Below are 1,153,433 nucleotides of genomic sequence, written 5' to 3'. Positions count from 1 at the left end.
CAGGTGGAGCGCCCAGATGTTGAGTCACATGCCTGTCTCTAAACTAGGCACTGTGCTGGGGATGATGTGCTTGAATCGGCCACGCAGGGTCCCAGACCCACCCCTGTCTGTGGTACTGGGGATGGGGCCTCATGATAACAACACCGAAGGACCACAGGGATGAAGGAGGAGGTCTTCATGGATCAGAAGACAGAAGATGAGAAACCATAACAGGCAGACAAAACCCAGAGACATCAGAATCTATTACTGACAGCCAGCTGTGTGCCAGGTGTTGTAGTGAATCCTACTGGGAAGGAGTTTTTGCTGCTCTTAAGCAATGCCTGTAATTGCGTGTTCTGGAAAATGTAGGCATTGAGAATACGCTCCCGCTCGAAGTTTATGTGGGTAGGAGGGATGAGTTAATGTTGCTGTATAATTTACTAATTCAAAGGGAAAATGGAAAATCTTGCTAAAAATACCAGTAAAATTTTGTTTATTAGAATCACTATCTCCATACTTTTTGTAACCCTTAGCAAACATTTCTTATGCTACATAGAGATCCATACATCAATTTTATGTTATGACTGACAAGAAGTGCTTTGGAGAAAGCAACAGAACCAAAAATCCAAGTGCCCATACATTATGAATGGACATTCCTGGAAAGTCCAAGACTGACTTTAAGACGAGCAAAAAAAATGCTGATTCTTCTGCCCTCGTGGTGGGGAAAGACAAAATAGTCATTTTCAAGCTTTGTTTCCATCTAAAATACGCTAAAAGTATTCTAGGCTGAGGTCCTACCTATTGATTATACCTATTTTTATGAAATATGTTTGACTTAGGAAATTCTCTTTATTTTTTATAAATTTATTTATTTATTTATTTATTTATTTTTGGCTGTGTTGGGTCTTTGTTTTTGCGCGTGGGCTTTCTCTAGTTGCGGCGAGCGGAGGCTACTCTTTGTTGCCGTACGCGGTCTTCTCATTGTTGTGGCTTCTGTTGTTGCAGAGCACGGGCTCTAGGCGCGCAGGCTTCAGTAGTTGTGGCATGTGGGCTTAGTAGTTGCGGCACGTGGGCTCAGTAGTTGTGGTTCGTGGGCTCTAGAGCTCAGGCGCAGTAGTTGTGGCGCAAGGGCTTAGTTGCTCCGCGGCATGTGGGATCTTCCCGGTCCAGGGCTCGAACCCGTGTCCCCTGTATTGGCAGGCAGATTCTTAACCACTGCGCCACCAGGGAAGCCCGACTTAGGAAATTCTTGAATGTCTTCTTTAAAAAGATAACCATCATTTAAATTCAATCATTACATATTCCACAGGTATCTGCTAAGCACTTTGTATGTGCCAGAAATTTTATGTGCTGGGGACTTAGAAAGAAATAAACAAAATGAATCCTTGCCTTCAAGAAACTCACATTCATTCTGCAAAAACCGTACTATTTCTCCAGAAATGAAGATCTTGTACCATGCTTCTTGTACTACAATATTTTACAAATAAAATAAATTTCAGAATTAAAATGATGAAAAGCGGTTCTGAAACTGACTTTGAACCAGTAAATGAATGGATAGAAATAGCCTCGGCTTACAAGACAAACACCAGTGTCTGTTTTAAACGATTTCAAAAGCTGTTCCAATAAGAATTTTCCACTAAACCAACCATATACACATAATCTATTCAGTGTCAAGTGCAGCAGGTTGATGAGTTTCATCAAAAATCCATAGTTGGAAAGAATTCAGAAGCAGACTGTCACAGAGTAGTTGAAACCAGCCCCCAACTAAAACACACAGGTCCAGACCCCTTACCCATTGTTCCGCCCTTTGAAAGGAGTCCAAGCAAGCAGCACGTCTGACCCATTTGGCTGATCTACTGAGCCACGTGGAAAGCCATGGTCAGGGGAAGACAATGACACCTAAGGAGGGTTTCAGGATATTGGATGAAACTTTATCTAAAACATATGTGTTTTCTTAAAGTCAGATTATGGATGTAAGTTCCCCTCTTCTTGATGGACTGTCTCCTTCTGTTTGCTTTATCCTTGTTAATGGCTCCATCTGTCTGTCAGCCATCCAAAGCAGAAGTCTGGGAGTCATCCCGAGCCCTGTACACACACACACACACACACACACACACACACACACACACACACACACACACGCGTGCGCGCGCGTGCGCGTGCGCCAAATTGCTGAAAGTCTGGCAATTCTGCTTCATGAATTCCTTTGGACTCTGTTTCCTGGTCTCCATCAGCCCCCCGGCCCCCAGTTGCCCATACTTAGTTCAAACCCGCCCACCTCTCACCTGGACCGTCATGATAGGCTCCTCCCGGCCTCTCTACCCATCACGTACTTGCCACCAGAGACATCATTCTAAAAGGCCAGTATGAACATATCTCTCCTTGACTTAAGATCTTTCCAATGTCTACCATTACCCTCAGAATGAAAAACAAACTCCAGCGTTAACATACGGTGCCTTTCACGATCCGGCCCTTGTTCTCTTCTAAAGCCTCATCTCTCATCGATTCCCAGTTCATCCTAGCCTCACTAAACTTCCTAAAATTTCTCCAATGCCCAAAGCACTTTTGGCACTGTACCTTCTGCTCAGAAAATCATCCACTGCACTGTTGACCTATCCAATTTCTACTCACTCTTTAAGAGTCAGTTCTGTTCAATTCCACAAATAGTTATTGGACTTCCGCTATGTGTCAGCCATTGTGCTGCATTCGTCACAGCACGTACCTAGTTTGCATATTTATCAGCCACCACTTATGTGTTTCAAAAGCACTGCCAGACACCGCTGAATGACCTGTGGACTTGGCTTACAGATAAGTGTTGTATGGAAATATATTTTTTTAGCAAGTTGTCACTTGTATGTGACAGATCCTCCTTGTCCAATAAGAGTAACAATAATCTCTTATTTGTATAGTTTTCAAAGGTCTTTCATGTACATTGTTTTATTTGCTCCTAACATAAGCCCTTGGAAGTGTGATGATTTCTATTTTATAGATGGGAGCTAAGAATCATAAAATTCAATAGGCTTGGCCAAGACCCCAAAGTACAAGAGTAGAGCTGGCATTTGAATACATTAGGAATTAGAGTATTCGCCACGATGAATACACACTAAACCCCAGTGAAATGGTGTCTGACACCCCCCGTCTTTGAATCACCAGTGTAGAGTACAGTAGCTGAGGTACAGTAAAGTTCAGTAAAGGCTTACTGCTGTTGATGATAAATTCCAATTATCTAATTACCAAGTTCACTATGATTTAGGTGAACATAGCCTGAATGATTAGTACTTGGCAGAAATAGAAAAAAAAAGAAAAAACATGAAAGGGACTTCCCTGACGGTCCAGTGGTTAAGACTCCACACTTCCACAGCAGGGGGCACGGGTTTGATCCCTGGTCAGGGAATTAGGATCCCGCATGCTGCAAGGCATGGCCAAAAAAATAAATAAAATACATGAAAGAAAATTAGAAATGCCTACACGTGTTACGCGGCTTTACTGTCACTGAGAGTTAGGGGCTCCAGACGAGAACGCAGAGCATTCTAATCATGAAACCAGTAGGAAAGTGAAGAAGAAAGTCAATGAATCCTACAGGGTATTTTGACTAATCCCATCAGCAAGTGAAGAACATGCAGTGTGTGTAGAAACAGGAAGCTGGGCCAGGACCTAGACTGGTAGGTCTACTCCAGAACCTTCTTTGATACTGTCACGTCACTTTTAAGATTTTAGCTGTGCTCCGTACTAGACCTGCTGGGGTGTCATTCAGGAGAAAGTCATACTCTCCCCATTGCTTTATTTGTACCACTCGAGTCTGGTATCTGCATGGCAGCCTCGGTATGTGTTAATGGGCTTTATTGTTGAGGTCATTGGGGCATCATCTCTGAAAGTGGGAATGCTCCTAGGGTGTTTGGCTATGTGTAGATATGCAACGGTTGGACAGCCAATACAGCCACACAGATCCAGAACTGGAGTTGCTCCAAAAACTGAACTTCAGTCAAAGAGCAAGGGGCCCATATGCAATGACAACATTTGTGGTGACCTGTAACATTGACGTCTTTCGCAGATGCTTTATTAAGATGCTGGATAAAAGCAGAAAAGAGGCCAGAATTTCTTAGATTCCTACCATATATAGGTATTACTGTCCTCATCTCCAAATCTTGCACCCTCATCTGAGATTTGAGGCCTGCTTAGATGTACTCAATGCTACTGATAAATGTTCTCATAGAGGAAGATCCACTAGGAATTACTTGCACTGAGACTGACTAAACTCCTTAACTAACCCATCATTGACGTAGATCGCTGGGCCTCATATGAGTCCACTTTGGATGCCACGGTTCTGGTCACCACTTGGGCCACGTCTGTGACTATACATGAGGGAAAAGATATAAATTGGGAAATATTTTTGCTTATTTTTCCTTCCAGTTTTTGTTGTTGATGATATCTCTTACTATACAAGTAATCTATGTTTGTTGTAGAAAAACGAGAAAATACAAAGAAACAAAGCTATTTCCACTGTAAGAATATCAGAGTTCTACTGTGTTTCTTATATTGTAACATTTGTAGGATATTTTTTGTTGTTTTTGTTTTCTATATAAAATATTAATTTTATTGGAGTATGGTTGATTTATAATGTTGTGTTAGTTTCAGGTATATAGCAAAGTGAATCACTTATACATATATCCACTCTTTTTAAGATTCTTTGCTATGGGTATTTTAAATGATTGTCTTGAATTGCAGAGACAGAGGGTAAATCAGGAGATCAAAAATGGAACCCATGCATCCTGAAATGCCATCTCTGTGAAACACCACAGCTGCACAAGTTGCCCAAACTCAGTAATTATTTACCCAGACTCCTAACTAGACCCATCACACAGCTCATCTTGGAGGGAAACACAACAGCCCCTGGTGGTCTGGGAGGAGATGTGATTCCTGAGACTATTTCCACACAGGCTTTGCTAACTAATCAAGAGGCACTAGTGGAGAAAAGTAGGTTTCAGTCATGGAGACATGCATTCCCAGGGATTGGTAGGACTATGGGGTCTGACATCATGAACTCTTTCTTAAAAGTGAGACCCTCCCCCCTTACATTAAAAGGGAAGCTGGGACGAAGTGAGGGAGTGGCATGGACGTATATACACTACCGAATGTAAAATAGATAGCTAGTGGGAAGCAGCTGCATGGCACAGGGAGATCAGCTCAGTGCTTTGTGACCACCTAGAGGGGTGGGATAGGGAGGGTGGGAGGGAGACACAAGAGGGAGGGGATATGGGGATACATGTATACGTATAGCTGATTCACTTTGTTATACAGCAGAAACTAACACACCACTGTAAAGCAGTTATACTCCAGATGTATAAAAAGATGTAAGAAAAAAGAGAATGATTTTGTCTTCCAAACACGTCCTCTATGTCTTCCAAGCCATATCGACACCTTCTATGACCATATCATGTGCACCCTAAGCGTTATACACATGCACCTGATGGGGGCACTGTAACATGATGGGAATTCCTCCAATAGAGCAAGCTAGGACTGGACACTGGAAATTCAAAAAATATCAAAGTTCACCATATGTGGGGTATTTTTATTTTTAAAAATGTTTTAGAATATCGTAAAGCAGAACTAATATTCAGAGGATACATATCACTAGAGGTATAACTGTTGGGTATAAATAGCATCTGTTCTGATTAGCCTGTGCTGTCAAATATTTTTAATATCATCCTGTAAATAAAGCCATATGAAGCAGATTTGATTAAATAAGATGGGTGACAATGCTAGGTAATGTAAATTTAGGTCAAATAATAAGGTGTGATTCATAAGCAATAAGACCAATTTTCTGGTGTGATTTATAGATGAGCTCAAAGAGGGGACCAGAAGCATTTTAACCTTTGGCAGCGGCACTGGAAGAAGAAGGCTATGGTAAGGCATAGTTTTTTGGTTTTGTTTTTTATGTTTTTGCATGCAAATGCTGGTGTATTTCTTTGGGAATCAGTTTTTTCATCTCACAGTCCCAGGATAAATGTACCCACACGTAGGAAATCACCCATATGTACAAAGACAATATGACTGACCCGCTGCCTTAGTCATGAGCTTTACAAAGGGCAGCAATAGGCAACTTGGGCTAAGAAAGTGAGCAAAGAGAAAGCTTTCTTTAAAGGGTAGTTATTGTGTTCAGATAACCTGGCATCCACACCAGCGAGACAGAGTTGCAAGGAAAAACATCAGAATGAATAACGTAGGCATGCTTTCAATAAACCAAAAGGCTCAGCGCAGAGGCAAGCAAACTGGACTCACAAGATAAAATTTTAAAAAGAGACAACCACGGGCACAGGAGGGCAAAGGGGAGGGAAGAAATGGAGGAATCGAAATGAGCCAACACAAAATCTACAAAGAAAAACAAAATTATACATCTTAGGGCTGAAAAAAACAAACCACTAGGGCCACGTAAAGCCCTGGGGAAGGTCGTGCTCTCCACTGCACTAAAACCCCTTCGTTTTTCATCTGCTTGGCTCTGAGCATCCAGAGAGGGGCCTCGGTCTTCAAACCTCTCCCCACTCCGCATTGCTGGAAAGTTGGATCCTTATAGCTGAAAAGTTTCCCGCATTCTGATGAGTGCCTCTCTCTCTGCAGTTCTGCTGACCAAGGTGATGTATCTCTATTCCAGGAGGGTGTCTTGCCTCCTTCCTCAGCCCAGGGCAGCCACTGTTCACCACCAGCCCTTCTTGTTTTGGTCGCATTGTCCTTCCTGGATGCCTTAACGACAGGGCTCAGGACTGCCCCACATTAGTGACAACTGCTTCCTCACCAATGACAACCCCGGCCCTGTTTTGTTCCCCCATATCCTAGATACAAAATAGGGAGATTCCCAATCATGGAATGGCCCCAGCTCCTGAAAGCACCCACTCTAGAATGAGCCTTCTCTTCCTTAAACCCTCCCTGACGTCACCCAGCACAAGCCAAGTCCTATGGCAGGTCTCTCCTGATGCCTTTCCCCAAGACATCCACCCATGGTTCCCCTAGTGCACAATTTCCTTTGCTGCAGCAAGTTGGAAATTCAGGAATTTGTAGGCTGAAAGAAGAAAGCTCTTTAACCCCAACTGGGAAAAGACAAAACTGAGAAGGCCACTGAGCAACGAGGGCCAAATAAAACTCAGCCTTGAGATAAAGGTAGACAGCCCTCAAAGTATCCTTCAAGGCTCCACGACCCCTGCTGATGCGGTCCCTGACTACCTCTCAACCTCATCCCTCACGACTCCCCTGCAGACCTCTACGCCCCCTGCCGGCCGGCACTGGTCTTGCCATCCGCCTCCTTCACCCAAGCCGGCCTTTCTGCCTGGGAGCAGGCTTTCCTCTCTCTCCTCCTGGCTAACTCCTTCTCGTCTACCAGGCCATCCCATGTCTTGGAAGCCAGTCTTAGCTACTTAGCTACCTCTCCAACTAGCCCATAAACTTCCCAGAACCTGTGCCTGTACCTGCGTGGCACATAGTCAGTGATCAATAAATGCTCGCTACACAAATGACTCCATCACTCGCCAGGTTCCCCTTCCTTCTCTGCTCCACCCAACTGAGCTTCCCAATAAATATTCCACCAACAATTTTACATACTTGTTTTCAATCCCCTCACACTCTATTACCGTGCCCTACGAGCCCTTCTCATCCTCCATTCTGACTCAACTCACCTCTCTTTCCTTCCTAGACTGCTCAATACTGCTGGAAAAACAACAGACAGATGCTGGATGGTGCCATTTCAATCAAAGGTCTCTGGTCTCCATGGAGCGGTGAGTGAAATTCAGCACTTTTGTAACTTTTCCTAGTCTGGTACATTTTCCATCCCCTTGGTAGCCGTTCTAAAACTTTTCTAGCATGGAGTTGAACTTAAGTCTTAGTTTGCTGCTGTCATATTCTGGCCAGTCTGGATCTGTTGGAGGAGTTATGAAGAGAGGTTTCTTTGGGGGACTTCCCTGGCGGTCCAGTGGTTACGATTCCGCGCTTCCACTGCAGGGGGCACGGGTTCCATCCCCGGTCCGGGTACTAAGATCCCACATGCTGCGAGGTGAGGCCAAAAAAAAAGAGAGACAGAGTGTTTTCTGGAGTCTGCTGACATAGGGACTTGGGTTGCATCCATGGCTGGGTTTTAGACTGTGTGGTGAGGACACGCAGTCCTCTGCTGATGCCTTCATGACGGTGATGCTGTTCTAGCCACAGAGCCTTAGTCACTGGAGCACAGCAGGGTTTCTGAGAGCAGCAAGGTGGCTATTATTCAGATAATTGCCTGAGCCAGCCCTCGGGCACTTGTCTGTGTACGAGGGAGAAAGAAGTAAAAACTACAAGAACTGTTTCTCTTCGTATTGAAGCCCATGAAGCCATGGGTAACGCAGCTTGGGAGCGTGATAACAGAGAACACTCAGAGGGGCCAACAGCAGGACACTGCCGGATCAGAAGAGACAGGACGGGACCACAGCCCAGAGGAGTGGTGGAGGGTCAAAGGAGCATGGCCATTTAGTGGCAGCCACCTTCTGGGGCCACTGGCAGGAAACCCAGTGAGTATTATGGAGACCCTGACACAGCAGGAGTCCCTGAGTGGATGTGTCCCTGAGCATATGAAAGACACTCTGGTAACTCCTGAAATACTTCAGGGGCTCATTCAGGGGTTGCTGGACCTGCTGGAAAAGGAGATAAAGAGCCAGGGTGACCCAGGTTACACTTGACTACTCTTCCTATTCTTCAGCCTGCTTCTGGGCACTGAATTTGCCTCCCATTTCACAGAGAAAACAAAGGCCATGAGATATAGTCTTCTGTGGTTGCTTACCTCATCTTCAATTACTAAAGCCAGATTCTTGACCTTCATTCCTGTGGCAGGAATGACAGTAATGAGAGAGAGAGAGAACATGCTAGAGCACCCAGCAGGGGTTGGAGGGTTGGGTTTTTTTCTTTCTAAAACTTTATTTCAACGTTAACTATGCTTACAGTAATACACTCATATTGGTTAATAGAATGCAATTTAACTTATCCTACACAATTTGGACCAAAAATCTTGGTACATGGTTTGCGCTGAAAAAGAAAGAAAAAGGATTTGCAATCTGGCTTATTTTTCATCTATTACAAATGAGAAGGAGCAAAGGTAGAGTGAGTAAGTCAGAGTCTAAGGGGCATGAACTCAGGGCCTTAGGGAAACTGAAAAGAACCTAAACCTCATTCTACAGCACCGCCGTCCTCCTTTAGGAATAGTTCCTTCTTAATTATCTTTGTATTTTCAGTGGCAGTACAGAGCCTGGCACCCAGTAAAAAGCAAAATGAATAAATAAATGAAGAAGTACATGAATGAATGAATATCCTATCTATGATGGCTTGATGTCTCCTAGAAAAAAGAGATTTGAGAGAGAGAGATTTAATATGTAGTTGAAATACTATTGGCCCAGGGACCTCATTTAGATCCGTGAATATGGATCCCGGGGTTGCTGCCCCTCTTCAGTACAAAGGCTCAGACTCTGGGGAAGGAGGAGAAACTCACTCAAATCCAGACCATGTCTACATCCATACTTGACAATATTTTTTAATTGCATGGCCCACCTGGGAAAGCCTTACCTGCGGTGGTCCTCCGGTGCGAGTCTTGAGGGCTGGGAGGGAGCGGTCTGCAAAGGGCAGTGAACGGGGCTACGAAAGGACATTTACAAAGCTAGCGAAGTGAGAAGAAGAAGTAAGGAAAACAGAAGCAGCAGCAGGCTTCATAAACACAAAATCAAGCCACTGTGGCAGCTTTAGTCTGGGAGGGACAGATGCATTCATCTGAGAAGGGGTCCGACTCAGGAAGGGAGAGGGCATTCCACCTGCTGTGACCTTGTCTGAATCCCTTTACAAGTGAACTACTGGATCAAAATGACCTCCCAGGTCATTTGGGGAGATGCCTATAGGTAAGATGAACCAGGCTTTTTCTTCAGCCTTGGCCAAAAAAAAAAAAAATTGGCTTGGTATGGAAATGCAATAAACTTAAAAGCAGTAGGTCCATTATTTTTTCTCTCAAGATTGACATTTATCAATAAATATCAGCTTATGCCTGGCCTAGACGTGTGCTATTTAGTCGCATGTGTCACATTTGCAGTAAAAAAAAGTTCACTGACCAAAAAATAAAATAAAATAAAAAATAAAGCAAATCATTTTAATTAAATATTTTCTTTGTTTGATTTCATTTTCCAGCTGTTTTAACTTAATAGAATTTTTTTTCCTTGATTTCAAACTGTATAATGCCTTTTTGCTGAACGATGATTATCTTTCCAGCCCAGTGGCCTTTTTCTGTCAATGGCAATTAAATCCACAAAGATGATTTGCTTTCTAACTGTCTGAGATTCTTGTTTTCCCATTGCACATCAGAAATTTTGCTCAAGTCAACCAAATTTTGTTAGGAAAATTTTATTTGATAAGACAGGATCCAAAATCCCCAAATTAAAAGGCAAACATCTTCGGGACATGGCAACTGCAAGGTGTTTTATTATGTATTTATTAGAGGGCTTTGGACGTATTGATAAGCTGCAAACCAGATCTACTGGTCTTTTTGCTTTCTTAAAGCGTATTTTCTGGGATCACACCCCTTCTTGTTCCAATATAAACCTCCACAAAATTTTTTTAGTGGTCTTTACTATTGAGTGGCTACGTATTTTTTATGTGGGATTTTAAGTCTCTTTATTTCAGGTGATCATTATCTACTACTCAGTGAGCACAGGTGAATCTATTAGATAAAAGTGAACAAAATAGACCCCAAGGCTATTTTTTAACCTGCATTTTAAAGTTCTTTTCAAACCATAAGAATAAATAACCAAATCAGAAACAAATACAGAATTTTGATTCTTCCTTTTTTCCCCGTTTCCAAACCATGCAAATCAATTCTATGTGTTAATGCACTTTTTAAAATGGCTTTTAAGGTCTCGAAACGCAAACTTAAACCCTTCACTCATTTCTCTGAAGATGTGATTATACTCACTGAAACACACACAATCTGACTGACCCTAAACTTTCATACAGAACGTCATTTTTTTCTACCTGGTTTTATTCAACAATCTAAATGCAGCTGGGGTCTACCAATGACCAGTGAGTACTTAATGCAGATGTCAGAAAGAAAAAATATATAGTAATAAAACTCTGTTTTAGAGTCAGGTCTCAAAGTAGGGGGAGAAAATTATTCCCAAGTTGTCTCTGTCTTAAACACCCAGATAGGAAAGACAAACCAGCCTGCACTCCATTATACCCACAGAAGGTACCTGGCTAAGAAAATCTGAAACAGTGTTTCTCTCCATTTCACTTTAGCTGAGGACTAGACCTCAGACAATCTTATTTCTCTGGATTTTTGTATTTTATCTGAGTGTAACACATGTTTCTGTGTGCCACCATAGAAGTGTAGACAAAGCTATTTAACTGTAATAAGAATAACAACTGCTACTTATTAAATTCTTCCTGCCAGGAACTGAACTAAGTGCTTCACCAAAAAATTGTGTGTGTGGTGTGTGTGCGTGTGCGTGCACGCACACGCATGGGTGAACTTGGACATGCATGTACCTCTGTGTATTTAATTTTCACAACAACCCCATGAAGGAGGTCTTATTACCTCCATTATAAGCATGAAGAAATAAAGCTTGGGAAGTTTAAGTAACTTACCCAAGAAAATTCCAGAGGTGGAAATTAAATCCATGCCTATCTGATTAATAGTCCATGACCTGAGTCTCTCCCCCAAAGGCCCATGTTGTATACTCATTTCTCAAGTGCTTCTCATCCAAGAACATGGGTCTCCAGCCCCAGAATCATTGGTGTAAGGTCTCCATTCTACTAGAAACCCAGAGCAAAGCTTCAACTTTTGAGCTCTCAGGGGCTTCTAGAATTTCCCAGCATGGAGGGCTGCATGGCAATCAGAATGACACGTCGCATGTATTCTCTGACAATCACGTATATCTGGGAGTCAGGGGGAAAGAAATAAAATAATGATAACCAGTGTTTACCTCCCTGCAAACTTCCCCCACCTTGCAGGCTCAGAGGAATAATTAGTTGCTCTCGCTACTTTGAAGACTGGTTCCAGAACACAGCTCAAACCACAAATATGATTAAATGTTAGCATCTTCTGAGAATCAGAAAGTGGTTTCACGCAAATCTAAAGATCTTTCTTGCAGTAAAAATCACTGATATGTTTTTAAAAGGGATAAAGTTGGAAATCTACAATTGTGAAAAGTGCTATTTCCCTCCAGGGCACTTGCATATAATAGAGCACTTTGCGATCATGCACAAGGTCGTTAAAGTGCTTTGCTAATGTACAGACCCACTTTGATTTAAAAAAAAAAAACTTTAAAGGAACAAAAAAGGTGGCAGTTTTTCAACTGAGCAGAAGTTTTCTTTAATTCGTAGGAAAGAAAAAGAGCTCTCTAAAACAACGTCTGCGTAACGCCATTGTGATGGGCTATCTCAATCACTGTTTCAAACACAAGGGATTTTGTGTGACTGTTTCTTACAACCTGTAGTTTAACCCCCGCAAAACTCATTCTATACTGTTCACTTGTTCAAAGGACATTTGATCTATTTTTCTTAATTTAACATTTGTTACTAAAGTGAAATTTTAAAAGGCAGGAGAGGGAATTCCCTGGCGGTCCAGTGGTTAGGACTCAGTGCTTTCACTGCCGAGGGCCTGGGTTCAATCCCTGGTCGGGGAACTAAGATCCCGCAAGCCATGTGACACAGCCAAAAATAAATAAATAAATGAGAATCAGGCGTAATTGCAGCTTTCCCCTATCATACAAAAAGCAGGGGTGAAAGAGCTGGAAAATCTCCCACCCTGAAGGCACTAAGACAGGAAGATGGAGTCTCTGAGAATTTCCAAAATAGTACTTGATGTCTTTTGCCCATTTTTGAAAGTTCACAATTTCCAAGAAGTTATTAAAAAACGGAATTAGTAAATTCATTTCTCATTTGCAGACCACATGGAAACAACTTCCTTACTTTGATGATCGAAGAAAGGAAAAAGCAAAGAAAGTAAATTGTTAAAAGCCATAAATATTAGTAATGGTTTTGTTCTCGACAGTCTGGAACTTTGGATTTCCAACAGGGCAAATAAACATGACCTGAAATCGTTTAAGACAAAGTGAAATTTCATTTTTTACCACCACCCAGAAGAGCTTTCTCTGTGATCACAAATGCATTCTGATTTAATGATGAAAATAATAGACTGGTAATAGTAATGTTATCAATAACTAAGAATCTACCGTATGCAGATGCTATATTACTGCATTATATAAATTATCTCATTTAATTTAATTCTCGCTTTACGTATAAAGAAACTAGTGCTTATGAGGGTCACAGCACCAGGAAGCAATGCAATGTATTGGTCAGGCTATGGTTTGTTGAAAATGGGTAGTTGGTCTAATGGAGTAATTTTATGGCTGTCACAGGCAATAACAACCTGATGTATAACCGATGGAGGGAAAGAAAGAAGGTTCAATCTAAACGGCAGGATAATCACTGTCCAAAATGCAGCATGGTCATGGCCAACCGTGTGTCACGTTTCATAAGATCTCCAGGTCAGCGAGAAACAGCTAATACTAGGAAAACATTGGGAGGGAGAGTTCCTCACTCTTCCCTTACTTAGATCCACTCCTTCCTCTTTGATGAGGACATTTGACATTGCTTTCACACAAACTCTCCATGAGTTCTTTCCATCAGCCGTTCAGTCCCTTACTCACTCCAGTGGGACTATATGCTCATCTCCTGTCCAGCAATCTATAACTCTCACTTCCCCTGGACCAGCTCTCAGCTTCCAGAAAGCCTTCTCTGATCTGCTGATCGCTCCTCTGTTCCTTATTTCATCATTCTCTACAGTGCTTGGAATTGTGCTTTCCCGACCAAACTATAAGTTCTTCAAGGGCCAGGATTCTGCTTCTGCTTTACCTGTCTCTCCAAGTGCCTATTAAATTAATGCACGAATGATAATTTTATTCTTCTTTAGGTTAAAGATGTTGAATGCAGAGGATATGACCTCCAAACCACACTAATCGATCAAGATACCTATGACTCAGGGACTCCTTATAAGTCCTTAATGCATTATTCAGCCAATTTATTGATTCTATTTTCCATCTGTAATAACTGTACACGCCTTCTTCCCAAACAATATCTCAGTAAGTAGAAGATAATTCATCTTCACTTAAAACCTGCCACTGGTTTCTATGAGCTACTAAAGCACTGAGTTTTTATGAGCTCGGAGCTCCTGGGTCCATCAAAATTTTTGTCTAGGAACCTTGGTAACTACATCACTCTAGATTTTTACATCGCTTCTCATTAAGTAATTCTACTCATCTGTATTATTTTGGCTAGCCTATGCTGTGATGTCAAACAAACCCAGATTTTCTTGGTGGTTTAAATGTAACATAAAAGTTTAGGTTTGGCTCATACAAGTCCTTGCTTTGGAAAGCAAGGTTCTCATCCATCCAATCACTATGCCAGGGGAAAAAAAAGGAGAATCAATTGCTTCCACCTAAAAGGGACTCATGTCTCTTTCACTTTTAGTCCATTGGTCAGAAACGGTCACATGGTCTCAAGTCACTTGCAAAGGAAGCTGGAAAACGTAAGGAAGCACACAGCCATTCAGTGAGTGTTTACTAAGAGTCTGTGACACACCATCCTTCAAGGCCCAACTCAAATGCCTTTTCCTCCACAAAGTTCTCTCCAAGCTTCCCCAAACAGGTGTGGTCTCATCTTTGCTCCAACTTCCCAACACCCCATTGGCCCCTGTCCATACTTTCCATAGTTTATATTCTCTGTCACAGATGGAATATGCTCGTTTTATCCACATCTTTCAAACCCTAAGCTCCTTGAAGGAGGGGGCTGTGTCATATTCAGCTCTTTAAGGCCCCTTTTAAAACCAAGCACAGCTCAAGGATCTTTGCTGAGTTCCCAAGAATCAGATAGGGACCCAGGAAGTAGGAATCCAAGAGCACCTTTGAGAAAACAGAAGGGGAAAAAGTGCAGCAAAGTTTATTGAAATTCAAAAGAAAAAGCGTCCCTTTGGAAAATGCTTTCTCATTTTCTCATGTTTGTCGGGCACAGAAAGATGGCATCATTTGAAAACACCGGCCATGACCGAACCACATATTAGAGATTTGTTTAATATTGGCAGTTTAAAAAAAAAAATGTTCCTTTGAACAGTCTCCTGCCAAGGCAAAGCTCTCTCTCCCAGCACTGCCTTAAAAGTTAGAAGGCAGCTCTCTGCCCATTCCGAATCACCAGAAGTGAAGTATCAGGTCATAAATACCCCCCAGTGACTGACCGGGCTAGCTGGTGTGGGTTTTTTCCCTTCTACTTTGCAGAAAGAAGAGACAGTAAAAGTTCCTTCAGCGAGCTGCCAAGGTGCTCCCAGGCCATTGTGCAGAATCATTGTCAGGTTAAATTAGGGAGTACAGACTCTATGAGTGTAAAAAAATCAATACTTGATGGAAGATTGCTCCCCAGAAAATCTGTTTTGATTCCAGGATTAATTCGCGACCAAAGGCTTCTGCAAAATGACATGCCATTAGTCAGAAAATGAACACATTCTATCCTTGAAATTGGATGGAAATATGTCAGCTGATTGACCCATTCTTTCTCCTCGCTCTCTGGGCAGAAAGAGTGGGTATGGTAGCTACGTGAACTAGTGCCCCAAACCTGGTCCATTTTCAAAACAGAATAAAAAAGTATTTTTTTAAAGTCCAGTGTGAATTGGGAGTAGTCTCCAGGCCACTGTTGGAAAGCTATTGCAAATGTGTTTCATCAAGGCAAATGCATTTGTCTCGAAGGCCCGACTCTCCTGAGTTTTCTAAGCCTCAGAATAAACCCTACTAAAAATCTTAAAACAAGGATTTTGCCCCCAAAGCAATGACCTGCAATATGAATGACAACGTAATGTCTTTGTCATATATAAAGTCACACTCTTCCCACTCCTGTCTCTTAGGTTTCTTCAACTAAAAACTTTTGCACGAAAAAAAAAAAAGCTCTTGCAAGAAGCAAGCGCCCGCTCTTCGTATGTGCTAATGTCATCGGTCTGCAGGGAATTTCACGCCACAGACCCGCATACGCATAAATATCACTTGCTTTATTTCCTTTATGTCAAATTGAGTCTGATTCTGAGGTCATCAGTCATCATGAGGAATGTTACTCTATTTCCCAGGGTGATGAAAGGGCCTAAGAGCTTTGGCAGATGTTCAAACATACCCTTCTGTTCTTCCGTTCAACTGGTAACCACCGACAGCCTCAGAGTCCAAGCCCGCACGGTCCCTTGAAGGTGGTTCTTTTTCCGTCAACCTTGTTGTTCCGGTGCCACGAATCAGGCTTCCCTTTCCTTTCTGATTTCTGCCATCTTCCCTAAAAGACACGCACCTTTCTCTCCTCCTCCCAGAGTCTCCTTGATAAGCTCATCGTTGCCAAAACCAACACTAGGAAAAGGGGTTGTTTTCAAACAACCAAGCTTTCCATTGTGCTTGGCAAAAGACAGCACAGATTCCTGGTTAGCTTGTGGGAATGGGAGAGGGAAGTCAAAGGAAGACAAAACCCACTGAATATGTCAATAATTCACACATCCACAGACACACCCTGAAGGATGCTTCTGCCACATCTCCGCCAAAGATTCCTGCCCCTGCCCGGCAAGACGCAGGCTTCATCTCCCAGTGCAAAAAGACATTCTGATCTACTTGCTGATGTGCTCTGGGCCTGCACGATGGCTGCTAACAGTGTCAAACGTGCTGAATGTGTGGAACAGGAGGGGGGTCATGACATTAGATGTTTGTATTCATTTCTCTGGGAGAGGAATCGCCATGGTGAAGCGCACCTCCTTCTCTGAGTGCCTTTCCCTGAAGATACCAAAGATAACAACCAGGCAGCAGAAACAGTCCCTGCCGGAGAGGACCGTCATCCATGGTGACTTCATGGGAATCCTCTTACTCGAGGGTAAATGGAGATGGCAGGAGATTGTCTTGAAACCCACATTGAAAAAGAAGAGCTTCAAAATTGCTGTGTAGGCGCTGGGGCTCCAGAGGCTCCCGAGAGCTCCTTGTTATGCCAGTTTCACAGCTCACCCTTCGGGCTATATAGCTCATGTTGACAATATCCGAAGTTCAGAGAGAAAAAGGACCTCAGAGAAAAAAACAGACGCCAGCACCCAACGGATAGCACACCAGCCTGCAGTCCAACAAAAGCATCTCATTCCCATAGTTCAGTTTGCTTGAGCAGTCCCAGCTCCTTAGGCACCTGAATTAGTGACCCCAGGGGACAATTACGAGAGCGTGAATCTTCACTCTTTAAAAAACATGTGGATTATTGTAAAACTAAATAAATAAACTAGATGACTAAACAAAGTTATACGAGGCTTCCTCACCCTTGCTTGCAACTGGAGAGAGAAAAGTCACATCAAACACCCATATGTTCCAGTAACACGTAATAATCCTGTTTCTTTCTTTTTGAACAGTAGCAGATATGCTAGGACTATCCTAAAATAAAAGGAGGAGTTCTGAGCACATGGAAGGAGAACTATCAAAATCCAGTCCCCATTAGACATGAAAGAACAGTTTCAACTGAAATTAAGACCACAACTTCTGAAATCTTTCTCCGAGTAGATAAAGATCGAAGAAGTTGGCATCATAATTGATTACACCAAAATATTTCCACCTTCACTTAAGGATCTTAAATATTAGGGCTCAGTTACTGAAAGTCTCTCTTTTATTTCTACTTTAGAACATCAGCCTCCAGGGACTTCCCTGGTGGTCCAGCGGGTAAGACTCCATGCTCCCAATGCAGGGGGCCCGGGTTCAATCACTGGTCTGGGAACTAGGTCCCGCATGCATGCTGCAACTAAGAGTCTGCGTGCCACAACTAAGACCCAGTGCAGCTTAAATAAATAAACATTAAAAAAAAAAAAAAAGAGCATCGCCCTCCAAACACTAGAAATATATCCAGCCTTGTCACAGCATAACGCAGGGACTGGAACCCTGAATAAGGAACCTGGAAATGTGGACCCTTTGGCCAAGTCGTCCACTAGCTCCAGAATTCTAGGGTCTTCTACAAAGTACAGGACTTTTCTAAACCACAGATAACAAGAAAGATTTTGAGATTGTGTCCTCAGAACTCTTGGTATCCCCTTTTTACAGACACATTGAAGAAGAGGTGTTTCCATACACAGTGCATTGAAGATGTGGTATTTGAATATGCATTGAGGAAGAGGTATTTGAATTAAGTTCTGTTGAGTCTCCAAATGTGATCAGTCTTGAATGGCACATGATGACCCAAAACACTGATTCCCTCTGATTCTGCCAGCTCTAAAGCAGCTTAATGCCAAAATTCTCAGTTGACTAATAATGTTTGTTGACAGAGCTTAAATAACAGTGCCTAGGGCTTCCCTGGTGGTGCAGTGCTTGAGAGTCCGCCTGCCGATGCGGGGGACGCGGGTTCGTGCCCCGGTCCGGGAAGATCCCACATGGCGTGGAGCGGCTGGGCCCATGAGCCATGGCCGCTGAGCCTGCGCGTCCGGAGCCTGTGCTCCGCAACGGGAGAGGCCACAGCAGTGAGAGGCCCGCGTACCGCAAAAAAAAAAAAAGAAAAAATTGACTGGGAAGGAGGTACAAATGAACTTATTTACAAAGCAGAAGTAGAGTCATGGGTATAGAAAACAAACTTATGGTTACCAGGGGGCAAGAGGGGGAGGGATAAATTGGGAAATTGGAACTGACATATACACACTACTACATATATAATAGGTAATTAATAAGAACCTATTGTATAGCACAGGGAACTCTACTCAGTGCTCTGTAATGGCCTACATGGGAAAAGAATCTTTAAAAAAAAGAGTGGATATATGTATATGTATAACTGATTCACTTAGCTGTATACCTGAAACTAACACAACATTGTAAATCAACTGTACCCCAATAAAAATTTTAAAATAAATAAATTAATTAAATAAAGATCTGATTGGGAGACCCTTAGGGAAATTAGTTAAGCTTGCTTAGCCTAACTTCCCAGGCCATTAGCCATCTGAGAGGTCTTGAGTCAAAAGAATGGTCTTGAGCACTGGTTCGTGGTAGAAGCTCAAAACATCTTTACCCTCCCCTGCTCCTTGAGCTCTTCTCCACCTGCATATTCCTTGTCTTTCCAACTATACTGTGAGCTCCTGAAATGGAATGACCGCTTCTCTTTCTAGGCGCCTCTAAGGTAGCATGCTGTGATTTGACGTTAAAGACAATAGGTTCAAATCCAAGTTCCCCCCACCCACCATTCCCCTCCCTAATTGTGAAAGTTTGAACAAGTTATTGGGTCTCTTGAAATCCTAACTTCCTCATCAGGTGGGGCGGAAATAATAATCATCTCACAGGGTTGATGTGAGAACCGATGACATGTGACCTAGCACGTCACGGGCACTTGGTAAGTGTTCCATTAAAGGACCGACCATCTCTTTCCTAATTAATGCTCTTTCATCTTGACAGGCTGTATCTAGATCATTCATCTGCCTGGCACTCAACACCAAGAGGGATGGGATTCAGTCTTCCAGTTTTGGGTCAAAAATTCTCCCATAGCATCATGTCTCCTCATTCACTGAACGCCGAAGGTCCCTGACCCGGAGGAGAGCAACTTGGCAAGGTGTGCAGTGGCCCTAGCTAAACTGGTAGAGCAACTCACTGCATCAAAAGACAGTTAATTTCAGGATTTAGCATTAACCCGAGTTTCTCTCTTTCTCTTCTCCCCACACCCATCCTTCTTAGAGGATGCAGCAAGAAAGTCAAGCTTAAGAAAAACTTCCCAGAAAGATCATTCATTTATTCCCTGTCCTAGGTATTGAGAGGGTTATAGTGATAAATTGACACAGGCAAAAAAAAAATTGGCTGGATTATGAAATCCCATAAAGAAGAACTTGAGAAAGACCTTACCTCCAAACTAAATTTCCCTGCAGAAGTTTCATTTTCGAAGTTCATTTAGGCATTTCTTAAAAGAATTCATTTGTGGGCTTTTCTACTTTGATAAAGGACAATGAACTTTACATGTGACTTTCCATCAGAGTTTGCAGATGTAGTTCACAGGAGTTAATGGCTTTTTTTTCTCTTCTATTTCACGTAGCAAGATAAAACAGAGCTGCCCTAGTGTTTAGTCAACTAGTCATTGACTAGTGACTGGTCAATACACTGCTGCTTGCTCTGTCAGTGCCATCAGAATGTTGTTTAATAATTTAGGAGCAACCATGTAATTTTCTTCCCTAGCAAGAGCAAATTTGGCACTTACTAAATAATTGACAAAAATACTTAATTCTAGGGAGCTCTTGAGGATGTGCTATTATTGTAAAATATTTAAAATAAAATTTTCCTCCAAGTCTTCAACATGTTACTTTTATTTTCATGTTGTTTTCGTGCCTGGTCATGAAAACTATCAGAGTTTGTCCCCTCCAATCCAGATTTCCTTACCCACAAGTGGTCTGCATGTGTCTGTACAGGCTATGCATGTGCTGCCCCTGGCCAAAATCACTCGGAAAGGTGGGCTGGGGCTTGAGTGGTTGGACAAAGCCCCTCTTGTTTAGGCCTGTCTCAACCAGGGACGCAGACGGGGACACCAAGAAGGTTCGGTTTTTAGAGTTTTAATCTCAAATAATGAGATGCTGTGATCAAGGACACTCAGCCCTGGAACCCTTTCCACCTGGTCTTCTGCCTAAGCAAGTGCTCCCTCATGGGCTGAGATCTATCTACTCTGTCAGGCCCTCTCTTAAATATCCCATGTGCAGGCCATCGAGGCATTTTCCTTAACACTTAACTTCTGTTTTTTTTTTTTTTTTTTGCAGTTCACGGGCCTCTCACTGCTGTGGCCTCTCCTGCTGCGGAGCACAGGCTCCGGACGCGCAGGGTCAGCGGCCATGGCTCACGGGCCCAGCCGCTCCGTGGCATGTGGGAACTTCCCGGACTGGGGCACGAACCCGCGTCCCCTGCATCGGCAGGCGGACTCCCAACCACTGCGCCACCAGGGAAGCCCCAACACTTAACTTCTGAAATGCCCTGGGTAGACTCACAATTCATGGGTCAGCATATTAACCCATGACTTTATGAGTTAGAAAGGTAAGGGGGAGGGCCTTCCTTTTCTTGACTCTCAAGGAACATCAGTACCCCATAGCACTTCTTCACTCTGTAAACCTCCTTCTCTCAACTCTGTCCCCGGTCTCCTTGGCACCCCTCGCCCCCCAACCTGTGAAGGCTTTGGCCTTTGTTCCCTTTTCCTTTTCCTTCTGCCACTAGTCCTATCTTTTTCTACCCCATCATAAAAGCCTGTGAACTTAGCTGGCAAAAACAGCATAGGGTAATAAATAAGAAGTTTGTGTTCTGGTGAGGGAATACAGACAATAAATAAATAAGCAGTAAACCGAAATGATCAGGTAGAGTGTGTTTTCTGATTGACACAGCCCCGCAAAGAAAGTAGAAGATGGTGAAGTGAAAAGGAGAGCTGGTAGGGGAGGACCAGGGTCACATAGATTAGACCATCAAGAAAGACATTTCTGAGGAAGTGACTTTAAAGCTGATATCTAAATGACATCAGAAAGCTAGCATTGCAAACATCTGAGAGAAGAGTTTTCTAGGAATACGGAACAGCTAGAACAGCATCCCTAAAGCGAAAGTACACTTAGCATAATAGTACTAACGTAGCAGAGGGAGAGAGAAATGCCTGGAACTAACTTGGAGAACTGCCTCCTTTTACCTCCTCATATCAATGCCCTGAAGCCTGAACGCCGCTGAGGTGGACCCCCCAAAGCAGGGGATGTAGTAGACCTTATTACTCTTTATCGATGTTCTCTGCACCCTAAGGGACTAGACCACCCACCCCATTGGACTCAGGTGCAGTCCCCTGACTTGTTTTGGCCAATGATGTGTGATGTGCATCACTTCCAGGCAAAAGCTTTCATAGTCAAATGCACCTCACTGGGTCCTTCCTCTTTCCCCTCTGCCAGGTCACCAGCAGTGTTCTAGAAAATGACCACCCTATGAGACGGGGTCCTGGAATGAAGAGGCAGTGATGTGGAACGAAGCCCTTAGCCAGCCCACTATGAAAGCACCGTAAGCAAGAAGTAAACTTTTGTTGTTTTAACCACTGTGTTTAGGGCTTATTTGTTACTGTAGCATAACTTTGCCCAGCTTAACTGGCACAGAATCCTTGAGCAATCCCTGCTCTTCTTCTCTCCTCTCTTCTCAATCTCTCTCTTCCTTCCTTCCTTCTCCTGATCCAACAGGATCCCTCTGTCTGAAGGATGGGCAACACTGCAGCTTCCTACCTCCACGATCACTTCCCATGAGGTCCTGCATATTAGCTTTTGTTTAGGATTTTGAGACACAGGTTGGAAGAATACCTCTCCTCTTTTTGTGTGTTAAGTTCTAGCAGAGAAAGGAGAGAAGAGTGCTACCTGTATCCTTCCGAAATTTTAGTTGAACCGGCTATTTGGTTGTTACTTGCAGCTTTCCACCCTTCTTGCTTCTCCATGGGACTGAGCCAGGAGGCAGAAGCAAGAGCTAGGCAGGAGGCCCTGCTCAGAATTATTCCCTTACCACACGGAAAGTTTTGTGTCTGTGCTTAGCTCACTGGGCCTGATCATCTCTTCCTTTAGGATGAGTTCTTCTCCACAAGGCTCTTCAGCCCCTCCTACAAACGGTATTTTCACAAGCCCACTCCACTAGAAAAGAACTCCCTTTGGTGAAGAGAGCTTAGGCACAAGTCCAGAGGTACCTTACAGATCTTCAACTCCAGGGAGCATAGCTACCCAAGGACCCTAACTGCTGTGCTCTGAAATCCATCATGGTGTTTGCCGAAGCCATGCTTCCTGTGGGTGCTCCCAGCCCACACCTTAGCACAGCAGGAATACTAAGGCAGGTCTACTCCTGGGAGATGCAGGGCTCCCCTTCCAAACGGCTTTGGCTCAAGGACACCCAATCAGCCATGTTAAACTTTGCTTAGACTGCAAGGCCGTCTAGGACATTTCCTTCCAGTCTTCCTTTCTTCTCTTCTTCACCCAAGATCAGACTTGTTTTGTGATCTCATGGTTTTCCCATCTTTATCCAGATTCTTTCCTGTTCTTTTCTCTCACAGGTGTTTCCCCTTAAGGAGTTATTATACTTCTAATTCCGTCTGGACATCTGCTTCTCATAGGACCTTAGACCAACACACACTGATACACTACTAAATATTTAGTGACAGAAGTGGAATATCTGTCAGTCAGGGGAAGCATCACAATGTCGTGATTTTGAAACTCCCTAACTGATGAAAAATAAACCAGCAATCATTATTCTGGAGAAACAGATATTAGCAAGTAAGCTCATAGCAACTGAAAGGAGACTTTAGTAATAGAATAGATGCAGATTAAAACAATACACAGATACCCTTTTCCTCCTCTCAAATTGGCAAAAATGAAAGAAAAAAAGTATGATTCAGGGTTTGTGTGGTTTCAGGGAAATAGTACCCTCGTACACTGCTGCCAGGAGTGTAAATTGATACAACCACCAACACTTTTTAAAACTGTACAATTCAACTTTCAGAAATTTATCTTAAGAAAATAATTAAGGGTAGGTGCAAAAGGAATCATAAGGTTGTGTAGTTTTTAGTGTGATCGTGTATATATCTGTTGTATACTAACTAGTCATGTCCTTTGACCATATTTTATTGTTCCCTCGTCAATTGTGTCCCCCGCAAAATTTTGTATTGAAACTTCAATCCCCAGTGTGACTGTACTTGGAGATGGGTCTATGACGAAGTAATTAAAGTTAAATGGGGTCATAAGGATGGGGCCCTGGTTAAATCAGATTAGCGCCTTATAAGGAGAGATGCTAGAGAGCTCGCTCTCTTTCTTTCTCCACTACATGAGGATGCATCAAGACGGTAATCGTCTACAGGCTAGGAAGCAGGCCCTCGTCAGGAACCAAGTCAGCCAGCACCTTCACCTTGGACTTCCCAGCCTCCAGAACTATGAGAAATAAATGTCCGTTGTTTAAGACACCCAGTGCATAATATTGTGCTAAATCCTCTCTGGCGTTTAATCCTCACAGCCCTGTGAGTTAGGAGACATTTGCTGCATTTTATAAAGGGGAAAATAAGTCTTGGAAAAGTTCACCTGGATTATCTCAACAGAGAGCATCATAAGCATGCCAGCCACCTTTCAGGGTCTACACGTAAGAATCGTATTCAATTTAGACCACTATTTTACCTAAAGGAGGGTGAAGGGATCCTGGATGGTAAAAAATAGTAGAGGTCCTCTACTTTGAACTAAAAAAAAAAAAAAAAATCATGCACGTGTTTGACCAGTTTGTGTATGATTCCCCAGTCCCCAGGAGATGTCCCAAACACATTTTTATTTGTTTTTAAAACTTTAGTAATGGGAGGAGGACAGTGAAAGGTAAAGTGGAAAGAAGACACATAAGGTTTCTTTCTTCCCTACCTCCTATCTTATCCAGAAATAAAAAAAAAATTCAATTACTAGCCTAACACAGAGAATAAGACACGTGGCTCTGAAAAGGCATCTGGGGCATGTAGAGTCTCATGTCTTAATGAAACAATCCAGCACAGGGGGCCGCAGTGAGGTTGAAGGCTTGGAGACTCTTACCTTCTGGCTGGTGTCTGAGCTGCAGAAAAAAAAATCTGTGTATCTCCGAAAAGTCAAAAAAAATGATAAAAATAAAGTCACCATTTCAAGAGGGCTGAACAAAAGATCCTAGCTAGGTAGGCTGCCTTTGGCTCTGAATAAAAGGATGCAATGTATCTCCCAGAGGTGCTACTCAAGCCCTCTGTCCCATCACACAAGATTATTATGACCCTCCACTGGCCCGCCACACACACACACTCATACACACACACTCTCACACACACTCACATTTATATTTCGTATTCCAATAGACCTGGGCAGGGCAGCCATTACACCAAGCAACATTCAAAATAACTTCAAAATCAACTTTCATGTTTTTTTTCCTTGGAATCCCTCGGCATGGCTATGAAACTTCTTATGATATAGAAATGCCTGGAGAGAGCAGAGCCTTCGTATTTGGGTGATAGGTACAGTATTAAGTAAAACAACAGCAACAGTCCAGATGGTTCAGCTAATAGAGTCACAGCAGTAAGCCTATATTATACCAGGGGGGACTGAGATTACTAAGAGAGAAGTAAAATGCCTCAGGATTAAGCAAGGCTCTGGCTGTTTTCTACTAGGAAAGCCTTAATGGAGCTGAATGTTCTTAACTTCAAAAATTACTCAACAAAAACAAATGAAGACGAGAAGAGAGACAGGGAACAGGGAGAATTCGGTCAAGAAAGAGTTGGAAAGTAATTGAAGATAGTTGACACAGACTTAGAGACACTGAATCCATCTTTCTACCCATTAAGGAGGCACTCTTGTTACCCACACATATTGTGCAATGCACTGGAATTTGCCGATATTTTGGATAAATCAAAAAGTGTGTTCCATCTTGCATACTCTCTATCATGGTGAAAATTGGAAAGCTATGAGATGTTATAAATCCCCACTTAATTTTTAATTGAGGTATAGTCATAACACAAAGTTTATTCATAAGCTATATAGATGGGGTTTGATTCTCAGAAAGAGAAACAGGAAGTACTAGTCAAGTCTCTTTTGCCACATAGGTGTGAACTAATAGTGACGTATGCAGTTGGCATGCCAACCTCACACCTCACTTTTCATGGTTTCTCCCGCTCTCATTTCCTAAGCCCTAATCCGAATTGTTTTTCTGATATTGTATTTCATATCTATTATTGTTGACCATATTTAAATTATTTTTAAAGGTTTAAACCATACTGCTCATATTTATTTGTCTGTTAAAACACAGTTAGGGACTTCCCTGGTGGTCCAGTGGTTAAGACTCCACGCTTCCACTACAGGGGGTATAGGTTCGATCCCTGGTCAGGGAACTAAGATCCCTCATGCCGTGCAGCACGGCCAAAAAAAAAAAAAACCCTGTTAAATCCCTTCTGGCTATCTCTGTCACAGTCCAGAAGTGTACTCATGACATAATTAATCAGTCAACTGCCAGGGGAAGCTGAATGATAACAGTGGCTCTCAAAGAGTGTCTCCTGGGGCCACTGGGAATCACCTGACAATTGATTACAAATGAAAATTCTCAGCTGTCTCCCCTCCCCTCTCCCGGAACTACTGTTTAAGTTTCCTAGCTCTGCATAACAAGTTGCCACAGACTCAGCAGTTCAGAACAGCACACGTGTATTTATCTCGTGGGCCAGGAGTCTTCGTGGGCCAGAAGTCAAGGACAGGTTAGTGGGGACCTCTGTTCACAGTGTCGGCAGGCTGAAAATCAAGGTGTTATCAAGGGCTGTGATCTCACCTGAAGCTTGGAGTCCTCTTCCAAGTTCACTAGTTGTTGGAAAAACTCAGTTCCTTAGAGTTGTAGGACGGTGTTTGCTTTTGTGCTGGCTGATGGCGGGGGTGGAGGGGTGGGGGGGGAGGCATTCCAGCTCCTAGAGGCTGCCCACTGTACCCTGCCACATAGCCTTCTCCACAGTCTGACAATTTGCTTCTTTGAAGCCAGCAGGATATCTGTTGCTTTGAATCTCTCCAGTCTGCTAACACGAAGCCATAGATAACGTATTATAAAGTAATATAATGTAATGATGATTATCTCATCACCTTTGCCATAGAACATAAACTAGTCAAAGGAGAGAAATCCCATCATATCCAAAGCCCCTGCCCACACTCAAGGGCAGGGGATGCTACCAGGGGTAGGAATTTGGGGGCCATCTCCGGATTCTATCTGCCATACCTGTTGAATCAGAATAAACAATGTGAGATCCAACACTGTTTCCCCATACCTCCCAACTCTTCAGCATAAATTGAGAAATTTAAGAAGATGGAATAATTTCAGGATGCTGTTGAATGAATGCTTGCTTAGTCCTTCAAAGGAAGCTTTCCCCCACAAAAATATTTAGCTACCTTGAGCCTCACAGGTACATCCCGCTCTATGTGGGAAATCAGACTTTCCCTGGCAGCCAAAAGACCAGATCAATCAAGGGGTTAATTACACAACTCATTTTCCTGGCCCCCATGAGCATAAAGGTTATAGATGGCCATATATTTATGCTGCCATGGTTAAAAATTCAACTGTAGCATTTATTTCAATGAACTCTTTTGACTACATGTTAAACAGATGCACTAAGGGAATACATAAAACATTATCTCTATTAGTTCAAATTTTCTCTTTAAAAGCTTCCAATGACTGAAGGAAAAATGCATCTGTAATATACACCCCTGCCATTACAAATACATTCATTAAACTACAAGCAGCTTGACAATAAGTGGGCATTAAGCACGTACATGCGCACACACACACACACAGAGTAGCTTGAATGTGGAGATTTTCTTACAGCACCTTATGTTTAAGACTTCATAGTTAGTAATAGACCAGGATAGTACATACAAACTACCAAAGGGCTGCTTTAAGTTGTAATGATCTCTTCGATGTCTTAGATGTTTTCTAAGTACTCTCTAGTCCTAAATGCTCAGTGCTGCCTGGTGCTGTCCACCATGGACAGTGTGGCTTCTGCTCTGGACTCTGAGTGGACAGAAGGGAAGCTGACATTCCTGGGGGTCTTTGTTTTGTCCCTGCCCAATTTCCAGCCCCAAATCTCCTCCTGGGTAGAGGTGGTTTTGTAGTGCAATACTAACTCATATGGTGGGTCCTACATCTTGACCAAAATCTACCCAGGGAGAAGTCCCCCAAATCATCCAAGCTTTTGTCAAAGTTTACTGATACAGAAGCCACTTGCCTTTGAAAGGAGAATAAAAGACATTCCCTCCAGTGCTGTCTGCAGTGGCTTTGCCCAGGCGCCACACCAATCTGAATCAAGTCACCTTTCCTGGTGGACAGCATGGCGTACCTACGCCCACACCTTGCTTATGCAGCCAGGTACACTTAGAGAAGGCGGCTGATCGGAACCACCTTGGGATAACACACACTCAGTGCTGCTTCTGCCCTGCTCCCTAGTGGAATGGTGTCTTTTTGTAATTGCCAAACAGTAAGTCGCACCAACAGAAACCATGGTGCAGAAGCATGATAGGACTAACTCTGCTAAAAATGACAACCTGAGGCGGCACGGCCACCATGAGAGAAGTGGCTTGACCTATTGCCACAGCAGTTAGGAAAGGATGCCTTTCCAGGTTCAGTCCCCACCAGTGCTGAGAATTAGTTTGTCCTTGAAAATTCACCCCAAGAGGAGACCCACGAGCTCCTCTGTGCAGGGCCTGGAGAGCCCCAGACACTCTTGTTGGAGAAACAGGGAATCTATTGTGGGGAACAGAATAATTAGACAATACCAGCCCTGGTAAGTTAGGGTAACACGTCCCAAATGGTGAGTGGAACGTCTCCTTGTCTTAGATTGAGGCTAGATTGAGGACAAGGGAATAAGGGGCTGTCATTAAGAAGGGAGTTACCCCTCATTCCCAGTACTGACTAGGGTAGGGGGACACCTCCCTTGAATGACATGCATTTTGCAGATGAGAAATTGACACCTAAAGGGTTGCACCACAGCAAGTTATTGATGATGCCAAGACTCAGACTTTGGTCTACAAACACTGTGTTCGTTTTTCAATACGATTTTTCCATCTTAAACCCATCATTAACAAAACTTAGTGCAGTCATCATTCGCAACATATGCATACATCAAATCTTTACATTGTAATACACCTTTTTTTCCACATCTTTATTGGAGTATAAATGTTTTACAATGTTGTGTTAATTTCTGCTGTATAAGAAAGTGAATCAGCTATATGTATACATATATCCCCATATCCCCTCCCTCTTGAGCCTCCCTCCCACCCTCCCTATCCCATTTCTCTAGGGGATAAAAAATGGAATAAAGCACCGAGCTGATCTCCCTGTGCTATGCAGCGGCTTCCCACTAGCCAATCATTTTACATTTGGTAGTGTATATACATCAGTGCTACTCTCCCACTTCATTCAAGCTTCCCCTTCCCGCCACGTGCCCTCAAGTCTTCCCTATGTCTGCGTCTTTATTCCTGCCCTGCCACTAGGTTCATCAGTACCGCTTTTTAAAATTCCATATATATGCGTTAGCATACAGTATTTGTTTTCCTCTCTCTGACTTACTTCACTCTGTATGACAGATTCTAGGTCCATCCACCTCACTACAAATAACTCAATTTCATTCCTTTTTATGGCTGAGTAATATTCCATTGTATATATGTGCCACATCTTCTTTATCCATTCATCTGTCAATGGACACTTAGGTTGCTTCCATGTCCTGGCTATTGTAAATAGAGCTGCAATGAATATTGTGGTACACGACTCCTTTTGAATTATGGTTTTCTCAGGGTATATTCCCAGTAGTGGGATTGCTGGGTCATATGGTAGTTCTATTTGTAGTTTTTTTAAGAAACCTCTATACTCTTCTCCATAGTGGCTGTATCAATTTACGTTCCCACCAACAGTGCAGGAGGGTTCTCTTTTCTCCACACCCTCTCCAGCATTTATTGTTTGTAGATTTTTTTGATGATGGCCACTCTGACTGGTGTGAGGTGATACCTCATTGTGATTTTTGATTTGCATTTCTCTAATGATTAGTGATGTTGAGCATCTTTTCATGCATTTGTTGGCAATCTGTATGTCTTCTTTGGAGAAATGCCTATTTAGGTCTTCCGCCCATTTTTGGACTGGGTTGTTTGTTTGTGATACTGAGCTGCATGAGCTGCTTGTATAGTTTGGAGATTAATCCTTTGTCAGTTGCTTCATTTGCAAATATTTTCTCCCATTCTGAGGGTTGTCTTTTTGTCTTGTTTATGGTTTCCTCTGCTATGCAAAAGCTTTGACGTTTCATTAGGTCCCATTTGTTTATTTTTGTTTTTATTTCCATTTCTCTAGCAGGTGGGTCAAAAAGGATCTTGCTGTGATTTATGTCATAGAGTGTTCTGCCTATGTTTTCCTCTAAGAGTTTTATAGTGTCTGGCCTTACATTTAGGTCTTTAATCCATTTTGAGTTTATTTTCGTGTATGGTGTTAGGGTGTGTTTGAAAATGACTATAGTACCCAAAGCAATCTACGGGTTCGAAGCAATCCCTATCAAATTACCAATGGCATTTTTCACAGAACTAGAAAGAGAAATTTTGCAATTTGTACGGAAACACAAAAGACCCTGAATAGCCAAAGGAATCTTGAGAAAGAAAAACAGAGCCAAAGAATCAGGTTCCCTGGCTTCAGACTATACTATAAAGCTACAGTAATCAAGACAGTATGGTACTGGCACAAAAACAGAAATATAGATCAATGGAACAAGATAGAAAGCCCAGAGATAAACCCACACACATATGGTCACCTTATCTTTGACAAAGGAGGCAAGAATATACATTGGAGAAAAGACAGCCTCTTCAATAAGTGGTGCTGGGAAAAATGGACAGCTGCGTGGTATACCTTAAGCTTATACAATGTTATCTGTCGATTATATCTCAATAAAACTGGGGAGGAAAACCCTGTCTTATGCCTCAGCCAACAGAGCACATGTTTCTAGAAGCCTTTGGGGGCCTTAAATGGAAGACATCGGAGAAGTATGGAATAATGTATGTTTTCCTATAGAATCACTGGCTATCTGTGGTAAGAGAAGATTACCTTGATCACATTCTAACCTTAGATTCAACTCTTGAAAAAGCTAATAATATCCCTTCTTTGGTCCCACTGCTCTTAGGGGCTGAATGAGGGTAAATTAGCAGCAAAGTGTCGAAATAACAGTTCCAAAAGAAAACGTTGAAATAAATGGAACAAACACAGAAGACCTAGAAGAAAAGGTTGTTCCCTGTTGACCAAGGAATGACCTACTGTCCAGATTATACCGAGCAAAAAGATTAGAACCGAGCTAAAGACAACAGGACAGTTAACCCTCCCCACCATGTCCTCCCCTCCCTCATGTCGGGCAGGACCTTGAAACAGCGAGGGGGTGGAGTGGGGACTGAGGAATAAATCATTTCACTTTATGTCAGCAACCCAATTCCTGGTGCTGCTGTATTTGGGGTTGACCCCACTCAGGAGGCTCCAGGCTCAGGCTCTCTGACAGCAGGAGAAAAACGTGAACAAGGAATGACAGTGACAACACATTTCGTGTGGATGCCAGGGTCAGATCAGGTTACACAAGATGGTGAATTATCCATATAGAGGGATTTACTTCGTTCAAAACTTGTCCCCCGAATGTCCCTTGGTGATGTGCCCTGTTCCTCTGAAGGAGGGCTCACAACCAACCTGAGAGAGGTTCATGTAAATCAAGGCTAACTCTCGGCCTGCTTTTTCAGTGAACTTGACTTCAGAAAAGAAAAAAGCTGATGGTGGGAAATTTCATTTTAAAAACATCCCTGTTTCCCTATCCCACCCCCAAAGTCACTCCCACAGTCCCTCCCTCTCAGTGTCCCAGCACCTGTGCCAGAGGAAGCGCCTTCCCCATGCCTGACTCCCTCCAGGAGTATCTGTCATTCTTTAATTTGGTAGCCTCCCTTCTTCAGGCTCCTTGTAGCAGACCTTTTCACTTCACCTCCCTCTCTTCCCCCTTCTGTCCTCTTGGAGACCCAGTGGAAGGAGGTTTTTTTAATTTTTAAATCTACGATCTCATTTTTTTTTTTGAGATTTTATTTTCATGGCCCTAGAGAAAAACACTTCTGAGCACATTGGAGACTTCTAGGAAGGGGCGGATTGGGTTAAATAATAAAAGTGAGCTGGTGGGAATTGTGGCCCCATCACCCTACGGTGTTTGGGCCTGGAGTGATGAAAGCTGCTTTTGCACAACTACTGGAGAAGGAATTTCAGGACATGTTATTTTCTTCTCTTGCTACCCTTGTCCAGTCTACATTCCTGGGTACCTACAATGGTGAGAGCAAGACAGTCCACTCCTAAAAGCAACTTCACATGAGATTTGTTTTCATTTTCCTTTAGAAAAACTGTGAGTATTTTTGGGCCACTTGAGACCTCAGTAAAGCTATGGTGTGATCCATACCTTTAAGAGCGTCACCGTATATATACACGACTATGTATAAAATAGATAACTAATTAGAACCTACTGTATAGCACAGGGAACTCTACTTAATGCTCTGTGGTGACCTAAATGGGAAGGAAATCCAAAAAAGAAGAGATATATATATACGTATAGCTGATTTGCTTTGCTGTATAGTAGAAACTAACAGCATTGTAAAGCAACTCTACGCCAATAAAAATGAAGTTTAAAAAAAAAAAAAAGAGTGTCACCTTTCCAGGGAAGTGACTTAGAGAATTCGACAGCGGCTATCCTTAGTGTCGGCTGGTAAAAGGGCACAGCAAGAGCAATGGTTGCCCTTCTTTCTTTTAACCCACCCACTAAATAACGAGCATCCTCATGCCTGTTCCAGTCCACAGGTAAGAGCACCAAATGGTCCATTTCCAAGTTCAGTCCTTTAGCGCCACCTGGTGCTAACTATTCTAATCACTCCTTTAGCCGATAAAATGAAAAATACCTTTACAAATTTCTTTTTGAAAGTCCCAACTACATATAGGTTTCAATTAACACAGTGCCAAGCTCACATAGGAAGGCAACGTTCAGATTAAAGGGCAACATTAGCATTGCCGTTCATTCAGTGACTCACAGGGCATGGTTGTTTTTACTGTCATCGTTGCTGTTGTCAACAGAATTCCGAAGAGGGGAATTTAACAGAATTTGGAGTGTCTGAGATATGGTAGCTTTTTAAAAATTATCAATGAATTGCACTTTATGAGGCACAAATAATAGTTAATTGAAAATCTGACAAGTATAGTGTTCATTGTTAAAGAGATAGTACCTTGAGTAATTAAAATGCTTAAGGAAAGGCAAGCTCGCCATAACTGAACATTATCCATAACAAAGGGTTATATTTCTTTTTTGTTTATTTTCATATTTTAGAATATTCCTATAAAATAGGGATTTTTGTCTTATGGCTACCAGGGGATAAGGTGGAGAGGGAGAAATTGGGAGATTGGGATTGACATATACGTACGAATATAAAATAGATAACTAATAAGGACCTACTGTATAGCACAGGGAACTCTACTCGATATTCTGTAATGACCTATATGGGAAAAGAATCTAAAAAAGAGTGGCTCTATATAGAACTGATTCACTTTACTGTACACCTGAAACTAACACAACATTGTATATCTACTATACGCCAATAAAATTTTTTTTAAAAAATAGGGATGTTTGTGCCCATCCCTCCCTGAGAAAAGCGAAATACAAGAAATAATAGAAGCTTTGATGGTTTCAGAATTACCTCAGGGGCCTTGAGGTTACCATTCTGAAAATAAAAGTGTATATACAAAAGGCAAACACCTCTTCAGAGCTCAAGGTGTACCTCAAAAGTCAATGTATGTATTTTATTATAATACTTTTTCCTAAAATTGAGTTTAGCAAAACATTTCTATTAATTAAAGCCAGTCTACACTACACATGAATGCACTTTATAAATTAATACATATTTGCAAATTCTCACATATAAGCTGTCCCAAGGACTCAAGGCCTGAAAGAAATTAGTGACGGCTCTGAGCTACTGGATGATGAGAATCATGTCAGTCGAAAAATAAATTCATCACTGGCGTATTGTTCTAAACAGAGCCTGGAGACTAAGAGGGAATCGGTTAAACAAATACAGATATAATCAAAATAACTAAATTTTGAGCATTTACTATCTGCCCAGCACTGTTCTTAGTGTTTAATATGCATCATCTCACGTAATCCACACAACAACGGGTACATGAATGTTCTAGCAGATTTATTCATGTTAGCCAAGAAGCAAAAACAGTTCAATTGTTCATCAACTGATGAATGAATAAATAAAAGGTTATCCTTACAATAGAATATTATCAAGCAATAGAAAGGAAGTACTGATAGATATTCCAACATGGAAAATCCTTGAAAAGATTATGCTAAATAAAAGAGGCCAGACACAAAAGGCCACAAATCGCATGACTGCACTTATATGAAGTGTCCAGATTAGGCAAATTTATAGAAACATAAAGTATATTGCCAGGTGTTTGCCAGGAGGTGGAAGGGGGAGGCAATGGGGAGTGACTGCTTTTCATTTGGAGTAAAAGTTCTGGAACTAGATAGAGGGGATGGTTGCACAACCCAGTAAATATACTAAAGAAACACTGAGTTGTAGAGTTTAAAAGGGTGAACGGTATGGTATGTGAATCATGTCTCAAAAAGCTGTCTAAAAAAAAAAAAGACAATGTGACTTCTGCCTCGTCGGCCTCTGTCCTGAACCACTCTCTCTCGGGGAGGCCAGCTGTCTTGTCAGAAGTGGCGGGGAACCGAGGCCTCCAGTCTACAGCCCTGTGAGTGAGTCACCTTGAAAGCAGGTCCTTCCTTCCTGGCCAAGCCTTCAGATGACTGCAGCCCAGCCCACATCTTGACGGTAACCTCACAAGATGCCCAGCTAAGCCATTCCTGGGGTCTCCTGACCCTCAGACCATGTGAGGTGATAAACGTTTGTAGCTCTAAGCTGCTAAGTTTGGGGACAATTTGTTACACAGCAATAGACATATTCTTAAGTAAAAAAGCAAGTGGCAAAACATGACGCACACTCTGATTCCTTTTTTGTTTAAAATATATCAATACATAAGTAGAAAAAAATCACAGTTACTGCTACCTCTAGGTGGAGAGACTATTTGTATTGTTTTCCTTCTAACTTATCATTAGTTTCCTACTTTTCTACAATGAATCTCTTTGTTTCTATAATCAAGAGCAATTACGTTACTTTTCATTTATTTTATGGGTGAAATGTAGGGCAAGGTAGGGAAAGGCTTTGATAATAAGAAAGCTTGGGAAAGAGCAACAGCAGTGTCAAAAAAAAAGAAAATACAAGCAATATTTGAAAGAAGAAAGAAGAGGCGGAACTTGCTGAATGACCTAATGCAGGAGATGAAAGAGCAGCACGAAAAACAGTCTACACAGATCTCAGTGACTGTGCATTTACTCACCCTGCTCTGTGGTTTAAAAGTCTTTCTGTGTGTCACCTACTACCCCAGCAGCACCGCCCTCTCTCCACCACTGAGATGTTAATGCAACTACCTTCAGCGCCACTACGAGCCTCTTCAGCCACCAGGCACGAACCTCGGAGAAAGTTCTCTCATTCCTCAAGGAAGATAAAAGACTACAATCATAGGAACACTTGCCTTCTCTCATATTATTACAGCCCAGGGCTGGGTATAGGCTGTGGTTCAAATACATTCCATGTGTCGCATAGCTGCTATCTAGTAAACATTTTCTGGGTGCCGGCCCTGAGCTCCACACTTTTTTTTTCTTTCTTTTTTAAATCGAAGTATAGCTGATTTACAATGCTGTGTTAGTTTCAGGTGTACTGCAAAGTGATTCAGTTATATAAACATATTCTTTTTTCAGATTCTTTTCCATTACAGGTTATTATAAGATATTGAATATAGTCCCCTGTGCTATACGATAGGACCTTATGTTTACCTTATAGTAGTGTGTATCTGTTAACCCCAAGCTCCTAATTTAACCTCCGCCCCTTTCCCCCTGGGTAACCATAAGATTGTTTTCTATGTCTGTGAGTCTGTTTCTGTTTTGTAAATAAGTTCATTTGTATCATTTCTTACACATGATGTCTCAGTTATTCCTCACAACTTTTCCTGTTATTAGTTTAAGTATTCTTTCCATGTTTTAGAGAAGAGGAAACTCGGTGTTGAGAGAGGTTAAGTGACTTGCCCAAGGCGTCCCTGCTAGTTAATGGCAAAGCTCAGTGTGAACCCACTTCTGTCAAAAGAAACAGAGTAACCCTCTGGCAGCGTGTGTTTGGCTGACCCAGCGCCTCTCACAGGAAAGACCCGTGTTGCAGGCAGCACGATGCTGCACACACACACACGCACACGCACACACACACACACACACACACACACACACACACCACCTCCTGGACCCCCGGTGCCAGAAAGTTTTAGGATCTAGACCAAGCCAGCCTTGAGTGCCCCAGCTGCTACCAGTGCAGGTGAGGACTTTGCGTCAGCCATTTGTAACTATCACAGCATCAATCATTCAAAGCCACAGGCACAAACAGGCCATAAATAATTTTAAAGGTACAATACGTGTCCATCCTCATTACTGGAATCACTTGAACTCTAATGCCTCTTGTATTTATTAAAATGGAGACATGAGTTCATACAAAGGCTATGACTAACAAGAATACAAATAATACCTCAGGTAGCATATTGTTTAAATTTTAAAACCACTCTTGCACCGTGACCATTGAGGTATAAGCGCAAAGCCAGGGGGCTGTGGGTGTGGTGTGGGTTTGCCGTGGGTTTGTCGTGCTGGTATTCCCTGTTTTTGCTAAGTGAAGGAAGCTGACAATTATTTGGTGATAGAAGAGAAGGAAACAACAGTGCCTCTTAACAGCAGGCTCTGAAATCCTGCCTGTGGGGATGTTCACAGACGATGAGGAGCTTCATTAAGCCATAAAAAAAGAAGAAAAAAATTAAATAAATCATGGTTTCCAGAAAAAGGAGACTAAGAAACAGACGTTTCTCAGCGCTCACTGGGATGTTGATCAGTAATATGAGGAAAAGGAAAACAGAGGTGTGTTATCGCAAGCGTCCCTCACTCTGGATGAAAAGCAAAGGAGAAACCCGAGAAGGAAGGAGAGAAAGGAGAAGGTCACTGAAAGGAAAAAGAAGCCAGAGAAGGGATGTGCAGGGAGGGAATCAGGATGGGGGTGGGAGCGAGAGGCTGGAGAAAGTGAGAGAACCAAGATCAAGGGACTGAAGTATAGAGAGGAAGGACCGAGGGGAGGAGTGGCGATGAGCTGAGCGTCCTGGGGTTCCTGCCGGAACTCCCCCAGGAGCCCCTTCACAAGGAAGAAAGAGGGCCTTTCTCAAAGAAGCCTTTACATCTTTTCTCTTATATTCTTATTTCCCAAAAGGGATTTCTGAGAGGGGAAAAGCCTGCCGTCTTCGATGAACTCCAAAAGTTTAAGGAGTCTCTTAATTAGTTTCTTAAACTCGAGTGGATAGCAAGTTTTGCGCTATAGACAGACCTCTCCCTCTGATCTCGCGTGCGCGCGCGCACACACACTCACACGCTCACATGCACACCCACACAACATGCAAACACTCACACTCAGGTATACACATGTATGCACAGCCACAACGGCACACTCACACACATATACCCACACCAGTGCTCACTTATACACACAAACACACACACACTGCCATACACACACACACTCATACCTCTCCATTGGGCACCCCCCAGCCCACCCATTTTAGCATCTCTAGCCCTGTGCTTTGCCCTACAGTGGTCCACCTGGGGCCTTCTATTCCCTAGGAACTGTGCCCCGTGCCTTGGAATTCTAATACCATTCCCCTGCAAAAAGTTTTTTTGTTGTGTATACTCTCCTAGGAAAGCAGTTTAAGATCTGACCAATTCTAAGAGAAAAATCAAATTGATTACATTACTTTTCAGAAAAAAACTTGAGGAAAGAAAGATGGGAGGAAAAACAGAAGGAGGGAGGGAAGGAGGGAAATATATATATAACCCTCATTAAGAGCCTGCAAGTGCTACATACACTAAGTGTCTAAATCCGTTCGGGCTGCTGTAATAGAGTTACCATGAGCTGGGTGGCTTACAAACAACAGAAATTTGTTTCTCACGGTTCTGGAGGCTGGGAAGGGATGAGGGATCTCTCTGGGGTCCCTTTCATAAGGGCACTAAGCCCATTAGTAAGCGCTCCACCCTCGTGACCTAATCACCTCCCAAAGGCCCCTGCTTCCTAATGCCATCACCTTGGGGGTTAGGGATTCAATCTATGAATTGTGGGGGAACACAAACATTCAGTCCACTGCACTGTGTTCTACATGTGTCCTCTCATTTATTTCTCAAGACAATCTAAGGAGGTGGATTTATTATCCTGTTTTGCAGATAAGGAAACAGAGGCTCGGAAATGTTAGATCACTTGTCCGAAGGCACACAGTTAACTCCAAACCAGATTTGAACCCTACCTGCCTGGCTCTGAGTGTGGAATTGAGAAATCTGTGTGTGTTACGGGGAGAGGGAAGGAGTGGGGGGTCACTCCGGCATCTCCCCGCCTCACCCGTGTTTGGCTTTGCCTCATTGCAACTCCTTTTGTTCCCTACCCTCGTTTCACTTATTTCTTATGCTCCTAAGCTATCCAGTCATATTTTGAGTATTCTTTGAAGTCTCTGTAAATCTGTTAAAAAAAAAAACTCTTAAAGAAACAAACAACATATAAACCAATTAATTTAAAAAAAAATGTGCAGACAGCATAGATTCCAAATCCCCTAAGACCGCGGTGGCCCAATGGCGATGACACTGATGGAGGACTGGTTTGGGTCTGGGCTGTGAGAGGAGCCTAAGCCTGGCTCCTTTTCTCCAAATCAGACTCGCCCTGCCGTTGGTTTCCTGAATGAGTCTGGTCAGTTGTTACTCTGCAACGTGTGATAACAGGATTTCCCAAAGGGTTTTAGAAAGGTTTTGAAGTGCTTGGGTGAAAAGAGTCATAATACAGTCTCTCTCTCTCTCTCTCTCTTTTTTTTGAATGTCAATACCTCACACCTACTTTTCAGTTACCTTTTTTTTTTTTGAAACGTCTTTATTGGAGTATAACTGCTTTACAATGGTGTGTTAGTTTCTGCTTTACAACAAAGTGAATCAGTTATACATATACATATGTTCCCATATCTCTTTCCTCTTGCGTCTCCCTCCCTCCCACCCTCCCTATCCCACCCCTCTAGGTGGTCACAAAGCACCTAGGTGATCTCCCTGTGCTATGCGGCTGCTTCCCACTAGCTATCTATTTTACGTTTGGTAGTGTATGTATGTCCATGCCACTCTCTCACTTCGTCACAGCTTACCCTTCCCCCTCCCCATATCTTCAAGTCCATGCTCTAGCAGGTCTGGGTGTGGATGACCCCACAGGCATGAGTCTCAGGTCTCCTGGGGAATCTGATCAACCCCACAGAACAGTAGAGGGTGGGAGAATGCCCTAAAAGGGAGGAAGGAACACCAGGGCCAACATGGGTCCTGGTACAGAGCCAAGGAGTCCCATCTGGATGGCACAGCTAACTCTGGCCTGTCCCCAGTGCCAGGGTGGAAATGAGAAAAGTTCGAGGCAGGCACTCCAAAAGGCAGAGTCCCCTGAGGGGCAGGGCTGGGCCAAGGGTCCCATCTGTCCAGGTCTCAGGACAGATCTGCATTTGATTCCAAAGCCTCTGTGAAAATTTCCCTCTCTGAGTCAGGCCCAGAAGGAACACTGCCTCCCTCCTCTCATAGAGTGGACATCATGACGTTCCCCTAAACTCTAGGACAGTCTTCTCCTTTTTAAGTTACTCCAGTATCACAAGGACCATAGCTATGGGTCAGGAGGTCCTAATGCTACGACCATGCACTATTTGTCAAATAACTGACATGGCAGATCGAGGTAAAACCAGGGATGGATCTAGGACAAGCCAGTTTAATTCCATCAGGAACGATTTGCAAATTCAGTGTTTCTGCTTGAAAAGTTATAGACTGGACTGCAGTGCAGGCCTGCCACCAACATTTGCAGACCTAGGGTAATAATACGAATGGAGACCCCTGGCCCACAGCCTGCTCCTTTCCCTCATTCCTCCTTTGGTTCTGCCCAGATCATGAAAGTCCTTTTCCACGTGCACACAAGCATCCCGGCTCACCCAGCCAACTTCTATCTCCCCCACCCCTGCCAAACAGCCACTCCTTGGCCACTCTTTGGGTACATAGATGGCAGCACCATTAGACCTCAAAAGGACAGACCCGAGAAAGAAACTCATGCAAGCCTTGGTGTTCAGGCAGGGAATTCCAGTGTCCCTGGTATTTAGAGGATGGCCTAGAAGTAGGGGGGCATGGGCTCTGGGTGGGCACATCCCTTAGCCTCCATCTCGTCCCATAGGAAAGTTACAGCTGGAGGACGGCCAGAGCTGGTAAGCATGGGACCAGGGCAGAGGCCCATCTGCCTGGGCCTAAGGGTAATACACCCAGCCGTATGATTTCCAAACCCATATGCCAACCCCTACTTCACTTTTCAGTTTCTACTTCCTCAATCCCCTTCAGCCTACTCCCCAACTGCTCCTTTTCTCTCCTGTATAAGAATTCCTAGTTCCTATTTTTGAGTCATCCCAAATCTGACCTTGAAGCTAGTGTTACACAAAAAAAGGAGATATTATATCTTTTTCAAAGTCTACAGAACCTGAATATTTATATGCCACATCAAGATGTCCTGGTAAATAAATGTGATCTTTGTCACCTATGGCTACTGAAAAATGACTTTCTGGATACACTAGTGACACTTTTTATCTTTCATAGGCTGGCAGATAATAGGATTGCAAGTTTCAAGCAGTAATCTCCCCATCTTATTGTGGTTTCTTGGGAAAAAAAAAAAAAGCAACACAGCTCTGTAGAGGACTGAAGAGACAAGCAAACAGTATAACACTCTAGGCAAGAAGTCCCTGTCCCGTAAGAGATCTGAGGTTACTCACACTCTTGTCAGGGGAATTGACATTGCTCAATTTTGTGATGAAGAGGTAGAAGAGAAGCTATGAGATTTGCCCCAGAAGTCAAACCCAGGGCTGGCAGACTCCAGAATCCAAGTTCTTTCATATTACGTGATATCCTGATATCACAACATGAGGTCCTAAAATTAGATCTGATCTTTATTGTAAGTCATGAAACACTTCACTTGTAATTTCCTTATAGTGGTTGTGATGTAATAAAAAATAAATATTTGGTTTTGTTCCCAGTTCCTGGGCATAAATTTCCTAAAACTCTTGGAATCTCCAGAGTGATTAGAGTGTCTTTTGTATGCTAATGAGATCCCCCCCTCCCCCTGCTCTAGACCACCTCTGGATGGTGGTTGGTCTCTAGAAAAACCAGGCCTCGATTAGAAGCTTGGAACTTTCAGTCCCACCCTCCAACCTCCCGGAAGAGGACAGGGGCTAGAGACAGAGTCCAATCACCAAGGGCCAATGATTTAATCAATCATTCACGTGTGACGAAATCCTTAAACAACAGGGTTCAGAGGTCTTCTGGGTTGGTGAATGTATCCATGTGCTGGGAGGGTGGTGATCCCCAACTCAACGGGACAGAAACTCCTGTGCTTGAGACCTCTTCAGACCTCATCACGTGTACCTCTTCAGCTGGTATTCATTTGTATCCTTCATAATATCCTTCATAATAAACTGGTAAATATAAGTAAAGTGGGTTCCTGAGTTCTGTGAGCCATTCTAGCAAATTACCAAACCTGAAGGGGAAGTTATGGGAACACCCAGTTTATAGCCGGTGGGTCAGAAGTATGGGAGGCCCAGGATTTGTGACTGACATCTGAAGCAGGGGATAGTCTTGTGAGACTGAACCCTTAAACTGGGAGGCCTGCGCGAACTACAAGTAGTGTCAGAATTGAATTGAATCATTGAACACCAAGATGATGTCTGAAGAATCAGAGAATTGGTTGTTGGTGTGAAAAACACCCCAGAGCGGTTATCTGGCCCTGCCCTATATTACGGTCATTTGTGCTGTTTCTTTCCTCCTATTGGTTGTATGTTCTTTGAGGGCACAACCTAGGTCATACTCATCTTTGTAACTCTTATGACACCTAACACAGGACCTGGCCCACAACAAAAGATGAATAAGTAGTGTTGAACAGGTTCAAATTTGTTCTGTTGACAGCTCCTTGGGTCTTCTTTACGATTGTGCCTGTTGAGCAAGGCTGGGTTGGGCCAGGCTGGGCTATGGCTTGTAGTCACAAGGCATTTAAGAATCACAGCATTCACCAAGGATGTCTCCAAACCTTCTCACACAGAACAATGAAGAAAATGGAAAGGGCCGCTGTAAGAGGTAGAGACTGGGCAATGAGCTGTTTCCACTCACTAGATAACTGACTCTCAGCCACAACTACTTTGCAGTTCAGTGACTGAAATTCACGCCTCAGCAAAACTTTGCACTCTGCCTCATAGAATGGACTTCTGGATCACGCTGAAGTGGCTTAGACTGTAAGTGTTACACCCATAGATGGCCAGAGTCTACTGTGTGGAAAAAATTGCTACACATTCCAATCAACTGAGAAAGTGTGGAATAAACTGAGTTGGAAAACACCCCAGGAACTGACTTACAAGTCCTTCTCAGTCTCTCTTTTTTTTTTAATTTAGATATAATTGACATATAACATTATACTAGTTTCAGGTATACAACATAATGATTTGATATTTGTATATATTGTAAAATGATCATGACAATAATTTAGTTACCCATCACTACACAGTTATAAATTTCTTTCCTTGTGATGAAAAATTCTAAACTTAGCAACTTTCTAATACACAATACAGTATTAACTATAGTCTCCATGCTGTACATTAAATCAACATGACATTTATTTTACAGCTGGAAGTTTGTACTTTTTAGCCCCCTTCACCCATGTGCCCACCCCCCGACCTCTGGCGACCACCAACCTGTTCTCTGTATCCATAAGCTTAGGGTTTTTGTTTGGTTGGTTGGTTGGTTGGTTGGTTGGGTTTTTGTGGGGTTTTTTTTTTTAAGATTTCACAAATAAGCAAGATCATAAAATATTTGTCTTTATCTGACTTACTTCACTCAGCATAATGTCCTCAAGGTCCATCTATGTTGTTGCAAATGGCAGGATTTCATTCTTTTTCATGGCTGAATAATATTCCATTGTGTGTGTATGTGTATCATACTTCATATACATCATGTATATATATATAAAATGTATACATATCACATTTTCTTTATCCATTCATACATCCATGGACACTTAGATTGCTTCGATATCTTGGCTATTGTAAATAATGCTGCAATGAACATGGGGTTGCATATATCTTTTTGAATTAGTGTTTTCACTTTCTTCAGATAAATACCCAGAAATGGAATTCCTGGTTATTTCATATGGTAGTTCTACTTTTAATTTGGGGGGAACCTCGTACTGTTTTCCGTACTGGCTGCACCAATTTACATTCCCAATAAGAGTGAACAAGGGTTCCCTTTTCTCCACATTCTTGCCAACACTTGTTATTTTGAGTCTTGTTGATAATAGCCATTCTGACAGGTGTGAGGTAATATCTCATTGTGGTTTTGATTTGCATTTCCCTGATGATTAGTGATGTTGAGCACTTTTCAGGTACCTGTTGGCCATCTGTACGTCCTCTTTGGAAAAATATCTATTCAAATCTTTTGTCCATTTTTTAATCAGATTGTTTATTTTTTCTACTGAGTTGTATGAGTTTGTATGAGTTGTATGTTAATCAGATATATGATTTACAAATATTTTCTCCCATTCAGTAGGTTGCCTTTTCATTTTGTTGATGGTTTCCTTTGCTGTGCAGAAGCTTTTGAGTTTTATGTAGTCCCACTTGATTTTTGCGTTTGTTGCCTTTGCATATGGTGTCAAATACAGTAATCATTGCCAAGACCAGTGTCAAGGAAGTTTACAGCCTATGTTTTCTTCTAGGAGTTTTATGGTTTCAGGTCTTACATTCAAGTCGTTGATCCATTTTGAGTTAACTTTTGTGTGTGGTGTAAGATAGTGGTCCAGTTTCATTCTTTTACATGTGGCTGTCCTGTTTTCCCAACATCGTTTATTGAAGAGACTATCTTTCCTCACTGTGTATTCTTGACCGCTTTGTTGTAAATTAATTGATGATATGTGCATGGGCTGTCTATTCTGTTTCAGTGATCTATGTGTCTGTTTTTAGGACAATTCCATACTGCTTTGATTACTATAATATAGTTTTTTGTAATATAGGCTGAAATCAGGGACCATAATGTCTCCACCTTTGTTCTTCTTTCTCAAGAGTGCTTTGGCTATTCAAGGTCTTTCATGGTTCCACACAAATTTTAAGATTGTTCTACCTTTGTGAAAAATGCCTTCTCAGCCTTTTTTTTTTTTTTTTTTCGCGGTACGCGGGCCTCTCACTGTTGTGGCCTCTCCCGTTGCGGAGCACAGGCTCCGGACGCGCAGGCTCAGCGGCCATGGCTCACGGGCCCAGCCGCTCCGCAGCACGTGGGATCCTCCCGGACCGGGGCACGAACCCGCGTCCCCTGCATCGGCAGGCGGACTCTCAACCACTGCGCCACCAGGGAAGCCCTTTTGACTTGCCTATGCTCCTGTGCTTGCCTCAGATCCAGTTCTGTGACCATATCAGCAACTTGATCCAGCTCCAGCTTCAGAGACTTCCCCCAAATATAAGTATTTTGGGATCAATTGCAATTAATTAGGAGAGGAAAGAAGAATGAGCAGCTGGCCTTCAACATTTTCACTCTAGAGTCTCTTAGAGCTGAACTTGACTACAGGTTTGGTCTATCCTCAGGGAATTAAAACTTTCCTCCTCTCCCTTCCGTCCCCCTACCCCGCCCCCCACATCAAATCATTAACAATAGCTGTAAAACAGAAAAGACCCAGAACCCCAAGCAGATCTCTGGGGCAGGAGCAGGGAGAAGATTTTAATGGCAACTCTACAAGCTTTGCAGGCCTTGTCCACTGCGGAATGGCCAGCAGACCTCAGCAGTTCCCATGTCTCACGTTGGCTCTGGTGAGACCCACATTCTCCTCCAAACGCCAGACCGCAGTGCAGTGTGCAGCAGAGAGCAGGCATCCAACAGGCATACCAGGATGACTCATTGCAGAGGAGTGGATTCCAAGCTTTTGCCACCCCACATCTGTTTCCTTTACTGAGGAGAAGAGAGGAAGGGAAGGGAGGGAAGGGGGTGGGAACCACACCACCAATCAGTGCAACATGTAAGACAGATGCCACACGGAATAAGCTCTTAACTGGCCAGGCCATGGGCACAAGTGCCCGCCAAGGCTCAAGTTCTAAATGCTTCAACTCTTCAATTCAGCCTGGGGAAATTCATACTGGTTGTAGCAAAGGATTCAATAAAGCAAGACCTGACTGGACTCCCAGAATCTTAACCACAAAAGATGATTGTGTGGGGTTTGTGGCTATTTTAGTTCACTCCCTGGACCAGAGGACATTTGACTCCCTGCAGGATAATGTCCAGTACATCACCCCATCTATTCTCAAATGCCTCAGGTAGTGGGATTTTCACAGCTTCCCTTGGGAAGTTATTTTTAAAGTTGAACGGCCAGGGTATTTTTCCTGATATTGAACATTGATCTTTCCTTTTCTTAACTTCATCCCTGTTATCCTGTGGAATAAACTTCTGCCCTCGGCACTGTCTTCTCTTTTAGTGTTTACCGATGCATTTCCCGGGCGTACCTACTGTTTCACTTCAGCATCTCTGCACTCGAGCCTCAGAGATCAAGAAACGGCTGAGAAATGCAATAACAAATAAAGGCTCTTCCATCTGGCAGGCATAAGCATAAACGAGATGTGAGCCCAGAGTCTCAATAAAGAAGGGATCATCATCAATCCACGCTCCACGCAGAGCCCCAAGACAACAGCAGAATTGCTCTGTGGTGAGTGATCCTCTGCCAGTGGGACCTTGTTCTCACTGTGATTCATTTTCACAACCTAATGAGTTCTACCTCCCCCAAAATGATTTTATGAAACACCAAATTTATCTTTCCATATGTATCTTTAATTGCATTCACCCCGCTTGTTATACTTTTTATCTTACTGTACTATCGTGCAGAAACAGGTACCTGGTGCATAAACTCTCACTATACAAAGTTTTGAGAGTTAAGAGCTTCTCAACTCCCTTCCTTTAGGTAGAGGAGTCCAAGTGGGCTCTAAGAGGGGGCTGCCCAAGTGGACATTAGCCTTGTTGTTATTCTGATCAATGTGGGGGACTTGGCTGCTTTCTCCCTGCATTTAGAATTGTATTTCACAATCCAGAAAAACACCAATAATTTAAAATGGCTGTTGAACCACCTCCCTCGGTCAAGTGAGTCTCTCTTTGCCTCCCATTCACACAACGTCTCCGGCACATACACACCCTTTCATCCCACTCGCCTTCAGACCTCTTACCGCGATGCCTCATCAAAAATGCCCCTTCTCCAGGGGCTTCCCTGGTGGCCCCAGTCAGAAAGCCTGAGAATCATGGGGCTGATGGGGTTGGTCCAATCTAAGTCAGAAAGACCGGGAGCCAGGAGCATCAATGTCCAAGGACAGGAGAAGATGGATGTCCCAGCTCAAGCAGTGAGAGAGAATTCCTCCACCTTTTTGTTCTACTCAGGCCCTCAACAGATTGAAGGATGCCCACCCACCCACATTGGGGAAGATGATCTTCTTGACTCAGTCTACTGATTCAAATGCTAATCTCCTCCTGAGACACCCTCACAGGCACACCCAAAAACAATGTTTCACCAGCTATCTGGACATCCCTTAAGCCCAGTCAAGTCGACACATAAAATTAACCATCACCAGTGTTCATGGGGAAGTCAAACCTGTTTGGCGGTGTTTATGACTCAATTTATTTTTTGTACAGCATCCTGGTTTACGGAACCATAGAAACTTTTGAATCTGAATCAACCTACAAAGAATAAAAGAAACAGCTGAAGTCTGTCCTCCTAAAAAGATGACTATTGCTTAATTCTGCTTTTCTGTCATTTAGTCCCACACCTCAGAAGCTTCTGAGAGCAGTTTTGAACCTGCTTTTTTGAACCTGCAGACCACAAACCAACGTCTGTGGCTAGGCAACACCCACTATCCATTATTTGATGATTTGGGAAGAAGTGAAAACTTTGCCAACATTTGGTGATTTATACTTTCCAAGAGGAGTTGAAAATAGAAAATGTAGACATTTTCAAACCATAGAACTTGGCAAATTCCACTCACACTGATCGTCTCTGAAGATTGAATGTGATCCCTGCCCCTCTCCACGTGGAGAACTGTCACAGCTCCAGGGCAACGATTTTCGCCTGAATTCAACAGCTTTGCGAAGCTCTAGAGAAGAGAAACAAGAAAGGAACCAAAAGGAAGTCCTGAACACTGATCTACATTAAGCTGACTCAACGAAATAAATAGCAAGGCTCAACTGCTACACTTCACGATGAAGGGGGATGCGTCCGTTTTATTGCTATGATAAATTCCGACCGGAAAGTGACAGAATATTGGCATTTCAATCAAGGCAGCTTCATATAGACACACACGTACACACGCACACACATGCACGCACACACTCTCACATACACGTTTCCTGCCCAGCCCACTCAGCTCTGTGTGTTGAAAGCTTTATGATAGGAAAGCCTGGAGGATGTCCACAGACCACTGACAAGATTCAAAGGGTTGGAATTTTACAAATCTTTATAAAAGAACCAGGAGCCCTTGCCAATGGGAATTTGAAATATGTCCCTCCACTCCTCTGGCTGTACAGAAGAAAAAAATCATAAACAACTTGCAGAGAATATAATTCCCACGGAACACATCACCCTCAAGCTAAACACTCACTGTCCTTTCTTCTTCTTTAAGAACTAGGAATCAGTGACATTACTGTGGTAATACAGATCTGCCTGGCACCTTCAATCACTTGGTAAATTATAAAACAGGGCTTTGTCACTTCAACTACTGAAATAAGGAGGCAAGCCAGCATTACCAAATAAGCACGTGCAATGCAGGGGTATATGAAATGGGGCAATATTTCAAGCGCTTGGGAAGTGACAAATTTTATGTTGAGCCGCATCCACTGCAGGGCATTATATGATATTTCTTCAGGTGCAGACATTGCATGAGGGTAAACCATTCTGTGCACATTTGTAAAGTATTTCTATTCCGTCAGCTTTCCTGCCTGTAGGAAAATAATAGTGGTCCTATGCACTTATGCCAGATGAGTTTTGTAATGGAAGCCACAGCCTGTTTCTAAGTAAATTATTAAATCACCAGCTCTTTAATGAAATGGAATTGTCTGCACTGATCTTCCAGATAAAAAATGCTCTTTTGTAGAAAAAGACTGTCCCAGAATAGAAGAATTAATTCATCCACATGCTTCAGAAGATTGTGGAAAGTGAAGTAAAAACCAACATTTATTGAGCAAAATGCCAGACACTGAGGCACTTACTATGTGATTTCACTAAATCCTAATATTAACTTACAAGGAAAGAAAAACCACCCCCATACCAGACATGGGATAGTCAAAGAGGCTAAAACATTTGTACAGAAACACAATGCTCATCTTGCCCTGGCTTTTCAAACCAAAATTAAATATAGTCTTAATAAGTAAGTCACCGGTCAACTAATGTGTGCTACTGTCAATATGTATTCGTTCATATGGACTATTTGCTCTCATATAATTGCTGTCAGTGATCACAAGTATGGTCAGAACAAATTTTTTAAAAGAGTTGAGTAGAGTGGGAAGCTAAGGATCTCTAATTCATCCTTCCATTTGTTCCTTTATTCATTCAACAAACATTTATTGAGTGCCTATGAATCATGTACTGTTCTAGACATTGAGGATATAGCAGTAAACAAAACATACAGCATCTGTAGTCTCATAGATCTATATTTTAATCGTATTAAATCATATATTTACCATGGTGAAACCTGCAAAACACTACGTTAAACAACTGATGATGGTTAACATTACCAGTATGTCATGTGGATGTCATTTACCCCCTGAAACGATGCGATGAAAAGGGTACTTCACCTCTCTGGTATTCTTTCTAAAAAAAACATAACTCCAGTCTAATTACAGGAAAAATAGCAGGCAAGCTCATATTGGAGACATTCTACAGGAGAGCTTGCCAGTACTCAACAGGGCTGTCAAGGTCATGAAAAACAAGTACATTTATAAACACGTGGAAACTAAACAACATACTCCTTAACAACCAAAAGGTAAAAGAATAAATCAAAAGGGAAATTTTAAAATATCTCAAAACTGATGAAGATAGAAATACAACATACCAAAACCTATGGGATGCTGCAAAAGTAATTCTTAGAGGGAAGTTTATAGCAATAAATGCACATCTTAAGAAAAAAGGCAATTCAAAAACAACCTAGCTTTACACCTCAAGGAACTAGAAAAAGAAGAACTAAGCCCAAGGTAACCAGAAAAAGGAAACAATAAAAATCAAAGTAGAAATAAGTGAAATAGAGGCAGAAAAACAACAGAAAAAATCTAAGTGTTGGTTTTTTTTGCAAAGATTAAAAAATTGACAAATCTTTGCCTAAACTAACTAAGAAAAAAAGAGAATACTCAAATAAATAAAATCAGATGAAAGAGGAGAAATTATAACTGATACTATAGAAATACATAGACTCATAAGAGACTATCATGAGCAATTATATGCCAACAAATTGGATAACCTAGAAGAAATGGATAAATTCCCAGAAACACATGACTTATCAAGACTGAATCATAAAGAAGTAGAAAATCTAAACAGACCAGTGATGAGTAAGGAGATTGAATCAGCAATCAAAAACTTCCCAACAGATGTAAATAAATAAATAAATTTTTTAAATTAAATTAAATTTAAAAAAAAATTAAAAAACCTCCCAACACGGAAAAGCCCAGAACCACATGCGTTCACTGGCAAATTCAACCAAACATTTTAAAAAGAACTAATGCCAATCCGTCTCAAACTTTCCCCAAAAGATTGAAAAGGAGGAAAAACTCCAAACTCATTTTACAAAGCCAGCATTAATTACCCTGATACCAAAGCTAGATAAGGACACTACAAGAAAAGAAAATCATAGACGAATATCCCTGATGAATATAGATACAAAATATCCTCAACAAGATATTAGCAAACCAGATGCAACAGCACACTAAAAGGATCATACGCCAGACTCCCCTTGTGGCACAGTGGTTAAGAATCCCCTTGCCAATGCAGGGGACATGGGTTCGAGCCCTGGTCTGGGAAGATCCCACGTGCCGTGGAGCAACTAAGCCCGTGCACCACAACTACTGAGCCTGCGCTCTAAAGCCCTCAAGCTACAACTACTGAGCCCGTGTGCCACAACTACTGAGCCCATGTGCCACAACTACTGAAGCCCACACACCCAGAGCCCGTGCTCCACAACAAGAGGACCCACCACAATGAGAAGCCCATGCACGCAACAAAGAACAGCCCCTGCTCGCCGCAACTAGAGAAAGCCCACGTGTATCAATGAAGACCCAATGCAGCCAAAAATAAATAGTAAATAAATAATTTTTTTTAATTTATATTTTAAAAAAAGGATCATATGCCATGACCAAGAGGGATTTATCTCTGGGGTGCAAGAATAGATCAACATATGAAATCAACAAATATGATACACCACATTAATAAAATAAAAGATAAAAATTGTATGAGCATCTAAATAGATGCAAAAAAAGCATTTGACAAAATACAACATTCTTTCATAATAAAAATCCCCAACAAAGTGTGTATAGAAGCGACATACCTCAACATAATAGAGACCGTATACAACAAACTCACAACTAACATCATACTCCATGATGAAAGGTTGAAAGGTTTTCCTCTCACATCAGGAACAAAACATGGGTGCCCGCGATGACCACTCTTATTCAACACAGTATTGGACTTAGTCCTAAATATTTAATTATTTGATCCTATCATAAATATTTTTTATTTTATTTTTTCTATTTGTTACTAGATGTGCACTTTTTTGAAGTGTACAATTTGATAAACTTTGACATATATGCCTGTGAAGCCATCACCACAATCGAGATAATGAACATATCCATATAACCCTTTCATTCTGCCTCTCCTCACCCCTCCACCTGCCCATCCCTAGGCAACCATTGATCTGCTTGCTGTCACTAGAGGTTAATTTTCATTTCCTAGAGTTTTATACAAATTGATTTACTGAGTATATATTCTTTTTTGTATGGCTTCTTTCACTCCACATAATTATCTTGAAATTTATCTATGTCGTTGGATGTATCAATAGCCATTCTTTTTTATCGCTGAGTAGTGGTATCCATGGGATAGATAAACTACAATTTGACTATTACAAAAAAGCAACAACAACAAAACAAAAGAACCTGCTATGACCATTCATGTACAAGTCTTTGTATGGACATGGGCTTTAATTCCTCTTGGGCAAATATGTAAGAATGGAATAGCTGGGTTTCATGGTAGTTTTGTAAGAAACTGTCAGACTGTTTTACTAGGTGGCTGTAACCTTTTTTAGCATGTAATATCATGAGGGCGGTATTTGAGAGTTCCAGTTCCTTCATATCCTCAGGAGCAATTGTTATGGTCAGTGTTTTTAATACTGGTCATTCCAATGGGTGCGTAATGGTGTCTTATTGTGGTTTTGATTTGCATTTCCCTAATGACTAATGATGTTGAATTTCTTTTCACCTGTATATCTTCTTTGATGAAATGTCTGTTCTAATCTTCTGCACCACATGTTTTTATAAGGGCCAGCAAAAGTTGAGGCATAGGGTCATATCAGGAGCAAAAGTTTTTACCTCTTTTTTTCTCCCTGCAGCCGCCCTTCCCACTCTCTTACAAAATTCAACCTTTTTTTTTTTTTTTTGCGGTACGTGGGCCTCTCACTGTTGTGGCCTCTCCCGTTGCGCAGCACAGGATCTGGACGCGCAGGCTCAGCGGCCATGGCTCACGGGCCCAGCCGCTCCACGGCATGTGGGATCCTCCCGGACCGGGGCACGAACCCGTGTCCCCTGCATCGGCAGACGGACTCTCAACCACTACGCCACCAGGGAAGCCTAATTCAACCTTTTTATAAGAAGTTGCTCAGCATTTTTTAAATAATACTTTACTTTTTAGAGCAGCTTTAGGTTCCCACCAAAATTGAACAGAAGGTAGATATTTCCCATATAACTCCTGCCCCTCCCCTGGCCTCCCTGATCTATAGCAGTACATTTCTTACAACTGATGAGCCTCATGGACACATCATTATCAGAGTCCATAGTTTACTTTAGGGTTCACTCTTGGTGTTGTACATTCTGCAGTTTGGACAAATTTATCCGTGTTGTGTAATCACCATGACAAAATATCATACAGGGTAGTTTCACTGCCCTAAAAATCCTGTTTCACTTATTCTTACCTCTCCTCCCGCTAAACCACTGATCTTTTTACTGTCTCCTCATTTTGCCTTCCTAGAATGTCATTGACTGAAATCATACAGTAATGTAGCTTTTCAGACTGGCTTCTTTCACTTAATAATATGCATGTAAGTTCCCTCCATGTCCTTTTATGGCTTGGTAATTCATTTCTTTTCGTTGCTGTATATTATTCCATTGTTTGGATGCACCACAGTTTATTTACCAATTCACCTACTGAAGGACATCTTGGTTGCTTCTAAGTGGGAGTCTTCTTATTACTGGGTCCCCCTGGGCCTCCAGGAATTTGTCAATTGCAGTTCAGGTCTTCCTACCCTGGCACTGGTGTCCACAGAGGTTTCTGCTTTTGATTTTGTGCTCTAGTAAGTTGTGATTCTCTGTATCAACTTTCTGTCTCTCCAGTTTGGGAGACAGCAGCTTGACCTGTGACTTCACCTCCTAATGGATCTAAGAAGAATTGTTGATTTTTCCATTTGTTCAGTGTTTTAATTGTTATTGGGATAGAGTGTCAACTTCTAAACTCCAATGAGCCAGTCCAAAAATCAAAGTCTCTCAGTTACTTTTTGTTTAAAGACACCTAGTGAGTATAAAGTGGTATCTCACTGTGGTTCAGATTGCAGCATTTGTTTTTGGTTTTTGTTTTTTTTGTGGTACGCGGGCCTCTCACTGTTGGGGCCTCTCCCGTTGCGGAGCACAGGCTCCGGACGTGCAGGCTCAGCGGCCATGGCTCACAGGCCTAGCCGCTCCACGGCATGTGGGATCTTCCCGGACCGGGGCACGAACCCCTGTCCCCTGCATCGGCAGGCGGACTCTCAACCACTGCGCCACCAGGGAAGCCCCTGCCTTGTATTCTTTAAATGAAATCTGTGCAGTAAAATAACAGACTGCCTTCAAAACTAGTCTTCAGTCTTCTGTTCTGTCCAGAAGTATAAGCTATTGATTTTTTAAAATTTCATTCTTCTCTACTGGTAAGTTTTAAAAACTGAGATATAATTCTCATGCCGTAAAACTCACCTTTTAAAGTATATAATTCAGCGGGTTTTAGGATATTCACAATGTTGTGTGACTATCAACATTATCTAATTCCAGAATCTTTTCAATATTCCATAAAAAGAACCTTGTACCCATTTAGCAGTCAGTCACTCTCCACTTCACCCCCTCCTCACCCTCGACAAGTAATGTATTTTCTGCTCTGTGGATCTGCCTATTGTGGACACTTCATATAATGGAATCGCACAATATGTAGCCTTTTGTGACTGGCTTCTTTCACCTAGCATAATGTTTTCGAGGTTCACCCATGTTGTAGCAGGTATCAGTCTTCATTCTTTTCATGGCTGAATGATATTCCATTGTAGAGATGTATACAACCTATTTTGTTTGAGTATGGGTAGACAACCCTTACTCAATCAACTTCTCCGCTATACTACCTGTCTAAACACGGAGGGCGCAGTCATTCTATTGTCTGATATTGAAAATACAGGAAGAAGACCAGGTTTGGGGCAGAAAGACAATGAGTTCAGTTTTACACGTATTAAGTCTGAGGTTCCTATGTTAGCTCTTTGTGCAATGTCCAATTTATAGCTAAATCTGCAAGTCTAAAGCAGAGATAAGGTCTGGCGTGAAGATACTGATGACGAGAGGGAGACCTGAATTACCTGGGTGCTAATCTGAAACCATGCGAGTGTAAGCAAACACCCAGAAAGGTCAGACCGAGCACATACAGTGCTTATATTTGTCGGGCTCTGCTAGATAACACATTTACTCTACGAGTTTAACAAATTAAAAGTTCACTTCGACCTTAGGCTTTGGCCCCCCAGGGAAATTTCCTCCGAGTGGTAACTCAGAAATCCAGGCTGGCTACGTCTTGAGGCCCTACCATCCCAATTCATGACCACTATGATTACTGGGAAATGGGAAGAGAGAGCTGGAGCTCAAGCAGGAGTTTTAAGGGACTAAACTGGGGAGTGAAGGGTATCAGTGCCACTTACTAGCCACTGACCAGAATAAGCCATGTTTGGACCCACCTATGCACCAACAGGTTAGAAAACCTAGTACTGTGGGTAACCGGAAACAGGAGAAGGACCAGGGAATGGTGAGCACTAGCAATGTCTACCACATTTCCAATGGGGAGCAGTCTCCAACTCTCATTCCAAATGCAGTCTTTCCACTAACATCAAAGGGGATGGAGGACTTCGCTGGTGGCGCAGTGGTTAAGAATCCACCTGCCAATGCAGGGGAAATGGGTTCGAGCCCTAGTCCGGGAAGATCCCACACGCCGTGGAGCAACTAAGCCCATGCACCACAACTACTGAGCCTGCATGCCTTGAGCCCGTGCTCCGCAACAAGAGAAGCCACCGCAACAAGAAGCCCGCGCACCTCAACAAAGAGTAGCCCCCACTCGCCGCAACTAGAGAAAGCCTGCACGCAGCAACAGAGACCCAATGCAGCCAAAAATAAATAAATGAATAAATAAATTTATTTAAAAAAGGGGGGGCGGGATGGACAGTGGCAAAGACCAAGAAGCATAAGATTCACTGTACATGCTAAGAACAATTAAATATTTATACCTTGGAATAAATAACTTCTGAAAACATAGTTACAAAATTGAAAGGAAAAGTTTTTTAAAATCCATGAAATGTGATTTTTTATTATAACTTTCTCTGTCTTGCCTAGAGTACCTTACCTTCCCCTGTAACATCCTAATGTTAGTAAATTCTTACTTAATTTAATCTGGATTTATAGACAGTTTATTACTACATAATTATAACTGGAACATGGAATTGCTTAGAATACAGTGTTCAAAGATGTTTTAATGAAATTCATTCACTTATTTAATAAATATTTATTGAGGATTATACTAGGCAATAAAGATAAAGTAGTTAACTAGGACACACAGTTCCTGCCTCAAAGATCTTGTAGTCTAGCAGGGAGTGAAGACAATTAGGTATTTATAATATAAGGTGGTAAAGACACACATAAAAGGAACAACTCATTCAGACTTGGGAGATCAGAGAAAGCTTCCAAATGAAAGTGACATCTAAGTTAAGACCTGACATATAAGTAGCCTTTGGTAGAGGGAGAGGCTACACTACTAGGCAGAAGAAAAATTATGCGGCAAAGGCCTGAAAATGGACATAGCGAGTAAAAGGTAGCAAGAAGTGAGGCCAGAAAGCTGATCAGAAAGCTAATGAGGAATTTATCTTGAGAACCATCAGAAAGTATTGAAGAAAATTAAGCAAGGGAAGGCCCTATCAGATTTTGCTTTAGGAATCATGTTCCAGCTGAGTAGGGGAAATGGACTGGAAGGGAGACCGGACATGAGGCAGGGGGACCAGTTAGGAAGCTATTATAACATCCAGGTAAAGCAGGATGGTAGCCTGAACCAGGGAAGGGGCAGTGAGAATGGAGAAAATACTAGAAAATGTGAGAAATACTTAGAACGTGGAGAATGAGCTGATGTGGTGACCATTCAGTGAGTTGCAATGCTTCTCAAACTTGACTGTGCCTGTGAGTTACCTGAGGATGCGGATTCCGATTCAATAGGTCTGGGATGGGACCAGGAACTCTGCATTTCTAACAAGCTCCCATGTGATGCTGATGCTACAAGTGCCTGCTCCACAGTTTGAGCATCGAGGAGCTAGAGGACATAAGAGGAGGAAGAGCATTGAAAGTAAAAAGGCAAATTCAGATGCGATGCATTAAAATCCATATGGTAAATCTAAGCGGTGACATCCTGTAGACACTTGGATACATGAGTCTGATGTGCAGAGAAGACCTGGGCTGGAGAGAGAGATGTGAGAGTCATCGGCGAAAATTTTGTGGAACTTTCCCCCCACCCCTCCCTCCCATTTCGAGTGGAATAGTGGAGTTGGAAGCTGGATTGCAGTGGGTTGAAAAGTGAGAGGTGGAGAAGTGGAGACACTGACTCGTCCGAGAAGTTCAGCTGCAAAGAGAAAGAGAGGCAGAGAGCAATAGCTAGAGGAGAGCTTGGGTTGAGGAAGGATTTGTTTTTAAGATTAGACAGACTTGAACATGCTTAAATGCTATTAGACACAGCCGTCCATCAGTAGGCCATTAGAAAGATCAATCAGGCTTCCTGTCTGAAATGGCTACCTCATCCTTTCATTAGAAACATTCTATATTGGACTAATACTTTTCCTCTTAGCTTTGACGGCTATATTATAACTAGGACCTTCTATAGACACAGTACTTTAAAATAAAGGAGGCAAAACTGCCCAAGATCTACCTATTATCTACTGCCTTTATTCTAAGGCCTTCTCTTTAGAAGCCATATTTTTAATGCTCTCCTATCATTTTCACCAATAACAACAATTTTATTATTCCAATACATATTTTACAGTCTTAGAGAACATCTGATATAAGCAATTAAAAGACAGAGCCCAAAGGCTTAGTCACTGGATACCAGAGATGTTCAGAGAACATATGAAAGTTTAGGAGGGACAAGGAAAAGTCCCTTCCCTTGACATATAGAAATCCGGAGTTCTGTTGGCTGGTTGCTACAGACTTCATGATTAAAGCCAGTATGCTAGAAACCGAAGAGGAATCGAGAAAAGGTCTGTGCCCTCTTAAGAGTTTATTATACCAACTACAAAATAGCAGTTTGCAAAAGGCACAAATAAAGTGTGGAAGACTGAGATACAGGATGAAACTTAGCAGAAGATGGGAAATAGAAGGACATAAAAAAGAATTGTTGAGGCTTTGAAAGAAAAGACAGGGATGATCGATAAGCAGAAGAATAGGAAAAGAACAGAGTGAATCCTAAAGGTTGACCTCATCATAGAGTATTTATATGAGATATTGAACTGTGAGATAAGTTTACTAAATACTTTGAGTAAGTTCACACTGTGACACCAAAATGTATGCAGGAGATGTCGTTATTATTTACAGCTCATTTAAAAAAAAAAAAAAGGAAAGCTCTTTTGGAAAAACTAGAATCACAAACACAAAAGGACCTTGAAAGATCATCAGGGTCTTGACAAAGAAGTATAGCTGTCAGCCTCTGTCTGTAAGCACCTACAGGGTGCCCCTCAGATTTCTAGCCAAGGCCACACTCTTTCAGGGCATCCCCTGAGCATGGCCATGTGTGCCTAAGGCAGGACACCTCTTTGCCCTTTGTTTCAGAGCCCCCTTTTATGTTGGCCAAGACTTTGCCAGATCTACACACCAATCTGAAGGCCCCTCTGCCCTACCCCACTCCCTCCTCCCTTCCTACCCTATCACAGGGATCAGATCAGCACCCTTTACATAGGCTTTCTGTGCCTATCATGCTCTCTCCTCCTTTTATCTTCTGCAGGCATTATGCTCCCTCTCTACCCAAAAACTTCATGAACTCCTAACCCTATCTCCACAACTGTCTGATGAATACAACTAATGCAAAGAACTTATTTGTAATTCATGTATCTGACAAAAGACCTATACCCAGAAAATATAAAGAAAATTTAAAATACAAAAATAAGACAACCCAATTTTATTTTATTTTATTTTATTTATTTGTTTATTTATTTTGGCTGCACCACATGGCATGTGAGATCTTAATTCCCCAACCAAGGGTTAAACCTGTACCCCCTGAAGTAAAATTGCAGAGTCTTAACCACTCGACCACCATGAAAGTCCCAACCCAATTTTTTTAAATGGGCAAAAACTTCATTTTTTAAAATATGCAAATGACAAATAAGCACATGAAAAGATTTTCAATGTCATAAATCATCTGGAAAATGAACATTAAAACCACAGTAAGGTATCACCACACAAGTATCAGAATAGCTAATATTCAAAAGACTGACATGGTATATGTATGTATACACACACACACACACACACACACACACACACACACACATATACACAATGGAATACTACTCAGCCATGAAAAAGAATGAAAGAATGCCATTTGCAGCAACATGGATGGATATAGAGATTATCATACTAAGTGAAGTAAGCCAGACAAAGACAAGTATCATATGATATCACTTATATGTGGAATAAAAAAAAAGATACAAAAGAACTTATATACAAAACAGAAATAGACCCACATAGAAAACAAACTAATGGTTACCAAAGGGGAAAATGGGGAGAGGGATAAATTAGGAGTTTGGGATTAACATATACACACTATTATATGTAAAATAGGTAAACAGCAAGGACCTACTGTATAGCACAGGGAACTCTACTTAATAGAGTGTCTAGGATAGTCACAGGCTAAGGTTTAGGTTCCCCCGTCCAGTTGGGGTTAAAGACTCAAACTTTCATAACCCACTTGGCCCTGGATAGTCAGGGCTAGTCACAGGCTAAGGTTTAGGTTCCCCCGTCCAGTTGGGGTTAAAGACTCAAACTTTCATAACCCACTTGGCCCTGGATAGTCAGGGCTAGTCACAGGCTAAGGTTTAGGTTCCCCCGTCCAGTTGGGGTTAAAGACTCAAACTTTCATAACCCACTTGGCCCTGGCTCCTGTTGCCTCAGAAAGGGATGTTATTATCTGCGGAGGCCCTTGGGTGAGGGCTAAGGCCTGCATCCTGAGGCCACTGGAAGCCCAGCCCTCACTGCTGTGAACCCTGGGGCCTGAACCATGTCAGAACTTGCTGCTGTCTTGTCATGGATGAACAGATGGACGAACGAAAGAGTGGATGGATGGATGGATGGATGGCCATGGATGCACAATGCCTTGTCCACAAACAGCTGAGTTGAAAGTGTCTCAGTGAGTGTGACAACCTACAGCAGGAGTATACGTGTGTCTGTCTGTGTGGACAAAATCTTTACACTTTAAGGTTTGGAGATATTCAAAAGGAAATGTCATGGAAGCAGTTAAACCAGGGCCAGCCACCTCTGGATTCTGAATCTCAGGAAATGGGCAGGGCTTCTTGAAGGCCCTGATGAGTCATCTGCTAGGGTCTTGGTTCAGTAAAGCACTGAGCAAGTTTGTACACCAACCAGGGGTTTAATATAAATAAAACCAGCATAGAAAAACTCAAAGCTACGCATACCACCAAAACCAGAATGCCAAGTCGTGTGGGCAAAGGCAGATTTCTGACCCTTTGGTTCAGCCAGCCCCCAAATAAAAACATCAACAAAGACAAATCAAGAAAATAAGAAGCAAAGATTCATGCTAAACTGTGGGAGGAGGAGAGAGGTGCGTGTGTGTGTGTGTGTGTGTGTGTGTGTGTGTGTGTGTGTGTGAGTGTGTGTCAGAGAACAACCCTGGGGTCGGGTTAAACCCCAGACTGGGAGGGGAAAGGAAGCTTCCTCACCACAACTTAGCCAAACCTGAGCTGCCCCGAGGTGCTGCGGGCCCTGCCCCAGCTGGGAGGCTGTGTCACGCCTAGGGCAGGGCCCATGTTCCTCCCCTTCTTGGGATCAGATAGCAGCTGCCCAGGCCTGCTGGGCCAGGGACTGACACAGGCTCCGCCTACTCGTTCAGGCTGCCTGTGGAGAGAATTAGGTCACTGCTGAACCGTGGTACCTCCTGCCTCAGCCCCAGCAGACAGCAGGAGGCTGGCCCCAGACTCACTCAGTGCCTCCAGCAGCCGTGCAGACACAGCATCCTTGGCCACCCACCTCATGCCCATCCTGCCCACTGGGGGCCAGCACAACCCAGATGAGGCCACTGAAGGGCACTGGAGGGGGTTATAATTTAAATAAATTGCTGAGGTATAGGCCGCAAGTCTGGTCATGGACGCAAGTAGAGTGCCATTCTTCAGTGATGAGTCCAGAGCAATACTGGCACATTGTCCCCACGACAAGATTCCACAAGTCAGCAAACACCTGAGCTCACCTGCTGATTAACCTGCCGATTATGCGGATAGTTGCTCTTGGGGCATCGAGCTGCTTTCTGTGAAAAAAGTTATGTGCCAAGGATGACGTAGGCAACGTGGAGAGGCCTTTCACAGAATGCAAACGCCATTCAGGTAACTTAAGGATGAATGCTTGGTGAAAGCAACTCTGTTGTTTACACTGCTGGGTATTGTGGCCCCGTCTCACTGGGCACTCAACAAATATCTATTAAATGAAAGTAAGGATAAAAGAATAAGCTGTAGCAATTGCCTTGGTGCCCATCTGTTGTCAGGATGGGGCTTTAAGTTATGAGCTTTATGGACATACTTATAATAAACTATAATGGAAAAAAATCTAAAAAACAATATATATACATACATATATATATGTGTATATATATATATATATATATATATATATATAAAATGGAATCACTTTGCTGTACACCTAAAACTAACACAACATTGTAAATCAACTATAATTTTTTTAATTTTACAGTTTTTTTAGGTTAATTTTTTTAAAGATTAAAAAAAAATAAGACTGACAGTTCTTTCCAAGTGAGGAACAACAAGATGTAGGGCAACTGACACTCGTATACGATGCTGGTGGAGGTGTAAAGTGGTACAATCACTTTGGAAAACAGGTTGGCAGTCTCTTATAAAGTTAAATTTATACTTACCACCTGGCTCAACAATTCCACCTCTAGATATTTACCCTAGAGAAAACATGTGTACACAAAATGACCCGTACAAGGATGTTCATAGCAGCTTTATTCACGACAGCCAGTCCAAATGTCCAACAACAAGTGAATGGACAAACCATGCTATATCCATACAATGAAAAGAGCACTTAGCAAAAACAAAGAACAAACCTTTGTTCTTTGCATGGTACATGCAATCACATGAATGAATCTCAAAAACGTTATTTTGAGTCAAAGAAGCCAAATACATAAAAGGACATATGTGATCCCATTTTTATGAAGTTCTAAAACTGGCAAAACTAATCTTGAGTGATAGAAATTAGATTGGGGTTGCCTCTGTGAGGCATTGATGATTGACTGCAAAGAAGTATGAGGGAATTTTCTAGGGTGATGGAAATTTCTATATCTTGATTGGGTGATGGTTATACAGGTATATATGTTTGTCAAAACTCATCAAACTGCACACTCAAAATGTATGCATATTACCACATGTAAATTATACCTCAATAAAATTGAGTTTTTAAAATGTATTCCCAACATTTATAAATACTATACTAAATAAATACCGAATACTGAATATATAAAGACTATATCTAATAGTATTCGTTGGTATTGCAAGTGGAATATTTATCTCATCTACATTTCTAGATGGTTACTGTTAGAAAATAAAGAGACTATTGGTCTGTTTATGTTTCTTATATCCAGAGACCTTATCAAATTCCCTTATTCAGTTGTTTTTAACCAAAATCCTTTGGATTTTCTAGGCATACAATCACATCAACAGCAAATAAATAAATAACTTCATCTCTTATTATCCAACATTTATACAGATTACTTCCCTCTTGCATTCACTAGTCTCCAAAAGAATCTTGAATAATCATGGTGATCACCAGATGTCTTCTCTTTTCCCTACTTTAAAGGAAATAGCTTAATATCTCAGTGTTTAGAATAGTACTTGCTGTTGGACTTTTTTATAAAGTCCTTATCAATTTGTAATTTCTTTCTATTTTGTTTTGCTAAGATTGATTTTTTTAATTTTTCAAATGACTTTTCCACTTTTATTAGTACAACATATGGATTTTCTCGGATTTCCTAATATTGCACAGTTTGCTTTCATGAAATAAAACCTCTTGAATTATTCCTTTGATAAGGTACTGAATTCTCTTTTGAATACATATTCATAAGCTAACTTGAACTTTGAGGTTTTTTCATATTAGCTTTAGCAGGTAACAGTAAAGCTGTTTCATGAAATGATTTAGTGACTTTCTATCTTTTTCTGTGCCCTAGAAGAGTAAAAAATAACATTTAATTATCCATCATTCTTTAAAGATTAAAAAGGATTTCAAGCATTTAACTGTGAAATTGTCAAGTCTCCATGCTATTTTTTATAGTAGATATTTAATCTCCAATTTTTCTATGGTAATTAGTTTCTTCAGGTTTTCTACTTGTTGGATCAATTTTATTAGGAAGTTACTCATATCAGCTAAGTTTTCAAATGTGTTACTCTTGAGTTTTAGTTAGTGATTTATAATATTTGAATTTTTTCTCTATTATTACCTTCCTTCTCATTTCTATCTTGTATAATTTTGTTCTCTTTTTCTTTAATCAGGGTCAAAAAAGGATTGTCTGTTTTATTGGTATTTCCAAAGAACCAGCTTTTGGATTTACTTATGAGGTTTGAGGGTTTTTTCTATTTTATTAATTTCAATTGTTTTCTTTATTGCTTCCCTTACTACCATTTTGCTTCTAATTAAGATGTATAATAATTTTGTCTCTTTTTTCTTTCTTCTTTAATAATAAAGACATCAAAGCCTACAGAATTGCCTCATAGGGTAGCTTTCATTTGTTCCCAAGTTATTTTGGTAGGAAGTATCTGATTTCAATTGTTTGTTGAATATGTTGTTTTAATTTTTATTTCCTTTTTGATCCAAATGTTATTTAGGAAGGTGCTTATAATGTCCAATATTATATTTAAATTACAGTTAAAATTATTGGGGTCATTTTTATTATTCATTACCAATTTTGTTGTATTATGATCAGAGAATATGACCTGTAAAAATCTTTATTCTTTTTAGTTTATTAAGGTATTTTTTGTGGCAAAGTATACAATGTTTTTATACATATTCCATGAACCTACCAAATATATCATATATTTTTTCATATATTAAAAATATATATACAAAAAAGTTCTCTCTGGATACTTAAAATTATAACCTGTACCACCCGACCGCTCTCACTCACACACATACTCATATAGCTCTCTTTACTTTGCTTGCTTTAAAATTTTTTTCATAGCATTATTATGATCTTGTAAAAAACTGTATAATTTACTTATATAGTGCTTATTGTTTATCCTCTGTCAACTCTACATGAATGTCAAGCCCAAGAACTGGGACTTTTGTCTGTGTTGTTCACTGATGTATCCCAAAAACCTGTAATGGTGCCTGGCACAAGGTAGTTATTCAAGAAAATATGTTAGCTAAATAAGTCATCATTACCACATGAGCACGCAAAGGGCAAAACAGGAATACTGCTGGTGTCCATTCATTCACTAACATGTTTCAACGTCTACTATGGGTCATAACAGTGCTGGTGCTGAGCACATACAGATAAACAAGTCCCCGTCCTCACGAATAGCCTTTTCTGTTATTTGAGAAGGAACTGGAGTCAGCACAAGATACTGTGAATCAATGAGAAATACAATTCGTTTTATAAATGCACTCTTTATTTATTGATCTCAAAATGGCCACAGTATCTAACTTTTTGATCTTATTGTACTTCATTCCACACTCCTACAATTAAAAAAGTTGGGCTGGGGCTTCCCTGGTGGCGCAGTGGTTGAGGGTCCGCCTGCCGATGCAGGGGACACGGGTTCGTGCCCCGGTCCGGGAAGATCCCACATGCCGTGGAGCGGCTGGGCCTGTGAGCCATGGCCGCTGAGCCAGCGCGTCCGGAGCCTGTGCTCCGCAACGGGAGAGGCCCCAACAGTGAGAGGCCCGCGTACCGAAAGAAAAAAAAAAAAGTTGGGCTGTCCAAACCTTTAAATGTACTGAGGGGGATTTTATTTTTATTTATTTATTTTTTAAATAAATTTATTTATTTTTGGCTGAGTTGGGTCTTTGTTGCTGCACGCGGGCTTTCTCTAGTTGCGGCTCTTCGTTGCTGTGCGTAGGCTTCTCATCACGGTGGCTTCTCTTGTTGAGGAGCACTAGCTTTGGGTGCACAAGCTTCAGAAGTTGCGGCGCGCAGCCTCAGTAGTTGTGGCTCTTGGGGTCTAGAGCGCAGGCTCAGTAGTTGTGACACGTGGGCTTAACTGCGCTGAGGCATGTGGGATCTTCCCAGACCAGGTCTCGAGCCGGTGTCCCCTGCAATGGCAGGCGGATTCTTAACCACTGCACCACCAGAGAAGCCCTGAGGGGGATTTTAAGACAGAATCCCTCAAAAGAACTACCTTGAAAGGTTTTGCCAATGCGCCCGTCTCCAAAACCCGACCCCTGTAGAGACCTTGGTGGGAAGGGACAGGGTTTCTCTGAGGGTAGGCACCGCCTTCTGCAGAGGTCAAGGTCGGACAAGCCCCACTTGGGAGGAATCTGCCTCGCCCACAATAAGTGCACGCCCACACTTCGAGTCAAGTGAGAGAGCTGCCACAACACCAGGTAGCAAAAAGGTTCGGGCGGGAGGCAAGACCCTACCGGGATTCAAAACCCTCCCGGGACGTCCTCCCAACAGCGAAACACCGCGCACACCCACGCGCACTTCAACGCGCACGCGCACGCATCCCGCGAGGCAACCCACCCTCCTCAGTCTTCACCCCGCCCCGCGGACCGGAAGGAATTGCCGGCATTTCCGGCGCCGGCGCTTCTGAGGTTTCCTCAGTGATGTCGTGGTTACGAGCCGCTTCCTTGGTCCAGGGTCCTGGAGAGGAGAGGGACGTTTTTGACGAGGAAGCTGACGAGTCGGTCCTGGTGCAGCGGGAATGGCGGAACCACATGCAGAGACGAGTCAAAGTAAAGCTGCGTGGAGGGGGTGGGCGTCCCTTGCTGTACCGGGTTGTGAGGAGAGGCGCACGACGTTGTGAAGAGGCGGGGACCCGAGAGGAGAGGGCCGAGTGGTCCGGGCCCGACCCGGCGCTGCCCTCCCTACCCCCTCATTATGCAGTCCTGCCCGCATCCTGCTAGGGTTTCCCAATGGGTTACTTGAAAGCGCGCGACACCACAGGACGCGTTCCTAGAGCGCCCGCGGGGCGCGTTGGACACTGGGGGGGCGGCGAACAAAATAAACTTTGTCTTAGGCTTTGAAGAGATTTGAGTTTGATGAGGACCAGAGGGAAAGGGGATGGGGGAGAAACGTATACACTGACTGTATGTGTCTAATTACGGCTGTCAGAGGACATGTACGCACTTGACATGGGTTGATTGAAGAGCTCGGGAGCCTAAAGTTAGGAGTGGTGGTAATCAGGACAGCTGGAAAAAGTGCACTTAAGAATGTTGTCGAGGGCTTCCCTGGTGGCGCAGTGGTTGGGGGTCCGCCTGCCGATGCAGGGGACACGGGTTCGTGCCCCGGTCCGGGAAGATCCCACATGCCGCGGAGCGCCTGGGCCCGTGAGCCATGGCCGCTGAGCCAGCGCGTCCGGAGCCTGTGCTCCGCAACGGGAGAGGCCCCAACAGTGAGAGGCCCGCGTACCGAAAGAAAAAAAAAAAAGTTGGGCTGTCCAAACCTTTAAATGTACTGAGGGGGATTTTATTTTTATTTATTTATTTTTTAAATAAATTTATTTATTTTTGGCTGAGTTGGGTCTTTGTTGCTGCACGCGGGCTTTCTCTAGTTGCGGCTCTTCGTTGCTGTGCGTAGGCTTCTCATCACGGTGGCTTCTCTTGTTGAGGAGCACTAGCTTTGGGTGCACAAGCTTCAGAAGTTGCGGCGCGCAGCCTCAGTAGTTGTGGCTCTTGGGGTCTAGAGCGCAGGCTCAGTAGTTGTGACACGTGGGCTTAACTGCGCTGAGGCATGTGGGATCTTCCCAGACCAGGTCTCGAGCCGGTGTCCCCTGCAATGGCAGGCGGATTCTTAACCACTGCACCACCAGAGAAGCCCTGAGGGGGATTTTAAGACAGAATCCCTCAAAAGAACTACCTTGAAAGGTTTTGCCAATGCGCCCGTCTCCAAAACCCGACCCCTGTAGAGACCTTGGTGGGAAGGGACAGGGTTTCTCTGAGGGTAGGCACCGCCTTCTGCAGAGGTCAAGGTCGGACAAGCCCCACTTGGGAGGAATCTGCCTCGCCCACAATAAGTGCACGCCCACACTTCGAGTCAAGTGAGAGAGCTGCCACAACACCAGGTAGCAAAAAGGTTCGGGCGGGAGGCAAGACCCTACCGGGATTCAAAACCCTCCCGGGACGTCCTCCCAACAGCGAAACACCGCGCACACCCACGCGCACTTCAACGCGCACGCGCACGCATCCCGCGAGGCAACCCACCCTCCTCAGTCTTCACCCCGCCCCGCGGACCGGAAGGAATTGCCGGCATTTCCGGCGCCGGCGCTTCTGAGGTTTCCTCAGTGATGTCGTGGTTACGAGCCGCTTCCTTGGTCCAGGGTCCTGGAGAGGAGAGGGACGTTTTTGACGAGGAAGCTGACGAGTCGGTCCTGGTGCAGCGGGAATGGCGGAACCACATGCAGAGACGAGTCAAAGTAAAGCTGCGTGGAGGGGGTGGGCGTCCCTTGCTGTACCGGGTTGTGAGGAGAGGCGCACGACGTTGTGAAGAGGCGGGGACCCGAGAGGAGAGGGCCGAGTGGTCCGGGCCCGACCCGGCGCTGCCCTCCCTACCCCCTCATTATGCAGTCCTGCCCGCATCCTGCTAGGGTTTCCCAATGGGTTACTTGAAAGCGCGCGACACCACAGGACGCGTTCCTAGAGCGCCCGCGGGGCGCGTTGGACACTGGGGGGGCGGCGAACAAAATAAACTTTGTCTTAGGCTTTGAAGAGATTTGAGTTTGATGAGGACCAGAGGGAAAGGGGATGGGGGAGAAACGTATACACTGACTGTATGTGTCTAATTACGGCTGTCAGAGGACATGTACGCACTTGACATGGGTTGATTGAAGAGCTCGGGAGCCTAAAGTTAGGAGTGGTGGTAATCAGGACAGCTGGAAAAAGTGCACTTAAGAATGTTGTCGAGGGCTTCCCTGGTGGCGCAGTGGTTGGGGGTCCGCCTGCCGATGCAGGGGACACGGGTTCGTGCCCCGGTCCGGGAAGATCCCACATGCCGCGGAGCGCCTGGGCCCGTGAGCCATGGCCGCTGAGCCTGCGCGTCCGGAGCCTGTGCTCCGCAACGGGAGAGGCCACAACAGTGAGAGGCCCGCGTACCGCAAAAAAAAAAAAAAAAATGTTGTCGAAGGTCAGTAAGACAAAGCTAACGTGGAATCCTGATGGCTAGGTAAGGGAGTATTCATGTTGGGTTTTGTTTTCTTAATTTGTCGGGTGTCAATTATCCATCTCTCAGTTGTCTCACTATTGAGACTCGGCTTTATACCACACCCCCAGTTTCCAGGTGGAGCCTTCAGCGCCTAGTTCAGGGGGAGGACCGAAGGGTGAGGTCCATTCCGGCTAGTATCCGTGGCAACCATTCACTAAAACTGCGCTTGTTTAATGCTTCAGTAAAATAGTACTTGTTTAGCATAACAACCATGTTGTCAGTGTCAGAAATGCTTTACAGAAGGCTGAGGCGAGGCCAGTCAGTACCGAGCATCTTTTGAGTGCTGGGGCCGGACAAAAAAATCCTGCCCACAGAGGATTTGCATTTTACTTGAATTTAGGTATCAAGCAAAATTTCTCAAACCAGACCTCTCATGGTCCTTTTGCTAAACCAGTTTCCTCTTTCCCTACTTCCGTTCCAAGACCTTACTGCCCTGCGTCACCCACCTACGCCAGTCCAGTTGCTAAGGGGATCAAACACGTAATTCCCCATGTTTCCTCTCTGTGGAGCAACTGCTGACACAGCGTTTTGTAAAACTGTATAGAGTCAGTATTTTAAAATGTGCCCAACGCCGTGGTTGAGAATCCGCCTGTCAACTCAGGGGACAGGGGTTCCGTCCCTGGTCCCGGGAAGATCCCACACGCTGCGGAGCAACCAAGCCCGCGAGCCACAACTACTGAAGCCCGCGTGCCTAGAGCCCGTGTTCCGTAACAAGAGAAGCCACCGCGGTGAGAAGCCTGCGTACCGCAACTAGAGAAAGCCCGCGCGCAGCAACGAAGACCCAACGCAGCCAAAAATAAATAAAAATTTTTTAAAATGTGCCCAATAAGTCTAGACTTCAAAAATGGGATAAACCAATAATAAACTTTTATGAGAAGCGTAGTCTACTTTGGTTGTGTGGTTATGCCGTATGTTCTAGAACCGTGTTGTTAAATAACCCAGTAGAGGCCTGTTTCGTCAGTCTTCCAAACTGGTTCTATGACTTTCTAGAAAAACCTACAGTGGTTTACTTGATGTTAGTTACAACTGTAATTCTTCATTACTTTCTTATTTTTAGGAAGGCTATAGAGATGGAATAGAAGCTGGCAAAGCAGTTACTCTTCAACAAGGTTTCAATCAAGGTTATAAGGAAGGTGCAGAAGTCATTATGAACTATGGACAACTCAGAGGAACATTGAGGTAATTTTTAAAACTTAAATGCTGAATTATTTTAACCTCAGTACTACTGGAGGATTTTTATTAAAGTAGTATGTAAAAATAAAGCGTTTAAAGTGAAGTGCTTTTCCTATTGTTAAATCCACAAGAGTGCTTCAGAGCATGGAATAAAATCGCCTTCAAAAAGTCGAAAGTTCATCCACTTTAATATGTGAGCCAGGTGTTGTCTTTTACTGCAAAGAAATGATAGGAAGTGTCTATTTTTTGCTACCTGAACTACCACCAATCTGTATCTCAAAGTAATTAAAAAGAACTTCAGGTTTTGAATAAAGCTTTTAGTCTTCCACATGTAGCAGAACACAATAAAACAGACGTCTAGACTAGAAGTACATGATGAAAATTATAGCTGGTAACAGAAAAATGATTCCATTTACTTTAGTCCTAAATTTTGAATACCTGTCAAGATTCCATAGCAATAATGGCATGTATCAGAACCAAGTGATCAAATGGCACATGGAGCTAGGAGCATGGCAGGCTTGTCCTCTTTGATGCTTTATACCTTTTCAACTGCCCTCTATAGAGAAAAACAAAATGCTTCAAGGAATCATTGATTTTTAAAAGGTATAAAACAAAAGTTGTCAAAACAAAGGAAAAATTCATTACATTGAGGTTTTCTAAAATTCAGCTGTTGGGAATCAGCATTTATACTATACTAAAGTAGGAAAATGATCACATGTTTATTGTCACATCAAGTTAATCTTTTATAAGCTTAGAAAGCTTACTGCTAAATCTTACACATTTTTTAAAACCTTAATTTTCATAACAACCATTATTTCATGACGTGAATGATCTGAAATATCAAAAAATACAGTTGTCTATACTAAAAAATTAAAGAAAAATAATTATTAGGGCTAAAAGAAATCTAACCTTCTTCAATAAAATTATTAGTCAGCTCAGCAAAGTGTCTACTCTGTAACAAAATTGGAAAGGTGAAGTTGTCTCAAAACTTTTTTTTACCCCCTAACCTTCGGTTTTGATGGCAAGTAGCTATATGGTTAGAACAGTGGTTTTCAACCTTGGTAGCAGCTTGTTACAGCTGGGAAGCTTTAAAAAAATAATACCCCCAGAGATTCTGATTTAATTGGTCTCAGGTGTGACCTGAGTCTTGATAAGTTTAAAAGTTTCCCAGGTGATTCTGACGTGCATCCAAGATTGAGAGTCCCTAGTTTAAAAGGTGGTTGATGTCCTTAAAGGAGAAACTAATTTTTCAGATCTTTCTGTTAGTTGTATCCTTCTTCAACAGAAGCTACACAGTCATAAGGGGAAAAATCTAAAATCAGGAAGAGTGGATGTAGAGCTGTGAAGGAGGGGTTATGAATTATAAACAGTTTATATGATTAAGTCCAATTGTTTAATTCCTATTGAAAGATACTGTCCTTATATTTTTAATCCTGTTTTACCATCATTACTTTCCTGATTTTGACTTGCATTACTGTTATTAATAATTTTTGCATGGTGTTATCTGGAAAAGAAACATGTAAGCCTTAGCATCAAAAATTCTAAAAGCCTTTGTTTAATTTTTTTCTATTTAACTCTTGCTTATATTTTTGTTCAGTGCTTTGCTCTCCTGGTGTCACCTTCATGATAGTAGTTCGGCTTTGATCAGTAAAATAAATAATCTTCTGGATGCAGTTGGCCAGTGTGAAGAGTATGTGCTCAGACATCTGAAATCAATCACTCCACAGCCCCATGTTGTAGATTTATTGGACTCCATTCAGGATATGGACCTTTGTCATATAGCTCCAGCTGAGGAAAAGATTGATGAAGCTAAAGATGAAAGATTCTATGAAAATAATGCTGAATTTAACAAAAACTGTAGCAAGAATCTTAGTGGGGTAGATTGTTCATCTTTAAAATATTGTAGAACACAGGAGCATGCACATTCCGAAAACCCAAGCCTCACTTGGATTTTAGAACAGACAGCCAGTTTGGTAAAACAGCTGGGAGTATCAGTAGACATATTACAGCACCTCAAACAACTATAAAAATTATCTTCACTTTAATATTGAAAATAATATTCAGAACATTCTTAGAATATTTTGTTTCTGAACAAGCTAACCAAAATTTGTACTGGTTTCTACATTGAACACTTCACTTGTAAGGTTATCCTTCATGGAAGTTTGAAATGTCTTCAAAATTAACACTATTTAATATAAGCCTACTTTCTTTGTCACTGGTAATTTTTATGTGGTTTAAGATATGCTCGGAAATTCTAGTTGTCATCATTTTCAAATTTCTGATCAAAATCAAGCATTTTTGAACTCATTATTAGCAGAAATGAACAAGAATCAGACTACAGTTAACCCTTGAACAACACAGGTGTTAGGGGTACCCACCCACCATGCAGTTAAAAATCCGCATATTACTTATAGCTGGCCCTCCATACCTGCAGTTGCGAGTCTCAGATTCAACCAATCTCAGATCGTACGGTACTGTAGTATTTACTACTGAAAAAATATCCAAGTATAAGTGGACCCTAAGAGTTCACACTCTTGCGGTTCAAGCATCAAATGTTATTTTGTAAGGTCTTAGCCCTACCTTCTGCTCTTATCACATTGTCTTGTGATTAGGACCTCACCTTGTAATCAGACCAAAGTTACAAAAAATTACCTAATGGCTAAAGTTGTAAATAGACACACATAGATATATATAGATATGTAGACATATATATATTGAAATTAAGAGGCTAATAAGTGTAAAGCTGAAAAAAATGTTTATACTGATAGTTAAAACAAAATACTAAAGTTTGTTTTAGTTTTTTTATTGAGGTATAATTGATTTATAATGTTTCGGGTATACAGCAAAGTGATTCAGTTACACATTTTTTTTCAGATTTTTTCCATTATAGGTTATTACAAAATATTGAATATAGTTCCCTGTGCTATATAGTAGGTCCTTTTTGTTTATTTTATATATAGTAATGTGTATATGTTAATCCTAAACTTCTAATTTATCCCCACCTCCTTTCCCTTTTGGTAACTGTAAGTTTGTTTTCTATGTCTGTGAGTCTATTTCTGTTTTGTAAATATGTTCATTTGTATCATTTTTTAGATTCCACATATAAGTGATATCATACCATATTTGTTAAAGTTTGTTTCAGTTTTGTGTTTATTAAAAGTAAGGACACAGTTCCATGAAAAATACAGAAAATACATTTCATGCTAAAGTACTTACTTAGCTTATCCAAGTTTTGAGTTAGTAGTGTTACCTGACAGTGTGCCAGATTATTCCTAAACTGCAGTTTTGCTTCATATTTATTTAGGAATAAAACATTGAAGCCACTGACTTCTGTATTATCTTGTAGCAATATTCTTAGTCTAGCATAGACAAAATGAGATTCAAACTTATGCTCCAGGACCTAAACATATAAAATGAGGAAAGGATTTTTCATCACTTTTTTGCCTGAAACACAAATTTATGTAACATGCCTGACTTCAGAGGCACCCAAATAATTGCCTCTCATTGATAGCCATAATTTATATCTACCATCTACTGTAAAAGACTGATACCCTGAGAAAATCTTATCTGATAAAAGAGGTGTTTCAAGAGATTAAGAAAATGTACTGCTGTGATCTTACAACCTCCACAGGGTTCACAGGACATTATGAAATTGAAGCAACAAATTTGAAATTAGAAGACCATAAAGTATGTCAGGATTTACTAAAACATGCTGAAGATATCAAGTGACATTTGACAGATGGTTTTTAAAAAAAGTGATTGGGGCTTCCCTGGTGGCGCAGTGGTTGAGAGTCCACCTGCCGATGCAGGGGACACGGGTTCGTGTCCCGGTCCAGGAAGATCCCACATGCCGCGGAGCGGCTGGGCCCGTGAGCCATGGCCGCTGAGCCTGCGTGTCCGGAGCCTGTGCTCCGCAACGGGAGAGGCCACAGCGGTGAGAGGCCCGTGTACTGCAAAAACAAAAACAAACAAAAAGTGATTGTATCTCTCTAGATGTAAACACTATTTCAGAGATTTACTGACTTGTCTTGTTACGTAGATACTTTTTTCCATATTTATGAATGCAGCAAAAATCTCAAATCCACATGGAATATTATAAGCAGTCTCTGAAGTCTTCATGTTGCTCTGCCCTGCATATTAGATATGAAATATACACATCTTTAATAATACATCTCAAGGAAGTCACCCTGAGTAAAAATTTCATGAGTGCAGCAAATCTGGAGATTTTATCTGGGCTCACCCTGACAGAATTTCCTGAAGATAACACCCTTTGCCACCATTGAAAATAGGTTGTTTTTGTGTAGATGTTCGTAGAAAAGGAACTCAAGAGAATTAGCTGAGTTGAATGAAGCTGTTGGGTTGAAAACATCTCTTAAGCTTACATTGCCTTTTAAAAAAACACAGAAGTTCCTGGACTGCAGAGGAAAATTAATGGAATGCTCATTATACCTGTGTTTCATGAACCTCTGTATTAGAACCACAAGAGTGAAGGAAAGAAACCTTGCCTTGTGTCTTTTACCTTGCCTCGTGTGTTCTAGGCCTGCCAAGTGTTGCCATGAAAAGACCCTAGATGAAGATAAATGTAAAGCAAGACTGCCCCGGAGCAGACACAGCAGAGTTTCAAGACCCAGGACCTAGACATTAGGCTTAGATGATGTGGCTTCCTTAAAAACAGAATTTTCACCTTGAGTAAGTTACTTCTAGATACTGACATATGTGGGGTTTTTTTATTCGTCGTTGTTTTCTAAGCCCACAATACTATGCTTTTCTGGCATTTCAGTTGCTAGAGGTATTGAGGCCACCAAAATTTTTGTGATACACAAACAAGCAGAAGTGGGCAGCTGAATTCACCTACCTGCATCCTTACCTCATTTATATCCTTAGCACTGCTTATTAACTGCTTTTGTGGTACACCAAAATAAAAGCCTTGAACCAAGTCCAAGATGTGCTTTTCATCTATCTTCAGACTAAAGTTTTGTGTTCCAGTCTAAGACATAGACAAATAAATATAGAAAGACATTCTTTTTTTAAATTTTTTAATATTCTTTTCCTTTACAGTTTATCACAGGATATTGAATAGAGTTCCCTGGGCTATACGGTAGGGCCTTGTTGTTTATCCATTCTACATATAATAGTTTGCATGTGCTAATCCCAAATTCCCAATCCCTCCCCCTTGGCAACCACAAGTCTGTTCTCTTATGTCTTTGAGACTGTTTCTGTTTCATAGATAAGTTCATTTGTATCATCATATTTTAGATTCCACATGTAAGTGATATCAGATGGTGTTTGTCTTTCTCTTTCTGACTTAGTACGCTAATCTCTAGGTGCATCCATGTTGCTGCAAATGGCATTATTTCATTCTTTTTTATTATGGCTGAGTGGTATTCCATTATATATATATATATATATATATATATATATATATATACACACCACATGTTCTTTATCCATTCATCTGTCATTGGACATTTAGGTTGTTTCCATGTCTTGGCTATTGTAAATAGTGCTGCTGTGAACATAGGGGTGCATGTATCTTTTTGAATTATAGTTTTGTCCAGATACATGCCCAGGAGTGGGATTGTTGGATCATATGGCAACTCTATTTTTAGTTTTTTGAGGAACCTTCATCTGTTTTCCATAGTGGCTGCACTAATTTACATTCCCCCTGTAGGAGGGTTCCCTTTTCTCCACACCCTGTCCAGCATTTGTTATTTGTAGACATTTTAATGATGGCCATTCTGACCAGTGTGAGTTTTGATTTGTATTTTAGAGATTCTTAATTTCAGAACAGTAGGTGAAGTAAATATCATATGCCATCTTAAACTACCAATCAGACTTCTTGCTCTACAGAAATTCTCCAGTCTCCCATCATGAAGATACTTCACGCCCCATAGTTGCTTTTCTTGCTTTTGCTCTCATTTACTGCCTTTTCCCAACAAACTTACTGGAAGAAGAGTCTGCAGTCACTGTCTCAAATTGCTTTCTCCCCATTCACTCCTGAACATCAAACTGCTTTTCACTAAGGTCACTGGTGGCCGCTAAATCACACGACTGCCCTGGTTGTATGATTTTCAGTCATACACTTGTCCTCTCACTTGTCTGGTTTTCAGTCCTCTCACCTGTCCTCCATCACTGGACACGAGGAACCATCTACTTTTACAATCCATCTGCCTGCCTTCTGCAGCAGCACTTTTTCTTGTTCTACTCATTACTACTTACTTCTACTGGATAAACGATAAACTTGAGTTTCATTTCCAGGCCCGAGCAGCACTGTCAGTATGATTTCCCATCCTGCCTCCAACACACACACACACACACACACACACACACACACACACACACACACACACACACACACACACACACACACACACACACACACACACACACACCACTTCTTTATGGACACTACTCCAATGCTTTGTGGACAATCCACAACTCCTAAAGTTGTTCACTCTGACTCTTCTGTCTCGAATACTTTTATTCCATATCCTTCCTTCCCAGCAAATTCCTATTTATCTGTCAACACGAGCTCAAATTTCAACTTTCTCAGGCAGAGGTAGTTGCCCTTCCCAGTGTTCCCTCTTCATCACTTTGAGTACCTCAAACTTCAAATTTATTCAGGAAAGTACCTTATTCATCATTATATCCCCAGCACTTACCACACCCTGTATATAGATGCATATGTGGTGTTCGATGAGGGAAAAAATAACTGTATTTACTAGCCAAAATGAAAATGAAATCAGAAATTTAGAATTCCAAAATACATCATGTTAGGAGCTTCCCTGGTGGCACAGTGGTTAAGAATCCGCCTGCCAGTGCAGGGGACATGGGTTCAAGCCCTGGTCCGGGAAGATCCCACGTGCCGTGGAGCAGCTAAGCCCATGTGACACAACTACTGAGCCTGTGCTCTTGAGCCCACGTGCTGCAACTACTGAAGCCCAGGCACCTAGAGCACGTGCTCTGCAACAAGAGAAGCCACCACAATGAGAAGCCCATGCACTGCAATGAAGAGTGGCCCCCGCTCACTGCAACTAGAGAAAGCCCACGCGCAGCAATGAAGACCCAACACAGCCAAAAATAAATAAATTTAAAAAAATACATCATGTTATTTATTTTTAGAAGAGAAAACAAACCTTTATGTTTGCCTTTTAAATTTTTTTCCTTTTAATTTTGCATGTTAATAAAAATCCACATATACATATTCTGTCTTCATTGTACTAGGCTAAATAGTAACACTAAGACAATAGTATTTCCCAGTCTTTAAAAATCACACTTATGAATGAATAATCCTACAATATAATTTTTAATGGTATAAAATTTTATTTGTACAGTTTTAGCTATTAAAGACAAACTACAAAAGAAAAAAATCTAATAACAGTAAGAAGGAGTTGGAGGAAATAGAGGAATGGGAAAGTAACAGCTAACACGGTGTTTACGATATACAGGCACTATTCTGAAAGCTTCACTGGTATTAGTTGCTTAAGCCTCATAACAGACCTATGCAGCCAAACTATTCATTATCCCCATCCTAGAGATGAGGAAACCAGGGCACCAAGGAGACTAAGTAACTTGTCCAAATCACGGCTACTAAATGGCCCAGTTGAGATTTAAAGCAAGGCAAATCTACCTCCAGAGTTGGTGCTAAGGGTAGATGTGTACGAAATAATACGGTAGCAGTGATTGTGTTTAGTGAAGGGACTATGAACTATATTTTCCCCTTGCTGTTAATTTCTACTTTTCTGCATTTTTCCAATCTTCTCCAGTCAGCAAGTATTATTTCTATAATGTGTATAATAATCAGCAACTACAAGGAACAAAAAATTTGTTTGCTATACATCTAGAAAAAGGGAAATTCTATTCCCTACTGGGAGGAGAGAATCTTTATCATCCAGGAAGTAGTATAGAAAGGTGTGTTTAGCATATACAGAAACTAAATTCTGGGTGGACTCCTTAGACTCTCTACACGCCTCTTAGAATAATTTGTGTCACTCATTGCAATAACGTTTCTTTAGCTTTTATAAATTCCTACTTAACCTTCAAAAACAGGATGTTAGTTCACTACTGACAAGTGTATGTATTGCTACAGATTTGCCAAAAAAAGCCAAGGGTCCTTAACATTCCAAACTCCATTTTCTTGCCCTATAAATAGCCTGATCTTTCATAAAGAAGGTTAACAAAGTATAATCAGAACTACTTAAAACAGATTCAATTCTGTGGGAAGTTGAATCCTGATGCTTTCATGCATGTGTATACAATTCACAATTGAGAGAGAGGCCCTGAACTTCTGGATCTGATTTATTTCCAAGGAACTGTTGAATTAGTTCAAGGCCACTGGGTGGTGCTGGTGCATCCTGATATGTATTGTGCTCACAAGAACAGGAAGCCAATGATTATCCTTAAAGCTATCTATGCCAAACAGACTGAGTCATTTATAAGATTGGGAGGACGGGGAGAGGTTTCTGGGGTATGTCAAAAAAAAAAAAACCCTCAAAAACGTAGGGTGCACTCCCTTTTTTAAAATTCTAGGCTGAGAATTTTTCTAAATCAAAATAACCAATCATAAGGAAACCTGTTCACAGAAAAAAGCACCATTTACTCTCCAAATTCCTGAGGCCTAAAAATAAACACCCAGAACCCAAAGCATACAGCCTGCAATCAGAAATGATACAAAATTATAACTTTACATGCACAAAGCATTTCTACTTTGTCAGACAGTACTGTGCCTAAACTGTTTCAAACATCAATCTCTCTCACACACACATACTCAACAACTTACTTTGTTAACCTATCAAATATGTCACAACCCTCTTTTTTAGTCAACAAATATACAACTAGGTAAGTTTTCCTCTACAGCTCATTCCAGCTAATATATAAGCCTATTTCCTTATGAATTGCAGAATCACCATAATGTAATATTGCTTTGTTATTTATAAAATTAGTATAAGGTTTTATAAAGAATTTTTAACATAAAGGATAAGTAATTTGTCAAGTCCCTGTAATACTAATATGAGGGAGTTGACAATAATAGTACTGACAGTCCTTGCCAATAAAGTAAAGCTGAACTGGAATGAGGATATAATGTAAATAACCTGAAAATAAAATCTTTCTTTTTCTTATTTGGAGACATTGCAAAACACATTTCTTCAAATATCAGATCCTAACATAGCCCAAGATTCTAATTTGTGATGATAAACTACAGTGAAACATCAAATAGTACTTTGAAAACCTTCAATGATGAAGTCATTACTCGTTAAAAAACTAACCATAAATTTTTAATCTATCAGCTGTGCTAGAAATTACTGCCACGGAGTTGATTACGAACCGAAACTCATTTATTGCATTTAGACATTTAAATCCCAGGTGGGAGCCAGTTAAACTATTTTCATTTGAAATCACGTTGTTTTGCTATTCAGGATGCCAAATAACATATTTTAGTCTGTACTTTTATAGGCCTGTATGAGGTTTGTATGATGTCTAGAATCTGGCATAGTATTCATTGGGACCCCGTTTGTCAGCTCAGAGACCATTTTTATTTCTGTTCGTGTGCTAGAATAAAGGGCTGCTTTCATGAAGGTAGCAGCAGCACTGGGGTCAGGGATGTGATCCATGTTCACTCAGCTGCTCACAAGCCCCACCTCTTTGGTAAACATGAGACTTCTGACCTCATCACAGGATACTGCTATTGCCAAGGAAGTAACCAAGGGACAACTTGAGAAAGTCAAACAGAGTAAGTGGCCATTGACAGATGTTGTTTAGTTAATGCAAAGAATGAGCAGAGAGGCAGACAAGCATGCTGAAGATCAGTATAGCTTCTGGTGTGATACAGCAGAGTATGAATCAAATCAACAATACTCCACGTCTAGGAATTTGATCTAAGAAAATAATTAAACAGGTGATGAGAACCTTCAGCACAAAGAAACTTATTGCCTCTGTAGAGTAGAGAATAATGAGAAACAACCTAAATGACTAGCAATAAAAGAATTGCTAAGCAAATTTTGATACATCCACTCAGAGAAAGTTGCATACCCATTACGGATTATCATTGTGAGATCTATAGAAACAAAATAATTATGGTATTTTTAAAGTGAAAGTCACTGTAAAATGTTACATACATATGTGTACAAATTATGTAAAAAATGTTTTTGCAGATAAAAACTAGAAGATTATTCTCAGATATGGTAATGTATTAATGTAGTAGGATTAGAGGGGTTTTTTTTTTCTTTTTCAGAACTTTCTTTTATGTCATTGTGCTGTTTTAGAATAAGAAAAGTAAAATATTTGGAGAAGTATTAGCTTTTAAGAAAAACAGCAATGTGTACTTTATCCTGAAAATCAAAATCTGGAAAAAAGGCAAATACACTTAATTCAAAACAGTAGATCAGAAAAAGATCCCCAGACTACTATCTGGTAAGGGGGAATACAACAACAAATCAGGAAAAGTTTATTAAGTATATAATTTTTTCCAAGTATATCAAAAAAGCCATTCCTATTTGCCTTTAGTGCATTTTCTGACAGCCTTTGTAAGGTTTTACTTCAGCTGATACTAGCAATCACACCAACTGTAATTGGAGTGGTGCCCCAAAATGTGGGTACATTCTTGGTAGCATGAGTAAACTGGCTTCCTTAAAAATCTCTGGGACTGCCTTCTCTTAACAAAATAAAATAAAACAAATAAAAATAAAGTCTATTGAATTTGTTACAGTATTGCTTCTATCAATCAGTTCATAAAATTGGGACTACTATTAGCCCAATTGAGTTATTTTGCACTCACTCCTAGGGGAAACCAATGCCATACATATAAATCACTTCTACACAATATACAATATCCAATAATAAGACCCTCAGAGCCTCAGAAAATTCAATGAGAAGTGACTGCTAAATTAAATAGATTTGAAAGAGAATATATATTCATATAATTTCTTTGTTTCTCAATATTGATTTGATTGTGGCAATAACTTTGGATAAGTTTGCCATTATTTTGTACATGTTAATAAACTGTATGCATATAAGCTGTCTACTTTCCAAAAGAGATTTGAGCCTCTTAGTTTCCAAGTCTGTAAAATGGAGGTTGATTGTTTCTGTAAGTATCACATGCCATAATGTATGAAAGTACAGTGCTTACTAGGTTTTGAGCACCTGGTAGGCACTTGATAAAGGAGAGCTAGTACCCTATGGTGGCTAAGCATGGCAGCCCTGAAGCCAGATTGTCTGCTTTGAAGCACAGCTCCATCATTTGCAAGTCACTGCCCCTTACTGTGCCTGTTTCTTCATCTATCAAATATTAGTGCCTGTCATAGGATTATTGTAAAGAATAAATGAATTTGTACAAGTAAAGCAGTTAGGACAGTGCCTGGCACATATTCAGTGCTCATGACACATTAGCTATTATTATATTTTCTCCTGAGCATCATGCCTGCAATTTACATAAACTGCAGCAAGAGGTTCAACTGCCTTTGGGCAACTTTAGTTATCATGATACTCCGCCATGACTCAGACACAGCCAAGCTTCCCACTGACATAGCTAGAGGTCATTAGCATGATTTCTCCCTATGTTATTTTAAAAGGAAAAGACAGAAAGAAAAAAGCCTTCTAAACATTTTCAAATATTAGTATAAAATTATACTTTATAGTGGTGATGATCAATGAAGTTTTTGGAAATTGGGGGATGGGTGGAGCACTTTTTTGGTTGCCAGAGTGATGAAGGAAGGGCGCTCCTGGCAATAGTTATGGAGAGGAGATGCTATACATCCTGCACTGCCCAGGTCAGCCCTGCAATAAAGAATTGTCCTTCAGGGACTTCCCTGGTGGCGCAGTGGTTAAGAATCCATCTGCCATTGCAGGGGACACAGGTTCCCTGGGCCAGGAAGATCCCACATGCCACAGAGCAGCCAAGCCCATGTGCCACAACTACTGAGTCCGCGTGCCACAACTACTGAAGCCCATGCGCCTAGAGCCCTTGCTCCGCAACAAGAAAAGCCACCCGCAATGAGAGGCCCGCTCACTGCAACGAAGAGTAGCCCCCGCTCGCCACAACTAGAGAAAGCCCGCGTGCAGCAATGAAGACACAATGCAGCCAAACATTAAAATTAATTAATTTTAAGAAAGTCCTTCATCCCTCAACTTTCAAATGCCCCAGGAGACATTCATGTAAATGAAGACTGTTTGTAATGATCTAAGCCTAAAATCTAACTATATTTTAACTATAAACACAAAGTATTTTTTTGTTCTAAAATTATTATTTTTCCAAATTATAAAATAATTAGGCTCTTTGTAAAATATTTAAACATTACAGAAACATTGTAGAAAATATTATTTAAGAAAAGTAAATCTTCCATATTGCCACCAGTTATGGACTGAATTATGTCCCCCAGAAATTCATGTTGAAACCTTAGCCCCAAGTACCTCAGAATGTGACTGTATTTGGAGACAGGGCCTTTTAAGAGATGATGAAGTTAAAATGAGGCTGTTAAGATGGGCCCTAATCCAATCTGACCAAGTACCCTTACAAGAAGAAGAAATTTGGACACACAAAGAGACATCAGACATATGAGTGCATGCACAGAGGAAAGACCATGTGAATACACAGCAAGAAGGCAGCCCATCTGCAAGCCAAGGAGTGAGGCCTCAGAAGGAACCACACCTGCTGACATCAGATATCTCATCTCCAGAACTATGAGAAAATAAATTTCTATTCTTTAACATCCAGTCTGTGGTATCTTGTTATGGCAGCCCTAGCAAACTAATAAACCACCCCTCCAGATTCTTCCAGAATCTTTCTATGCACATCCTAGCAAATAGCCCAATTTTATTTTATAGAAATTCATTGTTTCAACAGATCTTTATTGAGTACCTACTATATTCAGAGAGGATTCACTGGTGTGCAAACAAATCCCTACTGAAATGGGATCATACCAAATATACTAAAAGCAGCTTTATTTTTTCAATTAAATTACATCTGTGTCAGTAATGATAACTATAATTTACTAAGTGCTTTGTAATCTCCAGGCACTGGGGTAAACACTTTGCTCACCACGTGTTAGAGTACACCCTGTCCCTCCAAGCCAAATGAGATGACAGACTTGAAAGCCCTTTGGAAATTCTGAAGCTCAAGCTACATATAAAGGATTTACCCGCATCTGCGGCCTTCAGAGATTCACTGACTAGTAGCCATCAAGCCTGGAAAGAGCCTTAATAAGCCAGGGATTCTAATCACTGTGCATGTGAGGAAACTGAGGCCCAGTGAAAATGGCACCTGTCGGGGCTCTTGGCTGTGATCAACAAATTGACTCTGGACAGCAGAAGCCAAAAGAATAATTTCTTGCAGGATCTTGGGGAGCCAAGGGAGAACCAAGCTCGGAAAGTTAAGGCAGGGGGCAGCAGCTCCCTCAGCTACTACTGCCCACTTGGACTCTCGGCAACACGGCTGCAGCTGCCGATAATCTATAACTACTCCAAGGTTTTGTCTAGTCCCTTCTAAGTCCCAGGCAAGAGTGTCCAATTAATTGTTCTGCCAGGGACAGGGAGAGGGAATATCTGGTACCTTACACTAGGAGGCAGAGTCATGTCTCCCAGCAAGCCTCACCTTGCGGGGGGACCCCCAAATCAAGGAAGGAGACTCAAATGCTGGGCACCCAAAGGGCCAGTATCCACTACAGAGGGGGAATTCAGGACTTGAAGTCTGCTGTCCTTTTAGTTCAGTCTTTTTTCTACAACCCTTTTCTTTACCTTCCTTGTGCCCTGGTTTCTTTAAAAACGTGAAATATCTGTATTTGGGGCCAGGGAGGTGTACAGTTTAACACACACTGATCTGGGGATACGACTACTGTCTTATAGAGGGAATGTTGTACTATGTTGTGTTTGGAACTCTGCCAATTGATAACACTGTTCCTGGTATCAAGTCACCAATGTAACTCACCTGCCAGGCTGCCCCTTGCCTGAGTCAGACTCCTCTGTTATGCCTTAGTGGAGTTGTGCCCAAGCATTTACATATCAAAATACAGATTCTTCTGCTGTTAATATTCTTCCTTTTATTTCTCCTTTATATTATAATTAGGGCCCTATCATAATTTTTTTTTCTTTTTTTTTTTTTGTGGTACACGGGCCTCTCACTGTTGTGGCCTCTCCCGTTGCGGAGCACAGGCTCTGGATGCGCAGGCTCAGCGGCCATGGCTCACAGGCCCAGCCGCTCCACGGCATGTGGGATCTTCCCGGACCGGGGCACGAACCCGTGTCCCCTGCATCGGCAGGCGGACTCTCAACCACTGAGCCACCAGGGAAGCCCCTTATAATTTTTTTAATTATGTGAGTAGGTAAGTTATCTATAAATTTCACTTCAAGGTAATAAAGGAAGTATTACAACATATTAGTTCTGGAAAAGGCTGTTGTGTCTAAAAAACACTGCTTTAAGGATAAAAACTTAGAATAAAAATTTAAAAACACTAACTTCTGTATGTATCTTCCTCACTATTTTTTTTTTAATCACTGTTAGTTTCGTTATTTCGTTTTCTTGGCTAATTGGCTCCAATTTATCTCAGTCTCTGCTGGTTTCCAAGACTTTAAAAAGCTCCAAACCGCTATACTTGTTCCTTAGAGATGTTAAAATTTCTCCAAACTTTCTTTTACTCCAGCCTAGATTTAATTAACACATTACTGTGGACTTCTTGGTTTTGAAAAGCTGGTGTCTCTTAGTCCTTTGTACATGTAAGGAGTCCGTAAGCTTGGCAAAGCTTGGAAGAAGGAAAAATTATAGCTACCCCACCTACTATACAGCAGTGGCAGGAATTTCCACAGTGTTTCTTTTCTGATAATAATAGTCTCCTCTGAAAGGAGAAAGCTTCCCCACTTATATCAAGTATGTGGCTATTTGGTTAGAAGTTGTTCACTTATTACATCCATTTACTTGATCTTATTAACAGATTAAACAAGGCTTCCTATCTGTTCCCTTGCCAGCTTCTGATATTTAAAGAAATCACACTCTGTTTCTAGAATTTACTTTAAAAATTTAAACAGTACACAATTTTAGTTTTAGTTTAAAATAAAGGGCTTTTATTACAAAAATAAGTCACTTGTAATTTTAGAAGCAATAGAAACAAATTTACCTTTTAAATTGATGAACACTGAAAAGAGATAGCAGTAGATGAGTTCCTATGTAGCTTTCTATATAGCTAGCTCAGTAACCTCAAGAGCACATGTAGTTTAGAATCTGAAATCTAAAACTGAAGCTGCTTATTGATTTTGTTTTTTTAATATAAATTTGTTTATTTATTTTTGGCTGTGTTTGGTCTTTGTTGCCACACGTGGGCTTTCTCTAGTTGTGGCGAGCGGCGGCTGCTCTTTTTTGTGATACACGGGCTTCTCATTGCAGTGGCTTCTCTTGTTGTGGAGCACAGGCTCTAGGCGCATGGTCTTCAGTAGTTGTGGCATGCGGGCTCAGTAGTTGTGGCACGCGGGCTCAGTAGTTGTGGCTCATGGGCTCAGTAGTTGTGGCTCACAGGCTCTAGAGCGCAGGCTCAGTAGTTGTGGCGCACGGGCTTAGTTGCTCTGTGGCATGTGGGATCATCCCGGAGCAGGGCTCAAACTTGTGTCCCCTGCATTGGCAGGCGGATTCTTAACCACTGTGTCACCAGGGAAGCCCTGCTTATTGATTGTTGATTGAACATTCTTAAACAAACAAACAAAGGAGTGCTGGTGTTCCAAATCTGAAATGTGTCCTCCAGCTGTGACATCAGTTTTGCAGTACCTGGGTTGCTTAATTAGAATCAGCAGTATTCTAACTTATTGATGTATATAAAAGTACTTACAGATAAATTATCTTTTTTATGTAATTGGGGATCCCAAATCGTATTGGGTCTTAGTAAAAAAAATCCCCATATCCGTCAGGGTATATAGCTCAAACCCAGTCCTTAGCTGTATGAGAAATCCTATTTTCTCCTCCATAGCTGTTAACCACCTTGGCTCAAATGCTCCACTCCTCCCCAACCCATCCCACACCCCCTACTCCACCCCCAGCCCTGGAGTAATCTCTGTGACTCCCAGACTCCTGAGGAATGCTGGTGTAACAAAAGGTCTGTTTCCGACCTATCCAGTAAGGTGACTGTTAGACTTAAATACATAATAGGTAGTAGTATTATTACGGCCTACTCTCTCTTAAAATCTTGTCAGTGATTTAGGTTATTTCCTGAGCTCCATGGAAAGACAGAAATCTAATGTCTAATAAAAGATAAACATATGGAGTTAATCATTTGCTTATTGTTTGGATGGATTTTCCAAAAAGAATCAGTGCAGATATATTTGTTGGTGTGTATCCAACACTGTCCTAGTGGGGGGAAAAGTTTCCTTTAGCTGAAACCTCAATCATGCTCAGAGAAAGCTGTAAAATCCATGGATTTGAACTTCCACTGCCTTAAAATTTTTGCCTGGGCTATTGGAATACCCTCTGAACTTCCCTCCTTACTTCCCATAACTCCGCTGTCCTCCACAACATTGCCAGAAGGATCTTTCTAAAACACAAGTTTGATCTCATTGTTCTCTTCCATGTCTACTCACGACTGAAACAACAGTCCCAGCCTTCATTTCCAATGTCATCATCCTTCAGATGACCTCATACATCAATGATAGTAACATATGCTGTTTCCTAAATACTCCATGTCCTTGTAAGTGTTTGTTGCTGTGGCTGGGATGAAGTTTTTCCACTGTCTCCTCCTTTAAATTCAACTAAAGTATCATCTCCCGGAAACCATTACTCATTCTCCCAAGGCTAAGGTAATAACTTTTTCCTCTGTGTTTCCCTAGTACCTCTTACATACCACAGATTGTGTTACAGTTATTCCTCAGTGTTGCCCCATTAACTTGTGAGCTCTTTGAAGGATTGAAAGATTTTATTAAAATCTGGCTCCACAGCATTTAGTACAGTGCTGGACACATAGTAAATGCTCAATAGACATGTGTTGAATGAACAGCATTCCACAGGATAATTCTTTTAGTTCTCCCACATTCTAAATGAGACTTCCGTAAATTCATCCAAGTGCCTTTTTTTCTGGGGAAGGGTGTCTTGAATGTCTATGAGGATTTTGTCCTCCGTAAATGTATTAACAAATAAAGTGACACAATCAGTCTGGTTTATTTAGGTCTCTTGAATTTAGTTTATATGACTCAGTTTGCCAGAACCTGGTTACTCTGATTAAACAGAAGAAGGAGAATTCCTGAACACACAGTAGGGGCCTAACAAGTATCCAAGGGAACCCACAAAGACATAGGCCTTGTGGGAACATTCGGATGACTGTCATATTTTTCTCTTACCTTAACTTTCATTTTATTCTATCCCTGGAATCTTATCTGTTTGGAACTGATAGATATATAGATACATCTGGGATTGCTTACTGGTACATGGTTTTATTTTTATTTTCTTAATAAATGTATTTATTTTATTTATTTATTTTTGGCCGCGTTGGGTCTTCGTTGCTGTCTATGGGCTTTCTCTAGTTGTGGCGAGCAGGGGCTACTCTTTGTTGCGCAGCGTGGGCTTCTCATTGCAGTGGCTTCTCTTGTTGCAGAGCAGGAGATCTAGGCGTGCAGGCTTTAGTAGCTGTGGCACACGGGCTCAGTAGTTGCAGCACGTGGGCTCAGTAGTTGTGGCTCATGGGCTTTAGAGCGCAGGCTCAGTAGTTGTGGCGCACGGGCTTAGTTGCTCCACAGAATGTGGGATCTTCCCAGACCAGGGCTCAAACCCGTGTCCCCTGCATTGGCAGGCAGATTCTTAACCACTGTGCCCCCAGGGAAGCCCCAGTGCATGGTTTTAAGTGGCCGCCATTCTTTGACTATTCTGTTCAATTATTGCCTTAGCTGTTTTCTTAGTTATTTGTAGTGTGTGATTGTTTCTATTTTTATTTTTGTTTTGTTTTTGGTAAATCATTTTCCAGATTGGAAACAATTTAGCTATCGCTGACTCATCATCTGGGGTTTAAATGATTGTTTCTTTGACATTTGCTGATGTAAGGAACAGTTTTTGGTCATTATTCTTTCATAATTTTTCTGGATGTGTTGTTTAAGTATTTCTTTCAAATGTAAAGGTAGTAATTTTTTCTATCTTTCTTTTGTTTTAGTGTATTTTATTCATACCTATGACCTAGTACCTAGACTAGTGTTTGGTAATGTTTACTGCTTAATAAATATCTGTTCAATGAATGAGTGAACATTTTAAATCAAATCCTTTTCTTTTTTTTTAATTTCCCAGTTCCTAGTACCGGTTGTAATACACACATAAACTGATTTTTTTTTTTACTGAAATCAATAAAATGCTTATCATGCTTTTAATAAAAATAAAACTATTAAAAATGTGTTCTCAACAGTCTCTTAAAGAATAAAATTTTGAAGTAAATTGGCTCTTTCAGTCTCAGTTACATGATCTGAAATATTTTTTAATGTGAAAATAGAACTCTGCCTTTAAATTTTTATTTCTTAACCACTGCTAATAAAAAAAATACTATTTTTTTTAAATACTCTATTTTGATCACTAATTCTGTTATGAGGCTTTGTGTTTTTCATAATTAAAGGTAATTTACTTAAGTACCTGACATCTCTGTTACAAAATACTCTCCTGTTTGCCAGGAGGCCCCAGGAGACCTATCAAGGGTAATTCCAGGAATGCCATGGCAGTGTCTACAGCAATGACAAAACCACTGCAACCAGTCAGCATTTAGGGAACTGCAGCCTTATTTCAGGAAGCCACGCTCAGAGGCAGTAGGCAGACAATAAGCTCACACATCACCACAAGACACCAAGGTGATGACTCACCAAAAGTCCCCTTCCAAATCTTGGGTCTTAGAGGAAGAAAACACCTGACATGCCTCACTAATAAAATATGTATGTATTATACTTTACAGAATGTGATTGTAGAAGCAGGAAACACAAAGGAATATAATTTCAGTACAGGTTGAGCTCCATCAACGTGAAAATCATGCGTATATAAAGGAATTATTATTGAATATATACTATATATTTAAGTATTTAATATATTAAGTATTTACTAACACGCTGTACCAAACACTATAAATCACAATAATACTGTTAAGATTTCCAACATAACTTAAATTTTAATTATTTTCCTTACTGGAAATACTTTAGAAGAAATTATCATCATGTACACTAATCTCATAGCACTGTCATGGAATCAGATGATAAAATAATGATACTAATTGAACACTTAAAATATGTCAAATACTGGCTAAGGGTTTTACGTTGGACTGTGTTATATTATTCTCATTAAGTGAGATATTATCCCTATTTTATAGATAAATAAAGAGCTAGGAAGATTGAATCCATATCTGCTGGACTCCAAAGCCTGTCCCCTTAATTACTATGATCTTTAGCACCATTCCCTCAGGCCTTTACAAGGGAGTGCCCACAAAGCTTAATAATACACCTTTTATTGGCTGCCTTTCCTTCCCTCTCTTCTTCCATCCCAACTTCTCTACCATATTCCCTGGTATCACCTAAATGTATTTGTTTTCTAGGGCTGCCATAATAAAATACAACAATCTGGATAGCTTAAACAACAGAAATTTATTTTTCACTTTCTGGATATTAGAAATCTGAGATCAAGGTGTCAGCAGATTTAGTTCCTTCTGAGGCCTCTCTCCTTGGCTTGTAGACAGCCACCTTCTTGCTGTGTCCTCACATGGTCATCTCTCTATGCACACACATTCCTGCTATCTCTCCACATGTCCAAATTTTCTCTTCTTATAAAGACATTTATCATACTGGATTAGAGCCCACCATAAAGACCTCATTGTAACTTAACCAACACTTTAAAGCCCTTATCTCCATGCAGATTACATTCTGAGGTACTGGGGATTAGGACTTCAACATACAAATTTGGCAGGGGACACACAATTCAGCACAGAACATTACCAAATAAACTACTTCAACTGAAACTTCTTTCCAAGTTCAGCTTTTTGGCAAGCACAAACTACTGCATAAAACATGAAGGCTACTGTTTGCTACATAGTACTAAATATTTCTTTAGCATTTTTTGTAGTGCTGGTCTGCTGGCAATGAGTTCTCTTAGTTTTCATTTATATTAAAATGCCTTTATTTCACTTTCATTCTTGAAGGGTATTTTTGCTCGATGTAAAATTTTAGATACTTTTCCTAGGTATAAAATAGGTATAAAGTTCTAGTGTTTTCTTTCTTTCAGCCCTTTAAATATGCCATTCAGTTGCCTTCTGGCTTCTGATAAGAAGTCAGCTGTCAATTATGTATCATTGCTGCCCCATTCACAATGTACTGTTTTTCTCTGACTGCTTTAAATATGTTGTCTTTAATTTTGAATTTCAGTGGTTTGAGTATGATGTGCCTACATGTGGTTCTCTTTGTACTTACCCTTCTTGGTGTTTGCCGAGTATCTTAGATATTTCACCAAATTTGGAAACACTTTGGCCATTGATTCTTCAAATTTTTGGTCACTTATTTTCTCTCTCTCTCTCTCTCTCTCTCTCTCTCTCTCTCTCCCTTTATGGGACTCCAATTATAATGTTAGACCTCTTAATATTGTGCAAAAAGGCATTGCGGATCTGCTCATTTTTTCCCCAGGCTTTCTACTGTTGTTACAGATTGGACAACTTCAACTGACCTATCTTTAAGGGTACTAATTCTTTCTTCTGCCATCTCCATCTGTAGTTAAGCCCATATGGTCAAATATTTTATATCAGATATTTTAATATCTAGGTCTAGAATTTTCACTTGGTTATTTCTTTTTAATTTCTGATTCTCTGCTGATATGTCCTATATATTCACCCATTAAAATTAAATTTTCTTTTACATCCTTAAGTATAATCATAATAATTGCCTTAAAATCCCTGTCGGCTAATTACAACATATGAGGTATCCTGGGGTTGATCTCTTGATTGAGCACTGCTCACATTTTCCTGGTTCTTCTTTTGTATAGTAATTTTGGACTGTATCCTGGACATGGTGAATTAAATACATTGCAGAGACTCTAAACTCTGTTTTGTTCTTCTCAAGAATATTGATTTTTGTTTTAGTTGAAAATTAATTTGGTAGAACTCAACCTCCAAACTCTGTCTCTCCATGTTGGGCAGCAGCTGAAAAATCTGTTCAGTTCTTTTAGCTGTATATAGGTTGCTTGGATTCTGCCCTGCACATACACAGCACAAGATTGAGCCAGATTTTCAGGCACAGTTTATACTCCTAAATTGGGGGTCTCTTTTTGGCTCTCTCTTTTCTGTAATATTCTCCTTCACATTTTCAGCTATGGTTGCTCTAAGTATTCACTCTGAATACTTATTTGTAAGGTTACAAATTTCTGAGCCTTAGCTTCCTATATGATGCTGCCTGGAGCCTGCCCTCTTGTAAAGAGTTATAAAAAAATGGAAAACTCCCCAACGTCCTTCCTTTCTTCCAAGTGTTGATTACCCTCCAATTTCTGCCTGCTTTGGTCACTTTTCAATGCCTTCCTATAGTTGTTTTCTTATATTTTGCCCAGACTTTATAAGTGTTACTTATGGGATGGTTGGTCTGATACAAGCTACTCACCATTAATGGAAGTGGAACCGTATTTCCTCTTTAACCAAGAAAAATCTGCTCCATATCTAGACATCTGTATTGTATTTATTTATACCATCCCTGTTGCTCCCCATCAAAACATGTTTGTTTGGTTTTTTTTTTTGCGGTACGCGGGCCTCTCACTACTATGGCCTCTCCCGTTGCGGAGCACAGGCTCTAGACGCGCAGGCTCAGCGGCCATGGCTCACAGGTGCAGCCGCTCCACGGCATGTGTGATCCTCCCGGACCGGGGCACGAACCCGTGTCCCCTGCATCGGCAGGCAGACTCTCAACCTCTGCGCCACCAGGGAAGCCCCAAAATATGTTTTGAATGTTTTTTATCTTTTAGAGATAAACTTTTTAGAAAGTGGACTGCCTTGGTCCAGTGGGTAAGACTCCACGCTCTCAATGCAGGGGGCCCGGGTTCGATCTGTGGTTAGGGAACTAGATCCTGCACACATGCCGCAGCTAAGATCCTGTGTGCTGCAACTAAGACCCGGCGCAGCCAAAATAAATAATTAATAAATAAATATTTTTTAAGAAAGAAAGAAAAAGGACTGTCTCCCTTCTCCTCTTCTGGTGCTCCTATCTCACTTCTATGTTGAAAAGAAGCTGTCAAGTTACTTTTTCTCCAGAATCTCCCTGTTAATAGGACAGCTACTTGTCCTGACTTACCCTTCCAATTCTATTCCTGGGGATGAGTGAGTAGAAACATTATAGACTGGGGATTTTTTTTCTAAGGTTGAGGAAGTACCTTGGAACATTTCCAAGCATTCCATTCAATTATTTTCTTTTTGTTGATGAGGATATTTATATACAATGTTTCTGGAGGGTTGCACAGGAAATTTCTGAATAAAGGGGATTTAAGTTCACATCCAGTAGCACAACCATGAAAGGAGAAAGGATTATCATCCCGGGCCATGTTCCAGAGGAGATGGAGAACACCACAGAGGGGCACAGCCAGGCCACACGGTCAACTCAATGCAAGAAACCTTTATGTACCAAACTATGCTGGTCTTGGTGGGGAAAAGACATTGGAGCACACTATAAATGTCTTTTTAAAACAGCTTTATTAATATATAATTTATATACCAATTATAAATATTTAAGAATGAGTAATATCTGAATAAGTAACTACTACTATATTACAGATGAAGAGGGAAATGGTGCCCTCACCTCCTACTCCCAAGTACAATTTTTGAAGACACCCTCAGACCTACTGAAAGCTGTTCTGTGGTAGCAATAAACAGATACACGGGAGAATTCAAGCCTGGAATGATAGGTTTTAAAGATGGAAAGAGCAGAAATTCAGTACTCAAGGAACTCATTTGGAAACTGCCTTGCATCAAACCCCCCTGAGATAACAAGGAATCACCTGTTTTTTTCCAGTCAAGTCTGTATACAGCATATTTCTTTCTCTAACTCAAGCAGCTATGTTCCTGCCCAGTTGTTAATTTTCTCCATTGACTACATATTTTTCTCGACGTCTGGCCTTAATAGTTGAGCTAGAAGAGACAAAGGCAGTCACACATGGCTAAATTCTCCATCACCAAAATGATATTTCTTTTAGAGTTTGCAAAAGAGAGGCACTTTTTACTCGGAATATTTAGGAGCTGACAAAACAAAACCTTACCAGCTGCAGCAATCCGTAAGCCATTCCTAACAATAGTTATTAGTCATGCAGTAGCTTCAAAGTTTCCATCTCCTGGACCGCTTTCCTGACCTCACAACTTGGCTTAGGTTGTGACTTACATGCTCCCTGTGCACACTTGGACCCTATAATTTACCACACTGCATTGAAATGGCCCACTTACTTACTGTCTCCCCCTTCAGACAGTCTGCTCCTGGAGACATGCCCTATCTCTCATTTCACTTTGTATCCTTGGCCCTTACTTAGGTCAGCACTTGAAATAAAATAGATACTCGATACATGTTTGTTGAATAAATGAATGATAGTGCCCAAGGCACAGCTCGTGCAGGAATATTAACATTGTGTTAAACAAACAGGCCATGTCTATAAAAATTTCACAAGAAAGATTTTATTAACAAATCTGAATCTACATCACTGGCATTTACCTCCTTTCAGTTTGTGCTTCCAATGACAATTTGTATGTAGACTCTTAAAAGATATTTCTGGGATAACTCATGGTAACTGTGCCAGTTGCCATTATTTAACAGATGGGAAACGCAAGGCTTGTCACTAAAATGGAATCACTTTTGAACTGTGGCTTCTTCACAGTAGAAAGGATCCTATTAAAGTCTTTAGAAATATATATTTTTTAAATTTAGTCTAGATACCCTTTGAAAAAATGTACCTCTGATCAGCCAGCAAACCCTTATCTACCATCACATGTCAATGGGAAACCAGTGTCATCAGCAGCATGGATGCTGGGGTTGTGATAGGGGGATGGGTGGGTTAATAGATATGGTTGGAAAATAGGATTGTTTTCTCTTCTGGAAAAAACTTAACCCCACCCCTCCACTTTCCAAAAGGTTAATCTCTAAAAGGTGAAATGTTTTCTGTTCTTTGTCCTAGAATAGTAGACCAACTCCCTTTCCACTCAATTTCCCAGTAAAGAACCTGGAATTAGCATATTCTCTGGTGGAAATTCAGTTTCTGGATCGAAGGGAAAACCCTCTAAGGAAAGGAAAAGGAAAGGAGATGTGAGATACAGAGGAAGAAATGCTGACAGAAGAAACAAGTGGGCTTGTGAATGTTGGCCAGTAAGAAAGAAAGCAGCAAAGAGAAAGGAATTATAACTCTACCCTGGGATTGACCACAGGTATTACTTTACGTCACTGTTCAAACAAAGGGAGGACATTCTTTCAATTCTTTCCACCATTAGAAGATGTATAGGGACTTCCCTGGTGGTCCAATGGTTAAGACTCCACGCTTCCACTGCAGGGGGCACAGGTTCAATCCCTGATGGGGGAGCTAAGATCCCACATGCCCCGTGGCATGGCCAACAATTAAAAAAAAAAAAAGAAAAAAGAAGTATAATGTAAAAATTATATAGATGAGGAATCCAGCTCAGGTGCCAGACCATTTAGGTTTAAATCCTCACTCTGCCATTTGATAGGCTTCTCAGAGCTTGAGTTTCCTCATCGGTACATAGAAGTGATAATAATAGTTCCTACCTTGTAGTGTTGTTTTAAGGATTAAATGAGATAATTTGCATGATGATGTTTTGTAGAGTTTAATAAATATTGGTCATTATTATTGTTTTTAACTATCTGCCATATGGTGTTTAATTATTTATAGTACCTTTTATTTCATTTCCTTGAAAGTGAAAAAGCTATAGATGAAGAGGCATGAATCCATGAACTGAATTTTCTTGAGGATAACAACTGTGTCTTACTTATTATCATATTCACAGTACCTAGCATAGTGTTTGGCACATAGACTATAAACATTTGTTGAAGGAATGGAAGAATATTTATTACAAAACATAATTTTAATTACAAGTGTTACAAGTTGAATTGTGTACATCCCAGGTGCATGTGTTGAAGTCCTAACCCCCTGTACTTCAGAATGTGACATTGTTTGGAAATAAGATTGGTGCAGATGTAGTTAAGATGAGGTCATACCACATGGAAACAACCTAAATGTCCATCAACAGATGAATGGATAAAGAAGATGTGGTACATATATACAATGGAATACTACTCAGCCATAAAAAAGAATGAAATAATGCATTTGAAGCAACTTGGATGGACTAGAGAATATCATGCTAAGTGAAGTAAGTCAGAAAGAGAAAGACAAATACCATATGATGTCACTTATTTGTGGAATCTAAAATATGACACAAATGAACTTATTCACAAAACAGAAACAGACTCACAGACATAGAAAACAGACTCATGGTTACCAAAGGGGAAAGGGGGAGAGATAAATTAGGAGTTTGGGATTAGCAGATACAAACTACTATATATAAAATAAACAACAAGGTCCTACTGTATAGCACAGGAAACTATATTCAGTATCCAGTAATAAGCCATAATGGAAAAGAATTTGAAAAAGAATATCTAACTATATCTATCTCTATAGATAGATAAATAGATAACAGATAGATAGATTGATAACCAAATCATTTTGCTGTACACCAGAAACTAACATAACATTGTAAATCAACTATACCTCAATAAAAAATAAAAATAAATCGTTTAAAGATGAGGTCACACCAGAGAAGGGTAGGACCCTAATCCAGTATTACTGGTGTCCTCATTAAAAAGGGAAATGTGGGGACAGTCATACACCAGGGAGAACACCATGTGAAGATGAAGGCAGGTATTGGAGTGATATATCTATAAGCCAAAGAAGGCCAGAGATTGCCAGCAAACCACCAGAAGCTAGGGGAGAGGCCTAGAACAGATTCTTTCTCACAGACCCTCAGAAAAACCAACCCTGCCAGCACCTTGAACTTGGACTTGTAGCCTCCAAAAGTATGAGACAACAAATTTACATTGTTTAAGCCACTCAGTTTATGGTATTTTGTTACAGTAGCCTCAGGAAACCAATTCAATAAATTAGTTGCATCATCATCTTGAAAATAACCATATATACTAATATTATAAGTAGAGTTTTTCATGGTTTGAATCCATTCTGAACAAGAGACTTTAGTTAGTATTATTTTCTATAAGCAAACACTATTCAAACCAAACATAATCAAGGGCGAAATGAAATAGCTTTTTGGGAAGGCATAGTTCTGAAAAGTTATCTAAGTCAATTTTTTGGAAACAGCATCATATTACTAACTTCTAAGCCAGGAGCATGTTTAATTTCTGACATTACAGCTGACTAAGTTGGTAGTGCAGTAAGCAGGCTGAGATCAGCAACAGAATAATTCTCATTGTCTAATATTACTTAGGTTGGAGTTCTGAAATCACCTTTAACATTTTTACAAAAACACTATAAAAGGTTTATAGGGCCAAGAACACTGGTAAACAAATCTTCTGCTTATAGTAGTATTTCTTTTGAATTCTCAAGGATAACTGACAGTAAGTGTAACAATAAACTATAAAGAACAGTCCAACTTCTTGACTTAGCTGGTCTTTGTGGCATTGAATCTCATTTAAATTAAGCAGGCACTTAGGTGGAGCATTATATTTGACATTGATATGAAATGAGAAGAGTTTGAAGTATTTTCATGAATATTCTAGCTTCAAGGAGAGTAATGATGAAGAGTACCCAGTAACTAGCTACACATAGAAGACACTCAATAAATATTAAATGAAGGAATGAAGGAAAAAATGAATGGATGAAGAGAACAGATTTCCTTTGAAAACTGAACCACAGAGGAGTAATTAATAGGAATTTTTATGGAGTAGTAATTGTCCTGGGATCATGTTTTCCACCTCCATCCTTTTGGGGAGCAGACTAGAGGGACTCAAAGAGACAGCCAGTCAGAAAAGACATAAGAAAACTAAAAGAATATCTGGTTAAAGATGCACAATTAAATTTAGCAGTGACTAAGTCTTTATAGTCTCTCCCTGAAAATTCATCTGTCTGCTGATACCAGAAAGACATCACCCTCCAGCCCAATACAGCCAATGGACCACTGAAGCAAAAACAGTGACACAGTTTGGCTTCTTTGATACCTAAGAGACTTGCCATAGCTCATTAGACAATAAATTTCTGAGATGTTTTAAAAGTAGAATTTGATTTTATTCAAAGTTTTACCACAAGTAAAAACCAGTGAAATGAGGAATTTCTAAGTTGCAGAGCTCTTTGGCAACACACAAAAAATCCAGAGTTTCTAAGGGGGTTCACTTTGCAAATATTCTAGCACAATTACTCTTATATGAGCATTCTTGTGTATCACAGGAAAGAAAATGTTATTTAAAACTCAGGGTGACTATAGCTGCTTCTTTCGTCTAAGGTGGGGTGGCAGAATCCATATCAGTGGGGAAATTACTCACTATGTTGTTTCCTTCCTTTTGCAAAGTCTGGTAGGAGAGGAAGAACAGAGAGACTGAAATTTTTAAGTATCTGCCAATTTTTCCATGCGCCTCAAAAGTAAGACCCAGAGTAGATAGATGGCTCTTAACTTAGCAGTGCATGTACTGAGTTTTGATATGCAAAAGTAAACTGGAGCCCCTAAGTAGGTGGAAGACTAAACTGATTTGAAAACAAGGTCTGAGGATTGTGATGAAGTGCTTCTTCCTGAAGAGATTAGCCTGAAGAATGAAACCAGAGACTAGTGACTATGGAAGGCGACCAGTGAAAAATTCCAATAGATAGAATTGCTGAGGATGTTTAAAAACAAGAATGTCTAATAATCCACTTTAAGATGTTTTACTGGAGTGATGTAAACTCTATTCCCTTACCCTAAGCCTTCAATAAAGTCTGACACGTGCGCACACACACACACACACATACACACAACTCTGTGTGTTTTATGCGAGTGGATTTTTTTTATATTGAGGAAAAGAAGTCATGCTCCATGGCTGCGTAAGGAAACACTTCGCCAAAGGGTATGAGATGAGAGAACAAGAGTTCAGTAGAATCAAGAAGTTGGATTTGGAGAATGTCAACCCAAGGAAATTCAAAGAAATATTGGGAGGATATTGGATTTCCCACCAATTGTGAGTTGAAGGTTAACTCAGTCTTTGAAATGTTCAGGGGCAGAATTTGTCAACTAAGATGACTTTGGCTGCAAGTACCAGAAAACCCTGGTTCAGTTTGACTTAAACAATAAGGGACTTCTTTATCTTGTATAATAGGAAGTTACAGAGGAAGGGCAGAAAACTTGGAGAAGGGGTTGGGTAGTATCAAGGTCTCAGGTTCTTTCGATGTCTTCACTCTGACATTTTCAGCTGATAGCAAAATGGCTATAGCAGTTCCAGGCAATACATCCAGTTATAACATCCAGAGGCAGGAAAGAGGCCATTTCTTGGGATCTCCTGTTTATGAATGAGGAAATCTTTCCAAGAATCAACTTCAGCAGACTTTTCTACATATCTAATTGGCCAGAAATGTATCACATGCCTGCCATTAAACCAATATTGAAAGGGGGATTGCTCCCATTTGGAAACACCCTAATTGGCTTAGAGCAAATCAGGATTTACTCCTGGGCTGGGGATGAGTCACCTTCACCTGAGTCACAAGAGGGATGGATATATACCTAAGAAAATCAGGGGGCTTCCCTGGTGGCACAGTGGTTGAGAGTCCGCCTGCCGATGCAGGGGACACGGGTTCATGCCCTGGTCCGGGAAGATCCCTCATGCCGCGGAGCAGCTAGGCCCGTGAGCCATGGCCTCTGCGCGTCTGGAGCCTGTGCTCCACAACGGTGAGAGGCCCGCATAACTCAAAAAAAAAAAGAAAATCAGGATGGTTAGGTATTCAGTGTGACCTCCACTTACTTCGAGTCTCAAGGAAAATGATACATTGCAGGAAATGTGAGATTGTATATATTTCAATCAATAGACTCATATATATATATATGAGGATCATTTATGTAAAGTACTTGGACAACTTATATTAAGGCTAGTTTCATTATTGGTATTATAGTCACAAATAATGGTTTCAGCAGTTCTCTCAACAAAAGTTCCTTTTGTTTTATGGGAAGAACATAAATGGAGACTGAAAGTTGTTATTTTTCAGTATAAAGGAGTTAGAACGCATTTAGAATATGTTCAGTTTAAGGCATCATATTTTATGAAAACTGACAAAACTGCAGTGCATCAAAGAAATCATATTCTGTGAGGATTAGAGGAATAGACTGGGAATATTTAACTTGGGAAAAAAACACTAGGGAGAATATAACAGGGGTCTTAATTTATTTGAAAGGCTAGTATGTGGAATAAAGTATAGATATATTCTGAGTAGTTCCACAGGTTAGAAGTAGGACAAATTGAAATTTACAGTGAGACACTCTTCAGGTCAATGTAACATGGCCCTGCAGCAGCAATTTTGTTGAGAGATTGCTTTGGTGGGAAATCAGACCAGGTGAAAGTAACTTTATAGGCATAGTCTGCAACCTATTGTGAGATGTCACCCTACCTTATGGGCTGTGATCGTTAATTTTATGTGTCACCTTGACTGGACCACAAGGTCCCCAGATACTTGGTCAAACAGCATTCTGAGTGTGTCTGTGAGAGTGTTTTTGAATGAGATTAACCTTTCAATCAATAGACTGAGTAAAGCAGATTGCCCTCCCTGATGTAGGCGGCCCTCATCCAATCAGATGAAGACCTGAATAGAATAAAAAGGCTGACCCTCCTGCGAGTAAGAGGGAACTCCTTCTGCCTGACTGCCTTTGAACTGGGACATCAGCTTTTTTCCTGCCTTCAGAGTCAAACTGATAGGTTGGCTCTTCTTGAGTATTTACTCTGCGGGCTTTCAGACTGAACTTGCATCATTAGCTCTGCTGGTACTCAGGCCTTTGGACTACACCATTAGCTCCTGTGGGTCCCCAGAAACAAGTCCTTTCTTCAGTTCTTACAGGTGAGTGATTCATATTCTGTAGATTATCCTTTTTATATATTGCTGGTTTGAGGACGACTAGAATTCTGGTTCTACTTCAACTTCTATGGATCCATTCACCATCACTATCTGTTTTCATTAGAAAATGGAAATAGGTGGGCTTCAGGATCTTTTGCCCTTCCTTCAGGGATCATAGTAAAAGAATTTTTGAGAAATTCTCTGGTCTAGACTACTTCCAAAGTCTCCTACAACTTTAAAATTCCATTATTATATTAATCTAATCCTTCCATATTTATTTCTTTGGGATGTCTAGATTTGCTTTTTTGTGCTCAGAAAAGAGAAAATGTAAGCACAATGACTCAGAAGCAGAAGAGAGAGAAGAGAGCTATAGATTGTATTTTTTAAATAGCCATTTCAAAAATACACAGAAATTTATGGGCTTCCCTGGTGGCACAGTGGTTGAGAGTCTGCCTGGTGATGCAGGCGACATGGGTTCGTGCCCTGGTCCGGGAAGATCCCACATGCCGTGGAGCGGCTGGGCCTGTGAGCCATGGCCGCTGAGCCTGCGCGTCAGAAGCCTGTGCTCCGCAGCAGGAGAGGCCACAACAGTGAGATGCCCGCGTACCACGAAAAAAAAAAAAAACCCACAGAAATTTAGGTTTTAGACTTTGTTTTTCATTTAATAAAATTTTAGCAACTAAGAGAATGCTAGTGTATTAAATTCCACCTGTAGTGAAGCTTTTTTTTTAACATTAGAAAACCTCAGGCAAATTGAAAAGGAACAGAGACTTTTAATCTCACTCTCTTTGACAATGATTAGTTTGTGGCTCACAGTGAGAACGGCAGGAAAAAGTGAAACTGTTATTCCATGCTGCATAAATCTACTCCACCCTTGTGGCTTTTTCTGAGCATGGAGGTAGAATGGTGGGAAACAGAGAACACCCCAGTTGCTGTGTTTGTGCACACATGAAGATATGCCCAGGATTTTCTGTCTAGGTTTAGAAGCAAATTAGAAGATCCCAGACATAATACCAACATACCACTAAAAAAATCAAACTCCAGGAAAGAATTATATAGCAGTCATGAGAAGTCATATAAAATTGTTTAGCAATTTACAATCCAAAGTTCATCAAATTGTGCAATTGTGGAGTATAAGCCTTTTGTAATTTTTATTGAACTTGAGAGAAATAGGCTTTCTTGTTTCAGAGCGTTTTGCATTAAGTTGCCTACTGTCATTATTTTAAGTTTGAGTCTTTCAAGAGATAAGTGGTATACTTTTTATTCTTTTCCGAAATTTAAAATTTTTTTTGGCCAGTTCAAATTGACTTTGGTGTTTTATTTTCTATCAACAGTTACATGACATATCCAAGTTCTCTCCAGCCTATGAAAATGTTAAGTATTCCCAACATCATGAACTATCCTGTCTTCAGCGCTTCTTTGTTACCATCTACTCCTCCGAATTATGGTGTTTACTTAATGCCATAATTTGTTCCTGTTTTAGGACTGCCTGGGTCCTCTCCTTTGTTTGTTCATTGTGGCAGATAGAATAATACCCCTCTCTGTAAGTCAACTGTACTTCAATTAAAATAAATATATACATACATAAAAAATAATAATACCCATCTCCCCAAAGATGTCTACATCCTAATCTCTGGAACCTCTGAATGTGTTAGGTTACGTAGCAAAGAGAAATTAAGGTTGCAGAAGGAATTAATCAGCTAGTCAGCTGATTTTAAGATAGGGAAGCTACCCTTAATTATCCACATGGGCTCAATGTAATCACCAGAGTCCTTAGAAGTGGAAGAGAGAATTGTGAGAAGCATAGAGATGGCAGACAGCATTATGCTGCTGGCTTTGAAGGTAAAGGAAGGAGGCCACTAGTCATGGAAAGCAGGCAGCTTCTAGAATGCACCTGGCTGACAATTTGACCTTAGTTCACTGAAAGCTGGGTAGGACTTCTGATCTGCAGAACTGTAAGATAATAAGTCTGTGTTGTTTTGGGACTTCCCCAGGGGTCCAGTGGTCAAGACTCTGGGCTTCCACTGCAGCGGGTACGGGTCGATCCCTGGTCGGGGAACTAAGATCCTACATGGGGTGCAACGTGGCCAAAAAAGAAAAACGAAATAAGTTTGTGTTGTTTTAAGAGATTACGTTTGTGATAACTTGTCACAACAGCATTAGAAAACTAAGACATCTGTTTTGTTTTGTTTTTGGCCTTTCCTCTGCACGGATTCCATCTCCATTGAAATCCTTAATAACCTTCAGGCCAAATCCAAAGATCACAGTATCTATTTATCCTCCCTGATTTCTCTTTCTGTCAGAAAATTAATTAATGAAACTACGGAATAATCCTGAAGTCAGTGAAGATGCCTATTGTTATAAGGGTATAAAGATATGCAGTTTTTTAAAGTTGACTTAGATGCAAGGATATAAGTGAAATACCATTTGCCTATAGTTCTAAAATCTTTCAATATCCAATAATAACTTGAATGCCTATAAAATATTCAGCACAGCACTCTAGATAAGTTAAAAATCAGGATGATACATATGGCAAAGTCCCTGGGAATACATAGAAGGCACCTGTGTTGAGCAAAAATGACAGCTGAGAGAAGAGGTAGAGATGGAGAGACAGGAAGTGAAAGGTAGATGGAATGGGAGGTAGAGGAAGTTCGATGGGTGACTTTTAGAATGGAGAAAAAGAGAAAGAAGACTGAGAGAGGAGAATGTGGCAAAAATAAGAACTCTCAGGACACTTGGATCTTGACTGTATTAAGTACCCAACAAAACTTTACAGGACTGACTTGTGTGCTGTGATTCCTTCTCAGCGGAAAGCCAGGAAAGAGGCTTATGTTATTCAGCATACATATTAGACATGAGTGAGGTCTAATTAAAATTTTACATTTTCTGGAATTTCATTCTACATTACAGGATTTTAATAATTGTGCCATAATTAATTCTCAGTATTACTGATAAGGGATCTATCTACTCTTCAGAAAGCAATCGGATTTCGAATGTAAACAAATGTTTTTCAACAATTCTTTCATTCATTATATAAAAGACTTGGGGCTTGGAACTGAAGAAAAAATAGAGTCACCATATGATCCAGCAATTTCACTTCTGGGTATATATCTAAAGGAAATGAAATCATTATCTTGAAGAGAGATCTGTGCCCACATATTCATTGCAGCATTATCTAAAATAGCCAAACATGGCAACAACCTAAATGTCCATCTAAGGACGAATGGGTGAAGAAAATGTGATACACACACACACACACACACACACACACACACACACACAAAGGAAAATTATTCAGCCATTGAAAAAGAAGTAAATCCTACCATTTGTCACAGCGTGGATGAACCTTGAGGGCATTATGCTGAGCGAAATACGTCAGACAGAGACAAGTACTGTATGATCTCACATATGGGAAATCTAAAACAAACAAACTCAGAAACAGAGGGCAGACTGGTGGTTGCTGGTGGGGGAAGGAGGCTGATGGGTGAAGCAATCAAAGGGTACAACCTTTCAGTTATAAGATGAATAAGTTCTGAGGATGTAATGTGCAACATGGTGACCTCAGTTAACAATACTGTGTTGTATATTTGAAAGTTGCTAACAGAGTAGACCTTAGAAGTTCTCACCACACACACAAAAACTAAACTATGTGAGGTGATGAATGTGTTAACTAATCTTACTGTAGTAATCATTTTGTAATACTGTCATACATATATCAAATCACTAGGTGTCTACCTTAAACTTACACAGTGTTATGTAACAATCATATTTCAATAAAGCTGGGACAAAAACAACCAGTACTCATTCTGAGTATTACTTGGTTGTCAGAAATACTGAGTCAGGATTCATTTTATACCCAAGTCAAGCCTGATGTATGATCCTAGTGATTAAGTCTGATTTAAAAATTCTTCTCATCGCAGTAGAACATATAGAAAATAGTCCAACATATCAGAAATAGAACTTTCAGAAAAGTTGTCACCTTTTCTGCTCCCTCTCCACTGGTTTTTCAATGCAAATTATCCAGGAAGGCAATGAATAGAAATCACAGGATGAGAGCTCTGCCACAGACCGAGAGAATAGCCAGGCCAGAGATCAAGAGGACAGAAGGCCCAGGAGGAAGGGCTCCAGGAAAAAGGAAACCTGATAGATAATATGATGAAACATTTTGAAAGCATTAAGAATATATGGATAGCAAATTATATAAGTGAAACAACCAGGCAAATACCCAGAGACAAATAAGTGTTTAGAAAAGAAAATGCAATCATACTTCTCTATTTGGATCTATAGTAAATAATATTTATGACATCATAATGATATCAACATTCATTATTGGTTTATCAAAAATAATGATGTTACCCCATTGCGAGGATTGAGAAAGTTGAAGAGGTGTTTACAGTAGAGCTAAATCTTTATCTATTAAATTGTAAGTCAACAGTTAACGCCTACAATTGAAAAAGTAAGAAATGACAGTGAAGGCCCATTATTGAGAAAGATAAAGATAAATACTAGAAGAAACAGATATAAAAGCTAAAAATTCTAGCCTGGGAGAGAGAGACTTTGAATATTTTTGTTTTGTTTTGTTTTGGAGCCTACTTTCATTGTACTGTCGCTTTGCCCGGACGGCAGCAGTCACACTGCTGGGTGATATATACAAATACACATATGTACACACACTGCCCACACCTATAGCAGAGACGATGGAGACTTTCAATATTATTTGATTTTTATTTATGTGTATCAGTTTGGTAATTATTTATTATGATAGGCTGAATAATGCCTCGACCCAAAGATGCTCATGTCCTAAATCCTTGGAACCTGTGAATATGTTACTTCACATAGCCAAAAAAGAAAAAAGAAAAAAACTGACAGATATGATTAATTCAGGGCTCTTAAGATCAGGAAGTGATACTGGTTCTTATAAGAGGGAGGAGGCAGGAGGGGCAGAGTCAGAGAGGAGATATGAAGCAGAGGCTGAAGTGCTGCGATTGCTGACTGAAGACAAGAGGGCCATGAGCCCAGGAATGTGAGCTGGAAAAGGCGAAGAATAGGATTCTCCCCTAGAGCCTCCAGAAGGAACACAGTGCTGCCAAACCATGTTAGACTTATGACCTCCAGAACTGTAAAATAATGTATTTACTTTTGGTTTAAGCCACTAAATTTCTAGTAAGTTGTTACGGCAGCAATAGGAAACGAATACAGTTACTTAGACAATAAGGTCTAAGAATGTTAAATAAGAAAAAGTAAAACATGGTAAGACATGAATTATAGAAAACTTACCGTCTATTGACAAAGGTAGTTCAAACTGAAGGAATAAATCAATCTGAGTTAGAAAGGGATGATAATTTCATGTACTTATGTCTCCTTATTATCATTAGGACAGGGTTAGGTAACTTAAGAATAGCTATACATGAGTCAGTGCTTAGCCATATTCTAATACTCTTTATCCTGTGTACTTTTCATTCCCCTTCCTCCCCCTTTTTTTTTTTTTCCCCATTTCTCTGTGTATCTTTTCTTCCTGTTACTGATGCACTGTTGGGATAGCTGCCTGGCTCCCGGTCCAGTGATTCTATCATATCCTAGAAGGTCCCTGTATCAGTCAGGGTTCTCCAGAGAAACAGAACCAATCTTATATAGAGAGATTTATTTTAATGAATTGGCTCACATGATTGTGGGGCTGGCAAGCCCCAGATCCACAGATCCATCGGGCAGGCTGTAAACTCAGCAGGAGGTGACACTGCAGACTTGAGACAGAATTTCCTCTTTGCCAGGAAACCTGGTTTGCTCTTAAGGCCTTCAACTGATTGGATGAAGCCCACCCACATTATCAAGAGTAATCTCTTTTACTTAAAATCAACTGATTGCAGATGTTAACTACATCTACAAAATGCCTTCACAGCGACACCTAGAATAGAGTTTAATTAAATAATTAAATACTATAGTGTAGCCAGGTTAACACATAAAATTAACCATCAGAGCCCCCAGCTCTTAAGAGGTGGGTAGCAGGCACCATGTTTGTTCTGACCCTTACTTACAGATGGCTGGCTGGTTCAAGGGTGGACACACCATTCCCACTAGACCATTCAGAGGTCTTGCCTAAGACTTACTAAGGAAACTAGAAAAAAGAACATATTTGGCCCTCTCTGGTGTGATGTGAGGATTGGAAGACATCAGTGGCCATATGAACAGTCAGTCATTCTGTACTGGAAGAGCGTGAAACCAACCTACAGAAACAGAGACCAGATTTGGAAAAAGAGTCACCTACAGTAGTCAGGGAAGGTGTGCAAAGGCTTGCTGGATAAAGGGACATCAAAGTTATGACGTGACAAAAGAGTAAGAAGTAGTGATGGGCAGTTGCTATGTGAAAGTCTGATGTGATGTGAGAGATGAACAAAGGGGAAGTTGGAGGTTGAGGGGGAGGCATGGAGAGATTTTCCCCAGGCAGAAGAAACACAGGGATAAGAACACAGAGAGAGGTGATATTGGATGTTACACATTAATCCCCTCCCACCCCATCATCCACTTTTTCTAGGCTGAACTGGGATCGCAGTATATCCACTGATAAAAATGTGAAGCTGTTATCACATAACAGCATTAACTGCCCACTAGCAGCTTAACTTCAGAGCAATGCCATCTTTGTACAACAGTGTTTATAAAATTATTTGAATAGTTTACTTCATTTGAACTTAATATTTTATAAAAATTAATGAAAAAATGAGTGCTGCTATTAACAACAGTATAATTTAGACAAAGACAAAAAAAAACATCAGATTTGCCTAAAGTTGTGAACCTTTAGCCCAGTTCAGATGTTCATTGGACTTGAAGTTGACTGCCTGTGAGTTCAAATGTGAAGGAAAAAAACTATATTAAAGCACATTTAGGAAATACTGGAAATTTATCCTCGACCACTGTATCTAAAACATATTATAAACCACAATGACAAAGGAAATGGAGAGACTGTTAAAATTATGAATTGATAATTACCATCCATAAGTATTCCAATGATCCAAACACAGAAAGAACGTGGTATAAATGGGAATACAAATGCAACTTACTAAAGAATCTGTTATCAGGAAAAGCTAGAATTCAAATTTCTCTCAGTAATTTTCCAAAGATTGTGACATTAGCAAAAATGATCAATACCTTGCAAATACACATAACCAACTTTTGTCTACCAAATGTCACCACAAATGAGTGAGAGAATTAGAATGTGAGTTAAATTAATCATATTTAATGTTTAATCTATGTTTTAAGTATATACATATGACAGGTGTTTAAAACTAAAATCTATGTACTAAAAACTAAATCTATATATTGGATTTACTATACTATAGTATACTTATATAATCTATATATAGTAATCTATATACTAAATCTATATATTATAAAACTAAAATTTATATTGGGAATTTTATACTATTTATATTATAATCTTAAAAACCTGGTATAATATGTCTTAACTTTTGCTTATTTAACATTCATACTTTTTTTTGCAAAGCAGGCAGCTACTTATATTCTTGGAGCTAGAGCTGTGTGCATGAGTGTGTGTGTGTGTGGGGGGTGAGGGGAAAACAGTAAGTGATCAGAGATGAGACTACAGAGATAAGCAGACATCAGATTGCATAAAGCTGCATAAGACACATAAAGGAATTCAGACTATCCTGAGATTAATGGAAGTGTTGAAGGAGTTTAGGCAGAGGAATTATATGACATATTCGCCTTCAGAAGATCATGATGGTTGCAATGGGAAGAATGGATTTGGATGGGGTGGGGTGGAGACTGAACCTGTTTGATCTGTACTGCAATTATAGTAAGCAGGTAATAATGCCTTGGATTAGGGAAGTGGCAGTAGAAATGGAGTGGATTCCCAGAGGTGGGCTGGTAAGCCAGTTCTCTGGGGTGGGGGCGGAGGGGGTGTGGATAGCCCTGATTTATAATGCTTGCCAATTTCCATGGTGTAATTACTTCCACCTTGGCTGGTTGGGAAGAGATGTACACACTGGGAATGGGTACCTCATAAGCCAGTGTGAGATGGCCCTAGTTCCCCATGGCACATTACCTTTATACAGAAGTGAGAAAACTGTTCATTTCTCCAGACAGAATTCTTTTTTGCAAATTTTCACAGTTGTGTCAATACCGCCACCTGTTCAACTGATATTGAGAAGATAGGAATCATTTTATAACTAACAATAAAGAATACTGGTGTCCTGCTGCTAACAAAACCCCAAAATGTAATGGCTTCAAAGACTATTTTACATCTGTGACTCTATTTCTGTTTTTAAATAAGTTATGGTTACCAGGGGGGAAGGGATAAATTGGGAGATTGGGATTGACACATACACACTACTATATATAAAATAGATAACTAATAAGGACCTACTGTATAGCACAGGGAACTCTACTCAATACTCTGTAATGACCTATATGGGAAAGGAATCTTAAAAAGAGTGGATATATGTATATGCATAACTGATTCACTTTGCTGTACAGCAGAAACTAACACAACATTGTAAATCAACTATACTTCAATAAAAAAGTTTTTTAAAAAGGCAACTTCAAAATAAAAAAAAAGAAGAAGAAATGGAGTGGAATGGATGATTTGAGATGTGCTAAGGAGGAAGTTTTAACAGAGCCTGATGATGGAATGGATGTTGAGGAAAAGAGAAAATTCAAAGTAAACATGTAGATTTCTGGCTTCCGCCTTTGGGTGGGTGATTGCATCAGCTCAGTTCGGACATGCTGTGTTTGAGTTAGTTTCCTAAAAAACATCCAAGAGGTATCAACCAGGGAATTGAATACATAGGTTTCAAGCTTAGGAGTGAGTTCATGTCTAGAAGTCATCAACCTATAGAAATAAAACCATGGCATAGATGAGATAATCCAAGAGGAATGTGTAGACTAGACTAGAGTGATAGAGCCTTAGAGTTCCTTGAAATGGCAGTATTTAAGCAAAGACAGCAGTGTCCAAAGGACATTATGAGTGGCCAGAAAGGAAACAAACATTAAGTGTGGTTTTCCAGAAGCTGAGAGAAGAGATTGTTTCAAAAGAACGAACAGTCAACAACTTCAAATGCTGTTGAAACATTAAGAACTAAGGGATATCTTATAATAGGGATGATATTGGTGACTTTATTGCATCATTTCACAGCAGTGTTGGGAATGAAAGCCTGACTACCTACGACTGAGGAATAACTTGGAGGTGAGGAAGTGGAGATAGCAAGCACAGAAAATTCTTTGAAAATTTTTCTCTAGTGAAAGGAAGGAGAATTTGGGTAGAAGCCAGAGGGAGAGAGGATATGTATGAGGGAGACACTTTAAACAAATGAGAATGCTAATGGCAAGGAACCAGTAGAGTGAGGTTGAAGACACAACAAAAAGAGAGTAATTGATGGAGCAAGGTCCTCAAGTAGACAGGAGGAGCTGAGATCCAGGATCCAGACGGAACGATGGCTTTCTGTTGTGAAAAGAATGAAGGAAGGGATGGTCATAGTTCAAAAGTTATAGGTTTGATTATAATAACTAATATATAGTTCTCACATAAGTTTTAATTATTACAACACAGTATAAGTATTTTAAAATGTAGACAATAAGATTTTTCAAAGGTAGTGAGAATAATCAGGGACTATCTAAGTATTGCTATTAAAATCAATTAATTAAAAGCCTAAGTTTAAGTACTAATATTATTTAATAAAAAGATGTGATTTAGGGCTTCCCTGGTGGCACAGTGGGTGAGAGTCCGCCTGCCGATGCAGGGGACACGGGTTCATGCCCCGGTCTGGGAGGATCCCACGTGCCGCGGAGCAGCTAGGCCCGTGAGCCATGGCCACTGAGCCTGCACGTCTGGAGCCTGTGCTCTGCAACGGGAGAGGCCACAACAGTGAGAGGCCCGCGTACCGCAAAAAAAAAAAAAAAAAAAAGATGTGATTTATAATCTAAAATAAATAAATAATAAAATTTAGACAATAATATAATTAACAATTACTTATTAATACTATTTTCTCTAACTCCCCAAGACTCAAAACATCTAGATTTATGGGACCTAGCCAGACATTCCTTCTTTTGTAAGGTGCTTGAGACAACATTTGAAATATAGTAAATATTTAATAAATGCTAATTTAATTCCCTTTCCTTGACTGACTCTGGACTCAAATAGTCAGCTGCTTCCCTACTGATGGCATCTAATTCTTCCTTCTGGTTTCTCAGATCTGGTACTTTCTGGTCTAATCCTTGCTACCTACCAGAGTCCTCCTGACTTTATAAATACCTTCTGTTCTAGTCTATCCCTACCTCTACACTTTTCCAGGACAAATCAATTCATTTATGATAGAGTAATTCATTTTAATGAAGTATATTAAAGACTAAATTTGTATTCTACATGAGGGTATGAAGGTATTCTGTGTATGTGTACACACACACGCAAAAATCAGGAGCCACTAGAAATCGATGCTGGGTATGTGGTGATTCCTCTGAAAAATAATACAACTTATAAAATGAACAAAACTGAAATGGATATCAATTTTCACAATGATAGATTCTGACCAAAGGCATATTTTCACAGACTTTATCAAAATGTATCAAACAGCCCTTTAAAATATCAAAGTGGCTTCTTCATTTACTGGTGATGAAAATGTACAATTTTATTTATAGTTAATAAGTATAAAAACTTATTCAAGGTTGAAAGACTCTGAAGAAACCTGTAGAGAGGTAAGGAAATTAGATAGAACCAAGCATATCTATTACCTCATTCAAGGGAAATATTTCATTTGGATGATCAATCCAGGCAGACAATGGCTTCTGAAAAATGAATACTTGATTTCATAGCAGTAAAAATCAATTTTGGAGCTAGTTCAGTGATAGAAGGACAATGTAAAATACATCATCCCATGCACCTTAACTATATCTTAAATAAAATAATATAAGAATACTACACAGCTGCAAATCCAAAATTTCATTTAATAAGTATATTATTAACACTTCTCTTAATGTCAAAAAGATGAAAAGAAACAACATAGAAATATTTTCAGCTATACAAATTCAGGGTTTCCAAGACAAAAAAAAAAAAAAAAATACTGAGGATGCCACTGTTATTTACATACAGTTTTTTTTCTACATAGAAAATGTTTATATCTAATTCAATTTCACTTTAACCCTGGGCAAAGTGAACGCTGTAATTAGACAACAGCATTCACTTAACATTTAACCTATTCATTTAACATTTATCACTTACATGTACTTGCCATGTGCCAGATATTATTCTAAGTTCACTAAGATATTAGCTCTTTTAATCTTAAAACCATGTAACAGAACATGGTAAAAAGTTTTAATTGAAATTGCTGTTTTTTCTCCACTCTTCCATCCTACCCCATCATATGTAATCAGTAAAAGAACAGCAAAAGTCCAGTGAAAAGCATTTAACTTGGACTTATAAGATTTGAGTTCATTTCTGGCTCTATTTAGGGTTCTGTGTGGCATTGGATAAGTTACTGAAACCAGAACCTCCCAAACCTAACTGATGATCAGAATTTGAAGGAGGGTGTTATAGCTACAAATATAACTCTTTATATTTGTTATATTTTTCAATTTATATACATATAAGGCTTCACCCAAGACTTTCTAATTGACTTTGTTTAGAGTGGGACTCAAGAATCTGAATTTCCTTTAAAGCTTTACACATCTTCCTCAACTTATGATGGGGTTATGTCTCAATAAATCCATCATAAATTGAAAATATTGTAAGTCAAAAATGCATTTAATACAGCTAATCTACTGAACATCACAGCCGAGCCAAGCCTACTTTAAATGTGCTCAGAACACTTACACTAGCCTACAGATGGACAAAATCATCTAACACAAAAAACTGCTTTGTAATAAAGTACTGACTATCTCATGTAATTTAGTGAATACTGTTCTACAAATGCACAAGTGAATGGTTGTCTGGGTGCAGCGTGGTTGGAAGTGTATTGGACTGGGAGCTGGCATTTCATCAAGAGAGAAAGAGAGGTGCCCTCTATATGAGGTTGGGGAGCGGCAGAGTCGGCCTTTTCCGCCCGCTCCCCCCTCCCCCGGGCGCCGCTCCGGCTGCACCACGCTCGCTCTGAGCTCCATGCTCCTAAGCTAGTGCCACCGTTGTCTCCCTCCAGTCGCCATCATGATCATCTACCGGGATCTCATCAGCCATGATGAGATGTTCTCTGACATCTACAAGATCCGGGAGGTCGCGGACGGGCTGTGTCTGGAGGTGGAGGGGAAGATGGTCAGTAGGACAGGGGGTAACATTGATGACTCGCTCATTGGTGGAAATGTCTCCGCTGAAGGCCCCGAGGGCGAAGGTACCGAAAGCACAGTAATCACTGGTGTGGATATTGTCATGAACCATCACTTGCAGGAAACCAGCTTCACAAAAGAAGCCTACAAGAAGTACATCAAAGATTACATGAAGTCAATCAAAGGGAAGCTTGAAGAACAGAGACCAGAAAGAGGAAAACCTTTTATGACAGGGGCTGCAGAACGAATCAAGAATATCCTTGCTAATTTCAAAAACTATCAGTTCTTTATTGGTGAAAACATGAATCCAGATGGCATGGTTGCTCTGCTGGATTACCGTGAGGATGGTGTGACCCCATATATAATTTTCTTTAAGGATGGCCTAGAAATGGAAAAATGTTAACAAATTTGGCTGTTTGGATCTATCACCTGCTCGCCATAACTGGCTGGCTGCTGCTTTTCATCCACACAACACCAGGACTTAGATGAATGGGACTGATGTCATCTGGAGTTCTTCGTTTTGATGTTGATTTGTTTGGAGCGGAGGGATTGTTTTTGAGGAAAAAAAAAAAACGTGTCATGTAGGTTGTCTAAAAATAAAATGCATTTAAACTCAAAAAAAAAAAAAAAAGAGAGAGAGAGAAAGAGAGAGAGGGAGAATCGTGCCCATATGGCTAGCCCAGGAAAAGTTCAAAATTCAAAACTCGAAGCATGGTTTCCACTGAACGAGTATTGCTTTCATACCATCGTAAAGTCAGGGACTGTCTGTACAAATTCTGGTGAGCAGCAATACTTGGGAACCATTGATCTAGTAGTCTTATCCTTTAATCCCAACAGAAAAAGTATGGAAATATGTGGTTCACAAGAGTGGACATGAAGGGCAGGATTGTAAAGCCTAAATGTCAGAACTCCATTCTTTACACGTTCTCACTACAGTGGCCACAACAAAAGGGCCATCTAGAATATTTAAGTCCAAACAGAAACATTAGGAATGGTATCATACAAGTGACTGTCACCTACAGCACCTATGTAAACCTACCGCTTTAGGCCTGATGGCAATAAAATGAAGCAGGAAATGGAGGCAATGGTCTCACTGATTTCAATTATAAAACAAAACAAAACAAATTATCTTTACCTGGATGTGCAGAAAATGGCCACACACACACACATATTCACACACCTAAAAGTTTCCAAGGTGATTTTTTTCCCCCTTAAAGTATTCAACTAATCATCACAATATACTTTTTATTTTCATCCCTAAAATATTTTGAGTACTAATGCCTGACACCATGAACATGAATAAAAGTAAGTGCCTGTCTTCAAGGCGATAGACACAGCCATAAACATAAGAACAGCAGTTTAAGTTTTAAAAACTTAAGTTTGGCTGAATTTTACAGATTCTACAGGCAATCAATCATAAGCCAGAAATGCTCATATTATAAATATGTTCTGGCATAACTGTCATATCAAGCTGGTAACCATCATATAAAGAACTAGAAGGAACAGTAATTTGAGAGCCTCAGGATAAGAGATGTGAGTTTGACTCTGCTACTTGACAATTTGTAGCAAGACTTTTCAGCCCTTAGGCAAGTCTTTAAGCCCTCTGAACCTATTTTTTTGAACAATGCATGTCTTATAAAGTTGTTGTGAAAATAAAATCAAATAATACAAATGTTAATGTACCATGGGTATTACGGACAATGCTTATAACTCTACTAGTAATAAAACATGTATTTCAAGTAGTTTAGAGATAAATTGCTAATAACCAACTACTTTCTCATCTGGCCCCCAATACATCTAGGAGGCTTTTGTTGTTACCAGTTACTACTATATGTGTAGCTTTTGTACACTGATATGTTTATAAATTGGTATATGATAAGCACATATATAAAAATAAATGTGTACATTATATAGCCATGAATATATTTAAATGTGTTTATATATGCATACACCTTTCAAAAGAGAAATACTGAAGAAACCAATCTAAGAGGCAAAATTTCATCTACTTTAGGGATAGACACTGGACAAAACCTCAGGGGACTATGTATTTTATTTTGTATTTCTGATTAAACAATGATGAGAATGACAGAAGAGTTATAGGAATGCTCACCTTCATGCTACAGACAAACATGTAACTGCATGCTAAGTCTTATTATTCTATGGGGACGTGAGTAATGCTTTAATGCAAAATTCCAGTTAAATGACTGTAGTAGACTAATCATTAATTCTAAAACATGATTCTGACAAAAGCATACCTATCTCATACGTCTCCCCAATGTATATATTAGCTATAAGTAGCAGAAAACATAAGAATTGTAGTTACTAAAACTCTTCTCCTCTTACTTTTTACTCATACCATGTTAGTACATAAGGTTGGTTTATAAATAATAATTAACAATAAGGTCAATAAGAAACCTAAGTGTGTGTGTGTGTGTGTGTGTGTGTGTGTGTATTTATTATTATCATTAAAAAAATTTTTTTGGCAACAACACACAGCTTGTGGGATCTTAGTGCCCCAACAAGCGATCTAACCTGGGTCCACAGCAGTGAAAGTGCGTTTTAACCACTGGACTGTCAGTGAATTCCCAAATCTAAGTATATTTTAAACCAGAACCTTTCATGTTCTTTGAGGTGCCCAGGCAGGAAATTTTGAAATGCTCATGAGTTCTACTGGATACTAGTGCTAATTATTAATAATATATACTTAAAATTATGCCCTTTCATCCAAGTACCTCAAAGAGCTTTTAAAGCATTAATTTGTTATTTATCTCTGAGAGGCAGGCTGGTAGAAAGTTATTATAATCTCTATTTTATAGTCAAAGAAACTAGGGCATAGAGAGGTTAAATGACTTTGCTTGGGTCATATGGTGAAAAGAACTTTGGGACTCAAGATCATTGCTCTCATTTCTAGTTCAGTATATTATCCATTACATGGTTGGTCAATACACCTAAATGTAATTTTATTCTAGGAAAATTGAGAATAAATGTATTTGAATAATCTAAGAACTAAAGGTGAGAGTTCCTCATTTTTTGTGTTCAAAAAATCCTGCTATACAGGAATATAGAATAACAACTAATAATTAGTCTTTGGTTTGCCACTGTACCTATTATTTATAGGGCTTTTGCTATATGTGGCTTTCTGAAGCTTCTGCTCGAAAATGATCCATTCTATTTCTGACTGCTTTAAGCTAGGTTAGCATGGCTGTGAACAAACAAGAATCAGCTGAGACAGGCTGGCTAACGAGCTTGAGGTTGTCTTTCATTGCGTTCCCCTTGCTCACTCTTAAAGCTATCCTCCTCCTAGCTCTCCATTCAACAGGTATATCCTCAATCCTCCATCTGTGGCTAGTTTAACTAACCTGTCTTGTCAATGACTAAATTTTAAAAATTTTAATTAAGGTAACAATGATTTTATGATGCTATACTAGTTATACTTTTGTCATATTCAGTTTCTTGTAAGCCTAAACTTTACGGCCCTTAGAAGAAATATAGTCCTTAGAAGACCATTATGCATATATCACCACATGGGGATTTTTTTCAATGTAATATTTCAGCATTTTTCCCAAGAAAAATTAGGGAGAAAGGAGAAGTGGCTTTGAATCTGTGCTCAATAAAGTGAGACTGCAGTTGGCTCGGGTGTGGTAATACAAGCCTGTGGTGTTTGTAACTTCATATCCCATCCTACCCAGAGCTGTAGACCCACACAGCAACTGCCATTAGACACCACCATCGGTACATAAAACACGTCAGGTCCAAAATGGCACTCATTTTCTGCCCCAACCCCATCCCAATCCTTCCTTATTTCATTTGGTAAAATACACCTTTATCCTCCCCCAAAAGCAGAACATCAGTATTGTCACTTCCATTCTTTTATCCAGCAAGCACCTGCTTCCCAAGAATCTATCATCATAACTAGTTGACTTGGCATCCTGAACATTTTAGGAATCAATCTTCTTCGGATACTCACTGCCACTCACATTATGGTTATCCTTTCTCTTGATTTCTGTAATGGCTCCTGTCTGCAAGCTCTCTGCTTACCCTGCCCCTCCCCTCAACTAACCTGTCCTCCACCAACAGCTTAAATTGTCAGTCTGTCCAGGGTCATTCCTCTATTCATGGCCTCACCACGGCATGAAAGACAGTTCATGTTTGACTCCTGACTGCTTCTTCAGCTTCATCTTTTTCAGCTGCCCAGCCAGCCTTGAACTTTTAAGTCCTGTAATTACTACTCAGACTTCTCAATAGTCTTTATTTGTTCCTTTGTTTCATGTCCTTTTTGTCAGGATCTCGATGTGCTGTAAAATCCCTTTTTGGTGCTGTAAAACCCCTGTTTATCTTGAAAATCTGACAGTTTTAGTAAACTCATCCATTTCTTTCTCTGTATACCTTGATATGCCATACTTCCAACCGTAATTATTTGCTTCCATTACTCTGGGCATCCCTTGAATGGACTGTGTCAAGCAATGAGTGTTGCTACTCAGGTGCGAGGTGGGGAGGGAAGAGGATAAGGGAATAAATGTCTAGAGTTAAGAGGGGAGCTGTTAACGCATGTTAGTCTAACGATCGATTTCGAACCTATGGAAGGATTAAATAAAGCAAACGATTTAGTGGAACTACTTCCAATTTAGGCTCCCAAATCACAGGATGGGGCCGCGGGATGATCTCAGTGCCACACCAGACATCAGACCCACTGTGTCGTAGTGGGTTCGAGAATCCTCAGAAAAGGATCCCCGACTATCCGCGGATGCGAGTCCTCCCGGGATCAGCTGTTAGACAGGAGGCCCAGGGCGGCCACCGAGACCCTCCAGCCAGGGCAGGCGACTGACCCGTCTCCAGGGATTCAGCCCGCGACGAGCCACGTCGCCGGTTCCACTCGGGAAAATCCCGGCCACAGGACGGAGTGGCCTAGGACGCCCCGGGAGAAGAGGCCGCCCCCTGGAAGCAAGATGGCGGCTTCCGCTCTCCCCCTCCTTCCCCAAGAACCCCCTCCTGGTCCCCAGAAGAGAGACAAGGACGTCGTGGCGCCAGCGCCGAGATCCGGGAAACTCTGAGAGGCCCGCGGCCCCTCCCGGGCCCCGGGGAGGTGACTTCACCTCGCCGGGCGCAGAGACCGGGGGTGGGGTCGCCCGAGAGGCAATGCAGCCCGCCCTCAGCGCGCGGAGGGTGGACACCAGCAGGCCCGCTCCCTCCGGCCATTGTTCTCCAGCCCCGGCCCCCACATCCTCCTCTCAGCCCGCGGACAGGAAGTTGCTTCCCCTCAGACTCCGCCCCGCTCCCAGCGCCCCGGAAGTGATCTGCGGCTGCTGCTGCAGAGCGGCCAGCAGGAGGGTGGATCTCCAGAGAGCGGGGCGCCCCGAGCCCTCCTCCGCCTCCTCCTGCCGCCCAGACTCCACCGCCTCCTGTCGGAGTCCTCCTTCTGCCGCTCCCGGCGCGGAGCCTCCTGGACGACAAGGGCCGAGCACTCTCCAGCTGGAGCCAGCTCAGCCGCGGCTTCCGGAGCCCGCGGGGCGGTGAACCGGCTTGCGGTGCAGGTGAGCTATGCCCGCCCGGGCTGCCCGGGGAGGGGCTGGGGCCGCCGGGGCGGCGGCGGGGGTGTGTCTGGGCGGCGGCGGGCCGAGGCCCAGGCGCCGGGCCCGGACGCCGAAATTGCACCTCCTGCGTGCTCCCCGGGAACCAGCTGCGGGACGAGCCCGGGCTGGAATCCGGGGCGCCGGGTTCGCCGCTGTGCGAGCGAGTGCACTCCCGAGAGCGGACAGTTGCGGCGAGGTCTCCCGACCCCGGCACCCCGTCGAGCTGGCCTCGTCGTAAGGTCACCCCGCATCTCTGTCCCGCCGCGCCGAGGTCCCCGCCTGGGCGGTGCCCGCAACCTGGGGGGACCGGTCGCCGCAGTCCCCGCGCCTCACTCCGCCCCTCTCCCCTCCTTTCCTTTCTTTCACTCCTTGTCTGTGTGCGAGCAGTTGCTTTTTAAGCGTCTCGGGTAGGGTTTTGTGCCAGTTAAAGGAATAGCTGTTTCAGGTGGAAGTCATTAGATGGTCCGCACTGAACTGAATAGCCGGCCCTGGGCTCTTGCACAGGTTTAGCCAATAATCGGGAATCAAGCCTCTGAAACGCGGACGCGAATATGGATATTTTGAGTGAGGGAGGTGTTTCTTCCGTGGTTCGTTCCTGAAGGTTTTCCAGAAGTGGAAGATGTGATTTGTGTGCTTTAGGCAAGGGATATGTGTGTAAGTGGGCGGGGGTGACGGCGCAGAGAGGTGGCAGTGTTGTTTCAAGGTTTAGGGAGAATTAGGGAGTTGACTGGCCTTTTCTCGGAAACCTGAATGTCCAGACTTGCGAGAGCTCATCCAAGTGTCATTGAGGTTGTATGAGAACTACAGGGCCACGCCCTGCCTGTCAAGCTGAAAAGCACCTAATTTACGAATTGTGTTTGGGGGCCGCGGGGAGGGGGACGGGGCGGGAGAGCATTATAAAATATGTGTCATGACTTAATTCTTGTCCTGGAAGTAAATTACAAGTTTAATCATGCTTCAAAAAGTATATACTAAATGTCGTTAGTGAACTCAGTTTTCACCAAAGGTATTCCTTTTAGCTTATGTTTACTAATGTATTTAAATATGTCTTATTCGCTTATGTTTCTGTCTCTATTAATGCAATATTATTATAAAATGACTCCTGTGACTCTGAAAACATTATTTTTAGATTACAAATTTCTTCAGGGCAGGAGCCATGTCTTACTCATCCCTGTGTTTCCATGCGATGTGGCCAGAACATAGAAGTTATTTACACAGCTCTTCAGTGAATGAATGAATGTGTAGGTGATCTCACAGTTGCCTTCCAGTAGTCATTTATTTGGGGGGGGGGGTGGGAGGGCTAAGGTTTTTTTGTTTCAGTTTGGATGCAGATTTTGCTTTGTCTTTCTGTTCTTTAGCACGGTCAAAGGACAAATCAAGAAGAATCCTTTGCCATCCTTCCAAAAGTATCCTCCCCTGAAAGATTAAAATTATATTTGGGGTATTGTGATTGGGCATTATAATAACTTATATTCCAGTGTTAAATGTTTACTACTTGAGCTTTTTTGCCCAGGGTTATCAAGAAGAGATTTCCTGGTGATGGGAAGTTTGTGTTTGGAGTTGATAACCATACCCTATCTTAATCAAATAGAGGAAATTGGGAGTTACCACTGTTGAGATAACGTGGTACATTGCAGAATTGCTTATAGTGGCTCATTTTTTTCCACGGGTACATGAAGTCCTTTGACATCCTCTTATGACCTTGACGCGATTTACCAGTAGCCACTTTAACACTTTTTTCCAGAGATCCAGGTGCTGTTCTCCAGTGTGTCTGCTGAGTGTGCAGTCATCTGTATCAATTATTTTGAAGTAATTCTTCATACAACACTTTCTTTGCAGTTAATTCTTCATACAACTCTTTTTCAGGGAAAAGGGGCTAATTACAGGAAAGAAACTTGTCTACCATTTGTGTGGGGAGATAATTTTTGTCTATAGATGGTTGGGTTATTTTCACTGTAGTGAGGTTCAAATAAAAAAGTGCTGATATCTTCTTTCGTCTCCGAATGTCTGGTCCTACACTGGTTTTCCAAGCTCAGCTTCTACAGAACATAGATAAATGTACCAGTATCACTTCTTGTGTATGTATGTGTCAGTGTAATATGCATTTGTACATGGGTTGCGAAGACAATCACTTTTAAAATACTGGAATAAGAGGCTGTGAATATTAATGGGGAAAAAAGATGATGATTTTGAGGAAGTAGGGAGACAGTTCATGGTTTTCACTGTTTTATAAAATGTTTTAATTTTAGACACTAGGGAGAGTAAAGCCTGTAATTTCTTATCTCAGTGACGTAACCACTATACAGAGGTCAGATTTCCCTTATTTCAACAACTCTCTTGGTAATAACAGTCCTCCTACATTGATTTCCTGCCAAGCACTGTGATAAGAGCTTATAATTTTTAATCTCCACACTACTGCTGCAAAATAGGTAGTTTTTCCATACTTTACTAAGGCTAAGGGAAGTTATTTGCTGGAAGCTGGGCCACTAGTACGTAATAGGGTCTGGATTTTAAAGTAACAATTTCTGAGAACATTGGCTATTGCAATTAATCCTAAAAGACTGAGAAAAGAATTCGATTCTGATTGAGCTGAGCTTTAAGAAAGCAAAGATACTGATCTCGTCAGTACTCTTGGCCATCACATGGGGCCTGGGGTAACCAGTGACCCTGGCCAGGTGGCCTCAGATAGCAGCCAGTCTTCTGTTTATGACCTTCCTTCCACATGTTATAACCTTCTGCGTGTGCCACGATGAAAAAATGGATGGGCATTGTTCATATAAGTGTCCTGGGAGAGTAGAGTATAAGGAACTCAACTTTGGTGTTTGATTATTACTTTTTACCTTTCAAGTCCCTGAATAGTCCCTATTTGAGAGGACTGTTGGAGACCTGTTTGTAGTGACTTTTCCTGCAATCTTGTTTTTTTAGTTCTTCTTGGACTGAAGGACATGGGGGAGAGGTTGTGGGAGAGTGGAAAGAAAGCAGAGGTGTAGACATGGGTCTGTTTTTACCATTTCAGACCATATATTATTTTCTCTTTGGGTTTAGTATGGAGGCTTAAAGGTGGCAGAATTCTTGTAAGGGTCTAACTCCTCTTCGGTGCCAGTAGAATTCTCTTCACTCTTCCCAAGGCTGTGCACTTTTAAAAAAAAATGCCCTTTTCAATGGGCCTAATTCTAAGGATGTGTTCATCTCTTGGTTTAAAAAAGAAGTGTAGAGCTCAAGTTAAAAATAGCTTATTCTCCAGCCCCTATTAGTAACAGTTATTCTTTGTGTTTTTCTGTTTGTTTGTTTTTTAGCTCTAAAACACCTTTCTTACTACCCTATTGCACTCATAACGATTTGGTTACAATACAGAAAAAATTCAGTTAAAGCTCTGTGAGTTCTTAAAAGATGTTTGAGTAAATTTTAGAAGAGAATTTGCATCTTTGATTTAATTATACCTGAAGGTGAAAACTTATTCCTCGACATCAAGAGGGCATTCTGTACAAGCCAAGAAGCAAGCTTCCAGAAAACATGTTAGTATTCTTAGAGGCCCTCACAGCTAGAGGCCTGTATTAGGTTCAGTAGACAGACGTAACGCTTGACACACATAATCTCCTTGAAGTCTGGGATCTAATTTCATCGCAGAATTCACTTATTGAAACTAAATATCAGGGTTTGTCAATGTCATCTTGGAGAATAAAACACAGCAAGATTATGAAACGACTTCTACTCCCAGACACATTGTGAAGGTGGGGCAAAGATCCCCAGTTTCCACAAAGATCATGACCGTAGTCTTCGAAGCCACGGAATCTGTTGCTTTCTTTTGCGGTTGAGAAGCTAGCATAGTAATCCATTGAAAATGAGGTTGCCCCACTACTGAGTAATTGCAGACGCTTTAGTTCAGCTGCCCTGTCTAGATCTATTCTGGATTATTGTAGCAGCTTTTTAGCCTCTGGTTGGGTCCCCCCCACCCAATCTTTTTTCCACACTTGGTTAGAGTATTCACGATACTCCCCTGCTTAAAACCCTTTCACAGCTCCTTCTTGCTAATTAATACAATCCAAATTCCTTTTATTTTATTTTATTATTTATTTATTTATTTATTTATTTATTTTTTGCGGTACGCGGGCCTCTCACTGTTGTGGTCTCTCCCGTTGCGGAGCACAGGCTCCGGACACGCAGGCTCAGCGGCCATGGCTCACGGGCCCAGCCGCTCTGCGGCATGTGGGATCTTCCCGGACCAGGGCACGAACCCGTGTCCCCTGTATCGGCTGGTGGACTCTCAACCACTGCGCCACCAGGGAAGCCCCAAATTCCTTTTATTCTTAATTTCATATATAAAAAAAACTTTTAAGGTCTGCTCCTTACCTAACTCTGTAGCCTCATTTCTTTTTTTCCAGGGTCTTCAGTTCCAGCAATCCAGGCTTCTGGAATGCTAGCGTTTTTTCAGTCCCTCATTTCCTCTTCCTGTGATTTTTAACCACTCCTCCTTCCCCCAGCCTAATATACCCCTACTTGCCCTTCAGAACTCACTTTAGCTTATAACTCTTCAAAAATTGTATCTTGATTTGATTTTTTCTCTCAACTCCATCCTTTCAAAAAAACAAAACAAAACAACAACAACAAAAAACAACTTTCAAGACTAGGCTAGGGTTTCCCTGGTGGCGTAGTGGTTAAGAATCCGCCTGCCAGTGCAGGGGACACGGGTTCGAGCCCTGGTCCAGGAAGATCCCACATGCCGCGGAGCAGCTAAGCCTGTGTGCCACAACTACTGAGCCTGCGGTCTAGAGCCCCCGAGCCACAACTGCTGAGCCCGTGTGCCACAACTGCTGAGCCCGTGAGCCACAACTACTGAGCCCACATGCCACAACTACTGAGCCTATGTGCCTAGAGCCCGTGCTCCGCAACAAGAGACGCCTCTACAATGAGAAGCCCGTGCACCCCAATGAAGAGTAGTCCCCGCTCGCTGCAGCTAGAGAAAGCCCGCGTGCAGCAACGAAGACCCAACGCAGCCAAAAATAAATAAATAAAATAAATTAAAAAAAAAAACTGAGCTAGTTGCTCCCCTTGCGAGCTGCCATAAAATCTGTGATAGCACTTACTACTATGGACAGTTACTTCATTAGCCTATTGTAAATTTTGTTGACCACAGTCTGTAGTAACCGCGTATCTCCAGGTATACATGCCCTCTTAAAAGTCTTCACAGGACTTTATCAGAAGTTCCCAAACTTTCTCAGTTCATTACATCCTTATTATATCAGTAATTTTTTCACAGCATCCCTAGGTTAGGAGAAACATCTGATGGTTTAATTTATTAGTTTAGGTCCAAACAACTTAATAAGTATTTATGTACTGACAATTTAGTAACTATTTGAAAAAAGTAATACACAAATTGAGTAACTTTAATTTTTAACTACATAGTACTCCACGGTTTATTCAACCATTTCTCCTGTATTTGGACACTTAAGTAATACCCAGTATTTTTCAATTACAAGTGGTGTTGTAATGCAAATCTTTGTTTCTTTGTATTGTTGGAAGTATACCTTCAGGATAAACGTATATATAAGATTTGTTAGATTTGCCAAATTTCTCTTCCTGTGGGGCTGTACTATTTTGAATTCCCACCAGTGGTGTATGAGTGCTGCAGCTTCAGCAGCAGAGCATGTTGCCAAGCTGCTGAATTTCTGCTAATCTAATAGGTGAGAAATTGTATCTCAGCCTAGTTTTAATTTGTATTTCTCTTATCACAAGTGAATTGAACATTTTTTTCATATGTTTCAGGGCCATCTTTTACATTTTTTAAAGTGTTCATGTTATTTGCTCACTTTCTAAATAAATTTTGGTCTTTTCCTCTCAGAGTTTAAAAGTTCTTTATATTTAAGAATATTAGTCATTTAACTTTGATATATATTGCAAATACTTTGCCCAGTTATCTTTTGGCATTGATTGTGGTGTGTGTTTTTTTGACTTGCGAAAGTTTGTTTCTGTGTAGTCAAGTATATTAATCTTAAGTTTATTGCATCTGGATTTTTAGTCATAGAGAGCCTTTCACTTCCCACAGGTTATAGAGGAGTTCAGCCATGCTTTCTTCTAGTACTAATACAGTTTCATTTATAATATAGAGCACATTCAGTCCTCTGATCCATTTGGAGTACATTTCTATATATGGTGTGAATGGGGCTAATTTTATGTTTTCCACGTGGCTGTCCAGTTGTCCTGATACCATTCAATTAAAAAAAATCTTGGCCCCCTTTATCATATACTAGATTTCTATATGTAGTTGGGTATGTTTTATACTTTTGGATGGTCTGACTATTCATGTACCAGTACTACACTGTTCTAATCATAGAGACTTTGTATATGATTTAATATCTGGTAGAGCTAGTTCCCCATTATTGCTCCTGTTCTTCAGTGTTTTCCGTACTAGTCTTGCATGTTTCATTTTTCCGTATGAACTCTAGCATCAGTTTGTCCAAGTCCATTAGAAAGCTCACTATTATTTTTATTGAGGTCACATTAAACTTACTGTATAACCTAGAACTGATCTCTTGATGGTGTTAGAACATCTTAATCTAGAACAAGCGATGTCTTTTCATTTTCTTAAATCTACTTTGTCTCTGCAGAATGGTTTATATTTACTTCATATAAGTTTTGAACATTTCTTGTTTATTCCTATGTATTTTGTGTTTTATCTTTTGTTGTTACTATTATAAATAGAATTTTCTTATTAGTTATATTTACCAACTGATTATTCATGTATATGAACATTGCTAATTTCTGCATGTTTTTTAAAAAATATTTATTTATTTATTTATTTTTGGCTGCATTGAGTCTTCTTTGCTGTGCATGGGCTTTCTCTAGTGGTGGTGTTGAGCAGGGGCTACTCTTCATTGCAGTGTGCGGGTTTCTCACTGAGGTGGCTTCTCTTGTTGCAGAGCTCTAGGCATGCGGGCTTCAGTAGTTGTGGTGCATGAGCTCAGTAGTTGTGGCTCGCGGGCTCTAGAGAGCAGGCTCAGTAGTTGTGGTGCATGGGCTTAGTTGCCCTGCGGCATGTGAGATCTTCCCGGACCAGGGCTCGAACCCATGTCCCCTGCATTGGTAGGTGGACTCTTAACCACTGCGCCACCAGGGATGTCCCCCTTGCTGAATTATTGTTATTGTTTAAGTACTTTTATTATTTCAGTACTTTTATCATTGCTTCTCTGTGGCCCAGATATAGTTATGTCACCTGTAAATAGAGATTTTATTGTCTTCTTTTCCAGTGTTTTTACATCTGTTTGTCTTATCTAATTGCATGGATTACTATCTCCAGAACAATGTTAAATAGTAATATAACAGTATCTTTAATAGAAATGCTGATTGTTTTATTGTATTATCTTCTCTGTGGATATACATTGTACTAGATATTAATTTAACTGGGGAAATACCTTTCAAAGACTGAAGTCCGGGCTTCCCTGGTGGCGCAGTGGTTGAGAGTCCGCCTGCCAATGCAGGGGACACGGGTTCGTGCCCCGGTCCGGGAAGATCCCACATGCCGCGGAGCGGCTGGGCCCATGAGCCATGGACGCTGAGCCTGCGCGTCTGGGCCTGTGCTCCGCAACGGGAGAGGCCACAACAGTGAGAGGCCCGCGTACCGCAAAAAAAAAAAAAAAAAAAAAAGACTGAAGTCCTTCACTATTTCTGTAAGAGATAGATATGGTAAGCGGCAGGAAGGTTGAATTTCCTAGTGGGCAGCAGCAAAGTATTGATATAATGATAATCAAGATAGGGTATTGATCTGTAGTTTCCCAGTTCATACAACCATTCCTGAATTTTGTTCCTGCCTCTCCCAAACTTCACTATAATCTTTACTCAGCCAGACGTGGGTGCCTCGGGGTGACCTCCATTTCTTCTCTAGGCTAAAGCAGCCATAGGTCTATGAAAATCTATTTCCTTCTAGGCTTTCATAGTCTTTAAGTGGTTTCTGTGCTTTGCAGATGAATTAGGCTCACCTTGTATTGATGCGATCATGGCTTGAGTCCTTGTGTCTGTAGGTCACATAGCAAGTCAGGCTTGTAATTAGATGAGTTTATCGATGGGGTGGCCCGTGGTACACAGTTATGGGATAGTTCTAGACAAGTTTGTAGGGCCTCGGTCCATCTGGCCTTGAGGCAGTTCTTTCTCCAGAATTCATTTATAAAGATTTAGTCCTCTGGCTGGTGGTATATGTTGGTGTGAAATCACCTGTAGCCCAGCATCCTGCACACATTCCCTCCACACGGCAATTACACACACTCACCTGTGCTCAGTCTCCCATGTTCTGCAGAGTATTTTCATTTCACTGCCATCTAATTCACCCAGAAAGTTCAAGTAGTATATTTTCTGTAGATTCTTATAATTTCAAGGTTATCTAGGTCCATTTTGTAAATTCCTAGTCCACATCCCGTTTTCTGTCTCATTCATTCTAAATATTTCCTTTCCCAGGAGTGCTGGGTGGTATGATATGTATTAATTTCTTGTCCCTTATGCCAAGGAGCTCCTCCCCAGAAGTCCTACAACTCCCAGTCTATAACTATAGTCCCTCTTCATTGTCCCATGAATGCTGGTAGGTCTCTAGGTTGAGGAACTCTCACTCACCAGGTAGTACTCTTGGTCTGTGGCCAGTTGTTCATCTCCACTTTTCCTGGGACCCATGTTGCCTTTTTTTTTTTTTTTTTTTTTTTTTTTTTTTTGGCGGTACGCGGGCCTGTCACCGCCGCGGCCTCTCCCGTTGCGGAGCACAGGCTCCGGATGCGCAGGCTCAGCGGCCATGGCTCACGGGCTCAGCCGCTCCGCGGCATGTGAGATCCTCCCGGACCGGGGCACGAACCCGTGTCCCCTGCATCGGCAGGCGGACTCTTAACCACTGTGCCACCAGGGAAGCCCCCGTGTTGCTTCTTTCTAACTGGGTCTTGGCCCACAGTTCAGTCTTTGGCGGGTGGTAGTTGGGGACTCTCCTGCCTTGAAGATCCTCAGGTCTCACCCTCTGCTACATGCTGCCACCCTGATGTCTGGGCTTGCAGGAGGCTGATCTTTTCTGTTGCCTCTTTTTTGCCTTACTTCTCCTACCCCTTTTTAGTCTGAGGACGTTTTGTCTTCCTTCATCTTTATCCCTAAGACATTTTGTCTGTGACAGAAAATCCCTATCCCCCGAGGTCGTAAGTTTCTAGACACCAACCATAGTCTCTTAGTGCTTGGATTATCGGTAACTTTCCCACTACCCTTTTAATCTCTAAGATCTCCCTATTTCATATGGCTGTACACTACACCTAAGATAATTCTCAATGTCTGTTACTTCATTGATTCTTATTTGCTGATTGTGGCTTTTAGTAGCTTTCTTGATCCCTCAGAATAAAATAAAACTTGATCATTTGCTCTGCCTATCTCTTCTTGTCCTTGCTTTGGCCCAGATCATTAACCCATTCTCGTTTTTGTGTTTTGTTTTGTTAAAGTTTATGTTTTTTTGGTTGCAACTATTTGAACTTTTTGTAGATTCATTAGTCATTTATATTTTTTATTCTGTGAGTTGTCTTTTTATGTCCTTTGCTTATTTGTGGGGTGGTGAGGAGGCTGGATTTTCTTTTTTTTTTTTGCCGTACGCGGGCCTCTCACTGTTGTGGCCTCTCCCGTTGCGGAGCACAGGCTCCGGACGTGCAGGCTCAGCGGCCATGGCTCATGGGCCCAGCCGCTCCGCGGCATGTGGGATCTTCCCGGACCGGGGCACGAACCCGTGTCCCCTGCATTGGCAGGCGGACTCTCAACCACTGCACCACCAGGGAAGCCCCTCTGGATTTTTTTTTGAAATGACAGATTTATTGAGATATAATTCACATACCATAAAATTTACTTTTAAAGTGTATTAATTCAGTGGTTCTTAGTATAGTCGCAGAGTTGTGCAACCATCACCTCTATCTAGTTTGAGAACGTTTTCATTACCCCCAAAAGAAACCCATGCTCATTAACCATCACTCCTGATTCCCTCCACCCCCCAGCCCCAGACAGCTATAAATCTACTTCCCATCTGTGGAGATTTGCCCATTCTGGTCATTCCTGGATACCACAAACAGATCATACAATATGTGGTCTTCTGTTTCTGGCTTCTTTCATTTAACATAATGCTTCAAGGTTCATCCATGTTCTAGCATATGTCAGTTCTTCATTCCTTCTCATGGCTGAATAATGTTCCATTCAGTGGATATATCACATTTTGTTTATCCTTTCGTCAGTTGATGGACATTTGGATGTTTCTACTTTTTGGCTTATATTGGATAATGCTGCCATAAACGTTGATGTACATGTTTTTGCATGGACATGTGTTTTCATTCCTCTTGGGTATATATCTAGGAGTGAAATTACTAGGTCACATGATAACTCCATGTTTAACATTTTGATTAACTGCCAAACTGTTTTCTGAGGTACTTGTGCCATTTTACATCCCCACGGTCAGTTTACAGTTTCTCCACACCCTCACCAGTGTATGTTATTGTCCCTCTTTTTGATTATAGCTATCATAGTGGGTACAATTTCTGTCTTCTGCCATCTGCTAGAGTACTTTGTCTAAGCTGTCCTATGTACATCTTAGCATATCTTTTTTTCTTCTTAGATATTTTATTTCAAGGTCCAATTCCAAGAATGTTTTCTTTATTGTAAAAACTATAAATGTGACGTTTTGTTTGAACTTCCACGTGAACATTCCTTTTGATTCATAACAAGATTCCTGTTTTACATTAGTGTGTCTGATGAGTTTAAGCTGTTAAAACTATAAATTGCTCAAAGTACACTTGTTGGGCTTCGCTGGTGGCGCAGTGGTTAAGAATCCACTTGCCAATGAAGGGGACATGGGTTCGAGCCCTGGTCCGGGAAGATCCCACATACAGTGGAGCAACTTAAGCCCGTGTGGCACAACTACTGAGCCTGCGCTCTAGAACCTGGGAGCCACAACTACTGAGCCCACATGCCACAACTGAAGCCCGCGTACCTAGAGCCCACGCTCTGCAACAAGAGAAGCCACCGCAATGAGAAGCCTGCGCACTGCAATGAAGAGTAGCCCCCGTTCGACGCAACTAGAGAAGGCCTGCACACAGCAGTGAAGACCCAACGCAGCCAAAAATAAAATAAATAAATTTATTTTTTTAAAAAGTACACTATTAAAGGGATTTCCCTGGTAGTCCAGTGGTTGACTCCACACTCCCATTGCAGGGGGCACGGGTTCGATCCCTGGTTGGGGAACTAGGATCACGGCCAAAAACAACAACTACAAAAGTACACTGTTAGAGTTAGCTGGGGGAAAGGGATAGTTGGGCAGTTTGGGATTGACATGTGCACACTGCTATATTTAAAATGGATAACCAACGAGAACCTACTGTATAGCACAGGGAACTCTGCTCAATATTATGTAACAACCTAAATGGGAAAAGAATTTGAAAAAGAATAGATACATGTATATGTAAAAACAAAAACAAAAAACCCCACCACCAGCAGCAAAAGTACACTGTTAACAAATTATGGCATAGTTAAGTAGTAAGACAAAGTGCCCAAGTTAGAGTAGTGAAAGAGAATTATTCATAATGAACACTGACAATGCTTTGAAGAATTGTTAGTGCAGTGTTGACTACAAAATTGAGGAAATCCAATTATAGACAAGAGTAACCAAATATGATGCTAGGTTTAATCTTTGTTTTATTCCTATTCTTACTAGGAAGTTACAAAATATAAATGAATAATTTTTTTTTTTTTTTTTTTTTTTGTGGTACGCGGGCCTCTCACTGTTGTGGCCTCTCCTCTTGTGGAGCACAGGCTCCGGATGCACAGGCTCAGAGGCCATGGCTCACGGGCCCAGCCGCTCCGCGGCATGTGGGATCTTCCCAGACCGGGGCACAAACCCGTGTCCCCTGTGTCGGCAGGCGGACTCTCAACCACTGCGCCACCAGGGAAGCCCATAAATGAATAAATTTTTTTAAATCAAAATTTAGCACTTTTGTGTATATGGTTTCATTTGCTCTTTATATCAGCCAAGAGATATAGGTGGGAATGGGTGCTCTTTCAGGTGGGAAAATTTATTGACCTTCATTCAAAAATGCTTTCTCAGGCACTGCTATATAACTAAAGATTTCTGCACCAACTAATAACTATGTTGCTTTGTCTTAAATGACTACTTCAAAAAGTATTAGTTGGCAGTAACATTTCTAGAAAGCTCTAGTTTGCTGAGTCTGTGCACAATTATTTCATACTTTGAGTTTTCGTTTCTTCCCTCCATTATTTGCTGTGTATTAACAGTCATAGACCAAAGACATGACAGTCTTTAAATCCCAATTGTGTGCCTCTTTCTGAAATGTCCTGAGAACTACATTGGTGAGTCCTTTTACATTTGGTTACACTTTAAAATGAGTGTGCGCCATATAAAGATGTTCAACGTCACCAATTTTTAGGGAAATGCAAATCAAAACTGCAATTAGATATCACCTCACACACCCGTTAGAATGGCTGTTATCAAAAAGGCAAAGAAACAACAAGTGTTGTCGAGGTGTAGAGAAAGGGGCCCTCCTGCACTGTGGGTGGTAATGTAAGTTGGTGCAGCCGCTGTGGAGAAACGGTATGGAGGCTTCTTAAAAAGTCTAGAATAGAACTACCCTATGATCTAGCCATTGCACTTCAGGGTATTTATCCAAAGAAAGTGAAAACACTGATTTGAAAACACATACGCACCCCTGTGTTCATCACAGCCTTATTTATGAGAGTCAAGATTTGGAAACAGCCTTAGTGCCCATCAGCAGATGAATGGGTAAAGAAGATGTGGTATACACACACACACACGCGCGCGCGCGCGCGCACACACACACACAACAGAATACTACTCAGCCATAAAAAAGATGAAATCTTGCCATTTGTGACAACATGGACCTTGAGGGTATTAATGCTAAGTGAAATTAAGTCAGAGAAAGATAAATACCTTTTGATTTTACTCATGTGGAATATAGAAAGAAAAAATGAAGAAACCAAACAATACATAGATACAGAGAACAGAGTAGTAGTTATCAGAGGGGAAGGGGCAGAGGGGAGGGCAAAATGGATAAAGGGGCTCAACTGTATGGTGACAGATAAAAAGTAAATTTTTGGTGAGCATATTGTAGGTACAGAAGTAGGAATATAAAGTTGTACACATGAAACTTATGTTGTAAACCAATATTTACCTCAATTAAACATTTTTGAGACAATAAAAGGAGTGCTCTTTTCCCCGTAACTTTGTGTTTTGAAACATTTTTTAAAAATTGAAGTATAGTTGATTTACAATGTTGTTTTAATTTCTGCTGTACAGCAAAGTGACTCAGTTATACATATATATATTCTTTTATATATATTTTTTTCCATTATGGTTTATCCCAGGACATTGACTATAGTTTCCTCTGCTATACAGTATGTCCTTGTTGCCTTGAAATGTTTCAAACCTACAAAAAACTTAAAAAGAGTATTATATCGAATGCCGGTAGTTACTAATCACCCTAAATTAACCAATTACCAATTATTGTTTTGCCATGTTTGCTTTATCTTTCTTTTTTTTTTTTTTATTGTTTATTACTTATTTTTGGCTGCGTCAGGTCTTCGTTGCGGCGTGCAGGCTCTCTAGTTGCAGCGCGCGGGGCTCCCCGCAGCATGTGGGATCTTAGTTCCCAGACCAGGGATGAAACCCACCTCCCCTGCATTGGAAGGTGGATTCTTAACCATGGACCACCAGGGAAGTCCCTGCTTTAACTTTCTAAGTACAGATGCTTTTATTTCTCTGAGTTATTTGAAAGAAGGTTGGAGACATGAAACTTCACCTCTGTGTACCTGAGCTGACATCTTCTGAGAATGAAGACATTCTCCTGTATAACCATAATACTATTGTAACACCTAAGAAAATCAGCAATAGTTTCATAATATCATTTAATATCTAGTCCAAATTCAGATTTCATTAGTTGTCGCCTGTTGTCTTTAATAGCTGTTTTTCCCCCAATCCAGGATCCAATCAAGGTTCATAATTTCTGCTTGCTTATTATGTCTCCTCTAGTCTCTTTTATTTCACTTTTTCTAATTAGCTTTTTTGAGGCATAATTTACATATCATAAAATTCACCCATTTTAGGTTTACAGTGATTTTTAGTAACTTTACTGACTTGTGTAAATCATTACCATAATCCAGTTTTAAAACATTTTCATCACTTCAGTATAAAATCTCTTATTCCCCTTCTTAGTTAATTCCCATTCCCATCCCCAGGCAGCCATTAGTTTATATTCTGTCTCTATAGATTTCCCTTTTCTGGACATTGTGTATAAATAGAAATATACAATATGTATTCCTTTTGAGTTTCTTTTACTTAGCATAATATTTTTTGGTTATCGTGTTGTGGCATGTGTCAGTAGTTCTTTCCTTTCTATGGATGGACAGTAGCCCCATATTCCATTCTATGGGTATACCACATTTTGCTTCTCCTTTTACAATTGATGGACATCTGGATTGCTTCCCCTTTTTGGTTATTATGAATAATCCTGTTATGAACATTCATGTGCAAGTCTTTGCATGGACGCATGTTTTCATTTCTCATGAGTATCATGGAGTGAAAGCTCCAGGTTTTATGGTAGATTTATGTGTAGTCTTTTAAGAAACTGTCAAACTGTTTTCCTAAGTGGCTGTACGTTATTTTGCATTCCCAATGGCAGTGTTTGGGGATTTTCATTTCTCTGCATCTTTACCAGCAGTTGTTAGAGTCTTTTAAAAAAAAATTTATATCCATTCTGGTGGATATAAATAAGTATCTCGTGGTTTTAATTTGTATTTCTCTAATGAATAATAGTGTTGAGCACCTTTTCATGTGCTTATTAATAAGTCTTTGACTTGTTTTCTCTGGTGAAATGTCTACTGAAATCTTTTGCCCATCTTTTAAAAACTGGGTTATTTTTCTTCTCATTGAGTCATAAGAGTTCTTTGTGTGTTCTGGATACAAGTCAATGAGATGTGTGATTTGCAGAGATTTTCTCTCAGAGTGCTATATTTTTGGTAGTGATGTTAACCATGAGCTTTGCTTAATTTCTCTAATTTGCCCTATGGGGCTTTTTTGGAGGGTTGGAATAAAAGCTAAATCTTCTGTTGGTAATTCTTTCACATGTCTAGTACTGAAGTACTAGATTAATTAAAGACTAATTAATTAAAGACCGTGTAGTCACCTTCATCTTCATTCTGCAGTTAAGCAGTGAGAAGCTCTTCCTTTCTGAACCACAACAAGCAAATAGAGAACCTATAGGTATTAGGGTTCTTTCAATTATAGGAGTCAGAAATCCAGTCGAGGCTACCTTAAGTGAAACAGAAACGTGCTGGCTTTCTCTCCTTCCCCAGCTCTGCTGCTTTTTTTTAAAGTGGCAGACTGTTTGTGTGGTGGCCACTTTCATCTCCAGATTCATCAGAGCCAATCTTCCCCACTAGTTTAAGGAATAGAGTACTCTGGCCAGCCTGGGTCTCTTGTCCTGCTTTATAGTCGGGCCCTGATTTATAGTCCTGTTGTAATGCAGTAGGAGAGGGTGGTTCCCACTAGAAGAAGAAGTTTGGCAGACAAATCATATGTATGCCTCTTTAGGGGCACTGGGTCATTTTTTGCCCACTTTTATGAAATTAAACCAAAAGTAATAGATTAATATCTGGAGTTTTGAGGGGGAGATCACATTTGCTTTATGATTAATTTTAACTCTAAATTAGCCTAAAGGCTAGTAGCACTTTTCTTACCTAAACAAACTCAGGTGATATTTGGTTTAAGCTAAAACGTTCCACGTACCTCTTCCTACCTCCCATGCAAGTGAGGGGAGGACCTACATTAACAATGGTAACAACTTGGTAATTTGGCCGATTTTTCTGTACTCCTCTTGAGCTTTCTTTTATGTAGTTTTCTTTAGCTCTGTGAGTGGGGGGTCATAGCCAACTGTCTTCGAGTTCCTACATCCCTGCAGATTGCTGAAACCCATTTTTATAACTAGTTTCCTTCCTCTCTTCTTTCATTTACTTGGATTCTCAAGCTCTGTCAGTGTCCATATGTTATATGATTCATCTTTGAAGTGATTTTTTTAAAAAGTAAGGCTAGTTCCCAGTTCCTTTTCATGACATCAAGTGTGTATGGTGATGGTGACGATGCTATTGATGTAGTTGTGATTTTCCTGCACAAAAAAGAAAATACTTTTAATCACCTGGAGTGTTTCTAATCTAAACTCTTTGTAGACAGATACAACCGATATGTAAGTACTATTGTATAATTAAGTTGAACAAAGAACTTTGGATACTGCGTGGCTCTTGGGTTGCTTCCATACTCTTCCAGTATTCTTCAGGATTTATTTTTTAGTGTGAAAATTAAATGCAGAAACAAGAACTTCTGGTTTTGGACTATCTGTATAAAATGTATCGTCTCATATAGAGTTAGAACGGGCCTTCAAAGGGCAGCTAATATATTCTTCCACCTTTCACAAAAATCCCCTCAAAACTACCTGGCCACTAGCCGTTGCTTAAAAACTTGTAGTGATAGTGTGGAAATCTGTGTTATTTTTGGATGTTTTAAATTAAAATTCCATCCTTCTTTTGAACTGAAGTCTATTATCCTGTGACTTCTCTTTATTCCTATTTTCTCTGGAGAAGCACTTATGCAAGCACAAATATGTTTTTGAGCCCTTGTTAAACAGTGCATCTGTTGACAGAATTAAGAATAGTCATTTTTACATATACCTTTCTTCAAATAATTGAAGATGGCAGTCAGACAACTCCCTTGCCAGCTTCCCCAGTGTCTGCCTGTTCAGACACGTCCTTCATGTCTTTAGTTAGTTCCCTAACCATCTTGGTCACAAGCTTCTAAAAATAATACAGTAACATTCACTTATTTGGAGGTCAAATTTTACAGCTTGAAATATGAAATGCACTTAAAGAGGGAGGAGGAAACGACTAGAATCTGTAGATTTCCTTCCGTGGCCAGGCCCTGACCCAAGCAATTTGATTCATTATTTCCATTTAATCATCCAAACACAACCCTATGAGGTAGAAGATGAGGAAACTTACGGCTACCCATTAAGAATAAGGAAGTAAAGCCCTCACATACATTTTCATATGAAAGTTTAAACTATGTTTCACTTAGCCTAATAACAACATTCTTTAAATACTTAACAACTGATGGCAGGGGAAGTGAACCAGAATGTGCTAGTCAAGTTGTGATAAAACTTAACACGTCCGAGCTTCCCTGGTGGCGCAGTGGTTGAGAGTCTGCCTGCCGATGCAGGGGACACGGGTTCGTGCCCTGGTCCGGGAAGGTCCTACATGCCGCGGAGCGGCTGGGCCCGTGAGCTATGGCCGCTGAGCCTGTGCTCCGCAACGGGAGAGGCCGCAACAGTGGGAGGCCTGCGTACCGCCAAAAAATAAAATAAAATAAATTACTAGAAAAATGAAAATTTAAAAAGAGAAAACAAGCCCATTTTAAAAACTAAATTGAACAAGCATAAAATTACTGTCAAGTTCCTCTATAAGTTTCTAAATGTATACTCTCAAATTTTTTCTTTCCTATTCATGAACTAATTATGCTTTGAGCGCCTCTCCTGCAGAGAAGTAATCTATGTTTGATCATGTACCCCATCAGTACAGAATTCTAGAAACTCCCGTGTGTGTATTTACTTTTAAATCATATAATGTACTACTGTGCAATTATATGATATGCACTGTACACTGTAAATAAATACAAAGATACAAAGAGATTTTATAAGCTATTTTAAATTAAAATTTTTATTTTTACTAGTAAAAATATACTTTGTACCAAAATATTGTTTAGTGAGAGCAGTGTAGTTGAATATGCTTCGTTACAGCTTTTCTTGGTTCATTCAGTAAAACAAATAATTAGTATATTAAATCATCATATATATAATATTTTAACTACATACAATTTCTATTTGTCAATTATACTTCAATAAAGCTGGAAAAATTAAATAAAGAATAAATTATCTAGGCCTTCTTCCAGATGCTGCCAGACCATAATATATACAAAAATCCCTGCACACATGGAGTCTTCTTTCTAGCATAGGTTAACACTCTGTGATATGGGGATTCAAAGGCCTGGTTTTAGGGTTGAGTTTGTTTTATATTTGTTTTAATGGCTGTCATAGTTGAAATAAATGCCTTATAAAGTATATAGATCAAAATGGGAGAATTATGTTGTTGGTTGTGTTTTCTTAATAATTGTCCTCAGTTTTCAATTTTATCCAACAGTTAATTAAAACAGATTTTTTATGAAATACATCTTGCTAATTTTCTTTTTCCCTGATGTCAGTTCTTGAAACTCATCAAAATGTCTTCCCTTTTTGTGTGTGTGTGTTTTTTTTTAGAAGATGTTGGGGGTAGGAGTTTTATTAATTAATTAATCTTTTTTTGCTGTGTTGGGTCTTCGTTTCTGTGCGAGGGCTTTCTCTAGTTGCGGCAAGCAGGGGGGCCACTGTTCATCGCGGTGCGCAGGCCTCTCACTATCGCGGCCTCTCTTGTTGCGGAGCACAGGCTCCAGACGCGCAGGCTCAGTAGTTGTGGCTCACGGGCCTAGCTGTTCCGCGGCATGTGGGATCCTCCCAGACCAGAGCTCCAACCCGTGTCCCCTGCATTAGCAGGCAAATTCTCAACCACTGCGCCACCAGGGAAGCCCTTGTGTGTGTATTTTTAATAAATGTTTTCAAAATCCAGTGAAACTGCAGTTTTAAACAGGTTAGGAATTAATTTTCAAATTGGTGTTCAGGTGAGATTATCTTTTTAAAGTGGGCACATTTACATTTATAACAGTTAAAAGCTTGCCGACTCCTTGTGTATCCATTCACTAATACCACACTGTCTTAATTACTGTAGCTCTCTAATAAGTCTTCCTAGTCAGTTGAGTAGGAGTCAACAAACATTTTCTTAAAGGGCCAAACATTAAATGTTACAGGCTTTGCAGGCCAAATGGTCTGTTACAACTACGCACCTCAGCTATTGTAAATAGAAAGCAGCTATAGACAATACATAAATAATTTGGAATGACTATGTCCCAGTAAAACTTTATTTACAAAAAGAGGCATTTTGCTGTGAACCTAAACTGCTCTAAAAAAATAAAGTCTATCAAAAAGAAACAAAGGCAGAAGAAACAGCATCACTTTTTTGTTCTTCCTGCTGAAGATGTGTAACCTGAATCTAATCATCAGGCAACTCAATTAAGGGTCGTACGAAATAATTGGCCAGTAATCTTCAAAACGGTCAAGTTCATGAAAGTCAAAGAAAGTCTGAGGAATTGTTCTAAACTGAAGGTGACCAAAGAGATGTGACAACTAAATGCAACACGTGATTTTAACCCAATGCAGAATCTTGGATAGGGTCTGAGGACTCTTTGGTAGAAATGTGTTAATGCTTATTTCCCGATGTTGATGGCTATATTATGGTTTGTAGAAGATTGTCCTTGTTTGTTGGAAATAAATGCAAAGGTATTCAGGTGAGACTGAGTGTCACTGTCAGCAGCTTACTCTCAAATGGCTCAGGGAAAAAATGTTTTTGTATTGAACTTGTAACTTTTCTATAAATTTGAGACTGTTTCGACATTTTAAAATATATATATATCATTAAAAGTAAATAAAACAGATTTGTTCCAGAAAAAAAAAAAAAAAAAAACAGGCAATCTAGTTTGACAAGCTCCTGCATACTTTGATGCTGTTTTGTATGTTCTTGGTGTGCCTGTTTCCATACAAATTTTAAAATAAGTTTATCAGTTTCCACAAAAAACCCTGCTTGGATTTTTATTGGAATTACATTGACTCTATAGATAAATTTGGGGAGGATTGACATTCTTGCAGTAATGAGAGTTCCAGTGCATAAACATGACCTAAAGCAGTATTTAGGTCTTCTTTAAATTTTCTTAGCAATGTTTTGTAGTTTTCTATGTAGAGTTCTTTGTGGTTGTCATCCTCTAAAATGCCCAGCAGAGATTTTTGCCTCTTGGTATTCACACACACCCTTTGTATATGGTTCTCTTTCACATTGAATAAGGCTGACCAAATGACAGTGTGTGACTTCCAAGACTAGATCATAAAAGACACTGCAGCTTCAGCCTTGCTGTCTTGGGGTCATCCATCTGGAGGAAGCCAGCTATCATATTATGAGGACATTCAAGCAGCCCAGTGAAGAGGCCCAGCTGGTGAGGAGCTCCGAGGCCTCCCGCCAACAGCCTCGTGAGTGAGCCCTCTTGGGAGCAGAGCCTCCAGCTCTGTTTAAGCCTTCAGATAACTGCAGTCTGCCAGCATCCTGACTGCAACCTCATGAGAGTCCCTGAGCTAGCACCACCTAGCTAAGCTAAGCTGCTCAAACCCTAAGATAAGGAAGGTTTGTTATTTTAAGCCACTAAGTTTTAGAGTAATTTTTATGGAGCAATAGATAACTAGTATAGATATGTACATTGTTTTTTAATTTTTAAATTCTATGTAATTGTTTTGTTTGTTTCCACTATTTTTGAGGTAAAATACACTAACATAACATTTACCATCTTGACCATCTTTAAGTGTACAGTTTAGTGGTATTAAATACATTCACATTGTTGTGCAGCCATCACCACGAACTATCCATCCTTATAACTCTTTTCATCTTGTAAAACTGAAAGTGTGTATTCCTTAAACAATAACTCTCCATTCTCCCCTCCCCCTAGCCCCTGGTAACAACCATTCTACCTTCTGTCTTTATGATTTTGACTATTCTAAGTATCTCATACAAGTAGAATCGTACAGTATTTGTCTTTTTGTGACTAGCTTATTTCACTTAGCCCAGTGTCCTCAAGGTTCATCCATGTTGGAACAGACTGCAGAATTTCCTTGCTTTTCATGTTGAATATTATTCCATTGTATGTATATACCACATTTTGCTTATCCGTTCATCCGTTGATAAACACTTGGGTTCCTTCCATGCTTTAGCTATTATGAACAATGCTGCTATGAACATGGGTGTACAGATACCTCTTTGAGACCCTGCTTTCTTTTTTTCTTATTTTTTTTTCTTTCTTTTTGGCAGAGGTGGCAGGGAGTAAGACCCTGCTTTCAATTCTTTGGGGTATATATACCCACAAGTAGCATTGCTGGATCATATGCTAATTCTATCTTTAATTCTTTTAGGAACCACCATACTGTTTTCCATAGTAGCTGTGCCATTTTACATTCCCAAGAAGAGTGCACAGGGTTCCAGTCTCTCCACATCCTCACCAACACTTGTTATTTTCTGTTTTTGTTTTTTCGTTTTGGGGGAGGGGGGACTGTAGTAGCAGCCATCCTAATAGGTATGAAGTTAATCAGTGATTCTTGAGCCCAAGTGGATGATGATGCCATTCACTGAAATGAGGAACATAGGAGAAAGAACAGGTTATTTTAATCATTTTGAGTTTGGGTTCTCTTTGAATATCCAAGTGGATATGAGCAGCAGCAGTTGGAAGCAGATGGGCTCTATTCACATCTCTACTCAGCTGGTTAATATTCAAGATGCATAATGCCTTGCTCAGTCTTGAGTCTTGTTTTTTTTTTTTTTTTGCGGTACGCGGGCCTCTCACTGTTGTGGCCTCTCCCGTTGCGGAGCACAGGCTCCGGACGCACAGGCTCAGCGGCCATGGCTCACGGGCCCAGCCGCTCTGTGGCATGTGGGATCTTCCCGGACCCAGGCACGAACCCGTGTCCCCCGCATCGGCAGGCGGACTCCCAACCACTGTGCCACCAGGGAAGCCCGAGTCTTGTTTTTTTAATCTATCTGATGCCTGCCTTATAGAATCACTTTGATAAATACCATAAAATATTAGAATACAGTAGGCATTCATCCACAAATTTTAGCATCTTTTCCTTTAAAAAATATGCAGGAATAGCTATTAGTTTATATTCAGAAATATAACTGAGTATTCCTATTAGCTTATGAAAAGATTCTTTCTAGTAGGAAATCTACATAGCCTCTGCCCTTGTGGGACTTACCTGTGAATTCTGGAAATATCCTTCATAATGACCTATGACTCAGCTATTAAGATGATTTTTTATAACTGTACTAGAGGTAGAGTACAGCTAGTTGTCTGTCTAATCAAGATTCCTTCAGTTTCTGTGGCAGTCTCAGATGTTGTGTCCTTGAACTAAAACTTGTGGTATATGGTACATTGGAAATAGTGTAGGTTTGGGGTTTCATAGACGTATATTTGAATTCTTGCTCAGCCATTTATTAGCTGTGTGACCTTATACATGTTACATAACTTTTAGGGACTCATTTACATGGTCTACAAAAATCTGAAAATATGAAAATTCCTACTTACTTTCCATTGTTGGAGACCAGAAGATAACTTTTTCCATATCTAACGTAACACCTTGGACATTTTAAGCCCTTAAATAAGTGTTTGTTTCACTTCTGTGTCACCAGCTTATCAGCTGGTATGACACTTCTATAAAGCGTGATTTTTTCCAGGAAGTCAAACTTGTACTTCCCTATCAACACACCTTTATGGAAGCTGTGGTCAGATCCCTGTGGGTTTGGGGAGCATCTGTCATCTCATAAGCCTCTGAAATTATATGTAAAATTTTGGAAGTTTGTAGATTTTAAAGGGGTCCAAGACTCCTGGTTCAGTCGTCATTTTACAGATCTGAAAACAGTGGTCGTCAGAGGTTAGTAAGTGTCAGAAAAACTAAAGTCTAAAAAAAACAAAACTAAAGTCTCTAGAGGCTAGTATGTGGCAAAATCCAGGTGTATTGACTCGTATTCCAGTCTTTCTGCTGTAAGTTATCAGGGGCTTTGATTATGTTTTACAAACACTATGAAAATGGAAATTGAGGAAAAAGTTAATATACACAATTTGTTTTGCTAATAAGTTTCCCGTCAACTTTGAAAATGGTTTGTTTCTTGGTTTGGGGGTTTTTGTTTGTTTGTTTTGGGGGGGTTCTTTTTGTTTTTGGTCTCTTTTCACAGTTAACTCATTCATTCAACAAATATTTCTTAAGGACTTACTATGTGTCAGGTACTAAGTTAATGGAGATGTAACAGTAAACAAAGAAAAATTCCCTGTCCTCATGGATCTTATATTCTACAGAGGGGAGTCCTAATGGATATGAGGGAGTGAGCCATGTGTTTATCTTCTAGTAGAAGGAATAGCAAGATAATTTAGGACCTTATCGACCATTGTAAGAATTTTATTCCGAGTAACATGGGGAGTATTCTCAGGAGTGGATATATTTTGAGGGTAGAGCCTACAAACTTGCCAGCAGATCAGATGTGGCCTGTGAAAGAGGAGTCGAATGATTCCAATGGTTTTGACCTGAGCAACTCGAAGAATGGGTTGCCATTTACTGATAAAGAGAAAAAAAAAAAAAAAACCCAAAAGTGATCAAGCTATCTTGGAAGTCAAAAAAAAAATTATTTTAAGAAAGAGGGAGTGATCATCTGGGTCAGCTGCTGCTGCTAAGTGAAGTATAATGAAGATTGAGAATTGATGGTTAAATTTAGTGATTTGAAGATGATTGGTGACCTTAACAAAAGCCTGATAAGAGCAGGCTTAGGAGAGGAAAGAAGCAGAGCTCGAAACAGAGAGCTCGAGAAATGGAGGCAGGGTTGAGAATTTTTGTTTTGCTTTTTAAGATAGGAGAATAACATGTTTGCATCCAGTAGAGAGGGACAAATTGATGCATGGAAGGGTGGGGGATTTCTGGAACAGTATCTGTTGAGTCAGCTAGAGGGAATGGGATATACTGCACGAGCTTTCTAGGGTCTTGATCAGTTTCATTTATAGCAGGGGTTGGCAAGCCACAGTGCTGGAGCCAAATTCAGTCTACTGCCTGTTTTTGAAATAAAGTTTTATTGGAACACAGCCATGCCCAATTATTTAGATATTGTCTGTGGCTGCTTTCAAACTACAGCAGCAGGGTTGAGTAGTTGCTCCAGAGAAGCCTAGAATATTTACTATCTGGCTCTTTACAGGAGTTTGCTGACCCTAGCTTTACAATGACTGAAAGAGAAGATGGGATGAAATATGAGTGGGAGGGGGGAAGACGTAGAAGGCACATCTAAGGAACTGAACATTTTGCAAAGGTATTCAAATATCTTTTCTCATTTGGGTCAGACCAAGAAGGAAATCAGAATCTTGAATTTGAGCAAAATGAGTTATAGCCTAGGTGCTTTTTCCCTAAGGTAGGTTCTTAAAAGGGCTCTAGTCTCCAAAGCTGTAAGCTGTACATAGTCAGCTATTGCTGTGTTACAAATCACTGCAACCTTAAAACAACAAACATTTATTATCTCACAGTTTCTGTGGGACAGGAATCAGAAGTAGCTTAGCTGGATGGTTCTGACTCAGAGTCTGTCATGAGGCTGTAATCAAGGTGTCAGCCAGGACTGTGGGCACCTGAGGCTTGTCTAGGGCTAGAGGGTCAGCTTCCTTATCCTGCTTACGTGGTTGTTGGTAGGTGGCTTCAGTTCCTTGCCACGTGGGCTTCTCACATAGGACTGCTCACGGCATGGTTTTCCATTTAGACAGTAATGAGAGCGTCTGTCCAGGGTGCAGTTCTCAGTCTTTCATTACCTTTTCTAGGAAGGAACAGGCCTTCATTTCTGCTGATTACATTGATCACACAGATCAAGGCTGGTACAATACAGGAAGACAACACGGGGGTGTGAATATGGGGGGAGGGGGCTGTTGGGACTCAGCCTGGAGGCTGACTACCACAGACCCACTTGAGTGTCTACAGAATCCTGCGCGTTATGTTGTGTACTTCCAACTTGGCTGTGTGTGACCAATGTCTTCCCGATTGCCCACAGCAATTTTCAACAGTTTGATTCTATTAAAGCCCATCCGCACTGTTTTAAATATTTTTTATTTTTTACTAAGCTTTTCATTTCTGATTACAAGAGTAATCTTCATAATAAAATACTACGAATAGAGATAAATGAAAAGCCCTGGAAATTAATTTTTCATGTTCCCCTGTTTAGATTACTCTTATTCAATTATATTGCTATCTAATGTTTTTCCTGTTTGTAGTAATACATATCTGTTTAAAAAGTTCATACATAAATACTGTGTGTAAGCTACTTCGCATATTTTGTGAACATTTTTCAGTGTCATTCAGTACTCAGTGTCACTTTTTAATAATTGCTTTGTAATTCCATTATATGGTTATTCATAATTTAATCCTTCATTTTTTATTATTATGGATGTGACAGTAAATATCCTTGTCATTAATTCTCTATGACAACCATGGTTATGTTAACCATTTTTTAAAACAAATATCAGTTTTTACTAATAATTCACAAAAAAAACCCCAGCAAAAGCAATAACTGTAGGTATAGCTTTATAGCATTTATATTAGTTTTTAACTAGAACCATGGTGGGGCTTCTGTACTGAGGGTCCATGGACTTTATCGGGTTCTCGAAGTGGACTGGGATATTTATGTCCTTGGTTAATTTGTGAGAATAGTTCAGTCACTATAAACATAGCTTACATAAATAAACCTACTGGGCTGGGTATAAGAACAGAGCATGTCTAATACATATATAACCTTTTAATACATACATACGGTAAGAAGCAAAAAGTTCTGTAGAGATTTGCAACTTGCTCTAGTGATTTTAGTAAATGACCTTATTATCAGAAGATTAAATTTCTTTGTAGTCAAATGTTATATAACATTGACATGGTCGTATTAATTTATTAAGAAAATTGCATGAAGTATCAGCTCAGCTCAGCAGAATTATCTCTGACAACTCCATTTTATTTTTTTCAGGGTTTCTTTTTCAACATTAGTCTCGTAAAAGTTAACTTAGCCTCTGAGACCAGTGTTCAATTTGTCCATAATGCATAATACATTGTAATTCCAGGTAATACAACAAAGCGTTATCAGATATGGGAGCAGTCTGCCTGTCTCCTTTGCTGTCTCTCCTTTCCCTGCCCATCCCCTCAATCAACAATTCTTTTTTTTTTTTTTTGTGGTATGCGGGCCTCTCACTGTTGTGGCCTCAGGCTCCGGATGCGCAGGCTCAGCGGCCATGGCTCACGGGCCCAGCCGCTCCGCGGCATGTGGGATCCTCCCAGACCGGGGCTCGAACCCGTGTCCCCTGCGTTGGCAGGCAGACTCTCAACCACTGCACCACCAGGGAAGCCCAATCAACAATTCTTAACTGGGGTTCCTATTCTTCCTCCAGGAATGCCTCAGAATTTTATGAATACTGATTACCTGTTCTCCAAAGTCATTTTGAAGAGTTTAATTTCTTTTTCAAATGTGTATGTATATACTAGTTATCTGCTAGATCCTGTGCTAAATGGTGGGATTATAGAATTGGGGGAGGGGGGAAGCTCTTCGCTACTGAAAAGCTCCCAATAATTAATGTGATGAGAAGCACTGGAAGAAGTTTTGTCCAAAATGCTCTGGAACCAACGAGGAGTTACCTACCAAGGCCTGGATAGCAGTCGGAAGGCTGGGAATGCTACACAGAAGAGGTTCTGTTTAGGGACTTCCCTGGCGGTCCAGTGGTTAAGACTGTGCTTCCAATGCAGGGGACGCAGGTTTGATCCCTGGTCAGTGGAACATGCAGAGTGGTGTGGCCTCCCCCCCCCAAAAAAATAGAAAGGTTCTGTCTAGGTAGCATTCTTTCCTTACACGTTTACATCACCCTAGTAAGCCAAAATGTTTTAACTGAAGATGTTTTTATTGAGTTGTATGGATCAAGAACTTCTTTCACCATTGATTTAATATGATATCAAATATGATTAAATCGGTCATCCTAGAAATAGCTAAAATGTGTATTTATAGATTAAGAAGGAATTTAAATTTAATCAGCTCAGTCTCCACCACCTCCCTTTCTTTCTCTGTTTCAGTTGTTTGATGGGAGCTTGCAGACAGTTCATTTCATTTTTGAGATCCTGCCAGTGAGCCAAAATCGTCTTTCTCTTTTCCTCAGTAATTTTAGTCTTAAATTCTAAAAATTTTCTCCCAGTCTGTGGCTTACCTTCCATTTTCTTTTTGACAGGGAAAATTTTAAAAATTATTAACTTAATCCGTTTGATGTATTTCAGAAGGCGCAATACTTTTCTTCATTTATTGGTGGAAGAAGTTAGAAATTAACTTTAAAAAAATCATCAAATGGCAGACAGATTTTTTTGAAAGTCACATAGAGAATGCATCCTAGAAAAGAGGCTAGTCAAGTTTCACCAATTTTCATGAGTTTCATCAAATATTGGACCTACTCGAGGGTGGGGAGAAGAGGCAACTTTCAAAAAGGACAGTGTGGGCTTCCCTGGTGGCGCAGTGGTTGAGAGTCCGCTTGCCGACACAGGGGACACGGGTCCATGCCCCGGTTCGGGAAGATCCCACATGCCGTGGAGCGGCTGGGCCCGTGAGCCATGGCCGCTGAACCTGCGCTTCCGGAGCCTGTGCTCCGCAACGGGAGAGACCACAACAGTGAGAGGCCCGCGTACCGCAAAAAAAAAAAAAAAAAAAAGAAGGACAGTGTTACATACAACGTTTCCTATACTTCTTCCTAAGAGCACCAGGTGGAGAACACGTTTTCTAAACTAGATCTAGGATGTGGAATGTGGAATCTATCTGTCCTCCTCTTAAAGGCTGTCCAATCGGTTTAAAAAAAAAAAAAAAAAAAGACTAAAAACAAACCCGGTACTCCTCCCTCCCCCCAAAATCAAGAAAAGGAAGAAAAAACCCACTCCTCTCCGGAGCAGAACCAGCTTCAGCAATCCAAATTAGTCTGTTACAGTCATCACAGCATGCCTTGCTTTTAAACATACAAGAAAACAAATTTAAACAACAGAACTAAACTGGTACTGATCCAAATTACCCAGACAGAAAAAAACAAAACAAAACTAGTACTTGATGTAGTTCAATTTAGTACCAGTTCTTCTGGATTTTACTTCTGGTATTATATCTAAGAAAATTGTCTAACTCAAGATCATATGCCTAACTCTATGCTTTCTTCTTGAAGTTTTGTAGTTTTAGGTTTTATTTATAGGAATGGTCCATTTTGACTTAATTTTCATATATGGTGGAAGATATGGATCTAAGTTCGTTTTTTTGGCATATGGATATCTAGTTGTCCCAGTATCATTGTTGATAGACACTTCTTTCTTTTCTGCATTGCCTTTTGCACCTTTGTCAACAGATGTCAAAAACTAAATTCACATGTCCATCAGCAGGTGAATGGATAAACAGAGTGTAGTGTATCCATACAATGGAATACTGTGCAACAGTGCAAGAAATGAGCTCTTGATACAGCAGCAACAGGGATGCATCTCGAAATTATGCTGAGAAAGAAGCCAGATAGAGTACATATTACATAATTCTAGAAACTCTAGAAAATGCTAACTTATTTATAGTTACAGAAAGCAGATTGATGTATTGGCGAGGGAGTGCAAGAGAGGGGATTATAATGGGGCAAACTTTTGAATACGTGCGGTTTATTATGTTATACCTCAAAGCTGTTACAAATAAAATTCTAAAAAGTATATAGACTAACACAATAGTTAGATAAACTTTTGATAGCCAGAGTTTTTCTTTTCCCATTCCTTAATCTTTTCTTCATGCTGTAATTGCAGTGTATTATTCCTATTTGAAAAAAGATGTGTGGGTCTGAACGTAGCATCCAGAAAATGTTGTGATGACTAAACTCATTTCAACCATACCTTTTATTTCTATATTCAAGTCATTAATATGTCATGCCAGTTCCTATAGAGTCTGTTAACCTTCCTTGGTACCACGTTGTTCAACTACCTACAAATCCACTTTACCTGTTATCATTTAATCCAAACTTCCCCAAATTGTCTACACATATTTCGTTAGTAGAATTTGAAAAATGCATCAGGATTGAGGTATATAAGTTTTAAGGGACAAGCATAGTAAAGGGGCAGATAACACAGGTAGACAGTATTAAGGAATTTAAATTTTAACCCAAGAGCAATATGGAGTCTGAAGAATTTTAAGTAAGCCATGTCAAACTGATTTTACTTTTTATTGTGATAGGTGGTGCTTATATAAAAGGCAGGCAGTGTTAATAATAAGGGGATTCATGGCAGTCCCTTTGGTATTTTAGTTCGTATGTATATAGCTTTGGGGGGGGCATGGCAAGATCAAAACCTCTATTCTGATATCTTAAATTTGTTCTCATGCTTTGTACATTATAGCTGCATCCTGTCAACCAAAATATAACTAGCAATTCATAGTTCAGAACTACTTGAATTTTCTTACCTGTATTTCTTGGCTTTATGAGAATGACAACTATATTTAGGCCTAAGAATTTAGTCTGCTGGAGTTAAACAAATACAGGCCTCATCTGTTCATGCTGGCTGTTTCTCAATAAGAAATCTTATAAAATAGCATGTAAGAGCTTTAATTTTTTTTTTTCCTTTCAAACCTTTAGAGTTAAGTTTCACTAATTTGGTTAGTTATAACCATAACTGTATATAAAACCTCTGTGAGGCCACTACTGATTCTTGATGACAGCAAGAACCCAAAAAGGAAAGAAGGTGATTTATGAATGCTTTGTTGTTACAGAGAGTCTGTTGTAACAGGTCTCTTTGTCTTCATTCAGCACCTGTCACTGCGTAACCAAGACCACATTTTTGAACACCTGGCGTAACATAAAACTACTTGATCACATTGAAGTTAAACTGACTCCAATAGTTGAACGGCCCTCCAGTATGGTGGGTTGGTGGGTGTGGAGACCGACAAGTGGGTACCAGTTACTAAGGAGAGCAAACATGCTCAGCCCATCCCTTGAACTGAACCCCGGATTTGGGGATAGAGCAAAACAGAGTGGGTAAGGGGTATTTGCTTCAAAAGTCATTTGCTAGTACACTGTGATTTCACATCTGGTCTAACTACACTGGCACAGATACGTAGAATCTGCTGGATCATACCATCCTGGGTCAGTTCCAGTTTTAACTCTACCACAAGTTTCTGTTGAATTTCTGGCAAATGACTTAACTCTTCTCAAGCCCTTGTTTCCTCATCTGAAAAATAAGAGGGCTGGGTTATTATTAAGACTTCTTCTGTGGTTCTTCAGTTGCATTATATTTACCTGACTTTAAAAAATATCTTGCGGTAAAACTTTTAGGTAAAAATGAAAGTAACTTGTTAAAATCATATCACATGTAAAATTGGAAGAAATAGACTAGTATACCAAAGGATATTGTATTGGATGAGGTCTCCAGGAAAATCTCACTTTCTCTGGGGCCTGGACCTTCCAAATGTTCTCTCTTCGATCATGAAGTTGTCCTCTATATTAGCTGAAGCCTGTAACCTTAAATGATATTGAGATATTACAACTGTGCTTCTAACCACTGGTTTGAATTTAGGTGCGCATGTTTAATGTTTTAATTTTAGATGTATGGTTGGGTGTTTAGTGATACAGTTTGAGAAGATTGGAGGTTTCCTCGTGCATGGGGCTGCAGCCCAGCCTGCGATTCCTGACCATTCCTGACGAGCCATGACTGTACTCAAAAAATTCCTTAAAGAGAGAGCGCACTCCCTTTCTCTACACCCCCACCCCCAACACCTCCCCCCCTCAGAGGAATAGGACTTGCGTTCTAATCCGTTTTCCTGCAGTTAAAGACTTGTTGGAAATTACTCAGAAGGGTGGTCCCTTCCTTGACCGCATAAATTGCTAAATGCGGAACTTGTTTTAAATTAACGTTCTCCAATCTCTTCTCCTGCCACCATCAATCCATCTGTGACCCCCAGTGGTCTTTATCCCAAGCATAACAATAATTTGCCCTATGGCATCACCCCTGATTCAGCTCCTCCTCTTTCTCAGCTGCCTCTCTGTCCCCCTCAGCTCCCCATACAGAGTCTAGGCTTATTTCTGCCCACCTGTTGCCTGGTGTTATCAGACTTTCAACAGCAGGTATAAAGAACTTAGTGCCTGGTACAAAGTCATACAGCATTCAGTAAGTGTTCGCTGTTTTTAATCCTTGGCCACTTTCTATTAGGTGAATCATATGAAATTGCTTTTTGTGTGTGTAAAAAAGGAAATCTCATGTTGGCAGTTTGTTATGGTTCAACTTTATAGATATACATACAGAGTGATGATTCCTAACCAGGATGCAATTAGGATTATCTAGGCAGCTTTTTACAAAATACATAGACACTGTCCCCGTCGTAGACCAGTGAATCGGAATTCCTGCTTAAAACCACCTGTGCAGAGGATCTTCCCTTCAGGTCATTTTTCTTTTACCGTAGAAGTTTTGTTTTGTTTTTAATACAGACTTGTATGTTTTCTGTATAGTCCGTTGTCTGGTCATGAACTGAAACTTTAGTTTTATGACTCTACAGATTACTGTCATTTTTAACTTTAAGATATGATCAAATCTCAAATTAAGATTTATCAGTACTCAATCTTGGGAAGAAAAATCTAGGTGCTACAAGATGTTTTCATGATTTTTACGGAATTCCAAAGTCTTTTTTTCCTCTCCTAGTTTGTAACTTCACATTATCTTTCACATAACTTAAACTTAGAATTTTGTACTTTTTAAATACACTTTTGCCTTTTCATGAAGAAGAGAATGAACAGTAGTAAGCTGGCTACAGTTGAGTATTAACTTACCCTGACTCACATGACTCACAATGCAGCTTACCTACATGATTCATAATTTTAATGTAGCCGAGAGAAAATGGGAGCAGTTTCTTTGAACAGTAGCTATCTCCCTTTGCTGATGTTAACTTGTGTGTTGTGCTTTTATTATTAACCAGTGTTTTGAAATCTCTGGGTAAGTAGGTGCTAGATAAGCCCAAAATTATGAGCAGAATTTTTCGCTTCATTCATTGGCAGCCATAGACAAGAATATTAAAACCCAGAAAAGAGAATTCAGAGCTATTTTTCTTCCTCCCGCTATCACCGTCTCTCTAATTTGCATTCCCTACACATGAAATGTGCTTGCTTTAGTGGCATACATACTTTTTTAAAACACAGAGAAGTTTAGTGTGGCTCCTGTACAAGAATGGCTCTCAAATCTGTGTGAAGCATTTCATTAGAAGTACGTATATACACGAACAGCAGGCAGCCTCTGGTGTCTAACTTAGATTTTTATCAGGAGGGAGTATTGAATTTTTCTGATGCCTTTTTCTTTTCTCTTTTGTTGATTATATGGCTTTTCTCATTGGGCCTAATCATGTGATTGTATCATTTTATAGCATTCTTTTTTTTTTTTTGCGGTACGCGGGCCTCTCACTGCTGTGGCCTCTCCCGTTGTGGAGCACAGGCTCCGGACGCGCAGGCTCAGCGGCCATGGCTCATGGGCCCAGCCATTCCGCGGCATGTGGGATCTTCCCAGACCGGGGCACGAACCCGCGTCCCCTGCATCGGCAGGCGGACTCTCAACCACTGCACCACCAGGGAAGCCCTATTTTATAGCATTCTTAATATTAAGTTATTACTGTATTCCTGGGATAAAACACATTTAACTCTAATGAATTATTCTTTTATTAAGAAGTAAGATTCAGGTGTTTGTATTTTATGAAATTTCTGTGTTCATAAATGCAATTATAATATGGCTTCTTTTGGTATGATTATTGCTCTTTCAGTACCACTGACTGTTTTTTTAACTTTTTATTTTATATTGGAGTATTGTTGATTAACAATGTTGTGTTAGTTTCAGGTGATTCAGTTATACACATACATGTATCTATTCTTTTTTCAAATTCTTTTCCCATTTAGGGTGTTATTACTTAAATAAAATGATTTGTGTAGCCTTTCTGTGCCACCCTTGAAAATTATCTTTTTATGTTTAAAAGAAATTGCGTCTAAAGCCGTCTATGCCCTAAGCCTTGTAAAAAAAAGCTCATTCTTAACCATTTTCTTCTGTAGTGGTAGTAAAGTTTAGGTGGTAAACACTTAGGATCTGGATTTTTTTAAATCCTGGCTCCACGTCAGCAGTGTGATTTGGGGCACCTTTTAAAAAGCTCTGTGTGGCTCAATTTTTTCACCTGTAAAATGTGGGTAATAGTTATAAAGAAGCCTTGAGAGTTTCGTGAGATAATCAGTAGTTGAAAAAGTATCTCAATAAATGAAAATATTATTTATTTTCCTCCAATGTTGTTGTCCCATCTCCAGGTATTATGATTTTTTAAATCTCCTTTTTTCTCTTCTTTTCTGCTCTCCTCAGAATTTTTCTCCAGTTTCTTGAACCGTATGACTGGTTGAATGCTTTGTATAAGTTAGTCCTAGAAGAAGATAAAAATTCAAAAATATTAACAGTGGATGATAGGACGACACAGGTGACTTTTCCCCTTTTCTCCTTACTCTCCACATTATATACGATGAGCACATGTTACTTTTAGGATCATGAAAAATTGTTGAGGGGGGAGGGAGCTCAAGTCCCATGCATGCGTGCATGTATGCTGCATGCGTGCATGGCGTGGTGATCAACACTATCCGTACGATTAGGACTATTCAGCAGCATTCAGCATAGCCCTTGGAAGTGAACCCTTGGTAAACAAGTTTGCAATGGAGAATTTAATTGATAATATTCAAGTTGTCATTAAATGTAAGTTCAGATAATATATTCATTGTCAGAGGAGGTTTTTAATTTAAAATGATATTTTCTGTATATTTGCTATGCCATACTTAACAGTGAGCATCTTACAGTACCTAACAGGTTAACCTGACTGGAGTGGTACGGGGTGCCATGCATAGCAAGTCACAATTTCAAAGGTTACTAGGTTATATTTTCTTTCTGGTTTTTTAGGAGCTCCTTGTTATTCCTTTAAAAAGAATTGGCTACCAAACGTAAGGTAGATAGCTAATGGGAAGCAGCCGCATAGCACAGGGAGATCAGCTCGGTGCTTTGTGACCGCCTGGAGGGGTGGGATAGGGAGGGTGGGAGGGAGGGAGATGCAAGAGGGAAGAGATATGGGAACATATGTATATGTATAACTGATTCACTTTGTTATAAAGCAGAAACTAACACACCATTGTAAAGCAATTATACCCCAATAAAGATGTTAAAAAAAAAAAAAGAATTGGCTGTTCAGCCACAATTCCACAAAGTAGAAACTCAGCAGGTCATCTATGAAAGAGCTGTAGTAAAGCTTAATTGGTACAAAGGGAATTTTTCTTTGTTGCTGTGGAGTTAAACTTTAGCCTTAAATTCCTGGTTTGTTAAAATGGTTTCAGTGCTTAATTTGCAGGGCCATGACTGATCAATATGTTCCCTTATAAATTGAGTTTTTGCTAACCAGTCCCAATGCTGTAAAGAAAACATTAAAGATAAATCATTTCAACCCTTCTCTATAGCAACGAGCACTACTGGCTCTCCTTTCTCTTCTCTCCCACTTGTGCCTCACTCTTAATTCCTTTTTATGCCAGATATTGCCTAGTCCTAGCTGCTTCCTTATTTGTGATTCTTTGGTCACCCGTATCGGTGGGGACAGAAAAAAGTTGCCTGTCGTTTCAGTAAACAAAGATTGCCATCCTGGTAGACAGTGACTGTTGCCCGCCATCAAGCTGTCAGCCGCTGTGGCCACCCCGACGGTGTGCCCTGAGAGGAATTCAGGGTGGAGAAAAACACGATACTGGCCCTAGATAGCTAAGGTGCATGTCTAAGGAATAATTTCAATGAGCCCAGACTCTTGCATCTTCCCATACATAGAAAAGCACCAAAATCATTAACTTGAGATGTCTGGTTTTTGTGATTAGCAGTTGTTGTTGTTTTTTTCCCCCAGCAAAAACTCCTGTATATCCTCCCTTGCCTCTTTTGGAACAGTTCCTCAGAGCTATCTAAGAGGCTGTCTCCTGGGCTGTCATCCTCAGGAAGGTCCCCAAATAAAACATAACATGCAACTTTAAGGTTGTGCATTTTCCTTCGGTTGACATCAGGAAACGGATTTATTCTCATAACTGGTATTGAATAAATTGTATTCTTTAAAACTCAGGCTGTTTTTTTAAATTGAAGTATAGTTGCTGTACAGTATTAAATAAGTTATAAGTATACAATGTAGTGATTCACAATTTTTAAAGGTCATACTCCATTTATAGTTATTCTAAAATACTGACTATATTCCCTGTGTTCTACAATATGTCCTTATAGCTTACTTTATACCTAATAGTTTTATCTCTTATTCCCCTACCCCTATATTACCCCTCCCCCTTCCCTCTCCCCACTGGTAACCACTAGTTTGTTCTCTGTATCTGTGAGTCTGCTTCTTTTTGTTATATTCACTAGTTCGTTGTGTTTTTTTTTTTTTTTTTTTTTTTTTACAGTATTTATCTTTCTCTGTCTGACTTCACTTAGCATAATCCTCCCCACGTCCATCCATGTTGCTGCAATGGCAAGATTTCATTCTTTTTTATGGTTGAGTAATATTACAATGTGTGTGTAGGTCGCTTCTGTATCTTGGTGATTGTAAATAATGTTGCTATGAATATTGGGGTGCTTGTATCTTTTCAAATTAGTGTTTTGTTTTCATTTGGATATATACCCAGGAGTGGAATTGTTTGGTCATATGGTAGTTCTATTTTTAGTTTTTTTGAGAAATCTTTCTACTGTTTTCCAGAGTAGCTGCACCAGTTTACATACTCACCAACAAGGTACAAGGGTTTCCTTTTCTCGACATCCTCACTAACATTTATATGTTGTCTTTTTTTTTTTTACATCTTTATTGGAGTATAATTGCTTTACAATGGTGTGTTAGTTTCTGCTTTATAACAAAGTGAATCAGTTATACATATACATATGTTCCCATATCTCTTCCCTCTTGCATCTCCCTCTCTCCCACCCTCCCTATCCCACCCCTACAGGCTGTCACAAAGCACTGAGCTGATCTCCCTGTGCTATGCGGCTGCTTCCCACTAGCTATCTACCTTACGTTTCGTAGTGTATATATGTCCATGCCTCTGTCTCGCTTTGTCACAGCTTACCCTTCCCCCTCCCCATATCCTTAAGTCCATTCTCTAGTAGGTCTGTGTCTTTATTCCTGTCTTACCCCTAGGTTCTTCATGACACATTTTTTTTCTTAAATTCCATATATATGTGTTAGCATACAGTATTTCTCTTTCTCTTTCTGACTTACTTCACTCTAGGTCCATCCACCTCATTACAAATACCTCAATTTCGTTTCTTTTTATGGCTGAGTAATATTCCATTGTATATATGTGCCACATCTTCTTTATCCATTCATCTGTCGATGGACACTTAGGTTGTTTCCATCTCCGGGCTACTGTAAATAGAGCTGCAATGAACATTTTGGTACATGACTCTTTTTGAATTATGGTTTTCTCAGGGTATATGCCCAGTAGTGGGATTCCTGGGTCATATGGTAGTTCTATTTGTAGTTTTTTAAGGAACCTCCATACTGTTCTCCATAGTGGCTGTACCTATTTACATTCCCACCAGGAGTGCAAAAGTGTTCCCTTTTTTCAACACCCTCTCCAGCATTTATTGTTTCTAGATTTTTTTGATGATGGCCATTCCGACTGGTGTGATATGATATCTCATTGTAGTTTTGATTTGCATTTCTCTAATGATTAATGATGTTGAGCATTCTTTCATGTGTTTGTTGGCAGTCTGTATATCTTCTTTGGAGAAATATCTATTTACGTCTTCTGCCCATTTTTGGATTGGGTTGTTTGTTTTTTTGTTTTGGAGCTGTATGAGCTGCTTATAAATTTTGGAGATTAATCCTTTGTCAGTTGTTTCATTTGCAAATATTTCCTCCCATTCTGAGGGTTGTCTGTTGGTCTTGTTTATGGTTTCGTTTGCTGTGCAAAAGCTTTGAGGTTTCATTAGGTCCCATTTGTTTATTTTTGTTTTTATTTCCATTTCTCTAGGAGGTGGGTCAAAAAGGATCTTGCTGTGATTTATGTCATAGAGTGTTCTGCCTATGTTTTCCTCTAAGAGTTTGATAGTTTCTGGCCTTACATTTAGGTCTTTAATCAATTTTTAGCTTATTTTTCTGTATGGTGTTAGGGAGTGATCTAATCTCATACTTTTACATATATCTGTGCAGGTTTCCCAGCACCACTTATTGAAGAGGCTGTCCTTTCTCCACTGTACATTCCTGCCTCCTTTATCAAATATAAGGTGACCATATGTGCATGGGTTTATCTCTGGGCTTTCTATCCTGTTCCATTGATCTATATTTCTGTTTTTGTGCCAGTACCATACTGTCTTTATTACTGTAGCTTTGTAGTATAGTCTGAAGTCAGGGAGCCTGATTCCTCCAGCTCCGTTTTTCGTTCTCAAGATTGCTTTGGCTCTTCAGGGTCTTTTGTGTTTCCATAAAAATTGTGAAATTTTTTGTTCTAGTTCTGTGAAAAATGCCAGTGGTAGTTTGATAGGGATTGCATTGAATCTGTAGATTACTTTGGGTAGTAGAGTCATTTTCACAATGTTGATTCTTCCAATCCAGGAACATGGTATATCTCTCCATCTGTTTGTATCATCTTTAATTTCTTTCATCAGTGTCTTATAATTTTCTGCATACAGGTCTTTTGTCTCCTTAGGTAGGTTTATTCCTAGATATTTTATTCTTTTTGTTGCAGTGGTAAATCGGAGTATTTTCTTGATTTCACTTTCAGATTTTTCATCATTAGTGTATAAGGAATGCCAGAGATTTCTGTGCATTAATTTTGTATCCTGCTACTTTACCAAATTCATTGATTAGCTCTAGTAGTTTTCTAGTAGCATCTTTAGGATTCTCTATGTGTAGTATCATGTCATCTGCAAACAGTGACAGCTTTACTTCTTCTTTTGCGATTTGGATTCCTTTTATTTCCTTTTCTTCTCTGATTGCTGTGGCTAAAACTTCCAAAACTATGTTGAATAAGAGTGGTGAGAGTGGGCAACCTTGTCTTGTTCCTGATCTTAGTGGAAATGCTTTCAGTTTTTCACCATTGAGGACGATGTTGGCTGTGGGTTTGTCATATATGGCCTTTATTATGTTGAGGAAAGTTCCCTCTACGCCTCCTTTCTGCAGGGTTTTTATCATAAATGGGTGGTGAATTTTGTCGAAAGCTTTCTCTGCATCTATTGAGAGGATCATATGGTTTTTCTCCTTCAGTTTGTTAATATGGTGTATCACATTGATTGATTTGCATATATTGAAGAATTCTTGCATTCCCGGAATAAACCCCACTTGATCATGGTGTATGATTTTAATGTGCTGTTGGATTCTGTTTGCTAGTATTTTGTTGAGGAATTTGCATCTATGTTCATTAGTGATATTGGCCTGTAGTTTTCTTTCTTTGTGACATCTTTGTCTGCTTTTGGTGTCAGGGTGATGGTGGCCTCATAGAATGAGTTTGGGAGTGTTCCTTCCTCTGCTATATTTTGGAAGAGTTTGAGAAGGATGGTTTTAGCTCTTCTCTAAATGTTTGATAGAATTCGCCTGTGAAGCCATCTAGTCCTGGACTTTTGTTTGTTGGAAGATTTTTAATCTCAATCTCAGTGCTTGTGATTGGTCTCTTCATATTTTCTATTTCTTTCTGATTCAGTCTTGGCAGGTTGTGCATTTCTAAGAATTTGTCCATTTCTTTAGGTTGTCCATTTTATTGGCATAGGGTTGCTTGTAGTAATCTCTCATGATCTTTTGTATTTCTGCAGTGTCAGTTGTTACTTCTCCTTTTTTATTTCTAATTCTATTGATTTGAGTCTTCTCCCTCTTTTTCTTGATGAGTCTGGCTAGTGGTTTATCAATTTTGTTTATCTTCTCAAAGAACCAGATTTTAGTTTTATTGATCTTTGCTATCGTTTCCTTCATTTCTTTTTCATTTATTTCTGATCTCATGTTTATGATTTCTTTCCTTCTGCTAACTTTGGGGGTTTTTTGTTCTTCTTTCTCTAATTGCTTTAGGTGCAAGTTTAGGTTGTTTTTTCGAGATGTTTCCTGTTTCTTAAGGTAGGATTGTATTGCTATAAACTTCCCTCTTAGAACGGCTTTTGCTGCATCCCATAGGTTTTGGGCCATCGTGGCTCCATTGTCATTTGTTTCTAGGTATTCTTTGATTTCTTCAGTGATCACTTCGTTATTAAGTAGTGTATTGTTTAGCCTCCATGTGTTTGTATTTTTTACAGATCTTTTCCTGTAATTGAGATCTAGTCTCATAGCGTTGTGGTTGGAAAAGATACTTGATAAAATTTCAATTTTCTTAAATTTACCAAGGCTTGATTTGTGACCCAAGATATGATCTATCCTGGAGAATATTCCATGAGCACTTGAGAAAAATGTGTATTCTGTTGTTTTTGGATGGAATGTCCTATAAATATCAATTAAGTAATCTTGTTTAATGTATCATTTAAAGCTTGTGTTTCCTTATTTCATTTTAGATGATCTGTCCATTGGTGAAAGTGGGGTGTCAAAGTCCCCTACTATGAATGTGTTACTGTCGATTTCCCCTTTTATGGCTGTTAGTATTTGACTTATGTATTGAGGTGCTTCTGTGTTGGGTGCATAAATGTTTACAATTGTTATATCTTCTTCTTGGATCGATCCCTTGATCATTATGTAGTGTCCTTCTTTGTCTCTTCTAATAGTCTTTATTTTAAAGTCTATTTTGTCTGATATGAGAATTGCTACTCCAGCTTTCTTTTGATTTCCATTTGCATGGAATATCTTTTTCCATCCCCTTACTTTCAGTCTGTATGTGTCTCTAGGTCTGAAGTGGGTGTCTTGTAGACAGCATATATATGGGTCTTGTTTTTGTATCCATTCAGCCAATCTGTGTCTTTTGGTGGGAGCATTTAGTCCATTCACATTTAAGGTAATTATCGATATGTATGTTCCTATTCCCATTTTCTTAATTGTTTTGGGTTCGTTATTGTAGGTCTTTTCCTTCTCTTGTGTTTCTTGCCTAGAGAAGTTCCTTTAGCATTTGTTGTAAAGCTGGTTTGGTGGTGCTGAACTCTCTCAGCTTTTGCTTGTCTGTAAAGGTTTTAAATTCTCCATCAAATCTGAATGAGATCCTTGCTGGGTAGAGTAATCTTGGTTGCAGGTTTTTCTCCTTCATCACTTTCAATATGTCCTGCCAGTCCCTTCTGGCTTGCAGAGTTTCTGCTGAAAGATCAGCTTTTACCCTTATGGGGATTCCCTTGTGTGTTATTTGTTGTTTTTCCCTTGCTGCTTTTAATATGTTTTCTTTGTATTTAATTTTTGACAGTTTGATTAATATGTGTCTTGGCGTATTTCTCCTTGGATTTATCCTGTATGGGACTCTCTGTTCTTCCTGGACTTGATTAACTATTTCCTTTCCCACATTAGGGAAGTTTTCAACTATAATCTCTTCAAATATTTTCTCAGTCCCTTTCTTTTTCTCTTCTTCTTCTGGAACCCCTATAATTTGAACGTTGGTGCATTTAATGTTGTCCCAGAGGTCTCTGAGACTGTCCTCAGTTCTTTTCATTCTTTTTTCTTTATTCTGCTCTGCAGTAGGTATTTCCACTCTTTTATCTTCCAGGTCACTTATCCGTTCTTCTGCCTCAGTTATTCTGATATTGATCCCATCTAGAGTATTTTTCATTTCATTTATTGTGTTGTTCATCATTGTTTGTTTCATCTTTAGTTCTTCTAGGTCCTTGTTAAATGTTTCTTGCAATTTGTCTATTCTGTTTCCACGATTTTGGATCATCTTTACTATCATTCTGAATTCTTTTTCAGGTAGACTGCCTATTTCCTCTTCATTTGTTAGGTCTGGTGGGTTTTTATCTTGCTCCTTCATCTGCTGTGTGTTTTTCTGTCTTCTCTATTTGCTTATCTTACTGTGTTTGGGGTCTCCTCTTTGCAGGCTGCAGGTTTGTAGTTCCCGTTGTTTTTGGTGTCTGTCCCTATTGGCTAAGGTTGGTTCAGTGGGTTGTGTAGGCTTCCTGGTGGAGGGGACTAGTGCCTGTGTTCTGGTGGATGAGGCTGGAGCTTGTCTTTCTGGTGGGCAGGTCCACGTCTGGTGGTGTGTTTTGAGGTGTCTGTGGACTTATTATGATTTTAGGCAGCCTCTCTGCTAATGGGTGGGGTTGTGTTCCTGTCTTGCTAGTTGTTTGGCATAGGGTGTCCAGCACTGTAGCTTGCTGGTCGTTGAGTGAAGCTGGGTGCTGGTGTTGAGATGGAGATCTCTGGGAGATTTTCGCCGTTTGATATTATGTGGAGCTGGGAGGTCTCTTGGGGACCAGTGTCCTGAAGTTGGCTCTCCCACCTCAGAGGCACAGCACTGACTCCTGGCTGCAGCACCAAGAGCCTTTCATCCACACAGCTCAGAATAAAAGGGAGAAAAAGTAGAATGAATTAGAAGGAAGGAAGGAAGGAAAAAAAGAAAGAAGATAAAGTAAAATAATTAAAATTAATTATTAAAAAATAATTTTTAAAAAAACAAAAACGGACGGATAGAACCCTAGAACAAATGGTGGAAGCAAAGCTATACAGACAAAATCTCACACAGAAGCATACACATACACACTCACAGAAAGAGGAAAAGGGGAAAAAATCATAAATCTTGCTCTCAAAGTCCACCTCCTTAATTTGGGATGATTGGTTGTCTATTCATGTATTCCACAGATGCAGGGTACATCAAGTTGATTGTGGAGCTTTAATCCGCTGCTTCTGGGGCAGCTGGGAGAGATTTCCCTTTCTCTTCTTTGTTTTCACAGCTCCCAGGGGCTCAGCTTTGGATTTGGCCCCGCCTCTGCGTGTAGGTCGCCAGACGGCGTCAATTCTTCACTCAGACAGGACGGGGTTAAAGGAGCCGCTGATTCAGGGGCTCTGGCTCACTCAGGCCGTGGGGAGGGAGGGGCACAGAGTGCGGGGCGGGCCTGCGGCGGCAGAGGCCTGCGTGACGTTGCACCAGCCTGAGGCGTGCCGTGCATTCTTCCGGGGAAGTTGTCCCTGGATCCCGGGACCCTGGCAGTGGCGGCCTGCACAGGCTCGCCGGAAGGGGGGTGTGGAGAGTGACTTGTGCTCACACACAGGCTTCTTGGTGGCGGCAGCAGCAGCCTTAGCATCCCATGCTCGTATCTGGTGTCCACGCTGTTAGCCACGGCTCACACCCGTCTCTGCAGCTCCTTTAAGCAGCGCTCTTCACCCCCACTCCTCGCGCACCAGAAAACAGAGGGAAGAAAAAGTCTCTTGCCTCTTTGGAGGTCCAGACTTTTCCCCGGACTCCCTCCTGGCTAGCTGTGGCGCACTAACCCCCTGCGGGCAGTGTTCACGCCGCCAACCCCAGTCCTCTCCCAGCGCTCCGACCGAAGCCTGAGCCTCACCTCCCAGCCCCGCCCGCCCCATGGGTGAGCAGACAAGCCTCTCGGGCTGGTGAGTGCCAGTCGGCCCTGATCCTCTGTGCGGGAATCTCTCCGCTTTGTCCTCCGCACCCCTGTTGCTGTGCTCTCCTTCGCGGCTCCGAAGCTCCCCCCTCCGCCACCCGCAGTCTCCGCCCGTGAAGGGGCTTCCAAGTGTGTGGAAACCTTTCCTCCTTCACAGCTCCCTCCCACTGGTGCGGATCCTGTCCCTATCCTTTTGTCTCTGTTTTTTCTTTTTTCTTTTGCCTTACCCAGGTACATGGGGAGTTTCTTGCCTTTTGGGAGGTCTGAGGTCTCCTGCCAGCGTTCAGTAGGTGTTCTGTAGGAGTTGTTCCACGTGTAGATGTATTTCTGGTGTATCTGTGGGGAGGAAGGTGATCTCCACGTCTTACTCTTCAGCCATCTTCCTCTCGTCCCTCTATTTGTTGTCTTTTTGATGATGGCCATTCTAACAGGTGTGAGGTGATGTCATTATGGTTTTGATTTGCATTTCCTTGATGATTAGCAGTGTGAAGCATCTTTTCATGTGCCTGTGCCTGGCCATCTGCATTTTGTCTTTGGGAAAATGTCTATTCAGTTCTTCTCATTTTTTCAATTGGGTTGTTTGCTTTTTTTGATGTTGAGTTCTATGAGCTGTTTATATTGAGTTGTATGAGCTATTTATATCTATTGGATATTAATCCCTTATCGGTCATATCATTTGCAAATATTTTCTGCTATTCAGTAGGTTCTCTTTTAATTTTGTCAATGGTTTCCTTTGCTGTGCAAAAAAGCTGAGGCTAATTTTAAAATTAGATCTGTTTAATAGAGATTTTCATAGTTTCTAAGTCTGAAATATTTTGGCATTCCAAATCAAGTCAGCTCTGGATTTTAGCTCGTCTACAGGGAAAGCCAGTAGACTAAATTAATGTGTCCTACTCCTCTGTAGCCCCGACTCCCTGTGAAATGACAGAGAGGAAAAAAACTTAGAGGCGGAAATTTTTAAATCCATAACTGAGAATGGGAACAGATGGGGTGACCATCAGCAAAGCAGACACTTCCAGGTTCCAGAAGACAGAAAACAGATGGCGATGATGGCTGAACCAGGATGGAGAAAGCCCCAGCCCAGCATACCCATGAGGGAAACTGCACGTGGCATCTATTTTTCCCCTTAGAGTCCTGAAGAGACTCTAAGCTTGAGTCAGTAGGAACAGAGAGCAGAAGAGATGATAGGACATGGTAGTAATTAAAGGAGGACATATCAAGAGCTCATTGGATATGCTGCCCACTCACTCAGCCCATACAAAGATTACACGACGTTGGTTACCATGCTAATTTTGGAAATCTACTTTCAAAACAACCTTGTTTTTAAACTCTCAGCCTGAGGAGGACTAGGTGTCCTAATGCAAGAGTTAGTGTTCCAGCGAGTACGCTCCTTATTTTGATATTTGGAGAAAGATCCTACCCTGTCAACCTGTTCCTTGCCCATGAACCCTGAAGTAAAGCCCATCCACTAAAATGCCAGTGAACATAGTCTGTTACCTCTCCAGATCTGTCATGGGAAGTAGATCTACCCAGCAACAGAAGAAACCTGCTATAGTGGACTGGGAAAGCAAGAGGAAAGAAAGCCTTGCCAGTGGTGACATGAAAGTATAAAAAGTATAATATGAGATACTATTGCCAGATTAGTAAAGGATGTGAATTAACAATTCACAAAATAAATAAATACATGGAAAAAATGGTCACCCTCATCATGTAATCAAAGACGTAGTTAGAAAAAATGGGATCTTTTTCCCAATATATAATTAGATTTTTTAAAAGAATGCCCATTGCTAATAGGAATGTCGTGAACAGTTGTATAGCACTTTTGAAAAGCATTGGACAATATGTCTAATAAACCTTAAACAATCCGTTCATTCATTACAGTTCCTTAAAATCTACCTCATGAAAAGCATTTTATATATAGAAACAGATGGTTATCCATTTAGAATTTAGAAGAACTCCAAACAGCTATGATGTCTTCTATTACAAGAGTTGGTAAATAGACTGCTCTACATCTACAGGATGATTAAATTAAAATTAAATTAAAAAATAAAAATTGAAGCTATGAAGTCAACAAAACAACATAGAAAAAGCAAGTGTGACTTAAGTGGAAAGGGATGCAGGAGGCAGACTTGCGTGTTACAACTTAATACTGTCCTCCCCCACATCTCTGTTACTTTGTTGTAAGATCTCAAAGTCAGGGATTTTGACTTGCTCATCTGTGTACCCCCCTTCCCCTCCCCGTCCCCTCCCCAATGCCTAGCACAGTATCTGACTCTTAATAAATATATGTTGACTCAGAATATGGGCATAAGAAACAAACAGAAAGGAAATCCAGAAGCAGACCAAAAGATCAGGGAAGCCACTATACAAAGAGAGAGCTAACTTAAATGAAACGTGCATCCCAAAGTGGGATTTAACAGATGTCTTCATGTAAACCAGAGGCCATACTTAGATTCTTTTAAAATATTTCATTTGCTAATGACTGTTTACTGTTAAACTTTTTGTCAGTATTTCTTCAAATATGTAGTTTGATATGTCTTATGCAGTTAATGAAATGCCCTGTTCATTTTTAAGTTGGATCATTCAGGCATGGTTTTTTTTTTTTCATTTTTATTTATTTTATTTATTTATTTTTGGCTGTGTTGGGTCTTCATTGCGGTGCATGGGCTTTTCGTTGCAGTGGCTTCTCTTGTTGCGGAGCACGGGGTCTAGGCACGTGGGCTCAGTAGTTGTGGCTCATGGGCTCTAGAGCACAGGCTCACTAGTTGTGGCGCATGGGCTTAGTTGCTCCGCGGCATGTGGGATCTTCCCAGACCAGGGCTCGAACCTGTGTCCCCTGCATTGGCAGGCGGATTCTTAACCACTGCGCCACCAAGGAAGCCCCAGGCATGGTTAATTCAATTATTTTTTTCTGGTTCTCCTTCTTAAATCAGGAGAGTTTTCACAGGCAATATCAGATTTATAAATATATCAATAAGAGAAACTCAAAATAACAGTATTTATACACCTAATTTATAGCTTGGATGCAGTAGACTCTAAAGCAGGTATAAATTACATAAGTCATACTTTTTTAGTAGTTCTGTTAAATTCAGGCTTGATATTACTTCTTCATCCAATTTTGTAGCTGGTATGTTCAGTAAATAACACGTATTGAATTTTCAAATAGGTAAAAGACTCACATGGTTCAAAATTCAAAAGATTATTGTTATGTGTCTTGCCATAGTTAGCATAGGAATACAGGAGCAAAATGTATATTCTTTATAATTAATAATTATTAAATATTTTTCTACATAATCTTATTTTAAAAGTACATTTAGGGGTTCAAAGAAAAATGTTAAAATAGCTATAAATAGTAGTTTATCAGTCTTTTTATCTTCCACCTTTCAGGTTCCACCCTGTTGCTTATTTCTCAACACTGCTGAAATCAAGTCATAGTGTGGTAGCAGAACCTCTGTGACTGGGGTAAGAAAACTGCTTATACTTAGGCTGTACTTAGATTCTTCCTTTAAAATATTTTGATCCATTAAAAAATCGGTGTAGATTTCCATCATTTCCTTGCACCAACTCTTTTCACCACCACCCCTCCTAAAAATGCTGCTTGTTCTTCTTCCTTTCCTAACCTGTATCCACTCAAGCCAGGAAGTTGGGTACTTTGGCTTGAATTGTCCCTTCAACCCCTCATATCTAATCTGTCCCCAGATTTGGTTGATGCTTTTTTCTTAATGTCTCAAATCCATCCCCATCTTCTCCCTAGTCACCATTGCCCTGTAGCCTGTGGCTGCTCTTCCTGCCTTCTGAGTCATAATCTCTCACTTAAAAAATCCTGGTAATTCTCTTTGCTCTAAGAATAAAAAAAATCTCAATTGCTGGCATGTAAACGCCTGTTTCTGGCCCTTTTTACTTTTTACTTCTTCCTTCATCTCTCACCAACACTCCCAGGTTCACCTGGTCTGTTAAAATGCTTTGTCTTTCAAGTCTCAGTTTAGTCATGACTTCCTCCGGAGTTCTAGAAATGTTTTGCTAGTTTTAACTGGTGAGGGCTTTACTTTTGTGCTGCTGGTAATATCAGTAATTTTGCACTGACTGGGGACTGCATATACGCTGCATATAAAGGTAGGGTCTTCTAAAAAGATGCCTGAATGTTTACATTACCCGTACTTACTATGTGTATTTAGACATCTTCCATGTGCTAAATTATTCATCTTAAACTTAGTTTTACAAACAAGCCGAGACCCAAAGAGGTAAAGTAATTTGAGCCTTCCCATGATTTTAAAAGTCTGTGCTTTGATGTCTGACAACATGTCTGGCAAGTCATATAAATAAATTTTATTATGCAGACCAGGCAAATTGTTAAGCCATCTTTAAGCAGCTTTCAACTATTGTACCCTTAAAACAGAACATTATTTTCTTTAGCTCAGTCTTAGTTATAATTTTGTGTTGTCCTTATTCAGTGAAGTCTGGGTAATTGGAAAATATTAAGTTATTACATTTTAGAAGTAAAGCATTGCCTCGGGGACTTTCTGGCTTTGACTGTTGATCCTTTTGAGCTGATTGTATATCTTGAAATAAAGAAGGACCTTCTAAGAGTTCAGGATGTCAGTTACAAGTTATGTTTCACCTGGACTTCCTTCCATTTTCTATTTTTAATAATAACTAAATAGTAAGGTTTTGTTTATAAATATTCAAATTACAGTAGCTTCTTCGTCATTTAAAATTTGTCAAAGATTAGGACCCCAAAAGCATTGAAACATTAAAAAAATTGATAAATTGCACTTCATCAAAATCAAAAGCTTCTACTCTTCACAAAACTTGTTAAGAAAATGGACAGATAAGCCACAGACTGGGGGAAAATATTTTCAAGGTATATCTCTGATAAAGGATTTGATTCCAGGATACCTAAAGAACTCTTAAAACTCACTTTTAAAAACCCAATTTTTAAAAATGGGTAAAAGATTTGAACTCCAAGACACATAGATGGTAAATAACCACGCTAAAAGATGCCCAACATGATTAGTCATTAGGAAAATGCAAATTAAACCCACAGTGTAATACCACTACACATCCAATAGGCCGCTTAGCATGAAAAGACTGTGGCTGTGACTGTACCAGGATGTGGAGCAATTGGTAATCTCATTCATTGTGGAAATACAGAAAGGTATAGCCACTTCGAAAGACATTTCAACACACACTTATTGTACAGTTTAGCAGTCTCACTCCTAGGTATTTATCCAAGAGAAATGAAAACATACATATATATATATATACACACACACACACACACACAAAGACCAGTACACGACTCTTTATAGCTTCTTTATTTATAAAATTATAAAAATGGAAACACCCCAAATAAATGTGAATGGATAAACAAATTATGCTATTTCCAGACAACGGAATACTATTGAACAGTAAAAAAAAAAGCACGTGCCACTGATACATGTAACTGTATGAATATATCTCAAAGCCTTAGCTAGGTGAAAAGAAACAGGCACAAAGGCTATGTACAATATGATCCATTTATATAACATTCTGGAAAAGGCAAAACAATAGGAACTGAAATCAGATCAGTGGCTGCCATGGGATGGGGTGATGGAAGAGATTGACTGCAAAGAATAAGGGGAAACCTTTGGAGGTGATGGAACTATTCTGTGTCTTGATTGTGGTGGTGTTATATGACTGTATACCTTTATCAAATCTCATTAAAAGGGTGATTTTATTGTATATAAATCAACCTGCTTTTAAAGAAAAAGTTAAAGCCAGTTTTCAACATCAGAAATTATCTTCACAAATTTAAGGATAAAGAAAACTAGGCGATAGATCAGATGAGTCCAAAGTCAAGTCCTTTGTCTTTTGACTCAGTGGTCAAAAATTTTTTTTATTGTGAGGAGATTTTTATATGTTAGAAATTAATAGTCTTTCTTATTATCAGAGTTTTGTGCCTTTACCAGTATACAACCTTTTTGTCCCAAGAACAGGATCTACCTTCATTTATCTTCATAAAGTCACCCTTTCTGTTACCTAAATATCATTATTGAATTGTCTTCATGAATATCTTACAGTTTGTGTTAATTTTATTCTTAATTATGTATTCTTTGTGAGTCTTGTTGTAAATTGAGTCTTTCCTTCCATTATATATTCTAACTGGTTATTTGAAAAGAAATTTATTTTTTACATAATATGTTGATTATATAACCATTATCTTTGAAATCTCTTGTTTATAGTAATTTTTCAGTTGATTCCTTTGGCCTAAGTATGAAATCATTATTGGTATAAGCAGTGGACTTTGAATTTTATCAACTATCATTCCAGATCATGTAATCTATGACTTTTCTCTTCTATTAATATGAAGAATTACATTGACTTCCTAAAATATAAAGACATTCTTGCATATCTGGTTGAATCCCACCTGGTCACTTTGGTGTATTCTTTTAGTGTGCTGGATTCTAACATTTTTTATTTAGAATTTTTGCACCATATTTACATGATAGGTCAGTCAGTCTGTTTTTCCTGTAGTCTCTCTTTGTTAGGAACTTTGCATCAATGTTAAGCTAGCTCTCAAAAAAGAATTTGGAGGCTTTCTCTATGTTGCAAAACATTAAATAGTATTAATAATACCTGTTCTTTAAATGGTTGGAAAAATACGCCAGTGATATTATCTGTATCTGTGCCTAGTAGTAAACTGAAATAGTTTCAAATCCCTTTCAGAATAGAATTGTGTATCTTGCTTTCTTGGTCAGGTATATTCTGACTCTTCTAAAATTGTTCATTTTATACTAAATTCCTTTATTGAGCAGGTATTCTTCATGCAGATAGGGAGTGTCATTTGAGAGTTGTCCGTATGAACTGTTTTTCATTTTGAAGGATGAGTCACTACTGTGGCCTCTCCCTGCTTGTGCTTAGTAGTGGTTTATAATGCTTTGATAGGAACTGAACTTCAGTGATCATAGCCTTTAATGCGCTATTCAAATTGGAGGGGAGAGGCATGCTCCATTTTATCTCTTTATTAACAAGGAATCTCTCAGTGGGAACTTCTGCCAGCTATTGGTTTTATTAAACTACAGCCTAATAGTAAGTGTCTTTATTATGAAAGTCTAAAAAAGGTAATAATGAACTCTGGAAATATAAAGATCATTGGGTTTATTGTTTTTAGTGGACAGGGAGTGTTTGAGATCTTACTTGGTAGAGTATTCCTTATTAAGTACTGGAGAACTAGACTGATCACTTCTTAGAAATTTTCATAAAGTTTAAAATAGAGAGCCGAGAGTTTGGGTTGGAGATTTGTGGTCTGAAGCTCCTTGGCCCACTTCCTTCCGTGTGTGGTTGGCCGATTAACGCCCCGACGACAAGATAACCATGTCCTCATGCCCATAACTTTGAATGTTACTTCCTATTGCAAAAGGGACTGTGCAGGTGTGATTAAGTTAAGGATTGGGGGGTGATTTTCTGGATTATCCTTGTGGGCCTTAAATGTAATCACAAGTTTCCTCATCACAAGTCTCCTTATAAGAGGGAGGCAGAGAGAGGTCTGACTACGGAAGCAGAGATTATAGTGTTGCAGCCAGGGGCCAAGGAAAGCCAGTCTCTAGAAGTGGGACAGGTAGGGAACAGATTCTCCTCTGGAGTGTCCAGAAGGAACCCACCCTGCTGACATCTTGACTTTAGCCTCTTAAGATTCATTTTGGACTTCTGACAACAGGATGATAAATTTTGTGTTGTTTTAAGCCCCTGTAAATTTATAGTGTTTGTTATAGCGGCAACAGGAAACAATACAGTATGGGTACCTGTTAACTAAACATATGAGGGCAGGGACCTAGGCCTATGGAATTCAACTCCATATCCCAGTGCCTAGAACTGTGCCTTACATAATAAGGCACAGTATATTTGTTAATGGAGGATGGGAGGGAGAGAGGGAGGAAATACCAGGTAATTCATAACTTAATCAACATGGTGAGCATGGTGTAGGTGTCTAGCTTCTGAGTGAAGCAGAGGAAAACAGTAAGGTTGAAAACTTGAAGCCCACCCATGACCAAATAGATTTTATAGTATTGTTCTAGGACATCGCTTTTTAAAAATAGAACTCCCATATGATCCACACTAACTCAAAATGATATATGTACCCCCATGTCATTGTAGCATTATTTATAGTGGCCAAGATATGGAGACAACCTAAGTGTCCGTCAGCATGTTAATGGTTGAAGAAAATGTGGCATATTGTACAATGGAATATTATTCAGCCATTAAAAAAAATGAAGTCTTGCCCTTTGTGACATGGATGGACCTTGAGGGCATTATCCTAAGAGAAATAAGTCAGACAGAGAACGATAAATACCATATGATTTCACTTATGTGTACAATCTAAAAAAAAAGGAAAGAAAACCAAGCTTATAGATACAGAGGACAGACTGGTGGTTGCCAGGTTGGGGGTGAGGCAGCAAAATGGGTGAAGGGGGTCACACACACTTCCAGCTATAAAATAAGTAAGTCACAGGGATGTAATGTTACCCAAAAGGTGGGGGGGGGCAGGGGGAAGGAGGCCATTGTGTAATTAAAAAATATTTGTTTGAACAGCAGAAGATAGAAAATAACTGAGGAACCTTACAAACCAAACAATTTGAAGTTCAAGGATCCCTATCTCATTACTTGAAGGAGGAAAACACAAATGCATACACATACATAGAGAAGTATTTCAATTAAAATTCAGGTTCAGTCCTCCAGTTCCTAGGTTGTATAAGGTGCCAGGAAAGTAGTTAATTGTATTTTTACCAAGTGAGTGCAGGAAATAAACAGGGTAATGTTATTTATTTTATGACTAATTTTAATTTTAAAAACAAGTTATATGTTCACATTATACAAAAATCAAACTGGTAGTTAGCAAAAAGCCATCATCCCTCTTCTGTCCACCAGTGACTTAGTTTCCATCCTCACAGGCAACCCTGTGTTACCATTTTTTATATCGTTTCCGATATATAAACAAATAAACCTCGAAATCCCGTTTTTCTCATCTTTTTATGCAGTTCATAACATACAAGTTATATTGCTCTATAGTTTACTTTTTTCACTTTAACAATATGTGGTGGCGCAGTGGTTAGGAATCCGTCTGCCAATGCAGGGGACACAGGTTCGAGCCCTGGTCTGGGAAGATCCCACATGCCACGGAGCAACTAAGCCCGTGCACCACAACTACTGATCCTGTGCTCTAGAGCCCGTGAGCCACAACTACTGAGCCCGTGTGCCACAACTACTGAAGCCTGCGTGCCTAGAGCCCGTGCTCTGCAGCAAGAGAAGCCACCACAATGAGAAGCTCTTGCACCTCAACGAAGAGTAGCCCCCGCTCACCACAAGTAGAGAAAGCCCGCATGCAGCAACGAAGACCCAATGCAGCCAATTAATTAATTAATTTTAAAAAACAATATGTTTTAGCTCCCTCCATATCAATGGGTAAAGAACATCTTTTTTTTAAAAATGGTTGCTAATTAGTCCATGTTTCCAGTTTACACTTCCACTGCAGTGAAGGAATGTGCCTGTTTGTCTACCAGGGAGGGACAAGCTTTTTCTGTAGAGGGTGGAAAGAAAACATTATTTAGACTTGTGGGCCATGAACGTTCTCTGTTGCATCTTATTCTTGGTTTTATTTTGTTTTGTTTTGTTTACAACCCTTCAAAAACACAAAACCGTTCCTAGCCACAGGCCATATAAAAAGCAGGCCAAGGGGGCTATAGTTTACTGGTCCTCTGGGTAAAACAATTGAGAGCCAATCTAATATTATTTGTATTGCTTTTATCAGCAAGGTTGAGCGTATTAGAGCCCTTTGTATTTCCTTTTCTGTGACTATTTGTATTTTTCTTTCTTTTCTTTTCTTTTCTTTTTTTTTTTTTTTTTTGCGGTATGCGGGCCTCTCACTGTTGTGGCCTCTCCCGTTGCGGAGCACAGGCTCCCGACGCGCAGGCTCAGCAGCCATGGCTCACAGGCCCAGCCGCTCCGTGGCATGTGGGATCTTCCCGGACCGGGGCATGAACCCGTGTCCCCTGCATCGGCAGGTGGACTCTCAACCACTGCGCCACCAGGGAAGCCCTGCCCATTTTCTTAGAGTTGTTGATTTTATTTATAGTAACTTTTCATATAGGGAAATTACCTCTTCTCTTGGAAATGAATCACAAATATTTTCCTCAGTTTTATCTTTTTATTTTGCTTATAGAAGATTTTGCCATGTAGAAATTGTTTTGAGTAGTAAAATTTATCAAAGTTATTTTATGCCTTGAGTTTTAGATAGTACTTTATGCCTTTCCCATTCTAAGATTATAAAACAAAAATTTTGTGGGTTTTTTTTTTTCTGGTGCTTTTGTGATTTCATTTTATCATTTAAATCTTTGATCCACTTTCAAAGATTTATATAAATTTATTTTATAAATTTACAATTTGTAGTGGTGTGAGGAGAATGGGTCCAACTTAATTTTTTCCCAGATAGCTCACCAGTTGTCCTAGAACCATTTACTGAATTATCCTCTATGCTTCCCTCCCCGACCCTCCATTTGAAATGCCACGTTTATTACACACTAAACTATAGTATGTATTTGGATCTATTTCTGTATATCCTGTTCCATTGATCTATCTAGACAGGCGTGCTTTTGAATTCCAACTCCTCACTAAACTGCTGTGTGAATCATATTTCATGGAGGAAATTATAGATGCAGTTAAATAAAGAAATAGCCAGATCTGTCTGCAGCCTGCACCTGTACCTTGTGCTTTGCTTTACCTCACCTCCTATTACAAAGAAAGAGCTGTCCCTGCTCCTGTGTGCCCTGGGTCTCTTCTTCCCTGGTCTACTCCTAGAGGCACCTTCTCTTCTTCATCATTAATTTCTGCCTCTTTTAGATGATTATCATGTAAACATCCCTTAAGAATAATTAAAAAGCGACCCAAACAAAAACCCGTGTCCATCTATGGCCCCATTTCTCCATTCGTCTTCAGAGTCAAGTCCATTTCTACACATTCTGTTTTCTCCTCAACCCACCCCATTCAGGCTATGGTTCCTGCCTCGTTGGTGAGGTGACTCTTCCCAAGGTCACTGGCAGCCTCCATCTGCCAATCCTAGTCATGGACTATGGGATGGACTCCTTTGCTTTCAGCTCTTGCACCTCTACCATTCATTCTACACACACTGGCCATGGTAATCTTTTTAAAAACATAAATGAAATTATGTCACAGTCCTGCTTACACACTCTCCAGAGGCTTCCCAGTACAATGATAATAAAACTCGAACACCTTTCCACAGCCTTCAAGGCTTTTTATGATTTGGCCTCTCCTGCTTCTCAGTCTCACCTCCTGTTAACACTCCCTGATCAGACTCGTAGCCTCCATCCACTCTGGCCTTCCTCTGGCCCCTAGAACGTGGCAAACCGTCTACCATCTTAGGCCTCTGCACTTGCTCTTCCCTGTGTCTAGAACGTTCTTCCCTCAGAGCTGGCTGGTTCCTTTATAAAATTCAGGTCTCAGCTCAAATGCTGCCTCTTCAAAGGAGTCGCCCTTGACCATCTGGTTGAAGTAGCCCCTCCCCCCTCTTTATCCCGGTGCCCCTTAGTTTCTTCATTGCGCTTAGCACTAATGGAATTTTCTTATTTACATGTATGTTGTCTTAAGTTCCAACATCTAGACTAGGAATTGGGACCTAAGTTATGGAAAGCCAAGTTTTTGCAATGGGGCAGAGGAGTGCGTGTCTCCTTGGCGGGAGCTTCTTTTCCTGGATAGCCTCTTGAAAGTATGGGATGTGCAGCTAATAGTTATTGAAGAAAGTCTGCACTTTGGAAAAATGTCTCTGGGAATCTCTGCCTTTTCTAAGTCACAGACTATATTGTAAATTGTTCTGGAAGGGAAAGTGTTTTAACCCAGTTGGTGTAACTGCTAAATGTTTTACTTTAAAAACGTATACATTGAACTCTTAGAGTATTAACACCCTGAGCTCCTGTTAACACCCTGAGCTCCTGTGGTATTAACTGTTTTAAAAATATAACAGTAGGGCTTCCCTGGTGGCGCAGTGGTTGAGAGTCCGCCTGCCGAGGCAGGGGACACGGGTTCGTGCCCCGGTCCGGGAGGATCCCACATGCCACGGAGCGGCTGGGCCCGTGAGCCGTGGCCGCTGAGCCTGCGTGTCCAGAGCCTGTTGCTTCGCAATGGGAGAGGCCACAACAGTGAGAGGCCTGCATACTGCAGAAAAGAAAAGAAAAAAAAAAAAAAAAATATATATATATATATATGTATGTATGTATGTATACATATAACAGTAGTTGGGTAGCTGTGAAGTGATTACAGCTGCCAACAAGTAAGGGTCATAATGGTGAGAAAGAAGTCATTTCCTGCCTTACTTAGGGACGCCAGCAACAGCATGCTCCATAAACGCGTAGATGAGGTATCTTTTCGACTTTTAGTTACTTATCTGAAGTACACTATTACTTTCCTCAGCAGTGGTAATCATCAGAATCCAATGATCATCTCCTTGGTATCCAGGAAAAAGAGGGGCTCAGTCCTTGTTTATTGAATTACACTGAACATCTAGCCTCCAAGTGTGGATTCTTTACCATATGCTGCACAGTTGAAGCTGCCTCTACCACAGTGTTTGACATAATGCAAGAATAACAGGATCAAAAGTCACATATATGGTGTGATCTCAGTTATGCTCCATGCAGACTGAAGCTGTCTCAAACAAAGTATAATGTATTCGTGTTGTTAAATGGATAGCAAGATTATGGGATTTTTTTTTTCTTACGACTTTTCTGTATTGGGCAAATAGGCTTATGGGCATGACTTCTGGGGCGGCCTGAGCTCTTGGGTGCCCTGCATAGCCAGTGTGTGGTGCACAAGCCCACGGCAGACTGTCCTTGCCTAATAAGCTTGTGATGGACCCTCTAGTAGCAATAGCTGCTTTATACCAGTACACTCGAAAGCACTCCCAAGGTTAAGTCAGACTCGTTCATTCCACACACACGTACTGAATGGCTGATTTTTGCCAAGACATATTAGTCACATTAAGCATGAAGTAAACCAATAGATATGGCGCCTGTACTCAAGTTGCTTCTGGTATATTAGGAAGAAGACCCATATTAAACAACTAACACTCTCAGGCAATTCCGACTTGTGATAATGGTTATGAAAGAAAAGTATCATGTACTATGTGAGCACAGGGCAGGGGAGAGCCTAATTTAGGTTGAGTGTTTCAGGTAAGGCTGAAACCCCAACACTGAGAGGAGTTAGCCAAATTAAGAATATGCCAAATGGAGGAAACTGCATGGGAAAGGCCAAGAGGCAGAGAAGAGCGTATGAAAAGTCGAAGGAGACCAGTGTGGGCTGATGCGGCCAGGCTGGGAGAGATGGCCTGAGATACAGAAGTAGGCAGGGCGGGGGTGTTCTGTAAGTTGCAGCTTGAGAAAGGTATGCTGTGACTGCGACAGGTCAGAGATGCTGAGAAGGAAGGTGCAGCCCCCTTGAGCCTCTAAAAACAAAGTCTCCTTTCCTGGGCCTCCACACAGACGCAGTGTTTGCTGTGACCTCCCGCCTCTTTTTCTAAGGCCTGGTACCATGGCCAAAGGTAACCGGGTGCCATTAGTGTGCATCACCACTACAACCTCTGGGGGAACCTGGTCTTTCCACGCTGAGCACATAAATGTAGTAAACGAAAGTGAGGGCACACTAGATTCAGGTGTTTAAGTTAGATTAGCCATCCACCCCAAAATATGGAACAGATGTTCCAGTACTACTATACTTGGGAGTTGGGGTATATGGTATTCGGTTCTATTTATATTTCTAAGACCAGCAAGTAGTTGGGATGGGTTTTTCCTTCCTTCCTTCCTTCCGTCCTTCCTTTCCTTCTTCCCTCCGTCTTCTCTTCTCTTCTCTTCCTCTCCCCCCCACTTTCTTTCTTTCTTTCATCAGTTGTTTCTTACTGAAATTAGAAGAAACATCTCTTTAATTATTGCCAATAGAGGTTAATATGAAAACAAAGTGATCGTTCACCCTGCTTTGTAATCTGTGTGACCATATTTTAATACAACTAATACTCCATTATTGTCAGCATGTGGTTTCACTGGGAAATTTTCACTTTCGGTCAGCAAGCTCATTACTGAAAACTACTATAAGAGAAATGCCCTTGAGTCATATACTTGTCTTATTGCCACGGTGTTCTCTGATAAGTGGTTCTTCCCCCAAATAAGCATACTTCATTTGCCATCTGTTTAAAATCACCGCAGAATGAAAACTAATACCTTGACGCCTAAGGACATCATCTCTCTTTCCTACACTGGAATTCTGCAGAAGAATGTATTGAGCATTACTCGTTCTTTCATTCTTTTCAGATTCTTCTTAATCCTTTGGTGAAAACTCGGTGACACAACATGGCTGCAAATAAGCCGAAGGGTCAGAATTCTTTGGCCTTACACAAAGTCATCATGGTAGGCAGTGGTGGTGTGGGCAAGTCTGCTCTGACCCTGCAGTTCATGTACGATGAGGTAAGTGCCGATTTTATCATGGATATCAAAGTTGGGGCTTTCAGAGAATATTTCTCTAGCTTCGTTTTGGTGCTGTTTTGGATGGATTCCTTGAATTCTTGAAAGCTACTGATCATTTTTTTCCTGTTCAGAGTCAACATTTGTTACAGCTTGATTTAACAAGTCAAGAACCCAAGGTCCTTAAAATTCTTATGCTTTTAAAAAACAAAACAGGGACTTCCCTGGTGGCGCAGTGGTTAAGAATCTGCCTGCCAGTGCAGGGGACGCAGGTTCGAGCCCTGGTCCAGGAAGATCCCACATGCCACGGAGCAACTGGGCCCGCGCACCACAACTACTGAGCCTGCGCTCTAGAGCCCGCGAGCCACAACTGCTGAGCCCACGTGCCACAAGTACTGAAGCCCGCACACCCAGAGCCCGAGCTCTGTAACAAGAGAAGCCACCGCAGTGAGAAGCCCGTGCATCACAATGAAGAGGAGCCCTCGCTCGCCGCAACTAGAGAAAGTCCGCGTGCAGCAGCAAAGACCCAATGCAGCCAAAAATTAATTTTTTTAAAAAACCCGGGAAACAGTACCTATTTTTGAGCAATCTAACTGGCTTTTTTATTTTTAGTGTTTTTAATGGTGAGTCCCACCTTGAATTAATAGAACTGGTGGATATAGTACCTAATTGAAACTTGACGTTAATATATATAAGTTGTCCTTTAATAACTTCAGTGAAAAAGTCAGTTATTGTGTACTGGCATGGCACCACACTCAACACTAAGCAGGAAAAGGCTTTGTCCCTAAAATAAAATTACTAGACAGGTTACAGATTTCTGTGCATGTATTTATATCAGAACTTATTGTCCCAGAGGTAAGGTCTCAGCCTATATACAGCAATACATTCTTTCCCTAGAGGACTGTTAATAAGGCTAAATGATTTAAGAGTTGGTAATCAAATTTAGGCATTGATCCTCAATTCTTCTTCCTCCCAAATAGAAGCAAAGATTTATGGTTACTCTTTCTTAATCCTCAAAAAAATCCTGTGTGGTAGGCAGTGGTTTCCCCATCTTACAGATGAGGAAACAGAACCTCAGAGAGGTTTCCCAACCTGCCCAAGAAGAGTGATCTCTGATGAGTAACTGAGTATTAAACCTAGTCTTCTAAGAAAAAGATCCTGTGGACTTTTACCACCTAAGGTCTCTTTTCATTGCCTGCTCATCAGCATTTCTTTCACACACACACACAACTCTTAAATCCATCAGTTGTATTGCTTATGATAAACAATTTAGAGAGGGGGAAATTGAAATGGTACTTTCACTGAAATTGCTAATTTATCTGTTCAGTTCTGTTTTTCATGCTGTTCACCTTAATAGCTGCTTTTCTTTAATCCTCAAATCAGTTCCCTTCTTGACAATAGGAGGTCAAAAGTAAGAATGTTCATGTATGACATTTGAGGAATGGTTACACTTTCATTTAATATTTATAAATATTTAATATTCATAATATTATATGCTATCTGAATATTTCTATTATTCATAAATATTTATAAATATTTAATATTTGTAAAATATTAGCATGTAATTGTCATAGAATGTTCTATAGCTTTTACAGTTACAAATACACTGTGCTTGATTTTTTAATAATTATTTGTTGAGTGTCTTCCATGTACCAGGCATATTCCAGGCTTTGGAGATACAGTGATGAGTAGACTAATCAAGGTCCCTGCCCCCAGGGGTTAAATTCTAATAGGGGGATTTAGACATTGAGCATATAAATAAGAAAATATCAGATAATGAAAATATTTACAGGAACTAATAAAAAACCCACTGAAGTATGTGTGTATACATACCCATATGCCAACAATGATACACTGATCAAAAATATTGAGGTGAGATTTAGGGGGTAAAAGATAGAAGTACAACCGTAAAGTTGTTTAACTGTACTATTTTAAGAAATTGGAAGTTTGGGGAGAAATTTCAAAGTTCAAGATTTGGCATTTTACAGGGTAGTATAAGCCACTTTCTTGACATGGTTCATTTTGGAGAAAGAAAAGATTTAACTGTGCTTTCAATGCTTACCTAAATATTAACTTACTTCCAAGTTATTTCCACAATTCTGACATGAAAATTTATATTTAGAGTCAGAAAGGGTTCTTAAACATTTGATAAAATATCTGTGTAGTAGTGTCTGCAGGTGTAGTGTTCTAAGTAAGAAAAAAGGCACGGTTTTCAAGCCGTCAGCGGCCTAGAGCTGTTCAGTCCCCACCACCAAATTGCCTGAAATGGAAATTTCAATGAATGTAGTGTTTACCATTGGGGAAAACTGAATGACGGCTACATGTGACCTCTCAGTGCTATTTTGGCAACTTCATGTGGATCTATATTTCAAAATAAGAGGCTCTGAAAAGTAAGGATAATCCTTAAGGGGATGCGCTTTCACCTCTTGCAGTTTGTGGAGGACTACGAGCCTACCAAGGCCGACAGCTACCGGAAGAAGGTGGTGCTGGATGGAGAGGAAGTGCAGATCGACATCTTGGACACAGCCGGGCAGGAGGACTACGCCGCCATCAGGGACAACTACTTCCGGAGCGGCGAGGGCTTCCTCTGTGTCTTCTCCATTACGGAAATGGAGTCCTTCGCGGCCACAGCCGACTTCAGGTATGTCAGGGAGTCGTGCCGTTACACCGCAGAACAGCTTGCTCCCCAGAAACAAGCAGACCACTAGAGGCTCTTACCTGATCGCCTTTCCCTCTGCGTCTAGTCGTGTTTATTCCCTCTGTGACATCAGTGTGACTCTGTCCGCTGCATGCTTGTACTCACATCCTCGGCGCAACCTGCGTAATCCCACAGCCAGCTCTGCCAGTGCCAGCTGCACTGGAGCTTGAGTTTGTTCAAGGTTCACGCAGCTGAGTTGAATAAGTCATGAAACCAAGTGGAAGTTAGCGACAAAGTAGGAGATGTGGCCAGTGATGGTTACAGAGGATCCAGGAGAGGAGAGGAGCTGGGAGGCCTTCAAGAGATAGATAACCCTGAAGGATAAGAAGGATTTCCACAGATGAGGAAAGAGGTCATTCCTGGTGGTTGAGCAAGAAACTGAAGCAAGGGTTACACAAAGCATTCCTTTTTATGTATACGTGAAACTCTCAAGAACTTAAAAGATTCTAAAAGCACCTCCTTTGCAAAAAAGCATGTCATTGAGAAACTTTAAAAATATAAATTTATTTGTAACATTAAGTTTGTTGGCTTCTATAAGGAAGGAGTTTTGTATGTGATAAAGTGCAAAGGGAGTTTTGTAATCCTGGGAGACATGTTGAAAGTTATGTAAGTGTCAGTGATTATTCATTCATTCAAAAAAATATTTTGAGTGCTTATTATGTAGCAGGTTCTGTACTAAGTAATGGAATACATTTTGTCACCATAGCCACCAAAGCCAAAGTGGTATCTCAAGGGAGTGAGGTATTTTTATGCCAAGAGAAAGAATCTTGGGCTGTTGCTGTTACAGAAAATAAGTGAATCATTCATTACTCGTCTGTTGTACCTCCAGTGTGTTGCCCCTCCCATAAATAAAAACTGTTCCTACTAACTGACCAGCAATAGGAAAGGCATTTTTGAGATCGTCTGAATGGTTATAGTAGGCACTCCACACGGTCTGACCTGCAAAGTATAGCACAATGTCAGCTCCTCTCTTTTTAATTTCTTTTTATTGAAGTATAGTTGATGTACAACTTTGTGTTAATTTCTGCTGTAGATTCAATTATACATATATATACATTATTTTTTCATATTCTTTTCCATTATGGTTTATCACAGGATATTGAGTATAGATCTCTGTGCTATTCAGTGGGACCTTGTTGTTTATCTGTTCTATATATAAAAGCTTACATCTGCCAATCCCAACCCCCTCCTCCTTGGCAACCACAAGTCTGTTCTCTATGTCTGTGGGTCTGTTTCATAGATAAGTTCATTTGTGTCGTATTTTAGATTCCACATATAAGTGATATCATATGGTATTTATCTGTTTCTGACTTCACTTAGTATGATAATCTCTGGTTGCATCCATGTTGCTGCAAATGGCATTATTTCATTCTTTTTTATGGCTGAGTAGTCTTCCATTGTGTGTATACATATCTATACACGTCTCTCTATGTGCCACATCTTCATCCATCCATCTGTCGATGGACACTTAGGTTGCTTCTGTGTCTTGGCTATTGTGAATAGTGCTGCTGTGAACGTAGGGGTGCATGTATCTTTTTGAATTAGAATTTTGTCCAGATATATGCCCAGGAGTGGGATTGCTGGGTCGTATGGTAGTTCTCTTTTTAGTTTTCTAAGGAGCCTCCACACTGTTCTCCACAGTGGCTGTACCAACTTACACTCCCACCAACAGTGTAGGAGGGGTCCTTTTTCTCCACGCCTTCTCCAGCATTTGTTATAGACTTTTTAATGATGGCCATTCTGAGCAGTGAGAGGTGGTACCTCATTGCAGTTTTGATTTGCATTTCTCCGATTGTCAGCTCCTCCCTTTAGCCTTCCTGGGCCTCCCGTCACCCAGGCAGGATCCGTCGTTTTCCTCGTGTGTGTGCGGTATGCTTACCACAGCTGCAGCAGCACACTCGCCGCACTCTTACGTGAGATTGATTTATATGTGTTTTTCCTGATATGGTAAAAACTCTTCTTATCCATTTCAGTGTCTCTAGTACCCCTGTTTGGCACAGTTGCTGGCCTATAACTTGTAGTGCTTATTAAGTGTTTGATAGAAACATTAGAAAGCTCTGTTACGTTTTTTCATTCTCACTTTCCTTCTGATAAGAATGAAGTTGGACCAGTTTGTAAAGGTGCTTTCCTATTATAAAATTCTGTAGTAGCCTCTCAAACTCTATTTAAAGGGAGCATCACTTTAAGCAAAAATGCCAATAACGATTACAATCGTCACATCAGAAACCACTGATCACAGATCACCATAACAAATATAATAATAATAGAAAAGTTTGAAATGTTGCAAGAATTACCAGAATGTGACACAGAGACACAAAGTGAGCAAATGCTGTTGGAAAAATAGCGCTGATAGACTTGCTTGATGCAGGGTGACTACAAACCTTCAGTCTGTTAAGAAAAAAAAAAAAGAATCTACAAAGCACAGTAAAGCAGATTGCAGTAAACAAGGTATACTTTTATCAACCGTGATAAACGTACCACATTAATGTTAACAGTAGGGGAAACTGGATGTGGGGTATATGGGAACTCTCCCATCTTCACAACTTCTCTGTAAATCTGAAATCATTCTAATATAAAAAGATTATTTTCAAAAAAGCATTTCGGAGGAAGTTGCATTTGATATTCACTTCGTACGTCTACTGCCATATTTATACTCTTCTTCTGTGTATTTTTCCGAATGAAGTGAATGTGGAGCTCAAATCATTGATAGTAGAAAAAGGAAGAAGTGCTGCTTGTTTCCTACTGGGTAATAAGTGAGCTGTTTGTTATTGTCTAGAAACATAAATAACTGCTAATTGCATGTTTTGTTATTTTAACATGTAGAGATAACATTAATATTTCTTGCTCATTTTCTCTTATCCAGGGAGCAGATTTTAAGAGTAAAAGAAGATGAGAATGTTCCATTTCTGCTCGTTGGAAACAAATCAGATTTGGAAGATAAAAGGCAGGTTTCTGTAGAAGAGGCAAAAACCAGAGCCGATCAGTGGAATGTTAACTATGTGGAAACATCTGCTAAAACACGAGCTAATGTTGACAAGGTAAAAAGGTGGCTCTACTGCTACGTCATGTTAAAAACAGGTTGATGTGCTTTAACTCGGCTCTGTTTAGTCTAGAGATTCTGTGAGACTTTCAAATAGAGGTTTAATACGTGTTGATTTTCTATGGCCCTGAATGCTCAAGTACAGCGTGTTAGGAATTTACTTCACTTTGTCCTTATAGGTTCCTGAGAGGCGTTAAAACATGCGACACTGCAGCTAGATGTACCTTTTTTTTTTTAAAGCACTGAAAGATTCCTGACCTGAATCCCTGCCTTTTTTTTTTTTTTCCTTATCCTGATTGGCTGGAGAATCTAGAAGGAACAATGTATGTCCTCTGAGCTGACACCTGCCCAGCCTCACTTAAGTTCTCCCAGACCCCGGGGGAGAGGATTTTGAAATCTCTGTCATCACAGCTGCCTTCCCTACCCTCAGCCTCTGTTCTCCCCCAAGTGGAAGGAGAGCTCCTGTGTCCTCTCCCCTCATCTTCACACTGTGTTCAGATTGGCCCTTCCTGGAGACCAGGTGCAGAACACCCGTACCTCGTTTCTGGAAGCCTTCCCAGGTGCTTTTCATCCTGCCGTGGGACGCCATCATCAGTATTTAGGAAGCCTGCCGGTTGCGCTGGGGCAACACAGGTTCTGAGAGCCCTCCAGGCGGGGCCTTTTCAGCCCCCGCGTATCTAGGCTCTACTGAGTGCCTCTCAAAAACTAACGTGCAGGAGGATTGCCTATAGAGCCTGATAAACACAGATTCCTGGGTCTTCGCCAGAGGTTTTGATTTGCTTGGTCTGGGGTGAGACCTGAGAATTTGCCTATCTAGCTAGCTCCTGGATGTGCAAACGGGCGGTGCGGCACACTTGGAGTAACTGCCCTAGGTGGCCGCAGGTGCTTGTGAGCTCGTCTGCTGTGGCTGTAGATTCGCAGCCCTGGTCCAGAAATCATGATGTTAACAATTTAGAGATTCTTTCTGCCTGTTTACTGTAGGTTTTAAGACAGTGTTATTACTGTCTTAAACTGATTAATTTTTTTTTTTTTAGTCACACGGTCAGATTCCTTTAAGTCCAAGACATCTGTACAAATTGCTGTAAGATTTCTACTGAGTAGACCAGTTTCCTCTAAAGTTATGGCAAATTTAAAGTACTGATGAAATACAGTTTGAGGTTCAGCACGTTTGGGGTTTTGAAAGGCACCAATGAGGATTGTCATAGCATATGTATACTTTGTTTCCTCCTGTTTGATGTCTTGAGCAGGTGGTAGAACAAACCATCGTGATCTAAGGGAAGTGGGGAGCAATAACTGTTCAAGCTCTGAGGCTTGAAGCAGTCCTGTGGTGTCACCTGCTGGCATCAGAGGCCCTGGGAAAATACGGTAGTGTGCATTATCAGAGATCTCACCAGACAGTAAGAAAAAGACCAACAACCCAATGGGAAAATGGTCGAAAAACAGATAGCCCTGTCACAGAAAAGAAATGCAAATCGTGTTTAAACTTGCAAAGAGGCTTATGAGTCTTACTTATAAAAAGGGAAGTGAAATTTTAAAATATAATGACATATTTTTTTTACCTGTCAATTGGTAAAGGGCAAGAAGGTTGATAATAATACTGTTGACAGGAGTGTGGGAAAAAAAGGAACTCTCATTATGTTCTTGGAAGGGCAGTCTGGCAATTATCTATCAAAAATTATGACCCCAACAATTCAAGTTCTAAAACTTTATTATACAGATAAAATTATACATCCATGCATAAGTGTATGTTCAGCAGTAGTCCTTGAAGCATTATTTGTAGAAGCAAAAGACAGGAAATATCCAAGTGTCCAGTAACAGATGGTACGTCCATATAATGGAATACTGTACAGCTGTTGAAAAGAAATGAAGGTAGAGCTTAATGTGCTGATATGGAATGATCTTCAACATCAGTAAATGAAAAAGCAAAGTACAGAACAGCGTCTAGTTTGCTGCCATCTGTGTTTGAAACATACTCATACACACACAAGTGCACATGTATGTATAGATCGGGAATATGTAAGATTCTAGTACCTGTGGTTGCCACCGGAGAGCTAAGTCACAGACGTGCATGTTTCACTGCTGCGTCCTGAAGAGTGGCTACCAGATAACGTACCTCAGTGGCTAAGGAAAAGTAACTTGCAGCAACTCTTCAGTTTCTTAAAGTTGGTTACGTTGGGATTATATTTGTTTTTTGGGTTTGTTTGCTGAGGCAATGATGTAATACAGTTATAAGAGCTAATAATACTCTTTAGTGCTTGAAGAGCCAGGCGCTGTGGCCAGCACTCACTGTTTCATCTTTAACCCTATGAAGCATAGATACTCCTCTCATGACGCCTTTCTAGGTGAGGAAATTGAGGTGCGGAGAGATTACATACCTGGCTCAAGGTCACCATGTCGTAGTGGCATCTGCTGGCTCTGGGTGTGGCCAGCTCTGGAGCCAATGTTCTTCCCTGTCTATTTTACTTAAAACAATGGTTGGAATACCTATGGCATCTCCCATGTTGTGTGTCATCCACTCCCAGGAGTCTGATCAGATTTTGTAGGATTAAGTGTTAACAGTGTCTCCTTCTATTAAATTGAGACGTGTCTTGTCACAGAAAACAAATACTAGCTCCCGCCAGACTTTAAACGCCCATGCCTTATCCTTACCAGGATTCCAAATAGACCACTGGGTAGAAGTTTCAGAGAAGCAGATTTTTAAAACTACCCTGTGAAAAAGCTTCATGACCATCAGAATTGTTGAGCTGAGGCCTGGCCTGTCTCAGAGGAATCACTCAGAGGCTAGAGGACCATCTGGGAAACCTGCTTGGGTCCTCCCTGGGTGCCAGGTCATCTGCTGACCTTGTAGTACCCTTCTAGCTAAATGCTCTGGCTCTTTAAATCGCAACTCCAAGGTTGCTCTTAATTTTAAGGAACATCTTGGGGGAAATGGAAAGAAATTAGGCAAGTAGATGTCAAAATGAAAGTATGATTTATTATGTCAAGAGAGCCAATTTTATGTTGGGGAAAGAATTTTGTTAGAAATGTACTGTCTTGTTTTTGAAAATGTTTTTAATTTTTTTCTTTATACAAGTAATACATGAACATATGCTCATTGTATAAAGAAAAATTCATGATACAGAGGAAAAAGTATAAGGAGGAAAAGTGATGAGTCTGTCACTCCACCCAGATTCCACTCACCTCCTTTACCTGTAGGTAACCACTGCTAACACGTGTGTATCTTTCCAGACTTTACCTGCCTTTAAAGACAGGCATACAGAATCTAAGGGAGAAAAAAAAAAAGAACCTTAGGGAAAGGTTGTATTTGCTTGTTTTCCACCTGTATAAATAGGATTTGTGTGTGTGTATCTGTGTATGTATAGTGTATTTCTGTGGTTTGCTTTTTAAATTTCACAGTAAATAGATCCTGTAGTTCTTTCCATGTCGTTGCATATAGACGTACCACATTCTTTTTAAAATCTACAGAATGTTCCATAGTTAAGAAAATGGCTGAATTATGAAAAAAGTCTACCAGTGACATTTAGGTTGTCTGCAGTGCTATTACAAACATAACACAGTGAACTGTGTGAACGTGCACCCACACAAGACCAAAAGCAAGGGTGCATTTAATTTTAATGACAAGTCACCCTCCAGAGAGGCTGCCCTACACTCCCACCAACAGTGTGAGGAAACCCTTTCCCCACTACTTGCCAGTGTCAATTAAAGGAGCCTTTAAAGTCGCCAACAAGATGGGGAAATCATTTCTTTTGTGTTTCTTGATTACTACTGAGGCTGGGCAGCTTGTCGTTGATTCATTGGCCGTTTGTAGATCTTCTGTGAACGCTGAAATTACATTGATCTAATGGGGGGTTTATCTTTTTGATTCATAAGCCTGCTTTATATTAAGGACATTAACCCTTTGTCCACTATATCCGTTTGGGACAGTGTCTCCTAATGCATACCATATCTGTTTTTATCTTTTTTTTTTTTGAATGTATAGTTGATTTACAATATCATGTTAGTTTCAGGTGTACAGCGGCAACGATTCAGTTATACATATGTATATTATTTTCCAGATTCTTCTCCCTTATAGGTTGTTACAAAATATTGAGTATAGTTCCCTGTGCTATCCAGTAGGTCCTTGTTAGTTGTCTTTTTTTTTTCCTACAAAAGAAATAGAAATTTTTATTCAAGCCAAATTTGAGGATTATAACTGCATAGAGCATCTCAGAAGGCTCTAAGCGCTGTTCCCGGTTATCTATTTTATATATAGTAGTGTGTATATGTTAATCCCAATCTCCTAATTTAGCTCTCACCCCTTCCCCTTTGGTAACCATAAGTTTGTTTTCTGTGTCTGTGAGTCTCTTTCTTTTTTGGAAATAAGTTCATTTGTATCTTTTTTTTTTTTTTAGATTCCACATATAAGCGATATTATATGATATTTATGTTTCTCTGGCTTATACTTCATTTAGTATGATAATCTCTAGGTCCATCCATGTTGCTGCACATGGCATTCTTTCATTCTTCTTTATGGCTGAGTAACATTCCTCTGTGTGTGTGTACACATATATATCACATCTTCTTTATCCACTCCTCTGTCAATGAACATTTAGGTTGCTTCCATGACTTGGCTATTGTAAATAGTGCTGTGATGAACATTGGGGTGCACGTATCTTTTTGAATTATGGTTTTTTCCAGGTATATACCCAGGAGTAGGATTACAGGATCATATGGTAACTCTGTTTTTAGTTTAAGGAACCTCCATACTGTTCTCCATAGTAGCTGCACCAATTTACATTCCCACCAACAGTGTAGGAGGGTTCCCTTTTCTCCACACCCTCTCCAGCATTTATTGTTTGTAGACTTTTTGATGATGGCCATTCTGACTGGTGTGAGGTGATACCTCATTGTAGTTTCGATTTGCATTTCTCTAATAATTAGCGGTGTTGAGCATCTTTTCATGTGCCCATTGGCCGTCTGTATGTCTTCTTTGAAGAAATGTGTATTTAGATCTTCTGCTCATTTTTTCATTGGGTTTGTTTTGATACTGAGTCACATGAGCTGCTTGTAAATTTTAGAGATTAATCCCCTGTTGGTCACATGGTTTGCAGTTATTTTTCTCCCGTTCTGTGGGTTGTCTTTTCATTTTGCTTATGGTTTCCTTTGCTGTGCAAAAGTTTTTGAGTTTAATTAGGTCTCATTTGTTTATTTTTGTTTTTATTTCCATTACTCTAGGAGACAGATCCAAAAAGATATTGCTGCAATTTATGTCAAAGAGTGTTCTGTCTAGGTTTTCCTCTAGGAGTTGTATAGTATCCAGTCTTACATTTAGATCTTTAATCAGTTTTGAGTTTATTTTTGTGTATGGTGATAAAGAATGTTCTAATTGTATTCTTTTACATGTAGCTGTCCCAGTTTTCCCAGCACCACTTATTGAAGAGACTGTCTTTTCTCCATTGTATAGTCTTGCCTCCTTTGTTATAGATAAACCCACGCACCTATGGTCAATTTATCTCTGGGCTTTCTATCCTGTTTCATTGATCTATATTTCTGTTTTGATTACTGAAGTTTTGTAGTATAGTCTGAAGTCAGGAAGTCTGATTCCTCCAGTTCCATTTTTCTTCCTCAAGGTTGCTTTGACTATCAGGGTCTTTTGTGTTTCCATACAAATTAAAAAATTTTTTGTTCTAGTTCCGTGAAAAATGCCATTGGTAATAGAGATTGCACTGAATCTGTAGATTGCCCTGGGTAGTGTAGTCATTTTGACAATATTGATTCTTCTGAGCCAAAAACACGTTATGTCTTTACATCTGTTTGTGTTGTCTTCAGTTTCTTTTATCAGCATCTTAGTTTTTGGAGTACAGGTCTTTTGCCTCCTTAGGTAGTTGTATTCCTAGGTATTTTATTCTTTTTGATGCGATGGTAAATGGGATTGTTTCTTTAATTTCTCTGTCTGATCTTTTGTTGTTAGTGTATAGAAATGCAACAGATTTCTGTGTATTAATTTTGTATCCTGCAACTTTACCGAATTCATTGATGAGCTCTTGTAGTTTTCTGGTAACATCTTCAGGATTTTCTATGTATAGTATCATGTCATCTGCAAACAATGACAGTTGTTTTAATTCTTCTTTTCCTCTTTGGATCCCTTTTCTCTTTCTTGTCTGATTGCCATGGCTAGGTCTTCCAAAACTATGTTGAATAAAAGTGGTGAGAGGGGACATCCTTGTCTTTTTCCTGATCTTAGAGAAAATGCTTTCAGCTTTTCACCGTTGAGTATGATGTTAGCTGTGGGTTTGTCATATACAGCCTTTATTATGTTGAGGTATGTTCCCTCTGTGCCCAGTTCCTGGAGAGTTTTTATCGTAAGTTTGGGTGCTGAATTTTATCAAAAGTTTTTTCTGCATCTATTGAGATGGTCATATGGTTTTTATTCTTCAATTTGTTGATGTGGTGTAGCACACTGATTGATTTGCTCCATACCATGTCTTATTTATTTATTTAGGCTGCGTTGGGTCTTTGCTGCTGCACCTGGGCTTTCTCTAGTTGCGGCAAGTGGGGGCCACTGTTCGTTGTGGTACGCAGGCTTCTCACTGCAGTGGCTTCTCGTTGCAGAGTGTGGGCTCAGTAGTTGTGGTGCACAGGCTCTAGAGCGCAGGCTTAGTAGTTGTGGCGCACAGGCTTAGCTGCCCCACGGCATGTGGGATCTTCCTGGACCAGGGCTCAAACCCGTGTCCCCTGCATTGTCAGGCAGATTCTTAACCACTGTGCCACCAGGCAAGTCCCCATAACATGTCTTTTAACTTTGCTGATTTTTACCTTTTGCCATGGAAAAAACATTAAAGATTATGTTGTCAAATCTGTTGTTTTTCCTTTGAGACTTCTGGATTCTGTGGCTTCATTAGAAAAGCTCTCCCATCCTAAACTTAAAAAGCACTTACCTAGGGCTTCCCTGGTGGCACAGTAGTTAAGAATCCACCTGCCAATGCAGGGGACACAGGTTCAAGCCCTGGCCCGGGAAGATCCCACATGCCACGGAGCAGCTAAGCCTGTGCACCACAACTACTGACCCTGTGCTCTAGAGACTTTGAGCCACAACTACTGAGCCCGCGTGCCACAACTATTGAAGCTCGCACACCTAGAGCCCGTGCTCCGCAATGAGAAGCCTGCGCTCCGCAACAAAGAGTAGCCCCCGCTCGCTGCAACTAGAGAAAGCCTGCGCAAGCAACGAAGACCCAACGCAGCCAAAAATTAAAAAGAAAAACACTTAACGTATACTTTTTGCTTCCTTTTTGTGTTGGCCTTTATAGATGTTTAATCCTTTTGAAAATTTAGTATTGTCTGTGTTGTGAACTAGGGGCTGTTAAGTATTTGAAATGAAGAAACTGGTGAAGGCAAAGGTTTACATTTAAAGCTAACGGTCTATGATGCTTTAAGAGAGATGTTTGTCATTTCTAATAATTTTTATGTTTTTTCAACTGTAAGTATTCTGAGCTAAGCATTTTGAGTCTGTGTCTAGTTTCGTTTCACTTTCATTTATGTGAGAACAGGGATTTCCTGTGATCTCTACTCTGGAATTAGAAGAGTCAAATTCTGTACATACCAGGGGGGAAATGGGGGGAAGGGAAAGAAGGGGACAGGAGGAAAGAGGGTGGGAGGAAATGAGGGCGAGCAGATATTTTTTTAAAAGTTGGGAAGAAGCTCTGTACTTTCGGGATTATCATTTGTCTAAGTTTATCAAAACCAATTCTTCATTCTTACTCCAAATTACCTATTTCCTTCCACTTGGCAGTTGAAACAAGGCCTCCTTTACCTTAATTCATTAAGTTAGCTGATGTAAAGTTTAAGAGTTTTCTATTGGGTTTGCTAGTTAAGATGACCTTGGTGGTTTCCAGTAGGGATTCGTTTGCAGTTTATTGCAGATACTCATCTAAAATTAGAAATCACATCTTCTAATATCCATTCTGCAGTGATGTATTCACATCAGAAAGCAGTACTGGGAGTTTTCTGCTAATCACACGTAGTTAGTTTGGAGGCTTCCTGCCCTGGCTGGTCAGCTGTGGACTTGAAGCAGAGGTGTTGCAAAATCCCCAGTCTCCAGGCCGTCAAGCTGCAGCAAGTGGGGCAAGAATTCATGGGGATTGAACTGTCACCTCCGTGTTTCAGTACATTGCATTCTTTCTGAGCTTTTATGCTCAGTCTTCCCCTTCTTTAATTATCCGTGTCCTTTTCTGTTGGTCCTGCGTCATTTAACTCAACCCATTCGTCTGATAGTCCTTGTTTTCTTTTTTAATTTTTATTTTATATTGGAGTATAGTTGATTACCTGTGTTGTGTGTCAGGTGTACAGCAAAGTGATTTAGTTACACATATGCATGCATCTCTTCTTTTTCCAATTCCTTTCCCATTTAGCTTATCGTAGAGTATTGAGCAGAGTTCCCTGTGCTATACAGAGGTCCTTGTTGTTTACCTGTTTTAAATGTAGCAGTGTGTACATGTCAATCCCAAACTCCCTATCTATCCCTCCCCCCACCCTTCCCCACCATAAGTTCATCCTCTAAGTCTGTGAGTCTGTTTCTTTTGCAAATAAGTTCATTTGTATCATTTTTTTTAGATTCCACATTAAGCGATATCATGTGATATTTGTCTTTGTCTGTCTGACTTAGTATAACAATCTCCAGGTCCATGCATGTTGCCGCAAATGACACTGTTTCATTCTTCTTAATGGCTGAGTAATACTCCATTGTATATATGTACCAAATCTTTATCCATTCATCTGTTGATGGACATTTAGGTTGCTTCCATGTCTTGGGTATTGTAAACAGTGCTGCAATGAACACTGGGGTTCATTTCGAACCATGTTTTTCTCTGGCTATATGCCCAGGAGTGGGATTGCTGGATCATATGTTACCTCTATTTGTAGTACCTCTATTTGTAGTTTCTTAAGGAACAACCATACTGTTCTCCATAGTAGCTGCACCAATTTACATTCCCACCAACAGTGTAGGAGAGTTCCCTATCTCCACACCCTCTCCAGCATGTTGTTTGTAGATTTTTTGATGATGGCCATTCTGACTGATGTGAGGTGATACCTCATTGTAGTTTTGATTTCCATTTCTCTAATAATTAGCAATGTTGAGCATCTTTTCATGTGCTTTTTAGCCATCTATATGTCTTCTTTGGAGAAATGTCTATTTAGGTCTTCTGCCCATTTTTTCGTTGGGCTGTTTGTTTTTTTGATAGAGTCACATGAGCTGTTTTTAAATTTTAGAGATTAATCCCATTGGTCACATGGTTTGCAATTATTTTCTCCCATTCTGTGGGTTGTCTTTTCATTTTGTTTATGGTTTCTTTCACTCTGCAAAAGCTTTTAAGTTTAATCAGGCCCCATTTTATTTTTGTTTTTATTTCCATTACTCTAGGAGATGGATGGAAAAGATAATGCCACGATTTATGTCAGAAAACCTGCCTAGGTTTTCCTCTAGGAGTTGTATCTGGTCTTGCATTTAGGTCTTTAATCCATTTTGAGTTTATATTGATGCTTCCAATCCAAGAAAAATGATATCTTTCCATCTGTTTGTGTCCTCTTTGATTACGTTCATCAGCCTCTTACAGTTGTGGTCTTTTGCCTCCTTAGTTAGGTTTATTCCTAGGTATTTTGATGTGATGGTAAATGGGTTTCTTTAATTTCTCTTTCTGATCTTTCATTGTTAGTGTATACAAATGCAGCAGATTTCTGTATTAATTTTGTATCCTGCAACTTTACTGAACACTGATGAGCTCTAGTAATTTTCTGGTAGCACCTTTAGGATTTTCTATGTGTAGTATTATGTCATCTGCAAACAAACAGTGATACTTCTTTTCCAATTTGGATTCCCTTTCTTTTTCTTCTCTGACTGCTGTGACTAGGACTTCCAAAACTATGTTGAATAAAAATGGCAAGAGTGGGTATCCTTGTCTCATTCCTGGTCTTAGAGGAAATGCTTTCAGCTTTTCACCATTGAGTATGTTAGCTGTGGGTTTGTCATATACCACCTTTATTATGTTGAGGTATGTTCCCTCTAGGCCCATTTTCTGGAGAGTTTTTATCACAAATTGGTGTTGCAGACAAAGCTTTTGATCAGATTCATCTATTGAGATGATTATATGGTTTTTATTCTTTAGTTTGTTAATATGGTGTATCACACTGACTGATTTGCAGATACTGTGAATCGTTGCATCCCTGGGATAAATCCCACTTGATTATAGTATATGATCCTTTTTAAGGTATTGTTGGATTTAGTTTGCAGAGTATTTTGTTGAGGATTTTTTCATCTGTGTTCATCAGCGATATTGGTCTGTAATTTTTTTGGTGATTTTGGTGATATCTTTGTCTGGTTTTGATATCAGGGTGATGGTGGCCTCATAGAATGAGTTTGGGAGTATTCCTTCCTCTGTAATTTTTTGGAACGCTTTCAGAAGGATAGGAGTTAACTCTTCTCTAAATGTTTGATAGAATTTGCCTGTGAAGCCATCTGGTCCTGTACTTTTTTGTTGGGAGTTTTTTCATCACAGTTTCAATTTCAGTACTTGTGTTCATATTTTCTGCTTCTTCCTGGTTCAGTCTTGGGAGATTGTACCTTTCTAGGCATTTGTCCATTTTTTCTAGGTTGTCCATTTTACCGGCATATGTTGCTTGTAGTAGTCTCTTACAATCCTTTGTATTTCTGTGGTATCAGTTGTAACTTCTCCTTTTTCATCTTTAATTTTATTGATTTGAACTCTTTTTCTTGATGAGTCTGGCTAAAGGTTTATCAATTTTGTTTATCTTTTCAAAGAACCAGCTTTTAGTTTCATTGATCTTTTCTGGGTTTTGTTTCTATTTCATTTATTTCTGCTCTGATCTTTATTTCTTTCCTTCTACTAACTGGGTTTTGTTTGTTTTTCTTTCTCTAGTTGCTTTAAGTGTAAGATTAGGTTGTTTTGAGATTTTTCTGTATTTTGTATACAAGATATATTTTGTATAGCGATAAACTTCCCTCTTAGAACTGCTTTTGCTGTGTCCATTTTGGATTGTCATGCTTTCGTTTATTTGTCTTTAGGTATTTTTTGCTTTCCTCTGATTTCTTCAGTGATCCATTGGTTGTTTTAGTAGCATATTGTTTAGCCTCCACGTGTTTCTGTTATTATAGTTTTTTTCTTGTACTTGATTTCTAAGCATTGTGGTCAGAAAAGATGCTTGATATGATTTCAGTTTTCTTGAATTTGTTTTTAGTCTTATCAAGTTTTATTCTAGAAGTAATCATTTTTTTAATCCAGAATGCAAAAGTGTGATGCATAGAAGTTATTCATCCACTCATCACTATTTGTGTACAGTGAGTCCACATCCTTCTAGGCCCTTCAGTGTGTACTCAGACATTTGTTATTGACATTGAACTTAAGGTTACAGTAGTAATTTTTAAATTATTAGGCTAATATCTCCCATTATTTGCCAGTTTCTAGACATCAAACATCCTCAAATATAGTGCAAGAAACAAAATTGTTTTCTAGTGCCTGGTATCAGAACGATAAAGGAAGCAGTCATTTTCCACAGCTGTTTTTTTAAAACAGGGCTGAAGAAAACCAGGTTATTAAATGTAAATTTTATTAAACACAAATTACTTTAAAATTTAATTGATAAAATACATTTACTAATTATAAATTTCTCAAATGTAACCTACTGAGTTTCATATCTTTGGAGCTAGCCTCACTTGTAGTGCTTTTTTCATTTTTATCTTGAAAATTCAGACAGAAAGATTAGGTTATATTATGTAAACACATTTTACCAAATTCATTTTTCCCATTTTCTCAGTATATTTGGAGAAGCAGGCTTTAGTTGGGTGCTTTCCTCTCTCTGTACTCCCCAAACAAGAGCTCCTAAATATTCCTATAATATTCCCCAGGTTTACTGTTGTGAATCAGAGAAATTCCAGGCACATATGATCTACCTGGTTTATTTATCCTATTTTCTTCTTTCTAGGTATTTTTTGATTTAATGAGGGAAATTCGAGCCAGAAAGATGGAAGACAGCAAAGAAAAGAATGGGAAAAAGAAGAGGAAAAGTTTAGCCAAGAGAATAAGAGAAAGATGCTGCATTTTATAATCAAAGCCCAAACTCCTTTCTTATCTTGACCATACTAAGAAATATAATTTATAAGCTTTGCCACTGAAGGCTCAATTGACTGAAATTACTTTAACATTTTGGAATTCGTTATGTGTCTCTAAAAGCATGAATTGGAACTGCACTGAGAGTCAAATTCACTTAAAAAAGAAATTAATGTGGCTTCACCAAGAAGCAAAGTTCAACTTATTTCGTAATTGCCTACATGTATCACAGTCCTGAATGTAGCGTGGGCACCTGTGTTTTGCTGGCAGTCTTTCTTGAACTATTCAAGAGGTGAGATGGGGGTGGGCAATGGGAGGAAAGGCTACTTCCTCTGGTTTATTATAAAGCTTAAATTTTATATCATTTTAAAATGTCTTGGTCTTCTACTGCCTTGACAGATGACAATTGTGAACATGATAGTTAAACTGTACCACTTTTTTTAACCATTGTTATGCAAAATATAGAAGAAAAAGTTACTGGCATGATTGTTGCATATAGTTCAATTGAGAGTAATTCATCTGTGAATCTGCATTAATTACCCGGTGATTAACTTAGAAAAGTGGTGTAAACTTGTACATGGAAATTTTTTAATATGCCTTAATTTAGAAACCTAAAGATAACCCACTTACATCATTCTGGGTGTGTCCTCACTGTGCCGTGGGCCCATTGCCCATGTGTCCTGGTGAGAGAATATATGTCAGGATGGAGGACAACGTTTGTGTAGAAGATTCTCGAGAAATTACTGGTAGGAGTCTGTCCAAATTTAAACTGTGTGCCATACTCTGGTTCCTGCAAGTAAGGTTCCAGAGCTTCTTGATTGCTTTTAACTAAGTGTAAGGTAGTTTAAAATGAAGGCCCAGCGTCTACTTGTAAGATAATTTTAGACTATGAGCATTCAGTACCAGTTATGTCTCAGTGAACCCTCTTTCTTTAAGATGCTGGTCCCTGGAAATCCCTTTCTGCAAGTGGTGAGCATGTGTTAAGATTCTGATCTCCTTGGAGTGTAGAGCACAGGAAAAGCGTGGACAGTGCTAATGCGGTTTGCACTAGAACACTTCAGAAGAGTCGTGCTCGCCATCTGGTAACTTCTAAATTTGTATTCCCGAGGTTACAGTTTGTACGGGAGTTACTGGGATTATTTGTAGGCTGTGTTCGTAATGAATAACACTGTCTCTACGTTTTCCTAAAGTTAACATCGAAAACCAAACCCAAGGATAGTGCAGAAAACATGTCTGGCACCAAACAGTAGGCTGTGTCCCCACTGTATGGCGTGCCCGCTGGAGGGCCATGATTTCAATGGGAGATTTACCACTGTCAGATTTTTCTTTTCTTTGTAATGGGACTAGGACAGTTTGATTCAACAAAGTTTTTGTTTCTTTTTGCTCAGTCCTAATTTCAGCACGTCAAAGATGTGTTCAGGCATTCCAGGTGACAGATGTGTACGTAAAGTTAACAAAAACAGGCTATTTAGGAACTGAACTCTTTAGATATTACGTCCGGCTTGTCATATTAAATATTTGTCCTTAAAGGGTTTGAGATGTACATCTTTCATATTTTTCATAGGCTGTGCCATGTGCAGAATTAAAGTTACCAATGTAAGCGCGGCCCCGTGGGCCCAGCGATCTCCGTGTGTACTTGTTGCAGTCTCATTTAACCAGGGGTCCTAACCACTAACATTGTGACTTTGCTTTGAGACCTTTCCTCTCCTGGGTACTGAGGTGCTATGAAGCCAAACGACAAAGATGCATCACATGTCTTAGGCTGATGCCACTACCCGATCGGTTTATTTGCAATTTGAGCCATTTAAAGACCAATAAACTTTCTTTTTTTAAATGTTTGTGGTGTTACTTGATGTTTACAATTCAGATTTATCAACCTGGGCATCCTTACCAGAGCCTTGGCTACAACTCAATCTTTTGAGCCATTAGTTTAGGGACTTCTGTGTGAGAAGAATTCTGTGCCAGATTTCCTCAGTCAGGATCATCATTGCTTAGGTTTAATCAAGGCTCAGAAATGGAGGAGCCCCATGTGCAGAATTGCACGGAAAACACTCTTCTGCTGTCTTGAAAGTCACAAATGTCTACACTGCTTTTAGAATACTACTCCACGCTGGAGTGGGTAGGTGGCAGCTTTATATTCATTTTCTAAATCAGAATGAGCGCCAGGGATGCTTGAATTTCCAAATTGTGGCAGGAGAAACCACCCCCTTACCATTTCATCACACTTCAGGCCATTCTCTCTCATTTGATGTCTGCTGGGCAATTGTGGCCTATTAATCACCCAGCCTATGGGTTAGAAAGGATCTGGCCCAATACTGAACACAACCCCTCAAAATCCAATTCATTTTAATTTCCTACTTAACTCATAAGCAGTGCCAGAACGAACACATTTAAGTTATAAATGGCATCATTTTAAATCTCACTGTGTGGACCCATTTTTAACACCAATAATGGGCATGATGTTAGATGTTAGGTTCCAAACAAAGCTTAGATTAAATTGTCTCAAAGTGAATCGGAATGTCATTTTCAAAATTCTGTGACAAGGATGTAAAAAAATTCGGCAGCCTCATCTAACTGCCCTAAGAGTAAAACTATTTACCAAAACTTCCTCTAAACTTTTCAAAGTAATCCAGTGTTAAAGTAGATTCATCTGGCTGCCCACACAGGAGGGGAAGATAGCTCATGAAGTCCTAAGGGTTGGCATGGGCTAAGGAGTCTGAATTGCACCTGAAGCTAATGGAGAACCAAAGTCCCCTTTAGCAAATGACTTTGGAAGTGAAGAGTGGCAGGTCAATGGAGGTCTTCCTTCATGACCTTAGTTTTTGATAGGTTTTTATGGACCACCTACTGTGGGCACTGCCGGGAATACAACAGATGGAAGGACAGACATTCACACTGAAGAAAGTACCTATGTGTTCCATGCATAAGGAAAGGAAAAGAAGTTTTTAAAGAATAAGAGATTAAGTCTAGGTCTCCTTACACGGGGCTAGACCCCCTATTTGTTATGTTTGTAAATTCATATAATAGCAAACACAGTGTATTCTGTATGCACCGTGCACGGCCTGCAGGATCTTAGTTCCCTGACCAGGGATCAAACCTGGGCCCCCTGTAGTGGAAGCACACAGCCCTAACCACTGGACTGCCAGGGAATTCCCTGTATTTTTTAACCTAATATTAACCCTGTGAGGTAGGTGCTGTCCTTAGCCCCTATTTTGCAGAGGGAAGAACTGAGGCATAGAGCTGTTGAATAACTTGCCCAGGGCCACAAAGCTGGTAAAATTATTAACTGGGATTGGAAGCAAAGAAGTCTGGCTCCCGAGTCCATGCTCTGAATCACCGCACAGAGGAGTAGAGTGGAGACTAGAATTAATTATTCAGTGGCCCGTACTATTGTGGGAAACATCCAGGATTCCCCCAAGGCTGCAGCCACCTAGTCAATGATTGCCTTCAGAGAGTTTGCAGAGGTTGCTATGAACAGAAGAGGCCTCTTGCGCTTACAGCCTGGTTGCTAAGAGAAAGATCAAGTGTGGGAAGGAAAACCTTGTGCAGAGCTCAGCTCCGGAGTCAGCCTTACAGTGCTTTTTCCATAACATCAGTAAAGAGGCAGCATTCTTTGGCAGGCCAGAAACCTTCATCCCGTATTTCTTTAACTACAAAATAATTTCCCAGTCCTTTGCTCAAGCAGCCCTGAGTGCAGCTGTTGTGGACAACTGCCTATAGACAGGAGGTGGGCGGGGAGGGACATTCAGCCGTCTGTATTCTCAGTCCTTACAGAAGCACCATTTACGGGGAGAGAGAGGGGCCCAGAGAGCATCTAACGTCTGTTTAAGAGAAGCCATGACAGTCCAGTGGTTAGGACTCCACACTTCACTGCTGAGGGCATGGGTTCGACCCCTGGTCGGGGAACTAAGATCCCAACAGCCGCGCGGCCAAAAACAATCTGTTGAAGAGAGGCCCTGAGACGTGTGATAACTTGCACAAGTAATCGGATAGAAAAACAAGATCACTTTTGTCAAAAGCCCCAAGGAAAGCCAACAGCTGAAGCGTTTAGGTGCTCACAAGCTCCTAGCAGTTAGGAAATGCTCCTAAGGGCAAAATGTTCACAACAGCCAAAAAGTAAGAGTCAAGCCTTGTTGAATTAGAAGAGAAAGGAGCAGGTATGAGAGCTAACTTCTGGGCCTTTGCTGGGAGAGGGCTTCTCTACGGAGGAAGCGCAAGGAATTGCAGGCTGTCGCCCTGAGTGTTGTACCGTCACATGCCAAATCTGTTTGTTTATGGACTGATCTTTGTGAAGGACGCCAATTCGGTGGAAAGCTACTTAGATAGTTTTCCTGGACCCTAGAAGTCGGCTTAGAGGGGACCTTAGAATTCGCTTTGAACTTAGTCTCCATGCCTCCTTAGTCCCCTCCAGTCCGTGACAATTCCTAATAAGTAGAGATGGACCAAAAGTGAGTTGGGTACACACCCTGTGACATAGAAGGCACTCAATAAATGTGACACTCACCAGCAACATGTCTAAATCCCACTCCTGTTCAAGGCCCACCTCAGGTATCCCTCCTCTTTGCAGTTGGTAGACAGTTGGGATACAAAGTAATGGGTGGGTCTTATAGTCAAAAGATATGTATGTGGTTGTTGGCCAAGGTGGGAGGAAAAACACATTCTGGGGGGGGGGGGCAATATGGCAGGATCTACTCAAATATAAAAAGCACATACCTCAATATTCACAAAATTCCCTTTTTCTCTCTCTCTAAGGAAACAATTGCACATGTGCCCAGAGTCATGCACAAGGTGGTTCACTGTAGCATTATTTACTAAGGAACACTGAGAACTACCTAAATGTCTAGGAACTGAGGAATGGCTAAATAAACCTAACATAGTCAGACAATCAATGCTATACAGCAGTTCAAAGGAACAGACTAGAGAGATTTATCAGCACAGAGAGATCTCTACAATATTCTTGGGTCAAAAATGCATCTTGCACCACGATACAAACATTACAACTTTTTGGCAAAACCCATATACAAACAACACCATGTACATGCTCTGAGTTTATCTTGAGAAAGCTATTTTTAATCTAGATGGATATACCTGAAATACGTAATAATGGTTACCCATGAGAGGATGGTGAAAAGGGAAAGGATTTGAGGGTTTAAACTTTATCTTCGTTTTTAAATGAAGAATGCAATCATGTATTATGCATATAACTGAAATTAATTTTCTTAAATATATGATTACATGTAGCCAAAAAAGGCCATATAACTAGAATATATAGAGAACTCCCAAAACTCAACGTTAAACAATTAGAAAATGGACGAAAGACATAAACAGATATTTCATTAAATGGCAAATAAACACATGAAAAGATGTTCATCATCATTAGCCATTAGGGAAATGCAAGTTAAATACACTATCAAGAGAGTTAGAAGACAAATCGCCCACCAAGAGAAAATATTTGCAAAAGACACACCTGTTAGAGGACTGTTATCCAAAATATGCAAAGAACTCTGCAATCTCAACAATAAGAAAATAAGCCAATTTTAAAACTGGGCCAAAGACCCTAACAGACACTTCACGAAAGAAGATTAACAGATGACAGAGACTTCTCTGGTGGTCCAGTGGTGGTAAAGAATCCGCCCTCCAATGCAGGGGATGCAGGTTCGATCCCTGGTTGGAGAAATAAGATCCCACATGCCACAGGGCAACTAAGCTGGCGCGCCACAACTACTGAACTCGCATGCCTCAATGAGAGAGCCCATGTGCCGCAAACTACAGAGCCCACGTGCCCTGGAGCCCATACGCCACAACTACAGAGCCCACGTGCCCTGGAGCCCGTGCGCCACAACTACAGAGCCCACGTGCCCTGGAGCCCGTGCGCCACAACTACAGAGCCCACGTGCCCTGGAGCCCGTGCGCTGCAACTACAGAGCCCACGTGCCCTGGAGCCTGTGCACCACAACTAGAGAGAGAGCCCACACACCACCAATAGAGAGAAGGTTGTGCACAGCAACGAAGACCTGACGCAGCCAAAAAAATAAAGAAAAATTTAACAATTTATATATAAATTCAAGGGATTCAGAATAGCCAAAACAGTCTTGAAAAAAAAAGTCCTGATTTCAAAACTTACTACAAAGCTAGAGTAATCAAGTCTGTGGTACTGGCATAAGAACAGACAAATAGATAACAATAGAATTGAGAGTCCAAAAACAAATCCTCACATTATAGTCAATCCCTCTTGAACAAGGGTGCCAAGACAATTCAATGGGAAAGAATAGTTTTTCAACAAAATGGTTCTGGGACAACAGGACAGCCACAAATAAGAGAAAGAAATTGTATTCCTTCTTCATACCATACACAAAAATTAACTCAAAATGGATCACTGACCTAAAATGTGAGAACTAAACTACAAAATTCTTAGAATAAAAGAAGTAAATCTTTATAACCTTAGATTAGGCAAAGCCTTCTACACTATAACACACACACCAAAAAAAACAAAATTGAACCATCAAAATTTAAAACTTTTGTGCTTCAAAGAATACCACCAAGAAAACATAAATACAACCCACAGAATGGAAGAAAATATTTGCAAATAATATATCTGATAAGGAACTTGCATCTAGGCTATATATTTAAAAACTCAACAATAAAAGGCAAATAACCCAATTTAAAATGGACAGAAGATCCAAAAACATTTTTTTCCTAAAAAAAAAAAATGTAAATAGCCAATAAGCACATGAAAAGATGCTCACAGACAGAATCAAGATGGTGGACTAGAAGGACGTGGAGCTCACCTCCTCCCACATATACATCAAAAACACATCTACAGGGACTTCCCTGTAGATGGCGCAGTGCTTAAGAATCCAGCTGCCAGTGCAGGGGACACGGGTTCGAGCCCTGGTCCGGGATGACCCCACATGCCATGAAGCAACTAAGCCTGTGCACAACTACTGACCCTGCTCTCTAGAGCCCATGAGCCACAACTACTGAGCCTGCCCTCTAGAGCCCACGAGCCACAACTACTGAAGCCTGTGCACCTAGAGCCTGTGCTCCACAACCAGAGAAGCCACTGCAATGAGAAGGGCTACAAAGAGTAGCCCCTGCTCACTGCAACTACAGAAAAGCCCGTGTGCAGCAATGAAGACCCAATGCAACCAAAAATAAAAATATTTTTTAAAGTTAAAAAAAATTAGAAAAAAACCAACACATCTACATGTGGAACAATTCTCACAGAACAGCTATTTAACACTGGCAACATATCTCAGACACCCAAAAGTGCAAGCAATCTCCACAACAAGGGGTGGAATGAAAGGAAAAGAAAAGAAAAGGAATCAGGGACAGGATCTGCACCCTTGGGAGGGAAGTGTGAAAGAGGAAATGCTCCTGCACCCTGGGAAGGCCCTTCACTGGAAGGGAAATCAGCCAGGACAGAAAAGGAGCTTCTGAGGCTGGGAGGAGAGTGCAACAGCCGGTCTGAGGCAGGCAGAGGAGAGCGAGACCTGAACAGAGGGCCCGTGCCACCTCTCTGCACTCCCCAGCCTGAGACTCACATCAGCTGGTGCATACAGGGGCAGGATGCTGAAACTCTGGCTTCAGAGGACAGACACAGGGAGAGGACAGGGTTGACTGCATGAAAGCAGCCTGAAGGGGCTAGAGCATGGCACAGGCTGCAACTGGCGGCTTAGGTGGAAGACGACCAGGCCCACGGCAGAAGCGAAGCACCGCTGTTACGGGGCACACGAAGGGAGGGGCAGGGCCCTCCACAGCAGCCTATGTCTCAGCGTGCTCTCAGCTGGCGTGGTGCCACCTCTATGAGCTTTGGGATCACTCAAGCACCAGGGGCTGGCCCACACGTGGAGGTGGGGCTGAGATCAGAGCTGAGGGGCCGCATGACTCAGGAAGCAGGGCTGAAATCTGAGCCCTCTCCCCACAGCATGCCATCCATGGATTTATGCCACCACCAGCAGCTTTGTAAGCTCAGTGCCTGTGGGGCATTCAAGTGGACTACAGGTGCTCCCTCGGCTGGGATGGGTCTGGCCTTAGCAGCTGTGGGCTCTGCGGGTACACACACTTGGAGGCTGGGCTGGGGGCTGGGCTGTTTCCACAGCTCCCACAGCAAATCCAGGTGCGTGACTCCTGTGGTCCTGATACCGGACTTCAGTGGATCTGCGCCTACAGATCAGCGCTGGTGGCTTTGGGAACACAGCACCCGAGGGACATCCAGGCCAACTGCCTGCATCCCCACAGTAGAGGTGAGGCCAAGGGCAGTGTGAACAACAGTGTCCTGTGTAAGTCCACACAACAGGTGTCAGGTGACAGCACAGAAAATACTCCTGGGTGCAAATCTCCAGCAGAGGAATCCTTGGGGCTCCTGTCCCAGCAGGACCACTCCAATCCTTCCTGCCTCAAACCGAAGCTCAGAAACAGATGTGGAGGCTTCTACTCCAACAGCTGGGAAGCACATCCTGCCCCTGACAGGGCTGTGACAACCACAGAGCAAAGAGGCGGCCTTGCTCAACAGCCAGTGCAGGCTGTGGTCATCAAAACACCAGTCAAACCCCCTATCAAGGGGATAATGGCTAGCACACACTGAGGAAAGATGCAGCAGACACCCCTACTAAAAACAGCCCTCGCAACAAAAATATTAGACGCGCGGAGGCCACACAGGGACACTCCCACATATAAGCAGCACTTTAAGACCACAGTAGATCACTGTTTCTCCTAAATTCATAGAGTAAGAGAAATATAAGTAAAATGAAGAAGCAGAGGAACCACTCCCAACTAAAAGATCAAGAGAATTCTCCTGAAAGAACAATGAAACAGAACTATTCAGTCTAATACATACTGAGTTCAAAAAGGAGATAATGAAAATACTGAATTAAGAAAGGTTCCCAGTAGAAATGCAGATTACTGTAGGAACTAGAAAATATAAAGGACAGCCAAGAAAAATTAGAGAACTCATTTGCCAAGACAAAAGCTATGCTAAAGGCAATGAACAGAAGACTGAATAATGCAGAATAAATAAGTGATCTGGGAGATAAAATAATGGAAATAAACCAATCAGAACAGCAGAAAGAAAGACGAATAAAAATGAAAGCAATAGGAGTCCTATGGGATAATATAAAGCATGTCAATCTATGTATAATAGGGGGCCCAGAAGGAGAAGACAAAAGGGGATCAAAAAGGTATTTGAAGAAATTATGGCTGAAAACCTCCCTAACCTAAAGAAAGAAACAGATGTCCAAGCACAGGAAGGACAGAGGGTCCCAAACAAGATGAACCCAAACAGACCTACACCAAGGCACACTGTAATTAAAATGGCAAAAGTTTAAGAGAGGATTCTAAAGGCAGCAAGAGAAGAAGAGATAATTACAAGGGAACCCTCATAAGGACATGAGCTGATTTCTTTACAGAAATGTCGCAGGCCAGAAGGGAGTGGTAAGACATATTCAAAGTCCTAAAAGGGAAAAATATGCAACCTAGGATACTCTACACAGCAAGAATATAATTTAGAATAGGAGAGAGAAAGAATTTCTCAGACAAGCAAAAACTAAAGAAATACAGCAGTACTGAACCTACCCTAAAAGAAATATTGAAAGGTCTTCTCTAGAAAAGAAGCAAGAATCTATGGGAAAGAGAAAATCACAATTGGAAACTAAATCACTCAAATAAGACAGTACACAAATTGAAAAAATAAAAATATTTTTGTGAAAGCAATGATAACCACAATGAACAGCAAAAAGATAAACATGAAGATGTAAAAGAGGACATCAAAATCATAAAACACTGGGGAGGAGAGTAAGAAAATGTAGATTTTGTTTTTTTAGAATGTGTTTGAGCCTATATGACAATCAGTCTAAAGCAAGTAGCCATAGGAAGGAAGGGACTAACATACTTGAGAAACACGGTAACCACAACTCAAAAACATACAATAGATTCACAAAAATCAAAAAGAACACAAGCATAATACAAAAGAAAACTATCAAGCCGCAACAGGAGAAACAAAATGAAAAAGAAAGGAAGAAGAAATACAAAATCAACTGGAAAACAGGTTTAAAATGGCAATAAATACGTATCTATCAGTAATTACCTTAAATGTCAATGGACTACATGCTCCAGTCAAAAGACAGAGTGGCAGATTGGATGAAAAACAAGAGCCTACAGTATGCTGCCTATAAGGGACTCCTTCTCTGTTTCATTGTCCTTCTTTATCTTTCTTAGTGGTCTATGTTTTAAAGTCTATTTTGTCTGATATGAGTATTGCTACCCCCACTTTGTCATTTCCATCTGCATGAAATACCTTTTTCCATCTCCTCTCTTTCAATCTAAGTGTCCTTTAACCATACATATGTATATGTATGGCTGAATCAATTTGCTGTGCATCTGAAACTAACACATTATAAATCAACTATACTCCAATATAAAATAAAGATTTTTTTAAAAAGCAAAAATAAACAAATGGGACTTAAACTTATAAGCTTTTGCACAGCAAAGGAAACCATAAAGAAAATGAAAGGACCACCTACAGACAGGGAGAAAATATTTGCAAATGAAGCAACCAACAAGGGATTAATCTCCAAAATATACAAAGAGCTCATGCAGCTCAATACTAAAAAAACAACTAACCCAATCAAAAAAACAAACAAAACAAAAGGCAGAAGACCTAAATAGACATTTCTCCGAAGAAGACAACAGATGGCCTAATAGTCACATGAAAAGATGCTCAACATCACAAATTAACAGAGAAATGCAAATCAAAACTACAATGAGGTACCACTTCACAACAGTCAGAATGGCCATCATTAAAAAGTCTACAAACAACAAATGCTGGAGAGGGTGTGGAGAAAAGGGAACCCTCCTGCACTGTTGGTGGGAATGTAAATCGGTGCAGCCACTGTGGAAAACAGTACAGAGGGTCCTCAAGAAAACTAAAAATAGAGTTGCCATATGATCCAGCAATCCCACTCCTGAGCATATCTCCAGACAAAACTATAATTCAAAAAGATAACATGCCCCCCAACATTCATAGCAGCACTATTTACAATAGCCAAGACATGGAAACAACCTAAATGTCCCTGGACAGATGAATGGTAAAGAAGATGTGGTATATGTATATACAATGGAGTATTACTCAGCCATAAAAAAAAATGAAATAATGCCATTTGAAACAACATGGATGGACCTGAAGATTATCATACTAAGTGAAGTCAGGATGAGAAAGACAAATACATATGATATCACTCATGTGTGCAATCGAAAATATGACACACACAGAGATTGGTTCAAGATAGCGGAGTAGAAGGACGTGCTCTCACTCCCTCTTTCAAGAACACCGGAATCACAACTAACAGCTGATCATCGACAGGAAGACACCGGAACTCACCAAAAAAAGATACCCCACACGCAAAGACAAAGGAGAAGCCGCAGTGAGACGGTATGAGGGGCGCTATCACAATAAAATCAAATCCCATAACTGCTGGGTGGGTGACTTACAAACTGGAGAACACTTATACCACAGAAGTCCATCCACTGGAGTGAAGGTTCTGAGCCCCACGTCAGGCTTCCCAACCTGGGGGTCCGGCAACGGGAGGATGAATTCCTAGAAAATCAGATTTTGAAGCCTAGTGGGAATTGATTGCAGGACTTCGGCAGCACTGGGGGAAACAGAGACTCCACTCTTGGAGGGCATGCTCAAAGTAGTGTGCGCATCAGGACCCAGGGGAAGGAGCAGTGACCCCAGGGGAGACTGAACCAGACCTACCTGCTAGGGTTGGAGGGGCTCCTGCAGAGGTGGGGGAAGCTGTGGCTCACCAAGGGACAAGGAAGTTCTGTGGCAGCAGAAGTTCTGGGAAGTACTCCTTGGCGTGAGCCCTCCCAGAGTCCGCCATTAGCCCCACCAAAGAGCCCAGGTAGGCTCCAGTGTTGGGTTGCCTCAGGCCAAACAACCAACAGGGAGGGAACCCAGCCCCACCCATCAGCAGACAACTAGATTAAAGTTTTATTGAGCTCTGCCCACCAGAGCAACAGCCAGCTCTACCCTCCACCAGTCCCTCCCATCAGGAAACTTCCACAAGCCTCTTAGATAGCCTCATCCACCAGACGGCAGACAGCAGAAGCACGAAGTACAATCCTGCAGCCTGTGGAACAAAACACACATTCACAGAAAGACAGACAAGATGAAAAGACTATGTACCAAATGAAAGAAGAAGATAAATCCCCTGAAAAACAACTACAAGAAGTGGAGATAGGCAACCTTCCAGAAAAAGAATCCAGAATAATGATAGTGAAGATGATCCAGGACCTCGGAAAAAGAATGCAGACAAAGATCGAGAAGATGCAAAAAATATTTAACAAAGACCTAGAAGAATTAAAGAAGAAACAAACAGATGAACAATACAATAACTGAAATGAAAGATACACTAGAAGGAATCAATAGCAGATTAACTGAGGCAGAAGAATGGATAAGTGACCTGGAAGACAGAATGGAGGAATTCACTGCCGCAGAACAGAATAAAGAAAAAATAATTAAAAGAAATGAAGACAGCCTAAGAGACCTCTGGGTAAACATTAAACGCAACAACATTTGCACTACAGGGGTCCCAGAAGAAGAGAGAAAATATTTGAAGAGATTATAGTCAAAAACTTCCCTAACATGAGAAAGGAAATAGCCACCCGAGACCAGGAAGCACAGCGAGTCCCATACAGGATAAACCCAAGGAGAAACATGCCGAGACACAAAGTAATCAAATTGGCAAAAATCTAAAACAATTAAAAAGTATTGAAAGCAGCAAGGGAAAAATGACAACATACAAGGGAACTCCCATAAGGTTAACAGCTGATTTCTCAGCAGAAATTCAAAAGCCAGAGGGAGTGGCATGATATACTTAAAGTCATGAAAGGGAAGAACCTACAACCAAGATTACTCTACTCAGCAAGGATCTCATTCAGATTCCATGGAGAAATCAAAAGCTTTACAGACAAACAAAAGCTAAGAGAATTCAGCACCACCAAACCAGCTTTACAACAAAGCAACTTCTCTATGAAACACAAGAGAAGAAAGGGACCTACAAAAACAAACCCAAGACAATTAAGAAAATGGTAATAGGAACATACATATCAATAACTACCTAAAATGTGAATGGATTAAATGCTCCAACCAAAAAATACAGGCTTGCTGAATGGATATAAGACAAGACCCATATATACGCTGTCTACAAGAGACCCACTTCAGACCTAGGGACACATACAGACTGAAATTAAGGGGATGGAAAAAGATATTCCATGCAAACGGAAATCAAAAGAAAGCTGGAGTAGCAATACTTAGATACAATAGACTTTAAAATAAAGAATGTTACAAGAGACAAGGAAGGACACTAAATAATGATAAAGGGATCAATCCAAGAAGAAGATATAACAATTATAAATACATATGCACTCAACAGAGGAGCACCTCAATACATAAGGGAACTGCTAACAGACCTAAAAGAGGAAATCGATAGGAACAAAATAATAGTGGGGGACATTAACACCTTACTTAAACCAATGTACAGATCATCCAAACAGAAAATTAATAAAGAAACACAACCTTTAAATGACACAATACACCAGATAGATTTAACTGATATTTATAGGACATTCCATCCAAAAAAAAGCAGATTACACTTTCTTCTCAAGTGCGCACGGAACATTCTCCACAATACATCACATCTTGGGTCACAAATCAAGCCTCAGTAAATTTAAGAAAACTGAAATTATATCAAACATCTTTTTTGACCACAATGCTATGAGATTGGAAATCAATTACAGAGAAATAAACGTAAAAAACACAAACACATGGTGGCTACACAATACGTTACTAAATAACCAAGAGATCACTAAAGAAATCAAAGAGGAAATCAAAAAGTACCTAGAGACAAATGACAATGAAAACACGACGGATCTAAAATGTATAGGATACATCAAAAGCAATTCTAAGAGGGAAGTTTATAGCTATACAAGCCTACCTCAAGAAACAAGAAAAATCTCAAACAGTCGAAACATACACCTAAAGGAACTAGAGAAGGAAGAACAAACAAAACCCAAAGGAAGCAGAAGGAAAGAAATCATAAAGATCAGAGGAGAAACAGAAACAAAGAAAACAACAGCAAAGATCAATAAAACTAAAATCTGGATCTTTAAGAAGATAAACAAAATTGATAAACCATTAGCCAGACTCATCAAGAGAAAGAGGGAGAGGACTCAAAGCAATAAAATTAGAAACAAAAAGGAGAAGTTACAAGAGACACCGCAGAAATACAAAGCATCCTGAGAGACTACTACAAGCAACTCTATGCCAATAAAATGGACAACCTGGAAGAAATGGACAAATTCTTAGAAAGGTATAACCTTCCAAGACTGAACCAGGAAGAAATAGAAAATATGAACAGACCAATCACAAGTAATGAAATTGAAACTGTGATTAAAAATCTTACAACAAACAGAAGTCCAGGACCAGATGGCTTCACAGGTGAATTCTATGAAACATTCAGAGAAAAGCTTACACCCATCCTTCTCAAACTCTTCCAAAAACCTGCAGAGGAAAGAACACTCCCAAACGCATTCTATGAGGCCACCATCACCCTGATACCAAAACCAAAGACACTACAAAAAAAGAAAATTACAGACCAATATCACTGACGAATATAGATGCAAAAATCCACAACAAAACACTAGCAAACAGACCCCAACAACACATTAAAAGGATCATACACCGTGATCAAGTGGGGTTTATTCCAGGAATGCAAGGATTCTTCAATATACGCAAATCAATCAATGTGATACACCATATTAACAAATTGAAGGAGAAAAACCATATGATCATCTCAATAGATGCAGAGAAAGCTTTTGACAAAATTCAACACCCATTTATGATAAAAACCCTCCAGAGAGTGGGCATAGAGGGAACTTTCCTCAACATAATAAAGGCCATATCCGACAAACCCACAGCCAACATCATCCTCAATGGTGAAAAACTGAAAGCATTTCCACTAAGATCAGGAAGAAGACAAGGTTGCCCACTCTCACCACTCTTATTCAACATAGTTTTGGAAGTTGTACCCACAGCAATCAGAGAAGAAAAGGAAATAAAAGGAATCCAAATCGGAATAGAAGTAAAGCTGTCACTGTTTGCAGATGACATGATACTACACATAGAGAATCCTAAAGATGCTACCAGAAAACTACTGGAGCTAATCAATGAATTTGGTAAAGTAGCAGGATACAAAATTAATGCACAGAAATCTCTGGCATTCCTTATACACTAATGATGAAAAATCTGAAAGTGAAATCAAGAAAATACTCCGATTTACCACTGCAACAAAAAGAATAAAATAACTAGGAATAAACCGACCTAAGGAGACAAAAGACCTGTATGCAGAAAATTATAAGACACTGATGAAAGAAATTAAAGATGATACAAAGAGATGGAGAGATATACCATGTTCTTGGATTGGAAGAATCAACATTGTGAAAATGACTCTACTACCCAAAGCAATCTACAGATTCAATGCAATCCCTATCAAACTACCACTGGCATTTTTCACAGAACTAGAACAAAAAATTTCACAATTTGTATGGAAACACAAAAGAACCCGAATAGTCAAAGCAAGCTTGAGAACGAAAAACGGAGCTGGAGGAATCAGGCTCCCTGTCTTCATACTATACTACAAAGCTACAGTAATCAAGACAGTATGGTACTGGCACAAAAACAGAAAGACAGATCAATGGAACAGGATAGAAAGCCCAGAGATGAACCCACGCACATATGGTCACCTTATATTTGATAAAGGAGGCAGGAATGTACAGTGGAGAAAGGACAGCCTCTTCAATAAGTGGTGCTGGGAAAACTGGACAGGTACATGTAAAAGTATGACATTAGATCATTCCCTAACACCAAACACAAAAATACGCTTGAAATGGGTTAAAGACCTAAATGTAAGGCCAGAAACTATCAAACCCTTAGAGGAAAACATAGGCAGGACACTCTATGACATAAATCACAGCAAGATCCTTTTTGACCCACCCCCTAGAGAAATGGAAATAAAAACAAAAGTAAACAAATGGAACCTAATGAAACTTAAAAGCTTCTGCACAGCAAAAGAAACCATAAACAAGACCAAAAGACAACACTCAGAATGGGAGAAAATATTTGCAAATGAAGCAACTGACAAAGGATTAATCTCCAAAATTTATAAGCAGCTCAATAACAAAAAAACAAACAACCCAATCCAGAAATGGGCAGAAGACCTAAACAGACATTTCTCCAGAGAAGATATACAGACTGCCAACAAACACATGATAGAATGCTCAACATCATTAATCATTAGAGAAATGCAAATCAAAACTACAATGAGATATCATCTCACACCAGTCAGAATGGCCATTATCAAAAAATCTAGAAACAATAAATGCTGGAGAGGGTGTGGAGAAAAGGGAACACTCTTGCACTGCTGGTGGGAATGTGAATTGATACAGCCACTATGGAGAACAGTATGGAGGTTCCTTAAAAAACTACAAATAGAACTACCACATGACCCAGCATTCCCACTACTGGGCATATACCCTGAGAAAACCATAATTCAAAAAGAGTCATGTACCAAAATGTTCATTGCAGCTCTATTTACAATAGCCCGGAGATGGAAACAACCTAAGTGTCCATCATCGGATGAATGGATAAAGAAGATGTGGCACATATATACAATGGAATATTACTCAGCCATAAAAAGAAACGAAATGGAGCTATTTGTAATGAGGTGGATAGACCTAGAGTCTGTCATACAGAGTGAACTAAGTCAGAAAGAGAAAGACCAACACCTTATGCCAACACATATATATGAAATTTAAGAAAAAAATGTCATGAAGAACCTAGGAGTAAGACAGGAATAAAGACACAGACCTACTAGAGAATGGACTTGAGGATATGGGGAGGGGGAAGGGGAAGCTGTGACAAAGCGAGAGAGAGGCATGGACATATATACACTACCAAACGTAAGGTAGACAGCTAGTGGGAAGCAGCCGCATAGCACAGGGAGATCAACTCGGTGCTTTGTGACCGCCTGGAGGGGTGGGATAGGGAGGGTGGGGGGGAGGGAGGGAGGGAGACGAAGAGAGAAGAGATATGGGAACATATGTATATGTACAACTGATTCACTTTGCTATAAAGCAGAAACTAACACACAATTGTAAAGCAATTACACTCCAATAAAAAATAAATAAATAAAAAATAAAAGCACTTGGACCTGGGTCTGGCATGTAAAAAAAAAAATAAAAGCTACAATGAGGTATCATCTCACACCAGTCAGAATGGCCATCATCAAAAAATCTAGAAACAGTAAGTGCTGGAGAGGGTGTCGAAAAAAGGGAACACTCTTGCACTGCTGGTGGGAATGTGAATAGGTACAGCCACTATGGAGAACAGTATGGAGGTTCCTTAAAAAACTACAAATAGAACTACCATATGACCCAGCAATCCCACTACTGGGCATATACCCTGAGAAAACCATAATTCAAAAAGAGTCATGTACCAAAATGTTCATTGCAGCTCTATTTACAATAGCCCGGAGATGGAAACAACCTAAGTGTCCATCATCGGATGAATGGATAAAGAAGATGTGGCACATATATACAATGGAATATTACTCAGCCATAAAAAGAAATGAAATGGAGCTATTTGTAATGAGGTGGATAGACCTAGAGTCTGTCATACAGACTGAAATAAGTCAGAAAGAGACAGACAAATACCGTATGCTAACACATATATATGGAATTAAAGGAAAAAAAAGTCATGAGGAACCTAGGGGTAAGACAGGAATAAAGACACAGATCTACTAAAGAATGGACTTGAGCATATGGGGAGGGGGAAGGGGAAGCTGTGACAAAGCGAGACAGAGGCATGGACATATATACACTACGAAACGTAAGGTAGATAGCTAGTGGGAAGCAGCCGCATAGCACAGGGAGATCAGCTCAGTGCTTTGTGACCGCCTGGAAGGGTGGGATAAGGAGGGTGGGAAGGAGGGAGACGCAAGAGGGACGAGATATGGGAACATATGTATAACGGATTCACTTTGTTATAAAGCAGAAACTAACACACCATTGTAAAGCAATTATACTCCAAAAAAGATGTAAAAAAAAATTTTTTTAAATGTAAATGGACTGAATGCTCCCACCAAAAGACACAGATTGGCTGAATGGATACAAAAACAAGACCCATATATATGCTGTCTACAAGACACCCACTTCAGACCTAGAGACACATACAGACTGAAAGTAAGGGGATGGAAAAAGATATTCCATGCAAATGGAAATCAAAAGAAAGCTGGAGTAGCAATTTTCATATCAGACAAAATAGACTTTAAAATAAAGACTATTAGAAGAGACAAAGAAGGACACTACATAATGATCAAGGGATTGATCCAAGAAGAAGATATAACAATTGTAAATATTTATGCACCCAACATAGGAGCACCTCAATACATAAGGCAAATACTAACAGCCATAAAAGGGGAAATTGAAAGTAACACATTCATATTAGGGGACTTTAACACTCCACTTTCACCAATGGACAGATCATCTAAAATGAAAATGAATAAGGAAACACAAGCTTTAAATGATACATTAAACAAGATGGACTTAACTGATATTTATAGGACATTCCATCCAAAAACAACAGAATACACATTTTTCTCAAGTGCTCATGGAACATTCTCCAGGACAGATCATATCTTGGGTCACAAATCAAGCCTTGGTAAATTTAAGAAAATTGAAATTTTATCAAGTTATCTTTTAGGACCACAACGCTATGAGACTAGATATCAATTACACGGAAAGATCTGTAAAAAATACAAACACATGGAGGCTAAACAATACACTGCTTAATAACGAAGTGATCACTGATAAAATCAAAGAGGAAATCAAAAAATACCTAGAAACAAATGACAATGGAGACATGACGACCCAAAATCTATGCGATGCAGCAAAAGCAGTTCTAAGAGGGAAGTTTACAGCAATACAATCCTTCCTTAAGAAACAGGAAACATCTCGAATAAACAACCTAACCTTGCACCTAAAGCAATTAGAGAAAGAAAAACAAAAAAAACCCCAAAGTTAGCAGAAGGAAAGAAATCATAAAAATCAGATCAGAAATAAATGAAAAAGAAATGAAGGAAACAATAGCAAAGATCAATAAATCTAAAAGCTGGTTCTTTGAAAGGATAAACAAAATTGATAAACCATTAGCCAGACTCATCAAGAAAAAAAGGGAGAAGACTCAAATCAATAGAATTAGAAATGAAAAAGGAGAAGTAACAACTGACACTGCAGAAATAAAAAGGATCATGAGAAATTACTACAAGCAACTCTATGCCAATAAAATGGACAACCTGGAAGAAATGGACAAATTCTTAGAAAGGCACAACCTGCCAAGACTGAATCAGGAAGAAATAGAAAATATGAACAGACCAATCACAAGCACTGAAATTGAAACTGTGATTAAAAATCTTCCAACAAACAAAAGCCCAGGACCTGATGGCTACACAGGCGAATTCTATCACATATTTAGAGAAGAGCCAACATCTATGCTTCTCAAACTCTTCCAAAATATAGCAGAGGGAGGAACACTCACAAACTCATTCTACGAGGCCATCATCACCTTGATACCAAAACCAGACAAGGATGTCACAAAGAAAGAAAACTACAGGCCAGTATCTCTGATGAACATAGATGCAAAAATCCTCAACAAAATACTAGCAAACAGAATCTAACAGCACATTAAAGGATCATACACCATGATCAAGTGGGGTTTATTCCAGGAATGCAAGGATTCTTCAATATACGCAAATCAATGTGATACACCATATTAACAAATTGAAGGAGAAAAACCATATGATCATCTCAATAGATGCAGAGAAAGCTTTTGACAAAATTCAACACCCATTTATGATAAAAACCCTCCAGAGAGTAGGCATAGAGGGAACTTTCCTCAACATAATAAAGGCCATATATGACAAACCCACAGCCAACATCATCCTCAATGGTGAAAAACTGAAAGCATTTCCACTAAGATCAGGAACAAGACAAGGTTGCCCACTCTCACCACTCTTATTCAACATAGTTTTGGAAGTTGTACCCACAGCAATCAGAGAAGAAAAGGAAATAAAAGGAATCCAAATCGGAATAGAAGTAAAGCTGTCACTGTTTGCAGATGACATGATACTACACATAGAGAATCCTAAAGATGCTACCAGAAAACTACTGGAGCTAATCAATGAATTTGGTAAAGTAGCAGGATACAAAATTAATGCACAGAAATCTCTGGCATTCCTTATACACTAATGATGAAAAATCTGAAAGTGAAATCAAGAAAATACTCCGATTTACCACTGCAACAAAAAGAATAAAATAACTAGGAATAAACCGACCTAAGGAGACAAAAGACCTGTATGCAGAAAATTATAAGACACTGATGAAAGAAATTAAAGATGATACAAAGAGATGGAGAGATATACCATGTTCTTGGATTGGAAGAATCAACATTGTGAAAATGACTCTACTACCCAAAGCAATCTACAGATTCAATGCAATCCCTATCAAACTACCACTGGCATTTTTCACAGAACTAGAACAAAAAATTTCACAATTTGTATGGAAACACAAAAGAACCCAAATAGTCAAAGCAAGCTTGAGAACGAAAAACGGAGCTGGAGGAATCAGGCTCCCTGTCTTCATACTATACTACAAAGCTACAGTAATCAAGACAGTATGGTACTGGCACAAAAACAGAAAGACAGATCAATGGAACAGGATAGAAAGCCCAGAGATGAACCCACGCACATATGGTCACCTTATATTTGATAAAGGAGGCAGGAATGTACAGTGGAGAAAGGACAGCCTCTTCAATAAGTGGTGCTGGGAAAACTGGACAGGTACATGTAAAAGTATGACATTAGATCATTCCCTAACACCAAACACAAAAATACGCTTGAAATGGGTTAAAGACCTAAATGTAAGGCCAGAAACTATCAAACCCTTAGAGGAAAACATAGGCAGGACACTCTATGACATAAATCACAGCAAGATCCTTTTTGACCCACCCCCTAGAGAAATGGAAATAAAAACAAAAGTAAACAAATGGAACCTAATGAAACTTAAAAGCTTCTGCACAGCAAAAGAAACCATAAACAAGACCAAAAGACAACACTCAGAATGGGAGAAAATATTTGCAAATGAAGCAACTGACAAAGGATTAATCTCCAAAATTTATAAGCAGCTCAATAACAAAAAAACAAACAACCCAATCCAGAAATGGGCAGAAGACCTAAACAGACATTTCTCCAGAGAAGATATACAGACTGCCAACAAACACATGATAGAATGCTCAACATCATTAATCATTAGAGAAATGCAAATCAAAACTACAATGAGATATCATCTCACACCAGTCAGAATGGCCATTATCAAAAAATCTAGAAACAATAAATGCTGGAGAGGGTGTGGAGAAAAGGGAACACTCTTGCACTGCTGGTGGGAATGTGAATTGATACAGCCACTATGGAGAACAGTATGGAGGTTCCTTAAAAAACTACAAATAGAACTACCACATGACCCAGCATTCCCACTACTGGGCATATACCCTGAGAAAACCATAATTCAAAAAGAGTCATGTACCAAAATGTTCATTGCAGCTCTATTTACAATAGCCCGGAGATGGAAACAACCTAAGTGTCCATCATCGGATGAATGGATAAAGAAGATGTGGCACATATATACAATGGAATATTACTCAGCCATAAAAAGAAACGAAATGGAGCTATTTGTAATGAGGTGGATAGACCTAGAGTCTGTCATACAGAGTGAACTAAGTCAGAAAGAGAAAGACCAACACCTTATGCCAACACATATATATGAAATTTAAGAAAAAAATGTCATGAAGAACCTAGGAGTAAGACAGGAATAAAGACACAGACCTACTAGAGAATGGACTTGAGGATATGGGGAGGGGGAAGGGGAAGCTGTGACAAAGCGAGAGAGAGGCATGGACATATATACACTACCAAACGTAAGGTAGACAGCTAGTGGGAAGCAGCCGCATAGCACAGGGAGATCAACTCGGTGCTTTGTGACCGCCTGGAGGGGTGGGATAGGGAGGGTGGGGGGGAGGGAGGGAGGGAGACGAAGAGAGAAGAGATATGGGAACATATGTATATGTACAACTGATTCACTTTGCTATAAAGCAGAAACTAACACACAATTGTAAAGCAATTACACTCCAATAAAAAATAAATAAATAAAAAATAAAAGCACTTGGACCTGGGTCTGGCATGTAAAAAAAAAAATAAAAGCTACAATGAGGTATCATCTCACACCAGTCAGAATGGCCATCATCAAAAAATCTAGAAACAGTAAGTGCTGGAGAGGGTGTCGAAAAAAGGGAACACTCTTGCACTGCTGGTGGGAATGTGAATAGGTACAGCCACTATGGAGAACAGTATGGAGGTTCCTTAAAAACTACAAATAGAACTACCATATGACCCAGCAATCCCACTACTGGGCATATACCCTGAGAAAACCATAATTCAAAAAGAGTCATGTACCAAAATGTTCATTGCAGCTCTATTTACAATAGCCCGGAGATGGAAACAACCTAAGTGTCCATCATCGGATGAATGGATAAAGAAGATGTGGCACATATATACAATGGAATATTACTCAGCCATAAAAAGAAATGAAATGGAGCTATTTGTAATGAGGTGGATAGACCTAGAGTCTGTCATACAGACTGAAATAAGTCAGAAAGAGACAGACAAATACCGTATGCTAACACATATATATGGAATTAAAGGAAAAAAAAGTCATGAGGAACCTAGGGGTAAGACAGGAATAAAGACACAGATCTACTAAAGAATGGACTTGAGCATATGGGGAGGGGGAAGGGGAAGCTGTGACAAAGCGAGACAGAGGCATGGACATATATACACTACGAAACGTAAGGTAGATAGCTAGTGGGAAGCAGCCGCATAGCACAGGGAGATCAGCTCAGTGCTTTGTGACCGCCTGGAAGGGTGGGATAAGGAGGGTGGGAAGGAGGGAGACGCAAGAGGGACGAGATATGGGAACATATGTATAACGGATTCACTTTGTTATAAAGCAGAAACTAACACACCATTGTAAAGCAATTATACTCCAAAAAAGATGTAAAAAAAATTTTTTTTAAATGTAAATGGACTGAATGCTCCCACCAAAAGACACAGATTGGCTGAATGGATACAAAAACAAGACCCATATATATGCTGTCTACAAGACACCCACTTCAGACCTAGAGACACATACAGACTGAAAGTAAGGGGATGGAAAAAGATATTCCATGCAAATGGAAATCAAAAGAAAGCTGGAGTAGCAATTTTCATATCAGACAAAATAGACTTTAAAATAAAGACTATTAGAAGAGACAAAGAAGGACACTACATAATGATCAAGGGATTGATCCAAGAAGAAGATATAACAATTGTAAATATTTATGCACCCAACATAGGAGCACCTCAATACATAAGGCAAATACTAACAGCCATAAAAGGGGAAATTGAAAGTAACACATTCATATTAGGGGACTTTAACACTCCACTTTCACCAATGGACAGATCATCTAAAATGAAAATGAATAAGGAAACACAAGCTTTAAATGATACATTAAACAAGATGGACTTAACTGATATTTATAGGACATTCCATCCAAAAACAACAGAATACACATTTTTCTCAAGTGCTCATGGAACATTCTCCAGGACAGATCATATCTTGGGTCACAAATCAAGCCTTGGTAAATTTAAGAAAATTGAAATTTTATCAAGTTATCTTTTAGGACCACAACGCTATGAGACTAGATATCAATTACACGGAAAGATCTGTAAAAAATACAAACACATGGAGGCTAAACAATACACTGCTTAATAACGAAGTGATCACTGATAAAATCAAAGAGGAAATCAAAAAATACCTAGAAACAAATGACAATGGAGACATGACGACCCAAAATCTATGCGATGCAGCAAAAGCAGTTCTAAGAGGGAAGTTTACAGCAATACAATCCTTCCTTAAGAAACAGGAAACATCTCGAATAAACAACCTAACCTTGCACCTAAAGCAATTAGAGAAAGAAAAACAAAAAAAACCCCAAAGTTAGCAGAAGGAAAGAAATCATAAAAATCAGATCAGAAATAAATGAAAAAGAAATGAAGGAAACAATAGCAAAGATCAATAAATCTAAAAGCTGGTTCTTTGAAAGGATAAACAAAATTGATAAACCATTAGCCAGACTCATCAAGAAAAAAAGGGAGAAGACTCAAATCAATAGAATTAGAAATGAAAAAGGAGAAGTAACAACTGACACTGCAGAAATAAAAAGGATCATGAGAAATTACTACAAGCAACTCTATGCCAATAAAATGGACAACCTGGAAGAAATGGACAAATTCTTAGAAAGGCACAACCTGCCAAGACTGAATCAGGAAGAAATAGAAAATATGAACAGACCAATCACAAGCACTGAAATTGAAACTGTGATTAAAAATCTTCCAACAAACAAAAGCCCAGGACCTGATGGCTACACAGGCGAATTCTATCACATATTTAGAGAAGAGCCAACATCTATGCTTCTCAAACTCTTCCAAAATATAGCAGAGGGAGGAACACTCACAAACTCATTCTACGAGGCCATCATCACCTTGATACCAAAACCAGACAAGGATGTCACAAAGAAAGAAAACTACAGGCCAGTATCTCTGATGAACATAGATGCAAAAATCCTCAACAAAATACTAGCAAACAGAATCTAACAGCACATTAAAGGATCATACACCATGATCAAGTGGGGTTTATTCCAGGAATGCAAGGATTCTTCAATATACGCAAATCAATGTGATACACCATATTAACAAATTGAAGGAGAAAAACCATATGATCATCTCAATAGATGCAGAGAAAGCTTTTGACAAAATTCAACACCCATTTATGATAAAAACCCTCCAGAGAGTAGGCATAGAGGGAACTTTCCTCAACATAATAAAGGCCATATATGACAAACCCACAGCCAACATCATCCTCAATGGTGAAAAACTGAAAGCATTTCCACTAAGATCAGGAACAAGACAAGGTTGCCCACTCTCACCACTCTTATTCAACATAGTTTTGGAAGTTGTACCCACAGCAATCAGAGAAGAAAAGGAAATAAAAGGAATCCAAATCGGAATAGAAGTAAAGCTGTCACTGTTTGCAGATGACATGATACTACACATAGAGAATCCTAAAGATGCTACCAGAAAACTACTGGAGCTAATCAATGAATTTGGTAAAGTAGCAGGATACAAAATTAATGCACAGAAATCTCTGGCATTCCTTATACACTAATGATGAAAAATCTGAAAGTGAAATCAAGAAAATACTCCGATTTACCACTGCAACAAAAAGAATAAAATAACTAGGAATAAACCGACCTAAGGAGACAAAAGACCTGTATGCAGAAAATTATAAGACACTGATGAAAGAAATTAAAGATGATACAAAGAGATGGAGAGATATACCATGTTCTTGGATTGGAAGAATCAACATTGTGAAAATGACTCTACTACCCAAAGCAATCTACAGATTCAATGCAATCCCTATCAAACTACCACTGGCATTTTTCACAGAACTAGAACAAAAAATTTCACAATTTGTATGGAAACACAAAAGAACCCAAATAGTCAAAGCAAGCTTGAGAACGAAAAACGGAGCTGGAGGAATCAGGCTCCCTGTCTTCATACTATACTACAAAGCTACAGTAATCAAGACAGTATGGTACTGGCACAAAAACAGAAAGACAGATCAATGGAACAGGATAGAAAGCCCAGAGATGAACCCACGCACATATGGTCACCTTATATTTGATAAAGGAGGCAGGAATGTACAGTGGAGAAAGGACAGCCTCTTCAATAAGTGGTGCTGGGAAAACTGGACAGGTACATGTAAAAGTATGACATTAGATCATTCCCTAACACCAAACACAAAAATACGCTTGAAATGGGTTAAAGACCTAAATGTAAGGCCAGAAACTATCAAACCCTTAGAGGAAAACATAGGCAGGACACTCTATGACATAAATCACAGCAAGATCCTTTTTGACCCACCCCCTAGAGAAATGGAAATAAAAACAAAAGTAAACAAATGGAACCTAATGAAACTTAAAAGCTTCTGCACAGCAAAAGAAACCATAAACAAGACCAAAAGACAACACTCAGAATGGGAGAAAATATTTGCAAATGAAGCAACTGACAAAGGATTAATCTCCAAAATTTATAAGCAGCTCAATAACAAAAAAACAAACAACCCAATCCAGAAATGGGCAGAAGACCTAAACAGACATTTCTCCAGAGAAGATATACAGACTGCCAACAAACACATGATAGAATGCTCAACATCATTAATCATTAGAGAAATGCAAATCAAAACTACAACTACAATGAGATATCATCTCACACCAGTCAGAATGGCCATTATCAAAAAATCTAGAAACAATAAATGCTGGAGAGGGTGTGGAGAAAAGGGAACACTCTTGCACTGCTGGTGGGAATGTGAATTGACACAGCCACTACGGAGAACAGTATGGAGGTTCCTTAAAAAACTACAAATAGAACTACCATATGTCCCAGCAATCCCACTACTGGGCATATACCCTGAGAAAACCATAATTCAAAAAGGGTCATGGGGGACTTCCGGGAAGATGGCGGAAGAGTAAGACGTGGAGATCACCTTCCTCCCCACAGATACACCAGAAATACATCTACACGTGGAACAACTCCTACAGAACACCTACTGAAGGCTGGCAGAAAACCTCAGCCCTCCCAAAAGGCAAGAAACTCCCCACATACCTGGGTAGGGCAAAAGAAAAAAATAAACAGAGACAAAAGGATAGGGACGGGTCCTGAACCAGCGGGAGGGAGCTGTGAAGGAGGAAAAGTGTCCACACACTAGAAGCCCCTTCGCGGGCGGAGACTGCAGGTGGCGGAGTGGGGGAGCTTTGGAGTCGCGGAAGAGAGCACAGCAACAGACGGGTGCGGAGGGCAAAGTGGAGAGATTCCAGCACAGAGGATCGGGGCCGACCGGCACTCACCAGCCAAGAGGCTTGTCTGCTCACCCGCTGGGGTGGGCGGGGCTGGGAGCTGAGGCTCCAGCTTCAGTCGGAGCGCAGGGGGAGGACTGGGGTTGGCGGCGTCAGCACAGCCTGCAGGGGTTAGTGCACCACGGCTGGCCGGGAGGGAGTCCGGGGAAAAGTCTGGACCTGCTGAAGAGGCAAGAGACTTTTTCTTCCCTCTTTGTTTCCTGGTGCGCAAGGAGAGGGGATTAAGAGCACCTCTCAAAGGAGCTCCAGGGCATGAGCCGCAGCTAAAAATGCGGACCCCAGAGACAGACATGAGACGCTAAGGCCGCTACTGCCGCCACCAAGAAGCCTGTGTGCGAGCACAGGTCACTATCCACACCCCCTTCCGGGGAGCCTGTGCAGCCCGCCACTGCCAGGGTCCCGGGATCCAGGAACAACTCCCCCGGGAGAACACACGCCGCGCCTCAGGCTAGCAACGTTATGCCGGCCTCTGCCGCCACAGGCCCGCCCCGCACTCCGTGACCCACCCTACCCCCCCGGCCTGAGTGAGCCAGAGCCTCCGAATCAGCGGCTCCTTTAACCCCGTCCTGTCTGAGCAAAGAACAGACCCCTCCGGCGACCTACACGCACAGGCGGGGCCAAATCCAAAGCTGAGCCCCTGGGAGCTGTGAGAACAAAGAAGAGAAAGGGAAATCTCTCCCAGCAGCCTCAGGAGCAGCGGATTAAAGCTCCACAGTCAACTTGATGTACCCTGCATCTGTGGAATACATGAATAGACAACTAATCATCCCAAATTAAGGAGCCGTGTAGATGAAAGGCTCTTGGTGCTGCAGCCAGGAGTTAGTGCTGTGCCTCTGAGGTGGGAGAGCCAACTTCAGGACACTGGTCCACAAGAGACCTCCCAGCTCCACATAATATCAAACGGCGAAAATCTCCCAGAGATCTCCATGTCAACGCCAGCACCCAGCTTCACTCAACGACCAGCAAGCTCCAGTGCTGGACATCCTGTGTCAAACAACTAGCAAGACAGGAACACAACCCCACCCATTAGCAGAGAGGCTGCCTAAAATCATAATAAGTCCACAGACACCCCAAAACACACCACCAGACGTAGACCTGCCCACCAGAAAGACAAGATCCAGCCTCATCCACCAGAACACAGGCACTAGTACCCTCCACCAGGAAGCCTACACAACCCACTGAACCAACCTTAGCCACTGGGGACAGACACAAAAAACAACAGGAACTACGAACCTTCAGCCTGCAAAAAGGAGACCCCAAACACAGTAACATAAGCAAAATGAAAAGACACAAAAACACACAGCAGATGAAGGAGCAAGATAAAAACCCACCAGACCTAACAAATGAAGAGGAAATAGGCAGTCTACCTGAAAAAGAATTCAGAATAATGATAGTAAAGATGATCCAAAATCTTGGAAATAGAATAGACAAAATGCAAGAATCAGTTAACAAGGACCTAGAAGAACTAAAGATGAAACAAACAATGATGAACAACACAATAAATGAAATGAAAAATACTCTAGATGGGATCAATATCAGAATAACTGAGGCAGAAGAACGGATAACTGACCTGGAAGATAAAATAGTGGAAATAACTACTGCAGAGCAGAATAAAGAAAAAAGAATGAAAAGAACTGAGGACAGTCTCAGAGACCTCTGGGACAACATTAAACGCACCAACATTCGAATTATAGGGGTTCCAGAAGAAGAAGAGAAAAAGAAAGGGACTGAGAAAATATTTGAAGAGATTATAGTTGAAAACTTCCCTAATATGGGAAAGGAAATAGTTAATCAAGTCCAGGAAGCACAGAGAGTCCCATACAGGATAAATCCAAGGAGAAATACGCCAAGACACATATTAATCAAACTGTCAAAAATTAAATACAAGGAAAACATATTAAAAGCAGCAAGGGAAAAACAACAAATAACACACAAGGGAATCCCCATAAGGTTAACAGCTGATCTTTCAGCAGAAACTCTGCAAGCCAGAAGGGAGTGGCAGGACATACTGAAAGTGTTGAAGGAGAAAAACCTGCAACCAAGATTACTCTACCCAGCAAGGATCTCATTTAGATTTGATGGATAAATTAAAACCTTTACAGACAAGCAAAAGCTGAGAGAGTTCAGCACCACCAAACCAGCTCTACAACAACTGCTAAAGGAACTTCTCTAGGCAAGAAACACAAAAGAAGGAAAAGACCTACAATAACAAACCCAAAACAATTAAGAAAATGGGAACACACATATCAATAATTACCTTAAATGTAAATGGACTAAATGCTCCCACCAAAAGACACAGATTGGCTGAATGGATACAAAAACAAGATGCATGTATTTGCTGTCTACAAGAGACCCACTTCAGACCTAGAGACACATACAGACTGAAAGTAAGGGGATGGAAAAAGATATTCCATGCAAATGGAAACCAAAAGAAAGCTGGAGTAGCAATTCTCATATCAGACAAAATAGACTTTAAAATAAAGACTATTAGAAGAGACAAAGAAGGACACTACATAATGATCAAGGGATCAGTCCAAGAAGAAGATATAACAATTGTAAACATTTATGCACCCAACATAGGAGCACCTCAAAACATAAGGCAAATACTGACAGCCATAAAAGGGGAAATCGACAGTAACACATTCATAGTAGGGGACTTTAACACTCCACTTACACCAATGGACAGATCATCCAAAATGAAAATGAATAAGGAAACACAAGCTTTAAATGATACATTAAACAGGATGGACTTAACTGATATTTATAGGACATTCCATCCAAAAACAACAGAATACACATTTTTCTCAAGTGCTCATGGAACATTCTCCAGGATAGATCATATCTTGGGTCACAAATCAAGCCTTGGTAAATTTAAGAAAATTGAAATTGTATCAAGTATCTTTTCCGATCACAATGCTATGAGACTAGATATCAATTACAGGAAAAGATCTGTAAAAAATACAAACACATGGAGGCTAAACAATACACTACTTAATAACGAAGTGATCACTGAAGAAATCAAAGAGGAAATCAAAAAATACCTAGAAACAAATGACAATGGAGACACGACGATTCAAATTCTATGGGATGCAGCAAAAGCAGTTCTAAGAGGGAAGTTTACAGCAATACAATCCTTCCTTAAGAAACAGGAAACATCTCGAATAAACAACCTAACCTTGCACCTAAAGCAATTAGAGAAAGAAAAACAAAAAAAACCCAAAGTTAGCAGAAGGAAAGAAATCATAAAAATCAGATCAGAAATAAATGAAAAAGAAATGAAGGAAACGATAGCAAAGATCAATAAATCTAAAAGCTGGTTCTTTGAAAGGATAAACAAAATTGATAAACCATTAGCCAGACTCATCAAGAAAAAAGGGGAGAAGACTCAAATCAATAGAATTAGAAATGAAAAAGGAGAAGTAACAACTGACACTGCAGAAATAAAAAGGATCGTGAGAAATTACTACAAGCAACTCTATGCCAATAAAATGGACAACCTGGAAGAAATGGACAAATTCTTAGAAAGGCACAACCTGCCAAGACTGAATCAGGAAGAAATAGAAAATATGAACAGACCAATCACAAGCACTGAAATTGAAACTGATTAAAAATCTTCCAACAAGCAAAAGCCCAGGACCAGATGGCTTCACAGGCGAATTCTATCAAACATTTAGAGAAGAGCTATCACCTATCCTTCTCAAACTCTTCCAAAATATAGCAGAGGGAGGAACACTCACAAACTCATTCTACGAGGCCACCATCACCCTGATACCAAAACCAGACAAGGATGTCACAAAGAAAGAAAACTACAGGCCAATATCACTGATGAACATAGATGCAAAAATCCTCAAGAAAATACTAGCAAACAGAATCCAACAGCACATTAAAAGGATCATACGCCGTGACCAAGTGGGGTTTATCCCAGGAATGCAAGGATTCTTCAATATAGGCAAATCAATCAATGTGATACACCATATTAACAAATTGAAGAATAAAAACCATATGATAATCTCAATAGATGCAGAAAAAGCTTTTGACGGAATTCAACACCTATTTATGAGAAAAACCCTCCAGAAAGTAGGCATAGAGGGAACCTACCTCAACATAATAAAGGCCATATATGACAAACCCACAGCGAACATCGTTCTCAATGGTGAAAAACTGAAACAATTTCTCTAAGATCAGGAACAAGACTAGGTTGCCCACTCTCACCACGCTTATTCAACATAGTTTTGGAAGTTTTAGCCACTGAAATCAGAGAAGAAAAAGAAAAACAAGGAATCCAAATTGGAAAAGAGGACGTAAAACAGTCACTGTTTGCAGATGACCTGATACTATACATAGAGAGTCCTAAAGATGCTGCCAGAAAATTTGTAGAGCTAATCAATGAATTTGGTAATGTAGCAGGATACAATATTAATGCACAGAAATCTCTGGCATTCCTATACACTAAAGATGAAATACCTGAACGAGAAATTAAGGAAACACTCCCATATACCACTGCAACAAAAAGAATAAAATACTTAGGAATAAACCTACCTAAGGAGACAAAAGACTTGTATGCAGAAAACTATAAGACACTGATGAAAGAAATTAAGACAATACAAACAGATGGAGAGATATACCATGTTCTTGGATTGGAAGAATCAACATTGTGAAAATCACTATACTACTCAAAGCAATCTACAAATTCAATGTAATCCCTATCAAACTACCAATGGCATTTTTCACAGAATTAGAACAAAAAGTTTCACAATTTGTATCGAAACACAAAGGACCCCAAATAGCCAAAGCAATCTTGAGAAAGTAAAATGGAGCTGGAGGAATCAGGCTCCCTGACTTCAGACTATATTACACAGCTACAGTAATAAAAGAGTATGGTGGGGCTTCCCTGGTGGCGCAGTGGTTGAGAGTCCGCCTGCCGATTCAGGGGACATGGGTTCGTGCCCCGGTCTGGGAAGATCCCACATGCCGCGGAGCGGCTGGGCCTGTGGGCCATGGCCGCTAAGCCTGCACGTCCGGAGCCTGTGCTCCGCAGCAGGAGAGGCCACAGCAGTGAGAGGCCCGCGTACCACAAAAAAAAAAAAAAAAAAAGAGTATGGTACTTGCACAAAAACAGAAATATAGATCAATGGTACAGGATAGAATGCCCAGAGATAAACCCATGCACCATATGGCCACCTTATTTTTGATAAAGGAGGCAGGAATGTACAGTGGAGAAAGGACAGCCTCTTCAATAAGTGGTGCTGGGAAAACTGGACAGGTACATGTAAAAGTATGACATTAGATCATTCCCTAACACCAAACACAAAAATACGCTTGAAATGGGTTAAAGACCTAAATGTAAGGCCAGAAACTATCAAACCCTTAGAGGAAAACATAGGCAGGACACTCTATGACATAAATCACAGCAAGATCCTTTTTGACCCACCCCCTAGAGAAATGGAAATAAAAACAAAAGTAAACAAATGGAACCTAATGAAACTTAAAAGCTTCTGCACAGCAAAAGAAACCATAAACAAGACCAAAAGACAACACTCAGAATGGGAGAAAATAGTTGCAAATGAAGCAACTGACAAAGGATTAATCTGCAAAATATACAAGCAGCTCATGCAGCTCAATATCAAAAAACCAAAAAACCCAATCCAAAAATGGGCAGAAGACCTAAATAGACATTTCTCCAAAGAACATATACAGATTGCCCACAAACATGAAAGGATGCTCAGCATCACAAATCATTAGGGAAATGCAAATCAAAACTGCAATGAGGTATCACCTCACACCAGTCAGAAAGGCCCTTATTAAAAAATCTACAAACAAATGCTTGAGAGGGTGTGGCGAAAAGGGAACCCTGTTGCACTGTTGGTGGGAATGTAAACTGATACAGCCACTATGGAGAACAGTATGGAGGTTCCTTTAAAAACTAAAAATAGAACTACCATATGACCCAGCAATCCCACTATTGGGCATATACCCTGAGAAAACCATAATTCAAAAAGAGTCATGTACCACAATATTCATTGCAGCACTATTTACAATAGCCAGGACATGGAAGCAACCTAAGTGTCCATCAACAGATGAATGGATAGAGAAGATGTGGCACATATATACCATGGAATATTAGCCATAAAAAGAAATGAAATTGAGTTATTTGCAGTGAGGTGGATGGACCTAGAGTCTGTCATTCAGAGTGAAGTAAGTCAGAAGGAGAAAAACAAATACCATATGCTAACACATATATACGGAATCTAAAAAAAAAGGTTCTGACGAACCTAGGGGCAACACAGGAATAAAGATGTAGACGTACAGAATGGACTTGAGGAGATGGGGAGGGTGATAGGTAAGATGGGACAAAGTGAGAGAGTGTCATTGACATATATACACTACCAAATGTAAAATAGCTAGCTAGTGGGAAGCAGCCGCGTAGCACAAGGTGATCAGTTCAGTGCTTTGTGACCACCTAGAGGGGTGGGCTAAAGAGGGTGGGAGGAAGATGCAAGAGGGAGGGGATATGGGATATATGTATACGTATAGCTGATTCACTTTGTTATATAGCAGAAACTAACACAATATTGTAAAGCAAATATACTCCAATAAAGATGTTAAAAAAAAAAAAAAAGGGTCATGTACCAAAATGTTCATTGCAGCTCTATTTACAATAGCCCAGAGATGGAAACAACCTAAGTGTCCATCATCGGATGAATGGATAAAGAAGATGTGGCACATATATACAATGGAATATTACTCAGCCATAAAAAGAAACGAAATGGAGCTATTTGTAATGAGGTGGATAGACATAGAGTCTGTCATACAGAGTGAAGTCAGAAAGAGAAAGACAAACACCTTATGCCAACACATATATATGGAATTTAAGAAAAATAAATGTCATGAAGAACCTAGGAGTAAGACAGGAATAAAGACACAGACCTACTAGAGAACGGACTTGAGGATATGGGGAGGGGGAAGGGGAAGCTGTGACAAAGCGAGAGAGAGGCATGGACTTATATACACTACCAAATGTAAGGTAGATAGCTAGTGGGAAGCAGCCACATAGCACAGGGAGATCAGCTCGGTGCTTTGTGACCACCTATAGGGGTGGGATAGGGAGGGTGGGAGGGAGACGCAAGAGAGAAGAGATATGGGAACATATGTATATGTATAACTGATTCACTTTGTTATAAAGCAGAAACTAACACACCATTGTAAAGCCATTATACTCCAATAAAGATGAAAAAAATGGATGACTTATCAGAAAATAATCATTAGAAAATAAAATTAAATTAAAAAATAAAATATACAAAACTTCCTGGTGGTCCAGTGGTTAAGACTCCACGCTTCCACTGCCATGGGCTGAGGTTCGATCCCTGGTCAGGGAACTAAGATCCTACAAGCCACCAGTGCAGCAAGGAGCAAGCAAGCAAGCAAAATAAATAAATAAATAAACATCTACGAAACAGAAACAGACTCAGAGACGTAGACAACGGACTTGTGGTTGCCAAGAGGTCAGGTGGGGTAGGGATGGATTGGGAGTTTGGGATTAGCAGATGCAAACTATTAATATATATAGTATGGATGAACAACAGGGTCCTATTGTATAGCACAGGGAAATATATTCAATATCCTGTAATAAAATTATATAACTGGATCACTTTGCTGTACACCAGAAACTAACAACACTGTAAATCAACTATACTAAAATATATATATATACATATACATATATATGCATATATAATATGCAGGCTTGGCAAGGTTATATCAAATCTGCAAGTCTCATATACTTCTGATGGAAATAAAATTAAAGACTTTATAAAAGCCAAAAAAAACAAGAAACAATGCTCAATATATTTAGTCATTAGGGAAATTCAAATCAAAACTACAGTGAGATTCTACTTCACACCCACTAGGATGGCTATAATCCAAACGACAGATAATAAGTATTGGTGAGGATGTGGAAAAATTAGAATCTTCAGACACTGCTAGTGAAAATGTAAAATAGTATAGCTGCTTTGGAAGACAGTTTGGCAGTTCTTGAAAAGGTCAAACATGCAGTGATCATATGATCCAACAATTTCACTCTTAGGTGTATACCCAAGAGTACTGGAAACATATATCCATGCAAAAATTTGTACCTAAATGTTCACAGCAGCATTATTCATCACAGCCAGAAAGTGGGAACAACCCAATGTCCATCAAGTGATGGATAAACAAAGTGCTATATCCATACAGGGAATATTATTCAGCAATAAAAAGGAATGAAGTACATGCTACAATGTTACTGAGCAAAAGGCTTGCTGTGGGATGTGCATAGAGGCCAATAGTGTGGCAGTGGCTTTTGAGGAAAGAAAAGGCTTTATTGCAACATCAACCTGCAAGGAGACAGGAGCCATGGTTCAAATTTATCTCCTCAATCTGGGATTCAGTCAAACTCTTATAAGTTAGGGGAGGATGGATTGGTAAGCAGAAACGCTGGCAGGGCAGGTTTTGACTGGAGGGCTTTGGAACTTGGCATTTATGGGAAGATATGGTAGGAGGCTTTGGCACTGGATCTCCTTGGGCAATGGACCCTTCATTTCCGAAGGGGTTCCAGTGTTCAAGTTCCAATCATGTCCCCACAGTTGAGTTCTGGGGGGTGGGGGGAGGACTTTGGTTCCAGGTGTTGAGGTCAAAATTTTTTCTGTGCATGCTTTGCGTGATTTATGGTTTTGCTCTGTTGTCTGAAAAACAGCTCAGTATCTTGTTACTGACAGAGTGGGACCAGTTTAAGCTTGTCCTGCAGTGGCTACAACATGGATGAACCTTGAAACTATTATGCTAAGAAGTCAGTTGCAAAAGACCACACGTTATATGATTCCATTTATATGAAATGTCCCAAATAAGCAAATCTATAGAGACAGAAAGTAGATTAGTGGTTGGGGGGGCTGGGGGGTTGGGAAAAATAGGGAGTGACTGCTAATGTGTATAAGGTTTCTTTTGGGTGTGATGAAAAGTTTCTAAAATTGACCTGTGGTGATGGCTATGCAACTCTTTTAATGTATTAAAAACCATTGAACTGGGGCTTCCCTGGTGGCGCAGTCGTTGAGAGTCCGCCTGCCGATGCAGGGGACACGGGTTCGTGCCCCGGTCTGGGAGGATCCCACATGCCGCAGAGCTGCTGGGCCCGTGAGCCATGGCCGCTGAGCCTGCGCGTCCGGAGCCTGCGCTCCGCGGTGGGAGAGGCCACAACAGTGAGAGAGGCCCACATACCGCAAAAAAAAAAAAAAAAAAGAAAAAAAAAAGAAAAAACCATTGAACTGAACACTGTAAATGGATGAGTTGCATGGTATGTGAATTATATGTCAATAAATGTGTTATCTTTAAAATAAAGATTGCATACTGTATGATTCCATTTATATAACATTCTCCATCTAGAGATGGAGAATGGATTAGTGGTTTCCAGGAAGGGGAGGGGGAGGGATGGGCGTGAATACAAAAAGGCAGCAGGAGGGAGTTTTTTCCAGCAATGGAACAGTTTTGTATCTTAATTGTGGTGATGGTGATGGGAGTTTCTACAGGTGATCAAGCTGCATAGAATATACACACACAAAAATGAATGCAGTGTTTGGTTTGGTTTTGTGTTTTAAGTGATAAAAACTGAATAAGACCTGTAGTCCAGAATGGTAACCTGGCTTTGATACTATACTACACCCATATAAGATGTCACTACTGGGGGAAGATAGGTGAAGGGTACAGGACGCTCTTTGGACTAGTTTTGCAGTTTCCTACAAGCCTGCAATTATTGCAAGATAAACATTTTAAGATAGAATTAGAGTTGTCCAAAACTGGAATGATGTCACCCATGAAATGATTTTTCCATTGCCAGAGTTTAAAAAAAGACTGGGTAGTATTTAAAAAATTACAATTAAAATATGCTAGAGAGGGTGTGGAGAAAAGGGAACCCTCCTACACTGTTGGTGGGTATGAGAATTGGTACAACCAGTATGGAGAACAGTATGGAGATTCCCTAAAAAACAAAAAATAGAGTTGTCATATGATCTAGCAATCCTACTCTTGGGCATATATCTGGACAAAACCATAATTCAAAAAGATACATGCACCCTAATGTTCATAGAAGCACTATTAACAATAGCCAAGACACAGAAACAACCTAAATTATCCATTGACAGATGAATGGATAAAGAGGATGTGGTATATTGCTACAATGGAATACTACTCAGCCATAAAAAAGAATGAAATTGAGTTATTTGTAATGAGGTGGATGGACCTAGAGTCTGTCATACAGAGTGAAGTAAGTCAGAAAGAGAAAGACAAATACCGTATGCTAACACATATATATGGAATTTAAGAGAAAAAAAAGTCATGAAGAACCTAGGGGTAAGACAGGAATAGGGACGCAGACCTACTAGAGGATGGACTTGGGGATGTGGGGAGGGGGAGGGGTAGGCTGTGACGGGGTGGGAGGGTGGTATGGACATATATATATACTACCAGGAGTGAAGTGGATAGTTGGTGGGAGGCGGCCGCGTGGCGCAGGGAGGTCGGCTTGGTGCTTTGTGGCCACCTGGAGGGGTGGGATAGGGAGGGTGGGAGGGAGGGAGGCGCAAGAGGGAAGAGATATGGGAACATATGTATACGTATAACTGATTCACTTTGTTATAAAGCAGAAACTAACACACCATTGTGGGGCGATTATACTCCAATAAAGATGTAAAATAAAAGAATGAAATAATGCCATTTGCAGCAATATGGATGGACCTAGAGATTATCATACTAAGTGAAGTCAGTCAGGTAGAGAAAAATAAACACCATGTGATACCACTTATAATGCAGAATCTAAAATATGATACAAATGAAGTTATTTACAAAAGAAAAACAGACTTATAGACATAGAAAAGAAACTTATGGTTACCAAATGGGAAAGGGGCTGGGGGAGGCATAAATTAGGAATTTGGGATTCACAGATACAGACCACTACATATAAAATAGATAAAAACAAGGTCCTACTGTATAGCACAGGGAACTATATTCAATACCCTGTAATAAACCATAATGAAAAAGAATACAAAAAAGAATACACAGATTCTTTGCTGTACATCAGAAACTAACACAACATTGTAAATCAACTGTACTTCAATAAAAAAATTAAATTACATTAAATTAATTGTAAAAATTTAAAAGGACTGGGTGAATCTGCATCTGGGATGCTAAAAACTGTAGAGGGGTGGCAATTGGAAAGACTTTTTTCTACAGCCAAATCTGGATCTGTTATACAAGCCAGGGCGTCCCCTTTAGTTCTTAGGCCTGAGAATGGCATCTAGAATGCAGAGGCTCTCAGAAGTGCCTGGACAGGCCCGGCTGCCCTCAGGGTTCCAGGTGACCCAAGGCTCTTTATCTTCCGATGCTGACTTGATACACTCAGCTCAGCTCTCTCTGGGCAAACCCAGCCCCAGTGCAAGCAGTACAAGGGGGTTGGGAGGAGGCTGTTTCTGGAAAATTCTTTTCTAAGATCAAAAGCAACTTCCAGCTCCAGGAGCCACTTGAAGTTAGAGACTGAGTCTCACTCACTTTTGGATTCCCCGTGCCAAGTGCCTTGCCCAACCCAGGGGAATGGTTCGCAAAGGAGCACGTCTTAAATATCACTCAGTCCCCGTGAGTCTCAACTCTGGGTGCACATCAGAGCTTTTAAAAATGTGGCAGATCCAGTTCCACACTAAAGCAGTTAAATCAGTTCTGGGTGTTCGTTTTTGCTTTTGCTTTTCTATTTTATAGCGTCCTCAATGTTACTCTTATGTCAGGCTGGATGATGAGTTTCTGAGGGCTATTTCTTACTCTGGCTCTCAAGGGGAGGGTGGCAGCTGTCATTCCTAAGAAAGATTCAGTTAAATATGATGTCAACTGCACATTCAGCTTTGGGCTCATCTAAGCTTCCACAAATTTATTGTATCTATCTTAACACATGCACATAGTAAACATAAGCGTAGAACACCAAAAGCTGTCCCGTGAAAAGAAAGTCTAATTCCCACCCTGGCTCCCCAGAGGCCACCATTTGTATCAGCTGATGTTTCCTCCTGAACACTCTGCGGCAACACACACGCATATCCTCATGTAGAGATGCGTTTTAGAAAACAGACCCTCGTGTGCTTCAATGTGTTTGTAAAGGGTTCTGGGGAGAAAGGTACAAGATTCGTTTAGCAGATACTGCACCCTATCTACTGCACAGTGCATATTAAAGGTTCTGGGTGTACACAGCAATATTTTTTTGCATCTGTCTCCTAGAGTAATGGAAATAAAAACAAAAATAAACAAATTGGACTTAATCAAACTTAAAAGCTTTTGCACAGAAAAGAAAAACATAAACAAAATGAAAAGCCAACCCTCAGAATGGGAGAAAATATTTGCAAATGAAGCAACTGACATGGGATTAATGTCCAAAATATACAAACAGCTCATGCAGCTCAACATCAAAAAACCAAATAACCCAATCAAAAAATGGGCAGAAGACCTAAATAGACATTTCTCCAAAGAAGATGTACAGATGGCCGATAAGCACATGAAAAGATGCTCAATATCACTAATTATTACAGAAACGCAAATCAAAACTACGATGAGGTACCACCTCACACTGGTCAGAATGGCCATCAATTAGCGGTGCTGGGAAAACTGGACAGCTACATGTAAAAGCACTACACACAAAAATAAACTCAAAATGGATTAAAGACCTAAATGTAAGGCCAGACACTATAAAACTCTTAGAGGAAAACACAGTCAGAACACTCTTTGGCATAAATCGCAGCAAGATCTTTTTTGACCCACCTCCTTGAGTAATGAAAATAAAAGCAAAAATAAACAAATGGGACCTAATGAAACTTAAAAGCTTTTGCACAGCAAAGGAAACCATACACAACATGAAAAGACAACCCTCAGGATGGGAGAAAATATTTGCAAACAGAGCAACCGACAAGGGATTAATCTCCAAAGTATACAAGCAGCTCATGCAGCTCAATATCAAAAAACCAAACAACCCACTCAAAAAAATGGACAGAAGATCTAAATAGACATTTCTCCAAAGAAGACATACAGATGGCCAAAAAGCACATGAAAAGATGCTCAACATCACTAATCATTAGAGAAATGGAAATCAAAACCACAATGAGGTATCACCTCACACTGGTCAGAATGGCCATCATCAAAAACTCTACAAACAATAAATGCTGGAGAGGGTGTGGAGAAAAACGAACCCTCCTACTCTGTTGGTAGGAATGTAAATTGGTACAGCCACTATGGAGAACAGTATGGAGGTTCCTTAAAAAACTAAAGCTAGAGTTGTCATATGATCCAGCAATCCCACTCCTAGGCACATATCCAGAAAAGATGAAAACCCTAATTTGAAAAGATATATATACCCCAATGTTCATAGCAGCACTATTTACATTAGCCAAAACATGGAAGCAACCTAAATGTCCATCAACAGATGGAAGATGTGGTATATAAATACACACAGTGGCATATTACTCAGCCATAAAAAAGAATGAAAAATGATATTTGCAGCAACATGGATGGACCTAGAGATGATCATCCTAAGTGAAGTCAAACAGAGAAAGGCAAATACCATATGACATCACTTATATGTGGAATCTAAAAAAATAATACAAATGAACTTATTTACAAAACAGAAACAGACTCACAGACATAGATAACAAACTTATGGTTACCAAAGGGGAAAGGGGGAGGGACAATTAGGAGTTTGGGATTAACATATACAGACTACTATATGTAAAATAGATAAACAAGGACCTACTGTATAGCACAGGGAACTATACTTGATATCTTGTAATAACCTATAATGGAAAATATAAGAATATATATACACACACACAGCTCGATCACTTTGCTGTACACTTGAAACTAACACAACATTGTAAATTAACTATACTCCAATTGAAAAAAAGGTTGAGTGTTTCTCAAACTTTTTGAACATAACTCTTCTTTGGGGGGAGATTCTTTTAAGACTTTTTCCAGTATTGGCACCTTATCTAGGTAAATGCTCACATGGCTGGGTCATAGCTGATAAATTCGAAAACGTGTCTTCATTCCTGGACATCCCTGGTCCCTTGTGATCCTTCCCCTAATGGGGCCTCAGCTTCAGCATTCTGGGCTCACAGCCCCAGAAACTGAGGGCTACAGCAACACAAAAGTGTCTTTTAGATTTCTGACTTTTAAGCTGCATCTTTGAGACAACATAATGAAATAACGGTTTTGAATCTCAAAAGTCAAAGCCCCAGGGGACTCAGCACAGGCAGTTTCTGGCAGAAATCATAGATTTGGATGAATGTAAGAGAATACTTTTTTCCTGACGTAGGAGAGATTAAGACCCTCTGATTGAGGAAAGGAGAAAAAAAAGGAGGGAGAGAGAGATCAGGTGCAGGTGAGTGTCCCTGAGAAAGGGAGCATGTGATAGAATCCCCAAGTTAGTTTGAAGATGTAAAAGCAGAAGGACCCGTGCTCACTTCCCCTTGGTAACTCCAAGGGGAAACCAAACCTCATGGAGAAGCCACAAGTCCAGGACAGCACCAAGTGTGTTGATCAGAACTGTGTTTGCCGCAAGGGATAGAAACCCTCAATAGACTGAGGCATTGATTTCTCTTTTTTTTTGGCCATGCCCCATGGCTCATGGGATCTTAGTTCCCCAAGCAGGGACCGAACCCGGGCCCCCAGCAGTGGAAGCTCGGAGTCCTAACCACTGAACCGCCAGGGAAATCCCTGATTTCTCTTTAAAGTCCGGGTTGACTGTCCGGGGCCAGAAACATGCTCCACACCATGAAGAACCCAAGCCCCTCTGTGTTGTTGCTTCGCCTTGTGTGGCCTCAACATCCGAGTCCAAGTCCTGGGCAGCAGGATGGAGGAGGGGACAGAGAAAGAGCAAAGGAGCCCACCTGCTCTTTCCTAAGAAAGGTCTACAGAAGCTCCTGTATATTTCCACCACATATGTTTAACCAGACGTTAGCGACTTGGTATTATGGGTTGAGTTGAGTTCCTCAAAACTATAGGTGGAAGTCCTAACCCCCGCCGTACCTGTGAATGTGACTTCCTTTGCGGATGTAATCAGGTTAAGACGAAGTCAGTAAGGGTGGACCCTGATCTGATATGACCGGTGCCCTGTACGAAGGGAACAGACACAGACACACACAGGGAGAGGTCAGCCATGTGGTGAGAGAAGCAGAGACTGAAGTGATGCCTACACAAGCCAAGGAACCCAAGGACTGTCGGCAAAAATCAGAAGGCAGAAGAGGCAAGGAAGGATTCCTCCCTGAGTCCGCAGACAGAGAGCAGTCTTGTGACACCTTGATTTTGGACTTCTAGCCTCCAGAACTGTAAGACGATACATTTCTGTTGTTTTAAGCCACCCAGTTTGTAGGACAAAGTGGGCAATAGGGGGCATTAAGGTTTTCAAGTGGGATAACAGCAGGAGGAAATTTGTATTTTAAGGGGACTGTCTACCCAGTGAGCCATTAAACACTCAGCAGCCCGTTTAAGAGCCAGCAGAGGCCAGACCATGAAGGACCTTGAACGGCAGGCTTAGTAGTCCTCCGAGGGTGGAAATTACCTAATGAGATGCCCTCATTTACTATCTGAGAGGAGTCTGTGTCAAGGTTGTGCCTGAAGGCAAGGCCATCAGGAAAAACCTTTCTCTCCTCCTTCAGTTCATGTGTTACATAAATGGGCCAAAGACAGCCTGTGTATTGGGTCGCGAGGTGTATTTCTTCACTGCACACTGAGAACTGCCCAAAGCCTGCCAGGGAGAAACTCAAACTTTTACAAGTCCAGTTATTTTAAATAGATCCCAAACCAGCAGATTTCTAGCCATTTAGAGGCTGCCTACTTTGCATACCCTGCGAGACATGGCTCCTTCACGACCGCCAGCTGTAGATAAGATAGAGCCTGGTAGTTATAAGCCCCCAAGTGACCTTTGGAGTTCTCTGACCCGGACACTCCTCACCATGCTCTGAGCCATGTACGACCCCTCTCTCCCAGTCCCAAATCCCTGGGACTTCCCTTGTTCTCCTCCACTTCTGGAGGGTGGCCCACTCACCAAAAGCCTCTCATGGTCTATATTGTAATGAACTCCTCCACATGTGCACACTTGTTCCAGCACAACTGCTTCCCTCGTGGTCCTATTTTTTTCCCTTGATCAGCCCCCAAGTCCCTTGAATCTCATCATCGTGTCCCAGGGCCTCGCCCCACTGACTGCTTCCAGGGACTGCAGCTTAGGAGGGCTCCTTGAACCCAGTCTTCCTGGATGAATCCTTTGGTCTGAGACCAGAGGGAACAGAACATCCTGAGGAGAGGGTGTGGGATGGATACCACCCAGGGGCCTGGAGAGGCAGCCCCTGCACAGCCCCGAGGGGCTGTTTTCAGGATGCATCAACAAAGGATATCTTCTTCGTGAAATAAGCCAGACAGAGAAAGACTAATACCACATGGAATCAATGAATCACTTTTATGTGGAATCTTTAAAAAAGTCAAACTCATAGAAACAGTGTGGAAAAGTGGTTGCTAGGGGCTGGGGTGAGGGGGAAATAGGGCGGGGTTGGTAAAAGGGAACAAACTTCCAGCTGTAAGGTGAATAAAGTCTTGTTGCCCAGTCCAGGCTTGTACTGCTCGCCGCATGAGAGGCCGATAAATCGAGAGAGGAGGTGTTGGGGCAACGAGTAGCTACTTCATTCGGAAAACCAGCAGATAGAGAAGGTGGTGGATTCATGTCCCAAGTTAGAGCTCGGGCTTCTCTTATACTAAAACGGGAGGGAGGAAAGTCAGACGTTTCCTGGTTCCCGTCATCCCCCAGAGGGGATCGTTCATTTCTTCCTGCCTGCGGTCATTCACAGGTGGGCTTGCTTAGGATTTTTCCTGTGAGCTAAATGAAGGTATTTCAGCTTAATGCTCATTACCTGGGAGGCAAGGTTCCCAGAGACAGGCCATTATGTGTAATTTAAGTTTACAGGCAACACCCCTTCAGTGACTAACTTGTAATAGAATACAAAGGTTCTTCCCTATTACAGTTCCCCACTGTCAAGGTCCATTCCACAGTCTTATGGGAAAAGGGAGGAAGACCGCTCTGGCTACTTCTGGAGACAAGTATCCTTAAAACCTTTAGTCAGTCCTGTTTTATCTGCAACTACTTGAACCTGATGGAACCCCTTAGCACTGTGTAGTCCAATTTGTAACTGAACTTGGGGTTTTGGTTCCAGGTCCCAATACATATACTCAATTCCTGTGCTATTTACTTGGAAACAAATTGGCTGACCCTTCTCCAGCTGCAACGAAATTCCCATCTCCTTCAGTTGCACAGGCAGACTTGCTGGAGGCAAAGTCATGAACAGAAGTTAGTACAGAGCCCAAACTTTTAACATCATTGGCAACTGCTAGGTCTTTTAGAGCATTTACAGATTCTCCTGCCTGAGCAGACACCTGGAATGGCATACCATACAATATTCTCAATGGGGCTAAATTTGAGCCTGCTTCTGGGAGCCACCGATCGGTAGCAGGGCAACTGGCAAGGCCTTATCCCAAGTTAAATTAACCTCTTGACATAAACAACGTTCTTTTTAATGTACGACTCATTTTCTTGGTTTACCCTGTTGATTGTGGTCTCTAGGAGGAATGTAGTTTCAATGGCTTAATCCAAATCAGGGGATCATTTCCCTAAGGAGGGCTTTAACCATTTCTGAGACTTTCTGTGCAGGTGGGATATGCTTCCACCGATCCTGAAAAAGTGTCCAGACACTAGCAGGTTATCTGAAATTTCTTGCAGCTCAAGGCATTTGAGTAAAGTCTGTTTTCCGGTCCTCGATGGGGTAGGTTCCTGTGTTGAGTCCCCATCTGGGAAGGTCTGACAGCAGTTTTTGGGTTACTTTTAGCACAAATCATGCAATTCTGAGTGACTTGCTGGATGGCTTTTTGTAGGTTAGGCCCCCCTATATATATTTTTGAATCCCTTGTAAGGTGGCAAATCTCCTGTAATGGGTACTATCGTGAATGTGCTGCAGCACAGGGTCCAGAGTACCTCAGGGATCGAAACAACTGTGCACTGCATTTCCAGCCAGGTTAGGTGTGATCCAAGTGAAACCCCACTCTGTCCTTTTCTGAATACACTGGCTGGTATTCTGACAGGTCAATCTGTGGGAGAAGTGATGCTCTTGCCTCAGAGAATATTGTTTTAGATTAGGTGTCCCATCATCCCCTTTTTTTTGTTTGTTTTTTGTTAGTTTCTGCTTTATAACAAAGTAAATCAGTTATACATATACATATGTTCCCATATCTCTTCCCTCTTATGTCTCCCTCCCTCCCAACCTCCCTATCCCAACCCTCCAGGCGGTCAAAAAGCACTGAGCTGATCTCCCTGTGCTATGCGGCTGCTTCCCACTAGCTATCTACCTTACCTTTGGTACTGTATATATGTCCATGCCTCTCTCTCGCTTTGTCACAGCTTCCCCTTCCCCCTCCCCATATCCTCAAGTCCATTCTCTAGTAGGTCTGTGTCTTTATTCCTGTCTTACCCCTAGGTTCTTCACGACTTTTTTTTTTGCGGTATGCGGGCCTCTCACTGTCGTGGCCTCTCCCGTTGCGGAGCACAGGCTCCGGACGCGCAGGCTCAGCGGCCATGGCTCACGGGCCCAGCCGCTCCACAGCATGTGGGATCTTCCCGGACCGGGGCACGAACCCGTGTCCCCTGCATCGGCAGGCGGACTCTCAACCACTGCGCCACCAGGGAAGCCCTCCATCATCCCTTTTTAATGGGATTCGTACTGGCCATGTGTTTTTGGCCTCCCCTGGGGTGCCATCTGTAGGCTTAAAGCATGTTCTGGAGCGACTCTGATGTCAAGCTGTCCTGGTGAAAATCTTCAGGGTGCGGTCTCTCAGCAAGTTAATCAGCTCATTCCCCACTACCAATTTTACCTGGGGCTCTTGTGGGGAATTAAGCACCTCAAGTCCAAGGGAGCCCCTGGGCCTCCTCATTCATCAGAGTGTTCCTCTCTTTCTGCCATAGGAGAGGCTCTCATCTTGTTTTTCTTCTGTTCTCGCCTAGGGCCACCTGTTATCCAACGTTCTTCCTCATTACAGTAAGCACACTGTTCTTCCCCAATGGTGGCTTACCTCTCTTTGGGTTATTCACCTTCTGGGGATCCAATGCCACTGCCAACGAGTGGCATTTCGTTTCATTTTTGCAGCTTCTTTCTTCTGTTGTTGTTCCCTGTCGAACACTTTAAAAGCAACATCTACCAATCAAGAAGGGTTTATTCCAAATGTACCATCTAATTTTTGCAACTTTCTCCTGATATCTGAGGCACTTTGCCCCCTCAAAAAGGTCAAATTTACCATTCTAATATTCTCAGGGGCCTCAAGATCTGCATTAAAATGATGTCTAGGGCTTTCCTGGTGGCGCAGTGGTTGAGAGTCCACCTGCCGATGCAGGGGACACAGGTTTGTGCCCCGGTCCGGCAGGATCCTGCATGCCGCGGAGCAGCTGGGCCCGTGAGCCATGGCCGCTGAGCCTGCGCGTCCGGAGCCTGTGGTGCGCAACGGGAGAGGCCACAACAGTGAGAGGCCCGCGTACCGCAAAAAAAAAAAAAAAAAAAAAAAAAAAAGATGATGTCTGTAGGCCTGATAAATCCTTCCCAAAAATTCAGAGAGGTCTTCATTTGTTTTTGCTACTTTGGTTCCCCTTTTCAAAGCCCTGCCAAGATGCACTAATAAGTAGTGCTCTAACAAGGGCATTCCTCCCTCTCTGGGGTCCCAGTTTGGTCCAGCTGTGGGTCCTGCCAAGTGGGCTTCAGGTGTAGAGGATCCTCGCTATAAAGGAGGGTTGTGATCGATCGTTGCACTTAAACAAGTCTGAGAAACCCAGCTGGCTGGTCATTTGCATTTACCCCCCTATATACAATAACAGCAGTGGCAATTGCCCTGCCCTGGGAGTGGCTCTTGACTCAAAATGGCTGCCCTGATGGGCCTTAGATGGTGATACCAGACCAAGTCCCTGTGCCCCAGAAACTAACACAGGATTTTCTAATTGATCCCTAGAAGGAGGGGAAGTCCTGAGCCCCAGTGTCGGGAATCGGGGTTGGAAAGGAAAGGAAGGTGGTGGAAGGGGTGGATATATTGGCATAAGAGCCAGAGTGGCTGGGGCAGCTAGCTCAGCTGGAGGAGTTAAGGTTTGAAGCAACATATCCTCATTCTGATTCCCTTCCTTTTATTTTCCCTGATGTAATAACACAAATGCTTGCACATAAAGGATTCCATCAGGCTTTCCCACTTCTTCACAAAATAGCTACAGAGTCATTCAAAAGCCACTGTCAAACCATAAATAGCAATTGATCATCTCTAACCGTTAAGGTTGCCTTTTTGCTTTAGCATCAACCGATCGGGATTACAATGCAATTGAAAAGAAATTGGTTACTGCTGTGACATACAATTAAGATTAAAATTGTGACTGATATCATTTACCAGAATATACCAGAATTTTAGGAGTTCCATATGATTTCTAGAACATGTATATTAGTAACATTTACTTATATGATACAATCTAAGAAGTTTTATTGCCACTTATTTGACAATGTTTCCCATGTAATTTAACATACCAAATAAACCTAATTAGTTTAATATTCCTCTGAGATGGAGAGAAAACAAATAATTTGAGGTGTTCCAGGGACCCTTTAGACAACCTCAAAGTTAGCTAGAGGTGAAATGAATTCATTTAGTATTTGATCTTTGGAATTTTGTCAAACATACCAAAAAGTTTTAATCAGTGATAATAAAAGATCTCAATGGCAAATACAGTTCATTTAAACAAAGAAACTCACAATTACCAAACTCAGGTCAATATTTGAAGAAAACTTTGCCCTCTTAGAGAATCAAATTCAGGTTTTGTACCCTTTTACCTTCAACATTCATTTTCTTAAATAAGTTCCATCTTATCTTAGCCAATCCTGACCATGCACAAAACTCTTTCAGCGTTCCTCCTCCACAAACCTTCCACAACTTTTTGTATCCATATTAATCAGTCTCTCACTATCTTTTCCATTCAGAAACAATCAGCTCTAGGACAAAACCACCTTTTTCCCTTTAACAAAATGCATTTTCATTTCTCATACTTTCTTTGCTGAAAACACACATCTTACATCTTTGCATACTGAAATCTTTCACTTATAATTTTTAAACTTAAAACCTTAATCTCTAGTGAAAACCAATAAGCAACTAATTCACTGGCATACTAGCATTTTTTTTTTTTTTTTTTTGCGGTACGTGGGCCTCTCACTGTTGCGGCCTCTCCCGTTGCGGAGCACAGGCTCCGGACACGCAGGCCCAGCGGCCATGGCTCACGGGCGAAGCCGCTCCGCGGCACGCGGGATCCTCCCAGATTGGGGCAGGAACCCGCGTCCCGTGCATCGGCAGGCGGACTCTCAACCACTGAGCCACCAGGGAAGCCCCATACTAGCATTTTTTGATTGACAAACGTATGCTTTAGTCTTCCTCTCCTAAGAAGGCAAAGGTAAGTAAACTTAGACCTGCCCAGCAATTAATATTCTAATATTTTATCCTATTTGAAATGACCCAGATAGTTAATGAATTCTCTTCCTTTATAACTTAGCTTCAAGTTACGAAAATCTAGAGGTTATTTTAGATAGTTGTTCCCAAAACATAATTATTCCTATAGAGTTCACCTAAAACTCTTACCTCATTTGCCTATTTTATTTAATTAAAAGCTTTGTCATATTGTTATTTTTCTTGCTGACAAACTTTGTTAACAGGAATAAGGTCTTATTTGATTTCTAGTAAACCTTGGTACAATAAAAGTATTATACTTAATGTTGATGACTTTAAAGTATTAATCAAACCAACAAGCTTAATCTAACTTTAATACCAGATATTAATTCAATACTGAATATTTCCTGAACCCGAAATCCATTCTGGCCAGTTGTTTTTATGTTTAAGTATTTATATAAGCACTTAATTTCCTTTAAGCCAGTTAAATAGAGCTCTTCTACAAATTAATTTCGGCAATGCCACACATCTATAACACACGTACAAATACAAACACAGGGACCTCACAGTTCCCATTCCAAAATTTCAGCCATGAATCAGGTACAAGGTAAAACCCATTAGTTACAAAAGAGACTGGATTCAAATTGGGTTTCTGGCAGATGGGACAAATCAAGATCACCTGTTGGGATGACTAAACACTTTTTACTAACATTTATGGAAAAGACACTTCTATTTGTAGCTTTTGGTGATTTTAGGAACAAAGTGCAACCTTTTCTTCCTGAGAATGTCCCACTCTTAGACAAGAACAGACACTTTTTTTGTATTGTCTGTTTTCCTGTTCCTTTCCTCCATTTGATATCAGTAAAAGTTTTAAAATCACAAAACTGCTTTTGGCTGTAAATGGACAAACAGTACCAAACAAAATGAAATGAAAAACCCAAAGGACAAACAAAATCCTAAATAAACGCTCAAGTTTGGTCTTGGGGTTTTACATATACCAACAACACAGGAGACCATAAATTGCATAATTAACACAGTAAGGGTAGCAGTCCATGGTGCACAGGATCCCAAGATAACCCTGCATAAAGCCCTTGTGGAGATCCTAACAGGTACTGTGGCCACACATTGTTGCAGTAAAACACCATCTTCCTCTCACCCATGGGTTCATAGCTGTAATCAGATCCCATATCCAAATTGAGCCTCAGAGGACTTTCTTTAGGGATAGTTGAAACATTTCCCACTTTTAAAGACAGAAATTCAAGACAAACAAAACACAAACTTCCCACACAAATGCTAGCATCCAAAGAAACAAACTAACTGGTTCCCAAATCGGATAAAAGACCAACAACTATTTCCTTTCTCCAACAGGGTACCCCAAACAAATTGGCTTACTCCAGAGAAAAAGCCCCAAACAGAGAGGAAATAAAGTTCCTGGCTGTACACAGCAAAGTGACTTACCCTACTACATGGAGCCCACCAGCTTCCAAATGTTTCTTGTTCCAACTGCCAAGCGCTGGGCCAGCAAGTGCCACTTCGGGGAATTTTGAAGGGAAGATCCTCAGGACAAATGGTCCCGGCAGCTGTTAGGGCCTTAACCGAAAATTCCCCAACTGGGCTAGCTAGCCACGACCATCGAGGCTCTCGGCTGGATCCCCGAAATTTGTTACCTACCTCAAGCTCATATTGCTTGCCGCACAACAGACCAATAAATTGAGAGACAAGTTGTTGGGACAAAGAACAGTAACCTTACCTGGAAAGCCAGCAGACTGAGAAGACGGTGAACTCACGTTCCAAGACAGAATGCAGGCTTCTCTTATACTAAAAGGGGAGGGAGTAACGTCGAACACTTCCTGGTTCCCGTCAGCCTCAGTAGGGGCTGTGTTAATTTCTTCCTGCCTGCCGCCATTCGCAGGTGGGCCTGATCAGGATGTTTACTGCGATCTAATCAAGGCTATTTTGGCTTAATGTTCATTACCTGGGAGGCAGGGGTCCCAGAGATGGGCCTATACTTTAAGCTTATAGGCAACATCCTTTTAGTGATTAACTTGTAATATATAGAATACAAAGGTTCTTCCCTATTACAGTCTGAGGATCTAACTTAAAACTTGGTTACTATAGTTGAAAACACAATTGTATAACTGAAATTTGCTAAGAGAATAGAACTGAAATGTTCTCACCAAAAAAGACAAATGTTTAAAGTGATGGATGTTTTAATTAACCCAATGGGGGGAATCATTTCACAATGCAAACATATAATTTCACATGTAGCAAGTCACCATGATGTACACTTTTAAAAAGCTTACAACTTTATGTCAATTATACCTCAATAAAACTGAGGTATAGGGCTACATCTGGACATTCACTGAGTTCAGCACAAATGATCACCTTCAGAGCAGAGGCTGAGGTATAGAGTCTAGAACTGAGGTTCTAACGCATCTGAGAATCCAAACTCCTGGAGGGTTGGAACCTTGTCTTATTCATTACTGTATCCCCAGTCCTTGGAACAGGGCTTGGCTCAAAGATGGCCCTTAATACACACTGAACAAAGGAAAGGAGGAGGACTGACCTCCTTCCAGGGACACTCCCCAAGCTGGGCTGAACCAGGTTCTATGGCCATGTGAGGAATAGCCCCCTGGCCTTTTGGGTCCAAAAGATACCATCCCTCACCCCACCCACACATGCAAATACCAGCGAGTAGATGCCTGCACTCCAGGAATATCCAGCCTGGCCTCCGTGGCTACAGACCCACATTTTTCACTATCTGATGAACTCGTGGAGCAGGACCAAGGGGACACAGCTGGCATCCCGGCCCCCTACAGCTTGGCTCTAGCCAACTCCCCACCCCCACCCCCCGCCATGTACACCTCAGTTTGTGGAGCTGACATTCGATTCCCAGGGTGGTATTTCCCGCCTCCGCCCTCCCATCGCTGCCTGAACCTCCCTCAGCCTTCCCAGGCAGAATCAAGTCAGAGATGGATTCCTCAGCGAGGCCTTCTCCTCCATCCTGCCCCACCCACGGCCACGACTCCTGGAACAGGCGGCGGTGCCGGCACTGAAAACTGAATTCAGAAGGCGGAGCATCTGGGGGTAAAGAAGAGGTGAATTGGGGGACCACGCGAGAGTAGGTGCCTGTGGGACACCCAGGCGGAGAGCAAGCTGCGTCTCTTAGACGCTATCTTACTCCTCGCCCGGCACCGTTCTTCTCAACCCCTGGCTAGCTACCCCAGCGTCAGGGTCCGCTCACCTCCAACTCCTCCACTCCTGCCCAGATACCGTTGACGTCACGGGGTTCCGCTATCTCATTGGTCGACATTTCCTCTCCCCGCCCGTGCGTGGGAAGGAGGGCGAGCCATGGTCCCTGGGGGTCAGGGAAGTTGGGGGGGGGGTTCCGTGGTGATTGCAAACTGGCTCCATACGAAGCGCCCACGTGGGCCTCCCCCAATCCGCTCTACTGGACGAGATTCCCCCAGGGCAGAGGCTGCTACATCCGCTGTGCCTGGAAACCGGAAACCGGATTCGCCCTCCTCCCGACGGGACCCCTAGCACAGCGCTGAAAGGAGGCGCGTCGAGTGAGGCGAGCGCCCAGCCTCCAGCAGCACTAGAGTCTGGTGGCCTCTAGATTTGTTTTTCGCATCATGGCCTTGGATTAGTCTCTCCTCTGGGCATGTGTTTCTTATGTAGAATCGGAGAAAAGGCACTGTCCGCCCTGATCCGCGAGCAGCTCCGCGTCAAAATGAGAGGTTCTTAACCAGGAGCCTGCATTCCTAACCCGGCCTTGCCTCTGGCCTCAGTTTTCTCATCTGTAAAATATGAATGTTGCGATTTGGAACATGGGAGAGGGGGTGGAGGGGTACTAGAGCCCTTTCAGGACTGTGGCTGTAAGCCTGGGATCGCTCTCAATGGCCAGGTGTCTTGGAGGGGTTCAAGATGAAGGCACCTGGCCCAGGTCCCACAGTTATGAAGTGACTGAGTCATTTCCAGCTCTTCTAAACAGCAAGACACTGAGTGATCTTTCAGAGCCTCAGTTTCCTCATTTGTAGACTGAGGACTGTGAACCCCTCTTCCCTGGGGTGTCCCTATAATTATGTGAAAAATACGTAGAGTAAGTGCCAAGCACAAGGTACTTAATAAAAGCTCATTATAATGGATTTAATTAATTTTTAATAACGAAAATGCAGTCTCATTAAATATGTATTCACTGTTGCGTTCCCACATTTATTCTGTTAAATCTCTTTTCCCCTTTGGCTAGTCTGGCTTCTCCCGCTCTTCTCCTCCCCCACCCCCGCCCCCATTTCTGTAATTCCCAGGGACTCAGCTTGCTTCTCTCTCATCCTGGTCACTTTACAATCCCCTCCTTGAGATCTGTACTCCAACTTGCTGTAGAGTCGAATAAAACCCTATCTCTTCCTGTCCTCACTATGCCCAAAGGCAAGGCCACACAACTTTGCTATAATTAGGGATTATGTAGTTTTTACTATAGGAACACAGTTGGGGACAGGAAAAGTAAGGAACCAGGGGCAATTATGAAGCTCAGGGAAATGATACCAAGATGTAACATGACTCCTCTGCCAGGTACTTAAATAGTAGCATCCCTCTGGGTACTGACCCAAGCTCACTTCTCACCTCAAGTGCCACCTCTGCAAATAGTCCCCAAATCTCTGTTGCCAGCTCAGATTCTCCTGACCTATGGACTCAGCTGTGTATTGTATAACGTCCTCATTCTTTCATTCAAGAACATGGATCTCTCCACTTCTCTGGGTAGGTCTCCAGAGGAATAGGCCAGTGAAAGACCTGTCCCCACTTCTGATCTAACAGCCTGCAGAGGGATGGACCAGACAGGAACCAGCCTACCTCTGCCAACAGGAATGAGGCCATGCCCTGTGAGAGAACCAAGTCCCCTGAAATACACATTTTGCTTGTTCTTTTTTTTAATATATTTATTTTTGGCTGCATTGGGTCTTCGTTGCTGCACGCAGACTTTCTCTAGTTGCAGTGAGCGGGGGCTACTCTTCGTTGCAGTGCACGGGCTTCTCATTGCAGTGGCTTCTCTTGTTGCGGAGCACGGGCTCTAGGTGCACAGGCTTCAGTAGTAGTGGCTCGCTCCGTGGTTGCTCCGTGGCATGTGGGATCTTCCCGGACCAGGGCTCGAACCCGTCCGTGTCCCCTGCATTGGCAGGCGGATTCTCAACCACTGCGTCACCAGCGAAGCCCCATTTTGCTTGTTCTGATGATGAATTGAGACCCACTAGACTCTGTTCCCCACCCCAGGGAAGAACTGAAAGTAGACCCCAGAGCAGTGAAGGCTTGGTCCAAGAGTGGTCCATGTAGAACACAGAAATCTTTCCATATGCTGTTTTCTCCTTTCTCACTCCTCTAGTTAATTTAGGCCTTCTGGAACCCAAGGCTCACAAAACCTTTCATGAAAGGGCCACAGTTTATGTCATCACACTCATCTCTCATGGATCCCTTTCTCCTCAAAATGTACCTTGAAGTCTTTGCACGAGAGCTTCCTCCTGCCTCGAACTTGCCCTGCTCCTTGTTCCAGCACTGCCACCTGCATTTTCACCAGGCTATTTGCTGCTACCCATCTTTCTGACCTCAGCTTAGATGTCACATCCTCTAGGAAGGCTTCCTGAACCTCAAAAATTGGTTGAATATTATTCACAGGTGCATATCAAAGGATATAGGAATGCAGTGACAAAATGTGTAGGATTTGTTTAAAATACAAGAAAGAAAGAGAGAAAAAAGAGAGGAAGGAAGGAAGGAGGGAAGGAAGGAAAGAAGAAAGAAAGAAGGGAAGGAAGGAAGAAAGGAAGGAGGGGAGGAAGGAGGGAAGAGAGAAAGAAAGAGTGAATGAAAGAAAGAAAGAGAAAGAAAGAAAGAGAAGGAAGGAAGGTTGGTTATCAAGGGTGGCCAAATTTTTATATTTATTGAAGTTGGAGAACTGTTATATGAGGATTCATTATACTATTCTCTCTACCTTTGCATATACTTGAAATTTTACCAGTTAAAAAAAAGAAGAGGAGGGACTTCCTTGGTGGTCCAGTGGTTGAGACTCCACACTTCCACTGCAGGGGGCATGGATTTGATCCCTGGTCTGGGAACTAAGATCTCACATGCCGTGCAGCACAGCCAAAAATAAAAATAAATAAAATAAAATAAAAACATTTTAAAAAAAAGAGGAAAAGCACATATACACATACACAAAATCTTGGCTAGAAGTGACAAGGTCAGACACAGACCCTTCGACTTTTGTGTCTCTGGCCAATGTCCTGTTCTTTGTCTCATGAGTGATTAACTAAGATGAGAACTCTCATCCCCTTGAAACTAGCTAGACACAGAGATAAACATTTTCTGTTAAGCTGACTGAGACTTCCCCTGATGCAGAACAATCCCAACTGTAAATTCCTCACACCTGTAACCTATCTATTCCTCCCTATAAAAGTCTGAATCAAAACCACCCTGCCTAGACACTCTGATCTTTGTAACTGTGGGGCTCTCCCTGAGGAAATGGACTGAATAAAATCAGTCTCCTTATTTGTCCACACTGTCTTTGACAGGAGTCCCTTCTATGGTTTCCATAGAATTCTTCTCCATCATACATGTCATGCTGAACTGTAACTGCTTGTCTGTCTTCCCCAGTATCCAGCATGATAAAAATGGGGAATTCCTTCAATGTCCAGTGACGGACTCAGCACTTTCACTGCTGTGGGCCCGGATTTGATCCTTGGTTTGGGGAACCAAGATCCCAAAAGCCATGAAGCATGGCCAAAAATAAATAAAATTAATTAATTAATTACATTAATATAAAAATGGTCAATCTGTGACTGTTCTTTCTGGTAATGACTATCTACCGGACAGTGTAATATTGTATTCTGGCCCTCCTAGTTTGAGGGAATAATGCACACCAAATGTTTATTGCAGAATGCTTATCTTTCTGTTCTCTGTAACAAGAAAATGGAACCCAGGCCATTTAGAAATTTTATACTTTTAATAAACAAATTGAAAAGAAGGGCAGCCAGATCACAGCCTTGTGTTGGGTTTGCTGACAGTTCAGTTTGAAGACTGTTTCCATGGAGATCTGGCCTCCCCTTTTCCAGTGACAGACAGCTAACAGTGGTTCTCAATCTTAGCTCACCTGGGAGTCTTAAAAAATACTGTTGCCTGGGCCCCAGCCCCAGAAATTCGGATGCAGTTGATCCAGTGTGTGGCCTGGGCAACAGATTCTTGAAAGTTCCTCAAGTGATTCCAGTGTGCAGCCAAAATTGAGAATCACTGTTAGATCGAAGCAGAACATCATCAGTGTTCCCTCCTGGCAGACTGGTGGGAGCATCCTTGGTGGGACAATGGATGGCACACTTGGATGGCACATCACTGGGACTGGCAATCTGACTGGCAGTGATGCCAGCAATCTCAGTGAAGACAGCTCTAGACAACTACAGATAACCCAGCATCACCAATCTCGACTGGTGGCAGGAAGCCAGGTCTGATCTCATCACCAAGAGGCCCAGACAGGGAGACTGATCTTAAGCCAGACAACAAAAGCAGCTGAAGGAGCTGGATGAGGACCAAGTGGAGTAGGCAGGCTTGTGCTACCCAGGTCTGTGCAGTTGTCAATCTCAGTTTCCTCATCTATAAAATGGTGATAAAAATACTACCTGCCTCATAACCCTCTCAGACTTCAGACAATACTACAAAACTATAGTAATCAAAACAGCATGGTATTGGAACAAAAATAGACATATGGATCAATGGAACAGAACAGAGAGCCCAGAAGTAAACCCACACACCTATGGTCAATTAATCTTTGACAAAGGAGGCAAGAATATACAATGGAGAAAAGACAGTCTCTTCAGCAAGTGTTGTTGGGAAAGTTGGACAGCCGCAAGCAAATCAATGAAGTTAGAACACACCCTCACACCATACACAAAAATAAACTCAAAATGACTTAAAGACTTAAATGTAAGACATAACACCATAAAACTCCTAGAAGAGAACATACGCAAAACAGTCTCTGACATAAATCGTACCAATGTTTACTTAGGTCAGTCTCCCAAGGCAATAGAATTAAAAGCAAAAACAAACAAATGGGACCTAATCAAACTTATAAGCTTTTGCACAGCAAAGGAAACCATAAACAAAATGAAAAGACAACCTACGGACAGGGAGAAAATATTTGCCAGCGATGTGACCAACAAGGGTTGCAAACAGCTTACACAACTCAATAACAGAAAAACAAACAACCCAATCCAAAAATGGGCAGAAGATCTAAATAGACATTTCTCCAAAGAAGACATACAGATGGCCAATAGGCACGTGAAAAGATGTTCAACATTGCTAATTATTAGAGAAATGCAAATCAAAACTACAATGAGGTACCACCTCATACTGGTCAGAATGGCCATCACTAAAAAGTCTACAAATAATAAACCCTGGAGAGGGTGTGGGGAAAAGGGAACCCTCCTACACTGTTGGTGGAATGTAAATTGGTGCAGCCACTATGGAAAACCTCCAGTATGGAGGTTCCTCAAAAAACTAAAAATTGGGCCATATGATCCAGCAATCCCCCTCCTGGGCATATAACCAGAAAAAAACTATAATTCAAAAAGATACATGCCCCCCAATGTTCATAGCAGCACTGTTTACAATAGCCCAGTCATGGAAGCAACTGAAATGTCCACTGACAGATGAATGGATAAAGAAGACGTGGTACATACATACAATGGAATACTACTCAGCCATAAAAAAGAATGAAATAATGCCATTTGCAGCAACATGGATGGACCTAGAGATTATCATACTAGGCAAAGTAAGTTAGAAAGAGAAAGACAAATACCATAATGGAATCTAAGATATGACACAAATGAACTTACCTACAAAACAGAAGCAGACTCACAGACACGGAGAACAGACTGTGGTTGCAGGGATTGTGGGGAGGGATGGATTGGGAGCTTGGGATTAGCAGATACAAACTATTATATATAGAATGGATACACAACAGGTCCTGCTGTATAGCACAGGGAACTATACTTAATATCCTGTAATAAACCATAATGGAAAAGAAAAAAAATACTACCTGCTTCATAAGTACTTATAGGGAATAAACAAGTTAACATATATGAAGCGTTACTAAGTGGTATGTAAGTCTTAGCTGCTGTTGTGGTTTGGAGAGGTGAGGAAATTGGGCAGTGTTTCAGTGGATAAAATAGATTTTTTTACATACATCTCCTCCCCAACCAGTATGGTCTCCTCATATGAAGGTGTTCACAGTTTACATTGTTTTTAGTTCCTATCATAATGAAAAAAATTGTAATGTTCATACTGTCTTAGTGTAAATGAAATTTGGCTTCATAAGTCGTGTAGTTTTCATGTATTGATACTAACAGGCTTCATGTTCTGGCAGGCTTGTGATCATTGCAGTTTCCTCCTTTGGAGCATCAGCAAGACACTGGGGTTTATACTAGGACTTGCTGTGTTGGCGAAGGCAGCTCTTACCCGCTGGGGCCGTGGAGTGGGTTTGGAAGGGACCCCAGGTTTCTCTACCAACCAAATGCTGTGCTTATATCTGTGGCCTGACCTCCTGGTTTAGCTTATTGGAGAAAAGATACTTAAGAGGCTGAAACTTTGGGGCCAGGACAGTTGGGAGTGGCAGGCCCTGTCTGTGCAAAGTCACTAGGTTATCTATCCTCTTTTTTTTTTTTTTTTTTGCGGTACGCGGGCCTCTCACTGTTGTGGCCTCTCCCGTTGCGGAGCATAGGCTCCGGACGCGCAGGCTCAGCGGCCATGGCTCACGGGCCCAGCCGCTCCGCAGCATGTGGGATCTTCCCGGACCAGGGCACAAACCCGTGTCCCCAGCATCGGCAGGCGGAGTCTCAACTATTGTGCCACCAGGGAAGCCCAGGTTATCTATCCTGAGTAGAGAGATATAATGATGAAGTCACCCACCTGCTATTCTCCAGGGATGCTGACCTATGCTGGTCAGGTCTGTGTTACCACCAGAGCTCCTCCTATTTCCCTTGAGGTGTTGACTATTCAGGTATCAAACATGGAGCACAGGCACAGCAACTCCACCTGCTGACAGGATTAAACTAGAATATTCTGTCCTCACAGGGCAATCCCATTTCTCTTGCCCAGCTGAAGGAAAAAGGCCCAAGAAGTGTCAACAATTTTGATCAAAAGCAATCAACACAAGGGAAAAAAATACTTTATCAGAACAAGAGAGACTGTAGACTATTTTCTAATCCCCTGGAAGAGTAAGCATCTTTTGAAAGGATTTGTTGTATCTGAAATCCAAATTCTGAAATCCAGTTCCTGGTACCTACCAAAAGCAGGGCAGTGACATTCACTGGTGTCTTTTGTGTCTCAGTCAAGGATAAATACTTTACATATGTTGAATCATTTAAAATCCTCTTAACATAATTATCTTCATTTTTATTGGTCTGGAAAAGGAAGCTCTTAAATTGAGGTAACACCTCCAAAGTAGCACATCTAATACGAGGTTGGGGCCAGAACACCATTCCAGATCTGTCCATAGACTCTGGCTCCTCGGGGAGGAAATTCACCTGTTTACCTAAGACAGCTGGGCTGCCTTAACATGAATGAAACGACGAAATGTCTTTTCAAAGATACGGGTTTTATGGAAAAGTCAGAAAATATACAGAAGCAAATGGAAAAATTATCATTCATCATCTCCCATCCAAGTTACTGCAGAAAACATTTTGGGGTTATATTTGAAAACGTTAATATGTTTACCTGCTTTTTTCATCTGAGCCTTTAGAATGACGTTTTATTTCTAGGTCAATAAATGTAGATATAGGGGCTTCCCTGGTGGCACAGTGGTTAAGAATCTGCCTGCCAGTGCAAGGGATACAGGTTCGAGCCCTGGTCTGGGAAGATCCCACATGCCGCAGAGCAACTAAGCCCATGCGCCACAACTGCTGAACCTGCGCTCTAGAGTCCGCGAGCCACAACTACTGAAGCCCGCGTGCCTAGAGCCCGTGCTCCGCAACAAGAGAAGCCACTGCAATGAGAAGCCCACACACCTCAACGAATAATAGTCCCTGCTCGCTGCAACTAGAGAAAAGCCCGCACTCAGCAATGAAGACCCAACACAGCCAAAAATAAATAAATTAAATAAATAAATGTAATAAATAAATAAAAATGTAGATCTATACCATCTACAGTTGGCTGGGTAGTATCTCAGTGTACACGTGTCCTAAATTATTCACCTGGTTCCTCTATCATTAGACGTCTATGTTGTTTCTAATTTTTATTTATTATAAACAGTGTTCAATACATATCTTTGTACATCTTTGGGTGCTTTTGTTTCTTTAGGGGAAAAAATCCTAAATGTGAAATTGCCAAGTCAAAGGGAATGCACGTAACTTTCTTAAAAAACAAACTTTTGTTTTATTTTATTTTGTTTTTGAAAGGTTTTTAAATATATATTTATTTATTTGTTTGTTTGTTTATTTTGTTGTGCCGGGTCTTAGTTGCAGCAGACAGGCTCCTTAGTTGTGACATGTGAACTCTTAGTTGCAGCATGCATGTTGGATCTAGTTCCCTGACCAGGGATTGAACCTGGGCCCCCTGCATTGGGAGTGTGGAGTCTTAACCACTGCGCCACCAGGGAAGTCCCTGAAAATTTTTTTTTAATTTTATGTACAAACAGCTAGCATTGTTTCTGCTGTAAGGATGTCCTGGATGACCCATTCAAGGAAGTTTACTTGGTCCAGTTTAATGAAGCCAATATCCTTTGTGTACTGATGGATCCTACTGTGCTGGTTTAGGCAGAGGTAGAGCAAGAACCAGAGCAAGAACCCTGGCTGAATTTTCTCGAATGGCTCCAGAAGAGCTGCTGGCTACCCATCCTGCTTTCTCGAATGCAAGGAGGCAAAAGGAAAGAGCTCCAAAAACAACCTTTTAGATTCAAGTATGTCATGTATAGAGAAAGTGCATAAGTTATAAGTGGACAGTTTGATCAAGTATCACAAAGGGAGCACACCTGTGTAAATACCACCAGATCGAGAAATAGAAAACTATGATCCCCCTCCACCCCTCTCAGGCCTCCCCCCAACCTTTCCTGCTCTCACCTTTCCAGACATAACAACTCTTCTGACATTTAACATCACAGATTGATTCTGACTATCTCTTAACATATAAACATTATCATCCAGTGTGTACTCATTTGTGTCTGATTTCTCTCACTCAATGTTATCTTTGTGAACTTATGTTGATGGGTATAGTGGGAGCTCATTTTCACTGATGTATTTTTTTTTAATTCTAATATTGAATTTTTAGAAAGTGAATACTCACGGGCAACATCATACCAGAAGCATCTCTTGTGCCTTCTACCAGTCATTGCTTTCCTGAAAGGTGACCTCTCTTCCGATTTCTATCACACTCGATTTGTTTTACCTTCCTTTAAATCTTATATATAAGTAGATCATACAGTAAGTACTCTTTGATGACTGGCTTTTCACTCATATTTTTACCTATTGGATTCACCCACATTTTTGGGTGTAGCAGGAGTTCGTCCTTTATTGTATAGTAGATCAGTTTACGAACATGCAGTAATTTATCCATTCTACTGTTGATAGGCATTTGGATTTTATATGATTTTTGGCTATCATCAATAATGCTACTACGAACATTCTTGTGCATGTCTTTAATGTTTGGAGGGGGCCATGTCCCCCTTTTCATTATTTTTCTTTTTCAGAATTTTTGGGCTATCTTTGCATATTATTCTTCATAGAGATGTACTTTAGTATCATTTGGTAAAAATCTTAGAAAAGTTAACGTTAGGATTTTGACTTGGATAGTGCAAAACACACAGGTTAATTTAATATCTTAATTTTGCTGATTCTCATTCCGTGTTTATTAAAATCCCATGTCTCTTGACAAAGTTTTACAGTTTTCTTCATATCATTTTTAAGCATTTATTTTTAAGTTTATTCCTCGGTAGTTTATACCTTTGGTTGCTTTCGTGAATAGGATCTTCTTCCAGGGAGGTCTTTCAATGACACTGTATGAAAGAAATAAATGAGTGCTGTTCAGAAATTCAGTATGTTACAGAAATTCTACTTGTCTCTTTTGTTTGTAAACAACTATTTAGAACTTTCATAGTTGCTTGGTAACGTGTCCCCTTGGCTTTTCATTCTGTGGTGGTACAAAGATAACATGGATTTCTGGAGAAATCCAAAATTGCATGGCAGCGTTGGAAGCTTTCCCAGCTCACGAGTCCCTGCACAAGTTTCTACTCAGGCTGACGGGAAAGAACACCTAAAGCCTGGGCCATTTCTAGGTACTTATTCTGTACCAGTTACTACTAAATGTGGAGAAAACAGACAGATGATCCTCAGAAACATGTATAGAGCTTTCAGTTCTCTATGGAGAGAGATTCAGCCTGTAAGGCTGAAGAACTTTCCAGCAGGGGACCCGCATGGGGAAAGGCCCTGAGGTGGGAGGGACTTAGCACATTCAGAGAAGGGAAAAGAATGCAGGGCTGGGAAGTGCTGAGTGAGGGGTGTGTCCTGCGATGAGTCATGACTGGGGAAGTGCAGGCAGGATTATCTGCTGAGATGATGCTCTTCCCACTCTGGCTGATGGGGACCCAAGCAAATGCGATGGGCTGGGGGTGGCAGTCAGGCGGCCCTGGCTGCAAGGTGGTGTGGGCCCAGGGAGACTGAGTCCCAGCCCCAGGGTGGCCTCCTTCTAGCTGTGGAAATGAGGGCCAGTGCCGTGGCCTAACTCTCCCTGGGCCCCATACTGAACTGGACATCTGGCATTGTAGCTACATTACATAGAGAATGGATGGACAACAAGGTCCTACGGTATAGCACAGGGAATTATAGTCAATGTCCTAGGATAAGCCATAATGGAAAAGAATATAAAAAAGAATGTACATATATGTATAACCGAGTCATTTTGCTGTAGAGTGGAAACTAACACAACATTGTTAATCAACTATACTTCAATTAAAAAGGATTACTAATGAAATTAACATTTAAAGATCAACATATAAAAATACTTTTGGGACTTCCCTGGCGGTCCAGTGGTTAGGACTCCACACTTCCACTGCGGGTGGCACGGGTTCAATCCTTGGTCAGGGAACTAAGATCCCGCATCCTGTGGCGTGACCTAAAAAGAAATAAAAATATATTTTTTAGCATCATCCTTGCAGATTAACTTTATCTTATTTTTAAACTACATTTAATAAGCAGCAAGTTGGAACAGTTAAGCTTTGGGTTCCTCCCTCTGTTAAGCATGTAACCATCTGTAAGTGTACACATGAGAAGCTACTTCAAGGGGCCCTTTTGAAATATGGACAAGCATTTTCTCATGGGAATAACATCACCCTCTAATTGGATGCAGTAAGAGAGTAAATGGTTTGATCATGCAGAAGACAGCCTAGTGAGGGAGAGGGTATGTTTATACACACAGGATTCCTTTGATTCACACTCTGCTGTGTCCTGTGTTTCTATGACAGACATCCGGTCATTCCCCTCCCAGAAAGCCATTGTGTGGCACCAAAGAGATAAAGCGTGTGAAAAGGCTTTTTAACAGAAGAGCTAGACAGATTGGGGGTTATAATTAGGTTGGGTGACTTCCTGGGGTCCCTGAGCATCTGGGGAAATGGGTGGTAGGGGCCCTGACAGGTCACCCACTGAGAAAGCAGAGGAAATGCCAAAACTGAGATAACTGAGGCAGCTGGAGATCACATAAGACCTTTAATTTTTTTTCTAAGCTGGCCTGCCCACAGTTCAAAATTTGGCACTAGTTCCCACGGAAGAATGCTGGTTGCCTCAACCATGAGACCTTTCACTGCCCCTCCACCCTCACCCTGTCCAGCTTCGACCTGGGCTCAGCCTAGCCAAACCCAGCTCCTGAATGCATGTGGGCCCAAGTGTTGCAGGAAAACGCGTGGGGCCAGAGAGGATGGTCACATCCCACGTCTCAGGCGAGTCCCTGGGACGGCCGCCAAGTGTGGGTTCTTAGCTTCGCACAGGAAAGAATTAAAGAGCAAGCCACAGTAAAGTGAAAGAAGGTTTATTCAGGGAGATCTATATTCCATAGACAGAGTGTGGGCCATCTGGGAAGGTGAGAGTGGCCCCAAGGTAGGGAGATCTATATTCCGTAGACAGAGTGTGGGCCATCTCAGAAGGTGAGAGTGGCCCCAAGGTATAGTGCTGCCAGTTTTTATAGGGGTGGGTTTCTATAGTGGGTAATTTCATAGGCTAATGAGTGGGAGGAATATTCCAGCTATTTGGGGGAAGTGGTGGGGATTTCCAGGAATTGGACCACTGCCCACTTTTTGACTTTGTATGGTCGGCCTTGGAACTGTCATGGCACCTGTGAGTGTGTCATTTAGCATGCTGATGTGTTACAATGAGCATATATTGAGGCTCAAGGTCTGGTGGAAGTCAATTCATCAGCCATCTTGGACCTAGTTCGTTCTAACCAATTTATGTCGTGTCCTCAATGGCTGTCATTCTTTTAAAGGTTGTGTCCTGCCCCCTTCCTGTCTCACAAGCACCCATGTGGCTCAGAGATGGGGTGAACACATCTGGTTTTCCTGTGACCCTCCCCATTTGTGCCTGTTGTCCTGGTGCCATTACTAATACTCCCCCTCTCATTCTCCGCAGTGCTCCAATATAGGTGATAAATTATGTGTTCTCCTTATTGAGAACCCAGCTACAGGCTGTTACCTCAACAGGCAGCAAGACTTGGAAGCCTAGGTTTGGAGAGCAAGGGTCCAGGGATACTGCACTTGTTCCCAAAAGGTAAAAGGAATGGACAGCAGAGGAGGGTCTAAATTGTTCAGTCTAACATAAGAAAGACCCAGGAGGCAGTGATAATGCTCTGGTTCACCTCCCCATCCCAGGCATCCTCATTTGTTTGAGCCCCAGCACTGCTGCCTTGCGTACTAGCAATCTAGATGCATAAAGCACGGTACACTGATCAAAGGCAATCAGACATTCATTCCATCTAACAAAACTGAGTCCAAGCTCGCTTTGTGTACCACACAACAGGCCAATGAATCTGGAAACGAGGTGCTGAGGCAAGGAATAGCGACTTTATTCAGAAAGACGGCAGACCAAGAAGATGGTGGACTAGTGTCCCCAAAAAACCATCTTATCAGGGTCTGGATGCCAGTTTCTTTTATAGAACAGAGAGGGGGAGGCAGTGAGGAAGTAAAGTAAAAAGGGCCATTAGTTTTGCCTGGCTTGGCCAGCCTCAGGGAGGGGATTTGTTAGTTTCTTCTTTTCTGCAGCCATCCACCAGTGGGCAGGGTCAGATTGTCTCCCTGTGAGCTGAACAAAGGCACTTTAGTTTAACATTCAGGCAGAGGGGCAGGGTTCCCTGAGGCAGGCCATTACCGATGATTATAATAACAAAAGCAACGAAAAGCAAAGGTTAAAGTCAAAGCAACAGATCCAACATGGAGTCAGATTTTGCTCTTCCCTGTTACACAATTACTGACACGCTACTTTGGTCCAGGAACAGACACAGATACTGGGAATCCAAAGAGGATTTCAGGCAAGTCACTAGACTTATAGTGCAGTGAGGTAAACACTATGAGGTAAGCCCAAGGGGTCATGGGAGCCCAGAGGAAGAGCTGGCTCACTTTTCCTGGAAAGCCAGCGGGGGGCAGGGAGGGGCGCAGTTACCAGGAAAGCTGTCACAAAGGAGCTCTTGGAGCCAGGCTCTGCAGACAAGACAAGGTACCAGATATCTCCCTGTGGGAGCAGGGAGTTCTCAGCTTTCAAGAGCCATACAACCAGTGTGATGAATTGGGAAATGGGGATTGACATATATACACTAATATGTATAAAATGGATAACTAATAAGAACCTGCTGTATAAAAAAAAAAACATAAAATAAAATTAAAAAAAAAAAAGCGCCAAACAACCAGAATTACAAGTGTGTGTGAGCCAGCAGGAGGACCCAGGCAGGCAGATGAAGCCATGGATGACGCAGTCCCAGGAGGGTGGGGCTGGTGTTCCTTTCAGACCTTCCCCTTAGGGGCAGCTTGTGCCAGGCCCCAAGCCGGGTCTGGGGCTGAAGTTCAGAGCATCCAGATGGCCTGTGGGAGGTGAGAGTGGGCCTAGAATCAGGCAGGCTCTGAAAAAGCTGATCCGCTATCAGATAAACCTCCTGGGAAGAAGGGTGGAAATCTCGTGTGGCCATTCCGAGAAGCAGAAAGAATAGGCAGGCCCCAAGGCACTGGTTTCCCCTTGACTAGAGGGCAAGGTTGAGAAACAGGCTGGCCCCAGCTCACCCTTCCCACCCCTCCACCCTCTGCAATTTTTGCCACTGAGGATGCCATTAGGTTTTAGGGTCTGGTTGAGGTAACCCAGTGGTTCTCACATTTTAGCATCACCTGGGGAGGCCTGTTAAAACACAGATGCCTGGGGCCCGCTCCAGAGTCCATAGGTCTGGGGTAGAGACCCCAAAACTGTACTGTATACAAGTTCTCAGGTGCTCTGGTTCTCATGGCGTTTTTTGGTTTATTTGCTTTTCATTGAGGTATAATTATACAACAGTATACAAATTTCAGGTGTACAACATAGTGATTCACAATTTTTAAAGGTTATACTCCATTTATAGTTATTAGAAAATATTGGCTATATTCCCAGTGTATAGTATATCCTTGGAGCTTATTGATTATATTCTCAGGTTTTGAGAAGCACTGAGGTAACCCAGTCGTGGTCTCTTTTTGATGGGGCCCCCAGTGAGGCTGCCTGGGGCTGAGGACATGGGATTCGGAAGCGGGAACTGGGCTTGTGGGCTGGCTTGTAAGACTCCTCAGTTTCTACCTCAATAAAACGGTCATTCTGGGGAATATCCTGGCGGTCCAGTGGTTAGGACTTCGTGCTCTCACTGCCGAGGGCTTGGGCAACTAATAAATCCCACAAGCTGCGCAGCATGACCGAAAAAAAGAGAAAGGGGTCATTTTGAGTCCCAAACAAGACCTGTGATATAAAAGCCCTTTGTAAACTGAGAGGTGAAATTCAATGTCAGTTATCATGCCCAAGCTGAAACCGTGTAAAACTCAGATTGGGACTCGAACCACGCAGCCGGGGCTCAAACCCGGCCAAAACCCAGATTGGGACTTCAACCTACGTGGCCAGGATTTGAACCGGGCCAAAGCCCTGCTTGGGACTCTAACCTGACGTCTGGACTTACTGAGGCTCATGTTCTGCGTCTCGGTGCAGAAGGAATTCAGCGAGAGGCAAAGTGATAGGAAAGAAGTAGATTTCTTAACTTAGGATGCTTGTAAGAGATGCAAGCGGGCAGGCGAGGGAGCTCTGCCTTGAGGATTAAGTGGGCTACAATTTTATGGTCAAAGGAAAGGGGGAGGGGAAAAGACGGCCTTATTCCAGTAGATGTGAGGCTTACATCACTAGTTCCTTCTTCATATCAGGCAGGAGAGTGTCTGACCCTATGAAGTCAAACTAGGATTATCATAGCACTTATTCAAATCAGTAGAAGGGTGGGGACATTTTTCTTCCATCTAATGGCCTGGGGCATATCTCGTACTTTTATTTATGGCTTTATAGTTAAGCAAGGCTGCTTTGTTCCAATAGCTTTCTTGAGCCATCATTAACTTACAGTGGTCTCCCTAAGTTTCCTAGGTTTCCCTCTCTAACTATAGGCCCCTACTGGGACTTCTACAACTACCTGTATAACTATCCTATTCTATGCGTATCACAAACCTGAAGTTGTGAAATGTGCTTGTTTCTCCTAAAATAATTATGGCTGTGACCTAAGGACCACACCTACATCAGGATCCCCTGGGATGCTTCTTTTAATGTGAACTTCATAGATCTGAATCTTGGGTTGGGGTCCATCATTACATTTACAATTTCAAAACATCTTGGGTGATTCTTGGACACCCCAAGGAGTTTAAGAACCTCCAACTTATTTGAAGAGTGAGTGGGAGATGAAAAAAAAAAAGTCATTCTTCATTTTTCTGGTTTGCTCTTGGGCCAGTAAGATCCCTCCCGCCCCAAACCCCGCACTCCCTCAGTCTCCTTGCTGCCAGCAATGCTGGAGGAACCTCACTTCTCTGGAAAGTCATGGCTCACGGGATTCACTTTTCCAGAAAGCTGCTTCTCCGTTGCCAGGCTCCCAGCTGCACGCACGCCAGGCGCCCCCTCCTGGCCACATAGTTTTGTCACTTTTCCTCCGTTGGCGCTAATCTGATCCTCCCACGTATGAGTTCAGAATCCTTTTAATGTCAGAAGAAAATATGATTCTCTTGCATTTAAGAAGTTTGAAAGCCTCTTGAAATGTCTCAGCTACTTGTGATTTTACTGTTCCAGTGTTCTGGAATGAGCTGTCCAGAAAAAAGAGGTTCAGGCATTTAGTTTGCAGAAGTGAAATCAGATCGGGGCGGGCGCGGTGGACTCCACCTTCCGTAGGTGGAGTCTTTTCTTTAAAAGGACCACATCTGCCAGGGTGTAGCTCATAACACAGCAGTAAACTTGGTCCCTGGAGGATGTTGGAGGTGTGTACCTGTGTGCAGTTTCCTTCCATGGCTTCATTTCAGCAGTGTGTGGTTTTCTGTGTTCAGTTAGCGTTTCTTGCAGAAGAAATCATGCATAAGCAAATGTAAAATTCCCATTATCCTCAGATAGTTCCCTAATGTATCAATTGTACTGGCACAAATTCGTGCTCTTTTATAGCAAATCTGACTGTAATGCATCATTAAGAATGTGCTGATATGAAAATACCTCTGAAATAAATTGTAGAGTGAATAAAACCAAGGTGCAAAAAAAAAAAAAAAGAAAAGCCACATTTCGGTAGGCTGGCAGAGAAAGTGTTCGTGGATTCAGAAAATGTAATTAACAACCTGAGACTTCCTCTGAGTCTTTTTTTTTTTTTTTCCTCTGAGTCTTCTGTTGACTGTCTGGTCACTTTCACCACAGCATCCTGGAGCTGGAGGGTGTCCTAGAGCTGTTCTTCCCAACTGTGTGCACACCCAGCACATAGTGATTGTTAAAAGATAAACTGATAAACTAAGGCACATTACACCTTTGAAGAGTTTATCTGAGCAAACATCAGTTTGAATCGGGCAGTACCGAACCAAAAGCTGTTAGAAGCACTCCACCTACAGGAGCTAGTAGAAAGGCTTTTATAGGAGGAGACTTGGAAAGAAAGCGAAGAAATTATTTGATTGGCTATAGCTTGAGCAGTTGCTTTTGGGGGGCAAACCTAGCTGACTGTTTGTTTTTGTGTTTTTTTGTTTTTTTGCTTTTTGGCACGTGGCACGTGGGATCTTAGCTCCCTGACCAGGGATCAAACCCACACCCCCTGCATTGGAAGCGTGGAGTCTCAACCACTGGATTGCCAGGGAAGTCCTGACCGTTTGTTCTTAAATTTTATTTTCTGGGATTTGAGTGGCTAGGTTTTGGTTTACTTAGATAGGCTACCAAGGCATTTGAGTCACCTTAGTCCATATATACATTAGGGTCCACCCTTGGTGTTGTACATTCTATGGGTTTGGACAAATGTGTAATGACATGCATCCATCATTATAGTATCATACAGAGTATTTTCACTGCCCTAAAAACCCTCTGTGCTCCCACGTAGTCAACCTCTCCCTTCTCACTAACAATCATTGATCTTTTTATTGTCTCCACAGTTTTGCCTTTTCCAGAATGTCTTATAGTTGGAATCATATAGTATGTAGCCTTCTCAGATTGGTTTATTTCACTTAGTCATATGCACTTAAGTTTCCTCCATTTCTTTTCATGGCTTCATACCTCATTTCCTTTCAGTGCTGAATAACATTCCATTGTCTGATGTACTGCACTGTACCTATCCACTCATCTACTGAAGATTCCAGAATTTTTCATCTCCCAAAAAGGAAGCTCTGAACGCATCAAACACTTACTCCACATTCCCTGGTCTCCCCAACCCCTGGCAACTACTGATCTACTTTTAGTCTCTGTGCATTTGCCTATTCTGGATATTTCATGCAAATGAAATCTCATTAATTCTTTGTACCTTCCTTACTATAGTCTTTTTTTTCCCACATCTTTATTGGAGTATAATTGCTTTACAATGGTGTGTTAGTTTCTGCTTTATAACAAAGTGAATCAGTTATACATATACATATGTTCCCATATATCTTCCCTCTTGCATCTCCCTCCCTCCCACCCTCCCTATCCCACCCCTCTAGCTGGTCACAAAGCACTGAGCTGATCTCCCTGTGCTATGCGGCTGCTTCCCACTAGCTATCTACCTTACGTTTGGTGGTGTATATATGTCCATGCCTCTCTCTCACTTCGTCACAGCTTACCCTTCCCCTGCCCTATATCCTCAAGTCCATTCTCTAGTAGGTCTGTGTCTTTATTCCTGTCTTACCCCTAGGTTCTTCATGACCTTTTTTTTTTCTTAGATTCCATATATGTGTGTTAGCATATGGTATTTGTTTTTCTCTTTCTGACTTACTTCACTCTGTATGACAGACTCTAGGTCCATCCACCTCACTACAAATAACTCAATTTCGTTTCTTTTTATGGCTGAGTAATATTCCATTGTATATATGTGCCACATCTTCTTTATCCATTCATCTGTTGATGGACACTTAGGTTGCTTCCATGTCCTGGTTATTGTAAATAGAGCTGCAATGAATATTTTGGTACATGACTCTTTTTGAATTATGGTTTTCTCAGGGTATATGCCCAGTAGTGGGATTGCTGGGTCGTATGGTAGTTCTATTTGTAGTTTTTTAAGGAACCTCCATACTGTTCTCCATAGTGGCTGTACCAATTTACATTCCCACCAACAGTGCAAGAGGGTTCTCTTTTCTCCACACCCTCTCCAGCATTTATTGTTTCTAGATTTTTTGATGATGGCCATTCTGACTGGTGTGAGATGATATCTCATTGTAGTTTTGATTTGCATTTCTCTAATGATTAATGATGTTGAGCATTCTTTCATGTGTTTGTTGGCAGTCTGTATATCTTCTTTGGAGAAATGTCTATTTAGGTCTTCTGTCCATTTTTGGATTGGGTTGTTTGTTTTTTTGTTATTGAGCTTATACAGTCTTTCTTTCATTTGTTCTTCATTTCCAACCTCTCCTTTGCCCTAGGTCCCCCAGGCTCCCCTGCTGCACGACAATGTGTTATCTTTCCTTGGAATATTTGCACTTTAAACCCATGTGAATATGGCAAGTATAAGGCAAAAAGATATTTTTAATCATATTTCTGGGCCTCATTGTGACCCTGGAGATCCAGTGGTTAGGACTGGGTGCTTTCACTGCTGAGGCCCTGGGTTCAATCCCTGGTCAGGGAACTAAGATCCCGCAAACCCCTTGGCATGGCCAAAAAAAAAAAAAGAGGCCTAATACTTGGAACAAATAGAGCCAGGGAACCTGGGTCAGCCTCAGAGTCACCTGGAAAGTTTCATGAAATGCAGATTCTAACTGCCCACCGGAGAAGTCTCATCCAGGGTGTCTTCGGTATGGTTTCGACAATGTCTTTTTGTTCATGCACACTTGTGAGCACTCTGGGGAGGGGCTATAAGTACAGTAAAGTCAAACCCTGGGGCACAGCATTTAGGGAAGCACTTGCCCTGCACCCCTTGCATCACCCAGTCAGGGCCCTGCACTGGGAGCTTCTAAAAATGTGTGGAGGAAAATGGGTCTTTCCAGGGAGCTGGAACCAGTGACCAGGGTCAGAAAAACCCAGGTTATACCTATAAGGTCTCCTGACATGGCAACTCATTGAGTTTTCACTGTTATCTTTTAAAAACTCATATCTTTAAAGGTCACAGGCATAAGGCAATATTTCCACCTAAATCTCAGATCTAGAGATGTCTAAGAACTAATTAGAGTTAATGACATTGACTTTTCTCAAATGGATGACTTTTAACATGCTGTATTACTTTCCTAGTGTTGCTGTAACAAAGCATCATAAATGAGGTAGCTTAGAGTAACTATTCTCACCCCGTTCCGGAGGCCAGAAGTCTGAAATCAAGGTGTTGGCAGGACCATGCTCCCTCTGAAACCTGTAGGGGAGAATCTCTCCTTGCTTCTTCTAGCTTCCAGGGGTTGCTGGCCATCCTTGGGTTTCCTCAGCTTGAAGTTCCATTACTCCAGTCTCTGCCCCCACGGTCTCAATGACCTTCTTCTCTCTGTGTCTGTGTCTCTGTCTCCCTCTCGTTATAAGATGGCCTATCCCAATCCAACGTGTCCTCATCTTAACTTGATTGCATCTGCAAAGATCCTATTTCCAAACAAGGTCACATTCATAGGTCACGGATAGACATGAATTGGAGGGGAGGAGGGGGACCCACTTCAACCCCGTCCTGTGCTCGCTTCGGCAGCACATATACTAAAATCGGAATGGTCCAGAGAAGATTGGCATGGCCCCTGCACAAGGATGACATGCAAATTCGTGAAGGGTTCCATGTTTTTCAAATATCATATATCACATATATGGAATCTAAAATATGACACAGATGAACTTTCCTACGAAACAGAAACAGACTCACAGACATAGAGAACAGACTTGTGGTTGCCAACGGGGAGGGGGCATAGGGGAGGGAAGGATTGGGAGTTTGGAATTAGCAGATGCAAACTATTATATATGGAATGGATAAACAACAAGGTCCTACTGTATAGCACAAGGAACTATATTCAATCTCCTGTGATAAACCATAATGGAAAAGAATATGAAAAAGAATATATATATACATATATATATGTAAATAACTGAATCACTTTGCTGTACAGCAGAAATTAACACATTATAAATCAACTATACTTCAATAAAAAAAAAATTTTGGAGGGGGCTATACCACGCAGCTTGCGGGATCTTAGTTCCATGACCAGGGATTGAACCTAGACCACGACAGTGATAGCGCCAAGCCCTAACCACTGGACCGTCAGGGAACTCCCGAATAAATTTTTAAAAAAATTGGTCACCTCTTGGTTTTTCATTTGATTTGGATTCATTCTCTTCACCTACCTCCAAATAAGCCGGGGTCTTTTATAAGGATTTTAATGGATGTTGCCAATCATCTAGCACCAATTTAAAAGATGAGAAGATATTATTCTCCACAGGTGAACTAACCCATCAGATTATCAATGTGCTCTGCTCCCTTACAGAAATGCACATTTATAGGGGAGCAGCCTTTAGGGTTTCACCATCTGTATCCACTTGTATGTTTCCAAATGTAGGAGACAGTATACCTACAAAGGAATTTCTATTTCTAGGAAGGTTGGGAAAAAATAAATAAAACTCCTACTGTTTACTTGAATCTAGAAAGGAATGAAAGCTCTCTTTCTAAGTTAGCGAAGGAATGAGATAGTGACAGGCAGACCTAAAAGGCGAATTTTTATTTTAAGCGAAACAATGAGGAATCATCGCTGTTTCTCAGTCTTAAGGATCACCAGGTTCACCTCAGTTTATAGTCAATTGAAACCCAGGGAAGCTAAGTGATTTCCCAAGGTCACACAGTGCATCAATCACCTAAAAAATACTTACTGAGCCTCTGCTACATGGAAATTTCTATGCTGGGTAGCATAGGAGCCAGAACAGAACACTTGACTCCAGATTCCTAGTCTCTTAAAATTGCTGGTGCCTCAATACCAATCAAGGGAGTGGCACCAAACCACCAGCAGCTACTGCATTCTTTATCTCCATGTACTTTTTTTTAAAAAGCCAGTATCATTTAAGAATGTTCTTGATCAAGCAGTAAGAAGTCATTAATTTTATCAAATCTTGATCCTTGCATACACATCTTAATATCTTGTGTACGACATAAACAGGCATAAAGCGCTTTTGTTGCATCCTGAAGTTGTCCACGAAAAGCCCTTGACTTGCAAACTGAACGAGTTGCATTTTTCATGAAATACCATTTATACGTCAAAGAACACCTGCCCAAACTAGAGTTATTCACATCTGAGTATTTGGTAGGCATTTCCTCGAAACTGAATAAAGTGGAGACAACTGACAGCGTTTGTTGCCCATGATAAAATTTGAGCCTTCAAGTGACAAGTGAAATTTTGGAAAACTTGTGCCTACCACCATGAGCTTGACAGGTTCCCAACATTGTAAGACTTTTCTAATAAGATCTATAGTCATATTCCAAAGGTAATTTTTTCTATATTACATAATGAAGTGTGTTAACTTTTATAAGACTTGCATAACTCAGTTAATCAATATTTCCCAAATTATCAATCCATGATGTTAAAAAACCAAGCATGGGTAAAACATCTATTCAAAGTGCAAGATGAAAAAGAAAAAAAAGTGCAAAAGATGGATCTTAATGTAGCCGAGTAGGAAAAGTTCATTGATATGGTTTTAGATTACACATTGCAACTTAGGAAACCATCACTTGTCAAGCATTGGGGGTAGTATCACGCAATAGTCACAATTATCTAATAATCATCTAAAAACAAAATTTTCTTCCCCTTGCTAACTACATAATGGTGAGGATGAATTTTCTTCAAACACTTTAACCAGAACAACACCTTGCAAAGAAGGTGAGAATCAAACTGTCTTCTATTAGGCGAGGCCTTAATAAAACATTTTTAATGTAAAAAAACCACATTCTTCTCACTAAATGCTTCCCTATTTTGAAGAAGATCATTATTTTTTATTTTTAAAAATGTGTTGGGACTTCTCTGGTGGCGCAGTGGTTAAGAATCCGCCTGCCAATGCAGGGGACACAGGTTCGAGCCCTGGTCCGGAAAGATCCCACATGCCGTGGAGCAACTAAGCCCGTGCGCCACAACTACTGAAGCCCACGTGCCTAGAGCCCGTGCTCCACAACAAGAGAAGCCACCGCAATGAGAAGCCTGTGCACTGCAACAAAGAGTAGCCCTGCTTGCCACAACTAGAGAAAGCCCGTGTGCAGCAACGAAGACCCAATGCAGCCAAAAATAAATTATTATTATTTTTTTTTGCGGTGCGCAGGCCTCTCACTGCTGTGGCCTCTCCCGTTGCGGAGCACAGGCTCCAGACGCGCAGGCTCAGTGGCCGTGGCCCGCGGGCCCAGCCGCTCTGTGGCACGCGGGATCCCCTCGAACCGGGGCACGAACCTGTGTCCCCTGCATCGGTAGGCGGACTCTCAACCACTGCGCCACCAGGGAAGCCCTATTATTGTTTTAAAGTGTTATTGTTTTACCTAACATGAAATGGGTTTATTATTGGTATTGCTCTGGTCATCCCATGGAAGTATATGGATCCCACAAGCAAAATTTGACTCCGGTTTTGAGACTAACACACCACACACACTAAGAGGGTATGAAGAATGCTATTACTCACATAATCAGGCTTTCTGGGAAGAGCAGGGCAGGCTCCAAAGAAGGTCCAAAAACAGCTGAAGAAAGCAGGGAGAGGCGACTGGAGTCTTCTGGTGGTTAGGGGTGGGGCTGGAGTGAGGGCTCCCTCACGCGGACCAGATCGTGCGTGGGCTGAACTTTTCCTTGGCACAAAGGCAGGCAGCTCCTTGAGCTTTGTAACTGGCTTCAGCTGTGGGGCGAGAGGGCCAGGTTAGGCACAGAGGCTGGAAGTTGTCAACACTCAAATAGCAACAACGGGGTCAGACTCCTTATTAAAATTCACCCTTGATATTGGACTGATGACTGAAATGTGGCCATGTTTCATTCAAATGAATTTGAACTTGTAAGAAACAAACCATTATGGTGTTCTATGAAGCCTGTAGGCTGGTTAGGGAGGTGAAAGTTCTGTTGAATGCCTTAAGAGCCCAGTGTTCTGTATTTTGCAAAGTGAAATGTGTGCATTGGTCGCTATCAATAATATTTAGAACTGCAGAGGAGATAAGAAGGGTCTTGGTGAGCCCTCGTATTGTGGCTTTTGTAGGTGCAGAGATATGTGTGACCTTGGGTTTATATTTTGGGTATCTGTGAAGCAAGAGATTCCTAGAGTTTTTGAACCGTAAGGATGCAACCTTGGATAAGGAATTGTTGCTGCCACTTGGCTGGACCAGATGGATGACGATTGGCAATGAACAACCCACGCATCTGTAAACATGCGCAGCTGAAGCAGATTGTTGGCTAGGGATCAGGGCTAAGATGACTGCCTGAAGTCCAGCTAATTGTGCTGACACTGTGTCCTGTCCTCAGTTAGGGATGACCCCATAAAGGGATAAAAAGCAGCAGCTCTCCAGAGAGCTCCATCACGTAGAGTGATGGCAATGATGTCTGTAAACCATTCAAACTCCCATTGCTATTCACTGTATCGACCCCAAGGCTCCCCAAGTAGCCATGAGGTCTGGAGAGGGGTGACCTCTTCCAGCATGGTAGCTTCTGGCAAAGGTTGTGAGACAAATGACTCAGGGCTACTTGAAAGAGGGCCTCAATGACATTCTCCAGGCCTTAAACATCAATTATCAAAACTTTCAACTTAGGTTGATGACATGTGTAACAGAGGCTTGGGCGGACTCAGCAGATGCAGCATAAAGCAGCCAACTCAGGGTGTAAGCTCCCTAGCAGGCAGCAACACAGCTCAAAGAGCACACTGACCAGCCAGCAGGCAGCAGCTCAGAATGCATGCCTGCCAGCAGGCAACAGAACCAGTTAGCGAATCAAAGCAGGAGAAGAAAGACCCTTGGTAGTGGTCACCACCTAGATACTCAACGGTTGGGTTCACTCTGCCTCCTTGGGGTGATCACAACATTTATTTACACAGAAATAAATAAATAAACAAATCAATCATTAATTTTAAAATAAAATTTTGAATTCTCAGTTTTAATTTCTAATACATTAAATGTCAGTAGAAATATCCCACATAAACAACTTTTTGACCCCCTCTCTATATTTTAAGGGTGTGAAGAGACCCTGAGACCAAACAGTGTGAGACCCATTGGCATATCTATTTGTAAAACTGAAGCAAAAGTCTCACAAGACGGCAGTTACTCATCTATCATGTGATACACCCGGTTTTCTTCTCTATTCTTTTCTATTTCATCCTATAACAAATGCTGTTCATGCCCACAAGTGGTTCACTAGCTACAGCTTGAAAACACACAAGTAAGGCATGAGGATAGTATAATGTCTTTGTGGGGCACTTTTTACTTAAATTAAACTTGGTTATTGCTGGAGAAGGAAGTATCTAAAGTCACATTGCCCCTGAGGATCAGGTTCTCACTTCTAAACAGAGTTGAATAGACCGTGAAGTTAATGAAGCTTGGCTTTACGTCTCCTCATGCGCACAGGCCCCTTCTAGGGTCCTGTACCTATTTTTTATGGGTAATTTGGCATTCCTATTTTTTTTTAAAGCTGGCCACCCAATCTGTATAAGCTTCAGGCCTCACCAAACCTAGATCCATGCCTGCTTCTAAACCATTTTTCCCCCAGTATATAAGCTGGATTGTTTTAAAATAAATACTTTGCTTTCCTAACTAAAAACAATGGTAGCAATTAGAAACACAGTTGCTGTTTGCATCAGGTCCCTTTAGAGAAACCCACATGAGTTACTTATTTCAAGGAAAAGGGGGTTGATTCTAAGGATACATGTGCACTGGGACTTGAGAACCGTCCAGAACAAGTCTGTCCCTTTTTCCCTTAGCAGCCCCATGGACTCTCTGCTTCTTTCTTGTGAATCTGTCCTCCTCTCTTTACAACCGGGCTCCTTCAGACCCTCAACTCCACGGTCCACAGTGAGCCCTTACTTAGTTCTCATCCTCCATTGACCCAGCCTGCCTCGGTTTACTCCCTTGATTTACAAATTGCCAACCCCTGGACGAGCAATCTGATTGATTGGCTCAGCTCAGGGGTCCAAGTCTGGCCATGCCATAGGCTGCTGGGGAGCCTGAGATAGGCCATCCTTGGACCAAGTGCCCAGTAAACCACAGCGGGGGGTGTGGGCACAGGGCCAGGTGATACAAGCCTTAGCCAGTTAGGCCACAGAATCTGTAGACAGGGCCTTATCCCTTAGAAGGGCTGGTCAGCAGACAGAAGTTATTCTGATCATTCAAGCTTTGAGTTTTTGCTCTATATTCTTAATTAGATTTTAGTTCAACTTTAACTTGAATGTTTTTGCAGTGTTGCTTCCAAATGTATGTGTATGTGTGTGTTTGTGTTTACCTCACTTTTCACTGTTTAATTTTGGAGTACAAAGGAGAATTTTTGTTTTTGGTATTTTCTATTTTTAAAAACATGTTTCTTTCAGAGCATACTGATGTTCCAATTGTATTCCTCCCGGATTTTTTGCTAATCATTGGAAAGTTGATGCAAATGAATTATTTCAAAGAAGTATGTGCTACTCAGTTTCACCTAGATGTCACTCTAAAAAGGTGGTTAAGACAAAAGAATCAATAGTATGTGTAAATAGGAGTTTCATTACAATATTCTTAGCTGCTGGAGAATTTAATTTGTGAGAAAGACACACAAACTCACTGTGAGAGTCAGCTCCAAAAGGTCTCCAATTTCCTTTGTCTCTCTTCAGTGACACCCTAGGATTCCCTGAGTGTGTTGTGGGCTGCGTGCCATTCCATGTTATTGCTTTGTTTGTTGCTGATGGCAAAACGTGTCTGTGACTTTTTTTAAAAATCTGGAAGCAGAAGTACCACATGAAGCATGTTTACAAATTTTAAGCCCTTCTGGATAGTTGCAGGAAAGAAGGCAGGAGAGGAAGAGAGTTCATGCACAAGAAAACCTACCATGGGCTTGGCACTATTCTCAGGTACTACCCCTTTCTGAAGGTCAGCTCAGTAGAAGACTGCTAGACCCCATCCTTCCTCTGTAGCAGACACCCCTGGAGGGCCGTGGTTTTCCAAGTGGGGTCCTAGGACCAGCAGCGTCAGCATCACCTGGGAACTTACCAGGAAAGCACATCTTCAGGCTCAGCCTTAGACCTACGTAATCAGAACCCCTGGGGGTGGGATCTGACACTTGGTTTTAATGAGCTCCCTAGAATCTGAGAACCGCCATTTACAGCAGCGGCCCCCAACAGTTCTGGCACTGGTTTCTTAGAAGACAATTTTTCCACCGACAGCTGGTTCAGGAGGTAATGCGAGCGATGGGGAGTGATGGGCAGAGGCAGATGAAGCTTCACTTACTCGTTCACCACTCACCTCCTGCTGTGCGGCCCGGCTCCTAACATGGAAGTACTACTGTGGACCAGTACCAGTCCACGGCCCGGGGGTTGGGGACCCCTGACTTACAGGTTTCCATGTCAAGATATAAGGATATGCAACACAAACAAACAGTACTTGGAGTAGGATCACAAGGGCCTATAACTCACAGGTTACTTTGCTACTTTCCTCACTGAGTCCAAGCTCACACTTCTCTCGGCACAATAGGCCAATAAATTGAGAGACAAGGTGTTGGGGCAGGAATAGCAACTTTATTAGGAAAGCCAGCGGACAGAGAAGATGGTGGACTTGTGTCCCAAAGAACCATCTTGTCCAAGTTAGAATTCAGGCTTCTTTTATACTCAGAGGGGAGGGAATAAAGTCAAACATTTCCTGCTTCCCAGACAGCCTCCAGAAGGGATATGTTAATTTCTTCCTTCCTGCAATCATTCATAGGTTTGCATGGTCAGGATGTTTCCTGTAGCTAAACAAAGGTATTTCAGCTTAATGCTCATTACCTGGGAGGCAGGGGTTCCAGAGATGGGTCATTATGTGTAATTTAAGCTTATAGGCAACATCCCTTTGGTGATTAACTTGTAATAGAATACAAAGGTTCTTCCCCGTTACACTTTCAGGCCTTTATTTAGGTTACTCCTCTAACTAGAACACTTTCTCTCTCCATGTCCAGGCCCATCTGTTGGAACCTTGTTTGTTTTTCAAAGCCAAACCAGTTCAAAAGCTACTTCCTCTAAGAAAATTTTCCAGATTCATTCACTCCTCTGAAATGTGGTGTCTGTCTTCTATGGGGAGTTCAAAATAGAACAAGTTGTGGTCAGGAAGAAAAGTTAGAAGCTGACACATTTCCTTTGCTTTCTATCAGCAAGTTATACTGCTGCTCCCACCTCAGGGTCTAACTGTTCCCTCTCCTGGAATGTGTGTACTTGAGCTCAAGAATCAGAGATCAGAGGTCAACAAACATAGCCCACATTCTATATTTGTACAGCCTCTGAGCTAAGAATGTTTTTTACATTTTAAAAGGGTTAGAAAAAATCAAAAGAAAAATAATGTTTTGTGACGCATGAAAAGTACAGGAAATGCAAATTTCACTGCCCATAGATAAGGGATTGGTGGGACAACAGCCTCACCCGTTCATTTATATGGTCTATGGCTGCTTTCTTGCCCCAAGGGCAAAGTTGAAATAGTTGCAACAGAAACTGTATGGCCTGCAAAGCCAAAAACCATGTCTGGCCCCTTACAGAAAAAGTTTGCCAACTCCTGCTCTAGGTAACCTCATGTTTCATGCTTTTACTTTATTTAAGTCTCTGCTCAGATCTCACCTTATCAGAGAGGTCTTCCTGGACCACCCTACCTAAATGAAACTGATGCCTCCCGACCTGTTCTGCATCCTTAAGATGCTTTGTTTTTCTTTGTAGCCCTTATCTTTTGTAGATGTTAGGTATTTTTAAATTATGGGTCTCTCCTCATCAGAATCCAGCTTCATGAGATCAGAGTCTTTATTTTGGTTCATTACTACATGCCCAGAATGCTCTTAATTAACATTTAAATGAATGAATAAATATTCTCTAATAAGAATTCCTCCTAAGACATTTCCTGGTAGCTAAATTATTTTACTTTTATATTTGGAGGGACATGGGGTCATGTGTAACTAAGTGTAGTCTCTAGACTAAGTGATAGGAACAGAGGAAACTGGAGATACTGTTTGCCTTAAAAATAATGAACATACACTTTAGAATTTTTTTTTAATTAGAAGAACTGGAGGCAAAGCTTTCAGACATGGAGGCCATTTATCAAAACAACTCCTCTAGTTTGTAATAAGAACGTCCAGAGTTGCTGACTGGAATTCTAGAAATTAATTTTGACCACTTGTTTTTTTAAAGAGGTTTTAGAGACTACTTTGTCCCATTCTGTTTCTATTTCAAAATTCTTCCACATTTTAATCCAATTTTACAGATGTAGAATGTTGGCAAAAAAAATGGGTTTCAAGACATAATTGCTGTTTGCTTTAGGGTAAGGAATTTTCTGGAGAAGTAGCCAGCATCACTCAAGAGCCTCAAGTGATCTTCCCATGCCCTCCCAATTAGAAGTCAGAACAGTGTTTGTAAAGGAATAACTCATCTGCCTTTTCCTCCTTTTGTAAAGGCGTGGTGTCTTCTGTCGTTTTCTGGGGTTGTTTTGTTTTGTTTTGTTTTTATTTTTGGCTGCATTGGGTTTTCACTGCTGCGCGGGCTTTTCTCTAGTTGCCGCGAGCGGGGGCTACTCTTTGTTGTGGTGCGCAGGCTTCTCAGTGTAGTGGTTTCTCTTGTTGCAGAGCACAGGCTCTAGGCACACGGGCTCAGTAGTTGTGGCTCGTGGGCTCTAGAGCGCAGGCTCAGTAGTTGTGGCGCACGGGCTCAGTTGCTCTGCGGCATGCGGGATCTTCCCGGACCAGGGCTCGAACCCGTGTCCCCTGCATTGGCAGGCGGATTGTTAACCACGGTGCCACCAGGGAAGCCCCTGTAGTTTGTCTTTTAAACAGATTGCCTCATGTTTACCTTGTGCTGGATGAAGACAGCATGTTCACTAGGAATATGCCCTCTTCCCTTCCCCACTCAAATAAATAGAAGTATAGGAAAACAAACAAAAAACAAATAAATAGATAGAAGTATCCACATGAAAGGACAGGTTTTATCATTACATTAGGGAAATTTATACAAATGACTTCTGTCTGGAAAATCTGAATTGTGAGATTACAAACTTAGGGTGGTTCTCTCACGAAGACTGTCACTGTCACTTTGGGGAGAATTATGACTTTTGTATTAAATTCTGAAAGTTTTTTCTTGGATATCATAGTCTAACTCCCAGAAAGTATAAGCAACTTGGCTGTGGTCACACAGCTAGATTAGGACCCGGATGTCCTGCCTCCATCTCTGAGGGCTCTTTCCTCTTCCCTGCATCCTTCAATGCTTTCCAAAAACACTTTCCTGCATTTTCCTCCTTTAAACCTACATGACGATGCAGGCAGGGTTTCCTTTGTTTATTATTAGTCTAGTTGTTGATTAAAAATGGAGAGAGACATTTCAATGCAATTCTTTTTTTTTTAAAGGCATTTCTGGTCTCTGCTTAGTGGAATGTGAAAAGTTTACTACAGAAAATAAAAAGGAGTACATTCCTATATCAAGGAATAGTAGGACTTTTTGAGGTTCAGTGACTAGGGGAATAAAATGTGTGTGCTTGAAAGTACACTAAACAATTAGGTTCAGAAAATACTTTTCCAAATACTCTTTGCATCTAAAACAAGAAATCAGGTTGTCCTGGTACAGACACATGTGACAGAGCTAACGTTACTGGGCTTCAAGAAACTGCCCACGAGGACTTCCCTGGTGGCGCAGTGGTTAAGAATCCACCTGCTAATGCAGGGGACACAGGTTCGAGCCCTGGTTCAGGAAGATCCCACATGCCACAGAGCAACTAAGCCCGTGCGCCACAACTACTGAGCCTGAGGTCTAGAGCCCATGAGCCACAACTACTGAAGCCTGTGCGCCTACAGCCCGTGCTCCACAACAAGAGAAGCCACCGCAATGAGAGAAGCCCACACACCACAACAAAGAGTAGCCCCGGCTGGCCACAACTAGAGAAAGCCTGCGTGCAGCAACAAAGACCCAATGCAGCCAAAAAAATATAACTAAATGGATAAATCAATTTAAAAAAAGAAACTGCCCAGAGACAGGACTGAGAGCACGGAAACAAGACTGAAGATCTGTTGTGACAGCAACTGACCATTCAGAAGCTTTATAATCCGAAGAAAAATGAGCTTGAGAAGAAACATGGGATAGCAACCTATCACCCTACACGGTGAGCCCTCCGATTTCTATGAAAGATGAAAATTCTGTCATTTGAAAAGGCAGGAAAAAATAAACATTCTAGAAAAAAAAAGAAGAAAAAAAACCAAAAAAAATAAACATTCTAACAATGAAACTTCTTAAGATTTTCTTTTTGTGAGAAACTGAGAGGAAAGTAGCACCTAAGTTATTTTAAAAAGATCACGATTTCAGAAGTCCTGTGGCTTGGAACAGAAAAACCTGGGTTTAAGTTTTCGCTTGAGTTAACACTTTGTAAAATGGTTTCAAGTACATACTTTTATTTTTTTTAAGACATACTTTTCAAAAGTAGGATGAATATGTATTGGGCTGCACCCCGCATGCCTGCAAGGCCTGCACTTGCCCAGCGTTAAGACTGAAGGAAGAGGGACTTCCCTGGTAGTTCAGTGGTTAGAACCCCACTCTTACACTGCTGGGTGCCCAGGTTTAATCCCTGGCCAGAGAACTAAGATCCCGCAAGCCACGCCATAGTGGCCAAAAAAAAAAAAGACCAAAGAAAGAGTCCCAAGTGAGCAACAGAGACGCCAATGGTTTAATGGATGGGGAGCTTACACGTCTGAAGCACGGTCCTGGAGTGACACCCCTCTGTGTACCCAGTGGGCAGGACTCAGCGGCAGGCTTTACTCCCTGGGGAAGGGGAGATTCCCAGTTATAGGGGAATTGACATCAGACGGGCTCACTGGTTACCAGGGAAACCAGCAGAGAGGCACGCCCCTCACGGCCCCTTCCATAAGAACAATCACCAGCTGGAGCCGGGGCAAGGAGGAAGGTCAGTTATGTGAGTAGGTGTAGGTGAAGCAGGCCCTGGTCAGGCGGGGCGTGTACAGAGAGCAAGAGGACAGCCCTCCTGAGTGGCCTGACCACACGATATGCCGTTTCCTGCTGCTACCTAGAGCTGTTGTGATTAATTAAATTGAAAAACAAAATAAAATTAAACAGAGGCAGTACCTAGATCAAAATATCTCTGTGCTATGAACAAAAGAAGAGACATTAAAATATTGACTGCATGAAAATGAAAAATGAGGTTGGAGTCTACCTGTGCTCTAGTTTTGATATATCTGTTTTTCTTTTGCCAGGCTCAGGAGACATTTGTTGTTTCGGTGCGTATGTGTAGGTTGGATATCTGTTAAGGGGAGAGTGTATTGGATAGTTGTTGTTGCTGTCGTTTTTACCCAGCTCTACTCTGTAGTAATTGTTCCCTGATTTTGCTTTGGGGAACCACCCCTTACTCCACACTCTGAGCCCACATGCTTCAGGTGAACCTGAATCCACTCTGGCTCCTGGAAAGAAGTATGTGACCCAGGGTAAGCTGATCAGCAAGCCTATGTCTCCTGACAACAGTAATTGGTTCAGAGAAGAACACGTGAATCAAATCAGACCAATCAGGGCATAAAAGATTCAGTTCCAAGAAATTGAGTTTATTGGTGGGTGACCTGGACCTATTTTTTCTCATTGGATGTGAATAAGAATAGAGCTACTCCTGTAACTCCGGGGGAGAATAGAGCTACTCCTTGCATTCCGGGGGGGAATGCAAAATGTTACAACCTTACGGAGGAGAATTCAGCAATATCTAAAGAGACTGACAATAGAACGCAACTCAAAACCTGCGATATTTTTCCCCCTATAAAAGGTGTTATTGGAACAATTAGTGAAATCTGAGTTATTATATCAAGTTTAATATCTTGTTTTTTATCACTGTGTTTTCATAACTATACTGTGGTTGATAGTTTTGTTTTTAGATACTACACACTGACGTATTGAGAGATAGTCATCACATCTGCAACTCATTGCCCATGGTTCCAAAAAATTACATTATACACGTACACACGCAGATAGTATATGTATAAAGTAAGGGACAAGAAAAAGAATGATAAAACGAATGGGGTAAAAAGTTAACTAGGGAACCTGGTTAAGGGGTGTGGTATAATGAGAAATACATTTGGTCTTTGTCATAGTTCCTGGCTCTGAGCTCCTAAAACCCTTGCCATTCCCTGAGTGATAGGAGGGTCTGATCATTCATAAGGAGTCCCTCTCATGTACACCCGAGTTTATGCTAATGAGGTGACTTAGGGTGGGCCCCAAGATAACCTCTGGATGGAGCTGGTCGCCAGAAAGGCAAAGTGATTAGAAAGCTGGAAGTTTCAGCCAGACTCACCAACCTCTGGGAACGTGGGGAGGATGGAGATTAAGCTCTATAAAAACTCCTGAACAGGGCTTCCCTGGTGGCGCAGTGGTTGAGAGTCCGCCTGCCGATGCAGGGGACACGGGTTCGTGCCCCAGTCCGGGAGGATCCCACATGCCGCGGAGCGGCTGGGCCCGTGGGCCGTGGCCGCTGAGCCCGCGCGTCCGGGGCCTGTGCTCCGCAGCGGGAGAGGCCACAACAGTGAGAGGCCCGCGTACCGCAAAAAAAAAAACAAAAAAAAAAACTCCTGAACAAAATTTGATCAGCTTCCTAGTTGGTGAAAACTTCCACACACTGGGAGGTGGTGCACCCCAGTTCCACAGGGACAGAAACTCCTCTCCTCAGGACCCTTCCAGACCTTGCCCTATATACCTCTTCATCTGGCTGTAAATTTGTATCCTTTATAATAAACTGGTCAATGGAAATAAATATTTCTCTGAGCTCTGTGAGTCACTCTAGCAAGGTAATTGAACTTGAGGAAGGGGTTGTGAGAACCTCCAATTTATAGCCAGTTGGTCAGGAGCACAGGTGACAACCTGGAGTTTCTACTGGCATCTGAAAAGGCGAGGGTGGGGAGGAAGGGGGCGCAGTCTTATAGGACCGAGCCCTTAACCTGTGGGATCCGGCGGTATCTCCAGGCAGTGTCAGAACTGAGTTAAATTATAGGACACCCAGCTGGTGTTGCAGAATTGCTTAACGTGTGGAAAAAACTACCACACACTTGGTGTCAGAGGTGGAGTGTGTGAGTGGAAGAGTGAAGGACGCACAAAGCAAGTGAGTTTTCCTTTACAGACGGGCACACAGAAATCCTTTATGCTATTCTCGTAACGCTTCTATAAATCTGTAATTATGTCAAAATAAAGTTTACTTGAGGAAGAGCGGGAGAGGGAGGAGGAAAAAGAAGAAGGTGGCTGTTGGCATCCATTTAAAAGCACACTGGGAAAGGCGGTCTCAGAATGGAACAGACCCAGAAGCAGCAGAGCAAGAAGTGGATCGGGGTGACTTTATGGGAACCCTGTGTTAACATTTAAATGAGTGAATCTGCTCTACCTCTGTCCTTTTCAGCTTGCATGAGTCAAATGATTCCTTTTCACAAGACTTGCTTGTGAAATATATAATTCACCAGATTCCAGAAGTTACTACATTTCTTTTTCTTTCTTTAATTCTTTTTTTTTTCAGTTGTTTGTTTTCATTCCTATATGAACACTGAAACTACACACCAGAGTTCTAAGAAGCTACACACTTTGCTGAAAAAAGTAAGAAGAAAAGGAGGACAAGGACAAAAATTACTTACTGAAACACAACCATCAAGAATTACATGGACAGGACTTCCCTGGTTGTCCAGTGGTTAAAACTCTGCCCTTCCACTGCAGGGGGCACAGGTTCAATCCCTGGTGGCCCTGGTTGGGGAAGTTCCACATGCCATGCAGTGCAGCTGAAAAAAAAAAAAGAATTATATGGACAACTCAACAACAAAAAACAACCTGATTTAAAAATGAAGAAAGGACTTGAATAGGTATTTATCCAAAAAAGACATACAAGTGGCCAACAGGTATATGAAAAGATGCTCAACATCACTAATGATTAGTGAAATGCACATAAAACCACAATGAGGTATCACCTCACACCTATTAGGATGGCTACTATTAAAACGACAACAACAACAGAAAATAACAAGTGCTGGTGAGCATGTGGAGAAATTGGAATTCTTGTGCACTGGTGGTGAGAATGTAAAATGGTGCAGCCACTGTGGAAAATAGTATGGCAGTTCCTCAAAAAATTAAACATAGAATTACCGTATGATCCAGTATATACCCAAAATAAATGAACCAGCATCTCAAAGAGATATTTATACATTCATGGTCACAGAAGTATTATTTGCAATAGCCAAAAGATGAAAGTAATCCAAGTGTCCATTGATGGATGAATGGAAAAAGAAAATGTGGTATATACATACAATGAAATATTATTCAGCCTTAAAAAGGAAGGAAATTCTGGGGCTTCCCTGGTGGCGGTTAAGAATCCGCCTGCCAATGCAGGGGACACGGGTTCGAGCCCTGGTCCAGGAAGATGCCACATGCCGCAGAGCAACTAAGCCCGTTCGCCACAAGTACTGAGCCTGCACTCTAGAGCCCGTGTACTACAACTGCTGAAGCCTAGAGCCCGTGCTCCGCAACAAGAGAAGTCACCGCAATGAGAAGCCCACACACCGCAATGAAGAGCAGCCCCCGCTCGCTGCAACTAGAGGAAGCCCGCGCACAGCAACGAAGACCCAACACAGCCCAAAATAAGTAACTAAATACATAAAAATTAAGAAAAAAAATAGAGGAAATTCTGACACCTGCTACAACATGGATGAACCTTGAGGACATTATGCTGAGTGAAATAAACCCATCACAAAAGGACAAACACTGTGTGATTCCACTTACATGAGGTTCCTAGAGGGGTCTAATTCACAGAAAGTGAAATACAGAAAGTTAAATGGTGGGTGCCAGGGCCTGGAGGGGAGGGGAGAATGGGGAGTTAGTGTTTAATAGGTACAGGTTTCAGTTTTGCATGATGAAAAGTGTTCTAAGGATGGATGGTAGTAATGGTAGCACAACAAAGTCAGTAAACTTTTTTTTAAATAAATTTATTTACCTATTTTTGGCGGAGTTGGGTCTTCCTGGCTGTGTGTGGGCTTTCTCTAGTTGCGGCAAGTGGGGGCTACTCTTTGTTGTGGTGCGTGGGCTTCTCATTGTAGTAGGCTTCTCTTGTTGCAGAGCATGGGCTCTAGGCACGCAGGCTTCAGTAGTTGTGGCACACGGGCTCAGTAGTTGTGGCTCGCAGGCTCCAGAGCACAGGCTCAGTAGTTGTGGTGCACGGGCTTAGTTGCTCCACGGCAGGTGGGACCTTCCCAGACCAGGGATTGAACCCATCTCCCCTGCATTGGCAGGCGGATTCTTAACCACTGCGCCACCAGGGAAGTCCCAAAGTCAGTAAACTTAATGACACTGAACTGTATATCTAAAAATGGTTAAGGTGGTAAACGTCATATCATGTGTATTTTACCATTAAAAAAAAATAGTTACAAGGACAAAGAACTTGCTGCCAGACAGACTGAACAACTTACATAGTTTAGCCAGAGAACAGCTCGAGTAAAAAAATAGATCACCCAAAGGAAGTAAATATTTATAAATCCTGAGGAAAAATAAAATTTATTGTAAAACTCTGAGGTAAATTTATGTAGAAAATGTAGCAGAGGGCTTCCCTGGTGGCGCAGTGGTTGAGAGTCCGCCTGCCGATGCAGGGGATGTGGGTTCGTGCCCCGGTCCGGGAAGATCCCACATGCCGCGGAGCGGCTGGGCCCGTGAGCCATGGCCGCTGGGCCTGCGCATCCGGAGCCTGTGCTCCGCAGCGGGAGAGCCCACGACGGTGAGATGCCCACACAAAAACAACAAACAAACAAACAAACAAAAACAGAAAATGTAGCAGAAAATCAGGAAAACAAAATATTGTGGTGGGGAGCGGAGGGAAAGCATAAATTAGGAGTTTGTGATTAACATATACACACTACTATTTATAAAATAAACAACAAGGACCTACTGTACAGCACAGGGAACTATACTCAGTATTTTGTAATAACCTGTAAGGGAAAAGAATCTGAAACGGAATATATATATATATCTGAATCAGCTGTACACCTGAAACTAACACAGCACTGTAAATCAACTATACTTCAATAAAAACAAAAACAAAACAAAACAAAAAAAAGTATTACTAAATATGCATCACTAGACATGGGCCCTCTCTGCTATTCTAGAAATTCGGAGAAAGATTACCTTCCCCTGACATACTCTTGCAACCTTCTCACTGATGCCTTAAATTTCAGTCTTGGAGGTTTATAACTTTGGCTTAAAGCCTTTCCCTCTGGCCTAAGCATGATCCTAAGTTCAGAACTACAGTACAAAAGCCTAATCAACATTTTCCACCAGTTCTTCAAACCAACATATTCAAAAGTATTACCTTATTCTCCTCAGAATTCACTCCTTCAGACCTTACCAGTTCTGCCAGTCGCTCCCCTATTCCCTCCAAATCCCACAGTAATTTTCCCTCCTCCACCTCCCTTGCCCTAACAGGCACTTGGCAGTCTGGTGCTGGCATGTCCCTTCCCTGCCATTTCCATCTCTTCTGCTCATCCCCATGGTCACTCTCCTTTGTCTCATCATTCCTAGATTGCTGTAACAGAATCCAAATGCACTCAGCCTCTGCCTGTCCCATAGTAGGAAGACTAAACACAGCCTACAGCAGCAGGAAAGCAGGACAGAAGGAAGAAAGGAAGAGAGGGAGGAAAACAATATTGGAAAATTTTCAATAACTTGAAAATAAAATCAAAGGATGCATCATGGAAAAATATAAAATCTACCTTGCTTAACAAATTCCATTCCTCAAACACAATCCTTATACACATATATTTCACACTTTTCCCCCAAATTTTCAAAAGATAGTCATGGATACTTCCTAGTAGTCTAGTCAGACGCTAGTCTATGAATCACTGTAATTAAAGAAAGCCTGTAAGAATCAATCTGAATGTAGTAACATAATGTACTGAACCTGAGATATTTTTTATCAAAAAATGTTCTCCAAGAATTACCAGGCTTTTAGAGGCCAGGGTGTCTTAAGAGGTTATAATACAAAGATTATTGTTTAATAATAATTTTACAGGTTCTGATTTAAATGTGCTCTCTGGATCACTGGATCCTTAGGTCAAACTTGAGGGAAAGGGAGTCTCAGCTCAGTATAAGAAAGACATCAACAACAAGAGTGTCAGGAGTCCCCTGGTGGCCTAGCGGTTAGGATTCTGGGCTTTCACTGCCGTGATCCAGGTTCAATCCCTGGTCAGGGAACTGAGATCCTGCAAGCCGCGTGGTGTGGCCAAAAAATAAAATAAAATACCAAAAAAGAACCCCAAAACCCAAAACAACAACAATAGTGTCTACAACAGAATGGGCAGAATCAGAGGAAAGTAAGCTGGGGGGGTGGGGGTGGGGGTGGGGGTTGAGTATTTGTTAGGAAATTGTAGGACCGACTTAAACATGCATTAGTGGAGAAAAGTAAAGGAACTCCTTGATCAATGGTTTCTCAAACTAGTCAGTCATCAGAAACACTTGAAGAGCATGTTATAGTTCAGATTCCTTGGCCTCACTCATAGAAATTCTAATTTGGCAGGTTTGAGATGGAGCTCTGGCACATATATTTTTACAGAAATCCTCAGAAGACTCTGGATCCACTACCCTATGTTGGTTTCTCAAACTGGAGAAACCATGATCTACCCCAAGTATGTCCATAGATTGCATCCCTCATCCTGGGATCCACACACCTCATTTTAAGAAATATTGCACCTAATCACCCTGCATTTGTGATGATATTTTGGCAGAATTATTTTATTCAGTTATAGAGCTAAACCTGTATGTTTTCCAGCCTAACACTCCTAGCTTTATTCTGTACAACTGTATATATAGCTGGCCAAGCTGTGTGGCATGTGGGATCTCAGGTCTGCGACCAGATATTGAACCTGTGCCCCCTGCAGTGGAAGCATAGAGCCTTAACCACTGGACTGCCAGGGAAGTCCCAACACAGCTGTATTCTTTTTTTTTTTTTTTTTTTTTTTTTTTTTTTTCACAGCTGTATTCTTAATAGTGAACATATTCACAATATTTGTAACCCAAGCTCATAGTTGGAGAAACCAGTTTGAGAAACATTGTATTAGAAATTTTCTAAAGACCCTGAGATTTAACAATGCGGTAACTGGAGTTTCTGATTTGGGCTCAATTAATTCCTAAAGAAAGTTCTTAGGGGAAAAAAAAAAAAATGAGGACTGTGCGTGGGAGTACAGGTGGGGGGCAGGGAAGGGAGCAGGTAGCATATTAGTCCTTGAGGACAGAATCTGTGGCCTTTAAAAGCCCTTTCAGGGGCTTCCCTGGTGGCGCAGTGGTTGAGAGTCCACCTGCCGATGCAGGGGACACGGGTTCGTGCCCCGGTCCGGGAAGATCCCACATGCCGCGGAGCGGCTGCGCCCGTGAGCCATGGCCGCTGAGCCTGCGCGTCCGAAGCTTGTGCTCCGCAACGGAAGAGGCCACAACAGTGAGGTGAGAGGCCCGCGTACCGCAAAAAAAAAAAAAAAAAAAGCCCTTTCACCAGGGCCTGGAGCAGGGTCTGGCATAATAGGCAGTCAACAGATACTTAGGAAGGAAGGAAGGAAGGAAGGAAGGGAGGGAGGGAGGGAGGGAGGGAGGGAGATTATGTTTGTCATAACCAGATCATTTGCCTGTATTTGTGGCTTAGCAAGCCATATAAAAAAAACCTACAAAAAGTCATTTTTGAGATAATCAAGGACATTTGAATAGGGTTTGAGTATTGCATGTTATTAATTTATTGAAAATCTTATTAATATTAGTTTTTTTTTTAGATGCTACTAATTTACTATGACTTTCGCTAGGTGCAATCATGGCACAGTGATTTATTAGCGATGTAAAAGGTCCTTTCCAGTGAGAGATGTATACTGAAGAATTTATGAGTGAAATTTCAGGATGTCTCAAGCAATAGATGAAACAAAATTCACAAATCGTTGCTAATTGCTAAAGATGAGTGGTTTGTATTCAGGGGTTTGTTACAGCACACATTGTGCTAGTCTTTCTATGTCCCTGTATGTAACAAAAGGTAAACAGCCTCTTTCCTGAGAGAAACCGGTCTTCTTGTGCTAAGGCATGCGTATGTAATGAATTAACTTTGCTCCTACGTAACCAGATCAAAGCATTTCTGCGTGGTCCCTGTGGTTCCTCCTCAACGACTGAGAACATTTTAGAGAGAAGTAAAACCCGTAATCCAGAGGGAGTGCCCCGTTAGGAAACAGGAAGGCACAGTCAGGGCTTACCTAATCTTTCTTTGCCTCAGCTCATGCACATGTGAAATGGGGATAATAATACCCACCTTATAAGTGGTTGAGATGAACTGCCTGCCCTTCTTGTTGTCCTGGTCAATTGATTGTGCACTGTCTCAACATGGTGGCTTCTGCCCAAGGCCAAAACAGGGGATGAGGGAAGAGGAAGCATTGGAAGCAATGGTTGTGGGCACACGCCTCTGGACACAGCCCACAAGGACCTGCTTTCCTATCCTGACCCCATGACCCTTAAGCTGTGTGATTTAGGGCAATGACTTAACCTCTCTTAACATCAACTGCTTCTCCCGTGAAACAGAGATGGTATTACCCAACGTGCTGTTGGGAAGACTGAAGCATTGTAGGGAATGGGTCTGGTGGTCTGCATGGTATACAGCAGATGCTCCTTAAGTTAGTGATATAGGCAGGAAGAGCCTCTCATAGCTGCTCTCCCACCATGGCCATTCAGACCTCACAGGATTCTTTGCACCTTGGATTTTAGATGCTGATAACTGGTTTCTGTAAGGTGAGGTCAGGGCAGAAAAGACCCAGGGAAGGGTTGGTAGGCTGCTCAAAAGACACCCTCCATAAGGGCTGATGGTGGGGTTTTAGGTGAGGGAGATGAGAAGGAGAATGCTTGCAAGAGAGGCAAGGGGAGTTCCTGGAGCAAATAGTGAGGGAAAGGAGGGTATGCTCCAAGGAACACACGGAGGACTGGCATTACCTGTGAATATGAACATCTCCTATAAACAGAGAAGAAAGTTAGATAGTGCTTATTATATGCCGATGATTATTCAAGGTGCTTTAGGTATGTTAATTCACGCAAACCTCTCAGCAACCTTTGAGGTACGTACTATTATCATCTCCATTTTACATGTGCGTGAACTGAGACAAAGAGCAGTTAAGTAACTTGCTTAAGGTCCCCCAGCTGGTAAGTGGCGGGGCTGGGTCACACCAGGTAGGCTTATTTTAATGTCCTTCCACCAAACCATGAAACTGATTGTGATTGTGCACCCCTGTGTTAGGGGCGCACAAAAGTCAGGGTTGTCACATCTTGGTTGATCTTTCTTCCCCTGAAAATTGGGTCACCCTAACAGTCCCTGGTTTACTCAACCAGGGCACTTTCAGTATCCAGCATCTTTTTTCTTTTTTTTCCTCTTGGCTTGTCCATTGTCTGTTCTCAGATGGGATGTCTGTGCTCAGATGGGATGTCCTCGCCGTTCCCGTAGAGCAGTCAGGGTTCAATTAGAGGAAAAAACACCACCACTAGGAGTGATATATAACATTATAAGCACTAAATAATTTTGTGAGCTGAACAGCCTATGTACTGGGGTCTGAAGTCTCCAGGGCAGGCATTCTAGAAGGGAAGATGAAGATGGATATGAAGTGGGAGAGATCAAGGACAAACTGGAACGCACAAGCATGAAGCTGGGACCAAAGGACAGACTGGAACTCACATATGTCTTTCAAAAAGCCTCCAAGTTCAAGGGAGTGGGTGTCCTATAGGAAAAGCCAGAGCCCTCCACTGTGGAATTAACCACACACCTGGCTCGGGAGTCAGAAGCTGAAGGAGGCTCCCACAGGGGAGGGGATTGGAGGGGCAGTGAGCTCAGTGGCTGCCCACACCAACGAGTTGAGACAGGAGCTTGGGCTGCGACGGTGCCTCACACCCCAAACCAGTCTCCGGAGAAGGAATATGGCTACTGTTTCACTCCTGCCCTCCAAATTCCACCCCAGAATGTCTCTTGCGGCCCATGCCAACCTGAAACTGTGCAGGGAAGGGAATTTGGGGAAGCGTAGCTCCAGTTTAACTAAATTGCTACAATGAGGGTCACCCTACTTTTGCCGGGGAAGCTCCATCATTCTTTCTCTGGCTGTCAAGCTGAGGGGAATAAAAATACCTCCTGCTCAGGCAATTTCCTCTTTCTAACATTTACTTTATGTTTTGTTTTAGAGCAAAAGAGGAGTTATTCCCTGCTGCCAGCCTCTGCTCTGAACCCCTGGGTGTGTCATCTGCTTCTCTTCAGAACCACCGACACCCTCTGCCCTTGGGCCTCTTCTCTCCAAAAGTAGGTTGTTATCCTAATCAAAAGAGTCACCAGTGGTTTGATGAGTTTGGGAAATGAAGCTAATTTTTTTAGGGTCTTAATTACATAATTGCTATGTTCCAAAAAAGAAAAAAATATATATATATTTAAGTCTCAGAAAGTGTCTTTTGAATATGCCATAATTATATGAAGTAACATAAACGACAGTGTAATATGATCTACCATACTGATCTCCAGGGTAGGTGTAGGCACAGAGTTGCTTTTATTTAAATATACTAACAATTAGAGGTAGCATAGCCTAGGTGAGTGGTTGTCACACTTTGGCCTGGGGCAGAATCCTCTGGAGGGCTGGTTAAAAGTCTGCTGGTTCCCATCGCCAGAATTTCTGGTTCTAAAGGTCCGGGGTTGGCTTCCCTGCTGGCCCAGTGGTTAAGAATCCATCTACCAATGCAGGGGACACGGGTTCGAGCCCTGGTCCGGGAAGATCCCACATGCCGCGGAGCAACTAAGCCCGTGGGCCACAACTACTGGGCCTGTGCTCTAGAGCCCACGAGCCACAACTACTGAGCCTGTATGCCACAACTACTGAAGCCCACGCGCCTAGAGCCCGTGCTCTCCAACAAGAGAAGCCACTGCAATGAGAAGCCCTCGCACCGCAACAAAGAGTAGCCCCCGCTCACTGCAGCTAGAGAAAGCCCACGCGCAGCAACAAAGACTCAACGCAGCCAAAAAAAAAAAAAAAAAAAGGTCTGGGGTAGGGCCCAGGAACTTGCAGTTCTATTGAGTTTTCAGGTAATGATGGTGCTTCTGGTCTAGGGGCCACACTTTGAGAACCACTGGTCTTGTGGTTAAGATCACAGGCTTCTAGGCCAGACATCATGGGTTGGACTCCCAATTCACCATCTGTTTGCTGTGTGACCTTGAGCAAATTACTCAATATCTCCATGCCTCAGTTTCTTTATATGTGAAATGAGGATAATAATGACATTTACCTTTGGGGGTTATTGTGAGGTTTAAATAAATTAATCCACATAACATATGGATACTTTATTTTTTATTTTGTAATTTATTTATTTTTGGGTGTGTTGGGTCTTCATTGCTGTGTGCAGGCTTTCTCTAGTTGCGGCGAGTGGGGGCCACTCTTTGTTGCAGTGTGTGGACTTATTGCAGTGGCTTCTCTTGTTGCGGAGCATGGGCTCTAGGCAAGTGGGCTTCAGCAGTTGTGACACGCAGGCTCAGTAGTTGTGGCTCGCTGGCTCTAGAGCGCAGGCTCAGTAGTTGCGGCATGCAGGCTTAGTTGCTCCACGGCATGTGGGATCTTCCCGGACCAGGGCTCGAACCCGTGTCCCCTGCATTGGCAGGCAGATTCTTAACCACTGTGCCACCAGGGAAGTCCGTATGGATACTTTATGCATCTATAAAATACTTTTATCCACATAAAATATGGATACGGCACACGGTAGATATCAAATATTTGCCATTATTTTAATTCAGAATGTTTTGTGAGTCAGTGATTACACAGCAAATGCATATTATAAAATATTCCAGATCCACAGATCTTTTACACTCACAAAGGCTGAGTCTAGAAAAAATGGAGGTTTTAAATTTAATTTCTAAGTAATCGGTTGTGGAGTTCCCTGGCGGTCCAGTGGTTAAGACTCCGTGCTGCCAATGCAGGGGGCTCGGGCTCGATCCCTGGTCAGGGGAACTAAGATCCCACGTGCCACCGGGCCAAAAGATTTAAAAAAAAAGAAAAAGTAATCAGTTGTGAAATTGTTATGTCTCTTCCTACTTGTCCCTTAGTATTTCTCTAATGATCACGGAGCTTGGAAATACCCAGCAAATGCATTAGGAAAAAAGAGAAATATAGCAAATGCCAGTTCTTTTACAAAACATTATCATTTAAGGGAAAAGGTAGCATTATGGCAAAGTTTGAGTTCAATTTCCTAGTTGACCACAAGGTGGCAGCACCACACGGGATTTTGCAAAAGAGTAGTATTGCTCAAAGTCGCCTCCCGCATACCCCCTGCACGAGGCTGCCCTCTTGGACTCTGAAATCCACTTCCTGGATCTCGGTCCCTTTCTTATCCTTGTTTAGGCTTTAGACCATCCGTGGACCGAGCCCCATTCCTGTTGCGGACTCGAGGGTCAATTCACGGATTAGAAAAACAGGGTTTCACTGCAAGACTAACCTGATTTGTAATTCGGAACAGCTCCCTGTGCGACTCTGAGCCTCAGTTCCCCCGGTGTAAACTAAGACAGTGGAATAGGGGCCCTCCGCGGTCATCAGCCCAGGGTTCCAAGTTCCGAATCAGGTTTGTAGGAGGTGTCCACAGCAGGCAAGTGGGTTCACAGTCGCCGGTGATTTCTGGCTGCAGGAATCCAGGACCCGCCACTGTGTGCCAGAGACCAGCACGACGCCCTCCGGAGCATCCTGTTTAGGGCCTAAGAAATGTAAAACGTTGTGTGCTATGTTAAAGCAAACCAGGATGTATCAGGAGATTCCGTGGAAAGTCGTGTCAATTTTTAACGTAAAACGGATTACTTCAATGAGATTACATGCCTCAGAAGACTTTTTCAGGGACCACCTGTCCACTCTCTTCTGCCTTTAGGGTTACCTCGGTGGAGCCTGTCGCTTTGAGCAAGTGTTTTTGTTTAATTGACGCCTAAAGGGTTTTGTTGAACTGAAACTTCTTTTGGAGAAGGATGCTCTGGCGCCCTCTGGTGACTTATCCCAAGTAATGCGTCACTCGCCTTAAAACGCCTTGCTTTCAACTTCTTATACCAAATAATCCAGTTTTTGCCTTCTGAGTCCTATGTTAGCCTGCTTCTGGATTATTACTTTTACTGCTAACTCTATGAACCACACCCCCGCCAAGTATGGTTATGAGATTCCGCGCTAGAAATATAGACTCCAGGCGAGCTTAGAGTGGAAGCACGAATAAACTAACATGGCAGGAGTGCCAAGCCTTTGACGTTGGCTCATTTCATAGGAAAAGAACATGCCTTAGGAGAGATGGTTGTCAATCCCAGCGGGGAGAGGGAGTGTCTGTGATGAGCCTCATATTTTCTGTGCTTACGGTCCAGGTAGCTGGCTCTCTGGAATCCCCCTGCCCTTTCCTCTACCTCCCATCTCCTTGGCTCATGTGGTATGACCTGGTGGCCACCCAGTTCCTCGCAGGCTGGCCCCTCTTGGAACTCTGACTCTATCCTAGTGCTCCTGGCTAGTGAGGGGCCAGATCCTGATCCTTGTGCCTGGAAATGTTGCTAGAAATACCGTATTTCTCCAGGGACCAACTGCATCAGGATCTCCTGGGATGCTGCTTACATCCAGACTCCTTGGGTCCAGCCCCGGACTTGCTGCATTAGAATCTCTGAAAGTAGAGATGAGAATTATGCATTTTAAACAAGATCCCTGGGTGATTGTTAGGGAAGCCAGGATTTAGAAATTGATTCATAGACGTGTGACTTCACAGACATGATGATGATCACGATACCCTCTGTCCACATAACAAGTGTCTGCATTTCTGCTACCACTTCCCCACCCCACCGCCAATATGACTGTGCACCTTCTTAGATCTGAGCATCAGCCAGGGTGCACAAGCATGAACCTCCTGGCTTCTGTCCCAGGAAGCGCATCATAGAGTAAGTTTTCTATCTCTTTCCTGAACCCCTTTTATCATCAATCAGGTTAGTGTTTCTGACCAAGACTCTTTGCTGAGCAAACTTAAATTATACCCCAACATTAAAATGTCAAGGATTAAGAAGTTGATCCTCTATGTGGTACATATATACAATGGAATACTACTCAGCCATAAAAAAGAACAAAATAATGCCATTTGCAGCAACATGGTTGCAACTAGAGAGTATCATACTAAGTGAAGTAAGTCAGAAAGAGAAAGGCAAATACCATATGATGTCACTTATATGTGTAATCTAAAATATGGCACAAATGAACCTATCTATGAAACAAAAACAGACTCTCAGACATAGAGAACAGACTTGTGGTTGCCGAGGGGGAGGGGGAGAGGGAGCAGGATGGACTGGGAATTTGGGGTTAGTAGGTGCAAACTATTACATTTAGAATGGATAAACAACAAGGTCCTACTGTATAGCACAGGGAACTCTATTCAGTATCCTGTAATGAACCATAATGGAAAAGAATATGAAAAAAATACATATATATTGTTTTATATATATATATATATATAACTGAATCACTTTGCTGTACAGCAGAAATTAACACAACATTGTAAATCAACTATACTTCAAGAAAATAAAGTTTAAAATAAATAAAAATAAATAAAAGCTACCTACCAAAACAGTTGTGTGGTATTTTGGTAGCTTTGCTGAGGCACCTTTTGTCTATCTGTGTCTGTCTGTCTTTCTGTCTATGGAGGGCATGGCATGCCATTGTGCACTTGACATTAACAGGAATAACATGAAATTGAGCACCTGCTGTTTCTGTTAGACAGAAACTATGAGGTCCGGGGCCTGAAACCCATCCTAGGGTTCAGGGACTCAGTGGTGGGAAGGACAGTGAAGTCCAATTTGTTGGCCAGGGCAGGAATCCCATCCCCTCACGCTCACTGAAGGGACATTGTCTTAGATGCCAACTTCTGCAGCTGCCTGCCCTTGGACCTATTTTCAGGTATACTTTTCACCCGAGTACCCAAGTCCTTCCTCACCCAGCAAGGCTCAGAAAAGAGGTGGTGAACAAAATAGCCTAGGAGGTCACTAACACTGGTCACTAGTGCTATGAGTGCGGACACTCATCTCAGACGCTGAGCAGTGCTGTCCAACGTGGTAGCACAAGCCACATGTGGTCATTGAGCACTTGAAATGCGGCTCATGCAGAATGTGCTGCAAGTGTGAAAACATACACCAGACTCTGGACACACAGTAAGAATATAAAATATCTCCTTGACAGTTATAGATAGATAGATAGACACATGGATAGATAGATAGATGGCATGCGGAAATGATAATATTCTGGATCTATTGGGTTAAATAAAATGTATTACTAAAATTAATTTTACTTATTTGTCGTTTTCAAATTTGGCTACAAGGCAATTTAAAATTATATAACGTGGCTTGGACGCTACTGGTCTGGGCTCATGGTATTTATCTGACGATTTCCACTGTTTCTAATCCTTTGGAACTTAACCACTTCCCTAACATGACCTTTCGGGTTTCTCCTAGTTCTTTCCCTCCTGGACAGCCCTATTCTATTGCCCACGGAGCTGTGTGACACATGCCAGCTCTTGCTAAAAAGTCCTGCTGGAGTGCCCCAAGTTGCCCACTCCATTGCTACATGACTCTAGCTGTTAGAAGATTCTTTCTTATACATCAACCAAAACAGGCTTCCCTGAGACAGCTTTCTATGAGAATAAATGAGCCATGGTTAATAACCTGATAGCAACACATTTATGCCATTTATTTAGTCGAGTCCCTATTTAGTTTGTTTTCAGGTTTCTAAAATGTGTATTATGATAATCATCCTTATGTTTAAATTTTTATACACATATTAAATAATTTGGATAAATTCTTACTAATACAATCTTTTAAGCTTTTGACGCTGTTCTGTATTACATGAACAACATTGGGTATTATAATTTTTAAGATCTTTGTAATTCTTATAAAATGGTAATTTTGTTAAAAATTTTACATTAAAATGGTTTAAAATAAGTTTAAAATGGTAATTTATTGTTTTCTTTTGCTTTAGTGTTAGTATATTTTAACTTTCTTTGTTTATTTAGAATTTAATTTCATCTCAAGCTCCCTTTCTGTTGATGGTAGAAATTAAACAGAATTCAAATGCTAGTTCCTATGTGCATGTTTTCTTCTAGAGGTGATCTATGCATTTTCTACACAAATGTACCATATAATACACGTTTTTCTATGCCTTTCATTTTCATATTTATTCTGTTTTTAAAAAAGAAAATCCTACGCTGGCTTTTTAAAAATATTTAGTTGGCTGCACCGGGTCTTAGTTGTGCGTGAGGGATCTTCGTTGCCATGTGCAAGATCTTCAAGGGCCTGGGGATCCAGTTCCCCAACCAGGGATCAAACCCGGGGCCCCTGCGTTGGGACTGTAGAGTCTTAACCACTGGACCGCCAGGGAAGTCCCTAGGCTGACTTTGTAAAAAGTCCTCTTTCACAAATGTCACTGATTACCTTAGCCTTGTAATAAACACAGGAATCCACTTTAAGGAGCAATTCAGTTTCCTTTTTTTTTTTTTTTTTTTTTTCATTTCACCCTTCTTTCCTTTATTTCTGCTTGTCTTTTCTTCAGATGGAAGAGTAAGCAGTCAGATCCTGAGTGTCCCGGAACCCCCAGTGGACAAGTTTGCTCACCCCTGCATCTTGTGAGCTGGAAACGGTGGGCATGAAGGCCCTGGGCCAGGCTGCAAAATCTCTCCACTAAGACCTGCTGATGGAGGCAACAGGTAAGAAATGACTGAATTCTTCTTGTGAGAAGTCCCAGCCTCTCCTCCTCAACCCCCCAGGTTCATTCCTTTCTTTTATCTCTTTGTCTCAGTTTAACAATGCTTTACATATAACTGGCACTATATAAATACTTGTTGAATGAATGAATGAATAAATGTAAATATCAATGGGTGAATGCTAACCCTGGAAATATCTGGTTAGGCTTGTTAAAGCAACACCGAAGATTTTCATCTGTGTGAATGACTTACCATGAATGACCAGTGATAGGGTAGCACAAACACCATTGGGATATCATAAAATCACATATTGTTAGAGCTGGAAGGGGCCCTTGAGCTTTGCATGTCCCAAGGTTCCCAACTGATGAATACCATCAGAATCTAGCTGGCAGGTGTATTTACTTAGCTTGTAGTCTTGCTGCTGATGTTGGTTTTCCCCTTGGAATTAGTTACCAACATATAAATACTGGAAGACTTCATAAAAAGTGTTTTAAACTGGAATGTCTGGCACTGCTAGGTCCGTAGCTACACACAACACCCTGGGCTGAGCCGTTGCTGCCCTATTTTAGATGGGATGCGTTCTATTCATCGATGGAGCCCCCAGCTGCACACAGTGCACCTGACACACACACAGGACTTGTCCGGCCCTGGGAGAGGTTGCACTTGTGATGCCTAACCTAGTCCAATGCCAATGTAGATAAGGAAACTGAAGCCCACTGAATTTACCTCCCTAAACAGTTTGCTTGATTTTAGCCTCATCCCTGCACTATCTTCCATCTACTTCCAGAGTAAGCTCCGGAAAACACAAAATTGACTAGGTCACACCCCTGCTTAAAATCCTTTGGTGGCTCTACTAGATCTAAAGATCCCAATCTTCTTATCATGGATTATGAGACCTTTAAGTGGAAAGCCTGCTTTGCCAACTTTAACTCGGACAACTCTGACTCACCAGCCACACCAGGTATCTTCACGTTCCTCTACTCTGCCATGTCCTCTTGTGCCTCAGCGTCTCCATATCCGCTGTTCCCTTTTCCTAGAAGGCTTCTCCCTATCTGTTTATGTGTCTGACAATTTATTCATATTCAGTACTTAGCACAGGCACCTGTGATTCTCCCCGGTGAATCCTTCCACCCTCACTTCATCATCTCTACCATGGGACACAGTTCACAGTCCTCTTTATAGCTCCTGGAACAGTTTACTATGACTTCCCCATTAGACTGTGTGCTCCTTGAGGAAAGGAACCACAGATCATTCATTTTTATCTTAATTATTTATCCCAGTGCTCAATGTTGAATGAATGAATGACAGCCTTGCTCCAGGTGACTTTGTTAGTGACATAGCTGTGAGACACTATGGTCTTCCCTGATTTCCTCCTGTAGCGTTACAACCAGGAGTCCTTTGCAAACAGAAGAGAGTGTAGGGACAAGCTTCACTCTTCCCATATTACCAGACTGTCTCAGGACCCTTAGTCTTCAGTGTTTGTTGATTTTATTCCTCCTCTTTCTTCTATACATATTGTATACCTCATCTTGGCTTCAGCTTCTCACTTAAAAAATTGACTCCCAGGGCTTCCCTGGTGGCGCAGTGGTTGAGAGTCTGCCTGCCGATGCAGGGGACGCGGGTTCGTGCCCCGGTCCGGGAAGATCCCACATGCCGCAGAGCGGCTGGGCCCGTGAGCCATGGCCGCTGAGCCTGCGCGTCCGGGGCCCGTGCTCCGCAATGGGAGAGGCCACAACAGTGAGAGGCCCACGTACCACAAAAAAAAAAAAAAAAAAAAAAAAAAAATGACTCCCAAACATCCATTTGACTCCGGATAATTAACACAAGCCAATCATGGACATTCTATATACTCCATGCCAGTGGGTTCATAAATGGTTTGCGGCCAAAACCTGGCCAGTGAGATGTGAGGAGAATCCTGCTGGATGGAAGATAGCTCTGAGACATTGTCCACCATCCTAAAGAAAAGCCATGAGAACAGATGTCTCCTCCCTTTATCATCTGGACATTATAATTTCAGAATTTGATGTATACAAGTGCTAAAAATATCTTGCCACAAGCCTGAAAACGAAGCCAATATCAAGGATGACAGAAAGATGGGAAAAACCTGGAATGAAGGTATCACTGAACAAATGAATTAACCAACCCTGATTCTTATTACCAAATGAGGGTATATTGGTTTTTTAAATTTTTATTTATTTATTTATTTATTTATTTTTGGCTGCATTGAGTCTTCGTTGCTATGCGCAGGCTTTCTCTAGCTGCGGCGAGTGGGGGCTACTCTTCATCGTGGTGCGCGGGCTTCTCATTGCAGTGGCTTCTCTTCTTGCGGAGCACGGGCTCTAGGTGCGCGGGCTTCAGTAGTTGTGGCACGCGGGCTCAGTAGTTGTGGCTCACGGGCTTAGTTACTCCATGGCACGTGGGATCTTCCCGGGCCAGGGCTCAAACCAGTGTTCCCTGCATTGGCAGGTGGATTCTTAACCACTGTGCCACAAGGGAAGTCCCTGAGGGTATACTGTTAATTGCTATGTTAGATAATAAACTTCCTTCCTGTTAAGCCAGTTTAAGTCTTGTTTCTATAATTTGGAACCAAAACATGTTACCTGATGTAGTTCTTCAATTCCCACTATCATTCCTAAAATAACTACATATAATCCTCAACTTTCTAATCCCTTTTTTAGTCTGTGAATAGCGTATTATATAAGCTTTGGGTGATCTAAAATTGAGCACCAAGGAGGAACCAAGATGGCGGAGTAGAAGGACGTGCTCCCACTCCCACTTGCAAGAACACCAGAATCACAACCAGCTGCTGGATAATCATCGACCGAAAGACACTGGAACTCACCAGAAAAGATATCCCACATCCAAAGACAAAGGAGAAGCCACAAGGAGATGGTAGGAGGGGCGCAATCACAGTAAAATCAAATCTCATAACTGCTGGGTGGGTGACTCACAAACTGGAGAACACTTATACCACAGAAGTCCATCTACTGGAGTGAAGGTTCTGAGCCCCACGTCAGGCTTCCCAACCTGGGGGTACGGCAATGGGAGGAGGAATTCCTAGAGAATCAGACTTTGAAGCCTAGTGGGAACTGATTGCAGGACTTTGACAGGATTGTGAGAAACAGAGACTCTACTCTTGGAGGGCACACACAAAGTAGTGTGCGCATCGGGACCCAGAGGAAAGAGCAGTGACCCCAGGGGAGACTGAACCAGGCCTACCTGCTAGTGTTGGAGGGTCTCCAGCAGAGGTGGGGGGTGGCTGTGGCTCACCGTGGGGACAAGGACACTGGAAGCAGAAGTTCTGGGAAGTACTTGGTGTGAGCCTTCCAAGAGTCTGCCATTAGCCCCACCAAAGAGCCCAGGTAGGCTCCAGTGTTGGGTTGCCTCAGGCCAAACAACCAACAGGGAGGGAACCCAGCCCCACCCATCAGAAGTCAAGTGAATTAAAGTTTTACTGAGCTCTGCCCACCAGAGCAACAGCCAGCTCTACCCACCACCAGTCCCTCCCATCAAGCCTCTTAGATAGCCTCATCCACCAGAGGGCAGACAGCAGAAGCAAGAAGAACTACAATCCTGCAGCCTGTGGAACAAAAACCACATTCACAGAAAGATAGACAAGATGAAAAGGCAGAGGGCTATGTACCAGAAGAAGGAACAAGATAAAACCCCAGAAAAACAACTAAATGAAGTGGAGATAGGCAACCTTCCAGAAAAAGAATCCAGATTAATCACAGTGAAGATGATCCAGGACCTCGGAAAAAGAATGCAGGCAAAGAAGAAGATGCAAGAAATGTTTAACAAAGACCTAGGAGAATTAAAGAACAAACAAACAGAGATGAACAATACAATAACTGAAATGAAAACTACACTAGAAGGAATCAATAGCAGAATAACTGAGGCAGAAGAATGGATAAGCGACCTGGAAGACAGAATGGTGGAATTCACTGCGTGGAACAGAATAAAGAAAAAAGAATGAAAAGAAATGAAGACAGCCTAAGAAAACCTCTGGGACAACGTTAAACACAACATTCGCATTACAGGGGTCCTAGAAGGAGAAGAGAGAGAGAAAGGACCAGAGAAAATATTTGAAGAGATTATATTTGAAAACTTCCCTAACATGGGAAAAGAAACAGCCACCCAACTCCAGGAAGCACAGTGAGTCCCATACAGGATAAACCCAAGGAGAAACATGCTGAGACACATAGTAATCAAATTGGCAAAAATTAAAGACAAAGAAAAATTATTGAAAGCAGCAAGGGAAAAATGACAAATAATATACAAGGGAACTCCCATAAGGTTAACAGCTGATTTCTCAGCAGAAACTCTACAAGTCAGAAGGGAGTGGCATGATATACTTAATGTGATGAAAGGGAAGAACCTACAACCAAGATTATTCTATCCAGCAAGCATCTCATTCAGATTCGATGGAGAAATCAAAAGCTTTACAGACAAGCAAAAGCTAAGAGAATTCAGCACCACCAAACCAGCTCTACAACAAATGCTAAAGGAACTTCTCTAAGTGGGAAATACAAGAGAAGAAAGGGACCTACAAAAACAAACCCAAAACAATTAAGAAAATGGTCATAGGAACATACATATCAATAATTACCTTAAACGTGAGTGGATTAAATGCTCCAACCAAAAGACACAGGCTTGCTCAATGGATACAAAAACAGGACCCATATATATGCTGTCTACAAGAGACCCACTTCAGACCTAGGAACACATACAGACTGAAAGTGAGGGGATGGAAAAAGATATCCCATGCAAATGGAAATCAAAAGAAAGCTGGAGTAGCTATACTCATATCAGATAAAATTGACTTTAAAATAAAGAATGTTACAAGAGACAAGGAAGGACACTACAAAATGATCAAGGGATCAATCCAAGAAGAAGATATAAGAATTATAAATATGCACCCAACATAGGAGCACCTCAATACATAAGGCAACTGCTAACAGCTATGAAAGAGGAAATGGACAGTAACACAATAATAGTGGGGGACTTTAGCACCTCACTTTCACCAATGGACAGATCATCCAAAATGAAAATAAATAAGGAAACAGAAACTTTAAATGACACAATAGACCAGATAGATTTAATTGATATTTATAGGACATTCCATCCAAAAACAGCAGATTAAATTTTCTTCTCAAGTGTGCCCGGAACATTCTCCCAAATCTTGGGTCACAAATCAAGCCTCAGTAAACTTAAGAAAATTGAAATCATATCAAGCATCTTTTCTGACCACAACGCTATGAGGTTAGAAATGAATTACAGGGGAAAAACCGTAAAAAACACAAACACATGAAGGCTAAACAATACGTTACTAAATAACCAAGAGATCACTGAAGAAATCAAAGAAGAAATCAAAAAATACCTAGAGACAAATGACAATGAAAACACAACGATCCAAAACCTATGGGATGCAGCAAAAGCAGTTCTAAGAGGGAAGTTTATAGCTATACAAGCCTACCTCAAGAAACAAGAAAAATCTCAAGTAAACAATCTAACCTTACACCTAAAGGAACTAGAGAAAGAAAAACAAACAAAACCCAAAGTTAGCAGAAGGAAAGAAATCATAAAGATCAGAGCAGAAATAAATGAAATAGAAACAAAGAAAACAATAGCAAAGATCAATAAAACTAAAAGCTGTTTCTTTGAGAAGATAAACAAAATTGATTAGCCAGACTCATCAAGAGAAAGAGGGAGAGGACTCAAATCAATAAAATTAGAAATGAAAAAGGAGAAGTTACAACAGACACTGCAGAAATAAAAAGCATCCTAAGAGACTACTACAAGCAGCTCTATGCCAATAAAAAGGACAACCTGGAAGAAATGGGCAAATTCTTAGAAAGGTATAACCTTCCAAGACTGAACCAGGAAGAAACAGAAAATATGAACAGACCAATCACAAGTAATGAAATTGAAACTGTGATTAAAAATCTTCCAACAAACCAGGACCAGATGGCTTCACAGGTGAATTCTTTCAAACATTTAGAGAAGAGCTAACACCCATCCTTCTCAAACTCTTCCAAAAAATTGCAGAGGAAGGAACACTCCCAAACTCATTCTATGAGGCCACCATCACCCTGATACCAAAACCAGACAAAGATACTACAAAAAAAGAAAAGTACAGACCAATATCACTGATGAATATAGATGCAAAAGTCCTCAACAAAATACTAGCAAACAGAATCCAACAGCACATTAAAAGGGTCATACACCACGATCAAGTGGGCTTTATCCCACGGATGCAAGGATTCTTCAATATATGCAGATCAATCAATGTGATACACTATATTAACAAACTGAAGGAGAAAAACCATATGATCATCTCAATAGATGCAGAAAAAGCTTCTGACAAAATTCAACACCCATTTATGATAGAAACTCTCCAGGAAGTGGGCATAGAGGGAACCTACCTCAACATAATAAAGGCCATATACGACAAACCCACAGCAAACATCATTCTCAATGGTGAAAAACTGAAAGCATTTCCTGTAAGATCAGGAATGAGACAAGGATGTCCACTCTCACCACTATTATTCAACATAGTTTTGGAAGTCCTAGCCACGGCAATCAGAGAAGAAAAAGAAATAAAAGGAATACAAATTGGAAAAGAAGAAGTAAAACTGTCCCTGTTTGCAGATGACATGATACTATATATAGAGGATCCTAAAAATGCCACCAGAAAACTACTAGACCTAATCAATGAATTTGGCAAAGTTGCAGGATACAAAAATTAATGCACAGAAATCTCTTGTATTCCTATACACTAATGATGAAAAATCTGAAAGAGAAATTAAGGAAACAGTGCCATTTACCATTGCAACAAAAAGAATAAAATACCTAGGAATAAACCTACCTAGGGAGACAAAAGACCTGTATGCAGAAAACTATAAGACACTGATGAAAGAAATTAAAGATGATACCAACAGGTGGAGAGATATACCATGTTCTTGGATTGTAAGAATCAGTATTGTTAAAATGACTCTACTACCCAAAGCAATCTACAGATTCAATGCAATCCCTATCAAATTACCAATGGCATTTTTTACAGAACTAGAACAAAAAGTCTTAAAATTTGTATGGAGACACAAAAGACCCCGAATAGCCAAAGCAGTCTTGAGGGAAAAAAACGGAGCTGGAGGAATCAGACTCCCAGACTTCAGACTACACTACAAATCTACAGTAATCAAGACAATATGGTACTGGCACAAAATCAGAAATATAGATCAATGGAACAGGATAGAAAGCCCAGAGCTAAACCCACGCACCTATGGTCAACTAATCCATGACAAAGGAGGCAAAGATATACAATGGAGAAAAGACAGTCTCTTCAATAAGTGGTGCTGGGAAAACTGGACAGCCACATGTAAAAGAATGAAATTAGAACACTCCCTAACACCACACACCAAAATAAACTCAAAATGGATTCAAGACCTAAATGTAAGATTGGACACTATAAAAGTCTTAGAGGAAAACACAGGAAGAACACTCTTTGACATAAATCACAGCAAGATCTTTTTTGATCCACCTCCTAGAGTAATGGAAATAAAAACAAAAATAAACAAATGGGACCTAATGAAACTTCAAAGCTTTTGCACAGCAAAGGAAACCATAAACAAAACGAAAAGACAACCCTCAGAATGGGAGACAATATTTGCAAACAATTCAACGGACAAAGGATTAATCTCCAAAATATATAAACAGCTCATGCAGCTCAATATTAAAAAAGACAAACAACCCAATCCAAAAATGGGCAGAAGACCTAAATAGACATTTCTCCAAAGAAGACATACAGATGGCCAAGAAGCACATGAAAAGCTGCTCAATATTACTAATTATTAGAGAAATGCAAATCAAAACTACAATGAGGTATCACCTCACACCAGTTAGAATGGGCATCATCAGAAAATCTACAAACAACAAATGCTGGAGAGGGTGTGGAGAAAAGGGAACCCTTTGCACTATTGGTGGGAATGTAAATTGATACAGCCACTATGGAGAACAGTATGGAGGTTCCTTAAAAAACTAAAAATAGAATTACAATATGATCCAGCAATCCCACTACTGGGCATATACCCAGAGAAGACCATAATTCAAAAAGACACATGCACCCCAATGTTCATTGCAGCACTTTTTACAATAGCCAGGTCATGGAAGCAACATAAATGCCCATCGACAGATGAATGGATAAAGAATTTGTGGTACATATATACAATGGAATATTACTCAGCCATAAAAAGGAATGAAATTGAGTCATTTGTTGAGATGTGGATGGATCTAAAGACTGTCATACAGAGTGAAGTAAGTTAGAAAGAGAAAAACAAATATCGTATATTAACGCATGTATGTGGAACCTAGAAAAATGGTACAGATGAACCGGTTTGCAGGGCACAAGTTGAGACACAGATGTAGAGAAGAAACGTATGGACACCAAGGGGGGAAAACCGTGGTGGGGTGGGGATGGTGGTGTGCTGAATTGGGGAATTGGGATTGACATGTATACACTGATGTGTATAAAATTGATGACTAATAAGAACCTGCAGTATAAAAAAACAAACAAAAAAAATCTAGTACTAATTTTTCTTTGGGTTATTTGTATGGAAATATGTTAATATAAATGTTTCAGACATTACGTGAAATTTCTAAAGCTCTTATATGTTCTGGTATAATGTTATAAGTCATAATTCAAGTTATTACTTTAAAATGTATTATCTCAGAAATAACTAAATTTCCTTGTCAATTGCATTATTTTGAACTTTCATCAAATCTTTAACCATGGTCATTTTTAAGTCTTTTGTCATTACAGACAGTTCTGGGTGTATTCTGATGCTTTTTCAAAAATGTTCCTATAAAAGGGTTTCATCGGGCTTCCCTGGTGGCGCAGTGGTGGACAGTCCGCCTGCCCATGCAGGCGACACGGGTTCGTGCCCCGGTCCGGGAAGATCCCACATGCCGCGGAGCGGCTGGGCCCGTGAGCCATGGCCGCTGAGCCTGCGCATCCGGAGCCTGCGCGTCCAGAGCCTGTGCTCCACAACGGGAGACGCCACAACAGGGAGGGGCCCGCGTACTGCAAAAAAAAAAACCAAAAAAAAAAAACAAAAGCGTTTCATCTTCAAGGAATTCATGGAAAAGACTCTGACAAGTACAGGTTTCTGGTAACTGACTGTACTGCTGAACTGAATAAATAAGCATTTTCAGAAATCTAATGGAAAACTGATGAATTCATAAAAGTGCTAACAAAAGGTCAAGATGAAAAAAAATTAATTACATGGGACTGAGTGAACTGATGAGGATGATTATAATTTTTGTGACTTTCTGTTTGAATAAAAAAAAAATCCCACAAGGACTCAGAGGCAAAAAACATACAAATCAATTTTCACTGCAAAGTAACGGAGCTGTTACAGTGGAGGATTACTGGACTGAATGTCAATATTATGACATAGTGTGAGTGTGTTTCGTGTTTGGTAATTGCAATCATTGTTGCTTTTGTTGTGGTCATCCATTTACAATGCTTGGTGTCAGTTTATTAAGCTCGTGTAAAAATAAAATACAGTGTGTGTGTGTATGTGTGTGTGTGTGAAAAATAAATTAAATACAATTGAGCACCATAAAGGGGGAAGTGACATGAAAAGGAATTCTTTAAGTATTTGTTTTCTTTGTATCAGTTCTACACATGGCTCTTAATTATTAATAAAGCATATCTTAGAGGGGGCCACGAGTGAGCCTCACTTCATTATTCCCTACCGTGGGCCACGCTGTCAGTTTCTCTTCAGGCTTCAGCCACAGTTTTTCCTTCCTAACTCCACCCAGATTTTGTTTATAAGAATACCCATCCTCTTTATAGTCACAGTACCCCCAGTTCTAAGAGTAAGCCTGATTCTTCCATGGATAATTCCACTACCCCTTGTCAACGATCAGTTATGAGTGATCCCATGACTGAATTCCAGCCAGGGAGACATGAGGGGAAGTCTATTAGGAGGCTTCTGGGAAAACTTCCCTCATTCCTAAGAGAGAAGTCATCCTTTTTCCTCTTATTTCCCTGTGGGAACGTCGATACTGGAATTGCTGCTGCTATCTTATTATGAGCTTGAGAACAAAGCCAACTCCAAGGATTTCAGAAGAGAAAGATGAAAAGAACCCAGGTCCTTGACGGCACATTGAACTGTTCAATTGACCAATGCTGAAGCACTCCTCATCTTAGTTGAAAACTTTCGTAGTGCAAGATAATGCATTTTCTTACTTTTAAGCCCATTTGATTTAGACTTTCTGACATTTGCTCTTAAAACATCCACATGATACATCTCCAAAATGTGGAAGATGTCTTGCACTTAACCACTTATTCCTTTCCTCATAGCCCTAAGTTACTTTTGTATATTTTGTTTGCTGGTTGAAAATCAACTTTTCATTAAGCATCTGACATGTGGGTGATGTGACTTGAAAAGGATATTTCAGGAATCAGCTATTGTTCAGTTCTCCTTTCCAACACAAATCAAAGGGTACATAATTGTATTGGTCAGGATAGGATAGGATATGATGCAGTAACAAACCCTAAATCTCAGTGACTTGGCATATGTTAGACGAAAGCTCTTCTCCATCTGGCGACTCAAGAATCCAGCTTTATTCTCTGCAGAAATGCCTGCCTTCTCAATCTGGGGCTCCCAAGGTCACCATGGCAGGGAATATAGTACAGGGAGACAGCACACCAGCTATTAAATATCTCCATCCAGAAGTGACACACATCACTTACATTCACATTTCTTTGGCAAGAACTGGATACACATCTTGCCATCTTTAATAAAGGGACTATATAAAAGATGATGGACGTGATCCTGTGCCAGCTCCAAGCTTTGAACCTTAAGAAGGTCTGGCAGCCTCTGCTTTTGCAATTTGGGGATCCCTCGAGCCACCAGGTCCAGCTACTCTTCTGGCGGGACCACGTAGGAAGACCCTGTGGAGGGGCCACACGGAGAGGGCGAGGCTCTAGGACTACTTGGGGGGTGAGAGAAGTCTCATCTCAGAACTTCAGCTGAGCCCAGTCTTCCTCTGCCTTCACCCAGGGGCCAGACATGAGAGTCAGGACATCTTGGACACTCCAGCCCCCGCTGGCAGGTGACTGCAGCTTTATGAGAGACTGTTCATAAGACCAGCAGAAGAGCCATTCAGCTGAGCTTTAGTCAACTCACAGAACCAAGGAAAATAATAAAATGGTGGTTGTTCTAAGTCACTAAGGTTTGTGACATAACTAAAATGGCCACCAGGCAGCAATGCCCCCAGAGAGGGAGCCTGGGGATAAACATTTCAACCTCACTCTTCTCTCTGCCTCTGATCTCCTTGTAGGTGCTCCCCATAAATTGAACCTAATTGGAAGCAGAGGGCAAGGGAAGCTTTGATGTTATCCATAAAGGTCAGCCTCTCAGGGCACAGATCAGGGGAGAGAAGAATGGAGACTGGATCTGGAGAGGCGAACAGAAGCTATTCAGTAGGGTTCACCCCCTGTGCCCTGCAGCATCAACTCTTGATCTCTGTGCAGGTGAAATTTTGTCTCCCCATCATGGGAGATACTCAAAGTCCTTCAGCTTCCATATTACCATAGGGAAATGTTTATTCAGTCATAGTCCCAACTGAATCTAAAATATTAGCCAATACTAGAGCTTTTTATTTTATTTTTTGGCCATGCTGTGAGACATGCAAGATCTTAATTCCCAGACCAGGGGTCGAACCCATGCCCCTGGCCGTGGAAAGGTGGAGTCTTAACCACTGGACCACCAGGGAAGTCCCGACTCTAGCATATTTCATATCAGGTGGCTAGGACAAGGGGGAAAGGGATGTGGAAAAATAATTAATTGATATGTAAAACATAGCTATGACCATCCCTGCCTCTGTGACTGGTCATGAGGTCTAAGCAGGTGGTAATTATAGCTGCATTCTTCCAGATTAGCTTCATGTTTTTCTTATCCTCTGATACCATGTCAGCTGGATGGGATCCTTTACCCAGTAGGGTGACTCAAACCTTCTTTCCCGTGGGGTTTCAGTTCTTAGTGGTTTTGCTTTATTGTACCGCTACAGTTTCCCATTGACTGGGAGAGTTGGCCAATTGAGTACTACGAGGCCTCCAGTGAATCCTCTGGGCTCCAAACATAGTTCTCTGCCTTTCTTGTGTAGCAGCAACCCAATTTCTCCCTGGTAATCAGGATCAATGACCCAGCCAGCACAGTAGCCTCATTCTCTGCATTCCTCCCTTGGGCACTAGGATCTCTAAGGGACGCTAAGGTCACAGAGACGGAAAGCAAAAATTCTTCAAGTGTACGGTGTGATAGAGAGAAGAAGCACTCTCACCTTTGACACTTGGTGCCCATGCATTCTGGCTAGGAAAAAGAAGGCACCAGAAATTGACCACCGGTTAAAAGCATACCTCGATTTATAAATCAGCAGCCCAACCTCACAGGGTGGTGTCTCCCAGCTGGTGTCTGGACTGAGCCATCAGCAAGCCACTCCGCTGTTCTGTCAAGCAAGCTACTCCTGTGTAATGGAGCACGTGGTAAGGTCAGCGAAGTCCACAGGTGCTGAGGGCAGTGCTCAACTCACTGCCATAAAATGCATCCCCTTGTCTCAGGCAACGCTGTGTGGGATACGATGGTGGTGAATAAGGTGTTCCGAGAGAACAAAAGCTAGTGGAGTTGGCAGAAGCGCTGAGCTCTTGCCACTGATTTTCCAAGATTTATCTTTCCAAGCTCCTGACCAACTGAGTCACTGTCGGTGTGTCACTATAGTTTTGTACCTCAGGCTACCTCTTCTTTTTTCTTTATTGAAGTAGAGTTGATTTACAATATCGTGTTAGTTTCAGGTGTACCGCACTGTAGGTCCAACAAGAACCTACTGTACAGCACAGGGAACTATACTCAGTATTTTGTAATAACCTATAAGGGAAAAGAATCTGAAATGGAATATATACACATACTCTCACTATATATATTGAACTATACTCTCCCTCTCTCTCTCTCTCTCTCTCTCTCTCTCTCTCTCTCTATATATATATATATACACACACACTCAACTGAGTATATCTATACATTGAGCAGAGTTCCCTGCGGCAGACTGCCAGTGCAGCGGCCCTCACTTCTGGCGGGTAATGGCACAACAGGCAGGTCCATCAATAAATCTGGCCTATGTTTTTCCCTTTTCTGTTAACTGGTGGTATGGAACTCCTTGCAAGGCACTGGTGTGGATTGAGAAAGAGGTGACAAAGCAGAAGGAGCTGGGGGGAGGCCTGCCACCTGCTTATGCAGTTTCCTTGTGTCTTCCTGACCTGCTTATGAGACCGGGCATATCATTTCTATTTTATAAGAAATCTGCTGTGCACGCCCAAATTTTGATGTTTTGGTAGAACACATACCGCTGAGTTTATTATGGGCAGTTTGGGTCACAGGTGTCTGTCAGGGCCTAGTTATCCAGGAGTTTTGTTTTGTTTTTCAGTACATAATAGTTGATGGCCTTTTAGGAGCTGAGTCCTTCCATTGAGGGATGCAGCTGAGTTCTTAGAAGGGGGCTGGAGGAATAAATATCCTAACCTCCCTCTTCTTCCTCTCTCTGAGCTCCTTGGTTTGTCATGGGCTGAACCTAAATGGAATCCAGAGAACAGGGGGTTCATTGGTGATTGTAGACCATATAGGTCACCCTCCCAGGGCACAAAGCAGGGTGGACGGTGGATCTAGAGAGGCAAACGGAAGATATCCTGCACATCGGGTGAGTATAGTAAAGGGAGACACAAAGGAATTAAGAATGAAGTGAGGGACTTCCCTGGTGATCCAGTGGTTAAGACTCCGCGCTCCCAATGCAGGGGACCCAGGTTCAATCCCTGGTCAGGGAACTAGATCCTGCCTGCGGCAAAGAAGATCCCGTATGCCGCAACAGCCAAATAAATAAATAAATAGTCAAAAAAAAATGAAGTGAAAGATAACATTTAAGCTGGGTAGGGGGAGTGATGAGGACATGGGACGAGGGGGACAGCAGTGAGAAAGATGCAGGATCTTAGAACTACAGGTCCAATGAGGGTTACAGAGTATTTAAGTGGGAATACTAAGGCAAGCTGGGAAGACAGAAGGTGTCTGTCAGAGAAGGGAACCGCTTAAAATAAAACTCTTGTGTGAAATACTGGTCATGATAAGGTTTAGAATAGCCCTGTCCAGTGCAACTGTCTGTATGATGGACATGATCTATATCTGTGCTGTCCAGTTCTGTAGCCACTCGCCACATGTGGCTATTAAGCACTTAAAATGTGGCTAGTGTGAGGACTTCCTTGGTGGTCCAGTGGCTAAGACTCCACGCTCCCAATGCAGGGGGCCCAGCTTCAACCCCTGGTCAGGGAACTAAGATCCTGCCTGTGGCAAAGAAGATCCCACAACTAAGACCCGGCACAGCCAAATAAATAAATAAGCATTAAAAAAAATGTGGCTAGTGTGACTGAGAAAATGAATTTTAGATTTTATTTCATTGTAATTAATTAATTTTATTTTTGATAGCCAAATGGGGCTGAATTGGATAGTACAGGTCTAGAGTGTGATCACGCCAGCTGCTTTATTGGGAGGTGCAATCTAAGGGCAGCAAAGAATGATGGAAAAAAGGGAGCAGAAGCAAATACATGTGGTGAGTTACAGAGCTGGTCACAGCCTCACAGGAAAACACACCGGTCACACAGGACATCTCTGGAGGTGCCACGTGGTAGTGCTGTGGGAACAGCCCATCAAGGGCAGGAAGGAAAATACACTTGTTTGCTGGCTTCTTCTCATCTCCAAGGGTGCCCCACAGGGTGTTAATTACTCCACACTTCTGGGTTGTGCTGGGAAAGCAGTGCTTCATCTAATCTGGAAGCTGTGCGAGGAGCCAGTCAGTAGGTCACTATGGACCTGGGTGCTGAAGCTGCTGCTTCCTGAGTGGGCATGAGGGACCTCAGGCCAATGCCATGCTTTCACTCCCAGGGAGTCTGAGTCACCTGGGGCATTAGGAGATGAGGTGAGCTCCACTGAGTAAGAGGCCAAGGTCAGGAGGTAGGGTCAGGGGGAGCCAAATGAGTCTGCAGTAGTGTATGAACTCAGTCTTGTATATTGTGAGTGACCTTGGGCAGGTCAGCTAAGTACTTCAAGTCTTAGCTCCCTTTTTTGTACAATGGTAACAGGCCCTACCTCGTATGCTGGTTCATATTATTCATACACATTACCCAGTATTATTTACAAGAGCTTTGAACAATAGGTGAGACAGCCATCATTCTTGCCATTTCACAGATGTGGAAACAAAGAGAGAGTAGACGAAAATACTTACAAATGCTATAGCCAGAGTCCCTCTGACTCAACTTCTTACTCTTTCCACCCTGTCACATGTCCCCTTGAGATTTCATCTGAGGACTGAATTTCAAAACCCTAAGAGAGAGGATTCAAACATGAAAGTGAGTTAAAAGTTATACACGGGGGCAGATATTATAAAGGGTAAAATGTGTGTCCAACGACATTGATTTTATAAAGCAAAATGTACTTTGAAATCAGTTTACAAGCATAGTTTTATATATTTTTAATTTTTTTAAAATTGGAATAGAGTTGCTTTACACTGCTGGGTCAGTTTCTGCTGTACAGCAAAGTGAATCAGCCATACGTATACATATATCCCCTCTTTTTTGGATTTCCTTCCCGCAAGCATAGCTTTAGAAGCACTCCAAAAAAATGTTTGTTTTGAACGAAGTTACTTCTGTTGAATCGTACTGATCTGTTGAAGCATAAAACATAAGACCCACTCTTCTGAACAATTTTCAGAGGACGCAGTCTCATTTGCCAGGCGAGCGCAGCAGGAGAGCTGCTATCATTGAGACCACACATGCTCTGACTTGTCAAGACCTACCTTCGTGTTTCCCCCTGCCAAGGAACAGGCTCAGCTATCATGATCTCTAATCCCTTGGATGCAGCTGCCTGTCAAAGACTGTTAGAGCCCAAGCCACACAGCTTTCACTGACAGCAAACCTCTTTCCGATCTGAGTTCCGAGGAAAAGAACGCAAGATGGAGGGATTAATGGAGCAAAGACCCTCCAGACAGTATGAGTAAAAACTTAATGATGAAAATGAGATGTGGGAACTGTTAATATTTTGCACTTCATGTACATAGAGAATGAAATCAAGACTCTCTTAAAAATAGGGCTATTACCTTGTAGCCTTCAAACTCTCTGAGTAAGACGATATGGGAGTGACAGTAAGGGACACAGAGCTCTTAAAGAAGCCTGGCAGTTCCCGGGAGCACACAGCACAGATGAGCCGTTTCAAAACTGAAGACATTTCCTGTGAATTACACGGACGCCACAGGGCTATGGAAACAGAAACTGGCACCTACTGACTGATGTTCTTACCCTGAGAAGCAAATGGTGGAAGGGATGAGAAGGTCATCCAAATGTTAGACTGAGTCAGGTGTCCTGGAGACCCAGGGCCTCCTCATCGAGAGAGAGGCAAACAGGGGCTCTGCGTCTCCAAACTTGCTCCCCTAGTCCTAAACCAGAAGGTGATGGTGGCAGTGCCAAGATACAGTGAGGATCAGCATGGGCTCCTTTCATGGGAAGCTAAGAGGTCGTCTACTACTGATGTAAACACTTCCATGAACTATCTCCAAGGCCACTTTTTTTTTTTTTAGTAAATTTATTTATTTACTTTTGGCTGCGTTGGGTCACCATTGTTGCACGTGGGCTTTCTCTAGCTGCGGTGAGCAGGGGCTACTCTTTGTTGCAGTGCGTGGGCTTCTCATTGCGGTGGCCTCTCTTATTGCAGAGCATGGACTCTAGGCACGTGGGCTCCATAGTTGTGGCACGTGGGCTCAGTAGTTGTGGCTCACAAGCTCTAGGGCGCAGGCTCAGTAGTTGTGGTGCATGGGTTTCGTTGCTCCACGGCATGTGGGATCTTCCTGTGTCCCCTGCATTGGCAGGCGGATTCCCAACCACTGTGCCACAGGGAAGTCCATCCAAGGCCATCTTTAATGATAAGGAAAGAGAGTCTCAAATATGTTATAGTCTGGAATGGTAGAATTTCAAATAAACTTTCCACCAGAAGAGATAGAAATGGTGCCGTCAGAGAAGATACATGTCTGCTTTACGTGTTTGTGTTCTTGTGTCCAGAATGGTGCCTGCCATGGATACAATAGGACAATCTCTGTCATCAATGCTGATAGTAACAAGGCTTGATTTAAAAAAATTTTTTTTTTCCTGGGCTTTCTGGAGTAATTATTTGTTTACCTTTCACTTTCAGTGGTCAGGGGATGAAAACACGTATGTTTTGACTTCACATTGTCTTGTGAGGCATTAACCAGCTGTCCTTTCATGAACAGCTGTGAACATAAAAATGTTTCAATACTATTATGTCTTCTTTAGAGAAGTTCTCATTTTACCCCCCCCCTTTCTCCTTAAGTATACAGATATCACTCAAGGTTCTGCTAGTTATACGATGTTGAGAAAATTATCTAATTTCTTTGATGTTACATTTCTACATTTGCTTAATAGGGATGATAGTAATGCCTATCTCACAGGGGTGTTCTGAAAAGTAAATGAGTTATTATCTGTGAGTGTCTTCAGCAGGATGTTTAGTGGACTGTAGGTATGCATAGGATTATTGGATTAAAAAACATGCAAAAATGGGACTTCCCTGGCAGTCCAGTGGTTAGGACTCCGAGCTTCCACTGCAGAGTTCGATCCCTGGACAGGGAACTAAGATCTGGCATGCTGCGTGGTGCGGCCAAAAGTTAAAAAAAAAAAAAAAAAAGGCAAAAATGACAACGAAGTTTTACTTAGCTGACATTTCAAATTTCTCTTCTGAGTCTGCTATGAATATCAGAAGAAAAAGGGAAAGGAGCAGGAAATAGTCAATATTTTAGAAAATACTTCAGAAGAAAATCAATGTCATATGGCCCAAACTTTTTTTTTCCAGATTTAGGCCAATTCTACCTTTCCTGAAATATGGTCAGTTTGAATTTTCTTTTGATTTTGAGGAATTTTCTTTAAATCAAAGACCTCTAAACATCTAGATTTTTCAGAGAAAATACAAAGAATTAGGAAAAGAAAATCCTGCAGCATTTCTGGTTTCATCTGGATTGGAATTTATAGATTCTTTAAAAAAATTTTTAGACAGATTTTAAAAATTTATTTATTTATTTTTGGCTGCGTTGGGTCTTCGTTGCTGTGTGTCAGCTTTCTCTAGTTGCAGCGAGTGGGGGCTACTCTTCATTGTGGTGCATGGGCTTCTCACTGAGGTGGCTTCTCTCGTTGCGGAGCACAGGCTCTAGGTGCATGGGCTTCAGTAGTTCTGGCATGTGGGCTCAGTAGTTGTGGCTTGCAGGCTCTAGAGCGCAGGCTCAGTAGTTGTGGCACACGGGCTTAGTTGCTCCGCAGCATGTGGGATCTTCCTGGACCAGGGATCGAACCCGTGTCTCCTGCATTGGCAGGCGGATTCTTAACCACTGAACCACCAGGGGAAGTCCCTGGAATTTATAGATTTTTATCAAATGTTTTATAATTTTTTATAAAATGGGAAAACTATTTAACTTGCATGAATCTTGTCATTCTCAATTAAAATTTTGTGCAAAAAACCTCATACAATAAGTTACTGCTAATAACTAGAGAGGTAAATGGAAATCAGTTTTTAAAAAAACATCAGCAATAAATAGTGATTGCCTACTATTTTATGCAATATGCTAAGCAATGGGAATATACTTCAAATTTTCAGGAAACTAACATTCAAGTCATTCAAAAGGACAGTTAGAAGAGTTGACTGTGAGTGCATTATTTTATGAGAAAACAATCCTCTTTCTTTGGTAGAAATTTTGTTTATGTTCTTTCTACTTGATTTTGTGTAATTTGGTGTTTACCCGGGACACCCCTTGTGGGGAGTAGAAACAGGGCGATTGAATGTAAAGGGATTTGAGGGTGAGGCTAGGCAGAACAGGCAGGGGCTTGATTATTCATCTGGCTTGGAATTTGTCTGGTTTATAAATGAGCTGAGAACTAAAGTCATTATTTAGAAACAAAAGGAGAAACTTTCTCATTAAGACCAACTTTATGGTCATAAGATTACAAGTCCGCTAGGGAAATTAGGGCCAGGAGAGAATGAGTGAAGATGCCAAGCTAGGATGAATTCATCCAGTAAGATGCTGTGGAAATACCCAAGATAGCATACATCTCAGCTTTGGAGAGATGAAGAAAGTCCCTCCTTGGAGGAGGGGAGACTTAAGTTGAACTTTTGTGGGTACATAGGAGACACACAGGAGTCAGCCATGGGAAAGAGGATTGAAAAAGGAAGGAACCACACCCAGGAGCTCTGGTTCAAAGACCAACAAGCAACACGTTTGGATTGACTGGGATGCTGAGAGGTGAGGCCAGAAAGGTGACCAGAGATTAGACAAAGAAAAACCTTCAATCTGTCATGAAGGCAATAGAGATCCATTAAAGGATTTAGGTTAGGCGAAGACTTTAAGCAGATTTGCCTTTGAGTAAGATCCCTCAGGACTAGTGTGAAGAAGAGATTGAGGGAGATAGTCCAGATATTGGCCAAAATCAAAGTCTTAGAGGGAAGAAAGTGACATATAATAAACCTGTTTTTCAAGTTTAATCCAATTTTAATTTCCTCGTGTTGCTCTTAGAAGCAACCCAGACATCTTTTTTAAAAAATTAATTAATTAATTATTTTTGGCTGCATTGGGTCTTCTTCGCTGCGCGCGGACTTCCCTAGTTGCGGCAAGCAGGGGCTACTCTTTGTTGTGGTGTGCAGGATTCTCACTGCGGTGACTTCTCTTGTCGCAGAGCACGGACTCTAGGCATGCAGGCTTCAGTAGTTGTGGTACGCGGGCTTCAGTAGTTGTGGCCTGTGGGCTCTAGAGTGCAGGCTCAGTAGTTGTGGCGCACAGGCTTAGTTGCTCCACTGCATGTGGGATCTTCCTCGACCAGGGCTCGAACCCGTGCCCCCTGCATTGGCAGGCAGATTCTTAACGACTGCGCCACCAGGGAAGACCCAACCCAGACATCTTGAGTAACTACCTAAATATATAAATTCAATTTGCAACCTTCATGTAAATATATACTGCTAATGTGTTGGTAGATTTTTATACAAACAAGAATTTCAAGACAAGCTGGATGTAGTTCTAGAGATGATTTTCCCCTTGTGCAAGCTCAGTGGCTGGATTCCTTTGATTTATCATTTAAAATCATTAGTCATGTCAGATGTTATGAACAATTGTATAATTAAGGGTATATACGCCCTCTCTGAAGGGCACCTCTATGAAACACAGATGGCACTTTCAGGGTTTTTCATATGTGATTTAAAAATGAATTCACCAGTGATTTTATTTTTTAATTTTTTAGTTCCTTGACATTGTAAACCATAACATTATGAAACTCAATGGCTTCATTTCTATAGTTTAATGCAGACTCAGGATTAAGGACTATCATGATCTTCACAAAGACAAATTCTGGGAAACATAAAAGTGTGGAAACGTGTACATTCTGTCTGTTCTTTGAAAGGTACTGAAACCTATTTTTCTCCAGAGACAGGCAGTGCCTTCTGCTACTCCTGAAAACTTTACTCAGCCATTGGCCTCTTCTATTATTACTGGCAGAAAAATCTAGTTCCTTACCTTCGAGAGCAACTTCCCGGCAAGCCTGAGAGTAATACCTACCTACCTTTCAAAACCAAAGAATATAAAAGAACTTATAACTCAAAGTAACAGTCACCTGCCCCACCCCTGGACCATTTTCCAGAGGCAACTACTTGGAATCATTTTCTTGCTATTAATCTAATTTAGACATTGTCTTTTTACTTCCTGCTATGACAGGAGAGTATTTAGCACACTTATACCTCAGCTCAGTTCACTTACTTCCCTCTCATTTCTGTTAGTCATCTTCCTACACTGTATTTAGTTTCTCTATTGCAGAGGTTGCAAATGGATGGCCTGAAGGCCAGATCTGACTGTAGATGTGTTTTGTTTGAATTGCAGTGAGTTCAAAAACAAAACAAAAAACAAGCAGAAAACCCCAACATGAAAAAATGATAAGATTTAACATTTAAAAATTCCAAATGTTTAGCCCCACAAAAAAGTCAGATGCAGGGGACTTCCCTGGTGGTGCAGTGGTTAAGAATCCGCCTGCCAAGGCAGGGGACACGGGTTCGAGTCCTCGTCCAGGAAGATCCCACATGCCGCGAAGCAACTAAGCCCGTGAGTCACAACTACTGAGCCCGCGAGCCACAACTACTGAAGCCCATGCACTTAGAGCCCCTGCTCTGCAACGAGAAGCCACTGCAATGAGAAGCCCGTGCACCGCAACGAAGAGTGGCCCCCACTGGCCGCAACTAGAGAAAGCCTGCGTGCAGCAACAAGACCCAATGCAGCCAAAAATAAATAAATAAATTAATTAATTAAAAAGTCAGATGCTGCACGTTTTAGTTTCCTAGGGCTGCCATAAGAAAGTACCACAAACCAGGAAGCATAAAACTTAAAACAACTCTCACTATCCTGGAGTCTCGAAGTCTGGAATCAGGCTGGTAGCAGGACCATGCTCCCTCTGGAAGCTCTAGGAAAGAATCCTTTCTTGCCTCTTCTGAGCTTCTGGTGGTTGCCAGCAATTCCTGGCATTCCTTGGTTTGTAGCTGTATCACTGAAATTTCTTCCTCTCTCTGCATGTGGCCTTCTTCCCCTCTGTGTGTCATGTCTCTTAGTCCAAATCTCCCCTTCTTGTAAGGACACCAGCCATTGGATTTAGGGCTCACCCTAATCCAGTATAACTTCCCTTTACGAATTACATTTGCAGAGACACTTTTTCCAAATAAGATCTCTTTCTGACGTTCCAGGTGGACATGAATGCTGGGGGGACACTCACCGAATACAAGGCAAATATGGCCCCTTTCCCATGAATTCACCAAAGCTGATTAAGTGGCTGTACTCTCCAGATGGGGCAAGCACTGACTCGTATGCCAAAGTTCTCTGCACATCTACCAGGTAAACACAAGCACCAAGACCTGAGCCCTGTTTCTCATTTATGTTGCTTGCTTTTCTCCTATAACTATTTCAGTTTGCTAACCATGCTATTGGTCATCTTTATAACTTTTAAATAATATACCAAAACTCCTATTTCATGTTTTATAAACTTTTGTCAATATCTCATGGCCACCTTCCTGTTTTGTGGTACCAGGATATTAGGGTTTTCTCCCACGTTTCCCTCTATCTCTTCTGCTTCCTTTCCACCTCATGGATTTTTGTCGGTAGCATCTTAATTATTGTTATGGGTTGAATTGTGTCCCCCCCCACCCCCACCAAAATTCATATGTTGAAGTTCTAATCCCTAGGACCTCAGATTGTGACCTTATTTGGAAATAGGGTGACTGCAGATATAAGTAGTTAAGGTGAGGTCATACCGAAGTAGGGTGGGTCCCTAATCCAATATGACTGATGTCCTTAAAAATGGAGGGGGAAATTTGGAGACAGATACACACACAGGGAGAATGCCATGTCAAGGGAAAGGCAGAGACTGGGGTGATGCAGCAGAAGCCAAGAAATGCCAAAGATTGCCGGCAAACCTCCAGAAGCTAGGGGTGAGGCATGCAAGAGATTCTCCTTCACAGCCTTTAGAAGGAACCAACACTGCTGGCACCTAGTTCTTGGATTTCTAGCCTCCAGAACTGTGAGACAATAAAATTTCCATTGTTTTCAGTCCCCAGTCTGTGGCACTTTGTTATAGCAGCCCTAATTAATTAATATAACTTCATTATACATACATATTCAATGTTAGAGCACTCATATTACATTCTAAAATTTTAAGTATACTTTATGTTCTATGGCCCTCAAATGTCTGCTGATTCTGGTTTATCCATTCATATTTAAAATGAGGTGATAGACTTTCTGCTTCTGCTCATGAAGAGGTTACCAGTATGGGGCTGGCCACCTGCTGTAAACAACTAGAAAACTGGACACAGTGTATGAAATAAATGTTCGAAGCCATTTATTTTTAGCCATGGAAAGAAAGGAGGGAATTCCCTGCCAGTCCAGTGTTTAGGACTCTGTGCTTTCACTGCTGAGGGCCTGGGTTCAATCCCTGGTCAGTGAACTAAGATCCTGCAAGCCATGCAGCGCGGCCGAAGAAAGGAAGGAAGGAAGAAAGGAAACCGATAAGGTACACCTTTTGACGGTTGCAGCTTTCTCCCTGGGGGCAATTTCTGGACCATAGGGCCAGGAGGAGAAATCCAGACATCACCTGGAAGATATCACTGTGTTGAAATCCAGAAATAAGGACTTGGGCAAGGCTGAGGTGGCTGCAGTTTGTGGGGCAGAACACCAAATAGGAGGGTGACATGCATAGGGAGTCCCTTGATTATTTGCCGGGATAATAATCTGAACCTATGTAAGATGAAACTACATGAGGCTGGGCAAAGAACGAAAGCTGGGAGCTATGAGCTAAACGAATCTTAGCGCTCACACAGGGCTAAGAGACATTTGATCTCCTACTAACTAGAGTGAAGAAAACATATGAAAAACCTGGGGCATTCAACAGAGAACCCAGAAGTGTTATGTCTTAGTAGTTACGCTAAATAAGCATTAGAATAAAGCTACTTTAGATCTACTCTAACAACGCGGAAAAGTAGGCCTTGATGTGATCAAGCTGATCCCCAAGTGACTAAATTTTCTGCCAAGCAAATTAACATTAATTAAATAAGACAATAAAGTTCAAATTTTCAAAACTATAACATTCATAATGCTCAACTTCTAGTCAAAAATTGCTAGACAAGCGAAGAAGGTGAAAATATGATCCCTAGCCAGGAGGAAAATTCAGTATGAAAAAAAGGGGAGGGGGTTAAATTCATCAGGCAGATATAATTTCTCAATGTGTATGCACCTAATAACAGCATTTCAAAATACATGAAGCAAAAATTGATAGAATTAAAGAAGTGAAAAATCCACAATTGCAGATTTCACTCAGCTCAGTAAATGACAGATTAAGCAGCAATCTGTGAGAATATAGAACACCTATAAGCCAAATTATCCTGTTGACCCTTATAGAACACTACCCTCAACAACAGAAGAGTACACATTTTTTAAGTGACTATAAAATAATCACTAAAATAGGCCATATATTGAACCATAAAACAAGTTTTGATAAATTTATACATATAGAAATCATAGCGAGCATGTTCTTTGACCATAATGGAATTAAATTAGAAACTAGTAGTCAAAAGATATATGAGAAGAGTCTAATTATCTGGATAATCTGTATATTTAAAAAATATAGCATTTGGGGCTTCCCTGGTGGTGGAGTGATTAAGAATCCACCTGCCAGTGCGGGGGACACAGGTTCGAGCCCTGGTCTGGGAAGATCCCACATGCCGCAGAGCAACTAAGCCCGTGCCCCACAACTACTGAGCCTGCGCTCTAGAGCCCGTGAGCCACAACTACTGAGCCCACGTGCTGCAACTACTGAAGCCCACGTGCCTAGAGCAGTGAGAAGCCTGTGCACCAAAATGAAGAGTAGCCCCCGCTTGCCACAACTAGAGAAAGCCCACGTGCGGCAACAAAGACCGAACACAGCCAAAAATAAATAAATAAAATAAATAAAAAGTTAAAAAATATATAGCATTTGTCATTAGGGAACTTCAAATTAAAACAACGAGATACTACGACATACCTATTAGAATTACGAAAATCCAGAAAAAGTTGCCAACACCTGTTGCTGGTGAGGATGTAGAGAACAGGAACTCTCATTCACTACTGATGGGAATGGAAAATGGTACAATTTGGCAGCTTCTTACAAAGTTAAAAATAGTCTAAACATAATCTTACCATATGATTCAGCAGTTGCACTCCTAAGTATTTACCCAACTGATCTGAAATTTTATGTCTACCCAGAAACCTGCATACAAATGGTTATATCCTCAGCTTTGTTCATAATCACACAAAACTCAGAACAACCAAGACATCCTTCAATAGGTGAACAGATAACCAAATGGTAGTATATCTGTACAGTGGAATATTTTTCAGTGATAAAAAGAAAAGAGCTATCAAACCACAAAAAGACGAGGATGAATCTTAAATACACATTGTTAAGTGAAAGATGCCTGTCTGAAAAGACTAAATACTGTACAAGTACAATTACATTCTGGAAAAGTAAAACTATAGCAATGTTCAAAAGATCAGCAATTGCCAGAGGTCTGAGGGGAGTGAGAAATGGTTAAGTAGGAGAAGCACACGGGATATTTTTAGGGCAGCAAAACTATTTTATATGATACTCCAGTGGTGGATACATGAACTTCATAGCAGTCTTATTCATAATAGTCCCGAACTGGAAACAACCTGAATGTCCAACCAGAGGTGAATGGATAAACCATGTGGTATATCCATAAAATGGAGTACTACTCAGCAAGAAAATGAACTGAATTACTGATACAGACTACAACTAGATGAATCTCAAAAACTTTATGCTAAGCAAGAGAACCAGAACCACATACTCTATGATTCATTTCATCAGAAATTCTAGAACATGAAAATTAATCTATAGCTAGTTGCCTGGGACTAGTGGTGGTAGGGATTGATTTCAAAGAGGTAGGAGGAAACTTTTTGTTTTTGTGAAAAACTTTTTTGTTTTACTTTGTGTGGTGTTTATATGACTTATATATTTTTCACTATATTATACATGAATTATACATCAATTAAGTTGCATTTTTTTAAAAAAAGGAAGCAATGGCAAGACTGACTGGATGATTCGTGCAGAGAAGAGATTCGCAATTCATAGGCCTTTATCGAGACTATATAGGTCAAGGGCTGCCCTTTATGCAGGAAGCTTCTCTCATGCCAGAGTGGAGAGATCTTCTCCGCTATACCAAGTCCTTCCTAGCACCCTCAGTTCTCTCTAGGCAGTTCTTTACAAAGGAATTCTCCTGCCCTCCCTAACCTCCACCACTGCCCACCCAGGTGTAACCGCCTGACTGCCAACAATTCTATGTTTCACGGAACGGGTGGGGTTGGTTTGCTCCCTATAGACCTTGAAATCATTCGGATTCTGCCCCAATTCTCTTTCTTTCCTTCTGTAATACTTCCTATACCCGAGTCCAGAACCGCTCCAAAGTTCTGCAAATCCAAAATTGTTAATTTGTTCTCAAGATTTTTACTTCTTGATGTGCATCCATTGATTTAATCCCAGTTGAAAGTGTATTCGTTGTCTATTACTGCATAACAAATACCACAAAATTTAGTGGCTTAAAGCAACAATAAAAAGGAAATGAGGATCACTGGGGATCATCTTGGAGGCTGACTAATACACAGTCAGTAAATGCTTACTTGTGTATTTATGTCCATCTACTTCATTTTATTCCTCAGCGAGCGTTTTACCTGCTACTTGTGAAGAAAATGCCAGTCATTATTAGTGTGATGGATACTACGATAAAGGTAACTAAGAAGTATATACTATTTAAAAATTACAATTGTATTGATACATGATTCTCTCTTTAAAAAAAATTAATATACTTTTTTTATAAAAAGCCGTTGTATTAAAAATTGAGCTGGAAGTTCCTGTATACACCCCACTCCGTTTCTTCTATTAACATCTTGCATTAGCACAGGACATTTGTTACAATTAATGAGCCAATACTGATACATTTTTATTAACTAAAATCCAACTAAAGTTTATATTAGGGTTTATTCTTTGTGTTGTACATCCTATGGATTTTGACAAATGTATAATGACATGTATCCACCTTTACAATATCATGCAAAACAAATTTCACTTCTTTAAAAGTATCTTTTGCTCCATCTATTAATCCCGCCCTTGCCCCTGAACCCCTAATCTTTTTAGTATTTCTAGTTTTGCCTCTTCCAGAATGTCACATAGTTGAAATCATAAGTATGTAGCCTTTTCGAACTGGCTTCTTTCACTTCGCAAAATGTACCTAATTTTCCTCATGTTTTTCTGTGATTTGGTAACTCACTTCTTTTTATTGCCGAGTAATATTCCATTGTCTGAATGTACCAGTCTGTTTATCCAATCACTTATTGAAGACTATTTTGGTTGCTTCCAAATTTTGAGAATTATGAATAAAACTGCTATAAACATTGATGTGCAGGGTTTTGCGCGGATGCATACTTTTTCACCCCTGGTTCTTCAAGTTTACACTGGACTTTTTTTCTTAGATGGCTCATTTCTTCCACAAGTAAGAAAAACCCTTCATCTTGTTTATATGACTCCAAATTCCTATTGGGTTTTCAATAAACATTAATTACCACAAGGTTTCCTCAAAACTCATACAGACATTTACAAATTTGTTGAGTGATTTTCAGTCTTTTGGATTTCTAGTTTGATGGCTATTTCCACAGGAAGGTAGAATTGTGTGCTATAATTGAGATTGGAGTCCTACATAACTTCTGTGTAATGTAACTAGAAGTATTTTAAGTTCTTTTCATTTGATGTTTTAAATGTCTACTTTGTAATTTCTCTTTCTGTCCTTAACTGAGCACTTCATTAAGTAAAACTTCTAGCATAACCGTATCTGAATTACTGAATATTCCATTTGACTACAAAATGAAGATTATGTTTCTCTAAAAACATCACACTCAATTCATGTGTTTTTATCATTTTTTAAGCCATTCTAGAGGCCCTAAATACACACATGGCACCAAAACAAACTGTTCTGTGTGGGAACACATATTTTGCTCTAGTTCTAGACAGCTGTAGCAGACAGCTGTACTTTCTTAGCTGCACTGTATCCAACCCTTCTTCCTGTTCGAGGAATTCCTCCACAGTCTTGGTGAAAGGCATACCCTCCTTCCCAGTCTGAAAGCGTGAGAGGCCCTATCCTGATGTCCCTCACCTCTAGCAGCCTGGGCACGGCACATGATCTTTAGCCAATGATCACTTTTCCAGAAATTTAAATCTTGACCAAGAGACACAAAGGGGCAATGAAATTTTTTTTAACATCTTTATTGGAGTATAATTGCTTTACAATGGTGTGTTAGTTTCCGCTTTATAACAAAGTGAATCAGCTATACGTATACATATATCCCCATATCCCCTTCCCTCTTGCGTCTCCATCCCACCCTCCCTATCCCACCCCTCTAGGTGGTCACAAAGCACCGAGCTGATCTCCCTGTGCTACGCGGCTGCTTCCCACTAGCTATCTACTTTACATTTGGCAGTGTATATATGTCCATGCCACTCTCTCACTTCTTCCCAGCTTACCCTTCCCCCCACGTCCTCAAGTCCACTCTCTACATCTGTCTTTATTCCTGTCCTGCCCCTAAGTTCTTCAGAACCTTTTTTTTTTTTTTAAGATTCCATATATAAGCGTTGGCATACGGTATTTTTTTTCTTCTGACTTACTTCACTCTGTATGACAGACTTTAGGTCCATCTACCTCACTACAAATAACTCAATTTCGTTTCTTTTTATGGCTGAGTAATACTCCACTGTATATATGTGCCACATCTTTATCCATTCATCTGTCAATGGACAGAGGTTGCTTCCATACCTTGGCTATTGTAAATAGAGCTGCAATGAACATTGTGGTATATGACTCTTTTTGAATTATGGTTTTCTCAGGGTATATGCCCAGTAGTGGGATTGCTGGGTCATATGGTAGTTCTATTTTTAGTTTTTTAAGGAACCTCCATACTGTTCTCCATAGTGGCTGTATCAATTTACATTCCCACCAACAGTGCAAGAGGGTTCCTTTTCTCTACATCCTCTCCAGCATTTACTGTTTGTAGATTTTTTGATGATGGCCATTCTGACTGGTGTCAGGTGATACCTCATTGTAGTTTTGATTTGCATTTCTCTAATAATTAGTGATGTTGAGCATCCTTTCATGTGTTTGTTGGCAACCTGTATACCTTCTTTGGAGAAATGTCTAGGTCTTCTGCCCATTTTTGGATTGGGTTGTTTTTTTGATACTGAGCTGCTTGTAAATTCTGGAGATTAATCCTTTGTCAGTTGCTTCATTTGCAAATATTTTCTCCCATTCTGAGGGCTGTCTTTTTGTCTTGTTTATGGTTTCCTTGGGGCAATGAAATTTAATTCCCAGCGGTGGGGAGATTATCTCCAAGGGCAGTTGAGGTGGAATCCCAAAGAGACATCAGCAGTGCCCTGCAACAAAGGTAACTGTGTCCTTCCCAGGCTATTGGGCTATTCCTGCTAACATTTTCCAGCTTCTTGGCTGCTCGAGTTACCTGGGTCTTTACCTATTTTTCCAGCCTGGTATTACAACTTCCTGTCAATTCATGAGCCCTTTATATCCTTCCAATAAATTCCTTTAAGATTGTTAAAGTAGCTGTTACTTTCAACAGAAGTCTTTTAATTGATGAATCAGCAAAATCAATCCATTCATTAATTCTCCCATTAGTCATTCAGAAACTACCAGGTACCGTACATTGGGGGAGGCTTAATATGATGGTGAGTAGACACTGTTTCTGTCGTGTTGCAACCTACAGTCTATTGGAGGAAACAGACAAGGAAAGAGAAGACTGCAGTACATCCTTGATGGGGAAGGACATTATTCATCAGGAACACAAAAGAGGAACATTTAATCCAACCTTAGTGATGGTAGTGGTGGGGGTGGTCAGAGAAAGCTTCAAGTGGTACCTAAACCTGACATTCGAATATGTAAAAATTACACCTAGTTGGGAGGTAGGAGGTGGGTTGAGTATTCCACACACAGGGAGCAGCCTGTGTGAAGGCCCAGCGTTGGGAGACGAACAGGACCTTCAAAGAACTAAAAAGAAGTTCCAGATGACTGAAGTGCAGAGTTTGAGCAGAGAAAGGGCAGTCTGGAGCCATGAGTGGGACTCGGATCATGCAGAGTGATGTGAGCCCCCTGCTGGTGTTAGCACTTTCTCCTAGAAGCAGTTGGGAGCAACTGTAGAGTTTTAAGCAGAAGCCTCAGTATACATGAGCCTGGTGCCTGGGTGCCTGGGTGCCTGGAGAAATTGTGCAAGAAAATAAAAGGTTGCAAAGTTTAGGAGTGGGAACAAAAATCTCTATTTCATGCCTTTAAAAATATATATTTTTTAAGAACAATGATAATGTGCTTTCCTCTATGTGTGGAAATGATAATATTGAGTTAAAAATTAGCAGACAGGTTTGTTGAGAATTTTTTTCTATAATGGCAATGGACTTATGATGAGTTATCAATATTCTACAAAGGATTACCTATGACAGTGGCCTTCAGGTTTTTTTGCTTATAATTCCTAAAATGATTTGAAAAGCCTATATATACCTTTGCACCTTTTTATGTTGACATTTAGGATTCTTATATCACTCCTGTGTGTATCCAAAAGACTCAAACGATGGCTGTTTGATACCGACTATCATTCTTTTGGAAAAACTATACCTAACCTTCAACAGCCAGAATTTTACATTGTTCTCTTTTCCATTCCACTTCTCTCACATAATTTTATCCTAATGTAATATACTAACATACTTTTTTTGCTTTAAAGTCTTTTACTGATCACCTTATTATACATCCTGCCATAAGAAAAAAAAGTATGTAAGTGAAAACTGATGAGTGTTAAAATTTTTCTTCTAGATTGAGTCATAATTTCAATTATCAGTAATATACAATTGATTAAAAGAGCAAATATATTTGTTTTGATTAATCATTTTTAAATATTAGTAAAGTTAAAGGAGTTCCCTGGTGGCCTAGTAGTTAGGATTTTGGGGTTCCACTGCTGTGGCCTGGGATTCGATACTTGGTGGAGGAACTGAGATCCCACCAGCCACATGGTGCCCGGCAAAAAAAAAAAAAAAAACATTAAAGCTATTCTATGTGTTCAGAGAGGAATATTACTTATTGCTACAATGAGACAGGTTGTCTTGATTAAACAAGTCTTTCCCAGACACAATGTTTCAGTTGTGCCTTGGTTTGTCTTTGTTCTTACACTTTTGGGCAATGTGCCATTAAGATTAGAGAATGAGAGTTCCGTCTTTGTTTTATAAAGTGGCAGAGAGAACCAGCAAGATACCTTGACCACAAGAACATTCTCAGGCAGATCAATTTTAGAAGTATGGAAGTTGATCATTCGAAAATGGATTTCCTCAAAACTTTCCCAGCCTATGTACCCCTTGGAATGTCTTTGAGTACCACCAGCGAGTTTGAAAACCATGAGTCAAATGTAAAGAGTACTGGATGGGAGACAAAATAAACAAGGCTTCTTCTACAAAATAGCTTTGGGACCTTAGACAGGACATTTGATTTGTGTAAATCTCAGTTTCCATCAATAAAGTGACTTGGGGGGGGTGAACTTAAAATTTAAAGATTCTTTCCAGCTCTAAAACCCCTTGATTTCCATTGGAAATTTTTAGCTATGCCCAGGACACTGGGAAGAAGGCCAGGCACCAATACAGAAAGGGAAAAGGAAAGATGGATAGCATTTATGTGATCACTAAGGACATGATAAAGGAAAAGGAAGGGATTGTGTGGATATAGATCAAGAAACACTTTTTAAAAAGTGTTTTTATTTGTGTTTAGGGTATGTTTTGGGGTTGAAAATTCAAGTTTCACATTATTGTTTATGTGGCTGTAGACAACTCAATCTCCTTGAGCTTTACTTTCCTCAACTATTAAATGGGAATAATACTGTATACTTTGTACCTTAGGGGATGATTAAAAGACAGAAACTAAGGCTTATTTCCCTTAGCATAATATTTTCAAAGGTCCTCCATGCAATAGCATGTATCAGAAATTCATTCCTTTTTATTGCTGAAAAAAAATACTATATTGTAAGGATGTGTCACATTTTGTTTATCCATTCATCTGCTAATGGACATTTGGGTTGTTTCCACTTTTGGGCTATTATGAATTATGCTGTTAACATTTGTGTACAAGTTTTTTCATGGGAGATATGGTTACATATCTTGAGGGTACATAGCTAGGATTGAATTTGCTGGGTCATAGTGTAATTCCGCGTCTAACATTTTGAGGAACCGCCAAACTGTTTTCCAAAGTGGTTGTATCACGTTTACGTTCCCACCAGCGAGGTATGAGGGTTCCATTTTCTCTGCATCTCTGACAAAACCTGTCTATTGACTATAGCCATCCTGGTGTGTAAAGTGGTATCTCATTGTGGTTTTTATCTGAATTTCCCTAATGGCTAATAATACTGAGCATCTTTCCTTTCTGGCCATTTGTATGCCTTCTTTGGAGAAATGTCTATTCAGATCTTTTAACCATTTTAAAATTGGGTTATTTATCCTTCCATTGTGGAGTTGTGGGAGTTCTTTATATATTCTATGTGCAAATCCCTTACCACATAATTTGTAAAGATTTATGCACTGTCTTTTTCATTTTCTTGATGGTGTCATTTGAAGCAGCACAAGCTTTTTAGTTTTGATAAGTCTAATTTATCATTTTTCCTTTTGTCATTTGTGCTTTTGGTGTCTCATCTGAGAAGGTTTTGTGTAACCCAAGGTTGCAAATATTTATTCCTATATTTAACTTCTCAGAGTTTTATAGTTTTAGCTCTTATATTAGGCCTCTGATCCATTTTGAGCTAATTTTTGTATATTGTATGAGGTTGGGGTCCAACTTCACTCTTTTGCATGTGGCTGTCGAGTTGGCCTAGCACCATTTTTTTTTCTTTGCTATTATTTATATTGTGATAATGGGGAAAATGGAAATGAGGAGGGGCCTGAGCAGTTGTTGTTTACACCTATCAACAACAATCTCCTTCACCATAACCATCTGCTGAATAGACAATTCTTCCCCATCAAATTGTCTTGGCACCCTTGTTAAAAATCATCTGACCATAAATATAAGGGTGAATCAATTATTAAATGCTGATTCTAATAATTTTATTGCAATGCTCTGAACACAAAATAAGATTCACATTGTCAGTTAAAAAGTTCTGGTAGAAATTATTTCCTTTGACCTATATCTCCAATAGTGTATTTTAAGGCTATAATGACCTTATTAATGAGAACTTTTAACACAACATAAATGAATTGTTTGCTTGTTTATCCCTTCTCCATCAAATTTGTTAGTTGATGTAATTAGAAATTTAAAGTATTCTTTTTTTTTCAGCTTGAAAAGTTTTTTATTTATTTCTATCTTATATCCATTTCTTTCCTAAGTATTTTCACACTTGCCTTTAAGTCCTTAAACTTTTTTAAATAATTGTTTTTAAAGTCTTGGTGCACTAATTCTATCATTTCAGCATTTTTAGGTCTATTTCTTTTTTGTTTGTTTTTAACACCTTTATTGGAGTATAATTGCTTTACAATGGTGTGTAATCTGCAGTCGAACTTCCAAATATTCCTGAATAACTATCTCCTAAGAGTACATAAATATTCTTATGAGATTAGACATTAACACAATATTGATTCCAATAAATTACATACCCTGTAATTCCTGACATAATTCAATGTATTGATTTGTCTCTATAACAAGGCATAACAATATAACATAACTAAGACACGTAGTTTTGTGCCAGGGTGTGAACCCTGAGTTTTTGGACCAAGCAATTCCCCAAATAATGACAAAAATTGCTCCAGGACAAGCCTGAAAAATAATTTCATTACTGGTATCATTTCTGACTCAGAGGTAGTAGGCTTCTGAAACTGTGTGAAAAATGAGCATGGGAGTGACACATCGCTTCAGTTTTACTAGTGAAATTGATCTTAAGTTTTCATTGCAAATTTTGTGTCATATTTTCTTTTATTCTGGAATATATTGCTCTGTGTGTCTATGTCCCAGGCTTCTTTATTTAAGAACAAAGTGATGAATGACATGGGGATTATAATCAGGAGCAACCCTGAACTTCACCTTCCCTCCAACCACCTCCTCCAAACTCCCTGTCCCCACACCTTCTCAGCTGCCAATTCTTTTCTTAGTGAATAAAGAACTTAGTCCCCAAAGCCCTGGTAGAAACCCCAAGGTTTTCCCCTAGCTCTTCCCTTTCCTTTGGCCCCCATTCCTCGGTTTGAAGGCATGGGAAAGCCCAGAGTGGTGACAGACACAGAGGGAAAGGCTTCACTCTCATGGAAAGAGACTGAGGAGTACAGCGTAGTGAAGTAAGCGTCACTACAGCCTGGGGTGACAAAATAGGGCCCTGGGGCCAGAGAAGAGGGTACTGATTCCCCTGAGAAAGGAGACTGCCCAATAGCCTCAAAATCCTCTCAGTGCGAATATTCACTTGCGTGATTGTTTGCCCTTCTGGTGACAGTTGCAGCACCATACCTGAACCATGTCCTTCTCAAGCCTGAGCTGCTGGACAATGTGGCTGATCTGCTGCAGTGTGGGTTTTAGACACTTATGTTGAGACAGATTCTGAGGCTATATTTAGGATGAGCAGGAAAGAATGCTCTCATTAATGATATCCACCACTGAAGTGGGATGGGAGCATGGGGTCACACTGCAATAGTTAGGAATTTAGTTTATCTATAATAAAAATGGAAAAAAACAGTGGCTTAAACATATTACCAGTTTCATGTCTTTTTCAGTCCAGGGTTGATTTGGTAGATCCACAATGTCCTCAGAGAGCCAGGTCCTTCTCTCTTCCCTTCACCTAGCCATCCTTAACATGTGCTTGTTCCTTTGTAGTCACAAGATGGCTGCTCAAACTCCAGTATTGCATTTGAGTTCCAGATGTAAAGAAAAGTAAAAGGCAAGGTCAGCTAAATTGGCCTTCCATTTTAAGAAAGCATTCCCAGAAGCCTCATCCAACAGCTTCTACTTACATTTCGTTGGCCAGGACTGCATAGCATGGTCAGGTCCTTCATCTGCAGAGACTGCTGGGAGATGTAGTTTTAAGCTAGGCACATTTATACACCCAATGAAACTTGCATTGTTACTTATAATCAGGGAGAATCCCTATTAGGAAGGCCTCTAACAGTTTGGTCCACCTTTCCTGTTTTATAAATAGGCATCCTTCAGCTTTACTGAACCAGCAAGAACTGCACTCCCCCGCAAGCCCCAACACAGAAGCAGCATTGGTTTTCTGCAAACTGTTGATAGCAAGTGTGCGCCTCTGAACTGTGTAATAAAAGATGAGTGTCGGAACAGCACATCTATCACATCAGTGTTTTACAACTGAAACTGAATTTAAAATTTTACCTTAAATTTCTGTGTTCTACTTTCTTTTATTCTGGAATATATTACTACAGTTGGGGTCAACATAAATCTCAGGAGCATTGATATCACTGTGAAACAGTTTGTAATTCTTTAAAAGCCTGAACTACAAAGCTAGACAGACCTGGGTTAGGATCCCACACCCACATTTACTAGCAGTGTACTTTGGGCAAGACACTCAATCTCTCTGTGCCTCAGTTTCCTAATTTGTAAACTGTGGATAGTAATTTTTACAGGGAGGGTGATCAGATAATTTATGTCCAAACTGGGAAACTTATGTGCTGGCAGGGGGATATTATTAATAATTATACTTGAACAAATGGCATAAACCAGGACCACCACAGGCAAACTGAGGACTATGGTCACCCTATTTTTAGGCACTGTTGAGAGGATTAAATGAGAAGATAAACATAAAGCACTTAGCACAGAGCCTGACACATAGTAAGTGCACATAAATACTGGCCACTACGTGTTTTTATAATTAAATTGAAAAGTTCCATTGTTTTGGCTTTGCTTTTCTCTCTTTTAACAATAACATGCTTGATATTCTTCCTTATGATAAAGAATAGTGGGCTGAAGTAAGGAGAGCTTAAACTTTTTCAAGACTGAGAAAACCTAATAAAAACTCAAACAACCAATTTCTCTAAAGGAGAAGCAATGTTGAAAGACACTACAGAAACTCCTAGTTATAAGGAAGATTCTGGAATGGTAGTGCATGACCTATCTGTGAACTGTCTGTACCACTAGAAGCATGAACAGAAGCAGTGGAATTTTAATGATTTTGTATGGCATTTCTCAAAGGTTTTGGTCTGAAGATCCTTTTACACTTAAAAAAATTTCTGAGGACCATAAAAGAGTTTTTGTTTATATGAGTTATATCTGTTGATATTAGAAATAAAAATGGAGACAATTTAAAAATATTCATTTAGGGAATTCCCTGGCGGTCCAGTGGTTAGGACTCTGCAGTTTCACTGCTGAGGGCCTGGGTTCGATCCCTGGTCTGCAAGCTAGGATCCTGCAAGCTGTGCAGCATGGCACCAAAAAGAAAAAAAAAGTCATTCAAAATAACAATAACTTCATCATATAGTAACACAACTAACACATTTAAATGCAAGAAACTATCTTTACAAAACAAAAATATTAGAGGATTAATGTTTTTACCTTTCTATAGATCTCCTTTCGACTGGTTTAGTAGGACTGAAACTGATTCTCGTATCAGCCTTTTAATGCAATTTGTTGCAATATGTTATTTTGGTGGAAATGTATGAAAAAGACATGTTGTTGGAAAAGCGAGGGAGTACTTTAATAGCTTTTCCAGACAACTGTGGTTATTCTTTGATACTACACCAAAACTCCACAGTAGTTTCTTAATTTATTTATTTATTTATTTTTGGCTGCATTGGGTCTTCGTTGCTGCGTGCGGGCTTTGTCTAGCTGCGGCGTGGGGCTCCTCTTCACTGTGATGCGCCAGCTTCTCATTGCGGTGGCTTCTCGTTAAGGAGCACGGGCTTCAGTAGTTGTGGCACACGGGCTTAGCTGCTCCGCGGCATGCGGGATCTTCCCGGAGCAGGGCTCGAACCCGTGTCCCCTGCATTGGCAGGCGGATTCTTAACCACTGCACCACCAGGAAAGTCCCCACAGTAGCTTCTGAAAAGGTTAGTTATAAAGTGGAATCTGAGAACAGATCTATGAACTTTTTGTATGGTTACATTAAAACACATCAGTCTGTCCTGCACTTTGAATGAATCTTTTACTCATGATTTTGTAACATCATCCATTAGTCAGTTGGAAAGTATCGGGTCACTGACTTAGGCAGATATTCCAAATGTTTACACATTTCAGAAACTTAATACCTTAGAACATTCTAGAAAACATATGAACACACAAGCACACATTCCATTAGCCATCAGAACAATGATGTCATCACATGTCATGTTGCCTCTGGAAAACTCCATAGTGCATTTGTGAAAAAATAAGAATGATAAAGACAAATCATGTCTTACTATGAAAATAGCTTTGATTGCATGATTCATTGAAAAAGCGTTAGTCTCAGCCCACACTTTAAGAACAGCTGATTAGGTATGTTATGACCCATTACATAAACAAAGAAAGCAAAAAACTTACCACCTCCTTCTCTCTCTCTTAAACCAGTAGACAGTATGTCATAACACACAAACAGTAAAATACTAAAACACAGTCCCAAGTGGCAACTTCAAGTCTCTTTACACGAAGATAAGTAGACAAGCTTATAGAAACAGATGGCTTCTAATTTAAAGGTCTTTCTCATTTTTTGGAGTTTGAACCCTGTTAATCATTAGTATTTCAATGCATGGGGGGCAGGTATCTTTGGGGAGTTCAGAATGCTTCGCTTCTGCCCCTTTTCCCCATCTCACCCCCCCAGACTCTTTGCAGAAACATATGGGGTGGCAGAACCCCACTAAAAATATTTTAGTATATGTTTTCTGTTTGCAACCTGGACTGGAAGCTACCCATTTACTTAGGAACATGTTTTCTTTGCAAGTATAGGACAGAAGATGATATTCTTACCTGGAGTTGGTCGTATGTGACGAACTGCTAGATAAATCCATTTTGCTCTCCTTGTTCTGTTACTCTAGGCTTTTCAAAGTAGGATGATGGGGCAGGTTGATCGTAATTTTTTGGAAAAAGCCTCTCGCTAACTGGTTTAGGTTGTAGGAACTTCAGGCAGCAATACTGCCAAGGAGAAACGTTTTTAGGCACCTTGTCCCTTACTTTTCTATTCAGTTTCCCAGTGCATTTACCACATCCTTCTGGCTGCGTGGTAGGTCCCACTGTGTGGCCCACCCGGGGCCTATCCTCCTGGGAAATGAACTGCCTTCAAGATTACCTACTCCTTTGCCTCCTCCTTTATTCTTCAGCAAACACCCTTTGTACTCTTTCAGTGAAGCCTGATTTCTGCTTAGGTGAGTCCAGCCTGAGATACAGTGTTAGTGTATTAAAATTATTAAGGCATGAATGATGGATGGGTACCAAGTGTTTAAGAACTAAGAACCAACCGATGCACTGAACAAATAAACTTGAAAACGGGTGACTACATGTAGCCATTGAATGCACTGCTCAGCTTCTCTTTGCAACCATATTAAACTACCACAAGCCACTAATAAGGACCTGCTGTGTAGCACAGGGAACTCTACTCAATACTCTGTAATGGCCTATATGGGAAAGGAATCTAAAAAAGAGTGGGTATATGCGTATGTATAACTGATTCACTTCGCGTACACCTGAAACACAACATTGTAAGTCAACTATAATACAATTAAAATTAAAAAAAAAAACAAACCCAAACCAATAAGCCATTTAAGTTAAGGCTAACCTGGTAATGCAAGAAATGAGACGTGAGGTCACCGAATGGTTACGCTTTGCAGCCCCACAGGTTTGGATAGTTAAGGTGAAAGAGGGTGAAGTGCCAAGAGGGCAGCTCTCATTTGAGCGAGATGTTTTGACTTCAAGGCCGCCGGTAAAAATTTTGGGGTTTCCCGGAGTTCCTTTCGACGTTTCATTATTCCTCGTATTAACTTTTTTTTTTAAACTTCAGTGTTAATGGAAGCGCCAGACTGGGATTTCCAACTGTGTTTTTAGGTCAAGATGGGGCCTGGAACTTGGGTGTACAAGAGATAGTTTAAGCTAACGCCATCTCCGCCCTCTTTTGCAGGGTGCCCTCTCCCTCTTCCGCAGCTGTTCCAACCTCCGTCCGGGCTTGGCTGAGAGGAGACGACGGGGTGATTATCCAGCCCAGAAGGCCATTAATGGCATTATTCCTGAGTCTCCAGATTCTTGCTCTCGCCGTGCGGCGCCTGCGAAGATCCAGAGCCGGTGCTGCGCGCTGGACGCAAGCAACAGGCACGACCGGCGCTCCATCACCCCGAGACTCTCCAGCGACAGCAGTGGGCGGCGCACGAACCCTCTCCTTTCTTTAACTCTTCTTCACAGAGTCCCACCCCCATCGGAAGTGGAGCCGTCTCTACGTTCCCTCACTTCCGGGCCAGACGCCCGTCGCTTGGCGGGAGCGAGCACGCCCGTGCGCGGCAACTTTGTTCCCGCCTCCTTTGCCCCTGACACCACTCACCTTGGGCTTTCTCGGAGCGCGACGTGCGTGCGCGCCCCCGGCCTTGCGTCAGGGCCGAAGAGGGGAAAGGCCGAAAGAGGGAGGCTAGAAGGAGGGGTTGTGGAGGTTAGGGCCCAACCAGCAAGTCCCATCTCCCTCCCTCCTCCTGACGAGGAGCGGAGAGGGAAGGGGAGGAGCGAGCCGGGCCAGCCGCGCACACCAGGAGCCTCCTCGTGGAGGCGGGGGGGGGAGCGGAGGAAAGGGGCAGCACCGCCACCTCTGCTCGCCGCGCCGAAGGAAGAAGAAAGTCAGGGCCCATACCCACCCCCACAGACTCAGAAACGCCCCCCCCGCCCCCATCTCCCCGGAAACAGCCCCCCGCCCAGCCCCGCACACTCGCTGCCCCAACCGTGAGCCGCAGCCCGGTCGCCCCCGCCTCGCCCCGCCCCGCCGCCCGTCCCTGCGGGCCGCAGAGTGCGCGAGGCCTTAGGCCGGGAGTTGTTGTCAGGCCCAGGCCACTTCTGAGGCGCCCGCCGTGTGTCGCCGCCACCACAGGAGGACAACGTCGACGAGGAGAAGGAGGCGGCGGAGGCGTGTTGTTGTCTCGCCCACTCCCCTCCCCTGAACTCGCACCCAACGTCAGGGCCCGATGGAGTGAAGCGGAGACGAAGGTGGTACTTCCGCGTTGCGCTGCCCGAGCCGAGAGCGCGGCCGAGGTCGCTCTCCCCCACCCCCGGGGGCACTTGGAGGACTCCGGACTCCCCCGCAGGTCAGCGCCCGGCGCATCTGGTGTTTTTGCTGCCGAGGCTAGGAAGACGAGCACGATCGGGAGCTCCTCCGCCCGGATTCCCTGCTTCCCTCGGGCCCGGAGGCCGCTGCGTACCCCACTGTGATCTGGAACCCAGGGACCCGAGTCCCGACCCGGATTATCGTGGCGCGTCTCCCGGCCGGCCCTGGTGCTCGGTGTCCCTCCGCCACCGCCGCCGCCGTTCCCGTTTCCGGCGGGGGAGATGGCCAGGATCTGACCCGGGAGGAGGCCGCACCCGCGCCGCGCTCTGCGGCGGGCTCTAGGCGATGCCGAGCAGCTCGGACACGGCGCTGGGGGGAGGCGGGGGCTTGAGCTGGGCGGAGAAGAAGTTGGAGGAACGCCGCAAGCGGAGGCGATTCCTGTCCCCTCAGCAGCCGCCGCTGCTGTTGCCGCTCCTGCAGCCGCAGCTCCTGCAACCGCCGCCGCCCCCGCCGCCTCTGCTCTTCCTGGCTGCTCCCGGCACGGCCGCCGCCGCAGCCGCCGCCGCCGCGGCCTCCTCCTCTTGCTTCAGCCCGGGCCCCCCTCTGGAGGTCAAGCGGCTGGCGAGAGGCAAGAGGCGCGCAGGAGGGCGGCAGAAGCGGCGCCGCGGGCCCCGCGCCGGGCAGGAGGCGGAGAAGCGTCGGGTCTTCTCGCTGCCCCAGCCGCAGCAGGACGGCGGTGGCGGTGCTAGTAGCGGCGGGGGTGTGACCCCGCTGGTGGAGTACGAGGATGTAAGCTCCCAGTCCGAGCAGGGGCTGCTGCTGGGGGGGGTCAGCGCGGCAACGGCGGCGACGGCTGCCGGGGGAACGGGGGGCAGCGGCGGGAGTCCGGCCTCCTCCTCCGGCACCCAGCGGCGCGGGGAGGGGTCGGAGCGCAGGCCCCGCCGGGACCGCCGCAGCAGCAGCGGCCGCAGCAAGGACCGCCACCGCGAGCACCGGCGGCGGGACGGGCAGCGCGGCGGCGGCGGCGAGGCCTCCAAGTCCCGCAGCCGCCACGGGCACGGCGGCGAGGAGCGGGTGGAGGCCGCCAAAAGCGGCAGCAGCAGCAGCAGCGGCGGCCGCCGGAAAAGCGCCTCGGCCACGTCCAGCAGCAGTAGCAGCCGCAAGGACCGAGACCTGAAGGCCCACCGGAGCCGGACTAAGTCGTCCAAGGAGCCGCCGTCGGCCTACAAGGAGCCGCCCAAGGCCTACCGGGAGGACAAGACCGAGCCCAAGGCCTACAGGAGGCGGCAGCGGTCCCTGAGCCCGCTGGGAGGCCGGGACGACAGCCCGGTGTCCCACAGGGCTTCGCAGAGCCTGCGGAGCCGCAAGTCCCCCAGCCCGGCGGGAGGCGGCAGCAGCCCCTACTCGCGGCGTCTGGCCCGCTCCCCGAGCCCCTACAGCCGCCGCCGCTCCCCCAGCTACAGCCGCCACAGCTCCTACGAGCGGGGCGGCGACGTGTCCCCCAGCCCGTACAGCAGCAGCAGCTGGCGCCGCTCCCGGAGCCCCTACAGCCCTGTGATCAGGTGAGTCCGGCGTCCCGGGGTCTGTCTCGGGCTGGGCCGGCCAGAGCCCCGGAGGCAGGGCAAGAGGCTATGGGGCGCTGCAGCATTCCAGTCGGCCGGCGAGGCGAGAAAACCTCACCTGGCACGGGGCTTCCGGTGGGGAGGGGCGTTTTCGCGCGCCCCAAGCACCTTGTGGGGGCTTCGGAGGGGACAAAGCAACAGGTCCGGCAGAGTTTCTCCTCGCTCTGGCGGGGAAGGGTTCTGAGGAAGGGTTCACCGTTTTAAAGGTGTTGCGTTAATCCATTTAAACGGGTTTCTCTAAACTGCTCTTTGCTTTTCCAGCGCAGTTGCTTTGGGTCAGCCTGGAGGATGATTTGTCACAGTTTTGAAAGCCCTCCGAAGAGGTTTCGTTGCTGGAGACTTAGGAGTGGATTGCAGCTTAGGGAGTAAGCATTTGTAAAGGAGAATCGGCGCCAGGTGCTGATGTCAGAGTTAGATGTGGGTTGCAAATGTTTCATATGATTAGTACAGCGGTGGGAAAAGCAGCCTTTCTGTCAAGTTCATTCTTTAAATATGTGAAAAAGCTTACGGTTCTTAATTCGTAAGATAAGGAAGATACTCATTTTATGGTATTCTTGTGTGGAATAGTTTTTTTTTTTTTACCTGATCTTCCAAAGTCATGATTTTAAAAAGTAGAAAAAAATGATGAGATTGTGGTTTCTGTGTTGGTTTGTGGTGACACCCAGTTGCTAATAATGTAATATAAACATAAGCTAGTTGGTGTAATCCAGTGTAGCCACCGAGTGAATGGCTTAGTACTGGACGTTTCTTAAACTATCACACTATCTGCTAGCACTTTAAATTACTGTTTACACTTACTTTAAAGTTAACTAGACCTTTAAGTGTCAGGATCTTTGTTCAGATATCTTTGAAAGGTATATTTTAGTTAAATTGGAGTAATTCTTTAATATAGCTGTTAATACCTTGCCTGTTATATAATGCTGTTCTCCAAAAATGGTGTGTGCGTTGATATATATTTATTTGTTAAGCAAAATGAATTAAAAGTAACTTCTGAGGATATTACAGGTTCTTAAATTCTTTTAGATGTCTAGAAACTCTAGGCCTTATAGTTTAGGGTATTACGAATTGTTTGCATACGTTGTTTTTTCCTATTGGTTTTACTTTTCAGTAATGCCAAGCAGCTGCTGAGTACCTCTAAGCACGGTTATGTTGAATCTCAATACAACATGTGTACCAGTAAAATTAGATCTCTTTGAAGCGTCAGCCTAGTAAGTGTAAAGATGTGATGCGAGTGGAGATTTGTGTGCGTTTGTCTTTAAACCAAACCAGCTGTATAAATCTCTTCATTCTTGCAGGGTTCAAGCACACTTTCAATGCTAGTTGATGCCTTAAGCAAAGACTATCAACATTGAAAAATCATTTCATCATATCTAGCTTCTGTGTCTTGTACGAGTTTATATTTTACTTTAATTAAAATAGGTTTGCCAAAAGGCTTGCATTTTTTGCAGATGAATTTGTTTTTGACGGAGTAGGTCAAAGTTTCAGTGCTTTAGATAGCAATTTTAAGTGTATGATGCAATTTTAGGAATGGATTTTTTGTTTATCAGGCCTTTTAGTTGCTGGATACTTCAGTGAGGTCCTTTATTATCTGACAGTGCTGTGTATTTTATATTTATTTCAGAGCAGTGGTATGTGCATTTGGGATTATTTGTATTTAGCAAATATTTATTGAGCACATATTATATGCCAGGTACTGTTTTAAGGACTGGAATATAGCAATGAAGAGAGACAAGGTCCTTGCCCTCATGAGGCTTGCATTCTAGAGGACCATTCATTACTGAATCTTTTCCTGGTGTCTATGTTGACCACCAGTGTTTCTAAGTGGTTGGGTTTGGAAGAAGCTTTAGAATATTTTGGCCAACATTCCTGACATCCAGCCTTTTGGTTGTGTGCCTGTATACATCTAGAGGTGGGAAGATGTTACTTTGAGACAGCTTATTCCATTAGATTTGGGACTTTCTGGTTTGCCCAGTGTCTTAGCAACACCCTGGGAGACTCAGTTTCCTAAACTGTAACAGCGAAATACTTGGTTTTGTTTTATTATTCCAAGGATTAAATGAAAATTTGTGTTTTATGTACACTTAAAATGGGTGAATTTTGCTGTACTTAAATTACATCTCAATAAAGCTGATTTTTTTTAAAGGGAAAAAAAGATTTGTGTTTTGCAGAGTGTAGAAATATTACAGACTATTACAGAAATGTAACGTGGTGGAATTTTTATTGAATAGCTTGAAATGCTAGAATTCTTCATATTGAAACAGAAATCTGCCTCCACGTAACTGCTACTAATTGCTTCAAGTTTAACTTTTTGGAATAGTTCAGAGCAAACCTGTATGCTTCCTCTTCAAAATGTAAAGACAGTTGTTTTTTTTTTTTTTTTTTTAATTTATTTTTGGCCGTGTTGGGTCTTCGTTTCTGTGCGAGGGCTTTCTCTAGTTGTGGCAAGCGGGGGCCACTCTTCATCGCGGCACGCGGGCCTCTCACTATCGCAGCCTCTCTTGTTGTGAAGCACAGGCTCCAGACGCGCAGGCTCAGTAGTTGTGGCTCACGGGCCCAGTTGCTCCGCGGCATGTGGGATCTTCCCAGACCAGGGCTCGAACCCGTGTCCCCTGCCTTAGCAGGCAGATTCTCAACCACTGCGCCACCAGGGAAGCCCAAGACAGTTGTTTTGTCTTTTCTTCTCTGGGTCAAAAAACTCATTTTTCATACAGTTTTTGATTTCACATTATATTATACCTAGTTTGTCAAATGTCCTGCTTAAAATATGGGGCCCAGAATTTATAGTTAAAATAGTTGATTGAAGAACTTGATTTTTAAATATAACAAATGTGTTATTACTGGTTTGGAATAACTAATTGAACTATCTTGTCCAGCTTAATGCAAAAAGTTTTGTTTAAGTCATTGTGATAGGTGGCCCATGTTGTTTAACGAATAGACTCTTGGATTGCGAGCTCCATGAAGGCAATTATCCTGTCTTGATGACCGTTGTATTCCTAGTGCTCAGTGTAGTATCTGGCACAAGTAGACTCTTAATAATTGTTGGATAGGTAAAGGAAGGAATGATGGCATTTATTGAGCATGTGAAATATTGTGGGCCTGGATATATAAGGATTTAATAGAGACTGTGTGTTTTGCTATAGGAAATAGCAGAGTGGTCTTTTTCCAGCCCACGTGGAGCTTATATATGAATGAATTGTCACTGTAGATATTTTTAAGGAAATGCATGCACATTCAAAATGGTATTGAAACCATGGAATGAAGATTTTCTCTGTGTTAGTTCCTAGAATAAATCCTCTCTATTCTATTGACTTCTACTTCACAACCTGCTCTTTGCCACCATCTGAATCTTCAGCCCTCTGCTGCTCATGCTTTTCATCAAGTCCCTTCTTAGCTTTCCTTTTTCCTCTGTATAACCGGGTTACCATATTTCCTTTGCTACTTGACTGTTGGGGTGTGAGAAGTCATATAATTCTGCTGATAGGCCTTATAATAAATGTGCAGGTGGACTGAAGAGAGGGGCTGTTCAGAATGAGAGGCAGTGGTACTGACATTGAGGTTTTACTGAACGCCAGGCATTGATAAATACTTAACATATATTCACCTCCAAAACCCATGTTGGGGTTGGAACATTCCTGTTGATAGATTGGGAAACGGAAGCTCTAAAAAGTTAAGTGATTTGTTCCAAGGTCAGCTTGGATTCAAACCCTGGGCTGATTCTGAAGTACCAGCTCTTGATATTGTGCTGTATTGAACCTCACATGGGGTTCAAGGGAGCTGACCACCTCACTTAATGATCTGTTTTGCTAAAATTCACCCCCTGTTTGGTTATTTATGTGTTAATTTCTGTTTCCTGGCCATCTTTGCAGCATTTTGAAGATTAAAAAAACCAAATTCTTCTAAAGGTTCTTTCAGCTCATTTTGTCTTTTAATTTGTAGGTTTTATGAATAGGAGGCTAAAAACATTTTTTGAAGACACTAATAATAGTTATTGAGGGTTGTTTTGCCATGGGATGTCTTGGTCTGAAGTCACTCAAGTCAGACCAGTTACAATCAGTACAATAAATTGTTATATATAATTGATTCTCTCTCTGAACCTGTGGAACTTCTCTTCCACCAAGAAGCAGCAGAAACCTCTGTTATGGAATAATATTGAGACCCTGAGAATCTAAAGATGGGCATACCCTAGATGGAAATTTAAATGAATTTATTAGTATTCATTTGCATATGATATGCAGTATTTCTTGTTGTGGATTATTTAGTGTTTTGTCCTAAAAACTAGTGCGCAAAAATATATGAAATGAAGACATTCCAGAATTTTAAAAAAGCTATTACTCATAAAATACTGATTTGATATGTACTTACTGGAAATAAGTCATGAATATCCTTAGATGAATTGAATTCTTAAAATGCTTTTCAAAAGTGTTAAAAATACAGGATAGTTGGATAAATGCAGAAACACTCAGAAGGAATGGGAATTTAAGTGAACTGTCTTAAGTCTCCAAACTGTAATCCTTTCATTTCCAAGATGGGCTTGTGTTTTGCTGCTTCTCTGACCCAACCTTGCCTGACATTTACATCTACTCATTCTCTCACATTTTTGTTCTAACACTAATATTTATTCCATTTCCAGTACCTTAGTTCGGGTCCTCATTTGTAATCAGACTTCCTGTTAGTCTTTTCTTCCCAATTCATTCTTTATTCAGGAGAGTTTGCTGAAAATTTTGGTTAGATTGTATCACTTCCATTAATTAAGTCCAAATTTTCTAATGCATTGTCAGGTAATGCCTTTTATATCTGGTCCCATTCTATCAGAGTTCCATTTTTAGAGGCACTTTTATTTCTCTACATTTTTCCTTTTGCTGTTCTTTTAGCTTGAAATGCCTTTTTTCCTCTTCTCTGCCTCCAGCTTTGCATTCAAAACCCAGCTCAAATTCCACCATGTTGAGACCTTTACTCCATTCATCCAGAAAAAGTTAATTCCTTTCCTTATATTCCTACGGCACTTTATTTTATCTTTGCTGTAGAGCTTTTAAAAATTTGTGTTTTTCCTACTAGATTGTAAGCTCCTAGAGGACAGATTCCAAAGTATATTTATTAGTGGTTGAATTAATTTGAATATTTTTGTCCACAGATTAATGCAAACCAGCTTTTGCATAAATGCCAGTTGTATCTCTAAATTTACTTGCTGTTTTGGTTTATGTATACTCTAGGATTGGGGGAGTAATTGTTTTGATTTATAAGGAGAAAATTTAAGAACCTCCCCCTTCTAGCTCATGCTTTACTGGAATGAGTCAAGGATGCTGGGAGTCACTTTTAGTGTGAACAGAATAAATTCAGGGACTTCCCTGGCAGTCCAGTGGTTAAGACTCTGCATTTACAATGCAGGGGGCATGGGTTCCATCCCTGGTCCGGGAAGTAAGATCCCACATGCTGCCTGCCCAGCGCTGCCAAAAAAAAAAAAAAAAAAGAATAAATTCATACTTAGTATTTATATTTGTACTCTGTTGTATGATCAAGATAAATGATCTGTTTTTCTTGGTGAAAATTTTCTGGGTAGACTGTATGTCAAGCTTTTATTTCCTGACTGAAAAATTAATAGCTGTTTTTGAGAAACCAGCTGAAAATTAATGTTGCTTAATATTCATATTTATGGTCATTTAAATCTTTTCTCTTATTCTGTATGCTTTCTATGAATATCATTTAAGTTTTTGTTGTTATTTTTGTTTTTGGTTGGCTTTGTTTCATATGTAGATATCTGTAAACTTTAAAGTGGGTGTTGGAAGCAAAAGTATTATGAAAAGTATTACTTATTCGCAGTGATTTTGTTCCTTGAATTTCTGCACGTGCAAATTATGGTAGAATCTAGTGTTCTTAATATATTTGGAAAATAAATGTAGGTTAGAGGATTAAAGTCTAGGTTAAAAATTGGAATTTGCATAAAATGGAAATGAAAAAGGTGGTGAGAGGAACTGAAAACGAAAGTAGTTCATGGGCTGCATGCCCATTTTCTGTTTCTTTTCCGTTTTTTGCATTTTCAGTTGTATAGGGATACTTTCACTGAAGTATTTTATTGACACTTCAAACTTAATTTATCCACCATTAAATTATTTCACTTCTCTTGGAGTCATTTCTTTTTCTGATATTGCTCTTCATTATTTTTCACATATCTACAAAGAATAATAGAGGCTCATGGTAGAAATTTTGTTAGTATAGAAAAGTATGAGATTAAAAGTCCCTTTGAATCCAGCTAACTGAGATGATCATCCCCATGACATTTTGATGAACATTCTTCTAGACTTCTATGCGTATATGCATAAGGACATAAGATTTTACATAACATACTACAATGCTATTTTGTACCCTGTACTCCATAGTATATTCTTTATATTGGCTCCTAGTATTCTGTTGTATGGATATACCATAACTTCTTTGGCCAAGTCCATTTTGCTAGATTCTTATTTTTTTTATTTTTTGTTTTTTTCTATGTTTATGCATCTGTCGCAGAATTTTTGTGTGCATTTGCCCATTATCTCCTCTAGATTGGATTTCCTAGGGATAAAATTGCTGGGGTCAAAAATGGTTTACAGGTTTATAGTTCTGATACACTGTCATATTGCCCTTTCAGAAGGCTTTTACCAATTTATATTTCCCAACAGTGTGAGAATACCTCTTTCTTCAGTCCCACCATTGCTTGGAGTTGTCAGATGTCCCGTTATTTTTTTTCATTTGTGTTTCTTTAATATCTAATAAGGCTGCCTTTCTTTTCATCTGTATGTTGGATGTTCTGATTTCTTGATTCATTATTTGATGTTTTTCTAATTTATAAGAGCTCTTTGTAGTAGAGATATTAAGTGTTTTTTGTGGTATTAGTATTTTTGTGAGTCTTTTAACCTTGTTTATGTAACGTCTAGTTTTAAGAACTTTTTGATTTGTGTGTGCTTGTGCACGTGTTTTAAGTGGCAGTAGTTTCTCCCAAGCATCCAGTGCCAAAACCTTAGTAATACTTACCTCCTCTCCCTCCTGAGTTCTACTGAATTGCTTGTTCTAATTTGTCCTTCTGTAATGGTCTTTGGTCTACTCTGTTTTTTTAAAATTAATTAATTAATTATTTTTGGCTGCATTGGGTCTTCATTGCTGTGTGTTGGGTCTTCATTGCTGTGCTCAGGCTTTCTCTAGTTGTGGCGAGCAGGGGCTACTCTTCGTTGCGGTGCGTGGGCTTCTCGTTGCGGTGGCTTCTCTTATTGCAGAGCACGGGCTCTAGGCACGTGGGCTTCAGTAGTTGTGGCATGTGGGCTCAGTAGTTGTGGCCCACAGGCTCTAGAGCGCAGGTTCAGTAGTTGTGGCGCACAGGCTTAGTTGCTCCATGGCATGTGAATCTACCTGGACCAGGGCTCGAACCTGTGTCCCCTACATTGACAGGTGGATTCTTAACTGCTGTGCCATCAGGGAAGCCCTGGTCTACTCTTATTTAGTTCGAAACTCTGTAACTTACATCCTTATTGTTGATTCTGATTGCATTTCGGCTTTTTCTCTTTGAGCCCTTCCTGTTTTCTGCATTCAAATTAGTCTCAAAATGCCACTTTGATTCTGTCATTTTTTTGTAAAACATTTTTACAGAGTCAAATTCTTGAACTGAGCATTTAAGATTCTCCACCATAGACTGACCCAAAATAACCTTATTTCTCACTGTATGTGTTGATGACAATACAAACTGGACTCCTTACCATTTTAAAAACATGGAGTTATAAGCCCCCTGTACGTTAGTTTATGCCCTACCCTCAATTGGCCAATCCTACTTGTCCATTTTTTCAACCGTAGTTCATGTGTCATCTTATCTATGAAGCCTTCATTAATCTCATCCCAAAGTGATTTCTCTTAATGCTTATTGCCCCGAGATCACTTTTATGAATACTTATTATATCCAGGCTTGGATTAATTAGAGTTCTCCACCCCCACCCCCGTATATTGGACATGTTTCATTCATTCATTTTAAAAACTAGTTTTATTGAGGTATAACTTTACATATAGTACAGTTCACCAGTTTTAAGTGTGCAATTAAATGGGTTTGATGAATCACCACAATCATGATAACTGGAACATTCCTATTGCCCCCAAAAGTTCCCTGTGCCTCTCTGCAGTCCGTCCCCTACTCTTACCTGTGGTCCTTGGCAACCACTAATTTACTTTCTGTCACATTAGTTTTACCTTTCTTGATGTCATATAAATGGAATTATATGGTATATAATCTTTGTTGTCTGCCTTTCACTTAGCCAGCTTTTGAGATTCACTGATGTTGTTGCATGTTCCAGTGGTTTGTTCCTTTTTATTGCTGAGTCATATTCCATTTATGAATATACTGCAATTTGATTATCCCATTACCCAGTTGATAAACAATTGAGTTGTTTCCAGTTTTGAGCTGTTATGAACAAAGCTGCTGTGAACATTTGAATATAGATCTTTTGCTTTTATTATTTGTGAGCAAATTAGGGGTGGGACTACTGTGTTGTATGGTTAAGTGAATGTTTGACTTCATAAGAAAATGCCAGCCTGTTTTCCAAAATGGCTGTACCATTTTGCGTTCTAGTCAGCTGTGTATGAGCATTCCAGTTGCTTCACATTCTCACTGAGACTTCAGTTTTTGTCAGTCTTTGATTTTAGCTGTTCTAGTAGAGGTAGAGTGGTATATCATTGTGGTTTTATTTGCAATTCCCTAATGACTAATAATGTTGAGCATCTTTCTGTATGCTTATTTGCTCTTCATGTCTTTTGAGAAGTGTCTTAAAATGTTTTCTCCATATTCTTTATGAATTGGGTTGTTTGTCTCATTGAGTTCTGTACATATTCTGGATACAAACTCTTTATCAGATACATGTTTTGCAAAGGTGAGCCACTGGCTCACCTTTCCTGGCTCACCTTTCCTTAACAGTAATTTCAAAAGCAGAAGTTTTAAATTTTCATGAAATCTCATTTGGCAATTTTTTCTTTTATGATTTGTGTTCTTTGTCATCGCCTGTGTCCTCAAACTTTGCCTAACTCATGTTCACAGGTTTTTTTCTCCTTGGGTTTCTTTTTAACTTTTTTTTTTTTTTAATTGAAGTGTAGTTGATTTACAGTGTTGTGTTTCTGGTGTACATTGAAGTGATTCAGTAATTTATATATACTTTTTCATTATAGGTTATTATGAGATATTGAAGGTAGTTCCCTGTGCTTATACATCCTTGGTTTTGTAATATACATCTTTAATTTATCATAGTCTACCTTCATGTATAATATAACATTACAAGAGCATGCCTCCATTTTCTTCTTCTTGTCTTTTGTACTGTTCTTGTCATATGTTTTATTTCTATATATGTATAACTTATGTATGTTATGTGTAGACATGAAATTTAAAATGAGAAAAGTCATTTACCTACTTTTCAAACATTTCTCTTTCCTTTGTGTAGATCCAAGTTTTAATGTAATATTTTTCTCTGGCCAGAGGGATGGCTTTGAACACTTCTTTTAATGCAGGTCTGCTGTTTTGTCTGTCCGAAAAAGTCTCCATTGTGAAAGATATTTTTGCTAGGTATGGAATTCTGTATATATGTATTTTTCCTCCAGGGTACTTTGACTTATTTCACTCCTGGCTTGTGTAGTTTGACGAGAGTTTCCATAATAATTTGTTTCTGCATCAGCTACTGGATTTTTTAAAAAATGTATTTGTTTTTATTTATTGTTTTTGGCTGTTTTGGGTCTTCGTCGTTGTGCGTGGGCTTTCTCTAGTTGTGGCGAGCGGGGGCTACTCTTCGTTGTGGTGCGCAGGCTCTAGCGCATGCGGGCTTCAGTAGATGTGGTGCACGGGCTTCGTTGCTCCGCGGCATGTGGGATCTTCCCGGACCAGGGCTCGAACCCGTGTGCCCTGAATTGGCAGGCAGATTCTTAACCACTGCGCCACCGGGGAAGCCCCAGCCACTGGATTTTTAAGTTCCATGAGTTTCTTTTTTAATCTTAGTGTCTCTTAAGCACCTGCCACCTGTTGTATCTATAGGTGATAGATACCTGACAAATAATATTAAATTGATTTGGATAATAAAATATCCAGCACCTCAGAATTTATAAACAATTTCACAGGGATTGCATTGAATGTGGAGATTAACTTGAGAGTATTCCTATCTTAATAATGTTGTCATCTAATACGTGAAAATGCAATGTCTTTCCATTTATTTAGATTTTCCTTAATCTTTTAAATTTTTGAAAAATGTTTCAGGGTACAGTCCTTGAACTACTTTGTTAAATTCGTAGGTATTTTTTTTAAGGCTATTATAATGGGTATTGTTTTTGTAATTTAATTTTGATTGTCCATTGCTAGTGTCTAGAACTACAATTAATTTTGCTATTAGCAGAGTCTAATATTGGCCTATGAATAAATTCATAATGACTAGAGTTAGACTAATCAAAAATATGTGCCTTCATGCAAATCAAGTATTAAGCCCTTCCTGTGCTATTCTCACCATCTTTCCTTTTTCTCTCTTCAAAAACACGTCTCAAGACATGATTCAGTGAAACATGAAGACAGGGTTATGCTCAGTGGATTAGAACTTGTTTGCCTGAGCAAATCTGCAGAAAGTCAGCCATCTGTCTTTTTTTTTTTTTAACTTTCAGTGTTCCATTAGGAACATAAAGGAAAGGAAATACATTTTTAGAATAAACACGAAACATTTCAGTGTTATGTTATTTACTTTTTCTAGTCTTTAAAATAACTATACAATTTACTTTTATTTTAAATAGTACAATCAGTGGTCTTTAGTGTATTCACAGAGTTGTGCAGCCATTGCCACTCATTTTAGAACATTTTAATCAAACCTGAAAGAAACTCGGTGGTAGTCACTCTGCATTCCCACCTCCCCAAGTCTCTGACAACCGCCAATCTACTTTCTTGTTTCTATGGTCTTGCCTTTTCTGGACATTCCATATAAATGGAATCATACAGTTTATGGTCTTCAGTGACTGGCTTTTTTCATTAAACTTAATGTTTCTAAGGCTCATATATGTTGTAGCATGTATCAGTACTTCATTCCATTTTTAGCAAAGTAGTGTTCCATTATATGGATATACCATATTTTGCCATCAGTTGATGGATACTTGGGTTGTTTACACTTTGGTCTGTTATGAATAATGCTCCTTTGAACACTTGTGTACAGTTTTTGCATGGAGATATGTTTTTATTTCTCTTGAGTATATACCTAAGAGTGGAATTTCTGAGTCATATGGTAAGCTTATGTTTAACATTTTAAGAAACTGCCAAACTATTTTTCAGAGTGGCAGCATCAGTTTTTATATTCCAACCAGCAGTATGTTAGGGTTCCAGTTTTTCCACATCCTTGACAATAGTTGTTTTTTTTAATCATAGACATCCTTATGTTTAAAGTGCTATCTTATTGTGCTTTTGATTTCATTTCCCTAATGACTAATAATGTTGAGCATTTTTTCATGTGTTTATTGGCCATTTGTATATCTTTTGGGGGGAAATGTTTATTCAAATCCTTTACCCATTTTAAAAGCTGGTTGCCTTCTTATTGTTGAATCTTAAGAGTTCTTTATATATTCTGGATTCAAGTCCCTTAATATGACTTTCAACATTTCTCCTTCTCCTAGAGAGACAAACTCTTGTGTTTGGGAGAGTCAACTTTAATTTAGTACAAAGAAATGGAGTCTTCCGCAAGTAACTTGTTGGCAACCACTTGGGCTATTGTAGCAGTGTAACTTTGGACAAGTCACTTAGCTTTTGAGACATTGGTTATGGACCCAAAAGAAGAAGAAGAAAAAAGAATTTGCCTAGGGCAGCGGTCAACAGAACAACCAAAAGACTACTATGTGGTTGGCAGATCTTGTGCCTTGGGTTGGCTGGGTAGAGATACAGTATAAAGGAAAAGCAAAGACTTAGAAATAATACAGATGTGAATTTAGGTGGTAACTCTGGTGCTTTTGTAGCAGAGCAATATCAAGCAATTTATTTACTTATCCTTTTTGAGCCCTAGTCTTTCTACTTGTAAAATGGAATGAATAATTCCTACCTAATAACGAAAACTGGAAACAACCTAAGGACTCTGAATGGGGGGCAGATAAATAAATTATGGTACAGATAGTTGATTTGCAAATATTTTCTCCTGTTGTATCACTTTGTTGATATCTATTAAGCACAAAAGTTTTAAATTTTGATGAAGTCTAGTTAATTTTTCTTTTTGTTGTTTGTGCTTTGGTATCCTACCTAAGAAGGCTTTACCTAATTAAAAGTCACAAAGATTTGTTCCTATATTTTCTCCTAAGAGTTTTATAGTTTTAGTTCTTACATCTTGATCTTCTGTCTATTTTCAGTTAATTTTGTGGACTCTCAGTTCTATTCCATTGATTTACATGTCCATCCTTATGCCAGTACGACACAGTCTTGATTATTCTAACTTCGCAGTAAGTTTTGAAATCAGGAAGTATGAACTTTCAAATTTTCTCTTTTAGATCGCTTTGACTTTGTGTTTATTGTCTTTTTTTTGTGGGAGCAGGGGAGGGTGGTGGGGATATCCTTTGCATTTCCCTACAAATTTTAGGTTCAGCTTGCCAATTTGTGCAAAAAAGGCAGTTAAGGATTTTCATAGGGATTGCATTGAATCTGGAGATCAGTTTGGGAGTATTACCATCTTAATAATGTTAAGTCATCTAATACCTGAACATGGAATGTCTTTCCGTTTATTTAGATTTTCCTTAGTATTTTCAATGGTGTTTTTTGTTGTAGGTACAATCCTTGCACTTCTTTTGTTAAATTTATTCTTAGGTGTTGTATTTAAGGCTATTGCAATGGGAATTATTATTGTAAGTTAAATTTTGGGGGGTAAATTTAAAAAATTGTATTGAAGTATAGTTGATTTACAATGTGTTAATTTCTGTACAGCAGAGTACTTAGTTATATATATTCTTTTTCATATTCTTTCCCATTATGGTTTATCATAGGATATTGAATTAGTAGTTCCCTGTGCTGTACAGTAGGACCTTGTTTTGTAAGTAAATTTTGATTGTCCATTGCTACTGTGTAGAACTACAGTAGTGTTTTGTTTTTTTGTTTTTTTGGCTGCTCCGCGCGTCTTTCAGGATCTTAGTTCCCCGACCAGGGATTGAACCTCGTGCCCTGGCAGTGAAAGTGCTGAGTCCTAACCACTGGACTGCTAGGGAATTCCCTACAGAAGATTTTTCTATATTGATCATGTATCCTGCCATCTTGCCGACTTATTAATTCTAATAGTTTTTTAGCGGATTCCTTAGGATATTCTATATACAAGATATGTTATCTGCAAATAGAGAATGTTTTATTTCTTTATTTTCCCCTGGTCTAGTTCTTTTTCTTGCCTAATTATAGCAGCTAGAATTTCAAGTTCAGTGTTGATTAGAAGAGGTGAAATTGGACTACCTTGCCTTGTTCCTCATTAGGTATGGAAAACATTTAGTCTTTCTCCACAAAATGATTTTAGCTGTGAAATTTTCATAAATGCATTTGTTTTATTTTTTGATTAAAGTTGTTTCCCTCAGAGTCTAATTTTTGGTGTCAGAAAAATTCCAGATGCTTTGGTTGTCCTTTATACACAAGCCTGTGTAATTATCCACTATTGTCCTATGGTGTCCTTTACACACAAGCCTGTGTAATTATCCACTATTGTCCTATGGGCTAGGAAAAGAGGAAGTCTCCTGTTTTGTAGTATGTGCGTAGTGATTGACCACATCAGTTTCCTCATAGACTCTGCTGGAAGAAATGTATGAAAAATGTTTCATTGTGGAAAATATATGCATTAAGATTGATAGTTTCCTTTAGTTAGTGTTACTTAAGCATGCATGATTTTCTAAATTTAATTCTTTGAAGTTAAGCAGTTGGTGTACTGGAGTAAATAAATTGATACAACTTTTTTCATTTTTATTAAAGAAAGTGACAGTGTAAAAAACATTGTAAAATACTATACATTCTGGTTTGTAGTAATTTCTGGTAGTGTTCCTCTTTAAAGTTTTCTGTTGGTGTTTATCCTTAAATTTTTCTGCATTTTTCAGTTTTATACAACGAAATTTTGTGACTTTTTTTAACCTATACTCTTTTTATATTTAAAACATATGAAATGCTTGAAAACTGTACAGAGATGTAGCAAGATGTGAAAGCTACCCTTTATGCCCTTTTCATTCCCATTTCCTTCCAAATACATAACCGTGTAAATAGATTGGTGTACATCCTTTTTCTGCATATATACTTACATACAAACATATATACACATAAACATTAAGAATGTTATTGTGCCATAAGTGTTGTTTTTTACTTTTTTTTTTTTAACAGTATGATTTGAAGATCTTTCCAAATGGCTACATAGAATTCCACAGTGAAATCTATCAAGCTTTATTTAACCATCAACTGTTGGGCACTAAGCTGTTTTTTCGTTTTTTTTTTAATATTACAAACAGTCCTTTAAAGGATATCTGAGTGATAACTTTTGACACATTTGGAAATGTTTTTGTAGGATATGTTCTTATAAGTAAAATTGCAGATCAAAAGCATTTGATAGGTACTACCGAATTGCCTTTTTTTAAAAGGCTTAGTTAGCAATTTTATATTCCCTCTGATAATTTATATGAGTGACCGTTTCTCTAAATTCTGGTGAATACTTGATATTTTCAGAATTTTTCTTTTTGCCATTGTGATGGTTGTAAATTTATTACCAACATTTTATTTTGCCTTTTCTGGTTACCAGAGAGGAGACAACATTTAAATGTCTTAAATGGCCATTTGTATTTCTTCTGTGACTGAATTATTTTTTTAATCAAGAAGACCCTCTAGTTATTAAAAAGGAGGAATAAATATAGTTTTACATTAGAAAAATTAGTTTTACTTATTAAGTCCCTGTGGGATAATGGATGTAAAATGTTTGGTTGTTAATAAAAGTAATGAATTTATCTCAATGTTTATATGAAGAAACTAGTTAACTAAATGTAATTCTGTCTCCTAAATCTTCTTAGTTTAAGTAGAATTTTATCAGTGGACCTATGCCTATTAGTTAACTAGCTGGGTATCAGTTACCCAAAGCATTCTGCTAGTATTTGTAGACATTCAGAGAAGTAGATAACTTGTTCTTTACTTTTATTAATCACTTCAGTAAATATCTTTTAACCTCTTATTATATGCCAGACATAGTTTTAGGCACTGGGGTTATAGTGGTAAATACGACATTGGTGGAGAAGAGAGGTGTGTATGTGCTAATTTGTCTTTCTAATTTATCAACCTCACTATGAAGTTGATAATTAAATGGAGACCTAAATGACAAGCGTCAGCTATGTGATGATCTAAGCATCCCAGGAAGATAAAAAACAACGTTTTAAGGTATCAAATCAAGAAGAAGTGTGACTTTCATTTTCTTTTTTCTCATTTTTTAAAAAATTGAAATATAATTTATTTACAGTGCTGTGTTAGTTTCAGGTGTACAGCAAAGTGATTCTGTTATACATCTCTGTCTCTGTCTCTATCTCTATATATCTGTTCTCATTCAGCTTCTTTTCCATTATAGCTTATTATAAGATATTGAATATAGTTCCCTGTGCTATACAGTAGGTCCTTATTGTTTATCTATTTTATATACAGTAGCGTGTATCTGTTAATCCCAAGCTCCCAATTTATCCCTCCCCTCCCTTTCCCCTTTGGTAGTTTGTTTTCAATGTCTATGAGTCTGTTTCTGTTCTGTAAATAAGTTCATTTGTATCATTTTTTTTTAGATCGCATATAAGTGATATCATATGTTTGTCCTTCTTTTTCTGACTTAACCTCACTTAGTATGATCAGCTCTAGGTCCATCCATGCTGCTGCAAATGGCCTTATTTCATTCTTTTTTATGGCTGAGTAATATTCTGTTGTATATACCTCATTTTCTTTATCAGTTCATCTGTTGACGGACATTTAGGTTGCAAAGCATGACCCTTTGAAGACACAGAAAAGAGGCTTGTGTGGCTGGAACCTAGTGAGTGAAGGAGGGTATAATAAAGATGAGAGGCAATTTGGGTTTTGTGGATCACAAAAAAGATTTTTATTTTATTCTAAATGCATTGAGAAGCCATTGGAGAGTGTTAGGCGAAGGTGTGGTATAATCCAATTTATGTTTTTAAAAAACATAGACATAAAAATACAAGGCGGTATGTAACAAGTGTTATATGATTTCAGCAAATGAGAAGGTTACAGAGGAGATGGGACTTTACCTTGACCCATAAAGACAGATAAGATTTAAATAAATGGAGGGGAAGGGTGTAGTATGGTGTGGTAACAATAAATAATGCCTGGCTTTAAACTGGAAGACTTGCTCTTGAGTATTGACTCTACCTTTTCATAGCTCCTGGCCTCTAAGTAAATTTCTTGACCCTCTTTATCTTAGTTCTTCCATCTTCTTTCTCTATGCCTTGGTTGATACAAAGAGCAAGTCAAATGAAAAATGCCTATAAAAGTATTTTGTAAACTGTGGGTGTCAGTGTGGTATGCTTGTTTATTTAATAAAAGACTACCATCTGTGTGTTCTTACGTTAAGGGTTGTGGAGTGATACAAAAATGAATTAGATCTGGTGTTTGCACCTTAAAGAGGATATAGTCTAGTAGATAATGTGGTAACGTCTAAAGTGCAGTGTTACAAATGATAAAGATCTTAAGAAGGATGTAGATAAGGTGCTATAGGGATTCAAAGAAAGGAGAGCTTGCTTTTTTCTTGGAGTTGGTGGTACGGCTTTATGAAGAAGGAAGGACTCTTGAACTAGGCCTTGAAAGGTGGATAGGACTTCAATAGAAGATGGAGAAGAGGATAATGTCAGTGGGTCAATCTGTGGGAGTAACGGTGTGGAGCATTAGGCAAATTCAGAACTTGGTAAGGAAAGGTAGGTTAGGACCAGACAGATTATGCAGCACGTTAATACTAGACTAAGGAAGGTGAATTCTATTCAGTAGGAATACTACCAGCAAATATTTATTGAGCATCTGCCAGTGCCAGGTCTGTGCTAGTCAGGGCTATGAGAATTCAGTGATCTCAGTTTAGTTGGGGAAGACAGATTACTATTTTAATGAAATGTGAATGAAGTGTTGTAGGATCATAGTTCAAGGAACATCTGCAGCTGCCTGGCATAATAAGGGGAGGCTTTATAGAGGTGTGGTAGACATTTGTGCTTTGCTATGAAGTATCCCTTTGCTTAGCAGATAAAATAGGGAAAAAGAGAAACATGAGAGAAACATTCTAGACCTGACACTTTATGTGCTTTGGGATGGCTGGACAAGGTTTTGTGTGCAGTGCAAGGCTATGAAGAATTTTGATAGAGGGTAACTGAAAGATTCAGGTGGCAGTAAATTGGAAAAGGTAGAGACTCGAGGTGGGGAAACTGGTAAGGAGACTGTTACACTGGGCAAAGTAAAAGATGAGGTAGGACCTCATGTGAAATAGTAGCTAAGGGGATAAAGAGCCTCGAAAATTGGAGACATGCTTGAGATGCAGAATTGACAGGACTTGGAGATCAGTTGGATATGGGAGAAGGGAGGAAAGGGATCAGGTGGAATATAGAATGACTTCTGGATTTCTGCTACTTCAGTAGATACCATTGCCTGAGGATAGGGTATATTTAAGGAGAAAGCGGGTGGATTTGGAGAGGAAGCCTAATAGCTTCAGCTGTATTGTGTTGAAGGTGCATTTAGGGTATTTGGGAGGGGTGGAGGATGACTTCAGGGGGTAATCAATGTTTAGGTGATAATTTAAGCCATACATATGTATGAATTAAGTTATCATGGGGACGTGGGAGAATGGATATAATGAAGAAGAGGAACCTTAAGGAGCACTGAGAAATGGCCATAGAAGTAAAAAAACAATCAGGAAAAAAACGGTAGTGGAAGTGGTTAGAAAGTGTTTTTTAAGGGTATAGTCAACATTGTCATCATAGATATTGATATTTTTCTTTCTTTTTCCCTTTATTTTTCCTCCAGAGGTAGGTCATTGATCACCTCAATAATTACAGTGAGGACATATAAGCCAGATTAGAGTGGTTTGAGGAGTATGTGGGGTGGATGAGAATTTGGCTGTAATTGGAAGGAGACATAAAGATACAATATCAAGGTGCCATTTATTGCTTGTTTTTTCTTGTCTGTTTTTAAAGATCTTAGAGTCTTGAGTTATTTATTTCCTGAGGGGAAATAGTGAATAGACAGCAAAAGGTTGAAGTCACAAGTAATGGAGTAGCCCTAGAGGAGCCTAGCATAGAGCATCTCATCTCCTCCTCCCTAGAGGAGCCTAGCATAGAGCATCTCAAACTATAATGGGGATTTTGTTGAAATGCAGATTCTGAATCAGAAGGTCTGGGTTGGGGCCTGAGATACAGCATTTCTCATAAACTCCCAGATGAAGCTGATGCTGCTTTGGTTTGTGGGCCAAACTCTGAAGGATCTAGAGAATATGGGATTGAAAGTATTATTACAGGAGTTAGCCTTAGATAGAAAGAGGAACACCTCTGCTCTGAGATCAGGTGGAATATAAAGTGGATGGAGATACAGATTAAGTTTGCAGGCAGGGCGGAGCAACTAAGCCCATGTGCCACAGCTACTGAGCCTGCGCTCTAGAGCCCGCCAGCCACAACTACTGAGCCCACGTGCCACAACTATTGAAGCCCGTGTGCCTAGAGCCCGTGCTCCGCAACAAGACAAGCTACTGCAGTGAGAGGCCCGCGCACCGCAACAAAGAGTAGCCCCTGCTCGCCGCAGCTAGAGAAAGCCCTCGCACGTGCAGCAACGAAGACTCAATGCAGCCAAAATAAAAAAAATTAAAAAAAAAAAGTTTGCAGGCAGGAAACATACCCGATAACCTTTGTTTTTTTCTGTGAAAAAGAAGTAAAGTGATTTTAAGAAAGACTTTGGGAATATTGTGAGCTTGAAGAAGGTGTGAAGGTTTAGAATAGTTACTAAAAAGAGAAGGAAAGTGAGTGAATTTGAGACATGTAATAATCACTGAAAAGTGAGGATTAGTGTGGTTATGGTGTCTGTAGAAATAATTGGGGCAAGGAGAGATTTGATTTAAAGAGATCAGTTATTTTTAAGATGATAAGGTAACCTAGAGGAGAGGTAATGAGGTCTGAAATAGAACAGTGGCCTTGAGAATAGAAGAGGAAGATGTGAATAATGGCCCCCTCAAAGATGTCCATGTGAACCTGTGATATGTTACTTTACTTGGCAAAAGGGACCTTTGTAGATTAAAATAGGGATCCTGGAGATGGAGAGATTATCCTGGATTGTAGGTCCTATGTAAACACAAGGGTCTTTGTAAAAGGAAGCAGGAAAGTCAGGGTCAGAAAAGGCCATGTGATGATAGAAGCAGAGGGAGAGAGGAAATGTGATGATGGAAGGACCATGAACCAAAGTCAGATGATGTGGGACCATGAACCAAGGAACGAACAGTCTTTAGAAGCTGGAAAGGGTAAGGAAACAGATTTTCCCAAGACTGTAGAAGGAACAAAGCCCTGGTGACATGTTGATCTTAGCCCAGTGAGACTGATTTTGGACTTTTGACTTCCAGAACTGTAAGATAATACATTTGTGTTGTTTAAGCCACTAAATCTGTGGATAATTTTTTACAGCAGGAATAGGAAACATACAAGGAATTATGGATGTAAGGGAATGTAGAGTTAGAATCAATAAAATGAGACAGTTGATGGCATGTGGTATGGGCAGCAGAAAACTGGGAAGATTTCTAAGCTGGGTAAATGGGTAGAGGAGAGTGGTGAAATTAAAAATACAGAATGGCAGGGAGCAGATTTTAGAGGAAAGTGTTCACTTTGCATGTAAGTCTGGATTAGATACAGATTAGTTTTGAAACAAGGGGTAAATTTAAGAGGCTGCCATAGTACTGTTAAACTTAATAGAGCTGTTATAATACTAATGCATGGCAAATTTTACAGGAATATTTAGAGTTTTGACTGAGACAGTGACTAAAGGGATGATTGAGAGAGACCGGTTTTTGAAAAATAATACCACGTTATATTTATATAGTGCTTGTTTTCACTTTGGGAATCATTCCCCCCCACCCCCCAGTTTGTTGAGATATAATTGACAAATAAAATTGTAATATATTTCAGGTGTCAACAGTGATGACTTGATATATATGTATACATTGTGAGAGGCGTCTCACAATCAAGTTAACACATTCATCACCTCACATATTTACCTCTGTTTTTGGGGGGGGGGTAAGAATACTTAAGTTCAACTCTCTTAGCAAATTACTTCTAATTATACAACACTGTGTTATCAGCTATAGTCACCATGTTATATACATTAGGTTCTTAGACCTTATTCATCTTTTTTTTTTAATATTTATTTATTTGGTTGCACTGGGTCTAAGTTGTGGTAGGTGGGCTCCTCAGTTGCAGCTCCAGGACTCCTTAGTTGCAGCTTGCCAGCTCCTTAGTTGTGGCACGTGGGCTACTTAGTTGTGGCATTCAAACTCTTAGTTGCAGCATGCATGTGGGGATCTAGTTCGCTGCCCTGGGCTTGAAGCCAGGCCCCCTGCATTGGGAGCATGGAGTCTTACCCACTGTACCACCAGGAAGTCCTGACCTTATTCATCTTAAAACTGAAATTTGTACCTTTTTACCAACCTGTCCCCATTTCCCCCACCCTCTAGCCCCTGGCAATCACCCTTCTCTTCTATCTTTCTTTGAGTTTGACTTTTTTTTTTTTAAGATTCTACATATAAGTGATACCATGCAGTATTTGTCTTTCCTGGCTTATTTCACGTAGCATAACACTCTCCAGGTTCATCTGTGTTGTCACAAATGGCAGGATTTCCTTCTTTTTTTAAGGCTGCATAATATTAAACACATGCCCACATTTTCTTTATCCATTCATCTGTTCATAAACACTTAAGATTGTTTCCATATCTTGGCTCTTATGAATAGTACTGCAGTGAACATGGGGGTACAGGCATATCTCGTTTTATTGTGCTTCTCAGACACTGTGTTTTTTACAAACTGAAGGTTTATGGCAACCCTGCATTGAACAAGTCTGTTGGTGCCATTTTCCCAACAGCATTAATTTCTAAAATTAAGGTATGTACACTGTTTTTTTAGGCATAATGCTATTGCACACTTAATAGACTATAGTATAGTGTAAACATAGCTTTTTATGTGCTGGGAAACCAAAAACTTTGTGTGACTTGCTTTATTGCAAATTTGCTTTATTGCGGTGGTATGCCTGTACAGATATTTCTTTGAGGTAGCGATTTCATATCCTCCGGATGTATACCCAGAAGTGGATTGCCAATAGTTCTATTTTTTGACTTCTAGATTCGCTTCCACATGGTTTTCTATGGTGGCTGTGTCAATTTACATTCCTAACAACAGTGTACCAGGGTTCCCTTTTCTCTGCATTCTCACCAGCATTTGTTATCTCTTGCCTTTTGATAATAAACATTCAAGCAGGTATGTGGAGGTATCTCATTGTGGAATTGCATTTCCCTGATGATTAGTGATATTGAGCACCTTTTCAGGTACCTGTTAGCCATTTGGATGTGTTGCAAAGTCTCTTCAGGTCCTTTGCCCACTTTTAATTTTAAACAAATGTTTTTTAAAATTAACTAATTAATTAATTTTTGGCTGTGCGCATGGCATGTGGGATCTTAGTTCCCTGATCAGGAATTGAACCCACACCCCCTGCATTGGAAGTACAGAGTCTCAACCACTGGACCACCAGGGAAGTCCCCTTTGCCCACTTTTTAATTGGTTCATTTGCCTTTTTTGCTCTCTGAGTTGTATGAGTTCCTTGTATATTTTGAGATTTATTTATTTATTTATTTTTGGCTACGTCCGGTCTTAGTTGCAGCATGCGGGATCTTTGTTGCATCGTGTGGGCTTCTCACTAGTTGTGGCGTGTGGGTTTTCTCTTCTCTAGTTGTGGCACACAGGCTACAGGGCGCGTGGGCTCTGTAGTTGTGGCACGCGGGTTCCAGAGCGCATGGGCTCTGTAGTTTGCGACACACAGGCTGTCTAGTTGAGGTGCGCGAGCTTAGTTGCCCCGCTTCATGTGGGATCCCAGCTTCCTGGCCAGGGATCGAACCCATGTCCCCTGCATTGTAAGGCGGATTCTTTACCACTGGACCACCAGGGAAATCCCCTTTGTATATTTTGGATATAAACTCCTTATCAAAAATATTTTCTCCCATTCTATAGGTTGATTTTTTGTTTTGTTGGTGGTTTCCTTTGCTGTGCATAGGTTTTTTAGTTTGATGTAGTCCCACTTGTTTATTTTTGCTTTTGATAAACCTTTGCCAAGATCAGTATCAAAGAGTTTACCCCCTTCTTTTTCTTCTAGGAGTTTTATGATTTCAAATCTTATGTTCAAGTCTTTAATCCATTTTGAGTTGATTTTTGTATGTGGTTTAAAATAGGGGCCCAGTCTTATTCTTTTGCGTATGGCTATCCAGCTTTTCCGATGCCATTTATTGAAGAGATCATCCTTTTCTCGTTGTATATTCTTGACTCCTTTGTAGAAAATTAATTGGCCATATGTGCATGGGTTTATTTCTGGACTCCAGTTTGTTCCATTGGTCCATGTCTCATACTGTTTTGATTACTGTAACTTTGTAATATACTTTGAAATCAGAAAGTTGATGCTTCTAACTCTGTTCTTCTTTTTCAAGATTGCTCTTGCTGTTCAGGGTCTTTTGTGGTTCCATATGATTTTTAGGGTTTTTTTCCTATTTTTGTGAAAAATGCCATTGGAATTTTGATAGAGATTCCATTGAATTTGTAGATTACTTTGGGTAGTATGGACATTTTAATAATTCTTCCAATTCATGAGCATGGAATATCTTTCCGTATATTTCTTTTTCAATTTCTTTCATCTCCTTGGTTAAATTTATTCCGAAGTACTTTATTCTTTTTGATACTTTTATAAATGGGATTGTTTTCTTATTTTGTCTTTCCAACAGTTTGTCATTAATGTATAGAAACACTACTGATTTTGTATCCTGTAACTTTACTGAAATTGTTTATTCTAACAGGTGTTTGATGGAGTCTTTAAAGGGTTTTCTGTCTGTAAGTTCATGTCATCTGCAAACAAAGAACATTTTCCTTTTCACTTTTTGATTTTGATGCCTTTTATTTCTTTTTCTTGCCTAATTGCTATGTCTAGGACTTCCAATACTGTGTTGGATAAAAGTGATAAGAGTGGGCACCATTATCTTATTCCTGATCTTAGAGAAAAGTTTTCAGTTTTTCACTGTTGAGTATAATATTAGCTGTGGGCTTGTCATATCTAGCGTTTATTGTGTTGAGATGTGTTCCTTCTGTGCCCAATCTGTTTAGTTTTTATTTTTATTTAATTAAATTTTTTTTTATTGGAGTATAGTTGATTTACAATGTTGTGTTAGTTTCTACTGTACAGCAAAATGAATCAGTTATACATACACATATATCTACTGTTTTTTAGATTCTTTTCCCATATAGGTCATTACAGAGTATTGAATAGAGTTCCCTGTGCTATACAGTAGGTCCTTATTAGTTACCTGTTTTATTTATATTAGTGTGTATATGTCAGTCCCAATCTCCCAATTTATCCCTCCCCCCCTTTCCCCTCTAGTAACCATATGTTTTGTTTTTATAGTGAAAGGATGTTGAATTTTATCAAATGCTTTTTCTGCATTTGTTGAGATACTCATATGATTTTTATCCTTCATTTTATTAATGTGGTATATCACATTTATTGATTTGCGTATGTTGAACCATCCTTGCATGGGAATCACTTTCATACCTTTATGGGGGCTTAGCAACAAGATTTGAATGGACATAGCTACTATTAGCATGTGAAATAAGCAGGGTAGAAAAACTAGGCTAAAAAATATTGTGCATAGTGACTACCATAGGAGACATCACATGCATTGAACGTTTCCACCATCCCAGAAATTTCTATTGGATACTGCTCTTACATATTATTTTATATAATGAGGGATTGAATATTATTATAGTAAAAATTTTAAGAATCAGTGTTTGCTAATTAGGCACAATTGCAGAAGACCTGGACTCTTGGAGAGATTGTGTGATATAGTCGAGTGAACAGTACACCATGCTCTCTCTCTAAGGAACACTAACCGAATTAACAGTGAGCACTAACCAGTTGGGTTTTAGATACTGGATTTTTTATCCTGGTTCTGCTTTTTTTTTTTTTTAATTTATCTATTTTATTTTATTATTTATATTTGGCTGCATTGGGTTTTCATTGCTGCCCGCAGGCTTTCTCTAGTTGCGGTGAGCGGGGGCTACTCTTCGTTGCACTGCACAGGCTTCTCATTGTGGTGGCTTCTCTTGTTGTGGAGCATGGGCTCTAGGTGTGCCGGCTTTGGTAGTTGTGGCACGTGGGCTTGGTAGTTGTGGCACGCAGGCTCGGTAGTTTTGGCACACGGGCTTAGTTGCTCTGTGGCATGTGGGATCTTCCTGGACCAGGGCTCAAACCCGTGTCCCCTGCATTGGCAGGTGGATTCTTAACCACTGTGCCACCAGGGAAGCCCCCTGGTTCTGCTTTGAGTTGTATGAATTTGCGAAAGCTTCTAAAAAGATTCTGTAATTTCTTTTTTTTTTTAATTAAAAATTTTATTTATTTATTTATGACCATGTTGGGTCTTTGTTGCTGTGCATGGGCTTTCTCTAGTTGTGGCGAGTGGGAGCTACTCTTCATTGCGGTGTGTGGGCTTCTCATTGTGGTGGCTTCTTTTGTTGTGGAACACGGGCTCTGGGCGTGCGGGCTTCAGTAGTTGTGGCATGCGGCTGCAGTAGTTGTGGCTCGCGGGCTCTAGAGTGCAGGCTCAGTAGTTGTGGCGCATGGGCTTAGTTGCTCTGCAGCATGTGGGATCTTCCCAGGCCAGGGCTTGAACCTGTGTCCCCTGCATTGGCAGGCAGATTCTTAACCACTGCGCCACCAGGGAAGCCCCGTGATTATGTAACATCTTAAAAACATTCAAAACAAACAAGAAACAGCTAATATATGGTCACTGTAAATTTTACAGCACAGAAATATTAGAAAAAACATTTTTAAAAAGAAGAAAAATCTTACCTATAAAACAAGGATGTGCTATCTACCATCCATTTAAGTTCTTTTTATAAGACATGACATAATTCATTATGTAGTCTTAGAGATCCACTTCTCTCTTACTCTCATAACTTTGTATGGCTGAAGTGTTAGATCATTAGTAAGAATAACCTAAACTTGAGTTTTGTGTTTTTATTTAATTTTAGATTCCCAAAATATGTTTGTTATAAATAGTAAATATGTAATTGAAATTGATTAGCAAATATGCAATACCTGAGAGAATACAAGTTTACTAGGGCAGGAAATTTGAAAAGTTAAGGAACTTTTTAAGAGAAATAGAAAAATTGGAGAAGAATGGAGTGTGTGTCTAGAAGAATTTCAGTTGGTTTAGGGATCAAATACCATAAAAATGTCATTTCTGAAATATATTTTATAGGTCAAAAATTTTTGTCTTTACTGATAACTTTCTTATCTAGATTCTGTGCAGAAGAGAATAAGAATTTAATAGGCCAGAGGAGTTACTTGTGTTGGGATTTTATCTTTGTATCTGTTTTCTTAAGTAAAGTTTACTGATTATAAATTTCTTAGTTAAATATTATTTCTGTGTCTGTATGAAGCTGATGACCAGAATCTTGCTAGTGTGGGAAAGTTAATTTAGGAAAAGTTCTGTGCTGTTACCTCTGATGAGACGGCAGTCTCTTTGCTTTCTCCTGCTGTGATCAGGTGATAGTAACTTGACATAGCAGTCTTATTTTGAGGTCCAGGATTCTGAAGGCAAAGGAAATTAAAAGTGTGGCCAAGTGTTTCATATTATGACACTTTTTGTTCCTATATTAAAGTTACCCAAGATATTTTATAACCAACTTATTACTTTATATTTAGCTAAACATTTCCTCTCATTTCCATGAATAGTTGTAAGCTCATTGATGATTTTTATGATTGATGTATATGAATATTTGTTAAGCAAGTGTTAGATTAAAATGTTTACTAAACCAGTGTTCCTGTTAACCTAAAATAATGTTACATAAATACTTTATGTAAAGTATGGGGTTGGAAACACTAGCTCAGTGCTGAACACTAATTGGCCCTACGTACATTTTGAAATGTTTCTGAAAGAATAAGGGAGAAGTTGAATTTGTATTTGAGTTTATCCTAAATCTAACCATCATTTGTCTTCATACTAGAATTGTAAAATGTATTGGATAATATATATGTAATATATTACATAATATATTAATGCCAAATATAAACAAAAATTTCTAGTTCTTCCTTTTCTCTTCCCACTTTAATTATGGGTTCTTAGGAATTTCTTTGCTTCATTTACCAAATCCCCTACAAAATTTCAATAAGAACTATCTCCATGGTAGTGTGTTAATGTGTTGAATGTGACTCTGCGTACTTTAGAATCAAAAGATCTGGGTTTAAGACCTGGCATACAGTTAGGTTCTAGAAGGTAACAGAATCCAACTCAGATGGTTTAAGAAACTTTAATGGAGGACTACAGAGATAGGGGTGGATTGAGAAAACTGACAAGGGATGTTTTCGTTAGTTACAGAGGGAAGCTCGAAGGGGCAAGGAAAATATAGTGTTATTAGAGCCTGGTGAGAGCTGTGGAGAAGGCAGTGTTTGACAGGAGCCATGGTGGTAGAGGGACAGATCTTCTGCCACAAAATGTGACCAATAGGAAGGAGGGAGCTGGAAAGAAAGAATCCAGCTTTTCGCTGCCTTCTGATCTGCCAGTGATGGATAACACTGGAACCCAGAAGATGCATCTGTTGAGGTCAGCCTCCTTTGGGCCCAGGGTAGGGCAGAAGAGTATTGGAGGGATGGGGTAGTGGCAGTAAGATAATAACCAGTACAACTACTAATGAGATTGGGATTTGACTTCAGGTAATATTTTAGATTCGAGTTTTATCTACAAACTGCAGATACTTTACTGGGGTTGATGTGAGCATTAAGTGAGCCATATCAAATATGTCAAAGTACTCTAATAGTGCCTTGGTCTTTTATTTTTTTAAAGTTTTGATAAGGTGTGGATTTGAAAAGCTCAGCTTCATTTCTGTTGGTGCTGTGCTGCATTTGTTTCATAGAAACTTTGGTTGCCACCATACTTTTGAATATACGTTAATTTTTGTGTTTTCCAGTGATTTTTGAGAAGTGAAATGAACAGTCATTGTTAGATAGTTCCCAAGATTTAGACTTTTTCTTACTGCCTAATGACAGGTTTCATTTTTTTCACTCTTGGTGTAGACAGAGCACTACTTACTCCTGAACTTATGCATGGGGGGCTTTTGAGTTGTAGAAATTGTCTCCCTGGTAAAAGTTTGGTCAGACTTCACCCTGCTACTTCTACCATTGGTGTTGTCCTTGTTGACTGCTTCTATTTTCTTGAGACAGCAGTAATGCCTTGTCATAGTTTTTCCTCCTAATTCTTACAGTATTTCTTTTCATAGAGATCTGCTTTCATCCAGCCCCACCTTTGAGCATTTGTAGGCCAGACTGAGATCAAGAGTCTATTTTCAGGAAAAGTATAACCAGCAGATAATATTCTACTTAAAAGCACTTTCTGCTTTTAAAAAATTCTCTCACAAAAACTATATTATGATTTGGAAATTAAGTAATTTCTATTTCATTTCACAGCCTCAAGTTAGGAGTTTTTGTACACTTCAAACTGAACTTTTCTGAGTTACTGACTAAATCTTAATTATTTTCCACCAGACGGTCTGCCAAATCCCGAAGCAGAAGCCCATACTCATCTAGGCATTCAAGATCTCGTAGCAGGCACAGATTGTCTAGATCCAGAAGTCGTCATTCTAGCATTTCTCCTAGCACACTAACTCTGAAGAGTAGCCTGGCAGCTGAATTGAACAAGAATAAAAAAGCACGAGCTGCAGAGGCAGCACGAGCTGCAGAGGCAGCGAAAGCTGCAGAAGCAGCTAAGGCTGCTGAGGCCGCTGCCAAAGCTGCCAAAGCTTCAAACACTTCTACACCTACCAAGGGGAACACAGAAACTGGTGCCAGTGCATCACAAACCAACCACGTGAAGGATGTGAAGAAACTTAAAATTGAGCATGCACCTTCTCCCTCAAGCAGTGGAACTTTAAAAAATGACAAGGCAAAAACAAAGCCACCTCTTCAGGTAGCAAAGGTGGATAATAATTTGATTGTAGATAAAGCCACCAAGAAAGCAGTTGTAGTTGGAAAGGAGGGTAAATCTGCTGTTACAAAGGAGGAACCAGTATCTCTTAAAGAGAAAACCAAACCACTTACACCAAGCATAGGAGCCAAGGAGAAGGAGCAACATGTGGCTTTAGTGACCTCTACCTTACCACCCTTACCTTTGCCTCCCATGCTGCCTGAAGATAAAGATGCTGATAGGTAAGTGCAAAAAATTTTGTCAGTGACTGTTTAAAGAAAAATCTAAGTTTGAAATTATTTGACCCCACCAAAAAAATTTTATAATGACTGTTAGTAAGTGAATTAATTTTCTTTATTGTGTACAACTTAAAATGAAGCACATGGCTTGTAGGATGACAAAATTATAGCTTATGCTAAGAATTCCAGGTAAAAATTGCCATTGTCCTGGGATACAATGTATGTTTCAGCTTGAGCTTGAGAATTAGAAATGTTGGTATTTTCTTTGGCTGAGTATTCCTTGGTGATCCTACCGGAGATAGGACATTTTATGAGAGAGTCTGTCCTGGTTGATAATAGCGTGTGTCTTGGTTATTCTAAGTGTTTTCATTGACCTTATAAATTTATTACTTTAGGTGGCTTTACGAATACATCACTTTTTAGTGTTTTATTGACTTAATTTTTTGCAATTAGAGATTAATTACATATTACGGAAATGTGTTTATGCTTTCCTTTAAATTGTTTACACATTTCTGCTGTGAATGTTGGGGGTGTGGCTTGTACTTTATTTTGAAACATTTTTAAGAGGATGAAGGTAAGAGTAAATGTAAATGCAGTTCTAAGAATGTTTCTCAAATGTATGGTAGGATAGAAGCTTTATGCTGTTGTGTGATATTTGCCAATTGACTTAAATTAACCTTTTTCATTCTTATTTTTATGAAGAAATTATAGCTGTTCCCCTCCCCTTCCCCTTTTTGTTAAAAAGCAACTATATGGTCAGTTTTCCTAGCTGACATCTGAGAATTTGAAAACAAGTGGATAGAAATTCCATGTGGGCAGGTCTTGCAAGTGCTCACTTTGGCCAGCATTATGACAATTTTATAATTTCAAACAAACAGAAAATAAAGTATTGAATATAATTTCTGTGTTTCATGCCCTCTGAGGCATCTTTTTTCTACAATCAAAAATGTTGCTGAGGGACCCCATCCAATATGATCAGGTGTTATCCAGTTATACTATACTAATTGTGGTATTTGCAGGTTTGACTGTTCTCTAGGAACACCAAAGGGTCATAAGAGTAGTGATTTGTAATTTTGATGACTCCTGGAATGGGCTGTCCAGGACAGAGAGGCATGAATGCAGAATTGAGTCACTTCATTAGTGAGAATAAGCCAGTTGCTGAGAATCTAGTGATTCTGGACCAGTGAGACTGGTTGTTCTCTACTTTATTTTTCATATGTGCTACAGGGGTAAATTTTTAGTGGTGATGTTTTTAAGAATTCAGGATGTGCCCAGGTGACTGCTTATTAAGGAGGATATTCTTTGTGCCTCTGTTTTTAACAAGATGGTGGCACATTTCATACTTGGCCATTAACAAAATTTTTTTGACCCACCTTCTTTTCTGTCTTTTGTCTTTTATTGTGTCTTTGCTCTTTTTGCTTTGAAAGTGTTTGTATGTTTCAAGCATATTGAAGTTTTTTAAGACTCCTGAGTACTACTACTGACATGTGCGGCCAAAGATTGATTCAACATCACTTATAGCCACTCTTCTTTTTTTTTTAATTTTATTATGTGTATATATTTTTAACATCTTTATTGGAGTATAATTGCTTTACAATGGTGTGTCAGTTTCTGCTTTATAACAAAGTGAATCAGCTATACATATACATATATCCCCATATCTCCTCCCTCTTGCGTCTTCCTCCCTCCCTCCCTGTCCCACCCCTCTAGGTGGTCACAAACCACCGAGCTGATCTCCCTGTGCTATGTGGCTGCTTCCCACTAGCCATCTGTTTTACATTTAGTAGTGTATATATGTCCATGCCACTCTCTCACTTTGTCCCAGCTTACCCTTCCCCCTCCCCGTGTCCTCAAGTCCACTCTCTACGTCTGCATCTCTATTCCTGTCCTGCCCCTAGGTTCATCAGAACCATTTTTTTTTTCTTTTTTAGATTCCATATATATGTGTTGGCATACGATAATTTTTCTCTTTCTGACTTACTTCACTCTGTATGACAGACTCTCGGTCCATCCACCTCACTACAAATAACTCAATTTCGTTTCTTTCTATGGCTGAGTAATATTCCATTGTATATATGTGCCACATCTTCTTTATCCATTCCTCTGTCAACACTTAGGTTGCTTCCATGTCCTGTCTTATAAATACAGCTGCAATGAACATTGAGCCACTCTTCTTTTTGATGCTCCAAATTTGATGGTCTGAAATTTGGCCAGTGGGAACTCCTTTATGCTAACTCCTTTGTCCTTTTGATATGACTCATTTTATTTTTGAGTGCTTCCTTGCTTCCTAGCCAAACAATATCTTTTAGGCTCGCTTTGAACTTTGCTTCTCTCCCAGCCCTGGAATCCATTACTCTCCGAAAATCATAAGATAGACTGTTAACTATATGTTTACATGTAATAAGTCATTTTTTTAAAAATTAGGATCATACCATGCACAATATTCCTTCACTTCTTTTTTTTTTTTTTATTTTAATGTGTTGGAGATCTTTCCAGGTTGGTAGAGATAGGTTCAATATTCCTATACATGGAAGTGGATGCATCACTCTCTTATTAACTATTCTGTTGATTAATGGATACTTAGATTTATAATTGTTTGCTATTAAGTTCTCCTTATACATTAATATTTTATGTACATGTGAGCAATTTTTATAGGATAGTTGTGAGGTCAAAGTATCCACATTTAAAAATTTGATGGAAACTGCCAAATTGAATCTTAGTAAGATTGTGTACCAATTTATGCACCCAAGTTTATGAAATTGCTTCAACTAACACTAAATATTGCCAATTTTGAAATGTTGAAAATCTTTAAAATATGTGATTAATTTTGCATTTTTCTGGTTATTGAGCTATAGCATCTTTCTAAACACTTGTTGGCTTTATTTTTCAGTGAATTGCTTGTTCATGTTTTATACTGACTTTTCCTTAAGATTATTATCTTTTTTCTAATTGATTTATAGGTACTGCTTATGTTAGGGATCTTGACCTGTGCCTCTCACAGTCTGTTGCTTGTCTTTGAGACTTATTTTTGGTTTTGGCTACATGGGTGTTTTCCATTTTGAATGTAGTTGGAGCTATAATTTTTCCTTTAAAACTTACAGGTTTAAAACATTTTTAAAGGTTAACTCACATCTCACAGAAATTTGTTTTTGGTTATTATATGTAGAAGAAAGACATGGTCTGATTATGTGCTCTCTCGCATCACCCCTGGACTAATAGATCAGTTGTTGCTAATGGCATTTACTGAATAATCTATCTCACTGATTTGTGGTGCCATATATAAAAATTCTTATAGATATCTGTGTGTTTCTGGACTCTATTTTCTATTAACATATTGTATTATTTCTTTGCCAATACTTTTTTGTTTTAACTTCTTAGGTGCATAGTATGTTGGCCCTCAAAGTCAGATTTCTATTATAGGAGTAGGTAGGTAATGTAAAAGTAAAAGGATGGAGTAAATTACTGGTTAGTGAATAACCCGGCCATTCAGCCTCAACTTCAACACTGTTATAAATGAACTTGGGCCCAGTGTTGGCATTTTTTGCCCTTATTCTTAGACAGATTTTATGATCATTTGGCTTGTCTTGCTTGATTTTTGTTTGGGGCTTGGTTAAATGCAATGATTAATTTGGAGACTGACAGATTTACAGGATTACAGTTTCCCATATGAAAACATCATTTCTTTTCATTCATTCTGGTCTAGTTTTATGTTCATCAGCCATATGTTTTAATTTTCTTCTCTTGGTCTTATACATTTCTGGTTAAGGCATTTTGTTGTTTTTTGTTTCTGTAGTATATGGAGACTTTTAAAAACTCATCACATACCCTATTTGGTTATTGCAGGTATTCAGTGAAAATATAATGTGTTTAATTATATAGTGTTATTTTTTGAAACTAATATCTCATTTCTCTTAAGTCTGGGAGCCTTGCTGAATTTGGTAGTTCATATAATGATATATTTGAATATAGGCAGTCTTTTAAATGTTAAATTATAAGTAAAATTAAGACTTCTAGTCTCCCCTCCCCCCCATTGATTTGAATTTTTGGACAAATGCAAATTTTGGACTGAGGTCTAATTACAAGTTAGAGACTACAGTTCTCTAAATAAATTATTTTAAATAGAATTATTTTCAGACAGAGTTCAAGTGGTACCTTTTCTAGAAAGAAGCTTTTACTGTCTTTCAGTCCTGAGTTAGCTACCCTTTAGTACCATATTACTCTGGAAATTAGTCTGTACAGTACTTTATCCTGCTGCTTTCTGATGCCTCCAAAAGACTGTAACCTCCGTTCTGAGAGGAACTGTATGTATCTTAATGTATTTGTGAATTGTTTTGTTGTTAAACTATAGTGCCTATGTAATACCTAGCACATAGACGTGTATAATGAATATTTGTTGAATGGAGGGACATGAAAATTGAAAAGTGGGCTATATGACACCATTACTATAAAAATACAACTGCAATCCAATTTCCTTTTGAGCTTGTTTTCCCTATTAAAGATTACTTTCTAGTAACATGGGGTTGTGAAGGAAAGTCACAATTTTATTGATAAATAGTTTTTATCAGATGGTATTACAAGACCGTATATTGTACAATAATATTAAAGTCCAAAATGAGTAGGAGAAGTTATAATTAAAATGAAATGATTTATATTGTTAACATCATTAGTAGTTTCTGACCACAGTAGTGTAGTTTCACTAAAGTTTTTAATTCTGGGACTCATAACTGCTATGAAAGTATGTGAAGTCCAAATTTTATTATCATTGTAATATTCTCTTTCAACATGTTATATTGTTAAACAGATTTTGTAGTGTCTGAGAGGTTTAAAATAATCAATTACCAGGTTAAGATACAGTTAAAAAAATCAGAGGTCTTAATACATTCAAAAAAGTATAAAACTAACTGAGCTTAATTTTCACCTGTAATTCTGATAAGCTAGAGCCTTAAAAAATTTTTTAAAGAATCATTGTCCAATTCAGGAAAAATTAATTCTGAAAAGGGATGAAGCTAAATTTGTTCTTTGTAGTTATTTAAATGGGCCAGATAAATAATAGCATGTGGTTTATTTATTTCTTAAAACAAAATAGCTTTTTGTCTGTCTACCAGAATCAAACCAAATGCTATTATAAAACTAATGAATTTTCCCATAAAGCATGACTAGTTGACTTTCAGTTTTAATTTACAGTTTTATAGTAATTCTATATCTTTTTAAAAAATAGCCTATTTTTTAGAACAGTTTTAGATTTACAAAAAAGTTATAATGATATTACAGAGGGTTCCCATATACCCTCCACTCAGTTTCTTCATTATTAACATCTAGCATTATTAGTATGGTACATTTGTTACAATTAATGAACCAATATTGATACATTATTAGTAACTAAAGTCCATACTTTGTTCAGATTTCCTTAGTTTTTATCTAATTCTGTATCATTTTTGCCCCCAAATTTTATATTTTTGCAGTTGAATATAGTATATTATTTTAGCTGGAAAGTAAAGAAACTCGGTTTAGCCTTTGCCATTGTGTGCTATATAAATGCATTTTTATTTCTCAATGAAATAAATTTTTGTGTTTTATTTGTCTGACTCCTTTCTTTTTAGCTTACGAGGAAATATTTCAGTAAAAGCAGTTAAAAAAGAAGTAGAAAAGAAACTACGATGTTTACTTGCTGATTTACCACTGCCCCCTGAGCTACCAGGAGGAGATGATCTCTCAAAGAGTCCAGAGGAAAAGAAAACAGCAACACAGTTACATAGTAAAAGGAGGCCTAAGTATGTGCTTGCTTTCTACCTGCTCTTAAATTGGCCAGAGATGATTCTGGATCATCATAAAATTATAAAGTCCAAAATTAAGATTTAAAATAACAAAAAGTGTATTCTTTCAACTTAAGTATATGAATAACTTTTATTGGAGCTTTGAAAAAAGTTTTTTTTCCTAATTGCCTGAGTACTTATTCAAAATGACTCATAATACCAAACTAAATTTTCCCTCTCAGTTTGTAATGTATTAATTTCTTGGGATATTATATATGTTGAAGAAAATTTCTATAATTAAGATATTTAAAAAACAAATATTGAAATTGGGCAAGGTGGAAATCAGCATTCAGTGAGCCCAGACAAAATTAGTAATGGGCAAGCTGCTATGTTTTCCTTTGCTTTTATTTGCTCCCATAACTAAATGCATTCTTGATTTTGCAAGAGGTGGAGTGGAAGAAGGTTTGAAATCTGTATCCTAAATTAGCTTCAAGTAAGTGCCTAGAGATAACTCTTTCCCTTGAAACCTGTTCATCAGTTAAGGGCAGAGGGAGAATGATGATTCCTTTTTTTATTTCTGCTTAACCAAGGGAAAGTGTAAGTAAGACTTTGAGTTAGATCTGATTTTAGAATTGCTGTTTCAGGTAGTGTCTAGTATAAGAATATGAGGTGATTTTCTAGTGTGGAGTAGAAAGCTAGAAAACTTTAAAAAGAGTCTCTCCTTGAGTATTGTAGCTTTATTCCTTTACTTAAATTCTCTTACCTGCCCGAATATTAAGATACTAAAAATTACATTCTTTTTGAAGAATATCAAATATTTGTTATATATAATACATACTTAAAGTGTAAATTCCTAAGGGTTGATAATATTAATATTTTTATACTCTCTTAGACTGAAAATCTTTCTGGTGCTTCCATTTTTAAGATAATTTTATCTAGCCATAAGTCTAAATTTGTCAATACGCTTTATGGTTAGATTTTTGGTAATGTTCATTATTAAACTTCTGGTTTTTGAAAGCAGATAAATATATACACATTGTCAATGAATGAAAAAATACTCTGGAGGTTGTTTAGAGAACTTTGAATCTTCGAACCGGTGTTGGTTTTGTCCCCTCACTGAAAAATTATATTGTATTTCTGAAAGTCCTTCATACAAACTTCATTACTTCTCTTTCCCACTTTAAGTGTTAGTCTACAGAAGGAGAGTCAGTATGGAGAAATACCTTGACTTTCAAGATAATTTATAATACCACCTCACGGTGTTGCCTGTCTTAGATGATCACAAGTATGCAAGGGTGAGGGGAAATTAATGGTTTAAGATTGGGTATGGAGGGTGGATATTGAGTATTAAACAGTTTATTCACTTTGCTTGATTGTATATAAAAACTTCAGAACTATATTTGATAGAATATGTGGGCCTCGCTATGGTGAAATCAAAGAAAAAGACATTGACTGGGGAAAACGCTGCGTGGATAAATTTGATATCATCGGAATTATTGGAGAAGGTACCTATGGACAAGTTTACAAGGCCAGGGATAAAGACACTGGTAAGAATGCCAAATGCTTTGGATCTTTGGGCCTATGGAATGTGCTTAATTCATGTTTCTCTTCTAATGTATAACTTGAGGAATTTTCAGAAAAAAAAAGTTAAATTTGAATTTATCATGGTATTGTTTCATCTTGTTTTTTGTTTCATTTTATGTATGCACTTATGTAAGATATGAGTACATGTAATGGGGTGTATATACATACATGGTTTTTTGTTTTGTTTTTTTTTTGGCTGCATTGGGATCTTCGTTGCGGCATATGGGATCTTTCATTGTGGCGCGTGGGCTCTTTGTTGCGGCATGCAGGCTTGTCTCTGGTTGTGGCGCGCAGGCTCCAGAGCGTGTGAGCTCAGTAGTTGCGGCACACGGGCTCTCTAGTTGTGGTGTGCGGGCTCCAGAGCACACAGGCTCAGTAGTTGGGGCATGCCGGCTCAGTTGCCCCATGGCTTGTGGGATCTTAGTTCCCCAATTGGAAGACCGATTCTCCTCCTTTTTTTTTTGTATTTAATAAATTTATTTATTTTATTTATTTATTTTTGGCTGCATTGGGTCTTGGTTGCTGTGCGCGGGCTTTCTCTAGTTGCAACGAGAGGGGCTACTCTTCGTTGTGGTGCGCGCGCTTCTTATTGCGGTGCCTTCTCTTGTTGCGGAGCATGGGCTGTAGGCGCGCGGGCTTCAGGAGTCGTGGCTCGCGGGTCCTAGAGCGCAGGCTCAGTAGTTGTGGTGCATGGACTTAGTTGCTCCATGGCATGTGGCATCTTCCCAGAGCAGGGCTCGAACCCATGTCCCCTGCATTGGCAGGGGGATTCTTAACCACTGTGCCACCAGGGAAGCCCCGGAAGGCTGATTCTTAACCACTGGGCCACCAGGGAAGTCCCCTGAGAGAAAGTTTTAAAAGGCCTTGGGGCAGAGGAAAAAGTAACTGTGTTAGACACCATGTATTTTACTAATAAATGGTGCTTAGAGTCAGTGTTTAATCTTTATTTATAATTTCTTGTTGAAGTAAACCAATAGATAAAATAGCATAGGTGTTTGAGGGCACTTAGTATAAGCGAGGCTACCTTATGCATAGAAACTCTGAAGGCAGTTATAGCATGCAGCAGTAAAGTAATATTTATCATGATGACTCTGCATTATCAAAAGAGATTAAATTATAAAACAAGGAATCATACATTTTAGATTTCTATTAAAAAATCAAGTAATTTTTAATGATTAAAAGGAAAAACGTCCTTCCTTTGGAAAATTTGTAAGTACAGAATTCCTTCTTTTTCCCCTACAAAGAAGTGGAATGAACAAACTTCTGTTACAGTGAATTTTTTCTTATAATAGGATTTGTGTGTGTTTCAATATTTAGATTATCTGATACAAAACTCACTCATATGTAAATTATGAGGCCATTTAGTGTTGTGGGAAGAGCACATAGTTTTGAGAGAGCTAAACCAGATTTTGAATCCCAGTTTTACTACTGGGTAACTGGGCATCTTTGGACAGGAATAGATCTGAGCATATTTTCTTATCTGCACAATGTCCAGAGTTTTCTCATCTGTTCAGAGAGATTTTATGCATGTATAAGCATATTAGGTATATTTAGCCTCCCCTCTTCACTTTTTAAAAAATGGCAGTGTAATATATCTACTCTTTGTTATCTAGCTTTTTTCATTTAATATATCTTAGTGTAAAATAACAGTGCAAATAGACCTACTTTATCCTTTTTAACAGTTGTATAATATTCCATAGTTTGATAAATATCCCTTAATTTATTTAACCAGAGACTTTTTGAACCATAAATATTATCATTTGGTATATTGGAAACTAAAATATATTTTGTGGTTTGTAATTTCAAGAGGTAGGAACTGAAATTATGAATTAAAATAAAAATTTAGGGAATTCCCTGCTGGTCCAGTGGTTAGTACTCCACGCTTGTACTGCAGGGGGCATGGATTTGATCCGTGGTCAGGGAACTAAGATTCCCACAAACTACCTGGTGCAGCTGAAAAGAAAAAATAAAAATAATATTAAAAAATAAAATAAAAATTTTAAATGTTACTTAGTTTTGTCAGCTGGTAACCTGATTTTATTTACTTTTCTAATAGGAGAAATGGTAGCCTTAAAAAAAGTACGCCTGGATAATGAAAAGGAAGGCTTTCCCATTACAGCAATTCGAGAAATTAAAATTCTCCGGCAGCTTACCCACCAGAGTATTATCAATATGAAGGAAATAGTGACCGATAAAGAAGATGCTTTGGATTTTAAGAAGGATAAAGGTATGTGTGCATATTTACATAACCAATTCTGTGTATTCATGATTTTGCTAACTTATAGATTTTGATATTGACCATTTGAGGATTTATTAGGTACATTAAAAATATTGCCTTAATATCAAACTCTATTAAAATTTTTTTTAATTTATTTTATTAAACTATAGTTGATTTACAATATTGTATTAATTTCTGCTGTACAGCGAAGTGATTCAGTTTTACGTATATATATTCTTTTTCATATTCTTTTCCATTATGGTTTATCACAGGATATTGAATATAGTTCCCTGTGCTATAAAGTAGGACCTTGTTGTTTATCCATTATATTTGTAATAGTTTGCATCTGCTAATCCCAAATTCCGAATCCATCCCTCGCTCCGCCTTCCATCCTCCTAGGTAACATCATACTTATTGGTATTACAGATGAAATATTCACTAGCAATATTTTTTTGGGGGGGCCTCAATATATAATTTTTAGTCTTTATTTTTTAGTGATTGAGAAGCAGTTTATAGTAGTATTAGAATATATTTACCTTACATTTTTAATGTTATAATGTCTCAACATACAAGGAAACTTTGTGGTAGGCATATGTATTATTTCTAAAAGTATGGCGGCAAAAATGTTAACCTGAAATTGCTTTTGATAATCTATAGTGGTATATTGTTGGCTTTTAGCAAAAAAAAGCTGAAAAGAAATTAGTGTGCTTTTTAAAGTAGCTAACATAGGGTATTTGATGGGTGAAAGAAATGCTCTACCTCCAGCAGGTTTTAGATCTTTAGAGTAAGATTTTGGAACTAAGGTTGACTCCCTTATAGTCAGTGGTTTTCAAAGAGCAGAATTCTTTTTGAAACTAAATCTAACATAAAACAGATTAAAAAGTAGGTATGTTCTGATTGAACATGGTACTTAGCCTCCTCCCATCCCCAGCTATACGCATCCATCATCTTATTCTTCTGGGGAACACAGTAGAAAAATGATTGTTGTTATGTATGGTAACCATTTTTTATGAAGGAACCTCTGTTTGAAAGTATTCTGTATGCCCTATGGAGATCATCAGAATCATCTTTTTAATTGATATAACTTCCATTAGTTTTTTTCCCACAATAAAGCCCATATTTCTTAGTCTGACTTTGAACTGGGTTTGTCTTTTTCATGTTATTTTTCACTACTTCTTATTGTGTAGTAGAAAGGTTACCTGTTTGACTTGGGTTAGAATGTCTGGGGTTAGAGACTTAGCTTTTCAGCAAGGCCTTTAGCCCTTCTGAGCCTGTCATTTCTTTACCCATTAAAGGGAAACATTATTTCTCTTACTGTATAGTGAGAATTAAATTAAGATTTTATGCATGAGGGTGGTGTGCAAATACTGTTTTTCATTAATCTTGTTCTATAGCCAAATTAATATAGTTGCTTTTCCTCCACATACCCTGGACCTCTGTTTTCGTGATCTGTGTGATCATATCCCTGTTTATTTCTCCAACCTCAACCCCAATCCAGTTTTTCTCATTGCTCACCAAACTCCATTCATATCGCTCGTTTGAGTCATCAGATATGCCAGTGCACTTCTCTGCCCTGAAGCCTTTCTTTACACTGGGCATACACCTCTCCAGCCCCAACACACACACAAACACACACGCACGCACGCACGCACGCACGCGTGCGCACGATTTAAAAGGCAAATTTCTCGTTCTCTAGCTCTCTGCCTGAATGTTGCTTTATTCATTAGTGAGGTCTTACCTGACCAATCTTCCCACTTTCCACCACAGTGGCCTTAAGAAAACATGGTTAAGTGGTTTCACCATGGGTATATTTTTGTGCAGAAACCTATAGATGCTGAAGGAGCTTCCTCTGAAATAATCGAGGGAATGCAGGCGAGACAGACAAACTAATTCTAAATTTTTTTCCTAATGTTTTCATCTTCAAGCAGTTGCATTTCTTTTTACTCTCTTTGAGGGAATCTTTGAACTATTTTGTCTGTTTCTCAGTCTTTTTACTGTTAGTGTGAGGTATAAGAAAACATTTCCTATACCTCTAGGTCTTTAGTTTCTGCGTGGGATGCAGTTACTTGTATTAATTTCAGTAGTCTTGTGTTCATACTTCCCTGTTCATAAGGTCTTTGAACTAGACTGTTAATTATTTTGCAACAGAAGCTTTGCTTTGTTATTTTCTTCTTTCCACTGAGGATTATGAATTTACAGAAAAATGATTTCTGAATGAATGTAATAGTATTCAATGAAAAATTTTAATGCAGTTTATAATTCTCTGGGTAGAGGACACTTTTTGTTTGGCAGTTATATGCAGTATAAAGTAAAATGTTAGTCATTGATCTCCATATCAAAATGTAAATATTTAGTACTCAGATGAAAAACAAACACTGAAATAATGGTATCACTACAACAAAATAGTATTTTGGTACTTAAAATTAACATAATATCCTGGGTAACGAAAACCAGTATTAAAATTACTTTGTACAAATTAAGTTCGCTGTAATGCTCTCAATACTAGTGTTTGTTTAATGAGGGAATTTGAGTAATCTTTTAATTTGGAATTTTTCTAAATATCAATAAAACAGTTTTCTATAGTAATGCTTATGGTAGAGTGTCATTATATGGTTGAGGGAAGCAGTCTTAAATGTCACTTTCTCTGTAGTCTCTTGATTCTCACATGGTGCTCCCCTATGCTTGCATTCCATGTTATACACAGTTCTATAACGATATTTTCTATTTCAACTTAGTCATTATGTTTTCATCTCTTATTCCTATTGAAGTGCCTGCCTGAGGACAGAGACTGAGTTTTATTCTACTTTGTGTTCATAGTGTGCAGCACACAGTAGGTTATCATTAAATTTTGAATAAATGAATGAATGAAATACAAAGCTGAGAATGTTCTGTGGAGTAGATAGAAAGTTAAAGACGGGTGCGATTTGGATAAGTAGGGAGGAGGCCATTCTAATTCATAATTGTCATAACGTGTTTTATGAGGCAATGAAAAATTGGCATATCCCCTAAAAAAAAAAGTCTTGCTTCAAAATTATCTTCCCTGCCTCATTTTCTTAAAAATCTGAATTCATTCCCATAATATAGAACTGCTAATATTTTGTGGGTTTTGTGATGAGAGCATTGTTGATCGATTTGTTCGTTCTTTCCGTACATGTTTATTGTGCCAGTTCTAGACTTGGGCTGGCCAATACAGTAGCCACTAGGCAATATGTTTATTTAAATTTAAATTAATTAAAATTAAATAAAATTAAAAGTTCAGTTCCTTAGTTGCATTAGCCACATTTCAGGAGCTCTGTAGTTATACATTACTACTGACTGCATTTTGGATAGTGCAGCTGGAACGTTTTCATCAAATCAGCAAGTTCTAATAAATAGTGCTTGAGATACACAAGGTAAAAAAAAAAATCTGGTCCCCGACTCAACCGAGTTTCTGGGAACCAGGTGGATCAGTACTTGCTAGAACTAAACCAGACTAATATATGAATGACAGGCTTTTTTCTGCCCAGAAGTTTTCCCTTATTGTTAACTCTGTTAATCTGTAATTGCCAGGATTTCAGTTGTAGGTGTTGAGTTTCAAAAAAAAGAGAAAAAATTTAATGCAGGCTGTGGGATCTACCAAATAAGCAAGAGAACTTTGTTAAGGAGTCTGTACCTACCAACTGTGTACTGTGTCTTCTTTTTTTTTTTTCCTACCTTAAAAAAGAAATGAACTTGCAGGTTATTTTATTAAAGATAAAATTTTCCTGTGATGGTGGGGCCTCCAGCAGCATGTTGAGGCAGGATGGAAAGTCACTTGTAAGTTTAAATTTCTTGTATACTGGGGGCTGCCTATATTATGTTATTCATTTTGTCATGTAAAAGATAAAACTTAGTCTCAGTTGTACAATTTATTTGTATCTGATATTTTATGTGAAGTTTCCAGTTAAGGCTCTAGGCCAGGGATGCGTAGTTTTAAGATCCTATACCCTCTTTTTGTGCAGTAGTACTATTATTTAGAATTAGTAACTTTTTTTGAGTGGGGCAGGGAAGGAGAAAGAAAAATGTTAGACTTTCTTTTCTTGATTATAAAAGTGATGTTTATTGTTATAAATTTGGAAAATAAAATGACCCAGATATTATCACTATTAAAATTTTCTATATTTTTCCTAATGTGTCTTCTCTCATATTTATGATTATTTATTCCCAAGCTGAGGTTCTGCTTCTTTCATTAATAACATGCTTTTTTATTGGAATAATATGTCACTTGGATGGACCATATTTCATTCCTCCATTGTTGCATATTTAGGTTCTTTCAGGCATTTCAACTACTGTTTTCTATATTGAAGTGTTATACTGGGAAATTCTAGCAGTGATTTGTAGCTATTCGTATACCTTTAACCAGACAAGGGACTTTATCTGCTAGAAAAAGTCCTAACCAATTCTGAATTATAGGTTTGGTGAGAAATGAAGTAGTGAGTGAAGTAGTGAGCGATAAAGGTCCTGTATAATGAGCATATATAATCCTAGCAGTCAGTGAGTCCATAGACATTGGAACCAGATTTCCTTCCTAGAATATGTCCTTCTGCATAAAACTTTTATTCACATCTGATTATTCCCTTAAATTGATTATAGAAATGGGATTATTAGGTCAAAGGATTTGAACTTTGCAATTTCTTAACACATATTACCAAGTTGTTTTCTAGAAGGGATGCGCCGGTTTACACTCTCAAATGTAGAGCAAGAATAGAACAGTCTAGGAATAGAAGGGAACTGCCTCAACTTGTTAAAGGGCCACTATGAAAAATAAGGATGTCTGCTTTTGCCACTTCTGTTCAACATTGCCAGGGAAATAAGGTAAGAAAATGAAATAAAAGGTAACCAATTGGAAAGGAAGAAGTAAAACTATCTCTAATCAGTTTGTGTGTGTGTCTGTGTGTGTGTACACATACACACAATATAGAAAATTCTATGTAATCCACTAAAAAACTCTTAGAACTAATAAATGAGTTCAGCAAGGTGGCAGGATACAAAATCAATATACATAAATCTGTTGTAGTTCTGTACACTAGCAGTGAACAATCTAAAGTGAAATTAAGAAGACTTTAATTTATAATAGCATTAAAAAGAATAAAATATCTAGGAGTAAATTGACAAAAGAAGTGTAAGGCTTTGTACCTTGAAAGCTACAAAATATCATTGAAAAAAAATTAAAGAAAACCTCAATAAATGGAAAGACATTACAGGTTCATGGATCAGATGCATACTATTCCCCAAATTGATCTACATATTCAATGCAGTCTCTCACAGAATCCCAGCTAGCTTCTTTTCAGAAACTGACAAGCTGATCTTAAGATTCATATGAAAATTCAAGAGGTAAAATTGTCAAAAAAATTTAGAAAAACAAAATTGGAGGACTCACACATAGTGATCTCAAATCTTACTACAAAACTAGAATGATCAAGACTGTGTGGTACTGGCTTTAGGAAAACATTTAGATCAGTGGAATAGAATTGAGGGCTTAGAAACCAACCCTCATATTTATGGTCAGTTTATTTTTGATGAAGATACCAGCACAAGTCAGTGGAAAAGAACAGGCTTTTCAACAATCAATGCTGGGTCAAGTGGATATACACATGCAAAAGAATGAAATTGGATCCCTTTCTCACATACACAGTAATTAACTAAAATGGATCAACGATCTAAATATAAGAGCTAAAATCACAAAACTCTTAGAAGAAAATGTAGGAGTAAATTTTCATGATGTTGGATTAGCCAAAGCCTTCTTTTTTTTCTTCTTTTTGAAAATATTTATTTATTAATTTTATTATTTATTTGGCTGCGCCGGGTCTTAGTTGTGGCATGTGGGATCTTCTAGTTGCGACATGTGGGCTCTTAGTTGTGGCATGCGGGATCTAGTTCCCTGACCAAGGATTGAACTCAGGCCCCCTATATTGGGAGTGTGGTGTCTTAACCACAGGACCACCAGGGAAGTCCCTCCAAAGCCTTCTTAGTTATGACAAAAAAAGCAGAAACTATAGGAAAAAAATAGATACATTGGACTTCATCAAAATTTAAAACTTTTGTGTTTTGGTGGACACCGTTGGGAAAGTGAAAAGACAACTCAGAATGGGAGAAAATATTTATAAATCATGTATCTAAGGGGCTTGTCTCTATAATATATGAAGAACTCTTACAACTATATAATAAAAAAGATAGCCTGTTTAAGAAGTAAGCAAAGGATCTCAAAAGACATTTTTCCAAAGAAGATATACAAATGGCCAATAAGCATATGAAAAGATGTTCAGTATCATAGTCATTAGGGAAATGCAGATCAAAACCGCAATGAGATACCATCTTATACACACTGTCAGATGGCCATAATAAAAAGGAGAAGTATTAACAAGTGTTGGGGAAGATGTGGAGAGATTGGAAGACTCATACATTACTGGTGAGATTGTAAAAAATGGTACAGCTACTTTGGAAAGCAGCCTGACATTTCCTCAAAATGTTATGTGTAGATACCATGCGACCTAAAACTTCTACTCTTAAGGATATATCCAAGAGAAATAGAAACATGTCCACACAAAAACTTGATACCAATGTTCATAGCAGGATAATTCACAGTAGTCCCAAAGTGTAAACAACCCAAATGTCAATCAGTTGATGAATAGATAAACAAAATCTGGTTTATTTATACAGTTGAATATTATTCTGCCACTAAAAGGATTGAAGTACTTACACCAACAAATTGGATAACTTAGATGAACTGGACACATTTGTAAAGACACACAACCTACCAAGAATCATGTAGAAATAGAAAATCTGAACAGACCAGTAAAGGGATGACTCTGTAATAAAAAATCTCCAACAAAAAAAAGCCCAGTACCAGATGGTCTTACTGGTGAATTCTACCAAACTTTTAATGAAGAATTAACACCAGTCCTCTCCAGACTATTCCAAAACACTTCAAACTCATTCTGTAAGGCCAGCATTACTCTGGTACCAAACCTAGGCAAAGACTACAAGACAAGAAATCTATAGACCAATAATTTTTCTGATGACTATTCAGCAGACTAAATTCAGCAGTGTATTAAAAGGATTATACATTATGACCAAGTGAGATTTATTCCTGGAATGCAAAGATGATTCAATATATGAAAATCAATCAGTGTAATACACTACTTTATTACAGTGAAGGGGGAAAATCTACATGATGATCTCAGTAGAGCATTTGACAAAGTTTAACACACTTTCATGATAAAAACACTCAACAAACTGGGAATAGAAGGAAACTGCATCAACATATTAAAGGCCATATATGAAAAGTCCACAGCTAATAATATCATACTCAGTGGTGAAAGACTAAAAACTTTTCTAAAGTCAGGTAGAAGACAAGGATATAGTTTTCCCAAGCTATCCGAAAGTAGAGTGTTCTTGTGAAACCCTTTGTAAGCTCAAATGGCATAAAGGGAAGAAGCAATTACCTTAGGACATATCTTGCTAATGGAATCACAAAATAAATTGAAATAAAGCACAGGTGCTCACAGACACAGTTCAAAGTTATGATGGCTTGATGCTGAGTGTAGTTGCCAGGGAGGGGGCTTGGTAGTGCCACTCTCACTGCTTAGGGTACATGCTGCCTCTATAACAGCTCACTGCAAAATCAACACTGAATGCTATTTTTGCTTTTTACCTTTCTTTTGTAAAAGCAAAATTCCTCTGATTTCTTTTGATTAGCGAAAACAGATACTGATGTAGGTCTGTCATAAAAGCAAAGTGGCATAAAGCAGACTTTCCAGAAATAGGGGATACCTGTACCTGCTTTTGTTGCTTCTGTTCACAATAGTGCTGGAAGTCCTACTCAGAGCAAATAAGCAAGACAAAGAATAGATGCCCAGATTAGAAAGGAAGAAATAAAATTACGTCTGTTCATAGACAGAATGGTCTTATGCGTAAAAAACCCTAAAGATTTCACATACACACACACAAAGTTAGAATTAATAAATGAATTCAGCAAAGTAGCAGGAAACAAAATTAACATGCAAAAATCAGTTGCGTTTCTATACTCTTAACAGTGAAAAATCTGAATAAGAAATGAAGAAAACTTCCATTTACAATAGCATCAAAAATAATAAAATACTTTGGAATAAGTTAATCAAGGAAATGAAAGTATTGTACACTGAAAATTACAAAATAAGAAGTTAAGGATGACACCAATAAATTACAGATATTTGTGTTTATGGATTAGAAGACTTAATAGTGTTAAGATATCACTACTACTAAAGTGATCTACAGATTCAGTGCAACTCTTATGAAAATTCCAACGTTGGTTTTTGCAGAAAAAGGTTTATTTGCTTTATGTAATTTTAAAAGTATGTAAAATATCAAACATATAGATAAATTTAAAAATGGTATAATGAAATAACATTCCATGTACCCACTGCCCACCTTTAACAATTATCAACTCATGGCCAATCTTGTTTATATATAATCCCATATCACAGTGATCTAAACTACAATCTTGGGCTTCCCTGGTGGTGCAGTGGTTAAGAATCCGCCTGCCAATGCAGCAGACACGGGTTCGAGACCTGGTCCGGGAAGATCCCACATGCTGCAGAGCAACTAAGCCCGTGTGCCACAACTACTGAGCCTGCGCTCTAGAGCCCGTGAGCCACAACTACTGAAGCCCGCATGCCACAAGTACTGAAACCCGCGTGCCTGGAGCCCATGCTCCACAACAAGAGAAGCCACCACAGTGAGAAGCCTGCGCACTGCAACGAAGAGTATCCCCTGCTCGCTGCAACTAGACAAAACCCATGTGCAACAACAAAGACCCAGTGCAGCCCCACGCAAAAAAAAAATTTAGGCTATTATCACAAAAGTAAAAATAAAAACAACAGAAAATAAAAACAGAAAATAACAAGTGACAAGATGTGGAGAAGTTGGAACCCTTGTTCTTTGCCAGTGGGAATCTGCAACAGTAAAGCTGCTATGGAAAATGATAACGGTGATTCCTCAAAAAATAGAATTACAATACCATATGATCCAGCATTTCCACCTTTGGGTTTATACTCAAAAGAATTGAAAGCAGCATCTTCAAGAGATTTTGTACCCCATGTTTATAGCAGCATTATTCACAGTACCCGAAAAGGGGAAAGCAACCCAAGTGTCCTTGGATTCATGTATTGATAAGCAAAATATTTATATGTAATAAAGTATTATTCAGTCTTAGGGAGAGGATTCTGACATATGCTACAACACGGATGAAGCTTGAGGACATTATGCTAAGTGAAATAAGCCAGTCACAAAAGGACCAGTATTGTGTGATTTCACTTCTGTGAGGTACCTGAGGTAGTCAGATTCATAGAGACAGAAAGTTGAATGGTGGTTACCAGGGAGGGAGGTGAGAATGGGGAGGTATTTATTGTTTAATGGTTGCAGAATTTCATTTTTTCAAGATGAAAAGAATTCTGGAAATAGATGGTGGTGATGGTTGCACAACAGTGTAAATAAGCTTAATGCCACTAAACTGTACATTTAAACATAGTTAAGATGGTAGATTTTATTTTTATTTTACCACGATTTTTAAAAATGAAATACTGATTGATATATGCTGCAACATGGATGAACCTTAAAAATACTATGCCAAGTGAAAGAAGCCAGTTACAAAAGATGATGTATGATTCTGTTTATATAAGATGTCCAGAATTGGCAAAGCGAGAGAGATAGAAAGTAGATTGGTGGTTGTAGGAGACTTGGGGAGGAGCTTGGAAATGGAGAGTGACTGCTAATTGGGTATGAAGTTGTTATGAGGTGATGAAAATTTTCAAAATTCATTGTGGTGATGGTTGGATGACTATGAATACATTAAAGATGTTACTTAGGACAAGAAAACCCCAACTAGCTCCCAAGAATTTTGATAAAAATGCTATATAAATTGAGAGGGATAAGTATTGTGGGGAGGGACAGGGTCTTTTATAGAAGATGAGGCTGGAAAGGTAGGTTAGGACCAAAAATGATGTTTGACTTTAAATACTATGCAGAGGAACCAAAATATTAACTTACACTTTTTTCCAAAAAAAAAAATATTGTGTTTTGACCAATGTTTATAGTGATTTTATTTGATCTTTGGCAATCTGATAAGTAAAAATAGTATTCAGTCTTTTTAGTAATTATTTTTATTACTATGCAGGTTGACTGAACAGTTTTCTGTGTAGAAAACTGTTTTCTGTGCCATTTATATTTCTTTATCCATATATTACCTTTTTGTGTAATAAGTAAAAATAGTATTCAGTCTTTTTAGTAATTATTTTTATTACTATGCAGGTTGACTGAACAGTTTTCTGTGTAGAAAACTGTTTTCTGTGCCATTTATATTTCTTTATCCATATATTACCTTTTTGTGTCCTCTGCCCATTTTTAAATTAGAGTATCAGTGTTTTTCTTAATTGATTTTAAATGTTTTTTTTTTTACTTAGTACAAATGTTCATCTTTTGAGTGATTTACATAAAAACTATCCTGCCATCTGGTTTTCTTGCTCTCCATGTGTTTCTTAGGTTACTGATCAAAAAGTGTTTGTTGAGTTGAATTGAGGAGAAAAATATTTATGAAACAGATTGTAGTGTGTTCCAGAATAACTAAATGAACCTTTCATGATTGTGAATTTTGCATGATCAGTAAAAGTTATAGGAAGGTGCTTTAGTTACATCAATAAAATATAGCAAATAATGCTTTTAAAGGAAAAAAATTAAAATCTTAACTAGTAATGACTTCCTCCTTTGGGTTACAAGGAAATACAGAGTTAGCATCATGTGTTGAAATTTAGAGGTAAAGAACATAGGTCAGAATGTGTAGGTGCCTGTCGGAAGATATGATCTATGGTGAAAGGATTGTCAGGAGTTTAAAAGGAATCTGTAGGGAAGTAGGTAAGGGGTAAGTGGAGATGGAAGGGGGAGGGGGGTTCCTTTTCCCTGCCAATATTTCCTGAATAGCTGAACAAGAAATATGTTATTTTTGGGCAGATGTTATAAGGTAATAGTAATGGGAACTATGTATAATGGTTAAGAGTATAGTTGGAATTCTTGCTTCTTCCACTGTTACGTACTCTCTGTTTTCCTCATCTGGAAAATGGAATAACAGTACCTAACTCATAGGTTTGTTGTATCAAATGAGATAAACTGTGTGAAGCACTTAGGTTAGAATATTGCACATAGTAAGCACACAGTAAAGTTTACTGTTATTATAGCTTGGTGGTTGATTGATTGTGAGGGCAGAAATAGATCAATTATATAATAATTTTTTATAATTAAGCAGAAAGGGTGGATGTTTGGGAGAAATGAATATTTCAGTTTTAGTTCTTTAGTGAAATTTTATTTTGTGGATATCATATATCAGGAATGGTGCTGACCCAGAAGTTAAAAATAAAGAAACATTTTCCTGAAAGCCTAGAAGTAGTCTCTGTTTCTAAAAGTTGTCAAGAAGGGTGAAAAACTTGTCACGTCTGACTAGCTGTGATTGATTGGTTAACCCACCAGAAGTTAAAAAGTGAGTTCATTGGTTGATCAAACCCAGGCAGCGAAAAGGAAGTCAGAAGAGTGAAACTCAATATCAGACAGTAGGACAGATGCCAGTTGCAGAAGCCATAGAGTGCTATGACCATCAATAAGGAGAAAGAATTCTGCTAAATTCTGTGGTGGGGAAAGGCAGGTGGTGAGGGGTGGAAGTGGCAGAGCACCACTTAGGGCATCATTACCATTTCGGGCACTGAAATAAAAGACAGCTGTTATATCGCCCTATGGTTTTTGAGCCCTCTCTGAGGAAGCGAATAACACCTTTTTCTTCATGGCATAAAGAGGATGGGACACTCAGGCTGGGGGATTGTTTCACTTTTGCCATTTCGTAGGTGTGTGATAATGGGCAAATTATTTAGCGTCTCTATGCCTTGTGTGTTACAAGGAGATAATAATACTTTCCGAGTAATTGTGAAGCTTAAATGAGATAGTATGTGAAGTATTTTCACCTCTGTAGTAGTTTACCATTCTTTATGCTTACCATAAAGTCAGCCTAGCACTAGAGTACTAGAGTACTCTAGAGTGCTATGTACTAGCACTCTTAATATGATATGTTATAGAAGAGACTTAATATAATAGTTGATCTATCATGCAGTTACTACGTAAGACTTTCAGATTTCTTATTTCTTTTAGTTTGTGTGTAGAATTTTGTTAAAAATCAGATGTTAGAATTTGGAGGGTATTATGCCATGTGTCATTCCTTTAGAGGTATATCTCATGTTAAAAAGAAATATCTGTGGCACAAATGTCCCTTTTAATACATAGGCACAGTCCTCCTTTATAGCTCAGAAAAGGACATGAACAAGGAACAAAAAACTGATAATTTCCAGTAAATATTAGCAAAAATATTCAGCCTCACTGTAGTTAAAGGAAACATAATTTAAGTACAACATATTTTTTACCTGTCAAAAACTGGGAGTGTTTTTAAAAGAACTTCTCTTACCTGATACTTTTTAGAATTATAAAAATAACGTATCTGGTTGAGATAAAGCCCTGGACATGTAGAAATAAAAAACATAAATGAGTAGATGAGAGACATATGCATAGATGCTCTGACATTTGGCCAACAATGAAGAGACACCAGCGGCTCCCTCTTCTTTAGTTTCTTTTCAGACATTTTTTTGTGAAAAACAAGTATACACCTTGTTTAATCATTAATTTTTACAGAGTTGAGGACATAATATGCAATGTTCTGTAAAACAGACATTTTGTGTATCATGCAACCATTTAAAAAAAGCAAGATAGTGTTTTTCAGTTTGTTTTTTCAAAATTCTAATGTGAATTTATTTACTTATTTTAAATATTTATTTATTTATGTGGCTGCATCAGGTCTTAGTTGTGGCATGCGGGATCTTTCATTGTGGCGTGTGGGCTCTCCGTTGCGCCTTGTGGGCCTTCTCTCTAGTTGTGGTGCGTGGGCTCTAGAGCGCGTGGGCTTAGTTGCCCAGTGGCATGTGGGGTCTTAGTTCCCTGACCAGGGATCGAACCCGTGTCCCCTGCATTGGAAGGCGGATTCTTAATCACTGGACCATCAAGGAAGTCCCTGTAGTTTTGTAATTTGGATATATTTTATTTTACTAGACTTTCCCCATAAATGGGTCTTTAGGTTATTGGTTTTTAGCTTTTATTAACAGTGCTTTATCAAACATCATTAAATGTAAATCTGTGTGTATTTCTTTGAGTCTTTCTGTAGATACATTCTTTTTTTAAAAAATTAATTTATTTGTTTTTATTTTTGGCTTTGTTGGGTCTTCGTTGCTGCACACAGGCTTTCTCTAGTTGTGGTGAGCGGGGGCTACTCTTCATTGCGGTGTGCGGGCTTCTCATTGTGATGACTTCTCATTGTGGAGCACGGGCTCTAGGCACATGGGTTTCAGTAGTTGTGGCTTGTGGGGTCTAGAGTGCAGGCTCAGTAGTTGTGGCGCATGGTCTTAGTTGCTCCACGGTATGTGGGATCTTCCCAGGCCAGGGATTAAACCTGTGTCCCCTGCATCAGCAGGCAGATTCTTAACCACTGGGCCACCAGGAAAGCCCTGTAGATAACATTCTTAAAAGTGGAGTTGTTAGGTTAAATGATACAATTCTTTTTTATGTTACTAATTATAGCCCAATTAACTTATAAGAAAGCTTATACCAGTTTACATACTATTACAATTTTGTGTGAATGGCTAGTTTACTGAATCAAAGTACATTATTGATTTTACAGTTTTTGTCCAACTCATAAGAGAAATTAATACTTTTTTTTATTATTACTTGTGAGGTTAAATTTTTTTTTCATATTTTTTCCATTTCTTCTGTGAAGTGCCTCTTCCTTTGGCATTTTCTTACCAACTGGAGAGATTTATTAAAATATGGATATTAATGCTTCATGTGTTTCACATATCATAGATAATTTTTCTCCTTTCTGTTGCTTGCCCTTTTTCTATGTTCTTTGTTAATTTAAATCTTGTATATGGTCATTCTGTCAGTTTTGGGGCTTTTTGAGGGAAAGTGGTTTGGAAAATTACAAGAATGTTTTTCTGTATTTTTTTCAACTTCTCTTCTAGTTCAGAAATTTTAGATATTTAAATTGTTTTTATTTTATTCTCTTATGCTGTCTTTAATCAAGTTCCCATACGTTCTGGGGTCTCCTGTTTTACTGACCCTTTTGCATGTCCTGCTGCCATATCACTTTGTTTCAATTATTGCAACCTTATATTACCTTTTAATTTCTGTAGGTAAGGGTCTCCTCTCCTCTCCCCCCTTAAGAGAAGATCTTGCATATTTTCATGCATTTAGATGGATATGAGCTGTGAAAACTTATCAGTGGAGATTTGACTGGAATTACATTGAGGTTTATTTGGAGAAGGGCAAGGATTTTTTAAAAAACTTGGTCAGTGTATAGACCATAGATGGGTATATTTATGTAATGCTTGAGAGTGAAAATTGGTATAACTTTCAGAGAGTGTTTAAGGGCATGGTAGGGTATGTGGCACATACTAAATGCTCTGTACATATTTGACGTTGATATTATAATTATTATTTCTTAGAAGGTAATGTCTTGTAAATTAGCAATTCTATTTTTAGAAGCATATAAGGAAGTAATCATGACTTTACATTGATGTAGCTATGAGACTTCTTCATAGCATTGCTTATTGCTTATTGCAAAATGTTAGAAACAACTTAACCATCTAACAATAAAGGATTATTAAACAGAATTATGGCATGTTATTACTGTGGAATACCATATAGCTATTAAAATTATGTAAAAGTTAAATGATAATAAGGAAAATTGTTTACCCTCTATATTATGAACTGAAAAAAGTTTAGAAAGGAATATATAAAGTTTATTCCAATTTTTGTTTTACAGATAGATATATTCTGGGAGTACTAGGAAACCTGTTGGGGTGATAGATGTGTTCAGTATCTTAATTGTAGCCACAGTCTCACAAGTGTATACCTGTGTGAAAACTATTTAAAGTATACCTTCTGAATATGTGCAATTTATTATTGTCAACTAATATATCAAATCTGTAAAAAAAGTTTTGTTCTTTAAAATGTAATAAACTTAAGGAAAACTGTTGAACTTATTGCTTCAAGACGTAAAACCATTAGGGTATATACATATATACAGAGAGATTGATTTTAAGGAATTGGGTCACATGATTGTAGAGGCAGGCAAGTCTGTCATTTGTAAGGCCTACTGGCAAGCTGGAAATTGTGGCAGGAGTTGATGTTGTAGTCTTGAGTTCAAAGACAGTCTGGAGCAGAATTCCTTCTTCCGTAAGTGACCTCAGTCCTTTCTGTTAAGACTCCAAATGATTGGATGAAGCCCACCCACATTTGAGCTCTCCTCAAAGTCTACTGATTTAAATGTTAATTAAATCTAAAAATACCTTTACACAACATCTAGACTGGTTTTGACCAATCATCTGGGTACTATAGTGCAGCTGAATTGACACATAAAATTAGCGATCTCACTTGTATTAGAGTGATTTCAGCAGAGTAACAGAAAATCCAATTGGAATGGTTTAAACTGTGTGGAAGTCTCTTAGCTTTCATAGGAAGAGGTCCAGAGATTGGGCAGGCTTTAGGGTAAGTTGGTTCAATGGCTTAAGGATGTCACCAAAGACCCAAGTTATGCTATCCATACTGTCTGTTTCATTCTCACCGTAGTATGGCTTGGAGAGGCAGTTGTTCGTATCTGGTGAGAGACATCCTGGCTTCCCATGGCTCTTTGAAGATGTACTTATGCCTGCATATCTGTAAACCAGTCACCAGCAGGAGGGTTGCCAAGAACCTACTTAACATAAAATGTACCCAAATTAGAATATCATAAAAAGGAAAGAAACTAAGAAAAGTACCACTTTCAGAACTCAGGAGCTTATTTGGCAAGAAAGAGATAGCTGAGTTATACAGAGGTCGATTCATTGGCTTTACGTGAAATCTGAAGACACTAGAGTGTTATGTAAGAAGATTGAGAAATACCTGCTCTGCTGAGCAAAGTAAAGGTTACACACATTTTTTTTTTCATTTAAGTTAGTCCGTATCTGTAGGACAGGTGGGAATTGGCAGCCAAACATGCTGAGTCATAAAGGTAATGGAATTATTGACCATTTTTAATTTAGGATGTGGAAAGTTGCATTGATATACTCTTTTTTTTAATGTTCTGACTTCAGTGTTTTATTTTAGTGAACATAATAGTTATTTACTGACTTGTCTTCCATTATTGGACTTGTTAATAGGATTTAAGTTCATTTCACTTCTAGGTTTTCAGGTACCGGACTTCCGATTTGGGGATTTGGGGTCATTTTAGTGTATAAAGGGATTTTCTAATAACAACTGTTATACACTCATAAGATTTGTCCATTTTCACAGGTACTTGGGGTAGTAACAGGAATTGAATGATTTTTGTACTTCAGAAAGCTTTTTTGTTATTTGTCTCTGGCTTTACATGAGTTTTCTAAAAAGGAATTAGAATTTTACATTATGTTCTAGATTTAATATAAGTTGAAAAACTCAGCTTCATGAATATAGCTTGATATTGGCCATACTTTGGGGTAGATATTGTATTGGACATGTTTTGGTGTCTGCTACCACCAATTTACCCTACTTTCTATTTACTTCATATAATAGCCTTGAGCTTTTTGTTTTTGTTTTTGAGGTTCCAGCTTTTTTCTCTTTTTAGTCCATGTAACTGTGGAACTGACTTCACTTCTAGCTCCCGAGATGCATGTCGTTCAGGTCTGGCCAGTTAGAGCCTTACAGTCTTTCTGTCGCAAGGCTGAGACTTTTCCTGAGATCTCATGTATTGAGTGGGGTCCTCTTACTTGTGAGGTGTGAGCCTGAGAGCAAGAAGGGGCTATTGCTGCAGCAACCACCTTGAGCACCGCAACAAAGAGTAGTCCCCGCTCCCTGCAACTAGAGAAAGCCCAAACGAAGACCCAACACAGCCAAAAAGAAAACCAATTAATTTCCCATTTCTCTTGCTACTTTGCCCAACCCAGCCAGGGTTAACAGCCTGTTATATATCCTTCAAGACCGTTGTCTATGCACAAAAATGGAAATAGAAATAATAAAAATATATATTTAAGTATATAAACTGAGAGAGAGAGAGAGAGTCAGTCAGGCAGTCAGTCAAGCAGAGATACAGAGTCCAACAAAAACACAGTTTGGGGCTTCCCTGGTGGCGCAGTGGTTGAGAGTCCGCCTGCCGATGCAGGGGACACGGGTTCGTGCCCCGGTCCGGGAAGATCCCACATGCCGCGGAGCGGCTGGGCCCATGAGCCATGGCCGCTGAGCCTGCGCGTCCGGGGCCTGTGCTCCACAACAGGAGAGGCCACAACAGTGAGAGGCCCGCGTACGGCAAAAAAAAAAAAAGAAAAAAAACCCCCACAGTTTGATAGACCCACAGACGGGGACACAGAGAAAGAGGGATAAAGACGAGAGGCATATAAAGCCCCACAGAGAATCTGACAGGAACACACACACACACACACACACACACACACACACACACACAATACTTTCACTGTCTTAAAAATCCTGTGTTCTGCCTATTCATTGCCCACTCCCACCCCCAACCACAGCAAACACTTGATTTTTTAACTGTCTCCATAGTTTTACCTTTTCCAGAATATCATCAAAGTTGGAAACATACAGTATGTAGGCTTTTCATATTTGCTTCTTTCACTTAGTAATATGCATTTAAGTTTGCTCTGTGGATTTTCATGGCTTCATACCTAATTTCTTTTTAGTGCTGATCAATACTCCATTGTCTGGATGTACCACAGTGTATTTATCCATTCACCTGCTGAGGGATATCTTGGTTGCTTCCAAGTTTTGACAATTATGAATAAAGCAGCTATAAACATTCATGTGCAAGTTTCAGTGTAAATATAAGTTTTCAGCCTCTTTGGGTAGATGTCAAGGAGTGTGATTGCTGGATTGTATGGTAAGAGTATGTTTGCTTTTGTAAGAAACTTCCAAAGTGTCTTGAAAAGTGGCTGTATGATCTTGCATTCCCACAAGCAATGAATGAGAGTTTGTTGTTCCATATCCTCACCAGCATTTGGCATTGTCATTGTTATGGATTTTTTCATTCTGATAAGTATGTATGGTATCCCATGGTTGTTTTAATTTGCCATTCTCTATTGAAATATGATGTTGATAATCTTTTCATATACTTATTTGCCATCTGTGTCTTCTCTTTGGTGATGTATCTGTTCAGATCTTTTGCTCATTTTTTTAATTGGGCTTTTTGTTTTCTTATTGTTGAGTTTTAGGATTTCTTTGTATATGTTGAATACCAGTCCTTTATCAGATGTGTTTTATAAGATTTTCTCCAGTCTGGCTTGTCTTTTCGTTCTCTTAATGGTGTCTTTTGCAGAGCTGAAGTTTTTAATTTTAATCAACTCCAGCTTCTTTCACAAGCACACCATTTCTTTTTTCCAGATTGTGATTTTGGTGTCATTGTCAAGCCCAAGATCACCTGGGTTTTCTTCCTTGTTATCTTCCAGGAGTTTTTTAGTTTTGCATTTTGCCCTTAGGTCTATGATCCATTTTGAGTTAATTTTTGTGACGTGTGTAAGGTCTGTATCTAGATTTGAATTTTTTTTTTCCCGGCATGTCTGTGTCCGCTTGTTAAGCAGCATTTGTTGAAGACTTTCCCTTTCGTACAAAAGTGCCTTTGCTCTGTTGTTGAAGATCAGTTGTCTGGTTTTGGTATTAAGAGTAATGCTGGCCTTATAGAATGAGTTAGGAAGTAGTCTTGTCTCTTTGTATTTTCTGGAAGAGATTGTAGAGAACTGGTACAATTTCTTCCTTAAATGTCTGGTGGAATTCACCAGTAAAGCCATCTGGGCCTGGTGCTTTCTGTTTTGGAAGGCTATTATTGATCCTTTTCTTTAATAGATTTGGGCCTATTCAGATTATCTGTTTCTCATTGTGTGAGTTTTGGTAGATTGTGTCTTTCAAATTATTGGTTCATTTCATCTAGAATATAAAATTTGTCGGCATAGAGCTGTTCATATATTCCTTTACTATGCTTTTAATGCTTTGGGGAGCAATAGTGATGTCCCATCTTTCATTTCTGATATTAGTAATTTTTTCCTTAGTTAACCTGGCTAGAGGCTTACCAATTATATTATTCTTCTCAGAGAATCAGTTTTCGGTTTCACTGACTTTTTTTTTTTTCTCTTCATTTCCCATTTTCAATATCTCTGATTTCTGTTACAATTTTTATTATTCTCTTCTGCTTACTTTACTGTTTTTATGGTTTCCTAAAGTGGACGCATAGGTTATTGATTTTAGGTCTTCTTTTCTAATACGTGTATTCAGTGCTGTAATTTTCCCCTAAGCAATAGTTTTGCTGTATCCCACGTACTTTGGTAAATTGCGTTTTTATTTTTATGTACTTCAAAATATTTAAAAATGTATTTTAGACTTCTTATGTAACCCACGTGTTATTTAGAAAAAAATTTAAAAAGTATTTTGCAGTTTTCCAGCTATCTTTCTGTTACTGATTTCTAGTTTAATTCCATTAGCATACTTTGTATGATTTCTGTTCTTCTAAATTTGTTAGGTGTGTTTTATGCCTGTGACTGTGGTCTGTCTTGGTGAATGTTTCATGGGAAGTTGAGAAGATGTATTCTGCTGTTGTTGAAATATTAATATAGATATGTTAGATCCAGTTGATTGATGGTGCTGTATGTTCTCACTGATTTCGTCTCATTGCATGTGTCAATTAATGTCAGAGGGGTCTTGAAGTCTCCAAGTGTAATAGTGGAGACTTCGTTTTGAGGAGTATACACATTAAAGCTTGTTATGTCTTCTTGGAAAATCGACTCCTTTATCATTATGTAATGCTCCTCTTTATTCCTGATAACTTCTTTTGCTCTTAAGTCTGCTCTGTCTGAAATTTAATATAGTTACTCCTGCTTTCTTTTGCTTAGTATTACTCTGTCTTTATATTTAAAGTGGATTTCTTGTAGGCATCGTACAATTGGGTCTTTTTTTCTTTTCCTTTTTAATTCACTCTAACATTCTGTGTGTTTTAATTGGTGTATTTTAGACTGTTGGCATTTAAAGTACTTGTCGATATAGTTGGATTATTATCTACTGTATTTGTTATATTTTCTATTAGTTGCCCTTGCTTGTTTTTCTTCTACTCTTTTTCTGCCTTCTTTTGTCTTAGTCTTTTTTTTTTTTTTTTTTTTTTTGCGGTACACGGGCCTCTCACTGCTGTGGCCTCTCCCGTTGCGGAGCACAGGCTCCGGACGCAAAGGCTCAGCGGCCATGGCTCACGAGCCCAGCCGCTCCGCGGTATGTGGGATCTTCCCGGACCGGGGGCACGAACCCGTGTCCCCTTCATCGGCAGGCGGACTCTCAACCACTGCACCACCAGGGAAGCCCTGTCTTAGTCTTTTTATATGACTCTATTTCTTCTCTTTTCTGAGCATATCAACTATTCTTCTTTTAAAATTTTTATTTAGTTGTTGCCCTTGTGTTTGCAATGTACATTTACAATTTGTCCAAGTCCTCTTTAAAATAACATTTTACTACTTTTGGGCTTCCCTGGTGGCACAGTGGTTAAGAATCCACCTGCCAGTATAGGGGATGTGGGTTCGAGCCCTGGTCTGGGAAGATCCCACATGTCACAGAGCAACTAAGCCCATGCGCCACAACTACTGAGCCTGCTCTCTAGAGCCCACAAGCCACAACTACTGAGCCCGTGTGCCACAACTAGTGAAGCCTGTGCGCCTAGAGCCCCTGCTCCGCAACAAGAGAAGCCACGGCAATGAGAAGCCTGCGCATCGCAATGAAGAGTAACCCCCGCTCGCCACAACTAGAGAAAGCCCACGCACAACAGTGAAGACCCAGCGCGGCCAGAAATAAAATAAATAAAATAAATTTAAAATAAATAAATAGGGCTTCCCTGGTGGCACAGTGGTTGAGAGTCTGCCTGCCGATGCAGGGGACATGGGTTTGTGCCCCAGTCCGGGAAGATCCCACATGCCATGGAGTGGTTGGGCCCGTGAGCCATGGCTGCTGAGCCTGAGCATCTAGAGCCTGTGCTCCGCAACAGGAGAGGCCACAACAGTGAGAGGCCCGCGTACCACAAAAAAATAAAAAATAAAATAATAAAATAAAATAACATTATACTACTTTAGGTTGTATAGGTACCTCATAACAGAGTATTCCCATTTCCTCCATCCCATCCCTTATAACATTGGTTTTCATTTTACTTATCCACAAGCTATACTCAGTGAATGCATTTTTGCTATTATTATTTTGAACAGACTGTTAACTGTTTGGTCAATCAATAAGAAAAATAAAGATTTTAATTTTACCTTCATTTAAGTTGTTAGGTTTTTTCTTTCAACACTTTAAATATTTCATTTCACTCTCTTCTGGCTTGTATGGTTTCTGAGGAGAAATCCAGTATACATTTTATCTTTGCTATTGTAAAGGTAAGCTGTTTTTTTTCCTTCTGGCTTCTATCAAGATTTTCTTTTTGTCTTTGATTCTCAGTAGTTTGAATGTGATATACTTAGGTGTAGATGTTTTAATATTTATCCTCCTTTATATTCTTTAAGTTTCCTGGATCTGTGGTTTGATATTTATCATTTGGGGAAATTTCAATCATTATTACTTTTAGTATTTTTTCTGTTCTCCCTCCCTCCCTTCCTCCTTCCCTTCCTTCCTTCCTCCCTTCCCCCTTTGATTCTAGTATTCCCATTTACATGTATATTGTAATTGTCCCACATTTTGGATATTCTTTTTTTCTCTTTATTTTCCTTTGCATTTCAGCTTTTCGAAGTTCCTTTTGACATATCTTCAAGCTCACTGATTCTTTGCTCTTGTATGTCTGGTGTATTGATGAGCCCGTCAAAGGCATTCTTTATTTCTGTTACAGTGTTTTTGATTTCTGTCATTTTCTTTTGGTTGTTTCTTAGAATTTCCATTTTTGTGCTTACAATACCCATCTGTTCTTGCATATTGTCTAATTTTTCCGTTAGAACCCTTAGAACATTAATCATAGTTACTTAAAAATTCCTGGTTTGATAATTCCAATTTCTCTTCTATATCTGAATCTCCCTGATGCTTGCTTTTTCTCTTCAGACTATAAAGAGGTATTGGATAAAATAAACAGATAAATCGGCCTTTAGTGTAAGGTTTTATGTTTATCTGGCTAGCAGTTAGGTTGTGTTTATTGTTTGCGGAAGCTGTGTCAGAGGCTAAGATTTCCTCCCCTGTTGTCTTTTGGTTTCTGTGGAGACTTCTTAAATAAGGTCAGAGATATGCAGTTCTTTCAGATGTTGTACCCTGTTATTATATATGATGGTAAGTTATGGGGGGAGGGGAAGTGTTCTGTAGTCCTGTGATTTGGTCTCAGTTTTTTAGTGAGCCTATATCCTTCAGACATGTTTATCAGTTTTCTTGTTTCTTTTCCCTCTGAAGTGAGACAGGAATGCTAAAAGGTGCTGGAGGTCAGTGTTTCTTTCCCCTAAGTCAAAGGCTAGAGTGTTCTGGAGTTGGATATTTCCTCTTTGCCCGGCTGATAAGGCTCTTATTGAACCCCAGTTGGTTAGGCTCTGGTAAAATAGTTTCTCTTGAGGGCAAACCTTGGTAAAGAACAGAATGATTAGGGTGTATTTCATCATGACTGTTTTTCCTCTCCCCTTGCTGGAAGAACAACTTGATTTATCTCTGATCTTCAGTGTGATAAGCTGGTAGGGTTCCTGGTGATAAAACTCACAGAAGGTGGTGGTGGGGGCTTCCCTAAGACTGGAACCCCTGGAGTTTTTAACTCTTAAACTTGTTCACACTGAGCCTCTAGCAATTTTTCAATTATAGTTTAGGCTTTCCTACCAAGGTAATGGTTCTTGTGGAGGCTTCTGCTTCTGGGCCTCTCCTCTGGTGAACTGGTGATTCTCTGTATCTGCCTGTCTCTCTCACCAATTTTGGGGGCAGTGCTTTGCTCTGTGACCTCAGTCTCTGATGGATCTAAGAAGAACTGTTGATTTTTAGTTTGTTTTGCTGTTTTCTCATTGTGAGGATGGGTGTGGCGACTTCCAGACTCCTTACTGTTGGACGAGAAACCATAAGTCCTCTGTGCTAATTGTGGGGTTTTTTTTTTAATTCTGTATTTTACTTTTCTTATTAAGGAATACAACACATCTCTAGGTGATAAAACTTTCTTTTATCTAGCTGCATAATATGCCGTGGTATGGATATACTGGGCTTATTCAGCCATTCTCCCTTGATGGGCACTCAGTTTTCCCCATCTTTTTTCCATTACAAACAATACTGCTAGAAATGTGCTTATACATGTATACTTGCATACTGGTGCTGATATTTCCTTAGGTTACTTCCAAAAGTGGGATATTCAAGTCAAGGGATATTTTCTTTTGTCAGCATACTTTGCCAAAAAATTGTAGCAGTGTATGAGTTTCCTTTCATTTGGACATCACTGGATATTGCCAATCTGACAGGTGAAAATGGTTTCTCATTGTTTCTTTGATTAGTACTTTCCTGATTACTAGTGAGGTCTGAAGCATCTTACATATGTTTACAGTTTTGATTTCCTATGTGCATATTTATTTGTGATATTGCCATTTCTTTCATTTGGGTTATTTGTTTTTTCCTTATAAATTTGTATATTAGGCACAGTTGTTAATATATTTAAAAATTATTATTTGTGCTCCTTGTAGAAAAGTCAGAAGATGGCAGCATAAGAAGAAAGTAAAAATCACCCATCTGCTCACACAGAGATAAACTGCTCTTGGAATTTTGATATTGGACATTTTTCTAAGCATATGTATGCATATAAATTCCTACCAAAGTGAAATTTTATTTGGCATGCTATATAAAAATATTATTACATATGATTTTATTAATGTTTAAATACAATATAGGAAAAAATATCAAGCAATAGAAAAAACTTTTTGAAATGCAGGTCGTGACCTACTAAACTGATTTCATGACCCACAGTTTGAAAACATTGCTTAAAACTACGTAAATATACAACCTCGATAGAAATAAAAACAAATTAAAAATATGGGAATAATAAATATATCCCTTAATTCAGCATAATTTGAATGCCTTCTAAAATTTTCATTTATTTAGTTTTGTTTCAGACACTTAAAAAATTCAGTATTACTGAAATGTTCAAACATACTTAAAAGTAGAGAAGATGGTATGATGAATCCCATTGTCCCCATCCCTCACATTTAGCAGTTATCACATTTTGCTAATCTTGTTTATTTCTCTCCCTCGACTTGTTTTTATTTTGCTGGGTTATTTTTGAGTGAATCCCATGCATTATATTGTAAACATAAATTCTTGATTATCTGCCTGTAATCTATAATGAAGTTGCTATTATGTTAAAAAAGACAAGAAGGAGGCCTACCTAACAAAATTGGCAATTTTATATTATTATCTAACTGTCCATATTCATGTAGTTGTCTCAAAAATATTTTTAATAGTTGGCTTTCTTTGAATCAGGATGCAAACAAGAAATCTGCACATTGTATGTGGTTAATTATTATCTTAAGTCTGTTGTCATCTACAGTATCCTTCCTTTTGGTGGCGGGTAGCTTGTTCTTCTAACCCTGATATTTCCTATAAATGGAAGTTAGATCTAGATGATTATTCAGATATAAGTTCACTTCTTTGACAATTGTACTTCAGAGGTGATGCTGGAAGCTATTATCTCTTACAGTTTCTCTGGGCAGGAATTTGGGAGCATCTTGGCTGGGCGGTTTTGGCTTGGATTCTCTCATGAGATTGCAGTGAGATGTTGACTGGAGCTGTAGTCACTAGAAGGTGTAACTAGGGTTGGCACAATCTACTCCAGGGTGGCTCCCTCACATCGCTAGCAAACTGTCGTTCCACTGTTGAGGGGAGGTCTCAGTTCTTCTTAGCACGGGCCTTTCAAAAGTGTTGCTTGACTATTCTGACAGCTTGGTGGCTGGCTTCTCTCGGGGCAAATGATCCAGGAAAATAAGATGGAAGCTGCAATATCTTTATGACCTAGCCTTGGTGGTCAGTGACATTACCACGTCTTCAATATTCTGTTGGTCACACAGGCCATCCTTGAATGGACGGCATGGATACCAGCAGATGAAAATTACTGGGGTCACCTTAGAGGCTGGCTACTGTAAATGATTTTAATTTAAAATTAAAAGTGCGGGATTTATAAATTTTTGATCCTATACTTGTCTTTTTTTTAATACTAAAAACCTTGGTTCCTAAGAAATTAGCATTGTCCTACAATATACATATAATAATTTCAAGATAACAATGTTAATTACTAAGAAGACTACTGAATGCAGTTTAAGATTTCTTATTGGTTCTTTTTGTCCTTAGCATATGCCCCACTAGGGATAATATAGTCAGAATCCATAATCAGTTAATGTTAGTATAGACGGTTTGATACACGTGTAGGTTCATCTGTTTCTAATTTTTCAGGTACTGTTTTTCTAACCTTTTCAGTGTGATGATGTATAGTTAATCATGTGAAACATTTACATGGTTCCAAACTCAAAGCTGTAAAGCAGGGCACATTCAGAGTAGTCTCATTTTCATTCCTTTTTCCAGTTCTCTCCCTTACCCAGGGACGACCTTTTTTTTTAAGTGTTTAGTTCATCCTTACAGTTTTTCTTTGCTACATATTCACCCTCCCCCTTTTATATAAAAGATGTCATATTAATAACTGCTCTACTGTTCCTGGTTCTTTTCATTTAATTATATATACTGAAAATTACTCCATATCAGTAGATAGATATGGCTACACAGTACTCTGCTGTGTGGATGTATCATAGTTTATTCCGTTAGTCTCCCACTGATAGATGCTTGCATTGTTTCCAGTCTTTTGCTATTAGAAATAATTCTGCTTTGAATAGCTGTCTGCCTACACCATCTTGTATTTTTGTCAGTGAATTGTTGGACAGGCCCGTAGAATTGGGCTGGTTAGGTCAAACAGAAATGGAAATGCTAAATATGATTAAGCTAGCTAGATATTGCCAAATTCCTAGCAGTGTATGAGAGTGTTCCTTACAGCTTTGCCATTAGAATCTGGTGTCATACATTTGAGCTGTTGTTAATTTGTTATTGTGGTGAAGTTTTAGCTTGAGAAATACATTTTTATTATGAGCAAGGCTAAGCGACTTTCCATTGGTTTAAGGGCAGTTGGCTACTGCTCGTGTGTGTGGTCTGGGTTATCTGTCTTTTGCCCACTTTTCTGTGCGGTTATTAATCTTTTTCTTTTCAATTTAGAGAGGCTTTTTTAGTGGGTATAAGTAATTTATCTGGAATAAGTTGCTAATGGTTTTTTGCCAGTTTGCTATATTTTTCAAAATTTGCTTACAGTGTTTTCAGCTGCTCAGTAGATTTTTGTTTTTACATAGTCACATTATCAGTCTTTTCCCCCTTTTCCCCTGTTGCATCTTGGTTTGATTCCTAGTTAGGAAAGTTTTCCCCACTCTGAGGTTATTAAGGAATTCATGTTTAAAAAAAATACTTTCATGGTTTTATTTTTTATCTTTAATACTGGTTCATTTGCTTTTTATGCTGGTATATATGTTGTGAGGAACAGACCAGTTTTAACTATTTCTATCTGGTTATTCACGTTGTCCCAATATTGCTGATTTATAATAAGTTGATCTTTTCTCCCACTGAATTGATATGATGCCATCTTTATCATTTACTAAAGTTCCATATATACCTGGGTATAATTCTGGATTTGTTTTATTTCATGTTCCTTTCGCAGTATCACACTTTTTAATTATAGGAATTCACTATTCTGTCTTAAACTGTCTGGGCTGGTAGAGCCTAGTGCCCACCCCGCCTTTCTCTTTCAGATATTTTCATTGCTATTCTTACTTAGTTATTTTCCTGTGTGGATATAACGTCAGCTTATCTAATTGTAGGAAGAAAACAAGGTATTTTTAAAAATAGAGCTTTGTTTAATTTATAAATTACTTAGGGAAAATCTTTATCATGTTGAGCCTTCCTAAGAATGTATCCATTTTTTTAATTATAGTTTTTTGCCTTTTAAAAGTGTTCTGTAATTTATCTCTGACGTATTTTGCACATTTCTTAAATTAAAAAAAATTATTTATTATAAATGGGACCTCCATGTTTTTCTTTTAACTGGTAGCTATGTTAATGACTACTGTATGTTTTATTATTTTATTTTTTAGATCTTTTTTTAAAAATTTATTTTATTTTTGGCTGCGTTGGGTCTTCATTGCTGTGCGCGGGCTCTTCTCTAGTTGTGGAGAGCAGGTGCTACTCTTCGTTGAGGTGCGCAGGATTCTCATTGCGGCAGCTTCTCTTGTTGCGGAGCACAGGCTCTAGGCATGGGGGTTTCAGTAGTTGTGGCTCGCGGGCTCTAGAGCGCAGGCTCAGTAGTTGTGGCTCACGGACTTAGTTGCTCCATGGCATGTGGGATCTTCCCGGACCAGGGCTCGAACCCATGTCCCCTGCATTGGCAGGCAGTTTCTTAACCACTGCGCCACCAGGGAAGCCCAGTGACTACTGTATGTTTTATTTCTGCTGTTTTTCTAAATTGTGTCACTGTTTTTAACAGTTTTTTAAATTGAATGTATATGTCCTTTCAGAGAACAAACATTCAGGTCATCTGCATGCAGAGATAGTTTTAGCTCTTCTGTTTCAATTCTTACTCTAATTCAGTACTGTCTAATAGAAACAGAATGCAAGACATTATATTTTAATTTAAAATAATCGGTTAGTCTCATTTTTGAAAGCTCTGTTCATTTTAATAATATTTTTATTTAACCCAGTATATCAATAGATTATTCCAGTATGTAATCAATATAACAAATTATCAAGATATTTTATTTTTTTTAGTTGTTGTAGTAAGTTTTTTTGTTTGTTTGTTTTGTTTTTTTGCGATACGCAGGCCTCTCACTGTTGTGGCCTCTACCGTTGCGGAGCACAGGCTCCGGACGCGCAGGCTCAGTGGCCATGGCTCACGGGCCCAGCCGCTTCGCGGCAAGTGGGATCTTCCCGACCGGGGCACGAGCCTGTGTCCCCTGCATCGGCAGGTGGACTTTCAACCACTGCGCCACCAGGGAAGCCCCAAGACTTTGTTTTATATTAAGAAAATTAATCTGTTATGTTGCAAATAGGTTCTTCAGCTTGTCGTTTATTTGCCTTTTACCTCTATTTCATATTTATTTCTTACCATATGTGTTTCTAAATTTTTATTTAGTGAAATTTGTCAGTTTTTTAATAGGTTTATTTTTGGTATAATTCCCAATCTGCCTTTGGGGTTACTGCCTTTGTCCCAGTACTATTCTGCCTCTTTTTTTCCTTCACTGATTTAAAATGGCTGTTTTCATAGTTAGTAGATACGTATTTGGGATTTTTTTTTCTGGTATATATTATATGCATTTTTCTATGTGTCCCAGTAGTACAGTAGGTCATATTAATTTCTGGTAGGGCAAATGTTTATTTTAAGAAACGTTTTGGTTGATACTCTGGTTTTGTTTTCTTCAAGGTGAACTTTAGAGTTAGTTTCTCAAGTGTTCTTTCAGCAAAAGAAACAACAAATCATTGGTCCTTTTACTGAAATTGCATTAAAATACAGAATTTTACAATTTGGTGAATCCTTAATAAATTTGTATAATTGTTAAAGTTTATTCCTAGTTGTTTGTAGTATTTTTTTTCTATTGCAAAGTCATTTAAATTTTACTTTCTAATTGTTTCTAATTTTAATTTCTAATTGTTGCTGGCATATATAAAGTCTTTTATTTTTTGTGTATGATTTTTTTCTAACACAGCTACTTTTTTATTCTTTTGGATCTTTTAGAATCGTCATCTCATCTACCAATAATCATGTTTTTGTCACTTTAAGTTTTTATACTTTGTTTTTAATTTTACTTACTAACTTCTAGAATAGTTAGTAATAATGAACATTCTTGTCTTGTGTACAGCATCTGACATTTTACTATTAAATATGACAATAGTTGTTGGTTTCAGAGAGGTACCATTATAAACTTTTAAGAAAGAATCTTTCTATTGCAAGTTTACTGTGAAATCTTTGCTCTGTTCTTTTTTTTTTTTTGGCCGTGCCCACAGCTTGCAGGATCCCTGGACCAGGGATCAAACCTGGGCCCTGCCGTGAAAGCACCGTGTCCTAACCACTGGACCGTCCGGGAATTCCCTTTGCTCTGTTTTTAATCACGAACTGATCATGAACTTTCTTCAGATGCCTTTTTTTTGGCATATTGATAACTTTTTTACTTTGAAAGATAGATGTATTGAATTTTATTAGCTTTTCCATTCTCGAATTGATAAATTAAACTGCCTGATTGAGATATTTGTAGATACAGCTTTAGATTCAATTTGTGCAAGTTTCATTTAGGAATTTTGAATCTATCATATGTATGTTGTGTATGTGCTATGTGCTGTTTTAGGATTTAGTAGCAGGATTAATAAGCTGGTATTATAAAATAAAGTTGTAATTTGTATGCTTTCAAATGCTCTGGAGCTGTATAAAAGAATTAAATTATATGTTTATTGAAAACTTAATAGAAGTCATCTAAAGCCCGACTGGGCCCAGACTCTTTTTTTTTTATCAAAAGTAATTCTTACAACATCTTTAAATTTTCTTTGATGAACTATACTGATTTTATTCAGCTTCTGCTGAGAGACAATTTGTTCAATATGTAAAACAGCTAAGAATGTATTTTACATCAATCATACCCAGAAACTATGCAGTGTGGAAATTAGCAGTGTTGATTTTATATCATAGCAGTTTTCTTTGGGAGAAGAAGACTGGCTAGATAGTTCCTTGGGATGGTATTGATATTAAATTCAGAGAGAAGGACATGAACATTATTAAATGACAGAAGTAGCAGTTCTTTTCAAGGATTAATTTTCTCCCCAGCATTTTATTTTTTAAAAATTCTGAGCCTATAGAAAAGTTGTAAGAACAAAATCTTTAATGTGTTAATTGTTGTTCTTAGGTGCATTTTATCTGGTGTTTGAATATATGGACCATGATCTGATGGGACTACTGGAATCAGGCTTGGTTCATTTTAATGAAAATCACATAAAGTCATTCATGAGACAGCTTATGGAAGGTCTGGATTATTGTCATAAGAAGAACTTTTTGCATCGAGATATTAAGTGTTCAAATATTCTTCTAAATAATAGGTATGATATGAGTTTGATATATATGTTTAAAATGAGTCTTATATAATGTGTACCTTGATTCTGTTAAAAAGATTTAAAATTTAGGTTTTTATTGCTCAGACTACTTTAACAAAATCAATATTACAGCTTGGGCTACGTCTGAAGTTGTGTTAAATATACTTTAGTTAATTAACTTCCAATAATAGTTTGTAATGTATGTAAAATAATACTTGGTTGACTTGTTGAAGTTTCATCCATCCCCTCAATCCAAGGAATTTAATAGGATTAATTGGATCAAACCTCTAAAGAACTTTACAGTCCCTTTGACCTTATATAAATAGGGGTTTTCGAGTCATAAAGACCTGAGTTTGAATCCACGTAATAGTTTGAATCAATATACTAGTATACATAAACCATATAGTAGTTTATGTGACCTTGGGCAGACTACTTAACCACTCCTTTTCTTCTGTTGTTGTTGGTCAATAACAGCTGTCATACCTCCATGGGGGGGTGGGGGGGAGGGAAGTAATAAAGATTATAGGCACTCCCCCCAACCAAAATACTTAGTTGACCCTCTCATTTGATATTCTTCCAAATAATGTGAATGGTTCTTCTAATAATTAATTATGTGATTTCAGTTTTAGGTTAAGAATAGGTTTTAGCATCTTTTTTAATTTGGAATTTTTTAAAAAAACAGTCAGTCATCACAGTTGTAAAGTGAACATTTTTTGACGTGTATATGCACGTACATACATACATACATATTCAAAGCTTATGTTAAATATTTCACTGACAGCATAACCTGAACTCTGATAATTCTCTTGTAATTGGTACTATTTGTTGGTTTAAGTGAGGAATGCCTGGTCCTGATTTTAGTTAGTAGCAAGTGTTCTATAGAGCACCATGTCACTCTAAGAAGTGGAAAATTAAACATAAATTTAAAATGATGTGATTCATTTCTTGCGCATTATTGGCTGGAATTGAACAAATAATTTGTCTTATTACTAAGGTAGTATGAATTACCTCATTTTGTTTTATTTTCATTGAAGTGTACTTTTCTAAATAGGAACTGAATAGTACCGAGAAACTATTAGTACTATTATTACTATATATAATAATATACTATATATATATCATAATAATATAACAACAGTACTAGTGTAATAGTAGCTGAAATTATCCGAAGAAAAGTACTAATTTTTGCCTTATATTGTTGTGAGTTTATCTATTTGCCTTTTCCTGTAGAACCTTGGGTACTGCAGTATAATCGAAGTTTCAGTTATATCAGTGAATTTTTGCTTAGTTCTAGGAATAGAACATGAATGTGTAAGATCAATTCAGAGTAGACTAATATTTTTTCATTTTATCTTACTTCCACCAGAGGGCAGATAAAACTTGCAGATTTTGGACTTGCTCGGTTGTATAGCTCAGAAGAAAGGTAAGAATATTTTCAATTGAATATTATAGACATTAGTGACCAGTTTTAGAAGTTATATTAAGAATACCATATTGATAGTTTATTTTTTAACAAAAAGGAAATTTTCTTTTCATGCTTAAATACATGAAATAATGAAGTTTTATACCATGACCATGTTGGGTTGACTATTTGAATTACAAAATTTTATACATTAAATCAATGTAAAAATAATAGATTTTTTCATACTTAGAGGTTAATATAATTTCTTTTCAAATGTGCCATTTTAAGTGTTTCTTAAATGAACTTAGGAATTTTTAAATAAAATTCATGCTTAAATTTCTAATGCATGTCCAGACGTTAAGATGTTTGTAATTTTGGGGTATAATGAAAAACCTTAGTAAATGCTTTTTATGTTACATGTTTAAACTTGTATATTTTGTTTTAATTATTATTTTGGACTTACTTAAAACTTTTTTTTTAACTATAGTTATATCTATATATAGATGTGTGTTTGTTTTAAACTCCCTAGAACCTTTTATTTAAACAAACTATTGTGAGGAAGTTCAGCGTATAACTTCTTTGTGTGGAGCTTCTGTGGCTAAAGTTAGGGATTCCAAGTATCCCACTTGGCTCATTTTGTGCCTGATGGTAGTGAAATTGATTTGTCTTATTAGGATTATTCTTAGAAGAATAATATGGGATTTCAAAATATTTTTGTGAAGTAGGGAATTTTATATAAACCATGAAATTAACTGGGTTTAATATCTCCAGTTTATTAGCCCATTCCTTTCTTGTCAGACAGCATTATTTCTTTAATATATATACATATATGTATAAATTCCTTATGACAGTTCTATAATTTATTTAGTGTAATCATAATTGGATATAATAAAATATCAGTTAATTGGAATTCTTAGCAATAGTTATTTATGTTCACTGAATCTTTGCCAGTTTCTGGTTAGTTGAAAAAAAAATCCCCGTTTTGAATTTTTTTTAAGAGTGAAAAATTTGTTTTTTAATCTTGCAGCGCCTGTGACATAATTCTGAAAATTATTTTTAGTGTTTAGAGGTTTTTAAATGGTATGTTTTGGATACATTAGAGTTCTGTTAAACTCAGACTGTGGTATGGACAGCTTGTTATGGACAGGGCTCCAGTCCCCTATACCTACTTTAGCCAGAGCTTTTCGGCCTTTATTTAACTTACTACACTTTTAATTAATATTTTATTTTAAGAAAAGGTATGTTTTTGCTTGTTTGTTTGTTTGAAGTTGTTCTAGAGCTTAACAGCTCTAACCCTCATTTTGCGTTTGAGAAAACGGAGACCTAGAAAGGGTTGAGTGACTTGAAAGATCCAAAAATATTTGTTAGTATCATCAAGAGTGTATAGCTCAAATTTTCCAACTCCCAATTATTTATTCTTTCCATTGTGTATAATAGTGCCTTTCGATAGAATTTGAAGGAAAAAAATAAATTGGTCCTTAAGTATACTTCTTGAATGACTAAATTTCAATGACTATTCTTTAGGGGGAAATTCTTCTTAATTAAGGATTCTACCTGCTTAGCTGTTTAACTGAGATTTCACTGTAGTTTGGTTATCCTTTCTTAATAGAAGTATATGTCTGTCATACTTTGACTATGAATCCCTTTCTTCTTGTTTTCGTGTTAGGTTTCAGTGGAGATGGAGAACAGCTAAATTACCATTTTCCATCTCATAGATTCTTTTTATGCAGATATTTGTTCACATTGGAATAGATATGTTCCAGAAGAACTGACTATAGAGCCAAATTTTATACGTAATTTTCCCATTGATTTTTTTTTTCTCTTTTAAAATGGAATGTTGGGTTTCAATGAAGTGTCAGGGGTGTGGCGTGTTCACTGAACCTTGGTCCCCATTGCCTTGCTGAATTGATATAAGAATTTTGAACTTAAGGAAGTAGGAAATTTAAAATCCCATAACTTTGCATCTTCAGGTAATGTATACTGAAATTTTCTGCTTAATCAAATTTGTAAGTTAAAAACTTGGTATATCATTTTGTTTTATAAGCAAATATCCTTTCCTTCAGGGTTATGTACGTCTTTAAAACTACTCTTTTTCAGATTCAAATAATTCCAGTTTCTTTAAAATCAGTTAGAGAAGTAGGCTTAATTTAATGGAATGACTTTAAAATACACATACTATTCTAGTAAATTTTAATAACATACTGAAATTCACTGCCTTTAGCATATTCACTGTATTATCCCAAGTTTTCTAGATATTTCTTGAAATAAACATACAGCAAAAGATTTCCATCCATATTTCTTTGTTATCATAAGCAGAAAGAAATCGTAATACCCCCATCCAAATATTTTTTGAAGTATTTTCTAAGTAATTAGCTATTACAGGTAGAATGAAGTGTTCAAGAAATTGTTGTAGGGTTTCTTGTTTTTTTCAAAATAGAGCAGATTTCAGCTTATCACTGTAGTAGCATCAATTACATCTCTCTCACTTATTTGATTTGGTGTATCTTTTTTTTTTAATCAATTAATTTTTATTTTTGGCTACGTTGGGTCTTTGTTGCTGCGCCCGGGCTTTCTCTAGTTGTGGTGAGCAGGGGCTGCTCTTGACTGCGGTGCGTGGGCTTCTCATTGTGGTGGCTTCTCTCGTTGCGGAGCACGGGCTCTAGGTGCACGAGCTTCAGTAGTTGTGGCACGTGGGCTCAGTAGTTCTGAAGCGCGGGCTCTAGAACGCAGGCTCAGTAGCTGTGGCGCACAGGCTTAGTTGCTCCACGGCATGTGGGATCTTCCCAGGCCAGGGATCGAACCCGTGTCCCCCGCATTGGCAGGTGGATTCTTCACCACTGCACCACCAGGGAAGTCCCGGTATATCTTTTTTGAATATGAGGAAAACTTGATGGAACTACAGCTAGTATGTAGGAATTGAGTATGGGGTTGTGGGTGACCAGTATGGATCTCCTCTGTCATGTGTGCTACAGTAGAGGACAGAAACACTGGGCTAAAATCAGGGGGGAAAATGATTCCTTTAAACTTGAAGAATCATTTTCTTGTTTTGAACATCAGTATTCATGCTTTGCTCTATTTGGCCTTGGAAAATATAGAACTTGAGAACAGAGGTATTTGCCTCATTTCTTCATATCTGTTCAGTTTTTTAGTAGCTGTTTTAAGTCCACCTTTCCCCAAGACTTTTAGCCACAATGATAAATCCTCTTCTGAGTTTTTATTTTACGAAGTCTTAGCTACAATGCTTTTCCAAGTAATGGAGTATCTTTTTCACTTTATGTGACCATCTCATATGAAAAAATATGCACTTTACATGTAAGTTGAAATTAATTTCACTTTCTACAGAAGAAACTATAACTTAACACGTTTACTTTTTTAATGGAAGGAACTCAAAATCCTAAGGCCTAAATCAGGAAACTTTGGCTCTAGTCTTGGCATTTCCATTTTACCAGTTGTGAAATATTGGACAAGTCAATTAATATCTCTGTATGTCATTATTCTCAACTTTAAGATGAAGGATTTCAAATCTCTAAGATATTTATAGTGTATTGGAAAACATTTCTTTTGTGGTTCTGAAAGTTAGTGAACAAAATAGCTTTTTAAACATTTTTGAAGGCAATATCGCCATCTAGTGCCTTTTCATAAAATTGCCATTAAAACCAAAACTAAATTTTCCCAAACCTATGTAGGGTGTGAATGGAAGAATTACCTCTTGCTGCTTGTCCAGGGAGTAGATGAAATTATATTCAGAATTAAAATTGCCTCCTTGGTGCTGGTTTTTTTACTTTTGTTCTTGTCTTTTCACTACAGCTAGAATTGTAGTTATTTTAAAGACAGGGATCATTATCTTGAACTTTTGTGTTTTATATGCCTTAAAGCATAAAACACATTCATAGTGACCGCTTGATTAATTCTGATCCTTCAAATGTTATATTAATTATATTAATATTAATTGTTGGCCCTTCAAATATTATATTTTATTTTTTCCAAATGAAGTATGCTCATTTAGTCTTCCAGCAAGTTGTGTGATATTTCCATTTCTGAATCTCCCTTAAAGCTCCTTATGTATCTAATAAAGTCTATAAATGCGAAATATTTTGATAGCATCAAATATTTAAAATTACCTGAGATTTCATTAAAGTTTTATGATGACTTTACACTTTAATATCTTGTTAACCACATTAAAGTAGGAGGTTTGAAAAATAAAAGAAGTATTGCTGGTGGTGGTGCCACTTCCCTAGTAGACAAAGAAATAGTGTCTGCTTTATTTTCAAAAATTGTTAATGAGACTTATTTACAGATGAAGATATTCAGTAGAAGTTGAAATTCAGAATATTTAATGTCGAGACCATTATTTCTGGATTTTTACAAAGGTAGTTTCTAGCCGTCCAAGAGGAACAGCTTGTTGGAGTTACTGTTTTCTTTTTCTAATTTAATGTCAGAGGGATTTTATGTGTGTGTGTTTTGCTAGGTTATGGAATTATTGCTTGGGATTTAATTTTAATTGTGGGAATAAATTGGAGTGGTTCTTTTTCTATTTTTAGGGTTTTCTTTTTAAAGTATTAATTTATTCTGTAACACCTAAGAACCTCACTATATGTTTTTCCATCCTGTTTCTTTTTTAGTAGGGATGAATGTTTTTTTGTGAAAAGACTGGGTAGATATCTCAATAATGTAGTTTTTTTTTTTAGTCCGTGAAAGAAAAAAAAACTTCGCATGTGTGATATCACATCAGTTTGTGTTTTCTCTTTGTGATGTAAACAAGACCGTCTTTAGGATGTTGACAGTGGGTAGCCAAACCTAGTAGCCCAAGTCCTAAATGTTCAATTTTGAGGATTCTGGATTTTATTTATTTGTGTAACTTTGGATGATCGATTTTCATTATTACATCAGTACTTTAGTTTTCTTGGGATTTAAATGTCCTAGTTTCAAAACAGTTTCAGAGCTTCTCTGGTGGCGCAGCGGTTGAGAATCTGCCTGCTAATGCAGGGGACATGGGTTTGAGCCCTGGTCTGGGAGGATCCCACATGCTACGGAGCAACTAGGCCCGTGAGCCACAACTACTGAGCCTGCGTGTCTGGAGCCTGTGCTCCGCAACAAGAGAGGCCGCGATAGTGAGAGGCCCACGCACCGTGATGAAGAGTGGCCCCCACTTGCCACAACTAGAGGAAGCCCTTGCACAGAACCCGAAGACCCAACACAGCAAAAATAAATAAATAAATTAATAAACTCCTACCCCCAACATCTTCTAAAAAAAAAAAAACAGTTTCAGTGTCTTACACTTCTGTCTTTACATTGGTAAACACAACAACCGAATCATACCATGGAATATTTTCTTCATAATACTATAAATGAATATTGAATTGGGTGGTTTGAGATTGGCTTTATTCTCTGCTAACTCCACCCACCTTGGAATTTTCTTTTATGATTAAAGTCCTTCTGTCTGCATACTTTCTCAGTGTTGGCTTTCTCCTCATTAAGCACTAAGGTAAAAAGTGAGGTATGGCACCTATTTTGTAAAATTTTTGAGTAAATTATCATGAGCTTTTCCTTGACTTTAATAAAACAATCATTTTCATTGTCTTTTGTCAGTGTTAACTTTGAAAAGTACATTAAAAAGCTTATTTAGGGCTTCCCTGGTGGCGCACTGGTTGAGAGTCCGCCTGCCGATGCGGGGGACATGGGTTCGTGCCCCGATCCGGGAGGATCCCACGTGCCGCACAGCGGCTGGGCCCGTGAGCCATGGCCGCTGAGCCTGCGCGTCCGGAGCCTGTGCTCTGCAACAGGAGAGGCCGCAACAGTGAGAGGCCCGCGTACCGCAAAAAAAAAAAAAAAAAAGCTTATTTAAAATGTTCATTTAAAACATAATTACAGCACAACTATCTTCTTGAAAGTTTTTTTGCCAGCTCTGTTCTCTCCCTGGCTCTATGTCCTAGCTCTGGAAAATGAGCATTTGCTAAGCCTTCTCAGGGAACTGATAGTTCAGTGTAGGCAGAGCAAGAACCAAGTAATAAGTTTGTAAGTTTTGTGTGGATATTCTCCCAGAGGCAGCAGTGTGTATTGAAGGTGTAAACATTGGCATTTTATTTTATACTATCACTTTGACTGCACTTTGGAAAGTAGATTGACCTTGTAAGTCTGCAAGCAAGGGCAGTCAATTAGACAGGGGTTGCAATAAACCTAGGTAGGGTATGGGGGACTTACTTCCCTGGCAGTCCAGCGGTTAAGACTTCGCCTTCTATTGCAGGGGGTGCGGGTTTGATCCTTGGTCGGGGAGCTAAGATCCCACATGCCTTGTGGCCAAAAAACCAAAACATAAAAGAGAAGCAAATTCAATAAAGACTTTAAAAATGGTCCACATCAAAAAAAAAAGTAGTGATTATTAAAAAAAACAAAACAAAACCTAGGTAGGATAATTATGGCTTTAACTAGGCAATGGGCATAGGTGTTGGAAAGTTGGAGATGAATTATATCATAAGATATAGAATAGTTAGAACTTGATGGTTGACTATTGTGTTGGTAGACACATCCTGCCTTTACCCCTACAGTAAGATTGCTGCTTAAGGAATTGCATAAATGGTTTATTAATTAGGAGAAGCTAAACTTACAACAAAGAGAACCTCAAAATTCAGTGGCTTAAAGAATAAGAAGTTTATATTTCTCACTCAGTAATCTGGAGCAGTTGTTACTTTACCTTGCTGCACAAATGAGAATATTTCACCATATTGTTTGATCAAATGGTGACTCTGCTTCATACAGTCATTTAAGGATCCAGATTGGAAGATTTGCTGCCTTTCTTCACATGCTTTCCAAGTCTATCACCATGTCTGTCAGCTAGAAGCTAGAAAAGAGGAGGGAGGGGTGTTATGAGCCAGGCCAAGAAATGGCATCTGTGTTCACGTTCCATTGGTGAGAACTTGGTCATGTGGCCACACCTAACTGCAGTGAGGGTGGGAAATGTAGTGTAGGTGGGCAGCTCCCATTGAAGAAAAGAAGAACAGATTTTAGAAGACAGCTTAGCAGTCTCTGCCATAAACTGTGATGCCGTTTGCTGAGACAGGAAACGGGAAGCAGGTTTACGGCAGAAGATAATAAATTTCCTTTTGGATATGTTAAAATACAGGTACTTCTAAGACTTCTAAATTTGCATGTGTAATAAGAATGTGCAAATGATCCTAAGGTAACGTCAATTGGAGAAAAATTACTTATGTTTTTCTGTAGCAATGTTATGGTACAGAAATTTAAGTTATTTTTCTGAAAAAAAATCAAAAGGAGGAAAGTAGGGTAAAATTAGAAGGGAATGGGGAAAGGGCATGAGGAAAAAGACTGTGTTTATTGTTATGTAGTTATGGCATAAATCAGTTGATTAAAAATATTGCCAAGTACTTACTGTATGCCAGACACTGACCTAGGTATAATACCTGTTGGCTGCGTAGTAGAGATAAGAAAGACAGATCAATCCCTGGTCTCATTACATAGTCATGAAAGAAGGTAGACAACGAGAACCTGTTGGATAGAGGAAAGAATTTAAAGTGCCAAGTGCTACAAAGCAAATAAAATAGTGTCTGTAGGGACACTATGAGCTTGGGGGTGGCTGCTTGGCTAATTTTGGCTAAGGCAGTTAGGATAGAACTCTTTTTTTTTTTTTGCAGTACGCGGGCCTCTCACTGTTGTTGGTCTCTCCCGTTGCGGAGCACAGGCTCCGGACGCGCAGGCTCAGCGGCCATGGCTCACGGGCCCAGCCGCTCTGCGGCATGTGGGATCTTCCCAGACCGGGGCACGAACCCACATCCCCTGCATCGGCAGGCGGACTCTCAACCACTGCGCCACCAGGGAAGCCCAGGATAGAATTCTTTGAGAAGTAAAATTGAGCTAAGACCTGAGTGATGAGAAGAGGATAACTTAATGAAGACCTAGGCAGATAACATTCCAAGTAGAAGGAACTCAGCAACTGCAAGCCCTGGAAACAGACTTGGAAAGTTTAAGGGGGCCAAGATGTTGCCCAGTGTAAAAATAGGAAGTGAGATACTCCAGTGTATAGTCTTATCACCTGAGGTAAAGTATAAATTTTATTTAGTTGCAGTGGGAGATCACTGGACAGTTTAAGCAACTAACTGATATGACTTGGTTTTATGCTTAAAAAACTTAAAAGTGGGGGAGGAAATCTAGAAATCAAGGCCAGGAAACTAGTTAAGAGACTGTTGCAGTAGTACCAGAAAAAAAGATAATAGTGGCTCCGACTAAAAGTTGGTAATGGCTCAGATTTCCTTGAAATCGTGGGAAATGGTTGCATTTAGGACCTATTTGGATGTAGAGTTGACAGAAGTTGTTGATAGATTAGATGTGAGATTTGAAGGAAAAAGGAAACAAGGATGACTCCTGGGTTTTTGACCTTAGAAGTTGGGTTGGTGTTAAAAATAGGTCCCAAATTTCTTTTGTAGTTTTGGTAGGTGTTTACCTAGTGGATTCTGAAGGAGACATGGCATTTGGGCATACGATGAATTTAGCTAGCTGAACTCTTTCCATGTTTTTCTCAAGAATATGTTATGCTCTAAAAGAAATAAGTGTAGACTTTATGTATTGTTGGAAAAGTGAAGCATTTTAAAGCTAATTTAGGTACTTCCTATTATATGATTTTTTTTTTCATTTCTTAGAATGGTCTTTAACAGAGTTATCAACTATGGTTTGTGAATTTTAATTTGGATTTATCCAGAATCTCCAAATACTTCAAGGACCTAAAATCTTGCTCCGATCATCTGTTTGCCTTTTACCTATTCAGACCAGACAGGAGGCTGAGCTGCCTGCCAGCCTAGGGATATACCCTTAAGGCAGTGCTCGCTTTGTTAGGAATACAGCACTGCTTGTGGTGTGTAGGGTAGGGAAGACCGTAACCATGTCACACCTCCCCTGAAGGGCAAAGTGTTGGAATCTATTACTGAGCAGATAATCTTTGATCTTTATTCTGTTGATATTTCATTGATTGTAAAGAGAAATGTTGGGATGGTACTTTGTTTTACAAAAAATATATATCAGTTTGAATATTTATTTACTTCATAAATGAAAGAGTTTCCACAATTTAGAGATTTTGTTAGTGTTTTAAAATTGAGCTGTCTATGTCAAATTTTACTGTTGAATGTTTCAAGTCTTTACGTAGTTCTTACTTTTCTTCTGACAGAAACTGAGCATTTGGATATATTTGGAAAAGCTATTAATTGGTATACATTAAGTACTTTTGCTGTACACCTAGAAGTATAGTTCATCTAGTTCTGTGTTTAATCATTTTTGAAAATGTACTAAATATTTTCACTTCTGAATTTGATGAGAGTTAATGAAAACGTGAACTAGTCTAATTTTAACTGCTAAAGATGACTGTGTTCTAAATGTTGCCTAGAAATTGATATATAATACGGTTAAAAACCAAAATTCAACTGAGTAAATTCGAAGATCTAATTGGTTTTATTAAACACTTCCTGAATCAGGCCACATCCCATCTAGTAAGTAGAAGGGATCTCTGAGGAGCTATACAAAATGGAAGGTTTTTAAAGGCAGAAGGGGGCAGGGACAAGAAAGTTATACTAGCAGAAAGCAGATTGGCAAGGTCACTTTCCTTTAAGGGATGGGAGGGGTCTGTGTGGCAGGTGACCTCGCTAGTGCTGACCAGGAAATTCCAGACCAATTGGTTAAGATGCCTTTCCTGGGAGGGGCTGAATCTGCAGTTACGTTAGGTAGTAAGTCTTGGTTTGCTGGTGTGGGAGTTAACACAAGTAACTCCATTTTGGATCTGTTGTTTCTTTTTAACACACATATAAAATAATCTTTTATTTAAATATAAAATTTACTAACCTTAATTTGTGTAATTTCTCCACATAATACAGCAGACTTTTATTTTTTAAAAATATATTTAAAAAATTTCTAAACATAAAAAGATAAAAAAATTAACTATTTACTGACAGATTTACATTAATTTAAACATTTTTCTTGAGACTGTAGATACCTAGTTGTACCTTAGTAGCAAGACCATACGTTTCACATGCTCATAGACCTTTGAAATGTTTTAGAAAACTACTTATCATAATTTTCTCCGACTTTGTTCCCCCACCCAGCTAATTCATGTATGTCACCTAAAGTTGCAGGGCCATATACAGTAAAAGGTCTGCCCTATGCCCAACATTGTTCTGGGCTTAGTGTGTGGGTATAAGAACACTTATACAGCTTACTAGATAATATCTTCTATGACAAAGTGGTAGCAGTATATGTATATATATGTCCTCATTGTTAGAAGGTGACAAAGGAATCATCTGATAAAGTATCTTACCTATCACTAGTGGTTCCTGGCAGAGTAGACCCAAACTACTACAGTCTACATTTCTATACTTTCTATTCACATACCAAAGTGGGTTAAAATCAATGAAATATTGCCAAGGAAAGATATGCCCAGTTGAAAACTTTTGTTAGGTGGTGGTTACAGTTTGAACTGTATCTTGCCATACATTAGTGATTTGCCAGATTTGGTCAAAATCATCAATGCCAACAGTTGATATAAAGATCTTTCTTTGACCGTATTACAGTTAAAACAAGCCAACAACTTTTAATTTTTATATATTAAGGGAATTTTTCAGGTAATCACATTGCTTTCAGATGTATTTTATGATCATGTATTAGATGTCATAGCATGTCTGCAGGCAGATGAAAGTAGTTTTAGTTAGGATTGTAGGATTGCTTTGATTAGCCAAAATAATATTTCTTAAAAGAATTTCTCTTATTCTAACACATGCTAACTCTAAAGAGTGCTTTCTGTGTTTTTTAGTCGTCCATATACTAACAAGGTCATCACTTTATGGTACCGTCCACCTGAACTGCTGTTGGGAGAAGAAAGATACACACCAGCTATTGATGTATGGAGCTGTGGGTAAGATAGGCTTATTGACTGGTTAATTTACTTGAAACTTGGTAGTGAAGTAAAATCATACCATTTGGTAATGGTGGATATTTTTCCCATTAGATGTATCCTTGGTGAACTCTTCACTAAAAAACCTATATTTCAAGCAAATCAGGAGCTTGCACAACTAGAATTAATAAGGTAAGCTTGTGATTTTAATATTTGTAATATCTGTAGGAAATTAAAATTTTTTCACGCTTGTGTTTCTAGGAGAACATCATGTTTCTGTTGAAGGCTGATGATTGCTGAATGGAGGAGAAACTAGAATGCAGGCACTTTGATAATTGTTCTAGTAAAACTAAGGATCTTAAAGTCCCTAGATATTTTGTGATTAGATTAATGTGTTTGAGTTCCTAAAGATAAGACTGGGAAGGAGGAGTAAATATGAGGGGGGAGAGAATGAATGGTAGATTCTGTTTTTTCCGGAGTGTGGCAGTATGGAAGAATTAATGTTTGGAGATATTTTAAAGAAATACTCTTTTACATATGTATATGCACATGTGTTTATATGTATATGTGTATGCAGACACACCAAAATACATCCATGTACTCACTAGCATAGGTCTTCATTATTTGGAGCCTATTATAGGGCCTAGGTCATAGGACTTACGTGTTAATCATCTTTCTCTTTATCTAATATTTTAAATAAGTTTCTTTTTTATAAAAGAGCTTTGGTTTTCATATATAATAATATTAAATTGCAACTTGTAAGATTTGCATGAGTGTTTCAAAATATGGATGAGAATTTTTAGGGAAGATATTGGTATAAGGCACATACATACCCATGTACTGTGAACCTTCCCTTCAGCAGACTTATTGGACTAATTGTTGCTCTACATTCCATCTGTAAATAATACTAGCTTGATAACATAGCAAGCTGAATATTTGCAGCTAGTAGATTACCACTCTATAGTAAGACTACGTATTTATTCCACCAGTTGAAGAGTATGACGACCAAGAGGTAGTTGTTTCCCATTTTGTATACAAACATTTTATTATTGTACATATGTTGTTTAATTAACTATAGACAGATGCAGTGCTTTGCAAAGACTTAACAGAGTTGGCTAATGTAGAATTCCATTCAGTGAGTCCTCTGATGAAAGAGAAGGCCATGGCCCTATGTCAGAAAGTTGGGAAATAAATGCACATTTATACATTTTTAGTTAAAATAAAATGTTAAAATCATGTATCTGTGTATCTTTCTTTTTCTTTTTTTTTTTTTTTGGTAATGATTTTCTCTAACCCATTTTTTCAGTTAGCCAACTATTGTTCCTAATTGTATTTAATACTAGGGTTTCTATTAATGATGTTAGTATTTATTTAGTTTATACATGATACAAGCATTGTTCTAGGAATTTCACCTGAATTACTTCAGTTAAGTTGTGTGTTGTTTTTATAGTTAAGAAAACTGAACCTTACAGAGGTGAAGAATTTGTTCAGAGTCATACAACTAGCAAGTGGCACAATTGAGATTTGAATCTAGATAGTTTTACCTTACTATCTAAACTTATAACCAATTCTCTATACTATGTAGTAAACAAAACTTCCTGGAACTTTTAGTTGGTATGACACAAACACCAAGAATTAACAAAGACAGCATGAAAAATTTCTGCAGAATATTAATACAAAATTTCTAAAAGGAGTGATTAGCCAGTAGTATGTAATGTTTTATTAAAAATTAACTTGCAGAGTCAAGTAGGGTCATCCTAAGAATACAAGAATGTTTTAGTTTTAGGAATTCCATTATTATAATTCATCATTTTAATAGATGTAAAATAATATGTCTATCTTGATAGTGTTAAATAGGCATTTGCTGAAATTATAAACTGCTAATTAAGTGTAGAGGCATATTTCTTTAACACAATAAAATATGTATCACAAACGGACTAGATAATATTTAGTGGTGAAATACTGGAAGTAAAGGCAAGAATGAGAAAAAATTGACTAGCAGTATCATTATTTTAAAAGTGTTTTAGAAGCACTAACTAGTTAACTAGTAGTGTTAGAAAAGTGAACCCAATAAGAGGTATACTATCATAATTTGTATCTGATAGCATTGCATACATGCAGCGTGCAAGGAAATGACCTGAAATTCCTTGAATAAAAAATTTGGTAAAATGGCAAGTGTTAAGAATCTGTGTGTATATACACACGTGTGTGTGTGTGTGTGTGTGTGTGTGAGAGAGAGAGAGAGAGAGAGAGAGAGTATGTATGTATATACACACAGCATACTAATATATATTATATACTAATACATATATTCTAAAGCAAGAGCTTTTAAAGACTATGTACCAATAATAACCAGTTAGAAACATAGGGAATGGAGAGCATGTTTAACAAAACCACCACCATATATACTCTAGGAATACTGAAAACTATAATGTTTCACCTAAAATTGTAAAGAAGATTTGAATAAGTGTTGGAGAGGCATATCTTGTTTTTGGCTAGGAAGCCTTTTTTTTAAACATCTTTATTGGAGTATAATTGCTTTACAATTGTGTGTTAGTTTCTGCTTTATAACAAAGTGAATCAGCTGTGCATATACATATATCCCCATATCTCCTCCCTCTTGCGTCTCACTCCCACCCTCCCTATCCTACCCCTCTAGGTGGTCACAAAGCACCGAGCTGATCTCCCTGTGCTATGTGGCTGCTTCCCACTAGCTATCTATTTTGGTAGTATATATAAGTCCATGCCACTCTCTCACTTCGTCCCAGCATACCTTTCCCCTCCCTGTGCCCTCAAGTCCATTCTCTACATCTGCGTCTTTGTTCCTGTCCTGACCCTTCGTTCTTCATAACTGTTTTTTTCCTGTAGATTCCATATATATGTGTTACCATATGGTATTTGTTTTTCTCTTTCTGACTTATTTCACTCTGTATGACAGACTCTAGGTCCATACTCCTCATTACAAATAGCTCCATTTCGTTTCTTTTTATGGCTGAGTAATATTCCATTGTATATATGTGCCACATCTTCTTTATCCATTCATCTGTCGATGGACACTTAGGTTGCTTCCATGTCCTGGCTATTGTAAATAGAGCTGCAATGAACATTTTGGTACATGACTCTTTTTGAATTATGGTTTTCTCAGGGTATATGCCCAGTAGTGGGATTGCTGGGTCATATGGTATTTCTCTTTGTAGTTTTTTAAGGAACCTCCATACTGTTCTCCATAGTGGCTGTATCAATTTACATTCCCACCAACAGTGCAAGAGGGTTCCTTTTTCTCTACACCCCCTCCAGCATTCATTGTTTGTAGATTTTTTGATGATGGCCATTCTGACTGTGTGAGGTGATACCTCATTGTAGTTTTGATTTGCATTTCTCTAATGATTAGTGATGTTGAGCATTCTTTCATGTGTTTGTTGGCAATCTGTATATCTTCCTTGGAGAAATGTCTGTTTAGGTCTTCTGCCCATTTTTGGATTGGGTTGTTTGTTTTTTTTATATTGAGCTGCATGAGCTGCTTGTAAATTTTGGAGATTAGTCCTTCGTCAGATGCTTCATTTGCAAATATTTTCTCCCATTCTGAGGGTTGTCTTTTCGTCTTGTTTACGGTTTCCTTTGCTGTGCAAAAGCTTTTTAAGTTTCATTAGGTCTCGTTTGTTTATTTTTGTTTTTATTTCTCTTTCTCTAGGAGGTGGGTCAAAAAGGATCTTGCTGTGATGTATGTCATAGAGTGTTCTGCCTATGTTTTCCTCTAAGAGTTTGATAGTGTCTGGCCTTACATTTTAGGTCTTTAATCCATTTAGAGTTTATTTTTGTGTATGGTGTTAGGGAATGTTCTAATTTCATTCTTTTACATGTAGCTGTCCAGTGTTCCCAGCACCACTTATTGAAGAGACTGTCTTTTCTCCATTGTATATTCTTGCCTCCTTTGTCAAAAATAAGGTGACCTTATGTGTGTGGGTTTATCTCTGGGCTTTCTATCCTGTTCCGTTGATCTATATTTCTGTTTTTGTGCCAGTACCATACTGTCTTGATTACTGTAGCTTTGTGGTGTAGTCTGAAGTCAGGGAGCCTGATTCCTCCAGCTCCGTTTTTCTTTCTCAAGATTGCTTTGGGTAGTCGGGGTCTTTTGTGTTTCCATACAAATTGTGAAATTTTTTGTTCTAGTTCTGTGAAAAATGCCGTTGGTAGTTTGATAGGGATTGCATTGAATCTGTAGATTGCTTTGGGTAGTATAGTCATTTTCACAATGTTGATTCTTCCAATCCAAGAACACGGTATATCTCTCCATCTGTTTATGTCATCTTTAATTTATTTCATCAGTGTCTTATAGTTTTCTGCATACAGGTCTTTTGTCTCCTTAGGTCGGTTTATTCCTAGGTATTTTATTCTTTTTGTTGCAGTGGTAAATGAGAGTGTTTCCTTAATTTCTCTTTCAGGTTTTTCATCATCAGTGTATAGGAATGCAAGAGATTTCTGTGCATTAGTTTTGTATCCTGCAACTTTACCAACTTCATTGATTGGCTCTAGTAGTTTTCTGGTAGCATCTTTAGGATTCTCTATGTATAGTATCATGTCATCTGCAAACAGTGACAGTTTTACTTCTTTTCTGATTTGGATACCTTTTATTTCTTTTTCTTCTCTGATTGCTGTGGCTAAAACTTCCAAAACTATGTTGAATAATAGTGGTGAGAGTGGGCAACCTTGTCTTATTCCTGATCTTAGTGGAAATGGTTTCAGTTTTTCACCATTGAGAACGATGTTGGCTGTGGGTTTGTCGTATATGGCCTTTATTATGTTGAGGAAAGTTCCCTCTATGCCTACTTTCTGGAGAGTTTTTATCATAAATGGGTGTTGAATTTTATCGAAAGCTTTTACTCCATCTACTGAGATGATCATATGGTTTTTAATCCTTCAGTTTGTTAATGCGGTGTATTACACTGATTGATTTGCGTATATTGAAGAATCCTTGCATTCCTGGGATAAACCCCACTTGATCATGGTGTATGATCCTTTTAATATGCTGTTGGATTCTGCTTGCTAGTATTTTGTTGAGGATTTTTGCATCTATGTTCATCAGTGATATTGACCTATAGTTTTCTTTCTTTGTGACATCTTTGTCTGGTTGTGGTATCAGGGTGATGGTGGCCTCGTAGAATGAGCTGGGGAGTGTTCCTCCCTCTTCTGTATTTTGGAAGCGTTTGAGAAGGATAGGTGTTAGCTCTTCTTTAAATGTTTGATAGAATTCACCTGTGAAGCCATCTGGTCCTGGGCTTTTGTTTGTTGGAAGGTTTGAAATCACAGTTTCAATTTCAGTGCTTGTGATTGATCTGTTCTTATTTTCTATTTCTCCTGGTTCATTTCAAAAGGTTGTGCTTTTCTAAAAATGTATCCATTCCTACCAGGTTGTCCATTTTATTGGCATATAGTTGCTCTTAGTAATCTCTCATGATCCTTTTCATTTCTGCAGTGTCAGTTGTTACTTCTCCTTTTTCATTTCTAATTCTATTGATTTGAGTCTTCTCCCTTTTTTTCTTGATGAGTCTGGCTAATGGTTTATCAATTTTGTTTGTGTTCTCAAAGAACCAGCTTTTAATTTTATTGACTTTGCTATTGTTTCCTTCATTTCTTTTTCATTTATTTCTGATCTGATCTTTATGATTTCTTTCCTTTTGCTAACTTTGGGGTTTTTTGTTCTTCTTTCTCTAATTGCTTTAGGTGTAAGGTTAGGTTGTTTTTTTGAGATGTTTCTTGTTTCTTGAGGTAGGATTGTATTGCTATAAATTTCCCTCTTAGAACTGCTTTTGCTGAATCCCATAGGTTTTGGGTCATTATGTTTTCATTGTCATTTGTTTCTAGGTATTTTTTGATTTCCTCTTTGATTCCTTCAGTGACCTCTTGGTTATTAAGTAGTATATTGTTTAGCCTCCATGTGTTTGTATTTTTTACAGATTTTTTTTCCTGTAATTGATATCTAGTCTCATAGCATTGTGGTTGGGAAAGATACTTGATACGATTTCAGTTTTCTTAAATTTACCAAGGCTTGATTTGTGACCCAAGATATGATCTATCCTGGAGAATGTTCCATGAGCACTTGAGAAGAAAGTGTATTCTGTTGTTTTTGGATGGAATGTCCTATAAATATCCATTAAGTCCATCTTGTTTAATGTATCATTTAAAGCTTGTGTTTCCTTATTTATTTTCATTTCGGATGATCTGTCCATTGGTGAAAGTGGGGTGTTACGCTCCCCTACTGTGATTGCGTTACTGTCAATTTCCCCTTTTATGGCTGTTAGCATTTGCCTTATGTATTGAGGTGCTCCTATGTTGGGTGCATAAATATTTACAATTGTTATATCTTATTCTTGGATTGATCCCTTGATCATTATGTAGTGTTCTTTTTTGTCTCTTGTAATAGTCTTTATTTTAAAGTCTGTTTTGTCTGATATGAGAATTGCTACTCCAGCTTTCTTTTGATTTCCATTTGCATGCAATATCTTTTTCCATCCCCTCACTTTCAGTCTCTTTGTGTCCCTAGGTCTGAAGTGGGTCTCTTGTAGATAGTATATATATATGGGTCTTGTTTTTGCATCCATTCAGCCAGTCTGTGTCTTTTGGTGGGAGCATTTAATCTATTTACATTTAAGGTAATTATCGATATGTATCATCCTGTTACCATTTTTTTAATTGTTTTGGGTTTTTTATTGTAGGTCTTTTCCTTCTCTTGTGTTTCCTCCCTAGAGAAGTTCCTTTAGCATTTGTTGTACAGCTGGTTTGGTGGTGCTGAATTCTCTTAGCTTTTGCTTGTCTGTAAAGGTATTAATTTCTCTGTCGAATCTGAATGAGATCCTTGCTGGGTAGAATAATCTTGGTTGTAGGTTTTTCCCTTCCATTACTTTAAATATGTCCTGCCACTCCCTTGTGGCTTGCAGTTTCTGCTGAAAGATCAGCTGTTAACCTTCTGGGGATTCCCTTGTATGTTATTTGTTGTTTTTCCCATGCTGCTTTTAATATCCTTTCTTTGTATTTAATTATTGACAGTTTGATTAATATGTGTCTTGGTGTGTTTCTCCTTAGATTTATCCTGTATGGGACTCTCTGTGCTTCCTAGACTTGATTAACTATTTCCTTTCCCATATTAGGGAAGTTTTCAACTATAATCTCTTTAAATATTTTCTCAGTCCCTTTTTCTCTTCTTCTTCTGGGACCCCTCTAATTTGAATGTTGGTGTGTTTAATGTCTCAGAGGTCTCTGAGACTGTCTTCAATTCTTATCATTCTTTTTTCTTTATTCTGCTTTGCGGTGGTTATTGCCACTATTTTATCTTCCAGGTCACTTATCCGTTCTTCTTCCTCAGTTATTCTGCTACTGATGCCTTCTAGAGAATTTTTAATTTCATTTATTTGTTGTTCATCATTGTTTGTTTACTCTTTAGTTCTTCTAGGTCCTTGTTAAACATTTCTTGTATTTTCTCCATTCTACTTCCAAGATTTTGGATCATCTTTACTATCATTATTCTGAATTCTTTTTCAGGTAGACTGCCTATGTCCTCTTCATTTGTTAGGTCTGGTGGATTTTTACCTTGCTCCTTCATCTGCTGTGTGTTTCTCTGTCCTCTCATTTTGCTTATCTTACTGTGTTTGGAGTCTCCTTTTCGCCGGCTGCACGTTCGCAGTTCCTGTTGTTTCTGGTGTCTGTCCCCAGTGGTTAAGGTTGGTTCAGTGGGTTGTGTAGTCTTCCTGGTGGAGGGGACTAGTATCTGTGTTCTGGTGGATGAGGCTGGATCTTGTCTTTCTGATGGGCAGGACCACATCCGGTGGTGTGTTTTGGGGTGTCTGTGACCTTATTATGATTTTAGGCAGCCTCTCTGCTAATGGGTGGGGATGTGTTCCTATCCTGCTAGTTGTTTGGCATAGGGTGTCCAGCACCTGTAGCTTGCTGGTTGTTGAGTGGAGCTGGGTCTTAACGTTGAGATGGAGATCTCTGGGAGAGCTTTTGCCATTTGATATTACGTGGAGCCAGGAGGTCTCTGGTGGACCAGTGTCCTGAACTTGGCTCTCCCACCTCAGAGGCACAGGCCTGACACCCAGCTGGAGCACCAAGACCCTATCAGCCACACGGCTCTCTCTGGGCTTCTATTTCGGCAGCAGCAATGTGACTCTGGACTGTGTGAGCCACTTTTTTCGCCAGTTGGCCAAGGAGAAGTGTGATGGCGTCCAGTGTCTCTTGAAAATGCAAAACCAGTGCTGTGGCCATGCCCTCCTCCAGGATGCGCGGAAGCCTTCTCAAGATGAGTGGGGTAAAACCCAGGACGCTGCGGAAGCCGCCATTCTTAGGGAGAAGAACCTGAACCAGACACTATTGGATCTGCGTGCTCTGGGTTCTGCCTGCGCCCCCTTTTTTTTTAAGATTGTAGTTCATCGTATGTTAGTCATTATAGTCCTATTGAGAATTTCAAAAGACTTTTTTAAAACAACAGTTGATTTTAATGTTTATCTGGAGGCCTGAACCTGAAAATAGCTAGGAAAATTCTTTAAAAAGAAGGACAATTTGGCATATCATATGTTAAATCAAAATTTTAGTAACTAAAACCAATTTGTACTGGCACAAGATACACAGATGAATTAGCGCAATTATATGGGAAATTCAGAAGTAAAGAAAGTTCGTATGGACCTTAGAATATAATACAGTAGACATTTCAAATTAGGGAGTTAATTGAATAGTATTTATTGATTGCTGGTTGTGTACCTGTTACCAGTCCTGAGGATACAGTGGAGGTTGGGAATTGTATCCCCAGTGTCTAGTAACTGGCACACAACTTTTTCTGCTTTCTTGTTGGGGGAGACAGAGAAAACAAATTAATAAAATACATCAGGTGGTGATGAGCACAGGGGATAGAAGATGATAGCAGGAAGCGCTGTGTATGGAGCCAGGGAAAGTCTCTCCCATAAGTACCATCTGAGCAGAGAGCTGAGTGAACAGCAGAGTCATGATCCTGAGGCATGAGTGTGTTTGGATTATTTTATGGACATGTTAAGTCAGTTAGGGAACCGTATGGGAAACAAAAAGAAAGCTCAAGCCATCCAGTTAGTGGCATTCTGTACAGTTACTAAAAAGGAAATGGTAGATCTGGACATGTTGATATGCAAAAGCAACACTGTCACGTGAAAAGAGCAGTTTTACAGAAGGCTGTGTTTGGTTTGATCCCACATGGGTGAGACAAATTAAACACATCAAAAGAGTCTGGAATTGTTAATCTGAACATGGACTTGTGAGAGGGTTAGGGAAGGGACTGTTTTACTTTCTGCTTTATATGTTTCAAAACGTCTTTGGGTTTTGGTAAGATATCAAATATTTATAATAATACAAAAAAGATGCTTCAATTTTGATTTTATAGCATTAATTATTTTTAAAACATGAAGAAAAAAAGGACGTTTCTGGTAAAAGAGACACGTCTCCTTGGTTTGAAGGAGGTGGCAGAGTATATTGAAAGGGGCAGGCTTTGGGATCTTACAGGCCTGGGTTCTAATGCCAGCTCAGCTACTTCCTGCTCTTGTGACTTAGGGTAAGTTCCATAATACTATAAGTTTCTTTCTTCACAAGTAAAACAGGACAAATAATGTGCTTAGGATTGTAAAAATTAATGTGTTTCCTAGTACATATTTACTTCTTCCCCTCATCTTATTTGCGGTAATGCTGGAATGTTTCCCCAGTCTAAAGCCTCAGGAATGATGAGTTCTAGGGTCTACATTGTACAAGTACATATAAATGGATCAAGGATGGTAATCCTAATGAGAATCTGTCTTAAAGAGCTTTACACTACAGTGGTCAAGTTATTTGTACTTTACCTGGTTCCAGAAAATATGTTAGGCAGATTACAAAAATTTTGTGATAAGAGGTAGCATGAATTAAAAGTAATGGCAAAGAGAGAGAAAAACATAGGTGGGGACAAAAAAAGGGATGAATGGGAGCAAAAATGTTTTTATATGAGAGTAACACTTTTAACTCTTAAGTGTTCTGGCAGCCAGTGAAAGAACCTTTATATCACACAATGTGTATTGCTTATGGAATAAAAAACAATCATGGAAGAAATTAAAAGTAGATTTGGAATGAGAAGAATTCCCTGCACACATACACAAAGCCTCAGGTTACACAGGTAAAATTTTTACAACTTTAAAGGCATAGGCTTTGGTTGTTCCAGAATATAGGAAAAGAAGGAAAGTTCCCATATTTTATTTTATTTATTTATTTTTAATTTTTTAAAATTTATTTATTTTGTTTTGCAATACATGGGCCTCTCACTGTTGTGGGCTCTCCCGTTGCGGAACACAGGCTCTGAACGCGCAGGCTCAGCGGCCATGGCTCACGGGCCCAGCCGCTCCGCGGCATGTGGGATCTTCCCGGACTGGGGCACAAACCTGTGTCCTCTGCATCGGCAGACGGACTCTCAACCACTGCACCACCAGGGAAGCCCAGTTCCCATATTTTCAAAAGTGAAGCATGTATACCTTCATAAATCATTAGCATAAAAATTTCTTTAGACTTGTACTTCTTAATCTTTTCAGTCTCTTCTTTATACTCTTAAACATTGTGAAAGATCCCAGGAGCTTGTTTATGTTGATTGTATGTATTGAAATTTAAAACTGAGAAGTAAAAATATTTATTAATTCATTTTAAAACAATATATTAACATAACATTTTAATTGTAAAAAGTTTATATTTCCCAAACTAAAATAAGTGTTGGTGAAATGAATAGCATTGTTTCACATTTTTATAAATCATTTAATGTCTGGCTTAAACATCTGGATAAACATCTGTGATATGCTGTTTTCAATAGTCTTTTCAGATAATTGTGCATATTCTTCCTTGAAACTTCAGTAAGTGGCAGTTCTTTTTACAGGTTAGTTGTAATGTGCAGTCTGTAACCACAGATTTTGTACTCTAATATATTGAAATCCATTGGTTTATCTTACATTCTGAATAGATCTTTTACCTGTGATGATTTTATAACATTATGTATTGGTCATTTGATAATATTGGATCACTGAATTGAGCAAATCTTCTAAAGTGTAGCATTTCATTATATAGTATTTGTTATGACCACTAATCTCATCAGAAAAGCCTTTAGGTATTTATTTTGAAGCTGTCAAGTTCATGGTGTAGATATAAGTCTTCTAGTATTCTGATTTTCTCCTGAAAGCTTGAATTTTATAATTGACAGTAAATGCTGCAGTTGTCTTCCTTGAAGTAATAAGCTGACTTTGTTCCTGGTTAAGAAAATGCCTGGCAAATACCCAAGTATGAATGACCATAGTTTTTTAGTTGTTTTTGCAGGTAAAAATGGTGGTTCATGAAAAAAGCACCTACTTCAGCTTGCAACTCAAATAATTGCACAAGTGCTTCTCAAGATAACTATCACTTTGTTGTACAACTGAAGTGCTTTATGAGTATTTTCTATTTCATTACTAAGAATATTGAAAAGATACGTACTCAAGTATAAGGGTTTAATAATAATAATTTTTACTGCTTCAACAAGTGCCTTCTTAAGTGAAACTCTCCCCCTCTCTCCCCACCGAGGTTATGTGGTAGTGAAGAGTATCTACTGCTAATAGTCTGGTGCCACTGCCTCAAGTCATGCTAAGGTGCCAGTAGTTTTACCCACTACTGGCTTAATACCATCAGTGCAAAGTCAACACATTGAAAAGTATAAATAATGTCTTAATAATACCTTTGACCTTCCAGACCCCTGAAGGGTCTAGGGGACACTGAGTGGTCTTTGGACCCCATTTTTGCAAACTGCTGATGTATACCAACTAAAAAGTAGAATACAGCATTACACTAAAATAACAGTACTTTGATTAGGCTCAAGTGGTATTCCTCTTTTGAACGTATGGATGACTAAATATTCTAAAATCTCTTAATTTGAAAATCTCTTACTAACGTCATAACTATAATTCATGACATTAGTAACTCAGGGAAGAAAATGCAGGTGATGATTGTAATAGAGTTTCTAAAAATCAAACTGATAGAACTAAAGAAGTATCCTTTTAAAATTTAAAAGCCACAAAAATAAAACCCATAGTCAAAAGGAATAAATCAATGCTTTCTAAGCAGGAGGTATATGTGAATTTGTATGTGTCTGTGAATATCTTTACTATGTGTTGTGTTTCTCAAGCTAAAAGTTATCATCTTTCCCAGTGGTAAACAATGAAAGTACTCCCATTAAAATCAGAAACCAAACAAAATTACCTAATATTGTGTGGCATGATTAGCATTTTAACATTGTTTGGAAATTGCCACATAATGTAGCATACCATGATGATAAAAAGGAATACATGTTTGAAAAAATATAGATGAATTGTGATTATAGGTGATGATAATAAACCTGGAAAGCCTCAAAGAAACAACTGTTAAAAGAAAACTATGTTAGGAACCATAGGCTCTCAGATGGCGATCTAAATTTTTTATGTCAAATTTCAACCATTTCCTATAACAAAACTCTTCTAGTTATTGCTTAGGAAATATAATAGGGATAGGAACACATTCAAAAAGCAAAAACTAAAACCCATAAAAGGAAATATACAAGATCTAATTGAAGAAATTTATAAGTATACCTTGGAAATATTGCAGGTTTCGTTGTAGACTACCACAATAAAGCAAATATCAAAATAAAGTGAGTGACACACATTTTTTGGTTTCCCAGTGCATATAAAGTTATGTTTACACTATACTGTAGCCTATTAGGTGTGCAGTAGCATTATGTGTGTATACCCTAATTTTAAAATACTGTATTGCTAAAAATACTAACCATCATTTGAGTCTTTGGCAAGTTGTAGTCTTTTGACTGATGGAGGGTTTGAAATACTGTGAGAATTACCAGAAAGTGACACAGAGACACAAAGTGAGTAAATGCTGTTGGCAGAATGGCGCCAATAGACTTTCTGACACACGGTTACCACAAACCTGAAGTTTGAAAAAAAAAAAATCTACAAAGCACAATAAAATGAGGTATGCCTGTATAAAACCAAAGGAAGTATAAAAATAGAAATATTAAGCTTTGTAAAGACAGCAATCCGTTCTAAATTGATAAATTCAGAGCAGCAGTGGAATCCCAACAGGATTCTCTTACTTTTGGAGTGTGACAGTATTGATTCTACAATTCATCTGTAAGGAAATACTGAAAAGAATAATTAGAGGAATGAGTAGATAGAGGGGTTTGTCCTGTAAGTCTTATGAAAAATGTAAAGGTATCATATGATATTGACACCAGAGTAGATAAATCAGTAAGTCAAAATAGATTCTCAAAACAGACCTCAGATATTTAGGGATTTAGCATATGATGCATTTCAAAATGTCTTCAGTAAATGATTTGGGGATAGCTAATTGACCATCAGGCACTGATTTTGCCAATATGCAGTTATCAACTGCTGTCATGTCTGCTTCCCTAATTTCTAAAACTTTTCCCTGTCTTAGAATGTCTATTTCGTCCTGTATGCTGCTACCAGTTAGATAACTTTCCCACTCAACTATCTTCCCAGAACACATAAAATAATTAAAACTGTTTAGCTAAGAGGTAATGAAACTGATTTTTATTATAAGGCTATTAATGAGCCAGATGCTAGCTCATTTAATTTCACAGGTCCAAAGTAAAATTAATCCCCATTTTACAAAAGAGCAACAGATTCTAAGCAATGCAATTTTACCAATATCACAGACAGAATTCAGTTCTAAAGTTCGTTTTCAAACTCTGTCTTCATTATAGTTAGGCAGACTGCCTCTTGAAACTGTATTGTATGGCCCCTGTCTAATGCTTCCAACTAAACCTCCCTTAGCCCTAAATTCCACCTATACTGATTTCCTTAGTCTTCCTCCCACAAATGTTTAGACTTTGCTACTTCCGTGACTTTGCCTATGCACTAATCTTTGCCAGTAACATAGTTCTCTTATTCCCTTTTCCACCTGTCTATTGTTTACTTATCCTTTGAGTTGTAGGCAAAATTCTGCACCTCTTCTCTAACTTGAGTACGTTTTCTTGTATTTCTGTAGTTGAAAGTATCTTTCATTTTCTTTATTCCATTATATTTTATACTTCTGTCATGGTGCACATAAATCTGCCAGGGATTGATTATATTCATCTAGTTACTTGGGTATATTATGTAGTATACAAAAATGAGAGAGTGGTTTTGACATAGTTTTCTTAAGCTCCGCTAAAGGATGTCTGGCAACTTTAGTTGTCACTTGCTTATGTACATTGGTGCATGTATTTATATTTATGTATATATGGAATATTTTTACTTTTAGTCAGTGATGCATGGACATTTTCTTTTCCTATATGAAGACTAGCTGATAATTTTATATAAAATGGGGCTTCCCTGGTGGCGCAGTGGTTGAGAATCTGCCTGCTAATGCAGGGGACACGGGTTCGAGCCCCAGTCTGGGAGGATCCCACATGCCAAGGAGCAACTAGGCCCGTGAGCCACAACTACTGAGCCTGCGCGTCTGGAGCCTGTGCTCTGCAACAAGAGAGCCCGCGATAGTGAGAGGCCCGCACACCGCAATGAAGAGTGGCTCCCGCTTGCCACAACTAGAGAAAGCCCTCGCACAGAAACGAAAACCCAACACAGCAAAAATAAATTAATTAATTAATAAACTCCTACCCCAACATCTTCTTAAAAAAAATGTACATTTATTCTTGAGATTCAGTATACTCAAGCATATTTAAACAATTTTTCATCTACATATTATCAAAACATTAGTTTTAAATGTTTACCAGCTAGAGCTATTTGTTATAGCATTTCTTCAGTTTACCATAACAAAGACTTACTAATTAATATAAAAATAATGAGGGATTTCAAGATATAGATAGAGAGTAAAGCAGTTAAAATTTCTAAATACCTTGCAATCAGAGGCACTACTGAAATCGAAGAACTTCTATGTTTCAGGAATGTGACTTTTAGGGTCCTCCTGTTGATCGAATTCAGCAGCAGTCTACAGTTCAGTTAGCTTCTTCAGTGTAGGAAATCTTTTCTGCTATCATTGCAAACTTCATTATATTCATAAGAGGTGATGATTAGGTACCTATAAAACCAGAGAAAGACATATACTAAACTCTAGTTCCTCAGTTTATTAGCATAAAAATTTTAAATTTTGGTTCAAAATATGCTCAACATATTTTGAATGTTGCCTGTGTTTTTAAGATTTGATTTTGCAGATATGAAGGTTTTCTTTCTAGGAATTGGACTGTTTGGAGTGTTAGAAGCATTCACTGAAAATAAATTGAATTCTTAAAACAAGTAATTGATTTGGGATGACTAAAATATTTAATGAAACTAGTATACATTGTATCAGGACTTCAACATTTGTATATTTAAAAATGAGTTGATGTTTTGTATAGCAGTTGTATGTATGATTTTTTTCTGTGTAGTTTATATTGATGTACTTCTTTTTGTGTGTTGTTCAGCCGTATATGTGGAAGTCCATGTCCTGCAGTGTGGCCTGATGTAATCAAACTACCATATTTCAACACCATGAAACCAAAGAAGCAATATCGTCGAAAGTTAAGAGAAGAATTTGTTTTGTAAGAAGGGGATGCTTAAACATCCATATTGCATTGATTTTTTTTTTAAGTTATTTCTTGAGAATTCTAAATGTCACTGTAGCCTCTGTTGACCTAAGGTCGACCTATCACAATTCTTCTATGTCATTTAATTTTGAGTTCCCTTTGCTACATGCAAATTACCATTTTACCATCATTATGAAATCAGTGCTTTGGAGTTATGTGTTTGATTTAGTCTTTACCTGAAAGAAGTTTAATAATACCATTTAAAATTTTAAAGAAACCACTTACAAGATACTTGAACTGAGTTTTTTACTTTGTTGTAGGAAACTATTCTGTTAAGTTTTTAATTTATGTTAAAACAGCAAATTGCCCATAGAGCAGTAAAATATACTATTGTTTGCCAAATTTCAAATTATTTAGAATAATAATTATAAAATTATGTAAAAATAAATATTTCTTTTAAGGAATATTTGGAACTTACTGGAATAAAGTATCACAAACATGTTATAAAATGCTAATATTTAAAATAAGCTCCTAAAGCAACATTAAGCTTGAGTCTAAGAACATGCATGACTTTTATAATCCTCTCATGCCAGTATTCCTGCAGCTGCACTAGACTTATTTGATTACATGCTCGCCTTGGATCCTAGTAAGCGCTGCACTGCAGAGCAGGCTCTTCAGTGTGAGTTCCTACGGGATGTGGAACCCTCAAAAATGCCTCCTCCAGAGTAAGTGACTTTTTACTATATGCAGAATCTGGACAATATTAATAACATCATTATGTAGCTATCAAAAGCTATTCCATGATTAGTTAAGTTAAAAGAAAGAATAAATCAAAAGGAATAGAATAGCAATAGTGTACATAATTTGCACATCTAGAATGCAGAGCCTTGCTTTATGGTCAGCTAACCATAGGACTAGCAGAAGCAGCCTTCCTCTAGTTAATTTTATTAATATATTTCTACCGTAAAAAAAAATGTTTATTGCTGCTGCTATTGTAGTACTGTTTCTGCCAGCACTAGTTGCTTAGCTAAAATTTTGAGTGCTATGCTAAGCATTTCTCATGTATTACATTAATCTTTATAATCTTAACAGGTGAGTATTATTATCACCATTTTACAGAGAAGGAAGCAGGCTCAGAGAGGTTAAGAAACTTGCCCAAGAATACAAATCTAGTAAAGGGTGAAGCCAGCTCTGAAATTCAAGTTAGTTCTATAACAAAAAGAGGTTCTGAAATATTCCTCAGCAGACTCTACAGTAGAAAATTCTTATCATTGAATAAAAATATTAGTGTCAAAAGCCTGTATGGAATGCGTCTACTGTCTGATGGTGGGAGGTGGGTGTCGGGAGGCAGGGAATGCACAGAGTCTGGGCGTCAGAATGGCTGGGTTCTTGAACCTTCACTCCCTGTGGCTCCTGTAATTTCTCTAGGATTGATTTCGGGAAGGGGACAGAGCAGTGCATTTGGTTCTCCTTGATAGGATCTAGAAAGTTTGTAGAAATTTACTTAGTAATTTTAAAAATGATGATGAGTGTCACAAAAACAAACCTGTCCCTATAACAATAAAATGTGTCCATGTAATAACAATTAGCATATTGTGAAGGAACAGACATGGGATTTGGAGTTCAAATCCTGCCTCTTCCACTTAATTAATTAGATTGGTCTTATTATAGTTCTGTGAGACCATCATATTTGGCTTTAGTTTTTACTGAATTGTATGTGAATAGCCTTTGTGGGATGATTTGGAAGGCAAAAAGGATCTATCATCTGACACGTTGAGGGACCTGAATCATTCACTGTTGAATTGTTTCATGGATTTTTTTGCTTATCAGTATATATCAGCAGTCTTGAAACTTTGGCTTTAGTACCTCTTTAAAGAATTTTTTTAAACTTTCGGTTTGGAAAAATTTCAACTCTATACAGAAAAATAGGAAGAATATTACAATGAACAGTCATATGCTCTTCATCTAGGGTCAAACACTTAACTAAAATTTGGACACATTTGATTTATCACTCCATATCTTTTTTTCCTGAACTATTTGCATATTATATTGTGGGAATGACATTTCACTTATAAATAATTCACCATGTTCTCTATAAGAACTGGGACTTTATTCTGTATAACTACAATATCATTATAAAGCATAAGAAATTTAACATTGTATTAGCTAATAGTTTATATTCAGATTTCTCTAGTTGGCACAATAGTTTCCTTTGTAGTCTGTTTTTCTGTTTGTTTTGGTTTTGGTTTTTTTGGATAAACAATTGATTCCAAGCTCACACATTTCATTTAGTTGTTATGTCTCTTCAGTCTCTGAGGAAGACTTCTTACAACATTGACATTTTTGAAGAGCTAGCTGTTTTGTAAAGCATTCTACAGTCTGACTTTAACTACTACCTCATGATTAGTAATTAGTGTTTCTTTTTTTTTTTGGCAAGAATGCTACCTAGGGTAGTGATAGGTGCTTCCTGCTGTATCACATCAAGAGGAATATAATGTCATTTTTCTCCCATTATTGGTAGTACTAAATTGATATCTTGGTTTAAGTGGTCCACATGAAAGAATTCTGGTAAAACTGTATTGAACACATTTTAAATAGACATCTAAATTTTTAAAATCAAGGGTTCAAATAGTTGCAAAAGGTATAATTTTCAGTGTCTAAGTGTAGACACTTTAAAATAGAGCAGTTAAATCATCTTGTAAATGTATTTAGTGGAATCAAAATACCTTAGCATTTGATATTCATCAACATTCACTCAGAAAATGTATGAACAAACTCTTCATCAATTGGACACTGTTGGGGGGGGGTGTGTGTGTGTGTGTGTGTGTGTGTGTGTGAACTTACATTGCTTCTGCACGTTTTTAATGTAGCATATATTTATGCTTGAAAGTATTTTATTGATTACCCTATAGTACTTCTTTAAAACAAATATATGTATAAAAATGGAAATTTAATTTAAAAATTTCCTCTGACTACGAAGCTCTTTTTTTCTTGATTAAATTATTGCATGTATTAGTAGTACATATTTCAGTTTAAAAAAAAGAAAAAAATTAGTAAATTTTGTTGGAGATGCAACCTTAATGAAATAGTGCTGAGATTTTTTTCCCCAAGCAATTTGCGTATCCATTAATTAATATTACTTATTCTAGAGTGAGGATATAGTTCCACATTAATTGTGATTTAAAACTTTCTGTAAGTACTCTTTTAAATAAGCATTTGAGACTGGATGGAGTTTTGTCATAGTTAAATCACTGAGTTCTTTGAACTTCTTCCACATTATGTCCCCAAAGTCACAGTGCTCTGTCATCAAAAATTATTTTAATGACCTTTCAGATGTCAACTTAAGATTCTTTCTCTAATTTTCATGACAGTAAAGAATTGGAAACCACATGACTTGCCAAAGATTTCTTATCCAGTCATTAATCATTTTTTTTTCAAATTTTAAGAAAATAAACCAAAGAAGCTTTACCAATATTTATTACATGACTTCTTCTTATACTTGTTGCTTTTCCTTGTATTCGCACTTTCTTAATCCAGTATACTTAGAAAAGGTTAGGAAGTCAACATGTAATTTCAGTACTACTTAACCAATCCATTTGCTAAATTGTGTTTCTTATTACATTTTTAAAATATATGCTTTTGTCGAAATCTTGGAACTGTAGATGTATCCCATTCAATTTGTGGAAAATGTTTGCCACATAATAGGAAATTCTGTTCATATTGTCAAACACATCACCTAAATTCACTTAACTTTTATGAGAACACACCCGACTGCACTTTTGCATTAAAAATAAATATGTTAGTACACATTTTGGTAAACATTCTGTAAACCAGCAATAAATTATGGTACATCTTTGTTAAGTACATCACTAAAGCAATCAGGTTGAAATTATAGTGATATTGATGTGATATTTAAATAAAAAATTATATAAACAATATAACATCTAGTTACTTTGTCATATGTAATGGGTAGTTAAAATTATAAAATTTAACTAAGGACTCTGAAGAAAGGCATTGGAATTCCTTTGGGAAATAGCCATGTGTATTAAATTTATCAGTTTTTTTAGGAATAAGCAAATGAGTGGGGTAATAAAAAAAAAAACTCCATTAATTTTATTAGATGTCCTGTCACACTTTTTTAATGTACTTAATGAAAAGAGTATGTATTGCTAAGAAGTGAATTAGGCCAGCAGCTTGTCTATAATTTTATTTTTTCTTAAAAGCATTAAACAATTCATAAGATAAATACGATCAACTATAATTGGAATAAATATTTCATGATATGATATGATAAAAAAATACTTTTAAACTACCTTGCTGAATGACGAAACATGAATATAATTCTTACTATGTGAGAGGCACTGTCCAAGCGCTTACATATGTTAACATATATTACCTGAACTCCACAAGGTAGATTGTCTTGTTAACCCCATTTTTAAAGATAAGCAAACTGAGGCACCGAGGTCAAGTTACTTGCCTATGAGACACAATAAGTAAGTGGCTGAGCCGGTATTTGAACCTTTAGAAAAGCACACATTAAAAATTTGGTTGTCCTGGAAACATTCCTGGTACGTCTAATAGTCAGCATCACTAACCTCTCTATCCTGTTTAGCTATTTGTTGGGTAATGTTTATCTTTCCTACTGTTGAGATCATCCATAAAGAATCTCTTAACGTTTTAATTGTGGGAGGGAACAGAAGCCCTTTTTAGTGGATTTCTTTGCTTTATTCTCATGGGACTCTCCAACAAGAGCAATGCATTCCTTGAACATCAACATGGGAAAAAAATGAAATCACTTCAGTCCCCCCACTCTGCAGTACTGCAGTATGTCTGAATTCAGAATAACCCCAACAGAAGCTAAGGTTACACATCTTGTAACACACACACACACACACACACGCGAAAGGTTTTTGATGGCTTAAAGCTTCCCAGTATCAATATTTCAAATTGTCCCTTTGTTTGTTACTCCAGGAGGTTTTTACACGCTGAGGCAATGCACCATAGTAAGATGGCTGAGAGGTATGCCTTTGTTTTGTTTTTGGACCTCAGGTGCATAGACTTGGTTTAATCATAATCCTTGTGTCACTCATCATTAGTCCATGCATGGCTCCCTTTTTTTCTTTTAGTTACTTAATTTAATTAGTTATTTTAAATGATGTTAAGAAGCAGCCATGACCTTACCAAATAAAAGCTAGAATCTTGACAATAACCTACTTTACTCATATCATACCCTCTCCGCCCACAACCTGTCCCGCTTGCCTTCCTCCACCTGAGGTAACCATCATCCCTGTTTTCTTTTGTATATACTTTTTGTTGCCATCTATATGTACTCATAAAAAGTTATATCTTACAATTTTAGTTGCTTTTAATTTTATGAAAGAGTGTCATGCTGTTTGTAATCTGTTGGGAATGACTTTTTTTTCACTTAATATTATATTATATTGCTAAGATTTGACCATATTGTTGCATATGCCTTTATTTTATAACATGAGGTAAAACTAATTGTGAAAGAAGACGTGTGAAAGAACTTTCTGAACATGCAGGCCCTTCTCAAATACCAATTTTAGGAAAGAGGACATACGGATATGGAATTTCTTTTAGAATAATTCCAGGTATACTCCCTCAGAAAGTTTTCATGTATCCCTAGAGGTAAACATATCCAGGTTGAAGACCAGGTTGGGGCTGCTTAAGGGAATTTATAGATATTCTGGGCAAGTTTATTAACCTTTCCAAGCCTCAATTTTCTTATCTTTAAAATAGATATCATAGTAACTTCCCACTGGATTTTTTTTATTAGGGTAAGAAGAAAATACTTATAAATCAAATATTTGTCTTTCTTTAAACAAAAGTTATTCTGCAGTGTTTCAATTTTGTGAAATTATACGAGGTAGAATTGTTTCAGAATTATGGATAACTTTGATAGTTGCTAGTTATTCAGAACTCTCAATGATGATTGATGAACCTGGATTACAATCTATTTTTGAAACTCCTCTGTAGCAATCAGTTTAATTTTAGAGCATTTGACTATAGAAGCAAATAAGAGGGTCTCAAAAAGTAAAAAGCTTGTACTAGAAGGTTTTTCGCAAATTTATGTCCTAGCCTTTGCTACTTTTTAATTCCGTGTCTAGTTTCTGCAAGTGGCATATTTTTCACTTTTTTTTCCATGTCCTATTCAATGTATGTTGTACTATGATAAAAATTGGCTTTAAAAGATTGCACCAAGGCTAATAGTAACCTATTTTTGTGAACGTATATTCTTCATTCATAGTTTTAATAAGTTATTATTCATTGATTATCCAGAAGCCACAGAAAAATAGTTTGTCTGTATAGGTGAAGCCCTGAAGGAGGGGGGCATTAAGGGTGATTTGTGTTGGAGGAGTTTACAAAGCCTGTGTGTGAAATCTTCAAGATTAACTTGTGGGGGAGTGGGGGTGGCAGCTTTGGGGCTATGTAGTAAATATATTATCATTTTGTTGTTGTTGTTGTTAAGAAATGCCATGGATAAACAGTTTAATACTTTTTTTTCCAGCCTTCCTTTATGGCAAGATTGTCATGAGTTATGGAGTAAAAAGCGAAGAAGACAGAAGCAGATGGGCATGACTGATGACGTTTCCACAATTAAAGCCCCCAGAAAAGACTTGTCTCTGGGCATGGATGACAGCAGAACTAACACGCCTCAGGGTGTGCTGCCGTCTTCACAACTGAAATCTCAGGGCAACTCGAATGTAGCACCTGGTCAGTAATGCTTCCATGGGTTGATCTTCTTCACATTGTTTTGTGGCTGGCGTTAATTATATTGCTGTAGTGTTAAAGCACTTGTGGCTAAAAGTTGAACACTGAATTCAACATTTCCTTGTTATTCGATTGTGCCAGTACAGATGTTTCAGTGCTACCGGCACCACAATATTAAGCAATCTCAAGGTGAGATTAATTTATAAAGAAGGCATCAAATTACATATGATTAGTGGTGGGTCAGCTTTCTCTGCCTTCTTTTTTCCCCTAGTGCAAGACTCAGTAGGTCTTTTACTGACACTATTCTGTGAGGCACAGCATTCAATGTCTGTGGATGCTTTTCAGGAGTAAGAAGAAAGATAAAGGAAAACAGCCCGGAATCAGAGTAGAAGCTCTTTCATACTGTTTGTAATGTTCTCAGGTTACTTTTAATATATTTCCCAATATATTATAGAATCTCAGACTGGAATCTGAAATTGTGCCAGAAGTGACTTGAAGTATGATAAAGAAGGGTATTTTGGGGAAAGTTAAATTTCTTCGTCGGACTCAATCTGTTGTAAGAGTAAGCTTCTTCACGAGGAACCAACCTCTTCAATGTTGTCAGAAGTACAGTTAAATTCATTCTCTCATTTAGTTAACGACTTTAAAAAAAATGGAATCCACTTCTTCATTTTGCCTCATGAATCCAGAAAGCATTCAGCTTTAATATTTTTATGAAGACAGAGATGATAAGAAAGAAATACATGTATGTGTGGAGGTGGTGTTTTATTAAACATGAAAAATAGCCCAGCACTTACTAAGAGATGAGTAAGTATTGACTGCTCAGTTAGTTGGTTAAAACAGATCTGTGGATCAGATTGAACTTTTGGTGGTTAAATATAAATATAGAGTAGATTAGCTGAGAAAGCTTGAGAAAGATTACCTTAATGCTTTCCCATGTAGTCTACAAGCTTAGAGTTGACCTTGGTCAGACTACATTAAAATGCTAATACATGTTACTTTAAAAACCAAAATTAATTGTTATTTGTTGTTCAAAAGTATTCTTCAGAGTTTCTTGAAATAGTGAATTCCCCTTGTACATGAAAATATTTTATGTATATGTAGCTTAGGAGAAAAAAATGTTTATTTGTTGTACAAAGTGAGGGCTATCTATATCAAGTTCAGTATTATTTCTCTTCATGGTAAAACTATGTAAAATTTGGAGAAAGACAGAAGCAACAAGAAGTTTTCTTGGTTTGTGTTTATATCACCTGTTTTATATACCATCCACTACTGAAAAAGGATTTGAGATGGTTGTAACAGGAAATTTGGATGGTGGTCACTTGTCCCAGGCAACAGTTGTCATATTCCTTAATAAGACTACCAGGTGTTTATTTCTGCTTCTCTTCACGGAACTGATGTCCTTATTCCACTAGGAAGCCTAGTGGAATAGAGGGTAGTTATTTCACTCTATTTTCGCTGATAAAAAAATTCTGGGCTCATTTTGTTATTGTTTCTTAGCTTTGCATATTTACAACTCTGTTAATTTTAGAATTTCATTTTATCCCTCCCTCCCTCCTTCCCTTCTCTTTTCAAACTGTCAATATTAAGAAGTGAGGCTTCTAGTTTTTTGAAATAGGAATGAATCCTCTTTGCTCCATTTTCTACATCAATAAGTGCCATGAAATAAAAATGCCCCTTCTGTGTAGATGAGACACCACAGTTAAAGTGTACTTCTCTGAGCTCACATGGAGACTACCTCTGTTAATAGAGACATGAAAGGGAAAATGAGGAAAACTGGCACTTGGGGTGTAGCAAACAAGCATGGTTCCTTATTAATACCTGCGGATCACAAGGAGAACTTGCAAGAGTTTGTTTTGAATTATTCTAAAAATACTAAGAAGTAATAAAAAGTATATCAAAATATATAAAGAGAGAATATATTTAAAAAAGCATTAATCATCACTTTTTCATCTTGGAGTACTATTAGTCTGTCATCTGTGGTTATGGAAATTGCTTATCAGTATCTGTATTATCACTTAGCATATATAGTATTATGTACATTTGAGCCTTGTTGTTACGTATGACTCAGATAAACTTGCACAAGAACCTACGTAAACCATCACAAGTCTAAACTGAAAATTAGAAAAAGAAAAACAACTGTTTTCGTGGTCATGAATTAATGCCACCTTATATGTACATGATAAGCATGCTTCTGTAGGAGTTCCTAATTTACCAAGAGTGCTTAACTTTAAAAAAAAGAAGTTTGAATAAAAGACATTATATCAGACAGTCTACAAAATCCCAGTTTGAATTTACTGGAAAGATAAGGTTAGGTTTTTAGAAAATACGTGTTATTTTATATAAGCAGTACAGGGAGTGGTTAAGAGTTCAGACTCTGGGGACTTCCCTGGTGGCGCATTGGTTAAGAATCCGCCTGCCAATGCAGGGGACACGGGTTCGAGCCCTGGTCCGGGAAGATCCCACGTGCCACAGAGCAACTAAGCCCGTGTGCCACAACTACTGAGCCTGCGCTCTAGAGCCCGCGAGCCACAGCTACTGTAGTCTGCACACCTAGAGCCCGTGCTCCACAACAGGAGAAGCCACCTCAATGAGAAGCCCGCGCACCGCAACTAGAGAAAGCCCACACGCAGCAGTGAAGACCCCAAACAACCAAAAATAAATAAATAAAATAAATAAATTTATTTAAAAAAAAAAAGAGTTCAGACTCTGGAATCAGAATACCTGGGTTCAAATCTCACCTCTGCCACTTACAGAGTTTGTGACTTGAGCAAGTTATTTAGTCACTCTGGATGTCAGTTTCTTCTTCAGTGAAAAAAAAAATGGGGCCAATAATAAAGCATGCCGTATAAGGTTGTTGTGAGGAATAAAGGATATAAAATGCTCAGAAAGGAACCTAAAATTATAGTCGTCATTGTCGTCATCATCATCATGATCATCATCCAGTGCCCATTCTCAGGTGCTATTTCCTGGTCATGTCTATAGTATGGGGTTCTAATGGTGGTCTTGGTTTTCCTTTTGAAGTATTTACCCTTAAAGATAATTTATTCAAAAGGGACTGCAGTTCTTTTTCTTTTTTGTTTTATGTGCCGTTACATCTTAAATGTACATGAAATTGAACTAGAAAGAGATTCCCTTTTCACAGTATTTCTCAAACACTGTCCCACGAATGTACATTTTAATAGGGTAATACAGAGCCATTCTGTGGGGTGGGGAGAGCTGTGAATCATGGCAATTCTAATTAATACACGTTTTGTCTTTAGTAAAAACAGGCCCTGGACAGCAGTTAAACCACAGTGAATTGGCAATCCTACTAAACCTACTACAAACTAAAACAAGTGTTAGTGTGACTGATTTTGTCCAAGTGTTGAACATTAAGGTAAACTCTGAGACTCAGCAGCAGCTAAATAAAATAAACCTTCCTGCTGGAATTTTGGCAACAGGTGAAAAACAGACAGATCCATCAACACCACAACAGGAGTCTTCGAAACCGCTGGGAGGAATTCAGCCTTCTTCTCAGAACGTCCAGCCTAAAGTGGAGACTGATGCTGCCCAGGCGGCTGTGCAGAGCGCATTTGCAGTTCTGTTGACTCAGTTAATAAAGGCTCAGCAGTCAAAGCAGAAAGATGTGCTACTGGAAGAGAGGGAAAATGGATCGGGACATGAAGCGTCATTACAACTCAGGCCACCTCCAGAACCTAGCACTCCGGTGTCGGGTGAGTGTACAGTAGCAGACCACTAAACGGCTGCATTCACACTGTTTTCTTGCTGTTGATGATTAGCTATAACGCGTAGTGTTTAGTAGCTTTGCTAGGAGAGGTCCTGAAAATTCTCAGGTCACTGGTTATAGGTTGGTTTCTTAGTCCGTGTACTCCTAGGAGTTGATTCTTTAACGAATTATCTGTGGGTGATAGAACTCATGAATGCTGTCAACGTTTCTCATGTGAACCTATGGTTAAGAAATAATCTTTCACTCCAGTTGCAGCAGGATGATTGACCAAGGCAGAAACTTTATGTATACAGTAGCTTTTGTTCTTCAGGCAGTAAATAGGTACATGTGAGATGCCAAATACAACAAAATTTTTCTGTCACCATAGACTCAAATGGTAGCAGGCGATATTTTAATAGTTACATATACCTTTTTCTTTTTCATTTGACTTTTGGGTTGTTTTTGTTTGGTTGGTTGCGTTTTTTTGTTCGTTTGTTTTGTGTGTGTGTGTGTGTGTGTGTGTTTTGCCAGAGATGTAACTTCTAATGCTCTTTAGAAAACATTAACTATTTTGAAATTTTTGTTTTCTATGGTAACTTTCGACTCTCTTTTTTTGCCTCGTTTCACTTAGGGCAAGATGACCTCATCCAGCACCAAGACATGAGGATATTGGAGCTCACGCCAGAACCAGATCGGCCTCGTATTCTGCCTCCTGATCAGCGACCTCCTGAGCCACCTGAACCACCGCCAGTCACTGAAGAAGATCTAGATTATCGGACAGAAAACCAGCATGTACCCACCACTAGTTCTTCGTTAACTGACCCTCATGCTGGAGTGAAAGCAGCCCTGTTACAGCTGCTTGCTCAGCATCAGCCCCAGGATGATCCCAAAAGAGAAAGTGGTATTGACTACCAAGCAGGAGACACTTATATGCCCCCTTCAGACTACAAGGACAATTTTGGATCCTCTTCTTTCTCTTCTGCTCCTTATGTGAGCAGTGATGGTCTAGGAGGCGCCTCTGCTCCACCATTGGAACGACGTAGCTTCATTGGAAACTCAGATATTCAGTCCTTGGATAACTACAGTACTACTTCATCTCATTCTGGTGGTCCACCTCAGCCTTCTGCCTTTTCCGAGTCATTTCCCAGTTCAGTAGCTGGATATGGAGACATTTACCTCAATACAGGTCCCATGTTGTTTAGTGGAGACAAGGACCATAGATTTGAATATAGCCATGGCCCCATTGCAGTCCTGGCAAACAGCAGTGACCCTTCCACAGGGCCAGAGAGTACTCATCCTTTGCCAGCAAAGATGCACAACTATAACTATGGTGGTAACTTACAGGAAAACCCAGGTGGCCCTGGCCTCATGCATGGACAGACCTGGACTTCTCCTGCCCAAGGACCTGGGTATTCACAAGGATACAGGGGACACATTAGCACATCAGCTGGCAGAGGTCGAGGCAGAGGGTTACCATACTGAGTATCTGTTTTTCCTCAGGCACATCATTTTTATCTGGAAAGACTTTTCTAGCTGCAGTTTAAGGCAGCGATCCAAGAGACTTGAATAATATTAATTCAACAACAGCTTTATTTTTATGTGGAAAAGGGTCTTGCATACAATAGTTTAAAAAAAAAAGACAAAAAAAACCTTTGCTTAAATTCATGCTGTTCTAAAAAACTAGATCTGTTGATTGTACATCTTCACAAATTCTAGTTAACAATTTTATTTTGTATTCTTGCAGTTTTAAGTGGATGCTAATCTTAGGGACATAAAAGTCTTTTATGGCCCTCTTGCAGATCTTCTGAACTATGCACATTTGTGCTTTTTTGTAAGTTTGGACCAACTTTTATGTAACAAACAACCAACCCCTCCCCGCCTCCAGTTTTACAACAATCAGAAAGGGCACTGATTTATTTGGTATTTTTCTTTTTACAAAGCTACCTTTAGTCAAAGGTCACTGTCAGTCTTTGCACCTGCTTTCAGTGTTATTGTGAAAGGTGTAATTTGTGCTCATTTCAGAAAATAAAACACAACCTTTCTCTTGATGGAACAGTTTTATAAAAAAAAAATGGTCAACGTTATTTTTGTTTTATTTTGCAGATTATCATAGCCTAGCAAAATGCATTCAAATGAAATAGCGGGTTTTATATGAAAAATATGGGTGGGGTGGGGAGGGTAAGTAAGTGCCTTAACAGGTAAGCCTAAGGTCTGAGAAAGTAGTTAACCTTTACACCCATTTGTCTTCTAAAGGGAATCAATGCATTGTATTGAAGAGGCAGGGAGCTCTCAAGTGTCTAGGGGCTGCCTGCTGGGCTCCTCTTAGGTTCATTCCCTCTGCCTATCACACTTTCTCCTTTTCTTTGGGTTGTGTTACCTTCCACTACCACCTTCTCTTGATAGGGGAGTGAGAGCAAAGAAAGGGAGTCCAACTCCCAACAGCACCTTTTGTTACTTCTGAGAACAAGGTCTGAAAAGTTGTGTCATTTAAATGGTTGAAAATAATAGCTAAATGAGAATTTCAGAGTACCACTTTCTTTCAGGCTGCCACATTGTCCCTGTTTCCTTTTGCCATGCATAATTGGAGGGCAGTAGCATAGAAACAAGGCTTAATAACAGAATTGGCATCATTCTGTTAAAGTTCATGGGGGGAGGGATGGCGAACACCTTATTTTAAGTTATACAGTTGCCATTTTAAGACAAAGTTAACTGTTCATTTTACTCGTTAACTAGAAACATTGCTTAGGTTGAATTTACTGAAGTAAAAAGAAAAAGTAGTGCAAAAAAACCCTCTTATTCTCTCTCCTCTCACTTCCTACGAGGTTTACTACAACTTCTTCTGCCACACCTAGAGTAACTTTATTTTAGTTCATTTTAGAGTGATGGATAACCCTTATTTCAACTGTAATGGTGTCAAGTTTAACTAACTTGGTGTGTGCACTCAAACACACATACCATTATAATAATCCTAGAAAGGAACCAAAGGTAAATAACCAGTGTTGCCATTAGCATGAAATGGCAAAACAGACTCTGGAAAGGAGAGCTGTGCCAACTCACCGTTTGTTTTAACTGTTCTCCCGGTAACTTATTTTTTGATTGGAATCTTAAATTGGAACAACTGTTATCAAATGGAAATGGCTCCAGTTCTAAAGTCAGTCTTTTAATCCTGTGCCCACTATCTGACTTGTGAACCTTCATTTCAAAACAGTACATGGGAAGCATTATAGTTTGGTAACAGAATAGTTTCAAGTTAATAATTCACCATTTTACTGCTATAAAATGAGTTGATGTCTTTTGATGGAATTTTTTTTTGTTGTTGGGGAGAAAGAAATGAATGGAAGAAAAATTATTTTTCTTTTATTTGAATATTGAATACTAACAACTTATAATAAAACTACATTGCAGGAAGTGAAGAAATATTTTGAAATTTAGCAAAATAGCTACAGTATTCAAGTATCTGGAATTTTAATATGGTGAGTCTTAGAGCTTTAGACTTTCCTATAAGTGACAGTATCTAAGTTATTCTTAATAGTCACACTTGATAATTCTGCTGACCGTAGCAGCTAACCTAAAATTGAAGATATTTATGTGACATGAATAGCCTGTGTTTTAAAAATTAAATATTTTATATAAAATTGAACTGTGTTTGGATAGTTTTTCCTAACATTTAAGTTATGTATTTATGTTGGGAGAGTGGCTGGGAGGACAAGGAAATTGTTGCTTGAAATTGAAGATTTGAACTATAGCTCCTAATATTACCCTAAGACAGCATTGATTGTGAGACAACAGTATTTTATGCACTAGTTAGGAAAAGTGTTGCCAGTTAAACCACAACTCAAGGCTAAGATACATCAATTGTAATATACTTCCCAAGTTCAGAGATGTTATTATATGAAAGAATGTTTCTTAAAATTGATGAAATATGGTAGTAAAACTCTTAATGCATCCTTTCATATCATTTAATACTTAAGTAAATTTGGATTAATGAAAAGAACAGGGTTGGGAAATCACTAATTCTGTATGTTATAATAACTGCAGTAATCACTGAGTATTCTTGGGTGAAATTTAAGGAACATAAAATGTTACTTAAGTTTTTTTTGAAAGAAACAGGTAAGTCAGGTTGCAAATGAGAAGATGAAAATAGAAAAAGATTGGACCTACCAAAAGAAGAATATATTTATTATCTCCCATGTGAAATTCCCTTATGTATTTCTTGATACAGCAGCTTTTTCTGCATGCAACTCATGTTTCCCAAGTCTTCAATCCATTATTTGTTGGAGAGTTGCTGTCACCCATGAAATTTTAAGACTCATTTTAAGGGTTTATTGATTAAAATAGTTTGTGGACTGTGAGTTAAGATAGTGCTTTAGGGCTTCCCTGGTGGCGCAGTGGTTGAGAGTCGGCCTGCCGATGCAGGGGACACGGGTTCGTGCCCCAGTCCGGGAAGATCCCACATGCCGCGGAGCGGCTGGGCCCGTGAGCCATGGCCGCTGAGCCTGCGCGTCCAGAGCCTGTGCTCCGCAACGGGAAAGGCCACAACAGTGAGAGGCCCGCGTACCGCAAAAAAAAAAAAAAAAAGGCTTCAGAAAAAAACAGGGAAATAAAATTTTAGAAAACTTAATTAGGAGCCTGTAGAGGCTGTTTGTTTCATATATGGATAGTCTTTAAAAAGGAGGTGACTCATTTTCTTTTTTAAAACAATGGTTACCTAAATATCTAACAATTAGATAATAAGACTGAATCTTTCACTTAAACATTTTTTCTGTCTGTAGGAGGAAGGTCCGTTATCAGCAGGCCTGCAAACAAACACTGCTTTTAAATTCTTTCAAGTTCTTATAGTTTTAAGCGGTTTTATAAGGGGAGCAATGGTTTGTCATTTACCAAAGGCCTCTCCAGATAATTTCTTAAACTGTTTCTAGTTTAATTAAAAATAAAAGCTATTAAGATAAAAGCTATCAAGGGATCCAGTTGAAGGTGGGGAAAACAAAATTTTGATCATATGGGAAAAGAACTTGCTCTTTGAATTGTGTAGACTAACACTTTGTGGGTCTTATTCCTTTCACCATATCAAATGTCCCATTAAAAAAAAATTTTCTTACTGAAAATGCCACATTGAAAATGAGGCTCTGTAGTGAATCACACTTTAATTTTTTTCACAATTAAGTTAATTTGTTGTAAAGGTGTGCTTTTTTGCAAGAATTTTTAGTAAAGTCTCATAACTCCTAAATCTAATGTGTTTAATATAAGCCATTTGTTTAACAAAAGAAAAAAGACTGTATTTGATAGTCTGTAAATAAACTGCCCTAAAAATCCAGGCTATTTTTATCCTTGTTTTCTTCTTGCTCATATACAGAACAGACTCTTAGAAATAATCTTATCTGATGAGGATGAGCAACTTGTTACAACCGCTGTGTCATGCTTTATAGACAATGCTTTAAACCTGGAACCCTTCTTTTTTACTTTTTGTACATATTCAAAAATGTAGGAACACATCCAGAGATAACCACCATTAATATTTTGCATGTGTTGGATGTCTTTTCTTACAACAGTGGGATTATACTGCCCATAGCTTTGTAATTAGAGTTTTTCATTTAATAATATTTTGTGAACATCCTTCTATGTCAGTAATTAAATTCCATCCTCTTTTAGTGATTGTAAATTACTCCTTTATAGAAGAACCAAAACTTAACAATTCCTCGTTGCTGGACACAAAATATTTCTAACTTTTCTGTTATAATGTGAGGAAAATCTGCGTAAGTACAAACACACAAATGTACATAATTTCCTTGGAGTTGCTGACCTAAAGAATGCCCATCTAAACTTTTGCTATATCCATATTGCCCTCAGGAAAGGTTTGCAAGTTTTACATTCCTATTACTTTCCCTTTTCATTTAGTTATGCTGGGTATTTAAGCATTTTAAATCTTTGCCATTTTGACAGGTGAGAAGTCATCTTGTTTTATATTTCTCTGATTACTAGTGAAATTTATATACATGCTAGCTGGGTGTCTTTTGTGTATTAACTATTCATATGTTTAGTTATTAGGTATTTCCTCTCTGTTGCTTTGAAGAGCTTTTTATAGAAGGTAGGTAGCCCTTTGTGAACTATAATCTTAAAAATACTGTGTGGTGTGTTTTGATAAAGGAAAATTTAATAGTTACATGTAGTCGAATCTATTCATCTTTTCCTTCTGGTTTCTCCTTAGAAAAGTTTTCCGTAGCCCAAGGTTATTTTACTTTTTACACAATTTTGTTTTACTTCTCTGGCTTTCTGCTTTTACACTTAATTCTAAACTGTTCTAGAATTTATTTTGCTAAATATTGTGAGGTAAGGATCCAACTTTATACTTTTTCTGAATGGCTATACTAACTATGCCAACAGTATTTGTTAAATAGTTCATCCTATCCATAGTTTTAAAATGTCATCTGTCTTATTTGGGTCTGTTTCTGGGCTTTTCAGTTATGTTCCACCCTGATCTTTCTCTTCTGGTTAGAAGTACATTTGTATTATATTTTCATAAACTACGTGTAGCACATATCAGGCTGCAGTATTTGTTTTAAGATGGCACATAATTTAATTGTCCATTGTTTCAAAGCTTGTCTATTTCTGCCTGTTTTTCCTTGGGACTTCCTGAATCACTTTGATCACTTTCACCAAGTATCCTTTTAGGATTTTAACTAGAAACATATTGTTTAAATTAGTGTGGGGTTTTTTTGTTGTTCTTGTTTGGGTTGGTGGTTTTTTGCATGTTCCTCATTAAAAGTTCTGAAAGTTTCCTTACTGTAGTTCTGGTATGTTGGTTTTTTTAAGAGTTTCCAAAAATTTGTTGTTGTTGCTTCTAGAAATGGGCTCTTCATATTGTTATAAATAATATAATACTTTAAACTAGTCTGCTTATATAGGAAAGCTGTCATTTTTAAAAAACTGGCCACATTACTTCTATTATTTCTAATAGTTTTCAGTTGACTGAATATGATAATGGGCATTCTTGTTTCTGATTTTACGAACGTCTTAATTTTTTAGTATTTCACTCATGTATAATTTAAGCTATAGATTAGAAATAGAATAGTTTATTATGTTAAGAATTCATGAAGCCTATTTATCAGGATTAGATGTTAAATTTTTTTAAATGCTTTTTCATTGTAAAGCATTTTCTCCTTTGATCTATTGATGATAGGCACCAGTTATATTAGTAGAATCTAATACTGAGCCATTCATTAGAAATACTGCTGTATTCTATTGACTAACCCTGTATTTAGTATTTTGTAGTTATGTTTATTTATGAGAGGTAAGTCTGGTTTTAATTAACAGGTTTTGATAGTGTTACAGAAGAAACTGGAAAACTTGCGTTTTATTTGATTTAGAATGGCTTATGTGTCCTGAGAATGATTTTTTTTTTTAAGTTGATGCTGTTTTATTTATATCCAAATACACCTGACTTTTTTCTTGAAGGTGATTCTTTCACTGTTTCTCCATTTCCTCATGTGTCCTTGATCTTTTCAGGGTTCTCTTTCTTGAGTAAATGTTGGTAATTTTATTTTTTCTGAAATTCATCATATAGTCCATCTTATATTTAAAATGTTTTTAGCATACAGTTGTACTTAATAATCTCAGTGTTTTAAAAACATTTTCATCTATTGTTACATATCCTTTGTGTGTTTTTTCTCTTTTCCCTGATTAGACTAGTTAGGATTTGCCCCATTCTACCTCTGTCCTCTCACCACCAGGGAATAAAAATCTATCATTTATTTCTCATTTATTTTAAGAATTGGATTTTGATTCTTTTCTTCTACTTCCCTTATTTATCCTACCTCTTGAGTTGAATAATTGGTCCATTTGTTTTTCTTCCTTCCAATTCTAAAAGAAACTATTTTAATGCTATGAATTCTCTGATTATTTCTTTGCTTCCATCCAGTAGGTTAAGAATGTTGTGTTTTCAGAATATTTAGTGGCTGCAAATTTGATTGCTTGTTTGATCCAAGGATTATTTAGAATAGTGTGTTTCAATTTCCAGGTCGTTGGATATATTTTATTTTTTATTTTTTTGTTAATAACAGATTTTCTATTACATATAGTCAGTGTATGTAGTCTGCTTTGGGGAATTTATTAAGGATTTCTTTTTAGCCTGCCAAGCAAATAAAATTTGTAAATATTTCTTTAGGATAAGTATGTCATTTGATACAATTTGTCACATAAGCATTAAATCAATATTATTAAACACTGGTAAGATTCTCTATATCTTTACTTATTTCTCAAGGAGAAATGTAAAATAAACTCTTATACTGCTATTATGTATTTTTCCTTATATGTCTAATTCTTTTTGCTTTATATATTCAGTGCTATATTCACCACATACAGGTTCATAACTACTTAATCTCTGTTCCATTTATTCAAGCTTTTCAAACTTTAAATTCTACTAGGTCCAGTTTTAATATTACTACAATTGGTCTTTCTGTGAGTTTATTTCACACTCTGTCTGCTTGCCCACCTCACCCCCCCTTTTTTTTTAATGCTACCTTGCTGGCTTTGTTTTTAATCTTTTGCTAAAACTGGTTTTCTTTTTCTCTTTTTTAGAAATTTGTATTTTGAGGCTTTCTGTTGATTTGTAATGTGTATACAGACTTTTCTACTCAGCTTTAAATATTTCAAAGACATACACCTATTTCTTGAATGAATAACTTCAGAAGTTATATAAGAGTTGCTATAGACTGTCTCCTCTAAAAAGGTTGCCAAATCAGTCACCAAAAAGAGGAATGGGATTACCATGACTGACTTAGACCAGGGTCGAAGGAATGTTGGAGAGTCACTTGTAATTATTATTAGGCATTCATCTAAAAAAAAAGGCTGACAAAGTAAGGATCAGTGTTCTTGGATGTTAAAAACATGATTGTAAACAAACAAAAAAGTGGATGGGCTGTAAAATAGAATATCCACAGCTGAAGATCAAATTAGTGAGCCTGAATATCAAGCTGAGTGATTCTGGGAATGATCCCCCCTAAAATTCACTACTAAAAAATTAAAAGTTTAAAGGGAAAATTGAGAAATGGAGGCTAGATCTAGATATCCCAATATTCATCTGATAGGAGTTGCAAAAAGAGAGAACAGGTAGAATGGAGATAAACAAAGAAATACTAGAAGAAAACTTTCCAGAGTTGAAAAAGACATGAATCTTGTATTGAAGAGGTCCATGGAATGCAAAGCAAGGTATATGATGAGAGTCACACTTGATATACGTCAAAATAATATCTCAGAATTTAAAATTTTATTGGAACTTTACATTTATTTATTGTATACTGAGAAAATAAAAACAGATTGTCTGCAAAAGACAGAGAACCATACTGGCACCACACCCCCTCACCATTAACACTGGATGCTATAAGTTTCTGCAAAGTCTAAGGGAAACAACTTTGACCTTAGAATTCCATCCTCAGTGTGTTAGGGAATAGTGGTGTTCCCTCGGCCTTCTTGCTTTGACTGAAATCTAGCTCTTCCCTGAGGGGACTGACTGCCCTGCGGCCTTCTCAAGTGATGGCTGTTTTTCTTCCTTGGACCACTGGGCCTGGAATCTAGTTAAGTGTCCTTTTTGATGCTCATTTTCACTTTCAGACTCTTCTTGTTGATGCCTTAAAACTATAGAGATTTGCCCCTTGTGTCATCAGACTGCTTCACTCATGCCTCCCTGCTGCAGTTATTTACTGACCTCTGACTTGTCCTTCCCCTTTCACCCTCCCCGCCATTCTTTGAAGATTTTAATTCCTGGGTCACTATCACTGTGTCCTGTTTCTATCTTGATTTCAGCATCTGTGTGGATGATCCTTAAAATCTTGGCTTCTCTGTTTCTCTGCTGCTCCTCCAATGGTCTTATCCTGCACCTCATCTCAGCTACTCATGTCCCTGTCATACCCTCGACTTTATGGCCACAAGTTCCATGACCCCTGCAAATCTCAATTCAAGCACACTACTTACCCTACGCTGGAATGCCCTCCCCCCACCCAAGTTTGCAGCCCACTCTAATACTCGGACTCCAACCACCTTTCTCACTCCCTTATACACATCTGCAACTGCCTTGTCACGCTCTTGCTTTCCTGTATTCGTGTGAAAATTCCAAAACTGTTCAGACCCAACATCCCCAATGTTTAAATCCACTCTGTCTGCATCCGTGCAGCTGAACATTGCTGGAAAAACACTCAACCATGCCCACTAGTTTCACTTTACTTCATGATCACTAATCTCACGTGGGCCCTTAAGGCTACCCAACAGTTATACTACCATGGTTCATCAGTTCTAAAGCATAGATGTTCACACTTAATATCTCTGAAATGAGGATGTGTCTTATATATGCCACTATGGTATGTCATACTTTAATTGGTAGAGTTTTCCCCTTTTTAGTGTTACCTAAAAAATAGTGTGTCTTACAATCAATGGCATCTTTGATAAAGCATAATTACCTCATACTTTTCATTCTCTCGTTTTCCCACATGATCATTTAATACTTTTTTCTTCTCTACTCAAATCTCCAGTATTTCCTTCCTGTATTAGTTTGCTAGAGCTGCCAAGGCAGCATTCTTGCTGTGTCCTCACATAGTCTTTCCTCCGTGTGAGTGCATGTCTCATGTCTGTGTATCCAAATTTCCTCTTCTTATAAGGAAATCAGTCATTGGATTAGGGCCCACATCAAGGGCCTCATTTTAACTTAATAACCTTTTAAACGACCTTATCTCCAAATATAGTTACATTCTGAGGTACCGAGGGTTAGGATTTAAATATGTAAATTTTGAGGGGACACAATTCAGCCCATAATACTCCCCCATTCTCACGTTCAGTTGGTGACTTTGTTCCCTATTTTCACAGATATAGAAATAAATGAGAGAAATGCCAAAGTCCCTACTGTATCACCCCCACCTTTCACTAACTGTCTTCATATCATTAACTTCTTTCCTGTCACTATGGACAAACTATCCATATTCCTAGAAAAATCTCTTCTTGCCAAACAAAGAAGTTCCTTCCAGCTCAACTTTCTCTATGGCATTAACAATTTTCTTCCATATAAGTTCTAAGGGGGCCAGAGTTTTGTTGTTCTGTTCTTCTCTACTCCTAGCACCTAGAAAAAGCTCAATATTTAATGAACAAGTACAGATATGTAATAAATATATCCCTTTATATGCAAGATAAAGGAATGCACTTAGAAGGGAAACCCTTCACTGGAAGCAGAATTGTAAGAGTATATCAAGTAAGAGAATAAAATGGAACAAAGTTAAGTCAATCAGTTCTAGAAAGGCAGAACACTTCATAAGAACAAGAAGTAGGCTGCTAAAGAGAGGCAGTCACTTGAAGGAAAAAGACTCCTCAGTGAGCATCTAAGATATGGGCATATAACAAGGACAGAGGGGATTCAGAGAGGAGAACCACAGCTGATCAAAAACCTCACTCCACTGCCAAGACAGGGAGCCTTTGCTATTCTTCTCAATTAGGATATGTTACATGTATATGGTGACCACTGTATGTTTTCATTTGTCTCCCATACTAATGGAAGTTTCTTTTTTCTTTTCTTTGCCTTCTTTCTTTTCTCTCTTCCTTCCCTCCTTCTTTTTTTCTTCTCTTCCTTCATTTTTCTCTCTTCCCTCCGTCCCCCTCCCGTCCTTCTCCTCCTCCTTTCAACTGCAATTACCCTGTTTTCTTTCTACCACTGCATATTAATATGGTGGAACTGATTGAGTGTATAATTTAGCCATAGTTTGCCATGAGTTGTGCTATATCTAGAATGGAAAAGAGAAATACAAATCATCCAGAGTTCTGAACTCCAATATGAATGAATAATGAGACTGAGTTTTCTTTATAAGGAGATGTTTTGTTATACATATACATTAGATAGTTACATTTTATGAGGTGTGACTATTTTTAAGAAGTGTATCTATGCTAAATGCAATGTGGAATCCTGGGTTGGATTCTGGAACAGAAAAGAGATCACTGTTGGAAAGACTGATGAAATCTAAATAAAGTCTGCATTTTAGTTTTAGTTTAGTATTCTCAGTTTTAACAAATGTACTATGGTTATCCAAGATGTTAATACCAGGCAAAGTTGTGTGAAGGCTATATGGGAACTCTCTGTACTATCTTCAAAACTTATCTGTAAATCTAACATTCAAAATATAAAGTAAAAACAAAACAAAACCAAAAAAATACAAAAAAATGTGTATAGAAGGAAGCCTATATATGGAACTTGGGCTGCTGGGAGGTGGAATGTCTTTTCTTACTTAGCATTCATTCCCCCTTTGTCAATAATATTCTGCTTTCTATTAGGAAACTATGCGTCCTTCTACTTTCAGTCTTTGTGGTTCAGAGGGGACTACTAACTTTACCTCTGTGTAAAAAAGTCCAGATTTCTGCCAGTTGTTTAAAAAATGGGAAAATCTGGCAACACTGCACTTCTGTATTGGGCATTAAGTTAGTACAAATGTAAAAAGTGACTAATTTCTCAGCTTCTTTCACATGTAATGAGAGCTAGGAAAAAGATGGCAAGACAAGTGTTTCCTCTTGCCCCTTCAGTCCTCTCTGGTAGCTGAATGTTGAAGATGCTTCAATAACATTAGGGATTCTGACTTTCAAAGGATTAATAACAATTTTAAAGACCAAAGGGAAAGGTAATATGCAGTATTTATTCCAATGTTGCTTTTGCATCATCAAATTACAGATATGTTTAAGAGTCATTTGATAAAATCAAAACAAAACCAAAGAAAGGCATGCTGATATTTTCTTATGATGAAAGCTTACCCTAATTATAAAGTAAAAAAAAAAAAGGAAATGAAATTTGAGTGCTAGAGTCATAAAACCCAACCAAATACATTTATCCCAGATAATGTGCTCACCTAAAGAAAAAACTCTGGCAGTCTCCTTTGAACTCCTATTATCATCTAGCCTCATAAGCATTGGGTTTGATGTCATTTCTTTCATTACTTTATTATTTATTTAATTATTCTTTATTTTTATTTCTTAACTATCAGAAAGTTAGTGACCCATCAAGATTTGGGTATTCATATATAGAGAGAGGAATGCTCTCTGAAAATACAGAAAGTAGTCCACTAGAGAGGCTACTGCATCTAAGGCCGGGCTGAAACTGGAAGACCCCACCACCAGCAACAGGATCCAGACAACAGGAAGACAAATGAAGCTGCATCGGAGGAACTAGAGAATTAGATCAAGAAGCTGGAGACACCTAGGAAGCTGGCAAACGAACACTGGAATCTCTGGAATCTCAGGAAAACTGCAACCTTCCTAACCACTGGTAACAGCCAGAAGCCAAGTGAAGACAGCCTCCGACTCACTTTTGTTCTCCAAATCTTAAGCAAGTGCCTCTAATTGGAAAGCCTGAATTTATATTCAGAACTCTGTGAGTGCAAGGGAGTCAGGGCATTCAAAAAACAATTTTTTTTTCTATTATAGTGACAGTTCAATCTGTGGCATTGGCATATACAAATATTTAACACAGATGATACATAAGGACTGAGAGAAAAACAAAGAAGGAATTATACTTCCTCTCACACAGAGACAAACGACAGGATTAATACCTTCAACCTTCTTATGCCTGGAACCGTCCATTTCCAGCTCTACTGTCATTACGTTAATGTAATGCACAACCATCTCTGACCCTGACTATTTCAGTAGTTTACTGAATGGTCTTTGGGAATCTACTCTGTCAATCTTCTATTCTGTTTTCCACAGAGAAGCTGGAGCAAAACAAATTTTTAAAAATCAGTAGACTTTATTTTTCTGAGCAGTTCGTGTTTACAGAAAAATGAGCAGGAAATACAGAGAGCTCCCCCATACCCTCTCATTCTCCTCCCACTTCCAGTTTCCTCTGTTATAGACACCTTGCATTAGTTGTACATTTGGTACAATTGATGAACCATTATTGACACATGATTAACTAAAATCACAGAGTAGACTCTGTGTGTGTTGTACATTCTATGGGTTTGGGCAAATGTATAATGACATGTATCCACCATTACAGTACCATCAGAGAATAGTTTCACTGCCCTAAAAATCCTGTGTTCTACCTGTTCATCCCTCCCTCCACTTCTCTACCCCTCGCAACTCCTGGCAATCTGATCTTTTTACTGTCTTCGTAGTTTTGTGTTTTCCGACTGTCAAATGTTGGAATTATATAGTATGTAGCCTTTTCAGTTTGGCTTCTTGCACTTACTGTTAAGCTTTTAAGGGCCTTCCGTGACTTTTTGTGACTTGATAGCTTTTTTTTTATTGCTGAATAACATTCCATTGTATGGATCTACCAGTTTGTTTATCCATTTACCTACTGAAGGACTTGACTTGTTGGCTGCTTCCAAGTTTTGCAATTATGAATAAAGCTGTTATCAACATTTGTGCGCTGGTTTTTGTGTGGACAAACATTTTCGACTCATCTGGGTAAATAACAAGGAATGAGATGGCTAGGTTGTTTGGTAAGAAAGAGTATGTTTAGTTTTCTAAGAAACTGCCAAACTGTCTTCCAAATTGGCTACACCATCTTGCATTCCCACCAGCAATGAAAGTTCATGTTGCTCCATATCCTGCCATCATTTGGTGGTGTCCGTGTTTTGGATTTTTGCCTTTGGACTTAACTATTGTAACAATGGTATCTCATTGTTTTGCAAATATTTTCTCGCCACCTGTGGCTTATCTTTTCATTTTCCTAACAGCATCTTTTGCATAACAGAAATTTTCAGTTTTAATGAAGTCCAACTTATTTTTTCTTTTATGGATCATGCTTTTAGTGATGTATCTAAAAAAGTCATCACTAAACTGAAGGTTACCTAAATTTTCTATGTATCTTCTTTATAGGTTTGTGTTTTACATTTAGGTCTCTGATTCAAGTTTATTTTGTGAAAGGTGTAAGGTCTATGTCCAGATTCACATTTTTTGCATGTGGATTTCCAGTTGTTCCAGCACCATTTGTTGAAAAGACTATCCTTTCTTCATTGAATTGCCTTGATCCTTTGTCAAAGATCAGTTGACTACATTTTTGTGGGTCTATTTATGGTCTCTGTATTCTGTTCCATTGACCTAGTTGTCTGTTCTTTCACTAATACCACGTGGTCCTGGTTACTGTAGCTTTATAGTAAGTTGACATCTGGTAGTGTCAGTCATGCAACTATGTTCTTCTCAATGTTGTGTTGCCTATTTTGGGTCTTCTGCCTTTACAATTAAACTTTAGAATAAATTTGTCAATATCCATAAAATAACTTCCTGCAGTTTTGATTGAAATTGTGTTGAATCTATAAAGCAAGTAGGGAAGAATATCTTGACAGTATTGAGTCTTCCTATCCATGTACATGGGATATCTCCATTTTCTTAAAAAACCATTTCTTTCACCAGTTTTGTAGTTGTCCTTATATAGATCTTACACATATTTTGTTAAGATTTATACCTAAGGTTGGTTTGTTTTTCTTTTGCTAATGTAAGTGGTACTGGGTTTTAAGTTTCAAATTCAAATTGTTCATTGCTAGTACATAAGAAAATGATTGCCTTTTGTATATTAACTTTGTATACTGAAACCGTGCTGTAACTATAACTGCTTAATCCTGCTTCCAGGGTTTTTTTTTTCTTTTTTTCTTTCTTTTTTTGTGATTTTCTACACAGACAATCACGTCATCTGTAAATAATGTTTTATTTCTTCCTTCTCATTCTGTATCTTTTACTTCCTTTTTTTGGTCTTATTGCATTAGCATGATATTGCATCATATTGCAGTATTATGTTGAAAAGCAGTGGTAAGAGGGGACATCCATGCCCTGTTCCTGATCTTGGTGGAAAAGCATTTAGTTTCTCACTATTTAGTATGATATTAGCTGTAGGTTTTTTGTAGATGTTTTTTATCAAGTTAAGAAAGGTCCCTTCTATTCCAAGTTTGCTGAGAGTTTTAATCATGAATGGGTGCTGGATTTGGTCAAGTGCTTTTTCTGCATGTATTGATAAGATCATATGATTTTTCTTCTTTAGTCTGTTGATGTGATGGATTACAGCAGTTGAATTTTGAATGTTGACCCAGCCTTGCACACCTGAAATCCCACTTGTGTATGGTGTATAATTCTTTTAATACAGTTAAGTATAAAAACGAGGTCATGGTCAGCAGGTTATTATACAAAGTTCATGAACAAATTCAACCTACTATAACAACTCTAAGTAAACATAAGTTTTATGCACAAATATTTTTTAGTTTCCTTTTCTATAATCTCATGTTGACAGGTTACAATACTTATAGGAATAGTCTTTGTCCTTCTGAGTAAACACACACTTAAGTACATTTAACCTAGATTTTATGGTAACTGCTATGTAAATATTCTCTGACCTTTAAAAAAAACCTCTAAACATATTTGCATTCCCCAAAGTACTTCTGACAGTCTTAGAAAGCTTTCTCATTACATCCTATTCTGTACAATTTTAGACAAGTCTCAACTGCATTAATTGGGGTTTATAAGTTTTTTCATAATCACAAAAAACTGACCTATTACCACTTATTATCTGTCCTTTCCTCACTCATTTGTAGTGCTATATTAACCAAATATCAAGTTTTTATATATATGTGAATTTGTTTCTGAGTTCTCTATTTTTGTTTCTTTAGTCTGTATACTCTTACACCAATCAGTCATTAGATTTACAAGTTTCTTTATCTGGTAGAGCAAGCCTGCTTACATTTTTCTTCAACATTTTTATGACTAATCTTGACACTTTTCCATATAAATATTGGAATCATTTTGCAAGGTCCACAAAACTTATTTTGAGATTCGATTGAATTTATAGATTAATTTAGGGAGAATGGACATATGTACAATATTGTATCTTTCCATCCATGAATAATATCTCCCTATTTAGTTGTGCTTTTTAAGAAGTTCTTCAAAAATGCTTTGTAATTTTCTCTGTTGTCTCCCCCAACCCCCTTCCCACCAAGATTTATTGCAGATTGCTATTTGGAGGCTGAGGCATTTTATTGCATTTTTTTGACTGATGTGTAGGAATGCTGTAATTGTATATTTTTCTTGGATCCAGAATTTTCAAAAAATTTTGCCTCCCTTGGAGTTGTACAGACAGTAATATTATCTGTACATAAGATCAGTTTCATCTCTTCCTTTGTAACTTTCACACTTCAGATATCTTCCTTTCCCACTTCTAGAAGACTTCTGTGTATTTAATTTTAAGCAATGCTTTTTTTTCATCTACCGAGTTATTAGTATAGATCTTTTCCTTTAACCAATAAGATGTATTACAGAAATAAATTTCTAGATGCTGAGCCATCACTGCAATCCTGAGATAAACCCTATCAGTTCTTTCTTGCTTTGTGAGCAACTGCTGAATTGTCATATCTTGTTTAGGATTTTCAGCAACTATGTACATAAGTGAAATGATCTATAATTTCCATTTATACTGTACTTGGCCTGGTTTGAGATCAGTTAATACCACAGGTGTAAGATGTCTTGGATACTTTTTAACTAAAAGTTTTTATAATACAGGAATTAAGTATTCCATGAAGGCTTAGTAAGTCTGGATCATCTGTGGGGAGAACTCATGATTATCAACTCAGTCTCTCTCATGGTTATTGGTTTATTCTGACTTTCTATTCCTTTTTGAGTCAATACTGATAATGTATCAATATTTTTCTAAAATATAACACATTTCATCTATGCTTTCAAATACTATGGTGTAAAGTTGGTCATCCTGTGTTTGCGTGACTTTCAAAGCCTTTATTGGTACTAATATGACTTCTTCATTTAATCATCAGTATACCAGAAAAAATTAGTCATCATTTGTCATCTGGGTCCAATGGGCCCTTTTAATTTTTAAAAACATTTAAAGTTATTTAGCAAAATGTAGAGAATAAAGAGATAGAAAGAAGTTTGTTAGACATCTTAATAAGAATGTAAACATAGGAAACCCAAATTTTTATTCAGTATTTTCGTGGTTTTGAAAGTATTTAATACATAAGATGGGTAGCATCTCGAACATAAATAGGTATTCATCTACTGTCACAAACTTAGAATATATTCATCTTATGAACCTTGACTCCAGAGTTTAAATGTATCTCTAATGGGCTTTAGTTTATTATTACTTCTTGTTCTTTTTACACTTGCATCTTCAAAATGCAATACATTTAAGAACTTTGATGTCATATTTTTGTTGAGGAAAGGATGGTCATTTCTTTTTGCTTCATAATTGCAAAACACTTTCACTTTCAGATTTATAAACACCAATCAGAACGGTAAATCCAACTGATTTTTCACTTTTACATCATCTATTTCCTTTTAATCAATTCTGAATACACACCTGCCTTTAGTATTTGTCTACTTACAATTCTGATTAACAAACATAAAAGATGTTCTTGTCACAAAGTTCTGTGATGAAGTCTTTCCTTTTGGATAACTGAGTAAATAAGAATATCATAATTCTTTCGTCCTTAGAAATATATTGTTCACTCATTGATTCTTGAATTTGAGAAAAATCTTTCTAGGATATTGTCATCTGAAAATTTATACTCTGAGAGTTTGCTTATAAGAGACCAGAGTGCTGATTAGTTTAATAATCATGAATTACCTAATAATTTTCTTTTCTTTGCCATTATGGGTTAAAAATGAAAAATGCCAAATTCTTAATTGTGCTCAAATAAAAGCTGAAAAAAACATTTACAGAGATTGTGTCTCTAGACTTCTTTTATCCCTTCTTTAAAGATGAAGCAGGATTTAGGGCAATGCAAAGAAAACAGAAGGATGATGCAAGTGATGATTATCCTTGCATTATCCTTCTAGGTGATTCCATCACTTTGTTTTCTTACTGTAGTTCTTTTTCTAAGCATAGTTCCTGATGTTACACCAAAGGTTAACATTGTTTATATTTTTCCTTTTGTGCTTTTTTTCATCAATCTGGTTTTTTTTCTTTCTTTTTTTTGGCTCCACAGTGCGACTTGAGGGATCTCAGTTCCCTGACAGGGATTGAGCCCGGGCCACAGCAGGGAAAGCCTGGAATCCTAACCACTAGGCCACCAGGGAACTCCCTTTTCATCAATCTTTATCGACTTTAGTTAATCCATAGAATAGGCTTTTTTGTTGACAATCTCTATAGCTTTGCCTTGTTTCATTGATTTTTTTTGAGGGTACTTTTTGTTTTTAAATTTATTGAACATTTTGGTCAGAAAACATGATCTGCCTATCAATCAAATCTTTGAAATCTGCAGAGTCTTTGTGATTTAGAAAACTTATAAAAAATTTATTATATGGGCTTCCCTGGTGGCGCAGTGGTTGAGAGTCTGCCTGCCGATGCAGGGGACACAGGTTCGTGCCCCAGTCCGGGAAGATCCCACATGCCACGGAGTGGCTAGGCCCATGAGCCATGGCCGCTGAGCCTGCGCATCCGGAGCTTGTGCCCCGCAACGTAAGAGGCCACAACAGTGAGAGGCCCACATACCGCAAAAAAAAAAAAATATTATATACTTGTGTACTTGAAAAAATGTGTACATATTGTATATAAATATATAATTTCTATTTTATATGCCAGTTCTTTATATCCCTACAAATTCTACATCTGCTTGTTATATCCATGTCTAGTAGAGATGTGCTAAAATCCCCACTGTGATTATGAATTTCAATCTTTTTATAGCTTTTTATTTTAGATGTTATCTTTTCTAAACCAACAAATAGATTGATTCCATCTATCTAATCCAATCTGAAAATCTGCCTTTTAAAAGATTTTACTTTTTTAAGATTCATTGTTATTACTGGAATATTTGGACTTACTGCTGTCATTTATTTCTTTTCCTGACTTCTCTTGGATTTATGGTTTACTATATTCCTCTTTCTCCCTCCTCTGATGATTTGAGAGCTTTAAAAATTTTAGTCATATATTCCCTAAAGTAATTTTGAAAAGTGATGTACCCTTTTATACTTTTCAAGTCAACATAAATACACTTTTATCGTAAGTTTCAAAAATTGCTAAGGAAGTCATTTCGGTAACATTGATGTTTTAAGCTAAATCCATTACATTATTAAAGTATCCAACTGAATCTAATTATCACAGTAATTTGCTATCTAAAAACACTCCTTAACACAGTAGGAAATTGTACACTATTTTATTCCCAACTCATATTTCCATTTTACTTTCCCACGTAATTTTTATCTCATTATAATAGTGCAATGCTTGAAAGTCCTTTACTGATAGCTTGTCATACATCTGTTTCTCAAAAATGTATGAAAAATATATTTATTGAAATTAAAAAATATTTTTGGAAATAAAAAAACATTTCCAATGGCTATAAACTTCAAAGTGTTCAAGTTATCTATTATCTGGATTATCATTACTATTCAAACAATAAAAACACCATAAAACTGCTAATTGCTAGAATGAGACATTAATTTTATTACTATTTTTAAACTATAGATATAAATGCTGAAAAAACTCATTTACGCATACAAATAAAAAGGGATAGACTTTTGTTATAGTGATGTCACTTAATTCTTGTACACCTTTTAAGTTATATGCCAAAAATAATAAACTGATCATCAAATTATTTTTAATGATCTTTAATTAACAATCTGATTAAGTTTTCTTCAATTTTGTTGAAAACAAAGAATTGAAAAATCACCCTCACTGAAGACCTTGTTGTTCAGGCCATTTTCTTTCTTATATCCTTGGAAAGTTACAGAATATAAATACCTGAGAAGGAAGAATTAATCCTAAGTAAAGCTGGTTTTCCAAAGTTAAATGCACCGTCCTCGACTATGTTTTGTGGACATTTACACCCAAACCTATACGTAAATACATGTTCTGCTTTTAAAAGTATTGTTTATAGTATTTTATCAAACTAAGATGTACATTTTAACATCTCTGAAATTGGGATGCATCTTATAATTGACAGCATATTATAGTTTAGTTGGCAGTGTTTTTACTAAGTGGTATATAATGGATTATATATAATTATAAATAATAGTTTCTTAGGTTAGATGAAAAATTAGACTGTGGAAATTAAGAGCAAAAAAGAAAAGATGTTGGGTCATTACTAAGTTCTGGGTTTATACAATGTATACTTACGACTATCATGTGTTTTATTTACAGTAAAATCCACAATATTTCTGTTAATTTAAACTAAACACATAGTAGGAATGAAAAATAAAACACAGAAATGGCTCAGAGACAATAAGCAGGAAACTTGGGCCAGGTAAAAAATTAATATGGATTTATAGAATCTAATAATGAACTGGCAAAGGATAATAAAAATGTTTCTCCTAAGAGTCTGAAAAATGCTCTAGAAAATATAAAAATCATGAACTTACCTCTGAAATATGATCTTTTAAGATGTAAAGTTAATATGTCAGAAAGAAACATGGAAATTTTAACTTCCTCCTCCTTGAAATCATGCAAATTATGCTATTAAGACAGGTTTGAAACATATTCATCAGGTTCTTTATCATTATTGAAAATGGGGAAAAGACAGTTGGCTTGACAGCAGATTCACCAAAACCCATCATGCCTGTATACCAATCTTAAATATTCTAAGATAAATGAGGCAAGCAACTTTTTCATTGTTTCCTAAAAATAAAGTGACTTTCCCTTCACATTATGTTCATGCTCTCTTTGCTTTCACATGATTCACCCACAGGAAAAATGATTTTTTGAATAGTCAGGAGACAAAAAAGGCAAGGCCTATAAACAAAAACTGTCATCACTCTATCTCCCTAATTGACAACACATGTGAGTTCTGAGTATCTCCACATGGGCCAACATAACTCATTTCTAAGACCACACTTCACCTGTGATGAAAACATATTAACTTCCACCGTACTTCCTTGGGCAGTCAGAAAGGTCTGCTTGAGTTCAAAGGGCAGGGACATAACTCTATCTTGATGAGGTAGAGGCAAGGTTCTGGAAGAGTCTGAGGGACCTGAAATATTGTTGGCATCATTTTTGAAAAACACAACCTGCCATAGGTTTCTTCTGTCAAGGGGGAGAAGGGTAATTATGAAAAGGCAGAAGGGAAAAAAAGAGAACTGGCATAATCCACTGATCATGGAAATGTTCTTTAAGCACATCATTTTAACTAAAGAGCGCATCTGGGATTTGAGGATCTGGATCAAAATCCCCTTAAAGCTATCTTTGCCTTTACAGTTAAATACTCCCAGAAGTACAAACACCCGTGTTTGAAAACCCAGCTATAGATTATACTTCCATTCTTTAATTATATGAATATTTAAGATGCATACTTAACTATAAATTTCCCTAACACAGTTATTTAGCATCTCTGCGGAGGTAAAAACGTGTATTCTGGAACAATTTAAAAAATCATTTTTCATTTAAAAGAATGATCAATTCCTTTCACTCAGCTAAACAAAAATAGGCTAGTAATATAAACAAACCAATATCAATGTCGAAAGACCTTTGATAACTATATACACTACCAACCAGAGCAGTAAAGCAATGTATCTTTCCTGAGGACAAAAATGTTTCTCTTAAAATCAGAAAGGTCAGACCTCTGGAAGATGTTGGTAACTTGGCAGAAGAGAAATTTTACATTTAGTTAACATTACACTTATAAAGTAGTAAAATAAAATGCACATAAGCCATTAGAACAATTATAATTTGAATGTTTTCCAAATATGATACGAATACATTAGCATAAAACCTTTCTTGACTTCCTTTATTTTTGCCAATAATCCAGTGATCTCCAAGCAATGGCTTAATGATTATTTCTAAATGTCACTTCCTAGAGATAATATTTCTTACCTATTAAGTTCAATAAAAGGTATGCAAAAGTATTGCTCTAATTTTCATCATACATCATGACCTCAAATCATCTAGAAAGACGTTAGAAAATAAGGACATTCCCTTTAGAACACTGGGGGAAAAATTACTATTCTCTTTATATATAGGAGATAAAAGCAGAGCAATATAGTAGTTATAATCAGAATGTCTGCATCCACTCACCAAATATTTATTAAGCACCTACTATTTTCCAGGCATCATTCTAAGAGCTGAGGATATAGGGGTAAGTGAGAAAGTAACAGCTACCATTTAGAGGGCTTACTATGTGCCAGGCTCTGGCCTAAGAGTTTTCACACATGTAAACCCATTTAATCCTCAAACACAACACCTCTATGACATGGCTACTGTTAAGTTTTTCATTTTACATATAAGAAAATTGAGGCACAGAGAAGTTAAATAATTCACCAAGCTAGTAACTGGTAGTAGTAGTCCTGGGTGTCATGGAGCTTTTATTAATCTAAAATCCTTCCCTTCTCATTTTGTTTTGCCTCTGTGAAAAGACCTAACATACAAATAGAAGTGGTTATGGCTCAAATAGGTGGTGTAATCTTTTCACTTTTAAAGCTTTCTTTCTGGGAATGTTTAAATAAAATTTTAGCTATACTTTCATCATATATTGTGACCCTAAAATATCTAAAAAGCCTGAATGTTATAAGACTTGATTTTGTTTAAATAGTTGGGGAAAATGAAAATCCCCAACATTTTCATTTTTCTCCCCATTACTGTAGGTATAGGTACGTAGTATTCCTTCCTTTGGAAAGCCTTTCTTTAGTCCAGGGAGGCCTGGTGGGGCTGAAGACCATGGGACCCTGCCTCATTGTAGGGGTGAATCCATGTCCAAGCTAATCATGCCATACTGCCTTGATCATAGTTATTGGATTAAGACTCTAAAATTTGACCTAAGCATGGCCAATCTGTCTTCACTGAGATTGACAGAGCTGGGAAATGTTCTCTTCACAATGGAAGTGACTTAAGACTGCTGGTAGCCATCTTCCTGGGCCTCAAGAGAAAATGACTCCACAATACTGAGAGATGTGGAGTAGAGAAATTCAGATGCAGAATTCTTTAATATAGCTATGAAAGAAGTAGGTCTATCCTTGTCCTCTGCAGTTAAATAAGTAAAAAGGGTACGAATATTTTTTTTAATTTAAGCTTAAGCGGGTTTCTGTAACTTTCAATCAAGTTTCAATGCATTTTTACAAAAGCATTACATAAAATATGCATGCAGAACAATGGTTATAATATGAATAGAAATCTCCTTTATTCTTTTCCTTTACCCCCTTTCCCTACGAACAAATAAAGAACTGTCTACAGGACAAAGGACAGTCTATTTCATTTTCAAAAGTAGTATGCAAAATATATACTTACGAATTCTAACTATGTGATTACAAAGCATTATTTTAATAATTCTTTGGCATATGACAAAGCACAATATAGCTAGAAAGACAAAACGTTTTATTTTGAAACATTGGAAAAACATTAAAAGACAAATGTCCATTATATAACCAAGAATGTTAAGTATTTGGAAACTGTCAATCTTCTAAAATTGGTAGGCACTTCCAGAGAGCTAAATATTGCAAATTATCCTACCATATGTCTTCTCTAACACCAAAAATACTTGATATGATGAAGGAAGACACAACTAATTATTCAAAGTCACCACGTTAGGGTTCAACTTAATTACAAGCAAAAGTTTTGTCCAAGATGTTCCTGACAAATGAAGCTTCCAGTTGAATTTCAGAAATGTTAACAAAAGTATCTTCCTTTTTTGCCTGTGAATGTTTGAGTATTGCTGTATTGTTGGCTTATATCCACTACAGATACTGGTTCTAGGCCAGCCCAAGGGTCTTCAAGCATTGAAGGCTTGAAATAACTTTCCAACTCATTAGACATTCTCTTTTCTCTACCACGCCCTGATCCAAATGGTGTAGATGTCCTTGGAGAACCCTTTAGAAAAAAAATCATCAGTTAAAAAGACATTTAGTAGAGGTAACTGGTACTTTTTCTTTAGAGGCTAGAGGGGATCACACTGCTAGTTAAAAGTTGTGTCTTGAACCCAAATATGTTCACTTGCAAAGTCCATGCTTCCTTTAATCTAGTGTTTTAAAAAAGTATTTAAACCTATTTGATATACTAATTTATTGATAGTTTTATGCCCACTGTCACTTCAAATCCTTTTGGGTTTCTAATGTAATAACTTTCCCAAACTATAAACTGGTGATGAAGTAAGAAATTACTTGTACTGTAGTCTTCCCTCAGTATTTCCCTATTGCTTCTGGAAGCAAATTAAACTTTTTTTTTTTTTTTTTAACCCTACAGCTTCAAAATTTCTAGAACCCTCCCATCTCATTAGCTCCACACTCAAAGGGATGGGTTTGGTTTAGCATAAGTTGGAAAACTACCAAGCATATTTAAGATGTAAACCACAGAATCCTAGATATACCAGAAAGAAGCCTTAGAGCAGAAGCCAATGTAGTTGAAAAACGAAGGCCAAAAGGAGAAAAAAAAAAAAAAAGAAGAAGAGAAAAAAAGGGAAAAGGTGCCATCAGTAGGAAGATGGCACTAGCCTGTAACCCTAGAGCTGAGCCCTATACTGGGGATTCATTCGCTTTTTTTCCTCCTTGAAGACCGGGGACTCAGAATAATTTACTGCAACGAACTGGCTAGGCCCCTGACGAAGGAGAGGGAATTAGGGATATCTGTGTTTGAGCGGCAGTGTACTGGCTGAAAGTAGGAGGACTATAGAAACAAAGTACAGCTCTGCAACTTTTTACAGCATTCTAAAGAAAGTTATACTTAACTTCTCTGAGCCTCAGTTTATTCATCTGCGACATGGGGCTAACGATAGTATCTCACTTCATAGAGGATTCAAAATAATCCACGCAAAGGGATTATCAGTACCATGCCTGCCATACAGTAAGAGCTCGGCAAACGCTGGCTATTATTACCTGGGGGTGGGTCTGCTGCTGCCCTGGGGAGTAGCCGAATTGCTGCTGGGACCCCGCGGGGGACTTGGAGTAGTTGCCAGGGTAGCCGCCAGGGGACGGAGACCCGAACCGGCCCCCAGGGAAGCTGCCGCCGTGTCGCGGAGAGTGGCTGCTCCCGTAGGGCCTAGACCTGGGCCCGTACGGCGGCGTGTGGTGTGGACTCCCGTACCCGTCCCGCGGGGATGGCGGCCGCGCTCCGCCTCCGCCCGGGGTACCCCGGAAGCTGCTCCCGCTTCCCCAACCTCCTACACCCGGGCTGGGGCAAGGAGGAGTCGGGGGTCGGAAATTCTGTCGGTGCATCTCAGAAGACGAAAACGAGGACTTCAATGGCGCGTTCTCCCGCCGGAACTGTCGAGGCCAACCGTTCACAGACACTTCGTGGTCCTTCACCAAAACAGTCCTCCGCCCGCCAGCACCATAGACTACATTGGTTCCGGCATCACAAAGGTTCCTCTGGGGCGGCGGGATAAGTAGGTTATCGAATGGGTACAGATTCAGCTGATTTAAGTGAAGGAAAGAGGAAGAAAAAGGATAAAGGAAAGGGCTAATCCCGGGCCCCAGCAATGGCCTTTGCAGTCTGGCGGGCTTTGGTTGCCACTGACTGACGTACTAGACGCCTGCAGAACGGATGGAGGGGGGCCTGGAGAGCTCGGCAGGGCCCGGCCCCTCCCACCTGGTGGGGGGCGGGGACCGAGGTGTCCGCGGGCGCCCCCAGTGGCTGCGGGTCGCGCGCGCACTTCGTTCTCCACTCACGCAGGGAAGGAGGATTTCAGAGGGGTTCGCGATGCTGGCGACGCTGGCGACGCTGGCGAGGGTCGCGGCTCTGCGGAGAACCGGCCTTCTCTCCCGCCGGGGCGGCGGGAGGGGGCTGTGGACCGGCCGCCCGCAGTCAGGTATCCTCCGAGACTCGGTCCGGGCGGCGAAAGGGACCCCAGCCCCAGCCTCCCCACTCCAGAGGCATCCTGAGGAGAGCGCCGCGCTTTCCAGAAGTATCCGCTGCCCCCGGCGCCCGCCCTTTGGCCTTTCGCGTCTCCCCTTGCCCTGGCTCCGCGGTCGCCCCGTGGTCATCCTGCCCGGCGTCCAGGCCTGGGTCCGGCCCCTGCGTGGTCATACTGGGCGGACTCGCCTCTCTCCCTTACTCCTCCCCCCTCGTCCCCCAAGTTTAAATACCTTGAAAAATGCACCCCCAGCCACATTTCAGGAAGGGTTTCAGACTGCACTTTATTTATTATTATTATTATGTTTTACATCTTTATTGGAGTATAATTGCTTTACAATGGTGTGTTAGTCTCTGCTTTATAACAAAGTGAATCAGCTATACATATACATATGTTCCCATATATCTTCCCTCTTGCGTCTCCCCCCCTCCCCCCTCCCTATCCCACCCCTCCAGGCGGTCACAAAGCACCGAGCTGATCTCCCTGTGCTATGCGGCTGCACTTTAAATAACTCGGGGGCGAGGCTGTGCTCGCAGAGGCTGGACTTTACTCCCTTCCTTGTTCTTGTTAAATGCAAGCGGGTAAGCGAATTGGTTAGGAAGCAGAGAGCCTGATTTTCAAAATTAGCAACATTTGGCTAAAGCTGTTAAAATAATGATCGTTTCACAGACTTTTGGTTAAAAAGAAAAGTGTGGTCATTCAAGAATGACCCCTAATGTATAAACCCATCTTTGTACCGAATACCTGTCTCAGAATTTTATTTGGAAGATGAAATTTAGATTTACTGCAGTTTTCTAGAACTTTCTTTACACCCTCCGAATATGGGAATGATAGTCCACTGTGAGTCTTGAAATCATCTTGTAGGAAACAGAATCTTAAAGAATTTTCGGACTCATTTAATCATAGCCTAATGGGTAGCCTGGACCTGTGCTTTTCAGCCTGTGAACCTTCTTGCAGGTGCCACTCCTCACTGTCCATTTGACACGTTCTGTGACGTGGCAAAGCCGAAGAATGGGATGTTTTCTCAGCTTCTGTCCTTGATGAATGGAGACACACACACACTTCCCTGTGGTGGTTTGTTCTGAGGGAATTCAGTTCATCAAGCTTTTCCTTTAGATACAAGTTGTAGAATCAATCAAGGCAGAATAATGCCATCAAGGCTTTATGATGCAGTTAAGGCCCGGGGATCCCAGATTATTCACTTTATTATATACTTTTGTCCTGGCCAAAGCTAAGCACCTTTCTGGACATTGTCTTTGGTGCTTAGCTTAATGCCTGGTAATTGAGCTGTCAGGTATTTATTGAATGAATGAGTGGGTCACATCATATTGGTCAGTGATTCTCACCTATAATACCCCCTTTAATATCATCAACTAATCTACATTTTGGGGGGAGGGAGCAGAAAAATGAGGGTGGCAGGGATCAAAATTACCTTTGTTAATTTTTAAATAACTGGCAAATGTTTTGCAGAATTGAGTGAAGTACTGTAAGTTGTCATTTTACTTGCCTTACACTCCTGGAATGCTCTTTCCTATAGTGATACACTGCTATCTTCTACACATATGAACTTGCATTAGAAACGGGGGAGGTAGATTTTGACAGGTAGATTGCACATGACAGTGTGCCTGTCATCATGTTTTCAGGTATATATGAGGATTGAGGGAGAGTACATTCTTAATTATATGAAAACTCCAGATTCCACTTGGATCACTTCTGAGAATAGGCAACTTGCCTTTTCACAGATGAGAAATTGTCCAAGGAAAGTGAAGTGACTTGCTTGAATTCACATAGCAAATGGATGTGGGACCAGAACTCAGGCTTCTTGAATCCCAGGCAGTTGTCTTTTTTCCTAGGTAAAGAAATATGAATTGACACTCAGTCCGTCCTTTGAAAAATGCAATAGATAAATAAGCATGTAAAATTCTGATAGTGGTACTGCGTAGCGTATTATTTTAGATATTTAGAGATTAGTAGATACAACCTTAGTATTGAACATTTGTGAATGTAGCTAGAATCTTCCGGAGTATTAACCTGGGAATTGCAGTCTGGCTGCCTGAACTGGTGGGTCTGAGGTTCCCAGATACATACTTGTGTTCGTTATTTATATGGTGGTGAGTTCAGGGGAAGAGAGATGAAGGAAGTTTTATGTTGCATTACCTGGAAATAGAAAAGTGAATTGGGATGATGTATATGAGAGTTTGGTGGCTGCCCCATGAACTAAGTCTGAGTCCTGTGGAGAGATAAGAGCACTTTTGTGAGTAACACAGGTATTGTTCCCACAAAAAGAGAATTGCAGCACTCTTTAGGGAGGACCAGCATTAGAAAACAGGATCCTCAGTAGGATAGTGCTTTTACTGAAGACACTGTTAGTGGCTAGATGCTGTCTTCAAGTGGCATTGTACACAGAGGACATCAACAGGCAAAACGTCAAGGAACTTTCTCAGGACCCATGAGTTATATGGGGAGCCCCCAGATTAATTGGTTAACTTTGTGGTGGTGCATGTTTTATAAGTTTTACTTGTATAAGAGTACCACTAAGGAAATTTAAGTGTAAGTGAAAATGGGGCCTTGTCTATTTCTATAAGACTGAGGATCTTTATTCGGGTTACCTAAGATTTTTTGGTGTGTCTTTTTTCAGTAGATTAAACAAATTTTTTTTTTTTTTTGTAGAGCCTTTATGAGAGCAGATGGCTTTGTGTTTGAAGCAGGAATTGGGGTCTTGTAGCTGCTCCCTCTGTCCCCTACTTTAACTACCTCCCTGAAAAGACACTTCTGGGGCACTGCTAAGGAATTCCTAGGGCTCTCCAGAAAGGGTTTGAAAGCCAATATTTTAGGTAGCTGTCAGGTATTAATGAGTGCTGCAAAAGTAAATACTTTGGTTAGTTTTACTGCTTATTACCAAGGAGTAAATATTTTCATGTTTCTGCATGGTCAGGGCTTTCTAAGCCAAGGAAACTAGAGCCTGGGTTAAAGGGCAAGCCTTGGAAGTTAAAGGATGACTGAAATGATTGTTAGAGAACTCTCAGGAAGTTTATGTTTATATTTCAAAGGGGTATAAAACTCAGAGCCTTGGAGACATTCCCAAGATTGAGATTGTAAACCCAGGGAAGTTTATCTTTCCCCCTGGAGACATTTATTTATATTCCAAAGGGTTAGAACCCAGGGATCATCCCCTTTTCTTCCGAAGGAGAATTTGCTTACATTAGGGAGATAAGCTTTCTCTGCTTTTCTTGGGAGAAGGTAGCTGCTGGGCAGCTATCCCATACAAACTAATAGATTTATAATTTTGGGGACCTATCCTGTGGTTCAATCCTTGTATGTGCACGCCTAGTCCACCAGCTCTCATTATGACGCCTGTGGCATATTAGGTGTGGGAAAAATGGTGCATTTCTTGATGTAAGTAATAATAACTCTGATCTCTGCTTCAAAAACCTCATGTTTTTGAATACATATAGATATTAAAAAGTTTATATATATATATATATATTTTTTTTTTCCATGCCGCACGGCCTATAGAATCTTAGTTCTCTGACCAGGGATTGAACCTGCGCCCCCCTGCGTTGGAAACACAGAGTCTTAACCCTGAACCACCAGGGAAGTCCCCCCAAAAATATATTTTTGATGATGAAAGCACTTCTTAGGACAGAAGAATGTATTTAATAGTTTCTATGTATAGAAATTTTTGTTCTGATTTTAGTATATGTGCTGCTGAAGGGAGCCCTAGAAATGTTTGTACAGTCATCCCTCGGTATCTGCAGGGGATTGGTTCCAGGAACCCCCTTTGGATACCAAAAACTGAGGGTGCTCAAGTCCCTTACTATATAAAATGGTTTAGTATTTGCATATAACTACACAACCTGTGTATACCTAAAATCAAATCCATATTACTTACAATATCTGATACAATATAAATGATATGTAAATAGTTGACAATATGGTGCAACTGCTATGTAAATAGTTGTGGGAGGTGCAGCATATTCAAATCGTGCTTTTTGGAATTTCTTGGCATTTTTTTCTCCCAAATATTTTCGGTACACTGCTGGTTGAGTCTGCAGTTGGGGAACCCACAGATACAGAGGGCCTACTGTATGTATACTTAGAGCATAAGCTTTATCTTAATATTTCCTGAAGCCTTTCAGGTTACCTCAGTTTTCCTTATATAGGTTCTGTTGTCAGCTGTTCCATGTTGAAGACTGTCAGTCATAGAAAAGTAAAGGCATCTCTGGGATTGATTAGCTCAATTACTGATAAGGTGAGGCCTGCCTTGAATGCAGTAGACCACTTAACTATCACTTATGTAATGTTCTCATTGATAAAGCAGGTATTAGAAGTAACTTGTTTTTGCCTCTGAGAGCCAAACTACTGTTAATGATCTTCTTTTCAATTCTAAGCATGTATCCACCATCCACAGTAGTCAAGCACAGGTGAAACGTATTATACATGTTTATTTCTTTTAGACTAATATTCTTCACCCGTGTGTAATGCAAGTGTTAATGCATTAACTCACACTTATAAAAGTTTTCATTGAAAATAATAAAATTATTGACAGAATACTTTGACATGAAGAAAAATGTAAGAGTATGATTATTCTTTTCCAGACACAAATGTTTGTTTTAAAAGGAGTAAGTAAAATTTTAATGTCGCCAGAACTGGTATCTTTGTATTTTTCCAATTGTAAAAACAATGCGTACCTTTTGTAGAAAACCTGAAATGTTTAGGAAAATAGAAGGCAAGAAAAAATATTAGTCTCTTATCTAAGAAGCAAATACTTAATATATAAATAGAAAAAAATAAACCTCACATACTTTAAATTGGAAAATAAAAGCTTTTTAAAAGGGAAAACCAACTATACATGAGTATATAATGTGGGGTTGGAAAAACATGATACCTATACAGAAAAGAGTTGACATAGCAGGCCTCAGGCTGCTATCTTTAGAAAGACCTTCTTACAAGTGTGGCCCTTGTTTGGCATCTGGGAACTTGGTACTCGAACTGCTTCCTAGTTAATAAGGGTGCCTAGATGATTTGTACAATCAGTGTGATTTATGGATTTATGGTGAGCACCTGCTGTTCTTCTGGGAGTCCAGAATTATGGTGCATGCTGAGCAGAGAGTGCCTATGTGAAAAGCCCTCAATAAAGCCTTTGGATTCTGGGTCCGTAATAGACTTCCCTGAGCAGAAACATTGCACGTGTTACTGAATTTTTTTGTTGCTGGAGAAAGAAGCAACAAAAGAAGCTTGGCGTGGCCCCTCATGGGAGGGAGAGAACATAAGAAGCCTGTGCATGGATTTTTCCAGACTCTGCCCATCTTTTTCACTGACTGATTGGGTCATGTATCATTTTGCTGTAATAAACCTTTAGCCGTGAATACAGCTATGTGCTGAGTCCTTTTAGCAACTCACTGAAGGTGTGGGTAGTCTGAAGGAACTCTGAAACAATAGCAAAGGCAGAAAGTGAAAGAAATGATTTTTTGAAAGTGAAATTCCAAAACCATCCAAAAAACCAAACAGCAGATAAAGAAAAATTACTTTTACTAATTATGACTCATAAAAGGTTAATATTCTTACTACACGAAGAATCCATACAAATCAATAAGAAAAAAGATAAACACGCCTGTAGAAATACGGGCCAACGAGAAGAATAGATTATGTTTGAGAAGAAAAAGAGCAAGTGTTAAAAACAATGTAATTTAGAGGTCATTAAACAAATGCAAATTAAAATGGTGGTAGCATGCAAATTTTTAACTGTTAAATTTACAACAAACAAGTAAACAATATGCTCCCCAAACCAAGTGATCATATGCGGGGTTACGGAAGATGGTGGAGAACACTGTTTTCATATGCTGCTGGTGCCAGTATATGTTAATACTGCCTTTCTGGTGGACAGTTTGATGAAATGTGTGAAAAGTTTGAAAGAATTTATAACATGAACATGGCTAGGTCACCTTAAGACCTTCCTCTGTCCTTGGAAGCATGCTTTTCATTCTCCTTTCTCCATCCCCCAAAACTCTAAAAGCCTTAGAGAATAATTTTTATCTTTACTCCTTAAAGAGAAGTTCCTGGGAGGGTTCTGTAGCCCTTCACAGAAAGCATCCTAAATTCCCTCTAGACATCTCCTGCTCGTCAGAATTACCCATTGGAAGCTGTTGAAAACAAATCATGGGCTTGTTTCTTTATTGGTTTTGGCCCTGCCATGCGGCATGCGGGATCTTAGTTCCCCCACTGGGGATTGAACCTGTGACCCATGCGGTGGAAGTGCGGACTCTTAAATCACTGGACCATCAGGGAAGTCCCGAAAACAAATCAAATCATAAGACATTTTTTCTCACATATGTATCCGTCCACACACTTCTTCCAGGCTGTCCCTTCCTTTCCCTTCTGTTCCTCTTCCGTTTATCTGCGGTGGGTCTGTAAAATCGGGTTCTCTACCTTTTTTGTGTCAAAAGAGGCTCATCACATTCACAGTCACGCTGTGCCCCACCTCCACCCTCCCACGCGTCGCGTGCACACATTTTCTTCTTTGCCGTGATAATTATCATTTCCCTCAAGTACCTGTGATGGCGTTTTGCTGGTTGTCCCCTGGAAGGGATGCCTTTCCCTAGTTGGCACAAAGGTCTTGCCTTTGCTCAGTCTTCTCCGGGAGGAGAGCCACCACGCCAACACGGAGAAGTTCCAGGGGCCTCTTGGGTTTGTGGGCATTCATATTTGGTAATTCATTGCTATCATTTGCTCCGTGAGTACCTGCTTCAGCCACTTCTTATCCTCTGAGTAGTTCACTTCAGGCTGGCCCTTTAAGGAGGCCTGAACACTGAAGTTTTTTTCTCCGGCTTCCTGACTTTTGGTTGTGAATCCTATAACTATAAATTGATTTATAAAGTCTATAAGTTGGTGCTGTTTTCTACCTTTCCACGTGCCAGTCTATAGCAGTGGTTTTTCTCCTAAATGACTTTTGAAAGGCAATTCATTGCATATATTAAGTTCATATTTAAAAGTTTTTATCACAAGTAGATTTTACAAGAACTAAGATGAGGGTAAAAGCTGTAATGTGTAAGGAATATGTTTTCCTTCTGCCCAGTGGGAGAAGGCTTATCATGAAAGAAGGCTTATTTTTAGGAAAAAATGTATATGAAAGTTGAAGACCTGGAAATTGATTTCTTTAAAATGATTCATTTCTTACAAAAGTCTTCACATATTCTCAGTTTGAAGACTGCTGCTAACAGTGAAACAACCTACCCCTGAAATGGACTTTCCAGTTGTTGGCTTTGATGCTCTACGATCGCTTAGAGGCTACCATTTTTCCTCCTCCAATGCTTGGTTTCTTCATTGGTCAGGATAGGCTAGATGGGGTGGTGGTACAAATTAGCCTACAATCTCAGTGGCTTAATACAATAAAACATCTTTCTTGCACATATAGCTACACTATTTGAAAATTGTAGCTTCCAAGGTCACTGTGGCAGGAGTATAGAAGCCTGGAGGATTTTGTGGGATGTTTTTAAGGATCAGGGCTGGAATTAGCTTATGTTTCATTGGCCAGGCCCCCGGCATTTGGGCCCAACCTAATTGCAAGAGAAGCTGGGAAATGTAGAAGAGCAGAGGGATTTGGGATTAGCACTGATTTGTACTTTGGTTGTAGCATGCTTTACCTATCATTGAAAAACCCTTTATCTGGTCTTTTTCCACTGTTCTTCCTGTAGATTTCTCAAGTTTTCATTAAAATAGTAGCATCCAACAGTTTAAAAACCTGTTTGATTGCAAATCCCATAGTAGTAGCCAAGTCCTTGCAAGAGAAGGGCAATTCTCAAGAAACTGAGTGTCAATGGAAGGTGAATTATAAATTATTATAAGTTACTATCCATCTAGCTCTTGTTCTCTGGTTGTCTCTAAATGGTGTAATTGCCTCGTAACTTTGGCATCACTTCCACAGTACCTTTTAACAACTCAAAATTTTTAGGTTCCCTGGAATGTGTTCCAGTGGATTCTAATTTTCCAAGTACTCTAAACTCCTAAAATTACCTGCCAAATTATACTATTAGGAACAGAGCTTCTTTCAAGACTTTTAACCTGTGCTAGAAAGAAAATATCCTGCTAACTATTCTAAATAAAGCTTTGAAGAGATATCCATCTACTGTCTCACTCCTAAGTTCTGGTAGTTAAGTTCTCTGTAAAATATCAAATTAAGAAATCATTTCGGTGTATATCACATGTTGTATTTCATAGTGGTATTCGATCAGTTTGTTTTATGATGACTTTTTTTTTTTTTAATGTCTCAGTAGTTGACTAGTACAGTGGGGGAGGGATGCCATGATTACTGTCATACAGATGAGCCACTTGTGTGGGCATCTGTCAATTATATCTACTCTGGTGCTGCTGAAGTTTCTTTGTGTCATGGAAACCTTAGGGCCAAATACCAGGGGAGTTCCTAGAAGCAGCTCTGGCAAGCATAGATTTGATGGCAACTTCATTATAGTTATACTGCTTTGCATGGTTACTCAGCTGTGATCATCATAATAGCTTTCCATCCTAGAGGCCAAATAAGTTAGAGCAATATACAAGCTGCTCAATATATCTTAACAAATTACGTTATAATAGATGCTCTTTTCAACTGTTTTTTTCCCCCCGTAATCAGCCTATTCTGGTCTTTCACAAACAGGCAAAATATGGCTATAGATATCTTTTTAAAGTATAGAGTATTGAGAATCATATATGTTATTTTCTGTTCTTTGAAATAATCATGAGTCATGTGTTTTTCTCTTGTTTTCAGTTCTGGATTATCTACTTTAATAGGTATTGTGACTGTATAATACAATGATGAGGATGATGATAACAACAATTGTTGATTTTTAGTGAGCATTTACCATGTTCCAGGAAGTGTACTATGCACTTTACATATAACATTTCATTTAATCCTTGCAAACTCTATGATATAGGTGTTTCAAACGAGGAAACTGAAGCTCAGAGAAGTGAAGTTACCTTGGTCAAGGTCACTAGGGTAGTAAGTAGTGAAGCAGAGAATTAAATTCAGTCAGTCTCCAGGGTTTATGCTCTTAACTGTTTAAAACTCATTAATTGATTTTGACTTAAATGTGCTCTAGAAGTCCTTTCTGGTTATCTTCTCAGAAAATAAAAGTAAAATTCTATTGCCTGATGTTAAATTAATTCATTTGAAAAGTTTTGTGTCATTAAACAAAATTTATTATGGTTGTGAGTTGATATTGGTAGAGAAATATAGACTTCTCTTTATAGATTTATAATGAAGTGAGATTTATGGGTTGAAGAGACCTCTAAATATATTTCCTGCATCATTTGAAATAAAACAAGGGCCCCAAAAGAGATGAGTACATAAGACCAGTAGTTTTGGAGTCTTATGTAACATAAAGAATTACTTGTCCATTCATTCCTAATGTTGTCAAAATATCTTCTCACATTTGAGGTCTTTTTCTATGTTTTATTTTCTCTAAAATATCTTGTTTTCTCTCTCATTTTGTTCTTTATGTTTTCACTTTTTCATTTTTCTTTTTTTTTTTGCTGATTATACACTTAATCACAATTAAGCAAAATTACAGAAATAAATAACTTAGCTAGTGAAAGTTCTCCATAAATTCTTACCCCAGGATTTAACCACCAGTAGAATTTTATGAATGCTCCTAGAAATACCAACATGTATTATTAATGTTATTATGTATCTTTACAAATATAGGATCATATTATACATTCTATTCTACAACTTGATTTATTTTTTAACTTAGGAATATATCTTGGTGAACTTTACATGTCAGCGTATGTAAATGTCTCATTTTTCTTAACATTGGTACGGTATTTTTTTATATGGATGTGCAGGTGCTTATTTAACATTTCACCTGTTGGTGGATTTTTGCACTGTTTCGAATATTTTGCTTCAGTATTAAAAACAATGAGGCAGGGGAAGGGGTAGTTAGGGAGTTTGGGATTGACATGTACACACTGTAATATTTAAAATGGGTAACCAACAAGGACCTACTGTATAGCACAGGGAACTCTGCTCAATATTATGTAACAACCTAAATGGGAAAAGAATATGAAAAAGAATAGATACATGTACATGTGTAACTCAGTCACTTTGCTGTACACCTGAAACTATCACAACATTGTTAATCAGCTATACTCCAATATAAGATTAAAAGTTAAAAAAAATAAAAGCAGTGAGGCAATTCACAATAGAAGATGTATGAATGGCCTATTATTACATGAAAAGATTTTCAACAGCATTAGTCAACAAGGAAATGCCAGTTAAAACCACAGAGAAACATCATATACCCATTAGAATGGCTAACCTTTAAAAGATGAACAACACCTAGTGTTGTGAGGATGTGGAGTTTCTAGAACGCGCGCTGTTGTACAAACACTTTGGAAGTCTGTTTGGCAGTTTCTTAGAAAGTTAAGCATAAACTTACCATATTACCCAGCCATTCCACTAGGTATTTACTCAAGAAAAATGAAAACGTGTCCACACACGGACTTGTACACAAATGTTCATAGTAGCTTGATCCACTGTAACCTAAAACTGGAACCAACCCAGTGTCCATCAGCAGCTGAATGGATAAACAAATGTGGTATATCCATAGAGTAGGATACTACTCATAGAAATGCAACAACATGGATGAGTCTCAGTATCATAATGCTGAATGAAAGAAGCCAGACAGGGTACATAGTGTATGATTTCATTTGTATAAAATTCTAGGAAATGCAAACTAAAATGACAGAAAGCAGATCAATGGTTGCCTGAGGTTGGGGATGGAGGGAGAGGTAGTTTGCAAAGGGCAGGAGAAAACTTTCAGGTAATGGAAAGTTCTGTTTCTCAATTCTGGGTTTGGACAAATGTGTAATGACATGTATCCATCATTACAGTATCATACAGAGTATTTTCAGTGTCCTAAAAACCCTCTGTGCTCAGCCTATGCACCCCCTCCTCCCATTTTTAAATTTTTCATTAGTTTGTCCCACTTTTAAATTTTTCATTAGACAAACTATCTTAAGTGTAGCTTTGGACTTTATTAAATCGGGAATAATCTGGTATTAGAGGCTTTAATTTTTACAGATTGATTTAGTTGGACTGGGTCAAGGTTTCTGTGTTATATATAAAGCAGAAATGTGAAGGAAAATTTATTTATTTATTTGGTAGTAATAGATATTACTAAGAATATGAAGAATTCTGCATTATTCCTTCCGACAATTAGTAATCAACTTAAGTATTTTCTGTCTTTGCCAGATACTGACAATATGAAGCCATTGGAGGGTGTAAGAATTCTGGATCTAACAAGGTTTGCATTGGTTTATCTGTGTTTTGGTGATTGAGTTTTCCCCCTTCTTTAAAAAGGCATTTATTTCTTGGATTATAAGAAGGTGTTTATAAGCTTATCATTGAAATTTTGGAAAGAAAAACCAAGAAAATTTCCTGTAATTTCATCATTCTATGAGACAATTAGTATAATACTTATACATTTATTTCCAATCTGCATATTTATATATAACTTTTGAAAATAAAAATTGGAACCATATTGAAATTACAGGTTTATCCACATTTTAAACATAATGTTATATTTTGAGTATTTTCTCATGTCATTCGAAATTCAACAAAAAATATAAGATATTTTATTATAGTATATAGTTGTCACATAATTACCTAGTCATCCTCCAGTGTTTTTATATTATAAATGAGACTTCCTTGTACATAAATCTTTGCCTCAGGAAATCTTTCAGTTTCTTCCTTAGGATAGAATTCTGAAAGTAGAATTACTGCATCAAAGGGAATATACTTTTTAAAGCTCTTGATACATATGGCCAAATCAATTTTTTGAACAGTTTTAACAATTTTAATTCTTACTCACATTATATGAGCTTGTCTGTGTTGATGGAGTATTAAGAAAAGAATTAATATAAAAATCTTAAAGATGGTAATGAATTTATCTATCATTGTTAACATTGTAGAGTACTGGCGGGACCTTTTGCTACTATGAATTTAGGAGATCTTGGAGCAGAAGTTATAAAAGTGGAAAGACCAGGTAAAACTACTTCTCTCTTTAAAACATAGAAACAAGCTAATAAATATTTTTAATAGTTCTTTAAATGTCCATGTACCTGTATGTGGGATGAGGAGAGAATTGAAATGAAGCGATTATTTTCCCTTCTCCTTTATTTTCCTCTGAACCTATAGTAATATTAGATCTCTTTCTACTCTTTATACGTGCCAAGGGCTAAGGCCTAAGCCAGGTCCTTCACATGCACCTGGAAGCCTCTGGTAGAAACTGACGTGAAACACGTAAATAATGATGATGCTAACAACGGTTAGTGCCAGGCACAATTCTAAGCACTTTGCCTGTATTAATTTATTCAGTCTTTACAACAGCCTGTGAGCTGATATTATTCCTAGATTATAAATAAGAAGACAGAGACACAGAGAGGTCAAGGGATTTGTCCACGGTCACACAGCTAGTAAGGAATATCCAGACACTCAGCTCTGATCCTGGCCCTTCTGAGCCCCACACAAGCCTTGCTGCTGAGACCGAGGTTAGAGTGGGCCTGGCCACCTTCCCTCACTGGGGGACAAAGGGAAGGCAAGAAATTAGCATTATTATTTATTCTTCAAGATCTGTTGCTTATGGATCTGGAACAGAATTCCCAAATTAGTGAAAATGGTCTAGCCTTGAATAGTGTGCATGTATCTACAAGACCCATAAGAAACTAGTTTATAATTACATCAACATATTAATTTACCATAAGTGATTAAACGCTATAAAGTAGAACGCATGATCTAGAAGATTCAACTTTCTGCTACATAGATCTTCTTAAGAGGCCAAAGCAGTTAGCAGAAGATTCTCTGATCAGCATGGGGAATGTTATGTATTTTATATTTATCTGGCCCTGTGCTTGTCAGGCTCCAGGTGATAGAAGAGCCTGGTGAATCCTGCTTTCCAGAGATAATGCTTCATTTATCCAGTCAGTGATATTTATCACTTTTGGTCATTGCTGGATACATGCTGAATAATGTTTACTTTCTAGCTGAACATCTTTTTTTTTTCTGTTACAGGTACCACAAAACTTCTAATTTTCACATTGCTATCCAGTTTTAATACCACATACTTTCTAATTTCAAGCATTGGGTCTTCCATTTCTAGATAGAATAGCCAATATGATTTCTGTTGCTACTTCATTTGATCACTAGGTTAAATATTTGTACAGTTTGCCCTTCGTATCCACGGGTTCTGCATTTATGGATTTAGCCAGCCACAGATTGGGTACTTTTATGATCTGCGATTGGTTGAATCTGCGGATGCTGTACTGGTGGATATGGAGGGCCAATTATGGGACTTGAACATCTGCCAATTTTGGTGTCCTCAGCGGGTGCTGGAAGCAGTCCCTCATGAATACTGAGGGAATGACTTTATTTTTATTAATTTTAGAAATCACTAATCCCTGTTTGCTTAGTCCTGTTTTTCCTTTGTACTTTTTCATTTCCACACTGGGGGACCCTTTCCTTAGTCTAGGCCTTTATTATGTCCCATAGCCATACACTAGGCATCAAGCTTTGTTCCTAGCAGATGTTCATTGCTCTTTTTCTTACTAATTGGTCTCTCTCCTTTAACCCTTTTGCTCAGTACGTTTTAATGTTCATATTATATATTTTGTTTTTTCGAGATAGTTATTCAACAGATATGAAGAAAAGTCCCTTGGCAGTATTTTCACATTTCAGTCTCTTTTACTGTCCACTTCCTCAGTTCTTAAATTAAATTTCGTTGTAGTTTTCTGACTTGGGACTTAGATTATTCTTATTTGAGTAATCAAAGAGCGTATCAAGCTTAAGTATATTTTTTTCTTCTCATTTTAGAGTCTTTCGGTGGGTGTAAACGCTATGCCTGCAGGGCCAGGCAGGTAACCTAAATGAATGAAGTGGGCTGGGCAGCCAATGATGCTGCTGTTATTCCAGGGTTGTCACCAAGAGGCAGGCATACCTGGGCAGAGATGTTGATCTTTGTTCACTGCTGTGTCTGCTCTGCAGAGAGCAGTGTTTGTGACATAGTAGGCACCCAATAACTATTTGCTGAATGGATGAATGTGTTGAAATATCATATAAGAAAGGCAGTCTGAATTTTTATGTACTGTCTCTAGATTTTGAAATCATGGCAGATATTTAAAAACTTTAAGTTGTGTGTGGGTCAAATAAAACATGCCTCTCAAATTGCCAGTTTTACCAGTTTGTGACCTTTAACCCTTATTTCATTTCATGGGCCGTCAGCACATATCCTATCCTTCTGCGTCTCTTAAACCCAGGTTATGCACCAGGACCAGGTGGGGCAGGAAAGCCATGTAGGCCTCCAGTTTAGATTTCTGACATTATTTCCACCCAAGAGATGAATGTAAACATTTAAAATAAGCTCTCTACTTTTAGCCTTATCTTGACATTGCTCTCTTAAAAACAAATTTTTTTTTTTTTTAATTTAATGTATTGAGACCTTCAAAAAAATGGAAGTGGCTGGACTCTCTCCAGCCTCTGGGAGGTCCTATCTGATCTTGAAGATCCAGATTCACACATACATTTTTCCGTGAAGCCTATAACCGGTTTATTACTAGGAGATTGTCTTTGTGGACTCTTGTAGTTTATTTTTTCCCCTGACGTTTTGAGCATGCTGTTCAGTTTGATACTTACTATTTATTGCTTTGTGTTGTTTATCAGTTCATCCCCAGTTAGAACTAATGCTTCTTTTCTCCTCTGTCCTGTGTTCTCGCTTTCTCTTGTGAGGTTTTTAGTTTTTTGTTTTTAGTAAAGGAGTCTATTCTTTAGCTTCTGTTTTGTTTTCTAAAAGGCTGTGACTGTTTTTTTTTTATCAGTTTCAGTGGGTAAAGTCTAATGGGCTAATAAATTAATTATATCATTTAAATGAGATTAGAATTTAAACTTTAACCCATATTCACAAATTCTCTCTTATTGAGGGCTAGTAATACTTAGGTAGTGATTAGTTTCTAATATCAATATTTAATCAGAACTTATAAAAATCTTAATTTAAGTGATACTAATTTGTGCCTATTAATTGTTGATTCACTTTCTGAGCTCCATCTACATTGTTTGCTTTTTGTGCAAAGAAAACTCTTTTTCTGTAACTCGATAGTGTTATCTTTGAATCAAACACAAGTACTTTTCAGAATCATTTGAAGTAGATGTTTAGAATAAAATACCCTATTTTTGATGTTTTTGAACTTTTACTTTGAAGCAAGACCTAGACTACTAAAATTTTATTCTAAATAGCATCTTAAATTACTGACATTTGCTATTCAGTAGCTTATTTTGCTTTTTCTGATTTATTGCTACAGAATTTAAAAAATAGATTTATTTATCATTGTTTTATACCTAGCCTCAGATACCACTTTATCATAAAGACTTACTTATCATTATCCTGATTTAACAAAAATATTGTGTAGACCCCACATTTTGTTTGCACATTTAATGCTAAAAACACTGAAAGAGCTGACTTGTTTGTTGAAGTAGGAGAGTAATTTTTTTCCCCCTCAGACTTGCCATTTATTAAATCTAAAGACTGCCAGTAGGATATTCCCTTCTGGATTCTGATTTTCAGGGATGGATTTTAGTGAAAGAAGCTATGGGAGGATTTAGTGATTTACATGAACAGGTAAAGAGTTTGGGCAGTTCTAACAAGGTCCCAAGACCACTTTAGGTTGCTAATTCCGCTGATCTTGTTTAGGCATCTGTGAACTTACATATGAGTAAGCCTGTTGATTTGAAATGTCTCATGATGTTTCAAGGTTAAATAGTTCATACTATTATTTTCAGGAGCTGGTGATGATACACGAACTTGGGGTCCACCTTTTGTGGGGACAGAAAGTACTTATTTTCTCAGTGTTAACCGAAATAAAAAAGTAAGAATATTATCCCCTTTTTGCTTTCTTTGTGTAATTCTCTCTTTTTTTTAAAAAAAATAATTAATTAATTTATTTTTGGCTGCCTTGGGTCTTCGTTGCTGCACGCGGGCTTTCTCTAGTTGCGGTGAGCGGGGGCTACTCTTCGTTGCAGTGCGCGGGCTTCTCATTGCGGCGGCTTCTCTTGTTGTGGAGCATGGGCTCTAGGCGCACGGGCTCAGTAGTTGTGAGTCAGGGGCTTAGTTGCTCCACAGCATGTGGGATCTTCCCGGACCAGGGCTTGAACCCATGTCCCCTGCATTGGCAGGCAGATTGTTAACCACTGCACCACCAGGGAAGCCCTGTGTAATTCTCTTGTAATAACAAAACTTTTGATATCATTGTGGCTTGTTTATTTCTGCCCCTTTTGGTAGATATTTTGTAATATTCCCAATAAGGTGAAATTTTATTTTATTTTATTCATTCACCAGTTACCAAGTAGAAACAGTAGAGCTTTTTATTAATTTTCCTTCTCTACTAACTTAAAACATTTTTTGAGAATTTATAATGTTTTTTTTTTTGTTTTTTTTTTTCCGGTACGCGGCCCTCTCACTGCTGTGGCCTCTCCCGTTGCGGAGCACAGGCTCTGGATGCGCAGGCTCAGCGGCCATGGCTCACGGGCCCAGCCGCTCCGCAGCATGTGGGATCTTCCCGGACCGGGGCACGAGCCCGTGTCCCCTGCATCGGCAGGCAGACTCCCAAGCACTGCGCCACCAGGGAAGCCCTATAATGGTTTTTAATGGAACTAATTTTATTAAAGTGAGGAATCACTTGATTTGTTACATTTGTTATTCTTTTGGAGATTGCTAATTGCCTACATTTGGTATTATTATTTGAAGAATTTTTACTATAATCCTTACTATCATCCTAACATATCCGAATTGAAAATAAAATCAGTAAAAATTATTTAAATGTTTCTTCGTGAGGAAAATGCATTTACTTTAAGAGGAGAAATCTGTAATATGAATGGCTCTCTTATTGAACTGTGAGCAATAAGAAAAATTTTTAAGATACTATTTTAATATATATATTTTTAATTTTTAGAGTATAGCTGTTAATATCAAGGATCCAAAAGGGGTGAAAATCATCAAAGAGGTACAGTATGCTCTATAGAAGGCATCTTGTCACCTGGGTTGTAATTAGGGATTTGAATATGAGTAAAAATATTTTAAAACATTATTTCATTGGCAATCTGAAATTTTGCTGTAAGTGCCATTTGAGTTTAACTTCGTTTTTATACTAAGTATAATTTGCTTTATAATTTCTGGTATATTGTGTTTAACATTTCTCCATCGTGTCAGAGTGTTCAGTTATGGCACTAGTGTCCATTGACCGAGTGCCTGCCCTGCATCAGATCTTAGGCCTGGGTACTTTATTCGTATTACCTTCTCAAATCTTCAGAATTTTCCTTGTAAATGAAGTATTATATCCTCATTTTCACAAGAGGTGAAATGAGTCTCAAGGGTCTTGAGTGATTGTCTAAAGATCACATAGCTAGTAAAGGGAGGAGCTGAAGTTTGAACCCTAGGTCTACATCACTGTAGAGCCCAAGGTTTTTCTAACACTTATTCAGATGGCTGATGTGTGCAGACCTGATCTTGGCATCTTTCCTTGAGGAGCCAGCACAATGGTTAGGGGAATACCCCAGTGTTCTGCTGGGATTCAAATTCTGCCTTCTTTACTTACTAGCCATGTGACTTCAGGCAGGTTACTTAACTTCTTTATGCCTCAGTTCCCTTATTAGCAAAATGGGGACAGTAATAATACCTACTTCTTAGGGATGTTAGAATTGAGTTAATATTGTGTAAAATGTGAAGAAGGGTGCCTGCCATAGTCATAGTCAGCACTCATTCAGCATTAACTATTACTATTGTTCCCGGTGCACATGAAGGTGGATTCATCACGTGAGATAAAACCTGTTTGCCATTCTTGTTAAAGTTTGAAGTCTAGGGCTTCCCTGGTGGCGCTGTGGTTAAGAATCCACCTGCCAGGGCAGGGGACACAGGTTCGAGCCCTGGCCCAGGAGGATCCCACATGCCGCGGAGCTGCTGGGCCCGTGCGCCACAACTACTGAGCCTGTGCTTAGAGCCTGCGCTCCGCAGCAGCGGAGGCCACTGCCATGAGAGGCCCGTGCCCCTGCTCACCGCAACTGGAAAGAGCCCGTGCGCAGCGGTGAAGACCCAACACAGCCATAAATAAATTAATTCATTAAATTAAAAAAAAAAGTTTGAAGTCAAATGTAATGGATGTAAATCTCCTTGATTAGAGAACCAAATCCCCAAATTTGTTTTATATCAAAGTATCAATTTTAGCTTCATTGCTCTGATGCTTCTTTCCTTATCATCTGGCTGATTGAAAAATAACGTCTTCTAATTATTAAGATCAGAATCAGTGATCATCCGCTCTGGTTCTGTTGGATCAATCCAACAAACTTAGAATTTTACTAGATATATGTTAAACCCAAAGCTTGATAATTGTCCTGATCTCACTGTCCTGTTTTCCTACATCTTTTCTATAGCATAACTTAGGTTTGTTTGCTTGTTTTTATTTTATTTTTCAGTTGCAACTTAATATGATTTTTCTAAATTGTTCTTTGTTATTATTGCCTTGCCTTGTTTTTTTTTAAATAAATTTATTTATTTTATTTTTTCATTTTTGGCTGCATTGGGTCTTCATTTCTGCGTCCGGGCTTTCTCTAGTTGCGGCAGGCGGGGGCTACTCTTCGTTGCGGTATGGACTTCTCATTGCAGTGGCTTTTCTTGTTGCGGAGCACCAGCTCTAGGCACGCAGGCTTCAGTAGTTGTGGCATGTGGGCTCAGTTATGGCTTGCAGGCTCTAGAGCGCAGGCTCAGTAGTTGTGGCGCACGGGCTTAGCTGTTCCGCGGCATGTGGGATCTTCCCAGACCAAGGCTCGAACACGTGTCCCCTGCATTGGCAGGCAGATTCTCAACCACTGTGCCACCAAGGAAGCCCACCCTGCCTTGTTTGTCTATGGCAGCGACCCTCATCTTGGACTCAACTCCCATTGTCTTCATTCTCAGGCCCTTCTTTTTTTTTTTTTTTTTACATCTTTATTGGAGTATAATTGTTTTACAATGGTGTGTTAGTTTCTGCTTTATAACAAAGTGAATCAGTTATACATATACATATGTTCCCATATCTCTTCCCTCTTGCGTCTCCCTCCCTCCCACCCTCCCTATCCCACCCCTCTAGGTGGTCACAAAGCACCGAGCTGATCTCCCTGTGCTACGCGGCTGCTTCCCACTAGCTATCTATTTTACATTTGGTAGTGTATATATGTCCATGCCACTCTCTCACTGTCACAGCTTACCCTTCCCCCTCCCCATATCCTCAAGTCCATTCTCTAGTAGGTCTGTGTCTTTATTCCTGTCTTACCCCTAGGTTCATGACATTTTTTTTTCTTAAATTCCATATATGTATGTTAGTATACGGTATTTGTCTTTCTCTTTCTGACTTACTTCACTCTGTATGACAGACTCTAGGTCCATCCACCTCATTACAAATAGCTCAATTTCGTTTCTTTTTATGGCTGAGTAATATTCCATTGTATATATGTGCCACATCTTCTTTATCCATTCATCTGTTGATGGACAGTTAGGTTGCTTCCATGTCCTGGCTATTGTAAATAGAGCTGCAGTGAACATTTTGGTACATGACTCTGTTTGAATTATGGTTTTCTCAGGGTGTATGCCCAGTAGTGTCAGGCCCTTCTTTTTATCTTTTCAGTGGTTGTTATGCTGCTGCTGCTGCTGATGGTGATGATGATGAATCATCTAGGAGATTGTGCTTAATTCTTCTCTTTCTGGTTTATGTTTCTCAGTTCCACCTTCAATGTTCACAGTTCCTGCTTATTTGCTTCCATTTCAGAACATTTTGATATTTTATCCTGAATAGTGAAGGTTGTAGATTTGATTTAACAAATACTTTACAAGTTCATTAGGGTTTTTCAATGGGGCAGTGTTAGGTGGAATTCATAACTCTTGCTCCTAAGACATCAGTGTACATTGGAGTATTTTAGGCCTACATGTATAATTCTAACCAAAAGAAATGAATTTGCTGGGACATCTTTCTCACTCTCTTTGGATCCTGCCTGTGTCCTCCACCAGATTGTAACAATTTTAAATTGTTTCATTATGGGCATGGTTTCTCTTCATGTCTGATAATGATAAAGTACATTTCAACTCATATTAAACTTTAATAGATTGTCTTCAATCATTTTGCATATCTTTTGCTTTCAGCTAGTTATACAGTTCATAAGTTATATATCTTACTGCCTAGAGGAAAAGTTATTTTTTGCCTAGTCTTTTTATTCTTTCTGGCATGGATTTCTCTTTTGGTCTTAAAAGTAGCAAAACAACCTTTGTATTCAGACCTTGGTGGGTATGATTGCTAATATAATGAGTCTAGTTTATAGATACAGTTCCAGAGTATTATACAAAGCAGTCAGCTGGGTACATGAGAGCTCCAAAAAGTATGACTCCTTTGTCAACCAGGCTAACCAAAAATAGGTTGTGTAGAAAAGAAAGCTCTGCTTAGAAAAGTCTATGTATTTTCATGGCAATATGATTTGATAACTTCCTAACACATCATCTATATTTCAAATAATTCTCTATGTTAATTAGTTGACAGTGACAGTATCCGTATTGTGGGTGTGAATCATGGCCAATAGAGCAGTGTCATGGGTTTTATTTTCCTCCAACATCTTATTATGAAAAATTCAAACATACAGAAAAATGGAAAGAGTAGTATAATGAACTCTTATTTACCCTATGCCTAGATGCAACAGTTTTAAGATTTTGCTATATTTGTTTATTTACATATGAATATATGTGGTATGTGTGTGTCTGATTTTGAACTATTTGAAAGTAAGTGAAAGATATGAAACTTTGTCCTTAAATCCTTCAGGAGATATCTCCTGGGGGGTATAGCTCAGGGGGAGGAGCATTTGCAGAATACATCTAAGAGTAAGGACATTCTTTGACATACATTTAAAAATTATTTTATGATTTTTTTTTTTACTGATAAATGTAGTTAAATTCTTATTGTCACTTCCCCTCTATTTCTGATCTTGCTCATCCAGTCTGTTCCTAAATTTTTTTTCCCAGAAGAAAAGAAAAAGATGATGAGTTCTCTAACATGCAAAATTGTGCTTGTTTCTTATTGTGGGTAAGATTCTAGAATAGATTATTAGGTGATCTGTGAGCGCCAAGATGAGGAAGAGGTGATCACCAGCAAAACTGGGAACAAGTCTTTCTTCCCCCCTCACTTTATTTCCTAGTAGATCCTTGTATCAGGGAAATGCGATAAATGTTTGGTCTCCACTGAAGCAGTTGACTTGTATATTACTTATAGATAGTGTGGAGATCCATGTAACTCAGGGAGGTTTGTGATGTCTCTGATTTCAGCACTGCACTGCTTAGAATTTTAACGAATGCATTAGTTAACGCTTTAGGGAACATACGTGATCTTGAAATGGGTAAATATCCCTAAAGAGAGAGGGAGGGAGAATATGTTGGATGGCAGACTCACTAAGAATCAGTATCTAGTAAATAGATAGTATGTGTTTATTTAAAATAAATATTTATAAAATGGAAGAAAGAATAACTTCTGTGCTATACACTTTTCTAGGGATATTTTATCAATAAGTATCATAATGCATACATATTGAGTTCTTGGGTAATAATAAAAAGCTACTGGGCATCTTTATCAGTGGAAGCCTTTAGCTTCTAAATTTAACTTTTCCATATTTTTCTTATAACTTCGGAGAGTTATACTACATGGTACTCTGAGCACACCTCTTTTTAGCTTAAATTTTTTTTCTGTTGTTATACAAGTAGTATCTGCTCATGGACAAAAAGATTAATATTTTAGTGTATCATATCAAATCTCTTTATGTCCTTGTATACTCATTTTTTCCAATAAACATGAGATAACACCATGTATATTGTTTTTTAATGTTTTCTGTTTATACATTCTGAATACTTTTCTATTAATATAACTTATTCATTATATTTATTTTCTTGTCTTATTGAAACAGTGAATTTGTTTGTGATCCAGCTGAATACTTTATGTGAATTGAAATGTGATTTATGATGGTATAGAAATCTAAAAATACAAATACCCTATATAGTTAAAAGTTTTAAAATTGTGGTATAATATATATAACATAAAATGTCATTTTAACCATTTTTACTGTACAGTTCAGTAGCATTAATGACATTCATAATTGTGTGCAACCATCACTGCTGTGTATTTCCTTTATGTTTAATCATTCCAAACAAACTGTATCCATTAACCAATAATTCTCCACTTCCTTCTCCCCTCAGCCTCTGATAACCTCTAATTTACTTTCTGTCTTTATGAATTTGCCTATTCTAGATATTTCATATAAGTGAAATCATATAATATTTGTACTTTTGTGCCTGGTTAATTTTACTTAGCATAATGTTTTCAAGGTTCATCCATGTTGTAGCATGTATCAGAACTTTGCTCCTTTTTATGGCTGAATCATATTCTACTTTACTGGATGGATTTATTTGTCTGTTGATGGATACTTGGGTTGTTTCCATCTTTTGGCTGTTGTGAATAATGCTGCTATGAACATTTGGATACAAGTACCTGTTCAAGTCCCTGCTTTCAATTATTTTGGGTATATACCTAGGATTGGCATCTCTGAGTCATATCTTAACTGTGTTTAACTTTTTGAGGAACCCACACAGAGTTTTAACATTAAAAATAATTTATCAAATGTCATTTGCATAAGGTACTATACTGTGCACCATGCAGAATACGTATCAGAGAGATGACTGCTGTAAGAATCTAGGTGTGTTTAATGCAGCTTGTTTTCTTTAGTGCCTGCAGGAGCGCTGTGTAAGTAGCAGACAGAAGCTCAGAAAAATATGTGGAATAAATGACAATGTAACTGTAGCTTTGTGTTTTATTTATACTAACACACATTCTCCCTCCACATTTTCCAAGCAAGGCTTGGTAGAACCATTAACAAAAAATAAACACATCTCTACTTGGGCTGTCCCTGGGGCATACTGCATAGAGTTGCCCATGTGAGAAGCAGCTCGAATGTTAATTGGCACCTGAAATTTGGAAAGGATGCCTGTATGGCTTAAGATTTGGGGTGCATACTTGAAAACCTTTCTCTCTCTCTGTCCTGTATCTTAATGTATGTATCATTCCTCTTCTGACAGGTGGTCACCTGGGCCCCTGTTACCTGTTTCAGGAGCTCTGGAGGATAACAGCTTATTCCCCTGAGATGCCTCCTAAGATCTCCTCCCCCTCAATTTTGTTAAGTCAAACACACTCCAAATTTGGTGACACAATAACAAACAGGCATTCAATTTATTGACGTTTCCTTCTAAAGTTTATGTAAATTCAGTTATTTTCCATCTAGAGCAGAGGTTGGCAGACTGTGTGGGCCAAATCAAGTTTGTTTTTGCATAGCCCATGGTAAATTTTACAGTTTTAAAGATTGTTAAAGAAAAATAAAGAACATGTGACAGGGAATGTATGTGGCCTAAAAAGGCTAAAATATTTACTTTTTGATATTTTATGAAAAAAGTTTGCCCACCCCTGGTCCAGAGTCTTATTCTATTACATTAGTTTGATGTGTGAGAGTATATCTATGTCAACATGGCAATTAAAAAATTATTGAATTGGGCTTCCCTGGTGGCGCAAGTGGTTGAGAGTCCGCCTGCTGATGCAGGGGACACGGGTTTGTGCCCCGGTCCCGGAAGACTCCACATGCCGCGGAGCCGCTAGGCCCGTGAGCCATGGCTGCTGAGCCTGTGCGTCTGGAGCCTGTGCTCCACAACGGGAGAGTCCACAACAGTGAGAGGCCCACGTACCGCAAAAAAAAAAAAAAAAAAAAAGATATGTAGTCACAATTGAAATTTTGAAAAGAATTTTAAGATTAAGGTTTACGATGGCTTGTTGCAGTGATCTGGGAATCAGAGTTGGGGTTTTGTTTCTGACAGTTACTGATTTACTGGGTTATAGTTTAGCAGTTTTTTTTTTTTTAAATGGTTCATTAAATACATTTAAAACTCTTTGGAAAGAAAGCATCTGGAAAGTGTGAAAGCAATTCAGAATCATGTTTACATGTATTAAGTGCCTATATGTACATGTTGTAATGAGGAATATTACATAATAAGGATGGAGTAGTAAAGACATTGTATTTAGTTTTATTTTAAAGGGGTTAAAAGATATTTTTTGTATATTTTATGTTCTTATATTCTAATTTTTTTACCTAAACTTCTGAGAATATATTTAGATAGACCATATAGCCTAGATAATTTCTTACATTTAATGTAAGCAGAATCCACTTAATACCATGGTAATAACTGAAAATTTTAATACCCATTGTTTTACTGGCAGTAATACCTCAGGTAGTTGACCAGAGCCTTCGTGTTTATCTAAGAATACTTTGTAATTCTACTTTTCCTGTGATTTTTCTGGGCTTTTACAAAGCGAGGATCAATTGTGTTTACTGAAATTAGAATTCTATCATGTGGGGATTTGTTGAAAGCTGGGAAGTCCCTTAAGAAGTCTGACTCATCTTCACCTCTTCTTTCAGCTTGCAGCTGTTTGTGATGTATTTGTGGAAAACTATGTCCCTGGCAAATTGTCTGCAATGGGGCTGGGCTATGAAGATATAGACGTGGTAGCGCCTCACATGGTCTACTGTTCCATCACAGGTATCTCAGCACCACACCCTCGTCAGTGGCGAGGTTTTCCAGTTTCTGTGTCTCTTTCTGTATATAAGAAACCTCGCGCTTGAGGTGCTTCTGCTCTCCCTCCCTGCCGAGCCATTTTAGGTTGTTGAAAATTAATCACTAAAGAACATTAACCTAAATGAACATTTTTTGTATTTCTTCTGTGAATTGTCTGCCTGTAGTTTTGCCAGTTTTTCTACTGATATTTCTCAAATACTGACAAGGTACTATTATTAACTTATATGTAGAATTACAGGTGAGATATTAATTGGCTTTAAGATAACATAGGATCTCAACATACTGCTTCAATATATTCAAAAGTGCTAAAGCCAACTGAAGGAAAAGAGTGCTATGAAGTCTTTTAGATTGTTCAGCCCTTGATGGTGAACTCTGTGTGTGTGTTTGTGTGTGTATAAGTATGTCTTTAGGCTAAAGGGAAAAAAGTGATTGTATTAGTTATCTTTACATAGTTTATAAGCACTTAGCTATTAATTAGGAATACAGTATTAAAAAGTTATTCTTAAAATAGAAAGTTACATTAATAGCTTTTGTCAGAATAATTTATAAGATTTTCAGATTTTATTAATTCATCCACCAAATATTTACTGCAGACCTGTGATCTGCCAGGCAGTATTCTAAGCTTCTGAGATACAGCAATGAATAACACATATATATGCTCTTCAGCAGATTTACATTCTAGGTTAGGGAGATAGATAGTAAATAAGTAAACACATTCTTTTGTGTTTTGTATTTGAGTGCAGTAGTGATAAGGTCAAAAGAGAAAAACTAAACAGGGCAAGGGGGATGAGGTTAGGAGGGTCCATTTTATACTGGGAGGTGAGACAAGTCTTCATTGATAAAGGGGACATTTAAGCCGAGACCTGAATGAAGTAAAGGAGTGAATCGTATCATTATTGGCAATGAGGGTTTCGGGCAAGGGGAACAGCAAGTGCAGAGGACCTAGGGCAAGACTGTGTTGGGCCTGTTTGAGGACCAGCAAGGATGATTGAAACAGAGTGAGTTAGGGGGAATGTAGTAGGAAGAAAATCAGGGAGATAATGGTTAGTAAGATGATGGTTAGTAAAGGCTTGTGGGCTGCTCTTAAGGAATTAGGCTTTTACTTCGAGTAAGGTTATAAGCTAATGGAGAGTTTTAAGCAGAGGAATGATGCGACCTGACATTTTTAAAAGGATCACTCTAGCTACTGTGTTAAGAATAGACTGTCGAGGACAAGGGTAGTGGGAGAACAATTACGAAGCTATTGACATAGTCCAGGCTACAGATGATGGGGGCTTGAATTAGAGTAGCAGTGGTCGAGGTCGTTAAAGAGTGATAGAATTCTGAATGTTTTCGAGAAAAGGGGGTAAGGTTTGCAGATGGATGAGATGTGGGTATCAGAGAAAGACTAGAGTTAAGGATGACTCTAGGGTTTTGGCCTGAGCGATTAGAAGAATTGTTGTTTACAGAGTCGAGTAGCACTGTGGAAAGAAGCTTTGGGAGGGAGAACATCACGTTTGGACTTGGAATGTCAAGTCCAAGTCTAGCTTGAAATGTAGAGTAAGGGCTTGGATCTAAGAGTCAGGAGATGTAAAATTTTATAGTTATGAGCAAATACATGGTATTTGAAGGCTGTATTTGATCTTTTACAGAGTGAGTTTAGATAGAAAAAGGAGAGTCTGAGTGGCTGAGCCTGATGCACTCCCATGAGTAGATGTTTAGGAGACAATGATGACACAGTGAAGGAAGTCGTGAAGGAATCGTCAGTGAGGTGGGAGGAGAACCCGGAGGCGAAGTGAGGAAAGGGTTTATTTTCATAGACAGTTGAAGCAGAAAAGCATAAAGCATAAAGCACGTATGGACCTGAATTACTTGCATCTCCTAAATGCACCACACTCGCTCTCACGGCAGAGCCTTTACACACGATGTTCCCATTGCTTGGAACACTAATCCCCTGCCATACCCGGTAACTCTGTCTTTGTCCTTTAGATCTCGCCTTGGATGTCATTGCTTCTGCGCAGACTTTTTCTCTCGATCCCTGAAGACTGGGTTGGCTGTTGTCTACCATATTTTACTCTTTACTTGTCTGTCTCCCTCACTATCTTTCAGGCTCTTGTTCAGCACACAGTATAGAACACATGGTAGGGAGTTTCAATGAATGAATAATCAGAACTTGGCTAAAGAATTTTTAATAGCTGCCTTTTTTTTTTTTTTTTTTTTTGCATTCTACTTTTCAGAGATAAGTGTAAGTGGTAAACGTTATGTTTACATTTTCCAAAGAAACTTTCAGAGGATAGCCTGGGGTTAGGGCATAGTTGGCCTAATCTGTTATTTCTTATGTAGTTCGTCCATAGCACTAATGTAATGATCATTGCTTTAAGGTACCAAAGGAGTCCGTACCATGAAGTAAATATTCACTTATTGTTATTCTCACAAGAGAACAAACTTAATCTCACAAGCACGTTTAAAGCCTCTCTCTGCTCACATCATATCTGCTAGTATTCATTTGGTCAAGGCAAGTCATATGGCCAAGCCTAATACCAAGAGGTGATTAAATATAATACTCTAGTGGCAGGAACTACAAAGTCTCATTGAAAAGGGCATGGGATCCGGGAAGGGTGAAGATTGGGAATAATAATGTATTTCATCACATCACCCAGCTAAATGAAATGCTAATCCACTTGGGAAGCCTCACACTTCCTCAAAGTTTCACATCTGTATCTAACTACAGTTAGAATTAAAAGTTCTTCTGGGCCTTGTCTTGTGACTGGAGAATCTCTTTTAAGTTTTCTTCCAGTTCTCAGATCCTGTATTAACATTTTAGTGTGGCAAAGGCCCTTAGAGATAGATTATAGTTCTCAGTAGTTCTCAGCTAAGGGGAAAATGGGAGTATCATATGCTTTTTGGTAATAGCGATGGGGCATGAAGGGGTGATGGGGAGAGGCGTATGTAGTCTGAAAAAGCAGCCCTCTTTATTCTGTAATCCTGTGTATCTCCACCTCCTGACAATCGTTAGAAAAACGTTCACACAGCTCTCTCTTCTTTATGACTGATAAGGAGACAGACCCAGAACAGCTGAGGGACCTAAGGTCACACAGCTATTTAACGGCAAATGGGTTTAAAACTCAGGCTTCTTGACTTGGTATTAAGTGCTTCTACACTTTCTCTGTTTAGACATGTATCATTGTTAAGTGATGACATGGACTTTGTGATTACAAGACACTGAACAGGTCTCCTTGAGAATATATATTTTTGTTATTCTCTTTCATTTGTTGTGGATCATATTGGCAGCGGTGGGAGTCATGAACAGAGTTGCTCATCAGGGAGTCTAAATTTCAACAGATTATTTTGGAAGCAGCCGTCATTTGTGAGTCATGAGTTTGTGTGTATCTAAAGCAGGGCCATCTCTCCTTTTTTAGAAGTTTGATATTCTTGGTAATCAATGTTTGTTTTTTTTTAATAAGACTGATTAGATCAGTCTAAAGTTGCACATGTTATTATTGGGGTCCTAGACTTTCCTGATGTTTCCCAGTGGTATTGATGTCTTGTCAGTGCTTTCCAAGCCCAAATAGTCTGTTCTCACTCACATGTTGCCCTTACTGCTGATGAGAGTAACCTTGGAGTGGTTGGGAGTTTAATGCATTCTGACCATTGTGTGGCTGAGACTGCCTCAGTCTGTGAAATCTGGTCTACAGGACAAAACTGCTACACTGATCACAAAGGGAGGAAGGACCCGATTATTTTTATTAGCACGGTCCTCTTGTCATTTCAGAAGAAGCTGAGTGTGAACGTTAGGGGGCAGTGTTTAAAAAGCTATCAATAGAATTCACTACAAATTCCTTTTTGAGAAAACTGTAGTGTTTCCTGTGTACCACTGGGTGGAGAGAATCTCTGAAGGGACATATCTATATTTTTTCAAAGTATATTTTTTTCAAGGTGACCATTCTCTACCTTTCTCTACTTTTAGAAGTACAATGATATTTTCCTTAGCAATTTAATTTAAACTTTTATCTTCTTTCCTTCATGTCTTCTGTGCATGTTACTAATTATATACACTTAGCAATAAGAATGCTACCGCATTTTAAAGAAGTTACTTTTTTTCTTCATGTTAACTTCATTACTCTTTCTTTCTAAAAGGATAAACATTACATTATGTTATTGACTAAACTAATTTTGTGGTAGGAACATTGTGTTTACCCTTTAAATAAACTTTCTCGTCTTTTTTTTAAGGAAAGTAGTTTGCAAAGCAGTTTTTTAATTTTTGAGAACAAGTTACAAAAGATGATATACAGAATGATATTATTCATACAGAATTAAAATTGTATAAAATATATATTTTTTGGTAGTTTACTCATATGTGATTAAAATATAAAAATATTCGTAGTAATGAAAAATACTAAACTCAAGAGAATGATTACCCCTGGAGCATGGGGAGGGAGGGAAGGGGGACAGGGATACACACAGGACTTCAGCTATATTTGCCAAATAGCCAACTGGCAGATGCATGAGTATTTTTTATGTTATTCTGTATACCCTTATTTATTTATTTATTTTTGGCTGTGTTGGGTCTTTGTTGCTGCACATGGGCTTTCTCTAGTTGCGGCGAGAGGGGTCTACTCTTTGTTGTGGTGCGTGGGCTTCTCACTGTAGTGGCTTCTCGTTGCGGAGTGTGGGCTCAGTAGTTGTGGCACACGGGCTCAGTAGTTGTGGCTCGCAGGCTCTAGCGCGCAGGCTTCAGTAGTTGTGGCTCGTGGGCTCAGTAGTTGTGGCTTGCAGGCTCTAGAGTGCAGGCTCAGTAGTTGTGGCGCACGGGCTTAGTTGCTCCGCGGCATGTGGGATCTTCCTGGACCAGGGCTCAAACCCGTGTCCCCTGCATCCACCAGGGAAGCCCCATTCTGAATACCCTTTTATGCTTGAAATAACAGCAGCAAATGATTCAGAAATGCCCAAATTATCCCTTCCTTTCTCATTCCTTTCCTTTGTCTGCCCCTCACCCCCACCACTCCAGTACATGTTTCTTGAGCTTCTGTAGATTCCTGGCTTTGTGGAGTGTACAGAGTGAACAATGCAGACATGATTCCTGCCTTTAAGGAGCTTACAGCCTAGTGTGAGAGACTTCATAAACAGGTTAAGAAGAGAGTATGGCATGTACTAACAAATTGTGCTGTCATGAAAGAATCAAACAGGGTACTGCGGTAGAGATTAGTAGAGCAGGGGATGCATAAGTAAATGGGATGGTCAAGGAAGTCCTTTCTGGGGAGGTAACATTTCATAGACTTAAAGTATGAGAAGGAGCCAGCCATGCAAAGAGCAAGGGGAGGAGCGATTCAGGCAGAGAGAACACCACGTGCAGAGGTAGGAAAGATCTAGCTATCTTTAAAGGCCTAAGAGAAAGCCAGTGTGCCTAGGATACCAATAACTGGGAACAGCATGCTTGAGAAGACACTGCATAGAGGTGTGCGAGTGCCATGGTGTGCTGAAAGGGGTTTGAGCAGTAGAGGGATATGATTCAAATTATATCAAAAATGATCTTTGAAAGAGGTGGGAGTCGAATACTGATTGTCTCATTGAAGAATTTCATTATAAACATTGGTCTTGACATAAGGTTCATGTTTGAGAGAGTAGCTATTAAGATAAAATTTCTTTAGATTACTAAAGGCTCCCATGGTGTTTCAGAGTCAATAACAGAGAGTGATGAGCCCAGATGGATATGGCAGATCATCTAGCAACTGCATCCAACACTATATCATGGCAACGATAATACAAAACAAAACACTGCTGCACTTGGATTCTTATGGAGTGAGTTAGTCTGTGTATATGTATATTTTCATCATTTTATACATATTCACCACATAACCATGTCTTTTAAAAAAGAATAATTAGAAGTCTGCCTGCACTCTAAACCCATAAAAATTTTGAAGGGAAGAAAAACAAGAAAGAAAGGGAGGGAAGGAGGGAAGAAGGAAAGAAGGAAGGAAGGAAAGAAGAGAGGGAGAGAGGGAGTGAGGAAGGAAGGAAGGGAGGGATGAAGGAAGAAAGAGAAAAGAATCAGAACTAAGTCAAATGGAATAACGATGTGCAAGTTTTTTTAACCTCTAAAAATAATAGTCCAGTTTAGTTCATTAAGCATCATTTCTAGATTGAATAAACAATCAGTTACAGACACGACATTAAAAGAGATCCTCACAGTCAAAATAACTGGAAACTACTGGTCTAAATTATAGATGTCTCTGTTGTCTCCCCTTCTAACAGAACATTTTTTTGCCCAGAATTTTAGAGTGTTGTGGTCATCTGTCCAACTTTATAGTCCGTGATCCCTAGCAAAAGTGTGGTTTAACATATTTACCATTTTGTACCAAACTCATAGTTTAATCAATGACACCGTCTCTGCAGGAGAAGAGAAACTTAGCACATAAATACAAGATTTCAAAGCACAGCCCATAAAACTAAGGACTGAGATTGTATTTTGTCTGTAGACATGGATGGACTCCAGAAAGTGACTTTATGCCTTCATTTTATCCCCCAAGGGCATAATCTTTTTATCTTTAAACACTTCTTTTTACCCTTACACATATAACAGATGTGTTATACAAGTTGGACTCAGTGGAGTGTAAGCAGAAACTTTACTCTTTCCCACCCTACCTCTGCAAACCTGCACTCCTGACTCATTTTCCTTGCTCACTGGTGAAATCCCAGGAAAGTCCTACAGACTTCTTTTCCGATTATTTTATTTCAAGTATTACAAATTCCAGTCCAATCTAAAAAGAAAACTTCAGACTCTTGTACAATTTATGACTTTTCCCTTTCTCCAACTTGTCCTGACTTCCTGGAAACTAGAAGAGTGTGTGTGTGTGCGTGTGTGTGTGTGTGTGTGTGTTGGAAGAGGATAGTCAGTTTCTTCATTCCTCCATGACCCATCTCTTCCCTGTTGCTAGCTTCTCTTTGTGATTCTTTCAGAGTCAGGCCCTCATAGGGAAGAGAGTGAGTTAATGGGTATAAAAGAGCTTCTGCTTGATGGGGGTAGTTGGGCACTGCATTGCAGCCTACTGTGTGGCTGAAGCTCAGTTGGTGGCAAATTGTCCTATGGGGAGCTTTGTAGGCTCTTCAGAGACTTCAGACTGTAGTTCTCCCTCTTTAATACTTGGCTTTGTGCAGTCTTATGTATACAGAGGCCACCTGTTCAGGTCAAGGTCACTTTGTCCTATAGGCAGCCCTCATGGATAGAATTCCTTTTTTAATTTTTGTAATTTTTTAATTGCAGTATAGTTGATTTACCATGTTGTGTTAGTGTAAGGTGTACAGCAAAGTGATTCAGTTATGTGTGTGTGTGTGTGTGTGTGTGTGTATATATATATATATGTATTCTTTTTCACAGTCTTTTCTGTTACAGGAACATTCCATTATTAGTACAAGATATTGAGTAGAGTTCCCTGTGCTCTACAGTAGGTCCTTGCTGATGATCTATTTTATATACAGTAGTGTGTGTATGTTAATAGAATTCCTTTTGTGATGAACTAGTTCTGCTCTCCTGTTGGCCCACTTAGCCCATGGGGAAAACTCGTCCTTGCTCTTCCTCAGCATTGGGAGTGAAGTTTACTCCCAACTCTTTTAGTTCTGCTGCCTTTCACTGATGTAACCATAGTCTCTTCCTTTTGGTACTTTTTTAGGCACGTGTCCAGTCATTATGTACTTTCATATTCCTAAACTATAGGCCCAGACCTCAGATGCTTTTTTTGAAGTGTCCCTCATGTGGCTTGAAGTAAAGAGGAAGCAGCCTGCCTCTACCCTATGGCAGGGTGAAATGCACAGCATGCTGACAACTCTTTCTTTTATTTTTTAAAATTTATTTTATTGAAGCATAGTTGTTTTACAATGTTGGGTTAATTTCTGCTGAGCAGCAAAGTGATTCAGTTATACATATATATACATTCTTTTTCATATTCTTTTTCGTTACGGTTTATCACAAGATATTGAATATAGTTCCCTGTGCTATTACAGTAGGACCTTGTTGTTTATCCATTCTCTATATAATATTTTACATCTGCTAACCCCAAACTCCCAATCCTTTCCTCCCCCACCCCCTCCCTCTTGACAACCACAAGTCTGTTCTCTATGTCTGTGAGTCTGTTTCTGTTTCGTAGGAAAGTTCATTTGTGTCATATTTTTTATTTATTTATTTATTTTATTTTTTCTTTTTTAATATTCTTATTGGAGTATAATTGCTTTACAATATTGTGTTAGTTTCTGCTGTATAACTCTTTTTTTTAACATATTTATTGGAGTACAATTGCTTTACAATGGTGTGTTAGTTTCTGCTTTATAACAAAGTGTATCAGTTATACCTATACATATGTCCCATATCTCTTCCCTCTTGCGTCTCCCTCCCTCCCACCCTCCCTATCCCATCCCTCTAGGTCCTCACGAAGCACAGAGCTGATCTCCCTGTGCTATGCGGCTGCTTCCCACTAGCTATCTATTTCACATTTGGTAGTGTATATATGTCCATGCCACTCCCTCACTTTGTCCCAGCTTACCCTTCCCCTCCCCATATCCTCAAGTCCGTTCTCTAGTAGGTCTGTGTCTTTATTCCTGTCTTACCCCTACGTTATTCATGACCATTTTTTTTTTTTTTTTTTTTTAGATTCCATATATATGTGTTAGCACATGGTATTTGTTTTTCTCTTTCTGACTGACTTCACTCTGTATGACAGACTCTAGGACCATCCACCTCACTACAAATAACTCAATTTCGTTTCTTTTTATGGCTGAGTAATATTCCATTGTATATATGTGCCACATCTTCTTTATCCATTCATCTGTCGATGGACACTTAGGTTGTTTCCATGTCCTGGCTATTGTAAATAGTGCTGCAATGAACATTTTGGTACATGACTCTTTTTGAATTATGGTTTTCTCCGGGTATATGCCCAGTAGTGGGATTTCTTGGTCGTATGGTAGTTCTATTTTTAGTTTTTTAAGGAACCTCCATACTGTTCTCCATAGTGGCTTTATCAATTTACGTTCCCACCAACAGTGCAAGAGGGTTCCCTTTTCTTCCCACCCTCTCCAGCATTTATTGTTTGTAGATATTTTGATGATGGCCATTCTGACCAGTGTGAGATGATATCTCACTGTAGTTTTGATTTGCATTTCTCTAATGATTAATGATGTTGAGCATTCTTTCATGTGTTTGTTGGCATAAACCCATGCACATATGGTCACCTTAACTTTGATAAAGGAGGCAAGAATATACAGTGGAGAAAAGACAGTCTCTTCAATAAGTGGTGCTGGGAAAACTGGACAGCCACATGTAAAAGAATGAAATTAGAACACTCCCTAACACCGTACAGAAAAATAAACTCAAAATGGATTAAAGACCTAAATGTAAAGCCAGAAACTATCAAACTCTTAGAGGAAAACATAGGCAGAACACTCTTTGACATAAGTCACAGCATGATCCTTTTTGTGTCATATTTTAGATTCCGCATGCAAGTGATATCATACAGTATTTGTCTTTTTCTTTCTGATTTACTTCATTTAGTATGATAATCTTTAGGTCCATCCATGTACCTCCCAGTGGCATTATTTTATTCTTTTTTTATGGCCGAGTAGTATTCTAGTGTATATATGTACCACATCTTCTTTATCCATTCATCTGGATAAAGCTTGTTTCCATGTCTTGGCCATTGTGAATAGTGCTGCTGTGAACATAGGGGTGTATGTAACTTTTTGAATTATAGTTTTGTCCACATATATGCCCAGGAGTGGGATTGCTGGATCATATGGCATCTCTATTGTTAGTTTTTTGAGGAACCTCTATACTGTTTTCCATAGTGGCTGCACCAATTTACATTCCCACCAACAGTGTAGGAGGGTTCCCTTTTTTTCACACCCTCTCCAGAATTTGTTACTTGTAGACTTTTAATAATGGACATTCTGACTGGTGTGACGTGGTACCTCATTGTAGTTTTTATTTGCATTTCTCTAATAATTAGTGATGTTGAGCATCTTTTCATGTGCCTGCTAGCCATCTGTAAGGCTAACAACTCTTTGTAAGGAAATTCATGCTAAAGGTCTCATTTATCTTTCCACCTTTTCTCACATACCCTGAAATGGATGGTAAGCTAAGAGCAGTAAAACTGGTTTCATAGTCTGTTAGCATGACCTGCATTGGTGTTCTGGCACTTATGGCATTCTTTTTGGGTTTGAAGCCTCAGCTGAAACTGAGGCAAGAGAGTCCTGTTTGAACATTCTTTAACTCAAAGTTTGTTGAAGAAATACGTTTTTCAGGTAGTAAAGAATAACATTCAGTAGAGTAAACCTGAGATATCTGTGTTCGAAATTTTTAAGTACGAAAAGATAATATTTAGTAAACTAAAAGTGTTTTGATTAGTTTTGTATACATTTTAAATTATTTAGACACAAATGAAAAGGTCAGTCATTTCCATATACATAATTTCTAAATAAATATTTTTTCCCAATAGCAAATCCCACTTTAAAGCTGATACTGAATTGTTACTGGGTATAAGGAACATTAAGTTAATTTTCCTTGGGAAGTTTTTATGAAACTGTGGGATTAAGAAAATTTACTGGACTGGAACATGGATAAAATGATTCCCCATTATGCTGAAAGAGACAAAATTGCTGCTCTTAAAAGAACTCTGCTGGGTATAATTAGGGATATGCAGTGAGCACCATCTCATGACACAATTTTATACATAAATATGTGTTTGAGCTTCTTCAGTTCTCAGACACTTTCATTTCTCTCGTACTATTGATCGATAAAAGAGAAACCCATGACTTGAAAATGAACTTGAGTTGTTTTCTCAATGCTTTAAAATTCTAAAATCAAAGAGATAACCTGAGCCTAGAAATATGGTGTAAATCTAGAATCTGTTGGTTTCACCTTTGGTCTCTGATTTCTAATATATGGATATATTGGTTCCCAGTTCAAAGAACCACTTGGGGCCAACAAAAGGGAAAAAGATGACAATGTTAGTTAATGTCAAAGCAGTAGTTATTTCAAAACCTTCACAAATCAAATGTTTCATAGATCATGCCAGATAAACATGCCAAGACTTAGCCACAGTCCAAAAATCCTGTCATCAGAACTAAATTGTTTCCCCTTATGGTAATAGGTCTGGGATATAAATCCACAAATTAAAGAAGCAATGCTAGATAGGAAGAAATGTTATGCTTAAAAGGATAAAAAAAAGAATGTTAGATAAAATTTAGATAGCATTTATTTCATGAATGCTAATGAATTTTTTCATTCTTTGGATGGCCTTCCAAGCCAGCATTAGTGCAGTACTACAACTTTCAGCCCTTATTTGAACCATAGTAGCTTCACAAAGGTCAAAGTATGTTGAGTAAGTAACAGTTGTACACCCTGAAAGATAAGGGATGTTGATAGAATATCAGACTGTGGAATAAGTGAATCCGTTTTGTAAAGAACATAAATTTCACAAAAAGTTATCAAGTGAGAAATACCAAAGTTTAAAAAATTTGATAAACATTTGGTTATAAGAAAGACACTCTAACAAACAGTCTGATTAAAAAATGGGTCAAGGATGTGAACACATTTCTCCAGAGAGAATATACACATTGCCAATGAGCACATGAAAAGATACTCAACATTACTAATTATTAGGGAAATGCAAATCAAAACCACAGTAACATACCACTTCATATCCACTGGGATAGCTACTATCAAAAAAACAAAAGTTAACAGTGTTGGTGAGGATGTGGAAAAATTGGAGCCCTTGTGCACTGTTGGTAGGAATGGGAAATGGTGAGCCACATAGGGGGTTCTTCAAAAAATTAAACATAGAATTACCATATAATTCAGCAATTCCACTTTTGATTATATATCCAAAAGAATTGAAAGAAAGTACTTGAACAGATGTTTGCATTATGTTCCTAATAGCATTATTCAAAAATAGTCAAAAGTTGGAAGCAACCCAAGTGTCCATCAGTGGATAAATGGATAAATAAAATGTGGTATACATACAATGGGATATTATTTAGCCTTGAAAAGGAAGGGAATTCTGACACAGGCTGCAACATGGATGAACCTTGAAGACGTTATGCCAAGTGAAATAAGCCAGTCACAAGAGGACCAATACTGTATTACTCCACTTCTATGAGGTACCTAGAGTAGTCAGATTCGTAGAGATAGAAGATAGAATGATGATTGTTAGAGGCTTGGGGGAAAGAAAAATGGGGCGTTACTGTTTAACGGATGCAGAGTGTCAGTTGGGAAGATGAAAAGTTTTAGAGATGAATAGTAGTGACAGTGTGAGTACCACTGGACTGTACACTTAAAAATGGTTAAAATGGTAAATTTTGTGTTATGTATACTTTATCATGATTAAAAAAATTAAAGTTAAAAAATAAAAAATTTAAAAAGTAAGAAAAGAAGACTAGTCTAAACTACAAAGTGTACTGTGAAATTCTAATTACTATGTCACAACCACAAGAAAATGTTGTTTGTACTATGTTTTAAATAGTGGTCTACAAATACAAATATTTGATGACTAGGTATTGAATATATAAAACACTCCTTTGTTTAATAATCAATTGATTCATGTATGTATAAATTAAAAGCTCTTTTTGTCTTTTATTTCTTTTCAATCTGATGGGATTAGCTTATAGTTGTCATTTGCTTAATACTAAATATTGACGAAAATACCAGGGTTTTTTGTTGTTGTTTTGGTGAAAATCTTACTCCATATGCTAATTTTACATCTTTAGATTCTTATTGCTATTCACCCTATATTTATCATTCTGTTGTAAATAATTTCGCATTCCTAACATTGTCTAGGAAATACTCAAAGGACTGAGGAAAGGGAATTTAAATGAATTCTTTCTGAAGAGAAGAATTGCCTATTAGGATGAATAGTTATAATAATGAGAGTTCTATGAGAATTGCTGATTTTACTTCAAAATAAAAATATTATAGTTATTTTAAAACTTTCAATCTGAGAAATGAAATTTTACAGTCCCAAATATTTCTAGGAGGGCACATTTCTCCTACTCCAGTCAGAAACTTCAGTCATGTTTCTTGCAGCTCTGAGGAAAGCCACGATGGTAGTGTGGGACATGCCCTCACCTCAGTTAGATACACCCAGAATCTTATTTGTTCAGTTACCATCTTTGTATTTTGAATCTTTATTCTATTTCTCCCACAGTAACTTGGGCCCTTGCCTTCCACATACCTTCAGTTCTGTTTCTAACTCAGCATATGGAGGCAGTGACTACACTAATATGTACATGTCCACAAAAATACCCTCATTTAGAGCTTTTACCTATCAGTGTCTAGTTGAAGGTACACAGTATCAATTGTGAACAACAAAGTCCTCAGTTGTTGTCTTCAGTGTTTCTGTGGGTCTTTTACTTCTTTGAGTGGGATACATGCCCTCTAATCCCTCCACCATTACATATCTGATCTGTCATTTGGACTTGAACTACTTATTACTCCTGAAAGTCATGGGGATTACTGGACATAAGCTATTTGGTCCATTATTTTGACTATCTTGAGTCACAAAGTTATCTAAAACAATAAAATTCGAATTAGGAAAGCATTGAACAAAGGACAATGTGGCCTAGACACTCCTCAGGTATAGGTAGTGGGGCAAAAGTGGGACAAGGCACAGGAGGAATCTCAGATTGTGAGACAAGGTGTGAAGAGGCAGTATGTTAAAATACATTTCCCTCTCATGGCCCTACCTCTTCCACCTCTGCACTCCCAACATTTCATTGGATTCCTTGCAGCTCTCAGACTCGCTTATCTAGAGCAGGGGGCTGGAAGTGCCTGTGGGCCAAATATGACCAGCTGTCTCTTTTAAAAAAATAAAGTTTTATTGGAACACAGCCACGTCCATTTGTTTACATATTGTCTATGGTTGCTTTTGCATTGCAATAGCAGAGATCAGTAGTTGCCAACAGAGACCCCCAAACCCTGAAAAGTCTAAAAAATATTTTCTATCTGGCCCTTAATGGAAGAAAGTTGCAGGTCCCAGATTTAGGGCACTTGGTATTCATGGCTGGAAGGCAGGATGACACAACAGAATGGACAGAAAAAAAAGTACTTTATTTGTTCCCTTTTGAGTGTAGGCCCTGAGGTATGATACTTAGGTTAGAAAATACATTATGATGTAAAAGCCAGGAATCTGAGTCCTGTGCCCACATTCCCAAGAATGAAAATAATTCTCTACAATGAAAAGGCTTACAGAAGTAGGCAGAAATGGAATCATGAAAAACTTTACATTTGGCCTGGCTATATAAAATAATATCTAATATTTATTGAGTGTTTACTATGTATGAGACATGGTGCTAAGCACTTATTATATATTATCTCATATAAAATAATACACAATTGGCGTAATTTATATATAGGCAAATCTTGTAATCATGGTATCAATATTAATTGCTTATCAATTATAAAAAATATCATGCAACATAATTGAAAGCTTTCAACAAGGTTTTATGAGACTTGTATTATAGTGGCACGTGACCTTGGAGGCATCATTACACTGATCTGAGCCTAAATGTCCTTATCTCTAAAATGCGAATAAATTTGTCCTGCTTACTTCATAGGCTGCTAGTGAGTCTGAGATGTAGTTCATAAAAATTCTTTCAGAACTGCAAGTTATTCTATAGATATTAAGGACATGAAGTCACTAAATATATTTCAGATTGTGTTATGTAAGTTTTATATTGGGTATATCCTAGTCATAAACTATTTTTCATGAGATTACATAATGGAAAGCAAAGGCTTGGTGGTCAGAGGACCTGGGTTGAAGTCCCAGTCCTGTCATTGTTGGTTATGTAGCTTTGGTCAAGTAATTTAATCTCTTTTAACCTGTGTTAGCTGGCTGTAAAATGGGGACAGTGATGCTGGTGCCTCCCCCTAAAATGTTATTGTAAGGATTAAATAAGAGCGCAAATGGAATCTACAGAAGTGATGCAACCTTAACATGAAGTATTATTCTCATACCTTGAGTCTTCTAGTCTCCTCCCTCCATAATGCTCCAGACACTTACCTTCCACGTACCCTCAGCTCCAGCATGTGTACCATGATACTCTAAAATGAGAGGAAACTGCTCTCAAGCAACCTTTTCTCAGGGCAGAGACTGTGAACAAAATATGTTAATTCCTCATGTTCTGATGATGTTTCTCACATTCTCTGGCTCAATGCTGCTTTCTCTGCTTACTTCATTGTATGTTGTATTAAAGTGCTGTTATTTTTGCTTTGTAATCTGAGCCAGAATTCAGCCATGTAAGTTTTATTCAGAAATTTTACTTCTTTTGCATACTTTCTCAGGAAGCTACTGAAGGATGTTTTCCACCTAAATAGAGGAATAATAATAATATTAACGATGATGTGGGATCTAGGAAACAAAGAATTCAACAGAGGAGAGAGGGGAAGGAGAGCCCTGTTTGACCAGTTGTACAGCAGGCCTAGAGAGCAGCTGATCCAGGTTGGACAAGAGGACACAGGACTGCAGGAAGTTGTCTCCAATTAAAAAAAATGGAACTAGTAAATTACCTGATCTGTTTGGCCATCATATCGGAAATTCAATTCTATTGGAAAGGTAGGGGGAGGGTTTAGGGATAGGCACGTAGAAAACTAAGCACACCAAATGGTGAGGAAAAGAAAGATAATGTGGCTTGGAAGTGGACAATATTTTCATAGTCATAATAATATAAATACTTATATCTGGGAAATGAGATAAGATAGCAAAATCCATATCTTCCATGATAGAAAGCTAATATCTAATGCGTGAAGTTGACATTCAAGAAATAGTAATATTTAAAAGTATTAAGGTAAATATACTAGAAGAAATAGCTGAAAGTGTTGGAAGTGGTTGTCATTTGGGTGATAGGATTTGATGAACGTAGGGAAGTGTGACTGTGGGTTTTCCTGTTATAAATCTTATAGTACCATTAACTTAATAAAGCAAGTTTATATATTGTATGAAATAAAAATTATATTAGAGCAAACACTAGGTTAGCAATGTGGCATTATTGATGCCTACATTAAGTGTGGCTCTCTCAAGCGCTTGTTACTGGAATCACAGTCTACGTCATAGTGGGATAATAATAGCGTTTATTGAACACGTTAAATGTTAGGCACTGTTCATCACTTTACACGTGTTAATTGATATAATCTTTTCAATAACTACATGACGTAACTTCTGTTACCATTCATAATTTTTGAGTGAGAGAGCTGAGGCACAAAGAATTTGTCGCTCGTGCGGGATTGCTCTGCTAGTAGGCAGTTGACTTCGAACCTGGCAGTCTCGCCCAGCCCTGCCTTTACCACTGTATGCTCTCTATTGTTTGTTTTCCTGGGAGGAAGTGAAGCTTAACGAGGTGAGTTACTCATCTACACTTCCAGACCTTTGTCCAAACTCAAATTCTATTTGAATTTGTATTTAGTAGAAATTCCTAAACTTTAGGCATTTGGAGGGCACAGATGCAGGTTTTCCCCATTTTTTATTTGGTTATTTCTGTCAGAATTGGGAGAGAGAATTGCAATGCCTGAGCTCACTATCTCTGACTGGAAACTCATTGGGAAATTTTGAATAGGGTTATGATCTGTACCTCTTTGTGTTTCAGAAGTAAGTACCAGGAACAGGGAGTTAGGGTTATGGTAAGGTTTTTCATTTCATTGTGGGTCTAAACTGAGACTTAGTTAAAGTAGAAAGACTGTATAGGGAGGAGGGAATATTTATATCTAATAATCCAGAGGTAAAATTGATCGGTCTTGATGAGGTGGGGAATGAGGTAAAGGACTGAGAAAGATCCCCAAAGTTTCTAGCATGAGCAGATATTTTAGGGTCTATTAAAATTAATGAAGTCTCCTTTTTCAGGGCCATGTTATAATTTGATATTTTTAATCACAATGATGCAGAACTTTTAGGATACCAGCCCACAGTGACCAGTCAAAGAGTTTAGTGTGTCATTTATTTCTTATCAAATGAAAATAATATTTAGAGATAGCTAAGGGTTTAGAAGTTCTATGCTATCAAGGGTTCTGGATTTTAGAACTGATATTTCTCCATTAGTAAGTGGAGGTAGATGACTGCAACTCACAGCCCAGACCTTTTAGGAAATATCTGGCTTTAATTACCTGTAGAAGGACAGAGATTACGGATCAAAAATGAAATTTACCTACAGCTTCCATCCACAGGAAAGCCCATTCTACTTTCTTCACTTGTTTTGGGAAATAGAAGTGTTTTAAAAAGGATTTTCATGTTCAAAAAAAAAATTAAAAATTTTGTCTTGGTACAGATGTACAGATAGCTTAAAAGAAAGCATAAAGGGACATGGCTGGCTAAATTTGCTTAAGAATGTTGTAATTTATTCGTAGTCTATGTAAGAAGGACAAAAGGACTACAGGGAAATCAGGAGGTTCAGGCCATATGTAAGGATGTTCCTGGGGGAGTGTTCTTTTTTACTCTGGCTGTCCCCTTGGGTGCTGGTGTTTCCTCTCTCTCAATATAAGATTGAATGGCAAATTGTTTATAGTATCCATACCTGAATTTAGGAGACGTTTACTGCACCAAGGTTTTTAGTCTCTTGCTTTAAATTCCTGATACAAAGATTAAACTAGGGCCCCAGATACCATAGGAAGTGTGTCCCCCTCCCCTGCCAACCACTTCAGCATGAATTGCTTATGGAATTATTCTTGTCTCCACCCCTACATACAGTGCTTTTCCATAGGTATCAAAGCATCCCAGCCTGCTGTGCACATCTACCAATCCTCATCCAGTTTCTCCTGTATTGTGTACTTGGAATTTGTAGTCTCTGAATGGCTGTAGAATCAGAAAAGTGAATGTGGCTGATGGAGGACCCAAATTCTGGTTCTGGAAAGCTGTCTGTTGATTTTTCCATGCAGTTTATTGATTCTAGAATTAACGACGGTGGCAGTGTATTCTTGGAAAATCTTACATTTGTGGGCAGAGATATTTGGCCGCTTGCCATGTTATAATCCTGGAAAAAGATGGGCTTGAAAAACTGTCATTAGTGTCCCTTTGAGTTGGTCACGCATGGTTAGGGAGTACCATTCCAAGAGAACAATTTACCCAATTTAAAAGAAAGATTAAGAGGGACTTCCCTGGTGGTCCAGTGGTAAAGAATCCATCTTCTAGTGCAGGGGACTTGGGTTCGATCCCTGGTCAGGGAACTAAAATCCCACATGCCAGGGGGCAACTAAGCCCGCGTGCCACAACTACTGAGCTTGAGTGCCTCAACTAGAGAGCCCATGTGCCACAAATTACAGAGCCCACGTGCTCTAGAGCCCGTGCGCCATGAGTAGAGAGAGAAAACTGGAACACCACAACTAGAGAGAAGTCCATGTGCTGCAATGAAGAGCCTGTATGCCGCAACGAAAGATCCTGCGTGCCGCAACTAAGACCTGATGCAGCCAAAAAAAAAAATGAAAAAAAGAAAGATCAAGAGCTACAAACTACCAGTTATAAAATAAAGAAGTCACAGGGATATTATATACAGCACAGGGAATATAGATTATAAAATATAACAATAATGTATATCTATAATATAGAATATAATATAATAACTTTGTATGGTGTTAATCTGTTAAAATATTGAATCACTATGTTGTACACCTGTAACTAATATAATATTAAGTCAACTATACTTCAGTTAAAAAAAAGATCCAGTAGAGTGTAGATGAATGCGGCAGGGTGGGGGAGAAAAGACATATAAATAACAACCTTTCAAACTTCAAAAGAAAAAGGGGATGAAAGCAAGAGATGCTCAGCAAAATTATTTATTTCACTCTTTGGGGAACTGTGTGTGTATACTACTTTGTAGTAGTAATGTTTCTATTAAAGAGTAGAGGTAGCCTGGTTCCCAGTGCTCCAAATGAGAAAAAAAAGGTTGTAGTTGGATATTACCATAATAAGTCATCTCAATTATGAAAGTCAGGTCACCTTGTCTCTTTGAGAGGTAGTGAACAGGCTGTATCTGTGGAGATTTTCCATGGATGAACTTCTCTCCACCAGGTATGCTGATGGTAGGGGGTGACTCTGATGTTTCGATATCTAGAACAAAGTTCAAACAGACACAATAAAACAAAAATAAAAAAATTTAAAACTTCTTATCAGCAAAGGGCTGAAAAAGCCAGTGCAAAGTAATATCTTAATGTAGAAATTAAAAGGGACTGGTTAAAAAAAATCGCTTTGACCCTGTTTTTTCCCTTAAAATTCTAAATCTTTTGTTCAGTGTTTTATAAAAAGTATCAGTTAATTAGGACCTCATAAAGATAAGGAAGTCTACCCTAAATCTCTGGCAGGTTTTTCTTTGAATAGGAGCATATGAAAAAAAAAATCTTTTTCTACTCATTTGAAGGTGGCCTGTATGATTCTGGTTTAGAATAGGACACATATGATTTATCATTCAGGAATGTGCTCCTAAATCCTTTGCACCAAGGATGCTTTTAGTGGAAATTCTCCACTAAACATGGTATGTGATGTTATCTTCCCTTTAAAGGTTTTTTTCCCCTATTTTTTTCCCCAGTTTGGATCTTTATTGTATCTCTCCATAGGTATTTTCCATAGGTATTTTGATGGGACGTTGAGAGAAAGCATACTGGCATGGCTGTCTGCTGCCGTGTTAACCCAGAAGTTAGAAGAACCACTTTTGATATATTGCCTGATATTTCATCTGGCTCTAATGATATTTTCAGAGTGTTCCAGATATTTATTTACATCTGGTGCAAAGTTAGTATTAACTAAAAGTGTAAAGCTGGCTTTGGAACTTGACTGTATCAGGAGGAAACTTAGTATTGGTTCACGACTTATCACAAAGTCTTTGTGATAAGTCATGAACCAAGTACTTTCAGGCTATCAGACCATCAGGCCAATTGCTAGTCCCTGAGTGATAATGGGGGAACATACTGCTTAATCTAAGTTGCGTGTGGAGATGACAAAATCTGAGTCTTTAATCACTTCATCAAGCCCATTCCATTTAGGGCCGCAACAGTACTATTTATACAATAGCTTCTCATATAATGTGGGAAGTTTGCTATTCTGGCACAATTCCACAAATAAGTAGAACTATCCATTTCCTATGGAATAATGCTATCCTCACCTTACTTTCTTATTCCAACGTGGTAGGTTCTAAATTACTTATTTTTGGATTAACCATAGAAAAGTTTCGAACCTGGGCTGACTCTCCCTGACACAAAATGTTTTGAATTATCTTCCTTTGCTATTGTTTGGATTGTTGAAAGAAAATGTAAAGTCATCTTAATGTTAGCTTAGCTCAGACGACGAGGAAGATAAGTTTATTGAAATAAAACCACATTTTCGTATTGAAGATACACTAACTGGACAATTTTTGTTTTGATTTTTTGGAGTCAGTGTCTTCACCATCAGTGGAGATACCAAAGATGAGTATGGTTAGATCTCCTCTTGATATTTCCAATGCACTTAGTAAACAAAAAACGCAGTCTTCATTTAATATTGGGAAATATATTTGTAATTATCGTTTATTGGAGTTTTAATTATAGAATAAACCAGATATTTACATTATATATATATTTTAAAATTAAAAACATAAATTGCTCTTTTGTTAATTATAAGAGTGATAAACATTCATTTTGGAAAAGTCCTTGAAAATAGAGGACTATAAAAAAAATAATTATGAGATACAGTGGCACCACCCTGAGATAACTACATAAGATTTGGTGCATTCTTCCATAGTCATTTTTTTTTTTTTTACAATGACATAATTTATTATTCAACAAAAACTGAGGCATAAGGACTCAAGTAAAGAAATTAACAGAAAATATTTTACAAGGGACCTTGAAGACAGAGCCCAACTAAAACAAACTAAAACAAAATTAATGCTTTACCATATACTACAATAGGGATTGAAAAAACAAATTTTTCCATTCATAAATGGAATATATTTAATAAATATATTGGAAATAAATTGGAATAATTTCATAATTATTCATAAATATATTGGAAAAATTTTTTCTTTTTTTTATACAGCAGGTTCTTATTAGTCATCAATTTTATACACATCAGTGTAAACATGTCAATCCCAGTCACCCAATTCATCACACCACCACCCCACCCCGCTGCGGCTTTCCCCCCTTTGTGTACATACGTTTGTTCTCTACATCTGTGTCTCAATTTCTGCCCTGCAAACCGGTTCATCTGTACCATTTTTCCAGGTTCCACATATATGCGTTAATATACGATATTTGTTTGTCTCTTTCTGACTTACTTCACTCTGTATTACAGTCTCTAGATCCATCCATGTATCAACAAATGACCCAATTTCGTTCCTTTTTATGGCTGAGTAATATTCCATAGTATATATGTACCACAACTTCTTTATCCATTCGTCTGTCGATGGGCATTTAGGTTGCTTCCATGACCTGGCTATTGTAAATAGTGCTGCAGTGAACATTGAGGTGCATGTGTCTTTTTGAATTCTGGTTTTCTCTGGGTATATGCCCAGTAGTGGGATTGCTGGATCATATTGTAATTCTATTTTTAGTTTTTTAAGGAACCTCCATACTGTTCTCCATAGTGGCTGTATCAATTTACATTCCCACCAACAGTGCAAGAGGGTTCTCATTTCTCCACACCCTCTCCAGCATTTGTTGTTTGTAGATTTTCTGATGATGCCCATTCTAACTGGTGTGAGGTGATACCTCATTGTAGTTTTGATTTGCGTTTCTCTAATAATTAGTGGTGTTGAGCAGCTTTTCATGTGCTTCTTGGCCATCTGTATGTCTTCTTTGGAGAAATGTCTGTTTAGGTCTTCTGCCCATTTTTGGATTGGGTTGTTTGTTTTTTTAATATTGAGCTGCATGAGCTGTTTATATACTTTGGAGATTAATCCTTTGTCCGTTGATTTGTTTGCAAATATTTTCTCCCATTCTGAGGGTTGTCTTTTTGTCTTGTTTGTAGTTTACTTTGCTTTGAAAAAGCTTCTAAGTTTCATTAGGTCCCATTTGTTTATTTTTGTTTTTATTTCCATTACTCTAGGAGGTGGATCAAAAAAGATCTTGCTGTGATTTATGTCAAAGAGTGTTCTTCCTATGTTTTCCTCTAAGAGTTTTATAGTGTCCAGTCTTACATTTTGGTTTCTAATCCATTTTGAGTTTATTTTTGTGTATGATGTTAGGGAGTGTTCTAATTTCACTTTTTTACATGTAGCTGTCCAGTTTTCCCAGCACTACTTATTGAAGAGACTGTCTTTTCTCCATTGTATATCCATGCCTCCTTTGTCATAAATCAGTTGACCATAGGTGTGTGGGTTTATCTCTGGGCTTTCTATCTTGTTCCATTGATCTATATTTCTGTTTTTGTGCCAGTACCATATTGTCTTGATTACTGTAGCTTTGTAGTATAGTCTGAAGTAAGGGAGGCTGATTCCTCCAGCTCCGTTTTTTTCCCTCAAGACTGCTTTGGCTATTTGGGGTCTTTTGTGTCTCCATACAAATTTAAAAATTTTTTGTTCTAGTTCTGTAAAAAATGCCATCAGTAATTTGATAGGAATTACATTGAATCTGTAGATTGTTTTGGGTAGTATAGTCATTTTCACAATATTGATTCTTCCAATCCAAGAATATGGTATATCTTTCCATCTGTTTGTATCATCTTTAATTTCTTTCAACAGTGTCTTGTAGTTTTTTGCATACAGGTCTTTTGTGTCCCTAAGTAGGTTTATTCCTAGGTATTTTATTCTTTTTGTTGCAGTGGTAAATGGGAGTGTTTCCTTAATTTCTCTTTAAGATTTTTCATCATTAGTGTATAGGAATGCAAGAGATTTCTGTGCATTAATTTTGTTTCCTGCAACTTTACCAAATTCATTGATTAGGTCTAGTAGTTTTCTGGTGGCATCTTTATTCTCTATGTATAGTATCATGTCATCTGCAAACAGGGACAGTTTTACTTCTTCTTTTCCAATTTGTATTCCTTTTATTTCTTTTTATTCTCTGATTGCCGTGGCTAGGACTTCAAAACTATGTTGAATAACAGTGGTGAGAGTGGGCAACCTTGTCTTGTTCCTGAACTTAGAGGAAATGCTTTCAGTTTTTCACCATTGAGAATGATGTTTGCTGTGGGTTTGTCGTATATGGCCTTTATTATGTTGAGGTAGGTTCCCTCTATGCCCACTTTCTGGAGAGGTTTTATCATAAATGGGTGTTGAATTTTGTCAAAGGTTTTTCTGTATTTATTGAGATGATCGTATAGTTTTTATTCTTCAATTTGTTAATATGATGTATCACATTGATTGATTTGCATGTATTGAAGAATCCTTGCATCCCTGGGATAAATCCCACTTGATCATAGTGTATGATCCTTTTAATGTGTTGTTGGATTCTGTTTGCTAGTATTTTGTTGAGGATTTTTGCATCTATATTCATCAGTGATATTGGTCTGTAATTTTCTTTTTTTGTAGTATCTTTGTCTGGTTTTGGTATCAGGGTGGTGTTGACCTCATAGAATGAGTTTGGGAGTGTTCCTTCCTCTGCAATTTTTTGGAAGAGTTTGAGAAGGATGGGTGTTAGCTCTTCACTAAATGTTTGACAGAATTCACCTGTGAAGCCATCTGATCCTGGACTTTTGTTTGTTGGAAGATTTTTAATCACAGTTTCAATTTCATTACTTGTGATTGGCCTGTTCATATTTTCTATTTCTTCCTGGTTCAGTCTTGGAAGGTTATACCTTTCTAAGAATTTGTCTGTTTTTTCCAGGTTGTCCATTTTATTGGCATAGAGCTGCTTGTAGTAGTCTCTTAAGATGCTCTGTGTTTCTGCAGTGTCTGTTGTAACTTCTCCTTTTTCATTTCTAATTTCATTGATTTGATTCCTCTCCCTCTTTTTTTGATGAGTCTGGCTAATCAATTTTGTTTATCTTCTCAAAGAACCAGCTTTTAGTTTTATTGATCTTTGCTATTGTTTCCTTTGTTTCTATTTCATTTATTTCTGCTCTGATCTTTATGATTTCTTTCCTTCTGCTAACTTCGGGATTTGTTTGCTTTTTCTTTCTCTAGTTCCTTTAGGTGTAACGTTAGATTGTTTACTTGAGATTTTTCTTGCTTCTTGAGGTAGGCTTGTATTGCTATAAACTTCCTTCTTAGAACTGCTTTTGCTGCATCCCATAGGTTTTGAATTGTCGTGTTTTCATTGTTATTTGTCTCTAGGTATTTTTTGATTTCCTCCTTGATTTCTTCAGTGATCTCTTGGTTATTTAGTAACGTCTTGTTTAGCCTCCATGTGTTTGTGTTTTTTACGTTTTTTTTCCCTGTAATGCATTACTAATCTCATAGCGTTGTGGTCAGAAAAGATGCTTGATATGTATTCAATTTTGTTAAATTTACTGAGGCTTGATTTGTGACCCAAGATGTGATCTATCCTGGGGATGTTCTGTGCGTACTTGAGAAGAAAATGTAATCTGCTGTTTTTGGATGGAATGTCCTATAAATATCAATTAAGTCTCTCTGGCCTATTGTGTCATTTAAAGCTTCTGTTTCCTTATTTATTTTCATTTTGGATGATCTGTCCATTGGTGTTAGTGAGATGTTAAAGTCCCCCACTACTGTTGTGTTACTGTCAATTTCCTCTTTTATAGCTGTTAGCAGTTGTCTTATGTATTGAGGTGCTCCTATCTTGGGTGCATATATATTTATAATTGTTATATCTTCTTGGATTGATCCCTTCATCATTATGTAGTGTCCTTGCTTGTCACTTGTAACATTCTTGATTTTAAAGTCTATTTTATCTGATGTGAGGATTGCTACTCCAGCTTTCTTTTGATTTCCGTTTGCGTGGAATATCTTTTTCCATCCCCTCGCTTTCAGTCTGTATATGTCCCTAAGTCTGAAGTGGGTCTCTTGTAGACCGCATATATATGGGTCTTGTTTTTGTATCCATTCAGTAAGCCTGTGTCTTTTGGTTGGAGCGTTTAATTCACGTTTAAGGTAATTATCGATATGTATGTTCCTATGACCATTTTCTTAATTGTTCTGGGTTTGTTTTGGTAGATCCTTTTCTTCTCTTGTGTTTTCCACTTAGAGAAGTTCCTTTAGCATTTGTTGTAGAGCGGGTTTGCTGGTGCTGAATTCTCTTAGCTTTTGCTTGTCTGTAAAGCTTTTGATTTCTCCATCGAATCTGAATGAGATTCTTGCTGGATAGAATAATCTTGGTTGTAGGTTCTTCCCTTTCATCACTTTAAGTATATCATGCCACTGTCTTCTGGCTTGTAGAGTTTCTGCTGAGAAATCAGCTGTTAACCTTATGGGAGTTCCCTTGTATGTTATTTGTCATTTTTCCCTTGCTGCTTTCGATAAGTTTACTTTGTCTTTAATTTTTGCCAATTTGATTACTATGTGTCTCGGTGTGTTTCTTCTTGGGTTCATCCTGTATGGGACTCTCTGTGCTTCCTGGACTTGGGTGGCTATTTCCTTTCCCATGTTAGGGAAGTTTTCGATAATCTCTCTAGATATTTTCTCTGGTCCTTTCTCTCTCTCTTCTCCTTCTGGGACCTGTATAATGCAAATGTTGTTGCATTTAATGTTGTCCCAAAGGTCTCTTAGGCTGTCTGCATTTCTTTTCATTCTTTTTTATTTATTCTGTCTGCAGCAGTGAATTCCTCCATTCTGTCTTTCAGGTCACTTATCCGTTCTTCTGCGTCAGTTATTCTGCTATTGATTCCTTCTAGTGTAGTTTTCATTTCAGTTATTTTATTGTTCATCTCTGTTTATTTGTTCTTTAGTTCTTCTAGGTCTTTGTTAAACATTTCTTGCATCTTCTCAATCTTTGCCTCCATTCTTTTTCCGAGGTCCTGGATCATCTTCACTATCATTATTCTGAATTCTTCTTCTGGAAGGTTTGCCTATCTCCACTTCATTTAGTTGTTTTTCTGGGGTTTTATCTTGTTTCTTCACCTGGTACATAGTTCTCTGCCCTTTCATTTTGTCTGTCTTCCTGTGAATGTAGTTTTTGTTCCACAGGCTACAGGATTGTAGTTCTTCTTTCTTCTGCTGTCTGCCCTCTGGTGGATGAGGCTAAGAGGCTTGTGTAAGTTTCCTGATGGGAGGGAGTGGTGGTGGGTAGAGCTGACTGTTGCTCTGGTGGGCAGAGCTCAGTAAAACTTTAATCTGCTTGCCTGCTGATGGGTGCGGCTGGGTTCCCTCCTTGTTGCTGTTTGACCTGAGGCAACCCAACACTGGAGCGTACCTGGGCTCTTTGGTGGGGCTAATGGCGGACTCTGGGAGGGCTCACACCAAGGAGTACTTCCCAGAACTTCTGCTGCCAGTGTCCTTGTCCCCACAGTAAGCCACAGCCACCCCCTACCTCTGCAGGAGACCCTCCAACACTAGCAGGTAGGTCTGGTTCAGTCTCCCCTGGCATCACTACTCCTTCCCCTGGGTCCTGATGTGCACACTACTTTGTGTATGCCCTCCAAGAGTGGAGTCTTTGTTTCCCCCAGTCCTGGCGAAGTCCTGCAGTCAAATCCCACCAGCTTGAAAGTCTGATTCTCTAGGAATTCCTCCTTCCGTTGCCAGACCCCCAGGTTGGGAAGCCTGACGTGGGTCTCAGAACCTTCACTCCAGTAGGTGGACTTCTGTGGTATAAGTGTTCTCCAGTCTGTGAGTCACCCACTCAGCAGTCATGGGATTTGATTTTACTGTGATTGCGCCCCTCCTACCATCTCCTTGTGGCTTCTCCTTTGTCTTTGGATGTGGGGTATCTTTTTTGGTGAGTTCCAGTGTCTTCCTGTCGATGATAGTCCAGCAGCTAGTTGTGATTTTGGTGTTCTCACGAGAGGGAGTGAGAGCACGTCCTTCTACTCTGCCATCTTGGTTCTCCATAGTCATTTTTAAATGAAAATTGTTTATTAAACATTTATATTTTCAAAAGAAATAGTTGTATAAAATGTATAACCTCAAGCCAAGAGAAGGAGCCTTCAGTGGAACCTCTGGGAGGATTTGGTTTTTGTTCCCCAGAGCTTGGTAGATAGTAGATTGATATATGATTCATGCCTGAGATATTTAGAGAGCCAGAGGATGTCTGGAGGGCTGTGGTTTGGGAAGCCACTGCTGTTCTGCGGATCAGGGTGAGAAAGAGAAAAACATTGTGTGGTTAAGACCCTGTCTAAGAGGGCAGGAGGAAGCTGGTGGTGCTGATGACAACTGGGAGTGAGGAAGGACTCAAAAGTGATCAGCTGGAAGAAAGATAGATTCACCCTGGAGGTAAGAGATGCCCACTGATGGGGTGGGGGAAGTCTTTGAAGAACCCAGTAAAGTGCCCCATGTGACAAGTAGGCTTTAAACTCCTGTCAAGCCCAGAGAGCAACCAAACTAACTCACCATGATAGTACCAATTAAGTAAGACCTTTCTTGCTGACCGTGCCTCTTCTTTTCCTCACATCCCTCCAGTTCTGGCCAACCATGCAGGCATTAGAAACTGAGCAAATGGGGAGCTACAGAGAGCTGTATTCTGTCACTATTGGGCACTAATGTTTTTTCCCAAGTGCTACTGATTTTCTTGAAAATGCTATTTCCACATAGTTGATATTCAGTAGATATTTATCAAATCAATGTTAGTGGAACATAATGTTGTAACTAATTTATTAAAAATGAAATGACTCTCCAGGTTCCTATTTGGGATTTGAGCACTGTGGTAAGTGCTCTTTTCCTTCCTCACGTTTTGCTTTAAGGCACTAGAGTTGGTGAGCAGCTTTAATTAGCTTGCCCTGATCTCTTTATAACCTTAGTCTTGTGTCTTCTTAAGTGATTTTCTAACTGCAGCCAGGAACAGCGTGAGGGAGAATAGTGTAATCTAGTGTTCTGAGGTTATCCCACTTTTTCTTCAAATATCTTACATAGAGACCCAACACAGATAAAGGTGGAACTGTTCAGATTCAGACAGGGCAAAGAGAGGTGGGGGCATTGTCCCCTGTAGATTGGTTGAAATATTGGCTCTATCACTTATAACTTAGGTGACTTTGGATAAGTTATTTAACCTTCCCAAGTACAATGGTCTCATCTGCAAATTCTAGGGTTTATTGTAAGGATTAAATGAGATAATGTATGTGACATGATTGGCATTTAGGAACTATTCAAGAAATGTTAGCTATTCTGCCTTTGCTGCTGCTGCCTCCCCCTCATCCTCTTTCTCTTCTTCCTCAAACATGGGGGCAAGTTGAATGGTTTTCAGGTTCCTGTTCTAACTAATTACTTGTATAGTCTGTTATTCCATGGATGTAGATATACAAATAGTTTTGCTTTATCATTTCTGCTTGTATCTGTGTATCTAGCCATGTATCTATCTACCTACCTACCTATCATCTGTATCATCTATCTAATTTACTTACATTTTTTATGTACTGTATAAGACACAGACATGTGATGCCTCTTTACCCCTTCATTTTTCAGTTTGTATTTTATAAAAAAATGGAATTCTATTATGTAGCCAGAGTACAATTACCAAAATCAGTAAATGAATACTGAAACAATATTAGTATATAATTTACAGACCTTATTGATAATTTGTCAGTTGTTTCAGTTAAGTCCTTTATAGCAAAGGAAAACCCAAACTCTGCATTGTATTCGATTGTCATGTCACGTTAGCCTCCTTTAATCTGGGTTTTTCTTTGTGGTTCTTGGGTCTTTCTGTGTAGTTCATGGTTTGACATTTTTTGTTTTTGTTTTTGTTTTTGTTTTGCGGTACGCTGGCCTCTCACCGCTGCGGCCTCTCCCGCTGCGGAGCACAGGCTCGTGACGCGCAGGCTCAGCGGCCATGGCTCACGGGCCCAGCCGCTCCGCAGCATGTGGGATCCTCCCAGACCGGGGCACGAACCCGCGTCCCCTGCATCTGCAGGCGGACCCTCAACCACTGCGCCACCAGAGAAGCCCGGTTTGACATTTTTTGAAGTGTGCAGGTCAATTATTTTAGTAGAATGCTCCTCAATTTGGATTTTTCTGATGTTTCGTTATGAGTAGATTCAGGTTAAGTACTTTTGATAGTTATGCCAGAGAAGTAATGCTGAGTTCTTCTCAGTGCATTGTATCGGGTAATGCAAGCTGTCTATTGCTAGCAATGTAACTTTGATGATTGGGTTAAAGATGGTATCTGCTAGGTTTCTCCACTGTAAAGTTATTGTTTTACCTGTTATAGTTAAAAGAATATAGTGTTGGCAAGGGGGTCATACTTTAAGACTATGTAAATATTCTCTTACTTGCTCAAACTATCTCCACTGTTTTTATCATACATTGATGATTCTTGCCTGAGTTTACTATTATTATGATGATGTTAAATAGTGATTTTCTAATTCCACCATTTCTTTTACATTTATGAACTGACTTTCCTACTACAAGGGAGAGCTCTCTCTTTCCTTTATTTATTTATGTCAGTTTGGGCTCTTTTATTCATATGTTATTCAATCAGTTACAATCCTTTACTATCATGATTTATTTTTGATGCTCAAATTGTCCAGATTTGGCCAGTGGGAACACCTTCAAACTATCCCCTGTATATTTTTGATATGTCCTCATCATCCTTTGAGCACTTTCTTAATTTTTGGCACAAGATACTCCACATTTATTTAGGTCCTCCCCCACACCCCTTCCCCCAAGCCTGGAATTAACCATTTCTCCAAGGAGCCCTGGTTCCATTGGGGGCGAATCGTATTTAAGAACCAAGATCTGAGCACTAGATCTGCTCATAACTGCAAACTTTTAAAACCCATTAGTTTATTCTGCAAGTGATTATTTTACCCAGCACCATTACATGTTATACTGTTTTTCCTGGCTTCATGTTATTTTTTTCTCTGTTTTTGGCTTTGGTGTAACTATGTGTATTTGCTTACTCAGGAAGCACTGCTTACTCAGAAGTCTGCATTTTTGGAAAGACTTTGTTCCCAACTTTGGGCAGTTCAAAGATTACTGGATTTTGTTTGATATCATTCTTACTTGGGTCACTTTTATTCTTTTTTTTCATTGATCGCTATTAAATAAACATGTAGACTGTGCTTAATTGAGTACTTTTCTCTTGGCAGTGGAACAAGGCTAAAGGTGATTCTTGTTAATTTGTTACTCAGTTGAGTTATCCATTTATCTGGATTTGATTTGAGATGATGTTTAGTCTCTGTAAAGAGGTCAGTACTGAACATTTCTGTGTTCTTTGCCTAAAATGTCCCTTCATAGGCTGACGTAGTGCTGCTATTTGGAGTGTGGGAATCAGCTATAGGGAATTGGTTTTATGTGAGAGTCTGGCTGGGTTTTTATTTTCTTTTCTGCTCATATTTTATCTACTCATGTTTTATATTTATGTAATTTAAAATTTGATTTTTCTCCTGAAAATGAAAAATATATAAAATGGTAATTCTCTTTATTCTTTAATAATTTTATGGGGCATCTGTCGGAATGTGAGCTGCATTCATCTTGTACAAAATATTGACTCTTGGAATGTAGATATAACTCCTAGTAGTTTCTTTCGAATAGATTCCATGAAAATATATTTGAATTCTTAATTTAAGGGCATATTCTGCAATTTATATTCATTATATCATTGTGATTTATAATAGTTTTTTCCCTTCCTATTTGAATCAGTCTTCTGAGATTTAGGATAATCTGTGTGTGTGTGTGTGTGTGTGTGTGTGTGTGTGTGTGTACTTACATGATTGGGCATGTAGTTAAAGTCACTTTTAGTGGGATGCTTTGGCATGATCACCAAAGCTTTTGCAGTTGTAGACTGTTTGGATGATGAGAGTTTTGAAGACTTTTTATTTCTTTTCCATAAAAAACGCACTGTATATTATAAGCAAGATAGTATCTTGACACCCAGTTACCCCTTACTCTTGTCTGCCCTGTAAAAAAACATTTATTTTGATAGTTTATGTGAAGAATATCATAGGCATGCGTGAAACAGTACAAAATACAAAAATATGCACCAGTCAGTTGATGAGTATTTATTAAGTTTCCACTGCCTGCTTAGTGTTATACTAACTAGTTGGGGGAAATGAAACGTATGCATAAGAAGCAATTGTCAAACAAAATATATTTTTAAATATTAGTATCATCAAATTGGATATCATAAAAAAGTGGTAATTCTGTATTACCAGCTATCATCAGTATAAGCATTTTTTCTTAGTATGCTACTTTTTGCTGCATTGTACTCATACTGCTTAATTTACAGATTTATTTGCCTTTTCTGACTAGGAACATATACTTATTAGTATTTCAGATGTTTTAGGTGCTGTACGATTAATCAACCAATTTTGCTGCCTCTCTGTGATAGAGATTGGGGGATCTAATTTCATAGGTTATTGAGGTAGCAAACCATATTAGTCACATTTTTGGTCTTTGAACAATGTATGAACTATTAATACTCATGGAAATATTTTCCAAAAATGGTTACATTGTAATGAGTGTCAAAACGTCAATAATTAGTTACAGAATCACAGCAAGTAGCTTTGTGACCTTGGGTAAGGCACTTAATCTCTCAGGACCTCATTTTTCTCAATAGTAATTCAAATAGGATAATAAAATTTACCTCATGTAATTCTTGTGAGACTTAAATCAGATAACACATACAAAGCACCAGCACAGTTCCTGGAACATAGCAAGTGCTCTGTACATGTTAACTATTATCATTATTATTACCGCCATCACCCTAAATACCACTCTTGCTTTATGGAGTCCTTGGTTAAGTGTTAGTTTTGATTGGTTAGCATGTTTGCAGTGAGGTCTCTTGCCCTATTGAGGTTTACAGGAATCTCAATGAATCCTGCTGAGGTTAGTTTTGTAATCTTGCATGTAGAAATGTACGTATCTTACAGTTAAAAATGCTGTATCTGTGACCTGAGGGAAAAAGAAAAAATAATCCACCAAAACAGGGTGTGACTGTGAGAATCTAAATCATTATGCATGTGACAGAAGGACAAACCCTATTAAACGCAAGGTGTGATTGTGGGAAATCTTTCAGATCAACAGGAAAGTTTTTCACAATGCCAATTGAAATCTTCAGACATCCTGTTCAGATGAAGGAGAACCAGGTTGGGAAACTGAAAACTTCAGTGTTAGTTCTAGTTTTGCTATTGACTGGCTTTATGACTTTAGACAAGTCACTTAACCTCTGTGGGCCTCAGTTTTCTCATCTGTAAAGCAAGAATTTTTGCCCCCGGTCCGTTCAACTCTAATATTCCTTGGGGTACTTTTAGACATACAAAATGAAATTTGCATGCCATTCTTAAATTTATTTATTTTTTGGCATTTTATGGTGGAAAATTTTAAGGTTACATAAAAGTAGAATGAATAGTATAATGGCTCTTGAGGTGCACATTATCCAGCTTAATAATTATCAACTCATGGCCAATCTTATTTTGCCTACAACCCCACCTATTCTCCCTCCCCTGATTACTTAAAAGCAAATCTCAGACTTAATATCATTTCATTTCTAAATATTTCAGAATATGTTTAAAAGAAAAGGACTCTTTTTAAAGCATAAACACCCAGTGTCATCACATGTAAATTAAAAAAACCCTGTAATTCCTTAATATCAGATATGCAGTTGATGTTCAGATTTTCCCAATTCTCTCTCTTTCGTTTTATAGTTTGTTAATTTAAATTGGGATCCAAATGAAGTCTAATTATTGCAGTTGATTGATATGTCTCTTAAATCTCCTTTAATTTATAGTTGCTTCTCAATCTCTTTTTTCTTAAAATTTATTTGTTTAAAAAAACCCACTTTGTCCTGTTGGGTAGGTTGAATTTTGCTGATTACATTCCCATGTTGTTTAATTTTTGTCGTTATTATTTACAAATTGACATATCTATAGGTTTGCTCAGGTTTTGGTTTGAGGTTTTTTTTTTTTTTTGGTCAAGAATATGTCATAGAAGGTGGTGTGTAGTTCCCCTGGAGCACATGGGCTGGCTATTGCTCTTGTTTGTGATGTTAGCAGCCATTGATGGTGATTGCCTAGGTCTGTTAATCCATTAGGAGTTACAAAATGATGACACCCTGATTCTGCCGTTCCTTCTTCATATATTGATTGGAACACTTCCAGAAACATAATGTTCCCTTCATCAACTGTCTGATTACCCTGAGTATAGATCATTAAGGAAAGGCAGGATAGATACAAATTCTTTCTGTTTACCAATTGTCATAATAATGAATTTATTCCCTAGTATCTTCCTAATGATTAAAAAAATATCATTAGGAACTCACAGAATTTAACATATTTGTTGTGTTTCAATCCACTGCAGCTGTTATCCTCACTGATACTCAAAATGGTCCCATCTTTGGCCAGTGGAGGCCTTTTTAAGTTGGCTTCTGCATACTCTTGACATGACTAATAGTCTGATAGCTTCTTTGGTTTCTGGTATAACAATATATTCCAGGTGCATTTTGTACATTTCCTGCCCTATCCTGTAATCAACCATTTCCCCAAGGAATCTTAATTTCTTTTAGTGGAAAATGGCATTTAGAGACCACCATCTGGATACTGGTGACGCTCATTGCTGCTGGGTTAGTCTTTGCTTCTAGGCCTTTTAAGTGGACAGATAAGAAAATAAATATTTTTTAAAAACAAAATGCATTGAGTTCATAATCTTTTAATTCAGAAACAATCTATACACTAGAAAATGATCAGGGAAAGAAGTCCAGATATTTGTATACATTTTGAAGGATTACATTATTTACTGTAAAATATTTTATTGCTTCTGTTCTCCTTTCAGATAAACAATCTATTTTTGGAGTTTCTATAGCTGCTGGAATGATACTAACTTTAAACATACTCCTGTTTTGGTTAAGGAGAAAAGGGAAACAAAAAGTTAGACATGATTAAGAAGAAAAATGAGTGAAACCAGGAGTGGGCAGGCCAGAGCATCTGGTATTCAGGGCAAATATTAAAAGACAAGAAATCTTTTCCATTTAGTTTCCCTTCCCTTGCATTTTTTACTTATGTCTGGAAGTTCCTTTTGCTTTATAGTCAGTGTTCGTAAGAACCACAAGATGGCGAGATTGCTCCTTAAAATGAATGTGGGTGAGTAAGGGGGTGGGGTAGTGGAGAGAGATAGAGGAGAGAGGAGAGAGAGAGAAAGATGTTCCTCTCTGATTTTCCATAACCTCCTTGGTTTTCCTTACCTCCCTTACTTGAATATAAAATAGAACTAACATGCTTAAATTTTTCCTCTGTAATTTGGATTTTGATCGTGGTCTTTTTTGGAATTGTATAACTAAAAATAAAATGAAAAAGAACTATCTGGATCCCATGCTTACCATTTTTTCAGCTCTTTGTTAAATTATTAATAAATGATTCAGTCTTCACATTGCCACCAGAGTAATCTTTGCAAAATACCATTTTGGTAATGTCAGTTTCCTGTTTTAAATTTATTGTTATAAATATTTGTTGATTATGGTATTGGTTGTCAGTATTTAAGTAGTTAAGTCAAGTGTAAGGTGAAAGGTGGAATAATTTTTGACTCATATTACCAAAAATATGTTATTATTGTCAAGTTTCTTTTCTAAAATGAACATGTGCTAGTTTCCAAGTACAAAAACTTTCAATTTTAATGGGTTGTTAAACAACATAAATGCAATGCTTAGAATATTTATTCTCCTCATCATTTAAACATACGTCAAGGCAATTTTTGTTATTCTCAATATTTTGTGGAAAGGGCAAGCTACTATGTTACTAGTATATTAATCAGTGCATATTTATTAACTAAGTATATTTAGCTCTCAATGTAATGTACTTTGCTTATGCTGTGTTATCAAATTGAATCCTCATAATATATCTATGAGATAAATGTGAATACTCTGCACATTGAGGCTCAGGGAGATTAAATGAATTGTTGAAGATTTAGTAGTTAGCAGAGCTATAATTTCAATTCAGATTTTTTTCAATCCTAAAACTCATCCTCTTATTCACTATGCCATACTGCCTCCGTGAGGGTAACTATTTATATTTCTCTTTAATAGAAATACTTGGAAGCTGTAATTTAAAGTAATTAGGATATTTGTGCCTCCCCCTTGTTGTAAGCTGAACAAGAGAATTTGTATCACAAGGCAAGTATTATGGTGCCTTTTTATTTAGCAAACTGTTCGTTTTTTTGAGCATGTTTTCCTGCAGGCCTTTGTTTAGAAGACTTCATTTAGAGCTCTGCTGATGGGTGAGGGGCCTCTCTTTGTCTCATTTGAGGCATTTGGGCTCCTGGCCAGAAGCCTGAGCTCCTGATATTCTCTACCTAGAGTGGACTGAAGCTAATTCATTCTCTTGACTTCCTGTTGAGATAGCAGGTGGTTCACTAGCACTTAGTGTTCCTGCCTTACAGTGGAGCTTCTCTCTGCTCCTGGAGGCCTGTTTTATGCTGGGGATACTGGTGGTTTAAAAGCCATTGTGTTCAAGACTGGAAGTGTGGTCTAGGATGCCCTTTACAGCTATAAACTAGCTGCTCTGAAATAGAAATTCTTTAAATATTTCGTAGAATTCACTAGTGAAGCCTCTGGTCTTAGACATTTGTTTGTTGGGTGGTTTTGGATTACTGACTTAATCTCCTTACCAGTAATTGGTCTGTTCAGATTTTCTGTTTCTTCATGATTCAGTCTTGGAGTTTCTAGAAATCTATCCATTTCTCCTAGGTTGTCCAATTTGTTGGTGTATAATTGTTCATAGTAGTCTGTTTTGATTCTTTGTATTTCTATGGTGTCAGTTGTAAAATCTCTTTCATTTCTGATTTTATTTACTTGAGTTCTTGCTCTCATTTTTTGGTGAGTCTAACTAAAGGTTTGCCAATTTTGTTTACCTTTTCAAAGAACTAGCTCTTAGTTTCATTGATCTTTTCTATTGTATTTTTAGTCTCTCTTTTATTTATTTCTTTTCTGTTCTTTGATATTTTCTTCCTTCTACTAACTTTGGGCTTCATTTGTTCTTGTTTTTCTGGTTACTTTAGGTACAAAGTTAGGTTGTTTATTGGAGATCTTACTTGTTTCTTGATGTAGGAGTTCATCGTATGAACTTTGCCCTTAGAACTGCTTTTGCTGCATCCCATAATTTAGGTATGTTGTATTTCCATTTTCATTTGACTGAAAGAATTTTTTGATTTATGTTTTGATTCCTTCTTTGACACATTGGTTGTTCAGTAACATGTTGTTTAATCTCTATATATTTGTGAATTTTCTACTTTTCTCCTTGTAATTGATTTCTAGTTTCATACCATTGTGGTCAGAAAATATGCTTGACATGACTTTGGTGTTATTAAGTTTATTAAGACTTGTTTTGTGGCACATGATTTATTCTGAGGAAGTTCCATGTGTGCTTGAGAAGAAATGTGTATTTTGCTGCTGATGGATGAATGTTCTGTAAATGTTTGTTAAATCCATCTGGTTTAACATGTAGTTTAAGTCCAATATTTCCTTATTATTTTCTGTTTAGATGATCTAGCCATTGTTGAAAGTGGGTTATTGAAGTACCCTACTATTATTGTATTGCTGTCTGTTTCTCCCTTCAGGTCTGTTAATATTTGCTTTATATATCTAGGTGCTTCTCTGTTGGGTGCATAAATATTTACAAATATTATATCCTCTTGTTAGACTGACCCTTTTATCATTATATCAATATAAAGACCTTTGTCTGTTATTTTAGTCTCTGTCCTAAAGTCTACCTTATCTGATATAAGTATAGATACCTCTGCTTTCTTTTGGTTTCCATTTGCATGGAGTATCTTTTTCCATGCCTTCACTTTCAGTCTGTGTCCTTAAAGCTGAAGTGAATCTCTTGTAGGCAGCATATAGTTGGGTCTTGTTCATTTTATCCATTTAGCCACTTTGTGTCTTCTGATTGGAAAATTTAGTCCATGTACATTTAAAGTAATTATTGATAGCTATGGATTTACTGTTGCCGTTTTGTTAATTGTTTTCTGGTTGTTTTGTCATTTCTTTGTTCCTTTCTTTCCCTGTGTTCTTCTTCCTTTGTGATTTGATGATTTTCTGTAGTGGTATGCTGAGATTTCTTTCTCTTTCTCTTTTGTGTATCTACTATAGGTTTTGCACTGTGTTACCATGAGGCTTACATAAAATATCTTATAGCTAAAATAGTCTGTTTTAAGCTGACCTAACAACCTAACTTCAAATGTATAAGAAGATTCTACATTTTTACACTGTTCTCCAACATTTGATGTTTTTGATGTCACAATTTAAATCTTTTTAATATTGTGTATTCATTAACAAATTATTGTAGTTATAGGTGGTGTTAATATTTTTAATTTTAATCTTTATACCAGCGTTATAAGCGATTTACCCACCACCATTACAATATTCGAGTATTCTGAATTTAACCACATATTTATCTGTACCAGTGAGTTTTATACTTTCATATGTTTTAATGTTACTAATTAGCATCCTTTTGTTTCAGCTTGAAGAAATCCCTTTAACATGTCTTGTAAGACTAGTGGTGATAAATTCCTTCAGCTTTTGTTTGTCTGGAAACTCTTTATTTCTCTTTCAATTCTGAAGGACTGTTTTGTTGGGTAGAGTATTCTTGTTTGGCAGTCTTTTTTATTTCCTTTCAGCACTTTGAATGTCTCATCCCGCTGCCTTCTGACCTGCAAGGTTATTGTAGAATCCACTGATAGTCTTATGAGGGTTCCCTTGTATGTAACAAGTTGCTTTTCTGTTGCTGCTTTTAAGGTTTTTGTCTTTGACAATTTAATTATAATGTCTGGGTGTGAATTTCTTTAGATTTATCATATTTGGTACTTCTTGGGCTGCCTAGATTTGGATGTCTGTTTTTTTCCCCCAGGTTAGGGAAGTTTTCAGCCATTATTTCTTTGAATAAGGTCCCCCCTGTCTTCTAGGATCCTTATAATGTGTATATTGGCCCATTTTTTAGTGCACTATAAGTCTCTTAAGCTATCTTCACTCCTTTTTTAGTCTTTTTTCTTTTTTCTTCACTGAGTGGATGTATTCCACTGCTCTGTCTTCTAATTCACTGACTCTTTCTTCCACTTGATCTAGTCTGCTGTTGAACCTTTCTATTGAATTTTTCAGTTCAGTTATTTTATTCTTTATCTCTGTACTTTCTGTTTGGTACTTTGTAATACCGTCAGTCTCTGTTGAAATTCTCACTTTGTTCATGCATTGCTTTCCTGACCTCTGTGAGCATCTTTCTGAGCATTATTTTGAACTCTGTCAGGTAAATCACTTTTCTCTGTTTCATTAAGGTTGGTTTCTGGAGATTTATATTGTTCTCTTGTTTGGAACATATTCCCTTGTTTCTTCATTTTCCTTGAATGCTTGTGTCGGTTTTTGTGCATTAGCTAAACAGCACCTCTTTCAGTCTTGAGAGAATGTTCTTGTGTAGGAGATGAATCCTGTTAATCAGCACAGCCTGAACTCCTGGATGCCTCTCACACCTTTGTGACTGTCCAAGCCACTGTCCTTCTTCATGCCTTTTAGTAGTTGAGGGTATGAGAAGACGCATCTAAGTTCCAAAGGGGATGATTGTAGCCAGCACTTAGATACAGGCTGATTAGAAGCCAGACCCTCAGGCAACAGCTGGGAAAGTATGCCATCAGGCACTTTCTGGGGAGAAACTGGAAGGTAGGCTTTTTGTATTCTCCCTTGCACTGAGCCCTGAGCCCATTACAAACTGCTTATTTGTTTGCTATAGTCCAGTGGGACTTGTTAACTGCAAGCACTGTTGACAGTCAGAGCCAGGTGATCTGGGGACCCATCTCCCAGGCGGTAGCTGCAAAAGGTGGGCCACAAGACGTGTAGAAGGTCCTTCTGGAGAGATGATGGTGACCTGGTTTTATTGTTGGAGTGAGCTGGATGGAGAAGGTGGGGTAAGCACCCACTGATTCTTTCAGGTTCCAGGTAGGATCAGTTAGATGTTGTCAATTAGTGTCTAGACCCTTAGGCAACAGCTTGTAAAGTATGAAGTCAAACCCTTTCCAGGGAAAGACTGGGAGATGGATGTTTTCGCTGCTCCTTCAGTCCTGAGACCTGGGGGGATAGTTGTGTTCAGTGCTTATGATGCTATCAGTAACTTCTTTGTTTGCTGTAGTCCTGTAGGACTCATGAATGCTGGCTATAAGAGATAGGAGTTTTAGGGGACTGTTTCTCAGGTGGGAGACTTAAAGGTTGGGACACTAGATGTCTGTACTGCCTGTTCCTCAGGGAGAAGCTGGGAGTTTGGGTTTTCCTCCTAATTGTATGGTTTTGTGCCTGGAGTGAGGTTTATGATGAGAGTGTCTCAGCCTTTCCTACCAGTTTCAATATGGGTATTGTCTCTGTTGCCCAATGTATAGGAGTCATTCATCTGGATTTCTCTAGTTGCTCAGTTCCCAGATTTCTCTCAGAGAGAAGTGCTTTGTGTGTAGCTGTACAAGCACTGTGTCCATGGGAGGAGGAAATTGGCCTCCTATATCATCATTTTGTTCAAAAAGAAAACAAAACAGAATAAAAGCCTCTTTAGTTTCTTTATTAATTAATTTGTTTTTTAAAGGTAATTGTTTTTATATAACCAGTATTCATTCATTGATTCATTTGGTAACCGTTACTGAATTCTATTCTGGATGCTGGCAGTACAGCAGTAAATTCAATAGAAAAAACTCTCTAGAGCATACCTTTGAGTAGGGAGGATACAGAAAATAAATAAACTATATTATATATCTTCTGGTGATAAGAGGTGTGAAGTCAAATATAATGAGGTAAGGGGGCTTAAGAGTGAAAAGTGAGAGTGATCTTTCATAAAAGTTCTTCAGGGAAGACCTCTCTAATAAGGAGACATTTCAGTGCAGAGTTGGAGGATGTGAGGGAGTGAGGTATGTACATATATGGAGTGAAATAGAGTGTTCCAGGTTGCTGGAGAAGCAAGCAAAATATATGGGATTTGGAGACAGAGTTATGTAGCTCCTCATATAACCTTTATTATCCAACAGTAAGCACCAGGACTGAGGAGAGCAGGATAAAATATTTTTATGTTCTTTTCTTTTCTTTTCTTTTAAAAATATTTATTTATTTATTTGGCTGTGCTGGGTCTTTGTTGCGGCATGCGGGATCTAGTTCCCTGACCAGGGATTGAACCTGGGCCCCCTACATTGGGAATATGGAGTCTTAACCACTGGACCACCAGGGAAGTCCCTTTGTGTTCTTTTAATTTTTGCTGATGGCAACAAAAAGTGACACCTTCACCTTCTCTTTGTAATCCTAAAAAGCACTGGCAGGAGATGTATTAATTCTATTTATGTTCAAATTTTAAGTTATCATTTATATTTTCTTTGCATACTTGAAAAAATATGTAAATAGAACCTAGGGAGACATTGTTTTGTTTTACTTTGTATATTGTTTTGTATACAGCAGGAGTAGCAAGTACCTATTGGAGTCTGGAAGGTCAGTTAATGATTGAATCAGACTGAAGCATAAAGGATTAAGGAGGGGTGTAGAGTGCGGCAAATTGGAGAATTTATGCCGTGTGTAAAGGGAAGAACTATTACTCAACTCTAATTGATTATTGCCATGTGAGGATGTGAGCCGAGTTTTGAATGTATTTTCTGGTTTTTCAAGAAAAGCCAGAAATTTGTATATTATGTGCTATCTCCTGATCTTTAAATGTTGGAAACTAAGTAAATACATTTCAAAACACTCTTCAGGCCAGACAAAACATTTGTACAATGGGGATCTGGCCCACGAGTCACCAGTTTGCAACCTTCTGGGGTATAACACCATAATTAAATTTTACAGCCTCCTTCAAGGGATAGTGTAGACCTAATAGTAACAAAATGCTGTAGGATTTCTGGATACAGATGGTTTTAACACACTATTGTACTGTTGCTCTCCCTGGGTGGTGCTGAATATGTCTATTCTTGTTGTCTTAGGGTATGGTCAGACAGGTCCACTGTCTCAGCGAGCTGGGTACGATGCTGTTGCCTCTGCTATTTCTGGTCTGATGCACATCACAGGGCCTGAGGTAGGTATCCTTCTTTAGAATATTCATATTTTTCCCCCTATTTATTCCAAAGAGATTTTCATCTTTACTAACCCCATAGGCTTAAACATGAGTTAATTTTAGGAAAAAACCATGGAAAGTGAATGATGTTAAAAATGGAAATGTTTATTATGAATGTACTTGAGGCTTAATGTCATTATGGCCCCATGGAAAAGAACAACCTTTTTAGCAAGAAGCAATAGATCAAGTGGAGAACACATTTTCCATATGTATTATATCATTCAAGCTTAGTAAAGGCACCTTTGTGTGACTTAGGAATATTCCTCGTGTGAAGTAGAATGGCTGACTAGACTAGTCCGCGGATGTCCATTTCTACCAGAGTACTTTCATTTGATGTATATACATAGTGGAGGGTTTCTTTTTCCCTCTGGAGTATTATAAGTGGTTGTTTATTTTAAAATTTGTTACTTAATGCTCGGACATAGTTGTGTCTGATTGTTAATGCATTAGATTCTGACAGTGAAAGAATTATTTGATTTTATAACCACATTCCTTCTCCATTGGTGATAGGAAGTTCCCCAAAAGTATATAGAGGACCAAAATGTGGATGGTTAGATCAAAGACTCTTAGAAAATGGACTCTTGGGGAAAACTAAGCATGCCGTTTAATAAAGTAAAAAAAAAAGTGTGAAAGCTTAGTAAATAAAAATACTAAAAAAATCCACTTCCAAAACAAATTAGATTGATAGCCTTAAAACACTTTTTCCAGTAGGTATTCCTTCCCTGAACCACTTTCTTCAGTTAATTCTTCAGGAAATATTGCTGCAGTGTTGGGATAAAATGAGGCAGAATGACCTCAAGTCTTTTTTTTTTTTTTTTTTTTTTTTACAGATTTTACTTCTTTTTATTATTTTAGAGTAGGTGTTGGGATTTCAGTGAGTTAAAATATATGGTCTTTTGTACTTTCTTTGTTTCATTTTCACAAGTCTTAGAAAGAATGTGTGTGGCTTTTCCTTACAATATTCAAGGGCACCAATTTTCTTTCTGTCCATTGAGAGAATGAAGCATGGATATATCTCTTTGCTCTTTCCCATAGAGATACTTATATGGTCAAGACATTATTTTTGTGAGTGGGTGGTTTTATTTAATAGCATTGTACTCAATTGTGAATATGTGAAAAGATATGAGATATCTTTTCTCATAAGATAAGATATATAAATTTGTATATTCAAATATTAAAATGAATTAACTCAAAAACACCTGAGGTAGATGAGGTCAAAGCTTACTCCTTTAGGACACACACAGCGTGTGCTCAACCATATTATTTATCAGTCAGTAACTCGCCTCTTGTATTATCCTCAGGAGATTTTTGTTCTGGTTAACAAATAACAACAACACTAATTGCATGCTTACTATGTGCCAAGCATTATTTTAGGTACTTCACGTGTATTACATTAAATAAACTCGGCTTCTTTCACACGGACACATCTCTCACTTCTCAATTCATCCACCCAATGAATGGTTATTGTACATATACAGAGGGAATCCTCTGTATGCTGGCTACTATGGCAGTTACTGGGAATTAAACAGGCAACAGGTAGGCACAGTCCTTAAATGGAGAAGACAAACATTAACAGAAAAGAAATATTAAACAAGTAAAAAGAGCTCTAAAGAAGAGTACAGGATGCTACTGACGTATATAACAGTGTGCCTCAGGCCATTTTAATACTTCCAGAGATTCTGCAAAATGTGGTTTGACAGCAAAGGATAAAAGCAGCCTGAAGAGAATCAGCCCATGCTGGGAATCCCCCTTTAAGGAGTTGTTTCCCCCTGATACCAGCAGTATATGACAGTTCACCAAGCCTCTCAGCAGAAGTTCCACAGGAGGGATCACTTCTGAGAGCCCTGGCTGATATTTTTAACCAGCTAATGCAGATGCACTGTTGCGAGTTATATCATGTTGCGTATGAAGTTTTATCTACCTGCCCAGCTGTGTATTTGTGCTGTAGCATAACTCCATGTTGTCAGATGACTGATTGGAACCCAGGCTTCCTCACCCTATTCAGTGCAGCCTAATGTTGTCAGGATGGTTGGTCAGGAAAGGCTTCTCTGGGGGCCAGATATTTAAGGTGGGATGCAGTTAAGCACTAACCTGGTGACTCTAGGGCAACACCATGCATGACATCTAAATGCTGGAGAGTCTGGTGGGTTTGAGGAGCTAGTCTCATTGGATTATTGTGAGCTAGCAAAGAAGGGGAAGAGTGAGGTTGGAGATGCAGGGAACTTATTGTTTATGGACCTACTATATTAGTTAAGAGTTTGAAGAGACGGAAAGATACATTATCATATATACATATTTTTTAGTGATGATCTAATATATTTCTGCCTGGAAAATGAGTGATGTTCCCAAAGTATAGACTATTATTATGATGAGAAAACTCAAAATGCATGGTTTTTCTATAGTGGACTCATAATATTATTTTTATCCCAAAGGGGCATCAGCTAAATGTGTAATATAGGATAAAATCTATGAAAGTAGTCTTTATGATGAGATTTAAGCAAACTAGTTACAGTTACCTCCAACTAAATCTAAAATCTAGCCTTTTAGGTAATGCTGTGGTATTGTTGGATAAAATTCAGATTTGATAACGGAGAAAAGAGAACTGACGTTGAGTACCTACACTGTGCTAGACCCATGCTTGATGTTTTCCGTCTGCTTTTATGTTTTCATTCTTACATTGATCCTTCCAGGTGTAGGTATTGATAAATTCTGTAACTGAAGCTTAAGGGCTTAGGTAACTTGTACAGGGTGCCCAGGTATGTAAAATGCTAAAGCCATACTTTGAACCCAGTCTGCTTTACATCTTCTAGCTATATATAGTACCTTCTGTACTATAGCCACTCTCCATGCTGCCTGAAGAATGAAGCCTGATTTTTATTGTATTTGCATCTTGCTTATGCTTGCTATTGATACGATATGTTGCACTGTAGTGAATAGACCATTTGGTGGAGTGAGAAAGCAGTCAACTAAGAGTCTGGAGGCCTGGCTGTATCTCATTCACTCCTGTGTAATGTTTACCTGGCTGCCTAAAAGGGGCACCAGGAGGGCATAAGCCTCATAAGACCATGGTCTTTGCTTGCTCACTGCGGTATCTCATTGCCTAGAACAGAGCCTGGCACTTTCTAAGCACTCAATAAATAAATGCTGAATGAATGAATAAATGAATACTTGGCACTGTGCTATGTGATCTGGAACATATCGTATAGCTTCTCTCTTTCGATGAAGTGCATCTGGAAGTGATGTTCACACAGCTCCTCTTCCAGATATTGTAAAGAGAAAATAAATGTCTTTTATAGAATGTAAAAGTATAAACATGTATAATGTAATGTAGTACCCATAAGAGTCAGCAATTGCTTGGTATATCTGTAGATTCCTCAGCTCCACCCTCAGAGATACTGATTTGTGGGTAGAGCCCACAAATATGCATATTTAATGATGGCCCCAAGCGCTTCTGATGGAGATGGTTGCGGATCGCACTTGGAAACATTATGAGAGGTGTTATTATTAAAAATCCCTTTGCATAGACTCTGACAGAAGTTAATGACTTGTTAAGGTCTATATATTATGTTTAAATTAGAATCTTGTGCTCCAAATAAAATTATGTTCCATTATTTTTTATGTTCATGGCTCTATGCTAACCAGTTATTACTCAAAAGGGATATCATCTATCTATCTATCTGTCTATCATCTATCTAATTTTTTTAATGCATAGGGAATATGGAGAGGGTATTGAGAATGAAACCAATGAGTATGAGAGATTCTGGAAAGTAAATGACTCAGACATATGTAATACATGTTCTAAGTAATAATTCACCTTACATTTAAACATCAAGAATTATATCAATCAATGAAAAAGATGTATTGACCATATGTGAATAGTATTGTTTTACATACCATAAAGAATTTAATAAGTTACTCTACAAGTAATAATTTGATTGACTAGATTAGATACATACTCATGGAAAGTTAGAAAATGATAGAAAACTGCATAAAATTAAGTGGAACATTATGTAGCAGGCAATATAGAGAACTGTAAGAGTTTCTAATCCTTTCTTGGGAATAAACAGCCTTTGAAAGCCCTTGAGTTTCATGATCCTAGAGGCCTGGGGCTGGGGAATGTGTGTGTATGTGTGTGGGTGAGTGTTTGGGTGTGTGTGTGTCTGCATATGTGATGCTGACAATGAGGTAAGTTTTTTGCAAGCAGCCAAGAGGGGTAGATGTGTGAGGGCAAGGGGGTATGGTGCCAGTTGTCAGCTATTTCTGTGAGAACTTCCAGGGTAGGGAAAGCCTCTTATTCAACTTTATGTCCTTGTGCCCCGTATAACAGATACTCTTCAAATTTTTTTAAAATTTAATTAATAAAATCTTCAAAATCTAATTTATGGCCTACATGGAATCTGTTGGAGAGAAATTACTATAACTTACTACAAGTAAAATATAAATGTGGCTCAGCGTGGGATTTCAGAAAAGTGGTGGGATTTGAGTTGAATGGTACCTGGAAAGGTGAATAGGATTCAGATGGATTGAGGCATTCCTAGTAGAGATCGCAGAGTGAACACAGATAGGGAAGTAGAAAGGAATCAGGCATACCTAGAGAAGAGCAATAGGCCAGCCATGGAAGAGCTGAGAGTTAAAGTTTCAGAGTACTGGGGGAAACTTGATTAAGGCCATGCTTTGGAAAGTCTTCAAGGTCAAGCAAAGAAATTGAAATGTTATTTGCTCACAGTGAAGTTAGGGAGGTTTTTCAGAAGGGGAGTGACATGATGAAAGCTGTGCTTCCTAAGATTAGTTTGGTCCATATGTGCAGGATGGATTACATCAAGTTTACAAGCGATGCTTCTTAGATATTTATCTCCCCCTTTAAAAACTAAGGACACACAAACAATTACACAAAAGGAAAATAGTCCTACATTGCTATCCAAAGGCACTGTATTGTATTTAGTTTGTATTTTTGAAGAGGTAATACATTCACATAATGCTAAATCTACAAGAAACAAGTATGTTGACTATATAATTTATCATACAAATCAGGACTCTTTTAAGAGTGAAAGAGAGCTCTCTATATAATAACCAGGTTTGTCTTTGTCACTCTGTATCTGAGTTTACAATGTAAATCTCCTTCCCTCTGTCCTCAATTCACCTGCTTCTCAGAGACAGTCAGTGGTATCACTTTTCTTTTGCATCCTTTCAGAGATGTTCTACTGAAAAACAAGCACAATAGTCTTCCCCCATCTTTTTTTTTTTTAATAAGTGGTTCTTTTTAAAAAAATATTTATTTATTTTATTTTTGGCTGCATGGGGTCTCAGTTGCAGGACGTGGGATCTTTATTGAGGCATGCGGGATCTTTCGTTGTGGTGTGTGGGCTCCTCTCTAGTTGTGGCGTGCGGGCTGTCTAGTTGTGGTGTGCGGGATCCAGAGCACATGGGCTCTGTAGCTGTGGCACGTAGGCTCTCTAGTTGTGGCTCACTTGCTCAGTAGTTGAGGCGCACAGGCTTAGTTGCTCTGCGGCATGTGAGATCTTAGTTCCCCGACCAGGGATCGAACCTGCGTCCCCTGCATTGGAAGGCGGGTTCTCAACCACTGGACCACCAGGGAAGTCCCTAACCTACTTATTTCTTATGTCATTTCTGAGCTTGAGGTATCCTGTGCTCTAGCAATGGTTTTCATCTGTGGATAGTAATCTTCACTCCACTCCAGGGGAGTTTTAAAATGATGTGTGGGATGGTTGTGTTGTACTGGTATTTAGTGCTTGGGGTAGGGATGAGTAAACATCCTTAAGGTATGGGACAGCTCATGAATCTAGAATGTCACCTCCAAAATGCCAGTAGTGCCCCTATTGAAAGCCTTAACTAGATACACAGGACTTTTGGTCATCTCTTATGACTTGGTTTTTTTTTTTTTTTTTTTTAACATCTTTATTGGGGTATAATTGCTTTACAATGGTGTGTTAGTTTCTGCTTTATAACAAAGTGAATCAGTCATACATAAACATATGTTCCCATATGTCTTCCCTGTTGCGTCTCCCTCCCTCCCACCCTCCCCATCCCACCCCTCCAGGCTGTCACAAAGCACCGAGCCAATATCCCTGTGCCATGCGGCTGCTTCCCACTAGCTATCTACCTTAGAGAGAGTCATGGGCATATACACAGTAACAAACGCAGTAAGGTAGATGACTTGGTTTTTTTTCTTAGCTTCCTTAGGGAAAATTTGCCACTTCTTTCTCTATGCGCCAATGTAATTTTCATTATGTTGCTTATCGTATGTTGATCTGTCTCTGACTTTGGAATGTAAGTGCCTGAATTCAGGGAGTGTCTTTGGGATATTTTTGTATATCCCTAGAGTATAACACAGATCCACTACAGAGTTGGTGCTCATTGATTATTTGTTATATATGAATTTGGAATCTTTAAGTATTCAACTTCAGTTTGATAATAACAGGTTGATACATGTAGCAATAGCTATAGCATTTGAGATTCCTTTTGGAGTTCTTTAACGGACATACTTAAAAATAAAAGGAGAGTCTTCTATTGGGTGGAACATTTCATATAAGCCTCATACTCAGAAAATGTGAATAGGGAATTTTTGGGTTATGACTGGAAAAATATGGTAAAAAATATTTGGAAAAAACATTCAGCTTGAGGTAATGATTAAAAGTCATTTAAACAAGTTTTTTCCTAATGTTTTTGCTTTCTGAATCTTATGAAAGAAAATACCTCCCCCTCTTTTTTTTTTTCTATCTCAGTAAGTGGTTACTTTTGAGAGCATTGTGTTCGTTTTGAGTCATCATGCTTTGAAAAAGTGTTATAATCAGAGAAAATCCTAAAAAGAATGGCCAAAATTATCCCAGGGATATAAATAGTTTCTTCAATGAGAAAGTCTATAGGGACTGGATTTGTTTGCCATAGATAAGGCAAAGAAATGATTTGAGTGCCGTTTTCATCTGTTTTGGGGAGGATGTGGAAAGTTGTTTTTATTGTTCATAGAACAATGAATAAGAGAAAATGAGCCCATATCAGAGAAGATATTTTAGTTAGCTAAATGAAGAGCTTTTTGACCATCAGGATATTGAACCTTGCCATGCATGAAGAAACAGGTCATGCGGTTTCTGTTAGCATGGCGGAGAGAAAGATCCTGTCCTGGCTTGAAATCCCAGTCCCACATGACATCTCTGAACCTTGTTTTTCTCATTTGTAAAAATGAGAGTACTAACACACGTCTTGGAAAATGTACTCAGATTAAATGAGATAATGTGTAGGCAAACACCTGGGAAATAGTGCTAGTTCCTTTTCCCTTTCTGGTGCATGCCTGGCATGTATTAGATACTCAATAACTGCTCTGTTTCCTCTGGAGATCTTTAAGGAGAGAGGGATAAGCATCTTCCTGGATGATTTAGAAATTTACCTGCCTAAAGGCAGGAAGTTGGACCAAATGATCCTTAGAGAGTTTTTCAGCTTTAGGAGTCTTTATGTACTGTTTTATTTTGGAAATTAACACAATAGAATTTCTTTCTCTTTTTTAAAAGCTCTTTTGTAGGAAAGATTGGCTAGTCAAGGATGTAGTGTTTAATTCATACTGTCATTTTACACAGTAAAAAGGAAAATGCAGAGTGTCTTGAGTGGCTGTTTGAACCGCAGAGACTTTTGATGGAAAGTTAATGAGAGCTTAAATTCTGAGTTAGTAACTTCTCTAGGAGATTGGACTGCATGGCAAATCACAATGTGTATTCTACACTCAAGCATTTTTATCTAAGTAAAATCAGGGTAAAGGGACTGTAAAGGAGGAGATTAAAGGGGTCCCTGAAAGGGCAGTGTGCAGCTTTGAAGAAATAAAGGGAAATAAGGTTTAGCTCAGTTAGTCTTAGTTCTGAACCATGTTCTTCTCACCCATGTTGCCCCCTGGACTGGCTGTCGAGAACCATAACCCTGTTTAGTTGTAACTGAGGAATAGTTTCCACGTTAACTTTTGAGAAAATAGTTTAATTTCTGTCTTTCATTGCATGTTCAAGGAGGAGGAGACTTCTGCACTTCTGGCCGGAAAAGTTCTAAAATATTAGGAGGATTAATATTTAAATCTGTGTAAAAACGATGCCTTTAAGTAGAGTCAGACGTACTTTTAGTCATCTCTAAGTCATTCTTTTTATAGACTGAGGATAAGCAAGTGCAGAAATAATAAATACTTGGCCTGAAGTCATAGTCACTGGAAAAGAACTTTGAACTTTTAATAAAGCTTACATTTGTGCTAGTAAATCATAATCCCTGTCCTGAGGGGTAAGAAATGTTGAGAAACTTTTCACTACAGAGCTATGGGATGCACTCCTACAAAACGTTCAGAGCCTGACTGAATTAAGGATTTTCAGGTTTAGGCGCACTGATTCCGATTTTACTATATACCAGAAGTCTTTAGAATTGCTTAGACAACTCTAAATGATACATAAATTCCCATGTCTTAGACCTAATGAAACAAACCTGGGATGGTGTTACTTGTATATCTGTATTCTTCAAAAGCTTTCTGAGAGATTCTGATAATCCACCTGGTTTTGGAATCACTGGTTTAAGTAATAAGAGGTACTGTTAATACTTGGTGAAAAAAGGGCATGTGGTTTCTGTTTCTATCCTCCATCCATTGCATTCTGGCTTCCATAGCCCCCTCACCAATGAAATTGCTCTTGGGAGGGTTACCAGTGACCTCTTAATTGGAAACTACAGCGGATACTTTTCCTTTCTGTTTATTTATTTATTTTTTACAGTAGGTCCTTATTGGTTATCTATTTTAAATATAGCAGTGTGTACATGTCAATCTCAAACTCCCAATCTATTCCTCCCACCACGTCTCCCCCGCCAGTAACCATAAGTTCATTCTCGAAGTCTGTGAGTCTGTTCTGTAAATAAGGTCATTTGTATCATTTTTCTTTTAGATTACACATATAAGCGATATCATGTATTTGTCTTCCTCTGTCTGACTTACTTCACTTTTCCTTTCTTATCTCACTTTGTGACAGTAGACAGTGTTGGCCACCTACCCCTCCTCGATGCTCTTTTCCTCCTTGTCTCCCGTAATATGTCTTTCCTGGTTTTCCTCCCACGTAGCTGTTCTCTCCTTCTCAGTCTTCTTCATGGCCTCCTTTTCCTCAGCCTGCTTTTAAAGTAATGATTGTGCCCAGAATTCTGTGCTTTGACCTCATCTATTGTTTTTACTCTTTTATACTCTCTAATAAGGCAGCCATTAGCCACATGGGACTGTTAAGCATTTGAAATGCGTCAAGTTTGAATTGAGATGTGCTGTAAGTGTAAAAAGTACAATGGATTTCAAAGACATATGAAAAAGAACATGTAAAATTTCTCATTAATAATTTTAAAAATTGATTACATTTTGAAATGATAATATTTTAGATACATTGTATTAAATGAAATATATTACTAAAATTACACTGGTTTCCTTTTACTTTTTTTTTAGCATGGCTAGTAAAATTTTTAAAATTACATATGTAGTTTTTATTTCGCTCACCTTATATTTCTGTTGGGTAGCACTGTTCAATATGTTCTTCCTAGATAATATCTCAAACCTAGCGTGGTTCTAACTACCATACATAATGTTTTGGCTCTCAAATTTATATCTTTCACCCAGTTCTTTTTCCCTTGGGTTTTAGGTTGGTATATTCAACTCTTGATTGGATATACTCCTTAAACTGAACAAACAAAACACCAGTTCAGCAGACTTATTTTTCTTTTCCTTTGTCCTATCTCAATTGAACTATTAACCCAAACCCAGAAACTTAAACTTCTGTCCAAACATTCACTAAGTCTGGGTTCTGTGTTCTAACTCTTGTGACCATTTGTTCTGTCTTCTCATTCCTACTGCTGTTGACTTAGTTTGGCCTCTGATCTTTTTCATGAATAATTGCAGTAATTTTCTACTTGGTTCCCTGCCTCAACTCTCAAACCTTATGATTCTTATGACTCCTCTCTAATCTACAAAGTGATGCCAGTGATATTTAATTTGTATTCAATAAAACTGACCTTGGAACTTTATTTTTCTGGAAACCTTTCAGTTATTTCCTATCATAGTTAGAGAAGCAAATAAACAAATAAACCTGACCTCATTAGATATATAATATCAGGCCTTCATGATTTGTCTTTGGTTTCTATCCAGCCTCATTTCTTTCTTTTTTTTTTAATTTTTAAATTTTATTTTATTTATTTTTTTATACATGAGGTTCTTATTAGTTATCCATTTTCTACATATTAGTGTATACATGTCAATCCCAATCTCCCAATTCATCACACCACCACCATCACTGCCTGCTACTTTCCCCCCTTAGTGTCCATACATTTGTTCTCTACATCTGTGTCTCTATTTCTGCCCTGCAAACCAGTTCATCTGTACCATTTTTCTAGGTTCCACATATATGCGTTAATATGATATTTGTTTTTCTCCTTCTGACTTTACTTCACTCTGTATTACAGTTTCTAGATCCATCCATGTCTCTACAAATAACCCCATTTCATTCCTTTTTATGGCTGAGTAATATTCCATTCTATATATGTACCACATCTTCTTTATCCATTTGTCTGTCGATGGGCATTTAGGTTGCCTCCATGACCTGGCTATTGTAAATAGTGCTGCAATGAACATTGGGGTACATGTGTCTTTTTGAATTATGGTTTACTCAGGGTATATGCCCAGTAGTGGGATTGCTGGGTTGTATGGTAATTCTATTTTTAGTTTTTTAAGGAACCTCCATACTGTTCTCCATAGTGGCTGTCTCAATTTACATTCCCACCAACAGTGCAAGAGGGTTCCCTTTTCTCCACACCCTCTCCAGTATTTGTTGTTTGTAGATTTTCTGATGATGCCCATTCTAACTGGTGTGAGGTGATATACCTCATTGTAGTTTTGATTTGCATTTCTCTAATAATTAGTGATGTTGAGCAGCTTTTCATGTGCTTCTTGGCTATCTGTATGTCTTCTTTGGAAAAATGTCTGTTTAGGTCTTCTGCCCGTTTTTGGATTGGGTTGTTTGTTTTTTTAATATTGCGCTGCATGAGCTGTTTATATATCTTGGAGATTAATCCTTTGTCCGTTGATTTGTTTGCAAATATTTTCTCCCATTCTGAGGGTTGTCTTTTTGTCTTGTTTGTAGTTTCCTTTGCTTTGCAAAAGCTTTTAAGTTTCATTAGGGCCCATTTGTTTATTTTTGTTTTTATTTCCATTACTCTAGGAGGTGGATCAAAAAAGATCTTGCTGTGATTTATATCAAAGAGTGTTCTTCTGTGTTTTTCTCTAAGAGTTTTATAGTGTCCAGCCTTACATTTAGGTCTCTAATCCATTTTCAGTTTATTTTTGTGTATGGTGTTAGGGAGTGTTCTAATTTCATTCTTTTACATGTAGCTGTTCAGTTTTCCCAGCACCACTTATTGACGAGACTGTCTTATCAGCCTCATTTCTTATCATACCTTCACATTCATTGTTTGCTTCAGTCATCCAAACTAGTTGCAGTCTTCTCCAAAATTATGAATCAATTTTTAATATATCTTAAAAGAGTCATAGACTTCTTTGAGAATTTGATGAAAGCTATCAAATGTCTTCTAGGAAATTAACATACAGAATTTTTGCATGTAGTTTCAGAGGGATCTTGGAACACCTAAAACTGGGACAAGAACTGTAGTTTATATTCTTTTGTTTCCCAGGTATTCCTTCTGCATTGTAGGCTAGTTTTCTTCTTGGTCATTTGTAAGCCTTGATCTCTTCTGCTAATAATTATTGTGTAAAAAATCACCTTGAAACTTAGTGACGTAAAACAAGAGCAATCATTTTATGAACTCTCATAGTTTCCATGGGTCAGGAGTTTGGGAAGGGCTCAGTTGGGTGGTTTTGGCTTGGGGTTTCTCAAGCAATTGCAGTCAAAGCAGGAACAGTGGGGACTGGAGCAGCTTGGGGCTGCCAGGCATCTCCCCATCTAATCTCAAGACTTTTTCACATCATCTCTCTGCATGGACTAGTTTGAGCTTCCTTACAGTATGTGGCCTTAGAGCAGTCAGACTGTCTGTATGGGGGCTCAGGGCTCCACTAACACAAGTGTTCCAGTAAACAAGGCAAAGTCACCAATACATATGTTCTATGACATGGTTGTGGAGGTCATGCTGTAATCCTTCTGCAAAATTTTATTGGTTACAAGCATGTCACAAACCCACCCAGAATGAAGGAGAAAGGAATTAGACTCCACCTGTTGATGGGGCAGGGAATGTTAAGGTACTAAAAGGGCATGTGGAAGGGGATATTGCAACCATCTTTGGAAAATACAATCTGTCACAGTCTCTCAACATGCTGCAATGCTACGTAAAGAGCAGGTGGGATTTAGGCACAGTCTTTCCACTTGGTGGAGAAATCTGCTAGTAACAATAGACTTTTTGTAGCTTTAAATGATCTTTTCTTGGCTTTGCCTGTGGCAAAAATTGGTTATGGACTAAGCCTTATGATCTCAATATAAACATTTTCTACTCTTAGTGTCTGAACCTAATTATCAAAGAGACAACCAGAATGAAAGGAACAGAGAAGCTATCTCTTGATACATTAGATAGCAATTCTGAGCGAGTAAAAAAGGATGTTTTCCACCTTTTAAAACTTGTATCTTAATGACTTGATAATCCATTTGGATGAAACAAATGTACTGCCATAGACAGCAGAAGGTTAAATGTTCTCCTATGTGCTGATGGTTTATTATTGTGTTCCAAGACTGGCCTTAATAGGTCACTGGTTCCATCTAATTTTTGTCATAACTAAATAAGACTAAAATAATTTTTAAAACCAGATCATCTGCTGCATTTATGTGGCTTATTCTGGCAACTCCATGCATGTGGCCACCACAACTACACAGAGTGATTCTATCCAGTTTATCTTGGAGGGTTCAGGAAGCACTGTATTGGATAACTTTTAACACTGGTGTAGAAAGATTTTTCATTCAAAAGTAATTGCATTCAAAATCCATAGTGTAGTTCTTTGAGACATCATTTATTGGTGAGAAATGAAAATTAAATGAAATAGGTAAAATTATAGGACAGGGAACATCCTCAAGAGTTCATCTGTTTTGTTGCTTCTAGGTATGGCTTACCTAAATCATACCAGAAATAGACAACTCTTATAAAGGTCTGGAGCTACTTCTGGAATATGTAAGACTGAGTTCAGAGGAGGCCTGTTAAATATAGGATTGACTATATGCCGATCTTAGTGGGTGTGAAAGTTGTTTTGTCTCAGAAATTAGAGACATTGATGTTTAGATTTGTTTTTGCTTTTCTCTGATCCATTAGCACTGAAAGCTGTAGCACAGAAAGTATAACTAGGAAACTTTTTCTTGAAGAACAACATGGAAAGAAGCAAAATAACTTTTCAAATAGTTTCTTAGGCCATCCCTTAAAATATCACAATTCCCCAACCATCCATTCCATTTTCTCTCAGTCTAACCCTATTTAAACTCAAGAGGACAGCCAGGCTAGATGATATTTTGGGCATCTCACTGTGGGAGCTAACTCAGAATAATTTAGATGGTATTTAATCTCTGGACAAGAAAATAGTATGTTTGGCGTGTTAAGGGATCTTTGAAAATTTGTAGTTTTGTCTACTTTAAAAATTTTTTAAATTTTTAAATAAAGTTTTATATTTATTTATTTATTTATGATGTTGCTGTTGCTGTTGTTGTTTTTGGCTGTGCTGCGCAGCATGAACGATCTTATTTCCCTGATCAGGGATCGAACCTGTGTTCCATGCATTGGAAGTCTTAACCACTGGACCGCCAGGGAATTCCCAGTTTTGTCTATCTTTTTAATTTAGCAGGCTCCCAGTGAATGGATTCTTCCAGTTATTTTCTGAAAAAGGTTTTGGTTTACATTTTTCAGAGTGGTAAAAGCATGTTTTTCTATAGATGCATTCAGTTGCTTGCCATTCACTTAAATTTTGTAGAACAAACCAGCCCACATCAGAACTGATTATTTCTTAATTGTAGTTGTAGAAATGACAAATCAACTCACTCATTTAAAATTTTTGCTTTCTAGTGATGGTCTGTAAAGGAGAGATGATGAATATTGGAATTAGAATAATACATGGAGGCAAGGTGGTAGTGAAAAGATCAGAAGCTTTGGGGTCAGAATTTCTGAGTTCCAGTTCTAGTTGTACCATTTGCTCTCTGTGACTTTGACAAGTTAATTTATCATCTAAATGTTTCTTTCATAATCTGTAAGATGGAGATACTATTGGTACTTACAGAATTCTTATTGAGAGTTAAATGTAACAGCATATGTTAAAGCACTTTGAAGAGCATGAAGTTGTACATGACGTTATGAACATGCAGGAGACCCGAAGCTAGCTTCTTACTGGTTTACTAAATACAAAATAGTTAAGTATCCAGACCTGGTCATGAAACCTTAAGGAAGGTAATTGAATCCAGTAATGTGGTAGAGGCAGTGGACTCAGGTTCACTTGGAGTCTCCTTCCGACTTAGCTGCTAAACGCTTGTAACATCTTATGGTATTTAGGTAACCTTGCTGTTCCTCATCTATAACAAGGATTGCTTTGCTCCTAAGGGTTGTGCAAAAAGTTAGGTACTGATTTTAAAGTGCAGTATAGAATTTTGCCTTCTATAAGTCCGATTCCTCTAAGTTGTACCTTTAATGTTTGGAAGGGTAGAAAGTTTTAATTTATTATTAGAAAGAAATTCTTAGTATTAGGTCAGCAAGCATCCACGTGGGATCCAGAGAATGGCACAAGTCAGTTTGTTACGTTTTCTCTTGAATCGCCTATCTGGTGTGGCAGGTGCATCAGGAGGATGGACTCTTCTCTCCCTCATCTTCTTAAATCTTTCTTTACTTCCGTCCTTCTGGCATCCCAATTTCTTGTGTTTGTGGCTTCTGACTTGTGCTCTGTCGAGGCTGAGAAGGAGGTGTGTGGGTGGGAGATGGGGTGGAACTTTGAGCCTTTCAGGATATGATTAAGAAAAATGATCTTCCTCTTCCAGGCTCTAGGTGAACATTCTAAAGACTTTCTCTTGTTGGTATTGTGCAACACTGTTAGCCTAAATGAAGTGCATTACAATGCTCTCTTTTCTCTGTCTTACCAGGGATCTGTTTGCCTGTAAGCAGCAGAGACTGATCTCTTAACAACTGTATACTTTCCTGCTTCTCTGCCTCCATTGATACGGGGACTTAACTATAGGATCCTTTCAAGTTCTAAAAATATGTGATTTAGGTTGGAGGACTCCATAGTGTCACTGAGGCACATAGGTGATAGATTTTGTTATGCCTATTTATAGGTGAAAAAGTGAAGGCACCTACTAGTAGAATTTACAGCTTTGAGTTCCGTGTTTCAGCCATTCAACAGAACTTCCTTCATGTAGGGGAAATGTTACTCTGTGAAAATTGGTATGTGACTGTGCTAAGAGCATATTCTTTAGCATCAGTGAATGGTTCGAGTAGATTTTGTGCTTGGAACAGAAGGTTCAGATACTGTGTAGTTCCAGAGTCTGTGCTCATAAAGTGTGAAGGCAGTGACTGTGGTGACTGTGTTCTTCCTAGTCGCTAAAACCCTCGTTTGATCTGAATATACCACTTTTTGTTCTCTGTGCTGCTCTTTCTATTTCTACTAAAGATACTTTTCCTAACTAGGGCTGCAAGTCATACTTATGGTGGCTTTCATAATCAAAACATTACCATCATATGAAGAAGCTTAATTTCCTATTGATTTCCCCACAATTCATTTAATTTAACCCCTCTCTCACCCAATCAATAATCCAAGTCTATGAATTCAAATTTCTAAGTATCTCATGAATACATCTGTTCCCTCTTTCCTCTGTCCTTGATTGAGGTTCGCATCTTGGCCTTTTCCCCTGAGCCCCTGTCAAATCTTTCTGATGGGTCTTCTAGAGAACTACACCAAGTATCTTAAAAAAGTCACATTTGTGCAGCCTTTTACATTCATAAAAAGTTTTTTCATACACCTTTTCTTATTTAATCTTCATACCAACTGATGAGGTAGATTTTGTTATTAGCAAGATTTTACAATTGACCAAAAAACTAGCAAAGGCTAAGAACTTGCCAAAGGTTATGCAGTTAGTAAATAGTAGAAGAATTCATATTTCGGAAAATAGATCATTATAAAATTCATGTGCCCTAGAGTAAAAACAAAATTTTCTCTAGATCACATTTATATAATGAATGCCTCATTTTGAAATAAAAATATGGCATAGAGACATGGACATATTTAACAATAACTTCTTATTTTGAAAATGAAGCCAACTACTTTAAAAAAGTTTTAACATTTTTTGTTGTTTTATGAAGTAATTAGGTTGAGTAATATGACTAAGGAGAAAAATTCTTGGTGGGAGAATTCATGCCTCTTTATTGAACGTGTGCCAGAACTGATTTAAAGTTTCTTATGTACTTTTTAACCAGACAAGGTTTTAATGAATAACTTAGAAAAACACATCATTTTTCTTTTTCATTTGGCAAACTCTGAAAGTAGTGAGAATAGATATGGAGAAATGAATGAAATGTTAAAACAGTCTTAAATTGTGTTTGGGAAATAATCTTTTTAAATTTTTAATTTTATAATTTAGGAGATTGTGATGTAAAGGAAACAAATGAACACCTCTATAGGTGGTTGCCTATTTTTTTCCCCTTCTTCTCTAGATTGTATAATTTTCTAAAAATAAAAACCACTTTCAAATTGTCAAACTTTATTTTTTAAAGAACTAATTCAGGTTCTACTTATCAACTTTAAAATTTTAAAACAATTTTGTACTTACAGAAAAGTTGTAGACATAGTACAGAAAGTTCCTATACCCTTCATCCTAATGTTAACACTTTACAAAATCATAGTACAATGGTCAAAACTAAAAAATTAACACGGGTATGATACTATTAACTAAACTCCACATTTTTTTCAGACTTCCCTGGTTTTTCCACTAATGTTCAGGTTTTACCTGTAATGAGTTATTGAGTACATGAATGAATGGGGGATGAGAAAATATATGAAAATAACATTGAAACAGTGAGAATGGAGAGATACACAAATGAATATGTAAAGTGAATGATCGGGAAGACTCTTAATATTTTTATATTATAGTTTGTCCTCTAACTATAACTCTATGTCTTAACTCTTAAGTAGAATCTTCTTTTTCTTGTAGTTTTGTTGATGAGAGGCACACTCATTTTAGTTTTATAGGAAAATCATCATAAATTGCTCTTACAAAAAGGTTACATTAACTTATCAAAAGAACCGAATACACTTAAAGCAGTTTCTAAGTGACCATGAAAAAAAAATTCTACTATTGATTTCTAGAATTAAAATTTAATAAAATAAAAATTTTACTTCATTTCCAAAAGTCTACTTATAAGTTTAAATCCAAATTATGATGAGATTCTAGGGCATATTGCTTAACAAGGTCAGTTAGTTACCCATTTTTCCTGAAATATATTTTTACTAAAGATTGTGAGTGATGAATTCCTATACCCATTGACATAAAAAGTACCACCCCATTTATCCCAGATTTGAGGAGAAGAGGCACATTGGTTAGTACTGTCACAGCATTAGGGCTCCTGTGGAGCTCCAGATGTGGAAGGGGAGTTTGATTCCATGAGGACACGCAGCCCCTTCTCTGATTCTGCCTGATTGCACCTGGGAATACCTAGTCACTTCACAGCCACAATGTGGTTCTCTGTGGGATTTTCTGCTTACTAAATGGTAATTTATTTTCACTTTCTTATTCCTCTGGCATGCTGACAATTCTTAGATGACAGGAATATGATTATGAGGGATTTCCAAACTATGAGCATAGTTATCTCTGAATTAGAAAACAAATGGTGCATCTTCTTTAATTATTGCTACCAAGCAGCCTTGAATGAAATGTAACTTCTAGAGTTCCCACTAAATACATGTTCTTTAGCAGGCCTTTAAAAAGATTTTTAAAATTTATTTATTTCTATTTTTCTGCTTTAATTACCAGCATTATAATGGTATTTAAAAAATAAAACAGCTTTATGGAGATATAATTCATATACCGTATAATTCACCCATTTAAAGTGTACAATTCAGTGTTTTTTCGTATATTCACAGAGGTGTGCAGTCAACTTCAGAACTTTTTCATCATCCCCAGAAGAAAACCCAGGCCCATTAACAGTACTCCCTATTCCTACTTGCCCCCAGCCCACAGTTCTACTTTTTCTCTCTGTGGTTTTGCCTGTTATGGATGTTTCATAAAAATGATATCACATAATATGTGGCATTTTGTGACTGGTTTCTTTCTCTTAGCATACTGTTTTCAGAATTCTTCCATGTTGTAGTATGTATTAGTACTTCGTTTTTATTGCCTGAAATATCCCGTCATCTGGCTGTACCACACTTTATTTATCCATTTACCAGTTGATGGACATTTGGGTTTCTTCCACTCTTAGGATATTGTGAATAATGCTGCTATGGAAATTTGTGCATATGTTTCTTGGGAGAACATATGTTTTCATACTCTTGGGTATATACCTAGAAGTGAAGTTGCTGGGTCATATGGTAACTCTATATCTAAGTTTTTGAGGAACTGCCAGTCTTTTTCCACAGTGACTACACCATTTTACAATCCTACTAGTGGCATATGAGTTTCGATTTTTTTTAAATCCCTGCTAACACTTGTTATTATTTCTCTTTTTCATGATAGCCATTCTAGTGGGTGTGATGTGGTATCGTTGTGGTTTTGATTTGCATTTCCCCGGTGACTAATGATGTTGAGCATCTTTCAATGTACTTATTAGCCATTGGTATTTCTTCTTTGGAGAAATGTGTATTTAAACCCTCTGCTTATTTTTTAATTGGGTTGTCTTTATTGTTTTGAGTTATAAGCACATTGTGGTTTTCATTTGCATTTCCCTGATGGCTAATGATGCTGAACATCTTTTCATATGCTTAATGACCATTTGTAGATCTTCTTTGGAGAAATGTCTATTCAATTCTTTGCCCATTTAAAAAATGGTTATTTGTCTTCTTATTGAGTTATAAGTATTCTTTATAAATTCTGTTTATAAGTTCCTTATCAGATATGTGATTTGCAAAAACTTTCTCCCACTTTTTATCTATTCATTTCCTTGATCATTTACTTTGAAACACATGTGATTTTTATTTTCATGATGTACCGTTTATCTTTTTTCTTTTGCTGCTATTAGGTGTCATATCTAAGAAATCAATGCCAAATTGAAGATCATGAGGATTTACTCCTATATTTTCTTTTGTTTTATAGTTTTAGCTCTTATGTTTAGGTCTATGGTCCATTTAGAGTTAATTTTGTATATAGTGTGAGGAGGGAGTCCAGCTTCATTCTTTTCACCAATTTTTGAGAACTATTCCTTCCCCATTGAATTATCTTGGTATGTTTGTCAAAAATGAATTGAAGGTGAGAATTTCTGTGGTCTGTATATCTGCCTTGTGCCATCCATGCTGCCTTGTTTGCAGTAGCTTTGTAGTAAGTTTTAAAATTGGGCAGTATGTGTCCACCTTTGTTCTTTTTCTAGATTGTTTTGGCTATTCTTTGTCCCTGGAGTTTCCATATGAATTTTAGGATCAGATTTTATTTCTGCAAAAAAGGCACCTAGGATTTCAGTAAGTGAAACTGTACTGAATCTGTAGATCAGTTTGGGAGTATTGCAGTATTAACAATTTTAAGTCATGACAATGGGATGTCTTTCCATTTATTTAGATCTTCTGTAATTTCTTTCAACAATATTTTGTAGTTTTCAGAGTTTAAGTTTATACTTCTTTTGTTAAATTTATTCCTAAGTACTTTATTCTTCTTGATGCTGTTGTAAACGAAATTGCTTCTTAATTTCATTTTTGGTTTATTTATTGTTATTGTGTAGAAATAAGATTGATTTTTGTATAATGCCTTGTATCTTGCAAACTTGCTGAACTCATTTATTAGTTCTAACAGATTTTTTGGTGGATTTCCTGTATACAAAATTATGTCACCTGCAAATAAAGGTAGTTTTATTTCTTTCTTTCCAGCCTTTTATTTCTTTTTCTTTCCTAATTATACTGGTTAAAACCTCCAGTATAATGTTTAATTGGAGTGATGAGAGCAGACATCCTTGTCTTGTTTCTAATGGGGCCAAGCATTCAGTTTTTCACCTTTAACTATGAGGTTAGCTGTTTTTTTTTTTTTTTCCCCCCACATTTGCCTTTTATGAGATTGAAGAATTTCACTTCTATTCCTAGTGTGTTGGTGTTGAGTATTTTATCATGAAGGGTGTTGAGTTTTATCATATGCTTATGTTGATTGATATTCAAGTGTTAAACCAACCTTCCATTCCTGAGAAAAATCCTGATTTGTCATGGTGTATAATCATTTTTATATGTTGCATTCAGTTTGTTAGCATTTTGTTGGGATTTTTTGGTGTGTGTTCACATTCATCAGAGATGTTGGTCTATAGCTTTATTTTCCTTTGATGTTTCTGTGTGGCTTGACCTCAGTTTTTACTTTTCTTATAGAATGAGTAGAGAAGTGTTTCCTCTCTTCCAGGTTTCAGAAATATTTGTAAAGAGGTGGAATTCACTAGCAAAGCTAAAAAAAGCTTTTTGTTGTTGTTGTTGGAAGTTCAATTACTAATTCAATTTCTCTCGTTGTTATATGTCTGTTCAGTTTTTCTATTTATTCTTTAGTCAGTTTCAGTAGTTTATGTCTTTTTAGGAATTTGTCCATTTCATCTAGATTATCAAAGTTGTTGGTATACAATTTTTCATTGTATTCCCATGTAATACTTTTTATTTCTGCAAGGTTGTTAGTGATGTTCCTTCTTTCACTCCTGATGTTAGTAATTTGAATGCTTCTCTTTTCATTTTCCTGGACAGTTCAGTTAAAAGTTGGTCAGTTTTACTGATCTTTTCAAAGAGCCAACTTTTTGTTTTGTTGATTTTCTCTATTGGAATTCTATTCTGTATTTCATTATTTTTTGCTCCAATATGTATTTCCTTCCTTTTGCTTGCTTTGGGTTTAGTTTACTCTTCTTGTTTTCAATGTCTTAAGGTGGAAGCCTAGGTAATTGATTTGAGATCTTTGTTCTTTTTTAATATAGGTATTTACAGTTGTAAATTTCTCTCAAATACTGCTTTAGCTGCATCCATAAATATTGGTATGTTGTGCCCTTATTTTCATTCATCCTGAAGTATTTTCTAATTTCTTATATAATTTCCTCTGTTACTCATTGGTGTTTTGGGAGTAACGTTGTTTACTGTCCACATATTTTTGAGTTTCTCAGATATGCCCGTTATTGATTCTAATTTCATTTCATTGTGATCTGAGAATATATTTTGTATGAACTCACTCATTTAAAATTTATTTTAGCTTGTTTTCTGGCCTAGGATATGGTCTGTCCTAGAGAATGTTCCATGTGCACTTGAGAATGTGCATTTTATATCTATTAGGTATACTTGGTTTATGGTGTTGTTTAAATTTTTTATTTCTTTTTTGATCCTCTATCTAGTTGTGCTGCTCACTATTCATATTTCAGTATTGACATCCCTACTGTTATTCATGAAGGGTTTATTTCTCCCTTCAAATCTGTCACTTTTGCTTTTTGTATTTTGGTGGTTCAATTTTTGGGTGCATGTATGATTTTAATTGTTATATCTTCCTGATGCATTGACCCTTTTCCATTATAAAATCTCTCTTTTTCTCTAGAGCTTTTTTTGTTTTAAGTTTATTTGTCTGCTATTAGTATAGCCACTCCAGCATTCTTATGGCTGCTGTTTACATGGTATATCCTTCCTCATGCTTTTATTTTCAGCCTATTTATATCTTTGAATCTAAAGTGTGTTAGCAAGCCTCTTTAAATTAGTATTTCACTAAACTTATTTGGCACAAATGGTCATTTTTAACAGTGACAATGTTGTCTCTAATGTATGGATGACAATATTTAGTTAATGTTCATACATACCATGCTATTATTCTGGATAATGTATTGATATTTTTAGAATATTGGGTATAGTCTCCATTTTTCAGGAGACTTAAAATGTAATATAAAGAATTTATTATATGATTTGTTCCTACTGCTCTGAGAAGTATAGAAAACTTTTCAAGAAATGTGATTATATTAATATTATAGTAAGAAAGCAGGTGATGTCTATAAACTTAAATTTGAACTTACCTCTCACTTTTAATACATTAAATAATCTTAAATCCAAATGATGGTATTAATTTTAAATTTATGGATTCACGCCACTACAAGTTTTTCCAATAATAATAGTTAGAAGGCCCCCAGAAGCTTCCAATTTTTATGACAATATCTTCCTTGAAATTGTGTTGAAAAGCAGGGAAAAATAGTTTAGTCGCTATACAGTCTCACTTGCTTTAAACAAATTTAGCTGTCTTGTAAGATGATTAACATAGTTTATGTATGGGCTTCAGAAAAGGCAAAATTAGCTTCTGAAAATGACTGAACAACAGCTGGAATTAATGAATAAGGAAGTGAATGAATGAATAAATCAACTAGGTGAAATATAGGTTTTTTTAGGCATTATGTGCAATGAAAGACTTGGCAGAATTCAAGGTAGTGAAAAATAGGAACTATCTGATACAACAATGATTAATAATAATGTTGACAAATAATTTGATAGCTAATTTTTATAGGGCACTTACTGTTTGCCTGGTACTGTTATAATATCTTTACATATGGGTCAAGAATTGGATTGTGAATAAGACCGACATGAATCGGTATCAAGCTTTACTTGTAATTTTAAGGATTCAAGCAATAAAAAGGCACAGGAGAAGCAGAAGGAGCTCCTGGACATTGAGATAGGCCCCCAGTGCCTTTTTTCTCACAATAACAAAATTCTCAACCCCAGAGCAGTAGATAAGATCTCAAATGGAGTACATGGTTCACCTCATATTACACGAAACTGATGGGCTATTGGAACATTTCCATTTTATATCCAGATAGTTGCATAACTCATGCCTTATGCCCCATAAATCTATAGATGCTAGGTTTCTTTACTGTAGTAATTCTAAAGCAGGAGTATCCTGCTAAAAGCCTTTTATATATAAATTCTTTTTTTTTTTTTAAAGCAAATACCATTAGTGTATTTGCCAGTTATTAGCATGCTTATAAGGAGATTAGACCAGGTCTTCTGCCCTCTTCTTTCCCGGGAAAACCTCCTAACCCAACAAGAAAAAAAAATACTTTAACTCTTTCCTCTCCAACAGATTAACTCATTTAAATTCAAATTCACTTATTCACTTTTTTTGGTATAAATAATGTAAAATACATTAAGAAGGAACTTTAGACATGTTTTTAAAAGTCTTTTATTTCATTTGGTTTGGTTTAGTTTTGTTGGTAGGGGGTGGATTCAGAAGAATAATAAATATACAGCAGATGTAAATATATCCTTACCACCAACAGCAATTTGTTGTACTTCTTGTGTGTGTATGTATGTGTGCACATGATATACAATTCTTTCTTTTATTTGACCTTAGGATATTTGTGAACTCATATGATGTTTTTAATTTTCAGTTTCTCTGTTTTTCTCAACCTAACCCTCAAATCAGGATGGAGATCCAGTTCGTCCAGGAGTGGCCATGACTGATCTTGCCACTGGCCTTTATGCTTATGGAGCCATTATGGCTGGATTGATACAAAGATATAAAACCGGAAAAGGACTGTTCATTGATTGTAACCTACTGTCATCCCAGGTACCAATCCAAATAGCATTTTAGATAGTGGCATAAAAACATGTATCTGTGTTACACTTTTTCATATCAAATCCTGTGGTCACATGTGCAAAAACAAAAAAAACAACAGAATTTCCCCCACCCCCCAAAAAAACCAAAACAACAGCAAAAGCTGTTCTGTTTTGGTGTCCTTGATATTGTCTTATTAAAATAAATGGACCACGAAGATTTTGTTATAATGTAGACATTGCTGTTGAACCAGAATTTTAAAGACTGTTTTCTTTTTTTTTTTTTTGGTGATATGCGGGCCTCTCACTGCTGTGGCCTCTCCCGTTGTGGAGCACAGTCTCCGGACGCGCGGGCTCAGCGGCCATGGCTCACGGGCCAAGCCGCTCCGCGGCATGTGGGATCTTCCCAGACCGGGGCACGAACCTGTGTCCCCTGCATTGGCAGGCGGACTCCCAACCACTGCGCCACCAGGGAAGCCCTAAAGACTGTTTTTATTAGAATAGGTCTATTACTGTTTTTGAGACAGGAGTACAGTTGTTTCTATTTCATGTCATGCGAGCTCTGTAATTTCTTTTTACCAGAGTTTATTCATCTTTTTTGTGCTATGGACCCTTTGGGTAATCTGGTGAAGTCTGTGAACCTTTCCTCAGAATTATGTTTTTAAATGCATAGAATAAGATACTTAGGATTACAGAGGGAGGTAACTATATTGAGATGTAGTTATTTCAATGTAAAAACCAATTTTGTGTTATAATAGTACATATGATGTTTTATTAATACATTAAAACAGGATATCTGTTAGTGGATTCAGTAACTGTTGCAATTTTGAGGTAGTGTTGAGCATGAATGATATTTTGAGATATCTGCAACTATAAGAAAATATGTAGAATATTTACTGGTGATCAGGTCATACTTAGGTACTGCTAATACTACTGTGGTTTGTTGTCTACCTTCATAATTGAAAAAAATGCTAAATTTTAGTTAGAGGTTGATGAAAATAAAGATATAATTTTTTTTTCATTCAAGTTAATTACTTCTCCAAATTCTTACCATAAGCTCCAGATTAAGAACCCTTGGTTTAGATAGCTGTCAGTTATGTTTGCCTCCTTTTCACTGGATCAAACCTAGATGCTGTACCATATGTGGAAGTTGATTTTGAATAGGTAATTTTTCAAGGAGGGGAAAAAAAGAAAACATCTAACTTGTACAAGGAGACATTTTACTGTGGGAAAAATTACTTCATAGACAAAGACCTCAGTTGGGAATTTCAGATTTAAATGGCATACATGGGAAAATAGAAATCTTGGAACTCTGCTTTGGAGATTTTTTTCTTTTAGACAAAATTAAGGTAGTGCATAGACGTAAAAAAACATTAATACGATTGAAAGTGAAATACTTTTTATGAGTTTTCAACACTAGCTTTGAGTCACAGTCGGGGTTTTAATGGTTATAATAAAAGGGTAAAAGAACTCTCTCCAAATGAATGATCTCTCTTCTTAACAGAGAAGCAGATGTCAGGTCTGGGAAGAAGCTGAGTTTTTTCCTTCCTCCCCTAATTTTATAGCTGTAAGGAACTCGAGGTAGGTTAAGTGATTGGGTAAAATTGCACATCCAGTAAATATGGGAGCCGTGAAGATTTCATAGGTGTGTGACCTATGCAGTCACAGAAGGCACTAGGCTTAATTTAAATGCTCTGCTGTCACTGCCTTGAAATTCTTAATATTTTTTGAATGAGAGGCCCTGCATTTTTCATTTTGCACCAGTACTCACAAATTATGTAGCTGGTCCTGTATTTGGGGCTCTGCTTAGGTCTTCAGATCTCTACCCAGACTACTTTTCTTATAATATGTCAATGATGAATTAATTAGTTTTGGAAAAAATTCTCTTGTAGAGTATTATAGAGTTGAATTCTCCTCTAGCACCTAACACAGTGATTCACAGTCTGGAGGTGTGTGGTTCCATGGGGGTGGGCATGGAGGTGGGTGGAATCACTGGTAGGGCTGTTTCAAAGTGAGGGTACAGTAAATGCAAACTCATGCACACTTTGGGTGTGTGTCTATATTTGTTGTTCATGTTGCTCCTTGAGGCTGTTAAGTTCCATGTGTGCAGGAATAATGTTTGTTCTTGCTTATAGCGGTATCCTCAAAGCCCAGCCCAGTATTTGTCAAATAGCAGGTCTAACAATCTTTGGAGATCAATCAGAGAACCACTGTTACCAATGGGTATGCCTCATAACCCTTAAACTTGCTTAGGGAAAATTAGAAAAAAGTAGAAAATCATTGACTTAGGATAAGTCCTTGATAAACAACAAATGATGAAATGATTTGCTTTTGGCAAACATGGTAGCAGTGATTTAGCCTATTGTGCTGTAGCTAACCCAGTCAAAGGTAGCTAAAATTATTAGTGTATTTAAGGCTCATTAGCTACCTTTTTATAATTGACATATAACATTATATTAGTTTCAGGTGTAAACATAATGATCCGGTATTTGTATGTATTGTGAAGTGGTCACCTCAATGAGTCTAGTTAGCATCCATCACCATATATAGTTACAAAAATTTTTTTTCTTGTGATAACTTTTAAGATCTACTCTTTTAGCAGCTATCAAATATGCAATATAGTGTTATTAACTGTAGTCACCATGCTGTACATTACATCGCCATGGCATTTATTGTATTATTGCAAGTTTATACCTTTTGACGCCCTTCACCCATTTTGCCCATGTCCTATCCCTCACCTCTGGCAACCACCAATCTGTTCTCTGTAGCTATGAATTTGGTATATTTTTTAAATAAAAATTTCAAAAAATTTTAGATTTTATATATAAGTGAGATCACATGGTACTTGTCTTTCTCTGTCTGACTTATTTCACTTAGCATAATGCCCTCAAGATCCATCTATGTTGTTGCAGATGACGAGATTTCCTTCTTTTTTATGAATGAATAATACTCCAGTGTATGTACATACCACATTTTCTTTATCTCTCCACCCATTGATGGACAATTTCATTGTTTCTATATCTTGGCCATTGTCATTAACTACCTTTTAACAATAAAAATTTGTTATGCCTTATTTTAGAGCTTTGCACTTACACATCTACTATTTTATTTTGCTCTCATAATTATCATTGGAGGTATGTAGGTAGATCAGGTATTTCTATTCTCATTTTACTTATAAGAAAACTGAGGCTAGGAGAGGTTGACCTACTTGAGCAGCAGAGTCACAGCAAGACCTCTGGTTTCTGATGTCCTGAATCATTCTCTTTCCCCTGCTTAATGAAGGAAAAACTTTGACATTGAGGGACAGGCAAGCTCCAGCTTTCCTGTGGTGAAGCTAAAGGGGAGAAGGCAAATTGAGTAAGAGGCAGGGGAAACAAAAGAGCACTCAGTAATAAGGAAACACATAGTAAGACTGCCCCCACCTCCCCAAAGCATGCCGAGAGCTACAGTAAGATAGTGCAACAAAGTGGGCTCTTCTGGGTCATTATCTAATCATGTTTAGATCCACTGAGTGAAAGCCATCATGGACTTTAACCTGATGGACAAGTGTTTTTGTTGAAATATGAGAATTTTGAGAAAAATAGCATTTGGAGTCATGCGATGACTGGATTTTTTGTTTCAGCTCTAGTCCACTGAGCACTAACTGTATCCCAGGCTCTGTGCTAGGTAGCTTGGAGTGGGAGGTGACATAGCTGTTCAGAGTTTACTAGTAGAGGCAGCCAAGTTGTATGGGAGAGTTGGAGGTGATATATAGTTCCCTGTGGTTCCCTAATGGGGTTGCAGAATGTGGTTGGGCCTCATATATCATGCTTAGGAATCTGGATTTTAACTTTTTAAGGCTTCTGTTTATAAATTCTGTTAGGTGATGGTCTTTCAACCAAAGACTATGTCTCCTTGGGTACTGCTACCGTTGCCACATTCAAAATAACCTCTGAGCTGTGAAGAGTGTTACAGAGTTTCAAAGGGCAGTGGTACAGGTAATAATTTATGCTGAAGCCTTCCTGAAGTGCAACACAATGGGTGATAAAAGCCTTTAAGTTCTCTGAACCCACTGCAGCCTAACCTCCGGTTTTCGTTGATTCTTTGCCTCTGCCCTATTCTTTGGCTCTGGACTCTCTCTTTTCTTCTCCTGTGTGCTTCTCTAGCCTTGGGCATCTCTTTTCTCTGTCTTTTTTTTTTTTTTTTTTGCTTGTCTTTCTTTCCTTTCCTGTTTTCATTCCTATTCTGTGCTTTCTCCTTGTCTCTCCCCTTTTCTCCATTCTTCATTGTGAAGAGCTAAAGTTTTAGCAATTCTTGTTCCAGATCTTACATCTTTCCACTGTACCACCCAGGAAAGTTTCTGAATTTTTCAGTAGTTCCCATGGAAGAGAAAGGAAGTGCCCTTTCCTAGAAGTCCCAGAACACAAGACTGTGACTGTTAAATGACTGGGTTAAGTGAAATATTCCTGAACCAATTAATGAGTCCTGAAAGATAAACTATATTGATTGGCTTAAGCCATTCCCGATACAAGGGACAGGGTTAACTCCACCCAAACCACATGGCTTTGACTGGGGAGAGATGATTTCCTTGAAGAATGGTGGAGTTATTTTTTGGCCAGAGGAAGGGGAAAAGGATGATAGGGAGCCAATCAACAGATGTTCACTATACTAACATACTGGGTTGTTTTGAAGTTCTAGTGCAACAAAGGATATGGCAAATTCTTTGTCTATTAGAAAGTATACTACTGATGAGTAGCATTAATTTTATTAGGTTATTGAAAAAATATTTCACAATGTTAGAAATATGCTGAGATTAAAAAGATGGTTATTGACATGATTTTATCATAATTATTATATCTTTTCATATTAGAGAAATCTTGACTAACTTCACTTAGTTTGTCAATTTAAGATAACATTTGTAGATTTTAGATCTAAAAACCAAACCACAAAATGATTAAAATCTGCTTTATGTAAATAGGAAGTGCTATTTCTAGATACTTTTCAAAGTAACGTAATAGGAAACTTCACCTTTTAAAAAATGTATTCATTTTCTTTTTTTTATATAAATGTTCACTTGCATTAAGCAGATAACATTTGAACTTAATTTCAGCTGCCTGGAAAATGACTGCCATTTCATGCAGTGGTAAAAAACATAGTTTTCTACTCATTTTGATTGCATTGCATAGGATGACAAATGAATGATTATAACATTCAGTATCAGTTGCTAAAAATGAAATTTTGTACCCCCTCTCTTAGAAGTGATCTAATGTACAATAGACAAATAGCACTTGATTTGAATAGTAGCTAATAATTAACTCAGAAATGATTGCCTCAACCACAACAAAACCATTTCATCGTAGAGACATGACAATTGTCGGGATGTGGTTTGTAGTGGGCACCAAATTTTTTGTAGTTTCAAGGCTATAAACTTTTAACCCTTGTCATAAAATTCTTTGATTTTTTTTTTCTTAGTCTTAATATGATTTAAAGTTGTCAACTGAAGATTGTCTAATGTCAGCATCTAAACAGTATTCTTTACATGATATTGGTAAATAACAAGGAAGTGGGTTTGGATGTGGTTCCAATTATTCTGTTGCTCTTATTCTTCTGTTGTGGCTTACAGAAATATCTTTTGAAAGTTTTAATATCCTTCCTGTACTTAATTGCAACCAGGCTCCCCTAATTACTACTACAATGAGTTAGGTTTTTTTTAGCACCAAACTTCTATAATTATTTTCACATATAGAATGTTTTGGAATTTTTTATTTCACCTTTTTTTCCTTGTTTGTAGATTGTTCATATTTAGGGTAGATGAGATTTTAACTCATTATTATAGCACATTTTTATGGATAAACTTTTGAATTCAAACAAGTATAATAATCTGATACTTTTGTGTCTTTTAGATACACCTGTGTTTTTGCTTTTCCTATTTAATCTATACCTTTAAAAATTTATTGAGTTACATTTTACATATCATAAAATTCATCCTATTTCAGGGGTGACCGTTTTAACAGTTTTTAGTGAATTTAGTGAATTTTGCAAACATCATCATAAATCAGATTTTGAAATACTTTATAGTCACCTCTGGTCTGGATCTTACCCATGAGGCTAGAATGCACCAGTTTTGACTGGGGAGGGATGTAAGGCTGGGCTGACTCAGAAGAATTCAAGGACTATTAAGATTTCTGTGAGCCCTAGAAAATTTTGCCTTTATGGGTCCTTTCCTCCATAAAAATGTTAAGAATTATATTTATAACTGCATTCATATAAAGATGAATATAACTAATTATTGTGTGTTTACTGGTATTACATATTCATTTTTTTCTTCAGATTTTAAAATAAATTAAAATTAAAACATTTCTGTGTACTCCTAAAGTATTGTGGGCCTTAGGCACTCTACCTAATTAATAAGTCAGCTCCGGAAGAATTACCTTGAGAACAGTCTCAAATGTCCCAATCTGTGAGGAAAGACAATCCTGTATACAGGAAGGAAGTGGCGGCTGAAAGTTAAGATTATCCTGAAGGGTAAATAGAGGGTGGAAAGATGGAGAAGCAGCAGTCTGTGACCAAAGAAGTTGAGAGACTGGAGTAGGGAGAGGGAAAAAAAAAAAAAAAGAGGATAATATCAGAAAGTTGAAGAAATCTGGGAACTACAAATTTGCATTTGAATTTCCCTGAGGAGCCTAATGCATTCCTGTCTTGAAGGTTCATGCCAGCCTGACAGTCTTTAGTTACTTGTGGCCAATTTTTAATCCTCGTCTAACTTCAGTTCTTTAATTCTCTAAGGCTTCCCACTGCTCTATCAATTTAATTTCAGGGGATATATGAATATTAAAATATAAATAATATTAAGATGAGTAAGTAGGTAGATAAAGACACACACAAAAAATGAAAAATCAGATGACTTCCAAAGAAAACTGCAAAGATTTTAGAAAATCTATTATTTTTTGTTATTATTTTATACTATTGGTTGGATTGAATACAAGTTGACTGCATTACAAAACACGGTTCACTATTTTTTTTTTAAAGAAGATTCAGCAAAATATAAGTATTGAGAGGATGCTCTGGTTTTATATAACTGAAATCTTTAGTTATATTCGTGGACATGTCATATTTTTATATGACATGAGCCATAATGAGGGAAACCAGGGGTTTTAACTTGTAATAATTGATAATTACTAGTGGGAGAATATCTCAAAGGAGAATAGAATAAAACCAGAACACAAATTTCATTGTGATCTAATTTAATTCTCATTAGATACTTTAAAACAATTTGGTGCTTTCAAAATGTTCTGAAAAATAGAAACATAATTAAGATAAAGATATAAAAGAAATAGGAGGAGAAAGAGCCATTGGTGTTGATGGATATTCCCCGAATTTAGATTTTGTCTTTGAAGGATCTTGTAGAATAGTGAACTTAATTGACTGTTCCTAAAGGTGGGTTTAACAGTCTTAGAATCACCTCTGTTCTCTATTACTAGAGTAGAACAATTTATTTTTGTTGCTAAGTTAATCACGTCCACCTCCATCTTGGTACTTTCTAGGGTCGGAAAATTTTATGTAGAATAAAATGTAGTAATTACATCCTTCTATATTTGCTAATTAATGGTGACTCTTTACCTGTCCTAAGTTATGGACCAACTGATTCCCAGTGGAATCTATTTGGCCCCAACTATTATGTCATCATTGCAGCTAAAGGATAAGTAAACCATTGGCAGCAAGCATGGTGACTGAGATTTAATTTCCAGGGAAATCACTTTGGTTCTTCACAGAATGTGTATGAGGAATAATGCCGAATAATTTTTAATTTTTTCGTAGCCTAGAGTCATTATATACCACCAGTGTAAAATAAGATCTTGATTAGCTGAAGTGCTTAGAAATTTTGATATTCTGGTTGATTTCATTTTCTAGTTAATTGAGGGCTAAAAGGAAACTGCTTTGGTTTCAGCCATTTTTATATGCTTAGTTTACTTTTCCATTATGGTAAATGCCATATACTAAATATATTTTCACTTTAAAGTTATGATGTTGGTCTCTATTTTTAAACCCATTGATACTCACTCTAGGGACTAAGAAATTAAGTTGAATCTGCACTCACGGAATCCATCCATCCATCCATTATCCATCTTTCCATCCATCCACACTTGTTTCTTATGCCAGATTATACAATAAATGATAAACAAGCCAGCAAGTTTCCTGCCCCATGGAATTTACATTGTAGTTGTATATACAGACAATAAACAAGTAACAGTGATAAATTTGCATAAGGATATGCAACAGTTTCATAAAGATAGCAGGGATACTTCTGTTAGCCAGGGCAAGATGTTCCAGATGGAGAGAACAGTTAATGCAAAAGCCTGAAGCAGGACAAAACTTGGCATGTTCTAGGCACTGACAAAAAGCCCAGTGAAAGACATTCTTTAGAAGTTGGCATTAGCAGTAAATCTGGCCATTTATTAATACTTATCTGGAGAACAAACATGAGATGTGACATTTAATTTAAATAATAATCCAATATTCTATGACTAGTAGGCCTGTTAGAAGTTAGAAGTCAGTTAGAGGACTGTTCTTTTTTGTGGGGAGTGAATTTATTGTCAGGGTACTAGATCAAGCTTGTAGAGCAAAAGTTGAGTTCTGGTGCTGTTTTTGTAGAATGATAGTAGAAGCAACATAGAACGGCAAACAGTGTTAGTCTTTTCTGCCTCTTGGGCTGACTGGAGACTGGTATTGAGAAGGTTGAGACAGTTTCTGGAAAAGGAGTGCTGTGATTATTAACAATAATAATATAAAGGTGCAACATTGAGAGAGTGCTATGAACTTGCTGACCTTGGAGTAGATGCTGTATTGTATAGGCTGTTTATATTCTCCAAAGTTGAATCATTGAGAGTGACTTTAAAAACATCATAAAACTTAGGTAACATTTACTTTATACTAAACACAGTTCTAAGCACATTGCATATATTAACTGATTTATTTCCCCAACAGTTTTATTATTCCCATTTTACTGAGGAAGAAGCAGAGGCGTAGAATAACACTGTAACTTGCCCTATGTCACACAGCCAGTAAATAGCAGAGTTGGGACCTGAACTCAGTCTGGATCCAGAAACTGTATTATACTTATCCTTAAGGGTATAAGGTGCTCCCAGTATTCATTCATTCATTTATTTATTCACTTAAATGTTTATTGAGCGCCCAATGCCAAGCACGCTGTTATTCTTGGCAATGTTATGGTGAATAAGGATGACTGGGGAATATGTTTTAGCTTTTAAGAAGAGTGTACAAATATAACATATCTTGACTTGTCTTTTGGGAGGATGATTTTGATAAGTAATGTGGTCAGCACTGAGCAATGGAGCTTAACATAATGACTGTATATTGCTCTGTATCTTGCAACCTCGCTGGGCTTGTGTTTTTAGTTCTAAGAATATTTTAGTGGATACTATAGGATTTTCTATATACAAGGTCATGTCATCTGTGAATAGAGATAGTTTTTCTTCTTTCTTTCCGGCATGAACACCTTTCATTTCTTTTTCTTGCCTCATTGCCCTGGATAGAAAGAACCCAAGTACAATGTTGAATAGAAGTGTCAAGAACAGACATCCTTTTCTTTTTCCTGATTTCAGGGCAAAAAATTCAGTTTTTCACCACTAGTATGATGAAAGGGTGTTGGATTTTGGCAAATGCTATTTCTGTAACTATTGAGATCATTAATTGGTTTGTGTCACTTATCTTATTAATATGTTATTTGATTATTGATTAACATTGATTAACAATTGATATTGATTTTTGTATATTGAACCAATTTTGTAATCCTTGGAAAAATCTCACTTGGTTATGTTTTATAATTCTTGGTAAAGTTGCTATATTTAGTTTGCTTGTATGTTGCTAAGAATTTTGAGGTCTGTATTCAAAAAGGAGAATTGCTCCATAATTTTCTTTTTTTGTGATGGTTTTCTTGGTTTTTGGTATCAGAAAGATACCTCATAGAACGAGTTGTTTTCTCCTTTTCTAGTTTTTGGAAGAATTGGTGAAGAATTGGTACAAATTCTTTAATTATTTGGTAGAATTCACCAGTGAAGCTAAAAAAGTCTGGGCTGCTGCTTTTTTGTTAAGTTTTATGATTATTAATTCAATCTTTCTACTTGTTATATGTCTATTCAGTTTTTCTATTTATTATTTAGTCAGTAATTTGTGTCTTTGTAGGAATTTATCCATTTCATTTAGGTTATTTAATTTATTGGCATATGATTGTTCATAGTATTCTCATGGAATCCTTTCTGTTTCTGTAAGGTCAGTACAAATATTCCCTCTTTTATTCATGATTTTAGTAAATGAGTCTTCTTTATTTTTTTCTTGGTGAGTCTAGCTTAAGGTTTGTTAATTTTGTTGATCTTTCCAACAAACCAACTTTGGATTTCATTGATTTTTCTCTATTGGTTTCCTATACTCTATATTTCATTTATTCCACTTTTATCTTTAATAGTTCATTCCTTTTGCTAGTTTCAGGATTAGTTTGTTTTTCTTTTTGTAGTATCTTAAGGAGGAGTGTTAGGTTATTGATTTGAGGTCTTTTTCTTTTTTAATATAGTTGTTTTCAGTTATAAATTTCCCTTTAAGAACTGTTTTAGCTTCATCTCATAAGTTATGGTATGTTGTGTTTTGTTTCAGTCATCTTAAATCACTTTCTGATTTCCTTTGAGATTTCTTCTTTGATCCATTGGTTGTTAGGAATGTGTTGTTTAATTTCCACCTGTTTGTGAATTTCCCAAATACCCTTGTATTTTTAATTTCTTACTTCATTCCATTGTAGTTGGAGAACATTCACTATGTAGTTTCAGTCCTTTTACATTTACTGAGCCTTGTTTTTGGTATATCTTGGAGGATGGTCCAGGTGTGGTACAGAAGAATGTGTATTCTGCTGATGTTGTGGAGTGTTATATAGATGTTTCTTTGGTCTAGTTGGTATATATGGTAAAGTTTTGTGTAACATTTGAGGAGCTGTCAATTTTTTTCTAAAACAGCTTCACTATTTTACAATCCCACCAGCAATTCATTAGGTTTACAGTTTTTTCACATTCCTGTCAACACTTGCTATTCCCCATAATTTTTACTTTAGCTATTATAGGGGGTCTGAAGTGGTTTTGATTTGCATTTTTGCATTTCAAGTCTTCTATTTCTTGGTTGATTTTCTGCCTAGTTGCTATATCTATTATTGAAAATGGTATATTTAAGTTTCCATCTCTTATTGTTGGATTGTTTTTTGCTTCCTTCAGTTCTGTCAGTTTTGCTTTATGTTTTGGGTGCTCTGCTGTTAGGTACATATATGTTTATAATTGTTATGTCTTATTGATAAATGGACCACTTTATTATTATAAAATGTACTATTATTATAATTATTATATATTATTGTATAATTATTATTATAACTATTATTATAATTATATAAATGTATTATAAATGTATAAAATGTAATTTGCTTCTAGTAACAGTTTTTGCCTCAAAGTCTCTTTTTTCTGATATTCTCAATCTGTTTTTGGTTACTATTTTTATGATATATTATTTGCTAGGGCTGCCATAACAAAGTTCCATAGACTGGGTGTCTTAAGCAACAGGGATTTATTTTCTCACAGTTTTGGAGGGTTGAACTCTAAGAACTTTAAGATCAAGGTGCTGTCAGGGTTAACTTCTTCTGAGGCCCATGAGGGAAGGAACTGTTCCAGGCCTCTCTCCTTGGCTTGTCAATGGCTATCATTCCCTGTGTTTTCACATCATCTTCCTTCTGTATATATCTGAATACAGATTTTCTCTTCTTGTAAAGACATCAGTCATACTGGATTAGGGCACATCCTAGTGATGTCATTTTTAACTTAATTACATCTTGAAAGACCCTATCCAAATTTTGGCACATTCTGAGATGCTGGGGTTAGGACTTCAACATACGGATTTTGGGAGAGACGCAATTCAGCCCATTACACATGGTATATTTTTTTCATATTTTTACTTTTGATCTCTTTGTGTCTTTGAATCTAAAGTATGTCTTTTATAGACAGAATATACTTGGATCAATTTTTGTAACATATTCTGCCAATCTCTGCTTTTTTTCTTTGCCATTTTGCTATTGTTTTCTAAATTCTGTGTCTTTTGTATTTCTCTGTCCCTCCATTAATGCCTTTTTATTGTTAAACAGTTATTTTCTAGTGTACTATTTTAATTCCCATTGCGTGTTTATGTGTGCACATGTGCATGTGCGCCCACACGTATTTTCCATATTTTCTTAGTGTTGCCCTGGGAGTTACAATTAACATTTTAATCTAAAGCAGTCTAGTTTAGATTAATACCGACATCATTTGAACAGCATGTAAAAACTTGCTTTGTTATAGTATAGCTTTGTTCCCTCCCTTCCTCTTTGTGCTATTATTGTCATACAAATTACATCTTTATACACTGTATGCCCATCAACACAGGTTTACCACTATAGCTCTATTCAGTTCTTTTAAAAATCAGGTAGGAGAAGAAAATATTTATAAACAAAGTACATTTATACTGTCTTTTATACGTACTTATTTTAGTTAGTTTTACTGCTGCTCTTTATTTCTTTGTGTGGATTTGTGTTACCGTCTGGTGTTTTTTGTTTTTCATTTCAGCCCTATGGTATTTCTTATTGGGCAGGTTTGCTTGCAACAAATCCTTCCTTTTTTGTTTATCTAGGAATGTCTTAATTCCATCTTTATTTTTGAAGAATAGTTTTACCAGGTATAGAATTCTTGGTTGACGTTCTTCCACCCATCCCCTAGCATTTTGTATATGTTATTCCACTGCTGACTGGCATCTATGATTTTTTTGTGACAATTAAGGTGCTAATCTATTGAGGATCTGTTGCGTGTGATGAGTTGCATTTATTTTGCTACTTTCAAGATTGTCTCTGTCATGGGGAGGGGAAACGGTAAGCTGGGACGAAGTGAGAGAGTGGCATGGACATATATACACTACCAAATGTAAAACAGATAGCTAGTGGGAAGCAGCTGCATCGCACAGGGAGATCAGCTCGGTGCTTTGTGACCACCTAGAGGGGTGGGTTAGGGAGGGTAGGAGGGAGAGGCAAGAGGGAGGAGACATGGGGATATATGTATATGTATAGCTGATTCACTTTGTTATAAAGCAGAAACTAACACACCATTGTAAAGCAATTCTACTCCAATAAAGATGTTAAAAAAAAAAAGTTAACTGACAATTATATATTAAAAAAAAAATACTCCGTGCTCCCAATGCAGGGGGCCTGGGTTTGATCCCTGGTCAGGGAACTAGATCCCACATGCTGCAACTAAAGATCCTGTGTGCCGCAACGAAAATCCTGCACATGGCAACAAAGAACTCTCGTGCTGCAACTAAGACCCAGCGCAGCCAAATAAATAAATAAATATTAAAAAAAATAAAGTCTTTATTAGGTACAACACCGGGCTTTCTCACAGACAGTTTCTATTGTCTGCCTTTTTTCCCCCTATGAATGGTCATACTTTCCTGTTTCTTTGCATGTTTCGTAATTTTTTTGTTGTGGTTGAAAACTGGATATTTTAAATAATAGAGTGTTGAAACTTTGGAGTTCAGATTTCTCCTGTGCTCAAGGGTTCGTTGTTGTTGCTATTCATTGTTGTTGTTTTTTTGTTTAGTGACTTTTCTGAATGAATTTTATAAAGTCTTTATTCTTTGTCTTTTGAAGCCACTGTGTTCAGTTAGCTTAGTGGTCAGCTGATGATTAGACATAGAATTTCTTAACTGCCTTGAACCAATGTATCTCTTCGCCTTTGCTGAGACACTCTGTGTGTTGGGACAGAGTTTACAACTCTTCTTTCACTCGTGCTTGTGCAGAACCTCAAGGTCAGCTATAAGTAAAATATTAGGCCTTCTTGGGTCGTTCTTGTGCATGCACACAGCTCTGCACATGCATGTGCCCTTCTAGATTCCCAGGAATATGTTGGAGCTTTCCAATATTCCCTGTGGACATCTCTTTACCCAGTGTTTCCTCTTCAGTTTTTGGCTAGCCTCTTGTTTGCTCCAGTTGGTATTTCTACCTCAGCCAGCTAATTCACCACCTTAGCAGGTGGAAGTGGCTATAGAAAGTTTGGGTTTTATTTATTTATTTTGAATTTTATTTTATTTTTTATACAGCAAGTTCTTATTAGTTATCTATTTTATATATATTAGTGTATATATGTCAATCCCAATCCCCCAATTCATCCCACCACCCCCCCCTTCCCCCTTGGTGTCCATACATTTGTTCTCTACATCTGTGTGTCTATTTCTGCCTTGCAAACCAGTTCATCTGTACCATTTTTCTAGATTGCACATATATGCATTAATATATGATATTTGATATTCTCTTTCTGACTTATTTCACTCTGTATGACAGTCTCCAGGTCCATCCACATCTCTATACATGACCCAATTTTGTTCCTTTTGATGGCTGAGTGATATTCCATTGTATATATGTGCCACATCTTCTTTATCCATTCATCTGTTGATGCGCATTTAGGTTGCTTCCATGACCTGGCTATTGTAAATAGTGCTGCAATGAACATTGGGGTGCATGTGTCTTTTTGAATTATGGTTTTCTCAGGGTATACACCCAGTAGTGGGATTGCTGGGTCATATGGTAGTTCTATTTTTAGTTTTTTAAGGAACCTCCATACTGTTCTCCGTAGTGGCTGTATCAATTTACATTCCCACCAACAGTGCAAGAGGGTTCCCTTTTCTCCACACCCTCTCCAGCATTTATTGTTTGTAGAGTGTTTGATGATGGCCATTCTGACCAGTGTGAGGTGATACCTCGTTGTGGTTTTGATTTGCATTTCTTGGAGAATTAGTGATATTGAGCAGCTTGTCATGTGCCTTTTGGCCATCTGTATGTCTTCTTTGGAGAAATGTCTATTTAGGTCTTCTGCCCATTTTTTGATTGGGTTATTTTTTTTAATATTGTGCTGTATGAGCTATTTATATATTTTGGAGATTAATCCTTTGTCAGTTGCTTTGTTTGCAAATATTTTCTCCCATTCTGAGAGTTGTCTTTTCGTCTTGTTTATGGTTTCCTTTGCTGTGCAAAAGCTTTTAAGTTTCATTAAGTCCCATTTGTTTATTTTTGTTTTTATTTCCATTACTCTAGGAGGTGGATCAAAAAATATCTTGCTGTGATTTATGCCAAAGAGTGTTCTGCCTATGTTTTCCTCTAAGAATTTTATCGTGTCCAGCCTTACATTTAGGTCTTTAATCCATTTTGAGTTTACTTTTGTATAGGGTGTTAGTGAGTGTTCTGATTTCATTCTATTACATGTAGCTGTCCAGTTTTCCCAGCACCACTTATTGAAGAGGCTGTCTTTTCTCCATTGTATATTCTTGCCTCCTTTATCAAAAATAAGGTGACCATATGTGCATGGGTTTATCTCTGGGCTTTCTCTCCTGTTCCATTGATCTATATTTCTGTTTTTGTGCCAGTATTGTCTTGATTACTGTAGTTTTGTAGTATAGTCTGAAGTCAAGGAGTCTGATTCCTCCAGCTCTTGCTTTTTTCCCTCAAGATTACTTTGACTATACGGGGTCTTTTGTGTCTCCATACAAATTTTAAGAATTTTTGTTCCAGTTCTGTAAAAAATGCCATTGGTAATTTGATAGGGATTGTATTGAATCTGTAGATTGCTTTGGGTAGTATAGTCATTTTCACAATATTGACTTTTCCAATCCAAGAACATGGTATATTGCTCCATCTGTTTGTGTCATTTTTGATTTCTTTCATCAGTGTCTCATAGTTTTCTGAGTACAGGTCTTTTACTTCCTTAGGTAGGTTTATTCCTAGGTATTTCATTCTTTCTGTTGCAATGGTGAATGGGGTTCTTTCCTTAATTTCTCTTTCTGATCTTTCGTTGTTAGTGTATAGGAATGCAAGAGATTTCTGTGCACTAATTTTGTATCCTGCAACTTTCACATTCATTGATTAGCTCTAGTAGTTTTCTGGTGGCCTCTGTAGGATTATCTATGTATAGTATCATGTCATCTGCAAACAGTGACAGTTTTACTTCTTTTCCAATTTGTATTCCTTTTATTTCCTTTTCTTTTCTGATTGCCATGGCCAGGATTTCCAAACCTTTGTTGAATAATAGTGGCGAGAGTGGACATCCTTGTCTTGTTCCTGATCTTAGAGGAAATGCTTTCAGTTTTTCACCATTCACAATGATGTTTGCTGTGGGTTTGTCGTATATGGCCTTTATTTTGTTGAGGTAGGTTCTCTCTATGCCGACTTTCTGGAGAGTTTTTTATCATAAATGGGTGTTGAATTTTGTCAAAAGCTTTTTCTGCATCTACTGAGATGATCATATGGTTTTTATTCTTCAGTTTGTTAATATGGTGTATCACATTGATTGATTTGCATATATTGAAGGATCCTTATATCTCTGGGATAAATCCCACTTGATCATGGTGTATGATTCTTTTAATGTGTTGTTGGATTCTGTTTGCTAGTATTTTATTATTATTTTTTTTTGCAGTACGTGGGCCTCTCACTGTTGTGGCCTCTTCCGTTGCGGAGCACAGGCTCCGGATGCGCGGGCTCAGTGGCCATGGCTCACAGGCCCAGCCGCTCCATGGCATGTGGCATCTTCCTGGACCGGGGCACGAACCTGTGTCCCCTGCATCAGCAGGCGGACTCTCAGCCACTGCACCACCAGGGAAGCCCTGTTTGCTAGTATTTTGTTGAGGATTTTAACATCTATATTCATCAGCGATACTGGTCTGTAATATTCTTTTTTTGTAGTATCTTTGTCTGGTTTTGGTATCAGGGTGATGGTGACCTCATGAGTTTGGGAGTATTCCTTCCTCTGCATTTTTTGTGGAAGAGTTTGGGAAGGATGGGTGTTAGCTCTTCCCTAAATGTTTGATAGAATTCACCCTTGAAGCCAGCTCGTCCTGGACTTCTGTTTGTTGGAAGATTTTTAACCACAGTGTCAATTTCATTACTTGTGATTGGCCTGTTCATATTTTCTATTTCTTCCTGGTTCAGTCCTGGAAAGTTATACCTTTCTAAGAATTTGTCCATTTCTTCTGGGTTGTCCATTTTATTGGCATAGAGTTGCTTGAAGTAGTCTATTATGATGCTTTGTAGTTCTGTGGTGTCCGTTGTAACTTCTCCTTTTTCATTTCTAATTTTACTGATTGGAGTCCTCTCCGTCTTTTTCTTGATGAGTCTGGGTAAAGGTTTACCAATTTTGTTTATCTTCTTAAGGAACCAGCTTTTAGTTTTATTGATTTTTGCTATTGTTTTCTTTGTTTCTATTTCAGTTATTTCTGCTCTGATCTTGATGATTTCTTTCCTTCTGCTAGCTTTGGCTTTTGTTTGTTCGTCTTTCTCTAGTTCCTTTAGGTGTAAGGTTAGATTCTTTATTTGAGGTTTTTCTTGTTTCTTGAGGTAGGCTTGTATAGCTATAAACTTCCCCCTTAGAACCGCTTTTGCTGCATCCCATAGGTTTTGCATCGTCATGTTTTCATTGTCATTTGTCTGTACGTATTTTGTTGGTTTTTTTTTGCGGTACACGGGCCTCTCACTGCTGTGGCCTCTCCCATTGCGGAGCACAGGCTCCGGACGCGCAGGCCCAGTGGCCATGGCTCACGGGCTTAGCCACTCCGCGGCATGTGGGATCCTCCTGGACTGGGGCATGAACCCGTGTCCCCTGCATCGGCAGGTGGACTCTCAACCACTGCGCCACCAGGGAAGCCCTCTACATATTTTTTGATTTCCTCTTTGAGTTCTTCAGTGATCTCTTGGTTATTTAGTAACGTATTGTTTAGCCTCCATGTGTTTGTGTTTTTTTCCCTGTAATTGATTTCTAATCTTATAGCATTGTGGTTAGAAAAGATGCTTGATATGATTTCAATTTTTTTAAATTTACTGAGGCTTGATTTGTAACCCAAGATGTGATCTGTCTTGGAGAATGTTCCGTGTGCACTTGAGAAGAAAGTGTAATCTGCTGTTTTTGGATGGAATGTCCTATAAATATCAATTAAATCTATCTGGCCTATTATGTCATTTAAAGCTGTGTTTCCTTATTAATTTTCTGTTTGTATGTTTTGTCCGTTGGTGTAAGTGAGGTGTTAAAGTCCCCCCTATTATTGTGTTACTGTCGATTTCCTCTTTTATAGCTGTTAGCAGTTGTCTTATGTATTGAGGTGCTCCTATCTTGGGTGCATATATATTTATAATTGTTATATCTTCTTCTTGCATTGATCCCTTCATCATTATGTAGTGTCCTTGCTTGTCACTTGTAACATTCTTGATTTTAAAGTCTATTTTATCTGATGTGAGTATTGCTACTCCAGCTTTCTTTTGATTTCCATTTCCATTTGCATGGAATATCTTTTTCCTTCCCTTTACTTTCAGTCTGTATGTGTCCCTAGGTCTGAAGTGGGTCTCTTGTAGACAACATATATATGGGTCTTGTTTTTGTATCCATTCAGCAAGCCTGTGTCTTTTGGTTGGAGCATTTAATCCATTCACATTTAAGGTAATTATTGATATGTATGTTCCTATTTCTATTTTCTTGTTTTGGGTTTGTTTTTGTACGTCTTTTTTTTCTCTTGTGTTTCCCACTTAGAGAAGTTCCTTTAGCATTTGTTGTAGAGATGGTTTGTTGGTGCTGAATTCTCTTAGCTTTTGCTTGTCTGTAAAGCTTTTGATTTCTCTGTTGAATTGAATAAGATCCTTGCTGGGTAGAGTAATCTTGGTGTAGGTTCTTCCTTTTCATCACTTTAAATATATTGTGCCACTCCCTTCTGGCTTGTAGAGTTTCTGCTGAGAAATCAGCTGTTAACCTTATGGGAGTTCTCTCGTATGTTGTTTGTCATTTTTTCCTTGCTGCTTTTAATAATTTTTCTTTGTCTTTAATTTTTGTCAATTTGATTACTATGTGTCTGGACGTGTTTCTCCTTGGGTTTATCCTGCCTGGGACTCTCTGCGCTTCCTAGAATTGGAAGTGGCTATTTCCTTTACCATGTGAGGGAAGTTTTTGAGTATTATAATCTCTGTAAATATTTTCTCGGGTCCTTTCTCTCTCTCCTCCTGCTGGGAGTTCTATAATGCGAATATTGGTGCGTTTAATGTTGTCCCAGATGTCTCTTAGGCTGTCTTCATTTCTTTTCATTCTTTTTTCTTTATTCTGTTCTGCGGCAGTGAATTCCACTGTTCTGTCTTCCAGGTCACTTATGCGTTCTTCTGTGTCAGTTATTCTGCTATTGATTCTTTCTAGTGTATTTTTCATTTCAGTTATTGTATTGCTCATCTCTGTTTGTTTGTTCTTTAATTCTTCTAGGTGTTTGTTCTTTAATTCTTCTAGGTGTTTGTTCTTTAATTCTTCTACGTCTTTGTTAAACATTTCTTGCATCTTCTCAATCTCTGCCTCCATTCTTTTTCCGAGGTCCTGGATCATCTTCACTATCATTACTCTGAATTATTTTTCTGGAAGGTTGCCTATCTCTACTTCATTTAGTTGTTTTCTGGGGTTTTACCTTGTTCCTTCATCTGGTACATAGTTCTCTGCCTTTTCATCTTGTCTATCTTTCTGTGAATGTGCTTTTCATTGCACAGACTGCAGGACTGTAGTTGTTCTTGCTTCTGCTGTCTGCCCTCTGGTGGCTGAAGCTATCTCGATAATTTGGGTTTTATATATAAATTTTCATTAATATTAAAAAAAATTCATGTTCTGTACAAGTGAAGGTCCATATCACTTCTGATTCAAGCTTTACGTCAATGATTTTTCAGCAATTTTACATTTTAGGTGGATTTTCATAGGGGCAGAGGATTAAAACATTGTTGAGAGGCAATTGCCAGAAATTTCGGGGCAGCTCTAGAATCCATATAGTTATCTCTAAATTTCCAAGAACACTGTGTCTTCTTGGTGGGATAGTTTGTTTTCAGTTCAGTCAATTCTTCCTAAAACTGAACCACACTTTTCTTTTTTTCTTTATAAATTTATTTATTTATTTTTAGCTGTGTTGGGTCTTTGTTGCTGGGTGTGGGCTTTCTCTAGCTGCAGTGAGCGGGGCCTACTCTTCGTTGCGGTGCGTGGGTTTCTCATTGCAGTGGCTTCTCTTGTTGTGGAGCATGAGCTCTAGGCACGCGGGCTTCAGTAGTTGTGGCTCGTGGACTCTAGAGCGCAGGCTTAGTAGTTGTGGCCCACGGGCTTAGTTGCTCTGTGGCATGCAGGATATTCCCGCACCAGGGTTCAAACCCCTGTCCCCTGCATTGGCAGGTGGATTCTTAACCACTGCACCACCAGGGAAGCCCTGAACCACTCTTGTAAGGTAGATGACAATACATATACATTCTGAGATTTTTTCTAAAGGAAGCTGCAGAAACTTAAAACTTGGTTTGAAATCATGCAAACCATTGAATCTTTTCTGAAATGATGACTTTCTTTCCACTAAACAGCTCTGTAATTCTTTTATATTTTTGATTCTATTGAACTCAAGTCAGGCTGCAATAGTAAAATGAGTACATTCTCCTTTGGCTTTCTGTTCAATTTTTAGGTGCAGTTTAAGTCTGAAATTTGTACTTCTTTCAGTAAAGACATGCTTTTAAAATTCTGTGACTCTAGTTTCAAGTCCACTGTATTCGGATATGTTGTCTCAAGTTTAATAATGTACTATCTTGTAAGCCACTGAGGGAAAGCAAAATGCATCTTTCAGTCTGAACTACAAAAGGCTTTGACTTGAGAAAGCAGCTTGCTGAATCATTTTATTTCTCTGACATTGGTACCTTATTGAAAATTTAGTTTGTTTTGATACACTTTCTCCTTCAGCATCTTCTAAATATCCCCAAACTGTTGCACATTGACTTGTAATAGCATGAAAAAAATCACATAGTATTGTTCATTTCTTCCGTCATGTTATATAATAAAGCTGATTCACAATATTTCAAGCATAAGTTGTTGGTCAGTGAAGCCTGGACTTAATAAGTGTCCTTCTTTGACTCAAATTAACTGTTGAAAACCTCCCCCCTCTTTTTTCTTTCTTTTTGTTAAAAAAAAATTATTTATTTTATTTATTTTTGGCTGCATTGGGTCTTCATTGCTGCACGCAGGCTTTCTCTAATTGAATTGCGGTGAGCGGGGGCCACTCTTCGTTGCGGTGAGCGGGCTTCTCACTGTGGTGGCTTCTCTTGTTGCGGAGCATAGGCTCTAGGCACGCAGGCTTCAGTAGTTGTGGCTCACGGGCTCTAGAGCGCAGGCTCAGTAGCTGTGGTGCACAGGCTCAGTTGCTCCGTGGTATGTGGGATCTTCCCAGACCAGGGCTCGAACCCGTGTCCCCTGCATTGGCAGGCAGATTCTTAACCACTGCGCCATCAGAGAAGCCCACCCCCCTGTTTTTTGTCTGTTGTCATATTGGTAATGAGGATTTTTCCATGTTTAATTCTTACTTAATGTTATTTTTTTATGCCATCTTAATTAGGTCTTTTTTGTTGCCACCATGACAACCTGGGTAGTAAACATTTTTGTTGTTGTTGTTATTGTTAAAATCTCAAGTTGAGTGTTGCTTGACACCCAGGAAGTCTGAATTTGTTCTCTGAATTGCACTTTGAGGCCTGATAGCACTGATGATTAAACTTGGCTTTTTGTTGGAATCATCTGGGAAGTTTCAAAAACTGCTGCTCTTGTCCCACCCCAAGCGATTCTGGTTTAATTAGTATGGGGCATGGCCTGGGCACCGGGATTTTTAAAAGCTCTCCAGATGATTCTAATGTTCAGCAATGTTTAAGAATTGCTGTTCGATAATATGATTCCCAAACTTATGTTGTATGACTGTCACCAGTGAGCTTTTTTTTTTAAAACTTAATGTTTTAGAGCAGTTTTAGCTTTACAACAACATGGAGAGGAACATACAGAGATTTCTCATATATCCGCTGCACCACACATGAATAGTCTGCACTCACCAGAGTGTATCGGCATCATTCACCAGAATGGTACATTTTTTACCAAGGATGAACCTACATTGACACATCATAATCACCCAAAGCCTATAGTTTCCCTTAGGGTTCACTCTTGGTGTTGTGCATTCTATGGGTTTGCTTAAAAGTGTAATGACATATATCTATCATTATAGAATCATACAGAATATTTTCATTGCCCTAAAAATTCTCTGTTCTTATCTATTCCTTTCTGCTTTCCCCTTCACGCAACACCCAGGCAACCACAAATCTTTCTACTGTCTCCAAAATTTTGTCTTTTCCAGGAAGTCGTATAGTTGGAATCATACAGTATGTAGTCTTTTCAGACTGGCTTTTTTCCCTTAGTAATATGCATTTAAGTTCCCTCCATGTCTTTTCATGGCTTGATAGCTTATTGGTTTTCAGTGCTGTATAATATTCCATTGTCTGTATGTACCAAAGTTTTGGCAACTATGAAAAAAACTGCTATAAACATCCATGCGTAGGGTTTTGAGTGGCATAGTTTTCAACTCCTTTTGGGTAAATATCAATAGTGTGATTGCCAGATGATATGGTGAGATTATGTTTAGTTTTGTAAGAAACCACTGAACTGTCTTCCCAAGTGGCTGCACCATCTTGCATTCCAGCCAGCAATGAGTGAGAGTTCCTGTAGCTCCACATGGTCACCAGCATTTGGTATTGTCAGTGTTCTGGATTTTGGCCATTCTAATAGGTGAGTAAGAGTCCAGGGAGCTTTGGAAAAAACCAGATTCCTGGGCCTCACACTCAAGCATTCAGATCCAGTGGGTCTGGGGCAGGACTCAGGAGTCTGTCACTTGGAAGCAGCATCCCAGGTGACTTTGATGCAGTAGACCTGTGGGTCGCAATTTGAAAAGAAGGTGTGTCTTAGAGTAAACTTGTAAGGTGTATACCTATCATATGTCATCCCGATAACTCTTAAAATTAAATAGCATTTAAGTTCCCCAAATAATTTTTACTCAAGACTCAAATCATATTTGTAACAACTTTCTTGGCTGGTTCCTGTGGATTAGTTATGGGCATCACTGTATTTGAGGTTTTGCTCTACAGGGTCCCATGGGACCTTTAGCTTGTCAGGGAACTAAAAGAACGAAGAATGGCTTAGAAAGAACCTTACAGCTTTATGACTGTATGGTACATTGAACACAACTTTAGCAATGATGATATGGACTAACTGCAAGTCAGCAGCTGATTTGTCAATGGGACTTGCAGTCTCTAGGAGTGTGTGAACTCGTCATCCTCAACCCTTGACTTGAAGGGAAACAGTTGCAGAGAGACATTTCAGGGGCTACAGAAATGAACCTCAAGACTCCACTTCTCATATACTGGTGATCAAAGTTCACATATTTGTCTTTTTAATCATGTTTACTCCCATAGACATGTTATCAATCGTGGCATTTTAAAAATGAAAGAATTTAAAAGCTGGCTTAGCTGCTAATTGACAAATATACTTTATAAAATAATTAGATTTGTAAGTAGTTCTGTGGTGAAGGGTATTATTTTAATTTAAGCAAAAGCTGTGTTTTATTAGTGTATGTAAAAATATCGGTTGCACAATGATTGAAATGTATAAGGAATATATAGAAAGTAGAGACAAATGTCTTACTGTTCAGGGTTTCTTCCTAATGATTATAATACAGTGGAGCACAGGACTTTTCCACACTTTTAACAAAAGAAATACATGTCTGGAAAACAATGCCAAAAATAAACAAATGTGTAACTTTGTAACTCAAAGTTTTTTTGTCATTCTGCTCCTTAGCAATAACTACTATTAAATATTTGGTGAATATTTCAGAAAAAAATCTTAATAGAAGAACTCACTGATGAATCTTTCTTGAATTCCTTCCAGGGGTATATAGCCCTGTCTTATTTTGTCTTAGTGGTATAATCAGTTGTAATGTTATGGTTTTGGATGAAAACTAAACTTTAGAATTCAGTTTTCATAATGTAACCATTCCCTGTAGGAGAATTTTTTTAAAGTGATCACCTGTCTATTTAGGTCTATAGATACATTTTGTCTTGTTCGATGCTTGCCTAGCTTCCCTCCTGACCCCCACCCCCTTCCCTCCTCCACCACGTGCCTAATTGCTGCATCTGTTTCTTTTTGGAGGTTCCATAGTGCAGGTACTGCTTGCTGATGGGGGACCTGCTCACATTTTGCTTTGCTGTTTGGAGCAGATGTTTTCAGCCCTCCTCACTGGCTGCAATGAACTCATACTCCAGTAACTGAAAGGTTATATTAGGAAACACTGAAATACCCTATGTGGTGACAGCATTATGTACTCACTGGGTGAATGAAACGCTGTAAACAAATATTTTGAATGATTTCTTGGGGAAAATGAAATACTCTTCTAAATTTTCAGCAAGCAAGCTCTCTCAGCCCTCAAGTTAATAGTTTTGGTTGGTCTTGTCACAGTCATATGTTAAGAAATAATGGAGAGGAAATTTAAATGTAAGGGCAATTTGGAAAAAGTTTAGTAAAATAAAAGATAGGTTACTACTAATCCAAGTTTCCTTTTTTATGTGAAAGTTCTGTATTAGTTATAGAAAAGATTATGGAAACTTGCAGAAGAGGATATACACGTGGTTCACCTCGACTATCACTGGGTGGCACTGCGGGCACACGAGATGCACTAAAGTAGGACCTCTTGGGTGGTTAAAATACTGTGCTCACATCTTTCTGGAGAAGGCTTCTTATATTCATTCTAATGTTTGTCATTGCACTTGTTATCTGTTGCCAAGTACCTGTTAAATTTATATTGTGTTTATTAGGTAGAACATTTTAATCTGCATGCAACATATATATTTTTCTCTATAAGGTAAAACCTCAGTTGTTGTTTTTTTTAAACTTAATTTTAACCTTATTGTTGAATTAACTTCTTTCCATTGGTAACCTTCCTCTTCAGGCCTCTGGGATAGTGGTTAGGAACATGGACTCTCAGACTAGTTTAAATCTTCAATATGCTACTAGGTAGTTGAGGCCCTTGGGCAAATCTTGAAATGGGCTCTGTGCCTCAGTTTCCTCATTCATTAAATGGGGATGATGGCAGTGTTTGCCTCCTGGATTGCTATGAAGATTAAAATGGGTTTATATATGTAAAGTGCTTACAGCAGGGCCCACTACATAGTCAGCACTAAGTAAGTGTTAGCTGTTATTGTTATATTATTATTATCATTGTCTCCACCTTTTTTGTTCCTTTTCCTTCAGCCCCCTTTCAGCACACTCTCACCTTATTACTACATTCCTTAACCCTTCGTACACTGACAGACAAGCATGTTGGTTGCAGCAGAGACTGATTTTTTTTACCCCAAAGCCTTTACTTTTGATGACCTATTGCAATTATTTAGAATGTAAACATTAAAAAATAAAAGTCTTACTTGCTACTGCGTTTTGTTTTTTTTTTAAGTTGAGGGAATGTATACGTTAAAATACCTCAACCAAAATTAAGTTAAAAACACCGATGACATATTGCTTATTGTAAATATGCATGTGAGGCCCGTGGATGCTCGCTGGTGCTTTAGACTAGGCGGAGAACTGAGATAATTCATTATACATCCAGGAAATACTTCTTTGCTAGTCAGCTGCAGTACGAACCTGAGAATTTTGAGTAAAAGTACTCTGGTTCACCTCAAGTTCTTCTAAAAGAACTGTTATTCTTGAGGTAACTGAGGTCTAGGCCTTTAGCTTTAAATCGGTAAAAATCAATACGCTGAAGAAAGGCTCAACATAAATCAGTGTAGCTGGTACTTTACTGAATACAGGTAAAACTCTTTCTTTCTGCTATCGTTTTCCTTTGTTTTGTTTTTGGTACTATCACAAACTCCCCTTGACTGTATCTGGATCGTTTCTTGAGCTTTCCAGTGTTCACTTGAGATTGTCTAATGTACATAGGAGTGTGCAAAAGATTCGAGGCAACATTTTTTCAAGAGGATCAGTAATACCAGTATTTGGATTCTACCCCCAAAATTTACATTAAGAGCAATCTAAAAGGACACAGGACAGTTGCTTTCCTCTTCCTCTTTTTAAAACTTTGTCCCTTTCTCTCATGTTAGCTCAAAACATGCTTTATGTCCTTTTTTTTCTTTCCTTCCCTTTCTCCCTCCCTCCCTTCCGTCTTTCCATTCTTTCTATTTCTTTAATCTCCTTGTTTTCTCTCCACTGTAAAAATGGCCTTATTATAATTTGGGGGCTAGCCTAGAAGTCCAAATATTTGTTATTTTTGAGCATCTTGAAAAAAAGAAAAGACCAGTAACCAAGCTAAGGTAGGTCTGAGACTGAAAACAAATTTAGCGGGAGGTCCAGGAGGAAAGATAGAATTTTAAAAGTGGTGTGCTGAGACAGAGACTCCTGACAAATGCTCACATGGCCCCTTCCTTTTGGTGGTAGTGATTACTGCTAAGACAGTGTCCAGAAATATAACACCCGTTGATTGGAACTGTTTCAGGACCTTCCATTGGTCTGTGTTCTTTCCTTAATTTTTTGTCTTTTATTTTTGTTCTTGGGACCTTGGAAGTGGTTTTGGGAAAATGCTTTTCTTGTAGTGGGTAGGACTATGATACTCATGCCCCAAGGGAAGGGAGTGATAAATGAAAGTGTTATTGTCTTTGGAAGCACAGACCTAGTATTAGGGCAGGCTAAGCAGCAGTCCTCTGTGTATGAATCCATGTAATGTGACATGAAAGGGAATTTTCCTGCCTGCTATCATATCTGGTTTCATATTCAGACATTCTTATTGATAGAGTCATTTAATCAAAGGTTTGCCTTGTGTAGGAATTTTTCTGGCCGGGTTTTCAAGATTTCCATCAAATATCCATACACGGTCTTCAGACAAACCAAAAAAGACTTCATAGTTTTGAGAAGCAAAGATGATTTTACCTCTAGAAATAAAAATTCTCAGTTTTTCATATTTTGTTTAAGAATGTACAATTAAATAATATTTTTATCTTTTAAAAATATTCATTTTGCTAACTGCTCAATTTATGACTTGAAATCTGTTACAATGTTCTTTTTTACTTAAATAACACAATGGTTAGAAAAGGGAGAAAAAGGAATCTAAAGATGGTATTTCAGTTTGTTCAACAGTGTTGAATTTAAGCCTGCTCTTTTTTTTTAATTATCAAGCAAGCACAGTGACTTGGCTTTTTTTCTTTATTATCATCTAAGAGTTTTATTGAAAAGAGTGTGACTGTAAACCAGGAGTTGCAAAATCAAATGCTTAAATATGTGGGGCAGGTAATTAAAATGAGTGAACTAAGCCAGACAAAAAACAATAGGGAATAGTGGTGGATATGGACTAAAAAGTCCACATCCTATCTGAGGGCATAGTTATTGCTACTCAGTCCAGCCAGTTGTTGCCCTGTGAGATTATGGTCCCAAGTGTAGGGTGTGCTTGTAAGTGTTTAACTAGCTTTCTTAAAGAAAAAAAAAGCTGCAATCCATAGCAGTTGCCAATTCACGTGGTGTAAATATTCCTACATTGCTCATTTCAAGCCTCTAATGTGATTGTTACTGAACATGCTTGGAAGAGATATTAACAGTTGCTCTTATGGGCCAGTATAAGCCTTCTCCACCACTAGAGTAGCCAGATTTGCATTTTTTGATGTAAGAAATCTGAATTTTTGTATAAAAACTTTCAATTTTTGAAATACTGTGTAGGCCAAACAAAACACATTAATGAACTGAATCATGCTCATTGAGCTGCCAATCTACAACCTTTGGAGGTAAACTGATAGCACTTGTCTTAGAAATCTTATTAGAAATCAAATTTTGGGGCTTCCCTGGTGGCGCAGTGGTTGAGGGTCCACCTGCCAATGCAGGGGACACGGGTTCGAGCCCTGGTCTGGGAAGATCCCACATGCTGCGGAGCAACTAAGCCCGTGTGCCACAACTACTGAGCCTGTGCTCAAGAGCCCGCAAGCCACAACTACTGAGCCCGCGTGCCTAGAGCCCGTGTTCCGCAACAAGAGAAGCCACAACACGGAGAAGTCTGCGCACCACAATGAAGAGTAGCCCTCGCTCACCGCAACTGGAGAAAGCCCGCGCGCAACTAGAGAAAGCCCACGCGCAGCAATGAGAGCCCCAACACAGCCAAAAATAAAAACAAACAAATTAATTAAAAAAAAAGAAATCAAATTTTGCTACTTTATAGTCAAACTGCAGATGTTTAATCAATGGTTCCACTGGTATTTTTCTAAACCAATTTTTTTTTTTTTTTTTTTACGGTATGTGGGCCTCTCACTGTTGTGGCCTCTCCCGTTGCGGAGCACAGGCTCTGGACGTGTAGGCTCAGCGGCCGTGGCCCACGGGCCCAGTCGCTCCGCAGCATGTGGGATCTTCCCTGACTGGGGCACGAACCTGTGTCCCCTGCATTGGCAGGCGGACTCTCAACCACTGTGCCACCAGGGAAGCCCACCAATTGTGTTTTAATGTGTGTTTAATATTTGTAAAAGGTAAAAAATTTGCAGTTCAGAAATTCTTCTTTGATTAATAAAAACAATAAATATACTTGGAATTTCTAAAGCTGACTAACCTGGTTTGCAGTCTGTGGGAGTTGTTTTTCCTAGATGGATTATTTGTATCAGTGAAAGATGGAAAACACCAATCTAGTTAATTGAAATTACTAAATTGTTGTGTCATAAAACCCTGTGTTTGCTGTTTGGCTTGTATTTGCTTGGATAATATGTTTTTTAAATGATAATTTTTCATTATTCACACTTTTGAGTGTTTTCAAAGCACTTTTACAATATTGTTCTGAAGTCACAAACAGCTATGAGGAGGTTAGTGATGTTTTGCAAACTTGACTCAGGACTTTGCAGTAAGGGGCTAATAAGCTGAGACTGAGACTCAGGCCTGTTGACTCAGGATCCAAATTTCTTTCCACCAGACTGCCGAGGATGTCAAAAAGACTCAGAGACTATGCCCTCTTCAGAAGTGTCTAGCCCTCCAGTTGTGGTTAAGGCGTAGGTGGAGGATGTGGCTGGGAGAATGATCATTGTCTGATGGACATGAGAATTGACACAACAAAGCAGAATGACTCCTAAAGGGCTCTATCATATTACAGTCTTCTAGCATATAAAAACATATTTGTGGATATGTTAGAATGCAGATCATATGCAAATGTGCTGAATTAGAGACATGTGAGACTACGGATATATGATACAGTGTATCATCAAAGGCTGATTATGTCGGTGTACCTTTGAGGTCTCTTAGAGGTGATGTTGAAAAGCCCAAACTCATCTACAGTTTGCAGCTTAGATCTTAAAAGCCATCCAGCCTGTGCCATGTGGGCTGTTGTTGATGAGTTCTGACTGTGATATAAATTAGTGAGGTTCTGAAATCAGTTGAGTTGATTTTCATCTTTGCTGAGATGTATTAGAACAGAGGAGAGATTGGCCAAGTGTTTGTGTAAATATAGTGAAATATTCTCATTGTTTCTGTTCCTGTGAAGTGACTCCCAAATTAGTAAAGATGACTGTTATATTTGCCAAGCCATTTTGTGTGTGTTGGTAGGAGGAAGGGGCGAGAAAGTGTGAAAAGAATGTGCTTGTCCTGCAAACTCCACTTTGAGCTAAGTCCCCTAGGCCTGGTTCCAATCACATTTCTGCCCCTAAACTCCTCATGTCGCTGGGCTTTAGTGTGTTTGCTGTGTGTCTTCTCACTAGACTCTGTTCCATGAGGGCAGAGAATCCATCCCTTTTCACCACCGTATACCCAGCACCTCACACACTGACTGAACAAAGTAATCACACAATAAATATTTCCTGGATGAGAAAATGGAATGTAAATACAAGATTTTTTAAACTTCCAAATAAAACAGAAATAGTATATAAAGTATAGAATGTGTTTTCTTTCTTTTGCTGTTCTTAGAGTTGTTGTTTTTCATCACTGAGTTGGTTTCTGTAAATTAACAGGGCAGTCCTTGGCACTGTGTATCTGTATTCATTGCATGAATTTTTGCTTGAAGTGCAGTGACATAATACATATTTTACCTGCTGAATCATTTGATCACCGACATGATTTCTTGTCCTAATCCACACCTGGCTTTGCACCTTTCCCCAGAACTCCCATGAGGTCACTTTAAGAAGAGTCACCAGTAAAGAACTTAATTATGTATTGCATTCTAGTGAGTCTTCCCTGTTATTCTGGGAACCATTCCACAGAAGCTCAGGAGAGCAGTGCAGTGTGACATGGCCAGACAAAAATCATCATCAGGTTCACTTTGACATTCTTAGATTTCAGTCACTCGGAATGATCAGATGTAGGCAGAGTGTGTAAGTTAGTTAATTTTGTTCTTATGCCGAGGCTTGGTTTATAAACTGTTGTTATATTCAGGGTTGTTTTATATAGTTCTATGACTTAAAGTTTCTAGGAAAATGCCTCCCTTGATTATAAAATCTTTCTCCCATGAACTTGGGAAGATGCTTGAAATTCCACTAAGAGAGGTTCATTCCTTTAGCTCCAAGGCTTTTGGGCCTTCATTAATTTTCTATTAAAGTCTGTATACCCTGGAAAAGGTAACATCATGAACGATCTTCATTTAAACCCTTTTTGGTGATTTGGCTGTGCATTCCAGCTATTGTTCTATCTCTTTCCCCCTTTCACTGCCAAACTTAACATATTATTTGTATTTGAGGTTTCTGCTTCCTGCTTCTCCTAACCCTTTGCATTACGATGTCCACTCCAGTTCCTCTGCTGATATTGCCTTTAATGGCTAATTTCTGTTTTTTTCTTTTGGCATTTAAAATTAAGCTCTAAGGAATATATACAAATATGAGGAAATTCTCATTAAATGTAAAAATCAGGATATAAAAGTAAGTATAATCCCAAGGGTATGTAGTCCTTTCCATCTCCTGGATATGAGAAAATCTATATTTAGAAGAAAATGCAAAAGGTTTTTCTATTAATATTGAGATGGGGAAGGCTTTTTTTTTAATTGAGGTATAGTTTATTTACAATGTTATATTAGTTTCAGGTGTATAGCACAGTGATTCAAAATTTTTATAGATTATAATCCATTTATAGTTATCATAAAATATTGGCTGTATTCCCTGTGCTGTACAATATATCCTGTAGCTTATTTATTTTATGCATAGAAGTTTGTACCTCTTAATCCCTTACTCTTATCTTGTCCCTCCCCCTTTCTCTTTCCCCACTGTTAACCACTAGTTTGTTCTCTATTATAATCTGTGAGTATGTTTCTTTTTCGTTATCTTCACTAGTTTGTTTTATTTCTTAGATTGCACATATAGGTAATAACATACAGTATTTGTCTTTCTTTGTCTGACTTATTTCACTGAGCATAATACCCTCCAGGTTCCAGTGACAGAAGGTCACCAGGACATAAAGGCAGAGGTTATCAGAACTAGAGGAAAAATGTGACAAAATAGAGAATTGGAGAAGGTAACCTGAACTAACATAACTACACAAAATGTAGGGAGCTCTTCCCAAAATGAGCACAACTTTCTGTAGAGGAAGCATCCTGGGCTCCAGGGAACAATGAAGGAAATCTACTGGGTCACGGGAGTCAACCTTTTTTTTTTTTTAACATCTTCATTGGAGTATAATTGCTTTGCAATGTTGTGTTAGTTGCTGCTGTATAACAAAGTGAATCAGCTATACATATACATATATCCCCATATCCCCTCCCTCTTGCATCTCCCTCCCAGCCTCCCTATCCCACCCCTCTAGGTGGTCACAAGGCACTGGGCTGATCTCTCTGTGCTATGTGGCTGTTTCCCACTAGCTATCTATTTTACATTTGGTAGTGTATATATGTCCATGACACTCTCTCACTTTCTCCCAGCTTACCCTACCCCCTCCCCATGTCCTTGGGTCCATTCTCTACATCTGTGTCTTTATTCCTGTCCTGCCCCTAGGTTCTTCAGAACCATTTTTTTTAGATTCCATATATATGTGTTAGCATATGGTATTTGTTTTTCTCTTTCTGACTTACTTCACTCTGTATGACAGACTCTAGGACCATCCACCTCACTACAAATAACTCAATTTCCTTTCTTTTTATGGCTCAGTAATATTCCATTGTAGATATGTGCCACATCTTCTTTATCCATTCCTCTGTCGATGGACACTTAGGTTGCTTCCATGTCCTGGCTGTTGTAAATAGAGCTGCAGTGAACATTGTGGTACATGACTCTTTTTGAATTATGGTTTTCTCAGGGTATATGCCCAGTAGTGGAAATGCTGGGTTGTATGGTAGTTCTATTTTTAGTTTTTTAAGGAACCTCCATACTGTTCTCCGTAGTGGCTGTACCAATTTACATTCCCACCAACAGTGCAAGAGGGTTCCGTTTTCTCCATACCCTCTCCAGCATTTATTGTTTGTAGAATTTTTGATGATGGCCATTCTGACTAGTGTGAGGTGATACCTCACTGTAGTTTTGATTTGCATTTCTCTAATGATTAGTGATGTTGAGTATCCTTTCATGTGTTTGTTGGCAATCTGTATATCTTCCTTGGAGAAATGTCTATTTAGGTCTTCTGCCCTTTTTTGGATTGTGTTGTTTGTTTTTTTGATATTGAGCTGCATGAGCTGCCTGTCTATTTTGGAGTTTAATCCTTTGTCAGTTGCTTCGTTTGCAAATATTTTCTCCCATTCTGAGAGTTGTCCTTTCATCTTGTTTATGGTCTCCTTTGCTGTGCAAAAGCTTTTAAGTTTCATTAGGTCCCATTTGTTTATTTTTGTTTTTATTTCCATTTCTCTAGGAGGTGGGTCAAAAAGGATCTTGCTGTGATTTATGTCAAAGAGTGTTCTGCCTGTGTTTTCCTCTAAGAGTTTGATAGTGTCTGGCCTTACATTTAGGTCTCTAATCCATTTCAGGTTTATCTTTGTTTATGGTGTTAGGGAGTGTTCTAATTTCATTCTTTTACATGTAGCTGTCCAGTTTTCCCAGCACCACTTATTGAAGAGGCTGTCTTTTCTCCATTGTATATCCTTGCCTCCTTTATCAAAGATAAGGTGACCATATGTGCGTGGGTTTATCTCTGGGCTTTCTATCCTGTTCTATTGATCTATCTTTCTGTTTTTGTGCCAGTACCATACTGTCTTGATTACTGTAGTTTTGTAGTATAGTCTGAAGTCAGGGAGCCTGATTCCTCCAACTCCGTTTTTCTTTCTCAAGATTGCTTTGGGTGGCCGGGGTCTTTTGTGCTTCCATACAAATTGTGAAATTTGGGAGTCAACCTTTATTCAACGTTTTGACCTCTGAACTGAATTGCCTAGTGCTTCCTCGAAGAACCTATTGGTCCCCCTGTTAAAGACTCACCCCACCCCCATTCCTAGGCCAATTGTGATTTAAGGGAAGAGTTATTTTGTTTCTCTACCCATCCATGAATCTTTTGCATAATTATATACTCACTTTTAGCTCAATGAGGTCTTAACCCCTGAGGATTCTGTTGTTGTTAGTAAGCCATCTTTGTTGCTTTCCTCACTCTGAATGTGAGGCCTCAGACAACTCAGCCTCTGTGTTTATCCATTTGGTGTATGGTAAAAGGATGAATGGACTTGCTCTGTGTGACTCCAGTGCGCAGAGGTAGGATTTAGAGGAAGAGGCAAATATCAGCGTGTCCTTCTCATTCTACGAAGATGCCTCCTACTGTTCTGCTTTTCTGTGGGGATTGCATCCAACTTTCCTCCTTTTCACTTGAAAGGTTTCTCCTTCTTCATGAAGATTCTACTCCAAAATTAGAGGAAAACTGTATCATTCCTTCCTTTATTTACCAGTTTAACTAATAATGACTGCATGCCTATAGTGTGTCTCAGATTATGTTTCTGCTGCGGGGGAGAGAGCATCAAACACATCGGACAAGTTCTTTCCCTCCAGAAGCTTCCATTCTATTAATACTAATGGACAGAGAGAAGAGGAAATGACCCCATCTGAGTGAGCTAGGGAAGACCTCACTGGGAGATGGTATTTTAAACCATAACCCATTCACATGTATTTTCTTTCTTGTCCTCTTACACCTTGCTTAAGGCTCCACACTTTCAGTTATTCTTTTTTCTTGCATAATTAAATGAATTTCAGGATTTTTCCCCCCCATCTTCAAAAATAAAACCTCTGTCTTCCTGCACACCTGTTTGAGCTACTGTCTAGTCTCTCTCCTTCCCAGACCTTTACACAAGCCTCTAAAATATTCTTTCGCCTCCCACATTCTTTTCATTTTCTTAGCCCCCTTGAATCTGGCTTTTGTTTCCACTGCTTTATTGATATTGCATCTTAATGAGCATTTATGATTTCCTGGTCATCAAATCTAATGCCTTTTTTCAGTTTTTATTTCCATTCGTTGATTCATTCATGTATTCACTGAAAAAAAAACCCAGTACTTGTCCTCTCTGCTGTGACATTGGACACAGTATTTCTTTCACATGGAAGGTCCTTTTCCTTGTGTTTGTAAGGCTAAATTCCCTTTATTGAAGGGACTGTTCAAATGTCACTTTTTTAAATCTCTACTTGATTTTTTAAAGAAAAGTCTCTTGTGGAAGTAAATGTTTCTATTTTGAATGATAGATTTTAACCTTACTGAGAGATGGAACTCTGTTTTATTGATTTGGGGATCTCCCACTGTACCTGACAGGGTGCTTTGCGTGTGATAAGTACTTATTAAATATCTGTTAAATGCCTGAAGGAAGCAGTAAACAAAAGTAACTTCATTCTTTGAACTTCTTTTAAAAACTAGTGTTGCAGAACAGTGTATTATTTTATTCTAAAAAGATATTTAAAGAACTAAGTTATTTAAAATGTGGAATCATATTTGAAGAAGATGTTTGAAACTGAAGACATGCCATCATAGGGATAAATAAGTAAATCATGTCACTAAATGTTACTTTTCTACATTTTCACTTACTCATCACACTTTTTCAGTCAAATGATTGACTGGGTCAGTGGTTCATGGTAAAAAATATGTTTGATGTATTATCCTAAACATGCTTTTGAAATTCTGTCTCTCTTTGCTGTCTGGTCTTACCTTCTGGCATTTGATATCCAGTTTCCTCATATGTCTGATTTTCATTCAGATGGATTGGCAAAATTATTCTGAGTGTAATGCAAATATGTTTTTCTTTTGAGTTCAGTATATAAAGTAAACATCAATATGCTTTGACTATCGTTAGTGATAATTCAGAGGAATGTGAAATGTGTGTGTTTCTTCCATTAAGTTAAAAAATTGCCATGAAGAGAAGGATATGGTAATATGGGTTTTTTTGCTAAGTAAATAAAAGTAGAGATTTAAAATTTACATAACAGCTCTACTGGCTTATTGGTGTTTACAGGTAAAATGTTTGTAGGTTGAAGTTTATTTCTAATTACATTGGAATAGAAGCCAAGGCATAGTTGTAGCAAAGCAGAAAACTTTGAATGAGTACTACTTTAAGTATTGTGTAATAATTAAGATCAAACTTATCTGTAGATGTTTACTTAATTGAAAAGGATGCTTAATCACTTTTTTTTAAAACCAAGTAAAACCGGTCCTATAAAACTTTTCCAGGATCAGGGCCACTCAGAAATCCTAAAGAGTCTGATTCTGTATGTAATTTAGTATAGAATGACAGAATCCAGAGTAGCTGAGTTCAGGTCCTGGCTTGTCCATTTACTAGGTACATAACCTTGGGCAGATTACTAACCTGCTCCATGCCTCAGTTTTCTCATTTGTAAAATGGGTTCATCAGAACATGTCTCTCATATAGTTGCTATGAGGATTAAATGAGATATTTCACATAAAATGCTTAGAACAGTGCACAATAAGTGCTTAGTAAGTATTAGTTTTGATCATTAGTAAGTAAAATGATAGATGTAGTATAAATAGTTAGAATTCTTATTCTTCTTTCAACATGAGATAGCCAAAATACCTTCTCTACTCCTGAATGTTTTTCCTCATTGGTCCTTAGTGGTTCTGAAGAAATTAGTCTACCTTAAGGTGTGAGGGACAAAGCAAAGCAGATTAAATTGCATAGGAAGTTTGACCTACAGAGTAATGGAATCAAGATGAAAAAGAGAGATGTCAGGATCTTAAACACTCTGATGAAGGCTCTTTTTGAAGAATTTTCCATCTTGAAAGGTGTATTCTCCATGAATGCTAGCCTCTTAATTTCTCTTTTAACATATTTCTCCCAGAAAATGTTTTACAGTTAGTAAATGAGTGAGGCTGAGCAGAAGAATGTGAGGAGAATTAATCGATTCAGTTAATGACATGCTTTCTAAGCAAATGCAGAGGACAGCTGAGGGATTGTGGAGGGCTTCTAGACTACTCCAGTGATCTGGGGGGCCCTGCAGGGAATATAAAATGTGAAGTCAAGAATATATATAGGACACAGACGTAAAGCTGAGCACTCCTAGGGTGAGAGGGGCTGGGAGCAGAGAGGTTAAATAGACAGGAGGCAGTGGTGTAAGGATGGCTTAGAGGGTAGAGTATCTGAGTGTGAGTCATAGTTTTGCTCTTCACCAACTGTGAGATCTAGACAAGATACTTAATCTCCCTAGGCTTAGTTTTCCCGTCTGTAAAATGGAATAATTTTATAGATTACAAATAATACCTATGTCATGTGAGATAATTTGGTTTCATTCATTGCCTCTTTATACTCCATATAAGGACCAGTTTATCTAATTATATAAATCAATGGCTTCCCATGACACTTAGAATAATATCCCAGGTCCTTACCAGGCCTGTAAGGACCCATATGATCTGGCCCTTGCATACCTCCCTGACCTCACTTTATACTACTGCCTCTTTTACTTACTATGTTCCAGCTACAGTGAGCTTCTGTTTCTAAATATGGTAAGCTTTTTACCGCAATGCAGTCTTTTAATTGGTTGATCTTGTTGCCTAGAAAGGTTTTCCCTAGATTTTCACATGCCTTCTCCAGGTCTCAGATAAGATGTAATATTGTCGAAGAGGCCTTTACTAACCTGCTAGTCGACAAGAGCCCTCTCTGTGATCATTTCATTTTCTTCACATTAATTATCATTTCCTGATATTTTCTTGTTTATGTCTGAATGTATCTTACACTAGAATATGAGCTTCATGCAAGTGTGACAATATCTGTCCTGTTCACTGCCGTATCCCTGTGCCTTAGAAGAGTTCCTGGCATGTAGGAGGTGCAATATGAAGATTTTTAAATAATTGAGTGAATGAATGTGATTCTTGTCTACAATGAAATAAATATTAGTTCCTTTTTTTAACTGCATGACTCCTCTTCTCTTTATGCTTTCCTGTAAGACTGCAACAGAAAATATAAAGATGAGCCTGGAGCATCTTGTAGTGCCACAAAGGAAGGAAGTGCTGAAAACAAAAAAACACATAATGATGGGGAGTATGTCAGAGGGGCACAGGAGCCAACTGAAGAGCTCCCAATGGCCAAAACTGGAATGATTTGAACAATAAAATACAGTAGTATTGTATTATAAGCCAGAGTATAAAATTAATATCCATGAGTCTGTGCTGATATAAATAAATGATTGAATGAATGAATAAATAGGAAAGAAGGGACTAATCTCCTGTGCGGAAGAATTCCAGATGGTTTATGTAGACACTGCCCTCAGGAAGGAGTAGCACAACTCCCCACGCCTTAAGTGTGGACTGTGCGTGGTGACTTCCTTCCAAAGAGTACAGCGTGGACAGGGGGAGGAAAAAAGAGTGATTTGACAGTGGAGAAATCTTATTAACATTACCTCGCCAGGTGATCAAGGTCAATACCAACAGTGATAAATCATGTTGATAGTATGTACCTTTGTATGCTGTGTGGAAAATGGCACTTTACTTTTATCGTCCTCCTTCTCGAAACCCATAACCCCAGTCTCATTATTTGAAAAACATTAAAAAAAAATCCCAGTGAGGAATATTCTACAAAATACCTGATCAGTAGTCTAGTAGTCTTCAAAACTGTCAAGATCATCAAAAACAAGGAATGTATGATAAATTGTTACTGCCAAGAGGAGCCTAAGGAGGCATAAACATCATGTGGATGAGGATCTTGGAACAGAAAAAGGACATTAAGTTAAAATGAAAGACATCTGAACATAGGCACTTTAATAATAATTCATCAATATTAGTTTTTTAATTGTAAAATATGTATGACATTGATGTAAGATGTTAATGATAGGGAAACTGGGTGTGTTGTATATGGAGACTCTGTAGTATCTTGGTATTTTTCTATAAATCTAAAACTGTTCTAAAAAAGTTTTTAAAAAATTTGTGAACATTTTCCCACTGTATTCTTCTGTTGCATCATTTTAAGTGGGAAGCCCGATGATTTTTAAGTAGAAGGATGACATGATATGATTTGTGATTTTAAAATGATCATCTGAAAGATGTGCAAGTACAATTCCTTACCATGATCTGCAAGGACTGGCATGGTCTGGCCTCTGTAAACCTCTCCAATTTCATTTCCTGTCTCTTTCTTGCCATGCTTCAGTTACGCTGGTCTACTTTCAGTTTTTTTTTTTTTTTCTTCCTGTATGCCAGTCTCTTTCCTGCCTTAGGGCTTTCACACATGTTATTCTCTTTGTTTTCAAAGTTCTCCTCCATCTCCTCTCCCCATGGCAGTTCCTATGACTGTTTGTTTAGTTGTCTTCTCCACTATTCTTAAGTCCAGAGTGGGCAGGACTACCTCCTTTTCATTTACTTACGTATAGCCAGTACCTAGCATAATGCCTCACTCAAAGCAACGTTCAGTATTTGTTGAATAAATAAATAGTAATTACTGTTTTCACTCACGCTTTAAACAATATTAGTGTGAAGTTCTATTTTAGCTGCTATGAGTACATACAAAGGGTTTATAATACATAATTCTTACCCTGAACTAGTTCCCAATTTAAAAGGAGTGATTGAATAATGTTGTAGCATGGAGGAAGGCGCTATAGTTGGAGTGAAGTTCTGCCACTAGCCAACAACGTGACATCAGATAAATTATTTACCTTCTCTGTTCCTTTATTTATCTATCTGTAACATTAAGGAGTTTGACTGGAGTTTCCTATGGCTTTGGTTCTCAAATCTGTGTACAATTAATGGTACATCGGTTCATTTATTTCTTCCCAGGCTCCAGTCTGAGTCAGTAGGTCTGGGTGGGGTCCAGGAATTCCCCAGATGATTGTGATGTACCACTAGGTTTAGGAACTACTGATTTAGGTCTTTCTAGTTTAGGGGAAAGGCGGGGGCAGGGGAAGGGAAATAATCTTATAATTCTATTGTAGTATGTAGCCGACTGTGAAAGTGCAAAAGTCAGGAGTCAGGCAAATTAAGGTGTTGTATTTGTTCAGAGGCAGGGAAAATATTTTTTTGCTTGGGTGATGTGGGGACTTAATGAGACAGCAATGTGGAAATGGACTTTGAAGAGAGGATGCGGATTTGGGCAGGTGCAGAAGCGATCACGATTGGTGTTTTGTCTAGCTTAGTTGGAGGCCAGAATATATGCAAAGAAGCAGGAGGGAAAAAATTACCCATTTTGATGCAACGGACCATACTTCTGATCTTGTTTTCCCCATTTTAACTGTGATACTTGGTTGTCCTTTTGGAGATGAAAGATTATATTATTGTAGCTTGATCTTCATTAGGTAGAGGTAAAACGAGGTGATGGACACCATGAGGACGCTTTGGGAAATAATTGGGCATATTCTTTCTCAAGCCTTTTAGGGCTGTGCCCTTTGAGATCCACTTTGACAGCCCCATTGGTTTCCTGGTTAGACACAAAGAATATCAGGACCCACTGTGCTATCTAAAATAATAATTTTGCTGTCAGAATGATTACTATTAAACCAAAGTTGGCTTTTTTATTTAGATGAAACCGTATAAAGGCAACATTCTGAGTAAATTATATGGCATCCACGTGATGAAATAATGAGCTTAAGTTTAGGGGATGAAAGTAACGATCTAATGCAATATTTAGAATAGGTATACAGTATGTAGTTATTAACCTAAAAGTCACATCCTGCATTCTTTTGATTTGTGGAAGATTTGTCATTAATTGCCAGGAAGCCTCTGATTTTTAATACATAATCATGTCATAGCTGTTGACTTTCTTCCCCTTCTCCTGCCTTAAAAGTACGTCTTTGTAAATAGATTACTTTCAGATCTGTAATGCTCCTTTTAAACATTGGGTTGCTAAGTTTAGCCCTGTTGCTCTCTTTTTTAAAATAGAATTCCCCCCCAACTTTGCCTCTGAGTCATCACTGACAAATCACACTTTGTTTTTTCATGGATGGCAACTGGCGTAAAATCTTACTTAACCTTCCTGCCCAGTGGGAGCCTGCTAGTTCTGAAATGCTTTTTGTTTTCATGAGCTACCGTTGTGTGGAGAAAATGGGTATGATCTTCCATTTGGAAAACAGTCTGTGAGATGAATTCTGACCCTTCATTCAGACTCACTCTAAATGGGGCTGTTTTTATTCAACGGTTGTCAAAGACAGCTTTTCAAGGCAGGGTCAGAAACACCAAAGTCAAAATTGAGAAGAAAGAATGAGGTAATGGGCAAGAAATGAGGCAGCTAGGCTGACTTTTAGCCTAGCATCCAGCCCATGCCCACCCCTGGAAACCATTTCAGGTCAATCTAGGAGCTACACATTAACCTGTAACCATCCAGTCAGCCCACTACTTCCTGCAGCCCTTGCTGTTGTTGGCCTATTGACTATCACTTGACTTTGAAATTAGAAAAGTGGAAATACCAAGCCCCTTGTGACTTTTTGCTTGCAAAGAATTACCTTTATTAATGTGAATTATTGGCCTCCAGTAGCACCAGAGCTCCTTAGAGTGACTTTCACTAGGCTTTTTGAAAGGGACAATTCCCCCCTCGCCAACATGGCTAGATCAAAGAAACACCTTTCTTGGAGTAAAACCTCAGACTTGAGAAAATTTCCTCAGTTTCAGGAAGAGCCTTCATGGGAAAACAACTACTATTGCATCCCTGGTAGCTTTTTATCTGTTATATTGTTAAGAAGAAGAACAGAGTCAGAAGTATAGACCTTGGAAGCAAATTTAAGACCATTTACTAATCTGCAAATTGTGTTCTGTGTTCACATTTCCTAGGGTGGCATTGTAGGCTTGCCTCTACTTCAGCCAGACCATGTGGGGTATTATCTTCTTATGTATTGTTCATGCATTATTTGGTTTGATGCAGGAGTTATGCTTTTTTTTTAAAAAAAGTCTGAAAACAATTGGTTTAGGTCAAATGCCCAAGATTTTATAGAGAAAGTGTCTGAAGGTCAATGTGGTTAAATTAAATACCTACAGTTGTACAACTAGAGGTTGACAGAAATTAGGAACCATGAATCTGGACTTCCATCCAGTACATTTTTACTACAAAATGTTGATTTGATTTTCCATTTTGAAAGACACAGAAGTGATCTGTGAAACGATGATTAGCCCCAGGCAGCCCCAGGCAACCCTGGAATGCTCCATGGTTCAAATGCCCAAGACCAGATGGAGGTCCAGAAGTGGATGACTCAAAGTTTATTAGTTTTGCCACCTGGGCAGTATAGCCAAACCAGCTGCCATAAGGCAGTTCCAATTTCAACAAAGCAGTAAATGAACATAAAAGTGAGTGTAAATCCCAAGAAAAAAGTAAAGGAGAATGACTGCTGCTGCAAGGAGATTCATCCAGGCTGAGCCCCATTGACGGCCCTTGTAGGAGGCACATCTGCCATGCCAGGTAGAAGGCAAGGACAGGTTGCAGCACCAAGCCCTGAAGAGTCACCCCTTGAGTCGCTCCAGGAGCCAGTCTCCATTTGGGATGTTTGACTTGCTGGCTTGGTAGATTCCTAATCGCATCTGATGTTAATAGAATGAGAAAAGCCAGCTCCTGTTAGATCATGATGATGCTGTGAGGCCCGAAGCTTTTATCTGGAAACTATGGAAAGTTGTTATTTGGTCACCTCCTTTCCATAGTTCTGGGCCCTTGGAGGCATGGATAGTCATTGGAACATAAGCCCTTTGGGGCAGATGACCAGGAATCAAGTCATTATCCTTGTATGGAATTGAATTATTATAGGTTTTTAAGATCTATATATGAAATACTCCAAGAGTCAGAGGTTGACCCTACAGTTTTAGATGGCCCCTTTAATAGATTTGTAGTTCTTGAAAGCTGAGACAAGTATAATAATGAGGATATGATCCTAGGACCAAGTTGAAAGAAGTACAGTCATTTTGGTTTAAATGAGAATGATTCACTAATGAATTAAAAAAAGTTAAGTAGTCTCGATCCTCTGTGCCAGTAAGAATGCTTTGGGCAACAAGGAACAGAAAACTTGATTAAACTGACTTAAACAAAATAGAGGTTTATTATTACTATTTTTTCGTGTTATGAGAAGTTTAGAGGAATGTGGCTCCTGACTAGTTCACCTGCTCAGTGATGATGCAGTCTCTTTTTGTGTCGTCTTGATGGAAAGTAAAAGGGGAAGGGAAAGTACTAGTTGCTGATGTACTCTGCCATGGCTTCGATGCTAAAGGCTGGACCAGGGTTCCATCCCTTGGGTTAACCTCTGCCTTCAGGTGATCTTTTCAGGAGCTGAGTGTTTCCGTGTTTTTATTTCTCAATTGAATGTTACTCAGTACTTAGTCTCGCTCAATAATGTAATACTGCTCTTCTCTTCTTTGTATGATGAAAGTGTGGTTGCCTGCATATTTTCTAACCAAGCAAGACAATTTTTTCTCTCTCCTTTTTTCTTCTACAATGACATGAAGTGAAATCAAACGAGAATATTCCTATTATAACCTTCTGTTTATGAGTATAGATAAAGTAGCTTTTTTTTTTTCTTCTTTTGGTAGGTGGCATGTTTGACTCACGTCGCTGTGAATTATCTTATTGGCCAAGAGGAAGCGCGGCGCTGGGGCACAGCTCACGGAAGTATTGTTCCTTACCAGGTAAGAATACAGCAATATAGGATCAGTCTATTAGAATCTGCAGTTCTGTACGATATGAGTTTGAGAGATGATTCCTTTTTAAAAAAAGACTTTCAGGGTTTTCTGTCATATATCTTTGTTTGACTATAACAAGGTTCTGTTATTCACTTCAAATTCTGTGTTTTGCACATTTCTTCATCAGAAGATTAGTAACAGGACACTTGAATGGATCAAAAGAACTTGCTGAAAGTGAGTGACTTTTAGACTCAGATAATGGTTTGCTTTTATTTTTTTCACCCAAAAGACACACTGATTGTACCCATTTTATAAAGCCTGGTTTGTTCGCCATGTCAATTAAAAACCAAATGTTACCTACCCCAGCTGACAATAATATTCTCACAGGGTTGGAGAAAAATGAAAATTTGCGTGTGACAGATCTTCAGTTCTTGAGCAAAGCAGATGGTTCAGGAACTGCTGTTCTTTATTAAGTGTCTAAACTTGTCCTCAGAAATTCTTGACTTTGGCTAGTGTGAATGAATATGTGAAGAAACTATGACTTTTCAAAAATAAAAACAAAAACTCCTCTTCAACCTTTTCAACAGAGGACAATGTTGGAAACCATGGGAGTCCATCTCAAATGTTGAAAGTTCAGGCTTCAGTTTTTGATGTGTATGGAGAAAGTATCTGTGAGTCGGAAGGCTTTACAGTAAAGTTCCAAATCATGTCACATAGGGAGGTATTCGCTATGTTCAAGTATAACGTTTATAGTCTATTTTTTGCTTATTTTAAAAAACAGAATGTCTTTAAAAATGTTTTGTGTAGACCTCAGTATCCCTCCTGGGTGTTTACACCGAGAGCTCTGGCATCTTGGGTGTGCTCTCAATTATTTCACTGTGAGGTGAAAGGAAATTTAGACTCATCGGCTATTTTTATTATAGGTAGAAGATATGGGAGACTTCTGTGTGTGTGTGTGTGTGTATGTGTGTGTGTTTCTTTTCATTAAAGACAGAAATGTACTTTTCCTTCTTGAATTGCCCCAGTTACGTAAAATGGACACTGTGCTTATTTGATCTAGTTGATTGCAGCTTTATAATCTGTAAGAAATAAAAGAAGATCTACTAGGGACTTTCCTCAAAAGCCCAGAATTAATTTGTTTCCTCTTGATGGAGAACGGGTTCAGCACTGTGATTAAGGAACAAATGCAAATTTAGCTTGAATGAAGCTAGTATACCAAGATGGAGCCTAGATATGTTTGTAGACCCTGGTCTGTTTTCAATTTTTTAAAATAGATTTGGGAAATATTTTTATGGGTGAATTACAGGGCAGTTATAATTCAGTTTTCTACAATAATTAAAGCGTTGCATCTCATTTGAGTTGTCTGAGGTTTGGGCTGAAAGCCTATGATGGAAGACTCCGATGGTCTCAGGAATTAGTTACGGTGGCCACCTCACTCTCTTCAATTTTTTAAAATTTCCTTTTATTTTTATATTTTAATTGAAGTAGAGTTGATTTACAGTGTTGTGCCAGTCTCTGCCGTACAGCAAAGTGACTCAGTTTTACACATATAGACATTCTTTTTCATATTCTTTTCCATTATGGTTTATCCCAGGAGGTTGGATATAGTTCCCCGTGCTATACAGTAGGACCTTGTTTATCCATTCTAAATGTAATAGTTTGCATCTACGAACCGCAAATTCCCAGTCCATCCCTCTCCCTTCTCAATTTTATTGAACTCTGAAGGATTCTGGGGATCAAGGACCTCAAATGCATGAAATGAAAATTTTTGAAAAGTAGTGCTCCTTGATTTGTGTGTTATTTTGTATACATGCAATTTTTTTTTTTTTTGGCCGCTCTGTGCAGCATGTGGGATCTTAGTTCCCCAACCGGGATCGAACCTGTGCCCCCTGCAGTGGAAGCACGGAGTCTTAACCACTGGACTGCCAGGGAAGTCCCTGTATACATGCAGTTCTTAACTTCTCCGGTTGATTATCCACTTGCGCCCTTTCCTCCCTGCTCTTTGGCTGCCACCTTTTTGAAAATGAGTAAATTAAACAAAGTATACAGAATTGAGATAAGCATTTTGCTGCTTGAACATCTTAGTGGAGGCTTTTCTGAGAATTCAGATTTTTAAAAGGAATTTTTGACTTCATTGCTCCTTTTGTTCCCATTATCAGTGGGTTTTGCCCCTGAGAAGTACCTAGCCCAAGGGATTGATCATTACATAATGCTCATGTTAATATTTTTCATGCATTGGTATTAGTTCAATGTTTCTCAACCCTTCAAACAATTATATTTGTAAAGACAGGAGTGTTTTAGGGACAGGAGAGGAGAGTGCAGAGAAAGCAGCTTGTCTTCAAAAAGAATATATTTTGTTTATTATGTATATGTGCAGTTATCAGTGTGGCCACCCCTCTTTAGATATATGACTAACATGATACACATCGAGGACCAAAGCAACAGCCTGGCTGCTCATAGCCTCCTATCGCTGTTAATCTTTTCCTATTTCAGTTGGCTTCCCCACACTTATTTCTCTTAAACATGCACATGAATCATTTGGAAATCCCGTTAAGATGCCGATTCTGATTCCAGGTGATGTTGATGCTGCCCATCACAATGATAAGACTGTAGACCTAGACTTTCTTATTATTGATGACTGCACCATGTCGTTTATATTCCACTGGCAAATCCCAGTGCTGATTGGATTTAATAGTCCATCTATTCCGTGCCTGACTGAAGCAGTGAATATGGCTGGGGAAAAACATAACCACCATGTTATGTTCATGGCTGTCTCTCCCCAGCCTTACTCAGCAATCTTGCCACATTTATCTACATATTTATCCTCTCTCTCTCATAAGATTATTTCACATCTTCTGTCTCTTCAAGTCTTCCTCCTCTCTCCTCATCCTTAGGCAAAGACTTTGTCTCATATGACACTAAAAATTGATGCAACCAGAAGAGAACTGCTGCATTTTTTTTTCTACCATAACTCTCAAACTTCATTTCCTCCTATCACAGTGAATGAACTGTCCCTTTCCACAGTTTGCCGATTTAAAGGCATTGCTCCTGCACTCGATCTCTTCCATCACCTGTATTATCTGTCATCGGTTAAATATATGATCACGTCCTTCACTTTAAAAAAACCCAGCCTTGGACATCGCCCCCCCCATACCCTAACCCCCCAACTCTGGGGCATGTCTTATTCCATTTACCATCCCATTTCTTCATAGGACAAAACTCTTGAAAGTTTTGGCTATGAAGTGTCTGCTGGAAGGAAACACTGCAACCTCTATTCTGCAGTGCCATTTGTACCTCACAGGTAAAGAGACTTTACAGCACTCTGAAACCTCAGGAGTTTGAGTGCTGGGGACTATCAGGGGATGCTGACTTTCTGGTCAGTTCATTAATAGGAATACTCTTCTTAAGCTTTTTCTTGAGCCTTTCAAATGTAGGGCCTTCAAAGAGAATTGTTCCTTTAAATGGCCTGATAATTCACATGGTGATTTCTTTCAAACTTTCCCCTCCCCCACCAAGAGCTTCCAATTCAAGAGAGTGAAGAAAACAATTATTCAGATGATTGAATAAAACCATGTCTCCCTTTCTTCAGTTTGGGCTCATTCAACCAAGGAATAGAGCAGGAAACTGTGCTATGTTATTTCTGGTAGGGACCTTATACTGTGTATTTAATTTGGCATAAGCAGAGACTGAGACAGGCAGTAAATTCCAAGTTTGAAGAGATACAGCATTTTGCTATCATTCCTTAGAAAAACATCAAAATGCTGTTAAATCATAGCAGATTAGGTAACCTTGGGAATCTTTTTCTTTTAACCCATGTTAAGGATGTTTTAAAAAGCCAAAATGTGAATGATATACATCTGTTTCTTGTGTGACTTTTTCTTTGTACCATGGTAGCAGTAAAGCATTCATTTGCTGAAGTTTGCAAGTACAGTTTAAACAAGCATATGATTACATTGCATATATTTAATTGCTGCATTGATAATAAGAGTAATGATAAACATGCTGGCTTCCATTGAACACATATCATGTAACTGGGATATATATCTACATATATGTATATTTTTCCTTCTCATTTTATATGGATGAAAGGGACGTCTAGAGAGGTGAACCAACTCTCCTATGGCTATAGCTAGAAAGCCAAAGGGCCTGGATTGTAACCATGATTTTAAGTTTTCAAAATTTGTTTCCTTTCTCACTATATCCGAACTAGTGGTTCTTTTGGTGCTTGACACATTGTAGCTACCTGTCTTTTAGTTTCTTTGGCAGATAGAATTCTTCTGATCTGTTTCCATCATCTCTTTGACAAACGACCTATTTATTATGATTTTAGAGGGTCCCAAACCTAATAAGTGACCTGGCTGTGGAACTATATTTGAATTCTGAGCTATGCGGCAACTGTAGGTTTCCCTCTACCATGTTTTCATTCATGCTTTCAAATGACTCCTGATAAATAAGCAACAGTTTTTGAGCCCCCTATGGAGTAGGCACTGTTTTAGTTCCGGAAGGCTTCCAAATGAGGAAAAACTAGGCCCTTGATTTCACTGAACTCAGAGCCCATATAGCAAGCACAGCTGAGAGGGTTTGAGCTTTGGTGTCAGACAGGCCTGGGCTCATAACTTGGCTTTGCCACTTCATGGCTGCGAAATCTTGGACAAGTCTTTTAATATCCCTAGTGTTAGCTGCTTCCTATGCAAAAAGGTGATGATGATAGTTGTTTCCACATTCATTGATGGAGTTAAATGAGATAGTGCGTGCTAAGTGTTTTGTGTAGTACCTGACTCTAGTAAGCACGTGGTGGAAGGTGGCTCCTGTTATTATTTCTGTAGTTGAAGTAATAATTATAACTTTGTGAAACAGTTTCTAGGAAACTATGAAATAGTCCCTATGAAAACTATCCATGGCAGCTTAGGGGCAGAATAAATAAAGAGACATAGCTGATTTTCTTTCTTAATGGAATTTCCACTTTAATTTCTTTCTTTAAAAAAAAAAAACAAAAAACGAAAGGCAATGTACTGTGCTACTTTTCTATTTAAAAAAAAAAACCAACTGTTCTCAGATATTTTTTAGAAATTGTAGTATTGAGCCATTGCTCAAATGTAGCATTATTGAAAGAAATACAGTTTGAGGAGAATCATATTTAGCACCACCACTCAATTGTCAAAGGGAATAAGGCTTCTAGTTTACTGATGTGTTTATTAGTAAATTGAGATTTAGCATAAATTCATACTTAACTAAATGAAACATGGCAAAAATGATTTTCAGAAGTATTCTCTGAGGAGTCCACAAGATGGGAACCTATTTCTATTAAAGATACATACCTACCCTTTTGAGAGCCAAAAATTGTGGAGATTTCTCTTTCAGTTTTTTAAAGTGAGAGAACTACAGAATATTCTGAACATCTGTTCTTATAACCTTAAGATTGCAATGAACTTTGATAATCTCTAACCAGTAAAAAAAATACCTGAAGATTTTTTATTGGGAACAAAAGTGCAGGTGACAGCAAATACATTAGATTCTGTCTCAGAGGTTTCTGCAAACTTTTGGATTACTTAGCACTGACAAGCTAGAATATTCAAAGGTTTTTTTTTAATTTGTTTTGTTTTTAAATTTAAGGTATGAATTGTCTGAATTTCCCCCGCCCCTTTTGTTCTAAAGGTTTTGTCCAGGTAGCTTTTGATTATTTGCTTTAGAGCTTATATTTGTCTTAATCCTTATGAATTTGGAATTCTTGTTAAAACAAAACAAAATCATTTACTTGAAGATCCTGGTTACTTTGAAACCAATTGGCTAGGATTTTGTCTCAGTCCTAAGAATATAGGTAATGGGGCAGTCCAACAGGCACATAAAATTAGAGCAGACATGCTAGCTACTGGCATGATAGCTGCCACCCTCTCTGCTTCTCCCTAGAAAAGCTTCAGCTTTCTTTGATTTCAAATAAAATCCCTAAATTTAAAATAAATTAGGCAACATGATGTTTAAGGAGAGCATATTGCACAAAGAATAAACATGTATGACTGCAAAAACCATTGTGATTTTTAAATCAGTATTGCCTTCAGTTGACAAATATGGTCTTTTTAATGCATTTCACTAAGAGGTAAAATAGAAAGAGGCACAAGGAAAGACAATGTATCTCAAGGAATAAATCTGAAACTCCTTTAGGATCTTATCAGTTTCTCTGGGATTCTCAATATTCTTCTCGTTATATATGGATAATTGATAGGATTGTATGTTGTTTATGCCTATCAAATTTGGCTAAAATTACCCCAAAGAATAAAATGCCATTTTGAATAATCAGCTAGGTAAGAATATTAATATTATTGACTTAATAACATTGTATTAATAATAACCATTATAATCACAGCGATAACATTTATTGAATGATTGCTATGTGTCAGTTATTAAGTACTTTATATATATTAATTCCATCCTCACAGCAACCCTGTGAAATAGGCAAAGCTATTATCCTCACTTTCAGATGAGGCACAGAGAGGTTAAATAACTTGCCCAAGGTCACATATAAGTGTGTAGCTGGGATTCTAACCCAGGCAGGGGAACTATATTATATAGGCAGATGATGTGATGCTACTTACTTAAACTGATATGTTTAGTTTCGTTTTCTATCTTCATCCCACTTTTGAGGAAGAATTATGTGACATTTTCCTCTACATAATTTCCCCTTTAGGACTGCCAAGAGCAATTGAAGAGGTATAAACAATTCTGTTGTTTACTCATTACTGAGATCCTTAATTATAACTTAATTTCATTCAGGAAATCAGGTTGTACATCTTCTGAAGAAATCCTTTGATTGCCTATGCTAAAATTGTATTAGAATCATAATTAAGTCAAGTCATAGTGAAACAGCTATCTCTAGCTCCATCTATGTAATGAATGAGAACAATACTGTCTTTGAGCAGTCTAGGAGCTCGGGATGGTCTTAGCTATTGTGAGACTCCTAGTTTCTGGTTTTCAAATGGTATCTCTGAGTTTGGAGGTCGAGGTGGGAAGAAGTGGACATTCAGGGGTATGGGGTGGGGGGAGAGGCCAAAAAGGCAGATCTCCAAGTGTTCCAACCCCATTTCAACCAGAACAGCTCCACTTTTTGTTTGTTTGTTTGAAATACAGGGTCCACTGGTTAAAAATGATTATTTGTCCTAGGTCAACCAACTTGTACTGAAGGATTCTACAGGACTAGCCAGTAGGTTTTGTACATGTTTGTGGTGTGTTTGGGAAAAGAGAGACTCGTTTTCCTTGATGTTGGTGGTTCCTAGAACTGTGACCTAGAACCTTTATTAAAGGGTCTAATCCAGCTGAGCTGGAGGCCTTGGCAGGAGTTGGTGTGATGCCTGGCAGAGCTCCTCTGTGGGGGAGCACACACATTACCTCCCAGCTGAGAGTCTGGCCTGGTGACTCTGCCTGGAGCTCAAGGCTCTTTGGCTCAGGTAAATCACGTGGGACTGGATTCTGGAAACAGTTGGACTTGGATGTAGTCACACATCCTGTTCCGTTCTTAGGGGTGTCCAGGGCAAGTGTTGTTGAAATTCTGAGGAGGAGTGCTTAGCGCTGATACAATACCCTGATGGCTCCCTGTTCAGGTGCAGGCTACCTGGGGGAAAAAGAACTGAGTTCTGATATGGTACAAATTACTGTTATAATATAATTCAATATTGGGCAAATAAAATCATACAGTGGAAGAAAAACTATACGATGTTAAGTTCTGAAGTGAACCTATGTTGGAGACTTGAGCACATCATGTCCACATGTATAAATATGGCTGTGAAGTATGCTCTTTTCCATCCTAGTTTTGTTTCTGGCATTTAGGGAAAGGGGTACTGGTGCAAGGACTCTGCTTAGACAGGAGATGCTAAGTGTGTATACTGAGTGGGGCTAGTGAAATAGGAACGTGTTTTTTGTTTCTTTGAAAAATCATGTTAATAATTCATTTGACCTAATTTTAACCTGGAAATGATTCTCAAGTGTCCCTTTCCTCTCTTCTTTCCTGAGGGTAAAAGCTGGTGTGAAATGCTCTAGGTCTTTGCCGCGCCATGGAGCAGTGGCATCGGCATTACCTGGAAGCTTGTTGGAAATGAGAGTCTTGTTTATTCTACTGAACCAGAATCTGCATTTTAACAAGATCCCCAAGTGATGTGTTTTCACATTAGATTTTGAGAAGCCCTGCTCTCAAGTATGCGTGTGAAATCCCTTTGGTCATTGCATTATGGGTCCACTAGATGTCACGCTTGTAACCTGGTAATGGAAAGGCTTTTTTTTTTTTTTTTTAGTGAGGACTTGGAAGAATCCGTGAATATGAACACGTTATTAGGTGATTTCCTCCCCATTCTTAGAGCTACTGATATACACGTTGATTATTTAAGGTGAAACTACCATTTCTGGTTCACAGTCCTGGAGAGAGATGCCTGGGAATGATTTTCATTTTGTGGAATTAGCGCTTGTACCTTCCATTTTTCCGTCCTTCAAGCCTCCTGTTGCTTGGGTTAGTTCTGTCATTATATAACCTTAGCACAGACTATGCTGCAGTCGCTCTGACTGACTGACTCAAAGAGAACAGCATCCTGGCCTGCTCAGCACAGTGGCGCAGAATAAACGTACAGGTTTGATCTCTGTAGAAATGACTGAGAGCAGAAAGGAAGCAATGCTGTATCCTGAAATTAGCATCAACCTCTGTGTGATTGTTGGAGGAAGGGCAGCCCTTTTTGAATTCTTGGGGTGTCTCAGGGGCGGTTTTACAAAAAAGGCCACTTCTGCTTAGAAAGAAATGTCCCAAGTGTAACCTTGAAGGGCGTTGGTTTCAGCCATGAAGATGGATATAAGGGACATTTACAGATAAAGTAAGGTCCAGAGGGAGATGATGGACTTTCAGAGATATATGAGGCCCCTAGGACAAGTCCTGTTAACCACTGGTTAGGTCTGAATATTAGGAATGAGAGGTGAAAAGGTTAAGGACTATGCTTTGGACTATCCAATTTTTTGCCAGATGCCCAGCTTGAGAAAAGTTAGTTCTTGAAATAAATCAATCTCTTGCAAAATTCTCCTCCCTCTGAGTCTGATGTGGTTTTTCATCTGTTTCAGTTAACAAGGGTAGCAAACAAGTAGTAAAGTAGCAGGTGTGTGTGTGTGTGTGTGTGCACTTGGGTGTGTTTTGTGACTGTTTTTGTGTGTATTTCCTCTTCTTGGTGTGTGGCAGGGGCATTTATAATTTATAATATCACTAAATGAGTAAAAAATGTTTAATTTGATTTCAGTCTAGTAAATATTCTTATTGATGTGAAAACAACACGGTTTTAGCTTAAATATAACTTTCCTTTGTTCCAAATAATTAAGGTGGCCATAGTATTTACTTTGACTGTTTAGAGTCCTTTTTGCAAGATCATTTATTATGAGGTGATTTCTAATGACCAGGAGCAGAATTAATTTTCAAGCATTTTATGGAGAATCAATTTCATTTTTTTAAAGTAGTATCTAAATTATGGAAAACAAGCTTGAAATGCTCATTTCCCATTCCTAGCCACGGTCTAAATTTCTACTTCTGCAAGTTGATAGGATTTTACACCACCATCCCCATCACTGTTGGATTTCCTTTTTAACTGTTGCTGCTAAGACTGCAGATGCTACCAGATCTAGCAGCGTACTTTAGATGTATTGTTTAAAAGCATGGGCTTTGGAGTCAGACAGACCTTGGGCAAGTTGCTTCATTTCACCGAGCCTCAGTGTCTTCATTTGTAAAATAGGGACAATCCTACCTGCCTCATGGGCAGTGGTGATGATTTAGTGAGACAGTGCATATAAAGTACGTGGCCTAGAGTCAGGCACATGGTGTATATTCAGCAGATGGTAGCTGTTATCCCCATTTTTTTTTTTATCCCCATATTGTACCCATCCCACAGACCCCAATCCTATAGTTTTTGTCCCCATCTCTCGGTTGTTAAAACACAGTTCTTCTCCTGTGGCAGGAGCCCTTGTTCCTACACTTTTTCTCCACCAGAGGACAGATCCAAGTCAAGGAGCTGTCCTTTCCCTCTGCCTGGCAAATACTTGTGTGTGTGTGTGTGTGTGTGTGTGTGTGTGTGAGATGAGTGGATGGGGAGCAGATCAGTACCATGCAGAGTGGTAGGGAGGACGTTGATCCCAGCACTGCAACAAGGAGAGAAGTTCTTACAACCCACACTGGAATCCTCAGTGAAAATTCCCCTCTGTCATAAAATGGTGGTCAAGTTCATCAGAACTGAGCACAGTTAGCACTGTGAGTATGGTCAGTACAGCCATATCACAGGCTGAAACATGGTCCTTTTCACCAATTTAACCATTATTTCTCAAGAGAAACAAACTCGAAGACGCAAACTGTGAGATCTCAATTGGATTTTTGCAATGCAAATTCCGGATTGCCCGCTTTTTATTACCTTTACTGTTTTGGAATGACCTTTCTGGTTCAGAGAGGACCTCTAGACTTCGAATAGCTGTAACTCATATCTTGGGGGGGTCACTGGAACATTACCTGGTTTAGCAACAGTGTCAGAAAGCTACTGTGAGGCAGTCTGAAGAGATCTTTCATCCTGAAAACACCCTTGTAGGAGTTTTGGCAGTTCCAACATAACCTGCCCTATGGTTTGATTTGATAATATCCTGTTGATGAAGAACAGTGGAGATTTCAATGTAACCGCAGTAGTATTAGTGTGCTGCCTCAAACAGAAGAGGATATAAAATACTAAAGAATTAGAAGCACTCTGTATCTTAAAAATATACTCTTATTTTTCTTGCTAGACCTTTGGAGTCTGCGTTAGGTTTTTTTTGTTTGTTTTAACAAAGTTAACTTTAATATATATTTTTGATAATTGTTTAAAATACTTTCTCAAAAAAAACCTTAAGAGGGGTATGGATTATTATTTTCTTCCTACCATATCATTCTTGTTTCCATTTCAAGGAGTCAAATCAGTAAGGTCAGTCCCAGTTCGAAGAAGCTGGGGGATAGGGAACAAAACTTATAATGGTGTTACTGTGTAGATTGCAAAAGAATCTGAGGTTTGTTCAGCAAATATAATGGTGCATTGAGGTGTTGTGTTAATATGGGGGGCCAGAAAATGAGCTCTGTGTATAGTGAATCTGTTAAGTGGCAGTTTACAGTTTAACCTAAAAATTGGGAGAAAGTTGATAAGTGCAGAGGAAGCATGAGACCCAATCTGACAGAGACTCGCTAGGGTGGTGGTGGTGGCTGGAAGGAGGAGGGAGAGGAGAAGGGGGTTCTGTGGTGTACTGGGGGAAGGTTGGGATGGCGAAACTCTCCATCCATGTAAACAGGAAATTGACAGTTTTGTAGAAAAGCAAAGCCCCAAGTGTTTAAATGCATGTAAACTCCAGTATAAAACAGAGTGGATAGAATGATTGGTGGCAGGTAAGGATCACAATTCCATTTGGTTTTCACAGGCTTGGTAGAAGGAGAAAATTTAGAAACTAGTGAAAACTGGTACTGCAGAGTTAGGAAATCTGTAGGACTTTTAGGGATGGATGAGCTGATGGGATTATGACATTTTATATATAGAAATGATGAAAACACAATAAGTATAATAAAAACAGAAAATGTACAAAATAATGCTGGACAAAGAAATTCACTGAGGATGAGAAATTCATGCTCAGTAATAAGAATATATTTAGAGATATTAAGGACCAGTGGCTTTTAAACATTTTTTTCTTTCTTTCTTTTTGCTCAGAGTTACTTTGAGAAGCTGATGGGCACTATGGAATCCTTGCTCAGAAAAGTACACATACCCATATACATGCATGATTTTGCACATGATTTCAGGAGCTTCTCAGACTTCTTGGGACCCATCCCCGGATTCCTGCCAAAGACCAACTGAATTAGGGTCAGGATATCAAAATTCTATTGATAACACCAGAAATTTAGACCAAATAGTAATTACGAAGGAAATCGTACCCTGAGACTGAAAGATCTCACACAAATGTCTGCTTCATAGGGGAAGAAGTTTTAGAATTAAGGAGGGAAAGGAATTATACTGGCCTTGGGCCTAAGATTAGACAGGGATTGGTGTAAGAAATTATCTGTGACTATTGTAATAATGCTCACAACTCAATTACATTCAACCTTCTGAAGGGGAGTGAAAGAAAAAAAAAATTCCGTTACATTATTACTCCGTTTTAGAAAATGGAACTATGATCAAATCAATGTGTGCTTTAAGTTAAAATTGAAAGTAATATTTTAAGAAGTCTGTAACTTATAGGAAACCTGGAAATGCTTTAAACACATTAGTGGTAGGGCAGGAAAATATGTCACATACCAAAGATTAGGAGCTCCTATAAAAACTTTTGCATCCATCTCATAAAGTAAAAGAAGCAAATATAAGGGGAAAAAGTAGGCAAAAGATTATTCAAGTGAGAACAGGGAATGCCTCAAAGTGTGACAGGTCAGGTGTAAATAAGAAGCCAGTCAGACTGTAAAGGAATTCAAGAAACAGCACAGAAAAGACTGCAATCCAGAAATAAAAGCTTTTTTATACATGAAAGGCAGAAGGTCACTTGGAAACTCCATGGGACTGCTTGATGATCAGGGTGCAAAAGACGTGCTCATGGGGAAGAAAGGAGATCTAGGGGCTCAATGAACTCTTTGCTTTGGTCTTTGTTGAAACATAAAAATTTCCTCTGTCATCATGTCTTTTGAAGCAAAGAGGTGAGAGATATAGTGTTAGATCAAATAGTGGTCAGGGAACAGGATGTTCTACCTGATCGACATGCTGGAAATAAGTAAATTGCTGAAACTTTATGGCATCCATTATAAAGGGCTAAGGAAACTCAAGGGAATAAATTGACCAAAATGTAAAATAAGTCTTGTACTCACTCTTCAGTATGAGTGAATTCCACTCTTGCTTCCTTTCTAATGAGGACACCCTGCAATCTATCGGTGAATCTCATTCATACTGATGGACTTCAAAAGTGGTAGGATCATTGACTACTTGGTGTAATGAATGGAGGAAAGTAGTCTGTTTTCCATGACATGCTGGATTGTTTGAAGAGGAATAAGCACCAGGGAAAAAACAACAAATGTAATTTGTTTAGACTTTCAAGGAGTCTGTTACAAAGTTTCACAACAAAGCTATTCCAAATTGTGTTACCATGGTATTAGGAGGAAGATTTTGTCACACATAGGTATCAACAGAGGGAACAAAACGTAGGGTGTATGAGCCTGCTGTTGATGGAGACATGTAAACAGTGGGGTGCCTCCAGGGATTTCGGCTGGACTTCGTTATTATACATATTTATAGATCATCTAGAAGAGTATGTACACAATGAAATACCGGAGGGTGCAGGACTAAGCTCCTTTGGCTAGTGAAATGATAGCTCAACAGGAATAAGCTTTTGAAAGATCATATAAGTGGACAAGAAAGTGGCAGGGAGGCTCAGTAATGTAAGCAGTGCTACCAATTTAGGCAAAAAGAAACCAAACTAAACTTGTAAAACTGTGGGCTCTGAAGTATTTAGAAACCTGCTTTCCTTTAGGGACCAGGAAAGGAATTTGGAGTCCTTGTATCAATAGTTGCATCCTTCTGAATAGGCCAGCGAATGTTGGAAGGTTGTGAAACCAAAGGTGCACTTGAAGCAAAACCATTGTGCCTCTGCATTCTTTTGGTTTTGATTGTATGAGAAAGACCTAGTTTCAAATCCTGACTCAATCTTTAAAGGATTTTTATGAGGACCAAATTGAATATATGTGAAATTGCCTAGTACGGTGGTCCGTGGCAAGCCCTGAAGGTAGTATCAGGGGGGACATGATGGAAGTAGAGTCTCCTGGTTGGACCAAATCATTCAGGCTCTAACTTGGTATAGGAAGATGTTGATCTGTCTTCTCTCCAACTCAGCTACAAGGAACTAGCTTCTTACAGGGGAGACAATTTAATTTCTGAACAGCTCTAATTGTCACTAAGGACGTTATACTTAGTTGAAAGCTACCTTTCTTGTGATTTGTAGGCAACAGAGTAACAGAGAAGAAAGGGGACTTGAGAGATCACTCATTCAGAACCTCTTATTTTATAGATGAAGATGAGGAATATAAGGTGGGATGTATTTCTACCCACATGACTTCATAGAACTTAGCCTCATTGATATTTCTGTTTGCATTATTTATTAGTATGTTTATTTTACCTTGATATTTGTAAGGCCCTTACTATGCAGGCCTATCTTCACCTTCCCTAGTTTAACATCCATTACCAGTTTTTAATACTGATCCCACCCTCAGGCTGATTTATTTTATTTTCTGTATTGCAGCTGCTAGTCCTTTAGAGCAGGGGTTGGCAAACCATGGCCCATGGGCCAAATCCATCCTGTGCCTGATTTTATGTGGCATGTGAGCTAAGCATAGTTTTTTTAAAAAAAATAAATTTATTGATTTTATTTATTTATTTTTGGCTGCATTGGGTCTTCATTGCTGCACGCGGGCTTTCTCTAGTTGTGGTGAGCGGGGGCTACTCTTCCATGCGGTGCACGGGCTTCTCACTGCGGTTGCTTCTCTTGTTGCGGAGCACGGGCTCTAGGCGCATGGGCTTCAGCAGTTGTGACTTGCGGGCTCTAGAGCACAGGCTAAGTAGTTGTGGCACATGGGTTTAGTTGCTCTGCGGCATGTGGGATCTTCCCGGACCAGGGCTGTAACCTATGTCCCCTGCATTGGCAGGCAGATTCTTAACCACTGGGCCACAGGGAAACCCAAGAATAGTTTTTACATTTTGAAATAGTTAAGAAAAATCAAATGAAGAAAAAAATTTTGTAATTCATGAAAATTATGTGAAGCTTAAATTTTAGTGTTAATAAATAAAGTTTTATGAAATCGTAGTCACACTCCTTTGATTATGTATTATCTACGTCTGCTATTGTCCTATAACAGAAGAGTCTTGGCAGAGACTGTATGCCCTGCAAAGCTGAAAATATTTACAATGAGCCCTTTACTGAAAAAATTAGCTGACCCTCGTTGTAAAGTGTCTCCAAAGACCCAGTCACCATCACTCTATATTTCTCAATTGGCCTTTTCCTTTCTCGGAGTTCCGGCTTGAATTCCACTTCCTTCATGACCCCCCAAAATTTCTCTTTCCTCTTTACATAATACACAGTAGTGTTTGATTGATTGCATAGTTCTCTAAAAGTTTTATATATATTGTTTTGTCCTTTTCCCCCCCTCTTTTGTAAATGTAACCTTTTTGAAGGCAGGAACCATATAATGTGTTTAGCAACATAGCACCAGCCAAGGATTAGGCTCATAGTACTTGGCTCTAACGAGGTATTTGCTGAATTTAATTGAATTTCTTTTAGTGGTATCCTCCAGAATTCATTTAAGGAGCCATAGCAGGGAAGACAGAATTTTGATATACAAATAATTTATGTGATTACTGCTTTAATTGTGATTTGTACAGAGAACTGTGGGAGCCCAGAAGAGCAAGTAACTCAGGGAGTCAGAAAAGGCTTCCAATAGGAAATAAAATTTGATCTTAACCTTGAAGACTGAGTAGAGTTTGCTAGGTGAAGAAGGGAGAATGGGGAGGAGAGGGCTTGAGCATTCCACGACTGGGTGTGTACAAAGCATGGATGGAAGAATGCATCCAGGTGACCTCTCATTCCCTTTCCTCTGCCATAGAGGGATGAACACCATCCTAAGTCTGGTGTTATCAATATCATGAATACTTTTATCCTTGTATTACATAGGTATACATCTTTATAGACTATCTAGTACTGTTTCACATATTTTTAAAACTTACATAAATAATGTACTGATACAGCATTCTGAAAATTGCCTTCTTTTCTTTCAACCTAATTTTTATGAGTTTTATCTGTATTAATACATGTAGTTATAATACATGCATTTTTCATGCCTTGCATTATTCCATTCCTTCAGTATGACATGATTTGTTAACCATTCACCTGTTGAAAGATGCATGTATTGTTTCCCATTTTTTTACTTTTATAACATTGCTATGAGCATTCCTATATATTATTTTTGTTGTTCATATGTCTGAAATTCTCTGAAATCTATAACTGAAAGTAGAATTTCTGGGTCATAGGTGTGTGTATCTTCAACTTTGCCTGATATTGCTAGAAACTGAATTATATAAATAGATTTTCTAATATCACATCATCTTTGCATTCCCAGGAGAACCCATTGGTAATAATGTATTGTTTTTCCACACTTATCAATTTATTTTTCTAGAGTTTCATATAGGATTTTTACATCAATTTTCATAAGTAAGCTGGCTCAGAATTTTCTTCTCTCATATTGTTCTTGTCTGGTTTTGGTTTTTATGTTATTATGTAAGTCTCATAAAATGAGATAGGGACTATCCATTACTTTTCTTTTCTCTAGAAGGTTAGAATTATCTGAGTATTAAAAGTTTGGTGGAAACAATCTGTTAGACCATATGGGCTTAATGGTTTTTGGATGGATGGATTTTAAGTTACAGACTTATTTTTTGGTTAAAGATCTATACAAACTTTCTGTTTCTTTTTAAGTCAGTTTTATTGAGTTATATTTTTCCTAGAACTTTGCCCTTGTATTCTAAGTACTCTAATTTATTGTCATAAAGTTAAGCATATTGTCTCATAATTAAAAAAGAACAACTTTGTTGTACCCATTGTTTTGTTTTTTGTTTTCATTCCTAACATAGAGAAAAGAATGATAGGGTAGTGGTTAAAGGCAGACTATGTAGCCAGATTGTCTAGGTTTGAATTTAGGTTCCACAATTTTCTGGTTGTATGACAGTGAGAAAGTTATGTAACTTCTCTGTGCCTCAGCTTCTCAGCTGTAAGAGTGATGTAAAATAGCATCTACCTCATAGGCTGTACTTAGACTTTTATAAATATTTGATTATATGTTGTAGACCCTTTTGATAACATTAATTTTTTATAGATAATAAAATTAAAGAAGAAAAATTAGTTGAAATCCGCCATTCAAGAGATAATATAACTACTACTAAAATTTGTGTGCATTTTTTTCCAGTCAGGTCTTTCTCTTTTTTATGTATGTGTGCATCTGTTTCTGTATAATGTGTATATCTATCTGTGTGTTTATTTGTATTCCTAGATTTGTAGAGATGTGTATATGTATATATATGTATATGCATATAAATGTAAATATATCTTCAGTTTTTCTTTATCTGGTACATCTGTCATATTAAGGATCCTTCAAAAACATGATTTTTAATGTCCCATGTGTTAAAAATGAGGCTGTGTTGAATAGGCATGTGTATAACTCTGTCAAAGATTTTTTAGAAAATAAAAGATGGAAATTACCCAATGGGTTTTTCTAAAAGTTTGTATGGATATGATTTTTGTATTTGATTATTGTCCCTGATCTCATTGAAAAGCATCAATGGCACATCTTTATCACTTGAGTTTAAATGTAAACTCCTTAAAATGTCATAGAAGGAAGGGATTTGTCCTCTGCTTATCTTTCCTGTTTCAGTTCTTAGTGTCCTGTCACACTCTTTCTAGCTGTTGTCAGCACTTGCTGTTTGTGACTGTGCCATGCTCTAGCCCAACCCTAGAGGTTTACCTGCTCTGCTTTCTCTATGCTGTGATTTTTCTGTTGGTGATTGGCTAGTGAATTCATTTGCATTTTTTGTTCAGTTAACCATTTGTGGAGTTAATTTCTTATTGATTTGTAAAACTTTTCATACGTTGAGGGTATTAATCTTTTGATATACAGTTGTAATATTTTTCTGATGTTATTTGCATGTGAATTTTGTTTGTGGTGGTTTAATTTATGTAGAATATTTTGATTTTTTAAAATGTAATCAAATCTATCACTTTTCTTTAAAATTTATATTTTTAGAGTAATTAATTTTTTCCCGTTACAGATATACTTTTGTTTTCCCATTTTTTGAGTTTAAAATTCATCTATAATTTATTTTGGTATGTAATATGAAGTAAATTTTAACAATTTTTTCTCTCTTAATATATTAATTATTTCAGAATATTTAATTAAACAGTTTATTCTTTGTCCACTGCTCAAAGTGTTAATTTTATCATATATTAAATTTACATATGTTGGACTTTTTTCTGACCTCTCTATTCTCTGTACTGTTATCTCCTCTCAAATCTGTGTTACTCTGTGACTCATAATGTGCTCTAACATTCTGTGGCGAACATCTACCCTTTGTTTTTCCTTTTTATCTTTTACTTTGATATTTTTGTTGGTGACTTCTTTCAAAATAGGTAAAATTATTTTTTTCGAGTGAAAAAATCCCTTTAATGTTTAATTAGGAATTGCATTAAACATATACATTGTTTTGCAAGAATTTTCTCTCTCACTTAGTGATTAATGTATTAGTATAATAGATTTCTTAATATTGAGTTATTCAAATATTTCTGGGACCAGGTGTCTTCAATCACAGTTTATTTTTCTTTTTAAAAGCTGCCTATCTAATTTGGTAGCATTGTGCTTAAATTTTTTACATGTTTTTCTAAGAGTCATTAGTTTTCTTTATTGTGTTTTAGGTTGTAGTAGGTTGTAGTATGAGGGCAGTGCTAGATTTTGGGATCAAATTAGGCACTCTTCCATTTTTATTGTTTTGAATTTCTTTTTTATCTTCTTTTTAAATTATTTAGATATAATTTACATATAATGTGTACGTTTAAGGGGTATGATGTGTTGATTTGATGAATTTATGTATTGCAATGAGATCACCACCATAGTTAGTGTTAGCTAACACCTCTATGATGTCACATAATTATCATTCTTTTTTGTAGTGAGTACATTAAGAGCTAGTCTCTTAGCAGTGTTGAAGTTGTACTTCTTTATGTAACAGAAGAAGTATATTTTCTTTGAATGTTGATAAAAGAAATCTTTTCAAAAAACTATCTGGTTGCAGTGCCTTTTCTTGGGGGTAAGTTTTAGTTTCTAATAGTTATTTGTCTATTCAGGTATTTGGCTTAATTAATGATCATTGCTCTAAATATGTTTTCTCTTGTTTTATGAATCACCTCTGTCACCAGGTCTCTCTAATTTTGTGTGTTTGATGATTGATCCTCTTTTTCTTACTTCAATTTAACTCAGGTTCTTTTTTTTTAAGAATCTCATCTTTATCAAAATGGTGATTTCTTTTTCTTAAAATTTGTAGCAGAATATTTTTAGGATGGTCTTCATTTATCAGTGTTTGAGTCTTTTAAATTTACAATTTTTTAAAATTAGGAAGGTGAACTTCCATTATCTTTTTATCTATTTTTAGAAATACCAAATTATCTTTATTTTGGGTCTCTGTCTGTCTTCCTTATTTATTATGTCTCTTCAATTTCATTCTTGTTCCTTTTCTTCTTTTTGTTTGATGGTGTCAGTGCACAAATTCTGGGGCTTCCTCCCCAAGCCCTGCTTTCAAATATTGCTTATTCTTAGTTACAAATGAAAGCTGTGCCCCTTGCTCCCCACCTGTTGTATCATCATCTCATTCCTTAACAAGATCTTCTTATATTTTTATCAATGTTGTTTTCAAGTTGTGAGTTTTCAGTGGATCTCCAGTGATTTCATTTATTTTGGTTCATTTAGAATATACTTGGCAGAAAATTCTTAACATTTCTCTTCCAGTGTCCTTTATTCCAGTACTGTCCTTATTCTTCTTTTTAAAATGATTTCTAATATATAAAAATTAATGACTAAATAAATAAATAAATCCATTTAAATGGGGATCTAGGAAGAGTAACAGCTAATACTTTTCATGTCAACTTCTTTCTTATAAGTTATACATCGTTTAAAAAAATCTTTGCCTATCTGGTAGGTGAATCATACTCATTATTGTTTTATTTTCATTTGTCACCTTATTAGTGATTATGAATGTTTTTCTCATTTATTAAATAAGTAATGAATTACCTGTGTTCTTTGTTGTGGTGTGAGTCTTCTTATGAGCTTTTTGCAGGTTGACAATATCATGTCCATCTTACAGTTGTTGTAACTACTCTTTCCCAGTCTGTTTTAAAATTCTATTTAGGTTTGTAATGTACAAAATGTTATGTATAGATATTAAATTTGATAATTTTTCTTTTTTGACCTTTTTTATTTTTATGCTTAAAAAGTATTTTCCATCCTGAAATATGACAATAATTTATCTCTTTTGGTCAAATTTTTATGATTCCACATGAAAATAGATATGTTTATTTACCCCCTTTTAAAAAGTAAACAAATTGTGTTACTGTTTCCTTGAATGGATTATTAGCTTTATTTTGGAATTCAGCATAATGTACTAATAATAGTGTGATTGTATTTTTTTCACTATCCTTCTGAGATTCTCCAAGCCTTTATAAGCATTATCTTGTTAATTCACATAACACCCTTTTGAGTTAGGTAATAACTGTGATCAGAGTTCCACATGCTGTTTTTAGAAAACCTCTTAATTTTGTTAACAAAACATTTGTAAGCAGTTTTTAATGACTAGCTGACATCACATTTAGAGTTTGGGATGAAAACGTAGTTCTATTTAATGGCAGCTTTGTCAACTCATCTTTTATTTTCTGTCTTTATTTATTTTTTTGCGGTACATGGGCTTCTCACTGTTGTGGCCTCTCCCGTTGCGGAGCACAGGCTCCGGATGTGCAGGCTCAGCGGCCATGGCTCACAGGCCCAACCGCTCCGCAGCATGTGGGATCTTCCCGGACCGGGGCACGAACCCGTGTCCCCTGCATCGGCAGGCGGACTCTCAACCACTACGCCACCAGGGAAGCCCTCTGTCTTTATTTTTTAAACCTATGAAAAATTTGCTACACTTGTACCTCTTTCAGAAATGACAGGGATTATGATTGAGGAAATGGAGATTTAAATTTTTATATTAGTGGTTCTCAGTCTTAGCTTCACATTGAAATCATCCAAGAAGCCTTTTTAAAATATTAATACTCAAGTTTCATGCCCAGAAATTATTATTTCATTATTCTATGATGGGACTGGGTGTTGAGAGTTTTTAAAAAGTTCCCCAGGTGATTGTAATGTGCAGCCAGAGAAGAAAACCATTATTTGTCATCAGTGGTTTTCAAAGTGTAGTCTCTAGACTTGCTGCATCACCTGGCAACTTGTTAGAAATGTGAATTATCAGGCACCATCCCAGATCTATTGAATCAGAAACTCTGGGGATAGAGCCTAGCAATCTGTGTTTTGTGGGGGATTTACTGTTTTTTTTTTTTTTTGTTGTTGTTATGAGATAATTGTAGATTCACGTGCACTTGGAAGAAATAAGGCAGAGATCCAATTTCACTATTTTTACATGCACTTATGTGTATGTCTTTAGTTCTGCGCAATGTTACCACATATGTACTACCACCACAGTCAAGATACAAGAATCTATGGTTTCCCAAGCTGCCAGGTGATTCTGATGCAGCCAAGCCTTGGGAAACATTTTTAAAATGAAACCATAAGAACAGGAACAGATCATTTTTTCATAAGGATTCGTCTGAGTAGTCTAAGTGTGCTAACAGACCAGCAACATAGGTCTCACCTGGGAGCTTGATGGACGTGCAGGGTCTCAGATCCCATCTCACACTTAGTGAATCAGTCTTCATTGTAATAAGATCCCTAGGTAATTTGTGTACACACTGAGCTTGAAGGATACCTAATGAATGGGTAAAAACAAAACAAAACAAACACAAACACAAACTCAAACAACAACAACAAAAAACCCATATCAGTTTTCTGAAATTGGGTTCAGATATTTATTCTTGTAGTAAATAACTCTTATAGTAAAGATAATTTCTCTTGTAGTAAAGATAAACTCAGTTTTTAAGCAAAACTGGTATCAGTTTTTCTGCTTTTATATCTTAGTCATTTCAAGATATATTTTGTTAGGGTTTTTTTTTGATAGACTTGGATTTTTTGTTTTTGCCACATATGATACAAAATTTGATATTTTCTATCAATTCGTCTTAATATTACAACATCTTAAGTACAAGAAATATAACTATCGTCAGCTTCATCAATATCAAACATGAATGCATCTGAATCCTTCTTTCCCCATCTCTTTTTTTCCACTTCAGTCACTAACTTCTGACAAAATTGGAGATACTAGGTTTGTCTCAGGCTCCTGTTGAAGCTCTTTTGGTGTCTATCACTATTTTCTGCTTTCATTTTTATATTTGTTTTGAGATCCTGAGAAAGAATTTTTAGAAAAAAGTGCCACACAGATGGAAAGATATACCATATTCATGGATCGGAAGAATTATTATTGTGAAAATAACAATACTACCCAAGGCAGTCTACAGATTCAGTGAAATCCCTATCAAAATATCAATAGCATTTTTCAAAGAACTAGAACAAATAATTTAAAGATTTGTATGGAAACAAAAAAGACCCCAAATAGCCAAAATAATCTTGAGAAAGAAAACAGAGCTGGAGATATCATTCTTCCTGACTTCAGATTATATTACAAAGCTACAGTAACCAAAACAGTATGATACTGGCACAAAACCAAACACATATATCAATGGAACAGAATAGAGAGCCCAGAAATAAACCCACACAGTTATGGTCAATTAATCAAACAAAGGAAGCCAGAGTATACAATGGAGAAAAGACAGTCTCTTCAATAAGTCATGCTGGAAAAACTGGAAGCTACACATGGAGGAATGAAATTAGGACCTTTTCTCACATCATATACAAAAATAAACTCAAAATAGATTAAAGACCTAAATGTAAGACTGGAAACCATAAAACTTCTAGAAGAAAGCATAGGCAGAATACTCTGAGGTAAATCGTAGCAATATTTTTTTGGATCTGTTTCCTAAGGCAAAGGAAAGAAAAGCAAAAATAAGCAAATAGGACCTAATTAAACTTAAAAGTTTTTGCACAGCAAAGGAAACCTTTGACAAAACAAAAAGATGGCCTGCTGAATGGGAAAAAGATTTGCAAATGATGCAACCGACAAGGGATCAATCTCCAAAATATATAAACAGCTCATACAACTCAATATCCAAAAAATGAACAGCCCAATTAAAAAATGGACAGAAGACCTGAATAGACATTTTCTCAAAGAAAACATACAGATGACCAACAGGCACATGAAAAGATGCTCAACATCACTAATAATCAGAGAAATACAAATCAAAACTACCAGGAGATATCACCTCACACATGTCAGAATGGCAGGCACCAAAAAGACCACAAATTGCAAATGTTGGCAAGAAGGTGGAGGAAAAGGAACCCTTGTACACTGTTGGTAGGAAGGTAAATTGGTGCAGCCACTGTGGAAAACAGTATGGAGGGTCCTCAAAAAAATAAAAATAGACTGTATGATCCAGCAATTCCACTCCTGGGTATATATCTGAAGAAAACAAAAGCACTCATATGAACATCCCAGTGTTCAGAACAGCGGTATTTACAATTGCTAAGATATGGAAGCAACCTAAGTATCCATCAGTAGATGAATGGATAAAGAAGATGTGTATATACACAATGGAATACTACTCTGTTATAAGATATGTATATACACAATGGAATACTCTGTTATATAATACTACTCTGTTATAAGATGTGTATATACACAACTCTGTGAAATTTTACCATTTGCAATAACATGGATGGACTTGGAGGGCATTATGCTTGGTGAAATAAGTCAGGCAGAGAAAGAAAAATACCGTATGTTATCACTTATATGTGGAATCTAAGAAATGAAATAAACTAGTGAATATAACATAACATAAACCGACTCAAAGATATATAAAACAAAGTAGTGGTTACCAGTGGGGAGAGGAAAGGGGGAAGGGGAGGATAGGGGTAGGAAATTAAGGTACAAAGTACTATGTATAAAATGAATAAGTTACAAGGATATATTGTACAGCACAGGGAATATAGCCAATGTTTTATAATAACTATAAATGGAGTATAATGTTTAAAAATTGTGAATCACTCTGTTGTACACCTGAAACTTATTGTAAATCAGCTATACCTCAATTTTAAAAAAAACCTTCCACTTTGTACAACCACTGGGAACACCCTTCTAGTTACTAAATAAGATGCTGCCCAGTTCATGAATTGCCTAATAGAGCTGATTAGATCTTTAAAAAAGAAAAAAGAAAAAAAAGAAAAAGAGCTACATTGAGGAAAATAAATAAGACCAGGCTGGGTAGCTCTATTGATAGATATATTTCTTATTTTAGGACATTTTCCAGCTCTCTTCTGCCTTGATCCCTGTCAAAGAATAAATAAGGATATTTACAGTTTTTTCCTCTCATCCTTTCTCCATACTATATGTAAGGTGCCAGAGATTTATCAGTAAACAAGATATGATTCTGTTTCTTAAGGAGCTGACTGTCTATTGGGGATATGTAAAATCAATCACAATGTGATGAAGGAAGTGTGAGAAGAAAACCAACAAGGGAATACCCAGCTCATCCTGGGGAAAATGTTGTCAAATAGGGTTTCATAGAGGTGCATCTATTCAAACTGAATGCAGAAGGCTGAATAAGAATGCTCTAGGCAGATTTATCAATCAGAGGGTCAGCAAAAGACAAATTCAGCCGTGATACTTCAAATGGAGATACTACATACAACAGTGAGGCAGAGGGCAAAGAACAGATAAAGTGGTAGGAAAAGTGGGAGACCATTATCTCTCCATAGGGCCAAAGGGACAAGAAGGAAGTAGAGTTCTTGGAGCCCAGTGAGAGCTGAAACTGCAGAAGAGGCACTGCCTGGTTGACGCTGTAGTCGTGGAGACACCTGGCTACTTCCAGAGGTACAGTGCCTAAGCTATGAGGGAGCTGCGAAGAAATTCTGTGAACTCTTTCTCTTCCCATTGGTGCCTCCCATTGGCTAAACCTAATGAAAAGTCAGCTGGCAAGGGAACTGGAACTGCAGCCCATTGGCTCAGTGTCCAGAGCACCAAGCAGGGCAGAGCAGGCTGAGAAAGGATGGAGGTTGAAGGGTAAAGTAAAATAACTAGGAGATAAGGGAGAAATGTTAATTTCAGGGAGAAGGAACATTATGTACTGACGCACAGAAATGTAAAAGATGATTGGCAACTCTGGGGAATGACAAGGAGCACAGGAGGCAGAAATGAGAAAGGAGAGTAGAAGCAGGAGATTTATCCAGAAGCAGGCTGGATAAATATTAATAAATAGCTAAGACTTTTGGGGACAGGCACTTTGTTAAATACATAATTTATTCCATTCAATCCTCACGTGGTTAGGAAGTTGGCCATGCCACATAGCAGTTATGACTCTTGTCCACAAATGTAATTTTTTTTTACATTAACTCAGATTTGGCTCTGAACCTTTACCCCATCTTGGTAAATTGTATTTCAGTCATTATTTTGGTGCCTGCCTTCTCCTTTGAGTTCCATATAAATCCAGGAGATGAGCATGGTGCCCACATAAATGGGGAGGACCCTAATTTCCAGGCCACTAGATTCTGCTTAACTTCTCTTTGTTACTTGGAATCCCTGGATTTTCAACCATGAGTGGGACCCTGGAGTCTTTGTGGAGGCTGTGAGCCCCATTGAACCTCAGTAGGTTCTTTCTTCATCATTCCTAAAGTCACAATCTGTGTCAGAATCTTTTGGTAAGAGTCTTAGGAGGTATATTGTCTCTTGTTCCTCTTTTAGTCAAGGTTATACTTAGAGTTTTGAATTTATAGCAGTTATAATCTGTGACCATTTTTTATTTTTATACTTTTGTAACCTATTCTACTTTTGGAAAATATAAATAGTTACTGCTCCTTGGAGATTGTGGGGTGCTTTACCACTAACTCTCTTGAGCAAGGGTTGGCCAACTTTTTTGGTAAAAAGCAAATTTAGACTTTGGAGGTCAAGAGGTGAAGTTGAAGGTGCTATGTAAGTACTTATACGATACGGGAAAAAACAAATTTCCGCAAGATTTTGATTAAAATAATACTAATTGAGAACAGTATTTTTGGTAATACAGATTTGCGAATGAGAAAAGTATAATTATTTTGGGGGGATAACATTTCACTTAATTGGGGTGCAAGGTTATTGTTCCCTGTCATCAGAATTGATTGTAAATGTTTATCGCTTAATGCTGACCTGTGATAAGAATTTACATATTTCATGTTTGAAAATGTCTTTTCACACAGTAAGGTGTTGCCGAATAGTGCTATCAATCCGCAAGCTTCTGATTTTAATTGAGCATATTCATTGCCTGGAAGGCATTTATAGAATTTATTAGATTTTTTTCTCCTGATGTTTTCCTTTTACATGTCATTATATTGCAGATTAATCACGTAGAATGGAAAGTTAGGTGGAAACTCCTTAATTGCACAGTTAAAAGGATTTTGAAATATGGAAATTTCCTTTGCACTTGCATCGAAGTCTGAAAAACATTGCTGTAGTTTGAGCTCACAAAATATATCTGCTGTAAATTTGTGTGGGGATGAAATCTCACTATTTGTTTTAACCTTTGCCATCATGGGAAATATGTAAAGTAGCCCAACCTTACTTTTGATTCAAACAACATTAGTTTTCATTGAAATGACTTAACATTAATTGTCATTGAAATGACTTTACTGTTATAAAAATTTGGCATGTATGTGCTATTTTGCCTTGTAATTTTAGGTAGAATTCATTGAAAAAGATTATCAAGTCCACAGGAAAAGCTAATTTCCAAAGCTATTCAGTGGTCAATGGTAGTGGTTGGGGGTTGGGTTTTTGTTTTTTTTTTTTTTTTAATTCAGAAAAGACTCATTCCTGACCCTGAGCTTAAAAAAGTCACAGTAGAACTTTATACTGTTAAGCCATAGAATTGCTGTGTGGTAGAATGAGTCAGGCTATTCAGCTTCTATTTCTGAGAAAACTTCATAGGGCTAACAATGGTTAAGCTCACAGAGCAGATGAAGATTACTATTAACACTATTGGTTTAATGTCACATGAGAGATTCAAATATTTTCCTCAGTGAATAACCTCAGTGAATTCCTGATGAATAATACAGTGAATAACCATAGGCTTTAACCATACATTTTTACAAGCTCTGTAACTTTGTCCAGCCAAGTCTTTTTTTGCTCCACACATAATTTTTACCACCCTAAGTTGTAACACATCTTAGCAGATTCCACTTAAGTTGTATTGAATTATTTTTTTTTTAATTCGTGTGAATATTCTTGTTTGTAGTTGTTTTGTGCAGCCTTTCATATAGGCTAATTTTTCAGTCACTTCAAAATTGGCATTGACTCCTGGTATAAAGAACAACTGAGCAGTACCCATGACATCTGTCATCTCACCAAAGCCAAGGGAAACCTCTCAAAATAATTTGTCTCAATTTTAAATTGACTATATTGATATTGCTCCCAGTGTCTTCAACTCTTTGAACAACTGTTCTTACCAAGACTAAACAAGTTTATTTTCTCTGGACCCCTTGCTTCAGCTGCTGCAATCAAACATGACTTAAGTTACCATTGGTAAATGTCCTTCCTTGCTTGGCTAACAAGTGAACCACTTACAAACTCACTTTGGTTGCAGTCTCATTGTTATTTATTTATTTATTTTTTACTTCGGTGAAGAAATTCTGCTGTGATGAGATAGCCTGTTTTGACTTTGTAATATTTTCTGCCCACTGGATTTTCTGTGAGTTGGGAATACTGTGATGAATCTGGCATATATTGTATTCTTTTAGTATAGATAGAGTGTCATTGAATAATAAAGTGCTTTGTCATCTAATTCAGTAACAGCATGGTCCATCTTCCAGCGTGTGCTGAAAGTATGGCACACTTCTCTTGTTTTGGTATGATGGGTATGCACTGGTAATAAAAAAAATTATGGTAAGGTAATACATATGACATTTGAAATGCTGTTAAGTTATAACTGCATCACTGTGATTCATAGTACAACAAGCAGGTGTGCAAAGCAGTGAGAGTGAAAGAGCCACATGTGGCCTCTATCACAACCAATAAATTTTTTAATTTTATTTTTTTATTGAAGTATAGATGATTTACAATGTTGTGTGAATTTCTGGTGTACAACAAAGTGATTCAGATATATATATATATATGTATATGTATATATTCTTTTTCATTATGGCTTATTACAAGTTATTGAATATAGTTCCCTCTTCTATACAGTAGGACCTTGTTGTTTATGTATAGTAGTTTGTATATAGTAGTTTGTAGCTGTTAATCCCAAACTCCTAATTTATCCTTCTCCCACCCCCTTTCCCCGTTGGTAACCATAAATTTGTTTTGTATGTCTGTGAGTCTATTTCTGTTTTGTAAATAAGTTCATTTGTATCATACTTTAGATTTCACATATAAGTATATCATATGATATTTGTCTTTCTCTGTCTGACTGACTTCACTTAGTATGACAATCTCTAGGTCCATCCATGTTGCTGCAAATGGCATTATTTCATTCTTTTTCATGGCTGAGCAGTATTCCATTATATATATACCACATCTTCTCTATCCATTCATCTGTCAATGGACATTTAGACAACAACTAAACTTTTGTAGTGCAAAAGCAGACATAGATGTAATCAGATGATCATGTTCTAATAAAACTTATGTACACTGAAATTTGAGTTTCGTATAATTTTCATCTATTATGAAATATTTTTCTTTTGATTTTTAAAAACCATGTAAATATGTAAAGATAATTCTTCTCTGTGGTCCTATGAAAATGGGCAGCAGGCTGTATTTGGCCTTCAGGCGATTGTTTGCTGACCCTTGCTACTGACAATCGCTGATCTATGATAATTAGTAAAATCTCAGAGACACCAAAAAATACAGATGTCTAGGTCCTACCTTAGGACTTGGCATACAAAGTTAGGAAACCCTGGCTATCTTGTTTACCATTAAATCCTCAGCACATAGATGCTCAATAAGTATTTTTTTGAGTAAGTAGAAGACAATTTCTGGCATATAATAAGCCTATAAAGGTCTATTGGATGAATGAAAGATTTACTGTATATCTTACACAATATATGGGATCCTAAAGACAGTGAGATGAAAATGAATTGTTTAATCTTAGAGCCATTAAAATAGAGAGAGGCTAGCCTCGAGGAGCATGAACTGTTTAGTAGCTGGGAATCATTTTGGCCAGGTTACTAATTTATGTAATAATAACTGGAGAGCTAATATTATTTTGGTTAATTAAGGTGTGAGGGAGGTGTAGCAAATAAAACAATCTGCAGGCTATTTCAATAAGTTTCTTTACAGTTGGATTTCATAATTAAATTCCTTTAAAAGGTTATGTGGAGAAAATGAAAGAATTTTCAACAAGACAAGGTTTTCAAGCCAAAGAAGCTAGTAGCTAATTGCATTTTTCAGGAGGGTGAACTCAGTGTATTTTAGCTATTTTAATATGCTAGACTATTTAACCAGAGACCCCCCTCCCCAATTAATTTGGACTTTCAGGAATCTGGTTTGCCTCTAAGATATGGTAAATGTAGGACATATGATTGTTAACCAGAGGTACTTTTTTTTTTTTTTTTTTTGTGGTATGTGGGCCTCTCACTGTTGTGGCCTCTCCCGTTGCGGAGCACAGAGCTCCGGACGCGCAGGCTCAGCGGTCATGGCTCACGGGCCCAGCCGCTCCGCGGCATGTGGGATCTTCCCGGACCGGGGCACGAACCCGTGTCTCCTGCATCGGCAGGCGGACTCTCAACCACTGCGCCACCAGGGAAGCCCCAGAGGTACATTGTATACTACATTTTCAAACTCATTTACATGGCACTCAAAGAACTCAGTAAGCTTTTTTTTTTTTTTTTTTTTTTGTCACAAATCTGCCTTTATTGTGAGCAGCAGGTGGGACACTTCCAGCATAGTAAAATAAATAATTTACAAAAGCAGGGATTCAGTGAAGCCGCCTGGTTGGGACCCTTGGGAGCTCATACATAGATGCCGACCCAGAGCAGCGGGAAGAGGACTCCAAAGCCCATGAAGAGTGAGGCCACCAAAGATTATGAGGAGCTCTCTGTAGATATCGCAAGTGTATTTGGTGGAGGTGACCTCATAAACTAAGAACCAGGCAGTGAAGAACATGCCAGTGGCCAACAACCACGGTCAGATGGGGGAAGACAGCCGGGTTCACTGGGCTGGTGTACCTGCTCAGGGCCTCAAACTCCATTTTGCTGGGCACAGGATCCTCAGTAAGCTTTTCAGCATCCTCTTTGGCATGGGGCTATGTTCCATGGATACACACTGATTTATCAACTCGGAGGCGTTTCTCACCCCAGCAGCCTTAACTTTGTGTTCTGTCACTTACTAGAGCAAGATTGGACATGAAATGGCAATATTAAGTACAAGTTTCATGTTCGGTTTATTTTTCTGCTATAAGGGTGGGATACTGGCTAACACATCCTAACCGTATTGTTGTAGTCTAGGTGCTTACCCTTCGCAAGCCTTGGTTTCTTCCTCTGAGAAGTTGTAAAATGATCTGCTTCAGAGCTTGATTGTGGAGATTAAATGAGACAGTATGTGTCAGCTGCTGAGCACAGTGCTTACAGAATGGTAATGGTAGCTGTTATTTATATTAAATGACAGATTTCATACTGTAATATTTCTTAATTTAAGATGACTAGGTGACTGTTGACACTGCATAATACAAGCTTATTATGGACAGAGCGAAAGTAACTACTTACAAATGTTGGATGAATGAACTCCAGCCTTTTTTTTTACATCTTTATTGGAGTATAATTGCTTTACAGTGTTGCATTAGTCTCTGCTGCACCTAGGGGCAGAACTCCAGCCTTTTAATATCCACAGGATAGCGCGTGGGTCTGCTGTGCATGTGTGAGCAAGACTTCTTTTTAACAACTATTTTTCTTGAATCCTAACGTTGCTTGGAGAGGGTAAATGCAGATTTCACTAATAAGATTTGCGAGGACTACAAGGGCTATTATTCATTCATTGTTTATTTCAACAAATACTGAGCACTTACAAGGTGCCAAGCATGGACAATCATGAAGAATAAGACATTGCCTCTGCTTCTGAGGCGCTCACTTGTAGCGGGGGAGACAATCAAGTTAGCGCCTGATGCGGTAACAGAGTAATTGCGTGGTGACATGGCCATGAGTGGAAGGGGCACCTAACCTGGCTTTGGGAGACGAGAGAAGATTTCCCCGAAGAAAGAAATCTCTGCTGAAGCGAGGTGAATGAGTGATGAGGGGATGGTTCTAGCAGCAGCAGGAGCAGTGAAAGCATCTGGAGAGGTTTCTAAGGGCTTTGGAAACCATGTCGTGAAATGCAGACACTATCCTAAGGGTGGGAAGGAGCCTCTGAAAGGTTTTAAGTACACAAAAAACATTTGTGTTTAGAAATATGATTTTGGTAGTAGTGCGGAACACGTAAAGACTGTGGGCAAGGAGACCAGTTCAGAGGGTGTTGCGGTACCCCAGGCAACAGAACACAGTGGCCGTGGGGATGGAGAGAAAGCAAACAGATTCATTATCTATTAAAGGGTTAGAATTATATTACTTGGCCAATAACTGAGGGTGAGGATGTGAAAGATGGAGGATTAAATTTTGATTCCCAAGTTTTTTACTTTAGCTGCCAGTCATTCGGTGAGAGGAAGAGCAGGTTTTGTCTGGGGGCATGGGAAAATGATGAATTCTTTTGCAGGCATATTGATTTTTTTAGTGCTTACGGGACCTCTGAATTGAGACCCCCCCCCCCCCCTGCCGCCAGATGTCTGCAGTTTTGGAAAGGCGTGCTAGCACGTGTTCCATTTCCCAGGAGGGAGTCTAATCAGTTTTTTGGGATACGAACAAAGTACAGGTTCTTCACCCCTCAAAAAAGAGAGAGAAAATCAGAAAAATCTAGAAAGAAATAATTTAAACTTCAACATATCTTAAAATTTTGTGTCGATTAAAAAAATGAAATTTTATTTTGTGGTTTAGTGGTGGTTTTATTTTGAATGACCAAGGTGGTGGGAACTAGAGATACAGATTTGTAAGTTATTGGAATAAACATGACAATTAAAATGACTGAGTGGATGAGATTATTGGGGGGGGGATGAACAGCAGGGGTTTTCTTTCCTGACTGCACATTGGAATCACTTGGAGAACTTTAAAAAAAAAAAATCCTGATGCCTAAGAACTGTCCCCAGAAATTCTGACTGAATTGCTCTAGGATGACCTGGGGCAGTGTTTGAGCAAGTGCTCATATAGGACTGAGAAAAGAGGAATATTAAGCACTGGCCTAGAGTGAGAAGAGATCCCAATAAAGAATATGGAGGGGGCTTCCCTGGTGGCGCAGTGGTTGAGAGTCCGCCTGCTGATGCAGGGGACATGGGTTCGTGCCCCGGTCCGGGAAGATCCCACATCCCATGGAGCGGCTGGGCCCGTGAGCCATGGCCGCTGAACCTGCGCGTCCGGAGCTTGTGCTCCGCAACGGGAGAGGCCACAACAGTAAGAGGCCCGTGTACCGCAAAAAAAAAAAAAAAAAAAATTATACTGTGTATAAAAAACATACCATGTGGTTTAATTGTATGTCATAGCAATAATTATTACAAAACAGTTTCAGAGAATTCATAGGTGAAAATTACTACCAGTGAAGTCCAAAGGAGTAAAACTATGATAGTATAAATTCCTAGATGATGGGATTTAAAGTTAAATTAGGAAGCTACATTTTTTTTTCCTTCTTATACTTTGTATGGAGAAGTTGAAGATTCTAGAAATATAGGTTTTCCACTTTGCTGTAATAGAATGATTTATATCAATTTTAGAGCAGTGAAAAGTAGCCCTAAAGCTTTATAGATTTTTTTTATCCCTGAAGAGCATTATGATATTTAAAAATTACTTTTAAGTTAATAATACCCTCATAATTTGAGGACACTCTTTTTTTTTTTTTTTTTTTTTTTTTTGCAGTACGCGGGCCTCTCACTGTCGTGGCCTCTCCTGTTGCGGAGCACAGGCTCCGGATGTGCAGGCTCAGCAGCCATGGCTCACGGGCCCAGCCGCTCCACGGCGTGTGGGATCTTCGTGGGCCAGGGCACGAACCCGCGTCCCCTGCATCGACAGGTGGACTCTCAACCACTGCACCACCAGGGAAGCCCTAGGACACTCATTTTGACATGTGAGAATTTTCAGTGGGAGAGTATGTACTCCTAAAGAAGGAATATAATACAGGGAAGTCCTTCAATTCAAATTAGGAAGATACTGAGGGCTTTATTCTGTCTATATATGTGTATTTCTGATTGTCCTTGATATTGGAAGTTGAGTGCAAGTTTATTTTTGTAAGTAACAGCGGAGATAAACAGGTGATTTATCTCTGATTGACTCATTCTGTTTGTGGCAAATTAATTTTGGAAAGTATTTCCAGGAGTTTTGACAAGATAACTCAGTTTTAATAGAAATGAGTCAATGACAGGAATAATAGAAATCTGTGAGGGTGTTTCACATACTCCATAGATAAAAAGTATTTGCAAGTTGAATTATCATAAAGAGTTCATAAAGGTAGGTACAGAATAGCTATATTAATTTTTTCTTTTTATGTCTGCTGTTATTGGCATATATAACTAGGACCCCATCTGTTATCTGGTCAAATACAAAGATGTTCTGGTTAATATTCTTTCATTTCTTATTTTTTTTGCTGTGAAGTTAGACTTGAAATTCTTAGTGAAGCAACAGAGTTACATGGCACCATACTTAGAGATGCATATAAACCCATAAGGCAAAATACTAATAGTGCGTCAGGCACTTTGTTGGGCAAGTGCTCATATAGGACTGAGAAAAGAGGAATATTAATCTCGCCCATGAGTGAAAGCCACTTTCTGGGATGAAGATGAGGAAAATCAGCAATTATAGTCTGAATTAATATTTGTATGGTGCTTGTTACATGTATTTTCTGATCCAACCTTCAAAATGACCTTGTGAGGTAGGTGTTATTATCTTCATTTTACAGATGAGAACATTGAGGTTCAGAGATATTAATTACCTTAAATCATAGATGAGCAGATAGATTTATCCCAAATCTTCTGGCTCCATATTCTTTACTTTTTCTTTCCATCAAGTGGAGACAGAGGCAAAGTATTAATACAGATTGAGGAGATCATCACAATTTTAATGGGAGAAGTAGTACTTGAAAGCCTTAAAGGAAGGGCAAAATCTAGTTCCGCAGAACCAGGGATGTCACAAACTGAAAGAGTGGTTCATGGACTGAATTCAGCCTGCAGATGAGTCTGGTGTGACAAGTCCAGTGTTTTTTTAAAAAGTCTGAATTTGAATGACTTAGTTGAACAAGCGTTTTCTAAACATATGGCTTTTGTTAAATAGATACTTTCTAGTGTACCATTTAAATTCCTTCCTTAAAAAGTTATATTCTTTCGAGTTATTTTCTTAGTGGTTATCCTGCTACAATGAATATTTTAGCTTATAAAAATCTAGTTCATGTTAATAGTAACTTAGTTTCAGTATTATACAAAAACTTTGTTTCTACAACTCCATTCTCTCCCCCTTTTTTGATTCTTTTCCTTTTTTGTATTTATTTTATTAGGTTTTTGGGGTAGAGGTTTCATGACTCGCTTCTTTCTTTTTACTGTCTTCCCCTGAAATGATATAGAATTATTTACTTTAGTAAATGTCTATTAAATGAAAATGTTGGTTTTAGAAAAATGAGTGTGTAGCGTTTCTTTTCTGGCTTATAATTAGTTAGTAAGCCCCGTTACTTACTGTGATCACACCTCGTTTGTGCTACTGAAACAGTGCTATCTGCATGAAAGATGTATTAATATCTATTCTCAGTAGGTGGAGTACAGTAGAATGCGTTGAGAAGAGTGAGAAATAGAATCCATTTTCTTCTACCTCTTTAGGTTCATTGAATCCTTCGCTTCTCCAAGAGTCAATTTGATTTTTATGATAGTATTGTGCTGCAGGTCTGTGTACTCCTGAATGTGGTGGGCTGTAATAGTAGTAGTAGTAGTTGTGGTAGTAATAGTAGTAATAGTAGTAGTAATAATAATATTAATAAGAAACTTTTGGTAATATGTAAATTGTATTTTTAGCTCACTCTTGCAGGGATATTGTAAGAGAGTTGTATTACTTAGGCTTTTTTGCCCAAGTCTTATAATACTTTGATCTTTTGTTCACACGGGTAAAATATTAAAATGTGATTATGAAACCTTTACAATTTTGTTTTTTAAAAGTCCAGTTCTTTTGAAAACCGGCTATAAAGCATTGCCATTTTTGCTTTTGTAAAAAAAAAAAAAACCCTATATTTGTTGACTGGTTGTTCAGAAAAAAATGCAGAATTCAGTAATTTCCAAATCAGTGTGATGAGATTGTTTCTATGTCTTAGGAGACACCCTAGATCCATCCTAGCTAGTATGGATATAATAAAACTTAATACATTCTCATGCACCCTGGAGCCCGCGCGCCACAGCTAGAGAGAGAAGACCCATATGCCACAACTAGAGGCAAGCTGCATGCCACAACGAAAGATCCCACACACCTCAACGAAGATCCCGCGTGCTGCAACTAAGACCCGATGCAGCCAAAAAAAACAAAACAAACTTTAATAAGGAATATATTGGCAAGTCCATATCATATCATCCCCCCATCTCTCCCACTGTACTAAAAATCCTAATCATTAAAAATCACAAACAAATGGACACACAAAAACCCCATCAAACCATATACCTTCATAACATCTGGAAAAATGTCAGTTTTGTTTAAGTAACCAAACAATGAGTGGTCTTTTTTCATGTCAGTCATTTGTGCTTATATGTATTTTATATTTTTTTCATTGGAAAGTTATAGTATTTCATTTTATTTTTAAAAATTTTTGGCTGTGTGTTGGGTCTTCGTTGCTGCACGCAGGCTCTCTCTAGTTGTGGCGAGCGGGGGCTACTCTTAGTTGTGGTGCGTGGGCCTCTCATTGCAGTGGCCTCTCCTGCTGTGGAGCATGGGCTTCAGGTATGTGGGCTTCAGTAGTTGTGGCCCGTGTGCTCAGTAGTTGTGGCTCGTGGACTCTAGAGCACAGGCTCAGTAGTTGTGGCTAGTGGGCTCTAGAGCGCAGGCTCAGTAGTTGTGGTGCACGGGCTTAGTTGCTCCACGGAATGTGGGGTCTTCCCGGACCAGGGCTCGAACCCGTGTCCCCTGCATTGGCAGGTGGATTCTTAATCACTGCGCCACCAGGGAAGCCCTGGCCAGTTATTTTAGAAGGAGTCAATGAACTTACTCATCCAACCCATCATGCCAAGTGCTGCTGACTGCAGAACCGGTGTAATTGTAGTTCCTACCATCGGGGAAGGGCGGGTGTCTGTATAACTCTAAAAGTTTCTTGAGTGTGATAATTAAGACATACAGTGATAATTTTTATTTAATAGTGTAGTTTTTATTTTTCAAAAAACACCTAAATTATTTGAAAAAATAAGCACTGCTCTTTAGTATATTTATTTTCCTATGTCTCTATATAACCTGTTTTAAGAGCATGTGGCTTTTCTGATAGAATGAATATGTTTTTCAGAATCTTGCATGATCTAGTGACTTTCAGAATTATGTTGTCAGGAATAGAATTTTATTGCTTGTACGTTTATCCTTCACATGTTTATACATGTGATTAAAAAAGTGAAAATCTATTTTAAGGTGGAAGTGAGCTTGGCTCATACTGTGTCATCCCTTCAGGGAACATCACTCTCAGGGATTGGCACTCCACTTTATTGGATAGGAAGAGGTCATGTGTCAGTCAATTTCTCCTTTTTATGGAAAGGAATACCCCCCAAGTGTACAGAAAGGAGCACATGAAAGAAGATAGAAAGCTTTGGCTTTGTGTCTAAGGTCATACCTTTAACTCATAATTATCGTACTAACTATAATGGTTTGTGTGGAGTTAGAGAGGTATAAAATGTTACAGCTTGTTAAATCAAGTGTATTTGTGTTAATTCAAAAGTATTCATGGGATAAAGAAAAATAAACCAGTAAGTTTCAAATGTTTATATCAAGGAAAGCATTTCAGATTTTATTTCCTACTGCTTGGATTAGTTTTATCATTAAGATAAGTTTTAGACTTTCCTTATTCACACTGAAGATTTGCAGTGTTAAAAGATGTTGTCATTCCACCTAGACGGGTGGAATAGGGGGTGGGAGGGAGGGAGACGCAAGAGGGAAGAGATGTGGGGACATATGTATATGTATAGCTGATTCACTTTGTTTTTAAAGCAGAAACTAACACACCATTGTAAAGCAATTACACTCCAATAAAGATGTTAAAAAAAGATGATGTCATTGATATTTTATTAATTCTTAAATCTTTTAAATTTCTGTTTGTGGTTAAAAAAATCAAATATTAAATTGTAGCTGTTTACAAAGAAACATTCTTGTTTTTCCTGCTCATATTAGGGGGCTTGCTTTCTACATCATAAAAAGAATCTCTAAATTGGTATTTTTACCTAACTAATGATCCAAGAAAACACATGGGATGAGTTGTTTTATAGATAAATTTCTTTTGAATAGAGAAAAAAAGTACAGATAAAAATAAGAAAAAGCTGAAATAAAACAAAAGAGATTTCCCACTTAGAAATAAGCCTATCAGAGGGACTTCCCTGGTGGTTCAGTGGTTAAGACCCCACGCTTCCAGTGCAGGGGACACGGGCTCAATCCCTGGTTGGGGAAGTAAGTTCCCACATGCCACTCAGCATGGCCAAAAAAAAGTCTATCAGAGACCATATTCTTTGAACATACAAACTTTGATGAAATGACAAGCTAGGTTCTTTGAAAACTATGTTAACTCTTTGAAGTTGTGACCACCTAGCTTTGTCCATCATCTTTGGAAAATATTTAAGTGCTGAAACATATGTGATTATATAACTACAAAGAGAACTACTGATAAAAATGTTTTTACTTTGTAAAACCTTATAATCTAAAACAGATTACACTCATTCATTCATCTTATTGAACATACAGGGGATGAGTAGGTATAGACTTTAATTAAATAATCATAGAAACAAAAATGATAAGTATGGTAAATCCTGCAAAGTGGAGGTTTATGGTGCTGTATGAGCGTTATGTGGCGGGATTTGATGTAGTCCTGGTCATCAGGGAAACTTCTCTGTAGAAGTGATGATGAGTTGAACTCTGAAGAAAGACTGAAATTTACTAGACAAAGGTAAGGGGAATTGTGTTTCCTCTGCTTGGAATTATCCACGTATTTTACACTGTCATATTTTTACATATTGGTAATGGCCTGAGAGATCAGCTGTAGTTCATCTTTTCTTCAGATGAGGAAACTCGAACCCGTGGAGTAACCAGCCTGAATTTTGTAGCTAGCTTATGAGAAAAACTGAATTAGGATTTATGATGTATGGATGAGTAATGCTATTTTCGTTAAGCCAGATTCAAGGCTTAAGAATAACTGAACAAAAATGCACTTAACCTTTTATTCATTCCTTTATTCACTCAACTTATAGTTACAAAGTAGCCACTATGTAGAAGGCCCTGTTCCACTTGATGTGGAAGATAAAGAAGTGAATGATGTTTGGCCTTTGCCTTTAGGGAGCTTACCATCTAGTTGAGAATATAAAGCAATATCTGAATTTACAGAGTAAAGTTATGTCTGTCAACAAAAAAATACAGATAAAATGTGGGAATTGAGATGAGGAAAGGGTTATGTCCATTTGGAATGAGTTTGTGAAGCCTTCCTGGAGGAAATGATAGTTGAACTGGGCTCAGGTGTGAAAATGAAGGGCATTTGGTGCAAAATATACCGCATGAGCAAAGGCAAGAAAGTTGTCAGGGCATCAGCAGGTATAGTGCTCTTCAGATGACACTAAAACGGGTGAAGGGAGGGATAGTGGGAAATAAATTTGGGATATGAGTTACAGCTTGATTGTGGATAAAAACTATGGATACAAGAGAGCCATTATAAAAAGGGGCATAAACTATTAGTAGCTGTCGGTCAATGCTAAGTACATTGGGTAGAAGATAGAGAAAAGTTGAGTATGTAGGTGCTGTATGGTGTGCTGGTGATACAAAGATGGATATATGCAACTTAAAGACGGAAGTGTGATGTTCAAAACATGGAGAAATCAAGTGTGAGAGTTTCATGCCTAGGTTGGAGGGGTAGCCATTAGTAAAGAGTTTTCAAAGGCTTTGTAGGTAGGTGGGGCTTTAGTTACTGTTGACCTCTGCTCTTGCTTTGTCTCCTTTGACCATAGATTCTCTACAAGTCAATCATGATCCAGCAGTTGACAATGAAGTCTTACTGAGCCAGGTGCCACCACTGTGCCGTGCTTCCCTTAGTTCACAAGGCTGCCCTGGCACCTTCATTCATTCATTCAACCAAGTTTATTGAGAGCCTACTCTGTGCCAGGCACTGTGCTTAGGTGTTGAGACCAGCGGTAAATGATGATGAACACTTTTTCTGTCCTCAAGAGTCTTATAGTCTGACAGGGAAGACATGTTAAAAAAGTAATACCTTAAAATAAGGCATGATTAGTATTAATGATAGGGGAAGGGTATTGAGTAGCATGGAAGATAAAGCCAGGATTCTTTTCATGATCATAGCATTTCAAGGAAGTTGAAAATATGTCCTATCAGTTCATGCTTGGTCACTGCCGGAGTCCTTGATGGCTACTAGGAATAATCAGTATTAGTTCTGAAATGCATACAGTCTCTTCACTGTGTGGGGGTAAAGAGAGAAGGAGGACTCATGCCTGGGAGCATAGGCTTTGAGTCCAGCAGCTCTGGTTGGAATTCTCTCAGTACTTGTTTGCTGGGTGATCCCATGTAAACTACTTAGTGTCACTGCCCTCAGTTTCTTCAATTGTGAAATGAGGAAAATTACCTCTGTCTCTTTGGATTCCAGCAAGATTTAAGTGAGAAGAGTATTTAAAGCATAGTGATTTGTATGAAAAGATGCTCAACATCACTAATTATTGGAGAAATGCTGCAAATCAAAATTACAATGAGTTATCACCTCACACTGGTCAAAATGGCTGTCATCAAAAAATCTACAAACAATAAATGCTGGAGAGGGTGTGGAGAAAAGGGAATCCTCATACAGTGTTGGTGGGAATGTAAATTGATACAGCCACTATGGAGAACAGTATGGAGGTTCCTTAAAAAACTACAAATAGAACTACCATATGACCCAGCAATCCCACTACTGGGCACATATCCAGAGAAAACCATGATTCAAGAAAGCACATGTACCCCAATGTTCATAGCAGCACTATTTACAGCAGCCAGGACATGGAACCAACCTAAATGTCCATCGACAGATGAATGGATAAAGAAGATGTGGCACATATATACAATGGAATATTACTCAGCCATAAAAAGGAACGAAATTGGGTCATTTGTAGAGACATGGATGGACCTAGAGACTGTCATACAGAGTGAAGTAAGTCAGAAAGAGAAAAGCAAATACTGTATGCTAATGCATATATGTGGAATCTAGAAAAATGGTATAGATGATCTTATTGGCAAAGCAGAAATAGAGACCTAGACGTAGAGAACAAATGTATGGATACCAAGGGGGAAAGGGGTGGGGAGGGAGGAATTGGGAGACAGATTGACACATATACATTATCGATGCTATGTATAAAATAGACAACTGATGGAAACATACTGTATAGCACAGGGAACTCTGCCTAATGCACTGTGGTAACCTAAATGGGAGGGAAGTCCAAAAGGGAGGGGATATCTGTATGTGTATGGCTGATTCATTTTGTTGTGCAGTGGAGGCTAACACATTGTAAAGCAACCATACTCCAATAAAAATAAAAATAAAAAAGAATAAAGCATCGTGACTTGTACATAGTGTTCAATGCGTGTTATCTTTTAAAAAGGTGTAGTGCTTGTAAGAGACTGGGATTTCACAAGCGTCTTAATCTTCATGTAGGATTTTGACCCCATCTCCCCCAATCACTGCCTTAGGCAAGTAATCTGAATTTGTGCTGCTTCTCCCAAAAGGGATCATGTTGCCCCTTCTTTCTTTTTAGCAAAGAGGTCTCAAGATTAATTATATCCTGTAATGGTTTTCTTCACTTTCAGAGAAGGTGCTACATAAATGATGTTTTATTCCTTTCTTCCAACTAATTTTTCTACAAAAGTTGAAAATGCTTCACATCTCTTTCTAATTCTATTTTTTAAAAAATGCATGTGGCTGTTTACTTCACTTTTAATGTGATGTGTGGACATTTCTCATGAAGTAATAATTTTTGTCACTTTATATAGTGTTGCCAAAGTCCTTTCTTGCCGATCTTCTCCTGACATGTAACAATTGTTAGGTGGGATGGATGCATATACAGATGCTTAACCATATTTTATTGATTATAAATAAAATAGCTTAAAAATAAAACTTTAAAAATATAATCACTGCTTCCATTTTCATAAAAAAGTCAGCACAAAGAAATATGGATGTTCTCTTAGGGACGAGAAGGATGGCTTGGATTTTTCTTCATTGAACTAGGACACAGATGCAGTCTGGAAAGTCACCTTCAGAACCATTACAGTGCAAAATGCAGTGCATCTTCAGGAGTGTGCAGGAGACAGGATGAGCGAGAGCTTATCATGCTTTCAGAAAGTCCCTGACACTGTATTCTTAAAAATGAAATATCTGTGGGTCATATTTGTCTTCTCATTAAGCTCCGGTGTATAAGAAATGCCATATTACTTATTTCTTTTCAGTCAACCTAATTCCAACTCTGAGCTCCGATCCCACCAGCTTGAAGGGATTTCATTCTCAGGCATGCGGGGACCCCCTCTGTTCCAAAGTTGTGCGGATGAGATCACGGGGGGTTGCACAGAACAGTGCTCGAGGGCAGTCCTTGGCCTTTTAGTCCAAATCCGTTTCCCCCTTGATGCCCGTTGTTTACCAGTTTCTCTCGACAGAGTGTACTAGCATCTGGTGGAACAGCTTTTGTGGTGCTGTACACTGCAGAGTGTTTTTAGCATCCACGGCTCTCACTCACTGTGACAGTGAGAGTCACACGGAGTGAATAAAGCCTTCCCGCCCTTTCCAAAGCCCCTTGGTTGAGCCCGTAATGGACCTACTTTTATCTCCCCAGCCAGTCCCTTGGAATCTGATGGTATTGGGATTATTGTGTGACCTAGTATGTGGGGACCCAGGTGGACTCAGGTGCTCCGAATGGAGCCATGCTTGTAGGGCCACTTTGCTGTTGTTTCCTATGGAGACCGAACTTCCTTCCTGGAAGTCTGCAAGGGGGAAGCTGTGGGTCCCTTCTCTGGAGGTCCCACAGACCTCCAGCTCTCCCTTAAGCTGGGGGCAATCTTTTTCTTCCTCTTGCTGCTGTGCCACACCTGTCCCCACCTTTATCCTCCAGTCTCACCCCAAATGCAGTGGCTTCTTTTTGTCTCCATAGCACAAGCCTTTTGGAAAATTCTAGCAAGGAAGGGAGGTTCTCTTCAGGCCACTTCTGCTTGAGGCTTGCAGCCTACCTGTGGCAAGGGAGTGCGGAAAGTCTGGCCATCTTCTCAGAAGGTAGGGGTGGAGTAGAAGGAGAAATAGAAAATAAGAACTACTCAATGTTGCTTCTCTCTTGGGTTATTCAGTAGCAGTAAAATCAAAAAGCTAACTAATATCTCAACAAATTATCGCACTGTGTCCCTAAGCATAGATTTTGTATCACATTTCCTTCAAAAACAAATGTTCCTGTCTGACTTCTAAGGTTTGATTTCTTTACCACAGGAAATCGGAACTCTGTAATTTGGGCAAATAGGACATATGGCTGTTGGTAACATGGAGGCAAAGGCAGAGAACAGTTTGACAGGGTTGAGGGTTGTACTGCCTTTTCTCTATTGGGGCTCCTCTACTAAGCAATGGAACCCAAAAAACTATTTGAGCTACTATTTTTTGTCAATTCTCCTGTGGATAGTACTTTCCAGTTTGATAGAAGGGAAGTTAATTAATTCCATGCAGTGGCTCTCCTAGGGCATTAGGTTTTATTTCCCTTACTGAACCCCCTGGAGTGGTTAGTGCTAATCCCTGTTTATCTGGTCCTGTTGTCTTGTGAAATAATCAGAACTGTGATTGACAGATGGCTTCTCATCTGCTACAGGAGGATGATAATAGTGCCTATCACATGGGGCTGTTAAAGGATTAGAGGAATTAATATACATAAAGTGCCTAGAACCCTGCTTGCACTCAGTAAGTGTTGTGGAAGGGGATAATATTAATGTGTCCAGGGCTTCCCTGGTGGCGCAGTGGTTGGGAGTCTGCCTGCTAATGCAGGGGACACGGGTTCGGGCCCTGGTCTGGGAGGATCCCACGTGCCGCGGAGCGGCTAGGCCCGTGAGCCACAACTACTGAGCCTGCGCGTTTGGAGCCTCTGATCTGCAAGGAGAGGGGCCGCGAATAGTGAGAGGCCCGCGCACCTCAATGAAGAGTGGCCCCCGCTTGCCACAACTAGAGAAAGCCCTCGCACAGAAACGAAGACCCAACACAGCAAAAATAAATAAAAAAATAAATAAATCTATGTTCTAAAAAAAAAAAAAAAATTAATGTGTCCAGGCACTATGCGAGTTACCGTTCTGTGGTGGATATTATTATCCCCATTTCACAGAGGAGAAATAGGAGACTTAAGGAGTTTTTTTCATTGCCTAAGGAAACAGCCTGTCAGTGGGTGAATTGAAATTGGCGGCAGGTACAGAAAGAAGTACCCTCTTCCTAGATGTGGTGGAGAAAGGGGTTTGGGCGCATCTAATTGTAAAAGCCTCCGTTGGTATTGTGCCGAGTTTCGTCCCCTACATGCCTGCACACTGCTTTCAACTGAAAGTAGAAAAACGAAGTAGAAATCTAATAAAAATTACCACAATATTAAGACCGAAATAAAAATGAATCTGGTTGTTTGCTGAGTAGAGTCCACACCTGGAATATATTTGTTGGGTCCTCCTTGACACACTCCTGAAAAATATACTGTAATTACAGGCATTACTTAATGAAGCAGGCAGGTGGGCACTATAGTAATAGATTGCATTTTATGTTCCTTAGGGTAATGGACAGGCTTAAGATATAATGAGAAAATTTGGGTTTTGGAATTGAAATCCATTTTAATACAAATCACTGGAAAAACAAAATTCAGAATGTTTTAACATTTTAAAAATTAACAGATGTCCTTTTAGAACATCACATTTTATTTTTTCACATTATCATGCTCTGAAGTAGACTAAAAGCAGGATCTCCTAGTTCATGTGTGGATAATTCATAATAATTTAATAAAAGGGATAATTTCTTCCCCAGAAAGTCATCTATAGTTCTTAGTATGTGTTTTCACCAAGTAAGAACTTTAAAAATATGTTTGAGATATTCATTTATTGTGAGAAATACTACTGCTCCCCTATCTTTTCATCGGCAAGTCATTGTCAGACTTTTTTTCTTTTTATTGTTTTATTAAATTATCCAGATGATTTCTTTTTATAAGGGAGAGATATTTGTGAACACTAAAAAGACTAACTTAAGTTGATAAAGATTCCTTTGCAAAAGAAAGACTTTTGAAGAATTACTGAACACACATCATAGTTTGGTGTTCTGATTTTAAAATCAACAAAAAACATTGATAATAACAACTAAAATTCTAATTTATTGGGTTCTTACTTTGTGCCAGTTTATATCTTAAGCATTGTACCTCACTAATTCACTGACAAAGCAGTAAAGTGAATATTTTACACATGAAGGAAATGAGGTGTTAAAGACGTTATATGATTTTTTTAGGTAAGAATGTTGACAAATGTTGGAGCATTGGTTTGAATCCAGATCTCTATCATTAGCAGGTTCTCTTAGCTACTGCATTATGGTATGAATAATATAGAAATACACAGGCTATTGTGGACATACGGAGGTGGACACAACCAAACCTGGGAGACTTGAGTCTTAAAGTATATGAATCAGCAAAAGGTGTTTGTGAAGGGGTAGGGGGAGTAGCGGGGGAGAAGAAAGGAATTTCAGGTAGAGGGTTCTGCAAATAGGGGATCCTATTGCTGTTACCTGCAGTGTACGAAGAGTATTAAGTGAGACAGGGGATGATGCCAGAGAGGTAAGGTCCAAATTTGGGGGAATCTATGTTGAGGAGCTTAAGCATGATATTATAAGATAGAGAGACACTGACAGGTCTCAGGCATTTAACTGACATAGTTTATTTGTGTTGCAGATAAATCCCTCTCGAATGGGTAAGGAGATGCTTTTAGGAGACAAAACTGGTGGTAGGGGGGCTAGTTTCAGTCTTCCATGTGAAAGATGCTGAAGACTTAGATTAGGTTCATCGTAGTAGGGGACCCATCTGAGTTGTAATTAAGAGATAAATTTGCAGAATCTGATGGTGCTTATTAGCTCTGGGTGATGAGGAGTTGAAGGAGTAAACAATAAGTACCAGATTTCCAGCCTATATACCTGGGTGGATTGTAGAGTTACCAATTAAGACAGAGAAATACAGGAAGAGGGGCAGGCAGAGGATAAAATGAGTTTTGTTTGGGGCATATTGGGTTTGGTACAGCCAAGTGGTGACAGTCAGTAGAAGTTGACTATATGAATCTGACATTCTGGGCAGGGACTTGAGGTGGAGTCAGGCTTAGGAATCATAAACCTTTATGGTAGCTGCAACTTTTAGAGTGACTGAGGTCATGGTACAAGTGAGAATAGTGGGCTGCAGGTGGACCACTGGGTTACCTGGGTGAAGAAAGGGGAGCTTACCAAGGAGACAGAACAAGAGTAATCAGAGAGATGGTGAACCAACAGTGTGTGGTATCAGAGACACAGAATTTCAGGAAAATGATAAATGGGTGGCAGTGCTGTAGAGCAGTGTTATGAGATAAAGGTTGAAAAATGTCCACTAAATTAGGCAACATGGATAACTTGATTTTTGCAAGAAGATATCTAATAGAATAGTGTTGAGGGAAACTATGACACATTGGGTTTAAAAGTAAATGTTAGGCTGGGAATTGAGATGGCAAGTAAGGAATTCTGTTTCAAGTATTCTGGTTGATAAATGGAAAAGATTGAGTAGTAGCTAAAGGTGAATATTTATTTATTTTTTTGTGGAGGGGAGTGAGTAGAATTTAGCAGGTTTCTAGGATGCGGGAAAGGAGGCCACGGAAAGGGAGAGGTTGAAGATACAGAGGAAGGTATGACCAATGTGCAGGTCCCAGATGAGGCCCTAGGGCCGGAGTAAAGAGACATGGACCTGCATGGGTTTATAGGGCCATTCCTTTACAGAAAGAAAGGAATCATGATGGATACACTTGTAGATCACTTATAGGTCACATGCATTAGACAGTCCAATGACAACACACATGCTGGTTTCAGTCATCCGGAGGAAGAAGGAAGCAATGACAATTCTTGAAAATAAATGTGGTGAGAGATGAAGAGAGTAGTGAAGGTTCTTACTAGTTTTGAAGTGCTGGAGTTAAGAAGAGCAATAAAAAATCCCCAAAGACTTGTGCTAGGGACTGTATCTTAGTTCGTAGTGGTTTTGCAGGAACAAGCTGTGAGTAGTTGAGGACTTGGACCTTAAGCTTTGACTTTGGTAACTTTGTTTATAGATGCTGAGACAGGGGTAGGAAGGGGATATTTCCTTTAGATCCATGGTTTTTGAATATGACTGCTCATAGGAATCATTTGGAGAGTTTTAAAAAAATGATGCCAGGGTCACCCCATGAGCTTCTGGATTGACTGATTTTGTGTGGTAGAAGGTCATAAATATCTTTTAAAGCTCCCAGGTGATTTGACTATGCAGCCAGTGTTAAGAACCACTGATCTAGACCATTGGTCAGAAATGTTTTCTGTAAAGGGCCACATAGGAAATATTTTAGCCTTTTTGGGCTACACAGTCTCTATTACAACTACTCAACTCTGCCATAGCTCAAAAAAAGGAGCCATAGATAATACATAATTAGAGCGTGGGTATGTTTCAATAAAACTTTATTTATGGACACTGAAATGTGAATTCTGTATAATTTTCACATGTCATGAAATATTATTTTTCTTTTGATTTCCATTAGCTCGTGGGTCATACAGGTATAGCCTGCAGTTCTCAGATCCCTCTGAGCACCTTTGCTGCTCAGAGTGTGGTCCTGAACCAACAGCGTTGGTATCACCTCAAAGGGAGTTAGACATGCAGAATTTTGAGCCTTGAGTGAGTTCTGCTGAATCAGAATCTGCATTTTAATAAGATTCTGAAGTAAATTGTATGCAATTTTTAGAATCATTAATCTGCTGTAGACCATACTATCTCATTCCCACTCAGCTCAGAAAATAGGGAATCCTCTTCATCCCTCCCTGTTGTCTTGGTCACCTTTTAATGAAAGTTAGAGAGCATTTAAGGAGAAGTCTGTGGTAAGAAGCTGTCGTCCAGGTGTTCTGAATCGCTTAACAATTCAGATAGACTGGTTTTAGGGCTTAGAGACACAAGTGGAACGTTGACATTCTGTTATTAAAAGGAAGGTTTAATTTATATTCCAGCACATATGCAGAGATCTGTCTTCATACAGACCAGGCAAACTGTGGTTCTTGGCGGCAGGGCCAAACTTTTCTTAAGAAACACCTTGAATTTAATCAATAGCCTCTAATGAGGACTTTTTTGAGACTCCAGAGAACTACAACCAAGAACGTGTAAGAGCTCATCTTAGCCTAGCTTTGCGGGAGAACAGTCATGGAAATTGTGGAAGAATATTACATGTCTACAGACTAGCTCATACCCTCCTAGTGAGCCCGTTCCTAAAAGAAGCAACCCCCACCTTTTCTTGCATTGCACAGATTAAAAAAGTGAATTATTTAGCAAAGCCTTGCTTCTCAGACTCAGGTTAAGTTGGAAAGAAAGTTCAAGTGGGACTCAACACACTACGTTACAACTTGGACGTGAGGAAGCCTATTAACTTTTTTTGAACCTTGCTTTTTTAATCAAAATGAGGATAATGTTTTTTAGACCAATTTTCTTTCCAGAATTATTCTAAAGGTTAAATATATGGGAGTGTGCTCTGAAAAGTACTAATTGATATTCTGATGTAGATGAACTCATGCTATTGTGTGTTCATAAGAGCTAGGCTAAGACTGTGTATTTGTGGGTTGACAAAACAACTGTTAGGACTGTTTACAACAGTCCTCAAGCTGAACTAAAATATTATTCTGTAAGAAAGAAAGAATTTCCTTTTAGCTTCAGTTATTACACTTCAGCAGGTTTACTTCCCATTTGACTCTGGTAAGAATAAGATTAATAATGGAACTGTAGCAAGTCTAAAATGTTAATTCCCCCAGGATGTGGGAGAAAAACCACATGCATACAAATGTGTTTAATATTGATTTCCCATGTTATTTACTTTGGCTAATTTCCTTTTAAACTCACATATATGTGTAGATTCAGGCACCTGTTGAGGAGAGCATTAAATATTGTCTTATTTTATTCATTCATCTTTTTTTATTACCTCATTCCACCTCTTTTGTAAAATACAAGCTATCACTTTGTCCTTTGAGCAGTATTTGGACAAACAAAGACAAAAAAGATCGTAGGCTTTTAAAATTTAATGCTATCCTTAAATGACCTTAAGGGAATGATCCCCCTCTGACTTCCTACATTTGCTTTCAACAAGTTTGACCTTGTAGAAATTTTAAAATATGAATAGTAACCTGGTATTAAAAAATAATACGCAGTTGGTAGACCTTACCACAAGAGATACTAACATCATTCCACTTTTAAGCGTTGAAAGCTCTTACGATAGATTACTGAAAGGGTTAAAAATACATGCAGAGTAGACTTTTCTAGCCATATCTCCCAGTACACCTCTGTGATGTGTACATTATGCTTCAGCCAAACCGGACTGTTTCTCAAAGGAGCATGCATTTTTCTGTGGTTGGAGCTTTGCTTATAATATTCTCTATATTTAGAAAGCCCTGTAGCCACCTTTTACTGACAAAATCCCATCCGTCCTTCAGAGCTCAGCTCACGGGCCCCTTCACGTATCCTTCCTGATTCTGCCAACTAGACGCGATATTTATCTCCGTTGAGCCCCCAAAGCACTTTGTATGTACCTCTCTTATGGCACTTAGCTCATTCTGCCTTATGTTTTAGTTATTTGTGACCTTGACATCTTTCCTTTGCTAGGCAGCTGGAGAGCTGGAACCATGTCTTCTTTATTCTTGAAACTCTTGGAAGTTAATGCTCCCGTTTCCTCAAGAAGATCATTCTTGAGAAGACTAAAAGTAGACTGGTTAAAAAAGGGACAGTTTATATCAAGTAAAGTTTCTTTTATCTTTTGGAGAATATTGATCAAAGGGGAATATGTTATATTTAATGTGGGAGTTGTATCTATGCTAGAAGTTGAAATATAATATGTGAAGAAGGTGAATGAAGAGGCATGTGGAGACTGTAGAGAAATCCATGAGATACTAAGGAGGAGGAGACAGAAGAATGTTGGTCTTTCTGTGATCACAGGATGAGGTAACTTGCAAGCTCAGTTGGACTGTGTAACCGATGCTGTTGACATTCCATTCTTCCATCTACTTTTGAGTTCTGTGTGTGGTAGATAGTTCCTATAGTCACTGACAGCTTCCCAGCCCAAGCATCTGTGTCTCTCTGATTTTTTGCCTCAGGCCCCTACTTCCATGTCATACATGCTTGCTTAACTTACACAAGGCAGCTCAGAAATGCCATGGAGTTAAGATGCCCGTGGGTAACCCTCAGCCAGTGAAGGATGACAGTCAGTGGGTGAATATTCCACCTTCTCGGTTCCAAATATTCCACCTTCTCAGTTCCTCAGTAAGGTAACTCTGAGGTATATTGTATGTGATTTGTCAGTAAGTCCCGGTGGGATTGAGTCTCAGTTGGCCACAGCAGTAACCTGATCATTAACATGTTCTTTATTTGCTTTTCTCCCATCCCGATCTCACTTTTATTTCTCCCTAATTTGTGTTTTCTGGGATCATGTAACAAATAGGGTCTTTCTCTGGGTTAGCCCATCCTAAGACCGTCTGATCAAGTAGAGCTAAGGTCTTAGCAAAGAATAAATTACTTCAATGATGAGGTTCAGTCTTCATATTAATAATTTTATAGTGACAGTAGCCACAGATAAAACAAGCATAGTGTAATCAGAGTGGGAAAAATGTAGTTTAGTTAGCATGATTTTGGAGAAGGATTTTTGGAGGGGTCTGGGAAGAATTTGTGCAGTGAATGAGGAATGAACTGATAAAGAGATAATCTTGGGTTGTAGATAAAGAATTACATTGAGCCTTCATGCTTAAAATGTAATGTGTACTATACTGCATACTTCTCATATTTCCTGATGAATTTGGTCATAATCAGTAAAAATAAAATAAATGTCTTATATGTCTACATTGCACAGATTTGCCATGTCTGATTGCCACTCCACTGCTATTGTAGTATGGAAAGTGAATGTAGAAGGAGTATAACAGATGAATCTACATTGTCACTCTTTTACATTGGTGAAGAGGTTTACAGAGGACTGACTTTGATTTAAAAATTTGTTTTCATCAATTACATTTATTTATCACACATGTGGCAGGATATTTATATATACTGATTTTTGTGTTGTTATTTTACCTATTCAAGTTAGATTTATAGTCAACCTTCAGGCAAGAAAAATATAGCAGCAAAAGAATTCAAAAGTCTAACCCCTGAGGGGATTTAAGGTATGAAAGAAGATATGAGAAAAATTATGACTCTTAGGTGATAACTCATATTGTCTTATGCCAAAAAGAGAATTTATTATTTCATATAACTGAATCACCCAGTGATAGAAGTACTCTCAAACCAGCTTGATTCATGGCTTGATGTCACTAGGATCCTTCTTAGGCCCTGTACCTAATGGAGTGGTTCTATTTTCAGACTGTATTATGGGCTCCAGAAGCTTGAGGGTCTCTTCAGCACAATAAAAGACAGCACAGCAGAAAGAGAGTTATACTCAAAATCAGGAGTTGAACCTCATTAGTCAGATTTGGGTCATATGTCCATTTCCAAACATAAGTGAGCACATTAACTTATTTTACTTTCTTCTTTCCAATCTGTATGTCACTGGTTTCTTTTTCTTGATTTACGGCAGTGGCTAGGTCCGCAGCAGTATAATGCTGAATAGAAAGAGTAAGAGCAGGCATCCTGGCTTTTTCCTGATGACTGAGAACAATGGTTTAGTGTTTCACCATAAAGCATGGTGTTAGTTGTAGGTTTCTCATTGATTTCATCTATCAGATCCAGGAAGTCCCCTTCTATTCCTAGTTTGCTGAGAAGTTTTTAAAAAATCATGAATTGGTGCTGAATTTCCTTACTGCATCAATTAAGATATTATGTGAATTTTCTTCTTTATTCTGTTAGCATGGTGAATTATGTTAGTGAATTTCACCTTGATTCTTGGCATAAACCCTAAAAGGTCATGATGTTTTGGATTTGTTTTATAAGTTGCTGAATTTAGTGTGTGTATGTTTAATTTTTATGTCTATGTTCTTGAGTGATATTCGTTTGTTATATATTTTTTGTAATATCTGTATCTGGTTTTGGTATCAGGGTAAAGCTGGCCTCATAAAATTAGTTGGGAAGTGTTCCCTCTGCCTCTATTTTCTGAAAAGAGTTTGTGTAGGAAGATTAACTTATTGTAATTCATGATCTTGCTTTGATTCTCAAGGAGTAAAGTCAGTTTTACCCAAGTGCTTGAATTGACAGTGGGAGAAGGATGGTTTCCCAGAAAAAACTGAGGTACCTTTGCCACAAGAAAGAAGAATGGAACCTGGAACAAGACTTCTCATCACCAAAACTAGATAAGATTCCCTGAGTTGGTGGGAGAAATGGAAAAGGGTAGAATGAGGAGATAGGGCTCTTAGACAGGGCTCAAGAACAGGAGCAGAGTTTATATCTAGAGGTTGCCCAGCACCCATTCTCATGGGATTCTCTTGGGAGCCAACTATAGTCTCCATCGGAGCAGAATTTATTAACGTGTTGGAAGTGGCAAGGACTTTGCATGAATTGCTCTTCTAATTGGCATTTAGTGAGAACCTCACCTCCTGCCAGCATGTCTTCCTTTGACTTTCAGCTGGTGTCATGTGATGCATTTCTGTGCCTCCATATTTTGCTTACTTCCTGCTCTACTTACCTAGGTGGCAACCCACTTCTCAGTGTCCTTTGCTACACATACCACACATCACATCAACCCAATCCCCAGAGATGAAGGGTATGAAGCTGTACTCCAGGGCAGTGGTGGGGGTGGAGAGGTACTTGGATGGGTTTGAACAGAGCCAGATGAAACTCTCCAATACAGGTATTCATCAAAAAAGCAGCCTAGGGAATTCTCTGGCAGTCCAGGGGTTAGGACCTGGCGCTGTCATTGCCAGGACCCGGGTTTAATCCCTGATCGAGGAACTGAGATCCCCCAAGCCTCACGGAGTGGCCAAAAAAATAAAACAAAATGAAAATAAAAAGGCAGCCTAATTCATCCCTTTGAAGTTGCTAAAGTACTTTTGTTTTACACCCTTCTTTCATTTTAATGTTAATCTTTAACCATGATTTACTCCTTCTTGTCAATCCTGAATTATTTTTCTTAAATTCTGAGATTAAGAAAAGATAACTGGCTGTTTTTTTTTTTTTTCCTTTTGGCCTAGCGCATATCTCACAAGCCTCAGATATGTTTTTAAAAAATTAGAATGTCTGGTCATAAAAAGGGGAATTTTTCCTCATTACCAGCTGGTCAAAAAACCTACTTGGGCTTTTATTACACTTACTCTAAGAATCATTGTGTGACAACATAGGATACAGTAGTGCCTTGCTCAGTTCACTTCAATTTTTTTTTTTTTTTTTTGCGGTACGCGGGCCTCTCACTTTTGTGGCCTCTCCCGTTGCGGAGCACAGGCTCTGGATGCGCAGGCTCAGCGGCCATGGCTCATGGGCCCAGCCGCTCTGCGGCATGTGGGATCTTCCCGGACCGGGGCACAAACTCGCGGCGCCCCTGCATCGGCAGGCGGACTCTCAACCACTGTGCCACCAGGGAAGCCCCACACTTCAATTTTTTAAAGGGTCTTTTATGCACAAGGTAGCAAGAGGGCTAGACCTTGAGATTATCTAGACAAGGGCTCTGCCTTCTGGGTGTTCTACAACCCTGTAAAGTGGAAGTGGTGGGCAATGAGGACCGGACAAGGAAACATGGAAGTGTAATGGAATGTGAGAGGCTGCTAATTTATTAACTTAAGCAGGACACTGTTAGGGCCGAAGCAAAGAATGGTCAATTAAACTTGTGAAGAGTTCTGGAAAGGTAGGTTGAGGATTCTTTATTCTTTGGGGTTTGTTCTTCCAATTTTGCAGTCTGGGAATTGGCCATTCAGTTAATCTAAGGAGTGATTAAGTCTTAGGGAAAATGGACTCATAGTGACTCAATTCTGATTTTAGCTAGAAACTAGTTTAATAACCTAAAATAGCAAATCCTTCTTCTTAGAAGGGAAGTTTACATAAGACTAGAAATAAAAAGAGCTATAAATCAAGAGCAGAAAGCAACTTGGTGAGTATGTAGTATTTGAATAAAGTAGTATCCCTAAGGACAAGCCCATCCCATCTGCTAAGGGTACTCTAGTTTAGTGAGGACTCCTCTCTTCTTAACCACGATCCTGTTTCTTCCTGCTGCTCTTTCACAAATGCTCTAGGTTGCTCCCTTTAATATTTTTGGTTGCAACAGCTCTTTTTTTAAATGAGCATTCCAAATTGCTTCATAAAACCACTTTTAGTAAGCACTCATTATAAACATAGCTAATATTAATTGAGCATTTACTGTGTGCCAGGTACTATTTTAAATGTTTTATATGGATTATCTTCTTTACCCTACACCCACTCTATGAAATATTATTATCCGTGTCCCCCCGCCCCCCCTTTTTCAAATAAAGAAACTGAAGCATGTGGAAGTTAAGTATCTTACCCAAGGTCACATGATTAGGAAGGGTGGGTCTAGAGCCTGTGCTATGAAGCATTCTGTGATTCTGCCTCAGTCTTTCTGTTGAGCTGGTTGAGACATTAGACATGATTTAGTATAATCTGTTTTCATTTTTTAGATGAGTAAATAGAGAAGGTTATGGAGCTCAGTTCATGGCTGACATAGAAGACCAAGCAGCCAGCTCTTACTGTGCTTTCTGACACCCTGTGGCCTGGAAATCACCTGCTTCAATTAAGACAGGCAACTTCTGTTGTGAGAAGAACATATTTTCTTTTTTCTTTTTATAAACTTCCCTGAAATAAAACTGATGATAAGGTAGAAAAATAAAGCCCAATAACAATGTACTCATACAAAGACAGTGAAATTTTTCTTTGTTTTGCAGATATTGTTTATCACCTACTTTCTTTCTGTTCTTTCCTAAAAATCCACTTTTGAGAATGTATCTAGCCTAATTGTGTTGGGATGGGAATCCATATATGCATTTTATGAAGAGCTACAATACTTTAAATGGTTCTGGAAGTAAAATATCTGTCTGTCTGTCTCTGTCTTCTAAGCTTTTAAAAAGTTCTGTCTCATTGCTTCATCGTGATCAGGTAGGATCCACCCTCCTTAGGGTGAGAGGAAGTTCAGTCTCCAAACAGCCTAATAAGCCTTGTACTCTCCAGAACAAGTACTGCCAACTTGCTGATTTATGTGTGGTTTTAGTGATGAGGACTACTGTCTTCCATGGATTTAGGTGGGAACACCAGAGAGTTTACCGGAAAGTTCACATTGTACTTTGCAATTTCCAAAGGGCTAGAGGCATGGTTGTATGCATAGAGGCATTATCTGGTCTCTATATCTGTGTTACATTTTAAACTGTAACCATATTCCTCACATCCTATGTTCATTCTTACATGTATTTTTCCACCTTCCTTCTATTTTTCCCTTTGGGAAGTAGAGGACTATAAACTATATGTTAAGCATAATAATTTTCTTTTTGCTGTCATTTTCTGTAATTTTATTAGGTTTTGTACAAAAATGCAAGTGCTTTTGCTGCCGACCTGGCATAAAAAACAAGGAAATAGATAAGCCAACTAATATAAAAATCCTTCTGTCAGTAAGTAAAGAGTCCCATGCAAGTCTTTTTCGCTAATAAGTAAGACAAGACTTGTCATGCTGAGTGAAGCTGGTTAGTGTTTTATCCATCACATATTTGGATGTGGTACAACTTATTTATCTCATTGTATTAAAAACAGTGATAACACTTTCAGGAACATTGACTTTTGTCCCTTTTGCAAGCCTAAAGGGACAGAGGAATAGTGTTTGCAAAGAAGGAACATTAACTGTATTTTAAACTGTGAGTATGTTGAGCAAAAAAGGGAAAACTTACACAGTCATAAAAATGCAGGAGCCATTCTAAGATTCAGGAGGAATCCAAACAGGTCACTGTGACCTGAACACAGGTCAGAGTAGCTAAAACTTTTAATCTCTATCTGAGTGTGCCCTTGCCTCTGGTTTTGATGTGCTTAGATGATTCATACGTTATTTGTACTCAGTTTCTTCATAGGGGAATGGAACTCACTTGACACAGTTTGATGGGAAACATGTTTTCCTGTTTTCTCTATCTATGTGGCAAGCAGGTTGAGTTTACAGTGTGAACGTGCCCTTTTAATCTCTTTGAAGATTAATTTTCGAAGCAGCATCTGCTCCTGGAGATTCTTTTTGACTAGCTTGCTGGCTGATGAAAGGTAATCAATCTAGATGGAATCATGCATTCTGGTCTTGGCTACTTATTTCTTTTCTTTTGTGAGCTGTCTTTTTCAGGTTTTAGCAACACAGGAAAAGGAGATAAGGCAGGGATCAGGTGAGGAACTGCGCTGGCTTCATTCAGGGTCCCAATGCAAAGTGCATGGGTACAGGTCACTTAGGAGCTGAGGCAGACACAGGAGCACTGCTCTGTGCAGTTGGGAGAGCCCCTGCCTGTGTCTCAGGAAGCTCTACCTCTGACTGGGTGACCTTGTTCAAGTTGCTGAATTTCGCTAGGGCTAAGTTTTCTCATCAGAGAGATGAAGAATTAGAGCCATTGAGGTTCCTTACAGAGCTACTGTTCCATGATAAAAGAGGGGAAGTGACATGATAAAAATCATGTAAAAGAGGGAAAGTGACGTTGGTCTTTCTCATTAGGAAGCCAGGCAAGGCTCTTGGGTACCTCAGCAGTGATCTTTGTTGTTCTTCTTTGTCCTCCTTGGTCTGAGGAAGACATTCCTTTGGGAGAGGTCTCTAGTTGCATTTGTTGGTCTATCTTTGCACATAAAGGGGATTCTGATGTCCTGGTGTCTTGATAACATAGCTTCTCATAGAGAAAAATACTTTCCAGGCCAACAGAGACTCTTTAGGATCATCCCATGCTCTGCCAGGTCTGTACTGCTGACAGATGAATGTGCCTTAGCAGTGCTGGGACTAAGTGGTACCTGTTCGCAATTCTGGTATCTTTATAGAATTAGCTGGGCTTTAGTCTACAACACCATAGCAAAGCTCTCTGGTATGCTGAGCTGGGGTATGTAGTTTAATTTCTAGGCCTCTTCATCACCTAAAACCCAACACTAAACCTCATCCCCTTTCTGCAAGCCACGTAGGAGATCAAAGATATGAGAGAGCTGCTTCCCCCCTCAGTGCCCCCAGCACTTCCCCAAGAGCAGCAGAAGAGTTTAATAGAAGGGCCTCCTCCTGGACTGTTCAGACAAGGCTGTGGCATCAGTCTGTTGATACCTAGTCACAGGGCTGTAGGGAGTAAGAGAGTCCCAATTGTGAGGATGCAGTGACCTTATCCCCAGGTGAACAGAATGCATTCAGTGTTTTATGCTGGTTTTAAAGTGATAGGTGATATAAGGGTGATAGGAGATGTGTTATATGACTATGAACCTCAATTTCTCCATTTTCATAATGAGGATAATGTCTTTTCCTTTTTCATTGCCATTAAGATAATATGTTTCCTGCTTTAAAATTAGCATTTGAATATGTAATGTTTTAAGTATTACAGAGCACATTTACTTTGCTTCTTATAATATCGATGTGTCTTATTATAGAAAATATTTTATAAAATTAGCATTTTTAACAATCAGGGAATATCCTTTACAATTTATGAAATCCTGTAATGCTCTCACAGCATATTGTAACTGTGATGCCATTAGGAAAATAAAGTGGTTTATTTAGGTTCACTAGACAGCTAATCTGTTTAGGATTTGTTCAATTCTGAGTTAATTTATACAAATCTCTTTTATTCAGAATATTGTAACTTGGTCATAAAAATATAGCTCAGGGATAAATATGCCAAAAATCTGTCCTAGTCTTTTGAGAAGTTTTTTAAAGAGTAAATAATATAGCAAAATGTACTGATTTTTTAGGTGCTCATTCATATTCAATGACAGCTTAGAGAATTCTGAATTTTTACAATGATCATTTGGCTTGGGAATAGAAACAAAGGATCCCTCTCTTTTTCGTTTGCTATTTTTACTGAGCTTTAAATTATACATATGGACAGAAAACTGGGAAATATAATGATAGTCTAGGTTCTTAGTTTAAAACATGTTGAAAAAGTCTACCTCACAAAAATAAAAACTTAAATACACTTTTTTTTTTTTTTTTTTTTTTTTTGCTGTGTGCGGGCCTCTCACTGTTGTGGCCTCTCCTGCTGCGGAGCACAGGCTCCGGACGCGCAGGCTAAGCGGCCATGGCTCATGGGAGCAGCCGCTCCGCGGCATGTGGGATCTTCCCGGACCGGGGCATGAACCCGTGTCCCCTGCATTGGCAGGCGGACTCTCAACCACTGCGCCACCAGGGAAGCCCTTAAATACATTTTTTTGAAGAAAGAAAAGAACAAAAGGAGCTTTAAGACCTTCTTTTGAAAGACAACAAAGAAAACAGGAAATATGAATGAAAATGAGAATTCAAATTCAAAAGTGTATAGAAAAATACTTACAATTTACCTTAATGTCATAAGATAAAATTTTGCTGTCAACATCTCTTTGTTGATTCAAGCCACATTTTTCCTGAGTTACTTGGCTCTGAATAAAAATATAATAAATGTAGCTATGTGATAATTTCAAGGGCTGGATGAAATGGCTTTTAAAGTTTAAAAACTATTCCAGTTATTTTGTTTTATTAAAACAATAAAAGTCAGAAAGCATTTGTCAGTATATTATCTGAAATAAAGGTGAACATTCATTTAATCATATAACTTTTAAGTTGATGAAGACATAAAATTTTGTGTGTACTAAAACGTGGCAAAAATTAAAAAACAAAATGAATGTCATTATTTATTATCTGATATATATTTTAAAAGTGGTTCAATTTAAGTCATAAAAGGATAGAAATAGCTTCAGAACTTAAGAAGACCATGCCAAGAAAAGAATTAAAAAGTTACATTGATCTCAGTCTATAAGGACTGAAGAATGGAAAACATTGACAATACTTTGATTTTGACCTTTCCTCGTTCAATTTTGGCAATCTTCAGCAAAAGAATTTGGCAGGTCTGAGCTTTTAGAAGGCTTTTACAGGAATATGGGTAATAGGAGTGCTCTTTTTTTGCTCCACCCCCTACCCCCCAGTTTATTTCTCAATGCACACAGAAGAATTGGCAACATAGACCAGAAGAGCATTTCCATTTGTATTTCTTCTAAACTAGACTATATTAGCTTAAAACAGGAAGCATTCTCTGAAATAAGAGCCATCCGATTCGTTCCCTAGTGAGGCCGGAATAGTTTTCTATTACCGTAACTCACTAACCTACCCCTGAGTTCAGATGTTTTCTTTAGTCCTGTTTTACTTATTTTCCTTGGAAGGATACTAACGATTTGTTGATTTTGATGCTAGGAAACTTTTCTAAGTCATTCAAATCAAATGTACTTTCCTGTAATCTTTTGGTAGTCATTATGTAAAAAAAAATTAGGAGGTAAATTGAAGGTGATGTCTTTCTTTTTTATAGGACAATGTTTCTAGAGGAGTCCTTTGACTTGAAAGTAACTTTCCCATTACAGTTTCTTTTAAATGCTTTCTTTTAAATACAGTTACTTTTAAATACTTGTTAATACTCCTTTCTTTTAAGTGACAGATGCTCCTGGTTATCAATGTATATCATGGCTGTGGCACTTAATTCCTATATAACCATAGGCAAGTTGATTAACCAGTTTATGCCTCAGTTTTGTAATCTATAAAATGGGGATGTTTTGAGGATTTAAATGAGTAACTAAATATAAAATGCCTGTGATAGTGCCTAGAGCATACTAAGCACTATATAAGTATTTGCTATTATTGTTATTATTCTTATATTTATTTTAAATTTTTGCGAATAATTTTGATTTAGATATGCTTTTTATTTAATTTATTTTTTTGGCTGTTATACTTTTAATGGAGGGAGGTACAAAATGCATCAATGCAAATGAATGTTTTACATACTCATTAGCATAGTGATTAATGTTAATTTAGGGAGATACAATGTGTTAAACCTCAAAAACTACAAAGTTTCCTGCAACCTCAGATAATGGAAAGACTCCTTAAGTTTTTTTTTTTTTTTTTTAAGACTCCTTAAGTTTTTACCTACCACCTTTAGTTTTAAAGTTCTAAGTGGTATCTGGGGGAACTAAAAAATAATAGCCTCATTTCAGCTGTGGTTCAGGAATTCTAATGAAGCTGTATGGCAATGACACTGGGACTGTGAAGTTTCCCCAAAAGGCCTTTCTAGATGACCACATCACAAGCTTTAAAAGTATTGCCAGTAACATGTAGGCAAGTTGAGTGCCTTAATAGTTTAAAAGCCTGGAAAGCAGCTAAGATGTCTCATCTTAGAGAATTTAAAAACATGGTATAAATACCATTTCTCTCCTACAGAGAAACTTTTTAAAGCCTGGACATAACTTTAAGGATACTAAGGAAACATCAATAGTTTCCATAAAGCTTCAATAAACACCCCAAGGAACAAGTGTTCAAAACGGCCTATTCACTGCATTATACTTTTAGAGGTATAGGTATGCTGTGCTTGCAGTGAGAGGACATTTAATTTGTGCCTAGTTAAAAGCACCAGGTTTCAAGTTCAGCTTCCATTTACATAGGATACACCGATAACACTTAGGATAGTGAATAGTTCAAGTACTACATTTCCAACATGCCTTGCCTTTTGCTTTTTGATTAGTTGGCACTGGGGCTCTTCTGCCCGTAGTTATTCAGAATATTTTGAAAGAGGCTAGGACTACCCTGAATATAGTCTTCCAACAATATGGAGCCCTTCTGAAAGAGCTGTCTAGATACTTTAATAATAACATTTAGAGAAGGAAATAAAGATAAAACTTGAAATAGCTGAGTTTCTTTCAAAGGAAGAAAAATAATGTCAAATCTGGCATGTAAGCTAAAATGTTTTGTAGTTAATGCCCCAAATTGCCAAGATTGTTAATACGTGTTTTGGTATGAAAAAAACACTGTATTGGCAAGGTTAGTTATTTGTGTGAAATATATTGTATCTTAATTAAACAGAAAAATTCACCATTAATGGAAGAAAACCCACTACAAGGGAAGGATCCAAAGAAGGGCAATCAAAAGGTTAGGTAAGTTTACTAGCTTTAGAATACATCAACACACCTTGATTATAGAACTATTTTCATTTTTAAAACTACAGTGTTTTAATGTACTTCTAATAACAACCTAATCTAAGGAGCCATGGAGGCTTAAGAAAAAGACCTACCCACTAAGATGCTGTGTTTCTAGTGTAGCGGTGAATTAATACTTCTGTAAGAAGGAACTGAATCACCTCAGCATCCACAAACCCCCTTTTTCTTTTACATAGTAACCCGTAATTTGATGACTTATTATTTCTCTTCACTAGTTCGAAATTAGGCAGGAAAGGAACTACATCAGACCCAGAAACAGAATGATTTGGCAAGCTGCAGTTACACAGCTCATGGATTTGTGATAATCTGCAGAAAATTTGCTTGACTCTAGTACTCCATTCCTTCACATCTGTAGAGGAGTTCGATACAACCATTTTCTTTATCAACTTGAAGCTGCATACAGGCAAAGAGATGTCGTTTTTTTCTTTGAATACTTATTTGTATATTACTGATATATTTCATTCTACTCACATATGTGATTTGAATTTATGAAAATCTTTTCTGCTGTTTCCTTTCTTTGGTGTCTTTTGAAACATTGCTGTTTTGCCTTTTTGTTCTTTCTAGTAATTTAGTGGGTCTGTATTTGCTCTAAAGACTGTTTTTCTGTTTTAAAAAACCTTACTTGAAAATATACTTTTCTAATTACCCACATTACGAAACACCATATTGTCTCCCTTGATGTGAATTGAAAGAATTTGCCCTCTTTTACTTTCATTACCCCACAACTTGCAGATTTTTGTTTGCATATCTTATTTGATCTCAGTTACTACTTAAATTGCTATTTTTAACTCATGTATCTTTTATTTCAATAATAATTATTCTATTTTTCTGTTTATATTTTAGCAGCTATTTGGATGTAATTCTGAGATTAAGTGGTGGCAATACTCATTCCCATTTCTTTTATAGCACTGTTTGCATATCATGAGTTATTTTGTCTTACTTAACCTGTCCATGACTGAAATATGCCTCCAAGCATTTTATTTTTCCTCAGGCATACATGGGTGGTATATTTTATAAACCCTTACATATCTGATAATATATTTCTGTTGTCTTTATAAGTGAGTGAAAGTTTGTCTGGATATAGAATTCTTGAGAAGCAGCCTTTCCCCATTAAAAGGCTATATATTTTACTCCATATGTAGTATTGTGAAGACGTGATCTAGGCCAATCTTCTGTTTTAAAAAATACTTTTTTTAAGACTATTAAAAATATTTATCAGGTTTCATCTAGGTTTATTTAGCTGTGTCCTATATAGGGTGAAGTTTTTTGGTTAGCAGATACAGATTTTTATTCAGCTCAGTAATTTTGTTACAGAAAAACGCTGATTAAGCTACAAAAATATAGACTGGGCAAAATGGCTCTTCTCACTCTTCCCTAACCCACTGACATAAGCCAATGAAGCAGACATTTATAGAAGGAAATTTACTGGGTATCATGGGCAAAAATATGGCAAGGTATTCTTCCCACCCCCTTTCCCCCAACCTCATGCACTTTTCCTAACCCTGTTCAAGTGCTCAAATGCCGTTCCTCTGGTTGGGCATTGTTGATGGCAAATACGATGTAAATGATTTCTTGTTCTAAAGTGGAAGTCAGAGGGCACCGGTAGGGTTTCATGTCTGATTATTCCTTTTATAGTGTTCTCAACCCACAAAATCTTGTCTATTAGACCAGAGACTCTGATGGTTATCCAAAGTCCTCATGACTATCACATCAGAAACCACTGTCCTCGCATTGTTTTTTTTTTTTTTTTGCGGTACGCGGGCCTCTCACTGCTGTGGGCGCTCCCGTTAAGGAGCAACAGGTTGCGGAGCAACAGGCTCCGGACGCGCAGGTTCAGCGGCCATGGCTCACGGGCGCAGCCGCTCCGCGGCATGTGTGATCCTCCCGGACCGGGGCACGAACCCGTGTCCCCTGCATCGGCAGGCGGACTCTCAACCACTGCGCCACCAGGGAAGCCCTCATTGGCTTTTTTTTCTCCTAAGTTTGACTCAAAATAGAGTGCTTAATTCTTGCTGGTGCATCTACTTTATCTTGTTAGGAAGACAAAGTTTAAGCAGGAACTAAAATCTTTTAGTGGCTGAATGTGCTGACCAAGACAATATTCTTGTTATTGACCAGAGAAATTGTAGTTTGTAAAACTAGCTGATGCTTATTCTCCTCTCTTCATTCTTCCAAGATAAGAATAAAAAATAAAAACAGTAACAACTATTCTTTTAAGGAAAGCCCCTTTTCATGCAATATTAGATACTTTTGTATCATTTGTTTAGATTTCTTCTTTAATCAAATACATTATTTATATATTGAATCTCCATTTTATATCTTCCATATTTTTTTATCATTTTTGACCATTTTACTCTTTTTGTCCCTTTCTTTGAACAGTGTTAGCTAGTTTTATAAGTTTGTCTTCTGCATGACTTATTAGATTTTCTGCAGTTTAGAGTCTGAGCTTTACAAATTTTAGTGTAATTTTAAATTCTATTAAAGGCATTCTTTATTTCCTCCCTACATTCTTTTAGTGAATCTATCAATTTCCTTTTTTTGTATAAGTGTTTTTCTTAGTTCATCTTTACTCCTTTTGTTCAGAGAGTGCACAGTTTTCTTTGATTTCCTTGAGAGCATAGATAAATGGTTTCTAAAATTTACTTATGTTTCCTGTCATAATTACGTTAAAATATTCTCTTTACCTCTTACATGCTGTATTTATTTCCCTTGGTAGGATATAATATCTTTATGGGTATCATTTCATCTTTATACATTCTTTTTTTTTTTTTTTGCGGTACGCGGGCCTCTCTCTGCTGTGGCCTCTCCCGTTGCGGAGCACAGGCTCTGGACGCGCAGGCTCAGGTGCCATGGCTCACGGGCCCAGCCGCTCCGCGGCATGTGGGATCTTCCCGGGCCGGGACACGAACCCGTGTCCCCTGCATCGGCAGGCGGACTCTCAACCACTGCGCCACCAGGGAAGTCCCATTTATACATTCTTAAATGAAAAAGATTTATTCTGATCTTGTTTTTGCCAATAAATAGCATGGGTGGATTCTTTTTGGGTTTTGTTAGTATTTTCTTGTAAGATGTTAGGATCCTTTCCTAAAAGCTACAGTTGAATGGTGGGTAGGGTAAATTTATATTAGTGGCCTAGCAATCTGGAAGAAGTTGGAGGCAAGGGACATCCAAGCAGGGAAATTTCCTCTGCGTGGTTTATTCTCTGTACATGGGGAAATTGCTGTGCTGTGGGTCAGCTTTCCATAGCTAGTTCTTTACCTCCTGGCTTCCCCTCAAAAGTACTGTTTGGCTATGTCTGACCTCCTTCCTGGAGCTCCTGCCTGCTGTTTCAGGCAAAAGCCCTACTTCAATGGGAGAGTCAGATTCCTAACTCACTTCATCCACCAAAATAAACTCCAGATGGATTAAAGATTTACATGTAAAAAAATATAAAACTTTATGATTACTTGAAAAATATATGGTAAAATATCTCTGTACACTTTGGGTGGCAATGTACATTTTAAGTCCAATGTGAGGGCAAATTAAATTACTGATAGATTTAACTATTTAAAAATGTGTATAACATCTGTATGCGAGGAAGCTCACTCCATATACCATTATATGGCAAATAAAAATGTTTATAACATGATTTGATGGTCAAAGAGTGAGTCCTTATGTATAAAGAATTTTTGTAAACCAATAAGGAAAGTATGAAAGTTCAAACAGAAAAATGAACAACATTAAGAGGTGATTCATAAAAAAGAAAATACAGATGGCTAATAAGAACATGAAAAAGCCATTTAGTAGCATTAGTAATCAAATAAATATAAATCACAGCAATGAATTACAATTTTCTTTATTTTATGGATAAATGGAAAGAAAGGGTATTAATACTTATTTGGTACATCATGAAAGTTTCTCTTTCCATGACATTCTTTTTAATAGTTGCCTAATAATTCATGGCTTGGATGTAACATGATTTATTCCTCTATTGATGGACAGTATATTGTTTCCATTTTTCCCTACTATAATAAATGCTGCAATAAACATTCTTTTATATATGAATAAACTATGGCTATTATATCTACAGGAGAGATTGTCAGGAGTGGTATTGTCATAACTAAGGGAATGAAGAATAAATTCACATTAAAAAAAAATTTATTTATTTATTTGGCTACATTGGGTCTTAGTTGCAGCATGCAGGATCTAGCTCCCTGACCAGGGGTAGAACCTGGGCCCCCTGCACTGGGAGCACAGAGTCTTAACCGCTGGACCACCAGGGAAGTCCCACAATTCACATTTTTGCCAACAGTATATGAAAGTGCTCTTATCCTACTTTTAATTTTCTCTAATACTGGATGTTACCACCCTTAAAATTTTTTGCCACCTGAATGGGTAAGAAATTGAAGAGCACTGCTGTTTTAATTGTTAGTCCTCTGACCCTTATTGAGTTTGACTCTCTTTTTATATGTTTAGTGGATACTTGCTTTTCCTACTCATATATCTTTTTGTTTGCTTTTATATTTTCTTTGTCAGTATGTAGAAATCTTATACTACTACTACTAATATTTTATTAAATTTTTAATATGTAGTATTTTCCAATCCATCTTTCATATTTTCTTTACCAATATATAGAAATCTTCTTATATTAATAATATTTTATTTAATATTTTTCCAATCCATTTTTCATCTTTGATTGTGTTTATTTTTTATATAGTCAAATGTGTTTGGTTTTTCTCCTAGAACTTCTGGGTTTTCTACCTTTGATTAAAAAGGCCTTGATTAAAAGTTCTACGCAACATTTATTTCCCTAAATTTTACTCTATTTTTGTTTTATGTTTTACAATTGTATCTTTACCCCATTTGAAATACGTTTCTTTCTATGATGGGAACTAAAGTCCAACTTAATTTACTTACAAATGGATCGTTTTGACAGCATTATGAATAAATAGATTTTTCTTACTAAATTAAAATTCTCTGTCATATTAACTTCTTGTATATATTGGGAACTACTACTGATTCTCTTCCATGCCACTAAATTATTTGTGTATTTCTTGTTTAAGATGATATTTTAGTAAGTTTTAGTAGATGGTTAGGGAAGTCCTCAACTTAAAATTGTTTTCACATTTTTTCTCTTCTTAGACATTTATTCTTCCATTTGAATATTAAAATCATTTTAACATAATTCAAAATGATTGTAATTCAAATGGATTGTTTTCAAAGTATATGCTTTTTGAAGGATATACATTTATAGTATTTTGACATAAAATCTTCCTTTCCAAGGACATAGTTTGCCTATCTACTTGTTCAAATCTGATTTTGTATTTAAGAATAAAATTTTATAACTACATAGTATTTTTTTCCTTCTGTGAATAGCAATTTTTTTCTATTTTAATATCTGAGTGGTGTTTGTTAGGTATAAAATGTTGGTTCTGTGTATAACATATCTAGTCACCTTATCAAATTAACTTATGAATTATAGTAGCTTTAATTTTAGGGTCTTTTGAGTTTTCTGGGTATAAAATATTTATCTAAAAATATAATTTAAAAAATTTATTTATTTATTTGACTGCACCAGTCTTAGTTGCGGCATGTGGGATCTTTTAGTTGCGGCATGCCATATCTTTTAGTTGCGGCACGCCAGATCTTTTAGTTGCAGCATGCAGGATCTATTTCCCTGACCAGGGATCGAACCCGGTCCCCCTGCATTGGGAGCGTGGAGTCTTAACTGCTGGAGCACCACGAAAGTCCCAAAATATAATTTTGTATCATCTATTATTTCTGACATTTACTTTTTTAATCTTCATTTTGTCATTTCAAGAATATTATATAAATAGAATCATATGGTATGTGACTTTCAGAATTGGCTTTTTTCATTATGAATAATTCCTTGGTGATTCATTCAAGTTATTACATCTGTCTATACTTTACTCCTTTTTATTTCTGAGTAGTAGTCCATGGTGTGAGTATACTACAATTTTTTTAACCATTCACCCTTGGAAGGTCATCTGGGTTGTTTCTGGTTTTTGGGTATTATGAATAAAGCTGCTAAGAGAACATTCATTCAGATTTCTTTGTGAACCTAAGTGTCCATTCCTCAGGGATAAATGTCCAGGAGTGCAGTTTTAGGATGTATGGTAGTGGCATGCCTAGTTTTTTAAAAAGTGGCTGAACTATTTTCCAGAGAGACTGTATCATTTTACATTCCCACAAACAATGCATGAGTGGTCTAGAATCCCTGCCTCCTTACCAGCATTTGCTGTGAGCACCATTTTTCAATTTTAGCCATTCTGATAGATAAGTAGAGATATCTCATTGTGGTTTCAATCTGCATTTCTGTAGTCACTAATGATGTTGAATATCTTTTCATATGCTTATTTGCATATGTAGATCTTCTTTAATGTCTCTTGTCTTTTGCCCATTTCCTCTTTTGATTGTGTGATTTACTTATTTATTTTTACTGTTGAATTTTGAAGAGCTCCCAGATATGTAGTTTGCAAATGTTTTCACACACTTTGCAGTTTGCCTTTTTATTCTCTTAACAGGGTCTTTCTTAGAGCAAAAGCTTTTAATTTTGAGGTCCAATTTGTCAATATTTCCTTTTATAGATTGTGATTTTGGTGTCAAGCCTAAGAACTTTTTGCCAAGCCCTAGATCCTGAAAGTTTTATTATATGCTATTTTCTACATTTTATGTTTTGCATTTAAGTCCATGATCCATTTTGAGTTAATTTTTATACAGTCTGAGATTCTTTTTCTTTCTTTTTTTGACCTAGGGATATCTAATTGCACCAGACCTTTTGTTGAAAGAGCTGTCATTCCTCCACTGAACTGCTTTTGTACTTTTTTCAAAAGTCAGTTGAATATGTTTGTGGGGGTCTGTTTCTGGATTCTCCATTCTGTTCCATCGATTTATGTATCAATACCTCTGCCAATACCACTCTGCATCTACTTACTTTTGTGATTCAACCATTATGTTTTTTATGTGTAGAAAATCCTTATAATTGAATCTCTTTCAGTCTTCTTATTATATTTATTTCTTTCAAAACTTGTCATCTGCCTCTTCTAGCCGTTTTGTTTCTCCAGGAGTTGTCTGTTCTAGTGTTCTTGGTGTTAATCCTAGTTCCTTATACCTTCTTGGAAACTTTATTGTTTTTCTTTGTCTGCTCATGACTCTGTTCACTTTCAATGGGCAGGTCAAGTGTTTAGATCACAGTGGACCTGAATGTGGTTGTAGGGAGGAGACCAGCCTTGTACTAGTCAGCTGCTGGTCCTCTGATGAAGCTCTGTGATGACACGTTTCTTTGCTCCCAGGTCTCCCTGGTTGCATATGTTTCACCTTTCTTACATACAGTGGGTTGGGGCTACGTTAACCTCTCATCATGACTTTCCTACAGTTTCTCTGGGATCAAGGAGATTGGGTGGGTCCTCCTGGGACAGCATACTTAAGGGATGATCTCTGTTCCATGAGGTACCCAAGTCTCCTGGGCCGGCCTTTGAGCTGTGGAATCCTCAATGATGCCACAGGCATCTTTTCTGCTGGCCCCTGTCCCAGAGTAGAATAAAGTCCTAGGCCTAATTTCTCCCTTAGAGATTTCATTGTAGTCTTGCATTTGAATTACTGCCCTGAGCTGACAGGCTCGACCATTCTGGCTGTCTCTTTGCCCTGGAGAAGTCATGGAATAGGTGTTGGGGGGAAAGCGGCATCAGTAATATTTGTTTAGGCCATGACTTCCTGGTAAAAAGTTTTAGAATATGGTTTCAAATCCCTTAAATTCAAGGTCTCTGTATTGTTTAAATCAATTCAATAAACATTTACTGAGAGAATATTATGGGCCAAAAGCTTTGCTAAGGGCTATGCATGACAGATAAGGCCTGGAAAGAATTAACACTATAGGAGATAAGAAAGAGAAGTAGAACAATAGTTAAAATGAAGTGTGATAACTGCTATAATAGAGCTGTACTAGTATGAGTAATTTCAGATATAAAGAAGCAAATAAATGTCTTATTTGGCACAAAATTTAAGTTTTAAAAAATCTTTGGAGGTTTGATGCATTAGTCGAAATCAGAAGTAAATTTTATTAACAAGTTGAGCTATTGAATTATAAAATACTTTAGTGGAGAATGCATTTTAAAAAGAAGAGAGTGCTAGCTGGGGGCCTCAGTCCTACCACCACAAGAAAATGAATCAATAAGCTAAGGGAGCTTGGAAGGGGATTTTTCTCTAGTCAAGCTTCCAGATGAGAACACAGCCTGGCTAACCTCTTGATTTTAGCTTTTGAGACCCTGAACAAAGAACCCAGCTAAGCCGTGCCCAGACCTTTGCCATACAGAAACTGTCAAATAATAAGTGAGTGTTGTTTTAAGCCACTAAGTTAATAGTAATTTATTATGCAGCAGAGAAAATTAATATATCTCATAAGCATTGTGTATTTCATATGAGCCTCAAGCTTCATGTGATATCAACTGGTTTAAGACAAATATATATATATATATTTGTCAATCTAACCCTAAATTTGTATATATTCTTGATGTTTAAACAGAACAAATTCTTCCCTTTGGTTATGGTTTTGAATTTTACATTCCTGTGAAACAGTCTTTTTTCTTTTCTTTTCTTTTTTTTAATTCTGGAAGAGCTGTACTAATTATCCAGTAGACACTATGTCAGAAGTCACTATGTTTCTGATTGCAAGCAGAGAGCTACTCTGTAAAAGGAAGTTTATTGTAAGGATTCACAGATTGGAAGTCTCAGGAGAGTGGTCTTCTCTGGGAACTGGTCCCTCTGCCTCTCTGCTTCTCTTTGGATGGTATCGTGATCTCCACTGATTGGCTTCCTTACCAACTACTCAGTATTGTTTTTGCCCCTTTCTTATTTTGGGGTGCATGTATTGTTGCCTTGACATGTCCCTGACTCACTTTCATAGCATATTTTTACTACCAGCTTCTTAAATGGCTCACTCTCTTCTTTTCCTAGTATCGGGTGTTTGGGAGACTAATGAGGTTGGACCAGCTCAAAGTTTTGGTCAGGCATAGGCCACTGGCTAGCCTCTGGATGAGTGCCATTGTCTAACTCCCACCAACTATGGTAAGGTTGGGATCCCGTGGTAGAGGACTAAGCCACTTTGGGGGCAGGTGTTATAGGCAGGCAGATTATAGTAAGCGAGGTGTGATCTGGATAGGTAGTGACAGCATTACTTGTATAATCTGTCAGTTACCAAGAGCTTCTTTAAATGAAAAGCATTGTCTTTTTTTATTAGTTTTCTCATTTGTAAAGCAGAGGAAGTGACATTTTTCCATTTGCTCTCTGAGTGTTGGACAACTTAATTCTGAAATAGTGAAAAGAAATTACAATGCCTTATTAAGTGTTGGAACCCATAAACTGTAATACTTTTCTAACCAGAATTTTTAACATTCTCCAGGGTCCTGAAATGATGCTTAATTCTTTGCCTTACTCTCTGCCTACAGTAGAGTCCTGTAAATATATTTGGAAGTTATTATGGCAAGAGATATAATTTTAAAGAAGAACATCAGTGTAAAGTATGTTCACTAAGTTTTTTGGTGTAATGAGATGCAGCAGAATCATAACGGAATGTGGTCATTCACGGAGCAGTGAGTTCCTATTGCATGGAACAAAAGGCAAGGTTCATGTTTACATATTACAAATGGATATTGTAAATGGATAGTTCTTCATGGGTTTTGCTGATTGAATTTCTTTGGCTGATGACAAAGGTACTAAAAACTAATGTAAAGAGAGATCTGATAGCAGGAATTTAATTTTTTTTTCCTTTACTTAATTAACCACGTCCACTTTTGTATATTGCTTAGGCAACTCTAAGCCTCAACAGAACCCCCAATATACTCATGAATCACCTGTTTTATTACAGAAAGAAAATATGTAATTTTGGCTTGAATTAGAAGGGAAGGGAGGAGAGTTATAATTATTAGTCTGTAAAAAGCTACTTTCCCCTGATTTTTTTTCTGGCCACAAAGATATGCTAAGTTCAGTTTGTTCTTTAGGTAGCTCTCTCATTGCATTTTTTTCTTGTGTGATATCTGTGGGAGGAAAGGATGAATTGATTCAAGAACTTGCATGTCTCCTTGTGAATTTACAGTCTGGATCCACTGTTGAGGAGGTCCAGTGCCAAGAGGCATATCTGGAAGCAAGGGGGTGGAGAGACTGAGGTCTTGGTAGAAAGTCTGTCTGGTCATTGATTTGGGGGGTCACCTCAGGCAAATAGCCTGGTCTGCTTCATTGTTTAATCTGCAGTGCACAAGAAGAGTTAATGAAAGAGCTGTATTATTCAATACTTCTGCCATGCCAGTCACTGTATTAATCAGTTCCCATTTATTGTTCCATATACTTCTTGCAGTATTCCTGTGAGGTACAATAGATATTCTCTGCATTTCACAGTCAAGAGAGTAGGCCCAAGGATGCTATGTAGCTGATATATTGCAGAAACAGGAGCCTGTGCTTCTAACCAGGGAGAACAACACTTAGCACTCGGTAGGCACCACGATAGAGATATGGAGGGCTGCGATGGGAGTATATGGACTGCAGGGAGATGAGAGAACTTTAGGGAAATCAGATGCTGAGGTGAACTCTGAAACATGAGAAAGAGTGGATAAATGAAGAGGGTAGGGATAGGACATTCTGATGACAAGTAATAGCATTCTGTGAAGTTAAGTGGGTAGGTAACTAGATGGGGTGTATTGCTGCTCCTTTCTGTGGTAAAAGCTTCTCGAGAGCGATGATGGGAAACGGAGGTAGAGAGGTGGGCAGGAGTCAGATCAAATGATGTCAACTGCTTTTTACAAAGGTGATGTCTGCACATTTCGTTTGAGTCTCTAAGTGTACTATGGGGGAGATTCTTCTACTGGCTCTTTGTGCTGCTGTGATTTGCATCACCATTTCCATGGACACAACCCTACCTTATTATCTAATTTTCATTTGCCTGGAACCATTATACAAGCCACACCCTTTCCTCTTTTTTTCTAATATATACTCTCTTGAACCTGGAAGCAGAGCTTTGATCAGGTCTCTCTCCTGCTCACGAATTTACAGAGGCTCTGTAAGGTTTATTGATTAAAATCCAGCTTCCATAACCCGGAAGCTGTTAAAGAATCCAAGACTTTTTTCTGACCGTATTTTCGGTATTTCCTTTATTTAACCTATGTTCTTATCAATCCATTGTTCTTATCTGATCAGTTCAGTTTCCCCCCTATGCTCTCTCATGGAGTCCCCTTCTCTATCTTCCCCCATCTTTGCATCTGCAAAGTCTATCTTATCCAGCCAGCTAGAGAGCTGTAATAGTAGATGCATATCAACCCACTGAGACCCCTGGACCCTTCAAAGATCTTTAGGAGCTATCCTTTGCAGGTCTGGGGATTTTTTTCTAGCCTTAACCTTCTACTTTCCATCTTCACCTAATTATCTGAGTCTCCATCTTATTGTCAAGTTCCTGGAGATCTGTTGCCTGCCTTTTCCTTTGTCTTCTCCCCAATACCTCACCTCTAGCATCATCAGCATTCTCATTGAGTGCCCAAGGGCAAGTGACAATTTACCTCTTGTCCTGACCAGACCAGGCTCCAGGGTACTTTACCAGAATCCAGGCTCACCATTCCTCCTGCCCTCCAGTCTGGAAGGATGATTGGCCCTAATTCCATGTGCCTGTTGATTTGTTTTATCATCTGTCCCTCCAACAAATATTTACTGATTACCTACTGTGTGCCAGGCACTGGAGACCTAGTGTTGAGCCAAACAGTTAAGTATGATCCTGCTTTCTAAGGAGGTCAGGAAGTGCTTCCTTGAGAATTCTCCAAAGCTGATACTTGTCACCATCCCTAAGACTGTGCATTCGCACTGAGTTGTGACTCATTCACAGAAAGTGGCAGGTCCTTCTGAGCAGTTATCAGAGAAGGGCTCTGTTCTTCTAGCCTTGAGCCCTTAATCTTGCCCCAGCTCTCTCCCTTAGATATTAAAATATTGACCATGTTTTGGTGATCTGGTGCCTAACAGTTGAATTCTAATATCTACCACTTGTGTTATTTGTTCCTTTATCAAGACCAGGTCTAGGTGACCTGAAGAACTCTTTGTATCTTTTCTTTTGATTCCTGGAAGTTGGTGGAATATAATTAAAATGGATTTTAATGCTTCTAAATTAGTCTTAAATTTATAATATACATACAAGATGGTGGGAGCAGGTGGGGAGGGGTTAGAAATATGTTGCATGATTCCATGTTTATGTTGGTAGTATTTTGTTAGTGTTAAGAATGGGGTGTAATTAAATTTTTAATAAATTATTTATTTGCCAGTATTTTTTTTAGTGGTTAGTACGTGGCAGGCACTGTGCTAAAAGTTATCATATGTATTATCTCATTTAATCATTTAAACCTTTGGAAAAACTGTCAACATCTTTCATTGAATCATGTATAAGCACTTTCTTGGGATTTTCACAATTTGGCCTATACTTTCTTGTTCAGACTCATTTTCCACTATCTTTGAACCCTTTGTGACAGTTAGTTCCTGGCTGTTTTCCGTGCTGTATTAGCATATGTCTTTTTTTCCTTTATGTAGAATTCATTCTGTTTGTTTTCTTTTTTTTTTTTTTAATATTTATTTGGCTGCATCAGGTCTTAGTTACAGCATGTGGGATCTTCGTTGTGGCATGCAGGCTTCTCTAGTTGTGGTGCACAGGCTCCAGAGCAGGCGGGCTCAGTAGCTGAGGCGCACAGGCTTAGTTGCCCCGCGGCATATGGGATCTTAGTTCCCCGACCAGGGATCAAACCCGTGTCCCCTGCGTTGGAAGGCGGATTCTTAACCACTGGACCACAAGGGAAGTCCTTAGAATTCATTCTTTTCTCTTCACATCAAAATCCTACACTTGAGAGAATGGATCTGTGGACACAGCAGGGGAAGGGGAGGGTAGGATGAAGTGGGAGATTAGGTTTGACATAAATACACTACCACGTGTAAAATAGATAGCTAGTGGGAACCTGCTGTATAGCACAGGGAGCTTAGCTCGGTGCTCTGTGATGGCCTAGTTGCGTGGGCTGGAGGGGGAGGGAGGCCCAAGAGGGAGGGGATGTGTGTATGCGTATGGCTGATTCACTTCACTGTGTGGCAGAAACTAACACAACATTGTAAAGCGATTACACTCCAAAAAAAAAAAAAAAAAGAGTCCTACACTTGGAGTTGTATCTCTTCAAGACACTCCCGTCAATTTATACTGAATATGATCTTTGGCACTGTCCTTAAATAAAGTAGATGCTCAGTGAATATTAGTTATATTAAGCATCAGGTGCTTTGGGTAGATTTGCTACCTTATCTCATTTACACTAAGCAGATGTTCTGCAGTAGCCAAATAATCAATGAGATTGAAGACTGTTCATTGCACTTCATTCCTGCCGTCTTAAAGAACTAACCAGAGTGAAAACAAACAGCCTCTCTAGAACATGTAATCACTAATTCTTAGTACTAGTCCTTATTTTGAGAACTTTCCATGATTTAAGAAGGCCATAAACTCTGTTTGAATAAAGCAAGTTCCAAGAAATCTAGTTTATAGATATTTGCCCCAGTAGGTGCTCAATTTTGTGAATGAATGAATCCTATGAGATAGGTACTATTATTATCAGATTAAAAATGGGATGCCTGAGGCACAGAGAGGTTAGATACCTTGCCTGGGTCGCACAAAGTAGCAAACAACAGAGCTGACACCTTAACCTATATGTCTTTGATGCCTGGCCCATATTTGCAACTCTGTCAACAGATAGCCAGGTAAACATTTAAGTGGAGTATCATTTCACATTTAATTCCATTATTACTCTTTGGCATACTACCCTTCTAGGAATACCTAGACTCCCAAATACTGTGACTAGAGACAGTAGAAAAATATTAATGTTGCTGCTGAGGCATGTCGTATCTGGTAAGAACATGTATATCAAAGTACTTGAAATCACAGATTATTTTGTAAAAAAAGATAAGACTATATTTAGCAACAGACTTTCAAAATATATTTATAAATCTAATTGCTAAAAGCTTTGGTTTAACTTTCTTTTATAGTACCTGCTCCTCAAAATAATTGAAAAAAAAATCTTCTAAATGGTCAACGGTTGCTTTTTTTTTCTTTTCACTTTTAAAAATGTTACTTACTAAGAACACACAGGCCAGATTTCATTTAACTGCATTTTTATGGTCCAGTCATTAGCCTACTGAAAAAAGTAGCTTAAATGGAAATACTGACATAAACCTCATTACACTGGCTCCAATGTGTTACTATTATAAAGTATCCGTCTTGAATATGTGTATGTTTTCATAGGATACTATTGAAAAGGTAATGGAAAATTAATGTTGCAGTGGAGAATTTGATTCTGTGTATATATATTTAAACACTCTAGCACAGTGTATGTTTACAACATCAAGGATTTTATTTGGAATTAATGATATTTAAAACATATTTTACAACTGGCCATATATTATTTATGCTCCCTATTTTGAAGTTTTTCTCATTTCTTGGACAACATATTTGTTATGTGTCTCTCTTCGGGCTGGTACCAGACTACTTACACTCAATTTTCAGTAAGTAAAAACAAGTCTTAGGTGACCAACCTACACTATCCCTCATAAATTATTTTTTTGACATTTAAATTTTAAAGTATACTCTGCCATGGTGGGGTAGTGTGTCAAATGTTAGAAATAGCTGATAATGAAAGAATTTAAAAGATATCATCATCGAAAGGGAACCCTCCTACACTGTTGGTGGGAATGTAAATTGGTGCAGCCACTTTGAAGAACAGTATGGAGACTCCTTAAAAAACTAAAAATAGAGCTACCACATGATCCAGCAATCCCACTCCTGGGCATATAGCTGGAGAAAACTCTAAATTGAAAAAATACACGCACCCCAGTGTTCATGGCAGCACTATTCACAATAGCCAAGACATGGAAGCAACATAAGTGTCCATCAACAGATGAATGGACAAAGATGAGGTATATATACACAATAGAATATTATTCAGCTATAAAAAAGAATGAAATAGTGCCATTTGCAGCAACATGGATGGACCTAGAGATTATTATACTAAGTGAAGTAAGTCAGACAGAGAAAGACAATTATCATATGATATCACTTATATGTGGAATCTTTAAAAAAGATACAAACGAACTTATTTACAAAACAGAAATAGACTCACAGGCATAGAAAACAAACTTATGGTTACCAAAGGGGAAAGGTGGGGAGGGATAAATTTGCATTTGGGATTAACAGATACACACTACTTTATATAAAATAGATAAGCAACAAGGTTCTACTGTATAGCACAGGGAACTACATTCAATATCTTGTAATAACCTATAATAGAAAAGAATCTGAAAAAGAACATATATGTGTGTGTGTATATGTGTGTGTATATATATATAAAACTGAATCACTTTGCTGACACTTGAAACATTGTAAGTCAGCTATGTTTCAATAAAAACCAAATGCAAATGAAAAAAAAAGATAACATCACCATCATCATCATTGGCCTTACTGGTATGGGCAGAGAAACTTGCCTTTCCACTTTTCATAAAGAAGGGAAGCAAGGTGTAGGGAACGGAATCAGTTGAGATGGTGACAGGAATGTGCGAACATGTGCAAGGCTGGAAGGTAATTTCTTTTTATACATACTTGATATATGTGTAGATGTGTGGAAAAATAGTAGATGTGGAAGAATTCCGTGATTTGAGACTCTATAATAATTGCCTTATCAGTCTAATCATCGTACATATCAATTTGTGAAACTTGAGAAGAAATGAGTACTTTCCCTCTAGACCTAGAGCCTCTGCCACATTGTAAGTGGTTTGCAGGAAGGGGTTTGAAAGCATTGATCTTTTAAAACTGTGTAACTCTGGACGAATTACTTAACTTCTCTATGCTTCAGTTTCCATACCTGTAAAATGGAGATAATAATAGTGTCTAACTGAGAAGATTGCTGGGACCCTTACAAGCATTATTCCACAATAAGGATTCAATAAACTTTACTACTATTATTATTTAAATAGCAAGCAGATTTAAGTTACTTTGAGAAGAATGGCAGAGCGGAGCCCAACACACTTGGGTTCTTGTCTTGGTTTCTTATTTAACAGTGTTTAGCCAAGCTGTTGTACTCTCTGAGACCTGATTTTCTTATGAGTAAAGTGGGATAGTCATACATGTTTTGCAGGCTTGTTGGAAGAATGAGATTATGCCTGTAAATTACCAAGCATAGAGTCAGACCCAATAGTGGGTGCTTGATGAATGGGACAATTATAATTATTTACAAAAACAAACCACCACCAACAAAAACCAACCCACAGTAATAATTAGATTGAGTGCCTAAGGACACTGTGTCTTTACAAAGTAGTATTACTTTACTCAGCAACATAAAGAATGAAGGTTAGTGTTCTCAGAAGCTCACGTAGTTGACATTACCTCTCAGCCAAAAGAAATATATTGCAGAGCAAGTGGTTGTAAATTCTATGTTCTATTTATACATGATGAGGGTGTTGTGAACTCTGAAGCTACATTTTAAATCTCATGTGTGTGAGGGCTTTCTTGTTTCTTACCTTATAAAATGTCCTCATTTTAAATGTCTCTAAGTGCATGTAAACATGTATAAAATAACCCCAAACACTCATAATAAAATAAGCAAGATCTTCTAGACCAGACCATTTTCTTTCTTCTTCATTGTTTTATTATAGTCCTCCTATCAGGATTTCATGTTTGATCTTAAAATCACAGAATCTAATAGCTGGAAGGGACCAGTCCAACACCCTAAATTTATAAGTGAGGGAGCTGTGACCTGACAAGTTTAAGTTATTGCCTAAGGCTGTATAGTAAGTTAGTAGCAGAATCTAGGTCTTTTGTCTCCAAGACCGAACATTCAGGGGTGAGAAATGACAACTGGATCCGGACAAAATTGAGGCTTTTATTACTTAGGAGAGGTGGCACTGGGGCTCTACAAAGTGACCCTCAGCATACATCTGTGTGACATTCAGCATATAGCTGAAAGAAAAGATTGGGTAAGGCTTAAAGTAAGGGACCTTTACCTGGGTGGCAGAGGCTGGCCCTCGTGAAATTTCCTGAATGGACCCATACACCGTTTATAAAGGATATTATGATCTTGGTTATGATCAGGTAATAATTATCTAAGGATGTCAGGTTGAACCAGAAAGGCAAGCATCAGGTAGGTATCAAAGTAGTGGGGTGGTATATTCAAAGTCAGAAAAGCAGTAGCACCTTAGCTCCAGGGAGGCTCTGCTAACTAATAGCTTGAGGAAGTTGCTTATCTTTCAGGGCTTCAGTTTCCTCTACAGTAACTTTATAATAATATTATCTACATCTTACGGATGTGCTGATAAGCAAGGTAATTCATGAAATGAATTTAGCATAGAGTCCGGCACGAATATAACCACTTAGTAAAGAATAGCTATCGCTATAATCCCAAGTGATCAGGCTCTTCGTGGTGGGAGATCTGTTACAGGGAGAAAATTCTATCCCTTGAGACAGAAGTACTTAGAGAACTTATTAGGTTCTCAGAGTCCTGGAAAAGTCACTCACAATTTAGGATAACATTCTAGTCTGAACAGAGAAAAGAGGTACGTAATAGAGAAATTGAGACAGAAACCTGTTTGCTGAGCAGGGCAACAAGGTGGGTATTTAGTATTTTCAAGGAGTGCAACACAGGGAATATTATGCTTTCCAGTGTATACAAGTGAGCTGGGTACATCCCAGACTCAAAAGAGATTCAGAGTGTAAGACAAATTTCAATGAGCTTATCCTGACTAGATTCAAAGATCACTGGTGGCCTTCCCTCCTGGACTCATACAAAGATAACTGTTAAATAACACCAAGTTAATATCTATTGTTATTAGCTACTTTAAAACTTATCATTGATGGCCAGTAGACATCTTCTTTTAGATATGACATTTCTTTCTTTTTTTAAAAAATAAATTTATTTATTTATTTATTTTTGGCTGTTGGGTCTTTGTTGCTGCATGCGGGCTTTCTCTAGTTGCAGTGAGTGGGTGGCTACACTTCGTTGTAGTGCACGGGCTTCTCATTGCGGTGGCTTCTCTTGTTGTGGAGCATGGGCTCTAGGCAGACGAGCTTCAGTAGTTGTGGCACGTGGGCTCAGTAGTTGTGGCTTGCAGGCTCTAGTGCGCAGGCTCAGTAGTTGTGGCACATGGGCTTAGTTGCTCCACAGCATGTGGGATCTTCCCGGACCAGGGCTCGAACCCATGTCCCCTGCATTGGCAGGTGGATTCTTAACCACTGCGCCACCACGGAAGCCCCTAGATATGACATTTTCTAAAGATTTTTTTTTTTCTGCTGCTTCAGAATGAGTTTTTAACTGATGCGATGACTGGCTACAGCTGTATTTACAGTTTAGTTCTAAAATGTGGCTCCAGGTTTCGATAAGGCCATTTGAAAATCCATTTGAATTCCAGAAACCTGAGCAAGAAATTTGTCCCCACCATAAATTTCTGATGTCTTCCAATAGACTTGGAAATACTTGTTTTTTTCTAAGCTCTTTATACATCTTAATTTCTGTCTTTTGATCATGGAGTTTTGTGGGAAATCTGTGCAACCTGAAGCAGCTGGAGGGGGTAGATCACATGGGCATGATATATGCCAAGCCTGTGCATTAAAGAGTAATAGAGAAAACACAAATAAATTCACCAATAATAAGAAACAGTTATTTGTATGCTCTTTGTAAGCCAAAATACAACCATGAAAAGAAAATGTTGAAACCAAATGAGACAGAAGACATTTCGGTTCTGTCAGCCCTCTCATTTCTTCCTTTATCCACAAGATCATAAGCTTTTATATTGGACTTTTTGAGAGTATATTATTCATATTTGTCTCCCCCTGTGCCTAATATATTACCCAGAAGAAGATATAGTAGGTCAACAATAGATATGTATTGAATGAATGAATACTGGTGACTTGAATAAGTATTCTGGGACAAGGAATAGTTTATTATGTCTGGAGAACTTTTGGATGTTTTGTGGTATGTGCTGAATCCTTTCTTTTAGTTCTCTTAGTAAGAGAACCTGTCTGATCAAATAAAATAACATCTATGAAAATTCTTTATAAATTGTGATGTGCTCTGCTAAAAGTAGGCTTTGTCAATACCTTTGTACTATTATCTTGGGAACCTGGAAAGACTACACCCTCTGAGTAAGGACCAAAGTCTAGGAGTAAGGACAATACTGAAATAGACCAACCTTAACAAAGGCTAAAGCCAATTCTTGATGAGATCAAGGTGATCTTTTAAGTAATTCAACCTGCCCATCAGAACAAAACTTAACAGAAACATCCCAGAATATTATAGGAAGTTAACATAATCCAGAACCTTTGCAATATATCCTTTATAATTTTTAACAGACACATTTGTAGACATGTGAAAAAGCTGGAAAAAGTGACTGGTAAGGAAGGTATAAAATAATCAATTGAAGCAGACACAGAGATGGTCCAGATACTGGAATTAATAGACAAGGACTTCAAAATTAATCATGATTAATATGTTAAAAAAACAGAGGAAAAGATGGACAAAATGATGATAAAAAGATAGGATATTTCAACAGAAATATGAAATGAATTAATAGGCATTAAAGAGTACCAAAATATATCTGACATTCAAACCCACTAGATAAATTTAACCACAGTTGGTACACAGCAAGAGAGAATTAGTGAATTCATAGAGAAGTCAATAAATAATATTCTTTTTTTCTATCTTGAACTTCAGTTTGGAATTTATTCATTCAGCCACTCTATGCCTTTGATGGGAGGGATTAATCCATTTATATTTTGAGTAATTACTGATAGGGAAGGACTTGCTTCTTTAGGTTCATTCTAGTTGAGGTTTTTTTGGCTTCTTGAATCTAGATATCCATTTCTCCCCCCAGATTTGGGAAGTTTTTTTTTCTTAAATTAATTTAGTTTTGGCTGCATTGGGTCTTTGTTGCTGCACACAGGATTTCTCTAGTTGCAGTGAGCAGGGGCTACTCTTCGTTGCGGTGCATGGGCTTCTCATTGCGGTGGCTTCTACTGTTGTGGAGCATGAGCTCTAGGTGCACGGGCTTCAGTAGTTGTGAGTCGTGGGCTCTAGAGTGCAGGCTCAGTAGTTGTGATGCATGGGCTTAGTTGCTCTGTGGCACGTGGGATCTTCCTGGACCAGGGCTCGAACCTGTGTCCCCTGCATTGGTAGGCGGATTCTTAACGACTGCGCCACCAGGGAAGCCCTGGATTTGGGAAGTTTTTAACCATTATTTCTCCCAATAGTCCTTCTGCACCTTTCTCTGTTTTCTTTCTGGGACTCCCACATGTGTATATTGGTCTGCTTTATTATGCCTCGTAAGTCCCTTATGCTTTCTTCATTCTTTATTCTTTTTGCTCCTGTGACTGGATAATTTAAAATGGCTCATCTTTGAGTTCACTGATTCTTTCTTCTGTCTGGTTAAGTCTGCTGTTGGTTAACTTAGTGAACAACAAACTCTAGTGAATTTTTTCAATCAGCTACTGTATTCTTCAGCTCCAAAATTTCATTTTACTTCTTTGTATTTTCTGTCTCTTTAATGATAGTCTCATTTTATTCATGCATAGTTTCCCTGAGCTCATCAAACATCTTTATGATGGCTATTTAGAATTCTTTGTCAAGTAATTCATAGCAACCTGTCTTTTTAGGGTCGCTTTCTGTAGAATAATTTTGTTCCTTTGATTGGGCCATGCTTCTGTTTCTTCATGTGCCTTACAACTTTGTGCTGGGATCCATGCATTTGGAAAACCACAGCCACCTTTCCAGTCTTTATGTGCTGGCTCTGTAAAGGGAAAGACCTTTACCAATCAGCCTAGCTAGAGATTCTGGAGGCCTGTTAAACCTTTTTTGGCGGACGCATCTTCCCTGGACTGCACTTTCTCTTTTCAGAATCTCATAATCTCTTCCTCCCTCTGGTGTCTGTTTGCAGTACTGCAGGTTCTCTAGATGTGCAGCAAACTCCCAGCTCTCTTTTATTCTCAGCATCCCCCAGGTATCTAGTGTATGTTGTGTCACATAAGTGCTCTGAGACTGGAGAGGCAGAAACCAGTTGCTTAAGCAGCCCCCTGAAGAGCTGGAATAGTGCATGCATACTTTACTCGTCTCTTTCCCTGTTTGAGTGAGAGGCCACTTCGTTGTACACCTCTGTCTGTCATACTGTGGATCCTCTGGAATAGTAGATGCCACCCAGTTCTCTCTCTCTTTTTTTTCCTCAGCAGCCCCCAGGCATCTAGGGTATACTGTGTCCTGTAGGTTCTCTGAGACAAGTGAGACAGAAACCTTGTCCCTCAGGCAGCGTCTCAAAAAGTCTGCACAGTGGCTGTACGTCTCAGTCTTCTCTTTCCCTCCCCAGGAAGAAGCCAGCAACTGGGAGTTTTCTCCCAATAATGATGCACTGAGTAGGGGTTGGGGGGGGAGTATGGCAGATGAGTGCCACAAATTTTCCTACTGGCTTTGATGTGATTGGTTTCACACTTGCCTGGGGACCTGGCATGCAGAAGCCTCTTAACCATTTTCTGGATTTCTCATAAAGGGAATTGGTCTATGTACTGTTGTTGAGGGAAAGAGGATCTGGGGCTTCCTATTCTGCCATCTTGCTGATGTCACCCCACATCAGGTTCTCTCTTGAAGGGAGATCTTAGTGGTTCATCCCCATTACTGCCTTACTAATTATTATTATTATTTTAATATTAGTGTTTTAGATTCACTCAAATACTATATTTTACTTTATTTTCTCACCATTCCCTTTTGTATCTCATTCTTTCTAGGTTTAATTTCCTTCTTTCTAAAGCATATTTTTTTAGAAATTGCTTTGGTGAGGATCTGGTGGTGATAAACTCTCTCGGACATTATTAGTCTGAAAATGACTTTATTTCAAGATTATTCTTTAAGAATATTTTAGTTAGGTATAAACTTTTATGTGGAAAAGAAATCCTATATTGCCTGTTGTTATATCTCAGAATTATCACCTGACTTCTATTATTGCTATAGAGGTTTCTGCTACCAATCTAAATGACATTCTTAAAAAGGACAGATTATCTTTTTATTTGGATGATTTTAACATTCTTATTTTGTCTTTGATATTCTTCAGTTTTATTATGGTTTATCTAGATGTACGTTTCTTCTTCTTTGTTCCACTTGGGATCCATTGAGTTTACAGAATTAATTCTCAGGCATTATCTTTTCATATATAGCATTTCCCTCATTTTCTCTGTTCTCTCCATTTATAACTCCATTTGGATGCTTTAATTTTAACCTCCTTGTCTCTTAATATCACTTTTATGTTTTTGATCTCTTCTTTTTTATGAATTCTAGCTAATTTTTAAAAACCTCTATTCCAGGCAGCAGTTCTCCTTTCAGCTTTCTGATATGCTCTGTAACCTGTCCATTGAGTTTTAACTATCAATTATATTTTTATTTTTAAAAATTCTTTCTTGTTCTTTAAAAAATGTACCTTTTTTGAGAGTAACTTATACTTTTCTCATATGTTTGAATCTACCCCTCATTTTAAAAAACATTTTAGCCATGGTTATTTTATGTTTTCTATCTGGAAACACCATTAGTTGAAGATCTTGTGATTCTGATTCTGCTCTTTATTGTTTCTGCCAACTCCTGCTCATAGTAGCTTATTTCCTTGTATATTGGGTAATGTTGGATTGTGGGCTCCAAGATAATTGGGCTATCTCAGTGTAAATCCTTTTCAATTTAGGTTGAGGGTGTTCTTCTGAATAGAGTTTGTATTTACTTCTTGCATGACACCCTAAGGGACCTAATGGAAAGCAGGGACCATTTTTTTGGCTTTCGCTATTCAGAACCTAGTGATAGATTTGAACTTCTTTAAGGAAAAGCCATGATTTGGATTATTCAGGGAAGTCTTTTTTCCTCCCACCTTTTCTCATGAATGGGTCTTTCTCATTACACTTTTACGCTTTATGTGTTCCAGCTTTATGATGGTTTCCCAAGGGGCTTTTCTAACCTGTCACAGTCCTGGTTTAGATGGTAGTTAAGTGGTTCAGTTTTGATTACCAACTTTGAAAAATTTAGGACAAGAATTTGGAAGTGGGTCAGTGTTACAAAGAGAATTCCTGTAGAAGTCATGGTTCAATCACAGAGCTGAAGGAGAAGAAAGAGACTGAGGAGAAAAGCACAGAAATCCCACAGAGTAGGAGGAATTGGATTGGAAGGAAGTAAGATTGCATAGTTTCTCTCCAGGGTAAAACAGGAGAAGATGGTTAGGAAGGGCAAGGAGATCAAAAAAAGTGAGGACTTTGAGGAAAAAATGTTGTGATTAAGATGTCAGTTGAGAGTAGATTTGGTGAAGTGCTGAATAGGAGCCATCCCAGGCAAGGAAGGGAGGAATGAATGAATGGTAGGGAATGGAAGCAGAGACGGACTACTATCTGAGAGCAGAATAATTTATTATATATAGTTACGTAATTAAAAACTGAGTATTAATTGAACAACATGTGGAGGGAGGTTCCTGAAGAACTTAAACTATTTGGTCTTCGCAAATGTCATTTTCTTCTCAGAACACCTGATGAATGAGATTTCATGATCATTTTTTAAAAGACACCCTGTCTAAATAATTAGCTATCATATTTAAAAAACGGAACTTTATTGGATGGAAAATATGGATTAAGGCAAAATAAATCAGTATTCTCTTGGCGTTTAGCCAAAGCCTTCATTTAGGGACTTATATAAAATTGCAAACATAGTTTATTCTTTAGGGGATAATATTAAATCACACTTTAAATATATCAGTTAATTTGTGAAACAACACTGAAGAAAATGAAAGGTCACACTCTATAGATTCTTCTGGATGTCAGCAGGGTCCTTGCTCCTGTATAGGCCTGACAGTTTGCCTGGCCCTTTTTAAACTTTTCTGTGGAACACTCTTCTGGGAAAAATTAATTGGCATCCTTACCAAAAGAGTTTCATGATCAAACTAATTTGGCAAACTCCTTTTTTAAAATTCTAGGCCCCTTTTGGAGATTCATAAATTTGCTAGCACATTAAGGGTTTTGAAGAGTAGAGTAAAAAAGCTGTTGAGCTTGCATTTCTCAAACTTATTCAAGTGAAGAAAAGTTTTGTGTGTGTGGTGCTGAGAGAGAAAAACAGAGGGAACATTGTTATTAACACCCTACGGAACAGTGTTTTGTGAAACTAATTTGGGAAATGCTGGCTTAAAGTCTTCTGTAAAAATCCATTTTCAAATAAATATGAGATCCTGCTATATGTCAGGCCCTGTGTGGAGCAAACATAAGTCCATAAGATATAGACCCAGCCTTCTTGTTCACTACTCCCCCAAACTCCAGTGTGCAGGAGAACTTCAGTCAGATACCGACCCTGAATTTGCATCATATAGCACAGTTTAGGAAATCTAGGATGAAATCTTTTTTGGTTCTAACAAGCAGAAATGCAGTCAAACTAACTCATAAACAGGGATGGGGGAGTGGATAAGGGGAGGCTATTGTAAAGCTACAGAGATTTTGCAGAAAGGAAAGTACAGTTCCATTTCATGAGAATCAGGATGCCATCGGGCATGCGGCAGTTGCTTAGTCCTTGTCTGTTTCTTTGGTGTAGTCTGGTCTTTTGTCTCAGTTTTAGTCTTTCTGAGGCTTTCTTACTTAATTACTTAAGCGTCATATGGTCATTCCAGCCCCACCCCCAAGTGGCCTTTTGAATTGTCAAGCTGATGTAATTGATTCCTGATCGGTGAATCAATTGGCTGGCTTGGGAGTAATACCCACTTGAGTCTCGTCGACCCGGTCACACCATGTACAGAGCTGCTGCTTGGGGGGTGTTGAGGGAGGAGTGCAAATTAAACATTTACCGTAATTGGGATGAAGAATTTTAGTGTTTGAGAAGACAAGCAATGGTAAATTATTTCCAGCACATTCTATTATGCATAAAAATGCTTAACTAGCTCCCATCTTTATTTACAGAGCATGAATCCCAGAGGAACTGAAATGAAACAATTATTCAAACAGAGAATAAACTCTGAAATAAAACAATCTCCTGTAACCCCTGACCTTTTAGCTAATATGACCTGTTAATGTTGGCAGGGGTCATAGAAATACCAAATACCTTTTCTTAAGTGGTTATGGAGATGAGAAAAGAATTATTGCTTTCTTCACCTTTTGACCTACTGGAAGGACTTACTGAAAAATTTTTTTCAGGTTGTTTTGGAAGAATGCTTCTAATGGCTCTGATGTTAAATTACTTTGGAAGGGACAACTTCCTAGTTGGTCTAAATTTTGATGCAAAAGAACCTTGCATAACACTCCCATGACCTCAGTTGTGGTGTATGTGCCCATGTGAGTGAGTCCAGCGCTTTTGGGTCACCAGTGATTGAAACAGGAATGTACAGAATAATATTCAGAGTACATATTGTTTTTTCTTGTATGTCATGAAATGGAAATAGTTGAGGTACATTTTGAGACTTCAGTCCTCTAGCAATTCAGCATGACTCCCTCTGCTGAAAAGCCTGGGCTCGTTTTTCCCTTCTTCTTAGAGGCACACACAGAAGGGTCTACTGACCTTTCCATTGACAGATTCAGGCTTCACTCAGTTTCCAGATTCATAAGGACTTGAGACAAGAAACAATTAATCCATGCTCAATTCTGTTAATTTTGCCTTTTGATTTTTAGCTTCACAGGGAGAGAATTCATTGATCATTTAGTCTTCAAAGATTCTGGCCTCTAATATAGTTATTTCTCACTACAGTAGCAATTCATCATTCTGGTCTCTTCCTTAATCTCACATGCATGACAGATGGCCTGGGTTAGGCTCCCAGGTCCTGATCACACAGAAGGAACGAGTCCTTTAAAGAACTGGTTCAGATCCTGGAATGTGGCCATCGCATCAAGGTCCTACCAGCTGCTTGCAGCCTACCACCTTTTCCATCACTTTCCTTAGTTAGAGATGTCTATAAATATTTAAAATGGAGCCTTCCTCTAAGCTTCTTCGGACCCTGGAGTTGACTTGTTTAAGATACTTGGTTATCCCATGAGGACTACATTTCACTTGTTCCTGTGAGTCAGCCGGGCCTTACCATAAGCACTTATTCTTCACTGCATAAGTTGAGTAGCCATTAGTTCTTCCCATGATCTTTGGGCCAAGCCCAAAGATGTATTGCGAACCTGTATACTTTAGATTCCAAGCCTCTGTACAGGAACCCATTTTACATTTGGATGCAAAAGAAATTTTACTTCCAGTTAATGTTCAATTATTTGGTAGTAGCTATCTGGGTTATTTGTTGGAAAGAATACTAAGGCTGATCCTATATGCTTCAAGACAGAGTGCCAGAGTTACACAGCAACATCTGCTATGGGTACTGGTTTGGGGAGATGATGATGGAATTGATGGTTGGAGGTGGTGGCGGTATGAATGCATCTTTGATGGTCCTGCCCTGTGGTGAGATGCTAGGAGATTTCTCCTCACCATCCTATAGGATAACAACTTCCTTGCCTCCAAACACCGCAATGGGTTAACAAACCCTTGGCTTTGAGTGTTAGGGAGGTAAAGGAAGAGATCTTTCAGGCCAACTAAATGGCTTCTGAAAATGGGAGGGCTGTCTTGTGAATGGGCAAAATTTTGACCGTGGTAGAATGAATAAGTGCTTAATTAGGGGGACTGAGTCTTGCATTGTTCCAACTACAGGATACATCCGGAACTCCTAATGGAATTATAGTCTCCATCTCCCTTTAAACTTATCTTCACCCTTAAACCTAGGCAATAACCTGCGAAGAAGGAAGTTTGTTGTGGGAATCAATTCTGAGCATGTTTGTCATTCTCAGTGAGTCCTCACCTTTGGGTCCCTGACACTTCCTCCTCTTTCCTACTTCACGTTTCCTAGTTTTGCCAGCAAGCCTTTTGTATACTGTCTAGTATTTCTTGAATTGCTTGGTTTGCTGTGATCGAGCATTAATACATCGGCTTTGATTTAATAAAATGTATTAAGCTTCTGTTATGCCAGATATTGTCCTAGATGCTTGGTGTAGCTGCAGCAGGCTCTAAGTTCTTATCTGCCAGCCAGGCTCCCATGCTCACCTGATGTCACTGCCATTGCTTCACATGTCTTTGTTCAAAGGCTTGGGCTTCTGCTTTTGCTTATATTCTCTGAGGTTCTCATCTAGTTAACTACCTGGTTACTATCCCTCCACCCTTTGGCTTTCTTTCACAATTCTTCATGTGGGAATTTGGAGGCAAGTCTCTGAACCTCATTCCCATAACTGGGATCCTGCAGCCTCTGCCTATAAATCTCAGGAGCCGACTGCCTACTGTCAGACTTTCAAGAATTAGTCTGTCAAAATTCCTTACTCCATTCCCTTCCTATACCCCCATACTTTATCTGGCTGAATGCCTTCCTAAGCCATGCTTATTCACACTTTCTATACTCTGGGCTGAAATTCCACTTTCAACTGGACCGGTACCCCAGTGCCTCTTCAGGTCTAGTGGGGAGGTCTAATGTCAGGCCTCTCCCCTAATCCCAGTTGCACCGTGTGTGCCTTACATTTTGTCATTGATAAATCTTGAGACATGATGGAGTTAAAATATGTTTCAAAAATCTTATTGGCAATCCACTCTATAATCCACTTTACAATAATATTGTTATTGTAACTGTGGTTAATATTCTGTTCTAGCTATATTTTTTGCTTGAAGGTGAACTGTTATGGTGACAGCCTGAATAAAGTTCTAGCCTATGAATGCTTTTAACTAGTCTTAGATAAATGTAGGCTCATTGTCAGAAATGATATTCTCATGTATGGTACATAACTAGTACGGAACTATGACTGTTGTAACATGTTGGAGATAAAACAAAGAGCACTTAGAAAATGCTTAACAGAGTCAAGGAATTTTTACCTTGAAGTGCTCCTGAAAAATCAGTGTGGACTCTTGTCCAGAAATTTTTGTTACTTTCCGTTAAATAGTAGGTGCTTTTGGCAGGCTCTTCCAAACAATCTGGCTTAAAACAATCAATTTATAAAACAGTCGACTCAGAATCATCAAAGCTGGTTTCTAACCCATACTTTCCAGGAAAAGCAACCCCGTGTGCCATTGTACATTGTGTCCAAGATAAACGATGGCTGCCTTCTTGAATAACAGCCGGCTTTCCTCACAAAGGACTTCTTTTTTAAGAAAAATAATATCCACTGATAATTTGTGAAGAAGATGCAAAATAGGACAATTTCCATTTCCTTTCTTGCCCTTGCCTGCACACCTAGTATCAAATAATGAGTGATTGAAAATTCTAAATATTTTTTATTTGAAATGGGATTTAATTGATTTGAAGGAGCTCAAGGAACATTCAAACTTCCTATGGTATTGGAAAATCCTGACCTGGATCTGGGGTGGCAGGAAATCAGTACATAATATTGCTTTCAAAGCTATTCTAGAATTCAGGACAAGGGCTTGTATTTACTATTCAGAAATGGGTGTTCAAAACTGCTTATTCCCCATGAAAAAATGTGTAGAGAAGTAGGTAGTAGGTGAAATTAGGGCCTCCCGGGCTCCTTTACCCCTTTGCACAGTTCCGTCCCATAGATGACACTGTTCTTGAGCTGTAAGCAGTTTGTGTCTCATTGCCATCTGGCTCAGCCATAAGGTGAACTGAACTGTTAGTGGTAGGAAATAGTGCTCTAAATTTGTCACGATGTACTAGCACAGACCCAAAGTCATAACTTCTTGACATTCCAGAAAACATTCTCATGGCCATGAGTTAAACTTCATGGAATGTCTCTTTCCAGTGGGTGATGAAGTCGTTTAGCAATGGTTACCTTTTGTGGAAGAAAATCTTGTTAAAAATTAAGTAGCTCCAGGAGGGTTTGAAGTTGGTGCTCTTGTTTTTGAAGTAGACACACTACCAACTGTATGTACCTTTTTTAGATCAGAGAGAATACTGATGCACCGATACAGTAGTTTGAGAGGGTGACGGAGGAAGTTCCTGTTTTCCTTTTCCCATTTGATCGTCTGATTATATATTGAGTTGATGCAGAACTTCTAGAAGTCCGGGTTGATTATGACTAGAATGTGAAGAGAACCATGCAATTTGTGTGGTCTCCCTACCAGTGCAACTTGTCACCCTTGAATAAGCACAGCTCACAATGAGAGGTGTTTATTTTCTCAGGAATAATGAAATCTGGTCTCCTCTGAGGAGAGGCTTGGTGTTGGCCTGTCCTTTCAAAACTACAGACACTTGCTGCCCTTTCTCTCATCATTTCATGCAGAAGCAATTGTTTCTTTCCTCTTGAGGCTTAAATTTTTTTTTTTTTTTTTTTTTGCGGTACACGGGCCTCTCACCGCCGTGGCCTCTCCCGTTGCGGAGCACAGGCTCAGCGGCCATGGCTCACGGGCCCAGCCGCTCTGCAGCATGTGGGATCCTCCCGGACCGGGGCACGAACCCGTGTCTCCTGCATCGGCAGGCAGACTCTCAACCACTGCGCCACCAGGGAAGCCCCAGAGGCTTAAATTCTTTACAAGAGAAACATCCCAGCCCTGAGTGTTTGTGGGCCAGTCTGATGCTTTTGATTTGAGTTCTCCCTGTGATGGAAAACCTGCTAGAGGTGTGTGTGTGCATAGCATGTGGTCACTAATCTTGCCTGGTATGGGGAGTGAGGTGACCAAGGCAATGAGGTAAGAGAGTTTGCAGAGTGGATAAGGGCCCAGGAATCAAGATCCAAAGGGTTAGAATGCACTAGGGAGTTCCTTTTATGTAGGAACCAGCATATTAGTAACTATTTAATAATAATGATATTTATTGAGTCCTTAACCTTTTATCAGCAACTATTCTAGTCGCCTCACACTGTAGCTCTCACTTCACATTGAAACTGCTTCGCTTCAGTAAACACTAAATGAAGCGTTTTACATTTTGACCATCCATATAGTCTCCTGTCTTCCACTGTGCATGTTCAACTACTCCCACTATGGTTGGTCTTTGACTTCATCAGGATTTCTTATCCACTGACACCTCTCCCTTTGCCCTATCCATAACCTCCTCCTATCTCTACCACCTTCTTCCGTATCTAGATAGTCCATAGCTCATGGTTCAATAACCTTCTGGCTAGTTTTCTACTTTTCCTACACCTGTATCTTTTGTCATATCCATCTGACAAAACGCTAGAGAATGCAAATATCCATTTATTCTATGTCTGAAACAGAGATGATGGAGAAAATCACTCATTTGGGCTCTCAGCACTTCAGCATTCCAGTTATGCTTATCTTGCCAGTTTTCTGTCCCTTTCTCTTCAATGATACATCAGAACGTCTCCACTCTTTTTGGTCTTCCAGTCTCATTTATCCCAACGTTGCTCTCAGCTGATGACTTCACCCCTTAGTTCACAAGCAAATAGAAGCACTGGGAACTTCCTCAACCTCCCATCACCAGACCATCACGGGGACCTGTATCTGCACCCATGCCCATCCTGTGTTCTCAGTCTTTTGCTTATTCTTCCCCTTCACAGCCAGACTTCTCAAACAGATGTTCACATGTTCTCTCTCCATCTCTGTAACTGTTCCTTAATCCTTGATCCGTTTCAAACTGCATTCTGTCCACTTTGTGACACCAGCACAGCACTTGCTGAGTTGCCCACCTTGTGGGCATTCTTCAGTCCTCATCTTATTCCCTGGCTAACTCCTCTTCTGCCTGGGCTTCAAATGGGGGTGACCTTCAGATTATCCCTTGGCTCCCTTTATTTCCTGCTCTACAGTCTGAACTCTCTTCCTAAATGACTTCATCTACGTGATAGCTTCACTTATAGATTATAAGCCAGTGACTCCCAAGTTTTATCTACAGTTCAGCCTTTCATCTGGTCCCCAAGTCCTGCTCACTTGAAATTTCCACTGGAGTATCTCAAAAGTTCCTCAGAATCCTAAATGTTACCCATGACACCTTCTTCTTCCTCAGCCTTCAACTCTTAACCATCATAGTCAAGTCATTACCAAATGCATACATTTTACCACCTAAATATTTCTTGAACCCATTTTCTTCCTCCTCTGTTGTCGGGGCCCTAATCTAATATGCCATCATCTTTTAAAAAAAATTAATTAAGAAAAACTTTGAAATAATCGTAGATTCACATGTATTTTAAGAAATAGTAGAGATAGAGCCTGTGTACCCTTTACCCAGTTTATCCCATTGGTAACATCTTGCAAAACTCTAGTGCAGTATCACAATCAGGATATTGACATTGAGATACAGAACGTTATCATCACCACGAGGATGCTTCTTGCTTTTCTTTTTTTTTAAATTAATTTTTTAGAGCAGTTTTAGGTTCCAGATTGAACAGAAAGTATAGAAAATTTCCCATATATCTCCTCCCCCTACACATGCACAGCCTCCACATGTAAAATTGGTATAACTGCATTGACATACTATAATCATCCAAAATTCATAGTTTACATTAGGGCTCACACTTGGTGTTGTCCATTCTATGGATTTAGACAAATGACACTTACCACCATTATAGTATCATACAGATTATTTTCACTGCCCTGTAAATTTTCTATACTCTGCATATTCATCTTTCCCTCCCCACGGTCTCTGACAACTACTGATATCTTTTTACTCTGTCCATAGTTTTGCCTTCTCCAGATTTTCATATAGTTGAGAATCATACAGTATGTAGCCTTTTCAGATTAGCTTCCTAGTAATATGCATTTAAGGTTCCTCCGTGTCTTCTCATGGCTTGATAGCTCACTTCTTTTTAGTGCTGAAAAATATTCCATTTTCTGGACGTATAACAGTGCATTACCCATTCACCTACTGAAGGACATCTCCTTAAACGGTCACTTGGCCATCCCCTTAGTGTTTCCTTCTGACCATACTTTCTCATTTTTTACAGTATTGATGGGCTGAGAATTTTCCAAATCTTTCATTTCTGCTTCCTCTTTGCTTGTCTTTAACTTGCACTATATTTATTTATATTGTACAGTCAGGAGGAGCCAAGTCGCACCTTCAATATTTTGCTTAGAAATAGCTTAAGTTAAATATCCAGTTTCGTCACTTGCAAGTTCTACCTTCTACAAAACGCTAGAACATGAACACAATTCAGCTAAGTTCTTTGCCACTTCATAACAAAGATCACCTTTCTTCCGGTTTCCAGTATCATGTTCTTCATTTCTGTGACCTCATCAATATGAATTTTACGCCCAGCATTCTGTTCAGGATTACCTAGGTATTCTCTGAGAAGATTGAGGCTTTCTCTACAACTAACTCTCTTTTATTTCTGAGCTTTCAACAGAATTGCCCCTAAGAGTCCAGTCACGGCAATGCAGACTTTTTCTAGCATGCACCTCAAAACTCTTCCAGCTTCTACCCATTACCCAGTTTTAAAGCTGCTCCCCCATTTTTAGGTATTTGCTACAGCACTCCATTTCTCAGTACCAATTTCTTAGTCCATTTGGGATGCTATAACAGAATGCCATAGACTGGGTGGCTAAAACAGCAGACATTTATTTCTTATTTCATTATTTCTTGACAGTTCTCAAGGCTAGGAAGTCCAAGATCAAGGTGCTGGCAGATATGATGTCTTGTGAGGCCTCTACTCCCTGGTTTGGAGATGGCTGTGTTCTTGCTCCTAATACCATCTCACTGGGGGTTAGGATTTCAACATATGAATTTGCGGAGGATATAAACATTCAGTATATAGCAAAATATAGTACTTTAAAATTCTTATTTAAAATATAGTTATTAAATAAACACTGTAGCAATAATAACAGGGAACAAATAATCATGTAAAGAACTCATAATCTTACCTTCATCCTAATAAATCTACTTGGTGAGCCTTAGTCTAATTATATCCTGGTGGCTGAGCTGCTATTCAGTATTTACTTTCCAATGGTCATTAACTAATTACCTCTGCTTAAAATTTAAAAAAAAATTATATTGGTAAAAATATGTTTCATGTTATGGTTCAGGCTTAAGGAAGAAACAGGCACTTCTTTATTAATTAAAAGGAAATGAACATCCCCCAAAATGTAAACTCATTGAACATGTCACTGATCCAAAATTTTGAAAACCTTTCTTCATGTTATACTTGGTAACACACGTTGTTACTTCACATTACTTATCCACTCCCCAACTCACCTTTCCCCATAAAAAAGAAAGCCAACAAACAACCCGTGTAACTTCGTAATTATCAGTGGTTTGTTGAGACATCTCTGCTCAAAATCCTTGTCCTCCGCCATAACTCTGTTGTAGACCTCCTTTCTGCAGTTTAAGAAACACTAATGCATTAGGTATAACACTAATTTTGCTTTTATATTCCCTTGCCTGGTGGATAAGGGAATACAAACATTTAAAATGGTTCATGTAATATCTCAGTAGCATTAATTTCCAAATCAAGCAAAAATGTAAATAGAATAAAACCCGATTATAGTGTTTTGCTTGAGATCCATTTTAGCCACAACTCTATTATACGGAAGCAACCATTTGAGTGATTTGTTAACATTTTATAACCATTTATTAATTGCCTCCAATTCTTCAGATACCACATAGTGTATAGGAAGAATAAAAGAAAAAAAATACAGTCAACCAACTGAGTCTACCTGCACTGTACTACAGAACTTTCTGTGATGTTTTCTATCTGGACTGTCTCACATGGCAGCCACTAGCCACATATAGCTATTGAATGGTTGACATGTAGCTAGTATGTCAGTGTAACTGAACTGTTAACTTAATTTTTCTTAATAACAGCTTTATTGAGATATAATTCACATACCATACAATTCATCCATTGAAGCTGTACAATTCAGTGGTTTTTAGTGCATTCACAGAGTTGTGCAGCCATTACCACAGTGAATTTTAGAACATTTTCATTGCCTCAGTAAGAAAGCCGGTACTAGTGCAGTCACTTTCCAAGTTTCCCCAACTTCCTCAGCCCTAGGCAGGCACTAATCTTTCTGTCTCCATTGATTTGCCCATTTGGGACATTTCGTATAAATGGAATCACAATTTGTAGTCTTTTGTGACTGGCTGATTTAATTTTAGTTTATTTAAATTTAATACTCACATGTGGCTAGTGGCTACCATAAGAAGCCAGTGAAGTAAAAGACCAAATACAGATGCTTAAGTAATGCTGAAGGTTAGGAGAAGATAATCCTGTAAAAGGGGCATGTGGAAAACATGTCAGAGAGATTGGAGATGAACCCAGACAAAGCCTAGAGACAAGACACTTTCCTGAAGGAGGGTATGGTTAACAGTACCAAATAATACAGAGGGGTCAAGAAAGAATTATTTCAGTGTAGTGTTAGGATAAGAATCCTGATGACAAAGGGCATTGGAATGTGGTGGTTGGTGAAGAACTGGCACTTTAATATTATTTAGAGACAGAGGGAAGGGAGAAAATTTCAAGATAGCTTGAGAGGGGTGTCGGGATTGATGCAAATTTTATTTTATTTAATTTATTTATTTAAAAAATTTATTTATTTTATTTATTTATTTTTGGCTGCATTGGGTCTTTGTTGCTATGCACGGGCTTTCTCTAGTTGCGGTGAGTGGGGGCTACTCTTCATTGCGGTGCATGGGCTTCTTATTGCAGTGGCTTCTCTTGTTGCATAGCATGGGCTCCAGGCTTGCGGGCTCAGTAGTTTTGGCATACAGGCTCTAGAGCACAGGCTCAGTTGTTGTGGCGCACGGGCTTGGTTGCTCCGCGGCATGTGGGATCTTCCTGGACCAGGGCTCGAACACGTGTCCCCTGCATTGGCAGGTGGCTTCTTAACCATCGCACCACCAGGGAAGCCCCAAATTTTATTTTATTTCTAATATTTTTAGTGTAAACACGAGCTTACATGTAAACAGAAGAAAAGGATCCAGTGGAAATGAAGACATAAAAGTTAATTGAGCAGGGTTCTGAAGGATGTGAGTGAAGGTAAAACTAAGGTCATTAGCGTAGGAGTAAGATGTGCCAAGGAAGATAGGAGTTATCTTTCTCAGAGGCAGGAGTAAGTGAAGAAAAAGTAGTTGAAGATACAGAGCAAGTTTTACATAGAGAGGAAACTAAAGCAACTCATTTACTTAAAGAAAGCAGGAATGAGGCCTTCTGAGGGTAAAATTTGTTTCCTCCGACCATCACTGTGATCAAATGTGGATCAGGGAGGCTGCAAAGTACTCCATGGGGCTAAGGCTATGGGAGGTGGGGGTATCGGTCACTAATATGTCTCTGGCTTTTACCAAATGACCATGTCTCCTAAAAGGAACAGGCATTCTCAGATACATAAGGCCACACGAGGTCCAGGTGTGTCATTTTTCACTTACTAGAAAGTGAAAATTACCCAAAAGTTTATATCTAAGATTTTCAAAGACAAAAATATAGCTCCATTACTCATCTTCCTTCCACCCCACTTTCCTTTCTTTCCTCCTTCTCTCCTCCCTCCCTTATTTCCTTCCTTTTTTCCATGTATTCTTCGTATGCTTTGTAGAAAACAATGTACCGTCATTCTTTTTGCCCTATGAGAAAAACTGGAAACAAACAAAACACAAAGTTTGGGGAAAATCCAACATTAATCCATACTATAATGAATATAGAATTTGATGTTATGAAAATCCAATATTTTCTTTATTTTTCTAAGTCACACATTTTCCCCCCTGCTTCCAATGATATAACAGTTAGTGGAAGAGATGGGAAGTGCTTTGAAAACCTCAAATGACAACTATGCAAATATAAGAGAAAAATATACTAATTAGTTGATATTGATTTAACTAATAACATTACTTTAGAACAAGGATTCTATATAAAAGTTTGAAAAATTAAAGACAATTTTTGTGGTATTCTCAATATGTAAAATTATATAATTATGTATGTATGTATTTATTTTAGGCTTTTAAAACCAAGGATGGATATCTCGTAGTTGGAGCAGGAAATAACCAACAGTTTGCTACTGTGTGCAAGGTAATCTATAATATTTGGGATGGGTGGATAATATATGCAACAACTTATTTTGCACAAAGCCAGGAAAATTCAGTTTTGCTTAGAGCAATGTTGCTAAGTCTATACTCAAGGCTCCCTGTGTTAGCACCTAAAAGTATGCTTTTTCTATGCTTACAAATCCTAAGGATAGGGTCTAAATTAGCACTCTGGTTTTGTAAAATTGATGTATCTGGCTGTATTTTTTTTTTTTTTTTTTTTTTTTTTTTTGCGTACGCAGGCCTCTCACTGTTTTGGCCTCTCCTGTTGCGGAGCACAGGGTCCAGACGCGCAGGCTCAGCGGCCATGGCTCACGGGCCCAGCCGCTCCGCGGCATGTGGGACCTTCCCAGACCGGGACACGAACCCGTGTCCCCTGCGTCGGCAGGCAGACTCTCAACCACTGCGCCACCAGGGAAGCCCTCTGGCTGTATTTTCAAATGAAGAATCATAGTAGCTTAAATTATGCTAAAAATTGACATGTCTACTAGTCCAAACAAAAAGGGAAAAGTCATTTTAAAGGGATTTTTAATACCAGGATTGTTTTTCTGAGAAAAAGAAAGGAACAGAGGAACTAGAAAACAATCAGAATACAATTAACAAAATGGCAATAAGTACATATCTATCAATAATTACTATCAATGTAAATGGACTAAATTCACCATTCAAAAGACATGGAGTAGATGAATAGATAAAAACCCAAGACCCATATGTATGCTGCCTACAGGAGACTCACTTCAGATGTAAGGACACACACAGACTGAAAGTGGATGTATGTAAAAAGTATTTCATACAAATGGAAACCAAAACAAAGCTCTGGTAGCAATACTTATATCCAACAAAATAGACTTTTGTGATAAGAGACAAAGAAGGGCATTGCATACTGATAAAGGGGTCAGTCCAACAAGAGTATATAACATTTGTAAATATTTACGCACTCAGCATAGGAACACATAAATATAGAAAGCAAATATTAACAGAGCTAAAGGAAGAACTAAACATCAATACAATAATAGTATGGGACTTTACTACCCCACTTACATGAATGGATAGATCATCCAGACAGGTAATTAATAAGGAAACATTGGTCTTAAGTTAGACCAGATGGACTAAACAGATATATAAAAACAGTCCATCCAAAAGCAACAGAATACACATTCTTTCTCAAGTACCCATGGAGCATACTCCAGGATAAATCATGTGTCAGGCCACAAAACAAGTCTTAATAAATTTAAGAATATTGAAGTCATACCAAGCATCCTTTCTGACCACAATGGTATGAAACTAGAAATGAATTACAAGAAAAAAACTGGAAAATCACAAATGTGTGAGATTAAACAACATACAACTATAAAAATGACTGGCTCAATGCAGAAATTAAAAGAAATTTAAAAAATACTTTGAGACCTTTCTGACCACAATGGTATGAAACTAGAAACGAATTACAAGAAAAAAACTGGAAAATCACAAATGTGTGAGATTAAACAACATACAACTATAAAAATGACTGGCTCAATGCAGAAATTAAAAGAAATTTAAAAAATACTTTGAGACAAATGAAAATGGAAATACAACATACCAAACCTTATGGATTGCAGTAAAAGCAGTTGTAAGAGGGAAGTTCATAGCGATAGATGGCTACCTCAAGAAACAAGAAAAATCTCAAATAAACAACCTATATTTACACCTCAAGGAACTAGAGAAAGAAGAACAAACAAAGTTAGTAGAAGGAAGGAAATAACGAAGATCAGAGCGGAAATAAATGAAATAGAGACTAAGAAGACAATAGAAAAGATCAGTGAAACTGAGAGCTGGTTCTTTGAAAGGTAAACAAAATTGACAAGCCTTTAGCTAGGTTCAAAAAAAAAATCAGAAATGAAAGAGGAGGTGTCATAATTGATACCACAGAAATACAAAGGATTGCAAGGGACTGTTATGGACAATTATATGCCAACAAATTGGACAACCTAGAAGAAATGAATAAATTCCTAGAAATGTACAACCTTCCAAGACTGAATTATGAAGAAATAGAAAATCTGAAGAGACTGATTACTAGTAAGGAGATTGAATTAGTAATCAGAAACCTCCTAACAAACAAAAGCATAGGACCAGATTGGTAAATTCTGCCAAACATTCAAAGAAGAATTAGTGCCAGTTGTTCTCAAACTCTTCCAAAAAAGAAGAGGAGGGAACACTTCCAGATTTATATTACAAGGTCAGCATTACTGTGATACCAAACCCAGCAAGGACACCACAAGAAAAGAAAACTACAGGCCAATGTCCCTAATGAGTACAGGGGTAAAAATTCTCAACAAAATATTAGCAAACTTAATTCAACAGTACATTAAAAGGATCTTACACCATCATCAAGTGGGATTTATTTCTGGGAGGCAAGGATGTTTCAACACACACAAATCAATCAATGTGATATATCATACTATTAGAATGAAAGAAAGGAATCATGATCATCTCAATAGGCATAGAAAAAGTATTTGACAAAATTCAACATTCATAATAAAAAACTCTTAGATTAAGTATAGAAGGAACATATTTCAACATAATAAAGGCCATATATAACAGGCCTACAGCTAACATCATGTTCCGTGGTGAAAGGTTGAAAGCTTTTCCTCTATGATCAGGAACAAGACAAGGATACCCACTCTCACCAGAGTTATTCAACATAGAATTGGAAGTCCTAGCTAGAGCAATCAGGCAAGGAAAAGAAAGAAAAGTTATCAGAATTGGAAAGGAAAAAGTAAAATTACTTCTACTTGCAGATTACATGACTTTATAGTTCGAAAATCCTAAAGATTCCACCAAAAATCTATTGGAACAGTAAATGAATTCAGCAAAGTTGCATGATATAAAAGTCAATATACAAAAATCTATTGTGTTTCTGTACACTAATAACAAACTATAAAAAATGGAAATTAAGAAAACAACCTCACAATTGCACCAAAAAGAATAAAATACCTAGGGATAAATTTAGCCATGGAAGTGAGAGACCCATACACTGAAAATTGTAAGACATTGATGAAAGAAATTAAAGAAGACACAAATAAATGAAAAGATATTATGAAAAGATATTCTGTCCTCATGGATTGGAAGAATTAATACTGTTAAAATGTCAGTACTATCAAAAGCCATCTATAGATTCTGTGCAATCCCTATCAAAATTCCAGTGGCATTTTTTACAGAAATAGAACAATTATAAAATTTATATGGAACCACAAAAGACCCTAAATAGCCAAAGTAATCTTGAGAAAGAAGAACAAGGAAAAATAGGGAGAAGGCATCATGCTCCTGGATTTCAAACTATATTACAAAGCTATAGTAATCAAAACAGTATGGCATTAGCATAAAAACAGACACACAGATCAATGGGACAGAATAGAGAGCCAAAACTAAATTCACTCATATGTGGTCAGTTAATTTATGACAAAGGAGCCAAGAATATACAATGGGGAAAGGACAATCTCTTCCATAAATAGTGGTGGGAAATGGACAGTCATACGCAAATGAATTAAACTGGACCACTATCTTACATCATATACAAAAATTAACTCAAAATAGAATAAAGGCTTCAATATAAGACTTGAAACCATAAAACCCTTAGACGAAGACATAGGTGGTAAGCTTCTTGACATCAGTCTTGGTGAAGATTTATTGACAAAAGCAAAGGCAACAGAAGCAAAAATAAACAAGTGGGACAACATCAATGTAAAAAGATTCTGCACAGCAAGGGAAATCATTGACAAAATGAAAAGGCAACCTACTGAATAGCAGAAAATATTTGTAAATCATATATCTGATTATAGGTTAATACCCAAAATAGGTAAAGAATTCATATAACTCAATAGCAAAAACCCACACAATCCAATTAAAAAATGGGCAGAAGTTCTGAATAGACAGTTTTCCAAAGAAGACGTATAGATGGCTAACAGGTACATGAAAGATGCTCAGTGGGAGAGTGATAATAAATAAATAAACAAAACTCCAAAATGATCCATGGTAAGTGCCATGCCAAGAATTAAAATAGGCTACCGTGTTAAAATAGTGGCTGGGTTGTCAGGGGAAAGTCTCTCTGAAGAAATAACATTAAGATGAGATCTGAGTGACATTCATAAAGCAATAGCAATACGTTTTTTCAATATAAATATTAGCATAAAATGTTTGCCATGCTAATATAAATATAGTACTCAAAATTCACAAAAAAGCCTGGAAGTATTCCATAATGCTAATACAGACCATATTTGGGTGGTAGGATAGAAGTGGGTTTTTCTTTCTACTTCTATGAAGTGGTAAAATACAAAAATATACTTAGGCTTTGTCCCCGATTTCTTACACAGAGTTCCTAAAACCCTCGAAATGTCCTGAATGATGGAAGTGTTTTTTGTTATTCACAACAAGCTCCTTTCAATCACACCTGTGTTTATGCTACTGAGGTGACTTAGGGTGGGGTCTCTAGGTAGCCCCAGGATGGGTTGGTCACCAGGAAGACCAAGTGATTAGAGGGTTAGAAATTTTAGCCCCACCTACCAACCTCCAGTAAGGGGAAAGGGGACTGGAGGTTGAGCTCTATGAAAACCTTTGAACTATAAGATTCAGAGAGCTTAAGGTGAAGACAGCAAGGTGATGGGAGGGTAGTGGAGCATGGAAGCTCTGCACCCTCCCACCTCATACCTTGCCCTGTGCATCTCTTCCATTTGGCTATTCCTGAGTTGTATCCTTTATAATAAACCAATAGTAGTAAGTTAAAAAAAGAAAAAGGTGCTCAACATCTCAAATCATCAGGGAAATGCAAATAAAAACCACAGTGAGATCTCACCTCACACCTGTCCAGAATGGCTATTATGAAAAAGACAAGAAACAACAAATGTTGGTGAGGATGTGGAGAAAAGGGAACACTTGTGCACTGTGTCTGGGATTGTAAATTGGTGTAGCCCCTGTGGAAAACAATATAGAGATTTCTCAAATGTTAAAAATAGAACTACCATGCAATTCAGCAATTCCACTTAAAGGTATATATCTGAAGAAAATGAAAACACTTAACTTGAAAAGATATATGCACTCCTATGCTCACTGCAGCATTACGTATAATAGCCAAGATATGGAAGGAAAAAGATTTTTTTCTCTTCTTTCTTTTTCTTCTCCTTTTTCAAACCCCACAAGATATAATTAGGCCCAAATATAGTTATTCTACTACCAAATTTATTTTCTTACCACTAGAAAATTAATTTTTTTCTTCAAATTAGTCTTTGTTTAATGAGTACCTTTCTGCAAAATTCATGTTTTAAGTTTTTAGCAATTGTCATGTTAAAAATATTGTTCCTGGGGACTTCCCTGATGCAGTGGTTAAGAATTCACCTGCCAGTGCAGGAGACACAGGTTGGATCCCTGGTCCGGGAAGACCCCACATGCCACGGAGCAACTAAGCCCATGCGCCACAACTACTGAGCCTGCACTCTAGAGCCCGCGAGCCACAACTACTGAGCCCACGTGCCACAACTACTGAAGCCCGTGGGCCTAGAGCCCGTGCTCTGCAACAAGAGAAGCCACCACAATGAGAAGCCCGGGCACCACAACAAAGAGTAGCCCCGCTCGCTGCAATGAGGAAAAGCCCGCGTGCAACAATGAAGACCCAACACAGTCAAAAACAAAAAAAACAAGAAAACAAAAATGTTCCTAAACAAGGCCTTAAATAAAGGCCTTGGAATTATTTAAAGTAATTTTATGTTGAAGATATTCTCAATTTTTAGCCTTGCTTGGACATTTTTTTTCAATTTGATGTTTTTATCATTTATCCAGACTCTGGTCTTTTGTTTTTATTTAAGGCTTTAGTTTTCAGTTCACTTTTTAGAGTTCTAATTCCAGGCAAATAATCTAGTTTAAATGTGTGTGTGTGTGTGTGTGTGTGTGTATATATATATATATATATATATATATATATATATATATATATATATATATATATATATATATATATATATAAGTTTATTTTTCTTACATGTAGAGAAAGGCCTTACCTGTTGAGGATTTTTTACTGGTTGGGAAAGGTTTCTTTTTCCTTGTACCATGAGCTTTCAGTTTTAATAAAGATGCCTGTGAATTCCTTAGAGGAACCTTATTTACTGCAGTTAACTTATTATGTACAAAAATTATTTATTGCTGTGCCTCTTTCGTATGAGAGGTTAACGAGCACAGCTAAAAACCACAGCAAAGGGGTGGGAAGTACCGCAGAGAAGGTGACAAATGGAGATAGTTCCAATTGCAGGAAGGGCTGGAACATCTGAGGTGGGAAAGAGGGGAGCTTTTATAATGGTGACTCTGAGTAAGTGTAGAGAAAATTGATTCAAACATTTGATCTGGGATCAAAGAACCTTTATTATGAACGGTCAATGTTAAAAATATAAAACATACGGAAGCTGTTGCCTGTGAAGTCATTTGCGTACTCTAGCTGCAGAGATGTAAAAGCCAGTTCATTGCTATAAACAAGGACAGATTTTCTTCCTGGGCCATATGTTTTGGAGTTTTCTCTCTCCAGAATCAGGGTGGGGAGGGGGTAGAAATTACTGGTTGATATATTCTTCACTGTTGAAAATAGCTGCACTGAATTCTTTTTATTTTTGATTCATTACTGCTGATCAATTTAAAACTTTTGAACTTCCTCATAAATATCCATAAGAACTTTTTTTGAAAAAGATTTTTATATCAAAGCAGAATATTTGCCATCAGTTTTAGTACTAAAATATGACTTATTGTTATGGTGTGTTATGACACATTTTTTAAAAAGGAGACTAGCAGAGGGCCTTGGAGAATGGCATACTTGACCTTGTTTTTCCCATATGTGAGTTAGGAATGATAATCCCTGTTATGAGCCATTAAGGCAATGTCTATAAAACTCTTTGAGATCCTCAGAAGAAAAGTTTTATGTGTATAGGATTTTACTGTTATCTACATCATTTACTAGGCATCTTCAGCAAACGTTGCAATCTGATTTGAGTTTTTCACCTTCATAATTATACCCTTACATGTAAACTTGTCCTAAAAACCTTTTCTAAGGAAAAAAAATCATCTGTTTCCTTATTTGATGCAAGGTTCTCCCCCTTCCCATATATAGCAAGCGAGCTTTTTCTAGGTACTTTTTATTCAGCTCTATCTATTACGGAGGGTATTATAGTTCAGGCTGGCCTTGTAGAAGTGGAGGACCCCAAGTTAGACAATGAGCGTATCAAAATTATTCTTTTGCCACGTAAAGTCCATCATGAAAGACAGGGCTGCTCTACCTCCTGGGGAGAAATGTGGCAGTATTGTTTGTGACAAATGAGTAGAATTTACTTATGCCCAATCTGTTTCCAAAAGAGAGTTTGATATACTGGTTGACTAATACCTTCGTTGGGAGGGGCCCTATTAGAATACTCTTACTGTCAGGGATCAGAGTGGTAGTAAGAGCTTTGGGTTCAAGGCTTGGGCTTCAGAAAATCTTCTTGCACATGAAGTGAACCTTGGCTTATAACAAACCCTATTTTATGTCCCTTAACATGATATGGAAGGGTAGGGAACATGAGCACATGTAAGCTATTCTAAGCTGATTGATGCCAACAGTAATGGGCATTCCTATTTGAAATACACTGACATCCTTTTAAAAGTCATATAGACTGAAAGTTTCTTTTATTGGAGGCAATATACATTGGTTCTCAACTTTAGCATGCATAGGAAACCTCCTTGAGCCCCTGTCCCAAAGATTTTGACTTAGTATGTGAGGTGGGGCACGGGAAACTTCAATTTTAACAGGCCCTATAGTTGATTTTAGAGCAGGTGGTCTGAGGACATTTGAATTCTAGGGCATTCTGTGAATCTTGGAACCAGTCAGGTGATCTCTGGCAAAAGGCACTTAGTCTTTGCTAAGCATCAGTGCCCTCATGATGAAAGGAAGGTTATAATACATAACTATACTAATATATAACTTTTGGGGTTTTTTAAAAGTTAGATTAGATAAGTAAAACACTTAGTTCAGTCCCTGGCTCACAGCATGAACTTAATAAATGGTCTTTCTAGCAATTAGGTGTGGAGATTCTGTTTCTGGGTAAAATGGAGTAAGCACATTTCTCCCTGTCCCACCCACGGAACACAGTGATAAAACCTGTGCAGAATGCGCAGAACATCTGTATGAGGACTGTGAAAAGTAAGTAATAGCAGGAAAATTGGGAAGGAATACCAGAATTTGAAATACCTCTAAACTGGCAGTATGTTTGCCGGTTTTTCCCTCTGATTATTCCTTTACATGAACACAGCCTGAAACCTGGGAGTGGGCCCCAGGGAACAGAGCTGAGTTCCAGGAGATGCCCTTCATTCCTGGTGCGGGGAGCATAAAAGTGGAGTCTAATGTCATAGAGAGTGGGGACATCCTCCCATTTTGTCCTCTCGTTTTCTCACCCCCCAGCCTCCAAGCAGTCCTGTAGCGGCAGCGGTGGGTGAGCAGCAGCCAGACTCTGAGGAAGGGGCCCTTTCTTGTATCTGAGCTGTGATCCCAAAAGACAGGGCTGAGTCCTTGATGCTTTTTCCTCTGCCCTCCCACTGACTGGCCTCTGCCCTGGAAGTATGCTGGGGAGTAGGGTAACTAGAGGGGAGCTCTAGGGAACCAGAAAGAGGTTGCAGAGAGGGAAAAGCTTCAGAAAGGGATCCATGAAGTTGTTTGTGAACTCCTGCGCTCACGCCTTAGCTGCACATGCATTGATCTGGTCCTAATCAGGACACCGACGATGTTGAGAACTATTAACAAATAGACAGCTTCCCAGGTTGCAGCATGACCATTAAGTAGGGCACAGGTTCAAAAAGCAATTGCAAAGGCTTTGGAAACTGAACCGACTGTAGAACCAAAGCACATAGAAGGTGAGTTGGGACTTGCAGACTGAACTTAACCAGGTGAACTGCTTGCTAAAAACAATAACAACAGAAATTTTCTGTAGCATTTGAACAAGACTCAGAGGCTCATAACATAATATTCAAAATGTCCAGGATACAATCCCAAATTACTCAGCGTATGAAGAACCAGAACCTGCATGAGAAAAGACAATCAATAAATGCCAATGCCAAGATGATACAGATGTGGGAATTAACTCATGAAAACTTTAAAACAGCCATTATAAAGATACTCCAACAAGCATCGCAGACACTTAAAATAAATAGAAAAGTAGAAATGTCCAGAAAAGAAATAGAAGATTTGAAGAAGAACCAAATGAACATTTTAGAACTGAAAAATACAACCACCAAATACAGGAACAAACACCTCACTGAATGAGCTCAGTAGCACAATGGAGGTGACAAAGGAAACAGTCAAGGAACTTGAAGATGGATAAATAGAAATTATTCAGTCTGAACATCAGAAAGGAAAAAAAGATAGTCCCCTCCCCAAAATGAAAGAAAGAACAGATACTCAGGGACCTGTGGGACAATAACAAAAAAATCTAATATTTATGTCACTGTAGTCCCAGAAGGAGAGAAGAGAACAGACTGAAAAAAATTGAAGCCATTGAAGAAACGATGGCTGAAAACTTCCCAAATTTGGTGAAAGATTAAAAACATACAGATTTAATAATTTCAGCAAACCCCAAATAAGATAAATCCAAATAAATCCATGCCCAAGTACATCAAAATATTACTGCTGAAAACTAAAGACCAAGAAACAGCATTTGAAAGCACCCAGAGAGAATGACGTATTGTTGATACATTTGGGGGAACACTGACTCAGTTGACTGCAGCTTTCCTGTCAGAAACGGCAGAACCCAGAGGGAAGTGGCACAACATGTTTAAAGGGCCGAAAGGAAAGAACCGTAACTGCAGAATTCTATATCCAATAGGAATATCCTTAAGAAATGAAAGTTAAGTAGATAACCTCCCCTACATTCTCCCTTCTTTCCCATTCTTCTTTTTTGAACAAACACATGCTTTCTTATCTCTTTGGGGAGAAACAGTACCTACTTGGAATATTTCACATTTATTTAATGCTTAATATGTCAAGCACTTTCACTTACATTGTTTCATTTTGTCCCAGGCAGCATTCTCTTTCAAGCACCTAAAGCATGGTTATGACCACAGCTCTTGAAGCAGTCTCTCTAGAAACATTTTGAATGCTGGCATAGTTGAAGACAGAAGGATAATTACTTTACCCACTATTTAACACCAACTTTCAAAGAGAAAAGAGGTCCAATAAGTCATATTCAGAGAAGGAGACATGAGTGCACCCCAGTTACCATTGAGCGCAAACACTGAGTAGTTTTTTGTGTAGCTTACACTGTATTCTGGGTGAGGCCACATTTATAAATTTAACATGTGATCTAGTGAAGGCACTTGCTTTTTCTTGAAATGACTTGTTCACTCTTGGTGGGGGAGGGTGTGTTTTGATTCCTGGATAAGCCTTGAGGCCAATTCTTGGATCAGGTGTGGTGACAGGGAGGTTTCTAGAAAGGGCACTGTATGTGGTGTCACTTTTTAAAATCTGAGAGAGTAATGCTGTCTTTATTATTCCTAAAGGAAATGAATGAGTGAAACATGTGAAAGAGAAATTACACCATTGAGATGCTCTCTTTACTTCAGGGAATCTTCTTCACTTCTCTCTCCTTTGTAAGATGATTAATGGATTGACTTTATTTAAACTGTGGGAAACAAATGAAACCACTACGTGTTTATATTTAAGGCAAATACATTAATAGAGGTAGTGAAGCTTTCTGTAGGCCACATGGCCTGCCCCTAGCCCATAAATGCTCCTTCTGACTTTCCAACACAAGTGCCAAACACTGCCTCCACACATTCTTTTTAAAACTTCTTTTCCATTCCAAATCCACTTGGTACTTTCATTATGGTCTTGTTAAAATTGCAAGATGTCCACTGGGACTTCCAGGATAGATTTTCTCTTTACTGAGGAGGAGCGAAAGAGGAAGTATATAAAAGCACTTCTATTTGTTATTCCTTCAGGGAGTCATAGTAAAGAAAAATAGGGACACTTCTATAGGAGGAGTATCTTTTAGTTTGACATTGTTTTAACGGTAAGCATTTGGGGCAAGTGTGTATGCTTCCCCTTTATTTTAGCACCTTGTACAACATCCTGGATAGGACCACTGGGACAGATAATACTATTTTATTTACATGTGGAACAAATAAGTGAATGTACCTACAAGATATATGTTGATTATGAGCTTGATGTAAGTGCAGACTTGCACTTATGTTATTGGTTCTTAGAATTAGGTCAGTTTTACCCAATTTGTACCTCTATCTCTGTTTCCTCTAGATAAGACTTACTGTGGGAATCTGATAACTCTTCTCCTATATTCTCATAAATGGGTACAAGATATTACGGGGGGTCTGATAACTGCTTTTCGGTTTTCCTGTATGTAGGCGCATGCTTAAATGTAGTAAAACCTTCTTATAAATGAGAAAACCAGTCACCAGCATGACCCATCCTAACTGCATGATCCTTCCCTCCATATATCCTTGTGTTAAGAAGTATAAAGACCAGCAAGGAATGGTCTTGAGGATGGAGTGGTAGGTCCTGAACACTAGTACCCACAGGCAGGTACACAAAAATTTTGTGAATTACACTTTAAAATTCTTTTTCCCTTTTAGATCTTGAATTTGCCTGAACTGATTGATGATTCCAAGTATAGAACTAACCACCTTCGGGTACAGAATAGAAAAGAGCTTATTAAAATACTATCGACACGGTAAGCTTGGCTCTACTGTTTGTACCTTTAAGAATTAATATGTTATTAGCATTTATCTGGCATTTTGTGGTGCTCTTTTTGGCTTATTTAGATTAACTTATAATTATCTTTCATTTTACAAAATTCGTTAGTGGAAATATATTTTAAAGCTATGTTTTTCTTTGTTTGAAAGCGTTTGAAAGTATTTCACATGTCTTTCTAAGTATTGCATCATAACAATGATACAAATAAGAACATCACAATAGCTTGCATTAGTTGCTTCTCTGTGGCATGTAAGTGTTTGGGTTTAGTCTATCATAAATACTAACAGTAATAATTCAACATCATATTTTACATTTACTGTATGAATCGCTCTACATACATGATCTCATTTAACCCTTATAATCATCCCGTGAGGGAAGTTCTATTATTTCCATTTTACAGATAAGGAAACTGAGATAAGGGAGGTTCAGTCAAGAGCTTGTTGGCTTTTCTGAGCCTCTCTGTGTAGTTTGTCATGTTGATGTTTTGAAAATGGCAGATTGAGTCATAAAGGATTAATGCTGACCAATTAGAGTATTTGATTTTCAAATTATTCCATTCATGTCAGGTTATACTTTTGTTAAAACCTGTATCAATTTTTCAAGTTTGCCTCAGAAAAAGTTAATAATTCTTACTCTTTCCTATCAGTTTCACTTTTGTTTACATCTAAGTTCTCTATCTATAGGAATAGATTGTGGTTTTTGTGGATCTCAATGCCCATGTGAACCATTCTTCAGTATGGAACATTTGCTGTCATCAAACCAATAAATTAAGAACTTTTGTTCAAATACAATATCTTGTCTTTTGAAAATGCCCTTGTGTTTCCATGTAGCATAGATATATCAAAGTTCTTAGACTCATAGATATTGAGAACAAACTGAGTACCAGTGGGGAGGTGGGGGAGGGACAATACAGGGGTAGGAGAGTGGGAGGTACAAACTATAGGGTGTAAGATAGGCTACAAGGATGTAGTGTACAAAACGGGGAATATGGCCAATATTTTGTAATAATGAAATGGAGTGTAACCTTTGAAAATTGTATTAAAAAACTAACAAACAAGCGAAAGTTCTTAGAAAAAAACTTCTGCTAATGTTATGTTTATTCCTCTTCCCTTCTCCTTTGGGGACCTCTGCATGAGTCTGCATTCATTACCTATTTGCTTTTTCCTGGATTTTAAGCACTTCTTCTCTATGCTGCCTGTATCTCCTCCTTCAACCAATGGGGCCTCTGTGTGTGGGACTGATATACAGAGAAGAGGGGAATGAGAATTGGGCTCCCTTTCTTGGTCATTAGTTAAATAAAACTGAGATTCTACTGCAAAGCCAGAGAGCCCTCAGTCATTAACATTTCACCCCATGAGAATTGGCCCTTTATCTCTGCTTTTTGCCTCTTTGCCTCTCAAGCAGTTTTTGATTCATTTAATTCATTGATATGACTTTTTCCTTTCACACCACGGTTACCAAGTTTCAATAACAGGCACTTGTGAGAACCTTATCAAAAGCTCTTGGAGAGTCTAAATAAATCACATCCATGCTGTGAGAAGAGTGGACCGAAGGAAAATACAAAACCTAGGCAGATACGTGTCATCTTGTTATTGAGTTGCCAGCACTCTTCTAACTTTAAGAACCACAGAGTTAAATTATTGGTTTCCTGTGTCCTAAAACCTGTATTCCTTGCTAAATTCTGTTATAGAATTCTATTGTGGACAGACTTCTAGCAGCATCTGTAACAGTTTAATTTCAAATTTCTCTTTTTGGGGTGAATTAAATAACCTAACACCTTCTTCTTTCTCCTCTTATATATACCCAGAAGTGGGAGTTTCAGCATTTTGGAACCCATAGGTTCTTATGTCTTTATTCAGACTTAAGGAATCAAACTTGTAAAGAAGAGACTAGAGGGTAGTCTTAAGAGAGGAAACTTGATAAGGGAGTTGCCTTCATCATCATCCTGCTGTTAAAACACAGACCACAGAGAGGCCCTTGGGTGCCCAGAGGCCAGGGTCCCTGCTCTCTTGGACTGGTGTGTGGACGTGTTTTGGTGGTGTCTTGTGGGATGCAGTTCTACAGTCTCTTCCAGCTCAGGTCTCTTCTCCTCCGTGGTGGATCAAACAATGATGACCAGGGAAGATTAGGATATTGATTCAGTCCCATCGATAACCTTATCATTTGTTTTTCTGAATAAATATCCCTGGATTCATTAGTACTGTTACGTGTTGGGCTTTCAGAAGTCTCTGTGAATGTTGTAAAATGTCTCACTTTCATGATATGATTTTATGTTTTTCCAATATTCAAAATATTAATGGCTCTATATTAATGACATGATTAGATCTGGTCATTTTATTCTGACATCATGGCCCTCCACAATCTGACATGACCTTTCCTTTCCACCTTTTCTCAATATAAAGGAATAATATAGGGAGGTGGGTCCAGAGGGAGGGAGTAGGGGGAGTTGGCAGGAAAATCATGCTGTAAAAGTTATAATAGAGTTTATGATAAAGGAGTTTCTGAAACTTGTGAAACAAAGGAAAGTTTTTGGCCATAAAATGAGTTAGCTTGTCAACAACTTCTGTTTTCTGTGTAACCTGATGATAGGTCTTTTTTTTTTCCTTCCAGTTTTATTGAGATATAATTGACATATAATGTTGCATTAGTTTAAGGCACACAAATAATGATTTGATATATGTATATATTCTGAAATGATTACCCTAGTAAGTTAACATCTGTCACCTCACAGTTACAAATCTTTTTCTTCCCTTGTGATGAGAACTTTTCAGATCTACTCTCTTAGCAACTGTCAAATATACAATACAGTAGTATTAACTATAGTCACCATGCTGCACATAACATCCTCAGGACCTATTTATCGTATAACTGCAAGTTTGTGCCTTTTGAGCACCTTCACCCATTCCCCCCGACCCTGAAGAGACATCTTGAAGGGAATACTCTACCTGGTAGAGTTCGAAGTTTTCCAGCAACTTAGAACCAGCAAAAACTTCCTTCCACACCTGAAGAGACCTAGGGGCTCAAGAGTTTCAATGGAACATGCTTCTCATTTGTTCCTTCTCTTACTCATCTATTTAACACGTATTTATTGACTGCCTACTATGTGCCAGTGACTGTTTTGGGCACAAGGAAGATGGCTTCAAACACAAAACAAAGCTAAACTCCCTGCCTGCCTGGACTTTCATTAGAGTAAACCTTGTAGACGTTCTAGAAGACTTTTCTTTAAGACCTCTTCCATAAAAACATGTGTTTTGCTATGCCTAAGAAGTTAGCTGTGCGTATTTTTCATATAAACTTTTTGTAAATTTTGCTTTACAAAAGTATTGCAGCTACAGTCTGTGCCTGTTAGTAACTTATTGTCTTTTCGTGAGCATATTACAGTGCACGTGCTACAGTTTTGTGTGTGTGTGGTTTTCCTGTCATTTCTATAGAAAAGCATATTTTTGGTAACAGTAGCTACATTACCATGTGAATACACCATGTTTTTCCCTGTTGTCTGCTATTAAACATTACATCATAAAACTTCCCTTTAATGCTCATAGACACTTTCCTCAGCCTATATTTCTATTTTGGAAAATCTTTAAAATACATAAAAATGTAGAGGGGTTTGTGAGAGAGAATGTGCACTTCAGACAACTTTTAAAAAATCTCTAGTGATGATGGACTCATGGTGTTCCTTAAAAACAAAACAAAACAAAACGTCGCACCCCTTTCATCCAATTCGATATCCAAAAGTGAAAACAGAAGCATTTATGGATTTTTACAAAGTTTGCTCTCCTAAATACACATAAAGGTTCCCTCTTGTGTTTCAAAATCTTCCTTCCAAAGTATTTTTCCTAAGTTTTGATTAATTTCCTGAGTAATTTCCCAAAGTAACTTTCCTGCCCATGGCAAGCGTTCATTTAAGTGTTTTAGAATCAGGTGATTCTCTTTGCATTCTCCTCTGCAATTCATAGACTCTTTAGAAAGTGCCTACCAGAAATGTCAGTCATTTACCTCGCTCTTCTGTCACTCTTGCTAAATGCAGTTTGATGCTGCTCCCTGAGAGTTGTCGGCCTCACTTGGAAAGGCAGCTGCATGTTTTTGTCATCAGCGGAGTTTTCCATAGCCAGCACAAACACAATCCCTCTCAAGTGCTCTCAGGTGTTACTATTCCCCAACTGTGGCCGTGAGCAAATTTTTTTTTTTTTTTTAATTTAAAGGTGGAAGACTTTCCCCTTGAACTTGCCATTTTATCCAGGGTGTTTCAGAAAGTCTGTTTACCCAGCTGCTAAGACCAAAAGCGAGGCAAAACTAAAGCATGTTCAAAGACCCCAGCTAAAACACAGAAGAAAAGATAAAATTGAGACTAATGCAGGGTCTGTTACAACAAACCCCTCCTTTGCAAAGCTAAGGAGCAACAAACTCCTCAACCTGTGCTACCCACACACGGGACCAGCATTTTTGCAATAGTTCAGACCTCGCGGGAGAGACTAAAAATCATGATGTGTATTGATATTGAGAATAGAAGGATTATGATGATGTCTTAGTAGTTGGGGAGAAATAATAGGAAGGCATGAAATGAGGATGAAGGAAAAGAGAAATAATAGGGAAAATAGAAATACAATTCATTTTATTCCTCCTGCTTCCTCTCTTCATCAGCGTTAATGGCCACTGACTGTGTGCCCTTGTCCTGCAGATACAGAGATGAAAGATGAGGTGGCTCTTGGTCTAAGTAGGACAACAAACAAGTAAAGCAATGAATTAAGTAGTGTGTGTGAAGTGCCACTATACACATACACACAGGGTGGTGGGAGCCCAGAGAAGGGGCGACTACCTCAATCTGGGCAAGTCAGGGAAGACTTTCCTGCAGACAGTGCCAGCTGAGGTGAGTCTTTTTTTTTTTTTCCAGTTGAGATGCGTCTTAAAGGACAAATAAAATTAGGCAGGTGAGGAAAAAAGATAGTTCACATCAAAGGAGGAAATATCAAACTGAGTGTAATTTTATACGGAGGAAAAAATAAATCATAGAAGAAAAAAAAGTAGCTTGGAGAGAAACTGATGACAACTTTTAAATTGCTTTTTGAAAAATGCTACACATGTTAGGGAAGCATATATCAGTATAGTCCTAGTGAAGGCATTCCTAAAATGTTGGTTACCCTAAGTTGTCATAAATAAAACTAACAGTGTGAGACAAATTTACCTTTTAAAGTACTGTGGCATCTATGTTCATCAGGATATTGGTCTATAATTTTCTTGTGATATCTTTGTCTGGTTTTGGTATCAGGGTGATGGTGGCCTCGTAGAATGAGTTTGGGGGTGTTCCTCCCTCCGCAATTTTTTGGAGGAGTTTGAGAAGGATAGGTGTTAACTCTTCTCTAAACGTGTGATAGAATTCACCTGTGAAGCCACCTGGTCCCGGACTTCTATTTGTTGGAAGATTTTAATTACAGTTTCAATTTCATTACTTTTGATTGGTCTGTTTATATTTTCTAATTCTTCCTGGGTCAATCTTGGAAGGTTGTACTTTTCCAAGAATTAGTCCATTTCATCCAGGTTGTCCATTTTATTGGCATATAGTTGCTTGTAGTATTCTCTAATGATCTTTTGTATTTCTGCGGTGTCAGTTGTAACCTCTCCTTTTTCATTTCTAATTTTATTGATTTGAGTCCTCTCCCTTTTTTTCTTTATGAGTCTGGCTAAAGGTTTATCAATTTTGTTTTTCTTCTCAAAGAACCAGCTTTTAGTTTTATGGATCTTTGCTGTTGTTTTCTTTGTTTTTATTTCATTTATTTCTGCTCTGATCTTTATGATTTCTTTCCTTCTACTAACTTTGGATTTTCTCTGTTCTTCTTGCTTTAGGTGTAAGGTTAGATTGTTTGAGATTTTTCATGTTTCTTGAGGTGAGCTTGAATTGCTATGAACTTCCCTCTTATAACTGCTTTTGCTACATCCCATAGGTTTTGGATCATCGTGTTTTCATTGTCATTTGTCTCTAGGTATTTTTTGATTTCCTCTTTGATTTATTCAGTGATCTCTTGGTTATTTAGCAGCACACTGTTTAGCCTCCATAGACCAGTATCACTGATGAATATAGTCGCAAAGATCCTCAACAAAATACTAGCAAACAGAATCCAACATTACATTAAAAGGATCATACACCATGATCAAGTGGGATTTATCCCAGGGATGCAAGGATTCTTCAATATATGCAAATCAATCAATGTGATACACCATATTAACAAATTAAAGAATAAAAACCATATGATCATCTCAATAGATGCAGAAAAAGCTTTTGACAAAATTCAACACCAAATGGTTAGAAGACCTAAATAGACATTTCTCCAAAGAAGACATGCAGATGGCCAACAAATACATGAAAAGATGTGCAGCATCACTAATCATTAGAGAAATGCAAATCAAAACCACAATGAGGTATCATCTCACTCTAGTCAGAATGGCCATCATCAAAAAATCTACAAACAATAAATGCTGGAGAGGGTGTGGAGAAAAGGGAACCCTCCTGCACTGTTGGTGGGAATGTAAATTGATGCAACCCCTATGGAGAGCAGTATGGAGGTTCCTTAAAAAAGTAAAAATAGAACTACCATATGACCCAGCAATCCCACTACTGGGCATATACCCTGAGAAAACCATAATTCAAAAAGACACATGTACCAAAATGTTCATTGCAGCTCTATTTACAATAGCCAGGACATGGAAGTAACCTAAATGTCCATCAACAGATGACTGGATAAAGAAGATGTGGCACATATATACAATGGAATATTACTCAGTTATAAAAAGGAATGAAATTGAGTTATTTGTAGTGAGGTGGATGGACCTAGAGTCTGTCATACAGAGTGAAGTAAGTCAGAAAGAGAAAGACAAATACCGTATGCTAACGCATATATATGGAATTTTAAAAAGCGGTACTGATGATCCTAGTGGTAGGGCAGGAATAAGGATGCAGACGTTGAGAACAGACTGGAGGGCACGGGGGTGGGTGGTGAGGCGAAGCTGGGATGAAGTGAGAGAGTAGCATCGACATATATACACAACCAAATGTAAAATGGATGGCTAGTGGGAAGCTGCTGCATAGCACAGGGAGATCAACTTGGTGCTTTGTGATGACCTAGAGGGATGAGATAGGGAGGGTGGGAGGGAGGCTCAAGAGGGAGGGGATATGGGGATATATGTATACATATGGCTGATTCAGTTTGTTGTACAGCAGAAACTAACATAACATTGTAAAGCATTTATACTCCAATAAAGATGTGGGAAAAAAACCCACATATGGACTGTTTAAAAAAAATTAAAGTACTGTGGCAATACCTTTAGTAAAATAAATAATTATTTTTGGTTTTGAATGATCTGGTTTTTCTGAAGTCAAGTTTCTGGTATGCAATTGAATATCTACTTATTTTCACAGTTTACTGTATTAAAATACTGTGAAATTAAATGCTGTAGTTCACGGCCTTCTAAACAGAGGTGCTAAACAGACATTTGTTGAATTGAATCCAGAACTTATTAAAGAGCTTCACCTTTTTAAATTTGGTGTCAAGTTATTTTTAATATACTTGTTCAGAATATTGGAGAGCTGGACCTGGAGCATTTTTGGGCTGTTCATGGAGGGCTTGTAACTTCAAAGATGCCTAAATATAATGTTAAGTTTTAAAAACAGACATCTTGGTTCCATCAGACAAATTTGGTCATTCCACTTCCCTGCCTAGGTCTTTCAGGGAGTCTCCACAGCTTTGAAGATAAAGTTTAAACTATTTATCTTAACACATGTAATTGCATCTCCCACTTTTACCTTAGAACCATCTTATAATTTGGCCTGGTCTTTTAATCTGCTGTGTCTTCCCACAGGCTCATTGCTTTTCACTAAAATGATGAAGCTTCTTCATCTCACTGGCTGCTACTAGTCTTTTAAAATGAGCACAAGTTTTGGGAGCTCTTCCCGTCTCGTTTGTCTGTTTAAAGCGGCCCCTCCTATGTTGCTGAATCAAAGCATCTATTGCGTTCAGCTGTCATTAATCCTCCACCTTGACGCAGCAGTAAACTTCTTAAGGCAGAGACTATCTTTTTGTTTTTAGAGACAGTTTCTTTTAGAGCAGTTTTACGCTCATAGCAAAACTGAGAGGAAGGTACAGAGAGTTCCCACGTACCCTCTGCTACCCCCCAACCTCTGCCCTCTCCCCCAGCCTCCCCACCAGCAACATCCCTCACCAGAGTGGTACACTGATTATAACTGATGAGCCTACGTTGACACATCGTAAGAGACTATGCACATCGTAAGAGACTGTCTTTTTTGATTTTTATTTCTGGTGCCTCTTTGGTTCCCTGGTGCTAGATGTTCTTTCAGTTAGTGAATGTATGAACCAGTGAGGGGCAAAGCTATCCCAATTTGGGAAACTGGCCAAAGGGAAGAGACCCAATGTCAGGTCAGAATAAAAAGAGGAGAGCAGTGGTAGCTAGAAATGAGAACTTTTTCTAAACTAACCTAGGAGGCCTGTATTATGATCACAGAATGTCAGAAGGCCTGAATTTGAAACCAGAGCCTTCCACTAACTCTGTGGTCTTGAGCAGATCCTCTGATTTCTCTGAGCCTCCGGTTCTCATATATACGGTACGTGTAAGAATACCTGCATCACTGTGAGAATTAAAAAACAGAAGAGGCATGAAAGCAGCCAGCATAGCCCTCAGCAAACAACAGTGCTCAGTATATTTGAGGAGAACCTCAATCCTCAAGAATCAGAAATTATAGTTCCCACGTTTTTTGCCATCAGAGTTCTCCTATGGCATTTTTTTATTCATGGATGCCAAGTTTTGAGAGATTTTCCTCTCCCAAACTGTAATTATTATATGAATTACCTTCCACAATTTTTATTTAATAAAGTTTCATTTAACTGCCAATCAGATCCTGATTAGGACGATATAACTAGTGTTATTGTAGTGATTTGATTTAATTCTAGCAGACGTAAAGCATGACATTCTAGTTGGCCTGTATGACCTTTTTGCAGCTAAACAAATGATTTCTGTTCAACTTCTTAAAAAAATGAAAAATAGCTTACAAGACTCAGGAATACATTTAACTTTGTACAGTGCTCCTAATAAACGCTATTAATAGTGCTTGTTTTTTCTTTTCTTTCAAACCCAAAGTGGACCTTAATAGTTCATATACTATTCCCTTTCAAGAAACACTGTTTCTCAGTGTGGGCAATGAATTTGGAACTTGTGAACATTCCACTTAAATTATTCCATGCATTTGTGGTTGTACCCTCATAAAGAATGAAGCACTTTCGTGTGTTCCTGAGTTGCTATGCTGTGTTAATAGACTCTATGAAAAGCTTCAGTCAGGGTCTTTGAACTCTGAAATAAAATACATCCATGAGTTCTCCTCTGTCATTTTTATGGTTAAGTTTTTCAAAGTTTTAATGGGTATCTTTGGCCTTCCTGAAAACTGTTGACTTTACTTTTCTCTTAAATAATATCTATAATATCCTTAATTTTCATTTTTAGTAGAAAGTAAAACTACCACATATTTCACCTCAGACAGCCCTCTATCTCTTGCCCCTTCCCCTACCCCCCATCTTAAATCCCCATTTCAATCCTCCCTCCTGCCTGCCTTCCACGCCCCCCATCTTCCTGTCCTTATCCTGTCATTCACAATTTGAACTCTTTTACAATTAAATAATACATGGATATCACTTACCACTTTCCTAGGTGGGTTTTAGCTACTTGCAGGAAGGCTTCATTGAAAAAGTGGCTTGCTTAGAGAAGAGGGAGAGTTTTATCAGTGGCCACGAATATGATATAATTTAGAAGGACTGGGCGGAACCTCTATTCCATGGAATATAACCCTTCCTTACACATAGTTTGCTGATTTCAGAAATTCTGCAATTATAGATTTTAGGGGCTTAAAAGTTTGTCCGCTCTTAAGCTTCAAACAGCACAGGGCTGGGGGGTGTTAAAGCATGTAGTCATATTCCTTAGAGTAAATAAAATTCCCCAGGCCCTTTCCTCAGACTAGATTTTAATACGGGGAAAGTGGAGAAATCATCAAAGCCCTGCCTAAGGTGAGTGAAAAGCAGAATGGAGGCTGAGAGCAGTCAGGAGCCCCAGAGATTAAGTTCCCCTCACTGACACTTTTGCCAGGGCTGGGAGGCTATGGGAGTCTCTTTTAACCCGGATTAATTCCTCCCCTCTAAACCTGGCAACCATCGACTCTCCCATGTCTACATGTTTTTAATATACATAGAGAAACTTATTGTTTTCTCCCACGGAAACTTTTTTGTTGGTCTAATATTCTCTTTCCCATATGATCACATTTTAAAATCTCTTCTGCCAGCCTTTTTTTTTTTTTTTCCTGCCTACTGCTCGTATCTAAGGAGGCTGCATTTCACGTGATTTTTATATATCCTCAACCTACATATTTAGTTTATTGTAACCTTCCCCCCAACCTTTCATAATGCTTTGAATCATATCATTGTAGGTTTATCTGGGATCCACTGCAGAGGGCTGATTTGGATAAATGGATCTGACGTTTGGTGAGGGTCACATTTGTTTTCTTATGCATTCCATGGCAGCTCTGCCATTATCAGCTAATAGATGGTCCCTTGTAAAATGTCTATATTTTATGTGGTACATTTTCTGAATGTTGGTCATTTGGAGATAGATTTACGTGGCTATTTGTTGTTACTATAAAATCAGCCTGGAGGGAAAAAGAATGAAAGAAACACAGCCCTGGAATGCATCCCTTTTGGCTTACAGAATGCAAAGGGAACCACTGCAACTCCAAACAAGCTCCTCGTGACCAGGGCTCTTTCTACCCTGTTAAGAGAATTCTTTGTGACTGAGAATCAAATGATATCTTTAAGTGAGTCAGGATGGAATGGAATGTCATCCCACTCCTTCTCTCTCCCTCCTTTTTTCCAGAAGGGCTATAAAACATTCCACACTGCCTTTTAGTAGAAAGAATTAGGTGGTAGTGGTGGGATATTTATATGTATGTGCAGGGGGGGTGAGGATGGTGGCGGGAGGGAGTCCAGTAAACTCTATTTTCCCTGGATAAAACATTTAATACCCTCATATCTCCTTTGGAACTTAATGTATATTTTTAGATTTATAGAATGATAGAGCCCTAAACACTTGGGGAGCTGGATAGAACCTGGGATATCATTGAACTTAACCCCTTCCTATGTGTAAGAACTTAGAATTTAACAGCATCATGTCTAGAGACCCCTTGAAATCTGATGGGAGATTCCACAAAGCCAACTCGAAAGGCCTTCCTTTTGGGAGGGTGTAGGCACAGCTCTCCAGACTTTGCTGGCTGACCTTCTTTTGCCCTTGACTTTTGAATTGGATAGAGAAGCTGGATTTCTACTCGGTCTCCTGACACTCGGTTTGCTCCGTAGACTCCCAGACTCATTCCTGCCCTGCCCAATTTCCTGCCTGCCTTTGGCTCAGACTGAGTTCTGTTCTGCAACTACTTTGCCCCCACTTGGGTTCTATTCTTATCTCTTCTTAGCTTCAGCTTTCCAGCGTAGGCCTTCCTTGGGCCTTTGATCTGACATCAACTGATGTTTCTAGTGAGAGCTGACTCCACCTCTCTCCCAGTGCTGACAGCTGACATCCCTGCTGAGCCTTGATTTCCACCAGCTGTCCAGCATCCTGGAACATTCCCTAGCGACCAGCTGCTCCTGGCCGTCTTCACCTGGACAATCCACAGTAGTTTTGGCAAGCTGCTCACTGCTTCCAAAGGCAGACTGGACCTACCTTAGTTCTGGTTTAATATGTTTTCCCCAGTATCACACAGCTCACTGGTGTGTGAGGCTCAAATTGGAATCTCCTGATTCCTTTTTCCACCGCACTCCTGGGCCAATCACTTATTTTCCTTTTCTCTAACTAGAAATTTTGTATTTCGAATAATCCTAGGTAGGAAAAGAAGTTAAGTGAACATTCTGCACGCCCCCCAACCCGAACACACACACGCACAACTTTTAATCTTTCAATTTTTAAATTTGCATTTTTTCTTTCTTAATGATTTTTCTTCCCTCTCTTGTGAATTGTTTTTCTTTTCTCATTTGCTAACTTTGGAAAAAGAAAAATCCAGACATTGGAATGTCTGAGTTTATTTAAGTCTCAGCACTCTGTTCAATTTAATGAAGGGAAACAAAAAAGGAAAATCAGAATGCTGGCCTGGATCTTTGTGGCTCTGGGATTGGCCCTTTTTGGTGGCCATTGATATATACTATATTTGGAAAATAAGAGTAATTGGTGGTTCCAAGCTATTTTTAAACACATTAGAATATAGAAATAAATTCTAAAATATAGAAATTTAGAACTATTAGAAACAGAAACGGTGAGAGACATAATCATTTTGTAATAATTTAACTATTTTCTAATATAGGTAAATAAAAAGAGGATTTATTTAGCATATTTAATGAGGTGGAGGTAGTAGACATATGTCACACTGCATACCCTGCTAACAGAGAGCACATATTCGTTTTTAGTGTCTATGGAACATTTAAAAACACTGATTACAGACTAGGTTACAGAGAAAATATTAGTAAGCTTCAAGAAAGAAAAACTAACCACAATGAAATATTCTAAAAATTAATAACAAATTTAAATATACAAGCATAGATATAACTATAAAGCACAGCATGTAAGCCAAAAAATTTAATATGGGATGAAAAATTTAAAATCATAGTTAACAGTTGTGGTGTAGCAAATCATCCTAAAACTGACTGTTTTAAAATGTGTCTGAAAACTTTTTCTATGAAGAGTTAGATAGTAAATACTTTAGGCTTTGCGGACCTTGTGGTCTTCATCATAGCTACTTAACTCTACTGTTGCAGCGAGATGGCAACCATAGACAATACTTAAATGAGTGAGTGTGACTGTATTCCAAAAGGACTCTATCTATGGACATTGAAAGCTGAATTTCATACATTTTTGATGCATTACGAGATATTATTCTTTTGATTTCTTTCAACCATTTAAAAATGTAAAATGCATTTTTTTTCTTGAAAACTCACAGAATTCACTCTCTTAACAATTTTCCTACATATCATATAGCAGTGTTAGCTATAGTCACCATGTTGCCTTGTATATTACATCCCTAGTGTTTGTTTATTTTATAACTGGAAGTTTGTACCTTTTGACCACCTTCTTCCAATCTCCCTTCCTCTTCCTCTTTGCTTCTGGTAACCACAAGTCTGATCTCTTCTTCTATGAGGTTTTTTTTTTTTTTTTTAGTACTGCATATACGTGAGATCATATGGTATTTGTCTTTCTCTGTCTGACTTATTTCACTTAGCATAATGCCTTCAGAGTCCACCCATGTTTGCACAAATGGTAAGACTTTCTCACTTTTTATGGCTGAATAATACTCCATTTTCTATGTATACTACAATTTATTTATCCATTTATCCATTGATGGACACATGTTTTCCAAGCCTTGGCTATAGCAAATGATGCTGCTATGAACATGGGGATGTAGATATCTTTTCAAGTTAATGTTTTCATTTCCTTTGGATATAATCCCAGATCTGGAATGTGATAGTTCTATTTTTAATTTTTTGAGGATCCTCCATACTGTTTTCCATAGTGCTGTACCAATTTACATTCCCACCAACAGTCCACAAGAGTTCCCTTTTCTCCACATCTGTGCCAGCATTTGTTATCTCTTTCTTTTTGATGATGGCCATTCTATCAAGCATGAGGTGATATCTCATTGTGGTTTTGATTTGCATTTCCCTGATGGTTAGTGATGCTGAGTATCCTTTCATGTGTCTGCAGGCCATCTATGAGTCTTCTTTGGAGAAATGTCTATTTGCCTGTTTATAAATTAGGTTATTTGGGGTTTTTTGCTGTTGAATTTAATTAATTATTTATATAGTTTAGGTATTGACCCATTTTCATGTATATGGTATACAAATTTTTTTTTCCCATTCCATAGGTTGTCTTTTCACTTTGTTGATCGTTTCTTTTACAGTGCAGAAGCATTTTAATTTGATGTAGTCCCACTTGTTTATTTTATTTTATTGGAGTATAATTGCTTTACAATGTTGTGTTCGTTTCTGCTGTACAACAAAGTGAATCAGATATATGTACACATATATCCTCTCCTTCTTGGACCTCCCTCCTACACCCCCTCCCCCAATCCCACCCATCTGGGTCATCACAGAGGAGCGAGCTGAGCTCCCTGTGCTATACAGCAAGTTCCCAGTAGTTGTCTGTTTTACACATGGTAGTGTATATATGTCAGTCCTAATCTCCCAATTTGTCTGACCATCCCCTTCCCCCCTGTGTCCACATGCTTGTTCTCTACATCTCTGTATCTGCCCTGCAAATAGGTTCACCTGTACCTTTTTCTATTATTTTTGATATTGTTGCTTGTACTTTAGGTGTCATATCCAAAAAAATCATTACCAAGACTCATGTCAAGGAGCTTTATTTCTGTTTTTATCTAGAAGTTTCATGGTTTCAGGTCTTACATTTAAGTCTTTAATCCATATTGAGCTAATTTTTGTGAGTGGGTGTAAGATACAGATCCAGGTTCATTCTTTTACATGTGAATATCCAGTTATCCCAGTTTCATTTATTTAAGAACCTGTCTCTTCTTCACTGAGTATTCTTGGCTCTCTTGTGAAATATTAGTCAACTGTTTGTGCTTGGATTTATTTCTGGGCTCTGCATTCTGTTCCATTGGTCTATTTCTCTGTTTTTATGCCAGTACCATATTGCTTTGATAACTATAGCTTTATAGCATTGTCTGAAATCAGGAAGTATGATGCCTCCTGCTTTGATCTTCTTTCTCAGGATTTCTTTGGCTACTCAGCATTTTTTATGGCTCCATGTAAATTTTAGAAGTGTTTTTCTACTTCTGTAAAAAATGCAACTGAAATATCAATAGGAATTGAATTGAATCTATAGATGGCTTTTGATAGTATTGACATTAATATTAATTAATATTAACGTTAATTAATATTAACAATATTAATTCTTTCAATTCACGAACATGGAATACCTTTCCATTTATTTGTGTCTTCATTGTTTTCATCACTGCCTTGTAGTTTTCAGAGTAGAGATCTTTCTCCTCTTCAGTTAAATTTATTCCTAAGTATTTTATTGTTTTTGATCCTGTTGTAAATGGGATTAATTTCTTTATTTCTTTTTTGAAAAATTCATTGTTAGTGTAGAGAACACTACTGATTTTTGACTGTAAATTTTGTATCCTTTAACATTACTGAATTGGTTGATTAGATCTAACAGTTTTTTGGTTGAGTCTTTAGGATTTTCTATATGTAAAATTATGTTACCTACAAAGGTAGACACTTTTACTACATCCTTTCCAATTCCAATACCTTTTATTTCTTTCTCTTGCCTGATTGCTTTAGTTAAGACTTCAAGTACTTTGTTGAATAAGAGTGGTGAGAGTGGGTGCCCTTGTCTTGTTCCTGATCTTAGAAGAAAAGTGTTCAACTTTTCACCATAAGAGATGATGTTAACTGTGGGCCTGTCATTTATGGCCTTTATTATGTTGAAATATGTTCCTTCTATGTCTAATTTGTTAGGAGTTTTTATCACAAATGGATGTTAATTTTGTCAAATGCTTTTCTGCGTCTCTTGAGATGATCATATGATTCTTTTTCTATCACATTGATTGATCTACATATATTGAACCATCTTTACATGCCATGGATAAGTCCCACTTGATCATGGTGTATGGTCCTTTTAATGTGCTGCTGAATTCAGTTCGCTAGTATTTTTTGAGACGTTTTTCATTTGTTTTCATGAGGGATATTGCCCTGTAGTTTTCTTTCCTAGTGGTATCAGTTTCTGGTTCTAGTACCAAGGTAATGCTGGCCTCATAAAATGAGTTTGAGAATGTTCCCTCCCCTTTTATTTTTTGGAAGAGTTTGGGAAAGATTGGTGTTAATTCTTCTTTGTAGTTTGGTAAAATTTACCAGTGAAACCACCTGGTCCTGAGCTTTTGTTTGTTGAGAGATTTTTTATTACTAATTCAATCTCCATAGTAGTAATTGGTTTATTCAGACTTTCTATTTATTCTTGATTTAGTCTTGGTAAGTTATATGTTTCTCAGAAATGTTTTTCCATTTCTTCCAGGTTGTCCAGTTTGTTGGCGTATATTTGACTATAGTAGTCTCTTATGATCCTTCGAATTTCTGTGACATCAGTTGTAATGTCTCAGTTTTTCATTGATAATTTTGTTGATTTGGGTCCTTTCTCTTTTTGCCTTGGTTAGTCTAGCTAAGGGTTTTTCAATTTTGTTTATCTTTTCAAAGAACCAACTTATGCTTTGGTTCATCTTTTTCTATTTTTTTTTTTGTTGTCTTTCATTTACTTCTGCTCTAATCTTTAGTATTTTCTTTCTTCTGCTAATTTTGGCCTCAGTTTGTCCTTCTTTTTCTAGTTTCTAAAGGTATAGAGTTAGATTGTTTATTTGGGATCTTTCTTGCTGCTTAATGTAGACGTCTATTACTATGAATTTCCCTCTTATAACCGCATTTGACGCATCCATAAGTTCTGGTTTGTTGTATTCCCATTTTCATTTGTTACAAGAAACTTTTTTATTTCCCCTTTAACAACTTCTTTGATTCATTGGTTGTTCAGGAGACTAATATTTAATTTCCATGACTTGGTAAATTTTGCAGTTTTCCCCTTGTTATTGATTTCTTGTTTCATGCCATTGTGGTCAGAGAAGATATTTGGTATGATTTCAGTTTTCTTAGATTCGCTAAGACTTGTTTTGTGCCTAACCTATGGTCTATCCTAGAAAATGTTCCACATGTGCTTGAGAAGAATGTGTATTCTGCTGTTGTTGGATATGTTCTGTATATGTCTGCTAAGTTCCATTGGTCTATAGTGCTGTTTAAATCTGCTGTTTTCTTATTAATTCCCTGGGTGATCTATCCATTGTTGAGAATGGGATATTAAAGTCCCCAGAGATTGTTGTATTACTCTTTATTTCTCTTTTTAGCTCTGTTAGTTTGTGCTTTATATATTTAGGTGCTCCAGTCTTAGCCACATAAATATTTTCAATTGTTATAGCTTCTTGATATATTATCATTATTATATAATGACCTTCTTTGTCTCTTTTTATCATTTTTAGTTTAAAGTCTATTTTTTCTGATATAAGTATAGCTACCTCTGCTTTTTTTGGTTACATTTGCTTAAAATGGGGGTTTTCCATCCCTTCACTCCCAAGTCTATGTGTGCCTTTAAGGCTAAAATGAGTTTTTTGTAAGCAGCATATTGTTGGATATGGTTTTTTAAATTCCATTCAACCATTCTATGTCTTTTAATTGGAGAAAGTAATCCCTTTATGTTTTAAGTAATTATTGATATGTAAGGACTTACTATTGCCATTTTCTTTTTTTCTGGTTGGTTTGTAGATCTGTTGTTCCTTGTTTATTATCCTGCTGTCTTTTTCTTTGTGTTTTGATGTCTTTTAATATCAGTATTATTTGACTTCTTCATTGTGTTATTTTGTGCAACTACTACTGAATTTTCTCTTGTGGTTACAATGAGGCTTATGTAAAATATCTTAAACTTATTTAAAACTGATAACAGCTTAACTTCAGTAGAATTCATAAACCTTACACTTTACGTCTCCTTCTCCTCCCATTTTAGGTTATTGTTATTATGATTTACATGCTTTTATATTGTGTAGCTAATAACAGATTATTGTAGCCTTGGTTATCTTTACTATGTTCTTTTAAAAAATTTTTCAAACTAGAGTCATATATGAATTATGCACCACTATTACCATATTGCAGACTCTAACTGTGACTATATATTTACCGTTACCAGTGAGATTTACACTACCTTTTTATGCTTTTATGATGTTAGTGTTCTTTTACTTCCACCCAAAGAATTCCCATTAGTATTTCTTGTAAGGAAGGTCTGGTGATAATGGACTTCTTCAGCTTTTGTTTGGGTTAGACCTTACCCTCTTTCATTTCAGGACAGCTTTGCTGGGTATAGAATTCTTGGTTGGCAGTTATTTTTCCTTCAGTATTTTGAATATGTCATCCCGTTCGCTCCTGGTCTGGAAAGTTGAGCAATCCACCTATATTCTTATGGGGGTTCCCTTTTATGTAGCTTCACTCTTTACACTTGCTACTCTTTAAAGTCTTTGTCTTTGACTTTTGACAATGTAATTATAATGCGTCTCACTATACCCCTATTTGGGGTCCTTTGGGTCTCGTGGATCTGGATGTCCATTTCTCTCCCCAGATTCAGGAAGTTTTCAACCCTTTTGCATTAAATATACTTTGTTTCTTTCTCTCTCTTTCCTCCTTCTGGAATTCTCATAACACAAATATTGTTTCTTTTCATTGTGTCCCATAATTCCCACAGGACTTTGTCACTCTTTTTTTTTTAACATCTTTATTGGAGTATAATTGCTTTACAATGGTGTGTCAGTTTCTGCTTTATAACAAAGTGAATCAGTTATACATATACATATGTTCCTATATCTCTTCCCTCTTGCATCTCTCTCCCTCCCACCCTCCCTATGCCACCCCTCTAGGTGGACACAAAGCACCGAGCTGATCTCCCTGTGCTATGCGGCTGATTTCTACTAGCTATCTGTTTTACGTTTGGTACTGTATATATGTCCATGCCACTCTCTCACTTTATCCCAGCTTACCCTTCCCCCTCCCCATATCCTCAACTCTATTCTCTAGTAGTTCTGTGTCTTTATTCCAGTCTTGCCCCTAGGTTCTTCATGACCTTTTTGTTAGATTCCATATATATGCATTAGCATACGGTATTTGTTTTTCTCTTTCTGACTTACTTCACTCTGTATGACAGACTCTAGGTCCATCCACCTCACTACAAATAACTCAATTTTGTTTCTTTTTATGGCTGAGTAATATTCCATTGTATTTATGTGCCATATCTTCTTTATCCATTAATCTGTTGATGGACACTTAGGTTGCTTCCATGTCCTGGCTATTGTAAATAGAGCTGCAATGAACATTGTGGTACATGACTCTTTTTGAATTATGGTTTTCTCAGGGTATATGCCCAGTAGTGGGATTGCTGGGTCGTATGATATTTCTCTTTGTAGTTTTTTAAGGAACCTCCATACTGTTCTCCATAGTGGCTGTATCAATTTACATTCCCATCAACAGTGCAAGAGGGTTCCCTTTTCTCCACACCCACTCCAGCATTTATTGTTTGTAGATTTTTTAATGATGGCGAATCTGACTGGTGTGAGATGATATCTCACTATAGTTTTGATTTGCATTTCTCTAATGATTAATGATGTTGAGCATTCTTTCATGTGTTTGTTGGCAATCTGTATATCTTCTTTGGAGAAATGTCTATTTAGGTATTCTGCCCATTTTGGATTGGGTTGTTTGTTCTTTTCCTATTGAGCTGCATAAGCTGCTTGTAAATTTTTGAGGTTGATCCTTTGTCAGTTACTTCATTTACAAATATTTTCTCCCATTCTGAGGGTTGTCTTTTGGTCTTGTTTATGGTTTCCTTTGCTGTGCAAAAGCTATTAAGTTTCATTAGGTCCCATTTGTTTTTTTTCCCCTTTCTCTAGGAGGTGGGTCAAAAAGGATCTTGCTGTGATTTATGTCATAGAGTGTTCTGCCTATGTTTTCCTCTAAGAGTTTGATAGTGTCTGGCCTACATGTAGGTCCTTAATCCATTTAGAGTTTATTTTTGTGTATGGTGTTAGGGAGTGTTCTAATTTCACTCTTTTACATGTAGCTGTCCAGTTTTCCCAGCACCACTTATCGAAGAGGCTGTTTTTCTCCATTGTATATTCTTGTCTCCTTTATTAAAGATAATGTGACCATATGTGCGTAGTTTTATCTCTGGGCTTTCTATCCTGTTCCATTGATATATATTTCTGTTTTTGTGCCAGTACCATATTGTCTTGATTACTGTAGCTTTGTAGTATAGTCTGAACTCAGGGAGCCTGATTCCTCCAGCTCCATTTTTCATTCTCAAGATTGCTTTGGCTATTTGGGGTCTTTTGTGTTTCCATACAAATTGTGAAATTTTTTGTTCTAGTTCTGTGAAAAATGCCAGTGGTAGTTAGATAGGGATTACATTGAATCTGTAGATTGCTTTAGGTAGTAGAGTCATTTTCACAATGTTGATTCTTCCAATCCAAGAACATGGTATATCTCTCCATCTGTTTGTATCATCTTTAATTTCTTTCATCAGTGTCTTATAATTTTCTGCATACAGGTCTTTTGTCTACTTAGGTAGGTTTATTCCTAGATATTTTATTCCTTTTATTGCAATGGTAAATGGAAGTGTTTTCTTAATTTTTCTTTCAGCTTTTTCATCATTAGTGTATAGGAATGCAAGAGATTTCTGTGCATTAATTTTGTATCCTGCTACTTCACCAAGTTCATTGATTAGCTCTAGTACTTTTCGGGTAGCAGCTTTAGGATTCTCTATGTATAGTATCATGTCATCTGCAAACAGTGACAGTTTTACTTCTTCTTTTCCGATTTGGATTCCTTTTATTTCTTTTTCTTCTCTGATTGCTGTGGCTAAAACTTCCAAAACTATGTTGAATAATAGTGGTGAGAGTGGGCAGCCTTGTCTTGGTCCTGATCTTAGTGGAAATGATTTCAGTTTGTCACCATTGAGGACGATGTTGGCTGTGGTTTTGTCATTTATGGCCTTTCCTATGTTGAGGTAAGTTTCCTGTATGCCTACTTTCTGGAGGGTTTTTATCATAAATGGGTGTTGAAGTTTGTCGAAAGCTTTCTCTGCATCTATTGAGATGATCATATGGTTTTTCTCCTTCAATTTGTTAATATGGTGTATCACATTGATTGATTTGCATATATTGAAGAATCCTTGGATTCCTGGGATAAGCCCCACTTGATCATAGTATATGATCATTTTAACGTGCTGTTGGATTCTGTTTGCTAGTATTTTGTTGAGGATTTTTGCATCTATGTTCATCAGTGATATTGGCCTGTAGTTTTCTTTCTTTGGGACATCTTTGTCTGGTTTTGGTATCAGGGTGATGATGGCCTTGTAGAATGAGTTTGGGAGTGTTCTTCCCTCTGCTATATTTTGGAAGAGTTGGAGAAGGACAGGTGTTAGCTCTTCTCAAAGGTTTGTTAGAATTCACCTGTGAAGCCATCTAGTCTTGGGCTTTTGTTTGTTGGAAGATTTATTTTTTTTTCCAGTACGCGGGCCTCTCACTCTTCTGGCGTCTCCCGTTGCAGAGCACCGGTTCCAGACACACAGGCTCAGTGGCATGGCTCATGGGTCTAGCCACTCCGTGGCATGTGGGATCTTCCTGGTCTGGGGCACGAACCCATGTCCCCTGCGTCGGCAGGTGAACTCTCAACCACTGCGCCACCAGGGAAGCCCCTGTTGGAAGATTTTTAATCACAGTTTCAGTTTCATTGCTTGTGATTGGTCTGTTCTTATTTTCTATTTCTTACTGGTTCATTCTTGAAAGGTTGTGCTTTTCTAAGAATTTATCCATTTCTACCAGGTTGTCCATTTTATTGGCATATAGTTGCTCGTAGTAATTTCTCATGATCCTTTGTATTTCTGCAGTGTCAGTTGTTACTTCTCCTTTTTCATTTCTAATTCTGTTGATCTGAGTCTTCTCCGTTTTTTTCTGATGAGTCTGGCTAATGGTTTATCAATTTTGTTTACCTCCTCAAAGAACCAGCTTTTAGTTTTATTGATCTTTACTCTCATTTCCTTTATTTCTTTTTCATTTATTTCTGATATGATCTTTATGATTTCTTTCCTTCTGCTAACTTCAGGGGTTTTTTTGTTCTTCTTTCTCTAATTGCTTTAGTTGTAAGGTTAGGTTGTTTATTTGAGATGTTTCTTGTTTCTTAAGATAGGATTGTATTGCTATAAACTTCCCTCTTAGAACTGCTTTTGCTGTATCCCGTAGGTTTTGGGTCGTAGTGTTTTCATTGTTATTTGTTTCTAGGTACTTTTTGATTTCCTCTTTGATTTCTTCAGTGATCTCTTGGTTATTAAGTAGTGTATTGTTTATCCTCCATGTGCTTGTATTTTTTATAGATTTTTTCCTGTAATTGATACCTAGTCTGATAGCATTATGGTCGGAAAAGATACTTGCTAAGATTTCAATTTTCTTAAATTTACCAAGGCTTGATCTGTGACCCAAGATATGATGTATCCTGGAGAATGTTCCATGAGCACTTGAGAAAAATGTGTATTCTGTTGTTTTTGGATGGAATGTCCTATAGATATCGATTAAATCCATCTTGTTTAATGTATCATTTAAAGCTTGTGTTTCCTTAATTATTTTAATTTTGAATGATATGTCCATTGATGAAAGTGGGGTGTTAACGTGCCCTACAATGATTGTGTTACTGTTGATTTCCCCTGTTATGGCTGTTAGTATTTGCCTTATGTATTGAGGTCCTCCTGTGTTGGGTGCATAAATATTTACAATTGTTATATCTTCTTCTTGGATTGATCCCTTGATCATTATGTAGTGTCCTTCTTTGTCTCTTGTAATAGTCTTTGTTTTTAAAGTCTATTTTGTCTGAGATGAGAATTGCTACTCCAGCTTTCTTTTGATTTCTATTTGCATGCAATATCTTTTTCCATCCCCTCACTTTCAGTCTGTATGTGTCTCTAGGTCTGAAGTGGGTCTCTTGTAGACAGCATATATATGGGTCTTGTTTTTGTATCCATTCACCCAGTCTGTGTCTTTTGGTTGGAGCATTTAACCATTTACATTTAAGGTAATTATCAATATGTATGTTCCTATTACCATTTTCTTCATTGTTTTAGGTTTGTTATTGTAGGTTTTTTCCTTCTCTTGTGTTTCCTGCCTAGAGAAATTCCTTTAGCATTTGTTGTAAAGCTGGTTTGGTGGTGCTGAATTCTCTTAGCTTTTGCTTCTGTGTAAAGGTTTTAATTTCTCCATCAAATCTGAATGAGACCCTTGCTGGGTAGAGTAATCTTGGTTGTAGGTTTTTGTCCTTCATCACTTTACATATGTCCTGCCACTCCTTTTTAGCTTGCAAGGTTTCTGCTGAAAGATCAGCTGTTAACCTTATGGGGATTCACTTGTGAGTTATTTGCTGTTTTTCCTTTGCTGCTTTCAGTATTTTTTCTTTGTATTTAATTTTTGACAATTTGATTAATATGTATCTTGGCATGTTTCTTCTTGGGTTTATCCTGTATGGGACTCTCTGTGCTCCTAGACTTGATTAACTATTTCCTTTCCCATATTAGGGAAGTTTTCAACTATAATCTCTTCAAATATTTTCTCAGTCCCTTTCTTTTTCTCTTCTTCTTCTGGGATCCCTATAATTCAAATGTTGGTACATTTAATATTGTCCCAGAGGTCTCTGAGACTGTCCTCAATTCTTTTCATTCTTTTTTCTTTATTCTGCTCTGCAGTAGTTATTTCCACTATTTTATCTTCCAGGTCACTTATCTGTTCTTCTGCCTCAGTTATTCTGCTGTTGATCCCTTGTAGAGAATTTTTAATTTCATTCATTGTGTTGTTCATCTCTGTTTGTTTGCTGTTTAGTTCTTCTAGGTCCTTCTTAAATGTTTCTTGTATTTTCTCCATTCTATTTCCAAGATTTTGGAAATTTCATTATTCTGAAATTCTATTCTCCATTCTATTCCAAGATTTTGGAAATTTCATTATTCTGAAATTTGTCAGGTAGACTGCCTATTTCCTCTTCATTTGTTAGGTCTGGTGGGTTTTTGCCTTACTCCTTCATCTGCTGTGTGTTTCTGTGTCTTCTCATTTTACTTAATTACTGTGTTTGGGGTCTCTTTTTTGCAGGCTGCACGTTCGTAGTTTCCATTGTTTTTTCTGTCTGTCCCCTGTGGCTAAGGTTTGGTCAGTGGGTTGTGTATGATTCCTTGTGGAGGGGACTGGTGTTTGTGTTCTGGTGGATGAGGCTGATCTTGTCTTTCTGGTGGGCAGGTCCACATCTGATGGTGTGTTTTGGGGTGTCTGTGGCCTTATTATGATTTTAGGCAGCCTCTCTGCTAATGGGTGGGGTTGTGTTCCTGTCTTGCTAGTTGTTTGGCATAGGATGTCCAGCACTGTAGCTTGCTGGTCGTTGAGTGAAGCTGGGTGCTGGTGTTGAGATGGAGATCTCTGGGAGATTTTCGCCATTTGATATTACTTGGAGCTGGTAGGTCTCTTGTGGACTAGTGTCCTGAACTTGGCTCTCCCATCTCACAGGCACAGCCCTGACGCCTGGCTGGAGCACCAAGAGCCTGTCATCCCCACGACTTAGAATAAAAGGGAGAAAAAAAAAAGGAAAGAAAGAAGAAGATAAAATAAAATAAAGTTATTAAAATAAAAAAATTTAAAAATAATTATTAAAAGAACTTTTTTAAGTAATAAAAAACAAAAATTAAAAAAACGGACAGACAGAGCCCTAGGACAAATGGTAAAAGCAAAGCTATACAGACAAAATCACACACAGAAGCATACACATTCACACTCACCAAAAGAGAAAAAGTGAAAAATATATATATTGTTGCTCCCAAAATCCACCTCCTCAATTTCGGATGATTTGTTGTTTATTTAGGTGTTGCACAGATGCAGGGTACATCAAGTTGATTGTGGAGATTTAATTTGCTGCTCCTGAGGCTGCTGGGAGAGATTTCCCTTTCTCTTCTTTGTTCGCACAGCTCCTGGGGTTCAGCTTTGTATTTGGACCCGCCTCTGCATGTTGGTTGCCTGAGGGCGTCTGTTCTTGGTTCAGACAAGATGGAGTTAAAGGAGCAGCTGATTCGGGGAGAGGGAGGAGTATGGTTGCAGGGCGAGCCTGAGGCGTCAGAGGCCGGTGTTACGTTGCACCAGCCTGAGGTGCCGTGTGTTCTCCCGGGGAGGCTGTCCCTGGATCCCAGGACCCTGGCAGTGGCGGGCTGCACAGGCTCCCCGGAAGGGAGGTGTGGATAGTGACCTGTGCTCGCACACAGGCTTCTTGGTGGCAGCAGCAGCAGCCTGAGCATCACATGCCCATCTCTGGGGTCCACGTTGTTACCTGCGGCTCGTGCCCATCTCTGGAGCTCGTTTAGGTGGCGCTCTGAATCCCCTCTCCTCGCGGGCCCCGAAACAATGGTCTCTTGCCTCTTCGGCAGCTCCAGACTTTTTCCCAGACTCCCTCCTGGCTAGCCGTGGTGCACTAACCCCCTTCAGGCTGTGTTCACACCGCCAACCCCAGTCCTCTCCCCGGGACCTGACCTCTGAAGCCTGAGCCTCAGCTCCCAGCCCCTGCCCGCCCTGGTGGGTGATCAGACGAGCCTCTCGCACTGGTGAGTGCAGGTCGGCGCCGATCCTGTGTGCGGGAGTCTCTCCGCTTTGCCCTCTGCACTCCTGTTGCTGCACCCTGCTCTGTGGCTCCGAAGCTTCCCCCGAACCCTGCCCACCACCCATCTGCGCCTGCGAAGGGGCTTCTTAGTGTGTGGAAACTTTTCCTCCTTCACAGCTCCCTCCCACTGGTGCAGGTCCCATCCCTATTCTTTTGTCTCTGTTTTTTCTTTTTTCTTTTGCCCTACCCAGGTACGTGGGGGAGTTTCTTGCCTTTTGGGAGGTCTGAGGTCTTCTGCCAGCGTTCAGTAGGTGTTCTGTAGGAGTTGTTCCATATGTAGATGTATTTTTGATGTATTTGTGGGGAGGAAGGTGATCTCCACGTCTTACTCTTCCGCCATCTTGAAGCTCCTCTGCCCTGTCACTCTTTTTCATTTTTGTTTTCTTTTTGCTTTTTTGACTGGGTAATTTCCAATGTCTTTTCTTCCAGGTTGTTGATTATTTCTTCTGCATGGTCAAGTCTATTTTTGAAACTCTGTTGAATTCTTCAGTTTAGTTATTATATTTTGCAACTCTAGTATTTCCGTGTTTTGTTTTGTTGTTTGATGCTTGCTGTTTCCTTGTCGAACTTCGTCTTTTGTTCCTGCATTGTTTTCTTAATTTTGGTTAGTTGTCTGTCTGTATTTTCTTGTAGATTACTAAACTTCCTTAAGAGGACTGTTCTGAATTATTTGACAGTTCATATTTCTCCAATTTTTAAGGGTCAGTTATTAGAGCTTTTTAAATTTCCTTTCGTGGTGTCATGTTTACCTGATTTTTCATGACCTCTGATTTCTTATGCTGGTATCTGTGTATTTGAGTAATCAGGGTTCTCTTCCAGACTTCAAAGTTCTGCTTTGGCAGAGACAGTTCTTCACCAGTTAGCTCAATTTGGTTTTCTGGGTGTGTTGCTGGTAATGTTCTTGGGCAGGTGGGACCTGATATGATGGTCTGTTTTGGGGCAAGGCATCTGTTCCAGTTCTGAGGATGGGGATGGTGGTGTGTTCCACTGGCTCATAAGAGTTCGATAGGACTACTGGCTTGGTTTCCTACCCAAATGAGGCCGTAGGATGGACTCTGCAGTTGTCTGGATTCTCTGGTAAAGCTTACTAGTTGGTTGGGAATGGGTACAATATTCAGTAGTAAATGGGGGTATAAATTAGCTTCTGTGCCCTGGCAGGGCAGCAGGACAGGACCCAGGGACTGTGAAGCTTGTTGTTTGAGGACTCAAATCAGGCCAGAGTGTGCACTGAATTCCCTGGTCAGGTGAGACCACCAGTTTTGCTCTGCACATGGGGGAAGCCACGGACTGTGCTTTCTGTTCAAGAACTAATGTACATAGGGCTGTTGAATAGGCTGTGCAGCTTCTCATGTGTTCTGGTTAGGTTCCCTGGTTGGACAGGCTGAAGGCTGTAGTCAGTAATGAGCAGGTCTATGAATTAGATTCCCTTCCCGGGTGCAGTGAGAGAGGCAACTCTGAAGCTGGTAAAGTTTTTTTTTTTTTTAATAAATTTATTTATTTATTTATTTAATTTATTTTGGCCGTGTTGGGTCTTTGTTGCTACGTGCGGTCTCTCTCTAGTTGTGGTGAGCGGGGGCTGCTCTTTGTTTCAGTGCGCAGGCTTCTCATTGCGGTGGCTTCTCCTTTTTTTTTTTTTTTTAAAGAAGATGTTGGGGGTAGGAGTTTAATTTATTTTATTTATTTTTCCTGTGTTGGGTCTTCGTTTCTGTGCAAGGGCTTTCTCTAGTTGTGGCAAGCAGGGGCCACTCTTCATCACAGTGTGCAGGCCTCTCACTACTGCGGCCTCTCTTTTTGTGGAGCACAGGCTCCAGACGCGCAGGCTCAGTAGTTGTGGCTCATGGGCCTAGTTGCTCCGCGGCCTGTAGGATCCTCCCAGACCAGGGCTCGAACCCGTGTCCCCTGCATTAGCAGGCAGATTCTCAACACTGCTCCACCAGGGAAGCCCGTGGTGGCTTCTCCTGTTGCGGAGCACAGGCTCTAGGTGCATGGGCTTCAGTAGTTGTGGCACGCGGGTTTCAGTAGTTGTGGCTTGTGGGCTCTAGAGAGCAGGCTCAGTAGTTGTGGCCCACGGGCTTAGTTGCTCCACGGCATGTGGGATCTTCCTGGCCCAGGGCTCGAACCTACGTCCCCTGCATTGGCAGGTGGATTCTTAACCACTGCACCACCAGGGAAGCTCTAAGCTGGTAAAGCTTTTTGCTATCTAACTCAAACCTACCCACATCCCAAGTTCCTTGACAGAACAGGATCACTGGCTTTTTCTATAAACTGTCAGCTCTATCTCCTCACTCTTGGCTTGAGTGCTGCTGGGCCACAAAGCTTCCAGGAGTTGTCGCCATCCCTTCTGGTCAGATGGGGACAGAGGACACTCCACAGCAAGTGGGGCTATATCTCAGCTCCCTTGCCTGGGCAGGAAGGGGAGGAATAGCTCTGGGATACCCTCAATTTCCTAAACAGGCTCTCCTCCCTCTGGGAGGAGCTACTCTCAGCTTTAGTTATGAATGAATGTCCCTGCCTGTGCATAACATGGGGATGCTCCACACCGGTTTTGCTCTGGGGGTGATCAGCTCTGCCTGCTGCACAGCTTCCAGGAGTTGTTGCCAGCCCTTCTGGTCAGATGGGGCCAAAGACACTCTCCACAGTGCATGGGGTTGTGTTTCAGATCCTTGCCTGGGCATGGGCAAACTGCTCTGGGGCTATCCAAACTCCTCATTTGAGGATATGAATCAGACAGATCTGCACCCCTCTGAATTTCCTGGTCAGAGCACACCCCTGACTTGGTTCTGCAGATGAGCAAGGCAGCTGGTTGGGAGTACTATGTGGGCACCACAGGTATGAGCTCAGTCTGCCCAGATCAGTGCACTGGTTGTTGCAGGACCCTCCCCCTTCTTCATCACAGTCAGATTCCCAGTGGCTGAGCCCTGAAGATTCCCCTGCAATCCCCGTGGTGTGAGATCGAAGTAGGGACTCCTTCAAAGCAACCAGCAATGCTGGGGTCGGGGTTGGTTGTCTCCCCAGCTCTCTTTCCCACTGAAGGAACCAGAGGCTCAGGAGAGACCTCTCTGTGTGGTGCTGCACTGGCCTGGGAGAGGGGCAGTGTGGTCAGTGTACAGCTGCTTCTCTTATTCTTCTCATGCAGTCTGTCTTGGTTTCTGTGGTACTGGTGAGTGCTTCAGACTCTAGAATTCTCTCATTGGTGGCTTGTTCTTGAATAGTTGTTAGTTCTTCCAGTGAGGGGGAGTGAAGTCCGGAACAATCTATATCACCCTCTTAATGACATCACTTCTAAAGTTCATTTTTGGCTCAAGGGTTTCACAGAAGGAGGTGGACTAAAATGTGGCCCAAGGGTCACAGTTTTCCAACCCCTGTTTTGAAACAACAGTGATTTATTATTTTTTTATGATTCTGAGGGTTGACTGGGTGGTTCTGCTGGATTTGGAGGAGCCCATTTATGTGATTGTTTTCAGTTAGATGGTCAGCCGGGCTGGAAAGCCCAGGATGGCCTCTCTCATTTGACGGGTTGGGGTTGGCTCCTGGCCACAAGGAGTGACTTGGATGCCTTCCTCAACTTTTTCACCTGTCAGGCTAGAGAGGCTTTCCTACACGGTGATCTTTGGACACTGGTTCGAAAGGCAAAGGCAGAAGCGACAGGGCCTCTTGAGGTGTTGGCTCTAGAACTTGCACAATGTCTCTTCCATCACATTTCGTTACTCAAAATGAGTCATGAGCCCAGCGCAGATTCACACTGAAGACAACTAATTTGCTAATGTGTATTATGAATCTCTTTGGAGAAATGTAGCAAGCAGTGATTTCCAAGCATATGTGGCCAGAGGAAGTTTCTTGCTCCTCCCTACTCCACGAATCCTAACTCCTGTTAACATGTCAAGGAATCCTAGTGTGCCTTGGAACACAGTTTGGGAAATCAGAGTATCTAATCTAATCTGATTTAGAGAAATATGTACTAAAGTGGTATCAGGTAGAATATAATATTATATTGAAAGAATAAATCACTGCATTTAAGTAGAGCTTATCTTGGGTATTAAAGTTATAGAAAACTTAGGACTTGAACTTGCATAGGAGTTCTGACTTTTACTGTTTTATTACACTAGAGTAGAATTATGTAGTTCTTGGACTGGACTACATTATTTTAATACCAGAGCAAAAGGACTGTGCATTCATTACCTAAGACAGATTGGAAAGACTGTGGGATCTTTCCCAAATTTTATCCAGGGTTTGGGAAATACTAAATCCAGAGAGTGGGTTGGAAATTGGGAGAGAGAATAAAGTTGGTCTCTGAATGTGTACTACCAAGTATAGCTTGTTTATGAAAATGATTCACTAAAAAAAGAAAGTATTAAAAAATAATACTGCATATAAAATTAAAAGAGTGATATTTTTAAGAAAAATTTACAACTAAGAGAATTAAGCTTGTGACCAAATACAAAGTCAGTGTATAGAAAATAGTACTTTCCTATTTAATCCAAAAATTTAATGAAGGAGAGATTCCATACATGGTTAAAAGTAGCAACATCAAATATGAAACTAGAGAAAATAGTAACAAGATATGTATGGGATTTACCTGAAAAAAAACTGTAAAAATTTCTTGACTAGGAAGACTAAATATTGTTAAGATGTCAATTTTTCTTATTATTCATAGTTTACCAAAATTCCAAACACCATTTTAACAGGGTTATTTTGCAACTTAATAAATTCTAAAGTTTATCTTGAGAATAAATTGACTAAATAAATTATTAAAAACTACTGGAGAGGACAATCCCCACTATATATTAGAACAACTCTAGTGTTAAAACACCATAAATAATTTGAAAAAAAAAACCAACAAAGTAGGGAAAATATTTCCAACAATAACTAAAGGTAATGGTAGCTATTTTACAAAAAATAATAAATCAGAAAAAAACCTACAGTAGATTAACTTGAAGAAATAATTCGTAAAAGCTGAAATCCTGGTGTCAAATATGAAAAAGTATTTGGTGTTACTAGTAATTAAATATATGCAAATAAAAATGGCACAAATAGGTTTTTCCTCTTTTTAATCATTCAAATATTTAGTAAATATAAACAATGTTGCCTAATGTGTGGTAAGATATATAGGTTCATACTCTGGTGGGGAGAAAGCAATTGGACAATAGGCATATAGAGCTTTAAAGTGTTCATTCTTACTGACTCAGTAATTCTATTTCAAAATATTCATCTATGATGTCCTAGTAAAACACTTCAGAGGAATCAAGATAAATACACTTGCAGAGTTGTACACAATAATGAAATACTGCAAAGCACATAAACATCTAGCATTAGGGAAACAAATACTTTGGAATATTGTACGTTCACCAAAAATTAAATTTACTGATAATTTTTCATAGGAAAGAAAATGTTTATTATATAATATTAATTTGAAAAGGCAAAGTGATAAACTATATTAACAATGACAACTAGAAGGAATAACAGCAAAAGAGAAAGCACTGTTGAACAACACAGATTTGAACTGTGCACGTCCACTTGTATGTGGATTTTTTCAATAGTAAATACTGTAGTTCTACATGATCCACGGTTGGTCGAGTCCACAGATGCAGAACTGAGGACATGAAGGAACTGCTTATAGGGAGGGCCCACTCTAGGTTATACTTGGATTTTTGACTGCGCACAAGGTCAGTGCCCCTAACCTCTGCATTGTTTGAAGATCAGCTGCATAGCTAAATATTAACTGTGGTTGTCTCTGGGTAGAATTATAAGTAAGATTTGTTTTCACATCCTTACATTTCTCTCTGTTTTTCAAATTTTCTAATATGAACATACTAATGATCAATAAATGGATAAAACTAACAAATAACTTTGCAGTACACACCCATTTTTAAGAGTGCAAACAACATGATACCAAAAATAGCCACAAAATAAAAAAAAAATCTGCGGTCTGACCTAGTTGGTAGACATACAAGAGATTTTATTATAAACTTTAGGTCATTAAGGGCCAAGAAGAACACAGACCACAGAGGTCAAAATAAACGTAAGAAGTTTATGCTATTTAGGGAAATATTTCTTGTCAATTAATTTATATTCTTAATTTCTTTTAGCATGAATATCAAAATCAAAGGTATTTCTGATATTTTTCTAACTTTTATGTTATTGTGGATAAATACCTAAACTTTTATTATAATGTCCTATACTTTTCACTTATTTTCAGTTGTAGTTTTCTCCTTTATAAATTCATTGAGAAAGTTGTATATTTTCTTGCTTTGACTTATGGTGAGGGAAAGTGTAAACTTGGTAAGAAGAAAAAGGCCCACGTCTTCTGTTTGCGTGCTACAAAACTTTTCATTTTTCAGTGGGAAAGAGAATGTTTTGATGAAACACAGTCCACCAATGAATTCTGCCATACGTAGCGGAATCTACTAACAATTTACGCATGCCTTTTGTGGTTGTTTACTGTATTGTTCAATAAAACTTACATACTTATTTTAACTGTAACCATATGAAGCATCTTAAAGCAACATGTACATGCAAAAGCTGTATATTTGAGAAGTGTCAATAATTTTATGATAATTGGTTACCTTAATTTTCTCAGGCAACAATAGCAGTTGAATGTGACATTCAATTATTAAAATACTATTTTCCAATATAATGAAATAGCTAAAAAGTAAGATCGCATTTAGGATACCTCCTTAAGTAGCCTTTGTTTTTCCCATTTCCAAAGTGTTTCTAAGTCTGAATTGTTCATTCTGTAAGATAGCAGCACCCTAGCATTACTGGCTTATCAATGGCAGTTTTTACCACCTCCTGAAAGTACTCCTGGAATTAGAAGACTAGGACTGTGATCTACAAATGTAGTAACAAATGGTACCATAATTTAACCAAGGACCAAGAAATGGTTTTCCAGTATTACCAGCCCAGTTTGATTTACATTTCTAAGTACCAGTAACTTCCTTTGAGCATATCCAAAAAGAAAATGAATTAAGGAATTAAGGACTTCCCCTCTCAGAAATATTCTTGAGAATGAGCCAGTTTTATAATTTGGCACTGGGAGTCCATGGGTGGGCAAAGACCTAAATTTTACTTGAGTTATAATGGTTAAATTCAAAGTTCCTGTTTCATATTCCTCTCCCATTATTTTGCCATTTTCCCTTTTCTTTCTTTCTCAGCTGCCTTTGGGTTTGGTTGGTGGCTTACAGGAAAATCATGTTAGCACCTTTTATTTTCCTCCAAGTCATGCTCTAGTGTAGGTCAGAACATAGAACAATCAAATAATGTATATTCAATGCCAGAGCTGTCTCTGGTATACTTTATAAATTATTTAAATTCTTAAAGTAATTAAATTAAGTAAATACTTAGTTAAGTTAGTAGGTTCACTAACCACTTATTCAACCTAAGTGGTATCTTAGGTTGGGTTTTCCCAAAAGCAGACCCTGATCCAGGGACTTGGGTACAGGTAATTTATTAGGGAAATGATCTCAAGAAATACAATCAGCAAGGAGGAAAGTGAGGCAGTGAGAAGCTCACAGATGAAGAAGAGGTGCAAGCATTTGATATGGGAAGCTGTCAGCAGGCTGAAACTGTCTATAGCTGCTGTAGAGCTCATTCATGTTGGTTAAGGGCACATGGAGTGTGCCGTCTACAGCCTCTACAACTATTGGTGTCAGAGGGCCCGAAAGACTGAATACAATCGTGGTTAAGATAAGTTGAAGCTCCAATTAGACTGTTCATCTTTCAATACTTGCCCTGGCTTATTAGTTATGAGATATTAGGCAAGTTGTATGACTTTTGTGTTTCATATCTTTTTTATCTGTAAATTGGGGGTAATAGTAATCCTTACCTCTAGAATTACTGAGAGAATTAAATGAGTAAATATAGGTAAAGCCCTCAGCAGAGCACCTGGCAAATGGCAAACACTTGATAAGTATTACTTATTGTAGGGATTTCGCTGGGGGCCAGTATAGTGGGGTGGCAGTTAATTTGAGTAACAGAGTTCTGTTGAAGTTTGTGTTCACTCTTATTTGACCGCCATGTGGCATGTTGACTTGTATTAAGTAACCACAAAAACGTCCTTTAAAAAAAAATCTTGGCGGCTCCTAAGCCTTGTTTCTCTTTGTGCATTTATTATTTTTGGACTTACGTATATTTTTAATTAATTTTGTTTAAAACAAAATTGGCTCTGTTGAAACCAACTTGATAGCTGTCTTAACCAGCTTCTTGTTATTCACAAATCTGACCAACGTGACATCATCCGAACCCTCATTTAGCTTCAAGAACAGGAAGCACCCTTACTCCCCACGATTGAAGCTGAACTTTCTGGGTATATCTTTACTGGTTTCCAATTCACACAATTACATCATTATACAAACTACATTTTCTCCATCTTATCCATGAAGATATTTTGAATGACCTTGTTAGTAGCCTTGTTGAAATCAAGGAACACTTTGCCCGTTGTATTTCTCTCACATGCCTGTGTAGAACCTAATCAAAAAAGAAAAGGAGATTGGCTTGGTGTGATTTTCCTCTAAGAAAACCATATTGGCTAACTAATACTACTTCCCTTTCTCAGTATTAAAAAAGGTACTTTAAAGTCCTTCATTCAACAAATGTATATTGAACTCCCACTCTGTCAAGCATCATTTTGAGTCCCAGGGTTTTACTTTTCCAATATTCAACATCTACTGAGCAAAACCCAGTTTCCTCGTATTCAAAAACAGGCAATAATCATGCATCCTTGCAAAGTTATTACTGTGATTTAGCGAGGTAATTTATGAAAGCACCTAGCACGTGCCAGAGTGGAGAAGGTGCTCAATATATCCGTGTCCTTTCCCAGGTTCCAAGAGACTAAACCCAAATAACTCATTTATCCATTGCTCGATCAAGCCATCCATCCATTCATCCAGATATGCATATATTCAAGCCACCTTTTATTACTCACCTCATTTATTGAGGTGGTGTAGCATGGGAGGAGGATGGGAAGAGCTTGGGTTTTGGAGCTCATACTATTTACGTTCTAATCCTGGCTCTAACTCTTACTAAAGGTGTGATCTTGGCAAGTCACTTAAACCTGTCTGTGCTTTAGGCTCCTCATCTAGCAGATGGGAACAACGATAGTATTTATGGATATAGGGTTGTTGTATTAAATGTGTAATCTATGTTAAGTGCTTAAAATAGTGTCTGGCACATAGTATATGCCATATAAATGTCAACTGTCAAATGTCAGGCTCTGTCCTGGTAAAAGGCTACAACAGGGAACAAGCCAGACTCATTTCCTGTCCTGTAGTACTTACAGAAATCCCCATATGCTCTATGAAGCCATGAGACTGCTTTAATCAAATCTGCTTGCTTTTTTGTTGTTGTTGTTAAGGGTTTGAAAAATCTTGAAAAGAAAGAGAATGTGATGAACATTTAGTTCTATTTATATCTTGCCAAATTGTTTCTGGAGTTTTGTTAATGTATATACACAATTAGATATAATTATATGCACATATAATTGTGAGTTCTGTTTTTGCATTTGCTAAAGTATTTTTGTGTATATTATATAAAGCGTTTAGTGTATATTGGCTATATATTTACTTTAAGTTGCTTGTATACTAATCTGTTGTATAAATATTCTGCAGCATACGAAGGTATTTTGCTATTTTCTAGGCATTTAGGGTTTATAAAATGTTTTTGCTGCTATTGAAGTCTTTGATTTGGTTATTAATGTGCAAATGGAGTCATTCAAACTGAATGAACAGATTTATAGTTCTTATTACTTCTTAACCAATTGTTTTCAAGAAAATTTGAGTTAATTTGTAACACCTCAGTAATATGTAACCATTAATTTTTGCCATTTCTTACAGTATCTAATGACACCTCAAATATTTTAGCTTGTATTTCTTAAATTATAAGTGAGATTGAGCTTGTTTTCTTGTTTTGACTTATTTTCATCTTTTCCCTTGGAATGAAATATTTCTTCTGTTGATGTGTGAGCTATGGGTTGGTTAAATTATATAAGAGAGGACTTTTTAGAAGGGCATGGCTGTTGTTTTAAAATACTGAAGCACTGTTATGGGGAAGAACATGAGGCTCCTCAGGACTCAGCAAGGATCAATAGTAGGAAGTTTCCAGGGGCAGATTCTAGGATGAATGTGAACATTTGCTCTAACATTTACAGCACTGGTTCTTACCTGGAAGGGATCTTAGAATCTCTGACAGGGCAAGGAGACTAGTGTGAGTGGAATTAGGGAAAATGAGAAAGCGCAGAAAGATTGGGAAGCTGGAATTCTTATTAAGAGATTCCCAAATATGAGGTGAGTTGCTTCTGAAAGTGCTGTCTTCCCTGGCTGAGAACCTCCTCTACTGTATGCCTGCCAAAGCAGGTTGGATGACCACTCTTCTGGGTTTCAAAGATTGGAGGCAATTGCCAGAAAAATTCATTCCGCCTCTGGGATCCTTTGAAATCAGAAATAGCATTGTATAGCCTATAACTTTTTCTTTATGCCATTTTCATGTTAGTGTATTATGTACAGTAACAAAATAATGTTCTTTTTTGTAAGGCTATTCATGAAGACACCAGATGAGAAAATGGGTAGATTTGTGAAGCAGTAGATTTTCATACTTCATTTGAAAATTTCCTTTGTTTAATATATTTAAATTACATTCAGTGGAGACATATTAAAAACAGGAAAATGAAGGAGAAGTTGCAGGCTTGCATTTAATGGTGTGTTGCTTTCTATTACCATATACTTGGAGTTAGATTATGTATGATATGATGCTGATGGTCTAAATGTGCATTTTAAGTGGCTTTTGGGAACTAGAGAGGTGGACCTCATAAATCACTCGGGTGATACGTTTTAATCCAGTGCAAGACTGCAAGGAAGCAATGAAAAGATGTGTGTTGGTCAGGAGATAAGAGGTTAAACTTGGCCCAGGAAAAGGAATACAAATTGAATTATAAATGATTGTTTTTTGAGCTAAAAATGGCACCTTATTAGTGTCTGTAAGGAAGCCTGTCCAATTTTCTTAAAATAATAGCCTTGAACTTCTGGGAAGATGGTGGTGGCTGTGGTAGATAGTTTTTGGATCTTCCCAAATCTCTCCTTAAAAATAGAGCTACATTTTAGTGAACAAAATGAGAAAAACATGGAAAACAAAAAAATGACAAGGAATCCTCTTGAATTCCAAAGTAGAAGTGAGTGGGAACAAACCATCAAAAGCCATGCGATCTGAACAATATCAGCATTTGTAAGAGGAAAAATAGAGGTGTCAAAATCATCTACAGATATTCTTTGGAAAGCACAGGGCAATTCTGAGAATAGCAACTAAAACTAGGCGGTGAGTGCAGGGGGTCTCTGGGAACATCTGAAGAGACTGGGACAGTATAGCCTCTATGAATTCTTGAAAACCACCCTCCAGGAGAGGGCTTCACATTGAGAAACTTCAGGGAGTGAAGTAAAAATTGCAGCAGGGTATGGATAAGAGAGATAAGGCCAGAGAAGATACAGATAAAAGTGACAGAGGCGAATAGAGCCAGGAAATTTGTAAAAGTAAGCCTACCACATATTTCTTTAACACTACACACACACACACCACACACCACACACACACACACACACACACACACACACACACACACACACACACACACAACTAAGAAAGATTTCTATGAAGTTAGCAAGGCTATTTGAGCCAAGCCTTCTTCTAAAAGTTCAGGAAAACTAATTTTACATAAAGAAGAAAAAGCAAGAGAAAAGTGCTGAGATCAAATCGTACACAAAGTTATTGTAAGAATTTAAAAAGGGAATAAACAGAATAATATTGCTATAGGTAATGAAAACATGCCATAAAGACATGCCTATACAATAGATAAAAATGAACAAAAAAATTAAAAATGATATAGGACATTAAAAAAACGAACTTGACTCAGAATTAGAAAAACACAGAAATTAAGCAAAAGAACTCAGGAAAATATTAAGACACAAAAGGATAAAAAAATCAAGATTAAATTAGAAGGCACGCAAGAGTGAATCAACAAGAGATAATTCTTCAGGAAAACAGAGAGTGAAAATAAAGACAATTTAAAAAATTAAAAGGTAGTGGAAAAATATATTTCAAACAAGAATTGGAGGAAAAGTGTCAAATGTTGAAGAGAGTGACAAAAATCTACCACATGAATAATAGGAGTTTCAGAGGAACAAAACCAAAGCAGGGAACAGAACAAATGCTAGAAACACTAGGATGTCTATAATTACTGGAAGCATCAGCTAATATATATAATGTTATAAGAGACATTTTCAGTATATAAAACCATAATAATATTATCTATGTTTCCACACTTTTAAGATAGTCACTAAAATTTGAGGAAACTTCATGGAATTAAAAAAGTAAAGGATTGGGCTTCCCTGGTGGCGCAGTGTTTGCCTGCCGATGCAGGGGACATGGGTTCGTGCCCCAGTCCGGGAAGATCCCACATGCTGTGGAGTGGCTGGGCCCGTGAGCCATGGCCGCTGAGCCTGTGCGTCCGGAGCCTGTGCTCCGCAACGGGAGAGGCCACAACAGTGAGAGGCCCGCGTACCGCAAAAAAAAAAAAAAAAAAGTAAAGGATTGGGCTTCCCTGGTGGCACAGTGGTTGAGAGTCTGCCTGCCGATGCAGGGGACAGGGGTTTGTGCCCCGGTCCGGTAAGATCCCACATGCCGCGGAGCGGCTAGGCCCGTGAACCATGGCCGCTGAGCCTGTGCATCCGGAGCCTGTGCTCGGCAACGGGAGAGGCCACAACAGTGAGAGGCCCATGTACCGCAAAAACAACAACAACAAAAAAGTAAAGGATTTGAAGCTACTGAAAATAAAAATGAAATAGTCCACCATGTATCTGAGAAAACTGACTCCCCCCAAATCAATGCTAAAACATAGTAAGACAGAGTAAAATTATTGGACTTCAAAGAAAAAAAAATCCTTCAGGCATTTAGGCAAAAAGAACACATAACTTACAAGGGAAAGAACATTAAATTATGAGGTTTTTTTTCAGGAGCAACACTTTATGCCAGAAAAAAAGGGAGTAATATTTTTAAGACACTCAAAGAAAGAAAACCAAGGATTTTTATAACCACCAAATCTGACCTTCAAGTATAAAGGATACAAATTGTTGTTAATATGCAAGCATTGACTAATCTGCTAAAGGATAAGCTTCAGATAAGGAAAATGACTGAGAGATAATGACCTAATGACTGGTGGTGAGATATATATATATATATAAAACTAAATGAGAATCATAGGGAAAGAGGATAATATGCAGTGGCTATATATTCTGACCATGTAGAAACATAAATATGGTATGTTAAGCATGAGGGTGGAAGTGGGGTAGCATAATCAAAATTTTTTACAGAATCATAACTGGTTTTGGTAGGATTAAGATAGTTATTCGAGATTATTGTTTATGTGCTGTAGAATAAAGCAAATGAGTAATCATGGGATATTCTAATTCTATTATCACCTATGTCCTTGAGAACCAGAATTATTCTAAGCATTCTGTAGACTATAAATAAAAGTTTAAGGTAAATATCAATACAAAACTGGTGTAACATTCTTAATATAAAAGGCCTTTTACACATTAATAAGAAAAAGGAAAACTCAATATATAATTGTTGGAAGAATATAATCAGGCATTTTATAAAGCAAGATAAACAGATAGTCAAAAGCATTAGTTTTAGCATTTTGCCTTAATTTTTGTATATGGTGTTAGGTAAGGGTCCAACTTCTTCATTCTTTTGCATGTAGATATACCATATCAGTTTTCCCAGCATCATTTGTTGAAAAAACTGTCCTTTTCCCCATTGAATGGCTTTGGCACTCTTGTCAGAAATCACTTGACCATAAATGTGTGGGTTCATTTCTGGACTCCCTCTTCTATTCCATTAGTCTATATGTCTGTCTTTATGCCAATACCATACCCTTTTGATTACTGTAGCTTTGTGGTAAGTTTTGAAATCACAAAGTGTGATTTTTTGTTTTGTTCTTTTTTTTCAGGATTGTTTTTGCTATTTGGGGTCTCTTGAGGTTGTGTATTGAATTTTAGGATTGGTTTTTCTATTTCTGCAAAAAAGCGTCATTGGGGTTTTAGGGATTCCATTGAATCTATAGGTTGCTTTGCGTAAATTGATATCTTAACAATATTAAGTCTTCCAATTCATGAACATGGCATGTTTCCACTTACTTATGTCTAATTTCTTTCAGCAATGTTTTGTAATTTTTATTCAGCCTTAAAAAGGAAGAAAATAGGGCTTCCCTGGTGGCGCAGTGGTTGAGAGTCCTCCTGCCAATGCAGGGGACACGGGTTCGTACCCTGGTCCGGGAGGATCCCTCATGCCGCAGAGCGGCTGGGCCCGTGAGCAATGGCCGCTGAGCCTGTGCGTCCAGAGCCTGTGCTCCGCAACAGGAGAGGCCACAACAGTGAGAGGCCTGTGTACTGCAAAAAGAAAAAAAAAAAGGAAGAAAATATGCTACAATGTGAATGAACCTTGAAGACATTATGCTAAGACACATATTATATGATTCCACTTATAAGAGGTACTTAGAGTGGTCAAAATCATAGAGACAGAAAGTATAATGGTGGTTGCCAGGGATCGGGGGAAGGGAAGAATGGGGATTTATTGTTTAATAGGTATAGAATTTCAGTTTTACAAGATGAAAAGAGTTATGGGGACAGATGGTGGTGATGGCTGCACAACAATGTGAATGTATACCACTGAACTGTACACTTGAAACGGTTAAGATGGTAAATTTTATGTTATGCGTATTTTAACACAGTCAAAAGGGGAAAAAACCATTGTGATCTCTTAAATTTTTAAGAAATATAAATTCATACAACATGCTAAATGATATGCATAAATCAAAATTATTTCTGTGTGGTAAGGTTATAGTTGATTTTGTTTCTTCTTTTGTGCCTGTTGACATTTAAATATTTTTCTACAATAATTATGTATTGCTTTATTAGTAGTCTTTTTTTAAAATAAATTTATTTACTTTTACTTATTTTTTTTTGGCTGTGTTGGGTCTTCGTTGCTGCACACGGGCTTTCTCTAGCTGCAGCGAGAGGGGGCTACTCTTCGTTGTGGTGCGCAGGCTTCTCATTGCGGTTGCTTCTCTTGTTGTGAAGCACAGGCCCTAGAGCGCGCGGGCTTCAGTAGTTGTGGCATGTGGGCTCAGTCGTTGTGGCTCGCGGGCTCTAGAGCGCAGGCTCAGTAGTTGTGGCGCATGGGCTTAGCTGCCTCGTGGCATGTGGGATCTTCCTGAACCAGGGTTCGAACCCGTGTCCCCTGAATTGGCAGGCAGAGTCCCAACCACTGTGCCACCAGGGAAGTCCCTATTAGTAGTCTTTTACAAAGAGATCTTGATTCAAGAGGCTTATTTTTTGATATAAGGAGCCCTGGTGTGAGGTATTGCTGGACCTTGGCAGTGTGGGCAACTTTCCCGCATCATATTTGCAGTGGTGCTGAGCCCCTACTGAGGCTGTAGGGACAGTCACAGCAATGCTGGTCAGTCCAAACCATTATCATACATGATCCACTCTTCATTTAAAATCTGTGCAAAGCAGAACATGTTTTGGAACTGTGAGTGATCATTAGTATGGACCTGAATTATTAATGTGGTGATAATAATTAGTCTGACTCGTAAGACATAGTGGCTCATCAGCTTAGTAAGTGTCCTGTTGTATTTAAGAGCAAGTTGTATGAAAAGTCCGTAATGACCCTGCTCTAGAAAGCAGTGGTTGGAGTCCCTGGATGGACTCTTTTACCATCTTTTGTGTGGCCTGTGAATCGACATGCAGACAAAGGAGAGAGCTAGTGAATACTAGCGGGGAAAAAAAAAGATAACTTTAACCATAATTTATTAGTAATATGTAGAGATAAATTCCTAAGAGGAAATAAGGTCTAAGGAAATTACAGGAAATATTAAATCTGTGATTCTGTTTACGGTAGAAACGCCGACCAACAAATTCCAGCTGTTTCTCTGTGGGTTATAGAAGTGTCACAGGCCTATTTATAGTTGCTGCATTGTAGACTCCAGCCTGGTTGTTATGGAATCCCATTGGTTTGGTTTGGATTTACTCAGATTTGTCCAAAGACACATTTCCTATAGGCAATATATTTATGGAATGTAGCCCTGTACCAAATTTTTGTTTCTATAACTTCTATTCTGGTTTCTTCCTCTTCCTGCCAAGTTTGCCTCCCCAGAAATGTTAGTGTAGTATTATTTATTTAACACTTATGTACCACTTAATTGTACAATTACACTGTTCTAAATACCTTCAAAGTATTAATTCATCTAATTCCTCATGACAAAGTTAAGAGCTAGATACTGTTTCTTAAACCAACACAAAAACCAAAAACCTTAAAGGACAAGAATCATAATTTGTCTACATTAAAGTTAATTTTTTCTACATGAAAAAATAAATACTGATAAGCCAAAAGACAAGCTATAGTCTAGGAGAAGAAATTTGCAATGCATGTAACTAATAAAGGATTTGTATCTAGATTATGCAAATGTTCTTATAAGTCAATAAGGAAAGAAAAGCACTTCATCTGAAAAAGGGGCAAAGGATATGAAGAGGAAAGAAACAAAAGAAAAACAAAAGTCTAATAGCCTTTAAGCTTATGAAAAAATGGTTAATTTCTCCAGTTGGGAGAAATACAACTTAAAGTAACCGTGAGATACCATTCCACCTCTATCTGATTGGCAAAACTTTCTTCTGACCGTAAAAGTTGGTGAGAATATGGAGCATGGTAGAAGCAGATATTGACATCAACCACATCGCAGAGCAGTTTGGCAAAATCGAAGACAGCTGACAATGTGCCTGCTTTATGACTCAGCAGTTCTACCTCTGTATATATACCTTGGGGAATCAATCCCATATGACCAAACAGAGAAATGTATAAGGTTCCACTGAAGCATTGTATGCAATAGTAAGAAATTGAAAACAATTGATCATTAATAGGAGGAAAGATAAATTGTGGAATATTCACACAGGGATGTGCCCAGTGGGTAAAATAAATGAGTCAAATCTATATGCATGCAGATGTATAGATCTTGAAATTAAAATGTTCAATAAGAATAGCAAGTTGCAGGGTAAAGGTTAAAAACACACAACATGATACTTTATAATGCCTATGGATTCATCTAAACAGATACACAGATATGTAATATAAGTGCAGTAGCATGAACAGAGAGATGCACAAGATCTCTAGGATGGTGGTTACTTCTGACATGAAGAAAAACGGGAAAAAAGGTCAAGGAGAGGCACCAAAGGGGCTTTGCCTGTATCTGTAACATTTTGTTTCTTAAAGATATGAAGCAAATATGCTAAGACTCATTAACAATGTGAGTGGGTGAGGGCACATAAGTATTTATGTTATTTCCTTCTCTATACTTTTTATTCCTATACTTTTTGGCATATTTGAAATATTTCACAACAGTAAAATAAATAAGTTTAATAATTTTTTTTTGTATTTACCTATATTTTTGCTTACTATCTTCCTTCTTCTTTTCTTTTTAACATCTTTATTGGAGTATAATTGCTTTACAATGGTGTGTTAGTTTCTGCTGTATAACAAAGCGAATCAGCTATATATATATATATACATATAGCCCCATATCTCCTCCCTCTTGCGTCTCCCTCCCACTCTCCCTATCCTACCCCTCTAGGTGGTCACAAAGCACCGAGCTGATCTCCCTGTGCTATAAACTAACTCTAGTGGCTAATACTCCTAAATTTCCTTTTAAAAACCTTTGGGGAAAATTCCCTGGTTAGGACTCTGCACTTCCACTGCAGGGCGCCCAGATTTGATCCCTGGGGTTGGGAACTAAGATCCTGCATGCCACATGGGGTGGCCAAAAAAGAAAAAAAGAGACATTGAGTAAAATAGACAGTACTTGGAGAAGAAGAATACTTCAGAAACAACCATAATTTTAAAAAAAAGTCTTTGGGAAGCATTGCTATGATATTGACATAAACTCATCCCAAAACTTTTATGTTATATGGACAGTGTGTCTTTCCACAGTTTTGTATTCACTTCTCACTGGCTTACAGAGTAATGGATTTTGTAATTCTCCAATGCTTTTGTTCAGTCTCTGCAAGATATTTATTTAGCTTTCTGGGTTTTTCACAAAATTATTTTGAATTTAAAGACACACTTTTCTGGGTCTAGTTTTCTGTATATCAAGAAGATGGTGTGTTAGGAGAGCTTTGTCTCCACTATCCTGGAGAGCCACCCTCATGGTCTAATAGGGGAGTCCACCATTGTAGTTGTATTTTATTTGTTTAAGGGGATGGAACTAATAGGTGCAAATTTTAAAAGATTGATGGGTTTTGGGTTTCGGGTGTATAAACATCCAAACTTATTTTCAGAACTCTGTAGTTGGCAAGTCCACAACTCTACCGTAGAGATAGTATAGCAACAAGACAGGTATACCTTTCTACTTATGCATAAATATACAAAACTTTTTTGAAAGTTGATTCATATTTCCAATTATATGAAGAAATCATTGTGTGAATTAAAGAATACTTTTGTAACATAAAGTCATATTCTAATATGTTAGTATGTTACATTTGAATTTTCCTATAAAACCTCTATGAAAAGACAACTAACTAGACTCCAAATTGGAGCCCTGAAATTTTATGTGGTAAAATGCCAGGATTCAAAGATTTAGAATATTACCAAAGAATCTCCTTGAAATCCTTTTCTGTTCTGACCCAAAAGTGGAGAAGAGTTCATGAAACCAAGAGGGATATGATTTCATTTTTGCCCCACACTTACCCTATTTTCTGCTCCGGAAACTTGAAAAGTCATGGAGGAAAGTGTCATTGAGCATCTCATAAAGTCTAGCAAGAGATAAGGGTAAAGAAAACCTTTCATTTGCTCCAAGTTGCTGTCATTGACTGTTTTTTTTTTTTTAACATCTTTATTGAGTATAATTGCTTTACAATGTTGTGTTAGTTGCTGCTCTATAACAAAGTGAATCAGCTATATGTGTACCTATATCCCCATATCCCCTCCCTCTTGCGTCTCCCTCCCACCCTCCCCATTCCATCCCTCTAAGAAGGCACCAGATTTTGTCCAGGGAGCACCCTGGGCCTTTTAGGGAAATGAGGCCTTGTCCAGGTAAGGACACAGCATGAGCCATAGCAGGCATTTTCTTTTATCACTGATAGGAATCGAAGCCTTGGACTTTGTCTTAACCATTAGAATGAGGCAAAAATACAAGATCTTTAACTTCTGTGGCTTTTCCACAAGCTATATTGATGTTGGTACCTCTTTAAATTGTTTCAACCATGCTGATTGTTAGCCTGGTAAAATGTGTTTATTTTATTACTCCCTGCCTAGTTTGAAATCTCTGTATTGTCACTCCCTCCTATGGGATCTCTAAGTGTAATGAAGACTGATGGGGATTCCTGACACTGGTATCATCACCAATTCCCCAGAGGCTTCAGTGCAAACACTGATATTTTCTAGAATAAGAAATGAATAAACAACAACAAAGTAACATGTTAATATATTTTAGAACTCCCAAAAGCTTAGACTTAATTTTTTAGAATTGAGAGATTATTGATATATATTATATATTATTAGTTTTAGGTGTACAACATAGGAATGATTTGATATTAGTATGCTTAGACCTTTATAATCAGAAAATATTTGAGCTATGATCAGCAAAATGTAGGAGTTGCTATATAAATTGTTAAAATTCCTTCCTTGGATTTGAAGTTATAGACATATTTTATTATTGTATTCATTTTTGTTATGTGACCTTACAACTAAGTAAATACCACTTTGAGTACTTACTACATGCTAGGTGATGTGCTAAGCAATTTACAACTGATTATAATTTCCTTAGAACAGAAGAGAAAATTGGAGCTCAGAGAAGTTAAACAACTTTACTCATGGTCACAAAGTTAGGTGAGCTTAGGATTAAAAATCAGGCTTGTCTTTTCAATAAATTTTATTTATTGATTATCGTTTATAAATGGCAACAGTGTATTATAGTGAGATGAGCTCTGAGCCTGAAATGTGGACTTGAGTGTGAGTCTCAATTTTTTCATCTTCAAAATAAGAGTAATGAGTCCTTTCTCATAGAGTTCTTGAAAGGCTGAGATTAAAAAATGGTGACCAATATTACGAGACCTTATCAGACCACAGGGTTGATCAGTTGTTGGTGGGAAGGAAGTCACGAATAGTTGGAACCCAGACAACTTACCCAGTATAGAGTTAACCTCCCTTCCTCCCCCAGCTCTGGGGCAAACAGTAGCTGAATTGCCAGTGGCCTAAGGGTGGCACTGTGTGCTAGATTTGACTGGATTGACACTGACATCTATTGGGTCTACCCTACTGAAGGAGCATTGACAAAGACCAGTTCAAGACCTCACCAGCTTATAGCTTCGAGCCTTCTGATCCATACACTTCTGCTCAACTTCTCTGTGCCCTAGTTTCCTCAACCATGAGGATCATAAACCTCACCTCATGGGATTATGAGGACAAGAAATAATATATGCCAAGTATTTCTTGTGGTGTCCAGTACATATTATCATATTATAAAAGGCTCTCAGTTAACAGTAGCACTAGGATGCGGTACTGCCTTTTCAAGCCCTTTGTCGGACAGGTCTTCAGCAGCACATCACTCACAAAACTTTGTCTGATCTGCTCTCCTGTACTCTGCTGCCCAGGGTCAGGCAGTAGAAAGTGGTGGTTAACGCATGAGCTTTGGACTCAGGATAGTCTTCTAGCTTGACTACTTCATGTTGATACGAGTTGAAAAGGCTACTTAAACTCTCTAAATCTCGGTTTGCTCCATCTTTAAAATGAGCAAGATAATGGTGCCTACCTAACAGGATTGTTATGAGAATTAAATGAAATAATGTGTGTAATCTGCTTAGCACAGAGCCTTGCAATCGGTAAATGTTTAATAAATGTTTGCTTTGATTTGAAAAAATTGTGAACGTTTTTAATTGATGTTTTTATTAAGGTCATATAGATAGGAGGTGCTGGGGCTGTGACTCAATCCCAAATCTATCTACATCTCATGCCTGTTCTATTGTAGCACACTTCTTGTGTTTGAATACTTCCAGTAACAACTGCCAGTATGGTCCCTATTACTAGAAATATTTTCAGTATACATAATATGATGACTTTGTAGGATCATAGAAAACAATAGATGATTTTTAAGATCTTTTGAATTCCTGAGATCTTATGATTCTCTGGATCATAGGAAGTCCCTAAATTGAAACATTATGTCTGAAGCATTTACTTGTAAATTGGTCTTTGGGAACTAGCGATCTATTTTCCATAAGACATACTTCTATACAGAATTTAGAGACCAGTGTAGAAAAAGAAGGAAAAGGAGGTGCTGTGATATTACATTTAAAGCTAAGGGGCTCGGGCTTCCCTGATGGCGCAGTGGTTGAGAGTCCGCCTGCCGATGCAGGGGACATGGGTTCGTGCCCCAGTCCGGGAAGATCCCACATGCCGTGAAGCGGCTGGGCCCGTGAGCCATGGCCGCTGAGCCTGCGCGTCCGGAGCCTGTGCTCGGCAACGGGAGAGGCCACAACAGTGAGAGGCCCGCATACCGCAAAAAAAAAAAAAAAAAAAAAAAAAAAAAGCTAAGGGCCTCAAATTGTCTTCCTTCTCCCAACCTCAGTATCTGAATAAAACTAGTCTCAGCAAGGTTTCAGGAGAAGATACTCCACCCCACTAATTCAAGCTAATGTGACTGAGATGAAACCGAGGGTAGTTATCAGTTAGCCATTGATAAATGGTGAATTGTAACCTGCCTTCACTGGTTAGGCTTACTTTGATTGTTTCTATAAAAGCTTGTGTGTCCTCCAAGGGTCACATAGCCTGGGCAATAGGATGTTTGCCCAAGTTGTTTTTTAGGAACTTGGAGTCAGCTGTGTCCAGTTTGAGCTTGAGATGATTAAGACTGGTTAAGACCTCCCACCCTCCATCTGGGCACGTGCAAATGTCCATTCGGTGACCTTTTGATGTCTGAGGGCCAGAATCTCCACCCTCACAGCATGCTAATGCTGCCGTTTTCTGAGCATGTCTCCCATGCAGAAACCTGTGGCTTGGTTGCATCTGCACAGAGCAACGATTGCCTCTCCTTTTTCTTATCTCAAATTACCTTTCTCCATGCTCCCCCTGCCTCAGTTTTTATACCATAAATATCCCCAGCCCCTCACCTTCAGGGAGACAGATTTGAGACTTTTCCCGTCTCCTGACTTGGATGCCTCAGGAATAAACCCTTTCTGTGCTGCAAACCTCATCGTCTCAGCGTTTGGCTTGCGACGCACCAGGCAAACAAACAAGACTCTCTTATTCTTCCCAAATAGTCATATATTCATTCATTTAGCAAATATTGAGTGCCAACTGTATTTTAAGTTATGGGGCTATAACAGTCAAGAAATCGTCTGTTTCTCTAGTGTGAGAGAAGGTAATGATCTTGGGGAAGGAAATAGTTGGACAGATTTGAGACATATCTAAAATGAGTGATTTATGGAAAGGGGGAAAATTGGAGGCAGTAAGTTTTTAATCAACTATTGCCATAGGCCATGTGTGATGAATCAAGGGCTTGAACTGTGGTAGTAATAGTGGGAATAGAGGAATAAAACTTAACTTTTGAAAAGTTGATTCTACAGGGCAATTATGTATAAATGATAAATGATGAGAAGAAGGAGTTCCAGATTTAGCCAAGGGTTTGAGTTCAGGCAAGGGAGAATATTAGGTTTATGGGGCAAATGGAAATTTTAATCATCCATGGGCAAGTCGTGTTTATGAGGATGATACTACATCTGAGTGGAAATATTCTATGGTAACTAGAAAAGGGGAACTGAGGAAAGGTCAGGGCTAGAAATAATAGATTTGGGTATCATCTGCATAGAGATGACAGGATTACTTAAGTGCTTAAAAGAAAATGAAGAATATTGGGACTGGAAGGAAAAGGTAAAAGAATTAATTAAAAAAAAACCAGAAATGGCCAAAGAGGTATTAAAAATCCAAGAAGGTATCATAGGACCTAAAGATAAGATAGTCAACAGTGTCAAATACTGCACAGAAAGCAGGTGGGATTCGGACTGTGAACAGAATATTGGCAGACCCAAGCGGTCACTGGAGACCCTTGGAGACTGGGTAAGAAAAGGTGTTGGTGGCCAAGTCATATATCAGAGGCTCAAGCAGTAATGATAGACTGGAAACATAAATAGGATAGTAACAAAAAAGGGTAAGAATGCCTGGAAAACTTATTTTTTCAAACAAAAACTTATTATTTCTGGTTGACAGTAATATGGAAGATATTGATGGAGAGGCAGGTTTAAGAAGCATCAGAGGGAGACAGCATGGTGCCTCCTGTCAAGTTTCTTTTTCTCTAGTCTCATCGATATCCTTCCCTTCTCTGTATCAATGCTGATTATGTCAGTCCCCTACTGAAAGACCTCTCTGGGTTCCTCATTGCCAGTGGAAATCCAATATCCTTAGCATAGCTCACCAGATGCCTCACGCTCTTGGTTCTAACCTCCCTTTTCCATTTCCTCTTTTGCCGCTCAAGGCACAGGAGATTTCACATTCTTTCCAGATTGAGTCTTTGTACACATTGCTTTTTCTGCCTGGAAGATCCTTCTTCCCACCCTTCACGTGGAAAATTCTAACTCATCCTTCAACACCTGGCTCAAATGTCACCTCATTTTTGAATGCTTTCCTGACTCCCCAGGCCCAGTGCAGGTCTCCCTCTTTGGTGCTTCGACTGCAAGTTGTTCATTCATATTTTTGTCTCAGCATCCTGCACTGTAATTCATAAATTTCGATAGCTCTGTTCTCCATTAGACTATATGATCTCTGGATACGATGACTGTCTCTTTTTTATCATTGTAATCCCCATGACTGGCACAAAAAAAAAAACTCTTGCTAAAAGCATCAGGAATGAATGAGTGAGTATTAATGTAAAGAGATATATCATGAGGTATATAGGATGAAAGTGAAGAAGCATCTTAGTGCTAAGCAAAATAAGCCAGACACAGGAATACAGATACTGCATGATCTCACTTACGTGTGGAATCTAAAAAAAGTCAAACTCATAGAACGAGAGTGTAGAACGGCGGTTGCCAGGGGCTAGGGTGTGAGGGAGATTGGGAGATGTTGGTCAAAGGGTACAAACTTTCAGCTGTCAGATGAAAAGTTCTGAGGATCGAATGTACACTATTGTGATTATAGGTAATAATACTGTATCAAATACTTAAAGTTTGCTGAGAGGAGTTGCTAAGTGTTCTCACCACACACACACAGATGGTAACTGTGATAGTGGTAATCATTTCACAATGTATATGTATGTTAAATCGTCACATTGCTCACCTTAAAAAATCATGTTGTACAAATTAAATACATATGACTTTTATTTGTCAATCGTACCTCAAAAAAGTTGGGGTGGGCGAAGCTATATGAATTTGAGCAAGTTAATTTCTCCGAACCTGAGTTTCCTATTGGTCAAAGGAGGATAATACTTACTTTATAATGTGCTTATGAGGATAAAATCTACAAAATATAGATCAAACAATTAATGACCAGCATTTATTAATCATTAATGTTATAATTATTTTCAACTCCCACCTTCATGGCATGGATCTCTTATTAGTTGCTCTCTGGCCTTGGATTTGGCTGCAACTTTAATCCATTCTCAAAAGAGAAGAATCTTTGGTTCGTTTTCTAAGTTAAATTTTCATGTTAAGAAATTGAAACTCAAGTCTGTCTTTAAGCAGCAGTGTTTCATCTGCCTAAATGATGTAATCTGATTAATAATAACCATTCGGCATCAAGTGAATTCAACAAAAATCTAGAATTAAATATATGGGTTGATTTAGTAAGTTTACAATTAAGTCTGAATTGTTTTATGAGTCTCCAAGGAACTTCCCAGAGGAGGCCCTAGCTTTGAGGCCTACTACAGTAGATCCAGGGACACCCTTCTTGTCTTATCTTCAGGATTGTGTTGCCCTGAGTGAGTTAAATCAGCTCTTTCCATTTTTTTTTTAGCAGAATTTTTGTGGTTCATAAAAACAAGCACTTACAGATTTTCTTGCGTAGATAAAGGAAAGGATTCTACATCAGATTTAGATCAAGAGATAGATTTTCAGAAGAAAATGATGGATGTGTCCTCTGGGAGTAACGGAATGCAGTGATGTTCGTCTCTGACTGATTGAGTTTAAGGCATTTGTGAACACTTCCACGCCCACACCCACTCAAATACACAAACAGTGGTCACAACTGCAGCTCCAGACGCTGCCTCTCTCCCCAGTCTCATATCCAAAGTGCATCCGTTGTTTTCCATAACATGAAATAAATCCCTCCCTTTTGCCCAGTGGTGAAAAGCTTATATAAATACTAAAACTTCAACTATTCCCCTGAGTTTCCTGTTGGCAAGCCTGCAGCTCTGGGTTTGTTGAGATATTGACATACATTTTCTGTGCGGATCTTTCAGGCCGCTTGGGTGAGTCCAGTGGTGATAAATTTATGTCTTGAAAATTCATCAGAGTAACCATTATAACACTCTGTTTATGAAAACTTAAATAATTAACACCCTGATTTAAAAGGCTCCAGGTTCAAAGCACCTCTTTTATTCTTTCAACATATATCATTCTGGTGATATATATCTATATATATCTTAGCAAGTCTCCGCCAGGAGACGACTTTAATAGTCATTGAAAAGAAAATGTGGATGCGAAGAATTGACTAATTCAAAACATATAATCTTGCATTGTGGCGTTCCCATGAAAGAATATTCTTCAATATTTAGAAGTGAAGTCTTTTATTGTGTACTAAATAGGGATAGTTAACATTACTGGGCCATAATTAATGTGTATAATGAAAAATCTTTATCATAATGGAAAGAAAAGGGGGAAGGCATTATTTTTAAAGACAAAAATCAATGCCTGGTGTAGAGTAGACGCTCCTCAGGTGGTTGTAGAATAAGTGGATGTGTGAATAGGATTAATTATACTCCTAGTGAAATGTATACTACCTTCATTAAAAATTTTTATCAGATTCTTATGTAAAAAATTTATATGATTGAACATAGTTGTTCATATAGTAGTCTGTCTTTTAGAGTATGTTAATTCAAACTTCTCTTTTCTTTTTATCTATTAGACGGCAATTAGAGAAGTGTTCTCAAAGTATTGACACTTTCTAATCTTTTTTTTAAATAGTGGAAAAAGTGCATTCCTCTGACATAATTCCCATAGAATCTGCTGATCTGAAATTAATTTTAGCTATGTCTGAGAGAGCTGAATAGAAGCCCATGAATATTAACTATTTCTACTACACTTCCACTAGCCCTCCCATATTCGTGAAGCATTTTACTTGCTGCCAATAATTTACTATAGCTAACGCTTTTTAAAAATTTCTTTTAACCTAGATTATTACTTAACTAAAAATAGTTTGCTATTTTAACAATTAACAGTTGTCAAATTCTTCATATATTACAAGCTATGAGTGTTTATTTGTCTTTGAGGATCCAAGATTTTGTTTCTGGGCTCACTGTCTTAACAGAGAACTAAAAAACAGTAAATCTCATTAATGAATTAGGTCTCCTTTCCTTAAGACCTAATAGAGAAAAGAAAGGAAATCAAATAAGCTTTTGTGTCTGTGAAGTCCAATTTTAAATTATAGTAAAAATAAAACAGAGGTAAAGGACTTGGATGAATTTGAGGGTTGTTGGCTAAATTGAGGTATTAGTCTTTACATGTCTCCATTTGTTCTAATTGGTAAACCACAGTGCAAGTAAATAAGTAATTAAGTTTTTTTTTTAGGCCAGTGGTTGTGGCTGTTAATTCTGGTGTGCTTTAAGAGTAATGGAGGTAAAACATACAGCTTTCTTTTAAAACCAATTCATTAGTTTATTTTTTGTTTTGAGGAATAATTTAGCATATCTGTGTCTATCTTAACCTCATGTACTATTGCCTGAGACCTAAAAAACACTGCACAATGACGTTATACTCAAAACTTCAGTAACATTATATTATCATCATTAAATTCATCAAGTGCTCAATACCACATTTGAAGCTCAGTTAATACCATTTTCTACATAATCTCTCTTCTTCAAGGGTCTCTCTGTCAAAAAGTTCATAGGGTCAGAAATAGGAGGAATTTCAACTCTAATGGTGGATTTGCAAACAAGGGGATGGGAGTGGCTATTCTTATAACTTACAGGGCAACTCAAGTTGTTTCATATTGGCAACATTCTCTCAAAACTAGGCACAAGGAAAGTTAAAGAAACATGTTTTTGTCATTATCAGTTGCTTTCAAAGAGGGCCACAGGAGAAAACAGGTTGTGTACATTCTTTAGAATATAAAAGTGCATCCTTTTTTGGTCTCTTCCTAGGTTTGAAGAAGAAATGACCAGCAAGTGGTTACACCTCTTCGAAGGCAGTGGAGTCCCGTATGGCCCAATTAACAACATGAAGAATGTGTTTGCAGAACCCCAGGTTTGTTTTTTGAAATTTTTAGTATGTTTCGGTTAAAACCACAAGAATTTGCCTCTCTTTTCTATCCAGACTGATCCATGTAAGTGTACATTAGCCATTGATCTTGAGCTTAAGTCACATCACGTGATTTTTTACTCTTACGTTAAAGTGTGGGTCTGAAATAAAAATTATCAGAATTTAGCACTGGCAGCCTACAATCATACTTTTATATGTATCTGATCGAACATATTTATTCAGCAGCCATAAAGTATCCAAGGTCAGGGCATGTGTTTTCCCCGAAAAATAGAAATATAGACAATGGAAAGGTTGGAGTCAGGCACGCAGAGATCATTCTCTGCAGAAAGAAATGGGAGGACCTTCACAGCTGTAGTCCCCCTCTCATCGTATGGCTGTCTTAAAATGTACAAAGCAAGTCATCATTAGTTCTGCTGATGAGGGGCTTTCTGTATGCATTGGTTAATGTGCATTACTCGTGGAGAATAAATGTACTTGAATAGAGATTCGTGCTGTACATTGCTTACAGACTCCTTCTTGGGGTACAGAAATAAGGATCCTCTGAAAAAATATTTCTTCTATAACATTGTTCCAATGATTTTTTTTAGATAATGTCAAAATAATAAGTTTTGATTTTATTACTTTAATCAGTATCACTGCAAGCAATTTACCATTTCTCAGATTCACATATTAATCCCACAATGTAGAGGAACTGCTTTTTTCTATGAAACTTTCGCCGTGATTATTCATGTATCTGTCAGCTTCCGTCATTTCAAAATTATAGTTTTTCTCTTTATTCTTTTCATTTTTTATAGCAGTAGATTTTTCTTTGAAATGATTTGTTGAAAATGGAATATACTTTTTTAAGGGAGCAAACTGACTTAATTCTAACTTTGGTACCTTCATGTTACATGAATATCTGTTTAAAGGATAATTGAACTGTGTTCAATTCAATGATTATAATGTTTACTGGAGAAAAAAAGGTGAATGAATGCAGGAATTCTGCTCTGTGCTATTTTTTTCTGCCAAGATTGTGAGTATGGCAACACTTTGTTCCTAATGAAAGAATGGTCAATAAGAATTGGAGAAAAGGGTGCCCACTTGATATGGGCTGAGTCTTTGTGAAAGGGTCCCCACTACATCAGTGATTAATGCTGGTGATTCCTTGTGATGAGGTAGCAGTTTGTGCACCCTGAATGTAGACCAGAGGGCCAGTTTTCTCACTTCAAGCTTTGGCTTTAAGCTGTTGTAGGGGAATGGGTGGGTTTCACCATTATTTTCCTGCTTAAAAGTAGAACCAAGATGTGTAGGACTTCCTATTTAACTCAGTTTGAGGGCACATTTCTCTAGAGAGAATTCCTGAGGGTTTTTCCATCAGCACTTCTGTTGGCTCCATCTGTGTTTCATCAGGAATAAAGGCACCAAAGCAAAAAATGTTATTTTAAAAATTATTAGATATATTCAAGTGTTACTTATTTTTTAGGCTTTGATAAACAAGGATCCAAGGTCCCATCCTTAAAATTGTTCACTTTATGGGCTGGTTCGGATTGAATATTGGGTAATTAGGATTTTCATTCCCAATTTTCCCTTGTAGCTCACTTTAATTACTTTAATTTTTGTATCTCAACTCTTTTGGACCTGCAGGAAGTTTCTATTATTGGTCTATGGCTTATTTTAGTTCTTAACCAATTTTTCAAATGGAGAATAGTGATATTCTAAGTCAGGATACCAACTTTTCCTACTACCCCAAAAGTCTTTGAAAACTGCCTTCTTATCCACCAAAAAGTAGATTCTAATTGTTACAATTCTAATATCAAAAATTCTTAATCATACAGTGATAGTTATTGACAATAGCGTAGAGTTGGTCTCTTATATACCATTTCATTCTTCTTTGGAATTTAAACACCAAAATGTGTGTATAAAATTATCTGGATTTTTAGAAAGACTAGAGAGCAGTGTAATATTAGTACAAGGACCTACTGTATGGCACAGGGAACCCTGCTCAATATTCTGTAACAACCTAATCAGGAAAAGAATTTGAAAAGGAATAGATACATGTGTATGTATAACTGAATCACTTTGTTGTACACCTGAAAGTAACACAACACTGTTAATCAACTGTACTCCAATATGAAATAAAAAGTTGAAAAAAGTAAAAATAAGCAAAGATGACTCTGGCAATTGTTCGTAGGACTGTTTGGCACAAGACGTAAGGGCACCATCTTTATATGCCTGGAAGTGTTTGGCTCTTTTAGAAGGAATTCCCTGTCATTATGTATTTTGAAAGGAATGTAGAAGCTGAAAAAATCAGGGAGTTAAAAAAAATTTGTATAAAATAAATACAGTAGTAAGACCATGGAGTCAGAAGTGTTGGGCAGTTTTATATTTTCTAGGCTTTGGTTTCCTCAATGGTAAAGTGATGAAATAGAATCTTTTCTCTATATTGTAAGTGTTAAATGTGACAATGTTTATCAAAGGCACATAGTAGGGATTGCTAGATGGTAAAAGTTTAGTAAATGGTAATAGCTCTGGTTATGGTGCCCTTTATGGTTATATTTTTATTAAAAAACACTTTCTTTTACTTATTATTTAGTGGATAGAGGCAAATCCAGTGTAGCTGCAGGGATGGGGATCATTAGCTTAAAATCAAGGTCTAACTAATATCCTTTTAAGAAAATCTGTCTGCAGACTGTGTGCCAAGAAGTTCTCAGCCCTTCAGTAATTTTTCTGATTACTGAAAATCTTTTTGTTTTCCGTAAAAGTCTGATTTCCATTCAAGGTGTCCTCCCTTGTTTTTCCCCTGACGAGCTGTGGAGTTTCTTGGCCCTGGGTACATGGAACCGGCCACTTCTGTTCAGATGTGGGACTGCACCGCTGGCGCTCGTGGCCCAGCTCTCCATGTGCGCCGTGCCAGCACAGCTGCTAGTTCAACTGAAAATTGATTTGGGTGAAGTACAAGGCCTGGAACATGGCGCAGGAAGTGAGACTTTGATGAAGTGGAAAGGGGTATGTCTAACCAAAAAAAGAAAGAAGAAAAAAGATTAGAAGCATCAAAGAGCAGGAGATAATTTTCTGTGGGCCTACTTATCAAGTGGACCATTTATGTTTCATCTGTGGTTTGAACGTGGTAGGCAACAAAAATTGGCTTGACGGTCGAAACTGTTCCTAACCAAAATAATTTCCTCATAGTCTCATGTTCTGAGAACACTTGCCTTTTTGACTCAACCGAAACAACAAATGATTCTTTTTTTTCTGGGATAGATGCAAGGGTGTCTACCTTTTATCCTCTGATTATATGCTACAGACCTTTGCACAGTTAAAATGATCCTGCAGGCATCCACTGTTAAGTCCATCAGCAATACTACAGGAGATTTTGGTCTGTATTTACTGCTATCTCTGAGAAATTTTGATCCAAAACCCTTTTAGTGGTAGTTTTATTGTTTTTTCTCCCTCAATGATAAATTATCTGTGGAAAACTCTGTGCATTGTAGAAGTATAATATAGATTATCTGCATATAGATTTTAATAGTCATGTTTCCAAGTGCTTTCTTAAAATATCTTCTTTTAATCAGGCCAAGATTGTGTAGTACATTAAAGGAATTCTTAAAAAGTTTAAAAAACTTACTAGATGACCTCAGTATGGTCCTATTTAACATACCCTTGGGAACATGTGCATGAAATACATTGTGGTTTGAGGTTTTCCAACCCAAACAGACTTAAAAGAAAATGCAGCTTTTAATAGAAACTATTCAAATTCCTGCAAAAATAGGTATGGATCTCACCACTGAGAGGGTTTAAAAGCATCATTATCTACCATGAGAATCAAAAGAGAATGTGTTATCCTGCTTTTTCTATTTTGCTCAAGACCGTAAATTTGGCGGTTCTAGTGTATCACCATTTTTGAATGAAATGCTCAGTTAAAAAATATATGTGTATGTGAATGACTGGACCTCTGATTAATGTTTTTCTTTCTCCTTGATGCCATGACCTGTGGGTGGGGAAGAGAGGGCAAAGGATGTCGCAAAACTGGTGTTATTTAACAGAGTCTTCACATTTATACCACACAAGTTGAATCCATCAGGTGTAAGACATCACCCTGAAGCATCACTTCTGAGAACTATTGGGAGGGAAATATCAGAACTGAAATATCACAGCTGGCCCTGATTTTAACTGGTGCCAAACACCTGCAGACTCTAAAAGGATACCAAAATAAAACCCCACCCTGTGGCAGCAAGCCAGCCCTTAACAACCCTTCCTTAATTTTGCATCACCATCAAGATTAATTTAACATTTTCTACAGAAACCTTATTCTTCCTGTCCCAGAAGGCCATTATAACTCCTGTAGCCAATCTTTCGTATGGGATAAATATGTCATAGAAACAGAGTGAAGTCTTGAAATATTTGATAGCTTAAAATTATCTGTTGTTTTCATATCATTATTTGTGGAAGCCTGTGAAGTTGGAGGCTTTATTAATCTCTAGGCTAGCTCATATTCTCCAAGTGACTTTGTTTTAGCACATTTTGGCAAAATATCTGAGCATCTGGGGGAAAAAAGCCTTCAGGATTCATATAGTAAGTGTCAGAAGCTCCCCAAAATACAGAGCTATTTTTCAAGTCCTTTCTACCTATACATGCAGACACACATGTGCACACATGCACACACATACATACACACATGCACTACTGATGCATTTTAAAGATTGCCTTTTGAATGACATTAGTTAATATTTATTGAAATGCAGTTGCATAGCCCTGGGAGGGTCATACAAATCAAGCAAAATTATATCCTTGTTTCTAATACTGCTGGGAAATACATACATACAGTGCTCCCTGTAACTGGAAAACAGTTGATGAAGATCTGAGGTAAAACAGTGTGTCTGGAAATAATTCCTAGTAGACAAAAGAGATACAAAAATAAAATTTATGTATATCTCTGAGTATATATGACACATTTCAGATAGTGAACAAATTCAGACATTTTGTTCTGTGATACCTGGGTATAATATTTTCAGTTTTGGAAAAAATAATCTGTTTCATACGTAAGTGATCAAATGAAATAAAAATTGAAAGTTTAAGGATTCAATTTTATATTAAAATATAAGACAATGATATCCAATTTTATTTTGTTGTGTTGAAAAGAATCGTAATACAGAAAAACCTCATGCGTTATCATGTAAGAGGAAACCTATTGAAATGTCAAATAAAAGTTAAGGTCTCAGTATTACATTACTGGCATTTTATGTTCATTCTTTATGTATACCTAGGAAATTTGGATGCATCGGGTTTTTTTAAGCTATCACACTTACATATTTAGATATCTAACTGGAATGCCTTGGACATTACCTGATTGACATTGATGGAGAAAAGGTAATAGAATTTATGTTAAAGAAAAAAGTCTCTCTTTTTGTTATTTTCATGAAAGGCATGGTTCAGGGCAGAGGAGACTAGTCACTTTTTCATTCTGTCAGTCACTCAGTTATTTGTTCAGCAAATAGTAATTTCTGGCCTGCTATATATGTATGGTCTTTTAATTTTTTTTATTTTTGGCTGCGATGGGTCTTGTGGCTGCACACGGGCTTTCTCTAGTTGCGGCGAGTGGGGGCTACTCTTCTTTGCGGTGCGCGGGCTTCTCACTGCGGTGGCTTCTCTTGTTGCGGAGCACGGGCTCTAGGCCCGCGGGCTTCAGTAGTTGCAGCACGTGGGCTCAGTAGTTGTGGCACGTGGGCTCTAGAGCACAGGCTCAGTAGTTGTGGTGCACGGGCTTAGTTGCTCCACGGCATGTGGGATCTTCCCGGACCAGGGATCGAACCCTGTCCCCTGCATTGGTAGGTGGATTCTTAACTACTGTGCCACCAGGCAAGTCCTTTATGGTCTTGTATTAGGTATTTGGCCAGGGGAGGGATGAAGGAAAACAGTGAAGCACTAGGACAAAGGTGAAACTATTAAGCATTCAGGAAGGTTGTACAGTCCAGTTTAAGGTAGAAAGTGTCCAGTGTCACAGAACAGTTACACAAAAATGCTCTGAGTATTTTTAGTAGCAAGAAATGATAGGTATAAAGCATCATGAGATTCTCCTATTTAATTAACAAAAGCTTAAAATCTGACAAAGACTTGCAAAATGTCTTAATCATGAAATTTACCAAAGAACTCTTTATCCTTTTAAATACTCTTTGTAATTAGCTTATCATATTACTACTAAATTCCTTCTCAATGATTAAGCGGAATTTAATGGAGGGTTTCAACTCTATTCAGTAATTTTGAAGATATTTGTGATCTGAGAAAGTCTGAAGACTTTTTTATTTTTGGCAAAAGTTATTTTCTCTGTCTCTCCTCTTTCTCACAGTTTATTCATCAGGCTCCACTTATCTCCTATTTCAGAGTAGAGATTCATAGTATAAGCATTGACTTTTACTGAGCCTTGAACTTTCAAGCCAAATACATAATTTATTATTTTGATTAGTAAAAAATAGGAATCAAGAAAGAGTAATCTCAGGAAAGTGCCAATAAAAATCACAGTGAGGAGCTTCCATACTGTTTTCCATAGTGGCTGTACAAATGTACCTTCCCATCAACAGAGCACAGGGTTCCCTTTTCTCCACATCCATGTCAGCATTTGTTCTCTCCTGTCTTTTTCATGATAGACATCCTAACAGGTGTGAAGTGATATCTCACTGTGGTTTTGATTTGCATTTGTCTGATGATTAGTGATGTGTACTTTTTCATGTACCTGTTGGCCATTTGTGTGTCTACTTTGGAAAAATGTCTATTCAAGTCCTTTGCCCATTTTTAATAGAAGTATACATTAAATAATTTGAAGTTTATCAATACAGTAGAACAATATATTGCCTTTATCTCATGGTTTTGAGGAATGACATGGAAAGTGTTCATTTATAAAAATAAAAATGCAGCATACAAAATTGTGTATATTGTATGACCTCAATTTTGTAAAACTATTCTCTTAAAAACAATCATATGTTACTTTGTAATCAGGAAAATAAAGGGTTTAAATATTCCTATAGCTTAAATAGTTTCTTAAGTGGAAATTTAAAATGAATTTTTGTTATTTTTAAATAGTTAAAACAGATGCCAATACGGAATGCTATGATTTCACATATGTATTCAAATGAAAATACTTTTTTATTGAGGTGTAACTGGCATATAACATTATATTAGTTTCAAGTGTACAACGTAATGATTAGATATTTGTATATAGCGTGAAATGATCACCACAATAAATCAATTTAAAATCCATCACCATCCATAGTTAAAAATTTTTTTCTTATGATGAGAGCTTTTAAGATCTACTTTCTCAGCAACTTTCAAATATATAGCTTATTAACTATAGTCCCCATGCTGTACATTACATCTCCATGACTTATTTATTTTATAGCTGGAAGTTTGTACTTTTTGACTCCCTTTGCCCATACAGATGCTTTTAAGTATCATTTGTTATAGTTATTTACATACATTAGAAACATTCTAGTTGTACTATTGGTAGTACTGAACATGAACGATGATTGACAAGGACTGAGCACTATTGATATTTTAAGAACTTTTCTAAAATGATTAATAATGAAGGAGGAATAGATACAAAATGGTGTATTTGTCACCTAAAGGGAGCTTGGAATGGAGTTCTACGTTCTTTGAGAACTCAGCAGTTAAAAATGCACCCTGAATTTGCAATTTATCTCTTTTATTTTTGTCAGTGTGCTTTAGGTGTTGTACTAAGAAACCACTGACTAACCTAAGGACATGAATATTTACATCTATATTTTCTTATAAGAGTTTTACAATATTTAAGTCTTACATTCAGGTCTATGATCCATTTTGAGTGTGTGTGTGTGTGTGTGTGTGTGTGTGTATGTATGAATTTATCTCATTGTTCCAGCATCGTTTGTTGAAAAGATTATTCTTTTCCCATTGAATTTTCTTGACACTCTTGTTCAAAATCCATTGGCTATTAAAGAAAGGTTAATTTCAGAAGTTTGATTATTTAAGAGTGTCTTGATTAATTTTCATATTTGTGTGAATTTCTCAAACTTTCTAAGTTTGATTTCTAATTGTATTCACTGTGTTTGAAAAACATACTTTGTGTGATTTCAACTTCTTCAAATTTATGGAGGCTTATGTTATGCCCTAGCATAGAATCGATCTGCAGAATGTTCCATGTGTTCTTAAGAAGAATGTATATTTTGTTGAAGTATTCTGTAGATGTCTGTTAGGTCTTGTTTATACCATTGTTTAACTCTTGTATTTTCTTGCTGATCTTCTGCCTAGTCATTATATCCATTATGGAAAGTTGGGTGTTGACTTCTCCACCTCATACTCTTGCATTGTCTGTGTAACCTTTCAGTCAGTTTTTACTTCATGTATTTTTGGGCTCTGTTGTTATGTGCATATATGCTTATCATGGTTATATCTTCCTGATGGATTGTCCCTTTTATCATCATGTCTCTCTCTTTACTTCTATAACATGTTTTCTTTTAATATCTATTTTCTGATATTTCTGATATTTTTATATATATATATTAATATAACCACCCATTCTCTTTATGGTTGTGGTTTGCATTGTACATCTTTTTCCATCCTTTTATTTTCAGCCTGTTTGCATATTTGAATCTAAAGTATCTCTCACATAGATAGTATATAGTTGGGTCCTGTTTCTTTAAAATCCAATTTGCAAATATCTGCTTTTTGATTGAATTTTATTTTTATTAACATCTTTATTGGAGTATAATTGCTTTCCAATGGTGTGTTAGTATAAAAGAGTGAATCAGGGCTTCCCTGGTGGTACAGTGGTTGAGAGTCCGCCTGCTGATGCAGGGGACATGTGTTCGTACCCCGGTCTGGGAAGATCCCACATGCCGTGGAGCGGCTAGGCCCATGAGCCACGGCCGCTGAGCCTGCGCGTCCGGAGCCTGTGCTCCTCAACGAAAGAGGCCACAACAGTGAGAGGCCCGTGTACCGCAAAAAAAAAAAAAAAAAGAGTGAATCAACTATACGTATACGTATATCTCGATATCCCCTCCCTCTAGGTGGACGCAAAGCACCGAGCTGATCTCCCTGTGCTATGCGGCTGCTTCCCACTAGCTACCTGTTTTACATTTGGTAGTGTATATATGTCCATGCCACTCTCTCACTTCGTCCCAGCTTACCCTTCCCCCTCCCCATGTCCTCAAGTCCATTCTGTACGTCTATGTATTTATTCCTGTCATACCCCTAGGTTTTTCAGAACCACTTTTTTTTTTTTAGATTACCTGTGTATGTGTCAGCATACGGTATTTGTTTTTCTCTTTCTGACTTACTTCACTCTGTATGACAGACTCTAGGTCCATCCACCTCACTACAAATAACTCAATTTCATTTCTGTTTATGGCTGAGTAATATTCAATTGTATATATGCGCCACATCTTCTTTATCCATTCATCTGCCGATGGACACTTAGGTTGCTTCCATGTCTTGGCTATTGTAAGTAGAGCTGCAGTGAACATTGTGGTACGTGACTCTTCTTGAATTATGGTTTTCTCAGGGTATATGCCCAGTAGTGGAATTGCTAAGTCATATGGTAGCTCTGTTTTTAGTTTTTTAAGGAACCACTATGCTGCTCTCCATAGTGGCTGTATCAATTCACATTCCCACCAAGAGTGCAAGAGGGTTCCCTTTTTTCCACACCCTCTCCAGCACTTACTGTTTGTAGACATTTTGATAATGGCCATTCTGACTGGTGTGAGGTGATACCTCATTGTAGTTTTGATTTGCATTTCTCTAATAATTAGTGACATTGACGATTCTTTCATGTGTTTGTTGGCAAGCTGTGTATCTTCTTTGGAGAAATGTCTGTTTAGGTATTCTGCCCATTTTTGAATTGGGTTGTTTGCTTTTTTGATCTTGAGCTGCTTGAATATTTTGGAGATTAATCCTTTGTCAGTTGCTCCGTTTGCAATATTTTCTCCCATTCTGAGGGTTGTCTTTTGGTCTTGTTTATGGTTTCCTTTGCTGTGCAAAAGCTTTTAAGTTTCATTAGGTCCCATTTGTTTATTTTTGTTTTAATTTCCATTTCTTTAGGAGGTGGGTCAAAAGGATCTTGCTGTGATTTATGTCATAGAGTGTTCTGCCTATGTTTTCCTCTAAGAGTTTGATAGTGTCTGGCCTTACATTTAGGTCTTTAATCCATTTTGAGTGTATTTTTGTGTATGGTGTTAGGGAGAGTTCTAATTTCATTCTTTTACATATAGCTGTCCAGATTTCCCAGCACCACTTATTGAAGAGGCTGGCTTTTCTCCATTGTGTATTCTTGCCTCCTTTATCAAAGATAAGGTGACCATATATGCATGGGTTTATCTCTGGGCTTTCTATCCTGTTCCATTGATCTATATTTCTGTTTTTGTGCCAGTACCATACTGTCTTGATTATGGTAGCTTTGTAATATAGTCTGAAGTCAGGGAGCCTGATTCTCCAGCTCTGTTTTTCTTTCTCAAGATTGCTTTGGCTATTCGGGGTCTTTTGTGTTTTCACACACAGTGTGAAATTTTTTGTTCTAGTTCTGTGAAAAATGCCAGTGGTAGTTTGATAGGGATTGCATTGAATCTGTAGATTGCTTTGGGCAGTATAGTCATTTTCACAATGTTGATTCCCCCAATCCAAGAACATGGTATATCTCTCCATCTGTTGGTATCATCTTTAATTTCTTTCATCCATGTCTTATAGTTTTCTGCATACAGGTCTTCGTCTCCTTACGTAGGTTTATTCCTAGGTATTTTATTCTTTTTGTTGCAGTGGTAAATGGAAGTGTTTCCTTAATTTCTCTTTCAGATTTTTCATCACTAGTGTATAGGAATGCCAGAGATTTCTGTGCATTAATTTTGTATCCTGCTACTTTACCAAATTCATTGATTAGCTCTAGTAGTTTTCTGGTAGCATCTTTAGGATTCTCTATGTATAATGTCATGTCATCTGCAAACAGTGACAGTTTTACTTCTTCTTTTCTGATTTAGATTCCTTTTATTTCTTTTTCTTCTCTGATTGCTGTGGCTGAAACTTCCAAAACTATGTTGAATAATAGTGGTGATAGTGGGCAACCTTGTCTTGTTCATGATCTTAGTCGAAATGATTTCAGTTTTTCACCATTGAGAATGATGTTGGCTGTGTGTTTGTCATATACGGCCTTTATTATGTTGAGGTAAGTTCCCTCTATGCCTTCTTTCTGGAGGTTTTTTATCATAAATGGGTGTGAATTTTGTCAAAAGCTTTTTCTGCGTCTATTGAGATACTCATATGGTTTTTCTCCCTCAGTTTGTTAATATGGTGTATCACATTGATTGATTTGCATATATTGAAGAATCCGCTTGCATTCCTGGGATAAACCCCACTTGATGATGGTGTATGATCCATTATGTGCTGTTGGATTCTGTTTGCTAGTGTTTTGTTGAGTATTTTTGCATCTATTTTCATCAGTGATATTGGCCTGTTGGTTTCTTTTTTGGTGACATCTTTGTCTGGTTTTGGTATCAGGGTGATGGTGGACTCGTAGAATGAGTTTGGGAGTGTTTCTCCCTCTGCTGTATTTTGGAAGAGTTTGAGAAGGATAGATGTTAGCTCTTCTCTAAATGTTTGATAGAATTCACCTGTGAAGCCATCTGGTCCTGGGTTTTTGTTTGTTGGAAGATTTTTAATCACAGTTTCAATTTCAGTGCTTATGATTGGTCTGTTTATATTTTCTGTTTCTTCCTGGTTCAGTCTCAGAAGGTTGTGCTTTTCTAAGAATTTTTCCATTTCTTCCAGGTTGTCCATTTTATTGGCATATAGTTGCTTGTAGTAATCTCTCATGATCCTTTGTATTTCTGTAGTGTTAGTTGTTACTTCTCCTTTTTCACCTCTAATTCTATTGATTTGAGTCTTTTCCCTTTTTTTCTTAATGAGTCTGGCTAATGGTTGATCAGTTTTGTTTATCTTCTCAAAGAACCTGATTGAATTGTTTACGCCGTTCACACTCACATTTATTATTGATAGGATTTCCAGCCAACATTTGCTCTCTGTTTCATGTGTTTATTTTTCTATTTCCTTTTCATTGCTTTCATTTGCATTAAGTGGGTATTTTCTAATGTAACATTTAAATTCTTTTAGTGATTTTTGGTGATATTTCTGAAATTTTTCTTATTAATTTCTCTAGGCCTATAATGTATATCTTAACTTATCAGGTTTGACTTCAGTTTTATACCAGCTTAGTTACAGTGAAATATGGAAACTTTACTCCTATATAACTCCTATAGATATGTATGTATATTATAAACTCAGCAATACAGTTATAATTGTTACTCTATAAATGTTATGTAATATTAAGTCTTTCAAGGAAGCTGATGAAAGAAATAAGAGCTAATTTATATTTATAGAATTTTTAATATTAATTTTATGTATGCTATTTTGCCCTCTTAATTTCTTCTCATTGACCTGAGTTCTAGGTTTAAGTTGGATTTGATGTCCTTTCCTTACTCCAACACATGTGTTTTGCTCTTATTCACCTCCCTTGTGCTCTTTATTGTCAAATAGATTACATTTCTGTATGTTATGCATTCAACAGTACACTTTTATACATGTTGTTTATTGCAGTAGCATTTTGAATAAGTCAAGAGAAGAAAGGAGAAGAAATATGCAATTGCACTGTTGTTTGTAAATGCCTACATGATTATCTAACTGGTATGCTTTAGGTGTGTCAGTGTGTGGATTTGTAGTGCTGTATGGGTCATTTACTTTCATCCTAAAGAATTTTCTTTGGTGTTCAGTGTAATGTAAGTCTGCTACCAACAAATTCTCTCAGCTTTTGTTTATCTGGGATTATCTTTAGTTTGCCTTCATTTGTGAAAGATAGTTTTGCTGGATACAATATTCTTGTTTGATAGTTTTTACTTTCAGCATTTTGAGTATGTTGCTTCACTGCCTTCTAATTCCCATGGTGTCTAATGAGATGTTATATGTTAATCTTATTGGGTTCCCTTTATGTGATGTAATTTTTCTTTTGCTCTTTTCAGGATTTTCTCTTTGTCTTTGAGCATTTTGAGTATGATGTGTCTGGGTGTGTGTTGATCTCTTTATATTTATCCTATTTAGAGTTCATTGAGCTTCTTGGATGGTAAATTAATGTTTTTCATAAAATTTGTAAAGTTTTATTTCTTTGATTCATCTGTTTCTTCTTCTGGTACCCCAATTATGTGTATGTTGGTGCACTTAATGGTGTCTCACATTTCTCTGAAACTTTGTTTAGTTTTCTTAATTATTTTTTCTTTCTGAAATTCAGATTGAATAATTTCTATTAGTCTGCCTCTGAGTTTGAGTTTGCTGATTCTTTCTTCTGATAATTCAAATATATGATTGAGCCCCTCAAGTGAATTTTTCATTTCAGTTATTGTACTTTTCAACTCCAGAATATCCATTTGATTCCTTTTAATAATTTGAATATTTCTATCTATTTATTGATATTATCTCTTTGATGAGACATTGTCTTCATATCTTCCTTTAATTCTTTAAGCATGGTTTCCTTTTGTTCTTCAATCATGTATATAATAGCTGCTTTGAAGTTTTTTTCTGCTACGTCCACCATCTGGGCCTCTTCAAAGGCAGTTTCTATTGCCAGCTCTTTCTTTCTGTGTATTGGACACAGTTTACTGTTTCTTTGCATGTGTCATAATTTTTGGTTGATATCTGGACGTTTTAGATCCCCCTACCCCAGAGGTTGTTTTGTTTGTTGCTTACTAGGTCAAACAACAGTGATTTGGCTGTGCTAATTCTGTGAAGTCTTTTTTATCTGCAGTTCACAGCTTCTGATGTCCCAGCTCAGATTGGTTCCACTTGTTTTTATCTTTTACCTAGTGATCACTCCTGGGCAGGCATAAGCCATTGAGTCGGAATATCACACTTGGCGGTTTCAAGGTGATTGGGCTCAGGCTGCGTGTTCTGATTAGCTTTCTGTGGGCCATGGTTCTAATGTCACTTCAGTTTTCCAAACTTCTGTAGAGCTATCCAAATCTGTGATGTGTATTCACCACCTAATAGCCAGCCTGAGATCTGGGTGGTGTAGTATCTGTTAGTTCAGTTCTCAAAGTGTGGTTTGTTGAATTAAGTATGTGCGTATGCCCAGAAATTCATAAACAGCCTTATGCAGTTATATTCCCAAGCTCCTTTCTCATGACCTCCTTGGTAATTTCCAGTTTCCTGGGGTGCCTCTTTTTGGTCTTCTGGCCAGAATGCTATGGCTTTAGTTATCCTGTTCTCCTGTGCACTTCCATAACTGCTCCTGTCTTTGGGACCAGGTGGCAGCTGGACAGAGATAGGAAAAGAACAATGGATTTAACTCCACTTTTTGGAAACTGCTGTTCCATCAAACTTAAAGGGACGTTCCCCTCTCTTTGGACTTTGGCTTTTGCTGGTTCCCATTGCCTCCTCTAGTCAAAGCTGCTGCTACCACTGTCACCTCAGTACTGCCTGAGATCTGGGGTAGGGAAATGGATAAAAGAAAGCAAAAACCAGGAGATTTCCACGCTCTCTTTGAGTGTTATGCATTCCCTTTCCTATTCCTTGAGCCAGAACTAGGAGGCTTCTCCTGGAGCTTTCTTTGTCTGCACCTATTTTCATTCTGGCTGCTATAACAAAAATACCATTGACAGGGTTACTAATAAACAACAGAAATTTATTTGTCATGTTTCTGGAAGCTGGGAAACCCAAGATCAAGGCACTGGCATATTCACTATCTGAACCCACTTCTTGGTTCATAGGCGGCCATTTTTTTCACTTGATCCTCTCATGGTGGAAGGGGTGAGGGAGCTCTCTGAGGTCTCTTTTATAAGGATGTTAATCCCATTCTTGAGGGCTCCATTCTCTTGAACTACTCACCTCCCCAGGGCTACATCTCCAAATACTATCCCACTGGAGGACTAGGTTTCAATGTATGAATTTGGCCAGGAGTGCACAAACATTTATCTATAGCAGCGTCCCAGTGCTCAGTTTGTTTCCTATGTGATGGGTTCAGACCTGGGGATACAACAGTAAAAAAAAAAACTGGTAAACTTTCCACTTATATGGTAGTGTTTGAATTCTGTTCTTCCCCTCTCTGTCTGCTGCTGTTGACTTTTGAGTCCTTAAAAAGCTGCTTCATTTATTCTGTCCAGGTTTTATAGCTGCATTCAGTGGGAGACAATGTAGAGTATACTTATTGTTTCATAGTACCTGGAACCTGAACATTTCAACTTTAAAGCAAACATTTCTTAATATTTAAAAAAAAGTTTCTAGATCATTTTTCTTGAAGAGAATCCTAACACAGTTGTTAAGTTAAAGTAACTCAGAAAGTTCATGTACTTTGCAACTACTTTTTCATGCAAATTAGAATTTTTAGGAAATGTCTAATCAAAACAAAATATAGAAATAAATTGAATGAAGAGGTTAATAAATAACTGGAACTACGTGGACTCCAACTTTTATACTGATTGTCGGGTAAGCAGATGTTATAGTTTTGAACATTTATATGAATATATTTAGATTAATACATTATTGCTTTTGAATTCTTCATATATTGGGATTTTGTTTAGTTTTTTGTTAAAGTAAAGTGTTTCCTGGTACAGGAAAGAAAGAACGTCTTCTGACCTATGGGAATGAGTGGTTAGGTTGTCCTTAAACTATTTTCCTTAAATGTCAATTTTCTATGTTGGTCATCTGACAGTTACCTAGCACTTATTCAGCATTCTCTGGCAAATGCAATGTTTTGGAGTCTGAAGGAAAACAGAATTCTCAGAAAGAGGAGTAAGGTATCAGAGCCTGCAATGGTCAGGGAGACGGGGCAAAAGTTTTTTTAAGAAAGAGTCTGTTTTCTTGTTTCTGAGCAGTACTAAATCATTCACCAATTTTCACGGCAAATATAATACAAAGCTGGGACCTCCTGTGGTGCTAGGAAGTAAGGAAGTGCCCACAAAATGATGGGAACGTGTGGCAAAGGCGTTAATACAAACGAGTCAAGTTCAGAGAGGCCCCAGTAGCCAACGCAGGACAATTTGAATAACAAAACAAATATAAGATAATTATAGTAATGGACTATAATCCACAGAATAAAATAAATATCCATGACTCCATACTGATATAAATAAATAATTGAATCAGTCAGTAAATGTGGAAGAATGCAAAGAACTCTTTAGATTGTAGAATTTCAACTAATAAACATAAAAGCATGAGGGAAATAGGAAATTATCTTTAGGTAAACATCACAGTAATAATTATTGCAACAAAGAACTGTTGAAGGGTACTAAAACTATGGTGGACAAGAGGATCTTTGTATAATCTCAATGTATCTCTTTATCTTCTCAGTTATAAAGAAAAACTAGGAACTTCACCATGGGGAACTCTTACTGACATCAGCTTAACCAAGTGATTCAAGTTAGTAGCACCAGTAATAAGATCTGACAACATCATGAATCTTTCGTTATGATGCATAGCATCGCTTTCTTGCCCCAAATTTAATTGTGGGAAAATATCCGACCAACTCAAATTGAGAAATTCTATAAAATGCCTGACCAGTGCTCTTCAAAAGTGTCAAGGTTATGCAAGACAAAGACTGAGGAACTGTCCTAGATTGGAGAATGCTAAAAAAATATGACAGTTATTTGCAATGTGGGATACTAGATTGTATCCTGGTCCAGAGAAAAGGGCATTAGTGTGACACTTGTCAAAATTCCAAGTCTCGAGATTAGTTAGTGATATTGTTTCGATTTTAATTTTTTGCTTTTGATAACCAAACATCTGCTATTAACAGCTTATATGTTAATAGCAGAAGATGGGTGATGAATATTTGAGAACCGTGCTTTGCAACTTTTCTGTCCACCTAAAATTATTTCAAAATAAAAAGTAAAAAAAAAGAACACAGAAATTTTATTTCAAACACCTCACATTGTATAAATACAGAGGTAAAGAGCCTTGCATTAAAAAAATGAAAGTGTGAAGTGTCAAAGGGGAGTCCTCTATAGAACATGCAAAATAAAATTTCAAGTTTTATTGCTTCTCAGGTGTCCATCATTTAAAAACAATGCTTACAAAATATCAGAGGGCTCTTATATGCCATTGCATTTGTTTTTCTCACATTTCAAATTGACTGATTATAATAATTCTCTCTTTGCTGTACAGGGACGTGAGACTCTGAGTAGTATGAAGCCTGAACTATTATTGATATTTCTGCATCATAGTTGAGATTTTATTTCTGATGCCTGAGGACCACTAAGACAGCAACACACGCAATCAAATGTTCAGATCTTTTTCACACAACTGTAGTTGATCCCCTGTCAAGAATTTAAATGAAAGATAATTTAAATTCATTTTTCTTTAGAAAACAGATTTTTGCTAATTTATAAAATGTAATTAAAATGTTACCAGAATGCAGTTACTCTTGGAAATACTTCTCTACAGATTCTCATTTTTGCAAAATAGATATGTCTCTTTTAACTTTTATGAAAAATGGTTAAATTTTCACAATTGGTTTCAGAAGCTATCCAGTTTCTTAGTGGTACACGAAGTGTCAGTAGTTGTTGTAAGCCCTTTTACATCATCAGGCAGTGATTCTCAAACAGGATGGGCGTTAGAGTCACCTGGGGGACTTTTCCAAAATCTAGTTCCTGGAGCTCTAGCATCAGGGATTCTGATAACACAAGTCAGTATGGAGTTAAGGATATCTGGATTTTTAGAAGATTCCCCAAGGCTTGTACTGTAGAAATGTAGAATGCTTTGGAGAGGGGAGACTGTCATGGTTATGAACATGGTCTTTCTAGTTGCGACAGACCTGACTTTTTTTTTTCCACAAATAAATTATGAATTTAATTTAGAAACATGACAAAAATGGGCAAAGGATAAGATAGAAAACGCCTACCAAACTGAAAAAAAGGTGTATGCAGTTTATATTGTTAGATAAGCAGACCTGACTTTTATTTGGGCTCTGCCACTTACTCACTGGATGACTTTGGGCATTACTCAACCCTCATATGCCTCAGTTTACTCCTCTATAAAATAGATGTTTTAATGATTTTGACCTCATCTTTTTTTTAATATTTCAATGAGAGAAGATAGTGCATATAAAGTGTTTAAAATGAAGGCAATGTTTATTGATTAGTTTTTTAAGATGATTAGATGTTTTCTGGAAAATGCCATAGTGGAAGGGAAGGTATTTCAGGCAGAAGCAGCAACCAAGCAAGGGAATGGGATATGTGAAAAATGCCTGGGGAAATGTGAGAAGGGCAGGTGGTGTGTTATGGTTGGAGCATAGAGTGTGGATGAGATATGGTAGGAGGTAAAAATGGAGAACCCAAGAGTCGTTTTATGGAATACTTTATGCCATGCTGAAGAGTTTGATCTGTATCCAAACTGTCTGTCAGAACATGTAGTATGATGCCAGCTCCTGGAAGTGCAGCAGATGTACTCATACCAGCAGCAGTGTATTCTGGTGATCCTGGGTAGCTATGAAGCCCAGGAGAATGTAGGATGTAGGTATGCCTGTGTACACCTATATACGACATATGTCGTGTCTATTAGTCCCAGAGTAGAGTTTCAGTATAGAAAGTAGAAGTTCTAAGGTCCAAGCCATATTTGACACAGCCTACCAGAAAAAATACATTTTCAGGTTAATGGGAACTTAATCATCATAGCTATTCATTCTTTGTTTTATACCTTGTCAGCCATAAATCTGGGACTGAACCTCTCATCAACTCTAATTCGGGTATTAATCAAACTATATATGACCAGTGAACGAGCACTGGGAAGAAGTACGCCCCAGGTTACAGGAAGTCAGCTACGTTAATATATGGATGTGTGCGGGCATGTTGGGGAATGGTATTTATTGAACTGCAACTGGACTGACATATCCCATTCTAAGCTCTACTCCTAACCATCTTGGATTGTGAAATCTGTTTTAAAGAGCTTTCCCCAGGATAAGATTCAGTTCCTAGTCCCATGGAGCTCCATTTTACTTATCCTCAGATTGTCACTAAAGCAGGGGGAAGCCAGGACCTGACTGCGTGGGGACACCCGTATGCAGGGGCAGACACAGGCTAAGCGTGATGCCATTCTGTACTCTGGGATCCTCTGACCCAAGGCACACAGTGCCATCATGTCATTGAAAAAGTTAACTTTTATCCCGTAAAAGTTTATGACTGCATCTAGGGTTTATTTAAATTAGAAAATTCTCACACAGATAGTGGTGGCTGCAAGGTATAGAGGCTCAGAGAAGTATATACAAACTATATTAGAAGTACAATTAAATAAGGACTATATTTTTTCAGAGTCTGAGAAACTTGGACTTGGAAAAGAGGATGCCTTAGATGGTTATGATGATGATGTGTCATTGTCAGTTCTTCAGTTGCAGCAGTGGGACTCTGGTGGCAGATGTTGATAATGGGGGAGACTATGCGTGTGTGGGAGTTGGGGTACCTGGGAACTCTGTTTTCCTCTCAATTTTACTGTAAACCTAAAACTACTCTAAAAAATGAAGCCTTTAAATATGGAAAAAAGAAGATTCCCTAAACAATGTTGATGTTACCTTTAAACTAGGCTTTATAGTATTGAAATGGAGCTCAGTTTGTTGTCTGAGACCTGAAGATTCAGAATTCATTCATGATCAAATATTTCATGAGTGCCAACTGTGTGCAAATTAGTGTGCTAAACAATGGAGAGAAAGAATAGCAATACTTGGTTGACTCTAAGCAAATATAAGACTAATTAATAAACAGGAAGACCAAGTTATTTCTTTGCTATGAGAAATGTATTTGCTTCAAAGCCTTTAATATGTTAAATCTACTTCCTAGGGTATAATTTTTGGGTATTAAGGAACTCATGGGGAGCTAAGTTAATAATTAGGCTATTGTTGATAAAGATGAGATTTGAAGATCGCTGGAGTTCAGAATTTTTTTCCACTTTTTATTTTGAAGTAGTTAGATTCACAGGGAGTTGCAAAGATGGTACAGAGAGGTCCTGTGGACTCCTCACTTAGTTTCTCCCAATGATTGCATATTACATAATTATAGTATAATAACAAAACCAGGAGTCTGACTTTAGTACAGTGTATGTATACAGTTCTATGCCATTTTAATACACAAGTACGTAGATTTATGTAACCATGAACACAGTCAAGACACCGAACTGTTCCATAACCATAAAGATCTCCGTTATGCTACCACAACTGCCTCATTCCTAATTTGTCTTCCATCACTATAATTTTGTCCTTTCAAGAATGTTATATAAATGGAATCATACAGTATGTGACTTTAAAAAAATGACAGTTTTATTGAAATATTGTTCACATACTGTAAAATTACCCTTTTAAAGTATAAATCCATGTTTTTTAGCCCATTCACAGAATTGTGCAACCATCACCAGGGTCTAATTTCAGGACATTTTCGTAACCCCTAGTAGAAACCACATTAGCATTCACTCCCCATTTTTCCTTCCCCCAGCCCCTGGTAACCACTAATATACTTTCTGTGTCTGTGGATTTGCCTTTCTGTACATTTCATATAAATGGAATCATTCGACATGTGTCCTTATTTGAGTGGTTTATTTTACTTAGCATAATGTTTTCAAGGTTCTTCCATGTTGTAGTATGTGTCAGTACTTCATTGCTTTATATGGCTGAATAGTATTCCATTGTATAGGTATACCACATTTTACTTATCCATTCATCAGTTGATGGGCATTTGGGTTGTATCCATATTTGAATATTGCTTTTATTGTAAATTCATATATAAGCTTTGTGAAGACATAAGGCTTTATATCATTGGGTATATACCAAGTAGTGGAATTGCTGGATCATATGGTAACTCTATGTTTAGCTTTTTGAGGAACTGCTAAACTTTTTTCCAAAGTGGCTGCCCTCTTTTACAATCCCACAAGCAATGTGTGAAGGTTCCAATTTCTCCACATTCTTGCCAACACTTATTATCTATCTTTCCTTATTTATTTCCTTCCTTCTTTTCCTCCCTCCCCCCCCCTTCCTTCCTTCATTCTTTTGTTCCTTCCTTCCTTCTTTTTACAGCCACATTACTGGGTATGAAGTGGTATCTCATTGTAGTTTTGATTTGCATCTCACTAAGGAAAACGATGTTAAAAATATTCTAAAGTGATTATTGGTCATTTGTATGTCTACTTTGGATAAATGTCCATTCACATATTTTGCCTGTTTAAAAATTGGGTTATTTGTCTATTATTATTGAGTTCAAAGAGTTCTTTACATCTTCTGGATACAAGTTCTTAATCAAATATATGACTTGCAAATATTTTCTTTCATTCTGTGAGTTGTCTTTTTATTTTCTTGATGGTGTTCTTTAAAGCACAAATGCTTTTAATTCTGGTGAAGTGTCATGTATCTGTTTTTTCTTTTGTTTTTATTTTGGGTGTCATATCAAAGAAACATTGCCTAATCCAAGTACATAAAGATTTATGATTATATTTTCTTCTAAAAATTTTATAGTTTCACCTTTTATATTTAATTCTCTGATCTATTTTGAGTTGATTTTTGCATATGGGGTGAGGTAGGAGTCTAACTCTTTTCGTTTGCATATGGATAACCAATGGTACAAAACCAATTGTTGAAAGACTGTTCTTTGTCTCATTGGATTTTCTGGCACCCTTGTTGAGAATTATTTCACAGTAAATGTGAGGCTTTATTTATGTTCCATTGGTCTGTATATCTATCCTTTTGCTGTTACCACGCTGTCTTGAACTGTAGTTTTGTCATAGTTTTGAAAAGAAGAAGTGTGAGTACTCCAACTATGGTTTTCTTTTAGAAGGTTGTTTTGTTTTTCCAGGCCCTTTGCACTTTCATATGAATTTTAGGAGTATCTTGCCAATTTCTCCTAGTCTGTTGGGATTTTGAAAGGAATTGTGTTAAATCTGCAGATCAATTGGGTAGTATTGCCATTTTAGTAATATTAAATCTTCTGATTCATGAAGATGGATGTCTTTCCATTTATTTAGTCTTCTTTGTTTCAAAAATATTTTGTAGTTTTTGTTGTATGAGACTTGTATTTCTTTGTTAAATTTTACCTGAGTATCCTATTCTTTTTGATGATATTGTAAATGTAATTGGTTTCTTAATTTTACTTTCGTATTTTTAATTACTATCACATGGAGATAAAAAAGACTTTTGTATATTGATCTGTATCCTCCAATCTTGCTGAATGCATTTATCAGTTTTAATAACATTTCTTTTTGGAAGGATGGGGATTCTTTGGGATTTTTCTATATATGAGATCATGTCATCTTCCAGTCCAATCTGGATGGTTTCCTTCTCAATTTTTGCTAGAATTCCCTGGATGGAACCTCTGGTACAATGTTGAATAGAAGTAGCAAGAGCAGGCATCCTTGTCTGTTCCTGATCTAAGGGGCAAAGCATTCAGTCTTTCACCATTAGGTATAACATTTGCTGTGGTCTTTTCATAGATGCCTATTATTAGGATGAGGCAGTTACTTTGAATTTGTTATTGAATGCTTTTATCATAAAGATGTGTTGGTTTTCTGTATCTGTCGAAATGATCTTTTTTTTTTTAATTGACATGTGGTATCACATTAATTGATTTTTCAGCTGTCAAACCAAACGTGCATTCCTGGGATAAATTGAACTTAGTCATAGTATATAATCCTTTTTATGTGTTGCTGTGTTTGGTTTGCTAGTATTTTGTTGAGAATTTGTTTTGTCTATATTCATAAGAGATGTAGTTTATATATTCATAAGAGTCTGTAGTTTTCCTGTTATGTCTTGTCTGGTGTTGGTTTCAGGGTAATACTCATATAATGAGTTGAAAACTTATATAATGAGTTGGCCTCATATATGTATAGGTATAATTTTTTTTTTAAATTAGTGAACTTAATAGTATTGTACTTCTTACTGTCTTTTTTTTCCCATTATTTTTTCACTGTTTCTCAGATTGCATAATCTCTATCAACCTATCTTCAAGTTTGCTGATTCTTTCTTCTCCCAGTTCAAATTTACTTTTTAGCCCCTCTAGTGAATATTTTATTTTAGTTATTTTACTTTTCAACTCCACAATTTTTATTTGGCCCTTTTAAAATAATTTCTTTTTCTTTATTGATATTCTCTATTTGGCAAGATGTTTTCATCATTCTTTCCTATAATTCGTTAAGCATGGTTTCCTTTAGTTTTCTGAATACACTTATAAGGCTATTTTGAAGTCTTTATCCATCTGAATATATTTATAAGGCTATTTTGAAGTCTTTATCCATTAAGTTTTTACAATTGAATACTCTCACAAGCAGTTTCTGTTACCTGCCCTTCTTCTTGTGTATGAGTCATATTTTCATGTTTCTTTGCATGTCTCATTATTTTTGTTGAAAACTAGACATTTTAGATAATGTATTGTAGCAACTTTGGATATGGAGTCCCCCACCAGCCCTCTGCAATGCTTCTTGTTTAGTTGTTTAATGACTTTCCTGGACTGATTTCATTGAGGTCTTCCCCCTGCCCTGCCCGCCCCCCACACACACAGAGTTGGCCTCTAATGTTTCCATTCAGAAGGTATAGCCTCAGACATGTGTAGAGTCACCCTGGGATTACAGTGGTTTTAGCAGAGCTCTCTTTGCCTCTCCTTAATCTCTTCAAAAGCCTCTGTTGCTATCACATTCCCAGCCTGCTGTTAGGCTCCATTAATTTCCAGGTTGTTTCTGTATTGTTTTTAGCAATGCCCTTGAGCATAAATAACTCCACAGTATGATCCAATTAAATTGGTCCCCCTTTGCAGGGATGGTTTTTGAGGCCAGTCTTTGCGGTTTGTCCTGATCACAGGAGGGATCTACTTAGCTTTCTTTTTCCCTGGTACTTGCTGGTAAATAATCTGGCTTTCAGTTTACTTTTTTTTTTTTTTTTCTTTCATGTAGCTACTAGCCTCCTATCAATTGCCTACCAGCACATCTCTATTGTTTTGGAGAGCATCCTTACTCATGAACTTCCCCGTTCTCTTGCCAAATATAGTCAGTTCCTTTGGAGAACTCTTGAGCTTTCTGTTCTTATTGCCTTCTTCTCTCGTCAGGTAAAGTCTCTGAGGCACTGCTCTGGAGTTGGAGACAGGGACAGTGGTCACTTCTCTCGGAGTGACACCCCTGCTTTGTGAGCGGGGCACTGGGTGGGAGTGGTAGCTTCTGGTCTTCTTTGTTTGCCTTTCCCAGTGTGGAACCTCTATTCTATGATCAAGCTATGAAAAGAGTAACTGGGATCTCAATATCCTTGGCCTGTCATACCTGAGGTAGAGCCTCTGGTCTATGGGTCTTTGCTGGGTGGAAGAAGCCAGCCCTGGACCTCTAAAGTTCTTGCCTGAAGCAGAGACTCTGAAATACTGAGCTGGGGGATAGAGTAGGAGGTGAGAAGTGCTGTTGGCATGCATTTTTCTGAAGAGACACCTTAGCCCTTCACTGGGAGCTGGGTGGGTGGATCAGGAACCCCATATTGTTGAATGCACCCACTTGGAGTAGAGCTTCTATCTTGCTGATTTCAGGAGCCACTAAGAGAGGGGAGTTGGTGAAGTTGTGGTTCAAGTGCCACAGAATTTTTCTGTTCTTACTGAGATTTAGTAGATTTAATTGAATAAATATTTCTTCCTTTGCTCTATGTTTTTAGTATAATTTATAGAAACTTTCTTTTTTTTTTTTTTTTTGCGGTACGCGGGCCTCTCACTGTTGTGGCCTCTCCCGTTGCGGAGCAACAGGTTCCAGACGCGCAGGCTCAGCGGCCATGGCTCACAGGCCCAGCTGCTCCGCGGCATGTGGGATCTTCCCGGACCGGGGCACGAACCCGCGTCCCCTGCATCGGCAGGCGGACTCTCAACCACTGCGCCACCAGGGAAGCCCTATAGAAACTTTCAGTGCTTGTTTTTGGTAATGATTTTCACCAGCTGTGGTTGTTTCACTGAGGAGTGGATCTGTGGAGCTCCTCATGTCATCATTCTGGAAGTCACCAAATACCACCCTCCACCCTCCCCAACATACCTGCCAAAGTTTAAGTGCGTGTTGCTATGTGAAGGAAGCCAGGCACAAAAGGCTGCATATTATATAATTCTACTTATATAGCATCCCAGGAAAAGCAAAAGTATAGATTTGGGAAACAGATTAATGGTTAAGAGTGCGGGTAGAGATTGATTACAAAGGGGCAGCACAAGGGAATTTTGGAGGTTATTGAACTGTTTTGTATGGTACTACGATGGTCAATACAGGACTTTATGCATTTGTCAAAATCCATTCAACTCTACACTGTAAAGAGTATGTGCGTTAATAAAAAATCAACCAGGATGTCAAAAAAACCCAAGATGCAATCTAGACTGTGACAAGTGAATGACATAACTACACTGAAAGGGGTAGGGAGGAAAGGAGCTGACCTAAAACTTTGGGAAACGGTGTTTTGACTGGATACTGTAAGGGTAAAGACAAAAATTATCACATACAAACAATGTACTCTATGTAGTTGGTAAATTTGTTTTTCAAATGAGCATGGGTTAGCGATTCTCAAACTCCTTTACATGTATATTAGGGTTGAACAAATAAGTAAATATATTGTAGATAATGAAAGCCAGATTTTTTATGTTGTAAAAGAGGTTGTCACTAACCATGGTAGGAATAATAGAATGACATGTGGTGCTGGATTGAAATCAGAGATATCAGTATCAATCCATGTGTTCTTAATATACACAGATACATAGATACAGAAGTAATTATAGATATGTGTGCATGCATTGGTTAATATGCATACACATGATGTCCTAGAAGCAGTGATTCCCCAGTAGTCATGAACATACTTAACTTCCAGGTCTTGCTTTCTAAATATCATTCTCCTATTAAAAAGTATCAGAGCTTCTTGGAGTAGTCGTTGATTCCAGGGCTTGCACAGGAAAAAATCTAAGATAAATTTGGACGTCTGGTGATGCCAGAAAATAAGGAAATGCTAAAAAAAAAAAAAAAAAAAGTATGGGGACATCGAAAGGATATAGGAGCTAACCTGAAAGAACTCCCAGCAGCCAAAGTTAGAACAAATTGAACAAGAAATGATTCAAACAACAACAAAAAACACAAAATTATTTGAATTACAACTCAAATAATAAAATAAATATCCATTTTTTATATTGGCATAATAAATGAGTAAATAAATAAATAAATGGGTGATAAGGGACAAGTCTTCTTTACAAAAGTAGTCCAGTTAATAAGTGTAGAAGGAATGAAGGAAATAGAAAATCACCATTAGAACATCACAGTAATGATTACTGTAGGCAAAATACACCAGTGAGTGCTTAAGTTAGTGGGTAAGTGTTTAATGAGAAACATGATATTTGCAATACATCACCATTCTCCCCTCCAAATATTCATTAATTACAATATGAAGAGTAATAACTTCACAGCAGAAAGAACTGGAAGACACACGTTAACTCTGTAGTCCCAGTAGCATCACCAGTAGTAATAATAACAGTAATAGTAATTTAGTAATGTGGAATTAGATTCTGGTATAGGAAAAGACATTAGTGGGAAAGTTGGTGAAATCTGAATAAAGTCTATAGTTCACTTAATAGTATCGTACCAATATTAGTTTCTTAGTTTTGACAGTTGTACCATGGTTATGTAAGAGGTTAGCATTAGAAGGAGCTAGGTAAAGAGTACACAGAAACTTTGTAACTATTTTGTAACTTTGTAACAACTCTTCTGTATGTCTGAAATTATTTCAAAGTAGATAATTTAAATAATTAAACAAAAATACAATGAAACGACACTGTGTAAGACGTGTCATAAGATGCTATATGGAGAGTAGATACAAAAAATTCTTTGAGCTGAGGATAGGAAAAGGTTGAGAAAATCCTGACAGCATATGTCTGAGTTAAATCTCTTAAATAAATTGTTAGAAGAGTAGAATTTATAATAAAAAGTGTTATAATGGGGTCAATCCATAAATGATGACAGGCTATTGATAAATTTTATTCGCTTATAATAACAAATTATTTTGCTTAATAATACAAATGGATTTTCCTTCCAGTAGGGGAGGCTTACATTGCCAAGACAGAGGCAGTGTGAATTTGATGAAACTCTAGTGCAGAATTAGGATGATTTGTAAAGGTGTCCAACAAACTTCAGCTTTGTTGAAAAACTCATTCAACTGTTAATTCATTCCAGGTACTGAGAAAATGACAGTTACCAATAGCATGTGACTCTGTTATACTATATGATGCTTTAGAATTTAGACTAATTTTTTGAAAAGGAAGCTGAATAGCTTCTAATTTTAAAGTTTGGGACTAAAAAGTGGGAAATCGGCTTACTTAATATAGACAGAAAGAATAATCAAAAGGAATTTTTTTCTTGAGCTAGAAGAAAAAGAAAAGTCCAAATTAGTATTGTCAGCCAATTTGTATTTAGGGAGGGATAGCAATAGCAAGTTTCCTAGACATGTGGAATAAAAACAAAATACTAAAAAGAGATATAATATTCTTACAACACTAAAATGCGTGTAGCTGTCAGCATATAGTGTTGATATAATTAGAAAGGCTAGAGATGAGACAGGTTGAAGAAATTCTGGTGCCAATTAAAGTTAAACTTTCCAGGGGCTTTCATGGTTTGGAAGAAATGTGGGTGAGAAAATCTGAGTTTCAGTCCTACAATCTTGAGTAAGTTTACCCCTGTAAACCTCAGCTTTGTGATTTGTGAAATGGTGATATTGATCTCCCAAGGTTATCATGAGCTCAAGTGAAATAATGGATATGAAAGTATCAGTCTGGAAGATATCTGTCATTATATTTTTAAGAAAATGTTACAAAATTTAAACAACTAGGACTCTTTCAAGTCATTTGCTCAGTAGGAAGGAGAACAGAACAAATTCCTGGCCTAGACAAACCAAATTTGAGATGAGGAACTCGCCACCACGTCTGTGCTCTCACTTCTGTAGTACTTCCGGTTTGTGGACCAAAGTATCCCAGGTAAAATAACTTGAATCAAGGGTATCATTTTGCCTTCAGAAGTTGACACCTCAATCCTGTGCCGCGGCAGAGTCGCTGAAGGAGGTGTTTATTACCACAATTTACATTGCAGGAGAAAGGATGGAAAAGTATAAAGGCAACACATTCTCTTATAGTTATCCTTCAGATTGGATAACTTCAGTTATAATTGCTAATATTTTGGTTCTAAAACAAGATTTCAACCCAGAAGTAGTAAATAATTTTGTTGCAAGAGTGGATAAAGGATTTAAAATACCTGGAATTCTCATGCTCTGAGGAATACAGGTGAAAAACCTAGATTAGGGAAAATTATGATAAAAGTAAAACTGGGAGTGGTCAGGATAGAAGCAATACTCTTGTTTCACTTGTTCTGCATTTAAGTGGGGGGTACGTGTGCATTTATTGTCGCACAGTCTTTAAGATCAAAAGTGTTGCCATTACTAATTGAACAATTTAATTTCAAGGACTTCTGTCTCTTGTTTTCACCCTCCTTCCCTCCCTCCCTTTCTCCCGTCTCTTTCCTTACTAATCAAGCACATGGCTTTTGGAATCAGTAGCTGTCTCTGTCACTAGTTGTGTAATCTTGAACAAGTCACTCTTCTCTAAGCCTTGGTTTCCTCATTTGTAAAATGGTGACTATAATCTTGGCAATCGTAGGGTTGTTGGGATGATTAAATGAGATAACATAAATATTTCTTAGTCCAGTATCTGGTACACAATAAGGCCTAATAAATGTAAGCTATTATTATACTTACTACTCTTGTCACTACTACTAATTACTATTTGTTTAGTGTCTCTTATATACCACTCACTGTCGCTGGGTGAGTTCACATATCTTTGAATAATCCATGGAGTTCTGTAAGTAGATACCATTATAAATTACTATAATATCTAATAATATACATTCTCAGAATTTTTGCTGCTCTCTCCACCACTTTAAGCTCTGCTGTTTTGATGATCTTGTTTCCTAAGGAAAGAATGCCTCTACCAGGTGATGCAGTAATAATTCATTGAATGGAAGATGAGACTTCCACCTGACTATTTGGGGATTCTCTGAATCCCACTGAAGCAACAGGCTTCACTGAACCAATGTGGTTAGTGCTGGCAGGGGTAATTGATCCTGAATACCAAGGGAAAATAGAGTTGGTACCACAGAATGGGGGCAGGGAAAACTATGTCTGAAACCCAGGGCATTCTCTTAGGAGCCTCTTAGTACTTCCATGTTCAATAGATAGTGAAAAAAGGAAGTTATAAACATCAGTGACAGGCTCCTGACCAGTTACATAAATGTGACTGTAGCAGCTATGTGTATTTTCCTCTTTGCTTATTTTTCATGTTTGTATGAATATACATATATATATTTGTATATATTAAGTTTCTTCTGTCTCTTTCTTTTTCTTAATTTATAGCTTTTCAGAGATTATTTTCCATTTAATGCTAGGTAAGAGAAAATTCAAAGGGGATTGACTCATTTTGGGGAATAAACGTTGCACAGGGATGGATACCATGATTTTTGAGATTTTTGTCTCCACTGAGTTTGGAGAAAGCACGTCTTCATTTGCATCCAGATTTTTAACTGGAAACATTGAGTAGAGTTGTTGTTGTTTTTGAAAAGGTATTCACGGATAGGAGTTGTCAAAAGCAGTGGACCAGTTACTAAGTCGTTTCTCAGCTGCATATCCACCCTTCTATACTGCTTGGTGAGGCTGGAGTTGGGATTCTAAACCACATTTCTACTTTGCAACCTGACTCCCTGTTGGACTCTTAGAGGAGACACTAGAGGGAGTCAGCAAGGTAGAGAGAGGAAGGAAAGACCTTCTCTTTCCTATTTTTTTTCTGCTTTCTTTCCGGGGACTCCGGTTCGTTTGTGGTTCCCCATGATCACCCCAACAGCACTTCTTCACCCTGGCAGCAGCAGTTCTTCCAGGTGGCAGCAGCTGAATTAAGCTTGAGGTTTTCCCAACACTTGCAGAATTAACTTCAAAATGTCCTGTCTCAGAGAAACCAGCTGTAATTCGCCAGCACTGCTCAGAGATCTGAGTTTTAGCTCCATGGCCCCATCCTCTCAGGTTCTAAGTTTGATAATTCTAACAATTTCTTTTCTTTTTTCTAATTTTTTAAAAGAAATTTTATTGGAGCATAGTTGCTTTACAATGTTATGTTAGTTTCTGCTGTACAGCAAAGTGAATCAGCTATACGTATATATATAAAATCTCTCTGTTTTAGATTTCCTTCCCATTTAGGTCACCACAGAGCACTGAGTAGAGTTCCCTGTGCTATAGAGTAGGGTCTCATTAATTATCTGTTTTATACATAGTATCAATTGTGTATATATGTCAATCCCTAACAATTTATAACTATTGTTTCCTCTAGTCCTAGGAGTGGGTAACTGCTTCCTGTAGTTGCTACCTTTAGAATGCCTTAGAGTTCCCTTATATCTGTTCAGTTACCTAGCTAACAACTTCGGTGGAGAATTCTTCTAGATTCTCTCTGAAAAGAGAAACAGTATGATTTCTGTCTTCTGACTTGACCCTAACTGATATTGAAAGTCTTATGGAAACAATTTAATTTGGAGAAAACTTGGTGTAGGAAATTTTAAATGTACCACGAAGGAAAACATCTCATAAATATTTGAAATTTTCCATCAAGGGAGTGTCTAGACTGAGCTGCCCTATTCCCTCTTAGTTTTGGTTGATGAGTAGACCTACTTGCTGGTGCTGTAGGAATAACCCCCAAATTACAAGCTAAAACAGTTCTTCCTATTTGCATATTTACAAGTAATTTTCTGTCTCTACTGCCTACTGGTTCACACTACTGTTGTGAGGCTCTAAACACCTGTGGGCAATGCCAGCAATTCTCTTCCTCAGTAGTAAATTCCCATGTTGTTTATTGATTAAATCCCATTTAAGAAATTCCAACTGACACAAACATTTTGCTTACCTTCTAAAAATTTCAGGATTCAAAATCTATTACATAAACTATTTTATGCATAAATGCGCAGTGATGTGTCATAATTAATGCCTGCCAAACTGTTAAGTGAAGCTGACAATGAAATATAGAAAATATGTCCCTTTTTATCCCTATTTCAATAATAAATAATTTATAACATTATCAGTAGAATTCAGAAGGACATGAAGAATGTTCTAATAGAATGACTGAGATATTTAGAACAAAGTTGTAAGTTTTATTTCCTTCAATCCATAACATCAAACCCCCCAAGTCAATTTTATTTAACACGCAGACATCTAGAACATCTACAGATTTCTAACGTGAGACTATCAGCAGATATAATGAAATTATGCATAATTTAAAAGAATCAGAAAGTCTTATACCTTGACATTTAACATCTATCATAAGAATTATAATTTCTGTCTATTTCCTCCACTGAAAGAACTGTGATCTCAAAGGCGAAAAGCTATCTTAGTATTTTTATAACCTAATACAGTATCTGATTGTATTAGTTTTCTATTATTGCTAAAACAAATTTTCACATAATGGCTTAAAACAATACAAATATATTATCTTATAATCCTGGAGGTCTGAAGTCTGAAATAGGTCCCGATCAGTTGGAGGCTCTAAAGGAGAATCCATTTCCTTGCCTTATCCAGTTTCTGTAAAGTGCCCACATTCCTTGGCTCACGACCTCCTTCCATCTTTAAAGCCAGGAATGGCCAGTTGGGTCTTTCTCATACTACATCACTTTGGTTCTGCTGCCTCCCTTTTTCTCTTGTAAGGACCCTTGTGATCACACCAGGATTATCCAGGTTAATCTCCTTGACCCCATCACACATGGAAACTCCTTTTGCTGTGTAAAATAACACATTCATAGGTTCTGGGGATTAGGATGTGGACATCTTTGAGGGGTTATTATTCTGCCTGCTGTACTAGTCTAAAACAGAGAACCAATATTATTATTATTTTTTTTTAATTTTTAATTGGAGTATAGTGGCTTTACAGTGTTGTGTTAGTTTCTACTGTACAACAAAGTGAATCAGCTATACATATACATATATCCCCTCTTTTTTGGATTTCCTTCCCATTTAGGTCACCGCAGAGCCTTGAGTAGAGTTCCCTGTGCTATACAGTAGGTTCTCATCAGTTATCTATTTTATATATAGTATCAATAGTATACGTATGTCAACCCCAATCTCCCAATTCCTCCCACCGCCCCCTTGGTATCCGTATGTTTGTTCACTACGTCTGTGTCTCTATTTCTGCTTGGCAAATAAGATCATCTATACCATTTTTTTTAGATTCCATATATATGCGTTAATATATATTAGTTTTTCTCTTTCTGACTTACTTCACTCTGTATGACAGCCTCTAGGTCCATCCACGTCTCTACAAATGACCCAATTTCATTCCTTTTTATGGCTGAGTAATAGTCCATTGTATATATGTACCACATCTTCTTTATCCATTCCTATGTTGACTCAATGGACACAATAAAGTTGCACTTTGTACCTAAAAGTAGGGACAAAAAATTTCCATGTAAATATTTATTATGCAATGGTTAAGGGTATAGTGCAGTGGTAAACAATGCTATGGTAGGCAATTCTCATTTTATAAAGAATTACGTTTAATTGTTGTAAAATCATAAATTATTATTTATATGTTATAATTATATTTTTACTAATTATTTAAATAATCATTTTCAAAGAATGTGCATTGGTATATGGAAATGAGAAATTCCTTTAGATGGTACATGTGTGACTTGAAACATTTGACAGTACACATAGTGAGAAGATGAACATCTTCATATTTATCTTGGCTTACTTGTGCCAAGATAAACTAATCCCTGGATTAGTTTGTTGCTGGTTTTTAATTACTATATTTGCATGGTATTTAGACCAACTTTTCTTTTTAAAAAATGTTCTTGCCCATCTCATGAATCTATTTTACATAGATTTTAGAATGACATTAGTGACTTTCTTTAATTTATAGATTAATTTGGGGGCAAATTTACACTTTCACAATATTGAATCTTCCCATCCAGGAGTATGGTGTTTCTCAAGGATTTAAGACTGACAGTTTTTCTAAAAATACGTTTTGTACATGTACTTTATCATTACTTTTAGTTATCATGGGAGTATTATTTGAATTCTGAATGAAATTTTTAAGGGTTTCATCTTCTAATTTGTGATTGCTGACATGAAAGATGGCTAGTGATTTTATAGGTTGATATTGTTTCTGTATGGATGATTAAACTCATTTATTTTAATAATTTTCTATGTGTTTCTCTGGACATCAAATTGTTGGTAAAGAATGCTCATTTTGTTTTCTATGCCAAATGCTGATTCCTTATGTCTTTTTCTTATCTTTAGTGTATTTGCTAATGCCTACTTTTTGTCCTTTTTACTACACTCTGGGAGGGTTCTTAACGATCTTCCAAATCACTAATGGAATATTTATCCATATCCATATCTATATTAATGTTTACTCATCTGTTGATTTGTTTCATTTCAGTCACAGTCGTTTTAATTTTCAGAAATACTCATTATTTCTTTCCTTTCTTCTCTTCCTAGTCTTCCTTCTCTTCCTCTTTTCTTTCTATGCTTCTTTCTTTTAACAGTGTTTTTTTTGAAACATGCAAATATTTTCTTTAGTCTTGTTGACTGATTGTAATAATTATAATCCTTTTAAAAGTTCTTTCTGTTTCAGAAATTCTTATTTCTGAGGGATTACTTCTGTTTGGAACATTTTTATCACTCTGTTGGTTTCCCTAAAATATTGGTGATTCTTGTTAGTTTTGTTTTCTTTCTAGCATTTTTATTGGAGTATAATTGTTTACATTGTTGTGTTAGTTGCTGCTGTATAACAAAGTGAATCAGCTATACATATACATATATCCCCATATCCCCTCCCTCTTGCATCTGCCTCCCAACCTCCCTATCCCACCGCTCTAGGTGGTCACAAAGCACCGAGCTGATCTCTCTGTGCTATGTACCTGCTTCCCACTAGCTATCTATTTTACATTTAGCAGTGTATATATGTCAATGCCACTCTCTCACTTCGTCCCAGCTAACCCTTCCCTCTTCCTATGTCCTTAAGTCCATTCTTTACGTCTGCATCTTTATTCATGTCCTACCCGTACGTTCTTCAGAACCATTTTTTTTGATTCCATATATATGTGTTAAAATAAGTTATTTGTTTTTTGCTTTCTGACTTCATTCACTCTGTATGACAGACTCCAGGTCCACCAACCTCACTACAAATAACTCAATTTCGTTTCTTTTTTATGGCTGAGTAATATTCCATTGTATATATGTGCCACATTTTCTTTATCCATTCATCTGTTGATGGACACTTAGGTTGCTTCCATGTCCTGGCTATTGCAAATAGTGCTGCAATAAATATTGTGGTACATGACTCTTTTTGAATTATGGTTTTCTCAGGGTATATGCCCAGTAGTGGAATTGCTGGGTCATTAGATAGTTCTATTTTTAGTTTTTTAAGGGACCTCCATACTGTTATCCATAGTGGCTGTATCAGATTACATTCCTACCAGCATTGTAAGAGGGTTCCCTTTGCTCCACACCCTCACCAGCATTTTATTGTTTGTAGTTTTTTGATGATGGCCATTCTGACTGGTGTGAGGTGGTACCTCATTGTAGTTTTGATTTGCATTTCTCTAATGATTAGTGATGTTGAGCATCCTTTCATGTGTTTGTTGGCAATCTGTATATCTTCTTTGGAGAAATGTCTGTTTAGGTCTTCTGCCCATTTTAGGATTGGGTTGTTTGCTTTATCATATTGAACTGCATGAGCTGCTTGTAAATTTTGGAGATTAATCCTTTGTCACTTGTTTCATTTGCAAATATTTTCTCCCATTCTGAGGGTTGTCTTTTTGTCTTGTTTATGGTTTCCTTTGCTGTGCAAAAGCTTTGAAGTTTCATTAGGTCCCATTTGTTTATTTTTGTTTTTATTTCCATTTCTCTAGGAGGTGGGTCAAAAAGGATCTTGCTGTGATTTATGTCATAAAGTGTTCTGCCTATGTTTTCCTCTAAGAGTTTGATAGTGTCTGGCCTATGTAAGGTCTTTAATCCATTTTGAGTGTATTTTTGTGTATGGTGTTAGGGAGTATTCTAAATTCATTCTTTTACATGTAGCTGTCCAGTTTTCCCAGCACCACTTATTGAAGAGGCTGTCTTTTCTCCATTGTACATTCTTACCTCTTTTATCAAAGATAAGGTGACCATATGTGCATGGGTTTATCTCTGGGCATTCTATCCTGTTCCATTAATCCATATTTCTGTTTTTGTGCCAGTACCATACTGTCTTGATTACTGTAGCTCTGTAGTACAGTCTGAAGTCAGGGAGCCTGATTCCTCCAACTCCATTTTTCTTTCTCAGGATTGCTTTGGCTATTTGGGGTCTTTTGTGTTTCCATATAAATTGTGAAATTTTTTGTTCTAGTTCTGTGAAAAATGCCTTTGGTAGTTTGATAGGGATTGCATTGAATCTGTAGATTGCTTTGGGTAGTATAATCATTTTCACAATGTTGATTGTTCCAATCCAAGAACATGGTATATCTCTCCATCTGTCTGCATCATCCTTAATTTCTTTCATCTATGTCTTATAGTTTTCTGCATACAGCTGTCTTGTCTCCTTAGGTAGGTTTATTCTTTTTCTTGACTGTTTCCTTAATTTCTCTTTCAGATTTTTCATCATTAGTGTATAGGAATGCAAGAGATTTCCATGCATTAATTTTGCATCCTGCTACTTTACCAAATTCATTGATTAGCTCTAGTAGTTTTCTGGTAGCATCTTTAGGATTCTCTATGTATAGCACCATGTCATCTGCAAACAGTGACAGTTTTACTTCTTCTTTTTCTATTTGGATTCCTTTTATTTCTTTTTCTTCTCTGATTGCTGTGGCTAACACTTCCAAAACTAAGTTGAATAATAGTGGTGAGTGTGGGCAACCTTGTCTTGGTCCTGATCTTAGTGGAAATGGTTTCAGTTTTTCACCATTGAGAACGATGTTGGCCGTGTGTTTGTCATATATGGCCTTATTATGTTGAGGTAAGTTCCTTCTATGCCTACTTTCTGGAGGGTTTTTATCATAAATGGGTGTTGAATTTTGTCAAAAGCCTTTTCTGCATCTATTGAGATGATCATATGGTTTTTCTCCTTCAATTTGTTAATATGGTGTGTCACATTGATTGATTTGCATATATTGAAGAATCCTTGCATTCCTGGGATAAACCCCACTTGATCATGTTATATGATCCTTTTAATGTGCTGTTGGATTCTGTCTGCTAGTATTTTGTTGAGGATTTTTGCATCTATGTTCATTAGTGATAATGGCCTGTAGTTTTCTTTTTTTGTGACATCTAGTCTGGTTTGGGTATCAGGGTGGTGGTGTTCACACAGAATGAGTTTGCGAGTATTCCTCCCTCTGCGATATTTTGGAAGAGTTTGAAAAGGATAGGTGTTAGCTCTTTTTTAAATGTTTGATAGAATTCGCCTGTGAAGCCATCTGGTCCTGTGTTTTTGTTTGCTGGAAGATTTTTAATCACAGTTTCAATTTCAGTGCTTGTGAATGGTCTGTTTATATTATCTATTTCTTCCTCATTCAGTCTCAGAAGGTTGTGCTTTTCTAAGAATTTGTCCATTTCTTTCAGGTTGTCCATTTTATTGGCATATATTTGCTTGTAGTAATCTCTCAAGATCCTTTGTATTTCTGCAGTGTCAGTTGCTTCTTTTTCATTTCTAATTCTGTTGATCTGTCTTCTCCCTTTTTTTCTTGATGAGTCTGGCTAATGGTTTATCAATTTTGTTTATCTACTCAAAGAACCAGCTTTAGTTTTATTGATCTTTGCTATTGTTTCCTTCATTTCTTTTTGATTTATTTTTGATCTGTTCTTTATGATTTATTTCCATCTGTTAATCTTGTGGTATTTTGTTCTTCTTTCTCTAATTGCTTTAGGTGTAATGTTAGTTGTTTATTTGAGATTTTTCTTGTTTCTTTAGGTAGGATTGTATTGCTATAAACTTTCCTCTTAGAACTACTTTTGCTGCATCCCATAGGTTTTGGGTCGTTGTGTTTTCTTTATCATTTGTTTCTAGATTTTTTCGATTTCCTCTTTGATTGCTTCAGTGATCTCTTGGTTATTTAGTAGCATATTATTTAGCCTCCATGTGTTTGTATTTTTTACAGTTTTTATCCTGAAATTCATACCTAGTCTCATAGCGTCGTGGTGGAAAAAGATACTTGATATGATTTCAATTTTCTTAAATTTACCAAGGCTTGATTTGTGATCCAAGATATGATCTATCCTGGAGAATGTTCCATGAGCACTTTAGAAGAAAGTGTATTCTGCTATTTTGCGGTGGAATGTCCCATAAATATCAATTAAATCCATCTTGTTTAATGTGTCATTTAAAGCTTGTATTTCCTTATTTATTTTCATTTTGGATGATCTGTCTTCTGGTGAAAGTGGGGTATTGAAGTCCCCTACTGTTATGGTGTTACTGTCGATTTCCCCTTTTATGGCTGTTAGCATTTGCCTTATGTATTGAGGTGCTCCTATGTTGGGTGCATAAATATTTACAAATTTTTTATCTTCTTCTTGGATTGATCCCTTGATCATTATGTAGTATCCTTCTTTGTCTCTTGTAATAGTCTTTATTTTAGAATCTATTTTATTTGATATGAGAATTGCTACTCCAGCTTTCTTTTGATTTCCATTTGCATGGAATATCTTTTTCCATCCCCTCACTTTCAGTCTGTATTTGTCCCTAGGTCTGAAGTGGGTCTCTTGTAGACAGCATATATACGAGTCTAGTTTTTGTATCCATTCAGCCAGTCTATTCTTTTCGTTGGAGCATTTAATCCATCTACATTTAAGGTAATTATCGATATGTATGTTCCTATTACCATTTTCTTAATTGTATTGGGTTTTTCATTGTAGGTCTTTCCTTCTCTTGTGTTTCATGCTTAGAGAAGTTCCTTTAGAATTTGTTGTAAAGCTGGTTTGGTGGTGCTGAATTCTCTTAACTTTTGCTTGTCTGTAAAGTTTTTAATTTCTCCATCGAATCTGAATGAGATCCTTGCTGGGTAGAGTATTCTTGGTTGTAGGTTTTTCCCTTTCATCACTTTATATATTTCTTGCCACTCGCTTCAGGCTTGTAGATTTTCTGCTGAAAGATCAGCTGTTAACCTTATGGGGATTCCCTTGTATGTTATTTGTTGCTTTTCCCTTGCTGCTTTCAATATTTTTTCTTTGTATTTAATTTTTGATAGTTTGATTAAGATGTGTCTTGGCTTGTTTCTCCTTGGATTTATCCTGTATGGGACTCTCTGTGCTTCCTGGATTGATAGACTATTTCCTTTCCTATATTAGGGAAGTTTTCAAGTATAGTCTCTTCAAATATTTTCTCAGTTCCTGTCTTTTTCTCTTTTTCTTCTGGGACCCCCATATTTTGAATGTTGGTACGTTTTATGTTGTCCCAGAGGTCTCTGAGACTCTCCTCAATTCTTTTAATTCTTTTTCTTTATTCTGCTTTGCGGTGGTTATTGCCATTATTTTATCTTCCAGATCACTTGTCCGTTCTTCTGCATCAGTTATTCTGCTATTGATTCCTTCTAGAGAATTTTTAATTTCATTTATTGTGTTGTTCATCATTGTTTGTTTGCTCTTTAGTTCTTCTAGGTCCTTCTTAAACGTTTCTTCTATTTTCTCCATTCTATTTCCAAGATTTTGGATCATCTTTACTATCATTACTCTGAATTCTTTTTCAGGGATTCTGCCTATTTCCTCTTCATTTGTTTGGTCTGGTGGGCTTTTATGTTGCTTCTTCATCTCCTGCATATTTCTCTGTCTTCTCATTTTGCTTAACTTACTGTGTTTGGGTTCTCCTTTTAGCAGGCTGAAGGTTCGTAGTTCCTGTTGTTTATGGTGTCTGCCCCCAGTGGGTAAAGTTGATTCAGTGGGTTGTGTAAGCTTCCTGGTGGAGGGGACTGGTGCCTGTGTTCTGGTAGGTGAGGCTGGATTTTGTCTTTCTGGTGGGCAGGACCACATCTGGTGGTGTGTTTTTGGGTGTCTGTGAACTTACTATGATTTTAGGCAGCCTCTCTGCTAATGGGTGTGGTTGTGTTCCTGTCTTGCTAGTTGTTTGGCACAAGGTGTCCATCACTGTAACTTGCTGGTCGTTGAGTGGAGCTGGGTCTTAGCGTTGAGATGGAGATCTCTGGGAGAGCTTTTGCCATTTGATATTACGTGGAGCTGGAGGTCTCTGGTGGACCAATGTCCTGAACTCAGCTCTCCCACCTCAGAGGCTCAGGCCTGACAGCCAGCTGGAGCACCAAGACCCTGTCAGCCACATGGCTCAGAAGAAAAGGGAGGATAAAAAAAGAAAACAAGTAAGAAAATAATAAAATAAATTTATTAAAATAAATATTAAGAAAATACTAAAATAAAAAAAGTAATTTAAAAGAAAAGGAAGAAAGCAACCAAAGCAATAATCAAGTCCACTAATGATAACAAGCGCTAAAAACTAAACTAAGATAAACATAAAAATCAGAAACTGGTCAGTCTCATACAGCAAACTCCAAGTCTACAGTTGCTCCCAAAGTCCATTGCCTCAATTTTGGGATGATTTGTTGTTTATTCAGGTATTCCACAGATGCACAGGGTACATCGAGTTGATTGTAGAGTTTTAATCTGCTGTTCCTGAGGCTGCACGGATAAATTTCCCTTTCTCTTCTTTGTTCCCACAACTCTCCTGGGGTTCAGCTTTTGATTTGGCCCTGCCTCTGCATGTAGGTTGCCCTCTGGCATCTGTTTTTCACCCAGACAGGAGGGCGTTAAAGGAGAAGCTGATCCGGGGGCTCTGGCTCACTCAGGCCCGAGACAGGGAGGGGTATGGAGGTGGGGCGAGCCTGTGGCAGTAGAGGCCAGCATGACGTTGCACCAGCCTGAGGTGCGCTGTGTGTTCTCCTGGGGAAGTTGTCCCTGGATCACAGGGCCCTGGCAGTGGCAGGCTGCACAGGCTCCCGGGAGGGGAGGTGTGCAGAGTGACCTGTGCTTGCATAGAGGCTGATTGGTGGTGGCAGCAGCAGCCTTAGTGTTTCATACCCGTCTCTGGGGTCCGTGCTGATAGCCACGGCTCACGCCCGTCTCTGGAGCTTGTTTAGGCGGTGCTCTGCATCCCCTCTCCTCATGCTCTCCGAAACAATGGTCTCTTGCCTCTTAGGCAGGTCCAGACCTTTTCCTGGATTCCCTCCCGGCTAGCCGTGGCGCACTAGCCCCTTTAGGCTGTGTTCAAGCCGCCAACCCCAGTCCTCTCCCTGTGCTCTGACCGAAGCCCGTGCCTCAGCTCCCAGCCCCGCCCGCCCCGGCGGGTGAGCAGACAAGCCTCTCGGGCTGGTGAGTGCCGGTCGGCACCGATCCTCTGTGCGGGAATCTCTCCACTTTGCCCTCCGCACCCCTGTGGCTGCGCTCTTCTCTGCAGCTCCGAACCTTACCCCCCCACCACCCGCAGTCTCCGCCCGCGAAGGGGTTTCCTAGTGTGTGGAAACCTTTCCTCCTTCACGGCTCCCTCCCATTGGTGTAGGTCCCGTCCCTATTCTTTTGTCTCTGTTTTTCCTTTTTTCTTTTGCCTTACCCAGGTGCGTGGGGACTTTCTTGCCTTTTGGGAGGTCTGAGGTCTCCTGCCAACGTTCAGTAGGTGTTCTGTAGGAGTTGTTCCACGTGTAGATGTATTTCTGGTGTATTTGTGGGGAGGAAGGTGATCTCCACGTCTTACTCCTCCACCATCTTGAAGATCCTCTCTTCCTAGTTTTTTAATAGTTATATTTGAAGGACTCAGTTGAATGGTTTTGATAGTTGGAGGGTTATTTCCTAAGGGCAAATAGGAATTCCTATTCCGTCAGCAGTGAATTTGGTCAAATCCCAGGAACTGTGGTTCCAACAGCAGTTTTATGGAGAGAGAAAGGAGAGTGCTTCAGTGAGCCTCTGGAGCCTCTTCCCTTATAAATGTGTTTATCCTTGGCATCTGGAATAGCACTTGCTTAATATTTAATCCAAATGCTATTATGTAGGTTAACCGAAGACCTCTGTTAGACACTTATTATTTTTTCCTAACAGTTGTAAATTCCATAGAGCAGAATAATCAAATTGGAAGCTCTGATCTATAATTAAATCCTGGCTAGTAAACAGACTTTATTCTCTGCTTTAATGCCTGTTCTCCCTTTGGCATTTTACATCTATTATCTTTTGTCTGAAGCTGTGGCCGGGGCTGGAGAAGAGTTGCTGGAACATTCATGACATGTTTTAGAGACAGTGACCATAGAACTGTGATTCGTGTTTAGGATTCACGTAAGGAAACAGTTGGAGATAAAGCTGGAGACAGGCTGTGAAGATGTTTATATTTCTGTTTAAGGAGTTTAGACTTTACCCTGTCAGTAATGGAGTATTTTTGATGGGTTTTGAGGAAGGAAGCATGATGTTCAAAGCGCCTTTATTTGACAGTGGTCTCCATAATAAATATAAGGGACAAAGAGATTAAGAGAACATTTTGGTAATCTAGCATAGGGTGATAAGAGCCTGAGATAAAGTAGGGGAAGTTGGAATGGAAGGAAAGTGACATATAGAAGAGTCTGAACAAATAATTTTCGGCTTTAGTGATTTGGATGAGAGAGTGAAGAAAGAGGAGTGCTCAAGTAGACACACAAAGATTCAAGCCTGGGTTACTGGAAGAGGTAATAGAACTAAATAAGGAAATAAAAAAGAGGCAGCTGTTTATTTCCTGATTTTAGCTGTCATTTAAACACTTAGACACAGTCATGTTTTATATCTTGAGTTCCTTTATATTTCCTGTCCGCTGATGCTAAGAATATCCATTGATTATACAAGGCTGAGAGGATGAGAGCAGGGTCATAAAAGATGGTGTTTGAACTTTGTGCTGGTCAGACCTGAGAACAATCTGGTTGAAATATCTTCCATCTTACTTGTGACCAAAGTATTCAGTGCAGCTGGCTAGCTGGACTCAGTCCAGTTCCCATTCTGGACCGTAATGAAGGATATCCGACTGGAACCGTTTCAAGAAGTTAATTCATGAAAAAAACTAGACCTCAACCTGTTCGTCTATCAAGAGAAATTTCAAATTTTTATGAAGATTTTTTACCAGTGAGTTGCTTTAAAGCTACATAAGAATTTTCTTTTCAGGCTTCCTAGTGTTTATGCTTCCTTTGCTATTGATAAATGTACATTCAAGAAACTCATTCTTCTTATAATAGCACTGTCTTTTCTCAGTAACTTAGTTTCACTGTGTCCTGTCTAGCTAATGAGTTGCATGGGCATAGTAGTTAATAGGGTTGCATAAGGATTAAATGAGCAGATACAAGTAATGGGTCATGAAGCGTACTTTGCTCATAGTAAGCTCTCAATAATTGTAATTTTTATTACTATTAGGATTCAGACTGAAGAAGGGCATCTCTACTTTTTTACTGATCAGGTTGTGATGTTTAAGGCAGTGGATCTCAAACTTTAGTGTGCATTAAAATAATCTTTAGGTTTATGAAAACACAGGTTACTGGGCCTCATCCCCAGCATTTTTTATTCAGTTGATCTTAGTTGGGGTCTGAGAACTCTGACAAGTTCTCAGATGATGTTGGTGCTTCTGGTTGCGGGCTGAATTTTTGAGAACCAGTGGTTTTGGGGGTGGGAAGAGGGGAATGAGATTTGTATTCATAATGGATTCAGTTACTTTGCAGTTAGGAATTCCATTCTCTTCTGGCTGTACATCCTGAACCCCAGTCTGCTGTACACTTTGTTTTCTGAAGCAGCAGAAAGCAGTCAGCAGGTGACAAATTTCATTACTCCACTTTCTTTGAATTTTCCCGGGGATTACTAAGTGTACCACTGTTAGTGCTGGCACTTTTCTGTTATTTTAAGGATTTGTTGGTTTTTCCAAGGTGGACTTCCCTTGATGCCAGAAGATGTGAATAGGAACATGATGATGGTGTTTGGGTCTATCTTGGTATTTGATATACTGTAGAATGTATATTTGTCATTTAATAGTAATTTTAATCTGTGCTTTTTTTCTCACCCTTTTTAATTCTCATTTAATTAGTCAGAGTTACAAGTGGCATCACTTATACTTGTAAGCACAGCAATGTGGCTTTCGGCATCTCTGTAATGAAAGTTTAAACTACTTGGAACTCTAGCTTACATTCCTTTAAGTCATTATGATCTAAATATTCTTTTCCATGATGCCAAAAAGGTTCTGTATGATCATCTAAAGTTTGAAATTCTTTTCAAATCAAAGGCACTGCCAAACGCAGAAGCAACTGTGTGAAGAAAATGTGTGGAAACACCAGTCATTACAGGTTGGTTTATAAAAAGAGTTGCAGATTGATAGGTCTTTGAAAAATGTTTGGTGACACAAAACTCTTTCAATCAGTTTCAAATCTGGCAACTCTCTTGTTGCGTTAGATTTTCTTTCCTTCACTTTTCTTCTCTTTCTAACGGAGGCAGACACATCCCTTTTCCCGCGTCCCATTTTAGATGACTGACGGAAAAGTAAACACCAAATATGAGCATGTGGGGATGGTTTATTTCTTTTTACGTTGACTAGAAGGCAGTGTTGAAAGGGAGACACTGCTGTCATTTCACAATGTAGGAAATTTAGAAAAGGTGTTAGAGCTGTTTTAAATAATTTCTTTTTTTGGATTGTGCCATTCATGAGGGTATGTAGTCTTTCCTTTATAGCAGGAATTTGTTTAAAGTATATCTGAGATCTCTTGGTGACAAATAAACAGTGTGTTCAAAAGAAAGCCCTGTAATTTTTTCATTAGATGATTCATGCTTAAAAATGTCAAATGATCAGAAATGAAAGACCCAATGATTGGGTCATATGAAACATATGGTTCTGGGAGTTATTTTGCATGCCAGCTCTAAATATGGAATCTTAGTCCCTTCTTTTGTCCTTTTAAAGACAGCAGAGTCTTTTGTGCCTAGTTCTTTCCTTTTTGCAGTTTAAACTCAATGCCCCCCACATGTCCTTTACCTATGAGGCAGCACAGAATAGTGGTTGGATGTAAAGACTAGGGGTGAGTTTGCGTGGCTTCAAATTCTGACTCTAGTGCTTATTCATTGAGTGATGTTGAGAAACCTACTAAGCCTTTCTGTGCCTTCATTTCCTAGTTTGGAAAATCAAGATAATGAGTATACTTCCCTTGAAAGAGAAGAAATAGTACATTAATGCCCTTAGAACAGTTCCTGGCACATAATAGGCATAATCAGTGTTAGCCTTTACTATTTACCTTGAGTGGACTTCCTTGATTGACTATTTCCCCAAAACAGAGAAGATTATGATAACTTCAGTGTAAATTGCTATTTAGAATATCATTTGGGAATGGTTCAGACCTAAAATGGCTTAAATATTATAAAATCAGACCCATGTTTATGAAAACTGAGTATGTGATATTTTGGTCATGGGTTATATTTCTACATATTAGAAACCACGTTCCATCACAGTAATTTCCTCATACATTAACAACAGAAAATTCTTTCAGGCCAGTAGATTTTAGATTCTTTTGCTTAATGAGAAAGGATCTGTGATTTTTATTTTTGTTCTCTTTTCTCTGATGAATGAAAAGTTTGTATGAAAAAGGATAATTTTTAAATTATATTGAAACTGTTAAGAATGGCTCAAGTTAAATATAGCTTCACATAAAGGAATTTTTCTGAACTGTATATTTGGACTTGAGTTGCACATGGAAGATATTTTGGAAAGACTAAAATAGTGGGTCTAGATTACTTATAAACCCAAGTTTCTACTTGTTCCTTGGGTCTTCCAACTCATTAAATCAATAATATCCATTACTTTTGGGGAAGGAATGACCTAGCTGAGAGCAATACAGTCATCATTCGGCTTTGAACTTTCAAATAGAATTGGTCACATCCATAGCAAGATGATAGTCTTGAAGTAAGCACCGTTTGCTTGCAAAAGCCATTCTTTTTTGAGAAAGAAAAAAAAAAAACGGATGTGTGTTATGATTTTCTTATAAATCAGAATTTGGAGTGGGGATCATGGAGTAGAACAGAGCAGAGCAGAGAACAGGTCAGAACATATGGGAAGTTCCCATAACATGGGAAGGACAAAACCTCCCAGTACTGGAGAGAATCATTGCAAGAGAAGAAGTTCAAGAAAGCTGACAGAATACCTTCAGCTCTGTATCCTACCACCTTAAGGTGGCATCTTGAAACTGGGAGGGGAGAAGTAAAATATTTATAGATGTGTCTGAGTTCAAGAACATTGAAAGTCGGTACTCCCATTTACTTGGGAAAAGCCTGGGAGGTTGCAGAATGTTTGTCGTGGCAAAATGTCCAACATGACGCTGGAATGGTAGAGGACCAATGACTGATGGGAGAGGCTGAGGGTTCGTGGGTGGAGTCCTGCATCCTGCACAGTGCAGCAGTGAGATCAGCTGAAGGCTTCTTCTTCCCCATTCCCTCTCCACTATCCCTATCCTGGGAGGACCAGTGGACCAAAGGGAGGATGCAGAACGTGGAGACCTCACCACCAAGGCACAGTGGCAAGTTCCATGGTCAACAACAGTGGGTGCCAACCTGACACCATAAAAATCCAAGCCAGGGAAATCAGTGTCACTAGCAGAGGATTCCCAGTAGACTGGGCAAATTACAGGACATCTCAGCAGAAGCCAGAGAGAACCCAGAGGATAAAGGAACCAGTTGCTCCTCCTCACACAGACAATACCGTCTGGGGAAGAAGGAAGAGGAAAAAGAATGATTTCCTTTTAATTGTCAAGTTAAAAAATTTTTGTTTTGCCATCAGTAAGAATGAGGCTTATAAAGAAAATATAATCAGGGATAGAAAGTAAAGTGATTGTAGAATATAAATTTCAGCCCCACTACAGAAAGTATTAGTTAATATAATCATTCTGTGTTCAAAAGTACATAAAAGGTTGCGTTTTCCAAGGTCTGGAAATGGGGCAGTTTATAAACACAGTTCATTCAGCCCAGTGTGGACCACATGCCCCCAGAACCCTAGTGTCTGGAGATTTTTAACCTAATTGTTCACCTGACTCCAATTTCTCTCCTTTAAATCCTATCCTGCATATTTCTGCCCACATAATCATCTGCCTGCAGTCTGCCTCTTTTGTCAACTAGTTCCCTAATTCAAGAAGCTCAAAGATGCATTTGTTTATACCTAGAAGGACTGTGATTCACTCTTAAGGTTTATTTGTTTCTTGCTTTCTTGCTAATTTTTGTTCCTTTTGAACAGTTCTAATTATAACATAGCAAGTTGGGAGTAGTTTGTTCTGTAATTTTTAGCCACAGAAGATGACTATTTGGAATCAGTTTTCTTCCTATGCCTTTACTGTTATTTGAAACATAATATGTATTTTTTGACATGAAGATATAATTGTTTTAATAAAGAATCAAGCTGACCGAAGCAGGAAGTGTATATAACCCTTCAACTACTACTGCTAAGCAGTCGAATTCAATGACCACACTGAAACTTGAGAAAAGCATGCTTACAATTTAGCTTTGTGGTATATTGAAGTCTTGTGTGTCAGTTTGCCTGTTTCATGGGATTTGTAAGCTGAAAGTTCTTGATGCTAACTTAATACAAACAAGAAAAAATATTCTTCACAGAGTGTGCTGACCATATGTGGGATTCATTTGATGATGCTTTTCATTTTCTTTATAAAACCTATCTCAGGACCACGGGTGGTTATTTTTCAGAAGTTTAAGTCACGAAAATGAAGTTACATCGTGGTGAACCATAGGACCCATCATCTCTGAGGGCTTACATTTCAGACTCAGCTAACCTAAACTGGATTCCTACTCTATCACAAATAACTAAGCTCAATTCTGCTGTGTTATGTTATGCATTCATTTAATCATCATTCAGTTTTCTTTCCCACTATGGGTTACATGTGCTAGGTACACATGTTGAGATGGAAGGCGTAATTTAGGAATTCAAGCAGTGTAAAGAGTAGTCAGGGAGTTGGACCAATAAACAGGTAAATATTAGGTTAAAGATTTATACAGGTTGATCTTGGGGCCTAGAGGATGAGCTGATTCAACTTGGAGGTGGTCAGGGAAGGGTTTCTTGAGTGTTAATGAATTAATCCATATTATCTAAGTAAACAGAGGAGGAAGGCATTCAAAACAAAGGGGAAGAATGAAGGTGACACCTTTAGAGAATCTCAAAGACTTTGAAGTGATCAGAACATAAGACGCATGTTGAGGAAGTGGCTAGATATGAGAGTTGAAAAGTAGGGTGGAAGCCAGATCATAAACTATCTCAAGATTAACCTCACAAGAACTCTGTCAGGTAGGTGGTGTCATTCCTGTTTTATAGATGAGGAAACAGACTTGGGGAGCTTAAGCATCTTGCCTATGGCCACACAGTAAGCAGCAGAGTTGGATCTTCTGACCACAGAGCCAGTGCTTTTCTCACTACCACAGCAAAGGAGTTATTGGACTTCTCAATGGCCACTTTTGTTTTTAACAGTATGATCCGTCATAAAATATGATCAGTCATAAAATGTGAGCGAGTATTGAATTAGAATTGCATTGTGGTTATGAACAATGCTATTTAGATAAACTACTCAAAAGCTGGGGTGAAGTGAGAGTAGCATCGACCTATATACACTACCAAATGTAAAGTAGATAGCTAGTGGGAAGCAGCAAAATAGCATGGGGAGATCAGCTCGGTGCTTTGCGAAGCCCTAGAGGGGTGGGATAGGTGGGTGGGAGGGAGACACAAGAGGGAGGAGATATGGGGATATATGTATACGTATAGTGATTCACCTGGTTATAAAACAGAAACTAACACAGCATTGTGAAACAATTATACTCCAATAAAGATGTATAAAAAGTGTATTAATAGTAGTAATAGTTCTTGCTCTTATTGTAACAGGTAAGAAGTTCCTATCTACCTCCATAGCCATATGCTTATAGTTTGTATTGAGCATGAGATATTTTAAAACTGTTTCTACCACATGTATGGAACAGTACTTAGTTTAGTCTTTCTGAATGCCCACTTGTCCAGAAGCCTGGAAGGTGAGATCAGATAGCGGAGGGAACAGGCCTAAAGGATAGGGCAGACTGGAAGGGTGGCCTCATGTGGATTTTTATTATATGAGGTTGGTCAAAATCACTGCTTAATTTCTTGAGGAATAAGGATCCAATACTACTGAATGGTTTAATGTCTTACAGTGCCTTTACAACAGCGAAACATTAAAAGAATTTATTTTAGAACTCAAGACAAAACAAGACAAGACAAAATTCACCCATGTCTTATGCTCCTTTGGGGACCACACATATGGAATAATCTTTTTTAAGGGCAAATTGATTAACCTAGGGCCCATTCTCCCTAGGAGAGGTCCATGTTAGGCTTTAGCCAGGTGTATGTGTGTATGTAATTTATCTGAAATGGAGGGAGGGAACCTATAGGATTCCTTATATTCTTTTTTTTTTAATATGTAACAAGATTATTTAAAGGGACCCAATAAAGCATGAAAAATTAACAGACATTTCCAGTGTGGCACCACAAACTGAGTGTGTGTGTGTGTGTGTGTGTGTGTGTGTGTGTGTATATGTGTGTGTGTATTTATGCGTGTTTGTGGGTGGCCTCAGATTAGTTTTAATCTGTAGTGTTGAATTCTCCAAAGTTGATCCTAAGTAAGCATGCAAGAGGTTTTAGAAGACATTTCATGTTAACATTTGACAACTTTTTTTTTTTAATATTAAGGAAGGATTTTCATAAAGTAACATACTGATTCCATCATGTCATCCAAATGGTAGTATCAGCATTTTGTTCCAGAACAATAAAGCTTTCAGACCTATAATGTTTAACATGTGAATTTTAAACACAATATTTTAATTATGATGAAATTAAATCAGTACCACATCATTAGTCTCTCTGCTTGTGCAGATGAATAGAACTGTGGTATTTTAGTTCAGTTTAGTTGGTTAAGGTTAGCAGTTCCTGCTTTTTAAAATTTGTGAGGGTTACTAAATCTCTTGATAAACCCTTCCTTCCACTCCAAAAATGTTTTTGGGTAATTGAGAATAGAACATGAGTTACTAAATAACCCTAGAAGCTAAAGTAATATACCACGTAATAGCCATGAAATGCAAGGAGCATTGTTATAAAGTTTGTATTAAATAAAGAGTCAGAGTATAGAAAGATGATTCAACCATAAAAAAATTAATTAATTTTATGTTGAACAATAAAATTAAAATCTGGGAATCATGTTTGCATGATCCATAAAATTTTTGCACATCCTCAATTGTTTAAGTGTTTATTTCTTTTAAAGAGTAGCTCTGGGGAATTCCCTTGTGGTCCAGTGGTTAGGACGCCGCACTTCCACGGCCGGGGCCGGGTTTGACCCCTGGTGGGGAAACAAATATCCCCGCAAGCCACGTGTCGTGGCAAAAAAAATAACAAACAAAACAAACAAAAAAGTAGCTCTGAAGTTCCTTTTATTTTGCTCAAATTATTGACCTCAAAATGTAAATTTCAATTTAATAATATTGAATCTAATCTAAGCAATACAGTTTTCGAATAGTAATTAAATATCAGTATTTATCTTTCTATGAAAGATATGGAGAAAGGTATAAGTAAAAAATTTATAATCTTAACTTCTCTGAGCTGAAGGTTTTATTGATTTTTATGCATTTGGAGAATATTTTTTGATATATTTTCCACCCTTTGGCAAATCTATTTTGAAACCACTTCTACTTTTAAGAGTAAAGAAAATTCTAAAATCCTATGTTTAATCTCTTTAGAAAGAATTCTTATAACTTAGCATATGATAAAAAATTTTTAAACCAAATGTAAATTCAGATTTACAAAGTAGTATCATCAAATCCTGTGATTTACCAGCCACCTATTTATTTGATTGAAAAGTCATTTTCTGCAACATCCATTGTTTCGATAACCTTTGGAAACATTTCAGTCACACCCAGTAATGCACCATAGTGCAAGTCTAACATGTTTTTAAAAATTATGTAGCTTCTTGCACATTATTTATTTACTTATTTTTAAATCATCTTTATTGGAGTATAATTGCTTTACAATGGTATGTTAGTTTCTGCTTAATAACAGAGTGAATCAGCTATACGTATACATATATCACCATATCTACTCCCTCTTTCATCTCCCTCCCACCCTCCCTATCCCACCCCTCTAGGTGGTCATAAAGCACCAAGCTGATCTCCCTGTGCTATGTGGCTGCTTCCTACTAGCTATCTGTCTTACATTTGATATTATGTATTAGTCCATGCCACTCTCTCACTTCGTCCCAGCTTACCCTTCCCCCTCCTCGTGTCCTCAAGTTCGTTTTCTACATCTGCGTCTTTATTCCCGTCCTGCACCTAGGTTCTTCAGAACCATTTTGTTTCTTTTTTTTTTTTAGATTCCATATATATGTTAGTATATGGTGTTTGTTTTTCTTGTTCTGACTTACTTCAGTCTGTATGACAGACTCTAGGTCCATCCACCTCACTACAAATAACTCAGTTTCGTTTCTTTTTATGGCTGAGCAATATTCCATTGTATATATCCATCTTTTTTATCCATTCATCAGTTGATGGACACTTAGGTTGCTTCCATGTCCTGGCTATTGTAAACAGAGCTGCAATGAACATTGTGGTACATGACTCTTTTTGAATTATGGTTTTCTCAGGGTATATGCCCAGTAGTGGGATTGCTGGGTCGTATGGCAGTTCTATTTTTAGTTTTTGAAGGAACCTCCATACTGTTCTCCATAGTGGCTGTATCAATTTACAATCCCACCAAGAGTGCAAATTCTCCACACCCACTCCAGCATTTATTGTTTGTAGACATTTTGATGATGGCCATTCTGACCGGTGTGAGGTGATACCTCATTGTAGTTTTGATTTGCATTTCTCTAATGATTAATGATGTTGAGCATTCTTTCATGTGTTTGTTGGCAATCTGTATATCTTCTTTGGAGAAATGTCTATTTAGGTCTTCTGCCCATTTTTGGATTGGGTTGTTTGTTCTTTTGATATTGAGCTGCATGAGCTGCTTGTAAATTTTGGAGATTAATCCTTTGTCAGTTGCTTCATTTACAAATATTTTCTCCCATTCTGAGGGTTGTCTTTTGGTCTTGTTTATGGTTTCCTTTGCTGTGCAAAAGCTTTGAAGTTTCATTAGGTCCCATTTGTTTATTTTTGTTTTTATTTCCATTTCTCTAGGAGGTGAGTCAAAAAGGATCTTGCTGTGATTTATGTCATAAAGTGTTCTGCCTATGTTTTCCTCTAAGAGTTTGATAGTGTCTGGCCTTACATTTAGGTCTTCAATCCATTTAGACTTTATTTTTGTGTAGGGTGTTAGGGAGTGTTCTAATTTCATTCTTTTACATGTAGCTGTCCAGATTTCCCAGCACCACTTATTGAAGAGGCTGGCTTTTCTCCATTGTGTATTTTTGCCTCCTTTATCAAAGATAAGGTGACCATATGTGCGTGGGTTTATCTCTGGGCTTTCTATCCTGTTCCATTGATCTATATTTCTGTTTTTGTGCCAGTTCTATACTGTCTTGATTACTGTAGCTTTGTAGTATAGTCTGAAGTCAGGGAGCCTGATTCCTCCAGCTCCGTTTTTCTTTCTCGGGATTGCTTTGGCTACTCGGGGTCTTTTGTGTTTCCATACAAATGGTGAAATTTTTGTTTTAGTTCTGTGAAAAATGCCAGTGGTAGTTTGATAGGGATTGCATTGAATCTGTAGATTGCTTTGGGTAGTATAGTCATTTTCACAATGTTGATTGTTCCAATCCAAGAACATGGTATATCTCTCCATCTGTTGGTATCATCTTTAATTTCTTTCATCCATGTCTTATAGTTTTCTGCATACACATCTTGTGTCTCCTTAGGTAGGTTTATTCCTAGGTATTTTATTCTTTTTGTTGCAGTGCTAAATGTGACTGTTTTCTTAATTTCTCTTTCAGGTTTTTCATCATCAGTGTATAGGAATGTCAGAGATTTCTGTGCATTAATTTTGGATCCTGCTACTTTACCAAATTCATTGATTAGCTCTAGTAGTTTTCTGGTAGCATCTTTAGGATTCTCTATGTATAGTATCAAACAGTGACAGTTTTACTTCTTCTTTTCTGATTTGGATTCCTTTTGTTTCTTTTTCTTCTCTGATTGCTGTGGCTAAGACTTCCAAAACTATGTTGAATAATAGTGGTGAGAGTGGGCAGCCTTGTCTTGTTCCTGATCTTAGTGGAAATGGTTTCAGTTTTTCACCATTGAGAACAATGTTGGCTGTGGGTTTGTCGTATGTGGCCTTTATTATGTTGAGGAAAGTTCCGTCTATGTCTGCCTTCTGGAGGGTTTTTACCATAAATGGGTGTTGAATTTTGTCAAAAGCGTTTTCTGCATCTATTGAGGTGATCTTACGGGTTTTCTCCTTCAATTTGTTAGTATGATGTATCACGTTGATTGATTTGCGTATATTGAAGAATCCTTGCATTCCTGGGATAAACCCCACTTGATCATGGTGTATGATCCTTTTAATGTGCTGTTGGATTCTGCTTGCTAGTATTTTGTTGAGGAATTTTGCATCTGTGTTTCTTGCATATTATTAATCTCTATTTTTCGATATTTTGATAATGGCTAATCATTTTGCAGATGCATACAAAGAATTGATCATATTGGGGACAGTTTGTAGTTCTTTAATTACCATTTCCTCTGAAAACGTTATCACTTTTAAATCCAAAAGATATGTATGACAGAATACATACACTTAAATTTGCAGCAAAATGTCTACATGTGTTAATGGCATGATGTTAGCCTGATTTAAATTTTTAGAAAAGTAATTTTGAATTGGTGCAATTAAAAAAAAAACTATGTAAGACAATTTCACTGTTCTCCACAATTTCTGTTTAAGATGGCTGCTGATGCTGACTGAATGTATCTTACAACTAGATTCTGTTTTTGTGGTGGACTACCTCTTGTCATATCTGATATTGAATAAACTGAAGGACATTAATCTCATTAACAGTATTCAATAAGAATTTATTATACCAATGATTTCATATTGAATTTGGACATATTTGTAAGAATCCAATCACAAAGTCTTAAGTTAAAATGATTTTCTTTATCTTTCTTTCCAATAATTTCTGAAAGCTTTTAGTCAGAGTTGAAAAATTATTTATGCCATGTTAATGGTAAACATGTTTTCAAGAAATAAGATGTTTGCAAACCATGAGTTTCACCTACTCTCTGTTTTTCTTAACATATTTTTATAATTTATTGGTGACAGTTGATCACAAAGGAATTCACTCCAAAACTGCAGTTATTTTAAATATACTTTTTTGTGTACTTAATGAATATTTTCAATGATTTGTGAGTGATGTTCCTCTAGATTAAATTTTTGATGACAGGACACATTTGTATTGATTTAAAGTGTAGTATCCCAATTATCATTTATCTATTTAAATAGTAAAATGCTTTAAAATATATTTGTCTTTAAATTTTAATTATTTGAGCTAAATTCTTACATATAGTATCACTTAATTTTTTGAATTTCATGCTGTATGCAGAATCCAGGCTTAAAACAACAGTGTTCTCTATGAATACCTTGACGCCACATCTCCATGAAGAAGACACGCAGTTGTTTCACCCAATTGCCATTAGCACTATGGCTTGACTTTCCCATTTCTGTGAAATATTATAACTCAGACTTTTATTTTAACATTATTGCCAAGTAACTAAAGTTAATAAGAACCTCACATCATTGACTAAAGATCGAATTCTTGGAGGAGATAAGTTTGCAAAATTGTACAAGTGCCAACAAATGTTGTTTGTGTGGGTGTCCATGGAATGGGAGAGGCAGAGCCCTAGTGGAATGGGTCTAAGTGTACATAGGAGTGAGGAAACCAGTTGCATTCATCTTTCCAGAAGCTTGGCTGTAAATGGAAGGTCATAGGGATAATTAAAGGAGGATGTTGGACCAAAGATAGGGAGACTTGCACATTTCAGAGAAGGCATTAACAATGAGGAGGAAGAGGTTGCATATTCTAGAGAAAGAAAGAGTATAACAAATTGAGTAAGATCTTGAACATGAAGGAAATAGGAAGAGCTATATTCTGAACCTAGGAGAAAAGGTACCTTATGCTCTGAGACTGCCAGGAAGAAGGGAGAGAGAGGGGTGGATTAAAGGTGAAGGGACAGGAAGCAGAGGGAATTCCTGCTTTGTTCATTTTCTCAATTAAGTAGGAGGAAAAATTATTTGTGAATGGTCAGAGGAGAAGCAAGGCAATCGTGAGGGATGTGAGAATGGGAAGTTTTGGGATGGCTGTTCTCAGAATTGGAGGTGAGCTAGCCAACTAGGGCCAGGGAGGTAGTTAGCTGGGTGATGCTGAGACGCATTAATTTAACTAGCATTTCCTGAAGGCATGCTGCCTGTTAAGTATCTGGTTGGGCTCTGGGGATACAGAGGTGAAAGACCTGGTCCTGGTCCCCAAGGAATTTACAGATATGAAAGTCACTAGTTTCCATGTGGTGCTGCTGTGGGAGATGAGAGGAGGGACGTCTTTCTCAGCCTGGGGAGAAGAGAGAAGGTGATAAATTTCTCTTAAAGGAGACTTTCCTAGACCTTTACTTTACTTTTTAGCTTTACTTTATGCATTTGAGACACGATGATCTAGTTTTCAAGCAAATTAACATCAGAAGATTCTAAAGGTCTAAGTTATGCACTAGATGACATCTGACAGAACAATAGGACATAAACCACAAAAGCTAAAAAAAAACCAAAAAAAGAAACCCCTAAAAAACCCCACTGACATCTTAGACTCTTTCAGTTGTTAGTGACCAAAATCCAATTGAAAATAGATTAAAGACAAGAAAGAATCAAGCTATAGATTCACACCATTGCTAATGTCTGGGAGTCACTCTGGTTTCAGGAATGGTTGCATTTAGGGGTTCAAGTAATGCCACCAGGGTCCTTGTCTTTCTACATTTTTGAGAAAGGAGCCTCTTTCTCCTGCAGCTGCATACCATCCTACCTATAAGCCTGTGTCCCTTTGGGAATAGTACTTTTCTTTTGCCAAAGCAGTGTGGCAGACTATTGAGCCCCAGGTGCAGGAAAGCTACATTTCCTATCGAATCTGGCCACTGAATCTGATGGGAAATACTTGCCTTACCATTACAAAACAAAACCAAAAACTGGTATTCTTCATATTTTTGTTAAAATTTGGAATAAAACTATAAAATCTACAATTAAAACTTATCAGGAGTTTTTCTTGTGAATTAGTTGAGTACTTTTAAGGCTTTTTTCATTAGTTCTGAAAGCTTCACTATGATTAACCAAGTAGTCACTAACTACTTCAATATAATTCTAAGTACACACCATGTGCAACTCTGGTGTTTAGAGTGAGTAATTTATAAACAGTAGAAAACAAATATGCATTAGAATGTTAGATGTGGATGGAGACTAAATCATATGTGCTTGTTTGAGAAATAATTTTTGTGGTTATACAGCTCTGAATAGATAAAGCATTATAAGTTCTTCATTGTGGGGTACCTTTAACATTCAAATGTACTGGCCTCTTAACAGAGATCTTGAAGATTTTGAATTTAGTATAATCCAAATGACTATTAAATACTTTTTCTAATAATGTTTAATATAAATGGGAAACTACCAGATAGTAAAAATTTAATATTCTTAAAGAGATTTTTAAAAAGTCAAAACACAGTAGCATAAGCCTAACTTCAGACTATGTTATGAACAAGGGAATTTCTATTTGGGGAAGTTTGGAAAATAATATATATGTCCTATATGATTAATCATCATGAGTCATTTAATGTGCCCTATTGCATATATTTGAATGTCTTTTCCTCCTGTTGTTAGACTAATGACCAAGGATACCTACAAAATATATCGTTTCCTTTACCTGATTTACTTTAATCCCTTTACAGCCTCAACGGCATTCATCTGTAGGTGATCAATTTAATTGTATTATTGATGTTGCTCTTATAATAAGTCAAGTAAGAAAATACATCCATGGCAAAGCACACCATGCTGTGTTTTGGTAGTTCAAATTTATCACTATGATTAATGACAATGATAACTATTATTATTTTTGCATCATTTAGCATTGACATTTTGACATAAGAAACCGTCACCACAATCAAGGTAATGAACATATTTATCCATTTAGTATTAATTTTTAATGCTTGGATTTTGAGACTATGTTTGAGAACAGTTTGAAGGATGAAACCATTAGGATTATTACTGATTACCAAATAAATGTCCTGGTATGGAAGATATAAAACAATATAAAAAGTTTAGCATTTGTGTACAGCCTACAGTAGAAAATGTAGGCTTATGACCTGATCTTCACAGTCAAAATATTCTCTCCCCTCCTTCCTAAAATACACTTAACTAGATAAGGTTACAGTTCCGGTCACCAAAGTTGTTTTTGTTTTTGTTTTTTTAATTAGAGCAGGGCATTTTTCCCTCTAGGTTCCTAGTTAGAGGTTGAAGCTCTGTAAAACAAAGTAAGAACCACTGTTATATAAGCACTGCATGTAGGCAAGGTAGGTTTAGTTTTAAAGGTAGTTCAGAATATTAAAGATTAGAATATGAAAGCTAATAGTCTGGGTAATGTTTTCAAGAAACGCTTCTCCACAAAAACCAAAGCAAAGATTAAGACTAGGTGCTGAAGACACAAAGGAACGGTGAGCAGTAAGCATTAAAATTTCACCAGGGACATTTTCTTGAGCAAAGACTGAATATATAAGACCCCTGTCTCTGTAAAGTGGGTGTGCAAATGAAGAAAGATTGAGTGAGATGCTTTGGTTCTGCCCAGGGGTAGGAGCAAGACACACAGATAAAAGATGGCTCTCCTTTAAAAAGCTCTAAAGTGAAGCCCGAAACTCACTTCTCCCTAGTCACTGAGATTATTCTGTTTATTTATTTTTAATTTCCTTGCTCAAGAAGATGAAAGAGCAAGTAGGAAAATCTGGGCAAAGAAGAGTATGTGTAGGCATACTAAAATATGTCTGCAAAGAGGTGAGAACACAAAATGTAAAATGCTATGTAGCCTGACACATTCAGAAGTGATCTCAAATTTCATTCTGAGATTTCTAGCAGCCAGCAAAAAGAAGGAAACCAGATCACTTACAAGCATCAGGATTTTCATAAGACCAAAGTAAACAATTGTTCTAGAGAAGCAAAATTCTTCACTGGCACTAAAGAGACACATTTCTCTTGTTGGTCCTTATAGAGTTAGGGAAATGGTGGTTTCGTTCCTTTTGTCTCAAATGTTATGTAGAATCTTCTGATTTCCAAAGTACTAAATGAAAGTTCTCAACGATAAGGTGAAAGATAAAAAATTTTACCGACATTATTTAATCCCTAGAAAAATGCTTCTGACATTTTGAATCATGGAATAGATTATTGTTTTGAGCACCAACTAAGTGCCAATAATAACCAAGGTTCTGTCAGACTTTGGAAACCAATGATACTGAACATGTTTTATGGATGCTGTTTTGCAGTTTGCAAAGTACTTTCCCATTTATTATCACATCAGATTTTTACAGTGTGTCTGCAGCGTAGATAGTATTTTCCCTACTGAGAGCAGTCTGCATACTGGTTTGAGGTCAAGGGACTTACTTGCTTAATCTCACACAGCATGGAAGTGGTATAGTTGGGACTCAAACTAGAACCAAATCTTTCTTAGGATAGTGTATTTTCCCCACTGCAGCAAATACAATTCAATTTTGCAAGGAAAACCTCTCACTTAATCATTTATCACACGCATAGACCTTTCTTTCCAAGACTTATTTCATATGTTAGTAGCATATTTTCATCGATTGCTTTCATCTTGATAGTGTAGAATAGGTTGGGGGAATGATAAGCATAATAAAATCACTTCCATTTATCAAGTACTGTACCATTTCATTTGGTTATTACAATAGACCTATGAAGCCAGTCTCATTGTTCACATTTTGCAAATGAAGAAACTGATGGCAGAAGAAATAAAAAAGTAACAGAGCTGGCATGTGACAGAGTCAGAATTCTAACCAGGTCAGGCCGACTCCAAAGACCTTGTTCTTGATCATCATGCTGTGTGGCTTGTCAGCTTTCATGATATTAATCAAGCCAGTGTGCTTGACGGTAGAGTTAATTAAGTGTGAGACCACTGTTGCTCTACCCTTATCAGGAAAGTTATAGAAAGCATAGCTATCTGCATGGGCTACTAGGTAAATACCTACGTACTCTCTAGGGCAAATTAATGTTGGCAAACAGGAGAATCTTCTTAACCAGATTTTGTATCTTGTATTTAAGAGCAGGGCTTTGGGGGTTCCTAAGATGAAGCTGCCAGTGTAATTTCCATTAGGTCCTTAAAGTGAGTAATGAAGGGAATGCACTTGCACATCTGATCATGGGGGACTGATTGTAGATGTCACAGTAGAATCTCCACTTGAGAATCAGCATATTAGCAGCTTCTTCCCACCCTTCACTATGGTGTTTGAGGTAGTAAATGGGTGCTGTCATTTTCAGTTCAGCTGACCAAGGGAAATCACGGTTTTAGCAAGAAGAGGATGAACCATATCCCTCTTATTTTAGATTTCAAAGCACTCATTTTTCTCTGTAACTGTTCCTATCCACACATACTCCCATGCTTTCAGTTTATTGTTGTGTACATGTTTTATGTCTTTCTTCAGGTGCTATGGTAGCCTCTGTATTGTGTGCAAAAATTAGAACAATAATTATGCTCCTACCTTATGCTCCTCCTAAAGGAATTTATGATCCTGCAGAGAGCGAGGAGGAAAGACAAGAGTTTCAGATGAAAAATCTTCAGGCTATGTAAGCCAAATGCCCAAGAAAAATAGAACCACGAAGAGTAAATGCATTAGTAAGCAGAGAGATGCAATGGAAAACAATGATAAGATGTCATTTTACACTGAATAACGTAGCAAGACTTAGAAGGCTGGATAGAGCCACATGTTGGCAGAGATGTGGGTATGTAGGGGCCAATGTGCACCTCTGTTGAGAGTGCGTATTAGTGCAGACATTCTGGAGAATGGTTTGACGGTACTTGGTCGATAAGACTTACCTATTACGTAAGTCCCCTACATATGAACCTTCAAGTTGCAAACTTTCAAAGATGCGAACATGCGTTCCATCAACATCAGGCGTGAGTGACATTGCAGCTTGCCCTCCATCTCCTATTGCTGAGGATCCTTCAGCTCTGCCATCTCCCACCTCCTCTCCCCACTCCAGTCAGTAACGCTTCTTTCCTGTTCACTTGGTGCCAGCCCCTGTAGCCAGCTTTGTACTGCACTGCTGTACTTTTCAACGTACTGTACTGTAAGATTAAAAATGTTTTATTTTTTGTGTTTGTTTTTTTACATATTATTTGTGTGAAAAGTATTATAAACCTATTACAGTACAGTACTATATAGCCGATTGTGTTAGTTGGGTACCTAGGCTAACTTAACTGGACTTACGAACAAATTGGACTTATGAACGTGGTCTCAGAACAGAACTCGTTCGTATGTAGAGGACTTACTACTGTGACCCTGCAATTCTACTGTTTGGTTATATCCCAATAACAATTCCCAAACAAGTCCATGCGGGGTCATGTATGATCTACTGTTTGGTTATATCCCAATAACAATTCCCAAACAAGTCCATGAGGGGTCATGTATGAAGATATTCTTTTATGGTGGCCAGGAGTTCATTGTCAAGAGTGTGGGTAAAATGTAGGCAATGCACATCATAGAGTATTATGCAGCAGTTAGAAATACCCATAGCAACACAGAAGGATCACAAAAGAGCACGGAGAAGTAGAAGAACCAGAATGAAATCGATCACAGTATTCATTTAAATAAGTTTGTGTGTGCATAAAAACAATACATATTTTCCAAGAATAATTATTAATAAAAAGATACAAACTTAGTATATTAGAATGTTTTCCTATGGGAAGAGGAGACTAGGAATGGGGATTGGGAATAAAAGGGAAAATAAATATAATTCAGGGACTATTCATGAAGCAATGATTATAATTTGTGATAGTAAATGAGTATTATGTTCAATTCAACCCTCTACAGCAGAAATAACAAAAATCATGGGGATTCAAGGCAGTAAAAGGTCAGAACTTGAAGAGTTCAGGAAATATTTCATGAGGAAGTGGCATTTGATCTGTGTCTTGAAGGATGGGTAAATTTGGACAGAGATTGGAAAAGATGGGATGCTGCTACAGGTAGTACATATTGGGACGTATGATGAGAGCCTTCCAGGGAATAGCATCAGGACCAGCAAATGCTTGGCAATACAGTGGCGGGGGCCAAGGGTTCAGTGAGGAGAGAGGGGTTCACTTTGGTTGGAACATAGGGTACAGGTGCGGCAATGCAATAATAGCTAACGTGTAGGACTAAGTGTGAGGCTGTTTGCTGAGTCCTTTACGCATCTTTCCTAATTAATCCTCACAATGGCCATATCACATCTGTAATCTACTCATCACCACCACCACCACCACCACCACCACCACCACCACCACCACCACCACCACCATCATCACCACCATCATCACCATCTTTACAGATGGGGAAACCATGTCTTAAAGAGGTAAGTAACCTTCCAGCCACACATCCTATAAGTGCTGGTCATGACGAAAAGCCAGTTATATTTGACCCCAGAGCCTGTGCTCTTAACCCATATGCTGGACTTCCTTTCACGGCCATGCTCTCTATTCCTCCGTCAGGGTAGATGCAGAGGGGCCTGGGTAGTGAAGTGGTTAAAGTAGTCCAAACTCAGCCCTATGCTATGTATGGCTTTAATTATCCCTTACTGCTGATTAATTTGATAGCAAAAGGATGTTCGAGAAGGAAGCTGCCCGTATTTTTAAAAAGGCCTTTCTGCTCATGTGTCTCTCATTGAAACGATGGCGGGGCCAGTGCCAACATCAAGCTACGTCAGGAGAGAACATTTAGAAGCGCCCTGCTAACCCTGTTAGAGCTATGCCTTCTGAAATCCCTCCAAGTAACAAATGGGTAAGAACAGAAGGGGCAAAACGGCCTTTCAACTACAAAGACAGAGGGTTAGGCTACAGAGAACCCTATTTATCATGCTGCCTTGATACTGTTAAACTTCAGACTTCAATGCAGTTAAAGATGGGAGAAATGGCCACATCTATAAGACAGGGTTCCTTGCCTTAGCTTATTGAACTGGAATATAGGACATCTCATTCTGGTCGATATAAGGATATATTTGGTTTGTTGGAAATGAATAGCCAGGCCAGTGGCTGTGACTGTTCCCACATTTTGGAAAGTGACATTTGCAGCATGAGAAACTGTTATGTATAGAAGTCCACCCATGGAAAACAAAAGCCAAAATGTTTAGAAGGGGCTTTTAGTGATAGCCTATGAGACCTGAAGTTTCAAAAGGTCTGTTTTTCATTTATGCCTTCCTCTTTCTTGCATCTCTACCCATTTCTCAAATTCTTCCTTTGCTATTTACACATCACAACATCTGGGATTGGGCTTCCAGCACCTGCTATAGGAAGCAGAATTTTCCTGCTAAAACATGCTCTTAAATGGCAGAATTTAAATTAATATTTCTTATTTAGTTCAAAAAGAGTATGTTTTAAAATCTGGTTCTAAACAAACATGCAGCTTAAGAAACAATAACAACAAAATCATTATAACAGAAGAGATACCCAAACCTGAAGATCTTTATAAAAGAATAAAACAAATGGAGGACTCCACACACAGACTGAAAACAGACTCTTCATAGTTTAGACCTGGAAGACTCTACAGTACATCTGTTTAACATCTTGCAGTTTGAAGAACTCTGCCTTGAAAAACCTTCTGTACCAATGACACACAGAATAAAAGGTTATGTTATGACTTTCAGATGGAAACCTGCAAAAGTTTATCTGCTGGACTAAACCATTAACCCTTACTATTTCTGATTCCAACTGTTACAAAGATTTCTCATGTGTGAATTATAATTAACATTTTAAGTTTACATCCAAAACAACAGAAAGATTTTTTAGTTGGAGAGAGAGAACGTGCTGTGGAATGAATTGAATGTTTGAGTTGTGATGTCCAAATGGAACTAAAATCCCCCCAATTGGGATTTTATAGAGTGCATTGGAATAATAAGCATATATGCTTATATATTGGATTGGGAACAAAAGCACCCTATTTGAAATAGGAACATGTTACAAAACCTCCATCCGTGGCAACATTCATTGAAAGTTTTGTTGAAAGAACAGGATTCTGTTTTCTTCCAAGCTTGGGTGCCGAAAAATGCATTGATGTGGCAAAAATCATCCCGGGTAAGGAGGTACTGTCATTTGGAATAAAGTAGTAGAAAAATTGGAAATCCCTTTTGTGATCAGTTCGCTACCAGAATTGTATTGTCTTTGCTTACAATTTACTTGGCTCTTGGGGGTAAAAATAAAAAAGAGCAGTTTGTACGCATACTGGCTTCTCCAGTGTTTAACTGTCATGTGGATGTGCATTTCCTTGATCTGCAGGAAGGAGGTATTTGCTGCTTCTCCTGCCACACAGGAGGCGCACTGCCAGCCTCTTGCCTCTGTGCCCCCAGCATCCAGCAGACACATCTCTGAAATGCTATTTGAAGCTCACTGTGCAGCAAGTGTGTGTGTGTGAGCAAAGGAGAGGTATCATTTCCTTCAGAGACACACACTCACCCTCGAACACAGACGAAGCAAGAATCTGCTATGCAAGGGGCTTGCTGCAAGCGATTTTTCCATGTGCATTTTATTATGCTGAAGCTGACCGTGGTGACAAGTTACACATTAAATAACTATCTGTCTTTTCTGAAATTTCACATTCTCTTCTCTTTGTAGCGAAAGTGATGTAATACTCTATGGCTTGTATAAACGATATTATTTAATTAGAGGGTGTCGTTTTCCCTCGCATACCATGAAAGCTGCATTCTCCTTGCTTGGGTGCACCATGGACTTGGTCGCATTGTGATTACCTGTGCTCCTGGGGACGGTGAGGTGCATATACGGACACCGTTGGTAGCCAGAAGTTTTCACTGGGGAAATAACTTTAGTATACTGTTATTAATTTGGTTTAGAAAATAGCTACAGAGTGCTCAGACGAATAAGATGTAGCAGAACACATGGTCTTAGTTATTCAATAACTATCCCTCTGCAAAGGAAACATGGTCTATTTCCCATTTGAGAAGGAGCTTACAACAAACTAGTAAATATGGGAAAAGGGCTACACATGTACTATAATTTTATTGAATTGTTCTCCTCAGGCGCTTATAGAGCCCTGCCCCACTCCACACACTCACACAGCAGGTCCACATAGATGTATTCCCAGCTGGTATTAGCATAATCATTACCACATTATAAACAAGCTGGTGGAAAAATAGCCTGAGAGATTTAGATGGCTTGTTTTATAAATGAAGGCAGGTGGGGATGGAGAACCAGAGATTTTGGGAAGAAATTCTCCTTTTTCTCCCTCTTTAGAAATAATAGGTTAGAGCACATAAACCTCAATTAATAGCATGGAATGAGGAGATAGAGTTGAAAGGAGTCATGACATATTCAGTATTACTGGATAAAAGTCAGGGAAAGGTTCACCACGGAGCCCCTCCCCTGGAAGGAGTCCTCATTTGATGGAAATGTTGAGGCTCTCTTTTTTCTTTTCTATTGGATCACAAGTAGAATACTTTTCTTCTGGTTTAGTATAGTTCCTGTTGGTCAGGGTCTCTGGCTCTTTCTTCCTTTCTCTATTGTACTTTTTCCTGGAGTTGACTAGATGAGAAATCCGGACTTAATAGCTTAATTCCAAGTTTTCTGCCAAGACCAGAAATAAAATATGATGTAAAATATGGCCTTACCTGAAAGCTTCAGGACATTAAATGCTGTTAGATCCAGGTTTAGTTGTAAAAAAAAAAAAAAGCACCCAAGACAAAGGAAGGAAAAGGACTTTATGAAAGGAAGGACTGGTCCATTTGTCCACGTTCTAAGAGATCAGGCAACAGGCTGAAAAGAGATTTAGTGTGCTGTCCCTTTTTCCATCTTTCTTTTTTCTATTGATTTTTCCAGGCATACGGAGAATAACTAAGTAGTATGCTAGCCACAGAAGAATCATGGGTGTGTTCTTTCAAACTTCTGACTCAGGAAATACCCAGAAAACTGTATGATTTGGATGAAGGTGGTGTTGGTGAATGTGGGTGAGGCAGTACACTCTCTGTGGGTTTCTTACTTCTTCTGTGGCCTAGTGATTTGTTTGTAAGATTGTCTTAATTTGATCAGATGGGCTTAACCATGAGTATCTATAAAATTCATAGATAGAATTTTATATATACGAATTTTATATAATCTTATTTTATATATAAGATTCATATGTAATGTGGATCACATGAATTTCAACATCCGAGGAAGTTAATCTTCAGATACAGTACTCAGGTGCTTCTCAACTTTGACATGAGATTTCTATTTGGAATAAAGTTAAGGCTTTTTCCTCCTAGGCTAGCTTAGACTCAGATATAGGAGGCCATTAAGCAGAGCAGACCTATGGGAAGGGAATGCACACATATCAAACTGGCATGACTGTCTGGTCTACTGGAACCTCACCTAATGCTTGTGCAATAACTTCAAATTGCCTCAAGTCCTAAAGTGACTTAATGTTTCATTATAAATAAATTATCTGATATGAAATGTGTTATTCCTCTAAATTGGCTTTTTCCATGATTAAGAAAGAGGATTGGATTAAAACAGGCCTGTTTCAAAGTAATGTGCCCATTTTTCCATTATATGTTTGCAAAGTTAATAAAGTAATTGATATTGCAAAGACTTTGCCAAAAGGCAGGGCATTTCCAGGCCTTACAATTAAACCGTGATGTCCAAAAGAGCTTGCTTAATGTATTATTTATTGAGCACTGATGGAATATTCAGTATAGTATAAGAACAAAGTTAAGCCAGTGTATTCACGGTTTGAATAAAAGCATCTAAATATTGTTTCCTATCATAGTAGAATCTTAGATTTATAGAACAGAAAAGGACCCTGGAGGATTTCTGGTGTAAACAAATCACTTTTATAGATGGCGAGAATCAGAGTCTTAGAGAGGGGAAGTGACTTACTTACTCCAGGGCATAATAGCCCAGCTAGAATTAGAACTCAGTCCTATTGATTCTCTGAGCGCCAAAAGCTTCCCTTTCTCACTGGCTTCATCCCTGGCCGTCTTCCAACCTCTCATCGTTTTTACCCACTTTCTGCAGTCATCTTTCCAGCTGGATTCTTGCCTCTGGCCTTCCCCAACTCTAGTCCATCCTGCACACAACTGTAAGATTAACCTTCTTTAAGCATATTTAAAAATTAAATATCCCTTATCTTCATTATTCAGGGTTCTCCAGAGAAACAGAACCAGTAGGAGATAGACAGATGGATATAAATAAATAAATAAACATATAAATAAGGAATTGACTCACATAATTATGGAGGCTGAAAAGTCCCAGGGGCTGCAGTTGGCAAGCTGGAGACCCAAGAAGTCCAGTCGTGTAGTTCCAGCCTGAGTCTGAAGGCCTGAGAATCAGGAGAGACAATAGTGTAAGTTCTAGTCTGAGGGCAAGAGAAGACCAAGGTCTCAGCTCAGACTGTCAGGCAAGCGAAGTTCCCACCTGCTGAGCCTTTTTGTTTAATTCAGGTCTCGATTGGATGAGGGCCACCCACATTAAGGAGAGCAATCTGCTTTATTCAGTCTATGGATCCAAAGGTTAACATCATCCAAAAACTTCCTCACAGACATGCTCAGATTAATGTTTGAACAAATATTTGGGCACCTCGTGGTCCAGTCAAGTTGACACATAAAGTTAACTATTGTACCTTCCTTAAGAAGTTAAAATGGCTGTCTTCTTTTTTCTTTTTAGTAGAGGATTTTAATTCATTTCAAAACTTTCTCATGGACTTTAACCTTTTTAGATCTTCTCTTGGACACAGAAAGAGGAGGGAATGCTGACTTTGAGTGCCAGATTGCTCTGAGGTACTAAGAAACCGTTTTGGTGTTTATTTTTCTTATTATAAAAGAAATACATGTTTACCATAAAAATGCAGATAATAGAGATCAACAAAAGAAGGAAATAAATATTTTCCTTAATTCAAGGATCAGAGGTAACCTCTTTTATAGCTTTTTAGGCTTTCATGTGTGTCATTAGCTTTATAAAATGTTATATATAATGTTTATTCTGATATATTATCATTTTCCATTCACATACACATATGCCTGTGAAAGGGTTATTTTAGATTATTTCATAGTGCAGTTGACCATTGAGAAACACCAGTTTGAACTGCACGAGTCCACTTACATGTAAGTTTTTTTCAATAAATATGTACTACAGTACTAAACAATCCGTGGTTAGTTGAATCCGTGGATGTGGAACCTCAGGCATGGAGGGCAAACTGTAATGTTATATGTGGATTTTACATTGCGGGTGGGCTGGTGCCCCTAACCCTCGAGTTGTTGAAGTGTCAACTCTATTTGTTTTATGGATGTCCGATAATTTGTGAAGTAATTCAGCCCCTGGATACGAAGATTATTTCCATTTTATGCTGAGATACAACTTTGCACATGCAGCTTTGTGCAGATGGGTAATTATTCTTTTAGGAAAAACTCTTACAGGTGAATTTTTTTAAAACATCTTTATTGGAGTATAATTGCTTTACAATGGTGTGTTAGTTTCTGCTTTATAACATAGTGAATCAGTTATACATATACATATATCCCCATATCTCTTCCCTCTTGTGTCTCCCACACTCCCTATCCAACCCCTCTAGGTGGTCACAAAGCACTGAGCTGATCTCCCTGTGCTATGTGGCTGCTTCCCACTAGCTATCGATTTTACATTTGGTAGTGTATATATGTCCATGCCACTCTCACTTTGTCCAAGCTTACCCTTCCCCCTCCCCATATCCTCAAGTCCATTCTCTAGTAGGTCTGCGTCTTTATTCCCATCTTACCCCTAGGTTCTTGGTGACCTTTTTTTTTTTTTTTTTTAAGATTCCATATATATGTGTTACCATATGGTATTTGTATTTCTCTTTTTGACTGACTTCACTCTGTTTGACAGACTCTAGGTCCATCCACCTCACTACAAATAACTCAATTTCGTTTCTTTTTATGGCTGAGTAATGTTCCATTGTATATATGTGCCACATCTTCTTTATCCACTCATCTGTTGATATACACTTAGGTTGCTTCCGTGTCCTGGCTATTGTAATTAGAGCTACAATGAACGTTGTGGTACATGACTCTTTTTGAATTACGGTTTTCTCAGGGTATATGCCCAGTAGTGGGATTGCTGGGTCATATAGTTCTATTTTTAGTTTTTTAAGGAACCTCCATACTGTTCTCCATAGTGGCTGTATTAATTTACATTCCCACCAAGAGTGCAAGAGGGTTCCCTTTTCTCCACACCCTCTCCAGAATTTATTGTTTCTAGATTTTTTGATAATGGCCATTCTGACTGCTGTGAGATGATATCTCATTGTAGTTTTGATTTGCATTTCTCTAATGATTAATGATGTTGAGCATTGTTTCATGTATTTGTTGGCAATCTGTATATCTTCTTTGGAGAAATGTCTATTTAGGTCTTCTGCCCATTTTTGGATTGGGTTGTTTGTTTCTTTGATATTGAGCTGCATGAGCTGCTTTTAAATTTTGGAGATTAATCCTTTGTCAGTTGCTTCATTTGCAAATATTTTCTCCCATTCTGAAGGTTGTCTGTTGGTCTTGTTTATGGTTTCCTTTGCTGTGCAAAAGCTTTGAAGTTTCATTAGGTCCCATTTGTTTATTTTTATTTCCATTTCTCTAGGAGAGATCTTGCTGTGATTTATGTCATAGAGTGTTCTACCTATGTTTTCCTCTAAGAGTTTGATAGTGTCTGGCCTTACATTTAGGTCTTTAATCCATTTAGAGTTTATTTTTGTGTATGGTGTTAGGGAGTGTTCTAATTTCATTCTTTTACATGTAGCTGTCCAGCGTTCCGAGCACCACTTATTGAAGAGGCTGTCTTTTCTCCATTGTGTATTTTTGCCTCCTTTATCAAAGATAAGGTGACCATATGTGCATGGGTTTATCTCTGGGCTTTCTATCCTGTTCTGTTGATCTATATTTCTGTTTTTGTGCCAGTACCATACTGTCTTGATTACTGTAGCTTTGTAGTATAGTCTGAAGTCAGGGAGCCCGATTCCTCCAGCTCCGTTTTTCTTTCTCAACATTGCTCTGGCTATTCGGGGTCTTTTGTGTTTCCATACAAATTGTGAAATGTTTTGTTCTAGTTCTGTGAAAAATGCCAGTGGTAGTTTGATAGGGATTGCATTGAATCTGTAGATTGCTTTGGGTAGTATAGTCATTTTCACAATGTTCATTCTTCCAATCCAAGAACACTGTATATCTCTCCATCTATTTGTATCATCTTTAATTTCTTTCATCAGTGTCTTAAAATTTTCTGCCTAGAGTTCTTTTGTCTCCTTAGGTAGGTTTATTGCTAGATATTTTATTCTTTTTGTTGCAATGGTAAATGGGAGTGTTTTTTTAATTTCACTTTCAGATTTTTCATCATTAGTGTATAGGGATGCAAGAGATTTCTGTGCATTGATTTTGTATCCTTACTGGTGAATTTTAATTTTCTTTATCCTACTAACTCTGAACTCTTTTGCCTCATTTTCACCTTCTAATCCGAACTATGATTTCTACATGTTTCTAAAACAAATCTATTTCAGGGACCTCAGTTTTATATTGCCTTGTATTCTTTTCTTTTTTCATGTGTGAATTTTAGTCCTCAAATTAGCTCTCAGCTTCTTAAAGGGAAGAACCATATTTTATATTTTTTTGTATGTATAAGCAAATATATAGTAATTGATTTGAGTTGTTAGTAAATTTATTGTGGATTGTTAGACTATTTTCAGTTCCATGGTCTAAAACCTAAAGAAATTATCTTGTATAGGTTTTATCAGCTTTGAAAATTTGATAGCTCACAAGACAATTTAAATGTAAATAGTAAAGTTCTCAATCTTTCTGTCAACTGACGCATGTTATTGAGCAGTTGTGTAGATTATTGCAATCGTTATGTTTGAAAGTGCAATGAAACCCAGGAGACACTATTTTCACATGTAAACATATAGCTAACAATCCAGGTCATATACAATAGATACAAAATTATTTGGGAAACTCTTGTGCTTGCCCTGGTATGATGTTCTGTGAGAAAATTGTTCCATTTAATTAATGACATAGATGTGGCCTTTGTAAATAAGACATTCACTGTCATTTTATTGTTTGGGCTTTTACTCGATATTTGGTCTGATCTAGACTTTCTATAGACTTGATTAATGAATTATGGATAGAAAATATTGAGTTCTAAAAATAGAGCACTAGGGCTTCCCTGGTGGCGCAGTGGTTGAGAGTCCGCCTGCCGATTCAGGGGACACAGGTTCGTGCCCCCGTCCGGGAAGATCCCACATGCCGTGGAGCGGCTGCGCCCGTGAGCCATGGCCGCTGAGCCTGCGTGTCCAGAGCCTGTGCTCCGCAACAGGAGAGGCCACGACAGAGAGGCCTGCGTACCGCAAAAAATAATAATAATAATAAATAAATAAAAATAATAAAAATAGGGCACTTTTTTGTATTAACTAAATATACCCTAATAAGCCTTGGAATGATCTCTAAATTTAAATTGAGTATGAAAGTACAGCAAGCATTAAAGAACTGCAAGCAACTGGCTGAAATTTTGTTTAGGAGAAAAATGTAAAGATCATCATTAGTGTACTTCTGCCTAAGGAGTTTATCATCCAGCTGGAAGTTTGGACACACACCACTCTCTAGTATGTCAATTTCCTGTGAGGGTGTAATTAGCCATTAATGTAATGTTATTCAAAGATATAGGCAAGAACAATTATTGTGACTAAAAAGACTGAGGAAAGATTCATTGAGGAAAAGACATTTAAGCAGGACCTTGAAAGGTAGGATTTTGGTGTGTGAGTTGTAGGAAGTGAATTATAAGTGTGGAGATGGGATGAAGGGGCAGTATGAACATCTGAAAATACATATTTGATCCTGCAATGTTGAAGAGTCTAGTTTAGTATTAAAAAAAAAAAAAAAAGAGGATGACGGAGGAGGAAAGTGGTAGAAGATAAAACTGGAAAAGTAGATTGCAGTCTGATTCTGAGGAATGTTCAATGCCACCCTAAGTAGCTCAGAATTCATTCTATAGGTATTGCAGGCAATGAGGAGAGGATTTTAAGCAGGGGATGGCATAATTGGGTTTCTCCTGGGATATGTACTCTGAGTTTGTCACAGAAGATAGACTGCAAGGACTAGACAGTTGAGGTGAGAGAACGGTTGAGAGTCTTTATAAACAATAGTTTAGGATGACTACCCGTAGTCATAAATTGAAAAAGCAACCTACAGAATGGGAAAAAAAATTCCAAACCATATATTTGATAAGGGGTTAACTTCCAAAATAAATAAAGAGCTCATACAACTCGATAGTAAAACCCCCCAGATAATCCAATTAAAAATGCTCACAGGACCTGAATAGACATTTTTCCAAAGAATATATACAAATGGCCAACAGGTACATGAAAAGATGCTCAACATCACTACTCATGAGGGAAACGCAGCTGAAAACCACAATGAGATATCCCTTCACACCTGTTAGAATGGCCATCACCAAAAAGACAAGAGATAACAAATGATCGTATGAATATGGATAAAAGGGAACCCTTGTGCACTGCTGGTGAGGCCGTAAATTGGTGCAGCCACTGTGAAAAACAGTATGGAGGATCCTCAGAAAATTAAAAATAGAACTACCGTACGATCCAGCAGTTCCACTTATGGGAATATATCCAAAGGAAATGAAAATACTAACTTGAAAAGATGTATGCACCCCCATGTTCATAGCAGCGTTATTTACAATAGCTAAGACATGGAAGCAACCTAAGTGTCCATTAATGGATAAATGGATAAAGAAGTTCTGAGGGCTTCCCTGGTGGCGCAGTGGTTGAGAGTCTGCCTGCCGATGCAGGGGACACGGGTTCGTGCCCCGGTCCGGGAAAATCCCACATGCCGCGGAGTGGCTGGGCCTGTGAGCCACGGCTGCTGAGCCTGTGCTCCGCAACGGGAGAGGCCACAACAGTGCGAGGCCCGCGTACTGCAAAAAAAAAAAAAAAAAAAAAAAAAAAAAGTTCTGAGATGTATATATAATATATATACGATTGAATATTATTCAGTCATAAAAAATAAGGAACTCCTACCATTTGTGACAACATGGATGGACCTTGAAGACATTATGCTAAGTGAAATGTCAGACAGAGATAGACAAGTACTATATGATCTCACTTATATGTGGAACCTAGGAAACAAAAACAATGCCACCAAACTCATAGAAAAGAGATCAGATTTGCGTTTACCAGAGGCAGGGCATGGAGGGGGGCGCATTGAAGGAAGGTAGTTAAACGTACAAACTTCTATTTATAGATACATAAGTACTAAGGATGTAATGTACAGTTTGATGACTGTAGTTTAACATTGCTTAATGATATATAAGAAAGTTGCCAAGAGAGTCGATCCTAAGAGTTCTCATCACAAGGAAAAAATTTTCTTTTTATTGTATCTGTATGAGATGATGGATGTTTACCAAACCTATTGTGGTAATCATTTCACAATATATGTAAGTCAAACCTTCGTGCCGTACACTTTAAACTATACAGTGATGTATGTCAATTATTTCTCAATAAAACTGGAAAAAATGGTTATCTATAATAGTGGCTCTATTGCCTGATGAAGGGACACTTTAATTGAGTTTACATTGTCCTGGATTTCATCTGTGACTTTGGGTCTTCCAGTAGTTTTATGGGATATCAGTGTCTTACATCTTCTCTTCTGCTATTGGTTGCATCTCTTTTTATAAGAAGGGAGTATTTATATGGTAGGTGTGGCTAGTGGTACTACGTATTCCTGATATCTAACAGTCTGGATTTCATCTTCTCTTAATACCTATCTTTTATGAGGTTACGTTTGCTTTGGGGGACAAATTCTGCTCCATTCCACCTCTTCTACTCTTGGACAGGAAGGCAGGAGCAGAGGCAGATCCAGGCAAGAACTGTTTATTCCTGCTTGGAGAGAGGATGGTTATTGTGGCCCTCACACTGAGGCATTTGTTATAATAACAATATCCTAACAGCGGTCTTACCCTGAGACTTGTAACCAATAAAGATTCAGTTGAGAACCATGTAATCTTACGCTATGGAGAAAACATTAAATTTACTAAGTGATTATTTGAGCCTTACAGACGAATACACATATACTAACATAACTTCTCTTTGGCACCCAACTGTAGCCAGAAGAGTCGTTGTTCCTTTCCCGTTCCCTGTTACCCTCATGCTCTCTCTTGCTGTCCTTCAAGGTGCTCTAGATGTTTTGCAAGGTTGCCATACATTTCACCTGTTTTTCCTCAGGACCTATTTACTGTGTTACTAGAGCTCTCCTGATCTGGCTTGAAAGTCTCACTGGGGCATTTCCCTTCCTCTTGCTTTCTCTTTTACTCATTTGGCCTGTTTCCTTTTCTTCCTCCCCTGCGCTTTTTTCCTCCCGTGGCAGCCTGCTCCATTTCATCGGGCTGCAGTGTCCTGTGTCTCTGCAGTGGCTTGCTGCCTGGAGGCCCTTGCTCCGCTGCCTCAGGCCCTCTACATTCAAGCGGGCATGCTCTTTGGCTAATAGGCACTCCTAGGACCCCCTCCTGATTGTTCGCTTGGGCCACTTTTGTTTTTATGGATTACAACTTTCTTGCTCTCCTGTTCCCCACAGCTTCTGCTGAATTTGAAGTCCTTCTTATTTTCCCTCCAAATATTCCCTCTCTTTGGAGGGAAAGAATTGACTTCTGGGCTGAATGCTACCAGGAATACTATCACCTGTATAAACATATTCAACCTGTACTCACATATAACGTTCAAACATATTTAAGTTTTCTCTCACAAGGTTTGTAAACAGAAAAATGGTTTCGTTAAATCACAAGGAAGTATACAATCTAAAATAGATAGAAAGAGAAATAAATGTATATTTTGCTAGGTTATAATAAATATTGACAATTCAGACTGAAGTATATTCATTCATTCACTGAACATACATGAATGGGATACTGTATGTGCTAGGTTCTGTGGATTCGAGGCAGTAGAAGACATACGTTCTGTCCACAATAAGTAACAGTCTAGTTGGAGACACGAACATAAATATGAGTGATTACAGTGGGACAGGATGAGTGCCATAATATAGGCACATGCAAATAATCTTGAGAACACAGATAAGAGAGTGAATACTTATGACCCAGCCCAGGAAGCTAATGCACTGCAGTGGTGCTCAGTTAGCCAGCCTGAGAATGACAGAAAGACTGTTATTTCACAGGTCAGTGTCACCCCTGGTTTGCCAGCTGTGAGGGGCCACTTTCAGCTCACGTACACACTTTATCAGAGTCATTAAACTTGAGCTACAGGATCTCGGAGAGCTTTATCAAACATTCAGGATGCAGATTGTCTAGAGGCCAAAAGCATCTTTGAGGTGCTTGAGAATTGTTCTGGAGAGGACATAGGTCACCGTTTCCCATGTCACAGGGACAGTTTCCCTTCACAGCATGATAGCAAAGCCAGAACATCTGTTTCTATGTGACTATCCTGTGAGTACATTGAAGGGGACAGGCAGTGGTTTAGTGCAGCATGTGACTTGTAAGGAATTTCATATGGAGAGAATTCTACTCTGTGGTTCTGAAACTAGGGAAAAGAGGAAGTTATTTTTATTACTGTGGCATAAGAGGCCCCTTTGCCCAGGATTCCTCTTTCTTTTTCTAATTTGTAACCATTTCCTGACTGACGTTCATGTTGCATGCTTTCTCATAAGTTCCCCGATGCTCACATCGGTTAACGGCCAGGCTTGCACGCGGCGAGCCTGGAGCCTGGTCCCTACACCTGGGCTCACGCTGCGAATAGATCACGCGGGGCCTGGTGCTGGCCTGCCAGGCCAGATGGAACTGTTCAACCCTGTGTTCATCCGTCACGATTACCAGGCATTGGGGGTTTGCCCGGCTTGCTCCACTCATTTTCTTTGTCAGATCAAAGTCCAAGAAGGATACATAAATGATAACCTAGAACTTTGCCCGGACACAGAGGCTGCTATCTGGGTAACGTCTTCCATTACACTTTCCCCGAAGGCACGGAAGGAAAAGGGCAAATTATGTTTAAGTACGACCTCTGTTGCACAGCCTCATCCAACCAGCCCCCTTGCTTTGTTTCCTGAACCCATCATAGTCGTATTAATCAATTGGTTCAGGGATTTGAGATTTCCTGACCTAATCACAGGACTTGGGAAATACTGATTTCTGTTTATACGAAGCTATGGCTGTGATTGCAGACTTTGTACCTGCCTGCGCTCACATCTGTCATTCTGTATTCAGGGTTTGAGATGGCTCTGGATTTTCTCCTGAAGAGTGGGGATGAAGTATCTCTGCTTGTGTGGGAAGCAGAGATAATTTACTTTCGGAATGCATTTTGTTTAAAACAATATTGACAAACAGTGTTCATAATGGCAACAATAGTTTATGGAAGTAATTGGATGGGTAATACCTTTGGGCTTGTGTTCCAGATTTTAAAGAATACCTTGCAGTGTTTATTGGCATGTTATACTTCTCTTCAAAATGAATATTGGTGCCTTAAAGAAAGGGAGATACGGATTGGGGGAATGGCCTCAAGTTAGGGAATAACTCGGAATTAACTATGAGGAATGATTCTTTTAGAAAAACTACATTCAGATAACACAAAAGGCCTTTATTTAGTTAGCAAAATTTATATGGTTGTTCTCTAGATTGATGTTGTCTCTGAGATGTTGCATCATATAGAATAAGACCAGGAAAGCTGAGGCTGAACGATGCAGCGCTTGTTTAAAGCCATTGTAAATGCTTAATGTTTCCTTTATCAAGATGATTGTTTTATAATAACAGATAATAATTCCTCCGTGGATTTTTAGAAATCACAGCTAGTCCATGTGATTACTCAGTTCTTTCTGAAAACATATATTTACCTATATATTTACCTATATCTATATACATATATAGCTGTATATATTTATACAAATATATATTTACATTAATGATGGTGGAGAGCTAAGTGTAGACTCTTCCCACACCACTATTACCTTTACTAAGCTGCCACATTATGTGTGTGTGTGTGTGTGTGTGTGTGTGTGTGTGTGTATGTGTCTGCAACGTCCATCTTCAGTGCTCTCAGCTACGCTGTATTTCAAATGTTCTACTTCTTTCTCAGAAAATATTGGTATGTTTTAGGAATACTGAGGACGCCCCCAATCAGAGTAACTCCTTCACAGGTAGTAGAGCAGAATGCCCTGGGAATAGCTAACTCTGGTTAGATCTTCCTGGTGGACTCTTGTTGAACTTGACACTTAACTACTTTGGGTCTCATCTTCCTCACCTGTAGAATGGTGATAATGACTACCGTAAAGCATTTTTAGGAAGATTAAATGAAAAGAGATCACGTGTAAAGAGACATTGCTTAGTACTTTGAACTCTGGCTCTGGAGTCAGCAGATGTGGATTTGAATTCTGACTCTCCTGTGTAAAAGCTGTGTAACCTTGGGCATTTCAATTAATTCTCTGTGCCTCAGCAATAAATGATGTAAAGCATGTAAAGAGCATAGGGCCTGGCACATAGTAAGCACTCAATAAATATTCGCTATTATTGTTAAATTATAAACACTATGCAGTTGTTAACTTTTTTATGATGAGCCAACAATAAGACCATGTCTAACTCCGAGGGGGAATGGTTTCTCTAAACCTATCCTAACAACAGATCTGGAGAGTTTAGTGGCATGTCAAGTAGCATTTTGTTGACTTATAACCTGCCAACTTTGTGAGGGAATGAGTGTATTTGTAGGTTTAAGCTAAAAGTGTGATTGCATGTATTTGTCTTAAAGACACCTGGAATCATTTAGCTTGTCCATGTTTTAGAACTCTTCTATGATAAATATGAGAGTTAATCAGCATATGTATGGCTACAGCTTCTCTGTACTGTGTTTTGGTGGGTGGATGATTTTCATGACCATTGTTTTGAGGGTAAGGATAAATTTTCTGTTTCAGCCAAAAAAAAAAAAAAATTCAGATTTCAGTAGAAGAGGTTTATCATATTTATTGATAACTGCAGTCTGCAGAAAACTGTCCCCTATCTTTCTTTAGCCAAATATTTGACAATTTCTCGTAAATTTTTCTACCTTTCCATAGTTCTGCTTCTGAGCCTCCTAAGAGATTTCTCTTCTTCCAGGAAACTTACCTAAAGCTCAGTCTCTGTTCGTTTCACTCCCAGGACCAATGGTTCCTCACCTTGACCTAGGATGCCTGTCCTCCCAAATCATATTTCCATGACTCCTTTCTGTATGTCCTGTCCCACTAAACTATGCTATTCTTTCATAAAGTATACTTTTACATATTACATATTCACGGTCTCTTCGAATGAATCACTTCCTCATGTCTGTAGGAATGACCTGGTCTCCTAAATGCTGTTTGATATGTGATTTCAAACTTTGGTTGTGCTGCCTGGCCTCATCCTCCGTTGGCATAAACCGTTAGCCTATCATCTTCTGGAGTAAGGTGGGTATTTGTGAGCCCCTGGAGCTGGCCCAGTCCTCAAGGAAGGAGGAAGAGCAAGAACTTCTAGAACTTCCAGGAGATGGATGGGGAAGATGGCTCTCATGGTGGTCCACACTCTGCCCTCTGATCAGTGAAATTGCTCCTCTCTGTAATGTTTTTTCTCACTGAATGGGCCTCATGGAACTCTGAATCATCTGGGCCTTAAGCCTGTTGATCACAAAAGGCTGCTCTTCAGCATGGCTGTCCCTTCATCGAGTCCACTTTCATGCCTTGCTGTTACTCACTCCAGAGAGGGAGTGAGAGGGTATGGTTTGGGCAGGCAGCAGGGTCACAGGTGGCCTAGTGCACATGCAGCTCAGTTGCGCTTTCCCCAGGCTATAGTCCAGGGGGTGGGACAACAGTGTCTCTCCAGTGGGAGCGTGCATCAGAGTCGCCTGCTGGTCTTATTAAAACAGACTGCTGGGGCTTCCCTGGTGGCGCAGTGGTTGAGAGTCCACCTGCCGATGCAGGGGACACGGGTTCGTGCCCCGGTCCGGAAAGATCCCACATGCCACGGAGCGGCTGGGCCCGTGAGCCATGGCCGCTGAGACTGCGCGTCCGGAGCCTGTGCTCCGCAACGGGAGAGGCCACAACAGTGAGAGGCCCGTGTACCGCAAAAAAAAAAAAAAAAAAAAAAAAAACAGACTGCTGGACCCCATCCCTGAATGTCTGATGAAGTAGGTCTGGGGTGGGGCCTGAGGTTTTGCATTTCTAACACTGTTTTGGGAGTGCATTATGTTTGGAAGTACAGTGTTGCTGAGCACTGTGTGTCCCTTCATACCTCTGTGTGGCTGCACATGTAGTGTGATTAATCTTGAAGGCTTTCCCCAGATCTTGCTATTTGTAACACACAGGTCAAATGCTACCTCTTCAGTGATCTTTTATGATTCCCTCAGCCAGGGCATAAAACAGTTGTTGTATGGTCTCTTCTCTCCAGTTTCTTAGCAATTTGTTTGCCCTCTTATAGTATTTACTGCCATCAATTCTGTATAAAGGGTGCATGTCTTGGCTTTGCTACCAACATATAAACTCTTTGAAGGCAAACATATTAGTCTCATTTATCTTGCTTCTTCACATGCTCAGTACAGTACAGTGCCTTATAAACAGAAGGTTCTGTTGGTTCTCTACCCAGATTCCTTTGGATCCACTTGACCACTTCTGTGTATCCATCCTCCAGCTTCTGCACACTTTGTCCCTACCAACTTGTACTTGTAACTTTCTTCAGAGGACTAAACTTGAACTACTAGAGCCGCTTCACTTAGACATGTGGAGAGCTGGAATTGTCTGGGAGTTTACATCCCTAGCACAGTGACCTGTAGCTAAGTGACTGATGCAGCAGTATGAAAGCTCAGCTCCCTTGCCTTGGAAGCTCCACAGCGCTCACAGGATCAGGCTGAGGCAGGGGCCTCACCTGAAATCAAACCCTTGTTTGGCTTCTTCCCCTTCTGTATCCTGCTTTTCTTATTCCCTTAAAGGGTTTCTCCTGGGAGCACTTCCTTAATAAATCACTTGGAAGGTGTTGTGTAAGTGCTTGTTGAATGAATGAGTGCTTGAAAAGATGTACAGCGTCATAGTTAGGATCATGGACCCTGGAGCCAGACTGTCTGAGTGTAAGTCCCAGTTCTACCAGTTACTGGCTGTGAGACCTTGGGCTTTAACCTTTTTGTGCTTCAGTTTCTTTACCCGTAAAATGGAGTTAAAATGGTACTTCACTGGGTTGTTATGAGGATTCAATATATCAATATTTGTAAAGCACTTAAAATGTTCCCTGGCACAGAGTAAATGCTGATTTGAAAATCATATATTGGACAAGGATTAACATCCAGAGTATATAAAGAACACCTACAACTCAACAACAAAGAAACAACCCAATTCAAAAAAGGACTTGAATAGACATTTCTCTGAAGAAGATATACAAATTGTCTATAAACAGATGAAAACATGCTCAACATTATTAGTCATTAGAGAAATGTAAATCAGAACCACAATGAGATACCACTTCACACCCATTAGGATGACTATTGTAAACAAACAAAATAGAAAGTAACAAATGTTGGTGAGCATGTGGAGAAATTGGGACCCTCATGCTAAGTGGGAATGTAAAATGGTACAGCTGCTATGGAAACAGTATAGCAGTTTTTTCAAAAAACCAAACATAGAATTACCATATGATCCAGTAATTCCACTCCTAGTTATATATCCCAAAGGCTTGAAAGCAAGCACTCAGATATTTGCACACCAATGAGCATAGCAGCATTATTCACGATAGCCAAACGGTGGAAACAACCCATGTCCATCAACAGATGAATGTATGAACAAAATGTTGTATATGATAGAATATTATTCAGCCATGAAAAGGAATGAGACTCTGAAACATGCTACAATGTGAATGAACTTTGAAAACATTATGCCAGGTGAAATGTCAGACACCAAAGTATAAATATTGTATGATTCCATTTATGAGGTACCTAGAATAGGCAAATTCTTAGAGACAGAAAGTAGAGTAGAGGTTAGGAGGGGAAGGAGTGGGGAGTTCTTATTTCATGGTCAAAGAGTTATTGTTTAATGGGTACAGAGTTTCTATTTAGAATGATTAAAAAAGTTTTGGAAATAAATAGTGGTGATGTTTGTACAACATGACGAATGCACTTAATGCAGTTGTATACTTAAAAATGGTTAAAATGGTAAATTTTATGTTATATATATTATACCAGAGTAAAAAAGAATGCATTAATTCTAGTCTTTCGTTTTGTTATTGCTGTTCTGCCTCTGGGACTTTAATATCTGTCTCACTAACATTTCTTTTCTCTCGCACAAAAGAAGTACATGTAAGTTGTCTGTGAGAATTTAAACAAAGTTTCTGAAGAGCTGTAAAATTTTAAACATCCAATTAAAAGCAGAGAAACAAAAGAACACTGTGGATAAACATGAATAAATAAAGGAATAGTTCGATTATTTGAAAATTCTTTAGGTTTAGTCAGAATTTGCAGTAACCCCACGAGTGCAGTGAGTCCGGTTTAATTACTGATGCCATAAAGCAGTCCGAGCCTAGAGTTTTCTTCAGCTTTACCGTTTATGATTTTATAAAAGCTATCCATATGAGTCCACTTGGTTTGGGCTCATAGGCAAATTGGTCTCCAGCCAGATACTCCATCTTCTTATGTATCACACCTCTCCATAGAGCTGGAATGTTCCCCTGAAGAGTAACTTTTAAAAACCCCACAAACTCTAATTCAGATTTGGCAATCACTGTACTATGGTATTTGAGTGTTTTAGACTTAGCAATAAATAGTGTTTTAAAACTTCCAGTGTCTGTGTCTTAGTTGCTGTACTCTGTATCTATAGGCAAAAGCCCTAGATGTAAGAATAAATTAAATCACACAAGAATAAATTCAATCACTCATTGGTTAAGATGGTCCTTCCCAGCCCATAGCCTCAGATTCTCCTCATTTTATCATAAATAGTGAAGTGAAATGAAAGAAGGAAGAAAAAGAGAAGGTGCATTTGTTTGTGAGGTGCTGTACCTCAAGGAAACCAGATGACATCTGACAAACCTCCATAACATTTACTCTGACATGTTTTTGCCTTTGCCTCTCATACTTTTACATCTTTATCTTAAGACATTTTGATCTTCATTTAGGCAGTGTTGGGAGTCTGTGGGACAGAGGACTGACTCATTCAAATATACGTTATTTTACGTCAAATTTCATCAAAAGGAATATAATGGGAACAAAAGGCCAAAGTCCATTTAACAACTTTCCAAACTTCAGCCAGTCTCACATTTATTTCACACAAAACTACTTTAAATCTTCTCTGAAACAAGACAAGTATAAAAGAGACGGAACAATAGTATGTCAAAGTAATACAAAAAGTTTTGGCCTTTGGATATGTCGTATCATATTTGCTACTTGGATTCACATCAGCTTTTCTTCTGTTGTTGGTCTAGGGTTCTTAGGTGAAAGAGTGGTGTGTTATAAATTATACTGTTTAAAACAGGTTGATGTTACTGGTGGATCTGTTCTTGAAGAGTGTAAATATAATACATCTGTCCGTCCCTTGTGTGTGGAGTTAAGTCTGACAAGAGATGAGTGGTACATATACCTAGGTTGACCATGTGAATGCTCAGTCAATACTCACTGGTTAAAATCTGAGCATTTGGAAAGTGACACACACACACACACACACACATGATACATGCATGCATACATATGTGTATACTTATATATATATTCCTCCCACTTTTTGGGTGGAGAACCTTACAAACAACGACATGGTCAATGGACAGAGAGACAGAAAAAGGAATGGCCATAGGGCAAAAGGCAGCATTGAAGTGTAACTTGTAAAAGTGGTTTCTTAGCTCTTTTCCTTGCTCTTTTCACACAAGGCAGAGAATCATTCTCACACACAGAGTTAACAGTATCAGAGCATACTCCCCTATGGCAGGCACAGAACTCGTGGAATGTCTCTTAGGAGTGATGTATCTTAAGTTAAGTGGAAATCCTATACCCCAAGAATCTTAGATTCCTGATTAGAGATTATACTGATAGAGGCAAATTGGTTATTTCCACCCAACCCTCCAAACCTCACTGGCTGGCTTTGTATTGACAGTTGAAAGTAAACCTTTATTTATTTACCTTCATTGAAAAACTTGCACCGTGGAAGTTTGTTGATGTGCAGTGAATCCCTAGTGAGAAATTACTAGAACTAACAAGACAAGTAATATTTGTTTTCAAATGGATTTTTAAATTGCCCTTGATAGTTTTCAATGTTTCTTAATTAGTGTTTGCAAATCTGCTGATTTTATGAAAAATCTGTTTCTTACTGTATTAGAGTATAGCATCACAACAAAATTAGCATTCCATATGTTGTTTGTTAAACATACTTGGTGACTTTCTTTAAAATCCCTTGGGAAATGTTTTGAAATTTGTTGAAACAAATATGCAACCCTTGAAATTAAATGGTGATTATCACCACATTGTCCTTTCCTTAAAGCATTGCCGGTATTCGGACTCAGGAATGCTGTCACTGAACACGTATCCTGCAGAAATTACTCACAAATGGGTAAGACCTAGATACAAGCCTTTTTGCCCAAGTAGGTAAAAAGCAGCTTGCTACAGAACTCTAGCAATGCCATGCCACCATGAGGAAGCACATCTATTTTACCAAAGGCTGGAGTGCAAAAACCATCGATAAAAGCCTTTATTGGGGTTTTCTCTTCTCTAAATGGAATGAGAAAGTTTAGCTCCCTTTTCCTTAAATCTCCTTCAGAAGGTCTAAGTAGAAACAGAAGAATATATTTCATTTGATATGGAGAACTGAGTTACCTCTCATTAGTAGTACTAATCATTAACAGTTAATCATTTATTGAAAGTGAGGGACTTCCCTGGTGGCACAGTGGTTAAGAATCCACCTGCCAATGCAGAGGACAAGGGTTCGAGCCCTGGTCCGGGAAGATCCCACATGCCGCGGAGCAACCTAAGCCCATGTGCCACAACTACTGAGCCTGCACTCTAGAGCCTGTGAGCCACAACTGCTGAGCCCGTGTGCCACAACTACTGAAGCCTGCGGGCCTAGAGCCCGTGCTCCACAACAAGAGAAGCCACCGCAATGAGAAGCCCGCACACCGCAATGAAGAATAGCCCCGCTCGCCACAACTAGAGAAAGCCTGTGTGCAGCAACAAAGACCCAACGAAGCCAAAAACCAGTCAATCAATCTAATCCTTTAAAAAAAAAAAGAAAGAAAAAAGCAAGAAAGTGAGACGTGGAAAGAGTTGTCCTGTCTCTGTCTTCACTTTTGGCTTAAAATTTAGTCAGCCCACATACTGAACATCTACTGTGTGCCAGGAATTGTGCAAGGAGCTGAAGTTACTGACAGGAATGAGACACAGTGGCATCAACTGTTCTGCTCTGAGAGCATCATAACTTAGCCGAGGAGGTAACAGGTAGCACACCAGAGCTGAGGAAGGTGTGCTCAGCCACAAGGAAGCACAGGGAAGATTGCACAGAGGAGTAGATGCTTCAACTTAAAAGGTGAATGCAAGGTTACCAGGTAGGAAAGGCAGGAAAGAACATTCTAGGATGAGCAAGTGACCCATATAAAGCACTGCGGTGTAAAGGGTGCAGGATGTTGGTGTGATGGTAATTCATTCAGTGTGGCTGGACAGGGCATTCAGGATGGGCCCTGTGTTTTCTGCCATGCTGAGGAGTTTGGACTTCATCTTGTAGGATATGGAGAAACTAAAAAATTTCAAGAAGGGGCAGAAATTGATCAATGTTGTATGAGCAGAAGCTGAGGAAACTGAAGATACCAATATTGGATAAGAAGCTATTTTAACAGGCTTGGAGAGGATTGTGAGAGTTGGAACTAAGTCCTAACAGTGGGAATTAAAAGGCTGTCCTTTTTAGGTCTGAGAGATATTTAGGAAGAAGAACCAATTTCACTGTAAGGAATGAAGGCCACAGAGGAGTCCTGATGAATTCCACGGTTTGTGGTGTGCTAACTGGGTGGGTGGCAGCACTGTTTGTTGTTAGGGAATATAGTAGAGGTTTGAGAGAAAGAAAATGAGTTCTGGCTTGGACATGTTGAATTTGAGGTTAGCGTGGAATATATTGGAAGTATGCATCTTGGCCTTTGCTCTGGTAGCCCAAGCATTTCCTGCCCTTCTCTTGGGAGCTTAAGGCTTTTACCTCTCATGAGAGAAGGGTCCAGGGAAGTGAGCGGGGTTTAATGCTTGCCCGCTACTGGCAGCTGATGCCAATTGCATGCACGTGCCACTGGAAGGGCTCTCTCCAGCCTCTGGTCCTTATCTGTGGCTTCCGTCCTGTCCTTGGACTTGAAGGATTTGTTAAAATTTTAGCTGTTTTCTTCCTAGCTGCTTTTATGGCCGTCACCCCTTCCTCCTATGCTCTGCCAAAGGAGAAATAGTTTCTATGACCCATTTCTCCTTGGAAGGGCTTGTCAATTCTTTGGAAATTGGTTCATCTGGTTCCCTTGCTAGTTCAGCTCTAAGATGTGCTCAAGAAAAATCATTGTAAGTTTTTTGGGTTTTCTCATTATGAGGGTAAGGACCTCTTGTGGCTTTCTACATTCCAAGTGGAAGCATGGAATCAATTTCGATAATTAAAGAGCTGACAGTTACTTTAGAACATGATCCGAGAAGCAGGGTTGTGGACAGCTGCTGGCAGGTATTTAGAGCAAATTAGAAAGTGCTCTCTCCAGGATGCTGAAGAGATAAGCTTGGTGGTATCCATCCTCAGAAATTCATAGTAGGAATCTGGGTATACTGGATAGACTTTTCTAGATTATTCCCCAAATCAGAACTATTTCCACTAGGCTGCAGTTACCTACTGTCTCTCGTGTCTGTCAGCACCTTGAAGATACCACCTTGCAACTGAGGCTAAATAAAGCAAAATGCAAAACAAAACAAAACTGTGGTGTATTCCTAAACCTTTAATAATTTAATATGGACTCATTGGTTTGGAAACTCATACCATGACAATTAAAAACCTAACCAAGCCAAGATAAAGGTGGAAGAAGAGATAGTTGGACACATACATAGTACTTTTCTTCTGCAAATTAGATTGGAGGGAGGGAGTGGTCAGCAAAACTTCTTCTGTAAAGGCTCAGCCAGATTGTAAATATTTTAGGCTTTGCAGGCCGTATAGTCTCTGTTTCAGTTATTCTGTTGCAACTTAACTCTGTTGTAGTAGAACAAAAGCATCTATAGACAATACAAAACAAATGGGTATGGCTGGGTTCCAATAAAACTTTATTTACAAAAACAGGCAGCAGCTGGATTTGATGTCAGGACTGCAGTTTGCTAGCCCTGAGTTAGAGAATTGATACAGATAATAGGGTTACCACATTTTTTAAAGTTTTTATTTTATTTTATTTTTTTGGCTGCGTTGGGTCTTCGTTGCTGCGTGCGGGCTTTCTCTAGTTGCGGTGAGCGGGGGCTACTCTTCGTTGCGGTGCGTGGGCTTCTCACTGCAGTGGCTTCTCTTGTTGTGGAGCCCGGGCTCTAGGCGCGCGGACTCAGTAGTGGCTCGTGGGCTCTGGAGTGCAGGCTTGGGAACGTGGTTTTGATTAAAGGAATAAAGGTCAAATGGTGAATAAGTTTTTATTGGGGTATAGGCTGTCACCACCATATCTTATATTGGTTCATTTTTTTCTTTCATTCAACAAATGTTGATTGATCATCTGTTATATGCTAGGCATTGTGCTGAGGATTTCATAGTTCTGCTTTAGGTAGAAGCTTATGTGGCCTGTGCTAGTCTTTGCGTACCATGATCCTCACACCCCTTCTCTGCTCAGATCCTCCGGTGGCTTTCCATCACAATCAGCGGGGTTTCCGGGGTTGAACAGCATCTCACCCAGGTTACTTCTCTCACCTTATTTCCTCCCTCTGTCCAGCTTTGTCACTCTGCTCCAGCCCCACTGACCTGCTTGATGTTCCTCAAGCAAACTAAGCAAGCGCATGTTTAGGAATCCTGTATTTGCTGTTCTGCCTGTATGGAATACTTGTTTCTGTAGACATCCGTGGGGCTTATTCCCTCATTTTATTCGGGGCTCTGCTCAAACGTCACCTCAACAGAAAGGCTTTACCTGACATGGTACTAGTACTTCTTTATTCTCTGTTCCCTTTTCTTCATCTTTTTTCATAGCACTCATCATCACCTGGTATTATATAAATACTGAGTGTGGCCTTTCTCTCTGCTAGAATATAAGTATAAACTCCATAAAGTCAGGTATTTTATTTTGTTCATTATATTATTAGCACCTAAAACAGAGCCTGGGCATAATATATATTTAATCAATATCTGTAGATTGTCGAATGACTCTGCTTCTTAATCTTGGGTTCATGTCTTTTATCCAACTAAACAAAGACGGAATAGCATTACTATACCAAAAATACTCATTAAGGGAATTTAATCGTAAGAAGTCTTAGTTACTTACCGAAGATACAACTAATATTAGATCTGCAAGTTCCTGTCCTAGAGCCCTGTTTTCGGGATATTTGGCCATTGTGACTTTGGTTTGGCTCTGCTGTTATTTTTACATGGTGCTAATGTGTTCCTGACATATTTCAGAGACCAGGCTTGTCATTAACCTTGAGGGGTCCCATGCATATCTCTCTTACACTTTTGAAATGAAATTTCAGAATTGAATCAAATTTTTTGTTTCAGTCAAAATGGATTTGATTTACAGATGTCTCATCCCTTAAAAACAGATCTAAGAAAAGAAAGCTTCCATCAACTTCAGTTCTTGTTTCCTTGTCTCCTCTAAACAAGAACTAAGGACTTTAGTATAAGACATTTTCCATAGACTTTATTGTGTTAAAAACATTGGTGCATGTTAAACTAAGTACATTCTATTTGCCTATGTTTCAAGGTTTGTTTCATCGGGGAAGTAGTATAATCCACTAGCAAGTTGTGTATAATCACATTTTCAGAATGTGATTATTGCTCATAAAAGTGGTTTTAATTGAAAATTTTATGTCATGGATAGCCTATAGCAATCTTAGATGCACATACCTATATTTATGTGTCTATAATTTATTTTTTAAGATTCCCCATACAACACTATTTTGAAATTACTAAAGGGGTTCTCTTTCTTTTTTTGTTATTCATCTGGGTAACTTAAAAAAGTATTACTGTTATGTTCAACTGTTGGCACTGTTGCAGGCAACTAAAAGCTTAAGAAAATTATTCCCCATCTGTACCCCCCAAAAGCCACATCTAAAAAGGTCACAAAAGGAAACACACAATTCAAATAATCTCCATGCTGTATCTGAGATTAACTTGGACACAGATGTTTTAACTTACAGTTTGATCTGGCGTAATATATACATTTAACAAAATCCTGTTTTGTATTGCTTCTATAAACACTGAAGTCTGATAAAAGTGTATTGATTTTTCTGCTATTTAAGAGCTTTTGAACCAGTACTTAAAGCCGGTTGTCTCCAAGGCCTAAATTAACTCTTTCAGCTTTTGACGATGGTTTCCGTGTAGGGGTATGTGTGTGTACATGCAAGTATGTGTTTGTTTATGCCTGAAATGGATTAGAATGGCAAACTATTTTGTGGTCTGCAATATTTTACTTGCTAGGGATAATCATTAGACTTTGTTCTTGATGTTTTTCTTAGAAGATGAAATGATTCAACACTGTTCATTACTGTTCATTTCCTAACCACACTGTAATCATTATAGGCCTAGATATTATCTGAAAAGTTACTGAAAATATTAATGCAACATGAATAGGGTTTTCCTCCAGCACTCTGGGCATTTAAATATGGACATCATACTTCCTCCTCCTGGTCATTAGGCCTTTTGTCCAACTGATCTTAACGTGAGAGCCTTGAAGGAAGTGATTCAGGGAACATCAATCCAGTTTAAGTCTGTCTTGCTTTCAAAGTCATTCTCATTCTCTCTTCTTCCTTTGGCCAACATTCTAATACACTGTAAGGTAGCTTCTCACCCTTGTGCAGGAGCATAGAAGCCACCACACCTGCAAGTAGGCTTCTCCAAATTATTTGTGTCTTCAGGTCAGAATCATGGTAACTCCTGGGGAAAAAAAGATATTTCCAAATGTAAAATATCAAAAGAAATGTCAAATTCAGCAACACGACAACCTTTTGAAGGTACAGAGACTTTTGCTGAGAGGAATCCCTTATGATAGTATAAAAAGGTAGGTTTTGAGTTAGATAAGACACTGGCTAATATGAGGGCTTATTGGACTTTGTCATTTACAAAAGGTCTTCACACAAATGATTTCATTTGAGCCTCGATGTAACTTTCTGAAGTTGGGGTTTTAGAGATTTCTGCATTGCAAATGATGACACAGCCTCTGAGAGAGGCTACGTGGTGAGGGAAGAACCTAAAATCTGTATTTCTTTTATTTCGCCAGGAAGAAAGATCACGTCTCTCTGGGTATAATGGACAAACTAGCATTTTTAACTCAGTGGAAAGTTAGTCAAATGGCTGTTTTGTGATGTTGGACCACATTTCTTCATTTTAAATTAATCAACTGGGTACACAATAAGTATATGTGTAAGACTATTTATCTATCAGTAAATATATTTATTTATCTTATCAGTCTTACACACACATACACACACACACACACACCTCCAAGCCAGGGACAAAAGCAAATGCAAAACCCAAAACTAGAAATCTGTAACTTTTTTTTGTAAAGGAGTCTCTCCTTATCTTAAAGGTCTTTCTTGAACAAAACTTAAAGAAAATAAAAATCTGTTCTAGCAGTTGCCTCAAAAACCCTTTTAAAGAGAATTTGCTTCTCAGCTCCCAGAGGTTGGCTGCTTCAATGCCGCCATTGCCAGCAATGTCACCTTTGCAGGCCAGCAATGTTGCCTTTGCAGGGCATCAGCATGAGACGTGGCATGTTCAGACATGGGCTGGGCAATGGCATTGTAGACATGATAAGGCTCTTGGGAAACCCAGGACATTATCTCAAGTAAAGTTATTATTTATGTATTTCAAGCTTACAGAAGTGTTTTACATACATATGTGGAGATTTTCTTTAATTGACATTTTATAAAAGGAATATGTCTTCCTTTAGCAGAAAACACTTAAATTTCTCAGTGAGGGAATTCTATCAGCAACAGTAGAAAGCAAGAGAGTAGTGTAGTTCTGAAGAATGTGGGTTTATATCCTGACTCTCCTACTTACTAGCTGTGTGATCTTGGGTAAGTTAACTTTTCTCTTTGATTCTCAGTTTTTCTCATCTGCAAAACATAAATAATAGTATCTACCTTGAAGGTTGTTTAAGAGATTGCAGGGAATATATGTATTGGCCCAAGATGACTTTTAAAAAATCATATATTTAATTTATGAGAGTAATGGGACTTTGGATCATGAAAAGCCTCATTGTAGGACATTTATACTACCAGGGACATGTAACTCCATCACCTGACATACCAAAGAAGGGAGATGAGATTTAGGGGGCAGGAAGTTTAGCTTGAAAGGAGCAGCAGAACCCTAAGCAGACACCCACCCCTTCCTTTTCTTCCAGTGGCTGCAGAACCTTTGGCAAAGTCACCGTTCACCCAATTAGTAAGGTGTGAAACATCACCCTTTTGTTCAATATCTCTTCCCGTGTGTCTTTGACTTGTATCTGCTCACTTTACCCACCAAACTTGCTTTTATTATCTTCAGGTCCTTAGAGCCAGCACATCTCCGCAGGAATGAGCTGGATCTGATTCTGATTCTCACATCCCTGACAGAACTGTCAGCTTCACTTCCATCACAAAATCTTGGTAGCTCTTAAGGGTGTCAGAACTCAATGTTTCCCATTCTGGGTTGAATTGGCACAGCTAGGGCAGAGAGGAATCTTCCTTAGACTTGTGAACTGAGCAACTGGGACTGACAGATCATTGAGAGGATACAAATATGGGTTTGAATTTCTTCTGTAAGATCTCAATTATCTGAATGTGGAAAGAGCATAAAAAACATGAACTTTGGATTAATTCACTGATAGTTGAGAGTTACGTTATGAAAAACAATCAAACCATCTGATCCCTTTGACTTGTGGTCTATTCGGAACAGAAAATGGCATCAGAAAGCTTTTAGTCTTATTAAATCTTTAATCCCTAAATCATAAAGTTAATATTGTTTTTCATTTAATTATTTGGAAAAATTAATAGGCAGAAACTTATGCAGTTATTCTCCCTCCAATATATGAAGTATGGTATCCAGAGTTAATGATGTGTAGCTTGCTTCCATAAAAATGAAGGCTGCATCACTACATTGTCATCAAACCTTGCTTGCATAGTAAGGAAAGTGTAGGTTTCAAGAGAAATGACTGCATTGGAATAGTGGCTCAGTGGCGATTATATTACGTTTCAGAAAATAGAACTTTTCTAGTTACCTGGAGTTGCTACTGCTTTTATTCTTGAGACTGATTCATTGTAAACATTTTTGGTGGACATACTGTATATATTTCACTCTTTGCTTTTTAGCTAGAATATACTAAAGATAGCTTTTTCTGAAAGACACAGGGTTAACATAATTGATATTTATTCTTTCATTAATTTATTCAACACATATTTGCTAAGTGCCCATCCAGTGACAGTTGTTGTATAAACTGAGTCTTCAAGAAAGAGGATGTGAATGATGGGAAGAAAAGAGTTCCAAGCAGAGAGAACAGCGTGAGCAAAGCCCTCAGGTGGAAAAGACCTTGGCAAGTTTGCAGAACTGAAGAAGAGGGTGGTTAGACCTTGGTGAGGGAGGAGGAGAATGGAACGAGAGAGCGAAAGTGATAGACTGAAATGCAGTTAAACTTGAGGGGTTCTTAATGTGCATAGGGCTATTGTCCTTAATTTAATGTCACCAGGTTGCTGTACATTTTGTGATGTGTGTGATGTCTTTATTTTGTGGTGTTCTGACGTCATTTCCTCTTACTTCTTCCTTCACTGCTGTTCATTCTTTGACTTTGCAGCAACTATTGCATCTGATTCTGGTGACTTGATCTTCTTTCCTTTCTAATTTGCCTTCTGTTGGGTTGAAGAATCACATAACCAGACTAATTAGAATTGTGTCTAAAAGTGAGAGTAAAAGAGCCATGAATTTGGAGCATAAACAGTCTCCTCTGGGCCAAATCTATCTGCTTTTATAAATGGACCGCTTTCCTTCTAGACCTCAGTGTCCTCCTGTATAAAAGCTGGTTAATGACCAGAACACCACGTCCATGCCCTTTCAGTTGGTAATTCAGTCTATAATAGTTTTATAAAAGATCTTTAAAAATTAATTGCATTTGTTGTGTTTCCCATAGTTAAGCTTACCACATTTTAATTATCTGGAAGTGTTAACTACTTCTTCAAATAATAGCCCCCCCAATGCATTAATATTGACTAAGAGAAACTAAACAGTTAAAGTGTTGGGGATCACTGTCTAAATGAGGATCAATATTTAACTATAAATCATCTATTCTATTACATTTTTCTTCATCTGACTACAAAATGCATTGTGAGAAAATGGGAGCTCAAGTGAAAACTGGAGTTTTGCGCTCCATGTCTAATAATTTCTGAAGTTTGGAAATGCATGTAATTATTTTCCTATCCCAAAATTCTAGACTAAACTTCCTGCACACAGGAGTGCACAGTTGTACATGGACACACAACTATTAACTCTTTGAGGGGAGAAGCTGTTTCTTCTATTTTCATATCAACTTCAGCATTTGCCACAGTATTTTGAGCAAATTAGATGATCAAGAAGATGCTCATTGAGTGAATGCATAAATGAATAAAATCCATTGGCTTGAATCTGGACTTGAGCCTTTGCTAAACGCATCAGGATTCATCATCTAGATGCTTTTTGGTCTTCAGAAAAGCTTTTGTCAGGCACCAGTTTCTTAAAAATAAGGCGTGAATTTGTGGTATTCTAGAATTCTCTGGGATTATGTAGGAATGTGTAAGATGATCTTCAGATGTCTCAGGAGAAATGGGTTAGTAAGCAACACTTACATAGAAATGAAATAGTTTCAGCCAGTGGTCAACCTCAGCAAAGTATTTGCAAAACAGCAATCCAGTGACTTTCTCCCTTGTTTTGGGGATCAGAAGCTGTCTGCTTACCTCCAAACCTCACTTCTGGCTAATTGCAGGGGAGGAATGTGTGGAAGGCCGGGTGCAGCACAAGTGCTGACAGCTGTCCTGAATGTGGCATCTTATTTCCTGCAGGCCCAGGTCTGCTTAGCATTACACAGTACTTAAGCTTTGGTCGGGATGTGGTCAGTGTTTGTTGGAAGGTGTATGAGAAATCGGCTTTCCAGGAGGAAAGCCCGAAAGTTTGCACTGTGCATGCAAATTTTCATGTAGAAAATTGCCTCTAAAAATTCAGGGTGTGTGTGGGGGGGGGCTATAGAACATTTATTGGTTGGGCAGCAGCGAAAATATTTCTTTTGTCTCCCCAACAAAAAATCCATAAGGTTTATAGTCTATATTTGAAAAGTATTTTTTTTCTTTATTAATGATATTAATTTATTTTATTTATTTATTTTTCATTTGCAAACAGTTTAATTTCTGTTTTCTTTTTCTTTTTTTAATATATATATATTTTTACATCTTTATTGGAGTATAATTGCTTTACAATGGTGTGTTAGTTTCTGCTTTATAACAAAGTGAATCAGTTATACATATATATATATGTTCCCATATCTCTTCCCTCTTGCGTCTCCCTCCCTCCCACCCTCCCTATCCCACCCCTCCAGGCGGTCACAAAGCACCAAGCTGATCTCCCTGTGCTATGTGGCTGCTTCCCACTAGCTATCTACCTTACGTTTGGTAGTGTATATATGTCCATTCCTCTCTCTCGCTTTGTCACAGCTTACACTTCCCCCTCCCCATATCCTCAAGTCCATTCTCTAGTAGGTCTGTGTCTTTATTCCTGTCTTACTCCTAGGTTCTTCATGACATTTTTTTTTTCTTAAATTCCATATATATGTGTTAGCATACGGTATTTGTCCTTCTCTTTCGGACTTACTTCACTCTGTATGACAGACTCTAGGTCTATCCACCTCATTACAAATAGCTCAATTTCGTTTCTTTTTATGGCTGAGTAATATTCCATTGTATATATGTGCCACATCTTCTTTATCCATTCATCCGATGATGGACACGTAGGTTGTTTCCATCTCTGGGCTATTGTAAATAGAGCTGCAATGAACATTTGGGTACATGACTCTTTTTGAATTATGGTTTTCTCAGGGTATATGCCCAGTAGTGGGATTGCTGGGTCATATGGTAGTTCTATTTGTAGTTTTTTAAGGAACCTCCATACTGTTCTCCACAGTGGTTGTATCAATTTACATTCCCACCAGCAGTGCAAGAGGGTTCCCTTTTCTCCACACCCTCTCCAGAATTTATTGTTTCTAGATTTTTTGATGATGGCCATTCTGACTGGTGTGAGATATCTCATTGTAGTTTTGATTTGCATTTCTCTAATGATTAATGATGTTGAGCATTCTTTCATGTGTTTATTGGCAGTCTGTATATCTTCTTTGGAGAAATGTCTATTTAGATCTTCTGCCCATTTTTGGATTGCGTTGTTTGGTTTTTTGTTATTGAGCTGCTTGTAAATTTTGGAGATTAATCCTTTGTCAGTTGCTTCATTTGCAAATATTTTCTCCCATTCTGAGGGTTGTCTTTTTGTCTTGTTTATGGTTTCCTTTGCTGTGCAAAAGCTTTGAAGTTTCATTAGGTCCCATTTGTTTATTTTTGTTTTTATTTGCATTTCTCTAGGAGGTGAGTCAAAAAGGATCTTGCTGTGATTTATGTCATAGAGTGTTCTACCTATGTTTTCCTCTAAGAGATGATAGTTTCTGGCCTTACATTTAGGTCTTTAATCCATTTTGAGCTTATTTTTGTGTATGATATTAGGGAGGGATCTAATCTCATACTTTTACATGTACCTGTCCAGTTTTCCCAGCACCACTTATTGAAGAGGCTGTCCTTTCTCCATTGTACATTCCTGCCTCCTTTATCAAAGATAAGGTGACCATATGTGCGTGGGTTTATCTCTGAGCTTTCTATCCTGTTCCATTGATCTTTTTTTTTGCCAGTACCATACCGTCTTGATTACTGTAGCTTTGTAGTATAGTCTGAGGTCTGGGGGCCTTATTCCTCCAGCTCCATTTTTTGTTCTCTAGATTGCTTTGCTGAAAGATCAGCTGTTAACCTTATGGGGATTCCCTTGTGTGTTATTTGTTGTTTTTCCCTTGCTGCTTTTAATATGTTTTCTTTGTATTTAATTTTTGACAGTTTGTTTAATATGTGTCTTGGCATATTTCTCCTTGGATTTATCCTGTATGGGACTCTCTGTGCTTCCTGGACTTGATTAACTATTTCCTTTCCCATATTAGGGAAGTTTTCAACTATAATCTCTTCAAATATTTTCTCAGTCCCTTTCTTTTTTTCTTCTTCTGGAACCCCTATAATTCGAATGTTGGTGCGTTTGATGTTGCCCCAGAGGTCTCTGAGACTGTCCTCAGTTCTTTTCATTCTTTTTTCTTTATTCTGCTCTGCAGTAGCTATTTCCACTATTTTATGTTACAGGTCACTTATCTGTTCTTCTGCCTCAGTTATTCTGCTATTGATCCCATCTAGAGTATTTTTAATTTCATTTATTGGTTGTTCATCATTGTTTGTTTCATCTTTCGTTCTTCTAGGTCCTTGTTAAATGTTTCTTGCATTTTGTCTGTTCTATTTCCAAGATTTTGGATCATCTTTACTATCATTATAATGAATTCTTTTTCAGGTAGACTGCCTATTTCCTCTTCATTTGTTAGTTCTGGTGGGTTTTTATCTTGCTCCTTCATCTGCTGTGTGTTTTTCTGTCTTCTCATTTTGCTTATCTTACTGTGTTTGGGGTCTCCTTTTTGCAGGCTGCAGGTTCGTAGTTCCCGTTGTTTTTGGTGTCTGTCCCCATTGGCTAAGGTTGGTTCAGTGGGTTGTGTAGGCTTCCTGGTGGAGGGGACTAGTGCCTGTGTTCTGGTGGATGAGGCTGGATCTTATCTTTCTGGTGGGCAGGTCCACGTTTGGTGGTGTGTTTTGGGGTGTCTGTGGACTTATTATGATTTTAGGCAGCCTCTCTGCTAATGGGTGGGGTTGTGTTCCTGTCTTGCTAGTTGTTTGGCATAGGGTGTCCAGCACTGGAGCTTGCTGGTCGTTGAGTGAAGCTGGGTGCTGCTGTTGAGATGGAGATCTCTGGGAGATTTTTGCCATTTGATATTATGTGGAGCTGGGAGGTCTCTTGGGGACCAGTGTTCTGAAGTTGGCTCTCCCACCTCAGACACAGCACTGACTCCTGGCTGCAGCACCAAGAGCCTTTCATCCACACGGCTCAGAATAAAAGGGAGAAAAAGTAGAAAGAAAGAATTAGTAGAAGTAGAAAGAGAGAAAGAAAGGAAGGAAGGAAGGAAGGAGGGAAGGAAGGAAGAAAGAAAGGAGGGAGGGAGGAAGGAAGGAAAGAAGGAAAAAAAGAAAGGAGATAAAGTAAAATAAAATAAAGTAAGATAAAATATAATAAAGTTATTAAAATAAAAAATATTAAGAGAAAAAAATTAAAAAAACAAAAATAAAACGGACGGATAGAACCCTAGGACAAATGGTGGAAGCAAAGCTATACAAACAAAATCTCACACAGAAGCATACACATACACACTCACAAAAAGAGGAAAAGGGGAAAAAATAATAAATCTTGCTCTCAAAGTCCACCTCCTTAATTTGGGATGATTGGTTGTCTCTTCATGTATTACACAGATGCAGGTACATCAAGTTGATTGTGGAGCTTTAATCCGCCGCGTCTGAGGCAGCTGGGAGAGATTTCCCTTTCGCTTTGTTCTCACAGCTGCCGGGGCTCAGCTTTGGATTTGGCCCCGCCTCTGCGTGTAGGTCGCCGGAGGGCGTCTGTTCTCCTTTAACAGGACGGGGTTAAAGGAGCCGCTGATTAGGGGCTCTGGCTCACTCAGGCCGCGGGGAGGGAGGGGCACGGCGTGCGGGGCGGGCCTGCGGCGGCAGAGGCCTACGTCACGTTGCACGAGCCTGAGGGCGCCGTGCGTTTTCCCGGAGGAGTTGACCCTGGATCCCGGGACCCTGGCAGTGGCGGGCTACACAGGCTCCCCGGAAGGGAGGTGTGGAGAGTGACCTGTGCTCGCACACAGGCTTCTTGGTGGCGGCAGCAGCAGCCTTAGCGTCTCATGCCCGTCTCCGGGGTCCGCGCTGATAGCCGCGGCTCGCGCCCGTCTGTGGAGCTCCTGTAAGCAGCGCTCTTAATCCGCTCTCCTCGCCCACCAGGAAACAAAGAGGTAAGAAAAAGTCTCTTGCTTCTTCGGCAGCTTCAGACTTTTCCCCGGACTCCCTCTCGGCTAACCGTGGCACACTAACCCCTGCAGGCTGTGCTCACGCCGCCAACCCCAGCCCTCTCCCTGCGCTCCGACCGAAACCCGAGCCTCAGCTCCCAGCCCCGCCCGCCCCGGCGGGTGAGCAGACAAGCCTCTCGGGCTGGTGAGTGCCGGTCGGCCCGATCCTCTGTGCGGGAGTCTCTCCCCTTTGTCCTCCGCACCCCTGTTGCTGTGCTCTCCCCCGCGGCTCCGAAGCTTTCCCCCTCTGCCACCCGCAGTCTCCGCCCGCGAAGGGGCTTCCTAGTGTGTGGAAACCGTACCTCCTTCATGGCTCCCTCCCACTGGTGCAGGCCCCGTCCCTGTTCTTTTGTCTCTGTTTTTTCTTTTTTCTTTTGCTCTACCCAGGTACGTGGGGGGTTTCTTGCCTTTTCGGAGGTCTGAGGTCTTCTGCCAGGGTTCAGTAGGTGTTCTGTAGGAGTTGTTCCATGTGTAGATTTATTTCTGGTGTATCTGTGGGGAGGAAGGTGATCTCCGCGTCTTACTCTTCCGCCATCTTCCCGGAAGCCTTGAAAAGTAAATTTATTCCTAGAAATATTGGGGGATCACTGGTTCTCAAATGGCTTGGGGTTCATTCATCAGTGGTCAGACGATTCTGGAGAGCTTCGTGGGGATCAAGGAAGGAAAGTTGGGGAGCTGGAGTAGAAGGCCTTGTTTGGATTGCAGGTACATTTGTGTTACAACAATCCTTGCAGATCATGAGGAGGTAGTGGCATTATTTACTGAATTAATCTGTGCCCAAACTTAATGGGGATTATCTTTAGTTTAAAGAGCAGTGGGGGAAAAAGGCATGTGGGAAAAACGCTTAACACTTCTGGAAGAAATGTATGATTTTAACCTCATCATATTACTGTGGTGTCTAAATTATTAACTCTTCCTTAAGAATAAGTGGCTAAATTGATGATGTGTGAGGTCCCCGCTGGCTTTAGATTTCAGTGATGCTATGATTAATGAAGAGTAAAGGCTGTATCTGAGAAAGATCTGGCATGTCCCCTTATTTCGAAATCAAGTGGTGTCATTGGTAGCATCCGTTGTGGCATCAAACCTCTGTGAAACAAGAGGAGACGGGATATAAGCCATGTGGGTAAGTGATTCATCTTGATGAAGAGATCTGTCCTCGGTGTTGTTTGGAGAGTGGTCTGAGAAACCCCGGGACTGAGGAAGGTTAGAGTAACAAAAATGCGTCCCATCACAATATGTGAGCACAAATGTTCACTTTTTGTTTTAACTTGAGCTGTGACCTCTCCAAACTGCTTGCTCAGCCTTTCTTAATACCAGAGCAACTTAAAAACAATCACATCTTTTACCAAAATTGCGTAAAGCAGGTCCTCTGAGCCCTGGGCTTTGACAGGATTCTTTCTGAAATGGTCTTGTGTCCTACAACCTATACAGCAAATTTGTTACTTTTATTACAGAAAAAAATCAGACAAGATTTTCCAGAGTCCAGCTGTGGATCTTTAGATTGTCGTCATGTTACTTGGAACAGAATAACTGTTTGAATCAAAGCCAAAGATGTCCTTGAATCATTTGGTATCAGGGCACTAATGAGGTCTGCAGACATTTCAAATTCCTTTTCCTTCCCTTCTCTCCCACCCCTTTCACCTTAACCAGGTGTGACTTAATCCAGTCTATTTTTCCCTTAAGTAGTAAGCCGTGACACACACATACACACATAAACTTTATGTGTATGAATTTTTTTTGTACTGTGGAGTTTTCAAACAGCAGTTTTTTTTAAAATAAGAGCTAAATGCTTTACTGATCTTTTTTTATTAATAGGTATGTAAAAATGGGGCTTCAATTTTCATTGTGTCCTAGGGTTTATAGAGATGACAGATACTTTAATGACCTGATAAGCCAACTCTCAGTTTTCAGAGATGAGAACACTGAGGCTCAGCGTTTGAAGCGATTTACCCCAGATCACATCACACAGGTGATCGCTGGTAGGGCTCTACTTGAACCAGACCATTGAACTCCTGGTGCTCTTTCCCCTGGACCATGTGATCTGAGAGCTTTATTCCGATGTCTTACTTCACCTGTTTTCTTCCGCTTAAAATTATACGTAATAAATGGGCTTGTCTTATCCACCTATGATGTTTCCTTCTTCTTGTTTTTCATGGTGAATTTATGAAATTATATAATTCTGAAATCATATGTTATATGAACACACGATTTCTGTGTGGTATGCTCACTGCTCTCCCCCCAGCCGCCTCCTCTCACCACATCTGTCTGATGAACTCACACTTATAACCAAGGCTCAAGTCCTCTGCACGTCTGTGTGCCGAGTAAAGCCTTCCCCGGACAGTCACCTCCCCTCACCCCCGGCAGCTTGTTCTTTCTGTGTACCCTAGCAACTGTTCGTGTGTGTGTGGCTATGAGCACTCTTTACATTGTGTTATATTTATTTATTCATTCATTCATTTATATCTCTTTATCCCCATTTCCATAATATAGAAAAATGGAATTCTTTATAGGACAAACTTCTAAATAACTTTAAACCCCTTTAACTTTTATTCCTAATTACGTTTCTGAACATGTATGTCATCTTGAAGGAGGTCCTATTCACTCTCCCCACAGATTATGGGTGAATCGGTTTTTACTTTCAATTAACAGACACTGATTGAGCACCTAGTATTACAAATAACCGTAGGAGTTACTCCTATAGATATCATCCCATTAAATCCTCACAGCAGTCCTGGGAAGTTAAGTTGTCCTACTCTATGTATAGATATAGAAACTGAAACGCAATGAGTGCACATCTGGAGTTTACTGAGTGGTTGAATCTGAAATTCAAACCCAGTCGTTGGAATTAATGTTCAAGATTTTTTTCTCCCCTCATTACATCCGTCCTTATCTCATTAAGCACTTTTTCTCAGTATGTCTGATACTTCAACAAGGTAGAAGAATGGTCGGTAGTTGAGGGGGAGTTGGGAGAAATTTTGGAAGTTTGCAGGTAATTCGTTGGATTGTCTGCCTCACATACATTTGTTCAAAAGTCACTGCCATCCATATGAAAAATGTCTGAACTATTGTACTTTTGAAAGAAGGGGACTAAGTCTCCCTCAGTCTTCTTTGTTATTGCTGCCTTTATTTCCATGTACAACTTGTCTGAGTTAACTTCTTACCATCGGTATTTTTTTTTTTAATAGGAATGAGTTCAGTATTCTAACCCCTGGAAGATAGCTCTTAATTATCTAAGGATCACAGAGAAGAGGAGATGACATTTGAGTTGATAGTTGGTCCAAAACATAGAAGTTGTCCTGTTGCTTCTTCCCACTAAATTCTTTGCCAGAACTTCTAATCAGTATCAAACATAAACGTCAACTCGTTTTCTTTCCTTCTTTTTATCTCAGAAGTCCTGTCGGTTCTTTAAGTGGCCATATATAGAATAGTAAAGAGGAAGAGAACTTAAAAATCTCTTAGGTTTCCTCAAGTTGAATCACCTGTACCCGAATAGTTATGTCATGTGTAATGCTTGTCCTGGGTTGTGGAAACTAGACCATATTGCTGAACAATCAGCCTTTTATAATTCATTGTTTGCACGTGTTGAGCGTTTGTCAATTAGTACTAACGGTAAAAGATGGGCCCTTTTATTTACATAAAGATAAAAAATAAGGATCATAAATTTCATTTAGCTTTTTGAGCAACTCGGCTCTAGTGGCAGAGCAGGAATGTGTTTAAAAAGATTAAAACTAATGAAAAGTGTTGATCTTTGGTAGAGCAGCAGCTTGAAGGTTGAATGTTAGCAGCTTTGCAGCTTTCGGTTATTAACTTTATTTTGTCTTCTGCCTTGCAGCTGTCAAATGAGAGTGGCAGGTTTTGAAAAGGCAAGGGAGAAAGAAGATAAAGAGGTCTGTCCTCACCAGAGGAAAATGCTTCTCAGATAGGATTTAAAAGCTTCTAAGAAAGCTACTTCCAGTCCATTGGGAGCAGAGAACATGTGAATCAGGGAAACCAGAAGGCTCTTGGAGACCTGAGTGTTATTGCGGGCCTAGAATGTGAAAGTTAGAATGAGGTCATAGGGAAGGCTGTTCAGAATAGCTGCTGGGCAGTGCAGTACAGGTAGCCAGGCAGACCAGAAGGAAGGAGTTGTCAGTGGTGTCCTCATTTTAAAGGCAAAGGCTTGGCTGAGTTTTTTTGTTAGAGCCATTGTTTTCAAATATATTTCTCATCATTTGAACTCTTTTATCAAATGAAGGATCAGTATATAAAACAGGTTTTAAGAGTTGTTTTGGTTGAGGTAGGGGAGAGGGGTGGACACCGGCCTCCTAAGCGTCACCTTTCCTCCTATAGCAGATCCCCAAGCATCAGATTTCTTCAGGACATGGTTTGGAAACCATACAATCACATTTGGAAATATCATCGGTGAGCTCCCTGGTCATCCTGTTGCCCTGGGGCGAAGGGGAGTGAAATGTAGTCTAGTGGTTCTCAAAGTGTGGCCCCAGTGACATCAGGATCACCTGGAAAGTTATTAGACATGCAAATTCAGTGTCAAAATGTCTCAGGTAGGGCCTAGCAATCTGTGTTCTCATAAGACCTGCAAGTGTCAAGAGCACCAAAGTCTGAGAATCATCACCAGGGCATCGGTTCAGAGGTTTACATTTCTCAGATCAGTTGTGTAACTGGGTCCTCAGAGAAGCAGACACCAAGGTGAGATTGAATTTACAAGGCTTCTAGCAGACAAAGCACCTGTGAGAGAGAATGGAGCAGGAGCCGGGCAAGGCTGGGAGAGCTGTTCAGACTCGTGCATGTCTACCCTGAGCAAAGGAGAGAGGAAGGAAGATCGAGCGGGAACCTCTCAGAATGTTAGTTCTAATATCTGAGTCATTTCCATTGTTTGTTTCTTTCTCTTAAAAATGTTGTATTTCCTTAAAAAAATTTTTTTTGGGGTGGGAGAAGGTGTATATTGAGTAAATTTGGATTGTTTTCTGGTCATTGTGAATGATCTGTAGTAGAGACTCTATTTTGGTATACTTCCCTGAAGAGTGCTGATTTTTTTTTTTTTTTTAAGAGTGCTGATTTTTAAAAACAGGTGCTGAATTTTGCTGGATTCAAACTGCAAACCCTGTCTCCCTTGCATCTCAAATCTTGGTTCAGTTCTTCTTAGCCTCAGCTGTCAGTGCGATATGCATAGCTCAGGGTCGTCACCCATGAGATCAGGTTTATGGGCTCCCGCTTTCTGGCTCTCTCCCTTCTCGGATCTCCCTTCACTTTCCAGTAGCTGTAGTTTCCCTGTGTTCTGTCCTCTGGCTCTTCAGGCCAGTAAGACTGAGACTGTAAGTTTTCTATGAGAGTTTTATCCTTCTCTCATGGATCTGACCATTTTTTATTTGTTTCTGTTCTTTTGCTTTAAATATTTAGTTATGTTGTGGTTTCATATATCCAGATTCATGACTGGTATTCATATATTTTTTAAAACTAAATTTTCCTGTCATTATGTTCACCATATTTTTGTATTAATATTGGTACTTTTTCCTTCTTTTTATTTGCATTTGCCTATCTTTTTGTTCATTTATTTATATTAAATCTTTATTACTTTGTTTTAATTTTAAAAAATCGAACTCAGCCATAAACAGAAACAAAATTGAGTTATTTGTAGTGAGGTGGATGGACCTAGAGTCTGTTATACAGAGTGAAGTAAGTCAGAAAGAGAAAAACAAATACCGTATGCTAACACATATATATGGAATCTAAAGAAAAAAATGGTTATGAAGAACCTAGGGGCAGGATGGGAATAAAGTCACAGACCTACTAGAGAATGGACTTGAGGACACGGGGAGGGGGAAGGGTAAGCTGGGACAAAGTGAGAGAGTGGCATGGACATATATACACTACCAAATGTAAAATCGATAGCTAGTGGGAAGCAGCCGCATAGCACAAGGAGATCAGCTCGGTGCTTTGTGACCACCTAGTGGGGTGGAATAGCGAGGGTGGGAGGGAGAGAGATGCAAGAGGGAAGAGATATGGGGATATATGTATATGTATAGCTGATTCACTTAGTTATAAAGCAGAAACTGACACACCATTGTAAAGCAATCATACTCCAATAAAGATGTTAAAAAAAATTTTTTTTGAAAATAATCGCATCTGTCAGTCTCTTTTTAACTGGGAGAATCATGGCCATTCATATTTATTTTACCACTGATATATTTAGTAGTTTTTCCCCCTATTTTACTTTACATTTAATATTTATTTCCTTTTCCCATTTTGAAAAATTTATGCTAATTTTCTGTCATAATTTATTTACTTTATTCCCCTTTCTTAGTTTCCTATTCCACTAATGGTTGTCTTCACTTTCCAGTACTCATAATCTTATATGTATTCCTTGATTACCACATGAAATCAAGATACCAAAGTTTCTTTTACCAATATACTCTATTCTTCCAGGTAGATGAATAAAGCCTATAGAAAACCTTTACTATCTATTCCTCTTTTCCATATATCCTTATCCTGAACTCTAGGTTGTACTGAGCTAATGTAATATTTTAAGTTCTGGAATTTATTAAAATTTCTCTCATGGTAGATCTCTTATCTCAGGAGTATTTATTTATTTACTTATTTTTTGTTTGTTTATTACTTTTTCCCTTCCGGTTTTATTAAGACATAATTGACATACAGCACTAAGATTAAGGTGTACAGCATAATGATTTAACTTATGTACACCATGAAATGATCATCACAGTTAGTTTAGTGAACACATATCATCTCAAATAAATGCAAAATAAAAGAAAAAGAGCATTTTTCCCCCTAGTGATGAGAATTCTTAGGATTTACTCTTTTAACAGCTTTCATGTATGACATACAGCAGTGCTCATTATGTTTATCATACTGTACATTACATTCCTAGTCAGTAGTCCTTATTTAGCATGTGTTTTATACATTTTTAGACAGTCTGTCAATGTATCATTATCCACAGATTTAATTATATGTGTATAACATATGTGCATAAATATATATATTTGTGTGTGTGTATTTATTTCTCATTAATGTTTCCTCCTTTCTTAATCTTCTCTTGAGGCTTCTGTTCATATTTATTGTTTCAGTGGATTTGTTTTTTTGAGTATTTTCCTTAGTTGGATGTATAGGTCATTTGTTACCTGAATATTTGCATATCTAAAGATATGAATTTATTTCCAGCCTAATAATAAGTGGAGGTTCTTTGGCTTGCAATTCATTACTTTAGATAATCTATAGATATTATTTTATTGTCTTCCAAGTTCCAACTTTAAGAAGTCTGATACATGGCTGATTCTTTTTTTTTTTAAAGAAACTGTTGTTTCAATCTGGAAGAATATAAAATTTTGTTTTTAAGTCTTGGATTTAAAGAATTTTTAATAATATATGTCTAAATGTATTTTATCATCAATTTTATTTAAAACTCAGTGGACTCTTTCAAGGCTTTCTTCCTCTTGGAGGATTTTTTTGTTGTTGTTTAGTAACTATTTTTCCTCTATTAGTTCCTGCTCCTACTGTCCCTCCCCTGACCCCCAGTCCCATTATTCAGATGCTAAGCGTCCCTGGATTTATCTTTAGTTGACTTATCCTTCTCTCATAATTTCTATCTCTTCATGTGTTTTCTCTTTGATTTTCTAGGCTACTAATTTGACTCTCAACAGAGACCAACCTCTCCTTCAATTTACATAACAAATTTGTATATTTAGAGATTATGGTGCTTTTTGGTTTTGTTTTTTAAATCCTCTGGTTAGGGTAACACAGGTAGTTGTGGGCGTGGGAACGGTAGAGGGCAGGTTGCCTCTGATCTCAGTGCAGCAACAAGCAGATGGTGAGTTTCATGTCCAGACACCAGAAAGCCTCTCTGTTCCCTGGTTTCCACACTGTCTGTCAGCCTCAGTGGGAGACCACTTCGACCTACCTGTTCAGTACTCCTCAGTATCTTGGGCTCCAAGGATCCCAGTAGGGCCAGCTTTTCAGAATCAAGTCCAGAGACTCTCCTTGTTTGATCTCCAGGGAAGCAAGAGGGTCCAAAGAGGAGCAATCCCTTTTACATATCTATAGTGTGACACCCCCTGCTGGCCTCACCACCTGCTTGGCAGAAGTCAAACGCTTGAGTTGGGAGTGGAGAGCGATGGATTAAGCCACTGCATTTCTAGTACTAAGGCAGCCTTGATGGCAAGACAGAGCGCTTCTCATTTCTGATTTCTTTCAGGAGATCGTAACGAGTACGCATTTTCGGACTGTGAGTAGTTTTCTTTCGGCATTCTATTAACAAGGTACTGTATTCTTAGGCGTTTCACAGCAGTTTGAGCCTATGAACATTTGTTTTATTGCTTGAGCACAGTATGCCTTTCAGCTGGCTTACGTGTTCATAAAATCCAAAGAGACTTTAATATTCGTCCCATAGTAGGGGCATTATTAGAAGATATCCTGGTGAGTTCATTCATTCATTCATCTCTCCCTTCCTTCATTCACTCTTCTTACCATTGTCTGCTTCTTTAACTGTATCTGTATTGTAGACACAGAGTTTTCTTTTGCCCTAATGTAATGGTTCTTAAACTTTAGCCTCCATGATGTGGAAGGTCTCTTAAAACACAGATTGTTGCCTGCACATCCTCACCCCCAGCGTTTCTGACTCACTAGGACCATCCTTTGAGAACCACTTGTCTAACTAGAGTGATCAACCATTCTGGTTTACCAGGGACAGCTCCATTTTAAGCGCTAAAAGTCTCACATCCCTGGAGATCCCTCAGTCCTGGGCAAACCAGCATGACTGGTCACCCTAAGTCAGACACACTTAGTTGTACATTGGAATCTCCTGAGACATTTTCCAAGACACTGATGCTTGGCCCTCCCTGCCCTAGAGTCTTTATTTAATGGGTTTAGGGTGTGGTAACAGCATCTGGATGTTTAAAAGTTCCCTAGGTGATTCTCATCAGAGGTTTATTAGTCATTGCTGAGTCCCATGGGAAGGCTTTTGTATTAGCTCTTTCTTTGCCTGGAAGGTGCTTCCTCTTCAGTGGCTCTCATTCCTGACTGACCATTCAGAGTTGGCTTGGGGACATTTAAACAATACCGATGCCCAGGCCCACCACCTAAGCCCAGTGGAATCAGAGTCTCTGATTCCTTAACTCTCCAAGTCATTCTCATGGGCAGACAGATTGAGAAGTACTGTGGTCTTCTCCTGGCTGTCATTCAGGGAAAAGGACCCATCCTACCCACTCCATCTAAATTCACTCCTCAGCCCCTCTCTCTAACAACTTCTAATAGCACATACTACTTTTTGATATTTTCTTCTTTATTGAATTCTCTATTTGTTTATTTTCTATTTCCTACCCCCAAATAGAATATAAGCTTCATGAAAGCAAGAGCTCTGTCTTGTTTTTCACTATATCCTCAGATCTCAGAATGGATCCTAGAACATGTAAGCACTTGATAAATATCAATTTAGGCCTGCAATGTACCAAGCACTGTGTGAGGGCCCAGGGATAGTACAGTAATGAACAACAAATACAGTAACAACAACGACCCCTGCCCCCAAAATGTAGTGCTCTCTGCCTTCATAGAGCTCACAACCTAGTGGACTACATTTTTTTGTTAACATGTTGTATTATTCTGTTAGAACCTCAGAGAGGTAAATGGTTAAACAAATAAAGGGGAAGCATTTCACCATATAATGACTGCCACTAGCATCTCTTCTTTTCATTGTAGTATCAGCAACACATTTACATGGTTTCAGAGACTCAGTGATTTGTAGAAACTGAAATGACATTTGAACCCTGCCTCATAACAACCTGAGCTGTGGTTTCAGGGCTGTGCAATTCCTTTAGCCTTCCCTCGCTGCAGAGTGCTACCAGGGAGCCGTGAGACTGTGCAGCTTCCTCCCCCGCGCAGCAGGTCCTCGGTGGCATCCTCCTGGAGGTCCAAGAACAGAGCTGAGCCTTCCTGCTGTGGTTGGGCCGCAGGAAGTACTCTGCAGTCCCTCAGTTCAGCCAGACAGACACATGAAAGGGCCCAAGAACACACACAGAGAAAACACATAAACAAGTGTACACTCATCCATTTTTATGGAAACAGACATAAATGGTGTGGGGATGCCTTAGCACATGGAGTGTCTGGATTCTAGAGGGTTTAGTCAGAAGACAGTGACTAAATCTCAACAGCAGAAACTGCAGTGAAGGGGGAACTCAGTTTGGAGATCAGAACTAGAGCGTTGCAGGCCAGATGATGATCTGTGTGCAAAGTCTAATGGACTTTAGCTAACACAAGGCCAGAGCACGTAGGTGCTTTTTGCTGATCTTAGTTCTGCCCGGACTGGAGCAGAGTGGCTTAGGGATTAGGTGGAGTTAGCATTTCTTCATGCTATCTTTCCTTCTGAGAGAATTCACCTCTCTGAGTTAAGACAAAAGGGATACTTTTATACATAACTTATATGTGGTAACTTATTCAGCCATTTGAAGCAAACTTACAGTCATGGTCGACACTATAAAGGAACAAACCTCAGCTTTGACTAGCTTATCTAGATTTATTACATCTTTAATTATTAAGCCATTAGAAAAGCTTAGTCGAGAGCTTTGTTTCTGTAATACAAACTTATAAAGAGAAATCCATTAGTTAATTGAAACCTGAGTGCGAACAAGACATAGTTTTCCATGTATGGTGTATATCGTATATCTGTCTGTTGGTTTTCTGTCTAAATGAGATGACAGACTCTTGGTTTGTCAAAAGGTAGTGACTATTCTACTTGAAAAGATGCCCTATAAGCATTTAAAATATTTATGTTTTAGTGAAAAAAGTTCAGTGAAAATGCTAGACGACTTGTAGTTTGTCCAGGTATAACATCTACCTCATTACATTGTCTTTTAAATTGCTGTGTAGGCCAGATACCCAAGCCACTCTGCTAAAGGCCCAACCAGAATCCCAAAACATCCTAGGAGGTGTATCTAGTCCTGCCCTGTGCTTTGTTTAGAGCTGAAGTAAGAACTCAGCCCACTGTGACTCCACAAAGCAGAGGCATTCAAATGTGATGGGTCAGGAGGGAGGCACATGATATTTCTTGATGAATTTGTAATTGTGGATTTGTATGAAATCGTACTTGCACTAGCAAAGGATAATGCAATTAAGACTATTTCTTTAAACAGCCTTGTTAAAAAAAACCTGTTGTTTATTTTCCTGTTTATTTAATCATTAATTTAATCCATATTTATTATGTGCCAGGTACTGTGATGGGCACTGGGTATATAATGGTTACAGTTTTTTTTTAAGTTTACAATTAAGTAGAGGAGGCGGGCATTTTACACTTTATAATTACAGGAATGCTCTTACTTGATTGAAAAGGGTGCAAGGAGAGACTGATGTGGGGATATAATTTAAATGGGGGATGGGGCAGGGCAGCTAAACGACATTTAAGCCTAGAGGGAGTTAGCCAGCCAAAGAGTACTTTACATTTCAGAGTTTCCAGAAAGTCTGTAAACCTCTCATACTTTATGTTTTACTCTCAAAACTAAAGGAAGAAGATGGACAGTAACTTGTTTTAGTTTTATTGTATTCTTGGAGAAAGATATAGAAATTAATTTTTCTCCTAAAATATGGTAATTGTGGAGGAAGCCTAAAAGGGGACTACTTTATTTTTGTTTCAAAATTGTGATTTTATCCCACACATTTAATACCCTGCCTCCCAAATGATGTGTGTGTATAATCTTTTTCCTGATGCATATCGAGTAAAATACTGTATGTGCACAGGAAATAAGAAATAGGAAAACCCAACAGGCTAGAATATTTGAATAATTTCTGCAAGATGTAGTACAAATAGGACCTAATTTAGGGAGGTTCTGCTCAGCCTGCCATTTACAGTAGGGGAAGGAGAAGTCCACCTGGAAAGTAAGCCGAGAGAATCTTGAAGCTTCCCAAATCACCTCCATGTTTGTAAAGACTAGTCCATGAAACTAAAGACAAGAAACCATCGGGCACAGAAGTGAATGTTCCTCCTCCTGCATGTCTAATTTAGGGTAACAAAACTTCAGGAAGCATAATCTTTCTTCTTTACACTTTGGTACTGAAAGTACTGAACAGGGATGCACACGCAACCTCTCACAGAACCTACTGTAAATTCCAGTCCTGAACAAACATACACCATTCTTTATAAGCATAAAGAGGGAAAAGTCACTAGAAGAGATTCCTTCAGGAAACAAGCAAACATAAAAACATGCTTATTTTCCTTACATGGAAAATAGATCATCACAGGCTATAAACCTACACCTACAGCCTGGTCTGAAAATGGAGCCATCCCCTTCAAAATGGCAGCACTGGCAGGATTGTGAAGTGTACGCTTCACTGATAGAATCTAAATGTCACTTCCTAATTGAGGGCATATTAACAAATTGTGTAATTGTTTTAGTGTCTCTCAACAATGATGTATTTGAATGCCATTATTATAGTTCACAACCAGAACCAAAATTTAAGTCACTATTTGCCACTAAACAGGATAATCAAGCCACAGGGTCTTAAGAGTGTTTCTCATTAATAAAAGTGCTACACACATAATTCATAATTTGAATATTTGGTAGTCCTCTTTTTGTGGATACTAGTTTTTCATCTGTCCTGAAGATCCACTGTGGCCCAGATGTTGAGATAGAATCTGTTTATACTGCTACAGCAAAGGACTTTTATTGAAGGCCTGTTCCTCTCCCGCCAGTTATTGCTGCCAAGACAAAATTACGTTGCTGGGTAAGAGCAAGTCTCTGCAGTCAGGTGTCTCCAGCTTTCTCTAAACCCTTTGCCTCAGTTCCTTCATCGCTACGTTGGGGAGACTGATGGCAGCTCTTGCATTGGGCACATGTCTCAGTTTCATGCCTGTCACAGAGCACATGCTTAGTATGTATTAGCTCTCTATCCAAAAAGGTTAGGAGAACAGTGATTTAATGATGTCAGTATATGGCATTTTCTATAATAAATCTGATATTATTAATCTTTCCTAGATACTGTCATTTTTTTCCCTCAAAGAGCCTTAGGTTAGCTCTATTTAACTTAATTTATTTTTTTATTGAAGTACAGTTGATTTATAATGTTCTGTTAATTTCTGCTGTACAACAGATTTGACTCAGTTATACACATAGATACATTCTTTTTTATATTCTTTTCCATTATGGTTTATCCCAGGATACTGAATCTAGTTCCCTGTGCTATACAGTAGGACGACCTTGTTGTTTATCCATTCTATATGTGATAGTCTGCAGCTACTAGCCCCAAACTCCCAGTTCATCCCTACCCCACCCCCTCTCCCTCTTGGCAACCACAAGTCTGTTCTCTATGTCTGTGAGTCTGTTTCTGTTACGTAGATAGGTTCATTTGTGCCATATTTTAGATTCCACATATAAGTGATATCATGATATTCAACTTTCTCTTTCTGAGTTATTTCACTTAGTATGATAATCTCTAGTTGCATCCATGTTGCTGCAAATGGCATTAATGTCATTCTTTTACGGCTGAGTAGTATTGCATTGTGTGTGTGTGTGTGTGTGTGTGTGTATGTGTGTGTGTGTGTGTGTGTATGTGTATGTATATATACATACCACATCTTTATCCATTCATCTGTCGGTGGACATTTAGGTTGTTTCCAAGACTTGTCTATTGTGAATAGTGCCACTATGAACATAGGGGTGCATGTATCTTTTTGAATTATGGTTTTGTCCGGATATATGCCCAGGAGCAGGATTGCTGGATCATATGGTAATTCTATTTTTAGTTTTCTGAGGAACCCCCATACTGTTTTCCATACAGCCTGCATCAACTTACAGCTCTATTTTATAGATAGGTATAACTTACTAGAAAACTAAACCAACACAAAAACAAAAAACTTACTAGGAAAATACAATTTATTGAACACAAAAATTGGCAGCTCTATAACTTACTTTACAACATATTACTCTTAAATAACAGTTAACTGGTTATCTGAAACTTTCGAAAACAGGTTCATTAAATAAAGAGGTATACCAGTAAAGGAAGATATATTTTGAAAAACTCAAAACGAAGTAAAGAGAAAAGGTGAAAAAAATAGCCTGGAAATTCCTGTCTTAATATAAAAACCTGAACTTTCATGGTTAATTTAAAGTGAAATAATTATTTTTCTTGACTATAGAAGGAGGTGGATTTTTCTTGTGCTCTAAAACAGTTCTACATGGATAGATCTTTCCTTGATTCTTCTCATAAACACATTTTAGCATTATATATTTATCTTAAAGTGATCATTTAAAAATCAAACATCCTTGCCATTGATAATTCAAAATATACCTTCCCTAGAATTGTCTGATGACCTTTAGTGACACTGAGTCAATGATTTTTCCTAAACATCCAGACAATTAAGCTTAAAATCAAGTCTTAAACATACAAAATCAAAAAGAATGTTTCCAAATTAAACCAATGGCTCTTTTTGTATCTGCAGCATGCTTTAATTTCTACCCCATATGTGTACATTGGCAAAGTACCTTAAAGGCTATAATAATCCTGATGGCTTGGAACCAATGTTTCACCATCATTGAACAAGTCCTGAGCCCAGCTACCCTGAATCTTTGGATAAAGACAAAACTCCATCCTGCCATGCACCTGGTCAGTTGTGTAATGCTGACCAATGAACAGCTGCTAACAATAAGGGTATTGTGCTTATGTAACACAGTTCAGGACCTGATGGCTAGTCTCTTGATAAATGGTGAAACACTAGGGAATATTCTCTTGCCAGGATGCCTGCTTCATGGAAAATACTGTGTCTATGTTGAACTGTACCCTGATATCTTCTGTCTGTATGCCTTGGTGGACTTGGGTTCTAGAAGATCACATTATCCTTCCCAGTTGGTTTTGAGTGAGTTAAGGATCTCTCAGCCAAGAAATGGCCATACAGTGTTGCAGCAAATGTAATTTTAGGAACTGTTTTCTGTAGACTTGTTTTACCGTGTTAACAAAAATCTGTATTATGTTTCTTCCCCTCGATGTGGGTGTGTCCTTGTGTGTGTATTCAAGAGAGGCTTCCGTTTGTTGAATGATCTTCATGCAAACATCTTGGAGTGCTTTACAAAAGAATTTAAAAAATTAAACCAAACAGGATATGAAACTGTGATGCCAAACAAGTAAGTCTTTAGGCATGATTTAAATTTAGTTAATGACATAAAGAGCTAAATCTGTGAAAGGAAGCAAGTTCCTTGGATCAGAGAAAAAGAAGCAGAAAACAGATACTCATATTTTGTGTAAGTCTTCATTTGAGTAGCTCCAAAAATGCTCTTTTAGAAGTGCAGTTGGAAAACCCCAGGCTAAGTGAGTTCCAAGGAACAGCATTTTAGGGAAAAAGACCACATAATGGCTCCCGTGTGCGTGTAGTGATCTGCAGATTACAAAGCGTTTTCCCAGCCATTACCTCATTTGATTGTAGCAAAACCCCACCAAAGTCATTAAGGGATGTGTTATCCCATTTTACAGATGAATAAGCTGATGACAGGAGAAATTAAGGGATTATTCTAAGCTAGGATTCGATATGGATCTTGATATAAATCTGGTGTCCTATTTACAGTACCATGCGTCTGTGGCAGAATCTTTATGCTGGTTGCTTTTCTCCTACCATTATAGATCTGTCTCTGATGTAACAGCAGTGACTCTGGCTTCCCAGGATAACATGGCATTCTGCTCCCTCTCGGGAGGGACTGCTGACGTCCTTGTCTAACTGCGAAATTCGAAAACCAGCGTCTTCTAATGCAAGTACATTGCAGATGATATCACGGCTTAATCCTTTCATGATATTTAAACTGACTTTGATGGTTTGTCTTTCAAGTCACCCTCCAGCAGTTCCCAGAATCCTCCCTGAGTAGATGTGATTGGAATGATCCAGGCACCAGTTGCCAGTGGCGTAGGTAGCTTCTCCTGGTTGTAGACTGTAGTGGGGAAAATGGGGAATTCTTAATGGGCTTCCTGTCCTTTGCTGACTTGGACCAAGTGTGGTTATTCTAGAAGCTCTGAAGATTCTATGAGCATTGTGGTTTCAGACAGTGAGTCATGGCCTTGTGCCTGAGGGGTAAGTGATATAGTATGTGGATTGATTCTTGAAACATACAGTGTTCAGATCATTCAGAATTGACTGTGCTACAGCTGCTGAGTTTTGTTGTTGTTGTTTTATTGCCTCTTCCTCTAAAAACACATTTGATTTCTCATCAAAGGTTTAGTCTTTAAAAAGTTCATACTTTCTTTGATATTCCTTTAACTTTAGACAAAGCCAGGAAGAACACTGTTCTGTGACTCTTTCAATCTTTTGGCAAAACATATGTGGTGGAATCCAACAACGAGCAATTGAAACCATGTCTCTGTAAGCAGCTTCTTGAGCAGATCACTCAAGCCAAATATAAGCCCAACTAAGGCAATGGAAAAATGGACGGACACCATTAGGGCAGTTAGGGCCTTGCAGAAAGCCAGTAAACCTAAGCATGTTACTTTTTACCTCACATTTCAGTATACTTTTTGCAGATTTTTACCTTTGTGCTTAATTTAAAATTATTCATATGAAGAGTTCAGCTATCTTGCCTTTAGCCGATAAACACAGCCTATCCAAAAGATTTATATGACTTCCATATGTCAGTTGAGCATTTGAGACAGGAAGATAAACCATCCCACGTGGAGCCATCAGGAATAAAAGATAGCTGGAACAGTGTTTCCAAACTGGCTGCATTCCCCAGTCTGGCCTCCTGTATGGGCACTCGCTCTCTCATCCTTCAGTCTCTCTGGTGATGAGTTATTTCTGGCTGCATTGTGCTAACCTTTGGACACTGCCGTCCTTCTTGAGCCTGTGTTTATCGCAGGATCACTTTGATTGCCTATTCTCTATTCATCTATTTCATTTCTTTCAACTCGACTTGACTTTGCTTCTTAGCCCCTGCCTCTGGATTTGCTCTGTACCTACCTTTGCCAATCTGCCCTTAGTTGGATCTGCTTTGAGTGTCTGTTGTTTGGATCCTCGTCACATGACTGTCATGTGTCCCCCTCTGCAGCTTGAATACCTGCATTTATTCCTGTTCCTTGTCATTTGGTTCCTCCACTTTCAGTGTGTTAGTTATGCCCCTCTGTGTCTAGCACTGAACTTGATGCTCTGGAAAGCATCTAAAGCAGCATACTAAAAGTATCAGGGTGCTGCCCACTCTTCCACCTACGTGGAATATTCCTTCTCATATATGTCCTAAACGTTCAATGATCCACTTCTCTACCAGCCAGACCTTGGTAATCATTTCTTCTTTTAAATTCCTTCAGCATTTGTTGTCCAGGTGGCTAAAGATCACCTGAAAGATGATGCCTCATCGCTTAATGTTCATATGATGATAAGCTCTTAGAAGGCAGGTCTAAAGATGCTCAGTTCTTGGCAGAGTGCCTGGCACAGAAGAGCTGCTCCTAATTAGCTTTGGATGGAATATAAGACTGTGTGCACAGGAAAATTGAGACTATGACTATATTATATAACCTGTTTTGTTTTTTTACATCTTTATTGGAGTATAATTGCTTTACAATGGTGTGTTAGTTTCTGCTTTATAAAAAAGTGAATCACTATACATATACATATATCCCCATATCTCCTCCCTCTTGTGTCTCCCTCCCACCCTCCCTGTCCCACCCCTGTAGGTGGTCACGAAGCATCAAGCTAATCTCCCTCTGCCATGCGGCTGCTTCCCACTAGCTATCTATTTTACATTTTGGTAGTATATATTAGTCCATGCCACTCTCTCACTTCATCCCAGCTTACCCTTCCCCCTCCCCGTGTCCTCAAGTCCATTCTCTACATCTGCGTCTTTATTCCTGTCCTGCCCCTAGGTTCTTCAGAACCATTTTTTTTTTTTTTTTTTAGATTCCATATATGTGTATTAGCATACGGTATTCGTTTTTCTCTTCCTGACTTACTTCACTCTGTATGACAGACTCTAGGTCCATCCACCTCACTACAAATAACTCAATTTCATTTCTTTTTATGGTTGACTAATATTCCATTGTATGTATGTGCCACATCTTCTTTATCCATTCATCTGTCGATGGACATTTAAGTTGCTTCCATGTCCTGGCTATTGTAAATAGAGCTCCAATGAACATTGTGGTACATGACTCTTTTTGAATTTTGGTTTTCTCAGGGTATATGCCCAGTAGTGGGATTGCTGAGTCATATGGTAGTTCTAATGTTAGTTTTTTAAGGAACCTCCATACTGTTCTCCATAGTGGCTGTGTCAATTTACATTCCAACCAACAGTGCAAGAGGGTTCCCTTTTCTCCACACCCTCTCCAGCATTTATTGTTTGTAGACATTTTGATGATGGCCATTCTGACTGGTGTGAGGTGATACCTCATTGTAGTTTTTTTTTTTTTCCTGCAATATGCGGGCCTCTCACTGTTGTGGCCCCTCCCATTGTGGAGCACAGGCTCCGGACGCACAGGCTCAGCAGTCATGGCTCACGGGCCCAGCTGCTCCGCAGCATGTGGGATCTTCCCGGACCAGGGCACGAACCCGTGTCCCCTACATTGGCAGGCGGACTCTCAACCACTGCGCCACCAGAGAAGCCACTCATTGTAGTTTTGATTTGTATTTCTCTAATGACTAGTGATGTTGAGCATCCTTTCATGTGTTTGTTGGCAATCTGTATGTCTTCTTTGGAGAAATGTCTATTTAGATATTCTGCCCATTTTTTTGAGCGGGTTGTTTGTTTTTTTGATATTGAGCTGCATGAGCTGCTTGTGTATTTTGGAGATTAATCCTTTGTCGGTTGCTCCGTTTGCAAATATTTTCTCCCATTCTGAGGGTTGTGTTTTCATCTTGTTTATAGTTTCCTTTGCTGTGCAAAAGCTTTTAAGTTTCATGAGGTCCCATTTGTTTATTTTTGTTTGTATTTTCATTTCTATAGGAGGTCGGTCAAAAAGGATCTTGCTATGATTTATGTCAGAGTGTTCTACCTATATTTTCCTCTAAGAGTTTTATAGTGTCTGGTCTTACATTTAGCTCTTTATTCCATTTGAGTTTATTTTTGTGTATGGTGTTACGGAGTGTTCTAATTTCATTCTTTTACACGTACCTGTCCAGTTTTCCCAGCACCACTTATTGAAGAGGCTGTCCTTTCTCCACTGTACATTCCTGCCTCCTTTATCAAAGATAAGGTGACCATATGTGCGTGGGTTTATCTCTGGGCTTTCTATCCTGTTCCATTGATCTATATTTCTGTTTTTGTGCCAGTACCATACTGTCTTGATTACTGTAGCTTTGTAGTATTGTCTGAAGTCAGAGAGCCTGATTCCTCCAGCTCCATTTTTCTTTCTCAGAATTGCTTTGGGTTTTCTGGGTCTTTTGTGTTTCCATACAAATTGTGAAATTTTTTCTTTTAGTTCTGTGAAAAATGCCATTGGTAGTTTGATAAGGATTGCATTGAATCTGTAGATTGCTTTGGGCAGTATAGTCATTTTCACAATGTTGATTCCCCCAATCCAAGAACACTGTATCTCTCTCCATCTATTTGTATCATCTTTAATTTCTTTCATCAGTACCTTATAGTTTTTTGCATACAGGTCTTTTGTCTCCTTAGATAGGTTTATTCCTAGATACTTTATTCTTTTTGTTGTAATGGTAAATGGGAGTGTTTCCTTAATTTCTCTTTCAGATTTTTCATCATTAGTGTATAGGAATGCAAGAGATTTCTGTGCATTAATTTTGTATCCTGCTACTTTACCAAATTCATTGATTAGCTCTAGCAGTTTTCTGGTAGCGTCTTTAGGATTGTCTATATATAGTATCATGTCATCTGCAAACAGTGACAGCTTTACTTCTTCTTTTCTGATCTGGATTCCTTTTATTTCTTTTTCTTCTCTGATTGCTGTGGCTAAAACTTCCAAAACTATGTTGAATAATAGTGGTGAGATTGGGGAGCCTTGTCTTGGTCCTGATCTTAGTGGAAATGGTTTCAGTTTTTCACCATTGAGAACGATCTTGGCTGTGAGTTTGTCATATTTGGCCTTTATTATGTTGAGGTAAGTTCTCTCTGTGGCTACTTTCTGGAGGGTTTTTATCATTAATGGGTGTTGAATTTGTCAAAAGCTTTCTCTGCATCTGTTGAGATGATCATATGGTTTTTATCGTTCAGTTTGTTAATGTGGTGTATCACCTTGATTGATTTGCATATGTTGAGGAATCCTTCCATTCCTGGGATAAACCACACTTGATCCTTTTAATGTGCTGTTGGATTCTGTTTGCTGGTGTTTTGTTGAGGATTTTTACATTGATGTTCATCAGTGATATTGGCCTGTAGCTTTCTTTCTTTGGGACATCTTTGTCTGGTTTTGGTATCAGAGTGATGGTGGCCTCGTAGAATGAGTTTGTGAGTGTTCTTCCCTCTGCTACATTTTGGAAGAGTTTTAGAAGGATAGGTGTTAGCTCTTCTCTAAATGTTTGATAGAATTTGCCTGTGAAGCCGTCAGGTCCTGGGCTTTTGTTTGTTGGAAGATTTTAAATCACAGTTTCAATTTCAGTGCTTGTGATTGGTCTGTTCATATTTTCTATTTCTTCCTGGTTCAGTCTCGGAAGGTTGTGCTTTTCTAAGAATTTGTCCGTTTCTTCCAGGTTGTCCATTTTATTGGCATAGAGTTGCTTGTAGTAATCTCTCATGATCCTTTGTGTTTCTGCAGTGTCAGTTGTTACTTCTCCTTTTTCATTTCTAATTCTATTGATTTGAGTCTTCTCCCTTTTTTTCTTGATGAGTCTTGCTAATGGTTTATTAATTTTTATTATCTTCTCAAATAACCAGCTTTTAGTGTTATTGATCTTTGCTTTTGTTTCCTCCATTTCTGTTTCATTTATTTCTGACCTGATCTTTATGATTTCTTTCTTCCTGCTAACTTCGGGGTTTTTTTGTTCTTCCTTCTCTAATTGCTTTAGGTGTAAGGTTAGGTTGTTTATTTGAGGTTTTTCTTGTTTCTTGATGTAGGATTGTATTGCTATAAACTTCACTCTTAGAACTGCTTTTTCTGCATCCCATTGGTTTTGGGTCGTCATGTTTTCATTGTCATTTGTTTCTAGGCATTTTTTGATTTCCTCTTTGATTTCTTCAGTGATCTCTTGGTTCTTTAGTAGTGTATTGTTTAGCCTCCATGTATTTGTATCTTTTACAGATTTTTTCCTGTAATTGATATCTAGTCTCATAGCATTGTGGTCGGAAAAGATACTTGGTACGATATCAATTTTTTAAAGTTTACCAAGGCTTGATTTGTGACCTAAGATCTGATCCGTCCCGGAGAATGTTCATGAGCACTTGAGAAGAAAGTGTATTCTGTTGTTTTTGGATGGAATGTCCTATAAATGTCAATTAAGTCCATCTTGTTTAATGTATCACATAAAGTTTGTGTTTCCTTATTTATTTTCATTTTGAATGATCTGTCCATTGGTGAAAGTGGAGTGTTAAAAGTTCCCTACTATGATTGTGTTACTGTCGATTTCCCCTTTTATGGCTGTTAGCATTTGCCTTATGTATTGAGGTGCTCCTATGTTGGGTGCATCAATATTTACAATTGTTATATCTTCTTCTGGATTGATCCCTTGAGCATTATGTAGTGTCCTTCTTTGCCTCTTGTAATAGTCTTTCTTTTAAAGTCAATTTTGTCTGATATGAGGATTGCTACTCCAGCTTTCTTTTGATTGCCATTTGCATGGGATATCTTTTTCCTTCCCTTTACTTTTTTTGCGGTATGCGGGCCTCTCACTGTTGTGGCCTCTCCCGTTGCAGAGCACAGGCTCTGGACGCGCAGGCTCAGCGGCCATGGCTCACGGGCCCAGCCACTCCGCGGCATATGGGATCTTCCCAGACTAGGGCACGAACCCGTGTCCCCTGCATCGGCAGGTGGACTCTCAACCACTGCGCCACCAGGGAAGCCCCCCTTTACTTTGAGTGTGTGTGTGTCTCTAGGTCTGAAGTGGGTCTCTCGTAGACAGCATATATAGGGTCTTGTTTTTGTATCCATTCAGCCAGTCTGTGTCTTTTAGTTGGAGCATTTAATCCATTTACATTTAAACTGATTATCAACATGTATGTTCCTATTACCATTTTCTTAATTGTTTTGGGTTTGTTATTGTAGGTCTTTTCTTTCTCTTGTGTTTCCTGCCTAGAGAAGTTCCTTTAGCATTTGTTTTAAAGCTCCTTTGGTGGTGCTATAGTCTCTTAACTTTTGCTTGTCTGCAAAGGTTTTAATTTCTCCATTGAATCTGAATGAGATCCTTGCTGGGTAGAGTAATCTTGGTTGTAGGTTTTTCCCTTTCATCACTGTAAATATGTCCTTCCAATCCCTTCTGGCTTGCAGAATTTCTGCTGAAAGATCAACTGTTAACCTTATGGGGATTCCCTTGTATGTTATTTGTTGTTTTTCCCATGCTGCTTTTAATATTTTTTCTTTGTATTCAATTTTTGATAGTTTGATTAATATGTGTCTTGGCGTGTTTCTCCTTCAATTTATCTTATATGGGACTCTCTGTGATTCCTGGCCTTGATTCAGTATTTCCTTTCCCATATTAGGGAAGTTTTTAACTATAATCTCTTCAAATATTTTCTCAGTCCCTTTCTTTTCTCTTCTTGTTCTGGGACCCCAGTAATTTGAATGTTGGTGCATTTCATGATTTCCCAGAGGTCACTGAGGCTGTCCTCAATTCTTTGCATTCTTTTTTCTTTATTCTGCTCTGCAGTAGTTATTTCCACTATTTTATCTTCCAGGTCACTTATCCGTTTTTCTGCTTCAGTTATTCTGCTATTGATTCCTTCTAGAGAATTTTTAATTTCATTTATTGTGGTGTTCATCATTGTTTGCTGTTTAGGTCTTCTAGGTCCTTGTTAAACACTTCTTGTATTTTCTCCATTCTATTTCCAAGATTTTGGATCATCTTTACTATCATTACTCTGAATTCTTTCTCAGGTAGGCTGCCTATTTCCTCTTTATTTGTTTGGTCTGGTGGGTTTTTACCTTGCTCCTTCATCTGCTGCATATTTTTCTCTCCTCTCATATTGCTTAACTCACTGTGTTTGGGGTCTCCTTTCCGCAGGCCGCGTGTTCGTAGTTCCCATTGTTTTTGGTGTCTGCCGCCAGTGGCTAAGGTCGGTTCGGTGGGTTTTGTAGGCTTCCTGCTGGAGGGGACTAGTGCTTGTGTTCTGGTGGATGAAGCCAGATCTTGTCTTTCTGGTGGGCAGGACCACGTCTGGTGGTGTGTTTTGGGGTGTCTGTGACCTTATTATGATTTTAGGCAGCCTCTCTTCTAATGGGTGGGGTTGTGTTCCTGTGTTGCTAGTTGTTTGGCATGGGGCGTCCAGCACTGGAGCTTTCTGGCTGTTGAGTGGAGCCGGGTCTTAGCATTGAGATGGAGATCTCTGGGAGAGCTTTTGCTGTTTGATATTATGTGGAGCTGGGAGGTCTCAGGTGGACTAGTGTCCTGAACTCATCACCCCCACCTCAGGGGCACAGGCCTGATACCCGGCCAGAGCATCAAAACCGTGTCAGTCACACGGCTCGGAAGAAAAGAGAAAAAAAGAAAGAAAGAAAGAAAAAAAATAAGTTATTAAAATAAAAAATAATTATTTAAAATTAAAAAAATTAAAAAGTTATTAGAAAAAAGAAAGAAAAAAAGAAGATAGCAACCATACCAAAAAACAAATCCACCAATGGTAACTAGTGCTAAAGACTATACTTAAAAAAACAAACAAACAAACAAAAATCGGACAGACAGAACCCTAGGACAAATGGTAAAAGCAAAGCTATACAGAGAAAATCACACAAAGAAGCATACACGTGCATACTCACAAAAAGAGAAAAAGGAAAAAAAAATATATATCATTGCTCCCAAAGTCTACCGCCTCAATTTTGGGATGATTCGTTGTCTATTCAGGTATTCCACAGAGGCAGGGTACATCAAGTTGATTGTGGAGATATAATCTGCTGCTCCTGAGGCTGCTGGGAGAGATTTCCCTTTCTCTTTTTTGTTTGCACAGCTCCTGGGGTTCAGCTTTGTATTTGGACCCGCCTCTGCATGTAGGTCGCCTGAGGACGTCTGTTCCCTGCTTGGACAGGATGGGGTTAAAGGAGCAGCAGATTCGGGGGCTCTGGCTCACTCAGGCCGAGAGGGAAGGAGGGGTATGGATGTGGGGCACTCCTGCGGCGGCAGAGGCCGGCGTGATGTTGCAACAGCCTGAGGCGTGCCGTGCGTTCTCCCAGGGAAGTTGTCCCTGGATCATGGGACTCTGGTAGTGGCGGGCTGCACAGGCTCCCCGGAAGGGAGGTGTGGATAGTGACCTGTGCTCGCACACAGGCTTCTTGGTGGCGGCAGCAGCAGCCTTAGCGTCCCATGCCCGTCTCTGGGGTCCGCGCTGATAGCCACGGCTCGTGCCCGTCTCTGGAGCTTGTTTAGCAGCGCTCTGAATACCCTCTCCTCACGCACCCCGAAACAATGGTCTGTTGCCTCTTCGGCTGCTCCAGACTTTTTCCAGGACTCCCTCGCGGCTAGCCGTGGCACACTAGCCCCCTTCAGGCTGTGTTCATGCTGCCAACCTCAGTCCTCTCCCTGGGATCTGACCTCTGAAGCCCGAGCCTCAGCTCCCAGCCCCCCACCCCCGCACCCCGGCAGGTGAGCAGACAAGCCTCTTGGCTGGTGAGTGCCGGTCGGCACCGATCCTCTGTGCGGGAATGTCTCCGCGTTGCCCCCCGCACCCCTGTGGCTGTGCTCTCCTCCGTGGCTCCGAAGCTTCCCCCTCCACCACCCACAGTCTCCGCCCGCGAAGGGGCTTCCTAGTGTGTGGAAACCTTTTCTCCCTCACAGCTCCCTCCCACTGGTGCAGGTCCCATCCCTGTTCTTTTGTCTCTGTTTTATCTTTTTCCTTTTGCCTTACCCAGGAACATGGGGAGTTTCTTGCCTTTTTGGAGATCTTTGGTCTTCTGCCAGGGTTCAGTAGGTGTTCTGTAGGAGTTGTTCCACATGTAGATGTATTTCTGATGTATTTGTGGGAAGGAAGGCAATCTCCACGTCTTACTCCTCCACCATCTTCCATTTCCTATAGCCTAGTTCTAAATGGAACTATACAGTTTTGAATGTTGAGTAGTGCTGTCCAATAGAACTTTCTGTGAGGATTGAAATACTCTTTATCTTCATTGCGCAGTATGGTAGCCATTAGCCACATTTTCCTTCTGAGCACTTGAAATGTGGCTACCGTGACTGAGGAGTTGGATTAAATTTATTTAACTGGGGCTTCCCTGGTGGCGCAGTGGTTGAGAGTCTGCCTGCTGATGCAGGGAACACGGGTTCATGCCCCGGTCTGGGAAGATCCCACGTGCCGCAGAGCAGCTGGGCCCGTGAGCCATGGCCGCTGAGCCTGCGCATCCGGAACCTGTGCTCTGCAACGGGAGAGGCCACAGCAGTGAGAGGCCCTCTTAACGCAAAAAAAAAAAAAAAATTTATTTAACTGTAATTAATTAAAATTTAAGAAGCCATGTATGGGTAGTGGCTACCAGATGGAATAATGCCTGCTACAGGAATGTGGAGAATGGAAAGGTAGGTGTGGACTATGAGTTGGAAAAGTTCTCGTGGAGGCAGATGCACTTGGGTCTTTAAGATGGGATGCAGAAAGAAGGGGGGATATATTTTAAGTGAAAGGATACAGCAGAAGCTCTGAGGTAATTAAAGATGTTATGTTTAGGATCAGTTTGAAGACTTGAAGTAAAGCAGAGTTTGAGAACTAGAGATCATAGTAATAATAATAGCAGCTACTTATTGATACTACAGGTCACATGCTAATTTAATCTTCACAATATTATGACTCAGAAAATATAAGTAATTTGCCCAAGGGTGCAATTTAACATATGGCTGACCTGGGATTTGAGCTAAAGTGTGTCTAGCTTAAAAACCTAAGCTCTTATACCGACATACTGTATTGTCTCATGCTCTGACATGTTAAGAAAGACTTAAAAGTGGAAAATAGCCCAAATGTCCTTCGTCTGGCAAATGGGTAAACAACAGAATACATCCAATCAATGGAATACTGCTAAGCAATATAAAAAGTAATAGAACTAGAAATAAATGTAACAGCATGGATGAATCTCTAATGCATAATGCTAAGTGAAAGAAGCCAGATGTAAAAGGCTACATACTGTAGGATTCCATTTATATGATGTTCCAGAAATGGTAAAATTATAGGGACAGAAGACAGATCAGTGGCTGCCATGGGCTGGTGGTAAAGGGGGGATTAACTACAGTGAAACAAGAGAATTTGGGTGGGGGTGATGAAAACATTCTATATTTTGATTGTAGTGGTGCTTACATGATTATGGATTTGTCAAAACTCATAGAACTGTGACCTATAAAGGGTGAATTTTACTATATGTAAATTGCACTTCAATAAACTTGACTGAAAAGGAAAGAAAGGCTTACAAGTAGGTCCAAGTTTATTTTCACAAAGGCAGGTGGGAATATGGTTGGTTATTCTGACTTAGGCTATTTTGAAAAATAAATAATTCTAAATTTTTTTGTGTCTAAACATATCTTCATATTTATGATATGTATATACACACATATAACAGAAAAACGATGTAGGAATTGAAGACTCAAAAGAAACGTGTGTGTGTGTGTTTGTCTAAAGCAGTTAAATTTGTATTTAACATGAGTTGACACAGTAAGTGTGTATTCACCTTGGTGTTTATTTGCCATCAGCATGGGAAAGAGGGTGGAGGTGAAAGAGGAAGAGATATTTTAATTAGACCTGAATGGTAGGATGTTATATGCTTTATCCCATTTTCCTTTTATTTAAGTGAAAAATAACTACCATATGAAGTCATCAGCCCTTTTGAAAGCTTACTTTAAAATTTCCCAATGCATAATGTAATTCTTGTTTTTACAGTAAAACCACTGTATGAGACAATAGTACAATGGATATCTTTTTGCATATACTTATTTCCTCCTGTAATATTTCCAAGAAAACTGTCATGCAGAATTAATCATCTGAAAGGCTTACGTGACTCTGTCTTCACTCATTTTGTTGTGTGTTCATAAAACCATAGATATGTGTAATTTTCAGGCAGAGGGGATGTCAAAATATTTTACAGCCCACTCCGTTGTCTATGAGCAGATTAGGGGTTATCTCTGTTTTATAACTGAAGAGGTGATATACATAGTAGTTAAGTAACTTTCCCATAGTCACATATCTAATGCTTGGGGTTTCATGCTCAAAGAGTGATTAATCTTAATAAAGAACTATAAACAAGATTAATTAATGATTACGATTTAAGCATTTTTCTTGGTTTTCTGCCGTTAGGTTTTCTCCAGGTTCAAGCTTTATTAGCATCATATATAATAATAGTTAAATAATCCTGATTAATCTTAAAATATTCTTATTAGGGAAAGTGTAAATTACAGGATGTATTATTCTTTGAATAGACTGCGTTTACTTTTTTTGGTGAACACATTATTTTATTTTATTAACATATGATAGATAATTAAAAAAATTATTTTATATTGGAGTATAGTTGATTAACAATGTTGCATTAGTTTCAGGTGTACAGCAAAGTGATTCAGTTATACATATATATGTATCTATTCTTTTTCAAATTCTTTTCCCATTTAGATTATCTCAGAATATTAAGCGGAGTTCCCTGTGCTATACAATAGGTCCTTGCTGGTTATCTACTTTACGTATAGTAGTGTGTATATGTTAATCCCAAACTCCCAATTTGTCCTCCCTCCCATCTTTCCCCTTTGGTAATCATAAGTTTGTTTTCTAAGAATAGACTGCATTGAGTAATGTGAAATCTGAAATAATGAATATGAAGATGCTTTGCTGGCCTTAAAGCACTGAATGAATGTTATTATTTTTTACCTTGATTTTATCTTTCAGTCATTTGTCTGCCATTTTTTCCTAGAATCCTGAGTAGTACAATGCATACATTTGCAGAGAAAACTGAAGTCTGATGTTTTTGCTAGCTAGGAAATAATTCTGTTGCACTACAAAGAAATATATAGTTAAATTTCTACATCTACATATAACAAAGTTTCATAGTGATCTAATTAAAATAATATAAATAAAATTGCTTTTGAACTGATACAAAACCAGTAATCGGTATCATTGTGACTTGTCACTCTGTTCAGTAATCTCATAGAATTATTTAAATATGTGTGTGTGTGTGTGTGTGTGTGTGTGTGTGTGTGTGTGTGTGTATCCTCAAAACTGTGATTCTAGGCAACATTTTTTATTCACCCCCTTTAGTTTTCTGTTTATCTAGTTCAGGCTCTTCAAGTCACCAAATGGTTGCCTTGGGAGAGTGTGCAAGGCTAGGTGTCTTTTCCCAGTGACAGTGACTACCACTCCACACTTTAGTTTCCAAAGAAAGACATTGTATTCCTTTTCTCACATGTGGACACAGGTCCTTAGCTAAATCACCCCAGTCCATCAGAGCCTACCCTATCACTTTGTATGAGACATGTAAAAGATTTGGGGATAACAGAGGGAGAATACAACACAGGAAAATAACTCTCGATAGCAGCACAAATCCAGATCCAGCCCAGACTCTTTCCAGGCCAGCTGCTGACCTCTCTCAGCCTCCCCGACAAGGCAGGGGTAGCTAATCCTCCACCGCCAAAACCACTCAGGCCTCCAGGCTGGGAATCTGGGTCAAACACTGACCCCAGATTTACCTGCCCTACTATGAAACTTTCCCAGGGTTATTCGTAGTGAGAACAGCTGTCCCCTTCTGGGAAACCCCTTCTCTGTTCACAGGATTACAATCAGGACCTGTGTGGCACCAACGAGAAAATCATAAGTAGGCCATCACTGGTGCATTTCTTTCTTTTTTTTTTTTTTTTTTAAAGTTTATTTATTTTTTGGCCACATTGGGTCTTCATTGCTGCGTGCAGCCTTTCTCTAGTTGTGGCGAGCGGGGACTACTCTTCGTTGCGGTGTGCGGGCTTCTCATTGCGGTGGCTTCTCTTGTTGCGTAGCATGGGCTCTAGGCACACGGGCTTCAGTAGTTGCAGCATGCAGGCTCAGTAGTTGCAGCATGCAGGCCATAGAGTACGCAGGCTTCAGTAGTTGTGATGCGCGGGCTCTAGAGCACAGGCTCAGTAGTTGTGGCGCACGGGCTTAGTTGCTCCGTGGCATCTTCCCGGTCCAGGGATCAAACCTGTGTCCCCTGCATTGGAAGGCAGATTCTTAACCACTGTGCCACCAGGGAATTACCTGGTGCATTTCTTAAATCCAGTGTTTATACGTGGTCAATATAAAATAGAACAAAGTACAGCTGTGTTGGTTTAAGTCAGGTCAGCAACCCAAAGTCTCGTTGGCTTGGGCTTCCCCAAGTCCACCTCAGCAACTCCTCAGGCCACTCTGCTAGGTTTAGAAAGAAGATTACATGTTTAAAGCATCTTTTCCCCTAGGAGTAATTTATCGCCAGTCTCCTTTTTCTGTCTCATCATTGAATCATTTTTGCTTTAGAGCAGCCATTGGCATTGATAATGAAATAAAGAAGGAATTTTTGTCAGATATTAGGAAAAAAACCCTATTCTCCATGTATTTAATATTCTAAGGAAGAGACCAAAAATTTTAAAGCTTACAGTGAGCTAGACAGGTGCTTTTAAATATATATTATCTGCCTCAATTCTCTGATGAACCTGTTATCCTGCATATTATAGTTGATGAAAATGAGTGCCTAAAAAGGTGAAGTTATTTGGCCTACGTCATAATGCTATGAAGTGATGGATCTGGATGACGCTATAGGCTGCATTCTTTCCATTCCGCCTTTCCATCTATGGAGGCTTCAGGAAATGTATTGTGCTTCTTTAATTTCTGCTATAATATATTATTATGATCCATTAATGCCTTGAGCAGAGAAGTGAGTGGAGTAGAGCCTATGGAAAAAAGCACTTTGTAGAAAGTGGGGAGTAGTTAGTTAATTGGCAAGTTGAGATTGATAAGACTGACAACATTTAAGAAGCAGAGGACATATACACACTACTACATATAAAATAGATAACTAATACAGGGAACTCTACTCAATACTCTGTAATGGCCTATATGGGAAAAAATCTAAAAAAGAGTGGATATATGTATATGCATAACTGATTCACTTTGCTGTACAGCAGAAACTAACACAACATCATAAATCAACTATACTCCAATAAAAATTAATTAAAAAAAAGAGAGGACAAGTCCTCACAGTACTTCTTGGACAGGGGCCTGGAAAAAGAGAAACTTTGGGAACTTTTAGCAACTCCCTTCATGCTCTGTATCTCAATGGGCTACTAGATACCCCCTCTACTTTTTCTTTTCTTTTTTCTTTTTTTTTTTGCCCTAAAAAGAAGACTACAGTAAATTTTCAACATAATGTTAGGAACTAGCTACAGCTATATCACCCACCACTCTCTTCTTCCAAATCACTTAGCTACCACAACTCATTAAACGTGAAATATGGAAACCAGAATATAGAGATGGTCTTTGCCAACAAATGTTAAAACATTTTTATATTTATACCTATTTATACCTGTGACTATTTATACTTGTGAGCTGGGTAGGATTTAGAATTTGTACCAATGGTTGATAACCTATGATCTTAAGCTTAGTAGCTTAAACAATTTATATTCATCAAAAGCAGTTACTGGTACCTTTCTCCTGCCTAAAGTTGATGGGAAAATGTCCTAAATAGGACAAATAATTGGAAGGAAAAGCAGCTTAAAATAACACTAAATCCTGGACACATTTAAGGGCAAATGGTCACATTCCCACATAGTGTGAAATCTTCATTTTATTCAGAACATGGCTGACATGTTTATAAGCTAAGCTTCTTTTTCAGACCAGAGAATCCCACACATGTCTCATCTGGGAGGACTTATGAACTGTGTGACTTACTTTCTTGTTATTGTTAATAAAACCAACTGTTCAATTTAGAAATCATCTCTTATCCTTTTCATGGCTTTTTGCACATTTCCTTTGTGGCTTTAAAAGGATCCTTTGTATTTTAATAGTTTACTCTTTCCAATAAAAATAGCTAAAAAATAAAACTACAGTAGGCATTGTGAGTACACCACGTCCTTGGAAGCCACGTTGGTATACTGCCGAGAGTAAAAGGACCACAGAGGCACGGACACAATTCTCCAACGGCTTTTGTGAGCGTATCAGGAGCATTTTGGTAATGTCGCATGTTGTGGCTGCCAGTGTTAAGTTTTCCTAGGTTGTTTAGGAAATTGAATTCTTTAAATATGCACAAATTATTCTAAGTCAAATACCTAGGGGGTCAAAGGAGAACTCTTTAAGGCCCTATGGGCTAGACAAGGAAACATAAGGCTTCACCTCCATGAAGGGGCCCCCCACTGACAGCTTCAACTTTGCCTGTTTTTTAATACTTGGACATATGTTTCATTGCCTGCTTGAGGTCCAGTAGTCAGGGATGGTTGAGATCTTCTCTCAGCTATTCTATTTAGCTATTAAAGTGTTCATCTACCTATCTTTTACGTTTCCCATTACCTCCTCATGGGGGCTCATATACCAGTGCATTGAACAGATTAGTGAAAGTCTTAGTAATTTTCCTGTTATGTTTATCCACACCTGTATTACCACATTCCATTATTTAGAACCAAGTTTGACCACTAGTGGTAAACAGATTATAAAATTCATGAGGTCAAGGAACATGCAGTTTTGCCTCTTAATCGCTGTATTAACAGTGCAGCCAAGGGCCTGTATCCAGTGGATGTTACATGAATATTTGTTACTTGGATGAATTAATGCTATCCATTTCTGGAGAGAAAAACTGAAACATGTGAGCTTATGAGACTCTTTTAAGTTAAACAGCAGGTAGGTAGAAGGTGAGGCATTAGATGTTATATCTTTTTGTTATTCTAATCAACCTTTATTTTTCATCAGACTCTGCTTCCTTTGAAAAAAATTATTAACTTATGAATATATGATTGTTAAGAGTTGAATTAATTTTTCCCAATATATTTATCAAACAAAGAACTGGTCTGTCCTAGCAGAAGCTCTTAGAGATGTAATTGTGCATTGTGTCCCTTCAGGTTCAAATAGGTTTTTCTAGAATCTTTCAGACTGGATACAGAGACTCCTATAACATTGATAAACAATGTGCATTTTATTAATTCAAACTAAATCAATAGGAAAACCTGTTTCAGTAAAATATAATTCAATTTATTGTAACAAATATTAACTACTTTACAAGCTTGGGGTGCAAATAAGGTCATGTGGTAGTCATCTGTGCTGTTTACCAAATATTCCAAGCTTTCTGCCTCCTGGTGACATTGGTGGAATTGTACTTCCTGGCTTTCTTATAGTGGGATGGGACTGTGTGACTAGATCTGACCAAAGTGTGAACAGAGGCTGTCATTTTCGGGCCAAAGCATTTAATATCTGGTCTGAGACCCTACAGAGTTCTCATTCTCTTTGGCACAGTGGACTGTTAAATGCTGGAGATGCTGCTCCTCCATCAACCTGGATCCCTGAGTGATTAAATGGAGCAGAGTCCACTCCTGACCCAAAGTTGTCATTTAGCCTGGAAAAGAAAGGAATCTTTGTTGTTTTAAGCCACTGAGATTTGGGGTTGTTGTTACTGTAGCATAATCTAACCTATCCTGACTGATACAGGAAATACTTTTCTTATTTTTCCACTTCATAGAAGTGATCATTGATTTGAGCCTCAAAGTATGTGATTTTTTTTTTCTAGTAGAAAACTGGAGAAACGCATTACAGGAAGAGGGACTTTTTTTTTTTAATATTGATAATATGTTTTATTTAATATGAGCAAAATATTATCACTTCAACATGTAATCAGTATAAAATTTATTAATGAGATGTTTTATATTCTTTTGTTCGTACTAAGTTTTCAAAACTCAGTGTGTATTTTAAACTTAAGACACATCTCAGTTTGGACTAGCTGTATTTCAGGTGCTCTGCAGCTGGTAATATCATATTGCACAGTGCAGCTTTAGGCTTTTGGTTCTTTACTTACTGAATGATATGATTTGTAAAGGGTATTTTAGCACTCAGTTTTAAAAATTCTAATTCTGGTTAAAACTCACCAGTGGTGATATGCAAAGTTCTTCCTCATCTCATAAATGTGCAAAACCAAAATAAATTATTATTTAATATCACCAAACAAATAAAATGGCGAATTAACTAAAGGAAAATTTTACTTACATTCATGAAATTATATCATAATTATGGCTATATTAGTATAAAGCTATTCAGAAACTTTGAAAAGTTAGAAACAAAATGCTCAATAGAATTGTCATATACAGGAAGAATGATAAATCTCACTAAGAATTCTCTGATCGGCGTTTTGAGACTGTTCTTGTAGACATGAAAGTGTTAGGGAAGTAGTGAACCCAGAGTCGCAGGTGGGGCTCTGATGAGACATCCATTTGGGAAGGAGCTTATTGGGATACGCAGGGAGTAAGAAATAACTGTAGGATATTATTTGGAAAACAAGATGGTAAAGAAGTTGATGTAAGATGGTAACTTCGACCAGTGAATGACAGCCATCATCCCAAACCCAGCATTGCTGTGTATAGGGTACCAATTTTCAAACCTCTCACATGTGATACATGACTTCTAGAACTGAGAGTATTCTCTTTAAACTGAGTTGGAGGGAGGAAGCATGTTGGACTTTGCAAACACTCATAAAGGAATAGTGGTTTCTAAAGAGAATCATCTCCATCTCCAGGACTGTATCCTTTTCCACCCACAATTCTAAAGATGGTGGTGGCTGTCGAGATGGGATCGTAAGAGAAGCCCAAGTGGCTCACCTTCCTCCTCACTCCCTTCTGAACAAAATGCCATCTCGGGTTCCTGCTGCCCACTTCAGTTGCCACAGGAAGCAGCCCTGCTTTGCAGTCAGACGCAAGAAAGGGAGGTTGAAACCAGCACTTTAAGGGAAGCCTCAGAGGCTGGTGCTTGAGATTGGCTTGCCACCAGTTGTTCTCCTCACCACTGGATACCACGGGGCTGGGGAAATGTTCTGAGGAGTTTGTGGGTAGCTTGTGCCTTCTCATTAATTAGGAAATTAGATTGTTGACTATAAATTGGAGAGGTAGGAGTGTCTTTATTTAATGTTGAGGAAATGAAGCGTGGGAGGTTAGTTGATAGCTATGCTGTTTACACCAAATTGCAGCGGTTTACTTGCTTTTGCTTTGGGGGTCATATTAACTTCAGCACCAAAGCCGGTCCCTCAGAAGGTGGCTAAGTCTCCGCCGGAAGGGTTTGTTTTACAAGATTTCCTGTATGAGCGTGATTCTGAGTAATACAAGTAATCTTATTGATTGCAAGTCTTTCTCTTCCCCCAAAGTGCCCATCTGATTTTCTTCTTCAAGACTCTCTTGTTCCTTCTAGAAACAAACTTAAAGTCCAATTGTTTTTGATTTCTGAACCGTTTCCCTAGGCTTACCAGCTTGTGGATGAAACTAATGAAATGTAGTATCGTCGCTGCTCACTGGTATAACTCCAGGTTTCTTAAGAGGGCCACCCTTAAGGACTTTAAGAAAAAGTCCTTTCTCTTTTTTTTTCTTTTTTTTTTTAAATTGAAGTATAGTTGATTTACAATGTTGTGTTAGTTTCTGGTGTACAGCAAAGTAATTCAATTATATATAAATACAGATATAGGTATATGTGCTTTTTCATATTCTTTTCCATTATGGTTTATTACAGGATATTGAATCTAGTTCCCTGTGCTATACAGTAGGACCTTGTTGTTTATTTATTTTATATATAGTAGTTTGTATCTGCTAATCCCAGACTCCTAATTTATCCCTCCCCACACCTTCCCTTTTGGTTAAGCATAAGTTTGTTTTCTATGTCAGTGAGTCTGTTTCTGTTTTGTAAATAAGTTCATTTGTATCATATTTTTGATTCGACATATAAGTGGTATCATATCTTTGTCTGGCTTACTTCACTTACCTTGATAATCTCTAGGTCCATTCATGTTGCTGCAGATGGCATTATGTCATTCTTTTTTATAGCTGAGTAATATTCCACTGTGTGTGTGTGTGTGTGTGTGTGTGTGTGTGTGTGTGTGTGTATATACACCACATCATCTATCCATTCATCTCTCGATGGACATTTAAATTGCTTCCATGTCTTGGCTGTTGCAAATAGTGCTTAAACAGTCCTTTCTTATTTTTCCCACTCTAGCCCAGGCCCCCTTGTTGGGGTCCAAACCCTAGGAAGTCAGTTAGAGGCAGTGCCAGGGCTGCTGTAGGAATACTGGTGTCTGTATCACAAGAGCTGGCACCGCGCACTCTTCAAACTCTTTCTTCAAGGTGACTGTGGTGTTGGGGTCCCCGCATGTCCCCTTGTGGGGGAAGCTATACTGGGCTGCACACAGTGAGGAGAATGTCTCTCTTCCTCTCTGCAGTTATACTTTGTCTGTTGGGCCCTGGAGCAAATTCCTTGTGCCCATCAAGGAAAGCACCCTATCAACTTTACCTGCAGTCCTTCTTTCTGCAGGACTGGTATTGGGAGCTGTACTTGCAAGAGACTAGAGACTGTTCTGCCTGTTACAGTCCCTTGCTGGACATGTACACAAAATCATTTTATTATTCATTTTCAGGAACCTGCCCCCCAAACAAACAAATAAAAGCAAAAAAATTCCAACAAAAGTATAAATGCCAGAGTTCTTATCCATCCATTCATCAGTTGTGTGTAAACCCCAATTTAGACTCAAGCTGGATCCCTGCACATATAAAAAAAGTTACTTCATTGCAAGTCTTTTTTTAACCAAGCTGAAGTGCACATGCTGAAAATCCCTCCCTCAGAATCCAGTGCATCCTTGTCGCTAGATGAATGGGTTATCAAGGCTGATGTTACCACGTATTTGCAGAATGTCATCCAAGGTATTAATTTTGTAAATGTCAGAAGTTTTACAAGAGAACCTCTGTGCATCAGCTGAATCTCCAGGGCTTTCCCATCAGTTCAGGAGATAAAGTTGTAACAATCCTTGTTCCTTTTTCTCTGGCCGGAGACACAGGACACTTAATACTTGACTTCCTATGTGATTGGAAAAATCAAGCCTCAAACATTTTGGGAAAAAATAGAATTCATTAAAGTGAGTAAACCACTTTTCTTTTCTTGGTCAAGGGGACGTACACGTTCAGAATTTCTAAAGAATCAAGATTAGAGATGTTTTTTTCCTCATAAGTCTTGTGGATTAGGTTCCATTGAGTAGCATTCAGAAGGTATGTCCACGGGGTGAGGATGGTGCTCAAAGTCCTCTAATCAAAGACAGTTCAAAGAAATCCATTTTTACTTTGATATAGGTGATATTTAAGTGCATTTTTCAGTACCTATGTTCAATACTTTGTTCCAGTATTTTTTGGTTGAAACATGACATGTACCACTGTCATTCTAATATAGCGACATAAATGGAACTCTATGACTCTGATGTCAGTTCTAGAAAGGAAGAGGAGAAAGGGGCTATTTTTTTTAGGTCACATATTTACATGAAATTCAAAACAGCTCATGGTAGTAGGGAAACGAGCACATTCAAGCCATGTGTAAGGTCCTGCACTCAGATGATACGAAAGGAAGAACGTAGCTTCCAGGGTAATAATTACGCGAATCAGGAATATGTAGTGTTCGACATCTGGAGGTACACGTTAAAAATTCCTTGTCGCTCAAGTTTATCTTCTGTCTTGTTGTGCTGACTGAAGCTCCTAGCTCATCTGCTCAGGAACCACAGGAGAAGTCATGGACCTGCAGACACCAGGCTCCCTTGTGGAGTGTAAGCGCCAAGCGCATATGTCTCTGCCACAAATCTGTGTGCTATTAGTGCAGTGGATTTCTGAGTGACACAACACTACTACTTAGAAGCATTTTTCTGAAGGTTTTGAGTCCGTTGCGGAAATAACGATGTTAACCACACAAAACCCTGGCTTCACATTGTGGTTCATTATTACGAAATTCCATGATATCACAGTAACCTCACCCTTTTCCCTTCCAGTATTGAATGACAGCAGCCCTGCTGAAGAAAGCCCTGGCCTATAAAATATCACACAAAATAAGATCAAACATTCAAATGGCCAAATTCAAAGTGTATTTAAAAATCCAGAATTGCCCTTTGCCTGAAAGTTTTCATTTTAAAGCATCTAGCGTATCTAATTAGAAATAGTTCCTTTGGCCTTTTATAAACAAACTATTTGAATTTTGTACTGGAGCTAAAAACGTTAATTTATGTCATTATTTTGAAGTCCTCTTCGTATAACAATACTTAGGATTTTAAGCATGGTTTCACCTTAAATAGTCTCAGCTCAACTTCGTTGAGTGAAGTAGATTTCCTCTCTCCCTCAGTGTTGTCTGCTATAATACAGGATTAAATTGTAGGTCTACCCTCAAGCTATGGGTATAGACTTACTCCAGGCATGGGGAATAATGAACAAACAAACAAACAAACACACCCAAAGCCTGAGTCATTGAAGCAGTAGGAACTCAGAGTGGCCTCATGAGAACCTACTTAGAACTATTTCCTTCCCTTCTGAGACATTTCATTCTTTTTGTCATGCACTTCAATTATTTCTAGGTATACTCTCACTCCCTTATAGTATTAGCAATCCCATTCTAGACATTATTTGTAGTAGTCCCAGCATCCTTCACAACAGAACAGTGGCTTTAGGATTTGCCCAGTTGCTTGGTGGAAATGACAGGAGTCTCCCTAATGCTCCAGGTGGCTGCTTTTCAGACCAGCAGTAGTGATGGGATTTCAGAGCAAGTGGGCTGACATCATTTTAAGCATAAGTGGGTCCGAAAGAAAAGAACTATAGTCTGAGTTTCTTAAATTCTAGGAGAAATTTAAATTCTAGGAGAAATTAGATACATTTTTCATTTTGTTATTCTCAAACTTGGTGTGATGTGCTTTTAGAATATCCAGCCTCTATTTTTAGGAGAAATACAACCTAAGAATATAGAAAAAATATTGATTTAAATTTGATTTTCCTAAATGCAAACTGTATGTTTATGCTTGGAGAATTGGGTGTTAGAGACTAAAAAAGCTTAGATACATATGAATATATTTTACAAATGCATAATAACAAAAAGTACTTTCATTAGTATTTTTATTTGCCCAAGATAACACATTTAAAAAAAGTGTTTTCCTTTTTACTTGATTTGAGGTAGTCTATGAGTTTCTAGAAGAAAGAGATTGCATTTTATTAACCTCAGAGTTCCCAGCAGAGTCTTGTACGATGGTTTCAACACAGTAGCTGCTCCAAAAATATTTGTGAGATTAAATTAAATTCCTGTATAACAAATGATACTTTTATAATTGGAAAGTAGGATTGCAAGTCGGTTCGCTTGTGATTTTATTCTGAGTTTAAGTGGTTCTAGGCCTTGTGGTCTGTATAAATGGTGGCCCTTAAGCTTGTGCAAAGCATGGGGACTTGACTCTAGGGTAAGGCAAGTGGACTAGAAATGGAGGGAAGTCCCCACTCTTATTTGGTATGTTTTGTTCTTCAAAAACCAATCCATGATCTTGCTATGCCTTATCCTAATTAATAAGCATGACATCGGATTGAGCATTTCATATTTGATCTGTATAAGCTTGCCCCACTATCTGCTATTTCTAGAGTGATCTTCCCACCATGCAAATCTAATCACGTCACTCCCTGTTTAAAATTCTTCAATGGCTTCTTACGGCATCAAGATATAATCACACCCCTTAGCGTGATTTACAGTGAGTTATGCCAGGCTTCACCTTCACCGCTCCCCAGCTCCCTACTCTGTCCTCCAGGCAGCCAGAAGCACCCACAGCCTTTCAACAGTCACTTCCCATTCTGCTCCTAGACCCTTGCCCAGGAGGGGACGGAGGCTCCTCAATGCAGGGGTAAGATTCTACGAAGACTTCTCTCTGCCTGAGGTGTATTTTGAAGGGATAAGACAATACTCCGTGTGCCCTTTCTTTTTATTTTATTTTATTATTTTTAATGTCTTTATTGGAGTATAATTGCTTTACAATGGTGTGTTAGTTTCTGCTGTATAACAAAGTGAATCCGTGTGCCCTTTCTGAGTGTTAACAAGTAGCCCTTGCTCTCTGCTTCCTCTCAACACGTTTTGGGGTTAACAGAGCAGACAAACGAGCTCCCCATAAGGACTGTGATGTTCCTTTGTTCTCCTCAAATAAAGCACAGAAAGGACACTTGTGGGTTCCTTGAGAGCCACATGAATCTGTTTTATTTTTTTGTATTTTTTAGTTTGCCTTTCGAGATCAGTGGCCCTTACTCTTAAGTTGGACACCAGAAGCATCTGTCTTTAGAATGTGAGAGGATGTAGTATTTTTTTCTCCTCTTATACTAGGGATACCTCATAAAATGTAAATATATGTTTAGGGGAAGGAGTTTACCCCCATTCAGCCTTTTAATAGCCTGACGACCTTAATGTTATCCTTCTGATGCCTAAAATGTCGAACTAAATCATTAAGGGCAGAAAATCATTTTCCTTCGAGTTGGGGGGAGGGGCATTTTGAAAGCCTCCACTTCTGTGCTCCCCTATTCACTCTTAGGAGGGAGGAACCCGAATGTATGATAGAACCAGTTTGGGATGCTTTCTGTAGCTGTGATGCTCAGTAGAAGTGAGTTAAAGTTTCCTTTTCCAAGAAATCATCACGTCCCTACGTGAACAGCCTCCCCTTTGCCCTCTCCCCATTTGCTCCAAAACTGGTGTGCCTGAGATCTGGAAGTTCACTAACACCTCACTGTGAGTGGGAAGAACGGAACAGAGTGCCAGGGAGCAGGCGAGGACAGGAGGTCAGCGCGCTGACCCGGATTCCGAGGCTTTGGTTTCTTGAACTTCACCCCGGCTTCGCCGGCTTCCTTGACCCGCCTTGCTCCGTGTTGGGGGCTGCGCGCCCTCTGCTGGGCAGAGCAACACCTGCGGCCGCCGCGCAGCACCTGGCCTAGTGGAGTTCAAGCTTTTGCCAGCGCAGGGGCAGATTTTCTTCTCAGGGGTGATGCTCTGCTGGTGCAGGATGATGGTCATGAAAACAGAGACTTGGGTTGTTTAGTGTAATTTCAAGTCTAATCTGAGCAAGTAAACAGACACAAACTCATTTTATGTTCTACGCCGGTCGACTCCATACGCACCCGTTTCCTTTCTGTGCCCGATGTGGCTTTAATCTTGTTCTAATGGCATTCAGTTCAACGGCACTGTTACACCAAAGTGTATGTCTTTGTGTTCAGAGTGATTGGAATCACAAGGAGAATCACCTATTAACTCACACCTTCTATTTAACAAATGTCACGTTGTGGGGGGAGTACAAGATTTTTGACATATTTGAACACTTTTCCTTACGTTTAACATACTTCTTTTTAACCTTAATATTCCAATTTCAGGGCTTAAAATTGTATTTGAATTTCATGTGTTTATTTATTTTTGTCATTCAGCAAACATTATCTATACCAGGCACCGTGCAGGGTTGTGTAGGACATTAGGAGATGGGGGATGAAAGAGATGCCTAGAATCTTGAGAAGCTCAGTCTAGAGCGGGACTTTGAGACTCTCAACATAAAAAGACATTAATAAGAAAAGGCGCGGGGGCTTCCCTGGTGGCGCTGTGGTTGGAGTCCGCCTGCCGATGCAGGGGACACGGGTTCGTGCCCCGGTCCGGGAAGATCCCACATGCCGTGGAGCGGCTGGGCCAGTGAGCCATGGCCGCTGAGCCTGCGCGTCCGGAGCCTGTGCTCCGCAGCGGGAAAGGCCACAACAGTGAGAGACCTGCGTACCGGGGGGAAAAAAAAAAAAGGTGCATGTTGTTGGGGAAACAACAAGGTCGGGATCACAGCACCTCGAAGGGGCAGAAGTTAAGATATACTTCATAGGATGGGAGAGGTGAATACTGAGAGATGTTTGTGTGTTTGCCCATTGGACAAAGTGGGACATAGCAGATAGTAGGTGGTAGAGAAAGAATGGTACTGTGTGTGACTCAGGAAAGGCATGGGATTGACATGTATACACACTGCTATATTTAAATTAGATAACCAACAAGGACCTACTGTATAGCACAGGAAACTGCTCAGTATGATGTAACAACCTAAATGGGAAAAGAATTTGAAAAAGAATAGATACACATATATGTATAATTGAATCACTTTGCTGTACACCTGAAACTATCACAACATTGTTAATCAAGTATACTTCAATATAAAATCGAAAGTTAGAAAAAGGAAAAGAAATTGAATTCATTCAAAAAATAAATAAATAGTTCTAGGGGAAAATATATAATTATAATGACGACTAAAGATAATGGGAACTGTTTTGAAATGCTACATTAAATCATAAAATAAATTTACATTTATTCAGCGATTACAATTGCAAAAAAGGAAAGAAAAAAAAAAAAGGAGAAAGGCAGAGTCTCTTGAGAGTCTGGAGCCCAAGAAGTGGAGAGGAGAGTGGAGCGAGGCTAGAGTGGTTGTTTAGAGCCGGCTTGTGAAGGGCCTTATCTAGCATGCTAAGCAGACTGGATTTTGTACAACTGGAGATGGGAAGTCATGGAAGCATTGTAACCAGGAGAGTATAATGACTGCTCTTCATTTTAGAAATATCTCGGGAAGGTAGAAGAGGGATAGTGGGTGAGGGAATGTCCAAATACCAACAAATAGGAGGCTATTTAACAAACTATTGGAGTAGAAAAGAAAAAAGAATGAGAGTGGGGATCCAGGGAGAAGGATTAACTGGAAAATGGAGGTGGAAACTGATTAGATATGGAGGATGAGGAAGCTGGAAGAAGGAGGAAAACTTGAGTAGTGGATCCGGCAGTGATTCCAGGGTGAGCAGAAAATGATTCGTAGCAATAAGGTGTTTCACTTTGAATTTGAGGTGACTGCATGTAAGGATACGCACTAAATATGGGTATGGGTCTTGAGCTTAAAGAGAGAACATGGCTAATGGGGGAGATTTGGGACTCACCACGTGGAGCCCGAGGAATCGGTGAGAATGCCAAGAAGAGTCTCCGTGTGGAGAGGGGGGAGAGGCAAAATTGGAGCATCTCATGCTTCTCTTTTACTCAGTAAAGTGACAATTTCATTACCTGGTTCTTAAATGTCAAATGTTGTCAAGGATGTGGATTTGGGTAACAGTTGATCTTAATGAGAAATCTATTCAGAAGTAAAGCTTGTTTGTTTTTTAATGTCCTCCTACATGATTGAGTCTTCATTGTGGAGTTTGTTAGCTTTAACATCTTGGATTTAATGTCAAGGTATTTTTCAAAAAATCATATTAAATCAGAAACGACTTAAACTCTCCATGAACTTGATCTATTCAGGTTAAAGCCAGTATTAAGTTATATATGTGATAAAGTGTCAAAGATCGTGTTCATTTGGGGTGGGCTTTGGAATGGGAAAATGGAAAAAGATCCAATTTGTTCTGATCTCAAGGAGGACTCAACATTCATTTTTTATGCATATTCATACGCATAACTAGTTCTGAAAAATGCCTATAATTCTAACCTCTCAACAAGGAGGGAGAAATTTAGAAATCATACTGTAAAATCTTAAGTTTTATAGATGAGAAAACTGTACAGTAAATTTAAGAAGCACTGAAGGCTGTATCTTATACCTCTTTAGAGGATTCATAACTCACATCGTCACATTAAAGGCTCTGAGAAGTTCTGCGGGAAAGAAAATACTGATTTTGTTTAACTTAGATTTCCCAGTCTTATTTGATGACCAACCCAATATTTCCCAGACTTTGAATAACGGTGCTTTAAAGGTTTCCTTTGTAATTAAGTGGAGTACTCTTGGCCACAAAGCTCAGTTCAGTTTGCAGACATTATTTATTCCTTAATATTTTGTGGGCATTGTGTTAGGTACTAAGAACACAATGATTATTCATAAAATATCAATAATAATAATAATAGTAGCTAAAACTTGAGTACTTACTAGCTGCTAGGAAATTTGGTATTTTACATATGCCATCTCTTTTAATCCTCCCAACCCAGTGAGGGAAGTGAGTAGTATTTGAGTATTGAGTATATAAGAAATGAGGAAATTCAGGCTCAGAGAGGTGAAGTGATTTTCCAAAGGTCATGGACCTCGTGAATTACAGAACTGGGATTCAAATGTAGTTTCTGATCACATTGTTCACATTCTTAACTATGACAACACTGCCCCTGGAGAATTTACAGCCTAAAAATGTCCACAAACATCCCCAAGATGGGCTTCAGGTATCTTGACTTGAGAACCTCCAAACTGTGATGTTTAATGTTAACCCTTGACATTACCCTGACAAGTCTCCCAGATTAGCAGCCAGGGTAACCCCTTTCTCTCTGAATCTGAAGCTCTTGCTATCAAGCAGTTCTTTGTTGGGATGTAGTATCTCGTTTCTTCCACGTTACATAATGCACCATATATGAAGTAGATCAGGATATAGCTAATTTACAACTTTCCTGTACGGTTCCTGAATGTTCCTTTTTTGTTTTTTTTAAGTGGGAAAAATGAGCACTATATTTTAAATCTTCTTTATACACTCTAGGCAATACTTAAACATTTAACTCTTAGCAATTTGTGTTTTTAATGGAATAGGGTTTTCCTTTTGGGTCATTTTCATAGAGTAACTTTGGTTGTCCAAACATACTCTGAAATACGTCGGGGATTATGGTTTCAACACATGTAAGCCTAAGGCCAAAGTATGAATAACACATGATATTTTGTTACATTTCGTGAACAAACCAATGTTTTGTGGTATAATACAAAACACAGCTAAGTAGTTTAGATCACTATCAGGCATTACAAGGTTAGGTTTTCAATTTATGTGATTACTCAAAGCTCATTAAAAGTATATTCTCTAGCTCTAGGGAATGTAGCCTAGAAAATTGTGGTTTCCCTTGTGAAAATGGTATATTTTTAGTTCATTTATTATGTTTTTAGTTTATCTCAATTATATCCCTTTGTACTTTTAGTACAATAGCTGAATTCACTAATTAAATAAATTTACAAAGTCTATTTACCAATGAGCCAAAAAGGGTAGGAAAAAAAAGAAAGAAAGAAAACACATTATTTTTATTTATTAACTTAAGCTCTGTCTTCAGAATGTTGCAGACTTTCTATCAGTGAAACCACTATTACAAATTATTCTCTTTAGATCATGCCAAGTGTGATGTGGTAGAAAAACTGTAACTTCTAGTTTCGGCTCCAGCGTACACTAGAAAGGCAGTTTGACTTTCTGAGTTTTGGTTTCCTCACTTAGAAAATGGGCCTACGGTCCTGTGCCCTGCTATGTGAGGGTTCTTTTGAGAATGCTGGGAATAACATGAGCTTCACAGTGACATATATATGGAGTCAGTTTCTCTTGCTGGCTCTGTGATCTTGATTAAATTATCGAATCTCTGAGCATTGGTTCCTCATTTGTTAAACAGTGATAATGATAGTGTCTACACAGTAGACTCATAGGCATAACTCCTTTCATTGCACTACGCTCTGTTGTGCTTCCAGGTATTGTGTTTTTCACAGATTGAAGGTTTGCAGCAACCCTACATCGAACAAGTCTACTGGCACCATTTTTCCAACAGCATACGTTCACTTAGTGTCTCTGTGTCACATTTCAGTAATTCTCACAATATTTCAAACCTTTTCATTATTATTATATTTGTTGTGGTGGTCCTTGATCAGTAATCTTTGATGTTACTGTAGTAACTGTTTCTGGGTGCCAGGAACAGTGCCCGTATCTGACGGTGAACTTAATTGATAAATGTTGTGTGTGTTCTGACTGCTCCCCCAGTTGGCCAAGCCCCCGTCTCTCTCCCTCTTCTCTGGCCTCCCTATTCCCCAGGACACAAAAATGTTGAAATTGGGCCAATTAATGACCCTACAGTGACCTCTAAGTCTTCAAGTGAAAGGAAGAGTCTCACGTCCCTCACTTAAAATCAACAGCTAGAAATGATAAAGCTTAGTGAGTAAGGTACATGGAAAGCTGAGATAGACTGAAAGCTAGGCTTCTTGCCCCATACAGTGAGCCAAGTTGTGAACTCAAAGGAAAAGTTCTTGACGGAAATTTAAAATGTCTGCTCCAGGGAACACACAAATGATTAGAAAGTAAAACAGCATTATTGCTGATGTGGAGAAATTCTAGTGGTTTAGGTAGCAGATCAAACCAGCCACAACATTCCCTTGAGCCAAAGCTTAATCCAAGGCAAGGCCCTAACTCTCTTCAACTCTGTGAAGGCTGGAAGAGGTGAGAAAGCTACAGGAGAAAAGCAGCAGAGGCTGGTTCATGAGGCTTAAGGAGAGAAGCTGTCTGTGTAACATAAAGTACAAGGTGAAGCAGCAAGTCCTGATATAGAAGCTACAGCAAGTTATCCAGAAGAACTTGCTAAGATAATCAATGAAGGTGGCCACACGAAACAACAGATTTTCAGTGTAGACAAAACAGCCTTATTATTGGAAGAAGATGCCATCTAGGACTTTCATGGCTAGAGAGGAAGAGTCTGTGCCTGGCTTCAGAGCTTCAAAGGACAGGCTGACTCTTCTGTTGGGGCTAATGCAACTTTAAGTTGAAGCCAGTGCTCATTTACCATTCCAAAAATTCTAAGGTCCTTAAGAATTATGCTAAATCTACTCCTTGATCTATAAACGGAGCAGCAAAGCATAGATGACAGCTCATCTGCTTATGACATGCTTTGCTGAATATTTTAAGCCCACTGTTGAGACCTATTGCTTGGAAAAAAAAGATTCCTTTCAAAATATTACTGCTCGTTGACAGTGCATCTGGTCACCCAAGAGCTCGGATGGAGATGAACAATGAGATTAATGTTGTTTTCATGCCTGCCTTAGCACACAATAACCATTCTGCAGCCCATGGACCAAGGAGGAATTTCAACTTTCAAGTCTTATTATTTAAGAAGTACATTTCGTAAGGCTATAGCTGCCATAGATAATGATTCCTCTGATGGATCCAGGCAAAGTCCATTGAAAACCTGCTGGGAAGGATTCACCATTCTAGATGCTGTTAAGAGCATTTGTGATTCATGGGAAGAGGTCAAAATATCAACATTAACAGGAATTTGGAAGAAGTTGCTTCCAACCCTCATGGATGACTTTGAGGGATTCAAGACTTAACTGTAGATGTGGTGGAAATAGCAAGAGAACTAGAACTAGAAGTGGAGCCTGAAGATGTGAATGAATTGCTGCAATCTCAGGATAAAACTTCAACGGATGGGGAGTTGCTTCTTATGGATGAGCAAAGAAAGCAGTTTCTTGAGATGGAATCTATTCCTGATGCAGATGCTGTGAAGGTGGTTGAAATGACAATGAAAGATTTAGAATATTATATAAACTTAGTTGTAAAGCAGAGCCAGGGTTTGAGAGGATTGACTCTAATTTTGAAAGCAGTACTACTGTGAGTAAAATGCTGTCAAACAGTGTTGCCTGCTCCAGAGAAATCATTCGTGAAAGGAGGAGTCACTAATGCAGCAGACTTCACTGCTGTCTTATTTTAAGAAGTTGCAGGGGCTTCCCTGGTGGTGCAGTGGTTAAGAATCCTCCTGCTAATGCAGGGGACATGGGTCCGAGCCCTGGTCCGAGAAGATCCCACATGTCGCAGAGCAACTAAGCCCATGCACCACAGCTACTGAGCCTGCACTCTAGAGCCCGCGAGCCAGAACTACTGAGACTGTGTACCACAACTTCTGAGCCCATGTGCCACAACTGCTGAAGCCCATGTGCCTAGAGCCCGTGCTCCATAACAATACAAGCCAACGCAAGGAGAAGCCCGTGCAGCACAACAGAGAGTAGCCCCCGCTCGCCGCAACTAGAGAAAACCCGCACTCAGCAACGAAGACTCAACACAGCCAAAAATAAATAAAATAAAAAAATTAATTAAAAAAAACCAAAGTGACCACAGCCACACCAACCTTCAGCAACCACCATTTGATCAGTCATCAGCATCAAAGCAAGACCCTCCCTCCACCAGCAAAAAGATAACGACTTGCTGAAGGCTCAGATGATGGATAGCATTTTTTAGCAGTAAAGTATTTTAAAATTAAGATATATATGTTTTATTTTATTTTTTTTACACATCTTTATTGGAGTATAATTGTTTTACAATGTTGTGTTAGTTTCTGCTGTATAACAAAGTGAATCAGCTATGTGTACCTATATCCCCATATCCCCTCCCTCTTGCGTCTCCCTCACACCCCTCTAGGTGGTGACAAAGCACCGACCTGATCTCCCCATGCGATGCAGCTGCTTCCCACTAGCTATCTATTTTACATTTGTTAGTGTATATATGTCCATGCCACTCTCTCACTTCATCCCAGCTTACCCTTCCAACTCCCTGTGTCCTCAAGTCCATTCTCTATGTCTGTGTCTCTCTTCCTGTCCTGCCCCAGGTTCTTCAGAACTTTTTTTTTTTTTAGATTCCATGTATGTGTGTTAGCATATGGTATTTGTTTTTCTCTTTCTGACTGACTTCACTCTGTATGACAGACTCTAGGTCCATCCGCCTCACTACAAATAACTCAATTTCATTTCTTTTTATGGCTGAGTAATATTCCGTTGTATATATGTGCCACATCTCCTTTATCCATTTATCTATTGAACGACACTTAAGTTGCTTCCATGTGCTGGCTATTGTAAATAATGCTGCAATGAACATTGTGGTACATGACTCTTTTTGAATTATGGGTATATGCCCAGTAGTAGGATTACTGGGTCGTATGGTAGTTCTAGTTTTAGTTTTTTTTTTTTTTTTGCAGTACGCGGGCTTCTCACTGCCGTGGCCTCTCCCGTTGCGGAGCACACGCTCTGGACGCGCAGGCTCAGCGGCCATGGCTCACGCGCCCAGCTGCTCCGCGGCATGTGGGACCCTCCTGGACCGGGGCACGAACCCGTGTCCCCTGCGTCGGCAGGCGGACTCCCAACCACTGCGCCACCGGGGAAGCCCTATTTTTAGTTTTTTAAGGAACCTCCATACTGTTCTCCATAGTGGCTGCATCAATTTACATTCCCACCAACGGTGCAAGAGGGTTCCCTTTTCTCCACACCCTCTCGAGCATTTGTTGTTTGTAGATTTTCTGATGATGGCCATTCTGACTAGTGTGAGGTGATACCTCATTGTAGTTTTGATTTGCGTTTCTCTAATGATTAGTGATGCTGAGCATCCTTTCATGTGTTTGTTGGTAGTCTGTATATCTTCTTTTGGAGAAATGTCTATTTAGATCTTCTGCCCATTTTTGGATAGGGTTGTTCGTTTTTTTGATATTGAGCTGCATGAACTGCTTGTATAGTTTGGAGATTAATCCTTTGTCCTTCGTTTGCAAATATGTTCTCCCAATCTGAGGGTTGTCTTTTCATCTTGTTTATGGTTTCCTTTGCTTTGCAAAAACTTTTAAGTTTTATTAGGTCCCATTTGTTTATTTTCCATTTCTCTAGGAGGTGGGTCAAAAAGGATCTTGCTGTGATTTATGTCAAAGAATCTTCTTCCTATGTTTTCCTCTAAGAGTTTTATAGCATCTGGCCTTACATTTAGGTCTTTAATCCATTTTGAGATTATTTTTGTGTATGATGTTAGGAACTATTCTAATTTCATTCTTTTACATGTAGCTTTCTAGTTTTCCCTGCATCACTTACTGAAGAGGCTGTCTTCTCTCCATTTAATATTCTTGCCTCCTTTATCAAAAATAAGATGACCATATGTGCATGGGTTTATCTCTGGGCTTTCTATCCTGTTCCATTGATCTATATTTCTGTTTTTGTGCCAGTACCATACTGTATTGATTACTGTAGCTTTGTAGTATAGTCTGAAATTAGGGAGCCTGATTCCTCCAGCTCCATTTTTCTTTCTCAGCCAAAGATTGCTTTGGCTTTTCAGGTCTTTTGTGTTTCCATACAAATTGTGAAATGTTTTGTTCTAGTTCTGTGAAAAATGCCACTGGTAGTTTGATAGGGATTGTGTTGAATCTCTAGATTGCTTTGGGTAGTATAGTCATTTTCACAATGTTGATTCTTCCAATCCAAGAACATGGTATATCTCTCCATCTGTTTGTATCATCTTTAATTTCTTTCACCCGTTTCTTATAGTTTTCTGCATACAGGTCTTTTGTCTCCTTAGGTAGCTTTATTCCTAGGTATTTTATTCTTTTTGTTGTAATGGTAAATGGGAGTGTTTCCTTAATTTCTCTTTCAGATTTTTCATCATTAGTGTATAGGAATGCAAGAGATTTCTGTGCATTAATTTTGGATCCTGCTACTTTACCAAATTGATTAGCTCTAGTAGTTTTCTGGTAGCGTCTTTAGGATCCTCTATGTATAGCACCATGTCATCTGCAAACAGTGACAACTTCTTCTTTTCCAATTTGTATTCCTTTTATTTGTTTTCTTTTCTGATTGCTGTGGCTAAAACTTCCAAAACTATGTTGAATAATAGTGGTGAGAGTGGGCATCCTTGTCTTGTTCTTGATTTCAGAGGAAATGGTTTCAGTTTTTCACCATTGAGAACGATGTTGACTGTGGGTTTGTCATATATGGCCTTTATTATGTTGAGGTAAGTTCTCTCTATGCCTACTTGCTGGAGAGTTTTTATCATAAATGGGCATATTGTTTAGCCTCCATGTGTTTCTGTTTTTCACATTTTTTTTCCCTGAAATTGATATCTAGTTTCATAGCGTTGTGGTCAGAAAAGATACTTGGTGCGATTTCCATTTTCTTAAATTTACCAGTGCTTGATTTGTGACCCAAGATATGATCTATCCTGGAGAATGTTCCATGAGCACTTAAGAAGAAAGTGTATTCTGTTGTTTGTGGATAGAATGTCCTGTAAATATCAGTTAAGTCCATCTTCTGTAATATGTCATTTAAAGCTTGTGATTCCTTATTTATTTTCATTTTGGATGATCTGTCCATTGGTGAAATTGGGGTGTTAAAGGCCCCTACTATGATTGTGTTACTGTTGATTTCCCCTTTTATGGCTGTTAGCATTTGCCTTATGTATTGATGTGCTCCTGTGTTGGGTGCATAAATATTTACCATTGTTATATCTTCTTCTTGGATTGATCCCTTGATCATTATGTAGTGTCCTTCTTTGTCTTTTGTAATAGTCTTTCTTTTGAAGTCAATTTTGTCTGATATGAGAATTGCTACTCCAGCTTTCTTTTGATTTCCATTTGCATGGAATATCGTATCCCCTCACTTTCAGTCTGTATGTGTCCCTAGGTCTGAAGTGGGTCTCTTGTAGACAGCATATATATTGGTCTTGTTTTTGTATCCATTTAGCCAGTCTTTTGGTGGGAGCATTTAATCCATTACATTTAAGGTAATTAACAATATGTATGTTCCTATTACCATTTTTTAAATTTTTGGGGGTTTGTTATTGTAGGTCTTTATCTTCTCTTGTGTTTCCTGCCTAGAGAAGTTCCTTTAGCATTTGTTGTAAAGCTGGTCTGGTGGTGCTGAATTCTCTTAGCTTTTGCTTCTCTGTAAAGATTTTAATTTCTCCATCGAATCTGAATGAGATCCTTGCTGGGTAGAGTAATCTTGGTTGTAGATTTTTCCCTTTCATCACTTTAAATATGTACTGCCACTCCCTTGTGGCTTGCAGAGTTTCTGCTGAAAGATCAGCTGTTAACCTTATGGGGATTCCCTGTATGTTGTTTGTTGCTTCTCCCTTGCTGCTTTTAATATTTTTTCTTTGTATTTAATTTTTAAAAACATCTTTATTGGAGTATAATTGCTTTACAGAGTTGTGTTAGTTTCTGCTGTGTAACAAAGTGAATCAGCTATATGCATACCTATATCCTCCCTATTTCGTCTCCCTCCCACCCTCTTTATCCCACCCCTGTAGGTAGTCACAAAGTACAGAGTTGATCTCCCTGTGCTATGCAGCTGCTTCCCACTAGCTATCTATTTTACATTTGGTAGTGTATATATGTCTATGTTACTCTCTCACTTCATCCCAGCTCATCCTTCCCCCTCCCTGTGTCCTCAACTCCATTCTCTACATCTGTGTCTTTATTCCTGTCCTGATAGTTTGATTAATATGTGTCTTGGCGTTTTTCTCCTTGGATTTATCCTGTATGGGACTCCCTGTGCTTCCAGGACTTGATTGACTATTTCCTTACCCATACTATGGAAGTTTTCAACTTTAATTTCTTCAGATATTTTCTCAGACCCTTTCTTTTTCTCTTCTTCTTCTGGGACCCCTATAATTCGAATGTTGGTGCGTTTAACATTGTGCCAGAGGTCTCTGAGACTGTCCTCAGTTCTTTTCATTCTTTTTTCTTCATTCTGCTCTTCAGTAGTTATTGCCACTATTTTATCTTCCTGGTCACTTATCCGTTCTTTTGCCTCGGTTATTCTGCTATTGATTCCTTCTAGAGAATTTTTAATTTCATTTATTGTGTTGTTCATCATTGTTTGTTCGCTCTTTAGTTCTTCTAGGTACTTGTTAAACGTTTCTTGTATTTTCTCCATTCTACTTCCAAGATTTTGAATCATCTTTACTATCATTACTCTGAATTCTTTTTCAGGTAGACTGCCTATTTCCTCTTCGCTTGTTTGGTCTGGTGGATTTTTTACCTTGCTCCTTCATCTGCTGTGTGTCTCTCTGTCTTCTCATTTTTCTTAACTTACTGTGTTTGGGTTCTCCTTTTCGCAGGCTGCAGGTTCGTAGTTCCCATTGTTTTCGATGTCTGCCCCCAGTGGGTGAAGTTGGTTCAGTGGGTTGTGTAAGCTTCCTGGTGGAGGGGACTGGTGCCTATGTTCTGGTGGGTGTGGCTGGATCTTGTCTTTCTGGTGGGCAGGGCTGCATCCAGTGGTGCGTTTGGGGGTGTCTGTGAACTTATTATGATGTTAGGCAGCCTCTCTGCTAATGGGTGTGGTTGTGTTCCTGCCTTGCTAATTGTTTGGCATGGGGCGTCCAGCACTGGAGCTTGCTGGCCGTTGGGTGGAGCTGGGTCTTAGCGTTGAGATGGAGCTCTCCGGGAGAGCTCTCGCTGATTGATATTACAGGGGGCCAGGACGTCTCTGGTGAACCAGTGTCCTGAACTCGGCTCTCTTACCTCAGAGGCTCGGGCCTGATATCCAGCTGGAGCACCAGGACCCTGTCAGCCACCTAGCTTATGTTTTAGTATGTGACCTAAGAAAATATGCCTTCTCTGGCTGTCCTGAGCTGTCGGCATCCACACGGCTGAGGTGGCCCTCCAGGAGGGGACCACTCGCCTCCCTGAAGTCCCAGGGTGTCTGGCAATGAAGGAACCAAGTGCCTAATATAAGCCACAAGATACGATTGTGGGGACAACGGTCTTCTGCCAGGCCATCACCCTTCTTACCAGTCCTTTAAAGACCCGCTGCAGGTCCATGCCCATGAGCATCTTCCTGACTCTCTCATCAGCCACAAGGGCTCAAGGGATGTACATTTTAAAAGTACTAATGCTGTTGCACACTGAATAGACTACAGTATAGTGTAAACATAATTTTTTGTGCATTGAGAAACCGAAAAAGTTGAAACTCGCTTTATTGCAATATTCAGTTTATTGTACTGGTCTGGAATTGAACCCATAACATCTCCAAATTATGCCTGTATTGTGGGGAGTAAATTAGATAATGTATGTAAGTATTAGAGACTAGAATGAGATACAGGGTAGTTTTTCACTACATGTTAAATTCTTTTCCTTCTTCCTTATAAACTATATATTACAATGATTTTATTCTTTCATACACTTTATTTTACATAAATATGGACACTTCTAAAATTGCACTTAAAACCCTTAATAAATAACATGAAAAGGACAGCTGTGGCTTATAATAATATGTCTGATACCTGAAGAATTGGGCCTAATTTGACTCAGCACATTTACTGAGCTTTTGCCACGCAAATACATTGGACTAACTAATGAGAACTGATCTCTTTCTGAAATCTTGATAAGTCCACAGTACAAAACAGGGAGTTTTTTGTTTCATTTGTTCTGTTTTTGTTTCGTTTTTAGCAAAGTAAGAGTGCATTATTGGCAATATAGTGGCCATTACTTGGTAATAATCCATGTCTTTGGTTTAAAATCAAAACATTGACCTATCTTAAGAACTGAAATATTGTCTGTGGAGACCATCCTTCTATAGAACCTAGAGGTTTTTCTGGGGGAAAGGGCAACCGGATGTTGCTCTGAAACAATTAATGTAGCATAGGTCTGTGAGTCTTCAGTAGACACACATTCGCTGGAATAGTCTGACCTGTAATTTTGGAATAATCATTTAAATCTGGCTGCTTATCTTCAGCGCCTTTAACTTAATTCTTGGAGACCTTTTGTCCTTCTTGCATTGAACATCAGGAAGCTTAAAACTGAATCTGTCGCCCAAATTATGTTCACCTTGTGATATTTTAGCTGGGGTCTTAGTTGTTTTGGCCCTGATTTTTAAAATGTGGTTTTTATTAGTGATCTCATAAAGTTTTTTGAGTAGGGAGGAGTATTCATATAATAAACAAACAAACAAACAAACAAATAAATAAGAAAAAAATCTAGTTAACTCTTTTGTTAGAAGAGATCTAGTTCCTAAATGAGCCAGACATTTGACTTGTAATGGGTAAGAAAAACCTGGGTCAGTTTACACCTACCTCATCTGCTCTCTCCTGGAAAATGCATTTGTTTTGGCACATCCCAAACGGAGTGTTTGGAAATGGGGTATTGTTAGAAGAGACCAGCAAATCCCCATGGTTTCTGGGCTCCCCTTGGGATCAGAGTGCTGGTTTGAAGAATAATCCTGACTTAACAGCGTAGTGTGTGTGCCTCCACTTTGGGCCAAGGGGATTGATTCGTGCTCCTGGCTTCAAATTCCATTGTCAGCCTCAGTGTTGCCCCATGTCAGTTTAAGATTAATTATGGTAATTCTCAAAGCAACTGAGTACAGGTCAGAGTTACCGTCTGGATCAACACTCCTCCCCTGATCCAAAACTGGGAAGGCTGGGGAAGGAAGTAGACTTTAGGCAAGGCCGTGCCTTTTAGACATTTCCCCTAAGCATGCTTGGTTCCCCACGAGGCCTTGATGTCCCGTTGTTAACAGTACACGTGGACACCTTTATGTATACTTGCTGTACATTCTTGTTTTCTCATACTTTTATATAATCAAGGTACATCAGATTTAGTAATTAAACTCCAGAATGACCATATGCTTTGAGGTATAATTCCTTTTCCAACATTGAAAATGAAAAGGCTATGAGACTGTGAATCTGTGAACAGTTATTCCCTTGTTCAAGTAAAACAATTACCATAATTTATCAGTAAATTCAGTTTTCTTTAAAGTGTCATTTATATCCCTGTGCTATATCATGGTGGTTGGTAATGACTTGTTAAGAACAATACCCTAGGAAGTTTTCCATTTTAGATCACTGATTTTGAGATGTGATTGAAAGAGAACCAAAACATACTGGATGTCATTTTGCAAAGTTCAGGAAATGGAGATATTGGATCTTCATGCAGAGTGTTGGGTTTATTTTAAATCAGATGCTATCCCTATGTCATATGTGCCCCATTGTTTCTCTTGGGGCAATAATCCTATGAGGAAAACAGTCACAAGATATACTGAGTTATGTAGTAGAACTGCACAGCAGTAGTTGTAATGATAGTAGTGATAGTACTACTACTACTACTACTACTACTACTACTACTACTACTAGCTGTTTTTTGAGTGTCTGCCAAGCTTTTTTATAAATATGCAACATATATTATCTCATTTAAACCTCATAATCTTAGAAAGCAAATATTATTATTATCTTCATTTTGCAACCCTCTAAGGGCAGGTATTTTTATTATCTTCATTTTACAGGTGAATAAACTGAGGCACAGACAGGGTAAGCCACTTGCCCAAAGTCACACAGCTGTTAAGTAGCAAAGGTGATCTTCCGATCTGGGCAGCCGGTATGCAGAGCTGCTGCTTTAACCACTATCATAGAGCCGCCTTCTTATAATCAGTTCTCATTTTTTATTGTTATTATTTTATGAATTTATATTGTAAAGCATTGCTGGAGACCTAGATTACCCCCTCCTTTTAAAAAATAATATACCACTGGTTTTGTGCAGCATCCCTTTGATGCTGTTATGATGATGATTATGATTGTAATAATGTGTTGTGAAGTTTCAGTGTATGTGGTGATATGTTTGATGGCTAACATTTATTGATTATGGTATGTCAGGCATCATTCAAAGTTCTTTACATGCGTTAAAACATTTAATTCTGCCATTACCTAAGTATCATTAAGGATAATAACAGTTCCTACTTCATAGAATTAAATATATTAGTATATGCAAAGTATATGAAATGCATGGCATATAGTAAGTGCTCTATAAATGCTAGTTATTATTATCCTTATGTTACAGATGAGGAGACTGAGACTTTAGTAAGGTTAACTTCTCGCTCACAGGCATATAGCTGTTTAGAGGCAGAGCAGGACTTTGAACCGAGGCAGTCATGCTCCAGAGCACACACTCAACCACCACACAACCAAGAAAAATCAGGACCTTTACGAATTATTCTTTTGTTTTTACTTGCTCCATTTGCCAATCAGAACTGAAGCTTTTGCTTTAACTTATGGGAAGCAGCATGTTATCAGGGTTTAGAGGAAACCATCTGGAGTTAGTCTGCCTAGATTGGAATATCATCTCCGTGAATCTGTAAACAGTTATTGATAGCTGTGCAATCTTGGGATATCTACCTGGACTCTCTGTGCTTTGGGTTTCTCATCTGTACAATGGGGATGATTATGTCTACAGGGTTGCCATGACGATTGAAGGAGAAAAACCTGTCTAAAGCTCTTTGTATAGTGCCTGGCATATGGTAGCACTCAAATAAGATTAGCTAACATTATTATGGCTATTAGAAATAAAATTACGTTTGTAATTCACAATTATACTTTGAATTTTAGAGTCACAGATTAAATCCTGGGAGCCAAATTCAATGAATACTTCTATAAGCTACACCAGACTCCCACTGAAAGTCTGTGTGTGTGACTGTCTTACACTGAAAGTCAGAGCGTGGGCTATTATCACAGGGCTTTAGGAAGGACACGATGAAGCTGCTTACACAGCTGGAGTTGATAGTGGGAGCACCGGATGAAAATGCCAGAATGATTGCTACATTTATTTTGGGCCCTTAGTATTGTGTTTAGGCAGTTTATTTCCATCAGAGTTCACTTAGCCCCATCATGACTATTTTCCAGACCTGGGGTAGACTGAGAAGAGAGAGAATGACAAAGAACACACACAGTGACAAAGAGCACACCTAGAGAGTGTCATAGTGAGTGAAGTAGGTCAAAGACAAATACATGTGATATAGCTTATACGTGGAAACTAAAATATGACACAAATGAACTTATCTACGAAACAGAAAAGGAGTCAGAGATGATGTAGAAAACATCAAACCTATAGTTACCAAGTTACCAAACTAAATTGGGAGATTGGGGTTGACATATACACACGACTGTATATAAAATAGATAACTAATAAGAACCTACTGAATAGCACAGGGAACACTACTCAATACTCTGTAATATGGGAAAATAATCTAGAAAACAGTGGATATATGTATAGCTGATTCACTTTGCTGTACAGCAGAAACGAACACAACATTGTAAATCAACTATACTGAACAAATATTATTTTTTTTAAAAAAAGCACACGCGATGACTTCTTGACACTATGCCTTTGTCGTATTTGATTCCTTTGTTCTTGGAAGATAAGCCAAGTGGTGTAGGCTTCTTGCAACAGCTGACATGCATGTTTGCTGTTCCCTCCCAGTCCTATCATGCACGCAGTATTTCTAAATAGTACAGTAGTGAATGCTATAGGTTATAGTTCTGATTTAATTAATTTTTAAGTTATTTCCATTGGATTTTGAATACCTTATCTATGCTAATTCATATGCCTAGGATTTTTACAGTCTCTGCTGTCTGAAAGCCTACAGTTTCCTTCAGGGGATATCCCTGGGAAGCAAGGAAAAAGATAAATCAAAAACCATACACAAACCCAAGGCAGTGTTTGTTTCAAAACCCATTCCGTTATCCAGTTGACTTTAAGGGATGTTGCTTCATTTTTCTTGCTTTCTCTTCCTTTTGTTGAATTCTACATTTAAGAATACAACAGGTTTCCACGTGGCTACAGCCTTCTTCCTCGGTCTGTTTTGTACAATGGCACTTAAGAGGATGTTAATAGATACTCCGCTGAAAACGTGTAATGTTTTACATTAGTTTGGGAAGCACTGGTGTATGCAACATAACCAGGCTTCTCCTCTGCGGGACTTCGTAGAGCCTTTACTAACCCAATGAACACGTCAGTCTCCAAGAGATGATCATAAATTCTGTTTATGTGACTGGCATCTTTATTTCCTGCAACGTCTTACAGTTAATGTTTGAGGGCCATGCTTTGGGAAACGCTAGTTTATACAGTAGTCATTTTCGTAGACAAAAATAAGGAAAGGTGGCCACAGCTTAATGGTAATTGTGCTGTTATTTTTAAAAGATTAAATAAATATCGTACCACAGCTTATCAACAACAAGAAAATCCTAAATTCAGAATTTACTAGAGTGTTTTTCCTTTGTATCAAACTTGAGGAAATGACAGAAAAAGGTAAATGAGAAAAAAGAAAAACAGAATAAGCTTAAAAACACTCTCTAATTCTATACTGAATCCTGCATCCATCAGAAATCTAATCTAATAGTTTACATACCCTATTTACAGTCAGGTTGTCAAGGGTGCTATAGCTCCTCAATCCTCAAAGCTGTTCTTCTTCCCCCTCCCCGACCTGTGCCCCCTCCTCTTATTCTTCCTCCTCCTCTTTCTTTTTACAAATACAAGGCAGTACAATATCGATTAGTAAATTACTGATAATTTTTTATAATAGGGATGAAAACAAAACTATTTCTGGACATCCTTAGGTACCCAGAAAACCATTTTTCCAGAACCTCTTAATCCTAGTACCGTAGTAAACAGGATGACTTATTATGGTGGTGTTTGAATTTGCACCCTTTAATTCATAGGTGAGAATAAATTTAATTTTTGCTCTCAGGATATGGGTATTCTAGAAGAATAGGGGACGGGAAATCAGAAGGTCTTGGTGACCTTGTTAAGTTCAGACCTAGATGGGCTCCCTGACTGAAACAGAGCAGGTACCCAACACCTGTTTGTGGAGTGAACTTCATCTGCCTATGCTTTGACTTCTCATCTGTTCAAAGAGGTTGGGCAGAATACATGACCTCTTAGGTTCCTTAGAGCATGGAAATGTGGGTTCTGTGGTATTCTGTAATTCTTGATTGTTTAGGGAACATGTAAAGATCATTTGGGGGCAAATACAATTTTTAGATTGCTATGTATAATAATAAGACCTAGTATAAACTTTATTTTTTATATCTTTATTGGAGTATAATTGCTTTACAATGTTGTGTTAGTTTCTGCTGTACAGCAAAGTGGATCAGCTATACGAATACATATATCCCCATTTCCCCTCCCTCTTGACCCTCCCTATCCCACCCCTCTAGGTGGTCACAAAGCACCAAGCTGATCTCCCTGTGCTATGCAGCTGCTTCCCACTAGCTACCTGTTTTACGTTTGGTAGGGTATATATGTCAGTGCTACTCTCTCACTTCATCCTTCCCCTTCCCGGCCGTGTCCTCAAGTCCATTCTCTACATCTGTGTCTTTATTCCTGCCCTGCCACTAGGTTCATCAGTACCGGGTTTTTTTAGATTCCATATATGTGCGTTAGCATCCAGTATTTGTTTTTCTCTTTCTGACTTACATCACTCCGTATGACGTACTCTAGGTCTATCCACCTCATTACAAATATAAACTTTATTTTAAAAATTGAGTCTTCCTCCCCACTTCAGCTTTGTTCTTTTGATTGTACATGACATGCTTTCACATTTAAAGAGTAAGGCTCTTCTCTGCACAGAAAGTAAAGCAAATCATTATTGCTGGAGATATAGAAGAATTTGCTTTCTTGAAAGTTACCCATACCATTTAAAATGCTTCATATCATTAGGGCTTAATTAATGCCCTTAATTAACTCTTAGAAACGGGAGCAGTTTCTTTTCCTGCAAACGTCTCTGTATACTTTTGATTTCAGGATCACTATCTAAAATGTCAAAAATATAAATATATGACTGCAGAATGCAGTTAATATTTATTAAATACCTATTATGTACCAGATACTGTACAATACGTTTATATATTTACATATGCTATCTTCTTTATTCTTTAAAGAAACCTAAGAATTAGGTCTGATAAATTAGTTTTGAGAAAATCAAGGCTGAAGTTCAAGTGATTTGCGCAAGATCCAAGAGCTAGTCAATGATGGAATAGGAATACGAACCTAGTTACCCTCAGAGAAGAAGAAAATTATTTCAGGAATAAATAGTCCATTTCAAACATGTTGTGGACTATGTCACTGTGCAATTAATAGGAAGAGGAAAGACCCTGAAGGTAGCAGTGGACTAAGGGCTCTTATGGTCCTTGAGCAAAAGTCTTCAGTAGAAGTGGGTGTGGCCCCCCTTCCAACTTTCACCTTGAGGGGAGTTGAAAGCTTCAGGTGACATTCCATTTTGAATGTTGTGGGCGTGGGAGCAACACATTTTTATTTGATTAATGTTGGTTGTCATGGCAAAAATCTAGATTTTCCATTTGCATATAAATGAACCCAGATAGCAAATACTTCCACTTCAAATATGAAAAGCCTATCTGTAGCGGATTGAAGGTCAGGAATATTTATGACTTTTTTTATATCATGCTACAAGGCAAATGAATATTATGTCTTTTTTTTTTTAACTCAGACTTTATTTTTCAACTTCTTTTTAACTTCTTGCTTAATATTTGAAAAAAAAAATTCCAAAGGCATTTGCGTCTACGCACTTCTTACTATTTTGAAGAAGTCATTCCTAAAGCCTGGAATTCTGTCTTTAAAAGATGGATGAACACCATTTTAATGTCTAGAACACCTTTGTCATATGGGTCGTAATGAAAACCCTTAGATGATCAAGGTTAGATGAAAGCATTGAAAGGTCATCTAGTCCTGGGCTTTGAATAAGATCTCTTCCAAGGATTCTCTCAAGCTTGAAGCTTTATACTTTTGTGCTATCTGAAGTTTGCCCATGAAATGTATGCTTTTGACATATTTTTTTAAAGAAGAAGTTTTGATTCTCATGGTAAAAGAGCTCAGATGTCCAGTAAAATTCAGATATAAATTCAACTGGTTAGAGTTCTTTAAAAAAAAATTATTATTCACTGACCAGCTCTTCAAGGAAAAAAAGAAACTTGGCTACTTAAAAAATTAACTGTAGATCCTCTCTAAGGATACCATATATCAAAATAACTGTTAGTGGTATTAAAGAGTTAAGTTTTAAAATCTTGGAAGACTTCAGTCAAAATATCTCAGAAGTTTCATAACCTTTAGGTCTCTGCCTATACATTGATTGTAAATATTGAAAATCAATAACTACATATATATTTTTTAGTGGAGAACTATGACTGTATTTTCTTCTTGATGGTTTCACTGACATCCCCTCTGTGCTATTCAAAAAATGCCAAATAAACTATTATTTCTTACATTGTACCAATTGCTCAAAATCATGTCTTACTTCAGGTTTTTCGTATTTACTACATTAGATTGTCTCAGATCATATTTTTCTTCCGGTTTTTAGTTGCCTTTCTTTTACATACTTGAGAGAAAAAAAATATATTTCTACTTTTTTTTTTTTTTTTTTTTTTTTTTTTTTGCGGTACGCGGGCCTCTCACCGTTGCGGCCTCTCCCGTTGCGGAGCACAGGCTCTGGACGCGTAGGCTCAGCGGCCATGGCTCATGGGCCCAGCCACTCTGCGGCATGTGGGATCTTCCCGGACCGGGGCACGAACCCGTGTCCCTAGCATCTGCAGGCAGACGCTCAACCACTGCGCCACCAGGGAAGCCCCCATTTCTACTTTTTGTAACGTTGCTCCTTGATTGCACCGTGTATTTCTTGTAATCCTTTACATTCTTTTTCTAGAAGGCATTGTTCTTGGAGATTGCCACTGATTTCCTGTTTTAATTTTGACCAGTTGTTTCCTAAGGCCTGTTGCAAAGCTAACATCTCAAGAATTATTTTCAAAGAACTCTTGAGCTGGCTTCGACATTATATACCACTAATGTCTTTCTAATAGGTCTTTTCATCCCTATTTTGTAGGAATACTACTTGACATCTCTTTGTAGTTGTTTAATTAACATCTCAAATTTAACTGATCTTCTCACTAGACCTGCTGTGTGCACAGGCTTCCTTCCTCACTTCCTCTGTTAAATGACAACTTCATCTTTCCAGTTGCTCAGGCCAGAATTCTTAGAACCACACTTGACTCTCTCACACGGTACATCTAATCCAACAGGAAATGCTTTATTGCCAGAAGATATCAGAATCTAACCAGACCTTTACTGTAACCATGTGCTACCACTGAAGTGGTAGGCATACTACTGTCTCAGAATTGTACATGACCAAATGACTCTGTTATCGTTAACAAACAGAAACACTTAAGAGGTGACAGCTAGGCTGGTAGCATGTTTTGATACATTCTGATTCGAACATGAAATTATCTCCCATCAGATACCCTTGGCAGCATTTGGTAGCTATTTTCAAATAATTTAGGGACTGTCAAATAGATGGAAATAGTAAGAAGTAATTGTTGGAGTTCACATTATCTGTCATTTATACGGCAACTTCCAGTTTATAAAGCACTTTTCATAGCTATCTCATTTGATCTTCATAATCTTTCTAGGTGGCTGTTTATGTCACTGCTTTGCCGATGAAGAAACCGAGGCTCAGCATCTAAATGATTCGGCCTATCCTTGTTAATGGTGATGACATCAGAATTTGAGTCTGATTGTTCTGTTTCTAAATCTTATACTCTTTGCATTGCTTGTCTTCTGTCTTCTAGGAGGCATAATTAGGACCAGTAGTCTGAACGTATACACATCTTGTAATTAGTGTTTAACGTCACAGTGTGTCCCAGAGATGGCAGATTTTCTGTCCGGGCCAGTGTTGGGGTAGACACGGGTCTCTTCCCACTTCCCCCAAGCCCCCTGCTCCTCCACCAACTTGCCCACCCTGGCCAGGGATCCTGTGGAGATTCCACATTGATTAGGTAAGTCTTTGGAATGCCTTCCAAATATCCTTTCAGAGAGGAAATTCTGTCATTTATAAAGGCCTGTGGGCATGTTTGCTTCTGTAAGAACCCATATGTCAAAGATACTGCTGGGCCTTCTTCTTGCATTCTCATTTTAATAGAGCTACTTTTTATTAAATTACTGAAACTACTAAATTTTTGTTAAATTATTGAAACTGCTAAATTATTAGTCATAACTCCTTCTGTCTTGTCTGTTAATTCTTTAATATTTGTATTATTTTTTCCATCCTATATATTTCACCCAGTATATTTAAAATGGAAGAACTTTCCTGACAAACGGCTGAGAAAATAAATTCTGTATTTCACATGGCCAAATGATATTCGTCTATTAATTTTTCTTGTTTTTTCTTCATTTAGAGTACTTCAACATTTTATATTAAAATCTCAAAGCAAATCACTTCTGACAATTTTATGATTTGTTTTTGTGTTTGCCAATCTTTATACATTGATATAAGTGGTCTTCCCATCAGGTTTATGATTTTTTTGAAATTTTTAACATACAAGAGAACATATTTTCATGATATGGTTTATGGAATCTGTTCTAGAAGGAAGATTTATTTTAGTTTTATAATCATACATAAAGTAATTCTTACCTTTTATCTCATAGATTTTTTCAGCCGAGCAAAGCCTTTTAAAAATTCCTTTCCCTCAAATTCATTTGTGATGAATTTGTGAATTCACCAGGGTAATGATTGGTTTTAAAGTTGATGTTGGAGACTTGCCTTTTCCTCTACTCCTCTGTCTTTTTATTTGGGAAAAGTCACTTATGGATGACTTAGGCTCATCTTTCAAAAGGTTGATATGCTTTTCTCCTTTCTCTTTCATTAGTAGTTGTGAGTTAGACTGGAATTGTAGACATTGACTTGATTTATAACTTTTGTCCTAGAAGATGAATATTAGGGTATTTTGGAAAGTAACCAGTAAAAGACATTTGAATGGTCTTAGCACAATGTGGTATACAGATGAAAGAAACAAAGGAAAAAATCCCTGGGTGTTGCAGCTGAGCACTGGGTAGTATGACTTCTCTTTATTGGATTATAACGTTTGGTTTTGGAAGGAAATGCAAAGAATGCTGATATTTTCCATTAGTAGACTCATCATACTTTATATGATGCTTCTTGGCTATATTACTTCCAATTCAGTTTTCAAAGTCGTCCACAGAGTTTTCACATTTGATTCTGTCTTTATACGGTAACAACAGGGTAATTTGGTGGCTTTCTTCTATATTTTACCTTTTCAGTGAATTAAAAAATATGCCATCTTCTACAGATTGTTTGGTACTGCCAGGATAGAGACATGGCCAGTGTCCAATTTCCAAACTCATGTATGATCACAGGAATGCTGCAACGAATGAATTAGCACTTTTGGGATAAGGCTGTCCTGGATTCAAGCCATGGTGTGCTGGGGCCGATGTCACAGCTGACAAGATGGGACCATGCGCATCTTTTTCCAACTCCATGTTCAGTAACATCACCTTGGCAGTTTGAAATCCCTTGCTGGGAGTATTTACACCATGGGAAGCAGCAAATATTACAAACCAGAACTCTCCCCTGACCCCAAAGAGCTGGTTGGTAAACACAACACTGGTTCAGGCATAGTTAATTTGTGTGACTTTGCTCACATATTTAATCTCTCTGGGCCTCATTTACCACTTCTCTAAAATGTGGGAAGCTAGTACCTACCTCACAAACTTTTTGGAAAAAATTACGTGAGATAACATAATTACAGCTTTTAACATAGCACTAATGAATGGCTGTAATAATGATAATGATAAAAATAATCATTTCAAACTCAAATAGATTGTTTACATTAATTTACAGGACTGCTTTAGTCACTGTTAGCTAAGTAAGTAGCACGAGGAACAAGGTGGCAAAATGCTGGGAGAAATGTCTATTTTTAGGTGGACACATTCTTGGTAAGCTCTTTCTTGTGTTAGCCTTTGACTTTTTTGGTTTAATTCAGCATCTAATTTCAGTATGTATCATACGGCAAACCACCATGGTAAGTCCAGCGAGGAGTATGTTTTGTGTTTTGCAGCCCATTTCCTTTTGCTGCTTCTGAAACAGTGAGTCAAACAGTTCTTTTTCTTTTTTTTAATATTTATTTATTTATTTGGCTGCGCCTGGTCTTAGCTGTGGCACGTGGAATCTTCATTGCCGCGTGTAAGATCTCGGCTACGGCATGCGGGCTCTTAGTTGCAGCATGCATGCAGGATCTAGTCCCCTGACTAGGGATCAAACCCAGGCCCCCTGCATTGGGAGTGTGGACTCTTAACCACTGGACCTCCAGGGAAGTCCCAGTAAACAGTTCTGTAAGTAGGCACCAACGATTTATTTTGTGTTTTTATTCATTCTATTTTCTAAGACAATTTTATTATATTTATTTATATAATATATATTTTCTATATAATTATGATTATAATATTTATTATCGTAACAGGTTGAGAAATAAATGGGAAGCAAGAAATTTAAGATACATAAAGAAATCAGCAATTATAGCCCAGTGAGTACAACAGGAAGATCACTGTGAATGAGAGAGCTTTTCCATGTTTGTTATTTTCATTTTTCCTGACTTCTCCTTGTGATGATCAGTGATAAAACTGGGCTGGTGTGAATACTCTCAGAGAGTCAGCTGGAGATGCTGAGCTGCATTTTGCTCTTTTGCTCGTTTCTTGAGAGGACAGAATCTCAAGGGTAGAGTGGGTGGAAGTAGCTACCTAAGGAGAAGGAACTAGGTTAAATCTCTGGGGCTTTTGCTTACAAAGCAAAGGAGAACAGGGGAGGCTGGTCTTGACCTGCAGATCAGCCCTGAGGCTGATCAGAAGGGGCTAGAGTGCGGTTTCCTGACATATGGAGCAGTTAGAGAAATCTGGTGATGAAAGGAAGAAGGTGCCTCGATAGCTTGAGGAGAAGGTAACAGGCAAGGGAAAATCAGAGATGCAGGATGTGAAATCAAATGATGGAACTTTCCGTCTTAATGTAGACCATCTGGTCATCTTATCTTTAAAGCAGTGATTTCTCAGACATTTTTCATCTTATATCATGATGACCATATGTCCCAGATTTCCTAGGATGGGCCAGATTTCAAATATTTTTGCCATTGTTAGGCCATTAGTCCCAAATTAGGAATGGAAAATATGATCACTGTTCTTACACACCTCTCTTCCAACTTCTGTCACCTTTATCACATTCAGTTTCCAAATAGTTAATAGCATCACTAAACAACTGTCCAAAGCAGTGGTTCTCAAGTCTGACTGTGTATCAGAATCATCTGGAACGTTTGTTAAAACACTGGTTCCTATGGCACCTGCTCCACCCCTGTAGCCCCCTCCCCCCATTCAGATCCATTAGGATCTGGAAGATATTCAGATATCTGTATTTTTAACAAGTGACGTATGTGACACAAGGCAGCTGGCTCATGGACAAGTTTTTGGAAACCAGTGGACCAGTCAATGCTATTCACATCTTCCTCTGAGCATTGCAAAGCCTCTTACAACAGGACTTCTCATAAGGGGGTTCTTTGACTTAAGGAATCTTTGAACTTCTAAAATTTTAATATTAAACTTCTGAGTATGAGTCCATAAACTATTCCCTGGGAGAGGACCATAGCTTTAATCAAGTTCTCAGTGGAGTTAATGGCCAAGAAAGGATGCAAACCCAAGGCTTATAGGCCAGAAAATACAAGGAGATCATTACGAAGGTGAAAGGTACTTTTTTCAGTGGTCTTAGACTTCACTGCCTTCACGTTTCGTTTCGTTTTGTTTGTTTTCATCTTCTAATCGATCAGAACTAATTATTGACCTAATAGGAGTCTTTTTTCTGGGTTTAAGGAAAACACACACACATACACACACACCAATGACTTATTCTAAAGCAATGATTCTTCTCTCAGACAAGTATTTTCAATTTTTTCAACTGGGAACGTTTAATAGAATGTGTGTGTGTGTGTGTGGGGGTGTGTGTGTGTGTGTGTGTGTGTGTGTGTGTGTTTGAAGGGTGATGGTTTGATATAGGACTATCTGATCACCTCATATAGCTTCTCTGTTTTCTCAGCCATTCCTGTGCCCCCAGCCCCTTGCCCTCCAGCTTTCCCCGTGTATCCACCAAAAGAGGTTATGGATCTGTGATGCAGTGAAATCCTGTCTGTTTTAAACTTATGGGTTAATATTCTCCAGCTGTGTTGCCTCGGCTCTAGGGAGACTTTTTCCTTGACAAGCATTTGTGGTTTAGGGAGCCAAGCAATAGATTGGAAACTTCAGGGCTAAGAGTTCTAACTCTGGGTCTGCCCTGACACAGCGTGTGACCTTGGGCAATTCATTTGATCTCTGTCCAAACTCTCTGATGCTTGATAACAGGATTTTCTAGAAATCTCCCTGCCAATAAAGACATATGGAACCACTCCTTGGTTCCACAAGGGAAGGCTACACTTCATTATCCTTCAGGCTTTTAACTCTCTTTCTCCATTTGCCCACCTCCCTGTACCAGGGACTCCAGAGTCTTACTATGGGCTGTTTTCCCAAGTCGTGGTACTACTGTCTTACTTTTCTTTCCAAAAACACATCAGCAGTGCTATTCTATTTCAGCCCTCCCCAGGATTCCAAACTTTGTCCCCAAATACATACCCCACAGAACTAAATTGCCTGGGCAGTGTGAACTGTGCAGAACTGGACTCTGCCCTGGATTTCACATGGCTACTGTAAGTAGAAGAAAGCTAAATTTCTCTCTCATTTTTCTGCATTCTACAAAGTACAGTTTATTGTTTTATGAGCCTACACAAATCATTTTTATACTCCATCTACTTTTTAACATCTTCTTTTATAGAAAATGATTAATAAATTTTTTTAAAAGCAATACAATTCCGAGAATTTTTTTTTTTTTTGGTAGGAAACATGCACTATTTCAGCTGTTGGACTTTGTTAGAAGATTATTTGCTCAGATAGTATGTGTCTTTTAAGTTTTGGGAACACACACACATACATCCCAGTGTGTGATCAAGAATTTGGTGGGGTGGCATGAGAGAAAATTATGTTTTGTAAGGAACTTTTAGATTCCTGATGATTGCTCTTTCCGCATTTTAGAATAAGGCTGGAGCAGTAGAGTCGTGAATATTTTTTTCTCACTGATATTTTGTTCTGCCTTCTGTCTCAAGACATCATGTCTCACTGGACATTGGGTTTTGATATTTTAGTCAGTTTATTTCTGCTAACGATAATTAAGCGTCCTTTAAAATACTAGGAAGAGTCAGCATGGGGTTCTTAGTAAGTCAATCCAGTGGACTTGAGTTGAACAATTAATGGAGTAACTTAGGTTGTGTGCTATAAGTCAGACGCCCTCTGACTTGGCGTGGTGTCTGGTGGTTACTCTTATGGGGCGGAGGACTTTCCTTCCCCTTGGAGATTCCCTCACTCTCCCCTTGGTTTGAGGCTGCCCCAGAGCCCCCCACCCCTGGTGTGTCTCCCAGGTAGCTTCCTTTCACTGTGGACCATCTCTCTACTGAGATCTCTTTTGGGTAATTGCCAACCTGGAAATTGTTTGATAAACCATCTGCTTATTATTCCTGTGCAAAGAAAGTGTATTACAGTAACAGTAATGGTTAAGCACTTTTTAGTATACTTTATGCATAATTTTGCATTTAATCATCACACTCATCCTGTGAGGTCTTTTAAATACCCACTCTGTGGATGAAGAACAAAAAAGTGTCAAGGTAATTTGTCTAGACTCACACAGGGAGTAAAGGCTGTCTGATTTGAGACCTGCTTGCTTACCTCATGCACTCCTTCTTTGAAAAATAGCCAGGTGCACCTTTATATATGGTTTTAAAACCATGATGTTCCCCAGTCATGGGAAGAACTGCGATATGTGTGAGGAAAATGAAAAGTGGAGGAAGCAAGTAGATATGGCTCTGCCTCTCCCCTCTTTCTTCTCTCTCTCTTACACACACAAACACACACACACACACACACAGGCACGCACGCATGCATCTGCACACACACACCAAGCTGAACAGATGATCTTTTATTTGTTTTCACACTGGACTTCCAAGTAATGTTTCATATGAAGAAAAAACTTTCTCTGTAAAATACAAACAAGGCTTGAAAATTACTGCTTTCTACAATCCCACTTATCATAGTGTTTTATCTCCCACCCCGCCCGCCCCCTGATCTGGAATTGCTAATATGACTCAGATGTTAGCGGAGGTCGTCCTTGACTCTGAGTTCGCCCTGTCCTTTGAGATTTAAATAAAATTGTCTCAATCTCCTGGAAGGTTCCAGTGCCATCCTCTAGACTTCTGCACATTCTCGACCCAGTTCTCCCAATTCCTTGTGAACTCTTGACCTCCCGTATCTTATCTCCCCCAGCCACCTTGCTCCCTCCCGGTGCTCCAGGCTGACCCCAAGGGGAACTCCATCCTCTTCCCTGAACCAGCATGCCCGCTTCATCCCCAGCTCACGCCCACATGGCACTCTTCCATAACGCAGACCTGCAGGCAACAGGAGAGGGTTTATATCCCAGCAAAACCTTTCAGCAGAGTATGAGGCATCCTTGTTCGTAAACATTCTTAAGCCACTTTGCCACCAGAAAGTTCCTATTGGCTGCATTCCTTTGCCACTCCAAGTCCAGACCCTCTCAGCTCCTCTACCTCCTCCCACTCCCTCCCCCACTCCTACTCATTCAACCCCCTCCCTTTCTTCTTGTCATCCCTCAATTCAGAATCCCTGGCCATTCTTCAGCTAGGCTTTGTTTGCTGCCTCTTTCTTAACCATGTCTCCCAGAACCTCACCTTTTCTACCCCAAACAACTTATTAGGGTATTCTTCTAAACAAAGACAGTTTTCTCTCCAGGAGGAACCCTGGTGCACACTATTGAGTTGAGGTTCCCCCCAGCTACATGAACACAGTATAGCTCTATTGGAGGGATAGACCCAGGCGGAACAGCAGACCCAAACCAGAGGCTAGCTATCACCCTTGTTGGAGAAGAATCAGGGGCCTGTGTAGAAAACTAATAAGAACCTACTGTATAGCACAGGGAACTCTACTCAATATTCTGTAATAACCTATATAGGGAAAGCATCTAAAAAAGAGTGGATATATGTACATGTATAAGCTGATTCACTTTGCTGTACACCTGAAACTATACCCCAATAAAAATTAAAAAAGAAAAAAATGTTCACATTCTGTGAAGTACATATTTGTATTTTCTTTTAAGTAATAAAACAGGTTAAGCAACTTGCCCAAAGGGCACAGAGTTAGAAAGCAGTGGGTCCTGCTTGGGCCAGGCACTGGCACTTCCAAGCTCTTCTCTACAGTACTGCGCTACTCAACCACCTAGTGGTCAGAAGAACACTTCTCTTCCTAAATGTTCTAGTCCACCTTCTGGCATCCTTGCTCCCCTGGGGCAGTTCCTCAGGCTCCGTGTCATATTTCTGCCTCCTGAGAGACTCTTCATAGAATTTGAGAGATGCAACTATTTTCAGCTCCCTTCTGGGAATATGTGTTTTTTCCAGTATCCAGCAAAGAACGGAGCTTAATCTGCAAGTCATGTTAAGTGTATGTTTGGATATCTGTATTTCTAAATGAAATGTGCTTAAGTAAACATTATTTTTTTCCCCTTTTTAACAATAATGAGTGAGCTCATAGGGAAAGGGCCCAGACAGTCATGGGCCTAATCCTGGTTCGACATCTTCTTGTGTGTCCTGTGGCCATTTGCTGATCTTCCCTTAATACCTACTTCCCTACCATAGTGCTTGGTGTTCAGAAAATGCTCAATAAATATCAGTTTCTTTCCCTTTATATTACTAGTTGAAATTCTCCCATCAGCCGATTTTCTTAGTATTTGTTCAAAATATCAGATGGTTTCAACATTAGAAGTGGAGGGAAGGTGATGTGATGCATATATTCTACTTTTCCAGTTCTCCTTAGCTTCTTATGTACATTTTTCTTATCATAAGAAATGAAATGATCATATGGTTTTCATTCTTCAGTTTGTTAATATGGTGTATCTCGCTGATTGATTTACGTATACTGAAGAATCCTTGCATCCCGGGGATAAATCCTACTTGTTCATGGTATATGATCCTTTTAATGTGTTGTTGGATTCGGCTTGCTAGTGTTTTGTTGAGGATTTTTGTATCTATGTTCGTCAGTGATATTGGCCTGTGATTTCCTTTTTTTGTGATATCTGTGTCTGATTTAGGTATCAGGGTGGTAATGGCCTCATAAAATGAGCTTGGGAGTGTTCCTTCCTCTGCAGTTTTTTGGAATAGTTTGAGAAGGATTAACTCTTCTCTAAATGTTTGATAGGAGTCGCCTGTGAAGCCATCTGGTCCTGGGCTTTTTGTTTGTAGGAAGTTTTTAAATCATAGTTTCAATTTCAGTACTTGTGATTGATCTGTTCATATTTTCTCTTTCTTCCTGGTTCAGTCTTGGAAGGTTGTACCTTTCTAAGTTTTGTCCTTGTCTTCTAAGTTGTCCATTTTATTTGCATATAATTGCTTGGACCTACTGTATAGGGCAGGGAACTCAACTCAATACTCTGTAATGATCTATATGGGAAAAGAATCTAAAAAAGAGTGAATATGTGTATACGTATAGCTGATTCAATTTGCCGTACAGCAGAAAGTAACACAACATTGTGAATCAACTATACTCCAATAAAAATTTTTTTAAAACCCACACACTTAGGAAGGCCCATTTTGAGCTGGAAAAAAATTTGGGGGTACTTTAATGAAATAAACATTTATTTACATATTAAAAAAAGAAATGAAAATAGAGCTCTTTCTAAATGCCAAGAGGAAGAGGCCTGTTCTCCAGCTCCTACTTTTGGTGAAGATTGAAAAGCATGTAGACAAGAGATGGAGGTGGCTTCAAGCCCATGAGAGGAAGTCCTCTGCAGGGTTGGTGGTACATCGTCTCTCTAAATGTATGAAGGAGTGAGCACGGTTCTCACATCCTCAAAGGGAAATCATGTGCCTGTGTTCATTGGGATATAGCAGTTTACTGACTTTTAGATTTTGGATTTTTATGTTATCAGCATTGACTATATTGAATGATTTTATATCCAAATGTACTGTGCTTTGTTGCTTAAATGGGCTCGTTCAAAGGCAAGGTGCTCACCACAGTGAGGCTGGGTGGTTAGTACCGATCCAATAATTTGGCAGATATCTTCTTTTCATTTATGTATTTATTTATTTTTAATTGGGGTATAGTTGTTTTACAGTATTGTGTTAGTTTCTACTGAACAGCGAAGTGGAGTTCCCTGTGCTATACAGCAGGTTCTCATTAGTTATCTATTTTATACATATTAGTGATATATATGTCAATCCCAATCTCCCAATTCATCCCCCCCCCCGCCTTTCCCCCCCTTGGTGTCCATATGTTTGTTTTCGACATCTGTGTCTCTGTTTCTGCCTTGCAAACCAGTTCATCCGTACCATTTTTCTAGATTCCACATATATGCGTTAATATATGAGAGTATAATATAATATATGAGTTAATATACTCTTTCTGACTTCCTTCACTCTGTATGACAATCTCTAGGTCCGTCAACATCTCTACAAATGACCCAATTTAATTACTTTCTATGGCTGAGTAATATTCCTTTGTATATATGTGCCACATCTTCTTTATCCATTTGTCTGTCGATGGGCATTTAGGTTGCTTCCATGACCTGGCTATTGTAAATTATGCTTCAATGAACATTGGGGTGCACGTGTTTTTTCTCAACCAGAAGCGCAAAACATCCCCACTGTGCTTCTCTAGAAGCACTGATCAGGCAGATAGGATTGAATCATCAGAGGATGCCGTTTAATTTCTCCTTAAGTCGGTGGTTCCCGTCAGGTGAGACATCCACAGCCCGCATGCTCTCTGGCTTGCACAAGGGCACCGTGTCACCGTGAATGAGAGATCTCACCTGACAGCAAATCCTGCTCCTTTTAGCATCAATAACTGCAAGCCAGAAGGGAACGTGTGTCCTACATAAAGTGATCTTTCTCTTTTCAGGTTCTAAATTAGTTCTGAAAGTGAATAGTTGTAAAAATGTTGACATTTACTCTCTGTTTAAGCATGCTTGCTATACGGTATTGGTTCTCAAACCTCACTCCCCAGCACAGTTGTCAGATTCCTAGGTGCCACCCCTCATCGGTTCTGATTGAGTTAACTTGGGGTGGAATCCGAGAAGCTTGGCTTTTCCAAAGCTGCTTCTTGAGTATTTCCACTACAGGTAGTGCCTATCTTTCACATAACTACATTGCAGACAACCAATACATACAGATACCTCCTTTTCTACCTCTGAAGTGTCTCTGTTCTCTGTTCTTCCACCTTCTCCTCAGTTCCTCCAACGAAATCCCATGTGGTTTTTTGATAGAAAGTTGTTTTGCAAATATCCTTAGTTTCTGTGGGCTCTGAAGTGGAGGGAATTCAGCAGTGGGAATCAGCACAGGTAATGCTGATTAGGTAATTAGATCCCGCTAATGCAGGGATCTCAGAAAGTCTGATTTGCATGAGCAGTGCCTGGTCCCTGATCCAGAGCCGTATTTACTCTGCTCATCTCTCTTGTTTAGGGACAGTTCCACTGCAGACAGCAGGATCGATTGTAGCTAGTTTAAGTAGATGAAGGTTTGATTCAGGGGATTAGGTGCTTCAAAACTGTTGGAAGAGCTGGACTAGAAGGCTGACGTCCTAGAGACAAGCTCCCAGAACCCTTCTACTGTGCGCAATCAAGGAGGCCACCACCACCTCTGTAGGAAGCTGATGATAAGGAAGCCATTGCTCCCAGAGGTCTGCTTCTTCTGCTGCCCTTAGGAAAGCAACAGTGACCACTAATCCAGGAAAAACTCAATTCAGGAACCACATAGAAAGTGGAATGCTTCACACTCTGCTTCTCTCTCCACATGACTCACTATTCAAAATCAAAATTTCATGTAAGGGACTTCCCTGGAGATCCAGTGGTTAAGACTTCACCTTCCAATGCAGGGGGTGCGCATTCGATCCGTGGTCAGGGAGCTAAGATCCCACATGCCTCGCGGCCGAAAAAACAAAACATAAAACAGAAGCAATATTGTAACAAATTCAATAAAGACTCTAAAAAATTTCATGTAAGTTCATCTGACTGGTGAAAACTAAGAACTAAGTCTTGCCTGGACCCCTAGTTACAGGAGTGTCTTGGATTTTTACCCCCACGTTTTAACTCTTCAGTCTCTTGATAACTAGAAGAGAGTTAGAATAGATCTTGGACCAATATATTCTCAGCATCCAGTAATTCCCTTGAAGCTTGAATATTTTCACTTCACTTTATTACGTTTTCCTTAGTATCATTGTTTATAAAGTTAATTTGGGTCCTAGAATTCTGTGATTATTTTATTATAGTCAGTGTTTCTGTGAGGGGAAAAACATTTCTAGAATCAAAGAACATTCGTATCAATATATTTTTAGATTGAAGCTCTTTATAATGTGGAGACTGCCTTTTTGGAGAAACTATCTTGTTACACACATGTATATGCATATGTATAGGTGTTTATGCTATGTGTATTCTATGAGTGCAAATTATCTCGAATAGTACATATGCTATAATTAGTATTGAGGTCCATAAGGATCCACTGGAGGCCCAGCCAGATTCTGAGTGCCATAACAATTAGAGTAGATAACATTTATTGAGCCCTTACTTTGCACCAGGAGTCATGCTATATGTATGTGTTCTTAATCTGAATTCTTACAATTCTATGAGTTTGATATTATTATTATTATCAGCCCATTTCACCAAAAAGGAAACTGAAACTAAGAGAGAATAAGTAACTTGCCCAAGATCCATCGCTGGTAAGTGGCACAGCCAGGACTTGAATCTAGGACTCAGATCATCTAACAAAATTAATATTAGTGTAACTTTAGTGTAGGTATTTTATTTTAATCTAATACCAGACTGTGAAATTTGTTTTCTCTGTTTCTTTCTGCCTCTTTGCTGGTGTGCGTGTGTGTGTGTGTGTGTTTTGGACATGTTGAGTTTGATGTCCTATGGGGCCTTCTTTTATCTTCTCATCTTTGTTTAGCATGAAATTTAAGATAAAAAAGTTTATTCATCTACAGCTCCAAAAGAAATACTAACCCACATTTGTCCAAATGGTAAGCAGGAAAGGAGAATGTATAGGTTCACAGCTCATCAAAAACTAGAACACTCTTGTGATACTTCACCATCTGGTGGTCAGAAACTCAAATGAGCCATCTGGGCACTAACTAAGCAAAGACCATGTTATTGAGGTACCTTCTAACTTAGCTGAGAATTCTGTTATATCTTGGCCATTAGCCAGTTCTGAGGACTGCTGGCTAGCTGTCATGTAAAAGTGGAATTCTCAATCCATGCTCTAACCCATGCAGATCTTAGCATATATAAGAATTGTGTGCCTTCCTGTTTGCCACTGTCAGAGGTTCTGGTCCTATACTACTCCACTGAAAACCATTTATACTGAGGCCACTTATGACCCTTGTAGTTGTCATATCCAATAGCATTTTATACTCTTGACTACTTGTCCTTTCTAAATTCTATCGTCTCATGATTTCTAGAAATGTACACTCTCTTGTACTTTTCCTTCTGCCCTTTTAGTCTTCCTTCTCAGGCACCTCCTTAAAAGTTCCTCTTTTTTTTGTCAGTTCCTAAAATTTAGATATTTATCAGGGTCCTTTGTTTGGTCTTTTGGGTTCAATGGGAGCTCTTGGCAAGTCTTAGTAACTTCTGAATCCTAACTTCATCCCCAAGGAAGAGGGATGATTAAGTGGGATCAAGGGCAATGACATTTATTAGAACCACGTGCAGGGGAGTCTCTCACTCTCTATCTCTTGATTATTACCCTTAGATAGTCCCTCTCTTCCTCCCATGATACTGGGAGCAATATAGGTTTGGAGCCATTACTGCTAGGGAAATACCTTATCCGGAGAATACCTTGGTGTCTGGATTAAACAGTCTCTATTCTAGACCATGGCAAAACCCCTTGCTTTGTCCTCTTGTTTACCTCAGTTTGCCTTTCCTTTGACACAGTTTTCCTTGACACCAGAGTGGTCAGTTACAGAGGACTGAGACTTGTGTTTCAGTGTAGGGCAAATGGGCTAAGCTGCCTCTCAGCTTCTTGCATGTGTTGTAGATCCTTTGCATCTGCCTCTGATTTTAGAGCATGGATGGTCCAGTCTCGCTCACCCAGAGACTTTCTACACTGGTGAAGGTATAGTGGTGGAGTGTTACAGTGGGAAAGCATACACTTTGGCCTCATCTTAGTTCTTGACCTCTAAGCTTGTATTTCCTTGAGGAACTTGTGATGGGAGTTTGAGGGTAAAGGGTAGAGCTTGGGAATTCGGTGGCAAGACAAAGTTTAGGATTCTGGCTTCTGAATATCTCTTAATAGATTTCCATCATAGTCATAACACACACGACCTACTTCTTATTCTATATATTCTTCTTTTGCTTCTAAACAGAACTCAGCAACCACATATATGCCAGCATTTCCAATATTCTTGTTTTCAGTCCAGTTGTCTCTCTACTATAGGCCAGACACATGTAGTCCCGTGTCATCTGGAAACTCTGCCTTGTTCCACAAGACCTCAAACATGTGCCAAACTAAACTCGTAATCTTTCCGTCTCTCACCTCCTGAATCTGCCTTTCTTTCTGTAGCTCACCAATAACAGACATTCAGGTCAGAAACAAAGAGGTCACCCTTGACCTGGCTCTCTCTTAGCCCCCGCATTCAACCTGTCATTAAGTTACACGGAGAGAACCTTGACGGCTACACGGCTTGTGGGATCTTAGCTTCCCGACCAGGGATTGAACCCGGGGCTGTGGCAGTGAAAGCCCTGAGTCCTACTCACTGGAATGCCAGGGAATTCCCCAGAGAGAACTTTTAAAATAGCTTCCTTGAATCCACCCTCCCTTCTTTACCCTCACTGTCACTGCTTCATTTAGGCCTTCATCGTTTCTCACATTTTATAACAATAGCATCCTAAGAGGTCTCTCCAATTACAGCCATCCCCCAACAGCTTCCAGCTATACATGGAATGGAGTTCAGTATTCCAGAACAAAACCGAAAACCCTCGTCTCGCTCCTCTTGTCCTCTCACTGCCCATGCTGTGCTCCCATGGATCGACGTCCGGTCCCAGAGTGTACGCTCTCCATCCGTGGCCCAGGGACTGCCACCCCCCTGCTCCTGCTGCCCCAGGTGTCCTCACCCTGAAGATGCTGCTCCAGAGCCACTCCCTCCTCCCTTCCTGACCCCTCTGTCTGGGACTTGTTCCTTCCACATCATCTCTCAGCACCCTTTGCTTTTCTCTATCATAGTACTCGCCTCATCACAGTATGATTTTCCATTTCCCCACCTGTTTAATCATTTTCTGCTAAACGGTGGTCTCCATAAGATCAGGAACAGAAGCCCAGCCCAACACACAGCCTGATGTTTACTGAGCATAATTTATGTGGTTTAAATCAGTGAACTATATATTTGTCCAGAAAGAAAGAACCTTGTGTGCCACCCTCAGGACATGTGAGATCTAAATAATTCAGCCAATCATTTGAAATCAGAGTGTCCCTCATATAGACAGTAAGTCATAAACTAAGGGCAGAGAGAAGATTCTCTGTTCCTCTCTTCCCGAGGGCCCTCAGAGTGCTCAGATGAAGACCGTTGAGGATGGCCTTGAAGGTAGACTCGATTTGTCAAGAGGTAGAGGGACTTCAAAACTCCAGCTATGAACATGATTTGGGGGACCACCAGGAATTCTATGTGGCTAGAAAAGGGGATGGGAGTGTGGAAGGAGGAGAGGGTTAATTCTGAAGGACCTTGAGAAGGTTGTCCTTGACCTTGACCTTGACTGTGTTGTCCACAGTCACATAGTCTGTAGTAACTGAGTGGAGAATCAAGTTATTTTATTTGAGAATGAGCCAGGAAAGTTATTGCTCAGAAGTAGTGACCAGAGTTCGACTGCCTCATCTGTCAGATTATGTATGTATCAAGAGTTATCAATCTTGAAATCTGATTATATATTTTATCCAAATATAAAATTGATATTACATGTAAAATACATAATGACCCTTCAAAAGATCTGTCAGTCCACAAGCAGAGCTCCATTTTGTGAACTGCAGAGTTAGAATGGGAAGCTACAGAGTTTGGGGAAAACCATCTCTAAATTTTTGAGGCCAATTTCAATGGGAGAAATAAAACCCCAGCACTTCAGGGGAGGAAGATTTCAGGGGCAGCCTGCCTCTATTCCCCCTGACTTCCAGCTTCCTGCTTCTCCGTTTAAACCTACACTTAGGCACAGAACGGCCCTTACCTCCCCCTCAGTTGGTCAGCTCAGTCCTACACTTTGTGCTTCCCAAAATTTCCTCTGCCCCCTTCTTTGTGCTTTCAGGAAGCCCCTGCTCTGCCAGCAACTCCCCGACTTCACTTGCTCTTCCCTTTTGCTCCTCCAGTAGCTGTTTCTCAGACCAAACCTAGAGTCCTCTGATGCCAGCAACCTGTCAGGTCACACTGAAGAAGGAAACCCCTTATCCTGCTCCACTCAGGAAGTGGGGGAGGAGATCTGCTTCTTCATTATCTCCTGCTTCTGTTTGCATGATAAAATACCTGCTCTCCATCCACAGTTGCTCAACCCAGTATCTGAGAACCAAGATACTGTTTCTTAGAAAGGAGTAACCACAAAACAAGGATAAGCAGAAAGTAGAAATAGCAGATCTCTCACTGTAACATCATTTGTGGTAAAAGGATCTTGCATGTGCACAATTGTGATATTGGAACTCAGGTGCTGTCTTTCTCTTGTTCTCATTTCCTATCTTAAATGGAGGAGAGGGCTCTTGTGACATGAACACAGTGAATGTTAGAAAAACAGAGCCAAAAAGGAACTTTTTTTTGAGTACCTGCTCTATGCTAAGACCTTTCTGAATCCTCATGACAGAAAGATCATGAGATATATGTTCTGTCCCCAAAGAGCTCTTGGTTTAGTAGAGAAGGCCAATTTATAACAAATATGTTGAAAGTTGTGTAATAGCGTACACACAAGATTCAGAGCTAACAGAATGGGAATTAATTGTTTGGGGTGTGCATGTGTGGATATGTGAATGTGTGTGTCTGAGAGAGAGGGAGAGAGGGGATCTCATTTGTTTCCCATGAAACTCCTCTGAGATAGTCATTAATATCTCTCTTTTACAGATTAGAAAATTGAGGCTCAGCGTGGTTGTGTAATTTGACCCAGGTTATCTAGCAAGTGGTTACCTTGACATTCACACCCAACTCTGTCCAAAGTCCAGAGTTGTTTTATTTCACTTTACTGTCTCCTGTCTTCATAGCCCCATGATCTAGGATGGTAGAAAAGAACAAGGGAGTGGAGCTAGGAAACAGTATTTGTTATCATGAGCACTCTGTTGTAACATAGATGTCTTGTGCAGCCTTACTCTGCATGACTCCGGGTTTCTCTCAGCACTGTTTCTATGTAACAAGAAACCATTTAGCCTTAAACAGGCACTCCTGATTTATGTTTAATAACACCTTTTCTTCCTAACTTTGGCCGTATATGCATGTTAATGGGTCTTTTAATGTAGTGTGCATCCTGGATGAGATTACCCTGGGACATTTGTTGTCCTGTCACCAGCTGTTTAGATTTAGTTTTACAGATTGAACCTTCAAGAGGTTGTTTTTACTCATCAAAGAACCAAATCAGTAGTTGGCCTACATGTTGGCAAAAGAGCTGTTTCACGATCGGAAACACTGTGCCTGAATTTGCATCTGGGTAACTGTGGGAGGGATAAAGTGATTCGATTTTAGACTTTTTCTTTTTGTAATCAGGAAGGTAATACCATGGAGTTCTTGGATGAGATTCTTCTTGTAGATGTCCACCACTTCTGAGACCTAAGACCAGTTCTATCTCAAAATTCCAGGTAGAGTATGACAGACATAGCGAGAAGACCACTGAGTTGAGATTCCCTTGCTCGTGGACAGGCCTTTCTCTTTTCTCTAGGAAAATAGAAGTCTGCTTTATTTCTACAGGGATTTGAACTTTTTCCTTTGAGAACTTGGAGTTATCCCCCATTTGCACCCACCTTTGACTTTTAACCCAGCATGGTTGTTGAAGTTACTGGCTTCTTTCTTTAGACTTTGACCTTACCCCCTGCAGATGCCCACAGCCCAGAGCCCTTTCTGTTTTACTGGAATGCTAGCTCCAAGGAAGGAGGACCTCATTCATCACAGTATCCCTGGAATGGTGCTTTTCATAAGTATGTGTGTAATAAAGTTGGTACCACTAGATACTCAGGACGATCCATCTGAGCCTGAGACTGATTTCCTCTTGGGATAGAAGTCCCCCTCCATTCTTGGCCATATGTCAGCATCACAGCAAAGCCTTTTTTTTTTTCCTTTTCTTGAATTTTTTTCCCAGTTTTACTGAGATACATTTGATATATAACATTATATTGGTTTAAGGTGTACAACATGATGATTTTGATACACATATATATTGTGAAATGATTACCACAAGTTTAGTTAACGTCCATCACCTCACATAATTACAAATATTTTTTCTTTGTGATGAGAACTTTTAAGATCTAGTCTCTTAGCAGCTTTCAAATATACAACCTTATAGCTGGAAGCTTGTAACTTTTGCTGCCTTCACCCAATTCCCCCATCCAGCACCTCCCACTTCCGGCAACCAAAACATCTCTTTTTCTACGAGCTTGGTTTTTTAGATTCCACATATAAGTGAGATCACACAGTTTTTGCCTTTCTCTGTCTGACTTATTTCACTTAGCATAATGTTCTCAAGGTCAATACATGTTGTCGCAGATGGCAGAACTTCTTCCTGCTTTTTATGGCTGGATTCACGTTTTCTTTATCCATTTATTCACTGATGGACTCTCAGGTTCTTTCCATGTCTTGGCTATTGTAAATAATACTGCATTGAATGTGCAGGTGCAGATATCCTTGGGATAGTGATTTTGTTACCTTTGGATATATCTCCAAAGTGGAATTGCCAGATAATCTGGTAGTTCTAGTTTTAATTTTTTGAGGAAACTCCATACTGTTTTCTATAGCGGCTGCACCAATTTGCATTCCCAGCACCAGTGCGCAAGGGTTCCCTTTTCTCCACATTCTCGCCAGCATTTGTTATTCTCTTGTTTTGTTCTTGTTTGTTTCTTTGATGATGGCCATTCTAACAGGTGTGAGGTGATATCTCATTGCGGTTGATTTGCATTTCCCTAATAATTAGTGATGTCAAGTACCTTTTCATGTACTTCTTGGCCATTTGACTATCTTCTTTAGAAAAACGTCTATTAGTGAAGCTCTGATATACTCTTTTGCTTGCCTTTTGCTGAAAGATGAGAATTAATGCCCTTTTATCTTGGGCCTGGCATAAAGCTTATGGCTAGTAAATGCCAAACTTTCTCAGCTGAATCTTCTACCTCTGTGTCCCCTCTTAGGTGCTCTGAGATGGCCATGGGTGTTATTGTTCAAGCATTTGTCCTTCTGCAATTCACTTTTCACTTCCTAGTCTTCCTCACTCAGCATGAAGAGAAACTAGGCAAACATGAAAAAGAAATGTGGAGCTTACTCCACTCTGTATGACAGTCTCTAGGTCCATCCGTATCTCTACAAATGACCCAATTTCGTTCCTTTTTATGGCTGAGTAATATTCCGTTGTATATATGTACCACATCTTCTTTATCCATTCCTCTGTTGATGGACATTTAGGCTGTTTCCATGTCCTGGCTACTGTAAATAGTGTGAAGTAAGTCAGAGAAAAACAAATATCATATATTAACACATATATGTGGAATCTGAAAAAATTGGCATATTCGATCTTATTTACAAAGCAGAAATAGAGACACAGATGTAGAGAACAAACGTATGGATACCAAGGGGGGAAAGGGGGAGGTGGGATGAACTGGGAGATTGGGATTGTCATATATACACTATTGATACTGTGTATAAAATAGAAAACTATGGAGAACCTACTGTATAGCACAGGGAACTCTACTCAATGCTCTGTGGTGCCCTAAATGGGAAGGAAGTCCAAAAGTGAGAGGATATATGTATATGTATAGCTGATTCACTTTGCTGTACAGCAGAAACTAACACAACATTGTAAAGCAACTACACTCCAATAAAAATTTAAAAACAGTGTAGAGCCACCCCCACCAATTCTTTTCTTCTTTCTTGCCCTTCTATGCTTGAGCAAGAAGAAAAATATTAAGTTATGTAGCTGTTTCCACACAGGTTGTGTAAAATCATGTTAATTTATTCAAAAAAACGTTTAATGAGTGTTAACTGTGTCACACAAATTTTTGAAAGTATGATTTTTTTTCTGCCTCATAAAAGAGATTTAGAATCTCTCATTTATAAATATTAAACAACAATGACTAGTTTATGAGTTCTCTTGAAATTGAAGGACAATAGTATTTATAAATTCCACTAACATTACTGTTAATAACCTGCACATTTCATAAAACTGGATACAGACTGCATTGTAAAGAGCGTTTTCTTCAGCTAAGGGAACTTTTTTTAAGTGTATCTCTAGGAGAATATCTTCAAAAACCATGAAGGGGAGGGGAGGAGGGAGAGAGGGGGGAGAATCAGAGAGAGACAGATTTATAAGGGTTTCTTCACATATTATAAAACAACTATATTGTAAATATTATAAAATCAGCTAGAGGAAGAATTGTGTCTTACACATTCTTTGTATCACCCGGTGAAGGTACTCAGTAACTTTACCTCTGAGTTCCTATAAAGACATATTTTAATAAAATTGAAATCAAAAGTATCTGTTTTTTCCTTTCAAATCTATTTAATACTTAATAGTAAGGATTAAAAGAGAATCTCTCCTTTTTAAAGAAAACAAACTTTCTATAAATGCAGTGTCCCATATGCAGAATCTGACCTTTTTGTAGAAAGACAAGCCTACACCAAAATGGACTGACTCAGCTCAGAGTTTTTGAATGTATTAAAGTTTGCTCCCATTGAACTGACATGTAGACAAGTGTTTATATGAAGTCTGTTGTCAGTGTATGTGTTGAATCATCTGCACCTCCAGCCAGGAAAATGATACTTGGTGCAAAATCAGATAATCAGAACTTGTCTTTGAAAACTAGAAGAGCTGAAGGGCCAGTTGTCACTTGCCTATGAGCTTGTTTATGCTATGAATCTAAAGCAAAATTCACTCAAAAATACAACAAACTAGTGAATATGACAAAAAGAGAAGCAGACTCACACATATAGAGAACAAACTAGTGGTTACCAGTATGGGAGGGCCCAATAAACAAGTGGGGGAGTGAGAGGTACAAACTTGTGTGTAAGATAAGCTCAAGGATGTATTGTGCAACACGGGGAATATAGCCAATATTTGGTAATAACTTTAAATGGAAAGTAACCTTTAAAATTTATATTAAAAAAATAGAGAATTCCCTGGTGGTCCTGCGGTTAGGACTCCGTGCTTTCACTGCTGAGGGCCCTGGTTCAATCCCTGGCTGGGGAACTAAGGTCTCACAAGCCTCATAGTGCGGCCAAAATAAATAAATAAATAAATAACCAATCAATAAAAAATAAAATTAAATTGAAAAAAACACCAAAACTCAGTAATTCAAAAGATTTAAAGGCTCCTAAACAGAGCTGTGGAGATCTGCAAAAGGTTTATTTCCCATGTGAGGGTGTAACGTGTGTTACATGTCCTCTGCTTTTGCACAAATATGCACATGTATTTAAAAGTTGTATTCTTTCGGTAGTACTAGTACTGAATCAAATATTCGTCAGATCCCTGTGTTACCTAGAACACTTGCTTAATAGTAGTATTTTCAGAGCAAATATATTATTTTATGCAGTGGTAGGCTCACTTTACCTTCTCTTCATGATAAAGATGAAATTTTTAACTATGAAAATTATAGGGATTTTCATTCAAAATTGAGGAAAAGAACAGAATTCCTTTTATCCTAATTTGTTTCTTCTGTGGTCAAGATGACAGAATGGGTATACTTCCCCATTCATTTGGAACACAGAAAATCAAAAAAAAAAAACAACAACTTTTTTTTTTAAAGCAGAGTTTCACTAAAAGCAGAATTTAAAATAAAAATCTCTGATGAACAAAAATAGAAAAAAAATCCACATGGTAAGCAGGAGCTGAAGTACCCAGGACACTGAAACTGGAAAGTGGGAGCAGGCCCAGTAGTCCAAGCCCCATGAGGTACTAAAAAATGTACCCACCATGGTGAGTCACAGGGGCCCATGCCCTCCATGATGTCAGGGGCTGAATTAGAAATGACATGCAAGGAGAGGAAGCAGAGCTAGTTGCTCATTCCAGTGGATTTTCCAATAATGACTTCATTTGCTACTACGCAGACTGGGACTGTCAGCTTCCCATTGGGCAATGTCCCAAGCTTCTAGAATAAGACCTAGTTCTGAGCTGTGGACTCTCGGGTCAGGCTGAGGCAGTGGTGAAACTGCCCACTATACGAATGTGAGTTTAGGAAAGGATAAAAGCAAAGAAACAAAACAAATAAAATTTCCCTGGCAAGGAGAACTCACAAAGCCCAAATTTAAGACTATGTGGAAATTCAAGATTATGAAAGATAGCAAGTGTACCCAACAAGTGGGAGAAATTACACTTGAGGAATAAGAAATAATAAAGCATTTGTCAAATGATTTCAATAAAATTATTTTATATATCTTTGAAAGAATAAAAAAGGACTAGTATCCAAATTAAACAGTAATTCGAAATTGTGAATTAAAAAAATCAAAAAATTTGAAACTAGTGTAGATAGATGCATCTAAGAACCCATTAGAAATCTTGAAAATGAATTTTTTGTATAGATTAAAAACTGAAAAAAAAAAGACTCCAATGAAGAGAATAAATAGATTGGACACAGTAGAAGCAATGGTTAATGAAATGGGAAATAGAACTGAGTAGGTTACATAGAATATTGAGGAAGGAAAGAAGGGAAGATAGAAAAGAAAAGAAAGAAGGAATAAATGAAAAATATGAAAGAGAAGAGTCGGGATGAATTGAGACATTGAAATATATTTTTAATAGGAGTTCCAGAAGGATAGGATGAAGAAAAGACAATATACAACAGATGATAACAGCTAAGAATTTTCTAGAACTGAAGAAAGCCATGAGTTCATAGCTAGAAAAAGCACAGAGTGCCAATCAGGTTAAATTAACACAAAACAACAAAAGTCTACTTGTAAACACATTTTATGGAACCTTTAAGTTGAAGTAATATTTTGAAACATTATTTTTTTTTTTTTAGCCATGTTGTTGCCAGGCAGGACAGAGTTTGTTTGTATTATCTCTCTTTCTGCCACCATGATCATCTATTAACCTGTTTTTGTAAACAGTATTTATTAAGTTAAGGGGCATGTGATTAAAATAGCCAAAATCTGAATTTTGTTTTCTTATCAAGGAGAAATATACTTTGATTTTGCCAGTGGATTAGTTTTCTATCCACTGTTTTCTCTCATCGTTGATGTTTTCTCTCATAATTATATGTATTCATCAATAATATGAATATATCTAATGCTCAGTTAAGTATTTTCTAATTTTCTCCCAAGGTTTGAATATTACTAGCTATTGTGCAGATACTCAGGTATCGCTAGTTCATTCAAGACTGTTGATTCCTTCCTTCCTTAACTTTGGTCTAAGTTACTATGAACTCATGTAATTGAACATTCCGAAGCCATCTTGTCTCCAAGAGTTCCTGGAGTGAGTTTCTGATTTTTTTGCTTGATCTATTTTATGGGAGACTTAGAGGACTGATATTCAGCTGATACACACCTATGTGATGTTACTGGCCAGCACTGACCCTGATTGGTTGGTGTTTCAATTATCTATTGCTGCATGACAAACTACCTCAAAATTTAGTGACATAGAATGATTAAAACATTTATCTTTCTCATGAATCTGAAGTTTGGGGAGGGTTTGATGGGGCCAGCTTATCTCTGTTTCACTTGGTGTCAGCTGGGGTGGCTCCAAAGCTGGGGGCTGGAATTATCTAAAGACTCGCTCACATGTCTGGTGGTTGATGATGGCTATTGGCTGGGACTTCAGCTGGGGCCATGGCCAGAATACCTATACTTGATGTTTCCATGTGGCTGCTTGGCTTCTTTGGAGGATGGCAGCTGGATTCCAAGGGTAAGAGACAGAGAGGAAGCCAGGTGGAAACTGCATGGTCTTTGTGACTTAGCCTTGAAGTCACCCAAGGCCACTTTTATTTATTTATTTAAATTTTTATTGGAGTATGGTTGATGTACAATGCTGTGTTAGTTTCAGGTGTACAGCAAAGTTAATCAGTTATACATATACATATATCCACTCTTTTTTTAGATTATTTTCCCATATAGGCCATTACAGAGTATTCAGTAGAGTTCCCTGTGCTATACAGTAGGTTCTTATTAGTTATCTATTTTATATATAGTACTGTGTATATGTCAATCACGATCTCCCAAATTATCCCTCCACCCCTTTATCCCCTGTTAATCATAAGTTTGTTTGCTACATCTGTGACTCTACTTATGTTTTGTAAATAAGTTCATTTGCACCCTTTTTTTTAGATTCCACATATAAGTGATATCATATGATATTTGTCTTTCTGTGTCTCACCTACTTCCCTCAGTATGACGATCTCTAGGTCCATCCATGTTGCTGCAAATGGCATTATTTTTTTCTATTTTTATGGCTGAGTAGTATTCCATTGTATATATGTGCCACATCTTCTTTAGCCATTCATCTGTTGATGGACACTTAGGGTGCGTCCATGTCCTGGCTATTGTGAATAATGCTGCAGTGAACATTGGGATGCACGTATCGTTTCGAATTATGGTTTCCTCAAGGCCACTTTTAACTCATTCTGTTAATTAGAAGTGAGTCACTAAGGCAGATCCATATTCAAGTTAGACTCACCTTTTGATGAGCAGCAGTATCAAAGAATGATAGACATTAAAACCCCTATCGTCCTTATAGGAGGTACATAGAGTAGGCAAATTGATAGAGATACAAAATAAAGTAGAGATTACCAGGGGCTGGGAGTGAGGGGAGAATGGGGAGTTTTTGTATAAGAGCTATAGAGTTTCTTTTGGGGATGCTAAAAAAGTTCTGGAAGTAATAGTAGTGATAGTTGCACAACATTGTGAATGTACTTAATGCCACTGAATTGTACACTTAAAATGGCTAAAGGGGTAACTATTACGTTATGTATATTTTACCACCACAATAACATAGTCTGCACCCATTCTAATGAATCAGTGCCTGACTTTTGGTCTTAATGTATTTTAAATATTCCTTCTGAATGCATGTATGTCCCCAAAGTATTCATGAAAGGTACGAACTCCTAACCCCTCCTTTTCCTGGCAGGGACTTCACAAAGGCAAATACTACTAATGAAAGGAGTGCTGACTTTTGCTAGCACTGGGCTGTAAGATCTAGAAAAGTTTGGAATAAGCTATTTCCAATTTTATTTGGTGAGCAACCCAACAGGGGAGCTACTTATAATAGGTAAGGATGCCTGATGAAGCACACGTTTTTCCATTTATGTTTGATGAGTGAAATTTTGTTTCACTCCAGGGAGAACTCACTAACAGGGAAGTTATAGTGGAGATTTTCAACTTTTTTTTTTTTTTTTTTTTTTTTGCGGTACGCGGGCCTCTCACTGTTGTGGCCTCTCCCGTTGCGGAGCACAGGCTCCGGACGCACAGGCTCAGCGGCCATGGCTCACGGGCCCAGCCGCTCCGCGGCATGTGGGATCTTCCCAGACCGGGGCACGAACCCGTGTCCCCTGCATTGGCAGGCGGACTCTCAACCACTGCGCCACCAGGGAAGCCCGAGATTTTCAACATTTTAAACCCAGCTTCCTCTTTCTATTCATCAAGGGCAGGAAAAGCCAAATAGACTCAATGACTCACAGAGTTGCACTGGGACTCCGTGAACACTGTGTTAAGACTGACCACGCAGTGAGCAGCAGGCCCAGAACCTTTCTGGCTTGTGGCACCTGGCACCTCCACTGAGGCATTTCAGTTCAGTGTCTGGTATCAAGGAGAAGCGTGGCTGAGATATAGGAACCAGCATCTCTGAAAAGTAATAGAAGAAAGTATTTAATAGTGAATGGAGGTGGGCAGTCAGCCCTGGGATCTTTTGTATGGCTCTAGACCCTAGGCCATTCCCAGAAACAGAAATGACTTTCTGGTATATTTGTGGTTAATTCCTTAATGTCAGACCTTAGTTAGTAAGCTACCGCAGCACATGGCTCACTACCCTTAGAAAAGTGGCTGTCCCCATTTCAGTGGGATGGTTCTTTATTAGGAATGCCAGAGCTTGGTTTCTTCCTGTTTTGCCACTAATTGAGGACCTCAACAACTGTTCTAATATGTTACCTCTGTGGTTTCTTAGTTTTACAACGGTGATAACATCCTCCTGCTAACTAATTGATTATTATGCTAACAGCATGAAATGTACTCCTTTGAGAATGCAGTATAGTGGTCGGAAGATTCTTTAAAAGGAAAGGTTTAGTAGATGTACAATTGAACACAGTCAGCCAATGTGGAAAGGAGAACTTTGGGCTGTTTCATAGTATTCCTCCTTCTGACTGTTTTGGAGTTTTCGGAAGTATTTGATAGCATTATTGTTATTTGTGGTGATACTGCTTGAATTTCTCAGAAAATGCTACGGGGTAAATACTTGCACACATGTGTTATATTTTATCAGACCTACTCGTGCCTTCAGATCATGTGCCATAAAAAAAGCTGATGTGTGTCTTTATTTTGTTTATTTTGGAAGTTCACCTCTATCATATAGTAAATTTCCTTAAAAGTAAGTCAGTTGCCTTTAGAAGGCAAGGTAACTAGTCCTTGTCTTCAAACCTCTTGCAATTATTTTTGGTGGCAGGTTTGTAACCACGACGCCTTAGTTGTAAGGTGTGTTGTAAGCCTAGATAATTGTTACTACTAGTTAAGTGAAATTTTAGAGTGGTTTATGTAAAAAAGCAGATTCAAGGTTTTCCCTTTAATAACATTCCTCACATGTATTCTGCAGTGCTTTCTCGACAGAAGACAGTAGGAGAAGCTGTGACTGGATCACTCCCATGTGATTGATCATCCATCACGTGTACGTCGAAGAACTCTGGTTAGTTTGGCGCTTTACTGGCGCCTGCTTTTGAAGACTCTTAAGACCAAAATGACTGAGCACATGTCCCAAAGTGGTGAAAGCTGCATTAGAGTCCTTCCAGAAAAGTTCTTTTCTGCTTCAAGTGAGGCAAGGACTGAATACCAGAGAATTATATGAGTTTGTCCTTTCTGCCTTTGGGAGTTGTGCAATCCTAGTGTGCAGAGGTGCTCTAGAGCTCAGTAAGGGAGGAGGGGAAATGGGGTGTGTATTAGGAAGAGGATGGAGTAGGGTTGCAGTTCCTGGGGTGTAAGAGAACCTTGGAGAAGGGTGATGGAGATAAAAGTGTCATGGCTGGGTGAAGGGAGAGGGAGTAACAGATTGCTTTGGCGATAGAGGTAGGACGTGTGCTAGAGAGGAGGGCATTAGAAAAACTTGAAATCCAAGGAAAGAAAAGTCAGTTATTCTTTTCTTTGCATTTAAGAGCTCTTCCAGTACCTCTCACCTTATTAACATGCTGAAATCACAGTCAACCAGAGAAAACTGATTGCATGGTATCCTATTTAAATAGAAATGTCAAGATATAGAGATTGAATTGAGTGAACAGTGGGCTGACTTAAAGTTCTGGGGATGAATGTGATTACTCAGCAAGTTTTTTTCTGAATGTTCTGGTGCAGTTTACAGAATTGGTACCATTTGGCCAGGTTTAGCTTGCATTCCCTGGCATGCTCTACTCCTCCTTAATAACCCGTTTCCCTTGTTAGTACTCCTTGTATGTATGTCTTCCTGGCAAGATTGTAAACTGTGAGGGCAGGACCACATCTACTCTACTAACTACTCCATTTCCAGTACAATGCCTGGCAAAAAGTCAGTGCTAACTAAATGTTGGCAGAAGAAGCAGCATGATACAGATTCTGTAAGAATTAAAGACAGTGTTTATAAAGGACTTCATTCTGTTTCTGGTTCTTAGTAGGTGCTGAATAAATGCTTTTATTATTTGTAATAATAACATGAAAATCTTCTTTCTCTGGTTCTTGTTTTATTGGTTAGAAGAGACCACTGCAGTGAAAAAGCTATGATGATTCAACATCACTATGTTTGAACAAGTATGTGAGAATGTGTAAACTCTCCTTAAGATGCTTGCTAGAAAGTCCTCATTTCAGAAGAATATAAAGCAACGTGTGCACCTTCTTTTTTTTTATAAATGTATTTATTTTATTTATTTATTTTTGGCTGCATTGGGTCTTCATTGCTGTGCGCCGGCTTTCTCTAGTTGTGGCGAGCGGGGGATATTCTTCGTTGTGGTGCGCAGGCTTCTCATCACAGTGGCTTTCTCTTGTTGCAGAGCACGGGCTCTAGGCACGCGGGCTTCAGTAGTTGTGGCGCACGGGCTCAGTAGTTGTGACTTGTAGGCTCTAGAGCACAGGCTCAGTAGTTGTGGCGCACGGGCTTAGTTGCTCCACAGCATGTGGGATCTTCCCAGATCAGGGCTCGAACCTGTGTCCCCTGCATTGGCAGGCGGATTCTGAACCACTGTGCCACCAGGGAAGCCCTGCACCTTCTTAATGAACCCTTCCTTCCAACTTCTGGTGGCTGTCTTTTTCCATTATACCTAGTAAGTCAGAAAATCAAACAGTGAAACCAAAAAAGCTAAAACTAACCATGGGAAGTGACATAAATATTTACACATGGCTTCCATAAGCATGATATATGTTTATACCTTTAGTATGTTTTGATTTGTGTATCCTACCACCTCAAGATGTAAGCTTTTAGCAGCTGGGATCCTTATCCTGGACATATTTTGTATGTTCTTTATTGTATCTAATGACTATCAGAGTCCACCAGTAAATACACCAGACTTAGTAGAGATGCATGCATGGCTAATTCAGCAAGCATTCTTATCTACAAATTTTGTGTTTTTGCTCAGCTGCTGTATCAGTAGACTTGAAGACTTGGCTACAGCTGTCCTGAGAGGCTATCTATAAAAATGCAGGTGTTCAGCATTAGCAAATAGTTCTTATTATGTGGATTGACTTTTGGCAGTTAGTAACGATGTTTCCTGAGATTGAAAAATGATTTTCTACCTTAAACAGTGGTTTCACATTACTGGAATGCCGAATTAAAAAAAAAAAAAAAACCCACGCGAAATTCCTCTCATCAAGTAGTGCTGAGACTGTTTTTGTTAGTTGTATACATTTCATGATTTGTATATTTTATAGTAGAATGTAAGCCTTTCTTTTTAACTGTTGTGGTTAGGTTTAGGCCCTTTGCCAAGTGAAGCAGACTATGAAGAATTAGGAAGGGTAATGCATCCTGGGGTTCTGTTTCCTTGGCCGGAAGCCAAGGAAAGACCTGGGGCTGGAGATGTTTTCAAGGTTTTAAAAATATTAGGGCATCTTTGTGTTTTACTGTTGTTTTGCATCATCACCTACTAGCAGATCGCCTTTCATTCCTGTTTACAAGGAGTTCAAATGCTCTTTGTGATATATCTGTTAACCCTTCCTTTACCTTAACCTGAAGGTCATGACTGGGCAGAATTTAGGACCTTGCTTAAAATGATTTATGGGAAGTTAAGACATCTCCTGTCTGTATTTCCTCTGTTTCCTATATATGTACCTATTGATTAAGCCAGAGGATGTACTATATGGCTTGATATCTGTTAACCTCTAGGTCAAAAATACAATACTAGTAAAACACTTAAAGTACAAGGCAGAGATGTTTTCCTCTTGGAATACTGTAGAAAAAATACAGAGATCATTGGCAGAGCGTTAGTGAAGCTTGCATACAGTATATGAGCTCTTCACTGCTTGCTTTGGGGTTTGCTGAGGCAATACTGTAGAAACCAGTTTAACTAAACAAATAAACGAGAAGGTGGTACTATTGGGTGGGTGGCACTCAGGGACTATAATTGAATTGATCTTAAGGAAGGCTGGTTCTGTTAAATAATTTTCCTTACTTTGGCCACACATCGCTGACTTTTTGGAATCTTTTCAAGGCAGGTAAGCCTTGATATTGAGGAAAACCAAACAAACCAACGTCAATTATCTGAACTAAGCTCTACATTAGCAGACTTGAGTTACGGCCCATGGCAGGAGAATTCAGAAATGTTTCATGTGTAAAGGTTTCCCCTTTATCATCTTACCTTCTCTCTCCTTCAGGTCTTTGCAGCAGAGTGCGTTTCAGGTTTTTGTTCGACATATGAAAGGCTCAGTTTCAAAGGCTTGGGTTTTCACATCCATGTCAATATCACAGATTGAAATGTGACACGCGTACCTGGCTGCATACTTTCTTTAAACCTGAGCCAGTAATACTGCAAATGTGAGGGGAGGCACTCTTTCATCTCACACTTTAAAGTGAAAGGTTTGTTGATGTAACCCAATTTCCAGTCTGCCGAGGTCACCCTGTAATGTAGCGCAATGATGATAAGCCCATCAATCCTGTTTGATGTTCGAAGTTCCCTTCCCCTGGTTTTTACTCCCACTTTGTTTTGTAAAGTAAGTTTAGTAATAGTGATATTCTGGCTTGCTAACATGTGATGATGTGATTTCCCCTGACGCTCACAGAGTGGCTTGTTAAACCGTGCATGTGCCTTGCAGGGATTATGCCCTGGATATAATTAAGAGAGGGATAATAGAAATAAGTATGTTCTTACATACTTTTGAGAATGTTCTTGGGAAGGGTAAGTGATCAAATGCAGAGATTCTAACCCTGGTTCCTGGCTCTTCTGTGACCTCTAACAGTAGTGAAAGTTGCATTGTAAGCATTCAGTAATCAGTATGAAACCAGTTGGTGGTCTCAGTGCAGTCTCTGTGCAGTCTCTGATGCAGGTGTGTGGGCATGAACTGAGGGTCAGGGGAAAGAGGGGGATGGACAGGAGCCAGTGTTAGGGAGAGGAAGGGCATGAGAGAATGCCTCTGACATGCACAGTTGTCCTTGGTAGAACACATGTAACGTGACATCAAAGGCCACGCCATTGTTTCTGGTCCTGGTCCTAAGTTAAGAAGTAGAATCAGGGATGAACATGGACCAGAGCCTATTGCCTGGAATACTGGGAGGAGGTCCACGTTGGTTGGGGATCCGGCCAGTGAAATACAGGTTGAAACACATAAAAGAGCCAATATTTAGCCATTTATAATTTATAAAAGCGTATATGATTCAATGTTTTCATTTCACTTGATTTCATGATTCAGCCTAATTCTGTCTTCACTAGCCAAATAGGTTTTATCCTTCTGGTTTGGAAATACCCCCTTCACCACCCCTTTCTCATGGAGGGCCAGGTTACAGTGGGGACAGTCAGTTCTAACCAGCAGCTGTCTATTGTGACAGACATCTGTTATCTTTGTTGACTGGTCCCTTCTGGGAAGGAGAGACAGAAAGACACATTCAAGCTATAGTGCTGGAGGTCACCCCAGAAGCTCCTTTTATCCTTTTTTCCTTCAGTTGAATCATCCTGATGATGATTATTTACCCTTTGGCAAAGATCTCTGTCAGCAGCAATGGCGGTGTTCAGTGTGAACTCTGCTGAGTATAGCCTCTGCTAAGACCAGTGGACATTCGTAGATGAGATGTATGGTAGTAGAAAAAGAAATGAGACCAGTACTAATAAGGATCGCTTCCACATGAGTCGAAACTCTCTGTGTTATTTTCAAGCCCTTGTCGAGGTGCAGGGTACCATGATGGATTCTAGTAGCTCCACCTCCACCATTGACTCAGCTGCACAGTTCGGGCAGTCATGTAACTTCTCTGGTTAGCATTTTCCTAGCATAGTAAACCATTTCAGAGGTTTAGAAACTATAGCGGGAAGTCCTAGGGATCCTCTTGAGTTACCTCTGGATGGCTGCTGGGGAGGGTGAGCCATCCTCATTGGTCCAGCCTGGGTTTTCCACACCTCTTACCTCTCAGCCAGAGTAGCTCTGTCTTTTGTGTTTTATATTCAAAGAAAGAGTTCAGCAACTAAAAGAAAAAAAAAAATTTGAAGACCACTGGACCAAATGATCTTTAGGCCCTCTTCTAGCTCACTGAGGAATTAGAATTTTTCCCCTAAATATCAAAATGTACAATCTGACAGTATATGCCAGTACATTGCAGGGAGAGTAATTTTCTTCCTTTTCCAGGCATCCCTACTGAGGCCCATAAAATAGAAACATCTGTCCTTCTGGAAATACTGGGAAGGGAGGAAACTTTCAGCCTTCCTTCCAGACCCTTCCCAAAGGAGAGGGGGACTTATTTCATTGCCTGATTGGGGGAGAGTCACTGACTTCGTGTGGCTCAGCCGCCCTGGGTTTTCTTACGTCAGCCCAGTCTGCTTACAGGCGGGACTTGTTCTTTGCCCCTTGTGGCAACCGGTTGGGGTAGGCTGTGACCCTGCATTGGGGAAAACCTGCAGTTTGGGATGGGTGTGGGGAAAACCTGCAGTTTGGGATGGGTGCCTGATGTGACCTCAGGTACTAGCCACGGTTTCTGACGCAGCTTTACTGGTAATAAAGCTGACAGACCGATCCTGGTGTGACTCCTTGTATCCATTTCTCTGAAACTGTAGGAGTGACGGGAGATGGAGGAAATTTCCTTGGAGAAACTCCAACAAACAAAGTCCTATTCCTTGGCCATTAATTCTAGATTTCCCCGGTAGAGAGCCCATCTCCCCACTGCCCCACCAATCTCTTGACCTGTAGAGCAGTGGCTTCCGTGTCTAGATTAAGAATCTGTCCTGCTGTGTGCCTCTTCCCTCCCTACTTACTGCCTCTTTTGTTCTGGGCTGTGCCTACACCTGGTGCACAATAATTGCACATTGGATTAATAAGCAAAGCTCATTACTGATTGCACTCTTCTGTCCTGGTGCCTTGCTTTTCTTCACATTGCCTGCAGTTCAGTTTAATTCACAGCCTGGTGAACTGTCATAGGTGGATCTGGTCTTTACCAGAAAGCAGGGAGTTCAGTCTTGGTTGACAAGAGCAACTGGCTCAAGCACAGTGTTCTGTGCTCAGACATGCGGAACCCTTTCATCTCAGGATCCCTCTCTCCGTTCCGTCACGAGCAGATGTGCCTGCCAGTTGCAAGCTGTCAGGGAACTGTGCCTCCTGGCATGAAGTTTGCAGCTCCAGGAGGAAGCCCCTGCCTTCGTTCCTTTGTCTCTTTACTTCCCTCTGGGGCAGACTCCGTGCGGCACTTGCCCTCACCGCGATGTGCCCTTCTCAGACTGGTTCGTGGTGTCCACCAGGGTCCCTTTGTGGGTCCATCTTCATCTCTGCACCTGGGTCCAGGGGGAAGGCAGATCCTACGCCTCTCCTCAGCTGCACTGCTGCGCCGCTGTCTTAGCTTGTCTCCCCTGCTTGTGGCATGATACATTTCAGAATGCTTCCCTGCCCATCTCCTCTTCCCGCCTCCTTCCAGTGTCCCATTCCTGCTGGCGTGTGAAACTTACTCCAGCTGAGAGAGCCAGTGGACGCAGGGCTTTTTTTTTTTTTTAACATCTTTACTGGAGTATAATTGCTTCACAATGGTGTGTTAGTTTCTGCTGTATAACAAAGTGAATCAGCTATACATATTCATATATCCCTATATCTCCTCCCTCTTGCGTCTCCCTCCCACCCTCCCTATCCCACCCCTCTAGGTGGTCACAGAGCACCAAGCTGATCTCCCTGTGCTATGTGGCTGCTTCGCACTAGCTATCTATTTTACACTTGGTAGTGTATATATGTCCATGACACTCTCTCACTTCATCCCAGCTTACCCTTCCCCCTCCCCGTGTTCTCAAGTCCATTCTCTACATCTGCATCTCTATTCCTGACCTGCTCCTGGGTTCTTCAGAACCTTTTTTTTTTTTTTTAGATTCCATATGTATGTGTTAGCGTACGGTATTTGTTTTTCTCTTTCTGACTTAACTTTACTGTGTATGACAGTCTCTAGGTCCATCCACCTCACTACAAATAACTCAATTTCATTTCATTTTGTGGCTGAGTAATATTCCATCATATATATGTGCCACATCTTCTTTATCCATTCATCGGTTGATGGACACTTAGGTTGCTTCCATGTCCTGGCTATTGTGAACAGAGCTGCAGTGGACATTGTGGTACATGACGCTTTTTGAATTATGGTTTTCTCAGGGTATATGCCCAGTAGTGGGATTGCTGGGTCGTATGGTAGTTCTATTGTTAGTTTTTTAAGGAACCTCCATACTGTTCTCCATAGTGGCTGTGTCCATTTATATTCCCACCAACAGCGCAAGAGGATTCCCTTTTCTCCACACCCTCTCCAGCATTTATTGTTGGTAGTTACAGTAATCCAGACAGTATGGTACTGGCACAAAAACAGAAATATAGATCAATGGAACAGAATAGAAAGCCCAGAGATAAACCCACGCACATATGGTCACCTTATCTTTGATAAAGGAGGCAAGAATATACAGTGGAGAAAAGACAGCCTCTTCAATAAGTGGTGCTGGGAAATCTGGACAGCTACATGTAAAAGAATGAAATTAGAACACTGCCTAACACCATATACAAAAATAAACTCAAAATGGATTAAAGACCTAAATGTAAGGCCAGACACTATAAAACTCTTAGAGGAAAACATAGGCAGAACACTCTATGACATAAATCACAGCAAGATCCTTTCTGACCCACCTCCTAGAGAAAGGGAAATAAAAACAAAAATAAACAAATGGGACCTAATGAAACTTCAAAGCTTTTGCACAGCAAAGGAAACCATAAACAAGACAAAAAGACAACCCTCAGAATGGGAGAAAATATTTGCAAATGAAGCAACTGACAAAGGATTAATCTCCAAAATTTACAAGCAGCTCATGCAGCTCAATATCAAAAAAACAAACAACCCAATCCAAAAATGGGCAGAAGACCTAAACAGACATTTCTCTAAAGAAGATATACAGATTGCCAACAAATACATGAAAGAATGCTCAACATCACTAATCATTAGAGAAATGCAAATCAAAACTACAATGAGGTATCACCTCACACCAGTCAGAATGACACTGGGCTTTTTAATGCATTGGAACCGATGTGAGTCAACCTTGTTCTGGCCGCAGTTGCTGCCACAAGCTACGTCCTGCTCCTTTCCGTCTCAGTCACCAAGTCAGCACATACTTTAGTGTGAGGCTCCCACACAGGCTGTGTCTGAACTCTGTGCCTTCCCTCCTAGGGGCTCTGCCCCAAATGCCCCTCCCGCCCTCAGGGATCTGGTCAGCAAGACAGGGAGTCATTGATCTAGAGGGCAGGGGAGAGGATGGTCCTAAAGGAACTCCAGGGCCTGGTGCTGTTGACCGTGGCTCTCTTCTCTCTCCTGGTAGCTGTGTGGTGTGGCAGGGCCAGCTGTGCACAAAGGGCCAGGGACTATGTGGGCAAGAAAGAAATACTCTCAGGACTACGTTTCTCGTATACCCCTCCATTCACACTGCATGAGCGTACATCTGTTCAGTGGAACACAAAGGAGACCATCCGTCCCAAGATTTTTCCCACCCTCACGTCCCTCAGACGCTGTGATTTATCTCCTGCCGAGAGGCACTGCCTTTCCACCATCTCATTTGAAATGCAAGCCCCTGGTAAAGTGCAGGCATGTGGTCCGGTCCAGGCTGGATCCACATCAGAGGAGGCAGATCTGGGGTCTGGAATCCTGGCAGGGCGTCTCTAGGTCAGTTCAGTCTGCATGAGGGGAAACCCAGCAGGATCCAAGGGTAGACCTCAGTTGGCTGCAAGGCCGCCACCTCGGTGAGCGGTGGGTGGGAGGTCAGTCCCCCAGGCCACCAAGCTGGCATTCAGGCCAAGGCTCTGGTCGAGGTGGGAACTGTCGCACAAGGTCTGGGCAGTTCTGACACGGACCAGCTTTCACGTTTTCATCTTGAGCTCAGACCCCACATCTCAGTTCTAGATGTGTATGTCTAACTGCCTCCTTCATTTCCCTGTGGATACTAGGTTTCCAGGTATTTCAAATATCACATTTGGAAAACTCAGCTGTCATTCCTGTTTTCAACTCCATCACCACCAGCCCCTCAAGAAGATTTTCTCCAAGTCTGTCCTCCCCTCAGTCAGTGGCCCTACCATCCAGCCACTTTGCTCAAGCAAGAATCCAGCAGTGACCGTTGGTTCCTTCCTTTTCCCAATATACAAAGGAGTAGCAAGCTCTGTCATTTTTTGCCCAGCCTAAAGCTCAAATGCATCCATTTCTTTGCCACCACACTAGTTCAAGGCTTAATTACACTTCATACGGAACTTAGTCTCCTTATTGGTCCCCTCATTTCCACTCCTTTCTATTTTCTCTCTATATTCTGGAAAACAGTCAATCCTATAAAAATATAATTTGAATAACCGTTTAACTGTTGTTCCTTTGCTTAAAACCTATCAGTGCCTTCTTCTCCCTGTCAAAACAGAATCAACATGTATTTCTTACTGTGCCCCACGAGACCAAACTCTGCTAGATCTGGCCTCTGTTTATCTAACCCATACGCATATCTTTCCTCCTTCCCCTGCACCGCTATGCTGATTTCATTTCTATTATTTGAACTCGTCTGTTGCTTTCCCATTCAGGACCCTGATCCAACATTCCCTAACGTCTCCCGACCCCAACACTTTGCCTAGCTTGTTCCTCTCATCATTGAGGTCTTTATTTCATTGTCACCTCCTTCAAGAGGCCTTCCCTCTTCCCCAGTCTAACTGGGTCACCTCTTTCTGTCCTTTTTTCCCTTTCTTTGCACCCTGTTATTTCCTTCGTGCTGCTAATCACCATGCATAATTCTGTATTCGTTTAGCGCTTTACTTCACTCAGCTCCGGGAGGGCAGGTGCTATTTTGTTCAGTATCTAGTACAGATCCTTGTATTCCGTGAATGTTTGTTACATGATTGACTTATTTAACCCGGTGTGGGTCAGGGTGAGGAAGGTGGTGGTGCTGACTCAGAAACTGAGCATCTCCGCGGCTGCTAGTGCAGTGGGCAAATGCCAGACTGCCCTGCTCTTGCGGAGAGTGCTCTGAACACACCGCTCAGCAGGCCAGGCAGGGCCGAGGTCCCAGGCCTTCAGCACCTGCAGTTTGACAGGGCAAGGCAGGAACAGATAGGAACTGGTAATATCAGGGCCTTCAAGCACCTTCTGTGGCCTGTTTCGCTGGGGGCTGGACAAGTAACTGAAAGTCTGTAACATTAAATCATTATAAGATCAAGGCACTTGAAGGATATCAAATAATACTGGGAAGTGTATCCGACTTAACTGGTGTGTTTGCTAGGGGAGGGGCAGGGGGAACTGTACAATCACTTTAGGACCTCTATGTCTTGTGTGTCATTAAAGTCATCATACTGCATTTTAGGGAAATACACTCAATTAGGTTATACACGTGGACTATTTAGAAGATTCAGTATTACTACTACCACTTCTATTCCTACTAACACTATCAGATATACCTTATGAAACTGCTGCCCAGATTGTAGATAGAAAGCCACTGACCTGTCATTTTTGTTGAATGTATTAGGAAAAACTTTGCTAAAATAATGTTCTGATGTCCTAAATAATGTCCTATTATATTTCCAGCTTAGAGGTCAGGACTCTGAGATGCAGAGAGGTTAGGTTATTTGCCCAAGTTCATACTGTCAGGAAGTACCATATTCTGACTGTAAACCCAGGTTATTTGCTGTGTGATCTTAACATTGCTTGTAGATTTACAACCACTCCACATCCAATCCAGTCCTGGAGGTTCATTAAATTCCTTCAAAAAACACGCAGGCATATCCACAACCATCTGAAGATGGTTATGAGAAATATACTTTACTTTTCCTGTTAAAAAGAAAAACAGATTATGAAAGTCTAAAAAAAGTATTCTAACTGTAAGAAAATATTGAAAGTATAGCAAATTATGAAGATGATAAAAAAATTACCTCTCATCCTACCAGCCTATGTTGACCACTATTAATATTTTAGTGCATTTCCTCTAAGGTATTTTTCTGTGTGTATATATGTGTGTATATATATATATATATATATATATATATATATGTGTGTGTGTGTGTGTGTGTGTGTACATAGATGATTTGAAGTTATTATATCTCTTTACCTACTTAACTATCTATTTATATTTTAATATACTTTATATCATATCACTAACATTTTCTCACATATTAATTATTCTTCCATAATCTGATTTTTAGTAGGTTTTCTTTTAACTTTTAATTTTATATTGGAGTATAGTTGATTAACAATGTTGTGTTAGTTTCAGATGTACATACAGCAAAGTGATTCGGTTATACATATACATGTATCTATTCTTTTTCAAATTCTTTTCCCATTTAGGTTGTTACATAATATTGAGCAGAGTTCCCTGTGCTGTATAGTAGGTCCTTGTCGGTTATCCATTTTAAATATGGCCGTGTGTACCTGTCAATCCCAGACTCCCTAACTATCCCTCCTCTCCCACCCTTACCCCCTGGTAACCATAAATTCCTTCTCTAAGTCTGTGAGTCTGTTTATGTTTTGTAACTAAGACAACCCCCAGAATGGGAGAAAATATTTGCATATTTAGTAGGTTTTAAATATTTTATTATATGAATATATGCTAATTTGACTATCTCCTTATTGTCACATATTCTAATTGTTTCTGATTACTTTTTGGTGTGCTTTTGTAAATAGCACATAGCTGCTCTGGGTTGAACTGTCCCCTAAAAGATATGTTGAATTCCTAACACTTGGTACCTGTGAATGTGACCTCCTTTGGAAATAAGATCTTTAGACATACTAGAGTTAAGATGATTAGGGTTGGCCCTAAATCTAATGATTAGGGTTGGCCCTAAATCTAATGATTAGTGTCCTTATAAGGAGAGAGAGATTTAGGAACAGAGTCACATGCACAGAGGAAAGATGCCCACCTGGAGATGGGAGCAGGGATCAGGGAGCTGCAACTACAAGACGGGGAGGCCGAGGAGTGCAGGCAACCACCAGAAGCTAGAGAGACGCAAGGGTGGACTCTTTCTAGACAGTGCTCACCCTGTGCTGGCCTCCAGAACTGTGATGGAATGCACTTCTGTTGTTGTAAGGCACCCAGTTTGTGGGAATTTACTTCAGCAGCCCTAGGAAATGAATACAGTAGTAATATTTTGTTTTTTGACTGAATTTGAAAAACATTTTCCTTAAAAAAGTTGGAGAGTTTAATCTAATTTTCATTTGTTACTATCATTAATGTATTTAGTCTCATGTCTTTGATTTATTTAATGTTTTTATATGCTTCCTGTCCTACATTTTTTGGGGGGGGGGTCTTTTTATTTGCTTATATCTTCTCCAGTGTTTTGAAATATCTATATTCTGTTACCTTTACATTTTTCCAAACCATTCTTAACCTACATTTTTCAAATTGTCAGAATTCAGATTGAAACAACAGTATTTGAGTTGCCTATACTTGAGATTAGGGGTTGAGCAAATTTACTTTTTCCCTTTTCCATTGTTAGCCCTTAACATATAGTGATAATACCTCACATTTACTGAGTAAGTAACATGCTCTAGTGCTATACATGTAATAGCATATCTCTGCTTTACAGGTGAGGAGACTGAAGCATTGAGAGATTATGGAATTTTCCCAAGGTTAATTAGGTATCCTTCCTGGAGCCATCACTCAAACAAGTGTCTTCTACTCCTGGAGCTATGTTCTCTACCACTGTACTATCAGGCCTTCCAAATAAATTCTGAGGTTTTAGACCTAATTAGATTTAGACCTAGATTAGATCTAGATTATGATGTTCGACATTAATTATATCTTCTATTTTAAGATGTTATTGTACATTTTATTTTAGTATCAAAGATAGGTTGATTGATGTATTAATTGATGGATTAGTCTGTGTAGCCCATGGTCAGAGACTTGATGGGCTTGTATTAAGTGCTTGCTGAGATCAGAGGTGACTCCTGTCTCAAGAGCAAGACTCATTTTCTGTTACTTAAAACCAGGCCATATGGTAGAAATTTCAGAACATGAAGTGACCCAGAGACCAGTCAAAGATTTACTTTCTATCTCCTTATTCTTTACTCAGTATCAACTTGTTATATATTGGTTATCTACTGCTGCACAACAAATTACCCAATACTTTGTGGTTTAACGCGTTATTGACCAGGGGACTTTTGCAGAAACTAACGTCTGTGGCCATAATACATCTGTGGTGAAAAATGTGTTAAAACAACAATCATTTCTTATTTCAGTTCTTGTGTCAGGAATCTGGGCATGGTTTAATTGGTGCCTCTAGCTGAAGGACTTTCACAAGACTGCAGTTGATATGCTAGTCAGGGTTGCATTCTCATCTGAAGGCTACTGGGGAGCTGAGTTTTGTTGTCAGGGTTGATTTCCTCATAAATTGTTGGATTGAGGGTCTGAATTTCTCACAGGCTCTTGGATGGTGGCCTGTCTCAGTTCCTTGCCAGTGGTCCTCTCAACTGCGCAGGTTACAACGTCGCAGCAGGAATCCTCAGGGAGGGAGAAAATGAGAGATCCCAAGACAGAAGCCAAGTCTTTTGTAACTTAATCTTGGAGGTATCATTCTGCTACCTCTGTCACATTTAATGCTTTGGAAAGGCATAACTAAATTCAATCTATGTTCAAGGAGAGGCGATTCCACAAAAGCACATTAAACCAGGAGATGGGGATCAGGAGATGGGGATCATCAGAGGCCATCTTAGAGGTTTCCTACCACATCTTGGTTTTAGCTCTCTGCTCATAGATAATGTTTTAAAATTATACTTCTGAGGAAGTCTGAATCACCTGAGATCTTTTACAGGAAGCTGAAGGTTTAGACTGCTGTTGGGCATATGCTTCTGGGGGAAATGTTCTGCTTCCTCTTATAACCTGTTTCTGGCAGAAATGGTTAGCAGGGATTACATGGACATGTTTTAACCAAATATTAGCAATAAATTAGATGTTCCTCCAGTGTCATTTGGTATTTAACATCGCAAAGGATATTGCTAAGAGTGATCAAAATTTGTTGCTTTGTATTCCTGAACTTGGAGTTTTTGTCACCTAATTTTTACTTTAAAAATGTTATCAGGATGTGCCTAGACATGTAATTTTTCATCTGTTTTCCTGTGAACTATAAACTGTCACCCATTGCAGTCTGGTTACACAGGTCTTTCTTCATCTCAAGGAAACCGAATCTTCTTATATCTTTGATTATTGCTGCTTTTCTTTCATTTCATCCTTTTTTTCAGAAACACCTTTCAGCCTCAACTTGGCTTTATAATTTTGATCATCTGTAGCTCTCATTTCCTTCTTTCTGCTTGGTTTTTTCCTCTGTACTAAGAAAACTTCAATGCCCACCACCACATAATTTATTTGAGTTTTTTGTGTCATTGCTTCTGCCCTACCCTCAGTGCAAATTTAAATATTATTTTAATTTTAGTACGTGATTTTAGTGTCCTTGCAGTATTTTTTCATTTTGTTATTACCCTTTTAATTTTGTCCTTTTATCTTTTTATTTTAGCCTGTTGTTTCCTTAAGATGATTTGTTCCTATTCATAGTTGTCTTCTAGTCTTTCATTGAGGAAATCAAACATTTTCTTGAAATTTCTTCTCAGCCTAGAAATCAGTGTTATGAAGTGTTTTTTTTCTTTCTTATCTCATGGGTACTGTTGTTTTCCTCCCTTTTTCTGAAAATTATTTTCTCCATATTGGTTTTCCTCTCACTTATTTTCAAACAAGGGTCATGACTCAGTATTTTTCAGTGAACAAGACAACTAGAATTTCCTTTATATACCCTGAGACCAAGTTGATTTCTTAGTTCTGCACATGGAAGGCAGGTTTATGTATTTGTCTCCCATTTCATAACAGGCTTAAATTATAATGAACCTCTGTCCCATTGAAGGAACAACTGGCTTCTTCCCTGCCTTCTTTTTCTGGTTTTATGAATTGATTAAATACATGAAACACTATAACATTTGTGATCCCAGAGTTGTGTTCCAGAATTTACTATTCTACCTCTAGACCTTCTCCCCCTATGTTTACTACCATGGCTTTCTGGTTTTCAGTCTCTGGCTGCAGTAGAATATTGGGGAGATGTTAGGGAGATAGGCATATCTCACTCTAGCTCGACTATCTTCTAATTATTGCCTGTTTTCTTAGATTTGGACATTGTCTCTTGATACTGGTTTTAGGTGTATTTTTACTTTTGCTGTGTTTTCATGGAAATAAGTTAGGGGAATTGCACTAGTGGCTGCTACCAAACATCGTTTTGAAAGAAAAATCTGTATTGATATACTAATACTAGCCTCTTCAATGCGTTTGCTACAGTGCTGCCTAAAGCTCTTAATAAAAGGCATAGATCATGTCATCCCCTTCTTAAAGCCCCTGAATGTTCTTTCTGTCCAAACTCCTTGTCATGGAATATTTGATCTTCTTCAAAATCTCACATCTGCCTGAGTCTCCAGCCTCATTCCTCACGCTGTACTCCAACCCTCTTTGCTTTGACTGGTGTTTTTCCCTCTGCTAACTATGTCCTTTCATTCAAGTTTGTCTTAAAAATGCTTGTTCAAGACTCAGCTCCAGATTCGTTTCCGTGAAGAGGAGACATGATAATTCCATCTTTGTGCATGAGTTGGTTTCGGCACCTCTATCTCCTCATTACTTTTACTTGATCATGGCTGGGCAGAGGAGGTTTCTAGTTTACCTCTGTAATCCCAGAAACTAGTATAGCACCCGGTACATATTAAATGCATTAAAAAATTGTTGCTGATTCAAAGAAATCTTGAATGTGTAAATAAATTTCCTCTCGCTCCCAGTAAAATAAAAAGAGTGATAAATATGCGGGCTAGTTCCTCTCTTTAGTTCTTCTTATCTCTTAAGGATTTACTATCCAGTTCTTGAGGTTTTATTGTTGTTGTTGACTAAAATTGAAACCTCTGATCCTGTTAAAAAAAAAACCCATAAACTGCATTGTGACTTTATTGTCCATTACCTCCTCTTTCGTTTTTTTTTTTTTATAATAAATTTTTATTGGAGTATAGTTGCTTAACAATGTTGTGTCAGTTTCTACTGTACAGGAAAGTGAATCAGCTATACTTATACATATATCCCCTCCTTTTTGGACTTCCTTCCCATTTAGGTCACCACAGAGCACTGAGTAGAGTTCCCTGTGCTATATAGTAGGTTCTCATTAGTTTATCTATTTTATACATAGTATCAGTAGTGTATACATGTCCATCCCAATCTCCCAATTCATCCTACCCCCCCTTCCCCCCACTTGGTGTCCGTACATTTGTTCTCTACATCTCCTCTTTGTAACAGTTGGATACATCAACCTTCCTGTTGGGCTCAGTGGCTTAAGATGGTAGCTGACTCATGAATGGACAGTCCTTGAGTCTATTTAAAAGGCTAAATTCAATCACTTCTCCCCTTTCCCCTCACCTTCAGCTCCTATTCCACTCCTTTCCAGGATTGTTTATGGTTTCAACAACCAGGATAATCTGGGAGTCGCCTGATCAGTTGCATGTATTCCTAATGTTGGCCCAGCTAGGCTGTAAATCTTGGGGGGAAACACTTTACCACTTTGGGTGTCCCACTTTTAACCTCTGAAAAACAGGTTGACCTGGTTTACTCGGTTGTTTCACATGAAATCTGACTATTAAGTGGCAGAAAATTAGTGTTGCTTCTCCCTTCCCGAATGCTATAATTAGCTTCTGTGGAAATGATTTAGTTGTCACTAACAGTATTATGGACTCCGGTGTGACACAGTAGCAAGTACACATCAGCTGTTAAGAAACAAAGATCTTGCTTTCCTACTGGAGACATATGGTTAAAACCACCACCACCACAATTACAAAAAGTACCAAAAGGATATTTTGCACCCACAGAAAAAATTCAAGAGAATTAGTTTAAGCAGTATATCCCTGACTTTTCCTTGAAGTATCACAGTCTCTTAAACACTGAAGAACACTGATTTGATGTTTTAAAATTTGATGCTAAGATACCAGTCACTTCAGCAACACGGAGATGGATAGAGTACATTAGGGAGTGAGAAGTAGTCTTTTGCTGTTGTCACTTATGAGAATGAAAAGTATAAGAAGAGCTCAGGCAAAGAAGAAAAAAATTCATTTCTAATTGCAGTGCAACCCACAAGCTTGCACGTCCTATAACGAGAAAGCTCCCTGTTAGCTGCCAAAATCTGCCATCCAATCTGTCTGGTAGTTGATTTCGTTATTACATTTTGATGTGCCCTTGACAAGCTTTAGCACACAAAAACTCAACACCTCCTCCGGAGCCCCTTCGGTACCAGAAAGATCATGGAGGGATGACAAAGGCCTGGGCTTGGCTCTTTATTATTCACATAGCTGGAATGTTTATAAACAGAACAGAGTGTAAGGAGAGCAAATGCTCAACCACATCAAGCGGCTCCCTTCTCTCGCATGTCATTTAAGTATCGACTCTATCTCCTCCCCGCACTCTGTGCATCATACACACAAAGACCGAGTCTAAGTGCCTGAGAACTGTCCTTAGGGGTTTAAAAATGTGGACAAACATCTCTCTTTTCTTTTGATAATTCGGATGCATGGATGCATTGTTCCACCGCTTTGGGTCGGTAGCATCTGGTGTTTTTGATATCATCTTTACTTGTCACCCTGATCTCCTTGGTCCCAGCAGCAGCACCGGGCCACTCTCAGTCCCCGAACTCATCCTCGTTGCTCCTGTACCTGGACTCAAGTGGGGAAAATAGAAAGGATTCAAGATTACTATTAATTTCATGAAATGTATTATCAACCTCAGAAAAACGTAAGGGAAAGGCAATAAAAACGACCCATGTCACGAGGCCTTCACAAATATGTTTATATCCTTGACCTTTCTCTCTTTTCCATTCACTGGTGTTAATGTGATATAAATGTTCTGGCTGAGTTTCATTTGAAAGGTCATAACCTGCTCCTCGGGAGTAAAACGTTGCTTTTCAGCATCTTTCTTAGCTACACTAAACTTCTTCATTGCAAAGCAGAATTTTGTCCTCCACGCTGGGCAAAGTATTCGTTTGCCAACTTGTCCACTGGTAACCCCGAATGTTCGAAAGAGATGGATTACAAAGGCAGTTCCAAGATGTATTGTAACCCCAGGGCCCTGTGATTGCCTTGATTTTGATGAATCAAAAATTGTAATATGCCACTGTGGACAATTTTTGGTGGGTTGGGGGTAGGCAGCGGAGAAAGCATAAAGGTACAGTTTGCTACAGTCATAAAAATACATGTCAGGAGATACATTCCATGAAATGCCTTTCACTACAGTGATAAACTTTTCTGAGATATCCAAAGGCAAACACTTTGAAATCTATGTGTGTGTTTCATTTCTTATTCTTTTGTGCTATGCTACTGAAATTTTAAGTCATAGGGAACATGTAACCTCCTGTCTCACTGTATTTGCCAAAAATGTATTGCTTTTAGAAAAATAAGTTAATAAAGGATAGAGGAAAGAGAGAAAGGGAGAGTCAAGAGAGTTAACTTTTGTGGAATACTTATAGCCACGTAGTCCCATAATCATTAGGTATTTTACATATGCTATATGATTTAATGTAATAACCGGAACAGAGATCTATTCAAGATAGGAATTATTCCCATTTCCCAGATAAGGAAAAGATAAAGATAGATTAAGTAACATTCCCAAAGTCACACAGCTAATAAAATTAAAATCTAGGTCAGTCTGATGCCAAAACCATGCTTCTGCTCACAGCATCTTTTCATTTTTCAAAGAGACAAGATGTCTGAACACCTAGATTTGACCCTAATACACAAAAACTCCCAGACAAATTGTGCACCTCAAAGGGCCATTTGAAAATTTGTCTTTGTTGATCAACAACTGATAGAAACCTCTTATGGATAGAGTACTAATGATTCTCCTTGAAATGATAAACAAATATATTCACTAGCTCGAGGAGACCTGTTTGCATTTGAGATGAGCTGGCATTCCTAGGTTACTCTCTTTTGTTTTAAAAATATAATCAAACCAACTGTCCTGAGAAAACTCTTCCTTCTGTTCCACGTATAACCAGTTCCAGATGTGAAACTGCTTCCCTACGATAATTGGTTAGTGTTTTACTTTGACTGGTTTGACTTTTCTTAAAACCTGCTCCTCTCTCAAACTCATTTAGATGCTCGTTTCCAGCCTGAAATCAAATTTGGACCCTCAAGTGAGGAATGTCTGCAAACTGAAAATTCCAATTTAATTCACACACTGCCCTCAAAACATTAGAACATGAAGGTAAGGAAAGTAATGATGATCTCCCAGGGACCAAAGATCCAACCCTACTCTGGTGTGTTCCTGTGGCTTAGCCCCTCTTCCAGGCGAGACCCTCGACAGGGGCTTTCTTGGCTTGGAGTCATTTTGCTGCAGTTAACATTTAGTTCACACATCATTAGGCAAAGCCCCGGTTACAAAGATACACTGCTCTTGTCATTGCAGAAGTATGCTGCATGCACCTGCAGGTTGAAGTTTTTGTTGAGGGAATAGACTAAAATGAATGAAAAGATTGAAACCATTTACTTCTTTGTGACTCCACCTGCTGTGGTATATTTTTGTTGGACGGGATAACCAGAGGTGTGTTTATGGCTTTAGGGAAAGGATGCATTAGGGGTTACATGGTTTTAAGGCTGTTTTTTTCTTTAAAGCTATAAATCAATTTTCCATGAAAATAGTTATATGTATACGTATAACTGTTATAGACTTTTGTGTTTGTGTGTGTGTGTGTGTGTGTGTGTGTATCATGCTTTTTCTCCCCTTTGATGAGTCAGGAAGGGACCATTTCTTTTGTTGTTGTCAGCCCAGGAATAATTTGGTCATGGTAGTACTCTGTCAGTACTGTATCTGTGCTGTATTTGACATTGACAACAAGGTCAGAATAAAAACTATCCTACCATTTATATAAATGTCCAGTTGTCAAATTCTGATTTAAGTGTCTCTCAGGACTGCATATTCTATATCAAGTGTTCAGTTAGGCCCTAGTGCATTTTAATTAGTAATCTCATGAAGTAGATTTTCATAATCCCCATTTTCCAGAGGAAGGAACTAAGGTCAAAGAGGATAGGTGACTTGTAAAGCTCTTGTAGCTCTTAAGTGATAGAGCTGGGATGCGATCCTCGGTCTATTAACAACAAACCCAGTGACTTACTGCACAGCAGCACCACTATTCAAAACTCTAAAGCCCCAAGCAGTCAACCACATTGTCCCTCTATTAGTATGTATCAGGTCTTCAGTTAACCCATACATTTCTATCTATTGACTTCTACATATTTCTTCTATATGGTATTTCTCCATTAACCTCTGAATAGTTACAAGTCAGAGTGACTATATGATGTATATCACCCCTATATTGAGGAATCTCAACTCATTGAGATGGAAACAGAAAATGGTCTTGATTTTTACCAGCTGTTATGTTGGACCCCTCTCCTACTTTCCCATCTCTTAACATCATATTGGAATGACTCCAAATATTTCCAGTTTTTTAAATATTAGTCTAACGCCATACTCAATTTAAAGCCTTGTCTTTCTCCTGTCACAGGCTAGACTTCTTTAGAGTGGAAGGGTGTGATTTACCTTCTTCCCACCCTCTTCTAGACTTCGATCCTTATCTGTTGGGGTCAGGCAGGAGGAATAGCAGAGGCAGATATCTTATATTTTTTAAGCTTTATTGGGGTATAATTGACAAATAAATAAACAAATAACTTTGTAATATATTTAAAGTGTACAACATGACAATTTGATATATATACACACACACATTGTGAAGGATTCCCACCGTTGAATTAATTCACACATCCATCACCTCACATATTTACTTTTTTCTCGCGTGGCTTTGGGTGTGCGGCATACCTGTCTCTCCTTCTCCCTACATATGCTGTACTCCTCATAAACCAGCATTCACCTCCCGCCTTTTCTTAGTCCTCTCCTTACATGAGCTAGGGAGGGGGTATGGGGTCATGGTTGGTGCATGGTAGGGACACTGCATCTTAGTAAATTTTTGAAGAGGTCTCTGGGTCCAATTATGAGACACATGATAGATACATATGGGTCAAAGTAACAATAGCTGCTGTAGTAAATAAACCCTGAAATTTTAGGGGCTTATTCAACATAAGTTTAGATTGTTCTCACATAAAGTCTCCTGATCAGAAGACTTGCTGTGTATAGTCCTTCAGGCTGAGAAAGGCTCTGCCGTATTTAATAGGAGGCCTGCAGTGTCACCATGACCTTTACATTCAGCCAGTGAATGGGATAAGACTGAAAGCATGGGAAAGAAGTATTTGTGGGTCAGGCCTGCAGTGACATGCATCACTCCTGTTCATATTGTCCAGAACTTAGCTGCACCTATTTCATGCCTCCATCTAATTTCACAGGGTTGGTGAGGGGAGGTATCTGGGACATGTAGTCTCAGGTTAGGAAGCTGCTTCTCATCCTACAGTAAGAAAGGAGAGTACGAACCTTTGGTAGACAGCTAGTCATTGCTGTCATAGGACGGCATTCACAAATCTAACATGGCACACATGTGAAGCGGGATACCCATGAGGAGAGCACAGCCAGATGTTCTGGGAAAGAGCCCCTCCCTGTAGGTATTGGACCACATTCCCTGGGCTGTAGTATCTAGCAGCCACAAGGCCTCCCGGGCTTGCCTGTCACTGAGTGCACACACCCAAGATCGGTCCCATCAGCCCTCACATCCTCAGTCTCCTTCAGAACTCCCCACCTTCCACCTCTGCCACTGCTCTGTGACGTCTCAGTCTCGTCCCACTTGCCACACTCTGCTCCCTCACTCTCCTGACTTCCCCATCGTGATCTCTCATCATCAACTTCCCCACAGTCTCAGCCTTTGCTTGGAAAGTGCTCTGACTATAACCCAACCTGGCTGTCTCCTGAGCACACTGCCTCTCTTCCAAGACCTGTCCAATGATAGCTCTGATTTCTGCCTACTCCACATATATCCGGGCTAGAAGTCCAGGTAGGTATCACCTTTCTCTGTCTTCTGCTTCTAAATTGTCTTTCCCTCTTCTGTCTTTGACATGCATGTCATCAGACTTTATTACTCTTAGCCCTTTCTGTTGTCATCTGTTGGCCTCCTGGCCCCTCTTACCTATTGAAGATGTCAGCATTTGGGTCATTATCTCACTCGTGACCACTTTTCCTTTTATTTTTAGCAGTTTCCACATCCAAGCAGATAATTCGAACAACATGCAGGGTTCTCTGTTCTTGATCTCCTTGGCTTCCATGATCTCTACCACCACCTGTTGGCAGCTCACTCAGGCAGTGATATCCTAGAGGTTGTACCACTTCAGAAAACTTGATTTCATAAAAACAGCCCAGAATGGCCATCACCTCCTGTGTTTCTAGCTCTCACTCCCTCAGCTCTACCTGAGGACTCTCCCACTAAAATCTCTGCTGTGTCTCTTTTCAGCTGTTCCTTATGCTCCTTGTGCCTTCACTTCTCCGCCTACTGGCGGGATTCCATTGCCCAGCAGTATGACATTTCTTGCAATCTCATGTTCCTTACTTCTCTCTCCTTTCTTTGTATTTGACTGGCAAAACCCCAAGTCTGGTTAAATCCAACTGTCTACTTATGTCACACCTGTATCTGTGAAGCTGAACATGGCTAGTGAAAAAACATGCAACTTCACTGACCAGACTCACTTCAAATTTATGCCCCAAAATCTCACATGAGCAGTAGTCTTGGTTTCTTTCCATACATAGAAAACAGGAAGACTTTAGTACTTTAAGTGACATTAATAAAACTTCAGCATCGTGTCCAAACAATGGCAAAACATTAGCATACCAGGGTCTCTCAAATACTGCAGCAAAGAATCACTGCCCTGTTTCATAAAGATACAGACCCGGTCGATGTTATTGCTTCCGTTTGTTTACTTTTTAATTAAGGATAATTCTTCTAAAATTAACATTTCTTTCCACTTATTAATATAATACATACATATTTCAAAAATATTGAAAAAATTGTGAAAAAAGAAAGTTATGTAAAAGTATTATTTTTAAAGGCATCAAGAGAAAATTATTTCTGACCTTTTGGTACAGTGAATTTGTATGTGTTTGGTTACTTAAAGGTCCTTCTCCCAACTAGCTCTCTTAGAGGAGACCCTCTGTGAGTGAGGTGGTCTCTTGTACATGTGTTCTTAAATTAATCCATACCACATCCATGACCAGTAGTCCACTTCTAGCATTCTGCCCACTAGCTGGTTATGCCTCAGGTAGATGCAAGGCCATTCATCTTGGAATATAGCAGGGCTTCAATTCCTCTCAGTCTTAAGCATAAGAAACATATCAGGTAGGACCTTGCTATTCAAAGTGTGATCCATGGGCCAGCAGTATGGCCATCAGTTGGAGGTTCATTAGAAATACAAATAATCAATCCCCACCCATTTTGGATGAAAACTGTGTCTCACCAAAATTCTTATATGAAATCCTAACCCCCAGAACATCAGACTGTGACCTTATTTGGAATAGAGTCTTTACAGAGGTAATCAAGTCCAAATGAGATAATTAAGGTAGGTCCTAATCTAATATGACTGGTATCCTAATAATAGGGGAGATTTGGACACAGAGAGACATGCATAGAGGAAAGATGCTGTCTGCAAGCCAGGCAGAGAGGCCTGGAACAGATCCTCTCCTCAGAATCCTTGGAAGGAACCAACCCTACCAATACCTTGATTTTTGACTTCTAGATACCAGAATTTGAATACATTTCTTTTTTAAAGCCACTCAGCTGTAGTACTTTGTTATAGTAGCCCTGGCAAACTAATACTAACTGTAGAGCCATGAATAAGAATCTGCATTTTAAGAAAATCATCAAGTGATTTTTGTATGCATGTTAAATTTTGGAAATATGGAGTTAGAATGCTTTCAAGAGCAAGTAAGGGAAACCCTAACTCAGTAGTCGTCAACAATAAAGAGGATTGATTGTAGTGCTTCTCAGCCTTGGAGGAGTGTTAGAATCATCTGGGGAGCTTTTAAAAAATATAAATGCCAGGGACTTAGCTCAGAACACTTAAACAGGATGGGTCTCAGGTATCCATAAGCTTCCCAGAGGAATCTAATGGACAGCCAGGGATGAGAACTACTGATTTATTGACTTAAGTAACTGAAAATCCTGCATAGTGTGGGCCCTGGGTGTGGTGAATCAGGGCTCGGACTTTGAGTCTGTTCTCCATATGTTTGTTTTGTCCTCAGAAGACTTTCTACAAGGTCACAGAGCTGCTGCCGGCAGCAGTATGGCTGCATGTTTCCTAAGTCACCTTCAGAGGAGAAGGAGGGTGCTTTGCTTTAGTTTGACTGGGCCAATTAGGACATTTCTAATAAACTATAGCTAAGGCCTGAGAGTCACTAGGTGCTGAAAGGTTTAAGCCTGGCTTATGTGCCTGTTCCCAAATCTTTCATGCTGATGAGGGCAGAGGGGCACCTGAAAATGGCTTAGGCTAAAGGAGGCTAACCGCTGAAGCCAAAGGTGGGATTATTCCCCTCCAAACTGCTGGGATTTTGCAGAGTAGGAGAGGGTTATGTGAAATGTCTTGGACTTAATAATTCAATCCATTTTAATGTTCCATGTGCCAATAAATACAGTAAAAAGGAAAGAAGGAAGGGAGGGAGGAGAGGAAAGGGTTTTGCTGAAAGAGAGTAAATAAAGCCAGCTAACACAGAAGGGTTAAATAAGATCCAGAATTTCATAACATAATACTCAAATTGCACAGGTTTTAATCACTCTCATCATACCAAGAACTAGGGATATCTCAAGGTTAATGAAAAAAGACAATCAGTAGATGCCAAAACTGAGATGACAGGGATGCTGGAATTACCTGACAAATATTTTAAAGCAGCCATAATTAATATGCTTGAACTAGCTATTATGAAATGCTTGAAACAAAAGAAAAAAACAGAAAGTCTAAGCAAAGAAATGGAAAGTCTCAGCAAAGATATAGAAGATATAAAAAAAAAACCCAGTGGACATTTTGGAACTAAAAATAATAAAATATTTTTTTAAAGCAACCCTCAGCGGATGGAGTCAACAGCAGAGTGGAGGGGCCAGAGAAAAAAATCAATAAACTTTAAGATGGAATGTTAGAAATCACCTCATATGAAGAACAGAGAGAAAATAGACTGGAAAAAAAAAAGTGAACAGAGCCTCAGGGACCTGTGGGATTTAACACTCTTGTTATTGGCATCCTGGAAGGACAGAATAAAAAGGGTGAGGCTGAAAAAGTACTGGAAGAAATAATAACTAAAAACTTCCCAAATTTGGTGAGAGACATAAATGTAGAGATTTAAGAAGTTAAGCAAATCTTGAAGGAAAAAAACCAAAGAAATCCATGCCAAACACATCATAATTCCGAAAACTAAAGACATAGAAAAAAATCTTTAAAGCAACCATAAAATAATGACACCTCACCTATAGAGAAAAAACAATTCAAATGTCAGAATATTTCTCATCAGAAGTCATAGACGCCAAGAAAGAATTGGCACAATAATTTTCAAGTGCTAAAAGAAAAGAATTGTCAATGCAGAACCTCCTATAAATCCTTCAGGAATGAAGGGAAAATAGAGACATTTTTCAGCTGAAAAAACCTAAGAGAAATTTGTCACTAACAGACCTACCCTAAAATAATAACTAAAGGCAACTCTCTAAATAAAAATGAAAGTTGGAGGAGGGAGGAGGAGAAATCTTGGAACATAAGTAAGGAAGAAAGAACATGGTAAGTAAAACTATGGGTAAATACATGAGATTTCTCTGGAATTTTCTGAATTATGGTTGAGTGTTAAAGCAAAAATTCAGACACTGAGCTGGTTCTAAATGTATCGATATGTAGAGGAACTAAGTAAGACCATTATAAACAAAAGAGGGTAAAGAGATGTAAAGGGTAGTAAGTTTCTACATTTAAACTGGCAAAATGACAATACCTGTGGACAGTTAAAAATAGGCATATATAATACCTAGAGCAACCACTTAAATATCTATATAAAGAGATACAGTTCAAAAACACTATACCTAAGCTATATAAAGAGATAAAATAAAAACACCATATCTAAACCAAAATAGAATTTTAAAAAATATACAAGTAATACACAGGAAGGCAGGAAAAAGAAATAGAGAAAAACAGAACACAAAACAAAAGGGTAGACTCAAGTCCTAAAATATAAAAAAACTACATTGTAAATAAATGCTTGAAATATACCAATTAAAAAATAAAGATTGGCAGAGCAGATTATAAAACATGACTACAAGAAACTCACTTCAAATATAATAAAATTTGTAAGTTGAAAGTAAAAGGGTGGGAAAAGGTATTTTGAAAACATTAATCGAAAGAAAGCAAGAGTGACTATATTAATATGCAAATAAAGTCAACTTAAGAGCGAAACAAATTATCAGGGCACAGTGGGGTATTATATAATGATAAAAGGGTATATACATCAAGAAGAGATAGCAAATTTAAATGGGTAAGTAGCAGGCAACAGAGTGCAAAATACGTGAGTTAAAACTGATAGAACTGAAAAGAGAAATACTCAAATTTATAATTATAGTAGGAGATTTCAACACTCCTTTCTCAGTAACCTGTAGAACAACTGGACAGAAAACCAGCAAGTAAATAGAAGAACTCAACAACACCGTCAACCAATAGTATGTAACTGACATCCAACAGTAGCAGAATACATATTTTTTCCAAGTGTCCCCAGAACGTATACCAATATAGACTATTCCCTGGAACACAAGAAAAACCTCAACAAATTTAAAAGAATTGAAATCGTAGAGTGTACTTTCTGACCACGTTGAAATTAAACTAGAAATCAATAGCAGGAAGATAATAGAAAACTCTCCAAACGCTGGAAGACTAAGCAACACTCTTGTAAATAAGTAAATCATCCATGGATAAAAGAGGAAATCTCAAGAGAAGTAAAGAACAAACAAAAAACTGAACACAATGAAAATGAAAATACAGTGTATCAAAATTTGCAGGATGCTCCTAAAGCAGCACTGAGAGGGAAATTTTTAGCACTAAATGCAAACATCAGAAAAAAAAAAGTCTCACATCAATAAGGTAAACTCCCACCTCAAGAACCTAGGAAAAAAGCAAAATAAAACAGATGCAGAAAGAAGGAATTAATAAAGGTAAGAGCAGAAATCAATGAAATTAAAAATAGAAAAGGCAATAGAGAAAATCATTGAAACAAAGAGCTGGTTCTTTAAAAGACTAATAAAATTGATAAACCTCAACAAAACAGACAAAGATAAAAAGAAAGAAGGCAGAAACGAGTAATATCAAGAATGGATATTACTGCAGACCCTGCAGACATCACCAAAAGGATAATAAAGGAATACTATGAACAACTGTATGAATATAAACTTGACAGTTAGATGGAATGGACCACTTCTTCAATAAACACAAACTGTCACAACTCACCCAATATAAAATAATTAAATAATCAAATAGATAATTTGAATAGCCCTATAACTATTAATGAAACTGAAGTCATAATTTTAAAACTCCCCCAAGGAAGTGTTTAAAAAAGAACCCTAATTTTACACAATCTCTCTCAGAAATTAAAAGAAGATAGTGTACACTGCAGTTCATTTTATGATGCTAGTTTTACTCAGATACCAAAACCAGACAAGACAGTACAGAAAACTACAGATCAATATTGCTCATGAATATAGAAGTAAATATATCTTTAAAAAAAATTCGTAAATAGAATTCAGCAATATGTAGAAAGAGTTATACACTGTGACAAAGTGGGGTTTATTCCAGAGATGCAAGGTACAGTATTTGAAAATACAAGCTTATATGTGTCTTGCTGAAGTTTTGAAAGGAATTGGGTCAAACCTATACATCAATTTGGGGAGAGCTGACATGTTTCCTATGTTGAGTCCTCCAATCTATGGATTACCATGGATCCACCATATTAACTGGCTAAAGAAGAACAGTCATGTGATCATATCAGTCAACGAAGAAAGAACACTTGGCAAAAATTTAAAACACATTCATAATTAAACTCTCAGAAATATAGGAATAGAGGAGAAATTTACCAACTTAATGAAGAGTGTCTGCAAAGCTCTGCACGTACAAGCCACTGAAATAAGGCAACAAAACGAAATAGAAAGCATAAGTGTTGGAAAGAAGAAAATAAAATGGTCTTTGTTCGCAGGTGACATAATTGACTACATAGAAAATCATCAGAAATCTACAGAAAACTAGAACTAATAAGTGAGCTCAGTAAGATCACAGGATGCATGTTAACCATACTAAAATCAATTGTATTTCTATATACTGACAATGAACCTTTGGACAGTAAAATTTAAAATATAGTACCATTTACAATCTCTCAAAAATAACAATAGGGCTTCCCTGGTGGCGCAGTGGTTGAGAGTCCGCCTGCCGATGCAGGGGACACGGGTTCGTGCCTCGGTCCGGGAAGATCCCACATGCCGCGGAGCGGCTAGGCCCATGAGCCGTGGCCGCTGAGCCTGCGCGTCCGGAGACTGTGCTCCGCAACGGGAGAGGCCACGGCAGTGAGAGGCCCGCGTACCGCAAAATAAATAAATAAATAAAAATAAAATACTTAAGTGTGAATCTAACAACGCGCGTATAGGACTTGTATGCTGAAACTACAAATTGCTGAAGGAAATCAAAGAAGATTTAACTAAATGGAGAGACATGCCATGTCCATGGATTAGAAGACTGAACATAGAAAAGATGTCACTTGTCTCAATACTGATATATAGTCGACGCTTTGTATCTGTGTGTTCCATCCATGGATATGGAGGGCCAATTGTACTATGCCCTTTTATAGAAGGGATTCGAGCATCCTTGGATTTTGGTATCTGCGAGGGGTCCTAAAACCAATCCCATGCAGATACCGAGGGACGACTGTATAGGTTAAATGCAATTCCTATCAAAATCCCAGCAAGATACAGACAAACTTCTTTTAAATTTTAAGTTTAAAGGCACAGGATATAGATTAGCTAAAACAGTTTTGAAAAAGAATAATACAGTGGGGGAAGTTAATCTACTCAATTTCAAGACGTATATAGCTACAGTAATAAACACTGTGTGGAATTGGAAGAGGGACAACATACATCAATAGAACAAAAGAAAGAACCCAGAAATAGACCCCCATAAATATGCCGAACTAATTTTTGACAAAGATGCAAAATCAATTCATAGAAGAAAGATGACCTTTTCAACAAATGGTTCTGGATAAATTGGACATCCATAGGCAAATACACAAACAGAATAAACAATAATTTAACTCGAAACTTTAAATGTAAGATATTAAACTATAAGACTTTTAGGAAAACAGGAGACAATCTTCGGGATCTAGGACTCAGCACAGAGTTCTTAGACTTGACATAAAAGCGCAATCCATAAAGGGAGAAAATGGTAAGATGAATTTCATCAAAATTAGGAACTTTACTCTCTGAAGTACCCTGTTGAGAGGATGAAAGACAAGCTACAGAATGGGAGAAAATATTTGCAATCCACATAACTGACAAAGGACTAATACTCTAGTAACAAGCAAACACACAAAAATTCTCAATACCACAGTAAAAAAATCTGATTAGAAAATGGGCAAAAGACATGAACAGATACTTCAGCTAAGATGATATACAAATGACATGGAAAAACGTTCATTTTTAGCTCCTACAACTCAACAGCAAAAACCCGAGTAACCCGATAACCAAATAATGGGCAATGGACTTGAATAGACCTTTCCCCAAGAAGATATACAGATGTCAACACACATGAAAGATGCTGAACATCAGGGAAGTGCAAATCAAACCCACAGCTGGTACCACCTCACACCCAGGAGGATGGCTACTATCAAAACACCAGAAAATAACCAGTTTTGGTAAGGATGTGGAGAAATTATAACCTTCATGCACTGCTGCTGGGAATGTAAAATGGTGCAGCTGTTTTGGAAAATAATATGGCAGTTCCTCAAAATATTAAAAATAGGATATGATCCAGCAATCCCACTTCTGGGCATATATTCAAAATAATTGAAAACAGTTATCTCAATGAAATATTTGCAAACGCAGATTCCTTGCAATATTATTAACAGTAGCTGGTCTTTGAAACAAAATTACCTGTGCTTTGGAGCCAATTTTATGTTTCAGTGCCAAAAATTGTATGCATTGTGATTTTATTAATCCTGTTGGAGATAATTCCTCCCCCAATTTTGCACAAGTTTTTGCTACCTTAGAAGATATTACAGATATCTTTCTAGATACCTTTTCTACTCCCCAAACTGATTTCCTGCCAAAGTCACTTAAAACAACAACAGATGAACCAGTTTGCAGGGCAGAAATAGACACCAAGGGGGGAAAGTGGCAGGGGAGGGGTGGTGGTGGGATGAACTGGGAGATTGGGATTGACATGTATACACTGATGTGTATAAAATTGATCACTAATAAGGACCTGCTGCCGTACAAAAGAATAAATAAAATAAAATTCAAAAAACTAACCCAACAATAACAAAACAACCACAATAGTAACGACAATGAAAACCAGTCACAGATTTTAAACTTCAAAAGTTCTACTGAAATTAGTTTGGAGAGTAAGAGTAGTTAAAAATTAAACTGTATTATCAAGGGAAGAAATGTAAAAGGCTTAAAATGTGAGGCTGTTCTTTCTTTTTCTGAAAGAACAAGTTTGTTACTAAAGTACTGAATGCTGTTTCTTCCTAGGAGGAGTGAATGTTCTATACAGAGTGACTGCGTAAAATGGAGACTTTGACCACAGGAGTTAGTCTGTGGAAACTTTGTTAACCTTGCCGTGCCAAGTGCCCTGTTGCCTAATTTGTCACTTCTCTTCCAAGAAATACAGCTGGTTAGTGCCACCTACGGCAGAAGGAGAGATCCTTGAAGGACAGGCAGGGCCTTTCATTTCAAAATGGCATCATATTTACATTTCGTGATATGCCCTTTCCTAACTCAAATACTCATGAAGATGTAAGAAAAGACAAACACTTACGAAAACCGAAGATAATAGTGAACCATTTGATAGCCACAGAGGATGTCCATCAAGCACAGAAGGAAGGAAGTTGGATGGAGACCTAAAATTCTGGCCTCTGTGGACAGACTTGAATTTCTGAGAAAGAATAGCTTCATCCGATGGGAAATAAAAAATTAAAATAAATCTTAAACAGGGAAATTTTAAAAAATGACTATCATTAAAAAATAGATAAGGGGAGATCCAGGTTAATTTTTTTGGGGGGTGTTGATACAGGGATAGTTTTCAAGAAATATTTAAGTACATAGCAGTATTAGAATCTGTATTGGTGATAGTAAGAAGTATAGAAAATTAAATTGGTGATTTATTAGACAAAGAGGAGGTGTTCTCTCACCCATGGAGTAGAAGGTGGCAGTGGGATGCTAAATATTGGGAAAGCAAGTTTTGATTGAATCTGGTCTACTCAAGAGAGTTTAGGAAGGTGATAGAGGACATGAATTAGGCTGACATAACTCTAACATTGAAAGGGAATCTGTTCTGTTAGATAATTATAATTAATTATATAGAGAGACTATATAATTATATATATAGAATATTCTAATGTGTAATTCCGTATGTTCCATAATACATGTATAAAATGTACATTGGCTATATACACATACATTCTCCTGTGTAGAAAATTTGGCATATTTTACAAGGAGAATGACTAGTTAAATGTGCAAGTTTAGTTAGGCCAGGTGCCTGGGATCTTTGCTGTATCTGTGAAACTAGCAGAATGTTGTCTATATGTGTGGGTAGCACGCAGTGTGCCAACAAAGCTTTACTTTGATAAGATGGTGCTAGTTGTAATATAAATTAATGGATGGAGTACAGCTTCACTTTTGTTCCTTAGCAATTGTTCACTCTTTAGAATGGGCTGTGTCTTGGTCAATTTTTATTTAAATGAGGGTACAAGCATTTTTTTTTTTTTTAAAGAATGAATGACTTGAACCTATATTGAACACGGGGAGCACAGTGGTGAAAATTATTTATACATTCAAGCTAAGAGAGAGACAAGCCAGTGAGGACTGAAATTTATAGAAGCACACGGTGCTTCAGAAGTGATGTCTAAGAGGAAAAGCCTGTGAGAGTTCAGACCAAAAGAGTCAGAGGAAGTGCTCCAGGCAGAGGCGGCATTGACTGCAAAAGTCTGGGACAGAAAAAGCTTAGGTAAGTGGGAGAAACCCAGCATGGATAGGACATCAAATGAGTATTAAGAGGAGGTATAAAGAGGTGTCAAAACAGGGAGGAATGCAGAGTAGAGGCTGGGGGGCAAGTAAAGGGTGAGTGACACAGAACTCAGAAGTGCCCTGTCAGGGAGCTTTGACTTAATTCTTTAAACGACAGTGTGTAAACATGAGCAAGTATAGACTCGAGAAAGACATCTGTGGCTGCAGTCAGATTGGAGGCGAGCCAGGGAGACCAGTGAGGAGGTGGAGGCCATCAGGGAAGGAGACAACCTTGAGAAATATTCAAGCAGTAGAATTAACAGTAACAGAAACATTAGGAGGAATTAGAGCATAATGTTAAGAGAAGAAGTCTGGAGCCACACGATGGCTGGGCTTGCTTTGTAAGCATCCTCAGTTTTCTCATTTGGCAAAAAGGACTGTTAAAACTTAAAGAGTTGTTGTGAAGATTGGATAAAATAATGCATATAATGTGCTTTAAAACAGTACAGGATTGATATATGGTTACTATTACTTTTCTTTTCTTCGTTGCTGTGCGTGGGCTTTCTCTAGTTGTGGCGAATGGGGGCTACTCTTCGTTGCAGTGCACGGGCTTCTCATTGCAGTGGCTTCTCTCGTTGCAGAGCACGGACTCTAGGCACGCGGGCTTCTGTAGTTGTGGCTTGCAGGCTCTAGAGCACAGGCTCAGTAGTTGTGGCTCACGGGCTTAGTTGCTCCGCGGCATGTGGGATCTTCCCGGACCAGGGCTCGAACCCACGTCCCCTGCATCGGCAGGAGGATTCTTAACCACTGTGCCACCAGGGAAGCCCACTATTACTCTTCTAATGATTGTTATTTTATTGTAGATCAAAAAGTGAAATAAGTCTTATGAGCTCTTATGCCTGCCAATTTTTATTTCCCATTCATGGGCTAAATGGGAAAAGTATAAATCAGAATTTACAAAAAGTTTACTTGACTGGTATTTATCAAAACAGAGGAAAGCCAAAAGGAAAAAAAATACCTCATGTTTTAAAGTTGCCTATTTAGTTTCATACAAAGATTGTATGTAAACCAGGCATACAAACCCAAAGCCATCAGAAGGACCTGACCACTCAGTGTGTGTGTGTGTGTGTGTGTGTGTGTAAAAGTTCTTACTATTTGACATGCCGTAAAGTGCCCAGAAAAGTTACTCACCTCCCCATGTGAGTTTTCTAAACATTCTGAAATATGAAGAAATAGGGTGCTTGGAAAAATAAGCTATTACAACCAGCTTTTCTACATTTTCCCCTAATACTACCTCTTTTCTTCAGTATGCATCCCAACAGGCAACAGTTAAAACAAATGCTTCATCACTGTATAACCAAGGTAATCCTCTTTCCAAACAGGAATACTTGGAATCTCATAGCCTGTTGTCCTCTCCCTTCTCATCAGCCAATTCAGCATTTTAGGGTCTGTTCTTTAAAGCCCTCCCTCTTCGATTCAGAGTCTGCATCAATTAGGAATGCTGTCAGCTGCAACTAATGGAAACCCCAGCTAGTAGTGCTATAAGAATAGGGTTTCTTTTAATCACCTACCAAGGTGATAGGATGTAGCCAGCACTAGTTCACCTGGACAGCAGTGTTATCGGGAACCTCAGCTCTCTCCCGTTTGCCCCACAGGCCTTTGCTATTAGTTTTTCATTCTTATGCCTACTGCAGCCCAGCTATAAGAAAGCTGCCTCAGCTTCAAGACGTTATTTTCAAAGCAGAAGCGTGGGGACGGAAGCTGTGTAAGTGACTCTCCCTTTGTAACAGTTCCTTTTATAAGAAAACTACCTTAGTAGACGTCTCCTGATGTCTCATTGGTCAAAATTGGTTCCTGGGCTGCTTGTAGCTACAAGGGAGGCTAATAAGAAAATTAGCATCTTGCTTTTTAAAATCTCTACAGTATATGGCAGTCAAAAGAAAATAGAGTTAAAAATGCTGTTGGGTTAGCAGCTGTATTAGTTATCTGTTGCTACGTAACAAATTACTCCAAAATATAGTGACTTTAAACAAAATAAATGGTTTCTGTAGGTCAGGAATTCAGGAGCAGCTTAGATGGGCGATTTTGCCTTGGAGTCTCTCATGAGTTTGTGGTTACTTGTTGGCCTGGGCTCTAGTCATCTGAAAGTTTGACTGGGGTTGCATGGTCTGCTTTCAAGATGATCCAGAAACACGGCCAGCAAACTGGTGCAGGCTATTCGTGGTAGCTTTCTGTTCCTCTCCAGTAGGCCTCTCCCCAGGGCATGGCAACTGCCTTCCCAGAGAAAAAGCTTCAAGAGGTCAAAGCGGAAGCTGCAGTATCTTTTATGATCTGCTCTCAGTTCACACACCATTATTTCTATAATGTTCTATTGGTGATGCAGGTCAGCCCTCAAAATATGGGAGGAGACCACACAAGTGCATGAATACCAGAAGGCAAGGATCATTGGTTGCCATCTTGGAGACAGGCTGCCACAGCAGCAAAAATATAAGGTACTGCTCCTATTTCATCTCCCGCTTCACACTGTTTTATTGGCAACCATGGAGACCTTGTTTTTTTTTTTTTTTTTTTTTTTTACCACTTTCTTTGCTCCCTATCCATGAGCAGGGATGAATGAATGTGTGATGAAGTAAACAAAGGGCTTGATCTAGAGTTACATTTAGCTGTCAAGAAAAAATGTCCATACCTCCTTACTTCACCAGGAAAATCCTTCTGAACTACCAGTCACCAAATGAAAGAAAACAATCTACAAACAGGGTATCGATGGGAAATCCTTCTTTCCCTTCCTGAGTAAATTCACTGAAAAAAGCCAGACATCACTGGGTGATTTTTAACAAAATAATAAGAAAAGTTTCCACTGCAATAGCACAGAGTGAGTGGTGTGAATTATTTTTATTTTTTCCAGGGGTGATCTGCTCATATGGTATATCTATATGAGACACAGGGGCAGACAAATGTTTTTTCTGACATGAAGAAAATATAGGTATTTTGATCCAATTAATCCTACACTAACCAGTTTGGTTTCCTTGCCCCAGGTTTTTAGGAAGGTCTCTTGACCACTGTTGTTAAAGGACCTTAGCCAATTTGGCTATTCATAAATCATAGGTGATTTCTGGTTGACCTGGTAGCTGCCTGTAGTTCCAGAAGGTGGTGACCAATGCTTTTTCAAATCAGAGGCTGGACACAAGACTTCTTCAGAGAGCCAAGGCCACCATTCTAAAGAGTTTAGACAGTTGAGCTTTTACCAGATTCCTAAACTTCATTTATGGGAAGGTAGAAATGCCATTACAGTACTTCTATCACATATCTTGCCTCTAATTTCATTGATTAAAGAATATTTCTATTTTTTAAAAAAATATCCGTCATGCTAATGAACAAAGCCCCTGGTATTTATCAGATCTGGAGATAGCTGAGGACTCTCTTGTGATAATTGTATCTGGAGTTGTCTTTTGATTAAGATGTTTTCCCATGCTAGCTAACCAGCCTGGAGTGTGTACTCCTGATTAGCACAGATGACCAGCCCAAGGGTATAGATGAAAATGAACCCACATGGATACATCACCTGTCCATGCTGGAATACTTTAAAAGAAAGTTATAATATCAGAGCAGCAACTCATTGGAAAACTGGACAAGTCTGCATCCCACTTCACCAACCAGCCTTTATCATGCCAGTCCCTTCAATGAAGCCAAGGTCCTTTTTAACAATGAGTAGTACTCCAGGCACCTGTTCCTATTTTGTTGTCTTAGTCCCTATTTTGGTGACTGAAGGCAGAGAACACTTTGGCGTAGACAGCGGAAGACAGCCAGTTGGTAAAATAGCAAAAACATTGACAAATTTATGATAAAAAAAAAAGCCCAGATGTTAGGGTAGAGTCCTGAGTCCAAGGTCAAACCTTTCACGAATTAAAACTTAGTTTGTCTTTGTTAATTTTCCCCTCCTTTTTCCAAATCTCATTTGCTCTCCTGGGATTGATCCCTTCTTACTGCAGTGTTCTCCCATGTTGGGGATTTCACATCCAGTCTAGACAATGCCTTAACTTAAAGCCACTTGCCGTGCCGTAGCATTTCGTGCCATTATAGAAAGATATACTATTTCATTTTTAAGCCAGTATTGCTGATTTGTGTCCCTCCATCCTGAATTAAAGGGTTAGAGAAAAGAAAATGTAATGTCACATTTTGGACCCTTCAGTGTTTTAAGGAGTTAAGTCCACATGAGCTCATGTCTTAATCTTCACGGAAAGTTTATTTTTACAGAGAAATGCAATCGTTTTCCTAGGAAGGATTTACTGTCAAAATAACCTAAATAAATAGAGCTAATTTTTTTTGGTTTGGTAATAGATGGATTTGGTTCTTTAAAAAATTAAAGTCAGCTGCTTAACACCTGCCAAAGATTCAGGATGTATTATGTTCAGTAAGTGTTAACTTTTTAAAAGGGAGAAAGATCTGCAAACAGAAAAGAAGTTCTTAGTACGGTAAATGTTAGCATCTGAGACTCTCTCTTTGGCTTATTCATGAGTGTTACTTAGAAGTCTGTCTGAGGCTCATTAGGCCATTTAAAATCACAGGTCTATCCATCTGTAGACCAAATGTTTAAGAGAGGATTGCACACACACACACACACACACACACACACACACGCACAAAACGTAAAAGAAAAATAAAAGGCATAATAGTTCTGCTTTGAAAGCCCCAGGATACATCCTATTGTCAAAGGTAATTATATTCCCCACCTCCAACAAAGGATATAACCACTCCTTGTTTCTTGAGGTTTTATAGGGAAAAAATTCCGTATTTCACATTGGTAAACTGATCTGGAGGGCATTTTGACATTTATGATCGGGAATCACATATCTCCCATTCTGCATTTTGTGTGCTCTCTTTGGTTATCGAGGCCGTGGTGCCCAGATCCAAATCTGGGATGCGTGGCAGTGTAGTCAAGGTCATTCTTTCTGGGGGTGACAGTCTGGTACTAAAGTAGTAGTACAGTAAGTGAGGCTCTAGAGACAGTAATGACTAATGAGATGAAGAACCATGTCCAGTTTATTACCGTGACCCATTCAACATGAGGTAACCTTCACACTTACATGAGAAAAGTCCTTGCATTTTCTTTAAACTTAAGCAAAACTTTAAGTGTGTGCACCTTTCCACTAGCAAAGGACAACTGAAGACTTCCTCTGAGACTTTAACCTCAAGACATCTGATCCCTCTCTATAAGTACACCCCACGTACTGGGGACCTTGAGGGAGTTACATAGGAAACTGAGGCAGGGACTTCCCTGGTGGTCCAGTGGTTAAGACTCCACGCTTCCACTGCAGGGGGCACGGGTTAGATCCCTCGTCAGGGAACTAAGATCCCACATGCCATATGGAGTGACCAAAAGATAAATAAATAAATAAAATAAAAAATAAATTCTCTTAAAAAAAAAAAAAGAAAACTGAGGCAAAAGAGAAAAAAAAAATCCCTTTACTCTCCCTGGGAGGAGGAAGAGAACTTTTGTTTTGTTTTTTTGTTTGTATGTTTTTTAATCTAGCTTGAAATAGTTTTTATTCTTTGTTCATTTTGTGAATGTAGACCTCATATTATTTCATTCTGATTTTTTGATGTCTCCAAAAGGAGAAGATCTGAAAATGAAGAGTCAATATATAGTGTGAAAATTGAAAGAATCAATTCCATTTCTGTTACCATTATTATTTCAGCAGAGTTTAGACCTTGTAACATGTCAGGGGTGGAAATAGGATTCTTTTTTATTCTGTAGTTTGTCAGTAGTTTATATCAATGATTTATTCTTTCAGAATTTACTGTAGATGATTTTTCTGCTTGAGAAAAAATCCTGGACTTTTTCAGTGATTGGAAATTTTAACAAAAGCAATTTCCCAGTTACTCCGTGTAAATTCCAAATGGTTTTGATGTTTTAGTTAAGAAAGAGGTCATGAAAAGATGCTCAATATTACTCATCCTCAGGGAAATGTAAATCAAAACCATGATGAAATATCACCTCACACCTTTTAGGATGGCTATCATCAAGAATATGAGAGAGAACAAGTGTTGGTGAGGATGTGGTGAAAAGGGAGCCCTTGTGCATGGTTAGCGGGAATGTAAATTGGTGCGGTGCAGCCACTATGAAAAGCAGTATGGAGGGTCCTCAAAAAATTAAAAGTAGAACTACCATATAATCTAGCAATTTTACTTCTGGGTATATATCTAAAGGAAATGAAAGAAGATATTGGAAAGATATATGCATTCCCATGTTGCTCTTTTTTAATGCTTCATTTATTTATTTATTTTAGTTGAAGTATAGTTGATTTACAATACTGTATTAGTTTCAGGTGTATAGCTCTGTGATTCAGTATGTTTATAGTTTATACTCCATCTAACCTTATTACAAAACAATGGCCATGTTTCCCTGTGCTATACAATATAGCCTTGTTCCTTATCTATTTTATACATAGCAGTTTGTATCTCTTCATCCCACAGCCCTATTTGCGCCTCTGCACTTCCCTCTTTCACTGGTTTGTTCTCTCTATCTGTAAGTCTGTTTCATTATATATATTCGTTTCATTTTTTAGATTCCACAAAAAGTGATAATACAGAGTATTTTTCTTTCTCTGACTTATTTCACTAACTTAATACTCTCTAGGTCCATCCATGTTGTTGTGAATGGCAGAATTTCATATTTTTTATGGCTGAGTAATATTCCACTGTATATATATATATATATATATATATATATATATATACACACACCACATTTTCTTCATCCATTTATCTATTGATGGACACTTAGCTTGCTTCCATATCTTGGCTATTATAAGTAGTGCTGCAGTGATATATGCATTCCAGATTGAATGAGTTCATGGATATACAACTAGCATAATGAATATAAAGGATGAATATATCTTTTTGAGTTAGTGTTTTTATTTTCTTCATATATATACTCAGAAGTGGAATTGCTAGATCATCTGGTAGTTCTATTGTTAGTTTTTTGAGGAACCTCCATACTGTTCTCCATAGTGGCTGCACCAAGTTACATTCCCAGCTACAGTGTAGGAGGGTCCTCTCTTCTCCGCATCCTCTCCAACATTTGTTATTTGTAGACATTTTGATAATAGCCATTCTGACAGGTATGAGGTATATCTCATTGTGGTTTTGATTTGCCTTTCTCTGTTGATTAGCGATGTTGAGTATCTTTCCATGTGCCTGTTGGCCATCTGTATATCTTCTTTGGAAAAATGTCTGTTCATTTCTTCTGCTCATTTTTAAATCAGGTTCTTTGTTTTTTTGATAATGAGTTGTATGAGCCGTTTATATATTTTGGGTATTAACCTGTTATCACCCATGTCATTTGCAAATATTTTCTCCCATTCAGTAGGTTGTCTCGTTAGTGATATTTCTTAATGTGAATCCTTTATCATTGGTTAAGCTAGTTGGATATTCATGAACTCATTCAATCAGGAAGTTTTCTTATATATTTCTTTGATAACTATATCACCACAGTTCTTTTCTAGATAGATTGTCTTCGGTTTCTCTCCTGTTTTCTATTTTTGTCTTTTAATGCTACAATTCTTTTACATGTATTGAATCTTCTGCTCCCATATTCTCTTGCTCATTGAATGAGAGAACATCTTGGTTTTCTGGTTTTTGTTTTGTTTTCTTTTGTTTTTTGATGTATGCAATGAGTAAATTGAGTAAGTGTGTTATAACTGATTTACCCTTTTCTTCTGGTCCCTGGTTGCCTGTTTGCATTGTTTCCCTTTTTTCCTTTTTCCTTGACTTTGTCTCTACTTTCATTTGGGGGCAGTATGTTGTAGAGATTGGAAGCATGGGCCCTGGGTCCATATTGAAAGTTTGTGAAACTGGCCATACTACCTTGTAGCTTGTAACCTTGAGCAAGTTACTTTAGTCTTTATATATCTTAGTTTCCTACTTGAAAAAATGAGGGTGATAACGGTACTTACCTTATAGTTTTTATGATGATTAAATAAATTTATCTATATATGTGCAAAACATTAAATGCATACAGCATTAAATGAAGTAATTTGCGTAAAAAATTAAAATGTGCTTGGAATGATGCTTGGTGCATAGAAAGACAGCATTGGCTATCTGTTTTTTAAAAAATTTTTATTGGAGTACAGTTGATTTACAATATTGTGTTAGTTTCAGGTATACAGCAAAGTGAATCAGTTATACATATACATATATTCCCTCTTTTTTTTTTTTTTTTAAGATTCTTTTCCTATATGGGCCATTACAGAGTACTGAGCAGAGTTCCCTGTGCTATACCGCAGGTTCTTATTAGTTATCTATTTTATATAAAGTAGTATGTATATGTCAATCCCAGTCTCCCAGTTTATCACTTCTCCCCCTTATCCCATAGTAACCATAAGTTTGAAGAATGTGACAGTAAAAAGCTGAGGAAGCCTTGTTGACGCATAGGCTGATAAGAAGGCTTTTTCATTGAGGGGCTCCACATATCAACATCTACAGATCTAGATCCTTGGTCTGTTCAGTTCTCTAGAGAGAAATCTTACAAATCTCTGCCTATGGGGTTTAAGCCTGGGTGTCCGTGTTCTATGGGCAGAGCGGGGGAAGGAGGCTAGGGAGTCTCATGATGGCCGTGCAGACCTTTTACTGAATTGCCTAGTTTGCTGCATGGATTATCTCTGTTGTCTTCAGCTGTGGATGGTGCTCAGCCTTTTCAGAAAGCACGAGGAGGGGCAGCCAAGAGTCAACCATCTACAAATGCTCTTGCCTTCAGCTTTACCCCACAGCCCCACTCTTTGGAGGTTGCTGGTGCCTTGAATTCCAGGATTTGGGTGTTTTCAGCTTAACTTGGCTTGTTTCTCACTGTACCCCACCCTCTAATCCACAGTTTTAGCTTTTTCCCATCTCTAAGTTAATGACCACTCATCCACTGCATTTTCAGCTTACTCAGTGTTGCTACCATCTCTTACTTTATGTCCCTTTTCTCCTTTTCTCTTTGTCCTTCTAAGTCTATCCTTTAAAAAATTCCTTTACGATCATTTTTGTGGAGAATCAGAAGAGAGTAATAGTAAACATGTGTGTGTTCCACCTACCATGTCTAATTGTCCCTTTCCAGGCAAGGCCTGGCTCCATTGGTGAAGGAGGAGAGATGGGAAAGCAGAGATATGACATCAGTGGACACTTGTTGGTTGTGAGCAGGTATTCTTATATCTGGCTCTGTCTTACTTTCACTGACCAATGGACTCTGCTCATGTAGTGGTTGTGATATCTTGTGGTGACTTTCAGCTTTACTCCAGCTCCCCCTCACAGTGGCAAATTCATTTCCCTCCAGCTGTACCAGTAGTTGATGTCACCCCAATCCTTTTTCTACCTGCATTGCCTCCTAGTTTCTCTTTTGGTGTCCTCTTGGGAGCCCCAGAGCTCTCACAGCTCCTCTAACCTCTGTGTTCCTTCTTGAGCAGCTCAGCAACAACTGAGTTCCTCTTCCACAGCTTCAGAGTCCCATGGGGAACTGGAATGGGGGTGCCTACACTTTTTTCTTCCAGCCAACACCATACTACACTGCAATAGCTTCATGTTCTGTTGATATGGGCCACTGCAACAGACCTCCCTCCTTCAGTAATCACTAGATGAGATTCAAGCATCAGCCTCTACTTTCAGTTATTTTTACCCACACATACTTCACAAGACTTTTGTCAAGCTCTTTGGCACTCTCCCACGAGGATCCTCTGAGGGCCTTCACAGAGGATCTTCCAGATTCTACAAGTCAACAAGTCTCAAGCAGAGGGGAGGTGGCTGTACTTGGAAGTGGAGAAGATAAATTATCCATTTCTTTTGTGTATATTTGGAGTTACAGGCCCAGAAGTGTTTTTGTTTGTTTGTTTTGTTTTGTTTTGTTTCGTTTTTGTCCATCAGCTTATTTACTGAGGAACTGATTTGGTAATATGGAGCTATTTGTCCCTCAATAAAGTTTATTAAACATTTGAGATGTTAAGACTTAACCCAGAAGGTGTCATAGAAATGCAAAAATCTTAGAAGAATCCTTAAGGCTATGGTGGGTATATATTACTGCTATGTAAGTAAAGACCTTTGGAGTTCCATGGTACAATGAATCTTGGTCCCATAGACTGAGGCTTCTTGCTTATATCTGTATTGCAATAGATGGCATTAGAGACCCAATCTCCCTCTTTTACCAAAATTTCAGCTGAATCTGCAGGGTCCAGAAAGGGTCACTGTGGCCAGACATCTAAAGTGAGATGATTTAAGACCTACTAGCCATTTTGCTTCTGAGTTCTGATTTGCCCCAATAAATAAAAAAACAGCAACAACTATCCCAATCACTGGAATAGTTGCTATGGAACTTCTATTTATCTTGAAATTATGTTTGTCTCCAAGATACCATTAATAATAAAAAATTTAAAATAACTCCCAAAGCCCCAAAATAGTTGTATTAAATAATAGATTATCATCAAAGCATTAAAGTATATAATATTTAAGAGGAGATAGTAAGATACAAAATTTCTAGCACACTTTGACCACAATTATAGTAAAGTTAATATGCAAAATAAAAAAGTTTGGAAGGAAATATACTCAAATATTAACACTCTTTGTGTTTGGGAAAGAGATTATGAGTAGCTGTTCCCTTTTTTAAAAAAATTTTATGCATTTTCCAAATCTCCTATAATGAAATTTTATTCTTTTTTAGTTAAAAAATAATTTATATGTAACACATAGTATATAATATACATTATATTATCATATAATAATTTATGTGATATAAATAAATTAAAATGATATATTTGTGGATGAGATTATTTAAATTCTCTACTCATATTTTAAAGAAACTTTGGGGGGCATAAACATTCTGAAGTCCCACTATGGAATTTTGAAATTAAATAGATTTATTTAAAGGCTAACTTACAGGACTGTGGGGCCTGAGTATATAATTTGTCAGTGAATGAAGGAAAGGAAGAAACTTACGTAATTCCATGAAGCAAAGACTCAACTTGGTGTTTCTTTGAAAACATAACTAAGACTTGCTCAGAAAGCCACAAATCAATCAATATGTATTCCAGTTTCCACTGCCCTGCATTTTTCTCTCTGTTTACTCATTTTAGGCCTATCAAGTAATTGAAAAAGAAGGCTTTGCTAGAGCAGACATCTCATTGTTCTAGAGAAGATTTAACTGTCCAATTAATGGCAAGTGATGAACCTTCGAGTTCTGGGGAAAATGAAGATAATGGGGAGGCAGTATTTTATCTTTGACATCTGAATTTTTTTTAAAAAAATCATACATTTCCAAGCAAAGAGAGAGCAGCATAGTTTGTTCAGAATGTCACTCTCGAAGGACAAGGAAGATTATTATGAGTGATTTCCTAATGAGATAATTTAACAAACTTAATGGAGTACCTGTCTTAGATTTCAGGTGGAGCCTTTCTGCTACTGGCCTGCTGGCTTTCATAAAGACAAAATTTTCCCTTGATCCATAGCTCTTTCCTTCTCACTCTGTGAAGGGCCTCATATAGCAAAGGCAGGGCTCTTTCTCGGAGACCATGGCAGAAGGCTCATTTCTTATAAATAGACCAAGTCTGTTGGTGCAACTCAAATTCTTGTAGCAAACTTCACCAGGCATTTCTCATTTAATTGAGTAGTCAGGGAATCAGATGGATGGAGTGGAAGGTGAAGAAGTGGATGGGGAATTGGATGGAGGAGAATGGTACAGAATGAATGATGAGGATTAGCTGTGCATATTATTTTACTCACGGTGCTCTCTTCCTTAATTCCCATGATTTACCCCTGTGGATTTTCCACATTTAAGCAATAAGTAGCCACTGTAAATTACCACTTAATAGGATCAGTTCCTCATGTCAGAAACCTCAAGTGTTCCAACAGAAAGGGAAATTAATATTTTGCTTTTACTTTCTAAGGATTGGTGCATATGGCCACCACACTCCAAAGAGTTTCAAATTCATATTTAGATAAATGGGTTTGTTCTCTTATGCATTTGGAATAGCAACAAAATATTCACGTTTGTGCTCTTATTGTTGAGTCAAAAAAACGATGCCGGAAACATGTAGAGGTTGGGACTTAGGCCAACATGGTAAACATAATGGTTACAATTTGGTTGTCTGCAACTATTGCCTTACAGCTCTTTTTAAAACTTGTATTTACAGTTTCATCATATATATGAACATGAACATTTTTGTGACATGAGTTGACTTCTGTTCAAAAAAGTTTAGAACAAGAAAATGTTTTAGACTTTAGACTTTCTTCCTAGTCACCTTTATATGCGCTCTATAAATCAAATATTCTCTTTCTTAAGTGCTGACTTCTAATGACTGATTAAGTTATACATTAATTGTTGAAAAGCTACATTTTCATAGGTCTTGCTGTAAGTCACATTGATGGACGAGTAAGAGAGATTCATTCATATAAACGTTTAAGCTGGAGTCTTTAGGAGGACCTAAACATTTTGACCATAAGTCACTGACAAGGTCTGTTTCTCCTCCAGTGGCAAAGGCAAGAGTCCATAAAGACCAAATATACTTGGGTCTTTTGCATTTGGCTCTCCGACTTTTCCTCTTGGGGGCAGAAGATGAGGACCTAGGAAAAACAGAGTTTGGGGCTCTCTTCTGTTGGAGTGCTAAGGATCTCAAAGAATACACATGGAGTCCATAGGAAGAGGAGAAATAAAACAAAGTTTAATGAAGTCCTAGAGTGATCTAGACTCTCCTTGAAGGTGCAAGAAGTCATTTTTGTGTTTAAGGTCAATCAGTATTGTCTCATGCTGAGAGGCACTGTATATGCTTCTGTGGTAGACTCCAGAAAACTGATTAATTTATGTGAAAGACTTTTTTTCTTGTCTCTAGGATTGAAATAGGACCAGAGATTTTCTCCTCACAGCCAGATCATAATCAGAAGCCATGCTGCTTTCTGATTGTGAACTATCACAGCCATAGGAGTGTGGAAAGAGGCAAAGTCATTATGATCCATAATTCTCCCCAGAAGGCAGGTCCAGATTTCTGGTGAGTGTGGAGTCAGAATAACCATGTTAGATGCATTACATTTCATGGAGCCCAACCAAGATATCCTGCTATGTCTGCTCCATGATGGTGATGATTTTGATTTTGTCAGTGGGGCCAGAAATCATTAAAGTCCACTGGCTTAAGAATACTACATTCATCTTCATACTAGGACCATCCCTGATATCAGGTTTGTGGTAGTCAAGTCAGATGGATCTCTCCCTTCTGGACTCTGTTTGGAGGGACTCTCCTATAACATGTCATTATAATTCCCCTTTATCCAAACTTTTAACAGTGGCATTCCTCTGTTCTAAGAAGAAGAAATGGGGTGGGGGCGGGGATGGGAGGAGGATTACAAAGAGAAGATAATGTGCGCAAAAGCCAAGAGAGACACAAAAATTTAAGGGGGCACCATGCAGCAAAAAAGTTTATATCCCTTTCTTATTTAATTCTACTGTCTGTTTCATAGATGAAGAAACAGAGGTTCATAGAGGTAGGTCTTGCCATCACATAGCTAGGGGGTGGTAGAACCAGAATTTAAACCTATATCTCTCTGATATAAAAAATTATACTCTTTCTCGCTATACCATTCTCTGCCTCATCTATTTTAGTCACACTTTAAGGGTCTTTTTCAATAAACCCTACGGAGTGTTTATTATATCTCAAGACTATACTAGGTGCTAAACAGAGAAAGGTTATGAAATAGTGTGTTAATGCTATAGGATTGTGAGTAATTGAAGAATGCAGAGAAGGTCACAGTTTTGCCTTGCAGGGGACACAGATGTTCACGTGGTCTAGGAAAACTGCGCTGACAGCGTGGCGTTTGTCTTCCCCTTACAGTAGGGGTAGGAGTTTGCCAGGTTAAGAAGGCAAAGAGCTGGAGGATAGGGTAGGGAAAAAAAGATATTTCAGGTCTAGGAAATAAGAACAGCAAAAGCAAAAATTTGAAAGCTTGAAGGTCCTGATTTATGGACTTCCACGGCACAGTCACGGAAAATGCCGAAGGTCTCTTTTAACGTGTACTAAGAATGGGAGCCTTCACGGAGGGGAAACTGGATGAGAAAAATAGAGCTGAAAAATTTGTCGATGTTGTGATTATGCTACCACAATGGACACTTTCGTTAACCCAAGAACAATTCATAGAGCTTGTATTGGGGATGGGTGTTGTGTGTTGGGGATGGGTGTTGTGTATTGGGGATAGGTGTTGTGTATTGGGAATGGGTGTTGTGTATTGGGAATGGGTGTTGTGTATTGGGGATGAGTGTTGTGTATTGGGGATGGGTGTTGTGTATTGGGGATGGGTGTTGTGTATTGGGGAGGGAGGAGGCGTGGAAGGGAGAGTGATAGAGGAGAGAGGGTTCCAGAAGAAGGGCAGGTACAAATAGGGCTCAGGCACCAACACTAACCTTCATTTAAAAATTCTGCAAGAGCCTGCTAGGCCTCTTTGCCTTCACCTAGAAGTCAGCTGAAGTTGACTCAGTCAGCAAAATTCTACTGACAACAGACTTAATTGTGACGAGAAGTTTGTTGGGGAAGGAGAGGAGAATGGTGTTCAGATATTCATGCTTTTGCTAAGTGTTAAGGAATGACCTGGTTAAATTGAAGGAAGAAGAGTTTTGATAGGGTTTGTCTTTATAATCAAACCTTTTCAATCCTATTATAAGTGCTTTGGGGAGAGGAAAGGCATCGTAGATGCCCCCGGAGGGTTATGGAGAGCTACTTTCTGAACTAAGAACGTTCCTAATCTCTGCCTTAGCAGCTATTATTTCCTTTAGAAGGAAAGACCAACCCTTGCTCTTCACAGTTATTTTCCCAAATATATTATAGAGTGAGTGCTTGCAAGCTTGAGCTGTGAGAGAGAGATTTCAAGAACTGGCTCTACCCCTTCTGAGCTGTCTGACCTTGGGCAACTCTATTTACCCATCAAATCCTCACTTTCATCATCTGTGAGATGAGAGTGGTGGATAGTACTTACCTCATGAAATCTGTGTGAAGATGACATTAGATAACGAGGGCTAGATTTGATAGAACTCTTAAAACGTATCAGGTCCTGCTCTTTCAAAATGCTTTACATGAATTCACTCATTTAATTTTTAAAACAATGACCACATAAGGCAGATACCATTATCGTCCCCATTTAGCCAACGAGGAAGCTGAGGGCCAGAGAGGTTAAATAAGTTTCCCAAAGTCACACAAGTATCAGAGCTGGGATTTGAACACAGACCTTTGGACTTCAGTAGTCATACTCTTTGATTACCAAGGAGTGTAGAGCATTGGGCACATTTGCTGGAAGGTATAATCATGGAATAAAGATTAGCCAGCTAAAGAAAACCTTTTTCATGTTCAGCATATTCCTCAGTATTAGAATTTTGAAACCCTCATCTTAACCTTGATGCCCCTTTAACTGATATTCACTTCTTCACAAATCCCAGATACATGTACGTAGTTAAAAGTTACTCTTTCCATCACCTGGAAAGTTCTAAGGAGTGGTACTTCTTTCAGTTAACTGTTTTAAAATGATTTTATCCCAACCTGTGGAAAATAGAAGTCAGTATATCAAACCATCACAAAAACATCATCCTGCTGTGTTCTCATCATACTTTTGGAAAACGTTCCCACAGCTCAAACAAATCAGAGGTGTCAGTATCCATCGTATAACCAACACGGATCTGGATATTTCTTGGGGCGCATATTTATATAAGTTCAAGTCCATTCTGGTTGTATCAGCCATTGTCCTCCAAAGGGATCTCCAGATGTTGTAAGAATTAAAATCTTGAATTTGACAAGCTGCCACTGTTGTTTTGCATTTTTGAAAGTTTCTGTCAGAGGCCCCAAGTGTGAATGAGGAAGATTGCCTTTCATCCAAAACCTACCAACTTGTTTCCATGCTGCAAAAATCTGACGTGGGGGAAGTTCAGCGAGGGTGTCAGGGCTGCCCTACATATCTATCGTGGTTTGCAAAGCATGTGATCAGGCTCTTGGCAAAACCCTGCGGAGGAGAACTTCTCCAGCTGTGGCTGTAGCCTGCCATCCCTCTCTTGAACTTGGCACTTAATGAATCGGTCTTTGGCTTGCTTGCGTCTCAGAGTCACGCTGGAATAAGCTTCACTTCTCAATGTAGGGCTTTTCAGTTTTGTCTCTAGTATTTCCTTTGCAAGAGAAATTTTATTAACATTCATAAATAAAGTTTTCCACATACTGTCATCTATCTCTCTTACACCTAACTTATCCCAGATTTTCTGGGAATTGTCTGAAAATGATTCACAGTGTGAGTGAACAATTTCCACATTGTTCTTGCTGGTCTCTATCTAGAGCCTTGCCCTTGGTTAAGTCAGTGAGAAAGATGAGAATTTGTCCTCTTTTGGTCTTGGTAAACAAACAAACCAAAGAAGACATAAAGCAATTCTTGACCAGAATTGTTCAGGGGCCAGATCTCTCCTTTCAGAAGATATCACTGCCTAGGAAATGGTGCTGCACTTTCTAAGATAAAATTAGCACCTGGCCTCAAGCAGTAGCAGGAAGAATCTGGACCATATGCCTAGGAATATTTTGTGCGGTTGGATGGTCCAACGCTGATGAGTCACGTGGTCAGTTCTAGTGGCTTTGGCTTGAAAATCAGCACACATTTGTGCTAATCACCCCTTTGTCTTATGATCTAAGTCTTGGTTTCAGGAGAGATTAAGGTCAACATTGGCCATAAGATGAGTACTTATGAGGTATTACTGAAGGGGGTTGAAATTGCCATCTGCACTCAAATGGCCCCCGCAAAACTGTCCCCAGGTAAGAAGCATTGCATTAAGGACACGATGAAACTAAGGCCTGGAGAGGTTGAGTAGATTTCCAAAGGTCAGCCAGCTAGTAAGTGGCAGAGCTAGGACTACAAATCTTTTCCAAGTACAGAGTATTTATCTACCACCCTATACCACCACTACTCCATCAAACCATCCTCATTCTTCTTTTCTTTTTTCTGTCTAATATCATACGTCTAATGAACATCTGCTTAGTACACTGTGTGTGCACACCTGGATGCACCCATGTCCAGCAAATATCTGTTAATATTTCAAAGCTCTCTTAAACGAACTCGGCATTAATCTTCACACACCATCAGACAGGAATCGTAGAAACAGAAACGTACACTTGTGTCCCTACAATAGCTGTCTCTGAGCCAGTAGGTGCCTTTGAGTGGAGGTCTGAGGTCAGAGGTATGGGTCTGAGTTCAAACTAGGAGTCCGCATTGCAGGCAACTCCTCATTTCCTAGGAGGACTCTAGTTCTCACAGCCCAGACTATATCTTGTGTTTGGGGTAAGTAGACCATCTCAGTCTCCAAAGGATAAATTAAATAAGATGAAAAGACTTCCTACCCATTTCCTATTGTGAAATAGAAATGACACCCAGAGCATTAACTAGCCAACTGTAACTTTTATTTTTCTTCCCATCCTGTAGTCATTATCAAAGCCTCCAAACTTTCGGCCTCTTGTCTGAAGCAATTGAGTCTCTAGGAAGGTGTGAGAATGCTAATCGATCTAATGTTGTGTTTCATTCGCTGCTGACTTGACATCAACTCTTCATTACTTCATAAATACATGAATATTTATTACTGTGGGGAAAACACTACTGTCCACAATGACTGCAGCTGAAAAAATGATAATAAACATGAGAGATTAACAGGGCTCTGGAGAGGAAGCAGTTCAGGGATGGTGAACCAGGGTCTGTGGAATGTAAAACAACTGTCATCCGAAGAACAGCTAAAATGTTAGACATGCAAAAGGACATTGTGTTGGCAGAAGATAAACAAGGGGAGTTTTAGGTTATAGCGTGTAATTAACATTTGCATAAATATTCATACCAGGGTACTTTGCAGATGGTAGTAGCAGATATCCAAAATACACGCGTGTGCGCGCACACACTGACACACACACACACACACACACACACACACAGCTAAAAGGCTCAGAAAAAGTGTATATTCCTGTACTCATCATCTAAGATCTGCCTCAAAACTCATCTCTGTAGCTAAATCATCCGTATTTCCCCTGCAGAGAATACTTGGCATTTCACTTCGACCTCTGTGACTTCTCTGTCTATGAATCCATCACACCTCTAGACCCTTGGCTGACCTGGCTGTTGCTTCCACACTGCCTAGTGAAATACATGTATTTAGTAGATGATCAGTAATGATGGTCGAATGAATAAAGAAGGCAAGGCAAGAATTATGTGGTTCAGTTTCATTTAACTAACGGATAACGTGCACTTCCTCTGTGCTAGGCACTGAGGAAGAGGAACATCTCAAACAACTTTCGGCCGTTTCTTCCTGGTGGCCCGAGGTGATGGCTCAGACTGCACCTTATTGCTGTCAATTCATTCGATTCATCAGTCAGCCAACGAGTGAGTCTTTCCTTGGTGCTCACAATGTGCCGGACCCTTGCAGGATCTCCGAGGACACAAGGTAGAGAACTTAAGAGGAAGTACTAGTCAGCGTCATAAATGCTGTGCTTGGTGTATGTCCAGGATTTTCAGAAAACAGAGAGGAAGGGATTCCAACTCAGCCTTGTGGCGTCAGTAGAGACTTGCAGGTTGTGTGAGCTGAGCCTTGAAGGAGGAGTGGGAATTACTGGGGTGGGGGTACCAGGGGAGGTGCAGCATGAGTGAGTCCCGGAGGTGGAGACAGAGCTGTGAGGAGACGTCAGCCAGTGCGGCACGGCTGGGGCATGGGTGCTGGTGGCTCAGAGGCCGCTGCGATGAGAGTCGCAGGTTCTGGCGGCCTGAACCGAGGCTGCTGGAGGTGCCAGGGAGGAGGTGGCAGGGGCAGGATGGATGGCTCAGTGTAAGCAGAAAGGCTGAGGCTAGAGGGTGGACTTGCCTTGATCTGAGTCTTGGGAATCTTCAGGATGGTATGCAGACACCTTAGCGAGTCCATTTGTAACTGGAACACAAGCTCAGGGCTGAGAAGGAGCTCAGGGTGTGGCCTCCTTCAGGACTGGGCCTGTTCACGTGGTCCACATCAAAGAGGAAGAAGCATAGGGGCTGCGTCAATTTATATTCCCAGCAACAGTGCAAGAAGGTTCCCTCTTCTCCACACCCTCTCCAGCATTTATTGTTTGTAGACATTTTATGATGGCCATTGTGACTGGTGTGAGGTGATACCTCACTGTAGTTTTGACTTGCATTTCTCTTACGATTAGTGATGTTGAGCATCCTTTCATGTGTTTGTTGGCAATCTGTATGTCTTCTTTGGAGAAATGTCTATTTAGGTCTTCTGCCCAGTTTTGGATTGGGTTGTTTGTTTTGTTGATGTTGTATGGAGATTCCTTAAAAAACTAAAAACAGAACTACCATACGACCCAGCAATCCCACTACTGGACATATACCCTAAGAAAACCATAATTCAAAAAGAGTCATGTACCACAATGTTCATTGCAGCTCTATTTACAATAGCCAGGACATGGAAGCAACCTGAGTGTCCATCGACAGATGAATGGATAAAGAAGATGTGGCACATGTATACAATGGAATATTACTCAGACATAAAAACGTGGATGGACCTAGAGTCTGTCATACAGAGTGAAGTCAGTCAGAAAGAGAAAAACCAATACTGTATGCTAACACGGACATGGGGAGGGGGAAGGGTAAGCTGGGACGAAGTGAGAGAGTGGCATGGACATATATACACTACCAAATGTCAAATAGATAGCTAGTGGGAAGCAGCCGCATAGCACAGGGAGATCAGCTCAGTGCTTTGTGTCCAACTAGAGTGGTGGAATAGGGAGGGTGGGAGGGAGACTAGACACAAGAGGGAGGAGATATGGGGATATATGTATACGTATAGCTGATTCACTTTGTTATACAGCTGAAACTAACACACCATTGTAAAGCAATTATATTCCAATAAAGATGTTAAAAAAAAAAAGAGAAGCAGTTACACCCCATGGTTTGTGTGGAGCGTTCACAGATGCTTTGAGTTACACATTTCAGGATATCAACATCATATTTTTAAATAGTTTACTCTTTGTTGCTTGGACTTTTACTTTGATTTCAAAGTCAACTCTGTCTAATTGGTTGCTGAGATTGGCTCTAGCATTCAGTGAGGGTTGAAGCACTACATTTTACTATCCAAATAATTGGTGAGTTAAAAATACTTCCAACAGTTTGTGACTCATACTTTTCAACTCATAGATGAAGAAAACCAAGGTGGGTGACTGTAGATGCCTGTGATTTTGGCACAGGCTGAATGAAGTGCCGCTGTGCTCTCAGTGTGATTTCTGGCCTGCTGGGAAAGCCCTAACACTTCCAAGTCGTCCCTGACTTTCAGGCTACGCCTGGAATTAGTAGAGCCACATCCATTTATATTCAAGTTCATTATCTGCAGTGGTGTACAACATTTTAAGTTCTTCTCAGTCACACAGTATTTTTAATGTGTTTGAAAGATCTCTGAGTAGGTTTTGATAGATAGGAGTTGAGGTTGAGAACGAGAGGTTACAGGATATGGGAAGCACAAAATTGACCTGTTTTGCAATTTTATCAGATTGGTTACATTTGGCTCAATTTGCCAAATATTTATGGGGCACGTGCTGCATATAAGATGTGATACCACCTCCTCTGACCATCAAAGATGGGCCTCACAGTTTCCTTGTCCTCAACGAAGGTTCCAACCTTTAGGAACACAAGATAAGTACACAAATGACTGAGTGACAGCGCTTGGTGTGGTGAGACCAGCTTCTAGGGGTGCGGAGGGTGGAGAGTGAGTAGGTATGTGTGTGCAGGTGAGAGCAGTAGTGACCTGGGGAGACAGAGAGCTCAGGCCACACGGGACGGACACCCAGCAAGAAGGCTGTGTGTGACAACAGCTCTTCCGAGATAGAAATAGGACCTTCGGCAAGTCACGCAGACCTTGCTCATCTGTCAGCTCGGGATGCCAGAGACTCCCCTTCTCGCTCAGAGGTTTGTTGTGAAGGTCACATATGTTGCTTCCTGTTATTGAACTGGAAATATATAAAAGGGTGGTTACATGCTCTTCGTTGTTTAATTGTCAGCAGAATCAGGATTGGAACCCAGGCTATTTGATTTAACCCCTGAACCACTAAATTCTGGGAGTGTTCCTGGAATTTTTTTTTTTTTTTCGTTTTTTGCTGGGATTTGCTTCACTGGAGAAATCTTTGTGATTGCTGTCGGCAGCTGCACGTGTCTCTCGATTCACAGAGGAGGGTGGAACAAGGACGAGAAGAAGATGGTGTGGGTGGACGATTCTAAATTTTGTGAGTCCAATACAGTTCCTGGGACTCTGAAGATGCTTGGAGCCTCCTGAAGGGCCTCCTGACACGCTGCGTTTTAAAGTATGCCGCGTGCGTGCTTTAGCTAAGTGGGCCTGCACTCACGTCTCCGGTCCCATCTTAGGACTGGAGACTCTTAAAGCATTAAGGAGAACTTAGCTTTTTCTTAACTGATGGGTTTTTCAGGCCTTACTTGAGTAGAATCTTATATTGTAGGACTTAAGTGATCTTGAAATGAGAAATGAAGCATTGAATCTATGCAGGGTATTCATTGTGGGAAACCTTCCCAACAGACTAGTGCTTGAGTAAGTTGGAATGCTGAAGGAAATAGGCCAGTCATGCTGTCTGAGGATTTTGGACAATTTTCCAGTTGTTCTGCTTCAAATCAATTATTCGTATTTTTGTTGTGACTGAGAATTGACAGATCTCAGAGGCAATGCTTCATGACTTTCCCTGGTCCTGGAAATCAAGTGAAAGAAATGTGTTCATTGACTATATTGATGGTTTTATGTCTAAGTTATAGCCTCCGTTTGAATCAGTTTCTTTCCCGATTTGAGATAGCAAGGGATACTTGCTGAGCAGGCAGGACATTTTGTTAGAATCACTAGGAGGTGTGTGAGGCAAAATGAAGTCATTGATTCTTTTTTTTTTTAAGATTTTTTTTTTTTAATGTGGACCGGTTTTAAAGTCTTTATTGAATTTGTTACAATACTGCTTCTGTATTTTGGGGGTTTTTTGGCCGCGAGGCATGTGGGATCTTAGCTCCCCGACCAGGGATCGAACCCGCACCCCCTGCATTGGAAGGCAAAACCTTACCTGCTGGACTGCCAGGGAAGCCCCCATTGATTCTTACTGAGCTTCTTAAATGGATCTATCGTGGGAGCATGAGAAGACCAGGTACCACTGTAATCAGTTATTGAGGAAAAGAAGTATCCCAGAAACTACACCGAACCTCATGTCTCTTCTGAGGAGCTTCCTAGAGCAGACCCTGTCTGAAAATTATAAGCAAAGGTTGGGGTTGAGGGGGAGCCTTCTCTTGCCCCTCTTTGGTTTGGTTGGTAGTGGTCCTGCTAAAACTGTGGTTCTTTTTTATCATTCTTTCCTTGGATAGTTGCTTCAGGAAAGCCCCAGGCCCCTGAGGCCAGCTCCCTCTTCCCTCAGAGATTTTACATATGAGGACAGGAAACATGTGTTCGGATTTTTCAATTTATGACACAGTTGCCCACTCCCCTACCCACGCACCCTCATTTGGTGCCTCCTGAAAAGTTCTGCCGACATTAAGCAACCACCTTTCAATGCGGCTTTGGCTGAACTTGTCCTGGGACGTGAGTGTGGCAGGGTACTGGTATCTCAGCCACTCCAGCCACTTGTGAAAGCTGAGCTCACCCCCCACTCACTCCAGTGTTCAGAGGTGTGGGCAGCTGTGAAGAGCACTGCGGGGCAGACTGGCTGCTCCGGAGAGAGGAACTGCACTTTTCAGAGAGGTAGCTGCTACCTGCTTTCAGAAAGACAGGTATCCTGGAAAACACTGATTATACGCCTGATGTATGCAGAGCATTTTCCAGATGAGCATCTGAAAAATGCCACAATTTATTTAGGGAAATAGATACATAGAGATCGAAGGAGCTGTTCAAAGCCCTCGAGCCATTTCAGCATCGGTAGAAGGTGAATTTCCAGATCTGCATTCTACCATATTTCATCTCGTGAGCTGCGTTTAGTAGCTGTGTGTTTTTGACTCTTGAGAATCTTTAGAGCAATTCTAAAAATGTAGCGTGGTCTGCCACTTCGATTCGTTATATCTCCCCTGAGAAGCTCTGTGAAGTAGGTAAGTGGGAGCTTCCCTCTACCTTGCAGCAGAGGAAACTGACCTGTAGAAGAATTTATGTGTGGCCTGGAGCCAAACAGTGAGTTAGTGGGAGATGTTCTAGAAACTCAGCCTCGGGTTCAGAGCCCCTGCTGTACCTCTGGGCACAGTTATAACCCTTAGCTGACACAGGCTTGCCAAGGTGAAGCAGTCAAAATGCAGAAGAAACTCAGAGATTAGTGTGAGATCCACCTGGGTTACATCATCACAGGATGCGACTCTCTCTTTGTCATTAGCCTTTCTTTAAATCCAGCCAAGGACTAGCTTCCCCAAATAACCCTCACCGCCACCAAAAGCCTGAGGATTCTGCAGGACGCAGGGCAGCTAGAAGGCAGCTGGCTTGCCTCTGATTGCCTAGGTGGCGACAAAGAGATAATTATCAATGACCAGATCGGTCTCTTTTGCATCTTACTACTTGGGCTGGATGGGCAGGCAGGCTGTTAGAACAAGTAAGGAGAAATTTAAAATCAAGTTTCTAACCTTTCATTCTGTTGAGGTATTTTTTTCTAATGTGAAAGAAACTTGGCACGGTTTCCGAGGAGGGAAATAATGGAGTAGAAACCCATTTTCATGTGACTTTTTCCATAAAAACATCAAAGTCAAGACAGCCAAGTTAACTCATTATTCATCACCTCTAAGAGCTTCAGATTACCTTCTCAGCTTCCTGGTTGACGGGCGTCCATCCTCATTTTCCTCCTGTGCGATCAGCAGTGTCGAGCGTGTGGTGTTGTTACGGTAGATTTATGCGTATTTTAAAGGCACTGAGTCCACCTCACTTTAACCTCCTATTTTAAGGGTCGGCCTACTGTAAAGCTGCTTTCAGTTTCATAGTAATTTATCAAATTTAGTCTTGTTTCCCGCTTTCGGGGTTGAGAGAACTGTGGGGTGAGGTGTTCGTTCTTATTAATACCCTGCTAGCTCCAGTGTGGGATTTCCAGCTCAATAAAAGACCACTGAAATGCGTTTTTCCGGGCTGCTTTCTTATCCTGCAGGGCCCTCACTTATAAACCAGAGCTAAACATGGAATTCTTTTACAGTCAAAAACCATGCTACTCTTAAATCATCCCACATGCTGTGCAAGAAGATTTTGACTAGAGGTTGGTTCTGTTCTGTGCGCATAACAGCCATTCTAACATTCCCGTACCCGCTTTTGTTATCCCAAGGAAAAGCATCTAAATGATATCCACATCGAGTATTGTAACAGGAGAAGAATACATTCTGTATGTGTGTGGGGGGGGGGGGGGAATATGTGTATGTATACCTGTGTCGGCCTGTCTCCTCTATGCGTGGTGGTTATTGCCTGGGTCCAACTGACGTGGTTCTTTCAAAGAATTTTGCCCTGGAGAGCTCAGCACAGGTGAAGCTCTACATTGGTCCATAGCATTCCCTCAGAATGTGTTTTTTGAGCCCTCTTCTCCTCCCACGTTCCCCTTTCTCTCTATAGATACTCAAATTTATTTGGCAATTGGAGGGATTGGAGGTACCATCTTATAGAGTAGATTTCCTGCAGAGTGATAGATTCCTTTTACATTGCGCAAAGAGAGATCCAGTAAAGTTTATCCACTTGCCCAAGGTCACACTAAATAGTGATTTTACAAAAGTTTGTTCTTGGTCCCAAGAGCTGGCAATAAAGCAAATCCTCTTCCTCTTTCTTGGTATCAGGCTACCTGACACTCAGGCTTCCATACTCATAATCCCAGGTGGTCATTCATACACACAAGAGTTTCTCAAACAGAAACATGGATCATCTTTTTAAAACACTGTTCCAGATTTGGGGGCCGACGATCTGAAGTTACAGGCCACGGCACTAATTGTTTTGAGTGGGTACCAGATAATGTCAACACGTGGTCCCTGTATTCTATGAGCCTCCAATCTATCTGGGGAGACAGAGCTCTAAAACATCGTAAGAGCATGGAAAGCAATGTGTATTCCTGTATAGAGTGTGACCCAACTATAGGAGCAGCTGACTTGTCCAGATGAGACTTGTATGGTGTGTACTACTTTTTGGAACACTGACAAGAAACAGCAAGAAAAAAGTCAGGAGTCAAGAAGGTTGTCCAAAAGCCCATGCAAGAAAAAAGTGGTTTTGAGCTTAGGTGCTACTACTTGCTGGCTGTGTGATCTTGGTCAAGTCAGTGACTTCTGTGAGTTACCATCTTTTCTCTAAATGGAGCTAGTAGTAATATCTACCTAAGGACACTGTGAGGGTTAACAGAGCTAATGTATGGGAGTGTGCGGGTTACGACACTGGTTATTGACACCAGGGGCCTCTTCCAATTATCCTGTTACGAAATTACAGTGGACTAGAGGCACAGCACGAGAAGAGAAGTGGGCGCATAACCACAGAGGTGGACACATCGAAGAGAGAAGAGATCCAGCTCACAGGTGACCACAGGGGAGAGGTCACTTAATACAGATCATCAGCTATTGGGATCAATGTCCAGGCCTGACTCAGCCTGAGGATTTCGTTCTATCAGGACAGTCTGTCCAGTCTTATGCAGAATGAGTTTAGCCAGCCGGATCCTGAATAACAGAGAGCCTGGCATCACAGAAGGATTTATCTTTTTTTTGTACTGAATTGTATCTATTATAACATTTTTTTGTATCTATTGTATCTATTATAACAACAACAACTAACTCAGCTAATACTGCATGTGTTACTATGTTCCAGATACTATTCAGATACTGTGTTCCAGATACTATTTCACAGATGGTAAAGTTGAAGGGCAGTGAGGGTAACTTTCTTAAAGTCACACAGCTATCAAGTGATAAGAGTCATAATTTTAACCCTAGCGGTCTGGCTCCAGAGTCCACACTTTTAACCACTATACAAATCATATTAATACTTCTAAACTCTCATTTGTCAGCTATGGGGAAAACATCTTAATATTTGCCTTTCCAGTTCGTATTTTTGGACATTCAGAAATTTCCAATTTTTATATGGTTAAATTTATCAATTAAAAAAATGAATTCTTCCTTGCCCACATCAAGTTCAGCCACTCAGTTTTACCTTATTCTATTTCTTTTATGATTATGTTCAATTTTTATTTTTATTTTTGTTTTCTTTTTTGAGATAGAGCTTCACCAGAAGTTTTAAAAATAGTACAGAGGTGTCCTGTGTACCCTTCACCCAATTTCCCCCAAAGGTTACATTTTACATAATTATAGCACACTATTAACATCAGGAATTGGTACAATGTGTGTGCATAATTCTGTGCCACTTTATCACATGTGCAGATTCATGTAATGATCACTCCAATCAAGATGCAAAATTATTCCATCATCACAAAGCTTTTTATGCTTTCATTTTTATTCAAAATGTTTTGATTCATCTGGAATTTATTTTGGTGTTATTGAGAGGTAGGGAATCTATCTTCTAATTTCAAATTTTCTCAGAACCATTTATTTTGTAGATGATCATTTGACACTAATTAGAAATTTCACCCTTATATTCCAGCACTGAATGATTATAAACCCCAGATCTTTCAGAGCTCAGGGCAATTGTTCTTCCAATTTACTACATTACCTCCTAAAATTTGGGTCATGGCAGAAGTGGGATTTGATTTTTATGCCATGAGAAACAACAGAGCTTACATCAGGGTCTTGGGCTACTTAACTGTGCTATTGTTGTGAAATGATTGCCTTTATTTCTTTGAATTTATCCATGAGTCTCATTGGTACAGCGGGGAGGGCTGGACCACCTGCTGCACCTACTGGTGTCTTCCTTTTAGGGTAGCACATCTCAGAAACTCAGAAGGGACTGGGCATGAGTTCAGAGTCACAAAACTCAAGGTTCCATCACTTTTCTTAATTTCCTTCATTTTTCTTCAGCCTCAGCTTCCCCATCTGTAAAATGAGAAAACTTGTATCTGCCTCAGGGCTATTAATTTTTATGAAGGTTTAAGGAGGCAATGTATTTCATTTATTTATTTATTTACATGTAATTCTTTTTATTCTCTCTTTTTATTGAAGTATAAATGACATACAACATTGTATTAGTTTCAGATGTACCCCATAATGATTCAATATCTGTACATATTGTGAGAGGGTCACCACAATACGTCCAGGTAACATCTGTCACCGTACATAGCTGCAGATTGTTTTTCTTGTGATGAGAACTGTTAAGATCTATTCTCATAGCAACTGTCAAATATGCAACACAGTATTGTTAACTACAGTCACCACGCTGCACATTACAGCCCCATGACATTTGTTTTATAACCGGAAGTTGGTCCTTTTGAATCCCTTTACCCATTTTTGCCCACCCCACCTCTGGCAACCACCAATCTGTTCTCTGTATCTATGAGCTTGTTTTTTGTTTGTTCATTTGTTTTCTAAGATTCCACATGTGAGATCATATGGTATTTGTCTTTCTCTGTTTGACTTATTTCACTTAGCATATGCCCTCAAAGGCCATCTATGTTGTCGCAAATGGCAGGATTTCCTTCTTTCTTATGGCTGAATAATATTCCATTGTATATATACCACAACTTCTTTTTTTTTTAACATCTCTATTGGAGTATAATTGCTTTACATTGTTGTGTTACTTTCTGCTTTATAACAAAGTGAATCGGCTGTGCATACACATACATCCCCATATCCCCTCCCTCTTGCGTCTCCCTCCCACCCTCCCTATCCCACCCCTCCAGGCGGTCACAAAGCACCGAGCTGATCTCCCTGTGCTATGTGGCTGCTTCCCACTAGCTATCTATTTTACATTTGGTAGTGTATATATGTCCATGCCACTCTCTCACTGTCACAGCTTACCCTTCCCCCTCCCCATGTCCTCAAGTCCATTGTCTGCATCTGCATCTTTATTCCTGTCCTGCCCCTATGTTCTTCAGAACCTTTTTTTTTTTTTTTTAGATTCCGTATATATGTGTTAGCATATGGTATTTTTTGTTCTCTTTCTGACTGACTTCACTCTGTATGACAGACTCTAGGTCCATCCACCTCGCTACAAATAACTCAATTTTGTTCCTTTTTATGGCTGAGTAATATTCCATTGTATATATGTGCCACATCTTCTTTATCCATTCATCTGTCGATGGACACTTAGGTTGCTTCCATGTCCTGGCTATTGTAAATAGTGCTTCAATGAACGTTGTGGTACATGACTCTTTTTGAATTATGGTTTTCTCAGGGTATATGCCCAGTAGTGGGATTGCTAGGTCACATGGTAGTTCTAGTTTTAGTTTTTTAAGGAACCTCATACTGTTCTCCATAGTGGCTGTATCAATTTACATTCCCACCAGCAGTGCAAGAGATATACCACAACTTCTTTAGCCATTTATCCATCAACACTTAACTTGTTTCCATATTTTGACTATTGTAAATAATGCTGCAATGAACGTGGAGGTGCATATATCTTTTCAGTTTAGTGTTTTCATTTTCTCTGGATAAATGCCCAGAAGTGAAATTGCTGGATCATATGGTCATTCTATTTTTAATTTTTTAAGGAACTTTCATAATGTTTTCCATAGTGGCTGCACCAATTTACATTCCCCCCAGCAGTGCACAAGGGTTCCCTTTTCTTCACATCCTTGCCAACACTTGTTATTTCTTATCTTTCTGATAATAGCCATTCTAACAGATGTGAAATGATATCTCATTGTGGTTTTGATTTGCATTTCCCTGGTGATTAGTGATGTTGAGCATCTTTTCACGTACCTGTTGGCCATCTGTATGTCTTCTTTGGCAAAATATCTGTTCAGATCTTTTGCTCATTTTTGAATCAAATTGTTGTTTTCTTTGTTTGTTTTGCTGTTGAGTTGTATGGGTTCTTTATCTATTTTGGATATTAACTCCTTATCAGATATGTGACTTGCAAATATTTTCTCCCATTCCATAGGTTGCCTTTTCGTTTTGTTGATAGTTTCCTTTGCTAAACCTTCTTAGTTTGTGTAGCCCCCCTTGTTTATTTTTCCTTTTGTTGCCTTTGGATATATAGCCTAGGAAGGGCTCAATGTAGTCTGATATTTTTATGATCATTATGATTTCCAACAATATAATATTTTCTTTATTTATGGCAAATATGTCTTTATTTATTTATATTGGTAAGTGCCTTCAATCTTGATGGTATTTCCTATTCCCTCTTGAAAGGTCAGAATGATAGAGTCTTAGAATTGAGGGAAAATATGGTTGTTATAAGAGTGAGGTTGAAGTTGATGATCAATGTCTTAATCCATTTAGGCTGCTGTAACAAAAATAATATAAACTGGGTATCTTATAAATAACAGAAATTATTTCTCACAGTTCTAGAAGCTAAGAAGTCCAAGATCAAGGCACCAGCAGATTCAGTGTCTGGTGAGGGCCCACTTCTTGGTTCATAGACTGCCATGGTTTCACTGTCCTTACAGGGCAGAAGGGGAGAAGAAGCTCTTTAGGCCCTCTTTTATAAGGGCACTAATCCCATTCCTGAGGGCTCCACCCTCATGACTTAATCACCTCCCAAAGGCCCTACCTCTATATACCATCACACTGAGGATTAGGTTTTGAAATGAATTTGGGGGGGACACATGCATTCAGTCTATAGCAATCAATAATCGGAAACTTCCTCTTTCCTCCCTGGGTGGTGTTTTCATGGCAGTAGCTTCTTCTATTGGTAGTAATATCCATTCAACAGCAGGACAGCTTGCCTTGTTCCCGAGACCACCCCCAGTGGGCAGCTGTCTCTCGGGACCTTGCTAAGGCTTAATCTAGAGGAAACCACAGCACTGTCAGGGGTTTACAAGATAGCTTTGTATGGTAGCTTTGTGTTCAGAAAGCTAGGCTATGTAACCCTGCTGCCCGCTCTTTTTCCTTTTGTGGATACAGCCCCAGAGACTCTCACTTAGGTCAGATGAGCAGTCCTATTCCTTAAGAGAGTTGTTACAAAGATTGTGGTCATGACACAGCTCTGACACCTAGAAAACTACTCACCCTCATTGTTCATCTTCACCTTGGAACACACCAGCACCAAGAGCAGCCCTGGGTATTCTGTAATTGCCTAAGGTAGAGCTTCTTTGAACCAAACTCTAATAGTGACTCAGATTACATGAATCTGTCTCACACTATAGGAAGAATCTGTCTTTAAATGAAGGGTATAGATTTGAAATCCCAGTGTAAGCTATGAAAATACTGCAATAACTCCTCTTAAAAAAAAAAAAAAGAGAGAGGCAGTTTGGGAAAAGAAGAAAATATCTTCTCTTTTTTCCTGCTTCATCCTCATTTTGTTTTGGGAGGTGTTTTGTATATGCATATATGAGTGTTTTGCTTCTAAGTTGCCCCTATAAAACACAGGAATGATGCTGTGATTATCATTTCCTAAAGAGGCGCTCCTCCAGGAAATTGGGCTGCAAGAAAGGAAAAGTGTGTGTTTTCCTGAAGGAAGTGCTTGTAGAAAGCTAAATCTGGGAAACAAATCATGGAGAAGGTATAAATAAACCTCTGGTGCTTTGCATTTGAATGGTGAGATAGTACCTTTGGTCTCAAGGAAAGCAATTTCTTTTTGGACACGATCCTCAAGGCATGTGAAAGATTCAGGTTTAATTTTAAAACCAGCACCTTCATTCTTCTCATTTTCCCTAAACCACCTGAGCACAGGCACATACTCCACAACCACCAACACCAGGATGCTTACAAATGGGAAAATTGAATTCCACTTAGAAGAGAAGTATTAGAAATCTCCATGGATGTAAGCCTTAAATATTGTTTCTAAGTAAGCTCTGGTGGGGTTTTGTTCCTTTCTGAAGAGTTGACTTCCTCTGTTAAAACTCTCTGGATTATAAATTGTAAATGAAATCTTTTTTCCGTGCATTTAAAAACTGACAGTAAAATTTTAGCAAAGAATAGGTGTTATTGGAAGCAAAAAATGAAGTAGAAATTTTTAGCTTTTAGCATAGATGATATCAAATGTCTTCTTTCATGGTATTGTTTAATAATATTTATGTACTTTGAATAAAATGAGTTGGAAATAAATTGTTCCTTACATTGTGGCTTCAGAGAATAGGACTTGGTCTCAGTGAAACTTTCCAGAACTTCACAGTATCCACACAACGATAGGAACCAGGGAGCTGTTTTATGAAATATAAGCAAGCTAATGTCATCATGGGGGACCAGGACTGAAACCCTTCCTGGGTCATTAAAGCACAGAAAGTACTTTAATGATGTCCTGTTCCTAACTCAGTCTGGATGGCTGAGACTCAATGCCTTCGTAAGTCCTTCCTTTCCATTCCAGCTTGTGGTAAAGAAGGAAGGAGATTTGCCTAGAGTGTGCACATGTTGGAGGGCCATTCAGAGCTCTCACTGCATTAAAGAGGTAAATGATTAGGGTCTTCTCTAGTGATCCAGTGGTGCAGTGGTAAAGAATCCGCCTTCCAGTGCAGGGGACACGGGTTCGATCCCTGGTCAGGGAACTAAGATCCCACATGCCGTGGGGCAACTAAGCCCATGTGCCACAACTACTGAGCCTGCGCTCTAGAGCCCGCGAGCCGCAACTACTAAGCTTGTGCGCTACAACTAGAGAGAAGCCTGTGCGCTACAACAAAGTCGTGTGCCGCAACTAAGACCCGATGCAGCCAAAAATAAATAAATAAATAATAAATAAATCTTTTAAAAAAGTAAGTAAATGATTAATTAGGTAAGTAAACTTGCCTGGAAGATGTTAAGTCTTCATCTCAGTCTTGTCTAGTCAACACTATACTTAGACTCCTATGGGTATCTCCTATTTAGGCATTCCTCTCCTCACCAAACGGTAACTACTCCCACCTGTCATGGCCCTAAGAAAAGCTTTGCAATCACTTCTAATCATTAACACTATTAATAATGTCTTAGTCTGGTTCCCTAGAAGCGGAATGTGAGAAAGGGATTTGGGTGCACTGATTTAATGAGGGAGTAGTCTTTAGGAAAACCCTGTGAGAGAGTGAAGAGGTCAAGATAGGGGAGGAGAAGGATGTGGTCTTAGGTAAAGTCTAGCTTTGGCCTGAAGCACAGGACTCACAGGCATGAGCTGTCCTGCCCTTCAAAGGGTCCAGCTTCAGTTTCTTATGTCAGTTGGTCACTGGCTGCCCCAGGGGTGAGGGTGGTGGGTAGGTGGCTTCCCAGCCATCTCTCCTCATTCTGTCAGCCACGGGTAAATCCCTGGAAAAAGTCACAGGAGTAAGTGCTCAGCTTTACTCCTCAAAGCAGCCAGAGGATGGGTGCACTGGCTGGTCAAGGGGGTCTGTATGGGTGGACACCAACGTCTCCACTACACACGGATCCTCCATAATGGCTACTCGCCCTAGGTTGTAGCAGTAGTTCTCAGACTTCAGCATGCATCTAAATCGTTTGGAGGGCTACTTAACATACATATTGCTGGGCCCCATCCAAGAATTTCTGATACATATCTGGGGTGGGGCCAAGTTCCCAGGTTTTGCTGATGCTAGTCAGGGATGGGAGAACAACTTTGAGAATGTATCACATTGAAGATTTCCTTGAAGTCATCCTGAGACAAAGAAACCCAAATCTTAACTCCAAAAGGCATTGGAAGTCATATAAATCTTTACTGAAATTTTCTTGAAGAAGGGGTAGGGATGTATGTCCACTACATCACATTCAGCAAACTTCCTACGAAATAATTTGTAGGTATTGTTCCTCTCTTCAAAGTTTTACTTCTCACTGTTAACTGCCATCTCTCCGTGAGTTATAAAACACTCTCTGAGTGTTAGCTGTAAGGAGGGACACCTCTTTCCCATTCCAGAAAGTGTTGTCGAATGCAAGACAGAAACACATTACTACATACATAATCTTAAATTTGCTTTTGTTTATTTCTATAGAAACAAGTTATTAGTACATTTTTATTCTACAGGCCTTAGGAACAAATTACTTGTGATCCATCTCACAGTTTATGGGAAGAATAAGATACAGTGCCAGCCTCTATTTTATAGCTGATGAGTAAGGGGCACCGAAGGGGGTGAGGCTTAATGTTTTATGCTACATTCCTCTAGATCTTGATAAAAGGAATGATTTTAGGGATTTGTGTGTGTGTGTGTGTGTGTGTGTGTGTGTGTGTGTGTGTGTGTGTGAGAGAGAGAGAGAGAGAGATAGATTAAGAGAGATTTCTAAAATCATGCTTGAAGAAAAAAGGATAAGAAAAACTTTCTAGTCCAGGAAAAAAAAAAAAAGATTCTGAAACTAGATACTTTTATTGGAGTGGAGAAGCCTAGCTAACAATCATCAATTTATTGAAAATTCAGCCCTACTCCTCCTCAGAGGTTTTATTATCATTTGGTTCTCTTTTTCGGTGGGATCTTAATTTAAGAAAATTTCCTTTAAGAATTTTTGTTTGCAAAGATGCAATCTAAAATAAATTCAAGCTTTGCCTATAGTTTCTCTATGTTCAGAGTGCGGAACGCACCCCTTGAGGTGTTAGAATATGAGTTCCTGCCAGTGGAATGGGGTCCAGAAAGGAAGAGGAAGTAGCTGGTGGTTGCCTGGGTAGGTTGATGTTCAGTCAGGTTAGGATCACTGTTTAACAAGGTCAGTGACATTGCTAACTCAGAGAATAGCAATCCCAGGTACCTACAAGGGCCAGTCAGGGACCACTGGTCAGGGAAGGCCGAAGGTTGGGAGAAGCTCAGCCGGAGACTGCTGTGGGGAGCTAGAGGGTGGCACACCTCCTCTCCTGGGGGCAACTCAGACTCAGCCTCTGTGTTTAGAAGAGAAGCTCGAAATCAGATTTTGTTGTGAAATCTTACAGCTGAGCCACCAGTTTGCAACGTCCATATTAAACCTTCCCATGCCTGTTCCTCTTTGCCAGGTCAACCCCCTCCCCAAGCTCTGCACCCGCGTCGTTTGAAACCCGAACACTTCTGCTCACATCCTTCACTTCCTCCTGTGGAATCCTGGCACTAACTCTTTGAGCCACTCATTGGAATTGACACTGTTTTGTGAATTCAGTTTTTATCTGGATGTTGTTTAAATGTCTCTTTGTATCCCCAACGAGATGGGAAGCTTGTGAACCCTTTGGGCACAATATCCAATCTTGTCTTTCTCACTTACCCTGAAGGGACTCAGACCTTGACGTGTGCAGGGGAGGTTCCTGGTTTACATATAGGTAGTCCTCACCATATGGCAGGGGTCCTTACCATGGCCCTACAGTAAGAGAGGCCCACATGGAAGGGAGGACACAGCCTCAGCAAGCCTGCCTGACCTCCAAGGTGGCCCAGTCTCAAGGGGAGGAGCTGGCACTTGAAATTGACTTAGACTTTGTTGCCCTCTTATGTGAACGTCTTAGCTCAGGCTTCTGTAACGAAAACGCCACAGACTAGGTGGCTTAAACAACGGGCATTTATTTCTCACAGTTCTGGAGGCTGGAAGTCCAAGATCAGGGTCAGGGTACTGGCAGATCCTGTGTCTGGTCGGACTCACTGCCTAGTTTGCAGAGGGTCATCTCTTTGTATCCTCACATGGCAGAGAGAGCAGAGTAAGGAAGCCGCTCTCCCGTATCTCTTCTTATAAGGGCACTAATCTCCCTCGCGCGGGCTCCATTCTCATGACACAGTCATCTCCCAAAGGCCCCACCTCCTAATACCACCACATCGGAGGTTAGGATTTCAACATGGGAATCTTGGGGGTGGGGTGGGGGGGACAAACATTGAAGTCCATGCCAATTTTATAGACTATAGCTACTTTGCCTGGTAAATAGGGATTTGACATGATGAATCAATGATGGAGTATTCAAATTATTTTATACTGATTGCTAGATAGTCATCTTGTAACTTTTAGGATATGCTCTTTGATAAAGGGGGGATACTAAGAGAGAAGGAGGTTAGTGAGGTCTGGTGAAAAATATAACCTACTTCCTTTTAGCCACAAGTAATTTTATAAGAACAGATCAGCTATATTTTCTAGTCAAATACAGCATATTGCTTTTCCTCAGACAGAACTGGAAAGCAGTGTGTATCTGACATTATGTAGCCTAAGTCAGTTGATTTCTCCTCCTAATTTGTGGTAGGATGTTATGTAAAAGCCCCCATAGCATAAAGCAGTGTGGAAGGAAAACTACCAATTGCCTATGTAGAGAAAAATAGAGAATTTAGGATCATATAAAACTTGGTTTGAGTATGCAACTCTTACTTGTAGAGAAATTCTGGCCATATACTAAAATGTAAGTATGTTTGTTTTTCTTCTATTTATTATAACTTCTAGTTATATGGTATCCTTGCAAAAAAGTATGTTGAATCGCAGTTTCAACACTGAGCCTCCGAATGTGCCTCATTCACAGGATGGAGGCTCTGACCCAGTGGAGCCCTTGGCGTTTGCAGGCCTCACATCTCCCTAGAGTTAAACTTAGGAGCAGGTGTCACACCTCTGTGCTTTTTAAACCCTTGGGTTTTCCTGCCATTGCATCTTGGGAAGATCCCATCACTTTTTCAGTGATCTGCTAGTAAGAAGTCTCCCACATTGCTTGCAATGACAAGATTCATCTAAAATGTAATTCCTGTGTCAATGACAGTGGAATAATAATATCTCTGAACTTATTTTAAAACGATAACTCTTATATCCCCCCTAGCCCTGGCCCACTTTGATTCAGAAGTCCGCTGGGGTGGGGGACAGAAGAGGGACGCACGGCTGGCTTTGGTTGCCTTTCCACACCGGTCATTTATCCCCTGACCCTCATTCTTGCCAGGAGAGGGACCCAAGGAGAGAGTAGGGCAGAAAAGGCCTCACTTGACTGGTGTTGGATGATCTGGTGTAGACCCTCTGGGCCTGGAGACAGCTCACAGCTGACCCTCTCATGATGTGCTGTCATGAATTACTCTCAGAGTCTCCCACCCAGAAAATCTGACCACGGGTCCCTTAGCTCAGACAGTGCCTTCCCTGCACCTGATCGGTTAGCGCTTCCTCAGCCCCAGCCTCTGAACCCAGCAGGTATAATAAACCTTTCCTCTTTTCTTAGTTGTCTTATTTAAACTTCTCTTATTAAGCTTGAGGGAAAGAGGACTTTTACATGGCCAGAGGGTATTGTTACAATAAAGGCCATCATTTGCCAGCATTTCATTGCTGGCTATTAAGAGTTACAAAGCTAATTTTTGCTACCTCCTTGCAGGTCCTACAGAGGTGGTCTAGAACCACAGCAACCTCTTATTTTGTGTTCACCTTTGTTTGGTCTTTAATATCCTGTAGCACATGTGGTCCTGCTCTGGACTTAGGGATCTAGCAGTGGTCAGTCTGAGTATTTTTCTGGGAAGTATCAGTTGTGTATAGAAATGTTTGAATCATTCTTTCAAACACTTATTCCTTGAAACTCCAGCTCCACACCTTCTCAAACCCCTACCTCTCCCCCGACCCTCAAGCTTTATGTGTTTCTTCATATTCTCTTTCCTCTTTCGGAAGGGGGGCATTTTGACCACATAAGGGGATGTAATATGGCATCCACCTCCCTTTTGCCAGTAGAAAACTCTCCAAAGTTATTAAACTAAGAAATATTTTAAACTTCATTTCACTTCCCGTGGTGAAACTATTTAGCTAACATTAATTATTGAAAACAAAACAAAACAAAAAAGAAATACAGCTACTCACTCTCCCCCCCACTCCAAAAAGACAAAAGATTTCCTGAGATTTGTCATATACTGTGTTCAGTGTCTCTGAAAACCGAGAGCTGTGGCTCTGCTGTAGTTTCTGTTTAATCTCCCAGTTTTGCCCGAAGCCATGAAGTCAGCCTCAGAGCTGAGCCTTTCTCCAGCCCTAACTCCCCAAATGAAAACCATGTGCTTGTGTGGGTTTTCTTTGTTTTTCTTTTTAAAGTTCTTCTCCATTATTTAATGAAACCATTTAGTAATGCATAGGTCTTAAATAATAAGGTTCACATTGGCTGTTATCAATTAAGTGACATTAACACTTGTTCTCAGAAGCAAATTTAACTCTGGACCTGTTTAAAGCCGATTGTAACACCCTGGAGGAAGCGAGAAAATCTTTGAATTTTTACAAGTCAAACTGCACAGGATAATATATAAAACTAATATGTATGTGAAATACTTAATACTTGCACAGCTCCCATCCATCCTTTCCTCCTTTCGTGAAGGCAACTGATCAATTGAAACTCCCACCCTGGATAGTGTTACTTCTGACTCTTTACTTTAACGGGAGAAAAATCGAATTCACAGAGGAGTTATATCATATTCCAGAAATCGGGTCGCAAATCACAGGTCTGTACACCTACTGAGTTGTGAAGATGCCTCCTCCTTCCACCTGCCAGGAGCTAAGATTGTCTTGAAAAAGAAGAATTACAGGGGTGTGACTTGGATTATGAAAATCACACTTTTAATACTATTGAAACAGTATCTTTTAAAAAATCTCTCTCTTGTTCTTAAAACAGACTAACCTAGTACAAACAGGTCATTCTTGAGCACTTATTCATTTCATTTGTACAGCGAAGAATGAGTAGTTTATGGACAGCACAGCAAACACAACAGAGGTGTTAATGGTTGGGGGGGATGAGATGGGGAAATTTCGCATCTGTGGCCTAATTTGCACAATTGCAGAGAACAGTTGGCTTGCTTTTGTTGCCTTCCTAAAGCCCCTTCTCCTGTTTTCTGACCTCCCCTCTCCTGCCTTTTGGGAACCCAATGTCTACTCCATCCATGGATTCTGCTTCCCACAAAACAAACAAACAAGCAAAAAAGCTCAACTCTCATTTCTCAAGGGTGCTCCCACTAGGAAAGCAAATGAGCTAAAGTAATTTACAGTTGGATGTGATTGACTCTCTCCTGAGCTCCAGATAACCCAACTGTGAGCTGAGCGTAGCTACTACCATATATCTGCCTCAGCGGCTCAAACTCAACACGTCTAAAACTGAGTGTACCTTTGCCCCTCCTCCTGTGTTTTCTGTCTCAGTGGATGGGCACAAGCATGTTCTCAAGCATACAAGCTACTAAATGGATAATCTGCCCAGACTTCTCTCTGTCCCTTCCTTTCCATATTCAATCAGTTGTCAAGTCCTAATTTCACCTCTTCACAGTATCTTCTGTCTGATTCTTTTTCAGTTTCTCCCAACTTAACCCTAACCCTCACTGTCGTTTCCATGCCCAAGCCCACAGGTCTGCTTGCAGTTTCCTCAACCAAACAGCCTGCTGATACAGACCCCATATCTACATGTTAAGGTGTTCCAAGCTCTCATATCTCATATCTTCAGATTTCTCTGATTCTTCAGATTCCTCTTCCATGTGGTTTTTCTGTTCTCCTCCCTTCCTCTTGGACCATTGTTTACTCCTTTGTTCTCCTGTACATTAGTAAACTAAGGACTGGATTTTATAGCACTTTACTGGCTGGTCTCTGAGAAACATTTTCAGACCTATCTGCCTGTCATTAATTCGAGGCACAGAATAGCTGCTCATCAAAGGTTAGTTGAGTGCACTGCCTGGATGCAGGCATTGTAAAAGATGAACTAGTGAATGCAGCTGCTGATCAGGGTGAGGGGTGTGTTCTGACTTTAGCGTGTTGCCCTGGTGGGCTCTCGATCCATTCCTGTGGAGTTTTGTTGAGTACTGAAAGCAGAGACTTTCCAGCACTGCACAGTAAGCCCTCCTGACTGACTCCGGTTGGCCAGAAGAATGGATGCCAACAAGGAGGAACACTAGTTTTCAGTTTGCTGGATCCTATTATATATTATGTGAGTGAAGCAGTGATAGGTCAGGGAGTCAAAATGGCCGATTGGCCTTTTTTTTTTTTTTTTTTTGCTGTACGCGGGCCTCTCACCGCTGTGGAGCACAGGCTCTGGACGCACAGGTTCAGTGGCCATGGCTCACGTGCCCAGCCACTCTGCGCCATGTGGGATCTTCCCGGACCGTGGCACGAACTCGCGTCCCCTGCATCGGCAGGCGGACTCTCAACCACTGCACCACCAGGGCAGCCCCCGATTGGCTTTTGACTCCTAAAACCAGAGTCCCTTCAGAAGCGCTAAAATGTGAGCTCAAAACCTGAACCTAGAGCAACCTCTACAAATTGCTTCTACAAATTTAATTAATCAACCAATGAAAATCTATTAAATGGTTGTGTTTGAGACAGTGAAATAATAGGAATTATTAATATTCAAATAGAAAAAGGTTGGTGATATATGAGCAAAAATGATTTATTCAGTAAACATTGGGGTAATTGGCTAATTCATTTGTGAAAAAGTAATTTTCAAGTTTATTAAAGATTTAAATGCAAAATATAATAACAGGAGGAAACACAGGTGACTGTTACACAAAATCAGAGAAATCATGAGCGTGACAGCTAATGAAGACACTATTGGACTATACAAAAACTAAAATCTTCTGTGTATCTGTTAAACCTAGCCACACATATGAAGGCAAATACTAAATTTTGTGACACTTAAGACATTGATAATATGATACAACACTGTAAGTATCACCAGAAAGGGAAAAAATAAAAAACAGAATTAACAAATATGATATGCCATCAATTGTAAAATGTGACTTGTTTTTAAGGATGAGAAAATGTGCCTCTTGGGATCAAGAAAGTATGGTAGCAAACTAGAAAAAAAACAACATGACAGAAAAATGTCATTTACTCACCTCCAGTGGGAAAGTAACAGTACAATCTTTCTGGCTGCAATTTAGCAGTTATGTACCAAAGTTTTTAAAACATGCATCCTTTTGACCCACAGATTTTACTTCTTGGAATTTACGCTGAGGAAATAATCAAGAATGTGTAGAAAGATTAAGCTACATATTTGTTCATTGCCATAATGTTTATAAAACCAAAACACTGGAATGATTTGTGTTCAGGAATCAGTGATTAGTTAAACAAACTATAGCATATCTACATCAGGGCACTGTTTCAGTCATTAAAAATGATGCTGTTGATGAAGATTAATTGGCATAGAAAGATCTTTGCTGGTTTGATTCCATTTCTCCAAGAAAAAAGTATATATATGTGAATACAGAGGAAAAAACTCTGAAACTAACTTTGTATTTGAGGTGGTTACTGAGGGTGGAGCCATAAGGAGAATTCTATTTTCCTCTTTTTTATATATTTTGATTTTATTTATATCCTCTTTTTATTTATATATTTTGAAAACTCATCTATAACTATATAATAATGAGAAGTTATTTTCTGTTTAAAATGAGAGTCATGCCTTTAATAATTTAAAATTATTTGAAATATTAAGGGGAGAATACAAATGAAAGTTATAGAACCTAAAATATAAACTATGCCCTTGATTTCAGTCATTTGTTTAAAATCATATTGCATGCAAAGTAGTGAGCCTTCTGGGATAAAAACTAGTTTCTCCCTGTTTTATTGCTACTTTGATTAATAACAAGTCAAGTTTGTATTTGTGTCTTTTGTACCTATTAAGACTCTAACCCCTGCAACCAAATCCAACAAACTCTTGTGAAAATTTTCAGAAACAATTCTTGGGAAGTAACCAGGCACTTAAAAATTAACAAGTATTTGATGTAACCTGACTTTGAGTGTCACATTTTAACATCTGTTTTTCATGTTGTGATACTTATTTGAGATTTGGTATTATTAAGTAATGAGGAAAATATCTGGTACCATAGGTAACCGGGTAGTAACTTGAGGCCGATGGGTCAGCATGCTTTGTCTATATAATGTAATTCAAATAAAGTCATAACATTATGGCTATTGCCTTCATCTGTCAAGCATTATACACTTCTTTTCTCTGATAAATGAACTGCTAGGTTTCCTGGCTCGTTAATAATAGTACAGCTTTTGGTCTTCTATTTAAAATTGCTATCTGCAATTTGGAGATTTAGGTATATACGTAAACTTTTTTTTTTTTTTTTTTTTTTTGCGGTACGCGGGCCTCTTACAGCTGTGGCCTCCCCCGTTGCAGAGCACAGGCTCCGGACGCGCAGGCTCAGCGGCCATGGCTTACAGGCCCAGCCGCTCCGTGGCATGTGGGATCCTCCCAGACCCGGGCACGAACCCGTGTCCCCTGCATCGGCAGACGGACTCTCAACCACTGCGCCACCAGGGAAGCCCTACGTAAACACTTTTAAGTGATTCTGCAGTGACATTTTTTTTTCGGTGAAAGAACTTTGAGTATTTTAAGTAATACTTACTGAAATGGATTCCACATACTTGTGTTTGAGCCACTGTGCACACTATTGCCACAAACTCTGGGAACAAATTCTTATAATATTAGAGACTACAAAAATATTCCTTCCTTCTCAAAGACTATATAATATAAAATTTTAAAGGAAAAAACAACCCATTGATATGAAAGGAGACCACTTTGGAAAGGTGATTGAATATGGTTCCTTCAGCAATTAAGGTTGATCTTGAGAATTCCTAGGCAGCATTCCTAAAATGCAAATTTTACTGAGTTACTGCATGTTTAAACTTTTTAATATCCCTTCATCGTCCTTAGGATAATGTCCAAGCTCCCTAACACAGCCTACAAAGCCATACATGATCTGGCACTTGTCAGCCTCCTAAGCTCGTCTTCCCCCACTGACTCCATCCCGTTCTGCCTTCTACCAGGCAGGGCTTCCATTAGGGCATTGGCTGTACCCTGCTCTCTGGCATGTGGGCCTTTGCTCATGCTATTCTTTCTGAGACTGTCTGGCTATTCTTTCCCTTCCCTCTTCTCCAGTCCTCTGTATCCCAGTCTATTTCCCAGTCTGTTCCAGGCTCTTTGCTTCATCTGTCACCGTCATCATCATCATCATCATCATCATCATCATCATCATCATGAACTCTTCTGCTGCTCTCGCTGTCTGGTGTTTGCATCCAGGCGATTTCTCCATTTCTGATCTCCCTTGGGAGCTTTTGGTTCCTCTTGTTCTTCTCGCTTTGGTCCCTTTGTTAACATACCTAGCTGGAGCTAGCCCTGAAGAGCCATGTGTCAGGGGGCCTCGAGATGTATGGGACCTCTACAAGCCACCAATTCAAGAACAGCAAAGCTGAAAACTGGGTCAGGCAAAGAGTTACCAAAGACCACAACAGAAAACCTGAAAGCAGAATGAGATTGAGAATTGGGTGAATACAGAGGGAGAATTGGGATAAATAAGAAAACCTGATGGGCAAGTTGAGGCAAGAGGCAATCAAGCTCCTGAAATAGGAAGGCATGGAGTTCTAGTGCAAGGACACGCAAGCTCAGTTGAAATGTCCGAGGCAGCCTTTGGTTACCACACAAGGCACATGCAATGCTGGTGTGACAGTCGTAAATCTAGATTCCAGTCTCTCTACTGCTATGTGTGACCTTGGGCAAGTCACTTAATCTCATGTGATTTTCGAGTCATGTGACTTGGTTAAGTCACAAACTCTTGGGGCTCAACTATTATCTATCAACTGAGCAACTTGGGTTAGATCTCTGTCAAAGTTTGGCACAGAAATATCCAGAGGTGCAAGAGGACGTGGCAGGGGTTCACAAGGCTATAGGATAAAGATGTCACAGCTGCTTGGAGCATTAATTTTATGTAGTGAGGCAATGTTAAATAGTATTTTTTTAATCCATAGAAAAATGGATATGCAGTAGAGTCAAATGCAAAATTTGAATACAGTTGTAGGGTAAGGTGTGAGATTACAAAGAAATTTTATCCATGGTCAGCCGCCGTAGGATTTTCCCCCAAATCTTTGAGGGATCCCTGTTTATTCCTCTCTACCATTTGGGGCCTTTCAGTGGACACATGTGAGAACAGAGACTATAGCATTTATTACTCAGCCTTCTTCCAGCTAAACAAGAAGGGTTTTTGTTGTTGTTTTTTTTTTAATAAAAGGATTAGGGTAATATGTTAAGTATAAGCTTTGTTAATAGTAGTATTCTCTTTCTTTGAAACAAGTAAAACGTAACCTTACTGTGACCAAATACCACTTATCTATTTTACATTTTGCTTCTTGAATGCATCTATCTTATATTAAAGCTCTTCTTTTACCTGTCATCTTTGAAATAGAACAAGGAGCTACATGGTGTTTTGACAACACAAAGGAAGGTCTATCACATGTTACATAAAAGATTTTAAAACAGACCTGTATTTTCTCTGTGTCTTTCTAGGTTCTACCTGGATTTATAGCAATAGAAATTTTTTCCCTCCTGGTCTTTATGAACTTGAGCTTCCAAAAGCACAGCTAAGGTTCATTTTCCCAAATACTCCAACAATGAGTCTGGTGACAGTAATTGGGGCTTTTGATGTGCCCACTTGAGTGACTGTTTATGCAAGAGCCCTAAATAGGCAGGTCCTGGAGCCGGTCTGCAGCAGCTCTCTTCACTCTGAGGATGTGTTGATGGGTGAAAGCAGAACCTAAACAGTCACTACCTGTCAGTTGCTCCGTAAATGAGAACGCTTTGATTAAGAAAAAAAAAGCTGAGGGGTAAATCTTGGTGCTGGGAGGTAACAAACCAGATTAGCACAAAACGGTGCTTTCATTTTATCCTGTACGTCGCTCAAGTGGCACTCATTCAAGCTGCATTTTTCTCTCCATCTCTTGAGAGGCATTATGGACTTGCTTTACTGAGTGTTACATGGAAGTCATTTGAATAGTTTGCTGTCTGCAACAGCGGTGGCAGATAAGGAATGCTATCAGTGCATCTCACTGTGAGACATAATGGTGAAATGCTGCAATGCAGGGAATGTATTTGGGACTACAATTTAATAAATGATGGACTATCTCTAGGTCAAATCTAGTCCAGATCAGTCACTACCATCTGTCACCAAGCTACAGCCAACTGGCAGCTGCTTGGTGGCCATTATGAAATCCATTAGTAATTTCAGTTCATTTCTTAGTTAATGGACATACTTATGCACAGAACATTCCATAACTGACCATTTTCTTCAACGGCTTCATTCCGTTCCTATAACCTGGACATTCTTTGCCTCAGAGGAGTGTCCTCTGGTTTGCAGTTGCTACAGTGGGGATCAAGTTTCTTATCACTGTTTAGGCATATGTGTACAATCTGTGAAGGGGTGGAAGCTTTTGAAATTTTGTTTTGCGTAGCTTGAAGTAGAAAATACGATTCCCAATGAGACTTCTAGAGTTGGAAGCATTTCAAGACTGCCCTTTCATGAGAGATTTTAGAACTGCATATATAATTCTGTTCCAGGATGAAAGCAAGGCCTTGTAGAAGCCTATGACCAAGAAAACCTATCCACTTAAATACAAAGAAAGCTGGCCTGTGTTCAGGGTCATTTTCCCAGTCAATTTTTATTTTATATGAACAGTTCCATCCACCACAAATTGACAGAGTAGAGGACTTCCTCTTTTTGGGTTGCCAACAAGCACATTTTGCTACCAGTAAATTCTCCTAAATATTAACCACAATGAATAACACCAATTGGGAAAAAAATTAAACAGAAAGAAGGCTGACAGCTGTGAAAACAAGCATGCAGCTCTTCAATTTAAAGAAATCGTAGCTCACTCTTATACTATAATGTAGGAGAGTCTCTTGGCAGAATCATACTTTTGCTCTATTTTTGTATAATAAGTACACATATAATCAAGTGAAAATAGACCTTGGTGCAGGGCTCAGCCATTCCCATGCTGTGACGACAGAGCTCATTTAAATGCTCCTTGGGAATGTTGGCTCATTCAATGAGAAAACAGTCAGTTTTAGACCAAATATAGTCAATTCCAACCAAGCAGTCAAACCAATTGCATGAAAATGAAATTTTCACTTTTCCACTGGTTGTTTTGGAGTCGCATCCACAGAGACAGAAGATGGAAGGACCATTCTAACACCACGTGTTTCTCCACTCCAGATGTAGTGGCCCTGAAAGAGCTCTGATGAATCTGCATTTTCTTAAGATGCTCACAATCCCCTTCTGGAGGCAGGATCAGAGCAGGTCTCTCTTGGATCTGATGAGTTGTAGTATGGGTGCTGTGAAGGTCCTGGGCCAGGGTGTGGCAAAGGGCCAGAGAGTGTTCTGTTCCCCACAACCCTGGGCACAGAAGTTTCACCCCTTGTACAGCTGGTGAGTCTGGAACGCAGGCTATGTGCAACTGTCCTGCCAAGGCAAGAGTTTCTCCTTACAAGGAATTAACTTCATGAGGAAAGTAAGTCAGATTTGGGGAGGGCTCACCCTTTATTTTGTATATAAACCTTGACGATGGCTTCATTTCAGCCAGTAGCGTTAGAGGAGAGACACCTGGGCTCACAATGTCACTCTTAGTGACCAACCACATAGAGTTGCTTCTTCCTGGATTGACAGCCAATGAATGATGGGCAAGACTCAGTGATTTATTTATTGATTCCTTCACCTGATGAATGAGACAAATGAAAGTTAAGGAAAAAGTGAATCCGAGTCTTCATGCGGTTTTCAGCATACTAGAATGCACAGGCTTGGGCATGAGAACAATGCAGCAGAGTACAAGTGTGAATCAAACGTGTAAGATTCCTGGCGGATGAGTGCAGACAGAGACAGCTAGTGTGTCTGTTCCTGAGGGGCTTTGGTGTTAGCCTTACTTAAACCAGTGGTGATTAAGTTAGCCTTACTTAAACCAGCAATGATTAAGTTGGCCAAGCTTAAACCAGCTGTGATTAGGTTGGCCCTCGACACAAAAAGCAAAACAAAACAATCAAAAATCCTCTTAGCATTTTTAAAGCCTCCTCAAGCTGACCTAAAACAAACCGCGAATCGCTGAAAGGTACTACTTTACATCTATCACTTGGGAAACTGGTCCAAACAGACCAAACGGATAATTTAATCCTCTTTCCTAGAAGGTCAACATTTTGAAGTTTCTTGGCTCAGAGAGGGAACTACAAAGGTCATACGCATATTCATTTTAATAGTTTTGTGCACTTTATAAAAATGGTGCTCAATGATCTATCATGCCAATGAAGACAGAGAAAACTAGGTGTTCCTAAAAGATGCTTGGCTTCTAGTTCTAAAAATCTCACATGTGGAAGTCTACATTTATTTGACCGTGTTCCTTCAGGCAAATAATGTAATAACTGATTTTCCTTTTATTGAATAACACACTATATCCCATTACTTGAGACATACATTGAGGATATTGATCCCTTAACCACTACACATTGCAATCATCTGTTTTCTCTTTGCATTTTCATGATAGGAGATCTTCCCCCTCTTCATTCCCAGTACCTATCGCTTAATAGACACTTGGCAGTTGTTGGTGAATGAATAAATGCATCAATATTTATGTATTTCCTTTCTATTTCCTTAAAGGATTCAAGGCAGTTGGTAACAAAACACATGGGCAACAAAACAAAATTAAAATAAGAAAAAGACCAGACACCATGCAAAGAAAATGAAAAGATATTTATTCCAAGGGCCAGGGCCTGGGATGAGATCACTTGAGCACTAGACTTAACTCTCAACTGAGGCAAAAAAATGAGCACATGATTGACTATGTTGTTCTCTTAACCTGAGAAACCAAAACATACAAGGAGGATTTGTTCACATGGGAGCGCTAGCAAGTGGGAGGACATGACACAGATGGCTTTTGCCACATCTGAGCCTATTTGTGTGTATGTGGCATACTTGGTCCTTCCTCTCTCCTATTAAGAAGATCTGGGGCTGGCTGAATGCAATGGCTTGGAATCTGAGATCCAACTACGCAAGTAGTTTACTAATCTCTCCTCTGAAGTTAGTACAATGCAGTTTGAGTATGTATTGGATGTGTAATATATATGTTTATTATGCATGTGACATGTTATACAGAGTATATGTATATATATATAAATTTATACATACAAAACATATGTATGTTTCTCTTATATGCACGAAGGCCAGACTTCTATTGGAATCAACTCGATATCCTTTATTTATAAAAAACACAAATTGGAAACAGATAAAACATTAACAAACTCATTTTATTTAAGGTTTGAGAAAACAAAAGGAAAATCCTTTTAAACATCTATTCTGCCATGATAAAAACGCCTTTGGGGCTTCCCTGGTGGCGCAGTGGTTGAGAGTCCGCCTGCCGATGCAGGGGACACGGGCTCGTGCCCCGGTCCGGGAGGATCCCACATGCCGCGGGGTGGCTGGGCCCGTGAGCCACGGCCGCTGAGCTGGTGCGTCCGGAGCCTGTGCTCCACAATGGGAGAGGCCACAACAGTGAGAGGCCCGCTTACCACAAAAAAAAAAAAAACGCCTTTGGCTGCATTTGCCAGTAGCCCATTTTTACAGCCCTGTTAAAACTCTAAAAGGACTTAGAGTGGTTGAGAGAAGTGCTTGACTAGAGCAGTGCCTTCTCGGATGGGAGCTGTTGTGGACTCCTTCCAGCTCCGGTTTCCCCCAATCACTGCAGCCTGGCCTTGTTTCCCACCCCCCAGGATGTGCACATCCAGTGGTCTTCTCATGCAGTTATATAGAGTTTTGCTACTCAAGGTGTGTTCTGGCAACAACAGCATCACCTGGGAGCGTGTTAGGAAGGTAGTCTCAGAAATGTAAATCTTCTAAACCAGCTCTCCAGGGGATCTTATGCATGCTAGGGTTTGAAGCACTGATCGAGAGCACACTTCAGCCTAAGTAGATGAAGGAGTGAATGAGTAAATGAATGAATGGATGATCGAAAAATGGGAGACCTTTCTTTAGAGTATTCTGTTACAGCTATGTATTATCTGAAACTTTCTTCTTAGAATGCTGATATCTAAATGATACAATTCATTTTCTGTCCTGGTAGAGCGGGACCAGCTTAGAAGTCTTACCCATTTTTAATCTTTTAATCTTTTGAGTTCCTGCTTGCTCACTTTTTTCTTTTCTTTTTTAAAAAAATCTGATCTTGTTTTATTTATTTTCATTTTTAATTGAAATATATTTGACATATAACATTTATTTAAGATGTACTACATGTTGATTTGGTGCATTTATATATGACACTATGATTGCCATTGTAGTGTTAGCTAACACCTCTAACACGTCACATAATTATCATTTCTTTTTGTGTGTGTGGTGAGAATAATTAAGATCTAGCCTCTTTAGACTTTTCTTTGTAAAAGTATTTTCTTCTAGATTAAAATCCTACCTATTAAGTAGGTGACCAGTATGACACACTAAGAGTCATGGAAGACGATGGGGTAGAGACGTGTCCTTTCCCACAGCCTTTCCAAGCCTTTCCATTTGTTTCTTCTCTCTCTTTTAACTATTAGAATTTACCAAAACTTTCTGTCCTAGTGCTTGGCTGATATGCTCTCTCCTAGAGATAACCGCTTGAATCCTATAATTAATCGTTCATACCTACGTTACAATCCCATTTCTCCGCAGACTTAATCCAGGTCTCTAGTTCCCAGAATTGCTGTGCTCTTGATGGAAGTCCCAGACTCTTTCCATGGAGAAATTGGATTTTCCTCCATTTTCTACTACCTCAAACCCTTTGACAGTGTTGATTTGTGACAATAAATGTTTTAGGCAAGGAACCCACCAGAGGGAGCAAGGAGAGTATAGAACTTTACAGAGAGGGGCAGCAAGCAACTCCTGGTGAAAAATAATAGCTAACTTTATAGTCAGGAAGGCAGTAAGTGGAAGACAGTATAGAACAGGGGTTGGCAGCTTTGGCTCTGGCACCAGGCGCGCTCAATTCATATCCCAGCTCTGCCATTTAAACTGGCTGGGTGACATTCACAAATTACATAGACTCTGTACCTCAGTTTCTTGGTCTGTAAAATGGGGCTAACAGACAGTGAAAGGAAATAATCCATGCAAAATGCATGGCACACAGTAAGCACTTATTAAATACTGGCGATTGTTAGCTAATACAGACTAATCTGCATGCCCCAGGTACTAAACTCTTTTTTAGATGTCTATAAAGGTCAACATCTTTTATTCCAGCATAATAGTTCATGGAGTGAGATTACCTTTAGAGCGGGGTAAAAGAGAAGCTGAGGCTCCACAACCATGCAGTAATCTACCAGCTGAGTTGCCAGGGTCTTTTTCTGGAGGACCTTGGTGTTGGGTTGGCTCGCCACCACCATGGTGGTACACACTATAATGGACTCCACAGGTGCTGCTTGGAATAGGCATTTCCATGCGAGGAACAAGTTTGATCATCAGGGGAGGGTTTAATGCTTACAGCCAAAAGCCTGTGCACTAAGAAAACAAAGAATGATATATAAACAAGGCACAACACTTGCATGGCAGGTGAAAGATGGATGAGGTGCTTAAGCAAAGCTCTTGAGACAGAGCAGTATGTGTGATTGAAGGGCTGCACTGACTGTGTATATTGTGTTTGGAGAAACAGGTGAGGCCCCCGTGGGCTGTCAAATACTGAATAATAGATTAGTAGGATGGTATCATGTTATTGTTAGTGACTCCTTTGCTCACTGTTAGCTAAGGCAGTAACTTTCCATACGAGGATTTCATGACCTTTGAGATTCTTTTTGCCTTTCGCAAGTATACTTTTCCATGCCATGATTTCTTTAGTAGGAAATTTATTATTGCTGTCCCCTGGAAGTTATTCTTTGGCTTATCCAAGAGATATGAATTCATTTTTGAATGCAAAATCTAGTTCCCAGAATGCAAAGTCTCAGTGGATATAAAGCTGCAACATTCTGGAAACCATTTTCCAGGCAACCTTCTTCATCTTCAGCAATAGAATCTGGCCCACTGGACTGCTCTCCTCTTTCGTAAGCACTTTTCATTTAGGTGAGTCCCAAGGGCCTTTAGAGTTCTTTTTCATCCTACACTCGTACTTTGACAAATGTAGACCATTCCATTGAAAACATTCAGTTATGCCTTTCATATCTGATAGCTGTGCTGGGGCTCAGCAAGAAATACCATATTCTTCCACATAGGTGTGGTTTCTTCCAAATTAGTCTGTTCAGGTGAGAACTGAGGTTTTCAAACTCTGATTCTTGACAATGTCACTATAAATTTAATATAACCTTTTAATCTAGTTCTGCATGAGTCATAAAGATGAAATATTTCATTACAATAGGCAGAGAGAGAATTTTGCATACCCTAGGAATGCTGAGGTTCTAGACACTTGCGTACAAAATAAGTAAGGTATATTTCCTTTCATTCTTTGTTTTCCCTTAATATTTGGGACTCTCTTCATACAAATTTGTATCCTGAATTTTTAACTTTCCTGTGTCGTTAAACAATTTTGTGAACATAATTTTAATAGCTGCCTATATATTTGTATTGTTATTTATTATTCTGTATTTGAAGATTTAGGTTATTACCAATTTGATAATGCTACAATGTGCTGAGGTGAACATTTTTACGTGTAAGGTTTTTTTCCTTTTAAAAAACTGTTTCTTTAGAACAGAGGCACAGAATTTAGGATTACTTGGTCAAATGGTATATTTTTTAAAGTTCTTCATATATATATATATATATATACTAAAACCTTCTCAAAAAGATACATACATTTAGATCTTTACCTTCAAGGTAAAAATTATGTGTCTCCTTTCACCCTTGAAAGGTACCTCCTTGTTTAAGAATATACATATTTACAAAGGTTGCCAATAAAATATGGTATTTCATTGTTGCTTTAGGCATATAGTATCTCATTGCTTATGTTTAACTAGCATGGCTTTTCTCCTATTAAGTATATTTGTTTAGGATTAAATGGAACTTAAAAGAGGAGTTTCCTGAAGGCCTCACCTATGGGAAAAAAGGGGGCTTTACAACTTCTTTGAATATATATATTTTTTTACCTTATGTAAGTAAAATAGGACCCCTCAGAATATAGCTGTTTCACTAGAGTGCAGTTCTGTACGTCCAGTTCGTGGGTTTGTTACCCAAGGGAGACGGCTTCATTAAGAAGGCTTTATATAACAAAATACTAGCAACAATAATAATAATTACAGCTAAGTGTATTTAATGCTTACGGTGTGCCAGAAGCTGTCTAAGACTTTATGAATATCTTATACAGTCATCTCAAATCATGCCTTGACACACTGAGGAAAAACTTGAAGTCAATATTTGCGAGTCATCGGAAAATAACTGCGTCCTACAAATGAACCAAAATAGTGAGGATAGTAAGTATCTTCGTTTATACGGTGCACATTCCCCCACGAAGCACCAGCCTGTACCTGAGGTCAGGTAATTTGCATAAACAAATCACTGAAGTGGAAGAAGGAAATACTTTATGTGGAACTAGTGCGTAGGTTTAAGTTTCTCCCAGGTTATTGAAAGTGGCAAAGCTAGCACCAAAAGTGTGCAAAAACAGGATTAAAAAATACTCCTTCATGAAAATAATTTCAGCCAAATACCATCTAGTTGATCGAAGCATGGCTGCATGCTGCTCACAATATTCCTGTCTCCTTTATGTAGAAACTCTGAGTCCCATTTGGCTTTATAAATGAGATTTATAAAGATCAGGCAGAATTTTGATGTTTAGATTGGGGTGCATGAACTAAACTGAGAATTCTAGCTCCTGACGGTGTATCTGGATTAACTCAAGAGATAGGTACTGTGTATTTTAGGGCTGTTGTATCAGATTACCACAAACTGGGGGGCTTAAAGCAAGATATTTATTCTTTCACAGTTCTAGGTCCAAGGTGTTTGGCACAAACGCCAGGCCCTCTGACAGCTGTAGGGGAGAATCTTCCCCTGCCTCTCCCAGCTTCTGGCGGCTCCAGGTGTTCTTTGGCTTGCGGCCACTTCACTGCATTTTCAGCCTCTCTGGTCCCATTGCCACCTCCTCGTAGGTGTGTTGGTGTTGTCTCCTCTTGCCTCTCTCTTACAAGGACACTTGTGATAGCATTTGGGGCCCTCCTGGATAATCCAGGGTAATCTTGCCATTTTAAAATCCTTCATTTAATCACATCTGCAAAGACTCTTTTTTTCCAAATAAGGTAACATTTACAAGTTCCAGGCATTAGGACTCGGTATCTTTGAGTGGCTACTACATACAATGTAAGGTTTGTTTCAAGGACTGGGCTAAAAACAAGATGTGTATTTGACCACAGGGCTCAGCTTGAAGGAAAGTCTTCGTTGTGAGCAGAAGCAAAATGACCAAATCGGGATAGTAGTGTCAAGTGTCAATTCCAAAAGATAAAGCCAGGTTATAAATAGGAAGATGGATCACACAGCTAGAATTATTAGACAGTGTTTCCCATGATACTCAAGTTAAGCAAAGCAGAGGCAAGAACCACTTTTCTGGCTGCTCCATTGAGATGTGACAGTGCTGTGACTATCTAGGCTGGAAAATGTGCCTGTGAGGCAGGTTGATAATGTGTGATTGAAATTAGGAGCCACTGGATGCAAAAAGTCAGCTGGGAAAACAAATGAGTCTGAAAGGGGCTCAGGCCTAACTCTCAAATGGGTTCATGTCTCTTCTGTTTTAGTTTCTGTGTATGACCATCCCTACCCCTCCATCCTACGCTCCAGCTAATTCAAGCCAAAATTGTATATATATACACGCGTGTGTGTGTGTGTGTGTGTGTGTGTGTGTGTGTGTGTGTGAGTGACTCAGCCCTTTCTGGATGATAAAAATCTCTTGGTGTATTCCAAGGGTCAATTGCCCACAAAGTTATCAGTGACCCTTCTCCAGGGATCAATATCAGCTCCCCCACCCATAGCCATCCAGGCTCCTTCCTGAAATAGTTCTCCTCATCTCTTGCCCTACAGCAAACGCGCATCCGCCTGCAGCAAGCAAGATATTTCCCCACCAACACAAGTTCCTGCGAAAACCAAACCAAAATATAAAATGAAAGCACAGAATTCAGTGAATTTTAGAACCACCACCTCAGTGGTCTGTGCTTAGAGACATGTTAATTATCGTAACAGTTCTGTTGTTTTCTGAACCTGAGCTGATTCCGTGATTGATGGATCAGGTACAAGGAGGATGTGGTGTGCAGCACCCATGATCTTTCTGGAGCCATAGGACTGTCCCTTGATTGCCTCTTGGGTGGCTGTGGTTCTCTGGAACGTCTGACATAAAGTAAACACATGATATTGCTTCCTCATGGTAGAGGACTGGATAATCACATTTATCAACTGGTGTTCTGCTCTGTGGCTGTTTAGATATCGTGTGTGCCACATCATTTCCTCTGTGGTTTCCTGATGCTGAAAACCTTTCCTGGTTAAACTTATATCATACTGTGTAAAGAGTGATAACGAGTCTTAAACACATTTGGCACGCATGACTTTATTAAAGAAGAGATCGTTAAGGAAGCAGATGCCGATGCTTTGTTACACCCTGCTGTCCTTCCTATTCCTGGGGACTTACTAAGGGAACACTTTACAACTCCAAATAAGGAGATGTCTTATTGTCACTAGATCCCAAGTAGAGTTTACAACACACTACCATCAGGGAGGCAGAAAGGAAGCCCCCCAATAAAATATTACTTGCATCTTACTATATCCAAGCTTCTAGGTGGCCCTCAAGCCAACAGAAGAAATGACAAATTGCTTAATCATCTGGAATATTTGGTGTCCCCAATGATTCCTTCCCCTTATATCTGTGTGGCACCCAGATCAGGAACACTAGAATCTTACTGTAGTGGGAAGTGGTGTTGAACACTTAAGAGACAGCATAATGTGATAGAAAGAGTGTAGGCTCTGCCGTCAGAGAGACATGGGTGTGCCACTCTTTCGCTTTATTTATGATCTTAATCAAGTCATTTTACCTTCCCAAGTCTGTCTCTTCATCTAAGAAATGGAGATAATAACACCCATGTCACTCGGCTTCTGTATGGATAAAATGAGACAGGGCATGCACATTGCCCTGTATGAGGTAGGCAGGGCTATTTCCTCACACTCACCCCTGTCCTTTCTTTACATTCATGCTGCTTACACTGTCTAACCTTGACATGTCACTTAGAAAACTCTGCCCACTCAGAGGGTCCACATAATTTTTTATGGTCATGCTATATTTTCATCCAACTGGCTTTTTCCCTTCTCACACTCTTTTGTTACTTTGTTCTCTGAAAGAGGAGAGTGGTTGGCAGTGATTCACATTTAAGGGATGATTTCTTGATCAACTAATGGATATTAAGAAGAAAAACGTTTACTTGCACGATATTGAATAAGATCAAGAACTATTTCACTAAATAAAGTAGATCAGGTTATGTATGTATCCTAGGCTGGACACCTGAACTTTGCCTAGCATCTTTAGAGTGTCCTGGGAGCAGAGGACTACATCCAGCAAGAAAGATGATACATTCACAGCCTCCTGACATGTTCTTAGAACTAATCAAAACTCACTTTTCCCAGGGGGCAGTTGAATAATTCCTAAAAAAGAAGGAATTATTTGGTTCATGCTAAGTGAAGACAGCACACACAATCACCCTGCTGATCACCTCTTGGAATGGTTCCTTTTATAGGGCTTTGCAGGCCCCTGTGCTGGAGGGAAAAGAATACTTTCTCAGCTTTCACCAAAGTTTATAGCAACTGGTTCTGGGATAATTTCATTAAACATCCCAGTACCAAGGAGGATGTAAGTCTGGGGACTTCCCTGGCGATCCAGTGGTTAAGACTCCGTGCTTCCATTGCAGGGGGCACGAGTTCGATCCCTGGTCGGGGAACTAAGATCCCTGCATGCCTCGAGGTGCAGCCAAAAAATAAAAAATACATGACGTAAGTCTGGACTTCTAATATCCTGACTTTAAAGTTCATAAATCACCTTTATATTTCACTAGATTCTATTATATTCTCTTTCATTTAATAGTTATTTTTCTTATTCCCCAGGCTAATTAATATTGGGAAAGTTTGGAGTAGCAAATTAAGCCTGAAAAGTATAGCTTAGAGAAGACATGATGACATCATAAGAAACTCTGTTTCTGTCAGAGTGGAGGAGTATGTGAGCAGAGAAAACCTGCTGGTACAGAAGTCATTAGAAGACACACCTGCATGGAAGTGTACACTGACTGACACCTGTGGGCTTAGAACTTGAAATTCCTGGGTCATAAGAAATGAGGCTAGGACAGAAATCCTGAATCACACACTAGGTGGGGAGTTGGACTTCGGAATAAAACTTGGACATGCAAAAGTCAGCATTCTCAGTGGATGAACTAGGTGAAAAAAACAACAACAACAAAATAAATTTAAAACCTGTGTGGAAGACTGAAGAGGGAAACAGTAGGGATTCTGGCCTGTTTGACTTTGGCTTCTGCAGGAGAGATGGAGAGAAAAAAATCTCTCATGAGATGTCTTAGCCACATACCTAGTAGCATCCTGCATATAAGGCAGGAATTAATTCCATTCAGGACCTCTAAATCTCTAAGCATGAAGTTTAATTTAATGTGGTCCCATTTTGCTGGTGCTTCACTTGGATGAAACAAATGCAAATCATCTCTGGATAAAGCATAGCTGAACAGCAGACACATTAAATGGTAGATTAGACACAGCATAAGAGAGAATTTGTGATCTGGTACATAGATATGAATAGGTTAATTAGAACTCAGCCCAGAGAGACAAAGAAGAGAGAGCAAGTATAAGAGTGATCAAGTCTGATATCTAGCTAATATATATCTGATTGGAGTTCCAGGAGAAGATAGAGAGTATATAGGTAGAGGCAGTATTTGATCATAGTTGAGATTTTTCCAGAACTTTTTTTTTGGGGGGGGGAAGTTAATCATTTATTGAAGATAAAGGTTTTTTTTTTAAACATCTTTATTGGGGTATAATTGCTTTACAATGGTGTGTTAGTTTCTGCTTTATAACAAAGTGAATCAGTTATACATGTACATATGTTCCCATATCTCTTCCCTCTTGCGTCTCCCTCCCTCCCACCCTCCCTATCCCACCCCTCCAGGCGGTCACAAAGCACCGAGCCGATACCCCTGTGCTATGCGCTGCTTCCCACTAGCTTCTACCTTACGTTTGTTAGTGTATATATGTCCATTCCTCTCTCTCGCTTTGCCACAGCTCACCCTTCCCCCTCCCCATATCCTCAAGTCCATTCTCCAGTAGGTCTGTGTCTTTATTCCTGTCTTACCCCTAGGTTCTTCATGACATTTTTTTTTCTTAAATTCCATATATATATATGTGTTAGTATTTGTCTTTCTTTTTCTGACTTACTTCACTCTGTATGACAGACTCTAGGTCTATCCACCTCATTACAAATAGCTCAATTTCGTTTCTTTTTATGGCTGAGTAATATTCCATTGTATATATGTGCCACATCTTCTTTATCCATTCATCCGAAGATGGGCACTTAGGTTCTTTCCATCTCTGGGCTATTGTAAATAGAGCTACAATGAACATTTTGGTACATGACTCTTTTTGAATTTTGGTTTTCTCAGGGTATATGCCCAGTAGTGGGATTGCTGGGTCATATGGTAGTTCTATTGTAGTTTTTTAAGGAACCTCCATACTGTTCTCCGTAGTGGCTGAACCAACTCACATTCCCACCAGCAGTGCAAGAGTGTTCCCTTTTCTCCACACCCTCTCCAGCATTTATTGTTTCTAGATTTTTTGATGATGGCCATTCTGACTGGTGTGAGATGATATCTCATTGTAGTTTTGATTTGCATTTCCCTAATGATTAATGACGTTGAGCATTCTTTCATGTGTTTGTTGGCAATCTGTATATCTTCTTTGGAGAAGTGTCTATTTAGGTCTTCTGCCCAGTTTTGGATTGGGTTGTTTGTTTTTTTGTTATTGAGCTGCATGAGCTGCTTGTAAATTTTGGAAATTAATCCTTTGTCAGTTGCTTCATTTGCAAATATTTTCTCCCATTCTGAGGGTTGTCTTTTTGTCTTGTTTATGGTTTCCTTTGCTGTGCAAAAGCTTTGAAGTTTCATTAGGTCCCATTTGTTTATTTTTGTTTTTGTTTCCATTTCTCTAGGAGGTGGGTCAAAAAGGATCTTGCTGTGATTTATGTCATAGAGTGTTCTGCCTATGTTTTCCTCTAAGAGTTTGATAGTCTCTGGCCTTACATTTAGGTCTTTAATCCATTTTGAGCTTATTTTTGTGTATGGTGTTAGGGAGTGATCTAATCTCATACTTTTACATGTACCTGTCCAGTTTTCCCAGCACCACTTATTGAAGAGGCTGTCCTTTCTCCACTGTACATTCCTGCCTCCTTTATCAAAGATAAGGTGACCATATGTGTGTGTTCCAGAACTTTTGAAGACCTACTTCCTCAGATTCATGAAGTATTGAAGGCACAATTGATTCCATAAAAATTAGATTAAATGAAAAAGCAATTGAGGCCTAGAAAGATGGTAGAAAACCAAAAACATAGAGAAGATTTTTCAATTACCCAGAGCCATGGGGGGAGGGGAGCGGGGGCTGGGGAACCAGATTACAGACTTGTCTTCAACTTACTAGGGTTAGACTTAAGATTTTTCAGTTTATGATGGTATGAAAGTGATAGGCATTCAATAGAAAATGTACTTTGAATTTTGCATTTTTGAACTTTTCTTGGGCCAGTGATGTGCAGTAGATACTCTCTTGTGATTCAGGGCCACAGCAGCAAACAGCTCCCAGTCAGCCACTAGATCTCGAGGGTGAACAACCAAGAGGCTTAAAACCATTCTGTACCCAGGCAACCATTCTGTATTTCACTTTCAGTATTCAATAAGTTACGTGAAACATTCAACCCTATATTATAAAATTGGCAATATGTTAGAAGCTTTTGCCCAACCGTAGGCTAACATAAGCGTTCTGAGCATGTTTAAGGTAGGCGAGGCTCAGCTGTGATGCTTGGCAGGTTAGGTGTATTAAATGCATTTGTGACTTACTGTGACTTTATCAGGACATAACTGCCTCGTTAAGTCGAGGTAGATCTGTACGTACAAAGGAGTGGCAATTAGACCAACAGCCGACTTCTTGAAACAATGATGAAAGCCACATGACTGTGGAATAATATCATCAAGGTGCCAAAAGAAAAAAACTGTCAGCTTAGAAATGTGTAACCAGTAGAGCTGTCTTTCAGAATGAGAGCAAAATAATGTAACTTCTAAGAAGATAAAACCAAGGGAATTTACTCTAAACAGATGACTATCCTACAGAAAGAGGGAACGCAACCATGGAAGGAAGTCCTATGATTTAAAAAAAAAATGAGCAAAAAATCTGGTAGACATGATGTTAGTTAAAAACATTGAAAACAATATTAATACTGTCTAATTTTTGAATTAAAAAGATAGAACCAAAAATTTGAACAACAGCATATAATTGTTGTTCCCAATCTATATGCTGAGGCACCTGTGGCATCCCCATAAATGCACAGGGGTACCAGAAGATGTTAACATTTTCTAAGGGACACAGCAATATCTATTGTACAGCATGGAATGCTAGCTCAAGGCAGTTTATGGTTTCAGTGTTGAATTGTACTACATTCCTTTTGATTACATTATTTCTTTTTGAAACTGGGTTTTTGGGTGGATGTTTCTGTGAAAAAAAAGTACCAAGATAAAATCAATATGAATCAAGAAATGAGAGTGAAAGTATTCAGTTTTATTCCAAGATCTGAGAAGTTGTGCCATGCCTTTCCTTTCAATTTATGTCTGTTCCTTTTTTCAAATGGCTGCTACGTTATTAGGACACAAATATGTGTTAAGTTGTTTTGACATAATCACTTAATAAACAGAACAAAACGTTCTTCTTTTTTGCCTAGGAGCATTGTGAAAAAATTACTGAGACATACCAGGAGCTGCGAAAATCTGAGAACAACTGGCATGTAATTTGGCATGAGGATAACTGGATTGGTGTTGGTCAGATTTCTGTTTTGTTCAGTTAAATATGCATGTTAAAATTTCTAGAGGAAAAGAATAGTGAAAGTATAGATATATATCTTCAAACTAGGAAATGTGGGAAATCTCAATCAATCTCAAACAAGGCAAAATGGGACTTTACTTTTAACGGTGGGACAGATGGAGGCACTAAGATGCTAGAAATGAATTCAAACATTTTAGTAATCTCAATTCATGTAAATGTGTGAAATCCTCCAGTTAAAAGACAAAGAAAAAATAAGATAAAGACTATGATTTTTCTATTTTCAAGAGACACACCTAAAACTTAGAACTTAGAAAGGTTGACTGTATAGGCATAAAATGACATATGAAGAAAATAGAAACCAAATTTAAGCTAGTATAACTTAAAAACACTACTTATATGGAATCTAAAAAAAAAAACGGTACTGATGAACCTAGTGGCAGGGCAGGAATAAAGATGCAGATGTAGAGAATGGACTTGAGGACGTGGCGGGGGTGAGGGGGGAAGCTGGGGAAAGTGAGAGTAGCATTGCCATATATACACTACCCAATGTAAAGTAGACAGCTAGTGGGAAGCAGCATATAGCACAGGAAGATCAGCTCAGTGCTCTGCGATGACCTAGAGGGGTAGGATAGGGAGGGTGGCAGTGAGGCTCAAGAGGGAGGGGATATGGGGATATATGTATGCATATGGCTGATTAACCTTGTACAACAGAAACTAACAGCATTGTGAAGCAGTTATACTCCAATAAAGATGTATTAAAAATGCATTATTCTGCAACAAGTAACTGCATAATAATACAAATTTCAATTCACCAGGAAGATATAAGAATTCTAAAATTATATGACAAGTAATAAACAATTTTAAGACAGTAAATTTGACAAGTTAGTGGAGTGGGAAAATGCTTGCAAAATATGTATTATTGAAACTTATTCGAGAAAAAATAGAACATTTGAATTGCCCTGTATGATTAAAAGAAGACATTGATAATTAAAAACACTCTCACTAATAAAACACCACTTGCAGGTGGTTTGTAGGTAAGTTTCCACCAGGTATTGAAGGAAGGATCAGTTAATTCCAATCTTATATAAACACTTTCAGAAAATAGGAAAAGGAGGATTACTGTAGCTCCCTTTATGAATTAAAGTTACTCTTGATACTAAAATTAAACAAGGTCAATACAAGGAAGGAAAATTGCAGGCCAGTCTCATGGCAATAGATACAAGAAGATTTTAAACAAAACCTTAGCAAACAGAACTCAAAAATTAGTTTGTTCTTGAAATGTAAGTTTGGTTCAATATTAGAAAATTAGTTAATTCCTCATGTTAACAGATTAATGGAGAAAAATTATATGATCCTCTTAATAAATGGATTAAGATAATTTTATAAAAGTCAACGTCTATGATACAAGTTTTCAACAAACTAGGAATAGATTTCTTAACCTAATAAAGTGTGCCTACAATACCTTGGTGCAAACATAATGATGAAACATTAAGTGTATTTCCTTTAAAACTGGGAAAAAGATAAAAATGCTTTCTACTAAGACTCCACCAATTTACTGGAAATCCTAGCTAGCAATATAAAAAAATCAAATAAAAGGTATAAGAATTAGAACGGAAAACCAAAACTATAATTATTCAAAGATAATATAATTAATTTTATAGAAAACCTAACAGAATCTACAAATTAATAAGAGTGTTTAGGACTTCCCTGGTGGCGCAGTGGTTAAGAATCCACCCGCCAATGCAGGGGACATGGGTTCCATCCCTGGTCTGGGAAGATCCCACGTGCCACAGAGCAACTAAGCCTGTGTGCCACAACTACTGAGCCTGTGCTCTAGAGCTCGTGAGCCACAACTACTGAAGCCCGTGCAGTCTAGGGCCCACGTGCCGCAACTACTGAGCCCGTGTGCTGCAACTACTGAAGCCCGCGTGCCTAGAGCCTGTGCTCCGCAACAAGAGAAGCCACCGCAATGAGAAGCCTGCACACTGCAACGAAGAGTAGCCCCGGCTCTTAGCAACTAGAGAAAGCCTTCACGTAGCAATGAAGACCCAAAGCAGGCAAAAAAAAAGAAAAAAGAGTGTTTGCCAGATATAAAATAAAAATTTTAAAGTTAATTTCATTTCTATATGCTAGCAAGAAACAAAGTTTTCTATTAAAAAATGATTCATTTTACCGTATCAGCTAAAATAGATTGTTTTTGTTAGGGATAAAGCTAACGAAAAATGTGTAAATCCTTTATGGAAAAATGCTTATACTTTATACAAATATTAAAAACGACTTAAATAAATGGAAATTATTAAAGTAAATGTTTAATGGGGAGTACAGTAACATTAAAATTGTAAGGTTATTATTTCTGCCCAATGGGGTTTTCCTGGAATTTGACAGGTTGACGTTAAAATTTATAGAGAAGAGTAAAGGGCCAGGAACCCCGGAAGACAAAGGATAAGGCAGGGGTTGGGTGAGGACCTTGACAAATGAAACACTGGTACTTACGATAAATCTACAGTGATTTAGTCAGTGTGGTGTCGGCAGTGCAGCAGACAAACAGACCCTTAGGACAGGACAAAGAACCCAACGTGTAGAAATGATCTGCAGCAGAACTAGTATTGCAGATTCAGAAGGAAAAGAAGAACTGCTCAAAATTGTTCTAAGGGAAAAAACGAAATCAAATTCCTTTTCATGTTATACACAAAATTCAATTCAGTTTTTCAAAAAACAAACTATGGAAATCCAAATTTAAAACATCTGAAAATAAAACTTTTTATTTTGAGAAAATTGTAGATTCTCACGCAGTTGTAAGAAATAATACAGAGAGATCTCATGCACCTTTTACCCTGCCTGGTTCCGGGAAGGGTAACATCTTGCAAAACTATCTTACAACATCCCAACCAGGATATTGACATTGATACAGTCAAGATACAGAACAGTTCCATCACAAGAATCCCTCTTGTTGCCTTTTTACAGCCACACCCACCTTCCTCTCCTCCACTCCCATCTCTTCTCTAACCTTGACCACTAATCTATTCTCTATTTCTAGAATTTTATGATTTCAAGAATGCTATGTAAATGGAATTATATACTATGTAACCCTTGGGGGCTGGCCATTTTCACTCAGCATAATTCCCTCAAGATTCATACAGGTTGCTGTATGAGTCAATAGTCTGTTCCTTTTCATCGTCTGCGAGTATTTCATACTATGGATGTACTGCAGTTGGCTTAATGATTCACTGGTTGAAGGACATCTGTGTTGTTTCCAATTTTTGGCTATTACAAATAAAGCTCTATGAACATTGAAGTGCAGTTTTTTGTATGAACATAACTTTGACTTTATCAAGGAGAAGTGCTCAGGAATGCAACTGCTGGGTCGTATGCAGCTGCACGTTTACTTTTTAAAACACTGCCAAGCTGTTTTCCACAATGGCTATCCCATTTTACATTCTCACCAGAAATGTATGAGTGATCCAGTTTCTCTTTGCCAATATTTGCTGTCACTTTAAAAAATCGTGGCCATTCTGATAGATGTATAGTAATATCTCCTTGTGCTTTTAATTTGCAACTCTCTAATGGTTAATGAGATTGAACATCTCTTCATGTGCTTATTTACCATCAGTATAGCCTCTTTAGTGAAATGTCTGTTTATGTCTTTTGCCTGTTTTCTAATTAGATTGCTTTTTACTCTTAGGTTGTAAGAATTCTTTATATATATACCAGATTTTAGTCCTTTATCAGATATATTGCTTGCAAATATTTCTCCTGGTCTTAGCTTTTTTCATCCCCTTAACATGATCTTTTGTAGAGCAATACCAAAGATTCTTTTCTAAATTTTATAGTTTTAAATTATTCAATGAAGTCCATGATCCACTTTGAGTTAACTTTTGTATGAGTTAATGAGATGAGATTTAGGTTGGGGTGTTTTTTTGTTTTTTTTCTTCCTAATTGTTCCAATACCACTTGTTGAGGAGTCTATCCTTCTTCCTTTACACCTTTGTCAGGTATTATTTGGGCATATTTGTGTGGTTATATGTCTGACATCTATTCTGTTCCATTGATTTATGTGTTTATCCCTGTGCCAATACCATACTCTCTTAAAGTATATAGCAACTATATAGTATACCTTAATATCAGGTAGACCGATTCCCTTTCACTTTATTCTTATTTAAGCTATTCTGGGTCCTGTGTCTTGCCAAATAAATTTTAGAATAAGCTTCTTTATATACACAGAAAACTTTGCTGGGATTTTGGTAAGAATTGCATAAACCTATAGATAAATCTGAGGAGAACTGACATCTTTACTGCCTTGAGTCTTCCAGTCCAAGAACATGGTATGCTTCTCCATTTATTTAAGTCCCCTTTGATTTCTTTCATCAGCAAATGAGTGAGAAATAAAGCCGTAATATTTTCAATTTATGTTCCAATGAGGGATTCATAACTGGGATATGTAAAGAACTCTATGAATCAATGAGAAAAAAAATAATTAAGCCAATAGAAAAACATGCAAATGACTTGAACAAGCGTTTCACTGAAGAAATATAAATAGCTATTAAGCAGGGAAAATATACTCAACCTTATTGGTAATCAAGAAAATAAAATCTAAAGCCTCAATAAGATAATATTTCACAGTGATTAGACTGGCAAAATCTAAAAACTCTGATGATATCAAGTTTTGCTAAGGATGTAAAGCAACTGAAAATAATGTTCATTGCTGGTGGGGATGGTTGGTAAACCAATTAGAAAAATAAGTTGAAATTACCTGCCAAGTTGAGATGCATGTGCTCTAAGTCTTAGCCATTCTAGCTCTAGGTGTATGTTGCATGAAGAGATGGGTTAATAGCAGCATTGCTTGTCATGGTGAAATAACTGGAAACAGCGTAAGAGCAGAATGAATTAATACATTACGATACATTTGTATAATAGTATACTTTACATTAATGGCCATAATTGGCCCATGGCCACAAGCTTCGAAATAGATGAATCTCACTAACAATGTTAAGAGAAAAAGCAAATCAGAGAAGAATACATACTCATGATTTCACTGATACACATGTTATAAATAGGTGGAAACAAGCACTAAATTGTTAGAGAAAATGAATATGGAGTACAAATATTTTAAAAATAAGGAAATGATAAAAAATTTAGGAGAGTGATTATTTGGTGATAGAGGAGGGAGGGACTGGGACAAACTTGGGGCTTTAAACATTTTGGTGATGTTCTGTGTCTTAAGCTGGGTGTTGGGTGCATGGGTGTTCATTTTGTTAGCACTCAAACAATAATATATATTATAATACCTCTTTGGGTGATTAATATTCATATTTTTAATTAGAGAAAAGAAGGAAAAGTCTGAGTCGTGTGCATTAGCACCAGAAAAAAGGTTACAGTAGTTGTTTCAAAAGAAATAAGAAAACCGAAAATGTCAGCATTTAAATCTGATTTCCATTGTGTAAGTAAAGTTAGGCGATTACATGTCAGTTCTTTAATGAATTTATATGTTATTTTTGCATTTTTTGTAGTCATAGTTTTCAGTAACAGTTGAATTAACTTTGAATTTGTTAATTGTAAGTTATGCCTTTGATTATGTAACTTTCCAAGTATTATTCCAAGGTTATTTTCTATTGAGCTAAAGGAATGACTACATTGATGAAATATACTATACAATAAATGAGATTACTCCAGTGCTTCTTTTGCTTCCTAAGGTGCTATTGCATATTTTGAAAATGGTTTTCTGAGTTTTCCCAACGAATAAGAATGCTATGATTACTGTCTTCAAGTGTGGCAGATGGACTGTACATGTGTAGTGTGCGTGCCCGTTGTTTCTGCTGAATTCACAGGTCACCCTTTTTGGGTTTTCTTCATGGTTAATGGCCATGATCCTTGCAGAGCTTCTTCAGCATGGCCTCTGGAATGCGCAGTATCTAGGACAGATTCAGCATCACCTGGAAAGCTTTAGGAAACTGAGGGAATTGCAGGGCAACAATGGGACTTAAAAACTAAGTGCTTAAAAGTGAATATATTTTGGAAGCCCAGTAAAATAGTTCTGTGTCTTGAGAACTTTAGGTATTTATTAAAAGCTTAAAACAGAGAACTCCCTACAACGCGCCCACCCATATAATGAAGAAACCAGGAGGAGCTACTTGCTACTTAATTAAACAAACAAACAAATAAATAAATTTAATTCGATAGATCCTACGAAATACTATTGAGCATCTACCAGATAGTGCCAGATAATGTTCAAGGCACTGGAAATATAACAGAGAACTAAACAGATATTATGTAATAATAATAGACCAGTGTGTATCATTTAATTCAGAAGTCTCCCTTACAGGCCTATAAGCTTTTTGAGGACAAGGACCTTGCTTGTTCTGTGACCCAGTTTTTCTTTTCCTTAGCACTTAACAATGTCCAGCACATTCATATGCATTTAATACTTATTATTAATCATGACCGTTAATACATTTAACGTTTGTTTGTTGCATGAGTGAATGCGTCCCAGAGCCACACAGCTCATCCTTGGTGGAGCCAGAGTTTAACCTGGTCTTTCAATAATGATAAACAATTGCCATTTTGAGCTTACTCTGTCCAAGGCACCGTGGTCACCGCTCTACAATCCTCATCTCACTTAATCCTTACAAATACCTGAGATACAGGTATCATTGCCCCCTTTTGACTGAGGAGGGTTCTGAGCCTCAGAGAACTTGTGTCTTGCCCAAGGTCACCCTCTAGGTCTGTCCCCTTCAACATCTGCGCTAGGCTGGGACCAAAATCCTTCCTCTTTCCACAGCCTTTATTTCTGTGGGAGCCGGACTATCCTTGGCTACCTAGAAGGGAACACTTCAGTTCATTAATTAATTGGGCTGCATGGTGCAAAGCCAGCCATTTGGCGGATTACCTGTCCCCTCCCCACAATGAACTGACTGATTTGTTCTACAGAATTGACCACATCAGCTAGTTATTTTAATGGTAAATCAAATTACGCTCATCTACTTTTTTCTTTTACTAAGTGTCCAGCTGGCTAAGAGTTTAGGATCAGATACGCCTAAATTATAATCCAAGGTCAGCCACTTATTAATTATGAAACCTTGGGCAAGTATTTAACCTCTTTAGGCTTCCGTCACTTTATCAGTGGAAGTGCAGGTGATAGTAATTCTACCTAGTCTAGTTAATCGTCTCACTAAGAGGTAACTCTTTAGCTCCTAACACAGTGCCTGACCCTTAAGGAGTTTTGTTGAGCGATAGCCGCCATTATTATATTTATCATTGTAATTGTCAACCTAATGTTTTATTTCAGTATCTTCTTTGTTCTGTGACTTTTACTGACCTCCTTGACCTACAACCTCAGCTTCCTTCCAAGGTAGACAGAGTTAGTTACTTTTTGCTCATTGGATATTACTCCTTCATTATGGAACGTACACTGTTATAAAAATTGGCTCAAGTCTCATTGCCTACCTTCCAATTATAGGCACTTTGAATGCCAGTTCATTCATCTTTTTTAGTCTCAGCCCTTCCATATCGTCTAGTATGTAGGTGCTCTATGATGTTTGTCAAATTGAATGGATAGGTCATGTCTCTATTCATAGTGAATGGGTAGATCGATTATCTTTTGTGCATCATTGTTAATGTCATTGAGGGTATTACATTGATTTTTTTTTTGGCATGTTGGGTCTTTGTTGCTGCGCGTGGGCTTTCTCTAGTTGTTACTCTTCATTGTGGTGCGTGGGCTTCTCACTTGTGGTGGCTTCTCTTGTTGCAGAGCACGGGCCCTAGAGCACGCGGGCTTCAGTTGTTGTGGTGCACGGGCTCAGTAGTTGTGGTGTGCGGGCTCTAGAGCGCAGGCTCAGTAGTTGTGGCGCATGGGCTTAGTTACTCCGCGGCATGTGGGATCTCCCCGGACCAGGGGTGGAACCTGTGTCCCCTGCACTGGCAGGCGGATTCCTAACCATTGCGCCACCAGGGAAGTCCCCATTGATTTTTGATGAGGTCTTCACCCATATCATTTGTGTCCATCTTTTAATGCTGGCACTCTTTTTATTTGAATATGGCTTGCTAATTCTACTCTGGACTCAGATCTCTTGCTTTCCGTAGAGATTTTCACTGCTTATATAGTGAGTATTGATTTTTGTTTTTTTCAACGTTTTTCTTCTTGCTACTGCTGTATTACAGACTTTTTGCTGCCATTCCTGCCACAGGACTTTATAAAAAGACTTTCTCACTTCCACTTCAAATTTTACTTCCCACATTGCTTTAAGGTATACATTTTTCTCTTCCCCCCCATCATTAATACATTACCATTTGACTCTGTCATTAGGCTGTCAATCTGTTAAACTCTTGAAGAAGAGAGACCTTATTTTAAATAGGCCTGATACTGTGCTGGAGAGATGGGTGCAGTGTCTACAATTCTATTCTTGTCAAGAATAGGCTTTTGAAATTTCAAGAAGAAATGAAATTTAGAAGAGCTACCAATCCATGAAAGATCGAAGGATAAAATAAGTTAGAGAAGGACAAAATCTACATCAGAGTTCTTGGGAAGGCCCCTTGCCTTATTTTAAAATAACTAATTATGAAACAAAGAATATCCTGAATGGCCAGACTGCGGATCCAGGCATGAAATTCCCTTCAAGGAAAATGGCAGTTTGAGGTCCCTAAGGCTGAGGGTCCCCATTCCGTTGTTAGTGGTCAGAAAAAGAAGCACTTTGCATTTGAATTTCTTGGTTAAGGTAGTAGAGAATGGGGCGTTGCACCTGGGTGAGGAAAGGAAAGGGAAACATTTAGTAACTATTCCCAAAGAAATGTACAAACGGTGACAAGTGGCAGTTCCTGCATTTCCGGTGAAGTTAGGATGCGACACAGGCCTGAAGTGCAGCGGGAGAGAGTTATGTGAAAATTCAGACAGACTGCCTGGGTTCTGAGATTCTTGAATATGTTATGAAGCAGAGCAGGACTTGCCCCACAAACAAGGCTGGAGAGTTTTCCAAGGTTCCGAGTCATCAGGCAGGGTTTCCAGGGACAGCAGTGCCACAGCCTCAGTTGTTCTGAGATAATCTGACCTGATGCATGAAGAAAGCCAATGGAATTTGTTGGACCTCAGACTGCACATATAAAGGTGGGTGGCAACCAAGCAGGGAGATAAGTCAATTCTTTCTGAAGAAGGGAGCTCAGACTAGCCCATTTGCCTCGTAATTGTATAAAATACTACAGCAAATGAGAGGCTGCAGTTACCTTCCTTTCAAGCGTAAGAAGAATTTGCATTTCTGCTTAAAACTGAACAATTGTCAATGCAAAGGAATTGATCCAGTTAGATAAGAAAGTTTCATATTGGGATTGTCACCTATAGACAGCAGTGAGGGTTAGAGCTGAAGGAACTACACTCCTTAAGCTGCTTCCATGAAAAACTTCAATCAACTGCTAGCTTTTGCTTTACAAACTTTGACGTATGTCCCTTGACCTTTAACAACTACCCCTTCACGTTTGACACTTAACGTTTGCTACATGATTAAAATTCAGCGTTAATTAATTTTAACACTATCAGTTAAGTTATATTTAGCTGAGAACACTCACTTTTGTCTTTTGTGAGTAGCACTGCAGCGTTATTACAAAGAGGTAGTCAGGAGGGCAACAGAGATACGAGAAGAGAAGAATGATTCAGTGTGCAGATAATTGTTTCGAGTGAAATTTAGCGTGGTATTTTTGTTCCTGTCCTCAGTAGAACTGAGATTTAGCACCTCGCGTTGGCTTTTAGCCCTCACCCCCACGAAGGAGGAGGCTGTGCTGGGCGGGTGCTGAGAATGAGGCACACCAGAATTAAATCATAGCACAGCTCGAACACCGGCAAGAATCTTCTCTGGCCAGCTCTTGGGTGCAAAACTGGCAATTCCAAGAGAAAGGCAAGGCGTCCCCGGAAAGATCTCCTTATGGTGTGGCATCACCCTTAATGGGGAGGTTTGACATGGTCGTGTCAAGAGCATCACCCCCAAAGTGGCGACCATTCCCAAAGTAAACAGTGGAAGCCAGGATGTTTAGCCATAGCAGAGTTATAGTTCTAACCTTAAAAAGTCATCCAGGAGGTTGTCGTATGGATGGCTTATTCCGTAACGTGACCAATAAGCTCACCGGAAATAGATGAAAGCCAAGAAATGTGTCCTCTCTCCCTGAGTATTCCAAGTGAGAAAACATTTTTATTGGTTTATTTATTTCGTGCTCTTTTGCTCTGTGGAAAGATTATGATAAGGATAAGCATGTGCAGATCTTGCTTTTACCTGAGGCTCAGAATGCTAGAGAACCATTACTACTGCTACTCTTTGGGATATTAGCATGAAATTGTGGTCCACAGGTTCACAGGGCCACTGAAATACTTCTTTGTATGGAACAGGAAGAGAGAAGCTCTGCATTTGGTAGATAGTGCAGGTGAAGCACTATTCATATGTAAGTCACCCAGATGTGTCTCACCGAAGATCCAGTAATAGTAATAAAAAACTGAATTGGGGGGTTCTTTGAAACAGTATACTCAGGTAGCCTCCAGTTGCTAAAAACTAAACTAACAAAAGAAGACAACTTCGTAGCATTTTCCTTTGCGTATGACAGAACACTTTGCCTCCAGTAATTCATGTTTTATGTTCTAGAATCTAGTTCCATACCCTCATCTCATCCTTTACCTACAGCTGGAGGGCACTTGATCTCTGGCAGATTTTCTTTTCCTGCCCACCCCCTGGGAAAAACTACAGCCAAGGACTTATGTAGTTTAAAGGATTTAAACTACGGTGCCAAGGATTTAAGTAGCTCTGTTTCCGTAGCCGAGCAATTCAGCATCAAGTCACATTTCTCTTGGTTGGGCTCTGCTAGAATGTCCCTGTCCTAGTAACTGCCTTGAGTCTTAACCCCGAGGTCAAGTCTACCTTGTTTTCTTGATGGGACACCAAATACCTATCTTGGTCCAATGTATGAGATCGAGTCAGCCCTCTAGGATGGGGTTCCTGGCTTTTTGTTCTCTCAGTTGTCTCCATCCCCCTGACTCCAGGGTAGTGGAGTCCTAGTTATGAAACCTAGTCTTATGAGTAAGACCTTGTTACCACTGAGAAACATCTCTGGTTTCAGTCTTCTGCTCAGGCCTCTGACCTGGTCCTACGCTGTATTCCCTGTCAGCTGTCTCTGCTCATTGCTTGTCACAGCAGCTCTGATCTGTCTACTTCCCACAGTCACTGGGCCTTCTGGATACTCTGATTCACCTTTCAAACTGGACTGACTCCCCACCCCTTCCGCTGAATAAACTTCCAGGGCTCCAGTTCCTGGTTCCTCCCATCCTGTCCTTCTGCAGTTGACCTTGGCCCAATCCTGCTATGAGGTCATGCAGGCAAAGGCTGACCTTTAATATTCAGAGGATCAAGCATAGATGAAAGGGGGAAAATCATACCCTATATTTAGGAGCAAATAACATTTTTAAGGGTGGGAAGACTTTATAAAAGTCAAGTTTGCTAGCCCTTGAGTCTTCTAATTCTTTTTGGCTTCACTGGGTTTAATATAAGATGGAAACATTTTAACCTCAAATATTTACTTTCAAAGTAACATTTCAAGTGAGAGAGTAGCATGGACATACATCTACCAAATGAAAAATAGGTAGCTAGTGGGAAGCAGCTGTATTGCACGGGGAGATCAGCTCGGTGCTTTGTGAGCACCTAGAGGGGTGGGATAGGGAGGGTGGGAGGGAGAGGCAAGAGGGAGGGGTTATGGGGATATATGTATACATATAGCTGATTCACTTTGTTATACAGCAGCAACTAACACAACATTGTAAAGCAATTATACTCCAATAAAGATGTTAAAACAAATCTGTTTTGCAATATCTTTCTTCAATGGATTGAACAGGTGGCTTTGCATATTCCTTGAGATTGAAGATAATTTTACTTTGTAAGTTATTTTTCTCTCTGTTTTTACATTTTAAGGTGTTGCACAATGGCCTCGTTATGGAGATGAAACATCCGACTGTGGGGAAGATATCAGTCCCAGGTTTGAAAATTTTTATTTTTCTTAACTCCTTCCTTCATGAACTTGTCCCTTGTGCTGATCACTGCAAGTAGTTGATGACCCTCCAAACAACTTGTCAAGACATTATCTAAACTTTTCATTTTGGGTAAAAGGGGAACCCTAGAATCACACCCACAAGCGTGTTTGCTGAGGCTGTGGACTTGTGTCTTCACTCTGTCTGGGTGACAAAAAAAATGCTTGTACTCCTAGCTCCATTCTGTGGAATCACGTACTCACACAAGTGCTTTATGGCCAACAGATAGATGGCGATAGATATGGAAAATGTTCTGAAGTTACGCTTGGTTTGTATGAGAATGAGAAAGAAAGGCAGGCACCATAGAGGTGATGTCCAAGCAAGGCTACTGACTGCTCAGGCCAGGGCATTTTTTTTTTTCTTTTTTTTTTTTTCTGAACTGTGGTTTAAGGTATGGATCTTAGCTTTGTCGATCAAGAATGTTTTCAGTAAACTCAGAATATATTGAATTTTTGTAACTTGACTCATACCAAACAAACTCACTGAAGACATTTTGGCCTTAAGCCAAAGTGCCAGGTTTTTCACTTCTAGGGAGAAACCTCAGGCCTGACTCTCAGAGCATCCAAACTGTAGTGAGAGCTTATGATCGACCTATTGGCCCCAACAGACTGCGCTTCTCTAGTGATCGTGACATTACCGTTCCTCAGATCTGCTGTCTCTACTCTGGGCATTGTTAGAAAGACACTCCACATTCTTGTCCATCGCATCCCTATTTTGTAGGCTATACACAAATCATACACATTTTTTTTCCTCTTCTTTTGACAGAGAATAAGGAAATTAGTTAGAATATAACTTTGGTCATTGTTTTCCTGAAACTATATCCTGGTCGCCTTGCTTGAAATTTGGGTATTTCCCAAATCCCTCAGTCACATCTGTCAAACGACATAAGTATTTACTTCTATAGGTATCAGATCTCATTTCTTGAATAACTGCTATTGTTAAGTTGGTTGTGGGTATAACCTAATTGTAAGATTTGGGATCAGCTGGATAATAATGTCCTAGAACAGATCAGATCATGGCCACTGGCCAACAAAAAGAATGAGAGGAAGGAAGTATGATGAATAAGGCAAATTGAAGGAGAAAGTTCTGATATTCAGGAGTATAAGGAACGTTATACATGAATTAAGGGAGGTAACTAAGAGAGAGAACAGGTATAAGCATATCAGAAACTGGGATCACATGTTTACAGGGAAATGCTATATGGCATAGAAAAGTAGTGGGAAAAAAGCATGTTGATAAAAGCTAAGAAAGTCATTTATTCATTTATATTATTGAGTATGTACTATGTGCCAGGCTCTGGGTCCTGGGAATGCAAAAATAAACCAGGCAACTTGGCCCTTGGCCACATGAAGCTCATACTCAATGGAAAGTCATATAGTAGAAGCAACCAACAAATGTTTCTGTAACTGTAAGTCATGATACGTGCAAAGAAGGGGTATGAACAGTGTGCTTCGTAGAGAGTAACGGGGACAGAGGGACCTGTGATAGTTTAGGTTGATCAGAAAAAGCCTCTCTGAGAGGATGACTTGGACACTGAGAATTGAAGGAGAGTTAGAAGTTGACATTGAAGAATAGGGGAAGAGCATTCGAGCAGAGGGACCAGCTTATGAGAAGGCTCTGAGGTGGGAAAGAGCTGGGTATGCTTTAAACGAGAACGGAAAGTGAGGAAAGATTTCTCCAAAGAAGACATACAGATGGCCAACAAACACATGAAAAGATGCACAACATCACTCAGAGACATGCAAAACCACAATGAGGTATCATCTCTCACTGGTCAGAATGGCCATCATCAAAATATCTACAAACAATAAATACTGGAGAGGGTGTGGAGAAAAGGGAACCCTCCTACACTGTTGGTGGGAATGTAAATTAGTGCAGCCACTGTGGAGAACAGTTTGGAGGTTCCTTAAAAACATAAAAATGGAACTACCATATGACCCAGCAATCCCACTACTGGGCATATACCCTGAGAAAATTCAAATTTTCTCAAAATTCAAAAAGAGTCATGTACCCCAATGTTCATTGCTGCTCTATGTATAAGAGCCAGGACATGGAAGCAACCTAAGTGTCCATAGACAGATGAATGGATAAAGAAGACATGGCACATATATACAATGGAATATTACTCAGCCATAAAAAATGAACGAAATTGAGTTATTTGTAATGAGGTGGATGGGCCTAGAGTCTGTCATACAGAGTGAAGTACATCAGAAAGAGAAAAACAAATACCGTATGCTAACTCACATATATGGAATCTAAAAAAACGGTACTGATGAACCTAGTGGCAGGGCAGGAATAAAGATGCAGATGTAGAGAACGGGCTTGAAGACACGGAGGGGAAGGGGAAGCTGGGACAAAGTGAGAGAGTAGCATTGGCATATATACACTACCAAGTGTAAAATGTAAAATGCAACAGTGGGAAGCTGTTGCATAGCACAGGGAGATCAGCTTGATGCTTTGTGACCACCTTAGAGGGGTGGGATAAGGAGGGTGGGAGGGAGGCTCAGGAGGGAGGGAATATGGGGATATATGTATACACATAGTTGATTCACTTTGTTTGTTGTACAGCAGAAACTAACACAACATTATAAAGCAATTATACTCCAATAAAGATAAAAAAATTAAATAATTAAATAATTAAATAATAAATAAATAAGTAGTGAATAAAGAGGGGCAGGAATGGAGACTGAAGAGAGAAGCAGAGCCTCAAGGCCCCACTAGGTTTAGTTTTACTCTAGTTTTAAGCAGAGGAGTGAAATGACACAACTTGTAACTTAAAGCAGGGAGTCAAGTTAGGAAGTTATTACAAGACTTCAGGTTACAGTCGGCATCTGAAATTAAGGACGTGGTAATAGCGAGAAAGAGAAGGGAGTAGTCAAAGCAAAAAAATGTGATCATAGTGCTTTCAGTATGAGAAGACTTTAAAAAGCATTTTGTCCAGTCGTTTTTGACTTTAATTTTTAAACAGTGGAACTGATTTCTCAAATGAAGTCTAACTATCTAAAACAGATCAAAGTCGAATTTTGCAATTGATAAGTTAGCACTCCAACTCTTTACCTTTTTTCCCCTGCTTTCATCATATTATACTCCTCCAAACACCTCTTTGGAACCATGGGTCCCTAAAGAATAATTCAAGAAACACCAATCTAATTTAATTCCACAAGTTTACAGATGAGGTCATACCACATTGATATCCCCAACACATGAGAGAATAAGATAAACATTTGAAAGTTAATAACAGTTATTAGCATGATAGTAAGGAAAAAAGTAAGTCAGAGGCCAACCTAGAATGAACTCATTGGATGTAACTCTCTATCAGTCAGATGTGCATTTACTGACTTTCCTTGGTAAATAAATAAACAATCAAACAAGAAGGAAATATTTTTTCAGACTCCTAAAGGAGAATGCATACCTCTTTTGCTCACTTTAATGTATGTGTATCAGTTAGCTATTCTCACAATAATGCTGTGTAACAAATAACCACAAAAATCTCAGTAACATTCAAGCATAAGCATTTATTTATTCCGTGCATGTGGATTGGATGGTAGATGACTGATCTAGGCTGGACTTGCCTGGGTGGCTTTGCTTCTAGATGGAGGTCTGGCTGGACTTGGCTCCAGTGTGAGTTAGGCCCAGTTCTGCTCCATGTGCCTCTCATTTCTTCTCATGGCAATGCCAGAAGAGCAAGAAGGCAAACAGAAACCCCAATGCCACTTAAGAGCTTTTGCAGGACTAACAGACCCTTCTGCCCACAACTCATTGGCCAAAGCAAGTGTTAGGCTATATGGGGTTGGGGAAAATATATCTCTCTTTTTAAGAGAAACTGTAAAGTTACATGGTGAAGGCATGGGCAGAGGGAGGGGTAAATAACTAGGGCCCAAAATTCAATTTACTACAATATAATTCTCAGGTCTACAGCAATCTCTTTTTAATCTCCTTGTGCAAATTTTTATTTTTGTTTCTTTAATTTTTATAGGGCTTAGGCATCTTGTTGGTATATCTATCTTATTGACTGACCTTATATTCTCCCTATAGAATTACCAACAAAGGAAGTCTCAGATCTGAGATGAAATGGATGTGTTTAGATTATTTTTGGAATTAGTATCTGAGTGTCTGTAGAGGGCAGCACATCCGGACTCCCCATGAAGGGGAGAGACAATTCTGCTCATAGACATAAGATAAGAAGTTGCTATTGTATCTCCTAATTCAGTGTATCCCAGTAAGAGACCACTCAGACAGGATGAGATATTAAATGCAAAGAGAATTTATCAGTAAATAATTTAAAATTTTCCCGTGGTTTGTCCTTTTCATTGATATTATTTACGGATGATAGTTCCGCCTTTTTTTGTAAGGAATGTCCTCATTGGGAACCTCATGAATGCTGTAGAAACAACTCAGATTCTCCCACAATGCCTCAGTGAGGCGAATCTGCCAAAACAGGACAGGTGGGTGTAGTTAAAAGTGGTGTTTATGCTGCACTGTTTCCTAGTTAGCCAGTGGACACACATTTTGGGATTCATTAAATGTAGTTCTGCTGATTTACATGTATGTCTGCATCTTTACATTTACAGTGAAAATCATAATTAAAACTACTTATTTATATTACCTTTGTTATTAATGAATCTCTTGTGAACAGGACTGAATTTTCTACATGTCGCACTAATTTGCCTGAAGGATTTTCCATCTTAGTCATTATGAGAAATTTGTCTCTTGGAGAACAGAGTTTATGGCACCTTTTTTAGAAATGTGTAGATCCACAGCAGCCCCTCAGATTCTCACATTAGAATTCCTGTATAGGCGAGTGCTCATTGATTAAAACCTTAAAGGTGCTCGTCCACCAAGGTTGAAGACACTTTGAACAGGAACGGGAAATTATTTACCTCTTCAGAATTTCTTTCTGCTACTTAAATAATTATTGTCAGCACTTAATACGTTGTTCCAATATTTGTAACCATTACCAATATTGAAATAATAAATGAAGTAGCATAGTCCAGATGATCTCCTTTATTAATTTATATCTATTGTAACATGCTCCCTTTTCATATCGTTTCCCACCACCTCCAATCTCTAGTAAACAGTTAAGACAGAAATTTCATTTGTGTATATACGTATCATAGTTAAAACATGCAAACTAGTTAATAGTCATGAATTATCTCTAAATATGAAATGTAGTTCTGCTAATACTATCATTCTTTCATTCTTGTTTATTAAACTACTCTCTCATTCGACCTTTAAATCCTATTTTTCAGTTAAAGGTAGAAAGATACAAAGAAAACTAGTTATTAATTGGAGTATAAATGAGAAGATGCATCATATCTCTTTGCCCAGCTTAAGTAATCTGGTGTTCTGTGAGTCCCTGGTGAGTGGAGTAGTCAGTCAGTAGTTTCAGCTCACCATTCGTTTAGTGACAGAAGTGTCAGCACAGTGGGCACAGTCTACTAATTTGCTCATAATTAACTAAGGTAACCTGGTTGAGTGCTAAAACCTTAAACACACCCACACTCACACACACAACTTAACTCACTAAACCTACCGTGTCCCATACGTTATATGAAGCTCTGGTGTTAGGGCTGTACCCAGGCCGGGCCCAGTCACTCATGGAGCTTACAGTTTGCCAGGAAATTTTTTTGTTATTCTGAATAATAAATTCAGAAAAGTGAGATGGGCGTTTCCGTGGAGAACCAGAGGCAACAGCAGGATGGCCTGAAAGCGCAGATGAGGGAGGCCTCACCTAGAGCGTGGGATCAGCAAAGGTGTCCCTGAGAATGAAATGTAAGCAGACACGTGACCTACGACCAGTTGTCATCTGGGCCAAACTGCTGTGGGCTGAGGGAGGGACGGGGAGGTGCTGAGCGTGGTGCTGGAGGAGCTGAGAAAGGGCAGGAATGGAGATGACCCTGGAGAGGTAGCCAGAGGCCAGGAGAATAAGACCTCAGATAGAGCTAATGGTCACATTACAAACAGATCAAAATGTAAAGGAGATCTATGCTGAGGTCTCAGGTCTCTACTCTCTGGGGGTGAAGTGGGACCCAGAGGAGGAAATTGGGAGGAATCTCAAACGTGGTTTGGCAGGTGTTCTCACTGACTGCTTTTAGGTGTAATTTCTAAAATGCTTCTAACTCCATTGAAAATTTTTATAAAACTTCTAATGTCCTGAATTTTAAACTGTGAAATTGATAAAATTCTCATTTGTTAATTACGGAGGTGAAGAAGGTCATTACAGGTCATACCACATTTCCTCAATAAGAGATGGGCCATCATATAAACATCACGTTATTTGTGATTTTAGTGGGAAGATCTTACACTAGTTATCACATTCCAAAGACTGCCACTTTCCACTGAGCCATTCACTAGTTGCATCTTCTTATAATACCGCTGGCTGTTGGCCTTTTAGCCAGAAAGGAACACGTTGTCCTTCCGGGTACTGTGTAGATGCCAGAACAGCCTTGGTGCTGAGTTCCAAACTTCAAAGGATGTCACCGAAATAGAGTTTGATGCATACCTCTAGTTTCTCACCATAACCTTTTACCAATACCTCCCCGTAAATGTGCACGGTGGTCATTTGATTCCAGCAGCACTTCTGGGAAGTATTTGAGTGGTGAGTGTATCAGGGCTGTGAGAGGGAAGCCGTCTTCTATCGTGCAAAATGATTTTAAATTGAATTACCCTTGCCTGCTGGTCCCTTGATCTGTGTTTTCAGAAAGCAGCTCTAAGTTCTTTTAAATAAAACTTTTCTTAAGTTTTCCCCCACAGTATTTTAATATTTGGAACCTGCAACAAATTTTAGCTAGTGAGCGTTGGATACAGGAAGAACAGTCACCACTATGAATTAATGTAGCTCAAACCAAAGTATTCGAATATTGACATTTGGATTTTTATAGTGACTTTCTAAGAAGCTGAATGTACTTCTTTATTTGATTATCTAACATACTGTATTTCCAGATGTTTTGCAAGACTTTTTATAAGTGATGATCTAAGACACCTTTCTTTTGTAAAGCTCCTGCAGGGCAAAGATGCTGTCATTTAAACTCTAACCAGCACCCTCTGTACCAAGGAAGTACCTAACAGACGTTTTCTGGATGGTGATTAGGATAAAAAAGCTACTAGATGAAAAATAACTGAAAAGATGATTTGTGACAATTTAAAGCAGTATGCATTTTTTTATGAACAGATTGACTACCTGTGGAAGCTATCTGAAAGAGATCTGTTTTACTTCTTAGTTTGTTTCCAGTTTGAAGTACATATACTAGACGGAGTCACCACCTAGTCTCTGGCATGGTTGCAGATCTTCCTCTCTGTGCTATACATGCCTTCAGCTTTCCCTGTTACTTTTAGCTTTTTTTCCCCTTTACATAGAAAATTACATGATGCTTCTGAAATCACAGATCCTCAAAGTTTAGTTAAACTTCAATAATGGATAACAGCAATGGGGAAAGCTGTCACAAATCTTACTAGGGAAAAAGACAAATTAAAGAGGCACAAAAGTTTCAGCTTGTCTTCCTCTGTAAAGTTTAAATATGTTGGTTCTCATAAGGAATTCTAAGTGAAACCAATCTGAGAGTGAAAGGTGAGATAAGTTATTCCTTCCAGGTAGAAAAATCTTTCAGATGACAACAGGAAGAGTGTGCAAAGTTTTCACATTGTGTATAGTGCATAATCTATGTTCTAGAAAGAGCATACTCCTTCAGGGACCAGGCTAAGCGGTAAGAAAGAGGAAAGAGATGAAAAGAAGGGTCTGTAGTCTGTCAACAGAATGAGAGAGAGCTGGCAGGGAAGTGGATTTTCAAATAGACTAGCCATGGTACTTCCCAAAGTCCTCAATTATTTTTAACTTGATTAAACCCTTAACCCACGGCAATGCCCTGAGAGTTAAATAAATCAGCATATTCTCAGGTGATTTGACAGAGTACCTGCAGCCTTCCTTGGAAATCCCGTTCCCATGAGGCGGGGTCGTAGACATTGTTACCGTTCAGTGAGAAATGAATAGCCAGAGTGACTTTCCTTCCTAGGAGAGCAGGGAGGAAACAGGAGGAGGGAATAGCATCCCCAGGAATGTCTTTCCATCAGGAACTGGAGAAGCCCTAAGAGGCAAGTTACCATCGCTGATATGACTTAGGGATCTCCATCAACGATGCTTATCTGTGCCATGAGGAAGAAATATTCAGTGAGAGCTGGGCTTTCACGCTCAGGGAATTCACGTTCCTGTTACTCGGGACTGGGAAGGTGGCCAAGATCTCAGTTGTTCCTCTTCAACCATCTTCATCAACCGAGGCGCTAAGATAAGTGCATCTGTCCAAAAGGCCAGAAACTCATGTTCCAAATCAGTCCTGAGTTATCAGTGAAGTTCTGGGGTGCAGAGTTGTTTTCACTATTAGAAATTCATATTTCTAAATATGGCTAAAGAATTTTCCGGGGTGCATACTTAATTGGACTTCTACATTGTTTGGGGTGTTTTCTCAAGTATCACTATGCAGAATGACCCCTGAGGTTAGAGGTGTATTTGACATCATCTGAGTAGACCACTGAATGTCACCCCAAACATAGAAATCAAAGCAAAATAAAAACAAAAATAAAAAGCCACAGGAAGCAGCGGAAGAGTGGAAGTCTCAACGATGGTAAAGCATTTCTTGTCATTTTTGTCTTAAAAGGTGGATCAGACATTTTCTGAGATCAATTCTTGAGTCCTTGCTGTATTCGCTGCTGCCAGCTTTCATTGGGTACCCAGAGAAGTCTTTTTCTGGATCTAATTTAAATACTGACTTTATGCTAGATCTTTAAAGAATAAATTAATTAAATGTAATTAGGCACGTGAACTGGCTGGAGAAGTAGAATCGGATACTATGTAATAGCTAAATACAAAAGGCTTGAAATTATCTTCCAGTTTGGACTTCCGTGTTGTGGAATTAACTTGGATAATTAGGAAGTGACATTAACTTTGCCTCCAAGTGGGCTTCAGCCGGGAGGAGTTGCTTGACCTCATTGCCGGGTTTATTTAGGGTTGGAGAAGGGGTCATTTTAGTCCTCTCTGAGAGAGGAATGGCTTTGCTGTCCTCCAGCATTGCCAGGTAGGGACTCTGTGGTCCATGAAGAGATGACAAGTGGGCTGCATCCCAGGGGAAAATTGTTTTCTTTAAGTATGGTTCCGTAAGATGTCAAGATTTACTCCTGTTAAGAAGACTTACCCAGAGAAAATATCAGTAGAGTTAGCTATCTTCTTATATCAAAGGATTATAGTTTAATTTTGACGAGGCACACACTGTACTGTAAATATTAATAAGTGTTGGTGGAGGTGAAGAAATGGTAGTAAAAGGGTTAAATAAGAACCTTCAGATATTTTAACCTAACCAAGGGGTCATGTGCAATATCCCACTTATGCCGTCACCTCCAAACCTTAAGGATTTATTTGGCATTGAGCTGGGTCTTGAAATTCATTGCTTATCTCCTTTTCAGCAGGAGTGAATGCTGTCTTCTCTGTGTTCGCTGTGTACCGACTTTTTTGGGACCGTATCCCCCTGTAGTCATATCTTTATCTGGTATGGCATTAGCAGTCACCGTGTCCCTGGGCTCATCCTTTGCGTAAGATTAGGACACTGCCTAGAGGGGGAGGGATGAGGGGCCTTGAAATGCTTCCCAACTTGTCCTTCATCAGAGCATCATGTAAGTCATGGTGGCCATGTGACTCTCAGGGTGGGTGACCCATTAGTCAAAACTACTCAGAACCCTGTGTCTGTTGAAAGTGTCCCAATGAACCCTATACTCCAGCTTATTGCAAGCAGCCATATGCTTTTCAAGCAATTAAGAGAAAACCTGATTTTAATTAGATTAAAAATGAAAAATAAGGTAGTACAAGACATTTGGGGGATTTCAGAAGAGAGTATAGTGAGATAAAAGCATCAACAAGATGCTGCAGCCACAAAAAGCTAGAGAACTACTACCCCACATAGACTTACAGAATATCCTCAACAGTTTACCTCCCATAAACTCTTCATAAACTGCATTCTCTTGGTTGCTGGGCCTTCAAGTTGATACGTGAACTTAAGTAACTGATTTCACCTTTTAGTGCCTTGTCTTGCTTTGATGACATTGATTTTTGCATTCTTTCAGTTTAAAGGAAAAATGTAATTTACAGTACTGCATATAAGGTATTTTGTGAATAGATTTTAATAGCTTCATTGCCTTGGAACATTCAAATTTGAAACAAGGGAATGTAAGTGAACATCTGTTGAGTAGTTCTCTCTCTCTCTCTCTCTCTCGCTCTCGCTCTCGCTCTCGCTCTCGCTCTCGCTCTCGCTCTCGCTCTCTCTCGCTCTCTCTCTCTCTCTCTCTCTCTCTCTGTCTCTCTCGCTCGCTCGCTCGCGCTCGCTCTCGCTCGCTCTCGCTCTCGCTCTCTCTGAGCCCTTTATGCATATGATTTGTTTAACCTCTAGGAAAATTCAGTAAGCCATACATTATTACGTCCATTTTACAGTTGAGAAAATTGAGACTTGCTAAGTGTTGCAGCACCAATGGGAACCCAGATCTGAGTATCTCTGAAATGTGTCCTCTTTTTCCTATTTCCTACCGTCTCCTAAAGTTGAGCCCAAAAGGAAGGTTGAGCCAGTTATTGAGCAACTTTAGTCTCTAGTCTAAAGGCTGATTAACATATTTTAAATGTTTCATTGAAAGAGGAGCTTGGAAATTTATTTAAGAATGTTAAAATTCAAGAATTTAAACTTTGAGCCTCCGTCCTTTGGGGATTAAGTTTGGTTTTTAGTCTATTATTGTGTTTTTATGAAAAAAAAAAGCCATCAGAAAATATATTGTTAGGCCATTTCGATATTCTCAAGAGCATATAAGTGTAAATGCACCAAAACATGTGGATTACATTTCCCTCAAGTTGTGCTGTTTTCACACATTAACAGAAAAGCAGTTTGAAGGGGGGGGGTGGGGAATGGAAATATTTGGGACATATATGCAGGTTTCAATCATCAAAAGACCCGTGATGTTAAGCTGCCACGCTGACTTACCCAGATTTCTCATCTTTGCAGTGACCTTTCTGTGGCACTGGTACTATGTGGGCAAATTTCTTCCTGCTCACTGGGGGCTGGTTTTATTTTCAAGTTAAAGCCAGTTCCCTTCAAGCAACTTTAATTAACCTGCAAACAGTGTTGTGCTGGTACAAGAACGTTACAGTGATATTTTTTCCAAGTGAGTGGTTGATACTATGGCCAGAGCAGGAATTTATTTTTTTATTTTTTTATTTTTTTTAACATCGTTATTGGGGTATAATTGCTTTACAATGGTGTGTTAGTTTCTGCTTTATAACAAAGTGAATCAGTCATACATAAACGTATGTTCCCATATGTCTTCCCTCTTGCGTCTCCCTCCCTCCCACCCTCCCTATCCCACCCCTCAGAGCAGTAATTTAAAAGTTAGGGACTTCCCTGGCGGTCCAGTAGATAAGACTCAGTGCTTCCACTGCAGTGGGCACGGGTTTGATCCCTGGCTGGGAAACTAAGATCCTGCATGCCACATGGTGCTGCCAAAAGATATATATATATTAGTGACAAATTCTGTATGATTCCACTTATATGAGGGACCTAGAGTAGTTAAATTCATAGAGACAGAAAGTAGAAGGGTGGTTCCGCAGGTCTGGGTGGGGGATGAATGGAGAGTTAGGGTTTAATGGGTGAGAAGTCTCAGTTGGGGAAGATGGAAAAGTTCTGGAGATGGATGGTGGTGATGGTCGCACAAGAGTGTGAATGTGCTTAATACCACTGAATTGCACACATGAAAAAAGGTTGAAATGATAAATTTTGTGTTATATATATTACCGCAATAAAATATATGATTACTAGAAAAAATCAGCTAACTTCTATGCTGTTTTCCCATGTGCACGGGGCGTATATGTGTGGTGTAGAGAGGAGTGCCTTTAGGCTCCGTCAGGGAGACCTGAGTACAAACTCAGCTCTGCCAGAAATGGTTGGCGATACTAGGCCTTCCTGATCAGCCTTCCTGACCTGTCTCAGTGACATCTGTCTTCTCTGCAATATAAAGATCAGACACTTAAGATAATTACGATAATTAAATAACAATTCATGCCAAGGACCCAGCACGTAGGAGTAAGTGGAAGCACGTTGTAGATAATTAATAAACTCTCAGCAGTGTCTACGGTAGCCACAACTCTTGGGGGAAAATAAAACTAGCCACATTATTAGTTATTTTTCAAACATGGGACATTGAAATAATCATGCATATTTCTCTAAGAAATACAGTAAAACAAATCATTCTTTCATTGAACATTTATCTACTCTGTGCCAAGTGCTGACTGACAAGGAGCTCGTCTAATGGGGCGTTTGACAGTGACCAATCAAACGAAATGCAGTGGGGACCGGGGAACCCTGGACCGTCGCTGCCAGATATGTGTGTAGGGCCAAACCAGCTTTGAAACTCTTGGATAAATGTGTTGTACACAGCGTCAGTGGAGACCACAGCAGTGTGAGAGCATCCTCCAGAAACAGCACTGTGCTAGACAGATCGTGCAGGTGAAAATGATTCAGAGACTGCAGATGAGAATGTAACAGCTTGTTTAGGGGGAATGAGAGCAAGACCGCAGAATGGTGCAGCATTTCCAAAATACACTCTGCACACCCTACAGCTTCTTGACGTCCTCATAGCTGTCTCACCAAGAAATGACTCTCTTGTCCAACACCTTTGGGAAACTGCCTTAAACAAAGGTCCATGGATTTTCTCTACCTTGGCATTTCTCAGATCCATGAACGTTCTAAGACAGCTTTGAGTCTCCAAGAGGGAGATGTCATGTTTCCTGAAGTTATTTGACAGTGGTGCCCTTTTCTTTCCAGAGCTCTTCCTCAGATCCCATGGAAAAGCATTTTGTGGGTCACTCCACTGAGCACGTGTGTCCCTTGGAGCCACATGGAACAGGTTGTAATGGTCATTCACTGGAGAAATTGGCTAGTTGACACTAACAAAAGGGGAGGGAAGTCAAAATAGAAAGCTGCCCATCTTCTGAGGATCAGAAGTTTTTCTTGTTTCTTAGCTCGAGGGACCAAGGGTCCTGAAGAATGTCAGGAGAGGTTTCTTTCTCCTGTGAGGGCTGAACACCCACGAACACCGGGCAGGAGAGGGTCAGCCAGGAGCACGGCCACGGGGTTGTCTGGGTGGCTGAGTGGCTGGAGTGGGAGTGGGGCACCTTTACTTCAAGCTGGTGCAGCCTCCACCCGTGAGAGCCTTGTTCAAAGGCATTAAAAATGGAAATGGATTGAGGGCAACACCGAAGTGCAGATCAGGAACAGCTCACATGGTGATGCTCTTGCACTAGAAGCAAAAGCTATCCTGGGATCTAAAGAAATCACTTAAGAAGAAAATGCTTCCTCTTCATTGAGCCTCAGGAAAGCTGCTTTAGTAGAATCCTGCACAATTGTTCGTACTCTAGCTTAGAAAATGGAGTTGATTAAGTGGAAGGAAATTTTTTAAATGTGACAAAGATGATGAGGTGATTAAGGGGTAGGGTTTAAGTAGCAAGATGTGGAGAATTTAAGATGTATGACTGAGTAGCGATGACAGTGGGGTGTATGATAGCTGCCTATAAAGACCCAATTAATTGCCTAATGTGGCAGATGAGAAGAAATGGGCTTTAAGCACCAAAAGGGAAGCTTGAATTGAAGCCTATCAGGGAAACAGTATTTACCCGTAAGGGTGATTCGACTGCCATCACAGCGGAAGTCAGTGGAGTTATTTGGATAAAGATTCAGATGAAACTTTTCTTTCTTATATCCTGGTGTCAACCTTTTTTTTTTCCTTTAAAAAGGATGCATACATTTCATGTTTCTTAGGGGCAGACATTGAAGAATAGAGCACAATATTTAATTTGCTCCAGGATGTTGTGAGATGGTAACAACACTTAGGATTGCTTCAAGCCTCTACATGTGTTTTCCCTTAAGCTGAATTATAGTAATATCCTGGCTGGTAAGAATCATAGAAAATCTGTGCATTCTGTTACACTGTGTGTGGAGATATAGCTTATGATGGGAAACGTAGTAAGGATAGTTACCATCAAGAGCGCTTGATGAAACTAGCGAACTCTTTGTGACTCTGCATTAGGTGCTTTACCTGTGTAGATGCTGATCTTCCTATGGACACTCTGAGAGAGACGCTAGCATCCCCATTTTACAGATGAGCAAACTGAGCCTCGGAGAAATCACCTAACCTGACCGAGGTCACACGACCAGTAAGTGGCGGTGAGTTTGCATTCAATTCCGAGTGACTCAGACATCCATGTCCTCTTGCTGCCTTCTGAAGGCTTCTTTGGTCATCGCTTTTATAAGTTGGCGACCAGTGGCTTAGCGTGTGAGGCGCTTCGCTTGCGATTGAGAGTTGGGTGGTCGCTAAGAGCATTACCCGCGCTTAACCCAGGCAGGGCCATGGCTCGGCTACCCCAAGCAGCTTGGCCAGGGCGATGCAGGGAACGAAGCAGGCAGGGCTAGACGAAAAGGCAGTTGGTCCTAGCTCCCTGCGCATTCAGAGCGGGCGTATGGAGCAGCTCTGTCAGATCTCAGAAACAGCATCCAGATTTGATTATAACTTCTCTTTGTGGTCTTTGAAGCTTTTTGTTATTCCTTCCCTTGCCTCACGGAGTTCAGATCGATTTTCACATAAACAGAAACAATTCCTCCTTTCTGAGCACTTCATTGTTGGTGGCATTGTGGAATGTCCCAGGAAGGGGGAAATGGGGCCAATTATAAAGGAGAAATTTCTCTTCGGCTTGCATGTTTATACGAAAATGCCAAAGCCACCAGCTGTCACAATAGCAGGCCTCGGGTAAGCCCTCTTTCCAACTGTCCTGCAGCGCACATACAGCAGGGGGAGATAAATCCAGTAGACCCGATTAGAAGATGCAAAGTGGCATCCTGCATTCAAGAGTTTTACAGGAAATTTAGGAAACGTGCACCTTGGTATCGTTTTTACTTCAGTAAGAAGTTCCCAAATGACAAGCATGGAAATGACAACTCAAATTTTAATTTAAACACCTAACTTCAGCTTACCACTGAAGAGCATTTTCCTTCAATAGAGAGAATGTAGATTGAAAAAAAATTAATTTCACATTCCTATTTATAGGACATTTGAGACAAACAGCCATCCGTGTTGCTGTTACCTCATTCGCCTTTTTTAGCCATCAGGACTGACTGCTTATGTCTTTTACATTCATGGAACGCATTTCAAACTTAAGGAATTCAGTTCCATAGCAGGACCTTAGCAGAGATGATATATATCATCTTGTTTGGCTATCTTTATAATGCTTTCTTCTTTTCTTAAAAAAAAAAATATAAACGGTATATTAAGACTGATGGAAAAACCAGATCTGACAGGAAGGTTAAAAAAAGTAAGTTACTTAAACAATTCTTCTGGAATCATTCAAGAGAGTAGGGTGGAGTAGACTTTAAAAACAAGACAATATAATCCTGAAGATTATATTTTAAAATGAAATTTAATTGGAGCCGTTTCACTGAATTGAACCGGTAAGGCCTTTACTCTGTCAACGCTTCCCGTGGAAGTAACCCCAGTCCGATTTCCTCCCTCTGTGGCCTGGAGTTTAAGGTGAGCTGTCAGTTTCTTGGACATGAGCAAGATTACAGCTGGGACTCTCACCCAGCTCTTTAAAGCAGACCACGGGTTGTGGCAGCGTGCTCTTTCGGAGGAGAGAACTTATTATTCCAGTTTTATTTATTTTTAAAAACTTTTATTGGAGTGTAGTTGATTTACAATGTTGTGTTAGTTTCTGCTGTACAGCAAAGCGAATCAGTTATACATATACATATATCCACTCTTTTTTAGATTCTTTTCCCATATAGGCCATTACAGAGTATTGAGTAGAGTTCCCTGTGCTACACAGTAGGTCCTTATTAGTTATCTATTTTACATATAGTAGTGTGTAGATGTCGGTCCCAATCTCCCAATTTATCCCTCCTCCCTTTCCTCCCTGGTAACCGTAAGTTTGTTTTCTACATGTATGGCTCTATTTCTGTTTTGTAGATATATTATTCTTTGTGCTTATGGTAGCTCAAGTTATACTCCGAATGGCACCAAGGTTTTCCTCAGTATCTTTTGCCTGTGTATAGCAGTAGGGTCCCTGAGTCCTCAGAAAGTGTAAGTGACAGCTTACTCCATATTTGACATTTGAGATCCATGAGTTTTAATTAGTTAATGTCCCTTCATTTGCAGTGAATTACGGACAGTTTTCTTTCTGTTCTATTTTCCTACATCTTGAATTGTGAAATTTTCCAGTAAGTCCAAAAAAACAAAAGACGTGTCATTTAAACACATTGGTCTTAAACCAAAGCTATAGGAACTCCAAACCAAAGGTAGCCATTCCAGTTGAAATACCAAGATACTTTCTATGACACTGGATTCTTTTCATTAAAAAAAACAAAACAAAACCGAACCAAACTTTGCTTGAAGATGATTCTTGGGCTCTTTGTATTCAGTCATCCCTCAAACCCTCTGCCTGGGATCCAGACTTGCATACAGATGCTTTCAGGGGCAGGATGTTTTAAAAAAGAAAACAAAAACTGTGTGTCTCCCCTGAAATAGAAAATAACTTACTGTTAGGCCTTCATATCATCTATTTGAGTATTTGAGCCAAAAGAAAAATTAACTTTAGAATCAGAGATTTCCAAACCAATGTAAAAAGCACATTTGACTCCTGTTTACCATTGGTTTCCATTGTCTTTATTTAAAGGAGCATAGGCGGTAATAACAAAGAAGACTAAAGAAAGGCAAATAAAGGGGGAAAAAAAACTGGAATTCATGAGGGAAAAAATAGAGTGGATACACATATTTGAACAGTTTCTGAAATGGTCTAAATCTTTCACTTCTGTCAAGCAGTGCACCTTCTCTTATATGCAGGGAAATGCTCTGACAACCCAGCCTCTTCCAGTGCTTTTCCTGAATGTCAAGCATCACCCTCTAAGTTTTCAGCCATGTATTTTCTTTGGACCGCTCTTCTTTACCCTTATTAAATACTTCACATATATGAATGGGAAGGTCAACATTTAAACTTTCGTGTGAGGTGGGAAAAAGGGACAAGTTTATTTCAGTACTCTTCTACTTAAACACATGGAACTCTGTTACAACTTCGTATCTTTGCAGTGTAATATATGGTTGAAATCTAAAAGGCGGTTGAAACCATGACACCGCAAAAACTGTAGAAAAAGCAATCTATACCATCCACAGACAAATTCTGGTGCCGATCCTGGTGTTAACAACAAAATTCAGTCTTATATTTTTATATTATAGGTATTAATGCCTGTTGGGTTTTTGTCTCCCCCTAAATCTACATTCCTGCGAATCCTAAGGTCAATTTACTTTTGTTTTTCTAATAAAAATGTAAATCTCAATATGTTAGTGAGAATTAAGCCTTTGAAACATATTTTTCCCCCTATAACACTCTATTAGGACTACTGGATTATTTGAAAATCTGTCAGTTTTTTAAATATCTTTTTAAAATTTTTTAAAATTTTATGTTGGAGTGTATTTGATTTACAATGTTATGTTAGTTTCAGGTGTACAGCAAAGTGATTTAGTCATACATATACATATATCTATTCTTTTTCAGATTCTTTTCTCATATAGGTCATTAGAGAGTATTAAGTAGAGTTTCCTGTGCTATACAGTACCTCCTTGTTGATTATCTGTTTTATATATAGTAGTGTGTGTATGTCAATCCCAACTTCCTAATTTATCCCTCCTCCCAACCCTTTGGTAACCATAAGTTTGTTTTCTATGTCTGTGAGTCTGTTTCTGTTTTGTAAATAAGTTCATTTGTATCATTTTCTTAGATTTCACATATAAGTGATACCCTATGATATTTGTCTTTGTCTGGAAAATCTGTCAGTTTTAGACTTTAGTGGATATACATATTTTTATCGGATATACATATATACATATACATTTTTTTAATAGAAGTAATCCAATCCTATACTTCTGGCTAATATACCCAATTTGAAGTGTATGTGTATTTATGTGACGTATTTGAAAGTGTTGTGTTAAATATTTTAAGTATTATACAAATGTCAGTTATTGTTGTTATTATATATATGAGGTCTACTTTGTGCTGGGGAAAATTTAGTGATGTTAGCTGGAGACAACGGACTGGGCATAGTAGTGTGGGCATGAAAACTGGAGTCTGTACTTAAGGGAGACCTTATTTTAATAATGATCATTGTATAATACAACATCTCTACCACTAAAGTAAGAAATGTTTGAATATGTACTGTCTGCCTTATTTACTTATTAGGTGCTTTTGAAAATGTTTCAGTGAGTTAAGACCTTTAAGTCTGTATTTTGCAAAGAGAAAAGTTCACCTAAACCATAAGGCTAAAAACAAGTAGATTAGTAGAAGGCTACTAATAAGGCTAAAAACAAGTAGATTAGTAGAAATTAACCTATCTTTTTTCTTTTTAATAACAAGTAGAACTAAAAACAAGTAGGCTAAAAACAAGTAGATTAGTAGGCTAAAAACAAGTAGATTAGTAGAAATTAACCTATCTTTTTTCTTTTTAATAACATAGATGGTCTTTTCATAGAATTTTCTAATAAAAAGTATAATATTGATTCCTCTACTTGGAAAAAAAAAAACCCTCCTTATATACTTCCATACACATAAGATGTGCATCTAGAATGTAAATCATGTGTTTTGTTTTGTTTTTTTAACTCACAAATAACCTGTCTATGTTTATTTATTTTGTCTTATTAGTCATCCATTTTATACACATCAGTGTATACATGTCAATCCCAATCTCCCAGTTCATCACACCACATGTGTTATAAAAGAAGATTATATAATCATGTGTTATAAAAGAAAATTGTATGGTATTCCGAAGCCTTAGCACTCCAAAAACTATCTTAATGGTGCATTTTGAAAAATGCCATTAATCTGAAGGATCGTTCATTGATCCCTGGGTCTTATATCAAACCACAGAGCGGAGTGGCAGGGTTGGTCACCCTAGCAGGATGGAGCAGCCCAGTGATGTAAGAACTTGGACCTGGACACGTTCAGTGGGGTGGGCCAGCAGAATGGCAGGGGACAGCCCGTCCATGGGCAATGCAGAGAATGCCAGCCCATCAGGAGGGGCATGATAACTGGTAAATACGGTGTCGATTTACCAAGAGATGACAAGGGCCCCTGACAAAAACACACAAACAGAGATTGTAGGTTCAAGGAACATCACAGAATCCAAGCAAACAGTATGCAGTGGACCTCAGGTAGATCCTTCTGCTTGGCAAGGCCTCAGCCACAGGGCTGGAGCTCAGGAGCAGAAGTCAAATCCTGGCGTAAGAAGGAAGAAGGCAAGAGCAAGATGGAATCATCGATTTTCCCAGATTCTGGAAGGACAAGGTGGCCAGAATGGTTTTAAGGACAGAACGAAGCTCCCGGGGAGAAGGCAGAAGCTACTCTTCAAAACTTGAGCAAAAGGCAAGACTTGGGCTTCCCTGGTGGCGCAGTGGTTGGGAGTCCGCCTGCCAATGCAGGGGACACGGGTTTGTGTTCCAGTCCGGGAAGATCCCACATGCCGTGGAGCAGCTGGGCCCGTGAGCCATGGCCGCTGAGCCTGCACGTCCGGAGCCTGTGCTCCACAACGGGAGAGGCCACAACAGTGAGAGGCCTGCGTACCGCAAAAAAAAAAAAAAAAGGCAAGACTTGGCTTCAGGGCAAAGTCGAGCAAGTGATGGGTGCAGCACGCAGTGAGGACTGGACCAGCCTCTGCATCTTCTGAGCACAGTCCCCAGAGTTTGCAGAGGTGGGGGAAGAGGATCAAGGGACAGAAAGCCAAGCAGAGCATCACCCAGAACCTGCTTCCAGCTCATCTTGAGCGTTTTCCTCTCTGTTCAGTAGAGTTCAGAGGCGCTGGCCTCTAGCTGCTTAACAAGCTATTTCTCAGAACTTTCTCAGCTTCAGTGGAAGCAGTAAGTGCTCCTGGAGGGATCCTGGCAGTCAGTGTGCAGGAGTTCAAGGCTGTTTCCTGCACCCTGAACCAGTCCCCAGGAGTTTCCCGGGGTCCTTAATAGCTACCTGGACTCTTGATCTCTCTGCAGGATATCAAGGTGAAGTTTTAGCTTTCCTAGGCCACTCTATGGGAGTCACCTTTTGACCAGAGGGCAAAGCCACCCAGAAATCTGTTCAGTTTATTTGGATAGCTAGATGCCAACAACGAATATGTCTTAAAGAACCCATACACCACCCTATCTTTCTGTCCTCATTTCTAGGAAGTGTTCAACAAGACCGAATGGTGCTCTTTAAAAGAATATTTGCTGTAAAGACGATGCTGGATGCTTAACAATGGGGCCCTACAGTTTATTTACTTTCAAATAACGTTGCGTTTGCCATATTACAATCCAAACACCTTCACGTTCAGTATGGTTTATGCTGCTGGTGACACATTCATAATACCCCTGATCTGTTTATGACATTCCTTTTGTATGTAAACGCCTGATCATGCATGCAAACAAGCATCAGCACCCTGCACTGTCGGACTCCCGCACAGTGTACCTGGACGGGGGAGGCATGTGTGACAAATTGTTCTGTAAGGAGAGAGCAGGCAGCAGAGTGAGGACCTGGAACTCAGGTCCTGCCCTGGGCAAGTTTACTAGACATCTCGGATACAGTGTTTAACTTAGCAAGGCATATGCCTTCGGAGGACAGAGCTGAGACTGTGAGATGTTATAGGGTAGGGAATTGGGCTCAAAATAAGGACAAACTTTTTACCTGTGGAGCAGTAAAGAAAAAGGGGAGAGGGGAGTGTAGATTTCCTGGAAAGATAGTGAACATGGCAGTAAGTGTAGAGTTCAAAGTAGACAGTGGGTGGGGACTTAGCGGGAATGTTATATTTAAGTATAGAGTAGAGAATTGACCTAAATGGCTTTTAAAGTGAGTGAATTTTCCATTTTGTAATCTGAATTTTTTGCCTGATTCCCTGCTGTGTAGTAGGCTGAACAGTTGTCCCCAAACATGCCCATGTCCTAATTCCTGGAACGTGTGAATGTTACTTTATATGGCAAAAAGGACTTTGCAGATGTGATTCAGTTAAGGATCTTGAGTTAGGGAGATTATCCTGGAATATCCTCAGGATAATTTTATAAGAGGGAGTCAGGAGGGATTGGAGGCAGAGGAGAAGATGTGATGGTGGAAGCAGAGGTGGGAGTGATGTGCTTTGAAGATGAAGGAATGGGCCACAAGCCAAGGAATGTAGGCAGCCACTAGAAGCTGAAAAAGGCTCTGCTAGAGCCTCCAGAAAGAATGTAGCTCTGCCCACACCTTGACTTTACCCTGGTGAGGCTCATTTCAGACTTCTGACCTCCAGAAATGTACGAAAATAAATTTGGGTTGTTTTAAGCCACTAATTTTGAGATCGTTTGTTACAGTGACAACAGGAAACTAATATACCTACCTTTCTCTAGACTGTGTTTGGAATTTTATTTGAGCCCTAAGCAAGCTAGCCAAGGCCAAAATACATACGTCAGTGAAAGAAATATAGCCGTCTCACTCTCCTCCCCCAATACCAGTTATAGGTTCTTAGATTGAGCCTTATGTAAAGTTGCTCCTTTATGATGGATTTTTTCCTTTTTAATTTACATATGTGTTGGAATGACTTCTATGCATGTGTAATTAAATCCAAACGTCTTAGCATGACAATCAAGCCTGCTACTTGCCCATCTATTTCCTTCCTGAACCCCTGTCATGCTGAACTTCACAAGTTTCCTTAAAGCACCATGCTACTTTGCCTCTGTTATTTTGCATGTGTTGTTTCGTCTGTAGTGAATGGCTTTTATATTCTGTTTTGTCTAGATAACTTCTACTCGTCTCCATCAGGATTATGTTTAGCTATATCAGAGACCCCAGATAACAACGTTATTAAATAGAAATTTAATTCTCTCCTGTGACAATTCGGAAGACGACAGTTTGGCACTGGTGTGGCATCTCAGCTCTGGGATGTCCACAAGAAATCAGGCTTCTTCCAGCTCATTGCTCTGCCTCCCCTAGAGTATGTCTTAGTCTTCATAGTACAAGATAGTGTTTAGAGCTCCAGCCATCACATCTATATTCCAGTCAGAAAGATGGAGGAAAGCACAAAGAGGAAAAGGAGCACATTCCAGCTGTCTTCTGGGGGAAGGTTCCTGAAAGCTATCAAATTATACCTCTACTCACATACATTAACAAGTACTTAGTCACTTGGAAAGAGGCTGGGTAATGTACTTTTTATCTTGGGGTGAGGGATGGCATCGACCGTACTAAAAACCAGATGCTCTATTTTTGTGGAGGAAAGAAAGGGATATTAATTGACAACGAACCATTATCTGTCACACTATCACTTAAAACTCAGATTATGTGGTTCCTGTTCTGAGAAGATGTTCCTTACCCCGACTGTGTTAGTTGTCCCTGCTCTGTGCTCCCATACATCCTGTGAATACTTTACCTGTGTCAAATGCCTTTATTACCTTGGCTGTCTGTTACATGGGAATGTGAACAATTTGAGGCAGGAACTCGGTTTTTGTCACTGTATTACCTAGCAAAGTAGCTATAAAAATTTATTTATATTGAGTGAATGAATAGATTAACCCCAGAGTTTTCAGATGGCAGCATCCAGAAATTTTGAGATTTGAGGAGATACTTTAATTTAAGCTGTACTGTAATTTATGCTCTTAAAATAGTTTTGCAACAATTCCTAGGAAATTATTTAAGAGTGTACATCCAAACATGTAGCCAATGCAGCCGTGTGTGTGTATGTGTGTATTTTATGGTTCTAAAAATTAGAATTCTGCATATGACAAGACATACAGTAGTACCCCCTTATCTGTTTCACTTTCCACAGTTTCAGTTACCCGCAGTCAACCGAAGTCAATAAATATTAAATGAAAAATTCTAGAAATAAATAATTCATACTTTTTTTGGTTGTTTTTTGGCTGCACCGTGCAGCATGTGGGATCTTAGTTCCCTGACCTGGGGTCGAACCCATGCCCCCTGCAGTGGAAGCATGGAGTCTTAACCACTGAACTGCCAGGGAGTTCCCTGCACAATTGATACGTTTTAAACGGAGTGCTAGTCTATGAGTAGAGTGATGAAATCTCGTGCCATCCTGCTTCATCCTGCCCGGGACATGACTCACCCCTTTGGCCAGCGTATCCTGCTCCATACTTGGTAGCGTCTTGGTTATCAGATCCACTGTCCTCGTATTGCAGTGCTTTTGTTCAAGTGACCCTTAGTTTACTTAATAACGGCCCCAAAGCACAAGCGTGTGATGCTGACGATTCGGATATGCCGAAGAGAAAGCCTAAAGTGCTTCCTTTAAGTGAAAAGTTCAAAGTTCTCGAATTAATAAGAAAAAAAAAGGTTCTTTGAGGTTGCTAAGATCTACAGTAAGAACGAATCTTTTATTCATGAAATTGTGCAGGAAAAAAATTCCTGCTAGTTTTTCTGTCACACCTCAAACTGCAAAAGTTATGGCCACAATTAAGGTAGAAAAGGGATTAAATTTGTACAATAAGATATTTTGAGAGAGACTACTTTTGCATAACTTTTATTAGAGTATGTTGTTATAATCGTTCTATTTTATCATTATTGGGTTTTTTTAAGTGTGAATTTTTTAAAAATTTATTTATTATCTATTTTATTTTTGGCTGCGTTGGGTCTTCATTGCCACGCGTGGGCCTTTCTCTAGTTGCGGCAACTGGGGATCTTTCACCGCGGCGGCCTCTCCTGCTGTGGAGCACGGGCTCCAGACATGCGGGCCTCGGCAGCCGTGGCACTCAGGTTCAGCAGTTGTGGCTCACGGGCTCCAGAGCACAGGGTCAGCAGTTGCAGCGCACAAGCTCAGTTCCTCTGCGGCATGTGGGATCCTCCCGGACCAGGGCTCCAACCCATGTCCTCCGCCTTGGCAGGCGGATTCTCAACCACTGTGCCACCAGGGAAGCCCTATTATTATTGTTAATCTCTTATTGTGCCCAATTTATAAATTAAACTTTATCATAGGTATGTATGTATAGGGAAAAAACAGTATACATAGGGTTTGGTACTGTCTGAGGTTTGAGGCATCCATTGGGGGTCTTGGAACTTATCCCCCATGGAGAAGGGGATGGTGATACTGTACTTAGATTTCCTTTACATTCCCACCTCACTTTTCCCTGTAAAGATAGTTTAGAAAAAAATGTGATCAAGGGAAGTTTATGTCAGTTTAATCCATTAAAATGCAGCAGATTGCATGTGGACCCTAATCTGTATTAATGTAACCAAATTATGTAGGTAACTGTAACACTGTCCAGTTAAGAGGTAGACTAATAAATTTATTGAGTAAAAATCTGTTGAGTGATAAAAATGCATAATTTTGTTTCTAGCGATCTTTCTTCTGATATCCCTCTTTCCTGAAATGTGCTTTAACAGTGTCATGAGATCATAAATACTAGAAAGGTACTATGGTCTGGAGAAATCTAGAATCCTATAGCACTCTTTCAGTTCAAACAACTAGTTTGACCCTAGTAAGATTAAGATTAGATGGGACAGTAGAAGTGTCATTATTGTTCTCAGTATACAGGTCTTCATTTTTCTTAAGGATACTCTTTTGATCATTAACAGATATTTATCATCTACTGAAGAAATAAAATACACCAGACTTGAAAGTCAATGTAATAAAAAAAAAAAAAAGACATGATACTTGCTCTTAAAAACTTGTAATCTTGGGCTTCCCTGGTGGCGCAGTGGTTGAGAATCTGCCTGCCAATGCAGGGGACACGGGTTCGAGCCCTGGTCTGGGAGGATCCCACATGCCGCGGAGCAACTGGGCCCATGAGCCACAACTACTGAGCCTGCGGGTCTGGAGCCTGTGCTCTGCAACAAAAGAGGCCGTAATAGTGAGAGGCCCGCGCACCGCGATGAAGAGTGGCCCCCACTTGCCACAACTAGAGAAAGCCCTTGCACAGAAATGAAGACCCAACACAGCAAAAATAAATAAATAAACTCCTACCCCCAACATCTTAAAAAAAAAAAAATTGTAATCTAGTAGGGAAGAGAGATTTTATTTAAAATGGTAATGTGTTACAGTAGCTATCAACTGAGGTTAACTGAGGGAATGACTGAATGACCATAAGAATCTGGGAGACCATATTTTAGGGTATTCTATGGAATTCTTTTGTGAATTACCTGTTCATATGTTTCCACGATCCTCTACCTCAAGAATTGTTAGAGTACAGTTAATTAGCAGAGTATTTTTCAACTTGCTCCTTAAAATTAGGGTGACCATATGTTCTAGTTTGCCTGGGACTGTCTCAATGTACGCCTGTTGTCTCAGCATGATCATTAGTAGTGCCCCTTTCACTCCCTGGAGTCGGCCGTACATAGCCTGCTTCTCCATCCTCAGCAGGATGTACGTCCCTCACTTCTCCCTTCTTCCTCCCTTTCCACACCAAAAGCATGTAAGACTAGGAAAGAGGGCAACTTACTCTTCCTGAAAGCTCAGTTTCTGGCTGTGGTTCGGATTTTCCTGTTACCACCTGCTGAGTATTAGCCCATACTCAAGCCTTGCAGATTGTTTCAAGTTCCTGTGGTTTGTAGATAAAAGCCTTTATTCTTTGGAGGAAAACGTGCTTCTGGTTTAAAAAAAAAGATTTCCATGTTTGAGTTCACAAAAAAACATTTCTTTAAATTACTATTAGATCATCCAGCACTGGATAGATATGCTTTTTCCAAATTCAGTAATTCGATCTACTGTAATTAATTTAGCTTTTGGCCTTTAAAAATCTTTTTTTTCCCCCTGAGGGAATGAGTTATTGTACAGAGGTGAATATCCTGTATTGATTTATCAATCGATGGACGATAGATAAATCGCCAGAGCTTATCCTTTTTGATAATCCTTTTGAAGTGTTTTTCTTATTCGATGAAATTTTATAAAATGACTTAAATGCTTGGTTGGCGTTCTTAATTAATGTGGTTTGAATAAAATGAAAAGTTTTCTGTTTTTATAATCATTAAGAATGCTAATTATTATGGTTTAAATAAGTGATGTCTTCATAGACTTAGGAGGCATATGCGGTTGTTTGTCCTTTTGCTATAATCTTAAATTAGTGCTTTTTAAAATTAGCATATTGTTCTTACTTAAATGCTTCAAACAGTCCCTCTTTTGCCCTTATGAGTTGTTTCTTGCTATCTGCTGCAGGTTCAAAAACAACTTCAGTATAGTGATCGGAACTGTAAATAAAATCCAGGTAAATGAAACTATGATGGGGAAAATCTGTGGGTTTTTATGACATCACTTTTGGCTGCACGGAGACATTTTTGCTTGCTTTTTGTCTGTGTTCCAGGTAGTTAAGTTTGTAGAATAGTTGACCTCTAGATAAGTAAAGTGTTTTTGTAATTCCATTTGAAAATTAGTGTGGAAAATTAAGGTGTGCACCCCTATGGAGAAAGTTGAGGTCAAGTAATTCATTCCTGAAGCTGTGCGGTCATAAAGATTCACATATGGGGCTCAGAACTACTATTAACCAATCAAATCGCTCCCAGAGGGGTGCTCACTTCCTAGGTCAACTCTTAAAGCACTCCACATAGCCATTGTAGTCTTCCAAATACTTGCTTGGTGGATGGACAGAGAAACAGGAAATCAGAGTGAAAATGGATGCTATAAATCTGTTTCGTACAGAAATGTGTTGAACAACTTTTAGTGAGGGCAAATGTACTACATTAGAGTTTAGGATTCCACAATACTGCCTAATCCATCTGGGAAACAAAATCTTTCTTTTGTTACACTTGGGTTTTTTTTTCTTCCCCTAATTTAAGACTCACCAAAATTGTGTAAAGTTTGTGATTATTTCAGAGTTTTGGAAATCAGTCTTGCTTCCTTTTTATCAAAGGTCACAAAACAATCCTTCTACAAGTCACAGGGGACATAAGGAGTTCTATAAAGTAGATTTAAATTATCTAGTGAGTGCCCAAACATTATTGCTGCCAAAAGAATGCCTTCAAAAGTAGCAGGCAAAACAAAAACTGAAAGATTGGCTCTAATTTATATAAAAGAGAACTCAGTAAGTACAATATATTACATATTATAAATATCATATTTATATATAAGTATTATATGAAGTTAAGATGATTCACAAATACTATATAGATTATTTAATATATATCTGTGTATATATCTATATCTATATATCTATATCTATATCTATCTATCTATCTATCTATATATATATATATATGTTGCCTTTTAGAAATAGATGTTAAACATTAACCCTAAAAGTTTCCCAGATGTCAGTTGTTCCAGGAAATTAATTTGGCATTTTCTCATCTCATTATAGAGATGAGGAGACAGCTGATCATGTGGATTTTTGCTACAGTTTGGTTTTTAGAAGATGCTCACATAGAACCTGTAGGTCAAAGACACTGTGTCTTGCCCAAATGCAATTAAATTTCCTAACAGTTATTTCTGGTGTTGATGGTATTTGAATACAGATTATAAAACCTTGAAAAGACTTGTGGGTTTTGATTTTATGTTGTTTTTTGCTACAAATTTCATATTTTCAATTACCCCAAATACTGCAATTGTGAAATATAACAACTAAGGCATTTTGGCAAAAAACACAGATTTGTCCTGATCCTCAAGATGTTAAGTATCTTGAATTTTCATGGTCATTAGTGTTCTCCTGTTAGTAGCATTCAGGAAAGAAGGGAGGAAAAGTTAAGTAAAATGGTTCACATCTTTTAAATTGCAAGACAATTTGGTGCTTCAAATGGACCAAATGCATATTTCACATATTTCACAATTTGATACTTATTTTTGGTAACAGCTTGCCATACCATGCAATTTCTTTTTTTTTTAATTAATTAATTTTATTTTTGGCTGTGTTGGGTCTTCACTGCTGCGCGCGGGCTTTCTCTAGTTGTGGTGAACAGGGGCTACTCTTCGTTGCGGTGCGTGGCCTTCTCATTGTGGTGGCTTCTCTCGTTGCGGAGCATGGGCTCTAGGCGCACAGGCTTTAGTAGTTGTGGCGCTTGGGCTCAGCAGTTGTGGCTCGCGGGCTCTAGAGCGCAGGCTCTGTAGTTGTGGCGCACAGGCTTAGTTGCTCTGCAGCATGTGGGATCTTTCTGGACCAGGGCTCGAACCCATGTCTCCTGCATTGGCGTGTGGATTCTTAACCACCGAGCCACCAGGGAAGTCCCATACCATGCAATTTCAACTGTGGTATTACTGGGGTTTGTTTCTGCAAGGAAGAGATAGCAAAAACAAACAGATCAAAAAACAAAAATATTTATTTGAGAGCCATAAGAGTTGCCCGAATACCTCTGAAGGTTTTGAAAATAACCTACTTTACCATTAATAACCATTAATGTAACTTGTACTAAAAGGAGGTGGTCTTAAGGGCCAGCACATTCTAATGAGCTGTGCTCATAATGAGTGGGGTGTCCTTGGTCCAGTTACATACCTGACTTACAAGTAGGTGTAACCACTGACTTATACCTGAAGGCTTTGGCAGGACATGGAGTCCCAGTTTTTCTTCCTGGAAAGCGAACATCCACAAGCATTCTCAGTTGACAATACTAAGAGTTGTATCTATATGCTAATAGTTACTATGCATTGAGTACTCTGTCAGACATTGGATCAGATGCTTAACATACACTATTTAAAAAAATATTCTTTCATCTTGCAAGGTAGATACTATTTTCTTTGCTTTAGGGATTCGGAAACCAGGGTTCAGATTAAGGATATGTTTAAGGTCACACAGCTGGTGAGCTACAGGACCAGTATTCCAGCTGAAGTGAGTCTGATTCTGTAATCACTGCACTGTACCAACCTTTTGCTTTCCTTTTCCAGTGGGGAGAATCTGGTCTGATTTTAGACAGATGCACTTTATCCTTTCAGAGGGCAAGCCGAAGATATTAAACTGTCTCCGGCTTAAGTGTAAAGTAAGTGGATTATTTCTGTACTTTATCCCCTCTCATGAAAATATAAATAAGCCAGTATAGGTGCAGTCTTCCCAGTTCCTTTGAAGAAGCAGCAACATAGAATCAAGTCATCATATAATGTCAGAGGGAGGGGCTCGATACATATTTTGAACACAGATGAGGCTTTCAGAAATGGTTCAGCTTCTGGAATTGTTACTGCACTTCTTTTCCTGTTTCTAAAGTTTCTGCTCTGAAGACTCTATTCAGTTGAGATACACTGTCCTTCAGACCAGTAATTTCCTGACCACTCACCTGAGCCCCGCCCACCACGAGCCTTTGCCAGTCTCCTGCCGGGCCATATTGCAGTTTTCAAGGAGGTGCCCAGCGGTTGCCTTGATCCTGTTCTGTCAAAGTCAGCTGTGGAATCCAGGTGTCTGAGAGCTAAAACAAGTCAGCTCCAAATCAAGTCTTATATTCTATGCCCAGAATCTGCTACTGATTCACATCGGGACCGTTGAATCAGTTTTTCCTTTTCACTATGCCTCAGTTTCTCAATTATCAAAATAAGGAAAAAAGAAAAAAAACACACATATGTTCTGAAGGGAGAACTTAGCCTTGGAGTGAGAGAATTTTTGAGTTGTTTTAGGACTTAAGCCCAAGTTTATTATATCATTACTTTTTATTTTTCTCATTTTTATGGTTATTTCTCTTTAACTGGCATATGATTCTTTCAAATCATGAGAAAAACCTTACTTCTTGGATTTGAGTTTTCATATTCTTCTGGAAGTTTCAGTTATTAATTAGTTACTGTTACTTTTTCAGAACTTAGAGGCAACATTTTGTATCAATGTTATTTTCTGTATATTATTTTAGTTTTGAATGTCAGCACCCCTATCTGGAAGGGAAAGTTGAAGCAGAAAAGTTTTGGGCTCAGCTTAAAAATGCAGTGTGCTAAATCAAACACTTGCCGATACATTTAAGGTGTAAACTAAAGGTGATCAGTTTCTAGCATGCTGGCTCTTTTCCATACCCTGTCTGTGCCGGACATTGCTAATCGATCCTGGGTTCTTTCTTACCAAGCATAGAGACCATTTGGCTTTAAAGAACCCTTCTTTGCACAGGGCTCAAACAATCATTTGGAGTTGGCATGCAGGATAAAATCAATTTGCCATTCGTGGAACCATGCTCTGTGTAATAAACACCAAGACAAACAGATTTTTCTCCTCAGGGAGCACGCTGAAACCTTACTGAAAAGATACTTTGTAGTAGAGTAGAAATCCACTGAGAAGGCCCTGAAGTTCTTAAAAGTTCTAGAAGGGTGTCATGGGGAGCTCATCTATGAAAAATACCTTGTGAAGAAATGAAGTTTTGAGTTAAAAATCTCACTAGCAGAGGCAAGGATGAGGAGGTATTTGCTTTTCCACTGTAGATGGCTTTTCGTTACACTTCATCGGGACAGGTTGCTTGGATTCACACTCACCAAACACTCACAGATCTCATATCCTTGTGCCTGGACCCAGATATTAGTCTCTAGGGATTGTTCCTACTTATTTTTTTTTTTTTCTCCTGAGCTTGAACACAAAGGCACATATGGAGGGATGCATCAGATGGGGCGCTGTTACCTTTTCCGTGAGCATCAGGAGTACTCCTTAGGAAGTGGTAAAATGAACCACTTAACATTCTTGTTAAGTCTTAGAGTAAAAAGACATCAGATCCAAAACGAATAGCTATATCCCTATCTGTGTCTCCTTGGTGGGATTTCTTTTCGTATCCATTGGCTTTGTTTTTGTCATCTTTTAATCTAAGTATGAGTAGTATTACATTTCAGTGACACTTCTTGTTAACTTGAGAGGAAGAATGACCAAATGGCTTGAAGTAGTCTAAGCAACCAGGAGCTGCACTAGGGGGCGCCCTCTTCCAGGAGTCCTGACGTTGCCCTGGGCCTGGGGAGAGCTGTGTGTGCCTGTTGGTGGATGCAAAGGTTTGACTATCCCAGAAGGTCTTTAATCATTTCCTTGGGGGCCTTTGTTCTTCTCAAGGCTCTTTTGGTTACAAGAAACAGACATGCACTTAAGTTGCCTCATGGGAAGCAGGATTTATTGAAAGTTTGTGCGTGGGAGAAGCTGAATGACCAGCTTCAGCAAGGGCAGAAGCTGAGCTGCACCAACCTGGCATCTCTGTCTCTCTGAATCATCATGCCCTTACTCTCCTCTCCCTTTCCCACCTGGCTTCCTCTGTGCATCCGTAATCACTCTCCACTCATAAATCCAGCAGATGCTTGACCCCTATGGCCACCCCAGCTCCGCCTACCGCTACCTGTTAGTTGCAAGGCTTAGCTTCCCACCTCTGATTCCACAGAGAGGACTTAGACCACTTATCTTTTCCAAGCCGACCCACTGATCATAATGTCACACAGACGGAGACCCCTTAGCTCCCCTTGAGTCAGGGCTCTTTTGGTTTAATCAGCTATGGCCAGAGGTTTCAGAATCAGACCATACACATCATAGCTGCCTCTGCAGCCTCTTCAGGATACCAGTGCTCCCAGCACCCTTACAGGTATGAGGATAGAATGACCAAGGCCAGAATTAGAATCGTAAGAACAAATTGGATTTGCCTGGGGAAGAGTGTAACAGTACAGGAGCCAGCCGCTTCCAAAGCTGGCTCCAGAGGGTTGACAGTAGGTTTAAAGTTATGTTTAGAAATTTAGACCATGTGAAATTTACATCCATCTTCACTATGTTTTTCCTCTGGCTGAGATAGAATCCTTTCAGAAGCACTCATTTTTCCTGTAAGTATTGCCATTGGCTTATCTCATAATTTAATGATCTAGGAATGCTCTCTGTCACCCAAAGGTAAGGGGAGACTACAAAGAAAGGACTCTGCATTCTGCTGTACACTCTGTCAAAGATCAGAAAATAATCAGTGGATCATAGGCTTGGAGGCTGAGGAGTATTAATTAATACTGTGGACCTGCTTGGTAAAAAGCTTATGCTTTTCTTACCCTGACCTTTCTAATTCATGATACATGATGTTAGTAGCAACTAGGGATCAGACCTGAGAAGTCAGTTTTCTTTTTTTGTAGGAACATGTTTCTGTGGTAGGTAAGATGAGGCTGAGAGTCTTGGTTACGGCGGAGATTTTCCACTCCACTGTTATGTTCTGGATGGCTTTTACCAAGTACAAGTCAAGCCATGATTACAGGCCATTTATCCAGCCCCTCTGGCCTCCTTCCAGCCTCCTAAGAAATGTTAACATGGACATTGACCAATACTCTCACCCCCTACCTTGAGAAGAGGACGTAAGTAGCACAGTGAGCCTGTGAGGAGCATCCTTGAAGAAACAGATCAGGCAGGATGGCTCAGGGGTCTGAGATCCTGCGGGGTCCTGCTTGTTCTGTCTCTGTTTCTGACCTTACCTTTGAAAAAGTCACCCAACCTCTTTCCAGGTCTCAGTTTCCTCATCTGCAAAATGGGAATCAGTTCCTCTCGATGACCTCTAAGGACCATTGTGAGGTTTGCTATTAATGATGCTAAGAATGCTTGGAACTTATAAATATTTCCTAAGAAGAGCTGGTATCTTTGCTCTTGCTAGAAGATTGGAGGAAGTATGCAGCATCTCCTCTGTTCATCTGTAATTTAGTCAGCTTGTGTACAGACTGCACTGCATTAAACGCTGAACTCCGATCCTAGTGTTTAAACGTATTAAATACAAAATATGAGTAGTATAAATTGTGTGAAACACTTTGGTCTCCTACTTGGAGGCCTAACAAGATTTTGATGCAGGGTCACCACAAACATTATACAGATGCTGCTAAGAGTAAGTGGAAGTCTTTTAGTCGGTGGCTGGAAGATAGTCTTACAGCAGAAGTACTGGAAGCCCATCACTGGGGGATTTATAAGTGGGCCAAGCAAAACTGAGGGGGACCAGTCTGCACTGCTCATGGGTGGGCAAGGCCTGGAGGTATTTGTTTATTTTATTTGCACATTAACTTTTATAATGCTATTCCTCTAAAGAGCACAAAAAAGCTTTACAGATAACAGACTCCAAACTTTAAACTCTTCATCCCCCAACAGCTTTGTAGGGGTTTGCTGCCGTAATTAATCAAAAAGAACATCCACCTATTTCTCCCTTTAGAAAAATAAAACTTTAAGACAAGGGAATTTTCCATTAGTGTTTAAGGATAGAGGATACCACTGCATGTCTCTTATTTCTGAGCTCTCGGTTCAGGGTTTTCATTAATAAAAATGCAATGGGTTTCACACACTGGCTGAGTAAAGAGGAACAGAGAGCCATGGGGGGGGGCTGCGGAGAAGCCATGAAGATGATTCTCGACTCCCATTGTTGAATGATAACCATCGTGGTTTTCGTTATCCACAGATTCTTTAACTGATGCATGTTTCTTTCTTCCTTTTTCCAAAAGAAGTGGTCCTTTGTTGCCCTCCTTTGCTCTTACGTTTGAGTAGTGACTTGTGGTCTCTACATCACTACCCTTTGTATCTCTCCGAAGTCACGTCGGGTGCACCGAGTGAATGTTTATGGCCTAAAAGAAATATGAAGCTCGTTGCCCCTTTCCTTTTTACATCATGCTGGTTTTCTGTTTCATCCTGGCCTGTATTTTTCATTTTACTATAAAAACCTAAGGTCTTTAATATTTTCCTCTGGGGCAAAGCCCAAGAAGAAAAGGAACGCTGAAGAGTGGTAGAAACTGTTGACGGGGAAAGTTTGAAAATGACCGTGTTTCGTTGCAGGTTTCAGAAACCGTAAGCTGACACAGAGAAACCTCGGTAGTTACACATATCAGCCCACTCCTCTGTCCTCTGAGGAGAAGGGAGAGATTTATAGAGTCCACAGGGGCTGGGGCCACATAACCCAGTTTGAGCTTAGAAGGCTCTAGCTCCTTAATGCCAAGGAAAATTTTGGAAATGATTCTCCTTTACTGACAGTACCCTCATTACTGATTGTGTAGAGTAATTTATCAGGCATTTCTTAAAATAAACCCTTCATTTATACTAATAGGACTTGGCAGGAAGGAAAAATTGGCAGGACTTGGAGTTCCTAGTGTGGGTTTTTTCTTTTCTTTTCTATTTTTTTAAATTTTCTTGTCTTTAAAAAATTTAAAAACACCAACGTCAAAAAGTTTTAAACATTTTGGGGAAACAGTTTGAAGTTCATTAAAGCATAAAGGATTACATTATAAATCTTCGAAATGGAAGAAGGGAAATATTTCCAAGGATGAAGTTCACCAAAAGAAAAAAGAAAGTACAACATCACTGATTTTATCTTTCTGCATTCTTTGGGCATTGGGTTCCTCATGTTAAAGACTTTGTTACTTAGTTTTGGTGTCACATGGGCTTTTGAAGAGAACTCATCTCAGTTTTTCTTCTCCATGTACAGTTATAGTCTCCTTCTCCTTGAAGTGGTATCAGCTAGCTGTTTCTCTTTAGTTATGCACATAATGTAGCAGTGTTGTTTATATATACCCAAGATAGTTATTCTCAAGGCTTTCTGACTGCATATTTTTAGCCTTGGGCTTCTGACAATACATTTCCGTCTTACACTCCCTTGGAATTAAAAGGACATCATCAGAATTGATAACCTTTCCTCCTTTAATACAATGATAGCCATGTTATCATAATAGAACTTACATAACAATCGAATCTTCAGGCTCAGGAAAAATGCTTCAGTTGTCCACCAGCACTAGGGATGAGCCAGGACTAAGAAACAAATTCTAATAAAATGTTCTGGTTTCTGGTACAGGGTGTGTATATATATACATATATATATATGTATATGTACACATATATATATACACATATATATGTACACATAGCATATATACTTATACACACATCGGTACACACATATATTTGTGTGTATATATATACACATATATGTATTGTAATGGAGTGTTGAGGTACAGCATGGGTTGAGGCTTTGGCATACCAGTAGTTGTATGAGTTCAGACCAAAACAGAAAGAATAAATGTTTTCTGAGAATGAATGGAATTCTTTACAATTTCAGGGCTAATGTGGCCCAAGTGGAATGTACAGTAATGAGGAACGTACAGTAATGAGTTAGCAATTGTTTCCCTACCACTGAATTAGCAAGTCTACCAGCTTCGCAGGCAAGACTACTTCCTTAGCTTCCTTAGCTGACTTTTTAACATCAAATGGTAGTTATCTCTCTTTTATTTTAATCTTCTTTCGTATCAAGGTGTTAGAGCTTGTTATTTGTCTAAAACTCAATTTTTAGATTGTTGTGTAATATTCAAGCTTTTGTATAATTGATATAATGTTTATGCCTTCCCCAAAAAAACGTCTAGAAGAAGGAAATACATCAAAATATGAATAATAGTGTTATGATGTTAAGGATAACAACTCTTTCTGGGTGGCAAGATTATGGGTAATTTTTAACTTTTTTAGTTTACTCAGTATTTTTTTCTAAATATTTACAATATTACTTTCACATTTAGAAAAAAAATATTTCCAGAAAAACAAGAGAAAATGGTATATACCTTTTTTAGAAGTACAGTATAAATAAATAGAACATTGTTTTTCCTAGAAAGTTTAAAGTATTATTTTTTCTCAATACACATTTATCAGGGTTTTACATAGTGCTACTGTATCCTTTATATCCTTATATTTATTTTTTTATATCCATACTTTTTAAGTGTGCTTTACCAATTCATCAATAACTTCTAATTCTTAAGTTTTCTCATACTTTTATTGCCAGTATAAATATTTTTGCTTTGTTTCCTTTCTTTTCACTTTCAGACAGTCTAGTAAGATAAACCTATGCAAAAACTTTCAGGTATCATCACCAGTTTATTTTGGTTATTGTCTGTGGTGTATGACATAAAGAAGCTAAACAGTAAATACATGAGATTTGTAAGTTTCCTTCCTTTCCTAACCAAAGGATTCAAATAAAATCTTTAGCAGAAGTGCTCCTGCAGCCACCAAACTTCGATCATTGCTTTTAATTTCACACTAAAGCACTAGAAAAAGCCTAGAAAAAAAAATTTCAGGGCTGCATGTATTTGGATTGGCACACAGGTTCATTGGGTCTGAAAATAATAAGGAGAATCCAGAAAAAAATTCATTGTTGTCAAGGTTAAAAGTAGTGCCATGGGCCTCATTCTTTGCCCCTTTCCAGACTAAATCCATCTCCTGACATTGCCACATTCTTGTTTAGCAAGAGCAACAGGAGACTGGAAGAACACAGTTATTTCACGATGAAGGTTCTTTTTACCCCAGTAGCTTGGGATGTCCAGCAAACTCAAGCACTTTCATTCTCCTCCTTCATTTAGTCTTTCTAACAACCAGTTGCCTTTTCCTTCCCTACCATGCCTTTGTGGAAAAGGGCAACAGTCAAGAGGAATGAGTGAAGGGATAAGTTCCCATGTGTAGCTCTTCCCACACCAGGGCTGTGTGGTTACAATGCTGTTGTCAGATACGGGTTTTGGTTGCTTCTGCCCTGAGGAAAGTTCATCTTGATCAGGGGTTTCTTCCTGGTATCAATGATTAGTCAGACCTCCAGCCAGAAACTGGAATGGAAATTGTGTCTTTTGTTAAAAACTCTGGATGGGGACAACATTCTGAAGCTTACGTGTGGAGGCCAGCTGGTGTTAGGAAGGGGACGTTGGGCTTCCTTGTTGGTGGAGTTGCTTTAGTTCTTGGGGTCTAAGTAGTCACCCCCTTTTCAGGGAATCCCATATAGAAGAGGATAGGACTTTCAAACCCCACAGGCCAACTGGCTCTGACACAGAAAGCTTTTCCTAATCAGCTTGTCTGTGTGTATCAACTATAATTAAATAAAAAAAAAAAAAACAGAAACAAAGCTGAAAATAACAAAATGACAACAAAAATGAAAAATAAAATATTCTCCAAGGAAAGTGGTAAGAATAAAAAACTTTGAATGTTTAATATTCTTATTTCTCCTTTGTTCTTCGTTAATATTGAGAAGGAAACTTCAGACATTTTCAGCCAGTGTTAGCTGAAACTAATGAACAAAACTAATTGGTTCATGTCTATTTTAGGGCACTAAAGAGAGAGGCAGTAAGCGGTGCCCAGGAGGGGTAGTAAGATGCCCCTTCCTTGTGGTACTCTCTGTTCGGTGCTAACTTCTGAAGGCCCCTGACTATGTCCTACTAAAGGAAATGGCCCTTGGTGAATTATTGAGAAAACATACCAGTGTTGATGTGGATATGACTGAATGTCAGTATATTTAGGGTGGGATGCTAGATTTGATCTCGCCTCTGAGCTTCTCAGAGTTTTCCTCAGTTATTCGACCTGGATCTCTATGATTTACTCACACAGGAGGTTTTAGGGCCTGAGAAAATTGATTCATGCCTTTTAAAATCACATAAAAGTAATTTGCACCAAAAAGCCAGTTAGATTCTAAGCTTGTAAAGGGCAATGGTATCTTTATTTTATTTTATTTTATTTTGATGCCTCAGTGTTGAGCATGGGTGTGTGATTCAATCAGTGTTTGTTGAATGAATATGTATTAAATTGTTGAGCAGGAAAAGCCTTTTACAATGCTTGGATATTTCTATCCATGCCTTTAGCACCTTCTTCTTAGTCTAAAAACCTAGTATGGCAAGTTGGTATTAGCAAGTTGGTATTAGCCTGGTTTCAGAGCAAATAGAAGCAGATAGTTTAGAGCAGTTGTTGGGCGAGAGTGATCTCAGAACCTTGTGAAAGATTATTTCTGCTCCACTCATCGGTGTGTCTTTATAGTTATCTGAGACTTAAGCTCCTCTGATGATGTCTCCCTTGGACAGGGCTAACAGCATTCTTGTCATTCTCATTTTCAGTGTTTCAAGTGGACCATTCAGCACTGCTTAGGTCATTCTCTTCTCACAGCTATTTCTAACACTTTTATATCATTAAAATCCTACATTACTAAAGATTAAATTCGGAGGACTAGATTCACTTGCTTTGGGGAGGAATTCTCATAGACTAATCCCTTATTAATACCCTGGGAATTCCTGATCTCTTTGACCAGAGGGTGCCCCTTCTTTGACCTCTGTCTAGTTCATCTTTTCTGTAAAAAGGACTGAGGGAAAAAAATAAGTTTAAAACAATTATGAATGTAATACTGAAATGACTTAGAAATGCCTTGTTAATTGTTGGAACGGCATTATTAGACGTGATTAGAGTATATGCAGTTATTACTCAGACTGTGGTCAAATGGAAAGGACATTGAAGTAAGAGTTAGAATCTGGCTTTTCTACTTACGTGTTTTGTTACCTTGAACAAGTCACCAATTAGGCTGAGCTTCCATTTCCTCGCTCTGAAATAAATAAAGCTTTACTTACTGTAAGAAACCAATAATATTAACATACATCTATCTGTAGGATCCCATAAAGACAAGGTAATAGTGCATATTACATCTTGATGGCAAAATATTTTTGTAGAGACCAATTAGAAGGGAACATTCACATTTCTAATCATGGCCATCAGCTAGGTGGTTTTAGTCTGTCAATTCCTGCCTTGCCATTCTTCCCAGGCCCCCCTGATACTGATAAATTTTGCATTTTCTGTGTACATTTTATCAGCTGAAAACTGCCTCTCAAAGTGAACCAGAATGTGTACAAAATTGATATGAATGTTTCGTCTGTAAGGAAGCATAAACTGCTTTACTGTCCACGGACAAGAGGGCTGTTCTCAGGTTCACTTGGTCTGACTACCTGTTTTTCACTAATTCTTTAGGGGTAGGAAGCATGACTAAATTAGCTCAATGAAATGAATTCCGACCAGCTGGCAGTCTTCCTGTATCTAGTAACCCAATCATTACAGTAGTTTCAGATACGTCAGTCACAAAGAAGTTTAGTCCTAGTTAGACAGGATAAATTTGATATTGAGATTCCTTTGCACCCAATTAGTAACCAGGAACTTGAGGTAGATCCAAGAAAAGCCTCCAAGGCTTTTTTTTTCACAATAGTGAAAAAAAGTGGGCACTAGTAATACATATATAAGCACTTTGCCCTTTCACTTGCAGTGCACGGCACCATTTCCAAAGTTGCATATGAAGAAAAAAATTTTAAAAGTTAAGGCATTAAAATATTGCATGCAATATCCTCTAAATGGGTCAGTTTCAGCGTGAAAAAATATGAGGGAGCAGAGATTTTGCCACTGCATTACAATTTAGCAAAATCATTACTTAGGCTTCTGCTTGTATTTTAGTTCAAAGCAAAATAATTTAGCTTAATGAATGCCTTGAATCTCCCTATAGAAAGTTAATAAGTGAAATATTGATTAAGGCTGGTAGGAAACACAACACAAAATTCTCATATGTTCTTGTGAAACTTGAGCATGTTATCACAGAAGCATAATGGCACTAATACACTGAGACCACAGTTTGAGAAGTAATTACTGTGAATAATAGAAAAATAAAGATGGCCACTATTAATGAATTTGCAATGATTATTTTCTGTAAGACGTGTTACAGAGTGTTCTTATTTTCATGTGTTCAGCATAGCATTTTTGATTAACAAGAAAAAACTATCTCAGCTCTGAGGCTGGCCTTATCGGGAATTATTTGCCTTAACCTGGCAATTAGGTTTGATTTTAATTATGTTACTGAAAGGTAAAGATATTCATAGACTAGAAATTAAAACAGAGTTCATTAGCAGAAACAATTCTGAATATTTTTGCTAATTATATTGTTGCATATCATTCAAATAAATGAAAAAGCCATGCCAAACAATTCTCTATGGAAATAACCAAGAGGAAAATAGAATTAATCCCTACAACAAAAGAAAAAACAAACATGGCTCTTGTGTACGCAGGAGTGGTATTCAAAATACTTAACCACAGCTAAGCCTGGACCCTCATCAAAAATGGTAGGATGCTAGCCTTGACATCAGAGCAGTACTGTTGAAGGTACACCCTGATCAGCTGTTAGACCTTTATATTTTGGATCATTAGAAAGTTCCGTGGGATCCCAAGGAGGTATAGAGGGCAGCAATTATTGAGTAATGAATATATTGATATTTTAGTAACCAGTATGGATGTACCAGTGCACACGAGCTGAATATCAGCCATAAGGAAATACCTACTGACCCATTAGTAAACGTCTTATTCATTTCCCAGTGAACTTTACAAATGGAATCTGTCTAACTGTGGCCTTCGCCATCAGTATTAATTTATTAGCCCAGGGCAGGTACAAAGAAAGAAAATACCAGGTACAATGCTATATAAACACCCTTTGGACATATCTGAGAGTTCCATTTCTGGTAATGGGAAGATTAGCTTGTAGTTTACCAACCCTCAGTTGAATAATAAAAATAATAAAAAAGTTTGGTAAATTTAAAAAATCTGTTTGAAAAGCACTGAGGAACTACCAAGAAGGCTAGGACTTCAAGGGTCAACATCTCAAAGGGAAGGGAAATGTACTAAAGTGACACCTATACACTGGATCATTTTGCCCACCTAAGAAAGTACCATTTTTGATGCACAGCATAGAAGCCCACCAGAAAGTGGTTACTTAGAGCTTTCACCAGTTTTACTGGGTTTGAGTTTAGGGATTCTTAAGGCAGTCTGCATTAAGGGGCCAAAATCTCAGAGAAAAGTGAATATTAGAGATAAACATAAGAAGACTAAAAGGTGGCCAAAAGAAGGCAAACCAGCTAGGGATCTAGGGACCCAGGGATCGACATGGCAGTGAGTTCCCTGGGATTTCTTTTTGCCTCATGTATTCCCAGTGGGGTGTTGAAGAAGCTGGCAACCAAATAATTCTAAGACAAAAAAATCCCACAAAAAAACGAAAAAAACAAGCCCCAAGAAATGCCTGTTCTCTCTTGCCAAAGGACTAGAAAAGGTGCAGACCAGAACGACAGAAGGCTTTTCGGGCTTTTCGACAGTAACCTCCCTACTTCACTCAAATACACACACATATACACATACGCACACACACACACAATCCCACTCCCGCCTCTGTCAGGAAAGACAAAGTAGGAGGCCTAGAGTTCTGCCCTTACCCAGCTGAAATGAGAGCCTTTCCACAACACACACCCATAATAGGTTGGTGTCAGAGAAGGCCAGGAAGGGTGCCTGGACCTTCATTCCTGCCTGGCTGTAATGAAGACAGCCCCCATGGTGAAAGTGGAGACCCATGAGGAACATGGACCTCCATTCCCACCCAGTGGTCACAAGACATTCTTCCCCATCCATGCTGGAGTGGTGTCAGAGGAGGCCAGGTAGAAAGCCTGAACTTTAATTATCTTCCAGTAATGGTAAGCCACCCGTTCCACCTGCCATGTCACTGGAAGCTACATGGATAGGAGTAACCAGGCACTCTTTTTTCTATAGGCCAGAGTGGTATCTGCAGAGGCCTAGTGGGAACTTGAACTTCCACCCCTGCTTAGCAGTATTGAGGAGATTTCTCCCATCTCTTTTGCCGCCATCACCACAAGGTGTCAATGGAGACCAAGAGGGGAATATGGGCTTCCACCACCACCTTGAAGTAATGAGGCAGTACCTCCTTTCCCCTGCCATAACAGATTTAAATAACATCTAGAGTCTTGTAATACCCATGATGGTCTAGGATACAATAAAAAATTACTCTGCATCCCAAGAATGAAGAAAATCTCAACTTGAATAAGACAATCAACAGACGCCAGCACTGAAGAGGCACAGATGTTGGAATTGTCTAACATAGGTTTTAAAGCAGCCATCGTAAAAATGCTTCAACAAGCAATTGCAAACACACTTGAAAGCAAGGAAAAAGTAGAAAATCTTAGCAATGAGATAGACATCTATGCAAAGAAACAGAACATATAAGGAAGGACCAAAGGGAAATGATAAAACGTATTGAGCCTATAAAGTTTCCATTCTCTTCAGATGAATCTCTGTGTGGGATGGGGTATATATTCAAATTCAGACATTTCTCACATTTGTGTCAGCTTTTACTTCCCAGTTGTCCCTCTCATGTTTCTTCCTTCTCATCGTGGTTCAGGTAGGGCTGCTACCTTCTCCGTTGGTCAATGAGAAATCATGAGTCTATTGAAGCCTCCTGATCAAAGAATTTAGTTCAGGGTTAGACACATAACCAGATAAGATAATCAGAGAAAATTCTGGAATTCTTGCTGGAACTATTGGCAAAGATACCTCTTTTTCATCTGGAAGTTTGTACCTCCTAATCTTCTTCACCTATTTTGCTTGTCTCCCAAAATAAAACAGAAACAGACTCATAGAAACAGAGAACAAACTGGTGGTTGCCAGAGGAGAGGGGCTTGAGTTACGTTTTGAGTTAGGTCACTTGCTTCTTAAAAAGCCCCCCCCCAAAATAGAGAATTCTAAAGAGAAAATATCTATTTTATATTATAATTCTATTGATTAAAATATAGAAAGAAATGGATTTTTTTAAGATTTTTTTTTTTGATGTGGACCATTTTTTAAAGTCTTTATTGAATGTGTTACAGTATTGCTTCTGTTTTATGTTTTGGTTTTCTGGCCGTGAGGGATGTGGGATCTTAGCTCCCCAACCAGGGATTGAACCTGCACCCCCTGCATTGGAAGGCGAAGTCTTAACTACTGGACCTCCAGGGAAGTCCCAGAAAGAAACTGATTTTTATCCTGTACCCTTTGTTTCAAAGCACTGCACTAGGTATTATACTGATCAACTTACCTAATCCCCATAAAACTCAATGTGTGGTGAGTGTGATTTCCACACTGAACAAATGAGTAAAGAACAATGCTCAGAAAGGTTAGGAAAGTGTTCAAGTTCCCTTGATTAGTAAATGCCAGAGGTAAAATTCAAGGTCAGAATGGCTGATCCCAAAGACTGCCTTCAAAGGAAGATTTATCTGTGTGTATATATATATATATATATGAGGAAGATAAAATGTACTGCAAGTAAGTTCTCCATCATTGAATTTGCACTGCTTGTTGCACAACTTATAGATATATACTAATATGAAAAACCAAATACTTAGTAAAAAGCCAACATATAAAGAGAAGGATTTTATTAAAATATCTTTGCTCTGAAATTCTAATTCAGATTTAAAGAACAATTCCAATGGATAATAGAATAACAGAATGGGCAGTAGAAATTATTTTCAGACAAATAAAATTAATTTCACTGAAATAGTGAAATAATTCAAGAATATTATGTCATTACATCTTTACTTATGTGCACAACTCTGATCACTTTACCTTGGAAAAATATAAATTTGAGATATCATCGGTGATTTTTTCAGGAGCACTCCAACTTATAGGGTGATGAAAAACTGTATGAGTGTGATCTGTTTTAAATAGAGCATTGTATTCTGTCCTCAGACAATGACTGATGGTCATTACTTCCACCTATAAGCAATGAATTAAATTGCTTTTTTGATGCCGTCCTTTTATATGCTAGTCAAAGAATATTACGAATGATCGAAAAGATTTATAAAATGAGGTGGCTGAGATTTGTTCTTATTTGTTTCCAGCTGAAAGCATAATACACTTAATGCTTCCAGGATATGGAGATGCTAACAGATGTCAAAAGAGCAGAGAAAGCTATTTTGCAAAGATCGTTCAAAAGCCAAACAAAAATCTTTTCTCTTACAAAATTCATAAACTTTATTTATAAGACATTAATTATATTTGACAGAAAATGCATTTGCTGTTTACATAAAATGTATCTTTTCAATTAAGAAAATAAAAGTTGTTATGATAAAGGTAAGACCACTGGATTAAAATTAGTGTAACATAAATTTGTCTTCATCAAATAACCGTTACTGTAAACTATTTGTGTAACTCTTTACTGTCTATACAACATAGAGGAGTAATTTTGCTTAAAGATGGAAACAAAATTATTAAAAATTAAAGAATGTTTTTACTGGCTAGTTTGCTTAACCATTGTTCTAACTGATCTGTTTCCAGGAACTACTATTTCATGCTGGATATTTTATTCCATAAATGCAGGGACTGTGGATTTACTTTAGTGATCAGAGGTCTGTAAGGCTTGCTAACTAGGTCAAGTTGGTATGCTTGAAAGAGTAACCATAATGTTGCACATTAGAATTGTTTGAGAGCAAGATGGTAGTTTGAAGGAATAAATTTCTTAATACTGTTTCCATAGGTCCCATGTAAACAAACAGTAGAATGTTGGCAAGTTTTTGCAGTCAAGGCCAATGTTTTGTTTTGGTTTTTTTGTGGTACGTGGGCCTCTCACTGTTGTGGCCTCTCCCGTTGTGGAGCACAGACTCTGGACGCGCAGGCTCAGCGGCCATGGCTCACGGGCCCAGCCGCTCCGCGACATGTGGGATCCTCCCGGACCGGGGCACGAACCCGTGTCCCCTGCATCGGCAGGCGGACTCTCAACCACTGCGCCACCAGGGAAGCCCCAAGGCCAGTGTTTAATAAAGGCAGGAAGGAATAAAAAATGGAAATATCATTCCTGGATTTACATTTTGTCTTACCTCAGTTCAAATTCTTACTGTTAAAACAATCTAAAAATATATTTAAGATCACACCTGGGCTGCCACCCTGTTCTTATAAACATGTTACTTTAATGAATTGGTTTGTTTCTGACAGATGCTCCCTTTGGAATTAAGAATACTATGAACACAGCACCTGTTTGGTCTTACACACTTCTATCTTACTTCTCTGTCTTGTTGGTCTAGTCTCTCATTTTTCTGGGGAAATTCCTCCCCCACACATGGAGATTGTGAACAACGAGTTTGATCCTGCCCCTCTGGCCACACTTGACTGGTTAAGGGTTGACCTGAGACGGGTAAATAGAAGGCATTACATGAAATTTTGCAATTACAATGGAAGAGAGAGTTCTTGTCTGGTGGCCAGAGCTGCATTGATGTGATTTTTTTAAAGTCACATTAAATCTATACATCTATCTTAAGACACATCATGACTTTAGAAATATGAACATGTGCTCCTGTCTTAGAATAGAAAAGAGCAATGTATATTAAAAACGTTTTCATCTGAAACAGGGCTAGGGTGGAGAGCTAGGGAGTTTTACAGAGGCAGTGTCACCTGTGCCCATCACAATCCCGTCCAAGTACCGTCAGCCCAATTGTCAGGAGGCTCCTGAAGCCATTGACCTTGTCCACAACACTGGTCATTGTCAACAGACTTGAATATTCTGAGCTTGTATTGAAAACCATCCCTTTGGTGAGAGAAATATTTCAAGGGTTCTTCAATTGACCTAACTCCCCTTGTCCAGATTCTGCATTCACGAGCAACCTGTCAATTACCCAAAAGAAAATATGCTGATGGAATATACTGGACTTAAGGTAGCTATCTGGTCCGTGTGACCATGGTTGCAACATTAATGATATCCTATCTGTAGTTAGTCACTTAACTGATCAGCTTCTCATTTGCTTTACTTTGTTTTCATGATTGCAGAATATTTTATGTGGTCATTTGCACCGACTAGTAGCATACCTTGGCTTCACTTTTAAAAAAAAATTTTATTGGAGTAGAGTTGATTTACAGTGTTGTGTTAGTTTCAGGTGTACAGCAAAGTGAATCAGCTATACACATAAGTATATTAAAAAAGGGTATAAATGAACTTATTTACAAAACAGAAGTAGAGTCATAGATGTAGAAAACTTATGGTTACTGGGAGTAAGTGGTGGGGAGCGATAAATTGGGAGATTGGGATTGACATATACACACTACTATATATAAAATAGATAACTAATACGGACCTACTGTATAGCACAGGGAACTCTGCTCAATACTCTGTAATGGCCTACATGGGAAAAGATTGGCTTCATTTTTTGCTCTTGAAAAGTCGGCTATCTGTGTTCCTTTGCAGGAATTTTTTTCTCTTTCTCTCTCTATTGCTCAATTTAAACTTTTTTCTTGGCCTTTTTCTTTCTTTCAGTTTTACTGAGCTGTGTCTAAATATGGATTTATTGATTTTTTTTCATTATTGTCTTGGAATTGGTTAGGCTTCCTGAATCTGAGAAGTCATGTCTTTCACCAATTCTGGAAAATTCTTCCAGTGTTGACTCTATATTCTCTCCTTCTGGAGCTCCAATTAGATGTGTGTTAACCCTTAACACTTTATCTTTCATGTCTTTTAACTTCTCTTTCATATGTTTAAATTCTTTGTTCCTTCCATTGTATGCTGAGTAGTATCTTTAGTTCTGTTTTGCAGTTGATTAAATGCCTCTTCAGCTGTGTCTAATGATGTTTAATTTTTCCACTGAGTTTTTAATTTAATGATTTTATTTTTCACTTTTAGGAGGTATGTTTTCAAATACTTCTGATCATTCTTATAGACTTCTGCTTTTTTCTTATAACTTTGATTCTTCCTTTTATTCCTTTAAACGTACTTATATACTGCACCTGATAATCTAATATCTGAAATAACTGAATGTCTCTTTGTTTGCTTGTTTTGCTCTCTTATCTTCAGGTATGTTGTGTGTGTTGTGTTCATAGGGACTTTGTCAGAATTCTCCGAGGCCTAGATTGAGAGCACTTTCCTTTGTATTGGATTCTGGTAGACGTACGGCACTTCAAACCTAATGACTCTTTAAGCTACATTTCACCTTATAGTTTTTGTGACTGTCAAAATGGTATGAATTCAAGCTTCAAACCTGTATGAGGACTGACTTGTGGTTGTACATTCTCAAGGAAATTATTTTATTAATCTTCATCAGTATAAGACCTAGAATCTTGCTTGCCATTGTGCCATGTGAGGTGGAGTTTTATTGCTAATTTACCATTTTATTGAGCTTATAACAGTTTGGGTGGATCTCAGCTTTATGGAATATGGGGCCCAAATATGACCTCTCACCTTGTACAACCCTTAGGCTATGTTTTCTATTATTTAGTGGTCATTTATACCACAACTGTAGGACAGTAAGCAATGGTAAATGTTCTTGGGGCAGCTGCTGGCTTCAGAATTCACTGAACTAACTTTTTATGATGTTCTCTGTTTATTGGGTCCTCCCTACCTCCCCCAAGCCCTCCCTACCCCCCACCAAAGGATTTCTTGTCCTTTCTTGTTAACTCAGCCATACGTGTAAACTATTTTAAAAATATATCCTAACATTTAAAAATATCTTTTATCAAGAGGTTTTTTCATGATAGTTAATCCACCTTATTTCCATAACCAGAAGTTCCATGTCCTTTTTAAAATTTAATTAAAAGATTTTTTTCATTCTCCAATTCTCATTTCATGCCACAGACATTTTGAGAAATCAGGCAATGCAAAAGTTTATAGAAATCTTAACATATGGACATACATTGGAGGTTCAATTCCAGACCACTGCAGTAAAGCAAATATCGCAATAAAGTGAAGCACACGGGGTTTTTTTGGTTTCCCAGTGCATGTCAAAATTATGGTTACACTATACAGTAGTCTATTAAATATGCGATAGCATTATGTCTAAAAAAACAATAAAATACCTTAATTAAAGCATACGTTATTACTAAAAATTGCTAACCATCATCTGACAATGCAGGGATGCCACAGACTTCAATTTGTAAAAAACACATTATCTTCAAAGTGCACTAAGGCAGAGAGCAATAAAACAAGGTGTGCCTGTACATCTTTTCTAATACCCTTATTTTTTTTTTTCTATCGAGTATACCTAAAATAATACTTTCCAAAGTGAGTTCTATGGAACACTAATCTGTAATTACATGGTCAAATAAGCTTGGGAAACACTGAGTTAAACAAAGTTACAGATTTCCTTAGTGAAGAGATTGTGTGTCATGCGCGTGTGCATCTTTGAGAGTAGGGTAACTCATAGGATGGGTGTGCTTCCGGAGCCACTTGAGGAAAGCTGGCACGAAGTAAAAATGACCTCCCTAAGACCAAAGAAGTAGTTGATGGCAGAATCAAGACTAGAACCCAGTTCTTCTAACTTTCCCTTCCTCTTTATTATGACAATGGAACATTCTGTAAGTAGCTACTATTTCCAGTAGTACCCCATCCTCAAATTGAGATGCTTTTAGAGCCTGTCCTTCGCTAAGTGACAGGAACGTTGGCACCATTCCCGAAAACAGCTAACTAGGAATGCTCCAGAAGTTCTTAAGGAAAATAAAACCTGAAGTAGAAAATTGATATTTTAATAGGGTTCCCATTCAAATCAATGCAGAGATATTGTCATCTTGTCTGATTTTTAAGAGGGTTTGTGCTCTCCTGAAAATCATAGTTTTTAGTTGGCAGGGAGCAAACTCCCAAGAACAAGTTGTGACAGAAAACTTTTTTAAAAACTACTTTTGGATTCCAACCAGCAGAATGTGCACAGTTTCTGACTCTTAGTGTATTCTTCCCTCTATTACCCAGAAAATAGACTCTGGGAACTTGGGAAGGTGAAGTGCAATGTTATTTACATTTTTGTGCCAAAACATTATGAAGCGAAATAGTCAAGCATTCTGAGTGAGTGCAGCGTATGAAAATTAATAGGAACATTTTGAATATGTGATCTTTTCCTTGAAGCAGTATAAATGAAAAGGGTCCTGTCGAGGTAATTTTTCGACTTCTTTTAAATGTTTCTTTTTTTTTTTTTTTTTAAACACTCTTAGTTGTTTATAATAACCCCTTTGGATCCTAGACCTCAGAATTCTTTCCTTTCAGAATTTCCCTTTCTCTGTTTGTCTGTGTACCAAAAATACTTTTCAGGGGAAAAAAAAAAGATGGTACCTTGAGTCCCCTAAATAGTAAACGATGTCTAATAGCATTGAAATAGGACAATGAGGGTGAGGGTGAGTATTGGGTTTGGAATCCAGTTGGTTGGTGTCCCATTTAGCCATAAACCCATGTAAACAAGTGGATATACACAAAGAGATTCCAGGGGGATGAAAACATTACAGATGTTTTAAGGAGAGAACTTCTAACTGAAAGGTAGGGAGTGACCTCAGCATTTCTGAGAAGGTGTTTTGTAAGATGGCAACTTGGTAGATTTTTGCATTAACAGGAAGCATATTCTGGAGAATTCATAATAATGAGAAAACAGAAGAGGAAGAGAAGAAGAGATATTGAACTTTTACTCTCTGTTAGGTACCAGGTTAGGCAGTGGTCATATATCATCGTATTACTGTATTTGTACATCAAAAGCTAGGAGGCTGCTTCTATCATCATTATCCCTATTTTATAAACGAGGCTTAGAGAACTACCAAGCTAAAGTAACATGTTCAGAATCTTACACCATAAATGGCAGATCAGGGATTTGAACCCAACTTTTTTTTCTGACACCACAGCCCCGGTCTTCATCACAAAGCTGCATTGCCTTCTACAGCAGGTGTGGCTACAGTTCATATCTTTTTTTATGTCTTTGCCATTTTGGAGAAAGAGTTTGACTTTATTCAGTGACTCGAAACCAGTGAACCAGTGAAAGCCTGGCGCCAACTGGTAACCCCAGCGGTTTGGGCGTGAGGCAGGTGCTGAAAAGAGAGGATGGTGGTGAGTGGAGAGCAGCAATGGTTGTGCCCCTGGCTGGTCCCTGCGGATGAGCCAGGGGCAGCCTGGACGCTGAACATCTGAAGAGCAAAAGGCACGGTAGAGCCAGGGCTGACTGGGGTGTGAGCAAAGTCGTAAGCAGATCAGGACATTTCTGCAAAAGCATTTTCTGCTGGTCATGACTAAGTTTCCTCAATCTGTAGCCAACAGGGCAAACTGAGGGGTCTCATTTAAGTCCTGTGATAACTTTTCCTATGTCTGATAGGATAGAGAGCAGAGTAGGTGATGCACAGCTTAATTCTATGCATTTTAGGCTAGTGTTTATGAAATAGCACAACATGAACTGATGTTTTAAACTATAAAACTAACCTTTGATATCAGTATTTAATTTAAAGTACACAGCAGTGGGCTCTCGTAATAGCCCAAGTTGGAATATGTACCTCCCTGTTTTCTCACAAAATCCCCTGCATCCTAGGCAGGTCCTTATAAACCAGTTTTTTATTTGGAAAGTATAACCACTCTCTTCATAATATACAACTCAGTTATTTCGGTTTCCTAACTCAAGATTTCTCAGATTACACGGGTCATCTATCCTCTGAAATCCCTTCCTCTTCCTGTGCGTAGTCTCTGAATTATGGGTCCTATCAGTCACTGTCACTAGAAACTTTGCAGCCACCCTAAGCTGCTTCTTTCCCCTCAATCCCCACATCCATCCGGTCAACAGAATCCTCAGTTCCAAGTCCTATACACCTCTCAAATCGATCCCTTCCTCTCCATCCCTAAATTTCCCATCCTATCTACCTGGTAGGCGAATGGACTTTCTCATGTCCACTGGTTTGAGTCAGGCACTGATTCCCAACCCAGTTTATTGTTTTCAAGCTCCCAGGATCACACGATAAAAAGCATGGATCCCGGAAGGAATGACCAGTGGTTGCTTTGCTTAGAAGTGATGCAAATAAGTGGTAGGTACTTGTAAGATTCTGGACCTCTCAATATTAGATTGCCCCCCTGTATACCCTTGACCTACAGGTCAGAATTCAAATGCCATGGCCTAGAGTACAAAGACTTCATAAGCAGGACCCTGTCCACCTTCCTTGCCTGTCTTGCCCCACTCCCAAACTCTTGCTGCATGCATTAGCCACTCAGACATATTTGCAGCCTTGTGCAGATGCATGGCTTCATGTTATTTCCTCTGCTTGGAGTGCACATCAGGAAAGCTGTAATCCCTCCTTCAAAATTCAAGCATCAGCAACTTTGACGGAATCCCCAGCCACACACAGATTCGCCAGGCTGCCTTACACTCCTCACACTTCTTAGCAGTTGTCAAACTGTGTTATAATAATAACTTGCTATTATGTCTTCCTCTCTACCCAGTGACTTTCTTGAGTGTAAACCCGTATTCTATTTATCTTTTATCCTGAGCTCCTTGCATAAAGCTTGGATCAATTAATGCATATGTCGAATGAACGAGTGTGCTAAGATTAATTAATTATGACGAATGACTGGCACCTTTGATACAAATTCTGTTGTTTTATGTGGTGCACTCCTTTTTGTGAGTTACTTTGAGATCTGTACAAATGACTAAACATAAATAAAAAAACTATGTGTTTAGGATTGCTGAGGCAGAACATTAATATAGTGAGAAGATATAGGAAAAATAGTTTAAAGTTAACTGTAGTAAAAGGTAAAGTCAGCATTCATCACTTGCTAACATAGCGTTAATCAAAATAAGTGAATTTTAATCCGTTTTAGGAAACAATACCTCCTAGTGCTAGTGGGTAGCATTTCAAAGTGTTTTGGTGTCTTGGATTTTAAATGAACATACATTGTTTTCTCTAATGCTGTAGGGTTCAAATACCACCATTTATTTTCTCTTTATCGTACATGCCTTGTGAACGCTACTTAATCTCTCCGAGCATCATAATCCTTACCTTAAAGTGAGGGAAATGAAACTTATCTCACAGAATTATCATAATTATCATTGGATCCAAGGAGCTAAAATATCTAAGTTCCTCAGACAGGGCTGACATAGCACTTAGTAATAAATGTTGCTTTCTCTTTTGTTTAAAAAAATCTTTTTGTTAAATGGACTCTACCCCCAAAACGTTAGGTTCACAAATAGGTAATAACTTGTCATTCCTTATTACAAACTACCCTGGCACCATTGTAAATCTCTGCAGATCTTTGCTATAGGAAGATGGCTGTTGCCTACGTGGATGAATAGCTTTGCTGTACTAGAGGGTGCCCACAGCCATCTTGGACAAAGCGACTCCTACAAGGCAGAGTAGATCCTGGGCCCAAACCCATCTCCAGTCACATCTCCAGAGTCCCGAAAGATTGCCAGAACTGCTTCTCCCACGCAGGGAGTCTGGAGCCACCCGCCCCCTTCCCTTTGTGCACCATAAAGCCCTTTGGATCTCCTGGAATTGGCCCTCTGACACATCCACACACTTAAACCAACACGTTTTCATTTTAACCGACATCAAGGTTGTTGCAACATTTTGATAGATGTGCTTAGGAATAGCGTGCTACTTTTGAAAACTTCTAAAGAAAGGGTATGAAAAAATACCCTGTGTGTTTTGTTTGAAATATTGACAGAAGTATGTTTTTTTAAAGAAAATTATCCAAACAACCAGAAGAAGAGACAGAGGCAAGGGATAGACCAGGGTGGGTTGGTTGAGAGTTGACATGTGAAACCCTTTACCATTAATAAAATATTTAGATTATTTGAGCTAAGGAGGAAATTGCTAAGGATTAGGTTTATAGCACTTGACCACGTCTCAGAAGTGCTACTCTGTAAAACTTGTCAAAGACAGAAAAAAAAAGGGGGGGGGGGGAAGCAATCCCATTAGGAAACCTGGGTTTTGTATCCTGTCGTTTATTACATTTGTCAGTTGAGGCAGTAAGGATTATGGCAGTAGATTTATTAATTTTTCAGAAAACCTGGCATGGAGAAGCCTTACCCTTGGCAGTAGCTTGCGAAACACAGTGATGGAAGTTTGTGAAACAAGCAGAATACTGAATACCTGCCGCGAAAAAGTCATTACCATCGCGAACCTGTCACAGACAAAGCCAGGTAACAAATTTAGGAAGGACTCTCTTCCGGAAAATCAGCAAGATTTCCTTCAGAATCTTTTTGTCTAAAGGGGCATTCTTTGTTAGCACAAGTGCGAGGGTGGCTTTAGTCACCGTGGGCCTCGAAAATGACACTGTGCTCCAGGCAGACATTGGTTTTCATTTCTGACATTCAAGAGTCTTTGTCCTGAGTGTCCGAAGATTCATTCTTGCCTACCCAGCCAAAAAGCAGGATGTACTCCTCTCCTTTACATGATGGTGGGGTCTGAGCTGTCTGGCAGCCTCTTGCTAATGTTCTCTGCCCTGAACGGTAGGGGTGGCCTTGTCTGAGGGTGTCTATCGTCTGGGGCGTTGCACTCATGTTCTTGTAAGGTCTTTGCTGTTCCTTCTAGATTCCACAGAGACCAAGCTTGCTTTTTTTTTTTTCTGCCACTGCTCACCGTAGATTCAGGTTTCTCTATTTCTTTATTTTCTACCCAAGAAGGTGTACAGGGTTTACAGACGGTGCTATACTGTGTACAGACGTTGAAACCACAGAGTCCTAAATTTACCGTGTCTGCAATTATAGAGAGTGGTTTACTGTATCTCAGGCTTTATTTTAAGCCCTTTACAAATACTAATTAAGTGAATCATATAGTCCTTACACTAGCCCATGAGGTAGCTGCTATTATTACTACTATTCGAGAGATGAGGAAACCGAGACACGGGCAGTTAGACGGCATGGCTGAGGTTACACAGCCAGTAAGTGGCAGCTGGCTTCATGTTCCCAACTCCCTTGCTATGCTGACCTAGAGCAGTCCCACGGTTCTGGTTGTCTGCATTTCATGTGAACCAGATCAGCTGTCCGCATGGAGGATGGTTCCATTGTGAGTATACATAGGGGAAAAGGGAAAGACAACACATGTAAGGAAGTGCATAAATATCAAAAGTTTCTAAACACTCTCCTGGGTGGAGTCAAAAAGTTTGATTCCATCAAGGTCCTCGTGCTTGAGTGTGCATACACATCCCCCAGGGCATTTACTAGCTTTGCCCCCATTTGCAGGAGTTTCTGATCCAGCATGTCTTGGAGCCTGGGGTCTACATTAATGTAATCACTCCCATCAATTCAGAGCATCTTGAGGGCGCCTGAGATATATTTCATTAGAGACCTGTGCCTTGTACTCACAGGCTTGGTTTATTTCAGAGAGGATGGAAAGAAACTAAAATTTTATCCTAAACCTCTCCCCTGTCTTCTGGAGGTGTCCTAGATAAGAAACTTGGTAGAATTCAAGTTCATCTTCCTGGGCAGGTTTCACTTGGGCAGTGAGGGAAGGCGTTTGAAGAAGTTGGCAATAGTCTAAGATCTTAACCAGGAAAATGAAGACTTGATTTTTTTCAAGAGAGGATGCCCCTTCTTCTGGGAGATGCAGCAGATGTCAGTGTGCTCCTCTGAGGAAGTAAGTTTAGAAATGAAAGCTTGTGGACATTTCAAATTGGGCTGAACTTTAAACTCTTATTTATGTATCTTGGGCATAGGAATGGGGAAAAAAGCAACCCTAAAGATGTTATGTAATGTATGGTTTATCAGATGTTCTTCAGGCCCCTATGAGCCAGGGTAGATGCAACTAAAAATGCCCTCACAGTTGAGCTCGATGAGGATTTGACCTCACACGTGAGCCAGTACAGCTCTTTTGAACCAGAAAAGAACTGGCTTATAGTCTTGTATCCCTTCTAGCAAACGTTAGGCATAGCCTCAGAGAAACCCAATCATTAAAATGAAAAGAAAACAGAAACTGTTTCCTATGACATGAATTTAAAGAACAGGCTTCCTTTTTTTCCCCCTTGAATAGAAACAGTGAATTGAAGTGGAGTAAAATTAAGCTAAATAAGAGGAAACAGTGAAATTTTGTAGACTGTAGAATAGTCTCTCTGGGAACATTTTGGAAACCCCATCACTTAGTCATCTCAAACTAGACCAGACAAATGACTTGAAGATACGCTGTGAGAGGCAGGGTTGTAGAGAATGGGTGAATGAATTTTTTCTCTATCCCCTATGGAAATTTCCTCAGTGGTGTCAGCACTCACACACACACACACACACACGCGCGCGCGCGCACACACACACACACACACACACACACACACACAGTCACGCACTTTCAGATTGTCTCCTTTCTGCCTTCTCAATTTGATCATCACCAAAATAGCATTTTAAAACTTCAAAAGCCTCTTTCTACTGATGGGTCTACATTTACTGTCTATTCTGATCCCCCTTTTCCTTCATTATGGATTAGGTTTTCTGTTCAGGCTATAAAATCCTTCCGACTTCCCCTTTGTCATTTTTAAAGCCGTGTATACACCTTCCCCCAATGTGTCCTAGTGATTCCAAGTAGTAAGCAGAAGAGCTTCCTCTCTGAGACCCACTGGGGAACCAAGAGGATAACCCAACTCCCATCAAGTGGGGATATACAGAAGCTGTACATGTCATCAGGCTTATTAAAAATACCCACCATAAAACCACTGGGCATCCTTTGCGTCCCTTGGGCAGCACATACTTTCACGGCTAGCTGGTAGAAAGCACAATATTGAAGAGCCAACTTCTTGTGAAGTTGAAGCTCAAAGTGGGGACATTCAGTGTAACCATTTGCCCTACTTCCTATTCAGAGTTCAGCCCACTTTGCACCAGAAGATCTATAAATGACTGGATTTCATTTATTTTTTTGTTCTATTTCGTGTTCGCTACAATAAGAAATTCGAATGAAATTAAAAGACTACTTATGGTTTTCCATTTAAACATGTTAACTTTCACTCCCTGATTATGGGAAGTTAGAAATTGGTTCATGTTTCTCTTAAAAAGATATTTAGTCCAGGTTGTTGATCATAGCGAGATATAATAAAAATATCAATTTTTATTTTCAATTGTAATTTTGTTTTGGAAGACAAAACTTTTCTATTACACTTTTTCTTCTCCTTGCTGCACGTGGTCAAGATCAAGCAAGATTCTCTATCATGTAATAGTAAAATAAAATAACAATATTTCTGATGATAGTAATAATAACAAGCAGCTACCATGTATAGAGTACTTACAGACATGCCAGACCTTGCTCCAAGTCCTCCATTTGATGTTGTTCCATTTTACCCTCACAACTGCTATCTCTATAAGAAAAACGTTCTCATTTTACTGATGGGAAGATTGATCTTAGAGAGGTTCATCTATGCCTAAAATTATACAACTGGTGTAGCAGGAGTCAAGCCAATTTTTTCTGACTCCAAAGCCTGTGTCGTTAACTACCTGCCATATGCCTCAGAAAGACACATTTTCATTTAAATCTTAATGAAATCACATTTCCTGTGGTCCTTCCTTCCCTCACGTCGTGTCTTCTTATTCCATCCTCAAGAAGGAAACAAGAGTATCTTCCAAAATAAGATTTTTGAACTATTAAAAACAGTAGGCACTATTATCATTAATTTTTTTGCCAGCTATATAAATAGTCACATACACAATATAGTCACGCACCTAGGGAGAGGTTTGTTTTAGGTGAACCGAAAGAAATCGAGCAGTAGCTCTAAAGAAAATCGTACAGTAAATTGAAAACCGTTTTTGGCACATTCATGCTATCGCATTTGGTATTTTTCAAATGCTCGTTTTATTTGAGAGTATACAGCATATTATGACAATCCATAGTGGGCAGAGTGGTGCATTGATTACATTTGCTTTTGGAAGAGGAAGGAAAGAGGGATTTCTATGACTTTTTCCATCTAGTCATTTAAAAAGATCCACTTCACTGCACAGAATTCAATCCATATAGTAGAGTGACTAAATGGAACACGAGATTTTGAGACAATAGTAGTTTGTTCGTTGTTTCAAAGACGCTGATCATAATCGTTTAGGAATTGATGATTGCCTGGAAAAGAAAGGCACCTAGACCTCTCATCCTGCCTTCCAAAAGCTTACACGTTTTGGCAGCATTATACACCTAGTGCAGAAATCTAGCATTGGACTTAAAGCTGGAGAAGAGATGCTGAGCAAAAATGTAAGCACATGCTGAATTGAGCAATGAAGTATTGATAGATTTGTTTATCTTCTCCACACCAAATAGAATGTAGGCTCCGTGAGAGAGGTCCCTTGGTAATTTTTTAATTAATTGCTATCTCTCTAGCATCTAGAAAAGTAGCTGGCACGTAAAAGATGCTTCATAAGTATTTCTTAGATAACGTGAACTCTAAGAGAAGGAATCTAGGGGATACTGCACCTCGCCCTGCATCTGTTTCTATATTTGGGGGGGGCAAGAGTGGGATTGCCCTCCTTCTTCTTCTTAAGAACATGACTGTCCAGGCAGTTGCCCTTCTCAGACAAACAAACACATTCTTTCAGTGTAATCAACATTGTGGGGATTCAAGGACTGAATATCTTAAGTGAAAGCATCTGTTAGAAAACATGATAAGGTATTCACAAACAAAGTCCTTGTCATTTATATGTTCCGAATGATGCCCACCTTCCCATGGGTAAACACCGAGTCCTAAATTGCCGTAATAAAAGATCAGGGCCGCTGTCGTGGAAGTGCCGTGTTTCTCCCAGCTGGAGTGCAGAGAACAAATGTTGGCAGCGTGGGACTGATTCTGCACCCATGTGGAATAATTTAATTCCATTAATAATGCTAGAAATGCTAAGAAAACAGTTTTAGGGGAAAAAAAGCAAAATATGGGGGCATACGAAACCAGTCTTGTCATCTGAACTCCAGAATCCATTTGTTTTCCATTGTTTGCTGTACTTACCCTGGATCTGTTTTCACTTTTATTTGTGGTCAGCTTAGATATGTCTACACGAAAGCACACATCAGAAGTAAAATGACTCTGTCTTGTTATAGTATGGCTTCAGACAGTTGGACAGTTTTAGGGTTCACTGGCTCCTGGATCAGTTTTCCCATGCCTGCATGAAGCATGCTAGTTAATAGACTGCAAAGAAAAAAGGCATTGTCTTGAAAGTCCCATGCATCCAACCCATTGAGCTAAGTTCTGGGCTCAAACCCTGTCCTTGGATCCTCGTGCATAGCTCCCTAGCTGAACTCTGCCCCCCAGAAATTCTCACATAATTTTCATTGGCTACAGTGGGACTCATCCTGGTATGTCCACGGGTAGACTCTGGCTGGCTGCATGTAACATACTGTTTGGGTTGAGGCACACATCTAGAAAGGCATTGTTTACTATTTTTGTAGGCCTTCACCAATTTCTGGACGCCAAAACAGATGAACTCACTGCTTCTGAATAACTCATTCATCAAAACAGACGTGAACATTTTTCTTACTTGGGTTTAGTTAGAAAGAAAACCATTTGCTGGTTTCCTGTCTGGAAGCCAAAATATGTTTGGGGTTCTCCACTTCACCTCAAGCTGACCCCCAACCTGACCACACCTTAAAAGCAACGAGACTTGCTTTTATGCAGAGAGGGGTATATGCAAGCTCTTGTGGCCATGAGGGTATGACAAAGACACTGAGACTGGTTTGAACCTTCTCGAAGCTTTTCTTACAAAGTTCAAGTTCGTGGAAACCATTTGGGGCGCAATCACTTTGGTATCATCCAAACGTGAATCCAGCCTAGGAAACTGTTAATGCCTCCACTGTCAGGAATCAATAGTTCTTCTGTGCAGTTGACTTAATGGCAGCTGTCATTTGTTTCACGTCCTTGTGAAAAGAGCACATATTCCTTTGGGGTTGCTTGTAATATAAAAATGCTAGTGCTTTGCTTTTGAACATAGTAAATGGTTCCATGTGTATTATCAAGCTATTGTAGTAACATAAAATGAGGGTGTTGCTCTGACTTGGTCTAAAATCAGTGTGTGTGTGTGTGTGTGTGTGTGTGTGTGTGTGTGTGTGTGTGTGTAATGTTATCTAAGGAGCCTCAGAGACAAACACCAGAAGTGTAGAGCAGTGAGAAGAAAAGGCTCCTTGAGACAGCGCATGCATCGTGGAAAGCATTTGGGGAACCTCCTGAGAAGCAATGAGTAGATATACTTCCAAACCCTCAAAAATATCAAACATCCAAGTGAAAACCACTAAGTTTAATGAGATCTTTTGTCTATAGAATAAAACTAAAAGCTTAAAGAAATTTCAAGTTTATAAGTACCTAGGGCTAGAGATTTTGGACTAAATTCCAGCTTTTAAGAAGGAGGATGTCTAAACCCTGCAGTATTGACAGGGTTTTGTTCTCAAAGGATTCCAGGTGGTCCTGAAGAGTCAATTTCAGGGTTTCATGAGACTCGTGGTCAAGACTTAACAGATGTTCACCCCAAAGTCCACCCTGTTTTAAATCTATTTTATCCTGTCCATGCTTCTATGAACGTTGAGTGTAACTTACTCCTGAGGAACTCTTTGAGTCCTGAGATTCTATTCAAGACAGGTTTAGCCTTCTCCTCTCAACCATCATCATTGTAACCTCCCTCTTCAACCTGATTTTCCTCTCTTTTCTGGACTTTGTCACTCTTTTCTCTCAATTTTATAAAATTACTGAAACTATGGTGATTCTGATTAATCTTGCTCTCTTATACTCATCCTTGGAGAATTGTATCTTGGTTTTGTTACTCCCTCCCCTTTTATTTGTCTCACTAGGAAAAAAATCATTATGAATGTTTGTCTTGAGCTCAGGTTCTGATTTCCACAGATTCGAATTCAGAGCGGCTCTACCACTTAACCAAGTTGCTTAAGCTAGGGCTTCGCAACATTTTTAATGTCATGGAATAGGTTTAAAAATGATAATATTTGTACAGATGCTGGGGTGAGAACCCTGGAGTAAACAATTGGGGCTGCTTGAGGCAGAGGCCAGAGAGTCTGGCCCAGCTGCCTTAAGGGATGAGATGATGAATATCTCAGAAGACTCCTAAGCTATTCTCCATGTAGAACCACTTCACCATTTACATATCAGTTTCCTGATCTACCAAATGGAAATAAGATGGATATCCGCTACCTCCCTCTTAAAGTTGTAAAGATTAAATGAGTTCATGCATGCAAAGCACTTAGCACAATGCCCATCACCCAAAGGATGGTAATTAGTAATGGTAGTAGTAGAAGTCATGGGAGCTTAGCAGCGGTTGCAGTAACTGTTTCTTTATAATCTCACAAATTGGAGAGAATCATTGGCAACCCACAGGCCAGTTCTATTAGCATTTGAGGCCTCACCTGATAGATTTCCAGTAAACCAGGGCCACTGAGGAGGAGGAATCCATGGAGAGCTCAGTGCCAAGGCAGGTAGAGTCTGGAGGAAATTACTCAGTTTCTCAGCAGAAGTAAGCAGACTGCCCAAGGACCAGGTCATATAACTAAAACTTAGTCAATGAGCTGAGATTTAGGAAAGGATAATAGCCCTTGAGGAAGGGTCTATGGGAGGGAGCTGGACAGCCAGACAGAAGCTCCGTACCATGAAGAGGCTAACTTGGGGGCAGTTTGAGTTTTGATGAAAGGGTGGAAGGGCCATATAGCTATACTGGACATGTCCCTAGGCCACCCTGTCCTTACCCTGTCTGCCAGCAAGGGAAAGCACTGGAGTAGGCTTAGCAGTGGATTCCAAGTCCCAGAGAGCTGCTGGGAGCATTGGAAGGACTCCTTTCTTGAAGACCGGCCCCCAGCCTCACCTGTAAGTGGAGGATATCAGATAGCCTGCAGCAGAAGCCTGGGGTCTCGGACAAGTGGGAAGAGCTATCTAGAAAACTAGGAAGCCTTAGAGTTGAGAGGGCTGTGTTCAGCCAGGTCTGAATACAGAGGCCTCCATGTGCTTGGGCACTGTCTCCACCCTCATGGCCCAAACGGTCTACTTCCAGCCATGCTCCCAGGGGACATTGCCTCCATTCCCCAAGCCTTACTCTTCTGAGCTTCACAAGGCCTAGTTGGTTTAAATTTTTTGCCCTTCCATTGTCCAAGCCTAATAAGGAAGTCAGTCAGCTGTGGGTTGGGGTAAGGAGCTGGTGGTGAGGAAGAACATTCTTCCAAGGGCCTTTTGATCTTTAAGAGGCTGTAAGTGGCCCAATTCCCTGCTTTTATGCAAAAATATCTCTTGTATGTGTCATTCAAACAGACTGTTTTTCCTTCCCACGAGTGTATTTGTTGTCTCTTGGCAATTTTATAGGAAACAGAATGCAGGCCATCCCAAAGTCAGGCAGAAGCGGAAAGCATCTGACTTTATTTTGCTCACTTTCCAGACTTTTCTTTCTTATTCATTGTTATCGGTCTTCAGGAATCACGTGTTTCCATGGCTAGGCAAGCTACCCGTAGGTAGTTCATGGCTGGTCCTGACTCTGTCCCTAACCAACTGTGTGACCTTGGACAAGCTGCTTCACACCTTTGGGCCTCAGTTTTGTTATCTGGAAACTTAGCAAGTTGGACTTGATAAGGTAAATTTGATCAGCAGCGTGTTATAGCTGTTGAAACATGATTTGAAGATGAATCCACCTAATTTTAAATCCTGGTTCTGTTACTTTGCCAAGTGACTCAGCTACATCAGAGGCTCGGTTTTCTTATCTATAAACAAGGTTGTTATAAGAATTTTTAAAAAGATAATGCTTGTAAAGTTCTTAATAGTATCTGAATATTATAAGTGTTAAATAAATTTTAGCTCATATTATTTTTCCCATCTATAGTTTTTCATGTAAAATTTTATATAAATCTATTTTTCTCCACCATATATGCTAATACCTTTTTCCGTTAGTGGGGGCAAATCAAAATGGGCAATGGTGACTCTATATTTTATTCTACGCATACAAGTACATTTGTGTTCGTACATGTATTCTCTCTCCCTCCCCCTTCCTTCCTTCCTTCCTCCTTCCTTCCTTTCTTCCTTTCTCTCTTTCCTTCTCTCTCTCTCTCTCTCTCTCTCTCTCTCACACACACACACACACAAACACACACAAACACACACACACACAGCAAAAGGTAACTGGATTTCCTACCATCAACAGAGTCTAGGATTAACTTAGGTAAAGAGGCATCATACTAGTATTTCGTTCCTCGAGCTCTTTCACAAATCCTTCCTTTTGAACCAATGGCCCATGAAGACAACAGTTCAAGTTTTCAGACTAAGGAGGTTGTTAAGGCCATTCTTCAGCAACCCCATTGTGTGCAAAAGTAAAGGTCCTCCCTACATATGGAATGAACAGAGCCTTGACGAGTGAGGTCATCACAGCTCTACAGTACTAGCTATGGCCATTAACTTCAGAGCCACGCGCTGTTTGGTAGGAGTCCCCAAATAAGTCAAATAAGAGCTGCGTGAAGGTCTTGTAAGGAGAGACTCTGAGAAGGGGATGGGATGGGAGTCAAGAGGACGTGTTTGTCTTCTAGTGTCTTTTGAGAAGAGAGGCCCTTTTGAGGGGAGAGGTTTGGAGATTATGAACTACAGAGGAAATATGTCTGCTGCACAAGCCCTCAGCCACTGCAGCCACCTGCAGCAGTGGCCCTGAGGGGACTCAGGATGGGAAGGAACATGATACCAGCCCTAGATACCTAAGCTGTACACCGAAGGAATGACTTCAATGAACCCAGACTCTTGCATCTTTCCATACATAGAAAAGCGCTAAATTCCTTAACTTGAGATGTCTGATTTTCTTTAATTAACAGTAATCTTTTGATGTTCCCACTGCCTGGTCTTTGTTGCAGAACCCCGTGTATATCCTGGCTCCTCCGTTACCCCTTTGGAGCAATCCCTCAGAGCTATCTGAGAGGCTGCTTCCCGGGCCTGAAGTCCTCAGAAAGACCACCAAATAAAACCTAATTCTCAACTTTTAGGTTATGCATTTTTTTTCAGTCGACAGAACTAACCCCTCTGTTGTTCAATATTACATTTCCCAGTTTTAGTTGAATGGGTTTTGATGCAGCTAGGAGGCTGAAACAGTGCAGGCAAGTCTGACTTTTTATTTGTTTAGTCATTTATTTATTAGCTACTCAACATTAATGTGTACCTGTAGTATGCCAGCATTGTGCTTAGTGGTAGAAGTACAAATGAGACTAAACCTGAATCTTTACCCACGAGGAGCTTGCAGTCTTAACAGAGGCAGATGGGGAAGCCAGCAGCTGTCAGTACAGCAGGTTGATGCTGTGGAAGGTATACAGAAGGCACAGTGGGAGTACCCAGTAGGAGCAATGATCAAGGGGGGCTCAGGGGAGAAGAACCAGAACAAGGCAGCAGTGGAGGAGGGCCGGGGTAAAGATCTATTGGGAAGTAATTAAAGCATGGAGTGGACTTCCTGGCGGTCCAGTGGTTAAAACTCCACGCTTCTACTGCAGGGGGCATGGGTTCCATCCCTGGTTGGGGAACTAAGATCCCGCATGCCACGTGGCATGGCCAACCAGTAAATAAATAAATAAAGAACCCGTGTTGTATTTAGAATTGTGTTACTGGCTGGGGCTCTTAGGATAACAAGGGTATCATCTGTTAATGGAAGGAATTCAAGACAAAGAGGTATTTTGTGCAAAATCGTGGTGACTTTGGTTCTAACCATGTGGAACTGGAGGATCTTGTGTGACATGCCATGAAGATAAGTTGTCCGGCAAGCAGCTGTCATTAGGATTTAAATGGAGGTTGGAGCCATGACTATGTATGTATGTACTCTTTTTTTTTTAACTTTGTGGCATGTGTGATCCTCCTGGACCAGGGCTCAAACCCGTGCCTCCCAACCACTGCCCCACCAGGGAAGTCCCTGTGTCATATTTTAGATTCCACATATAAGTGGTATCATATGGTATGTGTCTTTCTCTGTGTGACTTACTTCACTTAGTATGATAATCTCTAGGTCCATCCATGTTGCTAAAAATGACATTATTTCATTCTTTTTTTATGACTGAATAATGTATGTACTTATTAAGAGAGATAGTATATATTGATAGATTTAAGAAAAGTGGATCATGGTATGCCTGAGGAATAACCAGTTTTAAGGGTTGAAATGAGGAAATAGAGGTAGTGAAGAAAGAAAAGACAGAGCCATAGAATTCGAATACCAAGAAGAATTGTACATAAGCCAAGGGAAAAAGAACTTATAGAAGGAGGTAGTGATCAGCAGAGTCAAATATCACAGACATAAGATAATGTCTGCTGGGTGTCTCTATTACTTATGTGGGCTTTTTGCTACCAAAGACTATGTTCCTTCAAGTTTTATGAAGCAATAGTGGCTTTATTGTAAGTACACACTCAGGAAAATGAAGTAGACAGGAGCCCTAGTTATGCAACCAGGTTTAGGGAGAATAGGAACTCCAGAAAAGTCAGGCCTTGTAGAGTATGGAAGACAGTCCAGAAACTAGAAGTCCATTCAAGATACAAATAAACTCTTGCACTCAGGATATCTTGTTGCCTCCTGAAAAAAACTATGGGAACATAGAGGAGGTTCCACAATCCCTTTGTGTAGGAGATGCTTCGTGATCTCTCTTTAGGCTGCCTACCATCAGCCTAACTCTTTGGCTGTCTGTGGAGGTCTGCGTGCTTTGGCTGCACTGCCATATTCCATCTCTAGACCAGTCTTTCAAGGACAGATTCCAGTTGGGCTAATTCATCCCCATGTTTCTAATTAGACAGGGACCTCTTAGTCTATAGATTGGTAGTCTTTGGGTCACTGGTATACACCCACCCCCTGGGGTCAGGTGTAGCCAGGAGGCAAGGTAATGTGGTACCCACAATATGAACTACCTCTTCATAAGGAACCACCAAGAACTGCTTTCTTCAGCAAGCGTCAGTGGATCCAGAAGATGCTACCTGTTTTAAAGCCTCTTCTTTAGTACCGTGGACATGGGTAACGTGGAAGTATTGGTCTACCAAGGGGACTAGCTTCAGTGGAATGGTGGAGACAGAAGCCGGGTTTTGGATTTTAGTAGGTTGAGGAGTTAATGGGAAGTGAGCTAGTAGGGACAGGGAATATAGACCAGTCTTTGTGGGAAAGAAGGTAGGAAGGTACAGTACCAGAGCTAATAGAATATATGCTTCCAAGACAAGATTGTCTTTTAAAATAGAAGATACTTGTAATAGGAAGAAATGAGTAGAGAGAAACAAAGGGTGCATATACAGGGGAGAAGGTGATTAACAGTCCAGGGTCCCTAAAGAGCTGGAAGGGAACCTGGCAGAGCACCATTGTTCACCTGATCCGTATTTACACTCCCCAGTGGACTCACCTATCTGAGGCAGCCAGATATTACTGGGTGTGGAGAAATTCCGAGAGCAATATGAAGAAGGACTAAAACGTAAAAGTGAGTGTGTTAAAGAAATGGAGAAATACCATGCCAGTGGACAGCTAGGAGGAGTAAAGGGAACAGGAAAAGAGGAAGACTGGGAAGCTGAAGAATCTGTAGGCAGGAGTTTGACCAAATATTCACAAGGGACAGGTCATGAGTCCCCTTGGATGTTCTGATGACTCTCAGGGTTGCGTTTATTTCTCTGGCTGCAAGAAGAAAAACAAAAGCAGGCCCTGGTTGTGATGTCTCTCATAACTCACAACAATAGCAGGCAAGTCCCCAGATATTCCAGAGCTTCTTATTCTGCATCAATAAATATTTACTGCTGTTGTATCACCTTAGTGATGATTTTTACCATACATCCTGTCTGAATTTCTTGGAACAATCTCTTTTTGAAAACTTTAATACCAGAAATAATCCCTGTGGATAAGCCAATTAGGTCTTAAAAATAGAACCTTTGTTAAAAAGCCATTAGAATTTCTCTTCTGGTGTTGGGCTCTGTCATTGATAAATTGCCCCCAGGCTTCTCTCTTAATGTCTTAGGTTAAGACTGTCTCTAGTACATACATATACCAGAAGCACTAAGATTTTTTCATTTAAAAATAGATCCAAAGGCAAACGTATTTCAAGTGGATTTCCTACTATGGGGATTTCAAAAACTAACACCGGAGAATGAAGGGTGGAAACTGGAGTTTTACATTTGTACTCGGCAAACGCAATTTCTACTCCTGTAGTTTTTCATTTCCTCCACCTATCTCTACTTCACTGCTGACTGTAAATGTGAGATGGAGGCGGCAGATTTTGTAAGCATTTGAGACCTCCATTTTCTGCTTGGAGAAGAAAATGAGCCTCTTAGAAGTTTCCTTTCCTTTTCTTTCTTTTCCTCTTCCTTCTTTTTCTTCTGAGAGGAGAGAAAAAGAAAGAGAAGTTATTTGAAGATGAATTAAAAAGTGGTATTTATATTTAAAATTTCATTTCCTTTCAGTTTCAGATCTGGGATTCAAATAACCATGAGAAGGGCCAGACAGCTGTCCTAGTCCCATGAAATTGTCTTAATTCTTCTTGATAGAGTTGAAGCTGATCTGTTTCCTGATTTATAATGTTATCATTAAAGAAGAGCCAACATTTATTGAGCACCTAGTAGGTGCCAAATACTGAGGATAAACGGGCAGTAAGCATTGGTCCTTTTCCTCAAAGAACTCACGTTAAAGTGGTCACTGGGTAATTGCTAGATTAATCAATAATTCAGGGGAAGGAGAAGTTAGAAAGAGAAAATGACAGTGAGCGGTGAGCAGAAAATTTCTCCCTCTTATTCAGGCTTATGACAAGGAGCTAGCTACATCCTTAACTTTACTCTGACTGGAGAAAGCAAAATATATCCCTTGCTTTATAAAAAGTGTTCCCTAAGGAAAGAACTTTGCCTATAGCTATGAAGCTGATTGATGTTCTGAAAGCCCAAGAAATCTGTGCTGACAAGCCTGCATACCAATTCAAAACTGAAAAGGGGTGTGTAAAGGTAAAGATGTGTGTGTGTGTGTGTGTGTGTGTGTGTGTGTGTGTGTGTGTGTGTGTTGGGGAGCCAAGGACGAAGGAAAGAAAGAGGAAAAACATCAGGTAGGGAGAAGCACTTGTGTGGATGAAGTAGTTTTCCTATATTTTTTATCATAAAATGATGACTATGGGTGAGGCAGGAAATAACACAGAGAACATGTGTGGTAGAATATGGTGTGCATTATTTGGGCAATAATGCTAGCTGCTATAATAAACAAACCCTGATCTCAAATAATTATTTCTTGTTTGCCCCTGTTATAGTCCAATGTGGTGATGGGGAAAATGACATCATCTCATGCAGTCTTTCAGGAATCTAGGCTCTTCTTATCCACCTTCAATATGTGGTCCCCTGGTTACTATTAAAGGGGCAGAGGGGAGAGAGGCTGGTGGCCAGCTCTGGAAGTGGCATACAAAACCCTCACTTGTGTTCCATTGGATAGAATTCAGACTCATGGCCCAAAGCTAAATGCTAAAGAAACTGGGAAATGTAGCTTCCTGTATGCCCAGGAGGAAACGAAATTGTTTTTGGTGAACATATGGCATTGTCTTTGACATGTGGTCATGCTTTTGTCAAGCTGAAATGGACAGTGATAAGAGCCGGGTGAGGTCTTGCCCTTGTTGGAGCATCGGCTGCCTTGTTTTTAGCATTACTTAAAAGAGTTTGAATCTATATACTTATTATTTGTATCTCTCTATGACTTGAGTGAAGAACATTTTTAAAGTTTCCTCAGATTTTCTGAGGAAACCTAATTTGAAATGAATAACATAAGGTGAAGATTCCTTCTTCTTTCCCTCTTTCTTCCCTCCCTCCCTCTTTCCCTTTCTTTCTTTTTTTTAAAATTTATTTACTTTATTCTATTTTTGGCTGCATTGGGTCTTCGTTGCTGCACGCAGGCTTCCTCTAGTTGCGGTGAGAGGGGGCTACTCTTCGTTGTAGTTCATGAACTTCTCACTGCAGTGGCTTCTCTTGTTGCGGAGCAGGGCTCTAGGCATGCAGGCTTCAATAGTTGTGGCACGCGGGCTCAGTAGTTGTGGCTCGCAGGCTCTAGAGCACAGGCTCAGTAGTTGTGGCGCATGGGCCCAGTTGCTCCGTGGCATGTGGGATCCTCCTGGACCAGGGATAGAACCCGTGTCCCCCGCATTGGCAGGCAGATTCTTAACCACTGCGCCACCAGGGAAGCACCTTTCTCTTTCTTCCTTCCTTCCTTCCTTCCTTCCTTCCTTCCTTCCTTCCTTCCTTCCTTCCTCCCTTCCTTCCTTCCTCCCTTCCTTCCTCTCCTTCCTTCCTTCCTTCCTTCCTTCCTTCCTTCCTTCCTTCCTTCCTTCCTTTCCTTCTTTCCTTCCTTTCTTCCTTCCTTTCTTTCTTACCTTTCATATTACATATATTCATTGTGTCAATTACATTCAAAAAGGAAAAAAGAAAAACCTGACTTTTCAAAAGTACTACCACTCCCCATGAATAAGGGAAAATGGTGGGTGGAATTCAATGTGTGTTCACTTTGAAGGAGATACTTCCTCCCAGCTCTGACTGTCAGAGTTGACTCGGCTCATTGAGTAAGTTAGGGAAGGTACCCCATCCTGCCCAGCTTTCTGATGGTCAAAACAGACAACCTTCCAGTTAGAGGAGCTGTCTCCTTGGATTAAGATTGCATAGGTACTTGCATTGCCAGTTAGAACTTCCAACAAACTCCCGTGGAATAGGAACCAGCCTTTCGATTTTAGCATTGCTGTAGAGATAATTAAATGAGTGTGGTAGAAAAAATAAGGAAAAATAAATCACTCAAAAGTTCCAACATTATGTATATGTATTTTCTTCTTTTCCATAAAAGTTCATTTTATTAAGTGCTGCAGACAACATAATTAAGAAGGAAACTTACACTCAAAATGTAAAACCGTAATAAGCAATGCAGAGGCTGTGTATTTTTAAATCCTCAGATTGCTCAGCTAGTTGTCTCTAAGTTTTAAATGGTAGTTGCTAAAGCACACCATCAGAGATTACTTTTAGCAACAATAACAGCTGGCTTTGAAATTAATTTCAAAATGAATATAATTTATAACAGGTACATGTACACGAGGTGAAGTCATTCCTGGCATCCTTCAACTGATACACTATCTTAAAGTTTAGGGCAAAGCACTTAGTATTCAGGAAAATTACACATAAGATTGTATTTTATGGTTTTTTTTCCCTGAGAGTGTATGAACAAGCATTACAAACATGCTCTACACCTGTAAGACCTAGTATTATGGGAGGTGACTAGGGAATATCCACTGCACTAGGAAGAAATCTGCACAATGAATCAGGCGGAGAACAGCTGGCGGAGAAATCAGTCGGAGAATCAGAGTAATCTATGGAAGGTATTTGAATTTGCTATAAATATTTTGCAAGCGTTGGGTGAAGAAGCTAGACCTCTGGGCCTCACAACCAAAGCCCGGGCCTGCTGCGGGCCAGAGAAATGGTTTTCAGAAAGTACACAGCTCAAGAGAAAGAATTATTCTTTGAACAGTATGTGGGGAATGCAGTTCATTCGGACTCGGGTTGTTTTTGAATCACCCATGAGGCGTCCATCTTCAGAGGAATTGGCCCCGGGTTTCCAGAGAGTTTGCCTCTTGGGTGCCCTGACTTTCCACTGCTGGCAACAAGTACCTCACCAGACAAAGAAAGGGCATTTCTTTTAAGTATTAAGTGCGTGCTGAGCAGGAAGGCATCTTTGCCTATCCCTTAAGGCACAAAATAAGTGGACTTTGGTGAGTAACTGAGAATGTGGCCAAGAAAAGAAATATGGTCGAGGTTTGGGAAAATGGGATGCAAGTTTGCTTTTCTTCACCTCCCCCCCGCCAAATCTACTAGATTCTCCTGTCTTATTTTCCTTTTGGACGCATCTTTGTGTCATACATAATTAAAAAACAAAACAGGGGACTTAAAGGAACTCCCCCTTCATACAAACAAAGAAAGAAGCTCCAGAGCTTGGGCCACAGTAAACAGGAGAGAAAGAAAAGCATAGGAAAGAAAAACACAAAGACACAGATTCTGGAGCGAAGTCAGGGTGCAAGGTCAGATGAAACCCACAAGTGCGTGTGGCAAAGGACCAGAGGTGATAGGGTGGATGGGAGGCAGGTGTTGCTTGGCTCTGAGACATTCCATGGTGGGAAGATCCCACTGGAATCAGGCACCTGCTGCTTTAAGATTGGAGCCTCAGGAAAAGGGTGAGAAGCCTCAAGTGGCTTGGCAGGAGGGAGGGAGCAAAGAGGCAGGTACAGTCCAGGCTGGCACAGGCTAGGGGCCCACGGAGCTGCTCCCATTTAGGGGCCAAAGTGCTGATTCTCTGCTCACCAGCCGCAAGCTGATTCTGATTTGGGGCGCCCGGGCTTTTCTCTAATCAATTAACATGTTAAAAGCTCTCATGCCCAGCCTGTCCTCAAGGGAGTCTTTACCATCCAACTCTCCTTGGGGCCCAAGCAAGGCTGGCAAAAGGGAAAAAGCCACAAGAACTTGAACTTCACAAGAGCAACAGCAACAAAACTCCACCACACCATGGAGACCCTCCAGCCACAGAGGGGCTCGCCTGTCTCTTCGCGCTGCTTTGATACCCCCAGCGTAGAGGTTGCCGTTCCAATGCACGTTGGCAGCAGGGGCTTGAAAACTAGTCCTGTCCTCCAGCTTCAGCTCCACGACGACGAGGGTCAAACTGCCACTTGGAAGTTCATGCCTGGATCCTTATGTGGAATGTGCCCTCTGTCTCCCCATGTCTCTTTGGAGCTGAAATCCAAACATTGCCTGTTCCATGAAGACTCTGAAATAAAAATAAAACATAATTGGAATATGGGAGAGCAGAAGAATAACAGTAACCAGCAAGTATCGCTTCTATGTTCAGTTTTACTTCGCTGGCAGAAGTGAGTGTGCTCGTCAATTCATGGGTAAAATGAAGCTGCTCTAGCGCGAGAAACTCCTTGGGGTGAGGACTCTGTCACCCGCTGTATGGCTCTTTGTCATGAGACAGGCTGGGATCTGGGACCCTTTGCTGCAAATACTTGCACCTGGACACACCTCTCCCGGAGAACAAAATACAAAGAAACTGTATGGGACTAAAAATAACTGTGTGCATGCCCAGCTGGGGCAAATTCTGGACCCGAAAGATACAAAGACACCAAAAAACCCAACTGCCACTTTTGAAGAACATGGAGCAAAAAATGGTGTCAGGAGCAAAAGCAGGGTACTGCGCGTGCCCCCCGCACGCAACACCACCTAAGGGGTGGGCAGAACACCCAAGCCACCCCTCTGGCCAGACCCCTGGACACACCCCTACCCTCACCCCATATAAGAAACAAGCTTGCCCCCACTTCAGGGAGCGAGCAAGCAGGGGAACCTGTGGTTTGTTCTCGCTCCCCCCTGCTGCAGCAGGGACCCCAGTAAAGCCTTGCCTGAATTTCTTGTCTGGCCTCTAGTCAATTTCTGTTGATTGGGGAAGGCCAAGAACTCTAGTTGGTAACAGTTGGGGCTTGGGCAGTGGAGCGAGTTGGGGGCTATGGGACCGCGTGGTCTTTAGGGTTCCTTCCTGGCTTGAGTGCTTGTGAAGCTAGCATTTAATATGGCTTCAACATTGAGTGAGACCCCCTTCCCCTGAAATAGCTACACAATTAAGGAGGGAGGAAAAGAATGAAGGGATGGACAAAGGTGCTGGGGAGCTGGTGTGTCTGTTGGGATTTCCAAAGCTCCCTCACGTTACTCTCTTTGCAGAGTTTGTTTCCTCCTCTTCCTCTTATTTCCTAAACTGTGTCTGACTTAATAGATTAAGAAATGACATCTCGGGACTTCCCTGGCGGTCCAGTGGTTAAAACTCCACATTTCCACTGCAGGGGACACGGGTTCGATCCCTGGTTGGGAAACTAAGATCCTACATGCTATGCAGCACGGCCCCCCCAAAAAAAAAAATGACATCTCAAGAACACAGTATTGAGTTTAAAAAAGCCAGTTACAAAACAATATAGTCCAAAAATCAACCATTTATGTTAATTTCAAAACCCACACCGAACTGTACTCTACATTGTCACGAAGATATATTTATGTAATAAAAGCTAGAAATTGCATGAGGAGGATCCACATCAGTGTCATCATAACGGTAACAACCACGTCACTCCTCACCAGCATCACCGTGCCTGACCTTTACTGATCACTTTCCACATGCCAGGCTCATCGGCTCACTGAAGCCTCCGGAAAGGAAAGGAGGGGGTGGGGCTGGAAGGGCGTGACTTCTGCTGTATTTGAAATGAACATAGCAGAGTGTTCACAAATTGGGGTGGAGTGTCAGTCATTTTATTTTTGGTATTCAGTATGTTTGAAATGCTTCATTTTTTTTTTGTTTTTTAGTTAAAAGAAAACAAAAGCAATAACCAAAAGAAACATGCAGACCTTTAGTTAGAAAGGGTCCCTTCTGCTAATTTCCACTGATGGAGTGTGTCCCCTCCAACTGCAGACCTTTAATGCTGCCCCGGGGTGGCTCAGTCCTCTTCCTGTTTCTCTATTTCCACTCCTCAGACAACCGGGTCTGGTCCCTGCCTTTCAGACCATTACCCTGCTGAGGCTTCCACAGTGTCTGTTCCAGACCTGCACCCTTCCCCACACTCCAGGGTCTGCCTTACTTCTCTACACAGACCGCCAAAGGGTACATCAAATGCAACCTGCCCAAAATAGAACACTGATCCCCCGCAAGCTATTCCCCATCACAGTAAATAGCATCACCTTTAGAGTGAAAACAGTTCAATTCTGTCTTTAGCACCCTTCTTTCTGTCCCTCTCCAAACCAACCCACTGGCAAATCTTACTGGCTCTATTTCAAAATCCACACTCGACCAGAACACATCTGGGCCTCCTGCCGCTGCCCCCCTGGTCCAGCACCGCTACCTCTGACCTTCACCACTGACGGCCGTCACCTCCCAGTGCTTGGGCCACTCCGTCTCCTTTCTAGATGGCTTCTTCGAAACCTTCCCAGGGCCTCCCTATGCTCAGAACTGAGTAGAGAGTCCTTTCTGTGTCTGCAGAGTGCACAGTCTCTGGGCCACCGGGGCCTCCAACGCCCATCATTTCCCTGCTCCCTGCTCCCCATCACCATGACCTTCTGAGACCTTCTCGCTGATTCTCAATCAGGCCCACACAAGCCCCTGCTCCCCATCACCATGACCTTCTGAGACCTTCTCGCTGATTCTCAATCAGGCCCACACAGGCCTGGCCTGTAGCCTTGGTCTTCCTTCTGCCTGAACGCCTCTTTACCTAGATATTTTTTTTTAATTTTATTTATTTTTAATTTAGTTTTTTCTTTCTTGGCCACGCTGCACTGTGGGATCAAACCTGTGCTCCCTGCATTGGAAGCACGAAGTCTGAACTACCGGACGGCCGGGGAAATCCTTTTACCTAGATATTTTTACGGCTCTCTTTCTCTTTACCTCTGTCTCTCTCTCTCTTTCTCCTTCTATCCATTTGGGTGTCTGCTCAAATCTCATCTATTCAGAGAAACTTCCCTGCCACCCATCTAACATAACAGGCTGTGGCTTTCTTCCCCACACTCCAGAATCATTTTTCTAGATCATAGTTGGGCGGTCAACACACAGTTCTTGAGATGTTGAACTCATAATCCTTCCCAAGCACCAGCTGGTGGCAGGCATTCACACACACATTAATTCATTTACTAGCCACCAAAGCCCTCTGAGGAAGTCCTGTTGGAGCAGCACAGATGACTGACACTCAGAGGATGTCCACAGGCTGTCACTGGTGCCCATTCCAGAGTGGAATTCGAACCCACTCCTTTTTACTCTAATTGTCCCCTGCATCACACTGCATCTCTCAAGGAAAGCTAGAAAAAGTAACATCCCTGCTATCTGCTGCCAGGGCTTGTGCTGGTCACGTTTACAAAATTATTATGATCTTCACGAACACTCTGAGAAGCAAACATTATCTCCATTTTAGAGATGAGAAAATTGAATCTTCTGAGAGGTTAAATATTTAGCTTAAAATGACCATTCTCCTCAGTGACAGGATGTACCCTGGGCCTGCCTCATCCACAGCCTGTGCTTTCTTAATGACATGCATCCTGCTTGCCTGAAAGTTCCATTTTAATTCCCGTAAAAGGCCGTCCCTGTAGCTTGTCAACATCACAGGCTTACTGATCCATCGTTGCTGTCCCGTGAATGAGTCCAACTCTGCCTTCTCCCCTCTCCTCACTCCCTCCCTCTACTGCGGAGACCTTTCCCCAGAACTTTCACCTTCTACTCATTGCTTACACCTGCTGTAGTCTCAGAGGAGCAATAGTTTTCGTGGGCCACCCAGAAGTTGGACGTGAGAACACAGGTTATGTCAAGGGGAACAAGTGGGAGAACAGCTAGTACTGGAAGACAGACGGTGCCCGACTTGCAAATGGGTTTGTTTGCTAGAACTTCTTTGGAGGGGTTGTCATGTGAAACTCGAAACACATTTCCCCTTAGAAACAATATTATCAATGATGGATGGGGTCTTGGGGTCATCCATGAAACCCTGTGTAATGTCCAACCAAGATACCACTAGATCCTCCAAAATTATTGAAGTTCACTAGCCAGTCAGCATCCGTCACATCGATTCTGCAGGAAAATAGGCTTTTGAGTTCCAAATGGGGACACCAGGGCCACTTCTCTTCACATGGTTCAGCTCGTGCTCCTGTCTCTGGGTAAGATGCTCCTTGCCACTGCCTCCAGCCCAGCTGGATTCAACAGGGCTGCTTGTCCGTCAGCCTCGGGTGGTAGAGGATACTGGGCATTTGAAGGAGGGGGGAGTAAAGGGCTCCAGGAGCAAAAGAGGACTCCCAAAGTAGGGTCCTCTGGCAGGGCAGTAGGCTGTGCTTAGAACCCATGTGTAGTAGTGGCTCCAGTTTCAGGGCCCAGAGTGTGTTGGAGGGTCTTCTGTAATGTGGTACAGTGACCTGAGCAGGCTGAGTCATGACGGAACGTGAACAGTAAGTAGGGAGCATGGCCGATGTGTATGTCCTGACATCTCTGGAAAGTTCTGATGATGTGGGTGGCAGTGCAGAGTCACGAAAAGTACCCAGAACAGGTATCCCTCCTAAGGCCCTAGTCCTGGCTCTGCTTCCTTAACTGGGGACTCTAGGCAACACATAGCCTCTCAGAGCCTTATTTTCCTTTAACGTTAAGTGGGAAGAATAATCACCCTTAACTCCACAGGGTCATTGTGAGCATCTGTTGTGATATGCGTGTGAAAACACTTCCTATCCCGTTCAATGCTATATTAGTATTATATCTAGTATTACACAGTAGAATACACGGTCTCCAAAACTCCAGTATTCTTTGTCCTGACACAAAACAAAGAAGGGAGGGACATGCACAAACTTCCATCCATCTACGGTGGTTTTTTTCAAGCATGCCTAGCAACAGAGAATTATCTGAAGAGGAAGATTTCGGCCTAGACACCGCATTTGTTCCAGACCATCTCCATTTCCGGCCACTCTACCTCTGGTCCTCCACGTCTACTTGCCGAGGTTGCCTCAGAACACACAACGTTGTGCTCTGTTGGCTGCATGTTCTTCCTTTAGCAGAATCTCCCTTTCCAACAGCCTGTTTTTTCTTTGTTGTCCTGCTAGAGGAGAATCTAATACATAGTCCTTTATGTTTTTAATCCTCCAAACAATAATCAAACAGATCACATTTTAGTTGCAGATTCTTGGAGGAAAAACAAATCTTTATCCAAATGCCAAATGTAGGCATGTTGAATTGAGATAGTTTGTATTCCAAGACCCTGGACAGAGCAAGAAACATTAAGAACTCAAGAAGCTTTCCTATTTGGAAAGCATTTTTTTTCCTACCTGCAGAATTATTTCTCTCCAGTTTGTGACGCAAAATTCTATGTGGAAAGTAAACATCGACTTGATTGACTCCTTTTAAATGACTGTTTTCTGTAGGAGAATGCAACCTAGTTAGTGCTTGGCCACTTCAACATGTGTTCATAAACTTATTGGTTAATTAGCCACATTCTCTTAAAGTCTCAGACTGCATTGTGTCTTTTGAAAACTGAAGTCATGGACACAAACCATTTTCAAGCTGGAGAAATGTTAAAAATAATGGTGTCCTGCAATGTTTCTCTACAAGCATGCCTTTCAGGATGGCGGCACATGCTACGTCATTACCGTATAGCTGCCTGCTTTGAGATCGGCTGCTCTATTTGTCTCTAGATTGAATGTGTCAATAAGGGATTTGGTTCTAAAACATCCCAGCTGGACAGTGGTGAAGGCAGTGCGTAGTCTCCTACTGCCAGTTCAGATAGTTTTGTACAAGAGGGTTAGCAGGACCTCACCTTTATTAATGTTTGAAAATCAGTAGGATCGTTAGACATTGTTCTCAGAATTGTTTTAACATAAAATGTGACAGTTGCCCGCTCTGGGGTGCCAAGACTCTTAAGTGCATCCTCTGTTCTCCAGGGTTGATGAGTTGTCTTTTGGGCTGTAAAAGCCTCTTACTTTTCTTAAACTAAAAAAAAAAAAAAAAAAATTCAGCATCTGTTTTTAGATTTCTGGAAAAGGTAACATACGTTGTAGGAAATTCAATTAAAAAATCTCGATTACCAGGAAAGTCTTTGTGGATAAAACAGAGTAGAATGGATTGGATACCATTAGAGTCCAACTGAGTTGAGGATGGTTGGATCCAAACTGTGATGATTTGGGGGCTAGGGGTGGGTGATGGTGAGAGTTTTCCAAGGATATATCCTCGTTCCTGTTGTCAACATTTTTATCAGTTACATCAGGAAAGATGTAGGAGGCCATAAATTTGCATCTGTTACAAAACCAATGACATTAATTGAATTTGGCGCCTGAAGTATTCACAAGTATGCAAGTTTATTCTGGTCCACTTCATGGAGACATTATTAGAATTAGGATACAAAAAAATTTCAATTAGCTAGAGCAATGTCCACATTAACCCTATTGCAGGGTTTTATTTGACTGAAAACTCAGTGCAAATAAACTGATTGGTGGGGTTACTAAAAGATACCATATGATTTTAGTCTGTAAAAATAGAGGTGTAATATCTAGAATAAGGGAAAAGGCAAATCTTTCATATTCTGAGCACCTGAAACATGCATTTAATTTTTGTTGTTGTTGTTTTTGTTATTTTGGTGGTATCCTTGCTAACAGCTTTGGAATTTGGTCCTTTGTCTCATCCAGATTCACTGAAAAATTTAAAAGCAAATGTGTAACAGAATTAATGTCTAATTTTCAGATTACTAAATGTGGACTATTATTTTTTATATTGCTTCTGAATATTTCCTAAGTTCTTCAAATTTTTTTATCTGCTTCGAAACACCTTCCCTCGTTTCTTGCATGTTGAAATATTGATTGCAGAAGTTCTGCAATCCATATTAAGTTAACTTAATGTTAAGTTCTGTTAGTACCTTCCTTCTGACTGCACCCACATTTTGCTGCCAGATCTTCAGAAAGAGTGTTTCCAAGAAAGGACCTGCGTTAACTGCCCCCAACCCAGTATGAACAGATTTGTATGACATGGTAGGCATCCCCCAAGGCTTCCCAACAATTCAGCAGGAGAACATATTTGATGGTTGTATTGTATATTCTCATTTGGCTTCAAATTTTTAAAAAAGATAAAACATCTTTTTGGATTCAAAGCAAAGTTTATTCTTGGTTTGATGTACATCTTCATTGACCTATTATTAAGCCCTCTGGTCCAGAAAAATTACTTCTCCATGCCCCAATTTCAGGATCCATCCAGTTAGGTTAGAGAAATATCCAGTATCTTCTATTGGGAAGAAATCATTAGTATCTTCCATTTTCTTGAGATGTGGAGTTATATAGGAAATAATTTGTAGTAAAAAAAAAAAAATGAAAATCACTAATCAAATGTAAGTTATTGCTTTTGTTTGTTTTCATTGTCTTTTTACGGCTTTTAAAAATGTTTTTAAGATAATTATAGATTTATATGAAATTGTAAGAAATAATTCCTTCATCCAGTTTCCCCCAATGATAACACCTAACATAACTATAAGGCAAAATTATAGACAGGAAACTAACACTAATACAATTCACTGATCATATTCAGATTTCACCAGTTTACATGACTTGTTAGTATGTGTGTGTGTTTAATTCTGTGCAGTTTTATCACACATGTAGATTCATGTGACCACCACAGTGGCCAAAACAGAACAGCTCTATCAGAAGGATCCCTCATGCTACTCTTTATAGGTACTGCCATTTCCCACCCTTCCCGCTTCTATATAATTCTGTCATTTCAAGAATTTTGTCCCGCTCCATCCATCTATATAGTTTTGTCATTTCAAGAATGTTCTATAGATGGAGGCATACAGTATGTAACTTTTTGATTTTGGCTTTTTTTACTCAGCATAAATTCCTTGAGATCCATCCAAGCTGTTGCTTGTATCAGTACTTCATTCATTTTATGGTAACAGTGTTTAACTCTTCACCCATTGAAGGACATTTGGGTTATTTTCAGCTTTTGCTATTACAAATAAAGCTGTTTTGAACATTTGCAAACAGATTTCTGGATGAACACCAATTGTAATTTTTCTGGGATAAATGTCCAGGAGTACAATAGTACAGTAGCTGGATCATATGGTAAATGTACGTATACTTTTGAAAGAAACCTGTCATACTTTTTTCCAGAGTGAGTGTTAACAGTTCACATTTCGGCCAGCAGTGTATGAGCGATTCAAGTTTTCTGCATCATCACCAGGATTTGATGCTATCACTATTCTTTATTTTGGTCATTCTGATGCAGTTTTAATTTACATCTCCATGATAACTGATTATATTGAACATCTTTGCATGTGCTTATTAGCCACCTATATATTTTCTTCCGTGAAATGTCTTTTGCTCATTTTCTAATTGAATTGTTTGATATTTCCTGTTTTTCAGTTTGTCAGTATTTGGTTTGCAACTATTTTTTCCAAGTCTGTAGTTTGTCTTTTCATCCTCTTAACATGGTCTTTCATGGAAAAAAAAATTAATTTTGATGAGGTCCAATTTATCAGTTTCTCCTTTTGTGAATTTTACTTTTGGTGTCAAGACCTATTCACCCACTTCTAGGTCCCAAAGACTTTTTTTAAGTGTTTATTCTGAGTTTTATAGTTTCACATTTTACATTTATTTCTGTGACTTAAGTTAACTTTTTTATTTATTTTTTTTTACATTAAGTTAATTTTTATAGAGTGTTGAGGTTAGGTTGAGGTTGAGGTTAGGCTGCCTATAATAGCCAGTTGCTCCAGCACCATTTGTTGAAAAGGCCATCTTTCTCCTATTTAATTCATTTTGCAGCTTTTTCAAACATCAGTTGGTCATGTTTGTATGGGTCTATTTCTGGATTCTCTATTTCCATTGACTTATGTTTCTATCTCTCCACTGATACCACACACTGTCTTTATTATAGCTGTATATAATACTTAAGAGTGGGTACAGTGATTCCTTTCACTTCACTGTTTCGAAATTGTTTTAGCTATTCTAGATATTTTACTTTTCCACATAAAATTTAGAGTATGCTTGCCTGTGTTTACAAAACAAAACAAAAAAAACAAACTTTCTTGGATTTTGATAGGAATTGCATGGAACACATATGTCAATTTAAGGAGAATTGACATCTTTACCGTATTGAGTCTTCCAATTCACGAACACAGTATATCTCTCCTTTTACTTAGTTCTTCTATGATTTCTTCATCAGCATTTTGTAATTTTCAGCATACTTCTTCTGTACAAGTTGAGTTTACTTGTTTATTTTCTTTGGAGTGATTGGAAACATTATTGTGTTTTAGTTTCCACATTTTCCTTGTTAATACATAGAAATGTGATGACTTTTTGTGTATTTATGTTGTATCCTGCAACATTGCTGAACTCACTTATTAGTTCTGAGAGGTTTTTGTTTGGTTTGTTTGTAGATTACTTGGGATTTTTTACATAGGCAACCATGTCATCTGCAAAGAGGGAGAATTTTATTTCCTTCTTTCTAACTCACATGCTTTTTACTTCCTTTCCTTGCCTTATTATGACGGTTAGAACTTAGAGTACTTTGTCAAATAAGAGTGGTAAGATGAGACATCTTTCCTTGTCCCTAATCTTAGAAGAGAGTATTCAGTCTTTTACCATAAATATGATGTTAGCTGTTGGGTTTTGCAAATGCTGTTTATCAGGTTGAGGATGTATACTGTATTCCTATTTTGCTAGGAATTTTTTTCACAAATAGGTGTTGGATTTTGTCTAATGCTTTTTTCTATGTGAATTGATGTTATTGTAACATTTTTCTTCTTTAACCCGTTGGTATGGTGGACTGAACCTACTAATTTTCAAATGTATATTCTGCTCCTATTGGGTGGCATGTTCTATATATGTTAATATAGGTACATTGGTTGGTTGAGTTGTTCAGTTCTGTATCCTTGCTGATCTTCTGTCTAGTTCTATCAATTTATGAGAGTGGGATGTTGAAGTCTTCAACTCTAATTGTGTATTTGTTCATTTCTCTTTTTAGTAGCATCAGTTTTTGCTTTGTGTAATTGCTGCTCTGTTGTTTGGTGTATACACGTTTAGGATTCTTATGTATTTCTGTTGAATTGATTCTTTCATCTTTACTGTAATTTCCCTTTTTGTATCTAGTAATTTTCTCTGCTCTAAAGTCTACCTTGTCTGATATTACTATAGTCAACTGCTTTTGTTTAAAGGAGTATTTTCATGATATATATCTGACCTTTTACTTTCAACTTACCTCTGTTATTAAATTTGAAATGAGTTTCTAATAGTATTTTTTTTTTATCCTTTCTTCCAATCTCTGTCTTTTAATTGGTGAGTTGAGACCATTTACATTTAAGTAATTAGGGATATGTTACAGCTTAAGAATTTTTTTCTCTGTTTGTTTTTGCTGTTTCTCTTCTCTTGCCTTTCTGTGAGTTATTTGAGCATCTTCAGAATTCCGCTTTCATTTACTTAGAGTATATCTTTGTATAGAATTTTTAAACTGGTTGCTTTAGGTATTATGTAATACATACATAACTTATCACAGTCTACTGGTGTTGACATTTTACTAGTTCAAGTGAGGTATAGAGACCTTCACTCCATTTAAGTCCTTTAATTTTGTATGGGTACAGAATGGTTGTTAATGTCTTGATTGTTCACCCTCATGATTGTGTGGCTGACTGGGGGCTGTGACTCGCTGCCACTGCCCGGCATCACAAAGGACTATTGTGTCATGTATTGCTAGCCAGGAAAAAGATCAAAATTCAAAACTCAAAGTGTGGTTTGTACTGAATACGTATCAGTTTCACACCATTGTAAAGTTGAAAAATTGTAAGTAAGTCAAACCACAATAAATTGGGGACTATCTGTATATTTACCCCTATTTTTACCCATTCGGATATTCTTCTTTCCTTTCTGAAGCTCAGAGCCTCCTTTTGTTATTATTTCCTTTCTGTTAAAAGAATTTCCTTTAGCTATTTTTTAAGGGTAGGTTTGTTACTAACAAACTCTTTTAGTTTTCCTTCATCTGAGAATGGCTTGATTTCCTCTTCATTTCTTAAGGATATTTTTTTGCCAGATATAGAATTTACAGTAGACAGTTCTTTTCTTTCAGTAATTTTTAAAAGTGCCACTTTCTCCTGTCCTCTGTGGTTTCTGATGATAAATCCCATCATTTGAATTGTTTTTTCCTTATAGGTTATGTGCTTTTTTTTTTTCTGATTGCTTTCAAGATTTATTTTTTTTTTGTCTTTTGTTTTCAGAAGTTTAATTATGATGTGTCTTGGCATGAGTTTCTATGGGTTTGTTCTATTGGAAGTTTGTTCAAATTCTTACAGCTATAAACTTGTGTTTTTCACCAAATTTGGAAAGTTTTGTCCATTATTTGTTTGAATACTTTTTCAAAGCATCCCACTCTTTCCCTCTCTTCTTCTGAGACTCCAATGATAGAAATGTTAACTCTTTTGTTATTGTCCTGATTCTTTCTTCATTTTTTTCAAATACATTTTCTCTCTGTTGTTAGATTGATAAATTCTATTGATTTGGTTTCAAGTTCACTGACTCTGTCCTCTGTCATCTCCGCTCTGCTCTTGAGCCCATCAGTAAGTTTTTTTATTTTGATTATTGTGTCTTTTAGTTCTACAATTTCCTTTTGGTTCTTTTCCATGATTTCTATTTTTGCTGAGTTTTATATTTTTTCATTTGTTTCAAGAGAACCCATGATAATTTATGAAGCATTTTTATGATGTCTGCTTTATGATCCTTGTCAGATAATTCCAACATCTGGTTTATCTTGGCATTGGCACCTGGTGATTGCCTTCTCTCATTCAAGTTATGATTTTGCTGGTTGTGGTTATAATGAGTTACTTTCAGTTGTATCTGGGGCATTTTGGACATTGTATTCTGAGATTTTGTATCCTATTCAACCTTCCCTTTTTTAAGCAGGCTATCCCCCTGTTGAGGTATAGCGTGAAGGCCAAGTTGGTGTGTATGGTTAGTTTCCCACTGGGTTTCTCAACCCCACTCAGCTCACTTCCCGATTTCCATGACATTATCCTGGCAGAGTAAGTAGATTACCATCTGCCCTATTGGATGGGAGATAAGAGATTTGCTCACCCTTGGTCTTGGTGACATTACAGAGCTGGGAAATCAGAGAGCCACTGCCTGCTTCTGTGGGATTAGGGTGAGGCTGGTAGGATAGAAGATCAGCTCTCAGCCTGGCTCCACTGGAACCATGAAGCAGTGGTGATAGAGGGGTCTCCCTCATTGGTGTTTGGCCAGAGTACAGCAGACATTGACAAAAAATGTTTAGGGTTCATGAGTCCACCCTTTTCCTAGTCTCCTGGCTAGGAGGAATAGGCTTTTGTTGGCGTTTATTTAGTCTATGTCTGTTGGTGGTTTGGGGCTGGTGGATTTTGTAGTGTCCCGTCCAGGATGTATGGGAGGCCACAAAGAAACCCAGAAAAATCTCCTCAGTGTTGTTCCTCAAGTCTCAAGATCTCTTGGCAGCCATATTCTTGTTTCCTATACTTTTTGTTGCCTTATGTCCAGAGTTCTTTAGTTGCAAGAGGAAGGACTTGGGAGGAAAGAGGGCAGAAATGAAAATCTAAGGTATTTCTTTTATGTAATACATTTTTAAGATTTCACTGTCCATTTCCTAATGGTGAAATCAACAGCCTCCCTTTAGAAAGAGTCTCTTTGTACTAAAATTCAGACTAGATCCTAAGCATGAGTTTGAATCACTGCTAGTAGCCATCATGAAGCAGAAACTCAATTCTCATTGCCCCTGCCCCTCAGACCCTGTGATGTTAATTACAACAGGACGAATTGGAAGAATTAACAGTTTGCAAGGGCTTAATAGGTGCTTGGGTTAAGTGCTTGGCAGGCATTTTCTCATTTAATTCTCCAAACTAGCCTATGAACTAGATACGGTTATCACCCTCATGTTATAGATGAGGACACTGTTGCTGAAAGAGGTTGAGTAATTTGCCCAAATCCACAAAGCTAGGAAGTAGCAAGGCTTTTCCAGTTTAGTGATTCAAGTTCAATGTTCATTCCATTTCAGATAACAAGCCTTCCTCCCAAAGATTCTGATGTACTAGGTATAAGGCCAGGCCCATCAATATGCATTTTTGACTTGTCAAGCTGGAAAATTGAGGGAGGAAGCCCTTTTCTCACACTTTGACAAACCCCAAGGCACTGAGGCATCTGTCTTGTCTCTGGTAGGATGGCTTTGACCAACAAAGGGTGGAGTAAACAAGCACACCTCTTCTTTCTAAAGAAAACAGGAATTTGGAGATGCTCCCCTTTTCTGGATTTTGCCCAAGGAGATGCTCAGAACGTTCTCAGACATGCTTTGTGCAGTTTACTACACATTCGCCATCATACCACTGGGCTGGGCAATGGGACTCACTTTAGAGTGGCCACTTAAAGGTTTTTTGAATGTTCTGTTTCATAGGAAACAAAATTGTGGTTCTCCTTAACATATATATCATGTATTTGGATGTTTTCAAGTCCATAATATTCTTTATGTAGAGTTTCACCTCCAAATCCTTTCCTAGTGAACAAAAATAGTCTCTTTCCTCACATAAACTGTTTTATACCTCTTCATGTAATTTTTTTTTTTTTTTTTGCCGTACGCGGGCCTCTTACTGTCGTGGCCTCTCCCGTTGCGGAGCACAGGCTCCGGACGCGCAGGGTCAGCGGCCATGGCTCACGGGCCCAGCCGCTCTGCGGCATGTGGGATCTTCCCAGACCGGGGCACGAACCCGTGTCCCCTGCATCGGCAGGCGGACTCTCAACCACTGTGCCACCAGGAAACCCCCCTTCATGTAATTTTAAGGTACAAAAACTTTCAGAGAAAGTTTAATCCAGGGAGGACTCTTAAACTTATTATTGTTTAGACTTTTTCTCCGGGATTCAGAATGTCACGTAGAAACCTTTTCACTGGAGTATTTCTTATTTATTTTTTTAAGGATACAGATGATAAATTATTCCTATATCACTGCTCATCAAGGACCGTCTTATTCATGATAATCTACAAATTATTATCTGGGACCAGGTCTGGTTTTATGGACCTTGTGAACTTAGAGACCTAAGAAGAGTAACATTTTAAATTTGGTTCTCATTAATTTGGAATATATGACCATTTAGATATTTAGATGATAATTTTGAGGTTTATCTTTGTGCTATCTTGTTTTTAAAAAAAGTTCCTGAACGAATTATTGGCTTAATTATGATTACAGAGGAAATGTTTCAACTGCTCCTAAAAATAAGCATGCTGAAACAAAGAAGTACCTTTTGTGGACAAAGAATTGATTTATTAATTACAATCCACTTGTGTATATTATTAAGGAAGTTTTACTATGGATTTACAAGACATCTCTGGCCTAGTTTCATTTATTTGTAAGAAATGATAGTTTTCATATTTTTCATTTACTTAAGCTGGATTGTTACTCAGGCAAAATTAATGAAGTTCCAATGTGGTAAGAATGTCTTCTCACTCAGCATGTACTGAAGATATCCTAACATATTTCATAGACAATAGCCAGCCCTACCCTTAGCGGAAGAAGAGAACCAAGTTTGTGTTCTTGGAAACTGTGCAAAGAGCTCCATGAGGGGAAAGAATATTACTCGTGCATTTAATTAATATATAAAAAGTCAATGACTATCTTCAAATTTACAGTGAAACTGTAAAAAACGAAAACAACATTTCAGATATTCAGTAGTTATTAGCCCTTTTTACTGTTGTTAAATGCTTTTAAGTAATTCGAAAGATACCAGGCAAGAATAGCCACAGAATTCATGTGCAAGAGAGTCAGCAGGGCATTTTGTAAGTAAGACTCTAAATAGCTAATGAGGAGCATGTGGGAAAGGAAAGAAACAATAAATAGGAAAGTGTTTGTACACCACAACAGACATGTATTACTATTATTATGTGAAATTCACAACACCCACTAACAAAGAGGAACATGGGAATCAAAATTAAATTAACGTGCAATTGTAAAAATTATAGTCTCATATAAATAAAAGCAAGACTTACGTTTTTGAAACAGAAAAGCAGTCATTAAAAATCCAAAAGAACTTCTGTCTTTCCAAGAAGGAATAATAAACAATTTTTTAAGTCTGTCAGTGTTTTCTGAGCTATTTTACATTGTTCATAGAGTCCCCCATATTATTGTCATAATAAAAAATTAACTTCTAAACAAATTAAATTGAGGTAAAATTTGGTATCATTGTACCAGCGTCCAGGTAGTAAAACCTTCCTTTGTGTGAATACTTCCTTTGTGTGAATACAAAATTACTTTTTACTGCCTTGTTTATTTCTGAAAATAATAGGGATCCTTTCTCTTTATTCCTACACTCACATAACGAATATGTATTGAGCATCCCAATTTACTGGCTTCTAGACAGTGCAAACAGAACAGATATGATTCCTGCCCTCACGGAGCTTGATAATTCTCCTGAACACCTGTTTTCATCCAATCTGTGGTATGAATCTCTGTACTCAAAAATGCCGCACAGCTGCTGGAATGTTCCATCTTTAGAATGTCACAGGTGTCTGTCCTCATGGGTAACATACATGCAAGTTGCACAATTGCATAGACCAGATTCAGTGAGAACAGACACATTGCATTGAACACTTTTCTGCTTACATGTGACTATTTTGGTTCATAGTCAGTAACACTGCTTCACCTTATTTTTGGGTCTATTTGATAAGATTTCGTTTTCTAGAATCTTGAGGTCTGAGGGTATGACCTCATTGTTTAAGAAACCGGAGAGCTGAATTTAGGACTAAAGCACTCACTTATTCATTCATACATTTGTATTCAGCAAATATATTGTTGAGGAAAACAGTCGTAGCTCCCTGACATTGTAAAGCTTACATTCTAGCAGAGGGAGACAAAGAATGGCAGACATATTTGAAAAGTACTATGGAAGAAAGAGGGAGTAGAGCAGAGTGAGGATGATTGGAAGTGACAGGGTCAGAATGGCAAGTAGAAATGTTAAAGGTGGTAGTTAGTTAGGGTAGACCTCACTGAGTGAAGGCTTGGTGGATTTGAGGAAACAATCTATGTAGATATCAGAAAGAAGAATGTTCCAAGCAGAAAGAAAAGCTGGAGCAAAGTCCCTTAAGGATGAGCATGCCTGGTTAAGAAAACCAGCACAGTGGAGCAGAGTAAGTAAGGGCAGGAATGCAGGAGGGGAGGTCACAGGGGTACCTGCTTAGTGGGAAGGTTAGAAGGTTATTTGGAATCTCAGAGCCCATTGTCAAGAGTCAAACAGGGAAAGCTTTGCAGATTTTTTTTTTTTTTGATGTTTGTGCACCAAAATTCACTTGATATGGTACATAAGTGGACAAATCCTGAAGTCTGGTGTGTATATAAAAGTGCTTACAAGGAAACAGATGATACAGAAATGAAAAAAGTTAATTGGATCCATCATTCTGTTTGGGGTTTATAAACCAAATATGAAAATGTTTTTTACAGTTATGGAGGAGAGATGGCTATCCTTCAACAAAATTCTGAGCCATCAAAAATTACAAAGGTATAACTTTGCAGAATTTTGAGCAGAGGAGTGGCTTGATCTGAATTATGTTTTTAAAGGGTGACTGCAGCTGCCCTGTTGAGAATACACTGCAGGGAAGCATGCAGGCAGGGAGACCTGGTAGGAGGCTCTCACAGAAATCCAGGCAAGATGTGATGGTGGCAAGGAATAGGCTGGTTGTAAAAAGTGGTTGGATTCTGTATATATTTTGAAGGTGGAACCAGAAGGATTTGCCGATGGGTTGGTAATGGGATGTGAGAGGAAGAGAAGAGTCAAGGTGACTCCATTTAGACGCCTAGGGCAAAATATATTAATTTGCAAGTCCTCATGTCTCTTTCCTTCTGTATTTCACATATTTCTAGTAGTCTCATTTCCTAATCTAGGAATATGTTAGGATTTTTTGGTCTAATACTTCCACTAATTATTTACTGAACACTCACCGTGTGGTAGGTGCAGTGGGGGATGGAAGATGAGCAAAACATTGATTATGGTCTCAAAAAAGATCACAAGAGGCAATACTGTTAGACGTGGAGATACACCGTAAAGGAGAAGCATATCAGATTTATAGGGAGTCAGAGAAAAGAGCTGTCCCTTTGCACTGTGAAGAAAAGGAAAGGCTCAGCATCAAGTTAGCCTGAACAGAACTTTCAGAATAATTGGGTTTGAGGATCGCCAACCTGAGACGCCTTCTAGGTGGGCACAGGGACCTGCACAGCATCCAGTCCAAGGCGGAATGAGGACAGGTTGCCTGGAGGGAACAGCTGGGCAAAAAGATTAGACAAGTGGTCCTCCTATTTCAGAGTGCTTTGGGCCAAGGAGGTGGGAGAAAAGATCAGAGGTGTGGGGAGGTGTGAGAGACGTTTCAGAGACAGGACCACTGGCGTAACAAGGTCTCAAAGGGAAGGCTGAGGGTTAGGGTGCTGTTACTGAGAGGCTGGTGATGCCAAAACGGAAACATGGGCATAGAGGGAAAGGACCTTCTCCTATAGTCTTTCCATCTGGACTGCAGAGACAAAGTGAAAGAGAAAAACTAAGATCAATTCTTGTGACAAATAATGAGCACCCCCATTTTCCCAGCAGCAGGTTTGAGGACCTAATTTGCTTGATCCTCTATTTGCCTGGGCTGTGACTGTGATTTGTGTGATCTAAGAAAGTCCTGGAAAAGGAAAGAATATGGTAGATATAAGACTTATTCCTTTAAGATAAAAGGCTAAGAAGCACAGGCAATTTTTATTAAATTTAAAAAGACCTTCCAAGGTTTACAGAAGAACTTTTCAAAGCTCATTTGAGGTAAGAGCCACAAATAACTACCTGCTCCAGCTCTGTTCAGTTCCTCCTCTCAAAATTGAACCGAAATGCAGTCTGGCTTCTCTGCCTGGAAACTTCTTCCGGTATTTTCCTTAATGGAGCACAGAGGCAGAGGGGGTGAGGAGAAGGTCACTACTTTGAAGGTCTATGAAGCTTAAAACGTTCTGGCTACAGACTTCAGCTGAACCAATTTTGTTTTCCATGGTGAAGTCGAACCAAACAAAATCTTGGGAATGTGCCCAAAGAGCTTGTATTGAATATTAGAATTTTAGAAAGCAAAAGAAGCTGGAGGATTGATTATTTTGGCAAAGAGCACATTGTCAGCAAGGTGTTTCTTCACCCTTCGTAGCGTTTTCAGAAGTGTTGAAAATAATTTGAAAATAATTAGAAGCAAACACAAATGTTGGAAAGAAGCACTCCGGGGGTAGTTTCTTCCAGCCCGACATTTTTCAAAGACCTCAGCTGAAAGTTGGGGGAGCACCCTTTGAGGGGAGATGGCGTGTTCGCTAATGAATATAGATAGCATTTCCTTATGGGCCGTATATTTTTTCCAGCAGGAAGTGGATAATCTACTATGACATTTCAGTGGGTTGGAACAAGATAGATAAATCAAATGCAAGTTACCCTGTTTCTTTATCAAATGAAAGATAAATGCCTTAATGGATTAGCAATCATGAAATATATAAGTATTTATAATACAGTACTGCTTTATAACACCATCTGCCAAAGAATGGTATTTATTCAGCCACTGATATGCGAACAGATTTTCTTCCACATTATGCAGAGAGGAAATATATCCTAGTGTTAACGAGCATGCACTTTGTATTTAGCCAGCCTCGATTCTAACAAAATTCTTTAGTTGACTGACTGTGTTGTTTTGATAACGTTACTTAACCCCACTTTCCTTTGTTGATAAAACGGTATAATAATCGTCCTACTTTTAAAAGTCATTTAGTCTATCAAACAAGATAATATGTGAAAAGCATTCCACCAAACGCCTAACACATGTAAGTACTCAATAAATAATAGCTGTTCTCATCATTCCACTGGTCAAATTTGACTCCACACACAATGAGAGTTTCACAGTATTTGGAACATCTGAACTGAATGCTTTTGAAAGGAGTGCTGAGAGACTAGATGAATGAGTCCCTCCTCTGGTTCTGGCAAATAGGTCTCTGTTTTAAAATTGAGGCATAGAATCAGTCTCCATAAGCTAGATCATGCTGTAGTAACAGTTCCCGAATAACATTGGCTTAAAACAACACAAGTAGATTCCTTGCTCACATCCCATGTTCATTATGGCTTGCAAGGTGGAGTTGTTATAGCAGAGAGACCTGGAGGGGCTTACCTCGGCATTGAGTGTTCTGGCCTGGAGGTGGGGCATACACTTCCCTCCCATTCACAATTTGTTGACCAATCCCATGGCCTCACACAAAGGGGTCAGGACATGTCACACTATCGTGGCCCTGGAAGGTGGAAACTGGACATCTGATGAACACTGATGCCTACCACAGGACCATAGACATAGTTGAAAATATACTCTTACCTCGTAGGTAGTGGGGCTTGAGGCATCTTTATTGAGCTCCAGAATAATGAATTAACGTCTGCCACAGCAGTAGTGATATATGGTGCTTCTGAACCCTGGGCAAGACTGGGTGACTCATCCAAGTTGGTGGTACACACCACATGTTGCCTCGAGTTGCTGGGATGCCGGACCATATGAGCAGTGCCATCAGTTGAGTCCTTCTGTTCAAGGTGTCCAAAGCCATTTTTATTCTCTATGGCCTTTTCTCACTCTTCCATGCTAGTTGAAATGGCTTTATCTGTTTTTATCTCACATCTAATGGGCTTAATGTGTTCTAACTGTGTGGCTCCCTTTGGCGCCCTGGACGCCATGGCTGAGAGGCACCATATAAAAAATATTGTTATTGTTATGATGATGAGTTCAAGCAGTGGAGGGGAAATTGTGAAATAACTTGGTACTGGAGCTATCATTATTTTCAGTGAAATGAAGTTTGGCTTCTTATTACACTAGTAAGCCTTGAAGATTAAATGGTATCTATAGTATGTATCTTAGCAATAGTCCAGAGAAGTCAAAATAAAAACTTTCGATACAGCATTTCATATATTATGAAACAGATGTTTGCTTTTAAGTATTCTTAATTTTTTAAAAAAAGTTGACACCCATATCAGACATAAAAAAAAAAAACAACAAATGAAGAGACCCACACACTTGATTGTATTCATTCTCTCTTCCATTATGATTGGACGGCCAGCTATGTTAATTAATTTAACCCTTAGTACTGATCCTTTGCCAGTTTGCTGTGAGGTTGAGCAATAAGTTGTTTCATTGCTTTAGAAATGCATCATGAAGACGGAAGGTGCATGGAGTTCTGGAAAAAAGGACCGTTGAGGTCCCTTCCCTCGTGATGATGTGATATTATGTTCCCATTACTTGAATATTCATTATGGTTTCCCACATGTTTTTGGCTACCTCTGTTTCCTGAAACTGTTTACATTATTAAGTTGGTCTGGATTATAGAAACGTAGCTCAAACTCTGTGTATAGTTAGAGTAGCTTGGGATGTTTGCATCTATGGGGTAGATTCCCTTTTCAGCCTAAGAGAATCGTGGAAGGTTTCTAAGAGGAGATGAGACGGAATAGTCAGGGTCTTGTTACCAAAGGGCCTCAAACCACAGATGGAAAACACGACACAGGGCTAGTCTGAGGAATTTTCTGGCACACCAGGAACTGGGCCCTCCCTGTGTCTTGAACCAGATAACTTTCCACAGAGAACACAGTGAAGGCTTCATTCCTTTTGGGGTGGGTAGAGAGGAAAGCTTTGGAGAGCATTGCCTGACTCAGAAACATGAGAAATCAGAACGTATCGATGCTGCTGTGTTTCCAGGACCTCCTACAACGAAATAGGCGGAGTATGACAAATTAATGTGAAAAGATGAAGTAGTAATGAGTACCTATTGCATAAGAAATCTGGTAGAACTGTGATCTAGAAACACAGAGGGAATCGACTGTCAGAAGACAGAATCTGAAGCTGGCATGTTCTACTCCAAGACCCCGAGTTTATTTTCCAGCTTAGATAATTCTCTCTTCTTTTGCTTTCTCCTCTTTACTGGGAAGCAGCGTGGCCCATTGGCAAAGATTCGGGATTTGGAGCAAGACTCTCTGGCTTGGAATCCTGGCTCAGCTCCTTTTAGCTCTGCGACCCTTTTAGCTCTGTGACTTCCCTGCTGTGTTGCTCAGTTTTCCCGATTTTACAAATGGGGATCATAGTAGTACCTTCTGGGCTGAATGAATCAAATGTGCAAAGCACATATAATAGTGTTTGGCACAGAGTAAGCGTTCGTTAAGTAAGTCCCATGTTTCCAAAGTTCCTTTTAACATAACTAGTTAAAATTCGAGAGAGTATAAAATTAATTTCTGGTGTATGTTCTGATGCCATTGGAGATAGTAAGTATGTACTTATCAGATGATCAGGTAATCATTCAACCTCCCTTAGCCTCCCTTTTGTTACCTGTAGGAAGAGGAAAACATACCTATCTCAAGGGGTTGTAGTGAGGAATACATGAAATAAACATTTGAAAAGTGCTGCTTAAGAAAAGGTTCCTTCCTTATAGCACAGGGCACTCTGCTCAATACTCTGTAATAACCTAAATGGGAAAAGAATTTGAAAAAGAATAGATACATGTATATGTATAACTGAATCACTTTGCTGTATACCTGAAACTGACATGACATTGTTAATCAACTATACTCCAATATAAAATAAAACTTTTTTAAAAATTAGTATTTGAAGACAAAAAAAGCTGCCCTTAACTAAAATGAATGAATAGAATTGATTTTTTTTTTTAAAAAGTGTTCCTTCCTCCCTTTTCCTTTTCCTTTAAATAATCTTATCCTTGACTGTTAAAGATTTTTAAAAGTTAAGGCTTTTATCCCCAACTTGCTGTCATGAATCTGAAATGCAGCTCACTTGTCCATGTTCTGGGAAGTAGAAGTCTGAAATTAACAGGTGACCAAGGCTCTACTTAAGGAATCTAGGTTGCTAAGGTCAGCACTGCAGCAAAGAAGGAAAGGTAACAACAGCAGCTAGCATGTATTGAGTGCTTGTTGTGTGCTCGGTTCTGTTCTAAGAAGTTCTAAAAATCCTCACAACTTTATATGGAAGGGACCATTTTCATCCCCATTGTACAGAGAAAGATGCTGAGGCACAGGTGCTTAAGTAAATTACCCAAGGAGATACACTCAGTACGTGGCAGAGCCAGGATGTGAATCCAGACCCTCTGGCTCCCCAAACCCATGCTCTTAACCCCCTTGCCATGTCACTTCTCGAAGACAATGGCTATGAAGTCAGCAGATCTATATGTGCGTCTGCTGTGTGCTGTGTGCCCTTGTACACGTTTCATAACCTCTCTGAGCTGCATGTTCCTCTTCTGTGATATAGGAATAAAAGGCACTGATAAATGCAAAAACTCTCTAAGGTTATTGTGAGGATCAAATTAGATTAACAAATACAAAGCTCTTCGCCCCAGGCCTGGTATACAGTAAGGGCTCACTAAGTAGTAGTTGCCAATGTCATCGTGTATGACTAGAGACTGGGGCAGGTTCCTCCTCATCTACCTTTGCATTTCGTCATCCTCCAGCTCTTGACCTATGGGTTCCTGGAGGTTTTTTAGTTCCGCCTCCCAAGAACGGGCATCCGCAGAAGTTGAGGTCAAAGGCATTGTCACTTTCCTAGACTCTGACACACTGTTCCTGAGGGACCAAGGGCAGTTCACACACAGTCCTCATGGAGAAATGGGTCTAACCCACAAGCTGTGCCACTCAACCCCCTTCCTGGTGAGGGCTTTGCCCACCAATCCTTAGACTAGGTAGACTCCTCACAAGGACAGCACTTGCGGTTCCAGGTTTGGTACCAGCTGAAGTGCTGGAGCTTGCTGTGGTGTACATTTCTTTCAGCATTTTTTGGTTTGATTGCCTTTATTAATGCAGATCAAAAACATCCACACCTTTGGGAATCCCTGAGTGTCTATGACTCAGCCTCAGAGAACTCTGCGTTTCTTTCTCTGCCTCTTTCTGTGAGCACAGCGTCCACAGTTCTTTCACAAGTAAAACTGCCCTGATTTCTACCCCTTGAGTCAGTGGAGATGTGTCTGTTCAAGGCCAAGAATTCCTCTTTGCAAGAAATGCATTTATCTCCGAATTTATGAGCTATACAAATTAATTTTTCATTCATTTAATTTGCTTCCTGGGGACACAAACCATTTTGATGCAATAGATTTTGATATAGAACTTAGATAATAGAGGAAAGGCTGCCTGAATAACGAATTTAAAACCTCAGCATCAGAGATGTTGGAATAAATACAATTGCCTTGGAAATATACTGCTTTGGAATGAAGACATTTAGATGGTAAATGACCTCTACATTTACATATCCTGGCCCAAACTCTTCCCTGAATTCCAGACTTGCATAGCTAAAGGCTTCTCTCCTCAGATATCTCATTGGCAAGTCAAACAGCATCTTCAAAAAAGAATTTGACTTCTGCTTCCACCCAGGCTTGTCTGTGAATCCATTCAGCCTTCTGCATCTGGTAAATGGCCTCACCAGTTACTCAACTCAGAAAGGGGAGTTCTCCTTTGATCCTTCTCCCTCCCTCCTCAACTACCTTGGGTGGGCCTTGTACTTCATCAGCAAGCCCTCTCATTCTATCACCGAATAGCCCTCAAATACATCCACTTTTCTTAAATTCTGTAGGCACCATCCTAGTCTAGGCCACCATCGTCTCCTCTGATCTCCCCAGAACAGCCTCCAAGCTCATTTGATCGCATTCTCTGCCCAGCAATGGGAGTATTTAAGTCTTGTCACTGCTCTGCTTAAAGCCCCAGCTGCTTCCCAGTGAACTCAGAATAGGATCCAAGTTTACTACCATAGCCTATAAATCCCTGTGCCTCTCCCTCCAACTTCATCTAGAAACTACCAAATGATGTTTGAGCCACCCTGGAACTTTTTTCAGTGCCTTGAACATCAAGCCTGTTCACACAAGTTAGCCTAGGTACCCAACTAACACAGTCAGCTCTGTAGTACTGTAATAGGTTTATAATACTTTTCACACAAATAACACATAAAAAACAAGCACAAAAATAAACATTTTTAATCTTACAGTACAGTACCTTGAAAAGTACAGTAGTCCAGTACAACAGCTGGCATCCAGGGGCACGTTCACATCTTTGAAAGTTCACAAATTGAAGGTTCGGATGTAGGGGACTGACTTTACTACCCCATGACCCCTCTCCACCGTGCCTGCAATATCCTCCTCTTTTCAGCTAGGTTTCTACTCATTTAATAATTTCTATCAAATTAAAACTATTTATTTGTTTGCCTATTTGTCTGTCTTCCGAATCAGAATGTAAATTCCATGAAAGGAGTGTCTAGATACATTTTGTTTGCTAACATATATCTAGATTATATAGCTCAGATCTTGACACAGGGATACTCACAAATTATATGTAGAATAAATTAGTGGATAAATGAATTAATAAAATAATATAAATAGTATTTATTCAAATATCTTTAATTGTTAGCAATAATTAGTTCACCACATTTGTATTGAATGACAGTGCATGGACCGCGGAGTCTGACGTATAGGACATTTTGTCCTGGTTCTCTCTCTTACTTAACTGGGTAACCTTAGACAAACTAACCCTTTAAAGGGTCTCGATTTCTTGATCTGTAAAATGCGAGTTATAATGCTCTCTGTTTTATAAGTTGAAAAGTCCAGTGAGATAATGCAAATAAAAAGCAGAGTCCACAGTCATCACAAGTGTTCAAGAGAAGATGCTTGCTGTTATCTTCATTAGAAGGACCACAAAAGGCATTGAGGGCCAATTAGCAAATACAGTTGGCATTTTCCTGCCGGCATAGGGCAAACAGCAACTAATAGACAATCTAATGCACTATGCTTTGTGCCATTATAGAGGATACAGAGATAATAAGCGCTTCTTGAATGTTCTTGGCATCAAAGTCAAATGGATTTTCTTTACTTATATTCCATCAGTTACTTAAAATCTTGCCACATTGTAATTTGCTTCATATTTGAATCTTGATTTTCTTAGGCAAATTTTGTGTTTTTCCAGAGTTCCTAGTTCTTACTTTTTCTCTTGCGTATGTAGCCTTATCTGGTTATTTTACTTTTTCCAACCTCTCAGTCATACTGATTATACAGTTAAGGCTCTTCTGCCTCCTTAGACTCCCCCTTTTGCAGATCTCTGTCCTTCTCCATCTCTGCCTTGTCCAAGCTGTCGTTCTGGGACCTTCCTTCCCTACACTTCCTGGCTGGTCCTCTGTGTGTACCAACATTTTCCTCTTATTTCATTTACTCCAGTGTTTTACTGGAGTCAACTTCAAGAAACATACTTAGTAAGTTTAATCTTTGAAAGTTCGAAAATACGTTCATATTTGATTAACCATTTGACTGGATATACAATTCTAGGTTTAACGTCATTTCCGTTTAGAAATTTGAAAGCAAGCTTCACTTTCTTCTAGTTTCTAGTAGAAACCAGTGAGACTAGTCTATATTGAGGTGTTTAATCCTTCTGCTTTCAGCCCTACTTCTAGTCTAAGATCTGTCTCTCTCTTAACCATTGATTTTAAGAAAAGAGGCTCAGGAATTCCCTGGCGGTCCAGTGGTTAGGACTCGGCGATTTCACTGCCAAGGGTGCGGGTGCGATCCCTGGTCGGGGAACTAGGATTCCGCAAGCCATGCACAGAGTGGCCAAAAATATAAAAAAAATTAATTATATTAAATTTTTAAAAAAGAGGCTTTTGGGGAGGTGAAATAGACCAATTGGCATCGACTTCCTCTCAGTGTCCTTGTAGAATATTCTGTGCTTCAGCTTTCTCTGCCTCTTTTCCCCATCAACATGATCCCATCCATGTCATTCTTAAATTTGTTGGAATATCCCATTCACTAGTAATGCTCTCTCCCATCCTTTTTCCTCATATGAAGTTTTATGTTTGTTTGTTTAACTCATGTACTTTTATTTCAGTGGCTTATCAGGAGAGAGTGAAGGCAGTTATAGCTGTTCAAAGCCCCAAAATACACAACTTGAAATTATAGTACAGTTTGCCATCATTTAGAGTTACTGTAATTTATTGAACCAGTGCCAAAGTTTTGGACATATTTTCCTAATTTTTTTTCAGTATTACAACTATTTGACCTCTTTATCTAGAAGGAAGCGGTTAGAGATAGGCCTTTGAGGACAGTACATGAGGGAATGATTGCTAAACACCTACTCTTAACAGGGTAACCTTTGGAAGCTACGAAAAGATGGAAAAGTTTTCTTTCTTTCTTTTTTTTTTAAGTTCAGAATGCCCCACAAAGAACCCTCACAGGCTGTGTGTTAGAAAGCCTTGTGGGAAGGAGAGAGGTATTAAGAGTATTAAGGAGATTTAGAAAGTTGTTTGTTTAGATCCTTGCCAATAAAATTTGTCAATATTCCTGATTACATCCATAGAAAAAAAAATTTTTTTCAGCAGGATTTCTCCATCTAAGTGTGTGAACACTTTTAAAACTCTTGATGTTGAGTTGACAAATTTCCCTCCAGAAGGATTGCACCAATTTGCATTCCTACCAATCACAGACCTCTTTTTTTTTTTATTTATTGTTTTTGGCTGCGTTGGGTCTTCGTTGCTGCTCGCGGGCTTTCTCTAGTTGCGGCGAGTGGGGGCTACTCTTCGTTGCGGTGCGCGGGCTTCTCACTGCGGTGGCTTCTCGTTGCAGAGCGTGGGCTCTAGGCACACAGGCTTCAGTAGTTGTGGCGCACAGCCTTAGCTGGTCCACAGCATGTGGGACGTTCCCAGAGCAGGGCTCGAACCCAGGTCCCCTGCATTGGCAGGCAGACTCCCAACTACTGCACCACCAGGGAAGTCCCAATCACGGACGTCTTAAACACACGCTAAGATGACATCCACAAGATGATTTGCTAGTTTTATAAACAAAATTGGGGCTCATTATCTTCATACACATTTATTTGATTATTACTGATGTTATTACCCATATTGTATTACCCAACTGCTCAAACCAATCCTCCGTAGGTATTGCCAGCCTCACTTTAGAAATCTATAGACTGAGACTCAGAGACTTTTTTTTTTTTTTTTTTTTTTTGCGGTACGCGGGCCTCTCACTGTTGTGGCCTCTCCCGTTGCGGAGCACAGACTCCGGACGCACAGGCTCAGCGGCCATGGCTCACGGGCCCAGCCGCTCCGCGGCATGTGGGATCTTCCCGGACCGGGGCACGAACCCGTGTCCCCTGCATCGGCAGGCGGACTCCCAACCACTGCACCACCAGGGAAGCCCTCAGGGACTTTTAAGAATTCTCAAGATCACACAGCTTTCAAGTGTTTGAAAGCATATGCGGGTGTAGATATTGCTTTGCCAAAAAGTAATTTAAGAACATGTGACTTATCTGCTCATCGTTTTTTTTAAACAGAAAATCAGATCATTCTTTCTGGACCTTAGATGTAAATAATTATGTCAAACATGTTCTACTTCTTGAAACAAATAGTTGAAGAACCCTCCATGCAAAGCCTAGACTGGGAGGGACGTCCCAGGTACATAGGATTATTGCACAGGGTTACAAGGACAGGATTCAATGGACCCATGAGAACTTAGCTTTCTCTGGGATCTAGATATTGCCTTCCTTGTCTCACTGTGCGTGTCTATATTTTTAAGGGACTGTAAATTTCTGGGTTTTATGAACCATGTGGCAAAATGATCCTCCACAGTAGCTCCTCACTCTGCCCCATCCCCAGGTTCACTTTCCAAAGATTCAGTTACCTGTTGTCAACCGTGGTCTAAAAATATTAAACAGAAAATTCTAGAAAAAAATAATTCATAAATTTTAAATTGTGTGCCATTCTGAGGAGAGTGATGAACTCTCCTGCCATCCCCCTCTGTCCCTTGAATCATCCGTTTGTCCAGCGTATCCACCCGTTAGTCACTTAGTAGCCCTCTAGGTTATCAGATTGACTGTCCGTCGGTGGCAGCACGTGTGTTCAAGTGACCCTTATTTTACTGAATAATGTTCCCAAAGCACAAGAGTAGTGATGCTGGCAATTCGGATATGCCAAAGAGAAGCTGTAAAGAGCTGCTTTTAAGTGAAAAGGTGAAAGTTCTCAACTTAATAAGGAAAGAAGAATAAACTGTAAGCTGAGGTCGCTGAGATCTACAGTAAGAGCGCATCTTCTATCCGTGAAATGGTGAAGAAGGAAAAAGAAGTTGGTGCTAGTTTTGCTGTCACGCCTCAAACTGCAAAAGTTACGGCCACAGTGTGTCATAGGTGCTTAGTTAAGATGGAAAAAGCATTAAATATGTACAGTAAGATATTTTGAGAGACCACTTATACATAACTTATTATTATAGTATATTGTTATCATTGTTCTATGTTATCAGTAGTTATAGTTGTTCATCACTTACTGTGCCTCATTTATAAATTAAACTTTATCATAAGTATGTGTGGATAAGAAAAAAGAGTATACATAGGGTTTGACATTATCTGTGGTTTTAGGCATCCACATGGGGTCTTGGAAACTATCCCCTACAGATAAGGGAGCACTGCTGTATTTAAGAAACGTATAGAAAATTACAATGTGAAAACGGCCAGTACAGTACAGATACCTATACCATACTCTGATATTAAATTACATGGATAAACCCCAGCTTCAGAATCTTTCTAAAATCAATCATATGCAAAATACCTGGTTTCTGAAGGGGCATATGAAAAAGTATATACAATTTCATAAACTGCAATATGGCTTACTTAGTAACTTATATTTATTTAAAGAAGCCTAAGCTTTCCAAATGTATAGTATCTTCCAGGTGTCTTTATCCTAGCAAGTCTAAAAATTACCAAGTAATACCATTCCACCAACCTAAATTCTCTAAGATTTTTTTGTGCAAAGTGTTAAATGCCCTTCATCCCAGACTTGGTAGCATAGTGTTCGGTGTGGATCTGGAAGCTCCCAGGAAAGGATGGTGCATAGTGAGGGTGACACAAGTTGAACTGCCCTTTCCTATGGCTGGACCTGAAGAATTCCCTTATGCATCATCCCTGCAGGGAGGTTAAACGTCCAAGTTCTAAGTACCAATACCACAGTACTCCAATGTGGATGAATCTCAAAAACATTATGCTAAGTGGAGGACACCAGACACTTAAAGGTCACATACTGTATGATCTCATTGATATGGAATATCCAGAATAGAGAAATCCCTAGAGACAGAAGGAAGGTTAGTGGTTGCCAGGGGTGTGAGGGGAGGGGAGAATTGAGAGAAACTGCTTAAGGGATGAGGGTTTTGCTGAGAGTGTAACTGAAGGTGGGGTCTGGCTGCTCGCCAGTAAAGAGGCAAGGTTGGCAGAAAGGAAAGTCTGCCTGATTTTGCATGCCGGCGAAGGGGGGGGCCATGCGAGGGAGGGCGGATGCCTGTCCAAAGGCCGACTCCACCCCTCACAATCAGAGGGCAAGAGCTTTTATAGGTTGAAGGAAGGGGCTACATGCAGAAACAGCACAGTCAGCTCTGACAGTCATCCTGAAATCGGTCATCGCTGGTCTGACCAGCGTCATCCTGATTGTTTTAAGTACGGTTAATCTTCAGTTCCAGGGTCGGTTTGTTCCCATTTCCTTGAGGCCAATTCTTGGAATTGTGGCAGCTAATGTCACGGCTACGGTCTGGCCATCACGTAGTTAACTTCTTCCACCTGATGGGGTTTCAGCGTCTATAAGACAGCTCACAGGATAGGGCTCAGAATATTATCTATAGCCCTTGAGAAGGAACTAAAGGTCCTTAACTGCGCTTAATGACTAAACTATTATTATTTAGTCTTGTTGTACGGTTTTCCTTTGTTTCTGCATTTTCTCATTTTTCTGATTAAACTTATTCTTTGGTTAAAGTTTTTCCACAGACAAAAGGCAGGCGGAGGACATGGGGGCCAAGGACCACAGGTGGGGTCCTGCTCCATTTCAGGAGCGATGGAAATATTTTGGAACTAGATAGAGGTGGTAGTCACACAGCATTGCAAATGTATTAAATGCCACTGAATAGTTCACTTGAAAATGGTGAATTTTATGTTGTGTGAATTTCACCTCAACCCATTCTTTTTTTAACAAAACTCCAAGTTCCTAAACCCAACAGACCTGGACTTGGAAACTGACAACTTCCTAGCTGTATGATGTTGGGCAAGTTATTCTCATTTTCTAACCTGGATCCTAACTGTAACCGTTTTACCTTAAACCTCCGGCATCATCCATACAGGATTGCCGTGAGGATTATAGGAGATCATGTATGTAAAACCTTTGGCACAGTGGCTGGCACATCCTAGATTCTTAGGAAACGGTAGCTACCACTGCTAATACTCCTGGCAGCAGCAGCAATAGCAGTAAATGGTAGCTGTGTTTCAACCCAGATTCCTGAATAGTCAAGTGACTGTTTTCCAGTTGATCGTCTTGCTTCAGGTCCTCCAGTAGGAAAAGAACACATACCTGACTTCGACTTCAGCCTTGTATTCGCTCAGCAGAGTCCTTTTGAAAGACAAGTTTTAGATGAAAACCATGGTTAATGTCAAAATGGAACACATCCCTAAAATACCAAATTATCAGCTTTCCCGGGAGCGTAGGGGGCACTGCTTCCCAATGTGTGCTCCTTTCCTGAAAAGGGACCAACCCGTGAAAAAACAGTCATACACTGGAGCATTTAAAGGGAAGTGTGAGAAGGGGAAGAAAAAGGAATTTCCCTGAGCTTCAGAGAAGGAAAACTGTGCAGTCAGTTGGAAGTTGCCGTTTATCTGGAGTGCATGGTATGGGTGACAGACAGGGGCGGCTTGATGGTTTTAGGAGGTCTGTGTCCTCTCTCTCCATCAACAATGGCTTCCTCAACATGACCTTTTCTGAATGGAATTCTCCGAAGAGCCGGGAGCACATTTGCTGCTTTACTGACTGACATTCTGTTACCCACATGTGCTTTGGTTTTATTTGTTCTTCCTATGAGCTCCCCAAATCGAGAGGAGGCTGGAAGAATTTTTATGAGATAGAAATGTACTGTTTTGTAGTCTCCTTGTGACTCCCTAATTTGTTTTCCCGAAGCCTAATCAAGTGAGACGTAAAGGACAGCCAACATAAATACCATTTATTGAATGAGGCAACAAAAGTAAAATCTGTTGAAACAGCATGTTCCCCAGCTTGTCCATGGAAGAGTGAGAAGCAAGACGAGGCTGCTAAGGTTATGGAAAGTACATGGTCTTCAATGTGAGACAGCTCAGGTGGACATGGACTTGCTTCCTGGTGCTATTAATTATTAGCCATGTGACCTTGAGCAAAACCTTATTAGCTTTGGGGACTTTAGTGTCGTTATGTGAAGATTGGGGATGATAAAATCCATTCCCAACAGGTGTTGAAAGCATTTCTTGAGTTACCCTGTTTGCAGTGGCTCAGTGCTCAGCAAAGAGCTGACAATAAACATCCTTTTCCTCTTGCACTGCAAAGCATCAAGGGAGGTGATGGGGCAGCTTTTGTCATCATAGTGGCCGGCAGGTTTTGTGCATTGTTGTGGGTTAGGGGATGCTTACTTCGTGCTTTCTGTCCATTATCTCATTTAAATCCTTACATCAAGTCTATGTGGTAAACTTTATCATACCCAGTTTAGTCGCAGAACACGAGGCTCAGAGACGTTAAGTAATTAGTCCAAGATGGCGCTGCTCGAAAGTAGAAGAGCTGATATCCAAACAGAAGTCTCTCTGACAATGAAGCTTGCACCCATAACCTCTTCTACCACCTAAAGGCTTCACCCAGGGTCTGGCTGAGGTGTAGTGGATCTGTGGTCTGTTGAATTGAATCTTGGAACCCTACAGTAGATGCTGAGTAGTAAACCTTTGTGTTCCCTTCACCTGGGGTCAGATTTCCAGCTTCAGAGAGACACTATGTACCCATGGGCACTGTTCTCTGGGACCCAGAAAGTCAACTCAGTTGAGTGACCTACCCCTGTGGGTCTTTGTGACAGGCCAGGCATATTCATGTGGCCCCCTGCATGGTGGTGGGCAGGTCAGATGACCACTGCACAGTTGGATAAAGCTAAGTCAAGAAAAGCCATGTGTGCAAATGCAGTTCTTTCCAAAATGATGGTCCGTCTGCAAGGGTGTAACCGGCAGTGATGTTCCTGGCATTCATCGCAAACACCCCAGGCTGCTTGGGTAATGAATTTGTTTTTTTTTTGGGTAATGAATTTCTGAGGGTTAGTCATTAACAGGTTTCCTGCCTTCCTCCCCCTTTGACAGGCCCAGCTGTGAGATACAGTGAGTTAAAGATGTCAGAGGCCAGCCCGCCCCCCCTGCTTGGGCAGCACACGACGCACGTCCTGAAGGAGGTCCTCAGATATGATGACAGGGCCATCACAGAGCTGCTCAGCGCTGGAGTGGTGACCCAACATGAGGTTGAGTGACAAAGGAAATGCGCTTTTTTGCAAAACCACAGTTGGAATGCGTTTTGCTAGCAAAGGTAAAGTAGCCTTTCCGGACCCTGCTCCCCAGTTCTGGTGCCTGCCACTGAAGAGTTAGAGGAATTCCAGAGTTCCTGCCTGGCCTCTCCAGAATGGCGCTGGTATCAGTGAATCGAGTGCTTTCTAAACGCACCCCACCTTTGATACCTTACCGTTTACCCCCAGATAATAGATTAATTGTGGATTTGTGGGATTTTTTTTTTTGGGTGAAGTTTTTTTTTTTTTCTGGAAAAATACATTCCTCATTCTAATTACGTTAATAGCCTAAACGTTTGCCCCTCCAGCCCACGCAGGTCTGAAAAAGAGCAGATCTCTTGACGTTCTTTACTTGCACATAAAGTCCTCATTTAAACCTTTGTTAGGAAGTCAAAGCAATAAGCAGAATGACAGTCTCGGTGATTGATTTTAAACAGAATAACTTAATTTTGAGCTCATGAACCCTTTGTTAATCTGTAATTTAAACCATGGAATTTGTTAATGTCCATTATAAAACTGAGCTCCGTTCTCCCCCATGGGGGTAAATAATGGCTTTATGTTGTATTTCTTTGATTATTTCATGAGACACGGCAGAAAATCAGTCTCCACCAATGAATTTTGGGATGTAGGGGGTGAAGAGTGGTTCTTTAATTGGTACCTTATTTTGAGCCAAGTACAAATGCAACAGGTTTTTAAATGAATGTCAGATGACTATCTCGGTATTAAATAACGTCTAAATAATGATAAATTGGAGAATGAAAGGAAAATATTTCTTTGTGATCTGAGTATCCACTGTAGAAGAATATATCATGCCTTAATATTAAGTATTTGCATTTAAGTATTTGTCAGTGAATTCGAAATATAGAAACATCTTCCTGTCCAGAAGGTGGTAGCTGATTTGCCTATATGTTCCAGGATGAATTGTCACTCAGACTGCCAATCACCCAAGCCCAGGTACAGACCAAGGAATCAGATGACCCCATGATGAGTATCCTCATATGAAAACAATTCACGCTGTTAGGCACATTATATCTTAAAGCCATGTCATTACATGCCAAGTGGTCATTGAAAGTTAAATTACAGATGTTCATTTTTCAAACTGTGATTTAGAGCTAGTTTTCTTTTTTTTTTTTTTGCGGTATGCGGGCCTCTCACTGTTGTGGCCTCTCCTGTTGCGGAGCACAGGCTCAGCGGCCGTGGCTCACAGGCCCAGCTGCTCTGCAGCATGTGGGATCTTCCCAGACCGGGGCACGAACCCGTGTCCCCTGCATCGGCAGGCAGACTCTCAACCATTGCTCCACCAGGGAAGCCCCTAGAGCTAGTTTTCTTATGGTGTTCTTTTTTATTGGGAAGATTCAAGCCATTTATGCATGCTGTAAGCCCCAATGTGTTTGTAGAATCAAGGACTCCAAAGGAAGTTTGTCTTCTCATGAGGCCTCCTGGGACTTCCTAGAAGAATGCCTACTAATTCTTGAAACACTTATTGTCCTCTCTGCTTTCCTCTTTGTGGACAACTTATTCTGAAGAACTCCTGCTGTTATCCCACTAGTTAGAATTTCATCATGCAAGGGTAATTTGATACCTTCTTCAGTACTTTTCCCCCAGTGGCTAATTCGTAGATATATATTTGGAGACATTCACTTCAGGCCAGACATCTAAATGAAATTCTTCCATGTATATACAATTAGTAATGAAAATGGTAAAAGACTGGATGACAGAGAATTGGCAAAACACATACCTTGAAAGACGTTTCTCCACCATTTCTCCTAGTAAGCCAAGTAGATGTCTTGAAATGCAAATTACTTGGTTACTGAGCAATAACCCTTAAATATCTGGGTCTCCATATGTAGCAGGATGTTGATCATTTAGACAGGGTCACAAAATGCCTCTAAAACCTTGAAATCAATTACGGTTGGTTGATTGCGCAGTCTTGGTCCCTAGCAGAGTTGCCATTGGAGACCGTCTCCAGTGTAATCGTGTATGTAGCTGTCCAGATTTCCACCTACACACCTCAAAACGATCCAGGAGAACTTTGAACCTGTTCATTACCCAACAGATAGCACTTACCCAACTGATTAGGTGAGAGAAGTAATTTAGAATATGTTTCAAGTTCAGATAGATAATTAGTCCTGCAAGAAACACTGTGCTTGCTACAATTTCTAGCAACATGTCCCAGATCAAGTTATACCTATAAACAATGTGCTGTTTTAATTATCAGGACCTATTATCTTATGCATTTCCAAAGCCAAACATACTATTAAGATACCATATGCTCCAGTTCACTTTGTGTCAAGGCCTACCTTCTGGCAGATTTGTGTCTGAGGTTGGCCTAGAAAGTTCTTTGAAACTTCGCGGGTTAATCATTATGTGTGTCCACGAGCAACTGGTTTCCTTCCCTTGATTTTTTTCTTAAACTTTCTGCTGCCATGATTTCCTGGTTAATCAAGCATATTTTCCGTCATGCATTCTGATATGCTGAATGTTTCCCCAGAAGAAGAGAAATGAACATTGACCAGTTTTGTGTGACTCCCCCGGGTTACTTGGTGTTCTTTCGTGTTCAGTCCATCTACTAGGAGTTAGAAGCCCAGTCATGATTTAAAAAAACAGAAAAACAAGGGAGGTCTCACATAGGTTATTTCATACTAGCTCATTAGACTATTAGACTATGTGGGGTTAACCTCTTAGATAACCCCACAGTGGGGGGCTTTTGCATAAGACTTCAAGACCCCTGCTTTCAGCCTTTTGCACGGAAATTCACACCCGCTTGTATCTCACCTGAATTTGGTAGCTCACCACTGACCCTTCGGTCCCATGACGTCGGCATGTGGTCTGCTTTTACGGATGTGAGTCTTGCTTGTCACTGTCCCATGTGGCTCAATGCTGCCTTTATCCACAGGACCCGTTCTCTGACAGCTCATGTGGCAAAGGAGACGAGAGGGAAAGAAAGGCACAGTCCTCACCCTCCATTCCCTGGCCCTGGGCTATTCATTTTCAAACTCATCCCCAAAGATTAATAGATTTTTCTTGCATTGGCTTCTGTTCATGGGAGAATATCCGCTATAGTGAGTCCTTAAATTCATGAGATTCTTCAGACACGGGATGCCAGCAGAAAATGGTGGTTCACCTTGATTGTAGTATCAATGACACTTAGGAGGCCAGAATGTCAAGCTCACTTCTTTTCCCTCTCTATTTTGTGGTACAATCATTATTTGATAAGGAGGATGAAAAGGTTCTGGAAAAAAAGGTACATAATTCCATTTCAAACAGCTGTTGGGAAAATAAAAAACACATCACAGGGGAAATGTAGAACTTTTCTCAGACATCAGGATAAAATTGTGTTACTTCTTACAGTCTTAGTAGAGAAATACCAGGGTTCAGTGTTTTATAAATTCCTACTCTCATATGATGCTTAAATGGTTTCTCTGTGTAGACATACCAGGCTATCTTCTGGGCACAAATGGACCTGAGCTGGCTCTATGCAGGACAGGTTTATGTGGTGGGATTCGTGGAGTATAAGCACCTCCAACAGACACATTTCCCCCAAAGCTGATTCAAAACCGTGTCTTTTAGTATCACTCCAGGAAGTTAACGTATTATTGACAAATGAATGCAAATACTTTGAAACCATATATTTATTCTACACACTAGGGGGAGGGAATGTGAGTTTTGAAGGGAGGAGAGTTGGAATAAGTGAATTTGATATGGTGGAAGGGAAGAGAGAGCACGCCCAGGTCAGGGTGACCCAAGGGTGTGTTGGCCCTGGGGACCCTGGCGAGCCCATCGCAGCGTGAGCCTAGCCTGACCTGACGTGTGAATGCCGGCAGGGAGGACAGGCACTGGGGGGAGCTCAAATGCTACCCAGGAGACGGAACTCACCCACCTCAAATTTTTTTTCTGGAGAAATAGTTCTTTCTTCCCATTCTTTAAGATCTTAACATTAAAGGGACTACCCAGCCTCTTGACCCTTTGCAACTTTTTTTTTTTTAATTTTTATTTTATATTGGAGCATAGCTGATTAACCGTGTCAGTTTCAGGTGTACAGCCAAGTGATTCAGTTACACATGTATCCATTCTTTTTCAGGTTCTTTTCTCATATAGGTTATCACAGAATGTTGAGTATAGCTCCCTGTGCTGTCCAGTAGGTCCTTGTTGGTTATCTGTTTTATATAGACCAGTGTGTACATGTCAGTCCCAATCTATCCCTCCCCGCCTACCTTTCCCTCCTGGCCTCCTGGTAACCATAAGTTCATTCTTTAAGTCTGTGAGTCTGTTTCTGTTTTGTAAATAAGGTCATTTGTATCCTTTTTTTTTTTTAATAAGAGGCTGTGATAGATGCACCAAAGAGGCCCACATCCTAATTCCCAGAACCTGTGGATAGTGCCACCTTCCATGGCAAGAGGGCCTGATACAATCACAGGGGCCTGTGGGCCCTGTGGTGGGCCTGATACAATCCCAGGGGCCTTTAAGTGTGGAAGAGTCAGTGTCAGAGTGACATGACGGGAGAAGGACTTTTCCGATTGCTATGGGATTTGAAAATGGAAACGAATGAAGGAACATAGGCATCTTCTAGGAGATGAAAAATGCAAAAAAAAAAAAAAGGACTCTCCCTTAGAGCCTCTAGAAGGAAAGCAGTCCTGCTTGATTTTAGCCCAGTGAGACCTAGTTTGGACTCATTTGGGACTTCTGATCTCCAGAACTGTAAGCTAATAAATTTGTGCTGTTTTAAGCCACGGCGTTTGTGATATTTTGTCACAGCACCAATAGTAAACTAATATGGAGGCTGCTCTTCCTTGATTTGAAAGTCTAAAGTGACAGGAGAATCGTTGCCATGCAAAGTGACTAATTGACACCTCCCTGTAAGTCCATTTTTTTCTACTTTCTCTTTTTTTATTTCCACTTCCTTTTTGACTTTTCACTTTTTCCCCATCCTTTCTCTACAATAATGTTTTCTTTCTCCCTCTCCTTTATCTTCCTCTCCCTCCTCCTCCGCTTCTTTCTCTCTTTCTCTCTTTTTGTCCATGTTACATAAGCATGGACACCAAAAGCCACCACTGACCTCGAGAAAAATAGGACTTGCTCAGTGATCTGGAGGATAACTAGTGGTAATTCTGGCCATGACTTCAGCTCCACAAGCGATTTTGGCTTAATCCATGGGCGGGGCGAGCCCTGAATAACTGGCTCCCTCTCCTTCTCCCTCAAAACTCAGGGAACGAAGTGAAGGAGTGTTCCAGATGTCACCCCAGTCTGGGGCAGAGCCCTCGGGCTTGCTACCTGTCACATGCCCCCAGTGCTAAGAAAAACATAAATAAATAAAATGTAATACAGAGCAGAGACTAGACTCTGTGACAGCTGGCGTCTTGCTGTTGTGACTGAGTTCTCATCAGAGAAGGGGGAAGGAGGGCATGAAGCTTGATGTTTCTGCTCCAGCACTCAGCCTTGGCCTTTGTTTCTTGCTTTTTCTTTTCTTTTGTTTTTTTGGCCTTGCCACACGTGGGATCTATGTTCCCCGACCAGGGATTGAACCTGTGCCCCCTGCAGTGGAAATGCGTGGAGTCTTAAGCACTGGACCACCAGGGAAGTCCCTTTGTTTCTTGCTTTTTCTTGGAGAAGGCAGCTACTCTGCCTTCAAGGGGGATTAGTAGTTTGCCCCTAATCACTGCTGTCAAACGGCCTCCAGAAAGGCGGTACCTTGGTTTTGCCATCTGTGAAACAGGCAGCCTGGGTCCTCTCAGTTCCCTTTGCTTTCTTCTTTCAACAGGATGAAAAACACTCAGACGCACCCCTCCTGTCTCCCCCCACCCCTTTCTTTTTCTTTGCAAATGAACCACATGACAGTCTGTTCAACTCATATTGGTTTCTTTGGCTCCTGACCACAGAGATTGGAGGAGCAAAGCTTTCTTGCTGCTCATCTGCAGAATGAGCACAACTTGCTGTCACCCAGAACTTGTGCACAAATGCTGCCCATGAAGCAAGACATAGCTTCAGAACACACAACTGAGAGGAGAGAAATTAATGGAAAACGGCCACGGGAAAATATCTTTCTGTCCTCCCCTTTACCTCCTTCTGAACCCTAGAGAAGAATTCAGATTGCCGTAGCATCTC

General features: G+C 39.1%; 5 protein-coding genes, 1 non-coding gene and 2 pseudogenes across 14 annotated transcripts; 6 read left to right on the top strand and 2 right to left on the bottom strand.

Annotated features, from left to right (window-relative positions):
- The first annotated feature begins 65,991 nt into the window (after positions 1-65,991).
- Positions 65,992-73,040, top strand: YAE1 (YAE1 maturation factor of ABCE1). The gene is made up of 3 exons (XM_060020219.1): positions 65,992-66,146; positions 67,989-68,110; positions 69,702-73,040. Exons 1-3 carry the CDS (start codon positions 66,018-66,020, stop codon positions 70,129-70,131), a joined length of 681 nt encoding a protein of 226 aa, XP_059876202.1. The 5' UTR covers positions 65,992-66,017; the 3' UTR covers positions 70,132-73,040.
- Positions 73,041-110,156: 37,116 nt separating this feature from the next.
- Positions 110,157-110,858, top strand: LOC132430593 (translationally-controlled tumor protein pseudogene; annotated as a pseudogene).
- Positions 110,859-115,695: 4,837 nt separating this feature from the next.
- Positions 115,696-192,391, top strand: RALA (RAS like proto-oncogene A). 2 transcript variants are annotated; one of them, XM_060020218.1, is made up of 6 exons: positions 115,696-115,903; positions 161,617-161,691; positions 172,572-172,724; positions 175,154-175,362; positions 178,283-178,457; positions 190,433-192,391. In XM_060020218.1, the coding sequence occupies exons 3-6, from the start codon at positions 172,611-172,613 to the stop codon at positions 190,553-190,555; spliced, it is 621 nt and encodes a 206-aa protein (XP_059876201.1). In that variant the 5' UTR covers positions 115,696-115,903; positions 161,617-161,691; positions 172,572-172,610; the 3' UTR covers positions 190,556-192,391. The 2 variants fall into 2 exon arrangements, with proteins under 2 accessions (XP_059876201.1, XP_059876200.1); XM_060020217.1 differs by lacking the exon at positions 161,617-161,691.
- Positions 192,392-262,599: 70,208 nt separating this feature from the next.
- Positions 262,600-262,706, top strand: LOC132431429 (U6 spliceosomal RNA). The gene has a single exon (XR_009520735.1). It is a non-coding gene; the product is annotated as a U6 spliceosomal RNA (small nuclear RNA).
- A 68,139-nt stretch (positions 262,707-330,845) lies between these two features.
- Positions 330,846-444,367, top strand: CDK13 (cyclin dependent kinase 13). Of its 3 annotated transcripts, none has more exons than XM_060020215.1 (14): positions 330,846-332,294; positions 360,151-360,810; positions 366,408-366,578; positions 367,968-368,107; positions 370,201-370,371; positions 400,392-400,581; positions 401,942-401,998; positions 412,782-412,883; positions 412,977-413,054; positions 428,326-428,442; positions 429,021-429,152; positions 434,957-435,162; positions 438,603-438,875; positions 439,500-444,367. In XM_060020215.1, exons 1-14 carry the CDS (start codon positions 331,078-331,080, stop codon positions 440,348-440,350), a joined length of 4,365 nt encoding a protein of 1,454 aa, XP_059876198.1. In that variant the 5' UTR covers positions 330,846-331,077; the 3' UTR covers positions 440,351-444,367. The 3 variants fall into 3 exon arrangements, with proteins under 3 accessions (XP_059876198.1, XP_059876196.1, XP_059876199.1); XM_060020213.1 differs by having other exon boundaries at positions 438,423-438,875; XM_060020216.1 differs by lacking the exons at positions 438,603-438,875; positions 439,500-444,367 and adding an exon at positions 435,614-437,799.
- A 10,233-nt stretch (positions 444,368-454,600) lies between these two features.
- Positions 454,601-465,020, bottom strand: MPLKIP (M-phase specific PLK1 interacting protein). The gene is made up of 2 exons (XM_060020212.1): positions 464,609-465,020; positions 454,601-463,607 (listed from the first exon to the last, which is right to left on the bottom strand). Exons 1-2 carry the CDS (start codon positions 464,945-464,947, stop codon positions 463,407-463,409), a joined length of 540 nt encoding a protein of 179 aa, XP_059876195.1. The 5' UTR covers positions 464,948-465,020; the 3' UTR covers positions 454,601-463,406.
- A 255-nt stretch (positions 465,021-465,275) lies between these two features.
- Positions 465,276-1,150,232, top strand: SUGCT (succinyl-CoA:glutarate-CoA transferase). 6 transcript variants are annotated; one of them, XM_060020207.1, is made up of 14 exons: positions 465,276-465,540; positions 476,831-476,882; positions 477,550-477,623; positions 481,406-481,491; positions 482,575-482,625; positions 490,139-490,259; positions 531,156-531,247; positions 554,851-554,994; positions 597,725-597,820; positions 694,083-694,154; positions 705,791-705,888; positions 758,637-758,739; positions 1,045,240-1,045,303; positions 1,097,582-1,098,774. In XM_060020207.1, the coding sequence occupies exons 1-14, from the start codon at positions 465,276-465,278 to the stop codon at positions 1,097,785-1,097,787; spliced, it is 1,524 nt and encodes a 507-aa protein (XP_059876190.1). In that variant the 3' UTR covers positions 1,097,788-1,098,774. The 6 variants fall into 6 exon arrangements, 5 of the variants coding, with proteins under 5 accessions (XP_059876190.1, XP_059876191.1, XP_059876192.1 ...); XR_009520588.1 differs by lacking the exon at positions 1,097,582-1,098,774 and adding an exon at positions 992,940-993,120 and having other exon boundaries at positions 465,386-465,540; XM_060020208.1 differs by lacking the exon at positions 1,097,582-1,098,774 and adding an exon at positions 1,147,135-1,150,232 and having other exon boundaries at positions 465,386-465,540.
- Positions 627,511-629,934, bottom strand: LOC132430592 (transmembrane protein 258 pseudogene; annotated as a pseudogene).
- Positions 1,150,233-1,153,433: the final 3,201 nt, after the last annotated feature.

Source organism: Delphinus delphis, chromosome 9 (assembly GCF_949987515.2).
Source record: "Delphinus delphis chromosome 9, mDelDel1.2, whole genome shotgun sequence".
NCBI classification, from domain to species: domain Eukaryota; kingdom Metazoa; phylum Chordata; class Mammalia; order Artiodactyla; family Delphinidae; genus Delphinus; species Delphinus delphis.
This window is presented reverse-complemented; position numbering and strand designations above follow the sequence as displayed.

Excerpts from the sequence above, each read along its gene's own strand:
- YAE1 (XM_060020219.1), top strand. The coding sequence starts at position 66,018 with ATGTCGTGGTTACGAGCCGCTTCCTTGGTCCAGGGTCCTGGAGAGGAG. Across the intron at positions 66,147-67,988 it reads ACATGCAGAGACGAGTCAAA|GAAGGCTATAGAGATGGAAT; the intron begins GTAAAGCTGCGT and ends TCTTATTTTTAG. Across the intron at positions 68,111-69,701 it reads CAACTCAGAGGAACATTGAG|TGCTTTGCTCTCCTGGTGTC; the intron begins GTAATTTTTAAA and ends ATTTTTGTTCAG.
- RALA (XM_060020217.1), top strand. The coding sequence starts at position 172,611 with ATGGCTGCAAATAAGCCGAAGGGTCAGAATTCTTTGGCCTTACACAAA. Across the intron at positions 172,725-175,153 it reads TGCAGTTCATGTACGATGAG|TTTGTGGAGGACTACGAGCC; the intron begins GTAAGTGCCGAT and ends CACCTCTTGCAG. Across the intron at positions 175,363-178,282 it reads GCGGCCACAGCCGACTTCAG|GGAGCAGATTTTAAGAGTAA; the intron begins GTATGTCAGGGA and ends TCTCTTATCCAG.
- CDK13 (XM_060020213.1), top strand. The coding sequence starts at position 331,078 with ATGCCGAGCAGCTCGGACACGGCGCTGGGGGGAGGCGGGGGCTTGAGC. Across the intron at positions 370,372-400,391 it reads GGATTTTAAGAAGGATAAAG|GTGCATTTTATCTGGTGTTT; the intron begins GTATGTGTGCAT and ends TGTTGTTCTTAG. Across the intron at positions 428,443-429,020 it reads TTAAGAGAAGAATTTGTTTT|TATTCCTGCAGCTGCACTAG; the intron begins GTAAGAAGGGGA and ends CTCTCATGCCAG.
- MPLKIP (XM_060020212.1), bottom strand. The coding sequence starts at position 464,947 with ATGCACCGACAGAATTTCCGACCCCCGACTCCTCCTTGCCCCAGCCCG. Across the intron at positions 463,608-464,608 it reads AGCAGCAGACCCACCCCCAG|GGTTCTCCAAGGACATCTAC; the intron begins GTAATAATAGCC and ends TTTTTTCTAAAG.
- SUGCT (XM_060020207.1), top strand. The coding sequence starts at position 465,276 with ATGGAGGGGGGCCTGGAGAGCTCGGCAGGGCCCGGCCCCTCCCACCTG. Across the intron at positions 476,883-477,549 it reads AGAATTCTGGATCTAACAAG|AGTACTGGCGGGACCTTTTG; the intron begins GTTTGCATTGGT and ends TTAACATTGTAG. Across the intron at positions 758,740-1,045,239 it reads ATGTGTTTGCAGAACCCCAG|GTGTTGCACAATGGCCTCGT; the intron begins GTTTGTTTTTTG and ends TTACATTTTAAG.